At 38.1% G+C, this 1,123,846-nt stretch overlaps 3 protein-coding genes, 1 long non-coding RNA gene and 1 pseudogene across 31 annotated transcripts; 2 read left to right on the top strand and 3 right to left on the bottom strand.

Annotated features, from left to right (window-relative positions):
* Positions 1-38,831: 38,831 nt before the first annotated feature.
* On the bottom strand, positions 38,832-64,897 carry KLF9 (KLF transcription factor 9; the record flags this gene model as incomplete). The annotated part of the gene is made up of 2 exons (XM_079112048.1): positions 38,832-40,663; positions 64,393-64,897. 2 exons carry the CDS (start codon positions 64,895-64,897, stop codon positions 40,434-40,436), a joined length of 735 nt encoding a protein of 244 aa, XP_078968174.1. The 3' UTR covers positions 38,832-40,433.
* On the top strand, positions 46,864-50,022 carry LOC306644867 (small ribosomal subunit protein eS25-like; annotated as a pseudogene). The gene is made up of 2 exons: positions 46,864-46,882; positions 48,672-50,022. The product of its transcript is annotated as a small ribosomal subunit protein eS25-like (transcript).
* On the top strand, positions 64,893-153,866 carry LOC306644775 (uncharacterized protein). Of its 7 annotated transcripts, none has more exons than XR_013759462.1 (3): positions 70,733-72,100; positions 77,097-77,193; positions 153,321-153,866. XR_013759462.1 is itself a non-coding variant. In XM_079112049.1 (2 exons), the coding sequence occupies exon 1, from the start codon at positions 64,896-64,898 to the stop codon at positions 65,550-65,552; it is 657 nt and encodes a 218-aa protein (XP_078968175.1). In that variant the 5' UTR covers positions 64,893-64,895; the 3' UTR covers positions 65,553-65,940; positions 77,097-79,556. The 7 variants fall into 7 exon arrangements, 2 of the variants coding, with proteins under 2 accessions (XP_078968175.1, XP_078968176.1); XR_013759466.1 differs by lacking the exon at positions 153,321-153,866 and adding an exon at positions 80,063-80,637; XR_013759463.1 differs by lacking the exon at positions 70,733-72,100 and adding an exon at positions 75,083-75,805.
* LOC306644782 lies at positions 151,219-167,888 on the bottom strand. 3 transcript variants are annotated; one of them, XR_013759467.1, is made up of 4 exons: positions 167,548-167,888; positions 157,016-157,078; positions 153,888-153,973; positions 151,219-152,727 (listed from the first exon to the last, which is right to left on the bottom strand). It is a non-coding gene; the product is annotated as an uncharacterized lncRNA (long non-coding RNA). The 3 variants fall into 3 exon arrangements; XR_013759468.1 differs by having other exon boundaries at positions 153,888-153,969; XR_013759469.1 differs by lacking the exon at positions 157,016-157,078 and having other exon boundaries at positions 153,888-153,969.
* A 59,469-nt stretch (positions 167,889-227,357) lies between these two features.
* Positions 227,358-733,812, bottom strand: TRPM3 (transient receptor potential cation channel subfamily M member 3; the record flags this gene model as incomplete). Of its 19 annotated transcripts, XM_079112007.1 has the most annotated exons (28): positions 733,365-733,808; positions 501,281-501,360; positions 499,728-499,932; positions 486,143-486,356; positions 483,338-483,462; positions 466,361-466,532; positions 453,207-453,281; positions 432,469-432,643; positions 412,030-412,153; positions 350,461-350,533; positions 322,708-322,808; positions 321,031-321,165; positions 318,757-318,807; positions 309,958-309,993; positions 309,668-309,808; positions 307,101-307,130; positions 306,047-306,336; positions 304,741-304,969; positions 302,579-302,746; positions 298,065-298,205; positions 291,985-292,113; positions 286,826-287,077; positions 280,264-280,474; positions 237,352-237,502; positions 237,044-237,243; positions 234,268-234,400; positions 230,474-230,757; positions 227,358-228,807 (listed from the first exon to the last, which is right to left on the bottom strand). In XM_079112007.1, exons 1-28 carry the CDS (start codon positions 733,539-733,541, stop codon positions 228,785-228,787), a joined length of 4,125 nt encoding a protein of 1,374 aa, XP_078968133.1. In that variant the 5' UTR covers positions 733,542-733,808. The 19 variants fall into 19 exon arrangements, with proteins under 19 accessions (XP_078968133.1, XP_078968125.1, XP_078968138.1 ...); XM_079111999.1 differs by having other exon boundaries at positions 227,358-230,757; positions 733,365-733,812; XM_079112012.1 differs by having other exon boundaries at positions 227,358-230,757; positions 321,085-321,165; positions 733,365-733,812.
* Positions 733,813-1,123,846: the final 390,034 nt, after the last annotated feature.

The raw sequence follows: 1,123,846 nt of genomic DNA, 5'->3' as shown, positions 1-1,123,846 counted from the left end.
GTCTTAAGTTTACTAATGTTCAAACAATTATGAAATCACCTAAAGCATTTATCAGTTTCCCCACCATTAAGTGACATGTGACTCTATTTGCTCATTACTGGATTAAAAATGACTTACTGGAACTTGGAAGATAGTTTCTTTCAAAAAAAACCAAGGGGCTGGGGAGGTAGTTGACTGTTTAAGCAGCATGCACAAGACCCTGGTCTTAAAACACCAGCACTGTGAAGGGGCGTGGGGTGGGACCAACCCAGCCTCAAAAAAGTCTTGAAAAGTACAGGGCCACTCCACATAGCTTCATTATAAGTTGTGCTAAGGGGAGTTGGGGAAGCTGAGAGCTACCTAAAAATAGTTCTGGCTCTATCCCTACTTTTATCCAAGTCTGCAACATGGGTGAGCTATTTCTAGGCAGGTCGGAAACACCTGAAAAAAATTTTTTTCACAAGTATTACCTTACTGCCTCTCAGAAAGACACACACTCTTGGCATTCAGTCTGGGCATTCAGAGTGAGGGATGAGAAGATGGGTTGCCAAGAGGGTCAGCTGACCATTCCTGCCACTTTTTCAATAAGGAGTGGATTGAAAGAAATGACTGCAGTATAAGGAAAAGACACTATGTAAAGCAACCCTATACTACTGATGGAGAAACGGACTTAACAATGTCATGACTTTATTAAATTCTTGCTGTTGATATGTGGCAGAAGTGTGATTGAAAAGACAGTAAAAATGTTTTTTTCTAAAATGCCATCCTGGCTTGCTGTCAAGCTACCTTGTCTCGAGTTGTTGAAGCTATATCATAAGCAGTTCCTCGTAACATAGTTAACTTCCTGTGGGTTAGATGTTGCTTCTTCAGTATGCCCCAATTTAGGGTACAGATTTCTTCTGCCACTGTGGCAAAGACCCAAATATAATTAACCAGAGACGTTTATTCTTAGCAGCATAAGCAGTTAGGCTGATGTTCCAGCTTTGTACTCAAGTTTTATTGTATAGCTCTGCCACCCTCAGCCCTTCCCTAGTGTGAGATGGCTGTTTTAGCTCTTAACTATAACATACCTGTGTCTAAACCATGGAGAAGGGGAAAAGGAACATGGGAAGGATATGACCACTCCTGTTAAGAGCATGGTCTGCAAGAAGCACATTACTTTTCTCTTGTCCAAAACTTGGTCACTTAGCCTGATCTAGATGCAAGTGAGTCTTGAATGGTCATCTGCACATGGATGTGTGCCTGAGTAACTTGCAGTCACTTTATTAAGAAGGTAAGGGTGACTATTGGCAAACGAGCAGAAATCTATACCACTAACCCCAAGAAATAACTGATAACTCTGTGGCCCATTGACAATATTTCCAGAGAAAAGATAATAGATTGGGGGTGGGGAAGGGGGGGGGTCTCTGAGCTTGAACTCAGGGGCACTCAACTACTGAGCCACATCCCCAGTCTTATTTTGTATTTTATTTAGAGACAGTCTCACTGAGTTGCTTAGGGCCTTGCTTTTGCTGAGGTTGGCTTTGAAGTCTCAATTTTCTTACCTTAGCCTCCCCAGCTGCTGGGATTACAGGTGTGTGCCACCACACCTTTTTCTGGTGCTGGGGATTGAACCCAGCGAGTGAGGCAAGCACTCTACCAACTGCACTGTATCCCCAGCCTGAGAGATTTTTTTAACACATAAAAATCAAAAGTTCTCACAACCAATGTATTTTCCCACTCTGCATTCAAAATAGCACTCATCAGCCCCTATGCTATTCTTTTACCCTGTTTCATTTTTCTTCAAAGCACTTACTATTATTTACATTTTATTTGTTGTCTGTCTGCTTTGCTAGGATAAAAATATTCAAAGCTGCTTTGATATGTTAGTCAAGTGCTCTTACCACTGAATTACATCCCCATCGCAGTGTTCATTTCATATTTACATGTACTGTGAGCACAGCACTATAGTTCATAGTTTGAGAAAAAGTATGGCCTGCACATGAGTCTTCTTTCAAGAAACAGTCTACTGCTGTGCATGGTGGCCACATGCATGTAAACCTGGCTACTCTGGAAGCTGAGGCAGAAGGATCACAAGTTAAAGGCCAGCCTTGGCAACTTAGCAAGACCCAATCTTTTTTTTTTTTTTTTTTTTTTTTGTGGTGCTGGGAATTGAACCCAAGGCCTTATGCTTGCAAGGAAAGCACTTTTTACCGACTGAGCTATCTCCCCAGCCCAAGACCCTATCTTAAAATAAAAAAGAAGGGCTCAGAATGTAGCTCCATGGTAGAGTGCTTGTCTGGCATGTTGAGGTGCTGGGCTTAATTCCCAGTACTCATAAAAACACAACAATCTACCAAGTGCAATAAGTGGACCAGTTTTGAAGCACAGTTAAGTGACATTGAACACTACTGCAACTGGGAGTAGAGGGGTTGAGATTTACCAGGGATCAGAGGAAACTGCATGCAGGAGATCAGTCATAGTGTCACAGAAAGTGGAAAGGTATTCATATGGTTAAAAATAAACATTCAGCTGGCCTAAGAATTTGGTCATGCACACCTCTTGGGGTTTTGTTGGTAAAAGACTAGTAGAGGGCTGGGGAGATAGCTCAGTTGGTAGAGTGCTTGCCTTGCAAGCACAAGGCCCTTGGTTCAATCCCCAGCACTGCAAAAAAAAAAAAAGACTAGTAGAAGTTAAAATGAATGAGTGTTAGCTCTCCCCCTACAACCTTGTTAACAGGTTATTAAAAAATAAGTTTTAGATCAAATTCTGCCACTCAGATATTTATTAAACATCTATCACATGCAGGCACAAAACTACCCATAACTTGTAAGCATCATGAAGTTGTAGTTCTTCATTATTTTGAATGATTTACTCACATTTTTGCATGTCCAGGTGCAATAATATTCCAGAAGCAGGATTTGTTATTTAAGTTGGCATAAAACAACCAGAAATCTTTAGACCCACGTGTCTGTTCAGAGGATTCTTATGGGTTCAAGCTTTGGGAGCCACCCCCTAGGATAAAGGGTATAGGTCTTGCAGTTCTTAGGCCATGTCCATGAAGTACAGGCGTCTATCTGAACATTTTAGTGAACCTATTAAGACAAAGACATTTTTGAATACATCTAATTTTTTAGAACCTGTTTCTCCCATTCATTCGTCGTGATTCATCATGCTTATCATGATAGCCATCAATTTAGTAAAAACCTACTTCTGACATGCCCTATGCTACAAAGTTTCTGTGCATTAATAAATATATAGATTTAGCAGCTGCAGTTGGGATGGCTGCCTCTTTAATATGGGCTTTCTTTTTAGAACCCTGAGGTACAAATTACCAATCAGAGCAACTGACTGCACTAGTACTTTAACCTAGCACATAATATTATGCTACTCATGCTGGAGTATTCAAAAGGAATTTTAACAGTGGCAAAAGGAAATAATAAAAAATCACTTGGAGGGCTGGGGATGTAGTGCAGTGGTAGAGTACTTGCCTAGCATTCAGGAAGTCCTGGGTTTGATTCCCCAGAGCCTTAAAAAAAAAAAAAAAAAAAAAAAAAAAAAGTCATGTAGAAGGTAGGGTGGGCTAGATAATGGAGGATAAAGTATAGAATCCCCCCACGCACACCTCCAATTTAAGCAAGATAGTAGCACAACTAGAAATCCAGTTTAGGAAGATTCATTTGTCCATCAGACTCAGGGGAGGGGGCAGGGTATGTGAGAAAGACACTGAAAGAAGACATGAATAATAAGGACCAAAATGTTGGTATACTGAGAACAGAAGTATACCAACAAAAAAAGTACAAGAGTTTTTTTATAAGTAGAATATATAAAAATACCAATTTGGGCCTATCATTTGTGTAATGGTTGGCTTTTGACATATGTTCTTTAATTTTTCAAAGGAGCTTTAGAAAATGGACATTCTGTCCAATGAGGAGAAGGTTCATAAAGAGCAGATTGGCTTGTCTAAAGTAAAAAACCTGGCAAAAATGGGCGAGGCATGGTGGTGCACACATGTAATCCCAGTGACTCGGGAGGCCAAGGCAGAAGGATTGCAAGTTTGAGGCCAGCCTCAGCAATGTAGCAAAATCCTGTCTCAAAATAAAAAGAGCTGGGGATGTAGTTCAGTGGTAAAGTGTTCCCAGTACCAAAAAACAAAACATGGTGAATGGAGGAATTGGGACTGAGGCAGGTAGTGTCCCCACATTGAAAAGAACACAGGGAATAACAAAGCTCAAGAAGTTGGCCAGCTTGCAGTGAAAGATGGATACACACTGGTAGTGAAGGTAAAATTGATACAATGTCTGTCATGAGCAGTTGAGCAATATATTTTAAGTGAGCATCCCTTTTGACCCAGAAAATCCACCTATAGGAATTTATACTTTCTACACGAGTTCTTTCACATGTACTTATAGGCATATGTGTAAGAATTCTAAGTTCAATGTTGTTGGAAATAGCAGTAGCTTTAGAACTGGTTGATAAATTATGATGTAAGCATCCATTTGCTAGAATACCGTACAGTTGTTAAGAAAGTCTCAGATCTCCAGTCAGGAATGTGCACGCCAGCAACTTGGGAGGCTAAGGTCTGAGCATTGTAAATTGGAGGCCAGCCTCAGCAATTTGGTGAGACCCAGTCTCAAAACAAAAAATAAAAAGGACTGGGGATGTAGCTCAATGGTAAAGCACCCCAGGGTTCAAGCCCCACTACCAAAAATAAATAATCAGATCTCCACTATTATTAGAACAGCAAAGTATAGAACTGTGCATGTGTGTGTATGTGTGTCTGTCTGTCTGTCCATATTGTTTTTGGTTTTTCCATATATGTTTTCGTTTTATTTTGTTTCTGGTACTGGGAATTGAACCAGTACCACTACTAGGGATAACAGGCATATACCACCACACCCAGCTCCCATTCGTGTTTAACAAGACAAAAATGCATATGTAGAGCAGGTTTTGTATCTTTTTAGGGATCTGAAGAAACTAACAGTGGCAGCCTCCAGGAAAAGGAACTAGGTAACTGAGGAACAGGGAGAGTTATTTTCCAAGATGTTCACCTGGGTATTTTTAAAATTATTATTATTTATTATTATCATTATTCTTTTGAAATGGGATTTCATGATGTTGCCAAGGCTCGTATCCTGCTCCTGGACTTAAGATCTGCCTATTTCAGCAATTGAGTAGCTGAGCCTACAGGTGTGCCATCACCACCACCACATTGCATTTAGGAACAGAATCCTAAGTAGAGTGCAAGCTAGGCAAGCACTCTACCATTGAGCCACACCCCAGCCCAAAAGATTTTAAGAGAAAAAAGCATCGACTTTGAACTCAGGAGAATTTGATTCTACTATTTAAGTAGCTTTGAGATCATGGGCCAGGGCTCTGTGCGTGCTAAGCTCACACTCCACCACTGAGCCACAGCTCAGATATAGTTTGAATTGAAATGTCCTGCAGAAGCCCATGTGTTAAAGCCTTGGTCCCCAGGCTGGGGCACTGTTGGACTATTGGGAGATGGTGGAGCCTAGTGAGAGGAAGTTAGGTTATCAGGGACGTGCCCTGGGAGGGGATTAGCACTCCAGCTCCCTCTCTTCCCTGCCACCTTGAAGTGCGCAGGCTCCTCTGCCACACTCCCACACTGCCTCCCCCAACCCCCAAAGAAGCGGAGCCAGTAGACCATGGACTGAAACCTCCAAAACTTTAAGCTAAAATAAACCTTACCTCCTTATAAATTGATTTATCTCAGGTATTTGTTACTATAACAGAGAGCTGGCCAAGGTTACCCCCAGCACTATTTTCTAATTTCATGCAACCACATTATAGAACGTATAGCAAGAAAAGGTCTCCTTATGAAGCCAACACGTAGACGCAGTTACTGTAAAACTTAGGTGTAATGCCTCCTTGTCTTAAAAAACAAATCAAAATCCCCTATCTGATTACAAAGTGAGCAGTTTAATTTTTAAATGTGTTACAGAATTCATTGGCCTCTGTTTAGTGATTTATCGATGTAAATGTAGAATAACAAGTAGTGAAGAAGTACTTATATATTTGCTTATTGTTCAATAAGTGCACCATATTTTCCTGTTCAGGTCCAGGAATCATCTCTTCTTTATTGCAAATGCATCCTTCCTGGCTAATATATCTCACCCTGAGAAAAAAAGAGGCAATTCCGTTACTAATTTAAATACCATAGCTCTTGGGAATTTGTATAGAAACATTGTAAGTTATCTTGCCTATGCAGTCCCCTAGTACCATTTATTTAGTGCTGGTTACATTATTACTCCTAACAGTGCATCATCCACTGACTTCCAATGGCTCTGTCAAAGATTGTTCCTGTGCTTCATTGATGATGAGAATAAATGCAAATCTTACCTGAAGAATGCAGGAAAATATGAATCATAATTCATTTTCTAGTCACATTAAATTCACCATTCGGAATTTTATAGCATAAATGGAGCACAACATATTTTCCAACAGTGTCTTCTATGAGGCTCATACCTCTGTCTTCTATATACTGCCACAAGAGAGGATGAGCCAGGGACTCGTGGGTAAAGTAGCCCTGTTCACTTAAGAAATAGCTGTCTTTTGCTGGCATGACTTAAGACCAGCCTGGGAGGGAACGAAGCAACATCAATTGGAGGCAAGACTAAATGTCAGTTGAAAGGGCCCATAGGCGTAGAGGGAACAAAAATCTCAGAAGCTCTCAGAGGGCATGCCAGGCCACCCTCAGGGGCTGCCTGCATGACACAGATCACAGAGCCTGTGAAGGAGCAGGGGAGCTGAGTCACAGGGTCCAGGGCAACGTTCTTACTTGGAAAGCTTTCCAAATTGAGCTGCACCATTTATATCAGCAGTATGAAGTAGAAGAGAAATGAGTATTTTGGTTTAGTGACTTTATGATTAGTTCCCTGTGATAGTAATGCAGTTTGATTGCAAACAATGTGCTCCCAAATATTGGATATTACAAATCTTTTTTTAATTTTCATAACTGGTAGACAAAACGATTGATGAATATGTCAAAATGAACTCCACAATTATGTAAAACTACAATGCACTAATAAAAACATAAATAGATTGTAAAACTTGGCCCTGCATATCCATGGGTTATGCATCTAAGGATTCAAGCAATCAAGGATCAAAAACATTTTGAGAAAAAAATTTATGCCCGTACTGAACATGCACAGGCTTTTTTCCTGTCATTGTTCCCTAAACAATACAGTGTAACAACTGTTTACATAGCAGGTACAGTGTTTGAGGTATTATAAGTAATCTAGAGATGATTCAAAGTATACAGGAGGAGGTGTGTAGGTTATAAGCAAACATTAGACCATTTTCTAAGGGACTTGAATATCCATGGGTTTTGGTTTCTGTGGCGAACTCTAGATACAAGGAACAACAGTATTTTATTTTTGCTTTAATTCAAACTTCTTATGAAGAAGTTGAGCCTGAATTTGTGTTTCTCAATCATTTGTATTGCTTTGAAATGCTTTTTCGTGTTCAATGTGTGTTATTTTCTACTAGGGACTTTTGAATGTTGATTTTTAGGGGACCTGTTTGCTATCACTTAAAATACGACACTGCACAGTAGGCAACAAAGGAGATGTGTGTGTGTGTGTGTATGTGTGTGTGTGCGCACATCTTGCCATTCACCCATGATCTAAGTTGTACATATCATCCCCATTTTATCTTTTGACTTGGTTTGTAGGGTTTTGTGTTTGTTTCATTTTGTTTTTCATTTTGTTCTAGACAGATTTTTTTCAATCCGTGTTTGTGCCATTTTCAGAAAAGCATTTCCCAGCTTTCCTGTGATATGAATGATTACTCATGTTTTCTTAAGTATTTTTATAGTTTTGTTCTTACATTTAAATCTTTGTTTTGTCTGTAATGGATTTTCATGCAAGAATGAGGCAGGGATCATATGCTTGTATGAAAAAAATTAAAAATTAAATAAAATGGAAAAATAAAAGAATGAGGCAGGGATCATTCCTCCCACCAACTCCCCACCACCGACACCTCCACTCCACCCCATTTAATAAGCAGTTGAGTCTACACAATATGTTGAATAACCATCTTTTCTCCACTGGTTTGAAATTTCATCTTTGTCATATACTAAATTTTAATTTGGAATAGGTGACATTGTCCTATTAACATTTTATTATTTGTTTATTTTGATACTAGGGATTGAACCCAGGGGTGCTTTGTCACTGAGCCACATCCTCATTTTTAATTTTTATTTTGAGATGGGGCCTCACTAAGTTGCTGAGGATCTCACAAAGTTATTGCCTTTGGCCTTGAACTTGTGATCCTCCTGTCTCAGCATTCTGAGTTCCTGAGATTACAGGTGTGCACTACTGTACCCAGCTACCATATTACTTTAGTAACTATTGCTTCGTGGTACAAACTCTTAACTTGCAAAAGTAGTTCATTTATTCTTTATTTTTGTTATTTCTCAGAGCTCCCCTGGTTGTTTTCCTATGGTTTACTTTTCGAAGTGAACTTCAGAATCATTTTGGCATTCTAAAAACAAATCTATTGAGCTTTTTTTTTTTTTTTTTTTTTGGTACTAGCAATTGAACCCCGGGCACTTAACTACTGAGCCATATCTCAGGCCTTTTTTTATTTTTTATTTTATTTCTAACCCTCAGACCAGCTACATAATTTTTAGGGATCAGAAAAAATGAAAATGCAGAGCCCCATGTTCAAAATCATTAATAATTTCAGGACAGTTGGCAGAGCAATAAATCCTGAACAATCTCTTCTGAGCTTGGGCCCTATGTAATTGCATGGTTGCATGCCCTCGAGGACAGTGACCAGTCATCATTATTCCTTTGAAACTGAAGGGTAAAATTCAGGGCTGGGGAGATAGCTCAGCTGGTAGAATGCTTGCCTCTCAAGCATAAGGCCTTGGGTTCGATCCCCAGTACTGGAAAAGAAAAAGAAAATTTTCACCCAGGTGAAGAGTAAAATTTGGAGTGACCCAGAAGTATTGTTATATGGAATATCTTTCATTGATACTAGTTTCTGAGAATCACTGGTTGTTTTGATACAGCGTAAGCAAAAAAATAAATAAATCCAAAATCCTCTACAAAATATCCTCTTTTTTTAAAATTCAAAATGACTCATTGGTCATTATTACAGAGGGAGGAAAACAGTTTCTCAACTGATGATAACCCCTATTTGCTATGAAGTTATAGCCAAAGTCTATTCTTACAAAACATTACTCTCTGACTATATAAATCAGGCAAGTATAATGCTCTGCTTAATGAATTGATTGCCATTGTGTCTCCTGAGGGGGATCAGCTCTGTTTCTCTTTTGTCTTTTTTATTATAATGTGGAAATACGAATCTACTCTGTATAATGCTGGATTCAATTTACAAAAATAAACCAGATGCTTTGGAACCCAGAGAACCCAGGTGGAAAGATTCCCTTCATTATCTATCCTCCTGCCTCCAGCCTAGTCCATGAACTCCAAGTGGGTAAAGTCTCTTTATAGAGAGGGCCTGCTGACCAGGCTTTATATTATGTTGATATGAGGTAAACACCACATAGGAGTGTAGAGAGGACTGTTATTTTTCAGTGACCAGCACAGAAGGCGGATGAGCTGGGGAGATGACAGTGTCCCCTTGCTCTTTCCTATTTGACTGACATTTGCATTCATCTGCAACTGCAGTACACATTACTGTTTTCATTCTGTCAGTCTTTTCACGTTGTCTTTCTTGATCTTCTGTGCCCCATGGTGTGGCTTCTCAGTAACTAAATGTAGAGTTTTAAAGTGAGAATACTATAGCAACCTGTGATATGCACAGGGTATCATAGCTATTGAAAAACTGGGATTGGGCCCAGCATGGGGGCACATGCCTGTAATCACAGTGGCTGGGGAGGCTGAGGCAGGAAGATCACAAGTTGAAGACCAGCCTCAGCAACTAAGCTAGGCCCTAGGCAACTTATTGAGACCCTGTCTGAAAATAAAAAATAAAAAAGGGCTAAAGAATAAATTGTTAACAGCAGATTTATGGGAAATTATTATCAATGGAGGGGAGAGGGTTGGGCAAAGTAGAGAGATTTTATTTGTCATATTAAGCTTGTTTTATTCTAATTTTTACATTATGTGCACATAATGCTTTTCTAACAAAATATTAGATCAATTAAAAATAATAAGGCGCTGGAGGTTTCAAGATGGCGGCCTAGAGGGTGGCTGCATTTCATGTTGCTCCAGGACTCAGGATTCAAAAGAGGAGATATTGAGAGACTTGGGACCAACTCAAAGCAGCCGGGTGACTCTCTCCCTTTGGGGAGGCGTCCGGGATGGGGTGGTAGTCCCAGAACGCAGCGAACTTTATGAAGTAGAGCTGCCGGCGAGATGCCCCCCCCCCCCACCAAGCAGTGAACTCGGACAACTGGGAGCGTCGGAGAGGAGGCCGCTCAGCACAGCGCTGGGACTCGGAGCAACCACTGGGGCTCCGGTGGCTGCCCAGGGGAGGAGCGGCGAGGAGAGCTGTGTAGACTCAGAACACCCGGGCCTGCCCTCAGGAGGAGGAGGAGGAGGAGGAGGAGCGCGCGGGTCGTTTGGACTCGCAGTGACTGCATTAGAGCTCCAGGCGGCTGCTCAAAGGAGAAGGCGATTGGTGAGTTTGGACTGAAAGCGACCGCTCCTGAACACAGGGGGGCTGCCTGGAGGAGGAGCGCAGTGGGTCGCTTGGTCGAGTGGCCGCACCAGAGCTCCGGGCAGTTGCCCAGAGGATGCGTGCAGCGGGTCATGCGGGTCACGTGGATTCAGAGCCACTCAGAGCGACTGCTCCTGAACACCCCGGGGGTTACCTGGAGGAGGAGGAGGAACAGGGAGGGTCACTTCCACCCGGAGTGATTGATTGCCCAGGGCTACGGGTGGTTGGTGGGAGGAGGAGGCACACAGTGAGTTGCTTGAACTCCTGGTGACCGCATCGGAATACTGGGCGGCTGTCTGGAGGAAGAGGCGTGTGGCGGGTCTCTGGAACTCAGAGCGATTGTATGGGGCCCCAGGTGGCTGCTCAGAGGAGGGGCCGCATAGCCAGGCGATTAGGTGCAGAGCAGGGTCCCAGGATCTAGGAGGCTTCTGGGTGGAAGAGCCCCACAGAGACAGGCTTAGGGGCGGAGCGAAGGTTCCAGGCCTGCGGGCAGATTCTCTGAGGAGGGGCAGCCTAAGGAGATTCATCTGCGAAGGGTGAGGCTCCCAGGCCCAGGAGGTAGGGCTGGGCCCCTGGAAACTTTGCAGAGGAAGGCAGCCCAGCCCAGGCGGTAGCTGTAAATTGAGGCGAACCTCTAGGAGGGAACTGACCAGCGAGACCTCCCCACCAGGTGAGTCTTTCCTGCCGGGTGAGGTTTCCCCACAAGGACAGTAAAACCAGAGACACAGGCCCAAACAGGCCTTGCCTCAGCCTGCAGCCTAGTTCCCCTTTGGATGACCATTGGTCAACAAGTGGAGGCACCTCTGCCCACTAGCAGGGAATATACCCCACCTGAAGGCCACGACTCCTAGAGAGACAGCTTCCTTGTGGAGCACCGCACTATCAACTTCCTCCAAGACTTCAGCCTACTGAATGCTAAGAGGGGATATATATAGAAATCTTCAGGGACATTGTAAGTCAATAGAGGAAATCTGCAATATCTCAGCGGTCCACTGATACCTGAACAATATGAGAAAACAAGGAAAGAAAATGCTGCAAACAAATCTAGATGTTACATCAATAAAACCCAATGACAGCATGGCAGAAGAAATGACAGAAAAGGAGTTCAGAATGTACATAATTAAAATGATCAGGGAAGCAAACGATGAGATGAAAGAGCAAATGCAGGCATTGAATGATAGCACCAATTGACAGTTAAAGAGCAAATACAGGAAGCAAAAGATCATTTCAATAAAGAGTTAGAGATATTGAAAAAAAAAACAAACAGAAATCCTTGACATGAAGGAAACAATAAACCAAATTAAGAACTCCATAGAAAGCATATCCAGTAGGATAGAACACCTGGAAGACAGAACCTCAGACATTGAAGACAAAATATTTAACCTTGAAAATAAAGTTGAACAAACAGAGAAGATGGTAAGAAATCATGAACAGAATCTACAAGAACTATGGGATATCATGAAAAGGCCAAATTTAAGAATTATTGGGATTGAGGAAGGCTTAGAGAAACAAACCAAAGGAATGAACAATCTATTCAATGAAATAATATCAGAAAATTTCCCAAATCTGAAGAATGAAATGTAAAACCAAGTACAAGAGGCTTATAGGACTCCAAATACACAAAATTACAACAGACCCACACCAAGGCACATTATAATGAAAATGCCTAACATACAAAATAAAGACAGAATTTTAAAGGCTGTGAGAGAAAAGAACCAAATTACATTCAGGGGGAAACCAATACAGATATCAGCAGATTTTTCAATCCAGATCCTAAAAGCTAGAAGGGCCTGGAACAACATTTTTCAAGCCCTGAAAGAAAATGGATGCCAACCAAGAATCTTATACCCAGCAAAACTTACCTTCAAATTTGACGATGAAATAAGATCCTTCCATGATAAACAAAAGCTAAAAGAATTTACAAAAAGAAAGCCAGCATTACAGAACATTCTCAGCAAAATATTCCCTGAGGAAGAGATGAAAAACAAAGAAGCAAATCAGCAAAGGGAGGAATTATCCTAAAGGAATTGTCAAATAAAGGAGGAAACAAGTTGTGTCAAACAAATAAATAAAAAAATGAACCAAATGACCGGGAAACCAAATCATATCTCTATAATAACCCTGAATGTTAATGGCCTGAATTCACCAATCAAAAGACATAGACTGGCAGATTGGATTAAAAAGAAAGATCCAACAATATGTTGCCTGCAAGAGACTCACCTCATAGAAAAAGATACCCATAGACTAAAGGTGAAAGGATGGGGAAAAACATACCATGCGCATGGACTCAGCAAAAAAGCTGGAGTATCCATCCTCATTTCTGATAATGTGGACTTCAAGCCAAAGTTAGTCAGAAGCGATAAAGAAGGTCATTTCATACTGCTTAAGGGAAGCATAAATCAGCAAGATATAACAATCATAAACATCTATGCCCCAAACAGTGGCTCATCCATGTATGTCAAACAAATCCTTCTCAATTTCAGAAACCAAATAGACCATAACACAATAATACTAGGTGATTTTAACACGCCTCTCTCACCACTGGACAGATCTTCCAGACAAAAATTGAACAAAGAAACCATAGATCTTAATAACACAATCAATAATTTAGACTTAACGGACATTTATAGAATATACCATCCAACCAAGAGCGAATACACTTTCTTCTCAGCAGCACATGGATCCTTCTCTAAAATAGACCATATATTATGCCACAAAGCTACTGTTAGCAAATACAAGAAGATAGAGACACTAGCATGTATTCTATCAGATCATAATGGATTGAAGTTAGAAATAAATGAAAGAGTAAAACACAGAAACTATTCCAACATCTGGAGATTAAACAATATGCTATTATATGATGAATGGACAACAGAAGATATTAGGAAGGAAATTAAAAAATTCTTAGAGGTAAATGAGAACAAAGAAACATCATATCAAAATCTCTGGGACACCATGAAAGCAGTACTTAGAGGGAAATTTATTTCATGGAGCGCATTTAATAAAAGAAGTAAAACTCAACAAATAAACAACCTAACACTACAGCTCAAAGTCCTAGAAAAAGAAGAACAGACCAGCACCAAAAGTAGTAGAAGACAGGAAATAGTTAAACTCAGAGCTGAAATCAATGAAATTGAAACAAAAGAAACAATACAAAAAATTGACAAAATAAATAGTTGGTTCTTCGAAAAAATAAACAAAATCGATAAACCTTTAGCCACACTAACAAAGAGAAGACGAGAGAAAACCCAAATCACTAAAATTCGGAATGAACAAGGAAATATCACAACAGACACGATTGAAATACAAAACATAATTAGAAGCTATTTTGAAAATCTATATTCCAACAAAATAGAAAATTTCGAAGACATCAGCAGGTTTCTAGAGACATATGAATTGCCTAAACTGAACAAGGAGGACATAAACAATTTAAATAGACCAATTTCAAGTACTGAAATAGAAGAAGTCATCAAAAGCCTACCAACAAAGAAAAGTCCGGGACCAGATGGGTTCTCAGCTGAGTTCTACAAAACCTTTAAAGAAGAGCTCATTCCAATACTTCTCAAAGTATTCCATAAAATAGAAGAGGAGGGAACCCTCCCAAACTCATTCTATGAAGCCAATATCACACTGATACCTAAACCAGAGACTCATCAAGGAAAGAAAATTTCAGACCAATATCCTTAATGAACATCGACGCAAAAATTCTCAACAAAATTTTAGCAAATCGCATACAAAAACATATTAAAAAGATAGTGCACCATGATCAAGTGGGTTTCATCCCAGGGATGCAAGGTTGGTTCAACATCAGGAAATCAATAAATGTCATTCACCATATCAATAGACTTAAAGTCAAGAATCACATGATTATTTCAATATATGCAGAAAAAGCATTTGATAAAATACAGCACCCCTTCATGCTCAAAACACTAGAAAAAATAGGGATAGTGGGAACATTCCTTAACATTGTAAAGGCCATTTATGCTAAGCCCATGGCTAATATCATTCTAAATGGTGAAAAACTGAAAGATTCCCCCTAAAAACTGGAACAAGGCAGGGATGTCCTCTTTCACCACTTCTATTCAACATCGTTCTTGAGACTCTAGCCAGAGCAATTAGACAGACCAAAGAAATTAAAGGGATACGAATTGGAAAAGAAGAACTCAAACTATCCCTGTTTGCTGATGACATGATTATATATTTAGAGGAACCTGGAAATTCCACCAGAAAACTCTTAGAACTCATAAGTGAATTCAGTAAAGTAGCAGGTTACAAGATCAATGCTCATAAATCCAACGCATTTTTATATATAAGTGATGAATCTTCAGAAAGAGAAATTAGGAAAACTACCCCATTCACTATAGCCTTGAAAAAAATAAAATAGTTGGGAATCAATCTCACAAAAGAGGTGAAAGACCTCTACAATGAGAACTATACAACACTAAAGAAAGAAATTAAAGAACACCTTAGAAGATGGAAAGATCTCCCATGTTCTTGGATAGGCAGAATTAATATTGTCAAAATGGCCATACTACCAAAAGGGCTATACAGATTCAATGCAATTCCAGTTAAAATCCCAATGACGTACCTTACAGAAATAGAGCAAGCAATTATGAAATTCATCTGGAAGAATAGAAACCCAGAATAGCTAAAGCAATCCTTAGCAGGAAGAGTGAAACAGGGGGTATTGCAATACCAGATCTTCAACTCTACTACAAAGCAATAGTAACAAAAACGGCATGGTATTGGTACCAAAATAGAAAGGTAGATCAATGGTACAGAATAGAGGACACGGACACAAACCCAAATAAATACAATTTTTTCATACTAGACAAAGGGGCCAAAAATATGCAATGGAGAAAAGATAGCCTCTTCAACAAATGGTGCTGGGAGAATTGGAAATCCATATGCAACAGAATGAAACTAAACCTATATCTCTCACCATGCACAAAACTAAACTCAAAATGGATTAAGGACCTTGGAATCAGACCAGAGACCCTGCATATTATAGAAGAAAAAGTAGGTCCAGATCTTCAACATGTCGGCTAAGGACCAGACTTCCTTAACAGGACTCCCATAGCACAAGAAATAAAAGCAAGAATCAACCACTGGGATAGATTCAAACTAAAAAGCTTTCTCTCAGCAAAGGAAACTATCAGCAATGCGAAGAGAGAGCCTACAGAGTGGGAGAATATCTTTGCCAATCATACTTCAGATAGAGCACTAATCTCCAGAATCTATAAAGAACTCAAAAAACTCTACTCCAAGAATTCAAATAATCCAGTCGACAAATGGGCAAAGGAAATGAATAGACACTTCACAGAAGAAGATCTACAAGCAATCAACAAACATATGGAAAAATGTTCAACATCTCTAGTAATAAGAGAAATGCAAATCAAAACCACCCTAAGATTCCATCTCACCCCAATTAGAATGGTGATTATCAAGAATACGAGCAACAACAGGTGTTGGCGAGGATGTGGGGAGAAAGGTACACTCATACATTGCTGGTGGGGCTGCAAATTAGTGCAGCCACTCTGGAAAGCAGTGTGGAGATTTCTTAGAAAACTTGGAATGAACCCTCCATTTGACCCAGCTATCCCACTCCTTGGCCTATACCCAAAGGACTTAAAATCAGCATACTACAGAGATACAGCCACATCAATGTTCATAGCGGCTCAATTCACAATAGCCAGACTGTGGAACCAACCTAGATGCCCTTCAATTGATGAGTGGATAAAGAAACTGTGGCATATATATACAATGGAATATTACTCAGCCATAAAGAATGACAAAATTATGGCATTTGCAGGCAAATGGATGAAATTGGAGAATATCATGCTAAGTGAGATAAGCCAATCTCAAAAAGCCAAAGGACGAATGATATCGCTAATAAGTTGATGATGACACATAATGGGGGGAGGGAAGGGTTAGTGTTAGGGTTAGAGTTAGGGTTAGGGAGGGGGGCAAGTATGGAGGAAGGAAGCACTGTATAGAGGGTAAAGGGGGTGGGGGTGGGGGGAAGGGAAAAAATAACAGAATGAATCAAACATTACTCTATGTAAATTTATGATTACACAAATGGTATGCCTTTATGCCATGTACAGAGAAACAACATGTATCCCATTTGTTTACAATAAAATAAAATAAAAAAAAAAAGAAAAGCAACTTGGCATAGGTTGTGAAGTTTTAGAACCACAGGCCCAATGCTTGGGTGCTGACTCCAATACCTACCTTGGACCCGTAACTTGCCATCTCTGTGTTGAATGGTATCTGCCCTGCAGAGTTGTTTCAGGAATTAAATAAGAATGTATACTCTAAAAAGAGTGGTTCCATTTCTCCCTTCTTTCCAAGTAATTTCAAAATCTTTTTATATTAATATGTTAACACCAATTTTGTTTGAACTTCAAGGCCCAATCCTCAGCAGGTCGTATCTAATATCTCATTTAAGTCCTTACAACAACTCGATTAGTCTGGTACGGTCTCCATCTGCAGAGGAGGTAAGTAAGACTTAAAGAAGCAAAGCATCATTGACTCAGGATTGCTTGGTGAATAATAGGCAGAATCTACATCTGAACCCAGCTGCTTTGTTTCAGAGTCTGAGCCTGGGCTACTGACTGCCTCCTTGTTGAATTTCTGATCCTGATCTCCACATCCTTCTCTCAAATGGATTTTATTTTTCTTCTTGTTCTTTGTAAGATGTATTTTCTTCTTTTGACTTCATTTTGATCTTATCACTTCAAATATTTTGCCAAGCAAAATGGATATGAATAAAACATTTAATACAGTTTGAAAAGCCTCTTTAGTCCAACTTCCCACGAGTTCTCAGCTTTGCCTTATGACTTAGTTCTACAGCCACGTTCTGGCATTCAAGCAACCTTGCCCATACATCCGGTGACTCCTTGAATCACCTTTGAGATTTCCTGAACTTTTTAACCCATTCTGTCATCTTTCTCATGCCTTTGCCACATTGGTTATGGTTTGATTATACTTTGTCCCCCACAAGTTGATTCATGTGCTAGAGGCTCTGTCCTCAGTGTAATGGTATTGAAAAAGGGTGGGACCTTTAAGACACGGGGTCTGGTGGAAGGTCATGAGATCACTGGGGATGTGACCCTCTGAAGGCATTAATGCCAATCTCTTGGAAGATGTAGTTCTTATAGGAATACATTAATATACTTAGTGCAGCTTGTTATAAGCAGACCTGGTATCCCTCTCTGTGCGCTCTCTCTCTCTCTCTCTCTCTCAGTTGTAGACAGACACAATACCTTTATTTTATTTATTTATATATGGTGCTGAGGATCAAACCCATTGCCTCACACGTGGAAAGTGATTTTGCATTAATCAGACCTCATATAATACATTCCATTTTTTGTCTTTATTTTACTGTTATTATTTCTTGGTGGTGGGGATCAAACTTCAGGCCTTGTGCATGCTGGGCTCTATCAATGAGCTACATCCCAGCCCAACTCCATCTTTTCTTTTCTCTTTTTCTTGGTACTGAGGATTGAACCCACAGGTGCTTTACCACTGAGCTACATCTCTGGCCCTTTCCATTTTTTGTTTTGAGACAGGGTCTTGCTAAGTTGCTTAGGGCCTCTCTTAGATGCTGAGGCTGGCCTCAGACTTGTAATTCTCCTGTCTCAGCCTCCCTGTGCGCCAAGCTCCCGCTCCTTTTTTTTGACTCCTGATTGCTTATTATCCTCACCCCCTTACACCTTCCCCTTTGGCTCTGGTAGGAGGTTCAAACCCTAAAGCCTCACCCCTCCCACCCATGCCCACAGTAAAAAGCCCTAGCCAATCTCCTTTCTTTACTCTCTCAGGCCATTTCAGACAGTCTTGGGGCACTCCCCCTCTTCCCTGCTCTCATTTATTGTGTAAGTAACAAAGCTTCACGTATCATCTTGGAGTGTGTGGCGTTTCCCTCTCCACTTATGAACCGTGTTTTGGGTGGAGAGTCCACCATCCCTGAGTTGTTTGCCACACACCCTTAAGGGGTCCTGCTCTCCTTCCTCGGTGGGCTACTACCCGATCAGCTGCCTTTAGCAGATGGTACCCAGGCATTGCTAAGCCTACCTTGCTGCTGTCCTAATGCTGACCTCTAGATTTCTCATGAACTTGGTACACTGCCCAATTTTTAAATTATCTTTGTTTTCTCAGCAGAAACAAACAAACAAACAAACAAACAAATCACCAGCATATCCTTTATTTATTTTGCCATGGGGTCTCACTGTGTAACCCAGGCTGATCTCTAACTTATAAGTTGAAATGATTCTCCTGCCTCAGCTTCCTGAGTGCTAGAAGTTTTATCATTTTTCTTTTTCTTTCTTTCTGTTTTTTTTTTTTTTTTTTTCCACTGCTGGGATCAAATGGCACTTCTTTAATAGTATTAAACTGGGCATGGTGGCACACACCTGTAATCTCAATGACTCATGACTCAGGAGGCCAAGGCAGGAGGATGGTAAGTTCCAGGTCTCAGCAACAGACCATGTCTTCATACAAAAAAACAAAAAGAGCTGGGGATGTAGCTCAGGGGTAGAGCTGTCCTAGGTTCCATCCCCAGTACCAAAAAATATAAATAAATAAATAAATAAATAAATAAACAAAACAAACAAACAAACAAACAGTAGAGGAGAGAGAAGGGAGTTTCCCTCTCAGATCCTGGCCCTTCTCGGAGGAGGCAGTCACTTTACCACTTTCCTAGGTATGCTTCCAGAACTTTGTGAAGCAAACAGGATAGATACATAGAACAACTTAAAACCCGTAGGCATATTTCACATTATAATTATGTATACTTATATACCCATTTTTCTTTTTTTTAAAAAAGTACACCTTCTCCAAAGCCTCACATACAGAAATGTGCTATACTAAACAAAGTAGGCCTGAGAATCAGAGGCCTTGTCTGCCCTAACTTCTGTGTCCCCCTACTTGAAACAGTACCTGGCATTCAGAAGGTGCTCAATAAATAGTTGTGATTAATAATTGGTTCACAAAATATATCTTGGAAATTGTTCCCTATTTCATATATAATTTACCTCATTCTTTTTGACAGCCAATCTTTATTTTCTAGGTTAATCATGATCTACCTGAGCATCTATGAAGTGCATTTGGGTTGCTTCCAGTCTTTTCTCTGTAGAAAATTAGTGAGAGATAATCTAAACTCTGTTTTAGCATTCTGATGTTTGCAAAAAGTCTTGGTTATTTAGAAATATGCCATAAAAATTGATCACCTTATTAGCGATTTCGGGTTTTTCTTTTTGAAGAAAACCTATGAAAGCTGCTTAAACATAAAAAAATAATCCATAGAAAACAAGGTGGGTTAATAAATAGACGACTATTTCTGTCTGGAAAAGAATTTCAAGTAACTTAGAGAACAAAGTGGCTGCTTTAAAAAAAGCATTTAAAAATTTTGTGAATCTCCCTTGTGTGAACAGATGTCATCAATACATGAATTAATTGTAGGAAACATTGATATTTAAAACCAGTTTGCCTTTAGGCAATTTTCTTGAAAACAGAGATAAATTTCTAAACAATGAAAATATTGCTTAAGCAACAGAATAAGTAATCTTAAATAACTCAAATATATTGAGGAACAAAAAAAAAAAAAATCAAGGGGGAGAAACTCAAAGTTTATTAAAATCACCACCTAAGTCCTCCACCCCACATCTCATTCTAGAAAAATGATCATTGGTCGATGGACCTTTATTTAATTTATTTATTTAGATGTGGTACTGAGAGTCAAACATAGTGCCTCACACATGGTAGGCAAGTGTTCTACCACTGAGCCATAATCCCAGTCCCCATTGGTCAATAAAATATTGCAATATTGCTTGACTTATAAAAAATTAGATACCATAGCTTTAAAAATATGAAATTCGAGACTTGAATTAATTTGAGACGGTTTCTACAAACTTTTTTTTTTCCATCAACTTTGTAGTAGAGATTTGTGCCAGATCTATGGTAGAATTCTTGGTCGAAAGTACAGGAGATCCAAGATGGTGGACTAGGGGGAGGCTGCATTCTTGGTCGTCCTGTAACTTGGGCTTCAAGCAGAGAAAATACTGTCTCTCTGTGAGGAAGTCATTGCTGCCCACAGATACCCTGCTGTTTACCCCTATTCATCTGCCCTCCCTCGTCCATTGTCTGCTAGCATATCGCCTGTCTTTTAAGTGCAGAACACTCACTAGCTGCCACCTATCATCCACCATTTGCCCATTTACCTGCCCCTTGTCTGCTCATTGCCTGCCTTTCACCTACCTATCACCCACTGCCCAATGTCCACCTGCTAATCATCTGCCATTAGCCTGCAGACTGCCCCACAGCCTGCCAGTGGATTGCCTGCTGCCCGCTGTTGCCTGGAAATCCATTGTCACAGTACCTGCAGGTTTGGTTACACGTGGCTGCTGCCATCTTGGGACACCAGCCAGGGCCAGCAGGTTTTCTGCTGCCACTGCCGCCATCTCAGGGTGCAGCCACCTTGGTCTGGGGACACAGGCCAGGGATTCCTGCAGGTCTGGTTATACCCGAGGTCTTTCTGCTGAGTGTGCTAGTGGCCACCATCTGGCTGCCTCTTTGCAGGGTCACTCCTTTGTGTGAGCACATCCCTGGTGGTCTCTCTGCAAGTTGAAAGGGCATTGAGGTCTTGGGACAGAAGCAAGGCAGGGCCTGGGGAAACAGAAGCCCAGATCCATCAGTTTGCAGCTGGGTTTGTGTGGGCCAGTCGGGGTCTGACAAGCCTGTGGCAAGCCAGAGACTAGGGGCAGTTCCCCCAGGCGGCAGGGGTGGTGAGTTCAGGTTGAAGAAGTTGGAGAAATCTGGGCTCTCTCCAGCTCAGTGAGTCCTGAAGTGCGTGAGGATGGGAGGAGCCAACTACAATGAGTGGGAAGACTGGAAGAGGGTGTAAGGGCATCTTGTTATTGACTCACCACCCCCCTCAACTGGTCTGGCACCCACTGGACTGGAGCTAACATCAAACTTCAGACAACCCCAGCTATTGGCAGAGAAGGGAAGCTGAGAAAATTTGTGAAAGTCGACTGAAGCAATCATTCAATTTTCCATTGAGACTTTCCTTCTTTTTTTGCCCTCTCTCACACCTCTGCCGTCTTTGAATTCAAATATTTTTCATGTATCAATCTGTTGAGAAATGGGATATCTGAATAGTATATTACAGTTTTGTTGTGTATTCTTATATATATATTTTAAATATGTATATATTTTTTTCTCTTACGTACTGTGGAGGGTGGTGATGGAGGATGGGAAAGCAGTTACTGAGATCAGGGGTCTCTAATGCCTTCATGGCTGTGGCATGCCAGGTTCCTGGGAATGTTTCTGTGCAAGGGCACAGGATGCCTAGCTACTATAGCAATGCCCTGCACGTGGAGGCTCTGTGCAAGAGCCCTGTCAGCTCTGACCTTGATCTCAGGCACACAGCTCCCGGGAAGGAAGAAATTCTAATGCTAGACAACCACAATGTTTCACCAGCTCCACTTCTCCAGTTGCTGCCCGCCTTACAGTAACTTTTAACAATGGGCTTTCTTGAGAGCTACACAAAGCTCCTAACATTGCTTTTTGCAACTATGGATTGTAACTGTGGAAAAGCTACATAGATGTCCTAGTTTCTGTAACTTTCCTGAATACAAAGAATAATGAATGGTTGTATAGTCTTTAACCTGATGAGACATATATAAATAAAGATTGCTGGTGTAACTCTTTAGATCTACATCTCCATCAGAGAGCAGGCTCCACCTGATCCCAGCTTAATCTTCAAGATCTGTGTCTGTGAATTCTTATTTTCCAATTCCCCTTTGCCCCTTGTGCTGGTCGCAACAACCTACCTGTCTCCCTGAATACTCTTTCTCACTTCTCTCATACTAACAGCCAACATTCATTAATTCCTCCCTCACTCTTCCTATAAATTTTTACCTCTGTCTTCCCTCCTCCCTCATAAACATCACATATTACACTACTTCTATTCCTTCATTGTCCATCATTTGAAATGGTAAACCCTTCTAGTAAACTTACTGTTGGTATTATAGACAATAATTGAACACTTCATTTCTGTTTATTGTGACAAAACTGTAAATGCCTTAATAGGAGCCATTTGGTTTAAGGTGGTATATTGTTTGCAATGGGTGTTGTTAATATTGGTCTCCTTAAAGGTGAGGTACTGGAAGCTTTCAGGGACACTATAAGACTACAAGGTAGAATCTGTACTGCCTCAGCTCCATACCACTAGATGAGAAGACATACGAACAACATGAGAAAACAAGGGAACAAAGCACCTTAAACAAACCAAGATGTTCCAGCAATAGAATCCATAGACAACACAGTAGAAGAAATGTCAGAGGAGTTTAGAAAATACATAGTTAGATTGATCTTCAAAATAAAGGATGGTATTGGAGAGAAAATACAGGAAGTGAAAGATCATGTCAATAGAGAGGCAGGGATTATAAAAAGGAATCAAACAGAAATCCTCCAAATGAAGGAAATAAAAAAAAAAATTAAAAATTCAATGGAAAGTATCACCAATAGACCAGACCACTTGGAAGACAGAACCTCAGACAATGAAGTCAAAATATATACTCTCAAAAATAAAGTCAACTGCACAGAGAAGATGGTAAGAAACCATGAACAGAACTTCCAAGGAATATGGGATAACATGAAAAGACCAAATTGAAGATTTATCAAAATAGACAAGTGTGAAGATATAAACCAAAGGAATGCACTATCTTTTCAATGACATAATATCAGAAAATATCCCAAATCTAAAAAATGAAATGGAAAATCAACTACAAGAGGCTTACAGGACCCCAAATGTACAAGACCCCCACAGCAAGTCACATTATAATGAGAATGACTAACACACAGAATAAAGAGAATTTTAAAGGCTGTGAAAGAAAAAAATCAAATTACATAGAGGGGGAAACCAATTCGGATCTCAGCTGATTTCTCAACCCAGACCCTCAACAGGTCCTGGAATAACATATATCAAGGTCTGAAGAAAATGATGCCAACCAAATTTTATATCCAGCAAAATTAAGCTTCAGATTTGAAGATGAAATAAAAACCTTCCATGAAAAACATAAGTTAAAAGAATTCACTACTAGAAAGTCTGCACTATAGAACATTTTCAGCAAAATATTCCATGAGGAAGAAATGAAAGAAAAAAATGAAAACCAGCAAAGGAAGGAACTACACTAAAGGAAAGGTCAATCAAAGGAGAAACATGTCATTAAAAATCAAAAATAAACCAAAATGACTGGGCATACAAATCATATCTCAACAATAACCCTGAATATTAATGGCCTAAACTCATCAATCAAAAGACATAGACTGGCAGATTGGATTTTTTAAAAAAGACTCAATATGCTGTCTTTAAGAGACTCACCTCCTAGGAAAAGACATCCACAGACTGAAGGTGAAAAGTTGGGAAAAAACATATCACTTACATGGACTGTGTAAACAAGCAGGGGTTTCCATTCTCACATCAGACAAAGTGGACTTCAAAGTTAGAAGGGATAAAGAAGGACATTTCATACGGCTAAGGGAAAGATACACCAACAAGACACAACAATTGTAAATATACATGCCCCAAACAATGGAGCATCTATGTACATCAAACAAATACTTCTCAATTTCAAGAATCAAATAGACCACAGTGCAATAATACTGGGTGACTTTAACACACCTCTCTCACCCTGGATAGGTATTCCAAACATAAACTAAACAAAGGAACTACAGAATTAAGTAATACAATCAACGATTTAGACTTAATGGACATATATAGAATATTTCATCCATCATCAAGCAAATGGATTTTCTTCTCAGGAGCATTTTCTTCTCTAAAATAGACCATATGTTATGCCACAAAGCAACTCTCAGCAAATAAAAAAAAAAAAAAAACAAATAGAAATACTACTCTGTATCCTATCAGATCATAACAAATGAAACTAAAAATCAATGATAAAATAAAAAATAGAATCTATTCCAACACCTAGAGACTAAATAGCATGGTCTTGAATGATGAATGGATAACAGAGGTAATCAAGGAGGAAATAAAAACTGCATAGAAGTAAATAAGAACACCCATACAACATATCAAAATCTCTGGGATGCTATGAAGGCAGTGCTAAGAGGAAAGTTCATTGCATTGAGCTCATTCATTAAAAGAATAGAAAGCCAACAAATAAATGACCTAATGTTATATTTCGAAGCCCTAGAAAAAGAAGAAATCAACACCAAAAGCAGCAGAAGACAGGAAATAATTAAAATCAGAGCTGAAATCAATGAAATTGAAACAAAAGAAACAATTGAAAAAACTGATAAAACAAAAAGTTGGTTCTTTGAAAAAATAAACTGACAAACCCTTCATCATACTAACAAAGAGAAAAAACTCAAATTACTAAAATTTGTGATTAAGAAAAGGAAATATCATGATGGATACTACTGAAATACATAATATAATTAGAAACTATTTTGAAAACTTATATTCCAATAAAACAGAAAAACTCAAAAGACTGACAAATTTCTAGAGACATATGATCTACCCAAACTCATGCAGGAGGACATACACAATTTAAACAGATCAATTTCAAGCACTGAAATAGAAGAAGCCATCAAAAGCCTACTAACCAAGAAAAGCCCAGGACCAGATGGATTCTCAGTCGAATTCTATGAGACCTTTAAAGAACTGATACCAATATCCTCAAAGTATTCCAGGAAACACAAAAGGAGGGAACCCTCTAAACTCATTCTATGAAACCAGTGTCACCCTGATACCAAAACCAGACAAAGATGCATCAAGGAAAGAAAACTTCATACCAATTTCCCTGATGAATGTAGATGCAAAAATCTCAATAAAATCCTGGCAAATCACATACAAAACAATATTAAAAAGATAGTGCACCACAATTAAGTGGGTTCATCCCAGGGATGCAAGGTTGGTTCAACATTTGGAAATCAATAAATGTAATTCATCACATCAATAGACTTAAAGACAAGAATCACATGATTATCTCAATAGACACACAAAAAAATGTTTGACAAAATACAACACCTCTTCATGTTCAAAACATACCTCAACACTGTAAAAACTATCTATGCTAAGCCCAAGGCCATCATTCTAAATGGAGAAAAATTGAAAGCATTCCCTCTAAAAACTGGAACAAGACAGGGATGCCCTCTTTCACCACTTCTATTCAACATCATCTTTGAAACTCTAGCCAGAGCAATCAGATAGATGAAAGAAATTAAAGGGATACAAATTGGAAAAGAATAACTCAAACTATCACTATTTGCCAAGGACACGGTTCTATATATAGAAGAGTCAAACAAAACTTTCCACCACAAAACTTCTAGAATTCATAAATGAATTCAGAAAAGTAGCAGGAAATAAAATCAATACCCATAAATCCAATGCATTTCTACACATAAGCAACAAATCCATTGCAAGAGAAATTAGGAAAACTACCCCATTCACAATAGCCTAAAAAAAAAAAAAAAATTTGGGAATTGATCTAACAAAAGAGGTAAAAGACTTCTACAATGAAAACTACAGAACACTAAAGAAATTGAAGAAAACTGTAGAAGACAGAAAGACCTCACATGTTCTTGGATAGGCAGAACTAATATTGTTAAAGCAACCATACTACAAGTGTTATACAGATTCAATGCAATTCCTATTAAAACCCAAATGACATTATTCATGAAACTGAAAAAGGAATTATGAAATTCATTTGGAAAAATAAGAGACTCAGAATAGCTATGGCCATCCTTAACAAGAAGAGTGAAGCAGGAGGTATCACAATACAAGACCTTAAACTATACTACAGAGCAATAGTAACAAAACAGCATGGTATTGGCACCAAAATGACATGTAGACCAATGGAATAGAACAGATGACACAGAGACAATCTCACATAAATATGGTTATCTCATAGACAAAGGCACCAAAAATACACACTGGAGAAAAGATAGCCTATTCAACAACTGGTGCTGGAAAACTGGAAATCCATATGTAACAAAATGAAGTTAAACCTCTCTCTCTCGCCCTGTACAAAAATCAACTCAAAGTGGATCAAAGAATTAGGCACTAAAGCAGAGACCCTGCACCTAATAGAAGAAAAAGTAGACCCAAATCTTCATGGTGTCAGACCCAACTTCCTTAACAAGACTCTAAAATGCAAGAAGTAAAATTAAGAATCAATAAATGGGATGGATTCAAACTAAAAAGCTTCTTTTAAGCAAAGGAAACAATGTGAAGAGAAAGCCTACAGAATGGGAAAAAAATCAGTACCACATGTGCCTCAGATAGAGTACTAATCTCCAGAATATATAAAAAAATTCAAAAAACTTAACACCCAAAAAGCTAATAACCCAATCAATAAATGGGCTAAGGAACTGGACAGACACTTCACAGAAGAAATACAATTGATCAACAAACATAAGAAAAAATGTTCATCATCTCTTGCAATTAGAGAAATGCAAATCAAAACTACTCTAAGATTTCATCTCAGTCCAGTTAGAATGGCAATTATCAAGAATACAAGCAACAATAAGTCTTGGAGAGGATGTGGGGGAAAAGGTACACTCATACATTGTTGGTTGGACTGCAAATTGGTGCAACCACTTTGGAAAGCAGTATGGAGATTCCTAAGAAAATTCGGAATGGAGCCACCATTTGACCCAGCTATCCCACTCCTCAGTTTTTATCCAAAGGACTTAAAATCAGCATATTACAGAGATGCAGCCACATCAATGTTTATAGCAGCTCAGTTCACAATAATTAAACTATGGAACCAACCTCGATGCCCTTCAACAGATGAACAGATAAAGAAACTGTGGTACATATACACAATGGAATATTATTCAGCCTTAAAGAAGAATGAAATTATTACATTTGCAGGTAAATGGATGGAACTGGAGAATATCATGCTAAGTGAAATAAGCCAATTCCCCAAAAACAAAGACTGAATTTTTTTTCTGATAAGTGGCCACTGATCCATAGTTGGGGGAGGTAGGGAAGAATGAAGAAACTTTGGATTATGCAGAGGGGAGTGAGGGGAGGGGTGGGGTGGTGGGGATGGAGAGGACGGTAGAATGAGACAGACATTATTAACCTATACACATGTATGAAAAAAATAAAAAATAAAAAAAGACAGAAAGAAAGAGAGAGAGAGAGAGAGAGAAAGAAAGAAAGAACACCCAGGCGCGGTGGTGCACACTGGTAATCCCAGCAGCTCAGGAGGCTGAGACAGGAGGATCTCAAGTTCAGAGTCAATGTCAGCAACTTAGGGAGGCCCTAAGCAACTCAGTGAGACCTTGTCTCTAAATAAAATACAAATAAGGGCCTGGGATGTGGCTCAGTAGTTAAGTGTCCCTGAGTTCAATCCCTGGTACTGCCCCCTCCCCATACACACAGAAAAAGGAAAAAAAAAACCAAAAAAAACAGAAAAGAAAGTACAGAAATCTGACGTAAACTAGCCTAAGTGAAAACAGAATTCATTTACAAAGGTAACCGGGAAGTACAGAGGTGCGGGTGGATTCGGGCCCAGCTGTATCCAAGATTTGAAAATAACATCCTGAGGGTTCCACCTCTGAGTTCTTCTCCCTTCTGTATGCTACCCTTTCTCCTGCATACACAGCACTTTTTAAGGCAGCCAGGAAGGATAACCTTGCACAGATTGAATTAGTTCAACTTAGCAAAATGCAGGAGAAAAAAAGATTTCCCCTGCCCCGCCACCGACAATGACTGGACCAATCTGAGTATCCAGGGGGAGACAGGATATTGGAATTTTCAAAGGAAGATGTGTGGTGGGGCCTAGTGTCGCACACCTATTATCCCAGTGGCGAGTGCCCCTGAGTTCAATCCCTGGTACAAAAAAAAAAAAAAAAAAAAATCAAAGGAAGATGTGTGAGCATACAACACTAAGATAAGTAAAGCATAGTCAAGAAAGTAAGAGTCTCATGGAATCCAATACTAAGCAAGTTGCTGTTATTTTATAAAGCTGCATACTCTGAGGCCCAGAAGAATGAGTAGCTGGATGTATGTATTAAAAACTGAATGAGGGCTGGGGTTGTGGCTCAGTGGTAGAGCACTTGCCTAGTATGTGTGAGGCCCTGGGTTCGATTCTCAGCACCACATAAAAATAAAATAAAGATATCGTGTCCACCTACAACTAAAACAAAAATACTTAAAAAAAAAAAAACCTGATGGATTTAGCCATTTTAAAACACCATGTCGCACACTATTAATACACACAATTTTGGTCAAAAAATAAATAGTAGGTGGGCATGGTGGTGCAGGCCTCTAATCCCAGCAATTTGGAGGCAGAAGAATCACGTTTAAGACCAGTCTCGGGAACTTAGTGAGACCAACTTTTGAAAATGAGCAGTGTTGGGGCTTGGGTTGTAGCTCAGTGGTAGATCACTTGCGTAGCATGTGTGAGGCACTGGGTTTGATTCTCAGTACCACATATAAATAAAAGAATAAAAATAAAGGTCTATCAACATCTAAAAAAATGTTTTTAAAAAGAAAATGGAAAAAAAAAAAGAAAATGGGCAGTATTTTGAGTTATTTTGTACCCAAAAAATGTGTTGCGTTTTCTTATTCCTGCATATAGTCTTATCACTGAGGTTTCAAATCATATTAGAGAAAGCTGGGGAGGGAGTTACAAAGCTCCTGGAAGCGCTGGAGCCATGGTTTTATGTTAGAGCTCTTGCCTCGCATGTGTGGGACCCAGAGTTCAATTGTCAGCACAGCAAAAACAGAGATCTGAGAAAATGAAATGCCAGTATCAAAAGTAAACTTCAGGCAGGTTCATTAGAAAATGCCTTTCGGAGTACTTTTAAAATCTTGGGTATTTAAATGAGAGGACACTTATAAGGTAACTATTTTAAGTGTTGAGTCATTCCTTGGTAGGATTCTGAAGAGAGACAAATACCAAAGATAAATTTCCAAGAGTCAAAATAAACATAACTGAAACAATGTGCAGAAGTTGTTAGGTAAATTCCTTGGAGGCCAATTGGTGTTGCAAATTTGAGATAGCAGTATGAGTTTTTAGGATGCCCTAACCTGATTACCTAAGACCAACATAGAAACACAGAAGGTGATTTGCAGTCCTTTAAAAAGTCACTTTAAGATGGGCACAGTGGCACATGCCTATAATTCTAGTGGCTGGGGGAGGCTAAGGCAGGAGGATTTCGAGTTCAAAGTTAGCTTCAGCAACTTAGTGAGACCCTGTCTCAAAATAAAAAGTAAAAAGGGCAGGAGATGTTTCTCAGTGGTTAAGAACCCCTGGGTTCAATCCCTGGTATCAAAAAAATAAAAGTCACTTTAATACCTACAGAAGCCAGTGTGTTGATACATGCCTGTTATCCCAGCTATTCAGCATGCTGAGGCAGGAGGATCATTAAGTTCAAGAGCAATCTTAGCAAGACCCTGTCTCAAAAGAAGAAGAAGGAAGAGGAGGTGGAGGAGGAGGAGGAAGGCTGAGGATGCATGTACCTTGTGGGACAATTACCTAGCATGTGTGAGGCCCAGGGTTTAATCCCCAGTACTGCAATAAATAAATAAATAAATAAATAAATAAATAAATAAATAAATAAATAAATAAACAAATTAATAAATAAATAAAATCTGTAGAAAAACATATTTTTAGCTATTATCAGAGGCACTTAAGAACAGTATGTTGCACATCAATGCCGATCTCCACTCAGAAAGATGGAGAAATGAGTCATTTAAAATGCACTTATCCTTGTCTCTTTTAAAAATGGGGAGAGTAGTTGAATTCTTGGGCAGCATAAATATAACGTAATGAAATTACTAAATGCATCCTAGGAAATGAAAAAAGCTTGAAGACACTATAAACAATTTAGCACTTCCTCTCTAGGGAGACCTTTGTCTATTTTAGAACAGTTCTGGTTTGTCAAAAGTATATTTAATTATGCAAATGGGTGAAGAGTCTGGCCTAGGCAAGGGTATAAAATCTGTGAGCACATGAGAAGACTCCAAAACCAAAGAAATCGAGGTGGCGTAGAAAGGGCTAGAATCGTGCTGCTTTAGAAGATAGGAAAAAGCTACAGCATTGGATCATTTGCAGCTTTTTAGAAAAACGCAAAGAAGATATAAGAGCCTACAGCTTTTCCTAGAATTAACAGCCAGCCAGCATGCTCTAAGGCTGGGTAGATGTGGTTGTCCAGAGCTGACCTCAGAAGGAAGCCTGCATGCTCTGCCTCTGTGAGCTGTGGCATTCTGCCTGAGACAGCCAGAGCACATAAAGGTCTCCTTAGAATAAGCAAATTCAAGTTTGGTTTGGCAGTGATCATCTTTCAAACACGTGGGGAGGTGTCCTTCTGCTTCCGTGGCTTTGGTCCTGAACTTCTTATTTAGTGCTATCTGCATTTTAATAAAGATCTTTACTTTTATAGAAAAAAACAAAAACAAAAAAAAAAACGCATGTCATGGATTTGCCCTCCAATTATTTAAGCCTAAAGCAAATCTGATCTATGCAGTCAAAGCTGGCTGAGTTGCTGAGAGTCTCCACCAACATTTCCATTACCAGAGGGGGAAGGAGAAAAAAAGAAAACAAAACGTTGCTTAGAGAATCTATCCTAGAGACTCTGCTGTCCCTGCTCCCTGCATGCTCTTCACAGCAGTAAGTTGAATGCTTGCTGTTAGTCTCTGAACACCTTATGTACTTACACAAAATGAGGTGAAAGTGGTCACACTTCTTAGAAATCCTTAGATGAGGAAAGCAGCACAGGGTCCCCTTAACACAGTGGTCTTCTCAGATGTTTATCAATCACTAAATAACAAGTGAGGTGAATGACATAAAGTGTTTGAAGGGAGTGCTGATTACTGTCATTCAAAATTAAAATAAAAACAAATCTGAAGAGATAATTATTTTAAAACTCACCTGGTGACCCTTAGCCGACAGGCAGGCAAGAATCGAGAAATGTGCTGCTGAGACAAGCCGTGCTTGTGCACTCAAACCCTTTAGGGACTCCACTGAGGCTGGAGGAAGTGATGGAAATGGAGATCTCAAAAATTAAGACAATGAGGGCTGGGGTTGTGGCTCAGTGGTAGAGCGCTCGCCTAGCACATGGGAGGCACTGGGTTTGATCCTCAGCACCACATAAAAATAATTAAATAAAATAAAGGCATTGTGTCCATCTATAACTAAAAAGATATTTTAAAAAAAATTAAGACAATGAAATCTTCTATTGTGCAGAATGGTGCACACCTGTAATCCCAGTGACTTGGGAGGCTGAGGCAGTAAGATCTCTGGTTTGAGGCCGGCCTTAGCAATTTAGCAAGACCCTCCCTGTCTTTAAAAAAATGGGGGCAGGGCACGAAGATGTAGATCAGTGGTAGAGTGTCCCTGGGTTTAAGCTCCAGTTCCACAATAAATAAATAAATAAAATAATAAGAAGGGCTGGGAATATAGCTCAGTGGTACCGTGCTCCTGAGTTCAAAACCCAGTACTCCCCCAAAAAGCCTTCAAAGCCTTAACTAAAAAAAAAAAAAAAAAAATGCAGTTGAACAAACAATATATTTCTTATTTTTAAATTTACCTTCAAGAAATACTTACCTCAGAAATAGATAGCCTAGATCTGTGGTTGCAAACTTTCTATAAAGGTCACTGTAGTCTCCGTCTCAATTGGTCACCTGCCCTTGTAGTGTGACTGTACCCACAGACAATATTTAAATGTATGAGTAAGTAAAACTTTATTTTATTTATGAATACTGACATCTGAATTTTAATCTTTTTTCGTGTATTTGACATGTAACTCTACTTTTTATTTGATTTCCTCAACCATTTAATAATGTGGGTTTTTTTCGGGGGTGGGGGTTTACTGGGGATTTAACTCATGAGCACTCAACCCTATTTAGTATTTTATTTAGAGATAGGGTCTCACTGAGATGCTTAGGGCCTTCCTTTTGCTGAGGTTGGCTTTGAACTCGAGATCCTCCTGCCTCAGCCTCCGGAGCTGCTGAGATTACAGGCATGCGCTATTGCACTGGCTAACCATTTAATAATATAAAGACCATTCTCAGCTGCTGGCTCTACAAAAACAGACTATGAATCAGATTTGACCCAGGGCCACAGTTTGCAAACACCAACCTCTCTCCTCCTCCATCTCATTTCCATAAACAAAGTGATTGATGTAAGGTGGCACAGGCCTGTAATCCTAGTGACTTGGGAGGCTGAGGCAGGAGGACTGCAAGTTTAAAGCCAGCCTCAGTTACTTAGAGAGGTCCTAAGCAATTTAGCTCAAAAAACAAAAGCAAAGCAAAACAAAAATAAATTAAAAAAAAAAGGCTGAGGAGGTGGCTCTGTGGTTAAGTGCCCCTGGATTCAATCTCAGGTCAAAAACAAACAAACATGAAGAACACTGGATGAAAACAGCAAAATTTGTTGAAAACTCAGTTCCACCAGGAGGTTTAGATAGCTTTGTTTACTCATCTTAAGGAAACACACTTTTCTTTTCATAGAAGAGGAAACAGCCTCAGAGAAATTAGGTAGATCTAGCTGGGTGCCTAGACCTGGTTCCCAGCTAGGATTGGAACATGGTTCAGTATTTTCAACAAAACCCTAAGGTAGTGACTTGACCTAGGATGAACTGGGTTCACAGTGATGGACAGGAGAAAAGGTTGCGGCTCAATTTTTGGGCTGGAGTTGAAACAGGAGAAGCAAGTGCTTCAGTGCCAAGGTCAACAGAGGTTACCTGCACCGGAGAACTGATGAGAGAACTTGAGAATCTGTGGCTCTGCTAGGGAGAGCCATAGCAGACAGCCCATCAACCCAGACTGACTTCTGGGTGTGTCCTGCTGGCTAGTCTGCCTGTAGTGGGACACCAGCCCAGAAGTAGATCATTAGCAAACCTGGTTTAATTAAGGGTGGACCCATATAACAAGTTAGCCTTCACACAAAAGCTAGGTGTTTTATTCTGCTGTTCTAATAGAAGGCATTTAGGTGGATTTGGCATTTCCTTTTTTTGTCACCCCTTTTTACAAATATGATTTACATTAATTTTATAGAAACTTTAGCACAACGCAGATAATGAACAAATTAAAAAATTATCCCTACATTTATGCATCAAGATAATCATGGCTAATATTCTTGTGAAAGATCCTTAAAATCCTTCTAGCCTTCTTTTAAAATTCTGTTATTATTTTTTTAGTTGTTGATGGACATTTATTTTATTTATACATGGTACTGAGAATTGAACCCAGTACCTCACACGTGCCAAGGCAAGTGCTCTACCACTGAGCTACAACCCCAGCCCCTTCTAGTCTTTTTTATTTTTTTTAAAGCACAAACATGTTTTAAAACGTATCAAGACTGTGTATATTTTTACACTAAATATAACATGAATGTTTGTCATTTGGGGAAATGTCTGATGTGCAAAATGTCCCTACAAACAAACAAAAGAAGACAAAACAACAATAGACAAAATTTCTTGTGTGCATTTGAGTTCTTCCCAAAATATGCATTATAGAGATTTACCCATATTTTCTTTAAATGCCCTTTATTATTTTACTTATATCTTAAATGCATATAGGATTTGTTTTGGTATATAGTATTATATATAATTTGAATTTTTTCTAACCTTTTGACTAAAAGAAATTTATTAGTTATTCATGCTTTCCCCACTGATTTGCGATGCTACTCTTATAAAACATACTAAATTCTCACATGTTTGTCTTCAAAATGGACTAATAATTTCTAGAAGGGAAAATATCCCTAAATTACTTTTTTTCCTCTTCCAATTTTATTAGTTCGTTATAGATATACAGAATATTGGGGTTCATTTTGACGTAACTATACAAACATGGAATATATTTTGCTCCAATTCAGGCCCCGGTACTTCTCCTTTCCCTCTGCTCCTACCTCACTCTGTTCCCTTTCTCTACTGTAGTGATTATTCTTCTATTTATTTGTAGTTTTTTTTAATCAGTGCATTACGGATGCTCGTGAAGGCGAAAGTCACTGTGGTATATTAATGTATGTACTTAGGTAAATTTGATTGGATTCATTCCACCATTCCTCCATTTCCTGTCCCTCCTCCCTCCCTCTCAATTCCTTTCGTCTGCTCCACTGATCTCTTGTATTTCCATGGGATATTTCCCCCTCCTTTTTTTTTTTTTCCCTTCCTTATTTTAGCCCAGCTTCCACTTATGAGAGAAAATATTCAACCCTTGATTTTCTGAATCTGGCTTATTTTCCTTAGCATGATGTTCTCCTGTTCAACCCATTTACTAGAAAATGCCATAATTTCATTCTTCTTTATGGCTAAGACTACATTATGCATATATACCACCTTTTCTTTATCCATTTGATTATTGATGAACACCTAGGCTGATTTCATAGCCTGGTTATTATAAGTTGTGCTGCTATAAACATTGATGTGGTTGCATGTCTGTAGTCTACTAATTTTAGATCTTTTGGATATATACCAAGGAGGTGAGATAGCTGGGTCATTATGGAGGTTTTATCACTTATTTTTTTGAATTATTTTAGTTGTTAATGGACCTTTATTTTGTTATATGCAGTGCTGACAATCGAACCCAGTGCCTCACACATGCTAGGCAAATGCTCTACCACTGAGCCACCCCAGCCTCTCACACTACTTAAAAAAAAAAAATCTATCTACCTACCTATCTATACACACATACACCCATACACACACACACACACACACACACACACGCACACACAACTATACACACTTACACCCACACACATACACACACACACATATACCACATTCTAACATTTCAGTTTAAATTAAAGAAAATATTGCTTCCTTAGTATTTGGAAGATTTTTCTGGGTTCTTTGATAATTTTTTTTTTTTTTTTTTTTTTTTTTTTTACCTGGTATTGAACCCAGGGGCATTTACTCAGATCCCCAGTCATTTTAAAATATTTTATCTAGAGACAGGGTCCTGCTGAGTTGCTCAGTGTCTTGCTAAGTTGCTGAAGCTGTCTTTGAACTCAAGATCCTCTTGTTTCAGCCTCCCGAGTCACTCGGATTACAGATGTGCACCACCACGCCCACCATTTGTCAACTTTTAAAAAAAATAGTGTTTTAGTGTATGTAACTGCTTTAGTTATCAAAATTGTTCTCCCAGAGGAGCCATTTTATTAAGGTGTCCAAAATTATTAGCTTAGTATATCTATGTCTCTCTCTCTCTTCATTCCTAATAGCATGTATTTAAATTTTTCTGTTTCTTGTTTGGCCTTATCAAGACAGTGTCTATTTTATAGGTCTTTTCAAAGATCTACTTCTTATATTTGTATGTTAATCCCCATTTTTTTTTTTAAATTTCTTCATGCTTTTTCTGGATTTGTTCATTTTGTGGCTGTCTGAAGTCATGGCTTGGCTTACTTTTATTTTTTCATATTCATAGAGTATAGAAAAACATGAGGCTCTGAGTTTTCCTCTATTCTGACTTTAGGGTATATTTTGAATATATAATTTTTCTCTGTTTTTACTGTCTTAAACTGACAATAATGTGTTTTCTCTGATCTAAGAATTGTTTTAAGAAAGTATTTTTAATTTAAAAAATTATTCTTTTTTGTTAATTGTTCACTTTATTGCCCGGTGATGAGAGAATGTAGTCTTTAATATGTTGTTTTTAGTCTAGTTATATTGTTTTCATACAAGCTTCATGGATATTTAACATATTATACATATTATGAAAATTCCATCTTTTGGGGAAATTAAAGCTGATTTTTATAAAATCCTTTTTGCATCTATATATTATATATATAGATATGGATATATAAGTACACACACATATATAAATATATATTTGCTTTATGTATTTTGATGGAACGTTAGTAGGCACTTTTATGTCTTCCTACAAAATAGCCTGATATAATAAAACAATCTCCTGTTTGACCCATTTATTTTGGCATTAAATTAATCCCAGCAACTTGGGAGGTTGAGACAGGAGGAACGAAAGTTTAAAGCTAACCTGGACAACTTAGCAAAACCTTCAGCAACTTAACAAGCCCCTGTCTCAAAATAAAAAATAAAAAGACTAGGGATGTAGCTCAGTGGTTAAGTGCCCCTAGGTTCAATCCCCAGTATTGCAAACAAAACAACAAAAACCTCTCTGACCAGTTCCTAATACACCCTAGCATAGTTAAGAGCTTGAAAAGCCTCTTTAAGTGATTTGTCTCAAAACATAAATATTTGCCTGTAGCCTAATACAGTGATTTCAAATGGCCTCCATTCTCTCTGCCTCCTCAAAAGGCCTGTGAAGAGTAAATATATAGGGGAGGGAGGGCTGTAGTATTGGAGATTGAAATGGTGAAAACTACATTGTATGCACTTATGCATTCAAAATGAACCCAACTATTATTATGTATAACTACAATACTCTAAAAATAAAAAAAGTAAATATACACAAGTCCATATGTAGCTTGTGTCAAAAAGTTAGAGTAACATCACCTTGTTCATCAAAAAATCCCACGGGTAAGTTACTTCATTAAGTAACTTCCATAATGGTGAAATGTGCCCATTTTAAAACACATGATGGCAAGGACAGCTCAATCTTTTTCATTTATTATTTTTATTTGGACAACATATATACATATGTACAAAATACCTACTGTCAGAATCCTCTTTTATAATTTCATTTGATTTACAAAAACGGGACAGCAAAATAACTTAGGTCACTAATACTGTACAAAAATAAAACTGATTAAACAGTTGTAAAGATCAGTATCTTACAGTGTTACAGACCATTCATCCGTTGTGAAAGAACATCTCTATCTACCCAAAGTGATGAGTACTGTGCTAAATCTATCTGCAAACTGACAAAGCTAATTTGTTTCTGTAATTATAACTACCAAATATAATTCTCAAAAGAAGCATGATATGGAGCTTAAAGCCAGGGCATCATTCCACAATGGTGAAGGGCTTTCTTCTTCCCTAACCAAGGAGAGGAGATATCTTAACTCTAAAACTATTAAATTTTCCAGAATATGATAACTACTTACAGTGTTAGATAAAACAGCTTTTTCTTTCTTTTTAAACACCTGCAATAGTCTTTCAAAAATTCAGTTTGGTTAAAAAAGTAAACAAAAATTACTATCCTGCATTTGGATTTTCATAAGTTAAATCCATGGTCTTTTTAATATAAAAAGTAATTGTTTCATAGTTTTAGTGTTCAACGAACTCTAGTAGTCCTATTTGAACCACATCTTGATATAGTAAATCTAATTAGAATGCTGGTTCCTGTTTTCGTGACATCGTAAAACAGGATTTATCACAAAGAATAAAAAGCCTTGAGTTTATACGTTACGTTACTATGACATATAAGAGAATATCAAATGTGTGTCTGTCAACAACTTGAAAAGGCAAGTAGCAACTTTTTTTGGGAAGTAAATTGTGCATCTTTTTTAAACAAGTTGCTGCATTTATGTCCGTCTACGTGCTTGACGAAAGCCACATATAGATTTACTCCTGAAACTATAAAGATTGTCTTTCACTGGCTTGACTTTGTTTTCCTTCATTTCTTTCTGCGAGGGAAAGCTGAGTTTTTACAAGTTAGCAAGTTGCTAGGCAACCCCAAACTCCTCACTCACTAAAAGGCGCGTGCTGGGTATCCTAAGCAGAGCCTTCCCATGAGCTCAGTAAGAAATAGGCAGCCTGACCTATTTCGTATGGAAGAACAGATGTCCTTAAAACTTATTTTGGACACAGAAATTAAAATTTGGTTTAAAATAAGCGTTTCAAAAATCTGAAACAGAGGTAGAAAGTGTTCTTTATTTTTCCTGACATGTTTTCTCGTGAAAGAAAACACTTTCCTTTTTAGCCCATGGACTGCTCCCAGTCCCTAATGTTAAAAGCAGTTCTCTTGATAGAACCACTAATACAGCTACGTTGGTTAAACAGAAAAACACCGTGCTAGTGATGGCTGTTGTATTGGAAGTCGGAGTCAGCCGTGACCCGTGCCCGCGGCAGGAGCACCCCTGAATCTGAATCGGGACCGAGCATGTGCTGGGTGAATACCGAGCTCACTCACAGGGGGCACCCTGCGTCTGCACAGCACATTGTATATTAGCACATGGATAAACTTGAGTGCACCATAGCGCCCCATTTTAAATATCAGATAAAATCGCCAGAGAGTGTTATTTCTGAAGAAAAAAAAAAATGTAAACATTTCCCCCATGATCACTGCTGACTCCCCTCATTTGAGGTTTATTTTTTTTTATTTTTTATTTTTTTGTGTGTTTTTTGCTTTTTTTTTTGTTTTGTTTTGTTTTTTTGAACTATGAAAACTCAGTTTATTTCTCTGACCCTGTCAGAGAAACTTAAGTTTTCAGTAAATGGCATAGTATGATGTAGTGGTTTAGGCCATTGTAGACACCTAGATACAAGATATATAGTGGTGAGGCTACTGATGTAAAAGGTACAGTGATGTGATTTCTTTCGCACGCATTTCCTTTGCCTGCGTTCTCCAAGAGATTAGTTAGCAGAGACTCCTCTGAAACCATCGTGGTATTTTCCCTTGACACTCACTACGTATTGGGTTTGTTTGTTTGTTTTTCTTTTTTATACTTCAGGTCTTTTTCTTTTGATATAACTCTTGCACCTGATAGTGGGAGATTTGTAGGATCGTGGGAAGGAGACCACCAAATCTCCCCACTCCCTCCCTCGCCCCAAAATAGGCATATCTAGACCTACTGTTATGTACCCACTCAAATAACACTGGAAAGGGTCCAAAGCACTCTCTCTTAGTGGCATTATAGTACAGTTAGATGATGTTAACTAAAAGGATAAGAAAATTTGGACAAGTTAATAGAGTTAAAATTCTGTTGGTACTTTTTTTCTTTTTGTATCTTTTTAAACGCTACCCTCCTCCTTCAGCATGTGTTGTGTATATTCTGCCCTCACATCGCTGCCATGATTTCTTAGGGAAATGTGTATACTGTAAAATAAGCAGATTATAACATGGCGCCAAACAGAATGTCTATCCTCAAAGCATGTGTTTAACTTATTCATCCTCTGCATTAGAAAATAAAAGTGCAGCTTATGTCCAAAAAATACAATTCATACAAAGCAAGGCTGAAAAGTTCCGTACTTGGTGTAACCTTTCCAAGGTTGGTCTTGATTAAATTCGGTCTCTGCTTACCCATTGACTGTAAGGAACTTTTTTGTTTTCGAGTCTTTAGATGGCGGATCATGCTGGAGTAGATGTGTTCTTGCTTGCATAAAGACAGCTGTGCTATGGAGTTTCTTTTTTAATCTCAAAAGTTAACGTGATTCAAGAGAGTGGTTTTGCTAAACAAACTGAAGCACACTTGTCATTACATTAAAAGGTAAGAAAACAATTCGGAGAGACTGCAAGCATCAAGGGCCCAGAATCGCTGTGTGGTGCCACAGGTCAACTCACCCAGTCAGACATATGTACACCGGTGTGAATCTTTAAAATTCTACCCTAGTCTTGGCCTTGCCCCCTCCCAACCCCAGCCCACCCCCCCCCCCAAAAAAAAAAAAAAAAAAAAAAACCAAAAAAACTAAAGGAGAAAAGAAACAAAAGCATCTGCCTCCCTCCAGCAGTCAGAGACGTTCCCAGAGTTGCCTCTGCAAGGGGACAAGTGTTCACTTCGATCTGAGGCTACCATGTGCTTTTTTAAAAACAATATAGGGAGAGGAAAATCAGAATATTGACCAAAGAGCAGTGACCTCCTGCTGTCCCCAAGCCACTTCTGGGGCTTGGTTTCCGTGTGTCCGTCTGTGTCCTGGGAGTCGTCTTGTCCTTCGGGGTCCATCCCTCCCTGGCTGCCGTGGATAGCACCTCACAAGGGGTTGGCCAGCGCCTTTTTCGATCGCTTGATCATGCTGGGGTGGAACTCCGTGTGACGCCGGGCGTGCTTTGTGAGGTGGTCGCTCCTCATGAAGCGCTTCTCACACAGTGGACAGCGGAACTGCTTTTCCCCAGTGTGGGTCCGGTAGTGGCGGGTCAGCTCATCTGAGCGGGAGAACTTTTTAAGGCAGTCTGGCCACGTGCAGGGAAAGGGCCGCTCACCTAAGAGAAGGGAATGGAGACAGGATGCTATTTAGAAATCATGTGGGTGATGACCCCTAAGACTCAAAGGATAAGTCCCGTGTCCACAGTGTTATGGGCTGGATTATATCTCCCCTCCCCAAACGCTTATGTAGAAGTCCAAACCCAAAACTTCAGAATGCTCAGTTTGGTGGCCCAGCCTGTAATCCCAGTGACTAGGGAAGCTCAGGCAAGAGGATTCCAAGTTTGAGGCCAGTCTCAGCAACTTGGCCAGGCCCTAAGCAACTCAGTGAGACCCTGTCTCAAAATAAAAAAATAAAAAGGACTGGGGATGTAGCTCAGTGGTAAAGTGCCCCTGGGTTCAATTCCTGGTACAGAAAAACAAAAAACAAAAAACAAAAAAAAAAAAAAACAAAAAAAACAAAACTCCCCAAAACCCTAATACCTCAGAATATTGACCTCCTTATCTGTGGGTTTCACATCAACAGATTAACCAACCACAGATGAAAAATATTCAGAAAGGAAAAACTGTCTCTGTATTGAACACATACTCTCTTTTGCTCTTGTCATTATTATCTACACATCACACTATAATGACTATTTACATAGCCTTTACATTGAATTAGGTAGTATAAGCCATCTAGAGATGACATAAAATTCATCTCTTAAAAGCTTAAAAGCATTGAGCTGAGTGTGGTGGCACAGGCCTGTAATCCCAGTGACTCGGGAGGCAGAAGCAGAAGGATCAAGAGTTCAAAGACAGCCTCAGCAACTGAGTGAGGTCCTAAGCAACTCAGAAAGACCCTGATTCTAAAGAAAATATCTTAAAAGGGCTGGGGATGAAGTTCAGTGGTTATGGCCCCTGAGTTCAATTCCTGGAACAAAAATAAATAAAGTGCATGGATTATATGCAAATTCAACATTTGCATGTTCTATGACGGACTCCTACATCAGGTGGACGTTAGCATCTGAAAGGGGATTCTGTAACTAATCCCCTGAGGATACCTAGGAATAGTCTTTAAAGTAATGAAGTTTAAATGAAGTCACTGGGATGCTCCTTCATCCATGACTGGTATCCTTATAAGAAAAGATTAGGCCAGCATGGTGGCACACGCTTGTACTAGCTCAGGTGGCTGAGGAAGGAGGATTGCAAGTTCAAATACAGGTTCATCAACTTATTGAGGCCCTAAGCAACTTAGCAGAACCCTGCCCAAAATAAAAAAATAAAGAGGCTGGTGGGGCTGGGGATACAGTTCAGTCGGTAGAGTGCTTGCCTTGCAAGCACAAGGCCCTGGGTTCAATCCCCAGCACCATCCCCCACAACAACAACAAAAAAAAGAGGGCTAGTGGTGTAATTCAGTGGTAAATTGCCCTTGAGTTAAATCCCGAGTAGCCTACCTGCTAATTAAAAAAGAGATTAGATAGGATGCAGTGGCACACACCCATAATCCTAGTCACTCTGAGGTACTGAGGCTGGAGGATTGCATATTCAAAGCCAGTCTCGGCAACTTAGTGATACCCCGTCTCAAAACAAAAAATAAAAGGGCCAGGGATGTGACTCAGTGGTTAAGTACCCCTGGGTTCCATCCCCAGTACCAAAAAAAAAATAAAATACATAAGGACACAGACATATAAAAATTAGGAAAGACCATGTAAATGCAGTTAGAAAATGCCATCTACAGGAAGAGAGGACTCAGAAGAAACCAACACAGCTGCCTTCAGAACTGTGGGACATTCTTAACATCTGTTGTTTAGCCACCCAGTCTGTGACTCTGCCCTAGAAAACTAATATAATGAGTAAAATGCTGAGAATCATCTTCTCTAGACAAATAAGCTTGGTATTTTGTACCCGTTGGAGCCCTCAGAAATTTTTTTTCTGATTTTATTCTATGCAATTGCTGGTTTCATCAGTTTTCTCAGGACTTCAAAGCCTGAGCCCTCTGCTAAATTTCCTGGCATCATAGAGATGGAAGAGGATTGAGGCATCCGATCCAACCAGCCTCACACCTGGAATGATCCTTTCCCCTCAAACTCTCTGGTGCTGTGGATACCCAGTATCAGTCAGTCTTGTGACATGGAGCCCTAATACCTGGCAGGACAGCCTGGTTGTTCTTGAGCATTTCGGTCACAAAGATTTTCTTATTGATGTGAAATTTGCCTTCCTGCAAAGGCCATATTTTAGTCAAACTACAAATAACTTTGCTCCTTCTGCTACGTAATACCCCTTCAGAATCATGTCTTTTTCCAGTCTCATCTCCTTTAGACTTAATGAACCAATTTTTTCCATATAACTAGCATTATAAAACTAATCATATGAGCTACGTGCCATGGTACACACTTGTAATCCCAGCTACTCAGAAGGCTGAGGCAGGAGGAGCGAAAGTTTCAGGCCAGCCTGGGCAACTTAGTGAGAACCCTGTCTCAAAAGATAAAAAGGACTGGAGGTACATAGCTCAGGGATAAAGCACCCCTGGTTTAATACCCAGTACTTCCAAAAAATTTTTAGAAAATAATAATGATCACAGGCATGCAGACAGAGATAAAGGATTCTGGTGCATTTTCACACTGTATTCCCATAGGACATCCCAAAAGGTTGCCCCATTTTATAGATGAGAAAGGGGTGAATACTTGCTCCCTTGAGCAATTAGAAAACAACTGGAAAACATGAACTGACTCTTTCTCCCCAGTGCTGAGCCACCTGCACCTAGCCACTCAACTGTCCTGTCTCTTTGTGGGTCATGAGGACTTGGCACTGTTTCCAGATCTTACCTTATTCTGATTGCTTTCCTTGGAGTCATGCTAGTGTTTCCGTGTCCCACTTAGAATGGAGCTAAGCCCTGCCTGCAAGAGATACTCAGGCTAGCCTGTCCCTCATCCCCTATCAAGGTGATGGCAAGGGGAGGGACTGTGTCCACATCTAGGAGGGACACACAGAAGCAAAAATCCAGAATGAGCACTTGAAGATGAGAGTCTGACTTGCTCATCACATAAGTGGTTGTCATCGCCCTGCTCTGAAGCCGTCTGCCTGCTCTTCACACCTTTCCAAGCACAGCCAAAGCAACTGCTTCATAGACACAGGACACACAGGCTCCTGGTTTCCACAGAACTCTCCAGACATGTCTTTGGTAGGTGTGATGAGTGAATATTTTCTCACTCCTGTCCCAGCCTTCCTGGAAGCCAGAGAGAAATTGCAGAGGCTGGGAGCTGTCCAGCACGGTGCATCTGAGTCATCTGAAAATTATCCCTCCCCCCCCCAATCCCTGCCCGCAGCTTCTCCTAACCCATGCTGATGGGATGTACAAACAACGTTAAAATAAAACCAACAGCAACCAATTCTGTCAACTTTGTGATAATCTCTGAGCAGAGCAATGGTCTGACACTCTGTACAACCTCCATGTGGGAAACCCAGTTCTTGTGGGAAAACCAGTGTGGAAAAACAAATTGGTCGCAGCTGATTGTCTACATGCAGGTTTGGGTATAAATCCTCAGTGAGCTCTGGGCTGACAAGCTGCAACGGCAGCAGTGGATGCTAGGTGCTGCCCAGTGGAGGAGCCTGGGGGTAATGATGCATGAAAATACTCCTGTAGGGGGCCGAGAAGAAATAACGAAAAGGTCCTCACCAAAAAATCCAACAAAGACGTAGAGTGCAAAACTATACTTTTGCAACTTGTGCTGCATTCAAAGCATTTTTATCCACTTCTGTCATCATTTGAGTAAAAAGTAAAATGCAGATTGTAACAACTCAATAAGGTTGACCTTGAGGCAGACAATGTCACGTAGGATTTTTGCCCTTCTCATGCTGCCCAACACTTACGAAATGCTCAAACTTATATACAGTCATCCTTTGGTATCCATGAGGGATTGGTTCCAGGACTCCCTACCACATGGATACCAAAATCCAAGGATGCTCAGTCCCTTTTATAAAATGGAACAATATACTTGAACATCTTATGTACTTTAAATGATCTCCACATTACTTATTATGCCTAATTGCTGTTTAAATAATTGGTACACTGCATTGTTCAGGGTAATAATGACATAGAAAAAAAAGATTTTTTTCTGAATATATTTTTATTTTTTATTTTGTAGTACTGGAGATCAAACCCAGGGCCTCTTGCATATGACCACTGAGCCATATCCTCAATCTCTTTTCTGAATATTTTTATTTGTGTTTGATTGAATCTGCTCATGCAGAACCCATGAACGCAGAGGGTTCTGTGTGCATGTGTATGTGTGTGTGTGTGTGTGTGTGTTACTTAATCTGTACATCCTGCAAGTCACTCATATTGATTAAAACCTGCTCAGAAAGTTACTAGAATAGTGGACAAGACTTCTGGGCTATTCTAGAGTTAGATTGCAGCAAAGTCCTTTCTGACCCCCAAAAAATGTCTGTGAGGAAATATTCTTCTAATACATGCTACATTAAATATATAACAAGGAGACAGAATTTGTAGAGTTATAAGTAGCAAAAAAGCAGACAAAAGAAAACAAAACAAGGTCCCCTCTGCACTGCAGTCTGATGTGGAGGGGAGAGACAGAAGGAGAAGGCAAAGCTTGGTGTTTCCTCACTGCTCGCTGGGACAAAACTGTCAGAAGTGGTTTTCTTGGAGGCTTGGTCATGTGGCTTGGCTTACTCATTGGCATCTGTACTTGCGTCTTTCCACTGAGTCATGAGAGGAAGGGGTTATTTACTCGAGGGAATCTATCTACTGTGGGGAAGATGGACTGAAAGGCTACTCTGCTGTGGGCTAGAATTGGAAAGGAATAAGGCAATCTTGCATTAGGAAGATGGCTTCACAGAAGTGACACTTGGTGGAATGCATCATGAATCCACTGTGGGTACAGGGGACCTTCCAGATCTCATGCTGACAATTGATTACAGATGGTATTTCAAGTGTAATCAGGCCCATTCCTACTGATTCACTTTTAATTTAGTTTACATCCAGTTGTCATTTTGTGATTGTCCTCATTGCTTCTGATGCTGATGCTGTCATTGACCTAGCATCCCCTGCCTCTGAAGTGTTCCAGAGAGAAGAGAGGGGCACCCACAGAGCCCCAAGGAAATCAAGATCCCAGAGCAGCCTGTGTTAGCCTCACAGAACTTGTATAACTTAAATTAACAGTTGCTAAGCATGTAACAAAGATCTGCTTGGAAGTGAGTTGCTAGTGCAAGAGTCCTCAGATCATGTGTGTTCTTTTGGAACCCTTTGGAAAACTACTAAGTGCCTTGGTCAGTGATCGAAACTTGGGGTTAGTACACTACAGCCCACAAGCCAAGACCAAATGGTTGAAAACTATCCGAAGAATATTTCATGGAGGAGAAAGTTATATGAGATAAAAAATTTCATACCCCTACATAAAGTTTTACTGGAAATAGCCGCGCTCAACTAGTTCAACTATTATCTGTGGCTGCTCTCTCAACCACAGCAGTGTTGGGCAGATGTAACTGTATGGCCTGCAAAGCTGAAAATATTTACTCTCTGACCCTTTTCAGAAAGTTGGCTGGCCACTGATCTTGATCAGAAGATTTGGAATTCTACCTGATGTGTTAGTTTTTCATCATTGTGACCAAAATACCTGACATAAACAATTTAATGGAGGGAGAGTTTATTTTGGTTCATGTTTTTAGACCATGGTTGGCTGGCTCTGAGGCAGGAAACATCATGGCAGAGGAAAGTTGATCAGCTCATAGCAGCCAGGAAGGGTAGGAGGGGAGGAGAAACATACCAGGGACAGGATATAGTCCCTAAGGGCATGCCCCCAGTGACCTACTTCCTCCATCAATGCCCTACCTGCATTCTCAGTAGTCCATTTAGCTATCAATGAATTAATCCACTGACGATGTCAAAATCCTCATGCTGCAGTCACTTCTCAAAATTCCCAACTCTGAACATTGCCATATTGGTGACCAAGACTTCCACACATGAGTTTTTGAGGGACAATCCAGATCTGAACCATGACACCTATTGTTGAGTTTGTAAATTCAAATGTCCTCAGGAGTAAGGTACATAATAAAATGAGTACAACACCAGTTGTATTCAATGACAGGTCGGAGTGAAATCCGTGGTCTACTGAAGATTGCCTTCCCCACCTAGGTGTGCAAATTCAACTCTTTATAAAAACACAGCACCAGCCAGGAGTGTGTGTGCAGACTGGACTTTGCTTGAAGACCTACAATTTCTGGTCCTTTATTCCAGTGAAAGGTTTGCAGACGACCCACTATGGGATACATCCCTGCATGTTAGTAAATGGCAGACACATAATAAGGTAACAGAAGAATATGTGGTTTGGGGCTGGGGATATGGCTCAATGGTAGAGCATGTGTGAGGCTCTGGGTTTGATCCCCATCACTGCGCACACATAAGATATGGTTTGCACCAAAGAACATAAAGACATGGGGAGAAGACTGAAGTCTAAATGGGACCCAAGAGGAGGAAAACAGAGGCCTTCAGGATTGTGACTTATCCTTCATCCCACAACCTGGGGGGGAAACCAAGTCATGTCCTCACTTTCTTTCGGCTCAGTGCTAAGGTCCAAAGGAAAATAAATGGCCAACCTTCTTCACACCAAACACATCATATAACAAACAATGATCAAGCAGAGATTCCAGAGATTCTTTAAACCTGTCTTTAGTATTAATGAAAGTTACCATCCTCCTGGGGGGAAAAAACCAGACTTGTACCAGTGCTTTATTTCTGGCCTTCACAGGAAAACATACCCAGAGGCAATGACACAATAAACTCTGCCTTACTGGAGCAGAGCTGTTAATAACAAGTTTCTCTGAGTTCTCATTATTTATACACCACTCCCCACCCCTTTCAGCAACAAGCTAAGCACCTCTCCCTGACAGACTCAGAGCATAAAATAAACTTAATCAAAAAAGCTACTGAGCACGGCACGAAATGTGTGAAAAGACTCTCTGCAGACACAGATGGGGCCCCAGAATTCTCCTGGGCCTAACGTGGGTTAGGAGAGAAGCAGAGTGGGGCCTACTTAGCACAGGGAGAGTTCATTTCTTGAGAGTTTCCTCTCTATCAGTAATTAGCTGATGATGCCCAGAGATGCTCATTCTTCTTTGGAAGGTCCTGAAATGAATGGAGGGGAGTCCTCCATATAAAAGAAAGAGGACAGGCTGCTTGGCAAATGCAGGGCTTGTTCACTGGATACATCCAAGTCTTTGCACAGTCCCCAGAATTCAGCCAGGTTACCACTAAGATCCTAGCCTGGGGTCAGGGAGGCCTTCAATACAGTCTCCTTCCTACCTAGTTCCTCTCATCTTCCCTTCCCAGAGTCCAGGGAAGGGCATAAAAGGGTCTAATGTTAATCAAGGCAGGACCTTTAAAAAAAAAAAAAAAAGTAAACCAATCTGGTAAAAAACAAACAAAAACTAAAAAAAAAAAAAAAGAGAGAAAAGATTAAGGGATTCAGGACTCCTCTTCAGAATACAACTCAGATGGGCAAAATCTTGAGGAAAAAGTTGTGTTAAGTTGTGTTGTTTGTTTGTTTGTGGTGCTGGGGGTGCAGGGCCTCTACCACTCTACTATTGAGCTACATCCCTGCCCTAAATAGTGGTTTCTGACAGCAAAAAAGTACCTATAATTCTCTGGTAAAATGATTATTTGACATTAGAAAATCATGTTGATGTTATTCCCTGTTTTAACAGGCTAATACACACACGCACATGCACACACAATCTTTGCCTTGAAAGATGCAAATATGTTTGATACTATTCAATGTTCATCCCTAATAAAAGATTTTAGGAAAACTGAAGAATAATTCCTTAGCAGGATAAAAATAAAATGCAGATCTGAAACCTTCCTGCTGCAAGGTCAACAGTGAAATAAAGTTAGCATTTTTGCCTGGTGTGGTGGCGTAGGCCTATAATCCCAGCAGTGAGTTCAAAGCCAGCCTCAGCAAAAGCGAGGTGCTAAGCAACTCAGTGAGACCTGTCTCTAAATAAAATACAAAATAGCGCTGCGGTGGGCCTGTTGGTGAGCTGAACTTCTTTTTTGTCCAACATCTTGACAAGCTCCAGTAGCAGGCTTTGCAATTCCACCCAAAGAGGAAAAGAAGATAGATGCTGGAAAAGTCAGTCAAGAAAGACAAGGACCCAGTGAACAAATCTGGGGGCAAAGCCAAAAAGAAGGAATGGTCCAAAGGCAAAGTTCGGGACAAGCTGAACGATCTAGTCTTGTTTGAAAAAGCTACTTATGAGAAACTCTATAAGGAAGTTCCCAGCTATAAGTTTAAAATAACCTCAGCTGTGGTTTCTGAGAGACTAAAGATTCAAGGTTCCCTGGCCAGGGCAGCCCTTCAGTGAAGGACTTATCAAACTGGTTTCAAAGGACATAGCTCAGGTAGTTTATACCATAAATACTAAGGGTGGAGATGTCCCACCTGCTGGTGAAGATGCACGAATAGGTCCAATCAACTGCACATTTGGAAAAATAAAACTTTATTCAATCAAAAAAGAAATAGGACTGAGGATGCGGCTCAGTGGCCAAGTGCCCCTGAGTTCAATCCTCTGTACCCAATAAATAAATAAAACAAATAAATAAAAAGTTAGTATTCTTACTAAATCAAGCTGAAAGAATGAAGGTACACACACACCCTTGTCATTATAATTGAATGTTGTTAAGGAAATGCTACTGAATGAAATTAGATAGTAAGACAAGAAGTTAAATGGTGGGAACGAGGCGGCTCATTAAGTGAGAATTATTTGCAGTTGGCACAACTTCCTTATTTGGGAAATACAAGACAAATTCCTGAAGAATCTCAAATAAATTAAGCACAGCTGGGCGTGGTGGTGAAGCGCCTGTAATCCCAGTGACTCAGGAAGCTGAGGCAGGAGGATCCCAAATTCCAGGTCATCGGGGGCCACTTAGGGAGACCCTGTATCAAAATAAAAACTAAAAAGGGCTGGGGATGAAGCTCAGCAGTTAAAGTCCCTGGGTTCAATCCCCAGTTTAAAAAAAAAAAATTAAAGTGCACACATAGGCATAAATAGACAAAAGAGCAATGGTTTTCTTACATGCTAACCTCCTAAGCATTAATACTCAGAATAAGCCTAACAATAAAAGTTCAGGATCATCGAGAAGAAAGCTATAAAATCTTGATGTGAAAGAAAAAGATGAAAAAATGGAATGTTTCCCATGTTAAGACTCAATGGTGTGAACATAGCAATTCTGTACAAATTCATCTATGAAATTAACACACGCCATAAGAATTTCTTCTTCTTGAACCTGACAAAATTATTTCTGAAGCTCATTTGGAAGAATAAACACACCTAACTTGCCAAGAAAAAATTTAAAAGAACAAATAATAAGTGAGCACTTGCAATAGTACTTATTAAAATGCATTATTAAAGTTGTAATAATTAAGATACTGAGATACCAGCATAGGAAAAGACAAATTAGTGGAACAGAGTAGAGCCTGAAATTAACCTAAGAATCTATAGGGATTTAGCATATGGCAAATGGAGTATTTCAAATCAATGAAGCAAAAAATGTTTAATTCCATGAAGGATGGAGACATAAGGTTAAACAAAAACTATCTGGATCCCTACCTTATACTTCCCACTTAAATGAATTCCAAATGGGCTATTCGTGTAAGTGCAAAAAATAAAACCATAAAGGTAAAAGAAAATATAGGTGAACAATTTTTAGAATCCTGGAATGAAGAGAGACTTTCTAAACATGAAACCAAAATTCTGTTAGAAGGACAGTTTTGAATACATAAAAATGCTAAACTTCTATGTGGCATAAATATATGTTTATTTGCATATATCTATGCAAAAAAAAGGACACTTGAAAATCAAAATGAATAGTCCAATTTTATAAAAGTGGGAAAGAATGCAAATAAGCAATTTACAAGGTAAGAAATACTAATGACCAAGAAATAAATATATAAAAAACTCACACATAATCAAAACATGCCAATTAAGACACCAACGAAATATCTGTGAGGCTGATGAAAATGTCAAAAAGTCCATTCTTACCTACCATTGGGGGAGGCTTGAGGAAACAAGCCCAGTACCACACTGGTGAGACTCATGATTGATCCACAGCCATCTGGCAATATTTTTCTTGGAATTATTTTTGGTAATAATTTTAGAGGGACATGAAAATATAGAGGGATACAATTTTAATGTTCAACAATAAAAAGCTGTTTTAATATATCATTGTGGATCTATATAGTGGAGTAGTATGGACCTGTTTAAAAAAAAAGAAAGAAATTAAATACCAGACTGATAAAATAGAAAGATGTTAGCTATATACTGCTAAGTGAGAAGGTCAGCTGGGTGAGGTGGAACACACCTGTAATTCCAATGACTCGGGAGGTCAGCGCAGGAGAATGGCAAGTTCAAAGCCACTCCCAGCAATTTAGCAAGGCCCTAAGCAACTTAGCAAGACCCTATCACAAAACAAACAAACAAACAAACAAAAGGCTGGGATGTAATGCTCAGTGGTAAAGCATTTCTGGGTTCAATTCCCAGTACAAAAAAAATTTAAAAAGTCATCTGCTGCATGCATGCATGCATGTATGAATCTCTACAGAAAGGAAGAAAATCCTGGGAGAATAGATACAAAATGTGAATGGTGGTTATCTACTAGTGAGGGGATACAGAGACTTTCTGTTATCTTCCCCTACATTCCTGATTTTTAAAATGGTGAGTTCAGATTTCTTTAACTACAAGAAAAAGGTTTCTTTTTTAAAAGTTATTTTAATATCTTTAAAAAGTATCAGTGAGAGTGGTGGTATATATCTGTAATCCCAGCAACTCAGAAGGCTGAGGCAGGAGGATTCCAAGTTTGAGAAGCCAGCCCAGATAATTTAGACATACCCTGTCTCAAAACAAAATTAAAAAGTGGTAGAATGCCCCTGGATGCAATCCCTAGTACTGCAAAAAAAAAAAAAAAAAAAAAAAAAAAAAAAAAAAATACAAATAATAAAGAAAAATAAATAAAAATATATTCTGTGGGGGCAGAGGTATGTGTAAATTTACCTTACATTGAGAAATTACAGGGACATTCCAGGTGTCCAAGACCCAAGAAAGGAAGAGTCAATCTGTTTCCTTCTCAAACAAATTGTTAGAAAGTTAAAAACTTTCTGCACATACATCTGCTTTCTCACTCCTCCTACTCCCCCCCACCTCCTCTTTCCATATGTGTGAAGGAAATGGCCCTCACATGAACAGACAGGAAGCTTCAGAGGTGGAATCACAGCAACAGCCATGGCAGGAATTGCCCAACAAAAAACAGCCCTGGCTAGGAAGAGGAAAAAGGAGAAAGACTGATCAGAGTCCAGGAAAGCATTCCTCAAGAACGAGGTTGCTGGGCACCCAACCCCACACAGCCCCAGACCCCAGCACTCAAACACCCTATGTTCACCTGGCCTCTCTTCCCACTGAGAGGCAACAAAGAATGGGGGGTACAAACGTGACCGGTTGCTTTTTTGCATGCTCTACTACCCTAGTGGGTAGAACCGCTAACATGACAGAAGAGGTGTACAGCCAGCCACCACTCCTTTCTTGCAGAAATAATTTCAGTTGTTAACACTGGATGCAAAAATCAATAATCCCAGTAGCTCAGGAGGCTGAGGCAGGAGGATTGTGAGTTCAAAACACCAGCCTTGGCAACTTAGTGAGACCCTGTCTCTAAATAAACACAAAAGGTGAGGGGGCTCTGGATATGGCTCAGTGGTTAAGTGACCCTGGGTTCAATCCCCGGTACACCCCCCACACACCAAAATAAAGGTCTCCTTTGTCAGAAATATTGTTATCCGTAGATGTTCTGGATGAAAACAAATACCCCAATGCCATCCCGTCCTACTACCATTTGCTCTTGACTGCTCACTGAATCCCCCTAGGGTTTGAACTCCTTTCGTTTCATTTGTCGATTCAGTGGAATCACTATAAGAGCTTGGAAGTAAGGTTTTACTTCCTGATCCTTGTGTGCATGTGTGGAAAGCAGCTGCTGCCCCACTGTATGTTGTGAAATGGGAAAGGGGTGTGTGTCTGTAACAACTGTATGCTGTACTTCCTTCCTGTAGCTCTTTGGTGTCTAGGAAGCAAGCCTGTCTGCCTATTGCTAGTATGACCTCAACCTCAATGGATCTATGAGAAAGCTCAGGCAGGCTGGTGGGCCTCAAATGAAAGATGGCTGACAGGAGATTCTTGACTCAACCCAGCAAGAGCTGTATCTTGGTATCATTGTATGGATCCCATCTCCCAGCTCCCAGGTAGTCACTCCATCGAAAGGGGACACAACTCATACTCTACGGTGCACTGTTTGTTGCTAAATTAGAATGTTTGGTAGCTTACATATATTAAAAGGATTTTTGACTTAACTATATTCCCAATTTATGTTTATTAGCTTGTCATCCCAGCAAATACAGGAGCAGCTGTATAAATACAGAGGTTTCTAAGCAGTGCCCTGAATCCTAAACTCTCCTTTTGACAGGGTTGGGAAGTCCCCTAAGAGTACCACCGTTGCCTGGCTTCTCCAGGCATACCGGGAGCTTGCATAAGCCCCTCTGAGGAAGCCCACCTACACATGGTGCCTGACAAGTCGGACAGTTGTGGCTCGAAAGGGTTGTATCTCAGTGCATGCCTTTAAGATTTCTACCCTTCCCCAAATTAAGGTGGGAAGGACTGTGTTCCTAAGCCCAAAGCTCGCTTGGAAAAACACCGCTAGAAGAGGGCTGCCTCACAGTGTCCGCTGAAGAGCAAAGGATGGCATGCCACATGGATGGCCCTCGCACGATGACAAAACAACAAGAGCCTCCTGCCAGCTGAATAACAGAGCACACAAGAAAGAAAGGCAAAGGACCCCAAATCAGAGCAAGAACCCTGATTTTGTAAACTTTAACCCAAAAGAGAATAAAGTTTATCAGAAGTAACTATGAGACCCTGAATTGCTAAGATAACATTTTTTCCTGACAAAAATAGACTGGAGTCTGGTTGTCCCGTAGTGCATGCCTATAATCTCAGTGATATGGGAGGCTGAGTCAGGAGGATCACAAGTTCAAAGCCAGCCTGGGCAACTTAAACCCTGTCTTAAAATAAAAATTTTGAAAGGATATGAAAAATGGTGGAACAAGACAGACATCACTACCCAATGTACACGTATGATTACACGAATGGTATGAATCTATATAGTGCACCATCAAAGAAATGAAAATTTGTACCCCATTTGTGTACAATGAATCAAAATGCAGTCTGTGGGGAGAAAAAAAAATAACAGAATGAATCAAAAACTATTACCCTAGGTAAATGTATGATTACACAAACCGTATGCCTCTACTTCATGTGCAGAGAAACAAGATGTATCCCATTTGTTTACAATAAAAATGAATTTTAAAAAATGCAGTCTGTAAAAATAAAAAAAATTAAAAAGAAAATTTAAAAAATAAAAATTTTAAAGGGAGCAGGGCTGGGGATGCAGCTCTGAGGTAGAGCATTTTTGGATTCTATCCCCAATACCAAGAAAGAAAAGAAATGAAGACTGGGGCCTAATTAGTAGATGCCTAGTCTTCCTGACAAGAGGCACATAAAGACTCACAGTGACAAGCAATGCTATTTGAGCAAGTGTTTGCAACGCTCCCCTCTGGGGCTCTGCTCACTGCTAGAACCAGGGTACAGCTGCGATGACCATAATTCCTACTCACAGGCCACATGGACTGCTATCCATTACGGTTTTCCAAACTTTAACCCCTGGATTCCTGGGATGAAGTGGACCACTAAATTCTCATGGTTTGGTGTGTTTATCACCAAAGACCACCAAGAAGTGCAGGCCTGAGCTGTCCAACCATCCTGAGATCTCAGAGGAATCCTCCTTGGGAAGGCGTTTCTGGGTGGTATCTTGAAATTTGGGAACATACAGGAATTGAGAATAAATGACTCAAGGGAAACAGCCCATGTTCTCTCCTGCTGGGAAGTCCCGATGAGCCAGGTCCTGCTCACAGAGGAGCATTTTGTGGCTGGTCATGGGTATGATTTGCAACATGAACTAGGGAAAGCCAGCTGTTTGGTTGTCATCCGGCTTACTTCCATTAAAACGATAATGGTATAAAGCTACAGTAGAATTATAGTAGCCCTGGGATTTAAGTCAAATTTATGTGGGCTTTTTTTTTTTTTAGTTATTTTTGAGCTCTCCTTTTTGTTTCTTGTGATTTCTTAGGGTGTTTTTGTGTAGTATTGTGCATACTGAATAGCCTTCTGGATCTCAGTGGGAACCGCTACATAAACAGTTCATCTTTGCACAGACTAGGCCTTTATTAGCACATAGGGTAATAAATGTTCCTGTAAACATGATTCATTTCTCTGAGCATTAAATGGACAGTCTTGAGTTAGGATCAAGTGACTGGCTCTGAAGATTACACTATTATTTGAAAATAATGCAGTTACTTCTTGCTTTGTTTCCTTTTTCATTCTTTTTTACCTTTTTTGTCTTTTTTTCTTTTTTTTCCTCTAAGATCATGCTGTCATATTTGTTCCATGTGAGGCTTTAGAGCTAGCTTCAAGATCATCTATCTTCTCAAAAAGGCCTGTAAGTACGAATTGGCACAAACATGTCCAAATAATCTATTTTCTGTACAAACCTGTTGTCTGTACATTAATGGCCTTTTAGGTTGAACTCCAGAGATAAGAGGAAAAGATGTTGTCATACCGTTTTGTCTCCCATTTAGTCAAATTGTTCTTTGGAACATCTGCTTGTGAGTCTAATTGAGCTAGTAGAGGAACTAGGTGTTAGTTTTGCCTGTCTTGAATTTATTCCCTTTTGGGTAATAAACAACAACACACTCTGAAGTTCCTTTTTCAACTACTCCTTCCCCACTGGAGCCCATGTAATTCCTGGAGGTGATCACACTCTTCCAGACCCAAGAGGTTGGATGAGCCCCAGTTAGACCACAGGAATTGATCTCAGGGATGGACATACATTTGAGTTTATCCATGGAGCTTAAGGCCAGGGACTTTTGCTAGAATCATGGGGAATGGGAAATTTCCTTTCCATGGGATTTGCTGAATTGGCAGGATGTGAGTCTGGCATTGCAGGCAGCCATCCTAACACTTTTTGGAGACAGCCTGCCCATGAATGAAGCCAGAGCAAAAGACAATAAGGCTGAGTCCCAGACACTGAGCACCTGTATGTATCTAGAAAACCTGAAACTCTAGTTACCCCAGATGTGTCTCTAACATGAACCAATAAAGTTCTGTTTTTTACTAAGCCAGTCCAGGTTTGGATAGCATGCAACCAAAGAATTCTGACTAATATAGTATTGGATCTAAAACTGAGTTCTTTTTCAATTGAAAGGAAACAGCTTGTGGATAACTATGGAAAATACAAGGTAGGTGTGATCAGTGTCCAAGATGTCTGCCAAAACTCCTAGCCAAGGTTCGTGATTACCAGATAAAAACCAGAGTTAGAACAGGAGTGGACAGCTGAAAACGGATGGCTTTGGGGGAGCCGAATCTAAGAGTTAAACACAGAGTCTCTTCCCACTACCAGAAACCCAAGTGGTTCAAGTCAACAGCTATTCATTTACAACTCCAAGCACCTATAAACATACTAGGAAAATTCCACTGTAACCTTGGATCGGGTTAACTACTCTGATTTCTCCTATGAAATAAGAATAACAGTACCTTTCTATTGCAGGATTGCCATGAATGAAATCATTCAGCTTGGAACCAAGCATATAATATATATTTGATGTGTTATTGCTGCTATTGACAAAATTCACAGTGACTGCTATCAGCATTTAGCACAGCTTTCTGCATAACAGTCCCTCAATATTATTTAAAGGAATGATTCATCTAGAATTCTAAACAAAAATTCTAAGAATCTTTAGCTGGGAATGGTGAGTGGCATGGGCCTGTAATCCCAGCTACTCAGGAGACTGAGGCAGAAGGATCACAAGTTCCAGGCCAGTCTGGGTAATTTAGCAAGACATTATCTCAAAATAAAAGAATGAAAAGGGTTGGGAATATAGTTCAGTTTTAGGATGCCCTGGGTTCAATCCCCAGTGCTACAAAAAACAAACAAAAAAACTCCTTCCAGTTCTAAAAGGTCTGCTACCTGCAGGAAGTCCTGCTCACTGGTTCCACTTTTGTTCAAGTCAGACCCTCCTGTAGGCATGCACTTCTACTAGGATGAAGGCTTAGCTCCAGAAACAAATTTAAACTTCAATGAACACAAAACATCACTGCCTATATTTCAAAACCTCGTCATTAATTTTGTATGGCTTAAAATTCTTTTTATTTTAATCTATTGAAATAATGTCCTCACTCTTTTGAAAGACTCAATCTGGTCAGTAAGGGATGAATTCCAATTCTCCTGTTCAAATTTGTGAACATAATCATTTCACTAAAAAAATAAATAAATAAATTCAGGGGCTGGAGATGTAACTCAGTGGTGCAGTACTGGCCTAGCATCTGCAAAGCCTTGGGTTTGATCCCTTGCACTGCAAAAAATAAAAATAGGCTGAGCGTGGTGGCCCATGCCAGTAATCCCAAGTGGCTCAGGAGGCTTAGGCAGGAGCATGGCAAGTTCAAAGCCCGCCTCAGCAACTTAGCGAGGCCCTAAGCAACTTAGCAAGAACTTGTCTCAAAATAAAACACAAAAGGACTGGGGATGTGGCTCAGTAGTTAAATGTCCCTGGGGTTCAATCCCTGGTAAAAATTAATTAAAATTAATATTCAAAGATCTAGCAGCTCTGGAGTTAGATGGTCAACTAACTGGTTCTTGCAGCTCTGGAACCATTAGGTCTAGATTCTCAGTTCTTATCTCAGTATTCCTCAGTCTAGTAGAGTTCACGATAAACTGAGATAAAAAGGGAAAGCCCACAGGACATCATCATTAACACAGGCATTAAGGACAAATGGAAATGGGAGACCCTACAAATGAAAAAATGGATGCCTTTCACTCCCTTAGTGGGGACCTCATACTAATGAATAATGTTAATCTTATATTTGCTGAGGGGACTGCTTGTCGACCCGACAAGAGAAATGTTTACTCTTGGCCTCAATGCACAACAAAGGTATTAAAGTTTCAGGAGGATTCCAGGAAGGGAATAGGAACCCTCCCACAGCTATGCCCTGGGCTGTTCCGGGAGTGGTGCTCCACAATAGAAGGGCAGAGGCCACAGGCTGACTCCACCTCTGCCCTTTTACTTGGTTAATTCCTCGAATCAGCCCTTTAAACCCAAGTTCCAAAAAAAAAAAAAAAAAAAAAGTTAAGCACAGATTGAAATCCTCAGGAGAACCTGAGGAGAAGGAATTCAAAATGAAGGAAGAACTGAACATCCAGAGAACTAAGTTTGAAATAGAGGTTTTAGCATTTTCTGCTGAAAAACCCTTCAGGGTACCTGGTACCCTCAAGGACTGCCCAGAAAGGTGGCCCCGGTAGATTACGCAATAGGTCCAGAGTCACGTGCTAGTGAAGGCAGACAGGCAGGCAGTTTCTGAGTTCTGGCAGAATGCTTCCAAAGCCTTCCAAGTCCCCCAAAATATTTAAACAGAACACTCCCCACGTCTCTGAGAAGATGGCACATGCTTTTTTACAGACAAAATGATGGATGAGATGACCTCTCAAGGTCACTTTCAACCTCTGAGTTCTATTCTTTCAATACTAACGACTGCTGCCACCAAGTGCTCTGGGCCAGGCCTAGGCCTGTCACTAACTTCCAACACAAAGTGGGGTGGAGGGAAAGCCAGGATTCCTCCAAGACCACTGACAGAGGACCTCGCTTTTTTTTTTTTTTTTAACCATCTGGGGTTATTTCCCCCCCACTTCTTTTTCTTCTCCTCCTTCTTCCTTTACCCCTCCTTTTTGTGTGTGCTGCATAGAAACAGAAAGTGCCTTTGTACCAATTACTAGGCACTAATTCAGTGGGCGCTGGGTTTGCTGGAGAAACATTGGAAAAAGGTGGGTGGGTCGGATGTGGGGGAGGTTGTCAGCAGTGAAGGCTCTGCACGCTGCAAGCTATTCCCCAGGCTGAGAACTGCCAAAGGGAGATGGGGGGATCAGATTTAGAAGTCAAGACTAACAACGAACACAGTAAAGCCATTAAAAAAAAAAAAATCAAGAATGCTAATGATCACAAGGCATTGAGAAATCAAACTGATGGGCTTCCAATCAGATTGTAACATGCTGTCTTAGGGACTCCTGAAAGTGAGTACTGGGAAATCATCCGCCCACTTCTCTTCTCAATGAACTTATTAGGGAAGACCATTGTCAGCCACTTTCCCAATATGTCACATGATGTTTCTCCCTGGGAAGTTCAATCTGGGAATTTCCCACAGACGTTTGCAGAATGACTAGTTCTTGGGATAAACGGCAACAGTTGAGACAAGAATATAAATCTGATCCTTATGTTCAGAATCCAGAATTCATTTTCCCCAGGTTACAGCTTTGTGTCTGAAGGTAATAGGGTGTTGACCATCCAAACAGCACTGTTTACTCTAACACCTCCCCCTCCCACCCAGGGCCCCACTTACACCCCTCCCCTCTCTTCTCACCACCCACAGAAGATTTGAGAGGAAAATCACAGAGACGATGTGTGTACTCTGTAATTTTACTCCACTTGTGTTTTCCTGTTGTCAAACAGTAATCCTGCCAGCCTCAGAGTGACTCCTCTGAGGCATCTTCACCCTGTCACCGCTAGGGCAGATAGATGGAGGATGATGGGGGACAGGTGAGAAATGAGGGAAGGACAGCAACTGGTCCTTTCCCCCTTTCAGGACCAGGAATAAGAGCAATCCCGGCCCCCCATCCTCATGGGGTGACTATGGCCATGGGCTGAGTCATCCTTCCCTGGATTCATGGGAGTCTTCACCTTTGGTTTGACACAGAAGCAAACCCACAGGAACCATGCCTGCTTAGAAACCTTTTCTGTCTGCAGAGGCCATCTACATTCACCCCCCTTTGCTCCATTCTCCAAGGCAGATCGTTCTTTCTCCCTAACAGGATACTTACAAGTGTGTTTATATTCTATTATTGGGGGTAGGGTGGGGTGACATTGCCCCTGAGGGCTTTGGAAGGTGAAAGAAAGAAAAAAAAAAAAAAAAAAAAACTAAGTTTTTGCAATAATTTGTGGCTTTCTAAAAGGTCACAGTCCATAAACAGCTCTACAATGTGACTGTGGTATTAAAATATCATGGTGGAGGTATGGGCAATCATTTATTAAAAAGTCTAATCTCATTAGGGGAGAATGGAAAAAAGGTAGAGAAGCATTTACCTGTGTAAGTTTCCCTCAGGTTTAGTGGTTACAAAATGCCACTCTCTAAATCAGTCTGGGGAGTCCTGTGGAAAGAACAGGGCAGAGAGGATGCCTCTTTAAGGACCAGGGTACAGGGCCTTGGTTCCACTCAGGAAGAGAAGAGAAAGTGGCAAAGACCAGGCAGGTGCTGCTTTGTGGGCAGGTAAGATCCCTTAGTCAGGGCCTGGGGTCAGAATAGCAGCTTTTGGTCCCTGAAGCCCTGCCCCTTGGGGAAAGGAGATGGGTCCCCCTCGCCCCTCTGACACTAGACTCAAGCAAATAGTTGACTCCAAAGCTAGGGAGAAGAGTTCAAGAGGCTCAGAACAACCTGGCACCTGTGTTAACAAACTTTTCACCTGAGTTAAGAGTGGGCCAGTAGTGGACACTCCTAGAGGAGCTGAAAAATCCATTTCTGGTACTGGAGAAGGACTTCTGCTGCGGAGGCTATGTAGGTCCCTTCTACCAGGTGGTCTAAGTGTCCCAGGAAAATGTTCCAATAGGCTAAGGAGCAGCACAGGCAGCCAGTTGGGGTTGCTGTGGCTCTTGCCACTCCTTGTTGTATAGATGTTTCCTTTTGCTTTATTAAAAAAGATGTTGCGGGGCTGGGGAGATATCTCAGCTGGTAGAGTGCTTGCCTCCCACAAGGCCCTGAGTTCGATCCCCAGTATCGCAAAAAAAAAAAAAAGAAAAGATGTTGGTTTTTATTTATTTATTTTTTATAGAACTGGGCTGGGATGGTTGGTGTTTGGGACTGATTTTCAGACTTCCATCACCTGTGTCATCAGCTCGACCTATTGTTACCTATGGACGACAGCTGACTTACCCCCCAAAAAGAGTAAAATAAAATACTCTTAGACACGAAAACAAGGTCTAAGGTTTCTGTGGATTGTTATCAACCCAGTGTGACTCTGTATCAGCCTGTTCTGATGACTTCAGATCTGGAATTAGGATGTAGTTGTTTCCTTCTCCGAAGGATACACCTCCACCCCACCCCAAATATGCAATGCCTTGTGCAATGTATCCACAAAGTCAGGAGACTTAGGATAAGCTCAATGCTACATTTTCAAATAACAGCAGAATGACCTGATACATTTTGGTCTGCTACCAGAGTCTAAAAAGCCTGAGAACAGAACAGAGTGTATTTGCTGCACCTTTTTTTCCTTCCGGATAACAATGGATCCATTATTGAAACTTTAGGTTTATCACCTGGATAGATATATCTGGTCTAGAACCTGAGGGAAATCAAATTGAACAAATTATTTGAAAATGTAAACTAACATGTGCCAGGAGAAATGGAGCACACCTGTAATCCCAGGAACTCTGGAGACTGAGGAGGAGGACCACAAGTTCGAGGCCAGTCTCAGTAATTTAGTGAAATCCTACCTCAAAATTAAAAAAATAAAAATGGCTGGGTATGTAGCTTAATGGTTAAAGTACACCAGGTTCAATCCCCAGTACCGAAAAAAAAAAAAAAAAAGTTATCCTGTGTCCTGACTTTGAGGACATGTTCTATATTACACACAAACTATAATATTTAGCATTGCTCAAGGGTGTGGAGTCTTAGTAAGTGCTTTATGTATTTATTTTTGCAATGTCAGGGATCAAATCCACGGCCTCACACATGCTAGGCAAGTGTTCTACCATTGAGCTATACCCCAAACACTTCTACGTGCTTTATATACGTTAACTTTGCACAAGAACCTATGAGTTTAGAATACTATACCTATCTGTGGATTAAGAAATGGAGGCTCAAAAAAAAAAAAAAAAAAGAAATGGAGACTCAAAGTAGAGGTTGTAAACAAAAATGGCAACAGAGACCATCTTAATGATTAAAATAAGAGGCACTGGCCCACACAAGAAATGATTAGTTCAAACTGATTGTTGCCAGACAGGAATTCAGGTGCCATATTGCCAGATTTTAAAATTTTTCCACAGAAGCCAGATTTCTATATTTGTGCTGAAGTTCTGATTTTTAGGTGTTGTAACTAATTAATTTTTTTATATACTCTATACTGGCCAGGCCAAACAAATGCACAAGCAAATTCAGTCACAAACCTCTAGTTTGAAAACTCCAAGTCAATGCAATTTGCTCAGGGTCTTACAACTAGGAAACAGGACACGTCACAACCCAGGTTCAGTTAGCCTCAACTTTCCTTTCTCTCGGGACACTATGTAAAGAAGCTACACAATAATTGAAAACTTGTTGAATAAATTCAACTTCTAAGGCTGCTGCTGGTCTACTATGGAAGCAGCAGCTCTTTGAGGCTCTATAAGGAAGTGAGCAAGCAGAGGGATTCTCAAGGGAATGTTGAGCAGTACTGAGCAAGGGGGTGTGGCTGGGATTTTAGCTCTTAAATCTTCACAGAAGGCAGACATTTTAAATGCTATCTCTGTCCACTCTCTGGATTTAACTACCAGAAGAAAGAAAACCAGGAAGCTCTTTACCCCACCCAAAAGAAGATTTAATTTGAAGCTGTTATCTGAAACTTCCAAATGCATGAAACCTCCTACAAGTCTCTTAAGAGTATCCTTAATATACAAGTCCTGCTTCTGGCAATATTTAGAGACTGGGGTTTTTGTCCAACCATGTGCTGGGATATCAGACCCACCCCCCACCTTCACCCCAGACAAATAAGACATCAGCAATCACCATATCACTAGTTTTAAAAGACTGTAGCACTTAAAATGGGATGAACACTTCCCTTCATTTCCCTCTCTGGACTGTGTAAAAGGTTCTCCTGAAAACAGCTGAGCCGACTTGCCTTATGGAGAATTAAAGAGCAGCACGCATGCACGCACACATAAGCAGCCATTTCTATAAATGCCTAAGAAAAGCACTCAGCCGAATGGCCCAGAACCCTGGAAATCCTATTCCTGAGTCTGACCAACTCTGTAGCTCACAGAGGCATTGCGGGCCTCTGAAGCTGCACAACTGGGCTGCTCCCTGAAGGAGAAAATGTCTTTGCTCAAGGTGGCAGTGGGTGTCTATGTGAACAACTGAACTCCGGGAACATGGCTGACATGGCCAGGCCCGCCCAACAGCTGCGGTGAGTAACACCCTGGTTGATACACCCCTACTTCACCCCCAGAGCCACGCTAAAGGTCACAACCCCCAATGCTGGCACGTGCCTTTCAACCTTACAGATAGAAACTTTAAAAGGTGCTGTTTTATGGCAACCTAGATGCTGACCCTAAACAGAACCTGATCTTGCATTAGCCATGGAAGAAATTCGGATTTATTCCTGTGCCAGCAGCCACCTCCACAAGAATCCCTTTAGAAATAAACTGAGAGGCAGTCACACAGCCTTTCTCTTAAGAAGCAAAAGCAAAGCAAAACGGAAAATCCCAACAAAGTATCATTTTGAAACCAAAGGCCCAGGGTCTGTCCTTCAAAGTATCAAACCGTTACACCAAAAAGCTACCTTCCCAAGCAACTCCAACAACCTCTTAAACATGGCGTCTATAGGGCACAGGGAAAAGCTGTTGAGAGGACCAACCCACCCCCACACACCTTATCAGAACAGCAGTTATAAAAGAATCTTTCTAAAGATGGTCAGACAGTATGTCCAAATGTGAATGCTTTCCAACTTTTTCAGTGCATGTTAAATAGAACCAACAGAACTGGCTAACCAAGGTCCCCAGAAGTCTCCAAAGCCCATCTTATACAGCAGATGTCTTTGCAGTCACATTCATTTGTCCAGCCTTGCTGCTTGTTCTCCCTGGGGTCGACCTGGCAGCCTCCAAAGCCGCCCAACATTCACTACCTTGACCTCCAGCAAGGACCACACCTCCACACAAACCGCTGTACTCAGGGGTGGAAGGCCGACTCAAGTCACAAGGGGGAAAAAAAAATCAGCTCTGTAATTTTGCTCACTGAGAGGGCTAACTAGTGATGAAGTTAACCCACCAACCACTACTTGATCAAACTCCTCTGCTGCCTGAAGCAGTGTCATTTTAAACCTCTCAGGGGACTCTAGGCCAAATTTAAAACCACCTTGGCGAACCCTGAAAAGTAGCAGGCATTCAGCTAAATGAGTCCTTAGTCATCCTTAAACGGCTTGATGTAAAAATGTGCACCTTCCCCCCACGTTTCGACCACTTCGCTGCAACCCCACAACGGAATGAAATAAAAGATACGCCATCTGACTTTCCCACCACCAGCATCTTCACAGCTGGGGTGGCCCCACCATGGCCGGGTGCGGAGTCCCGGGGGCGGGGCGGGCCAGGGGCGGGGCGGGCCCCGCTCCTCGCCAAACCACGCACAGCATTCTCCCTTTCCGCCAGTTTAAGGCTCTCGGTGGCTTCTAGACACCGGGGACAATTAAGGAGAGAGTGAGCTTTCCGTCTCGGTGCGATTATATTAGTAAAGAGTTAAACAGCATCGTATCCAAAATGTTTGCACCCTCTAAGCCGAGTGCGGTGTCCTGCACCCTAGGAACGCTGCCCGGCCAAAGGTTAACCCCAGAGCGCGGGGGAAGGACGACGCTGCTAACCTGTATGCACTCTGTAATGGGCTTTGAGATGGGAGGATTTTCCATAGACTTTCCCACAGCCACTGTAGGGGCACTTGTGCCTCTTTTCGGAGGCGTGTTTCCCTTTCGCAGCCACTCCAGGGTGGAGGAGGGAGAGCGGGCTGGGCGCGCTGCCAGGATCCTGTCTCTCCTCCGGGCTGTGGGAAGGACTCGACCCAGATTCGGTGGTCACGTCGCTGTCGGATCCCATATCCTCATCAGGACTCTCCAGACTGTCGCTGCACACCGATGGGGTCTGGATGGGTCGGTACTTGTTCAGGTCCAACAAGCTCTTGGCAATGGTGACCAGCGTACAGTAATCCTTCCAGGTGTCCCCCGGGTCACCGTGCTCCTTGGTCACCTCGCGCTCAGGTAGTCGCAGCCGCTCGGTTTCCGGAGCGCCCCCATGCTCCGGCACCGCAGCGCGGTTCGAGATGGAAACCAGACACTGGGCAGCCACAAAGTCCATGTAGGCGGCCGCGGACATGGTGCGGGCGACAACAGCCTCGGAGGCGCGGTCAAAGTTGGCGGTGGCTGCGGAGGTTCGGCTCTGGCTGCCCTGGCCTCGGACGACTAGCGCGGCGCGGCGCGGCGCGGCGGCCAAGGGGGCGGGGGCGCGGGGCGCTTCCGACTCGCTAGAGCGCCGAGGCGACCTCAGCCCCTCATCTTTACGTAACCGGCAGCGCCTCCGCACGCAGCATCCACGGCCCGGGGCTCCGCCGCGCCGCTGCCTCTCGACGCTGTCCCTGCCCTGCTCTGGGCGCGATCCCCACGACAGGCGCGTCGGCCCCTCTAAGCCGGCTCCCTTGGAAAGATGCCACACGTGGCGGTCGCAAGTTTATTCGACTGAAAACGCCCCCGAGGCGCTGGGAGAGGAAATTGCAAGAGAAGTACACGCCCTCGGCCGCCTCACCGTCGAGCCAAAGCCCCTAGACTTTCACCCGACCACCCGGACGCAGGTGGCAAGGAGCAGGCGGAGCGAAAGGTCTAAGACACACTTTTCCCCCAGTCCACTGACGGCTTCTGAGCCCCAGCTCCTGCCGGTCCGCACCGTTCCGGCATTCTCTCGCTCAGTAACAATTTCGCAGAATCCCATCACGTCACAATCCAAACCCCCTCCAATTGGCCAGCGGGGAGGGTGATTCAACTCTGTTTACTTTCTCCCCCTGCCAGTCAGAACGGCCTTTCGGTGGAGAGGTGCGTCTAGAACTGAGGCGTGCGGCCAATCCGACTGTTCCGTTCTGCTGCCTCGTGCTACCCCTACAGTCTCGAACGCTGACATTTAAAAGGGTAACGGCCGGGAGGCAGCAAAGACGCGGCCGCTCATCCTTGGCGTGCTACTGGGTCCGACCGCCGGCCCAGGCCACCTAGCTTACATGCCAGCTTGCAAAGCTTCGGGACACATCCTCCCCAGTCAGTTGCACTCGTCCTGTGACAAAAGATAACTTCGGTTTTGGTTTTCCAGCCCGCAAACAGTTAAGTGACTTCCTGCAAACGCTACAGTCCCAGCAACCAGCCTTCCAATCAAAAGTAAGTTGGTTGATGTCACTGGCATTCGCTCAGCCAATCAGAAGGACGTTCCGAAAGCAAGCGCTCGACACTTGTAAACGCGCAGAGCTGTAGTGAAACTGGACACATCTTTGTATTTTGTGCTCCTGGTAGTGAAATTGAGCTATGGATGGGAGGACAAGAGTGATGAGTAAATGCAGTGTGGATCTAATTTTTTTTTTTAAGTCGTCAATATGTCCGGACAAATTGTCCAAGAATAAACACAAATGAGAAAGCATCAATTTAGTTTTTTTGTTTGTTTGTTTTTGCTTTTTGGATGCAGCCTACTTTGGAGAAATTGTTTTAAAATTCTCCCATCTAATAAATTAACTATAAGCAATTCATCTTAAAAAAAAAAAAAAAAAGCTAACAAAAGTTTTTGTTTTATAGCATGGTCTTTATCCAGTGGTTCTTACATTGAAACACCCCGTTCTTGCTTTTTGCCATGTCTCAGTTCTATTTTTCTGGTGCTATTTAGTCTGTTATTTTAGATAGCTTTTTTTTTTTTTTCTTTATGTCTCTGGGGATTGAGCCCCCAGCCTTGTACATGACAGACAAGTGCTGTGCCTACTGAGTCACTTCTCTAGCTACTTAGTATTGTTTTGAAACTATTTTAACCCACCCTCACATAAATGGAGACCAAAAAATTCCCTAATTTGTATGACTTTTTTTTAAACACCATTTTCTTTCCAGAGATCCTGGTATGGTGGTTAGGACCTGTTTCCTTTCCCTCACTTTAGAAATGTGAAGACTGACTCAGAGAAGGTAGATAATGACAGAATTTAATAGAACTCATAAGTCTCCTGATTCTGGTTCTTTCTGCTTCACAACAACTGAACCCTTTGATTTTTGTGAAACATTAACTGTGCTAAACAGAGTCTTAAGAACTGGAACCAGCCAGAAGCCCTTAGCATTGGATACTGTGGCATTACTTGATCAACAATTAGTGTGTGTCTTGAAGTCTGATTAACTCAGTTTGCTTCTCCCCCTCATGAATGTGGGTTGTTTTCCATCTCGATAGCAGCAAAAAGAATCTAAGGCTAATGTCTCTTGCAGAAGGCATCCTGTCATCACAATTGATTAAAAATACATTTACTTTCCTGCCCTGTGAGAGGTACCTGTTTCTATGTGATGCAGATTCAGTGAGATCCAACTCTGAATCCCACTGGCTGTTAAACTTTGTTAAATTGGGGAAAGTTACGTCATGTTCTTGGTCTTCAAAGGAAGGATCTTAAATTAACCCTTCCAATTTGAAGGCTAGGGTAGTTTACTGTTTATTTTTAATTTTTATTTTTAAATACTGAGAATTTCACCCAGGGGCTCTCTACCATTGAGCTATACCACTAGTCTTATTTTTTCTTTTCCTTTCTTTTTTTTAATGTTTGAGACAGAATCTCACTAAGTTGTCCAGGCCGGCCTCCAACTTGCAATCCTCCTGCCTGAGCCTCCTGAGTAGCTGTGATTACAACCATCGGTCATCAGGCCCGGCTAGGGGGGTTTATTTTGGTTTTTAAAGTGGCACAGGAGTTGGGCATGGTGACACAAACCTGTCATCAGCAACCTAGGAGGCTGAGGCAGGAAGAATGCACGTTCCAGGCCAGCCTCAGCAATTTAGTGAGAAGCTGAGCAACTTAGGAAGACCCTGTCTCAAAATAAAAAAAATGAAAAGCATGGGGATATGGCTCAGTGGTAAACACCTCAAGTTCAATCTCCAGTACCCAAAAATTAAAAATTAAAAAATAAAGTGGCACAGGGAAGACATTGCAGTAGGTGATCACATGGGGAAGGAACATGTAGAAATTCGATGCTGGTCAACCAAGAGCATTATCACCATCACCAGCATTATCCCAACCTCTTTCTTGGAGGGTTTGCTCTCTTCCAGGTCCAGTGCCACACACCTGGTGTGTATCTTTACAACAACCCTGAGAGGTAAAGATATCATGGTCTGTTGGGCTGGGGTTGTGGCTAGTGATAGCGCACTAGCCTGGCATGTGCAAGGCCCTAGGTTCGATGTTCAGCACCACATAAAATAAATTAATAAAATAAAGCTATTGTGTCATCTACGACTAAAATAAATAAATTTTTAAAAAAGATATCATGGTCTGCTAAAGTGAAGCCATCAGGGAGTTCTTGCATTTTAATCCCCTTAATTTTAGAAATGAATTCACTGAAGCCCCAGGGAATTTTCCTGGGGCATGATTTTTCTGGGACAAACTTTGTCCCCTAGGATACATGATCGCTTAGAAATTATACCTTTGCTAGCCACAGTAACCCATGCCTGTAATCTCAGCAACTCAGTAGGCTGAGGCAGGAAGACGGCAAATTCAAAACCAGTCTGGGCAATTTAGGGAGACCCTGTCTCAAAATTTAAAAAAAAAAAAAAAAAAAAAAAAGGCCTGGGGATATAGCTCAGAGATAGAGTGAGTACTCCTGGATTCGCCCCAGTAACACACACACACACACACACACACACACACACAAAGAAAGAAATTGCACCTTGCCTCTTTGAGGTCCAACAAAAATACCCGTGGAATCTCTCTCCAGGATCCTTATGATCATGGCCCATAGAGCCTCCCAGACATGTATTTAACTGACATCTCACTAGTGAAATAGACACCACCTCAGGCTTGGACCTGGGCATCTACAGATAGCTGTAGGATTAACATCAGCATTATTCCAGAAAAGCTGTTTGTATTTTTCCTTAAAGGTTGTGATCCAGGAATTTGAATACAATAATAGGGTTTTTGTTTGTTTGTTTTTTAGTACTAGGGATTTAACCCAGAAGCACTTTACCACTGAGCTACATTCCAAACCCCCCCCCCCCTTTTAAATTTTATATTCTGAGACAGGGTCTCACTAAGTTGCTGAAACTAGCCTCAAACTTGTGATTCTCCAGCCTTAGCCTCCCAAATTGCTGGGATTACAGGTGTGCACCACTATGCCTGGCAATCACCTTAGGTCTTAAATGTATAAACTTTTCTCTTCCTAGTCTCTTCTTAATCCTCATTAATTTCACTTTGTACTGAACATAAACCCTGAACTTCCTGATTCACTCATTTCAGAGTTATAAAATAAGCTATTAAAACATTTCATCCATATGAATTCCTTTTACACATTTACAAATGTAAGTGCTGCTTGACTTGATTTAGAGAATCAGTGAGCTAGGCATGAGGAATACAGAAGAGTCTGCCATGAGACTGAATTGTTAAAAAAGTTATGTATAAAATAACATCGCAATTTCTACATTAGAATTTTTTTCTTACATTTTCAACGATGAAGTTTCCTTGCTGTGTTGGAATGTTTTAAAAATAGTTTTATAATTTTTTTTTTTTTTTTTTTTTTTTTTTTTTTTTTTGTACTAGGGATTGAACCCTGGGGCACTTAATCACTGAGTTACATCCCTAGCCCTTCATATTTTTTATCTTGAAATAGGGTCTTGCTAAGTTGCTTAGGGCCTCATTAAGTTGCTGAGGCTGGCTCTGAACTCTGAGTCTTCAGAGCTGCTGGGATTACAGGAATGAGCCACTGTACAAGCCTAGTTTTATGATTAAAAACAGTTTATGTTTGTTTTACCAGAATGTGGCTATCTCAATTAAGTTTTGGCAAAATATCTTTAATTAATGCGAATCATTCATACTGTGCTTCTAGTTTGTGGTTTTCTTTCTACATTCTGCTCTTAAGCCTTTGCTTTATTATATAGATTCTCAGAACCAAGTCTTATGAGCCTGTAGCCAGAACTATAAGGTTTTTTTCTGTGCATTCTAAAATAATTGTCATTATCGTCTGCTAATAAAAGGTAGTGCCTACATTGTAAGCGCACCTTCCAGCATGTGTCCGCCAGTTAGGGGAACTGGCTTCCTGGGCCTTGGATGAACATTGTGACCTCAGTCAACCTCCCTGAGCTACTTCCTTATCTGTGAATTGAAAGGATTAGATTAATACATCTCCATAGCCCCTTCCAAACTCCAGATACTCCAGAGATCTTTTAAAAATCCTAGTGAAAAAACTGGAGCAAGACTTGAGTTATTAAATATCATCTCATCTACGGTGCATCTACAAACACTGTTCTTTATGGCAGTGAAGGTCAGAATATCTTAAATCAATATTTAATGATAGCAGGCACAAATATAAATTTGTTCAAAATGTTTTCTTCCTGAACTTCGTGGCTTCCTTTTTCTTTTCTCAAACTGGTTTGAGAAAAAAAGTGGCCCGGAGGCTCAAAAAAAAAAAAAAAAAAAAAAAAAGATTCTTTTACTGAGGTAAGTTTTCCACCCTAATCGGTAGAAAGGTTCTTTGCTGGCTAAAGCTTAAGAGATTCCTGGGCCCCGCCCCTGGAGATTTTTATTCAAACTGAGACTAGGGCAGGGTTTCCCCACCTTGCTGGGTGGAGCTAATTACCTGGCACTCAGTTAGAAGTGCATATTGTGGGGTCTTTTCCCTTCTCAGGGTCCAGAATTCAGGCTTAAATCCTATTTTGTAGGTGTTGGGTTCTGCCGATTTTGGCTTTTCTCACTCTCTCCTGCTGGGAGGCGTGGACGGTGCTGGGCAGAGCTGCCAGCCTCCAGGCGGGAAGGAAGGAGAACAGATGGCCCGCTGGGGGTAGGGGATCACGTGTCAGACCTCACTCTGGGCTAGATCCAGACCTCTATTTCAGGGCCCAGGTTCTCCAGCTTCAGCGATCCCACCTAGGCTCACAGAACATACTGGGGGAAAGCAGCTATCGTTTTAGAGAAAGCATGGAAATTAGGGAAGGAGGCGAGCTTAGGGTGGGAAGGAAGCGAGCTTAGGGTGGGGAGAAGCCGAAGGGACCGGGCTTCTAACATTGCCAGTGTTACTAGATTTGAGATACAATCAGGTAAAGACTGCTCTGGTGAAACGCCCCTGGCCAGAAGGAGTTAACACCCAGTGGCTAGAGGGGGATGGGAACTCCGGCCGGCGCGAATACTTGCACAACGCCCTACTTTACTTTCGCTCCACTTAGCAGCCTTCCGCAAAACTCCAGCCTTCTCCTTTACAGAGCAGAAAGGCCACCCGTTCATGCATATGCAGGAGGATAAGTTTAGCTCGCAGCCCCCTGCACTCCGAGCAGCCCCGCGCGGTGCTGGGTGAATCACCCGCCCTCGGGGGCGGGCACTCTGCTGTGGCCGCAGACTGGCGGGCGACGCAGCCACTTGCCGGTCGCGCGCTGGGGCCTGGCATCGCCCTTTTAAAAAGTCTTCTGCAGGCGGCCGCCGCCGCAGCAGCCTGAGGAGGCGAGTTCATCTGAGGACAGTCCCAGTTCTCAGAAATCCCTTCCCTGCTGGAACATCAAGCTCCCTTTACTGCAGTTGAACAAACTGCCCTAGATTGGGGGATGAGGAACCCGCCCCAAACTCGTGCAAGGAGCTCCGGGCGCCTGCGCCCACGTGAGCTAACCTTGAAATTAGCCCCCGCACCTGGGCGGGAGCCGGAGAGGGCGGGAAGGGGTGGGCGGGGGCGGGAACGGGTTGGTGGCCCCTTGCGGCCCTAGCTCTAGGGTTCGCACCCTCCCTGTGCGCGTACTGCTCCTCCACCCTGTTTCATAACTCTAGCGTGGTGGCTTTTTTTTTTTTTTTTTAATCTCCCGAGTAAGATGGGTGTGGGGTGTGATGGGAGAGGGCCGGCCACCTTCCATTCCCCACGCCGCGAGGAAGAGGAAAACCTGCCCCGCGGTCCCCCCTGGGAACACTGCAGAGTAGGGTGTCGAGATGACATCAGCTTCTAAACATAGCTGGCACCGCACCCCAACTCTAAGCGCCGCGAGCAGGGCGCGGGGGTGGGGAGGGAGAGGAAGAGGCGGGTGCTGCTGTCCCCGGGCGGGGCGGGCCGGCCCGGCTGTGCGGGTGGAGATGACTTTGCAGGAATCGTGCTCAGCGTTTGCAGGCAAATCTCTCCCGCGATGGCCCGGCCACGGGGTTAGGAAACATTCCTGCCATTCCGCGCTCTCCCCTGCCCCACAAAAGCCACACGCGCACATGCACACAGTCCTTGGACCTAGTGTGCCTTTATTTATATATTAATCCAACCCCAGATGTGGCGCTCAGGTTCAGTCCGACGCCCGCACCCTCCAGACCTGCGCGGGTCTTCAGGCTAAACCTGCGAGGGGGTCGGCGTGGCCCTCCGGGTGAGTCAGAAGGGCTGTTTCCTGTGGTTGTTGTGGAACAGTTTGTCCTTTTTACGCCCCCCCCCCACCCCGTCTCCACCCCCTTGGTAAATATAGCGCTCACGTTTCATCATCTCTTTGTCCAACGAGCGCCAGACACCCCGGCCCGCGGCCCCCGCCGCCTCCCTCCTCCTCGCCGCTCGCCGTTACCTTGCATAACCCCGCGCGGGCAGGCGGCGGGCCGCAGTCTGCCCCACGCCCCCGCCAGCACTGCACCCGGTGCTTCCCACCGCAGTGCACTCCCACCCGGTTGTTAGCCCCCTTGCTCACAATCCCTTCTTCAGTTTCCTGCCCCTGACCCCATCGCACCCCATCTACTCAAGAACGGGGTCGAGATGTGTAGAGGTGTTGGAAGGTAGACACCCTTTTCCCAGTCCCAGGAGTCACCCCACGCCCGGGCTAGTGTCGGATCTTCACTCAGCCCTCCCCCTCACAAGTCTCAAGGCTGCCCTTTGTTCCCCGCCGGAGCGCAGGTGACAAGCTGCTGTTCTTATTCACCAGCAGCTGAGCCAGCTTCTCCGACTTGGGGGTGGGCCCCTGGTGAACCGTCTCCCTCCCACCTCCCACTCCCCCACCCTAAGAGGGTCGTGGGCTGGAGGGTCGGGAAAGGCAAGGGGAGTAGATGACAACCGAGAAGTGCGACCTTGCTCTTCCCTTTCTCCTTCCCACTCCCAGTTTCATTTCCACACATGCAGCCACCCACTGGGGACCGGAGGCGGCTGGTGTTCTCTGAACACCGGGAACTGGCTCTCTCTGTGGTCTCCTGTTTACTTCCCTCCTCCTCTCCACCCCATCACCCTGTGCTGCCTCCCGCCTGGATCAGCTGGGTTTCCTACAGCAAAACACTGCAGTCATGGGACTTCCCTGGACCCAAACTATGGCCCGGGTTTGCCCTGTCCTGTCCTGCCTTACCCTGTGGCCACTTGGGGCACTTTGTCCTGGAAAGGAAGGCTCTTGGGGCTCCCCATCCAGCAATGTGACAGCTTCCCTGCATCCTTCCCTCTTCTTTTCCTCCACCTCCTCCTTCCACCAGATATCTTCCTGTGGGGGCCCTGCTTGGTTGCTTTTTTGGCCAGGATTCTGGGCCACCCCCATGAGTGGCCACCTGTCCAGGGAGGCGGTGAGACAGCTGACAGTGTGTACGAACTCTGCATCCAGGATGCGGCAGTGCTTGGCAGCTTTGCCATCAGACTCAGTGCTCGTGATAAGGTGCCCAAAGATCCCTGCTGACCAAGGTTTGCAGGCAGGCCCCCAAAACCTGCTCCCAGGGACACACCCTCTTCCTTATGGAGTCTGGCAAAATCTTCCCTTTGAAAGCTTGCTTCACAACAGGGATGAATTCAGCCTCCCTCCCTAAGTAAGCTGAATGAACAAAGGATGCCAGGGAAGCCACAAGCTGGGGCGCTGCCTGCCTGAAGTTCACCCCATTTAAAAAAAACCACCTCTTCACCGCCACCCTCTGCTCCACTGCCATGGTTACCAGTTCCCTGTCCTTCTGCAGTGTTCATGTTGCACAGAGGCAGAAACAAACAAGGACATTTAAATGTTTTAAATATCCAAAAGGCTGCCTGGGTACTAGGGTAACAGTGAAGAGGGAGTAGAAGTTCTGACTCTTCCCTGTTTCTTTTCAACCCCAAGACCCCAAATAAATGTCCTTCCCAGAATGGCCCCTTAGCTAAAAGAGGGAAGGAAGCTTGTTGAGATAACAGAGTGGAACTGAGAACAAGCGCTTGAGAATCTTGTCCAAGTTAGACTTTCTCCCCTCCCCCTCCAGCTTTAAATCCCCCAGCTGCTTTGAAGGACCTGCCATCAGACTATACCACCCACTTCTCCTGGCTGTCATCTGCAGGCTCTTGTGCACTCCCACTCATTCCCCCTGATTCCAACACCTGACTCACAGTCCCCCACCTCCACCCCACTCCTGTTAACATTTTGGGCCAATTTAGCACCCTGGTGTCTGAAATACAAACTTTTTTCCCTCCATTCTCTTACCATGTGGGTACCCTAGACCTTTTTTATCATCAAATAAGAGCACCACCTCTGACCTCTTCATTTCTAGCATCCTAATTCCTGACCCACGCCTCTTTCTATTGAGCTTATTTTCTCTAATAACCACATTTGAACAATTCTTTGATCCTCCTTTGACCTCCAGTCTCCTTTTTGCACTGTTCATCCTCGTCCTTCTTACATCTCTCCTACCCAGCTTAGATTTTGTGATCTGTCATTATATCATTCCTTTGCATATGCCCCTCACTTTCTGGTTCCTGGGAACTCCTGGCAAAACCCTGATTCTGTCCAGGGTAACGTGCTGGACAAAAACAACTGGGCTAACTGTTGCCACTCTCAATTTATGACCATAAATCTCAAGTGGGCTCTTAACACTGTCCTTCTGTATTTCCCTAGTTGGTTTACTTTCCCACACTCTGAAATAACTGTATCGCACCTTTTAATCCTCAAACATCCAACACCCCTCCCCTTCCTCACTCTGAGTTGAAAACCTTGCTGCTTATTTCACTGAGAAAATAAAAGCAATTTGACAGAAACTGCTTCATCTTTCCACCAGCATATCTTCCATCCTACCTGCCTCTCTGCTCAGATTCTGCCTGTCCTCCTGTCATGTGGATCTACCATCCCTGCTCTATAGAAGGTAAACCCTCCTGCCTGGCACCAGGGTCTCTTCCTCCTTTAACCACTGCCCTGGTTGGGATAGAGTTTGAAGTCCTCAGGGGTTGAAATTTAATCCCTATAGTAGGGTATTAAAAGGGCAGAAATCTTGACTATGGTGTTTAGAGGTAAGGCCTTTGGCAAGTAATTAGGATTAGATCAGGTTCTTAGGGTAGAGCCCCTATGATTGAATCCTAGTGGTTTTATACTCAGAAAAAGAGCAACACAGACCCAAGGACACGTATCCTCCCTGTCTCTTGCCAGGTGATGCTCTGCGCCACTTCAGAACTCTGCCACCAAGAATATCATCATCATATGTGACTCCTAGATCTTACACATCCAGAATTATAAGCTAACATATGCCACTTTTTATTTTATTCTTTTTAATTTTTTTTAGATATACATGACAGAAGAGTATATTTTGACATAGAGTATACATAGTTATACATAGAGTATAGCTTATTCTGGTTAGATTCCATTCTTTTGGTTGTACATGATGTGGAGTTACCCTGTTTGTGCATTTTGCTTTATAAAATACCCCGCCTCATGTATTTCATTACAGTAGTGAAAAACATTCAAATACAATTTTTAATGCGCACACCTGTCCCTTGCTTATTGATTGTCCTCAGTCATTCACTTCAGCATGAAATATGTAATCCCTCATGTCTTTATATGCATACATATGTGTATGCATGTGTGTGTTCCCTTGACCCCATATTTCTCTACTCCAGTTGTCATTTTTCATGGCTGCAATCGTCTCCAGATAACCTGTACTTCTATATGTGCATACCTCCTTATTCTGTCTTGATCTCCCACGAGTCAGACTTTCACCCCCATTACTGGACCAACATTGCTCTTATCGGGGTCACCAATGACCCTCCCTCCTGCCAGATCTATTGAACAGTTAATTTCACTTCAACCACCTCACATCAAAGAAGACCAAGGAGTGAACAGTGAAAAGAGCAGAACATAGTGTCTTAGCAGGCAAGCAAAGGAAGAGAGGTAAATTCCTTCTCATCTCCTTTACTGCCTAGTTCTACTAGTAGCTGTGTTAAAGGTGAGTTGCCCAGAGCTGTTCTTAGGTCCCTCTGTCTCTGTACTCAGTCCCTTGATAATTTCCTGTAGCCTTCAGGCTTTAATATCCGCTATATGCCAGTGACTCCCCAACTTTTATCTTTAGCTCAGACTTCTTTCTTTCTTGAACTTCACACTTGACTATTACAACCAACTACAATTACAATTCATCATTTCCACTTGAATATATAATAGGACTCTCCAATTTACCATATTAAAACTGAACTGTATACCAATGGAAGCTATGATATATTCTTACCAGGGAGGCAGTGTAGTTCACTAAGTGAGTGTGTGGTTTCTAGCTTTCTGGTATCAAGCAGACTGGACTCTAGCACTTTTTTTTTTTTTTTTTTGGTGCGGAATACCAGGGATCAAACCCAGGGCACTTAACCATTGAGCCACCTCCCCAACCCTTCTTTATTTTGATAATCTTGTTAAGTTTTACTTGCACAGTTGCTCAGGACCTCACTAAGTTGTTGAGGCTGACTTTGAAGTCACGATCCTCCTGCCTCAGCCTCCCAAGTTGTTGGGATTATAGGCATGTACTACTTACTGTGCCTGGCTGGACCCTAGCATTCAACTGTGCAACTCATTAGCTTTTTGGAGTTGGGCAAATTATAATCTCTTTGGAAATTTTATTCTGAAAAGGGACTAAAGATAGTACCTACTCTATAGAGTTGTTATGTCTATAAATGATATAAAACTCATAGCAGAGGAACTGGCATTGAAAAAACCCTGTCTTTGTTTTGCTTGTCCTGGAAACCAGGCTGGAGATAAAGACCTTGGAGGGCAAGTAGTTTATTTGGGAGGTGATCTCAGGGAGCAGGAAGAGTAACCCAGTGAAGGAAGAAAAGCCAGTATTTGGAAATGTTACTGAGATGCCTGTTGTAGGAATCCTTCTTAGAATTGTCTATTTCAAGCTGGTGTGTGGTGGTGCACATCTGTAATGTCAGCGACTAGGGAGGCTAAGGCAGGAGGATCTTGATTTCAAAGCCAGTCTCAGCAATTTAGTAAGGTCCTATGTAATTTAGTGAGATCCTGTTTCAAAATAAAAAATAAAAAGGCCTGGGAATATGGCTCAGTGGTTAAGTATCAGCATTCAGGGAAAAAAAAAAAAAAATTGTCTGTCCCAAGAATGGGAGACAGAGATTTTTATCCACCAGTATTAGATTCTCATCATGAAGGGTCACCCTAGGAATATTAACCCTTGTATTTCCAGGTTCCCTTAGCTTTGGAGAAGGCCAGGAGGTGGGAAGCATGCACAGGAAGAAATCTACCGAAATCTGCAGTCTGCAGAAATGTTCAGAGCATGTGAGGTAGAGTCATGCAAATTCTGTTATACATCCTCAATCTATTTTAGCCATTTTTAATTTAACTATTAGATTATTTAACTCAGTACCTCTGATATTGTGTTGTAGAATCACCTGGGGATCTTATTAAAATGCAGATTTTGATACAGTAGCTTTGGGGTGGGTCAGAGTTCTCCATTTTAACAAGCTCCCATGTGATGCTAATACTAATAGCAAAGATTTACTTAATTGAGGCACATTTATCAAGCACCTCCTATTATCATAGTTACTATGTGAGATACTGACTTAAAGAAAACTTTGTGGTAGGCTGAATAATAGCCTCCCAAAGATGGCCACATTCCCATGCTCAGACTGAATATGTTACCTTACATAGTAAAAGGAATGTTTCAGATGTGGCTAAGTTAAGGATCTTGAGATGGGCAATTATCTTGGATTATCAGAGTAGGCCTGACATAATCATAAGGATCTTAAAAGAAGAAGGCAGGCCACGGTGTTAGCTTTGAAGATGAAGGCGGGGCCAGGAGACGAGGAATGCGGGCAGCAAGGGAATTTTTCTCCAAGAGCCTCCACAGGAATGTAGCCCTGCAGATATATTTTAGCATCTGACTTTCAGAACTGTCAGCGAACACATTTGTGAGATTTTAACCCACAACGTTTGTGGGTGTGTCATAAAACAAATATAAACAATATGAGGTCTAGAGCAGTCAAGGTAGGTTAAATTATGGTAGCAAATGATCCCCAAATTGCAGGTGCTTAAACAAAAATATGATTTGTTTATTGCTCAAAATACACTTTCATTTTTTATTTTTTTGGTGGTGCTGGGGATTAAACCCAGGACCTTGTGCTTGAAAGGTGAGTACTCTACCAACTGAGCTATATCCCCAGCCCCCTCAAAATATATTTTAATCAAGGATTCGCTGAGGTCTCTGTCAGTTCAGGACCCACTTTGAGGGAAGAGCCACTATCTGGAACATTCCAGTCATAACTTCCACTCACTTGTTGCCATTCCATCCTTTAGGAGAACGGAAAGCACAGTTCTTCCATGTGCCCAGCAGGCAAAGAGCTAGAAGTATTTTCTGCGTCTATAACTAGTATGACTGAGTAAGCTCCTACATATATAGGAACCCTCATATGTATAAAAACTATGAACTCTGGATAAAATATTAAAAAGAAAAACGGTTGGATAAAAACTCTGGATATGGCACATGCCTATAATCCCAGCACCTTGGGAGGCTGAGGCAGGAAGATTATAAATTAGAGGCCAGTCTCAGCAACTTAGCAAAGCCCTAAGTAACTTAGTGAGACACTGTCTCAAAATTAAAAAAACCAAAAACAAACATTTTTAAAACATTAAAAAGGGTTAGGGATGTGACTGACCAAGGTGCCTCTGGTTTCTGGTTTCAATCCCCAGTACCAAAAAAAAAAATTTTTTTTTTGAAGAGATAATTTCCTGCTTTTTACAGCTTTAAGACTGAAGGTATTAATGGTCCCAATCTGTGCCATTTAAAATGGTTAAAATGCTGATAAAATGTGTGTATGCTCATAAAATCTTAGTGGTTTAAAGAGCCAGAGGATAACGTTTGGGGCACCCTCAGTCACTGAAAACTAAAGGAAGAAATTCCAGAAAAATGAGAGGTAGAAAGAGGGAACTAAGTGGTGGTAGATGTGTCATTCACAATGCCAGAATATATTTCAAAGTTATCTAACATATGAAAAAGCAAAAATATGACTGATTCTCATGAGTAAAGATAATCCATGGAGATCAACCCTTAGGTGACCTGATGTTGGATGTTACAAATAGTTTATTTTCTTATAGTACAGGGGACTTTAAACAAAGCCAAATGGAAATTCTAGAATTTAAAAACATATATAAAATAAAGTATTCATTGAATAAGCTTAGTAGCAGATGGAGTTTGCAAACAAATGTCAGTGAAGTTGATGAGAGATCAATAGAAATTATTCAACTAGAGAAACAGAGAGAAAAAATATTGGCGGGAAGAAAAAAAAAAGAAAAAGAAAAAGAAGGCCTTATTGGGCATGGTGACACACACCTGTCATCCCAGGGACTCAGGAGGCTTGGGCAGGAAGATCAACAGCTCGAGGTCATGCTGGGCAATTTAGTGAGACCCTCTCTCAAAATAAAAATAGGGCTGGGGATGTAGTTCAGAAGTGTAACATTCCTCAGTTCAATCCCTCCTAAATTAACTAATTAATTAAATTATAAAGGTTTGGGGGTGTAGCTCAGTGGCTGAACAATTGCCTAGGAAGCCTGAAGCCCTGGGTTTGATCCCTAGCCCCTAGAAAAAAAAAAAAAAAAAAAAAGAAAGAAAGAAAGAAAGAAAGAAAAAAGAGCCCCAGGACCTGGGGGAATATCAGAAAATCTAACACACTTATACTTGGAGCCTAATAAGGAGAGGAGATCAGGAGATCAAGAATGAGACAGGCTACATATTTGAAGAAACACGTAGTCCTCCTTTAGTTTTTTGTACCATGGATTGAACCCAGGGTTATTTAACTACTTAGCCACATCCAAGCCCTTTATATTTTTTATTTTGAAACAGGTCTTGCTAAGTTGCTTAGGGCCTCACTAATTTGCTGAGACTGGCTTTAGAACTAATGATCCTCCTGCCTCAGCCTCCTTAGTTGCTGGGATTACAGGCATGTGCCACCACGCCCAGAAATAAGATATTTTGAAAGAGAGAGACAGAGACGGACAGACTGCACAAACGTTCTTATAACTCTTATGAGAGCGTGTTGTTATAATTGGTCTATTTTATTAGATTATTGTTGTTAATCTATTTTGTGCCTAAATTACAAATTAAACTTTATCATGGGTATATATTAGTAGGCAAAAACCATATTATATATGTTTCAGTGTTCTCCATGGTTTCAGGCATGAACATATCTTCTGGAGATAGACATAATTGAGGATTTGGAAAAGCTCAGTGAACCCCATGCAGAAGTAATATGATGAAGTACTTACATATCACAATCAAACTCTGGAAATGCAAAGATAAAGAAAAGTTTAAAAAACCACCAGAGAAAGAGTCATATTACATTCAGAGGAGCAATGATTTGAACACTACTGACTTCTCCTCAGAAGCAATGGATGGCATATTAAAGTACTAAAAGAAAAAAAAAAAAAAACTGTAAATCCTGATTTTTTTTCTATATATTTAAAATTTTCTTCAAAAATGAAGGCAAAATAAAGATAGCTTTAGATTAAGGAAAAGAGAATTTGCTGCTAGTATATCTATCCTACAAGAAGTTTTTCAGCCAGTGGGTATGGTACATGCTGGTAATCCCAGTGGCTCAGGAGGCTGAAGCAGGAGGATTGCAAATTTGAGGCCAGTCTAAACAATTAGGGAGACTCTGTCTCAAAATAAAAATTAAAAGCAGCTGGGAATGAATGTAACTCGGTAGTGAGGTGATCCTGGGTTCAATCCCCAGCACTGCAAAAAAAAAAAGAAGTTTTTCAGAATGAAAAAACTGAAACCTAATGGAGAATAGGATTCTTTAGGAAAGGATGAAGAATATCGGAAGTGGTATATATGTGGTGAATATAAAAGACTTTTAAAATAATTTATTTAAAATATCTTTTAGGTATTTTGAGTCAAAATTATAACATTGGCTTGTGGATTTAGAATAATGGCAATGTACTACACATGGTAATTATAGCATAAAGGATAGGGGAGGGTAGATGGACCTACACTGTCACAAGTTTTCTGAGTTTTATAAGTGGCATAATGTTAACTCTAAGAAGATATATTTGATGTATAGCAAATAAATGCCTACCACAGAGTATCTTCCCAAAGAGCTCGCAGCATGGTAGAGGAAGGCATGTGTCCAGATTTACTATAACAGGGTGGAATGTTCAACAAATAAGGTTGGACAAAGAGCGTGGGAGTCCAGGGAATCAAGGGTAGCTCTCTTTGGGGGTAGGTAGGTAAAGGCTTCATAATAGAAGTTATATTTGAGTGGGTTGTGAAGGATGATTAAAATATGAGAAGGGGAAGAAAGACATTCCACACATGGGAATCAGCATGAGCTAAAATGTGAGAGCCAGATGGTGCAGAATGTGTTTGGGGCACTAGCAGTCATCTAGTTTTACCTCTGGGGGCGGCAGGAACCATGAACCCGTCAGGAAGGGCCTGGCTTAGTCCGTTTGTGCTGCCATAGCAAAATAGCACAACCTGGATAATTTGTAAACAATAGACCTCTATTGCTCACAATTCTTGAGGCTGGGAAGTTGATGATGGAGGTTCTGGCAGGTTCAGTGTCTGGTGAAGGCTCCCTCCCATCTCTGCTCCCAAGGTGGCACCTGGAATATTATACCCTCGTATGACTGAAGGGAAAAGAATGATGAACCCCCTCTCTCAAGCCCTTTTATAAGTGCCCTAGTCCCATCCATGAGGGCTTAATGTCGTGACTGAATCACTTCCTAAAGGCATTGGCTATTAAGTTTCAGCACTGGGTTTTGGAGGGTGCATTCAATCCAGTGAAGGCCCCATATAGAAGAGTTACAGTGGATTAAAGTGAGGTTAAGCTGGAGCAGACAGAACCTGGAGGCCAGAAGCTAATTGTTAAGTAATTGTAAACATCCTCATGGAGGATGATGAGAACCCAAGCAAAGGCCGTGGCAGTGGCACTGGGGGTGAAGGCATTATGGAGACTTGCTTGGCAGGCAGCGTTAGCCAGGCCGAGTAAGGGGCTGAGCACGGGGAGGAACCCAGAGGAAGCCTCAGGGTCCTGGAGGCGGGGACTGGTGTTATTAACTAAGATAGAAAAAGAGCATGGGGGAAATTAAAAATATATGTAGGAGAAGATCATTGATAAAATGCAGAAGGGAGCAGAGTCTCGCAAACCCAGGAAGACAAAGGAAAGCCATGTTTTTCCTTGGAGCAGAAAGGAGGAGGTGAGCCTGGCTGAAAATTTGAAACAGTTTGGGGTCGGCAAATGGAAAAATCCTGGGAATTCATCCCTGGAGGCATCTGTTTTCTCCATGAAGTGGGACCATGTGGTTGGTGTCAGGGAGATGGTAGGGAACATGGCAGAAGGATGAGGAGAGGACTAAGGGTTTGTAACGCTGTCTCCTGAAGAACTGCCTTATTTATATCTCTGTACGTTGTGTCTGTAAGTGGAAGTTTCTCTCTATTCAAAGAATGAGTTTTTTCCATGTGAATACAGTCATCCCTTGATATTCCTGGGGGACTGGTTCCAGGACCTTCTGCCAATACCAAAATCCGAGGATGCTCAAGTACACCCAGTACAATGTAAGTACTATGTAAATAGTTTGAGGGCTGGGGTTGTGGCTCAGAGGTGGAGCGCTTGCCTAGCATGTGTGAGGCCCTGGGTTCAATCCTCACCACCATATCAATAAATAAATAAAATAAAGTTATTATGTCCATCTACAACTAAAAATATTTTTAAAAAATAGTTACTGAGGGGTGGAGGCTGTAGCTCATTGGTTGAGCATTGGCCTCGCACATATGAGGCACTGGGTTCAATCCTCAGCACCACATAAAAATAAACAAATCAATAAAGATATCGTCTGCATCTATAACTAAAAAATATTTTTAAAAAATAGTTTTTGAACTGTATTGTGTAGGAACTAATGACAAGAAAAAAATGTTCAGTACAGACATGATTTTTTTTCCCAGTACCAGTGCTTCACACATGCTAGACACATGCTCTACTCTGAGTGACATCCCCAGTCCTTTTTTATTTTATTTTGAGATCGGTTCTCACTAAGTTGCTGAGGCTGGTCTTGAACTTGTGATCCTCCTGCCTCAACATTCTGAGTCACTGGGATTACAGATGTGGGCCACAGAGCTCAGCCACCAAGCCCAGCTATTTATTTCTTATTACAAAATAAGTATCTTTTTATTGTATAAGAGTTTTAAAAAACAGAGAAATGAAATAAAAATAAATAAAAATCAATCATATCCCTCAAGTCAGAAAGGTAATCACAGTCAGCATTTAGGATATATTTACCTTTTTTCCTTTTAATGCAGGTACAGACATTTTTGAAAAATAAGTGTATGTATTTTTTAACAATCGTTTTTAGTTTACAGTTTTCTATGAATATTTTCTACATTATCTTACATTCTTATATGTTAATATTTAAAAAATAATTAATATTTTGGATTAGTAAACGTCTGTGTGGTTCAAAATTCAGAGTATAAAAGATTATGTAATGGGAAATCTCCTTGCAAGCCGACTCTTATCTAGTTACCTTTTTTTAAAACAATTTTCTAAATTCCTTTTTAGTTTTAGGTGGACACAGTACCTTTATTTTATTTTTATGTGGTGCTGAGGATGGAACCCAGGGCCTCACATGTGCCAGGCAAGCAAACACTCTACCACTGAGCCACAACCCCAGCCTTTCTAGTTACCTTTTCCAGAAGAAACCAAATACTGTTGTTTTTTGTTGTAGCAAATCCCTCCCAAGATATTTTATGTATATCTAAGTAAATATATGTTTATTTCCCCCACATTTATACATAAGTGGTTACTATTATAACGGTGTTTTGTACCTTACCTTATTAATAATAAATCTTGAAGGTCATAATGAAGATCAACTATATATTGACCTTCAATATATTGTTTTCTCATGTTTAAGGGGCTTCCATAAAACTCCCAGAAGTGAACCTTAATTTATTTAACGAGTTACCTCCTACTCAGCATTTAGGTTACTCTAAGTCTTTTGGAATTAAAAAAAAAAAAAAATCTATAGCAAATAACCTTTCACATTGGGACAAAATGCCTTAAGGAAAAAGTTCTTGAAATCTAATTGCTGGGCTAAGAGGCACATGCATTTGAAATTTTATGCTATTTTGTTCACCGTGGCTCTTCCTAGATTGGCAGGCTGTGTCACACACACATTCCGTACAGCCTATGCATGCAGTAGGTTGTACCATTTAGGTTTGTGTAGGTACATTCTGTGGTGTTTGCACAGTGACTAAATTAGCTAAAAGACAGTTCTTAGAACATGTCTCTGTCATTAAGTGACAGATGACTTAGAGTCATCAAAGGATGCTGAAACCATAGCCATCCATCACTGAAGCTGCTGGACTCACCCAAGGACGGGCTGCTCTCGTGGGAGAGTGCACTGGAAGCTAATGGGGAAAAGGTGCCTTCCTCCCTTTCCCTTCTAGTGGGCCCTCTCTTTCCTCCATCAGTGTCCCCCTTGGCCGAACCTAACCAGGAGCAAGGTGAGGAGGGAGTCTGGAGAAGGAATCTTAAGGGTCAATTCCCAGTGACAGAGTAGCAGGGCTGGCCTCATGGGCATGTCTTCTGTGTAGTCACCTAGGATGCCACCCTTAGAAGAGCCCAGTGCTTGGTTTTATGTTCTGTCGTTTGCCTTAAAATTCTTAATACTTTTGGAACAAGAGATCTTGCACATTTTTTTTTTTTTTTTTTTTACTGAACCTACAAATTATGTCGCTGGTCATGTAGACCAGAGCATGGAAGGGCAGGGCTGGAGCTGAGAGCAAAGAGGAAAACTGCAGGACTGCTGTGTGTCACCAAATTGCTCTCCACAAAGCTTATACCAATTTGAATGTCTTAGCAAGGTACGGAGTTGCCTGGGAAACCATAAATGAGTTGTGGTGCTGATAGACAAGTACCTATGATATTCCCTAAGCAACCCGAACAGTTCCAAAAGCAGGAATGTGAAAGTCACAAACTGGTTCTCCGGTCTCCCAATTCAAAGAGTCAGACTACAAGCCTGTCCTGAGCTCTTAGATGTCATTTCCCAACCCCATCCCTTTAAGGGGAAACAGATTTGACTGTAAGCATGCTGGTTATCATAAAATTTATATATTATTGCTTTGTCTTTGCATATCTGGTAGTATTTAAATATCTGTCAGTACATTTATTCTTTTTTTATTTATCTTTTAATTTTTTACAGACTGCATTTTGATTCATTGTACACAAATGGGGCACATCATTTCGTTTCTATGGTTGTACACAATGTAGATTCATACCATTTGTGTAATCATATATGTACATAGGGCAATGATGTCTGTCTCATTCCACAATTTTAATACCCCCCCTCATTTCCTTCTACATAATCTAAAGTTCCCTCATTCTTCTCTCCTTCCCCACCCCCATTATATATCAATCTCCATTTATCAGGGAAAACATTCGGCCTTTGGTTTTTGGGGATTGGCTTGTTTCACTTAGCATGATATTCTCCAATTCCATCCATTTATTTGCAAATGCCATAATATTATTCTTTATGGCTGAATAATATTCCATTGTGTATATATACCACAGTTTCTTTATCCATTCATCTGTTGAAGGGCATCTAGGTTGGTGCCACAATCTAGCTATTGTGAACTGAGCTGCTGTAAACATTGATGTGGCTGTGTTACTGTAGTTTGCTGATTTTAAGTCCTTTGGGTATAAACCAAGGAGTGGGATAACTGGGTCAAATGGTGGGTCCATTCCAAGTTTTCTGAGGATTTTCCACACAGCTTTCCAGAGTAGCTGCACCAATTTGCAGCTCCACCAGCAATGTACGAGTGTGCCTTTTTACCCACTTTCATGCCAACATCTATTATTGTTTGTGTTCTTGATAATAGCCATTCTAATTGGAGTTAGATGAAAATTTAGAGTTGTTTTAATTTGCATTTCTCTAATTACTAGAGATGTTGAACACTTTTTCATATATTTATTAATTGCCTGAATGTCTTTTTCTTAAAGTGTCCGTCCAGTTCCTTGGCCCATTTATTGATTGGGTTCTTTGTGTTTTTGGTGTAAAGTTTTGTAAGTTTTTTATAAATTTTGGAGATAAGTGCTCTATCTGAAGTACGTGTGGAAAAGATTTTCTCCCACTCTGTAGGCTCTTTCTTCACATTCTTGATTGTATCCTTTGCTGAGAAAAAACTTTTTAGTTTGAGTCCATCCCATTTATTGATTCTTGCTTTGATTTCTTGTGCTTTGGAGTCTTGTTGAGGAAGTCTGATCCTAAGCCAATATGATGAAAATTCAGGCCTACTTTGTCTTCTATTTTGTGAAGGGTCTCAGGTCTAATTCCTAGATCCTGGATCCATTTCGAGTTGCGTTTTGTGCAGGGTGAGAGATAGAGGTTTAATTTCATTTTACTGCATATGAATTTCCAGTTTTCCCAACATCGTTTGTTGAACAGGCTATCTTTTCTCCATTGTAAGTTTTTGGCACCTTTGTCTAGTATGAGGTGACTGTATTTATGTGGTTTTGTCCCTTTGTCTTCTATTCTATACCATTGGTCTTCCTATCTATTTTGGTGCCAATACCATGCTTTTTTTGTTACTATTGCTCTATAGTATAGTTTAAGGTCTGGTATTGTGGTATCTCCTGTTTCACTTTTTCTACTCAGGATTGTTTTGGCTATTTGAGGTCTCTTGTTCTTCCAGATGAAGTTCATGATTGCTTTCTCTATTTCTATGAGGAATGTCATTGGGATTTTAATTGGAATTGCATTGAATCTGTATAGTGCCTTTGGTAGAATGGCCATTTTGACAATGTTAATTCTACCTATCCAAGAACATGGGCGATCTTTCCATCTTCAAAGATTTTCTTCAATTTCTTTCTTTAATGTTTTGTAGTTTTCATTGTAGAGGTCTTTCACCTATTTTGTTAGATTAATTCCCAAGTATTTTTTTTTTTTTTGAGGTACTGTGAATGGAGTGGTTTTCATAATTTCTCTTTCAGAGAATTCATCACTTATGAATAGAAATGCATTAGATTTATGTGTATTGATTTTATATCCTGCTACTTTACTGAATTCACTTATGAGTTCTAAAAGTTTTCTGGTGGAATTTCCCAGTTCCTCTAAGTATATAATCATATCATCAGCAAATAGGGATAGTTTGAGTTCTTCTTTTCCTATTTGTATCCCTTTAATTTCTTTGGTCAGTGTAATTGCTCTGGCAAGTGTTTCAAGGACAATGTTGAACAGAAGTGGTGAAAGAGTTGTTCCAGTTTTTAGAGGGAATGCTTTCAGTTTTTCTGCATTAAGAATGATGTTGGCTCAATTCACAATAGCCAGACTATGGAACCAACCTAGATGCCCTTCAATTGATGAGTGGATAAAGAAACTGTGGTATATATATACAATGGAATATTTCTCAGCCATAAAGAATGACAAAATTATGGCATTTGCAGGCAAATGGATGAAATTGGAGAATATCATGCTAAGTGAGATAAGCCAATCTCAAAAAGCCAAAGGACAAATGATATCGCTAATAAGTGGAGGATGACACATAATGGGGGGGAGGGAAGGGTTAATGTTAGGGTTAGAGTTAGGGTTAGGGAGGGGGGCAAGTATGGAGGAAGAAAGTACTGTATAGAGGGTAAAGAGGGGTGGGAGGGGTGGGGGGAAGGGAAAAAATAACAGAATGAATCAAACAACATTACTGTATGTAAATTTATGATTACACAAATGGTATGCCTTTACGCCATGTACAAACAGAGAAACAACATGTATCCCATTTGTTTACAATTAAAAAAAAAATACAGAGAAACCTTAAAAAAAAAAAAAATGATGTTGGCTGTGGGCTCAGCATAGATAGCCTTTACAATGTTCAGGTATGTTCCTACTATTTCTATTTTTTCTAGTGTTTTAAGCATGAAGGGGTGCTGTATTTTATCAAACACTTTCTCAGCATCTATTGAAATAATCATGTGATTCTTAACTTTAAGCCTATTGATGTGATGAATTACATTTATTGATTTCCGGATGTTGAATCAACCTTGCATCCCTGGGATATACCCCACTTGATCATGGTGCACTATCTTTTTAATATACTTTTGTATGCAATTTGCCAGTATTTTGTTAAGGGTTTTTGCATCTATGTTCATCAGGGATAGTGGTCTAAAGTTTTCTTTCCTTGATGTGTCTTTGTCTTGTTTGGGTATGAGGGTGATATTAGCCTCATAGAATGAATTTGGAAGGGTTCTCTCCTTTTCTATTTCCTGGAATACTTTGAGGAGAATTGGTATCAGTTCTTCTTTAAAGGTCTTGTAGAATTCAGCTGAGAATCCATCTGGTCCTGGGCTTTTCTTGGTTGGTAGGCTTTTGATGGTTTCTTCTATTTCAGTGCTTGAAATTGATCTGTTTAGATTGTGTACGTCTTCCTGATTCAGTTTGGGAGGATTATATGTCTCTAAAAATTTGTCAATGTTGTTGCTATTTTCTATTTTGTTGGAGTATAGATTTTCAAAGTAGCTTCTAATTATGTTATGTATTTCAATGGTGTCTGTCGTGATCTTTCTTTTTTCATCACGTATTCTAGTAATTTGAGTTTTCTCTCTCCTCTTCGTCAGTGTGGCTAGGGGTTTATCAATTTTGTTTACTTTTTCAAAGAACCAACTTTTTGTTTTTCAGTTTTTTGAATTGTTTCAATTTCATTTATTTCAGCTCTGATTTTAATTATTTCCTATCTTCTACTATTTTTGGTGTTGATTTGTTCTTTTTTTCTAGGGCTTTGATATGTAATGTTAGGTCATTTAGTTGTTGACTTTTTATTTTTTTATGTATGAATTTAATGCAATAAACTTTCCTCTTAGTACTGCTTTCATGAGTGTCCCAGAGATTTTGATATGTTGCATCATGTACCTCTAATTCTAATTTACCTCTAAGAATTTTTAAATTTCTTCCCTGATGTCATCTGTTATCATTGCATCATTCAATAGCATATTATTTAGTCTCCAGGTGTATGAGTAATTTTTGTTTATTTTATTGTTCATTTCTAATTGCATTCCATTATGGTCTGATAGGATACAGGGTAGGATCTTTTTTTTTTTTGTATTTACCAATGGCTTCTTTGTGGCATAGCATATGGTCTATTTTGGAGAAGGATCCATGAGTTGCTGAGAAGAATGTATATTTTTTCAAGGATGGATGAAATACTCTGTAAATATCCATTAAGTCTATATCATTGATTGTATTATTTAGTCCTATAGTTTCTATGTTCAGTTTTTGTTTGGAGGATCTATTCAGTAGTGAGAGCAGTGTGTTAAAGTCCCCCACTATTAATGTGTTTTGGTCTATTTGATTCTTAAAATTGAGAAGGGTTTGTTTGATACAGATAGATGCTCCATTGTTTGGGGCATAAATATTTACAGTTGTTATGTCTTGCTGTTTTATGCTTCCCTTGAGAAGTATGAAATGTCCTTCTTTATCCTTTCTGACTAACTTAGGTTTGAAGTTCACTTTATCTGATATGAGGATGGAGACCCCTGCTTTCTTACTGGGTCCATGTGCATGGTATGTTTTTCCCCATCCTTTCACTTTAGTCCATGGATGTCTTTTTCTATGAGATGAGTCTCTTGAAGCCGCATATTGTTGGGTCCTTCTTTTTAATCCAATCTGCCAGTCTATGTCTTTTAATTATTGAGTTTAGGCCATTGACATTCAGGGTTATTATTGTGATATGATTTGTATTCCTAGTCATTTTGACTTATTTTTGGTTTTTAACTTGACTTGGTTTCTCCTTTGAATGGTTTTTCCTTTAAGGTAGTTCCTCCATTTGCTGACTTGTATTGTTGCTTTTCACTGCCTCCTCATGAAATATTTTGCTGAGAATGTTCTGTAGGGCAGGCTTTCTATTTGTAAATTCTTTTAACTTTTGTTTATCATGGAAAGATTTTATTTCATTGTCAAATCTGAAGGTTAGTTTTGCTGGGTATAGGATTCTCGGTTGGCATCCGTGTTCTTTCAGAGCTTGAAATATATTGTTCCAGGCCCTTCTTGCTTTTAGAGTTTGGGCTGAGAAATCTGCTGATGTTCATATCAGTTTCCCCTTATATGTAATCTGACGCTTTTCTCTCGCAGCCTTTGAAATCCTATCTTTATTTTGTACGTGACGTATTTTCATTATAATGTCTTGGTGTGGATCTGTTGTAATTTTGTGCACCTGGTGTTCTGTAAGCCTCTTGTATTTGATTTTCCATTTCATTTTTCGGGTTTGGAAATTTTTCTGATATTATTTCATTGAACAGGTTGTTCATGCCTTTGGTTTGTATCTCTGTGCCTTCCTCAATCCCAATAATTCTTAAATTCAGTCTTTTCATGATGTCCCATAATTCTTGGAGGTTCTATTCATGATTTCTTACCATCTTCTCAGTTTGTTCAACTTTAATTTCAAGATTAAATATTTTGTCTTCATTGTCTGAGATTCTGTCTTTCATGAGATCTTTTCTGTTGGTGATGCTTTCTATTGAGTTTATAATTTGGTTCATCATTTCTTTCATTTCAAGTATTTCTTTTTTTTTTCTCCAGAATTTCTATCTCTTTATTGAAGTGTTTTTTTGCTTCTGCATTTGCTCTTTTAACTGTTACTGGAATAGTCATGCATTGCCTGCATTTGCTCTTTTATCTTGTCTTTTGCTTCACAGATCATTTTAAGTATGCAGATTCTAAACTCTTTTTCTGTCATTTCTACTGCCATGCTGTCATTGGAGTCTATCACAATAGCATCTTGGTTTGTTAGGGACACTTTCTTCCCCTGTTTTTTCATATTGTTTCTATATATTCCCCTCTACCAGTGAAGATCAGAGATACTGAAGTTCCCCCCTTGCAGCCTTATAGTGACCCTACAGTTTTCCGCTACCTCTCTTTTGAAGGGGAGATCGATACCAGTAGCACCCAATACAGCGAAAATGCAGCCCTGAACCAGATAGCCCCTATAAAGACTTTAACATTATTGTAATGAACAGGATAAGTTCGATGACTATTTACAGTATTTCTAGTTGTGAACAAGAAGATGGAGAAGGGTATAGGATGTAAGTGAGTAAATAGAGGTACCTGTCAAAGGGCCTCCAGTCTCCTGTACGTGTCTCAGGAAGGGAGCCACCCTTCCAATGATGAGGGCCATGCCCTCAGGAATAATTTGAAATGCCTACACCAGCCTCCAAAGAAGCTAGGGAGCCCCAGCAAGGGTGCACTGAGTGAGCAGGGAGGCAGGCGCAGTGTCCCTCAGCAGTAGGGGGGCAGGCTCAGCTACCGGCCTCCATCCTCCGTGTGGGGGCAGGCTGGGGGGCTCAATGCCAGTGTCTGTCCTTGGTGTGTGGGGGCGGGCGGGCTCAGCAATGGTGGCCAGTACATTTATTCTTTTTTTTTTTAATTTATTTTTTATTGTAAACAAATGGGATACATGTTGTTTCTGTTTATACGTGGAGTAACAGCATACCATTTACATATTCATACATTCACAGAGTAATGATGTTTGATTTATTCCATTATTTTTTCCTTCCCTCCCACCCCTCCCACCTCTCTTTTCCCTCTATACAGTCCCTCCTTCCTCCATTCTTGCCCCCCTCCCACCTCCCATTACGTGTCATCATCCGCTTATCAGTGAGATCTTTCGTCTTTTGGATTTTTTAGATTGGCTTATCTCACTTAGCATGATATTCTCCAATTTCATCCATTTGCCTGCAAATGCCATAATTTGATTATTCTTTATGGCTGAGTAATATTCCATTGTGTGTGTATATATATATATATATATTATATATATATATATATATATATATATATATCACAGTTTCTTTATCCATTCATCAATTGAAGGACATCTAGGTTGGTTCCACAATCTGGCTATTGTGAATTGAGCACCTATGAACATTGATGTGGCTGTATCTCTGTTGTATGCTGATTTTAAGTCCTTTGGGTATAGGCCAAGGAGCGGGATAGCTGGGTCAAATGGTAGGTCCATTCCAAGTTTCCTAAGGAATCTCCACACTGCTTTCCAGAGTGGCTGCACTAATTTGTAGCCCCACCAGCAATGTATGAGAGTACCTTTTTCCCCACATCCTCGCCAACACCTATTGTTGCTTGTATTCTTGATAATCACCATTCTAATTGGGGTGAGATGGAATCTTAGGGTAGTTTTGATTTGCATTTCTCTTATTACTAAAGATGGTGAACATTTTTTCATATGTTTGTTGATTGCTTGTAGATCTTCTTCGGTGAAGTGTCTGTTCATTTCCTTAGCCCATTTGTTGATTGGGTTATTTGTATTCTTGGTGTAGAGTTTTTTGAGTTCTTTATATATTCTGGAAATTAGTGCTCTATCTGAAGTATGAGTGGCAAAGATATTCTGCCACTCTGTAGGTTCTCTCTTTGCATTGCTGATAGTTTCCTTTGCTGAGAGAAAGCTATTTAGTTTGACTCTATCCCAGTTATTGATTCTTGCTTTTATTTCTTGTGCAATGGGAGTCCTGTTAAGGAAGTCTGATCCTAAGCCAACAAGGTGAAGATTTGGACCTACTTTTTCTTCTCTAAGATGCAGGGTCTCTGGTCTGATTTCAAGGTCCTTGATCAATTTTGAGTTGAGTTTTGTGCAGGGTGAGAGAGAGGGGCTTAGTTTCATTCTGCTGCATGTGGATTCCCAGTTTTCCCAGCACCATTTGTTGAAGAGGCTATCTTTTCTCCATTGCATATTTTTGGCACCTTTGTAACCCAATCAACAAATGGGCCAAGGAAATGAACAGACACTTCACAGAAGAAGATCTACAAGCAATCAACAGATATATGAAAAAATGTCCAACATCTTTAGTAATAAGAGAAATGCAAATCAAAACTACCCTAAGATTCCATCTCACCCCAATTAGAGTGCGATTATCAGGAATACTAGCAACAATAGGTGTTGGAGAGGATGTGGGGAAAAAGGTACACTCATACATTGCTGGTGGGGCTACAAATTAGTACAGCCACTCTGGAAAGCAGTGTGGAGATTTCTTAGGAAACTTGGAATGGAACCACCATTTGACCCAGCTATCCCGCTCCTTGGCCTATACCCAAAGGACTTAAAATCAGCATACTACAGAGATACAGTCACATCAATGTTCATAGGTGCTCAATTCACAATAGCCAGATTGTGGAACCAACCTAGATGCCCTTCAGTGGATAAAGAAACTGTGGTATATATATACAATGGAATATTACTGAGCTATAAAGAATAATCAAATTATGGCATTTGCAAGCAAATGGATGAAATTGGAGAATATCATGCTAAGTGAGATAAACCAATCTCAAAAAACTATTACGAATGATCTCGCTAATAAGTGGATGATGACACTTAACGGAGGGTGGGAGGGGGGCAAGAATGGAGGAATGAGGGACTGTATAGAGGGATAAGAGGGGTGGGAGGGGTGGGGGGAAGAAAGAAAGAAAATAAGAGAATGAATCAAAAACTATTACCCTATGTAAATGTATGATTACACAAATGGTATGCTTCTACTTCATGTACAGAGAAACAAGATGTATCCCTTTGTTTACAATAAAAATGAAGAAAAAAAGAAAAAGAAAGATAAGGGACTGTGGTCGTGGCTCAGTGGTAGAGCACTTGCCTAGCATGTGTGAGGCGCTGGGTGCGATTCTCAGCCCCACATTAAAGTAAGGGTATTGTGTCCATCTACAACTAAAAGAAAAAATTAAAAAAGACATAAGGCTTTCTATACTCCTTTGGACTGGGAATGGTAGTCCCAGAGACTCCAGAGGTGGAGGCAGGAGAATCACAAGTTCAAGGCCAGCCTCTGCACCTCAGGGACACCTTGTCTCAGAAAATAATAGGGCCTAGTTTAGTGGTTACACACCCCTAGGTTCAATTCCTGTACTGGGGAAAAAAAGGAAAAATAAAAGTAATATCCCTATTCTTCAGGTCAAAAAATGAATTGATGGGAATCAAGGAAGGGAGTTGAGTATAGGACAGAGACAGAGGGAACGTGGAACAGGATAATGACAGAAGTAGGACAATTCCAGACAAATTTAGGAGGAAAAATTGTCAAGACTTGGGCATCTGATTTGGTGGAGGAGGGTGAGGTGGAGGATAAGGATGTCCCCTAGGTTTCTGACTTGGACAGTTGTAGGAAACACAAACTTATGGAGAAGATGAAAAATCACATTTTCGAGAGTTGAGTTGGAGGTCTTTGTGGGACAAGCCAGTGGAGCTGTCCAGTACACAGTTGGATAATTATTAACCATGAACTCCTCACCTTAACTTACTTTATTACAGATTAGCAATCTAGTTAACTTGCAAAGTCCTAAAGGAATTAGTTACAAATACTTTAATTTTGCTGGAGAGAAGACTAGGGAAAAGCTTGAACTATCTCCCCCAAATCAAATTCACATGCCCACTAAAGTTCATCCTCCTTCCTACTGCATGAAACTTTCCTCCCTGTGTCTTTGGTGTGACATTTATCTCATTGCTTTCTAAGATGTCTGTCCAATCAATTTAGGAATTAGATTAGATTATTTCAAGGCAGGATCTCTGCTCAGTTTGTCCTTGGATTTCCTAAGCCTCACAGGGTGCCCTGAACAGACTATTTCCATTTCCCTCTAAAGGATTTGAATTTGTACCTTAAAATTCTGCTACTAAGTCAAAAGCTGTTACATGGAAATAAAAGCAAATCTATTCACAAATGGGACAAATTGCCATGTATCCTACCCTAAGATTGCAAGTCATTCTTAAAGATAGAAAAATGTATCAATTGAATAATAAAAACAAACTTGTTTAAGTAAGGAACAGCAATTTGAAAGCAGATACAATTTATTCATAAACTGTTGCATAGTAAAAAGATTTATTGTACTTATTTTTTCTTCTTTTTCAATTTTTCAACCTTCTGGTGACTTCTGCACTCACAGTAGACTAAAAATAAAACTATAGCACTGAAAAATACCTCTAGGTCAACATAAAAGCCAAACATGTAAGTGCTTTGAAATACATGGAGACAGTGGTGGCAGAGGACAGATCAAAGGACCGTCGATGGCTGGGTGCGGTGGCATGTGTCTATAGTGCCAGCTCCTAGGGGTTTGTGGCCAGCCTGGGCAACATGGCAAGACTTCATCTCAATAGCAACAAAAAAACCATAGATGATGGAAGCATCCGCTCAGTTCTCTCATTAGTCATATGTACACAAAACAAAATGTTTTCAATTTAACTGAACATGGCTCATAATTTAGATTTGTTCAAATAGCCAGGCTCATTGGCACATGCCTGTAATTCCAGCAACTTGGGAAGCTGAGGCAGGAGGATCTCAAGTTTGAGGCCAGCTTCAGCCACTTAGGAAGATCCTGCCTCAAAATAAAGAATAAAAATAAGGATCTGGGGGTATAGCTCAGTGGTAAAGTGCTGGTGAGTTCAATCCCCAATACACACACAAAATTCTTTTTTGTTCCACATGTTTCCTCCAATAAATGGTTTTATAAGGAAATTGGTGAGTGAATCTCTGCTTGCCACCCCAATGAAAAAAATACTAATTCTTGCCAGGTATGGTGGCACATACCTGTAATTCCAGAAACTCGGGAGGCTGAGGCAGGAGAATTGCAAATTCAAAGTCAGTCTCTGCACTTTAGGGAGCCCTCAGCAATTTTGTGAGACCCTGTCTCAAAATAAAAAAATTAAAAAGGGCTGGGGATATGGCTCAGTGGTAAAGCGCTCCAGGAATCCTCAGGATTCCCCGCACCCCCCTAAGAAAAAAGAAATACTATGTCTTGTTCATTACTCATATTTGAGGGAAAAGACTGTTACATCAAAACAAACAACGAAGTGAGAAAAGGAAAAGAAATGACAAATTAAGTGTCATTTTCCAAGGGCTGTTGTGGAGAAAATTTGTGATTGTGTGAGAGAAAATAGAAAAGAAAGATGAAGATCAGATGAATGGAGGGGTGGGTGGGGGAGTGAGGGAATAATTGGTAGGACCCTGTTAGTAGGAGCCCAAGGTCTATGAGGACTGACTGGAAGTCCTGGGAATTGTGTGACAATGTGGGACCCAGGATGGGATTCCAACAGAGAGGTCCCTGGCAGACGTGGGAAAAGGGAACAGTCCAGCTACCGTTTATGCACCATCCAGTATATGTCAGGTGCAAAGATCAGCTCATTTGAGACTTTACTGTCCTGCTTTGCCATTTTGTAGAAGGCAGATACAGTTTCCGTTCTTCAAGTATTGGCTTTTTGGTGGCATTGTTCCAGTGAACACAGCCAGCATTTTCTGGGGCAGGCTTAATTTCAAAGACTCTGTTCCATTGTCAGGCCAGGTATATTTCATATTTTCAGTTTAGAGAATATGGTGATCAAGGAACTCAGAGACTTGGAACAGGGCAAATACATTTGTTTTTTTTTTTTTTTTTTTTTTTTTTTTTTGAGAAAAAAGAAAAAAGAAGTTTGATTGCTCTGCTAGCAAAGGAGATACATAGGGGATTCCTGTCCCAGAGGCTGCAGTTCTGCTGGGCAAATACTTTTCAGTGTGAATGAAAGGAAGGAAAGGAGTAACTGTCAACTGGTATACTTTTGGGCAGTGTATTTAAGGACTGGGGGGTCCTTAATGCTTTGTAGTTTTTTAGATAATCTAAATATGATTGAGGTAAAGAAGACAAAATGCTGAGGCTTTAAATACAATATCATAACCAGGGACTCTTGAGTCCCCGTCTCCTTGGTTATGAAGGAGGAAAATGAAATCAAAGAGTGAAGGAGTAAGGAATGGATGATTTCATCACTACTTCTCAGCTTTCTCTTCGTTCCCTCATGATGATGCCTTGAAAACATTTTTTTGTTTTGTTTTTGTTTTCTTTTTTGGTTCTGGGAATTAAATCCAAGACCTTGAAATGCTAGGCAAGTGCTCCATCACTAAACTATGTTGCCAGTTCTTTTTATTTCCTTTTTAAATTTTTGAGCCGAGTACGGTGTCCCATGCCTGTAATCCTAGTGGCTCGGGAGACTGAGGCAGGAGGATCATGAGTTCAAAGTAAGTTTCAGCAAAAGCCAGGCGCTAAGCAACTCAATGAAATCTTGTATCTAAATAAAATACAAAATAGGGCTGGAGATGTGGCTCAGTGGTCAAGTGCCCCTGAGTTCAATCCCCAGTATCCCCCCACCAAATATTTTGAGACAGGATCTTGTAAATTGCCCAGGCTGATCTTGAACTTGAGATCCTCCTACCTCTGCCTCCAGAGTCACTGGGATTACAGGTGTGTGCCACCATGTTGGGCTCTCTTGAACTTTTCATCAAAATACCTTACATTCTAAGGAAATGACTCAAAGAAAAACAACAATTTCTATTTATGCCTTTGAAGACCTGTGTTTTATTATTAGAACTCAAAAGAATTTAGTATTAATGCTTTTGTCGTTTTATTTTAATGTAAAAATAATTTTTGTTGCTCTAAATCAATGATACAGTTGTTACTCAGAAAGCCATGGTACGTGGTATTTATGGGATGGCTTTATATGTAGCTCTCACCCCCATCGCTGCCACGTTATCACATACTTATAATTTGGGATGCACCTCCTGATGAGTTCAAGGGTAAATTGATCTTTGAAGCTTTGTTTTAACATTTTAACATGTGTTTACTTACCAACAGTTCTGTCCCTCTTTCTTTAACTGGAAACCGCAGGGGAGTTTAATTCCACCAGACAAAGGGGTCATTAAGGAATGGGTCGCTTGGGGTCAACCCTGTGATGGTAACTGGCCACCACCACTTCCTTCAGTCAGGCACATAATTAGTGGCAAGACTAAAAGAAATGCCCCCCACTTAGGGAGAACATGTGGAACAACATTGAACATTGCAGCCTACAAAACACAGGCTTTGAATCAACATCTGGCACATCCGACTCTTCCATGAATGTTAAATTTTTCCATGTAGACAAAGATTTTTGCATCTTTGAGGCTTGATACAAAGATTAACATAAGACTTCTATAAGATTGTACTGTAAGTTTATTCTCCAATACTATCTTTGCTTCAAAGATACCAATGATAGACAAAATATAAAATGAGAAAACAAAACAGATGCAGCCAAACTTAAAAATAAACATTTGTCAGACATGTAGCAGATAGACAAATAGTGTAGGGCTGAAATAGCAGGTCTTTTGAGTTCTGGGTCCAAAATACCAGACAGGAGCAGTGAAGAAATGCGCTTTTGCTTGACACGGAGTCCATAAACTCCCAGCCAAGGCAGGAGATCAAAATCAGGTTCACTGCTTAAGATCAGGTTCTGTGGAGAGGCACCCTTTATTCCTTCACACCTTTGAAGGGAGGCTAAAAAATAAATGAAAATGACCACTGTCTGGGTCACATAAAGCAGAGTAGCTGAGGAGGGGGGATAAAGCAGACAGACTTTTTTGCTCAGGACCTAAAGCAAGCTACCAGTATCACAGATATAATCCTAGAACATCTGTGCTGAGCTGTAAATGATAAAATCCAGCTGTAGTTCGGTAATTCTGCAGGTTGGAGTTGAGAATTGGTGCTTGCAAGATTGTTACACTAGGAATAGTGAGGAAAAATACAGAGCAACAACTTCCATACAAGATGAGCCTGCAATTCGGGTGCCATAGTGCATGCCTGTTTTCTCAGTTATTTGAGAGGCTGAGTCAGGAGTATCTAAGTTCTAGGCCAGACTCAGCAACTTAGCAAGAACCTATCACAAAGTACAATAAAAAGGGATGGGGATGTTGCTTGGTGATAAAGCACTCCTGCATTCAATCCCTGGTGCTATAAACAACAACAACAACAAAACCCCATGAACTTGCAAACCAACAATTTGAGGGAAACAAAAATAAAGAGTCAACAAAATTGGTAATAAGATTAATTTTTCCCAGACAAAATCAATATAGTAAAGCAATCTGAAAATAATCTTAGAATAGATCTGTTAAAGTTTCTTAAAGGGATAAAAGGCTGGGTGTAGTGGCAAACATGCCTGTAATCCCAGCAACTCAGGAAGTTGAGGCAGGAGGATCACAGGTTCAAAGCCAGCCTCAGCAATTTGGCGAGGCCCTAAGTAACTTAGTGAGACCCTATCTCAAAATAAAAAATTAAAATAATAAAAAAGGCTGGGGTTACGGCTCAGTGTTTAAGTGCCCCTAGGTTCAATCCCTGGTACCAAAAATAAATAAATAAATAAATAAATAAATAAATAAATATTTTAAAAAAGGATAAAAGAAGCCTCAAATTCATAAAATAAATTATGAAACAGAGACAGGCAAGTATTCAACATGAAAACTTAGATATGAAACTATAATAACTGGTTATAATAAATTAAGTTTATTTAATTTTTTTGTCACTAGGAATGAAATTCAGTGTGTACCACTAAGCTACATCCTCAATCCTTTTTATTTTGAGACAGGGTCTTGCTAAATTTCTAAAGGTCTTACCAAGTTAGTGGGGTTGGCTTTGAACTGGCAATCCTGCCTCAACCTCCAGAGTTGCTCAGGTTATTGTCAATTTTAAAAACTTGGCCATAAAGCAAATAAAGCTTTTGAAATAAACTCAATAGATTGGATAAACCCTTGTCCAGATATAGTTGAAGAGACAATTAGTGAACTAGAAGTTAATTTTGTGCAATTCTTCCAGAGTACAGCACAGTAAGATAAAAGACATACAGCATTCAATACATTCATATATTGAAACATATAAAATTCAAGTTATGAGCCATGGAACACAGATTGAGAGGGGCCAACACACATATAATAGGATTTCTAGGAGAGGATAAAAGAAGGACAACTAGAGAAGCAAGAGTTGAGGAAATAATGACTGACAATGTAGATTTACAGAAAGACATGGATCTTAGTTTGAAATATATATGAGAATAAAGTAAGGATAAAATAAGGATGCTTTCACTGTAGGAAAGGAAAGCTTACCACTTATAGCATTGCCTAAAAGATGACCTTCACAAAAAGAAAATAAGGTTTAAGGCAAGTCAAGGTGGAATGAGAAAGATGTAAGAAATAATATTGAGGGGAGAGGGAAGAAGAGAAGTATGTTGGATTAGACAAAGGGGAATGAAGGGAAGGGAGGGGGACAGGAATATGAAAGATGGCAGAATTAATCAGACATTACTTTCCTAGTTCATATATGAATACATGACCAGTGTAACTCCACATCACATACAACCACAAGAGTGGGAAGTTATACTCCATGTGTGTATAATATGTCAAAATACATTGTTATGGATGACTAAAAAGAATAAATAAAAAATTTTTAAAAAGAAATAATACTGAACACTAACATATCCATAGTTACAGTAGGAGGTTTTAACACACTTCACTCAAAATCTGATAGAGCATATAGATAAAACAAGAATAAAAGTGTACTCTGCACTATGCAAATATGAATATATATTCTTTTCAAGAACACAATGAAATTGAATAAAAAGACTGTTAGAGTTCACAAAAAAAACTTTCAACTTTTAAATAATTAATGTTATCCAGACCATGTTTTATAATTGTGACATATTTATATTAGACATTAACAATCTTAAGGGAAATATTTTAAATTCCAAATGTTTAGGACTAGAAAACAAACAAAACCCCATACTCAGTAATTTTTTTGCTAAAAGAAAATCACAGCAGAAATGATAGACTATTTAGGATTGAATATCAATGAAAATATTTGCACATAAAAACTTATGAGATACAGCTAATATAAATAAGATGAAATGTATAGCATTCAATACATGTATTAGATATAAAGACAGATTGAAAATAGATTAGTTAAGTATTATACTTGAGTGATTAAGGAAAGAATAATGGTGAATTTTTAAAAGTTGAGTAAAGAAAACAATAATAATACAACTAAAATGAAGTAAAACAAAAGTAAGAAGTAGCAGAGTTCAACAAAATCTGATTTCTTAAAAAGTTTAATAAAATAGTCAAATTTCTAGCAAGATTAATCCAGGGATAAAAGGGAAAATCTTTAGGCAATATTGGGATCTTACTACAGATACTTAAAGATTTAAAAATTTTGTAATTGATGCATATGAAGATGTTTATGGCACTAAATTTTAAAACTTTGACTTTAACACACTAAAAGTGAATCAATGTTTTAGCTTTCTGTTGTTGTGACAAGTTACCTGAGAAAAATAAACTTAAAAAGAAAAGATTTATTTTGTCTCACAGTTTTAGAGGTTTCAGTCCATGGTTTGTTAGCTTCATTGCTTTGATCCTGAGGCAAAGCAGATCATCAGAGCCAAAGGGCATGGTGGAAGAAAGCTTCTCACCTCTTGGTAGCCAGGAGTTATAATTGATAGAGAGAAAACAGTTAGAATTTCAAATTCATGATAGAAGATAAATTAGAAATAGAAGGAAAAATATTTATAACAAGACACAATTTCCAGGAATTCACAAGAAGCATGTTACATAATGGTGAAATTCTAAAGGTTTCTCAATTTCAGAAAAAACTAAGATTGTCCCCTTCACCACTGCTAGTCAAGGCTGTGAAGGAAGTACTAGCTAACGCAATAGGACAAGAAAAAAAAATCAAAGGTACAGGACGGGGAGGGAAGAGGCAAATTTTCAACACTGAAGGTGATAGGATTATATAAATAAAAACAATCCAAGAACTATTACTGGTTCAGGATAGTAGTAGGTATACTTTTTGAAGACCTATGGAAATTAAACTTTTGTTACCAACCATCAATAACCAATGAGAAAACAGAATTTTAAAAGATTCCATTCAAAATATCAAATAAAAAATTATTAAGTGCTTAAGTTTCAAAATAGGTACAAGAAAGTCCTGGAGAACCAATCATGGTGGTGCATGCCTGTAATCCCAGCAATTTGGGAAGCTGAGGCTGGAGGGAGTTCAAAGTCAGCCTCAGCAATTTAGCAAGGCCCTAAGCAACTCAGTGAGACCCTGTTTCTAAATAAAATATAAAAAGGACTGGAGATATGGCTCAGTGGTAAAACATCCCTGGGTTCAATCTAAAAAAAAAAGAAGTCACGGACAGAACCAATGTAACTCCACATCATGTACAACCCATGGGAAACTATATTCTATATATGTATGTTATATCAAAATACATTCTACTGTTATGTATAACTAAAAAGAACAAATAAAAAAATTAAAAGACATGAGCCATGAAGAAAGTGAAAAACAAAAACAAAAACAAAGAATGCCATGGAGAGATTTATAAAACATTTCAAGGAATATAAAAGAAGATCTGAATAAAAGAGGACAAACTAATTTCATAGATTGAATGAGTCAGTATTTCTAAGATGTCAATCTAAATCCATATCCTTCTTTTTTTAGTACTGGGGGTCAAATTCGGGACTGCTTTACCCCTGTGCTATGTCCTCAGTCCTTTTTATTTTATTTTTTTAAATTTTGAGACAAGGTCTCACTAAGTTGTCCAGGTTGACCTCAAACTTGCAATTCTCCTGCCTTGGCCTCCTGAGTTGCTAGGATTATAGCAACTGGTGTGTCACCGCACCTGGGCTTAATCCATAGGTTAATGCTATTATAAATAATATCTTCGAGATAGCTTTGGACTGTGTTAACTTGACTAGGAAGGAACTTTGTTACCAGCCTCCCTGTCATTGGGTGGTAGTGGTTTAGGGTGAGTCATAAGAGAATTCTGCATGAGGATGGATAGTTGGAGGTGCAGCAGTAGCTATTTTTTATGCTTTGAGGTTTCAGTATGGTATCAAACCAGAAGCTCCTGCAGCTCATGCAATAGCTCTAGATCAGCTCTGAGAGGCAGCTTGGTGATGAAGGGTATTGCTTATCCTGAAGGTCATATGTAACATCCTCAAGGTTGGGGGCAGTGAGACACACACACAGAATTGTCCTTGTAGGTTCCTAATTATTCCTTCTCTACCCATTCATCTTCTTTTTCTTTGGCCCTGCTGACTTCAGATTTGACTTTAGCCCTAAGCCCTGTAATAAATAACCCTTTATTCTATATCACTCAGCAGTCCCATGTGAATGATCAACCCCTAACATGCAGAGTCCCAAACAGGTTTTCATAGAAAATTCACAGTCTGATTAGAAAATTGATGCAGAAAATGAAGAGGCCAAGAATAAGCTGAGAGAAGTTTTGAAAAAATAGAAGAATAAAGCAGGGTGTGGGGTGGGTCTTAGCCTTGGCAGATATGAAGACTTATTATACAGCTGGTTAATCAGACAGTATGATACTGTGAAATGATAAAGCAGAAAGACATTAATAGAAAAGAATAGAGAGTTCATAAAACCCAAACAAATATGAAAACTCGATATGTGATAGAAGGGGCATTTCGAATCAATAGAGGAAATGATGGACTATTCCATAAATGTGACTGCGACAACTGGGTATCTATATGAGAAAAAATCAATTCATATGCCGATACCCTATCATACACAAAAATACATTCTAGAATAATTAAAGTTCTAAATATGAAAAACAAAACTCTGAGATGACTCATGGGAGACTATCACTCAGGGTAGGGAAGAATTTTTACAAAACACAAAAATTGCAACCATAAATGAAAAGTTGATTCATTTGACTATAGTAAGAGAAAGAAGAAAACTCTGGAATGACAAAGGACACCCAAAACAGAATTAAAATACAAATTATATTTCGGGAGAATACTTTGCATTATACACAATCAGTAAAGGGTTGGCATCCAGCATATACACAGAACTTCTGCAAAGAATTGAGAATCAAAGGAAAGGCAAGAAAAGATTTCAAACAGGCAATCCACAGAAAAGGCTGACCCGAAGACAAAAAAACAAAGGTGATAGTCTTACCAGTAATCGTAGGAATATGAATTAAAATAAAAATGAGATGTTATCTTACGTACATCAGATTAGTGAAAATTAAAGTCAATAATATTAGAGAGTGGTAAATAAAGGAAACCTCACACATACATAGTCTTTTTTTTTTTTTAAATAGTTTTAGTTGTTGAAAGACCTTTATTTTATTTTATTTATTTATATGTAGTGCTGAGGATCGAACCCAGTGCCTCACACATGCTAGGCAAGTGCTCTACCACTGAGCCACAACCCCAGCCCTTAAGAGAGTCTTTATAGAAACAATTGGATAACATCTGTGGAAATTGAAGATACATGTGCCTATCCCCAGGCAAACACCCGAGAGAAAGGTGCGTGAATTTCACTGCAGTGAGACAATGAAAGCAGCAAACAATGAAAACCAAAAGTCTGCCAAAAGTGGAATGAATAAATAAATCAAAGGCTATTCACATAAGGGAAAAGCATACAACAATTAGATGAGTGAATTACACCTACATGGAGCCATATGGATAAATTTTAAAAATCAGAATATTTAAATTAACAATAGGCTTCAGGATCATATCTACTGCCTTTTAATTCAAGTTTAAAAACACTTCTAAGCAATGGCAAATATTATTTATGAATATATATTCATAAATATAAAGATATATTCATAAATACCATATATAGGGTAAAAATAGAAAAAGATGGATTGAAGGGATAAACACAAATTTCATGATTGTGTCACTTCTCAGGATACAGGTCATGGAAATGCCCACATAAGGTTCAAAGTGTAGAACATTTGGAATAAAGATGCAAAGCTAATATAGATCTGCAAGGTGGCAATTCTGGTTTATATTGTACTTTTCTGTAGTTTGACACTTTTTTCAGAATTAAAAAACCCAGAAAAACAAATACTAGTGATGACCGAATGTTTGTGTCCCCCAAAGTTCATATGCTAAAGCCCCAGTGTGAGCATATTTGCAGGTGAGGACTTTAAGAGATGATTAAGTCATAAGGTTGGAGCCCTTAAGGATGTGATATGTGCACCTCAGATAGAACATTAATCTCCAGGATATATAAAGAATTCAAAAAACTTATCAAAAAACAAATAATCAATAAATGGGCTAAGGAACTGAACAGACATTTCCCAGAAGAAGAAATATAATCAATCAACAAATATAAGAATAAAAAATTGAATGTCTTTAGCAATTAGAGAAATGCAAATCAAAACTACTCTAAGATTTCATCTTACCCCAGTCTGAATGGCAATTATCAAGAATACAACCAACAAAAAATATTGGTGATGATGTGGGGATAAAGGTACACTCATATGTTGTTGGTGGGAATGCAAATTGGTCCAACCATTATGGAAAGCAGTATGGAGATTCCTCACAAAACTTGGAATGGAACCACCATTTGACCCAGCTATCCCACTTCTTGGTTTATACGCAAAGGTTTTAAAATCAGCATATTACAGTGATGCAGCCACATCAATGTTTATAGCAGCTCAACTCACAATAGCTAAATTATGGAACCAACATACATGCCCTTCAACAGATGAATAGATAAAGAAACTGTGATATATACACATGATGGAATATTACTCAACCTTAAAGAAGAATGAAATTATGGCATTTGCTGGTAAATGAATGGAGCTGGAGAATATTATGGTAAGCAAAATAAACCAATCCCCCCAAACCAAAAGCCAAATGTTTTCTCTGATATGCAGATGCTAATTCACAAAGATGGGGCTAGGGAAGAATAGAGTTACTTTCTGTAGAGGGGATTGAAGGGCAGGGAGAGGGAATTGGGATAGGAAGGATAGTAGAACGAATCAGATATTATTATCCTGTGTACATATATAATTACATGACTGGTGGGATTCTACATCATGTACAACCAGAAGAATGAGAAATTATATGCCATTACATATGATGTATCAAAGTGCATTCTACTACCATGTATAACCAATTAAAACAAATAAAAAATTTAGAATAAAAAGTGGGATTTGTTATGGTTTAGATATTAGGTGTCCTCTAAAAGCTCATGTGTAAAACAATGCAGGAATTTTTAGAGGTGACATGATTGGGTTATGAGATCCTTAACCCAACCAGTGACTTAATCCCAATAGGGATTAACTGGATAGTAACTGAAAGCAGAAAGGGTGTGGCTGGAGGAGGTGGGACATGGAGGCATGACTTTGGGGTTTATATTTTGTTGTGGTGAGGAGCGCGCTCTCTCTCTGCTTTCTGGATGCTACGTACCCAGCTGCTTTCTTCTGCCACATTACTTCTACCATGATGTTCTGCCTCACCTTGAGCCTTGAAAAATGGAGTCGTCCCCTTATGGACTGAGACCTCTGAAATCATAAGCCCCCAAACAAACTTTTTCTCCTCTAATTGTTTGTCAAGTCCTTTGTTCATAGCAATAAAAAAACAAAACAAAACAAAACAAAAAACCTGACTAGAACAGCATTAGTGCCCTTATAAGATGAGACATGAGAGATGTTCTCCATCAGCCACATAAAGTATGACTGTCTGGAAATCAGGAAAGAGGAACCTCAGCAGCAACAGATTTAGCCAGCACCTTGATCTTGGATGTCCAGCCTCCAGAACTATAAGCAACAAATTTCCATTGTGTAAGCCACTCAGGTATGTCATTTGTTATAGCAACCTGAGTACAAAGGCAAGTGGGCACTTGTGACATCCCTTAGACTCCACTTCCTTCCAGAGATTCTGGGGCCCTGGATAGAGCAAGGCACATAGTGTGGGTTTACCTTGAGAAATTTGCTCTGCCTGCTCATCCCAGAAGGCCTTTGGTAGGAGTACATATGGAAAGTTGGGCAGAATTAGGATTCTCTTGAATTTCTAGTCCACTGGGTGAGAGAGCCCTCATTTCTTTTGCTCAAATGAGGAATTCTCTTTCCTTCCCTAAGACTTGCCTGGGACAGACCAAGCCCTGGCATTTCCCGTGGACTTGGAAACCAGAATGACAGGTGCAGCACACTGACATGGTAGCCTGACCTCACCTGATCCTGGACAGTGGTAGCTTCCTTGTCCTAGGTACAATTAGCATATGGGATGACGTAGCTTTTTGTTCCCTTGCAACCAGCACACCCATCACTCCTTGCCTTTATTCCTATTGCCTCAACTTAAAACAGTCTGGGACTGAGAATTGCTTCTTACATTTACCATCTATCAGAAAGGGAGGCATCTTGTTTCCCCCTCTCTTCCTCTTCTGTTTTCTGTTTGTGCATTTGCTTCTCTAGGAGTTGCACATAAATTTGCTGTCTAACCTATGTATCTGCGTCTCACTCTGGTCTGTTCCAACGCTCCATTTTTTTCTGCTGTCTCCATCTTTTCCCTGTACTTCTGCCTACTTGTGCTCTGGGGCTTTCACTACATGTGTGTGAAGATCAGAGAGAACTTTCCCTCCCACAGACCAATGGGAAAATATAGGGAATTCTGAGGACACGACTTTCACCGACGGAGGTTGAAGAACCTAAGAAGTCATAAAATAACCTTGGCCTTATAGGATCTGAAATCCCAGGTAATGGTAGCCATCGAAGTTCCATACATCTTAGTGAGATTTTACTCGAGACATCCTTAAGCTTTCAATTCGATCTAAGGCATTCTACCAGACAGGACTGTTTCCCATTAGCTCATAGATTGGTGGGAGTTGGGACAAGATAATATGAGAAGAGCTAAAATCAAGGTTCTCCCAGGAGTCTGTGACGATTCTAGGAACATTCTTTGGGTCACTGAGCAGTGTCCTTCATCCAGCTCTGTAGCTTCCAACCCCCTGAGTCCAGTTTTATAGCTGAAAAGCTTTATGCCCTTTTCCAAGGAGGCACCTTCCTTATTGCGGAGCCTATCATGGGGCTTTGGATTTGCAGAATCAAGTGACCTGAGAAAATTGCATCTTGATGTTAGACTGATTTCAATAAATTATAAATTGAAGGAGCCATACTTAGGGAGGCCACCCATCCAGCCCAAGTTATATGAACAGGGGTTTAAGATGTCAGTACTCTCATATTTCATGTGACCCATGATGGATCGAAATGGAAATTTTACACTTAAGGGGGAATATCATGTCTGAGTTACTTTAGAAAGGCAATTCTGCCTTCCCGTCACAATTTTATCCTTTCCGTGTTTTGTCAGTGTCTGGGTCGCCTGAGATGGAGGCCAGCATTTTCATTGCCGTGTCATGGATGGAGAGAGGGTGCACAGACATTAATCAACTTTCACCTTGCGGGGAAAAGGCTGAGTCATTCAGGGTCACAGGTTTTCTTTCTTGCTGCTTATTCTTCAGGCGCATGGGCTTTGAGTCAAAACTCCTGGGCTCTACTGCTGATGGAGGCTGTCTGTTGCTGACCTTGGTTGACTTTCACATTCTCTCTGGAGGCCCCTTTTCTTGGTATAAGTCTGGAAAACAAACCCATACTTCTCATTGTAGCCTGGTATTTAAAAAAAAAAATCTTTTAAAAATTATGAATGATGACTCCTCCATAAATCAGAAGTGGGGATTTCATCTTATGTAAAAACATAGAATCTGTAAGTTGGAAAGAATCTGAAAAGGGCGGTTGGCATAAATTGACCTTAAATTTTGCCTTACAGGAGAATTAGTGAGGAACTTAAAAAAAAAAATCAGATTCTAGAGCCTATCCTTGACCTACTAAAATGGAAAATACCAAAATGAAGACCAGGAGTCTGTATTTTAAAAGTCACTTTGGGTGGTCCAGTGCAGGTTTAGAAACCACAGTATTTAGAACCATTTTAAATGCCTGGAATTGGGGTCTTCCTCTAGAACTGCTAAGGCATCAACTGTGCAGTTAAAATTGATATGTGATGGATTCAGGAAAAATGACCCCTTTCAAGGGGAAGATGAGGAGATGGAAGATGAGCTGGGTGGAGTTATTGGGAATTCCTGGACTTGGTTTTGGCCACTAACTCCTAGAGCTTAAGTATGGAAGCTGGAAAGAATCCTGAATGGAGTGAGGCTCAGTGTCAGCACGTTGTGTGATCTTGGACCAGCTCCTTCTGTCTGGACCTCAGTTTCCTCAGCTGTAAAATGAGGACATGAACTTGTTGATCTCTAGGTTGCTTCTGTGTCACTTTGACATTTACCCGATTCCTTTTCAATGCAAGCATGCTATCATTCAAAAGGCTGTTCACTATCTTCATTTTTTAAAAACACATTCTATGGAGCTTGTGTTTGTCCTATTGAACCCTTTTTTCGTTACCAGCCTTTGTGAACCATGTGAATGCTGTGCCCACAGAGTCAAAGCAACTGCCCTGAGAATTTAAATCTTTCCAAGATGATTTTCTGCTATCTCAGGCTTCCAACCTCCAAAAAGGCAAATTACAGGGAAAAGGGTAGAAATATGGATTCAAAAGGCTTTAGAAGACAAGGTGGTTTGGAAGGAATCAAGTGTCCTACCAGACATATCCACTCTGAGTGAGGGTAATTCTATCTGCTGACTGCCATTTCAGAAGGTGACCAAAGAAGGTCCCAGCAGCTGGCACAGACTGAATGTTTTCCAGTTACTGTGCTCACCTTGCTCCTGGGTCATGGCCATTGTTGGCAGGAGAACCATGTGGTGGTTATAGTTACTGGCACCAGTGCAGCCTGCTCAGGCTCTCGTCTGGCCCATGAAAGGAGAGTTAGCAAAGAAAGATGATCTGCAGCAGCATCTCTGGGGCTAGACATGACCAAGGGCTCACCATCATTGGGAAGGAATCCAAAGGGAGCAGTTTAGGTTGGAGAGTTCAGAAGTAGGAGCCAGGCAATGGATTTTTTTTGTTGTTGTTGTTAGAGTCAAATTCAAAGGAAGGAATATTTACTGAACACCAGTTCTGCATCAGAAGCTATATAGCAAGGCTTTAAGAACTCAAAAGAAAAAGGCATGGTTGATAGTCTAGTAGAGAAGTTCTTCATAATAACAGGTTTGATGTGTTCATTCTAGTGGGGATAGTGTAGCCAGGTAGGGCTTGCAGTAGGACAGGAAGGCCACTGTGTGCTTAGCCTGACGTTTGAACAGAACTTTGCCAGGAGAATAAAGGAGCAGATGGGTCTTTCAGTCAGAGAAGACAAAATCGGCAAAGGCAAGAAGGTATGCAAGAGCATAGTGTGATTGGAAAGCAGGGTGCGGCTGTGTGGATGATAGATAGGTGACCTCAGGGGAGATCTAGACCTTCAGACGGAGTTGGGCTTAACAGTGTACGAGGATTCTCCTTGAGTACTCACGTCTGTGCTTTAGAAATACTGTCCTGGAAACGGTGTGAGGGACAAGTGGGCAGAGGGCAGGAATAGAATCGTGACACATTTTAGGAGATCAAAGAAGAAAGGTCATGGCTGAGAGCTGGGTGTCATATGTTCGTGTGTGTGTGTGTGTGTGTGTGTGGGGGGTGTTTATATATATATATATTGGGGATTGAACTCGGATCTTGGAGCATGCCAGATGAGCAGACACGCATTCTGCCACTAAACTACATCCCCAGCCCTCTCCAGTCCCATTTAAAATTTTTAAAAAAAAATTTTTTATTTTTACTGACACATTTTGATTCATTGTATACAAATGGGGTATACCTTTTCATTTCTATGGTTATACATGATGTGGATTCACACCATTCATGTAATCATACATATACATAGGGTAATACTGTCTGTTTCATGGTACTGTTTTTCCATCCCCATCCCCTCCCTCCCCTTTTTCCCCTACACCATCCAGAGTTCCTTCATTCTTCTCTCCCCCCCATCACCCCCTGCCCTTGTTATATATTGTCATGCACTTATCAGAGAAAACATTCGGCCTTTGGTTTTTTGGGCTTGGCCTGTTTCACTTAGCATGATATTTTCCAACTTCATCCATTTATCAGCAAATGCCATAATTTTATTCTTCTTTATGACTGAGTAATATTCCATTGTGTATATATACCACAGTTTCTTTATCCATTTGTCAATTGAAGGGCATCTAGGTTTCTTCCACAATCTAGCTATTATAAATTGAGCTGCTATGAACATCGATGTGACTGCATCACTGTGGTATGCTGATTTTAAGTCCTTTGGGTATAAACTGAGGAGTGGGATAGCTGGGTCAAATGGTGGGTCCATTCTAAGCTTTCTAAGGAATCTCCATACTGCTTTCCAGAGTGGTTGCACCAATTTGCAACTCCACCAGCAATGTATGAGTGTGCCTTCTCCCCCACATCCATGTCAACACTTATTATTGCTTGTGTTCTTGATAATAGTCATTCTAATTGGGGTTAGATGAAATCTTAGGGTGGTTTTAACTTTCATTTCTCTAATTACTAGGGATGATGAGCACTTTTTCATATATTTGTTGATCACCTGTATGTCTTCTTCTGTGAAGTGTTTGCCCATTTCCTTAGCCCATTTATTGATTGGGTTCTTTGTATTTTGAGTGTAAAGTTTTTAAAGTTCTTTATAAACTTTGGAGATGGTGCTCTGTTTGAAGTGTGTGTGGAAAAGATTTTCTCCCACTCTGTAGGCTCTCTTTTCACATTATTGTTTCCTGTGCTGAGAAAAAAACTTTTTAGTTTGAATCTATCCCATTTATTGATTCTTGTTTTTATTTCTTGCCCTATGGGAGTCTTGTTAAGGAAGTCTGGTCCTAAGTCAATGTGATAGAGATTTGGGCCTACTTTTTCTTCTATTTGGTGATGGGTCTCAGGTCTAATTCCTAGATCCTTGATCCATTTTGAGTTGAGTTTTGTACAGGGTGAGAGATAGAGGTTTAATTTCATTTTACTGCATATGGATTTCCAGTTTTGCCAGCACCATTTGTTGAACAGGCTATCTTTTCTCCATTGTACGTTTTTGACACCTTTGTCTAGTATGAGGTTACTGTACTTATGTGGGTATGTCTCCCTGTCTTCTATCCTGTACCATTGATCTACCTGTCTATTTTGGTGCCAGTATCATGACATTTTTGTTACTATTGCCCTATAGTAGAGTTTAAGGTCTGGTATAGTGATTCCTCCTGCATTACTCTTCCTGCCCAGGATTGCTTTGGCTATTCTGGGTCTTTTGTTCTTCCAGATGAATTTCATGATTGCTTTTTCTGTTTCTATGAGAAATGTCATAGAGATTTTAATTGGAATTGTGTTAAATCTGTATAGCACTTTTGGTAGTATGGCCATTTTGACAATATTAATTCTGCCCATCCAAGAACATGGGAGATCTTTCCATCTTTTAAGGTCTTCCTTAATTTCTTTCTTCAATGTTTTGTAGTTTTCATTGTAGAGGTCTTTTACCTCTTTGGTTAGATTGATGCCCAAGTATTTTATTTTTGAGGCTACTGCAAATGGAGTTGTTTTCCTCATTTCCCTTTCAGCTGTTTCATCACTTGCATATAAAAATGCTTTAGATTTATGCGTGTTGATTTTATAGCCTGCTATTTTGCTGAATTCATTGATGAGGTCTAGAAGTTTTCTGGAGGAGTTGTTTGGATACCCTAAATAGAGAATCATGTCATCAGCAAATAGTGACAGCTTGAGTTCCTCTTTTCCTATTTGCATCCTTTTAATTTCTTCAGTCTAATTACTCTGGCTAGTATTTCAAGGCCAATGTTGAATAGAAGTGGTGAAAGAGGGCATCCCTGTCTTGTTGCAGTTTTTAGAGGGAATGCTTTCAGTTTTTCTCCATTAAGAATGATGTAGGCCATGGGCTTAGCATAAATAGCCTTTACAATGTTCAGGTATGTTCCTACTAACCCAATTTTTTCTAGTGTTTTGAGCATGAAGGTGTGTTGTATTTTGTTGAATGCTTTTTCTGCATCAATTGAAATAACCATATGATTCTTATCCTTTAGTCTATTGACATGATGGATTACATTTATTGATTTATGGATGTTGAACCAACCTTGCATTCTTGGGATGAACCCCACATGATCGTGGTGCACTATCTTCTTAATATGTTTTTAGATATGGTTTGCCAGTAATTTGTTAAAGATCTTTGTGTCTATATTCATCAAGGATATTGGTCTAAATGGTAGGGTTCCCTCCTTTTCTATTTCCTGGAATACTTTGAGAAGTATTTGAATGAGTTCTTCTTTGATGGTCTTGTAGAACTTGGCTGAGAATCCGTCTGGTCCTGGGCTTTTCTTGGTTGGTAAGCTTTTGATGGCTTCTTCTATTTCATTGATTATATTGATCTGTTTAAATTGTGTATGTCCTCCTGGTTCAGTTTGGGAGGGTCATATGTCATAGAAATTTGTTGATGTCTTCGATATTTTCTATTTTGTTGCAATATAGATTTTCAAAGTAGCTTCTCATTATGTTATGTATTTCAGTGGTGTCTGTTGTGATATTTCCTTTTTCATCAAGAATTTTAGTAATTTGAGTCTTCTCTCTCCTTCTCTTTGTTAGTGTGGCTAAGGATTTGTCTATTTGGTTTACTTTTTCAAAGAACCAACTTTTTGTTTTGTCCATTTTTGAATTGTTTCTTTTGTTTCAATTTCATTGATTTCAGCTCTGATTTTAATTATTTCCTGTCTTCTACTACTTTTGGTGTTGTTCTGTTCTTCTTTTTCTAGGGCTTGGAGTCGTAATGTTAGGTCATTTAGTTGTTGACTTTTTATTCTTTTCTTGCATGTGCTCCATGCAATGAATTTTCCTCTCAGTACCGCTTTCATAGTGTCCCAGAGATTTTCGTAAGTCGTATCGTTGTTCTCATTTACCTCTAAGAATTTTTTTTTATCTCCTCCCTAATGTTTTCTGTTATCCATGCTTCATTCAATAGCATATTATTTAGTCTCCAGGTGTTGGAGTAATTTGTTTTTTTATTTTGTCATTGATTTCTAATTTCATTCCATTGTGATATGATAGAACACAAGGCAGTATCTCTGTTTTTTTTGCATTTCCTAAGGGCTGCTTTGTGGCATAACATGTGGTCTATTTTCGAGAAGGTTCCATGTGCTGCTGAGAAGAAAGTGAATTTGCTCGTTGATGGATGGAATATTCTATATATGTCTGTTAAGTCTAAGTTACTGATTGTGTTATTGAGTTCTATGGTTTCTTTGTTTAGTTTTTTTTTGGAAGATCTATCCAGTGGTGACAGTGGTGTGTTAAAGTCACCCAGAATTATTGTGTTGTGGTCTATTTGATTCCTGAAATTGAGAAGGATTTGTTTGATGTACATGAATGCACTGTTGTTTGGGGCATAAATATTTACTATCATTATATCTTCCTAATTTATGGTTCCCTTAAGCAGTAAGAAATGTCCTTCTTTATCCCTTCTGACTAACTTTGGCTTGAAGTCCACTTTATCTGAAATAGGAAGGAAACCCCCACTTTTTTACTGAGTCCATGCGCGTGGTAGGTTTTTTCCCACCGTTTCACCTTTAGTCTGTGGATGTCTTTTTCTATGAGATGAGGCTCTTGAAGGCAGCATATTGTTGGCTCTTTCTTTTTAATCCAATCTGCCAGTCTGTGTCTTTTGATTGATGTGTTTAGGCCATTAACATTCAGGGTTATGAGTGACTGCATTAGCGCTCCAGGCGGCTGCTCAGAGGAGAAGGCGAGTGGTGAGTTGTTTGGACTTAAAGTGACAGCGCCTGAACACAGGGGGACTGCCTGGAGGAGAAGCGTGGTGGGTTGCTTGGTCTTGAGTGGCCACACCAGAGCTCCGGGCGGTTGCCCAGAGGACCCGTGCTGCGGGTCACGTGGATTCAGAGCCACTCAGAGCGACCGCTCCTGAACACTTGGGGGGTTATCTGGAGAAGGAGGAGGAACGGGGAGGGTCACTTCGACTCGGAGTGATTGATGGCCCAGGGCTACGGGTGGTTGGTGGGAGGTGGAGGCACGCAGTGAGTTTCTTGGACTCCTAGTGACCGCACCGGAATACTGGGCGGCAGTCTGGAGGAAGAGGCGTGTGGCGGGTCTCTGGGTCTCAGAGCGATTGTACGGGGCCCCAGGTGGCTGCTCAGAGGAGGGGCCGCATAGCCAGGCGATTAGGTGCAGAGCAGGGTCCCAGGATCTAGGAGGCTTCTGGGTGGAAGAGCCGCACAGAGACAGGCTTAGGGCGGAGCGAAGGTTCCAGGCCTGCGGGCAGATTCTCTGAGGAGGGGCAGCCTAAGGAGATTCATCTGCGAAGGGTGAGGCTCCCAGGCCCAGGAGGTAGGGCCAGGCCCCTGGAAACTTTGCAGAGGAAGGCAGCCCAGCCCAGGCAGTAGCTGTAAATTGAGGCGAACCTCTAGGAGGGAACTGACCAGCGAGACCTCCCCACCGGGTGAGTCTTCCCTGCCGGGTGAGGTTTCCCCACAAGGGCGGTAAAACTAGAGACTCAGGCCCAAACAGGCCTTGCCTCAGCCCGCAGCCTAGGTCCCCTTTGGATGACCATTGGTCAACAAGTGGAGGCACCTCTGCCCACTAGCAGGGATTATACCCCACCTGAAGGCCACCACTCCTAGAGAGGCAGCTTCCTTGTGGAGCACCGCATTATCAATTTCCTCCAAGACTTCAGCCTACTGAAGGCTAAGGGGGGATATATATAGAAATCTTCAGGGACATTGTAAGTCAATATAGGAAATCTGCAATATCTCAGCGGTCCACTGATACCTGAACAATATGAGAAAACAAGGAAAGAAAATGCTGCAAACAAATCTAGATGTTACATCAATAAAACCCAATGACAGCATGGCAGAAGAAATGACAGAAAAGGAGTTCAGAATGTACATAATTAAAATGATCAGAGAAGCAAACGATGAGATGAAAGAGCAAATGCAAGCATTGAATGATCGCACCAATCGACAGTTAAAAGAGCAAATACAGGAAGCAAAAGATCATTTCAATAAAGAGTTAGAGATATTGAAAAAAAACCAAACAGAAATCCTTGACATGAAGGAAACAATAAACCAAATTAAGAACTCCATAGAAAGCATATCCAATAGGATAGAACACCTGGAAGACAGAACCTCAGACATTGAAGACAAAATATTTAACCTTGAAAACAAAGTTGAACAAACAGAGAAGATGGTAAGAAATCATGAACAGAATCTACAAGAACTATGGGATATCATGAAAAGGCCAAATTTAAGAATTATTGGGATTGAGGAAGGCTTAGAGAAACAAACCAAAGGAATGAACAATCTATTCAATGAAATAATATTAGAAAATTTCCCAAATCTGAAGAATGAAATGTAAAACCAAGTACAAGAGGCTTATAGGACTCCAAATACACAAAATTACAACAGACCCACACCAAGGCACATTATAATGAAAATGCCTAACATACAAAATAAAGACAGAATTTTAAAGGCTGTGAGGGAAAAGAACCAAATTACATTCAGGGGGAAACCAATACGGATATCAGCAGACTTTTCAATCCAGACCCTAAAAGCTAGAAGGGCCTGGAACAACATTTTTCAAGCCCTGAAAGAAAATGGATGCCAACCAAGAATCTTATACCCAGCAAAACTTACCTTCAAATTTGACGATGAAATAAGATCCTTCCATGATAAACAAAAGCTAAAAGAATTTACAAAAAGAAAGCCAGCATTACAGAACATTCTCAGCAAAATATTCCATGAGGAAGAGATGAAAAACAAAGAAGCAAATCAGCAAAGGGAGGAATTATCCTAAAGGAATCGTCAGATAAAGGAGGAAACAAGTTGTGTCAAACAAATAAATAAATAAAATTTAAAAAATGAACGAAATGACCGGGAAACCAAATCATATCTCTATAATAACCCTGAATGTTAATGGCCTGAATTCACCAATCAAAAGACATAGACTGGCAGATTGGATTAAAAAGAAAGATCCAACAATATGTTGCCTGCAAGAGACTCACCTCATAGAAAAAGATACCCATAGACTAAAGGTGAAAGGATGGGGAAAAACATACCATGCGCATGGACTCAGCAAAAAAGCTGGAGTATCCATCCTCATTTCCGATAATGTGGACTTCAAGCCAAAGTTAGTCAGAAGGGATAAAGAAGGTCATTTCATACTGCTTAAGGGAAGCATAAATCAGCAAGATATAACAATCATAAACATCTATGCCCCAAACAGTGGCTCATCCATGTATGTCAAACAAATCCTTCTCAATTTCAGAAACCAAATAGACCATAACACAATAATACTAGGTGATTTTAACACGCCTCTCTCACCACTGGACAGATCTTCCAGACAAAAATTGAACAAAGAAACCATAGATCTCAATAACACAATCAATAATTTAGACTTAACGGACATTTATAGAATATACCATCCAACCAAGAGCGAATACACTTTCTTCTCAGCAGCACATGGATCCTTCTCTAAAATAGACCATATATTATGCCACAAAGCTAAATTTAGCAAATACAAGAAGATAGAGACACTAGCATGTATTCTATCAGATCATAATGGATTGAAGTTAGAAATAAATGAAAGAGTAAAACACAGAAACTATTCCAACATCTGGAGATTAAACAATATGCTATTATATGATGAATGGATAACAGAAGATATTAGGAAGGAAATTAAAAAATTCTTAGAGGTAAATGAGAACAAAGAAACATCATATCAAAATCTCTGGGACACTATGAAAGCAGTAGTTAGAGGGAAATTTATTTCATGGAGCGCATTTAATAAAGGAAGTAAAACTCAACAAATAAACGACCTAACACTACAGCTCAAAGCCCTAGAAAAAGAAGAACAGAACAGCACCAAAAGTAGTAGAAGACAGGAAATAGTTAAACTCAGAGCTGAAATCAATGAAATTGAAACAAAAGAAACAATACAAAAAATTGACAAAATAAATAGTTGGTTCTTCGAAAAAATAAACAAAATTGATAAACCTTTAGCCACACTAACAAAGAGAAGACGAGAGAAAACCCAAATCACTAAAATTCGGAATGAACAAGGAAATATCACAACAGACACGATTGAAATACAAAACATAATTAGAAGCTATTTTGAAAATCTATACTCCAACAAAACAGAAAATTTCGAAGACATCAACAGGTTTCTAGAGACATATGAATTGCCTAAACTGAACGAGGAGGACATAAACAATTTAAATAGACCAATTTCAAGTACTGAAATAGAAGAAGTCATCAAAAGCCTACCAACAAAGAAAAGTCCGGGACCAGATGGGTTCTCAGCCGAGTTCTACAAAACCCTTAAAGAAGAGCTCATTCCAATACTTCTCAAAGTATTCCATAAAATAGAAGAGGAGGGAACCCTCCCAAACTCATTCTATGAAGCCAATATCACACTGATACCTAAACCAGACAGAGACTCATCAAGGAAAGAAAATTTCAGCCCAATATCCTTAATGAACATCGACGCAAAAATTCTCAACAAAATTTTAGCAAATCGCATACAAAAACATATTAAAAAGATAGTGCACCATGATCAAGTGGGCTTCATCCCAGGTATGCAAGGTTGGTTCAACATCAGGAAATCAATAAACGTAATTCACCATATTAATAGACTTAAAGTCAAGAATCACATGATTATTTCAATAGATGCAGAAAAAGCATTTGATAAAATACAACACCCCTTCATGCTCAAAACATTAGAAAAAATAGGGATAGTGGGAACATTCCTTAACATTGTAAAGGCCATTTATGCTAAGCCCATGGCTAATATCATTCTAAATGGTGAAAAACTGAAAGCATTCCCCCTAGAAACTGGAACAAGGCAGGGATGCCCTCTTTCACCACTTCTATTTAACATCGTTCTTGAGACTCTGACCAGAGCAATTAGACAAACCAAAGAAATTAAAGGGATACGAATTGGAAAAGAAGAACTCAAACTATCCCTGTTCACTGATGACATGATTATATATTTAGAGGAACCTGGAAATTCCACCAGAAAACTCTTAGAACTCATAAGTGAATTCAGTAAAGTAGCAGGTTACAAGATCAATGCTCATAAATCCAACGCATTTTTATACATAAGTGATGAGTCTTCAGAAAGAGAAATTAGGAAAACTACCCCATTCAAAATAGCCTCGAAAAAAATAAAATACTTGGGAATCAATCTCACAAAAGAGGTGAAAGACCTCTACAATGAGAACTATACAACACTAAAGAAAGAAATTAAAGAACACCTTAGAAGATGGAAAGATCTTCCATGTTCTTGGATAGGAAGAATTAATATTGTCAAAATGGCCATACTACCTAAAGTGCTATACAAATTCAATGCAATTCCAATTAAAATCCCAATGACATACCTTACAGAAATAGAGCAAGCAATTATGAAATTCATCTGGAAGAATAAGAAACCCAGAATAGCTAAAGCAATCCTTAGCAGGAAGAGTGAAACAGGGGGTATTGCAATACCAGATCTTCAACTCTACTACAAAGCAATAGTAACAAAAACGGCATGGTATTGGTACCAAAATAGAAAGGTAGATCAATGGTACAGAATATAGGACACGGACACAAACCCAAATAAATACAATTTTCTCATACTAGACAAAGGGGCCAAAAATATGCAATGGAGAAAAGATAGCCTCTTCAACAAATGGTGCTGGGAGAATTGGAAATCCATATGCAACAGAATGAAACTAAACCCATATCTCTCACCATGCACGAAACTAAACTCAAAATGGATTAAGGACCTCGGAATCAGACCAGAGACCCTGCAGATTATAGAAGAAAAAGTAGGTCCAGATCTTCAACATGTCGGCTTAGGACCAGACTTCCTTAACAGGACTCCCATAGCACAAGAAATAAAAGCAAGAATCAATAACTGGGATAGATTCAAACTAAAAAGCTTTCTCTCAGCAAAGGAAACTATCAGCAATGTGAAGAGAGAGCCTACAGAGTGGGAGAATATCTTTGCCAATCATACTTCAGATAGAGCACTAATCTCCAGAATCTATAAAGAACTCAAAAAACTCTACTCCAAGAATTCAAATAATCCAGTGGACAAATGGGCTAAGGAAATGAATAGACACTTCACAGAAGAAGATCTACAAGCAATCAACAAACATATGGAAAAATGTTCAACATCTCTAGTAATAAGAGAAATGCAAATCAAAACCACCCTAAGATTCCATCTCACCCCAATTAGAATGGCGATTATCAAGAATACGAGCAACAACAGGTGTTGGCGAGGATGTGGGGAGAAAGGTACACTCATACATTGCTGGTGGGGCTGCAAATTAGTGCAGCCACTCTGGAAAGCAGTGTGGAGATTCCTTAGAAAACTTGGAATGGACCCTCCATTTGACCCAGCTATCCCACTCCTCGGCCTATACCCAAAGGACTTAAAATCAGCATACTACAGAGATACAGCCACATCAATGTTCATAGCTGCTCAATTCACAATAGCCAGACTGTGGAACCAACCTAGATGCCCTTCAATTGATGAGTGGATAAAGAAACTGTGGTATATATATACAATGGAATATTACTCAGCCATAAAGAATGATAAAATTATGGCATTTGCAGGTAAATGGATGAAATTGGAGAATATCATGCTAAGTGAGATAAGCCAATCTCAAAAAGCCAAAGGACGAATGATATCGCTAATAAGTGGATGATGACACATAATGGGGGGGAGGGAAGGGTTAGTGTTAGGTTTAGAGTTAGGGTTAGGGAGGGGGGCAAGTATGGAGGAAGGAAGCACTGTATAGAGGGTAAAGAGGGGTGGGAGTGGTGGGGGGAAGGGAAAAAATAACAGAATGAATCAAACAACATTACTCTATGTAAATTTATGATTACACAAATGGTATGCCTTTGCGCCATGTACAAGCAGAGAAACAGCATGTGTCCCATTTGTTTACAATGAACAAAAAAGAACCCCTGGGTTCAATCCTCAGTACAAAAAAAAAAAAAAAAAAAAAAAAAAAGGCTCACTTTGGGGCAAGATTGAGCAAAGACTGGGGGTTCCTCTGCTAGGATGCAAAAGCACCTGTGTGAGAAATTTACTCAGCCCTCACACTACATCACCTCTTTGGTGTTGGAGAAGATGAGAACATGAAGCTCATGCCTGTGTCATTAAGCAATAAAGTGTTTTGTTTCTCAAAAAAAAAAAAAAAAAAACAACAAAAAAAAAAACCATTCAGGGTTATTATTATTTTATTTTATAATGTCTTCAATCATTTACAGTTGCTTTGTCCACATACAACAATAAACAAATAATACCACACTCTTCCCACTCAGATTGTATCAGTTTACATCATTAGCAGGTGTAGGAGCAAACATAATAGCCTCTGGTACCCAAATATATTAAGCAGTGTACAGAATGGGTTACCAGACAGGACTAGGAAGCATTTTTCACGGAAATAAAAGACTGAGTTTATTAAACCAGAGCGTGGGCTGACTCATAACTTGTCTCTCTGTGATATTTCTTGAGAGCTACAAACATAAGGAATAGGAAGATTATCTAAGCTTGGGAAATATTATCCTAAACCTAAACTTGCATGTGCATACAGATCCCCTGGGAGTCTTGTTAAAATGCAGAGTTTAGTACTTGCAAAACAGAGTCCAAGAATCTGAATTTCCAATAAACTCCCAGGTCTTAGCAGTCTGAGTAAGAAGGTGAGATGCTTATGATGTCACATTCTTCTCCATTGTGCCAGCTAAATTATAGTGAAAATTTTCTTGCTTTTTAATCTTTTAGATTAATTAACTTCTAATTCTTTAAAGAGAAGTTTATTTACCAATCATTCTCAATAACAATGGAAGATCCTTTTTGCTGTTGTTGTTTTTCCCAACTATTTTCTAGAATACTTTCTGTTTAATAGAAAGAGGTTTTAGGGAGCTATGACAAAACAGAACATGTTTTCATTTTCTGTTGATGTCAGCATTACGAATTCGCCTTTTCTGTCCCAACAATGAAATGGGAATTGAATAATTTGTTCTTGTAATTTTTTTTGTGATTTTTAAAAATTTAATTTATTTTTATTTATTTATTTTTTAATTTATTCTTATTGCAAACAAATGGGATACATGTTGTTTCTGTTTGTACATGGAGTAACAGCATACCATTTGCGTAATCATACATTTACATAGGGTAATGATGTTTGATTCATTCTGTTATTTTTCCTTCTCCCCCACCCCTCCCACCCCTCTTTTCCCTCTATAGAGTCCCTCCTTCCTCCATTCTTGCCCCCTCCCACCCCCCATTATGCGTCATCATCTGCTTATCAGCAAGATCATTCATCCTTTGGTTTTTTGAGATAGGCTTATCTCACATAGCATGATATTCTCCAATTTCATCCATTTGCCTGAAATGCCATAATTTGATTATTCTTTGTAGCTGAGTAATATTCCATTGTATATATGTACCACAGTTTCTTTATCCATTCATCAATTGAAGGACATCTAGGTTGGTTCCACAGTCTGGCTATTGTGAATTGAGCCGCTATGAACATTGATGTGGCTGTATCTCTGTAGTATGCTGATTTTAAGTCCTTTGGGTATAGGCTGAGGAGTGGGATAGCTGGGTCAAATGGTGGTTCCATTCCAAGTTTTCTAAGGAATCTCCACACTGCTTTCCAGAGTGGCTGCACTAATTTGCAGCTCAGGGTTATTATTGAGATATGATTTATATTCCCAGTCTTTTGGGCTTATTTTTGGTTTTTAACTTGGTTTCTCCTTTGAATGGATTTTTCTTTAAGGTAGTTCCTCCCTTTGCTGACCTACATTGTCATTTTTCATTTCTTCCTCCTGGAATATTTTGTTGAGAATATTTTGTAGTGCAGACTTTCTATTTGTAAATTCTTTTAACTTTTGTTTATCAAGAAAGGATTTTATTTTATCTTCAAATATGAAGGTTAGTTTTGTTGGGTAAAGGATTCTTGGTTGGCAACCATGTTCTTTCAGAACTTGAAATATGTTGTTCCAGACCCTTCCTGCTTTTAGAGTCTTGGCTGAGAAATCTGCTGTATCCATATTGGTTTCCCCCTATATGTAATCTGATGCTTTTCTCTTGCAGCCTTCAAAATCCTATCTTTATTTTGAATGTTAGGCATTTTCATTATAATGTGCCTTGGTGTAGATCTGTTGTGATTCTGTGCATTTGGTGTTCTGTAAGCCTCTTATATTTGATTTTTCATTTCATTCTCAGGTTTGGGAAATTTTCTGATATTATTTCATTGAATAGGTTGTTCATTCCTTTGGTTTGTATCTCTGTGTCTTACTCAATCCTGATAAATCTTAAATTTGGTCTTTTCATGATATCCCATAGTTCTTGGAAATTCTGTTCATGATTTCTTATCATCTTCTCTGTTTGGGCAACTTTATTTTCAAGATTAAATATTTTGTCTTCATTGTCTGAGGTTCTGTCTTCCAAGTAATCTAGTCTGTTGGTGATACTTTTCATTGAGTTTTTATTTGGTTTATTGTTTCTTTCATTTCAAGGATTTCTGTTTTTTTTTTTTTTTTTGAGAATATCTCTTTGTTGAAATGATCTTTTGCTTCCTGCAGTTGCTCTTTCAACTGATTATCAGTATGATCACTCACTGCCTGCATTTGCTCTTATCTCATCCTTTACTTCATGAATTATTTTAATTATGTATAATCTGAAGTCCTTTTCTGACATTTCTTCTACCATACTGTCACTGGATTCTATTACTATAGAATCTTGGTTTGTTTTGATCATTTTCTTCCCCTTGGTTTTTTTTTTTTTTTTTTTTTTTTCATGTTGTTCATGTATCTTCCCCTCTAGCAGTGCAGATCTGGGGTATTGCAGTTTCCCCCCTATAGGCTTATAGTGACTCTATAGGTTTCCAAAACCTTTTCTTTAAGGGGGCGATCAATATTAGCAGTGCCCAGTTCAGATAGTATGCAACCTGAAACCAAATAGCCCCTATAAGGTTGTTAACAATATTGTCATAATAAACAGAATGAGTTCAATTATTGTCTTCAGTATAACATATAGATTTGTAATAAGGTCTGCAGTTTCTAATGGAGGACAAAGAGGATGTGGAGGGGTGTAGGATGTAGCTGTTAATGGGTTAAGAAAAGAATATATAGAAGTTCTAGATCATAGAAAGAGTGGGAGTGTAATCAAAAGAAGTTGGTTGTTAGCATGGGAAAAGGGAGAAAGAGACTCTGAGAGAATAAGTAAATAAAAGGAAAAGAGAGCAAGAAAAGGAAAGAAATAAAAATTTAAAATTTTTCAATAAGGAGAAAAAAGAAAATCTACACTATAACAGTCATATAGCATTCAAACCTCCCAGTCTTCAGTGACCTGATGCATGAGAGGTACCTGACAATGAGCTTCAAGTCTCCAGCAGGCATCCCAGGATGGGATTTGCTCCACCTAAAGATGGGAGATACGGCTTCCAGGATTTTCCAAGATGGCTGCTCTGGCTTCCAAATGTGTTGGCTAATGGGGAGCTGCACCTCGGGGTGTGGGCGTGGTTGGCTAGAGGTGCTGGAGGCAGGGTGCGGTTGGTCAGGCAGGGTCCTGGAGGTGGTTTGTTGTCCGTTTGGTTGCAGGATCATGGAGGCAGGATGCGATCAGTTGGTCTGCGGGTCCTGGTGGTAGGGTGCAGTCAGTTGATGTAAGGGCCCTGGAGGCAGGGAGTGATGGGTCAGGCTGAGGGATCCTAGACAGGGCTCAGTCAGTCTGACCAGGGGTCCTACAAGTTCTGGCTGTTGTCTCAAAATGGTGGTAGTCATGTGTAACCAAACCTGGATGTACTGTGACAGTGAACTTCCAGGCAACAGCAGGCAGCTGGTGCTCCACTGGTGGTCTGTGATTAGTCTGATGACTGCTGTTCAATGATTAGGAGGTGAACCTCGAGCCGTGGGTGATGGATAGGTGAAAGGCAGGTGATATACAGGCAAAAGGCAGACAAATGGCAGATGGTAGGTGCCAGACAGTGAGCAACCTGCACTAAAAAGTAGTCAATGCTGCAGACTACAGATGATCACGGTAGACAAATGGGGTAAACATCAGGGGATTGATAAGCTGCAAAAACTTTCTCACCAAGAAACAGATATCCTCTGCTTGAAACTCGAGTTATGGAATGACAAGGAACGCAGCCTCCCTCTAGTCCGCCATCTTGGATCTCCATTTTAAAACTTTTATTTTGAGATAGAGTCTCGCTAAGTTGCCCATGCTGGCCCTGAACTTGCAATCCTCCTGCCTTGGTCTCCTGAGTGGCTGGGATCACAGTGTGCCTGACTGTGCATGTAGAGCTTGTGTTAACTGTTATGGAGTGGATCAAATGGCTGGAAACAGGGAGTAGATGAGAAGAAGAAAGGCTCATTCCATTTTATTTTTTATTTATTTATTTATTTTTTGGTACCAGGGATTGAACCCAGGGATGCTTAACCATTGAGTCACATCCCCAGTCCGTTTTTATGTTTTATTTTGAGACAGGGTCTTGCTGAGTTGCTTAGTGTTTCACTTAGTTGATTAGACTGGCTTTGAACTTGTAATTCTCCTGCCTCAGCCTCCTGAGCTCCTGGGATTACAGGTGTGTGCCACTCCACCTGGCTCATTCTTTTTTTCTTCTGGTTCAGATAAGCTCCAGGAATAGTGCCCAGCCCCCTACTCCCTCAAGCTTTTCCCTCCTCTCTCCCAAGTCTGCCTCAGTTGGGCTGGGATGAGATCCAGCTATGTGCTCTTATAGGTCATGCCAGATTTCTCAGAAACAGATGGACTAGGGACATGCTTTAAGAAATATTGAGTTTTACCATGTTTGTATAAATAGGTCAAATTATATTCTACTGTCATTTATAACTAAGAAGATAAAAATTTAAAAAAAAGAAATTTAAAAAAAGAAACAATGAGTTCTTTGAGGTCCCCATAAGAAGTACTTAAAAATAAAATTTTGGGCTGGGGAGATAGCTCAGTTGGTAGAGTGCTTGCCTTGCATACACAAGGCCCTGGGTTCAATCCTCAGCACCACAGAAACAAAACAAAACAAAACCAAAAAATTTTGGAAAACTTTTTAAGGTACTATGTATTATTTAAGGACTGGTTGTTAATCTAGCAGGGGTGAGGAGGAGTGGGATGGAGATATATATATATATATATATATATATATATGTATATATGAAATATGTGCATATATAAAAATATATTATATATATAAATGCATACATACATAAACATATATATATATATATATATATTTATCTCCCATATAGCAAAGAATGTACAAATTAGAAATGTGCAGCTTGGTGGTTGGTCATAAAGCAAACATCTGTATAACTATTAGGCTGGTTAAGAAATGGGAAACCTTTGGGTAGGGGTGTAGCTCGGTGGTATAGTGGTATAGTGCCAGCAAGCATGAAGGCCAGGTTCAATTCCCAGCACCACATACAGAAGAAAAAAGGAGGAATATTGATGGTACACCAAGAAGCCCCTTTTAGGCCTCCTTTTTGGCCATTACCCTCTTGTCTACTACCTTCTTTCCCAATTCCCCAGGAGAACCACTATCCTGATGAAAGTATGTTAGAGAGAGAGAGAGCGAGAGAGAGAGAGAGAGAGAGAGAGAGAGAGAGAGAGAGAGAGAGAGAGAGAGAGAGAGAGAGAAAGGGAGAGAGACAGAAAGAAAAAATGTTTGCAAGTAAATATGGAATAAAAACAAATCTTCCTTCATTTTTTCTTCTTATTTAGATTATTTTTTTCATCATCTTCCTAGTCTGGTCAAGTTTATGGGTCCTGAAACTGTCATTTGGTTCACTGTATACAATAGTAACAAAATTGTGATCTGGGCTCTCCTTTGCTTTAACTGTCTATATAAACTAAGCTGTGGTCATTTATCAACAGATCACTTCTGTAACTTTCTGTAGCTTACAAAGCTGTGAGCTTACAGAAAGTTCATCAGTCTTGAAAGAGCCTTTGCTTTTGTATAAACAGTGGTATTTCCCTCAACCATTTAAAGGGAGGGTGGAGAAGGAAAGGGATACATTTTTGAGTCTGGAGTCTTCATACTGACTTATTTGGGTTCTGGGTCCCTTTAGGAGCTTCAAGGTTATTTGGTGATCCGTCTTACTAAAGCTGCTGTATGTTTTTTTTTTAAACAACTGGTTAAACTCGCCAGCTCCAGCTACCTGTGATGGCTTCGCTTTGACTCATGGAAGGAGGGAGTTGGTGGAGAAAGGGTCTGCTTAGACAAAAGAGTAAATGACCCAGATGTTTAACCAAGTTCAGTGGGCCACATAAGAGACATCCTGTGGACGATGGAGCAAGGCCTTAGGAAGACTTGAAAAGACTGGAGCCATTGGCAGAAGGGCAGCAGCTAGCCACCAGCCTCTGCCATCCGGAAGACAGACTGGGCCCAACCTCTCCAAGTTCATGTTGAGGTTTACGAGGGTCAGTGTGTTTGTGCTACACTTGACATTTTCGCAAATTGCTCCGTAGTTGTTTTTATTAGTTTTATTCCAGCTGTTGCTCCAGACGCTTTCTGGCAGCCAGGCCTCCCAGGCCAGCTTGGAATCCCTTGTTAATTGACTCAAGTCATGAAAAGGCGACATCAAGCCTGCTTTGAACTCTTGCCTGTTCTAATGCTGGACAAATCCCAAGCCTGCACCATAGGAAAAGCAGTAATGAGGCTCACACCTCCAAGTTTATGGTGCAGATTTTGCCTGCTCAGGTGTTAAGTGCAGTGGTGAAGTGCAGGCCCAGGGGAACCAGAGATGAAGAGTAAACAGACCCTGAGAACGTGTTTCCTCCCAGGTCCTAAGTGAGGAAGTCGGGTTCAGAGGCAGAACTCTCAGCAATCCTGTCAAAAGTCCTGTAGTTAATAGCATCCAGATGACCCACATAAATTCACAGATATCTGTTCCTCCCTGTGGTTTCATTTCACACAATCTCTCCGTGGATGCTGATGCAGCTTAGCTTGGGAGAAACTTGACAAGAGGTCTCTGTGAAAATTTTCCTACAAAACTATTAATTTTACCCCACTTTATGGAGAGCAGATTATGAAAGTAAGCTTAAGGACGTCTAGGGAGAAGGACCACCGTCATCGGATGTAACTGAGGTGTATTGCCACTGAAACACTTTGTTTATTTATTATTTAAAAAACGATGACAAAGGAAGTGTCAACAGAGCTACATATTTATTGACTTTTGTGAAACATCTGCAAAAGAAAGTGTTCTATCAACTATCATATGAATTTATCTATCCATTTATTTATTTATTGCAGTACTGGGGATCGAACCCAGGGGTGCTTTACCACTGAGCTACATCCCCAGCCCTTTTTAGCTTTTATTTTGAGACAAGGTTTTATTAAGTTGTTGAGGCTGGCCTTGATCTTAGCATCCTCCTGCCTCAGCCTCCTGAACAACAAGGATTATAGGCATGTGCCACCGTGCCCCTATGTCATGTGAAATTGACTCCTGTCTCTTCTAGTACAAGGTATGTAAGACTCTCTTTCCTTGATAAATGTTAATCCTTTAAAATAGATCTAAACCTAAGCATACCTTTTAAAATTATTTGAAGGCTGTGGTCCAGTAAGTTATTTGTTTTGCAGGGGAGGTGAGTCACTGGTAGAAATCAGAAAACAGTGTGTTCACAGGCTTGGAAAGAGTGTCTCAAAATGTCATCCTGTAGCAGGGCGTGGTGGGTGGGAAGTGGTAGCAGAGGGAGGGAGAAGTCATAAATTAAAACAGATTTAAGGGATGTGTCAGCCACATGCAAATGTAGACCTTATTTGGATCCTGATTTGTAAAATAAGCCAACAAATAAAATACAAGAAAATTGGGGCTATAAGAACACTGGATATTTGATGATATTAAGGATTTATTATTTTTTAAAAAATGAGGTATAAGAATGATATTGTTTAAAAAAAGTTATTTTCTAGATAAATGCATTATAGATGAAGTTTTTACAGATGGAATGATATAGTGTCTGAAATTTGTTTCAAAATAACCCAAAGGAGTTGGGTGTTGTGGCACATGCCTGTAATTCCAGCAACTTGGGAGGCCGAGGCAGTAGGATTGCAAATTTGAGGCCAGCCTCAGCAACTTAAAGAGACCCTGTCTCAAAATAAAATATTTTTAAAAAGGGCTGGTGGTGTAGCTCAGTAGTGGAGTCCCCCTGGGTTCAATCCCATTATTGCAAAAACAATAACAAAAACAAAACCCAATGTAGCTGGATTCTGTGGGGCACACTTGGAAGGCTGAGAAGATGATCACAAGTTGAAGGCCAGACTGGGCCACTTAGGAAGCCCAGTCTCAAAATAAAATAAAATGACTGGGGACATAGACCACACCTGAATTCAATTCCCAGCATCACAAAACAAAAAAACATCCTACCCCACCACCACACACAAAAGATAACCCAAAGGGTCAGGATGGAGGGTGGATAAGCCAGGAAGGGAGGTGAGAGATGAAATAAAATTGTCCAAGTTTGGTGATGGTTGAAGATGGGTCAAGGATACAGGAGTGATGGATTCAGTATATTATATATATATATCTATTTCCTCTATGTTGAAGATTTCCATTATGCAAAATTAAAAATGAACGACGTTCGCGGGCTTTTCCTCAGTTAACTTTCTTTGGTAGAGAAGGAAAAGGCACTGAGGAGTTCCTCTCAAGTCGAGCATACAATTTCTACCTTTTTTAAAACTTATAATCAGAGAAATTTCATGAAGCCTACAATTCTTTGATTACACAATTCTGTGAAATTGTGATTAACTGATATACTGGTCATAATCATCAACAATGTTAGTCCTGCACTGGGGTTTGAGAGAGGCAGAAAAGGAAGGGACCACTTGCTGATTTTTCACTTTTTCAAAGGAAAGAACATGATCTGAATGTTTACAATGGGGTGGGGGGATGTTGGACAGCAGGATGTTACACTTCTGGTACTTCTATTTTAAACGTGGGTGGGGAGATGAGTTGTAGTTTGTGTGGTAAATGTCATATCCTAGGCTCAAAAGTAGTTCAGTCCTTAGGCTGAACTTCTGGTCTATCACAACTGTATTAGTTATCCATGCTGTGTAACAAATAACCCCCAAAATTTAGTAACTGAAAACCACAAACATTTTTCCAGTCTCTGAGCATTAGGAATCTGGGTGTGGCTGAGCAGGGTAGTGCTGGTCAGAGTCTCTCACAAGGCTGCAGATAATGTGTTTTCTGGGGTACAACGGCCATCCGAGGACTCAACTGGGGAGAATCCACTTCCAATTTCATTCCTGTGGCCATTGGCAAGCCTCATATCTGCTTCTGTGTTCACTCCCATGGACTCCCTTCAGAGCTGCTTTTGTGTCATGATGCCTGCCTTTACCCAGGACAAGAGAACCAAGAGAAAGTGTGTCCCACAGAAGCCCCAGGCCATTGGACATGATGACTCATCTCTTCTGCTGTATTGCATTGTTTAGAAGGAAGTCACAAGATCCAGTCAGAGGGAACAGCTCATCCCTGTTTTCCTGTTCTTCGCACTGAAAGTCCCACACCGTGGGAACCCCTGAGTTTTGGGCAAACCTTCACCCAGTCTGTATTCAGAGAGAGGGAATTATATACAAGGATGTGAATACCAAAAGGTGGGGGCCATTGGGCGCCACCTTGGAGGCTACCTGCCACAACCATCTTTTTAAGATTTAGTTCTCTTTATTCCTGAAAAGCAAGGTCTGGGAGCCTTTGCAGTTCATATATCAGAATATATGCCTCAGTGTTTTAATGATGTGATGAATCATGTTGAAGTGAATTGGAAAAATATGTCAACCAACTTTAAAAACAGCATGTGTAGGGTGGGGAATGTAGCTCAGTGTTTGTGGGACCCTGGGTTCAATTCCTAACAGTGGAAAAAACAAACAAACAAACACAAGAACCTTTTTGGGGGGAGAGAACTAATGATCTTTATTTTACACACACACAATTTATTTTTTTCTATTTGGTCATTATTTCAAAATAAGTCCTGCTGTTTTATACCAGCTGTCTTTTGCTTTGATTTCTAGAATTCCTTGCCCGATTTATAACCTATTTTTCTTTTGAAAAAAAGAAGTTAATTGGTGTTGTTTTAATTATAAAAGCATCACACTTCATTATAGATGACTTGGGATCTATAGAAGAATAAAATTAGGTAAAAAAAGGAAAGCACCTGAACCCTTTTGCTTACTTCTAGGCCCTTTTATGTATTGGTGCTTTGTGTTTACGTTACAGTACCATATTATAATATCAAGTCCTGCTTTCCCCATTAATATTATATTTTTTGATGGTTAATTTTTGTTTTTTCAACTAGAGGATATGAGGATATATTAGGCTGGGCACAGCGGTACACACCTATAACCCCAGCAGCTTGGGAGGCTGAGACAGGAGGATCTTAAGTTTGAGGCCAGGCTCAGCAATTTAGCAAGGCCCTAAGTAATGCAGCCAAGACCCTGTCTCGAGATAAAAAATAAAAAGGAGAGGGGATGTAGATCGGTGGTAAAGTGCCTCTGGGTTTAATTAATTAATTCCTAGTTAAAAAAAAAAAAGAGAGAGAGAGAGAGAGAGAGAGAGAGAGAGAGAGAGAGAGAGAGAGAGAGAGAAAGAAGAAAAAGAAGGTGTCTATGATTTTCTATGTATTTGTTTTTGACATGATGACTTGGTGTTTTAATTATTTTGAATTTTAAAGCATTTATTTATTTAATATTCAGGATTGCACCCAGGGGCACTTTACCACTGAGCAACATCCTCAGCCCTTTTTATTTTTTATTTTGAGACAGGTCTTGCTAAGTTGCTTAGGGCCTCACTACATTGCTGAGGCTGGCTTTGAACTTGTGATCCTCCTGCCTCAGCCTCTGGAGTTGCTGGAATTACAGGTGTGCACAACCGTGCCTGGCAAAAACATTTTAAACCTTGATTTGGAGTTTATCACTCAGTCACTTATTCAAGCAATAGATGTTTACTAAGCATCTACCCTGGGGTATTTACTAGGCCAGCACTGGGGATAGAGAAATGAGAAATGAGGAAAGAATTTGTTTACTTTTTGTACATCAGGGAACTTGGAGGCTATGGGGCTAGCAAACTGAGGTGTCATTTCTTTTATTCGGAACTGTGGGTTTGTTCCCCTCCCCTGTGCTCCACGGGTGCCTTCTGGCCACGGCTATCTGACCTCTGACACCTCGTGGAAAGGATCCATTTGTATACAAGTTTCTTCCACTACCCTGGGCTCCTTGAGGGCAAGGAACATATCTTTGTTCAATCTCTGAAAAAGCAAACTAGAAAAAAGAATTGATGGATTCCAATATGCTAGGTTCTGCTTAAGAAAGCCAAGGAGATCTTTTTTCTTGGAGCTTCCATTCTGGTGGAGAAACAGACTTTAGACCAGCAAACACACAAACAGGGCTGTAAATTGTGTTAAGTGGCATGAGGAAATGAAGGTTGTCCAGAGAGAGAACAACAGGAAAACCTAGTTTGAATGGGTTGATGAAGGAAGGCCTGGCTGAGAAAGGATATTTGATCAGCGACCTGAAGGAGGAGGGGCAGTCATGCCCGTGAAGAGCCGGGTGAGGGTGTTCCAGGTCAAGAGAACAGAGCATGCAAAGGCCCTGAGGAGCAAGAGGGCTTAGCACGCTCACGGAGCTGAAAGGAGACAGCGGTGCACCAGTGTTGTGGGGAAGAAGCACGATGGGCAGTGAAAACTAGAGAGGTGGGTAAGAGCACCTGCAGGGCTTCCTAGGAAAAGTCAAGGATTTTGCAATTTATCCCAAAGGCCGTGGCGTGCCATCGTAAGGACTATAGGCAGAGATGAGATGTTGCTTTAGCCTGGTTTTCCCCACAGGAAGACCAAGACCAAGTTTATTTGGGAGGTAGTATAAAGATGCAGCAACAGAGAAGTGAAGGACTGAGGCAAGAAAGGGAAGAAGCCCTGTAAAGGATAATTCACATTTCACTGTGGGCAACTGGAACTTTCTTCCTCTTGGGAGCGCAGGGGGCCATTCTAGACTACACCCCTCACATTATCCCGCTTGAGGGATGCAAGAACTGGGGTATTTATTCAACCTATCCTGTCAGTCACTACTTGAGGTCTGTTGGGGGAACAGCAGTGGAGTGCTGTGTAGGCAAAGCAGCTTCATGGCCGGAGAAAACTTCCTGGCAAAGAAATACAGGATGGGTGTTGGAAGTCAGGTTGGTGAACCCTGAAGCACTGGATGGGGGCGGATGTGCAGGCTATTCAGGTGAGGAGTTAATAGTTCACTTTGGGTTTTTTCAGTGAATAAACCAGAAGGACCAGAAAGTGGGAAATAATTCAGAGAGTTTCATAGAGGCGTTGGTGGTAGAATGCTTAGCATAGCTGCCTTTCAGAGTGTTCCAGTGGTCCAGATGATGGTATGGGGGGGGGGGGGCAGAGAGCTGGACAAGGTCATGGCTGAAGGAGATGGAAAGCAGAGGTGGATTTGGGGTTCATATTGGGTATGGCATTTATATCTTGGTGATGGGTTAGATGGGGGGCATGAAGAAGGGAAACTCCAGGGAAGTTTCTAGCTTGAATATCTGAACGAGTGATGGTGTAATTTACCAAAGTGGAAAAACTTGGAGAAGGCTGGGTTTGGGTCATGTAATATAAATGACAGCAGCTGGCACTGTTGTGTGACTTTTTCTTGCAACGCTGAGCTGGAACTGAGGAGGTGGCTCTTAGGTTTCACACAGGTGAAGGTTTGCCAGGTGTGTTTGGCAGGGGAGAGAGGGCAGGGAATTGAAGGCATTTGGGAGGGAGTGGAGAGCAGGTCAACCAAGATGGCGGAAACTGTGAAGCACAGTGGGGCCACCAGAGAAAGTAAACTGGAAGAAAAGGCATGCGTGGTCTGATTCACTATGGTATCCACCACACATAGTAAAAGATAGGTGAACATTTGTACTTAAACTGAGATAATTTTTGACCTGTTGGGTGGGCCTCAGAATGGTTGACTTTCTCATCTCTCTAGTTCTCTAATTCTTGGGTTCAGCACTCATTTGGAGTGAGTCCATTCTACGTCTTCATTCAGTTTCTTCCTTTTTGGGGTCAGCACATAAGAACTTCTCTGCAAGCTGGGTGCCATGGTGCCTGAAATCCCAGCTACTTTGGGAGGTTGAGGCAGGAGGATCACAAGTTCAATGTCAGTCTTGGTAACTTCTCAAGATCCTGTCTCAGAATAAATAAAATGAGTTGAGGTTGTAGCTCGGTGGCCCTCAGTTCAATCCCTAGTACCAATAAAAAATAAAAAGTTAAAGCAAATAAATAAAAAAGGATTTCTCTGCTTCCAGTCTCTGGTGGGGCATAAACAAAATAGTTGCTCTTGACAAGTCCTGAATTCACCAGTGCTTGTGGGAATGTGTATGGACTCGGGACTAATTTGGGGATATTTCATTCATTCATTGCTTCATTCATTTATTCAATCCATTTGATAAGCCCATGATGAGTACCTACTAAGTGTCTATCCTCAGGTTTTGAGATAACAGAATGAATGGATGAGTAAATGTCCAAAAAAGTTTTTCTCATTAGGGAGCTACAAATAGTACCTGAGTTTCTGGACATGAACTTTTTGGCTCTCTGCCCTTCATACACAGTTATATTGAGACGAAAGGAGGGAAAAGCCTTTATTCTTTTGCCTGCTGTGTTGTTTTAAAATTTTATCAAAATGTACAATGCTCTGAAGAAGCCCAGTCAGAAAGGGATCTTTCTATGGTGTCTAAAAATGTACAGACCCATCTCTTTAGGAGCTGTGTGGGGTCAGCAGTCATGCCCCATAAAGGGCGGGGTGCAGATTCTCACCCCTTTTACATTTTTAAAGCTGTAGAAGGTTATTATTATTTTTTTAGGTTGGTTTTACCTACCTAAGGGTAACACCTACTGATCCTCTTCAGAATTTGTGCACTCTTCCATGAGAGACACATCATTTCAGAAAAGTGAATCAGCCATTTATTTTGTTTTTCTAAACTGTCCACCATGCTTCTCTTCTCAAAAAAGAAAAAGAGAGAACTAAACCTAACATAGTGACTCACACCTGTAATGCCAGCTACTCAGGGGGCTGAGGCAGAAGGTTCACAAATTCCAGGCTAGTCTCAGCAACTTAGTGAGAACCGGCCTCAAAATAAATAAAATAAAATAAAGGATATCGTTCAGTGATAGAGCACTTGTCTATCATGCACAAGGTCCTGGGTTTATTCCCTAGTACTGCAAAAATAAATGAATAAATAAATAAACAAAATAAAAGCAAAGGGAACCTGGCTTCCAGGGGTTCCATTATCAGTCCTTGTCACTGTGGCATTCAGCAGATTGGGAGGGGCCAAATCTCAGAGGTGTTTGCTGAACACAGGCACATGGGGTGCAGAATAGGTGCTCAACAAATTCTTGTTTGGCTCATAGATTCTTATAAATCTCGTTAGCGCTGGGATTGTGCCTTGTGTCCCCAGCACCTAGTACAGGGCCTCCCACCTCATAAGTGTTCCATGCAGATGTTTACTGACAGCGCAGGAGCAAAGATCACTGGGGAAGGCTGAGCTTTGTAAACCCAGAAGCATGTCTTAGGGTCGACTCTGACTTCTGCAAAGAAAGAACAATTCTTCCCCTTGGTTCATGCATCCAACACGTCACCCTTCCAGGATAGGGTCCTCTAGGGCAGTTAACTGCCGCCACTGTCTACCTGGAGGCAATGGTGGGTCCCACCAGTTTAGGGCTCAGTTCCACAAGATACCGCCACTGCAGAGGCCAATGGCAAGTAGTAGGTTGTCACCTATACTTCTACCCAACTGACTTGAAGTCCAGGTTCTTACGATTCTTCCTTGGGTTCTTTGTTGTTGTGCTTTTTTTTTCTTTTTGGAAGTGTTGGAGATCAAACCAGAGCCTTGCACAAGTTAGGTAGGCACTGTGACAGTCCTGTTTAAAAACCTTTTTTATTTTGAGACTCGGTCTCACTAAGTTGCCCAGGCTTGACCTTGTACTTTTGATCCCCCTGACTCCGCCTCCCAAGTAGCTGGGACTACAGGCATGCGCCACCTTATCCAGCTTTTTTTTTTTTTTTAAGTATTTTTAGTTGTAGATGGACACAATACCTTTATTTAATTAATTTATTATTATTATTTTTTTTAATGTGATGCTGAGGATCAAACTCAGTGCCTCACATGTGCTAGGAAAGCATTCTACTACTGAGCTACCACCCTAGCCCCTTTCTTAGGTTTGATTAATGTGTTAGATGGTTCCCAGAACTCAGGAAAACACTTATGTAACAGTGGTCCACTTTATACTTTGAATATGATGCTTGCTGCTCTGCCACTACATCTTATTTTTAGAGTTTTGTTGTCCCTCCACCCCCGCTTGAGGGGCCGGGGATTCGAACCGCTGTCCTTGCGCATGCTAGGCGAGCGCTCTCCAAAAGGAGCTATTTCTTCAGCTCCTACAACTTATTTTTAAATGGACATGTTTCTTTCTTTTCTTCTCCCCGCTCCTCCCTAATCTCTCCCCATCCCTAATCTCAGGGGAAACAGGATTACCTTTCTTCCTCATCCTAGCAGAGTTATCTGTCCTTGAATACATTCCTACCATAGGAACAAAGTATTCCAGACTTCGGGGATGGCACCAGAAGATCTCAGAAATGACTTTCTCCCAAATTAGCAAGTGAATTACAGCTCCAGACAGAGAACATGTGAAATGTAGCCTTTGAATCACCTCCTTAAAATCCCCCTGTTCCAGCTGATGGGCAGAACCACAGCCTCTGGGACAGGAGTCCCCTGTGTTTCCCCTTCGCTAGCAAAGCAATAAACCTTTTTCTGTTTTTTTTCTCAAAACTATGTCCTCATTATTGGATTGGCATTGGAAACAAGGACCGAGCTTTTGTCAACACTTACATACACTGGTTTATTTATAATATTGGATATTAGAAGGATATAGATGAATACCAGTTGGGAGAGATACATAGGGCAAGAGATGTGGGAAGGATGTAACGCTTCAGTGCCTTCTGTAGGGCATGATCTTTCCGAAACCTCCACATGCTCAGCAATCTGGAATCTTGTCAAATCCTATTGTTTTAGGTTTTCTATAGAATTTAATCTCCTCTCTCCATCTCCTCCCAGAGGCTGGTGGGTGAGGCTAAAACTTCTCCAGGTTCAGTCCATTCTGAGACTATCTAGGGGATCCACCCTAAGGCACCATTAGTGTAAAGGCAGGTGTGATCAAAAGGAACTGTCATTTTTAGCAAAAGACACTTCCATCACTCGGGAAATCCCAAGAGTTTCAGAAGCTCAGAGCTAGGAACTGGGAGCAAACACCAAATAGATTTCTTATTGTACCACAATTCTCTTCTAGCTCTGATCAGCAATATGAAGTACAGGATTTAGAATACCTCGTTTGAGCCTTTTGGGGTGCAATGCGGAAGAGGTTAGGAGGCAGATACTCCCATCTCATCTGCTTCTCTGTCTCCATTCCCTCCCTTGTGTAAAGTGCCACTTCCACCAAGTCACTGAAGTAAAAGGCTTGGGTCTAGGAGTTACTCCTTGCCTTCATGTAAGAGTGCAGGACCCAAAAGACAGAGGGGTGGCTGCAAACAGAGTTGAGGTCTGGAAAGTCAGGGGCACAGTCCGTGTGAAGTCAAGTCTATGAAGAAGAGCGTCATGGTAGGAGCCATTTGGAGAATGCTTACTGTGTCATGAGGGATGGGCTTTGTGTCTTGGCTCCTATTGGGGGAGGGCTCCTACTTCCCAGCCATTATGTCCCTTCTATAAAGGGACTTTCTATTATGGTAACATTCCTGGTTTATCTAAAACCTTTGACTGCCGTCCCAGGAGAGGATGGGTGCTTAAGCAGAATGATGAGTTCGGGAGAGAGAATGGAGTTTTGTGCCTCAGTTTCTACCCCATTTGGGACTGACTTGCCAGCGGGGATCCAATTTTGCTTTGTTCCTTCATCTTCTGCCTAGGGAGCCTTGTTTGCCTTTGTTGTGGGTCTGTTAAGCATTTCGTTGCCTAGGACTGGGGGCGGGGGATGGGGGGGACAAGGCTGCCTGATTCAGGGCTTTGACCTCTGTGTCATTGGGGTTACATGCATATGCCCTCCCCACACCTAACAGAAAGCACCTAAATACATTATACACCTGAATACATCTTCCCACCCAGATTTTAGGAGTCATAAGGATGGTGTTTTCAGTCTGCATTTGTCTGATTCCTTTTGACTCAGCTGGTTCCAAACTTGGGTGGGGCAGAGATTCCCTTCAGATCCTTGGCTGAGGGGGCAGGGTAGTGCTGGGGTGGGGTGGGGTGGGGTGGATCTGGCTGAAAGGGCCAGGGACAAGCAGATGGCGTTTCCTTGGCTCAGCCCTTGCTCAGTTTGCATGGAGCAAATCCCATTTTCTTCCTTCACGCGCTGCACCCAGGGCTGTCCTGGGGCTCTCCTCCAGCTTCAGCTCCCTCCCCACCAGGAGGCATCCTCCTCTGCTGTGCTGTTTTGCTGCAGCAGCTGCAGACCTTTTCCCCAGCATTTTCCACATCATAACACCAAGGCGTCATGGTGCAGGTCAGGGGACTGAAGGAGCAGAGCAGGAGGAGAGGACAGCATCATTCTGAGCAGTTGCTTTCTTCACTGAAAACTCTTCTTCAGAATGGAGACTCATGTTTCATTACAAAGGATTCTTTCCTGTTTAGCACCTTGGTTCTTCATACAGCTAAAGCTCTTCAGGAACCAACCAAATAATCCAATAGGCCATTTCTGGAAAAAAAAAAAAAAAAAAAAAAAAATTTCCCAGGGGCATTCTACCACTGAGCTACATTCCCAATTCTTTTTATTTTTCATTTTGAGACAGGGTCTTGCTAAGTTGCAGGCTGGTCTCAAACTTGTGATCCTCTTGCCTCAACTTCCTAAGTAGCTGGGATTAAAGGCTTGCTCCACCATACCTGGCTCATGCCTGAATTTTTTACATATATATGTGTGTGTACATATATACACATGCACAACACATACACCTATATGCATATCTTTATAGATAGTCCTCAATCATGGTGGTGTAAAATGAGACACATTCAGTAGAAGGTGTAACTTCAATTTTGAATTTTGATTTTTTTCTTGGGCTAGTGAGATGTGGTATGATGTTCTTAGGTGGTGGGCAGTGGCCGTAGCTCCCAGCTGATCATGTGAGCATGAGACTGCCGTGTATTCATTGTAAGTTAGGTGTATTATGCCCATTATTTTTGTCATGGCTATTCAAATTTAAATAAAAATGATAAAAAAAGCATGCATTATACATCAAACACACAAAAAACAAATAATTACATCAAAAGAGGAACTACACCTTAAATTTTTTTCAACTACTAATTTTTCTTCATCTTAAATACACTAGTGTCCAGAATTTTTTTCCTTAAAAAATATGTTAAGCCCACTTTTTTTTTTGGGGGGGGGTGCTGGGGATTGAACCCAGGGCCTTGTGCTTACAAAGCAAGCACTCTACCGACTGAGCTATCTCCCTAGCCCCTAAGCCCACTTTTTAAAAAGAATTTTTTTTTTTTTGTAATTTTAGATGAACAGCATGCCTTTATTTAATTAATTAATTTATTTTTATGCAGTGCTAGAGATCGAATCCAGTGCCTCACACATGCTAGGAAAGAACTCTGCCACTGAGCTACAGCCTGGCCCTAAGCCCACTTTTGACGAAGGACATTTTCAACTTATTATTATGTCCTAATAACCCCATAATAAATAGATGGATATTTAATCTATCAACTTATCTATCTGTATGTTATTTATATGTATACTACATGCATATAACACATATGCTATCTATACATACACAATGCTATATATTATCTATAAATATACACTTACATACATATATCAACTACACAATCTGACACTAAGGATAGATACACATGCACAAAGAAGTGTGTGTATATGTTGTCAACAGGGTGTCCAGTTGGGGTGCAGGTCCTTGGCGTCCTAAACAAAGAATTGAGCAACACACACACAAATAACAGGCAAAGTACAGATTTATTGAAGGTGAAGGTAAAAGTAGCACTCATAAGGTAGAGCAGAGTGGTCTGAGGAAGAGAAGCCCAAGCACCCATGACTGGAAATCAGTGTCTTTTGTGCTGAGCTGGGAAGCATTGTCTTCCCTACACAGACCTGATTGAAGACCTTACCCCATTTGCCCTCACTGGTTACCCCGTGATACCTGATTAGAATATCATCCAATTTTCCCGCCGCCCTTGGTTACTTCAGAAAACCTAATTGGAATACTGCCCACTTTACCCCATTGGTCATTTTAAAATACTGAACCTGTGATGGGAGTTGTCAGGGTGATAAGTCCTCAGTGGTAGGAGTTGTCATGGTGCTGAGACTTATCTTAAACAGGGACTGGACTCCTTGCCTTGTCCTCCAGCAGCTTCTTTCTAATACCCTGTCTCCACCATCTCGGTATCCTTGAACCTACCTAACATATACACATACATTTGTTAGATATAACAGAACAAATTCTCTTTTAGTGGTCTTTAAAATTCACTGTGTGTAGCTCAGTGCATAGTGTGCTTGCCTCGCAAGCACAAGGCCCTGGTTCAATCCCCAGCACCGCAAAAAAAGAAAAAGAAAAACTTCAATGTGAAGCCAGGCACAGTGGCGCATGCCTGTAATCCCAGTGGCTCTGGAGGCTGAGTCAGGAGGATCACAAGTTCAAAGCCAGCGTAGCAACAGCGAGGCACTATGCAATTCAGTGAGACCCTGTCTCTAAATAAAATATAAAGTAGGGCTGGGGATGTGGCTCAGTGGTTGAGTGCCCCTGAGTCAATCCCCGGTAACCCCCTCAAAAAAAATGCAATGCGAAAAGAAACCAAAGGGGACGACTGTTTTCATATTTTTCCATCCTCAAGGTTATTTATTTGAATCAAAACCTCTCTTCCAAATGGGGCTTTACTTTCCTTGGGAAAGTGTATATGCAAAGCGAGAAGTCAAGGCCTTGGGTCCTCTTCCTGCCCACATCCCTGGCTCCATGGCCTGGAGCACCACCCTTCTTCCTCTGCCCTTGGGGCCCTGTGTTTCACGCAGCGTGGGGGATGTGTTGCGCTCTTTCCTCTGGGCAGATCAGCGCTCTGATCCGAGTGCACTGCATATACGGGGAGTCTACACTACATGCTTGGCACACTGTTGGGTGCTGTGAGGGGCACAGTGGTGGACCAGCCACGGATCCTTCCCTGTGGCTTGACATCTCTGACAAGAAGGGTCACCTGAAGGCTCTGAAGAAATTGGTCTCAAAGAGCCGGGCAGGTAAAAAGCTGTGGAATTTTGATAAACTTAGAACTGATCTTTCAAACTTTCTCTTTAAGTCACCAAACATTTACCAAATTCCTTCAGGGGAGGGCCTCCAATGATTTACCTACTTTGCCTATCCCAGGGAAGGCATGATAACTATTTATTGACTGTTCTGGCACCCCTTGCAGTATTTACAAAATGCTGTGCTTCACCTGTGGTTAGGGAGGGACATATTTGGAGAAACTGTTGTGCTCACCACATCTCTGTGTTAGAAAGGCCTGACTTACTTACATTCCTTCCTCCCTCCCTCCCTCCCTCCCTCCCTCCCTCCCTCTCTCTCTCTCTTTCTTTCTTTCTTTCTTTCTTTCTTTCTTTCTTTCTTTCTTTCTTTCTTTCTTTCTTTCTTTCTTTCTTTCTTTCTTTCTTTCTCTCTCCCTCCCTCTCTCTCTCTCCCCCCTTCCTCCCTCCCTCCTTCCTTCCTCCCTCCCTCCCTTCCTCCTTTCTTTCTCTCTCTCTTTCTTTCTTTCTTTCTTTCTCTCTCCCTCCCTCTCTCTCTCTCCCCCCTTCCTCCCTCCCTCCTTCCTTCCTTCCTCCCTCCCTTCCTCCTTTCTTTCTCTCTCTCTTTCTTTCTTTCTCTCTCCCTCCCTCTCTCTCTCCCCCCTTCCTCCCTCCCTTCTTCCTTCCTTCCTTCCTTCCTTCCTTCCTTCCTTCCTTCCTTCCTTCCTTCCTTCCTTCTTTCCTCTCTTTTTCTTTTGTACTTCCTACTCATGCAGTATCAGTCAGATGGCTTGGCCTAATGGGACTATCTTTCTCTTAGTAGGAGCACAGCTGTTTGCAAAGCTCGCCTTGTGAAAACTTCCCTTCACTGTCTCCATGTGGCCTGTGAACGTGAGGGCAGTCACATCCTCTCAGGCCTGCAGGCTGGAAAGAAGCTTCTTAAAGTGGGAAGTGTGGAGTGAACAGCTGTGCTGTGCTCCAGCTGTTCCCACATGTGTATGGCACTTTCAAAGGACAAGGCACAAGGGCTCTAGTCCATATATGGTACATGTACTAGACTCTGAGCAACAGTTGTTACTACTATCATTATTTTTAAAAATTTTTTATGGGTGCATTATAATTACACACAGTAGTACTTCTATTATTATGAATAATTAAAACTACTCGGTGTACATGACTAATCTCTAAGGTTGGAATTATTGTGACCTGTAACTTACAAGGGAGCAGATGTACAATTTGACTAAGGTTACATCCTTAGTAAAACGTGGAACCAGAATTCAAACCAGACTCCAGAGTTCTTTTGCTTTTGTTGAATGAATGAGTTAATGAATGAAATCACAACGGTGGGTACATGCTGAACTTTCACAAAGAGATGACCTGATTGTCTTCATTTTTGAATTTCTGTGTTTTCCCCCCATGTATTGGCAGGATTCATTACCTAAACTCAGGGTGAGTTTATATAACAGGTATAGGTCAAAAGAATACATTAAATTCACTAGATCACTTCTTGTCTTTTTAAATGGATGACTTCTCCTCCTCCTTCTTCTTCCTCTTCTTCTTCTTCTTAATAATAATAATAATAATAATAATAATAATAATTATTATTATTATTCTCTGATGCCAGGGATCAAACCCAGGGCCTTGTGCCTGCTAGACAAGTGCTCTACTGCTGAGCTACACCCTTAGTCCTCAAATCAGTTCTTAACTAAGTATTTTAGCGAAAGAAAGAAGTGTCATTAGTCAATGAACAAATGTCTGCACATTGATACCTAGATCCCCAACAAGGTGAATTTATGGAAAACTGACATGCAGCTACTTTCTGGTTGCTGTGGCACACGCCTGTAATCCCAGTGACTCAGGAGGCTGAGGCAGGAGGATTACAAGTACGAGGCCAGTCTGAGCAGGTCAGCGAGACACTGTCTCAAAATAAAAAATAAAAAGGACTGGGGATGAAGCTCAGTGGTAGAGCACCTCTGGGTTCAATCTCTAGTACTGGGTGGGGTTCAGGCGGGAGGGAGCTGCTTGCATATGCTCATCTGAGCCAGTTGTTTATTTCCCAATTCTGTTGTTAATAATGTGGCCATGCTGAGCAGACTTAGGCTCTCTGTACTCTCTCCTCATTCACCAGGGAGCAAGTGACCCAAAATTGGACACCCAGGAGGTCGTGGAAGGAAAGGAGGGATTGGGGTGATTCATACCTTGGAAGTCAGCTTTTGAAAAATGAGCAGTAACTTATGATTATAGGTCAACATCCTCATTCTTCCTCCTCTTTTTCCTCTACTTTAAAGTCTCAGGTGTATTTTGCTATTGCTGTTTCTGCCAATGTAGGCAGTTAAAATGGGCATTGCCCTTAAGAATGCACAGATGGCACTTTGCAGTCACTTTCCCAGGAAGTATTAGTATTGCCATTTATTGAGTCTCCAAGTCCAGTGGACAAACATGGTTCACTGAGTCCAAAGTCAGTGCTGCTTTGGCTGCCCAAAGGGGTTGAGGTAACAAGAAGCCTCCTTGCTCGCCTCTGCAGTCACTTGCCTTGGAGGAGAATTCTTATGGACAGCTCATAAGACGTTGGATTTTATAGACTATTCCACAGCTCTTGGAGATCAGCTCTGAAGAGTTTGCTTTGAAACACAGGCACAATGATTTCTGTGCTAGATACTGACTTTTTGGTATTTCCTGTTGGAACTCTGCTTGGGTGGAGTTCCCTTTGGAAGCACCAGAATTTTCCTGTTTGTGCAGTTGATTTTCTAAACCTTAAATAAACTCTGATGTTATGTGTCTAGAACAATAACAACTTAACAACTCTTTTTTTTTTTTTTTTTCCTTCTGGATAGTGGGGATTGAATCTAGGGGTGCTCTATCACTTAGCTAGATCCCCAGCCCTTTTTGTTTTTTATTTTGAGACAGAGTCTAAGTCGCCCAGGCTAGTCTTGAACTTATGGTCCTCCTACCTCAGCCTCCTAGTTGCTGGGATTACTGGCATGTACCATGGCATCCAACATCAACAACTCTTTATTAAGCACCTACTATGAACCTGCCACTGTTCTAGCAGCTGGGAATACAATGTGACCTCAGCTGACCCTGCTCTCAAAGAACTCTCAGTCTGAACCAGAACACAGATTAGTAAACAGGCATTTGCCTTCCACGTGGTAAGTGCCATGAAGGGCAAAGTACAGAGTGTGGGGAACAGGAGGTGGGGTAAATCCAGCCTCAGGAGTGACTGGGCTTGGGGAAGGGGGTGCAGTGTGCCAGAAAAGACCTCCCAGAGCCTGAGCCAGTTAAACTGCATGTTAAATATCAGAACCTGATTTTTTAAGAATCTGTTTTCAATTATCTGCAAATAGATTATGAGTTAATTTGCAAGAAAACTTTTTTTTCCCCCCAAACCTTTTTGCCATGGCTTAGACATCTTCACGCCTTCCATTTTTACTGCACATTAATGACATTAATGCAGAGGTACAAATCTCATGAAGGTTGAGGCAGCATACAGGATAACCTGGTTGAAGCAGGGTTAGGTGAATCTTTGCCTTTCCTGTTTGGAAAGAGGGGAAGGGAGAAGGGAAGTCAGGCAAGAAAGGAGAACTGCTTCTCTGCTCCCGATTCAGGTCTTCCTAGGGGACTTCCTTATTTCCTGTGAAGTGTGCTTTGGGAATGTCAAGTGTACACAACTCTATCAAATTCCAGGGAATCAACACAAAACACATTTGCCTCTCGATGTAAATGACTGTGGATTATTTTCTTTTTAGATTCTTCTTGTCATTGTTCCCCTTTGTTAGTGCAAATAATAAAGACTGGCTTCTTGCCAAAAGAAAAGCTAGGGGGAGTGGCTGGAAAACAATTCAGACACTTCCATGTGTCTGGCTGGTTGGAGTTTCCTGCGATGACTTTTGCGCCTACTTTGGATCTCTCAGTCAAACAGTAAAATACCTACTTACTTGTTTTTGAAATTGTTTTATTGAGGTATAATTTATATACAATAAAATGCACTCATGTTAGGCATACAGTTCTATGAATGTTGACAAATGTAAACACTAGTCTAAATACCTCCCCAACCTAGATGTGGACACTTTCAGGTGGGTGTGGTGGCACACACCTGTAATTCCAGTGAATTGGGAAGCCGAGGCAGGAGGCTCACAAGTTCAAGGCCAGCCTCAGCAACTTATGGAGACCCTGTTTCAAAGTAAAAAGTAAATAGGACTAGGGATGTGGCTCAGTGGTTAAGTGTTCTGGGTTCAGTATCCAGTACCATAAAAAGGAAAAGAAATGAAGGTTCTCAATTTCCAAAATTTGTTGTCCTCAACCCTAACCTCAGGCAACCACTGACCTGCCTCCTCTCACCCTAGGTCAATTTTGCCTGTTCTAGAATTTCCAATATATGGAATTGTACCATTGTACCATGTGTATTCTTTTGAGCCTGGCTTTTTTTTTTTCTTTTTTTCTTTTCTTTTTTTTTTTTTTTTGCTCAGGATAATGTTTTTGTGACTCATCCTTAGGCATATTTGCAGTTCATTTCTTTTTATTTAAAATGCTGATTTTGGAAGTAGCAAACAATTGTTCAATTGCTTAGCAAGATGACCAGATGAAGGAAGTCCCTTTGGCCTAAAAATTCTATCAACTTGCCTAGAAAATGAAGGCCTGAGAATTACATCAGGTTGGTACAGATCACATTTAAGAAGCAGCCGAGCACATGAATTTCTGAGCTTCAGGAGCCCGGGAGGACAGGGAGAGATGAAGCTCCAGTGAATGATAGAATATATTACAGAGGATGACAGGGCTATTTGCTCAGTTCTGTTATGAGCTCAGCAAAATGTGACAATCCTGGGAAATATAAATATATATTGCTATATTTATATCTGTGTTTGTCTCAGGAGACCTGGCAGGGAGTGGTGGGGAGAAGGGTTTCCTGGAGGATTTGGGCAGGCAGAGATAACTGGACAAAGTAGAGCCTGTCCCGGGTCATACATGCATGGTAACAAATAAAAATTAACAATGATGATTGTAGCTCAGTGGTTGAGTGCCTGCCTTGCCTGTGTGAGGCACTGGGTTCGATCCTCAGCACCACATAGAAAGAAAGAAAGAAGAAAGAAAGGCATTGTGTCCATTTACAACTAAAAAAGAATATTAAAAAAAATTAACAATGATGCCCAGCATGGTGACATATGCCCTGTAATTCCAGCTACTCAGGAGGCTGAGGCAGAAGGATCACTAGTTCCATGCCAGCCTCAGCAACTTAGTGAGAACTTGTCTCAAAATAAAGTAAAAAGGACTCGGGGTGCAGCTCAGTGGTAGAGTGCTTGCCTAGCATGCTTGAGTCTCTGGGTTCAGTGCCCAGTACAGAAAAATTACAACGAAAGCTAATTTGTGGAACATCACTGTGTCAGGCACTGTGCTCATGTGCTCGGTTCTGAAAGTGCCTTCTTTCACTGAACCTGCACCTCTACTCTAGCAAATGTGTGTGCTTTGCCTGCGTCCTCTGCATCTTGCACACGGTGTTCCCACACACTATCACGGCTGTGCCCCCAACAAGGAAACAAATGCTACCTGCTCCCTGTGTGACCAGTCCTGTCTTCACTTCCCATCTCCATGGGACTTGGCTTGATTCTCCATCATGCTTGGCCTCCTTCCCTCTCAGTCTCACTTCCCACCTTCTCCACCAGTTTTCTTCAGAGACAGTTCTTTAAAAATCATCTTCCCCTCAGTCTTCATCTCAAGGTCTGCTTCTGGGGATCCCAAACTCAGACAAAATACTGTTAGTACAGTTATCTTACAAATAAGAGAAGTAGTCAGGTGCCCTGACTCAGGCCTATAAGCCCAGGTGCTCTGGAGGCTGAGGCAGGCGGGTGGTTAGTTCAAAGACAGCTTCAGAAACTTCGCGAGGCCCTAAGCCACTTAGCAAGACCCCGTCTCTAAATAAAACATAAAAAAGGGCTGGGGATGTGGCTCAGTGGTTAAGTGCCTCTGAGTTCAATCCCTGGTACAAAAACAAAACAAAACAAACAAAACAAAACAAAACAAAAACAACCGGGGCTGGGGTTATGGCTCAGCAGTAGAGTACTTGCCTAGCACTTGTGAGGTACTGGGTTCGATCCTTAGCACCACATAAAAATAAATAATTTAAAATAAAGGGTCCACCTACAAAAAAAAAAAAAAAAAAAACAAAAAAAAAAACCAACTTGATAAATATGACAAAAACACATTAAAAAGCAAAACAAAATACAACCAACCAAACAAAAACAAACCCCAAATCCCAAAAAGCAAAGAAGAGAAGTGAGGCAAAGGTGCATGCATATACACACTCCGTTTGCCCTTTAGATGAACACTTGGACTTCACTTTCTCAAGGGCCTTCCTCTCCCCCTCCCCCAGGTTAGGTCAGGCTTCCTGCTTATGCTCTCTAGAGTCGTCCTTTGTCACCATTACCTTGGTGCTAGGTTCATAATGATTTGTGTGATTATTGGATGGATGAGCATGTCCCCTGTGAATTGGCTGGCTCCAGGACATCAGGGGCCATGTTTTGTTTGCTCTCAGCACATAGTTTCTAGAACATAGTGACCGTTGATTAAATATTTACTGACTGAACGAATGGCTTGGAGTTCCTTTACTTTCCTCACAGTGTTCGCTAGCCTCTAGTTGAAACTGGGCTAGAAATACATAATGTATGATCCCTGAGAGTGACATGAGGTTTTTCACCCACCACCATTATTTTGGTGGTTAGGAAAAAGGAATATCCAGGTCAAAGTGACTGTATTGTTCTAGGGGACCAAAATGTAGTGTCAACTCTAGAGTTGAATTTAGAAACAGGAGAAAACTGGGTAGAATCTGAATGAATTATTACGAAGAAATCTGAATGACATTTTAATGAAGTCTGATGTTGTTTAAATAGGCTCACATTCTAAATGAAATACACATTCTTAGATTCCTCGTACTTAACTTCTCAACAAAAGTATACTCTATCCTGCATTCTCTTTGGGAGGCTAAGTATCTATTTCCTTCTATTCTTGCTCTAGTGATTCCTCAGATTGTAAAATTGACAGCGCCTTGTATGAGCATGTGTGGAGAAAGGGGCAGGGGAAATGCACGAGATTAATGAGATGAAATAAATGCAGATGGAGAGATTTCCCAGGTGGATAGGTAAAAGTACACAGGCGTACTCAGACACCCCATCCTCGGGATCGTTTTGGCTCTGATCAGTGGAGATAAATTTTCCTACCTGACAGTCGACTGTAAGTTAAGAAGTGTGTCTTAATAGTCACAGCTTTCTGCTTCTGTTTGCTGCTGTCTCAGGCAATCCTTCACCTGCTAGGACGCAGGACCTGAAGGATCTTGGCACACAGAGAGGTGGTGCTTAGCAGCAAGGTAAATATTGGCAGGCTGCACATGAGAGGTGAATATAAATAAGTCAGTGTATCCTTAGAAAAGTTCATTCTGCACCTGCCATTTTGTTACCAATTGGCAAGTAGGAAATCACGAATTTATCAGTTTTTTGCCTAAATCACAGCAAAAGCTTTTGGTAATCACAGGAAAGCTGCAAAGGATTCAAGGCCAATAAATGCTGAATGAATAATTCTGAAGGTGAACTGACACTTTTTTTTTTTTTTGGCACTGGGAATTAAACCCAGGAGTGTTTTACCACTGAGTTACATCTTTAGATCTTCTCCTTTTTTTTTTTTTTTTTTGGTGCCAGGGATTGAACCCAGAGGCAGATAACCACTGAGCCACATCCCTGGCCCTTTTAATTTTTTTTTTTTAGAGACAGGGTCTCACTAAGTTGCATAGGGCCTGGCTAAGTTGCTCAGCCTCCCGAGTCGCAGGGATTACAGGTGTGGGCTGCAGTGCCTGGTTTAAACGTATTTTCATGAATGCTGACTGTTGCGTTAGATTACATAACGTGCCTCTCCTGACTTTATCCCTCATACTCCTGTCCATCAATGTCTGCTTGGAGTTACTCAATCAAGCCAGGCCTCTCCATCCTCTGGTGCGTTTGCATATGCGGCTCTTAGTGCCTGAACTGGAATGTGCTCCATGCAGATCTTCAATATCTGCTATCAGGATCATCTTTCATCTCCTTTCTTGACTAACTCTCTCACTCTAGTGCAAGCCACTTTGTCCTTTATAAATCTGATTGCACAGATCTATGTAACTAAACATGACTGGACCCTCTTGGGAAGTCCCTGCTCACACCCTGTACCCACTCTAAGGCCATAGTCAACACTTCACTGCAACACACTTGCCCACTTGTGACCTCTCAAGTCACCTCCCAAAGTATTTCAGTAATGTAAATTTTATTGAAATGCTCATGAGAGAAGTGGAAGGCTTACACTGAACACCATAGAGCCAACTTCATAAAGTCCCCTTTGAAAATAATCTCCATTCCAATAGTCTTTTCTGCCATTGCCAGATGCCCACCTCCTCTATCTCCTCAAAGTGTCCACTCTCCACTTTCCTCTAGCTGTGCTGGCTCCAGCCTCCTTCCCTGCTAGATTCCTCACCACCACCCCAACCCCATTTAGCAACTTAGCCTATTCAGTCCTTCTCAATCCTTTAAGGACAGGAATCAAGTTTCACACGTTTGCATCTCCTATGCAAAATAGATGAAGGAAGGAATCATTGAAAGAATGTAGCCACAGGTTACAATCCCTAACATCTTACTCTCATCACAGTTTTCTTCTGTTTGAAGATATTCCATATCTTCTCAACTAATGCCTTGGCCAGCTGCCATTTCTCTCTGACTCCAGCACTCTCCTCAACTATGATGGGCCCTCTTCCCCTCAAGCCTATGGTGCATATTCTTGCTTTCAGGTGTTCATTTCTCCAGGTCTGGAATCATCTATGTCATTCATGAGGGTGAATAGTAGTGGGTTACCATCACCCTAAGGAAGGCCAAGGTGGATGCAACTGGTCTGGTCTTGTTGGTCCATCTGAGTTCTTCCCACTCTTGAGGGCTCAACATAGGTCTTCACTTCCTCAGGATATTTCGCTGAGTCCTCTAGCCCAGGTATGATTCCTTCTCTGTTGATTTGTTAGGACATAAACCCTGGATATGTCCACACTGAGGGTGCTTAATTGTTTGGCCTTGTGTTGCTATGCAATGTTGAGTATGAGGCTTTGAGGTCACTTCTCTTCCCAGACTGTGGTTGTTATCATGGCTATTCATCCAATTTTTTTTGGGTTTTCTCCATTATCAGACTTGTGGTAGGTCTGTACTTCTGTAACCCCTTGAAGTTATATGGGGCTGACTTGCCATGGCCAAAGAAATGTGAGCAGAATTGCCAGGAGTCCCTTCAGAGGAAGAAGTGTTAAAGGCTGGTAAGTGACTGACCACAATCTTTCCCTTTGAAGTGGTGACTGGCAAAGTTGGGGTTATCTGGCAATTGTTCATTAGCCTGGGTCTTTGAGTGAAGACCCAGCTGATTCACAATGGGCATATGGGGTGAGCAGGAAGCTAATCTTTGTTGTGTTCAGCCATTAAGATCCAGAAGTCAGTTGGGTGTAGTGGCGCATGCCTGTAATCCCAGTGGCTATGGAGGCTGAGGCAGGAGGATCACAAGTTCAAAGCCAGCCTCACCAATTTAGAGAGGCTAAGCGACTCAGTGAGACCTATCTCTAAATAAAATATAACAAAGAAGGGTTTGGGATGTGGCTCAGTGGTTTAGCATCCTGGGGTTAATCCTCAGTACCAAACAAACAAAAACGACACACACACACAATTCAGAAGTTATTTGTTACTGCCGCACAATCTGTTTTATGCAGATAGACTAGAAGTTCCTTGAGGACAGCACTTATGCTTAGCCCACTTTTCCATCTCCTATAGAACATAGCACAATGCTTCATGGATATTCAATAATTATTGTGTGGTGATATAAACTGTGACAAGGCAAAATATATTAGACTAGAGAGTGGAACTTGTTATGCTTACTTCAACTTAAGACTTCAGCCTCTGAAAAACCAAAATAAATGTGCAAGATGATTCCAATAGTATTCTAATATAATTTTTTTGCATATAAGGAGACAGAATAGTGTAATGAAAGAAACCTGGACTTTTGAGCTGAATAGATCTGGGTTCAATACAGTCTCTTCCATGTATGTTTCTGCATGACCACAAGCAAGTTATTGAAGATCTTTGAGTCCTGGTTTCCTCATCTATACAGGGATAATATCACCACCTACTACACAGGATTATTGTGAGATTAAATGAGAGAATGTATTTAAAGTCCTTGGCACGTCATGAATGGTCAACAGTTACTCTCTTAGGTCTCTTCTCACCAGATGTGTGTGGGTTGGTGTGAACTCTTGCTTAATTCTCTGGGAATTCCTTCCCTTCATTTACTCCCTTTGAGATCTCAATTACTTGCCTAGTCCCTGGACTTATTTAGCTCAATCCTGATCCTTAAGGTTTTGCTTTTGCTGTTCTATGCATGTTCTGTTCATCCATAACTGGCTAGAGTTAGCAGTGGCCATTGGCAAAGGACTCCAGTTGGGAGGGCAGTATTTCTGAGACAGGCTCTCTGCTTCCAGTTTTAAACATGGTCTTCAATGTAAGAGGCAGAGCCAGGGAAGTGAAGGGAGGTGGTCTCCATAGGGAGGAAAGTATTTAAGATGTCATGGTGGCCAGGCCCAGGAGATTCCTACCTTGCCCAGGCCTTAGCCCTAACGGCAGGCAATTTATCATTCTTGAACTTGGGTCTTACCAGTGATGGCACAATGGAAGTCTCTGCAGTTATTGTCAATGACTGACTCCTTTGGGTCACAAGTTGGGGCTTGGTGTATTGTCCCAAAGGCTGTGCTTTTTGGCCCAGGGTGTGTTATGTTTATGGGAGGGTGTATTGTCCCTGAGTCCTTGAGGCCATCTCCCTCCCACCTCTCTGAGTAGCAGCAGCTGTGATGTGGCATGTCCAACCACCCCAAAGGTGCTTGTGTAACTTGTTTTTCAAAGTCTTGGCAGGAGTTCTAGTCCCGAAGTGAGAAAGGATGTTTACATTCTGGAAGAACAGTCCTGAGAAATGTCTTGCATGGGGGCTGTTCCTGATCAACCTCTGTCCCCCAGCATGCCTAGCACCCTATTTTTCTCTGGGATGGTTTATCACAGCCACAGAGGTCATCTTGGACCTAGCAGAAATGAACTGAGCATGAAAGGAAAATAGGCTGTGAGGAAGCATTTGCCAACTGTCCCAAGTTTACTGCCCTATAGCAACTGCCCTTGCTGGAAAGGCAAGTGAACTTCTCTAAGTCAAGGCTTTTGCTGCCCCCAGTGCCTTGTGCCTGGCACAGATCAAGGTGACAGATGCAGATGCTCAATAGACATTAGCTGTGAAAACGTGTGGGTGATGAAACATTTCAGAGGACTCGCTGGTGGAAGTTCTTCATTGACACCTGGCTAACAGCTTTCTCTGATCAGTACCTACATTATTAATAACAGTGGTTGCTATTTATTAGATACCCCGTCTATGCCAAGCAAAGGCATATTTTATTTCCTTCAGTTCCACAGTAGGCAACAGCTCTACAAATAGGTAACCTGCTCCCTAGTTAATAGCTGAGAGCACACACGCTCATGGGCACAGTTTGAAGAACTTGCCTAATGTCACACAAGACAGGAAACCAGGATCTAAAGCCACCAGCACAGAGCACTTTCTGTGGCTCCCCTGCTGTCCCTCATCCCTGCTGGTCTCCATGTCCTGCAACAGGCCAGGGCAGGGTTACCTGGAAAGGAAGTTCAGGCCCATCCCACTCTCTTGCTGTGGCAGTTCTATATACCTTTGTGTTCCTTTTTCCTCTTGCAAATAAATAGGCTTGAATTCCATGTTTAAGGACCCCGCCAGACGTCTGCTTTGTCATACTTCCCAATTGCCCACTTGGCTTCAGGACCTTCCCCAGCTCAGTCTGGCCACCCTTCCCTCTCCACCCTCACTGGTGGCCACACACAGTTTTCCTTTCTTCCTATCCTCTTCAATCCTCCTGCTTCAAGGCCAGGTTTTCATTTCCTTATATAAACCTTCCTCCAGGTGTTATTTTATGGACAGGCTCTAGAAGAAGAAGAAGAAAAAAAGCACTTCATAAATACGTGTTGAACTGTGTGCTAAATTTTAGACAAAGGAAGGAAAATCCGTTGGATCCAGAAGAAGACAGAAAGGCTGGGGGTGGGGGCGGAGCAGCAACGCACTAGACTGTTCCTTCTGCTCTCCTGTCCTCTTTTGCTACCTCCCTCCCTCCCTCCGTCAGCCTGGCCAGGCGGCCGCAGCGTGTTTAGCATTGCTGCTGTCATCTGGTTACAGTGACATCCAAACAGATTGAAAAGCCCCCATCGACGCAGAAGTGCACGCGCTGGGGGTTGTTTCCTTGGAAATGCTTCCGTTATAATTAACCTCCTTAGAGAAATATCCAAACGACTTCCTTGACCCTCTGGGGAGAAGAAGTAACAATGGGACTGCAAGAGAAGGGAAGCCATCGCTTTGGAGCCGCGTGGGCGTGTGTGCCCGCGCTGCGTCCCCACCTTCGCAGCACAGTGTCCATAGATGGCCTCTGACAGCCCCTGCATTCAAACGCCGGGCCGGGGGTTGGCGGCTGCGGTGCGTGCTGCTGCCACGGCTGAGATCATGCTGTTGGTCTTGTTTTACAGAGAGCAGCCCAGCCTGTTGTGCCGAGTACAGAACGTTCTCTGCTGTGAACTGAGCTTGAACTCTTCCAACCCACTTTGAGGAACCACACAGACACAGAAGAAAACGACAGGGCAGATAACCCCCCAGTCCTTGAAATCGCGGTGTTCGCTGCAGTTTTGGCTCAGGCCATTTGCTTTGCACTGCTCAAAATTAAAAATCCCAAGCATTACACTTCTTGGAAGAACAAAATGCTTGTGATGTCCTTCCTCTAAGACAGGACTTGGCATCAACTTCAGAAATTAACAAGTCTGTCACTGTCTCTCTTCAATTACTGCACCCCGCCCCCTTAGGCATTCAAGGAACAACAACAATAAAAGCTATTTTCCTATAAAGGAAAGATAAGGCCCCTGGTGCTTGTGACTTCTCTTTCAGTTGTTTGAGCTGTCACAATATTATAGTGTTTACCACTATGCTGCTATGACTGGAGAGAGGTGACTATGAGGGTTTTGGGTCATGGATCTCCATATAAATGACCAATGGTTAAATGATTTGAAATTTCTCTTCAAGTCAGGTATGGTGGTGTACACCTGTAATTCTAATGATTCAGGAGGCTGAGGCAGGAGGCAGGCTGTTGCAAATAGAGGCCAGCCTCAGCAACTTGGCAAGACCCTGTCTCAAAATTAAAAATAAATAAATAAATAAATAAACAGGGTTTGGGGATGTGACTGAGTGAAAGAGCACCCTTGGACTCAATCCCCAGCACTTCAAAAACAAACAAACAAACAAATAAATAAATTTCTCTTAGAATATCACTTTCAACTAGTCATGGTATTTGAATCTCCAGGGCACAAATGGTTTAGAGGGCTGTTTGCAGGATCTGAGGGTGAGATTTCTGAGACATAGACAGTATGGGATAGTGTAGTGGTTTTCTAACTTATTATTATTATTATTATTATTATTATTATTATTATTATTAAGGACAGGGTCTTGCTACATTGTCCAGGTTGATCCGGAACTTGTGGGCTCAAATGTCTCAGTCCCTAAGTATCTGAGACTACTGGTACATACCACGGCACCTGGCTGATAACTACTATTTTTAATAGTAATCTATTCCTTTTTTTGTATTAAAATTTACTGAAAACTCACTGGTGAAGCAGGAAGAGCACAAATTTGCGTGGGTTGTGGATTTGAAATGTGAGTGGTGGATTTGAATCTTCTTATGGATGCTCATAGAATACTAGACAGGTTGTTTACTGAGACTCATTGTGAAAGGGATGGTAAGCTTGTCACATGTACTGGCAGAGTCACCTGTGAGTCTTGAGTGTTATGCCACTGTGCCAGTGAAAGAAATTCTTCTCTATCTCTCATTTTATTTTTTTAAATTGTACTGGGGTTTTAACCCAGGGGCATTTAACCACTGAGCCATATCCCCAGCTCATTTTATTTTTTATTTTGAGCCAGGGTCTTATTAAGTTGCTTAGGGCCTCACTAAGTTGCTGAGGCTGGCTTTGAACCTGCCATCCTCCTGCCTTAGCCTCCCGAGGCATTGGATCAGCATGCATCACTGCATATAGCTCAAGATTCTTCTCTTGAATTTGCAGTTCTAAGAGCCTCTTGATTTGGAGTTTGCTGTCTTGTAAATTTTTCTTGCTGTTGGTAATAGGGAGATTTCTACAAGATCTTTATTTGTGAGATACTTCCAGTTCTATGAGATTCCCTCTGATAATATTTTTTTGAAAAGTCACATGATGGTGGAGAGGATGGTGCAGGCCTGTAATCTCAGCGACTTGAGAAGCAGGAGAATCACAAGTTCAAGGCCAGTCTCAAGCAATCAAGTGAGACTTGTCTCAAAAGGAAAAGTAAAAAGAGTGGGGGATGTGGTTCAGTGCAAACAAAGCACCCTGGTTCAATCTCCAGTTAAAATAAATAAATAAATAAATAAATAAATAAGAATGAAAAGTTGCATGACATTAAAATATTGGTTAAATAGTTCATTTTTCATCAACTTCCACTGAATGGTTGGTATGCTTAAGTTAGAGGCTGAAATGTAGGTGTTGGGGGATGAGCAAGGCACATTCACTACTTTGGGAGAGTATATTGTCCTGGGAGAGGCAGAAACATACAGGATATATAACATATATAAAGCAAAGGAGGTTGATACATACTCAAAAGAGTTGCAAATAACAAACTGTAGCTACAGGAACAAGATGAGGATTCTTATAAAAGAAGTGGAGGCAAGGGTAGTCTAAACAGTAAAAGGAATCGGGAAGACAGGTGATCTTTGTGGTCAATAGAATGGCAAGACACATTTGGGTTGAAGCTAGAATATGTAGGAAGAGGTAAATAAATAGACTGAGCATAGAAAAGGAATATCTTCTTCCCCTTCTTGTATCCTTTGCTCTCTCTCTCTCTCTCTTTTTTTGCTGAGTTTGTATGAAGGCTCAGAATCTTTTTAAACGTAGTTTTCCAAGAAGCCACCTGGAGATTGACACTTGAGATAGAATAATTTGTCATTCCTGGCTTGGGCTTTAAATTCCATACTTATATATTTGCATTTATTTGCTTGTAGTTAAGGAGTTATTGCCTATTTCCAGGAATCAGAATTATGAGTCAAATTCATAAGTGTCTTGTGAGGAAGTTCATGAGGGTAGAATCCACAGAAAAAGTGAAAAGCTGGAATCCAGATTGGTAAGAAGACTATGAGAATCATCTAGAACAATGTGGGTGGGAGGGAAAAGTAGATGTGAGTGTAATACAAAGTTGCTCCTCACCCTTTCCACTGCATCACAACCTAGCTTGTCAGTCTGAAAGCTGCTGTCCCCGCCCTTTCCGCTGCAGCCATTTCCCCACCTCCCAACAACTTGTAAGTCTATGAACATCCTAGCTAGCTATTGGTTCATCAGTCAGCTTGCAAGTATCCTTCTTCGTTATTGGTCCCCTGTTAGCCCAGTGGAATTCAACTGCTTCAGGGTAGCTACCCGGCCATCTTTTCTCATGCTTTCTCTCCCCCTGGCTCACTTTCTTTCTCCTCCTTGCTTTTCACACTCTCTTGCTAGCGCCCTTTCTCTTTTCCTCTCATTTTCTCTCTTACCCTGCAGGGAGACACTCTGTATGCTTAATAAACTCCCTTATGTGATTTCCTGTGTCCGGCGTGGTTTTCATGGGTTTTCTTCCAGTGAGAGGACAGGAGAGGCTGTAGGGAGGTAGAAATTATAGGATTTGGCAAGGAGAGAGGGAGAAGATTGACCATCACTGAGTTTTCTCACTTGGGGCACTGAGAGGACAGAGGGTCAAGAACAGGAACACAGGACTAGGGCTTCAACCTTCCTTTTTACAAACAGAAGATGAGCTGAGTTTCAGACAGGTTGAACTTGAGGAGTCTATGGGCCATCCATGGACAGAATCCCAGCTCTTATCTACAAATACACTTGTGTAGTTCAGGATTCACGCGGAGGAACCAGTGAAATGCTGGGGAGCTGATGTCATCTCCTAGAAGACAGCCGTGAAAGAAAAAGCAGGTTTGACCTTGAGAAGTGCCTTGAGAAGTGACCTTGAGAAGTGTTCATTTAATGAACACCTGAGGAAGGGAAGCTGAGAGATAATACAAGTTCTTAACAATTCAGGAGCCAGGTTTGTTGTCTCACACTTTAATCCTAGCAATTTGGGAGACTGAGGCAGGAGCATTTCGGGTTTGAGGCCAGTCTCAGCAACTTACCAAGATCCTGTCTCAAAATAAGAAAATATCGCATGCACAAGGCCCTAGGTTCAATACTCAGCACTGCAAAAAAAAAAAAAAAAAAAAAAAAAAAAAAAAAAAAAAAAAAAAAAAAAAAAGAAAAAGAACTGAGGATGTAACTCAGTGATAAAGTATCCTTGGGTTCAATCCCCAGCACCAAAACAAACAAAAACCAACATGGGGTATCATTAGTTAAATCTAGTCCTCTCCTGTCTGATTTTTCTCTACTACAAAACCATGACTCACCTGAATGGGACTTATTGGTGTGTCTGAGAATTAAAGAAAATAGATATTTTTCTTCTTGCACATCCTTTAAGGCACCTTTTCTCAAACTCTCTGACCATGAACCACAGTGATGTGACCCAGGACACACATGCATATGTAATTATGTAACTCAAATAAGGCTTCATGAAACAATATCACCTTGCATCTTCTACAGTTAGTACTGACATTTTCTATTTTGTTTTATTTCATGAAAATGCTGATTGAGTTCCACAAAGTTGATATCAGGCACCAGTGTGTTTCAAAGCTGCAGTTTGAAAGACACTGTTGAGAAATGGTGATTTCTGGAAGTCCACTCTCCCTCTAGTGGTTGGAATCTTTCAGAGAGACTGGAGCTTGAAGCCTCAGCTCCACCTGATGATCAGTGGGAAAGAGCTGACCCCAGGTCAAAGGCCTGTCTTGCATGTAGGCATTTTTACTTTGGGAGGAAGTTCTAGGTGGGTCCTATCAGTAGGGTTGCTTGTGATGTTTCCAGATGCAAATAACAATGATAATATAGGCTGAGCCGCTCTACTGTGATGTTGCTTAAGAAGTCAGATATTGGAGCATTCTGGATTTCAATTAGGGATTTTAATCAGTAAAGTCTATGCGAATATTCCCAAATCCAGAAAACTCTCAAACCTGACGCATGTGTGTTCCCAAGCATTTTGGAGAAGGGACATTCAACTTGTCATGGATGTTTATTGTCGGGCACATTACACACAATAATAACAATTTATTTTCATAATAAAGTTCTGAGGGAAGTTGAATTATTACCTGCATTTTACATTTGAGAAATACCAAGGCTGGAAGAGAAAACTTGCCCATGATCATACAGTCAGTGCATTTGCAGAACGCAGGCACTTAACACAACTTGGAAAACATTCTGAAGAGCTGGGCTAGTGAACTGTGTCTTCCTTGGTTCCCCCTGGACCCTGTGCCACCCCATCACTCACTTGTGTGTCTCTTAGCAGGGCTTGGTCTTGTCTCTTGGTACTCTTTATATCTTTTCTTAGTGGAACCTCCTTCAATTTGTAGTTTTGTGGATTTAATCAAACATCTAAGTGGGGTATGGCAGCACATGCCTGTAATCCCAGCTATTCAAGAGGCTGAGGCAGGAGCATTGCAGATTTGAAGCCATCCTGGGCAATTCTGTGAGACTCTGTCTCAAAATAAAATAAAAAGGGACTGGGTGCGGTGGCATACGCCCGTAATCCCAGCGGCTTGGAGGCCAAGACAGGAGGATCGCAAGTTCAAAGTCAGCCTCAAGCAACACTGAGGTGCTAAGCAATTCAGTGAGACCCTGTCTCTAAACAAAATACAAAATTGGACTGGGAATGTGGCTCAGTGGTTGAGTGCCTCTGAGTTCAATCCTTGGCACTTCCCTGCCCCCCTAAAAAGGAACTATTTCTCAAATAATCTGTTAATGTTCAGACATAAGAAATATATGACAATGAGGGTAAGAACAGGTTTCATTACCCCAAGATCTACCAATAGCAGCTGCTGGCTTTGACACTGTTTCCATTCACCTTCCAGAAAATACCCCAGGTTCCTTTTGAGCATTTCTCTCCTTCAGTCTTAGTCCTGTGGCAGGAGCAGGGCTGGTCTCCCTTTCTTGAGTGAGAAGTGAGCAAGTGACAGAGGCGTGGCCAGTGAGAAGACTGCACTACCCTGGTCACAGGTTGAGAGACAGGGATGGGATCACAGCTAGGCCAGAAGGAGTAGAACTCTCTAGGGCTGCCAAGCTGGTAGACTGTGAGCCTGGAGCTTCTGGCAATTATTATTACCATCACTTGGTGAGGCCCTGTCTGAAGATGAAGCCAACATGGAGGAAATCAGCAGAGGGATGAAAAGCAACTGATTTTGCATTATGTCTTTTGAGCACTGAGATCCAGCCAATACTGTATGTTGAAGCCAATCAGTTTCCTTTTGGTTTAAGTTGACTTTTGTTGAGCTTCTGTAACCCACAACTCAGAGTTCAAACTGTTGGGTGCATCCTTCATGCTCCATGCTCTCTGCTTAATTCCAAGTGAATAACAGCCCCCAAAATAGCTCTATTCTCTCTGGCATTTGGGCTGAAACAGTTGCCTTGACCCTGACTTGCCTGCACTGATTCCTATTCCAGTTCAGGTTGGGTTGAGGGTCAAGATTAAAGGGAGGCTAAGGATATAGCTCTGCTGGTAGAATGCTAAGCACAAGACCCTCGATTCAATCCCCAGCACTGCCAAAAAAAAAAAAAAAAATACATTCAAGGGGGTTGTGTGGGGACCTCATGGCTCAAGCCTATAATCCCAATGACCAGAGAGGCTGAGGCAAGTTTGAGGCCAGTCTCAGCAACTTAGTGAGACCATCTCAAAATAACTAGCTGAGTAAGTAGTAGGGATGGGAAATGGGAATGTAGCTCAGTGGTTGAGTGCCTCTGGGTTCATTCCCAGTACCTCAAAAAAAAAAAAAAATATATATATATATATATATATATAGTGAGTCAAACAGTTTCCTGTGGCTCTGGTCACATGTGAGCACTTCCTTTTTTTCCCCTGCCCATAATGACCTGTCCAGCCCAAGTGTTCAGTGTATATAACCTGGTGCTTCCCTGGTGGCACACATCAGCCTCTTGGTCCAAGTGGTCTGCTTCACCTCTGCTTGAAGGAGATAGGACCCTCATATTGAGAAGACTGATAGGACTGTGGTTGTAAGCCTGTGGTGGTCTTATAAACTGCAAAAGGTTGGTGGTGAGTCGGTGACAGCAGAGGAAGGAAAACCGACCATGACCTTCATTTTAGGGTCCATGTGTGGCTTCTGGGTGTGTGTTTCATCAATTCTCTGATACATTCTTATGAATGAATCAGTCCCTCAAAAATTAGTACATATTTAATAAGTATCAACTAGAAACCTGAGATCCTTCATTTTGCACAGTTCTCAGCCAGTCTTTAAACACTTTTGGTGATGAATAATACTTTAAAGCCTTGAAATTACTTCAAGATACAATCAGAGAATAAATTCTTGGTTCCCAAGGAATGATCAAATATTCTTGAGCTCCAGGTAGGAATCTTGGATCATTATTCATCTTTACCATTTTTCAAGGAATGACCAAAAATTTCTAAGCTAGTGGTAGAAATATTTTTCTTGCTTCCAACATTTAGCTTTGGATTCTTGGAATATTGTCACTCCCATAAGTCAGAGGTTAGGGAACATTTTAAAATGCTTTTAACAGAACAGGTTATGCCTTAAACTAAATCACTGCTTCACCTTAAATGTCCCTCGGATGCCCGAGATGACTTCCTGTGCCTGCATTTAGTCTCTGGCTGAAGCCACAGTGGACACAGGTTTGGCTCTGTCCTGGGCTAGGGCTTCTCTGGCTTAAGGTGTACCACCTCTTGCTTAGGCGCTTCTGTCTGGTGAATATTTGGAACATTTTAGGTGTCCTCTCTGTTCTCCATTTAGTGTTCTTTCTGTAGTAAAATTATAATAAAATAATTCCAATGTCTTGCTCTGAAGTAGTATAAACAGTTCTGGGCAGAGGCGCTTTCCAAAGTAAGACTAGCTGCTGGTCTGCATATGAAATAAATGGGTAATGGACCATAGCCCAGGACAGTATGATTTAATTTGAGCCTCTTAGGAATAAGGGCTGGGGATGTAGCTCAATGGTAGAGAACATTTGAGGCCCTGCGTTCCATTCCCAGCACTTAAAAAAATAAAAAATAAAAAATGAAAAAGACATCCCTTACTAATCAGTTCCTATAAATGAAGCTCAGGATCCCTTCTGAAACAGAATAACACCTTCCTTCCCCCACATATTCCGGAATTCAACAGACTTCGAAGATCCCAGAACAATTTTATTTTCCCCTCATCAGGGGTTGGGAAATGTGGCGCTCACCTCCCTTCCTCCACTGGGCTTAGATTTGATTTTTGGGCAGACTCAAAGGTGGTGTTTTCAGATTTGGAGACACTTTAGAATCACCTGGGGTTTTCAAATCTCTGGGGTCTGCCCCTAGAGATTCTGAATTTTGTGGTCTGGGGTATATCCTGGCATCGGGATTTAGAAACCCTCCCACATATTTATAATGTGCTGTGATTGTATGAACAGATCAGGTCCAGGAAAAAAATAAGACTAAATTCAGCCTTTGTTTAAATTGGTTGTCATTGCTCTGAATTGACTTTCTATATGCCATTGAATATGAGTTTGTAATAAAGAAATTTGGGGAAATCTTTTGCTTGTGTTTTTGAATGTACTTAGGGAAAGTCAAAGTCTACATCTTGCCTGCTCTGTGGGATTGTTATGAACCTGCATAAGAGTCTAGGGAGGTGGTGGGAGAGGAGAGGGAGAACCTTCTAAACTAGGGTTTGCAACCTCACCCACCTGCCAGGGGCCAGGCAGGATACAGGATAACAAGCAGTAGGGCTGTGGCCAGGCATGAGTCCTAGCTCAACGGGAACACTGTCCCACCTCTGGCTGTGGTCGCCAAGTGAATCTTTCCTATTGTTGCTAGAACTTTCCTGACTTTTTCTTGTTTTAGGGAGTGGGTGGGGGTTGGGGAGAGATACATATTAGGGTTGGTCTGCAGAAAATCTAGATTTTAAGAATGTTGAATGCCAAGAAGCACACTTGAGGGTTAGACTCACAGACCATCGTTTTGTAAATTCTAAAACTGGATGGAGGTGAGACCGATTTAAAAATCAAGATTTTTTTTTTTCCCTTTAGTAAATCACTTGATTTCTACATCTTACTTTCATTCTCACTTTTTTATGGCTTGTCTCCCCTTGGCTGCTTTGCTAGAGGGAGAAGGGTTCTCTATCCTCAAAGAGACCATTTCAATTTATTTTTTGGACTTTCCTAAACTTCAAGGAGTTAAAAATGCCAGGTTGGGAAACAGCCTGGGAAAGCATTCTAAGCCTGAAGGAGCCTTATCTGCTTATTATGTATTTTGGAGTCTGGCAAAGTCTCTGAACTAAGCTGGCAGGCCAGGGTTGGAGCTGTGGGGTCTGTCTGGAGCCAGAACAGGGAAGGCAGTGTCATGGAATCCGGATGCTGACGGAGCTCCTGGCACACAATGGTCCTGTTTGTGTGGGGCGAGTGGTATCCAAGATGGCACAAAGGAGAGTGTTGAAGGCGAGAGGAGAAGGAGTGGGAGATGGATGTGCTGAGGATCAGGACAGGGTAAGGCAGCTTTTTAAAGAGGCTCCTAGAAGTTGCTAGATTTGAGGATGAAATTTTGGCTGTGGAACCAGTGGATACACTTGCTCTGCTGCTTCCTCATTCTTTTGACTTTAGAAAATGCCAAAGAAGAAGAACAAATATTACAGGAAGGGGAGAAAGGCCATTGTTTGGACACCAACTATCCTTAATAAAGTCCAGAAGCTATTAGAACACACAGGACGCTAAATGGATTCATGTGAATGTGGATGGGCTGTGTGAAGTTTGTCTTCTCACACTTCCTTGGAAAGAATCCTTAGTTCCTTCCCCTATTCCTTCTACAAGACAGCTTGTAATGTCCTCTCAAATGTGGAAAACAGAATTCTCCAAGTGAAAAAAAAAAAAAAAAGAAAAAGAAAAAGAAAAATCGAAAGGTTGCAAGTGCAATTTCTTCATACTTAACAACAGCACAAGCACCTTAGTATCTAGAAATAAATAGAAAACAGAAAAGAGAAATATGGTACATCTCTTTGCAAAGCTAATGTGGTAGGTATAGTCCTACTTAAGTTCATGTACTTTGTGGATCTGATTTTTGGGGGGTATCCTAAAGCAGGACACATCTGTATCCTATCAAGACCTCTCCCCCAAAGTGCAGCCACTTTGGAATGAATGACCATGAGTGATCACCACCGTCATCAATTTTCACTTCTTCCTCACACTACTTGGTTTCCCTGTTTTGTGCGAGGAGATGATAGACTCGTAGCATATTGGAGGAGGAAGGGAATGTTGATATCTTTGATTCTGATCTCTTCAATTTGCAAAGAACCAAGATTGAAAGACTGAGAGGGGGTATGTCCACAGCCACTTGGTCAAGTAGTGGCTATGATGACACTGTCTATCTCAACCAGTTTCTTTTTTTTTCCCATGGAATTCCAGTTAGGGTTCCATCCCTCCTGACTGTGACTCAGAAGCTGACCCCATTTGCAGCCCATACTGGATCCTGGTTAACCTATCACTGCGTGGCATTTTCCTACTGTTGATCCAGAGGTGAGCGCATGGCTCAAGATGGCCCAGACCATCAGCTCAAGATGGAAGGGGAGGCCTTGTGTTCCAGGCTTGGGGGAGAAGATTCTTTCTCTCTTGCTTGTTCTCACCAGCACTTTTGGGAGCCATCCTTTCACCAGCAGGGGTCTATCTGTGCCCAAGCACAGTAAGGACACAGTTCCATTCCTTCCAAGTGAAGCAGACATCTCATCCTGCTGCCCATCTGTGCCCAGCAGGCCAGGCTACTCCACTGCACAACTGGGCAAAGGAGAATTTTCTGGACTGCTACGTTGGTGATTAGCTGTAGATTGGCAGTGACGGAATTTCTGTGACTCAGTCTTTGGCTATTGGACTCTATGCGCCGCCCCCCCCCCCCCCCCCCCGCCCCCCGGTGCTGGAAACAGCATTGCCTGGTTAAGCACCGAGGTGTATGCAGGGAACCCCAACAACTTGGGAGACTGAGGCAGGAGGATGGTTTGGTTTAAGTCCACCTGGACAACTTAATAAGATCCTCCCTTGAAATAAAAAATAAAAAGGGCTGGGGCTGTAGCTCAGTGGTAGAGCAACTCTAAGTTCCATCCCCACTAACAAATTAAACAACAACAAAAAATAAACAAATAAGTGGCATTGCCTATATCAGTATATGACTGCTGAGACAGAAGAGGAAGAAATTACCTGAACCAGTGAAAATATTTTAGTTGCAAGAGATGGATGATTCAATTGAAGCTCCCTAAATAATAATAATAATGATAAAAAATTACTACAGGCTCTGGCTGGAGCTGAGTGGTAAAGTACATGTTTGGCGTGTGTGAGACCCTTCATGCCATCTCCAGCATAGGGCAGGATGTATGGACTAAGTAAATAAAAAGTATGCACAAATGTGACTCAGTCTGGAGATTTAAATAATGACACTAGGACCCTGACATTATTCATGTCTTGACTTCTCTGTCATCCACATTGGTTTTATTCTCACATCCACATGGGGTCAAGATAGTAGTCATAGCCAGACACAGTGGCTCATGCCTGTAATCCCAGAGACTTGGGAGACTGAGGAGGAGGATCACAAGTACGAGGTCAGCCTCAGCAACTTAGTGAGGCCCTAAGCAATGTAGTGAGGCCCTGTCTCAAAATCAAAAATAAAAGGACTGGGGATGTGACTCAGTGGTCACAGCTCCTTGTCCCCAGTTGGCTCCAGTTGGGTCATGGGCTCACTCCTGACATAGCAATATTCTGCCAGGTCCAAACTGCTTGTCTCTACCTGGGCTAGAGTGCAGGCTGAGACTGGCACCAGGTCCCCAGAGGAAAATCACAGTTCTGTTACCCAGGAGACAAGTGAATGGGTGCTATCTGCCAATTCAATACCTAGAAGCTCTTCTTTGTGTGTAGATTTTTAATTTTTAATTTTTTGGTACTGGGAATTTAACCCAGGGGCACTTTACCACTGAGATACATCCCCAGTCCTTTTTATTTCTATTTTGTGACAGAGTGTCACTAATTTGCTGAGGGTGACATTGAACTTGCAATCTTCCTGTCTCAGCCTTCTGAGTCACTGGGATTATATGAGTGCATCACCTGTCCAGCTTAATGTGTAGATTTTTAATGTAATTTAATTTTTTGATTTATATTATACAAAGACCAGAGAGTATGAAACCAGAAAACCAATATTTCAGTCTGAGCTCTTTGAGACTCAGCTACACGATTGTTAAGTGGAAGGCATACCTTTATCTAGCTGGACCTTGGTGTTGTTCTGAATGAGACTGTTTATAGGAAATGTGAAGGGCTAACCAAAAATAAGAGATTGGGAGGCTGCAACAGGAGGATCGTAAATTTGAGGCCACTTTGAACAACTTAGTGAGACCCTAACAAAACAAAACAAACAAACAAAAAGAGTGGGCTGGGGATGTAGCTCAGAGGTAGAATCCTCCTGGATTCCCTCCCCAGAACTGCAAGAAAAAAAATCATTGTTATTATTACTGTTATTATCTTTTCTAAATGCCTCCCACTCATGCTCTGACTATGGTGTGACGTTAGGCAAGGTATGAAGAATGAATGCACCATTAGCACCTGGAAAGAATTTGGGCAGGTTGTTATAGGCACATACAGCATCTTTGTTAGAATCAGAAATAGACCTTTCCTTCCATCTCTGGACAGTCCCTGGGGAACATGACTTAACAAGTGACCGCATCTTTGTGCAAAGAAAAAGCCTCTTCCTCTAGGCAGACTCCTGCATGCTAGGGCACACGGTATGTTGAATGGAGTGCATGCTGGGTTTTGACTCTTGCTGTCCCCGTAGCAGGAGAGTGGGGTGGTTGCCAGGGCTCTGCAGTGCACAACCTGCACTGATTTCTGGTGATGAACCATGGAGCAGGTTGAACTCTTGAAGTCTTGCACCTTGTTTTCCTGGCAAAGTCCGTCTAACACACTAGGACCATTTACCACTGTCCCCTTTTCTTTTTTCCCACCTGAGGGGCCCAGGGATTCGAACTGCGGCACTTGCGCATGCTGGGCGAGCGCTCTCCGAAACAAGCTATTTCTTTAGCTCCAACTGTCCCCTTTTCTGAGTCTTTTCACTTATGCTTAATGCAGCAGTGTGTGCTAGCTCTCTTACTTAACTACCCACCAGTGAGTGATCGGGCTTCCGTGGGCCTTTTCAGGTGCTTGCCTGCAAACCATTCCAACTGCAAAGAAGAGAATTCTTCCTTTTAAGCTGTGTTGATGAGCAATTATGCAGAGGGAGGCTAAGCCTTTAAAATGAACACAGTGCACTGGATCGCCACAGTTGACGATTGTTGGAAAGCCAGATAGATGCCGATTTCAGGAAAAGGCCATGACAAGCAGAGGCTGCTTCACCTAGATTGACCACCACTGTTTGCTATTCTAAATCCTCCTGGCAACAGCAGCTTGGGAAAGAAATCATTTGAACTAGATCCAGCCAGGCTCCAGGGAGCCAGGGATGTGACACAGTAGCCTTTATGTTACTACAACTGAAAGTTTTCCTATTCTTAAATGATTTTTCTGCTTTTTTGTGACTGATGGATAGGTAGAGCCAAAAGCCACTTGCAAAGTTGTGTGGTGACCAAGTCGCCCCTTTCACTTCATCCTTGGAATCTTTTGGGTCATCTGAAATGTGTAGCTATGACAGAAACTTTTCAGAATGATTATAGCCAGGATTAACTGGTCACCATGACATCAGTGGCAGCTTAAGAGAATTAGGTCTCAGTTTAAAGCACGCTCAGGTCTCTTCTGCCTAGAAAACACCTTTCCTCAACACAGCTATTGTTACCTAATCTTTCATTTTTACACAGAAAATGTTCTGCTGCCTTGACTGGCTTTCATTGCCTTACCCTCTACTTGCTTTTACTTCCTCCAGCGGGTTGTTTCTTTTTACCCTCCCACCAGCAGCCTCCCCCGCAGCCCCTGCCTAGACCTAGATCCTTTCCCAGTCCTTCTCTCCTCCCTGGATGAATCCCTGGTCCAGGGAGGACACAGCAGGAGACTGGAAGGTGATAGGGCAGCTTGTTCCCCACAACCCTCCATTGCAGGGAGACTGTTCCCCTGCAGCCATTCCCTGGTAGGGAGGGGTCCCCTAGGGTTCCAGAATCACACTCCTTCTCTTGTCCCTTCAGGCACAGAAATGGAAACAGCTTCTTGCCATCATGAGTCTCTGGGTGCCTCATTATCTCTTGCTGTTTCTCTTATTTCTTCCTACACTCTATAGAGTCCCTTCATCAAATTCTTTACAGTTCAAGCCTTTGGAGTGTCCATCTGTTTCCTGCCTGGATGGCAACTGGAGTAGCGCTCATCCTCACCTATTCTGAAAAAGTTCCCTGGAGGTTCAGCAGGGAGGTCCAAAACAGGTACCCAGGAAACTCAGCTCTTTTTCTCCTGAGCCATTCACACTCAAATTACTTCTTCTTCTGTATCTTCTCCTTTAGTCTCCTAGGTACTGTTCTGTCTCCCTTTTCACTCATTCTCTGACAACAACTATTATACATATACCGGTCCTTTTCTTTCCATTTCTTCCTGCCCCATTTAACACATGACCCATAAAAACACCATCATCCCCAAATACCTGGAACCAATTTATGGTGCAGTCTCGACTCAGGAGAGGTAGGTTCTAGACCATCTCAATTTGCCTCTCTTGATGAACTTCCATCCATCTCCACCATGCTCTGAGTCCTGGAAGACAGACTGCTATGCGTGAATCAAAGGGCTCCTTGATGTCTAGCTTCTTGTTAGGTCCAGTTAGTCAGAAAGTACTGACTAGGCCTGGCATGGTGGCACACAACTGTAATCCCAGCTACTTGGGAGGCTGAGGCAGGAGAATCACCAGTCGGAGGTCAGCTTCAGCAACTTTGTGAGACCTTGACTCAAAGTAAAAAATAAAAAGGGGTTGTAGCTCTGGGTTTAATTGGTGGGGGAGGGTGGGTGGGGGAGAGATTAGTGGCTCAATTGATTAGCATACAGTACTTAAAAGATAGCACTGTCTGGAGACCAGAGGGCCAGGAAGGTAGGTTACAGTATTACTCAAACAGATGGGCAGGGGATGGAACATGGTTGTGTTCCTGACTTGGAGACTCTGAACTCTGTCCTCTGGCTACAACTTTCCCCTTTCAGGTTAATGGATGCCAGGGCCTCCATTAACCAGTAGTCTGCCCACTACTTTCTCAACAGTCATATTCTTTTACACTATTCAAATTTACCTCCATTTGAATTGCTCTCTGCTTCTTTCTGGAACCTGACTGGCCCTGGGGCCCCAGTCACTGCTTTCAGTCGAGAACTGTAAATGTTGCCTTTCCTATAGCTAGGGGACTTGCTTTTCTTTCTACTCATTCCAATCTATTATAAATTGGTCTCGATGTGTGAAAAACTTAACCCGATATCTGATCTAATGCTCCTCTCCTCTCCTCTGCTCAGGAAGAAGGTCCCGAGGAGAAGAGCGCTGTACTCTTCCACGCCTGCTCCCCTGCTAGGCATGTCCTGAGTGCTGAGGCAACAGGAGGAAAAGGGGAAAGGGCACATTGTCTTTTTATAACCCGTGCCTGAAACAGTTTGGTCTGCATGTTTGCTAATGTCTGTCTAACACTGAGGGCCCATCAAAACTGCCATGGAGCCAGAGCCCAAATGCCGATTCTTCCAGGATGGGAGAGGAGATACTGGGGAAACAGATCACCCCCAAATTTTAATAACTTAGAGCAACAAAGGCTTACTTTTCTTTTATGTTACATGTCTGTTGCAGGTCAGCAGAAGCTCTCAGGGTCATGGGACAGACACCAGAGAACAAGAGTTCCCAGAAGACCTTGCAGCAGGACTTAAACTTTGGACTGGCTGTGACTTAATACTTGCATATCATTGGCCAGAAGTGTGTGTGTGTGTGTGTGTGTGTGTGTGGTGTGTAGGAGACGGGAGAGAGAAGGAGAGGGAGAGGCAGAGGCAGAGGCAAAATGGCCTCTGATGCCAGTCTGAAGACCTGGTCCCATCCTCTCACATTCCTGGAAGCCCTGTCTGTGCCATCTTGCTGCTGAAACTCCACTCCTTATAGGCAGTTTTTGAACAATGACTTACAAGATGACTAAAACCCAGCAACCATTCTTTTCTTTTCAAGAAAACAATTGTGGTAAAATACACTTAATGTAAAATTTACCAATTCAATCATTTTAAAGTATGCAATTCAGTGGTGTTTTGTATATTCGCAGTATTTTGCAGCTATCACCCCTATTTAGTTTCAGGTATTTTCATCACCCCAAGAGAAAACTCTACCTATTAAGTGTCATTTCTTCCTCTCCGCTCCCTCTCCCTCTACTCTTTGGCAACTATTAATCTGCTTTTTATCTCTATGAATCTGCCTATCCTGGATATTTCATATAAATGGAATCATATAATATGGCTACTGTCTGAGGTATCCTTGTGACCCACAGGAAGGCCACACAATGTTGTGCCAAATGGTGGCAGTGCTGATATTCCCCAGGAGCCTTCTCTCTCCACCTCTCTCTCTCCACCTGCTGTTCCTTTTTACTGGCTCAGCACCCTGCTGCCTAAGCAAGGAATGGGTTGCCTGTCTCCCTTTCCTGCAGACCTTCAGTCTCAGTGAGTGAGTCTCTTGAAGTTTCTTCCTGACACTGATGAGATTGGCCCAGGGAAGTGAGGGCCTCACCAGTGGGAAGAAAAATTGGGTGCTTGCCAGGTGTCCCTTGCACTTCCCTGAGCCAGTCCTCCCCTGCTCCCTCCCCAAACATGCTTCCACAGCTGGAAGTGGTAGCCATTATAGTGGAACCAAAGTTAGCAGGACCAGGAGAGTGTGGCGTCTGTCCCAGCCTGTATTGTGTGTGTGTGTGTGTGGTATGGGGGATTTAACTCAGGACTACTCTATCACTGAACTACATTCCCAGTCCTTTTTATTTATTTTTTGTAAAAGGGATTGAACCCAGGGGCACTTAACCACTGATCCACATCTCCAGTCCATTTTATTTTATTATTTTGAGACAGGATCTGGCTAAGTTGCTGAGGCTGGCTTTGAACTTGTGATCCTCTTGCCTCAGCCTCTTGAGTAGCTGGAATTATAGGCATGTGCCACCATGCCTGGTTGGCCAGTGCTCTTTACAAGTTCTTCATGTGCCTTGTTTTCAGTTGTGGGCCTGCCAATTGCGCTGCAGTAGAAAGGTCCTATTTGACAGGGCACAGTGGCCCTCACCCAGCAACTAGGGCAACTGAGACAGGAGGATCTCAAGTTCAGGGCCAGCCTGGGCAACTTAGCTAGAAAAGGATTTGTCTCAAAACAAAATAAATAATTAAATAAATAAAAACGGCTGGGGATGAAGTTTGATTGTAGAGTATCCTGGGTTCAATCCCCAGTACTGAAAAGAAAGGCCCTCTTCGATATTTTCTTATACTGCACATCATTTTTGATAATGGAAAGTCCTGCTCAATGACTTTCCTTGTCTCTATTTTGAATGAGATAAATTTCAAACTCTTATCCTGGCATTTGAGGCCCTCCACAAACCTGCTCCAACTTAACTTTCTAAAAGCTTTCTCGCTTACCATGCTTAGCACAGATTTCATTTCCTTCCAGGTTGGCCTGCATGCTCACTGCCCCACAAATGGCCTTGCTCAGTTTTGGTTGGGGTGCTTCATTCATCCGCCACTACTTGGAAGGCTGTTTCTCTCTTCTTGCCCATGCGGTCTTCCCCATTATTTCCTCCCACTCTCCCTGGTTCCCAGCCTTCCCTCCTGGCAGCGCTCTGCTGTCTAGTGTGCACCCATTGGACATGCATCCTGCTGCCTCCACTGGTTGGTGACCTCCTCACATGTTTATGTCCCCTATGCTGGGAGCAGGGTTAGTTGCCAAATGACTGACTGATTGATGGATAGGAGCCAGCTTGATTGGAGCCACACCCACTCCCCCATCCCTGATGTCCTCAGTAAAGGCCACTAGCTGAACCAGGCAGCAGGGACCTTAGCCAAGGCTAGGAATCCAATCTTTCCCTGATTGGTGAGTGGGGGAATTAGGAATCAACTCTGGGTAGCTCTGCCATTTCCCAGGATGCCTGTCCAGCTTTTCTTGGGGCTGGGGATCTGGAAGAGATGGCTGTGAATTGTTTGCTAGGGTTGACTCAAGGACCTTCTGTTGTTACCAAGTTTGTATGAGGGATGAGAAAAAGGGAGAGTAGGGAGGGAGCAAGAGAAAGGAACACTGGGAAAGGAAGGTGAGATAGAAATAAAGAGAAAAAGGCAAGCTGAGGCAGGAGAGTTGTTTGAGCTCAGGAGTTCAAGGCCGGGGCAAAATAGTAAGACCCCATTCTAAAAAAAAAAAAAGTCAATGTGGGCAAGAGAAGCAGGGATCCCAGACCTTGGATGAGAAGAGGCAGGATGCCACTGTTTTGAAGGGCAGAACTCTGTTGAGCGGCTTCCACTATTTCCCAATTTTTCTACAACCCCCCCACCCCCACCGCCAGGATACCCAGCTTCAGAGTTCCTCATGTTGTCTGCCTGCACAAATTAAAAACAGGGCAGAATGTATCTTCCTTGGTAATCTCACCTCTGTTTTGAGGTCCTGCCCTTGCCTTGTTTTGTGTTTCTGGTTTGGTTTGTCTCAGCAGGAGGGGCTACTTGTGCCTTGGAGGGACTATTCCAAGCGCTGGAGGAGCGCCCAGGGGGAAAGAGCTCCCGCCCCATTCCCAGTGCAGGCTGACCTTTCTCACAGTGGCCTAGAGCCACCCTTGACCAGAAGTTCTCCTCAGCTGTACAGGAAGAGGGCAGTCTCCTCCGAGATCACCCTAAACCAGGCCAGGCTGGCAGCTCTGTTTTGAGGCATTCTGACTTTGCACCTCTGAAAGTCTTATGTTACAGACACCAGGCAGAGAGAAAGTCGTGACACTTGTGCTTCTGTAAGGCCTGTGGTTTGGCTGCTCACCTGATGGTGGCTGGTGGCCAGCTCTATCCACACTATCTGTGCAAACATTCCTACTTCTGAACACTTCTCACTGGAACTTTCCAAGATGGGTCCTTGCCCCCAACTCTCCCTTCCCATGCACTCTATCTGTAGCTGCTGCATTAGTTTTGTTAAAAGTCATCTCTTATCTTGTCATTCCTCCACTTAGAAAGGATCAGTGCCAGGTAGGCCAGGCCTGGTGGCACATGTCTGTAATTCCAGTGTCAGGAGGCTAGCCTCAGCAACTTAGAAAGACCCTGTCTCTAGATAGAGATTTTTAAAAAAGGGCTGGGGGTGTAGTTTGGCAGAAGAGCACTTTGGGTTAAATCTCCAATACCACAAAACAAGCCGAACCAAAAAATCATGAGTAAAGTAGGAGTGAGGATGTGGCCAGGGTAGACTTATTGCCTAGTGTGCTCGAAGTTCTGTTTTATATCCACAGCAATGAAAAACAAACAAACAAACACAACAAACAAAAACAAAAAAACAAAAAACCTAAATCTATTGGCCATGGAATAAATAGCTAGTTTAGTTTCTGCAATCAAAGTGGTTTTTGTAATGTACAAAGCTGCTCTCCCCGCCCTTTCCGTTGCAGCCATTTCCCTGCCTCCCAACTACTGTCAGTCTGTGAACATCCTAGCTAGCTATTGGTTCATCAGTCAGCTTGCAAGTATCCTTCCCCGTTATTGGTCCCCTTTAGCCCGGCAGAATTCAACTGCTTGACGGTAGCTACCCCGCCATCTTTTCTCTCTTGCTTTTCTCTCTCCCTTACTTACTTTCTTTCTCCTCCTCACTTTCCACTCTCTCTAGTGCATGCCCTTTTCTTGTTCCCTTTCTTTTCCTCTCATTTTCTCTCTTACCCTGCAGGGAGACACTCTGTTTGCTTAAAAAACTTCCTTATGTGATTTCCTGTGTCCGGCGTGGTTTTCATGGGATCCCTTATAGTTTTGTTTTTGTGCTTAGCCTTACACAGTGATGCACAGCTATAATCCCAGCAACTCAGGAGGCTGAGTCAGGAGGATCACAAGTTCAAGGGCAGCCTTGGCAATTTAGTGAGACCCTGTCTCAAAATAAAAAATAAGAAGGATTGGGAATGTAGTTCAGTGGTAGAGTACCCCTGGGTTCAACACCCAGGAACAACAAAATTTAATTAATTAATTAATTAAAAAATATGCTGGGGTCTAGCTTAGAGGCAGAACACTTTTGGGTTCAATACCTAGTCTCTTCTCTCTCTCTCTTTCTCTCTCTCTGTCTTTCTCTCTTACACACAGTTATTGGGCTTACTCCAGAAGGTACAAACTCTCCTGTCCTTCCCTGAGGAAGGCCTGAGAGCTAGGGAGAATGGATGGACAGTATTCTGGGATTCAATAATTTGCCCTCAACCTATGGCCAGTTTTAGAGGATGTTGCTTGGAGAGGGGGTCCTGGGGTGAGCCTGCCTCAGCACCCCTTATACTCAGCGTTCCCTCTTTGGAGACTTGCCATCAGGTCCTCGAACAGTGTATACTTATGTGATCTGGAAAAAGAAGGTTCTAGATGAATCTCCGCGTCTGTGGAGAACAGTAGGCAGTGATGTCACTTCCTCGCATGATGTTGCCACTCCTCCTCCCATATCCATGGTGGATATGATGAATCCATTTCTGCCCACTGAGCCTAGCAGAGGCCTCAAAAAATCTTTTTAACACTACTCCAGGCAGCCAGCACCAATCAATTGATATAGCCAGTGAGATGAAATCTGTTTGCTATCCCTGTACGTGACTCAGGAGTGAAATGTTAAACCTTGCTGATACAGGATACCAGAAGATGGGAACAGGCCATTAAGGTGGATCCAAAGAGGCAGGGGAGCTGACTCACGTGAGATAATCCTGTTTAGGGATTTAACCAAAGTTTTCCTCCTCATTTCCTTTATAGCACTCCCCTGAGGCTAAGGACATTCTTTAAGAAATTATGATTAAAAATATTATTATTAACACATAGAACATTCTCTTGGCAAATGAATGACTCAGCAAAAATGCAGAGAGAAAGCAAAGAATTGAAAGAGACTATTGAAATCTCTGGCAGGGGCCTTGTGTCATTCTTTCTTGCCCACTCTGCTCTGCTTTACCTACTGTTACTTTCACTTGCATTTTCAATAAATCTACGCTTTGCCTGTTTAAAAGAAAGAAATTGCTGGCAGAGATGGTAATTTGAGGGGAGAAAAGTTTTCAAGGTTCAAAGCTGAAATTTGGATTTTCAAACCTAAGGTGACCCTGGGCCTACGGAGTATGTGACGAATAAAACACAGGACAAAAACAGAGCCGTGCGTGGTGAGCGCCTATAATCCCAGGGACTTGGAAGGCTGAGGCAGGACCATCTCAAGTTTGAGGGAGCCTCAGTAACTTAGTGAGACCCTGGCTCAAGCCAAAAAATAAAAAGAACTGGGGGTGAAGCTCAGTTGCAAAGCACCCTGAGCTTCATTCCTAGTATAGGGTCGGGGGAAGTACATATGGGACACATTTTAGCTGATATTTGTATACACTACATGTAGACGTTATCCAAACTATGATCATGAGGAGACACTTTCTAGATTTTCACTGTGGCTTAGGGAAAGAAGTTGGTGGTTTCTCCTAGGTGTAATACAAAGCTGCTCCCCGCCCTTTCCGCTACACCCACTTCCCCGCCTCCCAACTACTTGTCAGTCTGTGAACATCCTAGCTAGCTATTGCTTCATCAGTCAGCTTGCAAGTATCCTTCTCCATTATTGGTCCCCTGTTAGCCCTGTGGAACTCAACTGCTTAAGGGTAGCTACCTGCCATCTTTTCTCATGCTTTCTCTCCCCCGACTCACTTTCTTTCTCCTCCTCATTTTTCCACTCTCTCTAGCTCGCGCCCTTTCTCTTTCCTTTCTCTTTTCCTCTCATTTTCTCTCTTACCCTGCAGGGAGACACTCTGTTTGCTTAATAAACCCTCTTATGTGATTTCCTATGTCCGGCATGGTTTTCATGGGTTTTCTTACACTAGGAGGTTCCCAAAGGCAGGAGGTTGCTTGAGTGCTGGAGTTCCAGACTTGCAAGTGCCCAGCTCACTGCTGGGTCCCCTGCATCAGGAATGCTGGGGGTGGACCTGGTCACTGTCCTTCAGGAAGAAGAAGGTTCAGGGATGGCAGTACTAGGAGGCAAGTTGGCAGTGTGGCACTGACATTCAGTATGGCTGAGACACTAGATGGGCAAAGCTGGGGAGATTTGTGATCAGAGTTGGTGTCGGGGCTCAGAAAACAGTGCTCCTAACCCCAAAGAACGGTGATGTTAGCAACTCAGCAGTTTGTTTCCCTACTCATTACCATTACGGTTCTAGGAGCAGGAAGGAAATCTTATTCAAAGGCCAATAAATGGAGAAGGGATGCTTTTGCTCTAGGGCACTCTGTCCCTAGCAGGTGTTAGTGGGCCTGGGCATTGAGGGGAACCACATGCATGCTGTCATCAGAGCTTTCCAAGGGAAGGGGAGGAGATTCCCAGCTGTCAGAGTGCCACCTCTTTTCTTCCCTAATGTGGTCATGGCCAGATCTGTTATGGCACTGGTAGATATGTTTTTTTATTGTTGTTATAATGATATAATGAACTCAAGGTCCTCTGGATATCCAATATGACATCTGGACCAGATCAAGCCCAGTCTGGAGTCTGGGGCCTTCCTGCATGCAAACCCCCACCCTCACCCCCCTCCTTCACTCCCTTCCAGTAACTGGAACCGTGTGATAACTCAGTGATCAGCAGCTGAGAACATGTGGTTATCCAGACTTTAACTTTTGAAAGGAAGTGAGGTAACAACATGACAATGGGCTATCATTAATTTTGTGGTTCAGTGTGGTGACAGAGATTTTGAATTAAAGGAGCTACTTCAAGGTGTCTGATTTTCCCTGCACACAGCCCTAGACTCTTAACCACTTTGTCTCCCAAAGTATAAGGAGGAGTTCCCTCTGATGCTCTCTTCCCAGACAGTATGTAGTTATTAGGAAATCTCATTAACCAGGAAAGATTGACACCTGTCCAGCGGCGTCGATTTGGCACGGGGGGGGGGGGGGGGGGGGGGGGGACGACGACAAACGAGTAGACAAACGAATTCAAGAGCCTCGGCTCTTGAATTCGGAATGGTTTATTTTTGAATCAGGAAACCTGGGAAACTTGGCTCTCGAACCTGGAACTTGGGACCTCGAACCTCGAACTCCGGCGCTGGAGGAGAACCGGCTTATATCCCCTCCAGGAGGTGAAGGGTAGGGCTGACGCCAATTATGCGAAGATTAGGCGAGGAGCTAGCTGCCCAATCATGGCAAAGGTCAAAACGAGCAGGCATGATCAGGAGCACTTGGGAACACTTGTGCACATGTTGTGTGCATGGACTTAATTGAATACGGCCAATGATAAATCACCTGGGTGTGCTTATGTTAATCAACCTCCTCACTGCCCATGTGACCAAATCAACTTCTGGCTGGCTGCCAGGTGCCATCTCGGCGAGTCTGCATGGCATAGCCCCCAACAAAGATGAACCACCCAGAAATAAAAAGAAAAAGGTATCCACCTGCAGGACACACTGCACAGACAGACTTCTCATCTGTTCTGAAGGCAGCTCCTGAAATTGCCTGATGGACTTCATCTGCATAATCAGACAACCTCATTGGTGTGCATGCTTCCCCTCCCTTTTCTGCTGCACCTCTGGATGGTATTTACCCCTCAACCATCTGTCCTTCTGGGAGGCTCATACTTTGTGTGGAACCCCTGTGTGGACTGCATTTTTTCCCCCTGTGCATGATAATGTGTGTATCTTTTCTTCCTATTTAGTCTGTGGTTGGTTCATTTCTGAAAAGTTTCAGAGGAGCCAGGGGAAGTTACTCTTTTATCCCTGCCGTGGCAAGGATGAGGGTTGGGCTCTCTGGATTGTTCATAATGTCCTCAGGCACCATAGGCCTATAAACCAGGTCCAAGATGAATGGCATTGAAGGGAAGAAAGGATATTATGGCTCACCTGAGGTCGTAGATCTATGAATGGTTAACCTACAAATTATGTGTAACTGGAATCCTAGGCCAGAGGCCCATCTCTGGGCAATTCAACAAATTAGATCCAGTGACTTGATCCAAAAACCAATTGGAAAAATTATTCTGATGAAAAGCAGGAAAGGAACTTCAGTTGGTCTATCTACACCTGGAAGACAAGAGAATCCAAGTCCTTTTCTCTGTCGTTGAGGGACTGCCAAGGATTTTGAGGTTTTATAAAAAGTGAAATGAGGACAGGTGTTGGGGGTTTGCGTAGTTTTGCACAGCGGTCAAAGAAGGTGATCTTGATCAGGTGTGGTCTGTCCATCACTATTGCAAGATTGGTCAGGCGGGGTCTTGTGGGTTGCTGTCACCTGGAGGTAGTTTCGATTCATCGCAAGTTGTTTATTGATCAAACCTGTTGTTTCTGGAATCCAAGGTGACTCAGAGCAAGAGAGACGTGCAAAATGGAGGCAGAGATGCTCATCTTAATCCTGTTTTCCCCCACCCATTAAAGAGTTGATGTGCTATTACATGTGCAGGGTGGAAACATAAATATGTTTAAATGGGGTTAGTATGGAGTTTCTTAACCCTGATATGATTGACTTTTAGGTCACGTTCCCATAAATCTTTGTTGCACAGAACTGTCATGTGTGTTGTATGATGGTCAGAAGCATCCCTGGGTTCTGTGCATTAGGTGGTAGCATTTCATCCCTAGCCAGAATTCAGTTGTGATAACCAAATATGTGTTCATATATTGCCATACCAGGAGTGGTGAGCAAAATCACCCCTAATTGAGAACCATTGGGTTAATTTAATGTTCTCATGTGATGGGTCACAGAATAGGATCCTGCAAATGGAAAGGAGTCTGTAGTCAAATAGTCTGAAAGAGTCCTAAAAAAAAAAAAGCTAAGTGGAGCATCTTATTTTCTGGAATTATCAGATCTGTAATATGCCATTGCTATCAACGGAATACTTTTGTTCCCCCAAATTTGTTTGTCAAAGTCCTAATCCCCAAGGTGATGGTATTGGGAGGTATGGATTTTTGGAGATGATTAAGTTATGAGGGTAGAGGCCTAATGATGACTTTAATTAGTGCCCTTATAAGAGACCCCGTGGAGGGTTGGGGATATAACTCAGTAGCAGAACACTTGCCTAGCATGTGCAAGGTCCTGGGTTCAATCTCCAGGATGGGGGTGATCCCCAGGGGAACCCCACAGAGCTCACTTATTCCTTCCATAATGTGAGAGTGTATCAATGGTCCACTTTATGCTTTGAACATAGCCCTTGCTGCTCTGCCACTGCGACTTATTTTTTAAAAAGGACATGATTATTTCTCTTCCTCTCTCCCTGCTCCTCCATAATCTCTCCTCCTCCCTAATCTCAGGGGAAACAGGATTGCCTTTCTTCCCCATGTGAGGCAGATTTATCTGTCCCTGAATACACACCCACCATAGGAACAAAGTAATCCAGACTTTGGGGATGGTACCAGAAGATCTCAGAAATGACTATCTCCCAAATTAACAAGTGAATTACAGGTCCAGTCAGAGAACATGTGAAATTTAGCTTTGAATCCCTGTTTAAAATTCCTTTAAAAGCCCCCTGTTCCAGCTGATGGGCAGACCACAGCCTCTGGGACAGGAGTCCCCTGTGTTTCTCCTTTGTTAGCAAAGCAGTAAACCTTTTTCCTTTTCTTAAAACCGTGTCCTCATTATTGGATTGGCATTGGGGACAAGAATTGAGCTTTCGGTAGCAGAACTGTGAGAAATTAATTTCTCTTGTTTATAAGCCTGGGTAGTCTCTGGTATTTTTAAAAATATAGCCTGAACTGGCTAAAGAGCTGTCAAAGGACAAAATTCAATAATTTAGAGATCTTAATTGGCTTTTTAAAAATTCTAGAATTGGGTGACTATCATATAAATAAAATGAGAATTTGCATAAATAGAGCAGAGGAAGTTGACAAAAAAGGCTGAAGAAAGCAAACAAAAGCCAAAAGTGGATTGGCATATTTATTTATTTATTTATTTATTTATTAATTAAATAATTTATTTATTTTGAGGTACTGGAGATTGAACTTGGAACACTCTACCCCTGATCTGCACCCTGACCTTTTATTTTTTTATTTTGAGAAAGGGTCTCACTAAGTTTGCCAGGCTGACCTCAGACTTGCTATCTTCCTGCCTCAGTTTCCAGAGTGGCTAAGATTATAGGTGTGTACCACTGGGCTGGGCAAATTACTCTCCTTCTACAGAGGGCACAGAGAGACAGAACAATAGGAAAATAACTGATTAGTTAACATCAGGCTATTTCAGGTTACTTCTTTTGTGTAAGGATTAAAGCAGAGGGAACTTCAGCATGCAGATTAAAACTGTCCTGTTTGGAAAATTTGGCTGTTTTCTCTCTAATCCTGATTTCTCAGAAGGTCAGATAAACAGCTTAGTTGCAGTTTGATGACATGGAACTTTAGCACGCGTGACTCCATTTTGGCTTTTAGCCAGGTCTGTTGGGAGCCTAGTGCGGCAGCTTAGTCCAAAACAATACCCCCCTGTTATTTCTATTTAACACAATCAATATCTTTTTTTTTTTTTTCCCCATGTGCCAGGGATTCAACATGCTGAAGATATACTCTGCCACTGAGCTACAATTCTCAGGTTCTGATGTATGCTTCAAATTTCAGAGGCGACATGGAGGATTAGCATGCATTCAATATACATTGGACATTGCTACATTAGATACGTATGTATATTGTAAAACATTAGGGTTAATAATAATAAACAAGTTTTTAGTGTTTTACAGTGTCTGCCAAATATATTTGTTTTTCCCCTCTTAGATTTCCCCAAAGTAGATATAATTATTACTTTTTTCTCAGTGATTGGATTGAATCTAGGGTCTTGTGCATGCTAGGCAAGCACTCTAACACTGAGCAATATCTTCTTTTACATCTTTTTTCATTTCTTATTTTGTGACAGGATCTCACTAAATTGCCCAGGCTGGCCTTGAACTTGAACTTGGGATTCTCCTGCCTCAGCCTCCTACAGTCAAATCAATTTTGGATTCTCAGTTTGTTTGTTTTGGTACTGGAGGTAGAACCCAGGGCACTTTACTACGTGGCTGAATTCTTAGTTCTTTTTATTTTGAGATAGGGTCTTGCTAAGTTTCTGAGGGCCTCTTAAAAATTATTTATTTATTTGATTCTGGGGATTGAACCCAGTGGCACTTATGAAAGAATGGACATTTTTTTTAAGCTGTCTGTTTTATCTCAACTCCCTAAGGTCTCCCTCCCAGTGATGGGAACAAAGCCCTTAAAGCTGTTCCAGGAAACAGCCCCAAACAGAGAGTAAAAGAGTAAATTGAGCAAGATAGTGCTCAGACAGTTAAGATATATAGGATATTAGATTACCAGAAACTGTTGACCAGAATCTACGCCCTGTTGTAAAACATTGTGAAACATGTTGTATGTTATCAGCAAACCCAGACCCCCTTTGGAATTTCCCAGCAGCTTTGTTCCCCCTTTCCCTTCCGTGTGCGACCCCTCCCGATGTGTTTTCTGCCTTTATAAACTTGTAAGATTTTCTGCTAGGGACTCGACTCCTAGAGTTGGGTCCCAGCACGCTGGAATAAAAGCCTCTTGCGGTTTGCATCAAGTGACGCCTCCTGCGGTGGATTGGGGTTGCTGTCGATCGGTGGGACAGAGTTAGGGTCTCCTTTTTGGGGGTCTTACACTTAACCACTGAGCCACATTCCCATCCCCACCCTTTTTTTTTTTTTTTCTCTGTAAACCAGTATGAATTCCCAGCCCTTTTTAGTTTTTGAGACAGGGTCCCACTAAATTGTTTAGGGTCTCGCTAAGATGTTGAGGCTGACTTTTACTTTCAGATGAGATCTGGCAGATTCAGGTGGTATGGCCATAGACTGGCTTTGTACTTTCAATCCTCTTGCCTCAGCCTCCCAAGTAGCTGGAATTATAGGTGTGCACCACCACGCCTGGCCCTAGGCATTATCTTATGTGGCCTTGTCAGTTGTCTCTGAGTGCTGGAACAGGTATTACTAATTACTATTTTCATTTGATTAAACATGGGTAAATCCAGGTTCCAATATTTTAGGTGACTTGTTTTTGCTTTCTAATGACCGTCACAGACTAGCTAGTGGAAGAGTTTCAAAACTGATCTGAATCTTTTTCCTCTGGAGGGGAGGCTGGACCTGAGCAGGGAGGCAGATTTGTGACACAAAGGGTGATATGTTCTGTCCCTGCTTCCTCTCTCCAAAACACACTTGAGGGTCCGAGGGTGGCAGTAACAACCTGGATTGATCTAAGTTCTCTTTCCAACTGAGTTCAACCATAGGCAAAGTCTTCAACACAATGCCCCAGATGTACACCCACAATGTCATGTCACAATACATACTGGGAGGCTGGATGTGGTGGCACCTGCCTGTAATCCCCGCAAATTGGGAGACTGAGGGAGGAGGCTCGCAATTTCCAGGTCAGCCTCAGCAACTCAAAATAAAAAATTAAGGGTTGGGGTTGCAGATCAATGGTAAAATGCCTCTGGGTTCTATCCCCTTTCCCCTCTGCTAAAGTAAGACATACCAGGACTAGATTTTTTTTTTTTAAAGGATTCCGTTAAACTAAAAATTTTATACTAGTCGGGAAACCTGAGATCACTGAATGTGATGAATCTTGTCTGTAGCATCTGCCTGGCAATTTTAAAAGTAGCAGGTAGGTCATTTGGGGATAATCTTCATTCTCAAGATTCATTCCAGTTTGGATGGTACTAATTTTAAATCAGCCATTAGTAATGGATACTAAAAATAGAATACATAAAACACGTAGAGCAAATATTATACCTTAAAAAAAAATCTCCTGATGGCTTCAGCTGTATCAGCTACTTCTTAGCTGATATTTTGAGTTCTATACTCATAGTTAGTAGCTGTAGATATTGCTCTAGGTTCAAGATTTTAGTGTGGGTCAACATGATGGGATAGTAGATCCAGAGAGCTGTTGGGGAAAAGGAAAAAAGTCTCTTTTTCGCTTTAGAGAATGTCTCAAACAGAATACAGTTCTTTGTTTCAGGGTTTCAAAAAACATTTTTTTTTTTTTTTTTTTTTAGATCATTACTTTCTCCAAAGTCTTGCTTTTTTCTGGCTTACAGTAAAAATTAAGAGCAATTAAAATAAAAATCAACATTCTTCTCTCTGCATGGGATTGTTTACTATAAATTTGCTTCCTTTGATATCTGGTCATAGATAATACAAGCTCTCCTTCTATTACCGTCAGTGTATAAAGATGGTGAAATCCCTGTTTAGACTTCATCTAAGGATTTTTTTGTTATTTAAGGTCATACTCCCTTCTTTTTGATCTCATTTCTTTCCTTTTCCTTTTATTCTTCCTCTTTCTTTTTTTTTTTTTTTTTTTATTTTTTTTTATTTTGGTACTGAGGTTTGAACCCAGGGTTACTTAACTACTGAATCACATCCCCAGCCCTTTTTATTTCTTTTATCGAGGCAGGGTCTCACTAAGTTGCTTAGGACCTCACTAAATTTCTGAGGCTGACTTGGAGCTTGCGATCCTTCTGCCTCCTCCTCCCGAGCCACTGGGATTACAGGCACGCACCACCATACCGGGCTTTTGATCTCATTTGTTAATTTCATATGAATGTGCTAGAAAAATGGTCAAATGATAAAGGAATATTTGGACCATTGTTTGGCAATCGTGTTTTGAATCTCTTCTTTTAAGTCTAAGGAATCCTGAATCCTGCACGATGAAGCCACAAATGGAACTAAATTATGCTGAGCAAAAATAAAATTCTTTTACTGAGAATTTCCCAGGAGTTCTGATATTTTTGACTCCTGCTCACTAAATATGGAAAAGATTGAGACACTATGAGAGGCAGGGGAACTGTGCTGCCTTTTTTAGACCTTCTTTTAAGAAGTAGCTTCATCCCTTTTATGCTATATAACAATATATTTGAAGTCCTCTCCCTGTCAAAAGTCTTAGACCTCTGAGTGGTAAGTTTCTGAAGATATTTTCATACCTCCATTTTTATATAATGAACAAAGCTCTGAGAATTATCTTTTATTTTATTTTTTTATCTTTTATTTTTAATGAGACCATTAAATGAATGTTTTCTAACATATGGAAATGATAGAAATGGGCATATCATAATATTTTACCTTTTTACTTTATTCTATTTTATTTTGTTTTCTATGAGGTATTAAACCCAGAGGCACTTAACCACTGAGCCACACCCCAAACCTTTCTATTTTTTATTTTGAGACAGGGTCCTGCCAAGTTGCATAGGGCCTCCCTAGGTTGCTGAGGCTGGCTTCAAACTTGTGATCCTCCTGTCTCAGCCTCCCAAATCTCTGGGATTATAAACCTGTACCACTCTATGAACAGTAGTGGAATTGATCCAAGGGCAACCTGGGAATCTTCAGTACTCCCAATTGTTCCCCATCTTCACTTGGTACCATAGAACATGTTTTTCTGTCCCAGGTGACACATGCAAACTAGTAATTTGATTTAGGAGTTTGATCAGATTTTTTTTTTTTTTTTTTTACTGAGACTTTATCATTGACAGACATTGTGTTATTCATTCACTTGTCTCTTCTATAGGGTTGTGCCCAGCCATTGATATTTATTACCTAGATACAGTAACTCTTTAGACATTCTAATTTTACCATGCTTTATGTGCTGGCATGCATCTAGAAGAGAAACTTTCTCATATAAACTCATATAAACTATTTGGTTGCCTTGATATACAGGTTCTTTGGAAAATCCTCCAAAAGAAACCAATGATAGTGTTTTAAACAACAATCACTATGATGCAGAATTAAAGTTATCTTACTGTAGTGATACATGCATTCCCATGTTTATGGCAGCACAATTCACAACAGCCAAACTATGGAACCAGCCTGGGTGTCCATCAATGAATGAATGGATAAAGAAAATGTGGTATATATATGTAATGGAATTTTATTCAGCCATAAGGAAGAATGAAATTATGTTATTTGCAGGAAAATGAATGGAACTAGAGATCATTGTGTTAAGCAAAATAAGTCCAACTCAGAAGGTCAAGGATCATGTTTTCTCTCATGCAGAGAGGAAAAGAGAAAGGTGGGGGTGGATTTCCTAAAAATCAAAGTTAGATCAGTAAAGAAAAGGGATGAAGGGGTCGGAAGTAGGGAGGGAGGCGGGAAAAGCTGGGGAGTGATATTGGCCAAATTATATTGTTATATTATACCCATGTAGGAATTGGTAACTACAAACCCCATCGTTATTTTCAAGTATAATGCACCAATAAAAAATGTGGGAAAAACCAGTCACTGTGAACATTTAGATTAACATACTATGCTTTGCAGTTTTCTTTATCGACGGCCAAATTATCCCATTTTCAGACCAGTAAGTTGGTTCTTAAGTTATTTGGTGTTAAGTTATCCCGTGATCTTAAGTTGGTTCTTAAGTTATTTGGTGTTAAGTTATCCCGTGATCTTTGCTACCTTCTTTGCTATTTGATGATAAGATTTTCAGTGTGGCCTTCAGACCTAGAATCAGCCATTTCTCCAAGTAGAACTGCTTCCTTACAGTGGAAGATGATATTTAGCCCAATCAGGGTGCCAGAGGAGTTCACTGATACTGGGTTGGTCATTGTTTCTAGGTTCTTTCAGAAGACACATCTAAGAACATTTTAATTTACTGCACCCCCACCCTCAACCCCCAGCCCTAGGGCTCGAACCCAAGGCTCACACATATATGCATTCTACCACTGAGCTATATCCCCAGTCCCCAAAATTTTATTTACTTTTTACTTTTTATTGCGAAATAGGGTCTTGTTAAGTTGCTGAGGTTGGCCTCAAACTTGTGATCCTCCTGCCTCAGCCTTCTGTGTCTCTGAGATTACAGGTGTGCACCACTATGCCCAACAATATATTTTATCTTCAAAAAGTATATGAAATCTGGGCACAATGGTGCATACCTCCTGCAACTCAGGTGACTGAGGTAGGAGGATTCCAAGTTCGAGGCCAACCTCATTAACTTAGCAAAGTCCTAAGCAACATAGTGAGATCCTATCTTAAAATAAAAAGGGCTGGGGATGAAACTCAGTGGTAAAGTGCCTCTGGGTTCAATTCCTGGTACTTTCTGTCCTCCTCCCAAAGATAAAATATATTATGTGTTCGGAGCAAAACTTATATTTGTGTGTGTGTGTGTGTGTGTGTGATAATAAGGATTGATCCCACGGCCTTGCACATGCTAGGTGAGTGCTGTATCATTGAGCTACATTCCCACCCCTTTTTATTTTTATTTTTTTTAATTTTGTGTCAGGGTCTCACTAAATTGCCCAGCTGAACTTGAACTAGTGATTCTCTTGCCTCAGCCCCTGGAGTGCCTGGGGTTATAGGTGTGCACCGCCACACCAGGCTAAATTTCTTATTCTAAATTGTCTTATTCCACAACACACACATAACAGTCTCAGAAAAACAGTATCATGCCACAACCAATAATGTAATTACCAAATATATATTTTTTGCAGTTCTACATTTAAGATGATATGGAATGGCTCTCTGTGTGATTATACCACCACAACTGTACACACAGTTAGGTTCTTTTGACTTTTCCTTTTGGTCCTGGGGATTGAACCCAGGAGTGCTCTAGCACTGAGCTGCACCCCCAGACCTTTTTATTTTTTATTTTTGAGACAGGATCTCATTAAGTTACAGAGGCTGGCCTCCAACTTTCAATCTTACTGCCTCAGCCTCCTGAATTAGTCATGCTCTATTGTGCCTATTAGTTAGGTTTATTTGCTTTATTTTGGTTCTGACTTTTAAGGTTGTTTTGCTACTAAATAGATGTAGCTATAATTATGCAAAACATGAACAATTTCAGTTATGGTTTAGGTATGAAGTGTCCCCCAGAAGCTCATGTGCGTGTGACAATGCACAAAATTTCAGAGGTGAAGTGACAAGAGGTGTAACCTGATTAGTAGCTTAATCCACTGATATGGATTAACTGGGCAGTAACTGTAGGCGGGTAGGGTGTGCTTGGAGGAAGTAGGTCACTGCGGGTGTGCTTTGGGATTTATATTTTGTCCTTGGGAGGAATACGCTCTGCTTCCTGGTAGCCACGTCCTGTGGTGTTCTCCTCTACCATGCCCTTCCGCCATGATGTGCTGCCTCACCTTGGGCCCAGAGAGATGGAGTCAACCAACTGTGGACTAAACCTCTGAAACCATGAGTCAAAGTAAACTTTTCCTTCTCTACATCATTCTTGTCCGGTCTTTTGGTCACAGTGACAATGAGAAATCTAACTAAAACATTTTCCATAATTAAATCAACAACAACAAAAGACATTGCTCTTTCCCTATTCCCTGTACCTAATTCTTCCTTTATCTATAGACAATTTAAAAAAATGATGATTTACTATTCTATTAAAAAAAAAAAAACTTAGGGATTAGGAATGTGGCTCAGTGGTAGAGGGCTTGCTTAGCATGTGTGGGGCCCTGGGTTTGATCCCCAGTAATGCAATAAATAAATAAATAAGAATAAAATATATAAACAAATATGTGTCTATCTACTTATATTGTTCTTTCTTAGATAAATGATAGTATGTATGTCTTACACACTTTTCTCCCTCCTTGCTGTCTGTATTTAATCTCTATCTTGAAGATTACTCTGTAGTAGCATATACACACAAACATACTACTATTTTGAAATGTGCATGTTTTCAGCTCATGCACAGTACAGATCTCAACAGTTTTTAGGGACATAGAGAAAACCAAGACACTTTTTTTGAAGGATCACTCCACTATTGGTCCTTCAATGGAGTAACCACTTTGAAGGACAATTCAGTAAAATGTAGAAAGGATAAACGTGAGGGTTTTGTGTGTGTGTGTGTGTGTGTGTGTGTGTGTGTGTGTGCTAGTGATTGAATCCAAGGATGCTTAACCACTGAATTACATCCCTAAGCCTTTTTTATTTTTAATTTTGAGGTAGGGTCTTTAGCACTAAGTTGCTTAGACCCTCACTAAGCTGCTGAGGCTGGTCTCAAACGTGCTATCCTCCTGCGTCAGTTGCTGGGATTGACTTCCCAGTTGCTGGGATTATAGGTGTGAGCCACTGTGCCTGGCAACTTGTGTATTTACTACAACCCAGCACTTCTCTTACTGGAGAAACTTGTAATGTTGAAGTCCTACATCATAACAGTGAGAATTTTAAAAAACTTTTAATGTTCATCTAAAGAAGAATGGATAAATTAAATGGTGGCACATTTGAAGGATGAAAAACTATACATCAACTAAAATGAATGAATTAGATCACTGTACAGAAATGCCAGGTTGCAGAATAAATATAGCAACATATTTGTGTAAAATTAAGACCTACAGAACAATATCGTGTATTGCTTCTGGTTACATGAATTGACAGTTACCATATTAAGATATGAACAGGGTGGCTACCCATCAAAGGTCTATGAGCTTGTTGTGGTGGACTCGGAGAGTTGTACTTTGTAAATGAAGTGTTTTATAGCATTCTTTTTCCTGTCTCTCTGCTCATTATTCTGCTTTGTCTTTTGGTTTCCCCCTAGGATTTATTTATTTATTTCCATTCTGAGCTATCCTTTCCAAGAGATACAAAGAAGTAAGTTTTGAGGCTACTCGGCAGCTGCGTATCCTGGGGATCCAGAGTGGAGCCAGCGGTGTTAGACCAAGTAAGAGAGAAATCCAAGGCTGTAATTATTTGATCTCTGCCGCCTTTCAGAAAAAAGAATATTCTTGCATAAACATGTCAGATCTGCCAAAGTAGACTCGAAATTGGAGTCGGAAATGGTAAGATATCAGTTATAGCTCTGTGTGTTCTATGACAGTGTAGAATGTGTACTTTCATTATAGAAGATAAAAACACTGGAAAACCTGAGCCCTGGGCAATATAAAGCAGGAGCCAAGAGAAATGAGTTTGGGGGCTATAGGAGACAAATTGAGAGCTCAAAGACATTTTTGATGAAATTTTTTGAACATAACTTGTCAAAAAATAATTTTTTGTGTGTTACTGTAGATTTAACCAGGGATGCTCTACCACTGCGCTACACCCCCAACCTTAAAAATTTTTATTTTTATTTATATATTTGTTTTTGGTACTAGAGATTGAACCCAGGGGTGCCTAACCACAAAGCCACATCCCCAGCCCTTTTTATTTTTTATTTTGAGACAGGGTCTCACTAAGTTGCTTAGGGCCTCTTTTAGTTGCTGTGATTGATCTTAAACTTGTGAGCCTCCTGCGTCAGCCTCCTGAATAGCTGGGATTACAGGCATATGCCACCAGGCCTGGCTTTGTCAAATGTTTATTGACATTATTTGTGTGTGTGTGTGTGTGTGTGAATGTGTAAATATTTAAATATTGGGAGATTTCATATTTAAGAAATCCAGAGATTTTGGTTATCTTGAGAATCAGAAACTCTGGCCACCCTGGGAACTGTGCAGCCTGGAACCAGCTACTGGAGGTGCTGCCTTTGGGTGCAGTGTCCCTACCAGACAGTTTCACTTATTTGTGCTACCTGCCTACTTTTGGGTAGCAGATGGCAGCATTTGTTTTTCTTGCCACTATCAGCTTTCCTTTTCCCAAACATTTCAGTCATGTATTTCCAACTGTACCGAAATGAGCTCTGTTTTGTTTGGGGATTGGGCAGTATGATTCAATTAAAATCATGATTGGAAGTTCCTCGAAGACCTGCTGCCTGTGGCTTTAGTGCTTGTTCATGGTCCTATGTGGCCATAAAAGATGGCCAAGTCAGAAAACCAGTGTGTACTAGGCAGCCCAAATTAATTTTTGCAATTTCAAATTCAGACCACGCTCTATTATTTATAACACCCTCAGCAGCAATTCCCCAAGAACTAAGTCTAATTAAGAATTCCTGATCATTATCTAGCCCAAAAAAGAATTGGGATGAGCCCCGGATCCCCTATCCATGCCTGTGGCATGGGGTAGGGCTGGGAGGGGGAAGACTCCCCAGACAATCTCTGTCAGGAGGAGGAGGAGGAGGAGGAGGAGGAAGATCAACATCTGGTTCAAATAGGATGTTCAACCAAAAAGACTCATTTCTGCAGGGCCACCTCTCAGAGGGTTTCCTGTTCAATGATGGGCAGAGGTGGGTTCAGGTGAGCCGGTGAGGGTTGAAAGGCTCAGATACAATGGCTATTGCTGGAAGTAGGTATTGTACAAGCAGAACACATGCACCAGAGCTGGGATTTTTCCATAAAGTGGCCACATGCTTGGTGTGAACCATGCAGTTCTGGGAAGGCAAGATCCCTGAGATACTCATCACCACCAAAAGTTCTCACAATTCACTTCTGAAGTCTGCCTCCTAAGCTGCCTGGGATTCCATCAGTCATTGCTTTGTATCCTTGAAGTATTATCCTTAAACTTTTTCTATTTACACATAGATGTCTTTGAAATACGCTATAAAGAAGCTTTGAAAAATAACATTTACTGTCTGTGCTAGCCTATTTCTTATGCATTCCTTCATACCAGGGTCACATAGCTGGTAAGTGGTCTCCAGGATTTGTGATCCTTTTGATTCCAAGTTCATTGATCCTCTAGCATTTGTTTTCAATGAAGGATCATGGGATATCTTTCAGTGGGTCAGTGAAGTGAGAATTGTTCATAGAGTAGTATTTAGGCAGTATTTGCCATTTTAACTCTCAGTCTGTCATAAACGTGCAAGAGAGTTTTCCAGAGGCTACAAGATGTGTGATGTCTCAATGGATAGGAGGCAGAAGCAGAAATGAGAATCCAGCTGTCTTCTATTAAGCCCGGTGCTGAAGAGGTTTGCAAACATGTAACGCAATGCTATTCTTCTCACTAATTTTTGTTTATTTGGTTTGGAGCTCTTAGAGGTTCTCAATTTTGAAAAGTGTAAAGCATCTTGAGACTAAAATATTTTAGACCCATGGCTCTGCAGCTCAGCTTGCTGTTCTGCCTGTCCGTTTGCACTGGAGTGTAGTCTATACTTTTTTTTTTTTAAGTTATCTGGGGAACAGAGGCACTCAATGGAGTGGGAAGAAAGATGGTCTCTGCCCATGGCAAATGTACACTTAAGAAATAAAAGGTAGGCTGGGTTTGGTGGCACATACCTGTAATCACAGTGACTCAGGAGGCCGAGGCAGGAGGATCACAAGTTGGAGGTCAGCCTGGGAAATTTAGTGAGACCCTGCTTCAAAATAAAAAGAAAAAGGACTGGGAAGCAGCTCAGTGGGTCCAGTGGTACAGCATCTTGGGTTCAATCCTATCCTCAGTACCAGAAAAAAAGGAGGAGGAGAAGAAAGAAATAGAAGGTAGGAAGACTATATTCAGGTAAAGGAAAGGGAACCAAGAGGTCAGTTCAGGAGGGAGAAACTCAGAGCAAGTCTTTCTCCCTGCCCAGGATATGATGGATATTATGGAGTAGAAGAAAGAACCATGGTATGATTTTAAAGATCCGCTTTAGTAAAACCTCTTTAAAGTGGTGTGAACTGTGCAAATTGCTCACACTTATTGGACATGACTTTCCTTGACTGTGAAATAAAAAGATTGTATTACCAATATTTCATGATTTTTCATGCAATATTGTGATAAATAATAGATAATAAAACATATAACAGGAATCAAAGAAAAGTAGAAAAAAAGCATTTGAAAATATTTAATTAATAAGGATAACAAGGCAGATTTTGCATTGTCTCCTGTCATAATACCTCTTTACATGCTTGAGTTTTGATTTTCTTTTTTTTTTTTAAAGTTTATTGAAAATTACTTAAATTTTAAAAACCTTTTTTTGTAGTGCTCGGGATTGAACCCAGGGGCAAGTGCTCTGTCAGAGTTATGCCCCCAACCCCTCAAAAATCATTTTTAAAAAAATTATTTATTTATTTTAATTAAAAATCATAAATTTACATAGGGCAATATTGTTTGATTCATTCTGTTATTTTTTCCCTTCCCCCCACCCCTCCCACCCTTCTTTTCCCTCTATACAGTCCTTCTTTCCTCCATTCTTACCACCCTCCTTATCCCTAACCCTAAACCTAACCCTAACCCTAACGCTAACCTCTCCTACCCTCCCTTATATGTCCTCATCTGCTTAGCAGCGAGATCATTCGTCCTTTAGTTTTTTGAGATTGGCTTATCTCACTTAGCATGATACCCTCCAATTTCATCCATTTGCCTGCAAATGCCATAATTTTATCATTCTTCATGGCAGAGTAATATTCCATTATATATATATATATATGCCACAGTTTCTTTATCCATTCATAACTGAAGGGCATCTAGGTTGGTTCCACAATCTGGCTATAGTGAATTGAGCAGCTATGAACATTGATGTGGCTGTATCTCTGTAGTATGCTGATTTTAAGTCCTTTGGGTATAGGCCAAGGAGTGGGATACCTGGGTCAAATGGTGGTTCCATTCCAAGCTTTCTGAAGAATTTCCATACTGCTTTCCAGAGTGGCTGCACTAATTTGCAACCCCACCAGCAATGTATGAGTGTACCTTTTTCCCCACATCCTCGCCAACACCTATTGTTGCTTGTGTTCTTGATAATCACCATTCTAATTGGGGTGAGATGAAATCTTAGGGTAGTTTTGATTTGCATTTCTCTTATTACTAAAGATGTTGAACATTTTTTCATATATCTGTTGATTACTTGTACATCTTCTGTGAAGTGTCTGTTCATTTCCTTAGCCCATTTGTTGATTGGATTATTTGTATTCTTGGTGTAGAGTTTTTTGAGTTCTTTATAGATTCTGGAAATTAGCGCTCTATCTGAAGTATGAGTGGCAAAGATATTCTCCCACTCTGTAGGCTCTCTGTTCACATTACTGATAGTTTCCTTTGCTGAGAGAAAGCTTTTTAGTTTGAATCTATCCCAGTGGTTGATTCTAGCTTTTATTTCTTGTGCTGTGGGAGTCCTGTTAAGGAAGTCTGATCCTAAGCCAACAAGTTGAAGATTTGAACCTACTTTTTCTTCTATAAGATGCAGGGTCTCTGGTCTGATCCGAGGTCCTTGATCCATTTTGAGTTGAGTTTTGTGCAGGGTGAGAGATAGGGATTTAGTTTCATTCTGTTGCATATGGATTGCTAGTTTTCCCAGCACCATTTGTTGAAGAGGCTATTTTTTCTCCATTGCATTTTTTTGGCACCTTTGTCTAGTATGAGAAAATTGTATTTATTTGGGTTTGTGTCCATGTCCTCTATTCTGTACCATTGATCTACCTGTCTATTTTGGTACCAATACCATGCCATTTTTGTTACTGTTGCTTTGTAATAGAGTTGAAGATCTGGTATTGCAATACCCCCTGCTTCACTCTTTCTACTGAGGATTGCTTTAGCTATTCTGGGTTTCTTATTCTTCCAGATGAATTTCATAATTGCTTGCTCTATTTCTGTAAGGTATATCATTGGGATTTAAATTGGAATTGCATTGAATCTGTAGAGCACTTTTGGTAGTATGGCCATTTTGACAATATTAATTCTGCCTATCCAAGAACATGGGAGATCTTGCCATCTTCTAAGGTGTTCTTTAATTTCTTTCTTTAGTGTTCTGTAGTTCTCATTGTAGAGGTCTTTCACCTCTTTTGTGAGATTGATTCCCAAGTGTTTTATTTTTTTCGTTGCTATTGTGAATGGGGTAGTTTTCCTAATTTCTCTTTCTGAAGATTCATCACTTATGTATAAAAATGCGTTGGATTTATGAGCATTGATCTTGTAACCTGCTACTTTACTGAATTCACTTATGAGTTCTAAGATTTTTTGGTGGAATTTCTAGGTTCCTCTAAATATATAATCATGTCATCAGCGAACAGGGATAGTTTGAGTTCCTCTTTTCCAATTCGTATCCCTTTAATTTCTTTGGTTTGTCTAATTGCTCTGGCTAGACTCTCGAGAACGATGTTGAATAGAAGTGGTGAAAGAGGGCATCCCTGCCTTGTTCCAGTTTTTAGGGGGAATCCTTTCAGTTTTTCACCTTTTAGAATGCTATTGGCCATGGGCTAAGTGTAGATGGCCTTAACAATGTTAAGGAATGTTCCCACTACCCCAATTTTCTCTAGTGTTTTGAGCATGAAGGAATGCTGTATTTTATCAAATGCTTTTTCTGCATCTGTTGAAATAATCATTTGATTCTTAACTTTACGTCTGTTGATATGGTGAATGACGTTTATTGATTTCTGGATGTTGAACCAACCTTGCATCCCTGGGATAAAACCCACTTGATCGTGGTGCACTATCTTTTTAATATATTTTTGTTTGCGATTTGCTAAAATTTTGTTGAGAATTTTTGCATCGATGTTCATTAAGGATTTTGGTCTGAAATTTTCTTTCCTCGATGTGTCTCTGTCTGATTTAGTTATCAGGGTAATATTGACTTCATAGAATGAGTTTGGGAGGGTGCCCTCCTCTTCTATTTTATGGAATACTTTGAGAAGTATTGGAATGAGCTCTTCTTTAAAGGTTTTGTAGAACTCGGCTGAGAACCCATCTGGTCCCGGACTTTTCTTTGTTGGTAGGCTTTTGATGACTTCTTCTATTTCATTGCTTGAAATTTATTTATTTAAGTTGTGTATGTCCTCCTCGTTCAGTTTAGGTGATATGTCATATGTCTCTAGAAACATGTCATATGTCTCTAGAGACTTGTTGATGTCTTCGAGGTTTTCTGTTTTGTTGGAGTATAGATTTTCAAAATAGCTTCTAATTATGTTTTGTATTTCACTCGTGTCTGTTGTGATATTTCCTTGTTCATTCCAAATTTTAGTAATTTGGGTTTTCTCCCTCTTTCTCTTTGTTAGTGTGGCTAAGGTTTTATCAATTTTGTTTATTTTTTCAAAGGACCAACTATTTATTTTGTTAATTTTTCCGATTGTTTCTGTTGTTTCAATTTCGTTGATTTTGGCTCTGATTTTAACTATTTCCTGTCTTCTACTACTTTTGGTGTTGGTCTGCTCTTCTTTTTCTAGGGCTTTGAGCTGTAGTGTTAAGTCATTTATTTGTTGATTTCTACTTCTTTTGTTGAATGCGCCCCATGAAATAAATCTTCCTCTAAGTACTGCTTTCATAGTGTCTCAGAGATTTTGGTATGATGTGTCTTTGTTCTTGTTTACTTCTAAGAATTTTTTTATTTCCCTTCTGATGTCTTCTGTTATCCATTGATCATATAATAGTGTATTATTTAATCTCCAGGTATTGGAGAAGTTTCTGTTTTTTATTCTGTCATTTATTTCTAATTTCAATCCATTATGATCTGATAGAGTACAAGGTAGTGTCTCTATCTTCTTGTATTTGCTAACAGTAGCTTTGTGGCATAAGACATGGTCTATTTTAGAGAAGGATCCATGTGCTGCTGAGAAGGAAGTGTATTCGTTCTTTGTTGGATGGTATATTCTATATAAGTTGATTAAGTCTAAATTGTTGATTGTGTTATTGAGATCTATTGTTTCTTTATTCAATTTTTGTTTGGAAGATCTATCCAGCGGTGAGAGAGGTGTGTTAAAATCGCCTAATATTATTGTGTTGTGGTCTATTTGATTTGTGGAATTGAGAAGGATTTGTTTGACATACATGGATGAGCCAATGTTCTGGGCATAGATATTTATGATTGTTATGTCTTGCTGATTTATGCTTCCCTTAAGCAGTATGTAATGTCCTTCTTTATCCCTTCTGACTAGTTTTGGCTTGAAGTCCACATTATCTGAAATGAGGATGGATACTCCAGCTTTTTTGTTGTGTCCGTGTGCATGGTATGTTTTTTTCCCATCCTTTCGCCTTTAGTCTATGGGTATCTCTTTCTATGAGATGAGTCTCTTGCAGGCAGCAAATTGTTGGATTTTTCTTTTTAATCCATTCTGCTAGTCTATGTCTTTTGATTGGTGAGTTCAGGCTATTAACATTCAGGGTTATTATTGTGATATGATTTGTATTCCCAGTCATTTGACTCATTTTTGTTTTTTGACATGATTTGGTTTCCCCTTTATTTGGCTATTCCTTTAGGCTAGTTCCTCCCGTTGCTGATTTGCATCGTTGTTTTTCATCTCTTCCTCATGGAATATTTTGCTGAGAATGTTCTGCAATGCTGGCTTTCTTTTTGTAAATTCCTTTAGCTTTTGTTTATCATGGAAGGATCTTATTTTGTTGTCAAAACTGAATGTAAGTTTTGCTGGGTATAAGATTCTTGGTTGGCATCCATTTTCTTTCAGGGCTTGGTAAATGTTGTTCCAGGCCCCTCTAGCTTTTAGAGTCTGGATTGAAAAATCTGCTGATATTCTTATTGGTTTCCCCCTGAATGTAATTTGATTCTTTTCTCTTGTGGCCTTTAAAATTCTGTCTTTACTTTGTATGTTAGGTATTTTCATTATAATGTGCCTTGGTGTGGGTCTGTTGTAATTTTGTATATTTAGAGTCCTATAAGCCTCTTGTACTTGGTTTTCCATTTCATTCTTGAGATTTGGGAAATTTTCTGATATTATTTCATCGAATAGATTGTTCATTTCTTTGGTTTGTTTCTCTAAGCCTTCTTCAATCCCAATAATTCTTAAATTTGGCCTTTTCATGATATCCCATAATTCTTGTAGATTCTGTTCATGATTTCTTACCAGCTTTTCTGTTTGGTCAACTTTGTTTTCAAGATTAAATATTTTATCTTCAATATCTGAGGTTCTGTCTTCCAGGTGTTCTATCCTATTGGTTATGCTTTCTATGGAGTTTTTAACTTGGTTTATTGTTTCCTTCATTTCAAGGATTTCTGTTTGTTTTTTTTATCAATATCTCTAACTCTTTATTGAAATGATCTCTTGCTTCCCGTATTTGCTCCTTTAACTGTTGATTGGTGCGATCATTTAATGCCTGCATTTGCTCTTTCATCTCCTCCTTCAGTGCCTGCATTTGCTCTTTCATTTCCTCGTTTGCTTCCCTGATTGTTTTAATTATGTACATTCTGAACTCCCTTTCTGACATTTCTTCTGCTGTGCTGTCATTGGGTTTTATTGATATAGTATCTAGGTTTGTTTGGGACATTTTCTTCCCTTGTTTTCTCATATTGGTCAGATGTCAGTGGGACTTTGTGATATTGCAGAATTCTTCTATTGGCTTACAGTGTCCCTGTAGATTTCCAGTGTATCACCTTCCTGCCTTCAGTAGCCTGAGGTCTTGGAGTAACTTGATAATGCAGTGCTTCCAAGGAAAGCTGCCCCTAGCCTGCTACTGGTTTCAGGACTTGGAGCTGGCTCTGTGTGGAAAGGCTCTCACTGGGGGGCCTGCTCCGAGAAGCTAACCTGGAATGGTGCTTCCCGCCGGAGGGGGCTGGGCCATAGGCTGCTTGGGGAAGTCCCTGGCTGCCCTGTTCTGGTCCCTGAAGCAACCTGCAGACAGGAACTCGCTGCCTTGGTTCAGGGACTTGAAGCTTGGTTCTGTGCAGAAAGGCCCTCACTGGGGGGCCTGTTCCGAGATGCTGGAGAATCTGGCCCTGTGGGAGGAGCCCACCGCCAGAGTGCGCAGAGCTGCCTGGGGAAGACTCTAGCTGCTCTGCCCTACTCTAATAAGCCACCTGAATCCTGGCCTGCCACCCGGGCAGCGCTTTACCAGGTGGGGGAGACTCACCCTGTGGCTCCATTTTAGTCCGAGTCTCTCAATGCCTCCCCTTCTTGAATCCTGGGTTCTGGAGTGACTGGAGGAGCAGTCACCCTCTAGTCCGCCATTTTGGATCGCCACGTGGAAAAAAGAGTTTTGATTTTCTTTCTTTCTTCCTTTCTTTCTTTCTTTTTGGTCCTGAGGATTAAACCCAGGGATGCTCTATCATTGAACTACATCCCCAGCCCAGAACTTAGTCTCACTAAGTTGCTGAGACTGACCTTGAAATTTTGATCTTCCTGCCACAGCCTCCCAAGTTGCTGGGGTTACAGGTGCACACAGCTGCACCTGGATGATGTGCTTTGTTTTCTTAAGTGGGACTACTGTCAGCACTGAGAATGGCTTGGTCCAGGGAGAATAAGTCACTGTGGCTGGTAAGAGAGGTAAGGAGCCATTGGAAGAGGATGACTTGGTAAAGTCTCAAGAGGGATAAAATAATGCTTGGTTCCTAGCCTGTTGATAAATGGTCTCAAATGGAGGGTACTTGGAAGAAAGGTCAAGAGTTATCAGACTTTCCAGTCACATAGACCTGGGATTATTTCTCAACCCTGTCATCTGATTTTTGTGTGTGTGTGTGTGTGTGTGTGTGTGTGTGTGTGTGTCATCGAGCAAGAGATATAATCACTGTGTGAAAAAGGCATAATAATGCCCACTTCATAGGGTTATTGTAGCAGTTTAATGAGGACCCTGTGTCAGACTTGCTGGCTCATACTTGCTGCTGAGTAAATGTTTGTTGCATTTTCTTTTCTCAAAGTAGGCAAGTAGAGAACCAAAATACATAGGTGAAAGTTTTGTCTTTTTTGGGTCTCTCTCTCTTTTTAAATAATACCTTCATTTTATTTATTTATTTTTATGTGGTGCTGAGCATCAAATCCAGTGCTTCATGTGCTGGATGGATGGAGGCAAACGCTCCACCACTGAGCCACGATCCCAGACCCTTGGGTGTTTCTTGATGAGAGGGAGGATTGCCTCTCATAGGGTGAGGTTCCAGCACTGACTTGCTCAAAAGGGAGAAAGTAATTTGTGATTCCACAGCCTGAAGCCGAGGAGGTCTGGAGAAGTCATTTTGGTGGCCTGTTCCTTCCTGGTGGCCCCATGGACTTTCTTCTCACCTGTGTCTATGCCCCTGGGTCCCACCTCCTGGGAGACATGATGAATGCAGCCCAGCCGGTAGAAGCATACTTCTCCATCCATCATCTGCTGTCTCGCTTAGTGGAGCCATTTGCTTGCCAACAGGTGAGCTGGAGATGGATTACATGTTGTCAAGATGGTAAGTAATAGGATGTTGTGGTCATTCTTTTGTGATGTAGAAGTGAGAAACGTTTAAGCATTTCAACTTACAAGCTCAGGAAATAGACATTTATGGTTCTTGACTCTCCCTCCCCACCCATTTAACTAGTTTTAAAATTACCACCATAAAGTGCCTTATTCACCTTGTTACTATTTCCTTGGCACAAAATTATCTGGAGGGAAAAAAAAAAAAACTCACTCCATAAATTTAAACATTACTTTGAATAAAGAAATATGGTAGACAGAGATCTGAGAAGATGCTGTTGAGGTTCCTTGATTAGTTCTGTCAGATGAGCTCCAGTTGAAGAGCAACTCTTTGGCAGTTCAGAACCCTGAACCTGGGCCTTGCATGTATTGCAGAAGAGGAGTGTAAAAAGCATAGGCCCTGTGGCCCTGTGACTCAGGAGATCTGGGTTTGAATTTGAGTTCCACTTTTTGCTACATGTGTGACCTTGGATATGATTTTGAACCATGTGGAATCTTAGTTTTCTCATCAAGTTGGAGATAATAGAACTGGTTTTCTTTTTTCTGTTCTTTTCTTTTCTTTTTTTTGATACTGGGTATTAAACCCAGCAGAGATTTACTGTTGAACCACATCCCTTGCCCTTTTTATTTTTTATTTTGAAACAGGGTCTTGCCAAGTTGCCAAGGGTCTCACTTAAATTGCTAAGGTTGGCCTCAAACTTGTGATCCTCCTGCCTCAGCCTCCCAAATTGCTGGGATTATGAGCATTAGCCACTGTGCCTGGCAGGAGCAATTTTTTTTAAAGAATATGAAGAGCACCAATCATAAAAGGAAAGTTAAGGATGTTCATAAAAAGACACAGCATTTAAAAAGTGAAGTCACTGAATAGAAGAAGATATTGGCAATTCATGTAACTAAGAGAGGGCTCATATCTAAGTTATGTGAAAATACCTCCTACAAACCCATGGAAGAGAGGCAACAGGCAGTTCAGATGCAGAGAAAATTCAAATGACCAAAACAATAGATAATATGCTAATTAGTAATCAGAAAAATAAACTTTAAAACATTGAAATATCATGATGCATTCTCTACAAAGACTAATGTGAAGTGTGCTGACAATAACAAGTGATATCAGGAAGTGGAGCAAATGTCACCACAGTGGGAAGGGAGGTAATCTGTGTAAACTATTCTGGAACATATGGCATAATCCATTAAAGTTGAAGATACACAAAGCCTACTACTCAGAAATTCTAACCAGAAGTATAGACCCAACAGAATATTCATTATTCTTTTAAATTGCTTCAAACTGGAAAGAACACAAATGTCCAAGTGAGCTGGTGTAATTGCACACAGGCACCTCACACTGCCGTGAAAGTGTACAATCCTTCTTCCTTGAATGATCACACTGCGATTACCCTGAACAACATTAATGCTTTATACAATAATATTCAGCAAAACCACTCAATCTAATTCTAACTACCTAAAGAAAAGGGGATTCAATTAACCTTTAGGTTTTCTTTTTCTTTTCTTTTGTACTGGAGATTGAATTCAGGGGCATTTTACCACTGAGCTACATCCCTAGTTCTTTTTATTGTGAGATGGTGTCTTGCTAAATTGCTTAGGCTGACTTTGAATTTGTGATTCTCCTGCCTCAGCTTCTTGAGTCTCTAGGATTATTGGTGTGGACCTGACTTTTTCTTTTCTTTCTTTCTTTTTTTCTTTTGGTATCAGGGATTGAACCCAGGGACGCTTAACCACTGAGCAACATCCTCACCCTTTTTTGATTTTTTATTTTGAGAAAGGGTCTCACCAAGTTGCTGGGGTTGGTTTTGAACTTGGGATCCTCCTGCTTCAGCCTCCTGAGCTACTGAGATTACAAGTGTGTACCACCACACCTGGCTCTTTCTTTCTTGGTACTGGAGATTAACACTAAGCAAGTATTATTCTTTCTTTGCTTTTTCTCTTCCTCTTCCTCTTTCTTTGGAGAAAGAAGAAAGATTTACTATTCACAGTGAGTAAGGAGATCACCAGAGGAAATCTACAAAGTGATGCTCTCCCAGAACAAAGGAAGCGTGGAAGCATGGGGTGTATATTTATTTTTTCCTTTCTCCTCTATTTTCACATCTGGTCTATACTTTCCTAGACCTCTGGGGAGCATGGGGGTTTTATTCTGGGAGTCTATACATATTCATTTTAAGGGTAGGTGCAGTCCCAAGCATGCCAAGTCTAGGATGTACACTTTTTAAAATTAATTATTATTGGTAAATTATAATTAAACATAATAGTGGGATTAATTGTGACACATTTGAACATATACATAATATAATTTAGTCAATTTCATACCCCAGCACCTTCCCTCCTCCCTCCCCCTGGTCCCCTCGCTTTACTGGTCCCTCTTCTGTTTTCATGAGAATCTCCCTTTCCCCGTTTTTTCTCTCTGGCTTCCACATATGAGAGAAAATGTACACCCCTTGGCTTTCTGAGTTTACTTAACATAATTCTCCTAAGTTCTGTCCATTTTCCTGCAAACGACATAATTTAATTTTTCTCTATGGTTTAATAAAACTCCATTGTGTCTACATACCACGTTTCCACTCATCTGTTGAGGGACACCTAGGTTTTTTTCGTAACTTGGTTATTGTGAATTATACTGCTATACATATGGGTATGCATGAATGCTATAGAATGCTGACTTTAATTCTTTTGGATAAATCCTGAGGAGTGGTAGAGATGGTCATTTGGTGTTCCCTTTCCTAGTCTTCTGAGGACTCTATACCTCTAGCTGTTTAATTTTTTTTTGGCGGCGGGTGGGATGGGACTGGGCTTGGTGGTACGTGCCTGCAGTCCCAGCGGCTTGGGAGGCTGAGGCAGAAGGATCACAAGTTCAAAGCCAGTTTCAGCAACTTAATGAAGCCCTGTCTCAAAATCAAAAAATAAAAAAAATGATTGGGGTTTTGGCTCAGTGGCTAAGTGCCACTGGGTTCAATCCCTGGTATTAAAAAAATTTTTTTTGAAAGAGGATCTTGCTGTTTCTGAGGCTGGTCTTGAACTTGTGATCCTCCTGCTTCAGCCTCCCAAGGAGCTGAGATTATAGCAGTGTGCCACCACATCTGGCAGAGTTTAAGGATCTACGTTTAAGTAGTAAAAGCATGAAGAAGAGAAAGGCGGTGATTACCACAAGCAGTTTTCTGCTGGAGCTGGACAGTACTGCATCAGGCGAGCTGAGCGGGGCATCTCAATTTGAATCTCTGTTGGTGGTTTGGAATCAACTGTGGCCAGAATATTTACATCATGGAAATCAGAAAATTTTCAGCTGTCTCCGTCCCCTTTTCCCCTTGAAGAAAGAGCTGTTAAACATTAACCAGCACACCACTGCATAAAAATTATGACAATGTTACCTTTAGTGGACAGGGGAGGATAGGTATTGGGGACAAGCATATTTGGGTCTTCTCAGATGCTTGGTTTATTCACCAGAGATTTAGTTACAGAGATTTCCTATGTGTGTTGTATAGCCCAGTAATCTTTTTCTTTTCTTCAAAGATTTAATGTGAATTCAATAAGGCAGGAAAAATAAGTGAACAAATAAATAAAAAGTGCCTAAGGAAAGGTAGAACCATCGGACCCACCCTGTTTGCCTGCCTTGTAGTATGGGTCTTTGGGAAAAGAATGGAGTCAGTCCTGTCATCGGGCATATGAGGTGGAAGATGCTGGAACCAATTGTGGATCTGTATTCCTGGGGAGGACTGAGGTGGCCAGATGGGTCTGTGTTTGTGAACTAGAGAGCTGGAGGGGGCAGAGGGACACCCACAGCTCCACTTAGCATGGCTGGCTGGCCTGGACTCAGCATACTCAAGGTGGGGAGCACACCACCTTGTTCAGGGACCTGGATTGAAGTGGCATCATCCCAAGGTGGACCAGACTCATTAGGACTGTGCAGGGAGAGACTTCACGGTGACACTGTGCGACAACAAGAAGTAGGAGCAGTGGCAAATGGATCATGATGACATTCTCACCTCATTGAATGTGAGAGCAGAACTGATCCTTTTGGATTGAGTCGGTCCAGAGGGAGGAGGTGCATTCTATATGATTGATTCAGTCAGGGCTGTATCAATGGAAACCCAGTAGGTGCAAAGTTCTTGGGGAAACTTCATTTGTGTGACCTAAGGATCACCTCTCAGATTACTTTTGAATTGTAAAAGTAAAATGTATTTTTACATTGTTGAGCTCTGAGGTTCTCTACCTTAACCATGTGGTCAAATGTAGCATCACTACTATTGGAAACAACCAACATTATGTATCTCTTGGTGTGTCACAAAAGTATGCAGAATATTGTAAGTTGTTCTTGATGAATATTGTTAACCTGAGTCTGATAAAGACCTTAGGCCAAACTTCCAGGTTACAGAATACACAGGACAGAGGAGCATGAACAGAATAAGAAGAAACAAGTATACAAATTCAGAATGAGGGATAGTTAAGAAAACAGTTGGCTAAGCACTCTTTAAAAAGTCAATTTCCTGTAATACAGTTGACTCAGGAGGCTGAGGCAGGAGGATTTCAAGTTCCAGGCCTGCCTGTGCAAGTTAGCAAAAGAAAATAAATAAATAAAAAGGTCTGGGGATGTAGCTCACCAGTAGAGCACCCCTGAATTCAGTCCCTAGTAATCCCCCCAAAAGTCAGTATAATGAAAAGTGTGTGTTGTGTGGGTTGCTCTAGTCTAAACAGCTGAAGAATTATGTCAACCAAATGTGACAATTTGCAAAATAAAAGTATCCATAAAAGTAAATTTGAGGCCAGTCGTGGAGGCACATGCTTGTAATTCCAGCATCCCCGGAGGCTGAGACAGGAGGATTGCAAGTTCAAAGGCAGCCTTAGCAACCTCACTGAAACCCTGTCTCTAAATAAAATACAAAATAGGGCTGGGGATTTGGTTCAGTGGTTGAGTGCCCCAGAGTTCAATCTCTGATACCCCACCCCTGTAAAAAATAAATAAATAAATAAATAAATAAATAAATTTGGGCCAAGTTTGGTGGTGCAAACCTGTAATCCCAGCCACTAGGGAGGCTGAGGCCGGAGGATGACAAGTTTAAGGCTAGCCTGGGCAATCTCAAAATAACAATTAAAAAGGTCTGGGGATATAGTTCAGTGGTAAAGTGCCCCTGGGTTCAGTCCCTAGTACAAAAAAAAAAAAAAAAAAAGTAAATTTAGAAACAATTCTGGAATTAGAAGTTGTACTAGACATTATAGATATTAGATGGTATTAAGGATTATTGCTAATTCTCCTGTGCATGATATTATTACTGTGGTCATGGAAGATGATATCCTTATCTGCAGGAGATAGATGTTAAAGTCTACAGAAGTGAAACGCTTTGATTACTGTGGCTTACTGTCATGTAGTTTCAGAAGAAACTATTACACACAGAAAGAGTGAGGAAGCAAACAGACCAAAATGTCAACAAACTGTTGGATATAGATGAAGGGTATACAGGTGTTTGTTTTCTTATTCTTTCAATGCTTCTGTATGTTTGAAAATTTCATAATTAAGCAGTAGAAGGGAAGAAAGAAGGAATGGGGAGATTTGAGGTGTGATTTGACTTCCAGCTACAAGATGTGAGGTTTCAAAGATTTGCTGGTTTTGATTTCCATTTCTCTTATTACTAGAGATGTTGAACATTTTTTTCATATGTCTGTTGATTGTTTGTAGATCTTCTTCTGTGAAGTGTCTACTCAGCCATAAAGAATAATAAAATTATGGCATTTGCAGGCAAATGGATGAAATTGGAGAATATCATGCTAAGTGAGATAAGCCAATTTCAAAAATCCAAAGGACAAATGATCTCCCTGATCAGTGGATGATGACACACAAGGGGGTGGGTGGGTGGGAAGGAGGTAAGAATGGAGGAAAGAGGAACTGTGTAGAGGGAAAAGAGGGATGGGCGGGGTGGGGGGAGGGAAAAAATAACCGAATGAATCAAATACTATTATCCTATGTAAAAGTATGACTACACAAATGGTATGCCTTTACTTCATGTACAAACAGAGAAACAGTATGTATCCCATTTGTGTACAAGAAAAATAAATTTAAAAAATAAATAAAATAGAAAAAAGAGTAAAAAAAAAAAAAAAGATTTGCTGGAAAAACAAAGAGATGAGACAACAGTGGTACCCTGTGCTTGTGGAACAGCGTTCCTGGTTCAATAGATAGACGAATCCCGTTCACTTAGAATCTCGGGTGTGACAGAGGGTTATGCGTCAGCCCCATGGGGTCCTGAGGAGAAGGGCTACTTGCTTAAATGTGGGTGGCTTTCTCATTGGTGGTCAGTCCTTGGGGAAGTGGAGGTGGGGACACAGGTCTCCAGACAAACTGAGATGACTGACAAGACTCTTCATCTTCATTTGCAGGCAGAGCTCACCGTTGGAATCTTCCATTTGCAGGGCACGGGGAGGGTGCATTGTCCCTGCTGGATTCAGATCTGTCTCCACTTCAGCGCATGAGTTCAGCAGCTGTGGAGGAGGAGCTGCTTCAGACACCATGGTTCTTACAGCTGCCAGCCTCATTTCTTCTACAGACAGATGTTTCAAAACGACTGTGTGCCTCCCGTTTTGACAGCCCTGCATGGTGTCTCAGGGTTTTAGAGCTGGAAGGACAATTGGTTCTTAACCCCTTCTTTGCAGATTCTTCCCTTGGTGACTGTGGACGAGTTTCAGCATGAACCCCTTTAAACGCTCTTCCAGACATCAGTCATTCCCGACCCCCCAACCCCAGTCCAGGAAGGGATCTTAGCAGATCCTGGGAAGTGGTTATAACTCCAGAAATTTAGGAGCCACCGATCTAGTCCAACCTTTAAGCTCCACTTAAGAAAGAAACAAAGAGAGCGTATTAGGAAAAATAGTAGTTTTTGGAATGTCTGCATAGCATTGTGGAACTGACCTTGTTTTCTACCACTGCAGACTGAGCTAATGGCCCAGTAAAATTGGTTGAATGAAATAGAGCCACTAGGGAGCTTTTGTTGTCAGCATAGAAACCCCAAATAGCAGAGATGTGTCTGGATGAAATCCCTAAGAAGGGACTCAAATTCAGGAGCAGTCCCTCTGTCTCCAGAAGCTGGTTACCTGGGGGAGATCAGCTTGGATTACATCTGAGCTCTGAGAAAAAACAAAATCATTGCAAAATATCCATGTCCACATATTCTATTCCCTTACCCACTCTCTTCTTCCTTACCAAACCTTGCTACCCCCCGTTTTAAAAAAGACAAGGATGGAGGATCCTTTAAAAGAACCTACACAAAAGAGGTAGCTCAGTTTTCTTTCTGAAGCAGAGAAAATACTCTGATGAAGCTTTGTTGTGTTTACCAAATAGGACAGGTGGGCGTGATGGTGCACACCTGTCATCCCAGCGACTTGGGAGGCTGAGGCAGGAGGATTGCAAGTACCAGGCCAGCCTTAGCAATTTAGTGAGGCCCTAAGCAACTTTATGAGATCTTGTTCCAAAATAAAAAAAGAAAAAAGGGGATGGGGATGTGACTCAGTGGTAAAATGCCCCTGGGTTCAATCTCCAGTACCCTCCTCTTCCCTGCCACAAATAAAGATGAGACAGGACAGATCCTTTAAATTAGACTTGAGAATGATAAGGGTGAATGTGGGGGTGGGGGAGTGATTATAAGCAAGAACAATGCCATTTAAGTAAAGTTGGCCCAGAGGCTTCTCCAGCTCCCAGTGTTGAGCCCTCGTGGGTTGGGAGGTGTGCTGCCCTCTACCTGCAATCTCTCTCTCCCAGGTTTTCTTGCTGTCAGCAGGTTTTCTTGCTGTCAGTTCCTCAGGAGCATCTGGTGACTCAGGGGCCCTGCAGAGAGCACTGTACCCCAACATCTTCCCATGGTCAAGTTAGTTTTCATGACAAGTTTTAAATATCCCTTCGGGGACATCTGTTGGATTTTATATATACAGATATCTGTCCCTCCTAGATTGGGAAAGCACTAGGGGAATATTCAGACATAGCACACTGGGGGAAAAATAGTGTGGTGGCAAAGCACATATGGCCATGATTCCTAGAATGATTTTCAGGCCAGATCCATTTTTGGGTAAAAGGTCCTAGAAATTTTTTTTTTTTTTTTGGTGGCACTGGGAATTGAACCCAGGGAGCTATATCCCCAACGCTTTTTATTTTTTATTTTGAGACAGGGTCTCACTAAGGTGCTAAGGCTGGCCTCGAACTTAACCATCCTCTGGCCTCAGCCTCCTGAGTCTTTGGGATTACAGGCATGTACCACAGCACCAGGCTACCATTGCACTCTCATCAGACTATTTCTGGGATTCACATTTGAGACTCACAACCTTGGAGTCATCTTCAACTTTTCCTATTTCATTGGTTTGTGTCTCCTAAATCCTTATTGTGTTTATCTACCTCATTCTTGTATATTTAGCCTATTCTATGGGCCTTTTACCTCACTTGCAAGCCTGGTCTGTTTCCCACATTTCCTATTTTGGTTTCAACATCATTTCCCCTTTCAGGTCATCTTTAGTTCTCACCTTGATCAAATTTTCTGGACTCATCTCTTTCCACTTGACACATGTTGGCACGTCCTTCACCCATTTTCCAGTGCTGTGTTGTGTCTTCACGCCATTGCGACTTCTCTTGTTCATGTTATGCTTCTTTTCCTCGAATCCTTCCCCCTCTGCCTCTTTTTTTACATCTTGAAATTCCACTCATTCTTCAAGACTGAGATGTTCAAATATGCCTTCTGAGAAGCCCTCCCGAACTTCCCTTTGACCTTGTTCCCTAGTTATGGAAAATTCGAATGTACATTAAAGCACATCCTGTACTCTGGATAACTTTGCCTACATAATTTATTTATGGTGCTTTGAAAAGTCTGATTTGTATAGTGACATTTGTGCTTCTGCTAGGTGGGGAATTTGCTGAGGGCGGTACTGACCGTGCATTTCTTTCTACATGCAGGCACTGAGCTAGGTAGCAGGAATGTTGAGGCTCTCGGGGTCTGGCTGGGTGAACTTCCCAGTATCGTGCATTTGGTGATTGCTATGATGGAGGATACATGTGAGCCTTGAAGCATAGTCATTGTGGTGGGAGAATACATCACAGAGGCAGAGTTGGCTGTGTTGTGACTTGGAGACATTTTAATATAATTCTAAGCACTTGTCTTTTTTCACATCCTGAAACCAGGATATGTTTTTGATCAATGCATATATTTAATGTGGCAGTATTTCTCCTTCTACCCTGAGTTAGTGAGACCCTATCTCAAAATAAAAAATAAAAAGCGCTGTGGTTGTAGCTTAGTGGTAAAGCACTCCTGGGTTCAATCTGAGGTACCACCACCAACAACAAAATTGCTGAGGTTGGCCTCGAACTTGTGATCATCTTGCCTTAGCCTCCTGAGTCACTAGGATTACAGGCATGAGCCACTATGCCTGGCCAAGAGTCTGGAACCTTTCTGTTTCCTCCATTGTTCCCATCTCCTGTCTCTCTTTCTCTCTCCCTTGGCAAACTGACTTTCTCCGCAACTCAGCCAACACATAGGAGCATGATTCCTGAGATCTTAAGTTATGCTTTTGTTACTCAGAGATTACTTCTCTCTTCTCTAGTCCAAATTCCCAAGGGAAGGACTCTGGCACTCTTGGGTCAATGTCACCTTTGTACAGGGATATAGCCAAAGTTATATCTGTAACCAAAGGGCAGTGCCCTTCCACGTTGTATAAATGCTAGTGAGGGGGCATTTCAAGGGAAGTTCAGCTGAGCATACACTAAAAAGTAGTCCTCTATGAAGGATGATGACCTACCAGGAAATTGAATAAGAGGGTGACATTTCAGAGACAACATGCTAGTACTTAGTATTTTTCAGATAGTAGATATCCAAGATGTATTTCTTGAGCCGAGTGGTGAAGTTTCTTTAAAAAAATCACATATATAAGCTGGGCAGGGTGGCACATGCCTCTACTCCCAGCAGTGCAGGAGGCTGAGGCAGAAGGATCGCAAGGTCAAAGTTGCCTCAGCAAAAGCGGGGCACTAAGCGACTCAGTGAGACCCTGTCTCTAAATAAAATACAAAATAGGCTGGGGAATGTGGCTCAGTGGTCAAATGCCCCTGAATTCAATCCCCAGTAATGGTCCCCCCAAATCTCACACACACAAACATATATAGATAGGTATGTATATGTGTGTTTATGTGTGTGTGTATTTATTGTGTGTGTGTGTGTGTGTGTGTGTGTGTGTGTGTGTGTGTTGCTAGGGATTAAACCCCAGTCTTGTGTTTGCAAGTGTTTTACCAATGAAATATACCCTGCTGCCCATCCCCTCCTGCTATTTTAAAATTTTGAGATAGGGTTTCACTAAGTTGCCCAGGCTGGCCTAGAACCTGCGCTCCTCCTGCCTCAGCCTCCCACGGAATCAGGATTGGAGACATGCACTACTTCATCCAGCTTCTATGCCATATTTTTATATGCCATGTTCTCTTTGCCTAGAATTCAGTCACTGCCTTCTTAGCACAGAATCAAGTTTAAAATCTGACTTGGCACTGATGTACAAAATGATGAACCCCATTTCTCTGTCTGGGATATGATAAACAACAACATCAACAACAACAACAACAACAACCACTCACAAATGTGTTGAGAAGAATAAGTGAATACAGGGGATTGTTACACTTGCGAACACATCTCCAGGTGAGTCCTCTGCCCTGGTCAGGCTGTGCTCCTCAAACGTTTGTCTCAACCATTCTCATGGCTTGTTTTAGTTAGTTGTGACCAAAAGACCTGACAATAACAATTAGAGGAGGAAAAAATTATTTTGGGGCTCACAGTTTCAGAGGTCTCTGAGGTCCTTTGCTTTGGGCCTAAGGTGAGGCCAAACATCATGACAGAAGGGTGTAGTGGAGGAAAGTAGCTCAGAACATGGAACCAGAAAGGGGAGATGGTGCAGGGGGAGAGAGAGAGAGGCGTTATACTCACCAAGGACAAAATACATACCCCAAAGGCACAACCCCCAGGGACCCACCTCCTACAGCCACACCCTACCTGCATATATGGTCACCACCCAGTTAATTCCTATCAGGGGATTAATGCACTGCTTAGGTTAAGACTCCCATAACTAAATCATTTCACCGCTAAACTTTCTTGCATTGTCTCACGCATGAGCTTTTGGGGATACCTCACATCTAAACTGTAACATGGAAAAATGAAAAGTTGTGCTCCATTTGTGTACAGCGAATTAAAATGTATTCTGCTGTCATGTATAACTAAATAGAACAAACAATAAAAAAAAAAATCTGGAACACAGCTGAAGCTTTGTTTCCCTGGGAGTCTAGCCTTGGCCATAGCTGACTCTAGTCTTCCTTAGTCCCGCCTGTTCTGTTCTTTTGGCCCTGACGGGCTACACATGTTATCCTTTCCTCTTAACTCTATCACAATTTCTGGTCTGTTCAACAAGAAGGCTCAGAGTAGATTATTTAGTCCAATTTCGTACCCGAATGCGGGAAAGCATCCGCATACTGCCTTCCTAGTGACCATTTTGCTTCTCCTTGAACAGTTTCAATGTTGATGAGCTAAACTTAGGCTGCTCATTCCCATTTTTTCAACAGCTCTAATTAAATAACGAAAACATGCAATTATCTTTTTAGTCACGACTGTCTTGCCTTTTTAATAAAATTTTCAGTTCTTCCAGAGGAACAAAGCAGTGTTCGAAAGGCACTGATTATATTTATGCCTAAAATTATAATTTCATGACATTAGTAGTTAAACCATTTCTACCATTTTTCTTTTCTTTCATTTTAACTTTACTATTCCTCAGAGGAGACAACTTGCCATTACAAGGCTTAAGTTTATTGAGATGATGCTTACAAGAGGTTCCTTTCACTTTCTTTTTTATTGTAGTTAATAATATATCAATGGTGCAAAATAATGGGATTCACCAGGATATTTCTATACATACATATAGTGTGCATTAATCATGTCCATTTACTCTTCTCAATATTGTCCTTTCACTTTCTCTTCCCCCCAACTCCTTCCCAGTCCTTAATAGTCCCTTTTATGCTAAGTTTTCACATATGAGGGAAAACATGAGAAACTTGTTTCTTATGTGACTTATTTCACTTAACAAGACGTCCTCCAGTTCTATTTTCCTATAAACAACATGATTTTATTCTATTTATTTATTTTATTCTTATCGATGAGTAATATTCCATTGTATACATGTACTGTTTTCTTCATGCATTCATCCATTGATTGGCACTAGCCTGACTCCGTATCTTGGCTCTTGTGAATAGGGCTCCAATAAACTTGGACAAGCAGTTCTATTTGTATGCTGACTTTGTTTCCTTTGGGTATATACCTGGGAGTGGTGTAGCTGGATCATGTGGTAGTTCTACTTTTAGAGTTTTGAGGAACCTCCATACTATTTTCTATAGTGACTACTAAGTAGTAATTTACATTCCTACCGAGTGTGTGTTCTTTTTTTCTCTTCATGCTTGCCAGAATTATTATTTATTTAATTATATAAATAGACATTCTAACTGGGGTGAGATGAAATCTCACTGTAGTTTTGGTTTTTTTTTGGGGGGGGGGTCTGGCTTGATGGCACACGTCTATAATCCCAGAGGCTCCAGAGGCTGAAACAGGAGGATGGCAAGTTCAAGGCCAGCTTAGGCAATTTAGCAAGACCCTGTCTCAAAACAAAATTTTAAAAAGCTAGAGATATAGCTCAGATGTAGCTCATATCCAAAGATATTAAGTATTTTTTCATATATTAAATATATTTTCATGTATTTATTGGCTGTTTGTATTTCTACTTTTTGAGAATTCACTATTTAGATCATTTGCCCATTGTTGGATGGATTGCTTATTTTTTGGCAAGCTTTCAGAGTTCTTCCTATGTTCTGGGTGTTAGACCTCTGTCAGCTGAATGACTGGCAAAGATTTTCTTCCATTCTGCAGGTTGTCTCTTCACTTGGTTGTTTTCTTTGCTGTATGGAAGGTTTTTAATTTGATCTAATCCCTTTTGTCAATTCTTCCCTTTTTTCCCTTGAGCCATTAGAGTCCTATACAGGAAAACATTGCCTGTGCCAATATTTTGAAATGTTTCCCGTTTTGCTCTAATTGTTTTAGAGTTGTATGTGTTACATTAAGGTCTTCGATTGGTTTCGAGTTGATTTTTTTTTTTTTTGGTGACAGGGGTCTAGTTTTAATCTTCTACATGTGGATATCTAATTTTCTTGGCACAATTTGTTGAAGAGTTTGTGCTTTTTCCAGTGTTTATTTTTGGCCTCATTGTTGAGAATCAGTTGACTGAAGATGTGTGGATTTATTTGAGTCCTGTATTCTGTTCCATTGATCCATGTGTTGGTTTTAATGCCAATATCATGCTGTTTTGGTTACTGTGACTCCGTAGTATGCACTGATATCAAGTTTTGTGATACACCCAGCATTGCTGTTTTTGCTCAGGATTGCTTAGGCTATCCTGGGTTTTTATTCTTTCATATGAATTTTAGGATTTTTTTTTTCCTGTTCCTGTGAAGAATGTCATTGGTATTTTGTTGAGGATAACACTGAATCTCTAGGTCACTTTGGGTAGTATGACCATTTTAACAATATTAATTCTAGTCCCTGATCATGGCGAGGATCTTTCTACCTTTCAGTGTCTTCTTAAATTTCTTTTTTCAGTGATTTGTAATTTTTATTGTGGAGGTCTTTCACAGACTTAGGTTTTATTTCTAGTTTTTAATTGTTTTTGTGGCTATTGTAAATGGTATTTACTTTCCTGATTTCTTTCTTATTTTATGTTTGGTGTAGTAAAACTGTTGATTTTTGTATGTCAGTTTTGTATTCTGCTAACTTTACTGAATTTGTCAATTTTAATAGTCTTTTGGTGGAATCTTTTTTTTTTTCTATGTAAAGAATCATGTCATTGCAAACAGGAATTATCTTACTTCTTCCTTTTCTCTTTGTATGCTTTTTATTTAATTCTCTTGCCTAATTGCTCTAGCTAAAACTTATAGTACTGTATTGAATAAGGGTGGTGAAAGTGGATACCCTTGTCTTGTTCCTGATTTTAGAGGAAATGTTTTCTGTTTTTCTCTATCCAATATCATATTGACTATGAGTTTGTCATATATAGCCTTTATTATTTTGAAGTATGATCTTTATCTAATTTATTCAGAGCTTTTATCATGAAGGATGTCAAATTTTATCAAAAGCTTTTTCTGCATCTATTGAGATGTTCGTATGATTTTTATCCTTGATTCTATTTATGTGCCCTATTTACATTTATTGATTTGCATATGTTGATATATCCTTACATCCGTGGAATGAAACCAACTTAATTGTAATATATGATCTTTTTAATGTGCTGTTGAATTTGATGTGCAAGTATTCTGTTGGGGATTTTTACATCTATATTAGGGAAATTGGTCTTTTTTTTTTTCTTTTTAGTTGTGTCATTTTTTGTGTGTGTGGTACTGGGGATTGAATCCAGGAGTGCTACATCCCCAACCCTTTTTTATTTTATTTTATCTTATTTTATTTTATTTTTTTGGTACTGGGGAATGAACCTAGAGGGGTTTCACCACTGATCCACACCTCAGTCCTTTTTATTTTTTTATTTTGAGTTGCTTGGAACCTTGCTAAGTTGCTGAGGCTGGCCTTGAACTTGCGATCCTCCTGCTTTGGTCTGCCAAATTGCTGGGATTATAGGCATGCATTATGTTAGTTGTGTCCTTGTTAGGTTTTAGTAGCATAATTGCTGACTTTGTAGAATTAATTTGGAAGGAGTCCCTTCCTTTTCTATTTTTTGGAGCAGTTTGAGGAGTTTGGTTTTAGTTCTTTAAAAGTTTGGTAAAACTCAGCAGTGAATGTTTCCATTCCTGGGCTACAATTTTGTTGGGAGATTTCATTAATGATTCAATATCAAGACTTATTATTGATCTATTTAGGTTTTAAAAATCCTCTCGACTTACTTTTGGTCTAGAAAACTGTTTCTTCAAGATTTTCCAATTGATTGGCATGAAGTTTTCTGAAATATTCCCTAATGACACTTTGAATTTCAGTGGTGTCAGTTGTAATATCTCCTTTTTCAGCTCTCAATTTATTTATTTGGGTCTTCTCTCTTTTTCTTTGGGTCAGTTTAGCTAAAGTTCTGTCAGTTTTTTTTCTGTTCAAAGAACCAACTCCCTGTTTCGTCGATCCTTTGTGTTGTTCTTTTAGTTTCTGTTTTAATTCTCTCTTCTCTGATGTTTATTTTTTTTTTCTTCTGCTGATTTTTGGTTTGATTTGTTTTTGATTTTTTGAGACTTTGAGATACATCATTAGGTTATTTATTTCAGATCTTCTTTGGTCACATAGTCACTGATTGCTATACACTTTCTTTTCAATGCTGCTCCTGCTTTTGCTGTATCACACAGGTTTAGGTATGTAGTGTTCCTTCCTCCCCTCCCCTCCCCTCCCCTTCCCTTCCGCTTGTGTTTCCATTTTCATTTGATTCAAGGAATTTTAAAATTTCCCCTCTGACTTCTTCAATGACACACCATTTGTTCAAAAGTGAGTTGTTTAATCTCTTTGTCTTTGTGTAATTCATACAGTTTCACTGGCTGATGATTTCTAGTTTCATTCCATTGTGATAAGGGAAGATGTAAGGTACTCTTTCTTTCTGATTTTGGAATTTGTTAAGATTTGTTTTGTGGCCAAATATGTGGTCTACTTTAGAAAATGTCCCATGTGCTGATGAAAAGAATGTATATTCTGTAGCTGTTGGATGGAATAGACTGTCACTGTGTGCTAAGTCTAATTGATCTGTAGTATAATCTAACTCTGATATTTCTTCGTTGATTCTTTATGGGTCTAGATGATGTGATGGTGAAAGTGAGATATTGAAGTCACCAGTTGTTAATGTTTTGGAGCCTATCTCTCCCTTTATGTCTAGGAGCATTTTATAAAATTGGGTGCTCCAATATTTGGCACATACAAATTTATAATCATCATATATATATATGCATATATTTTTTTGTGTGTATATGTACATATACACATCTATTTATTAATTTTTAAATTTTTTTACAGTATTTGGGATTGAAACCAGAGCTACTTTACATTGTCTATGTCCCTATCAATTTTTATTTTTATTTTTGATACTGGGGACTGAACCCAGGAATGTTTTACCACTGAGTTATATAACACAGCTCTTTTTATTTCGAGACAGTGTCTCAGTGGATTGCTTAGGGCCTCACTAAATTGCTAAGGCTGCCCTTGAACAAGGCTACCCTGGAACTTGCAATCCTCCTGCCTCAGCCTCCTGAGTTGTTGGGATTAAAGGCATGCACCACCACACCTGAGCCTTTTTATTATGCAACATGGTCTTGTTAATTGCTGGGGCTGGCCTTAAACTTGTGATTCTCCTGCCTCAGTCTCTCAAGTTGTTGGTATTATGGGTAGGTACCCTTGTGCCTGGCTCATTATATATTTTTTATGAATTTTCCCCTTGATCAATATATGTCGACCTTATTTGTCTGTTCTGATTTTGTATTAAAGTCTATTTTCAGAAACAAGTGTAGCTATTACAGCCTCTTTTTAGATTCCATTTGCCTGAACTATCATTTTCCACATTTTCAGTTTCAGCTTGCTTATGTCTTTGCAGGTGAGGTGAGTTTCTGGTAGCAGCATATTGATGGGTCTGGTTTTTTAATCCATTCATTTAGTCTGTGCCTTTTAATTAGAGAATTAAGACCATTTACCTTCAAAGTTATTGACTGATATATATGTGTTCCTATAACTTTGATTGATTTTCTTCTGGTTGTTTAGAAGATTCTTTGTTCATTTCTTCCTCTCTCATTCATTTTTGTAGTTTGATGGTTTACTATACAATATTGTTTGATTCTTTTTTCTCATTTATGTATCTACTCTATTACTGTGATTCATTCTTTCATGCTCTCATGGTGGTGTTTACCTTTCTTCCTTTATGAATATAAGATTCCCTTAAATGTCTTTTGTGGGCTGGGGATGTAGTTGGTGGTAGAGTTCTTGCCTAGTATGTGCAAGGACTTCAGTTCATTTCCCAGTACTGGAAGAACAAACAAACAAACAGACAGACAGACAAAACAACCCAAAAGAAAATAAATGGCCCCCCCCTTGATGTAACATATCTTTTGTAAAGCTGGTCTAGTTGTTTTGAGTTCTTTCAGTTTATGCTTATCTTAGATGTTCTTTATTTCTTTCCTCAAATCTATAAAGGATAACCTTGTTGGATATAGTAATCTTGGTTAGTGATTATTTTCTTTCAGGACTTGAGATACATTATTCCCTGCCCTCCTGGCCTTTAGGGTTTATGATGAGAAATCTACTGTTAGTCAATTGGGGTTGCTTTTAAATGTGCATTGGTGCTGGGTGCAGTGGCATACTCCTGAAATTCCAATGACTTGGGAGGCTGAGGCAGGAGGATCACAAGTTTGAGGCCAGCTTCAGCAACTAATTGAGACCCTGTCTCAGAAAATGAAAAGGACTGGGGATGAGGCTCAGTTTTAGAGCATCTCTGGACCCAATCCCCAGTACTACAAAAAATACACACGTACATCGACTTGGCATTTATCTCTTACTGATTTTAATATTCATTCTTTGTCCTGTACTTTTCACAATTTAAACTACAATATGTTCCTTTCTGTTCATGTCCATTTGGGGTTCTAAATGCCCTCTGTGTCTGGATTTCAGTGTCTTTTTAAAGGTTGGGAAAATTTTTTACTATTATTTTAATGATTTTTTGTTTTAATGCTTTCAACATGTAGCTCTTCTCCCCTGGGTATACTGACAAGCTGGATGTTTGATATTTTAACAGTTTCTCAAAGATCTTATATGTTCTTTTCATTCTTTTTTATTTTTTCATTCTGTCTGAATAATATTTTGAAAGAATTGTCTTCAAGTTATGATATTCTTTCTTTTATTTGATTCTGTTTGTTGTAGAGGCTTTCAACTGAGTTTTTCAAATCTGACTTATTAAGTTTTAATTTCCTATATATATATATATTTTTTTTTTAAATTCCTATCTCTTTACTGAAATTCTCATTCATGTCCTGCACTGCATTGCTTTCTGTAATTAATTTAATTGTTTATTGTATTCTTTTGGATTTCATTGAGCTTTCTTTTTTCTTTCATTCATTTTTCTTCTTTTTGAAGTTCTTGGAATTGAATCTGGGGCCTTGCATATGCTAGGAAGCACTCTATGATTGAGCTATATACCCAACCCTTTTAATTTCATTTTGAGACAAGCCCTGGTTAAGTTGTCCATTTTGGCCTTGAACTTGTGATCCTCTTGCCTCAGCCTCCTGAGTAGCTGAGATTTTTAAGCATGTGCCCCCAAACCCAGCTTCACTGAGCCTTCTTAAAAACCATTATTTTGAATTCTTTATCTGGCATATCATCCACTTTCCTATCTTTGGAATCGATTACTAGGGAGTTATGAACATTAGGATATGCCATTCTACCTTGTTTTTTCCTTTTTACATGATCTTGTTTTTTGATTCTAGGTTGGGATTTGTGCATCTTTTAGGCTGAAAATCTCTTCCACTTTTTTTTTTTTTTTTTTTTTTTTGGTGCTGGGGATTGAACCCAGGACCTTGTGCTTGTGAGTCAAGCACTCTAACAACTGAGCTATCTCCTCTCTTCCACTTTTAAGGGATGGCCTTCTTAGCAAGTGGCTTTCTCTTTATGATGTATCTTGGGATTTGATCTGTTGTGCAATGTTGAGATTATTTTCATTTGGAATCCATAGTGTAATCTCTCTGTGGCTCCTTTGCTTGTGATTATGGGTTTTGGAATCTGAGGGACCCACTGTCTCTGTAGGCCTTGCAACAGTGGGGGCCCTTTGGTCATTCAGGCAGGTGTGGTGTAGACAACAGAGTATGTAGGGTATACCCTCTGTGGTTTCTCCTACAATGGGAGTACAGCCCCCTCTCAGGTGATGGGGTTTCCACAGGTACTTTTGATATTGACTCTGTTACTTGAAAGCAATTCTGATACTGGTTGTTCCAGTTATAAAGGACCAGGAGCTCTTATCCCTCTGTTAAGATGTTGGTGCAATTCCTGGTGATTCATGGAGAGGCAGGGTCCAGTATCATGATTTCTTCTCTGAGACACTCACATCCAGTCTGGTCAGCAATGTGTGATCTGACAGAGATGGTGTGACTGATTCAGAGGACCCCTCTAAGTATGGTGTCCCCACAGTTGTGCTGTTCCTTTCTGTTGAGGGGATGCCTGTCTAGGAGAAGGGATTCAGACCCCCTTGCTCTGTCTACCTGAGGAACTATCAGTGCTAGGAGCTTTCATTCCCCCTATTTAAATTTTTTTCTGTTAGTTGTAGATGACTACAATACCTTTGTTTTATTCACTTTTATGTGGTGCTGAGGATTGGACCCAGTAACTCACACATGCTAGGCAAGTGCTCTACCACTGAGCTACAACCCTAGTCCCTCCCCTTATTCGTTTTAAAAATGATTTTTATTAGTGCATTAAAGTGATACATAATATTGGGGTTCATTCTGACATAATCATACGTGCATGGGATATAATTTGCTCCACTTCAGTCTCAAGTATTTCCTCTTTTCCTCTCCTTCTCCCTCCCCCTGTTCCCCTTCCTCTACTCTACAGGTCTTTAATTTGAAGTACCTGTTAAAGTTCAAGCAGGACTGGGTTGTGGCTGAATCTGGGTACAATTCCTCTCAGCTGGACTGGTAGCGTATTTCAGGGCAGAGCACCTTTGAGGTGCTAGCATGATATGCACACACACAAAAACATAGGGGAAAAAAGGAAGCAACAACAGAAAAGGGGGAAATAATATGAAACAAAAGATAAAAGTAAAGTTAACAACAGCAACAAAAAAGCAAAAGAAAGCATTAAATAATATATATATATTTTTTGTACCAGGGATTTAACCTGGAGGTACTTAACCTTTGAGCTACACACCCAGAACTTTTTACTTCTTATTTTGAGACAGGGTCTTGCTAAGTTGCTAAGGCTGGCTTTGTACTTGAGATCCTCCTGCCTCAGCCTCGCAAGCTTCTGAGATTATAGGTGTGCACCACTGTGCCTGGCAACATTTTTTTAAAGGGGGAGGGACGGAAAGAGAAGAAAAATATTTTCTTCTTCACCAAGATGCTCAGATGAGGAGTTGAAGGCAAATGATTGTGACATATGCCAATCAAATCTCTCCAGGTCTTCTTAGACTGTACAACCCATAATGGAAGAGTGGCTAGGGTATTTCATACCCCTCCCCCGCCACCATCCTTTCAGTTACAGAGCCAGCCAGGTGATGAGCAAGAGTACTTTGTGGCTGAAGCTTACTTCTATTTCTCTCTGCTTCACTGCATACTGGGACGAGCTAGCAAAGACTGTGGAGTACAACAGACAAAGATTCTGTCCAGAGCTTTTTATGCTACACCCTCTAGGGATGGGGCAAAGGCTAGCATTCTTGTGTGTTTCCAGAAACCTCTGAGAGTGAGCAGGAGCAATGGAACAGCAAAGATCTGTGCAGGATGGGGAAGTGTGTGATCTGCAAGATCTGCTGGATTCTGGTGCTCTCAGAGTTGGCTCCCACAGCTGGTCTGGCTGTTCACTCCCCTCTTCTCGGAGGTCAGATCCCCTGCGCCACTAATTTTAGAGGGAAGTGCCTTCTACTCTCTCTGTGTTGCAGTGGTTTTGTGTCAGAGTTGCTTCCCTAAACCAAGTGTCTCATGAGGTGGTTATCCACTGAGGCAGTGTAGTGTAGTGACCTTGAAGTTTCTGGAATGGGAAACTGTAGGAGATTCTGACATCCTGAGCAGTATAAGCTCAGACAATAGAACGGTTCTCAAGATGACTCCTAATCATAGCGCTCTAAGAATTCTCTGGGAAATGCAAGGAATTCCTTCTTCAAAGCCAGCTTCCTGTGTAGATCCCATGTCTCTTATCTGTTTAGACAGTATGTGTGTCTGCAGGGTGCCAGATTCTGGGTTAATGAAGCTCCTGGGGAGTCCCTTTCAACTATACCCCTCCCCGGCCATGTTGCTCTACAGTCGGTGCTGGGGCACTCTTGTTTCTCTTGCAGTTCTATTATCCAAAGTCTGTGGGTGTCACTAGGTGTCCATCACTCTGCTGTTGGATGACAGGTCTCCTGCTGCCATCTACCTCACCACACTGCAACACACTTGTTGTTCTATCTTGTGGAGAAGCAGGCAAGTGTGGGGTGTTTCCATTCCGCCATCTTGTCCCCCTGGACTAACAATGAGTTTCTGAACACAAATGCAAAGAAAATCCTCCCGATTGGTGTCTCTTGACAGTTCATCCAACTTTATTTAGGTCACTTTAGGTTGCTCTTATGCAGCATTGGAATTTTTGAAAAAAACCTGGGTTGTAAAACTTTCACTCCTTTTTGGGATTTTCTTCCATTTTTAAAAAATTGTTCATGTACATACACATCTATATTTATATATCTGGTTTATCTGGTTTGGCTTTTTATAAAAGTTGGGATTAAATCATAGATAGTATGTTTTTATTTTTATTTTTTTTGGAACTGACAATTGAACCCAGAGGTGCTTTACCCCTGAGTCACATCCCCAGTTCTTTCTTTCTTTTATTTATTTTTTTTTAATTTTGAGACAAGGCCTTGCTAAGTTGCTGAAGTTGGTCTGGAACTTGCAATCCTCCTGATTAGTCACCTGAGTTGCTGGGATTGCAGGTGTGTGCCACTGCCTGGCACAATGATTTAATATTTTCCATGGCTCTGTGGTATGGTGTAATTGACTTTTTTTCTATTGATTAACACATGTTGTTTCTGATTGATTCTTGAATTAGAGTTCCTTTACTTTAAAAGATATTAAAAAGATAAATGACCACTATATTTCTGTTCACAAATTCACTGAGTGTTACGGGTTGATTTTTGTCTCCACAAAATTCGTATGTTGAAATTCTAGCCTCGAGTACCTAAGAATGAGATCTTATTTGGAAATAGGGTCATTATAGATGTAATTAATTAAAATGAGGTCAGACTAGAGTAGATAGACTCCTAATCTATGAGATGCTCTTATAAAAAGGGGAAATCTGGAGACAGAATGTGCACAGGGAGAACATAAGTGGAAATGAAGGCAGAGATTAGGATGATACTTCTACAAGCCAAGTAATGTCGATATAGTCAGAAAACACCACAGTCTGAGCAAGAGGATGAGGCAAATTTTCTCTCATAGCCCTAAGAAGGAGGCAAATTTGCAACACCTTGATCTTAGGCTTCTAACCTCCCAAACCATGAGATGACAAATTTCTATTGTTTAAACTATCCATGTTATAATACTTTGTTCAGGCAGTCCTAGCAAATTAATACACCTAGTTTTAAAAAAAAGTGACTGTTAAGTATGTGAGACAAAGAATACCAGAGCAGTAAGGTTACAGTTTTGAGTGAAAATCTTTCTAGGATGACTGTGTAGTGTCATATTATCTATTCCAACAATACATTGAAAGATAATGGCTGTGATAAAGCCCAAGGCTTTGAGGAAACACCTTAAACTATAAGAAAGCAGCATGCTAAATGGGGGTAAAGGTCCAATTAACAACTACAGATCAGAAAGGGTAAAAAATAAGTAATAACTGAGAATTGTAGTGATAAGAATGTTGTAATTCAGGACTCACAGGCTCGCAAACCATAGTGCATTTTTTTAACTGAGTGAGATAATATGAACAAATAAGTGATGATAAATTAGCTCTAGAGAATTTACACTTTCCCCTACCTCCATCAAGGGGGAAGACCTTCAAGGGAGACCTGTGTTTGCTTAAATCTGAGATTTTGGCAGCAAATGATGGTTGACTTGATTTTCTAAGGCACATCATTGAATGTTGCATGTGATACGTGAGTATGCATATGCATGGATATAGGCAAACTGCTTTCAGAAAACCGGGTCAGCCATTCCATTAAAAAATTGACTAGACAAAGCTAATGGGAGAGCTAAAGATAAAAGGAACAGGTTGGAGCCATGCCCCATTCTGAATAGTGGGATCCATGCTGGGGATGCAGCCCATGAATTCTAGACTCCAGGATGAAGCATTGTAACATTTGGGTGTTTATTAAAATAATATTCTCCTTACCTGAAGTGTCTTCCTTGCTGATTAGTTAATGCTTTTTCTTGTACTTCAGAGCACATTGCTGAATAGCCTCTTCCACAAAGCCCTCATTGTCACTGAGCATCTTCACTCCCCTGCACTTCTAAACCCATATTTTTTCATGCTTTATTCCTTAGGCAACTAGATGGTAGTGATAAGACTGTATAAGATTACATTTTCATTAAAGCTGGACTTTAAAAATGCAAGAGAGAAAGGACTTTGCTTACTTTATTCATCTTGGCACTTCACTAGACACATGGTAGTTACTTAAAATATTTTTTGAATAAAGAAATATCTCTCTCTATACAATTTCTCTTCCCATACTATTTGAAATTAAAATATTTGCTTTGTAAGGGCTGGGGTCATTGCTTATTTTTCTTATCAGGAACTGCAACCAGGATCACTTAATAGGAATGATATGTAGATCCCACCCCCATCCCTCAGCTTTTCCAAAGCCAATCCAATGAGAGGCAATCAATGTAAAATGGATAATGAAAGTATGCTTGCTGTATACCATTAGAGTGAAGACATGTTCACTATGTCTCTCTTATCCAAATTGTAGAGCTACTGTTGCAAAAATCTTTTAATACAGGAGTCCAAGGCTCCAGTGCAAATGGGAGCCTTCCAGGTAATGTTATTGAGTGGTGGAAACCAGAGGTGAGAGAGTAGGGAGTGGTGGGGACTGTGGTGTACCTTTCTTCTAAAGGGATATGTGAGATGCATGGCTTAGGTCTTATTTTACCAGAACTTCAGATTTTTCAAGAAACACCAAAAATGTTGAATTAGATGTGAATTTTATCAATTTTAAAATGGTCAAAGTTTTTAAAAACACTAGGCTAGCCTGTAACTCCCATTCTCTGCTGGTTAGATATGACCCATAGGCTACTGGTTTGTAACCTCTGCTTTGCATGGAGTGTGAGGAGGTTATTTCTATGAACCCAAAAGTTCTCTGCATGAGTATGATGGAGATCAGATGGAGACAAATAAATACACAAGGAAGTCTAAGTCATGTTTTGAACTACTGAGTTTTTTTTTTTTTTTATTGCAAAACATTTGTTACAGAAATTTCAGAAAGTTTTTCCTGTGGTATCTGCCAACTTCTGCTTTGAATTATATATCTACACAAACAAGCTCAAAGTGCAATGTGAATCCAATAATAGACCTTTAAAAAAGAACAATTCCTCTAAGGATTTATATATATTCATAGTGTCAATAGATATGCAAACCTCTTTCTATCCATATGCAAAGAAGGATGTATATATATATATATATGTGTATATATATATATTTAGTAAACCCAATTTCAAAATCATTTATAGGAATTCATTTAAAAATGATTTCTGAATAATTTCCCCCATTATAAACTATGGTTAGAACATATACAAATGAGAGAGTCTAAGTGCTATATTATGAAATGGCTATGAGTACAGTATACTGCACAGACTGTTATACACAGCAGTAGCAGCAATATAAACTCAGGTCAGATCCTGTAGTGACAGGAAGCAGGTAAGTCTTCATACAATGTTACGGTACCCTCTTCTGAATCTCCCTCACAACGATCCTGTGTTTGGGTCCAGAATGATGTGGCTAACAAGTACACATGCATATATCTTCCAGGGGAACCAGAAGAACTCCGAATAGAGAGAGTTCCTTTTCCCTGTGTATTTAGTTTTCAGTGTGTTCCATTTGTAGCTTTCTAAATTGGAATCAAGAAACTGATCCTGATTGGCTCTAAATCAGAAGTCTCCAGCCTTTGGGAACGCTGCTGGCGACATATTTGGGTGGCTAGCACAGAGACTGAAACCCTGAATTCGAGCGGAGTACAGTGGCACATGCCTGTACTCCCAGTTGCTAGAGAAGCTGAGGCAGGAGGATTTCTTGAGCCCAGGAGCTAGAAATCAGACTGGGCAACATAGGGAGACCCTATCTCAAAGAAGGGAAAGAAAAAAAAGAAAAAAAGAAAAAAGAAAGGAAACCTGACTTTAAACGTCTTTGTGGAGTGGTATGTATTTTCTCATGCCTTATGAATGCTACTTCTGTTGTCATTCATATTCTCTCTCTCTCTCTCTCTCTCTCTCTCTCTCTCTCTCTCTCTCTCTCTCCCTCTCTCTCTCCCTCTCTCCCCTCTCTATCTCTCTCTGTCTCTCTCCTATTTTTCCTCAAGATGGGTCTCACTATATTGCCCAGGCTCACTCATGGGCTCAAGTGATCCTCCTGCCTCAGCCCCCCCAGTAACTAGGACCACAGGTGTCTGGTCTCTGCTGTCTTTCACCAGGCCTATCCCCACCTTTGCATATCGAATCTGGCCCCCAGATTGAGTTCTCAGACCCTCAGCAGACCCTCAGTCTAGATGCAGATGGCAGGTCCTGATGATGTGTCAGAAGCTGGTGACGATGTAAGGGAGGCAAAAAACTGGATGAGGCAGATGCAAGTGCCAGCCAGTTAGGAGAGGCTGCGTTAGTGGGAAGTTGAGGCCTGGGCTGAAGTCTGAATGTTTGGCTTTTTCCAAGTAGTTGCTGTTTTGGCTTACTCTGTTGGGATCCACAGGGTACTGAGGAGATAGAAGCAACGGCCTGTTGGCCTCACAAAAAAGGAGCTAAAGTTGGACTCAGAAGAAAGGAGGAAGTAAAGGGGATGAAGAGAGCTGGACCCCCAGGCCCGAGGCTGAAAGCCCCCTGTGTGTCCCACAGTTCTTAGTAGCCTGCCTGTCTCTGAGGAAGGCTGGGGTCACGCTGGCACTGATGCTCTTCAGAAAGAAACTTCTAGATATCCTATCTTGTTCACTTTCCAGCACACACTGTGCAAATGGGCAAATGTGCAGTCCTAAGGTGGCTGGTTAGACGGAGTAGGTTAGGAAAAGGCACATTCACCTCACTTTTATTGCATCTTGATAACCTGGTCACCTAAATCCTCTCTTAGACGACACACAGAACTTGTTACACCTTCATTTTATTTGCAGAGATAGGAGCAAGGAAATCATCAGAGAAAAGGTAACACAAAACCCCTCTGAAATGAATTAAAAACCTGAAAAGACAAAGAAAAAAAAAGTCTTCTTTTTCTTCAATCGGAATCAACTCCTTTTCTGGTTGACTCCAATCTGAGAGTCAGCCAAATATTTGACTTGCCAAAAGAAGAGAAAGCTTAGGTCAAAGAAGGCTCAGAGAGAAGTTCTCCCTGCTCATTTTAGGAGCAGTTGCTTACAGGGCTGTGTACACGGGCTCTTCTCTTTTCCAGGTGTTAAAGAACTTCTCCTAATGAAATGGCAATTTCTTTAAGAAAGTAAACTCTTCAGAGTCATCCAGTGCTCTGTCTCATGCCTCCCACCCAGAGACCAGGCTCACCCACACAGGGAAGAAAGCAGAAAGCCACAAGATAAGGAGGGAGTCACATACTGCAGTGCAGGACCACTCATTCACGTGACCTGTGACCTTCTGCCCTGTCACGAATGGACCTTTCATGTTCATCTCTGGTGAAGCAATTTGCAGCCCTAAAAAATCTGAAGCATGCCTCTCATACCATGGCTGACCAACACCTTGGTAAATCCAAGAGGTGCTGGTTTGCCATCTCTGGGTCCCCTATCATGCAACCTGTGGTTAATACTTTATCTCATATTATTTGTTCAGAACTTTACAAAAAACAAACAAACAAACAAAACAAACAAAAAGATTGAAAAAACCCCCTCGATTCCTTGTTTTTAATTTAAAAAATTAAACATAATCCCTAGTGTAAGAAGCCTGACAATTTGAGTGAGTTCCTAACTGGTTTAAGCATTGGAGCAGGCAATAGTAAAATGTTAAGTGCCTTAGAAAAGTCAAAAGAAATGCATAAAGCAGTGCATGCATTTTGTTGACATAAAATTAAGACTGAGTTTGGAGAGCAAGTACTTCATTTAAGTCACACTGTTACTGTTAAAGGACAGTGAGTTATAAATGCAATATCTAGACCAAGTATATAAACCACCTACACACTAGCATCACTTTATCTAGAAATGACATAATGTCACTAAATGAACATATTTATAAAATACTGTACACTGCTTCTGCATTGGGTCAGCAGATGTAAACAAACAGCTAATTCAACTGGAGTTTAAAATATTATTTTAAGTTCATTTGTCATATACTCTTTTGCATAACATGCCAGTTCATCTTTCACAAAATCACAACTTGCCTACCACACCTTGCAGGACTTGGTAGAGGAAGTACATCAGCTTATACAAATATTTTACAGTGGTCTGAAGGAATAATGAAAACCAAAGTGGACTAGGAACAAAAATGCCCATTTCATGAGAAAGCTAAATAACATGGAATAGGGAACATAATTAATCCTTGCAACATGTGCTTCTTTATTGAATGTTACAGATTTATAAATGATTATAAAGCTGTCCTGTAACGTTCATTAATACAACCACATGCTACAACTATGCTGGGTTAAACACGGGTTACATATATGTTTACATGTTTTATAATACAGCATTACCCAACATATCATATGGTATAGCCATAGATATAGCATGATGGACGACTGGATAATATTTATTAAAGAAATTAAACAGCCCAAACAGTTAGGAAGATTAGACTGTAAAGCCTCCAAAAAAGAAAAAAAGTACTATCCAGTTATCTACCATATTATCTATAGAAACCATATTTTAGAATACATTTGCAACATTCAGAAGAAACACATTTTGTGTTTTTACATTTTTCCCATTTAATTATTCTTACATATATATTTTAAAAGGGGAACTTTCAAAGTGCTAAATATTGTCCTGGCCCCAGAAGCTTAGACTTAAAAAAATCCAGTTCTGTAAAGTGCTGTGTTCTGACTGCTAATACACCTTTTGGCTTGCAGAACTACACAAACTAGCCATGCCAAGTGCGCTCAGCTTTCCAGCTCCTTGTTCAAAGCCCTCAAGGAGGGGTTTCTAATGATAAATGTTAAAGTATGTTGGTTAATCAGGAAACCTCCACCGTCGTTTTCATAAAACATCCTTAATTTTTTTCCAAAAGGAACAAGCAATTTAGAACAAATCATTACATATAGTAGTATATAAAAATTGGCACCTCTGAAGCAGATGATTAAACAGAAGCTATTACTTCCTGGAGCTCTCTATGACTTTATTTACGGTCCTCAATAACTTGCTGCTCATGAGTTGCTTAATTCACATAGACAGGTAATTAATGCTCCCTCGATCAGGGACATGGTGGAATAAATGAGCTGAGCACAACCTGACGGTACAAGGCCACAGAATCGATGCCATGCTGGTGCACAGAGAACCCGGGAATGGAAAGAGATGGAGATCAAAAAATCACACACACGCACGTGCACAGGGAAGAGATGGCTTGTGAGGATTACACGGTTTGTGTCTAAAGTCCTTGAATTTGGCTTATACATCTCACACACTTCACCAAAGATGTTAACTTTTAATTTTCATGCACAACAAAAGAACCAGGTGTTTACAAGATCAGGACTGTTAAGTATTTAGTTTCCCAGGTCCTGTTCCTTTTCTTTCTGGAAATCATGATGAATGGAAACACATGCGCTCATCATTTCTTTCCCTTACTTCCAATCTGGTCCAGAAGGAGGTCCTGGAGGAGATTGATGTCCTGCTCTATGGTCAAAGAATAATGGCTTCACCTCCTTGGATTCCTCCACAGACTCCCACAGACAGCCTTCGACTTTGTGAGTGTGCTCACCACTTAAAACCATCAAAACATTAGGATGTAAGGGTATTGAACTAGCCACATCTAATCTCAGCAATGGAAATAATGAAACGGTGGTTCAAATCTGGTGCTGAGACTCGGCCTTCCTGAGAATCACAGGGAAATGGTCTTAAGATGTAAAGTGCCTATTGCAACTATACTGATTATGAGCAAATGTCATTCCTTTTCCTCGTTATCAACCAGTATAGGACCAGGAGGTTATGGATTCTTGAAAGTTATATTGCAGCTTCACATGTATGTACATTTTTAGGGGGTGGGGGAGAAGACTCAGCGTGTTCATCAGATCCTCATAGGGACTTATGACTCAAGGAAGTTGAGAGACAACTGATTTATTCTCAGACTGAAAGCAGGTCTACTGAGAGGGAAAACACCAATGTGGGGCCCAGTAAAGGGATAGTGTCTCCAGAACAATTATAAATGAAGGGCTTGGGTGTTTGTTACCGATTCCCCTAACTACCAAGGAGTACAAGGAATGCAGAAGGCATTCTTTACACGTGTGACCTTGTCACTCTATACGGAAAAACTTGTTCAGTTTTTTAAAAAATATTTAAAGGCTACAGGTTTTCTCAATGAATTTACTTGATTTCATGAAATGGGATCTTAGTGTTTACAATTATAATTAAACAAAATATCCAGGTAGGATCTTAGGCCAGGGACATGAAGTCATTTTTCTTAAAGATTTTATTCTTGGGCTGGGGATATGGCTCAGTTGGTAGAGTGCTTGCCTTGCAAGCACAAAAAAAATAAAAAAAAATAAAAAAAAAATAAAAAGATTTTATTCTTTTTAAAATTTCAGGGATCCAAATAGGAATCTGAAGATGTGGGGGTCAAGATTTCTTTATGTCACTTCAAATCCAGATTGTGACTTTAGAATAGAAGGTTATGCTTATGCTTCTATTCTAGAGTGCATTGCTCTAGTTGGTTTAGAATTGTACATCTATTCACATTGTACTTGGTGTAATAGCTCCGTGTGGGAGAAACCAGAATAAAGGCAATGTCATGAGAGTGAGTGCTTTTGGACAAAAAGGGGCAGAAGGCAGGGTGAGTCATTTTGACAAATGTTGTTTGGTACATGGAAAAGTTAAGATGATAAGAGGTTTAAAAAGTCATAGTTTCAACATTTGGTCTAATGGGTAGAATGAACTCTTTCAATGGAAAATCTTGAATATCAAAAAATCTTGGTTATACCTCCAGGAGATAGAAAAGTCCAAGCCTCTTAAGAAAGCTCTGTATGTCTGTTTATATACTATATATAAAGATGTGTTGCTGTGTAAATGCATATATATGTATATAAGCAGCATATACTAGAGAACTCTTTACATGGTTTATTTGCTTTCTATTTTGGCCTACTATATCTTTTTTTATAGCTCTGTATATAAGAAAAATATTCATGGCATGCCTGCAACTGATGGCTTTGGATTGATACCAAACTCCTAGTCAATTCTAAAGTTATTTATGGTTTTGAAACTTCCTTAAAAAGTACTTTGGAACATTTCCATAAAAAAGATACCAGCCCTTGAAAAATTCCAATTAAATTTATGCTGAGCTCAGATTAGATGGCAAAACTTTAGGTATGAAAATAGCCACATATAACCATGTTTTTGTATACAAAATGGCCATGTGATGAGGGGTGTGAAAAATTGGCAGTTTACACCTTGAGGTGTTCAGAGGATGCAGTGAGTGGAGTCATGCAAATGATGGAGGTCACACAGCGGTACTACACAGAACATGAATGGAGAGAATATAACAATATCCCATATGGCAATTTTAGGTTAGTTCTGCCCACTGTTTTTAAGTTCAATATTACATATTCAATGAATGAATTCACTGATGACAGGAGAGATACAAAATAAATTAAGAAATATAAAGTTATTTAATTACATTCATCCTGAGCTTGCTCGACTACACTTGAATGCCCACCATATATGATAAATCACGTGACTTTTGCTTCTAACATCAGCTCTTCTATCATTTCGATTGCAAGACCAAAAGGCATTTCTGTTCCCTTATTTTCTTCAAAAAAGATAAAACAGTTGTGGCACCAGAAGTGAATATATAAGAGACAGGTGAACTATGACTGTTACCTTGTTTTTTCTTTATAATGACCAATTACAGAAGTGTTGGCATGAGAAGGATGTGGGACGTTAGGTAGAACTGCTTGCTGCCGGCTTATACTGAATAAAAAGGATGCTCTTCATCAGTCACCAGTGATGGAGCCAATGCGAAAAGAAAACAGAATTGAAGTTTAGAATATCTCATTTTGTATGGTGATTATTTTATTTTATTTTGCAATTTAGCCCTGCATCCTAAAGCTCTTGATAATGGGTAGAAATCACAAGATGCCTCCTGGTGTGGAGAGTGCTTGAAGCCCCTTGGTTCCCCAGAGCTCACAGCTTTCTGCAGTGACTGGCGATACACCTTCATCTCTAACCCTTCTTCTCCCCGCATCCCCTCCCTACCCAGCAAGTGTGAACATGCCCCAACTACCCTGTGTTTGGCACTGGGTCAGATCAAATGCTTTCTTGATCTATGGCCCAGAAGTCACCTTTGAGTTAACATCTCCCAACGCATTGCTTGTTTTGCTCAGCTAAGAATAAACGGGTATGATTCAAGGAAGGGGGAAAAGGTAGAGTTTGGGAAGAATTTAGGGCTGGATTCTCGAGCCTCCTGCAACACATAGTAAGAAGAGTTAGTTGTGCTTGCTTTCAAAGCTGTGGAAAGCTGATGTTCTGGACAGTCTCCTCATGGACAGGCTGTCCCCTCGGCCTTCTGGCTTGGAAGACTTACTCCTCTGGAAGGGATTTCGCAGGCTTGCTGTGTTCCGCTGCCTGTCGAGCTTGTCACTGATGGAGAAGCTCTTCCTGGTGTGTGCATATGGTGCGCTTGGCTCCTCTGCTGAGTAGCTGTTGGCACGCTCTATCTTGGGAACCGTGATGTTGTTGGACAGGTTTCTGTCTGAGTTGTCACCCTCCTGGGAGGACATCGCGATGGCTGCTCTCCGGCCTCTGGCCTCATTCTCCTCACTGTCAGAGCTAGGGTGGCTCAGTTCTGCTTCTCGCTCGGGATGACAGCAAGATAAGTCCTCTACTTTATCTCCAAGACCTCCAGGGAAGGTGGCTCTGTCAGCAATCGCTTGAGGGGCATTGACACATCTCGTGTCGATGCAGTCCGTAATACTTGTATATTCTGCTGTTTTCACAGGCACCCCAAAGTTGGCATAATAACTCCTCGAAGGAGAAAACATAAAGCTATGAGATTTCACTATGGGGGCCTCTTCTAGAAGAAAGGGTGTGGCAGCTAGGTAGCGGCTACTCTTGGAACGCTCAATAGTGTGATACATTGGAGGGTCAGAGTCCCAGGGGTTTTGGCATTCTGGAATGTGAGTATAGTCTGAAGAAAAAGACCTAGTGTCCATGGAGGTGATGTCTTCAAAGTCGATGCTCCGGCTCGGAGGTCTGTCTGTGGGTGCAAGGGTTACATAGGCACTGCTTGAAGGGGCTGTGGAAGGTGCTGGAGCCGAAAAACTTGGCTCTCCCAACCCAAGGATGTTCATGGAATTGTCCAGAGGGTCAATGTCACAGTGAAGCTCATCCATGGCAGAAACATAGATGTCTATGCATGACGATGGTCTTCTAGAATCAGGAACAATGGCCAAGGTGTTTGCAGGGGCTGCAGGAGCTTTGGATTCTTTTGCTACTGAGTGGGAACTAGTAGCTCGGTGTAGGCTCAGGGACCTTTCTTTAAAAATACTTTCCAACTTTTCTATACCACCTTTGTCTTTCATATTGACTGAATAGAAAGAATGGCTTCGCATACGGGGCATTAAGGTTGGAGAGGTTGGGGACATGGTCTCCTCACCTGCAGGGTCTATACTCTCTTGGAGCTTAAAGGTGTTCCCCTCCTGGCTGTTGAAGCTGCTCTGGCGGACGATGTAGGCTGCATCTGTGCAGTCTGAGGATGTCCTCGAGCGGATCTTGTTGGACTCAGCTCGCTCCAGACCTGTCAGGCGCTCCAGAGCCGTGGCCATGCGCCCAATGAGGTCCTCAAGCTGTGCCAGTCGGATGTCCACGGTCTGGAGCGAAGCCTTCATGGAATGCTCTCTCTCATTGACTTCCTCCAGCCGCATGGACATGTTCTCTACCCTGTGCGAAAAGGAGAGAATGACAGTCACTTGGGTCAGGTTCCTCCAAGTAGCTGGGATAACAGGCATTTCCACCATGCCTGGTTGGAATGTAAGTGTGAATTGTGTCATCCATTTTCTTGCAGAACTCTGGGTGTTCTTGACCATGTAACCATCCAACTGTCTGAGACATTTAAGTCATGGGACTTGACTAATAGGGGTTTTTAAAAAATAAAAGGGGTAGTGATTTTTAAAAAAATGAAATGTCCTAGAGCCCAATTTACAAGTTTATTATGTAACTAGAGTACTTCCCTTACTCTTTTAAAATTTTTTCTTGAAAAGTTAAGTGTAAACAGGCATGTATCCCAGATAAATAGGCCTGAGAAGCCAAGCAGGGATCTTGCATGATTGGAACCACTAGTTGCTGATTTTGATCAAGTAACTCAGAATTTAAAATGGAGGCATAGATGATGAGAATTTGTGGATCAACAGGAATCCCCAAGGCAAGAGATACATCCAGTGAACAAGTAGAAAGAAAAAGAAGAAGCCCTTATGGAAAATAAGAGGTTCCATGCGAGGAGATCTTTATTTATCTTTCCCTCTCTTCCATCTCCAGAACTTGAGGGGCTCATTTTGGAATAATCACAACAGGGTCTACGAAAGACATGATGTGGCCAGTGACCAGGAGAGGGAGTAAGCTCTCAGTGTTTCTGATTTCAAATCTCTGTATTGGGGTTGTCTAACACAAAGGTGGAATTAGGAAATGTTCTATGTACTATGTAGAATGTGCGCGTGTAACTTAGAATAATCCGACCACGTGTATCTGTCCCAGTGTGTATGTACACAAGACCCAGTGTATCTGTCTCTGTCTCTACCAACAGAATGCAAAGAGGACAGGTGATGTCTGGTGCTGCTCCGACTTGGAAAGGGCACATCCTGGAGATGTACAAGATGGACAATATGGACCCACTCATTCTTTGGTCAATTTCTCTTCCCTCGGGCACCTGTTTCTGTCGTGCTGAGTACAGTTTCGGTGTTGAAAGATATTCCTTTTTTTTTTTTTTTTAATTTCTTCATTTATTTATTCACATTAGTCATGCTAATGGCGGGGAGAAAGATATTCCTTTTTCACATGCTTCCAAAGGCAAAACAAACAAACAAACAAAAACAAACTACAGCAACAGGAAACAATCAACAGGAAACAATGCAGACAAGCCCAGAAGAAGGCATGAAGCAGAATGAGTTTTGGTGCAAGGCTTGTGGGCTTGGTCATGAGGGCATGTTGATTCTCTGGGTCCTGTTACTCCGGGATGCAGGGAGGGTGTGTGTGGGGGTCTATACTCTGTCCTGGGTTTCTGGGAATTGTTCACCTTTCTCACCCTCTCTGAGAATGAGGCTCTGTATCCACCCAGACAGAACTGGGCCTTGGGGAAGGGTTTGCAGACACTGCGTGAGAGGCTCCCACATGGGCTGTAGTTCCCTCTCGTTTCTCTCCAGGAGTTGCTAACATGGTCGCAGCATGTTCACATGTGCTGATGTCTCGTTCCCCAGAGAGAAAAGGCTTCCTGGTTTCTTCTCCTCCTCCTCCTTTTTCTGTTACTTAGGATTGCACCGGGGGCACTACACTACTGAGCTACATCCTCAGACCTTTTCATTTTTTTATTTTCAGGCAGAGTCTTGCTAAATTGCCCAGGCTGGTCTTGAATTTGTGATTCCCCTCCCTGCCTCAGCCTTCTGAGTCTCTGGGATTACAGGTGTGCTCCGCTGCATTTGGTTTTCCTGGTATCTTAACACTCTTTCCTCCCTACCATTTCTTTTTTCCTTCAAGGTCTATGACTTTTCCAAATTCAAAAGGCATTTATTTCAAAGGCTTTTAGATAGAAGCCTGAGCAATGGTTATGTGCTTACATGGCATAATTTTCTGGAACCCACATGGCTATCTGTACATTAATAAATAGTTTTTTCAAGGCCACAGAATGGGAAAGACTTTCATATTTGCAGCTCTTTCCTCTGTTTTCCATTGCTTCACAGAATATCATCACAAAATGCTCTATTTTTCAGTGATAGATATGTATAAAATCTGTGCATGGTTTTAAACTTTCTTAATACTGGCTTGATACCTATGGATACAATCACTCAAAAAAAAAATATATATATATGTTCATTTAGATTGCATTCTCTAAGGAAATAAAGGGCCAGGAACAGAAAATAAATTCCATTTATGTAATTTCTACAGTCTGTAGGGAATGTTTGAAGTGGATAAGCGGATAAAAATGTCATTTTATGAAAGCTAGAAGTGACTGTCTTAAATCTTAGAATCCTGATTCATATTAGCTAAAGTCATCAATATCTTTTATCTTCCTACACTATTTATAAGTAGCTTCTGCCATTTTCTTACTGCAAATGGGTAAAAATGTAAAGTTATACCCATTTTTTTTTTTTGTGTGTGTGATATTCTGAGTGTTCTTGAGAACAGTAGTCCCCAAATGTGGGGCTTTAAATGCACTAGCCTGAAATGAAGTTTTTCTTAGTCTTCAATGAAACAAGAAGAACAAGACAATATAAGAGCATCCACATAAATCTGTTGTTATTAGCTTTAAAGGATCTTTTCATTTAGAGATTTTTTTTTTTTCCCCCTAATGGCTCTCAAATCTATTTGGTCAATGAGATCTAAAAGTATGTAACCACAGGGTAGAAAAATCTACTTTTTTTTGGTTTTATTTTGTTTTTATCTTGTCCTATAAAGAGCAAAAACCAAAACCAAACACTTTCTGTTTTGGAGGGGAGGGTGCCAGGGATTGAATTCAGGGGCACTAGACCACTAAGCCACATCCCCAGCCCTATTTTGAATTTTATTTAGGGACAGGATCTCACAGAGTTGCATAGAGCCTTGCTAAGTTGCTGAGGCTGGCTTTGAACTTTTAATCCTCCTGTCTCAACCTCTTGAGCCGCTGGGATTACAAGTGTGCACCACTGTCCCAGCTTTGGGGGGTGGGGGGGCAGGGGGGGCGGGAGAAACAAAACAAAACAAACAAACAAACAAATGAAACAATTCTGGGGAAAAACTCAATCATGATTCCCAATGATCCACAAGTCTCTTGCTGCTGTTTTTCTGGAAAGTACTGAGTACCCATAGAGCCAGATTCCAGTACCATTCTACTCTGCCAGAGAAGATGCTCAGTGCTGTATATGAGACTGTTGGAAAGTGCAGACTCAGGTTGAGTCTCTCTTGATTTGTGTCTGGGTCAGAACTTTCTAGTTACCAGTCTGATACAGTAATCCCAGCCCTAACTTGCCTATCTCTGCTGTCCAGGAGGGCCACTGCTACTGCCTACTGAAGAAGCCTAGGATCTGCAAGTCTGGATTTGATCAATAACACTTCATGCAATGTTCTGTTCTCTCAAAAACTCTATGCTTTCTTGGAAAATAAAAATAAACACAAGGGGTCTCTGGGGATCATAATGTGAATTAAATGGATAAAGCGTGCCATGCTATAAAGCATCTATAGGAGGCACATGCCCAGGAAACACACCTTTCTGAAGTCACCCGTATCCTCTCATCATTGGATGAGTTGAATCGATCATCCTTTTCTCTGAAATATTCCTCTATGCACTGCTCTTCAAAATCGTGTACTTTTTTGAGCTCATCATCAGTTATGAAGAGTTCTGTGGAAAAAAGGAGACTCGTGAGGTGGAGAAGGCCTAATGAAGTTCCCAAGGTGAATCAAGGTAGGGAAAGGGGCCTAGCGTCTAGTCTCAAATGAAATCAAAATCCAACTGCGTGACTTGCATCACTGCCTTCTGAATTATAGATTTGATCAGATGCAGCTATTCTGTGACCATGGAACAAGATAGCACAAAAGGAAGAGCTGAGCCTAACAACGGAAGAACTCTGGCTGTTGACTTCAGGAAGCCATTGTTAGTCTGGATTATGGGTCTCTTTTTTGTTATGTGAGAAAAGCAAAGTCATATTTATTTGTGCTATTGTTATTCTGGTTTTCTGTTTATAGCAGGTAATCTTATTCATAACTGATATGACATGAAAAGAGCCCAGTAAAGATCGAACCTTTAAATGGGTTTATGAATCAGAGTCTGGCTGGGAGAATTGTTTTGGAAGAACCATAAATGGGCAAGTCCTTCTTCTAATCCTATGCCCAAGAGATGCCACGGGGATCATCTCAAGTGTTTGGAGCTCTGAATCTTAGCTCCTCAGAAATTTTCTTTCTTCCTTGCTTTGAGGCTTTTGTTTGAACTTGCTGGGGACATGAAACATATGAATTTAAAAGCAGATGAGAGTAAAGAAAATACCAGAAGTCAGACTGCTTTCCTTAAATATGGCAAACTTCTTGAGGAGAGGGAGGGCTTTCTCAGAAGGGGACACTTGAGGTTCAGTGAGGAAATTACATAGAGCCTGAGGTGGGAGGAAGATGGATGAAAAGAGGCCAGGTATGGAGGCCTACAAAGTACAGACCCCTTTTCACTATTGCTGTATTTGAGCCCCAAAGAAGTGTTCTAAATTCTTACTCTGTTGGCACCTTAATAACACCTCCTCTGACTTCTTTGGCTAAATGTAATGCTCTTTCTTAAAAAATAAAATATTATTTAAAAAAAATCCATCAACATGTCAAATTTTACAATATAGCTTACATTTTATACTTCAGAGTGCTTTTATCTGAGGCTCTACAAGAACCTGGCAGTCCCCCGGGGATCTTTTAATTAAGACTACAGATTGACAGTGAAAAGTTCATATTCTCTCGATTAAGGGCTCTCCTGTCTCCTCTTCATTCTTTCTGACCCAGCCACGGCTTCAAAATCTTCCTTCTCTGAGAAAGCTCCCTTCCATGTAGCCAGAGACCTGGTGGAAGCTTTTATTGCTACTATGGATAATAGCAATGAGAAAACTGTGAGTTAGAGCTTTATGGAGTGGACTCCTACCTTCTCCAATGTCTGGCTGGCTCAGGTCCTCTGGTCTCTGAGGGTTGGGCCCTGGAGCATAAATAGGCCTAAGGCATGCTCCACTTTCTGTGTTTTATTTTACACCCGTTCCTAAGCTCTTTGGATAAGTGAGACTTTCCTTTTACGACAAATGACCCATGCTTTACTGTAAATGACTTTGGGACCTCCAGTTCTTCCTCATCTCAGTGTCCACTGCAGGGTATAATTCATTACAACATTTCTCTGCTCCTGATTTCACAACCCATAATCTTTCACACTGACCAAAGTTCTGAAGAGAAAAGTTCAGGGTTCAACTTGTATATCATTGTCCACCTCACCCCCAACTTTCTATTTGCCTAAATTTGTGTTTCAGATGGAAAGAGGGATTTTGGAACTTCCAGCTCTTTCCAACTCTCCAATTTCAGTGTCTAGAAAGAAGTAGGGCATTGCTGCTGTCAAGGAGATAGTTAAGAGCTTCAGACTTGGAGAAGGGGCTGCTTAAGGGGCTTTGGTTTTTAACCTTATCTATATACTGGCATCACATGGAGGGAAGAAGACATGATTCCAGAGCTCTCGTTCATAGATTTAATGTAGGTGGTTGACTCTGTGCACTTGGAGAAACCACAGTAGCTGGTCCGTATGGGGCTGGATTCCCAATGTTCTTAACTGAGAGTTGGTACCCAAAGGGCATTTAGGAATCTGCAGGAGCTACTGGCACTTAATATGTGGGGGTGGATATGCTAATTTCCTGCAATGTGTGGTGCAGTCTTACACAATGAGGAATTATTCCACCCCAGTGTCAACAGAACTTCCTTTAGAAACACTGGGCTAGAAGATGGATGGTGGAGTCTCCTGTTTTGTTCTTTGCATAATGTAAAGTAAGGCTTGTTTCTTCATGAGGTCATGTGGGCTCAACCCCTAAGGCTCAGGAAAATGCTTCAGACCTGAAAAAATTATAGATTCAGAAATGACAATGGAGAATCAAACTGAGTCACTGAAACTCAACTCATGTCACAGTGTGTAAAAATGATACATAATGCAGTGTTGGATGCATATTAATACCATTGATGTATCTGGAGGTGGGAGTCCTGGGAAGTAAGAAGCTTAGGACCAATGAAGGTGCTAAAACAACCCTGCTGGAGTCTGATTTTATCTCACTAAGAAAGATGTGAGGCTAAGAACACTTAATTTCAGCTTCTACTATCTTCTTTTTAGCACAGTTTCTCCTGCAAGCAGATCTTCCTATGTGCCCCCTCCCTAGTCTTCAGAGGGGGAGGGACCAGGCAGGTCAGGATCCTGCATGGCTGCCTGTAGGAAGTGGGCATGGTTTCTGACTGTGGTTGTCTGGCTGTTGGGTTGTCTCTTGAGTCTTACTCAGGCCATAGTCCCTTTCATCTGGGTCGCTCTCGTGCTTCCTCCATCGACAGCACAGGTGCTGGAATATCATGGTCATGTGGCTGAAGATGATCAAAGGTGGGGGTAGAACTGGCCTTTCATGGAAAGTCATGATGAGCTGATACCTCTGAAACTTCCACACTTGGTTGGATATCGACTTTACCTCAAAAAATGTATTGCTGAAACAGACCAGAGAGAGTCGAATAAGAAAACCCACTGCTTTCTAGAGCATCAGTCCCCTCCCCACCTCATTCATCCCCCATGCCCTGGTAGAAAGGTCCACTCACTTGAAGACAGCAATGAGGAGATTGACCAGCAGGATGTTTGCCACTAAGAGGTAGCAGGCCATGATGGCCGGCACAATCCAAGCTCCTGTTTTGCAGGGAGGCAGCTGGATTATTTTGCCATCCTCTCGGGTCTCATTCTGTCCACAGGGAGCTGGAGGAAGCAACACAGACAAGAAATGAGAGACTTTGGCTACTTGATTTAAAAACAAAACAAAACTGATTTGAATGAGAGCTTTAGATGGAAGAAAAATACAGCCATCTCGAACAGAAAAAAAAGAAAAAGATTCCAAAAAAGCCAAAATCGAAAAATGAAAGCTGCATGAATATCACAAAGGCTGCTTCTCCAGAGGGGTGTCAGTTCCCCCTGCTTCCCTGGGCTGTCATCCTATTGGAAGAAGGTGACTGCTTGCTCACTCTGTCCCCTGGCCCCTGACACTCAGTGAGGGATGTTTGGTGTTCCTAGGATGCTTGGGGAGGGCAGAGAGTCCCACCTTCCCAGCAAGTTACTTTCAAAATGTGCTGTGGAGGCCATCAGCTGACAGCTTAAGAGCAGCACTTATTGAGGGGCTATTGATTGGGAATTAACACTGGGGCAGCTGTTAATTGCTGCAAGAAACAACCCAAGGACTCAGAACTAACGATTTGCTGTCCCAGTACGGAAGGAACAACACAGGGCAGTGCCTTGGGAAGTATTTAGAGGACTTGTCACTGGTTGCAACTTATGGGTGGGATTTCACCAGGGGGCACTGTGTGTGTGTGTGTGTGTGTGTGTGTGTGTGTGTGTTGGAATCATAGAGCCCACAGCCACTGCTTTTCTCCAGCAGCATTTTCATTCCAAAAATGTGCTTTTCAGGGCATGGAGAATAAAATCTAACTGCAGTTAAATAAATGGGCAAATAGGAAAAAGAGAGAAAAGATCTGGAGGTGGGGGTGAGGAGGAAGGTGATGTGTGGGACTGGGTGAGTAATGCGCTAATGAGAACTGCTTGGAGTTTCCAGGTAAATGCAGAAAAAAAAAATCCTTGATGAAGTTTTATAGTACCGCACTGACGACATGGCTCATGGAGTGAGAGATGCCCTCAGGAGCCCTGATGTTGGCCTTAGGACATGGTCCTTCAGCATCTACCTGTGGAAGGGACTTGGGGTGGAGGGAGGATGGGAGGGGCACCAACAGCAGCAGCCACAGGGTGCTTTTGGTGATCTGCCCAGAAGGTTTGCAAAGCCCACCCACAACCTATTTGGCTGGAGGACCTGGCAAAGGAAGTCCATTCCCTTCTCCAGAGTTCCTGTTGCTAGGCTGTGTTTTACAGTGATTCTCGACCCTGGTTTCCAGGGATCACATGGGGAGCCTGGAAAAACACCAATGCCCAGCTTTCCCATCCAATCGGATCAGAGTCTCCAGGGAGGCCTTGGGCAGTGACATTTCTTTCCAAACTTCCCAGGTGATTCCTAGCTGCTGCAACTCACTGAACTCGATTTAGGCTGGAAAGATGACATGATTTTTGATATGCTCTGAAGACCAAAATGCATGCTCTCAGTACAGAAGGGTTTAATGACATCAAGCCACCTACGCTCTGTCTTTATGGTAGGGACAAGATGGACAAAGTGCTTCCTTGGGTTCTTCCTACAGGATGATTGGATGTTGGAATTGAATGTTTTTGAGAAGCAGGAATATTTTTGTTATTGACAGTTGAGGTGCTGACCATCCAAGACAGCCCTTTAAGAGGTCCTCATCATCTCTTCCCTTGGAGGGAAAACCCAGTGATGGAGGCTGCACTGGCTTCAGGGTGAAGTCCAAACTCTGTGTGTGACTGGTCCAGTGCCATCTCCTGCCATTTCCCACCTTTCCCTCTGGGCATCAACTGAAGCAAGTTTCTTGCAGGTCCTGGAAATGCCATGCTCCGTCTTGCTTCCTGATTTTGAGCCATGTTGTTTCATCTACTTTGAAAGGTTTCTTGATCCCTACTCTCATGCTGGGTGGGTCCCATTCATTCCTTAGTGCTCATCCAGTGTTTTGAAGCCCACTGCAGCTAACTTTCTGCCCCCTTCTGGCCACGATGGTGGTAGGTATCTTCTTTGTGACCTCAGAGCATGCTCTGCTTATCTCTTGAGGGGGCTCTCACACTGTACTGCCATTGATAATTTACTCATCTATACCCCATGCAGGATTCCCAGTGGGAAAATAGCTCTTCCAGGTTTCCCATCACTTGGCTCAGTGCACACATGTAGCATATCCATATGCATCCAAACACGATCAATACTTGTAGAAAGATTAAAAGAAATCATGCTGACACAATTTGGTTTTTGAGATGTAACAGACATTTCCCACACCTGCACAGACCTACCCATGATGCATAGTCCTAGTTCTGGGGGGTTATCAGCTCCTTCCAAAGGTCCCTTATAGAAATCCTATCCAGCTTGGAAAGAAGAATGTGCATTGGCTTCTCACACTCGACAAACTCTGGGATCATTGTTACTCACTTGACCACAGATTCTGGAATTAGCACTGCTATTCTGTCCTCTGTGAAGCTTCCCTCACCTACTCCACCTGCTTCCTCCTGGCCTGACAGTTTGATGGGATGGTTGCTTCCCTGTTCTGCCCTTTCCTCTGGCTCCTGTTCAAATTCCTCTGGGGAAGGCAACAGAGAAGAGCAGAAATACTTGCCTGGGGAAAGTCATAAAGCTTATATAATATGTACAAATGCATCCTGGTCTCCATTTCTAACTCCATTCTGAGAGAACGTGAAAAACTTTTAAGAGGCAGAGTTCACCCATCCTGTGTGTGTGTGTGTGTGTGTGTGTGTGTGCATGCACGCATGTGTGTTTTGTACTTGGATTGAACCTAGGGCCTTGTGCATGCTAGACAAACACTCTAACGCTGAACTACATTCTTAGTCCTATGTATATTTTATTTTGAGACAGGGTCTCCTCATATTGCATAGACTGGCTTTGAACTTGTGATCCTCCTGCCTCAGCCTTCTGAGTAACTGGGATTATAGGTGTGCACTCTTATGTCTGGCCATCTTGTTAATTTTGACTTCATGTTTAGAGGAGGCCATGCAGACACTTTTTTAAAATATCCCAGCTGAGAGGGAAAACCAGTCAGAAGAGCAGATGCTTGCATTTCCACTGGCCTATGGACAGTGCCACAGATTCATCTCTAGTATCTTGTGCGTTCCTGTTTGATTCCTCAAATGTTCTCACTGGTTAAAACATGGACCAGCCTAATGTCTTTATATAAGATTTGATTTGATGTCAATGTGGTTGACTCTGGGAATTCCCTGCCAAGCCCTTGGTTATTAATTAATCCCAGCTTCCCCCACCTTTCTTCCATCTTGACTTTATAGAGGGAGCACTAATTTAGCGGCTAGGAACATGCATTGTAACATACATTGACTCCACCACTTTCGAGTGACCTGACTTCAGTTTACTCTGTGAATGTCACCTTCTTCACCTATGAAAGGTGGGTAGCAATACCACGTCAAGATCATTGTCAAGAACATTATGTGGCATAATGCATGCAAACCACATGGCTCAGTATCTAATACATAGCACTTGATGAACATCAGCTAATGTCATCATTAGTATTATTATTTTTGTAATTCATGGGCTATAGGCTTCTTGGGTTTAGGGACTATGTCTTATTTTTCTTAGTTTTCCAATCATTAGATGTAGCACTTATTAAATGGTTTTGATATACAGGGTACAGGGCATATTGGGAAGCAAAGAGAATTCCCGTTGTTGAAGAACCCACAATTTAGTAGGGGGCACACAGAAGGAACAGAACACTGCATTATTGTGTGGCATGAGTTAATATGGGGTTCTGAGGGGCCCCTCATGCTTGACTGCTGCAGTACTGCTGGCCTGGGTCACACAGTGTGAACTGGGAGTCAGGACTGGCCTGAGAAACATGATTTAGATTCTGCGGCAACAAGTGCAGTATAAATGAATTTGATGATCCTTGTGACAATGATCATGCTAATAAAAGTGAATCATTAAGAGATAGCCTTCATTTGGTAATACCAGCAAAGAGGCAGTGAACATTATATGCAGAACTTAGTGCAAAATAGTGCTTTATAATGAATCCTAATGATAGCTTTATTCCAGGTATTTATCTGCACAAGACATGACTCAAACTTACAGATGTCTATCACTCATGAGGATGAACTGGGTATCTTAAGCCCTAATGAGCAGCAGACTTCAGGATGGAGGATAAGTTATCTGGATTGTCATCTGGTACCAACCAGTATCTGGGGGCTCATGTTTCCAGGGAAATGCCCCAGACACATATACCTAAGACAGCCCATGGTTAGGGACTTGTGGGTTGTGGCTACCACTGTGCCTCCTTCTCTGCTTTCTAAACCTGACACTTGGGTGGTTTTTTTCCCCCAGTTATCTTGCAAAAGCAAATGTATTGTCACCACTGCCTTCATATCATGTGGCATATTATGGTCATCTTCTTTATTGCTGACAATCAGTGCAGAGTCTCCCTATAGTGTACCTCTGCAGATTCCACTTGCTTAGTATAAGTTGCCCTTTCCTCTAGTAAATGTACCCTGGTTTCCCCTTGAAGATTCATCCAACATCCACACTCAGTCGATGAAGTTTGGGTGAAATGAACTCCAATTCCATATCTAAAAGGAGATTAATCATCCTGCTTAATCCCTGACTTTAGTGATTGGTACAGAGATGGACATATGACCTAGCCTGACCAATCACAACCAAAAAGCATCAGCTTTGAGACTTTGGCTAAAATAGAATGTATCGGAAACTACCTTTTTATAGTGTGATTTCCTCATAGAGAAAAGAAACTGATTCTTGACCCAGTCATGGCTGAAACTAGCCCTCTACAGGTTACATGAGCCATACACCTCCTCCTTTCCTAAGTCAATTTGAATTGGGTTTCTATCACTTGCAATTAAGAGTCCTGCCTAATACGATCACCTCCACTTCTACCCCATCCACAGGCCAATAAAAGATGCTTATATTTTGAAATATATTTCTGAAAGGCTGCATTTGGTGTCGTGGGATAGTGTAGAAAGACTGGAAGGAGCAACCAGAGACAGAATCTGACCTGATACCTCGGTTGTACCAGTGTCAGAGTTTCAGGAGCTAGAGGCCACTGCTGTTTCCCTTTTTTTCCCAAAGCTTAAAATAACTTAAGAAGTTTGCACTGAGGAAGCTCAGTTTTTTTTTTTTTTTTTTTTTTTTTTTTTTTCTAGTTGGGTCCTTGGAGTCAGAAACTGGCAACACAGTTTTGATCTTTTACAAAATTAAGAGGGTAATACAGTTGGGAAACTTCAACCAAGCACATACCAGCTACCCCTAAAGTGAAGAAAATTTGTTCTAGAAACTGATTCTAGGTACAGTAAGCCACAGGAGCCTCAGAGTGGGTGCAGGCACAGAGAAGAAAGGTTACATCTATGCAGTTTAGATTAGAAAGGATCTAGCATTTGGAGATTTAGATTCTCTGTGGCTGATTTATGTGGGTCACACTGACATACTGCAGGGCAGAAATCTGGCAGCACAATTTCTGCTAGTTATGTATTAATAAGTAGAAATGGATAATTGGGTTTCAGAACACATGGATAGCTTATGTAGTCACAATTCATTCGGGGTGGACAATAAGGAGAAAATGCTCCCTTTCTGAGAATGTTATGGAGGTTTTGGAGCATAGCCTTACAGTGGTTGGATTTATTTTTTTTCTTGGTATTGGGGATTGCACATGCTAGGGAAGTTTTTTTACCACTGAATTACATCAATAGCCCTTTCTTTATTTTGAAGCAGGGTCTCACTTAATTGCCTAGGCTGGTCTTAAACTTGGATCCCCCTGCCTCAGCCTCCCACATACTTGGGATTACAGTTGTGTATCACCATACCCAACTTGCAGCTTTTTCCCCCCATAAAAAAGTTTTATAATAACTAAAGGGACTGGGGTATAACTCAGTAGTAGAACACTTGCCTAGCATACTACAGCAATACAACCACCTCAATATTTTACAGCAGTACAATTCACAATTGCTAAATTATGGAATCAAATCAGATGCTCATTAATTGATGAATGAATTAAGAAATTGTGTATATATAATGAAGTCTACTCAGCCAAAAAGAAAAAAAAAAAAAAAAAAAAAGAAATTATGGCATTTGCAGGTAAATGGATGGAAATGGAGAATAGCATGCTAAGTGAAATAAGCCAAGCTCAGAAACTCAAAGGTCAAGTGTTTCCTCTCATATGTAGAAGCTAGAAGAAAATAAAGGAAAGGTGGGGGGTGGAGAATAGGATAACATAAAGATAAAGGGAATATCAATAGTGTAGAAGGTGACTGAGAGCAGAGGGATGGGTAAGGGGGGCAATGTGGAATGAATTCTTAGAAAATCATGTTATGTGCATATGTAAATAAACCACAGGGAACCTCACCTTTATGCATAGGTAGAAAGAACCCATCAAATATAAATTAATACATAAGCAAAAGGAAGTCTAGTAGAACAGAGGAAGGAGAACTGGAGAGGGGAAGGAGGACAGGAAAGAAAAGGGGGGTCTACAAACCAAAATTGAATTCCATGCATATATGAATTTGTTGGAATGAACCCAAGTACTATGTTTAGCTATAAAGCTCTAATATAAAAAAAAAAAAATAAAGGAAGAACACCAGTAATAAATGTGAAGCCCTGGGTTCAATTCCCAGCCCCACCATAACAATAACAAATACTCCCCCAAATGAAAATTAAAATAGAATCAACAGCATCATTACTAGATTATAAGCACCAAGAGAGCAAGGATTTTGTCTCTTTTGTTCACTAAACACTAGAGCACAGCTTTTAGAACACTGCCTGGCATACGACAGGGCTCAGTAAACATTTATGGAACAGATGCAGCAGGAAGGGCATAGACTATACAACTGGCCTGCAGTACTAGGTCTCTGTTGAAGAGTTATGCCTGATGTGCTGGATGTGGTGGTGCATCCCTGTAATCCCAGCAACTCGGGAGGCTGAGGCAGGAGGATCACAAGTTCAAGGTCGTCTCAGCAATTTAGCAAAACCTTTAGCAACTTAGTAAGACCCAGTCTCAACATAAAAAAGGACTCAGGATGTAGCTCAGTTGTAGAGTTCCCTGAGTTCAATCCCCAGTGAGAGAGAGAGAGAGAGAGAGAGAGAGAGAGAGAGAGAAAGGGAAGGAGAGAGGTTTGAGGTGAAAGGTCACTTCTGTCCCCTGTCAGGATCCCCATGTCCACACACATTAGGGGACACCAGATCAGTGGCTCCTCACAGTTGCCCAGGAATGAAAAAGGAACAGTATGAGAATCCTGCTTATCTCAGATATTGACATTTCTGACAAGGTACCACTCACTGGAGAGCCCTGTGGATTTTATCCTGGGCCCCAGTATCCTACCCACTGCCTGTTTTAAAAGGGAACTTTAAAAAAGGGTGCTGCTCCAGAAAATGCTAATCCTAGTATTTTCTTGATCTAAGATCCTCAGAAATGAAGAACAGTGAAGATCTGGAATAAATATCTGTGGAAAGCATAGTAGGTGCCAGCTTCTCTGCTGGGCACTTCGCATCAGCCATTGCACTTACGCTTCCTAGCAGCTCCATAGGAACACATCGTCCTTGTTTTGACAGCTGAGGAAACACATGCCGAGGGGTGAAAGCCTTACCCAAGATCACAAAGCTAATCAGAGATAATGCCAGAATCACTGCGTTTGTCCAAAAAAATACCTAGTTCCTGCTAAGTGCCAGCAGCAATTGGCACTGAGATGCTATTACAAATACAACAGAAATGCAGAGACAGTTCATAGGCACTGGACTTTGACTTATTCCTGTTGACATAAACAATCGTGGCCTGAGCTATGCAGATGAAGTAACAAGGTGTATGGAACACTTTAAAGTCCAAAGTGCAGAGAAAGAATTCAGGTTCAGAAAATAGGTATCAGGCGTGGGTACTCATGTCCCCCAAATGGAAACAATTGCCATTTTCATTTCAATTGCCATTATCATTTCATCTTATAATTTGCAGGGAAAGGAAATGCTTATTTATTTCATGTGCTTATTTTACATTGTTCCCCAAAAGTAAGAGAAACTAAAAATGAAACACTGGCCAATGTTTGATATAATCAGCCTTATCCTTAAAAATAAGATGAAAGGATATTTCTTGAAGATTGTCCTTTTCTTTCCTGTCTGATGATATGCCCCAACAGCTTATTTCAAATTGCATGGAATGGAATAAAGAGCTTAGTTGAATATCTGACTACATTTATCCTATTTTATTTTTTAAAGAAAGGATTTTCAACTAAAAATCCATCTTGAAAGATAACGGGACAAAGAGGATTTATCCATCTCCTTTTGAAAATCCATATTTTGTTGTGGAGGATTTAGCATGCCATTAGCACGGCTCTGCTGGCTTACTCCAAGAGTGAATTTGATTTAGATAATGCTGGTCCTCGGCCTTTTCCTGATACAGTACTCTCCTTGGTGGGACAACTGGAGATGCTTCCCTCTGTGTGGTCACATCCTTCCAGAAGTTTCCTTATCTGAGGGCCTTGGATTGTGGTAGATTCAGGCAGAAGCCATCTCTGTGGACACATGGAGGCACTTCCTATTCCCTTAGTACATGACTGCCAATATCCCCTAGTCATGGAGATCTGGAAGAGTGGAGATTATCAAAAACAAGGTAAGCCCCAAGTCCGTAGAGTCTAAAACACCATCAACCAGCTCCCTGCATTTGCTTCTTTTGTGGTTTACATCTTTTCCCTTTTCCTAACTCAACTGCTAGGTAAGAAGCTGTCTGGTCATGATGTGGCACAAAGGCAACCATTGGAAATTAGCAGGAGACCTTGGATCCTCCATCTGTGGATGACATTCCCTACAGCATGGTACATACACAGCTCAGGAAGTCCAAGAGCAGTTTGGGACACAGGGAAGGGGGTTAAATAACACTGAATCAGATAGTAAGAAGGTGATATCCTTCTCAAGACTCTTCGGTTGGCCTGACCCCATCAGAAAGAAACTGTCAGTTTGAGAATGACTTTTTTTTTTTTTTTTTTTTAACACTTCCCTCACAGTTGCTAAACTCCATTTTTGGTGAAGTCTAGGTGGCCTGAAGATTCAAACCGCTGGCAAGAATCTCATACCAACATGGTGCTTTCATCCTGTTTCTTTCATGAGAATCTTCTATTTATGTCATATTATATGAATTTTTAACTTATGGCCATGTTATAAGTTTTTAAAGAGACTTTTAAAAAAACGAGTTGGTTTAAAAATTTCAAAGAATAGAACAGAAGTTATATAATAGTGAACAGGATATGTGAGCAATTAAGTGTTAAGAAATGCTGGATTGAAGGATTGCCAAACTCTATAGATGCCTAATATTCTATTACTCCATGATTTCATGAAGAGGAGCAAACATCTTTACTAATCCCTAAACTGGGGTCCAACACAGTCTAACTCTAACCCTTTAGGGCCATTGTGGCTTGGGGTCTATCTGCTATATTCACAGTTTTGGATTCGAGCTATTCAGAAAGCACCATTAGGTTAAAATATTTCTTTTTCAAATCCTAGTGAATTTGAAATCAGGACATCGTATGTTGTGCATGTGTTGGGGAGTCTTCTGGAGGAAAGAGGAAAGAAATTCCATCTTCTCTGTTTTCTCAGTTCGGCAATCTTGCTATCTATATACCTAGCTTTATCTAGAGACAAAAATTGCCATTTACTTGCTGTTACTTGAGAAAGCTTCAAAATTTCAACAACATTGGTAGTTGATTATTTTGTATTGGGAATTCCTATCAGAAAGATATTGTACAAATCTTGCTGGGGAAGCATATATGTGGATGCTAGTCTGCTGTACATGTTGATGAGTTTGCTACCATGATATAGCAGATTAACTACATTAACAGGCCAAGTTTCTCTTCCCTCCCTGTATTCAAGTTCCTTTGCCAAGTGATTTCAGTTTCTCTCACTGAATGGGTAGGATGTATCTCCTTGCCCGTTGATTCTGAATTTGGCCACATTGGTTGGTTTGGCCAATGGGATGTTAGCAAATGTAACCCATGCAGAAACTTGAAAAGACCTGTGAGTATTTCTATTTCTGCTGTTCTACTTCAGCCATGCCCAGGACAGACACAACTGAGGTAGCCAGCTGGAGGATGAGACACACAGAGCTTCTACTCCTAGTTGCTTCTTTTGTCTGAGTTGAGGTTGTTCTGGATCAGTTGATAGCCAGCTGACCTCCTTGGCATCTGAGGAGCCTAGCCAAGATCAGAAAAACCATCTACCCAACCCACAGGTTTATGAGCACAATAAATGTTTATGACTTTAAGCCACTGAATTTGGGGTGGTTTGCCCTATAGCATTATTGTGTTAATAGATACCAGATACAGGTACTCCACTTCCCTTGCCTTGCACACATCTGGACAAGGCAACCCTAGGTCCTCTAGGTGGATAGAGCCCTTTCCTCATTTCTCCACCCACACTTCATTCAGGTCACAGTTGATTGGAGCAAATCCCATCATTGCCCAAGGAGGGGTGAGTTCATTGAATGACTGGTAACAAATCAGAGTCCTTGTGTTTAGAAATAAATCTGCAGTGCAGAGACATTAGTTAAATAACAGTAGCCACTTAATTGAAAGGTCATATAGAGCCAGAGCACATTGGTTATATAAAAGTAAAATAAGCCATCTGAGAGAGGGAGAGGAAGGAACATAGGGAGAGAATGAAAGGGGGTGGGAAATGAGAGAGATGATTGACAGAGGCTGAAGAGAAGTAGAGGGGAAAGCAGATAAAGATTGGCTGAGGCTTCGGTTGCTGACTTTCCAAAGCCACTTTCAGGTTCATTTCCAGTCAGCTCACGTCATGCCTTGTTTCCTGTCTTTGGATGCCTCTGTGGTTTCCTCTTACATGCTTATAGTCAATCTTTCTTTAATCTAGTTTGAGTGGTTTTGTTTTCTTGCAATCAACATTTTCCTCTGGTGTGTGATTAGCACCTTCGAGAGAAACAGCTTCAGTCCAGTAGTTTGCAGAGGAGGCGAAGATCCAGGGTGCTGGGAACTCTGGGATTAGGGAGGAGGCCACTGAGATGGCAGAAGGGGGCTCACAGAGGGTTGGAAATAAAATCATTTAACTCACACTTTTATTTTACTAAGGGCGTGACTCCTCCTCCTCCTTACACTCCTTTAAAAATTTTAACTAAACAAAATAGGATTAGATTAGTTTTTTTCTTTGCTCCAAAATAACAACAAAAAATTCAGAAAACAATTTTTTTGTGTGTGTGCTGCTATCTACCTCCATCATAATTCTTGATTGTGATGTTCTCATGACAACTCAAGTCTCAAGTTGCACCAATACATCCTCCAGAGCTATGAGGGCAGGAGGAGGTTTCCCTTCCACCACAGGGGCAGCAGAGCGTGATGCTGCTTGCATCGTGCTGACCACGGAGGGCTTCCCCTGAGCGTCCACACCATCAGAGTCTCTGTGCCACACAGATGGGAAGGCACCTGTTTTGTTTAAAATGGGATCACACACTTTTTTCAGAAACTCATATGTCTTGATGATATTTGAAGAGGTAAAAGCCAGGGCTCTTTTCAAAAGAGGAGCTGTCTTATAAAGAAGAAACCAGCCATGTCGCATCAGGGCAGCCTGTGCCTAGAAAGATCAGTGCAGTGAGCCAGACGGCGCATCTCTGTGCAGATGCACCTCGGGGGACACGAGGCTGTACCAGCTCCATGGAAATGATTCATGGCTCCCAAAGATGTTCATCGGATTGTGCCCGAGGGGTTAAATGACATCTCCAGAAGCAATCGATATGGCCCCTAATATTCAGGAATGCCTTATATAAGCAAACACAAGTTCCTGCTGACATTATTTACAGTAATGACAATGTAAGAAATTGTGACAATGCGAGAAACCCATCTGTACTCACAGCTCACGCTCTTTGTTCTGACCTGCTGGCGTACTTCCCTCTCAACGCTGTCCTTCATTTATTGCCATCCAGCTCCTGAGCTCTGTTCTCCCTGCCTCCTCTTTGCTTATTCTTAAAACTTGAGCTTTTCACCCTGCAATTGATGATCCTCAAACAGCAAAGAATCCAGATAGCATGCAGTCCATATTCTACTTACAACCTGAACAGCTGTTGGCAGACTTAGATGCCAGTGCCCAGTGCTTACTATCATGTTGTGAATCCAAATGCAACGTATGCTGGATATAAACACCACTATTGTTATAATAAAATAAGTAGGTGACAATACACTCCTGTAGAGTGGACTAACATTGACATGTCAGTTAAAATAAAATAAGTGAGCATTTTTATCTTCATAGATTTATCTGTTCGAAACAATAAATTCAAATGCCAATCAAGTGGAGAAATGGGGTGAAGGGGCATAGGAAGAGGTAAAGGCACTCAGCTGTCCATCATAGTTTGGATATTTAAAACGATCATATTATTCCACGTTTCCTGTTTTGGTAGCGATCCACAACTGATTCACCTTACTAAAATCATTCCTTGAAGTCATGAGATAAGAGACACCAACTCAGGTTCAGTTTCAGACCTAGATCTGACATTTCTTCATCTGTGTACCATTGGGTAAGTCCATGTATGTGACTGAGCCTCAATTGCCTCATTGCTAAGCCTGATAAAATGATAATAGAAATAATATTAAATAATGATGCTGAAACACGCCCAGCTTCCCTCGTTGTTCATCCAGCAAGTATTTGTGGAGATCCTTCTAGGAATCAGGCACTGTTAGGTGCTCATAATAGACCAGAGAACAAGATACCAAGATCCCCACCTGCTGCAGGTTTCCCTGGGGAAGTGATGGTGGTGGATGGGGTGATGGTAATGGACAAGAAAGAAGCAACAGCTAAAAATGAACAAACTGACAGAGGTGTTAGGAGGTGATAAGAGAGATAGGAGGAAAGACAAAAGAGGACTCAGAGGGTACATCTAGGAGTCGGCGTGACGTGGTGGATAAAGAGTTGGTCAAGAGCCTGGGGGACAGGGTGCTCCAAGCAGCAGTCCCTGCTAAGCAAAGGCCCAGAGGGAAGCATGCCTATCGTGCTCTGTGAACACAAGAAGGTCCCTATATCTGAAGTCATGCTGAAGACACAGTGGAGGGGAGAGGAGAGAGTGTTAAGGGGCGGAGGGAGGAAGGTGTCACATGGAACCCTTGGAAGAGCCTTAGATTATTATTTTTTGTAAACCTTGCTAGATTCTTTATAGAAAGGAGTCATTCCCCTTCATCCACTCCAGCCGCCTCCTGATGGCTTCTATCTAGGAGGCAAGCCCCCTCTCCATTACGTCTGTTTTCCCCAATAGTTTGCAGTGCACTTAAATCAATCAGGAAACATCCTCTGCACCCAGGTGGAGCACCGGAGGCAGCTGCGTTTTGCGACCCTGCAGTCTGCAACAGTGATATCCACCTACAATAAGGAAGCGAAGGGCTAAGGAAGATGGGTGCCAGGGCTCTTGCAGGTTTCTCTCAATTCCACCCACACACAGCCCTTCTCCCTTTATTGGTCAAACAGCAGTCTGCCCAGGGAAAGCTGATTTCTAATCTGTTTGAGCAAAAGAAACTTTTATGGATAGACGATAACCTCACAGCATGAGGCTTGGGAGAGGGAATAGGTTCTTATTGATGGCATCAGGGCACAAACCCAGCGTTTTTCACTGTAGCTAAACTCCATTGTGGCTGCCTTTCAGCACACACTGTTCATTACACGGGCTGGGTCCAAGAACAATAAGCTTAGGTACAGGCAAAACCCCTCCATTCTTTAAGTACCCTAATCTTTCCAAAGGCAGGAAATTTAACCCAAAGCTGTAATCATGGGTGTCTGAAAAATTTCTAGACAGTTCTAAATGGTGAGCATATTAATCATAAAATATATTAGAAGGGTAGATTTAAATTCTCACTTTCCTTCTTCATGAAGACAGGAAGGTTTACTTCTTTTGTTATTGCTAAGTGTAAGAGATGGTTTGCAGAAAATCTATATTCTTCTGTTAGACCTGGAAACCCCTCTCTCCAAAATACCAACCTCGTTGATCACATTCATTAGAATATTTGAAAATAAGGTTGCTTCACTTTGCCATTGTACAAACACTCCAGAGTATGAGCTGATGACACATGAAAGCTGAACTACATTTATTTTTTTAAAAATGTAGCCATCACATTTTAAATAAGCACATGCTTCCTGCAGCTCTGCTCTGAACATAGTGTATGAGTGGCATTTTCTTTGGCCAAGCTGGTCTGAATAGACCTGTGGGAAAATCCTAAAACTAAACCACAGACAGGATAAAAATTGGCCAGTTTCTAGGTCCTATGTAGAAAGGAAACAAGTTGGTCTTTTTTTACTTATATCCCTTGCCTAATTGTAAAACAAAAGCCGTTCACTGGGCTGTGATAGATCTGTACTCGCAGAAGGCAAACTTGGGCAGTTTATAAAAGAATATTCTCTCTCTCTCTCTCTCTCTCTCTCTCTCTCTCTCTCTCTCTCCCTCTCTCCCTCCCTCCCTCCCTCCCACCCTCCCTCTCTCTCTCTCTCTCTCTCTCTCTCTCTTTCTCCCTGTCTTGTGTGACTATTTAGTAAAAGGAGGATGGTTAATATTCAGGGTTTGGGCTACATTCTTAATGATCATATAAATGCACAAAAACACACAGACTCACATAGGAGAGACGAAAGTGAGAAAGAAAGAAGAGTTGAAAGAAAGTTAAGAGGTCAAGTTCAACATGACTTCTAAGTTTGCTAACAAGATGTAGAGGAGTAGCCTGATGCACGCATGATTGCAGTAAGATCCCTGTGCAAGAATGCAATTTTATTTAAGGCCACATAAAACCAAGCTCAAGTGGAATGAGCACAGTGATTGTTCATTGGGGCCACAGTAGGATGTGCTAAGTTGTAAAGATAGAAAGCAGATGGCCAAGTTTTTCTCTACAGCTTTTCAGAGAGTAGGGTTGATATGGATCTGATAAAGCAAGTTTGAAATTCAAGTACAGCAAGCACTCATAATTATGTAGCAAGAAATTCTAGTTTCAACCATCCCAGAGAAGTCCTTCTCTAGAACTTATCAGGTTCTAGGTCAAGTGCTTTTTTTTTTTTTTACACATAGCACCTCACTGGATCACCACAATAACCAACACATTTCTACAAAGGTATTAAGATTAGAAAGGCTGATCATTAAGAAAAAATGGCATAAACTCTGCAAGAAACACTTTTAGAATTTCTGACTCATTCATTTACTTTTAACATTTTTTTTGTTTAAAAATACTTATTAAGCACTTGTTATAGTCTAGGCATTATTCTGCATGCTTTGTACATTTTGGCTCATAAAATATAGGAAGAAAAAATTATGTTCATTTTACAGATGAGTAAATTGAGGTACAAATAGGTGAGTAACTTGCTTAATGGTATAAAGCTGCCTGGATTCAAATCTAAGTTTCTACCATCTTAACTATGGCACTGTGCTATTTTTCCTGGTGAGGAGTTTGAGAGTCAGTTTAAGGGGTGGATAGTTTAATGCCCAGATATCTGCATTTAGACTTCCATTGTCCATCACTGTGTCTGGGTTAGTGGCTATCAAATAATGATGTTCACAAGTAATACTCTTGCCATGTTATAGTTTATAGTGACTTTTGAGAGTGAGTTTGACTATGAAGTATTTTGGCCAACATGCTTTCTTTTAAAACACATTGTGGTAGATAAACATTAAATGCAAGTAGAAAACTTATTACTACAAATATAATGAATGAAACTCAAAAGCCCAGTTTTCATTTTACTTATTGTCCAATAACTTCTTTGGAAATGAGTAAATTGATACTCTTTGGCAGGGACATAAAATTTTCAGTTTCAGAAATATTATTTATAGTGTATTAGACAAAGTGATTCCTTCCACAGGTTCAAAGACTCAGTGGAACACCTCTTCAGGTTTTGTTTATCCTATATCTGTTTTAAATTCATGGAAACAGAGACCTCTCCATTTCACTAGGTGGTGTGGATGGACCCAAGAATAAGCAATCTGCTCAAACATAGCTATTTGCACTTGTTTATTGACAGTTTCATTTGGCATAGTAGGTTTGGGTTTGTACTAGGCTCTCTGTCAAGAAGTGGTTAAAGACCAACTAATGAGGCTTATGTAAGCAATGAGCAAAGCAAAATCTTGTTTTGCTGCATGTCATGAAGACTATTCTATTATTTCATGTTACTAGGTGATTGAAGGAACTGGTTATACAGATGGTTGTCATGGATATGCACTGCTCCAACTGGTCCCAAATTATAATAGGATCCAGTAATGTGAAGTTTAGGAATCTCAGGCAAAAGGATTTGGCTTTGTGAACTGGTAGAAGCCTGTGTGTTGGCATCTGAGACCAACCAAGATGCTCACAATCATGTTTATAGGCTTCAAAGTCCAAGAGGTAGATTTGTTCTCCTAGAATACTACTGCAGTCACACACACACACACACACTTTTTTTTTTTGCGGTGCTGGGGATTGAACCCAGGGCCTCGTACTTGCGAGGTAAGCACTCTACCAACTGAGCTATCTCCCCAGCCCCCACACACGCTTTTTAATTTAAATTATTTCTCTTTGTTTCCAATCTAAGTTATGCTTCTGTGGGACTGACCCAGACTATTGACCCGTGAGCAATGGTTCATGTGACTTAATTCACTCTATTCTGAGATTTAAAGAGGCAAATTTAAGGATGTTTTTCATTTTGTGTGCACTTGGTGGTCTGTGCTCAAAATTAGGTTTACTTTGGATTCTGGGACTCTCTGTATACAATCTTCATCCAGCTATTCTTCCCTCTTTCCCTGAGAAAATCTTGTTGTAAATAAAGTCGATTGAAATATTGGACCATTATGAGATGACCCTAACTACTAGAGAAAACAGATAAAGCACCAAATATCCATTAATGGATCAATGAATCATTGAAGAATAGGGAGAAAGTTAGTTAATCCCAAATAAATTACTTGATTCCAAATATCTCTAGGATGGGGACACTTGGAATACCTCTGTAGTCTTATCTTGCAATTGTTCACATTCTCTTTATCTTTATCCCATTTTCTTTCATTCTCTTATTTCCTTGCTTATTTTGGAAGAGATTATAAGGTAAAATTTTGATTCCACCTGAGTAACATTATCAGTCATTTTGAATTGGCCAGAAAATATGTCTTCTTCCTGTGAATCCCATGAAATGGAAAGTCCTGAGCAGCTGGCTGCAGGTTGGACAGGAAAAGCCTCAGTTCTCTGAGCTATCCATCTACAATCGAAGCTTATCTTAGTCCAAATCCTGCCATATCTACAAACACACAAGAGACGGAGAACACAAGGCCTGGGGGTCAGGCGGTGCGGGTTCAAATCCCAGCTCTTCCAGCCATGTAGCTGTGGCTGGACACTTCAGCTTCTTGGGCCTCTGGTTCTTCAGCTCTCAATTGGGTGATAATGACAACTACCTCAAGAGGGCTGTTGAGTAGATGAATGGGTGGTTGGTGGCACAGGTAAAGTTTTAGCACAGGACCTGGCACACAGCACATGCTCAGTGAGTGCTGACTATTTCTGGGAGAGCTGCCAGAGCTAGATTTTCACAGCCTAGGCATCTGAGCCAAGTGCCAAGGTTTAAAGCCAAGCTCTGCCTCTTGAAAAGCCTTGTATCTTAGGCAAGTTGCTGATGAGGCAAATATGAGCCATAGGAACTTTTTAAGAGTAGACCATTTTGACCTGTAAAAAATGGCCATTTTCCAGGGTTTGACCAAATCCATAGGTAATAGTATCTGTGCCTCAGTGTCCTTACCCATTAAAAACAGGTGAAGTAATCATATTTCATAGGATTATTATGGGGATGAAATGAGTCAGCATTCATAAAACAAGCAGGGCAGAGTTTGATATATAGAAAGTGCTTTTTAAGTATTTGCTATTATTATTTTTATTACTCTCATATATCATTACTGCCTGACACAAGCTTTTCTCAAGAACAGCCTGCTTATTAATCCTTCTTTTTGCTTCTGTCAATCAGCCTTTCTGTGTTGCCTTCAATCCCCCTTGGCTCCTTCAAAGCTTGGTCTCAATCCTTCTGACTGACCCACCCACTCCATTCCTGTTTTCTCTTGGCATTTGTGAATTAACTAAGAACCTGAGGTCGCACTTTAGCCGGCAGTGGCTCCTGTGGATTTTTGAGGGCCTAGAGAAAATACAACATTTCTTCAGTTTTAATTCTGCCTTTTCACGTGATGGTTATTGTGTATCTTTTAAAAATTTCCTTTAGTTATATTTAAAGATAGGATCTCCACTGTTTTCCTTTACATTTTTAAACAAACTTAAAAAATACTAGAGCAATTTTAGGTTTATAGAAAAGTTTGCAAAGATAACACAAAGAATTAACTGTATCTCCCTTGCCCAGTCTTCATTAATAAAGTCTTGAATACTGATTGTATATTTGCCAAAACTAGGAAATTTAGATTCGTGTTACTATTTTACATTATTCCTTATATATATATATATATATGTATATATATAATTCCTTTTATATATATAATTCACATATATATATATATATATATATATATATATATATATATATATATATATATATATCCTTTTTTTTTTTTTTTGTTCTGGGATCCAACTCAGAAGGCCTAGAACATGCCAGGCAAGCATACCACTGAGCTACATCCCCAGTATGCTACTCTTAACCTGATGCAAATTCCACCAATTTTCCCCTGGTGTCCTTCCTCTCTTCCAAGATCCTTTCCCGGATGCCACAGCACATTCAATCATCATATCTCTTTAGCGATCTCTGGTTGGGGACAATTTCTCAGTCTTTCTTCCTTCTTCATGACCCAAAATACTCTTGAGAAGTACTAATGGAGTACTTAATACAGTTGAATAAAACTTGAGTGTGTTTAATTTTTTTCTTCTCATGATTAGGCTGGGATTATGAATTTTGGGGGAGAATATCACAAAGGAAAACTGGCTTTTTTTATCATATCATATTAGGGGCAAAAGATAGCAGGATGACATCTCACTAGTGGGTTTTTGGTTTGTTTTGGCTTTACTTGTTGCAGCGCTGGGGATGGAACCCAGGGCCTTGTATATGCCAGGCAAGCACTCTACCACTGAGTTACATCTCCAGTCCCTCACGGTGATGTGAACCTTACTAACTCTGTATCATTTAACAAAATACGATTTTTACATAGAATTCTCACATGCTAAAGTTACCAAGAGACTGTTGCAAGGTAGTAAGTAGCTAGATTCCTGAAACCACAGCATTTTGAAACACTAAACAGGCTTGTACAATTGTTAACTTTAATCAGATCTAACACCTCGTTTTTATAATACATATTTTCTACTGCCTCCTTGAATCTTCTAAAATGAAATATATAGATGGTATAATTTATCTGTATAATCACAGATAATCAACATATTATCCTAATTTTAATATAAATGAGAAATATAAGGAAAATTATTCATTATAAAGTAACATGTATCTCAATCTATAAAAGCTCAGGTATGATTATTCTAGAAGCCATCACAAAACGGTCAGATACATATATACATACATATATGAAGGATTTCCATAAATGGGACATACATGAATGTAGACAGATTTAAGACTCAAATACAATGAGCAGGTTTGTCAGTGGTGAGCTCATTTTCCAAAATGATGAACAACCCTTGGAAAAATTTCAAAGCAAACAAAACACCATCTTCCTTGATTGTTATGCTGGTTTCATTATTGGAAAAATTCATGACTTATTAAAAGCAGAAATATCATATATTTAAATATAAATGGAGTTAGGCTCAGATAATTATAAACAGGATTCTCTTTTTTAACCTACATAAATATCTACTGGGACACTAGAAAGCTGTGTGGATGGAGAACAATGCTTTATTGTGGGAGCCTAGCCACTAAATGCCAGTGGCATCCGCTAATCAGGAAAGGCAAACAAAACCCCCTTGAATTTCTAAAATAAAATTCCCAAAATATGGAGGCCATGCTGTCCTGGTAGAGAACACAACTGGCAAAGTCAAGTTCAATCACTTCATTTCACAGCTAGGAGTGGGGCTGTACTCCATGTAGTCAGCACAGTAGAGCAAAACCGAACCTAGAGAGCCAGGGGTGGTGGTGCATGCCTGTAATCCCAGCTATTCTGGAGATGGAGGCAAGAGGGTCACAAGTTCAAGACCAGTCTAGGCAACTCAGCAAGAACCTGTATCAAAGTAAAAAATAAGAGGTTCTGGGGAGGTAACTCAGTGGTAAAGTACTCAAGTGGCATGTGTGAAGCTCTGGTTTCAATCTGTAGTACTGCAAAAAGATATTAAAAAACCCACTGGGCTCAGTGGTTCATGCCTGATTCCAGTGACCTGTGACTCAGGAGGCTGAGGCAGGAGGATTACAAAATTGAGGCCAGCCTCAGCAATTTAGTGACACCCTATTTCAAAATAAAAAGGACTGGGGGTGTAGCTCAGTAGTAGAGTGCCATTGAGTTCAATCCCCAGTTCTACACACACACACACACACACACACACACACACACACACATGCAACAACAACAAAACCTCCAAACTGAATTTAGAAGTTATATTTGCCAGTTCCTAATCTTCAAGCTCTGATAATTTTTGAGTCTTCATAAACATCCACTGGGGGCTGGGATGTGGCTAAGTCGCAGAGTGCTTGCCTGGTATGTGCAAGACCAATCACTGCAAAACAAAATGAAACAACCCTGAATTGCTGCTGCAATGCAGATCAAATCATGCAATTCGTCACACACACACACACACGCACACACACACAATCCCCCATTATCACTATCATCACCTCCACCACCAACTCAGTTCCTGCACGCAACCTTTCACAGATTTCTCAGAGAATGGAGGCGAAATTTAAAATTCTTATGCTGGTCTGAAAGGCCCTGCACGACTTGGCCTTTGTCTATTTCTTCACCTTTATTTTGCACCATTTTCTCCCTTACACTTTCTTCTTTTGCCCTGCTGTCTGCTCCCTGTCACTGGCAGTGGTTACCCTCCTTCCTGCCTCAGGACCTTGGCACAGATGGTTCTTCTCCCTAACCTCCTCTACACTTTGCTTGGCACACTCCTTATTCTGTATAGCTTGGCTTCAAAGTCACTTCCTAGGGGAGACTTTCTCTGAGTCCCTAATACATCTCCTTGTTGAATGTTTTCATAGCACTCTTGTTTCTTGATCACACACTTACCAGATGCTTATGATTAAGTATTTATTTGTGTGATTCTGGGTTTGCTATCTGACACCTCCACAGGGCTGTGAGCTCCTGAGGACACAACAGCTTTGTCAGTTTCACTCATTCCCGGCACACAGCATAGTGCCTGGAACAGAGTAGCTTCCAAATATTTGCTGGATCCATGAATGGATGAATAATTGGGTTTGCTGCCCAGAATGACTTTCAGGCTGGCTGGAAGGCGGACACGATGGGGGAAACATAATCATGATTTTTTACGATGAGCAGCAGCATAACATTTTGCTTCTATTTTGCCTTGAAGAGGGAGAGGTCTGCTATTTGAGATTGCTTGTTTTGGCTTGTTTTCATAGTTTGGTTTTAAAAGAACACGGTGGAGTAGAGGCACCTACTCCATTGATGTGTCCAGGGTGAGGAACGGCTCTTGCATCTGCCTGGAGCTGGCTTTCCTGCTGGAAGGGACTGAACTTAATAGCATCTTTGCAAGCTTCAGATTTATACGACTTAACCCTATAAGTAGCCTTCTACTGTTACTAGCAACAACATCTTGTCTCTTAGGATTGTCTTTTGTTTCATTCCACCCCCACCCCCTCCAAACTTTGATCTTTAGGTATCACGTTCATTAATTTGGCACCTCTGTACATCACCAGGACTACTATTTATTGGTTTTTTTTTTTTTCCTTTGAGTACATCACATCCTGATTTCACTGCTGCTTTTACCCTCTTAAAAAATAATATTCCATTGTGTATATATACCACAGTTTCTTTATCCATTCATCTGTTGAAGGGCATCTAGGTTGGTTCCACAATCTAGCTGTTGTCAACTGAGCTGCTATGAACATTGATGTGGCTGCATTACTGTAGTATGCTGATTTTAAGTCCTCTGGGTATAAACCGAGGAGTGGGATAACTGGGTCAAAAGGTAGGTCCATTCCAAGTGTTCCGAGGATTCTCCACACTGCTTTCCAGAGTGACTGCACCAAATTGCAACAAAGAAGAATAATATTATGGCATTTGCAAATAAATGGATGGAATTAGAGAATATCAGGCTAAGTGAAATAAGCCAATCCCAAAAAACCAAAGGCCAAATGTTTTCCCTGATAAGTGGAGAATGATATATCATGGGGGTTGCGGGGTGGAGAGTGAGAGAAGAATGGAGGAACTTTAGAATATGTAGAAGGAAAAGAGAGGGAGGGGGGTATGAAAAAAGGTGGAATGAGACAGACATCATTACCCTATGTACATGTATGATTACACGAATGGTATGGATCTACATTGTGTGCAACCACGGAAAAGAAATGATGTACCCCATTTGTGTACAATGAGTCAAAATATCGTCTGTAAAAAATTAAAAAATAAATAATTAAAAAAAACAATAATATGCGTGAACTCCCAAGCTTACTGGGTTTATTGTATTCATGTGGGAAGGAACACTCTTTTTCTTAAGGGTGTTCCTGTGAAGGAGGCACACCAAGGCAGGCCTTCTTCCCGACCCCAATCTGTTACCAATATTGAAGAATGGTTTCAGCAATTTGCCCAGTGTCACAGAGTTGGTGGCGGTGATGGAACTAGGATTCAAAGTGTCTGGCTCCAGATTCTGTCCTGGGCTGTCCCTGTCCTACTAACACAAACCATTCATAATTGGGTTCTCTGCCCACACCAGGCTCTCCATAAATATGAATTGCTATGGGAAACTTCTCTGCAAGGTTTTGTTCCCTGAGCTACACTTTTTAGTTGCCTCTTCCCCATCATAATTTCCTGACTCCTCTGTGAGCCGGCTATTATCTACAAAGGCTACATTCTTGTTGGCAATACCAGAATGTTCAGTTTGAATGATGGATGCCATGTGCACACTTGTAGAGACAGGCAAGTCTCCTCTTGGGAGGTGCAATGTTTGCTTCATGCTAGTGTCTATTTCATCCATGAGGAGTGTTTCTCAGAGGATCCAAGGTGTCACTCTCCCAGTGCCAAGGCAACCCTTCTGGGAGGCCACAGTTTGGCTCCAAACTGGAGGCCTCTACCTTGCTGATTGTGGAAGCCACTGACTTCTAGGAGATTCTGCTTTCTCCCGACAGTTAGCATGATGGCAGAGTGCTGTTTCCTACTGGTTGCAGTTATGGCTCCAGTTCTTATATCTTGTCCCTTGTTTATAATTAAGCCACACACTTCAACACCATGGGATTCCACCATGACATGTTATCCCACTTTGAGCTTCTTTGAATCCTAAACTCCAGCCACACTGGCATTTCACTGAACATATCTAGGTCACTCCTTCCCACAACACTTCCACATGACTTTTGCCCTTGCCATTCCCTCTGTCTGGAATGTTCTTCTCCCATTTCTTGGCACACTAGTTTTGTCATTCACATTTTTCAACTTAGCTTTCTCTCTTCAAGGCCTTTTGTGGTCCATCCTACATAAAATGGTACTTCTAACTCCTCATCCCAGTGGATCTATTTTCTCCATGGAACTTAATACCACAAGGCATCTCGCTTATTTGTTAACTGATGGTCTGTCTTCCTCTTGCTCCTCAATAGAATGAAACTCCCATGAAGAGATTGCTGCAGCCTCAAGTTTACCACTTTCCAGTGTTGAGTAAGGTACCTGATTGTGATTGACAGGTACATAAATGCATGATATGATCCAGTCACTGCAGAGAGGTGCAGGGGAAGAAACAGGACTCTGGAAGAAATTAAGGTCAAGGTCTTAGGCGCTAGATAGCCTGGGGTCCATCTCAACCTTTGATACTGTGTGACTTGTGCCTCTGGCAAATTATTTAAACTCTGCTCTTTTTGTGTGTGTGTGTTGTTGTTATTTTTTTGTTTTTGTTTTGGTACTGGGGATTGAACCCAGGGACACTTTACCACCGAGCTACATCGCCAGCCCTTTTTATCATATGAGATAGGGTCTCACTAAGTTGCTGAAGCTGGCATGGAACTAGTGCACCTCCTGCCTCAGCCTTCCTAGTTGCTGGAATCACAGATGTGCACCACCATGGCTGGCATTACCTCTGTTCTTGATAGCAGGAGAGTAGCAATATATCATGTCCAGTGCCAGTCAGTGTAGTAGGATCTCAACCAGCATCAATTGACTCTCCTTTCCCTACAAATGTCAAAGAAACCCGCAAATCCCATGACACTGCCTTCCTAACACACTTGATGGAGAACACAGAACTCAGACATCCATATATTCAGTATAATCTACTTAAGCACAACTGCTGCACACTTTGCAAAAAACAGTGACATTTTTGACATTTGGTTATTTCATGTAGACTCCTGATAGAGTTTATAATCTTAAATTCACTGAAAGAATTGAGTCTTTCAGTGCAAGACCTGCTTGATAGGGGTGTTCCTGCCTCTGTATATTCAATTATTTTCTGTATAATAGAACCACATGCACCTTACATCGTTCCTTCGATAGTTGAACATTATGTTCCTCGGGTGGCATAAGTGACTTTGAAGTACTTGTCAGCAACTGGCTTTCCTGTACAGAGAGGTGACCATTCAGCTCACAGTGGCATTTTACTTCTGAAGCCCTTGTTCAGAATATTAAAAAGGGCATGAGACGGACTTCATGCCTTTGCTTCAAGGACTGTGCTTTTGCAAAGCTGGACCCCCTGGTCTACTTGGGAGGCTCCCGTGCATGTTTAAACGCTGTTTTGAATTTGATCTAGTGGTGTTAAGTTGACCAGTCAATATAAGTAGTAATTCTGATCATAAAAAGTGGGATTCTCCTCATTTTAAGTGATGCACTGGGTTGACTAAACTGGACAGCTCCATCCGGGCTTTTGAGATCATCCCAACTCCTTTTTCTGTTGGCACTTGAAGGTGCTTTTCTACCAAACACAAATCGCCTGGTTTCTCTCAGATACAAACTTGGGAAGGGAAACGTTGAGGTCGCCTAGACTTCACTGGGATTGAGAGTACTTGTGAATTCTGATTGATGGGCTAAAGTCTCTGGGTTCTTCTCATTTCTTCAAGGCAATGATTTATTCTACCCCAAACTAGTGCCCAAATGCAGGAGGCAGGACCTATTGGTTTTTTCCAAGAGTGGTTCATCATGTTGACCAGTCAGACACCGTAACAGTGGGATGTCCTAAATCAGTCTTTGATCCACAGATAAAGAGGTGAGTGGAGCAGAGGGAGATGCCAGGATAGTAACAGGGCCGGCAGCGCTCTGCCTGGCTGGGGTTTGTCAGGACGTAGGGACTTCCCCCCCAACACATTTCTTTATTAGTGCATTATAGTTGTACATAATGATGGGGTTTGTTGTTACACCTTCAAACACACACATAATACAACAATATAATTTGACCAACATCACTCCCCAATACTTCTCCCCTCCCTCCCTCCCTTGATGTGGGGACTTTTTAGATTAGTCTTGTAGGATTTTCCAGACGTTGGGGCAACTACATTACACCATTTTTCTTTGAAAAGCAACAATGAAAAAGTTGCATTTTGGATTCTGTTTCTTTTCTTTTTCTCTTTCTGTTTGCAGTACTGGGAATTGAACCCAGAGGTGCTGTACAACTGCGCTACATCCCTGGCCCCTTTATATTATTTCGAGACAGGGTCTCACCAAATTTCCCAGGCTGCCTTTGCAATTGTGATCCTCCTGCCTCAGCCTCCCCAGAGGCTGGAATCACAGGCGTGTACCACTCTACCCGGCTGAATTTTGGGTTCACATAATTCAGGCTTTCTCAACCTCAGCACTACTGACATTCTGGGTTGTAATTCTTTGGAGAGCTGTCCTGTGCACTGAACCATGTTGAGCCTCAGGCCTCTCCTGTAGATGTAAGGGCCACTCTCCAAGTTGTGACAACCAAAGTAGCTCCAGGCAAGGTCAAATGTCCCCTTGCTGGATGGGGTGGGGGTGGGCATAGTTGTCCCTGATAAAGGACCACTGAGGTGGAGCTTCACTGTGGGAGGTTATGAGCCTCATTAGTAGAAGCAATGGCAGAAATTTGTGTTGCTGGGGACTGAACCCAGGGCCTTGCACATGCTAGGCAAGTGCTCTACCACTGAGCTACACACCAGTCCCTGGGAGATTATTCTGGGGTCACAGGAGAGCCTCTTTGAATGTAACCCATCTTCTCTTGGCTGTCCTGGGGACTTTTTGAGCTCTGAGTTTCCTGGAGAATAGATCTGATTACTTGCAGGCAGGTGAAACAAGAACTAATAATAAAACAGAAAATGGTGAGAAAGAGAGGAACGTGGATGCCCGACTCTTCTCTTCTGCTTTCTACCTCTGTCCAGAAGGGCAGAGATGGGGTGTCCGGGAAGAGAAATCTGGCTGAACTGGAGAAGCTGCAACTGGGAAGCCCAGTACCTGAAGACAGAACTGGGGCTGGGGGCGGGGGTTGGGGAACTTCAAGTAACCCTTATATTTAAATTCAGGCATCAGCAGTTTGCTTGAGGCAGCACCTAAGAGGGTGTTTGGAGGCAAGTTGGGTGTTTGCTTGAGCCCTTGGCAAAAACCAAAATGTACGCAAAGTCGTTTTTGCCACCACCTCTGTTTTCTGAGCCTCCCCACCCCCTGCCTCTCTTTCCCTGCCCGGCAGACACAGTCGCCTCCTGCTGCCCTCTGGCTGCTCAAAGTCCACCTCATCTAGGCTGAGCCCTCTGCTGCTGCGTTACCTGCCCCCATTCCACAGTCCTTCCCTGAATGCTGGTTTCAGCTGTTGTGAGGGTTAAGAGTAAAGAGGCAAATCCTTCACACTGAGGGCAGAAGAGTCAGCAGGGTTGACTGATGGAGGAGACGTTCAGACTACTAAGAGAGAAGCTTGGTACTCCTCTTTTAGGAGATACTTTGGATGGAACAAAGGGCTTTCGCATGGCATATCTAGTGTCCCTGAACAAGCATCCTGGTTGTGTATTTTCCAGCTGCAATCTCTCCACTCCTCAATCACATGTATGAATTCAATAAATAAGAGATATCGCCAGGAAAGAGACCACACAAGGTGAGCTGTGAAACAACCCAAATTCCTTAATCTGGCATATAAACCCTTGACAACAATCTACCTTTCTAAGCTTTTCTCCATTCATTCACCCAATAATAGCGGAAAAGATGGACACAGATCCTGGACCAAACTCCCCTCTCCCCATATTGTCCAATGAGATACACACACGAAACCAGACAAAACAACATGGTGCAGTGTGTTAGCCCAGGGTAGGTACAGGTGGCTCGGGAGAACCTTGTGCATGTAACTAACCTGGAGGTTAGTTTCTGAGCGGTCCAGGGAGGACATCTCTGCTCTCTCCAGCCCCACCTTCCTATCTCTACCTGGCATGCTCTGTCATCCCTCTTTGGCTTTGGACAGGACAGCCCTTCTCTTTAGAATGGCTTCTCATTATCTGACAAATTCATACCCTTTCGGATCCAGCATGACTGTTACTTCCAAGAGAATTTCTCTGACCATTCTTTGCTCTCCACTGCTTTTTGCCATGTCCCCTCTGTCTTATCAACGAAATGTGCTCTTTCTTGCAAGTCTTTATACATCCCCTCTATGGAAATATATATCACACCAATTTGTAATGATTCATTTATGTGTCAATCTTTCCCATGAAACTTTCCTTAAAGAGGAAGGAAAGAAATATTTCTCATTTTAACCCCCAACCGCCAGCACAGGGCCTGACACACACAAGTACTTAGTAAATATCACTGAATTATGAACCTGACGAACACATTCAGACTATTGATGGCAGAAGCGTCCTGGAGTCTTTCTTGTAATTCTACCGTGAGATACATTATACATACAGAAGAGTCCATAAAATAAAATACAGCCGCCTAGTACCCCACATAACCACAGCCCAGGTCAAGAACTAGCCAGTCCCTCTATTCTTAATTCATCAGTGAATGTCATTGACTTGAATTGAGGATGTCACTAAGATGAAGATACCAAACTCTGTATTTGACCTGAAGTTATTGGCGTCTTCTTCCAAGCAAACGCTCATCTTGAACCTTAGGTCTGATATTCTTGATATCAAATATTGGGCTAAAAGCCAAGCAGTTCAGTTGAACATCACTTGGCCAACGTGGTCTGAAATCTAGTAGGAAGCTATTCGCTCCACTGAACAGTATCTTGCAAAAGACCTCTAGCACCTTCCTTCCCTTATTTTTGGAGATTGCAGACTCTTTTGGACTCCGTCACATTTGAGGAAAAACAATTCATATGTGAGCCTTGCTGGGATTATCTGCTAATAGTTAACTTGTGTGCAGATCAGTCTATTTGTTGATGGCTGTTAGTACAGATCAGTTAAACTCTTGCCAGGTTATTCAGAAGGGGTGTACTCAGCTCTGCTTTCCGTGGAAATCAACCATCTGCCTCGCTGCATTTGGTCAGAACATTGTGCCTTTGGAAAGGCGGTGGTTACAGGATGCATGACAACCAGCTCCGGTGTGGCACAGTGCGGAGCTGGCAGGACTCGCTGCCTGGGTCTCACCCGATCCCACTGCTGGGCTCACACAGTCCTCTCTTTCCTCTTCTGCTGCCCTCAACAGCCAAGCGCCACCCTCCCTCCTTCCCTCTCTTTCTCCCTTACCACTTTTCCTCATCTGCCCTTCTTCCTTAGCTGTCCAACAATTCATCTCTATGCATACACTCACAAGATGGCTTGTTCAATGGATATTTCTTGAACCTGACTTTAATTTTCTTAAATACAAGTTCGACTAAATTTTAGAACATTTATTGACTCTAGAATTCCCCTTAATTTTACTTTCCTTTACTCCTTCACCCCATGCATGGGTACCATGAATCCATGCTCATGTCCTTTAATTTAAGCCACATTTTAAATTCATTTATAACAAACTTAACCCCTTTTCGTTGTCTCCAATGACATTTCAGGCACTTTGGCTTTTCTAGTTCTTTTATAAGTAGTCACTGAAGGTTTTTTATTTGATTGATAGTTAAAAAGCAGATAACATCATTCTTCTTCTATGTTTTGCTTCAAGGAGTTCATTCACACACCAGCTATTTTCTGAGCACCTACTTTGTGCCAAATACAGTTTGAGAGGCTGAGGATTAAAGCAGTGAACAAAATGAATGCAGTTCTTCTCTCATGAAGCTGGCAGTCAAAGGGAGTTTTATATTCTAGAACAGAAGTGTCCAATAATGATGCCCACTAGAGACAGGCAACTATTTAAATTCAAATCTCAATTAATTAAAAATTCAGTTTTCATTCACGACGTCCACATTTCAAGCACCGAATAGCCCTGGGTGACTGGTAGCAATGGTATTGGACAGCACAGATCTCAACCAGCTCCATCACAGGAGAATCTGGACAGGGCTATGATGGAGGAATTTGCCAGAAATATCCCCAATCTGTGAGTCTAAGTCCCACGGAGCCATACTGTGAGATGATCTATGGTGACATCAGATCATAATCACTTCACATACAACTCTCCCTTTGAAACATGGAGATTGTGTTCAGTACGCCTGGGACCTGCCGGCTTATTTTTATTTAAGCATCCTGATTTTATTTACAAGATGGTTAAATTAGATGGGTGAGAAAAGTTTTTGAAATATAGTTGGCCCTCCGCTTCTGTGGGCCTCGTGTTAGCGAACTAAACCAACTATAGAAGGAAAATCAGTGAAAAAATATCTGCATCTGTACTAAACCTGCATAAGCCTTTTTTCTTATTATTTCCTCAACCATACAGTATAACTGTTTATGTAGTATTTACATTGTTTTAGGCATTGTTTAAGTAACCTAGAGATGATTTAAAGTATACAGGAGGAGGTACATAAGTTATTTGAGGTACTACTCCATTTTACATAAGGAACTTGAGCATGTGTGGATCTTAGGATCCACTGTGGTAAGGGTCTGGGCCCTGAAATCAATCCCTTGTGGCTACCAAGGAGGATTGAAGTCATTCATTCTCCCCTTCCCATTTTTCAAGCAAGAAGAGTCTCTGTACCCACCATTTCAGGGAAAGAAAGGTTATAGGGCAGAACCCAGAAGTAGCCTGTGAGTCTCTGCCTGCTTTTGTACAGGTTCTCAGGGACCTGGGAGTGTGTGTAGAAGGGACAACAGAGAGGAAGATTCAGAGCGTAGATTAAAGTGACCTTGCAGGAGCAGGGCGAGAATAAAGAAGAGAGAAACTGAGCCTCCACAAGCACGCATGTGAGGGTGTGCGAAAGTGAAGCCAGCTCACACATGCTTGGGGCTCAGGCTGTGTGGTCCTGGCAGTTCTGCCCTGTTCTGTTTCGTTCTGTTCTGTTCTGTTCTTCTAGCAGCATCCCTGAGAGAAAAGGACTGAGATACAGGCCTAAGAAAAGTCCTCGTAACTCCACTGGAACTGAAGCATCATGGCAACTGGAATGAGGGCCATTTCAGCAGCTGTTGCATGGACAGAGGCTCAACAACTGCATCCCAAGTATGATCCACCCTCAGGGAAGGCCGAGAGGGGAGTCTGAGTTGGTGATCTTCCCCCAGCTTAGCGGGTTGGGTGTTCACGTTAGAAATAAATGAAATTATAATTTAAAAAGTTGATTTTCTGGCAGCCTCTGCATTTGTGTTCTGGAGCCATACCCAATCCACAAGCCGTGTGGTTTCCTTCTATGCACACTGACTGAACAGGAATAGACATCATCTTCTCCTCTGGCCTATTTTCTTTGAGTTGGTAGAATAACACTTTTCTTGCGAAGAAAAAACACAAAGCAGTGTCATCTTATGTGTTTGGAGAAAACTTGAAATAGTTAGGAAATTGGTTCCATTCTGGTTTCACATTTTCCTCAACTGAACTACATAGGAATGAAGCCAATGCAGTAACATGACTGGGTGGCTTAGCTCAGGGACCAGCACACTGCAGTCTGTGGGACAAATCTGGCCTGCCTCCTGTTTTTGTAAATAAAGTTTTATTGGCACACAGCCACGCCCATTAGTTTACTTACTGTCTATGACTGCTTTTGTGGTACAAAGGCAACACTGCCTAGCTACAACAGAGACCATATGGCCCTGCAATAGCATAGCATCTGGTCCTTTGTAGAACAAGTTTGCTGACACCTGGCCTAGATTGGAAACTCCTTCAAGACAAGGACCACGTCTAAGGATATTCCTATTTCCTCACAGACCCTGCTGGGTGCAGAGCAGGAATTTGAGAAATGTAGTGGAATATAAGATGCTAAGACTAGCTGGGTGTGGTGGCCCATGCCTGCAATTCCAGTGGCATGGGAGGCTGAGGCAGGAGGATGACAAGTTCAAAGTTAGCCTCAGCAAATTAGCAAGCAGCCAAGCAACTCGGTGAGACTATGTCTCTAAATAAAATACAAAATAGACTGGGGAATGTGGCTCAGTAGTTGAGTGCTCCTGAGTTCAATGCCCAGTACCAAAAAAAAAAAAAAAAAAAAAAAAGTGCTAAGGTGTTATTAGGTCTCCAGCAACTTAATGCTATAGGTTTAGGGTTTAGTCCCTTGTGTGGTGATGTTGATATGGTAGAACCTTTAAGAGGAGCCCAGGTGAAGGTAATTCATTGGGGCACCACCCTCAGAGGGATTAATGCTGGGTCTTGTGGAGTTGGCTTTTATAAAATGAATGAGCTGGGCCCCTCCTCAGTCTCTTGCTTCTTGTCTTTCTACATGATATTTTCTGCATGTGTTCCTGCCACTGTGATGCCATCCACCATGAGGCCCTCACCAGAGTCAAGCAGATATCAACACCATGCTCTTGAATCTCCGGAACTGTTAGCTTAATAAACCTCTTTTCTTTATAAACTATCTAGTCTCAGGTATCTTGATACAGCAACACAAAACCAAGATTAAGACCTGCAAAGAGAGATAACTTTATCTTGTCAATTTGTTAATGCACATAACTTTATCAGTCATTTGCTTTATATATAATCTGGGGCTTCCTACTCGGTACTGCAAGGAGCCTCCAACACGAGTGATTTCAGGTTGAACCTGAGGAGACTTGGAGCCTGAGTGCCTATCTCAGGTTGGTTTCTTCAAGAAGCAACCCTAAGCAAAGTATTCAAATGAAAGAGATTTGTTAAGGAAACACTCCAAAGAGAAATTGGGTAGAAATTGGACAAGCAGAAAAAAAGAAATTAAAATAAAAGGGTGCAAATTCAGATGAAGTCTGAGCCTTAGCCTTTCCCACGGGGACCTCAGAGTAGGAAGTACACTTTACATTCAGGAAGGTATTCTGCAGTCCTGAGGGTTGTCATTTTTTCTACTTAAACAAGAGTCAAGGAAACCAGGCTTTTATGCTTCCTCCCTAACAGGCAGGAAGAAAGTGTGAAATGCCCCAGGGCCACAGAAGCGGTCAGGCTTCCTTAGACTCTCTGGGTGGTGGAGAGGCTCCAAGGGCCCCAGGGTATTATTGAGGTCACAGGTGAGTCTAGCCTTCAAGCACATAGAAACTGGAGGGTGGGTGCAAAACTTTGGTAAAGGGGGATGGGAGGTGTCTGGTCAGAGCACAAAGGGTGCCTGCCACAACACCAGCTGGAGTCTATGCTCATCCATGTGACCTGAGATTACATTCCATTTTGAATTATCCATGCCACTTCCACAGTATAGATCCTCCACTGTATGGCAGAATCTTCTTCCTCCTCTCTCTCTCTCTTTTTTTTTCCCCATCCTCTTTTCCCTCAAAAGTAAATTATTTCCCTGGGAGAAATAAAAAAGTGAACTTTTTTTTTTTGGGGGGGGGAATTTTCTTTTTTATGATTACAAAGATGGAATTTTCGAAATTCTCTTTGAGAATATATGATTTCTCCTGTAACATTCCTAGGGGAAATAAATTCCACAAGTTCTCCGTAGCACGGTATTACGGGGCTAGTCATTTTAAGTCTAACCTGTTCATACTTCAAGGAATTCTGGGCAGAAGTGCACTCAGGGGTGGGGCCCCAGGTCGTGCTCACTACATCCACAGAGATGAACTTTGGGCATTCAGACACTTCAAGCACATTCGCTTTTGTCTTTCCAGAGAGGAGAGTTCTCATACTCAGATTGTAGATTTTCATTCATTCCTTGATTAGTTCGGCTGCTCTCCTCTTGCTCAGTGTATCTATGTCCTCCTGGAGGGGCAGTGACTAGGTTTGTCTGTGGTGTCCCAGGCACAGATATGCCACAGCTTCAGGTTAGGTAAAGATAGCCTCTGTGTTTTGTTTTTAACACTACAGTAGATGATAAAGTGTTTGACAACATTTTGAATTGAGTTACATTCCATGCAGGTGTCTTTAGACTTTAACCTATAGACAGTACCTTACCTGGAGCCAAGGAAATATGGCCAGAGTATGGAATACTGGTTATTTGTTTATTTTGGTACTGGGGATTGAATCCAGGGGAGCTTAACCACATCCCCAGCCCTTTTAAAATATTTTTATTGGAGACAGGGTCTCGTTGAGTTGCTAAGTGCCTCGCTAAGTTGCTGAGACTGGCTTTGAACTTGCTATCCTCCTGCCTCAGCCTCCCATGCTGCTGGGATTACAGATGTGCACCACCACACCCAGTGGGATACTAGTGTCTTTTTTTTTTTGTAGATGGATGCAATACCTTTATTTTATTTACTTAATTTTTTTTAATGTGGTGCTGAGCATGGAACCCACTGCCTCACACAGGCAGGTCAAGAGCTCTGCCACTGAGCTACAGTCCCAGCCCAACTAGTGTCTTTTAAACAATCAATTTTATCCAGAATATTTTCTTAGTAAACCCCATCTGCTGGCACACACATAGTTTTTCTAAAGTCCCTCTCTGTGGGGTTTAGTATTTAGTTCTGCCATGGACTTCAGATTATTCTTCTCTTAATCTCGTGGACTCCTCCCCACCCTGTTTTAGATCCCTTTAGCGCATGTTAAAGAGGATAAGTTCCAACATAGTTTTTAAGGAAACCTACTGACTTGTCTATTCAGAGAGATAGACATTTTTCATGTCTTTTTTTTCCCCTAGTGTTGCTAAGTTAGCTCCTCATAGATGACAAAGACCTCCCAACATCCAGATGGGAGCTCAACTTTTCTCCCCGAGCACAATTTTTGGGGGAAGTGGTTTAGAGCTTTTTTGAGAAAGTTTCACGATTTTAAATATGTCACATCTGCTGATGCTTCATGTTCTACAGGATTACCTAGACTGCGTTGGAGTATTCATGGCAGAGTAGGAAAAGAACAGGTTTTGCAAAGGGTCAGGCAAACAGGCTGGATCAGAAGTGCTCTGTTGAAGGTAGAGTGATAGTAAGGGACTGAAAATGTCACAATGGGCCAGCACTAAATTTAATGATAGGCAAGGTAATAGCAAGTCTAGAGAAGGCTAAAGAAAAACGGAATAGTCCATGGTGACATTGAATTCATTTTTGTGGAAGGTGACAAATGATGCTTCTCTGGCATCGCAGGTCACCGCTGGTTTCAAAAGGAGAGCCTCCTTTGAGATGGAGACTTCCCCAGACCTTTGGGGAGATTCACCTTCACGGTCTGGTTACTCCTCACCATTATACAAAGCTTCCGGTTCCATCTTCTCAAGGCTAGGTATCATTAACCTTGTATGTTACTACTCTTCCGGTCTTTGCCTGCCTCAGAATTCCGGAGAAGCTGGGCGCAGTGGTGCACAACTTGTAATTCCAGCAACTGGGGAGGCTGAGTGAGGAAGATGGCCAGTTTGAGGCCAGCCTTAGCAACGTAGCAAGACCCTATCTCAAAATTAAATACAGAAGTAAAAAGGTCTGGGGATGTAGCTCCTCAGTGGTAGCTCAGTGGTAGAGTGCTTACCTCATCTGTGCAAGGCCCTGGCTTCAATTCTCAGTACTGCAAGCAAAAACAAAAACAAAGCCACAAGATTCCTCTCCACATTACTCCTGCCACACTCCTCCCTACCATCCTCTCTTCTTGCACACTTTTCTTCTCCAGTCACCTTCCTCCTCTTCTTTGATATTTTCCTCATGTGAAGCTGGGCTTTGTGCTCAATGAATATTCCCATCATCGTTCCTTTCGCTCCCCATTTCTAGGCGCCTTTTGGAACCCCTCAACATTGGGCAAAACTCCCCTTGATTTCCATACATTCATGAATCCACTTTCCTGTTTTTTTGACTCAAGTTTCCTTTGCAGAAAGGAAAGGACACAGGCCACTGGGGTTTCAGAGGTACTAGCTGTGTTCTCTTGCTCTTCACCTCTTCCCAACCACTGCTTCTCCTTCTTGTGCAAAAAGATCCTAGAGTTTCTGGTCATCCTGATCACAGTCCTCCTGTCATCCTCTCCTGTCTTGCTCCGGACAACTTCAACATCTATACTGGCATATACAGAAGAACCTAGCTTTGAGATGCTTGACCTCGATTCCAACTTATCATAGAAACCACTTTTTTCACCATCCCTTGACCTTGTAATTATTCTAAATGACTCCACTTCTTAATTCTGAAATTACCCTACTTTTTGTTTTGTTTTTGGTACCAGGAATTGAACCCAGGGGCACTTAACCACCAAACCACATCCTCAGCCCTTTTATATTTTATTTAGAGACAAGGTCTCACTGAGTTACTTAGAGCCTTGCTACATTTCTGAGACTGGTTTTGAACTCGTGAGCCTCCTGCCTCAGCCTCCCGAGCCACTGGGATTATAGTTGCGAGGCATTGGGCCCAGTTAAAATTACCCTACTTAATGGTAAGTGCCAATTTGTCACTCTTTGGCCACATCTTAGTATCGCAATTCTGGGATCCTTAGTTCTCAATGTGCTTGTGGCTCAGGTTAGATATATGGTCATATGATCATTGTTTTTCCTTCTAGGCTCTTACCAGTGTTATACCTTTACTTTCTTTTCCCTCTATCTAATATATAACCTAACCAAGCAAACAGGTGACCTCAACAATCTCAAGGTATGTGCCAAGTCGATGACATCTCTCTTTTTCCCTAGTAGCGTTACAGGTCATCACAGTTCTTTTGAAAACTCGTCTTCATTGACGCTTTCTCTGCCCCTCCTCCCCTGCCCAATAAATACAACACTTTCCTTCCTCTTCCCTAGTAAATGCATTTGTCCTGATGTTTATGTACTCTTAAATCACTGTGATGGGTTCTTGCACTCAACACTGAAGTGAAAATTCTTGGCAAAAAGTTGCTGGTGGTTTCCTAAAGGTCTAATTGAATGGATTCGTCTAAATATTCAACTCATTGAACGTTTTTTCTCTTGTATTTGATGTTGTTTGTTACTCTGTTCTCAGTGTTCTGCTCAGGCCTCCTTGTCTCTCTCTACTTATCTTCCCTGGTGGGCTCATCTGTCTTGGCTTTCATGATAGTTACATTCTTGATCCCCAATTCTGTTTCACCAGTCCAACTATTTCTACTGAGCTCTAGAGTTCTACGTACGAAATAGCCTTCTTCATGGTTTTCCTGGAATTCCACAGGAACCTCAAACTCCATCCAACCCCAATGGGACAAACTCCCACCATGAGTCCTTCTCCCAGGTTCTTCATTTCAGTTAATGACACTGACTTTTAGAATGAACCAGAAGTCTTGGAGTGACCCCCCGGCTCCTCCATTTTAAATCTTCTTCCACCTCCCCAGAGCCACGTTCAACACCATCTGATTTCTTCCCAGTTCCTGATGATGTTACCTTCCTCAAGTCTCATGCTGCCCGTGCTCTTCATTCCAGCCACTATTGCATTACAATGTCCCCTCATTTCTCACTTCCTGTCACAACCCCTCTAGAGGACCTTCCACAGTTTTGCTTGAGAGCTCTGATTAAAACGCATGTCTCATCATGGCACTACCCTCAGCACAGAGTCCTCCATGATCTGCTCTCCTGCCCCTCTCCTCAGATCCTCTATCCTGCCTCCTGCCTCTTGCCTCTCACCCTGCAGTCAGCCATGCTGCATTGTTTGCTGTTCCTGGAACTTTCCATATTAAGTCTTAGTTTGAAATGCCATTCTTCTTTCTTCACACCCCTGCTCCCATCTGCCTTGAGAACATCTGCTCATATTTCAAAGCTCTGCTCAGTCTTTCTTTTCTTTGCAAGGTCCCCCCCCCCTTTCTCTCTCTCTCTCTTTTCTTAAATTAAGACATTTATTTATTTATTTATTTGTTCTAATTAGTGATATTTGACAGTAGAATGTATTTTGACATACATATATGGAGTATAACTTCTCATTCTTCTGGTTGTACACGATGTAGAATTACATCGGTCATGTCATATATGTACATAGGATAGTAATGTCTGATTCATTCTACTATCTTTCCTATTCCCATTCCATCTCCCTTCCCTTCATTTCTTTTTTCTATTCCAAAGTACTTCTATTCTTCCCTACCCACCCCTGTTGCACCCCCCACTTTTGTGAATTAGCATCGCATATCAGAGAAAACATTTGGCCTTTGATTTTTTGGGGGGATGGCTTATTTCACTTAGCATGATATTCTCCAGTTATATCCATTTACCAGCAAATGCCATAATTTGTCCTTCTTAATGACTGAGTAATATTCTACTGTGTATATATGCCACATTTTCTTTATTCATTCATCTGTTGAAGGGCACCTAGGTTGGTTCCATAGTTTAGCTATTGTGAATTGAGCTGCTATAAACATTGATGTGACTGCTTTGAAGCACATATACTAAAATTGAAATGATACAGAGAAGATTAGCATGGCCCCCGAGCAAGGTCCTATCTCTATTGATATTTATTTATTTATTCTAACTAGCTATACATGACAGTAGAATGTATTTTGACATACATATATGGAGTATAACTTCTCATTCTCATCCCAGGTAGATCTGACTGCCTTCCTTTGGAACCCATTTCTACACATATATTATCAATGTCTTTCCTGAGATGTAGACACCTTGGAGAAAGTATCTCTGTAATGTGTATCTCTGTACCTTGCTTTCCAGTTCATAGTAAGAACAAAATAAAAATCCATCAAATGAAGAATGAATTAATCCAATATGGAGTCCGACCTGTGAGCAAATGCTAAGTGAATACCATGACAGCAGAACAAAAATAGATCACAACAGTATATTGAACCATCTCAGAGGCTTGTTGCAGATAGCTCTGTTGTTCGTAAATCCATTAAGCCTTAGTTTGCATTAGTAAACAAGTCAGGTTGGGTATTCCCTATAATGTGAGTTGACTTTCAGGAACAGAAAATAGGGGCGGTAGTGACTGATATTGGCTTGCTTCCTTAGCAATTTGCAAAATTAAAACCCAATAAAACAATTCCCTCTTCCCCCAAAGTTGGCAGTGGCTCAAGTTTTTCTTTTCCAGAATACTTTCTTTGGTCAGGCAACACTCCCTGAGCTATAGCTGTTAGGCATTTGTGTGCTCTGAATCCATTAGAGAAGGTCAGTCTGGAATACTAAACAGATGCACAGCACTGAGTTTTGAGAACTGGAGTCTAACGATGGAAACGCATAACAATTGCCATCATCTCCGTTCACACTCTTCTAGGTTTCCCCATAAGCAGGCATATTTTAAAGACTGACTCCGTGAGCTGTCCTAATTTCCACACCTGAAGTGAGAAACAATTAATTTGTAGCATAAAAGTAATTCAGGAGAGTGTTGTAGTTTCAGATGCACATACACGGTCCTCGTTTCCAGTCAACATCACAGGGACAACATGCATCCCAAAGAGCAAGGACTTTTTAAAAACTGAGCAAACCTTTGTGTTCAATCAATCAATCAAACAGAAACAAAACAAAACAAAACAAAAACATTATTACTACACATTGCCTATTAATTTCAGATGAAAAGCTCTAAGGAGTAGGACACGAAAATTGGCCCAGGCCTTAAGAAGATTGGGTAGTTAGTTTGGAGTGAGTGGAAGTGGCTAGATAATATTAAGTTGTCATGGTAGAAAGTAAGTTCTGGACATTCTGCTTTCACAGTACTATCTAAACTTGTAAAAATACTCAGAGAGGCAGAAAGAAGGACTAAATTTAGACCCTCATTTAATGCATTCAAGAGCATGATTCATTTTTCCCCCCCGCTTAGGTACAGCCTGGAGAATCTGAATAGACATCAGGCAGCACGTGGATACCCTGTAAATAAATTGAAGTCTCATTCATTTGGAGGCAAGAGAAAGCCAGAAATGCCCCATTTTCTCTTCCAACAAAGGTGCACTTCCAGGCACCCCACACACCAAACTGTAGAACCAGATTTCTGAGTTGGTGAGAATCCACCTAATTTTAACTTTGCTCTGGCCTTGGCAGGGATGCTACTGGAAATTTATTCTGTTGCCTCTCTAAGTGACTTTTACTGACTTTTACCCATCAAGCTCCAGTGGGATCCTGACCAACTCTCAGAGGCCATGCAACATGGGTCACCCTAATGAGATGGCCAAAAGAATGTCATCATTTGGTTTCAGTGCATTTAATAACCTGAAGCTCAACACTCAGAGTGACCTCACAGTAATAGGCCTTAGCTGGGTCTTAGAGAGTCAGTATTATGTATACTTATGTATAACATAAGTATCTGAAGACAATTTGGGGCTATTTGAAAAAACAAAACAAAACAAAATAAAAACCAAATACCAAACAACCAACCAAACAGTAGCAAGTTCAATTCCCATGAGTTGTTGTGACTATTATTATTATTATTGTGGTTCTGGGGCACTTTACCACTGAGCTACATCCTCAGTCCTTTTTATTTTAACACATGGTCTCACTAAGTTTCCCAGGATGGTTTTGAACTTGCAATCCTCCTCCCTCAGCCTTGTGAATTGCTGGGATTATAGGGGTGCACTACTATGCCTGGCAATCCCCATGAGTTAAATCAGAGTGTTAGGTATAGTTTCCAGGCTAAAGCAGACATCACTGTCCCCTTTCCTAGATTCATTATCTTCTGCTTCTGATCATGTTCTTCCACTCCTCTCTGCTTCCAACATCAAAGAAAATGTTTTGACTTCCACAGACAATTTAGATTAAGGCTAGACTATCATTTGGGTGAGTCCAACATGGTTTAGAGGTGAAACACACTTATTTAGTGATTTTATGTGATTCCATTTCTTTCTTTTGATTTTAGTTTCTAAGCACATTTGGAAAGTAACCTTACAAATCTAATATTTGGTTGTATTGGTAGTTCTGTGTTTAGGGTAAATGACAAGAAAAAAGATTAAATGCATATAAAAAAATCCTCAGGTAATATTGCCTCCCAGAAGAGAGGACATTTAAGCTGTCCTCCATTCTGAGGTGTAAAATTGGTGTTAATAACCCAGCCCAACGCTCCCATTGCACATCCACATATATTCATCCCAATAAAGAAAGATTATTTCCCAAACGTGAAATGGGTTCAGCAGTTTTGAAGTTAAAAAACAACAAGATTTAGATATGGAGCACGTGCATCACGTTAGGAATGAGTTGCCTGAGCTGTGTTTGAATGAGCAGCGCTTGGAGAGGCCCACACAGGGCACATCCACAGGATGGGATTGGTGGACCCTGCGCAGGGCTGTGGGTCCAGGTGGACATGAGATCCAATCAGCCTGAGTACATGCTTCACACACCAACCTGGACACGGCACAGAGAAGAGGCAGACACCATAGGGCAGCAGAAATGATCTGTACCTTTCTCAAACAGCTTGGTACCTGGGCCTCTTGGGCAGTTCTGAATAACCAGGTGGGGCAGTCATCCAATCCTCATTGAGTCCACCTGGTGCCATAATACGAATAGCAAATCACTGAGAGGACAGGGATTTTCAGTGACTTTGGCCAAACAGTGACAGATTTGGGGGCAGCCTTCTGTATCCATTTGAGAAAGGACGAATACTCTTTAGCACTCTAGACAGAAAACTGGCTGATTTAGCTTAGAACAGTGGCTACCGCTGTAGCCAATTTTAGAACATCACAGAAGGAGGTAAGTGGCTGGGGGAAGGGTGTCACCAAGGTTGCATCCATCCAAGGCTGGGTCAGTTACAGATGGGGATTTGGGGTAGAAATTTATTCTCACACACATAGAGCACCACAGGTCTAATTCACAGTGTGGGGGATCTATTTTCATACTTCATTCACACAAAACACCTCTCTTCCATCTCCAGGGACTGGGATTTTCAAGTTCTAAACTACAATCAGCCCTTCTTTTAAAATAGCAATAAAAAATCCTCTTATTCAGCCAGATGGTGGTGTTTGTTGCACTAGGCTGGGTTCATAGTACAACATCAATAAATGGCCACTTGTAGAGGGACAGACAGAATCCCATTCGTAAAATATAACTACACCTTCCTCCTTCTCCCATCCTTCATTGTTGAACAAACCCATAGGAGCTTCATCTCATTTGGGGGAAGAAAGAAAAACTAGAACAGATAAAATAGCATAACTAAGTGGAAAAGCAATTTCTAGGGGGAAAAAAGCATACTTAATCTCCAAGGACAATGATCACAGGTGGGCTTTTCAAGAGTTTTCCTTGAGGGGCCATTGAAAAGGATGGTCCCCACTGCCTGGGAAGCTGCCCTGGCAAAAGCCTGGACATTGTCCATCAATTATAACTGGGGGATGGAGTTAAGATTCTTCCTCAGTGAGTTGGCTAAGACTCATACACAAAAAAATACTTGTTCCAATTACATGTTCCAAAAAATCCTCATCTGCCTCAGATAATGCATTTTGAGAAGGAAAGGATATTTGTTCAAAATCCATCATGGAGGGGAAAATGACGTGCTGGTGTGGTCTGTTGCCAGTGTACACATGCTCTTCCCAGGACTGGAGGAACTCACTTTTGAGTGCTTTGTTTATGGTGTTGCTGGTTTGGCCCTACCTGGGATGGACAAGGGGAGAGGGATGCTGACTAATCTTGGTTCCTGCTCCTAATAAGCTATACTACCTGATTATGTAAGCCTAATCCACGTCCACAGTCTGGGCTCAGATGGTTGGCCTGTCAGCAAAAAATGTCTACAAAATGTTAATTCAACAGTGTTGGAGGGATGTTATTTCCAGAGCTAAACTCCTCAGGGAAAATGAGAGATAGCTGCTCCTGGGATTCAATTCCACTGAACTAAAGGTGTTTCTCTTTCCTGATGGTTTCTTCCCTAGTAATTTCCCAGTGCCTGGTGTGCCCTGACATTTGATTCAAATAAAATCCTGGAACAGACTCTTAGGTTACAACTATCTTCAAACTCCACACAAAAGGAGTGTTTACTAGGGAGAATCAGCATCTACTTGGGCTTGAAATGTTGGGGCCTGCTGGCCCTCAGTCCCCAAACTGAATCACTTCATGATACTGATACTATTTTTTCTTCTGGCACTTACAGCAAGCAAGTCAGTTTATGACCTAAGGCATTTTCCATACTTCCAGGCAATGAATGCTAACTTCCTATGAGTCTCAATAGCACATAATTTAAGACAGTGGGAAGGGGAATTGAAGAATATTTTCCAGTGCAAGGAAAACACCATACAGATGTTTGCTCTTACCCTTGAATTCTGATGATGAAATTGAGAATTGTTTATTTGGTCTAAAGTCAAACTCAAGGACTTTATATTTTTAAAGACTGGGGGTTAAGGGTTGGGGTAGGAGTGGGTAGTTGTGACATAATATATTCATGACACCAAAATGTCCAACACGTGACCCTAGAATTTTGAATCACAAGAAAAAAATTAGATCTTTTTAAATGATTCATTTTTGGATCCAATTTGGTATACCAGATGTCAATTTGTGTCACAGAAAGACATACCTGAAAATATACCCAAGGACTACTTTTGCTAAAATTGTATATTCACCTTCTGTAATTTTTTTTTCCACCAAGATAACAAGCTAGGAATCGGTCCTCTATCTTGAGCCATTTATTGAGAACAAACAGATGAACTTGGAAGAGACACGACCCAATTGAAGTTAAATACCTGACTTTGGTGTATGAGAATCATAAACTTGCTTACGGTCTATCTGGTCTGCAAACACTTCCCCATAAATCATCCAGTAGGGCATGTAGAAGATGTTCTTGGCCAGTTTCCATGATGGCTCCTCATTGGGAAAGAGGATGGCTTGCCTGGCGACCCCAAAGCTCATCAGCACCACCAGCATAATGATGACAAAGTACATCATGTCTATCATCTGGAAGGGTGAAGAAGCAGAGGAAGAGACAAAAGAAAACCTGTGTGATTGAATGTTCCTGTGAATGCTCATGTTGAGGAAAATCTGTCAAGGACAGTCACGTTCCAGACTGCTGGTAAGAGATGTTTTGATAGGGAATTATGTCCATATAAGAGGACAGCTGGCCTGTTGAGGCCAAAATCTACAGAATCTTGTCAGTAACTCAAAAAACATTTTTTTAAAAAAAGTACACACCTAATGGAGCACCTTTGCCTTTCATTGCTTTCTCTGGGACATAATTGAGTCTAGGTAAGGGAGTCATAGTTGTATCACAAAGAAGAAGGGTTTCTGTTAATTCTGTATGAACTTTTTCTCTGCTCTCTGGGGTTGGTGCAGGGTGGGGATGTCCTCTTTGGGTCTCTTAGCAAAATTGGAATTGAGGTAATCGAAGTCTTTCAAGAACTAATGCAATGTAGCAAATTCCCTTTCTCAGTTTTGAAAGGCTGACAAAGAGTTTGAAAGCTCACGAAAATAATTTCTTGTAAATAAAGCCAAGACAAACCAAATATCTATCATATTCTTGTGACCACATTCCATTGTGTGATATTTTAGCACAAACAAGTCTCTCAGAGAACAAGTTTTCCTATACTCCTCCTGCAGGTGCCTTACTAGTTATGGATGGTGTTTTCCTGGCATTAGAACCATATGGTCTAATGACCTAGACAGGTACCTACTGCTGAAATGATGCATTTTCTCTTTGATATGTTTAAAAAATCCTCCTACTGAATTTTAGTACAATGTTATCTCTCATTCTTCTTCCTTCCTTGTTTATTTCCGTGATATATGTTATTTGGGATCTGCTTCTTTCAAATGCCAAATTGCTTTCCTTTTATTACCCAAAACAGATGAGAATGCAATAACTATTGATTTGGCCAGGCGAGAACCCATTACCTCCTTCTTTTAGAAAAGTTTCCACGCATTTGTTTCCCAGGTGAGGTCAATCAAGATGCTTCACCTGCTGGCAATGTGATGGGAGATGGGAAGTAGGCCTGTGACATAAGATAGGCCAACCAATCCTTTTTTATTTTTTCTTTGGTGCTGAGGGTTGAACCTAGGGCCTAATGCATGCTAGGCAGGTGCTCTACCACTGAGTTATACCCTTTGCCTCTAAATGAGTTTGAAACTTTTGTTGTGAAAGAGTATATTCCTTGATACCTGTTGCTGGAATTCAAACATTCTTGTATGCCTTAGGACATTGGGGTCTCAGTATATTTTAGATCAATTAATCAACTTTCAAGGCAACTTCAAAAGCCAAAAGCCATCTCCCACTTTGAAACAAAATCAAAATCTCTCCAAATTTTGACATTCATTTTTAAATTTTTCATTGTCCTCATAGATATGTGCTAGTTAGTTATTCCTTCCATGGTTTAATGGACTCAGAGCTCTCTGTGTGAGCAAGCTGGCTGTGTTGAAACCATTTTAGAGGAAACCTGGGTCTGTTTTTCATCTACTCTATTTTGTAAAATTCTTTCATCACTTATTTATAAGAAGTTCTATCAATGAAAAAGCACACATGAGTCTTTTGTGTTATATTTATTTACATTAATTAAAAGGTGGGTGGGAGAGGATGGTGTGTACTCAGGAGATTTAGGAACTTGTTTGACCCAAGAAAACTCAGCCAGTAAATACAGAAACTGTACTAATTTAATTTCTCACTATTGTTTTCACTCAGATTGATTCTGATATCTCTCCAGAGGGTCAAAACAACCAGAGAAGACACATTCTTCTCAAATGCTTCATTTCCTATAGTTCAAAGTCTTCACATCCATACAAATATCAGAATCTGAGTACTATTAATGAGAGCAGGGATGACTTCTTGTGTTTGTAAAGCTAAATCATTCAATCATGTCAATGTTAAGATTTTGTACCTTTTTTTTTTTTTGATGGTGGTGCTGGGGATTGAACTCAGGGCCTCGTGCACCCTAGGCAAGCACTCTACCAACTGAGTTATATCCTCAGCTCGATTTTGTACTATTCTTTTTTTTTTTTTTTAATTTGCAAGAATATTTATTGGGCAATTTTGTACTATTCTTAAAAATATCTTTCAGCGTGCTCAACACAGGAAGGTATGTACTCCCATGATTCCACACATTTTCTCAGGTGACAGACAACCTGGGTTTTCACCTTGGCTTTATTAGTAAAAAATGCTAAGTGGATAAAAATACAACAAAAAGTTAAAGATGATTCCAGGAAAAGAAAATAAAAATTTTCTGGCCATTTTCCTGATCATTAAAAAAAAAAAAAAAATGAAGAAGAAAGAAGACAAAAAAGTATTGCTAAGTGGCCTGGTGCAAGTTGCTTAATCTTGTTTTTTAATTTTTAAAACGAGGACAGTAATAACACTAAAAATGTATATTATTGTTGCAAGAATTAAATATGATAACATGTGAACACAATGTGGTGAGTTCTCAGTTAGTATTAATGGATTATTATTAGGGATGGAAGGAAGTCAGGCAGTGGGGTCAAGAGCTGGAATCCTGTCATTGTCCCTTGCTGAATCTCAGTTTATTGTATTGCTAAAAATGAGAATACTAAGACTTATTTCTTGGGGTGTAATGATGAAGACATGTCTCACTTATCTGGCACATAGTAAAGGGTAGCTGCAAATGCTGTTTTTGTCTTGCATTATATAAGTGAGCTGAGACCTATTTTAGAGAATTGCCTTGATAAGTGGATTATGAAGGCAAGGAAGGGGTCAGGATTTCAAGCAATCCTGGACCTATAGATCATATGGAATTATACTGGAGATTGGGGTTTTCTGTGTTGTTAGCACTTGGTGCACTGGATTCTTCTACAATGCAAAGACAAACAGAACCAATTTCAAAATGGATACATGGTCATCCTGTGTCCAAGAATCTCATCAGATGTCTGTCTCTAATCCTCAGGGCACAGTGAGTACCTGGCTGTTTATTATTGAAAAGGGACTCTCTAATGTTGAGGGGCTTTCTGTGTAAACACCTTTGGGAATATTTTGTTCCACTTCCAGCCTGGCAGTCCATCTGGCTCCCTCATAAATTCTATAGCATATTTTATCTCCTTCTGGATCAATGACTCAATTATTGAACTAATTATCTTAAAATTTCCATGAAAGAGAAGCAAAGTCCCCAAATATTCTCATTTTCTACTTATTCTTGACTGATAAATGAAGTCATTCATAAGTTAGCAGTACATTCATAAGTTAGAGAAAATGCAGTACATTTCTCTTGCTCATTCCTTAGTAAGATTTCATTCTAGTCAAAACTGGGGATAATTATGCCATTATTAAAATGACAGATGAGGATTTTAACATAATCTTACTGCATTAGTATACCTTTAGTTATTTCAAGTCTTTAAACACCATCTAGACTTTTAGAAGTAATATATTTGGTCAGTTTGGGTTTTTGAAGATTTTAATTGTTAAGATAAGGTGACCATCAGAAAACCAACCAATCAGAATGAATAATCCCCTAGTGCAGTACTTCTCAGCATTGGGTAATTCTGTCCCTCAGGAGATGCTTGCCAATGTTTGGAAACACTTCTGTTGTTAGAACTCTGTGTGCTGGCATCTAATGAGCAGAGGCCACAGTTAGCGCTGGACCTGTGATATACAGGATGGTGCCCTAAAAGAAAGAATTACCTAGCCCAGAATATCAAGAGCATCAAGGTGGAGAAAACTTGGCCTCATTTTATAGCTGTTACAGTCCTTCACTCTCACTGGGCCCACGTAAGGATTCATTTGAGAATTCTGTAAAAGTTTGTCCTCTATGTCATGGAAATTGACCCACTCACCCATGTATAAATTGGGGGGGCGGATCCACAGGTCTGCTCTCCTAAGCCCCACCCGTAGAATCTGCCTTCAGACAGATATTCTCACCACAATCTCAAATTCATGGTTAAAGTACAAAAAAGGCAATAAAACAGGTGGAATAATTGAATAATATATAATTTTTTTTCTAGTCAAAAAATACTCAATTGAATTGGGGTTCAATTTTGAGTGAGTAACTCCAGTTTGAGAATTCAAAATTTTTCTCCCTAGAATGGTTTGTAGATATTTGCCCTAAATATGACTGATATTACAAATACCAAGCTTATGTACCAAAGTTAGATTTATAGCAGAATAATGATGCTCACTGATATTTCCTTTTTTCATTGTACTTTAAAAACACAATATAAACATTGTGATAGCAGATACAATTTATCAACCATCAAACTATGAGAGACACGATGGCCGCTTAACATGTACTTTTAACCGTCACAACAACCCTACAAGACGTGCATTCATTATTCATTACTATTTGAGAAATGAGTAAACTGAATCTCAAAGAGGTTAAGTACATTGCTTAAAGTCTCCTACTCAATTCATTTTGAATTCAAATTCTTGCAAGAGTTTGTAAGTGATTTTTGTTGGAAGAGCTTTGGTTATGTAAGACTCATTTTAGTAGAGTCACACACACAGATGTTTGATAAATATTGAGTTAGCAATGATGTATATAGTGAAACTTGAGTGGTAATGAAGAAGGATATCTATTGAAAAAGTACATCTATTAGCTGGGTGTGGTGGAACTTGCTTGTAATCCTATCAATTTTGGAAGCTGAGGCAGGAGGATGGCAATTTAAAAGCCAGCCTGGGCCATATAGTGAGACTTTATCTCAAAATAAAAAGTAAAAATTCTGGGAATGGGGCTTGGGTTGTAGCTCAGTGGTAGAGTGCTTGCCTAGCATGTGTGAGGCACTGGGATCAATTCTCAGCACTGCTTATAAGTAAATAAATTAAATAAAGATTCATCAAAAAAATAAAAGTTCAGGGACTGGGGATATAGCTCAGTTGGTAGAGTGCTTGCCTCACATGCACAAGGCCCTGGGTTCAATCCCAGCACCAAAAATAAATAAGTAAGTAAGTAAGTAAGTAAGTAAATAAATAAATAAATAAGAGTTCTGGGGATGTAGCTCAGTGGTAAAGTATCACCTCCTGGGTTCAAATCCAGTACCCACCCTCCCTCCCAAGAAAGAGAACTCTATTGACCACTTGATGGTTTCAATAGCTCATGCAATAAAAGTGAAGATTATTAGTAAAGAGGTTTCTCATTAAGAGGTGTCCACATAGGTAGGATGGATGTACTTAGCTTTCCCATGTATAGCCTATAAAAGGGAAACAGGATACACAGAAGTGGAGGAGCTTATAAAGTGCCTGGTGTCTCTGGGCTTCAGGTTCTGACTCTCCCTCTAGGGAGTGGGGAAGTAGCCAATTCACTCAGGCACTCCCAGATTTCCACCTCAGCATTGTGTGGCTCAGTCTTTGTGGAAAAAGTCTGGAAGCTGGTGTGTGGTTAGAAGTATGGGACCCAGTCCTTGGCTGTTTGTGAGGGAGCATATTAGTTTGTTCCATTTGGGATTCTTTCTTTAAAGATTTGTAATGATAAGTAGGTGAATCATTTTGGAGTCTTTTTTGTTTTTTGTTTTTAAACAGACATCATTTCCTAGCAGTGTAAGAAAACGCACAATACGTGATCTTCAATTTGAACTCAGATGAACTCAACTCAAACATGCTATTTTTTTACTCTGATGAACTCAACTCAAACACGCAATTTTTTCTTCCTTTTATGTAGAGAAAGGCATCTTTCTATAACTTTTTTAAAAAGCATTAAAAAATCTTAGAAAATCTGTGAAAAATTTGTGACTCAGCTACAACATAACTTTCATATGAATGCTTTTCTGACCTATATTCTTTTTGTACTTTATGCACATCTATTACAATATCCTCACACTGTGTATTAATTACTTCTCTTTCTCTCAATTTTAATTTCATAGAAAGAACCTCTTTGAACATTCAACTCCTAGGCTAGTATCTGGCACGACATAGATCATCTTGGTGTATTTCACAGTTTGTAAATGGCTGATAATTAAATCCCTCAGTTTTTGTATATAGATATAGTCAAACTTCCAAACACTTAACGGGAATTAAAAAACAATAAAACCCCAAAAACAAAGCAAAACAAAACAAAACAAAAAAACCACCCTGCCAGGCTTGGTGGTGCATGACTGTAATCCCAGTGACTCAGGAGGTTGAGACAAGAGAATCATAAGTTTGAGGCCAGTCTAGGCAACTTAATAAGACCCTGTCTCAAAATAAAAAATAAAAAGAGTTGGGAATATAGCTTCGTGGTAGAGCACTGGGTTCAACCCCCAGTACTGGGGAAAAAATTAAAGTAAAACACCCCTGGGGCCATGTCCTGCAGACCTTGATAGCAGGTCCAAAAGAATTATAGTCCTCTTCCTATTATTATAACTCTTACTCTGAGAACTTAAAACATGGAATTAGAGAGCCCTGCTTACCATTTTTCCAATCATCATTACATATGGGCCCAGATACTTGTTCACTCCAAAGATGTCTAGTAATCGGATATACCAATAAATGATGTTCACACAATAGATAACTCTTCCATCACTCCTGAAGGGCTGGTCTTGAAGACGAAGGATCATTCCAACAGAGAACAGAAGGATGGCTATGAGGTCCGTGACATTCCAGTATTCCTGCAGCCATACCTTCACTTTCTGCAGCAACTTGCCTGGCTCTGACATCAGAATCTACAAGGCAAAAGAAAGAGTGGAGTTAAGTGTGGTTTCTAAATTTCCAGCTCAGTTGGAACATGCTTGGTCTGTTAGCTAACATCAGCAGCTTGTTCTTTCTACCTGTGTCTACTTGAATGCTTGCATGCTATCAACGTACAACTGAGCTAAGCTTAAGCGATCCAGCTGCAAATAGTCCAGAAGCAGATATAAGCTGTAAGTTTAATCCTTTGGGGGTTTTGCTATAACATTATTTCTAGTACACCATAAATTATCCCTGCAAAATCTTCCTCCATCTTAGTAAACAGCTCCGCCATATTGAATCACTCAGGCTACTCTCTTAGGAGCACTCCTTCACTCTTCCTTTGCATCAACCAGTCCTGTCACTTCTCAGTACGACCTGACCATCCACTTCTCATTACTTCCATTTCCCATTACATCTAAGTCCCCTTACATCTCACACATGATCGTGGCAAGCTTCTAACTGGCATCCCTGTGGTCGTTATTGCCTACCGGACTGGAATCCATTCTCTGATCTTTAAAAACCTAAGCCATGATCTGAATGGTGATTACATGATTGCCTATTTGTGCAGGCAAAAAACTCATCAAGCTGCACCTTTGGTAGATGTAACAGGTTAATTATACCTTATTGTTTTTTTTTTAAAGGGGAGACTTGAGAAACAAATGAACAACAGAAACTAAAGCAAATTATGATAGTTGCATACTTAAAATTTTTGATGGCTTCCATTACATTACAGAAAATCCCAAACTCCTTACTGTGGCCTCATTTCATGTCCTGCCACATGCCCCCTCCTCTCTACCCTGCAGCTATACTGGCTTGCTCTTAAGCATAGAAGTTCCATCCCATATTCAGGACATTTGAACTTATTCCTTCTGTTGGGCACTTTCTTCACCCAAAATATTACATGTTTGGCTCCTCTTCATCCTCAAGGTCTCTCTTTAATGTCCCCTTCTTAGGAAGACTTTTTTATTGACCATTCTAACTGCAGTAGACTCTATGTCTCCAAGTCACTCTCTAATATATTGCCCTATTGAATTTTTCGAAGTCTTTCTCACTATGAAAATTATCTTCTCTGTGCCTGTATATATATGCTGAACATGTGTCTGCCCATCTATTCATCCATCCATCCATCTGCTCTTCACTAGATTGTAAGCTCTGAGAGTAGAGCCTTTGTATTCTAGGCCTGTTATATAACGGACACTCAACAAATATTTGTCAATAGACAGTTGCATCGGTACCTGGTAGCAATTCTCCCGTCTTTTACATATTTTATGTGCTGGGTAGAACTCTCAATTTACTTTAAGCTGAGAGAGACTGCCACACATGGGCTCTAGGAAATGCACACTGGGTCACTTTCATGATTCTCTTATGTTTACTACTGAGGTTTCCATCTCTTCACTATGACCTACTCTTTTTCCCACTCAGGACCTCTCAAAGGAGAGGAGAGAAAAGACTGGGGACAGTCAATATCCACAGTTATTTGCTTGAATCCTCATATCCACTATAATGGTTAACCCTGGTCTGAAATACTAAAAAAGGGATGTTTAATAAATCAAGGCTGGGGTTTGGAAGGCTGAACAAGATACCAAGAGTCACCTGGTAGCCTGGATCCTCCTTCTCTGTAGTGTTCCTTCTCCCATTCCTAGCCCAGGGATTCTTGAATTTTAGTGTGCCTCAAAATCACCTACAAGGCTGCTTGAAACACAGGTGGCTGGCTCCACCTCCAAGTTCTTGCTGCAGGAGGCTTGGGGTGGGACAGAGGATCTACCTTTCTAATATGTCCTACTGGTGACCATAGTCTGAGAGCCACTGTTGTACCCATCAGGATTGCTGCCATTGTCCTGGTTATTTCTCAACCTCAGCCCCATCTCAACTAGGCGAACATCTGTGTGTGTGTGTGTGTGTGTGTGTGTGTGTGTGTGTGAAGAAGAGGAGGAGAGAGGATAGGAAATGCCCTAGATTTTCTAACCTTTTGCTCAAACTGCTAAAAATGGAGTTATATAGTATAATTTTTAAGTAGGGAAAACATTTTTTTTTTTTTTCCTGGTGTCCTACAACATTAAAAAAAGAGGTAAAAACAAAACAGCTTGGGCTGAAGCAGGAGTGAAAAGTCAAGGTTCAAGAGTCTCCCCATCAGGGACCTTCCTTGGCATTCTTGGACCCTCCAGAGTAACGAGTCTTGAGATGGTCTGACACGTTTCAGACCTAGCCCTCCTCTCTAGTTATGGGATTAAAAAAAAAATCGCTTACTACCCCAAGCCTTGGTTCCCAGACCTGTGGAGTGGGGACGTCATCATAGCTGTGCCATTGACCTCACAGAGTTGTGGGGAGGAGGACCGGAATGAGATAATGTCTACAAAGCCGTGCCATAAACAGTGCCACTCTATTAAGGGATTACCATGGCTTGCCTGGTGACTACAGGCAGAAGTATGTGGTGTTGGGAATGGGCGGGCAGCATGTGAAACCACAGAGCTGTCCTTGTTTATCCCTTGGGAGGCACGGAAGTGCAAACTTTTCCACGTTTCCAGGATCTTGCGTCTGAGCTCCCCAGGCGGGTGTCTGGGGGGTCCTCTTCCCCTTGGTTAGTGGAACATCTCTTTATTGAGTTCAGGACAGGGACAAGGGGTGAGGGGCAACCTCACCGGGCTGCAGAGGGAAAGGTCAGACAGTAAGATGGTCACTGCCTGGCTCCCCACAGCTTCCTCAGGAGCCACGACTCTTCCGCTGACCCCCTCCCGACCTCAGCTCGGAAACCCTGCCCTCCTGCCATGACACGCTGCCTGGGGAGAAATGGAGAGCCAGGCCCAGAAGGTCCTGGCAGGCCGCCTGCTTGGCAGTCTCTACCCGAACAGTCCATGGAGTACAGACTGCTCCCTGTCTTCTTCCAGCCTAGTCCCTGGAGAGACTCCAAACTCCAGGCTCCAGTCTCTCCCGCTTCTGCCTGTGGTGGGGAAGGAATATGTGTTAAGTTGCAAGAGTGCCAGCTGGCACTGCACAGCCACTGGGTCCCCCGAAGTGGCAGCTCAGTTCTCAGAGCCACACAAAGATCTGAGCAAACTTATTGCTGCTCTTCAGTTTAAATGGGAAATCCACAACATTTGTCAAGAAACAGAAGACTGTGAACTGAAGGACCTCAGTATGGACAACTGGCCGGAACAAGACAGGGCACTCCATGACTTTTGTTTGTTTTTAACTTAATCCAGTCCTATATAAAATGCAACTAATACACCTTGCCCTAGGTTCTCGGGATGGGGAAATTTTAGTTACAATTAGATTGTCTCCCAGTTTAAAAACCCAAAAGAAAGCTTCTGAATACAGAGAAAAAACTTTTTATGACCCCAATACAAATTCATCTAATAGACACTGCATGCTTTCTCTGGAGGAGAACATTCTTGTGCTGAAATTCAAGAAGGCAAGTCCTTTTGAACCTGTTTTGGTGAGGAAAGCCAGGGCGGGTCTGTGGATTGTAGGAATCCTTTTTTCAGGGGTGTCCATCCATCCACTGAAGTACAGAAACCAGGATTGTTTTTGAGCTCACGGAGGTGTGATGGATGCGACAGGAGCCTTTCTCTAGAAAAGTACCCCTGTGTATCACCTCACAAGCCTGCATCACCTCACAAGCCTGCCTTCCCTGTGGCTCCTTCTGGTGAAACAGGAGTTTGCTGAGCAGGGCTGCAGAGCCCTCTTGTGGACTTTTGCTTGACCACATGTATTTTGGAAGCATTTGGAATCTAGAGCTTTATTTATTTATTTTTTTAATGAAATACATTATTTTTTAGAGCAACAAAATTGAGAGCACGGTAGAGAGATTTCCCATGGACGCCCTCTCCCTACACACACATAGCTTCCTCTACTATCGACACCCCCCACCAGAGGAGAGCTTGTGCTGTAACAGATGAACTGAGAGTGACACATGACGTCACCGGGAGTCTGTTCCTTCCACTAGGGCTCTCCCTAGGTGTTGTACATTCTATGGATTTGGACCAATGTATAATGACATGCCTCTACCATGACAGTATCATCACACAGACTATTTTTACTGCCCTAAACAGCCTGGGTGCTTCACCTTTTCATTCCCCTCCTTGCAAACCCTGGCAACCACTGATGTTTTTACTGTCTCCATGGTTTTGCCTTTTCCAGAATGTCATGTAGTTGGAAACATGTAGCCTTTTTTCCCCACTTAGTAATATGCATCTAAGTTTCCTCCATGCTCTCTCATGGCTTCATTTATCATTTTTGGGTAGCATCCATTGTCTGATAGGTTGTCTTTCGAGTTCAAAAACATCATATAAGTGTGGCATTTCAACAACTCCCTTTAGGTCATAAGGATGTGGGGATAAAAAAGGGACCAAAACTATGTGCAGTTGGCTTTGGTGATCCCTAGGGGTGGTAGAAAGGCTGGTGTCCAGCAGGTCCATGACAAATGTTGACAAGGAGTCAACTGGAGACTAAATTAAATAAATGAACGAGAGCAGAGCCCCTCCTAGAGCTGCTGAAGCACATTTGGAGAAATGACAGTGGTATGGGTGGACTGTGTCCAAAGAGCCTGGAAGAAAGTGATTGAAATGGGAATTAAAAAGAGCCAAATATGAAAAGTCATGTTCAGAGGTATAAGTAAAGAGAGGTGTAAATGATGTGGAAGACAACTAGAGGATTCCTTGGGACAAAAGCTTCACGAGCAGAAAAGAGACTACATCCAAAGCAGTCATGGAGTGACAACCCTGTAAACATCAGCCAGTGAAGCCTCCCTAGATGTGTCACAGGTGGCAAGAAACAGCCCTTAGCAGCACTAGAAGATAGATTCTGGCTTAATTTGGATCCCCAGCATCCCCTTCTCCCCTCCATCCACAAATATAACTAACCACCATCCTGCTCTTATGTTTTCTTTTATGAAAGCAGTTACCTCTCTCATCTTTTCTATTCCCAGGGTGAAAATATAGGAAATGACGATCCATTCCTGGGTTGAAGGCCAGCGCTCCATCTTCACTAACACGATATAGTTGAAGAGCATCAGGTAACCGATATACGCCAGCTGCAAGGAAATACAATACAGTGCTCTGGCCACTGAGGCCCAGGAGCCCTGGACTCGGGCAAGGGCACCAGACAGCAGGACAGAACAAGGTCAGAAAACAGGACAGAGGATTCATGAAAATGAACTTAAAAACTTTAAACGAGCAAAAGAATTTTTAAAAAGACTACAGTATTTGAAATAACTTTAATATGAGTCTTCTTCCTGACCCTTCCATGTGTCTCTGGGGACTCAGTACTGGTATGTGTATGTCACTATGCACCATTTTTGTTTTGCAATGACCTGGTTTCTCATGTCTTCCTAGAAAAAAAAAAAAAAGGGAACCTTGTCTATGAGGATTGCTCTTGCTCAGGCTCAGAACTTAGGTTCCTGAACTATGCTGCATAGTGGAGTTTTGCCTACACTAGGCAATTAAATAATGTCCATGAGAAGGAAAGGAAGACACACATCATACCTGCAAATTGGTCAAACCAACATGAAACTAGTCCAGACTTTATCTCAAGACCCCACTTCAATTCTCTTGAGTTAACATTTTCCTTTTTTCTCATACTTTAAAGTATTCAGCTTGTCAGTGACCTGGGAAGGTTTTTCCTGTTTTCCATTGTACTATCACCCTGCTCTATCCCAGTTGAAATATTTCAGCTTGTTTGTTTGTTTGTTTTTGAAACAGGGCCTTGCTATGTTGCTTAGGAGGGTCTTGAACTCCTGGGTTTGAGTGATCCTCCTGCTTCAGGTTCCAGAGTGTTGAACTGCAGGCATGTGCCACTGTGCCCAGCTGGAATGTTTGTTTTTGGTGTCTACTTCTTTGAAACGAGGTGAGAGAAGACAATGCACAGAAAGGCGTGGGTCTGTGTGGCCTGCTGTGGACTAGAGAGAGATTTCATCCTGGGCTCTCACACCTTGAGGGTGAATTCTGATGTAACTGACTGGATTGATGAATATCAGGAAAAACTCCTCAGGGTTCAAGATGGTACCTGTCCCTGGAGGATTCAGCAGTGTCAAGGTGCATGGAGTGATAGAAAGCTGCTGGGGGCCTTGCAAGAGAAAACTCACCCTAAGGGAAATGGCAAGGAAGCAAAACCTTAATAGGCAAGGCCTCAAGTCAAACAAGGCACTTACTGGCCTCAGGGGCTGTGAGTAGGAACTCAGAGCTCCTTAGTTCACAGGCCTCACACTCTTCCAAGACCACCATAGAGCAAAGAATAGGACACAGTGTGGGCAAGAGGATTGGGGCCTCCAGAGTTCTGGAGAGAGTGTGTAACTTTGGGACATGGAGGGAGCTTGGAAGGTGGAGGAAGCTGCAGCCTGGTTGGGAGGTATACTGGGGAACTGGGGAGATGCTGCCTTATCTACCCAAAGGGTCTCTTCCTCTTTCTCTCTCTCTCTCTCTTTCTCTGTCTCTTTCTGGTAAGTGAATAAATAGATTCTTAATATGAATCAAGGGTATTTCTGATATCCTATTAGATTGACCAAACATTTGCAAACATACCTCTCTGTGTGTCTAGGTGTGTGTGAATGTGTGTGTGGTGCTGGGGATTGAACCCTGGGCCTTGAGCATGCTAGGCAAGCGCTCTACATACTCGGCGGCCCTCCAATCCCCACTTGCATATCTTAAAGGAGAAAATATGTCAGAGTTACACAATATCATGAATGAAAGCAATGTGATTACCACGGATAGTTATGCAGATGCCAAGTGTCCTCTGAGCTTACTTTCCACCCAAGTGATTTACTTTTCACCCCTGACACTGTGACTGTCATCTTTATCCATGACTAGGTCTCTATGCCTTACCACCTTCAGGATCATTAGCAAATTATGAAAATTTTTCAGAAAGTTTCTTAAAATCATGTAGGCTGCTGTTGAAAAATTAGTTCAAGGGACGAGGTACAGTTTAGTGGTTGCCTAGCATGTGAGAAGCACTGGGCTCAATACCCAGTCCTGAAAAAAAATTAGTTCACGATCTGACTTAGTTCACAATCTGACTTAGTTCACATGATTTTGATTTACCATCATAATGCACTGGCATTCATTCCACAGTTTCTGTGAGTATGTATTTTACACAATGCAAAGAAAGAAATTCAGTGGTTAAAATTCTGTAAGACACTCTTGACACCTTCTGACTTGAAATCCTTCTCTCTTCCTGGTTGCTTCCTTCTCTTTGTTGAATCAAATTTTATTGCTTCTCAGTGAAATGAATTTTGTTAACTTCCCTGGCTTCATCATTTTACCCAATTTGCTGTAAAACATTCCAAGGGGTTATCTTCTTTTGTCACTTGTAGGTCCAGTTACACAATGCACCCACTCCTACCTGCAGCTTAGTACTTAAGTGACTTTGTGTGTATCCTCTGAAAACATGGCTAGTGTCTCTGGTGCAAGGTAGGTGGACAGCAAAGTCACCAAGACTTAGATTTAAATCCCAGCTCATGTTCTTCATCTTGTCTAAATCACCCAACCTGCCTGCCCTCCAGGACACAGCCTGTCACTGCGGGAGAGACTTTGGGTGCATGTCGTGTCCACTGACCTGTGGTCACCGCACACCTTGGATTTGAATCCTCTTTAGCTGGATCTTTCAAACAGGCTATCAACCAAGACATGGTCTGGGAGCCAGATGGGTCCCTGGCTCCCTTTGTTTTGTAACAGAAGAGGACCTAAGCTGCTCCTTGGGAATTGTGTGTGACAAGCAAATGGGGTTGTGGGGAAGTAAGATATGTCCTTCCTTTCAGCACCTTGGGAGAGTAGGAAGGGAAGCTTTTAGAAATCAAAGTGAGAAATACTCTTATAGAGAACCCAGCCCAAAGCCAATGGGACCTTTAATCTGAAGCTGAATTTTATTGTGAAGCATCCCTGGGGACTTAAAAAACTGGCACACCTCTCTCCATTCACTTTCTTGAGACCTGGCCTTTGTCAACACATGGACATAGATTCCTGTCAATTGTATAAACACAACTGGACACAACTGGGGAATCCAGTTTGATAGGTTTGCTGAGGCTAACCCAGTCAGCCATGTACAAGGGAGATGGGTGCTCAGGTCCCACCCTTCAAAAGAGTTATCTTCCCTGGGTGCTGCAAAGGAAGTAGGGAAAGCAGTGTGTCTCGAGCTTCCCTAAGCATTAATGCACCTGCAGCATTCACTAAACACAGGTAGCCTCTCAGGGTCTTGCTTGGAGAGCTGATTTGGTAGGTCTATGATGGGGTGAGGTGTTGGCATTTCTAACAAAATCCCTTCTCATCATGGATATTTTAGAAATGTGTTTAGTTTAAAACACTAACTCTTCATTGTCTGGGTCAGCGGTTCTCAGCCCCTGCTGACCATGACAATCACTTGGGAGCTCTGTAATATCCCAGTGACCAGGCTGTACCCAACACCAATGGTGCCAAAGCTCCGAAGACCAGTGTTTTAAAATCTCTCCAGGTGGTCCCAAGTGAGGCCACGCTAGGATAGTTGTAATTCAAAAGTATTCTTGGCTAACAATTGCCTGACGTGAGTGAGTAGGGACTAGGGGGATCACAAAACTAAAATTACTATAAAATAGGATGCAGATCAAGAAAGAGAAAAAGATCCCTTGGAAGGATAAGAGAGGTACATTCATACAAGCGATAGAACGTTCCTGACACAATTATTTCTACTGATTTCTTTTGTGCTCTAGATCAGGAGTCTGCAAACATTTTCGACAAAGAGTCAGACAGGTAACTCTTATGGCTTCGCTGGTCAAAAGGCTTTTATCATCAGTAATCAATTTTATTGTTAGAGCATAAGAGCAGCTAGGCTCTACAGGTAAATAGGTGACTTTGGGTTTCAATAAATCTTTGTGGACACTGACATTTGAATTTCATATAACTTTCAAGTTTCATAATGTATTCTTATTTCAACCCTTTAAAAATGTAAAAAACAAACCAAAACAAAACAGGGACATGAGTGTAGCTCAGGGGTGGAATAGCTGCTGAGTATGCACAAGGTTCTGGGTTCCATCCTCAGCACCATAAAATAATTAAAAAAGATGTAGAACAACTGTTAGCTTGCAGGCTACAATAAGGGGCAGTGGGCTGGACTTGGCCCAAGAGCTGTAGCTTGCCAAACCCTGTCCTATGTTGTGAAAATTGATGAAGCATAATGTAAGAGCAAGGACGGACATGTGTATGAGATGATGGTGCAAATTATATCTTGATGAAATTGTATGGATTAGGGAGGCTATTTAGAAAGCAATGGAAACATTGCCTCATACATAGTAAGTGCTCAACAAAAGATACTGTCATTATTGTTGATGGATAGATGACTACAATGTTGATCGTCTATCACTTTGGAATGTGGCTAGTTTAGGAATAACAGTAGTCACATTGGCGTGGTTCTTTCAGGTCCAGGCACTGTTCTAAGCACTTCCCCTACTGCAACACATTTCATCTTCATTAAACCCTACAAAGTAAGTATATTATTATCTCCGTCTTAAGGAAACTGTGGACAGAATGGGAAAGTAACTTGTTTGATGTTACACAATACAAAGAGGCACAGATGGGATTCCCACCCAGGCTGTCTCACTCCAAGGTCCGTGCTTGTCACCACTATGCTGTTTTCTGCAAGGTAAAAATAATGTAGATCTGTATAAAATGTAGAAATAGAAGTGAGTTTGGCATGTTTCCGTTGAGGGGTGGTGGAACATTTTTTTTTTTCTTTTAGTAGGCTATATTATCCCATACATTCTCTTTTTTTTTTTTGAAACATTAATACATTTGAAGTTTTACTTTACTAAATATAAATGTAATATTTATATTTTCATAACACTGATCCTCTTTTGAGACTATACTTTAAAGTAGTGGCTTTTAAACTAGTGGCTTTTTTATCTTATAAGGGGATGTTAAGCAACATCTGGGAACATTTTAGTTGTCATACCTGGAGGAAGAATACTACAGGCATCCAGAAGGTGGAGGCCAGGGATGATGGTAAACATACTACATGTCAGGGACAGCACCCCATGACAAAGTATTACCCTGCCCAAAATGCTGATATTGCTGAGGTTGAGAGTCTCAGCTACAAAGCCAGTGCCAGGTGTTAGCACACAGGACCACACAAAAAACAGCTCATCTAGACATTTGAGTCATCTCAGCTTCAGATTTAGATTATCCTGTTGCTGACTCAAACGACTGCTCTGTAGCTGGTTATCAAAAAGGCTTAAAATACAGATACACTTGCCTTTGTCTTTGCACAGTTCCAATGTGTCGGGGGAGAATCAGAGATGACCTGGGCCAAAGCTCATCTTAAAATATCATTGAGAAGTAAAAGTGGAAAACCAGCAGCTCAGTCCTTCCTACCACATCAGGAGGCCTTTTCAGGAACCCACGGTTCAGTAGGCAGATGATGTTGGTAGGATGTGCATACTGAATAATGAATAATAATAATAGGACTGTTGGTTGCTTTGGCAGTTTTTGCTTCTTTGGCTTGTTTGTTGTTTATTGTGTCTGAGCAAGAAAATCTGTTTGCTGGCACTTCCAGAATGGGAGTAGCTATGTGTGTGCGCGACCTGTGTCTAGTCATGACATGTCCACACTGTGCTTAACTCTTATTCACTAAATGTACCTCTACCCCTAATCCTACCCCCCAACCAAATCCCAGGATTGGCATCTAAAATAGGCAACTCTGCTCTTATCCTCATCCATCCAGAAGAGGAAAGAGTTTTGAAAGTGAACATCTACTTCCTAATAGATTGAACTCATACTCCACCTCACCTCTATTTCTATTAGTTCTCCCTTTTATTATTTCCATAAGCTTTGTAAAGAGAAGATATTTAGCCTGTGGGAGCTGCCCAACAAACTTCACAATTCTTGCACAACTATTGGAAAAGCAAGGTCATAGAGCTTTCTTTCCTGCATGGGTGGTAGGACTCACAGAGAAAACCACACGGGTGTGTGAGACGTGAATGTTGGTTCCTGTGGTCATCCGTTAGGAAGGATGTAGACTACTTACAGTGTAGAACCAGAACTTCACAATGGGTGCATTGTAGAATTCATAGATTTTTCTGCCCAGGGGGATTAACCGGTGCCTGCTCTGAACTTCCTCTTCATCCTTCTTCCTGGATGACTCCCCATTGTTTCGCCCCAACATTGCCTAGAGAGGGAGAGAATGGAAACTGTCATGGTAGGGCTCTGCAGAGCACAACTTTAACATGCTTATTTTACTCTTTAGAACTCACTGAACATAAGAACCTGAGGCCCCCTAGGTACATGCTTGCATTCTTGTTTAATCTGTGTATTTTCTTTGTTTGGGATGGAAAGTCTTGGGGATAGCTCTTGATCGTTCTCTTCTACCCTGAACCCTCTGGAAGAGGCAGGCAAGAGAAGAAAACGTAGTATTCTGAAAGGGAGGAAGAGTGTGGCTGGGAAGGCCAGGTTGGAGAAATCTGTCCCCTCATCCTACACTCATATATTGAGAGACAGGGTACCTCTAGGTTCAAATCCTCTCTCCACTCATACTAATGACTCTTAAGTCAAAGGTAAATTGGACCAGAGATCATGAGTGTTCAAGAGGCAAGTTATCTGAAGTACCTGGAGTTAGGTTAGGGCCACCTCCTCAACCTGTAGGCATGTGCCTTGGTTCCCTGATTCAGTCCTGGTAAAATCTGAGCTACTGCTGGCATTAGTTTTATCACAAGTCCTGGGCATGCTGCCTTTCTTTGCGGTCAGTGAGAATAGGAGAATCCTAGTCAGGCTTGGTTGCAGAGGTCTTCATCTCCAAGCTGTTGGAGATCTTCCCAAAGAATCCATTATTCCCTTATCGTTCATAACAACAGCAGCAGTATCAACAATATTGTATTTTTAACATCTCTGAAACTCCGTTTCTCATTGTTTGATTTTTTGTTGTTGTTGTTGTCGTTTTTCACAGTGCTGGGATTTGAACCCAGGGCCTCAAGCATGCCAGGCAAGTACTCTATCACTGAGATACATCCCCAGCCCTGAGACTTAGTTTCTTTAACTGTAAAATGGGGGTAATAAGAGCTCTTAATACAGGGTTGATCTACCAATGAGTTAGCATCTGGCACATAATAGATGCTCGGTAACTATTAACTAGTTAAATAAACTGAGACCTTGGCTACTCTTCACTGAAATGATCTAGTTGGGATCATGTACACAAAAAGTATGTTATTAGAATATATAATAGCATAATTGTTTTTACTTTAATTCTTCAATATTGTTCTAAGATAAGGTTAGTTCCACACTATTGGGAAATGAGATTTTTATTAAATACAAGAATGGGATAAGATGTTATAACTGCTGAGGACTAAAAAGGATTTGAGACAAGAGTACTGGGCATAAGAATTTCAAGTTGAGAGAGCTCATTATAGCTCTTTCAAGACTAGAAATAAGACTAGAAATAAGCCATAAGTTGAGACTAGAAATAACCACTACATAAATCTCTTTTCAAATAATCTGACCTAAAATATGAAATATTAGTTTCAACTACTTCAACCATTGCCTCAAAAAAAAAAAAAAATCACTTCTCTCAAGTATGTGATAATCACAACTGATTTCTCCCTAATCAATAGAATTTCTGAAAAGGTAACTTCCATCCCTTTGTGGACACTCTGGCTAGAAAAGGACCTTGAGTTAATTAATAGAGCAGATTTTCCTCCAAGGCTGGTCTACGTGTTTATTGTTAGTGAGCTGTCAATCTTCATGACGGATAGCACACTAGACCCCCACAGAATTCTATAAGTATTGATCACTGACCTCAAGAAACTCCAGAGGTACATGATATTTGTCCTTATATAATTCATAATTTATGTAACATAATTATCCTGCTCCTGTTCTGCTTATGTCTATGCTTGACAATGCAATGCCTCTCGGAGACATAATGAGATAGAGGTAAAGGTAGACTGGAGATCTTTAGGCACCTTGGAGAGGGGCAGCTTGAGGGTAATCTCTGGGGACACTGGATTTCCCAACATAGCTATCTCTAAGACTGTGGACATGTTGGCACTTTATTAGGCAAAGTGTAAGGTGAAGACACCCACATGGCCAGACCCATAAAACACAAAGAAAAACAAATAACTTGTTTTGTCTTTATGATTCGAATGCAAATTCCAGTCTGAGTGTGTTTATAAAAGGTTGGTCTTTTTTAAGTAAAGCATTTTTGGCCTTTCATCAGTTCCAGCCTCAGCAGCTTCATGTGCTGATTTGGTGATTTCTTCCCCCTATGGTCAAACATTTCCTTTGACATTCCTTAAAGCAGAATTTAAGGATCAAATTCAGATATACCATACAGTGTGGATTTTAAATCTCTGCTGCCTGGACACAAGTGTTAATGGAGAAAATAATCCTTTGAGGTCAACTACAGATCCTGAACTATTAAATGTTCTGAAATGGAGTGAACCAAGGTGAATATTTTGGGTTTTGGAAGGACAAAGGATGTTCCATTACAAGAGGAGATACATTGGTTTAACAAAGAACCTCAAACGTCAATCCTATGAAAGAAGGAGAGGCATCATCAACCTTCAATCCTGCCTGGGGTGAGCCTACTGATGGGCGCTCTAGTAGGGATAGAATTTGCCATCAGGGTCTGAGCTTGATGCCCCTAAATCCCTTCCCGCTTCCTTGTTTCCTTTCCCTCCCCCTGGGGAGAACAAGCCCAGGCAGCAAGGCTAACCCTGTGTCTCCCACTCAGGTTCTTAGTAAACAGCACTGGGGGCTGTTCTTTGACCAGACGACTTTGTTCTCAGTCTAGAGATACATCCTTTATTGTGGCTTCCTGAAGGATAAGGTCCTCAAACGTCTGGCCTGCGCAGGGGAAGCTCCTCCCTTTGCTTTCTTCCTGGAGAGCCAAGCAGGCAGAAGTCTGAGTCAGCTCCTGGCTGACTTCCTAGGATGTGTGTCTACCTCAAGGTCACCCGACACTTGACTTAGGAAGCCTGCGTGTTGCTTTTGAATTCTCTACTGTGTGTTCACCCAAAGCAGCTGAGGCTAGGAAGAAATTCTCCCTTTTCCTTAATTAAAAAAGTGGACAATGGAGTCTGTTTGCCTGGGTTCTAATCCCGGATTTGCAACTGGGTAAACTTGGGCAGTTTGAGCTCCTTGAGTCCCATCTTCCTCACCTGTAAAATGGGATTAATAATAACAGTGCCTATTTGTGAGTCTGATGTGAGGATTCCATGAGTAAGTATACAAAGAGTGCTTAGTGTGCATTAGTAAGCATTTATCAACCTTTATGGTGTGACAGCTACCAGTCTAAGCAGTTTAAATGTATATGTTTTAAACCACACAGCTTCCTGTGGGGCACATAAAGTCATTATTCCCATACTAGAGATTATGAAAGTGTGCTCAAAATCATACAGCAAGAGGTGATGGTGTAGAATCCTGACCCGAGAGAATACCCTCCCTTGTCACCACTGATGATTAAAATAACATTTCCTATTCATCATGGGGCTTAGAAGCCAAAATTATGGGAAGATCTTCGGGGAAGACCATCTGTATTCCTATAGAGGTGAGCAGACTCCTATGTGGATATTTGTAAAGATCCTGAAACTGAAACAAAAGTTGGCTTTTCAGTCAATGAGTTAGGGATTGTATCTGCAAACAGATGTTGAGGAGGGGCCCACTGCAAGGAAATGTTCTTTGTCTGGAGGAAGAACAGTCCTTGGTGGCCCCACCAGGATGATAATGCAAAAGCCTTCTGTCACCTGAGCAAAACCAATTTTCGTTTTCTCCTCTCACAGTTCCTTTTGGGTGATTAAGGCAGCAGTCGCTAGCCAGGGTGGTAAGGGAGGGTGAGGCCTATCAAGAAAGTCCTTAGGGAGTTGTTGCTTGATGTTTCCTGAGCTATGAAGCCTTGTGTGTCCCTTTAATAGCATGGGATATTTTTAGTGTTTGGCTACCAGCCAGTGACAGTCACGCTGCTCAAGCGGGGGCTGTGGGAAGCCGTCCCATGCGCAGCTGCCCCGTTCCCTCTGCAGAACAAAGCATCCATGTTCTATAATTACACTGGGGAGAGCTAATAAAAGCTTTTCATACAAACCTCAAAATTCAATTAGTGCTGTCTTTGTGAGCCTGACCCTGAAGACAGATACAGGCTTAGCTTCTGATCAGCAGAATGGTTCCAGTTCAGGGAAGTTGGCTGCTCCCAAATCATGGCTCTCCTTTCTTGTTTTGTGCGCTAAGACCACCACATCGCCTGGTTGTTTATAAACCTTTGCTTGCCTGGGAAATTTGAGGGTGCCTTGCTTTGAATTTCATTGGATTTTCCTGCTCCATTGGACTGAAGGGCTTCACATTTAGAATCAAACCAAACAGTCATGCTATTTGTGCATAAAGAGGACATTTTTATAATACCCTGGTGATAATACTTAAATGGAAGCACCCATGACTAACTTGGCAGTGAGGATGGGGACAGCTGTCTGACCTCAAGAGTGACTGAACCTGAAGTCACATCAATGCATTTGGGATTTTCCTCAGGGAAAATAACTGCTTTTTTTTTTTTTTTTTCCTTACAGTCAGTTCCATGTCCTCCTCATCTTTTTCCTTCGTGGGTTTCTCTGGTTCTTCTGGCTCCTTCTCTTGGAGATGGATTTCTTGGGCCTGAGTCATATAGGGCATGTCATCTTTGTTCTTGAACTCCAAGCTGAGAATTGAAGGAGGAAGTAGAATTCCCAGAATTACCTAAAGTAATAATAATGATAATAATAATAATCACATTTAAAGGATTAAGATTAGGTGGTTGTTTAGAATCAGAGGGCCTGGGGTGTGGTGTTGAAGTGTGTGTTTGTGTATATGTGCATGTGCACCCATGCACGCCCATGTAAGAGCGTTGTATACCCTGTGTGTGGACCTGAACATCTGAATCTCTGAAGCTCACTATGTGAAGAAGGTCACTTTGTCCCATCAGAGAAATATTTTGCATAGTATCTCAGTCTAGTTTTTGAAGAAACAAAGGGTCAGTAAAAATGAAGCTCAAGTTGCAAGGCAGGACGGTCCAGGGCTGAATGGCCATGAGGACTGGAGAGCAGTCAGGGGAGAAAGAATGGTGATGACCCTGGATTCTGGGTGCCCGGCAGGTCTGGTCTCAGGTGGCATGCTGGTGTGCTCAGCCTTCAGGGGACATGGCACATTGTCCTCAGAGCTCGAAACTGAGTTGGCTCCCCGCGAGCTCAGGCTCAGCAGTCACTAGTAATGTGGCTAGGGAAACGTCCATGTTCTGCTTCATGGAACCGTCTATGACTCTGGGCCAAGAGCCACGGGGAGGGAGGAATGGGACAGGGACTGCCAGTCCAGTAAACCGTGGGCAAAGGGCACAAAGTCGCAAGTGTGCAGGATGAGTAAATCCAGGGATCTGATGAGAAACACAGTTCTAATATCACATTGCACACTGGAAATTTGCTAAGAAAGATTTTAGGGGCTCTGATCATATTAAAAAAAGAGGCTAACTATCAAGATGATGGATTTGTTAATTTGCTTAACTCTAAGAACCATCTCACTATGTATATCAAAACATCATCTTGTACACTTTGCATGTATAAATTAAAAAACGGCCATCATACAAATTAAGGCCAAAACAAAAAGCAAACAACAAAAAACCCCATTTTCTTTTGATCTTCCACCTTTCATTTTTTTTTTTTCAGTTTAATGTTTCCTTTGAAAAACATTGAAAAAATTCAAAAAGCAAGTCCTACATACCATCCTACTTCTCATAAAAATGATAAAATTCCAAACATGGTTCATTCAACCTCAGGAATAACCTCTGCATATAGTTTATTCTGTGTTCTTTTTTTTTTTTTAATGAATTTATATTGCTGTAACTCTGTACATATACATTTTGTAAAAGGGACTCGAGTTATTCAATCTAGTCTGAAAATTGTTTTTCTTCATTTAAGAGTATGATCAGGGGGTTGGGGATGTAGCATAGTGGTACAGTATGTGTGCAAGGCCCTGACTTCAATCTCTAACACCAAAAAAGAAAACAGTGATCAGAATCATGAAGCAATGTCTTAATATATACATCTACCGTGTTTTTAGTTCAGTTTAAAAAATTTCTCTCAGGGCATGGTAGTGCATGCTTGTAACTCCAGACACTCAGGAGATTGAGGCAGAAGGATCTCAAGTTTGAGATTAGCCTAGGTAACTTAGTAAGACCTTGTCTCAAAATAAAAAATAAAAAATGTAGTTCAGTGGTAAAACACCCCAGAATTCAGTCCCCAGTACCACTACCTACACACACATACACAAAAATCCTGAAGCACATTGGGTAAGATCCAATATCTCTATGATCAGCATGTAAATAACATATGTGGGGGATGGGAGAGGGTAGGCTCCCACAGTGGAGAAGGGTTGCCTAGGTGAGGACTCCTGGTACAGCCTGGCTTGTGCCAGAGTAAAAGGTGACTCCTATGGAACCTGTGACCACTGCCTTTGGATCTTTTGAAAAACATTAATGTCAAGTGCTACCTTAAGAGATTCTGATTCAGAAGGACTCAGGGGAGGCCCTAGCCTCTATATGAAAATCAAAACACTGTACAGGAGATTCTGGTGAACAGCTGGGGTTTAGCGGCAGTCTCTTGAGATAAGAGAATACCTAATCCCACCACAGATATGGCTTTGAAAACTACAACCAACCCTCTGGCCCTTATAACACACAGGGCCTCCTTGGGCGTGCTGACCTTGAGGCCTGAGTTCTTGCGCATGCGGAGCCGACCCATCCACATGTCAGTGAGCAGCATCTGGCTGCACGTGTGCGCAATGAAGTCGCGGTGCTTGGCGGCCACAGCCAGCTGCAGGCATGTGGCGTTGCTCCAATTCTTTAGTTCGTACGTCAAGAGTTTCATGGCCAGTTGCTCATCCTGCTTGTAGGATTGGTCCAAGAGCTCCACAGCCAGCTGGCCAAAGTCCCTGAAAGAGAGAATGTACAAAGGTGCCTCAGGCCTGCTTGGAGACATATATGACAAAAGTGGGAATGGAGCCTATTATGGTTTAAATATGAAGTTTCCTCCAAAAGTTCATATGTGAGACAATGCAAGAATTTTCAGAGGTGAAATTTTCATGTGTGTAACCTGATCCGTGAATTAATCCACTGATATGGATTAACTGGGTGGTAAGTGTAGGCAGGTAGGGTGTGGCCGGAGGAAGTAGGTTACTTGGGGTGTGCCTTTGGGGTTTATATTTGTTCCTTGGTGAGTAAAGATCTCTCTGGTTCCTGATGGCCTTGTCCTGAGTTACTTTCCTCTACCACTTCTTCTACCATGATGTTCTGCTTGTTAGGCCCACAGCTATGGAGTTGGCTGACCGTGGGTTGAACCTCTGAAACCATAAGCCAAGATAAACTTCTCTTCTTCTACATTGTTCTTGTCAGGTCCTTTGGTCACAGCAATGAAAAAGCCAGCTAAAATAGATTCACTGGCAAACCACAAAATGTAGTTGCTGTGTGGAGCAATTGCTTTGTGTGAGGTCTTGTCTCTTCATAAATTCATCCAGACAACATCCATGAAGCATCCAGCACATGCCAGATACCATGTTTGGAGCCGAGGATGTAAGTCCAACAAGGTATGATGTCCGCACTCAAGCCCCAAATTTAAGGCATATTTATGGGGGAGGTTAACCAAACAATGATTAGAATGCAGTGTGTCTTCCTAAATGTAACAGAACTCAAGTTCAAATCCCAGTCTTGCCAATCATAAATATGTGAACTTGGACAAGTTACCTAAGTTCTGAATCTCACTGTCCTCAGCTCAGAGAAGTGCATAACAAAAGGACCTACCTCTTGGGGAAGCTGAGGGGATGACATGAAATCTGTGCATTGGTGTGGCATCACTGTGCACCACAAAGGTTCATTATTCATGTCCATGCTCTGTGCACACTACTGGGGTGATACCACTTCCCCTTAATGACATGTGTTTCTCAGACCTTCTAGTCTTTGGAGGCTACCTTCCCTTCTCTCCCCCGACCTCCCCGTTTGCTGGGCTGGCCAACCTGGAGTTGTGGTTCAGCTCTTGGGAAATGTCGTCAACCATGTCATTCTCAGAGGCTTCATGAGCCATGGCTTTGCAGAGCTTACAGGCCACCAGGGCCTTGGCCATGGCCTCCTCTCCATGCTGCCAGAAGAACAGAGCCATCTTCTGCCTCTTCATGAGGACGGCCCACACCATCAGCTCATGGAAAGGGAAAGGGAAGTGGTTGATTTCAGGGTCATCCAAGTCGATGTCCACCTCCTCCTCACGCTTTTTGGTTGTCTTTCTTCCTCGCCTCAGGGGAATATCATCCTGTAATTTTAGATAAAACACATATAGGCCAAGTGAGAAATGAATCAGTTCAATTCATTGCATAGTTATATCTTCCACGGACTCAGCTCTGGGATCAATACTGAAATGTAGTAGGCCAACTCTTATCTGAAAAGAACTCACAATCTCATTTGTGGGTAATTTAAAAATAAGTTATGCTTATTTTAAAATAAGCAGGGTCCCATGGAAACATGTCAATTTTATACTTCCAAGAATTATTTTAACAGGCATTTTTCTTATTCTATTTACTTTTGGTCATTTTTTCTATGATTAGTAAGTTTTGTACCTTATGATGGACAGCACTACCCTTTTTTTGTTGAAAGGACAAGGTTATTTTATACTTGTGTTTGCATAAATTACAATAACCATTTGAACAAAAGATGGGAAACATAATGAATGTGTCTCTCATTTCTGCAAAATATCTACTGGTTGCATCTGTGAAGTAGTTCAGGCTGTTGAATCTGTTGTCATTTGCAAACACCCATGAACAGATTTCGCTTACGGGAATTTGTATGCTTCCTTGGTTTTCAAGTTAGTATTTCAAATCGGATTTACTTATTTATTTTTTATTTGCAATGCTAACATAACCTCATGGTGGAATTTTCAAAGCCATTGTGAACTGCCCCCATGACACTTGGAAACGTCATTTTCTTATTCTAGAAACATATGCTAAGCTCTATCACTGTATTTTTTTAAATGTGTAATAAAGAGAATAACTGACACTAATAATTTGAACAAATATTTACCTCCATTCCCAGAAGTTTCAGGGCTTTGGGCTGTTAAAAAGAAATGTAAACAAAGTTAGGTCGTTCTTTCACAGAGGTAAGAAAAGAATCCTACTACATCATAAACAAGTAAGTAATCAAGAACTTTATTGTGCCATATAGCATTTATTTTATTTCTCTGAATAAACACCATAAGGGGAACTGAATTTATAGAAATTTTAGGAGAATTAGAGATTTCATGATTTTGGTGAATCACAGAAAATTAGGAAACTGAAGAGATGTGATTGCCCACAGGTACAGCCTGAAGGACCAAGATTTATTTCACTTTCCTATAACCATCCTTCTTGGGGATAATGTCAAGATTTCCAGTACTTGAGTGAGTGTTATGATCTGAGGGTTTTTTCCTCCCCAAATTTATATGTTGAAATTCTAACTCCAGGGTGATGACATTGGAGTAGGTATTTTGGGAAGGTCAAGAGAGAAGAGCCCTCTTGAATGAGATTAGTGTCCCTATAAAAGAGGCCCAGGGGGACTCATTCGCCTTTCCATTGTGTGAGGACACACGAGAAGGTGCCATCTGTGAACCAGAAAGTGGGCCCTCACTAGACACTGAATCTGTTGGTGCCTTGATCTTGAACGTCTGGCTTCCAGAACTGTGAGAAATAGATTTATGTTCATAAGCCACCCAGTTTGTGGTATTTTGTTATAGCAGCCTGAACTAATCCGAGCAATGAAATGACCGAACAGATGAAATCCCATACTTCTCTAACCTGCAAAATACCTCTATTGTTTGGAGATTTATGGGATATCATTCATAAATACATGTTTTCATGCCTCCTGCTGACCATCTCCCTGTGCTGCACAGTAGAGCAAGGGTGAGAGGGCCAGCGGCATGTGCTGAGGGTGGCAAGAGGCCCTCAAGACACAGATAGAGTCGGCTGCCGGAAATGTGCACAAAAGGCACAGACTGCAGCTGGCAGAGAGGGCAGCTCGCCAAATCTCAGAACCTGATTTATATTAAACAAGGGAAGATACTGAACTACTTCAGGGGGCAGAAGCACCAATTCTGTGCTTCTAAGGAGTACAGAACGGTTGGGTGCCATCTTGGAAATTATCTGAGTAGACTGGAGGTTTCCAGACCTCACAAGTCCTCCAAATTTTATGTGACGAGTTGAGTGGGAATAGCTTGAGCCTAGTCTCTGTTTCTCTTTCAGTTTCTGAAATGACCACTAGTCTAACACCTGTGCTATTATTTTTTCTTGTTTATGCTTTTTGGTGTTTTCAAAGTTTTCTATTAGTCCCACAAAATACTTTTACAGTCAGAAAAGAGCTTTGTTAAAAATAATAATCAACAAAATTTTTTTTAAAAATGCAAAAATAGGACTGGGGTTGTGGTTCAGTGGTAGAGCGCCTGCCTAGCATGTGTGAGGCACTGGGTTCAATTCTCAGCACCACATATAAATAAGTAAAATAAAGGTCCATCAACAACTAAAAAAAAAATCTTTAAAAAAATACAAAAATAGAGTGAAAAAATACATTTAAAAAAAATTTGAAAGTGAGGAAAACAGAAAGAAAAATTATGTCCACTACCAGCTAAAGCAGCAGCTCTCAAAATGTCATCCATGGGTCATGAGGGACCCTGAGACCCTTTCAGAGGGTGCAAGAAGTCCAAGCTATGTTCATGATAATACTGAGTTTGGATATTGTGTTTATATTAGTTCAGATGGCACAAAGCTGTGGGGAGTAAAACTGCTGGGTGCTTAGCAAGACTGTGAAGCCTGTATGGGCAAAGAAGGCCTATAATTCCAGCAACTCCAGAGGCTAAGGCCGGAGGATTGCAAATTTGAGGCCAGTCTCATCAATTTAGTGAGACCGTCTCAAAATAAAAAATACACCCAACCCCAACAGGATGTAGCTCAGAGGTAGAGCAACCTGGGTCCAATCCTCAGTAACCGCCCCACCCCCCCAAAAAGGATAAAGGTAGTGATATTAAAGTTCACTATTGTCATGAGTTTCCACTGCAGAAAACAAAAACAGGTGAACAAAGACCCAAACAATTTTGCTTGAGAAGGATCTCAAAGTCCTCAATAATTACCATGTTCCTTAAATCTCTGTCTGATTGTGTTATCACCATCCCTTGGGATAAATTGGGAGGCCTGCCCCTGACACATTTGTGCTACCGACTGATCTAGACGGCTGTTCTGAGGAAAAGCATTTTGGCATTCTTTGGGTTAAATCACAATCCCTTTGTTTACATGGAATATCACTTTTACCTGAAGGAGTGGCTGGTAGACAAAACTGTGGCAGACCCACTGGTTATTTAGAGTTGGATGTTGGGCAGGTATATTTGGAATGACCAAAGCAAGGTTGTCACTTCGAGGAAAACTACTGACTGTATTGGTTGCCAAATTAAAATAATAATAACAACAACAACAACAACAACAACAACAACGGCTTGGATGGAAGAGGGAAGAGGAGGAGCAGTTACCGCCTTCCCAATGGGTCTCCCTCTAGGAGACAAAAAAGCCACACCCTGAATCTCTCCCACCCTACTGCTCCCAGAGGCCACCTAGGTGTGGAGAACTCACCCTCTTGGGGCCGAAGAGGTTGTGGTAGAGGGTCCTGAAGCGCTTGCGCGTGTAGTTGCAGCGGTAAGCTCCGCCCATCAGGTACTCAATCACCAGGCCGATGTCAATCAGGCTGATTCTGTAATCTGGGGGCAGGTTCCCCTGTCAGACAAGAAAGAAAGAAACAAACAAATCCAAAAGACAGCGTGGTTTACTAGGGATTCTATTGCACTTGTTCTGTAACTATTTTAGAGTAAAATATAATGAAAAAAGAAACATGAATGTATTATTATGCTGGTTAATTAATTCACCTTAAAATAGATCCAACCGAAACCTGGATATTCTCGCTTGGAAAGAAGACATAAGTTAAATAAGAAGATGCAGTAATCGTCGGCAATAACAGAAAATCAAAATATTTATTCAAGTCTTCAGCTGGGGAGAAAAAAACACCAGTGTAGCAAAAAGAAACACAAGGCTAGACATGGCAAATGCTGGCATTCCCAGTCACCAGGAGCAAGGTCCCCCAGGTTCCCCAACCCCCTCTCTGTTTCTGACCCAGGCCTGTCACCACTCTCTAGCGGATGATTTATCTTCTTCCCACTAAAGAAAGACTCCGCCCAGAGGATGAGGGTCATTACCAGGACTTGCACGGGGTGGGGCCTGCTTAGAGCCAAGTTATCCTTTAAAACAAAACCTCTATTGACCATTTTAAAGAACGGATAATTTTTCATAAAAGAACAGTGTGTAGGGAGGGGACTTGGGATGTCAGGATGGAGTTGTATATGAAGAGCCCTTCTGTTTAAAGAGAAGTGGAGGAGGAATAGGGGGAGAAATTTTATCAATGGAATATTTTCCCAGAATCAAGGAGACTTTTCACCTTTTCTTTCAAAGAGAGTAGCATTTCTCAAAGACCTGGAGCTGGAGTTAAGGCATATCTTTTAATTTATGTTTTTGAGATGCTGGGGATTGAACCGAGGGCCTCACACCTGGTGTGTCTCTGAGCTGCAAGTCATAAATAGATGCAGAAATAGAAAAGCTTTTGTTGTTTCTACTTCAAAAGGGGGCTTTCTAGGGTCTAAGAAAAATCCTGTTCTGTAAGTGAAGGGAGAGATAGTTTGGCTTCTGGGCAATTCTGAGTGTACTGTGAATTCCAGGGGCACCACCGATTAGCTCTGAGCAGCTGAGTCCTTCGTGAAGGAGGGCATTTGGTACCAGGAGTGGTGGGGACGGTACACTGGAGGAAGCCTGGTGTGCAAGTCCTTAGATTTCAGAGGCAGGAGTGTTTGGGTGTGCTTTTTCTTGAGTGGATGACCCACCCAGGATGCTGTGTGAGATTTCTGTCACTTCAAGAAGAGCCTCCTAATCTACACTGGGTTTTCGGACTTCAGTGGTATCAGAATCACAGGGTGACAGTACAGAGGCCTGGGCCTTGTCCTATTACTTCATCATATTGTGCCTCATTAGCTCCTCTGGGTGATTCGGATGTACACCAAAGTTTGTGAAGCCACTTCTTACCAAATGAGTTTCAGGGAGGTGATAGAAGTCTGAACAGCAGAACAGGGACATTCAAGTGCAACACAGGGAACACTGGCAGTGGGAAATTCACTTTATTTTTTTTGCTGAGCTGGTTGTAGGTTTCAGTTATCCTTGCTCAGCTTTCCTTTGGCCAACCACATCCCTGCCAAGGTTTTGGGATTCAGAGTTAGAGGTGACCCACTGTAGACTACCCTTCCCTTAAACCTTTAGTGTTAGATATTTCTTAAATATTTAGAATCTTTATATTCCCAGTGCTTTTTTCCCCCGAGTTTTAAAAAATCTATGTATTTCCAGTGTATTTTGTAGTGCTTGTGGTATGGTTGGCACTGAGCAATTTTTTTCCATTGAATATGTAAACTAGTAAAGCAGTGAAATGCACTGATGTGGTTTGGATCGAGTTTGGGTTTGGGCCTTTGGTATTAGAGTGTAATACACTAACTGGTTGCAGTCTGGTAGTCACTGCTGGTTGGAACACCTCTAATTTAAAGGGAAATTTAACTTGAAGTACCTGTGCATCACTGTATATAAATTCAGTGGCAATTCTCAGTGTGGTAAGAATGAAGGGAAAGCCCCGGAAGGACCAGCCTTAGGTGTGTGATTTCACTGCTGCTCTTTAGATTCTCTTGCTGTCCCCAGATTTAGGTCCCAACTTCACCCACTGGGTTCTGCCTCTTCCTTGGCTTAAGGATCTAATGTGAGACAGACAGGCAGAATGGTACTATATGAAGCGGAAGTACACCGAGGCATGGGATGTCTCCCACCCTTGACCTTGGCCCAATGAGGTCAGTCTGAGATCCATTGCATTAGTTGAATGATCCCCTCACAAAAATGGTCTCTGCTGTCCTCCCCACTCTTCTCGGAATTTCAGTCTCCTTTGAAGATGATTTAATCAATCTAACTAGTTTGGTAAGTTAAGCTGTCTTCAGGCTATGAACAAAACTGAATTGTCTGACTTTATTATGCAAAGTATGGCAAAAAAATATTAAAAAGAGAACAAAGAGAAAGTTTTAAGAGGGTCACTCTTTATGTATTACCCTTTCCATAAAAATTTGAGTTTTAAAATATAATGAGGCCACAGTTTTTCTGTACCCTCCAGCTCTATTGGACATGAGGCAAGGCTGTTACTTAAAGAATAGAAGAGTCCAGGAGCCAGGCCATGCCTGGGTCAGTCTCTTCTCATGCACATTTGGCACTGATAAGAATGACCTTCTGAGGATGCCCACCCATCTGTTATTTTCCTTGGCATTGGGAGGCGCAGTATAAAACACACTGGCTTCCAGTCCTGGGCTTCTCTCTCCCGGTCATGAACCAGCAACTTTCCCCTGGGGCCTTTTCCCAAGTAACAGGGGCTGAACACCATGGGTGCTTTGCTTACGTACCAGATTTTGGGAAAGTCCCCAAAGAATTTATTGTGTTGCTATTGAAAAGCAATCAGAAAAAAAATCTATGAACTTGTGCCTACTTTTCTTTCTTTTTGTGGTGCTGGAGATTAAACCCAGGGCCTTGCACATACAAGGCATGTGCTCCACCACTGAGCAACACCCCCCGCCCTCCTCCTTTTCAAGCTATAAGAATTTTCTAAATTTAAAAGCTGGGTAATAGTGAGTCTGACACCTAGGTATTTTGTTTTGAGAAACCTATGTGTGAGCGTCACCTTGAATTCTAAGAATGAGACACCAATATTGCCTGAAGATCAATAACTGAATGGTAATATTTATGCTTTTGGAGTGTCTTTAAGACTGGAGATTGTTATGAAAGTGGCAATAGTAGTAAAATTCAAAGTAAATAAAAATTTAAGGGCAAATACAATACTTTTACTAAATGATTTTATTAATGAAAAGCTGTTAGGGGCATAAACTGCCAAGGAAGGTGCTAGGATATTCTCAAGAAAGGTTGATTACTGTAGAATGATTTCTGTGTGGTCAGATCTGAAACAGGAGAAAGGACTCTGTGATTATTGGGTGTGGCTGAGTGAAGGTGAAAGGAACTGGCTTGAATTCCATTTGATCACAAGGGGGCGATGTTCACCCGCCAGATGCCTACAAGCATTCCTGGCTCTGTTACCTGCCTGTTCTGATCTGTGTGGTAAGGTGACGTGAAGGAATTTAGAGTATGTACAGGATTGGAGGATAAGGAGAGAGTCAGATGTTCCTGTTGAAGTGATATCCAGAGGAGGGCAAGTTTACTTTAGCCAAGAATGAGTTTGAACTCTGCCTGCAAGGCTGATAGCATCTATTTCCTTCCAGTGACTTGTGGGAACAGAGAAGAGGGAAATCAGCTTTACATTTCTTATTAGAAGAATGGAAACCCTTTTGGGAAGAAGAAACAAATTTCATAAAAAGAATAAAATTGGGTGCAATTCAGACCTCTGGGGATTACTGTGTCCTGGATGGACTCTAAAGGGGATAGCAGCATTGGTGCATGGTGAGATGCTAGGCTGGTGGCCTGGATCACCTGTGACTTGTAGATGTCTCAGATGATGCATTTTCATTACTTCTTCTAGGATGGCCACTGCTGGGAAGCAGGGGACTTTCTGGGTCTTCTGGCAGAGGACAGTCAGAGGCCAGAGATGTGGTAGTGCAAACAGGAGTAGGCTGGGTTGTAATCTTGCCCCTGTCCTCTTGTGCCTCTGTACAGATCACTTTCTTTCTCTGTACTTCAGTTTATGCTCTGAAAATAGGTGGTTTGGACATAGTTATTTCTAAAGCCATGCCTATGTCTGAAAGTTCAGTTGTATGGTCAGTACCTGGCAGCTACTCTTATTTATATGCTGCCAGGCCATTGGACAAAGACCCCTGTCCAGAGCTTCCAGGGTTGATGTAGTCTCCAGTTTTCCCCTGGAATATAGCTAGTGAAACTGGAGGCTCAGAAACAGGGATGGTGAAGGCATAGACAGGGATGACTGTGTTCATCCCATCCACCACCTCTGGAGAAGGCAGAGAAGGCGAGCAACCTGTTACATGCCAACAGGTAATGTCCCCAAACCTTCTGGAGGAGTCTTCCTTTGCTCAGGGCCTTTTCAGATTGGAAGTTTTTAACTGCCTTAATCCTGGAATAATACATATTCTGCCTGCTCTTTCTGTTACCCTCCCCCACCCTTTTGATTATATCTTCTTTAAAATATTTTTCTTGGAGTTGAGGATTGAATCCAGGTACTTGCACATGCTAGACAAGAGCTCTACCACAGAGCCCATCCCCAGCCCTCCTCACTCTTTTGATCATGACTGGTCATTGGAGGAGTCTGGACAATGATTTTCCATTTTCTGCCTTAATATCACATGCTGGGCCATGTGGTTTGAATGATTTGCTAGAGAGTCTGGTCATGTGGGAAGGTACAATTTGGCAACTCCTGTTTTCAGACTGTGGATGACTATTCTGAAGGCAAGTTTTAATCCATGCCATGCTTAAGGATATCTTAATGAAAGAAGAACTGGAGTTCACTTATTAAACCTGTTTTTCAAAATGAACTGTTTTTCAGAGATTGCCTTATGATATTGCTATCAGATTTCCACTATTCAGGAACATTTATTTTTCTTTGAAACTCTTAGCAAGACTTCCAAACAAAATTATTTCCTTCCGATGTGTGAACAGTGTAAAATGATTGCTGGTTTTCAGTTTTGCCAATGGTAAGCAAGGAAGACTGTCCTGGGACAGTTATTATAATTAGGAAACAAAGATTGAGTTCCTTTGAGTAATTACTGGGTAATTCGGTTTGAGCTCTGAGAAAAAGAGGACATTATCCTGGTGTTTGGTAAGTTAGGAAGGTAATAGACTAGGTAGTCAATCTTTTAAAAAGTAGGAATACTTTAGCAAATATGCCTGAATGAAACAGACAGGCTTATGAAAATGTCCTTTCTTCACCCCAAGTTTTGGAAATACCTTGTTTCTTCTTCTCTCTTTTTGCATTCTGCTAAGCTCTGGGTCTTACTTCCCATGTAAATGAACTTATCATAATTTCACCACTACTTCTATATAATAGTCAAGTGTCATCCTCCTTTGGGGAGGGAGAGTATAGGTAATCTGAAATATTAGCACACTTAATTTAAGAAAGAAAAACTACTATTTGAGAACATACAGAGGCACAAATTAAGCAGACACTTACTAAAATAGCAGGTTATATTTCACAGAAAAGCAGACAGACTTAGGCCACTCTGGTTTCAAAGAAGAGCACTGGTACAGTCAATGGATTTATGCATGAATATAGTTGAGGGAACCGGATTGACATATCAGTTCAAATTTCTGATTGATGGGGAACAGCAACTCTTCATCTCATTGCTCTAGATTGCTCCCTTGATATAAATAATTTGAGATCTTGAAACCAGTTTGGGAGCACATCTGCACATTTTTTTTTTTTTTTTTTTTTTTTGGTTTCAAAGAATACAAAGACTAGTTGGATTTGAAGATGTCACCCTTAGGATGTGACTTAGGATGGTCAGATCATTTCTAAATGCACTTCCCAGGTTTGTAGCAATTATTTACATTAAACTGAACAGACACATTATCAAATGCTATGTATTAAGGTCCAGAGCTGTGTTTTCTAACTCATGAACAGCATGTTGTACTGGAGTTTATAACTTGCTAGTTAATTTTTTCATAGCTAAAATGTGTATATATGTTTCCCCTGCTATTGTAAAGAGCGCTCATGCTGCTTATTATCATATTCTCTGATTTTGAAAACTGATTAAACTTCCAAAGACTTTCTTAGCATTTTAAGCCTAGTTATTGTAGCTCTGAGTATCTTTCTGGACTACGTTGCTGGAAATAATCTGGAACCATGTGAGAAAGTTGTGCACAGATGTTCATTTTCTCTTGTTCATATTTTGGAAAAAACAACCGAGAGCCGCAGTGCAGTTCCCCGCATCCACACGACATCAACCGCAGTCGTTTCAGGTACCTTCGACTACCATGGCTATTCCTTCGGGCTCCTCAGGAGTCCGACACTCACCTTGACCATAGAAACCACTGGAGGCTGCACTTCCTGCCCCGACTTCTTCAAAGGGAAGAATCTAAACAAGGACTTTAAACGCCCGCCCCATTCCCACGCCCCCACCCCGGCCTTTTTTCCCAGGTGGAAGGATACATTGTTCTTAAGTCGATTCAGTTCCTTCCTGGGTGATTTTTTTAAAAAAAGTTATTTCTTTCCAGTTACTAAATTAGTAAGTAAATGAAATGTTTACATAACTATCTTCTTGTGCCAATACTCGCTTGGATCACACTTCAAAAAAAAAAAAAAAAAATTTCTTAGCTAAACTCCTTCCTTCCAAGTTCTTACCATTCTGCTCTTTCTTTTCTTTTTTGGTACCAGGGATTGTTTAACCACTGAGCCACAGCCTCAGCCCTTTTAATATTTTATATAGAGACAGGGTCTCCATAAGTTGTTTTGAACTCAGAACCTCCTGCCTCAGCCTCCCCAGCTGCTGGGATTACAGGTGTGTGCCACCATGCCTGGCTTCATTATATTATTTTTTGATGCATATTTTTTAGCCAAGAAGTTGGACAAACAAAAATAAATAAATAAAAAGAAAGAAAAATTCTAAAGATAGTTTATATGCCTTCTAATAATACAGGCGACGTGAGCAAATACAGGAGGCAGCTCGAGGGATTTCAGAAAAGAGAAATTAATCTTGCAAAGCAGAGTCCTATTGGGAAGAGAAGGTAATAAGAGGGATTTTGATCATCTGTAGTCAGTGAGATCTAATTGCATAAGTCCCCTTGAAAATCAGGCAAGACGCTGCTGCTGGGAACGTGGTGGTGGAAGTGGATTAGTGACTTGTTTGAAGGTGTGGGTTGGCCAGTAGCTGGGACCCAGGGACCGAGGCATGGCTGCCTCATCAGAAAACCCCACGGAGCAGTCTGAGGTGAGGGGATTATACTGTGTTTATTATTTTAGAAAATCTCAAAACATTTTATTGAATGTGAGCAACAAAGAACTTCTGGGAGAAAATATTGAATGAGTACACTTCTGAGTTTAGCTTCCAGGCAGTTTTAAGCCTGGATCCATTAAATGAAACTGGAAGGGTAGAAGGAAGAGAAATGGATTTGCATCTGTTTTCCTTGCTTTGAAAGAGCTACAGGTTTTACTCCCTGGCACAGATGCAAATCCTTCATTAAGGTAATATGGAGATGGGAGAAAACTTTGCAATGGTCAAAAAAAAAGGCTTTTGTTTTTATATCCTTCACTTATTACTCTCAAAGGTCTGGAAGGTTCAAATAGATGGATTATAAACAGCCCCAGGGCCTTTGCTTGACCTGTTGAAGAAATCAATTAAAAAATTGCTACAGGGCACCTACAGGTCAGTTCTGGCCAATGACTTTAAGATGGAGAAATTGTACTCCATTTTTAAACTTCACCTTGTAGCTTTCTCTAAGTATGTTCTGTAGACTTTGGTGAAGAATTGCTACAAAGTAGTGATAGCAGGCATATGTGTGCATGTGTACACATGTGTGAGTGTGTCTAAGGTAGGGGAGTGCCATCAGCTACATTGACCTTTGGAGTTAAGGGTTCAGAACCCAAGCTGTCCCTGAAGGCAATTCTGTAGGGCAAAGGATGAGACTGTTGCTAGCATTAAGCATAAACTTCCTATGTCTTATTTTCATCTTTAAATGAAGATACTACCTAATAATAAGAAAATAATAATAATTCTACTTCATAAAATTGTTGTGCAGATTAAACGTGCTAAGGTTCATGGAAAGCTCATCACTACATTGTAGTTATTATTATTTTATTATTAATTAAAAGACTTGAGCTTTAATCCTAATGCTGCACTGACCACCCAAAAACAGTTATCTGTAAAATGTGAATAGTTGTATATGACCCATATCTGCCAGTTTGTGTGTGTGTGTGTGTTGTTGTTGTTGTTGTTGTTGTTGTAGTACTGGGGATTGAACCCAGGGGTGATCTACCATTCAGCTTACACCTCCAACCCTTTATTTATTTGTTTGTTTGTTGTTAAGCCTTGAGAGAGCCTTGCTAAGTTGCTGAAGCTGGCCTCAAACCAGCAATCCCTCCTGCCTCAGCCTCCCAAGTTGCTGGAATTACAATTACTCGGGTGTGTGCCACCCGAGCAGCTCTACCAGCCTCTTCTTTTTTCTAATCAAATGAGATGATTAACAATATGTTCTGAAAAACAAAGTGTCAGAAGAATGCCACGTATATACTTGTTTCCCTGCCTGTTCTTAGGAGCTGTTCTTACTGTACTTCATGTCGTGTTGGAAGTGGCACTAGATCAGGAGCCAGCAAGTAGACACTCCTGTCACTTCTCTCCCCAGATAGTGAGGGGCGTATGGAAAAGTACAGGGAATGGCATAAATCCACCGGGCGCGGGGAAAGCCTAGAGTTCCACTATTCAGAAGCGTTATGTTCAAGGAAAGCATCTAAAACCATAGCGACTGGAGATAAAACCACAGCTGCGTCATCAGCAGAGGGATCAGTCAGACAGACGCGCGCGCACACTGTTCTGGTTAGGGGTCGGCAGGCACAGGAACGCTCTGGCAGCTCATGCAAAACAGTCGCTTTCTAATCACAGGAAGCGGTCAAGACAGGGCCTCCGACCAGGGGTCGAGAGGATTCTTACCTTTTTGACATCCCTGACCAAGTGGTACAATGTGTTTGAGGGCCCATGTCTCTGAAAACAATAAAGAAGAATCAAACAGTTTTGCTAGTCAGGGGCTCTAACTGGCAAGGCAAGAAGGTTCTGGAAGGAAGGGTTCTGACTGGTGGAGGGCAGTTCGTTTTGATGGACCTTGTTTTAGTTGCTCAGTTTTGTCTGTCTTTTCTAAACAAATACTCGCAGAATTCTGGATTGTATTTTCGCAAGTAAATGTGTTTGAGGTCCTAGGTTCAAAGTTTGTAAGGCAGGTTGTCAGTTCTGTTGACAGATGGGCCCAGACGTCATTGAAGGAGTTAGTTTTGCAGCAGGGGAAACATAAGGCCAATTTACCAACTGGAAAAATACTTGGGCACATTATCATTGAAACTTCTTTATTTTCTATAATGGATTAGAAATTATCTCAAAAAAATTATCTAAAAAATTACCTCAAAAATATTGGCAAATATTTTCTGTGAAAGGCCAGGAAGCACATATTTGAGACTTTGTGGACTAGACAGTCTTTATCAAGTCAGTTAACTGTTATTGTACTGTGAAAGCAGCCATAGACTTTGTTGTTGTTTTATTATCTTCTTTTTTTTGTAGTTCTGGGGATGGAACTCAGTGCCTTGCACATGTTAGGCAAGGGCTCTACCACTAAGCTACATCCTCAGCCCTACCATCCATTTTATATATAAACAATTAAGCTTTGTTGTGTTCCAATAAAACTTTATTCATGGACACAGAAATAGAATTTCCTATAATTTAAATATGTTATAGTGTATCCTTTCGACTGCTTCAATCATAAAAAAATGTATAAAAAGTCATCATTAGCTTGCAGGCTATATAGAAACAGGCTGTGGGCTGGATCTGAAATTTGGGTAATTTAAAGATTTAAAGAAGTCATAGGCTGTTTGGGGAAAAGAGAGAGTTGATGAAAAGATGTATTTGTATTCGAGGTAAGAATAAAGTGAAATGAGTTGCTATTCTCTTGTCTCTCAGGAACAGAGATGCTCGATAAAATATAGAATGCCTAATTAAATTTGAATTTCATATAAATAATGAAAAAGTCTAACATCGTATGTCCCATGAAATACTTGGGATATACAGGTGGTCCTCTATATACATTCATACAGAATGAAAATATTCGGAAAAAATTGCGTTCTTGTTGGTCATAAAAATACCTTTTTCTTGCCATTATTCACTAAACAATACAGTATAATAACTATTTACACAGAATTGATATGGTATTAGATACTACAAGTAATCTAGAAATAAGTTAAAGTATATCAGAGGAGGTGTGGGGACTCCTGGAACCAATTCCTGGCAGCTGTAGAGGTACAACTCTACTCATACTAAAAACACTCTTTATTGTTTATCTAAAATTTATATTTAGCTGTTCTGTATTTTTATTTGCTAAATGTGGCAACTTTCTTGTAGGATCTAAAATTGTAATGTCAAATCCTTGAGCAAATGTGTTGTAACACGTTTAAGTACTGAGGCAATGCCTGTGTACTGCTTCAATCCCTGACCATTCATGTGGACACAGAACCTGCCAGAACCTTGATTTTAGACTTCCAGCCTCCAGAATGGTGAGAAATAAATGTCTGTTCTTTATAAATCACCCAATCTTGGGTATTCCGTTATAGCAGCACAAATAGACTAGTAAGACAGTCTCAGTTTTCTTATATATAAAACAGTGAAAAACAGTATCTGCTCTTAAACTTCATTGGCCTTTAGTGAACTGGCTCTAAAAAAAATAAAAAAGCAAATGAAAACCTCTTTTGGGGTAATTCCTAATAAGAGGTATTTTACATCTTATTCCACTGTTGTAGGTAAGGAACGAACTTCATAGCTTTGAAGGTTACAAAATGGCACAAGGTACTTAACTGTCCTCCTTTGATGCTCAAAGCTAAATCAATCTTCCCTGCCAATTGCCACAAATACCCTTTGGATTAGAGAATAAACTGTGTTCCAATTTCCAGCCTTGTTTTGTCTAAAGGCATGAGAACAATCCCTTCAGGTGATGACCTAACCTTTTGCCTTGCATGCTGACCACTGAGCAGATAAAACAAGTGGTGTCTTGGTGTTTGTTGTCTACAAAGGTCTAGGGGAGTATTGTGAAGAATGATGCATGCATTTAGTGGGGAGAGGGGAAGAGAATCACAGGCATGTGTGGGGCAGGAGAAGGTCAACAACAACAACAACAACAACAACAAAAAAAAAATAGAGAAAACAACAAGTGCCTTAGCTTGGCCCTACCGTATTGTACAATTCCTCTAGTCTGGAGATGGTGAGAAAACGGTGCATGCTTACTCCATTCTCTATGAGTAATTTCACAAAATCCACTCTGTCCAAAACTAAGGCATCCAACATGGCTTGTTCCAGAGACCCCACCTGCAAATCAAGTCACTGAGTTAGTCTGCCCTGGGGTCGATGGATGCAGTTCCTTGGCATTTGCCTGAAAAGCTTCAAAATGGATGGTTTGACATTTGGTAAACCTTCAGGACATCCAAGAACATGCTAGAGAGACTGTTCCCGGCTCCACTTTTGGGACAAGCACATCCTTTCCTGTGTTTGGGGGCTTGACTTTGGAAATAGAAGTCAGGGATTTCTAGGTCCAAAAGTCATTTCTTCCTTGAACCACTTTCTTGTTCTGGATCCTGAGAAGGTGCAAGAGTTTACAGGGCTTTTTGCCTTGCCATTCTCTGACCAGATTTCTGCATGCAATGCCAGAGAAGAGCCAAAGTGAGTACTTTACTGTCTTCATTTTTACCTTCTCTGACCTCTGAATAAGACTCCTGCTTGACTTGAGAAGATGAACCCAAGGATACAGACCAAAGGGTCTAAATAGATGCTGGAGGTGTAGAAATGGGTGAGACAGAGGCAAGCTGGTGTCACTCAACTAAAAAAAGAGCAATCAATATCTGGATTTGCTACTGGCTAGGATTCCTTTTTTCTTATCTGCTTTTTTGTGGTGCCAGGAATCAAACCTAGGGTCTTCTGCATGCTAGGCAGGCACTCTACCACTTAGCTTCGACCCCAAGCCCAGCTAGCTAAGATTTTTATTTAATTCCTTTCATAAAAAATTCCCAGATTCCTTGACAAGTGTTTCCTTGCTAACATTTCACTAGCTCTACATGAAGGCAACTGCTAAGCTCAGCCAGAGGCTCTTGAGGGAAAGAAAGGGTTAAGAGAAACCTGCCCATGAGTGGTATGATTCCATGCACAGAAATGAAATTTTGGGCTGCCGGGTTACCTCCTGTGGATGCATGTGTATACCACCCATTGGGCAATTTCGCAAGTTTTTATTTTTGGTAGAGTCAATTGAGGGAAACAAACCAAGAACAGTTATATAAAGCTTTGGTTCTTCGTGTTGTTCTTTGTGAGTGGGGAGGACCTGTGCTCAGCCACCAGGACCAGATGGCACCTGCAGAAGGAAGGAGGCTTCTAATTCTGCATCCTGAGGCGTGACCCAGCCACAGACCAGCAGGGGGCGCCTCCACTTGGAAGCAGCAACCTCTTTCGTTTGGCGGCCTCAAAGGCAATCAGAAACAAACTAAATTCCATTTTTTAACGTTTTAGCTTATACGAATTTGTGTTATATGTCTTTAAAGACACACTCAAATATACTGTAATTTGTAGCTCTCAAAGGTCACCCAGAGATTGAAATGTATGGATATTAGGTGATGTGCTTAGTTATAACTTCCACCAGGTGGCAGCATTTCCTCAAACATGAGTAGAGTGCCCAGGCCAGGGACTCCTACACAAGCAAGAGTTTTTTTTATCCTTAAGAAAGAAAAGAAAAAAAAAAAAAAAAAAAAAAAAAAAAAAAAAAAAAAAGAGGCAGTAGTTTACTGAGGCACTCTCAAAAACTCCTTAAACAAATACCCTTGCCCAAGCAAGTGGGCTTTCCAGGGGTGACGATATATACTCTACCGGCCACTGTTGCCCATAAATAAAGATCTGGCTTCGAGCGATGTCCACTCTGTTCCAGGCTAAAGCTAAGCTCAGTTGGTCTGGGGCCGAGGCATTGGCTCCTGTGTGTAGACAAATAGGAGAAAAGAGCAGGAGAGAGAAAACAATAATCAGTTATTATAACAAAAAGACCCATTTTGTCACTGCCACTGACCCCCTCGTCCTGAAGAGCAGGCTCAGGGTTTCTCCAACTTGGCACCATTGACATTTTGGGGAGGATAAGTCTTTGTTATGAGTTGTCCTATATACTGTAGATTATTTATTAGCATCCCTGGATTCAATCTCCTGAGTGTCAGTTGGCACTTTCCATGCCCGCCCCTCCATTCACCTGGCTATGACAATCAAAAATGTCTCCAGATATTGCCAAGTGCCCTGAAGTATGGAGGGAAACACAAGCAGCCTGTTGAGAACCACTGCTCTACAGCCTGGCTGGTCAGAGTGGTCCCCTGGACAGCAGCATTGCATTGCCGGAACACTCGCTAGAAATGCAAACGCCAGACCCTATCCCAGACCCACTCGGTCAGAGGCTGACGTTTTTTGAGATGTGGTCCAGCTATATTACACAGACAGCCTTCAACTCACAATCCTCCTGCCTCAGCCTCCAGAGTAGTTGGGATTACAGGTAGGAATCTGCTTTTTAACAATTTTAAGATGATTCCCTGTTCGTGCTGCGGTTTGCGAAGTGCTTTTCTAGAACACGTTTTGCCCCTGCTGGTCAATGTGATTTCAAGCATCTTTGGAATTGTCTTTTGCATGGGGTGGGTGCCCTCATCAGCTAGTGGGCCAGTGTTGGCACTCTAGTGAGAGAGAGAGCTGAGTTCTCTTAAGAGAAACCACACACGATGGCTTAGGTCTACTTTGATTTGTGGGTAGAAACCATGGAATGATTTTCTGGTTTCTCATTGTACTCCAGACTCGGCCTCTAGATCTGTGCTGTTCATATGCAGCTATTAAATTTAAATTAATTAGAATCAAATAAAATTAGAACTTCAATTCTTCAGCCACATCAGCTATATTTCAGGGCTCAAGAGCTGCGTATGGCTAGTGGTTTGGAGAGTACAGACAGGACACTGCTATCTTCACAGAAGTTTCCACTGGGACAGAGCAGGTCAATGCAGCTGCCCATGAATGCAGGCTACAAGGTGGTGGATGTGAGGCTGAGAGTGGGAGGCAGCGCAGTAGGTAGAGGGAACATGGGGCTTCCTGAGTCTGCCTTTTTGTGACTGTGTGCATGACTCTGGCCTTCTCTACATCCCTGTTCGTCATCTGTGAAGTGGGGACAACATAAATCTGTTTTACCTGGCTGAGGTGCTGTGAGACTGAATATCCTATGCATGAATTCACAAGAGAACAGGTTTTTCACAATTCAACACCCTTGATGCACTGAGGAAAAGATTTCCCTTGATATTTGCTCAAATTCATGCTGCTGAATATCCCATAGTAGGGGAGGAGGGTGAAGAGCAAACAATCATCCCCGGCTCAGATATTTTGAAGAATCTTATGTGTTAAGCAAAAGTATGAGGCATTTCCATGTGTCGTATGTAGTGTCCTAAATAATCCTGGGAATTGAGTCTTACTGTCTGGTTTGGACAGAGGAAGATACCAAGGTCCAGAGAGGTTGGAGTGAAGTGCCGAGGATCCAACAGCTACTATCAGAGGGTGAACAGAACAAGTGTTCATATGCAGAGGTGAGCCTCACACCAGGGGGCCCCCACCACTGCTGCTTCTGATGTCGGTGAAGGAGGGAAGGACAGTCAGTGTGTAGACTGCCCATTCCTCTTGGGGACCAGCAGCAGAGACTAGAAGCAGCAAGGTGGGAACAGGGCTCCTGCTGATGAAGCTCCCAAACTCTCCCCCCACCCCACCCCCGTGGCCTCACCTGGGAGCTTCTAACCACCCTTGTGCTCAGGTTGTACCTCAGACCAATTAAATCACACACATTTCCTATGTGCAGCAGAGGCTGGGCATCTATGCCTCTTTCTCTGATTATCCTCACGTCTTCCCTCTGGGAAGAATTAGAAAACAGTGTTTGCTAGATGAGCTCTTCTCAGATTGTAGTGTGCATAAGAATAACCTGGAGAATTTTGGGGGGCACAGATTCTTGTGTTCCACCTGCTAATATTCCGATTCAGTAGCTTTGGGTGGGAGCTTGAGTTTCTGTGTTTCTAGCAGGCTCCCAGATGCTGCTGCTGTGGATCTGGAACCACACTTTGAATAAGTTGGCCCTAGAGAGCTCTAGGATCATGTTCCTTTCATGGGTGGAAGAACATTTCCAAGCCTAGTGTCCACATGTCAATGGGTTTAGTATAAACCATAATCTTGAAGTAGATTGATGAGTGTTTGGAATGATGAATATTAATTCAGTTTGCACAGGGAATTTTCCATTAAGAGAATTAGTTTTCAGATAACAACAGTGACTGCAAATTCATACTAGGGTAACTGGCATAGATAGTGATGAATAGGAATATGTCAAAATGTAGTGTCAACCATTTAGACAGAAAATAAAAGTGAAGGCTCATTGGAATTGCATTTGGAAGGATGGCACTTTACATTTTCTTTTGCTTATTGTTTTCCTTTTTAAACATATATTTTTATTTGAATTGACACAGTAATTGTACATATTTATGGGGACATAGCGAGACATTTAGATACGTGTAGGTGTAATGATTAGACAGGATAACTGGCATATCCATCGTCTTTAACATACATCAATTTTTTTTTTGTTTTGAGACCATTCAAAATCCTCTCGACTAGCTATTTTGAAATATTTAGTTAATTGTCAATCATAGTTATGCTGTGATACTGCAGAGCATTAGAAGGTATCCTCCTTTGCAGCCCCACCCCTGTATCCAGTAACCATTCCTTGTCATCACCTCCCCACCATGTCCTTTCCAGGTTCTGGCAACCATTTTTCTATTCTCTACTTCTCTGACATCAACTTTTTAACTTCCACACAGAAATGAGAACTTGCCCTATTTGTCTTCCTATTCCTGACTTATTTCACTTAGCGTAATGTCTTCAGTTCCATTCACATTGCTGCAAATGACAGGATTTCATTATTTTTGTGGCTGAGTTCTATCCACATATATAGACCACATTTTCTTTATCCGTTCATCCTGTTGATTGACAACTAGGCTGATTCTGTATCTTCACCCTTGTGAATAGTGCTGCAGTAAACGTGAGAGCAGAAATTTTTTGACATACTGATTTTATTTCCTTTTGATACTTAGTGATTTCATTTCCTTTGGATCCAGCATTACTGGATTGTATGGTGGTAGTATTTCCAAGATTTCTTGGAGACTCCATCCCGTTTTCCAAGTGGCTGCTCATTTGCATTCCCACAACAGTGTAGGTAGGAGAGACCTTTTGTTTCTTCAGTTGGTCTGTTGGTCATTGCTGACTTACTGTAATGGTTTGTTCATCCCCTTTCCATTGGTATATCACAAATTTGCATACTACCCCTGTCAATAATTGCACCCACCTGAGCAAGAACACAGAAAGAAGCAGTGATTGAGGTCAAGGTGAGCTACAGGCTTGAGTGTCATCAGAAAAGTATCGAATGAAAACATAAAGCCAATGAGTTTTGACTTTTCAAAAATGGAAAACACATCACTCAGGGATGGTCCTGGGTGGCAGTTTGGATTAGTGCAGGGTGATGAACTTCCTGGTTTACCTAGGACAGTTGCAATTTTAGCACTGCATTGTTGGAGAAGTTTCACTCCTGAGGAAACCTGAATAGCTGGTCACCTGACTGGTTCAGCTTGCTGAATACTGGGACTTTCAGTAGCACTTTAAACATACTCATCCTGGGATACACCTCTAGACATTCTGGTTTAATTGGTCTGGGACCTTTCAGGTTTGGGAACTTCCCAGGTGATTCTAACTGGACGACAAGATTATGAACCTCAAGAGGAGACACATTCATTCATTGCTCACTCTTCTGGTCACTCATTCATCTACTTATGTATTCAAAGATATTGGTTTCACACACTCTCATATGACAGGCATTATGTCAACATAAGGGTCAAGATGAATGAGACAGAATACTTTGTCTTGAAAGTTTTCAGTTTAGAGGAACGAACTCTGTAATTCAGTATAATCTCATACAATAATTCTGTACTAAGTCAATAGTCATGGATTGAAGACCTTCTGTTCACGGAACTGCTTGGACATTGAACATCTAACAGTGAACAAGATACCTCTGGTCACCCTCTTTACAGTGTCTATGTTCTACATGTGAAGTGTCAGCACTTAGAAAATAAACGAATAGGTAGGGTGCCTCAGACTGTGTCAGTGCTGTGTGCAGGGCCACCCCAGAGTATGTGTGACCTGTGTCTACATAATCAAATCAGTGCAGCAGCACTGTTCTGGCCACCAGATCATGCATGTTTCCATGGCAGATACTTTGCTAGCTAGCTGGAGCAATCCATTGGCCAGTCTGCCTCCCTGAAATGAAAGCTAGAAATGGAATCACTGGACAGACCCAAAGGCACATGTATCTGTAACCTTTGGGGTATCTGGTTGGAAGATGCCCTGAGGTACTGAAAAGGGTCTGGACTCCACATGGTTCCTGGTTTGTGCTCAGGACCCCCACCCCTACCCTGCCTCATGTCACTGCCTCTCAGGGTGATGAGAGCAACGTTTGAATGGAGACCCAATTGACTAGAAAAGCTAATAAGTGAAAAACTTTGGGAAGAACATTCCAGGAAGAGGAAGCATTAGTGAAAAGGCTTTAATGTAGGAATAAATAATGTAGGTATAAGACAAAAAATTTATTATTTTCTCATTCATAGGATCCCAAGGATGATCTAAGTGCATAAATAATGACCTTACAGGATTTGAAGGAATTAATATGCTGGGTGAATGAGATGGATGAAGAACAAAGTCATTCCAGCAAAGGGAATGGGGTATGCAGGCAGTGAAATGGTGAAGCATATTTGGGGAATTCTAGGTAAGATGTTGGATATATATGCTTGGAGAGAGAGAGAGAGAGAGAGAGAGAGAGAGAGAGAGAGAGAGAGAGAGAGAGAGAGAGAGAGAGAGAGAGAGAGAGAGAAAGATATGAAGCTAGCACTGGAGGATTTGTAAAGGATGTAAAAGAGTTTCCCCTTATCCTGAAGGTATGGAGAGAGTACTAAGACACTGTCTTAGGATCAGTACAGTCAGATTTTATTAGAAAATTCGTTTTGGCAGTACCTTTTGGAGGATGGGTTGGAGGGACCCTGGACTGGAACAGTCATTAGGAATATTCTAGTAGGAGGGTAATGGAGTCCTGAAGGAACAGATAGAATGGAGGGATATTTAGAAAGCAAAATAGACAGTCTTGGGTGAGGAAGAGAGCAAGGGAGAAAGAGAAGTAAAAACTGATCCCTCAGTACACAATGACCAGCTGAGATTGGCAATGCAAGATGAAGCCAAGCTTTTTGGAGCAGAAAAATTTTATTCTTGACTACATTGGGACTGAGGTTCTCATGGTATGTCCATGGTACATGCTTGGGAACCAGGGTCTGGAGCAGTGGTGTAGTCAGGTCTGGGGATGGAAATTTGAAAACTATTAGCATGAAGGTGACAGGAAGAGGACAAAGGATGGATAACTGAGTAACACCAATATCTAAAAGGTGTAGAATGAAAATATCGTTAGAAAGGGATCACCAAAATAGAGATGGGAGGAGAACCCAAGATCATGGTGCCCTAAATTATGCGACGAGAGATTTTCACAGAGGACGGAGTGGTTAATGGGGCAACGTGCTGCACTTTGGACATGGAGTGTCCTGCATGTGTTAAAGGCGTGGTCCACAGGGTGGTGCTATTGGGAGGCACTTTAGGAGGTGGGACGTTATGGGAGTCCTTGGGTCATTGGGGGTGTGCCCTTGAAGAGGATTTTGGGATCTTGGTCTCTTCCTCTTTTGTTTGCTGAACCTGGGGCGAGAAGTTTGTTCCGCCACATGTTCCCTGTCATTGCACCCCTCCAGGGACCTATAAGCAATGAATCTGCCAGATCATGGCCTGGAACCTCCAAAATTATGGACCAAAGCAAACCTTTTCTTTTCATAATTTATTTATTTTAGATATTTTGGTACAGTAATGGAAAGCTGACCAACATAGCAAGTAAAAAGGTTGTTATTCCTTCTTTACAACTCCATGCATTACCTGCCACAAGCTCGTGCATCTATTATTCATTTTTTTCCCCTCTTACTAGACTGTGACTTTAGGAGGTTAGGGATTTAGTCTACCTTATCCACTGTTGTATTCTTAGAAGCCAGAACAGAGCTTGATATATAATATGTGTCTTAGTCTATTTGGGTACTACAAGAAACTACATAATGAGGTAACCTTTAAAGAAGAGAAACTTATTTCTAACAGTTCTGGAGACCGGGAAGTCCAAGATCAAGGTGCTGGGAGATTTAAAGTCTGTTTTCTGGTTCTTAGATAATGCTTCTCACCGTGTCTTCAATATTGTTGACAAGGGATATATATTGGGACTCTTGTATAAGGGCACTAAAGCCATTCACGAGGACCCTGCCGTAAGGACCTAATTACCTTCCAAAAGCCTCACTCCCTAATATCATCACATTGGCAATTAAGATCTCAACCTATGAATTGGGGGTGGGATGAAAACTCTGACCATAGCATTCAAATGTTAGTTGGATGAATAAATACACCTGAAGTGTGATTTGGATTTAGCAATTGAGCATCTTTGATGACTTTAGTGTGTGAACCTTTGGTAGAGTATGGGATTGGAAGTATATCTGCAATCTCTTCCTTCAGATCCCATGGAGTGGGGAGGGGATGATGGGAATGATATGGCAAGTATATATATAACCATATTTCACAAAGAACAAAGTCGAGTGATAGAAAAACTGTACAAGTAAGAAGTTCAGAGTACTTCCTTATTAGTTAGACCAGAACAATTTTAAGGAGAAACTAGAATTTGACCAGAGTGGGGAGAGATGGTGGATATTTGAAACAAAATGGAGTTTGTGGTAGGTGGAAAGCGGGTCCCCCCAAACATGCCATGTTCTATTCCTGGGAACCATGTTCTATTCATGTTCTATTCTTATATGGTAAAAGGGACTTTCCAAATGTGATTAGGTTAAATATCAAGATGGAGAGATTATCTTTGAGCAGCTCGTTGGCCCAATCCAGTGTAATCATAAGGGTCCTTATAAAGTGGAGGCAGAGGATCCAAGTAATAGTACATGTGATGATGAAAACAAGAAATCGAATCAGCAACAGGAAAGAACTATGAGCCAAGGACAACAGTCAGCCTCTAGAAACTCAACAGCAAGGAAATGATTCTCCCCCAGCTTCAGAGGGAACACAGTCCTGCGGACACCATCATTTTCAATTTCTGACCCCTATAACTATAAGCTAATAATTTTTTATTGTTTTAAGCTATTAAACTTGTAGCAATTTGTTATAGTAGTGATAGGAAAACTAATATAGAGCTATTAAAATATTTTAGGCAGACAAACTATCAAGGAAAAGCACGAGAATGGAAATAGGAAGCAAACATCTCTATGATTTGGCTGTGGCATAGAGAAAGATTCAAAATTTAATGTTTCACTGTCTGTTATTTAAATGGTGGTTCTGATGCAATTGCTCTGGGGATTTACTGTGTATGACCCCTTTCACCTTTCTGCTCCTCCACCACTCAAGTTTAGAATGTAAGATTATATTTTTGGTGTTTTACTTTGTGCTGTTAAATATGTTCATATTTCTACTACCAGTATTTTATTCAGAGGTCTTAAATAATGTTCCTGATTATAGCAGGCAAAGGGTGCAGACATTATTGCGAGGCAAAAAGCCTACCAGTTCTACCTCCACCCTTCTTTCTTTATCCTCTAAATTCCTTGACTGTTTAATTAATTCCACATTGTTATGACAAGCAACATTTAAATTTCCATCAATCAAATTACCATTGTTTTTATCATAGTTCTATTATATTCTAGAATCAGTGATCACAATTAGTCCTTTTGCCAGATTGTACTCATGTATCTCTTGGTTGACAGGTTGAATGTTTGGAGTAGTTTTTTTTCAAGAAGAATATGCAGGAACAATATTGCCAGAATTCTAGCATGTTTTCAACTGTTTTTTTTTTTTTTTTTTTTTTTTTTTTTGGTGTGTGTATGTCCTTATATTTGAATAACTAGCTCAAAATAAAATCTGTTGTTTTATTATCTCCTGGTACTAAATGATATTGTAAAAATATCTAAGCCCAGCTTTATTTCCCTCCCCATAAGAGACCTAATCGTTTTGCCTGGGGGGGTCCAATTATCCTTTATTTATTTATTTGAAATTCAGTAATTTTATTAGTATATGTGTGGGCATTAATGATTTTGGGTCAATTTTTCTTGGCATAAGGGGGTTCTTTGAATATCTTGATAAAGTTAAAAAGTTTTAAATGAAAATGTTCCTAAATTACATTTTTAAATTATTCTAAATTACATTTTTAAATTATGCACTCATATTTAAATGTGATATAGGAATGTTTTCATTAAAATTTTTGTTCTGATCCATTATTTTGATTTTCTTCTTTGGAGACACCAAATATGCTTCTGTTGAATCTCTTTTTTCTATCATATAATTTCTTTTTAATCCAAATTAGCTTTTTTTTTCCATTTTATTTCATTTTTGTTTACATTACTCAGTTTGTGCTGTGTCCTGCACTCAATTTTTTGCAGTTATATTTGATTTTGCATCATTCTTATTTCATCTGCAATTCTGTGATGATTTTATTTTTCTCCTCTACTTCGTTCCTGAATGCTATTCACATTTTATCTCTTTTTTGCCTCACCTACTGTTATCTGAATTTTGGTATTGTAAATTTGAACTGTTTCTTCATAGATAAGTGCTTCATTGAGATTTAAAATTTTATAATAAAATATTCAGTTGTCCCTCCTTATCTATGATTTTGCTTTCTGAAGTTTCAGTTACTTGTGTCAATCTTGGTCCAAAAACATTAAATGGAAAATTCCTGAAATAATTCATAAGTTTCAAATTGCATACCATTCTGGCTAGGATGATAAAATCTCATGCCACACTGCTCTGACCTGACCGGGAAATGAATTGTCCCTTTGTTCAGTATATCCACGCAGTATATGCTACCTGACTGTTATTTAATAAACATCTTAGTTATCAAAGCAACTGTCACCAGTATCACAGTGCTTGTGTTCAATAACTCTTATATCCCCAATAATGTCCTCAAAACATAGGAGTAGTGATGTTGGCAAATGGGATGTGCCAAAGAGGTGCTATAAAGTGCTTCTTTTAAGTGAAAAGGTAAAATTTGATGACTTAATAAGAAAACAACATGCTGAAGTTGCTAAGACCTATGAAAAAAATAAATCTTAGATCTATGGAATTGTGAAGGGGGAAAGATGTGCTAGGTTTGCTATTGCACTCAAACTACAAAAGTTATAACCACAATGTGTGATGAGTATTTAGTTCTTTGCCTCATTTCATGGAATTACGGAGGCATTTTATCATCCCATATCATCATCCTAAGAAGGGTGTGGTGGCCCATGTCTGTAATCTCAGTGGCTCCGGAGGCTGAGGCAGGAAGATTGCAAGTTCAAAGCCAGCCTCAGCAATTCAGTGAGGTCCTAAGCAACTTAGTGAGATCCTGTCTCAACATAAACAAAATAAAAAGGGCTGGGGATGTGGCTCAGTGGTTAAGTGTCCCTGGGTTCAATCTCTGGTACTGAAAAAAAAATCATGTGTTACAATATGATATTTAGACTGAGAGAGATGGAGAGATTGCGAGATCACATTCATATAACTTTTATTACAGTGTATTGTTATAATTATTCCATGTTATCACAAATTATAGGTGTTAATTTCTTACTGTGCTTAATTTATAAATTAAACTTTATCATAGGTATGTATGTATGTATAGAAAGAAACAGTATATATAGGGTTCTGTGCTGTCTATTGTTCCAGGCATCCACAGGGGTCTTGGAACAAGTCCCCCACAGACAAGGGGGGACTATTGTATTCAATATTCATCTGTTCCCCAGAAACATTTTTATAAAGTATATTATTCTTCCATTAATACGCTTTGCTTTTTTGTTACTTTTTTTCCTTAGAATCTCTCTGTATGTTGCCCATGCTAATCCCTTTTTATATTATTTATCATTTAATGAGTTGGGTTATAATGGGCCCAGGGTACTATTCCAAGCTAGCTATTATTCACAACTGGAAGGCTTTCTTCTAAACTCCTGCAAAATCCACAGCCTTCTGCAAGCAAGGCTTGTCTACATAATCCTTGTGTAGCCCACCCCCTGCATTTCTATGGACTGAGTCAGGGTCCACAGGGACTCCTGCCACCAGGCAGTTCACTCTTGTTCTTGAACATGCTGTTCCAGACAAAGTTGAGAATGTTGCTCTTTAAGGTGTTCCTCACAACCAGAAATGGTATGGTATTTTTAAAAAAAAACTTTTATTATTTGTTCTAATTAGTTATACATGACAGTAGAATATATATACTTATGCACTTTTTTATATCATACATAAATGGGGTATGATTTCTTATTTTTCTGATTGTACGTGCTGTAGAATCACATTAGTTTGCAGTCATGTATGTATGTAAGGTCAGAGTGTCTGTTTCATTCTACTATCTGGAATGGTATTTTGTTGGTGCTCTGGCTGGTTTCCCTCTCCTCAATGTTTGCCCCTTCCTCCCACTAGCTCCTGCATATACAAATATTTTGGAATATATTTCCTAGTTTCACTAGAAATGCAGTTTTCTTGTTCCCTGCCCTGGTGCCTTTTTCTTTATTAGTTTTTGAAGCTTTCTGGGAGAAGAAGAGAATGATGAGTTTCTATAGCCGTGGCTATAACAGGCATAATGGCTGAAGTATTCTGCAGGTAGAAAGTGTCTTGGTTGGATTCATGTTAGGAGGATTCCTCTGACTGGAGTATGGCGGACCACAGGAACATGCGTAGTAAGAAGCGGGAACATCCTGCAAGAGGCCACTAAAATCAACCAAATAAAAAATCCTGAAGGGCCTAATGGTGCCAGCAGGGAGCAGGGGGTAGGATAGAAAGGATAGATACTGTGGATGCAAAAAAAAAAAAAAAAAAAGTGTCCAGAATTAGCAAACACACAAAGGGAGGAAGAACTCAATGGAGGTTTTGAGCCTGGAAACCTGGAAGGATGGTGTTTTCATGCACCGAAATGGGGAAACCATGAGGAAACCAGCTCTTGGAGAAAAGCATGTTTGTTTTCTCCTTTCTTTCTTTTTAAAGACAGTTAATCTGAATTTGAAGTACCTAGTGACCCCAAGGGAATTATCCAGAAGGCTGTTAGGAAAGGGGGTACAGGGAGGGAAATGGGTTGGAGGCAAATCTGGAAGTCATTCATGGGGATGTGATGGGAAGGCCATGGTTCTTCTTTCTACTTTGCAGAAAGCAAAGTTGAGCCATAGGAGGGTCTGGTCAATGAGACCGAATATCCTGGTCAAAAGACAGAATATCCAGTGTCTTTGATAACAAGAGAAGTAAAAAGAAATATAATTACCATCATATTGCAAGAGCCGACTACATGCTAGGCATTTTACTACTGTTATTTAATACTGAGAATCTGTACAGCAAAGACCTTTTTCCCTTTGCTAATCAGAAAACAGAAGTTGAGTAACTTCAGAATTTGGCTTTAAAGTGTGATCTTCCCTCAAAGTAGCAATGCGTTACAGTAAGAAGTGGACAAAGTCAAGATGTGCAAGATGCCGAAAGGTTCAGGTAGAAGACCATGCGAGGTTGTTGGGACCATGCAAAGTGTGAGAGTAAAGCGGGTCGGGTAGAATCTAGAAAGTAAAGAATGTGCAGTGTGAGCCAGTGAGCGAGGCAGGAGTTTGGAGTGTAGGGGAGGAATACTGTGGAAAGGCAGGGTACCTTTCAGAGTTTGATGGTTAAGAGGAGAAAAGGAAGCTGCCACATTGAGGAAAGGAGCCAGGGTCTTCTTAGGTGACAAAGAACCATTGAAGAGGGAGACACTGAAAATGTCAAAGGAGGGGTGAGTGCATGATGGGTGAGGTCCTGGAGAAGGAAGGCATTAGTATGAGCCAGGAGGAGAGGTCTTCAGAGCAAGAGCAGAGGGGGTTGAATGAAATTAGTATTAATGAGTGAACCACATGGCAGGAGGAGAGCGATGGACCTGAATATTATCAGTAGTACAAGAGGGAACCAGCTGCTGAGGGTGAGAGGGAGTGGGGACTTGGCAAGAATGGAGGAAGGTGCAGAAGGTCAGAGGATGCGGCTTAAAGAAGAAAGAGGTACAGAACAGAATTTGGGCCCATTTGAGATAAGACATCACACATATGTCATGGCACTCCTGGGACATGGTACAGGGGTATTTCCTTGGCCACTTAAGCATCAGTGTATTTGGGGAGGTCTTTTTTTTTTTTTTTTTTTTACCCTGAGGGTTGCTAAACACTTCAACGTGTTGTAAATGGAAGTTGTGGTGGGAGTCCCTTTTGGAAGAGATGTCGAATAAAAAAGCCAGGAGTCTCTTTTGACATGCATAGTTTAAGTGTGGACCTGCTTGAGGAACTGAGGTGGGCATGGGGGCTGGATGTGTTGACCTTGCAATGTTCACAGCAGTGCCATGATTCTTTGACATACGGGTCAATGCGGCCATGTCTAGAATAATGTTGAGGAATATTTCTTCTTGTTGGAATCTTTGTCTTAGCTAAAGAACCTTGTCTGGATTAAATTTTCTTCCTGCAGATTAGACTTATGTCTACCCATTTCTTTATTTCTCATAAATGTTGCTGCTAAATGCAATAAGATCTCAGTCAATGAAAATCCATCCATCCTTTCATTAAAAGACATTGAATGCCCTACCTATATGAAGATCACTAAGGTGGAAGGAAACCGGATGACAGGCCCCGTTATGTGACCCAGGTTGCTAGGATACACCTTCACTCATCTGCCAGAGAGAAGGCACCGCCTACCCCATGTGCCTCCCTTAGGAATGTGGCTGCTACACAGAGAAAAACCAAATTAAAGGCAGGAAGCCCTCACACACACACACACACACACACACACACACACACACACACACACACAAAAGGGGATGAAGTCTGTGTGTAATTTATTCTTTGCTCTATTTTCTTTCCTGAATGATAACTATTTCTTCTTGATAAAAATAACTTTAGGTGAATCCCAGGAGAAAGTTAAAAGGAATCAGGAAAAAGTGAATTAATTTTAGCTGAAGAAACTCCCTCTTGGTCTGTAAGAGACAAACAAAACAGGCAGCTGAGTGAAAAAGCTATTTGAAGGAAGGTGAGGGTTTTCATTTTTGGCTTATCTTTGGCAAATATGAAAGATAACGATAACTAACATTGCTTTCATGCTTAGTGTGCCTCAGACACTGTTTCTCAGTGTTAATATACTGGATTTTCAGAACATTTCAGAAGGTGTCCTTATCCTCATTTTATAGATGAACAAACCAAGGCACAGAAACAAAGTTGAAGTAGCTAGGAAATGTCAGAGATCAGATTTGAACCCAGGCAGTCTGGTTTCAGAACTGAAATTCTTGGTGTCTTTACTGCTTCTGGGTTGGAGATAGGAACAGAGACAACCTTTTGGGAAGGGACCTGGATTCCTAATTTTTTCACTTAATCAATTTTATGAAACTCCAGTTCTTTGCCAGCCTTTGTTGTAGGCACTGGGGAAACAGGATTTCTCCCCTTGAAGGAAAATTAAAAATTAAAAAAAATGTGTGCATATATATGTATGCACGTATATATACATACACACATTTTTTTTTTCCCTTTCTCCTTTGGGTTCTCTTAGTGGGATTCTCTTTTGGATTGAATCCTTTGAAGGTCTACTTAATATACTATGACAGTTTCTGAAATAATTCAAAATGAACTTGACATTCATTTTCCTTGGACTAGTGAATACTGGTTCCAAATTGGTTTCCGCCCAACCTGATCAGCCTCATCTATTTCAAACATTCCATCTCAATGGCCCACCTTCCTTGATAATCATAATACAGTTCTCCATTTTAAATTATCATACTGCAAAATGAATACTTAACAAAACAGCAATTTAGGTAATATTTATTATATATGTATGTTTTTCTTTTTTTCTTTTATATTTTAAAAGGTTTCTTCTTTATGAAAGTTTTATGACTCCTCTCTTAATTAGGAATTTGCATATGCATGTAAAATGTGCAGTTTGAATGACAGTTTATAAACACATCTTAAAGGTTATTGAGGGAGTAAAAATGATGTATATCTGTGTGGACAAGATGGACCCTATTTGGGCACTCTTGTATACTGTTTGTTTGGTGGTTCTGACCTTCAGTATCATTGAGATTTTTAAAAATGTATGTTCTTCTTAGGTTTAAATTGCTCTGAGAAAGTAATGGGCATATCATATATTTTGTAATTCTCCAGGCTGTTTATTAGATATAATAGAAATGAATTTGTATGTAGCATTTGGAACTCTAGCAGAGCATTTCAAATGTTTCCATAATAAAATTTCCCTTAAGCCCGGAAGTCTCCCATTTGAGCCTTTGTAGTATTTTGTTTACACTTTATGGTCTGTGCTTCTACCACATTTTTAGACTGTTTTTGACATCCTTGAAGATTTTGCAGCACTTAAGATAATGCCTACACACAATAGGTGCTCTTGGGATTTGGTCATTTCTCCCTGCTGTTAGGATTGACACATATTGGCCTCTTGAGAATGAAAGGATATTCCAGCCAGGTGGCAGATGCTTGGCTCCATCCTGAACCACGTCAGGTTGCCCTTTACTGGAGAGCAGATGAGGAGTGGTCATACCTGTGAGCTTGTAACAACTCCTTTGGGTCAAAGACAAAGAGCATTGAACTGAGCTATCATCTGTGATGACTTGGGAAAGTTACATAGCCTCTCCAAGACTTGCATCCCCTGCCCTTTTTAAATATTTTTATTTTGAGACAGGTCTCATCAAGTTGCCCAGTCTGTTTGAACTTGAGATCCTCCTGCCTCAGCCTCCCAAGTAGCTAGGATTACAGGGCAGGCACTACCATGCCTGGTTTAGTGACTTACATAATCTTGACAATAAAATTTACCAGATTAATAATGATAGTGTAATAAATTTATCAGGTTAATAATGCCATTACCATGCCCATACTCCTGGACAAGGTGGTTACCAACTACACTATCATTATGATTTCTATTGTGCTCCGTGTGAATGATTAGTTGTCAATGAATTTGCATACGAGGAGACTTCCTGCATAGTGAAACAGTTCTTAAATCACCCAGGGCTTACGTGCATGGCAATCAGGCAAGGTTCTCTGACAGAGTTTGTGGAGTCAATCAAATGCTACCTTCTCCTGAGGTTTTTCTCTTCAGATTTTTCCCTGAGTGAGTTGAAGCTTGCAGGGCTAAGCTATATACACAATAAGGCAGATTTGTTGCAATGCAAGGGTCTGAATTTAAATGCAGATGCTATAACTGGATTTTAAGAATGTGATTGTTTTATAGGAATGTAATTAAAGAGGGCTGGGTTGATATTTGTGCATGGGTGTCCCAGACCATGGACATAGGATATTCTTTTTATTGGTGCATTGAAATTATACTTATAAAAAGGTACACTCATACTTTGCTGGTGGGACTGAATATTGGTGCACCCACTCTGGAAAGCAGTATGGAGATTCCTCAGAAAACTTGGAATGGAACTCCCATTTGACCCAGTTATCCCACTCCTTGGCCTATACCCCATAGACTTAAAGTCAGCATACTATAGTGAAGCAGCCACATCAATATCTATAGCAAGCTCAATTCACAATAGTTAAGCTATGAAACCAACCTAGGTGCCCTTCAACAGATGAATGGATAAAGAAAATGTGGTATATATACACAATGGAATATTACTCATCCATAAGGAAGAATGAAATTATGGCATTTACTGATAAATGGATGGAACTGGAGACTATAATGTTAAGTGAAATAAGGCACTGCCCAAAAACCAAAGGCCAAATGTTCTCTCTGATATGTGGATGCTGACTCACAATAGGCAGGGAAAGAAGGGCAGGTTCACCAGATTGGACAGGGTGGAGTAGGGGGAAAGGAGTGAAGTTGGGAATGGGAAAGACAGTAGAACGAATTGAACATAACTTCCCTATGTTCCCGTATGAATACACCACCAGTGTAACTCCATATCATGTACAACCACAGAAATGGGAAGTTATACTCCATGTATATGTTATACTTCAAAATACATTCTACTATCATGTGTAACTAAAAAAAAAAATGAAAAAATTTGAGAAAAATAAAATAAAAATTATACTTATTAATGGGATTCATTAGGTTATATTTGTATTTGAATGTTAACATATTTTAATCAATCTCATTCCCCAATGCATTTCTTTTTTAGGCGTTCTTAAGAACCTTCCACCCCAATTAGGAATGGCACTTTCCTGAAGGTTCTGTGGTGCAACAGTACATCACTCTGAAGTTCTCTAGTGGAATCGGAAGCAAGGAGCTGGTTAGGTTGGTCGATGCTCCTCAGAGAATGGAGTCTCCTATTCCTCTTAGGATTGTGCACTGCCTGGAGAGAGGGCTGGGCTACCACCCTCCCCTGTGTCCCTTTGCTTCTTAGCTGCTAGGTCTAGGGATGACAAGAAGTGGTAATTAAACTTTGTTTTGATTTTTCTCTTGCTTATTGGGCCTGCTTTTTCTGTGCAAGGTCTACTCACTTTGAAGAAGTGCTCTTAGTTTCCTGTTTGGAGCTGTGATTTTAGACTTTTACGAACCAAAGCTACACAAAAAACCTCACAGTCAGTCAGGTATTTAAATATGTACCTTGGCTCCCTGGTTATATTTGATGAGAGTTTCTACAGTAAATAATGCCACTGTTTCCTTGTGTCCCAACAACGTAGGCAAGTAGAAGTGAAATTATATGGCTCATGATTAATAACATTACAAAGTACCGTGCTATTTCCTTCTTTTTGCCAACACACCTAAATGGATGAGTCCTCTTTACTTGTACTTAGTGCAGTACAAGAAGCAATACTTCCTAAGTCTTTCCTTTCTGTTTCCGGCACAATATGCAAATTTGAGAATCCTGCTATTAATGTAAGATTGAGGGTGTAAAAACAAAACATCTAAAATTTTGTCAGGTTATTCTTCTTATGTGTAATATGACAAAAAGGAATTCATTCACATAGCTAGGTAAATGAAATACCTGCACCTTCTGTATTGTTATTTTTTAGCAGAATTCCATAGAAACCTATGCCCTGGAGTTTTGAGACATTTCCTGGAATTATTGCATTGATGATTTCCTACCTTTTGTTCTCTTCTTACTTTCTTGTACTCATTCTGTCTTTTTCTTTGAGTACCAGCCAACAGAGGGACCATATACTCTTATTTTTACTAACGTAAAATGCAGAGCAGACTCGCCTATTCCTCTAAGATTTGCTATTAAAATTACGTGTCATCACCCCATCCCTCTGTCTCCAGAGGCAACCACTGCACTTCATCTAGCTGATGTTTTTGCCCTCCGCGGTAGCAGATCTTTGAAGATGTGTCTCCAGGAACTATAGCTCCCAGGACTCGGGCTCCTGTGATAGCTCCTTCCATCCTGAATCTGGCTGGTTTTGCTGTTTGCAGTAGCCAATAGAAGGCAGCTGAAGTGACATGATGCCAGTTCCAGGCTGAAGCCTTAACAAGGACTGCCAGCTCCTGCTTTTGCTTCCTAAGCCTGTCACATTAGGTGTTCCTGCCTCCTCTTCTTCCAGGGGGTTTTCAAAACTTCACTTGCATCCTGTGTGGGGGCTCCTGTTTCTTGTGTCTCATATTTTCTGTTTTGTTTTGTTTCTTCTTTCATTCTGATGGAGCACATCCTAGAGTGGTTTATGGAGGAAATTGTTTCTGCTGAGAGTGATTTTTTGGTACTTCCTGCCTGGCAACTTTATTCTGCTTTCACAAGTGACTGGTAGATTAAGTTTAAAAGTCTGAATTTTAAATAAACGCTTTTCAGAACTTTTAAGGAATTGCAAATGGCATGATAACTTCCTGCATTGTTGTTTAGAAGTCTAAAGCAGTCAAGCTCTTGGTCCTTTGCATGTGACCTGTTTTTTCTCACTGGAAGCATGCTCTCTCTCTTTCTCTTTCTCTCTCTCCCTCTCTCTCTCTGTAATTTAAAGTTTTTTCCAATCTCCTGCTTGGGAGATAAAGAATCAATCAACTGCAGAGTACTGGGAACCAAATAGGGGAAATAAGAAGGGTCTTAGCATTCAATATGCCTTAAAATTTATTTAGTCTTTTCCCACAGTCTCTTTTCAGAACAGCGACCCAGCCCTCATTTAACACCTGGTTTCCCCTAGACCAGAAAATCTATTTTACTCCCTTCAGAGAATAACTTTTTTCTTTTTGATTGGAGACGACTGTGAAAAATAGGGAAGAAGACATGGCCACTTCTTAAAAAAGACAACAAATACTTCTGTATTTTTCCTCCCTTCTGTTTCCCCTGCTGAGTTTCTGGATGTCTCAATTTCTGGGTCTTTTGAAGTGTAAGTCAGCTTGATACCAGCTTGGTATCAGTTTTCTTCCTTCCTTCCTTCCTTCCTTCCTCCCTCCCTCCCTCCCTCCCTCCCTCCCTCCCTCCCTTCCTTCCTTCCTTCCTTCCTTCCTTCCTTCCTTCCTTTCTTTCTTTTGACTATTTTCCATCCTTTTATCTGCTTCTCATCTTCCAGGTCTAGAAAGGTAAATGTCACTTCTGATCACAGCCCATGGGCCACAGCCAAGTCACATAGTCCCAATTTCTCTGCAAAGGAGTCTGGGATATTTAACTTTTAATATGCAAGGAGAGAAATAAGGGCGCTGTACATGAAATACGTCTTCTGTCCTAATGCTTTTAATGAAGAACTCACACATTTGTTTTAGAGAAGTTGAGAGGAGAATAACAGTAAATCTTTGTTCAGTAGGTCATATTTATCTGGTAGTATGTGTGTACTTTGTCATGTCCCAGAAAAAGCTTAGTCATCAGTGATTGTCCAAAACATGTCAAAAATGTGACATTATTAATTATCAATATCTGGTCCTGGCCACAGATATTCAGAATGCAGAGTAAGGGTTCTAGACTCAGACAACCTGGGCTCATGCCAGACTCCATCAACTTTTAGCTGTATGACTTTGGCCAAGAATTTAGCTTCTCTGTGATTCAGTTTCTTCAACTGTAAGATGGGGTGGTACTGTAATAGTACCTGCCCCATTGTGGTAGTGTGAGGAATAACTTAGTTAATACTCCTAGACATAGTCAGTTCTATATTAGTTGTTATTGTTACATGCTAGTAACTATTGTTATCACCATTATTTTTATTATTAATGTAAACTATTCCTTTCAGATTTGTGCTGCTGCCAATCTGCATGATTATGTAATTAAGACCAGGCAATGGTTCATTTAACAAATGATGTTGACTCATATTCTCAAACAAGTCAAGAAAGAGAGTGCGATCCCACAGCCCTGCTGGGAAGCCTGTAGTGGTGTGTTCTGTACAAGCTGAGAGTTGCTCCAAGTCTTGGTGTCTCTTAACTTAGTGGGCAGACCTCTGAGCGCATAGAACTCTGTCCTCCTGCCAAATCAGAGGTACACACAAATCACCAAGTGAAAGGATGCTTAGTTTCTGTGTAACTAGGGACCAGAGATGACCATGCCTGTCATCAGAACTGGCTGCCTGGTGTAGGACAAGAATAATGGGCATGGATATCTACTGACCTGGGTTCCAGTTCTTTCTCTAGACAGCAGCAAAGGCCTCTCAGTTTCCTGGATTTCTTTGGCTCTACCCAGCTTTAAAATTCTACAAGGAGGCAATCTAGTGGACATAACCAGAACCTTGAAAATCTGCTAGGACTGGCCTAAGACCATATAGACTTGGGGTTCCCGGTGTCCATGCCCTGGCAAGCACATAAGTCTACATGCTGCACCTTTCCTGCTGTGGTTATGGTTCTGGAGCAAAGGGCCCATAGGCTCATCCTCTGAGGAGAGGCTCAGCCCAAACCCATTTTCTTGCTTACCACACAGATGAAAGGAGCTGAAGAAATCACTCTCGCCTATGAATTGCCACCCAGATTCTAGTTAGACAGGGACTATCTTTGCAAAAACACCTTGCAAAGTTCCCTAAAGTTGTTGGGCCTTGAGGGTGCCAAGCATTTGAGAACAGGGAGAAACTGTTCTATTTGAAAGGGGAAGAGAGTTTGTTTCATTCTTAAGGGGAAACAATGGAAAAGAAGCAAATAATAGAGGAGGAGTGGTATGTGTAGTGGGAGCCCGTGGGGTGATGTGACCCTGGGAAAGTCAGGGTGCAGGATCCATGAGAACCCCCTCTTGTGAAGCAGTCAAAGGGTGTCAGCATTGGAGATGCCTGCTGTTCAGGTGGAAGTTGTTCGCTTTGTTGAGAAGTAGGCCTCTTTCCTATCCTTATGTTTCTAGAAGAGGCTACTGTTCATCAAATGCTTTGTATAAGTAAATTGTTTTCCTTTTGAAACTGTGGTAGAGTTGAGTTTTACATTTTGACTTATGATGAGAAAAAGAAATGACACATGCAATCAGGAACCTGAGAACATAAGTCTGTCAGGAATTTGCAAAAATCCCCAGGAGGGTGCAGGACTTGCCCTGCTGTGTGCGGACGGTTGGCTTGAGAAGATGGAGTCCAACACTTACTGACATTTCAAGTGATGGGATAGGGAGGCTGCAGTTCAAATCTGGGTTGTTGATGTAACAGGCTAGTGATTGACATGGCTGGGATCAGCTTCACTTCTCTTGATAAATGATATTTATTAAATTTTTACCATTTGTCAGGAGTTTTGCTGTTTGCTGAGATACAAAGGCAAAAATGACATCAACCCTTTCCTCCAGAAACTTCCCAATTGGAAGGTGGGTTTGTAGCCAGAGTGGTCAGACCTTCTAGTTTCCCTGGACATTTTTGGCTTATTCTAGTTGTTCTGGTATAATTATTAATACTGCCCAGTTTCATGCCCAGGAAAGTGCCAGTTTGGAGATAAATTATTTGGTAACCATTCCACAGATTTATTGTGAAGATTAACTGATTAAAAATTCTGTGAAAAATGCTTTGTGAATTGTAAAGCATCATACAAATGAAAAGGATTAAAAGATTTAAGTTCCTTTATTGCTTTCTCCTTCGGAGGTGACCAAAATGTCTGAATTTGCTATCTATCTTGACCCCTGTTATTGTTCTGGGACTTGTTTGGATTTGCATGAAAATTAACTTTATCCGAAGGTGGCTTAGCATGTGTCCATCCATTTTCTAGCTTAAACTCCTTTCTTGTGTTCTATTTTGGATCCTTACATGAAGGCTAGAGTCTTCCCAGATTTTAAAAATTATTATTTTCATTATTTTCAAATTTATGTGTCCTTTCAAATTTAATTATAATTCTGATGGATTTTGGACATGGGGGATGTCCTGGTGCCCTAGGAATTTTTTAAGTCTATTTAGAAGGGAAAGGGTATGAGGATGCTAGTATTCAGTGTTTACCATAAAGAAGGCAGAATATCTGTTCTCAAAGAGCTTCCAACATAACCATCTTAGCTGCCCCTGTATGAACCCAGGGGAAAATGGTACCATTGGTTTCCCTCCTCACGCATAAGAGTTAAATAATGCAGGTACCTGCCCTCAGTCAGTAAAGGATTAGAATTTGAAAATGTGTCTCATCTGATTCCAAAGTCTGTGGGTTGTTCATTCATAAGTTGAGCACATATATATTGAATTCCCACTCTGTGCTGGGCATTGAGTACCTTGCTGTGAGCAAAACCAATGTGGTCCCTCATTTCCAGTTTGGCATCAGCATCATCTTTTCAGGCTATATTTATTAACTAGATTTTTTTCCAGGTACTATGTAAATGCTTTAGATTAAAATTGTCATGATGACTGTGTGAGAGCAATTATTGTCCTCAAATTTATGGATTGGGAGATGGATGCTCAGTGAGGTCAAGCAAATTTTCTAGGCAAAGGGAAGTAATGCTTTGAATATGACCATCATTGTCTTATAAGGTGTCACACACCTTTGGTTTTATGTCACACCATGGTAAGTGCCACACTGAGGGTAGTGGGGCCTGGGGTGGGAGAAGATGAGTGGGGAAGACTTTGATCTTAAGGGAAAAAGGTGGTAAATATGTGATTTCTTTTAAAATTTTTGGCAGAAATAACCAAATATAGACATTAAAACTATAAAAGGAAATAGTTATCATCATAATAAAGCACTATATAGTAAATAATGGTAATTAGTGACCTATTTAGGTCTACCTGATATAAACTTTTTAAATATGACTTGGGTAAGTGTGTGAACCCTGATTAGTATTCATGTGACCTAGTTCCTGATTTTGTCTACTGAATGAAGAATTTATTCTTGGAACACAGTAGTCATTGGAGCTGAATGGGGAATTTGTTCATGGAAGTTTTATTCTAGAACTTGATTTTGGGGTGCTTGCATTTGAGCAAATCTGATACTCTTCAGTATTTCTTTTAATATAACTGTAGAGATGTGGGTTTCTTCTACTTGCTTTTGGTCTTACCAACATATCTTCTTTCCCTCTTTTATGACTATAGAATCTCTGTGGGAACCCATGACTTTGACCATGGATGAGCTGACCGCATCACTCTTTCCATGGTTATAGGGATCCTCCCAACTCCCTTTCTACAGTGGTAAATTCAGGGGCGGGCACTGATTTATGGCAAGCAAATCCAAGTCCTCCCTGTGACCTTTATGTTGTAATTACCAGGAAAAATGCTTCCTTTTAATTGGTGTTTTTCCCAGCTGGTTGGGTGTGAGCCTGGCACTGCTGGTGGCTGCTTTGTCTGACATGTGTATGGGCTAATGTCTAAGGGATAGAGGACAAACCCTGACGACAGCAGTCCAGTCCTAGATCCCACTGGCCTGAACTCAGCTTACCCTTAGATTTTCGGGTCATGCAAACTTACAATTCCATTTATCTATCTTTGCTTGAGCTAGTTTAAATTGTGTCTCTGTTACTTGTTACTAAAAAATTCCCAAGTACTGCAATAGTTCACTGATAACAATTTAGAGAATAAAACAAGCACCAGATCACATTAGTATTTCTCATTATATCACCTGAAACTATGGTCGTCCTGGTTACCTCACTGAAACATTTTGCGTCATCTGGCATCTAAGGTTCTGGTATATGTCCTGAAAATTTTATGCATGTAGATGTTCAGATCTGTTAATTACTTGGGATCCTCTTGAAGCCCTAGTTGCAATGCCTGATATCTCTGTGGCATCAGAAACATGGGAAATCTTGGAATGTCCCGCCCCCCCAAAACCTCATGAAGACAGTGTAAAGAAAACTGAGTAGAAGTGAAAGAATTGGAATTTAAGCCCTGACTGTGCCACTGATTTGCAGAATGATCTTGGATAACTTTGATCTCAATTTCCTAGTCTGTAAAATGCATGGGGGTAGCAAAGTGAAAGTGGGTATTTTGGTTTCAGGGTAGCTTTGGGATGAGGACCTAAGAGCTAATTGCAGACGTTGGTTTTGGGGGGCTAATGCCTGGATTGCAATTCCTGATGACCAATTTACTCTGTGACACCTACACTGGTGATTTGAATAAAGGAGTAAAATGGACAACCAAGAAACAAGTGCATTTGTGGAAGATTGGTCTATAAGTTAAAGGACCCAAGGAAGACTAAAAGTAGCCTGACTGGAGAAGACTTAAAAAACACTGTTGGAAAAACTTTACATTATAATCCTCACTGAGTGGATTTAGTTTCTAGCTGAAATTTTTTCACATTTGAGCACAGTTTATTCCACAAGGGAATGGCGCACTTTCCTTTATGTCTAAAAATAGTTGGAAAATGTCATACATTTTGACCTTGTAGCTCACTTTTGGACAAAATTTTATCTCCTTCCATTTGTACAATATTTAAGAACTGTAGTAACTTTGCATCTCATGTAAGTGATAAAAGTGTCAACCTGGGTGTCCCTTTTTCTAGGATATCTAGTACTAGATTAAGAATATAATAACATTAGAAAGAGAGCAATCATGCATGACTACCCATTGGAAAGAGGGGTGGTGGCAAAGACTGTATAAATAATAAGAAAGAATTTTTGTTTTCAAGCACACCATAATGAATTCCTGTAAAACTTATTCACGAACTGTTTAAACAAGGTAAATTTAAGCCAGTGTTCCCAGTAACAATCCAGGATAAGTTAGTTGCTTATGAAATCTAACTTCCTTCCTTCCTCCCTTCCTCCCTCCCTCCCTCCCTCCCTCCCTCCCTCCCTTCTTTCCTTCCTTCCTTCCTTCCTTCCTTCCTTCCTTCCTTCCTTCCTTCCTTCCTTCCTTCCTTCCTTCCTTCCTTCCTTCCTCTTTCCTTTCTCTTTCTTTTGCCCCTGAATTTGTGGGCCAGTGATTAATTTCATAACTCCCTCTTTCTTCTAACTTCTGGTTTTCTCATAAATTTCTGATTTCTCAAAATTAAAAATTAGACTTTGCCAAGATTTCCCGTGCATTAGATAATTGAAAGTCCAACTAAACCCTGTTACATGCCCAAGAAATACACTTAGGAAGAATAATATAACAAACTTAAGAATTCAAAACTGATAGAAATTTGTATGCTCTTGGCCTCTGAAGAAATCAGCAAAAATATTGTGCTTGATATCCTTCGCAAATCAACTGGGTCAATATCTGAGAGCATTGAAAGGCTTTTGTGAAATAGAGTTGACACACCATAATCTTTTAATGGCATAAATTCCCATTAGCTCAACTGCTGCATAAGTAATGTTCATTATAGTGATTAGAAATGTTAATTTCTTAGAGCGATAATAATTTCCTTTCATCTTTTATGGTGGTGTTTTTTAAACTGCAGGATACGACCCATTAGTAGATCATGAAATCAATTTAGTGGGATACAATCAGCAGAATAGACTATATTAAAATAGAAAATATTAAATTTCACTGCATAATGTCCATGTAAATATTACTTCAAGTACTTAAATTTCAATTTTACAAGTGCATATGTGTAACTGCCTGGAGATGGCATGAAGTGTATTTCATATTGTATGTCATGCTCAAAATAGTTGGAAAACAATGATTCTTTAATAAAATAAGTGAATTCTAACACTCATCTAAAGGTGATGCCTAATTTGGAATCTCATAAATTGGTGAAAGGGAAAGAAATATTTTCATTTGAAGATGATGGTCACTTTCTTTTTACTGGTAATTAGACCACTTCCCTAATTGTTATGATTTTCTTTCAGAATCATAATGCGTTTCATTTTCTATAATGAAAGGGCTAGGAATATCTTGGTGGCATACCTATGTGAGGCTACATAGTTGGACTGCCTCTACCATTTACTGGCTAACTTGGGCATGTTTCTGAATTGCTCTGCGCTTCAATTTTCATATCTATAATCTTGTGATAAATTGGTAACTGAACTGTTGCAAAGAATAAATGAGGACTAGGGTTGTGGCTCGTGGTAGAGTGCTTGCCTAGCATGTGTGTGTGGGATGTGGGGCACTGGGTTTGATTCTCAGCACCACATATAAATAAATAAAATAAAGGTTCCATCAACAACTAAAAAATATTTAAAAAGAAAGAATAAATGAATTTATATATAGGATGCACCTAACACAGTTTGACAAATAAAGCAAATACTCAATAAATGTTAGTTATCAATATTATTGTGTTTTCTTATCTTTATGTAAGAATAGCAAATACGAGAGTTATTTGCTTTCAACTTTTATTTTTGTCTATGACCAAGGAAGAGTGGGGCCTAGAGTATATTTTGTGGCTCAGCCCATACATGGTTCCTAGCCCCTTAATCCTTCTGTCCAGTATTTATATTTTTTAGTTCATTGAAATGGAATGTTTTGGACCATAAGTTCTTGACTTGAGATACATAATACATTTTATAGGATTGTGTATCTCCTGAAATGTGATCACAATTTTGAATGAATGTGCATATGCCTTTGTGGAGTGTCCATAAGACTCATAGCCTCTATTGTCTAAGGGTTCATATGTGGTGTAGTGAAGAGTAAGATATACTCGGGCCTAATTGTAGGTTCGCTAATTAGCATTGTAACTTTAGCTAGTTACTTAACCTCTTGTAGCTTTATTTACCTCATCTATAAAATGGGGATTAAAAATATCTTCGATAGCACATAGTCGTTTCAATATTTAATGGTTTTAGGAGTTGTAAAAGTTTAGCACAGAGATTGCAACATGACAGGTCTTCAAGAAAATGTTAATAGTGGAAGAAGAGTAGTTGGATTGGAAAATCGAATGAAACGTAATTCTGAGGTTTAATTTTGGAATACTGAATCTATTGCTGAATCACTGAGTAATCTATAAATTTCTTTATTGAACAAAAATTGATTGAATGCTCAAGTGTTGGGGATTGTGCAAGGTGTTGAGAGTACAGTAATGCACAAGACACATTCTCTGCTCTCAAGGAGTTTTTAATCTAGGGAGGCTGCAAACAGTTAATGACCAGCCAGGTGATAAACACCACAGCAGGCACACTACAGCACTGAGGGAGGATAGAGGAGACATTTTTTCTTTTTTGTCATTATAACACTATATTTATAAAAATTAAACATAAAGACAACATATGGAGTGAGTATCCAATGATAGTTTGATGTGAAAAATGCATACCATGAAATCTACCATCTTAATAAACTTTGAAGTGTATAGTACAGCATTTTTTTTAAAATTATTTTTTGATTTCATTGTGCACAACACAAATGTACAACTTTCATTTCTCTGGTTGTACATGAAGTAGAATCACGCTGTTTGTGTAATCATACATGTAAATAGGGTAGTGATGTTTGTCTCATTCTATTTTATTTCCTTCCCCTGCTCCCTCCCCACCCCTCATTTTCCTCTGTACAATACATCCTTTGGAGGAGACATTTCTAATGAGAACCATCTCCAACATGGCTTTTGGTTTTGTTTAGTCCTGTGATTACAGTTTGAATTTTAGAACTGAGCAGTCACAACTTTGTTTTATTTATTTTAACACTGAAAAGTATTGGTCAAATGAATGTACTTATTAAGGCACATCAAGGATGGGATTTGATCTGCAGAATCTGGAGGAAACTGCTTGTCTCTGGGATATGTCTCCAAAGATGAGAACAGGTAGTGAGATGTCTGTAACATCGGGAATAGAGAATAGGACAAACCCACCTTATGAACTGAAATCCCACAGCCCAGAGTTTTCTATTTTTGCCTTAACCTACTGGGAGTTTAGAGTTGAATTTAATGCTTCCTTGAAACAGTATAGTAGCCTAATGTTTTTATGGTTTATTTCTTTCTTCTTTCCCCTTAATGATTTTTAATTTTTTAGTTTTAGTGTATATATTCAAATACACTCTCACACACACCATACACAGATGCCATAGTGAGTGTTTTTTGAAAATAGATATGGTAATAATAATTAGAAAATGACCTTGGATAACTGAGTCTTACACATTATTTCAAATTTTTTTCTTTATATATTTTTCTGATTCAATGGATATGACTTGGATCATAGTGTATTAAAATTGAGTCACACTGTAATGGGTCTATTCTCCCAGAATTTAATAGCAGTAACAGTGTCTTACAGGAGAGCTCCTCATGTTATCAATAACTGAATGTGTCAGGGAAGCATTTGGGATCATACCCACTAATAGGAGAAATAAGGTTGCTGTATTATTACATTTTAATTATTTTTGTACTCTATGGATGCAGAAACTCTTTTACCTTTGAGTAAAGCTGTCAGGATAGCTAAATCAATGTCCTGGTGTCCTTCTGATCCCATCCGAAAAACTGTAATCTGCAATATAAGACAAGATGATCATTAACAATTTATTTTTCCCCACAAGAGAAAGTAAATCAATAACAGCACAACTAAACAGAGACTATTTTAATATCTATAAAGTAGATTCTTAACCAGAGGGCAAGCACTAGGGCAAGCACTAGTGTTCTAGTGTTCAACTAGAACACTCTGCAATTCATTAAGATGGAGAAGCATTAGTAGCCTCCAAACAGTCACCTTAGATAATAGAATTGATTATGGTTACAAGAAGAGAAACCAGAGATCAAGTAAAATGTCCTCTTCTATCATTTCAGTGTTAAAATTAAGACTTGCAGGATTTACAAAAATGGGTAAACTATAATGTGAACTCTTGTTGAGAAAAATTTGTGGCTCAGTGGTAGAGGGCTTGCCTAGCATGTGTGAGGCACTGGGTTCAATTCTCAGCACCACATATAAATAAATGAAAAAAATAAAGGTCTATCAACCTCTAAAAATTTTTTAAAAAATAACTAGTTAGTGTGTCTTTTAGTAACTGGTTCCCAGTGCACAATCACTGCACTTATCCTCTGCAATTGCTACTCAAGAGTTTCAACATTGTGATGCCTCTGACCCTCCAGTCCTCTCAATGACTTTGAACCTCCTGTAGAGTAACTTGACATCCAGGCTGTAAGAAGTAGAAAATAGACAATCCAATAACATCTTTTTTTGGCAATCTAGGAGTGAAAGTTATTGTCTAGGGAAGAATAACAGGGAGGAGAGTGAAGAGATAGGAATGAAGAATTAATATTTGTGGGAACTTTGCTGGTGTGTGTGTGTGTGACAGAGAGATAAGAGAGATAGAGAGAGAGAGAGCACACTAGGAGACTTGTTCTAGAACAGGTGTTATTAATAACTGTTACCCCTATCATAAACTAACTAGTGGGAATAATCTCTACTTGTATGATGCTAAATAATTCCTCTTATAACCATAAAATTTCTGACATTAGAAGAAAATAATGAGAAATGTTATTTGTAGGCAGGCACTTACTGTGGGTCACTTAAAGGCCTGAGCCTGTTTCTGGGAGGGAACTTTAATGTGCACACAGGAAATACAACAGGCATCCATGTTGGGCGGCAAAAGATGAGCTTTTATCTTGTGTTTGGAATAATAAGTGAACCCTCTAACCCAAAGAGGTTGAGTGTGCCCCTTCCTTTGCCACTTTACAGGATGAAGATTATAGAGACAGAGTATTCAGGTTTGGGAGACAAAGAGAAGCAGTATTATAAGGCACAGGCAGCATTCTGAAGAAGTGTTCAATAGGAAAAGGCTCACTATGAAGGAAGGTTGGAGAACAAATGCCCCAGGAAAGAATAATGTTCATTAATGAGTCCCTGACACACAAGAGGGGTATCTTATCCTACCACCAACTGTAGGGCACAAAAACAATGTGGTTAAATATCACTAATTCCTAGCCCAAACCAGGCTATCAGATGATTTTGGAGCAAAACTTGGCATAACATTCTGCCTATGAAGAATTTGCATTACAAAGTAAGGTTAATTTTTCTCAAGGAATTTTTTGGTCATCTTCATAAAAATAAGCTCAGCAAGGAAAAGTGCAAAACTTTGTGGAAGAACAGGAAAGAGTAAGTAGAGGCATATACTAAGTTGGTTGATGAGAAAATATAATTAAAATGCTATTTCTCACTAAATGAATATAGAATTAATTATAATTTCAATAAATATTCCAAAAATATTTTCATGGTTTTTGATAGATTGATTCTAGAATTCATCTGGAAAGTTAAATTTCTTAGAATTAAAGGGAAAAAATCAAAAGTAAAGAGCAAGAATGTAGAATTTGTCTCACTAGTTATAATGTTTCTAAAACCACAGAATTTAAAATAGAGAGAAACAAGGGGAGGGAAGAAGATAACACTAGAACTTATCTCTTTTGTACCTGTTTATATACAAAGGTCAGAGCCTGGGATGAATATAAGGCAGAGATTGCAAGATGAAATGCCTTCATAGGTATTTGAACTAAAACATTTTAAAAATTAGAAAGAGATATACAAAATCTATCAGTGTGCTATGTTCGGATTATGGCTATAGTTACATCTCGGGTAATGACTGTCAATTGGAAGGGTGCCCCCTCTGTATTATATTTGTCCAGAAATCTGCTTTTGCATAATCATAGGTTTGGCTGAGGTGCCAGCCTGACCTCATTCTTCTGATGCCTGAACTTCACTGCATAAATAGAGATCACTTTTCAGATGGAGATTCTTCTGGGGCAGCAAATAGATGCATTTACCTTGACATATAAGATCATCAGGCTTTTTCCTAGGAGCACATGTAGATTTGAGGTTGGGGAAAGGAAGACACATAAATGTAGAGTTTCTAAGGGATTTCTCAGGGAAGGCACATGGATATGTGTGCCGCTATTTTTAAGGAGCTTGAAATGGGTTTTCAAATGCCAAGGTTTCAGAGATTTCCTGGAAAACTGATGTGGTGATAATGGTTGCCCACCTCTCATGCCCCATCCTGGCAAAGACCCAATGATCTGGGACTGATACTGGAGGGAATGAACATGCCTTAAGAAGAGGAAAAGGGAGTTAAGGGGTGCCTGGAGACCCCAAAGACAGAATTCATACAATTTCACCTTGATTGACCTGGGCTTTATGTCTTCTTTGCTGCTCCAAAACTTTTCATTTGAAATTAAAATGTTAAAAATTAATTGCACAATTTATATCTCTGTTTCGGGGAAAAAAGTCGTTGAGAAAACTAAAGTCATCTTCTCCTAATACCCCCAGTCTTGGTAGAGATGCCAAAAAATAAGGTATTCTTAAATCATTTTGGTAGTCAAAATAGTTTTAAAGTAGGATATCTTGATATAAAATTCCCTGGTTTTGGTGTAGCATTCTTTAATAACACTAAACTTTACTTGCTAACATTTTATTGAGGACCTTTGCAATGGTGTTTGTAAGTGAGGTTGGTCCAGGTCTCTAGTCTTGTCTGAATTGGTCTCAGAGACACAATAACCAATCAGCATGAGTTGGGAAGCTTTTTCTCTTTCCTTATACCCTAGAGAAATTTATGCGATGAAGGAAGATTTAGGAGGATATTTATAAAATGGGGTACTTTTAGGAACTGAAGGAATTATTATAATTGATCAATTTAGATTTCTGCCTCTCTTTGAGTCAATTTCGTATACTTTCCTAGATATTAAATTAAACATTTCATCTAGATTTTCATGTTCACTGGCATAGTGTTGTACATAGAATTCACTTACTATTTTTAAAATCTCCTCTATGTCTAGAATTATATGGCATTTAAAAATTCCTCTTTGTCACTAGATCAAAAGCAGGTCATTTCAAAGAATAGGCTCTTAAATTTATTCATCGATATTATTGATATACTCTTTTTTACTTTTATCATTTCTTCTATTTTTGCTTCTCTAGCTACTTTTATCCTGTGGTCTTAAGTTGACTTTTTAGTCAATTTATTCTTATTCCTTTTATGTCATTTTGTTTCAGGTGTCTTATCTTTTTTATAAAGCTTTATATTTATACATAGTAGTTGGGTTCAAACTCATACATGGATGGAATTTTATTTCAGTTCATGAGCCCCCCTGTTCCTCCCCTTTTCGGTTCCTTCCTCCCTCCCCTCTCCCATTCTCCTTCCTCTACTCTACTAGACTTCCTTGTGTTACTCTATTTATTTATACTTGATTGGTTCTTTTTACATATGCAAAAAGGTGAAATTCTCTGTGGTATATTTATATATGTACATAACATGATTTTTGAAGAATTCATTCTGCACTGCCTCCCCTTTCCCATCCCCCACATTTTTTGGGGGGGAGGTACTAGGGATTGAACCCAGGACCCTTAACCACTGAACCACATCCCTAGTCCTTTTTTATTTTGAGACTGGGTCTTGCTAAATTGCTTAGGGTCTCACTAAATTGCTGAGGCTGGCTTTGAGCTTGCCATCCTCCTGCCTCAGCCTCCCAAGTTGCTGCAATTACAGATGTGTTCTACCATGCCCGGCTCCTCTTACCCATCCCTGCATCTTATAAATAGCAGGACTAGACATTTTTTTTTTTTTTTCTAAAATCACATCAGAGCTACTCTCTCTTTCTTAATTGCCAACAAGAATCTAGTTATGTTTAACATTACTTTTTCGGGGGTCTTATATCTCTCATCTTATTTTGTTTTCTATACTTTCTCATCATTTCTCTTCTATATCTTTTCTTGCCTTTAAAATTGTTTTTTTTGAATAGGTAGTATATGTACATGGTAATAAAGAATCCTGAAAGTATAAAGAGATTGTGTTAAGCATTGAGTTCACCCTTCCTGTTTCTGCTTTCCAGCACCTTCATCAAAGGAAACAATGCTACCCAGTTTAGAGTTGATTTACATAGAGGATGCTTCTTTCTTTTACACAAGTGGTAGCAAGTTTTGCTCTCTATTCTATACTTTGCTTTTCTTAGACTATATCCTGAAGAACATTCCATTCAACCACCTAGAGGTGAGCATCATTATTTTTTGACTGGCTAAAGTTTCCTCATATGCATGTACCAAGATTTATTTAACCAGTCTTTTAGTGAGTATTTGGATTATTATCAATCTTTTGCCATTACAAACACTGTTCCAGTGAATATCCTTGTACACATGTCAGTGAGTATATCTGTGGAATGAAACTTGTATACATGGAATTTCTTGGCCCAGCTACTCTAAGGAAAGTTTTTAAATTCTTTTCTTTGATTTTGCCTCCAGAGTCCTCACCTTTTCCTTTCTTTTGTATATTTTGATTCTGTATGGAAATAACTTTTCATAATATGTACTTTCCTCCTATAGTGATTTAGAAACTGTAGTTTCTGCTTTTAACATTCCAGAAATTACTAAAAATCTTCTTATTTCCTATTATGGTAGGTGGGTGATATCTTTTTACCTGTCCTTCCATACTGAGCACTAATTGAAATTTATTTAAGAAATATATACATAATATATATATGTATAATGTTGTGTGTATATAAGACAGGTATGTATGCTCATTTTATAAAATCTTAGCCACATAAATTTAATAAAAAAATTAAATTATGTAGAGGCATTAATTTAACTATTTTATAGGTGATTTAGTATGGTCTGATTTTTTATTCACTCTATAATTGGTATTTTCAGCACGTACTCTAGAAGTAACTCTCATACTTGTTTGGCATGGTTGGTTATCTTATCAAAGCACTATGGGACACAGGGAGATTAATGTGTTCTTCCAGATCCAAAAGAAGAAATGTCAAAATGTTTTGTTACAAAAAGTTCCGTTGGATATCTTAGATCTTCCACTCTCTTATGGACAAATTACCTTAGCATGGTTGAAATTCTGATTCTCATATTGAAGGGAAGTGAAATTTTTTCACAATGACAACATTTCCTTGTTTTCTATCCCTTCAACCTATCTGCCAACCAACTTCTCTGCTTATGTTCTTCCTCTCATTTTGCATTCCCTTAAAAGAAAGGACTCTGTACAGAATTGACTCTTTGAACTCATGTATCGATTATCTCAGCTGTGCCTGGCATTGTTTAGGTGCTGAGCAAGGAGTCGTGAACCGTGCTGACCAACGCGTCTGCTTTCAGACTGTGAGAAGTGCCCTACAGCATTGCTTTCCCTGTGGCCTCCCTTCTCTCACTGGCACAGGCTTTGCTCAGTCAGTCGCAACTTCACTTCTGCAGTGCTTTTTTTTTTTTACCGCAGCAGTCTTGATTCTGGTCCTATCTCTCCCCTTTCCGTTTTATTCCCTATACCTCTGTTCATGCAATCTTCCTTATTAAAATTGCTTTAATGGCTACCATTCCCTGTGATATAAAGCTAGAAATTCTTAGCAGGGCATTCAAGGATTCCCTTCCAGCTCTCTCTGAAGTCTCTCTTGTCAGTTATACCTCATTGCCATGACCGTTGCTGCCACTGCCACTAACCAGCCGCAATTGTCTCACACACCTGATGCCCCCTGCACAGCTCAACTTGCTCCTTTCAGGGTCCTGATATTGTTTTAGCCTCTCTGCCTTTGTTCATTTGTTCCTTCTTCCTGGAATACCCTTCCCATTGCTTAGTGAGTTAACTGCATGCCTTTCACTCGACATAGGCCATTTTAAAAAGCCCTTCTATTCAACTAGCACGGAACACTCACTTTTTCTTTTTTGCACCTACTATGCTTGAAGGCTTGCTAGGACACCAATTCCAACACTTCATTGCTCCTATTTGCACACATTTCTTTGTATTAAAGATAGGTTCATTTTCAGGCAAGAGCCCAGTCTTTGCTGGGGCATTTGTTGAGTGGATGAATTTATCACCAAATGTTTGTGCTTAAGAGACTGGTTTAAAAAAAATAAAAATTTTAAAGTAGAATGTTCCACTCAAGAATGATAACAAAAGTAAATGAATGGGTATGTTAGGACTAGACCAAGAGTTTGTTACAAGTGAATCAATTTTAGCACCAGTCTATTGAAGCCTGTGTTATTGGTGAGGGTTTAAACTCTTAGTCAAGCATTATGTGAAAGAAACTGGGCTGCCTGACTTATAGACATTATTTACTGAGATTTAGTATGAATCTGATGGGAAGTGAAATTTTTCGAGATATTGGCAGCATCAAATAATCCAAAAGAATGTTTCACTAAGATATTTGAAACTTTCATTCTACATAGATTAAGCAATAGTAGAGAAAAAGACTCAAAACAAGCATATATTACAGAAAAATGAAATAGAAGCATGGAAATAATTTTGAGGAAGGAATTTAAGATTTGGAGACATTTTGTTCATTTCCTGGGAAACAAATAAGCAGGCTCACTACATAAATAACAGAATGGAGTTTGTGTCTGAATTAATCATGAACTTTCCATTTCTAAAACCAGGAGGTCTTATGGTTGAACAAGATGAGGGTATGAAAAAACATATTGGGAAATTAAACTGATTCACTTTCGAAGTGTCTATTAATTAGTTTAATTTGTGATTTATATTTATGTCACAGTAAGCAATGAATCTGTGAAAACGGATATGGAGGTTAGTAGAGCTTTTAAAAATGAAAATAACCATGATATTAGACTGAAAAACATCTATAAGCTGAAAGGACACTTTGGCTCAATCTATTAGGAACAGAAAGGAACATTCCACAATCATTTCATGCTGTGTTAGATTTTTTAGAGATGATATCTGAGTTTGACAAATGGTTTGTAATATACCTGAGAATTTTAGAGAAATACTATAACCATGCCATAGATAATCAGCACAGTAAGTTCTTATTAATTATCTAGGAATTTAGAAAAGTCCACTATAATCATGTTTTTCAACACAACTAAGAACAATAAAAATGCTACATCTAGAGTTTCCATTAGAAACAACATTTCTGAAATGTTTCCTAGTTTCCTGTTCAATTTCTTAATAAAATCTGGAGCTGTTTGCCCAGGACAGGAGCAGGGAGAGAAGGAGAGAATCAGACTTGCTAAATGATTTGGTCACCACGATGGAATGATTTTAACTACCAGGTTACCTGACATTTCCCTGATGAATCATTAATATTTGAAATAACATGAAATAACATGAAATGATTAAATGATTAATAGAAAATATAAAAATCTACATTCAACAAGATATGGAATCATATATGACTGTTGAGGGATCCAACAGGGATACTGTTTGACAATAAAAGGACTTTTGGCAGATACTATGTTCAGTTTTCTGTTTGGCATAATCAAAGGTGACTTGGTACAGGCAAGAAAACAATGTAATTTGTTAAGTAGAACACTGTGCACCAAAATATACTCTTATTTGACTTCCAACCTTTGGAAAAAAATGAACTTTCTCTGGTTGACAATTTTTCTTTGCTTCCTTTCTTCAGTGCTGGGAATTGAACTCAGGGCCCCACCCATTTTAGGCAAGTGCTCTACCACTGAGCCACATCTGCAGCCTGGCTAGCAAAATTCTTAAAGTTATCATTTTACCAATGGCACTAACTTCTAGAAATTGACATGCTGATTTATGTAGAAGAAGGAAGGAAATCAGAGGAAATGCAAGCATACCTGCAACTGAGCAATCACAAGAGCATTGTAGAGAGATGTGCAAAATTCTTATTGGAAAATTAGTATCATTTACTTCAATTATTTGTTATCAATTCTAGTCATCCTTAGTATCTCCATAGGGGATTTGTTCGAGCATCCCCTGTGGATACCAGAGGAGACTCAAATATCTTACATAAAATGTTGTAGTAATTGCAACCCCTGCATCCTTCTGTATACTTTAAATCATCTCAAAATTACCTATACTTAAATGTTGTTGTACTGTATTGTTTAGGAAATTATGACAGGAAAAAATGTCTGTACATGTTCAGTGCAGATGCAATTTTGTTTTCAAATGTTTTCCATCTCTGGTTTGTTGAAGTTGTGGGTGGAACCTGTAGATTTGAAGGAATGACTATACTGACTCTCCATGTAATATTTTTGAAGTAGTCTCATAATAAGCTCATGCTGAACTGGGTGATAAAAAGGGTTGCTATGGAGATAGAAGATAGAAACTGGGTGAAATGAATATAATTCCAGTATGTCCTAAAAGACTTTCATTTGTAAATACATTAGATAGAATAGATGATAATTTGACCTTTAAAATGTTACTTTATTATGTAATAGACTTGCCAGTTTATTTTCAAGTTTCCTTCCTTCTGCCGTAAGTACACAACTCAATTTAGATTACTTTTAGTAATAGACTGTCTTAGAGAGTTAAGTACACTGTCATTACGATTCAACTCTGTGCTCTCAGAGGACCCTCATGGATGAACAACTTGGGCATTAATGAAGAGTGCCAGAGAATAGTAAGGGTTTGCTTTAGACTCTGATCCTTTATTCCTTTTCCCGCTCTTTTCTTCCGCTATAACTTTTTTTTTTTCTTTTTCCTTTTTTTTTGTACCAGGGATTGAACGGGGGTACTTAATCACTGAGCCACATCCCCAGTTTTTTTTTTTTTTTTTTTTTTGTATTTTATTAGAGACAGGGTTTCACTAAGTTGCTGAAACTGGTTTTGAACTCGTGATCCTCCTGCCTCAGCATCCTGAGTCACTGGGATTACAGGTGTGCACCACTGCACCTGGCTTCCCACTATAATTTTGAAACACCAGAATTTGTTTCTCCCTCCAGGAAATGCATTTCATAGGCTAGAGATCTACTGGTTTAAACACAACAAAAACTGTTTCCTTATTATAAAGGAAACTCATGCTTGTCATTAAAAATTATAAGAAATTTAGAAAAAGAAATGAAAATTAATTTGCAACATCCCAAGTCCTATTCAAAGATGATAACGGATGATATTTTGGATACTTTCTTTAAGGCTTACCCATCCTCTCTCCCTCCCTTCTTTCCTTCCCTTCTTTTTTTCTTGTATGCAGAGTATACATACATGGAGCAGAAGGGAGAGCATACTTTAAACATTATTTTTCATTCTCATTTTCTTTTCTATTCACTTTATGTTTTTATATTATTGAGAGCTTTTCAAAAACATCATTTTAATATTTGCAGAATATTTTATCTAATAGATGTATTATGGCGTGTTTAATCAATAATGCCACTCACATGATTTCTAAAATGTTTGATGCAAATAACAAAGTGATGGATATTGTTGTGTATGAATCCTGTTCTATATTTAGTAGTTGGTCCTTGGGATAAATTCCTAGAAATTTAAAGCTTTTGTCATAAATTGCTCCATAGATAGAAATGAGTATTGTAGCACATAAAAGTGAGTGGAAGTGAAAGAAAGTCTGTGCTGTCCTTGAACCAGATTTGCTGTGATAGCACTCCAACTCCATTAATGACAGCCCTGGGGAGAGCTGACAACTCTATAATGATACTGGAAACACAGACACAGGCCGATGTGGAGCAGGAAACCCATATACCTGGAGGCAGAGGAGCTATGTGCAGAATTGGTTCCGGTCTCTCCCTCTCTTCACTACTGCCAACTCCCCGGATGAGCTTAAGCTCTTGTTTCTTGGGAAAGGGGTCTTGGAAAACAGATTGCCCTCATCACTCTCTTTCAGTTTTACATTCTTGATTTTTTTTTCTTTATCCTAAGTCCAAGGGAAATGCTGCCTTATATAACTGGACATGTGCAAATGGAATTATGCAGTAACATGAGGTTTAGGAACTATTTTTTAATCACTTAAGTCATATCACAGAGAAGAAATTTTAAAATACGGGTCAGTAACTGAAATAAGGCTTCCTGGATCCATGATTGACATATTGAAAGAGCATTTTGTGACCCTAGGGTGACATGTAGGGCAGACAGAAAAAATCTGCCCAGCTAATTTTGTGATGAGGGCAAAAAACAGGAAGTGGCTAAAACTCTTCATGTAGTAATTCAATGGGGAATTTCACTGGGGCCCTCTTGGGGGTTGAAATGAGATGACAACCTGTCATCTACTATCTCCTGCTTTCAGCTCTTTTCCTGACAATTGAGTTACCTCTTTCATTTATTATATAACTGTGTGTAATGTACCTCACTGGATGCCAATGTGACAGATGCCACAGGTCCAGCAGTAGCACTCCCAGAAGTTCCTTTATAGATCTTAGGGCCTTGGCTGGCAGAAGCAAGAATATTTGTTACTTACCATCTTTTCAGCCATCCAGATGGATGAAAATTCAATTTCATCAAGGTAATATTTCCCATCTCAGGAAGAATATTACTAAGCTCATGTGCATTCTTCCACATATTTTAAAAAATGAATAGACATCTCTCTGAGGAGTAATACTCAGGACCACAGATGGTACTTCTAGGCCAACACCATATGTGCTTCTTATTGGGTTGTAAAATTTTTCTTTGCTTTTTTTGGTAGTTTTTCTCATCATCACAAGATAGAATTATGCATCTTTTTTTTTCTTTTTACTTCCCTGTCATATTTATCAGGACATCACATATTTCTGTAGCCCAAGCACTTCTTTGCAAAACTATCACCAGGGGAGAGATTGTCAGGAAGGCATCAAGAAGTGCTATAGACAGAAGCTTTCTCACTTCCCTACTTAAGCCAGTCTGATTCACCCTGTGACAATGTTATTGACAGTTTCCAAGGTTGATAGACTTGATGCCCTTGGAGTATCTCTCTGGAAACCTGATTGCCCAAGAGGTCACTTCACCTGTTACTGGGCAAACTCATTCTTCTGGAATTTGAACAGGGCAACCTTGAGACGGAACCAGTGAGAGAAATCTTGGAGGACATAAGGAGAATAATAATTTGGATGTCCTTATCAGCTTAGGAAAAGACACATTTTATTTCTCCTTCCCTTCCTGCCCAACAAAGAGGAACATCAGAGACAAATATCTTTTTTGATTTTTGGTGGTGTTGGGGAGTGAACCCAAGGCCTCGTGCATGTGAGGCAAGCACTCTACCAACTGAGCTGTATCCCCATCCTGAGACAAATATCTGGTCATATAAGCTGTCCGAGGGCAGGGGCGCTGCTTTTCTCCAGCTTGGCTTTCAGCATCTTGCCTGGCGTAGCAGTGGAAGAGAACTGCTTAAATAACACTTACTTCAGAACCTGGGAGAAATTCTGCTACGGAGGGTGGGGCAAGATGCCTGGGAAAGGAAAGCCCATTTCCGCCTGTGTCCCTGCTGTCAGCCTCCTGCCTTTTCTTTATATGGCTGCTGGGATAAAACTAGTTTATTATGGCAGATGACATGTTGAAAGGCTCTTGGCCTAATGCTCTCAGGTCTCAGAATCTTGGTTTTTTAAGTTTGGCTAAGTGGTAATTGGGACTCTTTTTAGCTCTAGAAGCCATACTTTTTCTTTCTTTGTGCTCAGAAAGGCAGAAAATCAGCATTAGGGCATGAAACAGGTGCGGCCTCCTACCTGACACATTAACCCTTCAACAACATTATAAGAAGGGATTTTGACTTTGATAGGCAGCCCATATAAAAAACTTCCATTTGCTGTGTTGTGTAGTCAGTTCATTAGCTTAGAGAAAATTACTATTTAAAAATATTCCCTTTTTATAGTCCTGGATGGTGGCACAATAGTCTCTGTGCTATGTCATAAAAAGCACATTGTTGATGGTTAGTCTACTATAGACCCTGCTCTTATGCCTATGAAGTTAGTTAAGTAGCACATGACAATTCTTCCCCTGTTCAGGAAAACCAGTCATTGTCATACTAACTCATTAGTGGCCATGGCCCAGGGCTCTCTACTACAAACACTGGCATGCAAATAACCAAGTTTCTGGACCAGTCCCCATGCCCCTTCTGACAACTGAACACATTTTATGCTCTGGCTTGGACAGAAGAGACTATGGTTAGAATATGCACTTTGGAATTACACTCAGAAGGGAATCATGCCAGTTACTAGATGTATAATCTTAGGCTACCACTGTATCTGTCTGAACTTTGGTTTCTTTCTACATGAAATAGACATAGCTCTTTGTCCCTGAATTTTCACAATGTTTTGTGTGGGATCACCTTCTAAAATTAGTTTCGAGTGACAGGTATGGTGGGTTAGTCATTGTTAATTTCCTTCCTATTTGCTGTCCCGGGTATGCTCCCTGGATGTGTTCTCTCCCATAATGGTGGATTTGTCCTGTCTCATCCCTGAAACTCTGCCTGGATTCAGTTCCTTGTCCTCTGAGGCATAATTCAAGTATCATCTGCAGTAAGCCCACCTTGGTGCCTAGCTGTGCTTTCTTGGAATTATGGAATTACACACCTATTCCAGCACAAATGATGTTGACATTGGTGAGAATATTACTAATGGTTGTTTATTGTGTACTTACAATGTACCAAACACAATGCATGAGGTTCACAATCATGACTTCAAGCAACCTCACAAGTTCCTATCACGCATTACTGTTATTACTCCCATTTTACAGCTGATGACCTTGAGGTAGAAGATATTAGGTACCATATGGAAGGTCATACAGTTAGAAAAGTCTGAGATGCATTGGAATCTAGACAGCCTGACTTGATGACATGTTCTCCTGTTTGTTTGTCTGCCTTCCTTTAGCCTTGGATTCCTTGGGGGACAAGATACATCTTCTAGCTCAACATTTCCATGGTTTAGTGGTGTTTTGGCATAATGTGGGTGCTCAATGAATATTTGTGGAATGAATCCTCTATTCCCAGTCCAAATCTGACCTGTAACTTTCAGATGGAGAATATATCAAAATGAACAGTCCTGATTGGATTCAGGTAGGACTGACCAGAGTCTTGAAGGCCAGTGTTTGGGTTATGATGGCATGTGTATCTCTATATTTTTTCCCATACAGAGACCAATCAGGTTTCTTCCTGCTATCCCCGATCTTACCAGTAAATACAGAATAGGCTTAATGACACATTCTAGGGGCATTCAAATCCCAAGGGGTTAGGATTCACTTCGCTTGCAGCCTTACAAGTTAATCATAAGCCAAAATGTCATGACTGTTCAGTCAGATTGTCTCATGTGGTCATAAGAAATAGTTTTGAAATAAACTCCTAGCCTGAGAGGTAGAAAAGAAATAAAGCCTTCCAGACTGCCTTGTGAATGTGTGCAAAAACCCACATTTGAAGGACATGCTGGGCCATTTCCAGGACATTGTGAAGTTTGTGTCAGACTCAAGATAATTCCAAATTGTTTGTTTGAATTAATACACTTGAAAGATTTGTAAATGAAGCTATGAGATTATATTTTAGTATGATGTTATTGTCTTAAACAAAGACAAATAAAGGAGAGTAAATAAAGGAGAAAATCACAAAGTCCATTTATTGGAAATCATATCCGCCCAGACCCTCCCCTTGCCTTTTAAGTTTGTGTACCAGCCAGGGATTGCTCTCCTGTCCTTGTTCCTGTGTGTCTGGCCTCAGTCCCATGGGAAGAGACACTCTCTTGTTTATTTACACAATGCTGAGCCTGGAAACACTGTCGTTTTTCTCTTCCCTTTTGCAGTTTTTTATTTCAATTTGGCTTCCTCCACAGCCTTTTCCTAGGGCCACTGGAGAAGAATAAGAAGCAAGCAGGGCCCTTTGTCCTATGACAAGAATGGAAATACAAAAGGAAACAAAAAGTAGTCCCCTTAAAGCAGCTTGGCAAATTAAAAAGAAAGCTGATGGGAGAATGAAGTCTGCCTTTCTGACCTGACAAAGGAAGAGCATGACTGTGGTTAAATGGTAAAAGGGACTATTAGCCTAGAGCCCATTTTATCCCAATCCTACAATGAACCTTATTTTGAAAAGTTCTCTATTCCTTCAAGCTCAGATGGAACTAATTTAAAAAAAAAAAAAAAAAGAACAATTCAGTTTATCAGATATATTGTTTCTCTCTAAACCCAAGTAATTCTTCTCTCTTCCTTGTGCCAATGTGCACACACAATCTTGGGTCCTCCCATTGAAGAGTCCAGTTTTTTTCTCATGGCCCACTGCATAAGCCATTGTTGCTAATGGCTCCAGCCAGGGTCAAAACTCTTTGCAGAAAAACTGCAGGCTAAGAGTTTGGATTATTATTATTATTATTTTTTAGAAGAACTATGTAGAAGCAGCAACATTTCTCCCAATAGTAGTAATTCTTTCCATCTGTCCTAGAATTGCTTTTGCTCTGAATGTCACATGTCAAAAATTAAATAGACCTTTCTGGCAACTTGTCAGGAAGTTTCAAGAAGAATATTCATCAGTAAAAGTTATTATCAGTAGTGAATACTGTTAATGATATTTGGTTCTTCAGCAAACCTGGCTGGCACCTCCTTTACATTGACTCTAGAATTTAATCACTTCTTGCCATTCCCAGGTCTATGTTACAATTCTCTATCCTGGATTATTGAAGTAGCCCAGTAAGCAGTTTCCTTGCCTCTCCACATAACAGCAGAGTATTGAAGAAAGCATCCTCTGGAGTCAGGTTGCCTTTGTGTGAAGCTCTGTTCTGCTTCTTAGTAGTTTTACCTGCCATTAGGCAAGTTCACTGCCACCTTGAAACCTCAATTCCCTCATCAGGAAAATGGGAGTCATTGTATCTAATTGTTTTCTATTGAAAAGCAAATGATAGAGTGCACACTGGGTACTTGGAGACCAACACATGTGCCAGCATTGTTATTACTGAATCACAGGGTAAAAGTGGGTGGGTTTTGATTGGACAAAGGTCTATAACAAGACCTCTAAAGAAAAAGTTCAGATCTCATAAATAGAAAAACTTATATCCTTGGCATCAATAATTATTGGTCCAAAGATATTCAATGGCCACAAAAAGACCAGGGGTTGAGTACTTAAAAAGACAAGGGGGGAAACAATGTAGTTCATTCTGTTTCTTTCTCACCATTAAAGCCCTGTTAAATGATGAATTGTCTATGTAAACCCCAGTATATATCTAGTGGTGGCCAATATGGTCTCTATCCTTACACAGTTTAAAAATGTTTAGGGAGACACAGAGATTAAAATACAGTTATTCCTCACTTAATGTCAGGGCCACATCCTGAGAATTGCAATTTTGTCATAGTGTGAACATCATAGAATGTATTTTCACATACCTTCAAAGACTACTTACACAAACCTACGTCACTACAATCACTTTACATGGTTAAATCAGGAGATGGTAAATGGAAGAAGTATAGGGTTGCTGCCAGTGTAATATGGCATATTGATTTATAGTCAATCATTTTTATATAAGTTGGAGGAGCATACTGTAAACAATAAGTGTAGCCTAACAAATGCATAAACCGTTCACATAGTTGTTCATTATTATCAAGCATTATGTTTCATACAAAATAGTATGTGCTTTTATACTACTGGCAGTGCAGTAGGCTAGTTTGCACCAGCATCACCACCAGCATGTAAGGAACATGTTGAGCTATGATGTCATGATGGCTAGGATGTCACTAGGAGATAGGAATTTTCAGCTTCATTATGATCTTCTGGCTACACTGCCACGTATACAGTAGTCCATCATTGATGGAAACGTTGCTATGTCATTCATAATTACATAGAATCAATATCAGGAAGCGGTGATAAAAGTCATGAGAAACTTCTAGCTCGGGGAAGGAATATGAGGGCTAAGGAGACAAAGGTCATTTCTGACTGGTGACAAGAAGACTTCATGAAGAAGACCACAGTCTGATCTGGACTTTGTTGACTGTATTTGAATTTTAATAGAGAAGTTTGGTGATGGGGAGAAATAGGAAGAAGAAAACATGAGAGAAATGAAAGTGAAGCCAGGCACAGTGGTGCACACCTGTAATCCCAGTGGCCTGGGAGGCTGAGGCAGGAGGATTGCAAGTTCAAAGTCAGCCTCAACCACTTAGCAAGGCCCTAAGCAATTTAGTGAGACCCTGCCTCAAAATAAAAAAATAAAATAAAATAAAAAAGGTCTTTGGAAGTGGCTCAATGGTTGAGTGCCCTGGCTTTAATCCCTGGAACCAAAGGAAAAGGAAAAGAAATAAAAAAGTGAATACTAAAAATGCTATGTGTAAATAAACAATCGGCTAGACTCTTGAGTGAAAGAAAGGGAACTCATGAAAGAAGGCCAGAAGACTGGGGACAATCTGTAGATGATCTTCGATGTCAAGTGATTTGTACTAGTCCTTGTGCCGAATACTGTGTATAGATTACCCTCTTAATACTTACAACAACTTTCTGAGACTCAGAGATTAAATTAGTTGCCCAATACCACTCAGCTGATTAACTGCAGAATCAAGATTTGGTCTCAGATTGGTTCAGCATTACGCTTTCTAAGCTTTCTTGCTAAAATCAAACACTGTCAGAAGCAATTTAAGCTTGGATTGGGGACCAGCCATGGGGCCTGGCTCCAGGACTGTCCTTGTAGGATAAGTGAGATAATGAGGGCCTAGATTAGGGGTAGCTGTATGTCAGGCAAGAAGTCACCAAGCGAGGGAATCACCAGGTGAGTTGACTTAAGAGGACGATGAGAAGGGAGGAGCCAAGAAGTCACACGTTTCTGAACCTTAGTTCTAGGAGTAGGGTGTGCTATTTATAAAAACAGGGAACCCGGGATAATTTGGAGGAAAGTGATGAGTTTATATAGAACTTCCATCCTTTTTGACTAAGTGGAGTATGAGCGTGGGGCTGGGGGAGAGTGCTAGGGGGTGTTCAGACAGTGCCCTGCCGTGCAATGAAACCAAACTGAGTAGTATGTTGATGCCTACATGCTCTGGAAAAGCCCTGTGTTTGCACTAGAAAGCAGGAAGAATGTGCTTTGTTAAAATGCCTTTGCTTAGAAGTCTGCCAAAGCCCAGGGGACATTATGCAGAGTGAGGAAAGGGAAGGATTTGGCAAAACTTAGAGGCTGTCACCAGCTTTTTAGGTTATGGCTGACACAAAGCAATGTGTGTGTATGCAAGACAAAAAAAAAAAGAAAGTGGAACCTCTCATTGAATCGATCTCTGGAGAACAAAATTGGAGTGAGGTTTTACTCACATGCACTTGTCTATCAATGGCAATAAGGAGGCATCTCTGTGCATACACGTGCACACATAGAGTGGTTTCATGAGCCACCTCACTGGGCAATGCAAAACATGCTAAATATGCTAAAAGTTGTTCCTGAAGCAACTCTGGTGAGGTATCAGCAAGTCTCTGAGATGGGAGGTATATGTACAGTGTTTCCCTCACAGAACCCACGAAACATGTCTGACTTCACATTTATCACTTAAGCCCGAATGGTAGTATTTCCCCCTCATCTCCCTGTTTCAGAGGTTGTAGTTATACAGTGATGCCTATTTTATTTAGAGATATTAAGGAATGAAGTAATTCTATGGAAGCCAATTTTCTATTTAAGCATGGATTATCCCCAATGCCAGATAAAAACAATTCTTTTGGAAGGAAACTTTCCTAAAATAAAATGGATCTATCTGTCTTCTTAGACAATGTTTTTATTGTATTTAGGATGAAAATTCATCCTTTTTTTTTTTTTTTTTTTGGTGTGACTTGGTGACATTTCCATTGCCTGTCAGGGATGGAGGGGCTATATGGGCTTATCTAAATGACCCCAGACTGCTCACATTTAGAGTTCGTGTGTCCCATGGTCTAATAGTTATGGTTTCTTGTCTCTGGTGTCTGACAAAGCTGTTCTAACCTCTCGTTGATTGTGGCTCCCTGGTTTCTAACTGCAGTGAGCAGGAAGCAGTACCAGACCACCACTCAGCTGAGGAGCTGGTTTCTGTGTCATTTGGTGCCCATGACTCTGTGTGTTAAGTAATGTGTGGGTTGTCTGATAGCAATGTCTAAATTCAAATTCACTTTTTTTTTTTCATTTATTTTCTGTTTTTCGTTTATATTCCTTGGCTTTTGCATATTTCCTGGGAAGTTAAGGGTTCTGTATAAGGCTCTTCCATATTCTTGGCAGGAACATTTTCTAACCAATTTTACTTGAGCTGTTTGTGGTGATCTCTACAAGTAAGGGTCACACTGAACTAGACTCTTAAGGAGAACAATTACTGAGTGAAATAAATACATTTGCTTGCCCAAGGTGGGAGGAGATCAGAGCTCTTAATAATAATAATAGTAACTGCCAGTATTCCTCTTAGCATTGCACCTGCATTAATCTCACTTAATTTTCCCAACAGCCCTCACTGTTATCAGTCCCATTTTCCAGTAGAAATAACTGGGGCATTGGAAAGGCAGAGACACTGAAAGTCACCTGGCTGGAGGTTCCCATGCTGAGCACTCAAATACTACAGTAGAGCAGCCTCCCAGCTTACTCTGTGGGATGACTCATCCTGCTTGCCTGATTCTGTGGGGAACTGGAATAATGAATGGAAGCCTTAGTAAGGTCAGAGCTATTTGATGTTACTGGGTGCAGTGGCACAGGCCTGTCTGAGGCAGGGGAATCACAAGTTTGAAGTCAGCTTCAGCAGCTTAACGAAACACTATCTCAAAAAAAATAAAGAAAGAAATAAAAGGGATTGGGGATGTGGCTCAGTGGTCCCTGGGTTCAATCCCTGGGACTGAAAAAAAAAAAAAAAAAGAGAGGTATTTGATGTTGATGGCCACTTCTCTCAGGTAGAAAAGAACCTGCTGAGGGAATGGGTCCAAAAGCAGCAGCACCTGGCTGGTGGCATGGGAGGCCTGACAGGCTCTCTGCCACGCTGAGCACTTGAACAGCCATTCTGTCATTAAAGCCACACTTCCCCCATGCTTTGTACACTCACTTCTCTACTCAATGGACCCTTGAGAGAAAGGCCCATTAGCTGTGGAAAGAAAAGAATCATGACTGTTGACCCTTCTTCCCTTTCCTTGCTAACACACAGAATTCAATCTCTTCTTATTTCCTGGAAAACCATCAATTTATAGGACATGTTTAAAAAAAAAAAACCTTGGTTATAAAGAAACTCACAGAATACTATAGTCATAAATCTCTCCTCCATTGCTCTGGCAAGAACAACTACTGAATGGCCAAATTATCCAAATGTATTTTAGCTTCGATCAATCAACTCCTTTAAACTTTGCTCTTTTAAAATAGAGAAATCCCTAGGTGTCCACAAGACATTCTGGTATGGAATAAAGCAAACTGCTAATGAAGGTCTAATTACAAAAAAATCGACAAGTTAAAATGCATGAAAGGATATATATTTTTAGCTAGTAATTAAAAATCTGCACTTAATTGAGATAACAGTTGCATAAAGTAGAACGTAGTTATTGCCCCCACCTGTTTTTGGGTTTATCACTTTACTATTCATTTTTGGACTTCAGTGAGAGATGTTTCCTTCCTTTTGAATCTCTTCCTTATGTGTCCATTACAGAAAACACCCCAAAAACCCTTTAAAATCATGTACATATACATATATATATATATACATATATGGGGATATTCAAGAAGGATTCATATACTTAGTTCTGTCTCATATAAACCCTGTATTTCCTTTGGTTATTTTTTCTGTCTACCCTTCTTTTTCCCTCTCTCATGTATATCTTCCCTTGTTTCCAAAAATATTAACTAAGAGCCTTTGGAAGGCCAGATCTATCTATCTAACCATCTCTGTTTTTAAGGCAGGTACAGTGAATATATACTATGTATTGCACACATATACTGTGATATACATGTATTATTATATGCATTTATATGTGTATGCACACACTATATCTGCCTTTAGGATCACTTGTATGGTTGAGTAGAAATGAGTGGATACAAGTCAATCAATACTTTTAACTTAACTTTAAGGATACTGTGATTGTTTCTACACAATAGGAAATGCATCTAGGTAAAGCTCAGAGTTTATGACCTCAAAAACTTCATTATTAGAGCAATTTTATCAGGTAAAAGAACAAAAACAATTTTTTAGATGATGAGTAAAATGTGCCTAATATAGACTTTTTTTGGACATAGTTGTTTAAAATAAGAAACAATAGCCTACATGAGTAGCTAAAGGAAGCTAAATTTAACAGTAGAGAGAAATGTCCAAATTATGTACTACTCAGTGGATCCCTGAAATTCCGAATGAAAGGAAAATGAGTGGGCGTATACAAGGTACAATGGACAATTCTACTTCCTTGAAAAGGAGCCAGGTTTTATTTTTATTCACTCTTTAGAAATGAAAGTGCTAGTTTTTATGAGGTAATGGAGTCTGTTTGAGAGAATGACACTGTTAGTGGCTCTTCACAATTAAGATGTCAGTTTGAAAGAGCAGCTAAGGCCAAGTTTGAGGCATACATGGATATATAAGGCTTGATAGAAGTGAGGTATCCATGAAATAAAAGAGAAACTGGAAGATTTTTTTTTTCCAAAAGGAGAAATACATGAATGATAGGTCCTGCAATTATTTAAGAAAATATATTATCAAGTATAACATCCTCTTTCTTAAAAAGGCCACAGTCACCATGCCACCAGGAGCTAACAACCCACACCCACCAGCATCTGCAATGTGCCAAGACGGGGAAGACTCAGCAACATGTTCCAGGGTGCTTGGTTTTTTGAGCCTGTCAGTCTAGTTTAATTCCTCCAAGAATTTCCCAGAAGTGATAGGCAGTCAACAGCTTTGCTGGGCATGACAAGTTTCATTTCAAGTTCAGCTTGTCATCTCAGACCGACTGGCTGCTGGTCTAGGCCCAATCGACTCGAGGCTTCGATCAGTTTTCAAGCATTGCTTCACTGAGCACACTCAGCGCTCATGGGAACTACTGGGGCCAGCATGGCCAAGACAGAAAGAACCTACACGTCACTTAAAGGTCTTCTGAAAAATTCATCCTAAACATTTTTTTTTTATCATTTCATTTTTTAAAAAAAGAATTTTAAAGATTCTTAATTGGCACATAGTAATTGTACAAATTTAGGAGTTATGATGTGATATGTTGATGTGCAATAATTAGATCAGAGTAATGGGCATATTTATCACCTGAAGCATTTATCATTTTTATGTGTGTTGGGGGCACTCAAAATCCTAACAGCTCTTTGAAATATAAAGTCAATTGTTGTCAACCAGAGTATCCTACAGTGCTGTACGACATGGAAGCTATTCTTCCTATCCAAAGGCACCCCTGTGCCTGTCAGCCATCCTCTCTCCACTCTTCCTCCCCCATGCTCTTCCCAGGATGTGGGGAAAGTATCAACTCTTAGCTTCCTGATGAAAGTGAAAACCTGTGTATTTGCCTTTCTGTAACTGACTTATTTCACTTAACATAGTGTCCTCTAGTTCCAGCCATATTGCTGCAAGTGACAGAATTGCATTCTTTGTTGTGGCTGAATAATAGTCCTTTGTGTATTTATATCACATTCATCTCTGATGGAGACTCAAGTTGATTTCCTATCTTGACTATTGTGAGAAGTGCTGCAATCAACTAAGCATACCTTCTTTTTTTTTTTTTTTTTTTTGCTTAATCACTGAACCACATCCCCTCCCCTTTTTAGTTTTTACTTTGAGATAGGGTCTTGCTAAATTGCTGAGGCTGGCTTTGAACTTGTGATTCTCCCACTTTAACCTCCCGAGCTGCTGGGATTACAGGTGTGCACCACTATACCTGGCTAAATATACTTTTTTTAATTTTAAAAATTTGTTCTAATTTAGCTATATATGACATTACAATGCATTTTGACACATTATTCATAAAAAGAGTACAATTTGTCATTTGTCTGATTGCACATGATGTAGAATTACACAGGTCATGTAACCATATATGCACATTAGGGTAATAATGTTTGATTCATTCTACTATGATTCCTACCCCAAACCCCTTCCCCTCCCTTCACTCTCCTCTGTCTAGTCTAAAATACCTCTATTCTCCACTGGCCCCCCCTTATTGTGAATTAGCATCCACATATAAGAGAAAATGTTTGGCCTTTGGTTCTTTGGGATTGGCTTATTTCATTTAGCATAATATTCTCTAGTTCCATCCATTTACTGGCAAATGCCATAATTTTATTCTTCTTTAAGACTGAGTAATATGTCACTGTGTGTGTATATATATGTGTGTGTGTCTGTATATACATATGTATATACAGTATATATATACACACACACACAGTATATATATATCCATCACAGTGTGTGTGTGTGTGTGTATATATATATATATATATATATATCCATCACAGTTTCTTTATCCATTCATCTGTTGAAGGGCGTCTAGGTTGGTTCCATAGTTTAGCTATTGTGAATTGAACTGCTGTAAACATTGATGTGGCTGTGTCACTGTAGAATGCTGATTTTTAAGTCTTTTGGGTATAAACTTAGGAGTGGGATAACTGGGTCAAATGGTGATTCCACTCCAAGTTTTCTTAGGAATCTCCAAACTGTTTTCCATAGTGGTTGCACCAATTTGCAGTCCCACCAGCAATGTATGAATGAACTTTTCCCCCCACATCCTCACCAACATTTGTTGTTGTTTGTATTCTTGAAAATTGCCATTCTGACTGGAGTGAGATGGAATCTCAGTGTAGTTCTGATTTGCTTTTCTGTAATTGCTAGAGATGTTGAACATTTTTCATATATTTGTTGTTTGATTGTATTTCTTCTGTGAAGTGCTTGTTCAGTTCCTTAGCCCATTTACTGATTGGGTTATTCGTTTTTTTGGTGTTAAGTTTTTTGAGTTCTTTGTATATTCTGGAGATGAAGGCTCTATCTGAGGTGTATGTGGTAAAGATTTGCTCCCATTCTGTAGACTCTTTCTTCATATTGATTGTTTCCTTTGTTGTAAGGAAGGTTTTTAGTTGGGTTCCATCCCATTTATTGGTTCTTGATTTTACTTCTTGTGCTTTAGTTTTGTTGAGGAAGTCAGTTCTTAAGTCGACATAGTAGAGATTTGGGCCTACTTTTTCTTCTATTAGGGGTAGGTTCTTTGTTCTAGTGCCCAAGTCTTTGATCCAATTTGATTTAATTTTTGTGCAGGGTGAGAGATAAGGGCTTAATTTCATTTTGCTATATATGGATTTCCAGTTTTCCCAGCACCATTTGTTGAAAAAGCTGTCTTTTCTCCAATGTATAGTTTACCTTCTTATAGTGATAGATCCTGTACTTTCTAGTAAGGAGTTGGAGAGGAGACATTTCTGGAACAGAGGCAAAACCCAGTGAGGAGCCTCTCTTCTCATTATTAGTAATGTATTTATGCTGACTTGTAAAAGAACATAGGAGCTCCTGGCTCTCAATCCTATTCTAAATTTTTATTTTACTTTACCTACAGTTTCTAAAATGATCAGCTCTTAAAATTTTTACAAATGTTTGACTAGATCTCAAACAACAGAAGTTAAAAATGTTATTCTCTGTTTCATACAAGTACTCAGCAGATTCATACATCACATGCACACATTAAACACGCTTACACTGACCATACAAATGAAAATTTTCAGAACAGTACTTCTTTCCAATACTTGATCCAGTTGTTAGCTCATATCCAAGAACATCTATTCTAGATTGTAGTTTCCAAAATATGCTACTGGATCCAGATAATCTATTTATTCTGAGAGTGAAATTCAGATGATGATTCAATAAGTATTTTCTTAATACCTTCTTCTGATGCCAGGTTGGTGTTTCAGTTCAATATATAAAATCAGAGAACCTTTATTATGTAGGTATTGCATTTTTTTTTTACTGATTTCTTCTTTTTTTCCCTAACACATAATGGTCTTATTACAACACTCTCTCTCTCTCTCTCTTTTTTTTTTTTTCCCCAGAGCCGGGATCAAAACCAGGGCCTCAGGCTGCATATATGTTGGGTTAGTGCTGAGCTACACACCCACTCTTACTGCAACATTCCTTAAAGAAGGAGTCAATGTATAGAACCTTATACAAAAATGGAGTTTTGTAAAAATAAAAAAACTAGTAATTATCAAAATATGTTACACATTTATTTCTTTTTTCTTCTTTTTTATTATTTAAACAAATGGGATACACGTTGTTTCTCTATTTGTATATGAAGTCAAGGCATACTATTTGTGTAATCATAAATTTCATAGGACAATGTTGTTTGATTCATTCTGTTATTTTTTCCCTCCCCCCACACCCCTCCCCCCTCCCACCCCTCTTTTCCCTCTATACAGTCCTTCCTTCCTCCATTCTTACCACCCTCCTTATCCCTAACCTTAAACCTAACCCTAACCCTAACGCTAACCCCTCCTACCCCCCATTATATGACCTCATCCGCTTATCAGCGAGATCATTCATCCTTTAGTTTTCTGAGATTGGCTTATCTCACTTAGCATGATATTCTCCAATTTCATCCATTTGCCTGCAAATGCCATAATTTTATCATTCTTCATGGTGGAGTAATATTCCGTTATATATATATATGCCACAGTTTCTTTATCCATTCATCAAACTCAAGTGCATCTAGGTTGGTTCCACAATCTGGCTAAGGTGAATTGAGCAGCTCTGAACATTGATGTGGCTATATCTCTCTAGTATGCTGATTTTAAGTCCATTGGGTATAGGCCAAGGAGTGGGATACCTGGGTCAAATGGTGGTTCCATTCCAAGCTTTCTGAGGAATCTTCATACTGCTTTCCAGAGTGGCTGCAGTAATTTGCAACCCCACCAGCAATGTATGAAAGTACCTTTTTCCCCACATCCTCTCCAACACCTATTGTTGCTTGTGTTCTTGATAATCACCATTCTAATTGGGGTGAGATGAAATCTTAGGGTAGTTTTGATTTGCATTTCTCTTATTACTAGAGATGTTGAACATTTTTTCATATATCTGTTGATTGCTTGTACATCTTCTTCTGTGAAGTGTCTGTTCATATCCTTAGCCCATTCGTTGATTGGATTATTTGTATTCTTGGTGTAGAGTTTTTTGAGTTCTTTATATAATCTGGAAATTAGCGCTCTATCTGAAGTATGAGTGGCAAAGATATTCTCCCACTCTGTAGGCTCTCTCTTCACATTACTGATAGTTTCCTTTGCTGAGAGAAAGCTTTTTAGTTTGAATCTATCCCAATTGTTGATTCTTGCTTTTATTTTTTGTGCTATGGGAGTCCTGTTAAGGAAGTCTGATCCTAAGCCAACAAGTTGAAGATTTGGACCTACTTTTTCTTCTATAAGATGCAGGGTCTCTGGTCTGATTCCGAGGTCCTTGATACATTTTGAGTTGAGTTTTGTGCAGGGTGAGAGATAGGGGTTTAATTTCATTCTGTTGCATATGGATTTCCAGTTTTCCCAGCACCATTTGTTGAAGAGGCTATTTTTTCACCACTGCATATTTTTGGCACCTTTGTCTAGTATGAGAAAATTGCATTTATTTGGGTTTGTGTCCATGTCCTCTATTCTGTACCATTGATCTACCTTTCTATTTTGGTACCAATACCATGCCGTTTTTGTTACTATTGCTTTGTAATAGAGTTGAAGATCTGGTATTGCGATACCCCCTGCTTCGCTCTTCCTGCTAAGGATTGCTTTAGCTATTCTGGGTATTTCATTCTTCCAGATGAATTTCATAATTGCTTGCTCTATTTCTGTAAGGTACATCATTGGGATTTTAATTGGAATTGCATTAAATCTGTATAGCACTTTAGGTAATATGGCCATTTTGACAATATTAATTCTGCCTATCCAAGAACATGGGAGATCTTTCCATCTTCTAAGGTTTTCTTTAATTTCTTTCTTTAGTGTTCTGTAGTTCTCATTGTAGAAGTCTTTCACCTCTTTTGTGAGATTGATTCCCAAGTATTTTATTTTTTTCAATGCTATTGTGAATGGGGTAGTTTTCCTAATTTCTCTTTCTGAAGATTCATCACTGATGTATAAAAATGCATTGGATTTATGAGCATTGGTCTTGTAACCTGCTACTTTACTGAATTCACTTATGAGTTCTAAAAGTTTTCTGGTGGAATTTCCTGGTTCCTCTAAATATATAATCATGTCATCAGCGAACAAGAATAGTTTGAGTTCTTCTTTTCCAATTCGTATCCCTTTAATTTCTTTGGTTTGTCTAATTGCTCTGGCTAGAGTCTCAAAAACAATGTTGAATAGAAGTGGTGAAAGAGGGCATCCCTGCCTTGTTCCACTTTTTAGGGGGAATGCTTTCAGTTTTTCACCATTTAGAATGATATTGGCCATGGGCTTAGCGTAGATGGCCTTTACAATGTTAAGGAATGTTCCCACCACCCCAATTTTTTCTAGTGTTTTGAGCATGAAGGGATGCTGTATTTTATCGAATGCTTTTTCTGCATCTATAAAAATAATCATGTGATTCTTAACTTTCAGTCTGTTGATATGGTGAATGACAATTATTGATTTTCAGATGTTGAACCAACCTTGCATCCCTGGGATAAAACCCACTTAATTGTGATGCACTATCTTTTTAATATATTTTTGTATGCGATTTGCTAAAATTTTGTTGAGAATTTTTGTGTCGCTGTTCATTAAGGATATTGGTCTGAAATTTTCTTTCCTCGATGTATCTCTGTCTGGTTTAGGTATCAGGGTGATATTGGCTTCATAGAATGAGTTTGGGAGGGTTCCCTCCTCTTCTATTTCATGGAATACTTTGAGGAGTATTGGAATGAGCTCTTCTTTAAAGGTTTTGTAGAACTCAGCTGAGAACCCATCTGGTCCCAGACTTTTCTTTGTTGGTAGGCTTTTGATGATCTCTTCTATTTCATTGCTTGAAATTGATTTATTTAAGTTGTATGTCCTCCTTGTTCAGTTTAGGTAATTCATATGTCTCTAGAAACTTGCTGATGTCTTCGAGTTTTTCTGTTTGGTTGGAGTATAGATTTTCAAAATAGCTTCTAATTATGTTTTGTATTTCACTCCTGTCTGTGGTGATATTTCCTTGTTCATTCCGAATTTTAGTAATTTGAGTTTTCTCCCTCTTTCTCTTTGTTAGTGTGGCTAAAGGTTTATCAATTTTGTTTATTTTTTCAAAGAACCAACTATTTATTTTGTCAATTTTTTGTATTGTTTCTTTCATTTCAATTTTGTTGATTTCGGCTCTGATTTTAACTATTTCCTGTCTTCTACTACTTTCGGTGTTGGTCTTCTCTTCTTTCTCTAGGGCTTTGAGCTGTAGTGTTAAGTCGTTTATTTGTTGATTTCTACTTCTTTTGTTGAATGCGCTCCATGAAATAAATCTTCCTCTAAGTACTACTTTCATAGTGTCCCAGAGATTTTGATATGATGTGTCTTTGTTTTTGTTTACTTCTAAGAATTTTTTAATTTCCCTCCTGATGTCTTCTGTTATCCATTCATCATATAATAGTGTATTGTTTAATCTCCAGGTATTGGAGAAGTTTCTGTTTTTTATTCTGTCATTTATTTCTAATTTCAATCCATTATGATCTGATAGAGTACAAGGTAGTATCTCTATCTTCTTGTATTTGCTAACAGTAGCTTTGTGGCATAAAACATGGTCTATTTTAGTGAAGGATCCATGTGCTGCTGAGAAGAAAGTGTATTCGTTCTTTGTTGGATGGTATATTCTATATATGTCGGTTACGTCTAAATTGTTGATTGTGTTATTGAGATCTATGGTTTCTTTATTCAATTTTTGTTTGGAAGATCTATCCAGTGGTGAGAGAGGTGTGTTAAAATCTCCTAGTATTATTGTGTTGTGGTCTATTTGATTTCTGGAATTGAGAAGGATTTGTTTGATGTACATGGATGAGCCAATGTTCGGGGCATAGATATTTATGATTGTTATGTCTTGCTGATTTATGTTTCCCTTAAGCAGTATGTAATGTCCTTCTTTATCCCTTTTGACTAGTTTTGGCTTGAAGTCCACATTATCTGAAATGAGGATGGATACTCCAGCTTTTTTGCTGTGTCCGTGTGCATGGTATGTTTTTTCCCATCCTTTCACCTTTAGTCTATGGGTATCTCTTTCTATGAGATGAGTCTCTTGCAGGCAGCAAATTGTTGGATTTTTCTTTTTAATCCATTCTGCCAGTCTATGTATTTTGATTGATGAGTTCAGGTCATTGACATTCAGGGTTATTATTGTGATATGATTTGTATTCCCAGTCATTTGACTCATTTTTGTTTTTTGACATGATTTGATTTCTCCTTTATTTGGGTATTCCTTTAGGCTAGTTCCTCCCATTGCTGATTTGCATCATTGTTTTTCATCTGTTCCTCATGGAATATTTTGCTGAGAATGTTCTGTAATGCCAGCTTTCTTTTTGTAAATTCCTTTAGCTTTTGTTTATCATGGAAGGATCTTATTTTGTTGTCAAATCTGAAAGTAAGTTTTGCTGGGTATAAGATTCTTGGTTGGCATCCGTTTTCTTTCAGGGCTTGGTAAATATTGTTCCAGGCCCTTCTAGCTTTTAGGGTTTGGATTGAAAAATCTGCTGATTATCTTATTGGTTTCCCCCTGAATGTAATTTGATTCTTTTCTCTCGCAGCCTTTAAAATTCTGTCTTTATTTTGTATGTTCGGTATTTTCATAATAATGTGCCTTGGTGTGGGTCTGTTGTAATTTTGTATATTTGGTGTCCTATAAGACTCTTGTACTTGGTTTTCCACTTCATTCTTCAGATTTGGGAAATTTTCTGATATTATTTCATCTGATAGATTGTTCATTCCTTTGGTTTGTTTCTCTAAGCCTTCCTCAGTCCCAATAATTCTTAAATTTGGCCTTTTCATGATATCCCATAATTCTTGTAGATTCTGTTCATGCTTTCTTACCATCTTATCTGTTTGGTCAACTTTGTTTTCAAGATTAAATATTTTGTCTTCAATGTCTGAGGTTCTGTCTTCCAGGTGTTCTATCCTATTGGTTATGCTTTCTATGAAGTTTTTAACTTGGTTTTGTTTCCTTCATTTCAAGGATTTCTGTTTGTTTTTTTGCAGTATCTCTAACTCTTTATTGAAATGATCTCTTGCTTCCTCTATTTGCTCTTTTAACTGTTGATTGGTGCAATCATTTAATGCCTGCATTTGCTCTTTCATCTCCTCCTTCAATGCCTGCATTTGTTCTTTCATCTCCTCGTTTGCTTCCCTGATTGTTTTAATTATGTATATTCTGAACTCCGTTTCTGACATTTCTTCTGCTGTGCTGTCATTGGGTTTTATTGATATAGTATCTAGGTTTGTTTGGGACATTTTCTTCCCTTGTTTTCTTATATTGGTCAGAGGTCAGTGGGACTCTGAGATATTGCAGATTTCCTCTATTGGCTTATAGTGTCCCTGTAGATTTCCAGTGTATCACCTCCCAGCCTTCAGTAGCCTGAAGTCTTGGGGTAACTTGATAATGCAGTGCTTCCAAGGAAAGCTGCCCCTAGCCCGCTACTGGTTCCAGGGCTTGGAGTTGGCTCTGTGAGGAAAGGCTCTCACTGGGGGGCCTGTTCCGAGAATCTGGCCATGTGGGAGGAGCCCACCACTGGAGTGTGCAGGGCTGCACTCCAGCTAGAGTCTGGGGAAGACTCTAGCTGCCCTGCCCTGCTCTGATAAGCTGCTCCTATCTGGGCCTGCCACCCAGGCCGAGCTTCACCAGGTGGGGGAGTTTCACTCCATGGCTCTATTTTAGTTCGAGTCTCTCAATGCCTCCCCTTCTTGAATCCTGGGTTCTGGAGCGACTGGAGATGCGGTCACCCTCTAGTCCGCCATCTTGGATCACCCTGTGGAAAGAGCCTGCGGCCGAAGGGGGCAGGGCTGCCTGGAGAAGTCTCTGGCTGCCCTGCCCTTGTCCCAGAGGCTGCTTGCGGGTTGGGACTCTCTGCTGGCTCGGGGACTTGTGGCTGGCTCTCTTGGCTCTATTTTAGTCCGAGTCTCTCAATGCCTTCCCTTCTTGAATCCTGGGTTCTGGAGCGACTGGAGATGCAGTCACCCTCTAGTCTGCCATCTTGGATCCTCTTTTTTCTTCTTTTTCAAATTTTTAATTTTTTTTTAGTTATACATAACAATAGTATTCTTTTTGGCATAATTTTAAAAGCAGGTAATAGAATTTGTTCCTTTTCCTTCTCCTCATCCATCCCCTGTTCCCTTTTCTCTACTCTACTGATCTTTCTATGATTTCTTTATAGTTGTTTTTTTTTATTTAGCATCTTGTGGATGTACATGATGGTGAGACTCACTATGGTATATTCCTATGTATACGTAGGAAAGTTCAGTCAGATTCATTCCACTGCTTTTCCCTCTCCTCTTTCCCCATCCTTCTTCTTTCCCCTCCTTCACTTTCATCTACTCTACTGATCCTTCCTCTATTTTTTTACCCATCCCCTTTTTGAATTAGTTTCCACATATCAGAGAAAACATTTGACTTTTAACATTTTGAGGACTGACTTACATCACGTAGTATGAGAGTTTCCATTTGCATCCATCTACCCACTAATTCCATAATGTCATTCTTCTCTATTTCTGAGTAATACTTGATACCTTCTGATTTTGTTTTTTCTTAGATGTTTCTGTGTGTTGTGTTCTGTCAAATTCCATTGGCTCACAATGTACGCAAAGCTGAAATCACCTCAGCAGGAATGTTGTATCTCCCTCAGGAGGTCCCTGCATGCCACATGTCAATATACGAGCCAGGATAAAACTCTTATTTAAAAGAGGAGAGAGAAACACATACATACACAGAAGCACACACAGGTGTGTGTGTCTGGAAGGTGGCTCTAATACTGCACACTGGATATAAAATCATAATAGACAAATCTTTTTTTTTTTTTTTTTTGGTTCTGAGCAACTGAACTCAGGAGCACTCGGCCACTGAGTCACATCCCCAGTCCTATTTTGTATTTCATTTAGAAACAGGGTCTCACTGAGTTCTTGGCACCTCACTTTTGCTGAGGCTGGGTTTGAACTTGAGATTCTCCTACCTCAGCTTCCCAAGCTGCTGGGGTTACAGAGGTATGCACCACCATGCACAGCACAATGGATGAATCTGTAAGAAACAATTTCATAGCTAAAATGTGGAACCAACCTAGATGTCTTTCAACGGATAAATGAATAAAGACAATGGGATATATATATCATATATATGTATATGGTATATATGGTATATATGATATATACATATATATGCACACACGATGGACTATTACTCAGCTTTAAAGATGAATGAAATTATGGCATTTAGAAAATATCATGCTAAGCAAAATAAGCCAAACCCAAAAAACCAAAGGCCTAATGTTTTCTCTGATATGCAGATGCTAATTCACAATAAGCGGGGTGAGGGCGGACAGGAAAGAATGAAGTTACTTTAGGTAGAGGGAAATGAAGGGAGGGGAAGTGGTTTGGGGCATTTATTTCGTATCACTATTACTCTTTATGAGTTATTACTTTTTAATGTAATCTAATTTTGTTTTATCATCTGTTATAATATAAATAGCATATTATAGATAATATAATAATATATACCCATTTAATATATGAGGTCACTTAACTGACTTTGTGGCCTTGAACTAGTCTAACTGCTACAGATGAGGTACTAACAACATCTCCTCCAAAAGTTGTTATGAGAAAAGAGAATTAATGTATGTGTAAAATGGTCAGCAAATATCCTGGTATAGTCTTGGAAAAATTAGACGAGCTTGACAGATGTTATCAAAAAAACCAAGCAACCTGGAAAATGTGAGTGTTCAGTAAATGCTGTTGCAAGTCCTGTTATTGTTATCAAGTCATGGTTTCCTCATCTGTAACCCAAAGAGTTAATCTGGATGATTCTTACAGTATTTTTCCTTCGGTGATGCTCTGCTGCCTGTGCTTTAACTTTTATTGCAATGACCAACATCATAGATAAGTGGGTTGGGTTGACATTTAATACAAATAAAAATTTACCCCAGGTGTTAAGAGACCATAGTAGCAAATAGAAGCACAACTGTTTTGTCTTGCTCCATGCAAATAACTTCTGTGTGTTTGCTTTTTTTTTTTAATTGCCAGAACTATGAAATAATAATAAGCAGGTAATTTCCCCTGGGGGTGTAAAAACTTGGCCCAGTTTTGAATACTTTGGAATCCAGAAAGAAAAAGACTCAGCTCAGCCTTAATAGGGAGTAGAACAGCTTGTCAATTGGTTGTTTTAATTCCCTGGAGGCTCATTCCGAAACGGTAATTTTATGTTATAAATCTGGGAGAATGTTTGGATAGGCTGAGGGCCAGTTGTTCTAACAACTGCTACTGTAAATCCTTCATTCCCCAAATAGTTGCTCTCTTTCTCAAATACCTTCCTATGCAGAGTAAATGCCAGTCATGGGGACTATAAACTGCTTAAAATTAGGCTTTGAGCGGGTGAGTGCATCGTCTCCCAGAAAGGAAATTTTGTCTTTATATTTCTCAGTATTTCGAGTCTACCCAAATACATAAGTTAATTTATTCTTTGCTCTCAAATGCATAGAAAAAGTATTTCCAAATTAAAAAAAAATTTAACACTCATAAGAGGCAAAGCAGTCAGGAAGATACAGCTTTTCTTGGTACCAACAGTACAGTTAAAAAGCAAACTGCTTTTGATCAGACATAGGTGTACTGGTAACAGTGCTTGCAAAGAATTCGAAAGGAAAAGACAGGCAAAAAGAGAAATCGAGCATGCCTGACAGAGAGAAGATGGGGATTCTCTTTGGTGGTTCCAATTGATTTCTAACATTGTACCTAACAGAGCTTTTATTGTATGGAAAAGAATGTGCTGTGTGGTGACCCACGACCTTTTCCATAACAGGTCACTGTTTTGTTAGTTAACGGCTGGTATGTAAGCAACCTTGCTGGTTGCATTATATCCAGGAAACAGGAGACTGACAATGGGACTTTTACCAGGGCCAGCATTATAACCTCATTAATGCAGAATGCAGATTCAAACGGAGGTGGGATTGGCAGGAGTTCATCAGAGAAAGGCTGCATTCATCGCAGATGTCAAGTGCAGGCTGGATCTTCATATTTCTTTTTGTCTTGAAATTAATCCTTATCCTGTGGTTCCTTTACTGGGACTGTGTGTTCAGGGAACAAAGCTCCTCCAGTAGGCTCTGAGTAAGGTCAAACTCCATGATGCTAAGTGTCGATTCCATTTACCAACTCAGGAAATTGCCCAACAAAGTCTTTGGCCATTAAATGAATTTTAATTAATTATATCATATGAAATTCATGAGTGGGAATGGCAAGTCATAAGGGTCATTTCTGCATTGTAGTATTTAACAATCACCTCTATTCAAGGGCTGCACTGTTAGAGAGTCTTCAGTTGATGTTCATAAAGCATTTGTGTGCATTTTTAATGGTTAAGGAGGGCTTTGTTAGGCAGAAGTTGGGTAGGCATGCTAATTACTCCGAGGTTTTTTCAAGTGTTTTCAATAGGGTCATGGCATTGATGATCCCAGAGTTCACACCAGCTAGGGCAGATCTTTGGCAGAAAGTTTTGGGAGCTAAGGTGGAAATGAGAACAGCAGATATTTATTAGTAGCTTTGACCTGGGTATCCTTAGAATCAGGAAATTGCTTGTATCTAAAACCATGACTGGTTCTCTTGGTATCTTTCCCTTAATTTAAAATTCAGCCTCATATTTTCATGAGATCCCATTCTATGAAATAATGAATGCTGGAAACTTAAAAATACATGAGTATGGATAGTATGGATAAATGTAAACATTTTATTGCTTAATGAAAACTCTCACTGTATAAATATCTACTTACTGCATTATTAAAACTGTTTAAAACAAAATAAACCTAAAAACTTATATATACGAAAATAAAAGACCATAGAAGGAAATTCTATCATTGGTGTTGTGGGGCTGTGGATGATATTTTCCCTCCTTTAATACGATGACGGTTTCTATAATCAACATGTTTTTATCAGCATGCATCACTTTCACAATGGAAAAAAAATGGACTCCCTATCAAAGCCATATTCAAGTTTAAGATGGTTGCTCACTGAGAAATGTGGAATTAACTTGAAAGATGAAAGAAAACTCTTACTATGGAAATGAACCACAGAATCCAACTCCAGCAGTGCCAAATGGAACCTGGACATCATCTAACTATGTTCTGTCTCGAGGGGTCATTTGAAGGTGAAGTTTCTGGTCTGGAGAGTTAAAAGTCTACCCTCAGATTAGAAGAGAGAAGTTAGAAAGAATATAGGTTTTTTTATTCAAATCAAGTAAAAATTCAAATTTTGATGATGCTTCTTAATTCTGTGTCTTTGGGCAAATTACTTAACCTCTCTGTGCTTTAAAGAGGAAGGTGACCAGGTCTCCTGAAGGTAGGCTCGGAAGTAATCCAGAGAGAAGAACAGATACACCTGTTGATTAGCAGCGCCCATCTCTTCTCTCTGACTCGGGCACACAGCACTCTAGTTTCCACCTCTGTGAGTTGAACTATTCTAGACTCCTCAGAGTCCTGTGTCTCCAGTACTGAAGAGGACAATTAGGCTCATGGCATGTTTTCTCACGGGCCAGGGTTGTGATGTCATCTCGTGCTCTCTACCCTCCTGGCTGCCTCATTCGTTCTTCCCCGTTACTGTGGTGTTCCTGAGAGGCGGTTGGTCTTCTCGCTGCCTCCACTCCCTTCAATCCCATCCTTCCAGGAACGGGACCACCCAGGGCTCTCTCCTACAGGACCCCTGAGTCCACGCTTACCAGGCCACCAACAAGCTCCAGCTGGCTGAATCTGGTGGCAGTGTTTTCACACAAGTGGCATTGGATGTGTCAGCACATGCTCACTCCCTCCGGGAAGTTCCTTCTTCACTTGGCTGCAGAGGTCACGCTTTCTTGTTTTCTTTACGACTCGCTGACTGCTGCATCTCAGATCTCTTTTGTAGGATCTTCCTTCTCCTCCCGACCTTAAATTTCACAGTGTCCTGGGGCTGGGACTTGGTTCCCCTCTCCATCCATGTCCTGCCCCAGTAGGCTCATTCTGTTCCGTGGCACAAATACAGACTAAATAATGATGGATCTCAAGTTCATTATCTCCCACTCTAATTGCTCCCTCAAGTCCAGGTTCATAAATCCATCTGCATCCTTGCTATTTCCACTTATATGTACTATGGGCTTTATTTTTGGTGCCAGCAATGGAACCCAGCGGTGCTTAACTACTGAGCTACATGCCCAGCCCTTTTGCTTTTTGAGATGGGGTCTGGCTATATTGCTTAGGTCCTCACTAACTTGCTGAGGCCAGCCAGGATCTGGCGATCCTCCTACCTCAGCTTCCTCAGTCGCTGTGATTACAGGCCTGTGCCACTACACAGGCCCAACAGGCTTTTTAAAATCATCATGTTCCAAATAGAACTCTTGTTTCACTTCTTCCCAAATACAAACCTTTCCCATTTTCCCCCCATCTTAATAGATGTTAATTTTATTCTAATTGTCAGCCCAGAGATTTAAAAAGCAATGCTTGGCTCTTCTTTTCCCCTCGTGCTTATTTTCCAGTTCATCAGGTTAGTCCTGTTGGCTCTGTGTCCATCCCAATCCAACCTCTTCTGCCATCTCTCACCCCACACCACCTTTTGTATGGATTACCTCATAGGCTTATAAAGGATTGCCTGTTTTCCATGTTTCGCATGTGCCAGAATGATCCTTTGCAAACCTAAATTATATCATGCTACAACCCTGCTCAGAAACATCTAATGGATTCCCATCACACTCAGAGTAAATTCCAAACTTTTTGCCATGTTCTGTTAGGCCCCGTCCTCTCCTCCCCAGGCTGCTTCTCCAACAACATCTCCTGTCACTGCATCACTCACTCAGTTTTCTTCTGACCTCCCAACCTTCTTGCCATATCTCAGACACAATAGGCACAACCCCTGCCTCAGGGCCTTTGCACCTACTCTTCCAGGAAGTTTCTGCCTCCAGATCTTTACTTGGCAGCTGGCTCCCCTACTTCTCTAATTTTTCATCTTAAAGAGCCAATTCTCAGAGAGGACTTTTCCAGTTTCACTTTGTATAGATTCACCAACTCCATTTTAGGTGCTGGGGACAGCAGTGAACAAAAACCTCTTCCCCTCAGAGGTTTAACCCATGTCGCCCTATCCCATCCTATCTAATCTCATTGCTCTCTGTCTACTAATCCTGCTTTTAAATTTTTCATTGTACTTATCACTACCTGATAATTTTCCAAAGATTTATTTTCTTTTGTCTTTACTATCTCTTCCCCACTAGAATGTAGGTGGAATGAGGACTGGCGCTGTTGTGAACTCAGTCCTTAGAATTGTACCTGGCAATGGTAAGCACTCTCTGCGTGTTTCTGAATGAGTGATTGTGCAAGTGTTTTGATGGACAGAAGACTATTGAGGAAGCAGGCGTTGACTCTACCTCTCCATGTGTGACTGAGAAGGGGGCCCTAAGTGGAATGTGAATGACTGTTCCAAGCTGAAGCCTACTCCATGGTGCCACTGGCAATTCCCAAGTACTTCCTGGGCTTCTGTTCAGTGTTCTATAATTTGTCATGAGTGATGACTTGGCTGTCATTTCCTACTTGGACTTTTCCGCAGTGAGCTTTGGTTGCATATGCCCATGTTTATTTGTGTATGATGTGTGCTGTGCCTGGCATCTGCTCTGCTTCCCGCCCTTCTAGGTGCCTGTGCCTGTGGGGCACCTGGGAATTTGTGCCTGTTATAAAGTGGTCTGGAAAATCCTCCTTTCTGAGCCCTCTGACTTATCCTATTGGGGCCAAGAAAGCTACCAGGTATTGCTAAGCTGGCAGAGAGACAGAATCAACCCAAGCAAGGAGATAACAGCTGCAGTAGGGGTGGAGAGCTTCTGAGGACCAAGGATAGAGGAAGACAAAGAGATTAAGGCTTGCAGATGGCAGATGGTTGAGGTCCAGTTAGCAATCTGGTTGTCAAGAAACATTTTGTCTTAGCCAGAGCTGGAACATGGGCATTTAAAGCCGATGACAAGTTCTGACAATCTCAACTCCCTCTTGTGTCAGGACTGGGTCCTCTCCTCTATTACTCTGCTCTCATTCTGTGTCCATGATGGAACTCGCAAGTTGGTCCTTGTGAGCCCTGAGTGTTTGTGAGGCTGGAAGGCATTACCTAGGCATGGAGGCTTTCCCTCAGAGCACTTAGCCAATCTAGGGGCATCTCTGTGGTGATGCAGGGCTGGGTGTGGTGTGTCACAGCACCGAAAATGCAGGTATCATAAGGCGATCTCCACGGGGCCAGGGGAAAAGCTTGCCATTCAACATGACAATGGGGATTCTAGAAAGCAGTGTCAGTAACAGCAGGTTATTTCCCTGTGTCTTCTGCCCGTGAAGGTGCACGTCTTTGGACAATGTGAAATGGAAGAACGGGGAAGAAAATGATTAAATAAAAGAAGAGGAAGGAAGAGTAAGAAGTTTTGCTGTCCAATTGTTCAGAAAGATTATTGATCTTCCCTAATTTTCTCTTTTCTTCCTTAGCATGACAAAATAAAAAGAGCAAAACACTGGAATTAGTCACATCTGTGCTTGACCCTGGTTTTTTCAGGTATGGTGTTGGCTTAGGGAAGAAATCTAATTTCTCAAACCTTGGTTTCTTAGTCTGTAAAACTGGAAAAATACCACTGATCACATAGGGTTTTTTTCAGTCTTAAACCATATGTTCCAAGTGCCGAGCATAGAGTCTGAAACAGAGCCTTCCTTAAATAGTTATTTAAAAGAAAAAGGGTTAGAAAGTTCAGCCTGTGGTAGACCTGGGCTTCATTTATTAATTTATTCGGCAAGTATTTAATGATGTGATAGGCAAGGCTAACGGTGTGAATAGACAAAAATATATGCAAACCAGAAGGTGAGAGAAGTACAAAGTCTAGAAAGTGTCACTGGGAAAAGATAAAGAGAATGAAATGGGGAACTGCTTTATATTGGGGTGATCAGGAAAGGCTTCCAGGAGGAGGTGATGTTCAAGGGGAAAATGAGGAATGAGAAGGCACCAGGTATGAGAAAGGACCCCAGTTTGGCATTGATGCTGTACCTCCTGGACCTTCCTGGTAGAATTTCGGTTTCTCCCTTCACCAGATAAAACTGAGCTGGGTCCTCTTGGGGGCTGACATACTGCCAGGAAAACTCAGGCTGTGACTCTTGGTTCTCAAGTCAGCCCGGTCTTCCCTGGAGGACTAACTTGACTTTCCTCCCTTCTGGAACCAGGTTGGTGGGAAACAATAAAGAAATTTCTTTTCACTCATATCTGGAGAGTCTATGTTCTCTGCTCCTGGTTTCACCTCAAAACTGGGTCAGTATCTTTGAAGAGATAATGGTTAGACTGGAGTGGTAGGCAGAGGCCAAGTCATGCTACTTACTAGCTGAGTGTCCTTGAGCACATTATTTACCTTCTCTAAGCATATTTGTTTGTTTTTGTTTATTTTTTTTGGTCTGTAAAGATAGGAATAATATTACCTTTCTCTTGGCATTGTGTGTGGCGGGTGAAACCCGGGGCCCAGGATTATGCCACGTGCATCTAAAGATGGCGACTGGCAGAGAGCAAACGTCATCCTAATTGTGCCTGGAGAATGGCAGGAAGTGCTTACAATTGGCTGTATGATAATCAGTTCAGCCACCTAGCGCGTGGACAGATATACTTTGCATGTATGCTCCAGCGAGTGATCGCTTGACCTTTAACAGGATTGGATGGACATATCTGGTTACAATTGCTTATGCATGAGACTGCTTATATATTGAGGGTGTTATCTGAATAAAGGGGAAGCTGCTTCATGAACTTCTGAAGAGTATGTGTCTTTCGACCCGCTGGTCGGGCCGTAGAGCAAGAAGCGGTGCGGAGCCACTTGGAGCAACCCAGGCTAGAAGCGGCAACGAGCCGCTTGGAGCAAGCCGGGCAAAGAAGCGGCGGTTTTCCGTAATTGTGAGGACAATAAAAGCACAAAAGCAATCCACATGCTAGGTATTAATTTATTTGGCTTCTCTCCACTAGTCAGTGACTCCTCCCTCTTTTCCTGCCTCTTTACTGAATGGCTCCCCTCTGCGTGTGCAGAGAGCTGGTAGCTTAGTAGTGGAACACAATGGTCATTCTCACCACTTATTATAAGTCATGGTCAAGGGCTTGGAGAAGGATGTGATCACAACCTTGACCATCAAGTCAGTCGGAACCAGGTTCAATTAATTATGCTCTCTGTCTGCTCCAGCCCCAACCAGGCTTGCTCTCGGGGTATAATGATGCTTCATTTGATGGTGTCCTTGGACATAGAAAGGTTTCATATAAGTGACTTCAATTTTTTCCCCCAGAAATATTAGGAACATACTCCTATGGCAGAGGATGACAGGCTTTCTCTAGGTCCAAAGGCATAGTAGGAAATAGAGTGCATTAGTGATAAGGGTGCCATGCAAGAGTTTCCTAACATCCAAAGTCCCACTTGGAGAAACTTCACATCTTTTCCTGCTCAGAACACACCCCTGACCAGTTACTTCAGAATCTCAAGCAATGGGATTGAAGATGGGGGAAGATTTTAAAGCATTCCAGGTGATTGTAGTGAGTAGCCAGAATTGAGAACCACAGCTGTATGGTTCTTAACACTCCACGCATCTAGGTTGGTTCCACAATCTGGCAATTGTGAATTGAGCAGCTATGAACATTGATGTGGCTGTATCTCTGTAGTATGCTGATCTTAAGTCCTTTGGGTATAGGCCAAGGAGTGGGATAGCTGGGTCAAATGGTGGTTCCATTCCAAGTTTTCTTCTATTGAGTGGATAAAGAAACTGTGGTATATATATACAATGGAATATTACTCAGCCATAAAGAAGAATAAAATTATGGCATTTGCAGGCAAATGGATGAAATTGGAGAATATCATGCTAAGTGAGATAAGCCAATCTCAAAAAACCAAAGGACAAATTCTCACTGATAAGCAGATGATGACATATAATGGGGGGTGGTAGAGGGGCAAGAATGGAGGAAGGAGGGACTGTATAGGGGAAAAAAGGGGTGGGAGGGGTGGGGGGAAGGAAAAATAATAGAATAAATCAAACACCATTACCCTATGTAAATGTATGATTACACAAATGGTATGCCTCTACTTCATGTACAGAGAAACAAGATGTACCCCATTTGTTTACAATTAAAAAAAAAAAAAAAACTCCACGCATCTGGATGCATCTATGTTGCTATGAATTAAAAATGAAACAAAACAAAAAAGAGGACTGTAACCATGTGGCTGCCACAGGTCAATGCTATGAGCCACAAGGAACTGGGTGACTGAGGTGTTGGTCAAAGGTGAGTACATTATTGGGAAAGGCCAAGTCCAGAGTGAGACCTGAGCATCGGCCACCATGGCTAACAGCCATGTACCAATGACGAGCAGTAGGATCAAGAAAATACAAAGAGAGGAAGGTCAGGTGACAAGGTGTAAAGAAAGGAAGTATTGTTTAACAGAAAAGAAGAAAACATTTGAATTCCATTCTAGAGAGGTGTTTAAGTTATGCAGAGATACATGCTAGTGGTGGTGGTAGGAGTCTTTGGATGGTGAATGTTCTTTTTCCCCCTGATTAGGATTCTTTTCTCAGATGAAGGTCTGAGTTTGGTGAAGGCAGATCATAAATTGGGAGAATGATATATTGGGCAACATGTGATCAACATCAGGCTAATGACCCTGGCTGAAACCTCGGAGTTTGATGAATGACTTTATTTACTGAGCTTCACCTCTAACAATAAGGAGCATAAGTATTGATATAGATGGAACTGGGGGTGAAGGAGTTTGAATGATAGTGGGTATTTTAGATGCATTGATTAGCTTGGGAAAGAAAGTGTCAGGCATCTGGTTTCCAAGACACCTCATTTACACATGAACTGTGCATATAAATGGCTTCTCTAGCTCCTTCCTGTCTATGTCCCCTGGACTCTATCCTCTCATAACACTGTGGGTTAAAAACACAATAAAATATGTGGATTTGAATACATTTTGCAAAATTGGCTGTGGAAGAGGCAATAAACTGGGAAATACCTATTCTGGGGCAGTGATTTTCAAACTTTCATCCTGTGACCTTTAGTCAAGTGATGTGAATACTGGGAAAGGGTTAGAGTATGAAAATAAATTTTAAAGAGAAATGATCTGAATATGAGCATTGATGTCAGGAGATGTCTAAGAAAACAGTCTCTGTGGCATTCCCCACCTTTCCTCACCTCTCCTACCTGTGTTTCCACCTTGACTTTGTCACACTGCCCTGAAATCATTAGTTTCCCTGGATCAATATGTGTCCTCTGTTGAAAGTTCGCATGTGTCACAGAGGTCAAAGAGCTATCAGTCCTGCACAGGTGAGTGTGAACTCAATAGTACAACTGGCCTCCAGATCCCAGGTGAAGTTTCTTTGTAGTGAGGAAATAGAATTTTTGGAGGTGGGAGTTGGGTAATGGTGAAAAAGGAAGACAGGGAAATTCCCTTAGGGCATTGAGAGTATTTTGGGTGGGGGAGCACTTGGGGAGCAATCAGGAGGGATCAGGTACTGAAAATGAACTTTGTATATTAAAATTTTTTTGTCTCATGTCAATCTTGTCCCAGTGAAGGGGGGGGGGGGTCAATCTTGTCCCCGTGAAGCACTAGCTTTTTTCTTTCCTACATTTCATGCTTTCTTGAACTCCAGTCTCTTTACGTCAAATGAAAATTTTGCTAAATTACTTACCCTGTTTTATGAGTAAATAAATTCTGATTTGTAAATAGATCAGAGGAAATATAGTTCATGTATAAGCTGATGGTATCCTGAAATGCTTGATGGACTAGTGTGGGAAAGAGAACTCTACAAAAACTGTTAATGAAAAATGTGAAGGTTCAAACACTTGAAAATTGCTTGGAGAACGTTAAATTCAGCTGTAGCACCTCTGAGGACTATGAGGAGCTTAAGGAACATTTACAACTTCTGTGATTCTTACTTGCCACAGAGGTCTCTAATGCTGTGGTTAACTCTTGGGAGCTATTGACACCTTGGGGGATGTGAAAATTGTGTGCATTCTTCTTATGAAATGCATACACACAAAATCTTGCATATATTTTCACAGAAATCCCTAAGGTCTTTGAGTTGTTCATGGGCTGCATGCAAGAATTTTTGTTCTACTGCTCTACACTGGTCCATGCATAAAAGAAAAATTCCTATTTGGAGTAAGCTGTGGGGTAGGGCTAGAGAATTTATCCTGGTGCTTCAAGGGTTCAATGCATTTAATATCTGAATGAGAAATCAAGGGCTTACATCCCGCTCCTATGATTCAAATAAAGATGTTGAAGAGTCTGTGTTCTGCCTCAGTATACCTGGGGAATCCATCAAAGATCTGTAGTGCTATAAAAAATGAAGATAAGACATTGCTACAATATTCTTGACTAATGGAGGATTTGGGAAGCAACTATTCATTCTTGTCTATTGAATACTAATTATGTGGAAAGGCATTATGTTAGGACTTTTAGGGGATCCCGAAATGAAAAATGAATAGATCTGGTCTTTTTCATTAAGTTGCATGCCATTTTGCAGCAGGCACAAACTATGTGTCTTAATAATGCAGGATTCAAGAAAGCATGTTCTGGCATTTATTCTGCTTTGATCCTAATCCTTTTTTGTCCCTCTTGGTTGTGTGACACTGGAGAAGTTACTGGGACTTGATTCCCTCATCTGTAAAATGCATGTAATACTCAGGAGGAGGGGATTGTGTAATTTATCATTCAAGTTAGGGTACTTTTGAAAATGGAAGTGATGCTATTAATAATCATGCTGGGCCACAGGCATAAACTGGACAGTCTCAGGCAAACAAGACACATGATTACTTTAGCATTATTCCAAGGATTACACGAGGTAACACATGGGACATTATGGCTTCATATCTGGGGCTGGGTAAATGTTACCTGCTGTGACTAGCATTATGGTCACTCACAGGAGAAAAAGTGGTATTTGAATTCAGAAGACAGAGGGATGCTTATTTCTAAAAATCTGACATTTATTATGCATTCTTTATGGACTCTTAGTTCAAACTAGTGAAAGAAAACAATTAAATTAGAACTCCTACAAGACAGTCCTTTTGTGAGCATGCTCCCTAGCTTCCCTGTGTCCCATATCTTTAACTGCCTACCAAAAGCTTTCTTGGGCTCCTCATGGTGGTCTCCAATTTGACATGTACGTCTCAAGCCTGCACCAGACACTTTTTGCTCTTTAAAGATTTTGTGCTTTCCTGAATTTTAAGATAAATTTCTGAAAAATTACAAGCTACTACTTATTCATTGGAACACATTTTTAATGACATGGAAAAATCACTCTGCATATTATTAAGTGAACAATCCAAAATATAGAAATACATATAAACAATTACCTCAATTATGTAAAAGCTATGTGTAGAAAAAATGAAAAATGTACCAAAATTATATTCACGAGTCTTTAAATTTATCATGTATTCTATTGCTTATTTTCTAGATTTTTACAATTAAATTTTTTTTGTAGTTATTGCTGTTAATAGGTTAAAAATAATTATTATGGAAGTCCTAGGCTTATGTCCTAGCTTTGCTGTCTGGAACTGTACAGACTTGGATAAATCTCTCAGCATCTTTCAGCCTGGGGTTGCCATGAGTAACAATGAATAAAATATCTGTTCTACCTACCATGAGAGGTTGTTTTGGTGATTGGTTCTGTGAGAGAACAGGCATGATGGGGCTTTGTCAGCTGTAGGCAATCTATGCAAGCATCATAAACTCCCTAAATCAAGTTCCATTTCTGGCAGAGTCATTGCTCAGTTTCTCTGTCATTGTACGGTAGTAATACTTGTAGTTGTGGTTGGAAAGCTACCCTAGGTCAGGATCATGGAGGGTCTTGAATGTTGTTCAGGAATCGAAGCTTAATTCTGAAGGCCAGTATGTTCCAACCATTATTTTTGTACAGGTTGATTATCCCTTGTCAGAAATGCTAGGAATCAAAAGTGTTTCATATTCTGGAGTTTTGGATTTTTGTAATATTTGCAATACATAATGAGATGCTTGGGAATGGAACTCAAGTCTTAGTATGGAATTTAATTATGTTTCATATACACTTTATGCATACACCTTGAAGGGCATTTTATACAATATTTTAACGTCTTTTGACTGTACCTGGTCAGGTACAGACTTTCCACTTGTGGCATCATACAATGCTTAAAAGGTTTTAGATTCTGAAGCATTTTGGATTTGGGACTTTTAAATCAGAGATACTAAACTGGTACAGTCTTCATCTTTTTTTTGTCATATCTATACACCAAAACTACAATTAGGTCTTCTTCAAATTGATTCCCCTTTAAAGCTTTTTAAATATTTAGGCTTAATACCTATGGTCTTGTTTTATTACAATTGCTCCATGTACACATGAAAGTAGAACATGACTCAGAACCTAAAAACATGAATTTACAATTCACCTGAAGTGATCTATGGAATCAGTGGCAGGCACTCCTCAATTTGGGAAACACAGTGAGGGCAATGGGGTTTCTCAACCGGGTGGGAAATTATTTTCTGAGATGCTCTTTGAAGGGAGCCGTTCAGCAGTCATGTGTGAGTAGGAATGTGAGGCTGATAGTGATGAGACCAGCCAGTGACAGATCATGTAGGCAGGAATGGTAAGGTTCTGGTCTGGGGAGGCAGAGGGGAATGCAGGGTGGGGGTGAGATGCACAGACCCTCAATCACTCCAGCCTCTAGGAGGACCATCCTACAATTGGAATTCAAACCACCAGTTGTTTTGTAAACATTTAAGAAGTCAGCTCTTAACAGGAATGAAATAAGCATGTGCTTATTTTTATGTATATTATATACATTTTATTTATTGTACCATTTTTATTTATTTTTTCCCACCCAGTAAAAGAGAATACTTATTACATTTGCCATTGTCTCTAATCTACTATATATATATATCTTTTATACCAGGGATTGAACCCACAGTGTTTAACTACTGAACCACATCCCCAGCCTCCTTTTTCAGCTTTTTTTTTTTTGGAGATAGAATCTCACTAAGGTGCTGAGGATGGATTTGAACTTGTGATCCTCCTACCTCAGCCTCCCAAGCCACTGGGATTATGGGTACGCATCACCATGCCCAGTATACTAATGTTGTTGATGAATATGACTGAAAAAAGTCAGAGACATGTTTATTGGTTATGACAGAAAATCTGAGGCCTGGATAGCAAGGTGGGAAATCAGATGGGCGGTTGCTGTTTACTTTTGTAGCCTTCCCCAGTCTGCTTCGCTGTTCTGGGCAGCTGAAGAAATTGACATAAACTCTTGTCCTATTGTTTTGTAGCTCAAATGACAAAGGGAGAGCAATAGAAGTTTGTACAAGGCAGTGTTATACATTTAACATCAACATAAGATGAGAGGTGTTATTGTTGCTGTTGTGGCAAGGAATTGTGTGAATGACATTTTCTTCAAATCCCTTTTTATTTCAGTGAATATTTTGAGAACATAAGGTGACCAGGATACTGTGCTTTCATTTTGATCATAGGAATACAATGCCACTTAGACATGGGCAGACGGTATTCCAAGAATACTGGTCAACATGGGAGATTTCTCTTTCCAGGAATCTCAAAATCTAATAAATATGTGTTAAGATTATTCAGGAATGGAGAGAAAATGAGCTTTTACTTTTTAAAGTGACTTAAACTGGTTCATACTTGACATTTAGAATATGGACTCAACTAGAATATGATGGAAAGAGTCCAGGAGGATTTGCAGAAAAATGTTCTTGATTCAAAACTAAATAAACTTGGACCTGTTACTTAATGTCTTTGGCTTCCCTTGGTAAAGTGGAGCTATTAACACTGATGCCCCAAGGTTGATTTTAGTGTCAACTGAGATAATGTGGAAATGATCTTTCTTAAACATAAAGTGCTATAACATCATCGCCATTATCATCAGTAACAATGAAACTATTTGTTGAGTGCTTATGATGTTATCTATGTATATTACTTCACTTAGTCCTTATAATTAATCCCATGATTTAGATATTATTATCTCACTTTTCTAGAGGACAAAAGGCAGACACTTGAATTTTAAATAACTTGCTCAGTGTTATATTAAGTGGCAGATTTGGGATGGGAAGCTGGGAATGGGCTCTCACAGTGATATTTTAATCATCTGAAAGAGCTTCAGAACTTTCAAAAATTTATGAGTAACTCATCGTATGTTGGAAGACATTTTTCATTATAGAATATGCTTCCCCTGGTACTCTCCACAGTGAATGTTTATAGTTTTTGTTGCCTTGGCATCTTTTTCGAATACACGTTTAACTTTCTCATATTGGAAGCACCCTTCTGTGCTTCAACCACCCTTGACACAGTCTCCAGGTGGATACATGGCTCAAGCCAGTGGCCAGAGATAGGAATGTAGAGGCATCTCTCTCTCTGCTTCCTTTAGATCCCACCACGTCCCTGCATCTTATACAGAGGACACCTATAAAGAGGTAAATTGAGCAAGAAAGTATAAAGCTAAGTTGAGCAGTAGATATACCCCTTACTATAATTTTATTGCTCAATTTACATCTTTATCAGTGTCCTATTTGTAGGACACTGGGACATTATGGGTTAAAGGCATTAAGCATTTGCCTGTCAATTTAAAGTGACCCACACCCTATTTCCTTATATATACACTGCTCATTGCGGTGCACCAGCTCGCTCTTTCTCTGCTTGACTCTTCATGCCTGGTGAGATCTCCAGATGGAAGACCAAGCTCCAGCCTCATTATGCCTTCCTTGCAGAGATCTGTAAGTAAAAATCTTGATACTTGTCTCCTATTGTGATGATGCATTGAATTTGTGCCTTCTTTTAGAAGGACTGGGGTCTACTCCAGGTTAGGTTTTACCCTGGGATGCTGGGGTGTGGGGGAGAAACAAATGAGGATCCTAGCACCAGAGTGACGAGCTGGCAGGCATACCTGGACATGGACAGATAAGAGCCACAAGAGTGTGACCAGTATATACACATTGCTTGTGTGAAGGACCCCTGGCCAAGAGTTGGGCAACTAGGCATTGGGCCCTCAGCTAGGTGAAAAAATGTCCCATGAAAGGCTCATTGTAAGACCCACATCTGCCCTTCATTGCCCTTCAGGACAGACTTACCAGCCACTCTGATACTGAAACTCTAACTTAGCTGGGTGCCTCAAAACACCATCTACCTCATTTAAAATGCTTGGATTTAAATTATGTTATTAAGAGATAAAGTTTAAAAGTACTTTAGGTATATTTCTATTTCTTCCCAAACATTTTGTTGGAGAGAACTAGTTTCTAAACTTGATCCATGACTCTATAACTAAAAACCTCTTTCTCAGTTATAGGAAGTTTCTTTCTCCTATGACCACAAGAGGCATATTGAGCTTGTTTGGTAATAGGTGTTAAATAAACTTAGTAGGAGGTCATGCATTTGAACTGAGAAACTGCAAAAAGCCCAACAAACCAAACCAATATGGAGTTTAATCATAGTAACTGAGGTTTGGGTGGTTGTCGTCTAGTTGTCTAAATAAGTTACAACCAAATAACTACTTAAGCTGTAACCAATTGACTGGTTGATTGGCCAAGCTGTAGCCAATTAAGTTTTCTATGTTGTTTCTCCCTTCTGTTATCCTATAAATGATGCTGCCTACTTACATTGTCAGCTAGAGTTTTCAGAACCTTCTGTGGTGGTGCGAGTTCCTACATTTGTGAGTTTTTTTTTGTTGTTGTTGTTAATTTTGTTTTTATTTATCTAAACACTACTAAACTTAAGTGATGTAAGATATTTTTCCTTTTAACACAAGCAAGACCTGAAGCAGAGGTCCGGCGCCCACCACCTGACCCACAGCATCAAGTATCCAGGTATGAGAATAACCTGAGCCTGTTTGGTGCTGCTTTCTTGTGGCATCTGGGATTGTAAATTTTCTCAAATTTTGAAGCTCCAAGCACTTGCGCTCTGAACTTTCTTCAGTAAATTTTAATTCTATTTTTTATTAGAGTTTTATAGTTATCCATAGTAGTTGGGTTCATCCTGACAAACTCATACATTCATGGAAATTGAAATCAGGAGGGAATTTGAAAGTAGCATCAGAAACAGGCTTCTGAAAGATAGGAAGATATGGGTTCTTCTACATCCAGGGAGTTCAGAACTCCATCTTCTGGAACCCCATTCCGGGTTACGTTATGCCATGTAATAGCACATATCGTTGCGTTGGGCACCAAAGGTGGGTTTGTCCTAGGACAGGACAGATTATGAACTTCTGGGGTTTATAGGGGATGCTTAGGTCAGGCAAACTGAACTGGGCCCAGCGTTTGAAACTCTAGCCAGTTTCATGCATAAGAATTGTGAGAACTTGTACTTTCTTTTCAGAGCAATGGGTGATCTTTAACAAAAAGCACTTGGAATTTCAGTGACTAAAATAAGGATGTTTAAACTTTGGTTTGGGGCATAAAGGTCAAAACTGCTAAGAAATAATGGGATGAATTTTAAAAATTAGTGCACAGAGGTTTTTAGACTACATTAGGAAAAATTCTTTCAGTTCAGCCTTTAGATCAATGGGGTCTGCTTCTTTAATCATATTTATGCCTTGGTTAAATTCTTTTTCCTAGAATTATAATGAAAGTATCTCACTCTGGAAGATGATTTGTCTGCCCTGACCTCAACAGTTAAGAAAACAGAGACTGGGATCAGAAAATGCCTATTTTGGTTCTTTTGAGACCTATCATTAGCGAGGGAAACTTGGGTCTGTGGAGGAAATCTCCACTTAGGGGCTGACTTCTCTGCGCTGGAAAAGAGGAAGAATGAAATCACTAGAAGTGCTCACAGAGAAGGCAAAAAGACTTGGGTCTATCCACCACGCCTCACCTTTGACGGTTTTGTTTTACTGGGTTTCCTCCATTATGCTTTTCTTTGTCTTACAGGTAATGGTACTTAGGCCTGAAATTTGATTATAATCAGCAACCCAGCAAACAACTTTTTCAGGACAGTAATTAGGTTCATCAAGAAAAGGACGATGGTCCTTTGCTCGACCTCCTTGCTGAAAAGAGCAAAATGGTCATGGGTCGAGAAAAACTCTCCTCAGTAAATGGTTTTGGGGGAAGATGCACGGACCTTTGAAAACAGAAGATGAGTTGCAATATGGTCTCTCTGGGTGTGGTGAAAGTACCCTTCCTAACTTCTTGATAGGAGTTAAATTTCTTGGATTGGTAACAGTTGAGTTCCTTTGGAGACTGTGAGTAAATGGAGGGGAACTTGGAAAACCTCACATTTTCCTGTTTTTCAAATCGGTATACCAGAGCAATATGCTTTGGGGTGGCATTTCCTGAACACCTTCAATGGCTGGCTTTGTTTAATGAAAAATTCAAGCATAGTTAAGAATGAATAAAGTGGATGAATATAAATGAGATGGAAGTTTGGATGAACTGTAGTGTCAAGAATCTTTGTTAGTGGCTTAAATTATTGAAGTTGCGTTGTGGCAAATTAAGTAGTAAAGACATGAAATATCTGAGTTTTTGAGTTAAAATACTGGAACTTGCTACTCAGCCATTCAGATTCTGTTCTGTGTTGGAGGAGGAGAGTCTGAAGATAGAATAAGTATGATTCTGACCAGTGGGAGCTTTCCAGTTACCATTAATTGGGGTAGGCTACTAGGAATTGTTCTGAAGAGTAAATAGCTGTTAACTGCTTTCATTGAGAATGTGGAATGTGTCTTGAAAAATTTGAAAATTTTAAAGAATACTTTCATTTAGTAGATATTTGATCATCCCCTATGTATAACATTCTACAAGGGCCATGGGTATAATGACAACAACCAAGGTAGGTGTTGTTTCTTCCTTCATGGAGTGTCATAGGAGAAAGAAGACATTCATACCACAGTTGGGAAAACAGAAAATTAGTAATTGTGATAAGTGCTAACAAGAAATAGGACTTTCCACTCATTCTCTCCCTGTTAGTATCTGAAATAGTGAATGGTGGTCAGCCATTTTTGTTACCATTTATCTAGTACCAGACATGGTGCTGGTCTCAGGTGATTGTTTGATAATGAATAACTAAATGGTGTTCTTCTACAAAATGCTGACATAAATCTGTTCAACATGGTTTGCTTCCTAGGTTTTCACTAGAAATTTTCTAGGGGTTAAAAAAAATCTACTTCTAATACGTGGCAATTACAACTAGAAATAACAACTCCTTATGTGAGGAAGAGAAGGTGTCTCTTGGTATGTGAAGCTATAAGGGGAAGGTGTCTCTTGGTATGTGCAGCTATAAGGGGAAGGTGTCTCTTGGTATGTGCAGCTATAAGGTATAGAAGGCATTTTATTTTGTAGTTAAGGAAGAGTACCTTTTTTCTAGGTTGGTTGTTCAGAGGTCATTTCAGAATGAAATAATGACAAAACTGAAGGGTTAAAAAGGTTGTAGAAGGTATGGAAGATGACTCTGGTAAAAGAAATTTTATATGTGAACAGGCAGGCTCAAATTAGAATGGCATTATAAGTTTTTCTAAGAATTGAGCAAAATTATGGGCAAAATTAGAATTTGGTTCTTTGTGTTAAAATAAGGTTTTCTTGGAGAATTAATAAGGAAAGGGAGCTTTATTAGGTCTTTTGACCACTGAGTCCTCTGTGTCCAAGAGTGGGGACTTTTCCCATGGCTCTGTGGTTTTTTGTATTTGCCTTTGGAGTCTTTTGATTGCCATTGTGTTTGTTACTTTGGTTAAATGAATGGCAATTACTTTACAGTGACCTTTGATTCTATTTTGATCAAGAGCTCTATACCTTTGTTTTGACAAACTTTCCAAAATTGAGTTCTAGATTGTCTTTTGACTTATGATTAATTTGGGGATGTTCCAGAGGGCCCCTGGAGTGTCTGAAAGATCTTCTAAATGAATTAGACTTATTGATAAATTGTTATACTGGAAACATTGCCAAATAACAATGCTACATCTTCAAGTTATATTTGTATAGATAATAATTGAAATGTGTTTTAGAAACTACATGATTTCACAGGAATATGCAAAGCTATAAGTCAAAATTCTGGTTATCTTAAAATGCTGTGTGCGATAAAGGTGTTTGAATTTTCTTGTCAGTTGCATTGTTGTTATAGTGAACCATGGTCAGGTCTCTAATTCTAAGCCTTTATCATTCAGTTATTTTCTTTTCTAAAGAAAGTGGTCTTGACTTGTTCCTCTCTTATCAACTCAAGTGGTTACTTGTTTCATCTCGACTGTACCCTTGCTTATTAAGATGAGGAGAGAGGGAATAAGGAATCTGAAGATGGAATGACAAAGTATGACTCATTGGCAATTTTAACTAGGACTGCAGAGAATGCCAGGGAAAAAGATGTCTGATTGATCCCTGTACTTTCTTTCACTAACCACCCACTGCTTGTGATACAAAGAGCTTGACAAGCATTTCTTTTTTTTTTTTTTATGGTACCAGGGATTGAACCTAGGGGTGCTTAACCACTGAGCCACATCCCCAGCTCTTTTCAATATTTTATTAGAGACAGGGTCTCGCTGAGTTGCTGAGGCTGTCTCTGAACTTGTGATCCTCCTGCCAGAGCCCCCTGAGTCACATCTTTGACTTTGTTGTTCTTTCTCAGACACAGGATGCCTATATGCAAAAGGAGATGAAACTTCTTTATCTAGAAATCATGCATACTTGATTTTTATGAATCTAGGAAAGGGGCGGCACATTGTTCCTAAATGTGAGTTGTGCTGGGATGCTAGGAGAGGCTTCAGATCTGTACTTATGAAATGATAAATCTCCCTGCTTTGGAAAGTAGTGGAGTTGGGCTTCCAGAGACTCCTTTGTAAAGGCACAAACAACAAGCCTCTGTCTTGTCCAGGTCTAAAGGAGCTCATCAGCTTGAAGACTAGGACCCTTATGTGGAGAATGGGAAGTTATAATATCTGGTTACTTCTTTACCTTGCATTCAGTACAGAATATGTGAGGTCTCAGATCAGTTTTAACATTTTGTGTATTGGTGTCTGTCTGGATGGATGGTTAAAAAAATCCAAGCATAGTCTGAACCAAAAAGGAGAGATTACCTAAGTATGGTAGAGCCTAGAACACAGGGGTATTACTATCACTTTTCTAAAGCTGAGGATTCTGGGACTACTGCTGGTTGAGTCACTCAAGTGAAGCCAGTTTGGGAATCTACGTTTGTCTGCTTTTAGCGTTGTTCCTCACAACTATTAGATTAGGTTGTCTCTCAGAGGTCCAACAACTTAAGCAGATAGGTCTGAATCAAGTCTAAGTTCACAAACCAAATAACTCCCTGAGGAGATATGCTACTGTTGGTAAAAATTTTAATGAAATTCATGGATACTGAATATGTATCATTCTCACTAATGTATATTCATCTGAATTTATTCATTCATCCACTCATTCATTAAATGAAGATTTATTGAGTGCTTTGTATATGTTATGGCGCTAAGCACAATTAGGCATGATTGGCTACAAGGAAAACCAATAATGAACCAAAGATTTGGCTTTCAAGCTTGGGAAGTTAGAGATGTAAATAAAACATAAACGACAAGGCATAAGAGTTACAAGTAGAGGAGTTTAGGTTATCCCAGGTTTGTGTGTGTGTGTGTGTGTGCGCGCGCGCGTGCACATATACATATGTATGTTGGATGGTAGTTGGATATGGTAGTTTGATACTTGAATATGGTTAAAGAGAATGCTCTAAGCTTGAACAAATTCAGGAAAGTAGGAAATTAAAAAAATGCTTGGAGATCAGTTTGGTTATTATGAAGGGTTCATAAAGAAGGAATGGATAGTGTATACTAAATACTCTAGAAAGTAATTCCCAAATATTCATAAATAATACTTCTTTATTCAGTACATACTATCCACTAGAGGAAGACTTGTGTATGGGAAACAGATTACCAATTCTTTTGTGAAATACCTAAATCTCCACTTTATATACACTTAAGGAGAAACACTTAATAGGTGTATCTACAGATTTAAGATTATGATACTTCACAAATAAAAACAGGAATGGAATTCAAAAATGCAATTGTGCAAAACTTTACACTTGTATTTAAATAAATTATATGATTGGCTTTGTGCTTCAGTAAAAAGTATCAAGTGTTATAACATTAAGATGACAGCAAATCTGCGCTTGTAGGTCAAGTTCTGTTCATGGTCTGCTTTGTTGTGACCAATAAGTTCAAAATAGCTTTTACATTTTTAAGGAGTTGTTTAAAAACAGATGAACAAAGAAGAGGCTGTTATGGAGAGTTGATCTGGCATGAAAAATTTTACTATCTGCTCCTTTTCAGAAAAATTTGCCAATCCCTGCAGTGTAAAGGTTTGTTAGGTAGATACTTGACTAAGGGAAATCAAGTTAGTTTAGAATAGCAATAGTCTGGGCAAGGAAGGATGAGGGTACATGAGTGAGTGTGGAATTTGGAAATGCAGGGTCTTGGAGGAAGATGAGGCTAGATATTTGTGTATTTGAGAATTGTCTAAATTAAAATGTAGCAGAAGTCATAACAATGAAAGGGAAAAAACCAAGAATTAATCTTTAAACATCTGTTTGTAGAATGGGGGAGAAATAAAAGGAATTAACAATGGAAAGAGAAATTTAAGTAATGACAAGGAAATAGAAAATTGAGAGTCTAAATGGAACCCAGAGGAAAGTAAATTGAGGAGGTTGCCTCTGTCAAATGCTACAAAAACGTTACTATTAAGGACACAAAAGTGATAATCGAATGTCTTTGCTTCCACTTATTCCATTAGCATATTTTATATGTCTTTGGCTTTTCCCTGCCTTAAGGTGCTCTACCCAAGAGAATGTGAGGATAATGACATGTTACAGCATCAGCTGCTATGGCAGAACAGTAATTTTAGCTTCTCAAGTTGTTCCTGCATTGTATTCTAAGCAAAGGTAGATACCAAGTCCCCTTAACTCTCCTCTCAAACTACTTGTCTTCCATGTCTACTAGTGGATGTCCATATGATTGCCACACTCTGAACATTGGTGTCTCCACCCTTCATTCATATGTTGAATCTTGATCTCCAAGGTAATGGTGATTAGGTTATGGAGGCTTCATCTTCCTGAACAGGACAAGTGTCCACTTAAAAGAGACCTGAAGGAGCTTGCTCACCCCTTCTGTCAAGTGAAAGTACAGTCTTCGCTAGATGCCAAATCTGCTGGAAATTTAACCTCCAGAACTTTAAGCAATAAAGTTATTGTTTCTAAGCTACCCAGCTTATGATATTTTGTATCCTGGACTAAAACAGTGTTGTTGGAAGCCTCTGAGCTTGCAGGCTTTAAGGAAGAATCACTTTCTTTTCTTTCCTGTGCATCCTGAGCTGAGGGACTAGGTAAGTGTAGTCTTCTTCAAATGCTGGCCTCTTCATTTTAGATTCGTCGTTGCAAATGAGAACTAGCAATAGGGAAGTAAGTTTTTTTTTTTTTTTTTTTTTTTTTTTTTTTTTTAAATCAGGGATTGAACCCAGGAGTGCTCAACCACTGAGTCACATCCCCAAGCATTTTTATTTTTTATTTTGAGGCAGGGTCTCAGTAAGTTGCTTTAGGGTCTCACTAAGTTGCTTAGGCAGGGCTTGAATTCAGAATCCTCCTGCCTCAACCCCCAAGCCATTGGGATTATAGCCGTGTGCCATCACATATAGTGATATAAGTAAAAAGCCTTTTTACCATACTACAAAGACTGAAGTTCATTACAAAAGTCCCCAAGAAGTGGTCAGAAGATTAAGACCTTAATTTTATTATAAATTATGTTTAGAAAGCTATTTTTCCCCCTTTTAACATTCAGGCCATGAGTGCTGCAATAAATTCTCAATACACACCATAAAGCTAAACCAAGTCATTTGGATAAGTACCTTATTTTAGAAATGACAAGTAAAGTCAAGAAATAATGAAAAAGTTATTCTTGAGACAATTTGCCAAAAACAAATAACAAAACTTCAGTGTCAAAATTCCAAGGTAAGAAGAATACAATTCAGATCCTTCCCCCATTTCCTACTCAAGTCAAACAGGTCATCTTGGCGAATTCAATAAATGAGTCAAAACTATTGGTGTTATATTCAACATATTATCTTTCAACATATTAAACATGGCCTCACATTTTACTTTTGTGGGGGAAAAATCTGGATATGAATATTTCATTTGCATAAGAGAAGTATAATGGATAAAATTCATTTGCTCCAGATGTAGATTCAGTGGATAATTACTGAAATTGTTTTCTTTGCCAGTCACTGCCAGGTATCTCATTTAAAATAATTACAATTTAATCCACATTGTTATAACCACTAATCCTAGCAGAGTTATATATGCAATAAATTGTGTAGGGACCCTGTGTGATCATAGTTGCTTAGACACAGGCTACCAGGCAACTATAGAATTACCCCATGAAATTTTCTGTTGAAAATCACAATAAACAACTATGAGATATTACTATCGGATGCTTGCAGCTGCTTGCAATTTGAACAAGTAGAAATAGCAACAGGAGAGAATGACTTTTTGGGTTAAGGATACTATGGAAATTTGGAAAACTTGAATTATTTGGGGAACAGAGTAAAGAAGTAATGAACCATGTAGGAATGAAATTCCAGGCTTCATTCAGACTGGAGGACCCTCAAAGCTACTTTAAGTAGTTTGGACACTAGTCAGTAGCAATAGGAAGTCCTTAAAGCTATCTGAGCAATGCAGGGGCAAAAGTCAGAACTGAGCCCCAAAGATAAATCCTGGAGCAATATGTGGAAAAGGCTAGAGGTCAAGGTGTCCCTTCCTGAGATCAGGTAGGAAGCCCTCCTACCTTATGTGGTCCTGTTGAAGAAGAACAAAAATGGTGTTTACTGGAATCAAAGGAGAAGAGGCAAATGTGAGACACTGCCAACATAAAATCAGGATCACTTTGTAATGACTGTCTGGGGTGGCAGCGTGGTAAGGAGAAGCAAAAGGCAAGATCGAGGGAATGAAAGAAGAATTGGAACGGGGAGCATTGTGCAGGTATGGGGTCAGGAGGTATTTGATGGTATTGGAGAGATTGATTTTTGTTCTGGGACATGTTAAACTTGAAGTGACGAAAAAATGTCCAGCTGTAAGTTGCAATTTTCATTGTGGAGACAGGGAGAAAGAGGTTAGAGTCAGAGGTAGTTTTGTGAGTAATTTCCAAGAAGGACATTTGAAGCCAAGAGGAGGCATATGTTGTTAACCAAGAAAAAAAAAAAAGGATGGTGAAAAACTTAAATGAGACTCAGCAGGGGAGAGTATCTTAATGAATAAAACATAAAAAAAAAGTTACTCAAAGAGTGCAGAATACAGGGAAATGATCTAAATTTACTATTCAATATTAGAGCTTCTAATATATTTTTAGAAAGGCTACATATCATTTTCAAGAAACCCACATAACAAAGTTGGAAATAAAAGAATGGAGACTTTTCCAGAAAAGTCTGAAAAAGAAGTTGATGTATTGAAATCAGATGAACTGAAATGCAGTTGTTGGGAATAAATAAGGTTGTTGAGTAATGACAGAAATGTAACTCACTAGAATAGAGCTAGTTTTAAAAGTTTATGAACCTCATAACAATCTCAAAATATATAAAGGAAAAAAGTTGGACAGACTTTCAAGGAGACATCAATACAATCTCCTGTGGAAAACTTTCAAATTTCTAAAAGAAAAAAATGACAAAGATAAAAAAGATTGAGAACAAAGCTTCAGGTAGGGTCAATATTTATGGTGAAAGCAGCAAGAAAGGGCAATGAAAAGGGGAAATGGAAGCTGAAGGATGAATGGATGAGCACAGTGTCACTGGAGTTGTAGGAAGGTGGAAGATGAAGGCAGAACTCCATGCAGAGGGAATAGTGAAGAGGGCTATTCTTTAAAAACAGATTTTTTTTAGGGCAGGATCACAGAAGAAGTGTTAAGTGATGGGATGTGTTGCCTGAGTTTGGAAAATGGACACTACTTTTGATACCAGATGGAAGAAAAAAAGTATCAGTCAATATCCCATCATATGGGGCTGGGGCTGTAGCTCGGTGGTAGAGCACCAACCTAGCATGTGTGAGGCACTGGGTTCGATCCTCAGCACCACATACAAATAAATAAAGGTATTGTGTTCATTTACAACTAAAATTTAAAAAAAAAAAAAACTAAAAAAAAGATCCCATCATGTGCACTTGAAGGGAAAGGGAGTGAGGGAATATTAAATTTATAGCCCTTGCTTTATTTCAAGGATAAGCCTTTTGTTGAATATTAAGTGCATGGATAAATTAATGCATTTTTGGTTTCTGTCCCAATAGGGGGTGTGTGTGTTTGCATGTACATGTAATCTGACAAATGGACTTTAAAATTTATGAGCAGGGGGCTAAGATATCTGGCAATTATAGAGAAAAATAACTGGAAGGGTGACTTTCCCTACCACACATCAGGGCTTATTATAAAGCTCTACTGATTAGGAAAGTCAGAAAGATTCATGTAGGTATGGAAACTGGATTATGACAGAGTTGACATTATGTGATATAAGGATGGAACAGTGTGAGTAATGTAGGGTGGATGAGTCATCCTCACTTCATATTATATATACAAAAAGCCAATTCTAGATTGGTTGTAAATTTCATGTGAAAGAAGAAACTAGATACAATGTTTAGAAGGAACTATAGAACATCTTTTTGACATTAGGATAAGAGTTTATTAGGCAAGAGGCAAAAAGTTCAAAGCACAAAAGGCTGAAAATTTACATTAAAGTTGAAGATTTATTAAACCACAAATATAGTGGAAAAAAAAAAGTCTTATACTAGAAAAAGTTAGCCAACACAGGGCTAGCATTTAAGATATACTAAAAACGTGCATGTGGTTTAAAATCTGAACATAAAAAACTTGGAACAACTGTTGGGAATAAGAGTGGTTATGAAATAAAGAAAACGCAAGAATTGTTCGACATTATTGAAGGCCTTGGGGAATGAGAATCAAATGGCTCAGCTTTGTGGGTGGTACAGAGACCACTGGGACATAGAGCAGAGGGCCACACAGGTGTGAGAACCTAGGATAGAAATATATAGCATGTTCTCTCAAGGCACAGGGAAATGAAAGCTACAATCTAGGTATACTTCCCCATGGATTGCGTGGCCATTTGATCTTAGGCTAGTGAATTATGGGGAAGCTTGGCATTCAAGGTCAGGTTCAATATGAATGAAGCAGCAGTGTGGGGCAGGCACAGGCAGGGCAGTTGTGTTTACAGGGAGGACTGGGTTTCAAAGCATTGGATTTTGGAGCAGCATCGGATTTTGGAGCAGCATCAGCTTTGAGTAGAGACATCAATCCCAGGTGTGACTGAGAAGGGACGGAACAGTGAATAGCAGCAGATCCTGGGAGGTCCAGCAGCTGGCAGCAAAGGAGAGTAATTAGGAATTATTGGCTTGGAAATGGAGGTGGTGAAGTAGCCGCTGGGCCACTGCTGTCTGTCACTGTGACTTGTTGAGGGCTACATGTATTATGGCACTTGTAATGCTGATCCAATGGGTCCTCCTCCACTGTAGGATAGCAAAAGGAAATTTTTTGTCCTCTTATGGGGCTAGAAGGTTGGCAGTGGTGAGGGAGTAGGGCTTCTGCAGGAGTTCAGACGGTAGGAAGGAACCCTGGAAGGCAGCAACAGAGAGGAGGAGCTGGCACTAGCTTCTGGAAGGAAGAGGTCTCTAACAGAATCGGTTTTAAAGGGAGGATGGCCACTTAGGTACTCTTTTCCTGCTCTTGATGTTCTTTATGGCCAGATGACTCTTGAGGAAGAAAGGGGGTGGAGGTGGTGGTGGCTACTAAGGTCTGAACTCTTAAATGTGTCCCCAGATTAATATGCTATTGTGAACAGCTTTCCTTTTATATGCAAATAAATTGATAGAATTAGCCCACAGGGTGATTTCTGGGAGGATATGTCTGCTGACAGCTTTTGAGTAATCAGGAGAAATTAATTTCTTCAAGAACTGTGTGAAGTGAGGAGAAAGTACAGCAGCATCTCCATGCGGTGACGTCATGAAGGGTGGCCTCACCTGCCGGACACCTCAAAGGACCCACGAGGCATATTTTCCCCAAGGCCATACTGCCTTGAGACCCATGTAATATAAGCTAAATTCCTAGTGTGGGTCCTCTTTATGCAAGTTCATTGGGGGTTGGCAGGAGAAAGGTACCACATAAGCCATAAAACCAAACCTCTTAATTGAACTTGGCAATATTAGATTGGACTCAGAATATTATAGCCCAAGAAGTTTGTAAAGGGAATCAATGGAAACCCGAAGGATGTGTGAAAGAGGAATCCATTATGTAATGCTTTGTTTTGCCTACTGTTCTACGTAGCCTGGTGAGTGGATAACACTGTAGAGAGGCAGTCCCAGCTCTGCTTTTCCTGGCTGTGTGTGCATTTCCTCACCTTTAAATGAGGTGATGCTGGTTCCCTCCCTTATCTCTGCAAGAGAAGGAAAAAAAAATGCCTACCTCACATCCTCTTCATTTGTAAAGCACCTAGTCCTGTCCAGGCACGTAAATGGTCCCTCAGAAATGGAAATTATTTTGATTACAGTTATAATCTTAAAAACCCTAACGCTGCTTCCCAGATGTGACAGAATGACTTAGCTGCCTTAGCTAGAGTGAGGACTACTTCACATTTCTTATAATACACAACTTGGATTACAATGCAGCTGACCTTTGTAGCAGTGGCCATGATTAAGTGACATGACAATTACTGGCATCTTACAGAACAGTCCCATGAGCTACCTAGAGAAGTTCATTTGGCTTCATTTGGTTTTATGACTTCCAGTTGGTTCCTAGAATTTTATTAGAACTGCCTTTCTAGGAAATTTGAAGGATTGCAATGTATAACTCTGGTAAGTTTTCACAGTTAGCTTTGGACTCAATATTGGAAAATCATCAGAACTCAGAAGAAAATCCATACTGTGGTTTGTGGAAGCTCAACTTTCAGGCATCTCCTTGTAGGAAGGAAGCAAGTGAGTTGGAATGTGAGAACCACATTTGAGATGGGAGGAATGCTACCCATGGGTGGTTCTGTCAGGGATGGTAGAGGCTTTGCTGGAAAAGGGCAGTCATAACCAGGTACCCTAACTGCTGGTTTGGTGTCCCCCCCGCAACTTTGTGTTGGGGCCAGGCTATGGATAATCAAGATCATACATTGTCCATCCAAACCCAGAAGCTGATGGAAGGCTTCTCACAAAGGCTGTGTGGATTCTTTCCAGAGATGCCTCTTGCTTAATGTAATCAATTCTTTAAAACATTTTGCTACCACTGTCGCCAGTTGGACTCAAGTGACCTTTGAGAATAGTCTTTGCAAGCTGAGGCCTGATGGGAATCTACTCGGTAGGCAATTCACTATACTGGCCTCAATGAGACAATTTCTGAGTAAAAACATTTACCTAGCTGGGTGCAGTGGCCCATGCCTGTAATCTCAGCGGCTCAGGAGGTTGAGGCAGGAGAATCACAAGTTCAAAGCCAGCCTCAGCAAAAGCGAGGTGCTAAGGAACTCAGTGAAACCCTGTCTCTAAATAAAATGCAAAATAGGATTGGGGATGTGGCTCAGTGGTGGAGTGCCCTGAGTTCAGTCCCTGGTACCTACCCCTCCCCCCCCCAAAAAAAAAAAAAAAACCCAAAAATCAAAAAACATTCCCTAGATATTAAACACCACTGTTTTTGAGTCTTAGCTTCTATTTACTAATCAAGGGAGTCTGTTTCCTCATCTGTAAGGTAAAGGCAATAATTGTACCTCTCTAATCAGGACAAAGATTGAATGAGTCAGTAGACGTAAAAATTCAGTTTCCTGCCTGGAGTATAGCAAGTGTTAAATGTTTGCTCATGTTATTTCTGTTCACCCTAACAGAGGGTCCCTCCTTATACCACATTTGTTAGACATTTTTCTGATATAAGAAATGTTTTAATAGCTACTAGAGGATACTTCAGAAACTGCATACAGATGTTTCTAGCATTTTTCTGGGTATTTTCCCACCATGATGGATTAGCAGATTAGTCTGGATGCTGTCACTAAAGATATTTAGTCCACAAAGTCCATGAGTGACTCACTACTCACCAGCAAAGTGGAACCTCAAACCCAAGAGGATCAACTCGAGCATTTCCCAGGAGGAAACCTATTTTTGCTCAACTCATTTGGTTGAGGCAGTTGGAAACATTTAGATGATCTCCAAAAGGAAATTATGCTAAAACCCTGCTGCATATGCTTCATTAAATCCAAGGCTGAAAGAGTTGTGTCTCAGCTATTTAGGGGAGGAAACTCGTGGGGCCAGTACAGCCTAAGAGTTGTGAGCTCCATCAGAAAAAGAAAATGGTGTGTGATTCAAGAAAATACTTGCGAGCGTGGAGAAGGTCTCTGCCACCCATGGGGAATTACATACCAATTCCTTCTTTTTCATGCACTCCATGAGGATGATGAACAGATGCTGAGCTTGGGTTCGGGTATATGTGAAGGTCTTCTGTATAGTCACCAGTAGCTGGTCCCTCAAAGATTCATTTATAAGTCTGCAATGAAAACCAATGTCAAATAGGTCAACCCAGATCCTTTTTGATATACATTTATTTTTTCTTTTTAAAATTTACTTTTAACTGATACTTAATGAAACATAATCATACATAGTTATGGGATGTGGTGTGATATTTCAGTATCTGATACATTGTATAATAATTAGACTATAGTATTTAGCATGTCCAGCATCTCATACAATTAGCATTTCTTTTTGGTAACATTTAAAATCCTCTTTTGAAATATTTTGAAATATTCGATACAATTGTTATCCATTGCCAACCTGGAGTGCAATGGAAACAACACAAGAAAGCATTATGAGGAATTTAGATAGGAAGGTTGTCTTCCTGTATTTTTCTCAAAATAGTTACTTCAACTGAGATAATTTAAAAAGAAGTACATTTAAAATAAATCCCTTTAAATGTCTTAGAACCTAACAGAGTAAAGTAGGAAGATTTAGGTTTTTCGTTTTTTGGGTTTTTTTTTTTGTTGCTCTTTTCCTTTTTTTCCATATGGCAAGTGTTTAATGTCCTCTTCCTCAAATTGTCATCAGAAAATGCCTTCAAATTAGTCATCTGCATCTTGGTAAGAATTGACTATATCATTTTCCTGTAAATTGTAAAAATTGTAAAGTTGTCTCTAATTGGACAAAGAGAAGTTATACCAGTCATGACCATCAATAAGCAGAAAGAGGATTTATGTTTCCTTTAAAAACATGCAGGTGGTAGTTTATCCAGCTTATGATTCAGGTCATCACTATTTATGTCAAATTTTTGCTCTGTTGCAGTGAACAAAAGTCTGATCCACAAGGAGCTATTATATTGGCTATTTTATTAAAAGATAGTTTTTCTATAGAAGAATGAAAGTACGGGAGATGCATCACATCAATCAGTGCAGTTATGTCTTGAATATATAGTCACAACTAATTTTTAACTCCTCTCTCACTAGCCTGATGGGAAAAGGAGCCATCAAATGGCAGGGAATTAAAGCTCATTTTATTATTCACAGATACTGTTTAAAATCACAAGGGTCAAAGTTCTCTCAAGGACCAGTGGAAAATTTTTCCATAATTTGCCCAGTGTTTCAAAATCTACACATTATCTATATTATTGAAGTATTAGCAACTCTTCCCCACAGACAAGAGATTTGTTCAATTCCACAGGTAGGGCATTTAGTCGGATCCAAATGTTTAGGGTCACACAGCAAATGAGTGGCAGAGTCAGAATCAGAACCTAGTTTTCAGAACAAGAACTGTTTTTCTGACTCTTTGACCAGTGCTCCTGCCATCTGCCTAAGTGTACCACACAACTGCCTCTCTTCACTGCTGTGGCCACTGGAACAGATAGTCATCAGATTTCCTTCAACATGAAAGCAAGACTGATTTTTATTGTGTAAGAGAAAGCAAGTTGAGATACTTGAGATTCTTATCTTTTGAGTGGCCTGCTGTGCCCTGGTTTGGGTGGGGTCTACCTAAGCCCATTAGGTTGGATATTACAGTGACCCAACTTTGAAAAGAGTGTTCCCTGGGACAGAACTACACCAATGACTTTGAAAATCACTCTGATGGATGGAGGATTGAGTTACCCCTTCACCCTTTCTTCTCTGGAAGACCTACATCAATATTTAGAAGAAGAGGATGGTCCAGATGGTGTTGGGAGGAAAAAATGATACCAAATCGTCTCTCAAGATTTTCTAGGTTATTCTGGTTGACTCTACAGTCTTAGCTCTAGACCAGTCTGTAACTCTTCATTAACCAGATGCATGGTGAATGTCTACTTAGTGGACAATGTGGTATGTTCCAGAGATGCAGGGATAGAAAATACATCCCCCTTCAGTGAGTTCCAAGCCAGTGGAATAGAAGGACATTCACCAGCAATTCAACTGCCATTCTCAGTGTTAGAGAAGTAGAGAAGATTGTGACAGATAATCCGAGGGGTTCAAAGACTCCTCTGAGGAAATGCTGTTTCATCTGAGATTTGAAGGAAGGATGAGCATTTGCAGGGTTGGAGGTGGTGGGGCTGGGAAAGAGCAGATGAACATGGTACAAATAGGCCTCTTTTGGAGAAGATAAAAGGTAACTATGGAGAGTGCACTATACTTTGAATTGTGAATGTCCTCCAAGGGCTCATGTGGGGATGGCTTGGTCTCCAACTTGTGTCATTGGGAGAAGACGGAAGTGGGGTCTATTGAAGGTTTTAAGTCACTGGGAATGTACCCCTGAAAGTGGTATTCAGGCCTCTTCTCTTTTTTTGCATCCTGAAATGGCAAACAGTGTGCCCTGTCTCACATTCCCACTATAATGTGCTGCCACATGCACCAATAATGGGGCCAGTGGGTCACCGACTGCTGTGGTTTAGGTATGAGGTGTGCCCTGAAAGCTCACATGTGACACAACACAAGAATGGAGGAGAAATGATTGGGTTGTAGCTTTAATCAGTAAATTGATCCTTGATGGCATTAACCATGTGGTAACTGGAGGCAGGTGGGGTGTGGCTGGAGGAAGTGGTTCATTGGGAGCGTGGCTATGGGGTATATATTTCTATCTGGAGAGTGAAATCTCTCTCTTTGCTTCCTGATCTTCACGTGAGCTGCTTTCCTCTGCCACATTCTTATGCCACGGTGTCCTGTTTCACTTCGAGCCCTGAGGAATGGAGCCAGCTATCTATGAATTGAGACCTCTGAAACCATGAGCCCCCAAATAAAATTTTTTTTCTTCTACAATTGTGCTGGTTGGGTCTTCCAGTCACAGCAGTGAAAAAAAAAAAACTGACTAAAACACCAACTGAAACCTCTGAACGTGAGCCAAAATAAACCTTTTATTTCTACTTTGTATTTTGATAAGGTGATTATCCTAGGTTTTTATTATGGTAAGTAAAAGCGGATTAAAGATAAAATTAGGAAAACAAGATGGGGCTGCAAAGAGTGAGCAGCCTGATCTCATGGACAGATCATGGGGGACTTTGGAGATCATGTTTAAAGCTTTAGGGTTTCATTCCCAAGGCAATGAGAAGCCATTAAAGCATTTAAGGAGAGTGACATGATTACATTTGTGTTGCCAATTAATTTTCTTGAAGAGCACTCATACCTGGGCATATATCTACTTGACAGGAAACCCAAGTGGATCAATCTAGAGAGTTCTACAGTGTCAAGTGTGCATAAGTGTTGTACCTGATTAGTAGCAAAAGGGACTCCCTGATTAGCCACTTGATAGGTCTGATCATTCATCTGCAGGTCTTTCATTTTTATCATAATTCAAAATTTGTTTTCCATTGCTAACCATGTATAATAAAATTCAAATTCCCTGAGGTCATTAACTGAGAGATCTGTCACTTGCATTGAGTCTGCCACTTTGCAAAAAATGGAGAAATTATGTGCAGTTTAGCTAATTGAGGCTTTTACTGATTAGGAAAGCTTGAAGAAATGAAGACTCTTATTCTGTTGAGTCCAGTTTCACAACTGACCGAGGTTATAGCTTTGGTTCAATCACTTAGCAACAAGGATCACAGAATGCAAGAAGTATGCTAGTGTTTCCAAAGTGGAGATGCCTATTGCTGATGGAACAAAAATGATATGACATGGAACGAAAGTGTTTAGGTCTATCCAAAGCATTATGTTATATTCATTAAATAGTGAATACCTGGGTCACTTCTTTTTCCATCTTTCTAATTGCATGAAGAAGAAAACATTTTGGTGCCTTTTTGCCTTTAACAGTTTCCTGACATTTCAGATTTTCCCCTCAATGAAATAACAGATATTAGACCTCATGCCTTTGGCAGAAGTTTAATAACATTGTTTTAAATAAGATTACATGTAACATTTCCTGAATCCATAGTCTGTCATGGTTTTCAGGGCACAATGCTAGGGAGATAACCTCATAACAAAGTTGTGAGACAAGTAGGTATGGATTCCACTTGGTAGAACAGGAGCCTGCCCTAAAGGAGGTTAAATTATTTGTGTTAGGGTTCAGAGCTTGATGATCTCTGTGTTTGAGTTGAGTCTATTGACCTTCAATCTTGTCTCCATGATGCCGCCTTTCCTATGTATTCTCTGGGTGTATCCTTCAGTTTATTAATGATTTGCATTGCAGGTAGAAATTTAAGATTATTTTTTTTCTGTAGGAAAATGCTTTTCCTTCTTTTATATCATGTATTTGTTCAGAGAACATTTGAAGGAAATTGGACAAATCTAGGGAAGATAAGGGGAAATTGGTAAACAATGATCATGGCAAAGAGCATTTGACAGTTTGAAGATTGCTTCTCACTTTTTCTTATTTGCTTTGTTAGGCTGGATATTTTCTGCTTGGTACAAAGACTTATTCTGTCTTCAAAGATCCTGTCTTTTGTGGTCATATTCTTTAGGATTTTGGAAAGGGTGTGTGTGTTACTGGGGATTAAACCCAGGGGCACTTTGCCACTGAGCTATACCCTCAGGTCTTTTTCATTCTTTAAGGGTCTTGCTAAATTGCCAAGGCTGGTCTTGAACTTGTGATCCTCCTGCCTCAGTCTCAAGTCTTCTGCAATTACAGGTTTGTACCACTGTGCCTGCTTTAAATGATTGTTTTTCTTTCTCTTCCAACTTTTCTTCTGTATGACATTGGAGTAATTTAAGAATGTTGACTGTGATATTTAATCAGCAGCAAAATTAGAGATAAACCCATTTTAGATTTCTTTTTATGGCACTGGAATAGTGATTGAAAATTTCTTCACATCCAAACATGGTTGTAGTATTATGTGAAACTTCACTTTTAGGATTGGCTCCTTGACAAAAGTGGTCTTATTTATGGAAACTGTTAATTTGTGACTCCATATGTACCAATGTTATTTTTGGTACACCTAAAATTAGAGGGCTTTGTGATAGGAAGTATAATCATTTAAGTGAAGAAAATGTCTTTACTATGGTATTTGTGTCTCCATTTAAATGCAACACTTGTGATCTGAAGCCTTTTATATGAGTCACAGAGTAATTTAAAATAGGTCAATATTTATCCAGGGCTCAGGATAACCAACAAAACTCCCCACAGTTTGCAATTAGTATTCTATTAAAACGCTGGTAATACAGCCCACATGTAGACATACTTTTCTTAGAATAAATTTAATTATCTAATATCAGATTTTTGTTCCTAGATATGAAAATCGGAAAATACATTTAGAATTCAGCAAGACTCTAAGAGCTAATCTCAAGTTAATTAATGACTTTCGAGGAGAGGAGCCCTTCCTGTGACCCCCATAGATTCTATTAGTTTCTTCAGACACAGAATGAGAAAAATTTCCTTATATAAATAAAAAGCTGTTAATATCATAATTTGGTACTTAAAAGACATCATTTCCCACAGAATCTCTAATTCTCTCAAGAAAGATGGAATTTTATCATTTGTTTGAAGCCAAAGCAAATTACCAAGAATTATATAAAGGACACAGAAAGTTATGTGTCTTGACTAAGGTCATAGAGAATGGCATTTCCCCACCCTCCTTCTGCCCCTTCCCATCCCCTGGGTGAAAGGTGCCACATCCTCCCACATGCCATAGCTCTGGGGCCAAAAGTAACAGCATGATTCTCCTCAGAAGCAGTACAGCATTGTTAATAGAAGGCGTCATCATCACCAGGACCGGGCTCTCTAGAATTAGGCTGTCACCAGCTGTCTGTGTGACCTTGTGCAAATTATTTGTATTTTATTCTTTCGTGTATATAAGATGGAAATTATAATAGTAATTATCTCATAGACTTAGGAAAGTTAAATGAATTCATCTTCATAAGACTTAGAAAAGTGCCTGGCACATAGCAAGTCCTATATAAAAATTTGCTATTTTTCAAATGCTATGATACTCCTTAGGAAAGAGTCACTGATACATTCATTTTTGTTAAGGAGTGTGATCTGTGGTCTGCCCTTTGTGTGCAATGCAGAACTCTCTCCTGAGATTAACAGTCCTCTGCAGACTTGAAAATCCCTTTGGTTTAGGCTGGACAAGTAACTGTTCTACTTCAGGGGGATTAGGGACCATCAATTAATTCTTATGTTTGAGAAATGAAGAGATAATTTAAGAAAGCTTCATTAGAGTGGAGTTTCGTAAACACGTCCTGTAGATATCTACACACTTACTTACTTAGTCATTTATTCAACAAACCATATGGATGCCTATTATGGGCCAGGCACTGTGTTAGGGGTTGAAAGTGAATACTATTCACCTCTAGCATCAAGGAACTCACAGGGTTGTATGCCATATATTCTGATAATTTATGAATAAGTAACACACCCCAAAACTTAAGTAGATGAAATAGCATTTATTTACTGTTATTTTGAAGACCAGACAGGGCATAGTGCAGATGACCTTCTTTTGCCCAGTGATATCTGGGGCCTCAGCTGCAATGGCTGAAGAAGCCTTCAGTGGTTCAGATGGGGCTGTATAACTGGGGCCTTAATTCTACACGTGTCATCTTCTGGGGCTATAAACTGAGTCAGTTTCATTAGTTCCAAGTCTGGCACTTGACCTGGAATGGCTGAGACAGCTATAGCTTGGGTTGCATTGCTCTCTCCCTGGTGGATGGAAGGTAGGTAAACTTGCATGGAAATTGGTCTTTCCGAAAGTGAGGCTTCAAGTGAAAGCATTAAAAGAAGATGGGCATAATCTGCAAGGCTTCTTATGACTTCACCTCTGAAGTCCCAGAATGTCATTTCCTTGCATCTAATTATTCAGGCAAATCTCTAAGAGCAGCCAAGATTCAAGAGGAGGGAAGGAATAGCCTCCATCTCTTTATGGGACAAAGGCATAAGTATGCCAAGAAGAAATGTATGGATGTGATGATGTTGAAGACAACTCCATCAAGTGCCCCTGTTCAGATGAGATATTGAAGTACCTATCTGTGCCATAGTTCAGTGGTAACCAGCCTTACCTACCTCACAGTGAACTCTCTCTTCAACATCTAATTATGGTATATATGTGTAAGTTGAGATGTTATCTTGCTAGTGATGGGAAGCTATTTCAAGGTTTTAGCAAGGATGTGATAGAACCATGTTTCCTTTACAGAAGAACCATTCTATCAGTACTGAACACATGAGTTCCACAAATATGGAATCTCCCCAGCCCACCAGACTTTTGCTTAACACTATGCTCTTGAACTTGCTATGTCTACTGCTTAGAATATTCTCTACTCCTGAGCTCATCGTTCAAAACTCATCATTTAAAACTCAGTTCAAACTCTACATCCTGTGTAAAAGTCTCTGACTACCACACTCATGATACTCCCAAAGCACATGACATCTATTACTATAAGTATTATATTGCATGGAAAAATATTTCACATGTCTCCTCCAGTAGGTTATGAATTCCTTAAAGCAGAGATTACTTGTTTGGTTTGATGGTACTTTAAGTTTAGAAGAGTGCATGGTTCAATGTTGGCTCTGGAGGAATGTTTGTGGATTGACTAAGTGAAAACCTGCCTGTTCTGTTGGGTGACCATGTGGTCTTCCCCAAGCCCCTTTATCCTCATGGTGGGACAGAGTTCAAACCTATTTGGGAAAACTAGAAAAGTGACATAGAGTTTTACCTTCTAGCCACTTGATCTTCTTTGATCCTTTCTCTTAATCAGATTAATTTCTAAGAAATATATTTAGTCTCGATTTTTCCCCCAGTACCAGAGATTGAACTCAGGAGCATTCAACCACTGAGTTACATCCCCAACATGTTTTTTTAGTTTTTGAGACAGAGTCTTGTTAAGTTACTTAGGGCCTCGCTAAGTTACTGAAGCTGGCTTTGAACTTGTGATCCACCTGCCTCAGCCTCTTGAGCTGCAAGGGTTACAGGTGTATGCCACTAAGCCTGATTTTATCATTCTTTTTTTTAATTCATGGAGAATTTCAAAAGCCCTTATGTGATTCTATTTCTGGATACTACTTTAACCTCCCTTTGAACTGCTTTATAGTTTTTGTCTGGAACAGATAGTCTTATGTACTTGAATCTCCCCAATAACGTTTAGGGTAAAATATACTCAATAATATAAAAATACTCAATATCTGTGGGAAGACCTTAAGGATTTTTGTGATATCAAGATAATTTCCCTGACACAAATCTCCGTTTTGACAATTGGAAGTAGTTCTCTCTCTTAAAAGTCAACATGGCATACATATACATTTTTAAACTAATTTCATGTTATACCTGGAAGGGGTGAGGTGGGTTTTGTAATCCACTGTAGAGACGGAGTGAATAATTAAGGTGCTATGATATGGTGCCTTTGATTGTAATACAAATTTTTTATTTACTAATGAGAGACCTGAGAGAGATTATTCGATCTTCTTGTCTTATCTGTTAAATGGAAGTAGCATGTCTTTTAAGGTTGATATATTTAGTGATGATGTGGGGGAGATCATGTACGGAAAGCACCTACCACCGTCCTAGCACATAGATGTTGAATAACTGGCAGTTTTTGTTAAGTAAAGTCTTCTGCACCAGCAGGGAATCCCAATCATGCCTAACTAGCTCAAAGCTGAACCAAGGTAACTGGCATGCAAATTAGCTGGAGGGGATCATCACTATGAAAAATCAGATTTCAGTATTTCTATAAATGTTGGATGAAACATTTCTGTGAATGGGATGAAAAAGACCCCAATTCAAATCCATGTAGCCAAGATATCCCTGGGGACAGCCCAAATACTTTGGATCATATTTGTAAAGATCGTGCAGAAACAAACTCATGCCAGGATTCCCTGAAGTCATTAACCTTACATCATTCCATGTCATTTCACTTGACTGTCACTTCCTCCTGCTTCTCAGAATTTGAGATTTTTGAAGTCTATAATTCTTTAGTGAAGGTACAAATCAGAAAATTCTGCTGGGGTATTTGAACTTCAGGATAAAGGAAGGCTACAATTTTAGAGCAACCATTTATGGGTGAAGAATCTGAAGCCTGCAGCTTATAACTAGTAAGAGTCAGCTGAGCCTAGAGGACAAGAGAGTCAGGAGGGAAGAATCTCTGATAATGAATTATGCTAACCTAAATGTACAGGTGCAACTCAGTGTATTAATATAGTTAGTGATTTGTTTAAATGACTGGGTACAAATGGTTTTGTACCCAACATAGGATGTTTCATAGCATGTGTGAGAAGACTCAGTAATGTGATTTCAAGGATCCACTACTTACCCAGAATTATTTCCTCACTATATCAGATGTCAAGGGTAGTCTTTTAATTCATTAAAAGATACATAAGTACTTTGTTCAACACTTAGAAACTCTAAGATCAACTCTTAGGATAAGTGATGATTCATGTTAAAATCACACTTAACTAACTGATTAATGTTGATGTTTTTCAGAAAACACTAGAAAGAAGGATGGAGATGATTGAATGGAACACATAAATGGACTTGTTACGGGGTTATTTTATTTTGCTCATCTTTTTACTGATGATCAGACATAAATGGCTCTATCATCTAAGACCGGTAAAAGAGAAATAGCAGTTCTGATCTTGCTTTAGTGTCTAGCCTAGAAAAACTGTTCACCTTGGACTTTTTCTGAGGATCTCATCTAGTCATTGGAGGTAGTTAGAGCAACTTAGTGAAACTGATCGGTTGAGGGCAGAATGTCTATATAATAATGGTACAATCTGTTTTCGGGTAAATTTCATTATTGCTACCCACATAGTGATCATTGCTGATGCCTTTATCTTTGTTCTTTTTGTTGTTCCTCCACTCTAAAATCCTGAGACAGCTATGGTAAAATAGGAAACAGAGGTAGGTGCTGGGTGGGGCGGAGGGTGGTAGGAGAGGCACTCAGTACCTACCGTAAGATGAGCTATGGGCTCTGCATTTGCACATGGCATTTCATAACAGATTAATCTAAGCAAATCCCAACTAGACTGTAAACCCCTTGGATACAAAGGCTTCACCTTATTATGACTTGGATATCCTCTTTTCCCTTTCTCTCAGAGCCAAGCAAGTGCTGAAGACCAAAAAGCTTTTCTGCTGCTTTTATATTGATCCCCCTTGCTCTACTCTTTTCTCCATAGTGTACCACCTCCTAAATATTACATAAAGTGGATATTTATCATCTATATAACCTTGATAAAATATAAACTTCAGAAGGGTATGCAGTTTTGTCTGTTTGGTTCGCTGGTATGCTTTTGCCAGTGCCTGTACTGGAGCTTAGACCATCAGAGTTGTTTAAAAATATAAATGACAATATACCTAATTTTGGATGAAATAATATAATTAAAATATGAATTTAGCAATGTCAAAGAATATTGGCAATCTATTAGACGTTCAGGCATTACTAGTTTGGTGGAATGTAAGAGCTATGCCACCTAATGTAGAGTTTGCTAGCCAAACATGGCCATTTAAATTTAATTACAATTAAATAGAATTAAAATTTGATCGCTTAGCCACACTAGCCACAATTCAGGTGCTCAGGGCCTGCCTGGTAGGACACCACATATAGAGATTCCATCATTATGGAAAGTTCTGTGGGATAGCAATGCTCTTAAGGGTGACAGGGCTGCTGGACTCTCTGTCTGGGCTAGTTCTAACTGGATGTTTAGGTATCAGAAGAAGTGCTGGCTCTGCCTATGCAATTTCTCTTCTCTACTTTGCTTTTGGTTATGAATGTGCCCAAGAGTAGCCAATGAAATGTTAACAGTCAAAGAACATAGGGACTGCAACATAGGTAGATTTTCTGCCAAAATGTTAAGTGAAGCACATCCTCTGAGCTCATTCCAAGTAAAATCCCATTAGTGAATACTGCCCATAGCCAGGCAAGAGGGACAGTCAAAATATTTATTGTTTTAGGCTCTACATGAAAGACCGATCAGAGCTGGATTGAGATGTGTGCAATCCTCAGGCAGGCAAAATATGGGTGCTCCTTCAATGGATAGGCTTTAAGAGTTGGTTCAACATTTATTCAGAGATGTTAACTAGCATATGGAAGATATGCTGAATACAGCTTCCTTTGTTGTCTGAAATAATTCAACTCCTGGATAAGCAAAATAAACCTGTTACTGGGCCCCATCTTTCTAGAAGGCAATATAAGTGCTAAGAGTACAGTTTTATCCTCAATTTGCCTGGGCAGCCACTCACTAGCTGTGAAATGATTGGCAAATGACATAGCTTTTCTGTGCTCAATTTCTTCATTTATAAAATGGGGATAATAATCATAGCTATGTCATAGAATTTAAGAAATAACATGTTTAGATGGGGCTATTGCATGTAGAAGCTTTAAAAACATTAATTCCAATGCCTCAGGCATGCTTCTGGAGAGAAGGTCAGAGGTACAGGGAAAGAGAAAATCTAAATTCTCTCACAAAGTAATTTGTCAAATTATTTCTTCTAACCCCATATGCTACTTGGAGTTGTCGGGGCAAATGTAGTTTTCAATCTTGTTCCATGATTAGTTTTGTAGTTATTTTTAAAAATTATTCCCTGTACATTATCCATAAGCAATTGATGATTTGACTTGTCCTTTGGTCCAGATCCAAACAATATTTTATAGTACAGAGTGTCTTGTTTTCATCTCCTATGTGTGTGTGGAAAATCTCATATCAGATAATTTAAACATTGATTTGCTTCACAGTATTGATTTTAAAAAAATGACTTTTTCCTGAGTATCTTTAAGTTATTTAGGCTTCTTATTTTTCTTTTTGGTTTCATAATTCAATAAACTACTTGATGGCTTGGCAGTCTTAAATATAGGAGGGTATCTATACGATTTTGGCTTCTTTCCAGTGTAAGATTAGACACTTGGGGTATGTTGACTGTACATTCCTCTCTTTGCCTCGGGTGACTTTGTTAATCACCAGTTCTCTTTCCTGTCAGCCCAGTTGTGGCCTCAGAATCGTTCTCAACACATTCCAGGAAGCTACCACCAATTGATTTCAGCTGGCACTATTTGTCATCTCTGCACCAGAGGTAATGATAAAATTTCAAGTATATTATCAAACAGCAAAAACTAAGAATATCCTAGGTTTAAAGAACTCCAGATTTAAGGTCTGTCTGCAAGATGATGAAACATGGATTCCATGAAGAAGATTTTCATACTATTTACTCCAGACCTTTAAGAGTTTCTGTTCTTGGAGGGACATATGCTTTGCTTTGAACATACCCAGAACACATAATAATGTGTTGACTCTGGAACAATTGTACAGCAAATAAGATAATGAAGGTTTTATTGAAACTGAAAGGAGACTTTTCTAGACAGCAGTGATACAGATTTGAGTCATCCCTGGAATTCTACTTTAATGCATTTTTAATCTTTCTCTGGTTGAAGAAAACCGTTGGTCAATGATATGTATAGTTTTCATAAATCCTGTGGTCCATGTCCAGCATCTGAGACTTGCATGGGGAATTAGAGGAAAATCTATTAAGAATATCCCAAACATTGTTATTAATGGTACTACTTGGGGTGATGTTAATCCACTACATTTCTAGCAGCTACAGGTTCTAACGTCAGCCATGTTGATTCATGATTCATTTCCTCTAGAGGAGAGGGAATAAGTACAAGGATGCTTTATTTATGTCTTAGTCATGTAAGTTTTTAAACATATCTGTGGATTTTAATACCTTTACAAAAATCATTTCATGAGATAGAGGTTATGTTGTAGAACTTCAGAGAAAAATTTACTAGAAATGAAGTGGGTAATAAAATGTTATGTGTCCATCTCATGACAAGACAGAGGCCCATGATAGCAGGGTGTGCTTGAGAGCAGTGTAGAGGGGCATTAAGTTGGGTTGCAGGGTAAGTGGAAGCCTCATTGAGTGTTAGATAACTTTAGAGAGAGGTTGGCACTAGAATGTAAAGGGTCTTGAGTTCACACAAAGGCATGTGGAGTTGACCTGGAGATCAGTGCTGTCTTGGAGCTGGGAGTCAGTCAGACAAAAGAAGCATTAGGAAAATGGATCTGGCAGTATAGTCCCAGGACCAACAGTATCGGTCTCTTCTGAGACTCCTTTGACATGCAATTACTTGACCACAACCAGATTTATTGAATTAGAAAATGTCTGGTTGAAGCCCAGCAATTTGTGCTGTTGTCTTTTCCTCTTCTTTTTAAAATTTATATTTAATTGACAAAATTAATAGTCATATTGTAGAATGGCTCAATCAAGTCAATTAACATATGCATTCACTACTATTTCTGGTAAGAACAATTAAAATCTACTCTTAGCAGTTTTCAAGCATATAACATGTTCTTATCTATACTCACAATGACCTATGATAGATGACATATGAACTTATGCTTCCTGTTGGGCAATTTGTTTTAAGAAGCTATCTGGGTGATTTGGATGATTTGAGAGCCATAGGTCTAGACCGTCAACCCTAGTTTCAACAGAGTAAACCCCCATCTTGTCTGTTTTATAAATTGTGATTCTACCTGAGATTTCAATTGAGGAAAAAGTTCAGAGCCTTTAGAAAAATCAGGCCCATAGGAGGTTGGGACTCTAATGGTTGTTCCTGACAACTGTTCTGTCAAAGGAAAGTGGGGTGGGATGGTCTTAGCGCTGAACTTCTAAAGCTGGTCCTAGTAACTGTACATCTTACACAGTGAAGAGAATCATTGTTCACAATCAACTAGCACTATTTCACTTTTAAATACTTTGGCTTTTCTCATTTTTTTTTCTTTGTAATTGTTGGATATTTTGAACTAGTCAGGAAATCATTTAGAAAAAAGGGAGTGAACTAAATGGTCTTAAGAAATGCTTGTTAATAAAAATAAGTTTGTCATTCCTGTCAAAATGAGTGTTTTTATGGTATAACTTGCTCTTTAGGGAAGAATTTTCAAGTCTGACAGATGTTTGGAACCAGGCACAGCTGTGGTAAAGAACTAAATGAGGCGATTCATAGTAAATAAACTTTTCAAGTCAATTGGGTTCCAAAGACCAAATGCAGCAGAGGGTACAAAGTGCCTGGGGTACCAGTACAGTGACTCATGAGGAGAATACAATTAAGGCATAGAAATGGAAGAAGCTATTTTTTGAAAACATCAGAGAAATGTAAAAAAATATCTAATTTTTATAAATTGGAATGTAACTTCTGAAAATGTGATCCATGGATTAGGATTTACTCTCACTGAAATCGCCTGGGGTTTGGTTTCAAATAGTTTCTTGGGCTCCAGGTCCAACAAAGTCAGGATATACAGGGGAATCTATGTGCTCTAAAGCTCTCCAGGTGACTGTCAGTTATGCTGAAGTTTCATAACCACATGCTTATTGTGAATGTTTTCTGTTAAAAAAAAAAAAAATAGTGGCCAAGAGTTGGCTAAGTAAATCTTGGGGGGATGTAATAGACACCTTTGAAATCTTTGCCTGGCATTGATGGGTTTTCTGAAAGTTATAGACTTTCAGTTCTTTAAAAGGCATTTCTCTATAATAATGGATTGCCCGCCTATGATTTTTCTAATGTTTACTCTTCATGTTCAAAGACACAATTTCCCAGTGAGCTGAGAGTTGAGCAATTCTAAAGCAAATTAAATCAATGTAGGGATCTGTTTGGTTAATTCAGATCAATAACACTTTTCTCCTCCATGGCATTTTATTCCCTAAACTAGATAGTTGTTTTTTAAAGTCCATGCTTCATTAATGGACTTAATTCATGGGGGGATTAGATAGCAAACTGTTAGATAAAAATATTTATTTTGTACCTTACTAAATAATTTTGTGCCTTACTAAATAATTTATTTTGTACCTTAATAAATGTGGAGCTTGAATACAATGACATAGGTTGCTGTATATTTATCTCTTTATGTGGCTATATTTCTATATCTTTTGGAGGCAAAAGTTGCAGTAATCCTCTGGAACTTCCTGACATCTCAGAACTTGGTAATTAATATTTAGTTGAAAATTGTTATTATATTAGTTCAAGTGGGATTATACACACATCCCTTGAGGAAGTTCTTCTTTTTCTAGTACCCATGTTACTAGTGATTGATTGATTTTTGAAGTCATATCGTCAGTTCTATCTTTCAGTTTTCAGTTCAATTTTAAACATATAAGTATGTATAAAGCTATAGGCAATTATATATAATGATTCAATAAGATTATTATATATGACTTATAATATGTGATTAAATGAGTTTCTTGGATTAAACTTATTTTATTACATTGAACTTAAATATGTAAGTTCAATTTAATGATATACATATACACACACATAAAATTACCACCATACCAGTTCAAATAATTTTACTTTACCAGGTTCTTACAATTCTATTCAGAGTGAATCACAAAGTTACACAAGAGAGGGCCAAATATTAGTTTCTCTTTTCCTGTCCTGTAGTCTGACACTCAGATTTTAATGGAAAAGGGGAAGAGGAGAAAGTGATTATATTGCTATTTTTTGAGGACAATTAGCACATTTGAAAGGGTTGAGAGGAGGGTCCTGCTTGAGTGTGTTTCTTGGTGCTCTTGTTATATTGTGTGCCTTTATCAGAGCACGTGTAACCCCATGCATTCATGTCTGTTTTAATATCCATTATAACATTCCCCACAGCTGGGGCCGTGCCTTATTTATCTTCCTGTGAATTCATGCACATAGTAGGCACCCCATAAATGTTAGGTTGGAAAACAAGTTTACAAAAATAATGCTTTTTAATGAATAAGACTTCTAGTATTTTCTTTGTCTATACAAGATGTTTCCAAGATTCCTTACTTTCTTTCTAAGAAAGTTTCTTTTTTTTTTTAAATCAAATTTTGACATTGCACGTGCTAGTAAAGAGACAATATAAGAGGAAATTAACAAAAACCAAGATGGACTTTTGAAATAAAGATGCTTGATACCCATTTCCTTTTTTCTCATTTGACATTCCAATTATGTCTAAATCATGCTGAAACACAGACCATCGGGATCAATTACTTTCTGCAGGTAGTATAGGAACAAATGATAGGGCTTTGACATCCTTCAGATTTAGCTGGAAATTTCTGGAGCAGTAGGAGAAAACATTCATGATTATTGCACAGAATGATAGACCCCAGGGATTAGAGACTACACCGGGGTTTCTAAAATGTCTAGTTTTATGGTGATTTTTTTTTCCCTGTTTTTGGTCATTTTGATGTGTATTCTAAGAGAAACTTTCCCCAAATTTCTGCAAATTGTATGTAGTAATATAATTGAAAGTCACGCAACATTGTTTTCCTTTTTCATCTCTAGTGACGTTCCATTTATAATTTTGCCTCAGCTAATCAAAAATGTAAGGGCTCTTATCAAGCTCCTTTTAAATAGGAAAACCTGATTTGTATTTGAAATATATATTCTTCTCCCACAAAGAAGTCATTGCTCATTTATTCTTCATAGAATCAAATGCAAATTCCACTGGATCATAAGAATGTGAACAATCTCTTGGTGTCTGTCTCTCTGATAAGTTCCCAAAAATTATAAACCGACTAATAAAAACCTTGAAGGCTTTCTGATACCATATGGTTCTGCTTCTTATCCTAGGGTGTCTAAAATGGTAAATATGTCTATTTTTGGGAGAAAGATGTTAAAATAAACATACGCATTTGTGATAAAATTTTGATGAACAAGGAGCATCATCTCAGAACATACATGCATTTAGGTGACTTTTTTGAACTGATATTTTTCATTGCAGAAGAATTTTCTCCCTGAATGATAAATGAAGAACTAGCCCACACTTTGCACTCTGAGACTTGAGGCTGACTATCATCAGGAAAAGGAGTCTCTGATTTCAACATTAGGAGCCTGCAGCCTGAAAGGTGTTCTCAACTATGGGCAATGCTATTTGTTTTACCTAATCAAACACAGCCGGAAGTGGGATCTTAGTATTTAAAATCTTATGTAATTCTAACACTAATTGGGTAGCATAAATCTTTTTGCATTTGTAGCATTTAGTCACTTGTGATTAAATACAATTTGATAATATTTCTGAAGCAATGAAATTGGGGAAAGAGATTACTGACTTTTCTAAACCATGACTGATGAGAAACAGAAAATTCATGACAATCAGGTGAAAATGAAGTTTGGTTATTTTCTTTCAGGTAGTATATTTCACAGAAGGAGAGAAAAAGACAAAAATACGTATTTAATTGCAGTTGTCCCTTAGTTTATTCAAACTCATTTGCATTGTGATAGATGAGATCTGTCTTTTTCTACCTCAAATAATCTCTTGAAAAGCGATCAGTTTTGCCAATTGTAATTTGCTTCCAAAGTGACTCTTTTCAAATTCATATTCTTGGAAAGAAATTCCAAGACAAAACAGATCACAAAACTTAAAATATAAGGTGTGAAATTTTCACTCCAAGATTTTAAATGAAAATGTATATAGCTGAATATACACGTTTACAGTCCTTGGATCTGTCTTATTTAAAAACATAAATTAACAATTTTAAACTCATAATTAAATTATCAAAGTAACTGAAAAGATACTGATTCAATCCTGAAATGAAGTTTTCATAAATAGGGTATGTGTTTCCTATAATTTCATATGTATGATATGTTTATATTTTTATGAAAATAGTTATGTATTTTATATTTATTTGTAGTGAAATATGTCCAAATATGTTGGGCTTTGTCAGAAATCAAAGAAGAAATCCTTCCTGTTGTGTATAGTCTAGGTAAACCTGGTCTTCTTTTTAGCAAAAAAAGCACACTACTGCAAAATAATGTTCTTTGGAAATGATTTTTTAAATTGGCTGCACATATGTGGCTAGACAATTTCTTTTCAAGCTAAATAAACATGATTAATTCTGGCAGTTACTCAGATGGCACAGGAACATTCCGACTTCATTTTATTATGATAAATTTATCACTGCTTTCTTGGAGAAAGAACACATTTTTATAACACACACTTTGTCTCTCGTGTGTGTGTGTGTAGACAGACATGTGCACACACATACCACTTCTCTTTAGGCTTCTACTTTCTTAAGCGTTGTGAATACTTCTTAAAGTTTGAATTTTAAGTTTCAAAATATAAAAATATAAAATTATACTTAATTCTTATCCCTGTACTAGTTTAGGTACATACTTCATATTCTTTGATTATTATCCATAACCATGTTCATATGTTTATGCAGCTCCCATGTTGTGGGACTGTGGTTTCACATAGTTCAACCATAAAATAATTAGAGCCAAGACTGCCAAGTAAAGTTAAAAGGGCCTGGTATTTTGAGTATTGTTTTGGGATTGGGAAAGATGGTCTTTATGGGGAAGGGATCCACATAACATAGGGATCATCAATTTGGATGCTGGTCACAATCAGGAAAACATTGGTTTTTATCTTTTTTGGGATACACAGAATAATAAAAAATTAAATTATGCAAAGAAGAAGCTGGGTATAACTTTAGTGATTTTAAATATTTAAAACACAGCTTCATTGAAGTAGTTTATGAGAAACACTAAAGCACATCTCAAAACACATTTTGGTGACGTTCTATGATATACTATAATGAATCCTAGTCTGTGATTAAGGTATGGTGTGGTCTTAGACAAAGCATTAAACTTTTCTGAGTATCGGTCTACTATGTTGAATTATCTAGTGTACCTCCCAACCCTTAAGATGTACCAATTTTCTACCATATTAAAATAAATGGGAAGGGCAAATTTATGGGACACTTGAATATTTTCAAGACACACAACCCAAGATAATAAATAATAGACACTAGGTTCTGGCTTTTATTATATATAGACCTAGGAAGCCTGAAATGTTGAGGGGAACAACTTATTTTTTCTTTAACATTTTAAAAGGAAACCTGCATTCTGAATGCAAATGTGTATCTACTTTGTAGGAATACAATAAAATAATTTGCAAACACTAGGAAGCAAGAAATAAGCCAAAGCTAAAAACTATAAAATTCTTGTTTATTTTGGGGAAAAAAGGATATATAGTTATATTTTAAAAAGTGAGGAATATGGATAACTTCTTAATAAAAACAAAGTAGAGGTTTTCTTGGCGTATCAAATCTTTAGGCCTAAAAGCATTGTCAACGTCTGCAGCATTAGGCTAGAAGCCCCACGCCTTGCATTATTCCTCAGTTCACATATTTAGGTTCCTGTACTAATGGGGTCAATCTGCTCTGTCTCATCTGGAGGGCTGAGCAACTGGCAAAGACAGGATTAGGGTGGAGAGAGGAGGGATGATGTTGAGCTAGAAGGTGGAGTCTCTTTACTTCAAGGCCGGCTGGATAGGAGAGGTGGAAAAGTCCTGTGCAGTAGGTAAGTTCATCCATCATGTTGTTATAACTATATGCTCATCCATTTACTAGTATTTACAATAATGTCATAAGAGTGGCAATTGTATGTTATTTTCATTATTTTTTTTTTATCTCAGTGTATGGCATAGTGCTGGACACTCACTGGACACTTAGAAAAAGCATAAATAAAAGATCCACAACTCCTGACTTCATGTGTTATGAAAACTGGATTAAGTTCTTTAAAAAACTGAATGACTTTCTTGAGTTTTCTTTTTTAAATCCTGCATGCTTTGACATGAATTTCTTTGATCTGTTAATTTGCAAGAATGCTTGGATCCCAGTAGTCACTGGGTGGGGACTTGAATTGGAGAAGGGTGCTGTGAAGGAGTCCTCCATGGTTGGGGGCTTCGGACTGGTGAAAGCAGCATTAAGGGCTGATGAACCAAGGAAAGTACACATTGAGGTGGTTCAAGAGAAGTTTACAAAAGGACCAGAGAAGTTGCAGAGATTTTTTTTTGTTTTACTTTTTAAGCCAGTCTAGAGGGACCTAAAAGCACTATTCATCAAATACTTTTTTTTTTACTGTGTTTATTGCAGCACTGGGGATTGAACCCAGGAGCTCTCTACCACTGAGCTACCCTTACTTTTGAGACAGGATCTTGCTAAATTGCCTAGGCTGGCCTCGCACTTGTGATCCTCCTGTCTTAACCTCCCAAGGAGCTGGGATTACAGGAATGTGACATCACGCCTGGCTTCACCAAATGTTGTGTACAGCAGCTTGGTAATGCTGGTGTTTGGAAGCCAAGCATCCAAGCTGTACATCTCAGGTTCACTCAGGTTATTAACTTGTGGTACTTGGTCCAGACTAGCTGTGCTTTTCCTTATTTGAAGGAGGGATGGGGGAAGGAGAAATGAAGGGAAGAGAAAAGACTATGCCCTCCAACTTTATTCCCCTCACTTCCTTATCAGTGTAGTCTGGTGCAGAATCTATTAAATTTCTCTTTTCATGGGACATATAGAGTATGTTCCTCTGATCTTCCTACCACGTTCCCTCAATAGGCATCACTTGGACAATTTGTCCATAGCTGGTTCTGATGTGAGCTCCTGGTTGAGCTACTGAGGACGCTCATCTCACACTCTTTTCCAAGCATTGAACACAAGCTTTGCCCTTGGATCTACCATGGGCCCCAGCGGTTACCTACCCGCCTTCTTCTGAATATTTATGCCCAAATGCCAGGATGTCGGATGCCCGTCCACTGCCATCACAGACCACCACAGGCACAGGAGGCGTGTCTCGGAGGTACTCCAACACGATGGAGATCACATTGGGCCCTCCTTCCACAATGAGTGCCACCACCGGAACCCCTTGACCGATTCCTGCATTAAAAAAGGAAAAGAAAAGGGAAAAAAGAGAAAACAACACAAAGCCAGCAAACCAAAGAAACAGAAAGAGAAACAAAAAGCAAAAACTAAAATTACTGAGCACAGGGGAGGTGACAACATATGAAGGGATAAAATACGGAGTGAAAATTTACAGAAAACTCATTAGCAGAATTCTTCCCCCAGGGCATCCATCTGACTTTGTGCTCTCCCCACAGCTGTTGGGATGCAGAACTCGGCTAAGGCACCAATTACCCTACTTTACAGTGGGGAGCCTAGGCTGAGGGAAGAGAAAGGAACAGGTTAACAGAAAAAGCACCGGGCCAGAGGATTGGAAGCTAAATGTGATCCTAAGCAAGTCTCTTATCTATCCAGTAGTTCTATTTCCCATATAAAAAATGGGAAGTTAAAATTGCTACCTTCCTGAAGTTATGAGAGCGATAAGAAAATGTTAAATAATTCTTTTTATTAAAGACTTTCAAAATCTGCAGAGGAGTTGTTGAATCAATTGCAGCCTAAACTGTGGGTCTGGCATCCTGACCACAGGTGATCAGCTTGATTACTGGTGCTCAGCAGCCTGGGGGTCCTAATGGATTACCCAGGAGATGTCAGCACCTGCCACTGTCACATTCTTCTGCACTGAGCAAGGTGTCAGGCATGTGATCACTACACGTTTGGTGAATTGAGTTGAATTGAGGGGTTTCACAGATCTTTCTGAAAATCTTTAAGCTATTTATTCCAAGTCATAACATGTTGCTATTTTTATCTATTTTTAAATTATTTATTTTTTAATTTTTTATAGGCTACATTTTGATTGTACACGAATGGGGTACATCATTTCATTTCTATGGTTGTACACGATGTAGATTCACAAAACGAACGAGAGACAATGGGATATTAAATCCATTTTCAAGTGACATTTCAAGTATCATCAGCATTCACTGGATAACTCCCTTTTGTTGAGTTGGTATTACGCTGTATTTTCTCTCCAGGCCTCAGAATAGTTAGGAAACTGAGCAGTAACATAAAAATGAGAAGGTTATCTTAAAAGTTCTCGTAAACAGATAAAATCAAAATCTTGTGCCACTTCTGTAAATATGAACTTAAAAAAAATCATACCTGTGATTATCTGAGTGTTCTCCCTTAGTCCCTTTTGCTGTGGTTTTATCTTATATCAAGAAAACTGCTTCCCAGTGACAAATAACAGTTTGGGATTTTGTTTCTTGCTCTAGAGATCTTATTCAACTTATGTGACCTATTTTACTTTTAACATCTGAGTACTTCAATCTTGCAGGACTTTAAGTTAGAATTTTTTTTTTTTTTTTTTTTTTTTTTTTTTTTTTTTTTTTTTATAATTTGAGTTTCATTTTGAAGGAATTTTCCAAATGCCAGATATACCAAAATGGATGCTGTTCAAATCTACACTTTAAAAACTGTAAAGAAAAGGATGACTGTTGATTAAGCTAAGGTACCGAGATTTCTTTTTGTTCTTCAGAAGGAATTGGGGGAGAGAAGTGACCTAGGGTCCTGTTAGTTTTTTTTGGATGGTGAGGTTTTGAGAATTACTCCTTCCAATCCAAGTAAAGGGGAGATAAGTCTTGTTGCTCTGTCTTGACCCAGGATCCCTTAACTGATTTGGATGCCAGGTATCTCTCAAGTTCTGGGTATCTATGAAGGGGACACTTGTCCATTGCTGCTGACCGTGACCACTAAGTAAGTTCCTATGGAAGTTGCTCTATAGATTGAAAGCTAAGTTCTCTCCTCTAGGAGAGAACGTGGTGTCTAAAAAATATCCACTCATGTACGGATTTGTATTTCTTTTTGTATACTTTGAAAGAGATGGCATCTTTTCCAATGTGAAATTATTTATGAGGTATTTCCCAAAGTACTATATACTTTATTTTTCACTTTGCTTTAGCACATGCTCCCATGCCTTTTATCAAGGAACAATACACCATCCTCCTATTTTACATCAAAAGGATATATTTAGATTAATTCTAGGATCTCCTACTAGAATTTGCCAAATTCTGACTCTTGAGCATGAATTTTAACAGTGGGACTTTAACTCTCAAACCAAGTGTGATCCACTATGTATTCTCATGGAGAAAGAAGTCCTAGAATAAACTTTTTAGAACGTTCCAGTTAGGGTCGACAGGACAGCAAGCAAGATAACTGAAAACCTCCCCTCCCTTTGACAGGGTTCATTAGTGCAAAAGATTGAATTCTTTTTTTAAGGCCAATTTTTATGACAGCAATAAACTGTCAGTTTATCTTCTGCCAATATATTTGTCAATGTATCAAAATGGTATAGCCTTTAGAAATACAGAAGCATTTTCAGGATAGGATTTCCTCTTTTTGGAATGAAACTGAATATAAATTAGAATAATTAAAGCAAATACATTAATACAGAGCTCAAAATTAAATGCTGAAAATTGGAGCAAAGTATTTCTTTTCTCGTTAATAATGTTTATAACCCCAAATTCTTTTCTATTTCCTTCAGTGATAAAACATGGAAAAAATTATTCCATAGACAATAAAAGCTATTATAGCTTAAAATAAAAGCATTTTAAAATTTCTTAGTTATGGGAGATAGAGAAGCAGGTTAGGTATAAAAATAGCATGCTTATTATAAATTAAACTTGCTTATATATAGTAACATGAAGCTTTTCTGTCACATCTGTCTTTCACACACTGAGCCTTTGTTTCCAGAGAAAGAAAGTGATACCTATTAGTTAGCAATGACCTAGAGCAATGATTCTTAGCCTATTTTGTGGAGGCAAGAATCTTAGAACTCTGTGAATCTCATGAAAGCTAGCAACCCTTTCTTCAGAAAAGTGCACATATGAAAGGACACAAAAATGCCTCCATGCAATTTCAGGGGGTTCATGGATCCTTGAAGCCTATCTGTGGATATCTTGATAATGGACTTTACAAAACCTCATCCTAAATAATAATATTTTGATACATCTGTAGAGACCATTAATTTGTTGTTTTGTGTAGCTCACTGAGGCAAGTTCCAGGTTGGGTTTTCAAACAAAGTTCTATGTCTAGGGGAACTATGTCAGGTCACTGCTACCCAGTTACACTGATTGGCTAAACCTTCCAGGTGAAGCACTATTGGGATGTCTCTCCTCCCTTCTTCTTTCTCTAAGCCTTTGTTTTTCATTAATTTTTCTGTTTAAACTTTGCTAAATTACATTTTGGACATAGGATATTTTAAAAATCTGTGGGAAAAATTCACAAATACATAAATTAGAATCTGTGGGATGTGACTTTTTAGTAAACAAACAGCTTTATAAAATACCAAGAACAGTACATTTTTATTAGCACAAATAAAACATTTTGAGAATCCCCTGCATATGTAGCAGGACTAACAGGGCTCACTGCTATTTTTCTAGTGTTGTAATACACACACACACACACACACACACACATATAATTGCCTTTAGACAAGACAAGTTCGTCACAAATTCTGGTTTGCTCAGCTAAACCTACAGACCATTCAACAACTCCCACCCCTGAGAAAATGTGATGTGATTTAGACTGAAATTTTAAAAAATATGTGTTATTCAGGAAAAAAGTTTCTGTAGATCCCTAAGGGAACTTGTGTGTATGTGTTTAAATTCTTCTTTTTTTTTTTTTTTTTTTCTTGTGGCGGGGGTGGGGTAGGGAGGAGGGGAGGTGGTTTTGGAGAAAAGTAGGTTAATTCCTTACTTGATTGCAGTCATTTTTCATCTTCTTCCATAACCAAAGTCTTGCAGTAGTTCTTAGAGATTTCCATTAGAATTTAATTTTAGAGCAATCTTTAAGTTGCTTTAAGCAAAAAGAGGCAAGATGCCACGCTCTTCAGATTTTGCAATTTTGGAACTGGAAACATCATAGCACACAAAAACGTGAGTTTGAGTAATGGATTTAGCAGCTGCATTCTACAGGGTTCTGGGTTGACCTAGGGCTTTCTAATTACCTGTGGAGTCCTAATTATTTGTGTAAGATAACCTCTTAGACTTTGGTCACTCTTCATTCTGACTGCTAAGCAATTCAACCTGCACTCTCAATGAAGTAAAAAGTTTGTAGGTTGGGTTAAACAAAGACTGGGTTAGGCATTGTGAGGGAGATAGGTGGCAGGCACAGAAGAAGTTCTTAAAATTTCAAACAGCTTTTTTTTTTTTTTTATAAAGCATTTCTCTCTTCTGAAATGAAATCATAATCTATGATCAGTTCAGGCATTTGTGAAAACATTTTGGTATAGTGCAGTGAAATGCCTCAATAGCTGAGAATTTTATTCAAACAAATGCTTTGGTTTTATGTGAAGATAATCATATATGATCTAAGTGTTTATAGGGGTCATTTATTTGATGTTGGAAAATAGTTCTTTTTTTTTAGGAGATACAGTATAAGAAATTATTCTTTGTGTGTGTGTGTTTATATATATATATATATATATATATAAATTTAGTTGTCAATGGACCTTTATTTATGTCCATGAAGTGCTGAGAATTGAACCCAGTGCCTCACACAGGATGCTAGGCAAGTGCTCTACCACTGAGCCACAACCCCAGCCCAGGAAATTATTCTCTACTTAAGTCTTAATGCCCACAGGCCACAGATCATGATTACTATAGTACAGGTCATTCAGAGAGGGTGGTTTCTACTTTGTGTGAGATGACTTCCTGTAGACCTTGTCTATCTCAGGACTGTAATTGTCAATGGTGGGGAGATATTTCTATTTACCAGTTAAAGCTTTGTAGCAATAACAGGACCTTAGTTAATTCTTGGCCTTGCCAGCTCTGGGATTATGTGATTCTTAGTTTTTTAAAAGTTTGTGTGGAAAATTCATGTTTCAAAACAACATGGTGAAACTTTACCAATGTTTTATGTTACACAGCTTTGCTTACATGATTATAATTTGCACAACATTAAAAGACATTGAACATGTCCTCTTCATTCAAACTCTTCCTTGAATTGCATGGGCTTTGATTCAATGGTTGATTCTGTCAACGGAAACATGGTCACTATCTACTATATTGAGATTATATAATGACACCAAAACAACTAAGTGACCCCCTAAGAGACTAATTTTTCAAGCAGAACCTTCTACAGACTTGGTGGACATCAGCAATTACTGTACTGATGAATGGGAAGAGATCAATCAAGCTATGTGCCTCATTTTAATGGGTATCAATTTTCTGCTTATTTGAGGAAGAGTTTCTGAAGCTTGTACAATACCACAGCTTAGATTTTTGATTCCCTTAACTAGTTAGTGCATTTTCTCTATGGTCTGCAAAGTGTGAGATGGATGTAAGAAAGTTACATAAATCTGGTAATCAGTTGTGTTTAAGAATGACAACATTCAACATTTTTCTTTCTCAATAAAGTGTTTCTTATAATTAGGAAGACTCCAGGTTGTGAATATGTGAATATTCAAGTACATTTGTGGAAATATTATACAGGGAGAATGTTTTGATATGCTATGTTTTGTAGAAGGAAACATTAGAAATTTCTGAACTACTTAGCAGAGTGAGCCTTAGAAAATACATAGGAGTCATATAAGAAAAAAAATGCATCTTATTTTAAGCAGAATATTTTCTAGGTCTTCTACAGAAGCAGATATTTTGGATAGTGCCTTTATTTTTTTGGAGGTAGGATACATTATTTATTCAAGACAGTGTAACTGGAATGTATCTAACTTTACTTGGAAATGGATAATAAAATATTTTTTAGTGAATTTTTGTGAATTTTTGTACCCAATTGTTGAATGCCAAACCCATGCACACCAATCCTGTGTGCTATTACAATTTATTAGTTTTTAGTTATACATGAGAATCCATTTTGATAATAATTATACAAGCATTAAATATCTTATTCTTGTTCTTTTTAGGTATACTTGACAGTAGGTGTATTTTGACATATTATACATACATGGAGTATAACTTATTCTAATTAGGATCCATTCTTGTGGTTGTACATGATAAGGGGATTCATTGGTGGTATATTCATATATGTACATAAGAAAATTATTCTGTACCTAAATTAATGCTAAGGAAAGCATTTAGAAATATAAAGAACTTCATGAACTATTAACCAGTCAAAACAAAACCACATGTGACAAGATGCTTCACTTTAGGACTAAGCAGAGGTAAAATAATGTGAATTTTTCCATATCTTCTCCTGTCATTACCTATCTATGGCAATTCTTACTGGTAATTAACTTGACAGAGTTCCTCCATATACAGTCCTCCCATATTTGAAGCTAATATCACCCCAACACAATAAACATGCCTCTGTGTATTTTATTTTGGTATGTGACTTCTCAGCAAATGTGGCTGGAGATACGGGGTTGTCAAGATACTGAAGATACAGGGTTTGGATTAATTGGAATGCCTCCTTCAGACTGAGAAAAAAAATTGAAAACTAATGGTGCATAGCATTCCTCATCCTTCAGACCTAGAATGTGAAATCTATTGAATTAATATGGCAAATTCTTTTATTTTCAATACTGCTGAACAGTATTGAACAGCACTTAGAATCTGAAACTTAATTTTCCAACCCAAGAACTGTACAGAATGTATATTATCAGACCCTAGACATTTTTATAGAAATCCTATAGTAGCTTCTATCAGCTGGTCTCCATTTGAGTGTTGTCTTTTTGCTTTGTGCTTTGTTTTTCTGTCCAGAAAATCAGAGGCCAAAGGACAGAACCAGGGAATTGGATGAGTGGGGTTGACCGAGAAATCCTCCTTTTTTTGGACCAGAGATTGAACTCAGGGGCACTTGACCACTGAGCCACATCCCCAGTTTTATTTTGTATTTTATTTAGAGACAGTCTCACTGAGTTTCTTAGGGCCTTACTTTTACTGAGGCTGGCTTTAAACTTGTGATCCTCCTGCCTCAGCCTCCCAAGCCGCTGGGATTAAAGGCATGTCCGTAGCACGTGGCTCTGAGAAATCTTGAAAGTCAGTCAAAGAGGTCCCTGTAGAAGGTGTGCTGGAAACACCCTTCTGTGCTCTACACACACTCCTCTCTCAGAACTGACCTGCACACAGCCCTGAAGGGCAGCCTTACTTGTCTTTTTCCAAAGCTGATTGGATGAGAGATGGTCACCAGATATGCAGTGGGTCAGATTTGCCTTCCCAGAAGTGGGGTGAAGATCCTGAGATCAAAGTGACTATCTAGGAGGTGGGCTGTAAGGGTACTCCTTTTTTGGAGTTAAGCCTCCATTAGTAGTGGCTCTGATGGCACTGTGTGGGGTTGAATCAATGAACAAAAAGCCCCGTATGAAGGAAGAAAACAGAAGCAAAGGGAATCATGGAGGGGAGAGATCATATGAGCCAAGTGAGAGAGGAAGGAGAGACACAGATGCAGAGAATGGGAGAGGACCATAGATGGCCAACTCTTCCTATAGACATAGATCCCTTTATTTACTTTTGAGTGAGTTTGTGTTTATTTGCCACCAAACATTCCCCTCCTCAGCTTCACCTCTTCTTGCTCCAGGCAGTCTTTATTCATCTTTCACTACTCTGAAGATCCCCAGGGGCACTTTTTAAGCACAAAACTGCAAGGAGAGAGAGAGTGTGTGTGTATGTGTGTGTGTGTGTGTGTGTGTGTGTGTGTGTGTTTGTGCGTGCCTGTAAAAGGTAGTATTCGGGTCAGTGTTGAGTGTGTGCCTAGTATCTTCTGGTGTCAGGTGGGGCTCCATTTGGAGCAGGATTGATGACCCTTTTGGTGGAAGCCTGTTTACCCGCTATGGTAAGCAGCTCTGCTTTTCTCACTTAAAGAGGGAGTTGCCTGTGTGGTATATCAGAAACTTCAGTCTGGCAACAGAAAGGAGGATGATTAGATCCCATCTCCCCAGAAGTCTATGCCCTCCTCTGAATAGCCATAGTTCTCAGAGAGCAGCACCATTTCCTACATCCCACCTCATTTGGGGACATTTGCCTGTTCCCTTCCTGGTAATGTGGGTCCCATGCTTGGGCCTTGCCTTGATCTCAGTGGACTTTTCTGGAAGGACTTCCATCATTATCATCTCTACATCCTGGAAGATTTGACCCATCTTCCCTGCCAGATGAAGCCTTTCCTGAGGCCATGGGCTGCCTGTTGAGCAGTGGACAGGATCTGTTATTACCCTGTTCCATAAGGGCCTCTACCTCCATCTATCTTGGGCTTCCATTGACTCGCAGTTCCACCTATTGACTTCAGCATATGTGTATCTAGTCTATTTTAGTTCCTGCTACTAGAAATCCTAAGAGTGTGGCTAGACTTCACAAACTTAATAACGTATGAGCAGGAACCATGCATGTCCTAGAAGGGCAGAAAAGCAGCTTGATAAAGATTCATAGAGCAAAAATGTATTCTCATGTCCTATGTAGTATCCAGTACATAGATGAGCTGTATAATGCATGGGTCCCTTGGGTAATATGTGAGTTGTTATATAGCACTTACAACCTGACACTTAATAAGGACTTCATGGTTAAACACAGGTAAAAAGATACTTATTTACATTTATTAAGCTTATGCTGCTTCTTTAAATGTATAAATGACTCATAAAGATGGAAGAAAACTGAATGCAATTTATGTGACTAAATTAAAAGAATGACAAATGTTTTGAAACATATTTTTCTAAACTTTGAATAATTTCTCACGCACAACAATAATATGCTGAGAAAACCATATGCCTTTATCTTATATCCAAAAGGCTAAAACTTTCTGCTTTTGGGTAAGTGACCTTTTGTATCACTCCCCAAATGTCTTCTTCTTACTGCCTCAATCAACTTATTAAGTCTTTTGAGTTCTGTGGGTTGGAAAGAGATGTGAATGCCAAATAACAAAACCCATAAACCAACTCCAAGTGTATTATATGCTTACAAACTAACTTGGTTTTTTACTTTATCAATGGGAACTGTTATTCCCTCATGGTCAGACAGCTCTGATTGAAATATTCTGCTATTAATGTCAATGTACTATCAGGCCATCTAAGCAGCATCCCTGTGAATCATTTCAATAGAAAGAGAATGTCCAGTCCCAAGGGTGGTAAGGCAAATATTACTTTCATAAAAGAAAAAAGCTAGCATTATTTTCTTTGGGCCATTGTTTGAAAGTTGAATGTTTTAATGTAATTGATCTAAGTCTACAAGAAAACAAAACTATGGTCTTAGTCTTTGCTCTTTTCAAAAACCCACATCAAAAGGCTGAACTTGCCTTCTCAAATGTAAGGTAAACTGGAGTGATTTGAACTCATTTTACTTTATAATATCTTGCCCACACTCCCTTATGATTGTGCCAGGATCTATGTCCACATCCCATGCAAGTTTCTTGGCAAAATTAGCAAGAAACAGAGCAGCCAGGGGAATTATGGATTGCAAAAACATGGGAAGACCTAACCCCTGATTCAGGGAAGAGCTGGTAGGGAGGGAAGTGGTAGGAGTGAGAGATATGTTGCTGTTGGCGATGTATATCAATTCACCCTTCCCAAAGTATAAAAATAAGTTTTTTCTTTGTGTTCAGGGATACTGCAATAATTTCTCCCTGCCCCAAATAGTTATTTTCCCTTTTAAGAAACGCTATTTTGACCTTCTTTCTATTAGAAACTTATATTTCTGCTCCAAGTTTCAAAGACAAGTCTTCTGCAGTCTCCTTCCTTTCACCTCCATTAGGTGGAATTAACCGTTCTCATTTGTGTGATTTTACACCATTTTTTAAAAACTCTTGCCAATGAATATTCTTTATACATTTGTCAGTCAACTATGCTAGAATAAAGAAAAAATTCTCCCAGAACTTTACATATCTCTTTTGAAGTTGTATCTCATTAATTAGACATCTGGGCATCTCTTTTCTCTGTTATGCAGATTTATCTTTGTGATTCTAGCATGTCATATGATGCTCTACCTGTAGTAGTTTTTCACTACAATTTGGGATACTAAAGGCAGACAGGAAAGTAGGATATTGAATTATCATTCTAGTATATGCAGATCTCTCATAGCTTAAATGATGTAATTATTTCTATAGAACATTTTCAATGTTTTACATCATGGGTAATTTTCTGTCAGTCGACTGACAGATTCACAATACTCAGATATGATTTAAAGTCCCATGAAATAAAGAATGCTAAATGCCTAGAGTCTGTGCTCCGTGGTTTTCAGTGGACTACTGAATTTGCTTCCTGATTTCACTGCTTCCATACGATCTTCACATACCTGCTAGTTATCACTTATGAATACCATCTTTCTGGAAAAATCTAGTGGATTCCAATTGCTTAAGCCCACATCCTTCAGTGTTGTTACAGGCTCCCCTTGTTCTGAACCCACCCTTCCTTTGCATCCTCATGTGCCTCCATAGTTCTTTCTCCCTAACCCTTCTTTTAAAAGAGTATCTTTATAATCTGTCATGTAGAATTATTTTCAAACTTCCTTAGTTATGCTAATTTTCAAAGAGGAGTATCTTTCACCACATCTGTGTTCAGGAGGGTATTTTTTCCTAAGCACATCCTTGGGTTTTCTCTGCCTCTTAACTACCTCAGCCCTTCTGTAAATTTGAAAAGAATAGCTGGGTTTGGTCACCCAGTCATGTCACTTTTCCTCTTGGAATGTGCTGCCTGCAAGGAGCCTGAGATCTTTCAGGCCCTCCAGGGGCTCTGCTCTGAAGATATGTAGCAAAGTGAGGATGTGAAGGCTCACTGTGGGGTTCTGTCTAATTCTGGGGTGTCATTAAGCCAGTTTGATACATAGACCTACAGCCACATCTGCCCACTTGTTCTCTGTAAGTAATCAAAATGAAATTTTGGGTTCTACCCAGTATACTTTTATTTCTCAAATTTTTTGGAACTTGGATGAGGGAGAGGGATACAATTTATTTTTAGTCCCTCAGAGACTCCAACTCAATCTTAAAAGTCTAGTTCAAATGTTACCAGTTCCCAGGACCCTTCCCAACTGCCTCAGGTAGTATTACATTTTCATTCCTTTGTGGCCCAATGTTCACTTAAACTGTCCTTTGGCAGTTATTTTTATTGTGCCTTGCTTTTAATGAATGTCTGGTGTTTTTCCTGGAAAATTATAAGCTCCTTCTGACTGACACTCCCCCACTCTCTTGGGTAACGTGCTGGTTCCCATAGTGCCTCACCCTGAGAAGGTAGTTCAAACAAATGCTCGTGAGAAAAAACGAGAACAACGCTAAAATGTTTAGGGATGTGTACTTTGGGAACAGTACAGCCAAAGCGACAGGAATAAATTGATAGCTATAAAAGGAATGACTGTCATACCTCTGCTGATATGTCCTGTTGAAAGCGGAAGTGACAGTCATTTAGGTGACCCTATGACATCCTTTCACAAGCCTTACCTGCTGGACCTAAGCAGTAATCAGAGACCTAGAGAAGAACATGCTGGCTGAATGGGTGGGTGTTCCTATTTCACATGTCCATATGAATTATATTCAGAAAAAAATTCTTAGGGACTAGAATAGACAATTTTAGTTCAGCTATCTTACACTTTTAAATTGAAGCTGTGCAATTTCTCAGAAATGGACCCGGTTAGAGGAACAAAGTGTCTCTCTCAGCCACAGGGGAGAAAGATGTAAACAAAAGTTTACGTTCTTCCCCTTGCTGGAAGGATGCCCATGAAGTTATTATTTCCTCTGGTTGAAATGAATAGAACTGTGTGACTCAAATGAAAACCAAATTCTGATCCCACTGAGGCGATTGATCTGTTTTAGGAGCTAAGGGGCACTAGGCCAGGGATGACCTTCATTCACTTCCAAGGTTATTAAAATAACAACTGCTGTTATTATACATGAGACTAAGGAAAGGCATTAGTTATTTTAGATCAATTATTTGGATTGCTGTTGATGCCATATTGTGGGGTTCATTTCTGATCCAAGTTAAAAAAAAATGATAAATTGTTCTTATTTGGTTATCTGGGCATCTTTTCCCACATAAAAATTGTAATGTCAGGTCTGATCAAACCTTTACTGTGATTAAATCCTCAGTGAGAAATAAGGGTGACAATGTTGTGGGAACCTTCTTCCTCTTGTTTCATATTCCACATGGAGGGAGCTTGATTAGTGTGACACATCTAGCCTGTATCCTTTTCTGCTGTTGTCTATACAGGAAATTCATTCATTAACTGATTAGTATGGTTATTCTCTCTCTCTCCCTCCCCATCCCTCATTCTCTTTTTATTTTGTAATGTTGGGGATTGAACCCAAGGTCTAACACATGCTAGGGAATTTCTCTACCACTGAGCAACATCCTTCACATCTATTGTCTATTTCTTGATTGGCTAGAACTAACTATTAAAAGTTCTTCATTGAAGGGGATTTGACTCTTTCTTCCTTTGCCTCCAGGGACCAGTGCTAGTAAGTGATCTTTGTGAAGGTCTCTGAGAGCTGACGTGAGTAGACAAACCTATTTGACCCCCACACTGTCATTATCCAAAAAAAGTTATCATTAATAAAAATGACACTTTGATTTCTACCTACTTGATTGCAGTGACTCTCTGTCAATTTGATTCTTATCAAGAATGGGGGATAGTGTATTGGGTTTCCTCAAGCTAACACTATGAATTACAATTCTGCCATTTCTGTTTCTGCCATTTACTCTGCAGGAGCATCTAACAATTTGAGCTTTTGGTTCTACTTTGGGAACCTGGACTTATTTTTTAAGTGCAAATATAACTTTCTGAAAGAAAAAAAGTAATATTGTTATAGTTCTTATAAGGAAACAATGGCTATATGTTTAAAAAGCTAATTACAAATGAAATAAAACCAACATTACTTATGAATTTCTGGGTTGCAGTGAATAATTAAAAGTGAAGTGATATGCCCTGGGACAATTAAGGGCAGTTTCTCTTTCCCTAAGGGAAGGAACAGTCACTGAGCACGTACCAAATGTCAAGCATTCAGCCAGGCAGGTAGTCTATGCTTTCATAGTCTGCTCAACACACCTATAATAGAGATGCTATTATTCCTATTTAAAGTTAAGGAAATTGAGGGGTAGAGAGTAAACTGTAGACTTCACATAACCAATAATTGTCTGAAGTGGATTTCAAGCAGTGATCTATTAGGAATTCTAGAATCTGTACTCTAAGCATTTGGTTCTATGCACTAAGGGGACCATATCACTTATCATACAACCCGGACACATTTGTGGAGGGGTTATCATTGATAATTACTCTCTGGTATGACAGGTATGAACTTGAACTATTTAATTCACACCAGATGGAGTATATATGGTCACTCTATTTCACTCATATCATAGGCTCTCACACTCATTTTTGGTAGCTTTTAAAATTTGATGCCAATCTTAGATATTTAAAAAGAGGCCTGTGTTTGTTCCCTGTTCCCTGTTGCATCACTTTCTGGCTTAAAAAGGTCAAGACTCCCTGCTTTGGGGTTTCTAGTTGCATCTAAACCACAGCTGTTCATTATCAGAGTTATGCCTTTCTCCAGACACAGGGAGGGATGGAGCTCCAGGGAAGGAGTAGATCATTAAGAAAGGAAAAGAGCAACAATACACTAGCACCTGGTAAACTCTAGATAGGAGAAAATACCAATGGAAAATTTTCTTCTCATGTTCCAGCATATCCCTAATGGTGCTGAAAATAAACCCTGCTACTTTTTCTCTTGGAAATAAATGCCTCATTACATTATATCACTTAAATGCACCCAGTACATGAGGAGGAGGAATTGGGAGACAGTTATGGCCCAGAGGCATGCAATGGGTATTTTGGGTCCTTAATCACTGGAGTATTTAACTTCATTATCTCGCTCTGTCATGTCTGCATGTCTGTGTGAAACAGCTACTTGACTTTTCCCCACTGCTGGCACTGAATAACCATTTAACTCCAATAATAAGTGCCAATACCATTGTCTAGAAATGGGCTATCCTAAGGTTACCATTAAGAAAATAGCACTATGAGGGCTTTTAAAATGTCAATTCTAATATGCAAAAGCTAGTTTGCCCATTGAAAATTATTGTAGGAAGGGGTGAATAGAAATCACCATTTCAAGTCATGGGCTCTTCTCAGTGTCTGCTCTAGAATAATTGCTCTTGATTTTAGCATGTCAATGAAACGCCTACAAGAGCTATTAAATTACACACTACTGGGCTCCATTCCCAGAACTTCTGATCAGTAAGTAGGTCTAGAGGGAGATCTGAAAATTATATTTCAAAGGAATTTCCAGGTGATGTTATTGGATTACACTCGAGAATCAGCACCCTAGCATAAAATTGCAGGGAGAGATTTTTGCCTGTGTGTGTGTGTGTGTGTGTGTGTGTGTGTGTGTGTTTAATTTATGTGGCCTCAGAGAAAATAAAAGTCCATGGAGTATTGAAACACCCATGAACAACATGTTTCCAGTAGTCTATTTTAAGGTAAACTAGGCATCAGCAAACTTTTTCTGTAAAGGGCCAGATGAGTAAACATGTTCAGCTTTGTAGGCCAGATGAACTCTTAAAACTATTCAACTCTGCAGTTAGAACATAAAAGCATCCAGAGACAGACACTACATTAGGAATTAGTGTGGTTACACTGCACTAGAGCTTTATTTTAAAAAAATGATGGTTCCCTGGATTTGGCTCATGGGCTAGTGTATGTCTACCCCTGCCTGGGCTTAATAATATGGTAAAAAATGATTCACAGAAGGCCACATCTGTTGATTTGTTAAGACTGAGTGTGTCTATGATCCATGAGATACTGTCCAAGTTGAAAATTTGATCCTGTAAACCAAGAATTGATAGACAACTTACTTGTATGTTATTGAGATGGTGCCCTTATTGAAAGATAAGCATTCTTGCAATTCAGCCCTGAAATCCAGGTATTTGGGACTGTTTCATCAAATACACTATCACTTTACTCTGTTTTAGTAAGGGCTTCACTGTACTGGTGAAAATTGCCTGCATATAGATTTAGTACATTCTCTACCTGGTGCTTTACCTAGAAAAAAAGAATATACTTAATTTTTATTTTCTAGGGTAATTTATTGAGCTACTAACTAGATTTTGTTTTCCATTGGTTTTCCTTCCCTTCTTTTCAAAAAAGGGCCACTGGGGTCAAGGTGTGTGGGTACTGGCCAGAGCTACTACAAAGCAGAACTTGCCTGAAGATAAACTCTTTGGGTGGCTTCTGCTACAAACACACTACTATCAACAACAACAACCCCAAAGCTCACTAATGTTCTGAAGGGGAAGAAAAGAAAGGCAAGTGTCTTTGGTACTGGAGATTGAATTCAGGGGTGTTATACTACTACTGAGTGATAGCCCCAGCCCTTTTTATTTTGGGGGGTCTAGCTAAGTTGCTGAGGCTGACTTCAAACATGTAATCTGCCTCAGCCTTCTGAGTCACTGGGATTACAGAGGTGTATTGGCAATTTCTTTGATGGAGAAAGGCAGGAGCAGGTGAGGTAGGGAAGAAATCCAAGTGATAAGAAAAGTCTTAAAACATCCCTGAATGGGGCTGGGGTTGTGGCTCAGTGGTAGAGCACACACCTAGCACGTGTGAGGCACTGAGTTCGATCTTCAGCACTGCCTAGAAATCAGTAAGTGAAAGAAAAGTATCATGTCCATCTACAATGAAAATAAATAAATAAATAAACAAACAAACATCCCTGATAGTTACAGTTGGCCATTCCTTCCTCTTGGAAATACACTTACTTGTTATTGGGCATCCTCACATTTCGCTTTCTTGGTTTCTCTCTTACCTGACTGGCTGTTTTTTTAAATCTTTTTCCCTGATTCCTCTTCATCTATTCAACCTGGGATATGAAGATTGTTCCAACACTCAGTTCTTGGCCCTCTTGTCTCTCATCTTCCCCACTAGTCTATTTAAAATTGCAGCCCCTTTCTTGCACCCCCTTTTCTGCCTTCTCTGCTTCATTTCTCTCCTTGGCACTTGTCAATATATATTTTGCTTTCATCTATCATCCTTATTTTCTATGTCCTTTTCCCCCCATGTAAGCTCCACAAGGGTGGAAATGAGCACAGGATCCTGTCTGAGGGAACTGTTGTAAAATATATCCTAGGATGCTGAACTGAGACTTCTGAGCCTTGGGGGTCAGAGAGGCTAACAGTTGTAAAAATCCCACTGGCTTTACTTGGTATGAGCATCAAAGGCACACAGTTTGGAGTGATCAAGTGAACTTGGACTCTATCACTGGTAACCTTAACTGAGGGAAGATGTCCTTCCCAGTTTCCCAAGTACTCTGTAAGGATGGAGTGGGAGCAAAAGGGTGTGGGTATATGGGGGGTTATAGTTTGTATCTTCAGTATCCCTTCTGTGTGTTAAAGGGTTAGTCCTTAAGATGGCATTATTGGGAGGTATGAAATCTTTAAGAGTTGGGACATACTGAGAGGTCTCTAAGTCACTGGGTTGTGCCCTTGAAGGGGTTTGTGGGATCCCAATCTCCTTCTCGTCCTCTTTTTTACTTCCTGGTCATGAGTTGTTTTGCTCTGACACGTATTCACGCTATGATAGACTGCCGCACCACAGGGCCAACCAATCATGGACTGGAACCTCTAAGGCTATGAGCTAAATAAAATTTTTCTTTTTATAAATTGATCATCTCAGGTGTTTATTATAGTGATGGAAAGCTGACTAATATGGAGGTAGTAGAGAAGAATCCTAATGAAGATTAAGATTGAATTTACTGAAACCTGGATAGAAAGGGTCCTGCAGTTAGATTTATTTGAATTAAGGAAAATTTTTATTGTGTGACATTTCCTACATGCCTAAGTTTATGAGGAATAATTTATACTTGCTACAACAGTTCTCGACTAATGAGAACAAATACATGAATAGAACAAAACAAATCTTGCTCTGTGTATGTATGCCAAGAAAACAGAACCTGAGATTAGAAACACAAGGGTGAACTTTCTCCTCTTCCCAAAACTCTTCATGTGGGCACACCATGTTCAATTGCTGCTTGCTTCACAATCTCCCCCGGGATTTATAATAAATCATAATAAATCCTAATGTGCAGTGGAATCAGTATGTACCCCCTGTGTTCTTCTGCGTAGAGGAAATGCTGCTAATGAGGGTGGGTTCAGCTCAAATTTGGTTGACGACCAAAGGAGCTGACTCTTCAGTCCTCACCTCCCTGTGTTGGCAGAGGCACACCAGTTTCCTTCGCTCTGCCTCTTCCAGCAGGGAATGCCCACAGAACCCCATGGGAACCTGGAGGTGCCAAGGCTTGTTAGAGTCACTGATTCCTCAGTCTGTGCTTTAGGACTTGAGTGTTTGCCTTCTGGGTTGTGGCATGCAGAACTCAGCACAGCTTTTGAAATCTGGCCTCCAGTGCAGAACAGGGACAGCCTATTCGGGGAGGGGAAGGACTGCTTATTTGTTGTAGCTATGGGTGGCATAAAAGAAAAAAAAATCTGTTTGGCAATTATTAGGGCATAAATTCCCTATTTCTTTTTTGTCATTTTCTCCCCTTGGGGCTTAAGGATATTGAGCTGAGGTTTAAGGTTAAAAGAATAAAATGATGGCAGCTTGATTAGTTACAAGCAGGAACACTATTTCTCATCATTTCTCAAGTCTATTTGAATTATATTCACTTTTACATCCATGAGTTTTAAGAGCATGAAATGCTCCAAGTACTTTGAAGGAATCAACAAATTATTATAAAACCTGGGAAGGGACTTTGAAGGGTCCTATATAAATTCCTTGGCATTCACCATCTTAAGCAAATTAAACATTTTGGCTCACTTTTCTTGTAGATCTCTAGGGAATGAGATACCATATCTCTTCTAAATATATTTCACTGTAAAATTGTTCATTATGTACTCAGCACAAATTTTCCCATTTATTTTGTTTCTCTAACTTTCCACAGTGAGACATGCATTTCTATCCACTGGATTGATTGAAATCTAGACCGAAAAACAGCCATTGTCAATTATCACTTTGAATAAGTGAGGAAAAGTCAATAGTTATTTTATTCTGTGTAAGTGAAAATACTTGAAGCCATGATAGCATTGAATGCTGCAAAAAATTTTCTTAGACTTGCATAAGATGGAAATGATCTAATAACAAATCACGATTTAACAGGAACACAGTCAAAATTTCCCAGACTAAATGTTGTCAAGCACACGAGACAGAAGTATGCATTTGCCTGTACATGTTCCATTTATTTTTCCTCCTTGAGTCTATTATTTTGTCTTTCTGTTCTAGCTTTTAATACCTAAGCCCTTCTACTACATTTCTACATCAAGCTAGAAAACAGAGCTAAAAACTGGGCTAGGAAAACCAAGTGTTAATATTTACAAGAGTAATTTATTGAGCACCTGCTTGCACATGCCAGGCACTGCACTAAGTTTTCAGGATGATAAGAATGGACAAGACACATGCTTTGCTCTGTGGGAGCTCACAATCTACATGTGATGGAGGACAGAGCAAGAAGATGGGCAGATGTTAGTATCACCAAAAGAAGAGGTGCTATGACAGAGGTTTAGACAGAGTGACATAGGAACACAGAGGAAGTGGTGAATGTGGGTCTATGAAAATCAGAGGAAGTGAAGGATTGGGATAGGCAGAGAAGAGATATTCAACCTGAGACTTGAGAATGCAGGTTTTGGCCAGATAGGTAGAAATAGGAGAGGATAAAATTTCAGCAAATATCGAAAAGGAACAGAAACACATTCAATGGGTTGAGTTGTTTAAGAAAAACTAAGTATTTTGCAATGGATGCGACAGAAGGTCCACATAATATTATGTTGAATAAGAAGCTTTAGAAAAAATGAAAAATACGGAAGATTTTTTCAGTTAGCAATGAAACAAGGAAGAGGTTGGATCCTTTCAGGAAGGTCTCTGTTATCATTGATAGAGAATCTATTATATCTATTATATCTATTATATAGCAACAATAATTCTTCTGACTTTGAGGTCAAAATGCCAGTCAAACATTTGCAATCAAAATCATTCTAATCAGCAAAGAGATTTCAGAGTTCTTCCCTGCATGGAAAAGTGCCTCCAATATCTGATCAGAATGGTAGAGTGTTTCCCTACTCAGACTTATAAACAAATAAGAATTGTCCGTCCTTGAACAATTCCAATTTGGAAAAATCTTTACTGAAAAAGAGAGAATGCCCAGATTGAATAGGAAGAGAGTCAGATGAATAAGACAGGCAAACTCGAACAGTTTTCACTAAAATTTGTTCTGTTCCTCAGAGTGATTTTTGACTTCATTATCTCGATTGACAAACTGGCTTCTCATTAATGAGCATGGCAAGATACACAGCTGACTTGAGTCAAATCATTCCATAAAATGAAGACAAAGCAAGGTTTCAATTGTTTTCTTCATCAAATTACTCTCTAGAGGATCAACTCTCTAAAAGGCAGAGAAAACATTGAACAACATTGTCAGTTGAGAGCATCTGAAAAATGACAAGTCTTCACAGTCTTGTACAAAATGATCATGAATTGGTATCTGGTCTTCATTGGTGAGGCAGTAGAAAGTCTGCATGTTTGGGCTGAACAGACAAGCGCATTCACAGAAGACAATAAGACGTTGGTAGATATGTAATCTGCTCAGAGAAAGGTTAATTTCCTGTTCAGGTCACATGGTTTGAAGTTGGGCTGTTAGTCTGTTACTTGTTCCCACTTTCCAAGATCTCTGGATAAAGTTCTATAATGACTTTAACATAGTTGTTTTCCCTCTCATGGGACAGTTATGGGCTCAATGATGGAAAATATCATGTCATGGTTATCCCAAAGCACTGGATGATGGTGCAATGATCAAAAAAGATGCCAGTGATGACAATTGAACGTCCCTTTGCCTTCCCAGCCTCCTTCATATATTCTCAGGCATAGGATGACAAAGGGAAGTCCACGAGTCACATGAAGAAAGACTGTAGCCATGAGGACACGATCAGGAGCTCCGACTGCCTGCACCCCCAACCCATCACCTCACCCACTTCCTCCTCATATTGTTCTGCTCCATCTTTTACACCATCTTCTTCCCAAAATCCTGTTCGATGACTCCTTCCAACCAAACCAATGCCTGACCCATGTCTGGCACAGTTGGTGCTCCACTGGTTATTGAATGAAATGATTACCATCAGGTATTCAACATAAAAAAAAAAATTGAGGGATCTTTGCCAATGAGATAATGCTTTCCTACGTGGATGGAAGGAACAGGGTTTGGGATTCATACAAGGTCTTGTTTTGCACCTAGATGCCTCACTAAATGGATTTAAGATGAGGACATAATCTCTTTGAGCTGCCATTTTGTCAACTACAAGAAGGGAAGACAATTCCGACTTGAAAAATTTTAGAATGTTTTAAAAGAGATAACATATAGGAAAGTGCTCTGCAGAATGCCTATAACATACACAAATGCTTACTTCCTCTGGTAATATCCTAGCAGGGCTGCCAAGCTCTCCTATGGCAACTTTAGAATGATAAATCATGAGGAGTCACTAGTCTCTGATGTGGTTGGATGTCTTAGAAGAGATAAAGAAAAACAGCAGTCATAGGACGTGATAATGTTAGGAGTTTTTAATGGAAATGAAGGCTTCTATGGTTAATTTTCTTGGCTGGGATTTAAGAGGAAATTCAAGTTGTCTATTAATTATACTTACCAATGGGGTCTAATTGGCAACTACCCCAAAATGAATAAAACAAGCGGGAATCAAGAGAGAAAAACGGCAGGCATCCTGTCAAAAAATAAAATCCTTGAAATTTCTACAACCCACTGGTTGGAGACACATTTTATTAAAGCAGGCTTACCCAATTTGTATACATTTTATATGTGAGACAGCAACTCACAGAGCACATTCAGACCTGTGCAAGTATCACATAGCCTTTCTTAAAATCAAAACTAAACAGATTGTTAAAATCAACACCCACCATTCCCCGCAATCAACATTCCCTTCACTGGAGGAAGTATCCTTCATGACTCTGTTTCAGCTTAGGGGTTGTGAGAGAGTTAAGATGAATGTATGGTAAGTGCTTATAGCAATGCCTGGCACTTAGTAAATTCTTAAGAAATGTTAGTTGCTGTTTTATTAATTATGAGAATTATGCATCTTCCAGTTCTATGTCTTTCTGAACAGGATCTAGATTCATCCCTTCTCTTTTTAAAAAGCATTTTTCTGATTTCTGGAGAAATAAGTGTTCTATTCTTAAATGATTAACTATATATGACCTAAAAAAATACCTTTCAGAGGCTAATCTATTGCTTTTTAAAGAACTGAGACAAATGTCAATGTGTCATTCAACATAAATATCATTTATTGAACTGGTTCCCTGCTTTCTACTCTCTTCGTTGGTCAAGATTCAGATATAGTCATATGTATATTGAACTGTATAAGGTCATCAAAGTCATTTCAGTATACATGGGTTTCCTACCGATTTGGTTGTTCTATACCAAACTGAGAGAGAAAGGCAATGGCAACATCATATTTCTGGAGTTGCCAGCTTACTAAACAAGCTACCTTTAGGTGAGATGGCTCAGGAAGCATCTTCAAAACCAGGCCTTGGAGGAGAATTGCCATGGGTGTGAGTAGTGCTTTTTCTGCTGCCTTTTTGTCCCTTTCCTGGAAAGAGCATTTAGGGAGGACTCCAGATCCTCAAGTTAGGGCTTTTGGTCCTAACTTCCTAGGATCAAGTCAGACTCTGAGAGCAGCCTCAACCAGTGCAGTTGTTGGGAGGTAGTGTTTGGGTGGTGGGTAGAGGCATGGTATCCACTTGGTCATTTCCCAGTACCCATAAGCTGGCAGAGTTACCCACTCATAAGAATGCACTTATTGGGAAAAGCATAAAGCAATATCCCTCAAACCAAAGAATGTAAGGGTTGGTTCTTCTGGTTTCCCTATAATTCATAAAATAATACACGAAGAGTAACTATTGTACGTTTTCCAGAAAGTTCCTAATTAGCCTGTTTCTAAGAACACAGATTCAGCTTGCAAACTCATCCCCCAGGCTGCTCTACAACTGTGTATGGCAATTAGACCACTTGCTAAATACTCTTAGCAAAACTTCGAATAAACAGCAACCACACAAACCCTCTTGGAAATAAAGCACAAGCATTTGTTAATGGAACTGAGCAAAGAAAAAAAAAAAACTGGTTTAGTAACATCTTTCCTGCAAAGTGAACAGCATATTGGTATTTTGTTTATTTTTACCCCCAGTTATCAAATCCTAATGGATGGAAGTTTAAATGACATTTTAGTGAAGATCAATCAGGGTAATATTAGTGGCAACGTTAAAAATGGAAATGTCTAGGTCACATGTATGTATTGATTATGTCCATGGTTGTCTTGATAGTTCCTTAATTGCCCTTCAAGACATAGTAGAGAAAATGGAAAACGGTGCTAAAGATTTTTCAATGAAATAAGGTTGATGATCCACATATCCTACTTCTATTGGTTGCTGGAGAATCTGAATTCTTAAGGGGTTATACCAAAGAGTAAGAAAGTGCCACCCAAATTAAGGTAGTAACAAGAGGCTGAACAAAGAATATCAGACTAGGAGTTTACAGTTCAGGTTCAAGTAAATTCACTGCATGAACACAGACAGGAGACTTGACCTTTTCCAAGCAACTTTCCTATTTGCAAAATTAAAGCTATGAACTAGACAAAAAAAATTATAAACACATACTTTCTGCTGTTCATTTTGATCCTGTATTCTGCTTTAGCACCCCCCCCCCACAACAGGAATCTGTCAGCATAAGCAAAAGGAGACAATGAAATATGTATATCTTTCCCTTATGATTTTGATGGTTCTATTTCCTGAAAGAGAACGCTAGTTCATGTGTCCTCTTTATTCATGCTTGTAGCTGAAATTTTGCTTATGCTGACAGAAGATTAAAAAAATTAACAAAAGTAGAGTAAGTTTAGACTACATGCAGTAGACTAAATTTCTGGTTGTTGGAAGCTTCTACTAGTGTGACTGGCAATCCATTCCCCCATTCTGCCTGTCAAATCTTACTTGAAATCCCTCTGACAAGGGACTCCCATGAATTTTCTACCCAGAAATGTTTGAATTACCATTGTACTTTGTATGACTAAGAGACTTTTAACACTTGCTGGTCTATAATGCATATCTTTACATACACAGAGACCATAGAGCAGAGCAGTCCAGGTATGGGCTTAGACATAGACTTCTTGGGTTTTCCACTTACTAGCAATCTCAACTTGCGTATATTACTTGATCTCTTTGTTTACTTATTGATAAATGGGAAAAAGAGGTACCTGCTTCAGGTTCAGTGTTACCATTAAATCAGATATTGCTTGTAAATTATTTAGGATAGCGCTCAGAAATTACCAGTCATTGTTAACTTACTTGTAAAACTAAGTTCTTCGAGTCCACAACTATGTCCTATTTATCTTGTAACCCCTACAGTGCTTTGTATATTGTAGGCACACAAGCAAATACTTCTAAAGAAAGAGCCCCAAAGAAATATTGTTAAGGAGAAATATAACAGAGAGAGCAATCACTATTTAAGATTTCAAGTTCTTGTTTTAACCACATTTTGAAAGACTTAAGAAATCGATATATATTTTGCCTGCAAAGGTAATGTCTTAAAAATATAGTTAAGTAAAGAGTGTCCTGGAGACACTTTTTTGCAGTGAGCATACAGACAATGCTCAACATGAAACAGCTGTTGAGTGGGCTGCACCATAATGGAGAGAGGGAGCTGGACTTTGGGGTGCCTAGGAGCTTGACCAAGGGAAGAAGAACAATTTCAGCTGCACTAGATTGTTCTCATGGTAGGGACATAAACATAGGGTATTTTAAGCTTACTGGTAGTGGATAAGGATTGTGAGTAAATTCAGGCTGTCTTGTCATTCACCAGCTTCAAAGAGGTGCTAGTGTCAGCCATTATCCAATTTAAGCACGATATCTGTCTCATAATTTGTATACCTATTCTTTATAGTTATTTGAGAATATTGTTCAGTGTCCTTACCCAGTCTCTCTGCCCTTACATTTCCTGACTTGACTTTTTATTAGGAGGGAAGAATTGCCAGAAGATTGCTGAACGTTGTATGTTGAACACAGCAGGACAGGTTCCTTATCTATAGGTCAAGAATGATAGGGGCCACCCCTGAGTCTGGGTGGGAAAAGGAAATGGGGATGGGTAAGTCAGAGGATACCTTGGTAGATTGAGAAGTTGAAAGATCTAATGTCCAACATACAACATGAGGACTATAGCTAATATTGTGCTGAATTCAGGATTTTTACTAAATGAGTAGATTATGTCTATTCTTGTCACAGAAGGAAAATGGGTAATTGTGTAACATGATGGGATGTTAATTTGTCTTACTGTAGTACTACTTTACGACACGTGACTTACAGCATTATTTTGTAAAACTTTATGCACAATAAAATTAAAATTTTTTTAAAAAAGAAACACATACTTATGGGAGGAAGACCCCAAACTCACACACTAAATGACAGCCTGACTACTTCCAAAGATTTGTCCTCTTACAAAAGTAAGGCCTTTTCACTTTAAAAGTCATGAAGAAGTTTTTGAAGATGTAAAGAGTGTCATTTCTTATCTTCCCTCCTGCAACCTAAGTCTCACTATAAATATTATTTGTTCAAGCATATAAATATATTTCTATATGGTTTTGAAGAAAACAAAAATGTGATTATACATTTATGTTTAATACAGTTGTATTGTTATTCAATAGACTTTTAAAATATTTTTATTAGTTGTTGATGGACCTTTATTTTACTTATTTATTTGTATGTGATGCTGAGAATTGAACCCAGTGCCTCACACATGCTAGGCAAGCACTCTACCACTGAGCCATAACCCCAGTCCTTCAATAGACTTTTAACTAAAGAAAAAAAAAAAAACCTCTTTCTGCAAGTCTAAAGCATTTGCATTATTCTTAAGTTCAGAATATTTCACTATACATCTACATATAACTTGAACTATTGATGAATCATTGGGTTATTTCCATTTTGTTACTATAAATATAATATTTTAAATATACAGGGAATAAATTCCTAGATGCAAAATTATAGGACTCAAGGGCATGCACGTTTAAAATTTGACAGAGGTAGCAAAACTATCTTTCAAATGTTGTTGTCTATATTTACCAAAAATGGGTACATATTTCCATATATATTGACATTAGATATTTTCAACCTTTGGTTTTTGCCAGTTTGATAGGTTAAAAAATTTCACTGTCAAATGAAGTTGAGCATTTTTATTTTCTTTCTTGTGAAGATCATTTTGGTATATGTGATCCATTTTTCCAAACGGCTTCTCACATTTTTTTCTTTTCTGATTTGTAGATACTCTTTGCATATAATGGAAATTATCCCATTGTCATAGTTACTAATATTTTCTTCACTTAGTCATTTGTATTTTAAAATTATTTATTTTCCAATGTTATTTGTAAATATTTTTATAGGAACTTGGCTAGTGTGCATACAAAAGTAACAATTTGGTTTAGGTTGAATATCCCTAATCTGAAAATTGTACATCCAAAATATTCCCAAATCTAAAACATTTCAGTTACAAGCATTTGAAACAGGAATATTCAACATGTATGATACAGTGATTAAAAAAAAAATACTAGACCAAAATAAAACAAAGAAATTGTTGGACAAATAGAGTACCCAGAGAGAAAAGGTGAAATTTATTTGCAAAGTTCTTGCTTATGGCTTTGTTAAATCTGTAAGGCAATTCATACTCCTAATTTTTTTTTCCTTTAACTCTCCAAGGTAAAAGGGAAACCCCAACCGTCTATAAATCTACCATTTGGGTTTGACTGAATCACAAACTAAAATAAAAAAAAAAAAATAAGGCTGGATCAATGACACATATAACTCTATTGAGGATGTTAATGGTGCTCTTTAATCTATGTCAAAGTTTTAGGGTAAGTAGGTGTCATAATTTAACAATAGGAAAATGCTAATACAGACCAGAGGTTTACTATAGTCCAGGGAAATGAATAACATATTCTAGAAATGGAATGTAAATTTTTGAAAAACAATGCCTCATGGTGTTTTACTTCATGAATTTATTCATTCACTCAAGATTTATATTCCTACCCTGTCTCTTACATCCAAAATAAATCTCAGTAATTTGTAGATCAAAAATTAGCATTTTCAAACTCCATTCTGTTAGAATCTTGATTTACTAAAATAGTCCCTTGGCAATGTTGTCTCGGGATTAGATTCTCCTTCTCCCTCCGGGGCCCATGGGTAAAGCAACAGAATTTCTGGACCCTTGTCTCTTCTCCCACATTAGCTAATAACTGTGCACTGCAGGATTTCTCTGAGAATCCAGGACTGACAGGAAAATTCCTTGAACACATTCCTAGATGCCCTGAGCCCAAAATATACAAAGCCGTGGTGCTAAAAATGGGTGCCACTGAATTGGAAATTCTGATCTGATTTACTTTATAAGTTAATTCTACCTGGTAAGCAGGTCAGTGTGTCTCTTCAAATGAAAAAGAACTCCTTGACAGTCATTTCAGCAAAAGGGTTAATTCAAGTCCATCTACAGTTTTCAAATATGCTGAGAGCTCTAATGTAGACGACTTTGGTTTTCACCCTAGAAATAACAGTTTCAATATTCAGCACCAACGAAGTCAGGAAGAACTTCCCAACAGCGAGCGATATTAGGATCTGAAGGAAGTATCAGAGCTGACATCCAGCTTGTGCTTTAAGTTTAGGGTATCAGAGTCTTTGAAGGTTATCAAGTATTCTGAATCTTACTGCCACTGTGAAAGAAGTGATGTTTCTTTTACATAAATCTCTAGTGTGGATATACTCCAAGTAGTGTTCCCTAAGGGATGCTCTTGGTGTATGGGTGAGGCAGTTCTTCAGGTGAAAATGTCTTGCATATGGTAGAATGTTGACATTCCTGCTTCCTCTTAAAGATGCCATTAATAAGCACCAGAAATCATAACCCTAAGTCCTCTTTCATATTTCTAAATGCATCCTATGGGAAGCCAAGACTCTCTAGTTAAGAACTATATTACCGTTATGTTTCAGAATTATCACCAAGAAATACGGAGAAGGAACCAGAATATAAATGATACAGCCATAAATACTTATTTGTGACTGTAGAAATCTCACTGCAACAAAATGCTTTACATTGGTGTGTCTCTGTGTGTGCAATCTCTCAAACACATACCAATTTAAAGTCCAGTTTAATTTAGCCAAATGGACTTTGCTGACTTACCTTTTGTACCAGCATGTTCACCATATTCACATATCACACATCTCCAAGGAAAGGGGGAATACTTACTCCCCATTTCCCTGCCCCCCCCTCCTCAATAACTTATTAGGGTTGGCATTCTGTCCTACAGGGAACCATTATTATCATTGTTTTTGTTAGTTTGTGTGAATAGCATATAATCATATGAATAGATGCTGGTTTGGGAACTTCATGATAAAATATTTTTTCCACAGAGTTCTAAATTCCAATATGCTCAAATACCAACTTTGATTGTATTTTATGAATTCTGCAATCATTCCTGCTGCTTGTTTACTTGGAAATAAATGCCAAGCTCATTTTAATCTGCTTTAGAGGAAAGTATTGTAGGTGGCCTCATCAGGAGAGACCACACTTAAATGTCAGATGTTACTCTGGGGCAAAGAAAGAATAGCATCTAAGTGTCTTCCGAGCAAACCTTGAAGGTGGTAAAAGCACTGGCTCTGGAAATCCAAGCCTATCCAGGCACCCCCATCAACTAACATCACAAAAAATATCTATCTGTAAGGTCTGCTTGGAGAAATAATCTCTTAGAGCGGATGTAGTTTGTCACAGAGTTCCTCTTCAAGTATAGAGATAGAAGACTCTAGTCTCTTAAAGGAATGTGCAGTTGATGTTTCCAATATAATTAGATGTGCAATCCAAGTCAAATTTCCATCTGGCCAAATCGAAATGACAGGTGATTACAAATAACCAATACCTTAAACAGTCCAAAATGTGTGCAATGTCCCTTTTGAATAAGGTGATAAATTATAAGAAGAAAATCTAATACTGGACTAAATCTTAACTTTTAAGATGGACTAAAACATTCAGCCACAATTTTGACACCTGCAACGAGTAGAATACAAGCAATCCCACTGATGTTTCCTGTTACGTGTAAACACTAAGAGTCCAAATCTCCAAGTAAAGTTTGTTTCTCTATCACACTGTTTACTCAGACTGGAGTGACAACTGCTACTTGGAATATATTTTTAACAGTATAGAAAAAGCTAGTTTTCTGGTTATCACTGCAATGACCATGAAATTTTGATCAAGTACTCTTTAATAAGCAGTGTTAATAGACACTTGATGATAAGTGCCAGGGTATGATTTTCAGCCTCCGTTTTCCCTTGGGGACTTCTCTGTAACTACAGGGGTTGTGGATTCTTAAATACCAGAATTAGGCTGTAAATCAACCTAGTGAAGATGTTTTAATGAACACCCTGGACTCTGGGCTTCAGGTGAGAGGTCAGGGTCTCAGGGTAGAACCCATGACAGTCCGATGGTGTCCCCTGGGGGACCAGGCACCACTGAGAAGGAAGGAAGGGAACCAATGTCCTGAACTTCCACATGGAAGTTCATAAGTTGACTTGTTCATAAGACTGAGAGGAATTATCAGTCCTGTTCTCGCAGAAACAAAAATCAAAGAAAAATAAAATAACTTGTCTGGGGTCACAGAGACGTGATGATCTAATTTTCTGGGTCCACTTGCCTCTGTCAGTTTATAGAACTTACACTAGGCAAAAACTACCTTTTTCCCCTAAAGATATATTCTTGCTTTCAAAATGTTAGAAGCAAATCAAAATTGCTGGGGTTTTTTCTAACCTTCATTTTTAAGAATTGTAATGTTAGTATTTGTTTTAAATGGTTTTTGGTCAGCTGAGAGTATAATTGGATACTAGAAAAGATGATCATCACACTTTTAAGATAAGTTTAGCACATATTTTGAATCAATATTTTTACATCTTTTTGGCATGTTATCATTAATTCAACACATATATACAACATATAGCAATCAAGTCAGAGTAATCATCTCTATGTCTTCAAACATTAACCATTTTTATGTATTGCAAAGTTCAGACTCCTCTAGTCATTTTGAAATACATCAAATCATTTAAACCAATACCCTTCTGTCAAAGTAAACCAGAACTAAATCACCCTCTCTGTGTTTTGATGCTCCTGAAATGTATCTTATTTTTTAAAAGATCTGTTAAAGAATGCTTGGATCAATATTTGTTGTTACATAACCGCTGAGCTAAGGAGATACTTGTAAAATTGAGCCTCTGTGTGGCCAACACAAGTTGAAAAAAATACTTTGGTACTGAAATGTGTATGGATGAAATGATACACTGTCTTGGTTTCATTAATTTCTCCAGAGAAGGGAGTTGGTAGCCATACAGATAGAGGAAACAAACGTGAGCATTCGTTGATGAATAGAAAGGCTAGGTGATAGTTATAGGTTATACTTCAACTATCAGTACTATGCCTGGCACGTAGTATGTATTCCTAATAGTCATAGCAATACCCTGGCCATGATAATGTGTTCTAGTTTTGGCATGTTTGGAATTTAATAATAAAATGTTTATAAAACGTATGATGGGGTCTTAAAGCCTCATCAGGTACTGAGATGCTGCTTTCTGGAGCAGCCCACATATATTTTATATCTTAAATCCAATCTTGTTTTTTTACCTCTTCTGCCTCCATCCTTATTCGAACCACTGTCTTTCCCCTGTAATACTTCAGTAGCTTGCTAAGAGCAACTGCTCATTTTGAATCTCTAGATTGGAACTTTGGTGACCTTTTTTTTTTTTTTTTTAAGGGAGATGCTATAAATTGCCAGATCCAAACTCATTACAACAAAATTCAAACTTTTGCCAAGTGATTCCTGCTCTTCACTGAACACTTGAACTTCTGTCCCTGCTTTCACTGTCCATGGAATGCTCTTTCCACAGTTGTCCCCTCATTTCAGTCAGGCCTTGACTTCAATGTCACCTCTTCAGAGAGGCCCTTCCTATCACCTGATGTAAATGATCCTCTGAAATACATATGCATGCTTATAGACATATACCTTGAGATTTTTCTTAATAGCACTTTTTTTCTATCAGACATAGCATATTTTCTTATTTTTTACTGTTTATTTTGACTTAAGCTCAATGAATTAAACAATTATTGCTGTTGCTTTCCAGACCTTAACCATGACTGGTACATATGAGTTCAATAAATATTTATTTGTGGAAGGAATGATTGGCATTGTTCCTTGCATATTAAATTTGAAGTTTAAAAGTTGCAGATAGTGTTCTAAAGCAGGTAAGTGCTCATGTCTAACAGGATTCTTTTTTATAAGCAGATCCCATCAGTAATCCCTGACAATGCTTCCCTATTGACTGTCAATAGCAGGAATGAGTGGGGAAGAAGGGGAGAGAACGAGGTAATGGATACCAGAGTGTTGAGAAAAATGGAAAACATTTGGCACTTGTAATATGTTATTATTCATAATTGGCATGTTGGTGAGAAAGGGCTTATGGGTATCCTGAGAGGGATTCACTTTATATTTAAAGGAAGTACCCTCCAGAAGATTATGTCACTTATATAAAAAAAGACACTTATGAGTAGGTTACTGCCACATGAAGGTCACCACTCAATATCAAGGTCTGATACTCTAATGAGGAAAGTGCCTCATGTGTGCAGATGTCCTGGGGCCATCCTAAGTATGAGGTGGTGGACAGTGTAATTGTGGCTATGCCTAATTTTCAGGAAATCGAGTTCCACAGTTGTATTTTAGATTTCCTAAACTTTTAAAGTCAGAAATGAAAATGTAGATGGGATTTTTATTTATTTATATATTTTTTCAGAATTTAAAGAAAAAAATGGAAGGAAATGTATCTTGACAATATTCTGCATAGAAGTGCTATTTCTTCTAAAATCTAATAATTTCTCTATTGGTCACTATATAAATGGTATTTTTAGACAGAACTCATAAGATTTAATTTTTGAAAGAAACACATTATTGGTAATTATGAGATAAAGAAAAAAATGTCAGGATTAGAAAGTAGAATTACCGTTCTAGATATCACATCAAGAGTTTGTATTTTCAGGCTGTTTTGTGTTACAACCAGGTCCACTTTCTGTCCATCATTTCAATTCTGTTCTGAAGGGTTCTATGTTCTCTGTGGACCCTTTTCTTTGCTGATAACTGGAGACCTCTGTCAGTGAGTCTGGATCACCTTTACACCTTAAGGATTTGTTGCCCCCTCCCTGCCTTGGGGACTAAGTACAGTGATGAGGGAAATACGTACAATGAGACTCTTACGAGCCCCTCATTGTGTGACCCATAATCTCAGTTTTTCCAAGGCCCAGGGTGCCTAGGGACATGGGACACTCTGTGCTAAACCTGGGACAGTTTCAGGCAAACTGGGGCAAGTTGTTTGCTTGTCACTCTTACATTCAGGGATAGATCTGGGGTAGGAGCTGAATCAGACATCATTTACTACAGCTTATGGGCAAATTCCTTACCCTGCACCTTTTAACTTCCTATGACTTCAATCTCTCTTGGCTTCTGGAACCCTCCTCTGATTATTTAATGACATTACTGAATGGTAGCCTGTAGGTTTCTCTTATGCCCCAAAAACAGTCAATGAAGTCCCCAGGTCAAGCCTCACCTGTACTTTATGCCTTAGACCCCTGACTGGTCCCCACCTGTCATGTGCCCATATGTTGGCACCTGTCTCAAAAAGTTAGCAAGGGCCTAGTATCTACAAAGGATGTATCCCTTCCTACCCACAGATTAGCATCTGGTGCCATGTTTTCCAATATCCCTGATGTCCTGACCATATGCTATGGCCTACTCTTCACAGTCCAGGCTGCTGAGCTCTGTTCCTCACTGAGGCCAGACCACTAACCGTGAGCATCCCTGGATCTCCTCTGCAGACCACTCACACATTCAGCACCTCTGCAAGCTTTGGAGAAAGGCATCCCTTGAGGTACATAAATTACATCACAAAAGTGTCCTCCCTGGGATGACTAATTAGAAAAGGTCACCTTTCTTCTGGGTAGTCTGCAAGGCATAAGATTTGACTAACAGAGCTCTGACTGTGTTTTAACTCCAACTTACATCTTCTTTGGAGGCTTAACTTACACAACTACACACCCGGCTCTGTTTCCATGCTATTGACTACTGACCCAGCCACCACCTGGGCCTAGAACAATGACGTACTTTGCCTGACTAGACACATTTTTCCTCATCACTGAGTACTTAACTAGACCCTTAATTTATTCCTTGTTTCCCTGCTTCTATGCATTTCAGTTCTCATTCCTAACCTGATGGTTAAAGAAAACTAATGATTCAGCCTGTAAAAACCTAACTAGGTAACACTAATTCCATAACAATTACAACTAATTGCCCATTCTATCTAATATCATAACAAAATTCAGTTTTCCTATTGATAACAAAACCTTCATTACATAAGATTACTTTATTACATTTGATCTTTGCTGTCCTCTGGATCAGTTTTCTAGTCTTTTCTATTCCTTTTATCCATAAAACATTTACCTTGACCTATCACTATGTTTCTTCTTTCCAAAGGCATATTAGGAAAGGAGTTTTGTAATACGACTTTTACTTTCAGATCTAGGCCCAAAGTCAGTACTCTAGAATTCACTGTGAAAAGACTGAAAGTATGAAACTTGGCTACTAAGCAGTAGTAATTCCCCCAAACTGTTCCAGAGACAAAAGTATAGGAAGGAGAAGTCGTGGTGTGGTGGGTCGTCCATCACAGCTGTGGCAGGAAGGCCTCTGTACTAGGGGGAGACCCATTTGGGATAGAGGCAGGTAAAAGACCAGGGAAAAGTTGATTTGGGCACATGGTACCACATTACACTGGAGTTTTAAAAACTAATGTAGGTAAAGAGAATCTTTTATTATTTGGATTGCAGGCTTTGGAATTTCAATCAATTAGATCCAAGTTTCCTTGAGGGGACATATAATACCACCAAGTTTGAGTTTGTGATGTAGCCTGGTATGGTACTTTGAAAACAAATTGAATTTTATTTTGTGAGGATGGACAGTAGATTGATCACATCTAAATGTAAGTCACTTAGAGATCTGAGGAGCATTGTTGTTGCTACCATTTTACAGTTAAATATTTACACACACACACACACAAATAAAACATCATAGAACCCATAAGTCATTCAAGAGATGTTAATGTAACCAACAGATATGTATTATGTGATACACATAAATATACACATGTACCTAAACACATACCTAGAGACAATACATACATAAAATTATGCATTAAAATTTCATTAAGATGGTTTCGCATGATGGTTTAGCTTAGGAGATGTGCCCTTAAAATGCCTTCACATAGCTAGATCTGTGCAAGATCAAAATGCTATTTTCTTTCCTCTTTCTTTTTTTTTTTTTTTTTTTTTGTAGCCACCAGAAAAGCTTAATAAATAAAAACAATTTCTCTAGGGTAACTTTTCTCCTTGGAGTCCTATGTAAAGGATTAAGGAAAAGTTTGGAGAGAAAGCAGATCTGCATTCACATACCCCTCATGGGTTTGAAATGTTCATGCCTAATAAATCAGCTTGGGCCCAGTCATTCTGTCATTGGTTCTTTTGCCTCCATTGCCTTCCGCTGCACTACACTGTCTCTCATTTGAAAGACTGGCCCAGGAGAAACTGTGTTTTAAAATGTGCTCAAGTTCATGTATTACTTCTGCGTGATATACTTTTTTACTTTCAGTGTACTTTCTACAAGGCATGCCAGTGGGAACAGTGGCAACTTACTTGTGTTTATCTTCTGAAGTGAAATATGCTTTTCCAGTTGCCTCCGAAGTTTTACCTCTGCTCCGTATTTTCCAGTAGTTCCGTTGTCAGCCAAGATGAAATGGGAATGCATGCTGTTGAGAACAGTGAGCTTGCTCATGGGATTGGACATGGTTTGGTATGGCCGGACTACCTACAGGGAATCAAAAGGAAAAGGGAGGAGTTAGAAAACAAGATGTGACACAAGATATGAAAAGAACCAGAAAGAGAGAGAGAGAGAGAGAGAGAGAGAGAGAGAGAGAACATCTGCATTCTCTTCCTAGAATTGCTTTGGGTAGAAGAAAGATTTATGATAAAAGTCTCATTCAAAGAAAAACTGTGCTTAAAAGATTTACAATTCATAAAGAAGTGAATTTGTGCTTTTATTGCACTAAAAAAAAAACTGTTCCACAGACAATTGTTTTATTTTGATCTTTTATTTGTTAATGAACCAAAAATAATTTTTAGTTATTTTGTTTCTTCATGTCCCTAATTTAATTAATTCATTGGTACATTATAATCCTACATAATGGGTTCATTGCAACATATTCCTATATACACATTCATGTCCATACTTCAACAGTCACAGCAGCACAATCATGATTTTGGAGAATGCTGAGGGCTAGGGATGGAGAGAATGTGATCTTTTCTGTCAATCCCATTCAGCAATCTGAAGGCTTTTTATTTAAAATAAACACTATTCTTGTTACTTAAGTATGAAATAAGTTGGATATAAAATAACTGCCTCTTGAGGTGAATATAAATTGGCCCCAAAATATTCACCTCTGGTTTATTCTACCTTTTTGGTGTTTACTTTCACAGTGAAATACACTACCTAAAATAGAGTAATTTCAGTGTGGTCTCTCAGATTTGGGATATAAAAAGAAAATCAACATGTCTTGCAAGTTAGTTGCTTTGTGTATATTTTCCTTATTTCTTGCAACAACCCTGTAAGTTTCATACCATATTTTATAGATGAAGAAACTGAGAAATGCACAGGTAAATTATCTAAAGCTTTACTACACACACAATGAGAATTCACACCCAGCTCTTCTGGATTCCAAAAATTTAACTTTTCCAACGCTACTTAGATCCAATGGAAACAAGGTGATGTGTTGAAAATCCAGTACTAAGATATTTAGATAGAAACTTCACACAAATCTAGAAAAAGGGAACATTCGGTAGGCTCATTGCTACACGTTCTCTGTATAACTATCACTGTACTGAATCATGGAAATCGACAGGACAAATGCTACTGGTTTATTTCTCTGGTTTTCTGCAGTGTGTACATTAATTATCGAGTTGAGATGCTCTTGTTCTTCTTCAATGTGCAATAACTCACCATGAAAAGCTGTAGCAAGATTGAGTAGTTTGTTAAAAGAAATACAAAGTGATTTAGTAAGGGCAGTCTTTGATAGTGAAGCTCTCTTGTAAGTCATTTTTTAAAACTTTGAAGCTAATTCAAAAACCCACATTTCTAGTGCCTGGAAAATAAAATGTGCTCAATAAATAGTGAATGAACAAACAGGCAAACTTGAAACAAATGTTTTATTCAAATCTGAAAAAAAATTATTTTCTGAATTATTTGGGAATTGATTTAAATTTAAAATGCATATATAATTCTGAGCTTTCAAAATAAACTTCAGTTCTAATACATGCCTTATTTCTAAACATAGCATTGATATGTTAATTCATAACTTCATTATAGTTTGGATCTTATTGATAAAGACCAAAACTTTTTAGTTATTGCCTTTAGTGATCACATAGAGCAGTAATCAGTTACTGCTTTGTCTTCATGAGTGAATGAGAACCCTCGAAAATCAGAGACTGTGGATTACTAAACCCATCCTGAGCTCTTTAAAACTGGAAGAGTAGGTCACTTGTGGTTGAAATTTCCATTTTGTTACTCAGTTTTGATTATAAAACATTCATTCTACAGTAAAGTGCAAGTTAAAATAAATATCAATGCTTTGTTGTGGAAAGGAGCTTAGCAGAAATTCTTTCTCCTATTCTTAAAGTGCCTCTGCATTGTGCTTTTGGACAAAAGAAAATGCTTTTGTTACTGTTCTTTCTTTTCTAACAGCAGTTCCTGAAGACTCCATGTGAAAGAGAGGGAAGATCCAAAACAGTTCTGTGAGAGGCAGGAACAGTGAATGTTCCAGAGGTTAACAACTGTGTGTGATTGTGAACCCCAGACGTTTGTGCTGCTTGAGATGCACAGTTTCTAATTCCTGGGAATCCACTTGAAGACCATTGGAGAAAATGAAATTTTAAATTGAATGCAAGTATGGAAATGATTCAGTACCAAACTGATGCATTCACCACAACCTGAGAATAAGAGAAGGTAATCAAACCATCTGTATTCTATGTATATTTTTCCTCCATAACTGGATTCTAAAGACATTGGTGGTTTGGTCTTCCAACTTCCACCCTGTTTTATTGTGAAACATAGCGCAACATCTCTTTGGGAATATTGAACATCTGAATCAGTCATAGTAAGAAGGTCAAATTTACAGGGTATTCATGAATTTTAATTTCTTCATTGTACTGATCTCCTTTTCATTTGGTGTGAAGGCAAGTTTAAGGTGGCTATATTTTGGCAGAGGGTTTGCTGAATAAAAGGGGGATATAAATCTGAAAAATAAGCAAAATATCCTAATTTACTTTCAGATCTTATTGGAGGAAGGTATCCTGAGTCCTGGAACAATCTTGAACACATGAATCATGGAAATTACTTAAATCCCAGTTCTGAAAGTTACTGTGAGAATCGGAGTCTCACTTTTTTAAACTGTAAAAAGGAATGATAAAACCACTTACCTCATGGGGATTAGTTGAGATTATATGTGCAAAGTGCCTGGCTCCTAGCAGGCATTCTATAAATGTTACTTCCTTTTCCAGCTCTGCTCTATCTTGCCAACTATAAGCCGAGTTTCCAATCGTAAACCAGTGATCAAAATGAAATGTGAGACAAATCATTGACTTTTGTTTTACCCAAGACATTTAACTTAATGTAAGTAAAGAAAAAAACTCAACCATCTGTTGGCAAAATATGTAGTATTTTTTGTCATATTCTCCAACTATTTGTTGACTAACTTAAAAGTTTGAAATGACTTCTCAAGTACTTTGGAGAAATGCATTTTGGTCTCATTTGCCTGCAAAATATGCCAGTAGCCTATTGTGTTTGAATTGCATCAACAAAAGATTTGCTGATCATCTTGTGTTTTCCAAATAGAAAAAAAATAGTGTTTTTTTAATAAGATGAGTACAAATGAATTTTTCCCTCTGACAAAATATTGGAGGTCATGCAATCACTTTCATTGTTAGAAGTCATAGAGAAGAGCTTTTTTGGAAGTAGTTGAGAACAATTGTGACGTGTTCATAACTTGTAGGTATACTGGATTACTATAGTATATTTCTCAGTCAGGACTTTATGAGAAGATTAAGTCCTAATGCTCTATAACATCTATGGCAAGTCACGGATCATCTTTTTCCCAAGAACATAGGATGGTCCAGGTTATAGTCCAACCTTGGAAGAATTGAGAAGATAGCTATTCAAATAATTTTCTGTATTTCATAGTTCAGATAATGAACTGGAGCTGGGCAAGGTGAAAAGGTACCTGAAAGTCCTTCAAACCAGGTGAGTGACATGAATGATGAATATAACATTAGCTATGCTTAGAAACACTAATATCTGTACACAGAAATCTATGGAGAAATGGATTTTAGATCCTTAATTTTCTTGGAGCATCATGGGCTAGAAAACCGCTATGTAATAGCATTTTTCCATTCGTTCTTGTCCCTTAAGAACAACAACAAAATTCTTCACTCACTAATACCTTGGATACTATTAAGGATGGTACTGCATGATTGGAATAATTCTGGCTCAAAGGCCTTTGAATTTATCTTACCTCTGAAACAAAGAGGACCTATGAAGGGGGGGCTGTACAAGGGATTAAATGGAGGTAAAAACCCTTTCATATAAGCCATTGGTAAGGACCCCATCATTGCCAGGAAGAGAATGATTTAGATGCTGTTGAAAAACTGAACATCCTTCATGTGCTAGCCCTAGAGGGCTGCATTTGTGTTCCCTGGATGGATGTAAATCAGTCATTCAGAAGCTGGTCTTATGTACCTACTAGAGTTTTCCTATTTGTTTGCAGGAATATTTTGGTCTTACCCAAGAATATTTATCAAGAAGTCAGAATGTGAGGGCTCTTATTCCTCTGGGTATTAACTTATGATCTTGGGCAGGTCTCTGAGTTCATTCATTTGCTCATTATGATTTCTTTGAGATACATAATCATGTGTCTAAGTAATATCTTCCAGTAAGTGTTCTGAATATATTCATTCAAAGAAACTTTACAGGAAATTATTTTTTTCATCTGTGAAGCAGAAGACTTGATGGCAGTTACTAATAGCTTTGTACCTCTACAATTGAATCTGAACAGCCTATGTTAAAAAAAAAGTGTACTTGCTCTTTTCTAAGTTAGTGCACAACGATGACCTTCTATGGATGTTGGCTATAGAAGCAAAGCTGTTCTCTCATGTCCTGAGGTGTCTTCCATTTTGAGGCACTTTCCTTGATGCAATGACAGTTTGGTCAGCTGAGATTCCTTTTCCCAAATACAATTGAATTGGGCTTAATTAGGTTTTTGTGCCATTAATTGCAGGCTTCTACAATCCCACACCCATTACCTGATGAGTTGTGTATCAACGTGCCACAGGCCAAGCAGAAGGATGGGAAATGTACAGCTTGAGGAGTCTTCTTTTCCCTCTTAATAAGCACCATGATTTTAACTTAAACCAGAAGAAAATGAACATTCATTGACTTTTTTTTTTTTTTTTTTTTTTTTTTTTGCATAGTAGGCACTATGGAACAATCCATTTGATGTTTATTTTGTAGATGGAAATGGGGACTCAGAAGTGAGGTATTTTGGCCAAATTTTCCTTATTAACCCCATATAGATCCTAAGTTCCTCTATAAGCCAGGTGTATTAATGGGGAAGATAGAGAACCCAATCTGATTTTAAATTTATAGAGGACATTATGGTTGGTTTTGCTGTTGGATATTTTTTGTTAGTGATTCAGCTGGGCCATGGAATCCTTCTGACAGCTGATCAAATTATTTGCAGTTGAGTAATCTAGAACTGTATATATAGAGAGGTCAGGAGAGGCATCAGCAGGCAGCAAAATGGGGTTGTGCTTTGGTAAAAAAAAAAACAAAAGTTTTGAGATTGTCTTAGTTAGCATTAGGCATCCATTTCTGCTAGGGAAGAGGGGACATGCTGAGAAGTGAAAAGCACCCTCTATGTCAGAGATAAACATGGGGACTGAGAGAATGAAATGGAAAAAAGAAAGGCTCTGTATGTCTCCACCATCACAAAAGCCTAAGCCAGTGGGACACTGTTATTTCCTATTCAGGCAGAGGAACTGTAAGTTTAGGCATAAAGCAGGTCATACTGAAACTGAGAGTCTGTCTTTCAACTCAGCAGTCCACACAAGGAACCAGCAAACCAAGGGACCCATTTCCAAAGAGCGCCCAGATAATTTAGCTGTGTGACACCCACTAAAATCCACAGGAACATCAATTGCATCTTTCAGTAACACTTAGAAAATGTGCCCTTCAATGTGTATCCTGCAGAGGGTTTTACAGCCCTCATTTTATCCTTTCCACTTGAATAGACTCACCTCCCTTTGGCCTGTCCTGAGGGGAGCCATGAGCCATTTAGCTATTGGCAGTGTTGGAAGAGGCTCTTGAATTCTGAAAGGCGTTACTTTCTATACCAATCCCCAAGCATCCAGTGGGGGTGATTTTTAAGCTGTGTTTAGAAAGTCTCTGAAACTCTTCCTTTAGTTTAGGTTGGATTCAGTCTCTTGCCTCTAAGGGATAAAATGAGGCAGTGGTGATGTGGGACTTCCCAAATCAGGCCATACAAGATTTTCTCTGTCAGCTCTTTGTTAGCTCTCTGTCAGATCACTTACTCTGGAGGAATTTAGTACCATGTTGTAAAGATAATATAGCAGACCTATGAAGTGATCTGCATGGCTAGGGACTCCGACAGCATCCTGTGGATGAGTCATCTCATCTGCATCTCCAGTCGATGCAGTCCAACTGCCATTTTGAATGAGACCCACAGTCAGAACCAACAAGGTAACTCACTCACAAATTCCTCACCTACTGAAACCGTGAGACAATGTATATTGTTTAAGTCATTAAGTTTCAGGGCAATATTTTATACATCAATAGATTACTCAGTGGTGCTTGGCATTGTCCTTCATGCCATCTTTCTGAGGCCTGTTCTTTCCTCAGCTTTCATAACCCTCACCTGTTTTGTTTCTGGGTCTCAGACGTTTCTTTGGCCATATTTCTATGTAGGCTGTATTTCCTATGCTCAGTTACTGAATTTTGGAGATCATTGGGATCCAGCGATAGGTTCTTTTTTCACTCCTCTGTGTTGAACCTATCCACTGAGATGCTTTTAATTGCCCTCTGTATGCAATGCCTTCCAAACCTAAGTGTGTAGCCATTTCTTGCTCCTAAGCTTCTGCCTCATATATTCACTAGCCTGCCAGACATTTTCATGTACATATCTCAAAGGAACTTTCAAAATCAACATGCCCAAATCTGAACTCACATCATTGTCTTCACCAAAACTGTTTTGCCCATGTAAGTGAATATAACTGCCACCTTGGCAGTGAGCCCAGACCTGAATGTGGTCCAGGCTCAGCAAATTCTGGATCTGTCCTGTATAACTAACAGATCTGGGTGCAGTTCCTTAGCTCTGACCTTTTCCTCTCATCCTCCGGCTATATCTTATCTAACCTAGTCATGAAAGTTCAATAAACCTCATGCTGAGGTAATTATCATGAAGTTTTTTGAGATTGTTATATTAAGTCCTATTTGGCTTACCCCAAATAAGTAACAAATGTTGATAACTACATCCAAATTAGCCATCAATTGTGTTATTGGCCTTGATGTTTCTTGACTTGAAACACAAAGATGGCATCACTAGAGCACTTTTCAATTAGACATAAGAACTGTGAATGGTTATAAAACCTAGAGAAATAATTCTATAGGAAAAGAAGAGCAATGAAAGAAAAGACAATAGCCACATGATTATGTGTTAGAAAATGTAGCCAAAGATAATGTCCATTTTCATGTTCAAATGAAATGTACTTTGTTTTGTGATTATATCTGGATTTGTTAATGTGGGATATATCTGGTTAATCTGGTTTTGAGGACATACAAATAATAATGATTTCAGAAACTGTTTAGTCATCTGCCACAATTCTAGTAGCTTTGTAAAGTAAGGAATCTAATGTGTTATATTAAAATTATAATTCATTGGAAGGTCTTTGACTTTATACTTGTGATACTTTCATAATCATGTATCTAGGCAAAATTCTCTAGGAAGAAAGAAAAGAACTCTGGTCATTCAGAATTTATTTGTTGAGTTCTATTTATAAGGATATTTGCCAATGTCTCATGTAACAATAAGAATATAATATCATTGAATTTTAAAAATCTCACTTAACCTACTTTGTTACGAGAGTGGTCTTTGGAGTATTGGATTTAGGTTCCAATCCATGTTTAGATTACTCAGCCATAAGAAAGGTATAATAATACCTTATAATGACTAGTACATGCTATTACAATGGACATTGAATTAGGAGATCAGCAAATTATAATTACTATCATTATAATTATAGAAGCCATATGAAAATATAGCAAATGCTTTTGTAGTTCACTTAGAAATGAAATCTTAGTGTTTAAGTGATATGTTCAAGCAAAGTATTAGATTAGGGTTTAGTAAGAAACAAAAATTTCTGGGACATTTTAAATTACATTGGTGCAAATGACTAAATGTTTGTCCCCAAATTCATTTGCAGAAATTAACCCCCAAATTGATGGTGTTAGGAGGTAGAGCCTCTGGGAGGTATTTAGGTCAGGAGGGTGCAGCCCTCAAATATGGGATTGGTGTCCTTATAAAAAGGTACCCGAGAGATCCTGAGACTCTTCCACCATATAAGGACACAGAATTCATCATAGAGCCTCCAGAACTGTGAGAAATAAATTTCTATTGTTTATTAGGCACCTACTCTATGATATTTTGTGTACCTGCCCAAGCGGGCTAAGAAAGCTTAGGAAACAGACAGTTGTGGGAGAATTAGAATCAGGGATACGACATTAGGAGTGAAGTTAGGGAAGAAGCCTTTGGAGAAGCAAGCATTGAGCTAAATTTTGGTGGAATTGTAGGATTATGGGTTGTAATACAGGAAAGGGACATTAGTGATTACATGGAGAAATCATAGAAGGGCAGTTGACCTCAAGAACTTACTTTACATTTTCCTATATAAGTGATAGGACAAAAAATTATCATCTCGGTATCTTAGTTCATTTTGTGCTACTATAACAGAATGGCATAGATTGGGTAATTTATAATGAATAGAAATCTATTTGGCTCACAGTTCTGGAGGCAGGGGTATCCAAGATCAAATCCAGGAAGCTCATATGCTGAGTCCTGCTTATTGCATCATCCCATGGCAGAAGGACAAGGAGAGGGTGGCAGTATGAACCAGACTCATCCTTTATAATGATCCCACTCTTGAGATATTTGGCTGTTGACAAGGGCAGCACCCTTAGAAGCTAATCACCTCTTCCAGGTCCACTTCACAGCACTGTTGCAGTCGGGATCAAGTTTTCAACACATGGACTTTGGGGGACACGTTCAAACTAAATCAGTGTTTACAGCCATATTCCTCACCAAAGTCAGTTGTTCTGACATATTGAGAAATAATCTGATAAGCAGAATGGAAGATATCAGATGTAAACAGTAAGGCTCAGTTGGTTAAACCATGCATATTTTAATGGGTTTACAGAGAGGTGTACTCCATCCACCTCCTACTTTGAATCGCTATACAAGAAAATATATAGATGCTTGGATTAAAAATGTTCCCACTATAAACTGATTTAGCTTGAACACAAGAGCTATTGTGATAGTTATTATTTTTTCATTTGCTTTTTCTGAAGCCTAAATTTCATCATGCCCAATCCATCTTCATTATATTTATTGAGTATCTACCAAGTTTGAGGCTCTACATTGGATTCTGAGAATCCTGCCCCTAAGAAACTTGAAGTCTAGCTAGGAGATGAGACTCAAAGGAAGGTATATCTAGAAGTTCCAAGGTTGAGTTAATTTTCTTTAAAACATGAAGTGCCTTGATACTACCATTCTGAAGGAATTTATTTCAAGTTCCCTATATTTCCTTGACATTTTGTAATATTCCAACATTATTCAGAATATATACACTTGTCTAGAATGCAACTATTTTCTCAAATGATTACATTTTGATAGAATTCTGAAGTGGTAAAGTAACATTTATTTTCACTGCTACCTGGTTTATGATGCTAAAAAGGTTTATTTTCTGATGTTTATTACATGTGAGTTTGATTACATAAAATGGAATAAAAAGGCTAGAAGGTACTAGATTTACTAGCTGTGAAAATGTTATGATTCAAGGAGTTTACCAGACAACATAGCTAATTTGATGAATTCTAGAGGATTTTTAGCAGTGACCACCTATATTTTACCCAAATACCTCTGGTTCTGGTAACCTTGAACTGCATTACTTATAATGATCACCTTAGAATAGTGAACACCTATAAAAATTTACCTTAAAATCATAAATATGCACCAAGAACAGTACTTCAAATAATTTGGAACTCAAAAAATAGTTATCATATTAGAGCCTAAGAAATCCTATGGCATAGTCCAGTTTGCCAATTTTAGGGGAAGAAAAGTACCATAGTACATCAAATTTCAATAAATTTTAGTAATAGATTTACTGAAAACTAGAATACAGTGGTGTTTTTTCTGTCAGTCTATAACCTGCCATTTTTAATTCTTTTGTTGATAGTATCTCTCTTTAAAAACTCCATTCAGTTGGCAGCTATTAACTGCATATCTTAATGGAATTCAGTTCTGTACATGCATATACTGTGCATTGATCAAATCAGACCTCTCTTTTTCCACCCACTTGTTCCTAATCTATAGTCATCACTATTCTACCTTCAGGTCAACAATTTTTGCTTCCACATATGACAGAGGACATGGGGTACTTTGCTTCCTGTGTCTAGCTTATTTCATTTAACATAATGTCCTCCAGTTTGAGGGATTTTGCTGCAAATGACAGGATTCCATTTTTTATGTCTGAATAGTACTCTAGTGTGTACATATACATTTTCTTTAGTCATCTGCTGATGGGCCCCTGGACTAATTCCATTTGTTAGGTATTGTGAATAGAGCTATAATAAACATGAAAATACAGGTATCTCTTTGGCATGCTGACTTCATTTTCTTTCAACATATACCTAAAAGTGTAATAGCTGGATGATATGGTAGATTTACTTTTAGTTTTGGGAGGAGTTGCCATACCATTCTACAGAGTCTCTGGGTTAATTTACATTTTCATCAACATTCATTTTCTCTGTATCCTTAGTCATTTTCCTTTAAAAAAAAATAGCCATTCCAACTAAGATGAGATGGTATGTCATTGTAGTTTTGATTTGAATTTCTTGATGGTTAATAATATTGAACATTTTTCATATATTTTGGCCATTTGTAAGGTTTTTTGTATTTTTTATATATTCTGGATATTAACCCTCTGTCAGATAATAGTTGGAAAGGATTTTCTCCCATTCTGTAGGTTACTTATTCATTCTCTTGATTGCTTCCTTTGTTGTGCAGAAGATTTTTAGTTTGATATAATCCCATTTGTCACTTTTTGCTTTTGTTTGCTATGTAGAAAATCACTCCCTGTCCCATTGTACCAATGCCTTGAAGTGTTTCTCTCTTTTCTTCTAGTAGTTTCAGAGTTCCGGTCGGACCTTTAGGTTTTGATCCATCTTGAGTTGTTGTTTTGTTTTTGAAGTTTGAGATACAGGAGTCAAGCTCCAGCCTTCTGCTTGTGGATATGCATTTCCCCCAGCACTATTGAAGAACCTGTCCTTCATCCAACGTATGTTTTTGGCAACTCTGTCAATCAGTTGATTATAGACGTGTGAGTTTATTCCTGGGATCTCTTCTTTTCCATTGGTCTATATGTCTGTTTTTATGCCAAATACCATGCTGTTGTTGCTTCTATGGTACTGTGTAGTGTTTTGAAATCAGGAATTGTGATGTCTCTAGTTATGCTCTTTTTGCTCAAGATTACTTTGGCTAGTAGAGATCTTTTGAGGAATTTTTTTTTCTAGTTCTGTGAAGAATGCCACTAGTGTTTTGATGGGGATTACATTGAATTTAGATTGCTTTGGGGCAGCCTGGACAATTTTACGATGTTAGCTCTTCCAATCTTGAACAGGGGTGGTCTTTCCATTTTATGTGTGTCAATTTATTTCACCAGAGTTTTGTAACTTTCATTATAGAATATTTCACTTCCATGGTTAAGATTATTCATAGGGCTATTGTGAATGGGATTTCTGTCTTAGTAGCTTTTCTATACACCAATAATTAATTTACTGATTTTTCTAGATGTAGAATCATATCATCTCCAAATAGGGGTAGTTTGATTTCTTTCCTTCCTATTTTTATGCCTTTTCTTTGTCTTGCCTTATTGTTCTGGCTAAAACTTCTCGCACTATATTGAATAAGAGTGGCAAAGGTAGGCACCTTTGCTTTGTTCTTAACTTTAGAGAGAATACTTTCAGTTTTTCCCATTTACTGTGATGTTGGTTTTGGGTTTATCATATACAACCTTTATTGAGGAACTATCTTTCTAGTTTTTCAAGGACTTTATCATGATGGATTATACATGTTATCATAAAATCAAAAAAGTGTTTTATCAAATGCTTTTTCTGCATCTGTTATTGTGATCATGTGATTTTTTAATCCTTTATTCTGTTGATGTGATATGTTTATTGATTCGTATATGTCAAACTATCCTTATATCCCTGGAATGAAGCCAACTTGATTTTGGCGAATGATTTTTTTGATGTGCTGTTGGATAGATTTGTTAGTATTTTGTTGATCATTTTTACATCTGTGTTCATCAGGAATATTGGTCTACAATTTTCTTGTGTCCTTGTCTGTTTTTGTTTACAGGTTAATGTTGGCTTCATAAAATAAGTTTGAAAGGGTTCCATCCTTTTTAATTAAGAACTTCTGGCATTAGTTCTTTAAAAATTCGGTAAAATCCAGAACTCTTTGAATCATGGTCTACTTTAAGGAAAAAGAAACTGAACTCAATATAAGTGTGACACCCTTGGCCATCTGCATGGTCCTTGCCCTGTGTATGCCTTGTCCAGTCACCAGCCACTCTGTACCTCTGGACTGTCCTGATGCAGAATACCCTTAACTGTCCATGCCCCACCTGATAGAGACAAGGCCTTTGGGTTACATCCACCAACTTTGCCCTCTTTCAGTAAGGAGTTGCCGTCACCCATTTTTCTATAGAATGGAATGTAGAAATTGACAGTGGGGAAATGTAACAGTAGTCCACTTGATGTTTTGAATAGAGGCCTTGCTGCTCTGCCACTGCGACTTATTTTTAAAAGGACATGTTTCTTTCTCTTCCTCTCTCCCTGCTCCATATTCTCTCCCCCTCCCTAATCTCAGGGGAAACAGGATTACCTTTCTTCCCCATCCTAGGCAGAGTCATCTGTCCCTGAGTACACACCCACCACAGGAATGAACTAATTCAGACTTTGGGGATGGCACCAGAAGATCTCAGAAATGACTGCCTCCCAAATTAACAAGTGAATGACAGCTCCAGACAGAGAACACATAGAATGTAGCCTTTGAGTCAGCTCTTTAAAAGCCATCTATTCCTTTTGATGGACAGAACCACAACCTCTGAGATGGGAGTCCCCTGTGCTTCTTCTTTGCTAGCAAAGCAATAAACCTTTTTTTTTTTTTTTTTTCCTTTTTAAAAGGAAAAAAAAAAAAAATGTTTGGTAAAATCCAACAGTGAAGCCATCTGGTCTGGACTTTACTTCGGAAGACTTTATATTCCTGCTTGAATCTCATTACTTGTTATTAGTTTATTCCATTTTTTTTTTTTTTTTGTCTTCATGGTTCAATTTTGGTTATGACCCTTTGTATTTCTGATGTATCAGTTATAATGTTTCTCTCCACTTTCAACTTTAGTTTTACTTGGGTCTTCTCTCTCTTACGGTGTTTTTTTTTTTTTTTTTTTTTTTTTTTTTTTTTTTTTTTTGTGTGTGTGTGTGTGTGTGTATTTTACTTATCCCTGCTCTGTCATATTTTTGGGTTTGGTGTGTTTTTGCTTTTCTAAATGCTTGAGATGCACTGTTAGGTTATTTGAAATCTTTGTTTCTTTGAAGTGGTACTTATTGCTATAAATTTTCTTCTTGGCACTATATTTGCTGCATGGCATAATTTTCTGTAGTCTGTGCTTCTGTTTTCGACTTTGAAATTTCCCTATTTCTATAGTGACTTTTTGATGTTCAAAAGTAAAAAGATCTGTCTTCAAGTACAGATATTTCTTCTTCTGCTTCATTTAGTCTGTTGTTCAGTCTTTCAGCTGTGTGTATACACACATACATACTTACTGAGTTTTTCATTTCCAATATTTGGTGGTTCTTCTAAATCTCTGCTCAATTTCTCATTCATATCCTGCATTTTCTTCTTCTTAATTTGATTGAACTATTTACCTGTAGTCTTTTAGATCTCACTGAGCTTTTAAAATACTCATTCTTTTAAATTCTTTATCAGTCTTCTTAAATATAGCAACTTTTCTGAGATCTTTCGAATCAAGTATCTATCATTTTGATGAGGCATCCATCTTAGTAATAAGTTTTCTCCTGAAGATGTGTCTTTGGGGTGTCTGTCAGTTTGTTATGCAATGCTGACCTTATTTCCTGTAGTGCAGTCTCTCTCTAGCCTCTTTGGCTGTGATTAATGACTTTGGTATTACATACTGTGATGAAGTAAGAGAGACCCCTTGTTTCTGTTGGTCACATAAGAATGGAACACACTTGCAGGCATGGTGCAGCCAGCGTGTGGTGCTGGGACTGCTCCTACAGTAGGAGTGTTGGTCCCTATCTGGTGATGGGGATTTCCTCACACACAGCTGATGCTAGCTCAGCTGCTGGCAAGGGGCTCTGGCACTGGTAGCACCAGCAGTCGTGAGGGACCTGAGTCACTTCCATGACATGGGGAGAGACAGTGGTATGAACTGCAACATTAGTGTTCATACCCAGTCCAGATGGCAGCGTGTGATCAAACAAGGTGTGGTGGCAGTGAAACTGTGGTGTGCCTCTCAGCTGGTGGCAGTGCGTGTGTGGGGATGGTGCCAAAGTTTCTCTTGACCCTTCTTGGCTGTTGGCACCCAGTAGTAGCTGTGGAATCATGGTGTTTTCCCCAGTCCTGTCAAGGACAGACAGCTGGGTCTGGTGCAGGGGCAGCAGGAACTATGAAGGCAACGAGTCCACACACAGTTATATGCTCTTGGTCTCAGGGAAAGTGACCCAAGCTTCTGGTTCTCAATGCCGTCACTCTCCATTCCCTTCTGCGTCACAACACCCATCTCCATACAGCACCTACTAGGCTTAGGTCAGTCACTTTGCCAGGATAACTTGAATTTTAAAGACAACTACCTATCAGCTGATGAGGTGGAACACCTGGCAGCAGTTTGACCTCTAGCACATCTCAGGCTCAGGCAACAGCTTGCTTCTCAACACAGTTCGTGGCTAGAGCACCTTGGGTATTCAGTGGGAGATGATGTGAGATCTTTATCCAAAGCAATGCTACTGATCAGATTTCAGGTTACTTACCTAAGTGGATTGCAAGCCTGTGAGGATTGCCAATAGCATTACTGATAGTTTTTTGGGTCTCTTGCCCTTATCTCTGCAAAGTGGAGATTCCCCCTTGCTTGGCTATGGAGAGGAGATAACAGATAATAGGGCATTTTATTTCTCTTATTCCAGGTTTCAATCTCACAAGGTTCCAGTCTCTCTGATTTCCAGGGTTCTCCCATGTAATTCGCCTCATAACGTATATACTTGTTTGGTTCTTTGTGGAATAGCAGGTGAATGCTGGACACCTATTCAGCCCTGTCATTTCCTCTTCACTTTGGTCTCTGTCAGCTCACCTATTTCTTCATGAGCAATGGATTGCTTTTAGTAGTGCCCTGGGAGCAGGGAGGATGAATGCATACATTTTATTGAATATTTGAGTTTTTGCCCTTGGTTCTAGGATTAAGACCATTTTTCATTAGCACACTTAAACATCTCTAACCCCATTGGTATGTATTAGTTTCTGCTATCATTCAATGACAATTTAAAAAGGACCATGAGAAGGAGGTGAAATGGGAGAAAAAGTATCAAGAAGGATTCTTTCAATGTGCAAGGCAAGTGCATGTGATAGAAGTACTATCTTACCCTAATAACCATTTGAGATTTATAAGATCAACAAACACAAAAATGCTTAGGCAACTAGGGTTATCACTGTTATTGTGTCCCCGGTACAGAAATAAGAGTTCTAAATGAGCCCCTACTCACTGAAAAATTCTTTAAACTTACAATAGAGATCCCGAAGCTATGAATACATGCCATTAAAATGCAGTAGTAAATGTGTTTGGTGTTGAGGTCATTTTAGCATGTTTGAATTTTTCAGGAAATTTATTTGTTTTGGTTCATAAGTTGGCATTCACTTAAAAGCCAACTTGAAATCTAAGGTCAGTATTAGCCCAACTATATTCCATGAAGTACTAATTCCAGATACTCTGAAAAAATCAATAACACTTCTCTAATCAGTTTTGTCTACATAATACTTAGATATGTATACCATAAAACAGTATTGTCTTCTGGATAAATTAGCATTTTTATACTTACTAAATGTACACATCGGTGTTAACAAATTGTCATTTAAAGGTCCTGAGGGAGTTAAAGAATTTAATTACTGCTTGCGTTTTGACATTTAAAGAATTCTATATATTGTGTTGAGTTGAAATGTTTCATCAAAAAAAACGAAACCAAAAAACTGTAAGAATAGTTGCTTCTTAGTCTCTCTCATTTTTTTCCTTTTGGGAACAGACAGACTTCAACATATGTGGATAAAACTTAGCATATTTTAAATACTCTTTGGCAGGTCTTAATTGGAAAGGAATGACTATATTGATTTCATAGAGAACAATGATAAATTGCTACAATTATTGGAGGAAAAATGAGCACATAAAGTATGGTGATCTGTTTAAGTGTTATAGAGGAAAAAATTCTCATGGTTGATGGGAGAGAAAAATACTATAAGGGAGACTGTTAATATTACTGTTTTAAAAAAATGAGTTCCCTAGAAGGATCAGAACTAAGATGATAACTCATAAAAAATAGGACCAAATGCTCTGGGTTTCTGGACAAAATTGTTGATCAATTGGTCAATATGTGGCCTTGGACTTCAGAACTGGAAATAGAGGCTAGGAATGTTGAAATTGGGCAAGGGGGTTTGAACTTGATGCAAAATAAAGAATTTAGTTGTACCCACACTTTAACCAAGCATTTAGCACAAAAGAAAAAAGGCTGACCAAGGAAGACACAGACTCCAATGGGAAAACTATCTCTGCAGCAATCTTGAGCTGGGCAAGAGGCACTCAAATAATAGATGTTGGAGCCCTGGGGTGAGAAGAGGCCCTATTTCACGTGTCAGTGAGTTCATGTTGCCAAGTGTTACATGCTATAAGGTAGTTTTAATATAACCATACGACATGTGCTTGCAGAGTTTGATAGAAAAGAAAGACTAGTACTTTGTTCAAGCAGAGATGGGGTGATTGATATTACTTTTCTTGATTAGAATAAATGACACAGGGTTTACACAGATTTTTTGGAAAATAATAGTCACCCAATAAACTATATCAAAGAGTGTTAACACATTATGAATATTAACTTTACATGACTTCTCCCAGAGGAGCTAGCACAAGAGTAAAGGAGCAGCCCCCAGTACTTACATCTCTTCCAATCAGGTCCTCTTGGTTTTCCACAATTCCCCATGGGGCGATGCCTATGGTACATATCTTCCCTCGAGATTTAGATGCGTGGTCCTTCAAAGCATCCCCGACGTGCCGAATGACACCTGGGGGCGGAGAAGGAAGTATTAATCTTGCTTTATAAAGCAATGACCCTTATATCATTTTGAAGGAAATTGTGACAACTTTCTCCCAAGGTGAAATGCATCAAAAGTACAATTTTGACACATTTCTATACAAATTACACATCTTTAGGCAAGAACATAAAATTATATGCCGGATATAATTGCCAGTCTTGATACAAATTCTAGTAATGCTTTTCTTATTTGTATTTATATGAAAGCATGTATATAAGAATAAATACAATTATTTTAGTTAGTTTTTTCTTGTAAGCCTAACAGTTTGTTCAGGTGACTTAGAATCAACACCTTAAGTATGTCCTGGAAAAATGTGCCATATATAATGTGATACTAAATCTAAACTACAGGTGTGTTTGAGTCAGGATCATTTGAATACTTACTTAGCTCACATTTTATTAGTCTTAATTTCATCTTTCTATTTACAATACATATGTGGCAAACCTATCGATGTTGGCTTACTCCATAGAAAATTTGTTAAAAATAAATACAACTTTAATCTTCATCATTCTAATTGTTTTCCTCTTCTGTCCCCAACAGAAATTCAGTTTAAAATGGTAGGGAACCTACCTCTCACCTTTTCATAAACCATTTAAAGAAGAATCAATTTCTAATCTTTTAACTTCCCTCTTGAACAATCATTTTTATGATATATTTTGTTTTCACTTATCAAAATTCTGCCTATTCCTCAAAAACATCATACCTCATGCCATTTCCTATATAAATGTTGGATTTGATTTTGAGAGCTGGATTCCATTTACACATTGCAGTCTGCACAACTTGAGCAGCTCTATGCCACCTGATCTGTTCTGCAATGATTCATAATTATATGTAAGAATGACTCTGCCAACAGTAAAACTCCTTGAGGACAAGGGCTCAGAAATTGTGTACCAAACACATAAACATACCAGGCACTTTAATCATGGGAGAGAAATTCCTTTTAAAAATCAAGTAACAATGTAGCATAAAGGGCCACTAACCCATGTTGTATTATGCTAGTATGGAGAAGCATATTATTCTCATTTGGTAGTTTAAGAATTTTCTAAGTGAGACAGCTGTTAAAAACACATTAAAAATGAAAATCTGAATATTAATGGTTATATGCAAAACTTAGGGTCAACCTTGAACAAGAACTTTAGCTTCATGGTGTACCCCACTGTCTGCCATAATCCTCTCATTACCTCTTACCTCACTTCAGTACCTGTTCTCTAACTGTCACTTTGGGTATTAGACTGAATGGCAAATCCAGAAGGAAGTAGAAATGAACTCTGGGTTATAGCCTTGCATTTTTTTTTTTAACCTTTTGGTACTGGAGATTGAACCCAAGGGTGTTTCACCACTAAGCTACATCTACAGTCCTTTTTGAGACAGGATCTTGCCAAGTTGCAGAGTCAGGTCTCAAACGTGTGATTCTCCTGTCTCAGTTGCTGGGATTATAGGCATGTGTCAGTTTACAGTATTTAGGTTGTACATTCTTTTGCTATTGAAAGTCTTTTATAAAAGAAGAAAAATAATGTTCCAACGTCTTAGAAGTAGATTGGTAGGAGTTTCTTTTGAAATTTTAGAAACTTTTGGGTTGGTCAGTGCATGTCAGGAAAGCCAATGACTGGAGAATCACAGATGGATAATGGCTGCTTAGCAGGGAGCAAAACATGGGGCCTAAAACCTGAACAGCCACTGAAAGAATATTTCTCTACATATATTTGATTACTAGAGTGTTAACAGTAAAGAGCTGACTGAGCAGGTCAATCTAAGATCATGTCAGCTTCCAGACTGAGTCAGGATTTCACACAACAATATGAAGCATAGACAGCATGCAATTCATTGCTGAAATGTGCTTGTGCAGCTGTGTCTGATTCCCAAATTCTAAGTACTTAGAATTTGCAGTGCAGTTCTTAAACATCGTCCAAACCACAAACAAAAAAATTTGAGAAAACAAGGTATTTAAAAGTAATTGGTCCAAAGTTATGTTCAGAATGTCCCACTAACAACAAATGCATCTGTGTATAGACTTTGAACCTTGTAATGAGTTTGCACTAACTTATTACAACCTACTTGTGAATTGCTAATTGGCACTTCTGACTCAGGCTGGGGAAATGGCAATAAAGTTTACATGTATTCAATTCATTGCACATTGATAATCACATAACTGTAAATGTGGAAGTAAGAATCGGAAAGTATGCCTGTATCACAATAGAGAAACTCACTAGGTAGTAGGAAAAACTAGAATTTGAAATGAGGTGTCTCCTATTGGTGTAGAGATGATTTAATGAAATATTTTAAATAAACACACCAGACCCTAGGCTGCATCAGGCCCTGAGTTCCATCCCCAAGCACCTCAACCAAAAAAGTTTTTGGATATTTACATGACAACTTGAGCTATTAAAAACATCCTACAAAATCCCATTAGTCATGTTTACAAATTCTGCAGAGTCAACCATTAACTATTTCAACCTGTTAATTCCATGTAAGTCATTCTCAGAAATAATGATTTGGTGATCATTTTGGTAAAGGAGTCAGAGAGAAACAGGCAGAGTGGGCACAAGTAGGTGGGGGGAGATGGGTAAATACAAAGGCATGCTTAGAAAATGATCTTAGGTATGACATTCTCATGGCCTGATGTTGCCTTTCTCTGTCACACTCCAGTTACCTGTGTTAACCCCTCCAGTGAAGATCCACGCTCCGGTTGTCATGGCTGCTTTGATGAGACCTTTCCCAAAGACTTGCTTGAGTTTGGGCTGGAGTTCAAAGTTCTGCAGGCCCCCGTGGACGGAGATGAGAAGCTTGGGAAGCTCCAGTTGCCATTCCTTGGTCATCAGGTGTAGGAGAAGATCAGGTTTCGTATCAAAGGATACTCGCACATACTAGAAGAAGAAAGGCTATTTAATGAAATATTTAAAATAATAAAATATTATTTAAATATTCTAAAAATATTAAATAATTGATTAGGGAGACGGGCTGGGCTCTTGAAGGCTTTTCTTCCCCATTTGGATTGAACTGAGGGCCTTGTACATGCCTTATCACCGAATGACATCTCTAGCCCTTTTATTTTGAGACAGTTCTCCCTAAGTTACTCAGGCTGGTCTTGAGCTTGTGATTGTGCCTCAACTTTCTGGGTAGCTGTCATTACAGGATTTTCCACCCTGCACCTGGTAGCAACTTGTCTTACTATATGTGTTGCTACTTGAAGAAAATGTTTCATGTGAAATCAGATTTTTTAAAAGGGGCGATCACGTCCTTTACCAAAAAAAGCCCTCATCCGATGAAGAGTTTAAAGGTTTTCTTGAAATTCTATTGCTACAAACTTAAATTATTTGATTTTCTAAAGTGTTAATTTAAGCACAACTTTTCCTGGAATGAGTTTTGTTCAAAATAAAATCCTCATATTTTACCACTGTTTATATTTGTGCAATGGGCCAAATATTTCTAATGTTTCAATGAGTAACAGTTTCAAATCTGTTGAATGCAGATATTTTTGTGATCCTATTTTGAGAGGTTTTTGAAAGATTCTATAACTCTACATAATGCAATGAAAATTTTGAAATAAAGTGACAGATTATATTGAAGTCTAAAAACTATCTGAAAATGTTTTATTTTTAAAGAGAAGTAATTAGTTCTATAGGGTAATTGAAATTTAAGGTTTATCGCATATATCAAGGTTTTGCTGGATGCAATTAAAAATAAGATGTAAAAAGGAAATGCTATAAATACATATGACGATGAACACCAAAACATATAAATAGTCATTTAGGTCTTCATTTAATTATAAAGACTTTTGTTTCCAACTAGAAACAACAATACTAGGTAAATAGAGAAAAGCTTTATAAATACATTGCCAAGGCCTGAAGAAGAAATTTTCAACTCTTAAAGAAGCTGTAAACTGGGGAGGTTGTAAAATGTCAAAGCAGGGCTGACCCTGAGGGTCTGTCTAAACCCTGGTCACCCTGAACATTTGATTTGATGACCTTATGCAGTATGGTGGGATTTTAATAGGAGGCCTGAATAAGGCTGGCATACTTCAAAGGACTCCACCCTGAAGCATCAAGGAGAAAAAAATAAGTAACGCTGATGTACAGAAAAAGCCAGCAAAGAAGCTTGTCAACCTCAACCTTGGTTTTGGGTAGAAGGGAAAGGAAAAATCTTCCTCTGATTATTTTTAAACACAAGCAGGCCTTCACACAGGTTTTCGTCCACATTGATGCTATCAATGGGGTTTGAGACATGCCAAGCATAGTGTTTAAGGTAAAATGGTTCTGGTTGAGTAATGGCTCCAGATAATTGGCAGAAGCAAATGCAGTTTCTTGGTGGAGGAAAGTTTCATCAGTCCAGGTGGGAAATAATTCTCATGGGAAAGTAAGCATTCCATAGAAAATCTAATCACTATGCAAGGAAACAAAGCAGCACCAATGAGAAACAACAGGAATCAGGCAGCAGAGTCACATTCTCAAAGATATTGAAATAATTAGAATATGTCATAGCTATGTTTAATATGCTAAAAGCAAATGAGATGACCAAATTTGAGTAAGGAATAACCATGTACATTTGCAAAAAGAATGAAACAGAACTTCTAGAAATTAAAATGGAGTGATTTAAAGAACAATTGCAATCTTTAAACTACAGGAGATAGACACAGATAATAGGAATGGAAAATAAAACAAACACAACCTAGAAAGACAAAGGAATTGAAGATATAAAAGAAAAATGAAGACCCTTGGAGGAGATAATTAGAATTCTTGGTAGAAATAAAAAAATGGGAAAGAGGTAATCCTTGTAGAGCTATTGCCTGGCATTTCTCAGAATTATTGAAAAATATTAATTCTCAGGACCAGAAAGTTCAGTGAATCCTAAGCAGGATGGATTACAAAACATCTAATTCGAGGACATACAGAGACAACATCAAATGGTGGGGTAAACCCTCAGGAAAAGATCATCCACAAAGAAACAGTCAAAAGACCTATGGCCTATGCCTCAGTAGCAACAATGGATGACAAAAGCCAGGATCTTCAATGTGCCATGAACAATTATTATCAGTCTAGAAGTTCAGTCAGCAAAAATACCTTCAAAAATGAGAGCAAATTACAGATACTTTCTGACTGCCCAAACTGAGTTTAGCAGACTTCACCAAAGGAACTTTTAAAGTATATGTAACAGGCAGAACTTATATGATCTAATATAGATAAACTGGGATGTGAAATGCGATGATAAACTAAGATTTTAACAACTTTATGGCAAATCTAAAAAAGCCCTCATTGTAAAATATAAAATGATGAAAATGTGTACTTTTTGGTAAAAAGGGATATAAATAAATCACTGGAATGGTATATCAGTTGAATGGAAGTAGCCAAAATTATAGCATTCAGAAGTCTATGCTGAATGGAAGAGGAGAAAGGTATTAAGTTTTGACCAATTTCATGTAACTTTTTGAAGTTAGTACCTGGGATCAGATGCACATACGTTAATTTACATATTGCTTTACCCTGAACATTTTTCTTTTATGAGGAGGAGGAGTACACTCTAATGATAAAAGTATAATGTAGTAATTTCATACACCAGGAAGTCATTTATTATCATGTATTATGTACTGTGCATAATTGTAGATGCTATGCTTTTATAATACTTGAAGCACAATGGGTTTATTTATACCATGTTGCCACAAATATATGTTGTGCTTCATCATTAAAACTTTAATGAGTCATTAGGTGATGAGAATTTTTCAGCTCCATGATAATTTCATGGGACCATCATCATATATGTGGCACATTATTGATCAAAATATCATGATGATATCAGAATAGCTCAGTACATGCAATGTGCTCTGCATATTTCATTTCATGTACTTCTCTCAATAATAAAGAGGTTGGCATCATCTACAATTTACTGATGGGAACAGAAAACATCCATCATGTTCTCAAGTGCACATTGCTAGTAAGACAGTAATGATAGGATTCACACCGCAGGCCTAAGATAACTTCCCCATACTTCTCCACTTACAACCAAATAACCAATCTGTGAGTCCTAATGAGTCATTTCTTAAAATGGTGCTCTCAACTAGGAGCTTCTCTTTTTCTTCTCCTGCTGCCTTAAGAATGCCTTCTCCTTAAAGTATGGCCGTTTGGATTTCAACAGTCTCCCAGAGGCTTCTTTGGCCTTGAGCTCTCTCTGAAACATCAAGAGATGGACTTCTTCCTCTAATCCCTTTTTGATTATATTATATATCAGAATCAATATATCCTATGTGAACTCCCCATGCTGGTGGTTAGGGTCTCCCATAATTTGGGAAGCAAACACTTTACCTCTGAGCTGCATCCCTAGCCCCTAAAATAAAATATTTAAATAATCAAATTGCTTTTTTTTTTTTTTTTTTTGGTTATTGTCTAGCAACTCAAGTAAAAAGTTTGGGAATAAGGGAATAATTAAAACCAAGAGATAAAACAATATTTTGAGGTTATCTAAAGATTTTAATTTTTAAATTATATTCTTATATCCCCCCAAATCAGACACTTTGGTAAGTTTCTTTGGTAAGTGCTGGCAATATTGTAGTTAATTCTGGGCTAAATCAGCAGCTTCTCACTTATAAATGGTTGTGTTCAGAGCAATTAGTCAATTACTATTAAATGGTCAATGTGATTTAAAATTAGGAGCTATTTTGGTTGTCAAGATAAGCAATTTTGACTGTTCACTTGTTAGACTATTAATTGCTGAGGATTCATCTTACAGATAACAAGGAGTCTTCTTAATGTGCATATTAAATTTTGTCACCTAGGTATTACTCAGAGGTGCTCCCATTTAGGGACTCCCTGGACAATGATGGCAGCACAATGTAGCATCAGACTCTGGCACTGTCAAAATTTGGTCAATTTGAGCATCCTCTCTTGTTAAATGGGGGTTCTCTCGACCACCTTTTAGGATGCTGCATTGATTAAATTGTGGTACAAATGTGGCTGAAAAAAATCCACCAATAGACCCCAGATAAAGGTTACATTCACTAAATATACACATGTATGTATATATAAGTATAGATATGACTTCTGTGTACAATAGTTCTAAGCAACTTGGTTTTAGCTCTTTGATTAGTAGTGTGCCTTTCAAAATACTCTTGCTTTCAACTCTAGGTCTCTAGAGAATGACTGGAACAGGTGTTTATAAAAGTACCTGCCCTGGATTACCTAATGCTTCCTTTACTACATAGCCCATAAAGTTCACCAGTTTATCATTTCAAGAGAAACTGTGTTCAAATAACTTACCCATATTTGGAATTATCCACCCTTTCCCCTCCCTCTCATGAGCATCCATGCTTGGTAGCAGGATGCCCACACAAGATGGGTAAATGATAGAATGTTACATAGAAAATAGAAGCCAGATTTAGTTGAAATTGAATTATTTGATCTATTCTTAGGTGTTGTGGAGGTCATTACATCTAGCATTATTCTCACAAGAATGCATTTTGATAGCCACATGACAAACTTTGAAATAAAATTACATATGTGAGGGTAATGTTTTAAGTATAAAATCTACAGATTTTCTTTCACTTGAATGGCAGAAGGCTTGATAACTAAAACTCTAGAAGTTTTGCACTGCCTGAAACTGAAGTTCTTTTTGCTTAACAGGTGATTTTTTTTTTTTTGCATTTTTAAAAATTCTAAAGCCATTCTCACTACCACATCATTATATGTGTTACTATTCTCTTATCAATAGTGCTGGAACTCACAGAGGTGTCAGAAACACCACAGGGGGTCCTTTTCTCTTCACCAGGCCCAGTGGGCAAAGTCTGGGGCTGGGGGAAAGGGAAGCAGTCATTGCTGCCTAGAACAGATGGGAATGTTTCTTTAAAAAAAAAAGAAAAGAAAAGAAAAAAAGTATCAGAAAATAATACATAAACTTAGAACAGCAGCAACACAATTTTGACCTGAAAAAAAAATCCTTTTCTTTACCTAGTCAAGTACAAGTAAAGAACTTTGTCCTCCTATTTTATAGGTTCTATCAGGGTGACTGGCAAAAATCTACACAAAAGCCTTTGTTCCAAACCCTGAAAGATTTGATGAAGTCACTCTATAATACAGAGTTCTCTCAAAAGTTGAGTTTACATGCACATGTGCATATACATTGTAAATCAATTACCTGCTATAATTTGATGCACAAATAAGAATAAGGTTTAGAATTCTTCCCCTATATTTTAACATTTTTTGATATTTTGTGATAAATTATGTAAGATTCGTTGAATTTCACACTGTGTGCTACAGGTTGACTGCAAACTAAAATTAATTCCTCCTAAGCTTTGTTACTACTTTGTAAAACTTCAACTTCTCTAATATGAAAGATGATAGAAGAGAAATAAATTTTGAAATAAAATTTTCTTTTGAAAATAAAAGTATATAAATGATTAGGAAAAAAAATCTTCCTTTGGCATTCTCAACTTGGGCTTTTGTACAGCAATTTGGCTCTTATAATTTATCAATCCCTTTTTCCGCCCTAAATTTTTACCCATGTAACTTTGCCAGCTGTTTTAATGCAAATATTTTAATGAAAATGTAAACAAGCTGTAGAATAATGATACATGTGGCTAACACTCTTGGAAATGTTCAATGATATATTCTCTGATTAACACTGTAAGGCCATCATTAATTCTTGGAAATAATTGCTTGGTATTTGTGAAGTAGTATTTTTTTCTGAAAAATGGGCTTATCATTGATAAATCTATTTTAATAGTGTCTATAATGCCTTTCTTTCAAGTCTGTAGTTGGAAAACTGCCCCATTCTCCTTTCTGTTGAGAAATGTGACAGGCATCATCTGATTTCCTAATTCTTTGCAGCCACATTTCAAATGGGCACATGTAATTAAAGCTGTGGCCAAGCAATATGTCACATCAGACTGCTGAGATAATTTTGCTGATACTAACTTTCCAAACCCATGGAGCCTTTTGTTTTACAGTGAGGGTTCAATGCTTATGATGATTTAATGGATATAAAATCTCCCTGGAAAGAAAACATCTGCAATTGCATTCATTGTTATTAAACCTCCAGTTTGATGACCCACACAACTTTGGAAGTCAAAATGTCATATTGTTTTTGCAATTTCCCTTTTAGATCAGGTATTTATAGGGGTGGATGACAATAACTCAAAGCTAAAGTTTCAGAAATAATTTGATATGTCACTAAGTATATGAGTAGGTCATAGGGGATGCTCTTATAAAGTTTCTGCTAGAATCATTTAGCATACATTTTTCTACAGGTAAGGAGATGGGATGTTTTCCTGGAGAAGGATTGGTTTTCCTTCTTTATAGATGCACACCTAGGATTGAAAGATAAGTGATGCATTCTAGTTTTATTCTCAGTTTCAGAAAGACCATCCAAAATTATTGCCAATTCAGTGAACTAGAGATTACTACAAGGTAGAAACCTGAAATCAATGGAGTTATTACAAAACCTCTCAGAAACTTCACTATGCTTATGTAAAGTGGCTTGGTTAGCCACAGTCTAGTGATCAACTATTTTGTGTGTGTGTGCAGAGGGAGTCATTTAATTTCCTATTTGGTGTGTGTCAAAGATTCTCAAATCAAATTTGCATAATGCAAAGGTGGACAATTTTCAAAATCTCAAATTCAATCCCCAAAGCACTTTAAGAGCCTCGGGTTGTGGATGTCATGCTGCTGATAGCTCCCTTGCTTCCTGACTCCCTCTTAATTCCTCCACTCCCCCATCCCCACAAAGCTAAGAGAACAAGACTTTTATCCGACCCATAGTTACAGCTGCAAGTGTGAAAATGAGGGCCAGAAATAATTATGTGAATTATATGAAAAACTATAATAAGGGTTTCAACCTGATCTAATAAGCAGAACCAAATGGCAAGGGAAAAGCTGAAGAGAATTATGTGGATGACTTGTGGGGTTTAAACAGGAGTCCTTAATTAGGTTAACTTACCTGGCTCACAAGTCAGCTCAGCATTAATTGGAAGAGATGATTAGTAAGCAAATAAAGGTCTGTCTATAACCAAGCTCAGCACTGCTTCCTTGTCTAATCAACAGAACCCTGAATAAACAAGAGTCTTTGAGAAACCACATAGTATCTGCCTATTCTGCCATCTTGTTGATAGGCCCAGTTGTTCTCTCAGGAAGGTTTAAAGAGTTATAAGGTAGCGTAATGAGCTGCCAGATCATCTCCTAGTCCAGGACTGGCTGTTTTGGGGCTTGCAATTTGGTAGGAGACAGCTTAGTATTGAGGAGGAAGTCAGAATCCTTCACTCACTGTCAGCTGCAAATGTCTCCTATGTTGCAATTCTCTCTGTAAAGTGATGGTTTCATTGCTTTTCATGGGGGCTTGTCAAACCTAGAAATTGAGGCCTGAATGCCATGAAGCCCTTGGAAGGGCTCAGAAAAGGTTCTATTAACCCAGGATGTAATTTTACAAAGACTACTTCCTGTCATAGCTTTTGAGTTTAATTAATGTCATTAAATAATAGTGATTTTATAATCCTACTACAAAAGTTCTCAAAATTCTTATAAAAGGGCTATAACTCTAGTAGTAACTAGCTTCTTTTCAATTACCCACACATAGCTTCCCAAACAAAATATTGATCATAATCTCTTTCAGGCTCACATGACAGAGAAAGAGAATTGAAAGGAGTTTCAGAACTTGGTTGCTAAATGATTGTGTGACTCTGGGAAAATAATTTAGCTTCTCTAGGATCCATTTACCTCAACTATGATATAGAAGGATTGTGATTAATTAGTATTTTTTAAGCTTGCCTAAACAAAATAAACTTGGTAATTTTCAAAAACCTATGGACCAGGTTCCATCTTAGATTAAGGAATCAAACTTTGGAAATGAGTCTTGAATATAGGCATGTGTGATGGCCTCATGGGTTATTCTGAGCCTCCAAGTTAACAACATCTCTGCCCTCTAGGTCTGGTGACTGAAGTTCTGTGACATGTTGCAGTTCTGTCTATGTGATAAGAGAGAGATGCCCCATTCCTGAGCAGAGAGATGGCTTTCACATGACCTGTGAGATTTTAGTAACCAATCTTTCCCTTCCAACTACATCCTCTGCCTGAATTTGTGCAGCTTGTACCCAGACCACCTTAGCATTTTGAAGACCCAAGGGTTCCATCTTGGGCTGCCTTGAAGGAAAAAGTTAATATTATAACTTGCTTTTAAAAATATTACTCTGCCTCTAGAGTTTTTCAACAATTTTATTGAAAATCATTTTGACTTTCAAGCTTACTTGTCAGAAGCAGGGGACCAAAGGCTCTTTATGTTAGTTGGCCTGTTTCACTGAAGTTCTGGTAAATAATTAACAACGTTCTGCCTGTGTAAAGACTGTTCTGCTTTCACTGATTCCCCTCTGGCCAAACCACAAGCTGGATGCTCAAGACAATGAGAGGTGATGAAGGCCCAGGATGGCACCAAACCACTAGCCTTCCTTCTAAAATGCGACCTCTGACCTATGGACTACTCCTTTTCTTTGTTTAGACAGGAGAATCAGAATATTTCAAGGGTGAGTTGTCAAAGTAAATAAAATGCTCACCTGTGCTTTCACATGCTATGTATTCCGTGGTAATAAAAAGAAAAATGAGTCTTCATTTGATTGACCCGGCCTGAGAGAGAAAGGACTGCCCTCTGAGACATCCTAAGACCACCCTCACTTCTGCTGGCATCACAGGAGTGTGACCAGAACAGCCACACTGCTCAGAAGGGCAGTGCTTATGGTTCATGGCTCTGTGCTTGCTGTCTTGAAATTCTTCATAATTTTATCTTTGGATTTGTGTTTGGCAAGAGAAGTTTGATGGGACAGAGAAGCACACATTGGCTAGGATCATGTGGTCCTGCTCTTGCTTCCTTGATGCCTCTGTTTGGACCTGTGCACTGAAGCATTCTGTGGCAAGGAGATGAAGCATCTGTCTCTGCCTGGGTGGGCAGTGCCATGGTGAGTTTCATGGACAACTTGCTGGGAAGTTCACCCACCTCATACACTGAGTATGTCCCAGGTAGAGCTGGAAAGACCTTGGGAGTGGGGATCACCAGTCCACTCAGAGTTGGGGCTGCCAGTCATGGGAAGAAGGGATTGATTCCCCTTTCCCTCTCAGAAGTATACATTTTCATTTTGCATTGGGGCCTATAAATTATGTGATTGGCTTTGTCTAATGTGACCACCATCAGACATACCTGGGTTCTAGAGTACCAAGTGGAGTCTGAGGAAGGTTGTCAAAGCCAGGTATCTGTTTGACTTCACTCTTCTGGAGAAAGATCTATCAGTCTTTTAGACTCTTTTCTTCCACCATTAAATGTCAGAATATACATAGAACCTATATTTGCTGTATGGCATGGAACAAATACCTATTTTTTTGGTACCAGGGATTGAACCCAGGGGCACTTAATCACTGGCCACATTCCCAGCCCTTTTTAATATTTTATTTAGAGAGAGGGTCTTGCTGAGTTGCTTAGGATTTTGCTAAGTTGCTGAGGCTGGCTCTGAACTCACGATTCTCCTGCCTCAATCTCTTGAACTGCTAGAATTACAGGTGTGTGCCACCATACCTGGCCTGACAAACACTTGTTTTAAGGCCTCAGTATGTTATTCTGTCATGTTGATTAATACTACTGTCATAAACATAAAATAACATAGGTAAGTACTGGGCACAGTGCCAAAAACATGGTAGATAATTCAATAAATTTTAGTTGCCATTATCCTGATTATGATATGCTAGATTCTGAAAGGAATTGCTGAAGTATTTTGATTAATACTTCAAAGGATTTCTAATAAACTCATTTCGTTTTCAGTCTTCAGTTTTCTCAGAGTCTCTCAAGTTCACTAGAAATTTTTGGGAGAGGTAAAGAGGAATATTACACGATGAGAAGGGATGGGCTGTGTCCATCATTACAGCACACCCACAGCAGCTATATAGTCGGGGTATACAGGGAATAAAACAGAGGATGCAGATGATGAAAGTCATACTCTGTTTTGCTGGAATGATAGTTGCAGGAAATGAACACGGAAGTCGAAGTATATAATGTAGGGACCTACAACCCCCTCTTCTCCAGTCAGTGGTGAATGGTGTTCACAGGGCTACCTCCCTGCTAGTGACCACCATCCGTGCTGGTGTTCAGAGAACAGAGGTCAGAATGCTGACTTGTGCAACCAAGTGCTCCTGTGGAAATACTCTAATACATCTTTGGACTCCCAGGAAGTAAAGGAAGCTGTTTCACTGCTCTCTCACTATTTTTTCTTAAGTAGTTAGTATTTTCACACCTAGATATCTTGGGCACTAGTGCTGTATACCATGTGGTTTTTATGTTCTCTTTGGTCCACATAAACATCAAATAAGGCAACCAAGACTGCTTCAGAGATTAAAAAGAAAAAAAAAAAAACTTGAGTCTCAACTGAAATAGTTTAACCAAGACTTTGCAGTGAGACAGTGAAACAGTAAGGGTTCATATCCAGTTCTGCCTGACTTCAAGATCATGCATCTTCGTATGGATGTGTGGTGCTGGGGATAGAACTCAGAGCCTCCTGCATCATAAGCAGTCTACCACTGAGTTATATCCCCAGCCTGTGTATCTTCTTCTAATTGATTATGAAGCTTCTCTTTTAGATAGAGTCAGTGAACTTTTTGTAGCACTGATAATAACAGCAAATGCTTATTGAGCTTTAACATCAGGTAATGTTCTAAATACTGGACATGTATTGGCTCACTTAATCCTGGAGACAGCCCTAGGAAGTATAAATTACAATTCCCATTTTACAGATGAGGAAACTAAGGCACTGGGAAGCTAAATAAACCAAAGTCACCTGATCAGTGAATGACACAGCCAGGCTATCACTGAAAAGTAATGATTCTTCCGATTTTATGATCAATCATAGAAGTAGACAAATGAGTCAGAACTTCTTAAATTATGCAAAAATATTAACTGAAAAAGTGTAATTTGACCTTCTAAAATAATATAGTAGACATATACATCCAAATGAGTGTTCTTTAAGTATTAGTCAAAATGTTTTTGCAATTTCTTTCAGAGCGTGGGACAAATTATGAGAGTAATAATAATAGCAGCTAAACTAGTTGTACATCTATTTATGTGCCTGATACTGTGTCAATGTTTTACATATGTCATCTCAATGTTTATGATAGTAGTACTAACAGTATACACAACAGAATAAATTATTGAGTTCAAGAAAAGTAACTTTCTCCATGTTACACAGCATTTATGTGATGGTTATGGGGTAAACTTAGACCATGTGAATCCAAAATCTACACTCTTCACTACTAAACTAATACTCCACTCTTTTATGTAGTTTCATGGTGGTAAAATTAACTTTCAGAGAATAAACTGGACTTGTAAAAACTGGCTAAAGGTATTCATAACTGAGTTCTATCTGTCTTACAAGTTTTAGGTACTTGAGATTAGTTTTCTGTCAAAACTATCATTTGGAGAAAATATAGACTGCCTTTCTCTTGTGATCGATAAATTATCTAAAGTCAGTCCCCAAATAATCAAGGCATTTTTGGACAATGGAAACATCATGGGTCTCCCAAGCTGTTAACCTTGGAGGAGCACTCTTATCTACAAGCATATCTATGTCCATAATTGACTCTGAATATTGACAATGGAAATCATGACTAGATGCTCACCATATGCCTTCTGGGCTTATGGCACAGTCTGCAGGCACCATTGGAGCACCCTGTGAAGTCACTGGGTGTCCCTCTCTGCAATGATTATTGCTCAGTGAGCCCTTTCTTCACAAGCAACACTTTTCTTACAGGAAGAACTTGTATGACTTTCGATGCATGATTCCACATAATCAATTCCAGCATATGAGCAAGTACCATTCTAAGTTGGGGAAACTTTGTGATTTTGTGTAGGCAAATACATCCCTTGATTGGGTGGGAAAGTTGGAAGTCTTCATTTCACTTAGTTCTACATAGGATAAGACTAACCTATTTCTTGTTTTCCAGACCTTGCTGAATGTTACCAATAGCACCCTTTTCTTTCTAATATACAGCTTAAAAGTTGGCTTTAATTTACTATATAACTCAAAATTAATTCCCTTAAGGAAGAACTGTGAGAATAGCTCAGTTAGGCATTCTTGGTAAGGAAATTATTGCAGTGGGGAGAGGAGGAAGAGGAAAAATGAAGGAAGAAAAGCGAGAGAAAAGTGGAAATTAGTTTCATTGCATTTTTAGACTGATAGTCATGTGAGCTGACTTCTTTTGAATTTAGTAGTGTGCTTCTCTCGGCAAAATTTTCTGTTCAAACTTGGAATGCTCTATGGCATGCCTAAGAGAAACTGCCTCCAACTGCTCTGCCCTCAGCCAGCTCTTAACAGTTAGAGGCAAGCTTGTACTATACTATTTCTAGAATTTTCAAAACATATGCTATATTCTATGCCTTGCAGAATCTGTCAGCCATCTTAGGAAATGGTCCTTGATGAGAACTGAAATTCAGAAGTGACAACTGTTAAAAGTAAAATTTGTGTATTTTCTAAAACTTCTTTTAAAAAGTTCTCTTCATATTCAATCTTTCTATTGAGAACATTACTGAACACAGCTGCTTGGACCAAAAAGCATTCAATATCGATGGCAAGATCTCTAGTAGAACAAAGAAGGAAATAGACTGATATGATCGTGTCTACCTTGAATAGAAAGAACTGCTACTTTACTAGCAGAGCATACAGAAACCTAAAGGTAGCATTTTCCATCAAAAGGGTCAGGGGAAGGATTTAGAAAAAGTCTGGAATACATGAAATACAGAAAATAATATAACAAATAGTGGATAGCCATAGAAAATAAACCAAACATAAAAAGACAAGTACTGAATGTTCTCTGTCTCATACATGGAAATGAAAAAAAGTTGACCTGATTGCAGAACAGTGATTAAGAGGTTGATTAATAGTGATTAGAGGTTAGGAAGAGTTTGTGGGGCGTGTTTAAAGTAAGTACATATTATATGCACCTGTGGAAATTTCACACTGAACTCTATTAAAATGTACAATCTATACCTGTTCATCAATTAAATAGAAAGCTATTTGTCTTATTATTAATAATCATCACTTAATCTCATATTAATTATTTTTAAAATTGGAAGGAAAATTTTTTCCCTACTTTACAGAGGGGAAGATAATTAGAGCAGCTTGCAGAAAGTAGCAGAGCTGACATTAGACCAGAAGACTAAATTTCAGGCTCTTAACCACTCCTCTGCTGGGCATGAGATTGCACTGAGGATTGCCTGATTGGCTTTTTGATTACCATGGCTTTGTTGGAATGGCCACCTCCTTGGAACTCAATGGTCCCAAAAGCATCCGTTGGGCTGAGCTGAGTATGTTTGCTGATGGACCACTTCTCAGACTGGATGTCATTTCGGGAGAGGCGACTTTCATTTTTCTCATTCTGAAGCACAGAGATACTGGGAGTGAGTCCGACATGCTGGCCTATTAGACGCCCACAGCAACACCTATAACATAAGAGGTTAAAGTGAACCCCTCGTGTGAGCCACTATTGGAATACACACTTAAAACAGCCTGCAGTAGAAACCTGCAATTTATATTGACCCATTTGAGTCAATTCTCAAGTCAAATCCCTGAAATTGTTATTTTCTTATATTAGACAAATGGGAAACTCTGGCTCCATAAGACAAATGCATCTTATTTTCTCTTCTCTCCTCCCCACTTTGCTTTAGTGATAAAAACTATAACATGCATCCTGCCTTCTCCATCCACACCTTTCACGCCTGGTGTATTGTTTAGCATAAGACACCTATGAACCAAAAAGTTCTCTACATTTTTCTACTTCTCATTCCTTCCATCTATCAAATCTTGCACAAAGGTTACCAAAGAGCTTCGAGGGAAGAATTTTAACATGCACATTTAAATGAGGAATCTCACTTATACGTGAGTCACAACCTAACTTATCTCTCCCCAATTGACATTTGCTGTCAAATATCCAGTTCCAAGAATAAAAATCTGCAGAGTTAAGTGTTCTTGAAGAAACAATGAAAGAAAGTACTCATGAGCTATTTGAAAAGTTCGAATTTGTTCCTTCAACTATGAAAATGTCCTTCATGCATTACTACTACCACTATGACAATTATAACATGTAATTACCATTTATTAAATACTAACAATTCACCGTCCATTCTATGATGAAATATTGTCATTTTGGAAAGTTAGGTGATTTGTATATGGTTATAAATAAGTCTTTATGACAACATGATCTATACTTTAAACTGTTTTATTAAATTGTCTGCTCATAAAAGCATTTCAGATACAGATGTGCTACTTCATTCCAAATGCTTCCCGCCTTACATACATTTGATCTTCAGGAAGGTGAGAAAGTACCAAAAACATGCTGAGAATTCTGAAGTTCTGCAGTCACATTAGTAATTTGCTAGGAGTCTTTTATTTTAAAGCATCTTTTTTACTAGAGTAGAGCATGTTTGTATGAACTAAGCATTTTAACAAAATGCTTAGTAGGAAGAATGAATAAGCATAGCAAAATATATATAGCCCACTATTATACACAGTAATTAGTTCCTTCTACAACAGTATATGTGTTATTTGATGAAGGCTCTTAAACTCAGAATTAACTGTAGATATTGCATGTTATGTAGGACATATATATGTATAGAATCATACATATATATGATTGCTTTAAAAAATATACAGCAATAACAACAACTACAACAAAAATGTTTACTTTGATATGGTCCCTGCAATGGGTAGTTATTGCTATTGTTGTCTGTTCCTATAATCACTACGTTGCATTCTTTTATTACATTAGTGACAAGAAGATTACCTATTTACCTATGGGGGTCTTTGGTGCTGGGTATGATGTGAACGCATTCTCTTTTATAAAATGCTCTTTCTATCCAGGATTTCTGAGCCTGAGAAAAAGAGAGAGAGAGAGAGAGAGAAAGGATGAATATAACCTTTAAACATTTTTGACTAGAAAGCAAAATTTCATAATCATATAATAGACTAGTATATTGTAAACTAAATGGAAATTGTGGTTGTTTCACACAAACACTGAATATAATAAAATCTGTGACTTCCAGTGCCTACTAATTTGGTTAACATTATAATATTGAGAGTTAAAGGGAACAGCTACGTTAAAAAAAAGGTAGTGACAGAACCATATATAAATTCATAATGGCTTTTGAAGGAAAAAAAATGTTATTTGCTGAGAAAATGAATTTGAAGGGATATAACATTATGTTTGTAACCTTATTAAAAAAAGGATTCAGTTGTAGGAGGAAATACATCTAAATAAGATTTTTGTGACTGATGCTTCTATTAGATTTTTCCTTATAGAAGGAAAGGGGAAAATGGTCAAGGGAATTGCATAACTCAACAGCCATAACCCATCACCACACTGTTCTAAAATCCAAATTAACAATGCTGATATGTAAACAAACAAACAAAAGAAGGAAATGGAAATAGGAGGAAGATAAAGGTCTTCAGCAGAGTCCCAGATTTCACAGGTAAGGTCTTGGGAAGAAAAAGAGACAGATTTATTATTATTATTATTATTATTTTGCATTCCACATGCCTTTAAACGTACATAGGAAATACAGTTTCTAAGAACAGTTTTTGTTGGGACTATCCACCCAGAAGTCCCATTGCAATTGGGTTCCCAGATGAACAAAAGATGTTCTGGCAAACTGAAGGATCTTTGTTCCAAAGCAGAGTGTTCATCCTGCATCATTTACCCCTTTCTTTATCAGCATTTGAAATGGTAGAGAAGCCTCCCATGAAGTCCAATAAGCTATTCAGAAGATTCCTTCCCTGAGCACTTAAGATGGAAGTTGCTAGAACAACCTGTAATGTTCTTTCTATATGCTCTTATCTTCTAACCCAGTATCAGTTGCAAATTCATACTCTTAAAATATACAGGGTTAAGGCAAAATTGAGCTGTTTACTTGAACTGTCTCAATCACTGGTGTTAACTGTTACCGGCCCCTGTTTGTTGGATGTAATCATCTTGGGGCCAATGGCAACTCAAACGTCGGTAGAGGCTGGGCTGGGTTCTGGTTTGCCCTTAACCCCTTAATCTCATACAATGGAGGTCTATGCAAGCACAAAGCACTGATAGCAGTGGTTCTTTCATACTTGTGACGATGCACATTTTACAAGTGGCAACATGAGGGGGTGTTTGGAGGCCACCAAGCAACTGCATCCTGTTTCAGTGATGTTGACAATGGGAGTCACATAATTTCAGGGTGTTCATGCATTGTCTGCATGAAAAAAAGCACCCCACACTGCCTCAGATATCACAGGTCCAAATGAACCTCTGCACCCTCATGTTTCAAAAGCAATATTTGCAGTACTTTTTTTTTTTTTTTTTTGGTCAACGAGACATGAAAAAAGTATTCTCAAAGATTTTCTTCTCAAATATTTAAGTTAATGGTGCCATCTTTGCAACAGGAAGGGGCTTAGCAGCATAGATAGCTAGTCTTCATCTTTACAAAAAAAGTCTGTAAGCTAGACTATTCATAGGCCATGATTTTCCCTAGACATTGAATACTTTCATTGATAATATCTCTTGGCAGAAAGGTGGTAAAATGCTCCTCACGGGACATTTGAAACCCATTTTCCCTACACCTCAGGGAGCAGAAGAGAGAATGTATTGCTTTTTTCTTTTCATGACCCACTTTGGCCAGCCTTTAGAAGAATATTTTGAGGGAGCATCTGGGAATTTCAGGGAGTGCTGATCAATCCCACTTGAGAGGAAATCAGTAAAGCAGTATCATGGGTAGAATGTGGGGTTTACAGTTAGAAAAAGTGGCATGAGTGGAACTCTGTGACATGGAGAAAGTCACATGAGTTCTTTGTTTCTTAGTTTTCCTCATCTATAAAATGGGCACTATGGTAATAACTGACATTCAAAGTTGTTGTCTTTATTTTAGAAGTATCATGTTTCACTTCAAGAAGAGGGAATGGTCCTGGGTTGATTCTGGTACCGACAAGGTAGCAGATAAGGGTAGTATGAAATTCCCGTAACAATGATCTAGACTGATTTTCCCTTGTGTTGAGGCTGATAGAGCACTATATGAGGCACATAGAAAAGTTACTTCCTGAGTCTCTTCCTTAACATGTAGTTCATCAATAACTACTTTGGAAAGTTTTGAAATAATCACATAAAACCCTTGGCACATAGTAGGAGCTCAACAGGTAATAACAATAGCTAATATTTATGAAGGACTCATTATGTACTTGGCGTGTGTCACATATGCACTATCTGATAGATCCTCAGGAGAACTCTCTCATGGAAATACTACAAATTATGCTTCTTTTACCAACGAAAAATCTCAGGCAGCAAGACGCAGCAGAGTTCCAAAGTCAGTGTTTGAACTTGAGTAGCCTGTTTCCAGAGTTCACTCTCACCTACTCTGCTAACCTTCCTCTCCAAGTGAGATACTGTTGATATTAAACATTGTTGATGTAGCAGTGCCATCTGGGCATGCCTGGGAATCTCTCGGTATTTGGAGAAGTCTGGATATTGGAGGCCTGTCTAGAACCAGCTCAGGCATGCTCCTTCCTTGTTCTCGCTCCCCTCTTCCCGACCTCAATGTTGCCTGTTCTTCCTCTCTCCCTGGGGATAAAGGATGGGGGTGGGACCTTAGGAAGAGCTCAGAAGATGAGAAAGAAGTAGAAGTGGGGAGGTCATTATCACAACTACGGCAAAGAAATGAGATCATAACCACTCAAACTGAGAATCTGGGGGACCATGGCAAAAGGATTAGGCTTTTCAAGAACACCTTTGTTATGTTTTTCACATGGGGATCCCAGTTTCAACTTGAAAGCTACTAGAAAGTTGAATAAGATGGTATTGGGTAAGATTTACTAGTATGGACTCCCACTTGTCTTCCAGTATAAAATAATTTCACTTGAGTTCAGTTTCGCAAGTTAATTACCTTTCAAAGGTGAAAAGCTACCTCGGTGTTAGCAAAAGGACTGAAGATGAGTTTCTATTTCTTGTTATTACCAGACTAATAATTTCTCTTGCCAAGGCAGACAATTGAGGCTTGGGGGTGGGGTGAAAAAAAGAGAAACAGAAGGTAAAAATCTCTTCTCATTATTCATAATTGAATTGAATTCTCTGTTTTTGAGAAGAATATAATGCATAATAGAAAGAATCCATGTGTAACACATGAATTAGGGATTCTACAAAACATCATGTATAATTTACCATGCTCTGTGGTGGGTTTTGCTTTATTGCGCTTTTATTCAGGTCTTTAATGTGGACAGATACTAGATTTTAAAAATTATTTTCTTAGAGAGAATGTATTTGATGTATAATCATAGTTTAACTTGTTCCCTCAACTAATTCCCTTTTCTTTTGCTCAAAGGCTTTGAACTAGTCTTTGTGAAGTTTTATACTTTCCTTCAACATCCAGCTAAGTGAGCCACAATGATTATCCTTGTTGTTAGAAAGTATGAAATAACTTTGACACACTGTTTTTCTAACTGACCTTGTAATTCTCTTCTAATGCAAGACATCAATGGCCAGTTTGTCCTAACATCTTTTCCTTTAATATGCTTTGGAGGTCTCAGGTTCTCTTAGAAAAGATGGCTTCTATCAGCCCTCAGAAAAATCACTTTTGTACATTCTTTTCCCAAAGGTAGAATGGTCACATAATCATGGCCGAGTCTGTGAAGCGCTATTTTCTTCCTGTCTTTCTGCATTATCAGTCATGTGTAATGTGTAATAGGGAAGTGTTTTTCAAAGGCTAATAATTAAAGGACATCTTATTCAAAACAAAAACGAGGACATTCACATTTTGAACAAAGTATAATAATTATCAGAGAGAAAAACAAGTCCAAATTTTGAAAATGAAGCAGGCAATCAATAAAGCATCAAAATAATTGAAACCAAAAGAAGAAAGTTGTAAATATTGCCTTAAAAAGGAAAAAGAATAAATAATTTCATTTAAGCAAGTTTCAACTCTTTCACACAGGCTCCCCATCAACTTTATACCCCAAACTACTTTCAATCTTCTTCCCGTGCAGTCCTGGCTAGCTACAAAACTAGACCTTCTCTGTGAGGGAGTAGTTTATGAATACACACACAGGGAATGTATTAAGCCTGTCAGAAAGCAATTGCAATCCATTTTTTAGCAGAGCAATATAGCAGAGGGACAATAACCCAGACCAGTAACTGCAAGATTTTCTTTTTAAAGTACATTAACTTTATAAAAACAAATTCAAAGAAAACTTCACCACACTTCTCATGTTCACATTTTTTTCTGTATCAAATAGACACTCTGTCTTGATTAGAGCAAAATACCAAGATCCAAAGGGACCGAACACATGTCTATTTGCACCTTTTGCTTTCCCTCAACACCCCTCTGGGTGTTTCTTTGGTCTTTCTCTAGGTGCCCACATCCAACATTGAAAAGTTCAACAAGAGAAAAGTTAGCTGAAATCATTTTACCTGTGCACTGACTCTGGCCGGTGGCAAAGGCAGTCCCTGGAGCGGCTCCTGTTGCTTTCATTTTGCTGTGGCCGGGGCTGGTCATCCCGTTAATAATGCTCTTATGACCGCCCACTGGAAAAAAAGTCACTTGCCCGGCTCTTCCCCCAAGAGACGTTTCAAGTAAGCAATGAACTTGGGCAGATTAGCCCCTTGGAATGTGCCACTGCTTCGGGATTAGCCTCACTAAGAATCCCATGGACATTCCCTTGCAGTCCTCCAAACACTGCTTGATTTGAACATCTAATCTGACGCCAGAAGAAAAACAAATCCCCTGAGAGATCGGATTTAACTGGCACAAGTCCTAACAGGCTCTGCCCCCACCCCTTTTCATTTTCCATTTTCAGAGAGAAAGCTTGTGAAAGTGTGATAAGGTGCTCTGCGTTCTGAAAGTTCAACTTTGGAAAGCAAATCCTTCTGAAGAAACAGTGTATTAATGTTCCAAGTGGTTCCAACACACAAGCGGCATTGTTCCACCGGGGCAAAGAATGGAATGATAGCATTTCTTTAAAGAGAAACTGCAAAAAACTCAGAGTGTTTCAAAAGAGTATTTTGCTCCCTAAACATGAGCCCAAGTAGAATAAAAGTTGGAGTTTGTCAGGGACCTTCTACAGCTTTTAAAATGTCAATACTAAAACTCGCCTGATCCTACTTCTCCTTCTGCTGCCCCTCCCAGACAGCTGCAAGTGTATGATTAGAAACCTACACTCTATTTCCTTATTTAAAACAATGACCTGTGGCCTCTATGGCTCATGGATGCAGATGGAAAGTGGTGACACCATGATGTGTTTATCTGGGTGGCTCAACTGTGAGATTCCAGCCGGTATTCACTCACACAGAAAGGGCTCTTTCAAATACCATCCACGAGTGAATTTTTTAAACAATAGAAGTTCTTAACCAGATAAGTGAAATACATCAGGGGAGAGGAGAGTTCAAATTTCAACAAGGCAAGAATGCTTTTTAAAAGGGGAAGATATGAGCACTATCTCTCCACAGACTGACCGACTCTTGCATGAACAGAGGCTGGAGTGAGAGGTGACATTCTTCACCATTAAGTCTGGGGCTGTAGCTCTGTTTAGGCTGTAAAGCTCTGACTTTCATTTTTCTACAATCTGATGTCCAAGTGACTAGTATGTGTCTTGTCCACACTGACAAAGAGCAATAATGGTATATGAACAATTGCTTTCACAGGGGAATTAGGTCCTGGATCATCTTTTTACCTCTCTGCTCTTTCCAGGATTAATCATCAAACTCCCACAATTTCTGGTCTCTCACTTACCAAGGTTACCCCAGAGACAAGGGACAATAAACTGCCTAATGACTTTTGACTAAAGAAACATTACATTAAGCAAGACTCAAATGAATGTTTCTTTTTTCTTTCTTTCTTTTTTTTTTTTCTTTTTTTTTTTTTTGACTCTCCCCTCTGAGGAGCTGGGCATTCAACATTTCTAGTCATAAGAGAAATGCAAATCAAAACTACTCTAAGATTCTATCTCACCCCAATTAGAATGGTGATTATCAAGAATACAAGCAACAACAGGTGTTGGTGAGGATGTGGGGAAAAAGGTACACTCATACATTGCTACTGGGGTTGCAAATCAGTGCAGCCACTCTGGAAAGCACTGTGGAGATTCCTTAGAAAACTTGGAATGGAACCACCATTTGACCCAGCTATCCCACTCCTTGGCCTATACCCAAAGGACTTAAAATCAGCATACTACAGCGATATAGCCACATCAATGTTCATTGCTGCTCAATTCACCATAGCCAGATTGTGGAAGCAACCTAGATGTCCTTCAATTGATGAATGGATAAAGAAACTGTGGTATAAAGAATAAAGAATAATAAAATTATGGCCTTTGCAGGCAAATGGATGAAATTGGAGAAAATTGCCAAGTAAAATAAGCCAATCTCAAAAAACCAAAGGACGAATGATCTCGCTGATAAGTGGATGATGACGCATAATGGGGTGTGGGAGGGGGGCAAGAATGGAGGACGGAGGGACTGTATAGAGGGAAAAGAGGGGTGGGAGGGAAGGAAAAAATAACAGAATGAATCAAACATCATTACCCTATGTAAATGTCTGATTACACAAATGGTATGCCTCTACTTCATGTATAAACTGAGAAACAAGATGTAACCTATTGTTTTACAATAAAAATAAATAAATAAAAGACTCAAATGAAAATTTGAACTGAGTTTCAGCATCAAATGTATGAGGTTGGAACAAATCCCTTTGCCTGTCCACAGAAATTGGCTACACCCTTTACAGTATCACACCCTCTCTTCTGTGCACCTGTAGCACTTCTAAACATTTGTTCCAAGGGAATCATCAGAGGTATGAGTGCACGAAGATGTTCACTGCAGCATTGTTTATAATAACCAAAAACCAGAAACAAACAAGGCTACCAGCCGGAGACTAACGAATATAAATTGTGCCATTTGCGATTACAATCAGGTTTCAGAAGACTACATAGTTACACAGAGAAATGTTTTCACTTTATGTAGGAAAAGTAGGCCATAAAACAGTGCAAAAACTTACAAATTTTAAACAGAGATGATAGGTAGAAACCATTGTAAATCACTACTTTATTCTTTTGCTTTCCCATATTTTCCAGTTTACTCCTCTAAGTGTGCATGGGTACTCAGAATACTACAGTTAGTGTATTCAGAAAATATAGTTTTTCCAACTGGCAAGCTCTCTCTACACTAAGTTAATAGGAGGTTATTGGGGAATAGTAGCTCCAGAAGTGACTGAGGAAGAAGTTCATGAAGACTGAAGGCTCAGTGGGGAAGATTTGGAAAGGAAAGTTTTATAATGTGCAGGGTGGGTTTTCTGGAGAAAAAGAAAAAGCAGAGGAGAGGAGGGAAGAAGGAAGGGAAAATGAAAGAAAAGGAAAGAGAAGGCAAGGATGTGGGCAGGCAGAAGCCTAAAAGGCCCACTGAGCTCGCAGCCTGTAGTGTGGCCATACTGGGTCTGTCAGACCCAATAAGTCAGCCATAGATAATCTTCCCAACATAAGAAATTACCCAACAACTCAGCCTTTCAGCTTCCTTCTTCGCTAGACACTACTCCAACCTTCCTCCTGTTACTTCAACTCTGGAGATCAAACCCGTAATACTGTCTTTTAAATATTGTCCATGCATTTTTTAACCTATTCTTTCTAGTCTTAGTTTTTCTATTTTCTGTTTGATTTTCTTTCTTTTTCCTTCCTAAAGAGAAATAAATATTCAACAGGAAATAAAATATGAGGTGCATTCCACAAAGTTTACACCAAAGATAAAAGTATCACTAGGAATATCCTGGGCAACTGGTGTTAGTACCAAAGGAAGCCCCAGGTGTGTCAGCACAGAAACAGTTCATATGAGGTAGCTGCTCATCCTCAGGACCTTTTGATTTAAGAAAGTAATTAGCTCCAAAGAGACTTGGAACTCTGGGCCACACTGTGCATATGGATCTTTTAAAAATCTTGTGCATCACCCAACAATGTTTCTCCCAAAAGGGGGTATTACCAGCCTGCTTCAGATGTAATTTAGAGAGAATATAATTTGAATACTAACAAGAGAAAACCACAAAGCATAATGCTAGCTGTGGTTATTCTTCACTCTTTTTTTTGTGCAAGGCAGAATAACTTATTCTCCCAATTCATCATTAAAGAAACATTACACTTGAAGAGAATGTACTAAGATTATTCTATTGGTACACAACACAATTTTGTAAAAGTTAAGTCAGATTTTCTACCAGCAGAAAGTGGATTTTGACACAGAAAACACATATTTCATTATTATAAAGAACATCCAAAGCATTTCTTTTTCTGTGATGCCCACATTTGATAGGAGCAGCAAAACAGCATGGTATAAGAGGTTGGTAAATGTCTTCTGCAAAGAGCCAAATGATAAATATGTTAGAATATTTGGGGACCATAAATTCTCTGCTATAGGACTTGACTATCATTATGGTATAAAAGCAGTTGCAGATAAACATATGCACAATTGAGTATGGCTTTGTTTCAATAAAACAGGTCATGAGGCCAGGCTCAGTGGTACAGGTCTGTAATCCCAGCTACTGAGGAGGCTGAGGAAGGAGGATCACAAGTTTGAGGCTAGCCTTTGCAATTTAGCACAACTCTGTCATAAAGTAAAATAAAATAAAACAAAATGACTGCAGGAGTAACTCAGTAGTGGAGTACCCCTGGGTTCAATCTCCAGAATTGCACAAAACAAACAAAAACAAAACAAAACCAAAAACAAAACAGGAAATAGGGTGCAACTGGTGGGTACTGGTAAGCCCCTGATGTAGAATAAAGAGATCTGTACGATAGGGAGTCTAGGTAGGGTGATAGTGATTCCAAAATCCAGACTTTCATGGCACCGTGGCTAACTTCACAATGCTTCTGCAAGCGCACAAGCAGGGTCTCCTTTGTGGTTCTTTTCTCCTGTTGTTCCTCCCACCTGGACAGCTCCACCTTCAAATATCCCACAACTCTCTCCCTCCACACATCTGGACAGCTTAGTGGTCTTTTGTGACCATCCTAATTAGAAGTACACCTTGTTGTTCTCCATTCCTTAGAGTTTTTCCTCATAACCCTTCACCTTACCTGGTGTTGTGCAACAACTTTATGTGTCCCTGTGTCTCTGCGTCCTCTACTAGAAGATACGTTCCTGAGGGCAGTGGTTTGTTTAGTTACTGCTGTTCTCCCAGCACCTACCACTGTGGCATGTGGTCAGCACATAGAGGGCTGAAGCCCACCATCTGCTTTCTTGGAGAAGTAGTAATTCCCCTAGAAAATGATTGATGGTGATTAATAGACCAGTGTTTCCTAAAGGGGAATTTTAAAGTGATACACAATTGGAACTTTTTCTTTTACTACTTGGGTTTATAGTAGTATATGGTATAAAAGGGATGGTTATACCTGTGATTTAATGAACACTATTGCTTAAAGCTGTAATTTCTCCTTCTTGGTGTTGTGAAAAGATGAGCTCACCAAAAATATTTAATACGTTTTAGTAAAAATGATCTGAGAAAGATTATTATGGCATCAAAAAAAGGACAGAAATTGAGGAAACACGGGGCCAGACCATCTTTTAAATGTCCCTTTCTTATTTTTATTTTAACACATGAAAATAAATGCACTGTGTACTCTAATGTTTGAGTAGCCATTGACCCATAGTAAACAATCCTGAGGACCAGAACATAGCCAAGCCACCTCCAGAGCAACACACCAGCACGTTCTTTTTAAAACAATTGATTATGCCATCCTCTTATCAATACCTTTTGGTAGCTCTCCAACCCTAGCATGAGCAACTCAGCATTTAAATTAAATAAGATTCTGAAAGAATCTTATTCAGATCTCTCAATTTCCCAACAAACCTTCACAAACTTTAATACAGCAAACCGAATTACTCCTTGTGCCCCTGAGGCACCATGGTGTCCCATACTTCTCAATCTTTGAATATGCTGTTCCTTCATCATAATGCTAACTTCGTCCTTCTGTACTTGGTAAATGACTCTGTTCTTCAAAACTCTATATAAAATGTTATGTTCTTTGAGAGGCCTGGCTGGTCACCGCCAGGGTGAACCACTGTAACTTTAGTTTCACCTGAAAACCTTGCTCACACTCTCAGTGGGGGAAATGTCAGGCAGTATTATAATTATTTATATTCATTTCAATATATATAATCCTTTAGTTCCATTTTCCACTGCACTGATATAGTATTCTGTGTCTGTTATGGTATATCTGGAGCTTTGTAGCCTTACCTGAAAGACTTCCCTTCTTCCCTCTCCTATTTTTAATCACCATTTCTAGGGGATTATCAGTTCTTCATTTCTAGAATTCACCTTTGGGGGATAATCTCTTTATGGTACAAATTACTTGTGCTTAAATTTACATTATGCCCTCTGAACTTAAATCAGAGGATGTAGGTCTCTACTTCAAAAGTGTCCTATATATGGTCAAGGATTAACTGTCAGTTTCAACAGAACAGCTATTTCTATACACGGTGTCTTAAAAGTTATATGCCACACACATCCACTTAGGAAATCTGTTGCCTTTGTTGAGCAAAAAAATAAAAAAATAATAATAGTAGTGCCAGTCCTGTGAGACTGGAATACATCACAGAAGTATAGTAATAGGATAAACTTTACCCTCAGAAGAAGAAAATGAAAGACAAGATTATGACCAGAAAGTGCTGAGATTGAGGTTAGACATCACCCTCAAGGACCAAGAGCTTAAAGATGACAGCTCGTTTGTTAGAAAGCAGTACCACCGCAACAATGTCAACCCACACCTAGTGACCAGGAGAGTTTTCTGTATTCACGGAGAAGTGCCAGTGGGAACTGGAACTTTGTTCTCTGTCAAGTAAATGCAGAGCTGGAACAACACAATGTCGCCCTTTCAGTCCTTAATTCTGTTCAGCTTTCACATTTCATTCCTGCACCATTCTGATTTTGTCAGGAGCCCCAAAAATGTGCCGAGTCATAAAATAGGAACAGTTTACATTAGGTAGAAAGGTGGAATTTACGTGACAAGTTATGTCAGATTCAGAGGCTGATTTTAATACTGTTTAACTCGTTTGCCCTGGAAAGATGACGATGCGGAGAAAAGCAGTGGTTGAGAATGGAGAAGGAGGTGCGAGAGTATTTGGAAGACAACTGTCATATCAGAGTTAACTACTAAGGAAACACCCCCCTTTCCTATGTGTGCACAAATTTTTATGTTATCATCAGTCTTAACTACTTTAAAGTATTTGGGGTGCTGCTTTAGTTTAATCAATGGGTGATTCCAAACCTAAAATCAAAGTCTTTATTCTCACAAGGCATAGACTTAAATTTGGCTGTAGGATTTTATTTCTGAAATCCCTCTTTTCTTTATCCACTCAAAGCAGTAGTAAGGCAGTCTGGCGGAAGCATGACTGATTAAGAGTCTCAAGATATGCAACCGAGCCGTGACAAATCGACAACTAGGAGCATGACCTTGGAAGCTAGTGACTTAACCTTGGTGAGCATCAAGGTCAGCTGTTGCTCCCAGAGTTGATGATTCTGGGAATCAGAACCTCACAGTTTTATTGTTAGTCTCTCATTAATGTGCACAAAGTATGTATAGAGGTTTTGGAAAATAAGGGATTTAAAAAATCTTTACAAATTCATGGAGCTGTTGTTCTTTTCATAAAGAAGCAAATAAAAATGTTGCAGAGCACAAGGTTTTGTGTCTATGGGGTGCAAAGTACATAAGGAGATTTGAACTAACAAATAATCCCCCAAAGAATTCTCACCAGGCTCCAGCCATTATTAAGAATGTCCCTGGCTGAGCAATTCAGCAGACACGTAAAATTCTAATTCTGTTTCAGTAAGATTTCAAATGTTAAGACATTATGATGATCAAGCAGTAATGTAGTATTTCTTGTTCTGCCACGGAGAGAATTTTCAAGACCAGAACTGGGTGTCCTCTTGCCCTCGTCCCCTACCAAATAATAAATTCAATCTCAATGCCATCAATCAGATCAGAATATGAAGACTGCCCAGGATTTGTAGGGTTTTTTAAAAATCTAATAACTGAGAATTATTTAATTGGAGGGACTGAAAACAAATCAATCTCATTTGTATCATCAAAAGCAACTTATAAGCAGACAGATCCAGCAGTATGAATGCAAAGCTATTCCTATTATCTTTGGACATGAAAAACTACTAGATATTAAGTTAATGCAGCCTAAATGTATTTTTGTCTGATAGTCATCTTTCTCTGTCAAATTATTAGATTGTTAGGTAGAAAATAAAACCATTCAGATAAATTCAGTCATTGGTGATATTGTTCTAATGTGACACTTTCAAGGTTGTTTAAGGTTATAGGTCTAACTTGAAAATAACCATCAGTGTCTTTCCTGAACACTCATTACCAATGTTGTATCTTATTGATTTACTCTTACCTTAGTACATTAACATAAAATCTCTTTGCAAGACTTTAGGTCCTAGAAGAGAGTAGTTCATATGTTAGCTCTCTCTAAATATATTAATTTAAATTTGATGCACATAGAATGACATGAATTCAAAAGTAGGTGGAAAGAATTTTAATAGGTGATACAAAAATACAGACTTAGTCTCCAACTTGTGTTCTACTGATGACATCATGATTTCTTCTATCCTGTTTCTAACCACTTCATCCCTGTACTACAGAGTTCAAATCTCGAAATACTTGATTCCAAAATGAATTTTTGACAGCGAGATTCTTCTGAGAGAAACTATGCTAATTTTAAAACGAATCCAGTGTTGGTTTCTTAATTGATTCCCCAATCCATTCTTCACCCAGCAATGAGTCATCTTTCCTCCACTACTTAATAGATTTTTAGAGCAGCTTCAGGTTTATAGAAAAATTGAACAGCAAGTATGGAGCGTTCTAATACACTCCCTCCTCCAAACTTTCCCTTATTGACCATCTCACATGGGTTTAATACATCTGTTGCAACTGAGAAATTTCTATATTATTGTTGCACTGATGCAATATAATTAACTAAATTTCATAGGCTAAATTAAAGTTCACTGTGCTGCATAGTTCTATGAATTTTGCTAAATGCAGGTTAGGGGTCCATCATTACAGGATCATATAGAACAGTTTTACTGGTGATCCTTCAAAATGATGATGTAGTTCAAGGTATTTCATCTCCTCCATTCTAAATCACTCAGTGATTTTCTTTTTCTTTTACGACAGAACCCAGATTCCTTAGCCAGTGAGTCTTGCAGGCCTTCCACAGTCACCCCAGCTCACTTGTCCAAACTCTTCTATGCCCAACTGACCCAGCTGACTACCCCCAGTCACACTAACCTTCTTCAGATTCCCAATTTCTCTGAATAAAAACACATAAGAGTAAAACTTATCATGTTATAAGTTAGTCTTTAATTTTAATACTGCTTTCTGAAGGGATATAAACAAATAATTTTCATGACCTGGGGTAAGGGGCAGAAGTGGGGCGGATCCATGGGCAACTTGGTATTTCAAATGTACATTTTTGAGGTAGCAACTACAGAATCACCTCCCTTCAGGGAACTAAAAATCCCCTACAGAATTCTTTCTTTTGATAATGTGATTTATTTTAAGAATGGCAATTATCAATAATACAAGCAACAATAAATGTTGGTGAGGATGTGGGGAAAAAGGCACACTCATACATTGCTGGTGGGACTAAGATTGGTGCAACCTCTCTGGAAAGCAGTATGGAGATTACTCAGAAAAGTTGGAATGGAACCACCATTTGAACCAGCTATCCCACTCCTTGGTTTATACCCAAAGGACTTAAAATGAGCATACTACAGAGATACAGCCATATCAATGTTTATAGCAGCTCCATTCACAATAGCTAAACTATGAAACCAACGTAGGTGCCCTTCAACAGATGAATGGATAAAGAAAAGTGGTATATATACACAATGGACTATTAACCTTAAAGAAGAATGAAATTATGCCATTTTCCAGTAAATGAGTGGAACTAGAGAATAACCTGTGAAGCAAAATTAGCCAATCCCAAAGAACCAAAGGCTGAATGTTTTCTCTGATATGTGGATGGATGCTAATTCAAAATAAGGGGGGGTAGATAGGGAAGAAAATAAGAACTTTAGATTAGACACAAGGGATTGAAGGGAGGGGAGGTGGGTATGGGAGTAGGAATGATAGTAAAATGAATAGGACATTATGACTCCATGTGCGCATGAGTACACAACCAGGGTCATTCCACATCATGTACAATTAGAAGAATGAGGAGTTATACTCCATTTATGTAGGATGTACCAAAATGCATTGAAAAAAGAAAGCTATTTTTACAAAAAGAGTCTCACTTGGCATAGGAGAGATAAATGTGAAAATATTTTGTAAGTAAAGGTGAAGTCATTCATCACAGGAAAATCATGAAGATGTAAGCCCTCTTAGGTCTTAGGTCTTTTTAGATCTGTCAGGAAAATCATGAAGATCTAAGACCTTAAGTTTGCAAGAGATTTTATGTCCCTTCTCGAATATTTAGTAGAACACTAACTTTTTCCTGGTAAATTATACCTTGTTTCTAGCTGGTAACATAACTGCATAGGGGAGATTCCCTCTTCCCCACCCCCCACGACACTCCTGACTTTGGCATTGCTGTCTACACAAGAACACTATTTATGACCATTCATTAAAATTGTCACCACAGGGGAAGGCTCAAATCATACTATAGTGCCTGGTGACTCTCCAATAATGTTTCTTTTGTTTGAACAGTTATTTTTCCCTTTTATTTTTTCTTTGAGTACCACATGACACAATAATATACACATTAAGAAATTACTTTGAGAACATACTAGATGAAGAACAATGATCAAACATGGGACTCTTATTCATGCACATGTTTATGTAGATCTTTTCCTGCTTAAGGTCCCAATGGTAGTTATTTGAAAGTGAATTATTATGAAAATGGACATGTATTTCTACAAATATGTAAATCTGACATCTCACCAGAGAGAATCAGACAGAGAAAACACCTCATTGCTCTTAGAGTTCTAATGTAATGTAATGCCTAAGTCTTTACGCGATCATTGAGAAGAAAATGTAAACAGAAGCTTAGCTGTGGACTTGTTAACCAGTCGTACTTCATTAAAATCGATGCTACGTGAAGCTCTGATGTTAGTAATTACAAGGAGAATTTGAAAATGGATGATCAGAGCTGTGCCCACATATTAAAAAATATCCACTGAACACCAACCTTTACAAAGCTCTCAGTTTCTGAAAATGTACAAAACTCTATAAAGTCCTTGTTTCTGCTTTAAGTTTACTGTGTTTTAGAGGAACTCTTCTCAAATGATTTTTAGTGAAAGATCATTTTTAAAAATTTTCAATCCACTATAAAATAAGTTTTTTGAAATGTCACAAAATGATCATGCACTTGGATTTTGAGGAGACGGTAAATAGCTCTGGAGGTTTCTACATGTTTACTCTCCAGTGTTTGAACCTTCATCATCCGTGAGCACCAGTTCTTGGTCCACAAGGCACTTCTCTTCCCCAACCCCCATTACACGCCTGACTTTGGCATGCTGTCTACAAAGCATCAGCAGCAGCTAGGACATTGTTAGAAATGTAGAACCCAGACCTCACTAGATCTACTAGACTTGCACCTGCATGGTACCCAGGTGATCCTTCTACATTAAAATTGGAACAATACTGTTCTGGAGGGAAATCAAGTACAGTAAAGACTACAATAACACAATGCTAGCAATAATAATAAACAGTTTTATAGCTCTTACAATAGACCATAAAATGGTCTACTATTTCCACATCTTAACTAATTTGAACTTCATCAAAATCCTGTGAGGTAAGTGCTTTTATTCTGCACATTTGCAGGTAAGGACACTGAGTCAGTAGAGGGTAAACTACTGGTTCAATGTCATTCACCTAGAAAGCAGAACACAGGCATTCAGAACAGCTTAAGTAACAGAAGTGGAGACATATGCCAGGGGCCTCAGAACAGTGAAGAGACAATTTAAGCCAGGAAAGAAATTTGGGCCTGACACACTGTTGGTGCTGGTAGCAGAAGGTATGCAGTGAAAGGATTTTTCTTGCATTTCATTGACTTAAATAACATGTCTTTTCCTATTTCCATAACTTCAGGGAAATGGTTTCAATTTAATTATGGTTCTCATACTCCCTGCGAATTAAGATTTAAATTATTTCCTTCTCCTCCTGTTTCTCCTAAATCTTTATAACAGAAAGTATTCCTCCTCCTCTGATCTTCCATGTACTTTCTTCTTTTTTCCTGCCCATTTACACTTTCCATCTTTATTAGTAATGTTTATTTATCTTCTATCCTCATTCTCCTCTCAACTCCTAGAGGCCAAGGACCTTATCTTTTTACCTTTCTACTCTGTCCCCTAATTCCAAGTGCCTGGCACCTGGAAGAATCTCAATAAACATTTGTTAACATAATCAGTAATATTAGCCATTAGTCACAGATCATACAACTGTGGGTGGAACATTCTATAAGATGTTCATTCATGGAACACCTTGCTCTTCCTATATTTTCCTAACATGTTCTGCACAAACAGAACTGTCAAGCCTTAAAGTATTTAGCAAAATGTAACTGTCAATATTAAAGTATTGTTACTGAATTGACTGATTACAATGATCACATGACCATGTGTCGTGTGTACACACACCTTTGTGTGTGATTTTTTCTGTTGAGAGACATACCAATTTTGTGTTTGGCAATTCTACAATACAGATAACAGTGCTAAAAAAAAACACTGAAAAAAGAAAATTATACATATATATAAAATACATATTTTTATATGAAATATATTTCTATTTTTCTTTTTGTTGGCATTATGGCTTATTAGCTCATTTGAAGGATAATGGGTCCACACTATCATTCTTAAATTTCTGGGACTTTGAATTAGTATTTCATGGCCTAAAGAAAAAACTGAGGAAAGCTCTGGACTATAAAATGGTATTTTGGAGATACATAAATTATTTTCTAAATGTCAATAGATGTCATTACTTAAATTCAGCCATTTGCTTCATAGTATAATTTACCATCGATTATGTTTTCCCACAAATTTGAGTCCCATGTTTTATTTTGTCTTTGCTCCCAAATTTTCAAGTCATAAAAAGTATAGGCTGACGCAGATTACTTGGAAAACAATTTCATCCAGTATAATTCAAAATAATAGAGAAGAGTGGGTTTTTATTTCATAGGCGTGGTCCTTTCCTAGCTTTTTATTTTTATTTTTTTTTACCCAAATAGAAAATTCTGCATTTTCTATGTTAAAAATTAAACTGCCAACAGAATTCTAAATGGGTATATTTTAGTTGGTATTTCCATGTGTGTGTAGATGTGTGTAGCCAGACAGGTTCACATGATTAGTCCATAAGTTTGAGTATAGAATCCAGAAATGCTCTCTTCAGCTGAATTTATGGCTCCCTTTGTGTTCTCAGATGCACACATCCCACCTCATCTGTACTGCTCTGCTCATTCCTTAACATTTAAAACCTAATTGATGAATTCCTCATAACACTGTTATGTCAACTTGGGCTTTTGCATTGGATGTCAGTACAAGTATCTTGTAGAACATGTATGAGAATCCTAAGTTGCTTGGCTAGTGATTTTGTCCTTACAGTTCTCTATTACCTGGTCTATTCGCAATAGAACAGAGAGGAAGGGGTAGTCTGCTTATGCTTCCATCTATGACCAGGGAAAACTGTTTCATTGCCTCAGCTTCTTCTTTGCAAACACAGAGAATACCGTTCATCTTGTACCCTCACAGAGGACTGTGGTCAGCACTGATAAATGAGATAACAACCCTGCATGCCTTTCAGAATGCCGTACGAGGACGTGTTAGCCTAGGGTACTGGTTTGCCCAACAGGCAAAAACATTCTTTGAAGCTTTCATTTTATAAAAATAGATGACTGAATTTAAGCAGTTTTAAATTACATTCTTGCTTGACTTACACCTAAATGTCATTTTTTTTTATTAAAAAAGTACTATGTGAATTGATCTGACCCTCCCCCTCTTAAAAATAATAATAAAAAACCTATTAGGAATTTTCTGAGACTTAAGTAACATGGAATTTGATTACACAGTGCATTCTGAGGCTGAGCCACAGCAGGCTGTAGGTACCAGGCAGACTGATTACAACTTATGCATTGTTTCAGTGTGATTTTTGCAAAAGATTTCATTTAATGCAGATTAGTACATTTATTAAGCTGTTGATAATTGAAGCCTCTTAGGTTCAATAAGTACCATCCAGTGAGGTAGATTAGTGGGGCTTAATTTGTTGCTCTGAAAGAGCAAATGAAGACTTACTAGAATAATTGCATTTCCTCCGTGGGCTAATAAAAGGCAACATTGCAGTGATGTTTCTGGCCATTTCTGCATTTGTGCAGTTTCCTTTAGAGTACTGTGTTTAGAGTTCTCCCCACGTCCCTTAAGTGATACCAGAGCCCTCCATCTTTAAATTTCCTGACTTAGGAAGGAATTAAAGGTATGGTCACTTTTCATGTGTTCCATGAGTGGAGATACTTTTAGATGAAACTGTGCCAAGCATGGTCACAACTTTTGTATTGTTTCCCAAAATTTTTAGTGGGGACTGTGTCTCTTCTGAATCCTAAGCAATTAGTACAGAACCTGGCATATGGGTATTTCAGTATTAATTCACCTGACATTTCAGTATTTGCTTAACAGATGAATAGATTACCATAAATGATCCTGAAAATAACACTATCAATAAGTTTTCAAGTTCTAGGAAGTTATTGTCAGAGAATAAGGTAACTGTTAGCTAAAGGACTGAGTCAACATATAAAAGAGGCTGTATCAGTGAGTCAGGTGGTGATTTTGCAGACTTGGCCACACAGAGCACCCAGCCCAGGCCAATTGACTGAGCACACTGACTTGCTCTCTTGGCATGCCTGGGTCTCATCTTCGCTGATTTGGTTACATGTCTAAACTGTCACTGCAAAAATAAAGAGAATGAGTTCTTACTCCTCAGGAACTTTTCACCTAAGAAAAATTACAAATCAGAGTGAAAAAATGCTAAACTGAGAACTGACATAAATATCTTCTCTTAAATGCCAAAGTTGTTTGTAACGGCTGGAAATGAATTTTTGAAGACAATTTTGGTTCTGTTCCTGGATGTTTGAATACCATTGAAACTGTCTGGATGAGGCTTAAGTCCCAGAAATGATAACTGGTTTCTGTTTTCTCCACGGGCTATTCAGAATGTACTTTTTCAGAATGATAACCAAACTTCAAACTCAGCAAGAAAATCTGAGTATTTTAGTGTACAACATCTCCCTGAAAACTAGTTTTATACTTAACCCCACACTGTATCTCCCACCTCATATTGTTGCTCTCAAAAGGTCAACCTTGAATAATTGATACAGTCTTCCCTTAAGGGTTCTACCAAGTGACTTTGTAAGAATGTTTGGCTACAGGTCATGGCAACAATTCTGAATGACTTTACAATACTATAGAGAACCAAAGATTTTAAAAGCTGACTTCTTCATTTTAGTGCGGGTGATTTTGTTGTTGACTGGGTACCATTTCAATTGTGAAAGTAAACATCCTGAACCTACATGTTCACTATAATATGATAATAAATAATAATAGTAATAGTTAATAATAATAAAATAATGTAATAAATGTCAAAATGATGCATATGTAAGACTGCTAATTACAGGAATTATAGAGAAGTACTTAAACCAGTTAGATCCCAGAGAACCCAGTCAATGTCTATCTACCCACTTGTGGCCATTTTTATTGTGATACCACATTCACACCCACCACAATGGTCATGATTGAACAGACCACTGGACTGATCAGTTGTAGTGCCCAATTCAAGAGCAGAAAATTCACAGCCTGGTCATTCCCGAGGACTTGTGAACTGCCCTTGCAGAGAAGTTGACCAATCGAACTCCATTTCTCGGAAGTCTGAACTTAGAAACTTAGAGAAAACAAGCCTGGGGAGCTAATGCAGAGAAGTCTGGAGATAGACAAAACCCCAAATTGCACTTATGCATAAGTAGAAATGGGAAGAGGAGAACACAGGCATTATCAGATGCTCCATAGCACCTGTGCAGTTAAAAGCAGAAATGCTCCCTCTGAGAGAGAAAACCCAGGTAACTACAAGGGACGGAGAGATGGAGACAGTAAGTCCTGCTTCTGAATGCTTTCCTCATTCCAATTCTATCCGATTTCTAGTCTCACAATGATTTTCCCTCTCCTTGAATGACTTGAGTGATTCTCATCAGTACATCTAGGAAAGGTAATGGTAACTTTTATGCTCCGAAGATACCAAAAATATTTCTTTACAGTTCATAGATTCAGCTTACAAATCAGCATCTCATTGGATCTACCTGACCCACATGGATGGAAGAAACTGGCACCTAGCAATGCCAGCTTAAAGCCAGCTCTTCTTACCTGGAACCTGATGTACTCCAATCACATCGTGCTCACTCTTCCATGTGGAAGGCAGAGTTGACTGGCATCTAAGATATGAGTATTTTAATTTCTGGAAAGAAGCTGGATTTGTAGAACAAGTTTAGACAGGCTAAAACATTCCATGTGTATCAAGGACTGGATCTTAGGAGTTACTTTATACCTGGAAATGGTTGTAGTTTTAGCTCTGAACATCCTTGAGTCTCATCTGTTCCTGCATTTGACTTAATGTGATTCATCTAAGGGAATTTGATTTTCAGCATTTGGGTTGTTTTTAAAACTATATTTTAGGGACCTCAAGACATACAGGGACATGTATTTATAGTGACATTTGGCCCCTATATGTCTCCATCTTTTTCTATCCATTAACAAAAGACTTTCTAGGGAGTCCCTTGGGTTAGGGTATGGCTTACAATGACCCCTTGCAGGGACAGTGCCCAAACTCAAACTCTTCAGTTGCCTGTTTAAAAGTTATTTTGTGAATTCTTTCTGTCTCTCAAAAGTCATGTTAATTCACTGAGGGCCTATTGGGAAATCTTTAAACAAGAAAAAAAGAGAATCCCAATTCCCATTCAGAAAGAACTCTGGTAACTTGTTGGCATTTGTTCCTGGTAGAAAAGTGTAGAAAACTTCCCCAGCCTGCAAAGCAAATGTCTGATTTCTCCCTGGGATGCAGTGACCTGGTGAAAGCATGCAGAACTGAATTAACCATTCATCTGAGAATGTGCTGACCCAGCAAGTGGGAGCAGAACTGGCGGTGGCCCCGGCATGGGGCAAAGTGTGCATGTAGCATGTGGCAAAGAGTCTCCTTATTACAGTAGAGACAAGGCATTTTATGTAAATTCCCCAGTCAGTTCCCATATATAAAAGCATAGCTATGCCTTTGGTTCTTGGAATATCCTAAGCATGTTTGGTTTATGTCTTTGGTTCACAGAGCTGGGGGACATGTATCCTTTTAATTTAAGTGGTTTAAAATAAATCATGACCGTCATAGAGATCATTATTAATGTCCTGGCAAATTAGAAGACAGGTTTAAGAATCAATAACTTGAGACAGAACTCCTACTAAAATTCCTCTCAGTTTTTGAAAAGAGTATGTTGTGGTCCCTTGCTCATAGATTCTGAGACTGTAGGCGAGGGTCAGGCTCCAGAATCTCAACTTCTGAATAATTCCATGCACTACTACCTGAACCACAATGCTAACATCTTTTCTTCTTCATTAGTTTCTCAAAGTTGACTGATCTGCAATTGGGTTTACTTGCAATGTCCTAAGCCCACTGCTAGTACTCCATTGTAGGTCCTCCTTATCTCATTCTGACACTTAAACTGTAGTTTTATAACAGGCCTCTGTGCCCCTGCTCCCTTCCCCCATTCCATCTTACTCAGTACCTTGAGAATGCTCTTCATAGACCAGAGTTTCTCAAACTTGATACTACTGCAATTGAGTAATACTGACTATTGAATTATTCTTTCTTTTGTGGGCAGATGTTCTGGGCCTTGTAGGATGTTTAGCAAAATCTCTGGTCTCTACCTTCTACATACAGTAGCAAGCCTCCCCGTTAGGACAACCAAATTTGTCTTGGATCATTGCCAAATGTCCTATGGGGGCAAAATATTTCCTGGTTGAAAAATCACTGTTTTTATACCTGAGGGATAAATGGGTTAATCTCTTTTTCCATTATCCAAACATTTCACCAAGGCATTCACATACCTATGGATGTGCCTCTAAGCCACGTTTCTATGCTTATCTACCGTCAAACTCACTGATTCTCAGTATCCACCAAACTAAGCCATTTATCCTTCAACAACAAGTGGACATTTACGCTTCGCTTCCTATACATCGGCTTTTGCTTTTTCTCAGATCTGTGTATTCTTCCTCTCCCACTTGCTTTTCCAGGACAAACTGACTCCTTCAAAGAACTTATCTCAAAATCCATTTTCTGCAAAGTCTTACTTGATTTTTCCATCTATCTCTTCTATATCCTTATCTATTCTAAGCCCTTGCTGGAGCTTGCTCCTTCAAACTTTTCTTCGTTTTGTTTTGTTTTTTAACAATCAATTTCTCCCACCATCTCTTTCTCCCACGATGGCAAAGTCTAGACCTTATTTCTGCCCAAGTCTGGCACTTGGAGACATATCTGGCATGGAGATAGAACAAATGAATAAAAATTTGGTTTATCTGATTTTTTCTTTTGGTGGTAGTGGGGTTTGAACTCAGGACTTTGTTCATGCTTGGCAAGAGCTCTACATCTGAGCTACATTCCCAGCCCTAAATTTGTCATTTAACGCATAACATAGGCAATAATTTTTTTAAAAAAAATCTATGTGTTGTAACTGACTCATAAAGATAATGAAAATAAAATCAAATGTGTATTGGTATAAACTTGCAGCATTACACTTTGGCCAGGATATTACCCATCCACATTTCAGCAAATTTCATTTGCATCGTGCATTAGATCTTTAGGGGGAGTTCAGTTAAAATTCATAGGAATAAGTGAGTAAACAATTCATAAGAACCCAGATTAAACAAAACCACCTCCAAGCAAACCCATGAGCCATGCCCAATTTGGTATTTTTCCTTTAGTATATGAAAATTCAACTCAAGTCACCTTTGAAAAGTACTGATTCCTTAGATGCCATTGAATTATTACAAAGGGAACACTGGAGAAGTTCTAGGCTTTAGGACCCACTCCATTATTACCTTCACAATTGCAGTGATTTAAAGCAATTCACTTGTCTCCCAGTTTTCCCATTCCCTTGTGTCTTTATGTTGTATAACAAATACAGCCAGTAATCTCAATGTTCCAAGTTAGCCCCAGGTCTAAAGCATTTATTTCTGCTACCTTAATGATTCTTAGCTGTGAAGAGAGAGTTGGGGACAAGGGATTGAGGGTATTTTGAGGAAGAAGTAAGGGTGATGATGGGGTTCACATGAGAGTATCTTTTTGTTGTTGTTGTTGTTTACTAATAAAGTGTTAGCATTTAGAAAAGAGTTGGGTGGGGAGGAGCCATGACAAAGACTGAGTTGGAAGGATGGCTATTCTTCCACACTGAAACCTGGACTAGTGTTCTGTCTAGTTGCTCATGCAAACTATCCAACCTCTATGTCATTCTACTCCCTCACTCCCAGCCCAACAGCATGCCCTGTACCTGGCTGATCCAGTTACTGTTTAGAAAGAAAGAGGGCAGACGATTTGAGTTCAGATGGCTTAGTTCAGGTCATTCCAGGTCTCCGTCAGTCCATATCATGTCAGGTCTACACAAGTCTCCTTCCAACTCATTGTTGAAGTTACAGAAGAAAAACTGAAGTTGATGTAAATTTCTGACGTTTATTTAAAATTCTTCAAATTCAAAGAGCTAATTGTTCATGGATAAAAATAATTCCTAATTATATCATTTCTCATTTAGAGTGTTAATGAAATCTAGTGGTAAATATTAAAAATGTAAATAAAAATGATTTCTCCTTCAGTTTTCAGGGCTTACTGAAGAACACCTGATAATTGGTGCTATGATGCTGATGATAACATAATGCCTTCCTTTTATAAATCATTACAGAAGAGATTCCTGGATATCTGGAATGACAAGAAGAGATTTCTAGGAGGCAAATGTAAGATTCTTTCTCTAGTAGTCATGATTCTTCTTGTGAATGTTGCAGCTGGGGAATGAGGCAGGTCACACACATCTCCTGTTCTCTGAATACCTGGGTATCTGCACTGCAACATCTGTTTTTCAAACATCAACCCATTTCTTTTTGACCATCAGAGAGTGGTTTGCACCTTTTCAATTATGTACATAAACACACACTCTCGTATGCATGAAGACTTTAATTTGGGCAGACAGACATATTATAAGACTCTATAAAAATGCTGCATATCTCTCCCATTATCATCATACAATGAAAAATAATGTCAACAATTGTGCAACTGCTGTTTGACAAGTGTGAATGCCCTAATTGGGCAATTGGACCAGAATGATGAGGTGTTTTTATTTTTTTAAAAACCAATGTCACTTCGAATCTATTACAACAGTAATGAACAGCCAAGCAGCCTATTTCCCACGGATATCTTCAAAGCACTACAGATTGCCATTTGAACCATTCTTTAATTGCATCTGGCACAGATTGTAGCATGCTCCATAGACTCAAGAAGGTGTATTAACTGGATTTGGGTATCTCCAAGTCTCTATAATGATGAGACTTTCTATGACTAAAGAAGGCTTAGCCTCTGTCTTAACTATGTGCCTTTACTACCACTTAGCACATAGTAGGTGCCTAAAAACTTGAATTTTATGGCAATACATTTGCTTTTTATTTCTTGTCTTGTTCATGGGAGATATTTTGCTCTTATTTTTATTATTTTGGTGTATGTGTTTTATTCAGATGTCATCTTTTTTCTGGATAATTGAGACAAAATTAGACATGTTTTTACCAAGACTTTCCTCAGTAAAGCTGACATCTTATTCATTGGGGAATTTAGCTTTTGAATTAATTTTTCTATTGACAGGTACATGTTTTGCTTTCCATGTTTGCTTACTGTCTTATCTCCACCGTAGCGTATGTTGCGTTCTACTTTTAAAGATCTCAGTTTCATATATTCTTTGTCGTACCCTCTTCCCGAGCCAGTGATAAGTTACTGTTTCTGTCTGCCTACTTTGACTCAGCAGAGAAACTGATGACTCTTGGCCTACGATGAGAAGAGGAGGGGAACATGGCTCCCCTCAGGCTAATCTGAGGCCAGAGCCTAGAAGGGTGGGCAAAACCAGTATGAAATAAGCTGTTTCACACCACTGAACCTCCAACAGGTTGGGGGACAGAGGCAACAGGCAGGTTTGCAGATTGGAGAATCAATGGGGTTGTCAGATTAGACCCAGATGGGATACTTGGATTGAAAGTCTTTAGGAACAGCAGCTGAATTTCCTCCTCTGTTCCACGAACTAGTAACTGGTCCTTTCTCAACCCAGGGGAAGGCATAAATTTATTCTTTTGAGAAGCAGAAACTTAGATTGGGTCTGAGGCATAGCTGGAAAAGGCATGGACTCTAGAATGAAAACAAGAGTATATGAAATTGACAGGTGAGATGCCCCAGGATCTTTACCTCTCTCATCTATTAGACCATGGTCAGTTTGGCTAAATATCTTACCCCAAACTCCCTGACTACCGCTAAGCTAGCTTTGCACACCTTCATATAGACATTGGAGGGCTTCTCTTTGGAAATACTGAAGAGCACCAAACAGAGACCTAATGATCTTCATATTGCGATCTCTCAGAACAAAATATTGTGTATCCAAGGAAAATACCACCAGCCAATAAACTCCATGAGGATAAAAATTTTCCAACTTGCATTCAGTGCCATGATTTTTAGTGTAGTAACAGCCAAGAGCCAAGAGTCAAGGGGTGAGCAAAACCTCTTTCATGAGAGAGAGAAATCATCAAAATCATCAGTAAAGAAGTAATGCAGAGAACCATGAGAAGAGTTTAAGCAGTTAGCTCTGAGAGCTAAAGATGACCCAGCAAAGAAAGCGAGATTCAATGACAAAGAGTATTTAAAACACTGGAAGGTAGTTCTACAAAGTTAATGATAAGACAGGAAAAAGTAAAACTAAATACAATTTCTGGAAAATAGGTGTACTGGGAGCATTGAAAAATATAATAAAGGGGAAAAAAAAAGAAAAATATAACAGAGAAAATAGGAGGGACGATAGAAAGATTAGAGAATTGGTAGTAACAGTGTACATACAAATGACATATAACACCAAGAGAAATGATGAAAAATAATTGATATAAGGACTGGGGATGTGGTTGGGTGATAGAGCACTTACCAAGTAAAAGTGAAGCCCTGGATTCCATCCTAGCACCACAAACCAAAAAAGTGATATGAGAAAACATTTCCAGAATTGTAGAACATGCATTTCCAAACTGAAGTGACTACTAATTCTCAATTCAATGGGCTAAGTCTTACACCAAAATATAACTTGGTAGAATTTCCAAAGATGGAGCCAATGAGAAGATTCTATAGCTTCCAAACAGGAGAGAACAGGTTTCAGGTTTTATAATGAAGAGCAAGAGTTAATAAAAATCTAGAAAGCAATTTGGATATCTTGAAATTATGAGGGTAGTTTTAATCAAGTGTGAGGATAGGATACATTTTAGCACCTAACATACCTTAAAATTTAACCTCATATGGACCTTTCTTTGGAAGCAACTGGAAAATGTTCCATAAACATGATAAAATATGGTATCTGAGGAAGAGGGAGCCAAGCATGGAACAGAGGTAGAGGGAATTCATAGGAACATGAAAAAGCAAAGTGCCGGATGGAATGCAGGTCTGTGGTAAGGCCTGGGAGCAGCAATTCCAGACAGGAGTAGATGACCATTGGGAAAACAGGATCCAGACACATTTTATAGAGATGGAGGGGCTGTGGGAAAATATGGCTGGAGTTGAAAAGAAAGTTGTGCTCAAGAAAAAACAACACACACACACACACACACACACACACACACACACACACACACACACATATAACCCAACATATTGTTTAGAAAAAATGATTTAGTAGTTGTTACTGGGCTCAGAAGTAAACATTTGCATAGTAAAAAAAAATAAAAACACTGAATATGGTTTGAAAAATAAGTTGCTAAATCTTTAAGGGGAAGAGACAGTCTTTTGGGGGGAAGGAGAATAAAATAGCTAAATCCATGTTTCACACTTAAAATATCTACCATGAAAAAAAAAAAGTAGAATTACAAGTATGCTGTTTGTAGAGTTTAATTCTAGAATTAAATGGAATGAGTTGAAAGTGAATGGGAAGTAGGAATATGGGTGATGTAGAGTAGGTATGAGACTTCACTGTGTTAAAGGTCTTGTATTTTTGTTTGACTTTTTAAACTTTATAATAAAAGTATATTAAAAGAACTAAATTAACAAGAATAAAAATTTTGAGTATGATGTTAGCTATTTTTTCCAGCTCCTCCTGGGTCAAATAAAATGAGCATGTGCAATCTCCCATGAGCCAATGGGTTAGGCAACATTTCATTTAATCCTTTTGGGATGAAAGAATTCCTAAATGAGTACATTGTTCCTTCTTTGAATTCAAGCTTTTTTTCTTACCTATTTGACAACCCTTTTCCCACCCCCAATCAAAGGATCAACACATTAGACAATTTGCAACCATTTATGAGAATCTCTCATGTTGATAGATGTAGCGTTAAGACCAGTTCTAAGAAAATGTATTGCAGGAAGTTCAAGAGGTTCCAATTAAAGTGGTTTTACTGAGATCTAAATAGTTAAAAATCAGTAATGGTTATTACAACCAGCGTGTATGATAGGATAGAACATCATTCAAACAAATGATAAACAGTATAGGTTTATAACTCTGGTTCTTATTTCCCTTCAGGTGTCTAGGAAAGTTGCTTAATTTCTATCTGGCTAAATATGCCCATAAGTAAAAATGAGAGAAAAGGGGCTCAGGGCTCAGTTAGTGGTAGAGCCTTGCCTAGTATGTACAAGGCCCTACATTCCATCCCTAGTACCTCCAACAAAAAAGTTGAGAAAATTCCACACACTCTAACAGTGTTTAAGGTCATTGATATGCTGCAACATGAAATGATATATTAAACAAGCACAAAGCTCCAAGTATCTACTACATATTCTGAAAAGGAGGTGAACCTGAGGATCTATTTCCCCCATGGAGAGTCCTCTGAACTGTACTGCCATTATAATATCTAGTGAAGATACTGCCTAAGATAATACATTTGCTAATGAAACTGTTCTCCACAGGTTCCCCAATTTGGAAGGACTGCATAACCATGATAGGGAGGTTTGTCTGGTGATATCACAGGGACCACGTGAAGGCTTGGGTTAGACTGGTGACTTTGTCAAAAGGAACCTTAAGCAATTCATTTAAATAATTAGCTCAACTTTTTCAACCACAAAATGAAGCCCCGTTTGCTTCATCAGACTTTTGTTAAATTTAAGTGAATGAAGAATATGATCGGCTAAGGTAGAAGAAGCTCTTATATGAATGAAAAAGCACTAAGAGATATATAACATATAATGATATACTATTAACATAAGTGTATAACATAAATATCAAAATGTCCCAATGGTGATCACCAAATGTATCGATCTATTTCATTTATTTTTAGTAGCATCTTGATGACTTTGGGATTGAAAGTATACTTCTAAGACAAGGAAATGTTAGGACCCTATATCCTTATTTATTGCAAAGGAAAAACTGCAATTTGCAACCAGAGTCACGTTACTGTGGAAGCAAAATACCTCCGCCCCAAATTCCACACGTGGCCAGATTAAAGGGCTAATAGTAATTAAAGATTGACACAAAGTGAATAAGATTAATATTAGAAAAGGATTACATCAAAAAAGATTTACATCAAAGGATTCTTTCTCTTTTCTTCCATAGAAGGTCTAGGACACGAAAGAATTATGCAAAGCATTCTAAGCTTTTCAGTTACTTTGAAAGAAGCTGAAAATATGAAGAGGTAAGCACAAATTGATTCCACTGGAAAATGCCAAAGGTTATAATATGCTTAAGGTCTTATTCCACATAAAGGAAACAATGCTGTATTAGAGGACAAAGTGGGTCATGGCTATCCAGGAACTTGGGAATATTGTTTGGAACTTGGGAATATTATTTAAAGAATTGTGGGAGGAGATCACATTCAACAGACAGAGAGAAAAGGTGCCCATAAGCCATTTCATCAAGTATCAACATTGACATGTGCTTCTTGTTAAGCTACAAGGATACAAGTTTCATTGTGAAGTATTATGTACTAATGCAGTAGATACATGTCTATTAAATGACTGTACATAATATTACATGAAGAAACAAAAAAGGAACACTTTTTGTGAGGTTGCCTGATGACCCTGCCAGGAAGGAGCCAAGTCATGCTTAGGACCCAGAAGAGGTTTGCTCTGGGCTGTGGGTTCAATTGATACCTGAGCCAGAGGGACAGAAGAACATCACATTGACTTCCTAAAACTACCACTCTGGTTTGCTACATTCCACATCTCTATCTCCAGACACAATTCTTTATAACAAGATCCTTGCCTATAGTACAAAGACCAAGTATACTGTCATCATCTTTTATACATTTAGTTATTTATCAAACAATCCTTGAGTAGGACAAAGTACCAGGCTTATTTTAGGTTCTTGGGAGTACATTACTAAGAAAGTATCAAAATAAGGATAGGATACAAAGCTGAGAATTCTGTAAAGAACAGAAAATTCAACGTTGAGCCTCTCCAGTGTTCAGATCTGTATCTATTTGGTTGACATACAGAACTGTCATAACATCACCAACATTTATATGGCACTTGCCAGTTTCCTGTATAAATGCTAGTAGTATCCTGACCATGCTGCTTCTTACGATAGACTTCTCGAGGACCTGTCTCCAGGAAACTTAGTTTTTAGTGCAATATTGATTATAACAGGGCCTACTGTGATGCTGGGGCCCTGCTCTCAAGATTATGAATATGAAATAAGAAAAAGAGCACAAATTTTATGGTCAGACAACATTCATTTGAATGCTGACTGTACAGCAGGCTGCAGTGCTGTGGCTAGGAAGGATCTTCTCCCTTTTCAGAGCCTTTCTTTCCTCATGAGCCCCAAAAGATGATAATGGAAGCTGTCTCCCAGGTGTACTGAGCTGAAGAGAGAGATTATACATGAAAGCACTTTGAAAAGTACCAAGCGCTATATAAATTAGCAGTAGTACAACAATTGTGCATGCCTTTCTGAACTGGGCTCTGAAGACAACAAATGCGACATTCTCTTTAAAGAATTCAAGTGCGTACAGCTTTGTATTTTGTTTTTTATGTTTAATTCTCAAGTGCATACAGCTTTGTATTTTGTCTTTATGTTTAATGACTATTAACTTTGTATAAGGGTTTTAAAATCCTTAACATTTCTCTAACTGGATAGGACCACCTGTACCAATCTAACTAAACTCTTCTGTCTGTAAAATGGCTTACACTCCATTGTGCAAAGAAATTAGACAAAAACCATAAGACACAAGCATCCGGATAATTAATATCTGGATGAAGTCCCTAATTTTTTGTTTCCTTCACATTTGATAACTTAATTAGAATAATCTAATATGATGAATGGATCAATTACACGTGACCTGTGGTAACTTCCATGTCCTATGATAAGACAACTGGAATGCAGGAAATTCCAAGTATTCATCAGCAAAGAGAATTTTTATATAATTACCTCCTTTATATTATGCAAAATAGTCATTTTCAATGAATTTACCATCCTACATATTTGCACTGAGGATGTGTTTTATTAGTAGAAAAGAACCTAAAAAGGTTAAATGATCTTTATGACTTATGAAAAAGAGACCACAGACTAGCCCTCAAACAATCAGAAACTATAGAAGACATCTTATAAGGAACACACCTATAAAAGAGCAAATTTGACTAGAGATGGTCGAAGAATTTGAGAACACAATAATTAAGGGAGAGTGATTGACCAGAGGCGACTCCAGTGAAATCTCATCACAGGTAATAGGATTCTAAAAGAATCAAAAAGGCACTAAAAATATAACTGAGGGGTCACAAGAAAGATCGTTAGAGATTAAGACTACAAGTGCCAAAATAGAGTTAGATAGTAGGAATAAATCCTCCTATTCTGCAGCAGAGTGGGGTGACTACAGTTCATAACCATTTATTACTTATTTTATAAAGAACTTAAAGAGAGAAGTTCAGATTCCCATCACATAAATGAAAAAAGTTTAAGAGGGAAATGTTAATTACCCTGATTTGATCATTTACACTGAATACATGTAATAAATTATCATACAAGACCCCATAAATATACACCATTCTTCTGGGACAATAAAAAAGAATAGATTAATGAAAAGTAGGAAAAAAAGTACCCTAAACTGGGATTCAGGGAGAAAAAAGGAAAAAAAAAAAAAAAAATAGCACACTTTAGACAATTACGAGACGAAGTCCTCTTCCTAGGAGACCAGAGCAGTAACAATTCATAAAAAATGTCTTTTTGGTGCCCACTATTATTAATGTTTTTGTTACATACTTGGTCTACAAAGTGGCAGAACAGCTATAATTCTGCAGGTATTCACGCCTACCTGTCTGTGACACCTTTCTGGAGTAGAAGACACAGTGTAGCTCCGCAGGCTCATGGGAAGTGGCAAATTAAACTCACAAAGTTACTTAGTTAAACTGATCACTGAAAGACTAAAGCCCTAGAAAACAGACCCAGATCTGGATGGACCATATTGCTTACAATAAGCAGATAACTGCCATATCTTCAATTTCTTTTATGAGACACAGTCACAGAAAGTAAAGCACCAGATGCTGGGAGATGAAGGAATTAAAAGTGTATATGCATAATAATACAAAATGAGTGCTAATCAGTTTGTGAACAGAGACAGCGAGTGCTTTCAGTAACAAAAGAAATAGAAAACAGAGCAGTCTAATCACAACTGATGTTCACTGTGCAGTTAAGATATTTTAACATTTATTAATAAAAGTCTACCTCATTCATTGCATGTTACTCTTGGATTGAATTAGTCAGATTTTAATTAAAAGATTATTGCTGACAAATAACAATGATGAGATTTGTAGGGACTAACATTAATACCAGGGGATTTATGCCTTATTAAAATGAATTTCTCTAGTTTACAGCAGTTTTATGTGTCAGAGCAGTGTAAAACTGCCTAATTCCAGAACATTTGGAAGCTGAGCAGTTTATAAATAATTTTTTTGATAGATGAGAAAACTGAGATGTACAAAAGACTTAGTTAGGCCCTTATTCCCCAGCACTTCCATTTGGAGATGTTGACCATATTGGACAGCCGTAAAAACTCTCCACAATCTAGGCTGAACTTTGAATAAAAAATTGTTTTCTTAGAGGCAAATTCCTAGGAAAATGATAAAATCTGTAGTTAGATGTCCCCAACTGAGAGAAGGAAATGATTTCGTTTAGTGTAGGGAAGAAACATAGTAAACTAATGACTTAAAAGATTAAAGAAACAATGGCTGCTAAATTATGCTGAAAAACTAGAAGAAAATTCTCTTTATTGTAGAATACCAGCTCATTGGCTGTTAATAGTATTTCTAGTGAAGTTCAAGGAGGGTCAGACTGGTAAATTACAGCAAGGCCCACGGCTGTCTAAGAAGTTGTCATTAAAACAGATAATTAACAGTTCAAGATAAAATAAAACATTCACTTCAATTTCTGGAGCTTGCCTAGCTCTGGGGATCCCCTTGCTTGATTAAGATCCCCAAGAAAGGTTACATAGTGGGGGACTCAAGAGAACAAATAGCTCACAATACATTTAAAAGTATAGTTTAAAAAAAAAAAAAAAACTGTCCTGGTTTCCCTCTACTTCTACCAGTTTGAAAGTCTCCTGAGGATACCAGAGACAGCTGATAAAATTTGGACTGAACTATTCTCTGGAATTTGAACCCTTATTGGGAATGAAGGTGGTTCAGGTGGCAACCCTTTGAGGAAAGCTCACCTTTATTGGCAAGTTTCTTCCCAATAAGCAGCTTGAACTACAGAAATAAAGAACCATCAGTGAAAGGAATTGAAGCCAAGACCAGTATCTGTATAATGTGTTCAGAAAAACAGAAATTTATGCTTCTTGAAAGAAGCAGAACATGAAGGACTTTGGCATCAGTGGAACATGAATGGAAAATAGGGCAAACCCAAATACACAGAAAGAGAGAGAGTCCATTTTGTAGAGGAAGATGAACTACCATAATTGATTGTAAAGCTGTCACCGCACTTTGTTTTATCCTTGAAAAATGACTTGTCATTTCTGAGGTCACCTTACCTTATTGTTTATTAAAACAGTGTCTTTCTGGCAAATCTCACCATATCCTTTAGTTATGCCCCATTGCCTAAGAGTTTGTATCCAAACTTCTTATGGTGTCTTGAAAGTTTTCCGCTCTTGGCTTATTCATCTCCTAGTATGTCCCTGTCCCTCGTTTCACCCCACACTTGAGCACAGGACATCCGGCCAGACTCAGAACTGTTTGAATGGTCTCATCCTCACTGGTTTTTCTTGTGCTCTTTCCTTTGCCTCATCTGTTCCTTTTGTCCCTTCCCCTGGCTTCATATGAGTCTGCTGTCTTGCAAGACTCAGTTGAATTATTGTTGTCTATGAAGTTTTTCCTGACTTGTACCTCAGGGAGAACTGACCATTCACTGCTGTGTGCCCAGTACATCCCAAGATTGCTTAGATCACAGGAACAATCCCACCTTATGGCATCTGCTTGTTTGTGTGTCTGTCTTTTCTAGACTCTGAATTCGTCTGGGTTAGGAACCTTCTTTGCTTTATCACTGTGAGTATAGTTTTTACCATCATGCTTGCAAAGAGAGGTCATTAAATGTTTGAAGAATAAATATCAATCAGCAAATCACTGGATTAATATACACTTGAGACTGGACTTAATTATACTACTGTAGCACTATTGTTATTTTAAAACATCTTTTGAGAATATAAGATCAAGCACTGAATACACTCAACCCTTTTCTTGCTTGGACAAAAAAACCATTTAAGAGAACCTCAAGGTTGGAATATGAACTCATTGAAAAAGCAGCAGCAAGTTCCAAGTATGGGAATCATAAATTTGATGATACAGATACAACTGAACATATGAGGGGTCAAGAAACAAATCTCTAGAAAATCAAGTGAATAATGTAGAAACATGGGTCATAGCTTTAAAGACATATTGGCAATCAAGGAAGTAATAAAAAAAGAAAAATAATAAAATTTGGAATTCAAAGCAAAAACAGGAACAGAACATTGTAGAAATAGATTACTAAAATTAAAAGACAACCAAATGATTACTTTAGTTCAGAAGGCATATTCTGTAAGTTATAGCACAGAACCAAAAGTAGTCATAGATGTCTTTTAACAAGTTTTTTCTAGTGCTTTCCCATTGTAAATAGTAGGTTCACTTGGATCACCTTTATGCATATGTTCTTCTCATTTTTCTCCTGGCCAAAGTCACTATACAACCTGACCATAGGCAGGATTCCAATTCTGCCCTTAATCATGGAAATTATCCAGCTTTACCTCTGGTGTCAGGCTCAACAGACTAATGAGATGAGAAGGCAAGTCTAGAGGAAGACTGTCCAGCATGACCTGAGCAGGCAGTCCCAATACCCTTGTAAGAGCAGGATTTTCCATCTGGGCCTAAGATACTATGAAAGACAAGCCTTTGAGGTTCATAAAGAGCTTTCCAAACTATTTGCTATTATATTCCCAGTAGGAAGTAAAGGATAACTTTTTCCTAATTGCTTTTAATGGAAATCGCCAACTAGTTTATCTCAACACTATTCCTTGTTTTATTACTATTATATGCTGCCCTGATCTGGGAGAGTATAAAATGAGAACAGCATGGAAAAAGAAAAATCTGGATAGGGACCTTAAATATCATCAGACCTACAGGACAGCTATTGGGTGTGCTTGTAATAATACTGAGAAGAGGAAAACAGAAAAAGAAAAAAAAAAAAAAAGGAAAGAAAGAAAAACAGGAAAAATAAAACAATCATTGAGGTTCTAAGTCATGGTAGATTATCATCTGAAAATTTTGAGAGTCATTGTAGTTAGTCCTCAGCAAAATCTCCCTTATGGTAACTTGAACACTGCCAAATACAGTTGGTCTTCCATATCTGCAGGTTCTACAAGTGTGGATTCAAGCAATTGCTGGTCCAAAATATGAAAAAAACAAATTTCATCTGTACCCAACATGTACAGATTTTTTTTTGTTATTCCCCCTCAAATAATCCAACAACTATCTGCATAGCATTTAGATTGTACTGGATATTATTATGAGTAATCTAGAAATGTTCTAAAGTATATAGAATGCTATGCACAAGTTATATGCAACTACTATGACATTTTATGCAAGGGACCTAGTCTCCATAGGGGGGTACTGGATAAATTCCCCATGGAGACTGAGACACACCTGTTAATATTAAGAAAATACTTTTCGGCAGACTCATTTCTCCTCCAATGTGAGTCAAATTAAGATGTAACAGTCCACATTTTTTTTTTTTTTTTAACAAGGAAAGTTAAATGTGACTTTGGTTAGCAATTGTGTGTCCATGGTGGTAAAACATTTTATGGAATGTACTGTGGAAATAATATACTCAGGAATTTTATTTTATATCCAGAAATAAATGTAATGAATACATTTGCAATTAAATCATGGATAAAACTTAAGCAACCAAAGGACTGGGGTTGTTGCTTAGTGGAAAAGTACTTGCTTAGCATCAGTGAGGCCCCAGGTTTGATCCCCAGTGGATAACTTAAGATATGAAAGTACATATGAGCCCATACAGAAGAGTGCCTTGGGAAGTGTAACCAGCTGATGATGTTCTTTGTCATTATGTTTTTATTAAATGTCACATACTGTGCTTGTTGCTGCAATGGGGATAAGATGACATGGACACACAAAGCAAGCTTTGTGCCCTAACATTCTTGTTCCTTGATGATTGGGAACGGGGTCATGTAGAATTGAAGCTCAATATTGATAATCTACTCAACAATATGGCAATTTTTATGTAATGTTTCTTTACCAAATCTGCTTCTCTTCAATACATCTAGCTGATAAGTTACCAAATTCACACAGCCTGCAAGCAATCATTCAGAGCAAGGTAAGGATCAGAGCCATCCTAGATACAAATGAGCATCATCTTGCAAGGCTATTAATGGCTTCAGCCATGCCCTTTCATTTATTCACTCTCCATACTTACCAAAGCTGGAATTTTGCTTGATCTCTTGTACTTGAGACCTGGAATACCTCATTTCCTTTGTGTCTGACACTACATATTTAAAAAATGCTGATGACTGACTGTGAGCATGTTACTCTGATGGTGACTTATTTTCATCTGGGGGAGAGTAAGGGTGGAATGTAGATTTTGATCTCGCACAAGAGACAAATTCATTCTACCTGTGTAAGGCAAGTTAGTTGGTTTTCCTTCTTATCTTTCACCTAATATTTAAATAAGAATCACATTGACTACTTATTGTTTTTCTTCAAGTGAAGATATGATGAGCAAAACATAGGATATCCATGCACTCGATTCTTGAGAATATAGTGGTCCTAGGTCCTGTAGTAGATGGCTAGGATCCTTGATGGGTTAGTCAGAGCTCCTGATACCTAATGCATCCTGTGTGAATGAATGACTGACTGACTTGTGACTTGAACTTGATGTTTCAGGAAAAATAAAAGTTGTTGACTTGAATCTCAAAACAAATCACAGCACCTGTTGAAGGAGCTCAGATCATTTTGTGATAGACAGTCAAGCAGTCATAGCCCTGCTCCTGCCTCCGGTTCACAGCCTGGTACAGGGATTGGCACCAGTACAGAAGATACTAGAATACAAGGCATCATGTGTTTTGCTGTAAATGTAAACGAGAAGGCAAAGCGGATAGGGGATGTAAAGATGTTATCCACTTAGCTGGCAAGGGAAAAATTACAGCCGGAACTCTTTCCCAGGAAGGAATTCAGAAATCAAATCCAGTACAAAGGAAAGATGACCCCGTGTTGATTTGTACCTTACTGTCCTTTCCTGTGTTGAAACATTAACATTTTCAGATATAATAGGCCTTTTTTTTCCAGGTCACTAAACACAGACAATGTGCTGGGGGCCAGGACAAAGTTGGCCCATCAGCAGGGCTTTGCACTTAAAACAAAGATCTGGATTTTTCTGGCTGTTTAAATAAGAGTTGGAACATGAATACACAGACGAATGACTGACATGTTTGGTTGTAGGGATTAGCTCCATTGTATGGAAATGCCACGTTGGCACCCCACACTCACATTCTGTACCTCTTAAAGTGTGCATGAAGCTTCTGTCTCCCTCAAAAGGAAATTTCTCTTTATGTGTTCTGTTAAAATACTTTTGTGGATACTATAAGAGAAAAGTTAAAGAAATCCAATAACAGCTACGAATTACAATTTAGAGGGATTTTTTTTTAAAAAGAAAAAAAAGGAACTGAAAGATAAGAAATTTGCCTTTGTGTTTATTTATCACAAAGGAAAAGTTAAAGCAAAAAGCTGTACATGAAACACTAAAAAGAGTGATTTGAATTAAATGCTACCTGTAGAATATAATTTTGTTAGAACCAATAGACAGTAAGGGTAGGAGTTTAGTTTGCCATGGTTTTGGTTATGATACTTGCATATAGCAGCATCCCTTGTAGATAAAAAGTACACAGTGCATAAATTTATTTAAGAGTTCATTGTGTAAAATTAAGAATACAAGAAAACATTTTCTCTGAAATGTATAGATTTATAAAATTTGAAGTTTATAGAATTTGTTATTTTTTGAAATCAACTAATAGAAATATGGAGATACCTCACTTTGGGAGCAAATCTGTTAAAAAAAAATAGCCTTCAATCATACTAATACTTGTTGACTATCACTTTCCTGGTTAAAAAAATAAACAACAAAGAAAGATTTTTAAGTTTCTTATTTCTAAACAAAGAAGCCCTACTCAGAGTCTCCTTCTGGGCCACTCTTTTAATTCACTACCTACTCTAACAAGTATATTGAGATTTCCAAGACATCAGCACATAGAAACACTTTGGGGGAGGGTCTGAAGACGGGCAGTATAAAACGGAAGAACCTCAGATGCTGACAGGAAGTAGTAGGAAGTAACATCAGAAAGCAGAGCATGCTAGGTAGTCTAGGGATGGGCATATGGAAAATGAAACTGAATGGGCAAGGCTGTTTTTAAGCACCGGATGGTCACAAAATGACATAGACCTCAAGTAGGAGCTCAGTTTGGTTTACTGTACTTAGTTTAAAAATAAGGTGTTTAGAGTATTTTCAAAGGTGTTGAACTTTTTTTGACTTTAAAACATTTTAAAAGAGTCCTTATTAGGCAATCTTTTCATTAAACAATGGTTTCTTTGGATATTAACAAAATTTGAAGGAATCTTTTCAAAAATCTTTGTTTATATTTTAAAAAGTAAAATTTTTCTTATGACATGGGTAATTTTCCTTAAAATGATCCCTAAATCTCCTAACATCTGCTTCATTCACAGTGTGGTTTGACAAAGTAGGTAAACAGCAGTTTAACCAAGTAAGTAAGCAAAAACTAAACTGTTTTAGTGGGTTTCAAGATATCCCATTGTAATATCAGTGATCCTACACAGCCACCTCTAGAGCACTAATCACAATTAGTCTTGGCTTCTGGCAATCGTGAATTATCTATTTTCTTTCACTTGAATTTCTAAGTCTACAGATGTAATGTGGATCACATTCTAGGATAGCATTGCCACAATCTGTGTCTTTCAATGTAGTATTCCTGTGAGATGTTGCTTTAAAAGGTTCTGAAGTTAAGTATTTTGAGATTGCAGCAGATTCCAATCTTCTGGAGATATCCTACATGCTGCAGTAAAGAAAGCTGTTTAACTTCATTTAAGCCAACATTTCCCAAACTAACTTGATTAAAAGTTCCTCAACCTTTGTCTAGGGGAAGAGCAACAACACTTAACATCTTGTAGAAGATTCCAAAGTACCTACATTAGAATCTTCACCAAATATCAGTAAAACTAATTGAAAAGAATGGCTTCTATTTAATTGCAACTATACAATTACACTACTTTATTACAATAATGCAAATACAGTTACTCTGAAAAATAAACTGGCACTGTACAAACAGGCAGCAAGGGTTCTAGCAAAAAATAGAAGCAATACTTCATAAACCAGAAAATTAGGACTGTAATAAATAAATTTCTATCATTTTATAGCAAATAAATATGCCCATATGATGATCCTCCATATTTAGGATCTGGATTCTGATAAGGAATTCATTTCTTGTTTGAGAATTCTCTGACTTTTCTGGTCTTGAAAACAATAATAGCTGAGGGAAAGACAAAGTAAAATTATGACTTTGTTCTTCTTTGATATCTTGAACGAGTCTGAATTTTACTGAGTTTTTATTTCTGTATTAATATTTGGGGGAAAAGTTTTATGAACCACCAGTTATTTCCCATTGTATACAAAGGATCCCAGGTAGAAGTCGAGGATTTTCAAATTTATGCTAATCACAAAAAAGAGATGAGGTCAAAAAAAAAAAAAAAAGAAAGAAAAGAAAAGAAAATCTTAAAATGGGTTGTTACATGAATTTCAATTTCTATGGTAAGCCTTTGAGAGGGTTCAAGTCAATTACTTAAAATGACCTCAATTTGCCTGGACTCAGAGGGGGGATAAGATCTAAGGTGGAAAGGGCTGGTGACCAGTGGCACCTTCTGTTAGTACCATCTTTTTGCCAAGTTCCAGGAAAGTAAGTAGCAGGAGGGTTTGGGGAGTTCCTGGAAGTCTCGGGGGAGATCCTCCAAACCTAGAAAGTAGCATTTACATGGGGATTTTAAATGTTATCAAAGTGGAAAAGAATGATGCTTTGAAAAAGAAGTTGAGATACAAACAGGAAAGGTAAGTAAACTAAAGTAAATAAAAAGTTAAATGGTAGTGGAACAAACCTAGTGTATGAGTTATGTATATTATTTACTCTTGAGATTTATAATCCCTCGATTTATAACAGTTAACTAAAGATAGTATAATTTAAATATAGTTGATCCTTGATTCTCATAAATCATTCATGTTTGATTTTGCCTACTTGCTAAACCGTATTTGTATTCTCCAAATTCATACTTATGGGACTTTTATGGTCATGCTCAGACATGTGCGGAGTGGCAGAAAAATTCAAGTCATGTTGGGTTCCTGGCTGACGTGGAATCATGTGGTGCACTCTACCTTCTGGTTTCAGCGGCATGCTGTGAATGTCTCAGGGTCTATTTGGTGCCAAGTGTTAGCCTAAGTGTGCTTGTTGGTGGTGATCGTTGTTTTTAAAATGTCTGCCAGGAATAATGTTGAAGTGCTGTCTAGGGTCCCTAAATCCAAGGCAGCTAAGATGTGCCTCGGGAGGACCTGTTAGATACATTTTTTTCATAAATGAACTCTAGTGCTGTTAGTTCTGTGCTCAGTGTTAGTGAATCAACCATGTATGTTGAATAAGTTGTCTTTAAATGTGAATGCATAGAACATGTTATGAATTGATTGACTTTATGTATAGTGAACATCAATGCTAATGTTGAGTAGGAGCCCCCAGGAACCAAAGCTTACAATTCTTCTAGGAACAATGCTTTTGTATTTAGTGACTCAGTGTTCAGTGACTTTATAAAACATATTTACCGTGAAATACAAGAATCAACTATTTACTTAAATAATACTGAATTATTTAAAGAGGGAGAAATTTTACTTCAGGCAATAACAGAGTGGTTGGTTTCAGACCAATCTTCCTTCCAAGCTGAAATACTTATGTAAAGTTCTGAAGACTTTGGAAGCTATGAAGGTAGCAAGAACTTGTGGGGCCAAGATTCCGGAGAGAAGGGAAACCCATGGGAACAAGCAAACAATAATGAAAGAAGTGAAAGATGACCCAGACAAATTAGGGTCATACACCATACCCATGCCACTTAATATTTTACCAGTGATACTTCAGAGCTGTAGCTAAAGAATAAATGGTGCTGTATTCATCAAACACACACACACACACACAGAGAAATCTATCCCTATTTCACATTGTCAAACAATAACCCCAAGTAGACTACAGATATAAATAGAAAATGTGAAATAAAGCTTCTAGAAGATTATAAAGTATCTTCACATCCTTGGGGTAGGCAAAGATTGTTTAGCATGAATCACAAGCAAAAAAAAAAAAAAAAAAAATTGAAGTATATCAAAGGCATGAAGTTCTGTTTGTTGAAACCTCTAGTACAAGAATTACAGTTGCAACCACATAGCTGATTGTTTAATTTCCTGACAGGACAGTCACCTAACTCCAAAAATAAGTTGAGGGAGGAAGGAAAAGAATTTGTGGGGTCATTTCCTTCTAACTCCTATCTCTCATTGTCAAAGTACTCTACATAGGGCATTAACTTTTGCATTTCTGGATTTAGTGACCTGGCCTTCCCAGGTAGCCTCTAGGGAACCTCTAGGGAGATGCGGGTAATGGCCAGATCCTGCAGAGTGTAATAGTTTGAGGCTTGGGGACCTGAATTGTTGCAGCTCAGGATAGCAGGCATGAAGGACACCACGCTGAAGCCCAGCCTCTACCATGGGGTAGTCCTAGGTACCTGCAGTTTTGGGAAAGGACATAATAGCCTGGGTAGCTAGGGCTGTGCACTGAACAGAGAGCCAAAGGTCCTCAAGTTTGGGATGAGAGGGAATGAGTTAATGGGGGAGGCATATAGGATGCATCCAATACACAATCTAATGGGAAGGTTGGCTGCGGACTAGATGAAGACCTTTGAAGATGTTCAAATGGCCAATAAACACATAAGAAGATATAAAAACGCAGTATTAATCAGAAATATTAAAATTAAAACCACAATGAATACAAGCACATTCCCACCCTAATGGTTAAAAGAAAAAAGATTGAGAATATTAAATGTTGGCGAGGGCAGAGGAACTGAAACTCCTGATTTGGAGTAAATTTGATGAAACTACTTAGACTTGTCCACTTATGTTGAACACATGTATATCCTATGATCTAGCAATTCTACTCCTAGGCATATACATAAATGCATACAGATCTTTACCAAAAGACTTGAGTGTGAATACTAATGGTAACATTATTCATAATGGCCCACATTGGACACAAATTTCTATCATAAATGAATGAATTATGGCATGCTCACATAATGAAATACTATCTAGCAGTGAAAAAGAACAAACTACTGCTACATGAAACAACACAGGTGATTCTCACCAAAGTAATATTAGGCAAAATAAATGAGATGCAAAAGAACGTGTAATTTTATTTTTCATAACCTTGGAAACAAGTAAAGTTAATCATGGTGTTAAAAATAAAAATCTCTTGGAAGAAGGGCTCAGTGACTGGGAGGGGACTAGAGTACGGTGTTTAGAGAGTTGTCTGGACCTGGTTGGTATTTACATGGGTGTGTTCACTTTGTATCAATTTATTAAATAATATACTTAAGATTTATATGCTTTTCTATTTGCTATAAATTAGTTTATTGAAAATGAATAAAACTTGATAAAAATATACATAAAAAGACATTCCTGAAAAACTGAGTCCTTTATTATTGTGTTATCACTTTGTATTCACTTTTCAGACTCTAGAAGTTCTACAACATACACATGAACTTGCCAAGCTATGAACAAGCTACCAGAAGCTAGTTTAGAGCACTCACTATGGGCCAGGCGCTTCTATAAGTGGTTTATATATAATTATTTTTATCCTTCTAGAAGAACTATGAGGTAATTACTATTATTGTCTGAATCCTTAACTGTTGCTTACTTTTGCCAAATTCAATATATGGCTTTCAGTTCTAATTTGTCCTTGATTTTCCGGCAGCAATTGAAAGCAATGTCGAATGAAGACCCTTGAAGACCCCAAGCCTTGACATTCCATTAGCTCTTTCCTAAGGTGTGGTTCAGGAACAGTGGTCTTAATGAGGTTAATCGTGTCAGAAAAGTGCTCTGAGTCCAACACGTTGGGAAATTCCTTGGTGACATAAGAAATTTTACTTACAGAGGATCTTCAGAAGGGGAGTATGCAATAAATGAACATAATGTACAGTATTTACCAAACTTGTTTAACAGGTGAACCCAACAGAGGGGATGAGATCATCAAGGTAATGCCACACAGATCATGTAGGGGTGCTCAGTAGGTAGAGCATGAGACTCTTAATCTCGGGGTCATGGGTTCGAGCCCCATGCTGGGCACCAAATGTAGGGGTGCCAGGCTAGCTCAGGCACAGGTAAGGACTGTGGAGTCAAGACCCCCAGACTCCAGGAGTTGGGTAGAAGCAGGCCTGTAGCGAGCAGCCTGCAAACTCATTTATTGCAGGAACAGGTATACATTTTATAAGTTTCTTGGCCAATCACAATGTGCCATGGGGGTTCAGACCACAAGGCTCCTATGCAGGTTCCCTTGGTAACACTAGGTCAACTTGGGGCAGTTGTTTACATTCCTAGATGATCAGAGCAGAATGCTCCTCTCTGTAAGTTTACACACTTGAGACATTAACTGCTGCGAGCCAAGAACTAAGATTTCTCCCAACAAGATCATACTTTGGGAAGGATTTTATCAGTTGCTACACTAGATTTTTCTCCATCCTTCCAACTGTTTTTTCTTGGTCTCCTTTCTAAGTCAGGATTTTTTAAACCACTTTTTAAATACTAGTGTTCCCCCAAGGCTCCATTTAAGGTACTCCCTTCATTTATGTCTATACTCCCTCCTGCATACCTTCATACAAAACCATGACTTTATTATTATCTAAAATTTCATGACACCCAAATGAACCTAGATCTTTTCTGAATTTGTATCTGTATGTCCAACATTGTACTAGGTGATTCTAATCAGATGATTTGAAGACATCTTTAATTTGGTATGTTCAAATGTGAACTCATGAGTTTTCTGCGAACGCATGAGATTCTACCACAACCCATCTCATCTATATTTTCTATTAGTGAACATGGTTGGGAATCTATCAGTGATTAGATTAAAACTCCAGATGTTGATAGTGTCCCTTCTTTTACTCACATTCCCTTTCACCATCTAAAAGTCATCTAGGGGCTGGGGTTGTAGCTCAGTGGCAGAGTGCTTGCCTAGCACATGTGAGGCACTGGGTTCAATCCTCAGTACCACGTAAAAATAAATAAGAAAAAACACTGATGTGGCTGTGTTACTGCAGTATGCTAATTTTAAGTCCTTTGGGTATAAACCAAGGAGTGAGATAACTGGGTCAAAAGGTGGGTCCATTTCAAGTTTTCTGAGGAATCTCCATACTGCTTTCCAGAGTGGCTGCACCAATATGCAACTCCACCAGCAATGTACGAGTGTACCTTTCTTCCCATATCCACGCCAACATCTATTATTGTTTGTGTTCTTGATAATAGTTATTCTAATTGGAGTAAGTTGAAATCTTAGAGTCATTTTAATTTGTATTTCTCTGATTACTAGAGATGCTGAACAATTTTTCATATATTTATTAATTGTCTAAATACCTTCTTCTATAAAGTGTCTGTTCAGTTCCATGGCCCTTTTATTGACTGGGTTCTTTGTATTTTTGGTGTGAAATTTTGTACAATGAATCAAAATGCAGAGTGTGAAGATAAAAAATGAAAAAGGTATTGTGGCCATCTACAACTAAAAACATTAAAAAAATAAAAAATAAATACAAATAATTAACAGTCGCCTCGTCTTTTGACTCTAGTATCTAAATATGTCTTGACTCTGTCTTCTCTTCATCTCCATTGCCCGTATGACTGTTTTAGTTCATCCCTTCAGCTCTTTTTGTGGCATTACAACACCCCCCTCATTATAAACTTCATAATAGTCAAAGTGGATTCCTCATCATCATCTCAATTAGTGATTGATCTGAGCTCAGTCTTTGTGGCCAGTGCAGACAGGGAAAATCAAAGAACAAAAAAGAAGGGGCAAATAAACACTTAAAGGGATTACTGTCATCTTCTCCCAGAACCGTTACATTGATTTTCAGTGTTTCAGGCAGTTTGTAATTCTCACTTAGTGTTTTTCCCCTCCAAAGGTATGAAATTAAGAGTATTTGTCAGAGGTTAAACAGTTCCTCAAAGTTAAAATTGTAAAATAAAATAAAACAATGCTTTCATGGATCAAGTATCATCAACGATCTCAGGGAAAAATCATTTTGCCACTTGATTAAAAAATTGAAAACACCTCTCCTGAGATATATTGAGTAGCAGCCTCAGAGGTCTGATAAGCTAGGCAAGCTTAACTGGGTAAAACAAGTTGGAATTTCTTAGTTTAGTTTCTCAGAATTGTAGAAAAAAGTGAGGAAAGTGAGGGGAGTAGGGTGGGAATGTGAAAACCTGTTTGGTTAACTTATCATAAAATCAACACAAGTATTTAGAAAACAGGGTTCAGAACTCAGGGAAAGTAGTAGCCCACAGAAGTCTAAACAAACATGGATGCTGCCCCCTGTCAAGTGTTTGAAAGTACAGACTTGGAGAGAAGGCCCAGAGAAAATGGTGAATGATGGGAAGGAGAAGCAAAGTGAAATACATAAGCAACCAACTCTGTGGCAGGCACAGTGTGTGGTATTTTAGATTGGCATTCTCTTCTCTCATTTTGTTTACAATTATATTGAGGTACAACTAAAATTCAACAAGCCACATATATCTGAAATGTATGATTTGATGCATTTTAACATGTATGTATGAGCATGAATTCGTCACTGTAATTCTGATAACGTACAATTACATCATTACCCAAAGTTTTCCTCTCCCCCTTTCCGAAGGAAACACTGGGATACATAGGTATATGGATCCTGGAAAATAAAATTTAATTGGGCAACTTACAGACAGTATGACTTGCATTTACCCCCTCCATTGATGACACTGCTGAACTCAATTCTATCCAAAATGGAAGAGACAGATTATTTTTAAAATTTGCAATGAGTTATCTTTTATACTACTCAGTTTTGCTTTCCAGGGCTCTCTTCCTCTGACCTGATTCACAGTCATGAACTCTGCATTTCACCTGCACTCAGAGGCATCCTAATAGTTTTATTTGGTTCACCCAAAAATGGTCTAATGCACTTACTCAGCCACTGGGAGTCAAAAATCAGTGCTCTTCTCTGTGCAAATATAATGACCTATTTTTCACTGTGTTAGCAGCCAGAATTATTATTTCTTTATTCTTTTCACATGACCACAACTGAGCGGTGTAGAGAGAGAACAGCACACACACAAACACACACACACACACACACACGTCACTGAGTTTATAGATATCTGTTTGTATCATCCTACTTCAGTCAAAACAGTAGAGGAACAATGGTTGCTGGCTAAAATCTGTAAGACAATCTGTAGAATAGAAGACCTCTAATAGTCAATAAATAATTATTTAAATAAGGGAATAGCTCAGTGTTTTCAAGAACTACCCTAAAGGAGAATTTGTGATACCTGGTATTACCAGCATAGAAACACCAAATTGTACTAGACTGATGAACAAATTAGTTCTTTCAGCCTTAAATCTGATTTTCTAAGACTCTCTGGTATTCAGAGTAACTCCTCAGTGTGTCTCTCCATACATTCTCCCAAGTGTAAAATGTCGACTTGTGCACCAGAGTCTTGAAACATAAAACTTGCTAAGTGTGCAGGTTCTTGCTCTCCTCCATGTGATGGTCACAGACTGTACCTAGACCTTACTGCCCTGAGATGTTCTGTTGATTACAGGAAAGGCCAGGGCAAAGAATGGAAGAATTGAGGGCACAGACTCCTTACCATACTCCCCAGCAAAATAACTTCATCACATCCTTCAATGGTGGCTGGTAAATACCATTGGCTTGGTCATAGGAGGCATGATGATAAACAAAGTGGTGCGTTAAAATAAGCTTCCTATAGTGACAGATGCTGAACTGGAAGAGATGTGTCCTGTGGTAACAGGAGGGCATGGATTATGCAATAATGACCATGCTCCTAAAGTCTATAGTAATGACTTAAAATGTTTCTTTGGAGTGTTCAAACCACTTAAATGCTCAGGAAAGGAAGTGTCATTAGGACATATTACTTTAATGATTTCTGGTCTTAAAGGAAATGGCACATTTACAATAACAGTTTCATTTCAAGATAAATGGAGCTTGCTTTTGTTTTGAAATACCACTGAGTTGGGACTGGCGTCTATCTGGTCATGCATTTCTGGATCTGTCATATGCTCGGTTCTAGGAATGAGATGTGGATGACACTGTGATTCTTCCTTCCTGTGTAGATTTCCTTCCCTCATCTCTCCAGAGTAAAATAGAAAGTTATTTTGAAAATAAAGAGCAGTGCAGCAAAACCATTTGTCTTGAACTAATAAAGGAGAAGATGGGCTTGGGGATTTTGCAGACAAAATGAAGACAACTGGGGTGATGGCTCAGAAAGGAGCACCCACTGGATAAAGAAAAGATAAAATACCTCAACCGGCAAGTCAGCTTTGGGCATGGAGCTGATTCATTTGGGGATTTTGAGTTTTAAAAAATATATTTCCAAGTTTCCTATATAAAAATAATAGTATAAATAATATAAAAATAATAGGGACAAATATGTAATGCTGAGATAGCAGCTTTATAGAAAGATAATGTACATACGCTATTCCTATGAAGTAGGCATACATTGGTTCACCTGAACTAATCCAGCATTTTCCATGTAACACTAAAAATTATATCAGAGATCCAATCCACTCACCATTCAATCCCACTTCTTTCCATTTCCATTTCTTATGACCAAATATGAAATCTTCATCTCTTTAGATGGTCATACCCAGCAGGAGTGTCTATCTTCCTTCCATTTCATCTCTCCCCTCTGCAATTGATTGTGTCCTCTGTCGTGCTACAAGAACTGTTTCCCTAAAGCACCTGGTTACTATGCTCAGTGAAAAACCCTTTCATAACTGCTCATTTGCTAAGAGACAAGTGCTACATGCCTAGCATGGGAATCAAGGTTCTCAGTCAACTGCTTGGCATCTCCTTCTCTAGCCTGACCTTTCACCACCCTTCTCCAGGCACTTGATGCTACAAACAGTTCTGTTTTAGAAACATTTCCTGTGTCTCAGCAGGGGCCTTTACCAGTGGGAAGACTCTGTCCCCACCTGGAAGGCCCTCCTCCCACCCATCCCAACCTCTTAATGTATGCTTTATCTCTTTTTGAAGGTTAGCTCAAATATAATCTCATCATTTTCCTCAATCAGAACTAATCTTGCATTCCTCTGCACTCATTTGATATTTTGTCCATTACTTTATTATATTCTACCTTATGTTTTATTTATATATGTCCATGATGGGTATTTATTTGTGAAGTTTTAACTTGCTATTCAACTATCAACCAACATAGATATCCTTGTATAAATGGGGTTGGGAATACAGAAAGGTCCTTTCCAGGATTCACTAAATTCACCTTCAAGAATGTATTTAGTTTTCTCTGATGTAGGCCATCATATCCAAGATTTTTATTATAGATAATTAATTATCCCATGCTCAGCATTTTGTAATTATGCACTTTGTCATTACACATTACCCCTTGTGCTTTATGTGTAATAGGAAACCATTTTTGGCATAAAAGTCTGTCTTCTGCATTTGACTGCAGGTGTCTTGAAGGCAACAATTATGCCTGGTTTATATTTATACTCCTCACAATGCCTGTGTACTTTGTATACAGTAGGTGCTTGATGAAATTTTGCTTCATTACATAGTGGGTGGGGTCAGTGCTTTAACAAGGCTGTTAGGTTTCTGCTGTGATAATGAAATAAAAATGGAAATAATGAGATTTGCTAATGAACATAGAAACAAGAACCAGAAAATGACAGACCATTTTAAAATGTCAATAACTTTTGGCACTTTAAGAATGATATTGGCTGTGGGCTTAGCATAGATAGCCTTTACAATGTTGAGGTATGTTCCTACTATTCCTATTTTTTTCTAGTGTTTTGACCATGAAGGGTGCTGTATTTTAACAAACTCTTTCTCAGCATCTATTGAAATAATTATATGATTCTTAACTTTAAGTCTATTGATGTGATGAATTACATTTATTGATTTCTGGATGTTGAACCAACCTTGCATCCCTGGGATAAACCCCACTTGATCATGGTGCACTATCTTCTCCACCAAACTTATACCCAGAACTCTATAACACATAGCTAAAACAACCGATTCTGGCTGCTCTATATTTTCTGAAAGCTTCATACTCATTATTACCAAAAAGGGATAGAATGCATCATTGGGAAAAATCCCTGAAGATTTAGAGGAAAAAAAACATGAAACTCTCAATACAAATATACATCTGCCCTCTATACTATTTAATAAATAAAAGGAAATATTAAGACTCACAAATAGGAAGGTTATGCCAGAAAATTACTTTAAAATGAATTTTTATATTTATTAGAATCTGTTTAATAAATATAATTATTGTATTTTTCCTTAGTTTACTCTAAACTGACAAAGTTTTTTGTAGATTAATATTAGGCATTCATATTTATCAGATTCTTCAAATATAGGTTGCATACTCTTAATGAGATGTCCCTCCTCACTATGTCCAGATAAGCATTGCCAAGCAAATTTAGATTATTTTCCTCTGGAGTCTGTATCTCTTTCTCACTCTAAAGCCTTCTAGCTATCATTTGACTTTTGTTAGTCCTCAAAATATTTGATTGTCTTTCTCACTGATTTTTTTTTTTTAACAAGTACATTTGTCTCAGGCTTTTATTCTTTTCACTCTTTGCCTATTTTATTCTTCATCAAACAATTGATTGTACCTCTATATTCAGGTCGTTCTATTCTCTCCCTTCCAGTTTAAATTCTGTTTTTCACAGTGCATTCAAATAAAATTCTGTAATCTGCTTCGCTGGGCTGCCCTCCCTTTAGATTAAATGCTAATAGGAGAATAAAACAGAGTGCTTTTTGCCTCAGTTTTGCTGAGGCCCAAAGGCTGAGCTGTAAATACTTGCTGACTCCCTTCACATTGTGTAGTGAAATGCTAGCTCATCCATGTGGGGCTCACACAGAGAAAAGCTAAAATTTCACTGTCAGCATTAGCCAGGCCTCCCATTCTCACTACTTTGAACAGTTCAAGAGACAGGATGTGTTGGGAAAGTGTCAAGGTGCTCTGAAACTTCTGCACTGGGGACACGAGGTTGCTTTTTCTCTAATGAAATGATACACTCAAGTGGTCTGTAAGTGGCCTCTTTGGAGGGATTGATGTATGACTCTTGAAGACTGCACTTACAAGACTGCAGGGCAAAGGTCCATGTCCATCTGTCTGTCTCTCCTTCCTTCCATCTCTCCCTTGGTTCTTTTCTCTTCCTCACTCTGATGAGGCAAGCTGCCATGTAGTGTGTTACCATATGGAGAGAACCACATGACTGAAGAGTGGCTTCTTTCTCTCAGAATCTTGTCAATAACCATATAAATGATCTTAGAAGATCATTCCCATTAGAGCTTTAAAGTGAGTTGGCAGTCCCAGCCAGCACCTTGACTGCAGTCTTCCAAGAGATGCTAGGTCACAGGATCAAGGTAGGCCTCCCTAGGTTCCTGAACCATGAAAACGGTTAGATAATAAATGTTGTCTTAGGAAATTTGTTACATGGTCATAGAAAACAAATACACCTAGGAACCAACCTAGATTCCTTTGTGGTCATTTCCTGGTCTGAGAGATTCATTTCTGAATACATACCACCCCTACCAATTCTGCCTTCAACTATAGACATGTCTCCATGAATTTTGCCATTAAGATTTTACTTGGATATTCAAAATTAGGCCTCAAAAAAGTTCAGTTCTTGTGCTAATTGCACAGTACTGTGAATTTCCTATATATTTTGAATGGCACACTAAAATGACCTAATTTTTATATAAATTATACCTTAATAAAACTGTTACAAAAGAATTTTAAACAGCAGAAAGGTAGCCTTGGCATTTTTATATTTCTGTATGTCTCTGCATATATTCTTTTTGCTACTATTTGAAAACATAATACTTTTCTTTGATTACCATTTTCCTACTCAATCAGTGCTTTCAAAATTTATTACAGTTCCTTTAACTTAGCTTGTGGCTAAACCTCACACAGTGATATGCCACTGGTGAGAAAATCTCATTTCAAAAAATTGGAAAGGGAAACAACTTGCTCATTTTTATTTGATTTCAGTTATTATAGTGCAGCTAAGTGGTCTCTGGCTTGTTTTCTTTCCCCATATCGAACTTGGATCTCCAAAGAGGTTATTTTTCAAAAGGAGATTTTTCAGGTAACCAGCATGTTATATAGAATAGTTACATAGAATGTAATATTTGGGGCCTGAGGAAAGAGAAGTCTCTCTAAACATGTTCACCCAAGCTCATCAGTCATAAACTCCTCTGAAATGATGCAACTAATCCACTTATCAAAACAATGGCCACTAAGAGTAAAGCCATTGGTCTTTCTGGCTCTGTCTTTCCCAAGAGGAGCAGCCAATTGGACTGATGACAAAATATGGCGTCTATTCAGAGACAATCAAGTGGAACTCATAGATTGTCTGGTTTATTGCTTTCTTTAGTAATTTGGATAATTTACTGGTCAGTGGAAAAGACTAGAAAATCTGAAGGTAAAGGTTAAAATAGTTATGCATTTTTTATTCTCATGGTATTTAATACTTTTCAATGCATGTTCACAGGTATTATTGCAATTATGTAAGTTTGCCTCATTTTAAAAACGATGAAAGGGATATATCAAGAAGATGAGTTTTTATCACCTAGAAGTGATGAGATTGAGTCTTTTAGCCAAGAAATGGGTATAAAGTAATGTCCTTAGTACAAAGGAAAGATACTTAGGTTTCTAAGAGTCACATGTCAGAAAAGCTTTGTTCTATCTGTTCACAGAGAAACATCGTTTATGAATTTTTCTTATGTGATGTCAAATTCACTTCCCAAGGATTTCCTTCAGGCAAGACCCTGGAGAGTGAGTGGGTTTCTCTCAGAGGTCTCCATATGATTCATGTAACCAACTTATTGATCCAGCATGGCTCAGTAATGTACAAGTACAAATTGTTTTATAGGTTTTTTTTTTTTTTTTAACTACTTTTCTTTAAGTCAGTGATTAACTCAGGGTGAGTTTTCTCCTCTCCTCCAGGACATTTGGCACTTTCTGGAGACATTTCTGTTTGACACATCTGGGTGAAACTGGAGCTACTGGTACCTAAAGGTTAGAGGCCAGGGCTTCGCTAGGCATCTTCTGATGCACAGGACAGCCCAACAGACATAGCAAAGAATTAGGCCCAAATATTAACAGTGCTATTAATGTTAACAGTTAACTGCTGTTTAACATTTTGTTCTGAACCCATCAATATCTCTTTTCTTTCTTTGATTCCTATTTCCTTCCAAAATTATAATCATTCTAATTATCCTTTATTTTTATACTTATTTCATAAACATTTCCGTATATCATTATTCTTTAAAACATGACATTTAATACTGCACAACAATTTATCATGTGACTTAACTATTCCTTACCGATGATTGTCAGTTCTATTCCCAATATTTTAACATCATAAATAATGTTGGTATGAATATTCTTAATCTTAAATCTATTTCCACTTCTCTAATGATTTTCTTTGGATGGATTCTTTGAAGTACAATTAGGAGACGAACTAAAAGAATGTTTTTAAAGCTCTTGTTGCCAAATTACTCTCCTGATTAGCAGTCTCTCTGAAAGTGTATTCCAGTACTCACCAGGCCTTCTCTCTTTCTACCATATCTTGCTGATCTGAAGTTTGATGCACTAACATCAATACTTGCTTCTTATATGTGACTTACAGGTTAAAAAGTACTTTAATGATTTTTTTTTTTTAAGCTGGCTAATGTGAGGTAGAAAGTTGAGTTACTATACTCACCCCACCCCAACATCTACATAAGGACCTCTTATTTTTTTAAAAAAATTATTTTCTTAAGGTACATGGATTTGAAGGAGGAAGTGGAGGAAAGTGGGGGAGGGGCAAGAGGAGAGGGCAGAGATGGAAGATGACAACAGAAGCGTAACTAGCAGCTTTCTGTGTTCTTTGCACGTGAACCACACTACTACATCATCAATGAAGTAACACCACATATCATTTCAGGATATGAATTATGTGAACACAGATATGCATGAACACACCTGAGCCAATCAAAAGTTTTGGCCTCCAGATTTTCTGTTTTGTACCGGGCTAACATGGATTTCCCTACATGCCCCCTTCCAGCAGATGGTGCTGTTTTTCTAAAATTTAAATATGCTACCCAGCAAATAATAACTTTTGATTGATTTGAGCAGGGTCCCTCAAGGATATTCAATGAAGTCTACTTTGCACATTGGTATTATTGCAATTGCTCACAGGCCCAAAATCGAATCTGAAAATGAGACGGCATCTCAAATATAAAACTAGTCTGCCTAGTATTGATGAAAATGACATGTTTTTAAAAGCACTGAGGGCAAGCAAATGATGAATCACCACCGCATGGCAATGGTGTACTAAACTAGGCTTTTCTTTTTTCTGGAGACATAGAAGTAAATGTTTTGGGGAAGTTGTGGGATTCAGAGGTGAATCCTAAACAGGGTAGTTATAAAGAATTGAGTCATTATACGGGTTTTTATATTGCTTCTATGGTAGACATCATGGAACAAATATTAGTGCAATATGGATTAGACATCTGGGGGATCAGCAGTGACTCATTTTCTAAAATAATTTTATATTAAGACGAAGGCAGCAGCACAATACCTCCTTTCAGTCAGCACAAGGGGAGGTAAATTTCTCCCTGTCAATGCAGGTTAGAGATCCCCTTTAGCACAATTAGGACTTGGAGGAGAATAGCCTCTTTCCTGGGTTAAGAAAGCATTTACAATGAGGAAACTAGGTCAGTCCAACTTCTCTCAAAGGAGTGTCAGTCCTGGTGAAGGTTCAGTTTCAATAAGGTACATTGTTACCCATTCAGGATGATGGAAGAAAACGTTCTGCCTGGAAAAACCAAAGACCAAAAACAAACAGAAAACCAAACCATCTTTAAAACCACCCCACAATTTGCGTATTTTCAAACAACTGTCACTGATCCACATAGAAAAGTCATCCAGATTTCAAGAAGACCAAGATGATACATTGGCTGCTGGTGAATAGACGGATGGTCAATGAGATTGCCAAATAAATGAACCGTAAGAGTTTCCTTCTCAAATTTGTAATTTGACAAGAAGGGAAAATAAACTATGAATCTGATTGTAATGCTATGCCATCTTTAGGGTGAGGTACTCCCATCTATGAAGTTATCCATATTTATTTATTTGTAAGCATCTGTGGTTATATAATTCAGAGGTACTAGTGTATGAACAAGTTTGTGTGATTTCCTAGTGGCTCATAAAAAGAAAGGAAGTGCTGGACATCTGTTACAGAGGCAGTTAGAGAACAGGGGTTGAACTACTTTTTTCAATCTTAAAACATCTCATTAAAAAGCCATAACTTAAATTCCATGTAGTACTGCTTTAAGGAAATAGAGTTTCTAACTCAGCTCACATTCCAGTTTGAGCCTTGGATAATAGAAGTTAACAAACAGAACCACTTCTCTGGAAGCCTGTTTTAAAACAGGTTTGATAGCTGCTACAATACCTAGCCTTCTCCACATATGTTCCATCTGATGGCCTTGGTTGTTTTGGTCCCTGAAAAAACTGGTAAGAATAACTGGTGAGCAATCTCAGTCCTGGGTATGCGTAGGGAAGGCATTTTGAAAAGTAAAATTTCAAAGATATCAGCAAACCTGCAGATCTGAAATCATAGAACATATCAACGGAATCTTCTAGAGCAGACCTATGTTGACAGCCTTCCCCATGGCAAGCGTTGGATTTCAACAGCAACTTTCCAATTATAGGTTGAATGCTAACCTGACAATGCAACCTATGTAAGGAAATTCCATTTCAAGTAACATGAAAATTTATTCTAGACACCTCCGTGCCTGTCAGAGTTGAAGGGCTCAGTCTTATTTATCAAGTTTTTTTTTAATACTATATGTTTTTACTAACATAATGAAATGTTTCCAATTTATCATCACTTTGCATCTGAATTCACTGTACTCATGCTCTCTTGTCATGGGAAGCTGAGGGAACAAGAGTAAAGTTATGTGGAAGTTAGAGAATAAATCTCTTTATATTTTTATAGAAATTTAAATTTATTTTCATAGCGTCATGATAAAATACATTAAACCACCCATGAGACACAATGGAATGTTACCTGAATGATGTTAGTAAATGCCATTACAAAGCATTTCACCGATGAGTGAAATTTCAGGGAATTCACAGCATAAAAAAAGGTAACAGAGTTTCGGTGCCACCAGCAATCACTTCAATTTAATTTCGTAAATTAGAAAAGTATATTGAGGTCATTTCTTGGGAATGGAGGGGTTCAAAGAGAGGGGGAAAATGTGTGTGTGTGTTCTATATACTTTTTAGATTGCCAGTTTCCAGTGGTTGGTTTAAATAATACTTTTCTTCTGTATTCTTTCAGTATTTCCCCTGGGCTTGGGCACAGTCTGGAGTGGCCCATTTTGCACAAAAAAAGATTTGGCAATGTCACAGCATCTGATAGGCCCTGCCAGCTGGGTGATTTATGGCAAAACTAAGAGATGGGCACAATTGACTTGGGTCTTTTTCCCTTTAGGTACTGTTTATTCTCCCCCTAATTCAGGCTTCCTCCTGCCCATTTTTAAGTCTAGTTAAGCTTTCTCACTTCTTACCAGCTAAGAATTTCTAATTTCACCTATAGGCAATATTTATTTTTATGAAGAGCTTTCCTGAGACAACTCATTTCCAGGTCCATGTGAGACAGGAAGATAGATCTCCTGAAGGCAGCCTGGATAAGGGACTTGGAAAAGGAAAGGAGGAGAGGGCGACATCATGCCAACCTGAAAGGAGACAGCAGTTCTGAAAGACATCCTGTGACTTGCTGCTCCCTGCCAGCATTAACCACGATTCCTTCTTCTTACACAGAATAGCTGCTTTTGTTCGTCACATCTGCAACTACAACAGCCCTTCCTTGGTTACCCCTGCCCTTATCCCTAGCAACGGCCAACCACAGGCAGACCCCTACCAAAAATGCTTCCTCTTTCTAATAGATCTAGTGAAAATTACCAGGTGAGACATCCTCTTAATTATGTAAATAAGGCATCGAAATTATGTACTTCTGAAAGGTTTATTAAGCTCCAAGCTTGAGGAGCTCCATGGGTCCACTCTGACATACCTCACTCCAACTATCACCTGTGCTGGGCCATCAGATATACCTTTAAAAACCTCTAGAAAATGGATACTGGTTGGCATCTCTTTCTGAGGGTCCCTCCCCTCTGAGAGCTCTGTTTTCTATTACTCTAATAAATTCTCGTGTCCATGGATTTCTTTCCTTGAATTTGTGAGACTAAGAACCCAACTGCCAAACTCCATGTTACACATGTACAGACTGCGTGCAAGTATAGAGGCTATTTTGGAGACTTTAATTCTTTGAGTTCCTATGATTCCTTTGCAGACCATCTGTATATTTAGGTGGTAGACAAAATAAAAAGCATAGACTTGGGAACAGAGAGACAGATATGGAATCAAATGCTAGCTCTGGGACTTATTAGAAATGTGACATTGGATGAAAGCTTTAATATCATGAAGCCTGTTTCTTCATCTGTGAAGTACAGATAATACCTATGTGGTTTATAGACTGTAGAGCCACAGGCCATAAAGCTCTACTAGTGATACCTGGCCTTGTCTGAACTATTCCCCTCACCTCTTGTTAAAAATTGCCTTCTCTCTCCTATTCTTGACAAAGGAATCTCAGGGACAGTCAGATTTTATACAGGTGGTCTTGACCCTCAGGCCACAATGAAAGAACAGTGTGGAAATCTGATTTTCTAAGGCAAACTATCTAGAGATTAAGTAAGTCAATTATAGTGTCTTTCTTGATAATTTAATCTAAAGGGCATGGAGAATATAGTTGAGATAATATGGAACAGTAGGAGTCTGGTGACATGACTATCAATGTCTAAGGAGTGATGGAAATCTCATGAGACTATCAATGTTTGTGGAGTGAGAGGAATCTCATGACATTGACCACCAGTGTCTATGGAGTGATGGGAATCTCATGACATTGACCCTCAATGTCTATGGAGAGGTGAGACTCTCAAGACATTGAATATTAATGTATTAATGTAACTCTTGTGATATTAACCGCCAATGTCTATGAAGCACTCATAACACTGACTCCCAGTGCCACTCTGTTGAGAATCACCTCTCTACTTGCTTCATTATGACTGGCAAATGAATATTTTAATTTATCTTTTAAATATTTTAATTTATCTTGAAGAGTCATCATGGCAAACCTGAGCAATGCGTGGCAGGAGGACTAGACCTCAGGAGGCTCTGAGAAACTTAACCTACTGAGAGATGTAGGAGAACAAAGCAGGTACATGGACAGAAGAGAGAATGGATCATACAGACACAGAAGAGACCTAGCTGACCTGTTCTTTGCCCTTCTATTTGAGAGGTTACCTTGACAATTTGCCACCTCCTATAGGATCTACCTGGGATGGGCTTCTGTTGCTTATGACCAAACTGTCACTACAAAAAGACCTTCATACCTGTTCTGATATAGCATGATGGTTGATCAGTGATGAAAGTGATTAGGATTTCCATTACAACAGCAAACCATCACTTCCTGCCCAGGGAAGACTCAGTACATATTTGAGATAAAAAGGATTCTACATTCTCATGGTTTTCCTAGTTATCTTCCCAAATTGTGGAAAGTAGCCTTTTGATCTATTTAGTTGGTGACTAAATTCCATTCAATAGACTTTTACCCCTCATTCCTTAAATACAATAGTGTCCCCTTATTTAAGAGCTATGTTGCAAGACTTCTGGTGGGTGACTGAAGCCACTGAAGTTTCCAAACTCTTTTTACACACATAAGGTTTTATTTTTCACTCTACATACAGACCTATGATAAGGTATAAATCATAAATTAGGCACAGCAGGAGATTAACAATAAAATGGAATAATTATCAGCTCATACAATAATAAACATTATTTAAAACTTATGAATGTTTTTGGAATTCCCATTTAATGTTTTCAGACCACAATTGACTATAGATATCTGAAACTGCAGAAAACAAAGCTGTAGATAAAAGGGAAACACTGTTTAATCTTCTTCATACTTTTTATGTCTTTGGAGTCTCAGTGACATGATAAATTGTGTTTTCCAAAGTCATGTGTTCTTAATCTTCCTATCTGAAACATAGGTTCTACTGTGTCCTGGGAGTCTCTTGATGACCGACATTGGCAATGGGAAATTCCATCCTTAACATGGAAAAATGGCTTCTCCACCCTTTTTGGTACAGGTCTCTGACATTAACCAAAACTCCTTTATGGACTTGAACATAATTAAACAGATATTTTTCTCTTGTCAAAGGATGCTTTTGTCTTCTTTGTCCTCCCGTCTGTCTTTGTGTAGAACTAAGATTGGAGCTCAAAATTCCAGCTCTTCAGCCTATCTGTCAGAAGATAAGAATATTGAGGAATCTTATGTATCAAATACTAGATGCATACAATATGTTTGGTTCTTCCCAACATTTTTTATAAGGTAGATATTTGTATTCCTGTTTTCTGTATGTAGCAACTGAGGTTCGGAGAACAATAAAAGAGAAAGCACAAATTCTACAGATCTAAGTGGGGGAACTGGGAAACAATGTCTTGGGCATCCCACTCTGACTTCCTATATCTCTCTGTTGGTGGTGGTGGGAGAAATGAAGAAATCCACCAGAGACACTGGAGGGCAGATGTGAGTGGAAAAATGCAATAGCTAGTAATAGAGTCACATGTATAAAGTGCCTCCTGTATTGCCTTCCACTGACAGCATGCAGTACACAGTGTCAATTTATTCATTATCATCTTTCTCAAAATTTCAGGAAATTGTCTGTTATCACTTAAGGCAGATTATGTAAGATCCTATGTGAGCAACTGTTGGCAGGATTCAGCAGTGTTATGAAAATTGTTTCTCTGGGTGAATTTCTATACTTCCTTTCATCATCTTTCATTACCTTTTGCTTATAATTGGCTTTTGATCATTAAAAAATGTAAAAATACATCTTAGTGACCTCTTTTATTTTACCTATTTAAATTCTAACATTTAAGCTATGATATTTTAATATTTGAGTCCACATCCTGCTAGGATGAAGCCAAGCACTCACTACACAGTCTTGTTAGTGTCACATTAGGGGGTGTTACAATGTGAAATGTGGGGTTATCAAGGAGCAGCAATGTCCTGGAACGTGACTACTGACTGTTTTCTTGTAATGAAATGTGATTTAAGCCTCATTACTTCCAGGAGAAAGAGTGATGTCCTTAAATACTTTTGGCAAAGGCAAGAATACTATTTTAAATATCTCTTATAAATAAAGCAAAACCTTACCAGAGTGTTTTGTTGAGATGTGGAGCTTGAGAGAACAGGAAAAGCAAAGGAGAGTAGTTGAAGGAAAGACATAATGCACACACTCATTTAGCAAATGCAATAATCAAGGCTGAGCAGATGTAGATTAGTTAGAACAGAGGCATTCCAATAAAGTATACTCCAAGTTCTGGATTGGTTAAAGAAGCACAATGTTTACTTTCTTCCAAAATGTGATTTTTTTTAAAGTAAAATAATTTTGCTACTACTCTTTATGAGTTATATAAAGTAATAGAAAGCAATGCAATCTTGGGGAGACAGTGTTCAGACTCTGTAGAAACTTACCTTTGGTGTGGATTCTAACATAATGGAAATTATCCAAATTAATTACATTTACATGCATATGCAAGTCATAAGTGTTAAGAATAATTTAAAATTAGTAGAATTTGTATTTGGAAAGGACAAGAGTAAATTTTAAAACTTGTCTTCTAAGTGCATTTTAGAAACAAGGACAAAATATGCAAAGGTTATGTAATGTTAAGAGCAGTGTGCTCTGAATGCACTTCAAGGAAAAGATCTCTAAAATTAAGAAATAAGAAATGGCTTCACTAATGTGAGCTCTTGGTTAGAAAGCTTGGCTGAAATTGATTAGAGACAGAACCCAGAAAATAGAGCTATATCCAAAGATGGATTCTATCAGCTTCCAAATAAGAAAAACAAAATAAAGTTGTGATTTTATTTGTTTTATAGCTTGGAGGAATGGAAAAAAGCAATGGAAAAATGAGAAAGATGGTATTTTCTTGAAGTGACAAAACTTGTCAACCATGCTTTTTGAATTAATGCAAAACTTTGAGCTCAAAGTTTTGTAATCACTCTTGGAGTGTGCCTGTCACTGATGTGTGTGTGTTTCTAGAGTAGTGAGTGTAAGATTGAATGGCCTCCCTGGTATACACACTCTTTTCTTGAACTCAGTCACACCACTGCATTCTCTGACTCTTCTGTTTTATTAATATGTTCAACACTAAAGGGGTTTTCTCTCATTTGTCCTCAACACGCACTTATCAAAACCTTTTCACAAGTGTACCGACAATCTCAGAATGCACAGGACAGCATCAGTGTGTGCTGAGTTAAAGGCAGACCCAGGAGTAACAAAGAAGGCCAAGATGAAGTCTATCATCCATCATCTAAGATGATACTGAAGGAGAACATCATGATTATATTTGATGAATCTAGAATTAGACCTGGGAAAAACTGAGAAGACTTCAAGATTGCTTTGGGTGCCTAGCCTAGCTACCTCTGTTTTATATCATTACATGATCACCAACTTTCCCATTGGATCAACTGTTGTTTCTTTGGACTGGTCACAACAGGAGTAAGGTAAGGATGGGAGGAAGGGGGTTGTACACACATGCCCTCATTCCTTCCTTCAAGTCTGCCTGCCTCAAGGTTTTACTGAACATTTCTATGTTCTCAGCACTACACTAGTCATTGGAAATAGAATGATGAGCAATCACAGCTACATTTCCTGCTTGTATGCAGGTTACAGACTCATGACAGAGATAGGAATGTAAATATTTAGATGTTTATATGTGTCATAATGGTTAGGGATAAAATTCTCTAAACAAAGTAAATAAGGTCACAGAGTTCAAACAACGCCTTTGACCTAGAGTTAGGTCAAGAGAAGAAATCAGAGATGAACAGAATATAAGAGCATGTTCAAAAGTCCTATAGCAGGTAGAAATGGTATCTTGAAAGAAACTAAGTTGACTTGATAGTGGTAGAAGGAGCTTGTTAGTTCTCTAATCTAGTCTAATGGAAATATAGGCTACCTCTGAAGAATTTTTGAGGAAAGTGGAGGTGTCAAAACTATGGCTGCAGTGAGTGGACCATGTTGGAAAAATCTGTGGTGAATGTAAGAGGGCAATTTAAGAGGTATTATTATGCTTTAGGCTAGAGGTACTTTGGTTCAGGTTGAGAGATGAGATGATGAGGAATAGGTGGTTTTGAGATATATTTCAGAGGTAAGATCAATAAGATTTGGTGATGTGTTGATATGAAGAAACAAACAGAGTATGGATTCAAAAAGAACTCTTTGTTCTTGGTTTATACATTGAGGTGGAAATGAAACCAGAAAATAAGACCGTCAATATTAGAAGAGGTGAAGATTTAGGTGAGAATATCACACATTCAGTCTGCACTTGCTAAATTTGAGATGTTAGGTTGGATATATCTAGAAGAGAGTTGGGTATGTGATATGGACCCAGAAAAGATGTTCATGTAGAGAGAGTCAATTTGGAAGTCTTTGGTTTATTGAAAGGACCTATATTGGTGAATCCAGATGAGATTGCCCATGGAAAGAGTGAAGGGAAAAAAGAGAAGAGGGTCTAGATTGAGACTTTAGGGACTCTTATGTTTAAGGATGAGCCTTCAAAGGTGGCTAAGTGTCCAGAGCAGTAAGGAGAAAATCAGGAGAGTATAGAAAATAGAATTAAAGATGAGAGAGCATTTCAAGAAGGTGAGGCAAGGGCTAAAAGCAGTGAGTAACATGCAGTCATGGGCTAAAAGTATTCTGTGGAGTTGGGGGAAGCCAGATAGGTTGAAGTATGAGAAGCAGTAAGAAGAAGGGGCAAGAACAGACGAGCAGTTATGCTACAAAGGTAAAGGCAGACTTGGGGTGCTATGCTTTGAATGTGACATGTCCCCACAAAGATTCATGTGGGTGCTTAATTTCTCATTGCAGTGGCATTGACAGTTGGGACATCATGGGGGGAGTTTCAATGGAGGGGTGGCGCTCTCATGAATGGATAGATGTTTTTCTCAAGTAAATGTGTTTAGCTATCACAGGAGTGTGACCTCTTTCTTCTGCACATACCTACCTACCCTTCTGCTTTCTGCCATGAGCTAAAGCAACATGTGATTCCTTACAAAGGCCAAGCAGATACAGGTGCCTGATCTTGAACTTCCTACCCTGCAGAACCATGAACAAAAACAAATCTCTTTTCTCTGTAAATTATATGGTCTCACAGATTTGGTTAGAGCAACAGAAAATGGACTAAGAGATGATGATAGCAGAAGAAGGACATAAGACCTCAAATAGGATTAAAAAATGGTTGTGAAGCTGGAGCACATATACTGAAGGGAAGAACTTTCGTTGGGAAAGACAAGTGAATATGAAGGACAGAAAAGGCAGAATTCATCATCTTGTATTCCTGAGAAGGATGAAAAGGTAAATTTAAAACACAGGTACAGGATTGGACTTAGGAGGAAGGTGATTTTCCATGATAGAAAAAAAAATGAAGGCAGGTTTAGTTGGGTAGTGGAAATCAGAGATTTGCTATCTCAGGGACTTTTTTTTTCTCCTGGAATTATAGAAAGTCATAGTGCTTCTCACTGTGACTCCCCAGACCTACTCTCTTCATGTCCTCCATGCAAGACCTTCTCTAACCTTAATCCATCCGCCTTTAGTAGTTTCTGGTCTTATCTCAAAGCTTTCCCGTTTTTAAAGATGACACACAGATTAGAAATGAATGGCTTATAACAATTTCAGTGGCCATCTAAATCAGGTCACATTTTAATATCTTTTAGTGTTTAGAGTACAAAGAAATAATTTCCATACAAAATTTGAGTAGAGCATTAGGAAGAAGGAAAAATGGGTATGACCTAAGAATGTTAGATCATCAAAGACAACCCCACCAACTTCCATTCTGTGATAAATACAGGACAGTTGAGGATGTCCCAAGGGAGATTTTCACTCGGTTCCCAGGTTGTAAAACCTGACTGTGGGAACTCTATTCTCCCTGAATGAAAAGAGAGGAAAAAAACCCTGTAGCTGCATATTCATTAGACTCTGGAGAATATGAGCATAAACAAGTTTTATAGAACCAAAAGGGCTTAAAAATGAGCTAGGTTTCAAAGCACAGTTCTTCCCTGAACAAGTTATTTAGAATTACTTAGCCTCAGCTTCTGCATCTTGAAATGGGAATAAAATATGAGCTCTAAGAGCTGTGAAGATAAAACACAATATACGAAATAAGTATCACATGCATTATGCCTGTCTGAAATACTTTCAATATAACTTGCAAAATTAGTATGCTACTGAATCAGGGCCAACTAATCTAAGCATTAGTTTTTCAATCTGTACAAATGGGGATTTAATAATTCCTACCATCATACATCTGTAGAAAGGATTAAACAGGATTGTGCAACATAAAATGCCTACAATAATTGCACTTCCTTTCCCCTCAGAGTAAAAGTTGACTCCCTTCTTTCACTCACCTGTTTTCAATGAGGAGGTATACAGCTAAAGCGCAGCTACAGGAAACTTAACAGCAGAATATGCTGGACTTGGTCCTCAGGACCTTTGACTTGATGAAGAATGCCATGGAATGACCAGGAAACAATGATTCCTGTGCCTCTACAGATTCTGTAGATGAGATGTTTGCTGCATAAAGGGGCTTTTCTATGGCAGCAAGTTCTTAAAGAATGTCTTAGTCCATGTTGTGCTGCTATAACAGAGTACCTGAGACTGGGAAATTTATAGAGAACAGGGATTCCTTTCTTACTGTTCTGGAGAATGGGCAGTCCAAGATGAAGCCCCCTGCATCCAGTGGCAACCACCTTTTCTGAGACAACTTTCCCAATTTTTTAGGCACTTGTTTTTTTTCTCTCTTATCTAGGCTTACAACTGTCTAACTTTGAACATTCCTCTATTGCAATATTTACCAGGTTGGATTTAGTAAGTTGCTAATCAGCTACCATGGATTTTAAGCACTTAAGAGGTAAAGGACCCAGTTCCTTTTTGGCACAATGTCAGGGCCTGCTCTGGTGCTACAGTTACCATGGTGTTTAATATCATCTTGTTGAATGAATTGTTGGAATATTTTAAATTACAGGGTTGACCTGCATATATCACCTGCCATGTTTACCGCTTAGAAAGTAATACCATAGGAAGCTGGGCACACATTATAGGCTGCCTCTAAACATGCCTAACATTGGTCTGTAGATTAAAAAAAAATATTATCTATTTAATAATAGACATTATCTATTGTCTTTCCTTCACTCACTGATGTGTGTCCCATATACTTGTCTGGGCTAATGGGCACCAAGAACTCTAACAAAGTAGTTATATTTAGTAATTAGTATGATTCCAAAAATAAGTGGGGACTTAAATATATGTTCTGGATAAGATTTAAATATGATTCTATTTATATTTTTGAACTTTTAGAAAATAATAATAGATGTTTTTTGTCCCTCAGTCATAATAAACGCTCCATAAAATATCTTTTTGTATGCCAGTCACTCAAATCAGCTACCCATTCCCAAATTTACTCCATTGTATACAAAAGTTGCAGGGAATATTCAAAGTGCAGTCACTGACAGAACACAAGGCCTGTGAATATTTGTGAATTCATACACTTTCTTTCCACTGAATGCTTCTTGATAATGCCAAAGGTCCCTGACCTTGCCTGTGCAATAGGATTAGCTTTGCCAGCAAAACAAGTGAGAGCACTTTCTTGGGAGTGATTATTTCAAGAAAGTAACTTTCTAATTTCAGGTTTCAGCCTCTAAGGTTTTAAAATGATTATATGGTGAAAATGTACTATAAATTCAACCAATGCAGTAAATGAACAAGTACATAAATTACTAAGTGTATCCAGCCTTGGATACGAGCAAGAGTTCTGCTTTAAATTGATTGAATTTTCAGGGAATTCTTAAAAAAACCCCAAAACCTTCACTTGATTCCATTCATTAAATTCTGTACAAAGCCATAGAATTCTCTTTGAAGGGGGAGAACTATTTCTACCTTCTGTAAAACATTGGCTAAGGATGGGGTTCTATATTCTACAATAGCTCAGAACGTTTTATTCTATTAACCCTTTGGAGCCATGTAAGAAAATTCAGGCTGTACTGGCAGAAATAGGAAACTTCAGCTGGAAGGTGATTTATTTATTCAGAAACCACCAATGAGGTAGCAGAGCTAAAGTTAAAAATGGTTAGAGGGGTGTGTAGCAAAGAAACACAGACTGAGCTTGGAATTAGGTTTAGGTTCTAGTCTATTCTCTAGCTTCACTTCACACCTGGGCACAAGTTAGAATCTTTGGGCAAAATTTTAAAATCTCCCTTTCATAAACATACCCACTTATAAATGAGTTTTATTTATGAGTAGAAATCAGTACTGAGAGTGATTTGCTCCTACAAGGCTGCTTGTTACTTTGGATAAGGGGTCAGATGATCTAAAAGCTACAGTTTTTAACCCTCAGGGGTCTGAGGGCTTTAGCCTCCTATGTCCACAGTTCTTTTGACTCAGTCAATAGATTTTTATTGTGACTCAATGGGATACATGTTCTTTGCTCAGGAGAGCTGTCCCTGTAGGTAAAGTGAACGTGGATTAGACTCATTTGGACACAGCTCAACTAACTGTAGGCTTTTTGGCACTGCAGAGGCAATTCAATAACATTCTCTGATACCACTCATCTGTCAAGACCTTCCAGACTCAGATCCCCACCACACAAAAGATTCATGGCTAATCACTGATTTTCAATTTCTGCAATCAGAAAAACTTTCTGAGGCAAACTCAGCCTACTACATAAATTCCTTATACTTTTGTTTGACATGAACCTGAGGAAGAATGTACCATGAGCTGGAAATAGTTTTACAGGAATTAATGAACTTGTTTTGTTGTACATTTCATTGGAACGTCACTATGTAGTAGAAGGTGCTAACATCTTTTCATAGATGTATAATTCCAAATGAAAGGAGTTTTAAAAAGTAGCTAGTTAAAATGGTGAGAGGCATATAACATATAAGCAGGTACTGAGCTTGCAATTAGATTTAGGTTCTAGTCTATTCTCTAGCTACCTTTCCTTTCACACTGGGTACAAGCTAGAATCTTTGGGCACTGTTTTTTAAATCTCCCTTCCATCAGCTTACCTATTCTTCAATGAGATTTATTTATGACTTTAAACTCTGTACTTTCAGGGTCTAGGATATACAATGCCTCATGAGAAATAGCAAAGGTGACAATGTTTTAGAATATTTGATTTCATTCTTGCTAAAACATCATTGCAAGATAGTATACACAAGAGTGTTGCAAGGTAACTCAAAATTTCCTGTGGAGAGTAAAAAAAGTTTTCTGACTGCCTTAAAAAATTTTTCTTTATTTAAAAAAAAAATTGTCATACTTATAAGTCTGTATCAAATACAATCACAAGAGTGGGATCCTAAATAGAAAAAGTTAGACTCTATGTATGTATAATTTTCCAGAATGCATTCTACTGTCGTGTATAACTAGAAAGAATAAAAATAAATGAAAAAAGTAAATAATTGTTATTGAGTTAAAAGAAATTAAACATACTGGTAAGTAGCATCTATTTCACTGACCCTTTTGTGAGGGAACCTCATCAGCAAAGCAGCTTTGAAATGTGACTGACAGGAAATGTGGATCTTGCTAAACTGAGAAATGGACTCTTCTGGGTTGACTATGAAATCCTCATCCAAGTTCCCAGGGAAGGAGAACTTGAGCAAGTACATTCATGATCCTTTGTGATTCCTGCAGGTTCTACAGAAATCAGCTGACACCGATTAAATTCTCATACTAAAAAGTGGCATTTGGCGTGACTACTTAGTAGAGGGGGAGCTTAGCTTATAAACAACACATACAATTGAATAAAATTCTGAACACTGACCCCTCTGTTGATTTCTGAGGATTTGTCCTCTGATTTGCCACTTTCCATGAGAACCCGATTTCCATTGCAGTGGCTCAGCCTATTTGGTCTAATAAACAAGTAGATGTTGGAGGCCCATTTTTAGGACTTCTTGGGGAACAGGACCTGGGGGGCTGCACCTCCATCATGATGCAGCGAGAGCTGGGAACCTGGGGCTGGAGCAGAAGGAGTAGAGCACTCAGGGATTCTTGTCTCAAGTTGCAGCTGTTGGGTGAGGCTGCTTCCAGCACTAGAGGTCTGGATAGAGTCCAAAGAACAAATTGAAGCCATGTGGTCTGTGTTCTCTCCACTTCCTCAGGTCATATCCCTTCTCACTTGGCTGAGTCCTGAGAGCCTGTCCTCTTTAAGGTAGCCAATGACTCACTGTTACCAATTTCACGGCATACTTTCTGTTTGTTATCTTCTTTGAGTCCTTTGTCATCTGCCAGTGCCACATGCGTCTTCTTTGATGCTGTCTCTACATTGGGTGAATATGATCTAATTCTGGTTTTTCCTTCTATCTCTCTGCTATTCTCAGGTTGGGTTTGTTTGTTTGGTTAGTTGTTTTTTTTTTTTTTTTGGAAATTTCTTGTCCTCTAAACATTTTTTAAATGGTAATCCTCATTTTAACCCCCTTCTCATCAGGACTTGTGACCAATTATCAGTAATATTTCCTTTTCCCTCTACCAAGTTGTCTGAATAGCTGAAATTCCACCATTAGACATTTATTTCTTTGTGTCCCACATTATAAAATGTGATCACTGTGCAAAGGATTCCTTATTAAACTAGTTATGTGTTGAAATACGTCTTCTTCTCAGAGGCACTCTCTTCTGTGAAAGGTGGGACATAACAGATGTTGGCTTTTGATTTCAAAGCAACTAGGGAAAGATGTAAAGACAGGACTGGAAGGGTATTAAGAAACACCAAGAATGAGATTTGTTTCCTTTACCGAATTGCTTTAGTTTCTTAACTCTTCCTCAGAACTTTTACCAGTTGTTATTGTCTTTATGACAACTTTTCAAGCACAGTAAGAAGTTCCACCCACTATTGCTGGTGATTACCTGACAGCCCCTGAAACTTTGCCCAGATGTCAAGAGTTCTTCCTCCCCTTTCCTCACATATGTTAATTATTATGACTTATCATCTGATTTCAACAGTAGCACAAATATTCATCAGCCTAACTGCTTCCAGCAATGTAGGACCTGCACAACAGCAATGAGATTTACCTTAACTCCCTAAGGGACAATTTCCGGCGATAAATCAACGAACCCCTAATTGGGTTATAGTGATCAGATGTACCCACAAGGGTTGATTTTGCAAGTGAAAGATTGAAAAGAGAAATATCCTAAGATAAATCCAATTAAAATTTATATGAAGCAATAGAATACAAAAATCTAAAGGAGAGACAGCTCAAACTTTTAAATTAAGTACTGAATTATGCAATAGGTTTGTTACAACCATTCCCAAACATCTTTATTCACTCATTCTCCCACCCTGGGCAAGTCCCTTTTACTCACATACTTGTCTAATGGTGAAATTAATTACTCCTGCTAATCACATAAAATGTAACTCTTGAAATGTGAAGGGGGCATGGAAAAATATATTCCTTTGGAAGTCCACTTGATGAGAAAGATTCTCCATAATTACATTAAGCTATTTTCTAGCTAAAGTTAAGAAGCTAAAGTGAGGAATTCACATTTTCATATTTAAAACAATCATGGTACTCAGTTGGGTGACTTTAACCACCCGAAGTGTTAGGATTCCTGCAGGTTTTGGCACTCCTGGATGGAGCTTTTCTGTTTTCTGAGGAATAACATTCAACCTCCGGTAAGAGTATATAACATGTATTAAATTATTTAAAGGCTAGTTACAATTTTTTGAAGTAGATGCTATTATTATCTCCAGTAGAATAATGTAGAATGATGAGGAAACTCAGGCACATGGAGGTAAAAATATTTTTGCCTCAATTCATTAAGCAACAAAGTGGCAAAACTGGGATTGGAATTTATGTTCTTCATTATCAGACTACATTACTTCTATTAAGTTTCTCTGGAAGCATGTTAGAATTTCATGGGACGATCAACACAGCATGGTTGAGAGCAATGGGCAAGGAGAAAAGAAAGTGAGTCCACCTCCATCTCTTCCTGGTGCACCAATGCAAAAATATATCTTGAGCATGTACTATGTGCCAAGTGCTTTGCTAGGTGATGGGGTGCTCATGGCCTTTAAGGGTTCAAGTATGGTGGGCAAATAGACAACAAGGAAGTAATCCCAACAACATAAATATATAATGACGTACAAAATAAAGTATGAAAAAATAATCATGAAATAAATTGAATACCAAGGCACAGACGTGTTTCCATAGGAGGTCATGGAAGGCTTCTTAGAGGAGGTGGCCTAGGTGCCAAGACTGAAGGGGAAGAATCATCAAGGAGGAAAGAAGTGGAGAGAGGAGGGAAGGAGACTGTTTTGTGTTGTGGAAGGACCTGTGCCATGGGTACCTGTGCATATTTAATAACTAGGCAAGTGCAGAGTGGTTATCTGCCTCTGTCTGCATACCACTGCAGCTGAAATACTTAAGATTCCTCCTTAAAATGATGAACATTTTATGATGTCTGTAGTTTCCATACAACACATGCAGAAATGGGATTTGAAAATCACTACATAGTGAGGGGGAAATGTGAGTGGGTATCAGTGTGGTTTCTGTCCTGGGCTGGGGGTAATCCCAGGGCCCAAAGATTTTGTTGAGATACGGGCTGATATTCAAAGGCAAGGAGTGTTATATGAAAGGTTTCAGACTGTCAACTTTCCATTTGCACTGCCGAGGACCAGGGGTGCTGGACTGTACAAGTTAACATCTGGATCCAGTTTTATTCCCCTGAATTACAGGTACCCGAGAACTTGCTGCCTTCTTTGGATAACAGATATGATTATGGTTTGGCCTGACTCCTCAATTCAGCAAGTAGTTTCCACCCCCAAATCTGATACTTGAAAAAAAAAAAACAAAAAACAAACAAACAAACAAAAAAAAAACTTGTCTTTATCTGTTCCAAAGAGAATTAGTCAGAAGCCCTGGAAAATCTTTTGGTATATTTTGCTTTCAACCTGTAGGGTTTTTTTCCCTCTAAAATTTTACTACATACCTTTTTCAGTTTCCTTTTGGATACTGTTTGATTTTTATCTCTCAGACAAATGGATCATACTGTTCAGATTAACAGGAACTAGCAGGAACAATTGGTTACTCTTGAACTGAGATGCTTTCCAGAAACGAGTTTTAAAAAGAGGTAGAGACAATCTTCCTTCTTAAAAGTCCACCCCAGGACTAAATCTCTTATACACTTTTTGACGCTAACTTTAAGACTCTCAAATTTTTATGTGTGGACACACAGAGCTGTGCAGTAAGCAATCTCATTCAAAGGAGAGATCGATGAATATATTAAGGCCAAAATGCAAGTGAGTCCAAGAATAGAGGCAAAAGGAAAAGATGAAGAGATGAAAAAAGAAGAGATGAGCATTTAAAGCAACCATACACACATCAATACATTGAACAAGTTATTTACAAAGCAACTCTGGCCAGTGGAGAATCAAGACCTTCTTTGGAAATGTCAATCAACAGTCATACTCTTTCTTCTATTTTCTTCAATAATGAAGAGTGGTCCTCCCATAGATCAGTGTATGACCTACATGTCTTTATCTCCATGAGAATGGTAGTCTAAGGTCAGAAACAAAGATATTGGAAGAGAATGAGTTGATTCCTAACTCCACTCATTGGCATTGTTCTTTGGAGCAAACTAGTAACCTCTGTAGAACATCTGTAATACAAATGGTTTTGACTGGTGGTTTTCAAATTTTGATGGAGAGTTAATGAGGAACACAGAGAACAAGCTCATTAAAGGAGACCTTGGTATGGTCCTTTATAGTCTTACCAAGTCCCACAGGTGATTCTGATACCCACCAAATTTCAAAAACAACTGCTTTGGAGAATTAAAGATGGACAAGCACCTGACCATTGATAAATGTTTTCTAACAGGGATCCTGTTATAAAATGGAAAGGGGTTCTATCTTTTGCATCCAAGCTTTGAATTCCTATATGGATGCTTTCCCTCATTACTGAATTCTGCTAAGTCACTTGATGTGTGCAACTCATGTTGTCCTCACTTATTAAATAAGGACAATAACACCCACATCTAGGGGTCATGTATTTACTGGATAAGGTGGCTCACAGGAGGTGACTGATGAATATTAGCTGAAGTAGAATGGCTTCCTACATTTGGATTTGTGTTCTGATCTGGAACCTTCTAGACAAAGTTTATGTGAATTTGACTTTATAAAAACTCTTTCAAAAATTTTCTAATAGATTACATATCCCTTGGACACAGATATCCAATGCATGCTTATCACTATATTTACACATAATAGCACAGTTTTGACACAAAATGCTTTCATTGTATAACATTGTTCCTGAGGGCCCTAATTTTTAAAGCCTCCATCCTGTTTCTCACATAAATTCAATAACCTGAGTCACCTTTTCTTAAAAGACTGAGGAAAGATTTCTTTTTTTCTTTTTGCTTCAGTGGGTTAGAAATAGTTTTTATTGACTCTGTGCAAATGCTTTTATGACAAATACCCAAGCTAATCTCAGGCATAGGTCAGAGTTGCTAACTAAGCTTCCAAGTTTAGCTCTTTTCTTACTTTATTAACAACCCCCCCCCCAAAAAAAAACCCAACTTGCCATCTTGATAAAAGATTTTATATAGACTTTGAAGTCTTCGGAGTATCTATTCCTGAATACAATTTTATAATGTTTAGTCAATATGATGATTTAATTTCTCCTAACAAGATATCTCCATCAGATTATAGAAGTAACAGAAGCCAATTCAGTTTGGCCCCTGCCCTCGCTGGTGGTCCAAGTAAGGAAGCAGTTGGAGGTGAGTAAAGGTGGATGAAGGGAATTCAGGAAGAGAAGAAGAGCTGTAGCATCTTTAAGGACCACACTGCTGGAATAATTCTACCCCCAACAAGCAAAAGGGGAGCCACTGCTTAAGTGAAAGCCAGCCTTGGAGCAAGTCGTCAGTGTCCCTGTGTTCCCTTATTTGTTCTGACTTCTGAGTGGGCTTCTGAGTGATTGGTTTAGATCAGAGCCCACATCCCTCTCTACTTCCACACCCACAATTTTCTCACTCTTTTCCTTTCTGTCCCTTTCCTTTTCTCTGGTCTCTCTTCCCTCCAATAAATGAAGTCAAGAATGAAGAGTTATTCTGTATTTTTCTTACAAATATTTTCTTACTTGACAAGTGCCCCTCTTGCCTTAATGGGCAAAGGATGGACCATAGTGTCAACAATACTAACAGTTTATGTGAACAAAGAGATATTTGGTTTAAGGATACTCAGTGGGAAAATTAGATGATAGAACTTCATATTTCTCTTCAATCTTTCCAGGACTTTTTTATTACAATGACCAGAAGGACAACATTAATACCACAAATTTGAAAATTTTAAGTGACATTTTTGCGGTTTACAAGGAAATGGCTTTGCTCATTTGATTTGGACGTTTTATCTTCTCCCATTTCATAGAGACACATTGCTCTGCTTATAGGGAAATATCCACATAGAAGCTTCAATAAAAGCAAGCAATGGCCAGAGATCAATAAAAATTTGCTCAAGTTTTATCTTAAACACAGGCATCAACAGAAATGAGTACTATTATTCTTTGGGCCACATTCAACTACTATTTGGTCTTTCAAAGTATCATGTCTAATTTAAAAGTCTCCAAGGGGGTGGAGTCTGGGCAAAAGTTTCTTTTTTGTTTTGTTTTGTTTTTTAAAAGCACTTCAGGTGAGTACCATAGCCAGTGGGAAGAAAGGAGGCCTGGGAGATTTTATGCTGACATTCTGAAGACAAAATGGACCTCCTGTCTGCGTCTACCAGTCACCTTCTATCCTGTTATCGTGTCTTATTGCTTATTTCATAATGTTAAGTACCACATGAAATTATCTTGGTATACTTATGTGATTTTTTTTTTTTGGCCAGTCTTCTTTTGGGAATGTAACTCCAGGGAACCCAGAACAGTATTTGGTACAGAGCAGCTCCAATATGTATTTGTCAAGTAGATGAGATTAAACCTATTAAACATCAGTTTTCTCTCTCACACTACCTACCTTGCTCCATTGGTGTGATGACTCATGAAGATTACATCCGTGTAAAAGAACATGGATCATGTGAAATCCATAAAGTATGTTTTTCTAGGTATTAGAAGACATTGTTCTATCCATAATATTTGCTCAAATGTTTCATGACTCAAGAGTTCCAACCTTAGATGCCTCATTTGGTTTTCAGCTGACTAGTGTTAAAATGTAAATTGCTTACCTTGGTGTAAGAATATTAATTAGATGGGTTCTTGTCACTTAGCAACCATTAGCAACTTTAAAACAGAACAAGTTGATTTTGAATTATATTTGAAATTTGGGGACATGCAGCTCCAGTTATCAGGAAGAACTGGTGGGGTGGAGGGGTGGGGGAGAAGATGCAGCAGGATTGAGGGCACTGGGTCCCAAGGGGAGTTGAGAAGGGAGAAAGCAGCATGTGAATGATAAATTTAACTGAGCCTGAGCCAGGGAGACTTACTATTAGCCTTGGTCAGGAGAGCAAAGCACTCATGCTTTTAGTCAACACAAAGGAAATACCTTGTGGACCAGAAATCTGCCTTGTATTGTTTCATTTAATCACTTAGGGCAATTTTTGATGTATTATTATCCTGATTTTATAAAATGGAAAAAGCTAGTCAGAGAGGTTAGGTTTCTAAGGAGATGACACAGTACAGTGGTGAAGGATCCTTAATCCTTAGAGAGGCAGCTGAGTTGCCTGGATCCAACATGTACCAGGGGGACACTGGGCAAGTGCCTGTGTCTCTGGATGTGTGTTCTCCTCTGGAAATCATCATCATCATAATTGAATTCTAGGGTTGTTATGATGATTAATACATTGATATTTACAAAGCACTCAAAATGCTAGTACAGAGTAGGTACTGATTATATGTATAATCACATACAAGGACATAAACAACCAGCACACACTGGACACATTCCAGTAACCAGCATCAGGTCTTAGAATATTACCAGGTTCTGAAATCTCTCCTCATTCTCTCTTCCAGTCCTGTATCCCCGCTTTCCTGTCCCCATAGTAACCAACATCCTGACTTCCAACACATAGGAGAGGCTTGCTGATTTTTATACATGTATGGAAGTGATCATACAATGTGTAGCCTTTGGTGTGCTACCTCTTCAACATTTTATTCATCAGATTGATTTATATTGCCGTGTATAGATAAAAGTCATTTATTCTCACTGCCATATGGTATTCTATTTGTCAATTTACCAAAATTTGTGTATCCATTCTATCATTGATAGGTATCTGAAAAGTTCCTAGATTGAAGATATTACAAATAGCACTGATAGAAACATGCTGCTAATACTTCTTGGTGAACACTGTGTATGTGTTTTATTTGGTACATTCTCAAAAGTGCGATTTCTGGCTTGTGATATATGAATACAATCAGCTTTAGGATATACTGTAAAGCAATGTAGTCGCTCAACACACTTGCCTCCAAAGTGTGAGAATTCTGCTTTGCCTTCCTCATGGCTGCTGTGCTGGTGGTGGGGAGTGGTCTCTCATTGTGGTTTTACTTTCATTTCCCTGATGACTAATGTAATTAATGCCAGATTAGTGGGCACTGGGATATCCAATACTACGAAGTAGCACCAAGATTTGAACTTACATTTTTCTAAGCCAAAAACCTGTACTTTCTCTATGTCCATACTCTTTGTTTTTAATAACTACCTCCTGCTAAAACTTTACAGAGAAACTTAAGTCCTAATTTAGGAAAAAAAAAAGAGGGGGGGGAGGTATTACTATTTTTATTTTGTGTTCACTTTTTTTTTTCTTTTGGAATTTAAAGGATTATCTTCTGGTAATAGAGGAGGGAGATAGAGGGTCTTCCATCAAACACATTTTTGCTTTTTTGTTACTATTCAAAGTGAAATTTAAAAAAAAAAAATTATCTCAGCTCTGCAGGCAAGCTCAGAGTTGGATGGAGGAGAGGGGAAGACGATAATGGAAGCTGACCTACTTCTGGAGGCTTCATGACACCATTTCTGGTGAATACAAGGGGCTTTCAAAAGCCAGGTGTGTGTAGGGAGAAGGTTGGGTGTGTCTGCAAGAACAGTGACAGCACAGCCTGCTTGTGGTACTTTGCAGGAAATGCATGATCACAGCTTTGGGTTTTAAGTTTTACTTTCACAATCAGCATATGTGCAGGTATACTCATCCAATCCTTTTGCAGGGAAACTAAGAAGGGAAAAGTTACTCTCTTAAAATATAAAAATCGTAAAACCCTGATGCTATTCCTGCTTTTTTTTTTTTTATATGTTCATGAGAGTGTATATAAATCAGTACATCTGATCCTTAACATGTGATTTTTATGAACACAAGCCTAAGTATTATCAAGGACGTGGCTCCTACATTTTCATTCTTACCAACATAAGCCATTCTTTGCCTTTAGATAGCTCACCAAACTGCTCTTTGTTTTCATAAAACAGTTCCAGCTAATGAATGTATTGTCTTGGTTTATGTTCAAATCACAGTTTTTCCTTTCCTGAACTTGAAAGAAACTCCTTCAATAGAAAATACTTACTATATATATATATATATATATATATATATATATATTTTTTTTTTTTTTTTTTAATAATGTCCCAAGATGTTCCTGCATTTAAATGGGGAGGTACGCATTGAGTTACCTGTGTCAATCTGACCATTGCTGAAAACAAAATAGGTTTTAATGGTTTTGACTGACTGCATTCAGTTCTAGTCTGACCTTCTCCTTTGCCTTTAACTCTAATCTTGAAAAAGAAACAGCCCTTCATTGACCAAAGAACTATGGATTTGTGGTTTTGTAGCCTGACATGCTCTCTGGCTTGGGGTATATCAATAAAGCATTGAGATTGACCTGCAGACTGGGCTCTGGGTTAAAGATTAATGCCTCTACTGAAAATTAAAGACAATGTCTTCAAAAGCAAGGCTTGGTCATTGTAAGACCATTAAACAAACATCACCCTAATTAGGAAGTTAGAAGTAGCAAACACAATTTTCACTGTCCCAGCAGTTGGCATTCAGTCACTATTCATGCTGGGAGAACTTCCCTCACTGGCAGCCTAAAAGGGAGTCCCTTGCTTCCCATGAACTCACATTATGACACTGAATCCAGACTCACTCTGACCCGAAATTTCCTGAACTTCTTACACCATCTGCCTTGTTGCTCAGACTAGTAATTGATGCAGGAAGATGCTAAACTTTTTGCTTCTAAGGTTTGATCGAATTATAACCTTACTACAGACAGGCCTGTTGTACTGCTGATTCTGGCATTTTTGTTCGACATTGTGTTTTTAGGCAGAAAAAGTCAATACCTTAAGTGGACAGCCACAGGACATCTCCTTGACTCAGCAATTATACCTAAATGTATTTGTTCATTCAATTAGCATCCGAATATCTATTATCATAAGTGGGGAATGGAAATAAGTCCTAGGAAAACTGTTCTGTAAAATAGACAGGATCTGTGAATACATGGAGATCAAGTGATGCAGGGTGTGAAGGAGGCAGCAATAAATAGGCCTACCAAATGCCTGTTTTATGGAACTTTGGTGCTTGGAAGGAAATAAATTGCATGCAATGGTGCCAGAAGACAGAGGTGGGAAAGGCAGACAGGGTGGTCAGGGAGGGTTTTTTGAGTTGACACTGAACCTCACACTTGAAGGATAAGAGTCAACCATGGTAAGTCATGGAGGAAGAATGTTCCAGGCAGAAGCAGGATTGGCTTTGGGGGTTTGTAGAACTGACAAGAGGAGCATATAGAGGAAGCCAAGTGTCTGAAGGGAAGAGCACAAACTGAATATGAGAATTTATCATGAGAACATAATGACAGCAGAGAGTCACTCATCACAGCATTGTTTATCATACTGAAGACCCCAAAGCAGCCTAAATGTCTAACGGGAAGGGACTTATTAAATAAATTAAGATTTGTGCTCATGATTTAAAAATGAAACTGAAAATGGATGACAGTGTTTGAGGTTCTGAACATTGATTCTGGAGCAAAACTCCCAAGGTTCACATCGGGGTTCAGCCATTTAGTAGCTATGTGATCTTGGACAAGTTATACAATTTCTCTGTGCATTAGTTTTCTTGTCTGTCAAATGCAGATGATAATAATCTAAGATGGGTCTGTTGTGAAACTTGCATGAGTTAATACATACAGGACTAAGGAAGTATCTTCACCATTATCGTCATCATCATCTGTATTTACTGAGAGGGATAGCTGGCCACTGTGAAATCTAAAGTGTAGGATATACAATCATGAAACAGTAAGTCTAAAGTAGTCTTTAAGAATATCTTTGCAAAAAAATAATGAATAGAGAATATTAATGGTGGTTATCTCTGGATGATGATTATAGTTTTCTTCTTCATTTTATGTACCATTTGTATTGCATGCTTAGAATTAGCCTCCATAACTTGTACAATCAGATAAATAAGAGAACTAATTCCCTCTTGTAAAAATACATTTTTATGATATGCTTCCCTCCTTTCCAAAGTATTCCAATAAAGTTATTTCAGAAAACTATGAATGAGCTCGGTATGGTCGCACACGCCTGTAATTCAAGTGACTTGGGAGGCCGAGGCAGGAGACTCACAAGTTTGAGGCCACGTCAGCCACTTAGTGGAATCTTGTCTAAAATAAAAATAAATAAAATAAAAAACACTTGGGATGTAGCTCAGTGGGTTCAATCTGTAGTACAAAAATAAATAAATAAAAAGGAAAAAGGAAAAATAAAAACTATGAATGAAGTGGTAGTGGCTTAATCTCATCTCTTTATGGCTATTAATTTACTGTGTAAAAATGCTTCTAATGTCTGAGCACTACACTGGTTCTGGGGATACAGTGGTAAATCTGACAAAATCTTTCCCTTTGAAAAGTTACTATTTACTTGAGATAAACACATAGGTAACAGATATATAAAGTCTGATGGGTGTCAAGAATAAGCCAATATATTTGAAAAGCTTTGGAGAGGAAGAGACTCATCAGGTGGTCTTGAAACACAGGTAAAGACAGATGGAATGGGGTAGCTTGAGTGGCACAGTATCCTAAAGCAGACATAGCTTTGTTTGGGGGACCAGATACACGTCCATACAGCTGAAGCTACAAAGAGAGAGGAATTAAGACTGGAGAGGTTGGCAGAGGCATGATCCTGAGAGGAACCTCCACCCCCCCGCCCCGCCCCATGCCAGGGAGTTTGATCATGACCTTCAAAGCAATGAATGGGGAGCCCATGGAGGATTTTAAGTAAGATAGTATGATGAGGAGCAGATGTGTGTTCATGTGAGTTATTAGCAAGAATGACACAGGGTTCTGGAAGAAATTCAACATTTAATTTCTAAGGGTAGAAATAACCTCTTTCACCTGAGATATGGGCATCACTGCCTGGACAAATTTGATCTGCTTTTTTTCTTTCTTTCCCTCTGTGCCTAAGCTTCAGGGCAAACTGATTCCTGTTGATGGAGACCTGGTGAAATGTGGAAGCTCCCCGAATGATTATTTGGCACTGCCATTTGGAAGAAAGCTAATGTAATTTGCTTTGGCATGACTGATAAGCTGTTCATACCTTGTTTACTAAGACTGGGGGAAAAATGATTTGAAGTCTCCCTGTGCAGTTATGATCTTTCTCTCAAACTGAAATGGCAAAGTTTATACACTATTGCAATTTCCACAAAATCTTCTAAAGCTGTCTTATTTAAACAATTTAGAAAGCCCTTTAAGTAGCAAAATGATGCTACTTTTAAGTAATGTCACAGTACAGATGCATTTAAGCTCAGAGCTGAACATGATGACTTGTAGCCTCAGAAAACCTTTTATGGAAATTTCTGTTTGCTCTTGAGAAAGAGGTGTCACAAGCTCACAGTGTTATTTTTCAAATGACTATAATACATGTTCTCTTGATGCAGCAAAAGTAGATAGACTGGCCTCCATAATATTTTCCTGGACTAGGATGATATATTAATTGTGTGTTCCTGATAGTATCCCTGAAGGAAAAATAAGGTGGTTGAAACAAATAAAATTAATACTATTTAATAATACATGTTCTTGGATAAGCAGAATTAATATTGTCAAAATGGCCATTCTACCAAAGGTGCTATACAGATTCAATGAAATTCCAATTAAAATCCCAATGACATTCCTCATACAAATAGAGAAAGCAATCATGAACTTCATCTGGAAGAATAAGAGACCTCAAATAACCAAAGCAATCCTGAGCAGAAAGAGTGAAGCAGGAGGTATCACAATACCAGACCTTAAACTACACTACAGAGCAATAGTAACAAAAATGGCATGGTATTGGCACCAAAGTAGATAGGCAGACCAATGGTACAGAATAGAAGACACAGAGACAAACCCACAAAAATAGTTACCTCATACTAGACAAAGGAGCCAAAAACATACAATGGAGAAAAGATACCTTTTTCAAAAAATGGTGCTGGGAAAACTGGAAATCCATATACAGTAAAATGAAATCAAACCTCTATTGCTCACCTGCACAAAACTCAACTCGAAATGGACAAAGGACTTAGGAATTAGACCAGAGACCTTGCATCAAATAGAAGACAAAGTAGACCTGAATCTTCATCATGTTGGCTTAGGACCAGACTTCCTAACAAGACTCCCAAAATACAAGAAATCAAAGCAAGAATCAATAAATGGGATGGAATCAACTAAAAAGCTTTTTCTCAGCAAAGGAAACTATCAACAATGTGAAGAGATAGCTTACACAATGGGAAAAAAACATCTTTTCCACACATACTTCAGATAGAGCACTAATCTTCAAAATTTATAAAGAACTTACAAAACTTTACATCAAAAATACAAAGAACCCAATCAATAAGTGGGCCAAGGAACTGGACAGACACTTTACAGACGAAGATACACAGGCAATTAATAAATATATGAAAAAGTGTTCAACATCTCTAGTAATTAGAGAAATGCAAATTAAAATGACTCTAAGATTTCATCTTACTCCAATTAGAATGGCGATTATCAAGAACACAAACAATAATAGATGTTGGTGTGGATGTGGGGAAAAAGGCATACTCATACATTGCTGGTGGAGTTGCAAATTGGTGCAGTCATTCTGGAAAACAGTGTGGAGAATCCTAAGAAAAGGTGGAGATCCACCTTTTGACCTAGTTATCCCATTCCTCTGTTAAGTCCAAAGGACTTAAAATTAGCATACTACAGTAATGCACATCAATGTTTATAGCAGCTCAATTCACAATAGCTAGATTGTGGGACCAACCTAGACGACTTTCAACAGATGAATGGATAAAGAAACTGTAGTATATATACACAATGGAATATTATTCAGCCATAAATAATAATAATATTATGGTATTTGCAAATAAATGGATGAAATTGGAGAATATCATGGTAAGTGAAAGAAACCCATCCCAAAAAAACAAAGACTGAATGTTTTCCGTGATAAGTGAATGGTGATATATAATGGGGGTGGGGGGGTAGGGGGTGAGAGAAGAATGGAGAAACTTTAGATTACATAGAGGGAAATAAGAGGCAGAAGAGGATGGTGGTATGAAAGATGGTGGAATGAGACAGACACCTATGTACAGGTATGATTACACAAATGGTATGAATACATCATGTACAACCACAGAAATGAAAATTTGTATCCCATTTGTGAATCAAAATGCAGTCTGTAAAAATAAAATAATACATGGATTGCATGGAAACCATCATGAATCTTTAGAAAATGTATCTTTTTTTTTTGTTTGTTTGTTTTTGAACAAGGTTCTCTCTGAATTGAGACACTAGAATGGAGTTTTTGAGATATGGAATGAACCAAAATAAAGAGAAGAGAAAATCAACATCATGACTTATAAATTCACTGAAATTAAGAATCCAGAAAGGTTGTTAGATCTTATTCAATTTCTCTAGTTTGTATAAAGCTCTCTTTTCTTATAGCACATCTGTCTTGCTTATTTTTTAAATTAAATTTGTTTTTCAATTATTCAAGTTTTCCTGATCTCTTGTGTAAAAACATTTTGATTCAATCAACCTAATCTGTGAGACACAATTCCTAGATTTTTCATTTTGGGATACATCCTTATAGATGCCTTAATAAATAATTACAATTCAATGGATATACAGATAGAAATGTCAAGAGATAATATGATAAATTTCTTGAAACTTTTTCAGTTCAGGTAATACTTCTAAATCTGCAAACCATGTGGTCAAAGTAATTTCTTTAAAAAAATGTAATGACAGCATCTCTATCCTAAGTAATCAAATTGAATTAGAGAGATTTGGTATAAATTCCAAAATATGTATTATGCATGTAAGAGAAGGAAGGAAAAATAAGAAATTTAAGGGACAAAGAATTTTTCTAAAATTAACATTCTATTCACCTTTATTCTACTACATTGCTAGTCTTCCTCACTTAATGCACTGTGTAAATCAGCATGTATGGTACAATTACGATTAAGAATTTGAGAAACAGGACAGAACATCATTGTTGCTTACATAACCCATAAGAAGTAAGTTCACTGATAATGTTTCTGTTACATTCTAGGATTCAAGTTCCTACAAACTTCCAGGAAATAGATTTTGCCTTGCTGATAAGAAAGCCTTAACTAATACACATTCTAACAAAGGGGCCATAACTGTGTCTTTGCATTTCAGTTTTCCAGAATTTCTGGCCAAAAGTTGAAATAAAAAGTTGAATAGAACTTCACTCTGAACTTCAAGAGCAACTGTGCCAAAAATGGCATTCTGGGACTGACCCAATGTCCACATAGCTGGCCTTGGGAAGACCAAGGTAAGGATGCTCCTTGGCATTTGTAATCTGAGAAGCATTGATTCTAAGTCCAGAAAACAAATTCAATAATGTGGATTAAAAAGTGCCATTCTCTTAATCATTGATGAGTCCAAACTTTCTGCCCTAAAATATCTTTTTTCAGCTGAGACTTCATTATTTGATGAACTGGTGGCACTAATAGAGGCACATTTTTCTTAAGCAACATTTTTTGTCTTTTTTTTTATTGTAAACAAATGGGATACATATTGTTTGCCTGTTTGTACATGGCGTAAAGGCATACCTTTTGTGTAATCATAAATTTAGATAGGGTAATGTTGTTTGATTCATTCTGTTTTTTCCCCTTCCCCTCACCCCTCCCACCCCTCTTTTCCCTCTATACAGTCCTTCCTTCCTTCATTCTTCTTTAGCAACATTTTTATTGCTCATTTTACAGCCCAAATCCATAGCCTCAGTCTTACTACTATGACTGCAATGAGGTTAAATTCTTAAATGGTGTGTTAGGACATGATTTTATATGTGGCATTAATAATACAGCTCTTACTAGAGACTTTGGTAATGACCAAAAAGTCCCTTGTTTATGAAACGCTACAGAAATTTCTAGTAATTGTTCATATTACATAAGCAGAAGATTCTTGCCATTGAGATGAACATAATAGAGAAAATGCACAATAATGTAGTTCATTTCAGGTATACTAATTTGTTTGGGGCACCTCTGATATATAAGTCTTTCAGATTTGGATGCCAAAGGGTATGGTTAATTTTTGGAAGAACTAAAAGTCTAGTCTTCTGAAAAAGAAGCAGAAATTCACTTGGAAGATTCAATAAGGAAGAGAGGGGAAGATGGGAGGCCTGGCAGGGATTGTCAGTGAGCCCAAGTGCTAGCGAAACAGATAGGTTCATGGAGCGGTAATGTGAAAGCCTGCTGGACATCTTTGGAAAGGGAGTCTGGACAGCTGAGTAGGAACCAGTTGCTAGAAGGTCAAAAAAAGCCTGGTGAATGATTTCAGACTCAAATCAGAAAATGAGGGAGAGTCACTGAAGGAGTTTTTAAGCAGGGAAGTGACAAAATTGAATTTGACTCATCAAATAAATGGTAAGGCATTTAAACCATTTGTCCTGCGACTTTGCCAAATGCTGGAAAAAATAGTTTTTCTACTAACGCAAATAACATAGCAATGGCTTTAAAAATTGGTAAGTGTATTGGCTAAAGTTGATGATGATCTACAGCAGTGGGATCCACAATTCTTATTGCTGATCAATAGAATTTCCACCACATCAGAAACAGACAAGATCTGCAACATACCCCAAATCTTCGCTTTTCTTCTCTCCTAGTGGTGAGTTTTTCCTGAGAATTTTCTTACGGGTCACCTGGTTTCACAGTGTTTTTGTTTTGCAGTCACCTAACCACTTGAGGCTGTAGATAAGGCTTTCAAGTGTTATCATTCATAATGGGGAGATTGTGTCCACAAACATTCCTTCAAAGTGAAATCTAACTCAGAATGAAAACCTGCCCTGGGGAAGATTATTGTAATATTTTTCTTTTAGTCTCAAACAAGCCAGATAAAGTAAGCACATAACAGCATTTTCAGAAAAAGGTGACACTGTGAAACATTTTTAAAAGCTTCATTATGAGCACACACATTTTTTTTGAGAATCCTGCTTATATGTTACAATGTTTAGAAATTATTTTGTAGGCTATAAAAATGGCATTATTCTGTTACAACCAGAGAAACAAGTTGCACCCCATTTGTTTACAATAAAAAAAAAAACAGACAAAAAATGGCATTATTCAATACGAGGTGAGGTTATTACAGAATCTGGTTAAGAACCCAAGAATCTGGGTCATAACATGGCCATCTCACCCCACCAGTTTCCAAAGGAAATTCAGGTACGTATAACCCCCAAACTCCAAAGGTGACTCTCAAGTGAGCTTGGAGGGGACTTGTGTAGAACTCCTGTTACTTAGACAAGACAGACTAAAAAGACCAAGAACCAAAGTAGGTTGAAGGGTCTACCCTTCAGATAGGAGCAGAAGAAAGAGTACCAACTACTTCTCTCTAGAGCACCATAAGGAAGTATATGTAGAGAAAGACTGAGTCTCTTTTGCATCTTCCTTCTAATTTCAGAAAAATGATAGGTTCTTTCCATGACTCCTCTAGCCCAGTGTCCAGTAACTTATCTTCAGTTTGTCTACCAGGTCAAATGCCTTGATCCTAACTCAACTTTGTGACAAGGCTGGATTGAGTGTGTAGAGTTTAGTAAGAAGAAATGAAGGACTTCCAAATTCCTCCTACTAGAGCTCTCCAAATCCCAACAATGTCCTCTTTCCTTATTTCTAAGACTCATTTTTACACTGTTAACCTCAGCGATTTGGGGGCACATTTCTTATATTTGATACACACCTTTTATTTTGTATTTTATTATACACACCTCTGGAATAACTCTTAAATTAATGGTACAACCCCAAATCACTGGAATTTTAGAATTAAAATAGAGTAACATGAGGGCATAGGAAGAAACTCTAGTTTTACACTTTCAATCAACTCTGATTTATCATTTGAAATCTGTGGTTTGTAACTTTAGTCTTTTCATGCAAGTGTTATTGAGGAAATGATTTTGAAGAGCAATTCTGTGCCAGCTGTCTGCTGTCAACTACAAATAACTTCTAATCCTGGGGAAGAAGCTTGGGCCCTACACTTCTTGGGATCCTTTGACAGCTAGGTTCCAACATGAATTGTGCCAACTGGAGTCACTTGCTGGAGATCTGGAAAGCAGAAGAGAAGTAGCTTCAACCTCCCTCAGCACCCAGTGAAACAGTGACAGATGTCTACATAAGATTTTGCCAGGGGCTTTCTAGGGGAGCACCATGCTTACTGGGGTATTGCAAGCAATTAGGATAATCAGCTATAGCTCTGCATGTTTCCAGAATTTCCAGAGTTCCTGAAAACTAACAGCATTTTTTCTCTTGACCTTTGTTTCTACAGCCCTTTTAACAGTTACATCAACCTAATTCCCTGTCTTTAGAGTCTTTATTGCTTGAAGGTTTTGGAGCAGTGATCACATTGCTCTTTCTTCTGTATAACACTCCTGCCTCTAGCTGACAAAATTTTCTTACCCACTAGGGGTACTCATTTTGGAGGTGTTTCTGTGTTAAAGAAGAGATTACAGGAAAACAGAGGACTGTTTTCCCACCTGATCTAGTTCCCCATCTCATCCAATTACCTTCATTTCCTTTTGCTCCTCATGTTCCCATCTTCCGATAGTCTCCTCTCTCAATTATATCAGTAAAACTTAACCTTCTCTAGTTCTTACTACTTTTTTGAACCATGTTTTTAACATACTATTTACTTGACCTTCACAGGAATTCTATAACCCTTGTGCAGTGGCATTATTGTTTCCTATGTTGTAGGTGGGAAATTTGAGACATTATATAGTTTACTCAAGGTGACACTGAGAAGCAGGAATGGTACTGGGACTAGGATTCAAAATATCTGATCAATCTTCCAAGGTGTCTGGCATAGCCTACCAGCTCACCAAGTAAGATGGTGACCCACATATTAAACTTGGCATTATAATAACACGCATGGAAACATATCATTATCTCTGACAATCTTCCAGTGGCCAATACCAAATAATCAGTAGCAAATATCTAGTGAATGACTTCTCACATCAGAGGTCCTTCCAAGATTCTAATTGGACTATTTGGCAACGTCACTTGAAGGACACCCAACTGAGAATCACAAGGACTCAAGTGCTTGCTTACTCAAAAATAAGCTTTTCTGCATAAGGATGAAGGAAATGGGCAAGGTCCATTGTAACAGACCACAAGCCATACTTATCATGTGGATAAATGTAGAGTGTAGACAGTTCTAAAGATTAAGTTTTTTTTTTTTTTAAATCAATTATATGAATACATAGTCAATTTTTTATCAGGAAAAATACAGATTTTCTATCTCATAAAGCAATAGCTTCTGTTAATTAATTCAACATTTCTACACAAAGACAGTAGATTTTAAATAGAAAAAAACGAGGTAACGTATGTAATTTGTAATAAGTCCACGAGGCAAATGGGTTATAGGCAACTCTTAAGGCAAAGATAAAGATGTTAAAAAGCAAATTACTGCTAACTGAAATAGAAATATATGGGTGTATACGTGCATACATATATATGCACACATATACATATCTTATCCAAATGCATGAAGATCCTAATGGTTTACTTCTTACACTTAAAAAATTCAATTATGACATTTTTAAAGAAAATGCTTTTTAGCCAGACTCGTGTACAACTGCAATTACAAAGTCAAATTGAAAGCAAAACCTGTGACTTGAAATTTAGACTACAAACTTTCAAATAATAAAGCTATATGTTAACCAGTGATCCATCCAGGTGTTACATACTATTGCAGTGGAAAACTTTTGGGTCAAGAGAACTGCATTCAAATTCTACATTCATGTATAACTAATTAGAACAAATTTAAAAAAAATTTAAAAATGCCAGATATACCACTCAGTAGTTGTAGGACACAATGTATTTGAGTAATACCTTGTTGATTCTTAGTTTTCACATCCATAAACTTAGTACTTTTTTTCGAACATGACACAACAAATGGAAAGGATTTGAAATTAGACAATAGAGTGCTTGGTTCACAGTTGATTAATTAACAGTCATTGTCTCAGTTCCCCTCAGGTCTCACCACAATTTGACTACTTTGCTCAAATCCATCAGATATCCCTTCCTCAAATACCTTGCCTTCCCCAAACTTCATCTGGTAACTCACTTCTCTGGAGATGGAGTCTGAGTACAGAGGGAAGAGAGTTTAACACCCTAAAAACTAAGAATGGCACATATAATAACTATACACGGAGACTTACAACTTTCAGACTAAGCACAGAAAGGAGCACAGGATGACAGAAGTTGGAGAGTCCTAGGTCACGATTCTTGTTTTGGATCTGAAATGTCACAGAGAGGCCTGTGTCTTAGAAACTTAAGTCCCCAGCTTGGTGCTACCACTGGGAGGTGGTAGATCTTTTACATGGTGAAAACTTGTGGGGGAATTTCGGTCATTGGGAGATGCCTTTGAAAGGGGAAATGGTCTCATCTCCTCTTTTCACATCACTACCCTGGGTGAACAGGCTTGCTCCATAACACCTGCCATCCCTCTTTCCAGAGACCTAAAAGCAATAGGTCTAAACAACAATGGACTAAAACCTGCAATACTGTAGTCCAAAATAAACTTTTCCTCTATTTAAGTTGGTTACACCAGGTATTTTATTATAGTAACAGAAAGCTGACAGTCACTGTGCCCTTGGGGTCTATTCCTGATGAGCATTATGGCTACTATGTGATGTCTGTGACCCCAAGGCAAGGGCCTCCCTTCTATTTTACATCCCAAGGATGGGATACAGGTTCAAAAAGCGTAGGCTGTTGTTGCTGGTGTAATTTGCTTGATTCTGTTCTGTGTGGGCAAGAATCTCTTTAAAGGCAGCAAATATGTACATGAATTCATTGGAGGTCTTCTCTCTCGATTAAAACATTCAGTAATTTTTAAGTTCAAATGCTTTATTGCATAGTAATTATTTCTTTATATGTGTGTCTCAATCTAGCATATCCCAGCTGCCCAATACACTGAGCCTTAATGAATACTTAAAATTTAATGCAATCAGATAACAATAAAGATGTTAATAATAAGAAACATAACCTTCTATCTGTCCTCTTTGGGCCTCTCACATTCTCAAGTCTGAGTTCCACGTGATGACTTATTGGCAACATGTTCGTGAATGAGCAAAATAGGAAGTCTCACTTCTGTTTTGTTTTAAAGAAAAAGAACCAAGGAAAAAAGAGAAGCATGCTTTTTGGCAGCCAAGGAACCTGTTCCCTTTAAAAAGCAGCCCTCTGCCAAGTTTTTGGGTTCTGTTTGTTGTTGTTTTAAAGGTAAACACAATTAAGAAAGAAAATAGCAAGTCTCTAAAAGCACAACTGAATGTTTATGTTTTCCTTCTGAGACTTCTGGGCTTATTTCTGGGGCTCTTTCTCTCTTACTGAACATCACAACTGTTAACAACCACCAAAATAACTCTGCTGCACCATTCTGTCTTGGACAGAGGGAAAGTTTTCATTTCATGATCTCCATTCTTTTTAGATTGTGCTGAAATCCTTCAAAGTAGGAATACTAATAATTTCCTCTCCCATGTCTGAAACAGTTTTGTGTCCTGAAAATTCCATGCTATCAAGTCTTACCAGGCAGTAGGGTAGAGCTATTTGATCCCATCTTAACTGCTTTACCCTAGACAAGCAACCATGGTGATAACAGGACCCCCACATGAGGGAATAACCATCTGGGCTTATTCTTTTCTGAATTGTCTGCATTTGTTTTGCCAGAGAGATGACTTCGGCTCTTGCCTGTATGTTAGTGAGAACTCCCCTAACACTCTCAGTCTTCTCCAAGTCTGCTAATTCATTAGATTCTTGTGGGTTTCTTTTTTCTTTTCTTTTTTTTTTTTTCTCTTCTAGTGTCACACCTGTGTGGCTCCATAGCTATAGCTAATTCCAATAAAGTAAGTTTCTGATTCAAAACTCACAGTGTGTGACAACTCATTTCAAATTCTGAACAACATGATGGAAAATGGAAAACAACACACAGAAGAGTTAATGCACAGTCTCTCAGCTTTGCTGTGAACACCATTAATCAAATTGCTTCTGGGTCATCCCATGTGATGGACTATACCATCCATACAATCTCTGGGAGATAATGGCAGCTTGCATAATCACTTGTTATAGACTACTTTTAAAAAATCTCAAAAATCTCCTTATGATTGGAAAACCCTTGGGAACACCTGGAAAATTCTTTGGAGTGGTAGTTCCCAGCTTTCTGAATATCCTGCTCAGAAAGCAGAATGCTTACAAATCACCTATGTTTTAACAGGAATATTGGAAAGCAGAAAGGTCCTAGGCTACTCAGGTGGCTGCTTTCCTGTGGTTAGGCAAACACCCACTTGGAGCAAGTTGAGGGACAGGAGGTGTGCATGGACATACACACGTGAAACACATGCTGTGTGCACACCACCCAGTGACAGACCCAACACACTCCACGTTGGTCTCATCCCCAAGTTCGTCTGCTCTCCCTTTTACTCTGTGCTTTGCTCACATCTCTCCCCAGATCAAATGAGTCAGTGGTTTCTGGCTGTGCAGAATAAACTTCAATCCTACTGTTTAAAGGCCCCCTTTATATGGTACTAATGAATTGTAGTTGACAGAGTAATGATGCTTATCCATGTCCACACCCACCTTCATCCCTGGAACCTAGGAATGTGTTCTCTTCCACAGCAAAAGGGACTGTGTAGATGTGATGAAGTTTATCTTCAGATAAAGAAGATGATCCCAGTGAGCTCAGTGTAATCTCTGAATTCCTTACAGAGGAAGGAGAGAATAGGTATCAGAGAGCAGGTGCAAAGACACAAGCAGAGGACAGAGGGATATGCTTTGAAGAAGGAAGGAGGAGCCATGATTCAAGAAATGCAGGTGGTCTCTAGAAGCTGGGGAAGACAAACACAGATTCTCCCCTCCAGAAAGAACACAGCTCTGCTAACACCTTGATATTAGGCAGGAAAACCTGCTCTGGACTTCTGTTCTATAGAATGCTGTAGGATAAATTTGTCTTATGCCACCAAGTTTGTGGTCATTTGTTATAGCAGCAATAGGAAACCAATACACCCACCTTCTACCCTGTCTTTCCTCATCTTCCTGAAGCCTTGGGTAAAATCACATGTTTTTATGTACCATGCTTTGTAGAGCCTGGTGCTGTGGCTCCTATTCATTCTCTCTTCATCCTGAAGTGACGCCTGCCCTTCCTTAATACACCTACAAATCATTCTGAGAGGCCAGAGGTCTTCTTATTCCTAGTATATCAGTAAATAGCATTGCTATATATAATGTTGCTACTACTATTTTGAACTAATAGTTATCTTTCTGTGACTATATTTTTGTCTTCCACCCCCAATAAATTTTAACTTCTCTGGACCTTATATTATTTTGTTTTACCTAGACTCTGTAACATGATATGAAAAATAAAAAAAATGTATTTATCACTTGTTTTTTGTATTCTTTTAGTAAATAATTATATTTATTTTCGTAAATAAGGCTATAAAAGGATTTTTTTAAATAAAATGTTCAAATAGACCCTTTTCTCAGCAACTTTATAGGATGAAACCTGGCAATGGATTGTGAGACTCCCTAATTTTTGAAGTTGCATAGAATGACTCTATAGGGCTGCGATTAGTGGGCAATAATGAAAAATAAATAAATAGGCCAACATATCAATAAGAAAATAGGAAGAAAATAGTAGAACTAGAGAAGCCACCAAAACCCCCAAAGACACTTTTCCAAATAAACTATAATGTGCTCCAGCGCAGGTGTAGCCCTGCAATAATGGATATAAGCTTTAAATTTCATGACTTTCAATGTGGCACTTGTGTGGCCTATAACTTCCAAGTTTGATTCAGTGCCAGATACTGAGAACATATTCCAGTAAAGTTAGAGGGGGTTATAATAAACTTTCCCATGATTTGTTCAGCCAAGAATTTCTACAATGATGAATTGAAACTCACAGATGATAACCTTTCCTACAAGATTGCAGTAAAAATTTTTAGGATCTGCCTGGACCAGGGGTTTGTACATCAGAAATGAAGAACTCTTAATAAACTGCCTGGGTTGAAATCCTAACTTCCTCTCTCAGTGGTTGGATAAATTTCCAAGTCTCTCTAGCCTCAGTAACTCATCTCTATATGGGAATGAAATTGAATATGTCTCCAATCTGGCTGGGAGGATGAAATGAGATAATGTATGTAAAATTATCAGCAGAATGCCTGGCACACAATGAATCCTTATGAAAGTCAAGCTGTAATTATCGTAATCGCAGAAAACCTTTCTGGGTCACTTACATAATCTTCCAGAGCACAAACCAACTAAACCTACTTAGAAATGAATGGACAAGGAACAGCTATTTCACATGGAAGAAATGGCACAGAGAAGAACTCATCTGTAGGAATAAGGCCAACGCTTGACCAGTAGAACTCAAGACCAAGTCAGGTCTCTCAAATGTTTCCAAATCCATTTCATCCTTATCACTTGTATTTCACTGCTTGTGAAAATGGAACTAGGGAGAAAAAAAAATACTCATCTTTTCTGGCAAGTGGGTAGAAGCCAAATCCTTATATACCACACAGTCCAATATCATTATCACAACCACAAAATAAGATCATTCCCCTCAAGATACAGAAAGGTGTCTCAGTGGAAGTGGTTAGATGCCAAATGACACATATGATTTGATTCCATATGTATAAAGTTTTTAAGAAGGTACAACACTAAACTGTAATGTCAGAAGTAAAGAAAGTGGTTCCTCTGGAGAGGAGTGGAGGCAAGAGATAGTGGAGGGCCCAGGAGGAGACCATGGGGTGGCACCTTGTCTTGGGTGGTGGGTACATGTATTTGTTTTGGTGATAATTCACCAAATTATAAATTGATTTTTGTGCATTTTTGTTTATACACTACATATGTACTAAAATCTTTACAAAAATGAGACCTGGAAAGATTAAATAATATGTCTAAGTTCACACTGGAAACCTCCAGCAGAGCATGCATCCTTACCCATATTTCTCAGAGTACCCAAATCTGTAATCATCATCAAAATCTGTGCTTTAGAGTGAGTTAATAAAAGGGACTCTTCTGCATCACAAGCAGCCGAAGGGTTCAGCTAGAAAACTTTTTTTCTACTTGGGGTAGAAAAAAAAATGTTTTAAAGCAAATATTTTTTAAAACATAAAGCTAATAAAAGTGAATTATGATCCTAAAGATCCTATCATTTAAATTTTTTTTTCTTACAAAATGTGCTTAGTGGAGTCTTTTCTTGGCTAGAGAGGTTTCTATTCTCAATTTTAAATTTTATAATGCTTTCTTGGGAAATCATCAATAAAAATCAATTTAAAGAGTGATTTCTCAATGGCAAGTGAAATTTCTATTCACCTCGACGAGCCAATTCACAGTCGTTTACCCTGTCTGGATACCCTACTTTGAAATCTTCCTTTTATACTTATTATTTCTTTTAGTTATAATTAAATATATTTTCAACTTGCTTTTGTCTGCCTTTTCTCCTAAATCATACACTCTAGGTGGGAAAAAAAGACATTCTTTATTTCTCAGTGTCTAACACGTAGAATTAACCTAAGGAAGAGGTTTTGAGTGAATGAATGAAATCATAAATTAATGAGTGAATGAACAGAAAGGAAGCAGAATAAGAAGACTTCATAAACGATGAGACATTTTGGCAGGTGAAAGCAGCACATTGCTCAAGTTAAGGCAACAATATTGATTGCTGCTTTTTTCTTGTGGTTTTTCATTCTGTTGTATGTCTCCAGGTGACTGGGCAGGATAGCAAGTGCTCACTGAGCAGTAACTAATCCAAGCCCAGTGCGGGGGCTGGGAGTAATCTATAAAACGTTCTGGTTGAGGAACTCACAAATTTCCAGTTGTATTCTGAACTGATGTGAATTATTATAAATAACAAGTTTGAATTATGGTGTCAGGTAATTCCTGTCCTTGACTAATTTTCATAAATCATAATTTGTGTTTGAGTAATGGATATTTTAACTAACCACAAGATTTCAGATAAATCATCCTTTGCTTACCAAAGGGTCTTTTGGTGTCTAGTTCTATTTTAGCCAATCATGAGAATTTTAAAAATCACAAGTTTGTATTGCTTACGTGAAGCAATAAAAATTTCCACCAATCTATTTCTCTGCCTCATTTTAAGTCTCTTTCCATAATGTAATGAACACATCTCATTTTTTTTAATCGATGCTGTAAACAAGTACCTGGTAGTGTCTTTGCTCTCCTGTTGCTGATATTTCTGCTTCCTGCTTCTCTATCTTACTCATTCTCCTCCATAGTTCCTAACTTCTCAGTATAGCTATAGCATCACTGGTTCAATTTTTTTTTAAGTTCACATTTCAAGTGGCTCATGAGCATTTTCCTCTCCCAATGTAACATTTTCATTGTTCTGTCTGTCCAGTTTTGTCCAACAATATCTCCCTTGTGAAAGCAGCACTGACATTTTAAACCAGTAAATAACCGTGTCTTGATTTTAAAACTTCATAAAAGGAGCCCCCATAACAAAAATTATACTATGTTCCAATTAGGAATATTCCATTTCAACACTATTTTTAAAAAACAAAAGTGACTTTGAATATAAATTCACAGATTTCAATACAGCTGCAAAGTATGAAAAATTTAAAAGAATCAAGAAGTCACACAGAGAAGATTCATTAGTTTTGCAGCTGTAGTTTTAGAAAGATATGAGAAATTTAAATGTGAATCCATGGCCATTAAGAAGACCTAAACTTTTGGGTAAATCGAATTGTGAGTTCAGAATTGAATCACAAAGCAGAACACAAAGAAAGAAATGAAACCTTTTCTTCTTGTGAATTCTTCTTCAACTTGAAGAGACACTGCCTTTTCTTTTAAAACTGTGGTTTTCTCACAAATTTCATTCTAATCCTATTCAACTCAGTGAAATGTGGGACATTTTAATTCTGCATAATTCCAGCTCCTTAGAGACTCCTTCAGAGTCCCAGTTCCTAGGGGACAGTCAGTTCTGAGGCAGATCAGAGAACAGAGGTACTCCTGTGGGGGTAGGAGGGGAGGGAGGGTCAGAAAGATTTTGAGAGACAGAAATCTTGACCCACATTTGAGTAGGATGAGTTTGAATGGTAAGACATCAACTTGAAATATGTTTGTTTTTTAAAAATCCAAGGAGGAAAAGCCCTTGGATAGGGTTAGAGCTAAAGTTAAATACAGGGTTTTTTTTGATCCAAGAAATTGTTTGCTTTGTGAACTTAGTTGTACAAAATAATGTGAATCATCATGCAACTTTATGTAAGCATACAAAGAACTTCATGTATATTAACATTTTGCAAAGTGGATTCCATGAAACCTGTAAGCTATTAATGGATAAACTGAATAAAGGGGTTCTGTGATAAAATATTTGGGAATCCCCCAAGAGTTAAACAATGTTTAAAAATTTCTTTTAAGCTTTAAACACTTCTTGGCATCAGTGAATATGCACTGAGAACCTCTAACAAAGGGAAATATGGAGGGTTTTACCAATTTATTTTATCACAGAAGCTTTGCCTTCAAATTTTCAAGGGCTAGTTGTCCCTATCTGTACTGCACTATGGAATAATACTGATTCATACTATGTGAACGATATGGAGACCAGGATGGTGCTATTATTCCCATTTTATAAACAAGAACTGCGAGACTCATAAAACCAAGTCTTCCAGAGCCTTGTTCAAATCTTATGGAATTCTTTTGGTTATACAAATTCTGGGTCCTTGCTTTCATATTTATAAAGGTTGCATTTACTTTCCCTTTTTCCCATATGATCTTGTATTGCTAATCCTCTTGCCATGAGTGTCCTGTCTTTTCCCTGCACTAGAGGGGTCTTTGAGAGCTGGTACTATGTAATATACTTTGCATCCCTTGAATGAATCTGGTAGGCTTCCTTATGCTGGGATTCAGGTCTCCTTCAAGAGTGCATATTGCTCCCTCGATTATTCCATATCACTCTGTTAAAAGTGGTGCTGTTCATTGTTATAGCAAATATGAAATATCTTTTGTGAAATTGTTGTGTGGCTTCAGGGCAGAGAGGAAAAATCAGAATCATTGCATGCCTGTTATTTGTCATGGACTGTGGTGAGTCATTTGCATATAATTTCTCATTTGACCTTGATAATCACATAAGTGGACAGTATTGTTCTATTTCATAAACAAGGAAATGGAGCCTCAGAGTCTAAATAATTTTTTTGGCTTTAAAATGAGATAGTTGAAAACATGGATTCTATAGATAGACCACTGTATGGAGTTCTCCATCTGCCTCTTATAAATTGTGTCATTTTACCTCTTTGTGCCTCAGTTTCCTCATCTGTATTTAGCATCAACAATACTACATATGTGTGAGGAAAATAATATTGTAAGAAATTACATCGATAAAATTTCTTAGACTAGTGTGTGACATATAGTAATGGTAATGATTATGATTAGTATTGTTATATTTCAAGGTCATAGAGTTAGTATACTGTAAAGCTTAGATTTGAAATGAAGTCTGGCTCCTTACACTGTACAGCAAGGTAAGTATCCATATGGATAATGTCAAAACCAAGGTACCTGTGAGAAAAGCATCCTGAGCAGTAGAAAGAGCAAGAACAGAGCTGCATCTGAACCCCAGTAGAGATTATTTACTGTACATCCTGTGTTAATTAATAAACCTCAATTTCCTTCATGATGATGTGGAAAGGTTAGAATCTATATTGTAAGGTTGTTTTAAATCTAGAGCTATGGAAAATATTCCTGTCAGAGTGGGTCTTACAAAATGGTAACCTGTATGATAAAAATAAATGGCGCCTATTAGGGTCATATTGAGGGGGTGGTTTGTGAGACCCAATATCCCGACTCCAAATCCTGAGCATTTTCCACTTCTCTAAGATTGTGTCAGAATCCATTTGGAGTGATTGAAAAACAACAGGCAAATTATGACTAATTCTTCAATTAAGTCTGTTTAAAAGGCTGTCAGTCACTCCTTCTAGATCTCAGTGCTCATTTATTATCATTTGAAATTTTCCAAGGAGAGAACTGGTATGGCTTATGGGCCTTTTGGGGTGGGGGTATCACTTTTCCACCTTTGTTTTGGCCTCCTCTGCTACTCTCCTCTGTGCAGCAATTTCTTTGGCTGTTTTGAGCTTCCCATTATTGTTCTGAATACCATTTTCTCATCATCTTGTGTTCCAGGTACATTGTAGTAAACTGTAATGGACTGCAGGTACAGAGAAAGCCAGGAGGAAAGGAGGTAAGGTAAGTGTTTCCAGGCAGCGAAGCTCACCTGCATGGCCAAACCCACTGACCTAATAAGATGCATCAGCTGGAAAAAGCATTGTGGTCACATCTCTGCCTCTTGCAAACTGTCACTTCACCTCTTTGTGTCTCAGTTTCCACACCCATAAATAGGATTTTAATACTATAGCACTTGAGGCACATCCCTGTCCTCATCCTCATCCAACTTGCTGATAGATTTTAGCAAAGAGAACATTTGAAGAATGGCTTGTCAACTATGGTGTTGTATTTGAAAAAAAAAGTTCTATGACATGAAAAAAAAAGTTCCATGACATGACATTCAGAATTTGAAAAAAAGAAAAATCCAAACCAAAAATAGAAAGTTCTTTTTTTCTTCTTCTTCTTGTTTGGCAACCAAACCAGAACTAAACTGATATAATTCAGAGTTTTTCTTCTTCAATCCCACTTAGCGTACTATACATTTGATGCTGTTTGGTTATGGGATGATGCCTCAGACCTTACCAGGATGGCATGTTTACTATTTCAATTTTATAAAAACTGAAAAATGTTGACTTATAAGACTAGATGCAAAAGACTGTGGACCTGTATAATAAGAAAGCCATAGGTTTGTATATTCAAAGTTGGTTTCTTCCTCTTTCCACCAAGTACTCCTGCCATGCCTGTCCACTCCTGTTACCATACTGAGCTTGCCCTACAAGACCTTTTTTGTACCTCAGCTCTTGGCAGCATGTTCAGAGAGATCAAGCTCATAATCATAAATGCTGTTTTTCTCCTTTTTGTGTCTTTTGTTTATTCCTTCGGTGATTCTTCTTCTAATTGTTATTATTATGCTACTCACTTATTCAGGCTCTTCATTGCTAAGACCAATCTCTACTCACTATTCTGTCCAAACCTGCCTAGAATCATGGTGTGAAAATGGCACCAGAATTCCTATTGGGGAGGTAACTTTCTTTTTTGGGAAAAATATACTCCTTTGAAGAAGAAAGTGAGATTCCCTGAGGGTATAAGTGTTAGCAAGAACTCAAGAAAGAAAGTTAAGCAGTACTGCATGAGAAAATGAGACCAATTTGTGTTTTGGATCTTAAAAGAAGAATGGGGGAGTGGAGTAAAGGACTGAGCAGAGGAAAAGAACAATTTAGGAAGTGAATTGTATTGGGGATGATTATAGTAAAATGCCCCGTGGTCAAAAGAACATTGAAGGTCAAAAACCTCTAGCATTTGTTATTAGACTCTTCATTTGGATTAAGACAAGATGAACTAGTAAAATTTTAGTGAGGTAAGCTACCTTCTGGATGGTTTATGGAAGAGGACTTTGGACATGTATATATGTATATGTAAATCAAGGAAGTGCCTGTGTCCATGTGAGAATAGAAACAGTACCTAGAGATGCAAGACCCAAAGGCAGAGGTGACTATCACAGCAACAGTGCCACAGAATTTATAAAAGCCAATGCAAAATGAATCAAGGACTGAAACATAAGAGAAACTACTATTAAAAAAAGTAAATTTTCATAACCTTGGATTAGGCAACACTGAATTTTATATATATTTAAAATAAATTTTTACGTATATAATAAATGTTTGTGTCTACATATATCTAAAGCACAAGAAAAAAATGACTTCATTTAAATTAAAAACTTTTAGACAAAGAATGCCATGAAGATAGTGAAAAAAAAAAAAGAAAAAGCCTAGGTAGGATGTAGGACTTGAAGTCATGAAGTCGGCGGTTAATGGTGCAAGGATGTAGCTGGATAGGAAGAGTAACTGCCAATGTCCTGCAGCTCCATAGGATAATGATGGTCAATCACAAATGGGTATTCCAAAATAGTCAGTACAGAGAACTGTGAATGCTCTCACCACAAAGAAAGGATATGTCTAATGTGCTAGACATGCCAATCACCTTGATCTAATCATCATACACCATATACATGTATTAAAACAGTACATGATACCTGATAAATATGTCGATTAAAAATAAAAAGTATTTTAAAACAGTCTAAAGCTATCCATAGAATGAGAGAAAATATTCCCAAAGCAAACATGTGATAAGGCACTTGTGTTGCTTGCATTACTCTCCCTGGGCCTCTCAGTCAAGCCTACTGTGTTCCATACCTCGCAGTGGTGAAGCACAGAGTGGGGTTTTGTTTTTGTTTTCACAGTACTAGGGATTGATCCCAGGGTTTTGTGCACACTAGGCATGTGCTGTACCACTAAGCGTCATTCCCAACCTTTACTTTGAAAGGAACTTGTATACAAAATACACAAACAACTCTTGCAACTCAATGATAAAAAGACAACCCAAGCTAAAAAAAAAAAAAGGATAAAGAATTTGAATAGAGAGTTCTTTAAAGAAGATACACACGTTTTCCATAAGCACATGAAAAGATGCTTAGCGTTAGTCATTAGGCAAGTACAAATCAAAACCAGAACGAGATCACTTACATACTCACTTCAAGAGCTACAGAGGAAAAAGGCAGACATGGGCTTGGGAGGCTGAGGCAGGAGGACTGCATGTTCAAAGCCAGTCTTAGCAACTTAGCGAGGCCCTAAGCAACTTAGTAAGACTCAGTCTTAAAAAAAATAATAAAAAATAAAAAAAGGTCTGGGAATGTGGCTCAATGATTAAGTGCCTCTGGGTCCAAATCCTGGTACAAAAAGAAAAAATATAGAAAAGAAAAAAGGCAGACAATAACAATGGATGGTACAGATGTGGATAAATGGGAACCCTAATCCATGGTTGGTGGGGGATGTAAAATGATGCAGCTGCTTTGCAGACCAGTCTGGCATTTCCTCAAAATGTTAAATGGAATTATTATATGACTTGGCACTATATATTGAAGAGATTAAAAACACAAGTTCATGTAAAAACTTGTGAACGTGGATATTATTCATTATTCATAATGAAAAATAATTCCAATGTCTAACAATTGGTGTAGTATATCATACAATGGAATATAACAATTCTCAAAAGAAATGAAGTTGTGATACATATTACAACATAAACTTTCAAACATGATGCTAAGTGAAAGAAGTCATACACAAAAATCCATGCCATATATAATTCCATATGTCCAGAATACACAAATCTGTAGAGACAGAAGGTAGATTAGTGTTTGCCAGGGGTTAATTGGAACAGTTTTTCTTTTGGGGAAAATGAAAATATTCTGGAATTAGATAGAAGTGATGAATGCGCAACTCTTGGAATATACTAATATTTACCAAATTGTATACTTTAGAACTTTACAGTAGGTGCATTGTCTCTCAACAAAGTTACTTCTATAAAAATAGAAGCATCAATGCTATAGGACTTTTGAAGATCTAAAAGGCAGCTTTGGACTTGAACCACTGAAGATTTTTTTTTTTTTTCGACATCTCAAGGGACACAGAGAACTCAGATGGTATCTGGCTTATAGTGCTTGTGAGGTTTCATCCACTAAACATGATTCAGCTGGGTGCCCATTCCACTTACCAACATTATTACTTTCTGGGGAAGCTGGGATATCTAAGGCACTGGAAACATCAGTTGAGCTAAATGTGGTTTCTGCCTTCTGTTATTCTGACTTTGGAACCTAACCATGACAGAAAACACAACCATACTCTTAATACCTTGTTTTCCAACTATAATATATGTATGATGCCCTTTTCTTTTAGGCATTGTGATATTTATGCTTTCAATGGTCATTATTACCAACATAAACATGAAAAACTGGGGCCCACTACCTTTTTAATTAGCAAGGATAAGAGGCAACCCTGGCATTTGGGTTTGCTGAATCTAGTCATCTTTATCTCTTACTACTACAGCCTCTTAATTCAAATGATTGCTTTTCATATCACATCAATGACAGGTTGTGGGTGGTCAAGATCAGCGAGATCTCTCTCAGCATAAGACACAGGAAAAGGAGAAGTGAGGTAAATTTAGCATCTTCTCCTAGCCCAAACCTTAGGAAGTGAAAGCTTTGTTCATTGTGAAAGACACCACAGAGCTAAGAAAGTTCAACTTATACCAGGAGGTCTGTTTCTAATGATTTCTGGGTTAGATACATTAAGAATCATGAAAGAAAGGCACTCATATGACACCAAGTCACCAAGCAAAATGTCTACAGTTTGTGCTGAAGTCAAGGGATTCAAAAGAATCAATAGATAAATGGACAAAGAAACTGTGGTATACATACACAATGGAATATTACCCAGCCATAAAGAAGAATAAAATTTTGGCATTTGCAGGTAAATGGATGGAGTTGGAGATCTAAGTGAGATAAGCCAATCCCAAAAAACCAAAGGTCAAATATTTTCTTTGATAAGTGGATGATGATACATAACAGGGGTGCGGCGGGTAAGGGAAGAACTGAGGAACTTTGGAATATGTAGAGGGAAATGAGGGGAGGGGAGGGGGCAGGGGGAAGGAATGGTGGAATGAGACAAACATCATTACCCTATGTACATGTATGATTATTGGTGTGATTCTACATTGTATACAACCAGAGAAATGAAAAGTTGTACTCCATTTGTGTACGATGAATCAAAATGCATTCTGCTGTCATGTATAACTAAATAGAACAAACAACAAAAAATTAAAATTAACAAAAAGAATCCTAGCCCATCTCAGACACCACCTATCTAGGCAGCAGAGGTGTGTGTAGTGTGGACTAGGCAGCAGAGATGTGTGTAATGTGGACTCAGCCACAGGTACTCCATCCAAGACTTGGGGGCACTCCTCCAGATCTACTGATCAGACAGTTCTTGGAGGTTCTCGCATACAGTATGATTTGAGGATGTCTTCCAAAGAAGCTCATTTCTTTGAAAGTGTGTATGTCTTTGGAAAGGCAGTATCATGTGGTGGTTAGGGGAATGGGTTCTGGAACCAGACAGCTTCCAAAGAATGACTGGTGTCTTGCTTTGGTAGCTGTGCAATCTTGGGCAGGCTGTCTAACCTTTTTGTGCCTCTGTTTCCTCATCTGTAAAAAAGTGCACAATAGTCCCTAACTCACTGGATTACTATGAGTGTTAAAGATAATGCACCACTAAACTGGTGTCTGAGGGGGGGGTTTCATGAGTAACAGCAACTACTGGAAGAGTCCTTGCCTGAGAAGGAAGGACCCTAACGCTGCCATTGATGGACAGTGGGACAATCCCTTAGAGTTTCATTTTCCTCATTTGTGAATCAGCACCATGTGATTCCCTCAAATTCTGGAGGTCTTTTTTAATTTTTTTTTTCCAGGAAAGAACTTTACAAAGGGCAAAAAATATGTAAGAAATACTCATGAATACAAAGATTTTAAGATGTTTTCTCACTGTGTTGGGGAGAAAAATAGGTGCCTCAGTAGAAACCATATTTCACTCCAAAATTTTTCCCCCCACAAACCAATTCTCTCTTTGGACACATCTTGGTGTCCAATAGTTCAATTCAGTCTGACATGAACTATCTGGAGTTAGCACAGATCCCTGAGGGAAAGGCTCAGTCCCACAAAGCTGCCCCCACTTCAGACACCAAGGTCAAGTCAGCTGTACTTTTGAGTCATGGACTATGAAGTTAGAGGCTGTGTTAGCTTTGTGTTGCTGTGACCAAAATACCTGACAAGGACAACTTAGAGGAGGGAAAGTTTATCATGGATCAGAGTTTCAGAGATTTAATCCATGGTGGGTTGACTTCACTGATCTGGGCCCAAGGTGAGGTAGCACATCATGGCAGAAGGGTGTGGTGGAGGGAACCACTCAGAACCTGTCAGTGTGGAGGTAGAGGGGAAGGGACAGCAGGGAAGATGAACCCTTCCTGGGGACACCCCCAGTGACCCACCTCCTCTTTCCACGCCTCACCTTCCCACAGTTACCTACCAGTTAGTCCATTCAAACTAGGATGGACTTATTAGGTTATAGCTCCCACAATCGAATCATTTCACCTCTGAACATTGCTATGTTAACACAAGAGCTTTGGGGGACACCTTGTATCCAAGCCACAACAGGGGAGTCGCACAACCCCTTCTCAAGTTCAATAATTTCCTGGAACAACTCAAGAACTCAGGAAAGCACCTTACTTGCAATAACTGGTCTATGATAAAAAAAAAAAAAAAAAATACAGCTCAGAACCAGCAAAATGGAAGAGACGCCTAGGGCAAGGTATTTGAGATGGAACTTAGAGCTCCCCGGCCCTTTCTGTGTTCAGCAACCCAGAAGCTTCTAGACCTATGGTTTAGGGTGTGTGGAGGCTCTACAATGTAGGCATGATTGCTTCAATCATTAGTCACTGTGATTAACATAAATGTCAGTCGCTCTCTCCTCCTGGAGGTCAGGGATGGGGCTTAAGGTTTGGCGATATAGTCATGCCTCGGCCTTTCTGGTAACCAGCCCCATCCTGAAGCTATCTAGGGGCCCACCAACAGTGGTTTCCTTAGAATAAGACATTTCTGTCACTCAGGAAACTCAAAGCCTTTTAGAAGCTCTGTGTCAGGAGTCAGGGACAAAGACAAAATATAAATTTTTAATAATCACAGTCACCAAAGCTAGCTACAGTGCAACTCAGACTAACCTGCACATGTGAAATCAATATGTCACAGATGCTGCTCAGGACTACCATCTTATTATGTGTTCAAGTCTAAAGCAAATACAATACAGCAGGTGGAGTTTAAGAAAAACCAACCCATGATGACTTCCCTCTCCTTTGATATAGCATGTTTTACTAGAGTCAATTAACATTACTCACAAAATTTCTTAAGGGTTTTCCACTTCTCAAAATTTGTGTTCTTTTCCTTCCAGCAATAATCCTAATTATTTAGTGCATCTGCAACAGAGTTTGTTTTAGTATTTCAGAGATACCCATTGTGGAGTTTTATCCAGTGCTTTGTTGTAACTTAAATTCCTGAAACACGGTCTCTACAGAAAAAATACTATAGCTCCCACCATGGGGTAAGACATTTCAGTTGGTGTTAATTTGCCATCAACACAATTTGAATTGTTTCATAAAATGTAAGTAGCATGAAATGAAAACACATTAGTTTTGATGGCAGGCAGCTCATTTTTTTGTGAGGAAGTGTTTCTCATGGCTACAGGCTCACTGGTGTGCTCAAAGTTTTTCAACACAAAATACACACAATACGGAAGTTGGACACTACTATGTAAGCAGGAAAAATGTCACACTGATGCCTGTTCTGTAAATGACAGAGAGATATACACTAAAATGAGATTTCCCCCGCCCCCCAGGGAAGAGGGAAAATCAGAAGATTGAGGGGTATTACTCTGGCAGGTGCCTTAAGATGACTCATCATGAGGGAACACTTTTTCTACAACACAAACAATTTCCAATTAATACAACTGCTTCTGAGGTTAAATTGGGCACTGCTTCCTGATACCAATGTAAGTCAGTAGAGAAAGTCCCCTTTGAGCTAAAGTGATGTATGATTTCAATCCTGTGCCTTTTTATGGCTCAATCTTATCTCTTCTCAAAGCTCTCCACCTGCCATTCCATGACCCAGGAACATTGACAGACCCGGAGAGACAGGGGGCAGTGGATTTTATTCATCCACTTATCAAATATTTACTGCTCGCTTACATGTGCCATAGTGTTTTACTTTGAATACGAAGTTGAATGATATCATCCTGATGGGTTTCTAATTTAACTTCATTTATCCCACTTCATTCTGAAGCATTTCTATGAAATATGTAATGTCTAGTAAAATCATAGCCTTTTGTCTAGAGAGTCATCTCAGGTCTTTTGTATTCCTAACTAAATTGGTCAAATTCAGGAAGTCACTATATGCAAAGTATTTCTTTTTTGGTGACGTAGGATTGTCCACACTTTGGTGGGTGTCAGCTGCTTTTGTAAGAGGCTTCTCTCACACCTCACACTGTATATGAATACTTGGTCTTCCCCGCAGAAATCTGTGCCCTGTGGAGCCTTCTTCTCTACTGAGGACCACTCCATTTTTTCCCTTTGGGCAAAAAATAAACCAACCAACAAACAAAAACACCTTTAAATGGTTCTTGACTCTTTGCCTTATAGCTCACATTTAATTTGTCAGAAGTCTTTCCAAATGTGTCTGGGATTTGGTCACTATTTCCTCCCTCAGTTAATTACTATCTCGGGCCCAGGTAATGACAGTAGCTTCCTACAAGGGCATCTTCCCCCCACCGTTGGCCTCCTAGACATTATTCTCAATAACGGGCAGAACAATCAGTGTAAAATACGTTAGGTCTTGTCATTCCTCTTCCCACATGCACCCCATAGATCACCACCACTGCAGTCAGAGTCAAAGCCAAGGTCAGGTCCACTATCCCTCTCCAGCTTCACCTCCAACCACTCACCCCTCACTCACTCCACTGTCATGCCAGCTACCTCTTTGCTGACTGTGAACATCTCAGGTTCCTTTTCCTGAGACACTTGGATTAGTCGTTCCTCTGTTCATTTGCCTATAATAGCCTTCCCTTGGGATTGTCATATGAATTCCTTCAAGTCTTGGCTCAAAAGTCATCTTCCTGAGCATCTGTTTTAAATTGCAACTTGGCCCATTCCTCACCTGTGCCAGCATACCCACTTCTACTGACCTGCACTATTTTTCCCCATGGCTCTGAACACTTCCTTGTATATTGCAAAATTTACTTTGTATGCCTTTTTGCTTAATATCTGGTGACCCTGTGCCATGACATAAGTTCTTGCCAGTGAGTTTTAAGCAGAAGTGAAATGTGTCACTTCTAGGTTTGAGCATTTAACTACTAAAGTGAGACACCTTAGGACCCTCTTCTCCTTTCTGCATGGAGATCAGCAATGTTTGTGGATGGCAATTTTGGTCCTTGCGTGAGTCCAGTAAGTAGAACCCTCCCACTCTCCTACTCCATCAAACTGTGATAGACAAAGCATGAGCAAGAAATAAGCTTTTGTCATCCCAAGCCACTGAGATTTGGAGACTGTTCCATACCACAATATAACCAACCTATTCTGAATGACATATGGAAAATGGTGACATTACTTGTCCAGTGTCATACATCTGGGAAATTCAAACATTCCTCTATTCTCACACATAAATCTGAAAATGTGTTGGAAACCCAGTGATCTGAAAGTCAAATAATATATTTGCATGCTTTAAACTAAGGTCCATTCCCAAGGAACAGAAGCATTTTATAAAACCTGACATGTGGCCTGTGCAGATGCTTCTGCTTCAGACACAGGCAACCAGCCAAGTGGTGAAAACTGACAAGTCAACTAGGGTCAGGTGGAAATGACTATTTGCAGGGTTATCAGTTAGCCGAGAGGTTGAAGAGGCCCATCTCCACATTATCCTTTTCCATTTTGAAAGAAGCTGCCTTAAACTAATTTTTGATGAATCTCACCAACAAGCTATCTTCAGGGATGAACAGATAAGCCCATGGTTCTCAAACTTCACATATATGGGAATTACCAGAAGGATTAAATCACAAGCTCCCATGGCCTGGGAATTTGTAGTTCCTGTATGTTCCCAGATGAGTCCAACCTACTGGTATACCAAATCATTTTGAGAACCTGAGAATTGGATTTAACAACAAGCAGACCAAGTATCAAATCTCCCTATAGAGAATAAAGAAAAAAATTTAAGAACCTGATATTTATAAAAGAATATAAGTCACCATGGGAAAATAATATTCTTATTCCTCTTTCAGGTTTTGGATTACAGCAATCATACATTCCCATTTGTTGGGGAAATTTCTGGTTTATTCCTGTTGTCCTGACGGAGTGTCAATCACTTCTCCTTTCATTCTCGCCAGTATCAAGGTTTGGATGATAAATTATATGGCCACCCCACTTACACTTGCTCACAATTTTGATTTACATATAAGAAATGGTTACATAATTGCATTAAGGTTTAGGGTCTTAAAGGTCTTAATCCCAGGCAACTTGCAACTTTGGAGGGAAGGAGCTTTGGTGGCTCTGGATTCTGATATCCAGATTCTTTTCGGTTTCCATGGGGACCAATGAGGGGTAGGTTGAGGCAGGGATGTAAAAGGGAGGTGGGAGGTAAGCCTGGGCTCCTCTCCTAACTGGCAAGCATCCTGAAAGAGACAGGAACCCACCTTGCTTAATTGATTTATGCAACATAAAATGTGATCCCAGAAAGGCTCTTGGGGTGCCAATGTGTAATGCTGAAAACACTGATTATAAGAAAAATTGCCTTAACTCAGGTCCCACCTGCAACAGTGGGAACAGAACCAGAACTGGTCTTCCTGTTAATGGGGCCACTGCCATTTAATTCTCCTGGCTGACCCTGAAGCCTTACAGAAAAAATTAAAAGTGTCCTTTTCCCAGCCTTCCTAATAGTCTTTTGGTGGTCCATGTTGCTAGATAGGAATATCTAAAGGTAAAAAAGGGTAAGACTCTAGGGGCACATTTGCAGCCCACATGACGAAGCCCCACAGGGACCACGGTTTTTTTTGAGACAGGGGTTTGGATTTTCTGGCATAAACCATGGAGTATGCATGTGCTAGGCCAAGGTGCAGAATGAGGCATGGTTCTTCCACTCCCTTTTAACAGCACTGAATTACTTCCAGGCTTCTTCCTGAGTTTTTCAACATGTTGATTAAGGCAATGGGAAAGGCATCACCTACTACCCAGGATTAGGTGGTTTTTTTTTTTTTTTTTCCCCTTCCCAGTACTGGAGATTGAACCCAAGGATGCTTTACCACTGAACTACATTCTCAGCACTTTTTACTTTTTATTGAGACAAGGTTTTACTAACTCACTCAGGCTGGCCTTGAATTTGGGATCCTTCTGCTTCAGCCTGCTCAGTAGCTGGATTACAGGTGTGCACCATCATGCCCAGCCCTACCTGATTCTTTTTTTTTTTTTTTTTAATTTATTTTTATTGTAAACAAATGGGATACATGTTGTTTCTCTTTGTACATGGAGTAACAGCATACCATTTGCATATTCATACATTTACATAGAGTAATGATGTTTGAATCATTCCATTATTTTTTCCTCCCCCCCCACCTCTCTTTTTCCTCTATACAGTCCCTCCTCCCTCCATTCTTGCCCCCCTCCCACCCCACATTACGTGTCATCATCCGCTTATCAGTGAGATCATTCATCTTTTGGATTTTTGAGACTGGCTTATCTCACTTAACATGATATTCTCCAATTTCATCCATTTGCCTGCAAATGCCATAATTTTATTATTCTTTATAGCTGAGTAACATTCCATTGTATATATATACCACAGTTTCTTTATCCATTCATCAATTGAAAGGCATCTAGGTTGGTTCCATAGTCTGGCTATTGTGAATTGATGTGGCTGTATCTCTCCTACCTGATTCTTGATAACTGCCCTCACTTGAAACAACCGGTGAGCGCTGGCTACAGCTTTAATATAATAGAAATGCTGCAGAATATGAAGCACCTCTGCCTAATTATCTTATTCTTTCTACTCTGAGTTATTGGATAAATTTACTCCACTCTCGTCCTAAATAACCTAGACCTTGCAGTTTTACTTTACCTGGGTCCCTGGTTTCAGCTAAATGGAAGTTTAGGGGAGGCAGAGGGGGAAAAGGAGAGACAACTATATGCATAAAAGTAAAAACGACAGAAGACATTTGTCACCCCTAAATTGAAAGAAATCAATTTCACTGTTATTTAGTAAGTACTTGCTTTACATAAATACTGTGCTCCTTGGAGTAAATAAAGCTAAATTGACAATCCTTGCCTTGTGGGAGCTTTAGTCTAACATGGGCGACCTCAATTCAACCAGCGCTCTTCCTAACTGCTGCCACCTACCCACACTAACTGTCACATGATCAGGCTGGCATGATAAAATATAGACTGGGAGCTTAAATAACAGAAACATTTTCTTACAGTTCTGGAGGCAAAGTCCAAGATGAAGGTTCTGGCAGCATTTGGTTTCTAGGGAGGGCTTTTTTCCTGGCGTGTAGCTGGCCACCTTGATACTGTGTCCTCAAAGGGTAGAGAAGTCAGGAGAGGGGAGGAGAGGGAGATCCTCTGCCTTCCTCTTCTAAAAAGGCCACAGCCCTATCAGATGAAGGCCCACCCTCTGTCTTCATTAGTCTTAATTATCCCTTAAAGACATTTCCAGATACAGTCATCGTGGAGGTTAGGGCTTCAACATGTGAATTTTGAAGACGCAAACCAGTCCCTAATATGTGCATGCGTGCGCACACACCCCACCTCCCACGCTAATTAAGAGCTGATACTTGGTGAGAGCACCGCTCATGGGACAAGATGTTTGGGTCAGGCTTTGCCATGTACCCTGGGAGCACGCCTGCAGCCTTCTAGGAGGAGAGGTCAGCCTCTCTTCTTTCCATTGAGCCCAGAAAGGCTTTTTGGGGGAACTGGGATTTCCGAAGGATTTTGGAGGCCAGGAAGACAGATTTGAGAGATAATAGAGGATGGGAAGAGCAGAGGGAGCAGCAGCCTGAGAAAAATCAGAGTTGGAAGCAAGAGAGGGGAATAAAGGGGGCTGGTGGGGGAGAGTTTTTATTTGTTCCTTCTGCTTGCCTCAATTTTTTTTTCAATGTGGTTTTCCTTTGTGTTCCTGATGTAGGGAGCTAATCAGTGCCGGCAGTGCGTAGGTGTTCATTTCTCTGACTCCCTCCGCTCACTTCTGTCGGCTGCACCCTGGGGTTCTAAGGCATCTGCTGCATGTTCTTATTTTGCTCCAGTCTCCATCCAAGTCTGACTGCCTCGTCCCTCCATGCTCACTCTTCCTTTTTGCCTCTTCTTTATTCCCCACCTTGAGTTTGATCAGTAGCATCCTGGCCTCTGCCAGCAGATGTCCGCTTCAACTACTTTACTTCAAACTTCCCTCTAGAAGGGGGATGAGAGGTAATTAAACATTGGCTCAACTTTTTTTTTTTTTAATGTAGGAACCCAGTCTTTGGGTACATTGTGCATTTTGATGGAACTTCTAAAGTGGATGTTGTTTCACCCTAGAGATAGGCGCATTCTTATCCCTTTTGCATCCTCTCCTATGTTTTAGGACCTAGGCAGTACGTGATGTTTATTTTAATAAATCTAAAGCAATTTCAGGACAGGTGTGTATACATGTGCACAGCTTCACATGAGAATGTGTCATATCAAAGTAGTTTATTCTCACTAGCATGAGCTTTGAATCCAATAAACTTTGTGCCTATTCTCTTTTGGCTCATCCCCCGACTCATTCACTTCCCTAAGATGACAGTGCGATTCAGCCCAGAGCGTCTTCACAAGTCTTGCCTTGAGAGCCATAGTATATGAAAAAAGCCCTGTTTATTTCTTCAGTTTTATGGCACAGAATAGCTTGGGAATGGGAGAGTAAAAGCACGATTAGGGCACCCCCTTTGATTTAGGCCACTGTCTCCAGAAGGTTCCCTATTAAATTATTAATATTATGTCTGGGAACATATGGTTAACCCATTAGCAAAGATTGTTTTACTGCCTCAGTTGAAAACGAAGATGTCTCATCGTGGGAAGAAGGGAGTCAGGCAATGTCTGGGTGAGTACAACTTAAAACAGAGATAGCTACAAGAACTGAGAAGTCCCTGAAGGTCACTTTTGCTGATATCACAACGTTGAGTGGGTCTTGGGTTCTGGTTCTGACTGCATTACTTCCTAGCAGGGGCTTCTTGAGCAAGTGATCTCTGGACATTTTGGCTTCCTGACTGTGTTATGGGGATAGTAATGGTATCTAAATGGTCTGGATGTATTCTGAGTATGAGATGAGGTAATGTGGGTGCAATGGTTTAGATATGGTTTGATTGTGTCCCCCAACAGTTCATGAGTTGGAAGCTTGGTCCCCAGTGTGATGACCTTTAAGAGATGGAGCTAGTGAAAGATCAATGAGTCATTGCAGGTGCCATACAGGGAAGGAATTAAGGTAGTTCTCATGAAACCCTCAGTTTTTTCAAGAAGATTGTTATAAAAAGAGCAACCTCCCCTCCCCTTGGCTCCTCCCCTCACTCTGGCTTCCTTTCTCACCATGTACTCCCACTCTCTCAAAAGCACTCCTACCATTAATGCTATCAACCATGATGTGACATAGCCAAGAGAGCCCTTTCCAGAGCTTATGCTGCTTTTGCCTACAAAACTGTAAGCTAAATAAACCTCTTTTATTTATAAAGTACTCTCAGCAGCAGGTATTTCATTACAGTAACAGAAAATGAACTGATATAGTTGCCAAGCATGTGGTACAGAGTCTGGCTCATTTCAAGTACTCAATAGTTACTATCATGCAAAAATGGTACCATTATCTCCCTCATTACATTTTGAAACTCATACTTCTAAGATACATAAAAGAAATTTTATAGAAAAGCAACAGAAAAACATAGAAACATCCTAACTATTATCTTCTATATCTTTCAAGTAGCATAATTTAGCCAATGATAGGTCAGTGCCTTCTAACAGAACTTTCTGGATGATGGAGATGTTCCATATCTGTGCTGTCTCTTGTCTACTAAAGCTTTTCCCATGTAACCAGGGTGACTGAGAAACTGAATTTTTATTTTACTTAATTTTAATTAATTTACATTTACATTAAGTACATTGAACATTACAGGAATATATGATAAGTATAATAATACTTTTCTAAGTGTCTGATAGTTGAACAGTATCACAGCCATTTAAATTAATTAAAATCCATGGGCTCAGCAAAATCAACACACAAAAAAAAGTTAGCATAACTATGGCAAGAGCAACAACAATAAAAACAAAAACTGATGTGTATTTTTTAAAAATACAAAATGGCCCTTACCTTCAAACACTGGATCCAGTGATTAACTGGAGAATCTAAAACCTGTTCTATCCTTTTATCTGGTTTTCGAAGATAATTCTGACTTCATGTAAACTTTGCATTTCTGAGGCTCTAAGTAACTTAGCAAGACACTGTCTCAAAAATGATAAGAGTTGGGAATGTGGCTCAGTGTTTAAATGCGCCTGGGTTCAATCCCTGATATCAAATGAGAACAAAAGCAAAAGCAAATAAAACAAAACAAAACAACCCTCCACTCCCCTGCACACACACACATCAGTAGTTATGTTCTACAAATGAAGGAAACTCTCTGGGAATACAATCTGTGAAAAGAAGATCAAAAAGGTTCTTACTGCCATGATTCTTCTTCTGAAAAACATATACATAGTGTAAGGTATTGTCAATGTGGTAACCTACCAACTGGAACTTTCTATTAAGTAGTATTTCTGTGCACCAAAAGAACAGAAATGAATCATCTGTTAGATTATGGAATATCTTCACATTTTTCAAATTTTTAACATTACACTAAAATATTCATAATTTAAAATTCTATTAAATTTTTATTAATAACTCATGCATGTCATGTAAATAATTTAAAAACATTTCAACTATGGTATAGAAGAGTGGTTCTCAAATGTCAGACCTAAAATTAGTGGACTCCATGCAAATTTGTTATTATTCCCTGGAAAAAACTGAGAAAAATAAAGATCTAAAAGATTGTCTTTTATTATGCATTTACATTCTTCTAAATATTTTTGGTATAAAAATATTCTATTTTTTTTTTTTTTAATCTTTTTGCTGTACTAGAGAGTAGTGCTCTACCATTCGATTACATTCCTGGCCCTTTTTTTCTTGATTTTTAAATTTTGAAATAGGGTCTTGCAAAGTTGTTGAGGCTGGCTTCAAACTTTTGATCCTCCTGCCTCAGCCTTCTGAGTATCTGGGATGATAGGCATGCATCACATCCAGTTCAAAACATCTGTTCTTAGAGTAACCAAGCTTATGTTAGCCACAGAGATTCTTTAGAATTTCTGGGAAACATTGTTATAAAGCAATCAGGAAAGCCTATTTAGGAAACTCACTACAGATTGATGCACATCCTAGTGTTTGAGAGCCTTTGCTATGGAACAAAGCATTTGGACCTTGGGTCCAGATACCCTCAAGTTTGAAATTTTGCCTTGTTTCCTTTGTGACCTAAGATGCTTCACTTGGTCTCTCAGCCTTCCCTGTCTCATGTGTAAAATGCAAGAGCTATTAGAAGCATAATATAACTAATTAATGTGAAGTTTTTAATTCCAACTAGTTTAGAACAGTAACTCAAGACAACTAGTTCTCTATCATTCCCTGAATATACTAGCTTAGTGTCCATCATAGGCCTTTTATATGATTATTTATTTATTCATTCATTTATTTATTTATTTTTTATTTTTGGTACTGGGAATTGAATCCAGGGTCACTCAACCACTGAGCCACATACCTAGCCCTTTTAATATTTTATTTTGAGACAGGATCTCACTGAGTTGCTTAGGGCCTTGCTAAGTTGCTGAGGCTGGCTTTGAACTTGAGATCCTCCTGCCTCAGCCTCCCAAGCCACTGGATTACAGGGGTGCACCACCACACCTGGCTTGGTAGACAGAATTTTAAGATGGTCCCCTATAATTCCCTGTCACGGCTTATTCAATCAAACATGAATCTGGGTACTTCAGGGAAGGCATTTTGCCCATGTAATTAAAGACCCAAATCAGTGTATCTTAAGATAGAAAGATTATTCTCATGGACCTGATTTAATCACCTGAACTCTTTAAAACCAGTGTTTTCTCTTGCTGGTTACACCAGAGGAAGTCAGACAGATGCATTTGGGCTGGTCTAAAAGAAAGTCAGCATACTTTCTTGAGAACTGTCTCTGGGTTCCATGTGGCAAGGACCTCAGAGTAGCCTCTATTCACTGAGATCAGTCCTCACTTGTCAGTCAGCAGACAAAGGAACCTCAATCCTATCTCCAAAAGGATGTGAACAACAACCTAAAAGAGATCTTTCCCTAGTTTTTGATCCTCCAAATGATGATACAGTTGGATGATAAGTTGATTTCAACTTTGTAATACCCTGGGCAAAACTTAGTCATGACTTTGGGCTTGAAGAACCATGACATAGTAAGTGGGTGTTGTTTTAAGTTTCTGAGTTTGTAATACTTTGTTACATGGTGATAGAACACATACATATGGAATGGAATCCTATGTTTATGTTTTCAAGAGGTAATATTATTTGGAAAAGAAATTTGTTTCCTTTTCCACAACACACCTGTTATAACATAAATAAGAAGTGACAGTTCTTCTCTTCCAAGGGACAAATGGAAGGAAGAACAGCATATCCACTGCTTTGACATACCACCAAAGACTACATAAATGCACATCTCTTTCACTCCATCTCCTTCGGTTTGTTATAAATGCCCTACAGTGACACAACCTTCCCATGCTGCCCACAGGCCGTGGCTAAGAATCTAGAAAGAACAGTAACTTGAACTTTAAATTGTTCAAGCAGCAATTCCTAAAGGTTTACAACTGTGAAGAGCTTCTTCCTTATTACTGCTTTGATTTTTCTTTTTCTTAGTCCTTCTAAGGACTTTTTCTTAGTTCCGTTCAGGGGATAGACATTAGCACTTTCTGCCCTTCTGAACTGGACAAAGATTTAAGATTTTCTTTGAAAATCTTGGAACTTCAGTGAGAACAGTAATCTTTATATGTTGTTCAAGCTAACTCCCAATTGGTTTTGCTTATTTTGACTAGGAACTTGGCTATCCATCCAAATTATACTTTCTAATGTGGTTCAAATAAAAATAAATCATGTTTCCAGTCTTAATGAAGTTAGATCTAATGTAAACATGATGATCTGTTTTCCCCTTTTACAAACTAAAACAACAATTTATAGGAATTTCTACTTGTGTAGAAAACATGGACAGTTTACATTTTGATATTAATAATAACAGCAAACATTTATTAAGCACTTATATGCCAGACCCTGTGTGGTCATGCTATGTGTTTTAGTTTCTTGAATTGTCAGAACATCTCTTTGAGGAAGGTGCTGTAAATTCTAACCTTATGCATTTTTTTACAAGGAGGAAAACTACAGAGTATTAAAATAACTTGCCTCAAATCAGATAGTAAATAAGCAGGAGTTCAAAACCCAGAAATTATTTCTTTTTAGTTGTATATTTAATGCCTATTATATTATGAGATGAGATATATTATTTCTCTTGGTCTAAAAATCCACTGTATGCAAAATGCAACGTTCAGCAGAAGATGCAGGATCCTGGGGTCAAGGCATGTTATCTGTGCTTGGAGAGGCAAAACAAGCATGAAACAGAGAAACACCTAAAACCAGTAATTGAGTCCAAATATTTCCCTCTCCAAACATTCACCACTGCTATTGGCAATAAAAATGAAGAATGAGAACGCCTGCTTTAAAACTTCTGCCTAGAGCCTAGAAAATTCAATAAGGCACCATAAAAGAGACAGCACAGTTTAAGAGTTTATAACAAGATAGAAGCTTTCAGTTCAAGTTATGAGATAAATAGGTCTTGAAAGGTGATTCCCTGGATCCCTGTTCCTTTATAACATGTTCTTGGATCCAAAACACCTTGTGCTTGAAATGATTGTGTTGAAATGAAGGGAGGTAAAATTCCATTTCTCTCAGTCCTGGGCTATGTGTTACTATCATTGATGTCATGATTTTAAACACCGCGTGTATGCACATGGGCACATGGTTTAAAATAAAAAAAACCAAATGCATAAAATGCACAATAGGGTTTCCCCCCTCCTGGCAGAACAGATTTTAGAATTACTCAGTTTTCTTCTCATTATGTTCCATATGAGCTTTAAAAACAAAACGAGCACAACTTTCTTTCTCCTGAAATAATGTGTTTTGGAAACTTGCGTATCTCAAAGTTGGGCCAACTGAGTTACATTTTAAATAAAGGAGAGGTGGGTACCCATTTACAGGAGATACCCAATGGACCCTTGCAAATACATATAATTATCCTTTAATTCGCTGATTTTGAAAGTCGATTTATAATATCATGGGTGTAAAGAAACTGCTCAGTTTAAGCTTCTTCATCTCTTGCCTGAACTATGGTGAAATTTTTCAAACTGCTTTCCCCATCTTCAGCCTGACAACCTCCACTTCCATTCTTTCCCACCCCAAGTCCACTTTCATATTACAAAAAGCAGGGACTCTCAATGCAGATAATTCCAATATAGAATTCAGTGGCCCATAAACTAGGATGAGAGAAATTATCTTTATTTTTTACTGATCTGTAATGGGAATTTATCATTTCCTTCCACCATGAATGGAGACAAGCTTCAGTGTTCTCTTCAGTAACTGTGACCTTGTCACCAAAATGAATCACAAATGTGTTCACATTCATTACAATTGTGGCAAATATTCTCAAGTAATTTATGCTCAATGCCATTCAAAATTATGATAGTTATCAGACCCATTATAAGATTAAAGAAGCACATATATTGATATCTAGCAAATTTGTGTTCTCATTTGGAAAACTGTTTCAATGTAATTGGTCTCCTTTGAAATCCTGTGTCTTTTTTTTTTTTTTTTTTTTTTAATCCTGATAAGGGATCCATAGGCTTTCCTAGATTGTTGCCGAGTACCATGGCATATGCATCAGAACCAGAACCCTGCTCTAGTAGAATCTTTCTAAAATAAAGTTCTTATTCTGTTTCTCCATTTAATTAAACTCCCTCAGTGGCTCAAGACACCCTCCATCTAGGGTCTTAGACTCTGTGGCTCATGGAAGGCCTTCCATGACCTACATGTCTCCCTGGGCACCCACATGTCTGTCCACAGTTGTACTCTGACCTCTATCTGTTCCAAACTGGTTCAAGTTCCCAGATGCACTGAGTCACTTCAACTCCTTACATCCTGGGCATTCTGTTCCCTCTGATTATAATACCTTTCCCTGATTTATTGCCAGTAAATCCTGCTCACCCTGTAAGGCCAAGGTCCAGGTCACCTACATCCTGTGACACTCCATCTGACATATTAACTCTTCATCCGCCCCCCCCCCCCCAATTAGGGAAAATCAGCAGTTTCTTTGCTCCCTGCTTTACACTGTCTAGGCACAGAGTACCACTGTTATATATTTACAAGTCCATTGTTTTTAAGGGGTTATGAAACTGGAAGTTTCCTGTACCATGTTCTACAATGTTATACAGCACATTGTGGCCCTTTTGTGTAGATGGCTTGACTATTGTCCACAAGTGTTAAATAAAAGAGCAAAATTTGAGGTGGCCCAAAAGCTGGCTTTGTAGTCAGTGTGGAACTCTTTACTGTGTAGGGAGTAGGACTGATATATTTGCTTCCCTGATAACTTTTTCATAAGGCAGGTTTTCTATTCCAAACATTAGTGCTGAATTCTCTTGATTTCTCTGGGTGGATTAATTTACATCTTTGGAATAATCCTGAGAGATTTCTACTTTCGTGACCAAAGAGCCTTTGTAAATCAAAAGTTTACCTTTATTTTGATATGTCTAAGTGGTGTCTCCTTAGGAAAAGATCAGATCATTTCCCTGAATGATCAGACACTTCTGAGAGTCAATATGTTCCAAACACTGGGGACTGAGCGGTGAATGAACAGTGTCCCGACCCTCATGAAGCTTACGGTGTGGAATAGAACTATCCACTAGAACTTTCCACAGTGATGAAAGGGGTCTGTATCTGTACTGTCCTGTGCAGTAGTTGCTAGCCATATGTGGATATGGGGCACTTAAAATGTGACTAGTATGACAGAAGAACTGAATTTTAAACTTCAGTTTAAATTACTGTATGTTGGCAGTGAATACTATATTGATAGTGCAGTTGTAGAGGGCGTGTGTTAGAAATGAGTAAGTGAATAAAAGTGTGAATAACAAAAGAGCCACATAGCTGAGGAAGAAAGGCCTCATTTATTAAAAACTACCAATGCAGTGAATTATGCAGATGGATACAGAGAAGTAAGCAGATGGACACTGTGGTGTCAGGGAGAATTCTTTAAGGAGATGACATTTGAGCTGAAAGATCCTGCCATGGGAAGAAATGAAGGAAAGAGAATTCTAGGCAGAGGGAACAGAAGCAAGTACAAACCTCCAGTAGGGTTATGAGCCTGGCTTGCATGAGGGGTATAAAGCCCCATATACCTGAAGTAGAGCAGTAAGGAATTGCAACAGGACATGAAGTCAGAGGAGGATATGCATAAGCCATGGTAAGGATTTTGCATATTTTTTCCGAATGCAATGGGATATCATTAGAAGATTTTAAATAAGGAACAGCACAATTTTATTTCTATTCTTTCTGATGACTATAAAATTGAATTGTGGAATGAAAGCTGGGAGTTCAGTCAGAATGACCATGATGGTAATTTTGTACTATGATCCTAGTATGGTAATAATGGATGGAATCTATATATATTGTAGAAACGAAGTCAGCAAAATCTCCTATTGGACTGATTTTGGAGGGTGGCAAGAAAGTCAGAGAGGAATTAAGAGCAATTCTTAGATTTGGGGCTTCAGCTTGGATGAATGCCATTGACTGAGATGATAATTGAAGCAGGAAAGGACTTTGGGTGACAAATCAAGAGATCAGTTTTGGCTATGCCACACGTGAAATACCCATCAGAGATCCAAGGGAAGGTGTCGAGTCTGGAATTCTGAGGAAAGTTCAGGACAGGGAATGCAGGTCTGAGTGCCTTGGCATCTGAGAGTCTGAGATGGTCTTTGAAGCGGAGGGGTGGAAGTCACCTGTGGAATGAGCACAAGCAGGAGAGGGAAAGGGCTCAGGATGCAAGGGGTGGGGTGTTCAAGGGGTACAGATGATGCCCAGAACCCAGGTAGGCTGGTTGTTCCCGTCAGATTGAAGTCATTCTGTTCTTGGAGCAATATGGGCAATCCAAGAGCTTAAAAATCAATGACCCAACATGCACACTACAGAGGTTACTGGGATTATTGCACTAAGCAGACGTGTTCAGTCAGGGAGAGAAAATCAGTAATTCATCCATAAGCCCTGGGAGATATGTCACAGTGTATCTATTTCATAGGGGGCATAATTGGAATACAAAAAATGGTCAGCAGATTGGAGTTAAGATTCCTGACTTCACTATCTTGGCTGTGTAACCTTGGACAAGATAAAAAACTTCTCTCAAACTTCATGATGGAATGAAGCTGTAGAAAAAAAATTAGTAAAATAATCCACAACATAAGAAATACTCAACACTTGTTAGCTATTGATACAAGATGTCTCCAGCCGTGTTAGTAATCCCAGTTATTATGTGAGAGGGTGGGGGAATTTACCCAAGTGTATGCAACAATTGATTCCATGATCTTTCACCTCTCTATGACTTCTTGGCTTCAGAAATACCTGATTTTGGCTCTATTCCTTATTTCCTTTCTGTATTTCTCCAAAGGTCCTCACAAATTTTGAATTTAACTCATTTTTAAAATTTCTGGTAGATCTACGTTGCTTCCTGAGGTTGGCTCTGCCTTCTGCTCTCTGGTGGGCAAGTCCATGGTTTCTGTGTTCCTTTTCAAGTACACACCCAGGGAAAATTTTCCCCTTTACTACTTCATCTCTTCCTCTTTCCAGCCCCCTCTCACTCCTCAGGGAAATGTCACCAGCATACTCGGCATCCAGGGCTCTCTAAGACGGCACAAAGCACCACCCTTTTCACAACCTGCCATTAAACACGTACATGAGGTAAATTCCTGCTGAGTCTGCTTTCACTGTGCATTCTGTTTAATAAACCTCCAGCCACTTTGAATGCAAGAAACAAAAGAATGGTAGACAGTTTATTTAACCCAGCTGATCAACTGGAAGTAGGCAGCCCGCCCACGGTAGTCACCTCTGAAACTCTTTTCCTCGTTTCCTACAGAGCATGTTCTCCATCTTTGTTTAGTATTTGCACAAGTGATTCATTGGTTCCAGGCAGACATTCCTAATGACCAACACCTACCAAGGCACCCAGGGAACTCTGCAGAAATCAGAGCATGTAGGTGTCCATGATTCAAACTCACACACGCACTTGGGCTTACACGCTTGTTCCCTCATGCTTTCTCTCTTAAAGTGGTATGTGCTTGGGAATTTGAGAAATCTCATCAGCATTTTCCTGCCTTACACTAGGTTGAAAATTAGTCTTTCTAGTACAACACATGGGTGCTATTTTTAAAAAAGTCAGCATTTCCTAAGGTTAGAGAATCTAATTACCTCTTTGAACTGTCCTCATCACTTAGGTCTTACCCAAGAATGCATTCAAATCAGCAGTTCAAGCAAATTTTCTCTGAATAAGGGCAGACGGAAAGTGGAAGAAACGAATCACTTCCTATTTGTTTTAGGTGATTTTTTGTTTTGTTTTGTTTTTAAATTTTCGTCAGTTTAATCTCCAAACCCAACATACCAAATCTATTTTTTTTAACCTCCTTTTATTTTGGCACTTTTCATCCCTGCACATGTGGTACCCTTGTAACAATTAGGAAAAATATCCGGTGATATTTTTTGACCCTTTTTCCCATTAGGCTGAGGCAGAATCTATTAACAAAGAGGGAGATGTTGCTTGCCATATTCCTCATAGTGCTGCAAGAGCCATTTGTTTTAATTAGCTATGTCAGAGGTTCCTAGCATCTTTCCAGATGTGTGGGCAAGCTGATGAATAAATCAGCATGCCAGGCTCTTGAAAAACAATTGCTCAAAATAAAGCCCTGCAAAACCCACTTGCTGACTGCTCTAAACATACAGATTCACACACATGCATTTTTACTTAATTGTTGACTTAAATTTATTTTGTTAGGACGGACTTTGGTCCCTAATTGCCACCATATCTGACAATTTCAGGAAGAAATTTGAATCTTATCCCTTTTCCCTCTATAATTCCCTGAGTCCATTAGGCCTATGCGTCTCTTTCCTGTAATGCAGGATGCATTTTTTAAATTGGCTTGGGTTTGTTTTCCCCAGTGGACTGAGAACTGCTTAAGGGCAATTAGTGTTTCTTATTCACTTCTTTAATCACAGAATCTAGTATTTCATACACTGAAGACTCTACCTTGTTGAAATCAATGAAAGCCCTATTTTAACCTTCTAAGACTTATGTGAGAAGTTAATGACATCCTCCCCTCAGAAAAATTGAGCACATATCTTAAAATCAACATTGTGCATATTATTTCAAGGGGTTAAGAATTCTTAGCTACCTGTATGCACTCACCTTGTGCAGTGTATCTAAAGATTTAGGTGGTGCAATGCACAGATCCAATAACGTAGCAGGAGGTCACAGGGAATTAAAGTTTTTCCACTTGTTTCTGTTCTCTAATAATGCCAAAGAACTTGGTTCACTGGTTGCAAAGTTTGATAGTCAAATCAATTGAATGAGACACCCAGGAGCCTATGTTAGTTTATGCAGGTTTAACTAAGCAAAGTAGGAGGCTAAACATACAGATCCACCCTACTTTTGCATTCCATGGCCATGGCACCCAGATTACATTCAGGTCCAAGAGTGAATTGCTGGCTGAGTCACAGTGTTAGGTTACACTGATTTCTCACTCTTGGGTCAGCTCACTGGACCATTTCTACTTGTTCCCAGAGCTTTAACATAGGCTATCTAGAATTTCCAAATAACTAGAAATGTGGATTAAAAAATTTTCTGATGCTCTTTGGCTCCTGTAAACAGGTAGATGTGGGTAAGGTTGCTACTGGTTTTTGCAAATGAGAACAAATTTTTAATCAAACAAGAATATCCCATTCATAGGGGTTTATAACTCCTGTTTTTCCTGGGGGTAGTATTAGGGTCTGTTTTGCTGGCCAAATTTAGAATATTCTACTTAATGGAGCATGGTTAGCTTTTGTATCTTTGAAAGGAATACATGGGCAACATAACTTTCCAGTGACAGAGCAGAAAACAGATTTATGACTTCAGCACTGGACTTTTTTTCTCTTTGCCATAACACATTTTTATACTCACTCATCTTAATACTTTGATTTCTTTCCCCAATTTCTAAATTTGACTTTTCCCCCTTCTTCACTAAGACTACATTTCCACTTTGGTCAGGAAGAATCTAATAAGTCACAGAAGAGGAATTTCCAAAGCTTTCTTTTTCCCCTTAAGAAAGGATACTGGTTTTTGTAGAACAAATAATTGATGTCTAGTGCCAGATTATTTTTGTAGACTAATCGAAGTAGACTCATCTTCGTAGACTATCACTAATTTGTCAGATTTCTTAGAGGGCCAAATTCCTGGGTGTCAATATTAATTATAATTCACTATGAATCACTCCTAGAAATTTCACAATTTTTTTTTTTTTCATTTCTTGGGAACACTGTTGAACCTTTCCTGATCTGTTTTTTCCTACCTTCTGTGAATTGATGGCCTAACAAAGCTGAGCACTTCTCTGAAACCCACTTACACAGCACCTACCGAGATCACCCAGAGCCTCACTTTAGAATATCCCACATCCTACAGCATAAGCCCACACATTAACAAGAGGCACCTTGCCCGTAGGCCTTTGAGCCTGTTCCTATCATTCTTAGGTTATGGTGTTTGCTAAAATTTCTGTTTTTAATTGTATTCTCTGTGTCTAAACTCCATATATTATGCTCCAATGGTATTTCTTAGTTTTTCCTTACCCTCTTTAACTAAATTTTACTTGTATCACTATTTTTGCACTAAAAAAATTTATCTTTAGAGTAACTTTAAATGCAAGCAAAACCAAGAGAAAGGTACAGAGGTCTCATATGCACACTACCCCTACACACACATAGTCTCGCCCACAAGCAACATCCCTCACTACAGGGGGGCATTTGTTAGAACTTCTGAAAATACATTGACAGGTTATTATCACCCAATATCCACAGTGTACATTAGGGTTCACTCTTGGTGCCATCCATCTTATGGGTATAGACGCATGTCCAAGGACATGCATCAACTATTACAGTGTCATGCAGAGTAGTCCTAAAAATCCTGTTCACTTTTCCCCCATTCTATGTTTAGCTGTTTTCTAGTATGTTCTCCTCCCTCTGCCCCTCCCTCCTGCTCTTCACATTATTTCTATGAGAAGGAAACAGGATGTACTCTTGGAACTCAGATTATAGCAGTGAGAAATGCACCATTTCTCTATTGTCGTCTGGAAGTCCTAGAACTGCATTTACTTTTATTTTATAATAGTCTTTAAGCTCTCTTTAAACTTTTATTTTCTCCCTTCTTGTTTCTTGTGAGTTTACACAGTGCACTCAGCCTTTTCATACTTTTTATCATTGGCTGCATGCCTGTCTGGATCAGGAACTCTGGTGGAGGGTAGTCACATTTACCAATCATGTTCTCTCAACACCTCTTATTTCTGCCTGACAGGCACCTCTTTAAACTCTTGGTGGCTTTCAGAGAAGGGAGCACCCTGGCATGAAAGCACTCAGCAAAGATGGGTAACAGTATCTGCCTGCCTCTACCGGGCCTTACTAGAAAGGAAGAATGACGTAGGCATTAACCTAGTAATAACATGCTGTCCATCACACCTGAAGTAAGAGTGCAGGTGTACTTTCAGTTGGATTGATTTTTCCAGGCAGGTGAATGGGGTAGTCTTTGAATGTCTGTACTATCTCACTGCTACTCCTACAGGCAAGAGCTTGTGCCAGAATTCAGCATCATAGTTATAATTTAGTAGGATGGACACAATCAATCCTTCTTCTCAAAGTGATCAGAAATAATAGGCGGAATTGTTATTACTCTGAATGAATCCATTCTTTGCAAATGCAAAGGGTAAAGAGTTCGGTAGATAATGCCCGGGGAGTGAAAGTCTGGAAACCCAGTATCCTTATTCCTGCCATAATGATGCTTCTTGAGTACACTTGGCTACCATGTGTAGTATCACAGATTTTGCATAATTTAATTGTCCGTTATTTTCAGCAAGGTGGCATTTTATGTTTTTGTTCCCTAACTGCAGAACGGATAAATACAGCATTTGACTCACTGTTGATCAAGGTCTATTTTTATTCTCCAACACCTTCCACTGTCACCCTAGAAGAAGGTGCAACTCTTTCTGGGTAGTCCTCCTATGGACCTTCTAAAATATCCATGTGGGGAGCATTCCCATGACTTCTAGGAGCATCTGAAACACACCACAGTGAATTTTAGAAGTCCCTGGGGGAAGATGATTTCAGCATTTTACCATTTTTCAAAGTCAGAGCCCTCAGCAAAGGAAGGGTATGTGCTACGACTTTAAGATCATATATTTCAATGGCCTGGTGTTTTGGATCCCACTTATCCTAAGAAGGCTTGTTAGGAATGGCCCCTGCAGAGACAGCTGACCCAGATGATGACTTTTCAGGGCAGGGATGCCCCTCCAGGACAAACAGGAAGTTACTTCTCAGCATAATGCATTCCATTGGAAACAAGTGAACAGTTTACTTTTCAGTTCAAAGCAATGAATTCAACACACTGAAGTTGGTTTTGGCTCATTGTGACCCTAAAATCAAGTCAGATGGAATGAGCTTGCAATTCAGAGCCTGAAGACTCTGTTTGGCTGAATATTCAGGTTCAAGTTCTGAATTCTACTTCATTTCAGTTATTCTTATTTTTCAAGCCATTTCCAAAGTACTGCGAAGTTTTGGAAATTAAGTACTAAAATGTTTTTCAGATCCATTACCATGCTTTCTGGTGCAAAAATAATCCCACAAAGTGTGGTGTTAGATGAAAAATAAATTGTGAAGTGTATAAATACAACAGAAAAAAAAAAGTTAACCTCATAGCAATCAGTAGAACTTTAGATTTTCCCATATAATGTATTTACATTTCTTCTGGCAGTTAGCAGTCCAACTTATTACCTTAGAGCTAATTAGTTTTCTGTTTAAATAGCAATCACCTGTCAACATAAAGGGGCAGGCTCTTGCTCTTTACTTCATTAACCAAGACCCTTTACATAGTTAACAAGATGCTAATGATGAAATGTACATCTGCTACTTAGTGCACAGGGCTGTCACTTTCTGAAAAAGGGGGTGATGTATTTTTCCATTTTTTTCATTAGCATTTGTAGAATAAAAACATTCACATAATCAAGATAGCTCATAATCACTATCTTCCAATTTATCAGTCCTGCCACGTCTATAGAAGAAATTCATAGTATTCTGATAATTTTTTGTTTCTATAAACAATGCAAGCAAGATTACAACCCAAACACATTTCCTTATTAGAGGGATTTCAACAAATTATATGCAGAATACAAAAGTATAGTTGGCTTTATTTCCTCAACACTGCCTAATTGTCTTTCATTCTGGTGGGTGTAAGATTGGTATAGAACATGTTTAAGTGGTGGTTTGTGGATGGATGATTGAGTGAATTCTGATTATTGGTGCTTTTGGAGCCAAAGGCAGTTCCAGTTTGCTCTAGTCCTGGGGACAAGGAGTCCAGTCTGGATTAAATTATGTGGCCCCCTTGGCTCTGCTCATAAGTAAGCTCAATTTGGAGGTTATATATCTATAACCATTCCATAGTCACAGTGCCTTCTCATTCAGTTCATAAACTTTGGGGTAATCAACAAATACAGAGGTATAAAAAAGATATATCCTTTCCCCCCAGGTTCTTACATGAATGCTCATTCTATTTAAGGTATTTTAAAAAGCTTTAATGTATTTTAGCAAACTAAGATTTCAACCAGAAGTTACAAGGTTCCTACCAATCCAAATGCATTCTGTGCAAGCACGCTTACTTGACTTCTAAATGTCTTGATACCACACAATGCCCATTAAGGGGAAAAGCCAGGAACAATATGAGCAATTATGTAAAAAGTAAAACCAAACGTTTTCCTTGTTTTTCCTCCCATATACAATTCTCTATCCTTGAAAAATGAGTCTTTCTGACGTTGGATCCAAAGATAAAAATTCATTCTAATGGAAGGATGGCCCTGTTGAACACCTGTGTCTAAGCAGCTATCTTGTATTCTAGCCCAAGAGGGAGCCAGGAGACACATGTGGCATCTATTGTGTGGTGGTAGCAACTTGGAACTTAATCACATCAGTTTTTCCTTGGTTGCTTAATTGGCAGAGGCATATGTGAAAAAGATGGGGACTATCCAAGATAGTTTTGTATAACCCTAAGGAACAAAAGAAATTGTTGGGCTGTCAGGCATGCCATGGACCAGGTATTGGGTCTTGGGTGCCCCCTGGTGGTTGATAAATTAATACAGATGGAAGAAGACTGAGCAATCAGGTGCATGAAAAGTTTGCTACCTACCTTTTTAGCCTTATTTCTTGCTATTCATCTTTTCCTCTTCTGTGCTCCAACCATACCATCCTTCTCTTCTCAAATGTTCCATGTCCCCCTTATTTATTTATTTTTCTTTCCTTGGCACCAGGAATTGAGCCCAGGGCGACTTAACCACTGAGCCACATCCCCATACCTTTTTTTTTAAAAAATTTTTTTAAGGCAGGACATAAGTTGCTCAGGGCCTCACTTAGTTGCTGAGGCTGACTTTGAACTTGCGATCTTCCTGCCTCAGGCTCCTGAGCTGCCGGTATTACAGGAGTGTGCCACACCTGGATCTCCCTTCTAATTTTTATTCTTGCTTATGTTCTTCCATATGTTTAGAGTGCTCTCTCACCTACCATTTTCATTCTTCAAAGTTCCCCCTTGAAATCATTCCTTTATGGAAGCACTCCCTGACTTCACGCACCAATTGTTATGTGCTAAATGCTATAAGCATCATCAGTTGCTAGAAATACTTCTCTTGATTGAAATTGGAGCCAGTAGTTACAGCTTTTGAACCTTGAAATGGAATTTGAGTCTCCAGGAAACCATCTAGTATAAGTAATCGCATTTCTTTGTAATGAAAACTCTTAGAAGGAAAGAAAGACCAAATTTTCTGGACACACAACACAATTATTCTACAGTGATGCTGTCACTCAAACTTTATCTAACATATTGATCATTTTTCTCCTTTGACTCTTCTCCTTCCACTATATATGTATATTCTCTACTAACTCTACTAGGTTCTCTTGTGTTCTAACAATTATCTTGTATAATAAGTGCCCAATATAGATTCATTTGATTAGGATGACCAATGTGTTACCTTTTATCACTATTAAAATGGAAGTGCAAATTCTGATTAAGTACAAAGTAAGTAAAAGGTATAATTCTAATTTAAATTATCTTTTATTCTGGACATCTCATTTATCTCCCAACTTTTTATATGAATAATTTCAAATCTGCAAAAGAGTTGAACTAAGAGTACAATAGACACCTGTCTTCCCTCCACCTATATACATTTCTTGTTTTTCTGAACTATTTGAATGCTAGTGTAGATCTGATGACATTTTATCCCTGAATCTTTAAGTACATGCTACTTAAGAATAAGAAAATTCTCCTATACAATACTAACAACACAAAGAAGAAATACAACATTGATAAATATGATCTAATATGCAATCCATATTTTCCAAAAATGTCTATAATTATTTTTGTATTGTTGGATTTGGTCCAGGACCCCTTATTGCATTTGGTTGGCAAGTCTCTTTAGATGCTTTTAATCCAGCACAAGTTCACTGCCTTTCATATTTCTCCTTTTCTTATGATGCACTAATTTTTTTAAGGAGTTCTGGAATCATGTATCTTCTACAGTTTGCACAATCTGATTTGTCTAGTTGTTGTTTCAAGACTAGATTCACCTTAGACATTTTGAATTCTTTGAACAATTATTTTTAAAAATTTAAGTCACTGCATAGCAGTTCAAGAACACTTTCCACATTTTCTGTGTGTCTTTTTGTTCGTTGTACTATATGACGTAAAGTGCATGCAAACGTTCGTCTGGATAGGAATCAGGGTTGTTTTCTAGTTTTTTATTACAAATAATGATGCAATAAATAATTTTTAGTTATTTTGTATTTGTTAAGGTGCAGTTTCAGGTAAATTTCTAGAATTCAGATTACTTAACAGTAAATGAACATAAGAGTAAATGAATATGCACACACACATTTAAAAAAATTAGGTATTAATAAATCCCCCTCCTCAGGGCACATCATTTCTATGTTACCAACAATGACCATTTCTACACAGTCTTGCTAATAGACTGCTTTGTCAGTGCTTTGAATTTTTACCAATATGATAAATGAGACATATGTCTGAGTAATTTGATTTACATTACTTTTACGGGGAAAGTTGGGTACTAAAAAGATGAATTTTAAAATAACAATTTTAAAGACCATAAATACTGTATGCATAGTGTTTTCAGTCAACTCTGTCTTTGGCCCATTTTTTTAATCAAATTTTTTGGCGTTTCTTTTCCTATAATGTTTAAGCTCTTTATTAGGAAGAATAACCTTTCTCAGTGCCATATTTGCAAGCAGTTTTTCAAAGTTATGTTTTTGTTTTAAGTTGCATGCTTTTATATAATGTTCTTTATTTAATTGCATCTTGATTACAAATCACAACAAAAAGGCTTTCCTACGTAGGGGTCATATAGGGATTTTTCTGTTCTTCTAGTACTTGCATGGCTCATTTTTTTATACTTAGCTCTTGTGCAATCTATTCAATATTACTGTTTCGGAACTAGGTTTGCAATTAATTAAAAAGATTATTTTTACATCAGTGATCACAGATACCCCAGTTACAGATCCATGTGTATATGGGTTTGTGTCTTGATTTCCTATTCCACTTTTTTTTTTTTTTTGTCTATTCATGTGCTACTCCCATACTATATCAAATACAGGAGCTTTGTAATTTGCTTTCTTTTCTGGTAAAGTTAACCTTGCCCTACTATCTCTTTCTGCATGTTCTCAGCTATTATCATTGCATGATTTATTTTCTTGATAAATTTTGGAGTCAACTTGCTTATGTGCAGAATACAACTTATCTATTAGGAAAATGTTACATTTATATATTAACTTGCTCATTTCTATTTTGTTTTTTGTTTGCTTGATTTTCTTTCTGATCTGGTATGTCAATCTCTTAACTTTTTCCATTTATATTTTATGAAATTATTTGTGCATTTGGGTTTAAATATGCCATCATACCATTTTTTTTCTGCTTGTCACATATCTTGAACATCTATTTTTCTCTCTTTCAATGGCCTTCTTTTATTTAGAAGGTTAATCAATTTACCTAAGAAGATCAAAAAACTCAGCAAAGCTGAAATGTGTCATGGCTGCATATTCATGTCTCCTTGGACACACTGTGGAGTCTCCCTGAAGGATTTATGTAAGATGTAGAGAAGCTGGGTTTTCTATTCCAATTGCATAGCAAATGTGAAAATACCTGTAAGGGTATATAACGCAGAATCTGGCACATCGCATCATAATGTCTCCTCAGTCATTTGAGTCTGAATCTCATAATTGTTCATGATTTGATATTGTAATATAAATGCAAGCATAAAAAGGCTTCCACAATGAGATGCCACTTCATGCTCATCACCATGGCTGTTACTTTTTTTTAACCAGAAAATAAGCAGTGTTAGTGAATTTGTAAGAAATTGGAATCCTTGTACATTGTTGGTGGGAAGGTAAGATCATGCAGCTACTGTGGAAAATAGAATGTTAACTCCTCAGAACTTCAAGAGAATTACCATATGATTGATGACTTCCACTTGTGGGTCTACACTCAAAAGAAGCGAAAACAGAGTGAGAATTGTGTTCATCATTGTTTATAGCAACATTATTCACAATCGTCAAAAGGTGGAAGCAATCCAAATGTCCCTGGACAGATAAATGTGCAAAATGTGGTATATATTCACAAGAAAATATTGGATCTTAAAAAGAAAGGAAAGTCTGCCAGTTGCTACAAAATGGATGGACCTTGAACACAAGAAAATAAGCCAGACACAGTGACAAATGCTGCATGGTTCCATGTATGAGAGATACTTGGAGGAGCCAAGTTTATGGAGTCAGAAAGAGGAGAATGCCACGGGTTGGCAGTGAGGAGGGGGAAATGGGGATTTATTGTTGCATATGTAGTTTTATTTGGGGAAGATAAAAGAAGTTCCGGAGATGGATGCTGGTCATAGTTGTACAACAATGTCGGTGTACTTAACTACATTTAAAAATGGATAAAAAGTTGAGTTTTATGATATATATGTATGTTACAATTTTTTTAAAAGAATGTTAATGAGATCTGAAGTACATCCATTGTTGATGATAACTTCAGAATTTTTTTTTACAATTGAAGAGACATATTTAATTCCAGATTTATATCAGTAGTAAAAAGCAACAGATGCTCCAAAAAAAATTTTTTTTAAATGGGTTCAGAAGATCATGCCTCCACAATGATATTTTACTGGATTCTTTTTTTTAAATTTATTTGTATTGTAAACAAATGGGATACATCTTGTTTCTCTGCACATGAAGTGGAGGCATACTATTTGTGTAATCATACATTTACCTAGGGTAATAGTTTTTGATTCAATACCTTCAGAATTTCTTAATTATCTTGTAATTTATTACTTTTGGGCTAAAGGAAACACTATGTAAGGGAACTATCAAACACCCATTTCTTAGGTACACATGGGTATTCCATTTGAACCAAAGATCTCTTCAAAGTCTTTCATGAATTATATTGAACAACTCTGAGTTTCTTGTTGCTTAGTCTATTTTTAAAAGGAAAACTTTGGTTCATGAATTAGAAATGCAGAACAAATATGAGAAACTCCATATGATAAAATTAAAAGTATAAGAATAAAGAAGACATTCTTGAAATGTCATCAAATCCCTCTCCTAAGAGGTTCTATAGCAGTATACAACTATTTCAAATAAGAGTGTTTGTGCCTTTCCTTGTTTATAGCACATTTCTAGAGCAATGGTAGACTGATTTCCACCTGGTCTGAACCCTTTCTTGCCCCCAGAATTCTGTGACTAGGTATATCTGTTTATCTGGAATGTGGAAAATTATTTTAGTTCCTGGCTACAGTGATAATTATATTAACTGTTTAGCATCACAGGCCCCAGAGTGGTATAATCCACAGCTAGTAGGAAAATAAGAAAGTCTCTCAGTTTTAAAAGTTTATAAGAATTTGTCAAAATATACAAACTAAAAGCACGAAGCTTAGTGTTATTTCTTCTTTAAAGGTCTGGTAGAACTCAGCTGAGAATTCATCTGGCCCTGGACTTTTCTTTGTTAGAAGGATTTTAATCATTTCTTCAATCTCTGCTCTGAGTTTGGTCTGTTTGGGTTTTCTATTTCCTCATGCTCCAATCTGGGTAATTCATGTGTGTCTACATCTACAAATTTGTCAATATGTTCTCATTTTCCAGTTTATTGGAGTATAAATTTTCCAAATAGTTTCTCATGATCCTCTGGATTTCAGAAGTGCCTGTGGTGATATCTCCTTTTACGACTCTGATTTTACTAATTTGTGTCTTCTCTCTCTCTCTTTTGGTTAGGTTTGTTAAGGGTTTATCATTTTCGTTTGTCTTTTCAAAGAATGAACTCTTTGCTGCAATGATCCTGTGTATTGCTTTCTTTTCATTCTCAATTTCATGAGTTTTTCTTTTGTTCTTAGTTTTTCTGTCTTCTACTGATTTTGGAATTTGTTTTCCTTTCCTATCCCCTGAGGAATAATATCTGATTATCTGTGATCTTTCTATTTTTTATGTGGGCACTCAGTGAAGCTTTCTTCTTAGAACTGTCTCCATACTGTTTCAGAGATTTGACAAGTATCTCTGTTCTCATTTGTTTCTAAGAATTTTTTTAAAATTTCTCCTCTGATTTCTTCTATAACCCATTCCTTATTCACACATGCACTATTTAATCTTCATGTGTTAAAATATTTTTTGTTTTTTCCTTGTTATTAATTTCTAATTTCATTCCATTATGATCTGGCAGGATGCAATGAATTTCCTCCTTTTTTTTTTAATTGCTAAGACTTGATATGTGTCCTAAAATACAATCTGTTTTAGAAAAGGTCCCATGTACAGCTGAGGACAAAGTAAATTCAGTTGCTGATGAATGAAATAGCCTACATGTCTGTTAGGTCCACTTGATTATATATTATGTTTTATGGAAAGTGGAATACTGAGGATTATAATGGAGTAAATTATATTCCAAGTATGTGTAACTATATCAACATGAATCCCACTATTATGTATAACTGTAACACACAAATTAATACATTAAAAATACTACTAATAGAAAAATATATTCCACAATGGAACATAGAGCAATGGAGAACAGCTACTTTGCATGCAGTTTGAGTCTTAAAAGAATAATATTTGAAAAATGGAATGATTCTGCATTTAAAGGAGTAACCCATTCATAGTTCAAGTACCAAACACAAAAGGAGAATGAGCAGCCTAATTCTTTTTAATCTACGGATACGTTACAGCAAAGAATGTTTGAAACTTTTTGAATTTATTTTAAAAAGATTTTCCCAGAGTAATGATGACATTTTTAAGAGGCATTAGTGCAAAGACAAGTATTTAAAAAAATTAGAAACTTTCTTCTATAACAAAAAAAAGTGAGGAAGAAAACTGAGAAAGTATAGAATATTCATTTGGGGCCTCTCATATTTGTTCAATTCATAATCCAAAGTTTTACTTTTAAGAATAAGCTAAGCAAAAAAAAACCTCAAAGAATGAGAGTTCCTAATTCACTAAAGATTTTGAACAGATATTTGTTATGAATGTAGTGTTGAATATAGTATAGTGAGACAAATATGCCAATACATACATAGAGCATACAATAATAAGACTAGAGTTGATACAAAACATGTTACCCACACCAATGCATGTAAATGGGTTCACAATGATAACAAATAAAACATTTTCAGATTAGGTGATCAAAACTCAACTCAATTCTGTGTGGAAAAATATACCTAAAAGTGGTTTGTAAAGGCTAACAATTAAGAAATGGTTAAAATCATATCAGGCAATTCCAAGTCATAGGAAATCAAGGATTGCCATCCTTATAGTAAATGTAGAATTCAGGCCCTAAATAAAACAAAGAAGGATTCTTCATAATGCTAAATAAAGGCCACAATCTACAGTGAAGGCCCTTTGTAATTAATACCTATCAAGTAGTAACCTACTTCATAATTCAGAAATTAACAGAGATGCAAGAAGTCGAAATGCTAATAATAGGAGGTGTTCATACTTCACGCTCAGACTCAGGTCAAGTGGACAAAAAATAAATAAAAATATAAACTTTCTGTATAAATAACCAAATAGTCTTTCAGCTACACATCAGTTTATAACACAATAATAGAGAATATAACTGGGATAGTCACAAAAATACTACACTTTAACTAATGCCATTCTAAGAAATAAAGTGGAAAAAATATATTTAATAATAACTGTTATTTCTGACCACCAATAAAATAAGAAATTAATAACAATGAAAATTCTTTTCCACTTGGAAATTTAAATGTAACACTTTCCATTAAGCCACTCTTTAAATAAAATGATAATTACAAACCAAAATTTCAGAATTTCTACAAAATAACAATATTGAAAACACTGAATAACAGAATCTGTGGATAAGCTAAAGTACTGGTCAAGGAAAAGTATAGATCCTTAAACACTTTTACGAGTAAAGTTAGAGAATAAAATAAATGAGTTAAATTCCCACCCCAAAATATTCCAAGGAGGAAAAATAAGCTAAAAATAGAAAAGAAAAAAGAAGGGAGAAAATAGGAACTATAAAGAGAGATATTAATGCAATGAAAAACAGAATGGTAGAATAAAGAAAGAAGTGAAAATGCTATTAAACCATTTAAACCATTACCAAACATAATACAGGGCAAAAAGTGTGAATGTATGGAAAAATTACAAATGCATATAATAAGAAATGGCAATGGGCAAATACCATGAAACAAAAGAAATTTTAAAATCATTAAATCTACTGAGTACTGTTTTATGCAAATAAAATTTGAACATCTAATTGCAAGGGGCTAATTTCCTAGGATAATACAATTTATTAAAATAGACCTTAAGTGATAAAAAGGCTAAATAGGTGAATTTTTGTAGAATAGGGTTAGTTATCAAAGTACTATGTTGCTGGTTGTGGTGGTGCACACCTGTAATCCCAGAAACTTGGGATCACAAGTACAAGGCCAACCACAGTAATTGAGTAAGATGCTATCTCAAAATTAAAACAAAACAAAAAACCCACCTCTGGATTCAGCGGTTTGTAAAAGCTAACAATTAGCTTTCACCTTATGACGATTGTGAATAATGTTGCTATAAACAATGATGAACACAATTCTCACTCTGTTTTCGCTTCTTTTGAGCGTAGACCCACAAGTGGAAGTCATCAATCATATGGTAATTCTCTTGAAGTTCTGAGGAGTTAACATTCTATTTTCCACAGTAGCCGCATGATCTTACCTTCCCACCAACAATGTACAAGGATTCCAATTTCTTACAAATTCACTAACACTGCCTATTTTCTGGTTAAAAAAAATAATAGCCATGGAGATGAGCATGAAGTGGCATCTCACTGTGGAAGCCTTTTTGTGCTTGCATTTATATTACAATATCAAACTATGAACACATGATTCAGACTCAAACAACTGAGGAAACATTATGCTGCAATGTGCCAGATTCTGCGTTATATACCCCTACAGGTATTTTCATATTTGCTATGCAATTGGAATAGAAAACCCAGCTTCTCTACATCTTACATAAATCCTTCAGGGAGACTCTCCACAGTGTGTCCAAGGAGACATGAATATGCAGCCATGACACATTTCTGCTTTGCTGGGTTTTTTGATCTTCTTAGGTAAATTGATTAACCTTTCAAATAAAAGAAGGCAAGAGAAAGAGAGAAAATAGATGTTCAAGATATGTGACAAGCAGAAAAAAAATGGTATGATGGCATATTTAAACCCAAATACACAAATAATTTCATGAAATACAAATGGAAAAAGTTAAAACACAGAGATTGACATATCAGATCAGATAAAAATCAAGCAAACAAATAACACCAAAAACTTATCCAAAAAATAATCTTATAAGAAACACATGGTAAGCAGAAAGATACAAAAATTTTAAAATAAAAGATGGAAAATACACCCCATGAAAACACAAAGCAAAAGGAGATGGTCCAATAACATAAAAAGTAGGCTTTAAGGTAAGAAATACTACAGATCAGTAAGGTTATTTCATGAAAAAAGGCCAATTCATATAAGAAGACTAATATGCATACACTTAATTATATAACCTGAAAATTTATAAAGCAAAAATTGTTAGACCCAATCAATCACAGTTTTGTTTTATTTTTTAATAATGGTAGAGCACAACACACCGTTCTGATGGAGTAACTGGGAAAATGCCACCAAGGACAGAGAGTAACTAGCAGACTTGACCTAACTGATATGTCTAGAGCTATGTTCTCAACAACTGTTGAACATATCCTCTTTCCAAGTGCAGAAGAAAAAATTTGCCAATTTTTTTCATATTCAGGGGTCATAAAGCAAGTATAAGTCTCAAAAAATGAAATGATTGGGAATATTTTTTCTGATCAAAATATCTAGTGGTTTTATGAAGGGAAAGAAAGGAGGGAGAAAGAGGAGGGATGGATTGACTTAAGTGATCTAAGACAGCACAATGTGATGTCTAACATCAAAACTCGATGAACCAAGAAGGAGGGATAAGCTGTTGTTTGCAGGTAAAGAGGTAATAATGTCTGTAACTCTACATAACTATATCCTGGTGTTGTCTCCAGGAGATTTCAATGAAAATGGTGAGAGTCGCCAGGGCTATTGCTTTACATTATAAATTAGAAATCTACGAGATTGAAAGGCACAGATTCTAAAATAGCTAAAGCAAACTTGAAAAAGAACAGAAGAGAAGTGGTCACTCTAGAGAACCTCAAGTCTAACTAGCCAGCTACACCAATGGCGATGGTACCATATTGCTACAGGGACATGCATCTAAATAGATGGAACTGAAGAGAGAACCCAGAAACAGACCCAAGCAAACATGCCACCTGATTTTTTACAGAAGTCCAAAAGCAATTCATTGGAGGAATGACAGCTTTGTCATGAAATGATACCATGGTAATGGAACATCCATGAGTAAGATGAATGGTTAAGTGCAACTTAATACAAAAAAAAAAAAATTCAAAATGGATCACAGACTTAAATATAAACATAAAACTATAAAAATTTTAGAAAAAAATATGATCTAGGGCTGTACAAAGAATTCCTGATCTTAACATCAAAAGCCTGATCTGTAAAGGTAAAAAATTAATCATGAAGCTTATCAAAATTAAATATTTCGTTCTAAAAAGATGATTGTTATGAAGATGAAAGACAAGCTACAGATATAGTGAAAATATTTTACGAATTACCTATCTGACAAAGAACTACTAGAATACCTAAAGAACTTTCAAAAATCAATAATTAAAAAAATTATCTGTTACATTTTACCCAAGAGGACACAGAGATGGCACATAAGCCACAGAAAGATGTTCACCATCACTAGCCATCAATACAGATTAAAACAACAACAAGCTATTATGCACACCTAGCAGAACGGCTAAAATTAAAAATGTAAATACCAAATACTGATGAGGATGAGGAAAAATCTGAATCACTCCTGTATTGCTGATGAAAACCTAAAATGACACAGTCACTCTGGAGAAGTGAAGTTTATTAGAGTACTAAACCTCAAATATCATGTAACCCAGCAATTTCATGCCTTGACTTTTCTTCAAGACACAAGAAAACTCATGTCAACGTAAAACCTGTCCATGAATGTGCACAGAAACTTAATTCATACTTTCCCCAAACTGGAAAGAACCCAGACATCCTTCAAAAAGTGAATTCTTAAATAACTGTGGGGTGCTACCCAACAACAAAAAGGAATGGATTTTTGATGCATGCAACAATTTAGAAGGAACTCCAGGGAATAACGTGGAGTATAAAAAGCCAATCTGAAAAAGTTACATTTTGTATGACTCCATTTACACTAAACAATTGGAAAGATAAAATTTGAGAAATAGAGACAAGATTCGTGGTTGTCAGGGGTTAGAGTCAGGGGAAGGGAGGTGTTAGGGACAGAAGAAAGAGAGCATGGATCTGAAAAGGGCAAAAATGAAGGATTCTTGTGTTGATGTAACTCTTTTGCATCTTGACTGTGATGGAGACAAATGCATACACACATCATAAAATTGTATGAGACATACACAAAATGAGTGTGAGCAAAAGTTGGGAAATATGAATAACATTGGTGGATTACAGGTCAATCCTGGCTGTGTACAGTTTTGCTAGATGTTACTATCAAGGGAAAACTAGGTCAATGAGATGTAGAATCTGCCTATATTATATCTTACAACTGTATGCAAATTTACATTTGTCTCAAAATAACAATGTTTAATTAATTAACATACAAATATCTTCTCAATAAACTCAAAGGCAGAATACGTGTGCGTGCGTACACACATACACGTTAGGATGGAGCTACAAAATATCAAGACTGGAGCCATTACGAGGTTCTGGAAAAGGAACAGAATAGACAGTAATATCAAAGCAGGAAGAGGAGGAGCATAACACAAAACAAACTGCAGATTTTAAAAGGAGGTGGCAAGCTCTGCTTACCCAGGATGGAAGTCCAGAGAAGGTGCACCTCTGTGCCTTATGTCCCCCAAATTCATTTTAAACTGTTACAAGTGTGAGTTCTAAAATTGACCTTTTGAGATTCAATGTCAACTCTGTAAATCACCAAGAGTATGGCCCTGGGCAAGTTACTGAAACTTCTCTATGCCTGGCTTCCTCATAATACATGAATCACACAGAGTTGATAATGAGGACTAAATAAGCCAATGCATACAGAAAGATTAGAAAAATGCCTGGCATTAAGTCAATCTTAGCTAACTGTATTAATGGATAGCAGAACATCTGTCAGGCACGACAAGTGATGATTTCCCTACTTTACTGTTATCATTTATTGCATTTTTTTTTTTTTTTTTTTTTTTTTTTTTTTTTGCAGTGCTGGGGATCGAACCCAGGGCCTCAAGGCAAGCACTCTACCAACTGAGCTATATCCCCAGCCCTCATTTATTGCATTTTAATGCTTTGTCTACCTGCTTTCATTCCACTATGTCTGAGGGAACTGAACTCTGTCTCTGATTTCTAAGACCCATTGCAAATAGGCCAAAGGCACACAGTGTCATGTAGGTGACTGCTTACCCATCCAAGTACATGTGCTGTTGCTTGGAAAGGGAAACTGATTCATCAATATGTCACACTGACATCTCTTCCCCTTTCCCTAGCTTTGACATCCTGCATATCTTTGTTATTTGAGTTCAGCAAAATTATAGATCATTCTGATGTTTCTTTTACTCTTCCAGCATCAAGGAACTTAAGTTTTTCCTTGCCTAAGCACAAGTGAACCTTATGTAACTAGCACTCATTTTCCAAAGAGAAGGTATAATAACTATTTTCCAAACAAACCTGCTAATTTTTTTCTTATTTTGCAACTTTCTTTACTGAGGAAGATTGACAGACAGGACGATCTAGACAGATGTTGTTGGCTCTAAATCCCTACTGACAAGAATTGTTCTGCTTGTCAAAGTGGAGTGGAAGTAGTCTTGAGGTCCACAGAACAATTGTGAGAAGTCCATTCATGAGAACCTACAAGGAATACATGCTTCCTAAAAAAGGAATAAATATTTTCTTAAACAATAATACAAGTAACAATAAATGTTGGCAAGGATGTGGGGGGAAGAGTATGCTCATACATTGCTGGTGGGACTGCAAATTAGTGCAATCACTCTGGAAAGCGGTATGGAGAGTCTTCAAAAAACATGGAATGGAACCACTATTTTACCCAGCTATCCCACTCCTTAGTATATATCCAAGGGATTTAAAATCCACATACTACAGTGATGCGACCACATCAATCTTTCAATTCACGATAGCTAAGCTAGGGAACTACGCTAGGTGCCCTTCAACAGATAAATAGATAAAGAAAATGTGGTACAGGTATACAATGGAGTACTACTCAGCCATAAAGAAGAATGACTTTACATTTGCCAGTGAACAGATGGATTTGGAGCATATCATGCTAAGTGAAATAAGCTTGTCCCTGAAAGCCAAAGGTTGAATGTTTTCTCTGATATGTGGAAGCTAACTCACAATAAAGGGTGGGGGTGAGGGGAAGGATAGAAGTTCAATAGATTAGACAATGACAAATGGAGTGAAGTGAGGGGACATAGGAAAAGGAAAGACAGTGGAATGAATCTGACATAATTTTCCTATGTACATATATGAAAACATCACACAGTGATTCACAGTGAATCACACCATCAGGTACATTCACAAGAATGGCATCCTAACCAAACTATATATATTCCATGCTTGTATAATTATATCAAAATGGATTCTACTGTCATGTATGACTAAAAAGAACCAATAAATAAGTAAACATGGGTATGAGTCATACGAGACTCATATTTTCCAGTGAACCATAAATAACATGATCTTTCCTGGGAAAAATAACAATTTGGTAGCTCCGCACCTTTTTTCTTTAAAAAGGACAGGCATTGATATGGCAGCCATTGATACTGGCACAGCAAATACAATAAGCAACCCATAGAAACAAAAACTAGGTGGTGAGAGCATTAGAATCCCATTCATTAAGGGGCTCCTGTTAAAGTGACTGAAGGACATGTTGTCACAGGTAGGGCAGTTGTCTCTGTCAGTACCTTTAGGAATTTAGATATGTAGGCTTGCCATTTTTGCTTTTCCCATCCCCAAGATGGCCATATATTTAGCTGTCCAAAGTCCCTTTTCTGTTTACATTTACAATATCACCTTTGGAGAGATAAGTAGTTCCACAGGGTTACTACTTGTAGTGCATAGTGATTTTACCATTTATTTTTCCTTAATTTCTGAAAATCAATTATTTTTGAGAAAAGTTCCATGTTCCAGAATTTGATTAACAATCCATCTCCATCTTATTTACACTTTTCAGAATTGCATAGGGTTTTGATTTTGGTTTGTTCAGCCTTCGCCTTCTCAAATCAAGCCTTAATCCGTCCTGTAATCATTTCAGTTACCCCTCACTGAACTTCCTCCACTGTCTTCATTCTTTTTTCAGATTTACAGCAACCAGAAACATCCCCTGGCATGGTTATATAATCAGTGGGATATAATCAGAAGGAGATTGTTGGTTTTTTGTTTTTTTTTTGGGGGGGGGTGGGGTTTGTCTCTTTCTGAGACTTTTGCTGAAGACGGTCAGGTCTTTAGTGATGGAAGCATATGGAAAAGATAAAACATTTCTGGCTGCAGAGCCTTATACTTTGGGAAAATGCTAAAAACAACTTTTAGATTCAAAAGCCCTTCTTCCACAACTGTTTTTGGGAATTATAAAAAGTATAAAAAGTAAATAAGTACATAAATGAAAGTATATAAGTTGTACTTATAAAAGTACATCTGCTGTATCTTATAGATCTGTTAGGAATAATTCATATTAATTTGGAAATTCCTTTTCTGGATGAGATGAGCATTATCTATAAGCAGAGTTTGGACACCTCCCCTTTAAGACCCTTTGTGATCTCCCTTGTTCACTCTAGTCCAAACATTTTTTATCCTTCTCATTTTTGTTTTAAAGTTAATTTTCTATCCATTTTTTTTTCCCAAATTCTAAGTCATCACTTTAAAAACAAAGTGCAGAAACTAGTGAAAAGATATTTTTGTAGTCTAAGAAAGACTGGTTCTGTGTGGTCCATCTACCAAAGGAATCTTATGTCACCATTAAGATAATGTGTAAAACATAATGATAATGCCAGATCTTTCTAGTACATTTTAAAATAAACAAAAAAGTGAGCTATGAAACTGCAGGTTATCATCCAATTTTAAAAGATACAATTATATGCCTAAGAAAAAGATTGGAAGAACATATGTCAAATAAGAAGTAGTTATTTGTGAGTGAGAAATAGGGTCAATATCTATAAATTAAAGAAAAATAGGATGAAGTCAGCAAGACTTAAAGGATGCACTTTAAAATAGTCTTTAAATAAAAACATCAAAGTACTAAATTAGATTTTAAAGTTTATCTAGTCTTCTTAGAAAATTATTAATGTTCATAAATGTGACATTATTATTATATGTTGGTATGCTATCCTAATCTTTGGGGGACTGAAATAACTTCATGCATAATACTCTTATTCTCAAAACAGCTTTCATGCATAAAATAAACTATCTCTGTTTACAAAGAAAACCAATTATAGTGAAATACAGCTGGTGAAATATTAAAACCAGAAACTGGTAACAGAATAAAATATTTAAAGTTTTATTAATATATTAAATACCAAGATTTATCAGGTCTAATTACTGTCATAATTTCAAAGTAGAGATGAATATAAATAATATTTAAGGTATCTATAACAACTGTAAGGTGATATGAAAACGAATTTTACCTGTGATAAAGTCACAGATATTGCTAATACTTGTGCTTTGTTGTCTGCATTTATACTCAAAGATACTACTAAATTTCAGGTATAGGTTTTGCATGTAAAAATATACATTTTTTCCTATCCAAGTTCATTGCCTTTCTGAATTCAATCCTTGGTCCCTTTGGATGTTTGAAGATTGTCCATCAAGCCTCCTGACCTACAATAAGATCAAAGTATCCTATCAAGAGAGAGGAAAGGACAGCAACATTGTAACAGGAACTATTTATACGTTCTGTGTATACACAGATTTTGAATGCTAAAAATTTACACAATTCAGTGTGGAGTAAAGACTGTGATTTGAAAGATGACAAAAATATGAAAAGACATTGAACTGGGAAATATTTTCTCAATAACATGTTCATGATTTATCATTCCAAATTCAAATACTCTGTGAAGATATGACGAAAGATAAAGTTCAGATGGTCTGCCCTTAACAAGGGGAAGAATTCAATATATATCAATATGTGTATTGAGAATAGCCATCCAAGCATTATAAAATCTTTATGAATCAAGGTATAAAATGATGTATTATGAGAGACTTTCAGCTAAAGACCTTATTAAGTCACTCCAGATCATAATATAGATATGGGTTCAAATGCCAATGTGACACATATTGATAGCAAACAATATTCAGACAGAACTGGAATTCAGGAAAGATTATTTAGCAGGAAAATTAGGGCAATGACATTGTTTAGTGGACTGCTGTTATTTGACTCATGTACCAGGATAGATACTGACCCTTTAGCTGAAAGGAGATATTCTAGGCCCCCAAATATCTGAAATAACATGCTGAGGAATTCTATAAAGACAAGAAGGTTGGATCCACATTCTCTTTCTACTGACTCACATTATCTATAAATAAAGCATAAGATCTCTGAACACACACAAACAAATGTTACTCTTTATCGTAGTTATCTTAGGTTCAGAGGATATATTTAAATTCTTACTCTTGATTACATTTTCCAAAGTATATTCAAAGAACATATGCTACTTTTATAGATAGGGAAAGTTGTTTAAATTACTTAAAAATGCTTTGCCACTGTTTTGTTTCCAGATATGACAAGGACATCATCATGCTTGGTAAGGATGAGTTCTATTTTTCTATTGTGACAGAATCCTAAATTTTAATGAAGCTCAAAGATTGCTAAAATGACACCCAGTTTTTTTTTTCCTGAACTAATCAGGTTGAGTGACATTTTAAGAATGCAAAACATTATTTTATGTAGTCAAGATTATTCATTTTGGAATGTGGTTTAGCAATGCTGGCTTGTGTATAATGGATAGATGTATTAATGTGTAATAAAATGTTCATGAATTCAATACCCAGGATGTAGTCAATACTATTTGGCAGTGTTAACTGGACTACAAAGACTGAGTGAACTGAAAGCTATTTTAGTTCTTGCATTTATTATGCTGATATTGACATGAGGCACTTGAAAAGAAATTGTACCATTACAGGGTGTTTACTGGTCAATGATGAAATTATTTGAATCAAATGTAGATAATTAAATTCATGAGATCTACGGATTGACTTCACTATCTCTATATTTGAGCTTTTCCTAGATTACATTTTGGGCTCCTACTGGCCTTCATTGCTTCATGCTAAGAAATTAAAATGCCACGATCACATTAAGTCTTATGGTCTTACTAAATGTCTGAAAATTTACCAAAAATATTTGACCTTATAATTATCACTGTATGAATTTTAAAGAAACAACCAAAAGAGCTAAGAATAATTTAGGAAAGATTTTCATGTATTTCTTTAACTCACACCTATACATTGAATGCCAAGGAAATCATTAGGGGCTGGAAATAGAAACTTGACCTAGAGTGACATGATCTGTGCTATTTCAGAGCTTAGTGCGAAACTGTGGTTCACCCGAGTCAAGTTTGAAAATTGACCCTATCTCATATTTGTCTCTGAACTTTTCTAATCTTCAATTTCCTCATTTACAAAAACAGGGTAGTTATAATTCTTTTGTCAAGTTTCTATAAAGAATAATATTTTAAAAATCATGCCAATTTATATTTCACTAGGACTACGGAATTTCCAATTTCTGAGATCATGTTGTATTTACATACTCCCTTTTCTTATATAAAAACAATATGAAGAGTCAAGGCTGGACCCTATGGGCTAATCCCACCATAAATGTGTTTGCCCATTGATTGTTTTACAAAATATATTTCATTAACTGTTATTTGAAAACCATTGAAATCTAACACTTCCTATTTATTACTGACCTAGAGGGAACACAATGGGATCAATATTTAATACTATAGGGTAATATGTATAAATATCAGGTTACATATCTATCATTAAACTCAAAGTATTATCAAAGTACAGTCTGAATATTGCAGGAGTCAAGCAAACTAACTGTATAAGAGAAAGAAGAGTAAAGACTGCCGAAGGGCAGAACAAGAAGATAGTAATTCAAGTCTGTATAAATGTAACAAAAACATTCTATTAACCATAGATGATATAAACATACACATAATGAAAAGATCTGGAGCAATAGATACAAAAAGTGACTTCTTGCATCCAGTTGACCTCAAGCCAGAAAATGTAGTCATGTATTTATTTTTTACCACAATACTGAAGGATAAGTATATGTGGTTTTAAATCTTGTTGTATAGTTAGTTATTCATGGATGATCCTTACTGTTAGTTTTAGCATTTTGCCAGCATATTTTAAGGTAACAAGTTATTTCATTTCTCCATCAGAAAACAAAAACACTGAAAGATTACTTTGTTATTGATTTGCACTATAAAGTTCCATCAGTAATAAAAGTACATCTAAGGTTTTAACTGACTTCAGTATAGACTTAACTGGGTAGATACTGGAAAATATTTGTTGATTAGAGGTACATAATTTCTCGAGTGTCAGTATACTGCAGTTTGGTTTGTTGTTTTGTATACTACATGACTACGCAAAACAGTATGAGTTCTTTTTTTTTTTTTTTCTTTCTTTTTGTGGTGCTGGGGATTGAACCCAGGGCCTTGTGCATGTGAGGCAAGCCCTCTGCCAACTGAGCTATATCCCCAGCCTGAGTTCTTAATATGAGTTCTTAATAAATTTAGTTCACTAACTATATTTCCAGAATTTGCAAAGGAATAACCTTCTTTCCTGTCATATGCATATTATGTATTTGAATAAAATGTTACCTTTCTTTTTGAATTATACTCTATTATTTTCCAGACTCTATTTAGCTAGCTACCTATTCATCGTAGTTCCATTTACCTTGATTAAAACACTCAGCTAAAACTTAGTGCCAATTAACGATTATAAGCAGAGTTAAACAATCAGATTCTATTTCCATCTAACGCTCTTGACACCCATCTGATATTCCACTGGCAAATCATCTCCCCTAGTTTAGCAGGTTGAGACTTAAGAGTTCCCTGAAGCAAGAGGGAGCACAAGGAATAAAGAGAAGGGATTCTAAACTATTGGGAAATCAAGCACCAGACACAGTGTTCTAAGATGCAGTTGATACTAGGAGCAAAAAGCTGCCTTTAACATATACAAGCCAGGATTTCAGGGATATCCTTTCTGGTTGTCTTGATGGACATGCCTCATCTCTGCTTGGAATAGTAGAGATCCAGGCAGCACTCAGGTCAGACTGGCAAAATGATGGACAGATCGGTGGTTCATATTCATACACAACATTTATCAACTGAACGTGCTTCATTAAATTAAACTTATGTCCAAGAAGAGATAGTCTCATTTTTCGATTGAGTTCACTGGAACATGGGAAGAAGTAGTGGATATTTCATTCATGCCATATTTAGGTAATTTTGTACTGGGATTTGGCTCACATCCATATATATATAAATCATAGAATTTGATCTATTATTTGAGGTTAAATAAGGTAGCTCACTTCAGTCTGACAGATGATCCTGTGCATCCTTTCCCAACTACGTGCTAAGTAACAATACCTTGGCAAGTTTAAAATCAGCCATGGTTGAGAATTTACACCATGGAAATCAACAATGCCACAGATCATTTTACTGTTTGTTTCCTGTTTTAGTTGTTTTGTTTTGTTTTGTTTTGTTTTGTTTCCTGGAGAGGTGCTGGGTTGTTAAACATTTATCAACACAGTGCACAGTGCATATGTTCTGGAAATTTAACTTCTAGAGAATTAATTGGAAATAACTTTAAATCTTGCTCTTATGCATTGAAAAATGTGGTCAAGATAAATAATTTATCTGCTACAAAATTTCTTAACTGTTTCCCCCAAATTTCTTCTTTTTTTAAATGTGGCAATTGGTATTAGTGGACTTATCTGTTAGTAATTCCAGTCCAATTTTCTGTTTTAGCTGGCCAACCCCTTTGTTTAGTTAATCAGAATTATCCCCAAAACTTTCCCCTTAAGTAACTGGCTTTTCTTGATTAGTAAAAACTTGACTGACAACCATTCAGCTAACTATATCCATCAAGGAACCAAATAATTCATAGAGTTTAGATTTTTCTGGAGTAGGAAGAATGAACTACCAAAAAAAACTGTTACAGTCTGGATTTGGCTTGTCCCCTTTGGAAACTCAGTTTGAAATCTACTTGCCATTGTGGCAGTGTTGGGAGGTGGGGTCTCTAAGAGGTAAATACACCCTTAAGAGGTCTTAAAGCAGTACCCTACTGACAGAATGGGTTGTTGTAAGGCAAGGCCATTCTTCTGTTTCACCTCTTTTGCATGCGATCAATTGCCCTTTCACCTGCCACCATGTTATGTCTCACCATATGTCACATCTCACCATATATCACTGCTTTGCTCTTGGACTTCCAATCTCCAAACCAAGAGCAAGAGCAAAATAAACTTTTTTTCCTTTAAAAACTACCCAGTCTCAGGTACTCTGTTATGGCAACAGCAAACAGACTAAAACAAAGACCAGCAGATACAAACTTTGGATTCTTCCCAGAAAATGTTCCAAGAACAACAACCCACCAAATCCAGAAGCTAGTTTTAGGGACTTAACATATCTTAACAACAGGTATCAGGAACACAAGTTTTGTTATTCATTTATTTTATAAGAATACAATATAATAATTTACTTCATCAAACTTTCATTGGAGACTTGCTATAATTAGGATCTCTCAAATAAAAAGCTCATAATCACTACCCTTGATGAACTTATTGTCTAGTGAGGGTCATAAAACATATTTTTATTAAACAAAAGTAGAGGTAGATGGTATATTAAGAATTCTATCCTAAATGAACTTATTTCATGCTATGTTAAAACTCAATTTGGTGATACAAACACAGGTTGGGGGGTTTCTGTTTGCTTTACAATTTCAGGATATGTTTTTTTTGTTTTCAGTTTTAATGAGAAGTTAAAATTACCAACCTAACTTTATGATCTGGAAACTGGAAGACTGCAGATTGGATTTTTAAAGTGTCCATCTTCTAAGCAGTTAATACGTTTCCCCCTTTGAGACATTACATTTTTACAAGTACAGGCATTAATTTATTAACCCTCAGCTGATTAGAAGAGTCAGCTAAATACAATACCTTATTCCCTAACTGAACGGGCAACCTAAAGTGTAACTGTAATTGCTTCTTATTCAGATGACAGAAAGCAATTTCAGTGACTGTGTTTCTTAATTAGGATGCATGAAGCATGGACCTCCAGGTCACATACCTTTGTAAATTATGCCTCTTCAATTTTCTTGAGAAAGCTCATGTCTCCAGCACCTTGGCTTGGTTTTTAGTATGAAACCACATAAATTCAATGCAACCAGATTTTACGTATTTGTGTATATATTATTGATTCAGTCTTCTATTTTCTCCGCAAACCCCAATTCAGTTAATTAATTATTTACTTGAACTTGCAGGGTATTAACTGAAAAGTTAACAGCAAAGAAGCTTCATTACCCATTTGTTGGCACAATATTTTTGAAGAAATAGGCAAATGCGTGAAGGCGTTCCCTCAATTTATTTTGCACAAGGAGAACTGTGAAACAAGATTTTGGCCCCTTGCCCAGATTAAGGGAAGTTTTGAAAAAAGGCTAAATTGCATCAGTCTGAAGAAAAGTAGCTGCCTATCCTCATGATGCAGTTTATAAAACAGTTGCTCAAAACGACAGCATGGGGAGCTAGAGAAGGCCTCTGAAACTCGGGGTGTCACTAGGTGACTCAATGGTGATTTCAGTCAACCGACACTCATTTGAACAGGAGTGTAAAAGCACATTTCAAAGAAAAACACAAACTGGCAGTTTTAAAATTATCCAACTTTTGACAGCCCACCACAACATGGTTTTAAGCATTTGTTAAGCATCTGTGGTGTCAGGAAGCTGTGATGGAGGTAATAAGTATAAAGTCACGAGCCATAAAAAACAACCCTAAAAGAGCCCACATGTGAAATACATATGTATAAATTCTATTTATTTCCTTTCCTTTTAGGCTATTGAGAATTAATTATATCTTGATCAGTTCTTACTATGATCATTTCCAAGTTGTGATAATGAGGAGAGTGTCAACATTTGGACACTTAGGTGTGTAAAGGCTAGTTAGCCTTAACAAATTAGTATTTATACTCTAAACCTCAGAGGGCAGCCAAGGAATTCTCCCATTTAAAGTTTGAATATATAACACATATTCATTATTTTGACTGGGTTTAATTTTTCCAGGTGGAATCAAAGAGTTTCTCAAGCTAAGTGAGGTTACATGTTGCCCTTGAACATTTGTGTAAATATGTGATGTGTGCATATAGCGTATGGCTTCAAATGGACAAGCTTATACGTGTGTGTGCGCGCGCACATGTACGGAAAAGAAGCTTCAGCCCAACCCCTTAACCATTCATTCATTCATTTAGCACAACTCTTTCAAACTAGAGTACTTTTTGTTTACTCCGGTCTTTGGGCCTTGTAGCTGACTGCGTGGTTCACTTTACTTCTTGGCTAACAGCCTGCAGAACAATGGTATAATGTTGCATGCATACGCAGAAGCCTCTCAGTGAAATGTATCACACAAGATGTAATCAGTAACATACAAGAGCCCACGAGCTATAAAACATAAACCAGTCTGCCATTCTTCCTTCCTGTCCACTCAGTTCTAATAAGCACGGATGCCACAAGAGAATCCTAATCAAGAAAAACCTAGATAATATCATCAGTCCTTTAGAAAATGATATTTTATGTATGCAAATAAATGACTCAGCCTGTTGTTCTTGGGGCTAAGACTCTTCTATGCTTTTTTTTTCTCTTCAGTCAAAACACAGAGTGCTGACTGATTACAAAAGAACAGAGGTCTAAGAATGGATTTTAATAACCCGACAGAATTTTCAACAGTCTTAGACAGCTTAGTGAGATACAAGCTAGAGTGAAGAGTGAAAGGGTTTTCAAAGAGATTTGCATCATCCAAGGCCATGACTTGTTTTGTACTTGGGGAGCTGGAAGACAAGTGGAGGAGAGCATATTAGTCATTTGAGAACACTTATCCACTAGCAATTGTAGATCTGGAGAATGATAGAATTTGAAGAGACCTGGATGCCTCTTGCCTTCAAAATTAAACCTTAATTTTACTGATTAAGGAAACAGAGGTCCAGAGAGGGAAAACAGTTTATTCAAGGCCACAGACCAGGTAAATGCAGGAGCTAACACTTGAATTCTTTTCTACTGACTTCAGGTCCAGTAATTGTTTTCATTATAATGTATATAGGTTGAGAATTTTTTCCTTCCTTTTCCTCCTCTCCCCTCTCTTTCTCCTTTACAATATCCTCCCTACTTTTTTTCCTCTTCTTGTCTCTATTCTTGTCTCCTCTTTCTTCTTTCATTTTTCTCTTTCTTTCATCTACTCACTCATCCATCTACTTGAACTATTATTTACTGAGTATCTATTATGTGCCAGGCACAGTATGAGGGATGGGATTCAGTTGGGGTCCTGGCCTCAGGGAGTTCATAGTCTAAGAGGGTACATGGCCACAGCAGGCCAGGGAAAACTTTCTGAGGAAGTTATATTTACACTGACACCAGGAGGAGACTACTCAAGAGATAGCCTGTCACAGAAATTGAGGGATTGAGTCAGCTTTTTCTCCACTGTCATCAAGAAAACTGAAAAGAACAATTTTAAAGGAGAAAAGGTTTATTTGCAGCTCAGTTGTGAAGGTCTATAGACAACTGGCTCCATTTCTTGGGGCTCGAGGTGAGACAGAATATCATGGTGGAAGAGTGTGGTAGAAGAGAGTGCCTCAGGACATGGCCAGGAAGCAGAGAGAGACTCCACTCACCAGATGCAAATATACACCTCAAAGGCACACCCCCATTGCTCCTCCTCCGGCCTCACCCTATCTGCCTTCCTCTCAGTTAAGCCCCATCAGGGGATTAGCTCACTGATTGGGTTAAGACTCTCAGAAGCCAATCATTTCACATGTGAATATTCTTACATTGTCTCACATATGAGTTTTTTGGGGACACCACAAATCTAAACCATAACACTGGGGGTTGGAGATAGCATTCAAAGTCAAGGAAATAGTACATGCTGATGTCCTACAGCAGAAAGCTGCTTAGTTGGTTCCCAGACTAGAAGAGACCATTAGAGAGGTCTTGATGGAAATGATGCACCAGAAAGCAGTAAAACAGTAAAATGATTTGACCTTGTCCTCAATGTTCCAGGTCCAACCTTTAGACCTGAATTCCTGCTAAAAAAAATCATCTTTGCATACTTTTTAAATATTGAGTTAATAAATTTGGAAGAACTATTTTGAAGTAAACTTAAAAAATAATAAATAGAGGAAAATGTATCATTATCAGTGCTAAGACACTGTCACGGTAACACGTGTGCTGGTGTGCATCACACCCACTGATCCTTGCACCCTCATGGAAGCCCTTGGGTGGTGCATGGGCCATGGAATCTGTAGTCACACAAATCATGGAATTTAATCCTGACTCTGAACTTCCTGGTGCTTTGATCTGGAGCAAATCTACTTCTGAACTTCAGTTTCTCACGTGGGGAACAAGAATTCGAAACTGCTCTTTAGAAGGTTATACAGGACACACAGGCAAAGAACCCAATAGGGCAACAGGCACATTAAGTACTTAATAAACATTCATGAGTGAGTACAAAGGCATACAACATTTTAAAAGTAAAAGGTATAAAGGCAGTATCAGCAGATACTCTTTAATAGCAGTAATGGATTTACAGAAATATAAAATCTATATTCTTTAACTTGCTACTTCTAGGGGTGAAAACTGTACATTTTCAAGAGACTATATTGGGTATGGACATAGTCAACTCATCCCAGACTGTCCTCACCAAGGCAGAATAAGTTCCAATTCAGTTTATGGGTAGAGGGACTTATAATCACTGGAAATGAAATAAAATGAAGAGCATTTAACTTTTCTATGTCTCAGTTTTATCTTTTGCAAATGAAGTAATACCTGCTAAGATAGTTTTGGATTTAATGAAGATACAGAGAGATAAGCACATTCTTATTACTACTACTACTATTATTATTATTGTCATTATTATATCCTGTATCTGGGGCATAATAGGTATTAGTCAATGTTATACTTTTTAATTTATGGTCTATGAAGGTCCTATTTTATAACATAGGTTTGAAATGATGCTGCTTAATGATTTGGTTTGAAGGGTAATAATACTAAAGTTCTTTTCTTTATCCAATACAGTTTGCAGGTGTTATAGAAATCCATGTTTTGAAATAAATTTCAAATAAGGGGAAAGAAAGAGTCTCTATGTAGGGAAGAAAAAGCCTGTGGCTCTTTCCAATAAGACTCTGAAGGTATCAAGTGTGCTTTCAATCTTATACAAACAAATTTATTGCTTGAGCAAAAGGAGAAAACCAGAACTCCTTATGCCTTTAAGCAGAAGGAAGTCTTGGTGGCCTGAACTGATTTTCTTCATAAAAATAGTTTATCCTGCAGTTCAGACATTCCTCAATGTGTTTAAAGGTAGCAAAGTGTTCTCTATAACAGAAGCATTGAGATGCAGAGCAGCTTATGAACCTGACCTTGGCCTTCCCAGCAGCACGGCCTACCCCATGATACTGACTATCACAGCTGGGTGGGAGAGATATGTTCCCATGCTGAATGCAAAACATTTTTATTTCAGGGTGCATTTTGTATGTGAGAGTAGCTCACATAGAGCAGGTGCTCTCTGAAAACCCACATTCTTAAAAAATTGTCTTTGGGCTGGCGAGGTAGCTCAGTTGGTAGAGTGCTTGCCTTGTAAGCACAAGGCCCTGGGTTCAATCCCCAGCACCGCAAAAAAAAAAAAAAAAAAAAATTGTCTTTGACGTGGAATTAGAAAAATCACCATTTGCAACCGTTATGGTTATAGGTGATCCAAAAAGAAACACCAGTGGATGCTAAAACAAGGGGTATAAACTGATTACTTATAAGTGGGCACATCATACCATTCACAAAAGCTGAGTTGGAGGCTTCAGTCTGAGTGGCAGCCAATTGCTACTGGCTTTCATAGCTATACACCCAGGCACTCTTTCTTTATCCATTTTCTTCCACATCCCTACTTGTGTTTAGTCTCTAGTCAATAAGATTTACCTGACATAATCCCTCCATATTCCAAACAGAACACTTCTCTCTGGCTCACTAGATCTCTTCAGTGACCCCAAACCATACCCCTACCCTAACACCTTCTCTTATATTTTCCCTTAGGCCTAAGTAATCAACAAGTTCAGCCTCCACTATGCAGACTTGTGATGCTATTCTTTTATGTTGAGGTATTGTGTAGCTTTCTCCACATAGTGTGCACCATGACATCCAATAGTCACTCTAAAAAAATTTGGTGCTATTTTATGCAGTGCCACATCATACCAATAGATGGTATTCATGTAAAGAATTAGCTATGCCTTCTATTTCAGTCTCCTTCACAAGTCAAGCACATAGTAGGTATTTCATAATATCCCATGATAGCAGGCAGGGACATGCTGAGTTGTCTACACCTTCTCTTTTCCTCTTACAGTATTTCCTAGGGGTTCTTGACTTTTCACCACCGCAATTTCTTCTATCTAAGCTAATATTTACATGTAACATAAATGACCTTCGGATGTCCCAAACTGACTTCTAATTAACAGAAGCTTCAGTCCTCCCACAACCTTTGATTATATTTCTATAATTCTTCATTCTCTTCTTACACAGGTAAGAGTCAATTTTTCAGGGAGCAGAGTCCTTAAAAGGTTTGGAATGAGAAAGGGAAATTTTAATTTAAATAAGTATTACCTACCTACCTGGCTGTTGGGGAAAATGGAAGAGCTATAAACAGTTCATCAGGAAGCACCATACTGTGTTAAATTATAGGTAATAAAATCAGTGTCATGAAGTAAACCACTACACAGACTTTGAAATGACTTTTCTAAACTGCAAAATTTGCGTTAATTCCTATTTCCGGGGATTACACAGGAGCATAACTACATTTGTAGGGAAGCAAGCACACACATTCTGCCAAGTCCTTGCAGGTTTATGAGTGGCACTGGAATTTCGATATCTTTGCAAAACAGATCTTGAGCTTTTAAGCATGTAAATGTAAGAATACACACACTGCTGCATTTCAAGGCTAACTCAAAGTCTGATTCAGTCTGACTCTCAAGTAGCCAAACTCCTAAAGGACAGCATCAAATGTTGCTCCATCTCAACTTTGATAGTAAGGGGGAATTGTCACCCAGTTGGTGTATTTTGGATATGATGCAGAATTTGGGGGCAGTTTCTGGGAAGCAGATATAGAGGAGCAAGGAAGAATGGACTTCATTAGCTGCATTTAAGAAGTCTTGACTACCAGGAAAAATAGAAGGAAATGATTTGTGTGGTGTATGTATATGTGGTCCCTGAGTACAAGATACAAGCTACAGTGCTATGGGCTATTGAAGGGAAAGTGAGTCCCCAGAACAACGACCTTCTCCCATCTTCTTTTCCAAGGCAAATATTCTGAACTTGTCATTGCTGCATGAACATCCTGTTCACGTATTTCTGTATTCTCTTGCATCTATTGCAATCTCCCTTCAACCTACGGAAGTGGTTTTCAGAATGTGATCCCTGGACTATCAATAATGAGGTTCAGCTGGGAATCTGTTGGAAGCAGATAGTGTCTGGCTTCACTTACATAAGTCTACAAAATCAGAAATTTGGGGTGGAGGGAAGGACTGACGAGTGAACCACATTTTAACAAGTCCTCCAAGGAATCCAATGCATACCATGTCTGAGCACCACTACCCTGTTGGAATCATCCTCGAAGATTGAAATTATCTTTGATTCACCAAATCTAGCACAGTTTTTCTTCAAACCTGATCCTTCCTTATCTCTGTACCATGTTACACCACTTCTTGAGACCTTCTCATCTGTTATATCCAGTGAATTTATACTATCCAACTGATTCTTTTTTATCTCACACCACCTAATCTTTCTCATAGAACTCTCATCTGGAATTTTCCACCATTATTTCTCATCTTCTTGCTCTTTGTACTTTCTCTCCTGAGTGTCTAATACATCTCTATGATTTCAATTATTAATTTGAGTTGTACGATTTTTCAATTTTTGCTCTTTATTCAAGACTCTCTATTAATCTCCAAATTTGTCTTTCCAATTGCTTGCATGGAAATACCATCTCTACATTCTGGGCCTCTTAAAAGGAATCCACCAAAACCCAAACACCCGGTCCTCACCACCCCCAAAGCAGCTGCTCCTTTTTTCTCTCACCAGACTCTCAGAAAAGAAAACTCAAAGATTCAGGTTTATCTATTTTTTTTATTCACTCCATGACTGTTTACTTGCCAAGTCTTATTGAGGATGTTTATGTTCTTTCCACTTCCACCAACTTTCCAAAACACTCAATATCTACTCATCTTTCACTATAGCTTTTTCTAGTAATTGTTTCTCAGTTAATGTATTATTCCAGTGGTTGTTATATCATTAAGAGGACATTTTTGAGCCTCTAATACTTGCCACCACCTTCCACATAAAGTCTCCATTTACTAGCTTGATATTTAAAGTTATCTTTTATGATTCCAAACTTCCTCTCCAGGATTAGCTAGCCCTGCTCTCTGGTATACTCCAACCACACCAAGCCAACAGCTCCATAAGAGCCTCTGAACTGTATTATTAGTATTCCTATAATTTTACTTTTTTGTTCTTTTACCCAATCTGGGATACTATCTTAATTCCTCCCTATGTCACCTTAGATTTTCAGCATTTGAACATTATCTTTGCCCTATTTTTACCTCCTTTACACATCTCTTCTGTTGGATGAAACATCTATAAGTTAATATCACAATGTGAACAATAGCTTCTCTTCTAACTAGATTGTTAACTCATTGAAGACAGATACTGAACTGGCCTTTAAATTTTTTGTTCTCACCTAAGTACCTAAAACACAATTTGTCATATAATAGATGCTTAATAAGTAGTTGTATGTTGAAAGGATAAATTCCACCTGTAGGTTGCTTATGAGATGATTGATGGGCCTCAGAAGAGAAACAGGTATGGGGAGGGACAGAGGACATAAAGGATGCAGACAACAAATTTTTGACTTGAAGGAACAGATTCTAGAGTTGTCTTGGAGCAGAGAGTTAGGAAAGGATTGTGGGTTTGTTTTCAGTTGTGACATTCTTGCTACAGAATAAGAGACATTTAAGGAAGAACACTCAACAGGCTACCGTTCACAGAAGTTAGCATGTTATATGACATCTTTTAGGAAAATTAATAGCTGCCAATCTATTATTGGGGGATCTATGGCCAAATTATTTGGAAAAATCTGACAAGAATAAACAGGATTCTTTAATGAACCATGCCCTGAACCTGTCCCTTAGTTACTGTGTGACATTCTAGGAGTGGCTACAGCCAGACATACTTCCTACATGTGTATGACCACTCCAGTCTTTTATCACAGAGCAGCCTGCAGGAGGAGCATGTCTGAGGAACTCAAGCTGGGAAGCACTGCATGAATTACTCTTTGCAATGTAATATTTTATAAGTTTTTAAACAGATCCTAAAGGCAATTTTAACATTGAATGCCTAAGAGATGTAACAAATGAATTAGCAGGCCCATCAAGTGGCAAGGAAAAGGGCACTTCTATTTCAGCATCTAAATATCATGATCTGTTTCACAGTTCTCTCTCCCAAATGGATTTCTCTGATTATCAGTTATTTGTTGTCTGTTTCCAGATCTCTCAACACCAACCACTGTCTTCCCTATTGTCATTCAGTGAAACACTCCTTTTCCTGGAGGAATCTTCCAAGCAATTTAAGGAAGGTAAGAAAAAAGAAATTGGACAATCCTTAGGCCATTATAATTTAGAATGGATTTACCATGACTTGAAACTGTTGCTAAAGATAACTTGTGGTGGTTCATAATGAAGACTGATCAGGAAGGAATGGAGTTAATATTCTACTTGGTCTTTGATATTTCATGGATGTGGTCCTTTCCACCACCCCAAATACCAAATGCCATAAAGTTTACTTAGGAATTATTCAAAATAATTCTTTAAGTAATCAACACCAAATATCACATATATCAGTCCAAGAGTTTCACAGATATGCCAAAATAGTTTTAACATTACAATGCCCCTTGAGCTATCTTGAAGGCAAAATAAAAGCTGTTTTTGCACTATTTTATGAAGAAAGATTCCTCAGGACAATTAGTAGGAAAAAGGTATGTGTGCCTATATAACTATATTTTGGTCAAATTGGAAAGAGGTCACTATATTTTAGTAAGAATTACTAAATTCTGAATGTACAAATATAGATATACTATCCTCTTTAATATTTTATGGACCTTCCATTTAAAAAATATCATCCCATACCCAGGGGCTTGGGAGGCTGAGGCAGAAGGACTACAAGTTCAAAGCCAGCCTCAGCAACTTAGCAAGGCCCTCAGCAACTTAGAAAGACCCTGTTTAAAAAAAAAAAAAATTTAAATGGCTGGGGATGTGGCTTGGTGGTAAAGTGCACCTGGGTTCAACCCCTAGTGCCCCCCCCAAAAATATATAATATATATACACACACACACACACACACACACATATATAATATATAATATATATAAAATATCAGTTTTTTAGTTTTATCCTAAACACAAATCCTGTAGTATGATCAGTTCATCTGATCATCAGTTTCCAAAATTTTAATAATTTTTAAATAAAATTCTTATGATATATTTTATCAGAATGTCCCAGAAGGAGGATCCATCATTAAGAATCTAGGCCTGTCACCAATAGTTTTGGAAAGAATTCAATCAATAAGTTAATTTTGCACTGAAACTGAAATCTGGTTGAAGCAAGGCTTTTGACATTCCCTGTAATTTAGGCTGTCCACTAGATAAATATTTTGTCCATTTCATTATTTCCCTTGAATAGTATCTCTACAAGATATGACCTGGTCTACTTCTTCATTATATGAAAAACATATTCCTTTATGATCAATGAAAGTCAGTAGGGCCAAACCTTCCCTATTTTAATAACTATAAATTTAAGTTGATCCATATATAGTTGCCACAGAAAACCATTTCTTTCAAGATGCAAACCTACTGACTACAACCCATAAGGTTAAAAAAAATTGTAAGAATGTTGGATGCTCTCATTTACCAAAAATTCACCAATGCTTCATCGAGTGCCTGGTATATAACAGGTGCTCAGTAACTGTTATTGAGTGAATGAAAGCTTCCATCCTTTCTGCTCTTGTCATATCGTGATTGAACTTCAGTGTAGAAATCAAATCTAGCATGTGATTGATGCTTTTGTTAAAGTTAGGGAGTATACCTTTTCATCATCCCACCCGCCGGCCATACTGGATTGGTGTCTTGCTCAAAGCAGGTGCTCAATATATTTGTTAAATGAAGGGTGGCTAAAACTGTCTTTTAATTTTTCAAAGTACTTGGGTATTCAGTTACCTACCTCATTTTATGTCAAAGAATTAAGTAATTGTTCTCATAACTGCCCAGCCATTAAGCCCTCACTTAGTTGCAGGTTGGCTGACCTTAAACCCTTATGTCTTCGGGAACTCTACTTACTGGCCATTCATGAAGGGCAATCTGTCTCCTGAAGCAGGCATTTTTTGGGTGGTACATGCTTTCAACAAGTCTACAGATCTCATTTGACATCTAAATCAGGAGAATTCTCAAGGAGGTTTGTTTCTTCTCTAGGCACTTTGTTTATTGCTCTGGCCAGAGGGCAGAATTGTGTGGGACTCATGCCATTTGATTCTGCGATTTGAAACTGCTGTTTGCTGTGAGTTAGAATCTCAGATTTGCACTGGGAAGGAGAGGAAAAATTGCAGATAACTGCACACAAGCCCAGAAACTGCAGGTAAGGCTAGGTTTTGAGACTGATTCAGAAAATTAAAGCCTGGTTTTGATGCTGACGTGAGAGGAATATCAGGATGAATTTCTGTGAGATATTAAATTACTGAAGGTACTAGAAATCACTCTTTCCTAATGTAAAGAGGACATATGATTTTTCATCAGAGGCTTGAGGTATGGCTTCAATTTTGGCCTGCCTTAGCCATTATGAGAGGAAAGCAGATGGAAATTATTCATTCCCTTCTAACTCATATTCTTAAATGCCATCTTATAAAATAGCTTTACCAAGATCTTTCACTTTAAGGGAAATATGACAAATGAGTCCTTCTACAGAGTAGGCAGAGAACCCTCACCTTCAGCATATTCTTTCACAAGAGTTGGCAGGCATCATGAGAGACTCCATCTCAAGCGTCTTTATTATCATGAGGCCCACCCTGACTCTGTCACATAAATGCTGTTCTGAGATGTCTTCATAATTTGATTCCCCTCCATTCACACAGCTCACATCTTTCACTCATCAGTGGGTAGGTACGTCAACCAAAATACTCAGTCAGATTCAGAGTTAAGTACTTATCTTTCAGGGCATGGGAAAGACTTCAAATAGGTGGTATGTGTGGATACTCCAAAATGTATAATTTATGTACCAACATACAGTATGTGGTATAGCCAACACAGAGTATATAGTATATATACTCTCCAAAATATTTGTATTAACACTTCTCTGATATTATTCACATCTGAGAATGAGTTTTATGTTCTGATATACCATTTTATAGTGGTGCATAAACAAAATTAACGAAGTACATGAAAGGAAAGGGAAAGGGTGGCCCCAAGAAGCCATGCCAGTAAGAAGACATATGTTACCTGAGTTTGAGGGGAAGAAGCAGCTAAATAGGGAAGTCTATGAAGATGATTTGCACTTGTTCATTTCTAGTCTTCTTGATCATCATAGATAGGTTGTGTTGTCTGATGAAATGCAACTCTTTGATGGCAGAGGAGGTACTCTGGTGTAGTAGAAGAGACTACAGGCTCCAGAGTTTCAGGGACCTAGATAAAAATCCAAATTCCTCTATTTCTAGTTGTGTGCATCTGGGAAAACTGCCCATATGAGGTTCAGTTACCTTATTTCTCACCTAGAGTTAATAGTAACGTCCCTCCAGATCTGCTATACAACACTGTACCTACAGACAACAACTATGTACTATGCACTCAAAATTTTGTTAAAAGGTAGCTCTTATGTTCAGAGTTCTACACACACACACACACACACACACACACACACACACACTGCCCTCACTTCAGGTTCTCACAGAATCATGTAAAATAACAACTAGACCTGGAACATAGAAGGTGCTCCAAAACCTTACTAGCTGTATTCTAAAAGGGCCTTTCTCAGCATCATGCACACAGTAGAAATCCAAGCTTACAGGAGACCGTTGAATAGGAATCACGACTTTTTTTTGTTTTTTGTTTTTTTTTAGCCATTGTTTCACTAGTATGGAGAACGGTGCTTGAGGCACAGGAAACTCTCAATTGATATTTATGTGTATGAATAAAACTTGTGAATTATTTTTGTGAGAAAAATAAAGCGAGAGACATTTTGGTAACAGAGAATACAGAAATAAATATAAAGAAGTGCAATTTGTACCATTAAACAGGACAAGGTACAGTGTTGTTTATAGAAATGAAAGTATTTCTTGGACTAATTCTAAAGCCCCTGCCATATCAGCCAAGAAAGCCATCGTAATCAGGGGCGTATGTGTGTGAGGAGGGGAACAGAGAATAAAGGACATCTCTTAAATTATTGAAATATACTTATTATTGAATAAGAATGTAATGAGAAAAAATATATCTTATTCATGTTGTATAGATTCTACCAAAATAAAAATCGTACCTTAACATATCACTTGTTGACTTGAAATATCGATTTCTTAAAACAAACTTCTGTCTATATAACTTATCAAAGTGTATCCACACCGCTGGTCTATACTTGTCTTTTCAGATAATTTTTACCCATCTACAACTGCAGTAGGCCCATGACAACAGAATGCAGGTTTTCTACCTCACTGAATAAACTAATAATATTACCTCACAGCCTAATCTTACTTAACCTCCCTTATAATGACTCTGGATGATGCTTTGTAGAAGATAATTCCTTTACTCAATATAATTTTACGAGGTAGTGAGGGAGCCTCGTAAAGTGGGATGGGAGAAGGCCTGGCACACTCATCGACTACATGGCCAATCGGCTTACAAGAAATATGTCCCTGTCACACACAGGTTTTTTTTCCATATTTGTAAAACAACAGATGCACACGTCATTGGTGTTTTAAAAACTGTGTCTCCTGATCCCTGAGGAGGGGATTGGGTCTCCTTCTCTTCAATCTGGGTAACTTCTTTTATTCTGTTTTAATTACTGACTTTTTACAAAGTCATGCTTTGAACAAAGTATTACACTGTAAAGAATTGACTGATTGATGATCTCAGCCTCTATGCTTTATCTGGTTTACATTCATTCAACCTGTTTTTGAGTATCTCTTTAGAGCTCAAAAATATGTCTAAGTTCTTGGCAGTTTACTTAATCCATTACTAAATATACCAAATACCGTTCCGTGATCTCATTTCAACATTCTATGAGGTAAAAACAAGTATCTCCCATTTTGAAGTTAAGGAAGCTGAGTCTCATGGAGGTAGCAACAAATCCAGATACCCAGGGAGCAGGTTATAAACACATGAACACATGGGTTTTGATTCAAGGTCAGTGGTCTTCCCTGTAACACATATCTTCACCCATGTAAGGGACTCTCCTGCTCCAGGCTATGCTATTTAAAAGATGGAGAGAAAGAGAAAATATGAGATTGTACTGTCTTATGAAAGGGAAATCAGGGGGTTGTATTGTCTTACTCTCAATATAAATGTGTCTTGAATATTCAGGACAATATGTTCTCTGGCTGTATCTCTTCTCTGTCACCATGGATTACTGTAGAACACAACTGCATTGTTCATTTTAATCTCATCTAGGGGATATGAGAGAAAAATAATTATCATTTCTTTTTATTTCAATTAGTGCTCAAGTCTGGCATAACTTGAATCTACTTCAGTTACAACATCTACATCTCTTCATCAAATATATTCTTGATATCTAATGACAAGTCAGAGGGGTAAGGAAACTGGACAGAGAGGAGAAGAAGGTGTAAAAGCAGCTCTATCTGTCATTATGTACAACTATCATAAAATGTGGAGAAATTTTTTTTTTTTAAATTAAACCATAAAAAGAAAAACTAAGTAGCTCTTTGTTATCACTGATGGTTGCTTCTGTGTCATTGTGAAGAGAGAAAGCTAAGGGCACAATTTCATCTCATGGTAAGGAGGGCATTGTACAAATCACTATCTCCATTTCAAACCAGAGTAATCTGAAGTTCAGGTAAGTTAAGGAGCTTGGCCAAGTTCATACTTATAAAATGGCAGATCAAATTCACAATAAAGCAGGGAGCATTAAGGAAGAATAGAAGTAGAGGGGAGTGAAGGGAGGGGAGGGGATACCAGGGTGGGAAAGATAGAATGAAACAGACATTACTACCTTATGTACATATATGATTACATGACCATTGTGATTTTTCAACATGTACAATCAGAAAAATGAGAAATTATTCCCTATTTATGTATGATATATCAAAGTGCATAAATGCATTCTACAGTCATATATGACTAATTAGAACCAATAAAAAAAGATTCATACCATAGTGTCTACAAAGTATTTTTTTCAGATATAGTTAAAATGGAGCTACAGTAGAAAGAGATGAGCTCATTAATCTAAATAAGGCAAAATTAAATTTGTCACACTTCAAACCATATCTGTTCCAGAGCGAATTTGTGCCAAAGCCCATTATACATCACTGGGCCCTGACTGAATTCTAAAGTTTGCTGAACAAAGCCTAGGAGATGGCTGTATCTTGAATACCCCTAAGATGAATCACAGGATCGGGTGTTAGGCACCAATTCTCCTGAATTACTCTATTGAGAGAGTATTCTGGGGCCATGACCCAAGGTGGTAGGAAGGAGTATGATGTTTGGTTGACTGTGTCTGCAGAGATATGGTCACAGAAGTGGTGGCATGAGGCTACAGGTCATTTTCACAGTAATCCTAACAATGAAAGTCAATCCTAAGGCTTGCACCCACCTCCATTCACTAGCTGCACCTAAGACTATATAACCATTCAAAACCCCTAAACTCTAGGTAGCTAAGAGTTTGCTACTTATGGCCAAGGTCCCATCACTCATTCTCCTCAGCACATAAGCAAAGCACACCTCACTTCCACCAGATAAATGAACTGCTTCTAAGCTACAGAATGGGAGTCATGTGAAATAATTGCTTTTCATATTGACTAAAACAGCCACCAGAAGATATATCTGGGAGGCCAATAAATTATATTACATTACAGGAAATACAATAACAAAAATACTTTTACAACCACCCACAAAAGATTGCAGTAGCTCTTTTCGTTTGGTATTAATGTTTCCTATGGGTTTCATAAGGAGCAAATGAATATACCTTTTCCTTAAAACAATTCTATGGAAAACAAAAATGAAAAGGAAGGAAAAAAGAAAGCTGTCTCCCAAGCTTGCAGTAGATGTTTGGAATCTATGTTCAACTTTCTGGAAAGGTCTTTTGGCTCATGCTTTTCAGCTCCCTGCTGAAGAAGAGTGTGGTTGAAACCTGAGACACGCTGTGGAGGACAAAGCCACACTGCAACTTCCAAATGAACTCACCCCACCTCATCACCTTCACCTGCACAGAGCTGTTTACCTCAGTTCCTAAGCCCTCTTTTAAGTACCACTTAGTCATTTTAGTTTCATGTAGATTTGAAGAGGAAGTTCCTCAGAAGTGAAAGACTCATTGTTAAACACACAAAGATTTTATGGTGCTGAGAAGTTAAGATCTTCTCCCTAAGTTACCCAGAAAAACTGTGCAGAGGATGAGTGTATGAAACACAAGATTTTAAAGAAAGGACAGGTGCCACCCCAAATTCCACTGCCCAATTTTGACCACCATGCAATTTTTCGGCTCTGTTGGAGGTATAGAAGTTTGCTGACAATTTGAAAACAAACATGCTCCTCGGTTTTCAGTGAGGTTATATCCCAACAAACCCATTGTAAGATGAAAATAGCATAGGTTTTAAAGGCACATAATTAACCTACCCTATCAAATATCATAGCTTAATATAGTCTACATTAATCATGCTTGGAACACTTACATTAGCATACTGTTAAAGTCATTTAACACAAAGCCTGTTTTATAATAAAGTGTTGACTATCTCATGTAACTTATTCAGTATTGTACTGAAAGTGAAAAACAGAATGATTGTAAGGGGTGCTTTCACACCATCATATAGTTGAAAACTCATAAGCCAAACTGTCTTACATAGGAGACTATCTGAATTGTAAAATTTCTATTTGAGGATTGAACTGCCTTTTGATGACATGGACTTGGCTATAGTAGCTTCTTGATGGTTCCTAATCATACTCCTCATATTACCCGACCAACATTTTCTTAGCATCTGTGAGCCAGACCAGCTAACACAATGGTTGAAATTTCTCTATCAGCAATTCCAAGGGATAAATAAGTATAAACATCATTAATACATATTATTAACCAACTATGACTGTTAAGGTTTGGATATAAATGGTCCCCCAAAAGCTCCTGTGTTAATGCAGAATGTTCACAGGTAAATGATTAGATTATGGGGACTATAACTTAATCACTGAATTAATTAATTTATTGGATTAATAATTTAAATGACTACTGTATTGGGTGATAACAGTGGGCAGGTGGATGTGGCTAAAGGAAGTGGATCACTGGGGCTGTGCCCTTGGATATCATATTTTCTCCCATGGCTTCTCTACTTCTCTGCTCTGCTCCCTGACTGCCATACAGAACAGCTTTCCTCTGCCACACCCTTCTCCCATGATGCTATGACTTGCTTTATGATTGGCTGACCATGTACTGAACCTCTAAAACTGTGAGCCCAAAATTAACTTCTCCTCCTCTAAATTGTTGTTGTTGGATAATTTGGTCACAGCAATGAAAAGCTGATTGACACAAAAATTAGTACCAGGAGTAGGGTCATTGCTGTGACTAATGTGATTATGGTTGTGGGAGGAGTTTTCAAAAGTTTAGAGAGGCAGGTTGGAGAAACTTTAACATGTCATAAGCAGAGTTTAATGGATGATTCTGGTGGGAGGGAGCTCAGATGACCAGAATGCTGATAAAAATATGCAAAGTAAAAATTGCATTCATGAGCTTTCAGAGTGGAACAGGACCGCCATTAAAATTTTGACTAGAAACCATTTGTAGTACATTGTTATAAAAAGTTGTCTACATTTTGCCCATGTTTTAAGACTTTCTGTGAGACTAAATTTAAAGAAGATAGACTAATCAATCTGGCAGAGAAAATGTTAAGGCAGCACAGCCATTCTGGCAGTGGCGTGGATATTGTTGGCATCTTTTGACCAGATTTAATGTGAGAATTGGGAGCAGGTAGCAGAGTGGAGGGATTTTTAAAACTTGAAATTTGGCTGAAAAAGTGCATATAAAATTGGGGCCAATTGAAGATTACCACCATTAAAGAGAAGTTAAGAACTGTACACAGAAACAACAAAAAGATGACTCAAGGGCATCTCAGGAAAGAGCAAGACTATACCCATTATAGGCTTAAGGATGTAAAAGTAAAAATTCCTTTGAGAAGAAACCACGGCGCCCACTGTTCACATGGGGCAGGGGTAGGGCGGCTAGCAACTGTTTCCCCAGGATTTGGTTTTACCATACTTAGCCACCCAGACATTCAGAGATCACTACAGTCATGATCCAAGAGAGTACTGCTATTGTTGAGCTGGCAACAGACTTTGGTCTTGCGCACACACAGCTGGTTCTGCAGGAATGTACAATGCTAGAGTTAAGGGGTTATGGAGACTTCCACTAAGATTCCCAAAGAAGGCCAGGGAAAGTGTAGGAGGACCAAGATTTCTTCAGGCAGCCACTGAGTGGGGGCTGGATGAAGCTGTGAGAAGGAAGCTGAAACTGCAGTGGTGATCTCCAAGATTAAGAAATACCATAGATCTGGAAAGTCTGCCAGGAAAAGCTGCTGACTGTGGACAGAGTCAGGCTAAAAGAGAGGCCACATGGGCTGCAACCAAGCAAGGCCAAAGGGGTGTAGGGCTGCCCAAACCCTTTGGAGAACATATCTTGTCATTGTGTGCTCCAGATGCTACACATGGAGTTACGGGGCTGGTTTGCCCACCTGCATTTCAGTCTTGCTTTGGCTCCATCCTTCTTTCTATGCCCTTATTTCTCCCTTTTATAATAAAAATGTTTACTCTTTGATTTATATATTATATATGTATAACTTGGTTTTTAATTTTTTTCTTTCTTTTTTTATTGTAAACAAATGGGATACATGTTGTTTCTCTATTTGTACATGGAGTAAAGGCATACCATTTGTGTAATCATAAATTTACATAGGGTAATGTTGTTTGATTCTTTTTTTTTCCTTCCCCCCCACCCCTCCCATCCCTCTTTTCCCTCTATACACTCCTTCCTTCCTCCATTCTTACCACCCTCCTTAACCCTAACCCTAACGCTAACCCCTCCCACCCCCATTATATGTCCTCATCCGCTTATAAGCAGGATCATACGTCCTTTAGTTTTTTGAGATTGGCTTATCTCACTTAGCATGATATTCTCCAATTTCATTCATTTGCCTGCAAATGCCATAATTTTATCATTCTTCATGGCGGAGTAATATTCCATTGTATATATGTGCCACAGTTTCTTTATACATTCATCAACTGAAGGGCATCTAGGTTGGTTCCACAATCTGGCTATGGTGAATTGAGCAGCTATGAACATTGATGTGGCTGTATCTCTGTAGTATGCTGATTTTAAGTCCTTTGGGTATAGGCCAAGGAGTGGGATAGCTGGGTCAAATGGTGGTTCCATTCCAAGCTTTCTGAGGAATCTCCATACTACTATCCAGAGTGGCTGCACTAATCTGCAACCCCACCAGCAATGTATGAGTGTACCTTTTTCCCCACATCCTCGCCCACAACTACTGTTGCTTGTGTTCTCGATAATCGCCATTCTAATTGGGGTGAGATGGAATCTTAGAGTAGTTTTGATTTGCATTTCTTTTATTACTAGAGATGTTGAACATTTTTTTCATATATCTGTGGATTGCTTGTACATCTTCTTCTATGAAGTGTCTGTTCATTTCCTTAGCCCATTTGTTGATTGGATTATTTGTATTCTTGGTGTAGAGTTTTTTGAGTTCTTTATAGATTCTGGAAATTAGTGCTCTATCTGCAGTATGAGTGGCAAACATATTCTCCCACTCTGTAGGCTCTCTCTTCACACTGCTGATAGTTTCCTTTGCTGAGAGAAAGCTTTTTAGTTTGAATCTATCCCAGTTGTTGATTCTTGCTTTTATTTCTTATGCTATGGGAATCCTGTTAAGGAAGTCTGATCCTAAACCAACAAGTTGAAGGTTTGGACCTACTTTTTCTCCTATAAGATGCAGGGTCTCTGGTCTGATTCCGAGGTCCTTGATCCATTTTGAGTTGAGTTTTGTGCAGGGTGAGAGATAGGGGTTTAATTTCATTCTGTTGCATATGGATTTCCAGTTTTCCCAGCACCATTTGTTGAAGAGGCTATCTTTTCTCCATTGCATATTTTTGGCACCTTTGTCTAGTATGAAAAAATTGTATTTATTTGGGTTTGTGTTCATGTCCTCTATTCTGTACCATTGATCTACCTGTCTATTTTGGTACCAATACCATGCCGTTTTTGTTACTATTGCTTTGTAATAGAGTTGAAGATCTGGTATTGCGATACCCCCTGCTTTGCTCTTTCTACTGAGGATTACTTTAGCTATTCTGGGTTTTTTATTCTTCCAGATGAATTTCATAATTGCTTGCTCTATTTCTGTAAGGTACATCATTGGGATTTGAATTGGAATTGCATTGACTCTGTATAGCACATTAGGTAGTATGGCCATTTTGACAATATTAATTCTGCTTATCCAAGAACATGGGAGATCTTTCATCTTCTAAGGTTTTCTTTAATTTCTTTCTTTAGTGTTCTGTAGTTCTCATTGTAGAGGTCTTTCACCTGTTTTGTGAGATTGATTCCCAAGTATTTTATTTTTTTTCCATGCTATTGTAAATGGGGTAGTTTTCCTAATTTCTCTTTCTGAAGATTCATCACTTTTGTATAAAAATGCATTGGATTTATGAGCATTGATCTTGTAACCTGCTACTTTGCTGAATTCACTTATGAGTTCTAAGAGTTTTCTGGTGGAATTTCCAGGTTCCTCTAAATATATAATCATGTCATCAGCGAACAGGGATAGTTTGAGTTCTTCTTTTCCAATTCGTATCCCTTTAATTTCTTTGGTTTGTCTAATTGCTCTGGCTAGAGTCTCAAGGACGATGTTGAATAGAAGTGGTGAAAGAGGGCATCCCTGCCTTGTTCCAGTTTTTAGGGGGAATGCTTTCAGTTTTTCACCATTTAGAATGATATTGGCCATGGGCTTAGCGTAGATGGCCTTTACAATGTTAAGGAATGTTCCCACTACCCTATTTTTTTCTAGTGTTTTGAACATGAAGGGATGCTGTATTTTATCGAATGCTTTTTCTGCATCTATTGAAATAATCATGTGATTCTTAACTTTAAGCCTGTTGATATGGTGAATGACATTTATTGATTTCCTGATGTTGAACCAACCTTGCATCCCTGGGATAAAACCCACTTGATTGTGGTGCACTATCTTTTTAATATATTTTTGTATGCGATTTGCTACAATTTTGTTGAGAATTTTTGCGTCAATGTTCATTAAGGATATTGGTCTGAAATTTTCTTTCCTCGATGTGTTTCTGTCTGGTTTAGGTATCAGGGTGATATTGGCTTCATAGAATGAGTTTACTCCTCAAAGTATTCCATAAAATAGAAGAGGAGGGAACCTTCCCAAACTCATTCTATGAAGCTAATATCACCCTGATACCTAATTTTTTTTAATAGGGTCTCAGGTCTGAGTTTGCCTTGTGTCTCAGAGGAGACTTTGAACTTAGAATTTTGAGCAATGCTAAAACTGTTAAAACTATGGAGACTCTTGGGGATGGACGAAATACATTTTATATCGTGAGATGGACTTGAGATTTTGGGAGCCAGGGAAATAATGTTATAGTTTAGATATGAGAGTTCCTCAAAAGCTCCTGTATAAACACAAAATGTTTAGAGGTAAAATGATTAGGTTATAAGAATTTTTACCTAATCGTTGGATTATTCCATTTGATGAGTTAATAATTTGAAATGACTACTACATCAGGTGGTAACTGTACATGAGTGGGGCATGGCTGGAGAAACGTCACTGGGGGTATGTCTTGGGGATTATGTATTGTCCCCCTGGGTTCTCCCTCTGTCTACTCTACTTTCCAGCTACTAAAAACAAAAGATTTTTTAAAACTAATTTTTATATATTTTTAATTGTTGATGGACCTTTATTTTATTCATTTATACGTGATGCTGAGAATTGAACCCAGTGCTTCACACATGCTAGGCAAGCACTCTACACTGAGTCACAACCCCAGCCCCAACAAAACAGTTTTTCTCTGCCATAAAGCTCTGCTTTGCCTCAGTTCCAAAGAAATGGAGTCAGACAATCATGAGCTGAACCTTTAAAACCATGATCCCAAAATAAACTTTTCCTCCTCTAAGTTGTTCTTGTCAGGTATTTTGGTCACAGTGATGAAAAGATAACTAAAACAATTACAAAACATGGTAGGGGGCCTGCAGACACTAGTGTGCCAGAGCCTCTAGGCAACACAATAGCTTTGGTGTAAAAGAGTTTTTGGAAGAATCACTAGAAAAAGTTTAAAATGATACTGTCAAGACTTAAAATTTAGGTAGACTTTGAAGGATTCAATGCTGGTTATACCACATAACAGCTGTGTCATCTATTGACAGATGAATAGTTTTAGCATGATATATACTTAAAAATGGTAGGTGGGATTGGGGAAGGATGATTTCTCAGCCTCTTCTCATTACAGATGTGGAACATAGTCTGTATAGGTGAAGTGGCTTAACCAGGAAGTGCTGGTAAGTTGTGTCATTGTTAAGCAAACAATGGTCCCAGGAAGCCTGATGTTGTTGACTAGTTTGAGAGGTTTTCCACATAGAGGGTTCTGCATCTCTGGTTATCAGTCAGGACATCTGCTATAAAACACTTCCTTTGTAGGAGGTCAAACCATACATCAGCAATGTTCTTTCACTGGTATGAATTCAGAGTCTGTTCATAGAATCTGTTTATTCTGTCCTTGAGGCAGACTACTGAGGTAGTTTGTGGAGTAAACTGCCCTTGAGGCAGACTACTGAGGTAGTTTGTGGAGCTGTTTAATTCAGGCCAGCTTTTGTTTATCTAAGTCTATACAGTAGCACTAGGTGCCACTTTGCTTTCTAGTTTTTTGTTCTGGTTTATCTGAAAGCATCCATCCTATCTATTCATCCATCAAACATTTATGTAGTACCAGCTGTGAAGCTAACACTGTGCTAGAGCTCATGAGTAATAAAACATACATAGCTAGCATCTCCTTAATACCAATACAAAGGAGCTAATGATTTTACCAGGGGAGGTGCTTCTGCAGTACCATAAAGGACTAACTGGTAGGTAAGATTGGAGTCAGCTTAAGTGACAGGAGGGTAACTTTGGAGTCGGGTAAAGTCAACTTGATCACTGTTAGTTTTATGACCTAGAGAAAGCCCCTTCACCTCCTCAGTCTCCATTTTCTTCTATAAAATGAAGAGGATATGAGCATCTTACAATAATGTACAGAATTATTGGGATGATTTAAAAAAAGATGATGTGAACAAAGAATTCCATACAATGCTAGCAGTAGTGAGCTCTCAATAAATGTTAGCTATGCTTACAGTTTAAACAGAAAGATCAGAGTAGTTCTGAGATTTGAAGTAAGAGGGAAAGCAGTAGGTAGTTATGTCAAGGCCAGAGTTTGGGTTGTATTTAAACCATTTGAAAGGCAGTCTCCCTGATGAGTGAATGTTTGTGATTTCAAATGAAAGTTTGAATACATAATCAGGCAAGTGGGATGCAGTGGAGAGGAAAGAGAATAAAGTCAGGGAGACTGGTTATGAAAATAATAATCTAGGCAAGAGTTAGTAGAAACTTAAGCTTAGTCTGTGCTATAGATAACAGAAAGAAAGAAGAGGGAGTCGGAAGATAATTCATGTCTACCTTTGGAGCTAGAATAGTGATTTTTTTTGTTTTAATTTTTGTTTTCAGGGCTGGGGATTGAACCAGAGTCTCAGTGCATGCTAGGCAAGTGCTCTATGCTCTACCAGTGAGGTACAACCTCAAAAGAGATAGAGAATGACATGGTGGAAATTATAAATACTTTTAAGATATCACACAGAGTGCCTGGAAAAGTAGGGAATTCAGGATGAGTAATAGAGGCAAAAGGGGAAAGAAAAGGTATGAAGTCTTCTAGATTTCATCATGTATTTTTAAGACCAGGACTTGTGAGTGACTGGAAAGTATTCAATACATATCCTCTCTTATATTTACTTGGAACATTTTTCCAGGAAAGGCAGCTCTGGCTCTCAAAATTCAAGCATACATGCACACACCTCTGGGCACTCTCCCTTACTGCCTTAAGACACCTGATCTAGTTCCTCCTGTACTCTCCAGACCCACCAACTGCTCTGTTGAAGGAAGTGAGGATATAGCAAAAAGCCACACAGGTTCAAATTTTTAGGCCACTTTCTTAAAGACAATATTACATGTTCTGGCATTGCTACTGTTCAATGTTAGTGTGTCTTCCTTGATTCTAAATTGAATGATTTGAATGAATGATTTGGGAGTAAATCAGCAATTTCTGCTTTTGACAGAGAACATGGGTTGAGGGGGATCCACCCCTTTCTTTTTATTGTTTTCCTAACCGAACATACAAAGATCCACCCTCCTCAAATACCCAGAATACAAATTATGCTTACAGCTTCACCTGTCACGTACTGAGCACCTGCTGCATGCCATGCATTGTACAAAGCACTTTAGAGCTATTCTGTTATCCCCTTAACCTCCCTATCATGTAATTATCATCATCTGAATTTTATACATGAATGAACTGAAACCTTAACCTGAAACTTGTCCAAGGTCAGTCAAGTATCTGGTGGCAAAGCATGATTTGAAACAAGGTTAAAGGAGTATTAAAATAACATGATTGAGGGTAGAATTTGGACTAGAAAAACTGAAGAATGATATATTCTACAAAGCTCTCATTAGCTGTGAATAGAAATGTATATACCAATCATGGTAGTGTGCTGACTCTTATTTTAATCTTTTCATAATATATTGAAAGGACATCTAATTCTGTTCATTTTAAAACTTCAGAGAAGGGTGATTGTTGGACTCTGATCCTTAGAATACCCTACAAAGATATGGATAATTACTTTTCATGGAGACAAAGCTGAAGCTGTGGTCCAGTCACTGTGAATTCTTTCGTCCTACAAGTTGGTTATACATTTAGGGGCTGAGCTGTGTCCTCCAAAATTTATATGTTGAAGCCCTCACCCTAATACCACAGAATGTGATTGTGTATTAGTGAGTTTCCAATCACTATAACTAAATACCTGAGCTAATTAGCTTTAAAGGAGAAAGGCATTATTTTCACTCACAGTTTTGGAGCTTCTAGTATAAGATTGGTGGACCCACTGCTTTGGGCTTCTGATTGGGGTGGCAGGTAGCAATGATGGGGAGTGCATGGCAGAGCAAACTGCTTACCTCATCAGGAAACAGAAGAGTAGGAAAGAACTGTGGTTTCACAGTTCTCTTTGAGGGCTCACCCCAGTGACCTAGAACCTCTCATTAGGTCCCAACACCTAAGTCTCCACAGTACCTTCCAATAGTGCCACCTTGGGGACCAGGCCTTCTAATACATGGACTTGTGGGGAATACCCATCATCCAAATTTAAGCAGCCTGCATTTGGAGACATGATTTTATAGAAAGTGATTAAGTTAAAATTAAGTTGTTAGGTAAGATGAGCCCTAATTCAATATGACTGGTATCCTTATAAGAGGAAATTGGGGCCCAGACAAGCACAGAGGGAAGACTCTACAGGGAGAAGACAACCATTTACGAGTCAAGGAGAGAAGCCTCAGAAGAAATCAACCCTGCTGACACCTTGATTTCAGAATTCTATCTTCCAGAATGGTGAGAAAATAAACTCCTCCTGTTTAGGCTGCCCAGGCTGGGGGACTTTATTATGGCAATCCTAGACAATTAATTAACATAGCATGCTTGAAATCAACCACACCCTAGAACCTGGTTTGCCCTGTGAAGGAAAGCATGTCAGTATATTGACTAAGTAGACAAGAGAGTGAAAAGAAATCCTTTGGAGGCTCATGACTTCACTGCTAAGGCACAGGAGATCTTTTTCAGATTTCAAAAACAGATAAGGCAGACAAAGAATGCAGTTGGTAGTGTCATTTGCATTTGGGTGTCTTCAGAGAGTCAATCAATCTGCTCAGGACACCCTTGACACAGAGTTGGACTTCCATGCCTTTCTCAATGCTTCTTTCCTTGACCAAGGGATCTGGTAGTCATTTTCTCCTTGTCCTCTGATAGTCTATGGGGAGGCCATCCCTCTTCTCTACACTTTTAAATGAAACTCATATGACTTTCTGTGCCACTGATTCTCCTTCTGCCTAAGGTCTAGTCTGGACTTGCCCTTATTCTCATATCACTTCTGTATATGAAATTAGTGTCAAATAATCAAGTGCTCTAAGTGGGGTTAGACTAGACTGTTGCTTAGCTATGTTGATCTAGCCTTATGGATTTAAATAAAGAGTTTGCTATCTTAATGTCCTGCAACTAGTTCTCTACTCTTTGTTCTCATTGTTTTTGTAGGTTTGCCATTTTCTTTTGACAGATCTAAAATACTAAAAGCAGTAACTTCAATTTGGGGGGGTGCCCATAATGTGCCTAGCACTTTATATCATCAGCTCTAATCATCAAACCTGTCCTAAAGATTAGGATATACAGGTTATATTTCTTACCATTTTCATAGGTAAGAAATGGGATATCTTAAATGTAATAATGGTGCTGAAATTTGAACCAATTTGATCTGAAGGTAAAGCCCAGCATTTTTTCCACTGATCATGTATTTTCCAATTTTCATGTCACCATGCCAACTTTTACCACATCTACATGGGGTCTATATTATTATTTACTTAATATTTCTTTTTCAATAGACTCAAATTTTTATTTTTGCACTCTTAAGCAATAAGCAATTGTGTGTTTGATGTAATAATTATACTTTTAAAATATAAATCAAAATAAATACAACCTTACATCCCATTTTACAAGAAAATGCACTAAAAATAAATAAGTATACAAGTCTAGAGTAGAAATGATCATCCATGAGGCACCTAACATTATCTTGTGTCTCGCCAATGGTATGGTTATCATACTCTGAAACACTGCACTAAAAGTTGCTACTACTTTAGCAACAGAATGAACCAAAGACACAGCCCCAACAAGCCTTGATGTTGTTCCAGATAGTATTAGATACATGTTCAAAGCAAGTTGTGCAGCCACCTGGCAGTATCTTCAGATCTATAGCTTTGATTGATGGGCATTGCAGGCTTAGACTATTTTTGCAGTGACACACTCCATTCTCTTGTTTTCTCCTGCTGATTCTTCATCTGCTCAGGCCCTCTTGATATTAATATGGGAATTAGGAAACCAAACCAGTGCAGAGGTGGCACAGCTGCCTAGATACAGGAGGACTAGTCCTGCAGGATAATCAAGTGGATGCAGTTTTTGGAGAGGTCAGCCTCTTGACAGGGACAGTGGACAGATTTTAGAAATGGAGAGTAGGACACAGCTGGTCCACCTGCTGAATCCTGTGCCAGTTTCCAAAAATATCTCCCTTCCTGCCTGTTTTCAGAGTTGGAAGTTCTGCTGCAATAAATGCATTTGTATGATACAGTTTTCAAATTGAGGGTCATCTATTAGACTGTAAATAATTAGGCTGTAGGAGACATAACACCGTAAGTCATGTTAAATTAAATTTGGCCTGAGACTGCCATTATATCTTGAGTTCCTACATAGCAAACTTCAGCCTAACTTAATAGATAAATAAGCAGAAACCTAATATAGGAGTATAAGACAGCCCAGTTTCAGCCGATCACAAGTATCAGGTTTCAGCCAACTAGAGGTAGCCAGCTCATTACATTAGATCCAAATAAGGCACATGCTTAGCTGTAGCCAATCAGGTGATTTCTCTGCTTCTCTGTTCAGCCTATAAATGCTCACTGCTCATACTCTGGCAGAGCTCTCTGAATTTCTATTGGTTTAAGGTACTGTGCAACTCATGAATCATTCTTTGCTCAAACAACTCCCTGAATTAATTGGTGTCAAGATTTTCTTTTAATAGTTATTTTGATTTAGTCTATGCTAGTGGTCTTCAGGTGGTAATTAGGGACCTCTGAAGAGAAAAGCTCAGGGGCTGGGGGATAAGGAAGGATTTGTTAAAGAGTACTATAAACAAAGGACTGTGTCAAATCCATCAGTTTCTTTCTCTCCCACCCAGAATCTTGACCACATTGTTCCCTCCAATCTGGGGCATTCCCTGTTGCCAGATACCAGCCCACCTGAGCTTCTACAGCAAGTTCCTGGCCTCCTGCTTGCAAAAAACAAACCAGTCAGTGTGGTCTGGCTACTTTTAAAAAGTTAGTAACACCTCAGACTGCATTCATGCTACAGTAGTTTGCAGATCAAGGGATTGATTAGTCTCTCTGTGTTGGATACTGGTCAGAGCAAATGTTTCGGGTTTAGTTCTCAGCACCATAGTTTAAGGATACTGCCCGAAACAGTGAATGTCATACCTACTTGGCTGGGTGATAGGACCCAGTTACTTAACCACACTAATGTTACTGTGAAGGTATTTTGAGATATTATTGATATCTATAATCAAGACACTTATTCCTAGTTCTGAAGGCAAATACTATATTAAAATGTCTTAATAGATATTCCATTACAATTGTCATCAATGCTGAGAAGAAAAGAGTATTCTGAGAGTGATAAGAGGGTCTTTATTTCATCTGGAGGATTAGGAAATATGGTAGAAGAATCAGACTTGTTTTGTGTTGCTCAAGAAAATAAACCATGCTCTAAGAGTAGAAGTTATAATGGGCAGTGAGGGACTAATGCAAACAAGAGCTTGTTAATGATTAATGTTGAATCACTTTCTCTTAAAGCTATGAGTTCCTAGGGACCAGCTTAGTAAGTGATCACTGGGGTGGAAGCTGAAGGATTCACAGTACTCACTCAGATGTAGTGTACAACATTGCCTTGCAGTTGGAAACCAACTGGTACACTGGAAGAACTGATCATAGGCCAGTTTGACTGACTTACCAAAAAAAACAGTAGTTAAATACGATGTGACTGAAGAGGTAGAAAGAGGCTAATTCATACAGAGCCATGGAGAAAATGCAAACTTTTTAAATGAATGTAGGACTAAGATGACTTGGTGGTTTGAACTTCCTGATCATAGAGTCCTCAGATGTAGTCACAACTGGAGTTGTGTGGTATATAGAAAGAGTCAAATTAGCAGGCCCTGGACTGGTATAAAGTCCTGTTTGCAAGGTTGTCCTTTAGCTGGTAGCAGGGAACCTGAACACTGGGAAGGTTCCCACCATTTCCAGAAGAGATAAGAATGTTTCAAGGTGCTTAAACTTTTTGTACAACAATATGGTTTATGCTGAACACCTGCTTGCCTTCTGGGTCTGGAATTTTAGGACATGCCAAGGCAAAGAGGTTCTGCATGACCAATCCCCAATAAAAATGCTGGGCACTGAGCCTCTAGTGAGCTTCCCTAGTGAAGAACATTTCACATGAACTGTCACAATTCATTGCTGGAGGGATGGAGGACATCCTGTGTGACTCCACTAGGAAGCTCTTGGAAGCTTGTGCTTTGTTTCCTTTAGACTTTACCTTATATATGTCTTTTTCCTTTGCTGATTTTTGCTTTGCATCCTTACTCTGTAATAAGTCTTAGACATGAGTTTAATCATATCACTCCTGTGAGTCTTGGTGAATTGCTATGTCTTGGGAAGGCTGGCACAGCATGTGACCCTGATGACCTAAAAACCCATAGTAACTATGGAATGAGTTCCACCTCTCTGACCATGGGTGGGCTTAGAAGGATGGAGTGTAATGGCTGCCCTGCTCCCAGGAAATTCTAGCCTCTGCAGTAGGAATTCTCCACAGAGGCTAGAATTCCTACTAGAGGGCATAGGAATGTCTGCTGTGATCCACAGCTGAGTAATGAAAATTTAAAGACATAACCAACTTCCAATGAGGATATATTTAATACATATTCAACAACCACCTGCAATTCCCAGTGCTACTGCCCTAGTTTTTCCAGGAACATGCCATGTTACCTTCAGGAATTCACAAAGTCCATTTTGCAATACTTTATAGTTTTAATCTATCTGTCTTTTGTTAAAGTGCTGAATGTTTTTGGCCAATGAATCTAATAAAGTATTCTTCAGGGCATTTCAATATTATGTCTTTATATTAAAGATATAATACTATGATCTAAAGGCCCTCTTTAATCACATTATTATTCAAGATCAAGAAAAATCAGTCATGTCTTTGCATTTTGGATTCTGTCAAGTGCAGTACCTTTCAATAGTAACGTAACAGAAAGCCACACAAAAACACAGTTTGCAAAATGTAGCCAACTTCACTATTCAGGGGAGTGATGCTTAAAATTGCTGATTTTGCTTACTAAATACTTTTGCTTCATGGATTAAATGAAAATTCAAGTATTTATCCTTGTGTTCCCAGGAGGGAGAAAAAGGCAATAAAATATTGATAAGAACTGGCATGGAAGACAAATCTTGCTTTCTGGAGTATCAATAAGCAACACTACAGTTTCTTCTATCTCTGAAACCCAGCCATTCTGGCCCTATTATCAAAGCAGATCTGAATTCTTATCACAACAAACCTCCTCCCATGAACTGCCACTTGGGGATGTCACAAAGCTCTTGGACCCGACATCTCTGAGCAACCCGGTGCACCTCCTACGGAGGTTCTCATTGATGTGGATCAATGAAGTGTCTTCACTTTGTTGAGTACAGTTGGAATTTTTATGAAGCCAATAAATATTCAGAAGGCATCTACTTCCTAGAAGGCATGAGCTGTCTATTAAAGGTGGCATCAACTTTGATATTTAGAAATGGTTGTAAAACAATGAAGCAAAAGAACCGTGTTGGTAAGTAACAGATACAATCTGAAAAGACAAAACTCTCCACGGGCTATAAAAGTCTTCACAGGAGAGATCTATATTGAAATATAAGGTCTGGAGGAATTCAATAGTCAGAGGCAGGGGAGCATTTCTGACGGTTAAGATGAGCACACATGTGCATTTAGGAGCCTGTGAATAGACTAAGATGGCGGAGGGAAGGTCAGGAAGCAAGGCAGATCTGGAAAGGCAGACTGACAATAGCCTGGAATTCATTCTCCAATTGGCATTCCTCTTGCTGCTGATGAAGGACTGACGCTTTTTTAAGGTGTCATTTCTGGACTGAGGTACAGGAAGAGCAGTTTGGAAGAAGCTGTAAGTCATTGAAAGAGAGCTTTGGGAGGACCCCAAACTAAAAGGCACCACAATGAATCTGTTGTAATGAGATCAAATTATATTAGAAATAGGGAGGGAGAAAAAGACACATACATGACAAGCAAAATGAAGAAATAGCCAAGAAGCATTGGAAACTTATGATATTGAGGTCCCATAAGAAACTTCTAAAAAATAGGTCAAAAGGGGGTCCATTCCAAGTTTTCTTAGGATTCTCCATACTGCTTTCCAGAGTGGCTGCACCTATTTGCAACTCCATCAGCGATGTAAAAGTGTGCCTTTTTCCCCACATCCATGCCAACATCTATTATTGTTTGTGTTCTTGATAATAGCCATTCTAATTGGAGTAAGATGAAATCTTAGTTGTTTTAATCTGCATTTTTCTAATTACTAGAGATGTTGAACATTTTTCATATATTTGTTAATCGCCTGTATATCTTCTTCTGTAAAGTGAAAATGATTTTGATACTATATTGTCATAATATATAATACTATACTTCTAATTTATAGCCCTCATCATAATTATAATAAAATAATTATTAGTGTCATTGTTGCTTGATTGTGATTCCCATTTTAGTTCATAAACTCTTTGAGGTTGGGCTGGGTGTCCATACCTGTAATTCCAGCAGTTTAGAAGGCCAAGGCAGTAAGATTGAAGGATCAAAGCATTCTCAGCAGCTTAGTGAGGCCATAAGCAACCTAGTGAGATCCTGTCTTTAAAGGAAATAGAAAATGGGCTGGGGATGTGGCATAGTGGTTTAGAGCCTTTGGGTTTAATCCCTGGTATTGAAAAAAGAAAAAAAAAAAGAAAAGGCACCACTCTTTCAGGTTGGGATTATTATATCTCAAGTTCCTGGTGTAAATTGTAGTACATTGTAATTGTTCAAAAATGGAATTAATATGTAGACCTACTAGGAGAAATGTAAGCAAGACAAATTAGAAGTGAATGTCTAGCCACAGGTACTTCTTATAATAGGTGTTAGGTGACAGGGCTTTCATGGTGTTTTATAAATGACATTTGTCCAAATCCCTATATAATGGGCAGTGCCATTATAAAAATTGAGTTTTATTGTACAGGTAATATTAACTAAATGGCTTCAAAGCTAATGGATGAAGAAAACTTGTTCAAGTAGGAATGTCAAGTAAAAATGACTTTTCATACTGAATTATTGAAAATGCCTTTAGCTGGCTGAAAGTTCTTCCAGCATTGTGAAGTACTATGAACCCCTGTTCTCTCTTAATGTTGAAATCATACATACAAGAACAAAATTATTTCTTTTTAAATAGAACCTTAATGAGTGAATGAATGAAAAGATGAATGAATGAATTAGGGCTATGAACACTGGGAGACTGAGGGGACCATCTATGTTGCTATTGATTGGCTACTACTGAGTAGCCAAGGAATATGGCCAAATCACAAACAGAATTCTGTGATTCAGTCACTCACCCTACATTTCTAAACAATAGAGCCACCAATCTGTGTTCTGAGAACTTTAAGAGCATATTACTAAGTTAAGTGAATTAATTAAAAACATTAAAATATCTATCCATGCTCATAGTAAAATATTACTTAGCGAAAAAACATTAGTCTCAGTACTTCTTTATCTAAAGAAATCCTGGAACCCAGGACATTCAGAACAGTTACATGTCTGTGTACGGATGCATTTTATTCCCAGAGCACAATGCAGTCTTCACACAGAGACTAAGTCAAACATGTTTGTTTATCAGCTTTCTAACTTCATGGTAGAAGCAAAGCAACACAGTATGTAGGAGTTTGGGCATTTCTAGGTGGGTACACTGGAAAGAGCACATAATAACATCTGGAAGGGAAAAGTAAGAGAAAAAATAAAAATTCAAACAAATAAAGGAATGCAAAGGGAAGCCGCACAGCAGCTTGAGACTCATGTACTATGGGAAACTGCTATCCACACCTCACTGCTTCTCAAGAACAATCAGCTGTATATATAATTGAGATACCTGGCCACCCAGAATGCTTTGTTTCACAAGGGACATCATCACATATCTGGGAAATGTTCCTATCCATTTACTTAATGTTATAGAAAATAGGCCTTACAAAATTCAATCTTTAGCAAAAAATTTCACTAAAGTGAAATATTTTATATTCTGATGTTGCTGATATCTAAACAAGACTAAATTAGTGACCTTTATTATTAAAATATTAGAAAAGCTGCCTACTCATAATCTGAGAAATCCTAACTCTGTTGAGAAACTGAGGTATGTCTTACTTTTATACCAAGAGATAAAGTCCTAAGAAACAAATTCTGTGCAGACATTCCAAGAAATTGCCCATTAAATTCAGTCTTGAAATTCTAACAAACTCCATGGGACAGGCCTTCCTAGACATAAATAATAGATCCAAAAATGTCTGGAAAGGGAGTCTTGGCCAATGGGGGCTGTCTTTAAGATGTGCTAATACTGTTATGTGACAGCATAGAACAGAGAGGGCCTCTGATGGCCTCACATTTATGCTTCTGCCTCTTTACCAGCTGTAAGTTTTGGCCTATCAAGACATACTGAAAAATCAATGTTGACCTGCAGTGAAGGCTGTTGGATATTAAATTACTTTTCCAAAAATAAGACATGGAAATCATGGATGAACAGAATTTATTTTCCAGAAAACCTTTTTCTATGTGTTGTCCCAGAAGCTTTTCCCCTGCCAGTCTCTCCTATTTCCTCTTCTCATCTTTTCTCCCCCACAATGTCCACTCTGTTCACCTTGGTATACCTGAAAGTTAACTACTATGATCCACCTGTTCATACCTCACATCGGTTCATCATTTTCAGGTTTGTAGATAAAGGTCTGGAAAAACCTGTTTCCTTCCATTGGTTCAAGGGATTGGTGTGACGGTGCTGTATTTCAGCAGGTGAAAGCATTAAAGAAGCTCCATCACCCTTGACACACCCCCTTGTGTAAAAGCACTCTGAAGACAGACAAGAAGGAACTCACAACTTGACAGCAAATGTCTAGAGAGGTCAAGGATCCCTCTAAACGCTGTGAGGCAGTGCACTTCTAGATTTCTTGCAGTGCATAGAGTGTTTTGAAAATAATATTTTCTTTCTGCCTACCAAGGTAGCAGACACACTCTGCAGAAAATTTGAGAAACAGAAAATCTACAAACAAAAATCAAATTCCTTTATTACATACCCAGAGATAACTGCTATTATTGTTTTGGTGTATAACCATAAAACACACTAAGGGTGTTTCTTCATTTGGGGACAGAGGTTTAAGTGCAGAATTATTAATTCAGATAAAGAAATGCCATGGGCAGGCACAATGGCACATGCCGGTAATCCTAGCAACTTGGGAGGTGGAGGCAGGAAGATCTCCAAGTTCAAAGCCAGCCTCCACAACTGAGTGAGGCGCTAAGCAACTCAGTGAGATCCTGTCTCTAAATAAAATACATAAAAGGACTAGGGATGTGGCTCAGTGGTTAAGTGCCCCTGAGTTCAAGTTCAATCCCCAGTATCAAGAAAAAAAAAAAAAAAAAAAAGAATGAAAGAAAGAAAGAAAGAATAAAAGAAAAGAAATAGCATAGTGAGGAAGAACAAGGATTGTGGATCCAGACCACTGGAATTTGAATCCTGGCAAAAATAAATTAATCTCTTTGTATTTTATTAAAAAATAAGTATGATGATGAAATAGCAACTATAATAATATGTTGTAGGGCAACTGTGAGAATCAAAGAGTTAATAAGTACTTAGAAAGTGGCTAGCACACGTGACATGCCCAGCTAACTTTTCATATTATGAAGACTCCAGGCCCCGGCAGTGGAGTGTTCATTGCTAAGGGCTCTTACTAGGCCACCTGCATATAATATTTTCAAAGTCCTATCAATCACCAGATATTAAGATCTCCATATTCTGGTCCTATTCTGACCACTAATTACTTGTCACGTTGGTAAGTCATTGGACCATTGTTTCATTGGCAAATCAGAGTGTTATGCCCTATTGGTGGTTCCTGATCATTTTGAGTGTATGTGATAAAGCAGCTTGTTCATGATATCAGGGCTCTTATGAGCCCTGGAAGCCCTTCTGGAGGCCCTTGGCTAAGAACCCCATGTTATATGATCCCTGATAGTTCTTCATTCTGATGTTCCATGGTGTTCAACTTCATGGAAATGACCTCACTCTCATGATTCCTGAGTGGAATATGGTAGAAAAAAGCAAAGGGTGAGAAGGAAATTCAGGAAGCAACTCTTCTTCATGGAAGATTTCCCTGTTTTCCATCTTATTGAGTTTCCTAATTAAATCTCTTACACATACTTTCAATTCCTGATTCACTCAGGATCTGGGGATCTAGCAGTACTTATTTATATGCTAATTTGCTACAGATAATTGTACTCTTTCTCAATCCCAAAGGGACAAGAGATATTTAGCCTCATGCTTTGCTGCTTCCACTGGCACCCAAGATAGCCAGGGTGCAAAGTGCCCTGGAAAACAAAGCCTGACCCAGAGTGCCACACTGAACCAGGTGGTGATGGGATTGGGCTGCTGACAACGACAGACACAAGTGACATGAGCCCCAGTGACGATCTACAGTTGTGTGCCTTAGAGTGTGGCCCAGGGATGATCGACAAGCAGGACCTCTATATGTTAGGTTCTGTGTGAATGGCCATGGTGGCTGAACCCAGAGACTCACCCCAGACATACTGATGTGAACATATAAACAGAGAGCCTAGGAATGTGCATCTTCAAGTGCATCAAATATTTCTCATGAATTTTGAAATCTAGAACCTCTGTCATAGAAAAACTTACTTGTGGACATATGAGAAAGAAGATTTTTTACTAAGAGCACTCAAATTTTAAGAATCTATACTAGGGTTTCCATCCTGGTGATATAATATGTGCCTATCAGACCCTGGAAGGTAAAGATAACCAAGGGAGTACTGTAGATGTTCCCAGAGCTTTGGTTTCTATAAATTCAGAACAGTGACGCCTGTCTTACACTGTAGTTGAGGATTTAACTAAATAGTGCCCATTAGACAAGATAAATAAGCTCTGACATATCCACACAACAGAAAAATATGGAATTCTATAAAAGAACGAGGAGGCTACTTATTGAAAACTCGTTTAAGGATGTGGGAAAAACAAAGTGCTTAGCAATACACACAAGTACTTTACAAACTACTCTTTATATAAAAAACACAAAGGAATAAGAATATGTATTTGCAGTGTATGTGTGTGTGCATAAAGAAACAATTAAAAATGGTTACTGTAGGAAAAAGAAACAGGGTGGATAGGAATGGGAGGGCCTGTATGCCAAAATAAAATCAAAAACAAGGATGTCGTTAGTCCCTTCCCCTAACATCAATCTATTCTGAACAAGGAAAAGCAACTTATTTAAAGCTATCAGTCCAATAATTTAACATGCCAAGTTATCACTCTTTCGCTTAGTTTAGATTTTAATAAGTGCTGACCATGAAATTATTATATTTCACTCTAATAGTTGCCAAAACTCTCATCGCCCAAATCAGCTTGCAAATCCAGGGGGAAATATCTGGATGAAGTGTTATTATCAAAATGTATCAGTAATTTGTTTCTGAAACAGGAGGAAGAAATGTCCTAGATCAGCAGAAAACAAAATTGGAGACATCCATAACCTGGTGGTGAACTTATCTGTGCGGCGGGGTTTCTGCATCGATTGTTATGCACTTTGTCTACTCCATCAGATCATGAATGATGCATGGCACTACAAGACAGTCAGCTGCATGGCTCTCTGCTGCTGATTGAAATAGAGAGGACTGTTTGGGAGCAGAGAGATGGGTCTTCACTTTGCTTTTAGCTTTGCACCAGTTTGTGGAACAAATCCACTGCAATTTCTTTAAGCTTTGTTCCTGAAATTCTCTTGGGCCAGATTTCTTATCAGATGTACTTTCCTCTTTAAAAACTCAAAACAACTCAAAGGTACAGCAAGGTGGTTTGGAGGAACAACACTGCAAAACTCAGAGTTGCAGAATATTCACAGTCAACTGATAACCTTTCAAACAACAAGTTCCCCCCACCCCCACTGTTTTTAACAATGAGGTTGACAAGGGGGAGAAGATAAGAGATATTTAATTTCTGAAATTATCTTTTCAGTATAGTGATTGCCTTTTTATAATACGGGTATCAATGTAGCTAGTATGAATAGAAATCTCATTTTCCTCACCAAATAAGCACCACTCCATCTTAGACAGTAGCTGGAGATTTTCCCAACTCAATTGATGGTTTTATAATATACAGATTGTTGTGTATGCCAAGACCATAGATGCTGTTCTAAAATATTATTATCAGTTTTACAATTGATATGACCCTACGTTGACAAGTCTCCAGAGAAATATTGGTAAGGTTGGACCTCATCATGGAGGTCACTGTAAACTGGTCATCTTCAATACAAGAGACAAGGAAGATGCTCAGGGCAGCTTCAGTTTTTAGTTTTCAATGAGTCAAAGACCAGTGATTTTCCCCCAGTACATATGAGTTAGTTTGGGTCAATAATATGTGAGTGGCGGTAAGGGGCCATTTCTGGGTCATCTCCTTGCCCCTCACTTCCTCTTTTCCCATTTCCTGGGAGAGAGACAATGTGAGAAGTCATGTTTTGAGGATGACAGAAGGACCTGGAGTCATGGACTGTTAACCAAAGAAGAAAGAAAACTCTTGTTTAAGCCAGTGTATTTTGGGTCTTTCCTAATGAAGATGGCTGGATGTAAGAGAATGTTCTAGGAGAACAATTTAGCTGTGAACAGTCAAGAGTGGATATGGTCACCAGGAATAAAGGATGCAGTACTGTTAACAGGACTACAATCTTGACAATGAAGTGAATAACAGTAAACTAGCCAGAAAAACCTTGAAGAACAGAAATCTAAAACTTATAATGGAAATTGCAACCCAGACTCTGTATCCATGCTACAGATACTTAAACAAAGCAAGGTGAAATTAATGCATTATAGCTATATCTTTGTCCACAGTCATTAGAGATACAGAATAGGAAGCAGACAGACTTTGGCATCATATAGACCTGGCTTTGATCTCAACTCTGCCACTACTAATCATGGGGTAATGGGAGATTCATTTAAGTCCCCTGAACCTGCAGTATAAGTGGAGACAGTAACATATCTGCCCGAGGCATCAGGGTGCAAGTAGAACAGAACCTGGTTCATACAAAGGGAGTCAATCAAACAACATCAGGTGTATCTATCGCTCTGCTACTCTTCTGAGGAGGTATCACAGACATCTTAGTGCCAGGAGAGTAAGAATGAATGGGTAAGAGGACAGAGTAGGCAATAGAATTTGGTTTATTTTGTACTGATTCTGTTGATAAGGTCTGAAGTGGCAGAATTAGTGGGCCCAGATCATTAAGAAATATTTTCAGAGAGGAGCTAGTTGGGACTGAAGTCATAAACACAAGCTCAACTCATTTCTTTACACAGGGAAACCAAAATATTTCAGATCTAGTTTCCAGAAGTTTATGGAACATCTGCATTAATGGCAACATCTACATTTTTTGAGGTTTCTCTATTTTCTGTTACAGTTGGTCAGCATCAGGATCAAATTTTTCTTTCAGTGTGGTCACCAGTTAATTTATAAAAACGAGTTAAGGAAAACTACCATTAATCCTACAAAACATTTTATCTTAGTTTTGCCTATTGGTATTTCTCTCTGAACATATCTATCTATTCATCTCTTCAGTAGTTAATATTTACTGAGTGCTTACCATGTCCAGACATCCTTCTTAATCTATATTAGCTGATCCTCACAATAACCCCTGGGGTCAGGTACCATTTTCACCCTGTTCTACAGATGAGGACAATAAACAAATGGATTCAGTTATTGATCCAAATCACATGGCAGATAGGAGCAGAATCAAGAGCTGGACCCAGGCAATCCAGAACCTGTCCAGTCATATATACTGACTCTTCAAGGACTCAAAATGATTTTTAAAAACTGAAACCATACATAACACACTACAGAGAAACTTGAAAAATACCATAGCTGTGAGCAGCTATAAAACTATAAGGGGGAAGTAATAAGGATGAGGATGAAGAGGTAAAGAGAAGAGGAACTTTGATAGTGGAAAATATAGGCTTAATGCAAAATCCTGAATTTGAGCCAAAATCTTAACTTCAGAACTTCTTGGCAGTAAAGCCAAAATGGGAAATGGGATATGTGACATGGTTTTTACTACAGAGTAAAAGATATGTGATTATTCCTCAAAGATAAACATATTGTATCCTTCTCAACCCATCATTTAACTTCCCAGTTCTAAGCTTGACAAAGGAGAAAGAGGTGCTATCCATGATCAGCTCCTGACACTATTTAATTGCTTTAATTTTGCAGGCCAGAGAGTAGCTCCAACTACTAGTTCATGTTCCAAAGTGCCCATCAATATTTTCTTGAATAAGATTTTAGTGCAAGCTCTAATGTTTTTCCCCATTTCACTGCAGATTATCAGTAAACAATTAAACCAGTTTGGTTAGAAAATTTTATTTCTTGTGTTGTATAATATTAGAGTAGAGAACCCTGCTTTTCAAACTAGCAGCTAAAATGTGACAAGAACTCTATAATGCATGAATTATGCCATTTGACAAAAATATGAAAATATTTGTAAGATGTAATGCTGAAAAAAAGAATGCTGAATTTTATAGTGGTACAAAAGTATTTATGATTATCTTCATGCTATTTCCCTAGGTAGTTATAAAAAAGCTGGAAAACATTAATGAAAAAGAAGAGACTTCCATCATATAAAATTGTTCTAATTGAAACTTTCATTGCTGAACTATTTTTTATCTATGTAAAGAATACATCTTTGATTCTATTAAATTGGGATTTTGGGATAATTAGTAATTTTTAGAGTTGACAACATACTTCTTTTTCCATCTGTTTAACAGAGTCTGATGGTACTATGATTATTGTTAACAACATAACTTGACAGTCTGCATTTTATTTTAGTAACCAACAGTACAGGTAAGGTGTATTGTTAGCTCTTATTTAAATCATTATCCAAATATTGTATTATTTTTCTGCACAGCAGTAAGCAATCTGTGCAGCTATTTCTTGCAAAGTTTTTGCTCTGATTGGTATGAGAACAGACCAGTTACTATGGAAAGAATTGTCTGCTTATAGATATTTATTTATTCCTGCTTGTATGATACTTCCTTTATGTTTCAAAGGAGAAAAGAATATGACTTTCTGTTACTTCACCATCTGACTCTGAGGAGTTGTAGTTGTTAGCATTTCGTGGTGGGGGTGGGCTCCAACATCAGACATCCTGACTCTGTTCTTTAGCAAGTTACCTAACATCCTTCTGCTCTGGTTGCTTCACATCTCAAATGATCATTATGATAATTTCTAATTCACAGGGTTATTGCAAGGACTTACAGAAATGACACCCTCAAAGTAACTACAATAGTACATAGTCACAGTAGAATAGTACAAATAAGTTGTCAATTATTATTACTGCTGTGATTACAGAAATAGGCAAATAAAGATTCCTGAGCTCTGCCCCCCCATTTCCCAAATCGAATCTCATACATTAGTGCCCAAGGATCCACATTTCCAAAATTTCCAGACGACTTGAAATACTCCCAGGTTTGGGAACCACAGGTTCAAAGCAAACACTACTGAAGCCTTGCTCCAAAAGCCAGCCAGGGGTTGGGACAAGCATCATGACCTGCTGGCCATATGCCCAACTATCTAACTAAGTGACCTCACTTGACTATTCCTTGCACTCCCTCAGGACTGTTCCAGGTCAACTTTCTCAAAGAAATGCACCTCCCATTTCAACTCAAGTCTCTTGACTCCTCTGCCTCATTCCTTCCAGTCAGGAAAATCTCTCTCTCTCTGGCCCAATTCCATGAATCATTAAAGAAAGGCAGCTCAAATGACAAAAAGGCAGAAATTAGGAGAGGTGAGTTCACTTCTAAGGTCCCTTCAGATAAACAGCACTGAGAAATCCCCACAGACCTCTCCTTCTTCCTTTTAACTAAACCTGGAAGACTTTAGGTACAAGGCTGGATGGTAAGCTATTATTTAAATGTATTGCTTTTGCCTGTTTTTACCACAGTACCATTACCTTCTTTAACCACAGACACACAGTTTTCATTTTGGGTAACATATGCTTTTACGTGTTATTTTAGGAATCCAAAGAACGTATGGCAATGTGTCTGTGGGAAGAGGTACATTGGCCTCCTAATGGATGTAAATCACATTTGGAATTCACCCCATGGCTACATGGGAACAAGCTGTGTGTCAGTTTGTCCTGAATTGCACATAAATGTACAGGCCCAAGCAGCGAGTGTGAGGTACACAAAGCAACTATAAACACAAGTTCCTCTCCAGCAACACCACACCTAGCTTCAAACCCTTCCCCCACCCCATGCTCCTATGAAAACTCTGTTTACCCACAACTCTGCCTGCACTGAAATCTACATAGTCAATTTCTAGAAACTTAGGAAGGAAAATTTTAACAGGACTTCCCTCCTGGGAGGGACAATAGAGAATGTGGAATTAATTACTGGTGATGAGCTGTCATAATGTTTTTATATAGTTCTTTCTCATACTCTAAAATTTTCACAGAGGCCTACATTACTTTTTCCAATTAATGCTAAAATAATTTAGGTATCACTGTAATTAAAAGCAAAGAGTTCTAAAGTTTTTAGTGTCACATGTGTAGATGGATGTAGGTACAACATAAAATTTTGTTAAATAAACCTTTGCAATGTTACAGAGACCACCAAATATACTTTCCCCTAATTGTATTGATTCTTTAAATATTATAATGGCTGTATTTCTGCTGGGGCTAATAAAAGAGAGCATGCTAAAATTTAGGGTATGAGCCTAGAATTTCCATAAAACTTTTTTTCAATATTATTTCAATTTAGAGCATAAAGATGCAGGAAGAAATCTAGACTAAGCTGGTACAAAGCAAATAGGTGGTATAACCTAGAACCCCCTGCCAAAGGTCAAGGTCGAGGCCTGTTTACCCACTGAGCCTGGATGCCACCTCAGGATCTTTCTCAAGGAACTCACTGCCAGTTCAGCAGAATGAGAACCACTTTTTCTGTATCTGACCTAGACTTTGTAGTTTCAAACAGCCCTGGAACTCCTGGAGAGGCAGGGTAAGAAGCCACTGTGCTGGGGCTGGGGTTTTGTTTGTACAAGCCCAATATCTCAAAGGAGAGGACATGTTTGATTGTGCCCATCAGAGTTGGCAGCTGGAACTTGGGTAAACCACCAGAGTAAAGCAGAAGATGAAAAAAAAAAAAAAAAAAATGGCACTCTCTGGGAAAAGAAAAGGCAGATCTGTCTGATCCATGAACACTGGCCAGTTGTGGTTTGGAGTGAAGGTGTGCCTCTGAGGGTGGCCTTCTGTGTTGTTTCCTCAGGTTGGCTTCTATTATAAGGAATTTGTGCTGGTCTCCTGAGCAGAGTGTGTTGTGCAATAAAACCAGGCCAAATGAACCCTGGAGGTACATGAACTTAGGTAAGTCAACTGTCTCCAAGTGACTCATTTTCCTGTTTGGTAAAGCACCTGCGTGGGAAGGGGTGATTTCTAAAGTCCTTTTCAGTTTGCATGTTCAGAAGCGTACCTTTCAGAGATAATCTGGAGAGTAAATAGTTCTTTATTAAAAATGCATGTGAGTCTTCCCAATGGAATGCAGCACTGGGTTATGCAAGTCGAATCCATCTGCTCCCTCCCTAGCTCACTTAGGCATCCACAGTATCTGTCAGTGTGTTCACTGTAACATCATGCAAATCCTTCTTCCGGGGTTGGGGTTGGGTTAAAAAGGCTGGCACATCCTGAAATGGCCTTTCTACACTGCCCACATTACCACCCATGATCTTCTGGTTAACTTGGGAAAGTTTATAAGGACATAACAGAGACTCTTTGCCTTCTAGGATTCCTAATCTAGTCATCATAATGAGAAGGCAACAATAGTAAAGGCTGCTGTCACCCTATGGTGACAAGAACAAGAGGTAGATGAAAGAGGCTTTAACTATACTTTCTATTAACTCCCCAGTCCCTAAACCAAACCAAATAAACATGGTCAAAGGTCCAGACTCATGGGTTTGCAACCAGTACAGTTGTATAGATCCCCACACCCAACAGGGAGAGTCTGCTGGGAACTCAATACTCTGTAGTTACCATCTTGAAATGCTTAGTAATTTTATTGTTGGATTATTTTCTCTTAGTGAGGTCATACTGGATAATGGAATAAACCAGAGCAAATGGAACACAGACCCAGTGGCAATCCCACCTTCCACTGCCTCCTTGGGATGGAAATTGTGGTCATCTGCAACCCCAACTCTAACCAGCACTTGCCTTCTCCCCCACTCTCTCAGGAACCTAGATGTATTCACATAAGTAAGTATCCCAAACTTGAAGGAGTACAACACAAAACAGCCAACAAAAATGCCATGACACATTGACAGAGAGGATACAAAGAAAGAAACACTTTTTTCCCTGCTTTTTGAATAAGGGTTCCTGCATTTTTATTTTGCAGCAGACCTGCCAAATTACGTAGTGTGTACACAGTAAGTGTGAAAGTCCTTGCAGTCCCTCCTTCCACTGTAATGGTGACACTCACCTTCTTTCTTATCCACATTCTGGAGTTGGTCACATACCTGATAAGGACAGAACCAAAGAGCAGGACAAAGTGAGGAGAAGGGAAATCACCAGGCTTGTTGGAGAGACTGTTCCTCTGCACTGACCCAGGCAAGTCTAGGACAGTGCCTTCCTCAGCTTTATGGACAAAATGCTACACTAATCTTTATCAAATCAGAGTTTCCTCTGCCTTTAAGTATATACAGAGGAATAATGTATCAACACTGTACCTGGAAAGATGGGAGAAAGTCACACCAAATGGTGAACACAATGCAAGATGATCTTCGAAAGCAGTTAGGAAGATGAGCAGTTGAAGAAGTTGGCCCGGATTCTGCTCCTTGCTCATCACACACTAGCTGTCTACTGTGTCAGCAGACCTCTGCCTTCTAGTGTGCTCATCTTTAAAAATGGGTAATAAGAGTAACCACCTTAGTAACTGTTGAAAGGAATAAATACTTAGGATAGAGTCTAGCAAACATGCTCAGTGTTAGATGTAAAGGTTCAAGGGTGAGAAGTCTTTGACAGACATAGGGCAATCAAGGAAAGATTTGCAAGGTGCCAAGACAGCTGTTTTACTGAAAGTCTTTATGACAATACTAAGAAAGCAACTGTGAATTGAATCTTGGTAGAATATCTACAAGAAAATGCTTTATGTCATTGTTTGAATGGACACACACACACACACACACACACACACACACACACGAGAGCATTTGGAAATAAGAGACTTAGTTTAACTGCATGCTTTGTGTGCTATTTCTGAAAGAATTGCCATTGGTTTTTCCAATCGCAGAGAGTTTTTCTGGTAGAAAGCAGTTCTAATGAGTGTGTGCAAACACCTGTCTTACATTCTGGCTCTTTCCTTCACTACACTGACTCACTAGAGTCACAATTTAGGATGATTCTGAATAAGATAAAAGCCACATCTGCCTACTCACCAATCTTCTAATTTTTCTACCAGTGGAATCCTATCTCCCTGCACAGATGTAACAATCTCTATGGATGTTTTTTAAAGAAATCTACATTGGAAAGAAAGAGTGCATCTTTCTGGTTATGAGTCTTTACCTATAACCAAATGAGTTCCTAAAATACCAATTTAGTTAACTCTATGTTCAGTTACTAGTTATATCCTCTCAACTGATCCTACTGCCAATATTAAAGATGATGAAAATATATCAGATGAATAAAGGCTATTTCCCTTGGTGTTTACTGAGGCTCATTTGTGTGCTTTGGTTTGATTATGTGGTGAAAATTCCTAAGACTGTATGCACAGATAGCCAAACAGCTGATGTTGAAAATAAAAGTTGAGAAACCACTACAATGATGCCAACCTTCCTGATGCTCAATGGAACAGTATCTTCTTATCAGGGCTGTGTAGTCTACTGTTCTACAGTCTTGTCAGGCAATACCTACTAACATAAGGAATAAAGAGAGGATGCCCAAAAGAAAGGTCACAGTTTTGTTTAAATTTCATTTTAGGTAAACAAAGGGAATTAATGTTTGGAGCTAAGACATAAGTCCAAACCCTGTTGAATCAAAGTTCATGAGATGCCTTAACTTAGAACTTCCATCCCCTCCTGTGTCAAAAAGAGAAAGTGTATTCCCAAGATGGAAGTAGAGGTCCTGTGAAAAGCCTTCCAGCTCTAAGTCTAGGATTCTGTTTGAGAGGATTCAATGAACTGACATGGTATGTTCTCCTGTCAAATCAAGAAACAGAACAGGTTTTTAAGAGAGTTTAAGTGATCTATGACAGAGAACATAAATCAAAATGTCAATAATGTAGCCAATGATCTTGGCTTTAGCAGGAACAGTGACTCTGGTGGTAGAGGCGAGGAAGGTCATATACAAACAATAAGCTACTCAATTTTCCTTCTAAAGAGACTTTAAGACAGCAAGGAAGACTTAAGCAGGCAGGGACAGAACAGGTAATATATTAGAAGACAAGTTGAAAAGAATATTTACATGGAAATATGGAGATGTCTAGCTTGACCCAAATAGCAGAGTCTCAAATACCTCTATGTGTATATTCCCAGGAATGACCCTCAGGTAGATAACACAATATGCATTCCACAGAATCCATCCAACTTAGGGGGCAATGGAACTGAATTCTGGGTGAATCTCATGGAAAATACAGGTGGAATGATGGTGTGAGATAGAAATAATTTCATAAAATATAATCAATGTCAGTCTGATAATTATCATTTATTGAGTGTCTACCATGGATCAAGAACTACACTGGAAGGAAGCAAGATGGCAAACTAGAAGGTGACTGAATTCCGTGTCACTCCAGGATTCAAAAAGACAAAATATTGAGAGAGCCAGGACCAGCACAGAGCTGCCAGGGGAGACTTCCCTGCCGGGGAGGTAGGCCCAGAGAGCTGGGACCAGACCAGCCGGGCCCCAGCCCGCAGTCTAGTGCCCCTGCAGTTGACCATCTGTCAACACGTGGAGGTGCCTCTGCCCACTAGCAGGGAATATACCCCACCTGGAGGTCACCATTCCTAGAGGGGCAGCATCCTTTGTGGATCACTGCGCTATCAAGTTCCTCCAAGACTTCAGGCTACTGAAGACTAGGAGGTGAGTTATTGGAAACCTGCAGGGATACTATAAATCTACAGGTGGGAAACTGCAATACCCCAGATTTGCACTCCTAGAGGGGAAGATACCTGAGCAATATGAGAAAACAAGGAAAGAAATTGTCCCAAACAAACCTAGATACTACGTCAATAAAATACAATGACAGTATGCCAGAAGAAATGTCTGAAAGGGAGTTCAGAATGTACATAATTGAAATGATCAGAGAAGCAAACAATGAGATAAGAGAGCAAATGCAGGCATTGATTGATCGTACCAAGCAACAGTTAAAAGAGAAAATGCAGGAAGCAAAGAATCATTTCAATAAAGAGATAGAGATTCTGAAAAATATAAAAACAGATATTCTTGAAATGAAGGAAACAATAAACCAAATTAAAAACTCCACAGAAAGCATAACCAATAGGATAGAACACCTGGAAGACAGAACCTCAGACACTGAAGACAAAATATTTAATCCTGAAAACAAAGTTGACCAAACAGAGAAGATGGTAAGAAATCACGAACAGAACTCCAAGAATTATGGAATATCATGAAAAGACCAAATTTAAGAATTACTGGGATTGAGGAAGGCACAGAGAAACAAACCAAAGTAATGAACAATATAAGCAATAAAATAATATCAGAAAATTTCCCAAATCTGAAGAATGAAATATAAAATCAAATATAAGAGGCTCATAGGACACCAAATTACAAAATTACAACAGACCCACACCAAGGCACATTATAATGAAAATACCTAACATACAAAATAAAGACAGAATTTTAAAGGCTGTGAGAAAAAAAAATCAAATTACATTCAGGGGAAAACAATATGGATATCAGCAGATTTCTCAACCCAGACCCTAAAACCTAGAAGGGACTTGAACAGTATTTTTTAAGCTCTGAAAGTAAATGGATACCAACCAAGAATATTGTACCCAGCAAAACTTACCTTCAGATTTGACAATGAAATAAAATCCTTCCATGATAAACAAAAGTTAAAAGAATTTACAGTGATCCAAGATGGCGGACTAGAGGGTGACTGCATCTCCAGTCGCTCCAGAACCCAGGATTCAAGAAGGGGAGGCATTGAGAGACTCGGACTAAAATAGAGCCATGGGAGCCAGCCACAAGTCCCCAAGCCAGCAGAGAGCTCTGACCCGCAAACAGCCTCTGGGACCAGGGCAGGGCAGCCACAGACCTCTCCAGGCGGCCCTGCCCCCTCTGGCCACAGGCTTTTCCATGGAGCAATCCAAGATGGCAGACTAGAGGGTGACTGCATCTCCAGTCGCTCCAGAACCCAGGATTCAAGAAGGGGAGGCATTGAGAGACTCAGACTGAAATAGAGCCACGGGGTGAGTCTCCCCCACCCGGTGAAGCTTGGCCCGGGCGGCAGGCCCGGATTCAGGCGGCTTATTAGAGTAGGGCAGGGCAGCTAAAGTCTTTCCCAGGCAGCCCTGTGCACTCCGGCAGTGGGCTCCTCCCACACGGCCAGCTTCCTGGAGGAAGCCCCCCAGTGAGAGCCTTTCCACACAGAGCCAGCTCCAAGCCTGGAACCAGTAGCGGGCTAGGGGCAGCTTTCTTCAGAAGCACTGCATTATCAAGTTACTCCAAGACTTCAGGCTACTGTAGGCTGGGAGGTGATATACTGGAAATCTACAGGGACACTATAAGCCAATAGAGGAAATCTGCAATATCTCAGAGTCCCAGTGACATCTGACCAATATGAGAAAACAAGGGAAGAAAATGTCCCAAACAAACCTAGATACTATATCAATAAAACCCAATGACAGCACAGCAGAAGAAATGTCAGAAAGGGAGTTCAGAATGTACATAATTAAAACAACCAGGGAAGCAAATGAGGAGATGAAAGAGCAAATGAAGGCATTGAAGAAGGAGATGAAAGAGCAAATGAAGACATTAAATGATCACACCAATCAACAGTTAAAAGAGCAAATACGGGAAGTAAGAGATCATTTCAATAAAGAGAGATACTGAAAAAAAAAAAAAACAAACAGAAATCCTTGAAATGAAGGAAACAATAAACCAAGTTAAAAACTCCATAGAAAGCATAACCAATAGGATAGAACACCTGGAACACAGAACCTTAGATATTGAAGACAAAATATTTAATCTTGAAAACATAGTTGAATAAACAGAAAAGATGGTAAGAAATCATAAACAGAATCTACAAGAATTATGGGATATCATGAAAAGGCCAAATTTAAGAATTATTGGGATTGAGGAAGGCTTAGAGAAACAAATCAAAGGAATGAACAATCTATTCAATGAAATAATATCAGAAAATTTCCCAAATCTGAAGAATGAAGTGGAAAACCAAGTATAAGAGGCTTATAGGACTCCAAATATACAAAATTACAACAGACCCACACCAAGGCACATTATTATGAAAATACCTAACATACAAAATAAAGTCAGAATTTTAAAGGTCGCGAAAGAAAAGAATCAAAATACATTAATGGGGAAACCAATAAGAATATCAGCAGATTGTTCAATCCAGACCCTAAAAGCTACAAGGGCCTGGAACAACATTTACCAAGCCCTGAAAGGAAAGAGATGCCAACCAAGAATCTTATACCCAGCAAAACTTGCTTTCAGAATTGACGACGAAATAAGATCCTTCCATGATAAACAAAAGCTAAAGGAATTTACAAAAAGAAAGCCGGCATTACAGAACATTCTCAGCAAAATATTCCATGAGGAAGAGATGAAAAACAATGATGCAAATCAGCAACAGAAGGAACTAGCCTAAAGGAATAGCCAAATAAAGGAGAAACCAAATCATGTCAAAAAACAAAAATGAGTCAAATGACTGGGAATACAAATCATATCACAATAATAACCCTGAATGTTAATGGCCTGAACTCATCAATCAAAAGACATAGACTGGCAGATTGGATTAAAAAGAAAAATCCAACAATATGCTGCCTACAAGAGACTCATCTCGTAGAAAGAGATACCCATAGACTAAAGGTGAAAGGATGGGAAAAAACATACCATGCACACGGACACAGCAAAAAAGCTGGAGTATCCATGCTCATTTCAGATAATGTGGACTTCAAGCCAAAACTAGTCAGAAGGGATAAAGAAGGACATTACATACTGCTTAAGGGAAGCATAAATCAGCAAGACATAACAATCATAAATATCTATGCCCTGAACATTGTCTCATCCATGTACGTCAAACAAATCCTTCTCAATTCCAGAAATCAAATAGACCACAACACAATAATACAAGGCGATTTTAACACACCTCTCTCACCGCTGGATAGATCATCCAAACAAAAATAGAATAAAGAAACCATAGATTTCAATAACACAATCAACAATTTAGACTTAACTGACATATATAGAATATACCATCCAAAAAAGAATGAATACACTTTTTTCTCAGCAGCACATGGATCCTTCTCTAAAATAGACCATGTTTTATGCCACAAAGCTACTGTTAGCAAATACAAGAAGATAGAGATACTACCTTGTACTCTATCAGATCATAATGGATTGAAATTAGAAATAAATGACAGAATAAAAAACAGAAACTTCTCTAATACCTGAAGATTAAATAATATACTATTATATGATGAATGGATAACAGAAGACATCAGGAGGGAAATAAAAAATATCTTAGAAGTAAACAAGAACAAAGACACATCATATCAAAATCTCTGGGACACTATGAAAGCAGTACTGAGAGGAAGATTGATGTCATGGGGCAATTCAACAAAACATGTAGAAATCAACAAATAAACGACTTAACACTACAGCTCAAAGCCCTAGAAAAAGAAGAGCAGACCAACACCAAAAGTAGTAGACAGGAAATAGTTAAAATCAGAGACAAAATCAATGAAATTGAAACAAAAGAAACAATCGAAAAATTAACAAAATAAATACTTGGTTCTTTGAAAAAATAAACAAAATTGATAAACCTTTAGCCACACTAACAAAGATAAAGAGGGAGAAAACTCAAATTACTAAAATTCGGAATGACCAAGGAAATATCACAACAGACACAAGTGAAATACAAAACATAATTAGGAGCTATTTTGAAAGTCTATACTCCAACAAAACAAAAAATCTTGAAGATATCAACAAGTTTCTAGAGACATATGAATGACCTAAACTGAATGAGGAGGACATACACAACTTAAATAAATCAATTTCAAGCAATGAAACAGAAGAGGTCATCAAAAGCCTACCAACAAAGAAAAGTCCGGGACCAGATGGGTTCTCAGCCGAGTTCTATAAAACCTTTAAAGAAGAGCTCATTCCAATACTCCTTAAAGTATTCCATGAAAGAGAAGAGGAGGGAACCCTCCCAAACTCATTCTATGAAGCCAATATCACCCTGATACCTAAACCAGACAGAGATACATCGAGGAAAGAAAATTTCAGACCAATATCCTTAATGAACATTGACACAAAAATTCTCAACAAAATTTTAGCAAATCGCAGACAAAAATATATTAAAACGATAGTGCACCACAATCAAGTGGGTTTTATCCCAGGGATGCAAGGTTGGTTCAACATCAGGAAATCAATAAATGTCATTCACCATATCAATAGACTGAAAGTTAAGAATCACATGATTGTTTCAATAGATGCAGAAAAGCATTCGATAAAATACAGCATCCCTTCATGCTCAAAACACTAGAAAAAATCGGGGCAGTGGGAACATTCCTTAACATTGTAAAGGCCATCTATGCTAAGCCCATGGCCAAATTCATTCTAAATAGTGAAAAACTGAAAGCATTCCCCCTAAAAACTGGAACAAGGCAGGGATGCCCTCTTTCACCACTTCTATTCAACATCGTCCTTGAGACTCTAGCCAGAGCAATTAGACAAACCAAAGAAATTAAAGGGATACGAATTGGAAAAGAAAAACTCAAACTATCCCTGTTCACTGATGACATGATTATATATTTAGAGGAACCTGGAAATTCCACCAGAAAACTTATAGAACTCATAAGTGAATTCAGCAAAGTAGCAGGTTACAAGATCAATGCTCATAAATCCAATGCATTTTTATACATAAGTGATGAATCTTCAGAAAGAGAAATTAGGAAAACTACCCCATTTACAATAGCCTCGAAAAAAATAAAATACTTGGGAATCAATCTCACAAAAGAGGTGAAAGACCTCTACAATGAGAACTACAGAACACTAAAGAAAGAAATTAAAGAAAACCTTAGAAGATGGAAAGATCTTCCATGTTTTTGGATAGGAAGAATTAATATTGTCAAAATGGCCCTACTACCTAAAGTGCTATACAGATTCAATGCAATTCCAATTAAAATCCCAATGCTGTACCTTACAAAAATAGAGCAAGCAATTATGAAATTCATCTGGAAGAATAAGAAACCGAGAATAGCTAAAGCAATCCTTAGCAGGAAGAGTGAAACAGGGGGTATCGCAATACCAGATCTTCAACTCTACTACAAAGCAATAGTAACAAAAACAGCATGGTATTGGTACCAAAATAGAAAGGTAGATCAATGGTACAGAATAGAGGACACGGACACAAACCCAAATAAATACAATTTTCTCATACTAGACAAAGGGGCCAAAAATATGCAATGGAGAAAAGATAGCCTTGTCAACAAATGGTGCTGGGAGAATTGGAAATCCATATGCAACAGAATGAAACTAAACCCATATCTCTCACCATGCACGAAACTAAACTCAAAATGGATTAAGGACCTCGGAATCAGACCAGAGACCCTGCAGATTATAGAAGAAAAAGTAGGTCCAGATCTTCAACATGTCGGCTTAGGACCAGACTTCCTTAACAGGACTCCCATAGCACAAGAAATAAAAGCAAGAATCAATAACTGGGATAGACTCAAACTAAAAAGCTTTCTCTCAGCAAAAGAAACTATCAGCAATGGGAAGAAAGAGCCTACAGAGTGGGAGAATATCTTTGCCAATCATACTTCAGATAGAGCACTAATCTCCAGAATCTATAAAGAACTCAAAAAACTCTACTCCAAGAATTCAAATAATCCAGTCGACAAATGGGCTAAGGAAATGAATAGACACTTCACAGAAGAAGATGTACAAGCAATCAACAAACATATGGAAAAATGTTCAACATCTCTAGTAATAAGAGAAATGCAAATCAAAACCACCCTAAGATTCCATCTCACCCCAATTAGAATGGCGATTATCAAGAATACGAGCAACAACAGGTGTTGGCGAGGATGTGGGGAAAAAGGTACACTCATACATTGCTGGTGGGACTGCAAATTAGTGCAGCCACTCTGGAAAGCAGTGTGGAGATTCCTTAGAAAACTTGAAATGGACCCTCCATTTGACCCAGCTATCCCACTCCTTGGCCTATACCCAAAGGACTTAAAATCAGCATACTACAGAGATACAGCCACATCAATGTTCATAGCTGCTCAATTCACAATAGCCAGACTGTGGAACCAACCTAGATGCCCTTCAATTGATGAGTGGATAAAGAAACTGTGGTATATATATACAATGGAATATTACTCAGCCATAAAGAATGATAAAATTATGGCATTTGCAGGCAAATGGATGAAATTGGAGAATATCATGCTAAGTGAGATAAGCCAATCTCAAAAAGCCAAAGGAAGAATGATATCGCTAATAAGTGGATGATGACTCATAATGGGGAGAGGGAAGGGTTAGTGTTAGGGTTATAGTTAGGGTTAGGGAGGGGGGCATGTATGGAGGAAGGAAGTACTGTATAGAGGGAAAAGAGGGGTGGGAGGGATGGGGGGAAGGGAAAAATAACAGGATGAATCAAACAACATTACTCTATGTAAATTTATGATTACACAAATGGTATGTCTTTACACCATGTACAAATAGAGAGACAACATGTATCCCATTTGTTTACAATAAAATAAAATTAAAAAAAAATAAATGAACGAGAAAAAAACAAAGTCAGTACTCCTTTCCCTCCTCCATCCTGCCTCTTCTGCTGTCTTATTGGATAAGCCAATCTTAAGAGATATTTATTCTCAAAGCTAAAGCTTTACAATGCTCTGATTGCAAACTGAGATATTTGGCATAGTTGGGAAAATATGACAATATATTACTTATTTTTAATAACTTTATGCATTATTTGTTGTTGCTGTAATTACTAGGTTTGTGCATTGTACATTGATGAGCATTGGTGTGTAATCAGTGTTGAAAATAAGGCTAAAAATTTATTACTATTCTTGATATATATGTATGTATGTATGGATTTATGTGAAATATATATACACATATGTATATATACATATATGCATATGTATACACATATAATATACACAGGTGTGTGCGTAAATATATATGTAATTATTAACCAACTCTCTCTTCAAGGTGATGGGGAAATATAGTAAAATCACAATTCCCTGGCATAGAACACATCAAGATTTTAATGCTGAGATCACTCTATTAAAGTAATGTTTTCCCCACACCTTTCAGAAACCGAAAGTGTCCATGGAAAAATTCAGCCAGTCACGTCACTGCTCATTAGAAGAGATTGGAAGTGTGTAGAGTATCTCTCCAGGTGATGCTAACTTAGTATTCTAGGTAGTGTGAGGACTCAGGTAAGGTGAGGGGAGCACTATTTTATGCATTTGCCAGGCTCCAAGAATAAGCACCTCCAAAAATTTACACCTGATGCACTTCATACTGGCCCTGATATGAGAAGATGAGAATTCTGTCTGAGCATTTCAATGTGTTATGAAATTACTGAATTTCCTGCTACTTATAATTTCACTGTCCATTGACTTTGAAATCACCAATTCTTGAAAACATTTGAATGCCAGGGTTTGTATTCTCCTTACCTTAAAAACATTTCTATCCCCTTGGTGCCTGGGAAATTAAAGGCAGATCCTCATCTCTCACCATGAAGTTCTGATACAAATGTTACTTTTCAGTTGCTGTAGTTTGGATCTTGAATATTTTCCCAAAGGCTTGGTCCTTAGCTTGGTGGTACAGTTCTTTAAGAGGCGGGGCCTGCTGGAATCTCTTAGGTCATTGAGGGGTGCTCTCAAGGGGAATGGTGGGTTGCCAGTCTCTTTCCCTCCCAGATGTCATAAAGCGAGCAGCGTTACTCTCCCACATGCTCCCACCATGATTGACTGCCTCACCACAGATCCAAAAGCAACACCAATTACCAGGGGCTAAAACCTTTAAGACATGAGCCAAAATAAACCTTTCCTCTTTTCAAGTTGAGTATCTCAGGTATTTTGTCACAGAAAGCTAACACAGCAGTCATTCAGCCATATCTCACACTCATATCCCATATTTATCAAAAAACAGATTTAAATCTTGCTGCTGCCAGCCCTGATCCCAAGTTGTAACTTCTTGGAAGTATTCTTCTTTTTATTCCTTACATTGTATGCTGCTTATACTGTGTACTTCAAAGCTCAATTCAAATCCCATTTCCTGGGAAAGGACTTTTCACATCCCACCAGGAATTAATCTTCCTTCCCATTTTATCACTGCTCTTTGTTTACAACATTGAGAGAGCAAAACACTTAGTGTACTATATATTTAAAAAAAAAGGGCTGGGGAGATAGCCCAGTTGGTAGAGTGCTCGCCTTGCAAGCACAAAGCCCTGGGTTCAATCCCCAGCACCGCAAAAAAAAAAAAAAAAGCAGTCATTTTCATTCGTATCTGTTATATAACTGCCCTTTGGACTCCTAAAGGGAAACACCTCTTATTTTTCTTGGTACTGTTGTAAAACCCAGCAATGAAATTGCACTTGATGGGCCTTCAACATATTTGCACTTTACTGTATGATGGGGTACATTATTCAGCACTGTACAGTGTACTCGGGTCAATAAGCTTTTAGGCAGAGAGGGCAGGCAAGGAGAGTATGAGCACGTCTGGGAGAGAACAAGCTCATTTCCTTCTTCCAATCAGCAAAGTAGATTTTAAACACAGGCTATTTTGCCCTTAAGCCTATTCTATTGAGAACAAAGACTAAGAAAACACTTATAATAAATTACTTCAGCATGAGCACATTGTATAATTATATTTTTAAAATTATAATCTGCATCAAGACAAAGCAAATAAGTCCTAGAAGCTCAAATAGTTGAGGGGCTAAGAAAACATGGACATGATGTTCTTTGGATTTAAATGTTGACAAGAAGAAATTGCATCTATGGCAGTCCATCTGCCTCAACCCTTCCACTGTTATCCTTCAGTCAAATGTTTATTGTGTCTCCATTGTGATTGATACTGAGGGAGGCACTAGACATACAATGAAGACAAAAACTGTTCTTTCATGAGCTCTTATCAAGGAGCTACAGTAACACACATCAGGTTACAGTGACTCCATAGCCAACTGTGGAAGAAAAGGGACTTCAGACAGCACAGATCAAGACACTGTTCAAGAACCCAGATTACACAGTGGACAGATGCTTAAGTGCACCAGAAAAGAAAGAGAGCATTTCTGGAGGAAGCTGTTCAAACAGATTTTGAAGGTTGAGTGAGATTTCTCCAAACAGCAAGGGAGGAACTGCATTCTATGAAGCGGGGATATAAACAGAAGCCTAAATTAGCTCATTGGATCTTCAAATCTAATAGATCATGTTTTCAAAGACTGAGATAAAATACCTTTGGGAACCAATACTATCTAGATAACAATCTAATGAGATTTTATTATACAAACTAAACTGTAACTACTTGGCTACCGAAATGTTTCCAAGTATATCAACACTACTTCTCTCTGGCTCTAGACTCAAGAAACATTACTCAGTTTTAGAAAGTCTAAAATTGTCCGTGCTAACCAAGAAGCCAACTGGTATTTCTAGGTATAAACTGTAGTGTTTAAAGGCATAAAGAAGTTCACCTATTCTTAATGACCCCAGGGTAACAGAAGGAATAATGTGGATGTAGGTGAGGTTGCTTTCAGCTCTAAGGTTCTTCAATACCCAAATTTACTGTCTTTGAAATGTTCTCTATGCTTGTTTGAATTTGAAAGATACTTCATCCTAACTTTTTGAGTTTGTATCTTGCAACTAGATGAAAACATACATAAGCATACATAAGAGGTGGAACAGGTTGAAGACGGGCTGGGTGGGACAAGGAGGCAGCTTCTGATTGCTCTCTTTCTCCAGTTCATTGTTTGAAAACAAAATAATTATAACCCTATCTTAACTAATCCCGGGGATGAAAGGATACTCATAAGTTAAGCTAAGTTTATAAATTGCATATGAACATTATATACACACATATACGCATATATAATGTATATATTGTTAAATGAATTGTTCATATATATTTTTCACTTGTTCATGTTTATGTTTCCTATAGCACTGTAAAATAATTTTTGCAAAAGTGTTTTATAACCTCTAAGCATGCTATATAAAAGATGCCGCATACACAAAGGAATATATGCACACGATACATATTTTTCTTCAAATAGCATTTTCTTCTCCATGTAACTTCTGTAGATGGTCTAGTTAGGGACAGATAAAAGACAATACCATCTGTCCCTTTCCTGATACCACCTGAAGGTATTTATCTCCAGCTCAAGGCACCTAAATACTTCAGAGCCAGAAATTCATTAGGGTTTTTTTTTTTTTTTTTTTTTTGTCTAAAATAGTATCTGAAAATAATTTTCAAGTTATAAAATAATAATAAAAGCATACAATATCATAGAATCTTAGAGTGAAATGAGGTCTTGGAAGTCATATAATAAACCCTAATGCAAGAGTTAGCCACTGTAGCCATGATCTTCAGTTCTCGAAGACACCCAGGGACAGGAGTGCTGTGTCTCATGAGGCAGGCCACTACAGCAGGTGTCCTGAGCATCCTGGGATTTTCATCTCTGAGATATTCAAACAGCTTATGTGGTTGTCTCAGAGACAAGAGTCACATTAATAAAGGACAGCATAGTTCAGGCGAGGTGAGGGGCTTTTGCATAGTAGGAATCAATGATCTGGAAGTTCCTGGGAAGAGATTCCTGACTTGCTGCCAGGTCTCAAGGCTAAGCCTCATGAAGTAAGTGGCACTTTAAAAATTCAGGGACAGGTCACAAAGAATGGAAAAGCATTCTGGACAAGAATGGCATATGTCCAAGGACAGTTGCTAGGAAAACTTTCAGCAGTAAACTCTCCCTGAAACATCCAGCAACCATTCTGTGTGGCACAGATGTAATTCCATACCTATAAGCCACTTCTCATAAGTTGGTCAGGTCATTGCATCCTGTTTCCTTGGTAAGAGCTTCTCATACAGCGACTTCAAGACTGATCTCCATCTTGGACATTCTCCATATGCCATGTGTTTATCAAGGTCTTCCCTAAAGTGCACTTCCCAGATGTTACAATGCTCCTCCTATTTGCTCTGACAAGCACCAAAACAGTGGAAACTGTTTTACTTGCTTTGAATTACTTCCATTAATAGAAATGTTTAATGGCAAAGGTTAAATCATTTTCTTCCAAACTGACCTTGATCTAGAACTTAGATTCAAGCTTAGTCCTGGTACTCACCTATTCTGTGATCTTAGAAAATTTAACTTCTTCATGTCTCAGCATCAAATGAGGCTAATGACTACCAACTTCATGGGATTACTTGGAAGATTAAATTAATATTAAAAGTATTTAGTACAGTACTGGGCATATAGGAAATGCTGAATAAATGTTAAGTACTATTTGAGATATAATCACATGTAATAATTTTAGGAGCTCCAATTAAAATGTTCAGAATCTTGATTCATAGCTATATTAGGACATTTTCTTCCATTTCTTTCTTTTTAATAAGCTTACTTTCTTTTTATTAAGCTTCATAAAAATTTACTCTCATTTTATCCATTATAAATTAATTAATTTGCTTAATGGCTTCTGATCCTATCTTTGCTTGACTGAGTAAGGAACCCCTTGAAATATCAAAACCTGAAAATGCAATGTTTGTCATTCCCTTGCACCTAGGGCATTTCATTTTTTGATAGGTTGACAGTTTGTATTACAAAACTTGCACTGATTTCATTAACCGATAGCTAAGGAAGGTCAAGTTTCTTTTTATGGCTTCTATAGTGAATATCTATGTTTTGTGCTGCCCAAAATTCCATTCACTCCACTTCTGGTAATTGAACCCCAAGCTTCTGAGGAACCACCCTTCTCTCAGCCTCAGTCCCTGTTCTTTGGGCTGGGAAACCCGTCCCAGTTTGGGGCTGGAGAGGTCATGCAAGCTGAAGCTGGCCAAAGCATCACAATCCCTTCTCCTGCCATGATGAGTTATTCAGATGTGCTATAACACCTGAAGCACAGTGGAATAAGTCCAGGTTTTTTTTGCTTTTTTTAATTCATTTTTATTGTAAACAAATGGGATACATCTTGTTTCTCTGTTTGTACATGAAGTAGAGGCATACCGTTTTTGTAATCATACATTTAACTAGGGTAAAGTCCACGGTTTTGTAGTCATCTTGCATCACAATAAGAGACCCTGTCTAGGAATGGTTAAACCCAGAGGAAGAACACTAAAAATCTGAAGACAGAGAAACTTTGTCTACCTGAAGCCACCCAGCACCCAAGGTTTCCAGTTACAAGGACCCAATAAATTTCTTCTGTGCTTTAAATTGGTTGGGATTGAATTCTGCTGTGATTTTCAGCTTGCAAAGAGCCATAACTGATACAAATGAATCGCAGTTATGTGAATTGCTAAAGTAAATTAAGGACATAAAACCTAGAAAAGAAGAATTTCCAAGCATAGCCTAAGTATTCCAAAGTCCATGAAAAGGGATTTAGGCTACTGTGAAAAGCAAGGGTGTATTACAGTGACAAGAAAATTTTGTTCGATGTCCCAAATTAAAACATCATTATAGCCTTGGTTTCTAACTATCCAAGCACAGGTGTGCTTGGATACTTGTGCTTATTTTTTATCTTTATTTCATCAATGTACCTGTATCATTAGGTCATCTATCATATCCGTCTGCAGATAAAGACACAGTCACATCAGTTTAGTTCTCATTCTGATGAATATGGAGTCGATTCTCAGGGTCATATCTCACTCATTCACAAGTTTCTAGTTCAGAATCTGACATAGGTACCCCGTAATTACTAAATTAAATGAATTATCATGTTCATATGCAAAAAATTAATCTCTGGATAGACTGAGTTTTTTTCTTTTCTTTTCTTTTTTTTTGGCCAAGAGATGTCAGTTGCTGTGGCCTGAGTAGTCTATATAGAGAACAGGGCAGGGCTGTGAAGAGTTGTGAAGGGAATTAATGGGAACATTCCCAGGCCCGGGGCTCCATTCACATAGATTCACTGCAATATGAGTGCCCTGTGGAGTTGTGTAGTGAGCAACCTGAACAACACTTTAAAACTATAGAAAACAATAGTAATTATCCATTTTTCATGATATGTATGCAAGGATACAGATTTATTGGAATTTAAATGTAATTTCTTTTAAATGTGTTTTCCTAAGAGCAGTCAGATTCACTTCTTCATCTTACCAAGTATAGATTCTTCTGCTGTCCCATACTTTATAAATTATAAAATATACCCAATTCAAAATTTCAGGAACTGGTTAAACAGGATTTACAAATGATATCAATCACATTTCTTAGGCTTGCGCTACTGACTTAATAACAAACAAAATCAATCAGGTGATTGATTTCTTTCTGCTATAGTTCTAAATTTCTGAATTTTTAAAACCAATACAACATTCATTCGAACTGACAAAATTAATGACCACTACTCTTTGCTTGTTATTATAACTATTACATTAAATGTGATTAATTTATAGAAGGTAAAATATAGACATCCATTTGTTTAAGAATATTTGGTTCCTCCCTTTTCCAAGCACTTGTTTACATGCTTGCGGATCTGCAGATAAGAAGAGACAAGATCCCTCGTGAAAATTATTTTATTTATTTATTTATTTATTTATTTTACAGACTGCATTTTGATTCATTGTACACAAATGGGGTACAACTTTTCATTTTTATGGTTGTGCACCGTGTACACTATCCAATAAGACAGCAGAAGAGGCAGGATGGAGGAGGGAAAGGAGTACTGACTTTGAATGTCAGTCAAACTTGGATCTGAGCTTTCCATTTACCAGTCCCATAACCTTGGCCAAATTGCTTGCCTTTATAAATGTTGCTTCAGAAATTACACTGTCCCACTGTGCTGTTGTAAGCATTCTATGAGATGATGGGCATAAATCATCCAGTGTAGTTCTTTTTTTTTTATATAAATAATTTATTTATTTTGATTCATTGTAAACAAATGGGGTAAAACTTATTTCTCTGGTTGTACATGAAGTAGAGTCATAACATTTGTGTAATCATACATGTACATAGGGTAATGATGTCTGTCTCATTCTACTATTTTTCATACCCCTGCCCCTTCCTCCCTCTCATTTCCCTCTATATAATCTAAAGTTCCTCCATTCTTCTCTCACCCCCACCCCCCTTATATATCATCATTCACTTATCAGGGAAAACATTTGATCTTTGGTTTTTTGGGGATTGGCTTATTTCACTTAACATGATATCCTCCAATTCCATTCATTTATCTGCAAATGCCACAATATTACTCTTCTTTATGACTGAATAATATTCTATTATGTATATATACCACAGTTTCTTTATCCATTCATCTGTTGAAGGGCATCTAGGTTGTTTCCACAATCTAGTTATTGTGAATTGAGCTGCTATAAACAATGATGTGGCTATGTTACTATAGTATGCTAATTTTAAATCCTCTGGTCAAAATGGATCAAGGAGTTAGGAATTAGACCAGAGATCCTGCATCTAATAGAAGACAAAGTAGGCCCAAATCTTCATCATGTTGGCTTAGGATCATACTTCCTTAACAAGACTCCCAAAGCACAAGAAATCAAAGCAAGAATCAATAAACGGGATGGAATCAAACTAAAAAGCGTTTTCTCAGAAAAGGATACAATCAATAATGTGAAAAGAGAGCCTACAGAGTGGGAGAAAATCTTAGCCACATGCACTTTAGGTAGAGCACTAATTCCAAAATTTATAAAGAACTTAACATAACTTTACACCAAAATACAAAGAACCCAATCAATAAATGGGCCAAGGAACTGGACAGACACTTTACAGAAGAAGATATGCAGGCGATTAATAAATATATGAAAAAGTGTTCAACAACTCTAGTAATTAGAGAAACGCAAATTAAAACAACTCTTAAGACTTCATCTTACCCAATTAGAATGGCTATTGTCAAGAACAAAAACAATAATAGATGTTGGCGTGGATGTGGGGGAAAAGGCATACTTGTACATTGCTGGTGGAGTCGCAAAATGGTGAAGCCACTCTGGAAAGCAGTGTGGAGAATCCTCAGAAAACTTGGAATAGACCTACCTTTTGATCCAGTTATCCCACTCCTCAGTTCATACCCAAAGGATTTAAAATTAGCATACAATAGTAATGCAAATTATTTTTGACAAATATTTAGGAATAAAAATAGAATCTTTTTCTAGTCCTACATGTTCCCATTTTATAAGTTTGATTGCTTTTCCATGTCTCTTCCATTTTCAGAGAACTCCTATTATCTCCTGAGAGACAGAAGAGCTTAGCAAAAGGGTTACCGTGGGGGAATTCAGCTAGGGGTTGAGGGCACAGACCAGATTCAGACCTCTGCAGTGTAGCATTAAACTCTCAGAGCTTAGCTCTCTCTCAGGTAGAAAGGGCAACCATATGTCACAGGGCCGTGGGGACTGAACACACTAAATGCACATAAGACACAGAGCATGGAGCCCAGCACACAGTAATGGCTCTCTGGTACCTTATGCATTCTTACACAAGTGTGTACTAAAACCTTCACCTCCAGTTTAATCCCTTATATCATTACGGGACAAATCCATCCTTGCAATCCAATAGTGATACTCAAGTCAGCGATACTGCACTGATCTTGTGGGATGCAGGCAGGGTTCGTAGCCGAGAAGGAACAGGATAACCACAAGCTCTCCAGTTTTGGAAGCACATACAGCTCTAGGAAGATCTTAAGACCTCTTAGCATATTCCATCCGAAACAACTACTTGGTACTCCAAAGAGGAAACATATCATCCCCACAGATAACTATCTACAAAATGGACTGTAATCCAAACCCTGGGAAATGCCTGGACTTTTATCTAGAGTACAGCTCAAAGGACATTTAACTGGTTCCCTTTTTGCTTCTTGGACTTCTGAGTTTCTGATTACATTTGGCTATTAAAATTTGTGTGAACAAAAACTCTATTGTTTTCACTAACAGAAGAATTTCTTATTAAATGGATACAGGAGTCTTAGTGACTCCGTGGTAGTGTATTAGAGATGAAACCATTTTCCAGATCTCCTTTTTTTTCTTTTTTCAAACAAGAACATGGGGCTGGGGGTGGGGGCGCCAAGAGGGATATCCTTCTAGTTAAGCTCTTGGGTAGTTTCTTATGAGCCCTTCACCACAAACTTAAACAAGTAGAAGACACAATTACCCCTTCCAGTCCAGGAGAATTAGAGAATTTCCTGCTAAAGGTTATTATCTTCTAATAGTTATGAGAATTTTTCCATTACTCACCCAAATAGCTGCCAGAGATAGGAAGGGGATACTTGAGATTTTCATCAGAACAACTTCTTATGAAATTACAATTCTTCTCTTCCACGATCAGATAGGTCAACAGTCAAAATCAAAGTGGGTCTGTGGTTTTCTTTTCTGGAGACAACTGTGACTTTACTCAGTTGAGTATTAAACTAAGGTATAATCAAAGCAAGATAACTTCCCAAGATTAGCTTTCTTGCTTCTTGGGGACTGAATTTGAATTTGAGTGGAGTTGCTGTTTCAAAAATAAGTTCAATCACTTCTATCTAAAAATAAGCTAGTGATCAAAAATGTAAATTCAGAAGAATATTACAAATGCTGTGTTCCTACTCAGAATTAAAACAGCAAAGTGTGTGATTCCCTCTTATTTCAACTGATTTTTCACAGCTAGTTGCCTTTCTTGTCAACTGCTAAAAATTGGAAGAACTACATTACGAGGATATGAAGGAAGATAATCATGTCTACAGTCACAATTTTAGTAAAAAAAAAAAAAAAAATAGAATAGTGTGATATAAATCAGGAACTCTGAGAGAAAGTGAAGACCACATGCTGGGCTGCCTCTGGCTGAGGAGGAACTCTTCCAGAAAGAAAGTGGGACCCAGTAGGTGAGAAGCCTATAGGATCACCCAACAATAGTGGGAACCCCCATCTTCTGTGCATGTGTGTGCACACACGCCACATGCACACACATACTTATTTAAATAAAATGAAGGAGGTAGGAGAACTTAGCTTGGCACTTAGCTAGCATATTTTATTTACCTGGAGTACTGTAATTGTTTATCTGTAAACAGTCCTTCATAACTAAGCATTAACTTCCAGATTAGCTAGTGGTCAACTGAACTTATCTTTCTGCAGTTTCTATGAGTGACTGGAAAGAGACTCTGGCACTATTTGAGAGAATGTACAAATGTAGAATTCACTAGAACAGGTGCTGAACGACTACTTTTGGTCATGCCATAGCAGTCACTTCATCGATCACATATATCATTCTGGCTCAGAATGGCTGGTACCATAAGGACAAAGGGAGAAAAACCAGTTCCTGTGACCTATTTGGCTAGATCCCAGGGAGCACTAGTAATTTCCTGTGTCCTGCCTGACCCTGGCAGTTTTCATGATTTGTTGTCAGAAAGACTCAAGGATCAATTTGCTTTACCACGTCTGTTCCTTTCTGTAAAACCACTCCATGCTCATTGGGAAAAAAAAAAAAAAAAAATGGAATAACTCAGAAAACATGTAAGAAAATATTGTAATTGTCATGTAATGATTTTGTTAAAACTTTGAATGTTTGTGTATATGTATATATACACACACATAAAGACTGACCGACATTTAATGTAAATATACTCACATGTATGTGTACAAGTTAGTACAACTTACATGTTTGTGTAGTATTTATTTACACTTAATACTATGCATATTTAAAACACATTCTTAAATTATTATTTCTGGAATCTTCTAAATTTCTCTGAGTTTAAAACTCACCACTGAGGACTTGCTGACACTTCCCACACTGTATTCTCCTCCCGCTCTTTCTCATTTCCACCATTTGAATTTCTCCTAGAACCAAATATATTCCCCATAAGGAGCAAAACACATCCTGGTATTCAATCTTATGTGACTCTGCATGTTGTTAAGTCCTAAAAATAGTTGAGAAGGAAGTCCAAGTCCCCAACAGTGCAATATAAAATGTGACATGATTATCTCAATATCATAGGTGACAAAATAACCAATTAATGGCCTTGAAAAACATCACCAACAGATGAAATATTTCCAGCTTCATCCAAACCAATAGATGTTGGAGCCAAGGGGGACTTTGGATATAACTAGCAGCCAAATATCACAGATGGCCCAAAGTTGGAGACATGTGGAAAGGACAAGATCTATGATTAAATGAGTCCAGTAATGGAAAGAGGCAGAAAGGAAAGTCTTAAAGCTACCAGGATCCCCAAGTGCATCCTGCCATAAGAAAAAGAGAAGGGGCATTACAAATTCACCCATTACCAGCATGGCTTTCTGAGTACATTCTTGTGCCTGTAACAATGTCACTTTTCCATGATGGTTCTATAGTGAACACTGGGGTACATATAATATGTTTACTTATTTCCTATCAGTTCCTTTATTAGTGTCATTCATTATACCTGCATCCTTGATCTACTAACACAAACTCAAATCAAGACATAATGAAAGAAAATAAAAGTGACAACTAAAAATAAGTGGTAGAAATCATTCGCATGCAAACCTAATGGCACCTCAATATTAACTTAGTGTGTAGGAATTGATGAGCCTGTTTTTAAATTATCAGTCAGCCAGAAACCTCCCAAAAGGGATAAATAAGTAGATACATGTGGGAAGGTGAAGTCAGTCAGACTTCCTGAAAGTACCTATGGGTGTATTCTGGTTTAAACATAGTGATTGCTATACACTATTCAGCTCAGTCACATTTGACACAGTGATGGTCAGTAATGGGCACAGACAGTGGTGAATTCTCTCCTATAACTCAAACTTTGTTAAACACATTCTTGCTACAGGTGATCCTCCAAAACCAGTTAGCTTCTGTATGCCACAGATCAGGTAATAAATTTGAATCAGATGACTGGTTACATTATTATTTTCAGATCTAAAATTCTACATAATTCTTGTTCCTCTGGAAGTGGTAAATGGATGAATATAATCATAGCATAATTCTTTGTCTCTAATGTTAATCAGAAAATCACCAATCCTTTTCGGTGTTGTTCAAAGATCTCTTGGAATCCCTGGAGATTTGGGTGGAGAGTGAAATAGCATTTCACAAGTGTCACTACTCCCAGATCCACCATTTGGGAGCTGATACTATTGCCTCTCTAAGGATCTCTACTTCCTTCTCCCCCAGAGCCAGGGGCATGGGCTAGTCACCAGGCTGACTGCTCAGGTGAGGAGAGAAGGGCTTGTTCTCATTCCTTAGGCTCCATATCACGACACTGAAGCCATTGAGTTGATGTCTTAGTCCATTTGGGATCTCACAAAAAAATCACCATAAATGGGACAGATTATGAACAGCATTCTTTTATTTCTCACAGTTCTGGAGGCTGGGATGTCCAAACTCAAGGCACTGGCAGATATGATGTCTGATGAGGATTGCTTACTGGTTCATAAATGGTGCCTTCTTATTGTATCTTCACATGGTGGAGGGGACAGGGCAGTTCCTCTAATGATAAGGGCACTGATCTCATTCATGACGGATTTGCTACCTTCCCAAAGGCCTGAGACCAGAGCAGTTGGTACTTTCAATATCTCAGGCACTTTATAGGAAAAGAGGTCTTCCCTGTTTCCTTGAAGAGCAAAGGGTGAGTAGAATGCTATGTGCTGTGTCACCCCTCCTCTCTAGTATAGGGCCGTGTCAATGGTCCAATGGCTTGTTTGTGACTTTTATCTTTACAGGAGTTTTTTTTTTTTTTTTTCCTCCTCCCCCCAACCAAGAAGATGGAGGAAAGTCAGATATATCAGTTATTCACACACCATGAGAAAAAATGCAACTTGGACTCAACCAGAGATCCATGCTACGTCTGTGTTATGCATCTATGGCCCCTTTCATTCATTCAAAGTTAAACTATTTTTGTGTGCTGTTTTATTTAATTTTAATATCAATTCTAGAAAGAAGGTGTCATTATTATTACCTTTACAGATGAGAAAACAGGTTTAAAAAGATTAAGTAATTGGCCCAAAGTTAACAGTGCAAGAGATGAGAACATATATTGTTTTTCCCTTTGGATATATATTGACATACATTGAATGTTTTATGTGTCTGACAGTGTGTTGTAGTGTCTCCCATTATTTTTACACTGGAAGAAGTTGAATACACCTTTGAGAAGTTTTAGCTATGCTGTAGGGTTTCAGATCTTAATTGGTCACACTTCAAGGGACAGATGTATTTGTGTTTCATTGTTTTATAAAACTTAATTCATTTCTGATTTTCCACTCTTTTCATGTCCCAAATTTTAACTCTCTTAATGAATAATATGCAATTGACTATGATGAGCAAGACAAATTTTGATACTTTCACTGAGAAAAAAATCAAAGCCACCAAGTCAAGGTCATCCTTTAATAAGTACATAATCCATATAGCAACAGATGAATAATCATGAGGAGATAAGGAACCATCACACAAATCAGAAGTAAAAGATGCTCAAACCTCCAGCTTCATTTGTTCACTATCAGGTAGCAGAGGCCTCTGGAGGCAGAGTCTAAGTTCAAATCCTAGCACTGCTACAATAGTTCCCTGGGTCTAATTAAGTAGAATAAAATTCATTCTCTTAAGTATAAATGACAACAATATCCCTCCTAACTCAACCTGTAGGTTTATAGTAAGAATCAAATGAGGTAATACAAGTGTATGATACACTACCTGGAATACAGCAATCATTTCCTAAATCTTATTGCAGTTTTCTTAGATGATTAAAGCATCCTACCCATCAAAATATTTGTAGCTTTAGTTCATCTTTCTTTATGTAAGAAGAGAAAGTGTCATTCCTCACCCACTAAATTATTCAAGAAATGTTTATTGTATGCCTACCATTAGACTTCTACTTGCCAGGGAAAGTTCCTTGCCTTGGATACAATAAATGCTCAATAAATATTGGCTGCTGTTATTTGTTATGGAATGACTGAAGGGAGCTTAGACTTATAAAGCAAACATCTTAGACTGAGCTTAAGTTACATTTTCTGTCTTAGCACGCAGCATGACTCATTCTTTCTTCTTCCCAAATCATGATTTTGCCTGTATGTTTTTCCTATGTGTTTAAAATCTAAATGTACTTTTCCTCTGGGCCATACAACTACCTGAAACTTACCTGCTAGTTTTCCTCTCCTCTACCGCTAATTCTCGTAAAATAGAATATCTTTGTCTCTTCTTTCAATTCACTCATCCATTAAGGAAACGCATGAACTCTGTGATTTCAGCACACAGGTATCATGGAAAGAAACATGAATAAGACATAGCACCTACTCTTGAGATGGCTGTGGGTGCTACTACTTTTTAAAAGTTTTTCCTTTAGTACCCACTATACCTCCTCAGTCAGTCACACTTGACCATCCAAATACTTGAGTCCTTCTAGTGCTCACTGATTTCCTCCTTCTATGGAAACTGACATAGGAAAATTTGCTAAAAAGTCTAAAGTAATTATTCAGACCATTTCTAATGACTGAAGAGAAAGCTGAACTTTATGTATATGTGTAAGTGAATACAGAAGGCGGCAGGATAGGTAGGATATAGGTAGGATAGAATGAGTAATTACCAAGTAGTTAGACTTAGATCAGTTTAAGGAACTCTTAAAAACTGACATACAGCTATATTGTCAAAGGTGACTATCACAAAACAGATCTTCCATTGTATGCAATTTGCACTGGAAAACATAATTCATTTCTTCAATGTAATAAATACTCAAGACATCTCTTTCTGCAAGAGAACACTGTCAAAGCACTCTTTGTAGGCCTTCTGACCCAGTTTAGTGACTAGTTTAATATTCAAAGGGCAGATGTGTCCTCTTCACTTTAGAAAGTTTGATGTTTAAAGACAATTTAGGTCATTGGTTCCTGTGACAGCTTGTCCCCTGTGAGAAAGCTACATTTAAGCATCCATCTCTTGTATTATTGATAATGAAACTGGTGAAGTCCTGCGAAGTTCAACAGCTTTCTCTCTGGGTCTTTTGGAAGAAAGTAATTAAATCAAAACTCTATTCCATTTTTCCTTTTAGGGGAATTTGTCTGTGCTTTGAACACCAAATCTGTGAAAGTGGAGTGCCAGCATGCATTTTTCTTTTCAAATATATTTCGAGCATTCTCTCCATAGCAAAGCAAAATCAGAAATGAGATTACGGATGCATTAGTTTTTGGTAAGCGACATAATCATTTTTACCTTGGTACTAAATGGAATATGTTCTGCCACAGACAAAGCCAACAAAGCTGTCGTTTATGCTCCTAACTCCCATGGAGTTAAGAAAAGGGAACCACCTGTCCCAATTGCCATAATTTCTATGTTGATCCAGCTCCACTTGGAATTTCTGGAGACTGGGGTGCATTTTTATTTGTCACTGTGTTCTTAGTGCCTAGTCCAGACTCTGCCACATGGCTGATTTCTGTAAACATTTGTAGAACACATTTTCCCCTAAGAACACTGTAGGATGTTCTTAAGATGTAAAGTCCAAACTACTGATCCTTGCACAAGAGGACTCTCCTGCTTTCTGTCCAGCCCCTGCCACACCACCTACTTCTTCCTTGAGCCTCTTTTGTGGGCTACACTGTCAACTGAAAGTCACCCAGCAGGCCACGCCCGTTCACATCACAGGGCTTTCACACATACCCAGAATGACTCTCCTCTTCTTTTTCTGTTGAAATCTTAATCATGTTTTAAGACTGGTCCAATCCAAATATAGTCTCTTTAAGAATAACATTTTCTTCAAGCAAAATTAGTTGTTTCACACTCTGCTCTCTTCTATCTGGTATATTCTATTACATTTTTTTACAAAACAAACACTATGATTAATGGTTCATGTAACCATCTCCCATTAGTTGGTCAGATCCCAGCACTTCAAGATTATGTGGTTTTCATCTTTGTATTGCTCACAGTTAGCATGAAGCTTGGGACAAAGGAGCTGCACAAAAATGTTTATGGAATTAAGTTTATTTCTAGATTTCAGGCTAGCCTGTAGGCTTTCCCCTTTTCTGATAACCTAGTGCAATTGGCCCTCCACACACGCGGCTTCTGTATTCACTGATTCAATCATCCATGGACTGAAAATATTCAGGAAAAAACTGTGTTGATACTAAAAATATAAAGACTTTTTTTCTTGTCATACTCTAAAAATATATAGGGTAACTTTTATATAAAATCTACATCACATTAGGTATTATAAGTAATCTACAGATGATTTAAAGTATAGAGGAGAATATATGTAGGTTTTTTTAATTTATTTTTTACAGACTGCCTTTTGATTTATTGTACACAAACGAGGTACATCATTTCATTTCTATGGCTGTACATGATGCAGATTCACACCATTCGTGTAATCGTACATGTACACAGGGTAATGATGTCTGTCTCTTTCCACGATTTTTTCATACCCCTCCTCCCTCTCATTTCCTTCTACATAAAGTTACTCCATTCTTTTCTCACCACTCCCCCCACCCCCATTATATATCATCGTCCACTTATCAGGGAAAACATTCAGTCTTTGGTTTTGGGGGATTGGCTTATTTCACTTAGCATGATATTCTCCAAATCCATCCATTTTTCTGCAGATGCCATAATATTATATATGTAGGTTTTATGCAACTACTGTACCATTTTTACCTGAAGGACTCAAGAATTCATACATTATGGTACCCATAAGGATATTCCAAATCACCTCCATGGACACTGAGATGACTGTACAAATTGACCCCCCTCCCAGTATTTGTGTTTAAACAGAACATAGAGTCAAGTTTTTAGAAGTTTAAGTTAATAAAAGAAGTTGCTGTTTGGTTTTAAGTGAAACATTACCTCAAATCCTCTTAGGTATAAGATGGATGTAAATAAAGTGGATAATAACTTTAGTCATTTAAAAAAATCATTTCCTTAATAAATCACCTACTGAATTGCAGTGTTTAGAATTTTTCTCAAACACTTGTATTATTTTTCTTCCTTGACTCTTGATTATAACCAAAGTAAATACCCTATTGCATTCTCTTTGATAAAATGAGTTATTAAAAAGAAAAGTGAACGAGGAACCTTAGAACAAAGTGATGTGTCTTCTCTCTTATCACCTAAGGATCCTGTGAAAACCAGTCTTTCAACCTGTAAAGTCGAAATACGACTACATAATTGAGAGAAAACTGACAAACAAAATCTGAGACTTCAGAAGCTAGAGTTGAGGAAAAATCAAATACTGGCATGGTAATTGGTAGTGTTTGAAATTTATTTACAGGAGATTAAAAAATAAAAACTGCCCCAAACACAAAGATCTTCCTGACTATAGAGATCTGGAATAAAGTTGGAGGGAAATGACCCACTAAGTCCTCAGAAGCTCTCTAAGTATAACTGACTAAGGAAGGAGATGTGATGGGGATGGAGAAATAGAACATCCTCCCAAAGACAGTTTCTTCTTCCCTTGAGCCCCATGAAGCTAACCACAGATACTATACAAGTGTTTATTTCCAGCACACAGTACTGCATCTCATGCATAGGAAGAACCTGACAAGTTTGGTGGGAGGTGTGAATTCACCCATCAATTAATGACAGACTGTGCCTTCTTTCTGAAATGTGAACACTTTCTATGAAAACCAAGTGCCATGAAATAACTTCAGCTGAGAACAATAAGACCCATTTGGCGATTCTTCATGGGTGACCATTACTACTAATACAGATACATCTCCAGTGGTACAGGCAACATTTTATAAAATTTCCTGATGTTAACTTCAGAGGAATAGGTCTACAGTCTATTATATCTTGCTTTTCCTTAAAATGCACAGCTAACTTCTTTTTCTTTGTAGCATTGTTTTAAAACAGCAAAAATATATTGAATGCCTCTCACGTGCCAGACACTATTCTCAGAACTCTGTATTAACTCATTTATTTCTCCTAACCACAGCACAAAGCAATTAATATTACTCTTCCAATTTCATTTAATCTCTCTCAATCTCAAATTCCTCATCTGAAAATTGGAGATAAAAAGACTTCATTATTGAAGATTAAATAAACTATAAGGAATGTATCTTGGTTTCTAGCCATAATAATTCAATAAATGTTCCTTTTTTCCCTTTCTTCTAATTTACTCTGAAGTTTTTTTGCTATTATTATTTATTTATTTTTGCATGTGAAATTTAATATCACATTATTCACTAGGAAATGCATATTATAACCACAGATAAAAGGAAAGAAAGATAATGCCAATACTGGTAACAATGTGCAGCAACTGAAACGCTCATAATGCTGTGCTAAACAAAGTATAAAATGCTGTTACCATTTTGCAAAACTCTTTCGTAGTTTCTAACACCAAACATATGCCTACCTTATAACCCAGCAAGTCCATTCCTAGGTATATACCATCCCAAATGAGCACATTATGTCCCTAAGAATGTTCACACCTCATTCATAGGACTACCAAATAGGAAATGATACAAATGTCCATTAATAGAAAAAAGGACGGGCAGCATGTAATATATTCCTATAATGCATACACTGAATGATAGACAAAATCAAGTGGATGAATTTCCAGAAAGATTACAGTGAGTGAAAGATGCCATATACAAAAAGGTATATTGTACAATTCAAATTATACAAAATGTCAGATCAGGTCAAACTAGTAATAGACAGTGTCTTTTGAATAGTAGTTTTAGGTGGTAGACTGTAAGGTATGTCCACGAAGAGAGACACAGGAGAAAACAACTAATTATGTTTCCAGGTTTGGAAAACAGGAAGTACACATGCCTTGTGGGACCACACAGAAAAACACTGGGTGGTTTGGAGGCAGAAGACAGGAGTGAGGGGCAATTTTAGGTCACAGTCCTGAATTTCACAACAGACAAGGCGGGGAAATCAGCTAGGATCGGAGAATTTCAGTACAATCAGTGGGCTGCAAGCTGCAGGGGTGGTCCTTAGATGCCTCTAACTGGACCCTGGGTGATTCAGGCAGAAGCATTTTGCCTCCTGGGGTGCCCAGGCCAGATGGAGGAGGTCTGGCTCTGGATTGTTAGTTTGTATATCAAAGGCATGGTCCTGGCTGAGCTCTTGCTACCTTGAAGAATTGGCTACCTCTGAGAAAGGCAATTTCTTTCCATCCAAAAATTTTTTTTAATGTCAAACATCATAATGCATGAAACATTTAAAATGCACACATATAAACACACACAAAACAGAGACAAAGTCTGACAATAGTTATCTTGGGGAGGGTACCAGAGAACTTTCTAAGATAATGCAAGTTAGCATGCCCTGATATGGGTGGTGGTCAGATAGGTGATTACATCTGAAAAGGTATTGAGCCTATAGTTAAATTCATGAATTTGCTTGATTTAAGTTACTTCTCAAGTAAAGAACATTTTCCTGATGCTGTTCTACTGCTGACTTGAGTGTGTTACCTGTTGGAGGTTTTCAGAGGCTGGTAGAGTTCAACACTCTCCAAGTCTGGAGTTCACCTGTTGACTCGAGACATCGCACACCTAGTCCTCCTGCTCAGTGAGAAGCCTTTGTTGACAACTATCAAACTCACATGGCCTTGGCCTAACATTTCACAGCTGTCCAGAGCAAAAGACATTCTCACTATAACGTTTGTTTACTACAATGCTCTTAAGGCCATTATCCCTCTGGACAAAGACACTTTAAAATGTATACGACAGAATAAAATGTTTTTCCATGATGAAGCAGTTTGCAAAGTTGTTTGGATATGGAAAATGAGTTTGCCAGGGGCACAAAAAAAAAAATAAATAAATAAAAAAGGAAGGAAATAAGTGTGAAGAATCCCTCCTACAGTGTAACCCTCTTAATAGAGCATCCTGCTGCTGCCGAACAGTTCCCACACTTAATGACTAATGAATTTGGGTTCGCCTCTGCATTTGCACAGCTGGGGGCAGTGGTGCTATCTACAAAGCTTCTCAGCAGACGATGAGGAGGTGGCAACACTACACTTCAACTTGAGAAGCCTGAACTAGGCAGCTTGGTAAGTGAGTACGAGTTGCACACCAGAGCATAATAAATGTACACTGTACTCCGCACAAAAGCCATCCCTTGACTTCCTGTGGCTCCCTCGACACTCCTCTTACACTTCACACTTCATGGGACCTCCCGTGGGTTGTCCTCTCTAGGATGCCTTCCTGCCTGTCAGCATGCCACATTACTCTAAACATCCAGAATGTTCTTTCCACCCCATCTCCCCACAGGTATCTCCTCCAATTCTCAGTTCAGAAATTATCTTTTCTAGAAAACTCTGCCAACCTTTCTTTCTGCATTTGGTGCCCCTTATCTGAGTTCCCTGATAAGAAAACATATCAAGCCATATTGTCATTTCCAATTTTCTGTCTCCCTTAGTCAGTTGTTAGCCCCTTTTGATCAAGGGTACTTTCCATATTTAAATTTCTAATACTCAGGTTCCAACACACAGGACTAAATGATTATAGAATGAATGAGTGAAGAATAAATAAATGAATGGGAGAGATGCACAAATTGCTATACATGTAACATACAACAATACTCATTTTGACTGCATCAAATTTGTGTGAACTTTTGTCCTTCCAAAGAACATCACTGAGTACAAATATATAATCCATCATTATGTACAATAATGAACCAACAAAAAGTGTGAAAAATTATAAAAGGACATCAATGAAAACAGGACTATCCTGATTAAAACATTAATAATCCATTAATCTCTTTTATACTGAACTCCTTCAAGCTTGATTAATTAACAATAGCAAAAACCCATTCTCACTCATATTCAGTTTACTATCATATTACTTCTAAACGATGTGCTATTCTGCTTTCATTTTTTCAGAGATATAAATTTGGAATGGTACAATTTTAGTCAACCAGAAAAGTTGACAAAGCTCATTTAAAGTTCCATGGGACCTTATGGAAGAGTCAATTTCCTGTTGCTATCCATCAGCAAACAGTGTATCTTCACTTGCAGAGTGAAATCTAGTTTTGGATTACTTGCAGTTCCTTTTAGGTCTGGGTGAAGTCCAAAACTACTGAGTGATTTTATATATAGGGAATTCACTGCTAATTGAATTAGTGAAACACTGTGCCTGTCTCCTTGCTGAGAGAATCTGCTTCCATCCATATTATTTGCTAGAAGAATAGGTGTAGTAGGCCATACTATCTACCTAGCTCTGGTCATTCAATTTCCCTGATCAGAGGTAAGAAGATAAGGGTGACAATCTGACCAAACCTAGATTAATGAGATTCCTTAGGAGACGAGGAGATGCACACTGATGAGATGTAAGCAATACAACTGTGAGGTCACACAGGACAGGGCAACCCAGCATGTGTTCGTAGAATATACAGTAACAGAGGAAGCTGGTCTACAAAGAAAAGTATAGTATAGACACAGCCAGGAAAAGCAGAAATAAAAGATTCTAGGTCCCCACAACAGAGAAGACTGTGTACTGTGTTTTCTAGCTATGTTTCCATTCTAGTTATTATGTATCCTAAAGATTAACTTAGGAAAATAATTTTATTTACATGAGCATGAGTTAAGTAACAATGACCTATATTATATAATACATTACAATGACCTATATTATAGTTAATTTTGTGTGTCAACTTGTCTGGGCCATGATGCCCAGAGATTCAACCAAACATTACTTGGATATTTATTCTATAGGGCTGATTTTGGATGATGTTTACATTTAAACCAGTGGATTTTGTATAAAGCATATTGTTCTCCATAATGTGGGTGGGCCTCATGTTATCAGCTCAAAAACAAAAAGCTGAACTCCTTTAAGCAGAAAGAAATTCTACAGCACATTGCCATCAGACTTGGGTCCTAACATCCTTCTTCGTGGTCCTAAAACAGACTTGATCTGCAACTTCCTATCTAGGACACAGTCACCTCGGGTGATTCTTTATCCTGTCTGCAACCCCAGCCTCAAAATCAGGTTTTGGACTTGCCAAGCCACTACAGTCACATAAGTCAATTCCTTAAAATAAATCTCTTTCTGTATACACTGTCATCCTATTGGTTGGCTTTTCTGGAGAGCCTTGACTAATACAACGTACAGTAACTCCAAAGTGAAAACAGTTGTGCAAAAATAATATGAATTCCCTGAGTCCAAATTATTACAAAAGACATCCTGAATTCCATTAATTTGCATTATATCTTTTTTTTTTTTTAGGTTGAAAGGGAAAAAAATTCTACTGATTGAACACTGACTACAATCTATGCCAACACCAAACATATGTTAATTTGGGAATTATACAATGCATTCTTTTTATTATTTTAATTTACAACTAAGGAAATTAAGAATCACAGAAGTTCTGTGTCTTGACAGTGATCATTTTGGAAATATGCTTTTAATTATTTTTGTTAAGTACTGAAACAATCTGCATCTATTATCAGTGCATGAGGTTACTCTGTTATCTAGTTAGGTTTCCCAGAAGAATAGAGTGGAAAGGGAGACTGATGTAAGATGCAGATGAATACAGAAAAGCTCTGAATCAAAAAAGTTGACTAATATATGACTGACCCTTAACTAGACCATAATAAATTTTTGACCTAAAAAGAGTATCAACTGTACCTATTATAGTAGTTCACAAAGTTGCTATGGAGTTCATGGGTAAAGCAAAGTACCCTGCAAATTGAAAAGGACTTTTCAAGTCTTAAGTTTTTAAAATTTATTTCACTTTCAGTCCTTGTATATGTCAATATAGTCTGGAATAATGGCATCCTTTATTCTTTCTTAAGAGAGAGAACAATTATTCCATCCATCACTAGAGCAAGCCCACCACAGGCTGTTCTCAAAGAGCATTTGACATCATTATAATGAACTAATGGTGTACTTTCAGTCTCTTTCAGTTATCAAATCAATTTCAAGATAACAAAGGGCATGCAATGACTTTTAGATAATTTTTATATAAACTCAAGAATGTCAGAGCTGAGAGGGACCTTAGCAATCACCACATGGTGGACAAACTCATCCAGAGGCCAAGTATCATCCATCCACTGTTCGTGTATAGTTGGTAAGCAAAAAACTGATTTTTTTCATTAAAAATGTGGTTAAAAACAATGAAAGTAAGAATAATATTTTATGATGTGAAAATTATATGAAATTCAAATCTCAGTGTTCATACATAAATTTTATTGGAACACAGCTGTGCTCATTTGCAATGTATCCATCTACGGTCGTTTTCATGCTACAACACAAGAGTTGAATTTTGCAATAGAAACTGGAGGACCCACAAATTTGTTACAAAGATGGTCTGACCCACAAAGCCTAAAATATTTATGATCTGGTCTTTTATAGAAGACGTTTGCTGCTCCTAATCTAACCCAATCACTTTACAGATGAGTAAACTGAGGCACTGAAAGATAAAAGTATTGGGTAACTAAACTGGCATGTTAATTAAAGGAGAACAAGGACTAAAATCCAGTTTTTCTGTCCATTTGATCATGCTGAAATTAATGACTAAAAATTAACCTTGGTTAAACTCATATTTCAATTAAGATATACTCCTTGTGTAAATTACTAGATTCATCTTAAATTTGATATCGCACATGAGCCAATGCCATGACAAAAATTCATATTAATGCAGTGAAACATCATCCTCATTTAGTCATTGAAATGAACTTTATGTTTTTCTTAAGCTGTTCTAAGTTAGATACTATAGAAGAAAATAATGATAAAAATTAAATATTTCATCTTTTACCATTAATCAAACTGATAAATATACTCTGCTTGCAATTCACTAAACAACATATATGGAATGTTTACTTTTAAACAAATTAGCTGCATTTAGTTTTCTTACAAGAGATAATTGACAAAAAGATGAGAAAATAATTCCTGAATCTTTCTCTCAACCAGTTAACTTCCCAAATGTAAGATAAATTTGTCTTTTTTTTTTTTTAAGGTGGAAAAGAAAGGGTATCTAAAGTTAAAGCATTCCCTTCAAGTTATTAGAAAGTTATCAATTACCTTCTCACCCCTTACCATAAAACACCTGTCTTCAAGGGGAAATGTTTAAAGAAGTTATTGTGAACTTGGGGTGATTTTGCCCTTCAAAGAATTTGTGACACTTCTGAAGACATTTTGGATTGTCACAATGGGGAGCTTCTTATAACTAGTGGATAGAAATCAAAAAATAATGCTCAATGTCTTACAATATGCAGGACAGGGAATTCCATGACAAAGATTTTTCCAGTCCAAAATATCAGCAGTGTTGAGGTTGAGAAACTCTGTTTCAAAGGAGCATCATTAGAGTTGCTCAAAACATTCAACATTCTGCACATTTAACCGCCTGATCCTAAATGATGACTCCATCATCGATTTCTGGACAAGCACCATAGTGCAAAGATTTCTTATGGAAGCTTCTCAGACAGCTCATTCTTGGTAGCATTTTCTTCTAGCAAGGAAATGGAGAATCAGAAAGATATGCCAGCAAATAATTATTTAACTTCTTTCTAGCCACATGTACTATTGATCTTTACCAACAAGCAGATAATTTTATAACAATTCTGATCAATTCTAAGAAAGTTATTTTGACTTCATTTTTTCCAAAGGCAACTGATAAATTAAGATTTTTTACTTCACTGTGATCCATGCATGATACTTTATGTAGTAAAGTAGCCTGATGCCATTTACCTTTAAAATATCTTGAGATATCCAAGATATCTCAAGATAGTGCCTACTAGTTATTGGTAGACATTTGCCAAAGATGTATTTAAAGGATAAATAAAGCAGGAATGGGCCCAGCGGGTTTAACAGCATAGTTTTTCTTCTAGTATTTTCTCTACTTTGCAGTGTAACCCACTCCACAGCATTATTAAAAGAAATACATTAAATCTGTTAGATCACTAAATTAAAGAATGCTTTTTGTACAACATAATTAAAAGATGAGGGAGGCAATTTCAATATCTCACTCTCAAAGCAGGCATCTGAACTGACTTAAATTTCTTCCTTGAGTACTTTATTCTTCATCACTTTTGCTAAGTACCGTACTACTGATTCAATTATTTAATCTTATTTAGAGAATATATAAAGTAAATAACCTCAAGCTCAAGATATTCTGTAATCAGACAAAAACAGTAAGACCCTGTAACACCACTGATTCGTCTAAGTGACCATTTTGCAACACTGGGTCAAGAGCATATCCATTTCTTCCATAACTCACCTATTCAAGAATAATTCATCTAGCACCCAAGATATCCTAGGCTTTCTGCTAAATGGAATAAGATATGATTTCCAACTTTTAGATGATCTTCAGAAAGGAGGAGAAAAACTACTAATACCAAAACATGTTAAAAAACAAAGCTAGAAATACCCACTGACTATTATGGGCATGCACAAGAGAGTCGAAACTTGCTTTGGGGATTCAGGAACTTGTTCTACTTACCTGAGTTCAGCATTAAAGGATAAGCAAGAGTTGGCAAGGAGAAGGTGTGGTTTAGATTTTCCATGTGAGGAAATAACTTGTGCAGAAATGCCAGCTATATTGAATTCCATAATTTGAGCAAGGGACAAATGAGAAAGAAAGGTAGAGAAGTAGGCAGAGAGCTGATCATTGAGGATCTTGGCTTTTACACAAGGAGCTTCGACTTTATTCTGTAGGAGATGGAGAACCACTGAAGAATGTCAAACACAGCATCATTCTAATCTTCCTCGCATTTTAAATGGACCATTCAGATGGCTGTGGGAAGGACTGATTTGAGATAGACAAGACGAGGCAGTTGTAGTATTTTGGGCCCAAAAAAGAGAGAGACCAATTTGGGGAACTAAGAACAGACAGAAGGGGGTGGATCAGACTCATATTTATGAGCAAATCTGGCAGAAATTATTGGCTGATTACATAAGGAACGAGAGAAAAGAAAACAAAAGGCATAACTCAGGTTTTCCAGTTTGGGTGATTTGGTGAATGGGGAATTCTGTCAATTGACGTACAGAAGAAAAGGAGATTTGGGGGAATGGCGGGGGGGGGGGCGAATTTGATTCAGCAATGGTCATATGAATAGAGCAGAAGCTGTACTTTCTCTGCTGTAAAACTTTTTTGCTGCCAACCATGAAAGTGTGTAGTGTCCTAAGTGAACAAAGATGAGGTTAATATGCCATCTTTTCTTTTAATCCAAGGATGCTACCTGTGGACTATACATTTCTGTCATTTAGATTAAGTTTCCTGCATAATCCAGCAAGAAACAATTATAAAGGTCATTCAATTCCCTGTAAGCATGAATACTTTCAGGATAATTATGAGCCTATGTAAATTTATATAGAGATGCTTGGTGCTCAATTTTGAACAATAAAAATCAGATACTGAGGTATGGTCATGACAGAGGCCTAATTTTAATGAACCAATGTTTCTTTACTAAAACTTCATACTTTAGAGAACATTCTCAATTACAACGCATAAGTTTCTTCTGGATTGCTGGATAAATGCAGATTCTCAAGTGCAGCTCAGAAGGTCTGGGTAGAAAACACAGGATCTGTGATTCTATGACAGGCAATCTTGGATCACACTTTGAGAAGCCCTAGTTCATGATCTGATTGTGTTGGATAAATTTCTTTTCATGCAGAGTAATTCAATATGTAGGATATCCCTTATAAGGGATTTATAAACAAGATCCTTCCTTCCTTCCATCTATCTACTTATCTAACACCTACTACCTACCTATAATATCTGGAGGAATCTTTATTTGGAGGAGAAGAAATGAAACTGATCAATGCCATTTCTAAACTACAATTCCTACTTACACTTTTTAAAAATTTTTTTATTTGCTCTAGTTATACATGATAGTAGAATGCATTTATGCATTTTGATAAATCATACATAAATGGAGTATCATTTCTCATTTTTCTGATTGTACATGATATAGGATCAATGGAGTAAAGGTGAGATAATTGTTGAATTGGAATTATTGAATGTTGTTCAACATAAATATTATGTGTGATACACATTAAATGTCCCCAACCCAGAAATTGTTTTACAAAGGCCCCTTCCATCCCTAGAACTTTATCTTTACTGTGCACTCAAGAGACAATTTTGTTCAGCTCTATTTTTCCCCATATGTAATATTTAATGCTAAGCATCACTTTTTAAAAATTTATAAGTATAAAATTAATTTTAAATATGAATATACTTTTCCAAACAAATGCCCTAGATGTTCTCTTCTTCCCTTTTCCTCTCTAGAATCTCTGGTTGGTCTTTGAAGACTGTGGGGTGGATCTGGTAGGAGGTAGGGGTTCTAGCACAGTGGCCATCAGTTATGGATTCTTTGTCCTTGGCCACAAACAAACCAGTCACTTCTCACTTGGTACTATCATACCATTGAAACCTAAGGGGCATGCACTGAGTGGCCACTGTAATTCAAAGTCATAGGAGAATAAATGGGACACATAGAAGACCATGGATACTATCTTTGAGAGTTCTGGTTCACAACTATGTCTCCATGTAAATTTCGGAGAACATGAAAATGTGAAATTTTAGATCACATAGTTAAAAAAATTTTCATGAAATAAAATACACAAAGTAATGATCGCATAAGTAAGCAGAAAATCAAAGGAATCAGGACAAAAATTTTTTCAGATCATGATGTTATATTATTTACAACCCAAAATAGGGTAGCTGAACTCAATTTACTTTTCTGTCTGTACATGATCTTTCATGATTAAATTTTGAAATCTTGTGAATTGTTTACTTAAAATCTTTTGCTTCCACCGTTAACTAGCAAAAAATCTGTTCTGCTCAGATGCCAGCATAAGAGAGGCCACTGAATCGAAATACCGTCCAGTTCTACTAAGTCCATGGCTTCTTTTCTCACTGTGGGGTCTTCACAGGAGCTGTAGGCAGGAGACTCACTGAGTTGGTTACAACCCAGATTCCTGGGTACACAGCCTGCCTACTGAATCAGCACCTCTGGGGACAGGGTTAAATATATGCCTTATACATGAGTTCCCCAAGTGATTTTTAAGCATCTGTAAGATTTTTTCATATCTTTCATATGTTCATTAGTTTGCTTATTCACTAAACATTTAGTGAATACCTTTTGTTAACACAGTTGTAAAATTCTACTTCCTGTTAGATAATGGAAAAGGAGAAAGGAAATGATCTAGCCATCTGAAGATTCAGTATCAGGTGAGGTTACAGTAACAGACAGGGAGAGAGAAGGATGTGAAGCCACTGCAGGAGAGGCAGGAAATCATAAAGAAAGGAAAAAGTGACATAGATAGGGTTACGATTCCAACTCCAGACATCCCTCAGTGAAGTGGCCACTGAACTTGGATGTCCCAGTCATCTCTTTCCTCAGTCCCCACTGACCACACATTGTCATTCTTGTGTCCACAATAAAGGAGACAGAACGTTCCAGAGAGACAGGAGGGTTTCTTGTAGCCTCAAGAATTCTCCTCAGGCCGCCTGAGAACATTCTCACAAAAGCCAGTCACATGGCTCACTGTTCAGCAGCCTGAGTGGAAGGAACAGCCCAGCAGACAATTTCCCTTCTCTCCTAGGTTTGAGTTTGCTTACATTTTATTTCCTTTTCTATCTTTCTCACTTTTATTTCTTAAGGGAATGGGAGATTGTCATGTTGAGAGATGGAAAGACAGATATTTCTTTATTTGTAGCCCTTACAATTCTGCCTAACAATACACTTTGTTTTCCTAAAAGCAACTTATTCTTCAAGTTTCCCACCTTCAGGCACTTCATAGCACTGTCCCTTAGTAAGCTCTGTGACCTTGCTTACCAATTTGTCACTGTGTATAGATATAACAGGTGTGGGTTTCCCCTCTGGCTGTAGATGTTAACTGCTGTTCGCTCTGCGGTTCAGGAGTGCCCTGTCTTGGCTAAACAAAAATTCTGGTTTCTTAGTATTATTCTAACTCTCTTATAAGACTCTGAATTGTAGATGTCAGTTGGTGACCCTAGAGGTCATAAAGGTAAAACACACACTGAAACAAATGTCAAAATAACTGTTTCTTGGAGAACATCAAAGAAAATTCAGTTTTTGGATGTCTTTACAGGCACTACAGAAGTCAGAACAAGTTCACCTGGTCATTGGGATCTCACTGAGCTTCAAGGATGACACAATGGACACTGACTTTATAGAGGTATAAAATATAAGCACTAGGGCAAAATTTGGGCTGTTCTAATCCCTTCATTCCATCAATGTTTTTTCAAGCAATTCCCTTGAGTTACCCATTTTACTTTGATTAGTGCTTCTGTATTAAAGACAGAAAAGAGAAAACTAAAATAAATATCTGAAATTTTTGACTGGATTACCTGGGCAGGAGTTGGGGGAGTTTATCTTAAAAACTATGACAGGCTGTATTACACAATTACAGTCTACGAAAATTAGAAGTGATACTTGATTATATACTTCAAAGAATTCTGCTGTTGGGCATTCATTGGGGCCCATACTCATCAATGAGAAGAGAGAGAAAAGGAACCACATTCTTGACTTTGCTCTTGGTCTCACTAGGGAACCACAATGTGGTTTTGCCCTTCTGCATCAGGACCTTTATTCTGAGAGTAGGACCAACATCCAACCGGAGAATGACGACAGGAACTCAGAAACCATTCTAGATTCTTCTATTACACCAATCAATGCAACAAGCCCCTCTTGATTTTACTTTGACCACTTTACCTTAGCCTAGCTTCTAATAAATTCTCCAGGCCTATGATCTAAAGTCTCAGTTTTCAGTTGTACCATCTCACCCATCGTAGACACCATACCCAGAGTGATTATTTAGTACAAGAATCTAGTAGTCACCTCACTGCAAAAATTCCTTTAGTTATACCCCTTAGTTTCAGAATAATGGTCAAAGCCCTAAACTTAGTAGACAAGGCCCTCTTAAGATTTAAACCCTGCCATTCATTCACTCCACCCATTTCTTTTTCTCATTGTAATATTCAATCCTTTCAGCCCAGAGAGACTGTGCTCTTCCAAGCCCCTGGGGCAAGGCAGGCTCCACCAAAGGGAATCACAGTTTTGAATCTCAGTCAAGATCCAAACCCTTTACTTTCTAGAGGATTGCAAGTTACAGAGAGGCTATTTAACTTATTCAAGGTCACAGCTGGTTAGGGACATCATGAATTAGGACCCAGTGTTCAGGTCTACCTTTCCAAAGTATAATTTCTTTATTCTATTGCTTGATATTGCTCAAACTGGACAAAGTCATACCACTGCACAATATAAAATATTTCGAATCTTAACATAATACTGATCATCTGGTGTTTATTAACAAATTGACTTAAATGTACCCATCCAAAAATCTTACAGATATGGAACTTCCCTTTCCCCAGTACAACCCATTTTCTAGGAGCCTTCTCTTCAGAAAGTCTGCCAAGACTTCAATACTAAGAAAGCTCTCTACCCTAAAAATAATCTTCAAATTCAACATGAGTTACCAAAATAAAATCTCCCAAATAAAACAATGGCAGAGACAGACCTGATAATGAATACGAAATATGCTAAGAACATTCTGTCACTGAAACAAACTTGACTTTTTGTGTGATTAATGGTAAGAAGAAATCTTGAAACACAGAGGAATGAAGCAAATGATAACAGAGGAGAATCACTTTGGAAAGGGTCCCATTTGAAATTTATCCATTTGAAAACAGGCTGTGTCTTTTGGCTATCATTACCATGTATCTGTCCAGAAATTCAAGTGTTATTTCCAAATGCAGTCCCAAATTCAAAATACGTGTCGGTTGGCTTGTTTAAAATTTGCTCTGAGATGGACCAAACAACAAATGAGATGCTTTCAGAGAAATAATAAATATATTCTGACACTTATTGTGTCTAATTCATATTTCAGAGGCTGGCCTTCCCTTCCTGATTCTTTAGTATATTATTTCCATTAGGAAATGGGAAATACAGGAAATAGCATTATGAAGCCATTTCTAAATATTAATATGGTATCAAAGTAAGTTAGCAAAGAACCATGCATTTTCAAGGAAAGGATGAGAAGGAAAATTGGCTTGAGCCCAGTCTGTTAGAAATGGTGAATGGTCTGCGTTTAGCTAAATCTAATCAGGCCATCATGCCCTACTCTGCATTTACTGACAAGTCAGGGCACTGGAGAGGGCAAACCACATCAGAACAGTGCTTGGAGGAGGAACAAAAATTACCTGTTGAATAGGAAAACTAGCTTTCTTAGCTAAGTATGTTGATAGAATTCTGGATGCCAGAAAATCCATCTATGAAAATAATATGGCAGTGGTATGGGGGAAGGGGAATAAGAGTCTGAGAGGGGAGGAAGGTAGGGAGCAAAAATTAAGGAAGGAATAGTAAGAATAACTGCTATTAAATATTTAATGTATACACTAAGCCAGGAAGAACATTTACAAAAAGATACAAATTATTACTCATGAACTTCCATTTCACTTGAACAATAAAAGCAGTGCAAGATTACACTGGCACTGGCTAAGCAAAGACAGAGCAGCACCAATCCAAAGGGGGAAATTCATAGTATTCATATTGATGGGGATAATACAAATGCTCAGACATCTCAGTAGCTTTTACTGCTTTCTAAGCATTGCTGAGAAAATCTGGTAGCACTTTATTTTCTTTAAGAGTTTGAAATGTGCTCACTGTCTAAAATCCCCTAGAGTAGCTATGATCTTTCAAAACTGCAGATGTCATTTGGAAAGTTCTCCAGTACAATGCATCCTATCTTTCAGATTTTGAAAAGATTGGATGAATACTCACTAATGCACTTTATTAGATGAACTGTTGTCAAGCACCATGTTAGTAAAGGACGACAGGATAGAGCTGCATGATAACAAAAGCACTGGTGTAGCACCCACAGCGGCTCCTGGTATGTAGTATAGACTAGACTTCAGATTTAAAAAGATGACAAGTCTCGTGAAACTACACAATCCACCTCAAAGAGGCACTTCTTTGCCAATTCTGTGACTAGTAAATGAATAATATTTTCCATTAAAAAAAACTGGAGAATTAATTAAAAACATTAAGTATTCATTAATAATGTACACACATAACCTGTAAGAAGAGTAAAGCATTGTTTTAGGGTAAAGCCAATGAATGACTTTAACAGAAAAAAATATTTCTCGTTGTACATGGAATCACCGGAGATGACTTTCTCAGTCATACTTAGATTTGCCAAAACACTCTTTGCCCCAGATTCTTGACTCACTGGTGATTCCGAAGGAGAATTTACATTCATCTGTGAACTCTCTGGCCCCATTCTTTTTCATGCCCTATCACACATGTCATTCCAATAGAGCAAAAGCATTTATATCCTAGGAAGCTTCTCTTCCTCTGAGTCCAAACATGCTTGTCTCCCCAAATATTCCCTTTGGGAAGCAAGCCATCACTATGACAACCTTAAAATGGGGGTGGGGGGGATGAACAGCATTTGGGGACAGCCCTTGTGGAAGTTAATACCAGTTTGTATTTAACAGGGTCAAGAAAACTCAGACAATGGCTAACACTGTTGAGAGGAGCCACTTTGCTATATGAAATTAATTGTCAACTTAACCTATTCAGAACATAGCCTCAGAAAAACAATCTGCAAGTGTGATTTATTCAGGGTTAATTCATTAATCCTCCATTTTAACTGATTTGCTCAATGCCGAGTGGAAATTAAATCAAAGGATCATCTATGATATGGAAAAAAGAATTAAGAACTTTGTCTTGCCTTTAAACTTGAAATAGGCAGAGCATTCAGAGATATGTACTTTTCCCAAATAAGGGTTACCACATTCTCTATTCTAGGCAAGAATACTTCTTTTCTATGCCTTTATAATTGTATTTCTTTCCCTATAAAGCAGATGATGAAGGTGGATTATTATTGAGTTGTCTGGACTTTTTCATGTCTTTAATACATTTGCTTCTAGAAAGAGGAGAATACGGACACAAGGTGGCAATTCCAGCTCAGGTGTAGTAGGGATCTTTTGTGTGACTCAGAGCTAGAGAGAGCTACATTCAGTATGTGTTGAACAATACTTTCCCACTACTGACTTCTCTCAGGGAAACAAATTATCATGGCTTTAAAAAAAAAAAAAAAAAAACGGGGTGGGGGGGTGTGTACCAAAAAAGTCACCCTCTGATAATGTTCATTCTTTCTTTGTCTTTACCTGACTGACCACCTAACAACAGGGTTTTTAAAATAATGAGGAGAATCCTTTGTTCTCCCTGGTTCCATTTAAGGAAAAGTAGGTCGAAGGGCTTCCCCAGGGAGGGAAAAAAAAAGCCCAGGAGCCAAACACAAGGGGAGTAAGAGATTTCACGCCCACTCCTGTCCCCACCCTCCCAAAGAAGTTAATTAATTCTGTTTTAGGGATGGTTAACAGGGGGTGGGGAGCACTCAGGTAGCCCATTCTCTGAGACCATAATCTGATTCTCAAGTGTGGCTTGCACCATCCCCCCAGGCAGGGGTGGGGGCAGAGAAGGGTACAGAGAATCTCTCTCCAGCCATGGGCAACAGAGCCAGTGCTGCTCGTATTTGCCCTCCCCACAACGTGTGTCCCAGCCCAAGTGCGAAGTTGGGTATTTAGACCTGAAAAGCATAATAAGAGCCATTCAAAGCAGCAAGTTACTGTACCTTAAGAAGTCTGACAGATGGAAGAAAGGCTGCGTGGCACAGCTTCCGGATGGTCCAGTTTAGGGGTCGAGAAGCATCAGTTTGATTCATGACCCCTTCCAAATTCCACCGGGAAAACAAGAAACTGCAAGCCTGAGCAACGCCTAGAAAATAAATGGTCCCCCACGGCCCTGGCATCCCATGGTCTTCTCCACACCTGCAAATTCCATTAGGGCAGAGGCTTCCTGGAACTTGGGAGACTAGTCAAGTGGCGTTGCCTGAGCCCCTGAACCTTCTTAAGAAAGCCACCTCCCCTCTCTCTGCAGCCGTGCTCATGCATACCAAATGTGGCTGAATGAAGGCACACTGCCTGCTGCTTCGGGGAGGGGATGCAGGGTTTTGAAGGAGAGGGACAGCCTGCACAAAACAGCCTGTGGTCGGAGTCAGAGCAGCCTGCTCCGGAATGCACGCTCCCTCTCCCGCTCTCCTCCCAGCAAACGCAGGTCAGGCGTTGGGGGGGAACCCGGGCCATTTGCTTTGCTCGCTTGGTTTGGGGGGGAGCCAGGAGGAGAGCAAAAGGGAACAAAAATAAAGCCAGAATGGGAACTTGCACTTTCTTGCACAAAGCATCTTTGAGGGGCTGGGAACAGCATGGGGGAGGGGCTAGGACACGGAAGGAGAAGGGATGCCTCTGAATGATAAGATAAATGCTTCCCTTTTGATTTATGTGGCATACTAAATTAAGAGCTATCTTAAAATGGATCTATAGTAGAAGGGACCCCTGTTGTGTTCTGGGGTTTTTATTAAGTGTGACTGACAGTCCTCACTCTGATATATACATTATACAGATGACAGGCAGATGGGTAAAGACAGGATCAAACTCGCACACATGCATGCTGGTGGCAATGAGTTATTCCTTTCATAGAAAGCTGTGCTAACTGATGCATATTTGGCTTACCTTTTAAAAGTGTCAGTTTCTAAACTGGGGGTTTTCTCCTCCTGGGAAGCCACTTGATACCCTACCTCACCAAAAAAAGTTTAACCCCTTAGGTGCTATGTGGGATGCTGTCTATAAAAGATGAAATTTCCTCTAGTGGGATTCCTACTCCTATCATTTCCTAAGGAGGCTTTAAGAAAAAGAGTGGCTACATTGGAATGCATAGTCTTCAGGGATCTTTTGGTGAGAGAGAATAAAGAAGTTTTCAATCTGAAGGCAGAAATCTGATCATTTCATTTAGAAAAAGAAAGTTAGAGGAGGATGGGGAACAGAGAGAGTTTATGTCACACCTATTTGGAGTACCATCTTCCGGGGGCATTAGACCTCAATCAGTACAGTGCACTAAAAGACTCCACCCAAGAGAATCCCACATCCTTAGAACATTGCTATCTTACTTAATTTTTCTACTTTTTAACCCTATGTCTGTACTGATTTTCCACTGCCATTTACCTGGAAGAGAAAGGTAAAGCCCCCCTCCATGACTACTGTGCATCCGAGGCAGAACTGGGAGGGGTTAGAATGTTGTGATCACGCTGTATTTCAGGGTTGGGGACAACATAGATCCTCCCTAAAGTGTAATAAATACCTGACGCACTGCATTACAACACCATTTCCCTACCATGCTCCCGAGTCACAGATCAAAGAAGAATATTGCAGAAAAGTGGGTCCATTGGTGGCACACAGACCACTGACTTGCAAATAAAATCCATGTGTTATTTTCTACTAGGCAGTACTGCTGTAATAGAAATTCACACAATTGGTTCATCTTTTGTCACTATCCTATTTCCACAAAGGGTTGGAGGTAGTTTTAAAATAGTAACAGCTAACATGTGTGTATCAGGCATGGTGCTGGGCACTTTAAATGTATTATGTAAGTTCATATTAATGATAACCCCATGAAGCAGATGCTGTTGTCATGTCCCTATTTCACTGATTAAACAAGTGAGGTTCAAAGACAATAGTAATATGTCAAACAGAACTAGTACAATAGGAGTCTGGATGGAAACTAGTCTACTAGGTTGTAAAGACAAGCTTTCCCTTCTTTCCTATTTGATTTATAATTAAGGTTACCCCAGCAATAAAATCACTGCCTCAGTTTTCTGATAATTCACCCTTATAAGAATCAAACTAGAAGACAGAAGAAAAAGTGCTTAGCACTTCTTTCAGATGATCCCTGTAGTATGATACTGACTAGCAGTTAACAGCATGAATTCTGAAATCAGGCTCCATGGTTCCAATTCTGATTCCGACACTAGCCTTGAGCACTTTATTTGCCTTCTCTGAGCTATGTAGTCTTCATTTATAAAATGGAGATAAACATAAAACCACACCCCTAGGGTTGTTGTGAGAACTGAATAAGCCTATCAATGAAGCACTCAGAACAGTGCCTGGCATATTCTAAGTCCCTTCTACCATGCATTGTCTTCCAAGCAGCATGAGTAGATTTGGGGATGGGCACCGGAAGACATTTCCCATTAAGTATGTGCAACTATGTATACTTACAGAATTAGGTAACGAAGCCAAGCAAGGGAAATTAAACCTGAATGCTTCCTATGAGTTATCATGAGTTTCATAAATGGGGTAAAGAAAAAAATTAAAGACTACAAGGGCTTAGGGACTTTCTTGAGCTTTATTGCAGAGTGGTGGTAGTCAGCCCCCAAGCTATTGCCTTCAGTGAGGCTGTGAGGCTGCAGTCTTTCTAAGCTATTAAATGCCCGTAAGTTGTTTCTTTGCAGTTGCAAGAAGTCTGCTCCAAGAAAAGGGTGAGGCACTCCAGTTGCCTACTCCTGCCCCTCACTGTTCCAAAATGCTAAAAGCCCCACAAAAATGACAACCTCATTCTGAAACTGCACAGCCTTTGATCCTCCTAGCCCCTTTAATTTTTATGGAACCACATTGGTCAAAGAATATAGTTAGGATGTATGTGGAGTGAGGAGGGAGGAGGATTCACAGCGCTCTCTAATGGCAATTAGAGGAGAGAAGCACAAAACCTCCAGGGAATTGATTTGGAGACTACATTGCAAAAGAGGTAGAGATCAAAGAAGGATGAATTGCATGACAGAAAGTTGTTCTTCCATCTTTGGGGTAGTTTATGCCAGAATTGTTAGCAATATCTCTACAGTAGGTTTTCAGGACCTCTCTTCCCACTTTTGACAAATGATATTTTCACAGGCAATTATGATGCCTTCCCTGGTTTTAGAGGGGAGTCTGATGAGGAAAAGAAGAGGGGTACAAGCCCATCTTTAGTAGTTAGCATTTCACAAACCCACAATGCTAGTTCATAAATTTTACAAATGCGGTGTTTACAAATCTGCAGAAAACATTCCAGCAGACTTGAAACTCTGACATGATCATATTACTTTCCAGTATCCTAAAAAAATAGCAAATTGGGTATATCAAATTTCTGTACTTCAAAGCCTGCCTTTCAACAAACTCTAATTCTTTCCCATGCTACTTAAGCCCTCTTCCCACTGAGCACCTACCCTTATGTTCTATGTAAATGATGCTAAATTCAAGAATCCTGATAACATTTGAGCTCAGATTCAGTGCTGACAATGAGCCAGTTACAGACATTCCATCCTCATGCCTTTCGAAGGCCACCTTCCCTCTTTTTAGAAAAATCATGGCACCCTAATGTACCTTGTACTACTTTGCTCGGTCTTACTATCCCTTAGATATAAAGGGGTTTGGCTGATAAAAACCTAAGAAAACAAAATGGAAATGGCACAGTGAGCAGGTAATATAGCATATTCAAAAGTCTCATGCAGATGTGTTTTCTGCAAATGATAAACACACACACACACACACAAAATGATCCAGTATAATTTATAATATTGAAATGTTTAGGTATCTGAACTTTAATTGCCACATGCATTTCTAGGCTTTACTGTATGAATGTGGTGTATATGGTGCAGACGTTCAAGCATCCAAGAAAAAGACTGGAAACAGTCATTGGCAAGCTTTTTTAGAGATCTTCATCTGCCTCCATATTTTCCAATCTTCATATTAACTTCCTGCTTGCTTTATGATTGACCTTGGTTATTAACTTTGCCATGTTCTGATAGTTCATAATTTTTGTCAAGAAATTACCTGCAAACTTTATGGCAATTTATCATTTTTGTCTAAACACCATGTTTTCCTCATTTCTTCTAATGAACTTCATTCAAATGGAGCTATAATATTTTCAGGAATTTTTTGATATTTCTACAATATTTTAAAAAATACTAAATCTCTTTATAGAGTCCTTGGCACTTAGAATAGTTTTTAATTATTTCCAAGTATATGTTCTTTAAAGAGAGTAAGTAACTTTTCTCCCTTGACTTAACATATATTTCCCCTTTTAGTACCTTTTATGATAATATATTCTGATTCTGATCTACATTAAAATATATTAAAATAAATGACTCACTTTTTTTTTTTTTTTTTTTTGGTACGAAGGACTGAACCCAGGGGTGCTTTACACTGAGCTCCATCTCCAGTTCTCTATTTTTTGAGACAGAGCCTCAGTTAAGTTGCTGAGGCTGGCCTCAAACTTTCAATCTTCCTGCCTCAGTATCCTGAGTTGCTGGGATTACAAGCGTGCACCACATTTATTTCATGTACAATGTAAAAAACCCTCAGAATTAGAATGTTCTTCTACTCCCAAAATTGGGATACCTCCCCAGAATTCCCTGACTGCTGGTGCACCCTCTGGTGAATGGCTATAGTGACAGGGGACAGGTGAGTTTGGGGAGCAGTTCATTCCATGGTTGAATAACTGTAGCTAACAAAGTTCTTCCTAAGGCTGAGGTGAAATGTGCCTCCCTGAAACTTCCAAGTTGAATTTTCTTCCAGAGAACCGGTTCCTCAAGTGTATAAAAGCTAACAAGTTCCACTCAAACCTTCTGTTCTCCACAGTGGACTCTTGGACCATTAATCCTTCTTTAGGATCATATTCAATATATGTTGTAGGGATACTTTAAATATAATTCATGTCTCAATCCTCTTAAAGCCTTCTACTTACTTCTCAAAGTTCTTTTGGAGAGTTTTGGGAGGAGATTCACTAATAATTTAGCATCTTTTAAAAAATTCCTTTATGAATAAGTAGTTTATTCAACATAGACTTTAACAGCTGATCACATGTATAGACAAACAAAAACAGACACAGACATACACACAGCCTGAACTGGTGTGTATAATTTTGTTTTTTTGACCCTGGCTTCTAAAGGGAAGTGGTGGTGGGTGTAATGGGCTAAAGGAAAGACCATGCTTGAAACAGGAAATGAGCAGCATTGGACAATCTGCATTTCATCCTCTTTATCTGACAGCCTGGAGAACAGACAGGCTAAGTTCAAACCTAAGCCCTACCTCCTACCTACTTGCCCTGGGCCAGTTACATAAACACTCAGAAACTTAGCTTACCTATTGTAAATAAAACAGGGTCCCAAACAGTTTTCACCTCAAGACTTTTGAGAAGATTAAAAGCAATTAGCACAGAATTGATAAAGTTAAAAACACATATAAATGTAATTAATATTACTAATATTATTTTCATCTCTTTCACTGACTTCCCCAGCAGTTTATTTAACACAGTGCTTAAGAGCATCAGCTATACACCCAATGGCTGAACTTAGACCCTGGTTTTATCATTTACATGAAGCTTGGGGAAATTATTTAATCTTACTGTGTTTTAGTTTCTTTGTCTGCAAATTGGGGATAATAATGCTATCTTTGTCAAAGGAATATTGTGAAATTAATCAGCCAATATGCTCAGAGGCTTTAGAAGAGCCCTACATGTACCCCAAACTCAAAAACTATTCATAATTTAAGGTGAAATCCCACAGCTATTGCTTTAAGAAGAGAAAATTAATACCATTCAGGATGATAAGCTTAAATGTATGCCAAAGAGACTTCTATTTGGAAAGTAAGAACATTTAAAAATAAATAAAACAAAACATCTTCATGGCTTCCTTTGTTTCTTCCAATAAAAGGAGCTGCTGCAGAGGACATGGGAGGAAATCTTGCTTGAGTTTCCATTTAACTTTCCTCTCTGCAGCAAAGAGGGGATCATACATTCTATTAATAAAGTACAATGTTAATATATAAAATGTTTCACTTTGGAAAACACAAAGTTATAGAAGCAGCTTCTGTCTCAGCAAAAATAAAAATCCTACACACATACACATAAAATATATCCTCACTCACGTTTGAAATCCTATTACTTCCATTCATAAAAGGGATTTTTTGGGTATGATTTTGAAATTTTCCTAAGTCCATGAAGGCTTGTTAAAAATATAAGAATTTGAGATGCTGGTTTCTAACCACTGAATATTTACAGTCTTCTTATATTTGCAATGCTATTCATTATAATAAATGCTCTCTCTCTATTCTAAATCTAGAAATCTGCAGCACAGATACATGTATACACCAAGATACACACCCTACAAATGGAACTTAAGCATTTTACATGAATTTTCATTATGAAATTTGAAATTATTTTGAATAAAAATTTGAATAAATTTTCATTATTTCATTATGACCAGCTTGGTAAAGAATTCATGAATTAATACCTTTTGGGAGGGAAGATTTAAGCAGTGAATGTCCAATTAATTGCCTTAAATAAACTGTGTGAATTGTAGGAATGTTCAGCATTTTATTGTTAACAATGCAGCTTAAGACAGATTATTTTGGCCAATGGATGTGGAAATAAGACCCAAAATCAAGCTCAAACCTCATGTATACCTTCAGGAATGCCCTCTGACTCCCACCAATGAACTGAGAGCCTTCCACAGCCACCCCCTGTCTCATACATCCGGGTTTCTGATGCTAATGGCCAGCACTGATTTGGACCATAAGGTCTGCTCACCTGGGAAACAGAGACATACTGTGATCTGGAAAAGCCTCAAAGCAGTAACTCTGCTTGGTAGAGCATTTTAATGAGAGAGCTAATGAAAATTGAACTTGCTATCTACTTTTGTCATTCTTCCAGAAAAATGTATTGTTGTTAATGTTTATTCTGTAATATTTTTAACAACCATGAGTCTTTCATTTTTATTAATAACAGTGGCAGAGATTACAGTTGTCCAGTTTTTCTTTCATTTTTCTCATGAAGAGCCATCAAATCAACACAAACCACATGGATTTTGAAGTCAGGAAGAACTGAGTTTGGATTCATATTACATCACTGGGCAAATAATATAACTTTTAGGAGTCCTCATCTTTATTTTGAAAATGTTAAAACGATGATTGATAACCTTTTTGAGCAGGTCGTGTGTGCTGCATAGTATGCTAAGCCTCCTAAGTACATAGTGCACTTACCTCTCCAAAAAAAACTTATGAAGTTTGTTGCATTATTTTATATTATATTACAGACAAGAAGACAGCCTCAGAGAGGTTAAGAAATCTTGCAAAAGGTCACATGGCTGGTAAGGGAACTTGAATTCAGCTCTGATTCCATAACCTGTCCTCTGACTATAGCACATTGCTACCAATTTAAAAAGCAGACAATTTATATAAGTTTCTCGTGCTCTCCCCAAAAGAAGCCAATATTTGATCTGACAAACCAGAAAAGAGAAAAAGCAAGTCTGTGCATCTAACTTTAACACCAGAATTCTGCAGAACACAGAACCAAAGACTCTTCCAATGGCTCTGGCTTTCTTTTGTTTTTACTGCTGACTTCCACATCCCTTCCCTATCTTCTAGTTCCATCTGACTGGTCACTCTGCTGGGGCAATGATTATCCACACTCGTTTGTTATGCCCAATAAATAATACTTCACATGGGACACAGTATTTACTAAGTGGAAAATGTATCTAAAGAACTTCTGTGGTAGAGTAAATTCATATTATAGATATAGATCTATTCACATGGGTTTATATGTGTATATACATGGGACACATATATTTATACACATACATATGAGCTCATCTAATTCTTACTACTGTCCAACTTTAATCCTCATGTACATTTTCTAGATGAGGAAACTTAAGCACAAAAAGGTTAAATTTTTACTTAAGTTTACACAGTAAGTTTCAGAACAATGGGGTGAATTCCAATATAAATCCTTGATATAGTAAATAAGATTTTATGATGGATAAATAAAAAAAAGTCAACTGACTTAGTTCCAGATTGTCTAGTGAGGTATATCATTCTTGATCCTTTTTATGGCAACAGGTGGTTTCACATGGCTGAAAAACTTGACACTTGCTTTAGTAGGTAAAAAACCACAGATTTTATAATCATATAATTAAAAGTATGATGATTGTTCAAGGGTACTTGACCTTCACATGAAATGGACAAAGTTATTTGGGGAGGAAAAACAGACAAAACATTTTTAAAAATCTACTTCCAACTTGAAGCTATTAAGTTAGAAAATGAAGATACCAAAGAAGAATTTGATTATAATAGCTTCTAAATTAGTTAATAAATCAGGTTCTGACTGCTGAGACTAAATGGAACATGCATTGGCACAGGGGCCCCCACCTGCCCTGGAAGTTTCCCCAGTAAGAAAGTAGAGACATGATAATAAAGAAAGAATTATAATGTTCTGTTGTTACAGAACATTATCCCAAGGAAAACACCTTGACTAATGATTGTTTTAGTGAAGAATAGGTAAAGCTATAATGTATGTGTTTTTCTTGAACCTTAGTTAAATTCTTTGCAAAGTAGACTGCTGGCTACAGATCAAAGAATGATCAATTCAATTTTATGAAAATACCCAGGATTAAGTCAGATCAAGTTTTCTCCATGGAGTTAGAAAATACAAACTCTTCATTTGGTTTTCAAGTGGTGTGACTTATTTGATTCTGTCCATCTTTCCTGCCTCTACTCTGAACCTTCCCCTCTACTCATCATGCTTCAGTCATTTATTTTAGTTTCTGTGTTTCCTGTCACAGGACATTCACATATGCTGTTCCCTCTTCTCATGTTCCTTGTTCCAGCTTTTTGGAAGATCTACTCCTATTTAAGCATTGGAACTCAACCTGAGTATAATCCCCCTTGAGAGTTCTCCCTCACTCACTGCAACTCTTTCTTTGAACTCATCCTACACTTTCAGGATTTGCAACTATTTAATTGGTTGATTTACTTATTTGGGTTCTCCATCTCCAACTTGAATAATTTCTATAGGGAAGTTGTCGATTGCATTTTAGATCCTAGCAGAGTATCTGGAACATAGTAGAAGCTTAATACAATTTATTATTATTATTTAAATTTATACATGTTCATGGAGTACATTATAATTTAGTACATGTATTAATATGTAGATGTTGTAATCAAATCAGAGTAATAAAAATGTGTACCTCTTTAACTGTTAGTCACTGGTATGCATTGAGAATTTCATACTATTCTTTTCTAGTCATTTTGAGATACATCACAGGTTTTTTTTGCAATAATAACCCTGCTATCCTAGAGAAGATTCTTCTACTTCGTATTTTTTATGCCCCTACTGAATTCCTTTCTCTTTTTCTTCTCTCCTTACCTTTCGCAGGGCTCTAGTGATCAGTATTCCATTTTATTCTTCTACAAGGTTGACTTAGTATTTTCCTCAAATGAGTGAAAACATGGTAGTTGTGTCTGGCTTGTTTCACTTAATACAATAACCTCCAGTTTCATCCACATTGCTGCAAATTGCAGGTTTCATTCTTTTAATGGCCGAATAGTATTTCTTTGGATAAACTGACCACATTTTCTTTATCCATTCATCTATTGAATGGCATCTTGGTTGACGCCTTGTTTTGGCTATTGTAAATAGTGCTGCAAAAAAAGGTGGGAGTCCAATAATTGATATGATGATTTCCTCTCCTTGGCGTGTATACCCATTAATGGAATTGCTGGATCTTATGGTAGTCCTATTTTTAGATTTTTTGGGGAAGTTTCATACTGTTTTCCATGATGGCTGTACTAATTCACATTCCCACCAACGGTGTATAAGAGTTCCCTTTTCTCCACATCCTTGCCAGTATTTGTTATTTCTGGTTGTTTTGATGACAGCTTGAATTTGTTTACCATAGAAGAAATAAAAGAAGAATGAACCAGACAGGTTTGTTAAAAGCATCTCTCAGGTCATTTAGAGGTAAGCCTGGTGCTTATCTACAGACTGGTTTTGAAAACTTATTGATTCTTCAGAGTCCTTTTGCTTTCTCAAGTCTTAACTCCACAGTTTTAAGACATCTAAGAACTGCTTATTTAGCAATCAAACAAATAACAAGAGGAGATGGTTCTCAGACTCTAACCTGTAAGTAGAGACTAAGCTCTAAACACAGTGGGATTTGAAAAAGAAAAGCAAAATCAGAAAAGGGAGAAATAGATATTAGAATTTGAAACTGAAAATAAACTCATGCTAAAGAAATCAGTCATTTTCTACTCATAACAATCTGGCCCGTTCTTAAACATGTCCCCTAATGACAATGCATGAAGGGCTTGACATTAGACTATGTCCTTATGAAGATAACTCTTTAATTCACATAAATCTTATTTCGGAGTTTAAAGGGATGGTGACCTACTTCGGCAATCAGATTCACAATAATAACAAAATAGAACTGATGCTGTTGCTTCACAGAGTGACTTAACAAGCATGTTGTGACTCATTGTCCATAATGACTCCGAAAGATGAGAAAGGTGTGTTATCACTGCTGTCATTCTACAGATGAGCAAACTGAGAGGCAGAGAATGTAGGTGACTTCTCCAATTCTAGTGCAGTATTGTTCTTTCCATTCAACCTCATGGCCTCTTCACTCCAACATTAAGAGTGAGCATGTCCTGAGTATAAATATTATATCAAAATATAATATAGAAGGAAATATTGGCACATTCAGTAACATGGATATATCTCAAAATCATGAAATTCTAGAAGAGACAAGCCAAGAATGACTGGAAGCAGAGTGCTGATTGCCAGGGATTGCTTGGGGTATTGAACTGACCCAGAGCAACGTGAAGAACCTGTTCAGGATCATGGAAACACTCTACATCTTGAATTCAGGGGCACTCAACTGTAGATCATTCCTGGAATTCCAAGTACACATTCAAAACTGGTGAATTTTTGTATATAATAAAATAAAGAAAATATATGTAGGACTTTCCAATTATACAATGAAACATGCTGAAAATTAATGAAATTATAAAAAATAAAAAGTCACCTATACTATAGTTTGGATTTGTAATGTCCTCTATAGATCTACGTTTTAAAGTATTGTTCCTTAGAGTGGCACTATTGGGAAGTAGTGAAACCTTTAAGAGATGGCACCCAGTGGGTGGTCTCTAGGTCATTCTGGGATTGCCCTTGAAGGAGAGAGCAGAACTGTATACCCTTCCTTTCTATTTTGTCCTGACCATGAGGTAAGCAGCTTTGCTTTGCCATCAGCTCTCACCATGATGTGCCACCACAGGTCCAAAGCATACAGGACCAATAGATCAGACTGAAACCTCCAAGAGTATGTCAGAATAAACCTTTTCATTTTATGAACTTATTATCTAAGATGTTTGTTACAGTAACAAAATATGAACACAACCTACAATTCTATGACTCATCAATCACTATGAACATGATCTTTGGAAATTTTATCAAGTATTACAGGTATCATACTTCACATATAGCTTATGATTATTTTATCATGAATTGATCTCTATCTCATTGAATATTTTTAAAAAATATAATGAATAGTTATACAGGATTCTATCATATTACCTAATCAGTGGACTGTCATCAGCTTACTTCTGCTTCTAATGTTATAGATATTGCTATTATGAGTATTTCTGATCAGATATTTTGTGCACAACTCTGATTATTTCCTTAAGATACAATTTAGGATGAAGAATGGTTAGTTCATAAATCATGAATATCCTTCTAGGATCTTGATAGATATTTTCATGTTGCTGTTCAGAAATGTAGCATGTCACATGCTCTTTAGCAATGTATAAAAATGTCTTTATTAATGAATCGTTGATGAAATTGGTCATAGCATTGAGTTTTGGGCCAAGCTGATCATGGAAAAAGCAATGTATATACCTTTATTTGTTAACTTATAAAACTCCATTTTTCCTACAGTCATTTGTAATTTTTCTAGGAAATTGCTTCTTTTTTCTATTAGAATTTTATTTTTCTTATCAATTCATAAGATCTCTTCTTAAACCAAGGACATTAATCCATTGTCATGTGAGTTGCTAGTAGTTTTGTGTTTTTCACTTATCTTGTAACTTTTTCTTTTTCATATTGTAAGAAAGTTTTAACATTTTCACATTCAACTTAGTGGGCATCTTCTTTGTTCCATGCAACACAGATGTTGTGTTAAAGAAACGCCACCTGCTACTCAAGCTGGGATAAGCACTCACCTGTATATGTTCTTAAGAGCGGTTCTATGGTGCCTCAGCTACTCTTAACACCATTCTCCTCACTAATCTCATTATTTTCCCTACTATCTGCAAAAGTCTACATATGTGTATGCACTCTTCATCTCTAATTGTATTTTAAATATTAACTAAAATTTCCTTGCTGATACTTGACCAAACTAGAATTCCATATTCCTTTTTAGTATAGGGCCATCAAGAAGATGTGATATAATTTTCTAAATAGCTTGTGAAAACAAGGATCTTCAGGTCCATGATACATCTATACCAATTGTTTCATATTTTTAAATATTAGTAAGAGATATTTCTTTTTGTAAACACAATCTCCATTAATTAAAGAATCCACATGCCTTGAAATTCCTTTTATCTCAGTCTCCAATAGACTGAATCCTGCATCATTCAATATTGCAGTGTTTTCTGCCACAAAATTGGCTGGCAAAAGCAATGAGTGAATTGAGTGCTAGCCTACTGGCCTGATACTGAATAAATGTAACGTAAATTTCTAAGTTTGCCAGAATCTAAACCACTGGAGATTTTCAAGATCAGAGCCAATAACTTGAACTAAGCTCTGTGGACTGGTAGCCAGAAAATAGAGAACTTATGTTTCTAGAACTATCAACCTAACCTGGCTGCCAACCAGTTGGGGACAAACCCAATTTGAATACTCATTAACCTCTTTCAACAGGAAAGATGCATAAAAGGCTAACAGATGGACAAGAAAGTCAATAAGAGGAACTCTTATTATATAAAACAACTTTACAAGAACATCCCTACCTAAATTCGAAAATCTTGGGTCACCAATCATGATAATTTTCAGTATGCTTGAATTATGTTCACTACTTCTCAAGAATTCACTTGGAACAAAGCATTTATTTGATTTTTAGGCTGGGACTCTTGTAATATCATTTTCTGTTGGCATCTTGCCCACACACCGAATCACACATTCTCAGTCACCCTTTAGCTCCCTAGTCCCATTTTAATTTCTCTTTACATAAATCTCGTCATCTGTTTATTCCAATTATTTTGGTGGAATGGACAGGAAAGTGAGAAGCAGAATCCATGAAGACACAGTTACATATAATGGAATAGAACAGAAGACAACTGAATTCTCCAGTTTGTACCAATAACCAACAGTATGAACACTCTGTACGGGTGCCTTGCTTGTCTGCATCTTGGGATAATAGTGCAAAATAAAAGTGATGTTGATGCTCTGTTGAGTTCTTAGTAGAGCTAACATTTTATATCTTAAGACCAATCACTGAGATATAGATTGTTTCCAACCATTTCTAGTGTTCCACAAATAAAGCATTTGTAGCATTAGCAATTTAGACTAGAAAGTGAATATTGCACAATATGTAATACAGAATCCAACAAGGCAGAATGCAACAAGGCAGCCTAACAGGCTAAACTCACCTAAAGCATTATGGAATCACAGATTTAAGAGGAGAGTTTGGCAATGCTATAGGAGTTTATACTGTGAAACATCTGGGTCAGATACACATGAGCATATGCTTATCTTCAGGCAAGAGGAAAATACCAGCAAATTATAATCTGCTTTGTTTTTCTCAGAATAAATTTCTCCAGTGTTATTAGTATTTAATACAAACATTAATTGCTGTGGAATTACATACATTTATTTCCTTAGGAATAGAATTTATCTGATGCCACACCCTTGCAGTATGACCATAAATTTAAGATTATGGAAAATCTATGAAGACACAATTTCAATGTGATTAAATTTCCATTGATAGGACTAGTCAGCCAAATTTTCAGTCTTGTCAGCTTCTTTTGAATGTCTGTTGTATGTCAAGTCCCGTGCCAGGTGTTGGGGGTACATGTGAGATTAATACACAGGGCATGCAAAGATGTAACACACGGGCAAACTAACTGAGGAGATAAGAAGTGTACATAGACAAGATTCGGCAGGACAGTAAGCCCTCTAGGGAAGCTGAAAACACAAAGTCTTTAGCTAGTGGCTCAAGAAGGTCAATTCCTTTAAAGGAATTTGGAGGAGAGACTGAGTGACAGATAAATGGGAAACAATGGAAGATTGGGAGACTCAGCCTGTTCTCTATTGCGCCAAGTCATTCAACTCTGCCATCAAACATGGGAACTCCATCAGGAAAAGCAAAACTTCACAGGTAACCAGACCATTCCACCTGAGAAAGGGTTAGGGCCATTGAGAGATGGAAATGTACTTCTGAGGATTTTTACTTGTCAACTCTACTTATTTTCCAATCAATTTCTTCCATCTGCATATCTTAGTTTCCCACTAAGGAGTTTTAACAAATTTAATGTTCTTTTTCTGAAGAACATTCCAGTGGTATGTCTGAGGAAGTTCAACCCTTCATTAAAGAACAGGGACCAGGTTGCTGCTTTCAGGTGTACTTTTGAATTCAGGTGTAGATTGAAAAATGCACAGAGATGAGGAAAACATAGAAATAGGAATGTTGGGTGGATGGAATTTCTGTGTTGCTTCTGGAAATAGCAAACTCACCCACAAAAATGAAAGGCATTGGGACAAGACTGGAAAAAGCAAGAAAGAAACAGGGTTCATGGTACATTTTGAAAACAAGATGCATTTGTTGTTGTTTTCTAATGCCAAAATTGTAGGATGAAATGGGTAATGATAGTTGCTAAGATGTTTGAACTGTTTCATAACAATGGATGGAGCAAGGGGTGAGGGAGTCATAGAAGTTTTTAATTGTAGCAGTTGAATGTGAACAGAACTGTATTTGAAAATGACTTCAAGACTGGGGTATAGGTCAGGGAGAATGCTCTTGCCTAACAATGTGGGAGACCTGGGATTTGACACCCAGGTCTTTTCACAAGAAAAAGAAGAGAACTTTAAAAGAAAATGACTTCAGTATCTGTATAGACATGGGCTTGAATGGGCAATACTAGAGGAAGGAAAGAAAACTTGTTGATTGTAGAAAAAATACTAATTCTTCATTTTTCACTCATTGAAACCAAATTTTTCCTTTACCTATGTAGACTCAGGCGTATTATTTTCTTTTACAGCTGAGGTCAATATAATACTTAAATGTGTGCTTGGTAATGCAAAAATTGTTTTTATGTTGTGGCTTTTCCTTAAAACTAATAAAAAAAGTATTGAAATTGAAATTCACATAGAAGAGTCAAAGAAGAAAAAGATACTACTTCAGAGAAATAAAGAATAAGTGCCAGCATTTTCATGACCTTATACTAAGGCAAAAATCTATTGCTTTTGATATAGCTTTTCCTCTTGTAGAAGGAACATCAAATAAAAATCAAATTGTCTAATAAATATCAAGTGAACAGATTAACTCAAGTACTTCCATAAATACTTAAGACAAGCTTGTCTGAACATAAGAATAACATGAATAAATTAGTTCTGAAAATAGAGAATTTTGAAGATCCATTAGCAGGATTATAGATGATATATCGGGCAATTGTGCCAACATCAACTCTGGTAAATTGTCTGAGCAATTCCAATTATCTTAATCTGTTTCCTTGAAAACAAGGTAGCTCTTCTATTATTTCTCTTTAATTTTCCAGATGGAAAGGCCCATGACTTTGACCTTTGAACCTCATGAGTTCCTAGCTTTAATGTCACTGCAATACTCACATGTAAAACATTCAGAAGTTCAGCAAAATGTTGAAAAGGAAGCTTCAGGCACAGATGACACATTTAAAACTAAAATATATGTTGAAGGAACTTTTGCAACTAAAAATAGAAAATTATACTTTGGAGAGGGGGGTAATAGAAGTCATGGAAAAAATGAATATGAAGCCTAGCAATAAATCCTGTTTTCTCAATTGTGCACACCTGGGTCCACATTAGAGGTCTCCCTGGCATCTTCCTTCCCTCCACCCTTCCTCTCTGCCCTTGTTTATATTTGCTCCCAGATATTTCAGCTGGAGCTCTTCCATTCCCAGGTGGACATGATCCTGGGCGCGCACACACAAGCCTGAACACAACACGGAGAACAATGCAGTAATAAAAAATATTTCTAATTTCACTTTGAGTTCTACATGAAAAATATGTTCTTCAGTTGATTATTTTAGTATTGACATGAGTTTCTAGTGGGAAATTAGTAGTTTCTAAGTATTCCCTAGCTTTAAAAAAAATTCAATTTATTTGATTTACTTAAAAATAGTGGGTCCAATTATTGAACTGTACACTATAAACAGGTGAACTTTATGATCAAATTAAATGTATTTTAATATAAGTATTTTTAAAAGCAGATGATAACACATATAGGTCTGGATTATAATCTGTTTTTCCCAGTATTTCAACTAGTATTTAAGGCAGAAATTAGATCAGATTTCCTTGGGGAGTCTCTGACTCTGCTTGGCCCTTTGATCCCATCAGTATATTAATGACACACAATCCAAATAATTTCTGCTTACTTTAATATATAAACTGATTTTTAAAGGCTTTTATTTGTTTTTCTATTTACAAACAGGAAAAATACTACTGCTCAGGGCTACTGACTGCAAGTTCTGCTGGTAAATAACATGAGCTGCATAAGGGCTTATGATGAGTGCATTTAAAGACGTCTCTTAATTGTCTGCATAATGACTTGGTTGTGGATTTTACTATTTTGATCTCTCTCTTCTCTAGAGGTTCCTTTTCACTTTGTTTGGTTTACCTCTTTGGTATTCTTACTTGATTCCCTGAATACATGCTATTTTATCTTCCCAAATTGCTGCCCTCTCTCACCATAATACTTAAGGTAACCGAAATAAGCAGTGTCCTCAAAGATTAAATTGATGGAAAGAGAGTATTAGATGAATTTTCCTGTTAGCTAAGGAGTTTACACAGAAATGACCGAATGGCAAGGTATTATCTCAGGAGGTTTCCTACTATGAAAATTTTATGACTTAAGAAGCTTTGAGGCAAAATTCAACTTTAACTCTTAACGCTACATTCAAAATAATTAAAACAAAAATTTCCATCCATCTTAATTAATATTTTAGGAAAACCACTGTTGACATTTCAGTTCTAAAAATAGAAACAAACTGCTTCTCCTATTTGGTAATTTGCACAAAAACACAGTGGGAATGGGAACAAAGAGAGGATAGGAATAAAGATAATGCTAAAAGGATTGGCAATAATAGTAATGTATGAATTCATAAATAATATATGAACGAATGTTAGGTGGTAAGAACTGGTCTACGTTTCCAAAGAAAACTTCAGTTTATATCGTAATTATTGTGTTTGCTGCTGTGCAGACTAGCTAATAATAAAAACAGTTAATGCTTATTATGCACTTCCGCTGTGCCAGACACAGTGCTAATCAGTAATAACTCTCACTACAATAATGGCATATTCTTTTGGCTAGCTACCCAATTGCCATCCCAGTCGATGTTCTTTTGCTTTCAGGGAGGCTAAAAAATAAGATGTTTGTTTCCAAGTCTCCTTTAAAGTTGGTTCTGATAAATAAAGGAAAGAAATGATGTGGAGATTGAGGGAAAGATCTTCCCTTCTTAAAAAATCAAGAAACCCCAGGCTCTCCTGCAACCTTGCTATGCCACTTACTGTCCCTCAACTCATGTCCTGTTTGGGGGATGCTGTTATTTGAGGAAGTGATAACTGATGCTATACCAATCTTCTTGATACCATGAGTGAGAGGTTCAAAGAAAGGAGATACCACGTGGAAACCTAGCATCTACAATGTGAAACTAATCTTGAATCACCTGTCTCCAAGATTTTTTATTTATGTAAGATAATCAAATGCCTTCATTTAAGCACCCATAGGTTTGAATGCCTATATGCCTACAAATAACTCTATGAAGCAAACTGTGGATGAAGAGACCAAAGGCCAACAGCTACAAAGTGGTGGAGACGTCATTTGGACCCAGGTACCATCATCTCCAGGGTTTGAAATCCTTACACAACATAGCATGGAGTTTGAAAGTAGTTACTCTGTTTCCCTTCCCTTCTTCATTCCCCTAATCTGTTCCAATTCTACCCTTTCTTATCAATATGACATACTGACACCTCTCCAAGTGTGGTCACTTATCCCATCCTAGAAGAGTGCTTGAACATATTTTAATGCCATACTATCTTTAAAGATAAAAGACATAACCTTCCTCAATGATTGCTCTAAACTGACATATTCTTTAAGCATTCATTTGTTTATTTATTCATTCATTTGTCTTCTATGCGCCAGGCACCGAGATAAGCTGCCAGGGTAAATATGAGCAAGTCTAGAACTTAACAGTTGGTCATATATGTACTTATATGGGAAAATAACTGAGTATTAACAGATTCTATAAATACACTACAGTTAAAAACACAGTAATATAAGTATAACTAAGCTATGTTAGTAGAGTAAAGAAACTGGCTCTGTCTGAGGGCATTTGGGTGTTCCAAAAGGATGTACTTGGACTGGACGTTATTGTAATCAAATTTAATTAGTTTCTATGCTCAGAAGTAACCAGTAGCCAGATATGAACCTTGATGTCTGGCTCATTTGTCATGTGTTCATCTGTGTTGAAATATAAAAAAAAAAATAGATTACATTTTTACCTTTTTACAGTTACAAGAACCAAATAAAGTACATAGAACAAGATGCATCTAACTTTGATATTCAAAATAAAAAATTACCACAAGAAATGAAGGTAGCCTGTTAGCATGTTCTTATGTTTTTAATTCTTACTCTGATAAGTTCAGTAATTTAATTAGTTATATTAAGATATTAAAACTTAACTCATACAATAATTGACATAACTTCAGAGATCTTCATAAATAACATCTTGTTAGATGGACTGATAATATCCTGGTACAATTTACCAATATCTTAAGCATTTACAATAATTATAAAAAAATGCTGCAATTTATATTCAAGCTGAATTTTGATGTTCACAAACAACCTTAGAGTTCAAAATGGCAAGCCCCGAGCATTTAATTTTTAATTTGGGGATGAATGTAACTCTACTTTTTCACCACTGGTTCTGATTTTATTCTTTTACTAATGATTTCAAAATAGAACCTTCTTAGCAGACTCTTAGTCCCCAAGTATGACATATATATAAACTTAAAGAGTCTTATAAAACATACATCTGAAATATTTTGAGCTATTGTGATTACATGTCCAACACTGGGTTGTTTGCATCTGAAACAAAATATTACACTTTTAACAAAAGATCTCTGAGGTCTTGAACAATGGGATTAATATTACTGCTACCATTATAAATTTTTATTGTATTTCATAGGTTGACAACACATTTTAAAAATATCACTTTCACTCATGTCTGAATCTGTTAGATGCCATGTTACAAAATCTCAATTTCTTTGCCATTTCCTTTTGATCTCCCATGAAATGAAGTTTCTTCTTCTATAAGAACATTGTCAATATTTTGTTACTGAACTTGATATTTTTTATTGTTTCTGAAATTACATTCACTGGCTCTATAATATATTCAATTTCCTTGTCTAGGAGGGACATCATCCAAAACACCAGTATATAATATCTGAATGTCATTGCAATGAAGTCGAAAGGTTTTGTCAAAGCTGCAGTGTTTCATTTTTAATCTTTAGCTCTGTTATTTAAAATTTTTGAAAAGTTAAATACAATCAAGAATATTACTTTTGGAGTGAAGAGGGTAGAATTTGTATTCCATCTCTTTTGTTTATGACCTTGGACTGGGTGTTAATCTCTCTGGATCCCTGTTCTATTTCTTAAAAGAATGACTTGTGCTGGACCATCTCTTGTCAGACCAGCTCCAAAACCCTTTTGCACACTCTTTGAAATGGCTTCTGCCTGACTTGGGTTGTTCTTCCCAAAACAGACCCTGAAGCAAGGGTTTGCATACAAGTAGCTAATTTGATAGTTATTTCAGGAAACACAGAAGAAAGTGGGTCTTAAAACTAGAAAGGGAAAAGAGTCAAGGAGGGAGGTATTTTCAGAAAGTTATTACAGTGGGCCCCTGAAGCTTCTAAAACCTTGATGCTTTGGGACATGACATACAACTCTATTCCTAAGAGTTACCCCAGTCATAGTCTGGGGAAGCTGGGGAATTTGTATGCCAATGGCTGTCAATCACTGGTTGAGGGCTACTGAGAAAAGAGGGATTCAATTCCTCTGTACTTGCATCCTGCAAAACAAGGTTGTGGCAGACAGAGGGAGTTCTCCAAGAGATGCAGATGTGAAGAGTTATAAGTTAGGTCCTGGAACACTTTTGTGGGCTGAGGGATATGGGTGGGGCACTGCCTGTTCTGCTACACCCTTCCTGTTCCTGTTTCCACTTTCAATCTATCTCACAGACACCTGATCATTCTGCAAATTAGTGCCTGTGACACACCCTCTGTAAAACTTTTCTTAACTTCTAAGTTGTCATTCCACATTCTCGCATTACAGTGGTAATCACATTGCGTACCTATCTCCTTACTAAACTAAATTCTTTGTATCTCTAGGATAGCAGTCCATCTACATCTATTTGATCGATACTATTGGATAAGCCTAGGATTCTTTGCAAAAATTCACCAACCTGGCTCTTATTTCTCTAAGAAAACAGAGTATGCATAAATTATTGTAGTTTCTGTGTTGAATAGCAGCCCCTCTCTGTGACTCAAACTATTTAGACATCTAAAACATTGGAATAGCTTATGCTGACATTTTCATGTTGCTATCAAATTCATAACACCAAAACCTTGGTGAGCCATGATGTTTGAAAATTCATTCATCAGTAGCAGCTGCAACAGGCATATAGTAGATGCTTATATTCTCCGAGGTACTGTGCTTAAGATTCTCTTCCATTATTTTTAAAATTTTTATTCACATAATACATACAGGTACATAGAGTTTAGCCTGAGATCAAAATTAATGTTTAAATTTTAATATTGAATTCAGATTATCAAATCAGCCAACAGAATTTGAACACATTAACGAAAATAGTATCCTCAGATTTACTTTATAATAATAACTTACAAAAAAGAAGGTTATCTGGAAATTTATACTGAAGTTGTCTTTTCTGCTCATGTAAAGATGCATTTTTCATATGCTTGTCAGGTTCTGTTACTCTATAAAAATAGTACACAGTCTTCAAAGTAGTTTCCCATTTTACCACTGGTAGAACTTGTCCCATTCACTATTTTTTTAGTAATGGAACTGCATATATATATATGTGTATCTCTCTATCTGTATATTTCAAAGAACTTTCTTTGCACAATTGGTTACTTGTCATATCTTCCTTACTTTGTGGTCAACCCTATTGGTAAGAAAAAGTGTGTAAAAGAGCTCCAAATCTCCTAAGAAACCCGACTTTTTATCATTCAAGTTTGATCCTGTGCACCTAGGAGCATGTTTTATTCAAACAAGTTATTTTTAAAAAGGCCTACCACATCACTTTAATCTATACTTATCCAATATTGGCCCATTCAAAAAAAAATTAAAATTAAATAACAATCTTTCCCAGTTCCTTTCACCCAACTCTGCTCATGGACAACCTGACTTGTGTGTGGTTCCAACCACCATCTCATTCTCTTTCTCCTTCCTTTCTAAAGATCAATAACTCTTTCTTTGTTTCTAGTCTTTTCCTAGTAATTGTTATAGTACCTTTAAAATAGGCACAGCACCAAGACATTTGGGGACTTTTTTCAGGGGTAGCAAATGCTTCTCTTTATTCATCCTCTGGGTCAATTAGATTTCTGTGAGCTCCCTAGGGATTGGTCTAGCACATTATAATGAGCATTAATCGGAGGGTTATATATAAACCTTACTTGAATTATCAGCAGGAGAAAGGAAGACTTGCAAAAGTCAACCCAGCCTGCTGATCAGTCATTTTGACACATAGTTTAAACTGTGCCCTTTGGCAATAAAATGTCTTTGAGAAAAAAAAAAAAAAGAAAAGAAAAAGAAAAGAAAAGAAAGAAAATTAGCAGTAATATGCTTTAAAAAATAAGCATAAATAGTGTAAATAAAAAGGAACAGTATCAGTGTTTTTGGTTAAACTTTATTACATACTAAAAATAAATAGTTTTGTAATAAATTGATGAAATGGACTCTTGCATGCATGTATGTATCCATGGCAACCTAGGTTTATATTTTTGAGCTCCAAATAGTTGTACCACCAGAAATATGCTAATGATCTTAAAAGTTATAATCAGAAAAAGTATTTGTTTCTATAAATAACTGCTAATAATCCAACAAAAATTTAGCAAATCATAAGTTATGAAATGTTTTCAATATTTTTCTTAAGGAAAGTAGAAAAGTTGTTTATCTACATAATTATAGTGAATAAAGAGCAAAGAATCAAGGGTCACAAGCCTGTGAGTCTAGTGTGAAGTAAAAAAGGATATGAAAATAAGAGGACACTAGTCTAAGTATTAGGTGGAACTCCATTTGGAAGTCTAACAGGGTAACTTCCCTGGACCTGATCACACCGGAGGTCAAGTGACAATAGAGAAAGAGTAAATGTGGACATCCTGCCAAGGGTTTATGCTACTCTTTTGACGGTAAGAAGTACAACTTTCTTTAAATGTGAGGTTTCGAGAATGGATTCTGGAATATTCTATGAGAAAGCAGCAAATACAAAGCTCCTGGATTGCTCTTCCTCAGAGTTCTCTGAAAGTCCTAATAAACTGTTATGAGGCCTAGTGTACCTTTCAGAAATAATTTCAAATTCTGGGAAAAGAAAATATAATAAGAAGAAAAACGGACAAAATGGCCATTGTCAATGTGTCTTCTCATATAGAATCCTAATTTTTCTTCCACATAATCATAAAGGAAAAGTATCTACTATTTGTATGCTATTCTATTTCTAATACACAAAAATCATTTCTGAAAACATGGAGTTTAAATTCCAGATTAGAACAGGACCAGTGTAGATCCACATCACGTACAACCTCGAGAATGGGAAGTTATACTCCATTTATGTATGATCTGTCAAAATGCATTCTACTGTCATGCTAACTAAAAACAACAAATAAAAAATTAAATATATATATGACACCCAAATTTAAAAAAAATCCAGCTTAAAATAGTACCTAGAATTACCTTGTAACAAAGGAAATATTCATAAACTAATTTGACTACAGGATGATCATCAAGGGGCAAAATGCCCAAATTCAAAGTTAAACATCATAAGAACCCACCATTACTAAATTATATTTTTCAGCGTAAGTTTGATGAAAAATCGTAAATAATTAGGGGGAAAAAAAACCTCTGCTCACTACATGGTTCTTTATGAAGTCATGTAAGGTTAGAGTGACATGTGCTGTGATTCCAAGTTAGGTGGGTACCTACATTTCTAGGCAGGCATTTGCTGTGTTTAGATTAATGTCTCCATTTACAGGCAAAATGAAGAAATACATACTTCTTATCTTCGTGTATTTGGGGGAGTGAGTGGAAAATGTTACCAAGCTGTGCTTTCTCTTCTAGACACCTCCATGAAGTCCCTTCCTTTGCGAATGCACCTACACAATGATGTAGTGGAATAAAGTCAGCTTTCGGGAGCCTGCAAGTGAAGAGAATGAGGGAGCTTCAGAATCACCCTGCTGTTGCTTGAAGCTTGGGCCCCAGCTTTCAGTTTGCAGGGCTGCAGTGAAGCATTTCAGGAGCTCCCTCTGTACTCAGCATGGTGAAAAATCAACCAGATGCCAAAGACAACATTTTGAAGCCTCATGAAACCACTAGTCTGTCAATCACTAACTTGAGAGTCTGTTCTCCTAACACTAGTATTTTCCTGCCATGATTATCCTCAAAAAATGAATTTCTTTTCCATCAAGCATCTGTGGAGATGTAGCAGGTTCCTCTCAGAGTTTAGTTGTGCTCCTAAGCAAGCCTTCAGTAAAAGACATCAGGACTGGTTGTCCTGCCCTAACCTACATCCTTCTTTCCCATTCTACTGGACACACAATTATTCTACTCTGAGGGCAATCAATTGTACATGTTTCTTATCCTGTAAATTCCACTCAGTCATTGACTTATATGTGCCCTAGAGGGTACTGCTGGTTGTAGCAAATGAGGAAATACCATATTCTTGACATCTTGAAAAACACATGCTCTTTCCTGAAGATTTGAGCAGCTGGTAGCTTTTCATTCCCTCATAGTTGTAGTTTAAATAATAGGTATCCCATAAAAGCTCATGTGTTAATGCAGGAATATTGAAAGGTGAAATGGTAAGATTATGAAAGCTGTAATCTAATCGGTCTATCCTAGTTTGAATGGAGTAAATAGGTGACAACCATAGGCAGGTAAGGCATGGCTGGAGGAAGTGGGTTACTGAAGGCTTGCTCTGAAAGGGATCATCTTCTCCTAGACCCCTTCCCCTTCCTCTCTCTGTTTCCTGGCCACCATTAGCTGAGTGGCTTTCCTCTGCCATGTTGTTCTGCCATGATAGTCTAACTTGCCTTGGACCCAGAGCAATGGAGTTGCCCAACCAATGACTGAACCTCTGAAACCATGAGCCAAAGTAAACTTTTCCTCCTCTAAGTTGTTCTTGTCAGGTAATTTGGTAACAGTGACCCACTCACTGAACAAACATTTGTTAAAATATTGTCTCATATAAAGCACTATCCCTAATTTGCAGATAGAAAAACTGACTAAACTTACTTGCCTTTAAGGGGTTTAATAATTAATTAAAAACAATATCGTGATGGGAATATAAGTCATATATACATAATTAGTGGCAATTATGTGTCAGGCACTTCACTAAGTCTTTGCCTATATTACGTCATTTAGTCCCCTTGAGAATCGTTTACATCACTCTTATAGTTATGATTAAGAGCTAGTCTAATAAGGCTGAAGGCTCCTATTTGGCTCTAATTCCTCTGTCCATAAATCCAAAGTTTAAAAACATTTCATATATTACATGTAGAATAAACAATTTTAATTTTTCTTATTTGGGGTAAGAACAGGTTAGGCGGGAAAGGGTTGGAAAGAAGAGCATGCCATTGGTCTGACCAACTAATGAGGTACAGAGGGAGGTCACTGAGTTTGGGTAAAAAAAGTTAGATGCTTATGAAGCCCCCAAACTAGGAACTACCAAACACATCTTGGGATCTCCAACCAGCTCTGTGTACCTTCCAAGTTCCATGAATTTGGTTCTCTAGGCCACATGTCCACTGACTCTTGAAATGTATAGGTGATTTCTTACTTACATGTTTTCTCAATTAACAATACTGAACAAATACTGAATAAAAATAAAGAAGAATAAAAAGTTGTAGCATACCTCTAGCTATATGTAGAAAGCATGAAAGCCTAGAAGTTACTAGGAGATTTCAGAATGTATGAAAGACATGGGTTGATTTGTTCCTGTTTTCAGGTAGCTGTGTGTTAAAAACAGATCCCAGAATCTTTAGAACTGAAATTCCATCTAAAATATATCTGTACCACAGTCCAGCTATTTCTTTTTAATACTTAAACAAAATACATACACTTGCCACTAAATACACACCCACCACATCCCCTGCCAATGAATATTGTACTGGCTGAGAAAGGGTTAATGGAAATCAAATTCCACTGCTGTTCCTCATGAGGGATGTCCAACCCTGAGTTTCCTGAAATCCTATGCACACACATGACAGAACCCTCAAGAGATCTGTGTTGGGTACTGAGTGATTTTTTTTTTTTTTTTTTCTTTAACTGATCTCCAATCAGAATGGAAATCAGGTTAAGAATGCACTTTGGAACTCAGCCCATTCAAGAGCTCTAATCACAAAACAGACCAAAGGAATAACTTCATTTGCTGCCAGTTCTGCTGATTCCCAACCACACAAATAGAACATGCTGCCTCTGGTCAAAGATGGGTGAACAGCTCCTATCTCAGACCTGCTGAGAGAAACATCACTCCCATAAACCAGGGTCTTACCAGGAGTCCTGATTATGTGGCACCTTCTGACAAACATTTTGTTTTCCAGGGATAGAGATATATGCTTCTATTCTCTAGTTTAACAAAAATTCATCCAGCTCGAGCATCCCCTCACCAAGAAACCTACAGTGAGGGACCGCCCATGAGCTCCCACTTGCTCTCATAATAATACATTTAATTTGGTACTTAAATACTGATGGGGATCACAGGGTGTGGTGAAACAAATATATGCATTTAAAAAAAATCCTTTTAGTTATTGTGGCATGCATTTTCTCCCATTTGAGCAAGCAAAGTTATTTTCATTTTCTTGAGTGCTTAGAAAATGAGAAATTACACAGAACAAAATTTTAAATACATTGAATTCAATAATATCTAAAATATTAGAACATGTAAACAGTTCTAAAATTATTAGAAGAGTATTTCTAAAACAAAGTACACATTTGCCTGGACTGTTAGAAGTAACATTAAAAATAATTCACATTTCTCTTAACATCTTTGAATAAGTCATGGATAATGTTATGTAGTATGTTACAACAATGCTTTCAGATATAGCTGAGGTGCATTGGATATTGTTTTGAAATACCTTGCTTTTTGAGGCATTAGTTGAAGGGTGTGTGTGTTTAAATCTCTCTTGTTCACAGAATTCTCCAGAGTAGAACATATAGATTGTTATCTGGGAAGACTTCGGGAAGAACATGAACTAAAAATTTTGGTTTATCTGAGTATAAAGGTCACAGAAAAGAATTTTTGAGCAGAGAAGAATTCAGTTGATATTGTTCCCAGAAAGCTTTAAGGAGTTGGAAATTTCTTGAAAAATCAGAGGATGAATTTCAGCTGAGGAAGAGAAAAATAGAGTGAGAACAACAAATAACAGTGGCTATTGAAGACACCTGATTCTGGAATCGAACCTATGATCACTATGGGGAAAAAAAAAACATATAAAAGATGGAAATAATATAAGTACCAAAACTTAAATGAGGAAGAAGGTGATGGCTGAATACTGATATCCTCACTTTTAAGCCTGAAGGATTCAAAAGCCCTTGTATGTGGCTGATGAATCGATGAAAAGAAATAGAGGTATTCAAAGACATTAAATAAAAAGGCCAAAACAAATAAAAATGTAATCAACAGAAATTTTGAAGAGAAACACAGATCTGAGGAAGTGAAAATACTAATTAAAATATCACAGAGAGGACAGTCAAGAAATCTTGTCCAAATAAATAGAAGGGACCTACATACCATAAAGTAGAGAACTGGTCATATTGGTCTTACAGATCCTTATAAAGGAATGTCCTTACTGGTGGAAAAAGAAAAAGATTCTTGGGAGCAAGACCTAATTTCCATGGTACACTAAGGATGATGATTAAAAGTTCAACACATTGAAGATTTAATAGGATATCTACAAATAAAATGTAGTATTAAAATCTACAAAGCAAAAACTATGGGAAAACAGATGTAGAAACACACCATTCAGGATTTAAGTTCCACCTTCCCAGAGAAGACAAATAGAACACAAAATCCAATGTCATCTTGTACCTGAAGCCAAAATTCATAGAGTGATTGATATAAATTTTATAACCTGCAAAACAAGACAATTTCTTCTCAAGTAATGATTGAATATACATTTTTAAAAATGTATTAAGTCATCTAGAGTACTTCAGTAAATTTCTACAAAGAATCATTGGGTTAAGGAGCAAAAAGATACAGTTAAGAATATGTAGAAAATACAAATAACGAACACAGATCTATTTTTCTGCCTTAGAAATTGTAAGAAACAGCTAATACAAGATATAAGAGAAAAATATATAAATATATTAATAAAAAAGGAAAAATGATGAATGATGACTACGTTCACATAAGAGATTAGAAGAGTAAAATGATATTAAGCAATAACAAAAGAAACAGTTGAGAGAAGAAAAATAAGTGTGCAAATGTAAATTTTCTTAAATACAGGAAATTATTCTTTTTAGAGTATACTTTAGAATTGCAAATACAACCAATAAAAAGTGAGAGGCATGCACACGGGCAAACACACATGAGCAAAGGAAGAAATAAGCTTGAGAAAAGTGGAAGTGCAATTCCATTCAATCTGCAAATGAGTATGATAAGCTATATAAAATGCATGGTTTACTAGGAAAATATAATTTACAAAGTGACCCAGATGAACAAAGTACATAAATATCCTAATTGGTGTAATAAAATTGAGAAAGCAGTAGAGGAGTGATTCTTCCCATCCCTTTTTACACCTCTGTCAAAGTACCAGTTTTGACTAATTACAGGTGAAATAAAACCATAAGGAGTAAATATCTCCAAAAGTATATTCAATTTAAAAATGCAAATCCTTTCAATACTATTAAAATATATCCAAAGTATAGAAAAAGAAGAAAATTTTTCAAATCATTTATAGGAAGCCAGTAAAACAAGGATGCCCAACTTCAATGAAATGAGCTCCTCCTAACACCACAAATCACTAGTACTTGAGAAAACTAATGCACAAACCTTAAATCTAATTGCAATATGTTTGGGAATATTGCACATGGAAAAATAACTGCATATATAGGAAACTTTTAAAGAAATCTGATGAAGAGGTAGGGGTACACCGAGGACTAGTTTTGTTTTAAGTCTACCGAAATTAAACTAGTGTGGCTCTGTTGCATAAAAAGATCAATGGAACAAAAAACATACAAATCTAAATACATAAAGAAATTATTTATGGTATGAATTGCATGATGGATTAGCAGAAGATTATAGATTAAATGACGTTAAGGCAACTGGGAAGCCACTCGGGAAAAGTTGGATCTCTCTCTCAGGTTAAAATAAACTCAGGTAAAAACACTAGAAGAAAAAAAGAAGGTGGGGGTGTGAATTTGTACTGAGAAACCATTAAATAAAAGATTATATAGGTAAAAACACATAAATCCATGGTTTATAGAAAATCATGTCAGAAAAATGTTCTAATATAAATAGTAAATGACCAAAAATAATATTCACAAATCATATGAGATTTTCCAATTTGGAAAGAGTTTGTACAACTCAGAATAAGACCAACAAACCAAGAGAAAAAATGGACAATAAAAAGAGTTCATGAATAAATGAAATATATAAAGTGCTCCAATTAATAATGAGAGCTATATAAATTAAAAGGGTACAGATACTACTTTTCATCTATTGAAGTGGTAAAAATTTAAAAGTTTGATATACACATGTGAAGAATTATGTGTCTTCTTGTACTCCTGGTGTAAGTATAAATTGATGCAACCTCTATGAAAGATAATTTGGTCATCTTTATCAAGAATAAAAATGTACATATATCACTAATAAGTGGATGATGACACATAGTGGGGGGAGGGAAGGGTTAGTGTTAGGGTTAGAGTTAGGGTTAGGGAGGGGGGCAAGTATGGAGGAAGGAAGCACTGTATAGAGGGAAAAGAAGGGTGGGAGGGGTGGGGGGAAGGGAAAAAATAACAATGAATCAAACAACATTACTCTATGTAAATTTATGATTACACAAATGGTATGCCTTTACGCCATGTACAAAGAGAGAAACAACAGGTATCCCATTTGTTTACAATAAAATTTAAAAAAAAGGAAAAAAAAAAAGAATAAAAATGTACAGAACCACAGACTTAGCAATTTCACTGCTAGGTGAAATCCCCATATGCTCAATGACACATTCACAATGACATTCTGTGCACCCCTGTTCGTATCAGCAGAATTTAGAATTAACATATAATTGTATCCATAGGAGTATGGTTAACCACTTTGATAGAAACAAATATAGGGATACTAAGTAGTCATTATAAAGAACAAGGTAGTTCTAATAGGGCATGGCCCTTAAAGGAATAAAGGAAGGTGGTAAGCATGAATATTTCATGTTTCCATTTTGGCAAACATATTTGCTGGGTTCTCACATGAAGGTTCTGAGTTTTAAACCTTCAACTATCTGCCATCAAAAAGTGAAAAACATACATTACAAAAGCCATACTATGATACATGTGGCTTTCCTTTTCAGAATACATATAAGAACTATGGCTTGTTTTTCAATCAATTTATATGTCACTGCTGAGTTAATGATAATGAGGGGTTTTAAAATCTGGACACATGTTATAAATAACTAGAAGTACATGTCCTTAATCACATTAAAATTGTGAACTTTGTGTTGATAAGAATTTTATCACCTTCAACTTGCTGTGCTATAAACTGTGAGGAGAATGATTCTAAGATTTACTGCATAGTAAGTTGGAGATTTATTTTTCAAGTCAAGGCCGCTGCTAAAAACCAAATCACTTGAGAGGATACATATTATGTATTCTCAAGAAAGGAGCTGAAAGTTGATTGCCTTGCTCCTGAAGAACTAATGACTTGAACATTTTCCTTTTAATTATTATTGTTCTTTGTGAGGAAATCTTCATTATTAAAAGGCTTCAAACTCAAAGAAATCTTACTGGGAGTACAAATATAACCTGTACAAGATAAAAAAAAAAAAAAAAAGATTTCTACTTTCCTTTACTTTCCTTTTAAATGGATCATTTATGTTCAGTGAAAACAACAAATACATTTTTATTTTTATTTTTATTTCTGAATTCCAACCCATTATATTTCAAGTAAAGTGAAACAGAGAGAGAGAGTATTCATTAGGAGATAATATGTATATTAATAATCACCACAGGCTCTTCCTGGCCTTATCACTACTGCTCAGGAAGGTTCAGGTCATCAGGAGAGCAGAAAAAGGTTCTAGTTCTCTTTATTATCTCTTCTTTCCTATCAGGGCAGAGGTTTAGGTCTCAAAAATGATAACAGTAGTCCCAATTAAGTAACTCTGAATGATTGTGTACGATCATTTCATCTCTTTACAAAAAATCTATTCCATATCAGCACTGCACTTAGTAGAAAGGATAAAACAGTAGTCTTGCCCTGCTCAAAGTCTAGTAGGGAAGATGGCAAATAGGTAAGTAAAGTCAGCACAATGTCAAAACTGGATAACTGAGAAGGAACCTGCCCATCATGATGGCCAAGGGCTATCATTTATTTACACAGCCAGGAAAGCATTTCAAAGGCTATCTCACTTAATCTTCATTAACACCCTGTGAGACCAGGACTATCAGAGTGATCTCTGGAAATACTAGGCCCATGGAAAGCAATATTAGACCATCTTGGCTACCTACCTCATGAGGAGATTAGTAACAGTTCTTGTCAAATGGCAACTTCCTATTTTAATTATTCTTTCTTGCTAATTAGGTGCTAAACTGAATTCATATTCTGTAAACATGTAAATACCATTATTTTAAAGGCATCATTAAAATATTATTTTTGTAAATGCTTATATTCCTTAATGTTGTTATCTAGGAACACATGCCTGGTCATTCCATTCTATTTTTATCTCAGGATAATTTAGGTAGCTGACCTAGAGGAGGGTCAGATTCCCTGGCCCATAAACTTCAGAGACCAACATTCTTCCTGACCTGAGCTGGACATCTGTGCTTTTTAAAGACAACATCTCCCAGTAGGGAAATGGAATTTAATACCCCTAAAATTGTGACCTATGTTTAGCACCTTCATTTTTTCCTGTAACTTAGCAACTTGACTTAGTTGTATGTAGCCTAATTTACTCCCTTCCAAACTTGTTTTGTGTTTTACAATTTGACATGTCCGTAGCCATCTTTAAGTAAGGTCAATGTTAAAACACCAGGAGTAAATTCACTTTGGTACTGTGAGAGAGGTAGTGTCAAAGTTCAAACTTTATAGAGCAAAAATATACATAGTTTATGATCTTAGAGTTATCCAAATAAAGTAATTCGATTTTAGGTATATACACAGAAAGACCTTCATTTCAAATTGTCACTTCAAATAATCACTTATGCTTTAGATCCCTCACCTAGTGACATTTCTCACTCATTAATATTTACTTATATTTAAAACAAAGTATTTGCAGATTGTATAAGTACAAAGCAAAATCTTTTTAAAAATAAGCACTAAAATATAAGAGTGAGCCATCCACTACATTAGCTAGAAAGTGAAAGCATGTAGCCATACTGCAAATGCCAAGTAAAGTCAGAGATTTCAGTTCACTTCTCCTTTCTGGGATCAGTTTCCTCAGATGTAAAATTAAATGATTAAATTAAGAGTTCTGTAATATTTCTTTTACTTTATATGGATTCCACTGTTATTTTGCAAGCTAGCAAACTTAAACTATCAGCAGATCAAAATATTTTTGGATGGAATAAAACCCTACTGACCTGTCCCTTCTATATAATCCAACTGGAGAAATCTTCCCGACCTCTCAATAAGCACTAAGCTAATTTTACTCCAGAACTGAGCTTTCTTTTATATTATTCCAGGAATTTGTTCTGGCTTTGATGGTTTCTAGAAACTGCCATTCTGAATAAGCAGACAAAGGTCAAGAGCCTCACTTATGAGATATTCTGATCACCTCTGACTATCCATCTTCCCATCTCTACAAAAGTAATCTTTACTGACCAGTTTTATTTTATCCAAAGAGTAGAATGTCAAGGTCAAAAAGCACTGGCACAAAGAATGATACAGCTGAAATTCAAAGTCCAAGATTTCCTTTAAAATATTACCAACTACAGAATTACATGTAGTATTACCAGTGATACACATCCACACAAAAAATATCATCTTGGACTTTTGTTGATGGATAGTTTAAAAACTTAGCCTTCCTACATATTATAGATTTATTAATATTGCCAGCTTACTGGGAAATGCAACTAGAATTTTCCAGAAACATTACTTCTTCTCAAATAAGCATCACCATCCCAGCTATGGATGAAGGGTCTATCAACTAATATTAACTTAATACTAAATCCCGAAACCCTCTATCTATACCCGGTGCTCATCTCCCACAGACTTTGTGTCTAAAATTGGGAGAGAGAGCTTAGTTTATAATCCGCTCGACTTAAGTTTTCTGGTCATTCATTCAGACTTTTATTGAGGACTTACACAGATTAAAACAAGACAGGCAAGATTTCTGCTCATGTGTTGCTTTCATGTATTTCCAGGGCACCAACAAAACCCAAGTAAAAATAAGGTAATTTCACAAAATGAAAAGTGTTTTAAAGAAAAATTTTAAAGGAACAGAAGATTTTTCAGGGAGTTTCCTTGGGATACATCCAGAGAGTTCTGAAAGAATACTGGAATGGAGAACTGAAAGATGAAAAGAAACCATCTGGCCAAAGTTTCAGAGTATTTTAGGTCAATTGAAAAGACTGAGACTGAAGTGAGTTTGGCCCATCTGGGGTTAAACATTTTTTGCTTAATTCATTTAAATGTACTTATATTATAATTATTTAATGTTCAAATGTATTAAAAATTAAACTTGGAAAAAAGCCTGGAGCATTTCCCCCAAATTCTGGTATCCTACAAGACACACTTTAGAGATTCATCTAAATCTTGGTTGTACATTAGCATAAATTTGAGAACATTTAAAAAATACTGGTACTGAGATCCCATCTAAGACCAATCAAACCAAAATCCCAGTGTGTGTCAAAATTCTCCAGATAATTCTGATGTATAACTAATTCAGTTAGTTCTGAATTATCATCATTATTTATCAGTTAATTCCTATATACAATGAGAGCTGTAAGTATCACTCTAAATTCATCTACAAATTGTCCTGTTCTGGTGACCAGTTTGTGTGTTAGGGTCCTTTGCTCTAATAGGTGGACTTTTATTAGTGCAGGTACAGTGACAGTTTAAGAAAGGCCATTCAGTGTGATATTTGAGGCTGTCAGTTATGGAATCAGGTCCCTCCTGAATTGAATATTAACTCATCAGCTCTATAGACTTGGAACATCACTGAATTCTTTAAACCTCTGCTTCTTTATATGTTAAAAAAAAGGGGGGGGGGGACAATTAGCTCATTGTTCATTAGCTAATATGTATACAGGGCTAATGACTACACCAGGCCTATTAGTAACTGATCAATAAATGCCAACTATGGTTATTAATAATCATGTGAACAGCTTAGTCTTTTATCTATTTAAAATAAAAACAAGCCAGGAGTAGTGGCATGCAATGTAATCCTAGCTACTCTGGAGGCTGAGGCTGGAGGATTACAAGTCAGAGGATAGCCTGGGAAATTTAACAAGATTCTGTCTCAAAATAAAATAAATTTTAAAAAGTTGTGGGTATAGTTCAGCACTAGAGCATTTGCCTAGCACGTACCAGGGCCTGGGTTTAATTCCCAGTATCATAAAATAATAATAAAAATAATTTTAAAAATACAATTTATTGTTTTCAGAACTTTAAATGCTTTAAATGAAAAGAACTTACTGTGATTAGGTTGCCACCAATGAATTCCCATCTAATTACTATATTAAATGCTTTTTAAGTTACAAAATAAAATGTATTAGTGTTTCTAAATCAATCATTACCATTCTTTGAAACTGGCTATAAACATTCTTCAGGATTCTTAACAGATTTGCAGGTTTTCAATTTATCTCTAATATACAATAGGAAAAATTTTGCCCTCTCAAAAACTTATAAACCCTTATGAAAGAATGTTCACCACCACTGCAAATGCCTTTTAAACTGTCTTGGAAAAGGAAATAATGACAGTTTGATGGAATAGTAGGTGCCTTCATGACAACCATCCTCTAAGATCAAATCAATTGAACATACTTAAGTCACAACACTTGTTACTGTGAGGCTTCCATAGGAGTTGGGTCTGAGAGTACCCAAGTCCCAGTGTAATTTCCACAAGGCATATTTTATCAAATATTTAAAAAACCTACTTCTGCCTCCTTCCCACGCACATAGATGAGAGAGGGCTTCCCTGACTGTAATAATCCACACTGACACGTACTAACTTTCCTAGACTCTACATTTATTTTCTAAACATTGGTAGAAAATGAATACCAGTGCTTTATCAACAAGAAAGCATAACACCTACACAGTGCTGATGGAACACTTTGGTTTTCTGAACTAACAAATGTTACAGTTCTGAAAGCAAAGACTATTTCTGCTAAATAAATGCCAAAGTCTTGTAACTTAAAAAAATCAAAAGCAAACTGCTGTGTCCATACTGTTTTAATTCCATCTTTATAGTCTTACTTTTCATTTTGAAAAGTCTTAAAGACTATAACTGTCAATTTGAAAAGATGTTAGTTTCTAATCTTCTAACCCTACAGCCACCTAAACATTCAGTTAGTATTGTTTGTTCAACTCTTAATCTCTTTTACACCAAGAGTAGGATGAGATTAAGCCAATGGAACTCTAAAAATTTTTATTACACTATTCAGGTGATATAAATTAAATAAATCAAGCCATTCTGATTATTTGTACCTATGTGATTATTCTTATGTGTGTGTATACATATATACACACCAAAACTCTGATCAAAGCTCAGTTATTAGCCATAGCATAACTCACAAATGCATTGGTACATGAAAAGTGCTTTTAAGTATTATGAGGAAACAAAACTGTGGAGTTCTAATGGCCTAGCTTTTTAACTGACACCATTTGACTACAGATGGATGCTAAGCAATAAAAGAAAATAGGTTAAAGATATGCTATTTTTAGTTATTCTGTGGTAGGTAGGAGGAATCAAGTAGTTTAGTAAGAGGAGATACAAGCTGAAGAGCACACAGACAGATTGTTGAAACTGAAATAATTAAATTATGCAAAAACTAAGAGGACAGATTGTCAAAAAAAAGTCTGCATTTGGCACCACAGAACACTTGACTGGGTTAAATGAGGTTAGCACAACTTACCATGCAAGACCAGTAATGAACTTTTCTTATTGAAAGCCTAATTAGAACATTATGCAGTGAGACATAGTACATGCAATCTTAAAGTTGTGACATAACTTAGACTATTAATTCTTGATATAGAAACGTTCTTTGACTGTAGAAATATTCAACTGACAAAAACTGAAGCCTTTTGTGGCCCAAAATATGCCCTTATTTAATTCTTCCAACAATTCTGCAATGTAGATATGATTATCTTCATTGCACAGATCAGGAAAAGAAAATTCAACACTATGAAACAACTTGAACAAAGTTACACCATAATGAGGGGCAAAGCTTGGATATGAATCCAGGACTTTTAAACCCATACTACCTAAGTACTACAGATTCAGGAAAGATGATATTCAGTACTTATCCTACCTATGAACAATTTATTTCTTCTACTGGACTCTAGTTTTATATTGTTCAAAGACAGTTAAAATGAAGACAACCATTCAAATAAGTGAAAGTTACCAAGGATTTGGAGTATGAGAAATATGACCTGATATAGATTCATAGTCTATAAGTGGTGTAACTTGGGCAAAATTAATTAACCATTGTTGTGTTGAGGTGACTCTTCTCTAAAATTGGAATGGATCCCCCCCTCTAATGGAGCCTGTGATGGTTAATTTTATATGTCTACTTGACTGGGCCATGAGATGCCCAGGGCATGTCTGTGGGCTGGATTTGTGGGCTGAGTAATGCAGATGAGCCTCAACCAATCTGGTGAGAGCCCAATAAAACAAAAAAGAGGAGGAGGGTTGGATTGTCTCCCAGCCTGTTTAAGCTGAAACACTGATCTTCTCATGCCCTTGACCCTAATTCTCAGGCCTTCAGAACAAGACTGGAATATACACTACTAGGCCTTTTCAGGGTTTCAGGCCTTTGTTGGGTTTTTAGCTGTCTTTGACTTGCCTAGGTCTCCAACTTACAGATAGAAGATCATGGGACCACTTGGACTCCATAATTCTGTGAGCCAATACCTAGTTTTACATAAATACACACATTTTTGTGTATACATATTCATTGCATATATATTGCATGTATTTGTACATACATGCATGTATGTACATATATATCTACATTCATACATAAATGTGCATACATATATATATATATATATATATATATATATACACACACATTTTATATGTATGCAATTGGTTTTGTTTCTTTGGAACTAATACAAAGCTGTTATGAGGATAAAAGAGTGTACTACAAACAGTACTGAATAGAACAGATCATAAAAGTACATTAATATTCTCAGACACACAAACATGTTTCTGTATATCCCTGATAATCATGTTATAAACTAAGGTCTGTTTATACTATCTGGATGAATTAGAAGAGCAATCTATAATATCAGCATGTTGTATTAAACAATGTTTGACCAATAATATTTGTCTAAAAAACTCTGATAAGCATAAAAACCTATAAACATATCCTTTTACCTTCCCATTTTTTTCAAGAAAGTTATTATATAACTGCATTCTAACAAATTTCCTTTAAATTTCCTGGGGTAAAAACTCGCTACAGTTAGAAATAGCTCATACCTGTTGAGTCTAATGCAATATAGGTATGTTTCAATAGAGGGAAACTTTAACAACCTAAAATATTGCTTCCTTACTTTGTGCAGTCTATTAAAATCATCTCCATTTCAGAGATTTATCAGGTTGAATAAAATTTGAAATAATAAGAGACTATGTTGATTCCATCTGCTGGCATACAAAGAGATGAATCACCACATCCCTTACAGGGGAAAGCTGTGGCAGAATATTTACTCCACGTTTTCTATTAGATAACAAAACTGTGTATCCACTGAGTATTCAGTGAGACAATTTTGAGTATTAAAAGAGGGAAAATTCTTAATCTTCCATCAGGTGTTAGAGATAACTACCTGCCTTGATGGCTGACACCACTTTACCTCTTTGACTATATTTTCTGCTCCTCTTCTGTACACTTGGTTCAAATGATACTGGCCTCCATGTCACTCCTCAGGCACACCAGGTACACTTTGACCTTGTAACTCCTTTCTGGAACATTCTCCCTTAAGATTCCTGAAAGTTTCCTTCCCTTATCCCCTTTAAGTTTTTTCTCCAATGAACTGTACTTTTCCCACCCAATTTAAAATTTATTTTGCATCCTACAAGGCTTTCATAACCCCCCTTACCTGCTTTATTTTCTTATTCTTACTAGCATATAGAAACCTTCTAATATCCTTTATAATTTTTCTATTATATTATCATTTGTTTCATTTTACTTGCACATGGTAAGCATTCAGTATTTGTTGAATATTGAATGCAGGACAAATTAAGACTTTTCCTCACCTCACATCATACTATCTCTGCCCCAACCCAAGGACAGTACTTATCATCCCCCTCACTTTCTCTCATTCCTGTGTTTTTGTTTAAGTTTTATTTTGTTTGCAGCACTAGGGATTGAACCAAGGACCTTGCACATACTAGGCAAGAGCCCTACCACTGAGCTACACCCTGAGCCACATTACATGTTTCTGATCACAAGATAGTTTTATTTAAAATGGTCTGTGCACCTTAATTCTATTTGTTAAAATCCAACTTATCTTCAAAGTCTACTCAAATTCTCTTTCCTTGGAGGCCTCAGATTCCAGTAAACAGAATCAAATTTTCTTTTCCTGATAACTGGACCTCAATAATAATATTACCGAAATTGCTTAAGTTTCTCTTTCTCAAGAAACTATGGTCTTTAAATTCCTTCTTATTTTCCTCCTAGTGCTTAAACAGTGTCTGAAACTTTTTAGGCACCCAATTACACTTACGAGATTGAACTGGTCATATCTTTGTGGTTTTGTTGTTGGTAGACAAAATATTAGACATAAGTAAACCTTAAGCTTTGTAGCGAATGGCACTTTACTTCTTCCAATTCAGTGTAAATCAATTTTCTGATGTATTTCCCACTTAATGCCATTTCACTGACACAGAGATGATTCTGAAATCTCAATATTTCACTTGAAACTTTTGCAGAATTATATCAAGCTTTTCTATGAAACAAATGAAAAATTCACTTTCTGATTGGTAGTCTTGGTTTTGCAAATATCCTTCCATTAGTCATCACAGGTTAAAATGCTTCTTTAGGAGGAAATCTCAGCTGTTTTCACAGAGTCCACACCCTTATCTATTTCATGTTTACTTCTAACTTGGCCACAACATTCTGACAGAACATCTTTCACTGCAGTGGTAATCAAACCTGACTTTAGAACCCATCTGAGCTCCATGGATCATAGAATCTCAATGAAAAGTTTTGAAGGATCCATAATCTCTTGAACTTGCAGTCAATATTTGTGAGTGAATGAGTATGTGCATTTTCCTTGAGAGAGGACCTATATGACTTTCCAGTCTGTGTTGGTGTCCACAATCACAAGGAAATTAATAAATACCTAATCTCTTATTCTATGTTACTGTCCTTAAATATACCTTCAGCTTTGCAAAGAATGTACTAAGGATTTTGGTAGGTTGAAACTCCTCAAAATGTTATACAACTAAAAGAACAAATAGCTTCATGAACAGATTCAAGATACAGTTACTGAGAACCTGCTGAGCACCTGGTACCATATTCAGGAAGAGATGAATAGAGGAATCTCTGTTGACTCAAACTCTATAGAGAGGGTATTTTTTAGGAAAATGCTTAGAGTAAGAATGATGCTACATTGCAGGATGTTATGGTTTGTATGTGAGGTGTCCCCCCAAAGCTCACATTTGAGACAATGCAAGAAGCTTCAGAGAAGAAATGATTGGGTTATGAGAATCTTAACCCAACCAGTGAATTAATCACCTGATGGGGTTCTGAAGGCAGGCAGGGTGTGGCTGCAGGAGGTTGGGCATTGAGGTTTTGGCTTTGGGGTATATTTATTTGTATTTAGTGAGTGGAGTCTCTTTCTCTGCTTTCTGATCATGATATGAACTGCTTCCCTCCATGATGTTCCCTCCTCTTCTGCCATGATGTTCTGCCTCACCTCAAGCCCTGAGGAATGGAGTCTGCTGTCTATGGATTAAGACATCTGAAACTGTAGACCCTCAAATACACTTTCCTCCTTTACAATTTTGCTAGTCGGGTCTTTAAGTCACAACCACAAAAAAACTGACTAAAACACACAAAAAATGTTACAAAAGGGATTCTTAATCATTTAAAACTTTGCAGAAAGGTGACTGAAATACCTAAAAGTTTACTACATTCCTATTATTGAGCTTCTGCAGACACCAAAGATTCTTTTAAAACAATCTCATTAAAGGAAATTACAGGTGGGGAATAGAATAAAAAATATAAGTCTTCTGATTTCTGGTAACCTGCAGGTTCCACATCTAATATACAACAATAATTGACAGTCGCAACAACCAACAGGATCTGACAACAAACAAAGATGAAAACAACTCTATAGATTTGTTCATTTAGACCACAGGCTTCTGTTGTTTTTGTGTGTGGTTCTTTGTTTGTTTTGGTTTGGTTTGGTACCAGGGATTGAACCCAGGGGCACTTAACCACTGAACAACATACTCAGTCCTATTTATTTATTATAATTTAATTTTATTTTATTTTGAGACAGGGTCTCACTAACTTACTTAGGGCCTCACTAATAGACCACAGTTTTTTGTACTAGGTGTTTTATTATATTCTTTTTCAAAACAATGGGTATACTTCATTTATAGAGTATTAATTGAAATACATATTTAATAAAATTCAACTCTTTTCAAAATATGCAGACTTAAAAGTATAAATGAAATTACAGAAATGGAATGGAATTTCAGAAATGTACCACTCTGCTCGTGTCTCAATTTTCTCATTTATTATTGCTATTTATTCTTCCACTGATATACTAATAATTCATTCCACAAACTTTTATTGGTAACCTACCATGTACTGGGCTAAGTTCTGGGGAGATAAACTGAAAAGAATTTCAACTGCAATACACAAGACAAAAAAGTAAACGGATGATTCCAGAAGGGTATGGTAAGCACTAAGGGAGATGTGTGTGCACAAGACCCTATAGGAGTATAAAAGGCAAGTGTGATGTCAGGTTGGGGAGCCAGAGATTTCCTAAGGTAGGTGACACTTCACATGGATCTCACAGAACAAGTGCAGAGGCTTGGGAGCATTAATCTTCACATGGCCTGTAGGAAATGTGATAGCAATGGATACAGGCCACAGAGAGAAAGAATAAATGTTAAGAATGACAAGCAGGGGCCAGTTTACAAGGGCCTTATATTCATACCAACGAGTGACAATTAGAATTGCACCTTAAAAACTCCCTCAAAAGCCACATGTGAAGGACATATTGGACGGAGTTCAGATCAAACAGAACATAACACTCAGGAGCAGTTGTGGTGTTTTGTGTAAGAACAGAGGCAGAACTGCACTAGGGCAGGAGAAATGCACTGTAAGGAAGAGAGAAGGATGAGAGGAAGGAGAAGATGAGGAAGAGGAGGGGAAAGGCAAGGGAAGGAGGAAAGAAAGGAGGGAGGGAGGGAGGAAGATGGGGAGGCTGGCTGTTGACTCAGGAGATGGGAATGACAGGATTTTGTGACTAAATAAATACCCAAGGGTGACAGATGGAGGAGGCACAGCGTGGTGTACTGGGTAGTGAATGATGGTGGCATTTATAAGACAGGAAGTGTCAGAGAGGAAAATTCAGAAAAGAATGATAGGGTTCAAGTGCTTGTGAGATATTCAAACTGAGATAACAAGTAGACAGTTGGACATGTGTCTCGAGATCAGTAAACAGGCCAATATGAAAGATAAATTTGGGATTTTCAGTGCAGGTACATTAGTTGAAGCCATGGTCATAGGTGAACACATTAAAAAATGTAAAGATGACCAGAAGAACAAAGAGTGGGTCCTGGAGAAACAACCCATTAAAGGGAATGGACAGGTAAAGAAAGATGCATAATGGTGACAGAAAGAACAGCTAAGGAGGCCAGACATCCTGGAAGGAAGGACTCTAGAAACCACAGAAATAGAGTTGAAGCAGCAGAGAATAGTCACAAGGGGAAAGAGAAGAGAATTATCAGGAAATATAAGGACAAAACTGTAGCTACTGGATTTGACCATTTGGAGGCCAGTGGTCACTGTGGTCGGAGAAAATTTCAGTGGATAATCGGACATTCACTAGGTTCAGTTGGGATTCTTGCTATCACATGACAGATGCTAAGTAGCAAAGGTTGTGTTTAGAACCAGCTCAAGAACAGAGATGGTGGGATAGCAGCTGGCATCACTGAGGAGGAGCTGAAGAACAGGGGAGGCAGGAACAAGGGAAAACTTGTGACAACGTCCTGGAAGGTATTTCTTATGTCCCCAGTTGGCTGAATAACCATTTGATTTAAAACTCATTTTCTACAAGTTAATTCACTGGCCAATTCACCAAATTTACTTGCTTCTTTTAATCACTTGTAATGTTTTACAGAAATGAGCATTGGATAGACAGGATTTAACAATTGTGAAAATTTGTGGTGTAGTTTTGGTTTCCTTTCCTTCATTTTTTTTTTCCCTCCATAACAGCAGTGTTCCAAGAGTTCAATTTGCTTTAGATACCCATTGAATCACACAGAAAACATTAGTGGAGATGGTACTTAAAATGTAGTTGGTCCACAGAAAACAAAAAAATAAGCTATAATATTTTTAATTCGTGACAGGAAGAATTCAAAATTTGAATTGAATGAAATATGTCAGATATTACCTTTTAAATGGCCATTTGCACCAGTTGGTTTAAAACCAACATTCCAAAATGTATATTTGGTTTTTTTCCAGTGCTACATAGACTATTTGCTCATTTATTCTGTCCTGTAATTTTTTAAGACCAGTGAATATGATGAGATAAAGACATTGTCTTTTATGTAAAATGCACTGCTATTTTCTCCTGATATCCCGCAAGTGTACACTAGAAGACATTAAGAATGCAAGAGTGAATTTATCAGAACAATACTTGCTTCATCCATAAAACCAGCAAAACTATCAAACATACCCCTCCCAACAAATAAACGAATAAAATCCATTTCTTTCTCCCTTGACAAGTTTCATTTTCCATTCTTTATAAACATCACTCTGCCTCATAGTGATTAACATGCTCCTAAAAATCAACAATCTCCTTTTCCACACAGACGTTAATTTAGAACCTAATTAGCAGCCTCCAGAGTTCTAAAAACCATAGGCTCAGGGCGAAGGTTCCAATTAATACCCCCTAATGGCACAAGTGGCTTACAGCTTTATTTAATTTTTTTAATGTTTTTCCTGCTAAGGTTTATGAGGTTTACTCAGTCTTTCATAATAAACCAATTATGGATGGAATCATGGCAGCATATACTTTTAAAAAATCTAACGGCATCCTACTTTTAATGTACAGAAGAGGAACTAGAAGGAATAAATGGAGGGCAGGATATGGATGAACTGAGGAAATGAAACTATAATTTTTATTAGGCACACACTTTTCTTCGCAATATCTGTATAATACCCTATGACAAATAAACTACTAAAGAATTGTTCTTGCTCAAGCTGAAAATAAGTGTATTATGACACACCTCATTTAGAGGAAGAACTATGATTATCACCTCACAGAGAATATAAAAATGGCCTGCCAAAAATGTTACTGTAATAGGAAAAGCAAATCAAATTAAAACCACGACCCATCATATCACATCACATTAGTGGCATTGTTTACATTGCTTTGAAGCCACCAGTCACTTCTATTTCAAAGTGGCACACACACTGCAATGACTTTATGAATAGATAACTTCTCTGCTTCCTTCCTTTGTGGTCTAGTTTTCACTCTTTTGGACTTGCTAGAACCAGAGAGTCAATCAGGACAGATCCTGTACCATCTGTCCTCTGTGAAACCAGCCCCATATCCCCTTGGGTAGAAAGGACAAGACAGCAGTGGGTACTGAGTGTAGGTTTAGAGTTGTCAAGATTGGCCACACAGCACCACTGACACCTTCTTCAGGCTTCAACAATCTTCCTACATGGGTTCTAATAAATACTAGCAATGGTTCCTTCCTGGGGGTGTTAGTGCAATTTTAATAGTAACATTAGTCTTTGAATTTTTTTCAAGGTCCACAAACTTAAATGTCTACAAGAACAAGGAAGTAATTTAAATGAGTGAAGATGCTTGGGTAAAGATCCAGACTTTTTTTTTTTTTTTTTTTTTTTTTTTTTGCTTTGCATGTGTAAGAATATGTTTTACTGACACAAACTAGTTTGCTTAAAATAAGCTGCTCTCTCCAGCTATCATTCATTTTTCCACAATTAACAAAGTCATAGATACAAGAAAATATTTCTCTAAAATAAGAGAACACAGTGGAAGAGAAGAGATGAATGGTAGGGTCACCAGGTATCCACAGAGGGAAAAAACAGGGAGTAGTAAGGACTGAGGTCCACTAAGGACTGGACACCTGCATAAATAAATTTGTTGTTTTAAGCACCAAATGATTTTTGCACATTGTGAAGTGGATCATCTGATATTGATTTGTGTGTATGAAACCTTATAATTCTTATATTTTGACTAAAAACCAATTTTTTCTAAGCAGTGTTGTTCCAAATAAAACATATCTGTAAGTCAGATGTGACCTTCGGGCTTCCAATTCGCAAAGTGTGTTCTTTATGTTCAACAGCAGTTGGAAACAGGGCCCACAAAACTTATTCTAACTAAGAGTAGACTAGATAATGTAGATTTTGAAGGGGAGATGTTATAAGGGAATGCTATTTATATGCAACAGACAAATGAGTTGCAGAATGTGGCTGTGCATACAGATCAAGGGTGGAGACCAGGAAAACTGATTGAAAACTCTATCTGGAAAGAATCCCCTGCCCTCCAAAATCTACTTAGATGCAAGTGCTCTAACCATTTGTTTTGTTTCAATTAGACAAACATTTGATTTTTTATTGATGTTATAAATCTATAGGTTTCCCCCCCCATCAGGAAGGAAGGCAGGTGAAGAAAAAACAAAGAGATAAAAATCCAAATTCAACCTCTACTAGTTACTTTCTAGTTCCATTGGCAAATGGGAAGGAGAAGGGTGAGAGACACAAAATGGGAAATAAGAGCAAAGAAACTGAGGAGGATAATCTGGAAATGGCAGTTTTGAAAATATTTGATACTGTTTTATGAAGTTAATGAGTCAGGAAGATGAGGTGATACTGACCAGTAGACAGCGTTCATGAGAGATTTGAAGAGATAAAGGAACAGAGAGGAGAGGAGGTCAGGTATAGATAAGACTCAGAGGATCCAGAAACCCAAATGTCTTGGATCAGGAGGCAGAATTGACGGGGAAAACTGGACTGTTGGTCCTGAAAGTCAGAATGAGTGACATTGTAGATAAAGCTAACTCTTTAGAGACATCATCATTTAGGTATCGATTTTACAAAGAGGTTCCATTCAGCATCATTTTTTATTGTTATTTTTTGCCAATAATAAAAGAAATCTTGGCCAGGAAGTAAATCACTAAGTGCCTTGTCTCTAACTGCATTTACCCAAGCGTCTCGACTGTCTATCCTGTGCCATGAACAGACATCAATGATGACTACGAGGAGAAAAGGGAAAACAATTCTAACACTGTTTTAATGATTTGAGAATTGTGCCACAACTATGTGCATCTGCCACCATGTATGCAGCGTGGGATTAGTATGGAGAATTCTTTCCATGTCCCAGAATCTACTTGACCTTGAGCACCACAGGTGAGCAAAGGAGATTTTCCTGAACATTCTGCAGCCTAATTGGAAGAGAATTCTATCTTTTTCTGCACAGCACACTCCCACTGAATACATTACTTTTTCTCTAGACTCTTCATCCAGACTACATCATTTTCAGTTCTTGCCCATTTGTTCTAATCTTCTAGTCCATCCAATTTTCTCTGCATAACAAATTGTGCCCCTAGAGTCTCCAAACTTCCTCACTCACACTTAGTGACTGGATTAACAAAGGACTCTTCCATTCCAAACACCCATTTCCTTAATAGGGTATTATGATTAATTTTTCCTAAGGAATAGGAAGGACAAAGAGAGAAAGAAAGATTGTAAACGGCAAACATATTTAGTGATGATGAAGAAATGATTTATACTTCCCAAGATTATAGTTCCTGAAAACATAGTTTGCAAGTGAGTCCTGCATTTGGCAGAAGAAAGATCTATGGCTGTATATTAATGGAGATGCATATGCTCCTTATGGAAAATTTCATGGTGGAAGGGGCATGGAGAGAAGTGGAACAACATGTCATTAAAGGAGATTTGGAGGTGAGCACATGAAGAACTGTCCAAATACTGGGTTTTTTTCCTACATTCATCTAAGGTAAGAATGATATTAAAATAGCCACAGGACTGTTTGAATCAACTTTTAATTTGTTTCTAGATTTATTACATAGAAAAACCAATTTAGTTTTTGAAATAGCTCTTCTTACTTTTGAGCTTTTACATGTAATGAAGACAATGGATTTGATGAGCACATAATTGACAAGATCTGGGCATTGCTTTGCATTATAAATTGCTAAACATAAAGTCATCCCACATTCACACCACTGAAAGACAACTCTGCAACACAGTGTACTTTCTAAGGAAAGTATTCCAAAATCGGAAGTGATAGCTGACACTAAATGTGACTCTCTTAGTACCAAGCCAAAGGAATTTGTCTTTTCTAGTACTTATATCTTCCTCTGAAAAATTAAAATAAATTTGGAAATGAAAAATCATTCAGGGAAAGATTATTGAAGGGGAAAGGTCCTGAGAAAGATATTTGATTATATTTTAGGCAAGCTAAAATGAAAGAAATGATAGGAAAATTAAGTTGAAATGCCCAGTAGGCCTTTGAAAATGGCGGTGTAATTTTCAAGAGAGATCTGCAGGGAGGTCTATTTCGGGGTATCATGAAAATTTAGTTGATGGTTAAGCCTCAGGAATGCCAAGCAAAGAACCAGGAGTGAAACCAATCAAGGACACACTTCTAAAACATTCATATTTAGAGTCTGAGGGTAAAAATGAGCCGGGAGGTAGGTGGAGGAAAGGCAGAACAGAAGCATGGATTCATCATCACTGGAAGCCAGAGTCTAAGGATAGAAGATGATGCTGATATGCAGATGCCGCAGTCAGATGGGAGTCGCACACACCCGCAGCTCAACAGAAGAGATGGAGCTCTGCAGGAGGGCACCAAGAGAGGCCAGCGAGGTCAACTGAAAGCGGTTTGGTGGTTTTGTTTTCAGGTAGTAAAAGCTAATCCTGTTAGAAGAGGCAGCTCAGTGATATTGGAAAGGAATGAGAGACGAAGGGTCTTCAAGCATGAATACAGAAATGGTAGGCAGATAGAATTCCATGGAGGTATGAGGTGTAGGGAGGGACAGGAGCACTGAGAAGAAGGGAAGAATAGATGGAGGTGAACATGACCCACCAGATTGCACTAGTCTTTGCAATAAATTTGGAAGTGAGGGAAGAAAGGATTGAAAATTAGAAATAAAGAAGCAGGGCACGAGTAGCCTCTGTGAAAGTGAGCTTAGGGTTACACCAAAGGGCAGTAGGTGTGTTGTGACGGTTCATCAACAGTCAGACTAAATTTGTGTGAATCTGTAATTGGCTCAGGCTATCTAATTCTATGCTTCCCTCCCATCAAGTCTAGAAGATGATGAGAAAAAGAGGAGAGAACCTGAGATGAGACAGTCCCAAGGGTTATCAATGCATATGGGAGACTGCAAGGCAGGTCAAGGATCAGGGAACTGTGGGTGTGAAAAATAAATCTCTAATTATAAGGTCAAACCCCCCACACACTTAGGTGCCAACATGGCGCTGGCTGAGCTTCTTTTCCTGATTTTACTCCTCATAACTTCTTCCTGCCAGTGCGAACTCGCACCCAATCGACACCCTGCACTTGACACCCTGCCCAGACCCCTAGCAACAAGGCTCACCCAATCAACCATCCTCCCGCCCCCCAGCAACAAGGTTCTCCCAATCAACTCTCACCCTGTTTCATGCCCCAACCAATCAGCCTCTTCCCGGCCCTATATAAGTGTGTGCATTTTAAAAATAAAACGGAACTTCTCCGGTGATTAGCTCTGGACTGTGGCTCCGTGAGCTTCTTTCACTAATATCATAAAGACTGGAAGCCAAAGGCAGAGAAACACAAGATGCACTAGAAGGCTGCCAGGATGACGTGAAGACAGGCTGGAGTGGTGACTGGTTCAGTGGTGGCAGGCAGCCAGTACAGCATTCGAAGGGAAGAAAGAGGCCTGGGAGAGCTCTCCAAGCCAAGTCATACCCACAGTCAGGTTCAGTGTTTGTCTGGCTGTGCCATCAAGAAAGGATCAGTAAATAAGAGGAGTTGGATCAGTTTTCAACATGGAAATGAAAATCACCAAATGGTAAGGTATATGGTAGGCTTGGCATTAAAAACTAAGCCAGGAGCAGAAACATTGGCAGGTGTGCAGGCAATCAATGATTTGATGCCATACAATGGAAAATATTTGTTTGACACACTCGATACTGAAGTTTTCACACACATAAGCAGAATCTCATGCCATTTATTCATTAAGTCTGTTCCACAAATCAACCTGAGGAAAACCCAACTAATATTCTAAATATTATAAAACATACCCAACCCAGGCCCAGGGCTTCAGTTGGTTTCCCTTGGCTTTGGGATTAATGCATCATGGCTTATTCCTTGTTTCATGGGAATGCCACATAGGACTCTCTTCCATGGACTTCCATGAAGTTTTTTTCACTTGCTCTTTTTCTTAACTTACCTCCCTTAAGTTATAAGGAGACTGTATTTTTGTATCACAATGGGAAGTGTAAAGGGGAAAAATCCAAATGCATTCAATGAGCTTTCCTTTGCTAACAGAAGATGTTTTAATTAAAATGAGATATGATCTTAAATCAGGTACAAGTATAAACATTATTCAGAGTGGTAGGGTTTGGGATTTATCTTATTCTAGATAAGATTTTTATCACACAATTACACTGGCAGAAAAGATATAATAAACCCATAAACCCTCACAATACCAAGTACAGCAGTGTGTGAGTCATGACCTACAGTATACCACTGTATTTATGTTAACAAGAGCACACTTCAGGAAGAAGTTCTTATTCATAGGTTATGGGTATTTCCCAACTTAAAACACATCAGAATGGAACATGCTAAAGAGAGTGAGTACATAAATTCAGTATGTTTTGTTTTAGGTAGTATAAATATCACAAGACAATATATTTTTCATAGTAGTTTGGTATAAGATCTCAGCAATTTAGTTTTTGGTTCAAATAAAACATCACTTATCATTATCCAGTGAAATCACCATCAGATGAGATTTTAGATTTGTCCAGATCAAAGTCTTTCAAGATTTAACAAATCTATGATGTCATATGATGTTTGAAAATAATTATTTAATGATGATTTAATACTACAGAAACATCAAGGACTATTTATTTTAGGATATGATTTTATGACATTGGTAGTTAGATGTTATTTTAAAAATATATAATCACTAACGGTCAGGCAATTTCTGAGAAGATGAATAATACACTCAGAGGGAAAATTGCAATTTCCTAAGATTCATTCCATAAGAGTATTTTCTAAGTAAACAAAGGCACCATGTTATAGCAGTCACATCTATTTCGTAGTCATGAGCACCTCATTCTTGTTATTCCAATCTGCTGTTGCAAACCCCTGCCTCCTCCACTGACAGGCAGGGATGCTCTACTTACATTGGAGGAGTTTGCTCTGTGAAGTCAAGGTAATTAACCTGCTTTATTCCCGAGTGACACTTCAGTCACCATAGAATCAAGATTCTCAGAATCAACTTTTAAGACATTTTTAACACTTTATAGGACAGTTTAACCCTTTATTAAATCAAAAGTTCATGCATTAGAATAAAATCAATTAAAAAGAAATTTTTAGAAGATACTAAACCTTGAATTTCCTTGGTTCTTACACTCTTTGCCTTTAAGGAATCGACAAGCCTTTGGGTAGAAAAAAAGGAAACCTAACTGAAACAGAAGAGTTTGGTGCAAAATGCACTGGACCAACTAAACATGCATTGCTGGTTCCAATGTGAGGGACTGGCCTAATGGGTCAGACGCAGTCTGAAAGAATTTGAAGAAGTACCCCTTGGTTAAAAGTTGGAGAGAGGCAAGAACCCTCTGCACTCATGATCCTGAAAGTGAATAAGTCATGCAGCAGCCTCTCCTGCTGCAAAGACCAACACCTCCTCCACCTCCAAGGTTTCAAGCAGAGTCTCCTCACACTCCTGCTCCTCTATATGCCTGACATTGCTTTATTAGGAATCATATCCTAATGCATACTATGTATAATAAAATGGAAGAATTGTTATTTTCTGGCAACTTGGACCATTTAAATAATTCTGAACACACACACACACACACACACACACACACACACGCTAGTAGTAACTGAAACTATAAAACAAAAATGGTGTTGAATGAGGCTAGGCAAATAGGAAACCACAGACTCCATGCTTTTTCTGAAGAGGCAGGATGCCGACCTAGCTGGAGACTTCTTTGACTTGTTCTAGTCTAGAAGCACTTCCTTTGTCATACCAATTAAACATAGCCTTCTCTTTTTCCTTTCTTCCCTCTCAGGGAAATTTCCATGTGGGGACTATTCTTCCATAAATATTCTGCTAAACAAAATTTTAAAATCATGAGACTTCTCTAATCAAATCTGCCACCCAAAATAGGAAGTGAATTTTAGTGGCTTACCTGATAAAAGCAGCAGGACCTACCATCACCATATGGCATTCATGTGCCTGGGATGCTTGAGTTCACCACAGGAAGAAATTGCTTAGTTGAACCACCATGATGGAAATCATCTCTGTCTTAACATAATAGGTTCTACACTACACAGTAAAGTGGAAGAGTCTAATCATCTGTCTTAGAAAGGAATGTCCTTCTCAATGTATTCTGAAATCAGTTCATCTAAAAAGGAATTTAACCTGGTCATAATATCCTAAAGCATGGGTCATGCCTATCCCATTTTTAAAAAGAAGTCTATACTTTTGTGTAAGTTCTGTACTCGAAAGAAACATGAGTTGCAATACTTCAGTCCTTGGTGGGAATCCATAACAGACACTCCAAGATCAAATTAATTTCTAAAACTATGTCCTCCTGAATTTCAAGAAGGGAGGCATGGTGGATACACAGTTCGCATGGAATCTGTAGTGAGTAGCTGAAAGGATGAGTTAGATATCTTAAGCCACCTTCTGTCTTGCCAGAGAAATTTTCTTTAATATTATTTTTACCAAGTTAAAGACTGTATGCATCACACAAGGTTTCTCTTTTATATAAATACGATTTGAGACTTTCTGACCCCAGTTAAAACTTCTGAATCGTAAGATTATGTAGGCAGAGTAAATAAAAGGTTGACAGTTTTTGAAAACAGGGTCCTGAACTTCTTCCCAAATTCTGGCATATTTGATCTTCTAATTACAGAATAAAATTCCATTTAAAGGTTCAGCTTTTCAGTTCTGTGAGAATTAAGTTGCCAGAATAAAAGCAAATAGTTCATGAAAGCTCTAGAGTGTTTATTTTCTTCATGTTAATTTAGTCGCAGGGGGATGACAAGACTGCCCTTATTTGAGGACCCAGATACTTCAGAATTGAGTCATTCCCATTAAAATTAACATAACCCTGTCTTTTTAACACCCCTACTTTCTAAAGTAAGGGAAATCTGTGCTTTTCTTGAGAACAAAGGTGTTATTCCATCACTCATCATTCAGATGTCCCAGTTCTCTTTTAAGTTGAATGGAAACTGATCTTGTACTACCACAGCACCCTAGAACTTTGAACCGTATATGGAGAAGTATGTGTCTTTTTTCTGAACTCCAATTTCTGTTTTAATCAAAATGATTGTTTGGTTTTTAAAAAGAATAATGGAGTAGGAAACTGCTGTTTTTCTTTTGATTAGAAGAATACTTGGTTCTTCGAACCACAAAATGGTAAGATAACAGCCCAAATCCCTTAGGTCAACTTACTCTACTCAAGATAAAGCAACAAATAGGAGATGTATGGTAAACAATAACTGAGGATCATAAATAAGGAGAATTCATGACATTTAGTAAACATATTATCATCAGACACTATGTGGAGGATTATATGAAGTACTTTACACAATGACTTCCTTGTTTGTGTTCCTTTTGAGGTATAATTATTGTATGTTATTGCACTTCTACAGTTGAGTTCTTCTTTTGGAAACTTACAAAAGTGATGTCAAGTTGTTCTTTAGCCACAGAGCATCACCCACTGCTGTCCCTGTATCTGCCATACCCACTCCCTCACATGGGACTCTGATGGAACTAGCTAGGGAGTAATGTGGAGATCAAGCTTTTGCTCCTGTGTGTGGACCAGGTGAATCTCTCCCCAGTCAGCGTTAGGTAATCCTTCTCTGTTCCCTGAACAAACTGCATCATAACCACCTGGTGTGTCTAGTAAATACAACTTTCTGAGTCACTCCATAAATGCTGGATCAGAATCATCAGAAGAGCCTAGGACTCTGCATGCTCACCGAGTCTCCAAGCCATCATTAGACAGGTCAAATGAAGGAATTACACATCATACTCCAATGTCTTATGTATTTTTTAGAAGGGCTACACTTAATCCAATGAATACGCCATATAAAAAGTCTTAAAGTGTGTGTTTAATAATTGTTCCATTATCTTTTTCTTTAATGAATATATGTTTGCCACTAAGATTTCAGAGACGTTTCTTAAGTTCAAGTCATAGCACTGAATAGGATATAGAACAATGTTTGGGGTATGAGGATGTATGTGAGACAAATACTGTTAATTCATCAGCCACATATCACTAGAAATGCACACAGATCCCATCCCATTGCAAGTCCTTCCTGAAATGATAACTTCAGAAAGAAGAGCAGCCCTCTAGGGTTCCATATCTACAAGAGGAACTTGGGTTCCTTTAAGTTCTTATGTTAGTCTACATGGTCAAGCAAAATAATGTCTATATTATTCCACTTAACTTGCAGGCAGGCACTACATAAGAGAATGGTCCTAATTTTCATGTGTATTTATAAAAAATAAAATAAAAACCACTCCGTCCTAAAATACATTTTCAGCAATTTTGAATTTTATTTGATCAAATTCAATATAATAAAACATAAACTAGGAAAATAGCATATTTACACTAGAAAAAATATTCATTGGTGGAAGAAAAAAGCACATCAAGGAATAGAATGATTTAACTCATTCCTCAGACAGTATTTTAAACAGACATTAAGTAATTTGGCAGTATATACTGGACAAGTAGTAAATAGCAAGGAATTTCAGTACACTGAAAAATGTACTTTGTGAGTTATCCATTATCCACCACTTAGGAAAGACTTAAAATCACATAAGTGTTTGGGATGCAGAGCTGATGTGTGCAGTATTACAACAGCATAGCTGAATAACTGTCCAAGGTCAGGGCCATGCACACACTGGGGAATAGCTTGCACTACCACCCGTTCACCCCCTGCTATGTTCTCCAAGCATATAGAAAGTCAAAGAACAGAGAAGAAAAATTCTCACTTGAATCAGATCTTTCTCTTGGAGGCAATGCTAGAGGCATTTCTCCCTCTAGCCATTCAACCCCTTTGAAAATACTGTTCTCTTCTTTAATTTCCTGTATTATTGCAATTATTGGCTCCTTCTCCTGAGAACCACCACCACAAGAGTCCTAACCCAGCACAGTCCCATTGCATGGTTTTAGACATTATATTGTGACCTATTCTTTCCTAAGCTTTGCTTATGTAAGTCATGCTCATCTGTAATTTATATTAAAGATAATTTATTTGGATCACTTTCCCATCCAAATACACCCGGCTTGGAAAGCCCTTCCCTTCTTGAGTTTCTATCATTGCAGCTAATAACACTGCTATCTGAACACACTAATAGCGTGAATGATAAGCACGATATAATTTTTCAGTGCCCTCAGTTATTGAACAAGTATGTATATATATACCAGTTTAACCTAGATGGTCATTTGAAGTAAAAAGCACCAGGAAATCTCCTCTGTAGGGAAAACAGAAGATCAGAAGAAGAAAGCACAGTTGACACTTTTAGGCCTCATTCATATGCCAATGAATTCAATAATGGTTCATTAAGGATCCACTGGACAAACAGTGACCAACAGTACTACAGCGTTGCCACATCCTCTCCTACACCCTTGCCAGGAAATGTTTGGGGACCATCAGTCCTACAAGCAGTCAACTTTTAGTATAATCCTCCAGACACAGCTTTTGGGGGTGCTTATGTACTTGTCACCAGTGAATGCTTGTCAGAGAAATAAGGAATACATCCCATGAAGTCACTATTATGACATGCCCCCTGGAAGCAGATCAAAGCATAACTAACTTACTAGTCAATACCAGGGATTGGGGGCTCCAAGAGCACCCATTGGCCTAATGCTCATTCTTAGTAAGAGCCTCGGATCTAGACTTCAGGCTGAGGGATTGAGGCTCAGTGTCGGAGCACTTGCCTGGCATGTAGAAGGCTCTGGGTTTCATTCCAGCTCTGTAAAAGACAGACTTCTGGCTAGAAAAAGGAAGTGTTAAATTATTTCTCTAAGAAAAAGAAATGTTCATTTGTTACCATGTAGACATGTAAATCATACTACATAATTTTTGTGACCTGGTTTTGTCTCCTTCCCTCCCTCTACACTGACCATCTTCATTACTGTTGAAGTCTTGCAGATGGAAGTAACCCAGGTCTCTCTCAATATCTATTAGTCCTTGATTCATCACTGCTCCTTGTAATGACACTATTTGGGCAGATTCCATGTCTACATAGAGCAGGTGGACAACATTCTTGCTGTATAGTTTTTGTCTGGAAGCAGCCTTGGGCAACATTATGAAAGAGGCAAAACCTTCTCCTGAGCAGTCTCAGTCTTTGCCTTTTCTTCTGTCTTGTTACCACAGCCCTCTCCCCATATTTATTTCAGTCTCTGATCTATTAAAACCTGTTCTTAGGCAAGGGCTTGAAAAGAGCTCATCCAACATAATTCCATGTACTGTTTACTACAGAAGAAATTGCATCCAGGTCCTATTTGTAATTGATAAGGAGGTTTGTTTGACTGTTACAAAAAAGAAGGGTGGAAAAGAAAAATAAGTTGTCAAAACACACACACTCAGAAGAGCAGGTGGCAAGATGCAGGCAGTCCTGTGATTTGTCTGCTTTCTGCCACAAGCAGATTTGAAAGGACATTCATTGGTAAACTAAGGGCGTGCTTAGAGAACCAAGTTCTTTTTCAAAATTTGGACTCTCAAGTGAACTTGAGGGAAGTTTGAGGTGTAAAAGGTGCTGTAGGGGAAGCTACACTAAAGCAATAAAAGTCCAGTGTGCAACTGATGCATGAAAGGAAAGAGGAGACATTAAGAAAAAAATCAATTCAGAGAAATCCTGGATATAATGCTAAGGTGTAACCACAACCATCTCACATCCACCGTTTTCATCCCTGATTCCTGCTTTTGAAAAGCATAATCCCAGCCCTTGATCTAAATTCAAGAGAGTAACTTGTAGAAATTCCACAAATATCTATATAGTATTTTCATGCAGAATGGCTAAAATCCAAAATAGAAATAAAAAGCCCCAGACAGCCCCAAAGCTTATTTTGGCAGTAGGGTTTCTCTCTGTTTCCTGCTGGGCTGTTTGGGCAAGGTGGAGAATAAGCCCAATTACTGACATGGACTTGGCTTCTCTTACTCAGAGACTAATTAGAATAGACTTTGGACAAAACTTCTCCTTGAGCAATCTACTGTCCTGCTCAATTCACTGAGAGGTAATGCAAGAGACCTCACATTTATTTATTATGCATGTATTGTGTCAAGCCCTGTGCTGTGTGTTTAACGTGTGGTCTTGCCACACAAAACAGTGCTATCAGATTGGAATCTAAATATTTTGTGAATCAGGAAACTGAGGCTCACAGAGACAAGGCAACTCAGACTCGAACTCAGTAATCACTCTAAATATCAAGAACATTTTGCAGAGAATGGAGATTGAACATGCAAAAACCAACATAATCTATTTAAGGAGTATTAGTTTCCTAGGGCTGCTTTAACAGAGTACCACAAACTGGGTGACTTAAAACTTCTGAAATTTATTGTCTTCATAGTAGCCTTGAGACTAAAATTTCAAAATGAATGTGTTGTCTGCAAGGCTATACTCCCTTTGAACCTGTGAAGAGTCCTTCCTTTCCTCTTCCTAATTTATAGTGGCTTGCTGGCAACCTTTGGTGGCCTTGAAATGAAGGAAACAATAAACCAAGTTAAAAACTCCATAGAAAGCATAATCAATAGGATAGAACACCTGGAAGACAGAACCTCAGACATTGAAGACAAAATATTTAACCTTGAAAACAAAGTTGAACAAACAGAGAAGATGGTAAGAAATCATGAACAGAATCTACAAGAATTATGGGATATCATGAAAAGGCCAAATTTAAGAATTATTGGGATTGAGGAAGGCTTAGAGAAACAAACCAAATGAATGAACAAACTATTCAATGAAATAATATCAGAAAATTTCCCAAATCTGAAGAATGAAATGGAAAACCAAGTATAAGAGGCTTATAGGACTCAGAATATACAAAATTACAACAGACCCACACCAAGGCACATTATTATGAAAATACCTAACATGCAAAGTAAAGACAGAATTTTAAAGGCCGTGAGAGAAAAGAATCAAATTACATTCAGGGGGAAACCAATACGGATATCAGCAGATTTTTCAATCCATACCCTAAAAGCTAGAAGGGCCTGGAACAACATTTACCAAGCCCTGAAAGAAAACAGATACCAACCAAGAATCTTATACCCAGCAAAACTTACTTTCAGATTTGATGACAAAATAAAATCCTTCCATGATAAACAAAAGCTAAAAGAATTTACAAGAAGAAAGCCAGCATTACAGAACATTCTCAGCAAAATTTTCCATGAGGAAGAAATGAAAAACAACAATGCCCAAATCATGTCAGAGAACAAAAATGAGTCAAATGACTGGGAATACAAATCATATCACAATAATAACCCTGAATGTTAATGGCCTGAACTCAACAATCAAAAGACATAGACTGGCAGATCGGATTAAAAAGAAAAATCCAACAATATGCTGCCTACAAGAGACTCATCTCATAGAAAGAGATACCCATAGACTAAAGGTGAAAGGATGAGAAAAAACATACCATGCACACGGACACAGCAAAAAAGCTGGAGAATCCATCCTCATTTCAGATAATGTGGACTTTAAGCCAAAACTAGTCAGAAGGGATAAAGAAGGACATTACATACTGCTTAAAGGAAGCATATATCAGCAAAAAAAAAAAATCATAAATATGTATGCCCCGAACATTGGCTCATCCATGTACATCAAACAAATGTTTCTCAATTCCAGATATCAAATGGACGACAACACAATAATACTAGGCGATTTTAACACACCTCTCTCACCAATGGATAGATCGTCCAAACAAAAATTGAATAAAGAAACCATAGATTGAGATCAACAATTTAGACTTAACGGACATATACAGAATATACCATCCAACAAAGATCAAATACACTTTCTTCTCAGCGGCACATGGATGTTCTCTAAAACAGACCATATTTTATGCCACAAAGCTACTGTTAGCAAATATAAGAAGATAGAGATACTACCTTGTATTCTATCAGATTATAATGGATTGAAATTAGAAATAAAGGACAGAATAAAAAATAGAAACTTCTCCAATACCTGGAGATTAAATAATATGCTATTATATGATGAATGGATAACAGAAGACATCAGGAGGGAATTAAAAAAATTCTTAGAAGTAAACGAGAACAAAGACACATCATATCAAAATCTCTGGGACACTATGAAAGCAGTATTAGAGGAAGATTTATGTCATGGAGTGCATTCAACAAAAGAAGTAAAAATCAACAAATAAACAATTTAACACTACAGCTCAAAGCCCTAGAAAAAGAAGAGCAGACCAACACCAAAAGTAGTAGAAGACAGGAAATAGTTAAAATCAGAGACAAAAATCAACGAAATTGAAAAAAAAGAAACAATCAAAAAAATTCACAAAATAAAGAGTTGGTTCTTTGAAAAATAAACAACATTGATAAACCCTTAGCCACACTAACAAAGAGAAAGAGGGAGAAAACTCAAATTAATAAAATTTGGAATGAACAAGGAAATATCACAACAGACACGAGTGAAATACAAAATATAATTAGAAGCTATTTTGAAAATCTATACTCCAACAAAACAAAAAACCTCGAAGACATCAACAAGTTTCTAGAGACATATGAATTACCTAAACTGAATGAGGAGGACATACACAACTTAAATAAATCAATTTCAAGCAATGAAACAGAAGAGGTCATCAAAAGCCTACCAACAAAGAAAAGTCCGGGACCAGATGGGTTCTCAGCCGAGTTCTACAAAACCTTTAAAGAAGAGCTCATTCCAATACTCCTCAAACTATTCCATGAAAGAGGAGGAAACCCTCCAAAACTCATTCTATGAAGCCAATATCACCCTGATACCTAAACCAGACAGAGACACATCGAGGAAAGAAAACTTCAGACCAATGTCCTTAATGAATATTAATGCAAAAATTCTCAACAAAATTTTAGCAAATCGCATACAAAAATGTATTAAAAAGATAGTGCACCATGATCAAGTGGGTTTTATCCCAGGGATGCAAGGTTCGTTCAACATCCGGAAACCAATAAATGTCATTCACCATATCAACAGACTTAAAGTTAAGAATCACATAATTATTTTGATAGATGCAGAAAAAGCAGTCAATAAAATACAGCACCCCTTCATGCTCAAAACACTAGAAAAAATAGGGATAGTGGGAACATTCCTTAACATTGTAAAGGCCATCTACACTAAGCCCATGGCCAATATCACTCTAAATGGTGAAAAACTGAAAGCATTCCCTCTAAAAACTGGAACAAGGCAGGGATGCCCTCTTTCACCACTTCTATTCAACATTGTCCTTGAAACTCTAGCCAGAGCTATTAGACAAACCAAAGAAATTAAAGGGATAGGAATTGGAAAAGAAGAACTCAAACTATCCCTGTTCGCTGATGACATGATTATATATTTAGAGGAACCCGGAAATTCTGCCAGAAAACTTTTAGAACTCATTAAGTGAATTCAGTAAAGTAGCAGGTTACAAGATCAATGCCCATAAATCCAACGCATTTTTATACATAAGTGATGAATCTTCAGAAAGAGAAGTTTGGAAAACTACTCCATTCTCAATAGCCTCGAAAAAAATAAAATACTTGGGAATCAATCTCACAAAAGAGGTGAAAGACCTCTACAATGAGAACTACAGAACACTAAAGAAAGAAATTAAAGAAAATCTTAAAAGATGGAAAGATCTCCCATGTTCTTGGATAGGCAGAATTAATATTGTCAAAATGGCCACACTGCCAAAAGTGCTATACAGAGTCAATGCAATTCCAATTCAAATCCCAATGACGTACCTTACAGAAATAGAGCAAGCAATTATGAAATTCATCTGGAAGAATAAAAAACCCAGAATAGCTGAAGCAGTCCTTAGCAGAAAGAGCGAAGCAGGGGGCATCGCAATACCAGATCTTCAACTCTACTACAAAGCAATAGTAACAAAAAGGGCATGGTATTGGTACCAAAATAGACAGGTAGATCAATGGTACAGAATAGAGGACATGGACACAAACCCAAATAAATACAATTTTCTCATATTAGACAAAGGTGCCAAAAATAAGCAATGGAGAAAAGATAGCCTCTTCAACAAATGGTGCTGGGAAAACTGGAAATCAATATGCAACAGAATGAAATTAAACCCCTATCTCTCACCCTGCACAAAACTCAACTCAAAATGGATCAAGGACCTTGGAATCAGACTAGAGACCCTTTATCTTATAGAAGAAAAAGTAGGTCCAAATCTTCAACATGTCCACTTAGGATCAGACTTCCTTAACGGGACTCCCATAGCACAAGAAATAAAAGCAAGAATCAACAACTGGGATAGATTCAAACTAAAAAGCTTCCTCTCAGCAAAGGAAACTATCAGTAATGTGAAGAGAGAGCCTACAGAGTGGGAGAAAATCTTTGCCACTCATACTTCAGATAGAGTGCTAATTTCCAGAATATATAAAGAATTCAAAAAACTCTACACCAAGAATACAAATAATCCAATCAACAATGGACTAAGGAAATGAACAGACACTTCACAGTAGAAGATCTTCAAGCAATCAATAGATACATAAAAAAAAAAAATGTTCAACATCTCTAATAATGAGAAATAAAAATCAAAACTACCTTAAGATTCCATCTCACCCCAATTAGAATGGCGATTATCGAGAACACAAGCAACAATAGGTGTTGGTGAGGATGTGGGGAAAAAGGTACACTCACACATTGCTGGTGGGGTTGCAAATTAGTGCAGCCACTCTGGAAAGCATTATGGAGATTCCTCAGAAAGCTTGGAATGGAACCACCATTTGACCCAGCTATCCCACCCACTTTTTGGCCTATACCCAAAGGACTTAAAATCAGCATACTACAGAGATACAGCCACATAAATGTTCATAGCTGCTCAATTCACAATAGCTGTAATACAAAGCTGGTCTTTCAGGTACAGTCATTTTCCCCACCTCCCAACCACTTGTCAATCTGTGAACATCCTAGCTAGCTATTGGTTCATCAGTCAGCTTGCCAGTATCCTTCTCCAATATTGGTCCCCTGTTAGCCCAGCAGAATTCAACTGTTTACTGTAGCTACCCCACCATCTTTTCTTATTCTTCTTCTGTCTCTCCTCCTATTTCTATCCTCCTGGCTTTCATACTCTCTCTAGCGTGCACTCTTTCTCTTTCCCTTTCTTTTCCTCTCATTTTCTGTCTTACCCTGTAGGGAGACATTCTGTTTGCTTAATAAATTCCCTTATGTGATTTCCCATGTCCGGCGTGGTTTCATGGGATTTCCTTATAATAGCCAGATTGTGGAACCAACCTAGATGTCCTTCAATTGATGAATGGATAAAGAAACTGTGGTATATATATACAATCAAATATTACTCAGCCATAAAGAATGATAAAATTATGGCATTTTCAGGCAAATGGTTGAAATTGGAGAATATCATGCTAAGTGAGATAAGCCAGTCTCAAAAAAACTAAGGACAAATGATCTTGCTGATAAGCAGATGATGACACATAATGGGGGGTGGGAGGGGTTAGTGTTAGGTTTAGGGTTAGGGAGGGGGGCAAGAATGGAAGAAGGAAGGACTGTATAGAGGGAAAAGAGGGGTGAGAGGGATGGAAGGGGTGAGAGGGGTGGGGGGAAGGGAAAAAATAACAGAATGAATCAAACAACATTACTCTATGTAAATATATGATTACACAAATGGTATGCCTTTACTCCATGTACAGAGAAACAACATGTATCCCAGTTGTTTACAATAAGAAAAAATTGCAATTCAATCAAGTGATATTTGGGAAATGAAAAACACATTCTTTGTAAAGTAAAAAATACAAAAAATATGGCAGAGCATTAAACAAAATTTAAAAGACACCCTCCCATTACCCAAAGCTGGTGTGTCATATCTCCTGGCAAGCCTGAGAATAAATGATCAGGCCCATACTCTTCACAACATCAAAGGAATATACCGTCCATTTTATTCTACAACATTCTTGTCTCTGAACATATCTTCTCTTTTCATTTTGAGTCCAAAGGAAGATGAATTGATGGATGGATCTCACATGTGCATAATAAAGTTAAGCAATATTCAATTCTATAATTATACCACAATTTATTTAACATCCCTCTATTGATGAACATTTAAGTTGTTTCCATTTTTTTCTAATACAAACAACTTTTCCTTTGGACACAAGTACAAGTCTCCTTTATAAAGGAAAAGTGCTGAATACAAATTTCACTTATTTTAAAATTTTAGAGGGAAATGTCAATTTTATCTCTTGAAAGACTGCACAATTTACCTTCTTGGTAGCCCTGGGCAAGTCCACGTTACCCCATGTACTTGCCAACACCAGGTATCATCAAATATTCAGATCTTTTTCTAATCAGATCAGGAAAAGGGGACTTTTTAAAAATTGAAAACATTACAGACACACCACAGCAGTGCCCATTTAGGGAGTTGCTGTCCACAAGTGGATCTGTGGCCTGCCTATTTGGGCTTATATCTTCTAATCACCGTATGCAAGCAGTTTTATATTTTTCTCTTCTTGTTTGATACTTTTGTGCTATTTATTTGATAAAGTTGCATCATACATATATTAAACTATAGTGTTTGAAGAATCCTGGGAGATGGGGTCTAAGAGCAGCCAGGTGGTGGAGGAGAAAGTTCATGTGCCTTGTTTCCTGCAGCGCTGCCTCTCAGACCCCAAGCTATATCCAGAATTATGAATCACCTTGGAGTCTTCCTGTCTCCCACTAGCATATGAATCAAATTAGCTACTTCTTAGTTTTGTGAGGATGAGCAAGTTATTCTAAAACTCTAAGTTTTGCTTTTTCTTTTCTGTACATTGGAGATAAATAATCCCTATAGCTTGTAATTGAAATAAGGATTAAATAAAATGATGTACATGTAATTATATTGTCTGGCATGCAGTAAATGTGTAACACTGATATTTTTATATTACTGTGGTTTATTTTATTTTATTTTTTTTGGCTCACACGTTCTTGAGGACAAATTTGAATTCCACAAATTCAAGAAGGGAAGAGACTACTTTCATCCCTGAGCCTTGAACATACATAATCCCCAAAACTGGTTTAAATCAATCTGTGCCAACATCACTTCAATAAAGATGCTTTTGAAAGTTGGTCAATAGCAAAAATCTCTCTCTGGTGCCCAGAACTGGGGGACAAAGGTCAAGCAGTCCCTAAACATTCTCAGTTCTAAAAGTCCTTCTACTTTTAGGTGTCTCAAAATTCTATACAAGATCATCCATTGACTTTGCTCACTCTACTTCAGAAGTACAGTTTGCCTTTACTTAATCAGCAATATATTCAACTTTTTGTTTTGGACATCGTGTGGCGAGTTGTTCCTTCATCAATATGTGTGGTACATTTGGATAAAAGTGAGGCTAACATATACCACTCATGTGATGCTTAGTGAAATCTCCCTCCTTCCCCTTCCCCCTCTCCAGAATAAGCTGGGTATCATGAAAGGAAACCATCTTGAGAAATGAGAAAGAAAAGCTTACTGTTTTCTCAAATTTTTATTCCAGGGAAAGAGTAGAAAAGCTCATTTCTCATTGGAGAACCAAGGTAGATCCATTTATTTGAAAATCAGTTGTTTCTGCCACATTAATCAACTAAGAACAGAAATTTGATTTTGGTCTACATGAATTTGTGGCATTTAAAAAAATTATATGCAGAAGTACTGAGCACTTATATTCATGCATATGCATGTGAACTCAAACTGCTGTTTGTATTGTTCATTTATTGGACATACACATTCCTTGACTCTAAAGATTATTTGCATTCAGGAATGGGCTTAGCTTTTATGTTTTAATCCTCATTCTTCTACTCTCAAACTCTACCTTCCCTGTTCTTCAGGGCTTTCGAAGGCTATTACTTTTTCACATCTTTGTATGGGTGGCTGAGCTGTCTTTCCTGCCTAGAACTACTTTATCCTGTTCATACAACCACTCATTTATTAAACTCTTAATTGTCTCTAAAGGTCCAACTCAATTGTACCTTCTAATCCTTTGCCCTTATCCCTCCCTTTCTTCTACAACACTCTATGTCCCAAGTCAGCTTTTGCAAAATGTATCTTGAGAATCTCTCTTCCTCCTCTGAGATTATATATCTCTTGAGAAGATTTTGTATGATGTTCTTTTTAAGTCCTTTACCTCCAGGACTTTACATATCAACAATTACACAGTCCACTTACACGTCCCATAAAAATTCATCTGTAGCCCACGGTAACTAGAAAAGAATTTGAAAAATCAGATTCATCCTCTACATTGATTTCGATGTCATTTTCATACATTTCAACTTATAAATTGATTTCCACAGTAGTCATCAAAGAAAAGCAGATATGGAAAAGGAAACAAAGTGCTTTCTCTGTCTTGACTTTTGTTCTAAAGATGTACAGGTTCAGTTGTGTCTACAGTTTATAGTAAACAAGGCAAGAACAGTAACAGGGCCATGACATTGTTTATAGTGGTTCACTGGAGCCAATGTATTGGAATCCCCATTTGCATTGGGATCCACAAGTATCTAACACACTAAACAAAGCAGGTCAGTACACCCTTCTCCAAAGAACTTACACATATCCATAACTAAATAAGATTTCAATTAATATTTGCTGAGTGAATACTAGACCTTTTCACATTGTTAACAATTTAAAGTTCTTTCATTAATGTCAGATATTAAAATTTTTGCATGGAGACTTAGTGACAATTAACTCCAAGACAATAATATTTTGTCCACATTTAAGAATTTTATTTAATTTATGAAGTATCTTAAAACAGAAGTCTTCCAGGTATCTGAGGTCTTTCTGTAAGGTGGAACAGGCAAGATAATGAGATGTAGGGGAATGGGAATGTTCAATTTTGTACAGATACTTGACAAATTCCTGGGGATCGTGTCATAAATTGCTCAAGTTCGCAACACACATTTCTTTATAAGATGGCTTCTCTATATCTATGTAGATACAGAAAACGCAAATGAATTATTCTGAGATGCCAAGCTTTAGTAGCCACCAAGGTGACTGGCTTGTCCTTTCATATACTCCACCTGTTATACAATCACTGTAATCATGATATGAACCTGGATAGGAACCCCTGAAACCTGTTCAAGACTCCCTGAAACCTGTAGAATGTCTCCATCTTCTTCCAACCATTCATAGGCTGCTCCCAAACATGTACCTGATCAAAGTTCCCTCTCTTCCACTAGATATAAGCTCTAATCCAGAAAAGCAATATCCATCTTCTGAGCCTTTGCTATTTTGTTTGCATATTATCCCACAGACCACTTACAACAGCTCTGCCAAGGAGACATTTAGCCTTAGATTCAGAGACGAGAAAAACTATAGCCTAAAATTATAGTGCAACTTTCCTAAAGCCACACACCTTGAAAATAACATAGTCAGAATGTGAATAACGATGCCAAGTCTTCTTAAATCCATAGCTGCATTGGACAGGTCTGCCATTTCCAGCTTCAGCTTGTCTGTGTCCTTAGTGACCAGCATGGTGTTTGTTGCATACAGAGCAGACTCCCCATAAACACTTGTTGAATGGGACAGGAACCTGTGGTTTTGCTTGCTTTCTGGCTGTATTGACAAAGCTCGCCCAGCTTCCCTCGACTCTCCCTTAAGTTCACCTACTTCTACAGTGCTTCCATGACTGACTGACTTCTCCAGCCCACTCTGATCTCTCCTTAACTCCTGGTCTCTACTAGCCATTTGTAATTAATGCTCCACTCCCTTGCAACACTTGCGTATGTGTTGTCCTTTTTCATTTATTTCTGTTCACATAGTTTTCACGCCTGCAGCTCAGGGATAGCTGATTTGGCATTTTCTGTGCCAGGTTGTCCTATTCTCACCCACAAGGCTATGAGATGAAAACTATTTTTGAATGTTGCAATTTGCCCACTTAGAACAGCTCTTTCTCAAATGTAAACACTGTCTCTTTTGCTGTGGAGGAAATTATTCTAACTTTCATTTGTTTTTATTTCCTTAAGAAACAATGGAACAGGGATTTTTTTTTTTTGACCTTCCACATCGCCAAGGATCAAAACACTGAAGTGTGAATTCCAGTCACCAGTCACCTGGAGCCTCTGCCTCAGGAAAATGTCATGTTTTTGAGTTAAATTACCTTTCCCTTCCTAGAGAACTACTGTGGAGGTGACTCTGGCACTTCACTCCCCAACACAGAAATGAATGTATCATTCTAACAGATGCGGTACTTTCTTACTCTGCCTTTTTAGTCTTAGAATACAGAAAGAAAGTAAAAAGTATCTCATGTACAATAGCCTTTTTTTCTGAACTTAAGAAAAGAAGTGTCTTAAATCTTAATGTAAAAATAACAAAGGCAAGTATTATTGACCAAGAAGTCCAGAGGGTATCACTGGGTGCTGGCCTTCATACAGCATAGCTAATGTTCTCTTCTTCCAAATCTAGATGGCCAAGGGGGAGGGGAGAAAGGCATGAAGCTTTGCTCTCCGAAAGTAATGTAAGGCCATTCCTAAGAACACTTATGAATGACTGGAAATTCAAACAAATATATCACAGAATTGTGTCAAGACTTTTTAATTTTGTTTTTAATCAAAAAACAATAATTGTATTTGCTGTATGGGGACATACAACATGGTTCTCATGCATGTTTATAGCATAGGGTAATTAAATCAGACTAATAAGTCCATCACCTTACATACTCAATCACTTTTTTATGGTGAAGATACGTGAAATCTATTTTAGCAATTTGGAAATATATCACACACTATGATTTATTATAGTCACTATTCTGTGCAATAGAATACTAAAGCTGTTTATACTAAGTGAAATTTTGTGCACTCTGATCAACATTTCCCCTTTTCTCTTTCACTTCCCTTCCTCAGCCTCTGGTAATCTTCATGCTACTCTTCACTTCTATGAATTCAATTGTTTTAGATTCCAGAGACAAGATCATATAGTATTTGTCTTTCTGTGCCTCGATTATTGCACTTAGCATATTGGGATCTTTTTAAGGCTATACAGTATTCCACTATGTATGTTAAAAATATATACTTTAAGGCTATATAAATGTATGCATAACATATACATACACACATAAATATATGCTATATATACACACTTATATACACATACATACACATAGATGGATATATCTCGATATAGCCTTGTCTGTCTCTGTATCATATATATATATACATATCCATGTTTTATATACATATTGATTCTATATCTTGGCTATTATGAATAATACCATTAATAAATATGAGTGTAGATTTTTTAAAAGTATTTTTCTCTCCTATTTTTTAATTGGGTATTTACTTTATTTTGCTATTAAGTGGTAAGACTTCCTTATATTTTTCTGATACTAATCCCTTAATGGATATATTATTGGTAAAGATCTTCTATTTCACAGTTGCCTTTTCATGTTGTGGCCAGTTCCTTTGCAGAAATTTTATAGGTTGACATAGTTCCCCTTGCTTATTTTCACTTTTATTGACTGCACTTTTTTTGTCATAGCTAAAATCAAAATTTTTTTGCCAAAACCAATGCCATGAAGACTTTTCCCATAGATATTCATCTCAGAGTTTTAATTAGCTCAACTGATTTCACCATGTATAATCAAGACATCATTTTTTTATACATACATGATTTTTATTTTTTAGTCACAGCTTAATAAAGTTGAGAAAATGAATTGTGCATATTTAACTTTAGCTGTAAAGTATCTTTAAGGAGATAACAAGCACTATTTTAAAACCATGTATGGTACTAGAGATACCTTCCCAAAGGTGAAAGAAAATTATTTTGGACTTCCTCATGGATCTACCCCAGAAATCCTTCCTTCAAGCCATTGTCACTATTCTGATGTGGAATCATCTTTCTCATGCGGTTATCACTTTCATTGCCTCTCTGCTCTGCCTATCAATCAATCTTAACATCTTCCCCTTCCTGTATTCTTCTGAAAATACCTGCAGTAGGTCACTAAAGCCCTTCTTGGACTCCACTTAAAATCTGTAGCTGCTATGCGTCTTCTTTCTGAGTTCTCATCAACTCCACTCCCTCCTGTCACCCAAACTCTCAAACTCAGCTTCTTCAATGGATCCAAATTCCCACAACTCCCTCTCATTTCTCACCTGCCTCTTTTTCCGTGCTTCTTAAAATATCTATTTCCTTCCAATTAAATCTAAGTGACACTATTGGGCTACATATTGGGTTTATATTTCCAACTCTCACCTTTATATTCATCTCCAAAACTGAAATTATCTATTAAATTGGTCCACAAAAATATCTCACATCACAAAACACAAAATCCATTTTACTCCCCAAACTTTTTTATTCTCTTGTATTCCTTTAGTCAGTGAATGACACTGCAGTCATTTTAGTAAGAGATCTAAAATGTAGATGATTAGTTTGGATTATGGAAAAAGTGTTACTTGTGGGTAATTTGGTGTTTAAAAGTCTCTTGCTCTTACTGGAGCTCAATTGCCTTATATTACAAGAGGTCATGATCATTCTGTGCTTCTCACAATGTCAGCATTCATTAAAATATCCACTAATGGGTGGTTGGTATTTCCCAAACCATCAAACTTAGATAAAGTTTATATAAATATACAAATTTTAAAATAAAAATAATTTTACAGGTGTGGGAGACATTGAAGTGTTTCATATTGTTGAGAGGGATGACTTTGGAAGTTTTGCAATTTGTTACCATTGTGGGTAGCTTGAATCAGGCTTGCCTTCTATCGTACTTCCCTTCATTCCTACTAAATTAGAAATTGCTATTCACAATTACAGACCACCAAGAATTGCATTCAGTTTGTTGGCTCTTTTAAATAGGTTATGACTTATGAAGAGGTGAAACTGTTCATGTGTGGGAGAAAATGAAATAGATCTATAGTGACCGACAGGGTCAATTGTCACAGAGGCTATATGCTCCTCTTCTTCCTTGGTACATAGCTGGAATATGTTTCCCAGTCTCTAAGTTTGGTCTTGCTGCTAAATCCCAGCCAATAGAATTGGACAAAAGAATACATTCCATTTTATAATCTAGTTGGTCCACGAAATCCCCCACTGGGGATCTGATCAGCTGGTGTGAATATGGCCCCACAAGTTAGCCTGGACATCATAAACTATTGGTGGTGACCCCACAAGGTGGATAAAGCCTAGGTCCCTGAAATCCTGCATGGAGGAGAACCATTCAACTAGGGACATTCTCACTGAACTCTCACATAAAAGAAACTCTTACTATGTGAAATCACTAAGTCTATCTGCCAGAGCAGCAAGCATTAGGAAGTATTTTTATCCATGTACAACTGCTTTGACTACAGTATTAAAAGCATACCCTACAGTTGGCAGTATGTGAAAATGATTTGGGAAAGAACTAATTCCAACTGCAAGTTGAAAATCCCTTATCTAAATTGCTCGAGACCAGAAGTATTTCAGATTTCAGATTTTTTTGGGCTTTGGAATATTTGCATATACATAATGAGATATCTTGGGGATGAGACCCAATCTAAACACCAAATTTATTTATATTTCAGAAGCAAGTTATACACAGAGCCTGAAGATAATTTTATACAATATTTTTAGTGCACCTGAGTTTTGACTGCAACCACATGAGGCCAGAAGTAGAATCTATCACTGTAATGTTATATTGATGATCAAAAAATTTTGGATTTTGGAACATTTCAGATTCCTAAATTTTAGGAATGTTTGATCTGTAGTTCTAAGAACTCAGCTAGTCTTGAGAAAGGGATCAGATGTAACAAAATGTGTGCAACAAATCACCAAGAATAACCCAGCTCAATAAACTTCTAAGTAGGTAGCTAATTAAGGATCATAGCATACATATTACACAAAGAAACACTGGCATCATCTTTCATTTCATTGTGGTAACTATAAAGAAGCAATGTAGAACAGGCACTATTATTTGAAAGAATATTGTGATACAGGAGGGTAATCATGATGAACAACTCATTTTATATTTAAAAATAGCTAGTAGAGAGGATTTTGAATATCTCCCAAATGAAAAAATAATAAACACCCAAGGTGATGGATATGGAAATCACCCTGATCTGAACATTACCCATTATATACAAGTATTGAAATGTCACATTGTACCCCATAAGTATGTATAGGCACTATCAGTTAAAAATTTTAAAAAATACATTAAAAATGAAAAAAGAATATTGTGATAAACTTACATACACACACACGCACAGCAAATTAGTGTTTTGCATTTATTTTTAACCTACTTATGATTTCCTGACTTCTAGATTTTAATTCTTTGTTTTACTGTTCTAATATTGTATTTCATATAGTATTAAAAATAACAAAGTCAAAAACATCATCTATACCCTGATCCCCAAATGCATTTTTCTTTTTTATTTGTGCTACCTTCTGGTCCTTGTTCATCTGCATATTCAATATTTGCATTTCTACCTTAATAATCTAGATGGAGTTTTATACTGCATGTTTTTTGCTAACATTAGATCATGTGTATTTTACCACATTCCCTCTTTCTTCCTGTCCTGTTACTGTCCTATCTCCTATTGCCACTCCCTAATCAACTTCCAATATTTAGTTACCTAATTGAAACCAGGCAGTTAAATTCCTGCTAAATTATATTCAGCTATTTAGCAATGCTTTTGGAGTTTTTATTTATTTCCAAAGAAAGTTAAGGTATGAAAAGGAGTCCAACCATTTACACATAAATGTACTCCTGTGCAACACCGTTTACTATAAAGCAAATGCACTTCAGTATTCCTGGTTGTAAAATTTTAGTAAAGTCTAATTTTTAAGAGCCCAGACTATGGAGCCAAACTTCTAGGTTTGAATGCCAATTTGTCATTTGCAATGCTCTTTACCCTTTGTATAAATCTATTGGTATATTTATTTCATATAAGTCTGGGGAAGACTAAGTGAGAAAATTGATGTAAAATGCTTAAGATGGTACCTTCATAGTAGATATTTTTTAAAAGTTCTCTGAAAAAGAACATTATACCTACTGAATAATTCATTTATTTTCGTAAAGAGGAAGTCCCTAAGTTGGCCAATAATACTGTAGTATGCTAACTGCATTGACTTTATGAAAACAGCCTCAATTATTTAAAGACGGGTTGCAAACTGGTGGCCTGCAGGTTGGTGCCAGAAGTATCTGGTTTAACCAGCATACACATGTAACTGGATCTGAGTCTCTGATTTTTATCAACTTACACACTCTGAGGAAGACCTAGTTCCAGAAAAACAGAGAAACCCTGGAGCAGGGCAGAGCTGTTTTGAAGGCTGTCTTCACCACTTATAATGTTACCTTGGTTATACTTATTAGTCCCTCTGTGCTTTATACTCCCTTATCTGAAAATCTCCAAGTTACCACAACACAGGAGTATTGCGTCTTGTTCATAATGCACATTCAGTAACACTCTTGTCTCCCTTTCCCTATTAACAAGTAAACTGTGGTCAAATCCACTGTACTTAGTTATACTAAAACATAGCAGACATACATTCCTTCCTACTTTAAACTTTTATTTGATCATTTGTTTATTCGGCCAAAAATATGTCTTGAATGTCCAATAGAGATGGGTATCCCTGAATAATACTACTAGAAAGGAAGAATTACCCTAGAGACAGATTGTTAATATTAAAATCCCAGCTATGCAACGAACTGTCTGTGTGATCTTGCCCATGTTACTTGACCTCTCTGTGTCTGTTTCCTCATCTGTAAAAGAGTGATTAGACTTGTATCTACCTATTAGGGCTGTTGTGTGGATTAGATAAGTTCTTGTGTCTAGTACTTTAGCTAATGCCTGACCCAGTATTAGGAATTTCATACAAACACTTTCTATGATCCTTCCTACATTCTTCTTCCTCTTCCTCTTCCTCCTGGTCTGTTATCTAATTCAGTGCCACAACTAGCAATAAAATTGCTAATAATACTATTTAAAAGATTTAAAAGATTTGAATGTAAAAAGAGGAAAATTATACAAAGTAAGTACTGATTTCTATTTTTACTCAGTACTTCAAAATAGCTACTTATTTAACCCAAAATGAATTTAGGATGTTCCTCTCTGAATTTACTTGAGTTTTATGAGCATCCATACTCAGGTTTGCCTCTTACCTAGTACAATAAGACTGATTGGGTAGGAATGAAGCTGTCAGAGAGAGTAAAGGAGATGGAATGGCATCTGTGCCTATCTTGTTGGCCAAACACCTTTGAAATAAAATCATATGCGATACTGTGTGAAGTGCTAAAACACATTGAGCTATTTGAGGACAGAAAAACAAAAACTCTACTAATTATGTACCTTTCTGGAAACATATGCTGATACATCTTGAACTATACACTATGCAGTCAGAATGCTATCAGCTCAAAAAGTAATTACTCACCCTTCCCAAATTTACATTTCCTGTAGTGGTAAATGTGATTCATTCACACGAAATAATAAGTGTCTTTCACCTAAGACTGTCATCAGAATGAACAAATTAAACTGTCTACTGGTAGTTTCCATGAGAAACGACATAAATCCCTGTGTTTGTACACCTCAATTTCAGTACAAATGAAAGTGTGAAAGAGTCAGCTCAGGGAAGAAAATGAGCCCAGGAAGGCTTGGCTGCCATTCCAAGAACACTCCTCAGAATCTGAAGGGAAAATGAACAGGGGTAAAAAGACAATGTACAAAGTAAAGAAAATATACAGCTTTACAAAACACTTTGCAGAAGAAAAGTGACTCATAATGGACCCAAAGGTTTCTCCATCTCACCCCAAGGACTGCATTACCATGCAAAGGCTGGCTCAGACTGTGCACATGGGAAGTCCCCTCTGACAGCAGTCGAATTGTATGCAGAAGCCACTCTGGAGAACACTGGAGAACAGCTTAGCGTATGAAATAAAGAACTGCTATTTCAGACAAGATTGGGTGCATTCAGGGTGATATGATAGTAGACAAGAGCTGATATTTCCATATCCTGCTCTTTATCACACTGCCATGTGCCTGGAAAATGACTTGGAATGAGAATCTTGACATTTTATCAAAGAGTTTCTACCAAAAAATCCTCTTTTCTTGAATAAAAGGATTATGACTTTTTTCTTTAATAAAAGGATTATGATATTTCTATATTATTATGAAAATATCTAACATGCTACTAACACAGCCTAATTCCTAGAATAAATCTCTTATATATCTTTTTTTTTTTTTTTAAGAGAAAATGTGTTTAGGGTTAAAATATTTTTTTCATTAAATTTATTTTTTACCATAATCCTTAGCCATATTTAAATTTCTCACTCAATACTATCAAAGATGTGATAATTTAAATGTTATCACTTTATATGAAAGTGGTAGCTAAGAATACAAAACATAATTAAAGAATATATTGAGATTCTTTGATGGATACCCCATTAAGTTAAATTGGCCATTTTTTCCTGAAGTGACTTTCAGCACACAAGATAAAGAAATAATGGAGATATCTTGAATTAATCTCCTAATAGATATTGTACATCATTTGGTTAATTTTTCACCCATGAGAATTTGGGAATTTATGGCATAATACTATGAAGTTTCTATACAGTAATGGATAATGTAATCACAGAAATTCTGTGAACCAGATAGTATTCAAAATGAAAATGAACTTTTAAGTATTTTTGAATTCATCAAATTAGACAGTTGGTCTTTTTAATGGTTTTTAACAGGTCTCCATTGCCTCCTTTAAAATTAATATGAAAGAGTAAAGAGTTGATATTTCAAGCTGTTTTATTTTATCAGTTCCCCAACACAGGTTAACTTCACTTTCTTTTTTTTTAACTGCTCCAAAATTACATCAATACATTCTTTGGTAAGAATTTTTTCCACATCCCCCAAACCCACCCCTCTTGGTCCCACACTTGACCCATGCATGGGTCCAAGAACACTCCTCAGAATCTGAAGGGAAAATGGAGTTTAAAGACAAAGGATATTAGAGAGCAGGGGTAAAGAGACAGCATACAAAGTAAAGAAAATATATAGGCTTACAAAACACTTTGTAGAAGAAAATTGACTCATAACGGACCCAAAGTTTTCTCCATCTCACCCCAAGAACTGCATGGAGGAGGGCACAGACAAGCTAGAGAAGAGGAGGATTATTTCGTTCTGTTCTTCCAGCTCTAGACTTGAAATGGAAGTGGGAAGAGATCCCGAAAGAGAATTCCCTTTTTTTCAGGTATTCTTTCACAAAAAGGGTAGACCCGACACTATTGGCATTGAAGCCAATTACTATTATCTGGCATGCTAGCCTAACAGATAATTGCATTCACCCTTGCTGGAACTAGCCACACAAGAGTACTGCAAAATGAAACTTCTGGGGCAAGGGAAGCAAGAACACAACATTTTGTGTTAAAATTTTTAATTTAAACAAAACATTCACTAAAAAAAATTTATAATTTTGGTGTGGGAGCTTTGGAAACATTGAGGGAAACATCAGAACTTGATTTTTATCCTTTACCCTAAATCCAGGAAATCAGTGAAAAATATTTCTGTAGTGGAGCACCAACATTTGTCAGGAGGATAGGTATCGGGAATAAATACAGGGGACCTTCCATATCTGCATATTCACAAATTTAGCCACAGATTGCAAATATTTGAAAAAATTTCACTGAACTGAACATGTATATACTTTTATCTTTTCCCACCATTATTCTTTAAACAATGCAATATAACAATTATTTACATAGCTCTTCATTATATTAGGCATTATAAATAATCTAGAAATGATTTAAAGTATACATGAGGATTGCAAAAGTTAGATACACATACTCCTTAATTTAATATGAAGGACTGAAGCACCCATGGGTCCTGGAACCCATCCCCCTCAGATATCAAGGGAAAACTATAGTTCTTTGCCTTACAGATGCCTATTTTGGTTTGCACTAATTAATTATGACAACCTATGATGGCAGTTTCTATGAAAGAACAGAGTTTACTTAGGTCTTTGTACTCAATCAAAATAAATTATCCTATTTGTATTAATGTTATCAATACTCAGAAAAAGAATATGAAGTTTTCCTGAATTATCTCATTAAAAGTACTCTTGTGTTAGCGGCCAAAATAATATCTTTATATATTTTATAATACCTGCTAAACTATATACTATAACACTTCCTTTGTTTCTCCATTTTCCAAGATAATAATTCAGGTGGTCAAAGACATAGACATGTAAGTGCAACCCTCGGTGATTTTCAAATTATTCTGAAGTTTTATTACTTATCTTGGAAATCCTTGTAAACTGTAAATATCTCCTGTTGTTCGAATTTTAAGACTTGAAGTCCATGAAACTATTGGCTATCGAAGAATGTGAGTAAAGAAAAGTCTTAGCCCATCCAGACCCAATGTAAACCATGAAACCACAGTCCTTTCAATTATTCCTATGCCACAGCTAGAAGTTGAGTTCTGGCTGATGTTGGAGTGGGAAAAGATAATTAGCCAATCAATGCCATATTTCTGTTCTGCTTTGTAACTGCTAAAACCAACTGTTTGCTCTGTAAGAAATAAGGTTGCAATTTCTATGCAAATATCAGGAAGTGAATGTGCATTTGCATATGCAAAATAATATTTAAACTTAACTCTCAGATGAGGAAACTTATGCCAAAAAATGATTTTATGAGTTGGAACATATAACTAAGAAAGGGAGCTTTGAGAAAGTAGTGGAAGGGGGTTGTTATTTCCTTCTTTAACACAAATATCAGTTCAATTAGGCCAAAAGCAGAAGTGAAAAATTTTTTCAAAACAATCTGAAACAAAACAATAGCAGGTATTATAGCCCATCTGGCTTTCTCCATGATACCTTCTAAATATTATTACTGCACAAATAATAGCAGCAGGCTTGGCAAAATTTGAGGCAAAGGTAAAGGGCACCTGCTGCAAGAGGTGGGGGAAGGATCTGTAGCAGAGCCAGCAAACTACTGCCCACAGGCCAAATCCAGCCTGCTGATTCTTTGTTTCTGACCCATGCCCTAAGAATGGTTTTACATTATGTAATAGTTGAAAAAAAAATAATCTAGGGAATAATATTTCATGGCACATGGGAATTACATGAAATTTAAACATCATTATCCATCAATAAAATTTTATTGGAATACAGCTTTGCTCACTTATTTACATTTGTCTATGGCTGCTTTTGTGTTATAACAGCAGAATTGAGAAATTGTGATGCGGACAATGTGGCAAACAAAGCCCAAAATATTTTCTGGTTGGGTTACAAAAAATGTCTGCCAACCCCAGACTTCTTAGGAATTCTAACAGTAAATCCCTAAGTGCATTTCTGAATCCTTGGTTGATTTCCCCTGATACCCTTCCTTACTTCTAAAAGACCCTAGGGTTTTGGCCTACTATATTCTTCTGTAAGGGGGGAATCTCATCTCTATCAAACTGACTCAAGAGTAGGATATAATTGCTCAAGTTAGGATATTATTGCTTCTTATACGTAGTTAGCACATGGATCTTGTCTCAGTCAGCTCTGGCTGCTATAACAAAACACCACAGAATAGATGGCTTATGCAACAGAAATCTACTGCTTACAGCTCTGGAGGCTAGAAAGCCTAAGCTCAAAATACCAGTCAATTCAGTTTGTGTGAGAACTCTCTTCCTGGCTTGTAGATGACCATCCTTCTGCTGTATCCTTGTGTGGTGAGGTACACACACGTGTCTCTTCCTCTTCTTATAAGAGCATCATCCAAGGTTAGAATTCCATCTTTATGGCCCCATTTACCCTTTATCACTTTCTCACAGGCCTTAACTCCAAGCGCAGTCACATGGGAGTTAGGCCTTCAGGATATGAATTTGAGGTGTGACACAATTCATTCTGTGGCAGACCTTTTCTTTTTAAGTGTTCTTTCCATTTGTGATGGAGAACCACATAAGTAGAAAAATGAAGTAAACTCAATCTGATCCCAGTTTCCCAAAGCCTGCAGGACTCTCACAGTCATTATCCCTTATCCCTAAGTTTTAGCTCTTTCTAAATGGTATCAAGAAGTTTCACTTGTCCCCTATTTTCTTATTCTATTCCATAAGGTAGAACTCTTTCAAACCCCTTTTTCCTTCAGTTTTCTACTCTTCTCTATATAATCATGGTCCTTTCGTAGAGACATGACAGTATCTTTCTCCATGGGGTCTGCATTAAAAAACTATAATGCCAATGCAAAGTTTCACATCCCCCATGTATTAGTTTGCTAGGGTTGCTGTAACAAAATACTATCAACTGGGTGGCTTAAAATCAGAAGTTAATGTCTCACAGTTCTGGAGCTGGAAGTTTGAGATCAAGGTGTTGATAGGGTTGGTTCCATCTGAGGGCTGTGAGGGAGAATCTATCCCAGGCCTCTCCTGGTGTCAGAAGGGTGGCCAGCAGTGTTTGGCACTCCCTCGCTTATAACAGACTCACCAAAATCTCTGCTTTTATCTTCTTGGTATTCTCCCTTTATCTCTGTGTCCAAATTTATTCTTTATCTAAGAATACCAGTTATCTTGGATTAAAGGTTCATCCCACTCCAATGTGACATCATCTTTAATTACAACCACAATGATTTCTAAGTTAGGTCACATTCTTAAGTACTGGGGGTTAGGACTTCAATCAACCTGATTGTAATTGGGGGAGACACAAAGCAACACTTAGCTCCTTTTATACAGAGTGTATCTTGAAAGCTCATTTTATAATCTCAGGTGGGTAAATTATAGGTCCTTAATTACAATGGGTTCTACCAAGAGGTTGGGATAGGAGGGTTTAGCTAGGATGTCAGAGAAATGGGCCTCAAGCTTCAGCTCGGACAGACACAGTCATTTGATTTTGTATTGAGGGTCTCTGTAACATAAAGTTTCTAATTTCATTCTCTTGATAAAAAAGATGTGAAGAATCAGTGTGCTTCTGTGTTTCCCTGAGTTCATTATTGGTAAGTATTATATGAAAAAAAAAAGTCTTCACAGGAAAGCACTAAGTCAAAGAACTTCAAGCAATGTCTTTACCACAGGAATTCTCAGAGCCTTTAAGATATAAATGTATGTTATGGATGGAGAGCAGTCTGCATCGCTCCCCAAATACTTGATTGCTGAGCCTAATTAGGAGGTGCGTGCCTTGAGACCAGCATTCCCCAGTAAATGCTCTATTTAGAAGAAAGACGCTTTCAGGATAAAAACAAAGATGTGAATGTACATGAGGTTAGTGGTAATTATTAACAAAAGAGTTTTCTGAGAGGAAAATGGCTCGGGGCAAAACTCTATTTTAAAGTTAACAGGGTTTAGCTTTTTTTTTCCCCTTTACAGAGATTTTATAATGTGCTATGAATGATCACATTCAGCTTTAGTATGTATGTATGAATTACAACGCTTCATAAGAAGAACTGGAATAAAATATAAAGTTTACAGGCTTACGTTCTGGGAAGTGGAGAACAAAGGCAATGGTAAAGACAAAAATAAGCCAAGAAGTAAGTCATAACTGAAAACAAATAATAAATGCATTTTTTAAAATCAGATAAGTAAGATCACAGTGAGTTTTATGAACAGGCGCCTTCAAATGTTTTGTATGAAAGACCAGCTAGGACATATTTTAAGCTTTGAAGACCACACAATCTCTTCTGTGGCTTCTTCATGATGTCACTGTAGTGTGAATGCAGTCATAAGCAATATGTACAGAAGTAAGTGGCTACATTCCCATGAAAGTTTCTGGGAGGATACTGACATTTATATTTCAAATAATTTTCATGTGTCTCAAGTTATTCTCCTTTTGATCTTTTTCAATCATTAAAATGCAAAACACCAGTGTTTGCTTGTGAGATACACAAAAATAAGTCAACAAGCTGGATTTTGCCCCTGAGCCTTAACTCGTCACTGAACTAGATTTTTGGTTTTAATTCCATCTTTGGTTTATCAGGTTCAGGCTCAGAATAAGTAAGTTTTAAAAGCACATTTTAGCTAGGCATAGTGGCGCACACCTGTAATCCCAGCAGCTCGGGAGGCTGAGGTAGGAGGATTGCAAGTTCAAAGCCAGCCTCAGCAAAAGCAAGGCACTAAGCAACTCAGTGAAACCCTGTCTCTAAATAAAATTCAAAATAGGGCTGGGGAGGTGGCTCAGTGGTTGAGTGCCCCTGAGTTCAATCCCTAGTACCCCACCCCTGCCAAAAAAAAGTTATAGACTCAGAATAATGTTACTAATTGTCCCACTACTGTTTTGTCTTTTTAAAATTTTATTCTTTTAAGAAAGAGAAATAATGGAGACGGAAACATCAGTTCCATGGGGTACTAAGATGTAGTAGTGCTTTCAACAGACACTACAAAGATTTCCAACTTCAAACTTTACACCAAAAGACTAAGATATGGCCCATATATATTCATTTGGTCCAAAACAACTTCTTGTATAAATGAATGATCCAATTCATTGACTTTTTGAAAGTCAAGCATGGTCTACCTATTTATTTCTGGTGAAACACATAATAGAATCTGTTTGGCAGAGCAAAGTTTGGTTAAGATTTATATTTACTTTGAAAGTGTAAGCCCAAAGCTTCTTGGATTGTGATCTATTTTATCTTTTCTTCAAATGCTTCCATTTCTGCCTCCTCATTTCAAAGCAAAGTCATTTTACTTGAGGTTATGAGATGCTTTCTCTTAACCATTGTCTCAAAACTCAATTTTCTTAAAGATGTGGAAATGAATAATTATGTACTAATCATTGTTGGAAAAATTTCCTCCCACTCATTTGACTTTTATAAACAACATCTAAGGCAAGATTCCAGCATTCCCAGAAAGAGGAGCCTAAGAGGATAGAAAAAGTGTTTGTTTGAAAAGGAAGAATGGAATCCAAATCTTAACAACATATCAGTTACATCACAATGTCCAGGCATCCCCCCAAAATGTTAGGAATAGGAAAACAATTCAGATATTTCTTTAAAAGTTAATATATGTATTTTACAACCCAGCATCTCTACTCTTGGGTATCTACCCAAGAGTAATGAAAAAGCACTTCCACACAGAAACTTGCAAATGTTGACAGTACCAAGAATCAAAGAAAACAAACATTCCAAATGTCTGCCAGCTGCACAGAACACTCTCACTATAGATTTCAAATTATCCAATTTATTTTCCATGGTGACTCCATTCACCATTCTCAGATTTTTATCATATCATGTTACTTCCCTTTTAAATCTCCAATGGCTCCCTACCATTGCCAGGACACAGCCTAAACTACTGACCACAGTATACTACTAAACCTTTATCGTGGATATCATCTTCTGCTCTCATACACTACAAGGGCTGGAATCCCTGAATATTCTTATACTTCATAATTCCATCTCTTTATTTCTATTGATTCCTCTGCCTGAAACTTACTTCCCCAACTTGTTCACCTAGAAACTAATCTTTCCAGATCCAAGGAAATTGCCTGTCCTCTCTTGTGCTTTCTCAAAGTTCTTCCACTTTTCCAGGTGAATTCTCCTATCATTTTATACCCATAAGTCTCTTCATTGCTATCCTAATTCTTTTTGTTGACACTGGCTTTTTATTTTTTAACTTTGCAGCAGATACTTGTCTACCCTCCTGCAAGAAAAATATAGTTCAAAACTGTTAAGTGCTGTGTGGACAGGGACAATGCCTTACTTGTGCTTAGCACAAATGCTTGACAAAAAGTAATGGTTCATAAGTTTGTTAATTAATATCCCAGAACACTACTGCCAGTCTTGTTTTCTAAACTTTACTCCTCGATGTAGCTTACTAAGGCAGTGGATTTGGCTTGCACATGGAAGAGATGTTAAAGGACACTCATTTTAAAGTATGCAAATAAGGCAAGAGTAAAGACAAAGAACAATATTTCATGGCAATGTGCTAGATTTTAAGAGGTATTCTAGAAGCCCCATTTTGTAGATTGCAAAATTCGTTAGACTTGTGAGCTCTGCTTTACAATCCACAGTTGCTCGACATCTCAAGTCTAATTTTAGCATCCATGGGATTTCACAACTTCCTCAAGTCCTCTTATTTTGTAGCTTAAGAGATTTCTTCCAGGAGCAACCAGAACTTAATTCAATTTGCTTTGAACTCGTCTTAACTAAATGCATTCTTGGATCACTACCAAAGAACACACTAAATTTTTTTGACGTCCTTGTGAATTCAAGTAAGACAAGTATTAAGAAACCAGCAAATTTAGGAGGTAGGTTCACTTAAGGATGAAATAAAAGAGAATAAAATAAAGAACTCAGTTCCATTTGTGGGAGGAAGTGATTTTCTTTCATTGTGATTTTAATTAGAAAAAATCCTTGCTCATTTACTGTTTTAAAGGGTGTTCTATAGATTTTTTGTTTGTTTTTAATGTCAGGATGAACAGGCATTTCAGTGCAGAACAGAAAAAGTAAGTTCCTATCACAAGGAAGAGAGACACTCTCAAAGTGACACACAACACAGGAGAATGTGTTTCCCTAGTGTGCTCACAGTAGGGGAGGGTAGAGGGACTTGTCACAGCTAAAGATGGATCAGTAACTAATAGCCTGGAACAAGAGGTCTAGTGCGTGTCCAATGTGAAAACTAAGTGCTTAATGGCTTAAGTGAAAACCTACACCCCCATTGCACCCAAGTTTGAAATTACTGACAGAATTTTGCTCCCAACTAAGGGGACCTGTAAATTTTCTGTTGTTTATGAACAGATGTGAGTATATTAAAAGTGGGAGAATAAGTTCAAATAATTAAATTGTAATTGACTTCTAACTAACAGGAATGCTAATTATTCTTCTACTAATTTGTGCATATATTAGAGTGAGTTGATCTCAGAGATATCTGTCAACCAGATAAAATGGATTCAGGGAACTTTCTGCCTATTTCTCTCTCTAATTGTTTGCCTAGTTGTTTGTGAGAGGTAAAAGAACCAAAGATTGCAAATCACTTTCATATTGTACTTGCCAAAAGAGTTAATACAATTATTATATTTTAATCTACATAAAATAATGATGTATAGCTGTCATCTTTGTTCTCAATTTACTGTGGGCCTCTGTATTCATATATCAGTACATGTGTCTATAGTGACTTTTAGATACACACATCAGAAGGGAAAGTAGTTAATTTATAAATTATTTCTTTGAGCTGAATGGAAAGTGAAGAGCTAAAGAAGGGGCATTAACTTGGTTCACTACCTGGCATCCTTGGTATTTAGTTAGATCTTCTTTCCAGTAAATTTGTTGGTGAAAAAAGGGAAGGGTGTCTACCTTACTCAGCTCTGTATCTAAATAGTATAGGGCATATAATAAGTCATCAATTTATGTTTATAGCATCGAATTAAGCACTAATTTACTGATATCATCCCATGGGAAAGAATACTTTCAAACCATTCCAAGAAAATATTCATGAAAATACCCAATTAAGATGCCACAGCAGTGATTCAAGAAATTGGCTTTGTGCAAACATGTTCAGTGGCCCTTAGTTTAAATACTGTCTCCCCTGTGGGCTACAGAGACAGTCATGGAGCTCATGCTCACATTTAGCATAGACACACCATGGAACAGTCACCTTGTTCCACTTTTGCAGGCACTAAAATGTGTGTATGTGTGTGTTTGTGTGACAGAGAGGGAGGGAGGAAGAGGGAGGGAAGGGGTGGAATGTCTGGTGTTTATTTTCCATGACTGATTAAAGGACTAAGTCTGGCCATCTTCATTCTACCATCTTAATCACTTCCTTACAAAGCCAGAATTTATGTCCATGGTATTTAGTGCAGCATTGTCCTTATAATGTACCCAATAAAAATGTATTGATTCACATTATTTAATAAAATACCAGGTTAAGGATAAATAGAAAAATGTTGACATCTAAAGGTTTAAAGCAATAATTTTCATGTCTGGACTGAAATTCAGCTCTACCAAGTAAATCCTTTTCATCTCAAATACAGAGATTCCAAAACAACAGCGCACTGTCATATAACATGTCAGATGCTCTACCTATTTAATAATAATAATCAACATAATGATTTGGGTTTGTCCATGAATCAAATGGACTAAGCTGAAGCATAATATAATTAAATAATAAGCCTAATTTCACAAAAGCAGTAAATAGTAGTGTCAGGATTTGAACTCAGGAAATCTAGCTCCTAAGTCCCTAGATTCAAGTTTATTGCTAAACCTCTTATCATCTACAAAATTTTCCAAAGAATATTGCCTGGAATGAATCTAAAATTGCAGCCCTTCATTTGGTTACCTGATATGATCATAGTTATGGTTTGGATATGAGGTGTACTCCAAAAAGTTCATATTAGGTGATGTAGGAATGTTCATAAGTGAAATGATTAGATCATGGGAGCTGTAACTTAAATAATGAGTTAATCCATTTGAAGAATTATTAATTGACTACTGGGTGGTAACTATAGGCAGGTGGGGCATGGCTAGAGGAGGTGGGTCACTGGGGGTATGGCCTTAGAGATTGCATTTAGTTTGTTGCTCCTGGCTTTTCTCTTAATTCCCAGAATTTATAAACTAAGCCTCTTTCCTCTTCTATGCTTTTCTATCATGATGCCTTTCTATCATGATCTTGGGCCTAGAGCAATGGAATCAGCCCACTATGGACTGAACTTCTGAAACCATGAACCCCAAATAAAACTTTTCACTTCTAACTTGTTAGGTATTTTCATCCCAGTTATGAAAAGGTAACACAGAGAACCATTCTCCTTTGGACCTTCTTTTTTCAGTTCTGGGGATCAAACACAGGGTTCTTGAGCATGCTAGGCAAGCACTCTACCACTGAGTTACATCTCCCATCTTTTGGTCCTTCTTATTGGTATTTATCCATTCACTCATTCAACCTAACACATTTATTGAACCCCTAATATGCACAAGTGACAATGCTTAGAGTTAAGGATACATGGGTGAATAAGACCAAGTTTATAATCTACTGCGAAAGACTGACTCATATTCCAATGAATTCTACATAATCTATTCAAAATTATACAGGAGCACAAAAAGATGACTGGCTAATTACCTGTCAGTCAAGGAAATTTTTTACTGTGAATGATCATTTAACCAAGTCTGAAAGGATAAGAAATATATTGACTGCTGGTATCATGGCTACATTATGATTGTGCTCAAGTTTTTCACTGAGAAAAGTCTGCATTTTTATTTCTGTGCAGGGAATCTATTTGAAAGAACCAAGTTTCATTAAAAGATTGAAGGCAAGGTGGAAGGCTTTCTCATAGTTTTCTTTTGCTATCACTTAAGAATCTTCCAAAACTTTTAGGACTTGCAAATAATATCACAGATTTGACACATAACAGCAAGCATCATTGTATTCACTAATCTCTCAAATGTACATATTTCTGTATTCTTAATAGTCAGCTATAGGAGGTTTCAGTAACACTATGTGCTATTTAAACATACATGTTAAATTCTTAAGAGATTGGATCAGTCAGCCTAGTCACTCATAAAATATCTAGATCCTTGACCAGAGAGACTGCCATTTAAGGAAACCAATGAAATGGTCCTGAATTCAGAAAAAATAAACTATTTTCGCTTCCTGTTAACTCAAGAGGACTAAAATTGTATGCCTTTCTACCATGATTCTTGGCACAAATATTTACAGTGTATCAGGCATCTTTCTGGAGTTTCAGAAACTGAATCTTAGATACTAATATACTGAGTACAACATTCATCTTGGAACTGGGAACCAGGAAAGTATAGGTGAACTTGGGAAAATCAGATTGCCCAGCAGAGATTATACAAAAGGATCAACAGAAGATATGGACAATGATACAACTCAGAGGTCATAGAATATAGCCTAGAGTGGGCTTCAAGAATCTAGAGACTAGCTGATATTGGGTATAAAACTTTGCGTGTGTTCAAGGCTATGTATCCCTGAGATTGACTTTTTTTTTATCAAGCTCAAAATGGTTTGTATTCTTTCCCGGATCCCCTCACCAATAAATAAATAGCTTTAAAACAGACTGTTTTCACTAGTGAAAAAGAAGTTGATATACCATTTTTATAGAATTCATTTTTATTTTATTTATTCATTGCTCATTGTGTTTATGCCTGGAAAACTGTATAATAAAATGTATATATGAAGTGCCCTGTTTAAAAGCTTTTCCAGTATTGGTTTTTAAATAACTAGACTTAAAGGAATCAACCACAGTTTAGGAAAAATCATTAATCCCACATTTGACACCAGGCACTCTCTGAAAAGGCTGTATATAGACTGTGAGATACTATAAAAACCCTGCCTTTGGGATATTAGATTGCTTTGTAGATAGCATTACTTCCATCTTTGTCTACAATATTTAAAATGAATAAATAATGCTTTTTAAGTTTGCAAAGCCTGATGCAAAGGGGCTCATTTTATCAATTGACCTAAATAGGTGTGTTAGGGAAGAAAGCTAATCCCAGGCCATTTGCACTCAACAGCCTTTCATTTATGAACTCAAAGGCCAACAGAAATTGTATTATTTCTTGCCCTGTACTGATATATCGACTTATACCTTCAGACACTGAGGACCTTCATGGAAAGCACTGCAATTTTGGCAAAAGGTATATGAGCTTCGGGCTTAGATATAAAACTGTGTGTGTGTACTCAAAGCTACATTTCTCTGTGGCTTGCACTCCCATTGCATGACAGTTTGGACAGTTGGAGCACTCAATACTCACATTTGGCCTGTGATTGGCATGTGACACAGGGTCTGTCCAAAATTCCACCTGTGGCCATAGTAACAGGAGAGCAGTGGTCAGGAGATCAGATCTTGACCATGTCAACACTTTAAATTCAGGCAGATAACCTCTGGGAACCCATCATGTGGGAAGTAAACATAGAGCCTATGTGAGACAAACCAGGAAGTAAAACCCAGGCAAGCTAGAAAATGCCTAAGAGAGACAGATGAAGGGGAATGGTAGTCTCAGAAGATGAAGTCGCTCAGAGGTTCAATGAGCAAGAATGTATACCAAATTGCTTGAAGTTTAATACAATTGAATGTCATTTTCTGTACTACTTAGGTATGGGATAATTCTTATGTTTGTTATATGCCCTCATAGGATTATTAGCTGTTGAAAGATAAGAATTATGCTAATTCATCTTTGTATGTGATCAAGATACCTACCAGTGTGCTTGACTTTTGGAATGTCTTAAAATATTTTAATTGAAGCCAAAACTGTAGAGAGCAGGCTTTGCCCTGCCCTGAGTTACTCCATTTTATAAAGCAACAGTTTGCCCTGAACTTCATTTTGAGTACAACTGCTAAGACAGAATGACTTGGAAACCTGTCTGGGAAAATAGATAAGCAACATATGTTGGACATATAGAACTTAAAAGACTAACCTCCAGCTGCATAGTGCAATCATAAGACACAGATTGATAAATGAATTAATTGTGCTAATAAAAAATGATCACTTGTGAACTTATCAAATTAAATCAGAAGCATATGGATGCATGGGTGGATCAAACCTATATCAGGAAAACCAGATCCACGAGCTTATGAAGTCCACAAGACCATCCAGACCATTGGATGATGCAATCCCCTCACTTTAAAAACTTAAAAGGAGGGGTGCCTGAGACAGAGGGGCACCTGACCCACTGACCCATCATCTTATTAGATCATTTGGAGAATGCTTCAGTAGCTCAACAGGTGAGAACTTCCAACTGTGTCCCCAGGGCTTCAGTTTAGTCGGATCTCCCTGTTAACAAGGCCCACTTCAAAACTGCTGCTGTCTGGACCCTCACCTTGAACAATTCCATGCCTCCAACAAACTCTTCCACTGGTGTGCAAATTGTATCTGACCACCTGCAGGGATTCCTTGGCATCTGTATCAACTGCCTTTGCTTTCAGTGCTCTTTTTAAACCCTGGGGCCACTGTGAACCCTTTCATAGTCGTTTTATAACCTATATATCAATATGTCAACTGTGATGTGCAATTATCATACATATCAGTAATTAAGACTGAAATGGATTAAAAATCTTGTGATTTCCCTGCTCATGGCTACCAAGTGAACCATGAGTACTTGGTGAATTAAAGTCAATGAAATTGATGTATCTTCTGAGTTTATTGTTGTTTAATAAATTCTGACGTTGAAAAGACACAATGTGTCTTGTCTATGTAAATGCTCTAGCTCCCTCACAAAAGAAACTGAGCAGTACAGTGTCAATATGTGGAAAATGAAATAACTGAGTGAATGACTAAAGATACAATCAATCTGGCTTTCAGTGGTCTTAATAGCTTAATCTTTCTAGGATGCTTGAAGTTTAACAAGGACCAGAGTCTGAAGGTGAAAGAAAGTCCCATTGACAAACAACAAGCATCATTGTGTTAATTGAAGAAGAGATCCTTTGTTCATTTGGTGGTTTATTTCATAGGGAGGTGGAGTGGGGAAAACAGATATTCTCAGTGCTCCTGACCACAGCCCACCCCCCACGTATTCTCATAACTTCGGCAATTTTAACAACACAAATACACAATTGCTTATAGGCCAACTATGCAGCAGAACCATTTCTGTCCCAAAGTCTGCATTTGCAAACTGGACTTGATCCAGATTGCTCATGGTTTTTCATTAAATTAGGATCCTGATCTGCACAGATTCCAAGGCAGTAAGATTCTAATTTGGATATGAAATGAAGACCACCTAAGGCTCCAGTCAAGCTTCTGGATAACAAATGCTATTCCACAGGTTTCCAAGTCCCAAGCCTCTAAGCATTGCTGTCTTGGCTTCTGGATCATCTTTCTTCAATTTAATAGGCAAACTCATCTGGGTATCGTGGTGCATGCCTGTAATCCCAGCAACTTGGAATGCTGAGTTAGGAGGATTGTAGGTTCAAGTCCAGCCTGGGCAAGACTCTGAGTCAAAATAAAAAATAAAAAGGGTTTGGAATAGAGATCAGTGGTAGAACACCCCTGAGGTCAATCACAAATACTGAAAAAATCAAAAACCAAAAAGGGGAACTTCAAATTGTTCATATCACAGGAAAGTATTTGAGACAACATGGAAAAAAAAATCTACTATTCTTAATTTTTTATTAGATTTCAAAGCCACAATTTAACCAGTACCACCTAGTTATAATTACCAAAAGTAACATAGCAAATAAAATGGTGTCCTGTTAAGGACTAGGACAAGCTCTTTGACATACAAAACATACATACTGTGGCAGGCTGAATATCCCTTCCCAAAATGTCCATATCCTCTCCCCACAGGCTTTATATCATCCTACCTGGCAAATGATACTTCACAGATGTGATTAACTTAAGGTTCTTGAAATCGGGAGATTATCCTGCATTATCTGCATGACCCAATATAATCCCCTGAGTTTTATAAGATGGCAACAGAAAGGTTAGAGTCAGATAAGGAAATGGGATAAGACAGAGAGACTGAAAGATGTTACATTGCTGGTTAGGAACCAAGAAATACAGTTGGCCTCTCTAAATCTACAAAATTAAAGTACTGATTCTCTCTTAGAACCTTCTAAGGAACATTTACTGATCCATGTTAGGACTTTGGACTTCCAGGATTTTAAGAAAATGGGTTCGTGCTTTTCTTAAGCTTCTAAGTTGGTGGTCATTTGTTACAACATCAAAGGCAATGTGTGTGTGTACACACACACACACACACACACACACACACACACACATAGATTAGAACAATAATATTAAAAATCAGGTTAAGTTCCACATTTGTATTAGTTATTTCAAGAAAGTGAACTTAAAGCACTCCTAAGGCATTATGTTTCTTTGGAAGCTTAAAAACTTCCTGCTGGTTCTAAGTTAAAAATGGAGGCTAACTTCAGAGAGCAAGATTCAACAAATGCTGGTATCAATGGGGCAGAATCTAAAAAGAAAGAGGACAGAGCAACAGGAGGGGATCTGAGCTTTCAACCTAACAATGGACTGGCATCAGCGCCACTTGTATCCATTGCACTTTAGTCCAGTCTGAGCTTGTATCTGTGGCACCATCCTACCAACCTGCCAAAGTCACACACACTACTAAATAGTAAATGGTTGAACCAGAAGTTCAACTGAAGCTAATAAAATTCCAATGCATAGGCTCTCAATGTTCTACCACCTGAAACATTCACTATGAGAACACTGTGTGTTCCTTTTCGTTACCCTGCCCCCGTCTCTGATGCATGATCTAATGCATTTATAAGCAGATTCAACGTGAAAGCCCTCAATCCTAAACTTGCACCTTCCTTCCTTCTTCATTTAACTTCCACATTTAACTTTGTGGTGTCTTTCATACCTGTGCTATGATGAACACACACTCTGATCCCCATTATCACACTATTATGCTGGGACTATGCATACATCACCTTCCTTCGGTAGGAAAGCTTATATCTGCTATCCGTTCTTAGCCTCCATCCAGGAACGGTTGTAAGTCCCAAACACCTTCTAGGATTAAACTGAAAATGTCAGATGTATCCAGGAAAAGGCAATCCCAGGTTTTCATTTTATTGTTCCACCTAACTCTTCAACAATTGACATCATCCTTACCTAAACTAGCACAGGGCAATTGAACAAATGAACCTAGAAGAGATAAGAGATAATTTCCTTTTCAAATTAAATAAATCTTATATCCTTTTCCTAAATTTAATTGATCCATAAAAACAAGAAAATAATACACACTAACAGGGAACCATATAGTGTTTTGATACATCACTGTGCAATGTTTAAATCAGCCTTAAACATTCATCATTTTATTATAGTGGAAACTTCCAAAATCCTTTCATCCAGTTTTTTGAAATGTACAATTATTATCACCAATAGTCACTCAGCTGTGCAATGTGACTTACTCCTATCTAGCTTTTCCTATCAAACTTTCCCCATCCCCCTTTTATCCTCCCTTTAAAATTCAAAAGGATGACAGAGCCGTGTTATATCAAAGACTCTATGTCCCATTTTCATTTTGCAAAAGCTGTAATCACTTAAAGCCAACAGACATGTCTCCAAATTACAATTTGATAATTAAAGTTTCAGAACCAAATATTCATCTTCCAGTCAATAACAGTTTTAATTATATGCAGATATCTTCAATTGCTCAATTCTTGGTATAAATATTATTTGCAAAATTGAAAGCCATATTAAGATGGGAGGGAATTTTGTTCTCCTTTGCAAAGGCCATAAAAATGAAGACCATTATTTTATGCATCATTCTATGGAGAACAGCTTTGATAAATTCAGAAAAGTAACTGCAAATTCTAGAAAACTGCAGAAAGAATTGTCATCTTCCAAATTAAATCAGGAAATTCACATGAAAATAGTGTTCTAAATTAGAGCTAAATGAATTGTATGGGTTGTCATGAGCATTAGAAAGTCTTTCAGAATTTGCAAAAAACAATTTTTCAAAGACCCTCTAGCCAAAAGTTAGGTAGACCTTTGAAATGTCATTCCAGGCTCAAGATCTCTCTGCAGCAAAGTTCAAAAATCATTTCCTTTAATTCAGACTGAATGAGCTCCTGTTGACCTACTTTCAGATTCACAGGGAAAAAAATGTAATATATTAGGGAGGCCATTTTCTCTTTAATTATTATATTACTAATAGGTTGCTATGTAACACATCTCTCTCAGACTGAGTGGTTCACAGAAACAATATACGTTTAGCCATTCCTAGAGGTCAGGAATAAAGGATGCAGCTCAGCTGGGTGGGACTGGCTAGGATTAGCAACGAGGCTGGCTGCACTGACAGTGTTGGCAAAGCTGAATTTCCCCAGGTTATTCTCTCACAAGCCTGTTGTCAGGGGTCTGGGTTCCTTGCCATCAGAACCTCTTTTCGGGGGCTGCTTAAGTGTCCTGCACAGGGCACCTGGCTTTTCCCAGAATGAACAATCCAAGAGAAAGCAAGGCAGGATTACTTTGACCCAGCCTTGGAAGTCGCCATCTTTTTCTGCTGGTGTGTCGGGAACCACACTGGGGAGGGAATACCTGGAGGCAGGCACTATGGTTGCTTAGTCTCAATGCTGAAAGTCTGATGACACTTATGTGTTGGTCTGCTCAGCTGCCATAACGAAGCACCACAGACTGGCTGGCTTAACCAACAGAACTTTCCCCTCAGAATTCTAAAGGCTAGAAGCTTGAGATTAAAGAGTTGACAGTGTTAGTTTCTTGAGGCCTCTCTTCTTGACTTGCAGGTGGTTGCCTTCTCCCTCTGTCTCCACAGGTCTTTCCTCTTATCTGTATCCTAATCTTCTTAAAAGAACATCAGTCACAACCGATTAGGGCCTACGTTACCTCAAAGTCCTCATTTTAAAGACCTTATCTCCAACAGAGTCAAATTCCAAGGTAAAGTTTAGGGACTCCAACCTATGAATTTGGAAGAGACACAGTTCCGCCCATAGCATCCTGTTATCCACCTTCTTCATAATAGACATCCTTTGTCCTTGGAGTTATATCAAATATTCAAACTGACCACTCAGAAATACATGTGCCCCTTCACAAATAGATACAAATAGTTATTTGTTCGCTAACTACACACGTGTCACAGGTTTCAAAGAGAAAGTTCTGGGAAGGTAAGGATTACCTTCAAATTCCTTGTCATGGCCTCTAGTTCTTGCGTGACCTAGCCCCTGATAAGAGTTCCAACCTAATTCCATGTCACTCCACCTGTTCCTCCTCCACTGCAGCCTGCTGCCGGCCCCTCAATCACAGCAAGCTCATAGTCCTGGGGGATCTCTGCTGGTGCCAGTCTCTGGGGGGTTATGTGGCTGTACTGCATGTCCAGTTCACTTGCCTGCTGGAAACTCTACTCAAATGGCTTCTCTTCAGAGAGAACTTTCCAGACTTCCATTTTATATAAATTCTTCCTCCTCCCCAACCATTCCCCAAGCCTTCACCCTATTCTGTCTTGTCACCTTATAGTTTTAACAGTTTATTATTTGTCTCCTATATTAGACTATGACATCTACTATCAATGGGCTTTATTCTTTTTAGTATGTTGATGCAGTATCATAGTGTATAATACAGAAACGATGCATTTATTTGTTGAATAAATCAACAAATGTCTATCAATTAGGTTAGTTTGGGCGGTCTGACTGACAGAACAGAGAAGGAGGAATTAAGGTGGTGTCTGTTTGGGGATTCCAGGGTTTTTGATCAGTAATAGAATGCATTTGTTACTCTAATGGCATAATTTCAGTAAATTGCTTTAATTACACTGGAAATTGCCAGTAAGTATTTTTCCTTAGATACAGGACTCAGATATTACATCTGCAATGTTAACAGTCAAACACACAAATGGGTGCCAATCTGAATGTTTCCCAGAAATTCTCAATACTGAAAAATTCAAGTTTATAAGACTTGCGAAGGGCTTCCTCTTGAGGAATACAACTTTTGTACATTTCCCCAAAACTAATCAACAAAGGCAGAAAATAATTATTTACTCTAATTTAATCTAATAAAAATGATATGGCCTAAGATTAAGCTTATAGGATGCTTCATGACTTCCTTTCTGTGTTGTACATAATTTTTTTACATAAGCAAATTGTGGGCTTTTTGAAACAATTTGACTTAGGTGGTGACAAAATTATAGATGGATCAGCCACTTTCTATGGTCTACAGATGCCATAAATAAGTTAATAAACATAACTTTCAAAAACACTTTCAGAGACAAATTATCTGTCCCCCATCCTCAAATTTTCTGTGCATTTGCTTCTTGGCTGAGATTTAGAGCACCTGGTTTCCATTATCAGTTTCCCTTGTGTGGACTGCGTTAAGTTATTTAAATTCTCTGAACACAAGTTTCCTTTTTTATAAACCAGGGTATAATGGTTCAGTCTGGGCTGTTTCTTCCAATTCTAAAATCTAGTCATTTACTTCTCTTCCTCACTCCACCTTTCTGGGCCAGTCCTCTAGACTTGCAGTAGGAAATCAAAAGAAGTAATGGGAGAAGTTTTTTTTTAAAAAGCAGTGGTATATAATGACATAATCCTATTTCACATAATAAGTCTCATTTTTAAAACTATTCATATGTCCTCAATTTATGCTATCTAAACCTCCAGAGAATCCTCTGGGGATAACGTAAGTTGCAATACTTCATGTCATAAGAGGTAATAAGATATACATCTGTTTATTAACCAACCTGGAAATAAATTCATCCTTCTGTGTAAACAGTTATCTGCTAAAATTAAGGTGGGCATATGCTGAAAGTTTTGTGCTAAGCAGCACAAGAAATGGGTACAAGTAGACTGTGATTTCAAGTCTTCCCAATTCATAGCACTGATCTATTCAATCTTAGTATGCTCTTGAATCAAATGCTCTTTGCTTTTGCATGAATGAGGAGATGATAAGTATGAGCATAGTTTCAGAGCTTGTTAATATGACTTCAACATTTTCAACTGTATCTTTTCGAAATATTTTCCCCTGAGTCTTTTAAGTAGTATTTCCTTATCCAGGTGCATTGCTTTAGAAACCTGCTTCATTTTCTTATGAGGTAGATGGGATAAAGGAGTATGGATAGCAATAGAAAGTCTAAATTTTATGTTTTTATTTATTAGGTGGTATGGAAGATGATTTCTATTCTGGGCACTTCTGATGTTTTTGTTGTTTTAACACCATTTTCAATGTAAACATAAATTCTTCAAGCAAAAGATAGAAGACTCCCAAAAAGTGATTGGCAGATTTTTCTCTCTCATATTTCATGTGTAGGGAGTAGGTTAGACCTATTGAACTCTAAATGATCATTGCAGTGAAGGGTTAGCTGAAATTTACAGGTCTGGCAAAATAACACCTTTTCTGCATTTCCATAATACACTGTAATGCATTTATTTTTTATGAAAGAATACAGTAGTAGCATTAAATTATTAGGACAGTGATTCTCTCCTCAGTAAATGTACTTTGATTCCATCTCACATAGATCATGAGTAATACCTGCTAAAAATGATGCCTGATTTTTCAGGAATGAAGTCTGGTTTCCCTTTCTACATATTATTCTCTTACTCTGGTGAAATTATAACTTTCTCTCCCTCATCTAAGTGTTTCACAATGTACAAGATGAGTTATCAACTCAACTTCAGGAAAGAATTTCAAAGTTAAACCAGGCTCTGGTGTTCCCTGCCCCCTACTGTATTTTGTGAAGTTCTCAGTTAAGCTTATCATCTCTCTCCTTTATTTCCTTGGGTCTCTGTTCTCAAATTTCCAATGCTCTAAAATAAACTTTTTTCCCCCTTCATTCATAATTACTGAGTAAAAGTGCCCTTTCCCTAGAGTTTCCATGATTAAATATTATCAATATAACATTAGATATCTTTATCCTTCAGGGTCCATTAACTTAAAAGGGACTTTATAAACTCAATGCATCTCTAATTGGTAGAACTTTAAGCAGTGAGACTTTAAGCACATGAAGGTTACCAAGAAAACTTCAGGATACCATTTACAGTACAGTGGATCTTCTTGGTGCCACTGAATTCACTTTATATGATCATATATTTCATCCTTGGTTTCTCTCTTCCTGGTATACCTCAAGCATATTAATGGTATTATTTTGTACTAAGGATTGAACCCAGGGCACTTTACCACTGAACCAGCCTTTTTTAAATTAAATTAAAATTTTTTTTTTTTTTTTTTTTTAATTTTTAGACAATGTCTCACTAAGTTGCTGAGGTTGGCCTGGAACTTGTGATCCTCCTTTTCTGAGTTGCTGGGATTATAGGCATGTACCTAATTTATTAATATTATTCTTAAACAACATTCTTGAAAACTCACCATCCCTTGCTCTAAGAGGCATTACTATTCTCTTTGATATGGCCTTCTACCAAGTGAAGCTGTGGTCACTAAATACAATGTGATCCCAAAGATAATAGGTGAAATCTTCCAAAGGAGCAAATGTCAGTGTTGGGTCAAATGCACCTCCCTTGAGATGACTTTTCCTACCTCCTTCCCTTGAAAAAGAAAAAAAAAAAAGAGAAGAAAAGAAACATAGCATCTTAAAAATCCAAATATGGAATATTTAACATTTCACGTGGTAAAATTTAGCAACCTAAATCAATCAAATTTAGCAACCTAAATGATCCCATTCCCCATACCAGAAGAAAAGAACAGTCTTCTTACCACAATTTTTGGTGTGCTTTGAAAAGTTTCTCACAAATGAATTTAAAAACACATACTTCTTGCAATGTTTATATTTTAGGACATTTTAAATCCTGTAAATATTGTTACATTCACTATAGTTAAATATTCCATAGAAAAAATATACACCCATATCAACTACATAAATTTAGCATTCAAAAATCACCAAATTAATACAAAACAATAAACCACTAAAAATACTAGCCAGGATTTAAAAAGAAATCACCTTTCTACATCAAAATTCATGGTTAAAACAGGGGTTACATTAGTTGCAGGAAACATTTACCTGTTTCCTTTGATACAAACTCAGAATATAATTCAATAATAAATGCAATACTCTATTCATTGCTTAAAATAGTAATACACTATGCATTTCTCATAATGAGTTTTCTATGGCCTTTTTTCTTCTTTTTAGTTAAAAGGGGATGAGAAATCAAACTTTCATGCATTTTATCAACTCCAAAACCTTAAGTATACCAAATACAGAAATTGTGCATTTAAACTAATTTAATCACCATGATAGAGTTTCATGACCTGAAATTTTCAAATATTGCTTTGCCTGTTTAAGTCTTTGTTAAAAAAGATTTCACTGTATTTAGAAAATGGAATTAATTAGGGCAGCCTGTGGAATGTATTCACAACATTTTCTACATATGAATTTATTTGCTTGAAAGATTTCATTCTTTTGTTAAGGATTAACTGAAAAGAATTGTATAGCATCTAAATATAGCTCAGAGGGCTAATTTCGTGCATGTTAAAAATCATTACATAAATGTGCAGATTCTTTTCTCCATGGAACTGGATGAGCCTTATATGTACCACTTTTTACACCTATGCTAGACTCCTTTTTGAAATAATATTTAATGAATTTACAATTCTTCTTCTTGTTCAATGAATCATTATTTTTTGTTTTGGGAAAATTTTTCATTATTGCTATAATCTCAAATGACCATCAAAAGAAGAGACGGGCTAGATTACAAGTACCTAGAGGGCAGGAACTATATCATTTTCACTTAGAATACTTTTAAAGGAAGAACAAATATATCTTCTCTTTTTTGAAACAAAGATAGAAATTTGAGAATACAATTTCTTTTGTTGAAAATTTTTACAAAAGCAGTTTTAGTGGCAAGGGAAATATCAGGAGCAGGGAACAGAGAGGACTGTCAACATTTGGGGGGAAAAACAAACCCAAACAAAGAGAAGAGTCTGTAGTCTACCCATTTTAGGATTATTCTGCTAAAAAGAATTCATAGAATGGTAACTAGGTCATGCCAGGGCTAAAATTTTAATTGAACTCTTTTGGCTCCTACTAAGATACCACATTTCCTTTGTTGAGAATTTCCTATGGTGTAGATGATGCTTTATTTATTTGTTAGTTGTTCATTAGCCCTTTTTTAAACATGTGTCCTTTTTAAATGGTTTCTTTATGAACATAAAAAAGCTTTATTAATGATCTGGACTATTTGTCTTCCAATAGAAATGCAAATACAGGAAAATAATTTCAGAATTATCACTCTTTTGTAGGGTTTTAAGTTAATAGCACAATACTTCATCCAAATGCAGCAGCCTTCAAACAGAGCTTAAATCTCAGGTAAACAACACTCTCATGACTCTTGTTTTACACGTTTAGATTTTAAATCTTCTCCAGTGGTAAGAAGGGCAAAGTTCTCAGAGCTTTTTCTGCTCTTTCTCTTGGTAGCTCCTTTCTCTATAGTTCTAGAGATTTTTTCTTAATTACGTCTAGTCAAAACTTCCATTTGATTCAATAAATAAAAAATAACTCTGGAATGAAATCTGTATAATTGCAATGCGCTGTATTGGAATTCTACCATGTACTGTGTTAATGCTTCATAAGGTCACTGATTGGATATGCCACAAACACTAAACTCATTTGCAAAAAAAAAAAAAGAAAAAAAGAAAACCAAGATAGAAATACACTGAGTGGTGTATAGATGTATAGTCTGTATAGACTTACTTTAATATCAAATTTTAAGAAATGGACTAATTTGGACTTTATGTGAATTAATATTGATTTTAAAGATTCAAGGGAAAATCTAGCTCACATGATTTTATGTAGGACATTCATGTCATTGGATGTCCAGCAGTGATGTTCATTGTGCCAGTGGGCACAGATTATCAAAATAATTCAGGTATATTATTGCTTTTGAAAGGAGGTTTTAAGACGAAAACATCACTCACATTTGCATATATGTCAACTTGGGAAATCACTTCCTCTTAAAAGTTTTCAACAATTTTTTTTTTTTTTTTTTTTGTAGCAGACAGATGTATAAAGTATTTTAGGCATAAGATTCCATTGTCCTTCAGTACCATAAGGTACAGGGCCCTGCACAATGCACTACTGTGACAGGGACAAGAGACCACAATGAAACCGAGGCACCTCAGCTGAAGTCACTAACTTCACAGAGACAATTTCTTCACTGGCAAAAGATTGCTTGACCTACAGGAGGACTTCCAGTTCTCAGGAGCTGGACTATGAAATGGTCAGTTAATTGAGGAAATGCCCAGTTCCCCACACCTGAACACCCTGTATACACTTGTAGTACCACTCTGAAAAGTCTCTTTATCACTATCAGATTAAATGAGAATGACCTATTTATTTGACTTTTATTTACACAATGAAATGCAATTAAGGAATTTAGGTTTTGATGCAAGAAGGCAATCTAAGTCAGCTCTTTGAATATTGGTTCTATATTATTCTATTCAGAATCAGACATAGATAAGCCTCTTTGTTGTTATTACTATTATTGCTATTATTTCTGATATTAATATTGATCTCATTTTTATAATTACTTTTATAGTTACTATTACTTCAGCTACCCTAACCATTGCTATCAACATTGCTGGCATCATTGCCGCATTACTTCTTGCCTGGGCTTTACTAATCTCCCTGTTTTTACTCTTGCAACGCAGTAAACACAGGACATGATAATATCTGTAATGTCTGTTTATATTTTCTGTACATCCATAATGTTTGTCTGTAATTTTCTGTATCATTCCAAGTCCAGTCATGCTGCTTTGAGGGGTAAAGGAATCAATATCAAGACACAGCAAAAGTCCACTTGGGGGCAACCGGTGCATTAAAAACCAGAAAGCTGTGCACTGTATTTTACTTTTCATAATACATTTTATACAGTTATAAAGATCACATTAAGATACAAGCCATACTATTTTAATAACAGGTAATTTTATTCCACAAATGTTACTGAGTTCCTGGCATGAGCCTAGCACCCTGCTAAGTGCTTAGCACTAAGTGGGAAGGATGTACCAACTAATGGAGAAAATGCAAATGAATCACCGGATCCAATAAAAGGCAGGATGAGTGAAGTGATTTGATAGTACCACATGGAATTTAATTTAGTAGTATAGCCCATATTTAGTTAATTCTGACTTGTGAATTAGGAGAAGGGGTTTATGAGATTCAAGATGGCATTCAAAATGGATCTTGAAAAATGAGCAGGACTTTAATCATTGGTGGGGAGGACATAACTAGGTTCCCAGAACAATATGAAAAGAGGAAAGGCAATCAAGACAATGCCAATACTGGGCACAATCTTAGTTAGCACAAGGCAGGTAAAATAAGAATAATATTCTGGGAGAAGAGTTTGGAAAGGTAGTTTTTTTCCAGACCAGGGAGAACTATGAATGAAATGTGAAGACACTGACTTTCACCCTCCAGATCACAGGTGAGGAGTATTGAGATGAAGACTACCATCATTCCAGTTGTTTTAAGAACACAGTGGAGGGAAATTTTAAGAATTATTTAGCAGGAAGCAGGGCACACAAGTGAGGTAGGTTTTAACCAGGGCAACAGCAGTGGAAATGGAAAGAACTGATACAAGAAGCTGAATGAATGGGAATGACAAATCACTTGAAAAGGGGCTCCAGGAAAGGCTGACAGTCACTTAGAAGTGTCTATCCTGGGTAACTAGAAGGATGGTGGTTAAAAGACCCCAGAAGACAGGAACGGACCTTGAATACATGGGGTTTAGAGTTAATACTGGGAAGAAGTCATCTCAGCTGTCCCAGACGGGGGAGGAACAGGAGAGAGATTTCCAATACAGAAGAGGTTAGGGATATTTGATCATGTTAATGAAGAGTGGCTTTTATTTTCTCAGTAAATTGAAACCCAAAATCAGTGGATAAAGAGGAGATTAAAGTATGATTAGGGTTTTAAATAATGTTTAAAAACTTTAAAAATTACACAGTGGAACTTAGATGGAGGTCTAGAAAATGGATTGCTGGGTAATTTGGATTATTTGGTTACCTAATAATCCTTTAGTGTGAACAATGGGAAGAAATGCAATTCAATGGAACAGTTCTAACACTGTCATAGTTTTATAAGAACGTTTGATGTTCTACCTCAGAGACTGCTGGATTTTTTAAAAATGAATTTCAAAAAATTCCCCAAGCATTTATATTTTTGAAAACAATTAGAAAAGAAGAGGCACACTTGCCAAGTCTTCAAATAAGACTGATCACATTTTGGATTTGTGAATGGACAAAAAAATTCAATGAACAAAAGAGTAGCAAGTGGACCACTGTATGTAAACTAAATAAAATTACTTAAGGTGCTGACCCTTCACACGTTTCAGAATGTATTTCTGGAAACAAAGTCCCTCAGTCTTGGCCATAAAAAAAGATGAATTAATTGAGATTTTTACTAAACAGAAAAAGGAAAAGAAAACAACAGCTTTAACCAACAGCACTGAGAATTGAAGTGCCCCTGTTTAATAGCCATTTATATAAATAACTGGTTTCACAAAATTAACTGACATTGGCTTACAATTACATCAACCTACTTTCGGGGTCTGAATAATAACAGGATTTATTTTGCCATCTCAAAATTGGCCTCTGTAAATTCACACAGTTCTAATTTATCTACCCTAATATCATGAAGATTTAGTTGTAAGACACTTTAATTAGTGCTCTCTCTGTACTCAGTAGTTAGTTACTACCATTTTAGTCTATTCAGGTTTTATGTGCATCACGTAATTCTAGTGCATGGGCAAAGCAAATATAGATTACCAAAAGGTTACCTCTCGGAATATTTAATAAAGCTAAAAAATAGCGAAATAGAAACTCCATTCCAAATGTCAGACTATAGAAAAGCTAGATTTGGGGAACACAGTCTACTGAGCTCAGAGAATCTAAAATTACTTCAGCAAGAAACAACAGCGGCACTGGGGAGGGATAGTATGATACGTGACAGAATCAATAGGAGTCACCAGCTCACTGTCTGTGGGGGTTAAGGAAAGGGTCAAAGACAAGTCCAAATTGTCTAACCGACTTTTCTTGGAGATGAACTGGGATGACAAGGCTCAAGGAGTCTGGAGAAAAAGCCAGGAATCCAAAACACTCAATGAGGAATTAGCATTGGGAAGGAGAAGAGGAATCCCATTCTCAGAAATGGGAGGGAAGATGGACAGACTCAGAGATGAATTATGGGAAGATTGTTTGATAGAACTCATAGAAGTTGAACTTTGTATTCTCAGTGATACTAGGTAATCAACTCACAGTCAGAGAAGAGCTGCTTTGCTGCTATAGTTTGAATGCTAAATGTCCCTTCAAGGTCCATGTGCTGAAGGTTTAGTCCCCAGTCCGTGGCAATATTGGGAGGTGGTGGAATCCTTAGGAGATAGAGTCTTGTGTAAGGAAGTTAGGTCACTGGGGCATGACCTTTAAGGGGATGTTGAATCCCAGCCTTCTGCCCCACTCTCTCTTTGCTTTCCAGCCTCTATAATGTCAGCAGCCTCCTTCCACATGTTCTCTCCATGATGTGCTACCTCACCACAGGTCTAAATCATGAGGATCACATGATCATGGACGGGACCCTCAAACTGTGAGCCAAAATAAGCCTTTTCTCCTTATTATCTCAGGTATTTTTGTCATAGTGAGGGAAGGTTGACGAATATATGTGGGGACTGGGAGAGTGGAGTACAAGAGCAGATTCCTTTCTGATGCCTGGCCGTTGATGATGGCCTAGGGTCATCTTCCATGGCAGAAATATGAAATTGAACAATTATGAACTATGGTTTAAAACAAGAAATCCTAGATGCTTAAATACTTACTTTATTATAAATGGTTCACTGTGCTAGCTAGAATTAGGACTTTAACACTGGTGTAACAGTGATATATTTGAGGGGGACTAAAAGGAGACCAACTTTTCCTAGGCCTAAGGAAAATCTCAAGGTTGATGGACCCCAAAGGGTCCATGATCCAAGAACATTAAAACTACTGAGATTTTTTATGCATATTCTCACTCTTGTCTAATTACTGAATTCATTCAAGCTCTCTGAAACCTTCTATAAAGGTAAGAGTCAGAAATTTTGGTTGTTGACCCAAATCCCATTTATATTTCTTGAATGTTTTCCATTAGGAAAGTCTCCCCACAAGCATGTGACTTGGTGGCAAACTGAATAGCCTAACCAATGATGGAAATCAAATTGCTTTTCCATGGATTGGTTTAGAAAGGAATATTTGGTCAACTCTGACCAATAAGATCTGAAGGACTATAGCTAGGTGGAGTCTTCTTCCTCTGGACATTCTAGTATTTGAGTATGACTCCAGAAAACACTATCATCTAGTCACCATGAGGGCACAAGCCAAAGGACAACGCTGCCAGATGGATGGTAGAAGTCAAAGTCACAAAGGGTATCATTCAAACTCTGTATTAACAAACCTGGACTATTATTCCCCAGGTCCTCTTTCTAGGTGAGAAAACATAGTTTCCTTGTTCAACTTGGGTTTTATGTTATGTCACTCATTGAAAATCCTATCTGAACTGATTTAAGGGGTCCACAGGAGAGAGAAAGTCCCTTTCCCCAGCCCAGCTAATCACAACTTTCTCTTATTGTCTACTTGATTTTCCCATCTGACCCAGACACTTTCAACAGAGCCCTGTTGTAAGTGTTATTAGTGCATGTCCAATTATTGCTACACGCTTATATGACCACCTATGGTTGTCAACATCTCTGAGCATCACGTTTTGGAAGAGTTCTCAAGATCATACAAATATAAGCTCTGTGTAATTTGGAAGCAGATGCTTTGAAAGAAGAGAGCCTTTAGCACAAAGCACAAGGAAAAGCCACTTGAAGATACACAGATAAAAATTTTCATGTAGGAAAAAGAGGAAAGAGATTTAATTCAAAGCAGATTATCTCTAGTGAGCTTTAAGAAATCTATGATTTGCTTTTAAGCAGTAGGCAATGAAAACAATGTTGCATGTGGGATATCCACTCTGATCTAAAAATAGCACTTGCAAAATTTGCTCATTTCATTGGCAGACTGTTAATAGCCAAACTTGTTGGAAGCATCTTTAAAGTGCTATGAAAGAGTTACTGAAAGCATGATCTGTGTTTTATAAAACTTCAATTAAAAATTCTAAGATCAAATTAAATAAATTAATGAGAATTAAACTCAAAAGAAAAATTACCAGTCTTTTAAGAAAAAAATATATATTCTAAAACATTCATTGACCTGCAAGTATTAGCAATCCAAAGTTTAAATTACATTGGAGCTTGACATATTTGTGTATTTTACCCTAAATATTTTTTTTTAATTAGAAGTTGTCATAAAAAAGAATGTATGCACAGTACAGTCTGAAGGTCCCTATGTGGAATCATAATATAATGTAGCACATTGATATTATTGTATGAGCTCTTTAGAAAGCTTTAAAACATCACACACATCGCTCTTAACGTTTTTTACATTGAGATACATATAGTTTTCTCATAAATTTTAAAGAACACTGTCCAATTTTGTTTCCTTTAAATACAGAAGAAAAATTTTTCCTGCTACCAAGTGTAGCTTCTACAATTAAAATTAATTTTTATAATGAATATCCTTTAAAGAAATGTTCCTAAGACCTTCTCTTTAGGAAACATACAGGACTGGAATTGCACTTGGAGTCTCTGTGAAAGGGATGAACTTCAGAACTGAAAGCAATGCAGGCAGAGAACACAAAAGGAAACAGGATGAGTTGGTCAAGTTTCTGAAAACAATGGAGATATGCCACCTAGTGGCTGAAGAAAGGATTCTTCTACAGGTAGGAAAGGTTTTTCCCCATATGTTGCCATCTGGTGGCCAATATTGGAAATCATTTTACACTCATAACTGCAATGTAAATATTAGTCTTTCATGTGGTCTGTAATTTAAGTGCTGATGGCACCCACGGCCATTAACAGAATAAACCTCATTAACAAATTTTATAGGATCACTTAAACTAGTGACAGAATCTTCAGAAATAATAATGGAATAACCTTGCAATTTTATAGGAAAGGGGAAATATGTTTAAACCTAGTTCAATAATTTTAGGGAATTTTTTTCATAATAAATATAACTTGAATAGATATTCACAATTGTATTTAGCCTTGAAGCTACATCAATTTAACTAGTTTAACAAATTTTAACTTTTCCTTACCATATTCATGGCAGACTGATAGTAGGATCACAGGTTATTTTTTTAAACCTGAATTAAACCTTATAAGTAATTTGATTAATTAGACCACTTATTTTCATCTTCAAAAATATTTCTTGCTATATGTCGAACTGGGGACTGAGCTAGGCATTGGTTTATATAATGATGACCAAAATAGATATATAGTCCTTGCCCTTAAGAAGCTTATGAGCTACTGTAGGTAATAAATGCTTGAAGCAACGTATTTATGTATTAAAATACAGGGACTGAGCATACACCATTTCTTATACCTTGTTCATTAGTGAGAAAAACAGACAAGGATTCCTACTCTCCAGGAGTGCTTTGAAGTGAAATGAACATTGTAACAGGGAGCTTCTCTAGGGAGGTGACATTTAAGCTTTCTTTTGAAACATAAGAAGCAGCCAGCAGATGGAAGGGCAAGAGCCAGAGCAGGGGGAATAAAATTTTAGACGCATATGCACAGGTACTAAGCTGAGGGTAAAAGGAAGAGTAACTGAAGGAAGGGAATGGTGATTTAACCAGTGTCCGATAGACAGGAGGGGCAGGTCATCACAGCATCCTATTGCCCATGGAAAGGAGTTAGGCTCAATTTAAGAACAATAGGAAACCACAGAAGGAATGTGCTCACAGGAGGAGCATGGTTTGCATTGTTTCAAAAAGATCAGCACACTCTTGTTTGGAAGTTGGATCGATAGATGGGTGGACAGATGGGTAGATGGATGGGTAGATGAATGGGTAGATGGATGGACAATTGGTCAGATAGATGAATAAGAGTTATCTTCCTTTTGTTTCTCTCTGAGAAAAATAAGTTTGACAACCCCTTATGAAGCCTATACCAGCTTTCTACAGGCTTCATTAATATGGGCAGATGATCATTTTTGACCAGTGTGTGTTTCTGATATGTCTTCCTGCACTCAGGAAATCAAAAAGAACAAGAGTTGACGTTCCCATTGCCTCATTCAGCTACCATCCTTCATTTCCTCATGTGCACTGCCCATTGCATACTGATCTCAGTTTCTGATCAATTGGCTTGGTTAACAAAACATATGACCAAAATGTCAAAGTGCTAAAGTCGGATATTTGAGTTAAACTTTCAATTAATCTGCACCTGTTCAAATGGAACAGTGCCACCCAAATTTATCCCACTAAAAACTGCTTTGCACAGCCATTATGGAACATAGTGTGGAAATGCCTCAAAATTTAAAATAGGGCTATCATATGATTCAGCAATCCCACTACTGGGTATACATCAAAGGAAGTGAAAACAGTTTGTTAGAGACACCTGAACTTCTAAGTTAACCGCGACATCATCCACAATCGCCAAGATAGGAAACAACCTCTGTGTTCATTAACAGTAGTAGATAAATAAAATATGGTACATATACCTAATGGAATACTACTCAGTCATTACAAAGAAAAGTTAGTGATTTGTGATAACATGGATTAGACATGGACTAAATCATGTTAAGTGAAATGTCAAGAACAGAATGAGAAATACTGCATGATTTCATTTTCACACATGGGATCTGAAAATATTGAACTTGTAGAAATAGAGTAAAATGGTGGTTACCAAGGGTCCTGGGGGTTGGGTGTGTTGCAGAGATGTTTATCAAAGCAAGTTACAGTAATGGGGAATAAATTCAGGAGATTCATGGTGACTACACTTAATAACAATGTGTTATAAACTTGAAAATTGCTAAGAGATTTTAAGTGTTCTCACAGCAAAAAAGGAAACACGTGATGTAATATGTACATTAATGAGCTTGACTTAGCTGGTTCATTTTATATACATATTTCAAACATCATGTTGTGCATGATAAATGGATACAGTTTTTGACATTTCAAAAGTTGATTTAAGAAAAAAAAAACTACTTTGGTTTTATCCAAAGTAGTATGATCTCCAAAACTATTTTTTAAAGTTTGAATGCAATCTGCTAAGCATGTTAGCAATCTGGTCCTGTACATATTTAGATAGATTGTATAAGTTTTATATGTACATGATGAGATCAAATGTCTTCACCTCTAAGGTGAAGAGGCAATCAGAGCAAGGAGAGAAGAGAGCCAGGAACAAAAACAAAGATCCCCACTCTCACTTTCCACCCTGATAAGCATTACTGGAGTTTCTCAGATATGGATGGAAGGCCCACTTCTTTCATAAGTAAGAATAAGATAGCCCTTATTCTTAGCAAAGCCACATCCAGCTTTAGATTCTACTGATTTCTATAGCCATGGAGCCTTCACCAGCTGAATTTAGCCACAAAAGGACTGTCTTTTCCTATTGCTGCCACCCATCTATTTCTGTACCTGCTGTGAACAAAGATAACCAGAACCTAGCATGGTGACAACTTACATTCATTTCCACATTCCCATTGCCCTGCGTCTGAATTGTCTGAACCTCTTGGTACTTCCATAAATGGTGAAGTGTTTTTGTTTTGTTTTTATTTTGGCTAATTGTCTTTCACTTTAAAAATAGGCTGAGTGATCAGTCATTTACAAAAGTAAATGAAAAGAAGAATGCTTTACATCCATCTTTCAAGAACTCACAGTACCAGTTCATCTTAATACCCATTGTCTAACCAAGCATTCAACCATGTTGCCCACATCAACCATTCATTCCTCACTCCTGAATCCATCCTCCCCACTCCCTGGCCTATTACATGAAATGTCAATTGGTGTAAAATTAATGTTACACACGAATGGAAGGTAAAAAGAAGAGACAAAACCTTGCCAATACTATTTTGCCTGGTCTTCAGGTCTACTCAGACTTACTTCTTGAGTCCTTATTGAACTATGATTTTACACAGGAGTGAAAATCCATCTTTGCAACCTACCAAATGTGAATTTCTGATTACTACAACCTTGGATAAGTCTTCTAAATCCTATGACCCATCCATTTTCTTATATGTAAAATTATGGGTTCTTTATATGCCCATTTTAATTGTCAAAGCTCTATAAGGTTATTATCATGAATAAATTCATCATCTTAATTTCCTTTCTCTTGGAGAAAAGCCAACTCCATTGCTTGCTTCTTACAGACAGCTGTTACCACAATTATCTTGTTTTCAGAAATGAATGATCTAGAGCCAACCAAGAGTGAGTGGTTAAATCAAAAGGAAAAACACCCCTATTTATTGCTGCTTCTTTGATCTCCTTCCAAGGTCTGAGATGTGGCATATTCAATAGAAATTTTAGTCCCTCTGAAGGACGTTTTTTTCTGTTATTTAAAGGTATGGAGACCACAATAACCAAAAAAGGGAGAAGTAGAAAGTAAACTTCAAAGTTTCAAAGACCCAAAATGTGATTTGAGGACCTCTTGTTTAGTAGGCAGTGCAGTTACCTGATTCAGATGTGTTTCTACTGTACTATTTTCATGACTGAAGTCATCACGTATTAGTAAACATAGACTTGACTTTGTGAGTTCATTATAGTCCCAAATTTTCTTGCTCAATACTGACTATGCAACAGGTGCAGGGCACACAGCACTTAAGAACAATGGCCATCAATCACTCCCAAAGTCTGGTATAGGACATGCACTATACACAGATGGTTTTCATAAAATGTGACAAAGTCTATCAGAGAAAAATTCCAGGGGTGCAGAGGAAGAAGAAATTGTCATCTTGAGTGGTCAGGTACTATTAATATCCAATCTGAGGGATGAAGAGGACTTCATCAAGTAGACAAGATAAGGAATGTACTTTAGATAGAGAGGGTAGAACATGCAAGCCAGAACAATATGCATGACATGTGATGTAGGAAGAGTTTGATGGGGCCAAAATCCAAGGTATGTGCCAAAATAGCAGCAGTGTACCTGGTGAGGGTGACAGCAGAGGCTGACCATGTCCTCGTCAGGCACATTAAGGAATTTGTGCCTTTTCTTGTAGGTTGATGTGAATTTTAAGGATTTGGAGAGGCAAAAGAAATAGTATGCAACCAAGTATATTCCACAGAACAATGGCCCTCTCTGTTCTGTTCCAAAAACAATAAGTAAAATTTAGGAAAAGTTAGGTAAAATATCCTCTTGGACATTCATAAAGTATAAGTCCTAAAAATGCTGAAAATTCTTATAGTAAAGAATCCTGTGAGCCCAGCATTTCCCAAATGTACCATCTTTAACACTATGCAGAATGAGTGTTGCAGAGAACTCTGGGAAATGCCTAGTAATGTAATTGGATTAGCAGGTTAGAATCGCTTTAAGGTCATCCTTTTAAATTAATGTCACCGATGGCCTAGAGGGGAAACAAGTCAGAAAGTGCTGTAATAGTACAGATGAAGATGATGAAGATCTGAGATTGACAGGAAAACAAAAGAGATGGGTCCTTTGATGGAAGCTGTTTAGAGGAGACACATGAGAGAACATGGTGAATGACTGGGTGGGAGGTACAGACAGTGTTAAGGGAGACAGAGGGCAAGACCAACTCTGGGTCAAGAGACAGGGTAACTTGGTGGATGATGGTGTTATTTGTCAGAAGAAAACAAAGAAAAGCAGATGGGAATAAAAACTTCAGTGCTGGTGCCATGAAAATCTTCATGCCAAGTACTTGATGGTTGGCAATAAGAACTCTGTGATTGGGCTGGGGATATAGCTCAGTTGGTAGAGCGCTTGCCTTGTAAGCACAAGGCCCTGGGTTCGATCCCCAACACTATAAAGAAAAACTCTGCGATAGTGATGATCAAACCATGATATGCAAAACATTTCTCAATATGACAGCAATGGAATGGGTCTAACAGATATTTAAGACATTTTCTTTTAGTGTTTATGATTACAAATTGTACAAAATGAATTATGTCATAAGAAATTGTGTATTTAGCAGTCCTGTGAGAACACCTTCATAAAACTAGTCATCACAGATGAACTTATCATTTGTATAAAGTTTGCATTTAACACATATAGCAATTTTTGAAGTTGAGACAAAAAGGATGTCATTGGGCCTTTTGGATAGTATCATCTGACAAGACAGATTCTCTCCAATACAGCTATTATGATTTGAATACAAGGCGCCCCCCCGAGGTTCTTGTGTTAACACAAGGATGTCTGAGGATGAAATGATTAGTTTGTGAGAGCTATAACCTAATCATTTCATCCTAGTGTGAATGGACTGACCAGGTGGTAACTGTAGGCAGGTGAGGTGCAGAAGGGTTCGTCTTCCCTGACTTGTGGCCCCTTCTCTCTGCTTTCCAGCAACCATGTCCCGAGTAGCTTTCCTCTGCTAGACCCTTTCACCTGATGTGCTGCCTCACCTTGGGCCAGAGCAATGGAGTCAGCCAAGCCTGGACTAAACCTCTGAAACCATGAGCCAAGATAAACTTTCCCTCTTCTTAGTTGTTCTTGTCAGATATTTTGGTCACAGTGGCAGAAAACTAACTAATACAATAATTGATAATTCGTATAATTTTAAAAAATTCTTATCTACAGTCCTGCTTGCTGAACATCCCATGAATGAATCTTTTTTTTTTTTTTTTTAAATCAGATACCAAAGCAGGGGGAGGGAAGATTTTGTGTTAAATTGCTCTACAGGACGATTTGCTGTGCTCATCCAGTAAATATTTATACCTCAAGAATTCACACAAAGATTTTCACTATCTAAAAGCATCAAAATGTACATTTTCTAGAACTATATTTTATTACCTCTTTGAGTGGTGTTGCTCAGCAAATCAAAATTGGGTAAAAGGCTAAAATTATGGAGATGACAATATTCACAAGTATAAAGCTTCATGGACCAATTTCCAGGTAAATTACCTGGCAATCATTTACGCAGCAGGCAATGTTCTCAGCTCTGTGCACATACGGACTGACTCGATTCTTACAATAATACCATAAAGATAGTGTTGTGGTTAACCCCACTTTACAGATAGAGAAACTGAGTTTAAGTAAGGTATCCAAGTTGATGCAGCAGGTGGCAAAGCTGGTATTGGAACCAGGTAGCCTGGCTTAGTCCCTGAGCTCTTGAGCAACTGGCCATATCTCCTTTGCACTTGCTCAGCAGTGACTTTTTCAGTTAGTTAGTGCCCCTATTCTTCCATGAATCCTGTTTATTATAGAAGAGATGCCATAGGAAGCATGGCCTAATCATAATCTGAATTTTATGTAGAGTATTGAAAATTGCTTTTTTTTTTTTTTTTTTTTTGGTACTGGGAATTGAACCCAGGGCACTTAACCACAGAGCTGTATCTCCAGTCCTTTCTTTTTAAAAAATTTTTTGTATTGGTTCTTTTTAGGTATGTATGACAGTAAAACTCATTTTGATATAATTTCAGTCCTTTTTATTTTTTGAGACAGTATGTCTCCAAGTTACTTAGGGCCTTACTAAGCTGTTGAGGCTAGCTTGGAACTTGTGATCCTCCTGCTTCAGGCTCCCAAGCTGCTAGGATTACAGATATGCACCACTGTATCTATTGGCTCATCTCTTTATTTTCATGTTCAAAAATAAATTAATGATTTATAGGACAATGATGACTTGGCATTTACCATGTGGGACTTTCATTTTGAATTTCCACCCACAAAATAATGTAACTTTAATGTATCAAATCTTTAAAATAATATTATGATATTAATATCTTTAAAATATTAATATGATATTAATATCTTCTTGTGATTGCTGACCATTAGGTACATTATCACTTACTTAAAATGCCCCTTCTCTCTGCTTTCCAGCAGATTATCATACTTAGTCTTCCCAACATTCAAAAAATATCTTACAGATATGCTTTTTAGGATAAGGAATCTGAGACACCATGAAATAAATTTTCAGAACCAGGGATGGTGGGAAATGCCTGTAATCCCAACTACTCTGGAGGCTGAAGCAGGAGGATTGCAAGTTCAAAGGCAGCCAGATCAACCTCCATAACTTCACAAGACTGCATTTCAAAAATTTTTTTTAGTAATGATTGAAGTTCTTTTCTTTTTTCTTTTTTTTTTTCTTTTTTTTTAACAGACTGCATTTTGATTCATTGTATATGAGGTTGGGGATTTAGCTCAGTGATAGAGGTATTAACTAGTATATTCAAGACCCTGAATTCAAACCCCAGAACAACAACAAAAAAAATTCCCCTGATTTCAACATCCTGAAAATTTTACTCTGAAAGATTACAGACTATTATTTAGGACATCATGACAGATTTTAACCTTGATTTCCTAGTGGTGGTAAATAACTGTAGTTGAATATCTAACCTCTGCAATTTTATTTTAATACTACATTTAAAAACACTGAAATAGTTTTAAGGAAAATTATAAAAACCAAAAATCATTAATAATTCTGCAATTCCCTTTGATTACCAGTATTTAATAGTATTTTTTTGTCTTCTATTAGAAAGTATTATCCTAATTTTTCATTAATCATTATATCACAAGTGCTTTCCTAATAATCATTTTTAACAGCTTTGTCTTATTTTACTTATAAAATACACACCTATAATTTAGTTAACTTTCCTCCGAGTTTGCTTACATTCAGAAAATATTTTTAAAAGTTACAGTGACCCAATTTATATATTTTCCCTTGGACTGGGATAATTTCACGACTAAATTTCCAAAGATAATACAGAGACTATTTTATTTTGAAATTTGCTTCCAAACCTTAGAGAAAGAAATTTCCCAAATAGATGTCTTGTGAAGACTTCAGAGTCTATAATAGCATTATTCATCTTCTAGTTCTTTGAGCGCTGGTTCTCATGGCCTTTATCACAGATCTCTGTGGAGGTGGGAGTTAGCTTTGTATGTTTGCAAGGGTACATTCCTTAGAAATAAGGGGTGCTCTCTCATTTCAGCCCCTTCAGCACTTAGATTGTTCCCCAGAGTTGAGAAAACAAAGTCCACCAGTATACACGAGGGCCACAGAATTGACCAAATGAGCAACGACCCTGGATCTCGAATATGCTCTTACCTGTTCTCCTTCTAAGCAATTTTTACCCCCCAGTTCTGTTCCACATTACTCAGTGTTATTTACCTTTGATTGACTTGTTAAGATTCTTAAGCAGAAGAGGAGAAAGAAAAGGGAAAAAGGACAAAGAACTGAGGAAGGAAAAAACATGGAATGGTGGCCCCTCTCAGAAGCTGAAGAGAATTCACACTGGAAGATGCAGATTGCACCTCACCCCACCATCTCTACCATCTGTTGTGACCAGGTAACAAAAGGGAATGACGAGGGCTGGGGCTGGGGCTCAGTGGTAGAGCACTGACCTAGCACGGGTGAGGACTACATTCAGAGCTCAGCACCACCAAAAAATAAAATAAAATAAAGAGGTATTTTAGTAAAGGGAATCATGAGAACACCCAAATAGATTAAAAAAAATTATTTGTCAATTATACCTCAATAAATCTGGGGGTGGTGAATATTTCAGGTGCATTTGCATAGGAATATTTTCCTTTTAAAAGAAAACAGATTCTATTTAATCGATGAGACTCTACCAGCTGTAGTCACTATTCCATGAACTTTACACACATGCACTCACTGGATCCTTACAAAAGCCCTATGAGTTGGGCACCTCTCCCACCCACTCTGCAGGTGAGGAAGCCAAGGCTAGGAAGTCAGAGAAGCTCAATGTGGCTGTTGAGCAGAATTTAAGGAAAGAGGAAGATGGGCAGACTGCAAAGCTACACGTGGACCCATCACACATACCACTTGCCTTCCCTCATTTCTTTCTTTCCCACATTAGGAAAAACATTTTCTATCCTCTACATCCCAAAGCAGATCATTTCTATCCTGAGATAGTTTGAAAATCTGTTTAATGCCAGATTAAAAAATATATGTATTTTTAGAAGTGTGTTGATTGCATGTGGGTGTATCATTTCTCATTAATACTACAGAGAGACTGTTTAAAATCTTACCACAAGGTGTTTTAACAAAGAAATACATTTAATTTGGATGATAGCAAGGGAAGATATATTTATAAGTATGAAACACCCACTTGATTCTCTTAAATAGCTTTAATATTTTAATAGGAATTAAGGTAAAAAATGAATTAGAACTTTCATGACAAAAAGCAAAGGTTAATTAATCTCATATATTACCTACAAAATGTTATACGTTTATTAAGTAGAATTATTTCATAATCTTAAATTTTCTTTGAGCCTAATACTATATTCCTATAGTAGCTAGACTAGATTATCTTTCTGACAGTTACTTAAATCCATTATGCTGTATATTATTTTCTCTCACATCCTTTAAAAGAGGAAAAAATTTGGATAAGAGGTAGAATTACAAGTAATGAAAATTTTGTTTTAAATGGTGACGTTTCAGGATGCATAAGTGAACATGTGTGCTAAGTAGCTATTGTTATTGTCTCATTACTTTAAATCACCACATTTACCAAAGCTCAAGACATGGGATTCTAGTATAACTTTATTTCCATCGACCCATTGACTTTTTGTTGTTTCTGTGTTGGGTACTGGGCACTGAATCTATGGATGCTCCGCCACTGGGCAACAACTCCAGTCCTTTTTGAGACAGGGTCTCCCTAAGTTGCTGAGGCTGTCGAACTTGCAATCCTCCTGCCTCAGCCTCCTGAGTCACTGGAATTACTGGAGTGTGCCACTATACCTGGCACCCCACTCATGGTTTTTAAGCATCACTTTTGAAAACTTGATCAAGCTTCTTTCACTTGTTTTGTGTCCTCTGTGACATGCAGTTTGGAGCTATGGGTGAGTCACTGTGAGTGTTGAGCACCATGGGGAAAGGCCCTTGATGTTGATGACAGCCACCTCTCCCACATGCTCACATTTTCCTTTCTAACATACAATTGGCTGGGTTATTTCACTACTTATTATTGTCGAAGTTCCTCCCTCACACTGTCACCTCACCTTAACCATTCACTATTTTCTCTCTCTCTTCCTCTTTTTCCTCTCATATTTTAAATTCAAGTCATCCAATCACTTGAAATCCAACACTGTCACAAATGTCACATTCTGACTTTTCAGTATGGATAACCCATCTTATGAGTAAGTGTCATCCAATTTGTTATGCTGTCCCCTCTCTGGCTAGAGAGAGGAAATCGGTATCTATCACCATTTCCAACAGCATGAGCAGTTGAGGCCTACAGACCTCTCAACATTAGAGTCCACTATAACCCAAACTGGAATCTTCCCTTCCTGCTACTTCCTGGCCACTTCTGCATTCTACCCATCACACTGCACAGTGTCAGCTAACCAAGGCTTGCCAGGGCTCTTGCTTTCATTTTATCCAACCCTCACAATTATGTGATTCTGGACACTGAAACCCAGAGAATAATTTATTTGAAGATGTCAAAATAAAGAAGAATTGAAGGCGGTGAACACGAACTAACCTAGTAATTTTTCTATCTTGAGGGAATGATAAAAGATAGTGGTCTGAACTTTGAGACACCAGGAAGGAAGGACCAATCCATTTTTTCAGTAATTGGAACACACTGTCCATCACTCTACTTACATTTTGTTCCATTTTCTGTGATTTTGTTCCTCCTGTAATCATTTCAAAGAATCTTCTCCTTCCTTTTACCCTTTTGTTTTTCCTTCCATAAGTAGCCAAACAAGACCAAAAGCATAAAGAAAACTTTCAGTGAGTTCTGTGTTATCATATTGATATTTTATTCTATTTTTTTGTGTGGTAAGAACACTTAACATGAGATCAACTTCTAAATTTTTAAGTGTACAATACAGTATTGCAGCTGAGAGGTACATTGGAGAGCAGATGTTTAGAGGTCATTTAATTTATTTAAAATGAAAATTATGCCAATGTTAGTAACTTCCCAGTTCCCGCTCTCCCCAAACCACCATTCCACTCTCTGATTATGAATTTGACTACTTCAGACACCTCACATTCATGGTATCATGCAGTATTTGTCTGTGACTGGCTTATTTCATTGACTATAATACTGTTTTATTAATGAACATAATTTTTAATCCTTCAAATGATATGTCCTCCTCTGACACAAAAGTCATGCCAAATAACAAAAAGTAAATTTTAACTTTCTATGACTAGAACTCAAAAATAAAGAAACAGAAACCAAGGAAGCCAGCCCTATTAGTCATCTCTGGCAAACTCACAGAGAGGAGCAAGGAAGCCACGCTCGCCAGGAGGAGCCCTGATATCCCTCGGCCTTCTCCTCACCTGCCCCATCTCCTTTGCCTCACTGCCTTCGTGCAGGGCTCAGCTTAAGAGTCGCCTCCTTCGAAAAGACTTCTAAGACTTCAGTGAACCCCCTCCTCCACTGTTTTATAACACCCCAGAATATTAAACACAACATTTATCAAAGCTGTAGCAATTAAATTACTCATGTGCTCATGTTTGCTCTCCAAGGTTAGGAGCACCATGGGGGCAAGACCTTTTCCTGTTTCACCTGTCATTGTGGCTCCAACACCCAGCAAATGACTGCCCCAGGAAGTTCTTGGCAAAGGAATGAATAAACACCTGGATAAACTCATGGATGCCAGTCCCCTAAGTGCTCTAGATTCCGTAGCTCTCCTGGCTCTCCCCAGGGACACACAGAGATTTGGAATGTCAGGGAAGCCTTTTGCTCCGACTCTACCCAGTATTTCTGCTGCTCCTCCCAGAGAATCTAAATTTCCTTAGCCCACCTCTCACTTTAAGTGCCAAGACTCACTCTTTTTAAAATGCCCAGCGATATAAGCAAACCTTGCTCTAAATGGACATGATAGAAGATGGATCTGTATAATTTTTTGCTAATATTTTCAGGGGATGATCAATGATGAGAACAATCATCATGCAAATAAATGAGTCTCACATATCCCTAATTGTTATGGGAACTTGTAAGGTACCTCAGAAAAGATGGGGATTATTTTCCATCTCAATGCATGTAATATCTTTTGAGGTCAGTCACCCTGAAGTTGTTCCTGTTCTTTGAAGCTGTTTTAGTATTCTGATGAGCAAATGACACAGGAGCAATTTTGCTAGGAAACTTTGAATACTTCACATTGACTGTTTAAAATGGCTTCGGGGTATTAATTCAGAAAATAAGCTTGTATTGAGCCTAGGATATGTCAGGGATGGTGAATTGAGTGATAGAACCAAGCAACCATGGGACTAGAACTAAATGCTCCAAAGGAGGCCTGAATATCCTGGCATGAGCTCTTGGGAACAGGTGCTAGATCTGTGTATAGAGATCAGAAAAAAACTTCTCAGGGAAAGCATTATTTGCACTGAGCTTTGAAAGAGAAATATAAATTCATGAGAGAACTTAGGTTAGAGAACATTTCAAGCAGAGCAAACCACATGTACAAAGCAGTGTAATCAGGAAAGCACATGGTATACTTAGTAGAAAATAAGAGCCTAGAGTATAGCAAGTGTGGAGAGTGAGCCACAATATGGGGTCTGGACTCTATAACAGAAGCATATTCTCTGCATAAAATTATTTTGAATGAAAGATAGACAACATTTAGTAGATTCACATTTGAAGAGTTGGTACATTATATTTAAAGATCTAAAAAAAAAAAGCACAAGTACTCCTTTTCTTAAGAAACAAAACTATAAATAAGCAGCAATTAAAATGTTGCATCAAACTATTATACCTAAAGAAAAGGCTTATTTTGCACACATGGTCAGGATCAGAGATTACGAAATTTTTTTTTGTACTACCACTGAAATATTTTTAGAGGCATGGCGCAGACGTGGTGGGTATGTTCTGCTTAAGAGAAAAACTAAACACATTCCTCTTTGAAGTCAGTGAACCATGGCCAACATCTTAGCACCTGCACAAAGCAACAGCGCAGAATAATCTCATTTGAAATAAAATTTACTCCTCATTTACTCCGGAGGTTAAAACCACCTTATAAAGAGCAAGACTCACCACTGGTCAATGAGCTGGGAGAGCCAGATATGGAATCAAAAGAAGAGCTATTCTTTTGTGTAAAAATGGGTAAAGCCTGTTTCTAAGAGCATGAAAAGGCACTGGAGGAACTGGAGTGAACAATGCTCTAAGACACAACAGGGAAGCATCCAACAGCTTGAGTGGGAATGAGACTGGCCTTTGAAACAAGATCTTGTAGGCATATGCTTGCCTGAAATTCCCTTTGGATTTTGGTTCCTGAGAATACTCAACAGTACCACCTCTTTTATGGTGGCAGAATGGGAGGTCAGGGCTGATTAAATTGCTTAGACTTCACACTTAAATCTGTTGGGAGAAATCCTAGTTCTTGGCTCGCAGTAGTTAATGTCTCAAGTGTGCAAACTTGCAGAGAGGAGCATTCTGCTCTGACCACCTAGGAATGTAAACAACGGCCCCAAGTTGACCTAGTATTACCAAGGGAACCTGTATACGGACCTGGTGGTCTGATCCCCCATGACACATTGTGATTGGGCCAAAAGTTTATAAAATGTATGGTTTTTCCTGCAATAAATGAGTTTGCAGGCTGCTCACCACAAGCCTGCTCCTACCAACTCCTAGGGTCTGGGGTTCTGACTCTGCAGCTCTTACCTGCGCCTGAGCTAGCCTGGCACACCCTACATAAATCATTGAATTGCTTTTATTCTGTCACTCAATCTAGTAGAATAAATATGTGTATGTCTCATTTTATATAAATTTCTATAGTATAACCATGAAGGGTAACAGTCCTAGCCTATTCTCTTGAGCATTGTTATTCTACAGGTCTAATTCAGTCCTCTGCTCAGAACTGCACTTCTGTTCAACACATGGTCATGAAGTTTATGACACTGTTGGAACAGCTTCAAACCTTCCAGCAGTTTCATTTCACACTCAACATGTATTTCAAACCTTTAGGTCTGGGTAATGCCTTTTCTCATTGGACTCAGCCCACACAGCTCTCCTACTTATTGCAGTTAGCCTTATGCCGATTCCTTGAGAATACCAAGCATCCTCTGCCTCAGTGTTCTGGGAACTGCTGTTTCCTTTATTAGAATGCCCTTCTCCCTGGGTATTCCTTTAGCAGCTTCCTTGCAATTACTGTGGCCTCCGTTTCACTCTGTTTTAGTCAGCTTTTTCACTCCTCTGACTAAAGGACCCAACCAGAACGACTGTAGAGGAGGAAAAGTTTATTTGGGGGCTCACAGTTTTAGAGTTCTCAATCCATAGACAGCTGGTTCCATTCCTTGGTGAGGCAGATCAACATGGTAGAAGACTATGGTGGACCGAAGCAGCTCACATGATAATCAGAAAGCAAACAGAGATCTCCACCTGCTAGATACAAATATATACCCCATAGCCATGCCCCCCAATGCCTTGCCTCCTCCAGTCACACCCCATCTGCCTTCAGTTACCACTCAATTAATCCCATCGGGTAATTAATTCACCAACTGGATATGGTACTCACAATCCATTCATTTTGCCAATGAACCCTCTTGCATTGTCTCACATGTAAACTTTTGGGAGATACCTTACGTCCAAACCATAACACTCTCCCTTCATATGGTAGCCAGCATCCAAGATGTCTCCTAAGGATCCTCACCTCTTGGCATTCACATCCTATAATCTTCTCCTCCTCTAGCATCAGCATTAGTCTGTATGACCAACAGAATATGGTAGAGTGATATCATGTGATCTTCAAGGTCAAGATTTAAGATATATTGCTATGCCTTACTATCTTGGGTATTTTGTTTAAGGAGAAATCATTGAATGTGTCAAGAAGACACTCATGCAGCCCTAACGGAAAGAGCTATGTGGGTAGGAACTCCCCTGTTGTGCCAACAGTTGTGGACTACACTACAACATCATGGAAGCAGATTCTCCAGCCCAGGCCTTCAAAAATTATGGCAATCTTCTAGGAGAATCTGAGATACAACTACCGAGTTAAGCCATTTCTGAATTCTTAACTGGAAAAAAAAACATGTAACAGAAAAAATAATGTTTTTCTAAGCTTCAGGTTAGGGGAATAATTTGTTACATGTTAATAACTATTAGGTCATCTCACATAGGTGTCCCCTGATGCCCAGTCTTTAAGGAGACCTGACCCTGTCACATATTATGAAATTATATCATTTTCTTTCCCACGCTATGTATAACATGTTATCCTCATTTTACTGTTTAGTTATTGTCTATCTCCATCCACTGGATTATAAACTTTTTGAAGGCAGTAAGTTTGCGTGTTTTATTAAGGCTTATGCTCAGAATTGTGTCATCTAGAGTAGATGCTCAATAAAGATCCACTGAAAGAATAACTTACACTCTGTAAAAATTCTATTTTACATATTTTTCCAAAGAAATAGGAGTTTGGTTAGTTCACTCTCTGTCCCAAGCAATATGATAGCTCACCTGCCTCACATTCAATACAAGATTAAGGAGAGTTTTATAGTTTTGTACCTTGTAAAGAATGGGAGACAGGACTCTCAGCCATGCTTTTGAGCACAACTTCATATTCTGAACTGAAGAAAGGGTAAATATTTTTGCATGACAACCACTGTTTAGTGAAGATTTTAGAGTAGAGGAGATCTGGTGGAAAGGCACATGAGACAGAAAAGACCATTTTTTAAAACAAGAACAAATTGGGCAAAACGAGATCATAATTGAACATAATACTAGTCAGACTAAAGATGGATATCACGAGAAAAATGTAAAAAAATGGAGAAATAAAGTATTTATTTTGATGAGGCTGAGAAATATCTCAAATGTAAAACAGGTAATTTTCTAGTTATCTTCAAACCATCTCAAAGATTTAAACCTGACCTGTTGTCCAAAGCTGTTTAAAGAATCTGAGGCAGAGAAACTTGCCCTGAATCCAACCACTCTCTCGGTTGTGTAACATACATCTGTTTTAGGATTCAATACTGGTACACGGTTTCAGACTTCACAAGCTTATAGTGGGTATAGTATATAAAATTCCATGACCAAAATAAGAAATTAACATATCTACACACGTACAACACACGTCTCCTATTTGCACGACATGTGTTTTCACATGTTTTCTTCCAACAATTCAGTGGGGAAAACTGGAGCTGTTTTTTTGGCTTCATTCCAGAAAGCCCTTTCAACCTCTCTGATTTGGATCCTGCCATCTGTTCAAAGTCACAGCTGCAAAAAGTGCCTTTTAATCACATTTCTCAACAATGAAAGCAACTTTCTCACATACCCCCACAACACACTCCTATGTGGTATGATGTTTCAATTATGTTGTCCTGAAAAATATGTAAGTATTCATGTATCTATAAAAACAAAGTATTCGTTATGTCAAATCCCAATCGAAAATTTTAAATAAAACACAGTTCTCTTAAGTGTAATATCAGACATCTTTTCCATGCAGATAAAGTCTGTAGGGAGATCAGTTAGAAGAGGCCTGAGGAAGCATGCTGGCCCATATTTTTCAACCTGTGCTAGTAATAAAATGAGTCTTGATTGACAGATACAAAAAAGAGTATGTTTTCCCTTTTCTTGCCCTCATACTCAAAGTTCACGCTAATAAATAATTTCCCTACATTTAAAATTATTAAGCCTATTTTGGTTCTAAGATTTTACTACTATAGCCAGAGATTCACACTTGGAAAGGGTCTTATATTTTTGGACTTTACACTTTTTCTAAATTCTCCCCCTCCCCCCTGTGATAAACTTAGCACTAGCTCCTCAGCTCTGTGAGAAGAAACATAGACCATTTCTGCAGCAAGAAGAGAGAAGTCTGTTTCTGAGAAGACACTCGAAGTAAGAGGAGCACAAAATTCTCTCAAGGAGCAAAGGAGTAGGGAGAGAGCTGGAGTAAGTGCATCAAAATATAAAAGCACCCCCAAGGGCTCCCCAGTGGGGCCTGGTTCGATGGGGTAATGACTAGATTGACAAACACACCTCTGTGGAATTCTCCATGAGAGGTGACAGCATCATCCTCAGCAGCCCCAGACACAAAATCCCAAACACAGAAAGCACAGTCATTTTTCCACTCGATGAACAGTAACAGAAGCTGCTGCTTTGAATTAAAACACATGAAAGAAAGGGGTGAACAGGGGTAAGATGAGAAGAGGAAAACGGATAAAGATCTATTCATTCTCCACTCCTAGGGAGGCCACACCAGTGACTCTTGTCCTACCTCTCATGAGGAGCCAATTCAGTACCACTTATTCCATCCTTGTGCCAGCTGGATAGGCTTGGACATAGTTGGGGGTAACAGAAGGAACACGTTATAATTCAAAATTGAGATAAATGAGAGTTGGGCTTGAACATCTCCTTGGCAATTGAGCCTGGCAGGTAGCAAATTTAAATTGAAATGTGAATGCATCATATTCAAATAGTGTCTGGGTATAGAAATATTGTATTTTTTAATCTTTTTTTGTTTTCAAGAAAAACAAAAGCCATCAAGCCATCAAGAAAATAGAAAGGATATACAGAGAAAATGACACAATTTTAAAGGTGATTATAATTTCACTTAGCTTAATTCTAAGCAATGATAAAAATGTTTAAAAATTAAAGATCCAAGTGTACATATTAACACAAGGGTTTAAATAAGTGACAGTCTATTTATTGATATACTAAACAAAGTCCAAATAGGACAATATAGACTAATTGCTTTTCCTAGAGAAATACCAGATAGAGTATATTCATATACTTATGAATTTGCTCATTTATAAATTTATTCACTAATATTTTATTCATTCAATATATATTTAGGGAGCCTGGAAGGCACAAAGATGAAACAGACTCAAAGGTTCATGATGTATAATGAAAAGATTAAATTCAGCCATATCCACTAGTAAAGGCTCATATGTCTCCATGTAGTTTAGACTGTGATGCTGTGAAATTAACTATTTTGTGATAGGAAAAACATACATAGGAAACATTATTTACATATTTTAATATTATGTTCTCATGTGAGCATACTTACTGCATTACTGTATTATTTATTAAAAATTATGCCCTATGTTTTTAGAGCTCAGATATATGATCATAGTTAGAGAAACAGGAACAAGGATTTAAACATGTGCAGGGATGCACCATATGGGAATGTTAATTCTCTAACAACAATTTCACATGACCAGATGTCTGACATTGAAAGGAGAAATCAAAACTTGACTTCTACATTCCCCCTTTTCAATGGATACATGTTCAGCTCCAGCTACACAGTTCAACAAATACCACAGCAAAGCCCTGATTCCTGCATTGAGGTATTGACAAGCAACATGCCAATATTAGAGGAAAGAAAAAGATGGCCCTGTCACCCGATCTGTCAGCATGAATTCGGTTTTCCTATCTTCTTTTTCATTCTTTGGCACAGAAAAATGGAGATGGCATTAGCAGGCTCAGTTGCTATCAATAGGTATAATTTCAGCCTGTATTCTTCCATCATGGTTGCCATAAAGAATGTCAGTAAGGTGACACCTCAGGTTTGTAACATCGAAAGGAAGGTGTTCTTTGGTTTTCTTTGGTTCTGGGAACTTTCGAATGTTTGCTTTTTTTTCTTTTTTAAAATTTTGTTTGTTCTGATTAGTTATGCATGACAGAATGCATTTTGACACATTATACATAAATGGAGTACAACTTCTCACTCTTCTGATTGTACACAACGTAGAACTACACCAGTTGTATAATCATATATGCACATAGGGCAACAATGTCTGATTCATTCAACTATCCTTTGTACCACCATACTCCCCCTTCACCCCGCTCTAACCCCAAGTACATATATGCTTCCCTAGCCCTATTAATATGAATTTGCATTCACATATCAGAGAAAACATTTGGCCTTTGATTTTTTGGGGGATTGGCTTATTTCACTTAGCATGATATTCTCCAGTGCCATCCATTTACCGGCAAATGCTATAACTCATTCATTTCTTTAAAGCTGAGTAATATTCCATTGCAAACATACCACAGTTTCTTTATCCATTCATCTGTTGAAGGGCATCTAGTTTGGTTCCATAATTTAGGTATTGTGAATCGAGCTGCTATAAACATCAATGTGGCTGTGTCACTGTAGTATGCTGATTTTAAGTCCCTTGGGTATAAACCAAAGAGTGGTATAGCTGGGTCAAATGGCAGTTCCATTCCACGTTTTCTGAGGAATCTCCATACTGCTTTCCATAATGGTTGCACCAATTTGCAGTCTTACCAGCAATGTATGAGTGTACCTTTCCCCCCCACATCCCTGCCAACATTTATTATTGCTTGTTAGAATGTTTACTATTAATCTACTTTCCCAAAGTGCTTATTTAGCATGTTGTGCCTGTGATGATTTGGAACTGTTGTGGGAGATGAGGAATCTGTAAAGTCAAATGTCTGTGCCTGGGCAAAGTCCAAGTTATCCTGCCCTACATATGTCTGCCAGGCATCATGAGATGTATCCTCTAAGTTAACCTTGATCTCTACATTGGTAGCTCCACAACCTCTCAGTTTTTTATATTCTATGTCAACCAAGATCCTCCTCCTTAACTCATCCTGTATCTCTCAATTCCAGTTCCTGGCTATAATATGGGAAATGCCACCTGTCGTTTCTGTGCAATTATTTATAGATAACATGCCTTTGGATAACCTCCATTGTTCATAGGTCCTTGTGTTGCCAGTGGTCCTGTACAGTGTGTGTTCCCTCCTTCCTCAGGGCTGTGAGCATTTTAACCATCTCCTTTTGCAGTTTGCCTGAACTTCAGTCTGCTTCAGGATTTCAGCCCACTTCTACTGCCACCCTAGCATCTTGGGCAGAGGTGTTCCTTGATTTATTATATCTAAGGTTTGGCTTCTAAAAGTCTGCAAGTACTTTTCAAAAAGAGGTATACCTACTATACAGAAAGCCTTCCCTATGCAGGCCTAGCAATGATAATCCTGTTTTTATGTGTGCTGGAACTGAGTGGCTTTACTGGGTGAGACTACTTTCTCTCAGAATGAGACGGGTGAGAGTACTATTGTCCTGCTTTCTTTCAACCAGATATACACCTAGTAAGGTGGTAGTGAAAGAACACACCAGGCCCTTCATGCACTTACAGGTAAGGAGCCCTACAAGCACCTGGTTACCTTCTCTTCCTCCAGGAAATGCTGCAAAGGCTAGATAATCTGTCAGCCACTGCCTGGCACTTATATAGGGAGAATTTTCACCAAGAAACTCTTTAAGAGACAGTTTGCTGAGAGAGCTAGAAAACACTAATAAGAAAGCCTGACAGAGCTTTCTGTACTGAAGTGTCATTTCACTTCAGTAGAGGGCATATACTTCAAGCCACAAACCTAGGTATACAAGGCATATTGCTGTATTTCTCCATAATGGGAATTAATTTTTGCTTTGAGCTCCTAGTACACTTCATGGCAGAAACATAATGTTAGGTTGGCATCTTCCCTTTCACCTTCAGTGATTTATCTAACTTCCTACAGGTTTTGATGTTAGGGCCTAGGGAAGCCCTTCTGATTCTCAGTGCTGAAATACTGAAAACATTCCCATTGAGTTTGCAGAGAAAGGCAAAGAAACCTGCTATCACCACTTCTATTCATCTTTGCTTGAGTTCCATAAATAAACTAAGGTGAAGAAAAAATGTGTAAGAAATGGAAAAGAAAAAAAATTTATTTAACCATATGATTATGCTTACAGACAAAAATATTCCAATAAATTATGATTGTTAATAAGCAAAATTAGGCATAAGGACACAAAATTCATGTGAATTTATATTCACTATGAATGAAATTTCAAAAATGAAAACTTATTTAAAGATATCACTACAAAAAAATACCAGTACAAAAAAATCAGGTTCATCTCTATAGCGAAAATTATAACATTTATTGAAAGACACGAAAGAGTAGTTTAATAAGTGGAACACTAGATTAATGAACTGGAATATTTAGTAGTTCCATAATGTTATTTGGTCACAAACTGATCTGTAGACTGAATTTCAATCACAACTCCCAGCTGTGTGTGTGTGTTACATGTGAAACCTGGCAAACTGATTCTAAAATATATAAGGAATTGCCAAGTTCCAATAATTACATAAATTTAAAAAAAGGAATAATGTCGTGGTATTTGACTACCAGATTTCAAAATTTAATATAAAGCCATATTAATAAAGATAGGTTTTACAACAGTGACTGACAAACAAAACCAACATAATGAGCCTAGAAACGGAATGATGGATACACAAAGTTTATAATTCAGAACGGGGGAGAAAGAATGAACTTTTTAAGTAAGTGGTATTGAAGCAATTCACTATGCATATGGAAAAAAAAATTCCCTTCCTCCATCATGCACCCATGTCAAATCGATCCTTGATTAATCAAATACAAGTGTGAAAGACAAAATCGTAAAAGCAATTTAGGGACTTTTTTTAATATTAGTGGTAAGTTGAATATTATTTCTTAAACAAGGCACAAAATGAGTGAATTATAGGGGAAAATACTGGTAAATGCAATTACATAAAAAATAAAAACTTCTATCCTCAAAAACCACCATGGAATAAAAATAGAAGGTATAAATTTGGATAAAGCAACATAGAAATAATTAAGGATTATTATGCATTACACAAAAAGAATTCTATCAAGACAAAGTCAAATACTATTAAAAAATAAGAGGAAGAAATGAACACGAATTTTTCCAAAGTGAATAAATAAATACCTGGCAGGATTATTAAGTGGGGAAAGGGGAAGAGTATATTCAATAGATTAGACAAAGGGGAATGAAGGGAAAGGAGGGGGAATAGGAAAACAAAAGACAGGGGGATGAATCCAAAATAACTTCCCTATGTACTTATATGGATACACCATCATGAATCCCACCACCATGTACATCCATAAGAATTGGGTCCTAACTAGAATATGATGCGTTCCATGCTTTACAATGATATCAAAATGAATTCTACGGTCATGCATAAATAAAAAGAATTTTTTAAAAATATTAGCCTTTTCAGTAATCAGGGAAATATAAATTAAAACTATTATGAGATACAATTTATTTCAGGGGCAAAAGTGTAAATGTAGAAAAAAAGCATTGCAACAAATACAGAGCAAAGAATAGTTTCATACCTTGAATGCAAGTGTATGAGGTAGGATTGGAAAATCATGTAGGAAAGCTAAATATGTGTTAGCCTGTGGATCAGGGATTTTACTATTAAAGTATTTATCCTTAACAAAAGTTTTCCCCTGTGGACTAGAAGAGATACACAAGAATATATACAACTATCCTGCTTGCAGTAGCAATAAAATTGGAAAACCCCTATACGTACCTCATAAATAAAATAAACTGTGACATATCCATATCAAGGCATACTATATTATTAGGAAAAAGAATGCATTATAATCAAAATAAATACATCTCAAGAATGTAAAGCTGAATGGTATCATCAAGTTACCTGAGAACTCATATGGTATGATAACATTAAATTATAAAAACAGATGAAACTAATACTTAGCAATTCCTAAAAGGTTTTTTAAAACTTTAAAAAAGGCAAGTGATTAATTAACATGATATTCAGGATAGTGAACACTTAATTATGAAGGCTTCCACAGAAAAAAAAAAAGACAAGAATGAAATGGTAAAGTATTTTTTCCTTGGGGCAAATTATACACAGAGGCACTTTTTTTTTTAAACTACATATGGTTTACTGAATTTTCTGATCTGTAGCCTACATTACTCTGTAATTATAAAGTTGTTGTGTTATTCTGTTTTTTTAAAAAAAAAAAAAACAGTTTACCATGAGTCATTTCTCCTTGATATTAAATTCAAGAGGAATCAATTTTAAATTTGGGAAAAAATAGTGGGACAAATCAAAGAAGCAGGATTGAATTTGGTAATTTTAAACACTCATTTTAAAAGAGATGTATACCATAAAAAAATATTGCAGTGTGGGAAATGCTTAAGTCTACAAATGAAATGTAATTACCTATGATATGTTCACATGATCAGTATTCTGGCTTGGATCTTTAATGTCCCTCCAAAAGCTCAGGGGTTATCCAATTCAAAATGTTCAGAGGTAAAATGATTAGATTAGATTAATCCATTTGATCCATAAATAATTTTAATAGTCTACTGGATGGTAAATGTAAGCAATGAGGAGTATCTAGAGGAAGCACATCACTGGGGGCATGTCCTTGGGAACTATCTTGTCCCTGGCTCTTCTGTCTTTCTCCCTCTGCTTCCTGGCTACCACAAGCTGAGTAGCTTTCCTCCACCATGCCCTGCTGCCATGATGTTCTCTCAACTCAGGCCCATAGAAATGGAGTGGGCCAATAATGGACTGAGACCTCTGAAATCATGAGCCAAAATAAATTTTTCCTCCTCTATGTTTTTCTTGTTGGGTATTTTGGTTACAGTGATTAAGAGCTAACTTATCGACACAATCAGCTTAAAATGCAGAGTATTTCTCAAAAAAAAAAAAAAAAAAATGCCTGCAGTTCAATTTGAACATATTACATTTCCAATGCTATTTTGTTTAACAAGTATCTATCCTTTAATTGAACAATGTGAAAAGCAAAATATTCAAACAGGAAAAACATTTTATTGATCTATAATCCTCTTACCCCTGAAACAGTTAAGCATCACACTCCACAGATGGATTTCAGGAAAAGATGTAAAGACAAGATCAGAGACTATAATTTTAAGTCAGGAGAATATAGGATAATGACGCCACACCGTCCTGCACATTTCCTTCGAATGTCCCTATTATTTCTATTAGTGCTGATACTGTGGATGCTACTTGGATGTTTATCACATAATATTAAACAGAAGTAATGCTCTATTCCTTGGGCCCCCTGCTCAGTTAGTTAAATTTGGGGTAAAAAAATAATAATAACCATTGTCCTAGGTCCTAGGACTTGGAAGTAAAGTGTAGTCCCAGACTAAAAGTGGAGAAATCCATGATTCCTATAGAAGTGGCAAATTCCACAGTAGAAAATGTGTAGGGTATCCCACAGAACTTCTACCCAGCCAAGCCAATGGGGTCTAGGAGGCTTCTCAGAGGGGACGATGCCAGAGTGGAATCTAAAAGATGTTAGGAAATGCTATGAAGATCAAAATCAGAACAAACTCAATATATGCCAAATTAGATGAAACTAGACCATGCTAGAAGAAAATCTTTTTTAATACTCTAAGAAGAAATATAGTGCTGATTTTCAAAGAAATGTAATTCTTAAATGTAAATATTATAGGTTATTAGGCATCAAAAATAACATAAAACTTTATGTAATCTGTTGCAAATAAAAACTCTATAGGTTTGACATCAAAGGCATAAACTACTTAGAATTAACCATGTGTAATTAATGTTTTTTTTTTTTTTTTGCCATGTTTGATGGACAGAAGCAGTGACTACATATGGCTCAACTTGATAAAAAAATAGATGGAGAGACTTAACCATAAATAACCTGGAAATATATAACTAACATATATACTAACATACCCATATACTAACATACCAACATATCCATAGGTAACATATATACTATGATATATACTAACATATCCATAGGTAACATAGATAGCAATCTTACCTATCAATGAAAAAAGTCAAAACACAAAAGAAAAAACAGGTAAGAAACAAGAGGTAATGCACAAAGGAAATACTAATGACTAGTGATTTAGAAACAAATAGTTCATTACAGTGGTAATCAAAGACATACAAGTTAAAACAATAATAAGATACTATTCTTTTGTTCTGCAGATTGGTAAAGATTCCATTTGTTTGTCAAGTTCTCTTCTCAACAAACGCATCCTGCTTAGGTACAATAAAAATACCCAACGACTACTTATGCTAAATATTTTCGTCTAGCCAAATTGTTGAAGAATACCACATAGTGGAAATAAAAGGAAGTAACTTGGTTTTTTCAACAGATTGGACTTTGCTTCAAATATTTCCTTTGGCCCAGCTACTAAGCCCAAAATATGCACACAGGCAGAAGAGGGCAACCCCTTCCTGTGAAAGTATCAACAGTTTGGGGTGATAGCCACTGCGTAAAAAATACGTTATGAAAAATAAAAATCTCCAGATATGGGTAGTTATACAACAAAACTCAAAGGTGTGTTGGCTTACTGAGTTTCTCCAAGGCAATAGAGGGTGTAGTTAACTATTTCTCTATCTGGCACTTTTGAAAAGTATTTTCAAGAAAGAAACGGAATCTTCAATTACAAGCAATTTTTTTTTCATCAAAACGAAAAAAGAAAATATCAATTTTTCTCTTTTTACCAAGCACTGTGTTGATGATTAGTTTTGGAAGGATGTTAAGCAATTAAAGGAGGGTGCTGTATGACATGGAGGACTGCTGGGGACCACAAAGCATCATAGGAAGAACAGTGGTATGAACCCTGGAAGTTCTGACCCCTGCAAAGCATGCTTAGGAAAGGTATCCCAAACTTGGAAAGAATCTAGGTGGGGGGACATAGGGTAGATGAAGATCACTCAAGAAACAACCCGGATTCATGCTTTGACAAAAGTACCAGCACCCAGCACGGGTAGAAATGATCCCAGGGCTCTTGAGAGAATTTACGGAGGAAAAACAATAAGAGTCAATTAAGTCTTCAACATTAAGTTTGCTTTAAGAAATAGATTCAGGTCATTCTGCAGTCCATCAATGTCATAAAAGCTTCAGTTCAGGTTCTTAATCACGCTGGATTTGCTCTCCTGAGCCAATGGTCTCTGCTCACATAAACACATACCTACACAAATGCCAAAATAAGAATGTTGATTCCTTTCTTTTTATATCTAACTTAAGTGTCACATCAAGGAATTCCCTGACCACCATATCTAAAGTGGGTTTTTTTTTTCCTTCCTTCATAGAACTTCTCAGATTGACTTGTTTAGATTTTATTATTTGTTTTGTTTTGTTGTTGTCTCCTATCTAGATAAGCTCTGTTGCAGTCAAGGACCTTTTTTGTAACTTGGCACAGTGCCTGACATTATGTTCTCAGTCATTATTTCCCACTGAACACACTGGAGATAGGTGCCCTGACACAGACACAATCAGGACCCCAAAAGTGAGGTTGGAGGTGTGTCAATATGAAGACCAGTGCTGACTTGTCAAGGCTGGTCTATATCATGGAAGAAGCCAAGGAAGAAGCAGCAATTCAGGATACGAGGGACAGAGGCAAACATTGGCAGGAACAGTGACAGATCTTGAGGAACCATGAAGAACGTTCCAGAATATTCCTGAGACACTTATGGAGTCAAGCTCGGGATACCTTTCATCCTAACCATTTGTTTCTTTCTACTATTAATTATCTATTTTGTTCATTTTCTGGAATAAAGTTCCATTGGAAAGCATTTTGAGCATTACTCTGGCCCCAACTATATTTCTGGTTTGTATGTGCATTCAGTATATATTTTACAGTAGAATGAACTCTGCTGATGGGGAGTTAGAGTCAAATCTATCTTTATTGTCACTTTTGTTGCTATCTACATTTCTTTAATTGTACTCTTCCTAATCTGGGAGGTGTGCTTTTCTTATCATTTTACAATTTGCTGGATTCCTGGCCGTCTTATCAGTTTCTTACTAAAGTCATGGAAAAAAAACACAGGAGAAAGGCACATCCTGAGCAATGGTAAGGAATATATCCATGGAAAATTGTAATTAAGCAGAGGTTCACTCACCCTAAGTGGTTGAGAGTGTGCCACTATTTTTCAAAACAAGAGGAAATGCCAAAACACTACAGAATTGCACATATTTATGTTTGAAACTTCAAGTCAAATTGTGATTTTTAGAAGTCTGCTGTTTGGAAACATCTGTTAGCACCATCTGCATAGAAACTCAAAGTCAAAATTAACAGCATGCTCTTTCTTATTTAAGGCTCATCAGCAGGAGAACTCAAATCAGTTCTGTCATTTTTCTTCCTTGAGGATTATTATCACACCTGCTGCCGTCCCCTCCCAAAGAGAAATAAGCTCATCTACTACCTTTTTGAAATCGAATCAGATCCCCATTTGGTCAATGTGACCATATACCTTGAGGTCAATATCAGGTGTTCTTGTTCAAGGGATGGGTGTGTATAGATTCTATCACTATTAGCAGCTGCCCCTGGTAAAAATGTCTGTCTTCCCCTCAGGCACTGCCAGGTGATGACTTCCCATATTATTGACCAATCAACTCAGTCTCTTTCAGGCTACCTTCTTTTCTGTTCCTCAAAGGTGTCTTCTTCTGTTCTGTTCCCTTTTACCTATAATTCCTTCCTTAGCCTCATATATCCTTATTTAAAAAAAAAAAAAAAAAAAAAAAAAAACATTGTGACCAAATACTCAATGTAAAATTTACCATCTTAGCTATTTTAAGTGTACAGTTCAGTAGAGTTAAGCACATTCACATCATTGTACAAGTAATCTCCAGAATGCAAAACTGAAACTCAGATTCTGACTACTGTAGATACTTCATGTAAGTGAAGTCATGCAGTCTTTGTGACTGGCCTGCTTCACTCAGCATAATGTCCTGTAGCATGTGTCAAAATTTTCTTCCTTTTTAAGGCTAAATATTCTATTCTCTATGTGCATGTATATGAACACGTCTATACACACAAATCCATATTTTCTTTATCCAACTGTCTGCTGATGGACACTTGGGTTGCTTCTCTCTTACTGTTAATAATATTGCTATAAATATGGATATACAAATATCTCATGGACAACTTGCTTTCAATTTTTTTTATCTATACCCAGCTCTATTCTTAAAATTTTCACTACACCACTCTAAAGGATTGTAAGACTCTGAGTCAAGTATACTAATATATCAATATCTCTATGAATTCCGATACAGTCCTCTATATGTCTGGGCTTTATAATTGTGTCCGCCCTCCTTTGTTTTAAATAATGTACTACTTTGTCACATGCTCAATCACCACTGGGTTTACTCAGGACCTTCTGAAGGCCAGCAATACATCAGGCAGACAGAGTGCCTGGATTTGAGCCCTGGTCTAGCACTTGTCAAATGGCCCTGACCAACTTATTTCATCTTCATGGTCTTTAGTTTTCTCATCTGTATCACCATTCTCAATGGATAAAAGGGGAAAAAAAGGACAAAAGGCAATCATATGTGGGAAATTTAAGTACCCAACAATCATAGATTGTACCCAACATGTCATCAAACCAAAATGCTGGCTATTATCATTTTAGACTTTAAGCAGAAATACTTACAAAAATAAAATTTGTATTTCTTGATAGAAGACAGTGGTCCATGTTTTAAAACTATTTAATTTGCCTCAATGTTAATGAAAATCAAGAATTTCAATTCAAATTTCTCTTTAAAATTGGCCATCCTTATATGTGAAAGAAACATGTAGAACACAACGCTTGACCTGCCTCTGGCAGAGGAGACTAATCCAGAGGCCTGGAAAGCTCTCAGAATCTAACAAGCTCTTCATGGCTACATGAGCTTATGATTCTTGGAGTGGTAGACTCACCATTATAGTTTGGATCTGGAATATCCCCTGAATCTCATATGTTGATGGCTTGGCCCCTTGTGCAGAAGTGCTCAGAGGTGGGGCTCTTGGAAAGTGATTTGGGGATCATGAGTACTCCAACCTCATCAGTGGATTAGTCCATCGATGGATTAGTAGTTTGACAGCATTACTGGGAAGCAGTAGAAGTTGTAGGAGACAGGGCCTAGTTGGAGGAAGATCACTTGGAGTGTGTGTACCTTCCAGGTATATCTCGTCCCCAGCCCTTCCCCCCACCCCACCCATCTCCCCGCTTCCTGGCTGCCCTGAGGTGAGCAGATTTCCTCTGTCACACCCTTCTGCAGTGACATTTCTGCCTTGAAGTCTGCCAGCCATGAATTGAAACCTCTGAAACCTAATTTTTTTTTTTTTTTTTGGACAAAGTTTTTTGTACTTCAAGACAGAATCAGCTTTTTTTTCCCCTCTGGTTGGCAGGTTACGTCTACCACTTTATAGATTTTTCAGGCCTATTTGCAAATTCAAACATTTCTAATATAAGAATCATATTTCTATAGCTAAGTGGTAAGTATACCTTAACATGCTGATCAGTAAAATACTCTTTAAACTTTAAGATATTAGGGTTGTGAAAGGTAGGGAAGGATGGGATAGGGAGAGACAGTAGAATTAATCTGGTCTAACATTCCTATGTGTGTATATATATATGAATATGCCACAGGGAATCTCACCATCAAGTACATCTACAAGATACTAATTTTAAAAAATAACCAAGTAAATAATAGAACAATTGGTAGAGTAGAAGGAAGGGAACAGGGGGAGGGAACAAAGGTGGGAAGGGGGAGTACAGGGGACTGAATAAGAACAAATTATATTCCAGGCTTTTATAATTATGTCAAAATAAGTTGTATAATCATGCCTAACTAAAAAGAAAGATTTTATAGCTTAAAGACTAAGTGTTGTACAGTACTTAATACATACAGCTAGGAAATAAAGAATGTTCATTCTTAACAATGATGTAAAAATATATGAACTTCTAATGAGGAAATAATTGAGAATTAAGTCTGAATTGTATATTGTACTTCTGAGTACTAAAATTTTTGTTCAAAATAAATGTAGACTAAAAATTATGCACAGTTTCATAAAATTAACATAAATATAATTACATTTTTTAAAGTGCTTCTCACTTGGATAAGCTTTAGCCCCTCTAAACTCAAACCCAGTCCTCAGGAGCTTGCTTCATAATTATCTGCAGGTTAGAAATCATCTACCCAACTCCTTGGTCAAATCACCTGCATTCTTACCTTCATCCACTAGAGGTCCCTAGCTGCATTGTGTAAAGAGATGGCTCTTTGCCTCTTTTTCTTTCTGTTCCTATTTGTGTGCCCAACAAGCAAGGAAACACTGAGCAAACAGTATAGCTCTCAGAGTTGAAAAGCTGCCTATTAGCTCAAACTGCTGCCATCGAGAGACTGATGTGGCAAAAATGTCTTGCACTGTTTTGCGGTTGCCAATCCTTTAACTTGGCAAACTCAGAGGGAAGCAAGGCCCAGCATGCCCTTGTTGAACAAAGTTGAATGAAAGGCCATTTCATCTCAGGGCTGTTTGTTCCAAATCAAATAATGCCTAAGCTGTCTGGTCCAAGCCATCTCAAGTGCTCAGACGTTACACAAGGTTTTCTTTGCTGAGGATAAGCACCAATGCCACCAGTTTCTGTCCACATTTGCTTTCCCTGCTGATCTCTGTAACCTAACTTCCCAGCTGGAGTTTGTACCAAATTTCAAAATCAAGCCTTATTGAAGATTGTCACCTACCCTCCCCTTGACAATCACCCTGCAGGTACAAATTAACCCATTTTTCTTCCTAGTTTTCAGACAGTGACATTCATTTTATAAAAGCAGGGACTGATAATGCCACAGCACAAAATTATTCATATTGGCCTATAATTTTCCTCCAAATCTTGGTTTCCTCCAATGCAAAAAAAAAAAAATGTGACTTTCATAAAATAGTGATTCATGTCTGAAGACCAATGACCCACAAAATCAAGGGCCTCACATCTATTTATGAGAAGGTTTGAGATATTCCAAACGAAGGCCCTTTCTTAACCCCTGGTCACAGGTAGGGAGATGTGGTAATAACTGCAATTTAAGGTGTCATCAGATCAATTATAGTAGTTTTATAGCTTCCCAATCAACTTGTTGATAAATCATAATTAACAGTTCAGGAAACTCTTATTACACAATAGTAATTCAAATTAAGCTAAGCCAAGGGAGGGCATGTAATTTATTCAGATTTGCAATCTGTTTACTGCAAGAAGCCAGAATCTTGCTGTGATCTGCCCTTCAATGTGCACAGCTCACTTTGCAGAATCCATCTTCCGTAAAGAGGGAAATCTTTACCAGAGAATCTGTACCCTTATACATTTATTCTGACACATCACTAATTAAACTCATTCTGTTGGTCACTAGTACCCAGAGGAGTTTTGATGAGAAAGGAAGACTGGGATAAGAAGAAAGGTATTCACTGACATCAGTAACTTAGACACAGGAAATAGCAACAGTTCATAAGGAGAAGAGACAAAATCAAATAGAAGTCAATATGGTAAGTTCTGTTCATCTCTACCTGGAATTTAGTTAATAGAAATCACATATCCAATTATCTAGCCATCGTAGGCTTCTCACATTTTATGTAGTTTCACTCTATCCCTTGTTTACTGTGTTCCAGATACACTGGCCGCCTTCCTGTTTTCAAAATGTCAATTTCTTTCCCCCTGCCTAGATTTTTCCTCTCATATCATTTAGATGCTTCAGATTGTTTAATTCAAAGCTCAAATGCCATCACTCTCAGAAGCTTTCCCTACCCCATTATTTACAATCCCTATTCATTTACTTATTTTCCTGTCTCTCTCTAAGCCAATGTAAATTCCAAGACTGCAGAGCCTTATAGTTCTTGTTCACAAATGTAGACCCCAGAGCCTAGAAGTTGTAGCTATCTTTTATTAGGTGCTCAGATACTTGAATGTATTAATAAGATTATTCTCAAATGCTTTATGTTGAGTAATTAACATAAGAAAACTGTATCTACATTGCCATTCTCTGGAGACTTACCATCTAATTTGAGAAATACAGTGCATAAGAGAAACAATACCTGGATACACTGCACAAATGCCAAAAAGAGGAAGAATTACTGCAGTCCTGAGAAAAAGAAATGACTTGCCTTCCTTCCTGAGTCTCAGGTATCTCAGAATAAACCTCAGTGAGCTTCTGTGGCTCAATGTCAGATTTTTATAGTGGCAATCACCGTGAGGTTGAGCCACAAAATCCATTTTATTTAGAGAATAGAAAAAGCATTAAGCTTGGTTCAAAAATCCATAAGTGCTTATAAGTAATAGACCAGATGTTGTATAAATGCAGAACAACTTCAGAGAACTTCATGAAAAGTGTATATTCTCAATTGAGGTAAGGACAAAGACCTTCAAAAGTCAACTGCTGGAGCCAGGCATGGTGGTGCACACATGTAATACCAGCAACTAGGGAGGCTAAGTTAGGAGGATCTCAAGTTTGAGGCCAGCCTCAACAACTCATTGAGACCCTATCTCAAAATAAATATAAAAAGTGGAGAGGGTCTAAGGATGTAGCTCAATGGTAAAGCACCCCTGGGTTCAGGTCCCCAGTAAAACCTCCCCACAAAGTCAACTGATGGAATTCAATGTTCATCCACAAAAGGCTGAAACTTCAGAATCTTACTCAGAAAATAAGACCTGGCCTATTAATACTTCACACTAGCCACTAGCCACATACTATGTGTCAAATAAACAAGCTATTTTCCAGAGTAATAACATGAGATCAGTGTATTTATACATGTATTATTGAAAGGGAGGTTAAGCAATGCTTAACCCTATGTCACATATTTGGTAACAGCTGAGTTCAAACTCTGGAAACAGGCACTCTGCAAGCAAAGTGATAATTCTGGGAAGTCCTAAGTCAGGTTTCTCAGAAAAATCACGGGTACTGCCAAAGGCAGGTAACAATTACCTTGAATGTAAATATTCTAGACAACAGTTAACCAACATTAACTCCTTCCCTTTTTCCCATATTTTTATTGGTACAAAATGATAGGATTTGTTGTTACATATTCATACATGCACACTAACAATATAATTTGGCCAATATCATTTCCCAACACTTCCCCCCTTTCTCCCCTTCTTCCACATCCTGGTTCCTTTCCTCTATTTTTTGATTTTCATGATAAATGTCTTTTTTCTTGGTATTTTAATCATGTGTTTATTAAACAGCCTTATTCTTTATTGGCTGGATGGAAATTCCCATCATTTGCTGCTTTCAGTATAAATGAAATTCTTTTCCTACAATTCCCAATTCTAAAGCCCTGATAATTTATTTAAATTATGACATAAAAATGTAACATGGGGATAAAAGAAGGCGTCTTATTTGGGAACAATTTCTAACCCCATAATGGGATCTGTAGTGTATTTTTTCTATGTAAAGCTAAAATTTTTTTATTCTTAAAATCTACTGATAATATCCATTTACACCATTAAATTATTGTAGCATTAAATGTTTATTCATACATTATGCACACATATATACACATATGGAGAGACAAAATAAAAAAGACTTATCACAGAAATTTCTCCAGTGTAACATGTGCATTTGGTTTTCAGGAGCATAATAGACTAGTTTCATACACACATACACAATTCAGTAGCACAGAACTAAAAATGTTTTTTTAAATCACTGTAATGCAGGGCTGAGCTAATAGAGAAATGAAAATATTTCTTTGGAGGTCAGAAATGAAACAAAAGAATGAGTACAAAGAGGTGAGCAACACTGAAGTTGAATTTACTCTGGAGCTTCAGTCCTGCCACAGTGACCCAGAGCCCATTTGCTGAAGGCTGTGTGAACAGAAAACAGAAGAAAAGCTCAGGGTGTAACAGATGGGAGGTCACACAGAAGACCTGCAGACAAGAAGTTGCAAAGTCTCACATGGTTGATCTAGAAAAATTAAATTTCCTATAGGGGATAAGAGTAAGGTATCCAGGTCTTCTTGGTCTTTATTCTAGGTGGGAATGTGGGGGGGACTTTCCCCAACACTTTCCAGCCCCAAGTCCAATCATGCATTGGGAGAGCACAAATCATACAACCTGGGAGGCTCAACGGTTACTAACGTGCTCTGTATTATAAAGGAGTAGTGGATGAGTTACCCCTCTAGCACCAGACACCAAGTACAAATCCTCTCTGGAGGAACAATTTAACTCTGGGGGAGGGGAATCAAACATATGGAAGAAAACAGCACAAAATGCAAACTATAGACTGTCCTGCAAACTCCACAAATATTTATTTTCTCTAAATGCATTTAAAGAAATACAAGATAATACTGAGTATGTCAAAGGAATAAAATTGTCAAAGAATGACCACAAAGTTTTGAAAAAAGCAAGCAATAATACTTCTAGAGTGTTGTCCATAATAGAAATTAGAATCTCCATGAATGCATTTAATGGAGAAGGCACACGTTAAAAAAAAAAAAAAAAAAAAAAGTGTACATTTACTAGTAGGACTGAAGAAACAACCCTAAATGCAACACTGAGAATCAGGGAAGGGTAAATGGAAGACAAGTTAAGAGTTTGGAGGACAGGATGAGAAAATGTAACACAGATATGGTGGTTAATCTGAATTGCCAACTTGATTGGATCAAGAGATGCCGAAGATTGAGAGGGTTCTGGGTGTGTCAATGAGGAATGTGTTTCTAGGAATGATTGGCATGTGGGATAGAAAACTGAGTTGAACACCTACCCTAAGTGTGGACAGCATAGTTCAATAAGTTGGAGACCTGGATGGACCAAAATTTGAAAGAACAAGGAAGCAGAAGCAGGTGCAAGCAAACTCCATTCTTCTCAATTGCTGCTGTGGTTACCTGAGGACATCAGACTCCAGGTCCTTCACTCTTGCAAAATGCACTCTGATCAGTGACTCTCCAGGGAGATTCCAGGCCTCCAGTCCTGGTGCTGCATCACTGATTCCTCTTGTTCTGAGGATCCAGCTTGTTGGAGTGAGCAGTTACTGGTTGCTCCTGGATTTCTAGTCTGCAGATGGCCATTGTAGGATTATCCAGCTTCTGGTCATGTAAGCCAACTTAATAAATCCCCATTTTATAAACCTACATATATGTGTGTGTGTGTGTGTGTGTGTGTGTGTGTTATATCCTTTTATATATATCTCAGGTTTTATATATATGTGTGTATATATGTGTGTATGTATGTGATAAATATATATATGTGATATTTATAGATTCAAAGTTCACAAAAGAGAAGAAAAAATGGGACAGAAACATTTTCTGAAGAAGTAACAACTTTGCATTTCACAGAACTGATAAGACACTGAGTCATACGTTTAAGAAGTCTAGGATATTCCGAGTTTTAAAAAAAAAAAAAAAAAATTCACAAACAAATCCTGGTGAAACGTCATAGTGCCAAATACCAAGAAATGATATTTAAGTGGAGAAAAAAGGAAAGACTGATATGTGAGATAATTACATTGAATGATGTTTTACTTGAAAAAGTTGAAACCAGTATTTGGAATAAATCTTTCAAAAACTGAGAAAAAAGTCAATGAGGAATTCTATGTTCAATTGAATAAGGGTGAAATGATGATTTTTGCAAACATATGAGTGAACCTGTGTAGAAAAACAATGACGTGTTTCACTTTTAGAGTTAAAAGAATCGAGACAAGGCCAAAATTCAGGATAACTAAGTCAGTAGCAAGTAATCAATTAAATTTTTCTAAAACCTTTATAGTGTTTTGGAAGATATAAAATATGGATTAGATTTTGCTAAGTTAAATATGTTTATTAAAAGACATATGACCTAAAGGGATACTCATAGCATAGTATAATTTATAAAGTTACAGAGAAGAATGGAATAAAGATCAATTTCTGATCATTTCAATAAATGCAGAAAAAGAATTTGACAAAACATGCACCCTTTTATGTTTGAAAAACTAGGGATAGTAGGAACATACCTCAACATTGTAAAAGCTATATATGTTAAACCCAAGGCAACATCATTCTAAATGGAGAAAAATTGAAAGCATTCCCCCTAAAAATTGGAATAACACAAGGATGCCCTCTTTCACCACTTCTACTCAACATCATCCTTGAAACACTAGCCAGAGCAATTAGACAGAAATTAAAGAAATCAAAGGAATATGAATAGGAAAAGAAGAATTCAAACTATCACTATCTGCTGATAACATGATTCTATATTTAGAAGATCCAAGAAATTCCACCAGGAAACTTCTATAATAAATGAATTCAGCAAAGTAGCAGGATATAAATTTAACACACATAAATCAAACACATTCCTATACCTCAGTGATGAATCCTCTGAAAGAGAAATTAGGAGAACTACCTCATTCACAAAAGCCTCAAAAAATAAATGAAATACTTGGGAATCAATTTAACAAAAGAGGTGAAAGACCTCTACAATGAAAACTATAGAAAACTAAAGAAAATTGAAGAAGACCTTAGAAAATGGAAAGACCTTCCTGGCTCCTGGGCAGGCAGAATTAATATTGTCAAAATGGCCATACTACCAAAATGGTTATACAGATTTAATGCAATTCCTATTAAAATCTCAATGACATTCTTCATAAAACTAGAAAATGCAATCATGAGATTCATTTGGAAAAATAAGAGACTCAGAATAGCCAAAGCAATCCTTAGCAAGGAGAGTGAATCAAGAGGCATCACAATACCAGAACTTAAACTGTACTACAGAATCACAGTAACAAAAATAGCATGGTGTTGTCACAAAAACAAGCATGTAGACCAATGGTACAGAATAGAAGACAGAGAGACAAATTACATAAATATAGTTATCTCATACTAGACGAAGGCATCCAAAACATGCACTGGAGAAAAGATAGCCTCTTCCACAAATGGTGCTAGGAAAACTGGAAATCCACATGTAACAAATTAAAATTAAGTCCTTGTCTCTCACCCTGCATGAAACTGTATTCAATGTGAATCAAAGATTTAGGTACTAGAACAGAGACCCTGACCTAATAGAAGAAAAAATTAGGCCCAAATCTTCACTATGTGGACTTAGGACCTGACTTCCTTAACAAGACTCCTAAAGTGCAAGAAGTAAAATCAAGAATCAACAAAAATGATGGTATAAAACTAAAAAGCTTCTTCCCAGCAAAGGAAACGACATGAAAAGAGAGTCACAGAATGGGGAAAAATCTTTACCACACGTACCTCAGAGCACTAATCTCCAAGATTTATAAAGAAATCAAAAAACTTAACACCAAAAACCAAGTAACTCAATCAATAAATGGGCTAACGGAACTAAACAGACACTTCACAGAAGAAATATAATTGTTCAACAAATATATGAAAAAATGTTCACCATCTCTAGCAATTAGAGAAATGCAAATCAAAACTACTCTAAGATTTCATCTCACTCCAGGCAGAATGGCAATTATCAAGAATACAAGCAACAATAAATGTTGGTGAGGATGTGGGGGAAAAGGTACACTCAGACATTGCTGGTAAGATTGCAAATTGGTGCAACTATTATGCAAAGCAGTATGGAGATTCATTAGAAAATTTGGAATAGAACCACCATTTGACCCAGCCGTCCTACTCCTTGGTTTATACCCAAAGGACTTAAAATCAGTATACTACAGTGATGCAGCCACATCAATATTTACAGCAGCTCAACTCACAATAGCCAAACTATGGAACCAAGTTAGGTGTCCTTCAGCAGATGAATGGATAAAGAAAATGTGGTGTATATATACACGTATACATACACATACACACACACACACACGATGGAATATTACTCAGCCTCAAAGAGCAATGAACAATGAAATTATGGCATTTGTTGGTAAATGGATGGAACTGGAAAGTATCATGGTAAGTGAAACAAGCCACACCCCCCCCCCCAAAAAAACAAAACAAAACACACACCAAAGACTAAATGTATTCTCTGATATGCAGATGCTAATTCACAATAAGGTGGGGAGGGGCTAGGGAAGAACAGAGTTACTTTGGATTAGGGAAAGGGGAATGAAGGGAGGCAAGGGGGTACAGGGGTAGGAAGGATAGTAGAGTGAACAGACATTATTACCCTATATACATATATGATTACAATCTGTGATTCTACATCATGTACAACCAGAAGAATGAGAAATTATACTCCATTTAGTATAATATGTCAAAGTGCATTCTACTGTCATGTATAACTAGTTTGAATTAAAAAGAAAGTAAAAATAAAATTCTGAAGGATGCAAGAAAAAATTAAAACAAAGTGTAAGAATATGTTAGAATTATCAGCAATAATCAAGTTTCATTATATTTCAGACCCTTGATGTTCTACAGACCCTGTTCTTACTCTCCCACAGTTAGGTTAGAAATAAAATTGCAAGTGTTAAGAAGGAGGAAGACAAGAAAAGCAGTTAGAGCCATGAACAGTGGCACATGCCTGTAATCCTAGCAACCCCGGAGGCTGGGGCAAGGGTATCACAAGTTCAAGACTAGCCTCAGCAACTTAGAGGCCCCCATCTCAGATGTTTAAAAAATGGTTGGGAATGAAGCTCAGTGACAAAGTGTCCCTAAGTTCAATCCCCAGTACAAACAAAACAAAATCAAACCGAAACCCAAAACAACAAAAACCAAAAAACCAACAGGTAAAAAGAAAGAAAGAAAGAAATTAAAGGAACACACTTCTAAAATAGCTCATGTAAAAATGAAAAACAATGAAGGTCAAATACTTAAACCTTGATGGATGTGATGAAAACTAAACCAAAATTTGGAAGGAAAAGTACATATATACACCTGTACCTGACAAAATAAGCTAAAAAATTGATGTAGGAAGAATCGTTTATTTGCAAGTTAGCAGAAGAAACCAGTATCATGGAAACCAGAAATAGATGATAAAAAAAAAAAAAAAATAGAAACAGAAAATAAAGATATAATAGAAAGAATTAACAATGTCAAAAATCCATTTCTAATAAATTAAGCAATTTCTAAAAATATTTTTTAAAAAAGGCAGAAATTAAGGGAAATAAAAGTAATAATTTCAAAGGTAAGAAAATATCATAAAAATACAATTAAATATGAAACAAGGTAAAAAGGAAAAATCTCAGAATTGCATGAATTATTAATACTGACTTAAGAAGAGAGAAAATTTGAGTACTCCTAAAAAAACTTTTTAAGTCAGTTGTTTACTATATTCTTTCAAAGAAAACATACCCGGAGCAAGCATTTTGCAAGCAAATTCTTACAAATTGTAAAGGAATCAGTGGCCCCCCTACCACTTCTAAGGAGAGAAAGTGAAGCAACATTCTCCAGCTCATTTTTAAGTCTAACCTTTGACAGTAACTTCAGATAAAAAAGAGATACCCAAAAGAAAAACAACAGGTTCGTCCTAACCATAAATAAATATATATTTTTTCAACCAAAATAACAAACCAAACACAGTAAAGAATACCCAAGAAAGTAAATACATTATGACCATACTATGTTTATCTCAAGGAAGGTAATGTTGAACATTAGAAACCCAAAATGTAATTCATCACATTTTCAGTTCAAAAAGAGGGGAAAAAAATCTACATATTTGTTTAGTAAAAACATTCTACAAAATTAAAGAAAAACTTTTCAAAAACTAAGATCAGATCAGATACAAGACTTCTCTTTAATTTTTTTGTGGATAACCTGTATGGAAATTAAACAACCATCATATTTAATGGTAAAAGTTTCAAGTCATTCTCTTCTAAATCATACCAAAAATGTCCACTATTACTCCTATACATTATCTTTGATGTTTGAGTCAGTGCACTAAAAAAAAAACAAACAAAAAAACACAAATGGTTTGTAAATGAAATAAAACTGCCATGATAACCTTATTATGCACATAAAAACAAATATTTTCAAATTATTGAAACTAATAAATGTACATTGCTTTTTAATAGAACAAATTTGAAATTAAATTTTAAAGTCTATCTTTTACAAATCCAAAAAGGGAGTATCTAGTAGAGCTAAGATGTGCAAATCCTTTTATGTAGGAAGTAGAATTTTGTACTTTCAATGCAATTTCAGTAAAAATCCCAACAGAATGTTTCATGTAACTGTACAGAAGGGTTCTAAACTTTCTCATGCAAAGGATTAAGAATAGGATGAAAAGATTTGCCCTACAAGTTATTGAGATTTATTATAAAACTATAGCAATTTTAGAACTATGATATTTTCTCTGGGCTTGACAATAGGTCAATGAAACAAGAGCCTAGAAATAGACTCAAGCATATAAGGAGACACTATATGACAAAGCTAGTACTGCACATCCGTGGGGAATGGAGTTTTGAATAAATTATATGAAATACTACAAATTCATGCGGAAAGCAATATGAAAAAATTTTTGCTTGGTGTATACATGGAAATTTATTCCAAAACTTTAATCCGAAGAGTAAAGATTTTTTCAAGACAAGAATATCTTTAACATGAATAATGTTTTATGTACTAATTTTAAGGAAAAAATATTGATACACATATTCAACTACACTGAAATTTAAAACATCTGTTTATCCAAAGGAACCATAGCAATCCAAAAGCAGAAAATATTTTCTGTACATATGACAAATAAAACCCAAAATAAATTTAGAATATGTAAAAAACAAAAACATAAAATCATAAGTCACTAAGATAAAGACAAACAACCCAATAAATAAAACGTGAACAATCATTTCCCAGAAGAGGAAATGAGAATGCAAAAATAAACATATAAAAAGATGCTCAGTCTCTTTAGTAAGCAAGGAAATGCAGATGAAAATCTCAAGGAGATCCATTTCACACCTGCTCGACTGGCAAGACTTGAAAAGGCTGACAACCTTCTTGACATGTGTGTGAGGAGATAAAACCCCATGAATTTTCATGTTCCACTGGAGGGGGTTATAATTTGATATTACTTTGGGAAACAAGTTGGTATTGCCTAGCAGAGTTGAATATGAGAATATTTTATGAAAAAGAATTACCAACTCTCAGTGTAAACCTTAGAAAAACTTTTACATATGTGTAGCAAGAGATGTAAGAAAATGTCCACAACATCATCATCCAGAACAGCGAAAAATCCCTGACCAGCCTAAGTATCCATCAACAAGATGGATAATCATAATGCAGTTCTGTACCAAAGTGACCATGACTGAATCAGTTATATATATTCAACTGGATGAATCTCAAATTCACAATGTAAAATGAGAAACAGGTTGCAGAACAATATGATCCAATTTGTATGAAATGGACAGAAATAGACAAAACTAAATGTACATTATTTGGGGATATAAAGAAAAGTAAGGGAATGATTATTGCCAAATTTAGATACAACCACTTCTGTAAGTGGAGAGGTGTACACATGGGGAAGGTCAGGCACACCTACAGTACTATTTTTATAACCTGGATGATAAAAATAGAGATGTTCATTTAACTGTTCTTTAAACCATACAAATGTTCTTATCAATATACATACCTTTGTATGTTTGATAGATCTCATAATGCTTTTTCATTATACATAATTGTATCAGCAATATAGGTGCCTGAATACGAATCTTGCTAATTCATTATGCAAATAACACAAAGATTAACAGGATAGAACAGGAAGTTATCCTTTCAGAGGAAATGATGGTAAATACTTTCAAAGTATGGAAACAAAAATTTTAAATTACACCATGGAGCTGAAATAGAGAAAGTGTAATGGTGTAGAATGAAAGCTCATGCCAATTATTGAATCTTAGATTTCCGGGGAGTCTGCTAAGTCTCTGTCTTTGGGTCTTTGAGTGTCTAGAATAGGAAAATGGTTATGGAAATGGCATAAAAAGAGCAAGAAATGTAAGTACAGATGCTCAATAGCTTCCATGTGCTAAGGGCAGATCCTATCTGCTTTACATGTAGTTTTGCATTTAACCTTCAAAATGAGTTGGCAAGATGGGTACTGTTTGGCCTTTACATAAGAATGCATTCAGCCACTAAACAAGTACTGAATATACTGAAATGGAAAGAATAATTATGATTCTAGATGACTGTGAACTAGACTAAGAAGGTCCCTACTCCCTTGAGGCTTTATATTCTGGTAGGAGAGATATTATCAAGTAAACAAATAAAAAATCCAGAGTATGTTGGGGACTTCTTTTACCTACGATGATGGTCTCTCTGAAAAGTTAACATTTGACCCAGGCAGAGTGACAAGAAGGAAGCAAGCTTACAAAGATCTGGGCAGGAATGTTGAAGGCTGAGGAACACCAAATGTGGAATGACTCAAGGAGAAAACAAGCCCTCTGTGTTTGACCAGGCTGACGAGCTCAGGCTTAGTGATGGGGCTGAGATTAGGGAAGAAGGTGGAGACTGTGAAGGTCATGGTGAGACGTTTAGATTTTGTTCCAAAACACTGAAATCCCAGGCAAATTATCTGACAAGTGTTTTAAACACTCAAGTTGCTGCTGATAAAAAGAACTATGGAAACCATTGGAAGTTTATTGCAAGACAACAGGGATGAGATGGTGGTAGCAATAACAACTTGAGAGAGCTTGTTGGGAGGTACATTTTAAAGGTGAAAAGAACAAACTTACTCAGGGGGCTCCTAAGCATGGAGTATGAACTGTGGATGTCTGGGTTATACCATTTACAGAGATGAGAGACTGGAGAGAGATGATATTTAAGGAGATGAAAACTGAAACATATGTGAACGAACACAAGATGCATGTCTTTTCCTTCTTGGTATCTCCAGGGAAGGAATCAACAGCCACCTTTAATAATAATAATAGCTGCATGACATCTGCAGAGAATTTACTAAATGCTGAGCCCTATTCTTGTCCTGAACCCTAAGCAATAGGTGCTATTATCATACTCATTTAACTGATGGTACAAGAGTGAAGCACCAAGCTTCTTCACTAGCCCCAGGTCACGTGGCTAGTCTATGGCAGAGGTAATTTGCATCCAAGCAGTCTGGCCCCATGTTCTGCACTCTTGGACACTTCACTGCACAATGTCATAGTTTCCTTAGCACACTTGTGTTGTGACTGACCCTCAAGCATGAGAAAAGGTGACTGACATAGTTCAGCAAACTAAGAGCTAATTACCAACTCTTCTGCCCTCTTGAATACCTTTTTGGAGTCACAGTATCAAAATGTTCATAGTTGGAATTAGATTATATTAGCCTAGATTCTGCAAGACAGTCCTTGGTAGATCTGTCAACTGTATCACCAAAACCAAAAATGTTCAGTAAACTGAGTTGAATAAATCTAAACATTATTATTATTATTTTTTTTTTTTACTGCAGGATATCACAAGTCTTTAATAATACACATTAGAACATCTAAGAGGATGCATAGTATCCTAATTGTTCTTGATCTAGAAATCCTTGAGATATACTTGGTGTTTTTGCTTGTTTGGCAAGCCATCAGGAAGCATAACCCATAGACTGATTTGAATCAGTCCACCACTTCCTCTTGTGCAGATCAGGAAACCCATGTACCGAAACTTGCCCAAGCTCAAGGAGTAAAACATGAGTTTACATTTCCATCATGGTAAACTTTGATCCCACAGAATAATCAGATTCAATCTTTTTCTTACTTAGATGAGGATATAATGATTGCTGGTTTCATGTTTGTTCAGCATCAGTATATGACCAACATCATACTTCATTAATACCACTTAACTACACTATCATTTTTTTTTTTCAATTGTTTCTCTCAATAAAGGAATTCAGAACCCAAACAGATGCCCCATTACAGATTGGCCAGGGCCCAAGAGCAAACAGCAGGCAGCATGAGAGGAAAGACCTTCTAATGTCACCTCCACAATCTCTCTCTAGTTCTCTCGAGCTCAAAACAGGCCTCCTTCAGAGCACTTGCGTCACCAGGCAAATGTGCATTAACCTGCAGAATAGGTGTGAGTATTTTTGTGGAACCTTCCATTTTAAGAAAAAAGAAGACCATCAAAAGAACACAAGGGAATAAGAACCAATTCAACTTTTAGCCCACACTGTCCTATTTCCTAGGTAAAGTGAACAACTCAGTATTTGATTCCTCTCATTTTCACCATTACTAATTTTTTTTTTGGCTCTGGAAAAATAAAAAATAAAAAACGCACTGCTGAATTTAGTTTCCTAATGTCCTTATTGAACTCAGAATACTCTTTTCTACTCACAACCAGAACTTTTTAGTGCACACTTCAAGATGAAAAGGACTCACCTTGCTTGCAGTGTAGGGGAGCAGCTGATGGGACAGCAAGCAATGGGTATGACTTCGAGCTCCCCTTGTGTACCAACTAGCTGAAGAATTTCAAGCAAGTCCAAGAACACCAGCACTCCAGAGACCATGAGGGCTCTAAGATTCTAAGTCTGCGTGTCTTCAGTGAGATGTTAATTTTAAGGACAAAAAAACACATGATGGTCGAACTTCACTGTATTTCTGTTGCTAAGCTAGGCACTGGTGCATGTCCATCTCTTTATTTCAACAACTCTCCAGTATAGACAAGTCTAATACTCTTCTAATTTTAGAGATTAAAGGAAATTAGAGCCCAGTATTTTTATATGAAGGGCACAATTCCCTCATTTTAAGGTGAGAAAACTAATTTCACAAAATGTTCCATCAAGTCCTTACCATGGAGTTTGGATTTTAGCCTATGATCTAGATACACATTTTCTTTGTTTGAGACACTCTTAGTCTCAATTGTTTTTTTTTTTTTTTCCCACCAATACTCTAAACTAAATGAAAGACAGATTTAACAAGGCTCTGTTCTAAGGAATTAGAGCCAAAGAACTCAGTATTTATATTCTAAAAACTCAGTCACTAAAAAACTAATACATATAAATTGAAAGAAAAATTTTATTTCATCCTAAAGTAGTCACATTACTTACCACTAAGATGTGTGTAGGTGGGTACTTCCCATCTTCATAGATTTTGGAATGAGATTAGATACTGCCACTCTCTTGTCATTTTTTTTAACTTAAAATTTATGTAATACTAGCTTCCTATCACAGCACCACTGAAAAAAATGGACCCTGAGGGCAAGAAAAAGCAAACCTTCATCCCTTCTTGGATTCATCCCCACCAAAAGCAAACATTCACCCCTTCCCAATGACTATGGGCCCTGAAGGGAGGAGGTAGATCCTGAACACTGGGCCTGGACTTCTACCCTTTCCCACCGTGGATGAGTCCTGGAAGGAGAAAAGCAGATAGTGAAGCTCTGGATCACAATGGATCCCAGAGGAAGAAGATAAACAGTAAACTTTGGCTGAGGTCTGAGCTTTCATCTTTTCCCAGTAACAATAAGTGTTGGACGTTTTACAACTTTTTTCCTGACTGCCCAAACCAACACATTCTACTTCAGTCTCCAAAGGTTAATTCACCCTCATTGTAAACTATAAAAAACAGAGCCCCTCTGTAACTGGGGGCCATTTTTCTATGCAGAAAATGAGCCCCTCCAGTGCCTGACAGATTGACTTGGCTACAGAATAAAGGAAAGCTTGCTTGAGGTCTGCTTCTGTCCCGGTTATTTGTGTTTTCATACTGGTTCCTAAACCGCATTGGTTATTTTTGCTTACAGATGACATCATTGAAAGGAACACAGCCGATCTATTGTTGAAACCAAACTACCTCAAGCTAGTACAAGGTGCTCAACAGATGTCAAGTATTATTTTGTTTTCCCCAAATATTTGAAGTATCTCATGTACCTATGTGTTCACTACAGTGCCTGGGCACTTTCCTACACAGTTTGGGGACCACAGCCCCAGGCAATGAGGATTTATACAAAGATTTGAAGCAAAATGACATGATCAGATATACATTATGAAAAGATCATCCTGGCCACTGGCTGGGGAAAGGACAGAAGTGTCAAAATCAGAGGCAAAGAAAATGTTCTAGCAATGGTTTCAGCACTTCAGGAGTAAATCTGGGCAATATTAAGCCACGGTAAAGCTCTGAAACAGATTCTTTAGTTAGATTGTTAGAGAAGAATTTTATTTAAAAATCACTCATATACTATCAGGCTATAAATAAAGGTAAGGGGTAGAGGGGGAGAAACGAGGATGTGAGTTAAAGTCATTTCATTGTACCCTTATGAAATATGCATTATCATCATGGACACAAATAGATTTTGCTATATAGTACAACCTAGCAGGTGTTGGAATAGAGGGTTGGGGTAGATGAAAGATACAAAAGTGTTTTGATAAATGCACCATCATTATGTAAGATGTTAACATTGGGGAAAAAAATCAGATGAATGATATGAGGACACTTTGTATTATCTTTAAATTCAACTCATCTACGAAAATTTTATCAAAACAAAAGTTCAAAATGCAAAAATAGAAGATATACAAGCAAAGAAGGATGGAATGGAAGAGAAAAAGAAGACTTAGAGAGTTATGGGAAGAGGGAGAGAAAAAGGAAGAGAGGAGGGATGGAGGGATGGAGAGAGGGAGGGAGGAGGGATGGAGAGAGGGAGGGAGGAGGAGTTCAACTGTTAGCCATAGTGTGAAATGTGCCTCTTGGTTCTCAGAAAAATCATAACACTTTATGTGAGTAGTCAGACATTGGACTGTTAGCTGTGAATGTCTCAGTGTGTTAGGAAAACCTACGCACATTCAGACATAGCAGGGACACCTGCAGGATGGAGCATTCTGCTTCAGTCAACTGGTAAGACATGCCACTTCCTCCCCAAATCGACATCGATATTACCAAGGGAACCCATATAGGAACCTGGTGGTCTGATCCCCCATGGCACATTGTGATTAGGCAAAAAAACCTATAAAATGTATAGCTGCTCTTGCAATAAACAAGTTTGCAAGCTGCTCACCACAAGCTTGCTTCCACCCAACTCCCGGAGTCTGGGTCTTGATTCTGCACCACTTACCCCACGTCGGAGCTAGTCTGGCACAAGAAAAGCAACAACTTTCCATCTAAGAACTCATTGGGGTTGACAAACTTCATTTGTATATCATTTCCACTGGATGATTAGACCACATACATTCCTTTAAAATGATCCCACACCTATTTAAAAATATAAAAATTAAAATTTGTGGAGAACTACCACTATTAAGGAACAAACTCTAGAATAAAGGAGGAAAGGTTATCTGAGTTTAAATAGATGCATCAAACTGCAATGTAAGGGAGATAGTGAGTCAGATAAAACTCCACAAGTAATGTGTATTTATATAGGAAAGATTTGGTGGTAGAGGTCTCCCTAGGAAAATCTAATAAAATTACCTAGGACCTCTCTCATCTGCCTCCATGTAATACATCCCATATATAAAGAAGAAATGGAATTTCTAATTGAAAATTATCTCTCTGTAGTTGGAACTATAAATAATCAGACATCACAAACACTGCTCCTCATTTCATGGTTCTTAAAGATAAAAGGAACTCTATAATAGTGGAGTATTATTAATCATAAGGCAACCAAAGAAATAGTAACTTATTAACTTTGTAAAAATTTCAATATATTCTACTGTGGTCAAAACACACTTTTGAAATTCATGAAGCTCTGAGCTGCTTTTAATGGCTCTATCACGGACATGGGATGTCTGCCTATTAATGGGCTAGTAAATTATTTAACTGGATTCATCTCTCCATTCAGTTGTAAAATACACTCATTTCTTAGCTTGCATAAGGTATCTTAGCACTTCCTAAAAACTCATCAAAAGAGTTACACACTAACCACAACTGTTGACATCAGACTTTCAACTCAGTACAGTTCAGCCTGCATGGTGAATATAGGTTTTTATTTATATATTTGTTTCTAAAGATGATATTAACAAAGATATTTTTTTTCATGGTTCTGGAAATTGAACCCAGGAACATTCTACCTCTGAACTATATCCTCAGTCTTTCTTCTTATTAATAATAATAAAAAATAATTGATGTCTATTTTCAAAGCAAGATATTTAAAAGATGCAAATGGCTCAGCTTGGAATGGAGGATTACTAGTAGCCAATTTGCACAACAGCTTGCTAATGTGCACAGAAACACCTGCAAGTCGTCAGCATATCCTTATCTTGCATTGGCAGACATTAGGAGTACACTCCCAGACCCCACCAAACATTCCCCACCTTAGCGCAGCCTTGGGCATAAAACAGTAAACTTGATTGGTCCAAAGTTAGCCCACGTGTACTCTTTCAAAGAAATACCCCTAGATTTGATTAGTTCAGTGGCCAACCACAAAGGGTATAACCTTATAAGGAAACTCAGGTGCCCTCCAGGCAGATTGTAACCCCATAGTACTCAGCCTATGAGGAACTAGGGGAGGGACCTGCGTGCTACAGAATAAATTGCTTGCTGTAACAGATCCGGGTGTGCCTGCTCATCAAACTTCCCATCTTAAGTGACTGCTGGTTTCTGCTGTACATTGTGTCTCGGAGTTCATTCTTTGGTTTTGGGTAGGTAAGCATGTTTCTTACAATTATTTAATTTTGAGACAGGGTCCTGCTAAGATCACAGGCTGACTGTATTCTTGTGATCCTTCTGCAGTATACTCCTGAGTAGTTGGTATTACAGGTATACACCACCACACCCAGTATTAAATGTATTTCTATTAGTAGTTTTTTCATATTTCCCAATTTAGAATCCTTAACAAACCCAAGGACAGTCTTTATAATATAGAAGTTAATTTTTTTTAATTTTTTTATTTCATTTATTGGATCTTTTTAGTTAATACATGACAGTAGAATCCATCTTGATATAATTATACAAGCACAGATATATCTTACTCTAGTTAGGATCCCATTCCTGTGGATGTGCATGATGGAATTCACTATGATGTTTTCATATAGTACAAGGGAAATTAGATTTATTCCACTGTCTTTTCCTATCTCCGCTCCCTTCCCCATTGTCTAATAGGCTAAACTTCATATAGAAGTACGTTAATAAGACAATCCCTGCCAGTTCTTTTTCCAAATTTCATCATAATTAATTCCTAGATAATGTTTCTAAAATCAATTTAGTCATGAGATGGAAATAAACGAACCTAAAGCCAGTAATAAAATTTGACAAGATATATGGGATTCAGCTTTTACCTGCTACTGACTCATGTTTACAGGGTCCACACTGGACCCTCAAGTCTCTAGAAGCACCTTGAAATTCAATTCAATGTAATATTAACATATTAATCAGTGTAATTAATATCAATGTGAATATGTATCAATACATATTCCATCACCATCATATATGTTTAGGGTACTTCCTATGTATACACCTGTATACACCATTAATGCATATAAAAAGAAACAGAACAGTACATCTACCCTCAGGAAACTGATTTCATGGTGATATGTGACAAAGTTTTATTTAATGCTGACATCTGATTCCATGCAGGGGACCATGCCTTACTCATCTATCTCCTAAGCAAGTGATCACAGGACACTGTCCCAAAGCACCTAAGATGTGTTTGAATGCTATTGGCATTTTTTCACTTTATAGATAGGAAGATTTCCCTTTGAATGCTTGCCCTATTTCTGAAATAATTCCAGGAGGGGAAACTGATGCTTTATATATTGACTATTATTCTTAACTCCCAGGAGTCACTTAACTTGTGCCTAATATTCAATTATTATCAAAATCACTTACTATACCCAGTTTCAAAGACACATAATGAGTCAATATATTAAAAAAGTAAATTTTCACATTTATGGTAAAATGATATAAAATTATGTTCCTAACTGATCATTTGAATACATGGTTAACCTTTTTCTATGAATATCTTTTAGAGAAATCACCTTATTCAAATATTATCTGCCACTCATCTGATGGACGGAAAGATGATTTTTTTTTTTTTATTAGTAGGTTATAGGGGAGAGGCCCAGTTTTTTTTGTTTGTTTGTTTGTTTTGTTTTTTAAATTCTAGCTTGGTGATGTGCTAGTTGCTTCATTATAAAGTACTTTCTTATTGTAAGACCTACCTACCTAATAGGGACTAAATAAAATATCACATGAACCTTTAAGTAGTACCTGACCTACAGTGGATGCTCCATAAAAATTAATTTTCTTTACATTTTTGTGGAAATGGACTTTCCCTCAATGGGTTTTCTTAATTTTTAGAAAATCGAATCAATTATTCCCCCTACCAACTCTACACTGAATGAATTAGCTTTTGTTTTTAATGCCCCTCTTTATTCTGAACCATTAGAGATAACTACCATGGCTTTGGGAATAATAGAACAAACTCCAAATGTCTATATAAAACAAAAAAACATGTACAATTGGGTGTCACCAATCAACTCCTACACTGGGATTTTAAATTACTTTCTATAACTGTGGTTTTAAAAATCTGCACGGTTGAAAATCAACTGTAGTTATTTTAATCACAGTAAGAATAAAGGTCATTGCAGATACTCTAATATGTTTGGAATCATAAAAGTTTATCAACAAATATTAGTAAATATTTTGTGCAACCTTTTTATCATGATTATGTGTTTAAAATGAAAGGTCAACAGGCTACTTGAATATAAAGCATTGTCTTTAAAGTCCAAAACCACCAAAACATTCTACAGAATACTGGACAAAACCAATTATGCAGGAACTGTAACACTTCAGCTATTTAAATTCTGAAATATTGTTTGATACAATTTCATTTCTCCAATTCCCAATGACCTATTCCATACTCCTTAAAATTAAGGTATTTATTGGTTCAGGATAAAATTGGTATCTCTAGGTATGTATGTATGTATGTATGTATGTATGTATATATTTATTAACCAAAAAAGAAAGGAAAGGAGGAAGAGGAGGGGAAAGGGTGAGCAAGCCCTCAGTAAGCTACGTACATTATGGTTTGAGGAGAGTAGAAAGGGAAAAGTTTAATAGGCCACAGTGCCCGTGCCACTGAGAAAGGCCAAGACTCCGGAGGAAATTGTATAAACTCCAAATAGATTGATCCTAAAAGCAGAGGATCTTGTTCCCTAGCTTACATTTGGGGTTCAGAGAAAACCTGGTGGCTACAGGAAGACATTCCTGAATTTGGACAGCTCAGGACATGGCACACTAGTGGACGCTCACCAAAGCTCAAGGGCTGCGTCAATATAGTTCCCTCCCCCAGAGTGTCCCAAGGGAGCCCAGAGTATCCTGAGCACCCCATTTCACACACCCAACTACCATGGTGTTGCCCACACTTTTTCTTGAACTCCCTAGCTTATCTAAAGCGCAAGTCATGCAAAGGAAGAGCAAATTCTTTTTGAAAAAGTAAGATAAAGCTTATTTTCCACTACCATCAACAGAAATGGAAGCTTGTGACCAAGTTGAGCTTAATTATAGAAAACAAGTTTACATTTCTGTATATCTGTGTACTACAGTATAAGTTTTAATAGGTCATAGTGTTATTCTACATGTTGACTTTGGAATAATGGTGGAATGCAGAAGCAGAAGTACCCAGTAGGAATCTCAAATGAACTAGATACCAGGTAAGAAATCACACTAACAAAGAGAAGGAGAGAGAAAACTCAAATTACTAAAATTCATGATGAAAAAGGAAATATCATGACAGCCACCACTGAGATACAGAACATAATTAGAAGCTACTTTGAAAATCTGTATTCTAACAAAATAGAAACTACCAAAGACATTGACAAATTTCTAGAGACATATGCTCCTCCCAAACTGAACCAGAAGGACATACACAATTTAAACAGATCAATATCAAGCAATGAAATAGAAAAAGCCATTAAAAACTACCATGCAAGAAAAGCCCAGAACCAGATGGATTCTCAGCCAAGTTCTAAAGATCTTCAAACAAGATCTTCTCAAAGTATTCCAGGAAATAGAAAAAGAGGGTACCCTACCAAACTCATTCTATGAAGCTAATATCACCCTCATACCCAAATCAGGAAAAGACACAACAAGGAAAGAAAATTTTAGGCCAATATCCCTGATGAATATAGATGCAAAGATCCTTAACAAAATATTGGCAACCTGTATCCAAAAGCATATTAAGAAAATCGTGCACCACGATCAAGTGGGGTTCATCCCTGGAATGCAAGGATGGTTTAACATCCGTAAATCAATAAACGTACTCCATCATGTCAATAGACTTAAGGACAAGAATCATATGGTTATTTCAATTGATGCAGAAAAAGCGTTCGACAAAATACAACACCCTTTCATGCTCAAAACACTAGAAAAAATAGGAATAGTAGGAACATACCTGAACATTTTAAAGGCTATTTATGCTAAGCCCATGGCCAACATCATTCTTAATGGAGAAAAACTGAAACCATTCCCTTTAAAAACTGGAACAAGACAGGGATGTCCTCTTTCACCATTTCTATTCAACATTGTCCTCAAAACTCTAGCCAGAGCAATTAGGCAGACTAAAGAAATTAAAGGGATACGAATAGGAAAAGAGGAACTTAAGCTGTCACTATTTGCTGATGACATGATTCTTTATTTAGAGGATCCAAAAAACTCCTCCAGACAACTTCTAGACCTTATCAATGAATCAGCAAAATAGTAGGCTATAAAATCAACACGCATAAACCTAAAGCATTTTTATATGAAAGCGACGAAACAGCTGAAAGGGAAATGAGGAAAACAACTCCATTTGCAATATCCTCAAAAAAAATAAAATACTTGGGCATCAATCTAACCAAAGAGGTAAAAGATCTCTACAATGAAAACTACAAAACATTGAAGAAAGAAATTGAGGAATACCTTAGAAGATGAAAAGATCTCCCATGTTCTTGGATAGGCAGAATTAATATTGTCAAAATGGCCATACTACCTAAAGTGCTATACAGATTCAATGCAATTCCAATTAAAATTCCAATGTTGTACCTTACAGAAATAGAGCAAGTAATCATGAAATTCATCTGGGAGAATAAGAAACCGAGAATAGCTAAAACAATCCTTAGCAGGAAGAATGAAGCAGGGGGTATCGCAATACCAGAACTTCAACTATACTACAAAGCAATAGTAACAAAAACAGCATGGTATTGGCACCAAAATAGACAGGTAGATCAATGGTACAGAACAGAGGACATGGACACAAACCCAAATAAATACAATTTTCTCATACTAGACAAAGGGGCCAAAAATATGCAATGGAGAAAAGATAGCCTCTTCAACAAATGGTGCTGGGAAAACTGGAAATCCATATGCAACAGAATTAAACTAAACCCCTATCTCTCACCGTGCATAAAAATCAACTCACAATTGATCAAGGACCTCGAAATCCGACCAGAGAGCTTGCATCTTATAGAAGAAAAAGTGGGTCCAAATCTTCAACTTGTTGGCTTAGGATCAGAATTCCTTAACAGGAGCCCCACAGCACAAGAAATAAAAGCAAGAATCAACAACTGGGATAGATTCAAACTAAAAAGCTTTCTCTCAGCAAAGGAAACTATCAGCAATGCTAAGAGAGAGCCTACAGAGTGGGAGAATATCTTTGCCAATCATACTTCAGATAGAGCACTAATTTCCAGAATATATAAAGAAGTCAAAAAACTCTACACCAAGAATACAAATAACCCAATCAACAAATGGGCTAAGGAAATGAACAGACACTTCACAGAAGAAGATCTACAAGTGATCAACAAACATATGAAAAAATGTTCACCATCTTTAATAATAAGAGAAATGCAAATCAAAACTACCCTAAGATTCCATTTCACCCCAATTAGAATGGCGATTATCAAGAATACAAGTAACAATAGGTGTTGGAGAGGATGTGGAGAAAAAGGTACACTCATACATTGCTGGTGGGGCTGCAAATTAGTGCAGCCACTCTGGAAAGCAGTATGGAGATTCCTTAGAAAACTTGGAATGGACCCACCATTTGACCCAGCTAACCCACTCCTCGGCCTATACCCAAAGGACTTAAAATCAGCATACTACAGAGATACAGCCACATCAATGTTCATAGCTGCTCAATTCACCATAGCCAGACTGTGGAACCAACCTAGATGTCCTTCAATTGATGAATGGATAAAGAAACTGTGGTATATATATATATATATATATATATACACACACACACACACAATGGAATATTACTCAGCCATAAAGAATAAAATTATGGCATTTGCAGGCAAATGGATGAAATTGGAGAGTATCATGCTAAGTGAGATAAACCAATCTCAAAAATCCAAAAGGGGAATGATCTCACTGACAAGCGCGGATGATGACACATAATGGGGGGTGGAAGGGGGGCAAGAATGGAGGAAGGAAGGACTGTATAGAGGGAAAAGAGGGGTGGAAGGGGTGCGCGGGAGGAAAAATAACAGAATAATTCAAACATCATTACCCTATGTAAATGTATGATTATGCAAATGGTATGCTGTTAGTCCATGTACAAACAGAAACAACATGTATCCCATTTGTAAAAAAAAAAAAAAAAAAGAAAGAAATCAGAGTAAGAGGCAAGAGCCACTCACACCAGTAGTCACAATCCTGAGCATTTCTTAGCAATTCACCGTTTTAAAATATTTAGCTCATTAGTGAGAAGAGACGATCAGCTGAGTAGGAGAGGAGGGGGTTGGTAAACCCCATAGGAGAAAGCTCAAGTCATACCTTGAGTTAGGTAAAATTAAGTCTAATTACCTAGCTTGTTCCACTAGCTTACTAAAATATAAAAAGATACAGAAAATAAAATTCTATTATCAAAACCTCAAGAGAAAAGGTAAAATATAATGATTGTTATGTTATTTTAAATAGTTTTTTAACAAATACTTAAGGAAAAAAATCTATGCTTTATGTTTATTACATTGCATTGATTTTATTTAAGACTTTTTCTGTGAATTATAAAAAATGTAAAACACATTTCAGACCTATATAAAAACATGTGTAAACACACTTTGACCATTGAGACATGTATCCTGTGGACCAATGTAGAAAATTCCTAGCTTGAGAAAACTGTCCACATAATTAAAGCAACAGATAGAGCTTAATGTACTGAAGTTTGCTGTGCTGCCATGGAAAGTTACATAATGTTACAGAGTTATCCACGTTAAATTAACATACAGAGATAAGAGTAAGTAGAGTTCTCCAGGTCTGGTTTTGATTTGGGTTTTGTTTTTGACATAAATGTTACATCTGTCAAACTCACTGCTGCTTCGAGAAGCCGCAGGAAGCTGTTGTGTGTCCGCCTCATCTGATGGAGGTGGAGCTCCAAAACATTGGTTCAAGTGGGATGAGATGTCTGTATTCTAACTACTGGCTTAAGCTGTGAATAAGAATCGTCTATCAGAGCATCAGCCACATGATAATTAGATGAAGACTTACGCACTTCATACAAGTTCATCTAGCTTTTATTGTGAAGAGAATCCTTTAATTAAGTCAAGTTCCATTCTCAATCAAGCCTAAATGAACTATTGAAGACTCCATACTTCAAATAATGGCTAACATGCTCCTGAGACAATATAGAGTTCTAAAACTTAGGTCAGCAATTTACAAAGGTCATTTGGAGCAGGAATTTGGCCACCGATGCTCTCTCAAGGCAACTTAAATACTTCAGAACAAGGACAAGAGTAATAGAGAGAAGCCGTGAAGTCATGTGCAGATGAACGGTTACATAGTAGTGACTAGTTTGGTTCTGTGACTTGAGTGAATCTCTGATTTTGCTCCTGGTCTCCTCTCCCTGCAGAGGATTCCAAGAGTTTCTTAAACATCATCCCCACCCCCACCCCAAATAGGTCTCATTTTTTTAGCAGTCACCAAAACTGAGGATTTGGTCTTCCCTTGTGCACTTATTCTTTGCAATGTTCCTGTGAGTCAGGCATTATTTTCTCATTTTACAGATAAGAAATCTGAAGTGGGATGAGATCAAATACTTTACCTAAATATATATAGCTAGTAATAAGAATACAGGAACAAGTATTTCTATGAAGAATATGTTCTTCTTATTATACTAGCAAGTGAGGTATAGACATTTGGTACTGCAAGAAAACCCATGTACACATGCTTTTAAAAGTTTAATTATAATCAAAATGTACTTGGAATGCTACAAAAGCAAAGGAGGACCAAGAAACCAAGAACCAAGATATGACAACTGCTAAGATTCATTAGAATGGAGACTGATCCCTAGACATTTTAGTAAAAATAACTTTTCCAAGAATGGCCTTGTAACAATAACTGAATTCATTGCCCGGGGTAACCCAAAACTTTGCCCATGTTGATCTAAGTTATTTTAAGTTTCCTGATACTGCTATTATTTTTTTCAAACCTAAGGGTCTGGTAACTTACAAAAAAAAAAAAAAACGGAGTTGAAAAATATCAGCAAAGACATAGCTCTTTAAAAGTAACTGATGCAGGTAAAAGTGGCTAAACTGACAAATTGAGATAAAACTTATAATTTTTATATAAAATTAATATTCCAGATAATTTAATGGGTTCCAGCATAACTAGAAGCACAATTCCCCAAATGATTTTAGTCCATAAGGAAAGGTTGATAGTGAATTTTAGGATTATTTTTTAGCCTGGTAGGAAAACTAGAGCTAATGAAGTCACTAAGCAGAGCTTAGAGAAAGGGAAACCTCTGTCCACTGGCAGTGCTGTCTGCAGTTCACATCATCATCACCGAAAGCAGTGGTCCTTGGCATGTGTCCCAAGCACCAGCAGCATCAGCATCACCTGGGAGCTTTATTAAAATGCCAATTGTCAGGCCTTCATGCAATCAAATTCTAGGGGTGAGGCCCAATATTCTATGTTCTAATAAGTCCTCCAGGTGATTCTCATGCAAGCCAAAAGTTTGAGAGCCACCAACCTGTGTAAATTTAAGAATATACAATGCCATGCTCCATCCTAGGAGCAATCCAATTTAATTAATTGGGGGTGAACCCCAGGTATTTCTTTTCCCCAGAAGTTGCTAGGAGATTGTAATGTTTCTGCCAGAGCTGAGAAGCACTGGCCCATTTCTTTTAGGATTTGTTCCAAGTGGTACTAATACACATAGTATCCCCTCTGGAAAACAGTACAGAAACCAAATACAATCTGGCTGAATTGAATATACTAATGCTCTTCCTCTCTCAGTAATTCTGACCTCCAGAGAGTTCAATTACTGGGTCCATTTCACCCTGACAAATGGAGTTCCTCTAGCATCATAAAACAAGGAAATCATAAACAGCTTCCAGGATGTGCTCCACTGCCTTAGAAAATATCGCAAGATATAATAAAGACATAAGAAAAAGACGGACACCCAACTTTCAATTGGGCAATCCAAGCACATTTTTTTTGGACGATACTAAAGCTTTGTGGAACACAGGTCCCTACCATCCATTTTGGAATTACAGAATCGGCATCCATTGATTGCTACAAAACACTTACAGGAAAGCAACACTATACAAGTAAGAAAAGCAAACTAACATGAATCTTGTTTTCCTACAATTTACTGCCTTGTCCAATTTAACTAAGTATTTACCAATCAGTGCGAAGTATGACAGCAAACTAACATGAATTTTGTTTTCCTTATCATAGGAAGAAGATTCATTCTTACCATTGTTCTTAGCAACCTTAACATTTTTTTTTAATTAAGCCAAAACCTTTCACATTTTTCACTTATTTTTTCAGCATTTCTATCTAATTTTACTCTAAGAAGAACACTAACAAGTACATTAAAATATCATCATCTCCCACTGACTCAGAGATAAAGGATATAAAATCAGTCAATGGGAAAATTAGAATTAAAGATCTAAGACCAGAGGATCTAAAAATGTGGTCCCCAGCCCAGCAGCATCACCGTCAACTGAAACCTTGTTAGAAATGCAGATTCTCTGATCCCATTCCACATCTTCTGATCAATGTGCTTTAATGGCCCTTCCAGAGGCTTTTGATGTCTGCTAGAGTTTGGGAACTAATGTCCTGTAGATGAACCATTCTATTGTGGTCTATCTGGCCAGAGGAGAATTTTCTTTCCCTCCGAATTCTCCCCAAGAACCAATGGGATGGAAAAGACACATGATAGACCAAGTCAGTTATTTGATTACTGGAGCTAACTGGATCCAGGTATGGTTTCCACATAAACACAGTTGCTGAAGTACAACAATATAAAGACTTTTCCAAGGCCACAGGCCAATGTTTCATTTATTCTTACACTCCCCTCTTCCCTCTACCCCTCATGTCAGTCTTTGGAACTTGCCTTGACTCATGTAAGTCATGATTGCATGCCATTATTTAGGGTCCTTCATTATCAAATCTTTCACCAGAAGTTTAACTCAGACCATATGCCTTAACTTTATTTAGGCCTTATTTCTAAAAACAGGTAACTTGTTTAAGTAAACTCCCATCCTGTCTATTTTAAATCCAATTACTGATTCTCAAATAATGCAGTAAGATCAACGGATCGCGGGGGCCTCAATAAATATAGACTGCCTTTCTGCCAACAACTTTTAACCTATGAGCAGAAAACACCCAGATATGTTGTTCGACTTACATTGTGGACTCAGTGAATTTTTTCAATGATGAATTCTCAATCCTTAATATGTGAATGACTTTACATGCAAATCTGAATCTATTTTCATCCAAGAGATCAGAAAACGTGACTATGATGGTGTCTACATTCCCAATACCCACAGGGTGAGACTGAGGATCAGGGCCATTAGTGTGATTTAGGAATTTCAGTTGCCTTATTATACCAGTGCTGACATTTTCATGGAGTTAATTAGAAAGTGAAATATTTTTTATGCCCAAGCCTCATCGAAATCAGATACATGAAAGATAGGTCTAAGCAGCTATTTTAAGGAAGAAAACTTTTTTTTTGAACAAACTATTTGCGTATGTTTAATACATAAGCAAAGTATTTGTATTGAAAGAAAAATACTAAAGATGCCATTATGGGAACTGTGTGACCAGATTCAACCGCTGACAGTCAGAATCCCATAGATATTTGTATGTGCAGCCCCTAGTTTATGAAATAACTCTCTAACCAGAGAGTTTAGTAAGGTCCTGGTTCTCAACATTTGCTGCATATCAGTATCACTTGGTGAGATTTAAAAATACTAATGCTTGGGTTCCACCCCCAGATTCTATTTTAATGGGTCTGTGTCGTGGTCCAGATGTCAGGATTTTTTCTGCACTCTAAGTTGGTACTAATGTGCAGCCAGGGTTGAGAATTGTTCTCTACCTGAGGAATATGTGAAATGGGAGTCAGGTTTAGAAATTTGGAGAGGTCTTACTGTGCCTTTATCTCGCTCTCTCAAATTCCTTATGTGAACAGGGATTTTTCCTGATCAGGGTTTTTGTTTGCAATTCTAAACATAAGAATATCTTTTAAAAAAAAAACAAAAAGGTGTCTTGTTTTATACAGTAACTTTCTCATTCTGCATTTCAAGTTGACAGTTAAATCCTCCTGCAGAGTTTGACAACTGCCATAAATAAGTAGAATGTGTGATGGGCATGCACATACATGCTGTTTTACATGCATGGTCTCTCAAGCTGAATGCAGAGGGGACATGCTGTTGCTCCTTGGTAACTATCACCGCAAGCTTATGTGCTTGATTACAAATTACAGTTTAGCAAATGGGAAAAGAAACATTTAGGTTACTGAGATCAAATCATAATCCTATAACCTAAATTCTGAACTGAACAAGAAATCCCTGAAGATTTGATAACTTCTCTGTAATATAACTAACGCATCTTTTTCCTCACACAAGTTTCATGGAGCCCTAGAGCAAGCGATTTGAATTGTCTGACAAAGCTTCCATCTGTAACTACCTTCTCTCTGCAGAGAAATCCTGCCTACATTCCCTACCATTTTTTCTTCTTCTCAGTCTGATATTTTTGTAACTGACAGATGTGGTCAATGTAGAAAAATTTCCTCCACTTCAGTTTAATTTTGAGTTGATTCTTTAAAATGTCAAATTTAGAAAATAGATTACCTATAAATTTACTATTGTATTATGACATCTATAAGCCTTCCATATACTTATTTTCAAATATAGGTTTAAAATTTTTTGAAGTATCTGCTTTGGGATAATAATTCATATTGCTTCTTAGGTATCTTTGTTACCATCTATAAAATATTCCTTTGACATCAGTATGAAACGGCTTAACACTTTTTATGTATCATATCATTTACTGTTGAGTTTGCTTCTAATTTTTTCACTACAATTAATTCTGCTGTACTGAACGTTTTATGTGTTTGGTTTTTTTCTGCCTTGTTTTGACTAATTTGGAATAGCAGAGTGGGATTACAGGGTCGAAGACTATGAGCACTTCTGTTAGTACCAATAATCTGTGAAGTTTTAATCTGGTGTTAAGAATAACCAGGAGAGGGCTGGGGAGATAGCTCAGCTGGTGGTAGAGTGCTTGCCTCGCAAGCACAAGGCCCTAAATTAGATCCCCAGAACCAAAAAAAAAAAAAAAAAAAAAAAAAAGAATAACCAGGAAAATAAGTGAAAGCCATTAAAAAAGCATTTAATATAAGATTCTAGGGGCTGAGGATATAGCTGTGTGGTAAAGAGCATGCTTAGAACTCATAAGGTCCTCAGTTCAATCCCTCAGCACCAAAAGCAAAAATACAAAAAAAAAAAACAACAACAACAACAACAAAAAAACTCTAGGAGATACATGAATTTATGTGGACCAAAGTAGCAACTATGTGAGCAGTAGCTTCATGTCAACCTTATTGGGTGGGGCCATTTTCTTCCTTCTCTTTTAATTTTTATTTATTTTTCCTCTGCTCATTCCTACATTTCTTTCCTAATACAGTATATGCTTGGATCTTTCTGTTTGCATTTTTATTTACCGATTGTACAATGAAATTTGATTTTTTAAATTTCTCCCACACATTTAGATTTAGGTTTTTTTCCTTGTTAGAGTTGACATACATTTTCTTTTTATTTCTTTTTATATATTTGCATATTTATTTCCTGGAAATGTTTAAGATTATTATAGTAAATTGCATAAAATATGCATCTCATTTTCCCCCTAAACTGCTAATCATTTATTTAAAACTATTTTCTACAGTCTATCTCTTCCCACCTCTCTCCCCTCTTTTTAAAAAGGGAGGACTATGTGCATTGTAACTGGATTTGTTCAGTACTTATCTAGTTTGTTCCAATAATTCATGTCTTTTCTTAGGTAAAACATTATTTTAAGATATATCCTGGATGACTGACATTTATAAGCTTTAGTTTTCCCCCTATATATTTATTCACATTTACTTTTTATAATCTCAGTCAAGTTTTATGGGAAATGCACATTCCCTTTGCTGATTATCTTTCAGATATTTCATACATATTTACTGCAATGATTGATATTAATTGATGTAATTTCTAGCTGATTCTTCCTGGTAAGACATTTAGTTTGTTTAAAAAAATTATGTATCTCCTAGAGTTTTGGGGTTTATTTTTGTATTTTTGCTTTTGGTGCTTAGGGATTAAACCCAGGACCTCATGAGTGCTAAGCATGCACTTTACCACAGAGCTATATCCTCAGGCCCTAGAATCTTATATTAAATGTTATTTTAATGGTTTGCACTAATTTTTCTGATTATTCATAACACTGATTTGGGGGTGAACATTGCATTTATCAAATTACTCCAAACATTTAAAAATCTTATGTTAAAATAATCATGACAAACATGTTCTGTATTTTATAAACAGACATTTGTATAGCATGGCGTAATTACATATTACTTTGGAATACTTGTTAACTAGTCCATGGAAGTATCCATATGTTTATATTTTGGGGTGGCTTAATAAATTTATGTTACTTTTTATTGAATGCCTTTTTCCATTCTATAAACATATAAGCATAACCCTATTAGTTTCCTCATTTTATCTCATTCATATTTTAATAAAGTGTTTAATTTTATGTTTCTGTATAGTTTAACATCTGTGCTCTCCCAAACATCAAGAACATAATTATATTTATAGTCTATATGAAAGTATGATCATTGACAAAAATTTATGTATTATAAAAAAAAACCTAGGACTATTTATTTTTATACTTTGTCACTGCCTAAGTAAGCATAGCTCTCAGCAGGAATTCAGGCGTACTGAGGGGGAGGTTACCAGAGATGTTGATACATTGATTTGTGACTACTAGTTTTATCTAGTCTTATTAGCAATTCAGGCAGAGTCTAGTTGTCATAACTCTTTAATGATCAGTTATCACTTCATTAAGATGCATATCCTCAAGGTAGTATTTAACACCCTTAAATTAAAGGAACTGATCATTTTCTTTTTGCAGGACCAGCTGGAGGTTAGGGAGGACTTTGGCTGACTGGAATGAAAGCTATTTTACACCTCAGCAAACAAAGTAATGGGTGGTTTTGACTTAAGTAGGTAGCACTGCTGTGCTCTGTAATTGAAGCTCAAAGATGGACCATAAAACCACAGAAGTGGAAAAAAAGGAAATTTTTCAATGGAAAAAAAAAAAAAAAAAAACAGGCCAAAGATGCTTCTGCTTAACCCATTATGTCCCATCATCCTACATGTTGAACAGCTACAAAACCCCAACTGAGAAATTTTGTAAGTGTCCTGTAAAAATTGTATGGGTTTTTGTAGGTGTCCTACATATGTAGGACCAATGGGACATAATGGGTTAAGACTGAATCCAAATCTCCAGAACATGTGATTACAAAGCCAATTCTAATGCCTTCGGATCTTGCATTGGCATTAAATCATATTCCTTCCTTGGTATATTCTCCAAGGACACCTCAGAATATATTATTCACACATCAAGGGACATCATGACATTAGAATCATTGGGACTTCAACAGGCTATCAGAGTTTTCCACTGGGTAGAATCCTGTCCTCCTCTGGTTACTCTCTGAAGGTGTTGCTATGTGTTTCATGGCATCCTAGGAACCACCTGATGAGAAAGGATACAATGTGAGGTATACACATATCACCTACTGAAATTTACTATAATTCTTTTAATGTTCAGGAAATAGTGTAGCTTTTCCAGATTATTTCTTTTTGAAAAGAATCATGATGTATTAGTGAGTTGTTTTTTGTTTTGGTTTGGTTTGGTTTTTTTGTAGCTGTGACTAAAGGATCTGTCCAGAACAATCGTTGAAGAGGAAAAGTTTACTTGAGGGCTCATGGTTTTACAGGTCTTAGTCCACAGAAGGTTAGTTCCATTCCTTGGGGCTCGAGGTAAGGCAGAACATCATAGTGAAATAGTGTGGCAGAGGGAAGCAACACACATCATTAGGAAGCAGAGATACAGACTCCACTTACTGGATACAAATATATATCCCAAAGCCACGACCCCAATGCCCCACCTCCTCCAGCCACACCCAGCTTTCAGTTACCACTCAGTCCCATCAGGTGATTAATTCATTGTCTGGTTAAGGACTTTGTAACTGAATAAATTCTTCTCTGAATCTTCTTGCATTGTCTCACATTCGAGCTTTTGGGGGACAACTCATCCAAACCATAACATACAACAACTCATCTACTGGCCATTTCCTTGTAGATAAGTGTTGTGTCCATGGAAAGGTTGACATTAGTTTTATGTATATTTATATATTCTTATATTTAAGAATATTTATATATTCTTTTTTATATTTATATTTATATATTAAGAATATTCTTAATCCGAATATATTCAGTGTAGTATAACATGTAAGCATGCCTTAGTTTTTCTACAAAGCTATCATTTCAACTTTCAGATTTATTGTCAATAAAATGGACAATATAGTGTCTCAATATAGAATGTTAAAGGGGAAATCTTTTTACTGACAAAGTGGACATATGCAAAGGATCCAGGCCATCATTATAACCATGCATCACCCAAAAAGCAAGTAATATACTTGGCAACATCCACCATAATTTCATTTCCCCAAGCTGAATCTTCAGTTATTTTCTTGCATTTGTAATTTTGGTATAATTCTGAAATAATGGGCATATGAATAACATGCTGTACTAACTCAACATTTTGGGGAAAAACAACTTGAATACTGAATTGTTTCTCTCTTCTTAGAATTATATACTTTCTGCAACCAATAGGCTGACATATTAATTTACAACTGAAATGCACACATATTCATTTTCATCAAAATGCCACAAAAATATCATGGCAGAGCTGACAAAAATGACAGCAAAAAGAAAAGCTTCTCTCTGCGTGCTATTTTCCTTTTAGTTTCTAATGGCGATTTGTGGGATTCAAAATTGAATGAGAGGTTTCTATCATTCAGTCTATAAACTGAATTATGAAAAAACTTGATAGTAGGGAACAAACCTTTCTTTAGAAAGAACTTATCTTTCATAAAAGAAAACAGGCGTAACATAAATTAAGGTAGATAGCAAAAATGCTGAGCTACTAATATTTGTAAACCCTCAAAATAAAATAGAAAATTTCCATGTTGATATCGGTCTATCATTCAATATGTTACAAGAAAGGAAAAAAGCTAAAAGTACAAATACAATATTAAATAAAAGTAGCAATCTCTGAAATTAAACAAGGTATGAATCAACACACAGTAGCTGAAATTCATTCTAACTTACGATATTAATATTTCTAGTTTTTTTTAGGAGAAGGAAGTATCTCAGTCAGCAAAAAACCTATAACACATTAAAAAACTAATTTGAAGTATACTGTGATCTTGGAAGCTAAAACCAACAGTTCATAAAAGATGATTTAATAACAGTATGTTATAGTCACCTTAACCAATTTAGAGAAAGAAATGGCAAGCTAAATTTTCAAGGAGAGATATAGGCCATACTTTTGGTAACTATAATAGAAAATCTCTAGAGGGTGAAAGAGTAAATTATCAGACTCTCTTTAGCTGTAAATAAATATCTATTAATATTCAATTCCCACTTCTCTAATTTCATAGCCTCCAAACAAGTTTCCCATCCATAATGTGGCCACTGGAGTACATCTACTCGACCATAGGGAGTGTCTTGCTCAGTTAACTGATCAGTTATTTTATTAAATGTAGCTCCCACTTTTAATTGATGAGTGGCATTAAATTTTATAAATCAGTCTCTTGTGTCTTTGGCCACTATGAATCAATCACTCTGGCTCTATCTCCTCCAGCTGATGACACGTGGCCCCATGTTTCAAGCACAGGACAATGTTCTAATAGCCCTTTTCCCAAATCTAACTATCAACTAAGGCTGCTTCACCTGAACTAATTCATGCTCTTCTTTTTATGAGAGTGGAAACTGCCAATTAAATGAGAAGAAAGAAGTAGATCTTTTTATAATCTGATGCTGATTTGTTAACTTCTCTATCTGTTCCTTAACTGGGTTTTACTCTTGTAGAACTCCTACTAAAAATTACTAGGAAGATTATTTTGAAATTGTGGTGAATGAATGGTTTCCTTTTATTTCTTCATCTCTTTTTCCATAAATTTTTGGAGGGTGACTTTAAAAAAACCACACAGAAATGTAATCTAATACCATTCTATAATTCATTTCATATTAATGCCTCTATGAAACAAATGGTTTAAACACTTCCACACAAATAGTTAAGCAAAATGGTCTCTAAGAAGGCATTTTTGTTTTTATAAATTCATTTTGTTCAATACTATTTAATTTCTTAAAAACATTAGAACCACATTCTACATTGGAGAAAAATATTCTACAGGAGCGCCATTTTTTTTAAGAAATGTGTCAAACTCAACTAGAAGGAATACTACTACTTCCTTTGAGTGTTAAAAGAAAAATTTCTTCAAGTAAATGTATTGGCAAAAGAATGGATAATTTGATCAATGGAACAGAATAGAGAGACCAGAAATAGACCCACATAAATAATCAACTGATCTTTGACAAAAGTGCAAAAGAAATACAACAGAGAAAAAGGGTCTTTTCAACAAATGGTGCTAGCATTTGTGCCAGCTGGACGGATGTGCAAATAAATGCATGAATCTAGACACTGACCTCGGTCTTCACAAAATTTAAGTCATAATTGTAAAGGTACAACCATAAAACTTCTAGAACGTAGGAGAAAATCTAGGTGTTCTTGGGTATGAACATGTCATTAGATGTAATTCAGAAGGCACTCTCCATGAAATAATCGGTTGGCTTGAATTCATTCAAACTAAAAATTTCTCAGTGAAAGACAAAGTCAGGAGAATAAGAAAATAAGCTGCAGACTGGAAGAAAACATGCTAATGATATATCTCAAAGGGCTACCGTACAAAATATGCTCTTAAAATGGAATGATAAGAAAACAATTAAAAATGTGGAAAAGATCTGAACAGGCAATTCTCTAGAGCAGATATACAGATAAGCATACTTAAAGCAAGATTGAGATATTACTTTACAGTTATTAAAATAAACCAAATCCAGGACCCTGATGTCAAATGCTGACAAGAATGTGGAGCAAGAGAAACTCTCCTTCAGTGACTGTGGGAATACAAAATAGTGCAGCCGCTTAGGAAGACATTCTGCATGGTACTGTGATGTTAGGTACATGTCATTATACATTTGTCAAAACCCAAAGAATGTGCAACTCCAAAAACTGAATTCTAGTTTAAATCATGGACTTTGTATGACTGATCATTTGTCAATATAGTTTCATCAATAGTAATCATTATACCACTTTGATGTGGGTTATTGATAGTTGGGGAGGCTACATGTAGTCGGGGACAGAGCAAATGGAACCATAAGAATTCTCTGTACCTTCTGCTCAATTTTGCTGTGAATCTCAAATTATTCATGAAAAATTAAAAAGAAACCCAAAGCTAAACATTTTTAAAGTAATACCTATAAATTTACATAATGCTTGACGTGGATATGCAAATCAAGTATTTAATAGACAAAAATAACCAATATTTTATAGTTGGGTCCTAAATTTCTCCATTGCTTTTAGGACAGAGATAATTTTATATTAAAGGAATGACCTGTCTAGTTTTTTTAAGAAGTAATTTTGTACTAAAGGAAATAATTCTAAGGAAGAACACGACAACACTTTAAGATGCTATTCATGATTCATGTCAAGATTAATGTATATATATTTGCATCCACAGATAAATCATATTTTCATGTTTAAAACATGTGACTCATTGGACTCCTGATATCCCTTATCTTATCAGTTGGGGTTTTTGTTACATAACTTTTCTAATTACTTTTTCCTTTTGCTGAGATAACATTATGTTTAGGTTTATATTCATTACCCGATTCTCACTGGCTTTAATCTAAATGGGAAGATCACAGAATCAATTTAACTTGCAACAATAAATCCTATCTGGCCAGAAGAGTATTTGTTTCCTCACTGACCACTTGAAAATACTCAAACTTTTCTGTTAATTTCCCCCTTTTTATTTTTCTGGCTTTAAGTACTAGGAGCATAATGTAACAGGGAGAAAAAAAAAAATCAGCAGTAAGCCAGAACTCCCCAAATACTTAACATTTTAGTACTTTTGTTTAGAATTTTTATTAATTTTCATAATCACAAAAGTATCCTATACCTAACTTTTGATCTTGTTTTTAAAGTGTTGTAACTTTTTGCCTATTAAATTCTTTATAAACATCACTTGTTGGAGGTTCAATATGTCATATCAGGATTCAAGAGGTTTTTTTTTTTTTTTGAACCATTTCCTGTGCTGGCCATCACAATGTGAATATCTTTTCACAGTAATACCAGCCTACATTTAAGATATCCTTTTGCTGGGATTTTTTGAAATAGTATTATATTGGTCTTAAAGACAGTTCACATAACTGTGATAAATATATCATGAACACAGTCGTATTATTTTAATCAGTTTTTCACCACTGTGATTAAAAGTCATGACAAGAACAATTAGGGAGGATAAGTTTATTTGGCTCAGAGTCAGAGCCTCAGTCCATAGATGGCGAACTCGCGAACTCTATTCTATTGCTCTGTGAGATGAGTGGAACATGGTAGAGGAAAGCTGCTTAGGATGTGGCCACCAGGAAGCACAGTGAGACCCCAAAGGCATGTTCCCAATGACCAACCTCCTCACACCCTACCTGCCTCCAGCTACCACCAAGTTAATCCACATCCAATTAGGCTTATTTTTTTGGCGGTGCTGGGGATTGAACTCAGGGCCTTGTGCTTGCAAGGCAAGCACTCTACCAACTGAGCTATCTCCCCAGCCCTTAGATTAAGGCTCTTATAACCCAATTATTTCACTCTGAAAATTCTTCATTGTCTCACTCATGTGCTTTTGGGGAACACCTTGTATCCAAAGCATAACACATATCATTCTTTAGCAAATAAAAATCTTATGTATCTGTACTTATTTTTATGAAACTTTCTCCACCTATTACTAACTTCCTCATTCTTCCAGACAGTTTCTCTTTCAGTGAACTATGTGATAATTTCTTCTACTCTCTAGTCTCAAAGTTCTTAAAAAAAAAAATCAGGAAAATATTTTTGCTCCCCACTCCAACCACATTCACCCCTGATGAGTATAAGGACTAGAAGAATGGAAAATGAAACAACAGTCTGCAAGACATCTCAGGACGTCCTGGCAGAACAGGGACGATTTGAGCTAAAGTGCAATCATGTTCTACTTCCACGTAGAGAGGGTGGCACATGCCACGTTCTATGAGTTCCCCAGAGGAGGTTCAGAACTCAGGAGAGAGGCCACAGGTTAGAGGAGTCAATGAATCACACAACTAGGACAGCAAGAAAGACTCAGGGATTTGAAGGCATTTGATTTGTGGGTCCTGGGCTGTTAGGGAATCATATAAACCTGTCAACGTGAGAGATTTTGAGGAAATCAGCTTGCCTTTTCTTTTTTGGCTGGCACTATAATTGGTTTGAGAAAAGGAATCAAAGAAGAAAATGTGCCTCAAAGTTCTGGTAGCCAGTATGGAGGTGATGGTAAACACAAAGCTCAGGAGTTCAGCCTAGGAGAGTTCAAGCCTACGTAGGGTGTGCTTGACCTTATACAAGGTTCCTGGCCATCAAGTCTCAGTTTTTTCCCTTAGATAATAACTAACTCGAAGAAGTTGTGGGGATGCCTGTGAAGAGGAAGCAGTATATCAGTATTTTTTTAAAATAAGCATTAATTCCCTTCCCTGCCTCCATAAGTCAAAGGTGTACAATAATTATACAAGTCAATATGGCAGTAATTTACATTCATGTACAAATTAACTTTTAGAAGTAATTCCACTGTATAATTCAGATATTCATTGTATATAAAATCAGATACTGTTCTTTTACAGAAAGCAGTAAGGGGAGGAGACATTTTGAAAACTTTCTGTGCATTTGAAAATGAAGAATTTACCATGACATGTTAAATTGTCTCTTGCCCTTCTTTGATTTCTACTTTACTCAAGTGTGACCGATTTTAGAGCTTGGGTTCTGAATTCCAAACTATAAGTAATTTCAACATCATCAAATCCAGTGACACTTCTAGTTTTCTATTAGGTTAACATAAATATTAATTTCATCTAGCTCATTTATTAAGATCAATTTCAGTCAGAAAAATAGCTTCAAAGGATTCTGCAATAAATGAAAGGCACTTAATTAACTAAAACAATGAGGACATGACCCTACAATGTTTTAAAGATTTTAAACTTGTAAGTTGCCTTTTTCCCTATCAATTATTTTTTATAAGAAGTGGAATATATTATTGTGCTAATTTAAAAACTAGAACAAAATCTCACCTTTCTTTTGATGTGGATATATCAGTTTCATCTATATAAGGGAAACATTTTTATGAAGACAAAATTTGGTTTATAGTTTCTTTGGTAGTTATTGTTATTCTCTCATGGGTCCTGGATATACTTTAGACAAGAAATTTTAGGTTTAAAAACTATCTCAACTTAGTTCCTTTTATCTTAATAAATTTCAGCCAATTTATATACATGTTTACTGCAGAACTTCAAGTCCCTAAATGATGGAGTTACATCTGCTACCCAGATTGAGAAACAGATGACAGACTAGGCCCATTAGTATAATTAGTTTATTTAAATACTGAATGAACAAAGAGTTGCTCTGTGTGCAAAGTGGGGCAACTAGAAACTAGAAGGTGTTATCTCAATACCTACTTTTCTTACTATTGGTAATGCTTTTTCATTTGTTGATGTTCTTATTGAAAATCATACCAATAGACACTCTCAAAAGCATGCCTAGTAATTCCATCTCTTTCATTCCTCAACTGTCCTAGTATTTTATTCATAGGGCAACCTCCCAAACATGTCCATGACTTAATCCTTGGAACCTGTGACTATGTCACCTTACATTACAAAGGGAACTTCGCAATGTGATCAAAGTTAAGGACCTGGAGACAGGAAGATTATCCTGGACTGTGCAGGTGGACCCAACCTAATAACATGAGTTCTTACAAGAACCTTCCGGTCTACAAGTCAGAAATCAGACATACAACATTGCTGTCATTGAAGATGGAGGAAGGCAGGAACCGGAGAAAGGAAGGCAGGAAACGAAAAAAGGAAGGCAGCCCCTAGAAGCTAAGAGAGGCCAATAAACTGATCCTGCCCTGGAGCCTCCAAAAGGAGCACAGCTCATTGCCTCCTCCGGGTTAGGCCAGTGAGTGAGACCCACATCGGACTTGACTGGTACAGGTCTAAGTTAATACAGTTTCATGATTTAAGCCACTTAGGATGTTGAACTTAGTTACAAGAGCAATAGAAAATGGAAAACAAAACCCTTCAGGCCAACTGAAGGACAGGCCAATATCATTCACAACTCTACAATGGAACCTAATTCTTTTCTATTAAAGGTAATTTATACATAATTTATATCAACTTTCTTAGGTTACACAGAAAGCATATTCCTTATGCTATGTTTTGGTTTCTGTCATTTTATTTTGCTCTCTCCTCAGAAGACTTCAAGACGTACTTTGAACGAGGATGTACTTCTGACCTGTCATATTGTATTCACATCAAGGCCATGTGATACCAGGATTACAGGTCCCAAAGATGAAGATGTGAAAAAGATCAATCAACTTCTTCTAGTGAAAAAGGAATCAATCATATATATTTTTTACCAGAAGGATGTTTTGCTAAGTAAAAGAATTCCGAATGACAAATATAAACAATGTCTTTGTGTGTTCTATATAGTCAAGAAAACAAATTGTTCAAATTATAGAACAAACACAGTGTCATTTTATTCTATTTATATGTTTAAACTATTATTCTCATTCTTTCTTCTAAAAGATATTTGTAAGAAAGCACTTGGAATTCATCAAAAATAGCATTATTCACGTTCGTTAAAATTTTGGCCCATCTGTGACCAAAGGCTTGAAACACAGAACTTATAAACACATTCTAGAAAAAGTACAGGCAGAACATAGGATTTCAATATTTAAAATAGAGCAGGAAAAGAAGCTTTGTAAGTAGTGTCTACTAATACAAAATTCGTGATAATTTAGATACACTAGATCACTATTGAATTCTAAGTTATTAAAAAGCAGCCTAAGCCAGGGATTTAAAAATATACTTCAAATAAAATCACGTTCCATGAATATAATACTTTTTGACAACTAAACTGGTATTTTCTTTAAAATTTTTTCTTGTTACACATTTGGGCAGGATTTATACAACTGTATATTGATGATGATTAAAGAATAACTGGCAAGTGTTTGATTTTTTGATAATGTGTTCACAGCATGTACACTTCTTCAACTAACATGCCTACTAATATTTCAGAGACTCCTTCTCTTACTAGAAGAGACTCTGAGAAGGAAGAACTCTCCAAAGTAAAATCAGTTGTTGGCAATTTGCAACCAGTTACCACAACCAACTGCTTTTAATATGCTTTTAATAATTTTAATATGGGAATAACTTTCATGATTTCTCTATTTTATTTGTGCATTGAGTTATACATAGTGGTTGGCTTCATTTTGACGCAAATCACACATGCATGGAATTTAACTCCATTCCGGTCCCCAGAGATCCCCTTTTCCTACCCTCCTTCCTCCCTTTATTCTCCTTCCTCTACTGGTCTTACTTTTCATATATTTTTGATTGGTGCTTTAATAGATTTATATAAAAGTGAAAAATTCACTGTGGTATATTTATACATGCACATAGCATTCTGCATTGGAAATAACTTATGTACCTTACCTTCAGCCCCTTCATCTCTAAAAGAGACACACAGAATATGAGAGTTGAAAGGAACTTTAATGTTTGTTTTTTTTTTTTTCCTTCCTGGATTATGGCGTTTTTAAAAAAAACTTCATTGACATATTTTTAAAGTAAAATAAATTTGCAAATAATTAAATTTTTCAATTGCACTAATTTTTAATCAAGATAATGAACATCTGCGTTATCCCCTAAACTTTCCTTGTGCTCCTTGGTAATCTAGCCCAGGCCTTTCTCTAAGCCCCCTAAACCTCAGCTCCAAGCAACAGGCAACTGCTTTCTGTCACTGTAGATCAATTGGCTTCTTTCACTTAGGACAATGATTTTTGAGATTCATGTGTTTTGTTCTTTATAGTTGTTTTTATTAGTATTCCTATCAATCTTTGTAATTCATGGAAGTTCAATGGGCAGATTAATGAACTGAGATTTGAAGTTATCTCTGTAGCCAAATATTTTGTGCCTGCATTAATCAGGTTCTCCAAAGAAACAGAACCAAGAGGGTACATGTAAATACATACAAGTTTATTGTGAGGAATTGACCATGGTGATTACAGAGAATGAGAGGTCCCACAATCTACTGCATGCCAGCCAAAGCCCAGGAAGGTCAGTGGTATACTTCCATACCAAACCTGTAGGCTTGAGAACCAGGGAGTCAATGGTTTAAGTCCTAGTCTGAATCCAAAGGCCTAACAACCAGGAGCACCAGTGTTGAAGGACAGGAAGGATGAATGCCTCAACTAAGAGGAGTGAATTCAAACTTCCTCTGCCATTGTGTGCTATTCAGGGCTTTAATGATGCCCATCCACAGTGGTGAGGGTGGTCCTCACTGTCCACACACAACTGCTAATTTCTTCTGGAAACCCGAATGCACACAGGTGAGTGTGCACACACACTCACAAATATAGAAACAATGATACTAATGATTTAATAAGCTTTCTGGCCACCTCTGAGCCCAGTCACGTTGACACATGAAATTAACCACTGGGGTATGCTCTACAAGATATTATGAAATTAGTATTATATAAAAACATTTACTTCAGTCTCAGAAATCCCACTGCTTTGGTGACAGGCAAAGGCCCTGAGAGGTCAATTAGGCCATGGCTGTCACTGCACCAAAGAGGAAGGGCATTTTTAGAAAGAACAAAAACTCCTCTATGCCATTGTTTCTGATTTCTAAGATGCCTGAAAAAGCATAATTATTAAATTTTAATATGAAAAGATTTTGTATCATTTTTGAACCTTGTTATTTTAAAAAAATTATGCTACTGTAACTAGAACTTATGGTTAAGGAGCAGTTAAAAACAATTTCCAATGTAGTTTCTAGAAGAATAGGGATTTGAGTAAGGAGGTAGGGAATCTTCTAGAGCACAGTCATTCAGAAAATAATGTCTTCCCTAAATAATGAAAGTAATGAAAGGTCTTAAAAAAAAAAAAAAAAAAGCACAATATAGTGAATCTCTAGAATTATCCTTCCTGTAATTCTGCTACTGCAAACATGTTTTCAATGTTAATTAAAAAGTGACTATATATTCTATGGTCTAAACCCTGAGCAACTGCTCATTAAACAAGAATTTGCTGTTTATCAGAAGAATCTCCAAGAAGAGACCAACACAGAACGGTGTAGGAACAAGGAACTACCAGTGTTGTTCACAAGAGAGGAAAGCACACCCCTTTGTCAGTGTCCTCCATGTTCTTCATCGCTTTCCTTCACTGTCCCTGATTGGATGCAGCCTCAGCCTCTCCTTCCCCACGTCCTTTCCGGGTTTAACTACCTTCACTCCATGTGTCAATACTCAAGTTTCTCTCGGCTCAATTGCTCGTCCTCTTTCTTTTTCTTCCTGGCAATCTTATCCAGTTTCATACCTTTAATTCCCACCTACGCATGATGACTCACAATTGTGTATCTCCAACCCGGATCTTCCCTCATAACTCACCTACTCAAAAAATCCTTTTGAGTGTTCCAAAGCCATCTCAAAACCGACCTGCCAAAAAGATACTTTTTCTCTTCCTCCCACACAAAATCCTCTCCCACACTTTTCTCTCCCAGTCAATGATCTATCATCTACCCCCACACAGGGGACATTCCTGACATTTTCCCCTTTCTCCTCCCCCTTTCATACCTAAGCTGTCACCACTTCTTGTCTTTATTTCCTGAATACAGTATCTCTTGGTCCACTTCTACCCACTTCCGCTGCTTTCACCCAAATCTTAAGTTAATATCATGGACAACAACAATAGCTTCCAAACAAGTCTATTGACATCTCTTCTGCTTTCCTTTACTGATTATCTGAAATGCAATAGCACAGGTCTTTCAAAACCAACCCCTCCCCCCGCCCCGCTCCTCAACATACCTGAAATCCAATCATCATTTTTAAGATTTCTGCCTCTCTTCAATCTATTCATTTTCCTCCAATCCCAATGACACTAAACTGGACCCTCAATGATACCAACTGCTTTGAAACCGATCTCACCTCCAGTCTTTGCCTCTCTACTGTTTTTACAAGTGAAAAGGTTATGTATCAAGCAATAAATAAAAGACTTGTATAGGCAAAGCAAAAACAAAAATCAAAAGACATTTATGTTTCTCCCTGACTTACACTACTTAATATAAATCAAACAGAAAATAACAGTAACATGATTAGGAGTATACATAAATATCACTTTTACCTCATATGAGACTCACTATTCTGGATTATACCATAAGATGGCAGACACAAAATAACATTAAAAATTTTATGTATTTGCTAAGAAGATTTAAATGTATTAAAGTTGTTTCACTGAAGAAGTGATAATAGTTTCTGTGAAAAGAGCCCCCTAGTAGACATAAGTGACTAGATGCATGAGATGAAAAGTGCTTATGAGCTCTTTAGGGGTATAAACTGGGACTGTCATCTGTAAAGAGAAAAGTCACCATTCAGTAAACATTTATGGAACAGCTTCTACATGCAAGTTAATTTCATGAGCAATTTTTAGAATATACAATGTATGAGAAATCATCCTTATCTTTATCCCTAAAGATTTTTGATCACTAAAGTCAGCTACTTATTTGATTATAGCTATCTTGGAGGTCAAGAGAGACCTCACTGTTACTAAGTAAATGTTAGCCTGTGAATTTTTCCCAGAAAATTTATTAACAAACACCAAAATGGTCCACCCAATCAGATTGGCAAAATATTATTAAATACTATAGTTCAAAATAAATCATTGTTATTCAAAATGATTTCTTGTAGGATTTCAACAAATTATCTTAAGTGAAAATTTATTTAGCATTGTTATATGCACCTAGAAGTCTAATCTGATATATTAGCCTAAAAATGACACTTCAGCAAAGTCATATTGCCTCAGGTTACAGCCGAGATAGACTGTACCAGCATTTCTGTGTAAGCAAGGTGGTTGCAAGGAAAATGTCCAATCCCGTATCATGAACAACACTTCAGGAGCAAGACTGAGTCAGTTGGCCTTTCCCAATTTATATTTCAGGGTGTCAATAGAGACCATTAAAAAATAAACTATTAGAGAGTTAGCCTAGAATTTCACAAAAAAGCATCACATTTACCAGTTTATTCTGTGTGCCCGATCTGAATTTTGATTTATTTTCAGAATGATGAGCTGCACATTTAAGCAAGTCTCCCTATATAACATCGATTTTATCCCCCCAAGACTAACCTTATGGTTTAGTGCACTGACTTGATAAAAAGCTGTTAGTTCAAGTAACAATTAGTTCAAGGTTAATCATTCATCTATAAAGCATATTTGCTGATAAAAATTTGCCATTTTTGTTCACCCTTTTGTAATATTTCTTTTCGTCCTCTGTACTAAAAAAAGATGATATACCATGTAAGTGTCACAATTTGGCAGGACAGCAAATATTTCAACAGCTCCATCCTTTCCTTTTATTCTTTCACACAAATTTTGTGCTCTTCTCATATTCATATTCTACTAATTTAAATATGGTCTCCATTCTTCAAAAACACCATTAGCCTTCATGCTTTACAGCATGATTTGAATTAAAGAATTTAAAATGAGTTAGATTGAATTTAAAGGGAAATAGCTTTAGCGTCAGTTGGTAAATGCTTCAACTTAGCAACCACTATCCCCTAGAGTATCTTCCTACTTGAACTCTAACTCAATCTCACACAAATATAATTTCTTTGAAGGATGTCATGAATGTATATGTGTGTGTGTGTGTGTGTGTGTGTGTGTGTGTGTGTCACACACACACACACACACACATATATTTTCCCCAGTAGAGAAAATTGATTTGAATATTAACCAAGCCAGTAAGGATATCGTATTAGACATGGTTTATTGTCTGCACCTTTCCCACCCAAAGTTGTTAATCGGGAATGGATAATTGATCCCAAACGAACCAACACTGAGTATGATTATCTTGAGAATTTGAACCAAAACAGAGACCACAGTCAGTAGCATTGACGTGAAGGGCCACCCTATAATCCAAGGGACCAAGAAATGATTTGGCTAAGTCATATCCAATTTATGATCAAGCAAAATAAACCAATTAATAAAATGAAACTGACAGACAAAAATCAGAGATAAGATAACATGAAGGAAAGCATACAGACAAGAGAAGAATAAAGAGACCTCGTTCTTGGCTTTCTATCCTGATCTCCAGAAGGCCCTGCTGTACTTTACTTCCTGATCTTGAGCGACAGTGAAATTGAATACTAGAGGCTCACGCCAAATCCCGTGGCTTAACCTGGCCTGGGTTGGCTCTGTCACACCAAAGCTGTCCTGACTACAAAGCCAAGGTAGAGACCAGACAACTCACAAAGCTCTGCACTGTATTCCCAGGGCTCATTGTCATGCGCAAAACCAAATCTCTCTGACGTGGATTACATTTATTTGATACTTTAAATAGAAGGACTGTCAGAATGTACTCACTGGTGTGTTTCTAATCAATCTATAGATTATACAGATTTATGGCTTTTTTATACATGCAATACAATTATTGTTTATATATTTGTATGTAATATGTATGCCTACATATGTGTATGCATGTGCAAGTATAGATCTGTACTTTCTTTTTTTAGAAAAATAACCATAATTAGGAAAGTAACAATTAGGAATTAAGGAAGCAATGTTTAGGAAAAAAGTGAAGAATCTTAAAAGTCCTAGGTCTCTTACATGATCCAAAATTTTCAGTATATTTTTGCAACCCAAACCAAAAACACAGACCTTCTCTAGCAAAAGGACAAAACAGGCTTCCTTGTGACTGTGGAGCAAGACTCATGTCAACAGCAGCCATGTTCTATATTTTGAGGCAATGTGGTAAGTGAGAAAATGTGCTCGTGGTTCTTCAAGCACCAACTTGTTATCAGGTGACATCTATGAAGGCTACTGGTTTGTGACTTTCACACATGATTATTAAATTCTCACAAAGACCTTGTGATGAAAGTGTTACCCATTTCATAGGTGAGAAAATTGAGGTTCATTGGTGAAAAAACAGTTTCTTGGAGACTAAATATCAAGTCTAGGGACATAGAGACTGTAAGTTATAAAATCCCCTTTTGTGCAGAGAGAAGACAAGACAGATTACATTTTAAAGACAGTCTCTAATGTAATAGGTAAATAATTTGTTATACAATGAAAGAATTGCTTAGAGAGAAAGTTAGGGCAATGATTGAGTATCCAAATCTTCAAACATGTAACTTACCTCCTTTCTTCTTAAAGATACTGACCATATCCCCCCTAAACACACACACACATACACACACACAGTGATGTTGGCTCTGTTATACTTTATTAAATGGGAACAGTAATTTGATAATGATTTTTCATTGCATTTTGAATTCTCTATTCTTTTAACATTTTAATAACCATCACTGGATTCACCTAGAGATTTCACACATTTGTTGCACTTTTGAGAGGAATCTAGACTACCGTTTAGAAGATGCTTTTACCACAGCATGAATCCCATCCAAAGAATCAATTCTATAAATGTCATAAACATTACAATGCATTTGATGTATTTATTTCCTCCAGTTCATTAATATTTGCCCATGTTAGAAAAGTAACTCGACTTTTTTTTGGAAGCCTTAAAATATAAGCATTGAGTCTAATAACCTAATATTGTTGGTCAAGTGTTTGCTCATTATGGTAAAAAATATATATAGTGACAATTGATAAAACATTGCTATTTTATATCCAACAAAATAGTTTATAGAGCTGGGGATATAGCTCAGTTGGTATAGCTCGCCTTGCAAGCACAAAGCCCTGGGTTCAATCTGCAGCACTGTGCAAAAAAAAAAAAAAAAAGAAAGAAAAAGGAAAGTTTATAATCCTAAGAATCATGACATTATTAATAGTAATTCCAGTAATAGTAATTCCAGAAGGAATCAGGAGACAGAAGACCTGGAGAAAAGAGCCAGGAAACTATTTCATGTGTTATTTCCATTTTTACAGATAAGGAAACTACGGCTCTTTCAGGTGACCAAAAGATTAACAATATTTATCAGATGCTTTGGTATTACAAGTATTAATTAGCAGACTATAAGCTCTTGAGGGGCAGAGAGTGTGCATTTTATTCACCTTTGAATCTGTAACACCTGATAACTTGCCCGACTCAGCACACTAGTGTGCTATTTAGTATTGGCTGAATGAGTAACATTCAGGAAAAGCAACAGAGCGCTTGAGCGTAAGTTATAATAAAGGTGAAGAAATGAGTGATTGCTATTTTAATAAAACAAACTTTGCCTTCACGGATTTTGCCATTTAGTGTTCCTGGTGGTTTTGCTAAGAAACCCAAGTACATCTTTTGTGACAGGGAAGATGAATAAGAAAGAGAAGAGCCAGCTGGAGCTTCTCTGGGTCCAGAAACACCTTTCCATCCTCAGTAACTCTGAGGTTCTAGTAATGAATGAGAGTCCCTTCTCATGGCCTTCTAGAATCCATTGGATAAGAAATAAGTCAGTGTCCCTGTGCAGCTCCCAAGTCTCTTCCTGCTGAGAGTGCACAGTAGTAACTTCACCTGTCAAAATCACACCAGGACTGTGTCTCTGAACCTACTGGCCAACCATGTGCACCATTTTCATAGCCTCCAATCTTACATAAACACCTTAGCTACAGTTATAGACTAGTATCCAACCTGCACTAGTTGATAAGGTCTGCTGTTTAGAGCTACACTGCTTCTCTACCTTCCTTGGACCACAGTACCTGCCTTCATATTGTATTGAGGCTTAATGTATTTGCTTTTTTAAAGGGTTACTAAAGATCTGATGTCAAATTAGAATTTTGTTTTCACCTTATAAGGACCAAAAAATCATTGAAATGAAGCAAGCAATGGAGAACAATGGGCAACTGGCCAATGCCTTTGTTCTTGTGATTTAATATACTTGTGTTTCTGGAAATGTCTAAGAATCATTATGCTGGAGCAGATTGACTGGTGAGCCACACCATATACCCTTTGTCTCCCCAGGTCATTGTCCCTGGAGATGAGAGGTAGCAACTTTCCAGGTATGCAAGAAAGAATCCTATGTGTAGTATGTCACATGGAAAGACTGAGATGAAATTTACACTGGGTAAATGTGTAATATGAGATTAGCACTCTGAAGAGATGAAACAATGCAGTACAAATTATCTATCTGTTGTCAACCCCAAAAATATATAGTGAATGAACCAGTATTTTGAAAGGTCTAAGGAACAGTGTGGGTTTTAATTCTGTGTACCAAGAACAAAATACACACAGTTCTCAGGTTCCTCAACCTTCTTTCATCCATCCAACATTCCCTGAATTGCCTTCAGAAGTTGCTTTGCCTCAGAAGCAATCTGTGCCTACTAACATCTCCCTGAGAGGGTCTATCAATGTTTAAAAATGCTGTGATGTATTAATCATCATACCTCACCTGCTTCTGAAAAGGATGTAAGAAGGATGGTTTCATGTGTGCCAGCCAGGTGTGGTACTTAACCTGAACTAGCTCAACAGCAACGGCAGCCCTTCAAACAGCCAGTTTGCTGCCCTGGAGCTGTGCAGGTTGGATTTATTTGGGAGATGAGCTGCCCTCTGATATCAGAGAGAGGAAATGACTACAGATGGCATTAGGCAAAGAAGTGATAGATCATTTTCCAAAGGGAAAAAATGCTGAAATGAACAGAATGAAGAAGTCAAAGGGCCCCCAACTCCCTGTCTATATTCTGACTTCTCTTTCATCTTTGCCACATCCCTGGAAGCCCAATCTGCCCAGGTTAGTCCCTAGTTCCTACACCACCACCTTGTGTTTCTTTCTGATCCCGTCCTTCTTTCCCTTATCTTCCAGCTGGGGGTATAATGACCAAATCTTCAACATAAGACTAAGGTGTAGTCTCTCTGAAATTCTAAGTCAAGGAGGAGAATGCTTTTAACTCTCTAGCTAACACCCTAGAACTAACTGACTACAACAATCTAGAGGCTGTCTGTCAGTATTTCTAAGGGACTGGCACCAGGTGTCCTGAATTAGTCCACAAATAGCTATTGGAGCAGTATGTGATTAAACAATTAAGGGTATCAAACTTAATTCTAAGAACATTTAAAAGATTGCAAAAAGTAAAACAAATACGAATCAGCTTTCCACATGTAAGTAATTAATGTTAAATTCTCATCCAACACCTTTGACAAACATGAGTATAATTATTGCAGATTTTTAAAAATTGCTATTTAAATATATTCAGACAGCACAAAAGGATATTCATTTTTTACCACCATCTTCCAATTCTGAGGAAATAAACTTGATGGAAAGGTGATTGAAATACTGAATTCCTTGATAAGTCCCTAGCCCTCTAGCATAGAACAAGTCATTATTCTTATGCTACAAGACTATTTCTTCATGGGTTTTCTCATCTTTTCTGATGGGAATGGCAACACATGTAACACAATAGCTTATAATAATTTCATATCAATGGTAATGCTTATGAAGCTGCTTTCAAAATACAAAAGATGAGTCAGTCAATTTGTTATTTTTATTATATCTTGTGTTGCATTACAGGTCTCACTTGTATTTTAACTGCTACCTTTGATGCTACCACAGAAGGAAGTACATGTCTGTAACCATGTCCCAGAGGCCAAGAACTCACATCTGGACAACTCAGAATCCCAACACAATATAACAATCAATATGAACTTAATGCAATTCAAAACTCAGCCCTAGTATTTATGGGTAAGGAACTCAACCTCTCAGCCTCAATTTCCTTTTATATAACAGACAGTGGAGTTTGTGTGAGGATAAGTAGAATGTGACCAGAAAAATGCTTACTAAGGTAGTCACCCTTATTTATGGTTTCAGTTGCCTGCAGCCAGCTGGGTACAGTACATATGATAAGGTATTTGGATAGAGCATCAGAGCACTTTCATATAACTTATTAGAATATATTGTTAGAATAGTTCTTTGTTATTGCTATTAATTTCTTATTGTGCCTAACATACAAATTAAACTACCTTAGGTTTGTTTGAGTAGAAAAAAAAAAAGGCATAGTACATATAGGGTTCAGTATCTGTGGTCTCATGTATCCACTCAGGATTTGGAATGTATCCCTGCAGAAAGGGGGACACTACTGTATTGAATAAATGTTAATCAATACTTGTTAGCGCTGCAGCACACACAAACAGTAACAACCCCCACAACAGTAATGTAGCTCTACTTAATTATCAGCTGCCTTGATAGTTCACTCTCATTTTCTTTGTCTCTCAAACTGGCACCTGGAGAGGAGTGATTACATCTTATAATTTTCTGTTTTATACAGAATCTAATGTGACTCCAGGAATTCAGTACAGTTAGGATAAAATAGTTTTAATTATCCAATAATTCTTCAATATTATAATTGATCAAGGAGTATTGCGTATGGATTATCTCAAAATCATGTAACTGAGTTAAGCATCAGGGATTCAGCAAGTGCCTTAAAGGAACCAACTAAAGGAATTAAAGGAACTCTGATTTATGAAAGAGATCTGAATAAAATTAGTAAAATGGAGGTGTATTTAAATGAGTTCAAAACAAGTGCCATGGATGAGCAGAATAACCTGCAACCATAAACACAAATCAATATATGCCTTTAATTTCTTGCATCAAACCGAGAATTTCTAGATTCTTGAGTGGTCTTCTATACTCTTCCTGAATTTTTTCTCCTGAGGAAAAGGTATGTGCATGGCCCAGACTTTGGGGGTACCATCTTCTTATAACATAAGAATGTGTGTTTATAGTTTCCAAATTCTATTAAAAGAATATTCCTGTACAGAGAGAGCATTCAATAACTCCAACGTAAGAATTCATGAACCAGTGTGCAAATAAATGCAGAAAATTTCTTGGAAGTATCATATTCTGAGTTTTAAGTTGAAAGAATTGTGGGATGCAAGTTGGCAGACTAGAAAAAATGAGCCAGAGGAAAAAAGGGACCAAATTTAGCAAGACAATAGAGGAAGCCAACCCACTAGACATCACAGTCTGGTGGCAGCTGCAGTATGTTCCCAACATAGCACCTAAAAAGGATCCTCCTCAGGCACAGGCCTGCTGCAGCCTTCTTGCAGGCAACTCTTGTGTCACTGAGATCACACATACGAGCAGTTTATTCAGCTTGGCTAACTACAACAGAAATGGCAGTCTGAATTCATGTAAAACCAAGCTGCAGATATTTTTTAAGATTACACAGTTTAATTACATTCAAGAACATACAGTAACTCAATTAGGCTAACAAAAATGTTTTGTTCAGATGGGGCCTGCTTTAATAAAGAGAAAAACATTCTTAGAATCCTTATATAGATTCATACTTAAGTGGAATTACTAAAATTCAGAATCTTATACTAATTATTTACACTAAATGAAGGATAATGAGTATCATTTACTGAATACCAACCAGTACTAATATAGAGTCTCTAAAATGTTAGAAAAATACTGAAAATAATGAATTCTAACAGCAAGGAGTTCAATTTTCAGAGAAACAGGGACAAGCAAGGTAAAGGTATTTTGAAGGTTAACAGTAAGGCATGTTCTAAAGGTTATATGCAGGAGAGAAGGATGTGGGGAAGGGAAGCAGAAAAGTCATGCAAATCATCCCAACAATCCGTACACCCTAACAGGCTAAAGGATATCACTGTGCACACTGTTGGGGACATCTGTCACACTGAAGTGTTTGTGAGTGAGGCCCAATGGAGGGATACAGTACCTATTCTGTGAGACCCAGGTGTCTACCCTGGAAGAGGAAGTCAGAATCTGAGTACAAGGCAGAAGCAGGGTGAGATCCAAGACACTGAAGGACTGAGGAGGATTCAGACAATTGGAGGCAGAGGCTGAAAAAATTCCTAGAGTCAGAGGGGTGCTGTGGTCTTTCCCGGTAGGGTTTCCCTTAGCCTCAGTTGTGACCAGAGCTAATGGAGGTGCTGAACTGGCCTACAGGCCTGCTAGATTGGCTGACTTCTTGGTTACCAGACATGTCTTGGCTGAAGCAACTTTTTGTAACTGCACTCATATTTGTTGTACTCTTACGCATATGTGGGTTTCGTTGTATATTCGATCTTTCTAAGCGACTAGCTTACCATGCCAAATCACAACAAATATTTGCAAAGACCCTACTTACTTCTATTAGTAAAGAAGGGTCAAGCTTATCTGATAGCAGTCACTGACACCATAATCTAAGTAAGCCAAAAAGTCTGGACAGAGAAATGGAGGTAATGGTAAAGATTCGCCATGGAATGAAGGTCTTTGCAGCTGCTGAGGCTGAGTTAGGAGCTGAGGGGAGGCCTCGCTTAAAGCATTCCAGCAAGCTGTGATGTGAGCTCACCCGCTGCTGCCTTGCCTCATGCTGTGTGCAGGAGCTTACCATCCCCCTACTCCTTTGTCTCAGACCTGTTGCTGGGCAGAATTACTCAGGCATGCTTGATTTGTTTTCATTACCTGGATGTACAGTTCACCTATAGGCTGATTCTGTTATGCTTTAACAAGTGTATTAACCTGATTGGATAATGTGCCTATATAGGTCCTGTACAATCATAAGTAAAATTAGATCTGTGTCTTCAGAGCCCAGTCTCCCATGTCTGAGTGCGCTGGGGTAGACATCGTACATCCTCACCCTCAGTGGACCCCCGTCTCCAAACATCTACACTGACTGGCCTAGGTAACTCTCCATTTTTCCTAAGACTGGGACTCAGGAAAAAGACTTTGCAGGACAAGTTAGAACTCCAGAGCACCTTGTGTAAGTTCATATCATTTCATTTTACAGAATATCAAAAACATTTAGAAGAATACTTCAAAATCCCCAATGTGTATTAATAACACCCCAATAATAAATAATCCTAGATTAGGAACAATTTCAGATTGGTTTATAAAGCTTCTTGCGAGAAATATTATATGACAGAAATATATCAGGTAAGTTATAGTGGACTCTTAAAAATGAAAGAGCAAAAGAAAAATTTCATTACCGTTCAGATATACTAGCTACATATTAATTTTCCTAATATTTCATACTGATAGAGGTTATGATGTACAATCCTAATGTCTCAACACTAAGTAGAATACTTCCTAAGTTACTACAATATAGCTGCCACAACTTTCTACTATGTTCTACACTCAGACATAACAAGACCCAGTTCTTAATAAGCAACGTTTTCACACATCATTTAATTTATATTCTATAAATAGTAAAAGAACATGGTAAATAAACATTTACATGTTATTGTGTATAAATAGTGTTTATAAAATAAATTAACAAAATAGAATAGAAAATTCTGGTTAACTGAATATAGTGACTAACTAGCATAATCAATACATCTGGAAAAGTGATAACCCCTTTACTACAAAAATTACTGGTTTATTAAAATCTTGGATCCTTTTAAAAAGATACTTTTGAATCTTGTTGCACCTCAGTTTGTATTTTAGATATTTGTAACTATTATAAGGAAAAGCAAGCTTTTATTCTAATTGACTATGTTATGGTTTTTAGTTAAGAATGAAGCTTTTTTCTAGAGATATCTTTTGCTAATGTTTCTTTAATCCAAAGGAATACTAATCTAGACCAATGATTTTTAATGTTTGTATTAGCAAAATCCTTGCTTTCATAGAAAGCTTATACAATATGGCAATTCAACTAAAATTGGTATTTTATTAGTAAATATATTCACATTTTCAAAAAGTAACTCATTTTAATACAAGTTAATGAAAATATTTTATTCTGATGAAGTGCAAAATGTGAAATCAGGGGACAAAGTACAGAGTTAAATCTGCTTCATTACCAATATATTCATGTATTACATGTTACTTGCATAAGTCCATAAAGATCTTACTTTACACCACTGAGAATTCATGTACAATTTTACAATTTTTCTTTAAAAAAGATTAATTCAGGGTTACAAGCTTCTAACAGCACATTTAGAAGAACTTAAAAATCATGTGAAGAGTAGAAACTTCACCCAGAAAAGAACAAATTAAGCTTTGTTAGAATTTAAGTATGCCAATTTTTATATAATATATTCCTGGTAGATATTCATAAACAATTTTTAAAAGTTAAATCTCTATTTTTAATAAAATTTGTATCAAAATTTAGAGAATTCCTAAAGAACTTCCAAAACACCAAAAGGTATATGTTAAACAACTGATCTGTATTAAATCTGGTTTCTTTCAGATCTAACATGCTGATTCCATGTGGTTATTATGTCCCCTTTGGGAGGAGTGGGGAAGAATTTGGAACTGTGGATCAAATATTTCCATAAAAAAATAAGATACAAAAGATAGCAATGATGGCATTAAACAGATGGCAAACTCAAACTGCATTTAGAATCTCAGCAGGGAACACAAGTCTGTTAAGGGGACTGGAAGAGGTTTACTGACTTACAAGGGAGCAAATGTATGTGCTGGGAAACTGAGGGAGGGTGAGCTTTCAGCAGCATTCACAGCCCTGGGTGATCTTCTCCCTTTCAGCATGGGCTAGATTAGTGACTTGTTTGCAGTGAAAACACACAGTAGAAGTAACACAATGTCAAGACTATGACTTCTGTCCCAAAAGAATGCTCCCAAGCTCTTCTCATATTTGCTCTGATGAGTCAAACTTCCTTGTGAGGAACTGTCCTATGAAGAGGCCCACCTGAGGAGGACCCAAGGGCAGCCTTTGCACTATATTCCCTTAGAAAGGGAACCTTCCATTAAACAAGGGAGTGGGCTGGACGATCCCTCTCCCAGCCATCTTAGAAGACTTCAACTGCAGCAGAGTCCATGACTAAAGCTCTGTGAGAAGTTACCTGTAGCCAGAGGACCTATCTACACTTTACTTGGATTTCTGACCCATAGAAACTGAGATAATGATGGTTGTTTTCAACAGTAGCTACATAATGGAGTGTCAACCGATTTTCCAATTTTTTAAGAGCAGGCTCGAATCTAGATTTAAGTGTATGAGCTCTCCTGTATTTTTAAAGTAGGACACCAATTTATTAATAAATATGTAGCACAGTAGAAAATAACAAATATGAAAGCTAAAAGGATAGGAAAACCCCATTTTTCCGCAATACACTGCCAAGGGCAATGCCAGAGATGATGATCAAAACTGAGTATTCATTGATAAACACATGGAATGAAGAAAACATCTTCTAAAAAAATAAAACTACTTGTCCTTCTACTGATAAAGTGCCAATGCTGACAGAGATGGTATATTGAAAGGTAAGAAATTCCCGTTACAAGTATGACAATCATTAATAAAATTAGAGGAAAACAATAACTAAGCAATTCACCAGATACCTTGAATCAATCAAAGTGCTCATATTAAGCCTGCTTAACATTCTGCTCATGTTTCCAAAGACTGGCAATAAGCAAGCACTGGAGAAAACTCAAGGGATTAATTTTTTCTTTTTAAATTTGAAAGACTATACTATGGTTAATATACATGAGTTGCACACTGCTGGGAGAAAAAGGCCAATTTCGAATACAGAAGTGCATTCAGGGATATAAGTCATACTAAAACATTTTACGACAAAATGTTTCTATGAATTTGTGCCACAGAATTACCATAACATCATCCTGTCTTACCCACTCTCAATATTTCATCTATTACTTCTATGAGAATGAAACCCAAATAGGCCTTTCTATCCCTGGTCATATCCCTGAACTACATCCTTCATCCCAAATTGTATTTTCTCTTAGCTATCCTATTTCTTATTCAACAGCCATCTTTCTCCCAAAATTACCTCCTCCTGCACCATTCCACCACAGCCATTTCTTCCAGTTACCAAATCTGATTAGATATTCTTTAATTTTATTTCTGTAATTATCCTAAATATTGCTTCCTTTATATTTCTACAAGAATGACACTGTTTCAAGACATTTCCAGCTGACACCCTAACCACTATGCAATTTTCTTCTCATTTTCTCTCCAACTAGTTAATCCATTATTAGTTTATGTCTACAAACCAATATTGAACTCCTTAAAATGTCACTCAATAATGTATTATTGATAATATGATAGAATTATATACCACATTACAAAAAAATGCACTCACCCCTCAAATTTTAATTGCCATAATGGAATGGAATGAACTACAAGTTAATAGGAAGGACATCATGGATAACCAAAAAATTATGGAGAAAAGCAACTACAACCAACTTCAATGACATGAAAGTTTATTAGTAAGTTTGTAACCATGAGATGTGGTCATCACTCCGTGGGGACCTAGGGTTAGCTCTCCTGGACAAGATTTGCTAATTATTATAGATTGCAGTAAACCCAGACTCTACTCTGCAACCCTAAGTAGAATTTTGACAAATCAATTTTTTATGATTATATTTTATTTTAAAATATCAGAAGACCACTTCTACAAAATGAATATTAAGGAGATAATGCTTCATAAGGTGAGTAGCTATCATTAAACTTAAGAGCTACTAGTTAAATTTTCATATACTGAGTACTCTAAAAATAAAACACACCTTTGTAATCTTCCTATTGTATGACTCATACCAAATACTTTAAAAATGTGATGATGCTACAGATGAGAGGATCTCTTCATGATATGAAATTCTGAAGACACTTTCCAAAATTAGGCTCACCATTTTTTCACTTGAAATAATATGAAAAAGAAATGAAGGTCTGGTGTTTTGCCCCTGAGACCAATAAACTGGATTATTTGAAAGAATAAACATATAAACAGTTTGGAAACAAGTTCTTTTCTATACATTTATTGTATATTGCTTTGAATGTTCAAATTAATTTTGTTAATCCTTTTGTAAGGATTGACAGGTAGGGTCTAATATCAGGTAGAATCTATCAGAATCTAGCGTTTAGAAACTAGTTTTGAACTGCAATACTCACATCTCTGAGCCTTTCAGAAGTTGAAAGGGACTGATGCTCTTTTGCAAGCAACTCTGCATAGAAAGGGTGCAGGAGCAGCAGACAGGTTCACTGAAGTTAAAAGTCACCATAGGGTCCATGAGTAGCCCAGAGGAAATATCCAAACTGATTGCTTCATCAACTACCAATCACAGTGAAACCACCGGCTTATTAACACTCCCCCACCAGATATTTCATGGCAACCTAACTTTGAAAAATAACATGAAAATATTAAAAATAATTTCACACCTAATAAATGCCAATCAGAATATTTAGGACAGTGGTGAAAAGGAAAGAGCGTGCATTTCAGAAATAATCTCCCTGAGATGACTACTGTCCTGGCCTTCTGGATTCAAGTAATGGAAGAGTCTTTGTACCAGGCTCAACTTCTTGCTGTCAACAAAAAATTTCTAAGGAAAATATTTTTTCATGTGTTTGGAGATATCGGAGACTTCCCCAAAGTAAACAGGAAGCAGAAAGATCCATCCCTTGGAAGAAGGAAGTGACACTGTAAGATCTCCATGCCCCAGTAGAGAAGAGGAAGAAGAAAAGGAGAGGGAGGAAGACAGAAAAAAAAAAAAAAAAAAAGGAAAAAAAAAAAAAAAGGGAGATACTGGGGAATGAATTGGCCATATTATACTGTTAAGTCATGTACGTGTATGAATATGTAATGATGAATCTCACTATTATGTATAAAGATAATACACCAATAAAAAATTCTTTCCTATGTCTACAGCTATTCCTCTGAAACCACCACTCATTCTTCCCAGATAAAGGCCTAGAAATCATGCAGAAAATGGCAATGGACTGAGGACTCCAAGGTCAGAGTCTGAGGTTGCCAGAAACTATATATAAATCCAGGTTAAAACTCCCTAAAATATGGGCAATGGGACGGGGGAGCCCCAAAAATCTGCACAATTTCTCAAAACGTTTGGATGACTCCTGACTGTACATTTTCATGTTAAGACTCCAAATTGCTCAGAGAAAAAGAAAAAAGATGGAATGCTAACAGGGCTGACCAGAAACTTCAGCAGCTGCCTGCAAACTCAAAAAGCTTAGTAAATACTTTAGTAATTCCATTAAGTTTCTCTTTACTTGAAGAGTTTAAAAAAAACATATCTCATGCTACCAAATATGGGCAAACCTGATTTAGGACTGACCACTCCAACAAAATCTGAAACCAAGCTTCCAGATCAAAGTGATCTGCCAGCAGTTCAATTCTTGGCTAAATCAACACTCAACACCCTTCAGAGGGAAATGACAGAATGCAAAGTATCCTTAGTGGGTCAACTATATGACCCAGATTATTAGTAGAAAAAAAATATGATTATATAACTCATGGTTCTATATATCTTAATAGAAACAGACCCAGGCACAAGGCATATTTCAGAATTTATGCACAATATAAAAACCACCAGATGATTGGTTGAATGATCAATGTTCAACTATTAGTAAAAGTGAATATATGAATAAAGAGATGGAGATTTGCCCAGTGAATTAGGGGGCTGAGGCAGGAAGACTTCAAGTTCAAGGCCAATCTCATCAATTTAGCAAGGCCCTAGACAACTTAGTAAGACCCTGTCTTAAAATTAAAAGGAAAAAGGACTGGGATGTGACTCAGTGGTTGAGCACCCCTGGGTTCAATCCCCTGTACAAAAGAGAGAGGGGGGAATTTTATGAGAGATGAAAACTATAAAATAAACTAATGGAAATTCCAAAATGGATAAAAATTATCATCTGAAATAAGATACTTATTGGGCTATGAAATAATTCTTGACAAAAATTCAACACCATTTATTCATGTTTTTATTAGTGCCTTATAGTCACAAATAGTGGGATCTATTTTGACATAATCATGAAGTTTGCTCATTCTCAATCCCAGTACTTTCCCATTCCCCTACCTTACCCTCTCCCCTGATCCCATTCCTCTACTGTACTGATCTTTCTTCCATTTATTACTTTTTAAATTGGTGCAATATAGTTATACATAAAATAATTGTGAGCTATCCATACATGCATACAGCATAAGTTGGTCAATTTCATTCCACATTTGCTACCCTTACCCATCCTTCATTCCCAACCTCTTGATCACCTTCCTATACTACTCTCCTTTTAATTTTCATGAATCCCCTTTATTTTTTCTTTCACTTTAAAAAATTGGTGCATTATAGTTGCACATAATGGTGTGATTTGTTGTTACATATTTGTACATGCACACAATATAACAATATCATTTTTCTAAAATAATTCCCCAGAAATTTTCCTTTTCCTTCCCTCTTCCTCTCCAGGTCCTTTTCTTCTCCTCTGCTGATCTTCCTTTGATTTGCATGAGACCTTCCCCAACCTTTCTTTTCCGTTTCCTCTTTAGCTTCCACATATGAGAGAAAACATGACCACTGGCCTTCTGAGTTTGGCCTATTTCACTTACACAATGTTCTAAAGTTCCATCCATTTCCTGCAAATGATATAATTTCATTCTTATTTATGGGTTAGTAAAGCCCCACTGTGTATATATACCACATTTTCTTTATCCATTTATATGCTGATGAACACCTAGGCTGGTTCCACAACTTGGCTGCCATAAACATACATTTCTAATAAAAATTCTTGATAAGAAGAAATAAATGATATACACACTCTCCCTCAGTCTCAGTTAAAATCTTACTTTTGGGGAAAAATTACTGACATTTCTACTAAGGTCAAGAAGAAAGCAAGGATATCCAATTTTCACTATTCAATACTACTTAATTTTGTAGTGTACAAATTATAGTCAATAATATACTTACCCATGAGAAAAGAAGAAAGCTATCCCTACTTGTACATATCATGGTAGTTTTAAAAGCATTTCTAGATCTGCACTAACTCATATGATCAAAGAACTAGCCAATACAGTAAATTTAAAGTTGGTGTTCAAGGTCAAAATTCTTTATAGTTTTAAAAGACTAAAGTAGAAAACTCAATACACAATAGCAGCAAGATAAACACACTTAGGTAACTAACTTCAAAATATTTATGTCATTATAGCACCTTTAATGAATAGAGACTTGCATAAATTTAAAACATCCCTAATTTTTAACTTGGTTTATTTTTTCTTGCTCTTCAAATATAAGCCCCATTCTTCTCTCAGTTAGATTACACTGAGAAAATAATATTTTATTTTTATGTGGCACTTAGGGTTGAACCCAGGACCTCACATGCTAGGTGAGAGCTCTACCACTGAGCCACAACCCCAGCCCCTGAGAAAATAATAAAGTCTCAAATATCAAGATGTAATGTCTCTTTGAAGTTATTAATTTAGTGTGATCACAACATAATTTTTCCAGGACTAGACAAGTTGATAATGCATTCAAATAAAAAATCAAGAATACTGGAAAAACAGTTTAAAAGAACAACTATGAGGGAAATATACCTCTCTCTCACACTTAACTAATACAAAGCCCCTGAAATAGAATACAAAATTAAACAAGTGTGGATACTGGCATATGAATAGACAAACCAATAGGAAAGAGTAAGCAGCCCTGAAATAGATCCAACAACTTATGGAAATTTAACATATGATAAAGGTGACATCTCAAACTGCTGGGGCAAATATACACTCTTAAATAATGTGGGGATAATTGTACAACCATCTGGAGAAAAGATAATATTGGATCTACTCCTCATACCATATACTAGAATAAACTCCAAATGTATGAGAGATACAAATTTTTAAAACAAAACTATGCAAACACTTGAAGGAAAAAAATAAGTGAATTATTTTGAAATCTCAGGGCAGGATATGCCTTTCAAATATGACACCAAATCTGTATTTGATAAAATTATATATAGTAGCCGATTATGTACAGATAAAATATTTGGTGTGAACAAAAAATAGTATATTAAGAGAATGAAAAGACTGTCTGTACACTGCAGATAAATACATGTTAATCCTATTCCTGAAAAAGAACATATGTCCAGAATATATACAGAATGCTCAAAATCAGTATGAAAATTAATGAATAAAAAATGGGCAAAAGAGTTAACAGTCTATCTCCATTATTATGGTCAAAGGAGGAGGAAAAGGAAGAGGAGGAGGAAGAAGAGGAAGAGGAAGTGGATAAGGAGGAAGAAGGGGAGGAGGAAAAGGAGGAAGAGGAGGAGAGCAATCCTAAGTCAAGTGCTGGAAAGAAAATGAGGTAATGAACACTGATGATGTGAATTCAAAGTTGTAAGGCTAATCTGGAAACAATTTTGCAGATTCTTATTGAAGAAGAAATCTATCATATGATGCCGCAATGCCAGCTGTAGGTTTTGACCTAAGAAAAATGAAAATTTATCATCACATAAATCTGTTCATGAATTTTTAATAGCAGACTTATTCAAAAGCCAAAAATTGGAAATAATCCAGAAGTCCTTTAGCCCTTGAACAAACTGGTACATCCATATAATGAAATGTCACACAACAAACAATAAGAAGTAGCAAACTATTGATTCACAGTAACGAAAATGAAGCTTAACCAAATGTGTTAAGTGAAAGATGCTAGATTCAAATGCATAAATATTGTATGATTCCATTTATCTAATACCCTGGAAAAGCAGAGTTATAGGGTTAGACCCAAGATCTTGGTTGCCAGAGGTGCAGAGATGGGGCAAGATACTGACCCTAAGGTGGGGCAGGATGTATTCTGGGTAATGGGGTTGTTCTTCAAGAACCGATAGTGAATACAGGGCCTTCAAAAGCCTGACACAACTATACACCACAGATTTTTCTGTATATGCAAATTAAAACAAAAATAGGTTGTAGAGAAAGATGGAATTACAGAATGACGAACTAATTGAACTAAATTATAAGTGAATCACAATCACAAAAAATAGGGAATAAAAGTGACCAAAGTATCTTTGAAACAGTGTTTCAATTGAACACTATAAGGCTAAAGACAAAAAGGATCTATATAACATCATTCTCTAGTTGATAATTCTTTTAATGTTATAGTATTTCTGAAAGTAATTTTATACATGTGTACATGTATGTATACATACATGTGTATACATATATATTGTGCACATATGTATATATGAATGCTAGGGTTGAACAAATGTATAAAACACATCATAGACAAAGAGAGACAGAGTTATCATTGGTTAAAAAAAAAAAGTAATTACACCTAAAGAAATGGGGAAGGCTAGAATAAACCCAGAGGCTTTGGGCTAGAGTGGGAGGTAGCACCATGGACTCATGGTTTTGTTTTATACATATTCACACAGATGAGTAGTGTGTGAGAATGTGAGTTGGTTTAACCCATGTTGAGAGGAGCTAGAAGCAGTGGCAACTCTGCAGCAATGAAGCACACTTAGCAACCTGATCTTTATTTCTAACAACCATTTTTCCAACAAAACAAACAGGGCTCCTTACTATTTACAACAGGGACTTTTGTCCCATTAAAATTAACTTCAGAGAGAAGAAACCTGGCAGACACCAACTCAACCAAATCTAAGTTAACACTGCTAGTAACCTGGCATGGTATCATCAACTACTCCATGATCTGTCATTGGGAAGAGCACATCACCTCTGTAGGGTCTTATGCAATAACGTACAACCTCCATGTAGTCACTAGAAAGTATCAAGTAAGTCCAAATCAAGAAACATTCCACAAAAGAAGTGACTAGTACCGTTCAAAATTGCCAAGGATAGGAAAGATAAGGAAAGACATTGAACTATCAGATTGAAGAAGATGAGGGAGATGTTATAATTAAATGCAATGTGAAATCCTAGGTTGGATCCTGGAAGAGAAAACAGACATAGTGGGGAAAAAAAAGCAGTAAAATTTTAATGAAACCTACAGTTTAGTTAATAGTATACACCAATGTTAATTTGTTAGTCTTGGTAATTTTTATGTTTACATAAGATAAATGGAAACTGAGAAAAGGATATATGAACATTCTAATTCTGTACCTATTAAAAAATACCATAAACAGTCAAAATTCAATTGGCAAGTTAAGAAGAAATATTTGAGGAACGCTTGCGTGAAAGAAGGAAGATACAAATATGGAATAAAGGAAAGTACAGAAGTTCATAGTCCATCTCTGTCCACTACAATAAGCCTCCAGTTAATACTATCTCAGTGGCCATGAACACACTTGACAACCAGAAATTAGTTTCCTAACATGCCATTTCCCTTTAGAGGGGACCAGGACCCAGGAAACTTTGAAGAAATGAAAGATTCAAATGCTAAGGTAGGGGAAATATAAGAGCTTGTGCCTTTTTTTTTTTTTTTTCCCCTTTTGATAATCTAGATTGGATGCTGGGGTGCTTATCTACTGAGCTACATCTCCAGTCCTTTTTATTGTTTTATTTTGAGACAGAGCCTTGCTAAGTTGCTGAGGCTGGCCATGACACTGCGATCCTCCTGCTTCAACCTTCCAAGTTGTTACTACCACAGGTATGTGCCATAGCATCCTGCTTGTGCCATTTTTTATTCCAGAGAGTAAAGAAGTTGTTGCAAAAACTGATGAATTCAGTAAAGTAGCAGGTTACAAGATCAATGCTCATAAATCCAATGCATTTTTATACATAAGTGATGAATCTTCAGAAAGAAACTACCCTATTCACAATAGCATCAAAAAAATAAAATAAAGTACTTGGGAATCAATCTCACAAAAGAGGTGAAAGACCTCTACAATGAGAACTACAGAACACTAAAGAAAGAAATTAAAACCTTAGAAGATGGAAAGATCTCCCATGTTCATGGATAGGCAGAATTAATATTGTCAAAATGGCCATACTACCAAAAGTGCTATACAGATTCAATGCAATTCCAATTAAAATCCCAATGGTGTACCTTACAGAAATAGAGCAAGCAATTATGAAATTCATCTGGAAGAATAAGAAACCCAGAATAGCTAAAGCAATCCTCAGTAGAAAGTGTGAAGTAGGGGGTATCAAAATACCAGATCTTCAACTCTATTACAAAGCAATAGTAACAAAAACGGCATGGTATTGGTACCAAAATAGACAGGTAGATCAATGGTACAGAATAGAGGACATGGACACAAACCCAAAGAAATACAATTTTCTCATACTAGACAAAGGGGCCAAAAATATGCAATGGAGAAAACATCGCCTCTTCAACAAATGGTGCTTGGAAAACCATATGCAACAGAATGAAATTAAACCCCTATCTCTCACCCTGCACAAAACTCAACTCACAATGGCTCAAGGACCTTGGAATCAGACCAGAGACCCTGCATCTTATAGAAGAAAAAGTAGGTCCAAACCTTCAACTTGTTGGCTTAGGATCAGACTTCCTTAACAGGACTCCCAGAGCACAAGAAATAAAAGCAAGAATCAACAACTGGGATAGATTCAAACTAAAAAGCTTTCCCTCAGCAAAGGAAACTATCAGTAATGTGAAGAGAGAGTCTACAGAGTGGGAGAATATCTTTGCTACTCATACTACAGATAGAGCGCTAATTTCCAGAATCTATAAAGAACTGAAAAAACTCTACACCAAGAATACAAATAATCCAATCAACAAATGGGCTAAGGAAATGAACAGACACTTCACAGAAGATGTACAAGCAATCAACAGATATATGAAAAAATGTTCAACATCTCTAGTAATAAGAGAAATGCAAATCAAAACTACCCTAAGATTCCATCTCACCCCAATTAGAATGGCGATTATCAAGAACACAAGCAACAATAGGTGTTGGCGAGGATGTGGGGAAAAAGGTACATTGCTGGTGGGGTTTCAAATTAGTGCAGCCACTCTGGAAAGCAGTATGGAGATTCCTCAGAAAGCTTGGAATGGAACCACCATTTGACCCAGTATCCCACTCCTTGGCCTATACTCAAAGGACTTAAAATCAGCATACTACAGAGATATAGCCACATCAATGTTCATAGCTGCTCAATTCACCATAGCCAGATTGTGGAACCAACCTAGATACCCTTCAGTTGATGAATGGATAAAGAAACTGTGGCGTATATATACAATGGAATATTACTCAGCTATAAAGAATAATAAAATTATGGCATTTGCAGGCAAATGGATGAAATTGGAGAATATCATGCTAAGTGCGATAAGCCAATCTCAAAAAACTAAAGGACGAATGATCTCGGCTGATAAGCGGATGAGGACATATAATGGGGGCTAGGAGGGGCTAGCGTTAGGGTTAGGGTTAGGTTTAGGGTTAGGGAGTAGGAAGGGCTAGCGTTAGGGTTAGGGTTAGGTTTAGGGTTAGGGATAAGGAGGGTGGTAAGAATGGAGGAAGGAAGGACCGAATAGAGGAAAAAGAGGGGTGGGAGGGGTGGGGGGGAAAGGGAAAAAAAATAACAGAATGAATCAAACAACACTGCCCTATGTAAATTTATGATTTTTAATTTTAAAAAAAGTTTAAAAAAATACAGGAAAAAAAACTGATGGAGGTATTTCAAAAGGAATGAAGACTCAGCATGAATATTCACTTACTGATCCTACCTGGGACAATTTGATAATCTAAAAAAAATGAAAACCATAATAAATGTTCCAGGTTGATTAGATAGAGTGGAGGCATTCTTACACCTAACTGATAAATATAGTAGAGTTGGAAATCTGCCATTTTAGAAAAAAATAATTGGGGCAAGAAATCAATGGACATCAAATCTACCAGATGAAACATAGAAGATTTGCATGACCTTTACACATCTTTCACAAGTTGCTTATTAATTGCAAGGGGAAAATGTAGCTATGTTAGAGAAATGAGCTATAAACTTTTAGAAGAAACTATGAACTTTTAAGCTGGAACTATAAAATGTTTAGAAGAAAACAGTATCGGCATCATTACCACTGAGATGTAATGATTTTATATGATTCATAATATAACACCTAAACTGTAAACTAGGTTTGATTGAAATTAAGAACTGTTCATGACAGAAACTAAGAAAGTGTAAAAGCATGCCATAGACTGGGAGAAAATATTCACTATCTGAATAATGATTTATAACCAGAATATATAAAGAATTCCTGTGACTCAATAACAAGAAAATGAACACACAAGTTTAAAAATACCAAGATTTGAAATAAACATCCCTAAAGAAAATATATATGAAAACTACATAAAAGATGCTGAAGATTATTAGTTATAAGGAAAATGTAAATTGAAATTATGATTGCACCAAACACAGAATGGCTAGCACTGAGAAGATCAATAAAATGAAAAAATTGGCAAGATGTGAAGCAACTGGAACTCAACTTTCCCAGTATACTTTAGAGAATTGGTCAGTGCATTTTTCTTAAAACATTTGCTTATTAACATTTAACTGTACACAAGTATATTTGCAAAAGAAATTCAAGTATATATCCTTAAAAAGAATTGAACAAGAATATAGCAGTTTTGTTCCTAATATCCCCAAATTGGAAACAATGCCTATCAATAGAGACACAAATGATGATGCTCAAACAAGGGATGATTATTCATCAATAAAAAAGAATCAATATTGATACATAAAGAATGAATCTCCAAAGTATCAAAATGAACACAAAATCTGCATTTTATTGCATGCAAATAACAAATTTTTTAAATTTAAAAAACATGGGCATAACAAGAAGAGTTGACATTTTTTATGATAGTTCTTGCATCTATTTCTCTAATTATCTAGGAATTCTTTTTTTCATCTAGAACAGGAGTGTCTGCTGCTTCTACCTTCTTATGAGCCAACTTTAAGAAATACAACAGAACAAGTACAAAATTTGGCATTGGGCCTAATTAGCCTCCATCAGCAGCATTATAAACCCATATCTAATTACCCACAGGGAACTCGAACTCTGTGAAGGAACCAGTGTCACTAACAGTCATTGTAAACTAGAAGAATTTAAGAGAAAAATTCTAATTAAGAAGAGGAACCTTCTGGGAAGGAAAGAAGTCATTGAATGAGCCAAAGGAAACAGAGACCACAGGAAAAAGGTTAGCTCAGATACAGTAATAGAAGATGTGATAGATAAGGGACAAAGGCATCTCCACCTTGGTATCTGGACTGAAAAAGAGTCAAAGGGACAACTACCAGCTGTGTGCACAAGGGATCAGAGTGGGGGTAAAGAACCTGCCTGCTCTAGGAGAACTGCACCAATGGAGAAGGTGTTGTCAAGACAACTTGACCTGTTTTCTAATTTCCTGAGCCTGGATGGTTAGGATATAACTTTGCTCCCATCTCTTGGCAAAGAAATGTGGCACAAACCATGAGCAAACTCCAATGTGAGAAACTGACTTTTTTTGTTTTTAATTTAATACTCCTCTTTGTGAGGATAAATGTGTTTGCAGGTTCTTTTTTATTTTTTTTATCTTTTTTTTAATTTATCTTTTAATTTTTTACAGATTGCATTTTGATTCATTGTACACAAATGGGGTACATCATTTTGTTTCTATGGTTGTACACATGAAAATTCATACCATTCATGTAATCATACATGTACATAGGGTAATGTCTGTCTCATTCCACCATTTTTCATACCCTGCTCCTTCTCATTTCCTTCTACATAATCTAAAGTTCCCCCATTCTTCTCTCACTCCCCACTCCCCACTCCCTGATTCTCCACCTACCAGGGAAAACATTCAGCCTTTGGTTTTTTGGGCTTGGCTTATTTCACTTAGCATGATATTCTCCAATTCCATCCATTTATTTGCAAGTGCCATAATATTATTCTTCTTTATGGCTGAATAGTATTCCATTGTGTATACATAGCAGAGTTTCTTTATCCATTCATCTGTTGAAGGGCATCAAATTAAAACAACTCTAAGATTTCATCTTAACTCCAATTAGAATGGCTATTATCAAGAAAACAAACAATAATAGATGTTGATGTGGATGTGGGGTAAAAGGCACACTTTTACATTGCTGGTGGAGTTGCAAATTGGTGCAGCCACTTTGGAAAGCAGTATGGAGAATCCTCAGAAAACTGGGAATGGACCTACCTTTTGACCCAGTTATCCCACTCCTCGGTTTATACCCAAAGGACTTAAAATCAGCAAACTACAGTAACACAGCCACATCAATGTTTATAGCAGCTCACTTCACAAGAACTAGATTGTAAAAACTGATTTTTCTGACATATGGGGAGGTCTTGTTATTAAGCAAATCCCTAAAGATGTGGGAGAGAAGGTGAGGTCCCTATAAAGAAAAAGGAAGTCATGTGTGAGAACTTCATATATTGCTTTTCACAAGACAGCTCCAATGAATTCCCACTGTTCAATATCACACCTGGTTGAGCATTTTGGTGATTCAAAGATATCCCTACTTAGACAATAAGTTATATGGTCATGCAAGCCTAATGTTGCTAGGAAGGTTTACCATGATGGATGTACAAATGTCTGATATCAAAGAGACATCCAGTTAGTGTCAATTGCTTCTGAAACTCTCCTTGGAATTGTTTTTTTCTCTCATAAAAGCCCTATAAGCATCTGCATTTTTTCTTCCAGAGTTGGCACTTTCGTCTTTTGTTTTCTGCCTGGGCACTGGAGGGTGTCCATGGCTTTTATCTTGGTCTGTTCAGTTTGTTTGTTTGTTTGTTTGTTTGTTTGTTTGTTTTAATTGTTGGGTTTTTTGGTTTTTTTTTTTTTTTTTTTTTTAGTTAATTTACTATTTTTGAAGTGCACCATTTTCAGGAGTAGGAGAGAATGGTGGATTTTTAAATTTTTAAAACTTTTGGATGGATGTTACAGTTATACAGTTTTAAATCTATAAAGCATTTTTGGATTAAATAACTTAATTTTTACCTACTAGATAATAAATTCAACTGCAGCTTCACATGATTTTAAAAAGAAATTAAACTAAAGGTTAAAAATAAATGTCATATTTTAATAGGTTAAATTTAAAGATTATGTGACTTAATTTCTTGTTTCTTAAAAAGTTCAAAAGGATACACAAACACACAGGGTAGTATGTTCTCCTTTGGCTAAAGAAAAAGTTAAAAAAAATGACACTCATGAGTTTAAGGGATACTTTCTTCCGTAGAAAAGTGCCAAATTACTTAGAAAAATAAAATGTGTGACTGGCCAGGATTATTCACAGAGTTTCAAGTTATAGACCCATAAACAAAAACTACTTTTTAAAATTTGCCCTTATAGTAAGAATTTAAGGATTACACACACACATGTACTTCAGTAAGCAGTAGTGGTAATAAACCATTCAAATATCAATGATTATTCAAAAATTACACAGAAAAAGCTGTGTGGTTTATTAGAAAATCATTGTCATATTTTATTAACAATTGCCATGTGTATTAGACATTTTTTTGCTTTCTGTGATTATCTTAAAATGGCAAAATTCTATTACTTGTCTATATATCCTCAGGTAGTTATTACTGTGCTAAGCACCTCATAATTTATTTAATCCTCCAAATAATTAAGAAAAATATTATCTTTCCCATTTTTACAAATAGAGAAACTATTTCAAAATTTCTTCAGTTGTTCACTTTGACAATTTGATAGTTGACTTTTCTGAAAACAATTATTTTTGTCAGATAAAAATGTTAGTCATTCCTAGAATGACTTACTGAATCTGTTTCTGTGATGAATCCTAAACAAAGCTATTGAAGAATAGTTAGGTTAACCATCATGGGAAACAAATAGCTAAAACATCCTATACTTTAAATTCTAGCTTCCTGGACTTCAGGTGCATAATACATTTGAGAACATCATACATATTAAATACTTCAGACAAACACTTATTTTCTTTGAAGATTGGCTTCTCCAACAGTGCTTCAGATTAGAAAGTTAGAGATATAAATAATGTAAATCCAGAAAGATATCTTAGATCATTATCACGATGGCTCTGAAATTACCTAAGAATCCAGATAAAATTCGTAACAATATTTCTGACCATGGAAAACTTAAAAAGCATGTATTCAACATTAGGACCTTAGACTGTATTGAAGTCTCAATAGAATAAAGACTGACTGGTAGAGAGAAAGGGAACGCTACCTTAAAACACCATGAAAATATGTAATTCTCAGGCTTCCCAAAGCTAAGCAAAGTAAGACTCTTGAAGCAACTCATAGTCAAGAATGCCAGGGAAGAGGAATTACATTAAGGAAATTTCAGCATGGTGTTTGGAAACTGAACTCTTTAATGGAATGTGGCTTTAGATTTTTAAAACCTGGAACATTATCCATCAGTGTAGTATATTGACTGTGCATTTGCCAGAAATGAAACATAAATCAAAATTTATATTTAAAGCTAATGTTCTTCCATAGGTTCATTTAAACATGATCACAATAAAAATTTAAATGTCTTTTCTTTTGACTAATGTGAGAAGGTGTTTGGAGGGTAGTTATCTAACAATGTTGTGGAACATCTCTTACATAATTCTTATGCTGCTGCTACAGAACTAAGACCTGTTTAACTCCCCTCGAACAGACTACGCACTACTCCATTCCATTGCCTCTGAAAGAAGGAAAGTGATATCCTGGGAGCCAGGGATCCATCACCATATACATACAGCATTCATACTGGAGCACATATATAGGAATCTCAAAAATATCCTGTATGGAAACTACAAAATTTACTCTCTGGTACTCATTATCTACTATCAATAGGTTGAAGAACATGTCAAATTGGCTTTGTTTCTCATTTTCCTATTTATCATTTTTCCTATCTGGAGGAATCATCGTGAGCCATCTTCACAAATGAGGAAACAGCTTATATAGTCCATAAAAAGGAAAGTCATAACGTGCACCCTTTCCCATTCAATTTGTTAAATTATTCTATGTCAATTGCTGATCAATCGGAACGTGATGATTGCGGGTAATTATAAGAAAATTAGTTTTGCAAAAAGCTTCAGTGTCTCCATTTCCAAACTTTCAAACCTTATCCACTGGATCCCTAGTTTAGGAAAGTTCCAAGAACAGTACAAATTCTAGAACTGCAAACAAATTTCCAGGTGTTGTCTGATGAGTCCCTGAATCTAGTAGGGTGATTACCACTTCCTTTGACTGAAATTTTACTTGCACGTAAGAATATTTGTGGGGCTTTGAAGTTTGCATTCTTAATTTGACAGAATTATTAAACAGCTGACTCACATTACGATTATCACTTTTTCCTCACATATTTTTCACATAAACACTTGTCAAATATAGTTGACTCAGTCCAGTTCTTTTTTGTGGAATTTTGAATTTTTCCATTCACTCTAGTTCAACTTATTTTGCTGATTTGTGGGATTTTTCCCCCACTTACTTCATATGAAGTTACCTACTGTCATCTAACTTCAAGTCACTCATTGAGATTTATGTCACCCCCTAAATTTAATAATCATTTAATAAGCATTGTCTCTAATCAGATAGCCCAAAGGATGTGTCTGTGCTGGTGAGAACATTTGAAACTTCAGTGGTAACTGATGAGGAAGATATGTTGGGAGGGGATGATGATTTCATATACATCTCATGATCAGGCCATGATGATGATTACCTTCACACACATAAAGCAAATCTCTCTAAGACCTTGTAGAAATTAGAAATGACTAAAGACACAGGATTTTTTGTTTATTTTGATTCAGAATGCAAGGTTGAAAAGGCCAAGAGTGTGACAGAATCTGATTGGGTGACCTTTCAATAAGTAACCGTTTGAAAGGTGAACTTGCTGAGCAGGCCTACAGTTAATATGAAAATATTTTTCCTTTAGCCAACTTATTTGGCCTCTTTATATAAGATCACTAAAACTAGGAAGTACTGGATAATGGAATACAATCAGAACTTTGGATTTATTATAACTAACCAGCTCTCTCCACTAAGAAAAAGTCACCCTTAGTACAGATCATTAGAGTAGATACACAATGTTCAAGCTGTAATTGGATCCACATTAACAAATTTAGTGTTCATTGCTAGGTTGTCTTTTCCTTTTTCTGAAACAATGGTTCTATAACTAAGATAATCATTGAAGATGAAGAAGGCAACTATAAATGACAAAGACTAATTTAACCTCTATATGTAATAAGTAAAAACTTTATATTTAGGAGTTTCTAATTTAAAAATCTATAGGAGAAAGAATAAATCATGCTATTTTAGATAGGAAAATGCTATAATGCAGTGAAAATGAAGTGATTTACATATATATATATATATAAGTAGATATTCAAAATAAAATGTTGAGTAAGAAAAAATTTGTGAAAAGATACATATAGGAAGCTGTGATTAAATATTTGAAAAATCCAAATTGCAATATATTTTTAGTGTTATACACTTAACATAGAAAGATATGCTTAATGCCCTAAAGAAAAAGAGCAAGTTCAACAATAAAGGTGATAAGAAGGGAGGTAAAAAAAGGAGAGAGAAATGGAATTAGGAAGTTTTTATGGGGAATACTAGACATACAGATGCACACTATTTTACCATTTTATATATTAGAAAATTCCAAAATACAGAAAACAATTTTAAGATTTTTAAAAAGGAAACCTCCTTTAAAATATCTCTTATAAGTATTCCAAAAGCAACTCTGTATACATTATAACTTCAGATATTCATTGTAATGAACAATGAAGTTTTTTAAAAAAACATTGGAACTAGCACAGAGATATCACTGAGACAACTGAAAATGATATTTCCTGATTATATTCTTTTGGGGGTGATTTACTGGTAAAAATAGGATACGCTGTCATAGCATTTGACCTATGAAGTTAATGCAAAATGCTTACAGATAGTGTCACAACATTAACAGGCAATTGATCTGATGGTTCACATGTGGAAGAAGGCATTTAACTGAGCGTTACTCATCCTGAGATGCAAGCCTGCCACAAGTCTGAGAGTTAAACACTTCCTAATATGTATTTTCTTCAAAAAACAAGGAAATATGTTCTGTCGTGTCTCCTCCAACTTGTGGATTCCCATCTGACCCATGTGCTCCTAGACTGTTCCCAGAATATCTAGACTTTATCTGCCTCAGACAGCACCAAAATCTACCCAGAGCTGGAGGTCATAATCTTTCCTACCTACAAAGATCCCTTTCCTGCCCCCCTTTCAATGAAACTTCCAAGCTGTGCCTCAGGACTACCTGCCTCCCTCCAGGTGTCCTAGAGTCAAACCAATCTGGCATCCAAACTACTTTGTTCATGGTGTGAAGATCAGACCTATCACATACTGCCCAAAGCAGAATCTCAACTGATATCTGAGCAGCCAGATGGACACCAGTCCAAAGTATATACACCTGGCTCTAGGTTCTTAGCAGTTGTTCTGTCTACTAGAAATAGTTTCTTTCTTCCCCCACTCCCTTCACATTCACCCTTCAATTTACAGCTCAAATGCTACCTCTAGGATGCCCCACTCATCACCACCACACAAGTGTTCTTACTACCCCTGCATGTCTCAGGGTTTTTCATGCTATATTTTAAAAGCTGTTTAACTTCCTGTGTTTTAACATACATAAACCCTGTGAAGGCAGGACCTCTTGATAAGTTATATCTTTAATGTCTGGAACTGTATCTGATATTTAGCAAGTGCACAATAAATAACTATAAGTAAATGAGGAAGTGCTTAAATTTGAGAGGTACAAGGTCATTGCTGTGCCCTAGCCTTTCCTTCCCATCTACTATCCATGTATTTATCCATGACAAGCATTAAAATTCAGAGTGAAGGGCAAAGGCCCATAGTTAGGCCATCTTATCATTGGTCATGTTGCCTTTAGCAAGTTATTTCAACCACACATGGTTCTGTTTCTCCTCCAAGATTGTTTGAAGATTAAACAGAGCACTTTGAATAGTGTATCTGCTGGAATAAATGTTTATTATACTTGATAAATACCTGTATTATTTTTATTAAGATCTACCATATCCAATTCTAAATTCAAAACCAAGCTACTTCTTTATAAACGTTTGACAGTTTTATGAAATAAAGGCCTCCTCAATGTTGAGGATTTTCCATATGCATGAATCATCTGTCTACCACGTATGTTGATGAATAGAAAGTTGCAAATGCCCTCAGTCATGGTAGTTTCCAGCTAGAAAGAAACTTAGAAAATACCAGGTCCAATGTTAAAATAAGAAGAGTGATTTGCCTAAGTGACAGAAGGTTGATGACAAAGTTGGCTCCAAATCCAGCTCTTCAGTCTCTGAGTCTTTCTGCAACTCCACGTCTCTCATCTGCAGTAACTTCCGACTTCCTTAAGTGACACTTATCTGCAGTAGCTGTAATCCTTCTTTGTTTTATCCACAGGTTTTACTCTCTACAGTTCAGGAATGTTTTTGTCACTTTGGGTTGAAATTTGAGATTCTGATACATGCCAAGGTCTTACCAACAACACCCATGGTCCCTAACTCCAGGGTACAGGCAATGGGGAAGAATAGAGCCAAGTTGTAATAGGTCATGTGGAAGTCCAGCTATGAGACCACTCATCTTGCAACCGAGAGGCCCCTTGATAAAGGTCGTTTGCAGATGTCACCTTCTCAATTCCTATTTTTTTCAGTTGGCAAACATTACCCATACTCCCTGCATTCCAATGACCCACACAGGCAGTAGGTAGGTGTGCCATGTTCTTGTGGTGTTGCCTTTGCTTTGATTTATGGATCCAGAGCCATCCTTTATAATAAATTCCTGACTCTAAGCTCACTGTGGATACTTTATACAAGCTTCTGATGAGGCCTGTTTCTTAACCTCTGAGACATTTATAACTAGGCATTTTCCACAGTTCATTTATCCAAATGCAATTTATCTTTAAACAAACTTTTAAAACAAGAATTTTCTTTCAAAAGATACCCAAGTAATAGTTAACCAAAGAGATGGCTTATCAACTTTTCAATTCATCCTGTTTTTTATCAACTTATACAGATATTCTTTGTAATACTATATCAATCTTTGAGATGGCCCTGGAACTAAAATGTTTTATCTTACTTAAATCTAACTTACCCTCTGTCACAATTACCACCAAGAGGATACTTGTATCCTATACAAAAGTCTTCAAATAAAGGGATGTGGTTTGTATTTCTGTTCCTGTGTTCTCAAAACTTCTGTTTCATTTTCCCATGATGTGGTAGAAATAAGTAGAAACCTTGATTCACTGAAACTATAAATATCCTTGGTGGCTCTTTTCCCAAATAGTATCTTGCTATTCAGGCTAAACTATTTGTTTGGTATTCATTGTCATGTCTGTCCTAATTCTTTGAGCTGCTAATCTTTCTTAAATTCCTAACAACTTCTTTTCAGTTGTGTCTCAGTTTCAAATTTTGAGAGAATGTGGTACTCACTGAAGCATTTGTCATCTCTTTCCATGTCTTTACCTTCCAATCCCATGGTACATTCGTACTTCATGGTTCCCGATACTGGTTGAATTGTGTTGTCTAAAGAAATGTGACCAATTCCTAACCCCTAATACCAGGTAATGTGAACTGATTTGGCAAAAGGGTCTTTGAAAGTGTGATTAGGTTAAAATGAAGAGTTTAGGGTAAGGGCTAATCCAATGTCTAAATTTCCTTAAAAAAGGAAAATTTGGAAACAGACTCACACAAAGAGACTATAAAGACAGAGGCGGAGATTAGAGTGATGTTTCTATAGTCAAGAAATGCCATGGATTGGCAGCCACCACCAGAAATACTAGATTCTCAGACTTCCAGTAAAACCCAAACAGAAAAACCTGGACATCAGACTGACATCTGAGGGAATAAGTTTTTGTTGTTTGAAGCTACCAAGTTTGTGGTCATTTGTTATGGTAGCCCATTGCAACGAATACAATCCCCTATTGGTATTTTGGGGCCATATGACTATTTCTCTCAAATATAAGAAGCATGTAACAAACATGTGAAATATTTGCAGGCAAGAGCAATTAACTTCCAACGGGAGACCCTCCAAACCTCTTTATCTCTGGCTTGGGCCTCTAAGAATCTACAATGAATGTGGATATATTGCATAATCTAGATTGAAGTCTCTGGTATTACAAAACACTGATATTTAGATTTTTACCTTGGTAAAGCAGACTATAATTTTCCTCCAAGGCTACATTGCTATGATATCCCTAAAAGGACAATATGCTGACAAAATTTAAGATGTTTTTAATAGACAAGTGAAACTTCTATTAAGGTCCAAATGATCTGAACCACTGCCCTTACAAAAAACACAGTTCAAGAAAAAAAAAAAAATCTGCTACTTAGTGGTTTATTAGATTTAATCATGTTCTCATTCCTAAAGAAAAACCAGAATCATGAAATTTCAGGGAATAACCAGTGGGTACAATCAAGGGTACAGGATGACACCATTTAGCCAATGGAAATAGCAGCATTATCTGTGGGCTGTGTTTTTAACTGAACCATTTCTGCCTGAAGTTTGTGAAAACGTTTAAGTTAGTGTCTCTGTATTATGGGATGGCAAAATAGAGAAGTGGTTAGGAGGACGAGCTTGAATTCAAATCCCAGTTTCTTCCCACCTATATAGACATGTTACTACACTTGGTTAAGTCTTCATTACTGAGTTATCATGAAGTTTTCATGGCTATAAAAATAAGGGTCATGATTCCATTAGGTTACTGTAGAAATTAAGTGAGAATTCAGGGGACCCATTTGGGTTGGTGTCTGACACCCAGTAAATTCCAATCAATGCTAGCAATTATTATTATGAACACCTATAACTCAACTTCTGACATAGAACAAAACTGGGATAGTTCTATCATTTTCTTTATATTATTCATACTTAGTTCTGAATCTTTTTATCCTCTTTAGTATCTACTCTATGAACCCCAAACAGTAAGAAAGCAGAGACCACAACATGATTAGAGTAAGTGGGAACAAGAAAACTCACCCAGCACAGCTTTTGCCAAGCCATGATATCAGCTTGATGAGATCCATGAAAAACAAAATAGTGAAAAAGGACAGCAAGAGATCATTTAGAGAGCCCATTCTCCAGCAAACCCAGCACGAAAGGTCACCCCCACTACTATGTGTGTTCACTCTGAGAGAAAACTTCTAGAAGATGAACATACAGTTGCAATTTATCTCCTTGACCTATCTTTAAACATTGCAAGTTTTACTTCTTGCAGAATCGATATTTCCTATGTAGTCTGTTATCTCTAAAGAAGCAAAAGGGACTATGTGTGAAGACAATTTCATGTCATTTATCATCAAACCAAAATTGTAATGGTTTCCAAAAAGCTCATTCTCATTCTTCAAGTGCCACTGTCTCAAACAATGAGAGATGTGTAACTCGACAAGGAAACAAAGCTCAAGAATAAGCAGACGTGTTGTACTGTACTAAATCCACAGCAGTCCTCCTGAGCACAAAAGATAGCACTACTGTCCTCTCATATTGGCATCAATTCGTATCCATCAACAATTTCTGGTCCAGCATGTAATTAACAACAATATGCATTAGCCAGATGTTTTGCAGGAATTGAGAACACTGTCTGCAGTCATGTCACACACCAAAATTAACAGGCCTTGTCTGCAATACAAATCATGCCTTCCACTCACTGCAGCTATGGCCTAATGGGCCTGCCTGCCTCATACCCAAGTAATACGCTATCTTCAAAAGAAATGCACCTTTTTCTTTATTCCCACCTTTTTTTTAATCATACAGAGAAATTCAGAGCCAAAAAAATGTTCAGTTGTACAATTTTTCCCATGAATCTGTTATAAAGGATAGTGGTTCCAAAAGCACTTACGAAGCAATATGAAAAATTGTATTCTATGTTTTAAACAAATTACAACTTGTCAAAATCGTCTAGGTTACTCGCTCCATATTTTCTTCCCAGGTTGTAATGCAACCATGGCCTTGGGGAATATGGAAGGTGAAGAATTAAGAATACAGTGGGAATAAATTTTTTACTATATTAAATTGCTTTTACTATGTAAAAGAATGCAACATTCCCTTACTAGAACCTACTTACTAACCATAAAATTTTATAAAACCTGTCATTTTACCTTCAATAAATTTGTAAGTTTGGGTTCAAATCTCATTTTTGGCAAAGTAGTCTGAAAGTTTAAAAACTACTAGAATTGTAATTTCCTTTTGTTATTAAACATTATCATTCTCAGTAGTTTGTTGTTTTCTTTTTGGCTTTATCTGTAAACAGTCCACTCATTGGTAAGTTTTAATGAAGCCAAGGTTATAGGTTCAATTGCCACATGGATCTGTTGATTCTACATCAATTTCAAAATCACAGACTTATAATCTTTAGAAAAGCTATTGGAAAATAAGTGCTATTTGCCAACCAGTGCCAAGTAAGATATACAGCTGGATGAATACAGCCACCAATGTGGGAAAAAAACAACAGTCTACTCTAATTAGTTAGGATATCATCTCCAAAAATCAAGCGCTGCAAGCATATCTATTTCTTCAAGGTTTCCATTCTCTTTAAATTAAATGAGCCTAAGTCTAAATGCTTTATTATCTATTGACAAGTCCTGCAATAATATTTTTCAAATTTTAAATCCTGAATATAAAAGGTTCTGAAGAGAAAAGGGATACAAAATAGGGTATAAACTAAAAAACCAAGAAAGAATAACAAACATGACAAGGTGAGAGGAGTGAGCAGAAGTTTTAAAGCTGGGATGTGCATCTGTCTTCTACCACCAAGTACCTCATCACAGAGAAATGAAATTGATAGTTCCAACAATGTGGCTTTATCCCACCTGGATATCAGATCTTGCAACACACAGATGCTATTTACAAACCTATAATCCCCAAAGGTTCTGTAAGCTACCATCATACCCATGGCCTAAATTTTTCTAAAAACAATATATGGCCTTTCAAACATCAAAATAAATTCAAATAGAGCGCATAATACAATCATACATCTTTTGATGCTATGGTGCCCCACTGAATTTCTTGAAACAAAAGCTAGGTATCATTTATCTAAGCATTAAGAACTGGGATTTGGGGTTGAGTAACTGTAGCACCCAAAAAGAGAGAATTAGGGGATAGGAATCAGTATATAAAAGAAGAGGCTTGGGGCTTGAATGAGAGACAATGAATCCATTAGAATTAGTCCAATCCATTTGGTGAAGAGAGAAATATTTAGTAGGATAAAAGGGGAAATGAGTTTTCTTTCTTGTACCATATTTGAGATGATCAAGTATGGCCGACATCCATGAAGAAAGGAAATTTTTCTTAATGTTCTCCAGGTTCATCCATGTTTTTGCAAATGGTAAGATTTAGCTATTTGGCATGAGACAGGGAAAGAAATACCGCATGATCTCACTCATACGTGGAATTTATAAGTAGACCTCACAGAAGCACAGAGTTGAATGGTGGCCACTAGTAGCAGGAAAGGACAGTTGGAAGGCAGGAGAAGCTGGTCAACAGGTACAAAGTTCCAGTTAAATGAGAGGAGTAAACTTTGAGGTTTTACTGCATAGTAGGGTGACTAGCTAACAATGTCACTTATATTCCAAAATACCTCCAAGGAAGCATTTGAATGTTCTCCTCATAAATAAATGATAAATGATTAGGATAGTGGATATGCTAATTGCCCTGATTTGATCATTACATAAAAACACAATGTATACATCATTAAAAAAAAACATTGTACTCCACAAATATGTATAATTATTATGTGTCAATTAAAAATAAGCTAAAACTTAAAAGTCACTTAGGAGAAAGTCATTTGGGAAAAAAAAGGAAATTTTGAATGGAAGTCACTGAAACATTCACAGAAAAATTTAATATATGTCTATGTAAATGCCTCAAGTTGACTTAATTCATCCCAAATTAAATTCATCTTGAACATAATTTAAACTGAAACCTTAAGACTCAAGCTTCCCTTTATTTTTCTAAAACAGCAATAATTTTAAATCCATTCATGAGTTTTTTAGTCTAATTACTAATGACAAATATGGTTAGCCTCCCATAGTTCTTATTATGCCCATATTTTTAATTTCCTTCTTGGGCTCATGTTTTCAAAGATTTTAAGATGTTCTTGGAACTTCAATTTAAGTTAAAAACTTCACTATTTTCAGGACTCAGGATAATGAATGGTCACACAGGTGGTACTTCTTGATTCTCAAGGAAAAGTGCTATAATGGTCTGGTGTGGGGGTAACAGCTAAGCATCATGGTAGATTTCAGCCATGACACAAATGTTCACAATGTCTTACTGTCTTCTATTCAGTTCAGAGCTCTCCATAGCTGTTCAACAGATTAATTTTTTCATGGAAGACTTTGCAACTTAGGGCCTTTAAGACCCAATTTTATAATATCCATAACACTCAGATTCAATAACTAACAACTAAGAAGAAAAATGATGCTCACTGTGTGTGAAGCCTTTAAAAGGAAAAAATAAACCTAACTTTAGATTTCTGCATGCCTTCATTTTGCATTTGAACTCAAACATCTTACCAGTTGGCATGTTTTCTATAGAATGCTTGAAGATAACATATTTGTTGTTAAAAGCAACTTGCAAATTTCCATGTTAATCAATTTCTGTGATTGCTACCTGTATATGTTACATTCTAGTGTACTCTTAAGTCATTCGGCACATGGGATATGTTACATTGTGTCCTATAGCCTACCTTTTCCTCCCATAGGAAAGCTATTATTAAAAAATAAAAAGAGTGCCTACATTTCCTTATGATACAATTTAAAAATCCATTTGTTTCCCTCTAAATCCTTTTCTTTTTTTTTTCTTTTTCTTTTTGGAATTGGGTGTCTTAGGACCCATCAACTGAGCAGCTCAAAGAACCACTGAAAGGAACAAAGCTGCTCACATTTTATCATGAGTCAGCCCTCTGTGTTGCCATCCAAAAAATCCCTATTGCAATTGGATGTTAACATACTAATGGCTATGTGGGGGGGGAAAGGATCCCTTGGCCTGTCAGTTTCCTGGAAATGGGCTGCAACATATGGCTACATAACATGATTTGAGATTTGTAGTTTCACTTTCCTGACAAAACCAAGAACTTCCACAAAAAATACAGAACCAACAGGGCACAGCATAGCAGTGTGGTTAATATAAACTTTGGAGTTTGATGTTGAAACAATTGTGCTTATGATACGGTTTCTGAAACCAAACTATCTGGGTTCAAATTTTGGGTGTCATATCCCACCTATGTGTCCTTGGGTTTAAGGAACTTAAACTTTCTGTGAATCAATTTCCCCAATCATAAAATGAGGATACCAAGAGTAGTTATCCATGAAGTGATTGTGTAGATTCAAAAAAACAGGATGAGGGCTGGAGAGATAGCTCAGTTGGTAAAGTGCTTGCTTGCAAGCATAAGGCCATGGGTTCGATTCCCAGCACCACAAAATAAAAACAACAACAACAACAACAAAAAAAAAAAAAACAGGATGATCTATAGAAAACAGTACATCTAAGATGTGGTGCATGACAGTGGGAATTTGGGGTTTTGCTTATTGTTAGCAAATAATTGCTCATTGCTTATTATCCCAGAATCAAAGAGAGTACCTGGCACTCGGTAGGAATTTTTAAAAAAATTACAGGAAGGGGAAAGAATCAACAGTGCTAGTGTGAAAGTGGCTGGCACCCAGCTGCACTACTACTGATTATTATTTGTATCTTTTTTCATTCATTAGCATTCTAATCTTTACTTCCCAGTTGTGTGACCTCAAGGTATCCATTTAATTTCTAAGCTTCTCTTGGATATTAGAAAGCAGCGTGAGTTGATGGAAAATGTCCTGGCCTAGGAGTCAGGAGTTCCATTCTAACTCAACCAAGTATAATTATTCAAACTTGGACAAATCTTTTTACCATTTCATTAATTAACACAGTTAATGAGCTGATAGAATCATTAATGACAGAATTATGACATTTATAATACCATTTCAAGTACAAAGATCATGAGAACTAAAAAAAAAGATGAGAGTAGGATTTATTAGTTTCCCTTAAATTAGGTTTAAAATAAATCATATTTGATTATGGGGCACTGGATGACATCCTACAGTTGAGATTAAAATGGTGACAAAGATTCAATTTCTAAATTACTTTAATTTCTAAATTAAAAATAGCACAGATACTAAATGAATTAAAGAGTGCTGCTCTCATGGGTTTACAGTGAAGTAGAGGATTCACACATACGATGGTAACACACTAGCTTCTACAGACTGATTGCATAGCATGATGTCTTTGGATTCAGATGAAACCACCTATTCCTTAGTTCTCTGTATAGTCAACTGAATTTTTCTGAAGTTTAATAGCCAGAACACAGCACCATATCATCAAGGTAATAGTTTGTATTAATTATATGGTATAGTTTACATTAAAAAATTCTCCAGAAAATAGTCAATAATAAAGAAAATAGCCAGAGTATTGAATTAACAGAAGCTAGCTAATAGACATAGGGTGGTTTATATTATTGTCTTTTAGTACATAAAAATTTTTTCACACTCTTAAAAATAAGACATTGACAAATCTTAACTGTCTTGTTCTGAAATGGCATTTTCAATTCCAAAAACTAATGTGTCAGTACACTAAAAGTCCCTATGACTTTTATTGCAGCATTATAAATATACCTAATAGTGGGAATCATTATGCCAGATCTGTACATCCACATAATTAATCTCATTTCCCTGTATCTTCCTTCTCCCTCCTTTCCTCCCTCCCCCATCTGCTTGGTCTACTCCACTAACCTATCTATTTTTATTATTTTAATAAGTGTATTCTAATTGAGAGATCATAAGAATAAACCTAACTATGACAGAGTTTTGGGAAAATTAAATGGACATGGGTGGGAAAATAAAAATAAAGAAAGATATTAATTAAATAAGGACTGGAATAATTGATTCCCAAGCTGGAATTATTTGATGGCACCAATTTGGTTCATGCTTTGTCCTCATGGCTGACCACAGACAAAGTTCTTGAATAGACTATAGTAACTAAAAGAATTTTACATAGGAGGGTTTCAGGTATGGTTAGTGAATTGAAAGAGGCAGGGTGTGTTCTCTTGTGTCTGTGTTCAGATCCAAGTTCCCTTGATTCGATTACATGTTTATTGGTGATCTCCCATAGCACTGTCACAGCAATGGAGAAACTTCTGGCATATAAAAGTGGCTTTCATACCAGAGAAATGATAGTTATACTCCATTTGTATACAATGAATAAAACAAAAATTAAAAAAGAGTAGTTGTATCCTCAAAAAGATGTGGCTCAGATTGTTTGGAACTATGAGTGGCCTTTCAATTTGTGTTTAGCTTCTCTTATATACTGTTACAGATTTATTTGTAAACCAACCTGAACTATTTCTTGTGTTTAGATTCTCATATCTTTAGAAATATAGATTATATTGTTAAAAATGACTTTCATTGTTTCTAGTGCCTATGTATTATTCCATATGCAATTACTCTAGAATTTGAGTGTAGACATAACACTTGTGCTAAGAAGCTGATGCTAATTAAACTATTTATTATAGAGTTGGAAGACTTAATCATTTCTCTCTAGCCAGTTTGAAATATATTTGAAAAATAAAATATTGTCCTGTTTTAAAAAAAAAATAAACTTGCAGTCCAATGGAAGAAAGTGTGCAAAAAGAAATGAAACAGATTATAGAATCACAGAACGTGCAAGTTCAAGCCTCTTTGTTCTGCAGGTAACAGAAACAAGGTTCAGCAAGGTGGTGATTTACTTTAAGATCACCCATTACTTAATGCCACATGGATCAGAGCCTTGAGTAACTGACTCTTAGCCAGCTCCCTCTGATGCTCTTATCATGCCCTCAGATGAGGCCCTGAAAGGCCATACTCACATACATATGTGGTACTGAAGGAACTTTGCACAAGGTTCCTCAATCCCCCATCAAGGTCTGTGCACATGACATGAACATTTCTCATTGCAGAAATTTAAACTTATTCAGAAATAGTTAATTCTAAAACCAATGCACCAAGTGGGGGTGCACCCTACAGCCATCAGTAGCCCAGACCCAAGGATACTGACCTTAGGGCAAGCAGAACCTATGAACAGTAAGGATGCTGACCTTCAGAACAGCAAGGATGGTTGTGGTATCAGAAGCTGTCAATGAATACAAGAAAAACTCTAGCTCCTTGACTATTTCCTATGTAATCCGCCCTGAACACTTATATTGTTGTCTGTTCAAGTAAATTTCAGCAAGGAAGCTAGTGTACTTAATACTCTAAAATATATGAGAATTGGAATTAAAGTTTCAAACTACCTAACATCAGAAAGATCTCCTATATTTAACATTACTCCTGTCTCTATGACTACAGGTAAATCTTCTGAACAAAACAGATAAGTCTTATAGCTTAATTAAAAACATTTTTTCTATTATAATGAATTAGATCTAAAGTTTCAAATTGAACAGTATCTGTAGCTAATAATAAGATGCTTAGGAACCCAGATACAACTCTAATGAATACATATAATTTAGTTTAAAACTTTTAAAAGTAAAAAATAACCACTTTGGAATTAAGCTTAGTAGGCATGGGTTTGGGAAATCCCAGGGGCATTTCATTAGGATTGCTTAAGAACATAAAAAATGAATCTTTCCTTTAAAACAAGGAAACAAAAGGCAAAATCATTTTCAGATCAAGTTTTGGAAAATAGGGAACCTTGCTAATGCAAAGGTTGAGAAATAAGAAATGTTCACTGTACTCATTTTGCAACCTGTACTGGAAGATTATTTTGATACAATTTTCATATGGCAAAATTTCTTCACATTTGTTCCAGTGGAACCCCCAAAATTACTATTGAATAATTAACAGCATATTAATAGTAATGGCCAGCAAAATAAGAAGACACTTGCTATTATTTCTAGGTTAGTAACAACTGGTCTGACATCATTTTGTGGTGTAGAAATAGAATTGTTACTCTGAAGTTCTGTCTATCTAATTAAATAAGTATTCTACCTGTCAAAAAGTTGTACCTTTTTTTCACCAAGCCAAACTGAACCATTCTATTTACCATTAACTGAGTCATTGCCCTATTCTTAGCATGTAGGATGAGTTTTATATTATTGTAACTGACTTGAAATCTCTGTGGTGAGGCTATTATTATTCCCATTGTACAGATGGGGAAAAAAAGATTTGGAGATATTACCTTGTCGAGGTTATTATGTGGTATAACCAGAACATAGGGTAACTGAGATCTGCTTTCCCAGCCTCCACAGCAATCACTTTCTATACACATGTTGCTTAAATATGATTTTCCATAGAAGTATTTTCCATAGAATATAGATTGAAGTTGTTAAAAAATACTTAGTTCCACCAACTTTGTTTTTATAAAATAAACAAGTGAAACACAGAACTCCAAAGGTATACTCTAGAAAAAAAATCACAGTGATAGAGGAGCATTTAAGCAAAGTGGGGGGTGAGGGTTAGATTCTTGAGTCCACAAAGAATATATAAAATTCACATTGTAAAACTAACTTCATTTGGATTCACTGCTTGCTTCAATAATATTGCAATGATCACCACCCTCTTTTCTGGCTTGGGGTAATCTGGTTTTGAAAAGGTACCCATGCTATGTCAACAATAAGGGAGCAAAATCTATCACTCAATTCAAAAGTCATTCAGTAGGCTAACTTGTTCAGTGGACTGTTACAATGTGATGAATGGCTTTCAGATACCATTTTAAGAGTCCTGAATCAGAACATAATGATACCATTTAGAAAGGTTACTTTGTATGTCATTTAATCTACAATGAAATCTTGATAGGGGAGACTGAAGACTGTCGTTAAGTCATATGTCCAAGGGCACACAGTTCTTAACATCTGGGCTGAGGTTTAACCCCAGCCCCAGTCGTTCCAGCATCATTCCAATGACATGTCACCGTACTGCCCAACTTGGTTTGAATTCCACATTAAGTTTTATTTTTCAACTCAGCAAGTTGTTTTTGGTTTGAAACAACTTTTCTGTCCCTAGTCATCTACACCAAATGCATCTGCCAGAACTAGAAGCTCATAGTCCCTTAGAAGTGAAAATATGCTTTGTAAAAAAATTTAGGCTAACTTGTTCTCACCCATCTAATCTCATCTTAACATTACACTTTCCCCGAGAATTTCTCTTCCTTCTGACTGGGAGGCCTCAGGTACATATTTCCATAGGCCATAGCACATCCCTTTAGATTTCAGTTTTCTGTTGAGGTCTGCTACCCTACTGGTTTATAAATTCTGTAAGCATAGACCCTGATCCCAGCTTAGACTCTACTGTATCCCCAAGCCTAGCACATAATAACCATACATAAATGTTTATTAGATGGAATATACTAAACTTAAGGTTTAAACTGAAGGCACTTAAGGTCATTTGGCTTTTGAAAACTATTTTATTAATGCCCACCTGAAGAAATATTAAGACTAGAAATAGATTTAGGGCTGTCTCATAATGAGACATCTATACTTAAAGGAAAACAGGAAAGCAAATAACAATAATATGAAATATGACAATAAAAAAAAATGACTGGGGCTTGCATTTACACAAACAAAACCAAAAACATTGTCACTCTTGGGGTAGCCTTAATATTTTTACTCATCACTCTTAGGATGTATCAGTTCAAAAAAATATATTGGAAGTTAATTCTTGAACCATTTAAGGACACTTGGACATTCACAGATAACATGAGACACAAGCAGTCACTGTTTGTGTATGCCTAATTAAATGGGATAGTCTCCTGGACATTTTCAACCACTAATTGGCCAGGGTAAAATTGTGTGCTGGGCAGATTACCTCAACACATGTGCCTTCAGCAGTGTCAGAGATAGTCATTAGAAGAAGCCTGGCTAATTTGTTTGCTTATCACAGAACCCAACTGGTCATTCCAAATGACTTAAAGGATTATAAATCCTCTTAGAGTTTAACATGAGGTTCAGAGCTAAACCGAGAAAGCGATTTTAAAATCTTCAACCCTTAGGAGGCAGAGGTGGGAGGAATTCCTTGTACAAAATAAAAGAATATTTATACCTAACAGCTTGAAAGTAGTATGTCTCATTAAATAAAATGTCTTTTATCATCCTGGGAAATTACTGACCCATGACGACAGAGAAGTCCATAATTAAGCAAAGCAGTAACTGTGTATCACTAAAGATTTACTCAGATGGAAGAATACATCACTTTTCTTTTTAACTGAATAAAATCACACGAATGTTCATAAGCATTTGCCTAGGGGGAAAATCTATTCTTTTTCGAAGGGAAGTAAAATAAAATAATAAGATACAATCTTGTTTCTCACTAGAATCTGCTCATTTTAACAATGTAGAACTATGGACAAAAAGACCTGGTATTATTGACACCAAGTCAGGAAGGAGAAAAGAAGAAAAAAAAGGTACAGAAGGAAATAAGCTAACAAGGGACTTAAGAGCAGAACTCATTTCTCCTTTAGCTCAAGAGAGATGACAGGCAAAGTCCCAATTCCGCCACCATTCTGAGACCCTAGGGAATAAGTGAGCAAACCAAGTTTACCTACCCACTGCCACTGGTTTATAATGAATTGCTTTTTTATATCAAATTATATAATAGCATGCGTTTGGTGAGTTGTTTTCCTACTAAGATGACTCAGGCCTTGTATGAAAATTACAATCAAGAATTATTTCTCTTTATCTCTACCATTTTTCAATAGTCAGGTCACATACTGGACTGATCTTCATAGTGTTTCTCTCACTGTATAATAATGTTCCCTGTAAGTTGATTTCATTCAAGATATTGCCCTATCTTAGATTCTAAAAATTTTCCAAATAGCAACCTAACTGGACTAACTATACAAGCAGAATAGACAGCAACCTACAGAGTATGATTTTAGGAATCCTTAAGATTTTAAGTGACTTCATAAAAAACTGTCACCTGAAGAGTTGTGTTACATCCATCTCTTTAATTAGGATCTCCTTGTTATATGGGAGCTGGAAAAGTTTCAGGAAAATACAAAGAGTTGGAGCTAAACAAGCATGGATTCTCATCCACTTTCACATTCTCTACCAAGGTGGTTTGAGCTCATCGGTTCACTTCTGATTCCAGCTTCCTTAACTGTGGAAATGGGGATAATACTCCACTCCATTAGACAAATAAGTCTGCTGCACCTATTGTCTAAGTATAGGGCATACACTGACAAATAAAGTGAAACGTATGCTCCCATGAGGCTACCATTTAAATTGAAATTAATAAAACATTTGCATATTTTCTGCTATAATAGTGTGATAAATGATATGAAATAAAATGGATAGAAATGGAGTTAAGGGATGAGCACCATGTTTAATAGGAAGGTCTGAGATTACCTCTCCCTCAAAACATGGTTACAATGAGGGGAAGGCCGTTAAAAGAGCTTTACAAAGATTGATCTTAAGGGTAGGACAATTGCTTAGCACAGAGTAAGCAGTCCAAAATATAAGAGTTGTCACATAATCTTTGAGTCCATTTCTTTATCATTAAGGACAAAATATTAAAATACAAGCCTTTTCTTACCTGTAGAAGAACACCCTAGCACCTTATCGTAGGCTGGCTTTGTCCTGCAGGGCTTCCTTGGAACACAGCAGAAATGGAGTTACAGAGCATGGAGGAAGAGGACTTTGTAATAGCCCTGGGGAGTAGAGTGCAGAGGTTATGAGGCTTGGGACACATGTTGGCTGAGTTAGGAGGAGCCATGTTGGACTCTTGGGAGCTCTGCCCAACCTGGGGTCTTACTGCACAAGTGAAGAGAGGCCAGGTGGTATAGAGAGGGAAACATCTCCACACCTAAGCTACCTGTATAACCACTTTACTTAGGATTTACCTTGTACTGCCAATATAGAACTGTCTTTGTATCTTAAAGATGCACTGAGTTGCTCTCTTACCACCTCTCTCCAATGAGCATCCTCCTAATAATTTGTTTCATGGGAAGAAGAAGGGTTTTTTAAAAATGTTTAAATATTTTAATTATTACATGGATGGTCTACCTAAAATTAATTCAGAATTTCAATGCAGATTAATCTCCAATAGAAAGAATTTGGCAGTGGTAAATTCATACATTCACAAATTTTAAAAGATAATTATTTATTCAAATAGACTTATTATAGATAAGATTCTACCAACTGAAAGAAATTGAAAATCTTCATAGGGCAAATGATTTTGTTTAATTGACTGCTTTAAAGTGTCAGGCAGACAGAGGCACTAACTTGTATATGATGAATAGAATTAATAAGGAACCTTAGTGGTTTTTTTTTTAGCACTGTCTTATTTCAACAAGAAAATAAACAAAACAAAATCATTCTGAGAAAAACATTCAATGCAATCTTAAAATCCAATTTTCTCCCTTAAAACAATACTTGGAAAAATCTGAAGATATTAGCAATGCCTTCCCCCAGGCTAAGAGCATATTTTAAGAAGACATATGAATAGTCGAAAGAGTTCATGAATATACAGTGTTTTGAAAAGGCTTGCCTAAGAACAGCTGACCACCCAGCAGTATCTGCCTCTATTACAGATGAATGGGACAGAGCCATTAATCCTCAGAAGAACTTGAGGAGGAATATTTTATTTGTATCTCCAATTTATAAATAGGAAAATATACAGTTACTAAAGTTCAGTGTGCTGAAATTCACCAGTAAATGGCAAGTTTGTAAATATAACATTGTGTGCAGCTTTTTAAAAATTATTTTTATTAGGAATAAAGCTGTGCAGCATATATTCTTTTGAATAGTTACAGGAAGGAAAAAAAAGCCCTAAGCTCTAGTTATGGGTTCACCTCTTGTAAACCCATTTCTTAAAACCTATTTTCTCACCCAAAAGTAGTCCAGTTCCAAGCTTACCAACACCACCTAATAAGAGGCAAAAGTGTTCTGTAAATCCAAGAGGTTTGGCAATTTTCCCATGATGCCAAAGTATTGCCAGAAATTCCATGGGGAAGTAACTACCTCCCCTGTGGAACAAATGCAGTTAGTGTCTGAGCTACCCTTGGGCAAATGTTCAATTACCCTTACGATAGTCTGATGTTGCTTTTTTGCTATCTTCCTGGTAGGTATTTTCTCTTCAAATGTCTTACATAGTTGGTCTTTCAACTTGCTATATTAGTCTCTTTGTAAGGTAATATACATTCATATACCCACACACACACAAAATACGTATTAAAGTTTATTGACTGAAGAAGTGTCAGTAAACAGGGTTGCACCTAAACCTTTGAAGAAAGGACCACGATTTCAGAAGTACTACAGTGATCTTAAAATAAATTTTCCAGTAGATTGTGATGAGATTCTCAATGGTGCTATTTCCTCTGATTGTGAACAAAATTGCAGAAGCTGATTTGGACCATCTGATTACTTGTTTGACAGCTGCAGAGTTTATCCATTAGCTTAAGGAAGCTCCTGCTATACAGAACCTCTTGCTGACAAACCTGAGTGATTGGAAAATTTCTCTGGCAAACTTCCAAACTCCAGGCCTGAACTTCCATGTAAATCCTAGTGACAGCAAAGAAACATTCTCCCAAGAACTAAAGGGAAAAAAGTTCCACCAATGGATTTGTTTGTTTGAACTAAGAGAGGAGGAAAGTGCCCCCAGAGCAAGAATCAGGTCCACCTTGTTCAATCCTCTTTGCTCAGCAGGAAGCAGAAGGCACATAATGATGTGTTTTAAAAATGTTGAATGAACAAATGGACCTTCAATGAAAGGAGAGGTTCTACTCTGTGCAAAGTCCCTGAATATTCATAAGTTGAGTGTGAGCTAACAAAAAGAAGACAGAGAAATTTTTTAGCAAGGGTCTCACATTCAAAAATCACGCTAAGTGAAATAAGCCCATCCCAAAAAATCAAAGACTAAATGTTTTCCCTAATAAGTGGATGATGATACATAATGGGGGTAGAGGGGTGGGGGGTGAGAGTGGAAAGAGAAACTTTAGATTACATAGAGAGAAATGAGGGGGGAGGGGCAGGGATATGAAAGATGGTGGAATGAAAGAGTCATCATTACCCTAGGTACATGTATGATTACATGAATGGTATGCATCTACAGCATGCACAACCATAGAAATGATGTACCCCATTTGTGTACAATCAAAATGCAGTCTATAAAAATAAAATAAATTTAAAAAATAAATGATTGTGTTCAGCATTATTTATGCCATGACTTGTTCCATTAAATTCAGAAACACGAATCAGGATTTTCTACATCTCTCAATAAGCCATAAGTTGTTCTATGTGTCCTGAAGTTTTCTGAAGAACATTCATCAAATCACATTATTTTTACCCTTCTACATACATTGTTATACTGCAATGTAGAATATGGTCACATCTTTAGCACATATACTCATTCAGAGGTGCATGAAATAATGTAAACATACAGCCTGTATACCTTAAGCTACATTTTTGACTAACTAGCTCACTTTTTTCACTTTCCTTGTTTGCTTGAAAAGAAAAGTAATTATCAATTCAATAACTAAGTTTTCTTGTTGATTTGCTAGCTTTACAGTTAAGTGGTTAGCCAGATGGTGCCTGTTTGCTGCAGCCAGTTGATACAGAGTAGACACAGAATGATAATCTAAAAAACTATATAACCACATCTTCACTATATAGTTTAATTTTCATATTTTAAACTTTGGTAATGTTTTTCGATAATCCATAGTCCATTTGAAGGGTGAAATAAGATGGTCAGGGCAGAATGTTTTTAAATTTTAAATCCTAGGATCTTAGAATGAAAGAAAATTTAAAGCTTAAAGAGGCTTAAGAATCAAGTTCAATGTGCTCACTAACTAAAGCCATTTCATCAGGAGCAAACAACCCATCACAGGACAACAGGATATGGTCATAGTTGCTGATCACACCTGAGAAGTGCCTTGGAAAAGACAGAGCAGTATCAGAGTAGTAAAGTAGCCCCCATGTCATAAATACCAAGTCCAGGCCAAAGAGTTTCTATTTAACTGAAGACTTTCATTCTTTTCATGTTATCTCTCCTTATTTGAGATGACTCCCTTCCCACCTCCCTCCACCAACACCACTGGACCTATAGCTCAGCCTGTACTGCCATATTGGTAAGTGCCTTCAATAAATGGTATTCAAGAGTTGCATTTATAATTTCAAGCTAAGGAAAAACAAAGATATAATTATCAGATATTCTAAAAACAGATCGATTTGATTTTGGTACCGAAGCACAAAAACTTTTTTTTTTAAATAAGGGATTTAATTTATTTAAGTGGTAACTTTAAAAGTTTCATATACTTTACCATCCCATATACCTAGAGAATTGCTTTAAGACTATTCAACAAATTCCTTACAAGAAAGTATAAAATTTATCACAGTTTTATGAATATATAATTGCTACCTATATGTAGCAAATTTTTAAATTCTGATCACTTTACCCAAGTAAACAATGATTTTTGTAACAATGTGGTTAATCTTCATTACAGGCATTAACTGGTTTATGTGAAAATATACAATGACATCAGATTTTGAGTGGAAAAAACTGAATTGCCTTTAATGAGATTTTTCTTATTTAAAATGGCTGGTTAATTTTACTGCATTTAAAACTGATTAAACCATCCTTTAGTATGTAGAAATATGAAATTATGAATCATGAATTACTATCATGTTGCTCCAAGAGAATTCAATGTAACATTCATTATTTTTGCCTTTTAGGGTCAAATGTTTCACTTGATTAGTAAAATTTAAATAGCAGTTTTAAGACTGCATGTGTATTAATTTTACCAATTCTTTCTAAACCTCAAAACATGGGAAAATTCCCTTCTAGTCACCTACAAATTATACTTAACACCACTAGGAGAGTTCCAAATAATCGCCAGTTTCAATGTCAGGGTAAAATATGCTTTGTCTTCTATTATTGGGTATGTATGGATTATGAAGATTTTTAAAACAATAAATTAAGATAGGGTAAGATTTAACATGTAGTCTTACTTATAAATAATACTTTTGCTTTATAAATATTTCTGGCCTTAAAACAATGTGTGCAAAGATTTTAGTGATTTACTAGCTGAAGTGTTTGTTCTCATGCCTTCGAGTAGGTAATAAAGAAGTGTTTTGGTTTGGTTAATGAAAAAAACTAAGCCTTATGATCCTTAACAGAACAAATACATAACTTATAATAAAGGACTTTAGAAATTGAAAAAAAAATCCTAATATAGGTAAGGATATGGTTATGAGTATGGTTGGATAGATTATCATTCTCTGGCTACTACCAGATTGTATTAAGGAGCTGTAGCAAGCAGGTATTACCTGTCTAACCAATTAACTGGCAAACTAGCAAAACCACCAACAAACAGTTACTGAAAATTTTCCTTTGTGATTTCTTTTGATTTTTGTGTTATTTTGAAGATTTTCTATTTGTTACATATTTTAATATTTCATTTGTAACAAATAGAAAAATCGCCAAAATAACAGATCAAAAAAGAAATCAAAAAAGAAAATTAGAAAAAAGGTGAATAGAACATAAAATACAAGACATACCAAAATATGTAGAATATTGAAAAATCCCTGCTTAGAAGGGATAAACAAATACATTTTGCAAAAAGAATCCTTAAACTTTTTTTAAAAATAAAAATCAATAAACTATCTTAAGAATTTACCTACACACCCACAGATTAAACCCCAAAAAAGTAGGAGGAAAAAAGTAATGAAATGAGAACAGAGATGAATGTAACAGAAGTATATAATCTGAGAAATTATCAATGAAATTGTTTATTTGAGAATAAAATTATCTCCTAATAATGCTGGTTACAAGGGAAAAAGAAGGGAAATACTAATCTAATACCAGGAAATTAAAAAGGGATATTCTATAAAAATAAGATTTTTAAAAACAATAGTCAATATAAATGAAATGGAATACATTTTAAATAAATCAAAATTTGGGAGAATGAAAAAGCTATAGCTTCATATCTAGATGGGACATGGTTGGGAGGAGGCTAGAGTGGGTTTCTGAGTTTTGGGCAATGGTCATAAATTTCATGGTTATAAAGGGGTTGAGTAATCATTTTCTACATTTATGATGTATACACTTCTTTATACATATATTGTACTGCAATAAAATATTTCTTTAAGAAAAAAAAAAAATTAGACCATGCAAAAGAAATTCCCTGACAAGACTTGAATCTCTTTCTCCAAGCACACAGACTAACTTTTAGTATCTTCTCCAGGTACACAGACTATAAATTTTTAATATCAGTGGTAGTAGGGGATAGGAGTGATAGTTCAAATTCTGCTGAATTAACCTAGGAGAATTTTAGAAAAGGGCATTTATATTTCATCATTTTCACTTAGGAGTAAGGGAGATTGAATTATGATGCACCTTTACAAATTTTAAGACCAACTCTTATAACTAATAACCATTTTCCTCTTGCAAGTGATTTACAAATTCCTTAATGGGATTTTATTTTAAATCTACTTCATTGGGTTTCCTCATCAGTAAATGTATAAATAACTCAGATAATTTTCTAAGAGTTCTACATTTATAGCATGTTTAAAATGATGTCTTAACCTTTCTTTTCTAGTTAGTACAATAGGAATATAAGTTATTTTATTTTGTGCAGTTGTTAGGATCAAATAGGGAAAGTATGCAGAACTAACAGCGTGCCTGGACACAGTAAGAGTTTGCTGATTACTGGATATTGTGACATCATCATCATCTTCATCACTAGAATCAATTCCTTTTCTCTACGTCAAATGTACACATCCGGATTCTTTACATCAGAATACATAATACTGTTTATACTGAATTCTACAATAGCACACTAAGGGGACAGAAAATTTGGAAATTTTGTTTCTCTTCAATTCAGGCATAAAGCCTGAATTAAATGTAAAATACTTCTATTTCTTCCTAATATTGAAGCTAAATTTCAAAGTGTTCTTTTTTTTAATATTGATCATGCAATTTATTGTCATCTGTCACTCAAAGAGAATGTGGAATTCAAAAATGCTACAAAAATGTATCAAGATACTAATCAGAGATGCCAACTTTTATGTAGATACTAGATATGATGAAAGTTTTACTATATTAGTTTACAAATGAGAAATGCTGTCACAGTAAAGAATTTACAAAAACCAAAAGTTGATAGACAGCAAAACTATACAAATGACTTTTTAGCACTAGCTTGCCTTATATGGATAAAAAGTTTGAACATAATAACCATTAATGAAGCCTGTTAACCAAAGATACTTTGATGGCAGATATAACCAGACATAACAAATCTAGAATACACAGGCATTTAAAAACCCTTAAGAAATTATCCTTCAACTTTTTCCAAGATCAGTCTTTTGAATCATTTTAAGAAGGGATCAGTCATATGGGGGTTCACATCTATGTTTCTTTAAACCAAATCTCAAATTTCTGCTTAATATAAAATATCATAATTGGCCCTATTATACTGCCTGTATTTGATAGCCAAATAATATAGCCCTCACTCAGAACAAACTCACTCTGAGCAAGTCCTGTATTAAATCACCATGCCCAGGGCTTTTTATCTTAAAGTGTTTTTCTCTGATAAACACTTTAAGTGTGACTAGTCCAAATTTTTATTCAAGTATAACATACATATTAATATTTCTCATCTGATAATGCTATTGTTACAGCCATTGCAAGAGAATGGAGGTTTTGCCGTAATTTTCCTGGTTATGATAAAAGAATAGTGCTACTAAATCAATAGTCACTTACAGAAGACCCAGGTTTGATGGGACAAAGGACTCCCACTTCGTTCTTTGCATTTTCAAAGATACTTCATCTTGATGCCCTTTGCAACCCTTTGAGAAGTTTCTATGTTATCAAATTATCAAGATATTAGAATATAATTTTAAGAATACCCTTCTGAGCTAATGTCTTCAAATATCATAAAGTAAAACTTCTCTCTAGATATTTTGCTAAGTAAAAAATTCTCTTGTCTAGAACCCAAGTAAGCCCAACCTTTACATTAGATACCACCAAAATATGTATTACTGAATTACAAGTTATTCATATTCATTATGTTATTAAATGTACAGTGCCAAGGGTGCATGGTTAAACTTCAGCCCCGCCTGCAACCAGTACCTGATCTTGAGGTGGGACCAGAAGTATGTACTACATTCCCGATTCTGACACAAGGTATAACTTGAGAAAGAGCTAATCTGGGCAGTCTCCAGCAATATTATATACATTTATAAGATTCCATTCAATACACAATGTGTACAATTATCTCTGAAATGCACTGATATAATTTAGATTATCTTCCTCCTTAGAGGTCTAGCAAAATTAGTAAAATTAGAACTACCACGTGCTATGAATTTGAAGATGTAATACTAAAAAAGCGCAAATTAAGTAACAAAAAATATAAGTCAGTATTGTCTGTATTTTAGATATATTGCATCACAGATATTTATAACTATAGTTGTCTTGACTGGAAATAAGATGTTTCTGTTTCTTTGTTTCATGATAATCTCATTTCAACTTTAGGTAAGCACAAAATATCAAGAGGCAAATTTGTGATATTAGGAAAACATCACTGCTTAATTATATCTCTAGAACACATGACAAGATAGATTTGCATTGTTTGAGTAGGTCTTAGGCAGATATAAAATATTGAAGAGCATGACTTGGAACAATACTTTAAAACATCAATTTTTCTAGAACAAGATAATGGTTGCTCAGCCTTATGAAAGCATACATTAATTTTCACTGCTTTCACAAACCTTCACCATAGTCAACTAACTGGCATTTATCTGCATTCAATTCTCTCACCAAACACACCTGTAATGCGAACATCTATTTTAAATTATGCTTTTAAATATTGTATTTACCATGTGTTCCGTGTCCAACAGTAATTGTACAGGGAAGAGGGTTACCACTATCATCCCTGTCCACAATAGCCAACTAGCAAAGATAATTACAGTCAAAGAAAGTCGGCCAAAAGACAAAAGCTGCTGGATTTTATGACTGGCTGGCTACCAGGTATTCTCTGCCATTCACCATGGAACATATTCTTCCTTCTGGAAATTGTCCCATGTTATTTCCCAGAAAGGTCTTTTTAACTAAGCATATAGGACAATGATTAGTAAGTATTGTTCAATATGGATGCTCAAAATGAATGAAATAGTGTAATTTAATAACACATGAAGCACTAGGTTGAGTAGAGTATAATTTTTCCACCAAGAAGGTTTTCTAAGGACCAATAAATATGAATTCTATTATACAATAAATTAAAAAAAAAAATCCTAAGTTCTATCCATGCAATGAGGTGAGATCCCAAGCTCTCTTGTACTCCCACTGCGGGTAGCAGGACTTAGAGTTTAGGCAGAAGGGTAGTATTAAAAATATGGTGAGTTGAGGGTTTGCAGAGTAACCCAAGTAAAGCACAAGCCTAGCAGGCAGAAGGCTTTGGGCTTGGTCCCTCCTGCACCCCGCCTGCAATGAAAACAAACAAAAATAAGAAGTATGGTGAGTTCAATTATTGCTCAGACTTTAGAATTTAATAAAATCCTTAATCACAAAGAGAACGAATTAAATTTAACCTACTATCTCCAGTTATGTTAAACAATGTACTGTTGCATTTTTAAAAGATACTAAATTATTAGGTTAATTAGAATATAATTTTTTAAGTTCATTGATACAAAAGGTTTCTGTAAGCCCCAATTCCTCCCCTTCCAACTACATGTAATGTAGTAATACAACTGTTGCCTGGAAATATAGTATGTGTAGAATGTAATACACGTGTGGTCTGCTCTGTTATATTTGCATGTCATCCCTTACACACCACTCACTCAGTGCACATATATGGCAACTCCTTTTCATTTATTAATCCAGTGTCCAATTACAATTGAAATCAGCATTTATTGGAAAACTATTTGGTGTCTACAATTTGTTAATTTTACCAATCTAATATATGGACATTTGATGCTCATATAAATTCAAATCATATCAATAGTGAATTCAAGGAGTTGATCATTTCAAACTTATTCTGAAGAAACTCCCACTAAGAAAATTAGCACACACACATTCCTCCATTTCAATATTTCTATCACTCTTTGAAAGAAAGTTTTTTCTCTTCATCTTTTCAACTCATTTTTAGGATCCTTATTCAACAATTACATATCATGGAATCTTTGTCACCAGCCCATATCACCTCATTAAAAAAAAGAAAAAAAAATCAATGTTTTAAAAATAGTACCTGTCCTATCTTTCCAGCGTACATTATTATTGATATATGTCCTGTTAAACTTGGGTGCACTAAATGTTAAATGAATAATAAACAACTTGTATGATTTTGGAAATACCAAAACTCCCAGAATTTCTCAATTTTTTTTGATTGTTGAGATAAATCAGACATCTTTCTGATCATCGGTTTGGGTTTTCAATATGATTAGGAGATAAATGTTAATGCCACTGTCAGAGCAATGACTTCATTTTGACAACAAATTTGAATCACTTGGGGATGTTTGTAGAAATGTCTACAATAATCAAACTAATAGATTTGGTGTGAACCCTGGGTGATGCAACAGCTTTACAGATGATTCTCAGACTCGTGGTTGTGAATCACTGATCCATGGAGTGTTCTCTCTTTTCCAGAGTTCATTTTTCAAATCCAAGGAAATACTTGGTCAGACTATTTATTGAAAGGCATGAGATTATATATTCATTAGAAATCAAACATGCCCTGACCCTAATGACTTTCTAATCTAACAGAGAAGGAGCTCAGTCTGTCTTCTGGTACTGGCCTTAGAAAATGTGTCAAGATGTGGCTGTGTTACTGTAGTACGCTAATTTTAAGCTCCTGATAAGTGGAAGATGACATATAATGAGGGTGTGGGGTGGGGGTGAGAGAAGAATGGAAGAACTTTAGATTATGTAGAGGGAAATGAGAGGGACGAGGAGACAGGGATATGAAAAATAGTGGAATGAGACAGACATCATTATCCTATGTACATGTATGATGACACAAATGGTGTGAATCTACATTGTGCACAACCATAGAAGCAAAAAGCTGTGCCCCATTTGTGTATAATGAATCAAAATGCAGTCTGTAAAAATAAAAAAAATTGAAAAATTGAAAAAAAGAAAATGTATCAAGAGAAGCCACAAGGTCAGCATGTCATTCACTTCTACAGTAAATTACAGTAATCCCAGGTGTATGTAAGGTTCTCTTATTAGCCACTATGCATTGCTATGTGTTCATGCCTTGATCCCTAGTTCTATTTTCATCTAACTTTAAGCGAAGGAGAGGCAAGGCAGATTCTATCAATGTCTTTCAGAGAGTGTGTGTGTACTTGCCTACCAAGAAATACTTTGAAATTATTAGGGTTGAGCATCCCCCATATTAGAAAGAACCCCAATTTTTCTTTGATATGGAGTAGTCTTCTTGGCTATTTGCTTTAGGAAATTCTTCCTAGGAAATGACAGGCTGCTAAAATATCATTGATATTCTTTGGAGCTTGATACAGCAAGTCATGGGACATTCCAATCCCAAAATAGAATGTGTACAAGGTACAAAACAAAGAGGAAATAAAATGATTCACAAATGCTTTAAATCTCTCCCTGTGTTCTAAGGAATCACTCAGGCTTGTGAATTTGTAAAATATTGCCAATTAGAGGATGAGTTAGCCCAATTCTTAGACACCATGATTGAAAATGGAAAAATGTAAGTTTGTTCTCATTTTTGCTAATCATGTCACTGACTAATGAGGGTGACAGGTCATCCTGGTCCTGGAGAAGCAGTAACTAACTCAGGTCCACAGGGATGGGCCTTGGACTGGACTGACCCCTCTAATCCACTCTTTCTGGAGATGGGTCTTCCCAAGAAAGAAACTATCAGCAGGGTGCAGAGTTATGGCTAATATCTGGTTATTATTTAATATTATTTTACATAGAAAATAAAAATGACTTTACCTAAAAGGTTCATTCCCCTTTTATTTTCTCTTTAGTTCCTAAATTGTTCACTCACTACATCATAAATAAAACCTATTTGGCAATTTAGGGTCTAGGTAGGGAAAAAGTGGTCCCATGATCTTTGGCCAAGACCTCAGAAGCACTCAGCATCCTGCCTCAGAGATGCTTTCTTAAAAGGGAAGAAGTTTGCAGCTTGGCCAGGTAATAAGGCAAGAAGGTGTGAAAATGAAGGGCTGGAACTACTCTCTCATATCCACTGGAAGGATGTTATACATATGTTGAGATGAGCAAGTGAGGTAAGGGCCAATCAAGACCATACATAATACAGGACATCATCACTGCCCTTAGCATCACTGAAATAGAATGACACCAGATACCCTCATGTAGCATAAGGACTTACATTATATATGACAGAACCTACATGCAACAAAGTGCTACAGGATAGGGAAGATTTTTTGAAGAAGAAACAGCAGCAATATTAGAATTAAATCTTAAAAACTAGTAACATTTACATTGGGAGAACAAATAAAAGAGGATTTATCACAGATGGAGGATGAATTTAATAAAAAATCATAGAGGTAGAAAATAGCAGGTAGTACAGCCTATGGACCAAAGTCAAGAAGGAATTAAGGTTCCCCACAAAGGATTGAGTCAGGATGTGGTTATTTCAATGACTGAGTAAGAGGCCTTTGGGTCATTTAATACTTTCCAGCAACAATTAAGTGCAACTCCAGGCAATTGCCAAGTTCAAAGGTGAAAAGATATTGGTGGTTGGATTGAAAATCAGCATGAAACTCTTATTACTAGATACCATGTATTAAATGTTAGTATTTGGCAGTATACATTAGCTAGCAACATAATTACAGTCACTATTAACATGCTCACAGGTAAGCAAATGAAGGCTCAAAAACTTAAATTTGCTTAACAAACAAATTAACATTTGAATGTATGTCTATCTCAGAGTCAAATTCACTATGCTAAACTGCTTTCTCTAATATTGGGATGACTAATTCTGGACAATGGCATTATTAAATCTTCTCTCTACATTCCTCAGCTTTTATACTTCTTTACCCTTGGAAACAAAGTATTAATGTTCACTGACAACTCAACGAGACATAATCTATAATACCTTTCCTGAAGGCAAAGAATAGAAATTAAAATAATGCCTACTATTATTTTGGTAATCTTGTGCAAAGGGGCATTATTATTTACTTGGCTTGAGCCCCAAACAGTATTATAGAGTGTCAAGTGGATGTGGATATAATAAGGAATGGAACACATTACTTTAAAAATATTTTAATCAATATCATACATTAGTAACATTCAGTTTTGCTTCTTTGTATTTTAGATAGAAAAATAATTCCTTTTGTACTCTAACATTTGTCAATATTTATATCACTCTTAACCCATACTGATTTACAACCACAGACATTTATGTAGATGTGTATATGTATGACGTTTTCATTCTTGACACTTTGAAATATGTGTCATTGCTAAAGTGACGCATATGTTGTGTTTGCTCTTCCAGATTCATATTCCGTCCTTCTTTTCCTTTTCTGTGCCTTTATGGACTCCCTCTATTTGTGTCTTTACCCTATGACTCAGGAGACCAAGAGGGCAGAGAATGGTTTCCCTTCTACTTTACATACTGGGATGATCTCTTTCCCATTGTCCCTTCTGACCAAGGAGTTCCAACTGCTCCCAATCAGTACTAGCCCTGGTCAGCCTTCTTTGCTTTTCCTAACTCTGCTCACAGTTTTCTAAATTTAACATTCCCTCACTAGCAAAAACAAATCAAACTTACCAAGCAGATCACAAAAAAAAAAAAAGATTACACAAGCATCTGCCCATGAAACAAAATCAAAATGTGCTAAGTGTTTTAACCCTTAGGCATAGGCCAGTGTTTATTTCTGAGGTTGAGTAGATCTTTCACTATCATCATCTATACCTCATTAAATATGGATTACATCATACTCTAAATGAGTCCATTTCCTTATGGTAAGTTAGGGTTTTCAAAAGACAGCAACAAGAAAAATTCACCAAAAGCTATGAAAAACTGAAACACAGGAAGAAATTAGTTTTAAGTATTCTTCTTTTCTATGAATGCTGTAATAAATCCTGTCTTCCTGATGCAACAGGCATAGGTATTTTTATGCGTTCTGGTAGTTGATTTATCTTCAGAAACATTAAAAAGTTTAATTTTTTTTTTTTAGAAGTACTCTTCCCTGAAATAAACATTTAAATTTCAAACATTTGAAGAATCTGCATTCTTTGGTTTCTTTATTTCAAAAATTCTGCCAAAGGAGTTATTTGCAAATCAATAACCTCTTTTATAAAACAAACATTAAGGAATCTTACTTTCTCTAAAAAAGCAGAACAAATGGAATCTCTTATTTTGACTATGTGTTTAGAAAAAATAAAAAGTAAAATGTAATTGAAAAGATATTGATTTGGCAAGGATATTCTTCTAAAATAACCCAATAGGCTTTTAAAACAAAATCTCATGAGCATATATTTCCCCATTCACACTGCTGTCGTCATGGAGACCAATCTCTGGCACATTTGATGGTGTAACCTACACATCTTTCTAGCCCGAAAATTCCATTGTTGTCATGGAAACTGCCAGTCACTAGCCTTTCTATTCCTTGATGCTCCCATAGATACCACTGAAATTTCAGCTATGATTTCCCTAGTTTTTCACTATCTTAGGGCTTTTAGGCACTGCCAGAAAAAAAAAAAAAAAAAATTTGTGTCTTGTACCTAAATGTAATAGTTTATATTGTTCATCAAATTCTGTGTAATGAACACAATATTAGGAATAATACGTTTTAATAGAATCCCAGGTGATCCTTAAAACTGTTTAGGTACTCTTAAGAGTTTAAAATCAAGGACTTCTAATGTCATTCAAAAAAAGTCATAAAAGACATTCTTCAGTTAAAATCTTTCAAATAAAAGAGAAAAAACTTACTTAATGTAATAGAATTTAAGTTTATCCCTTCTGGTTATAACCAGAATATTACAAAATGTTGTCTTTTGAGGTAACTCAATGGAGACAGTTACACTAAATCGCATTTGGGGAATGAAAACAAACTCATCTCTTGATAAAGGAAGGATAAAGTTCTAAAGATTTGAGTAGCACATGGGGAGTCCTAAATTTGGATTACAGGTTTTTGAGGTCCCAGAAAATATTCCCAGAATATGAGGTAGAATATTATATTTGGCTCTTCAGCATTCTCAAAACATCAATTAGAAAATGAATTTCTGAGAGGTAATTAAGTTATTTAATAAGTACTAAGAAAAAAGACCATTTAAATGTACATGAAACTTGTCAAATGTGGCTCGTATGCTCAAATCTAAAATTAATAGTCCACAGGGTAAATCTGATGTATAGAACTTAATTGTCCTGGAGTATCTATCTGAATAAAGAGTTCATTTTCAAAAACCAGAAGTTGACACACAGATACTGATGTCTAACCTCATAAAATATTGGAAGACCTAAAAATAACCAGTTTGAACTTCCATGTGCCTACTCTTCAGTTTTTCATAGTCCCTACCATTTGCAATTATCTTACAACCAGATCATAACATTTATTCATTTTTGTAAAAACAAGCCCTCATCTAAAATAAAAATGTACCTGTCACTAACAATACTGACATTCATTTTATCTGGTATTTTTAAATGATTCTTAATTTTTTATTTTTTATATGTTGATACTGGCACCACTGAGCTATCCCCAGATCTTTTTTATTTTTTTTTTTTTTAATTTTGAGACTGGGTCCCACTAAATTACTGAGGGTCTCTCTACATTGCTGAGGCTGGCTTCAAACTTGCCATCTTCCTGCCTCAGCCTCCCAAGTTGCTACAATTACAGGCATGCACCACTGCAGATATACATCACTTATTCAGGCATAAAATCAGCAAGAAACAGTGATTGGTTGGTACGGACTTTGCAATGAAAAGAATGGAATTAAGAATGAGTCCAAAATTTGACTTAGTTGAGAAAAGGGGTGAAAAGTGGCAGTGGCATGCTATTCTCTAAGAGAATACAGGAAGGGAACACGTTCAGAGGGACTAAGAGAATTGATGAGAATAAATATAGAAAAGTTGGCTTTGTAGGATCTGTACGATACTATGGTATTGTCTGATCATCAACTGGACATTGGGGGTGTGTATATAACTAACATTCATTGATTTCCATACTGGTAATGCCAAGAAAAATAAGACTATACAATACTGTTTAGTTTATTAGTAATACTAGATCAGCCTGTGTCTTCATTCATGGATCAGCCCTCAAAATGTGAATTCATAACAAATAATATTAAACCAGGGAATATATTATGAAATATATGAAATGACAATGTTCTATAACAATTAGTTTGATTTTAAGTTAATCATGTGGCTGACTGACTAACATATACACAAATACAAACACTTATCCTTTCCTACTATGTGACCTGCCATTGGCACAGAGAACAAATGCTGAACAATGATCAGGATGCTGGAAGACACACTGATGCACTGCTTTTTCTGCAAACGGCCCCCACTCAGCACACGGAAAAGTTTTCTAACTTAGCAGTGGAAGTTGGGTCAAACTTTTTCAGGAAACAAACTGAGAACAAATAGCTCAGTGATCTATGAGTTTATAAGGAGACAAACCAGACCCAGACTTAAAATCTGGATCACACAGGAGGGCAATGTTTTCCCCAATCATGAATAGAAAGCAAGCAGGTTAAGAAGTTTCCTCAACAGCCTCAGGACACCAGAGCTACAAGCTGTCAAACACCATGATTTCTGAATTCTAAATCCTTGTGGTCTAATAAAACCAGATATCAGAGGCTGATTTATACTTTGATAGCAGGAAATTATCTGCAGGCTATCTCTCAGGGAAGGAGTTCGTGTGGGCAGATGCACAGATGGTCAAAAGTGATAAGACCCTAAATATCACATCTTAATTTAAACCAGAAGCCATGGTATTTTGCATCTATAAATTGAGTCTATGAAGAGATTTCTTGAAATGCAGGAGTATTTAAAAAAAGGACAGCTTCATGGAAAAAGGAATATTAATGCCACAATTTCTCAAATACCTGATGTCTACATAACTTACTCTCAGTATAGTTGGCAAAGTGAGAGAAAGAAAACAGTACTGTCCATTTAAGATAATGTTCTTCCTTATTTTAATTCTTACTTCTTATTTACATATGTGTAATATTAAATCATGTGAGAAGTGAAATCATTCAGATAAGGTCTTAACCATGCATAACACATAATAAGCATTCTGCTTCTACTAACGTTTTTTTCCAGAAATATCAGAAACCAAAATACCATCTTCCGAAATGACCACTGTTAGCATCAAAAGGCATATTCATTCACACACACACACATACATTAAGACTGGTATACAGATATATAACTCCTTTCTTTGGATAAAAGTAAGATCATACTTGACAAATTATAACATGCTTCTCCACTCAAATATATGAAAAATATATTTCCACATCAAAATGTACATTCATCTGCATTCTCCAATAACTTTTCCATTGCCAAATAATATTCTTTTGGCAGCTCTGTTTCTAAGAAGTTGACGGGTTCTTTTTCTGTCTTCAAAGAAACCACAGTAATCAAAGGCTTGTTAGTCTGGGGTTTCTGTTCCACTGTCAGGAAGATCTTGGCAGTTCCTACAGTATGTAGTTAAAGAAAAAGAGGAGCCACCAGTTATTTGATGAACCAGGAAAACCTTTAGGCTCAACTTTCATGCTTCTTTTCACAATCTCATATGTAAACACACATAGGTGCACAAAGTTTAAGAGAATAAAAGTTAAGAAGCATCATTTCTTTCTTCAAAAGTACAAAATCTGACTATCTAATCACTTCTGTCTGAGGGAGCTGAATTAAGTCCAGACTAAGTGAAGCACTTAAAATAATAATTGAAAAAACATTTACCATAATCCTTCATAAAATTTGAGACAGAGTCTTTGAATACATGCATGGAATTTGCAGTATTATCTCAGACTCATGATATGGGATGCACAAAGGAAAGTCAATAACAATATAGAAAAATCCCTAAGAAAAATGCAAGTCATTAATGGTGAAGCAGAATTAATTTATGTTCCTACATGTCTAAATACTTCAGCCTTGAGAATAGTTGATACAGTATGTTAGGGCCTAAAGCACATTTTACTGGTTTCTAAATTTTAAACAGCTCTACATGTATTAGCCAAGGGAGACTTTAGCTTCAGAGTGAAGTCATTTAAAACTTGACAACAAAAAAGATTTTTTGTCTTCAATTTCCCCAATGTGGCTTTTGCACCCTAGGAGAGATTACCCTAACGATTTGAGGAAATGCACATTTGAAGTCTAGAGCCCAGGGATCAACAGAGTCCACCGTTTTTGAGAAATCTAAATGAGAAATCTGGGGATTTGAACTAATGTGAACAGGTCTGGCCATGGGAAAAGTATCAGATCCTGCTGTAAGAATTACAGCAAAGCAATAGCTTCTTGTAGCAAAGAAAAAAGAACAAAGTGTTATGTAATAAAAATAAAGACAGTCTCAACTTCACCTGAAATTAACCCATGTAGAAATCACAAAACATTTTGGACAAAATGAAATTGACAAAATACATAAATAGACAAACATATACAAATACATACATGTCTACATGTGTAGACACATGCATAGATATTGCTATATATAGATACAGATATCAATAGGCAGACAAAAGGATCAATAGGTCAATCTCACTGGTATACAGAAAAAAGCTGAAGACAAAGCTATTAGGAATGCATTCATTGAAAGAAAGAAAAGGGGAAGAAGAGGAGAGAGGAAGAATAACTTCATTGTTTCAAGTGTGTTATGCACATATACAAGGTAAACACAACCAGCATAACAACTAAAGCTATGACTTTGCTCATGCGAGTCAACAATTAAACTTGGCTCTGAAGAGCACTTGCATTTCTAGGAGTTCTCTGAACTTCAGCTCAAGTCACTTGCAAATCATTACATTCTGACCATTCTGAATGCAGAGTTCCTATCCCCAGTTTGGCTAAAGACAGGCTTCTCCTTCCTACCAACTCCATAGTAAGAAGCAATAATGCCCTTTTTAGAAAATGTATAGCTATAAGATTGCCTTGTGATGATTTAACAGATCCCTACTCCATCCTGGTGGTGCATCCACCACTCTAGGTCTCTAGGTAGAAAATCACTAGTTAAATCAGTCAGCTACTGATTCTGCAAATACTTATTAAACACTTCATTTCTATGGTCCAGGTGCTATGCATGGTTCTGCAGATGCAGTAGTGAATAAAACCAGCATGATCAGTGTACTAGATTTTTAAATCCAGCAAAGGAAGAGATATGAAGCATGAAACAACATGACTTTTACTTTGCAATTGTGAAAAATGCTGTAAAGGAGAAAGTATTACCCAATACTTTCAAGAGATATGTCCTAGTGAGGGCAGGGGAAATTCAAGCTCAAGCAAAGATTAAAAGAAGAGTTGAAGTTAGCTAGAATAAAAGTAACAACAGAATGAAGAGGCAACGTCCAGAGATAGTTATTAGGCAGATGCACAGGAACAGAATAAGTATAAAGAATGTGAACTTCTCTATAGCCCTGATTACGAATTACCCTCATGTCACTAACATTCCCCATAAGACCGTCCTCGCCTGAACAACAACAACAAAAAAAAGCACATGAACGTGAATGTCTTGTAGGTACTAGATACCATCTTTGGGGTCTTCATATGAGTTATCTCATTTGATCCTCCCAACAAACCTGTGAGAAGAGTATTGCCATCATTTCTATTTTACACAAGAAGCAAACTAAAAAGATGAAATGACCTGTCTAGAACTAGAACTCAAATTCAGATAGTGTCAGCTGACACTCAGGCTCCTATAATTTTCTACTTTTCCTTATGTCTTGGGAACAAAAAGAAGTTATTGGTAAAAATATGTAAAAAAATTTTCTAAGATTCTATCTTTTCCTCAAAAAAAAGTGTACTCTCCCTAATTATAATTAATAATGTTCATTGTTCATACACTCAGGTTAAAATGACTTTCAAATCCTATCTTACAGATAGAATCAAGCTCTATTAAATATTATTTGGATTTTTCCATGTAAAGGATGCTAAATAAACTAACACTAAGTCATAGAATAAAAAAAAAAATTGAGGGAGGTTTCATAGGTTTCCAAATTAGAAAAATTTACTATTATGTCAAACCATTTTAAACTGCTGAAATTAAATCATTTGGAGAAATCAAAGTGGTAGGATTTTTTATAGTTCAATCTAATATTTGCTTCACTTATGCAGAGTATAATGAATTTTTGAGACTATCAAAAGTAATTAAATGTGTGTGGTGAAAGACACAGGCCCAGCCCAGCACCACCGGGTGAGACTTCCACACTGGGGAGGCAGGCCCAGAGACCCAGGCCCAGACCAGCCCAGACCAGCCCCAGCCTGTAGTCTAGCGCCCATGCTGCAGTTGACCATCGGTCAACACATGGAGGCGCCTCTACCCACTAGCAGGGATTATACCCCACCTGGAGGCCACCATCCCTAGTGGGGCAGCATCTTTTTGGGTCACTGCATTATCAAGATCCTCCAAGACATCAGTCTACTGATGACTAGGAGGTTTGAACTGTACAGGATAGTTTTATTGTAGTTTTTTTTTTATTAGTAGTAATATTACAATTATTTCTAGTATGCCTACTATTATTCCTAACTTTCTTTCATTAATATTTTTCTCATCCTCTCTATTTTCCTCTCATCTGTCTCCTTGGAGACTCTTTCTCCCTTTTCACAAGCTAACAAACAATTTCTTTTCAATCCACTTTCACTACTCCTATGACATAGTACCTCTATAGGCACACTTCTTATCTCATTGTATCCTACACCCCTCCCCATCCTCTTTGTCTACCTTTAGAAATCATGGTCCTTATTCCAAACCTTTTGGTTAAGCTGTAGATGATAATCAAACTCATAATCTTTGTTTATTAAGACAATATGGTTAATATCTTAAAAAGGGACTATTTGAGGTAAGGATGCATATTGTTTGTATGGTTTGCTACTAATATTGGTCTCTCACTTATAGGTGAGGTATTGGAAACCTGCAGGGACACTATAAGTCTATAGGGGGAAAACTGCAATACCTCAGATTTGCACTCCTAGAGGGGAAGATACATGAATAATATGAGAAAACAAGGGAAGAAAGTGTCCCAAACAAACCTAGATGCTACATCAATAAAATCCAAGGACAGCATGCCAGGAGAAATGTCTGAAAGAGAGTTCAGAATATACATAATTAAAATGATCAGAGAGCAAACGATGAGATAAGAGAGCAAATGCAGGTATTGAATGAGCGCACCAATCAACTGTTAAAAGAGCAAATGCAGGAAGCAAAGGATCATTTCAATAAAGAGATAGAGATTCTGAAAAAAATAATAACAGAAATTCTTGAAATGAAGGAAACAATAAACCAAATTAAGAACTCCATAGAAAGCATAATCAATAAGATAGAACTCCTGGAAGACAGAACCTCAGACATCGAAACAAAATATTTAATCTTGAAAACAAAGTTGACCAAACACAGAAGATGGTAAGAAATCATGAATGGAACCTCCAAGAATTATGGTATATCATGAAAACACCAAATTTAAGAATTATTGGGTTTGAGGAAGGCACAGAGATACAAACCAAAGGAATGAACAATATATACAATGAAAGAATGTCAAAAATTTCCCCAAATCTGAAGAATGAAATGGAAAATCAAATACTAGAGGCTTACAGAACACCAACTGTACAAAATTACAACAGACTCACACCAAGACACATTATAATGAAAATACCTAACATAAAAAATAAAGATAAAATTTTAAAGGCTGTGAGAAAAAAAATCAAATTACATTCAGGGGGAAACCAATATGGGTATCAGATTTCTCAACCCAGACCCTAAAAGCTAGAAGAGCTTGGAATAGCATTTCTCAAACCCTGAAAGTAAATGGATGCCAACCAAGAATCTTATACCCAGAAAAACTTACCTTCAGAATTGATGATGAAATAAAATCCTTCCATGATAAACAAAAACTAAAAGAATTTACAAATAGAAAGCCAGCACTACAGAATATTCTCAGCAAAATATTCCATGAAGAAAAGATGAAAAAAAAACAATGTAAGTCAACAAATGGAGGAACTACATACCCTAAAGGAATAGCCAAATAAAGGAGAAACCAAGTCAAGTTAAAAACCAAAAATAGCCAAAATGACCAGGAATACAAATCCTATCTCAATAATAACCATGAATGTTAAAGGCCTGAACTCAAAGATGGACTGGCAAATTGGATTAAAAAGAAAGACCCAACAATATGCTGCCTTCACGTGACTCATCTCATAGAGATACCCACAGATTAAAGGTGAAAGGATGGGAAAAAACATACCTTGCACGTGCACTCAGTAAAAAAGCAGGGGTATCCATCTTTATATCAGATAAACAGGACTTCAAGTCAAAATTAGTTAGAAGGGATAAAAGAAGGACATTTCATACTGCTTAAGGGAAACCATAAATGAGCAAGATGTAACAATCATAAATATTTATGCCCCCCAAAATGGCTAATACATGTACGTCAAACAAATCCCTCTCAATTCCAGGAACCAAATAGACCACAATGCAATAACACTAGGTGATTTTAACACACCTCTCTCACCACTGGACAGATCTTCCAAACAAAAATTGAACAAAGAAACCATAGATTTTAATAACACAATCAATAACTTAGACCTAACAGACATATATAGAATATTCCATCCAACAAAGAACGAATACACTTCTCAGCAGCACATGAATCCTTCTCCAAAATAGACATGTTATGCCACAAAGCTACTCTTAGCAAATACAAAAAGATAGATACTACCTTGTATTCTATCACATCATAATGGAATGAAATTAGAAATCAATGAAAAAATAAAAAACAAACTACTCCAACACCTGGAGATTAAATAATACACTCTTGAATGATGCATGGATAACAGAAGATATCAGTGGGGGTAATAAAAAAATTCTTAGAGGTAAACGAGAACAAAGATACAACATATCAAAATCTCTGGGATACTATGAAAGTAGTACTAAGAGGAAAATTCATTGCATGGAGCACATTCAATAAAAGAAAAAGTCAACAAATAAACGACCTAACACTACAGCTCAAAGCCCTAGAAAAAGAAGAGATCAACACCAAAAGTAGTAGAAGACAGGAATTACTTAAAATCAGAGTTGAAATCAACAAAATTGAAACAAAAGAAACAATCGAAAAAATTCACAAAATAAATAGTTGGTTCTTTGAAAAAATAAACAAAATTGATAAACCCTTAGCCACACTAACAAAGAGAAGGAGAGAGAAAACTCAAATTACTAAAATTCGGAATGAACAAGGAAATATCACAACAGACACAATTGAAATACAAAACATAATTAGAAACTATTTTGAAAATCTACACTCCAACAAAATAGAAAATCTTGAAGACAGCAACAGGTTTCTAGAGACATATGATCTACCCAAACTGAATCAGGAGGACATACACAACTTAGATATAGATCAATTTCAAGAAATGAAATAGAGGAAGTCATCAAAAGCCTACCAACCAAGAAAAGTCCAAGACCAGATGAATTCTCAGCCAAATTTTACAAGACCTTCAAAGAAGAGCTCACTCCAATACTCCTCAAAGTATTCCATGAAATAGAAAAGGAGGGAACCCTTCCAAACTCATTCTATGAAGCCAATATCACACTGTACCAAAACCAGACAAAGACCCATCGAGGAAAGAATTTCAGATCAATATCCTTAATGAACATGGATGCAAAAATTCTTAATGAAATTTTAGCAAATCACATACAAAAACATATAAAAAAGATAGTACACCATGATCAAGTGGGTTTTATCCCAGGGTTGCAAGGTTGGTTCAACATCCAGAAATCAATAAATGTAATACATAATCATATCATCAGACTTAAAAAAGTTAAGAATCACATGATCATTTCAATAAATACAGAAAAAGTATTTGATAAAATACAGCACCCCTTCATGCTCAAAACTCTAGGAAAAAAATAGGGATAGTAGGAACATCCCTCAACATTGTAAAGACTATCTATGCTAAGCCCACAGCCACTTCATTCTAAATGGAGAAAAACTGAAAGCATTCTCCCTAAATACCGATCAAGGCAGGATGCCCTCTTATCACTTCTATTCAAAATCTTCCTTGAAACTCCAGCCAGAGCAATTAGACAGACCAAAGAAATTAAAGGGATATGAATAGGAAAAGAAGAACTCAAACTATCACTATTTGCTGATGACATGACTATATATTTAGGGGAGCCAAAAAGTTCTGCCAGAAAACTTCTAGAACTCATAAATGAATTCAGTAAAGTAGCAGGATATAAAAATCAATGCTCATAATCTAATGCATTTTTTTATTGTAAACAAACGGGATACATGTTGTTTCTCTGTTTGTACATGGCGTAAAGGCATACCATTTGTGTAATCATAAATTTACATAGAGTAATGTTGTTTGATTCATTCTGTTATTTTTTCCCTTCCCCCCACCCCTCCCACCCCTCTTTACCCTCTATATAGTACTTCCTTCCTCCATACTTGCCCCCCTCCCTAACCCTAACCCTAACACTAACCCTTCCCTCCCCCCCATTATGTGTCATCCTCCACTTATTAGCGATATCATTCATCCTTCGGCTTTTTGAGATTGGCTTATCTCACTTAGCATGATATTCTCCAATTTCATCCATTTGCCTGCAAATGCCATAATTTTATCACTCTTTATGGCTGAGTAATATTCCATTGTGTGTATATATATATCACAGTTTCTTTATCCACTCATCAATTGAAGGGCATCTAGGTTGGTTCCACAGTCTGGCTATTGTGAATTGAGCAGCTATGAACATTGATGTGGCTGTATCTCTGTAGTATGCTGATTTTAAGTCCTTTGGGTATAGGCCAAGGAGTGGGATAGCTGGGTCAAATGGAGGGTCCATTCCAAGTTTTCTAAGGAATCTCCATACTGCTTTCCAGAGTGGCTGCACTAATTTGCAGCCCCACCAGCAATGTATGAGTGTACCTTTCTCCCCACATCCTCGCCAACACCTGTTGTTGCTCGTATTCTTGATAATCGCCATTCTAATTGGGGTGAGATGGAATCTTAGGGTGGTTTTGATTTGCATTTCTCTTATTACTAGAGATGGTGAACATTTTTCCATATGTTTGTTGATTGCTTGTAGATCTTCTTCTGTGAAGTGTCTATTCATTTCCTTAGCCCATTTGTCGACTGGATTATTTGAATTTCTAATGCATTTTTATTCATAAGTGATGAATCCTCTGAAAGAGAATTTAGGAAAACTACCCCATCCACAATAGACTAAAAAATAAATAAATAAGTAAATAAATAAAATACTTGGGAATCAATCTCACAAAAGAGGTGAAAGACCTCTACAATGAGAACTACAGAACACTAAAGAAAGAAATTAAAGAAAACCTTAGAAGATGGAAAGATCTCCCATGTTCTTGGATAGGCAGAATATTGTCAAAATGACCATACTACCAAAAGTATCATACAAATTCAATGCAATTCCAATCAAAATCCCAATGCCACACCTCATAGAAATAGAGCAAGCCATTATGAAATTCATTTGGAAGAATAAGAGACACAGAATAGCTAAGGCAATCCTTAGCAGGAAGAGTGAAGCAGGAGGTATCACAATACCAGAACTTCAACTATACTACAAAGCAATAGTAATGAAAACAGCATGGTATCGGCACCAAAATAGACAGGTAGACCAATGGTACAGAATAGAGCACACAGAAACATACCCAAATAAATGCAGTTTTCTCATACTACACAGAGGTGCCAAAAATCTACAATGGAGAAAAGATAGCCTTTTCAACAAATGGTGCTGGGAATACTGAAAATCCACATGCAGCAGAATAAAACTAAACCCCTATCTCTCACCCTGCACAAAACTCAACTCAAAGTGGATCAATAACTTAGTGGATCAAAAACCTTTACACCAAGAATGCAAATAACTCAATCAATAAATGGCCTAAGGAACTGAGCAGACACTTCACAGAAGAAGATCTACAAGCAATCAACAGATATAAGAAAAAATGTTCAACATCTCTAGTAATGAGAGAAATGCAAATCAAAACTAACCTAATATTCCATCTCAACCCAATTAGAATGGTGATTATCAAGAATACAAGCAACAATAGGTGTTGGTGAGGATGTGGGGGGAAAAGGCACTCATACATTGCTGGTGGGGTTGCAAGTTAGTGAAGCCACTCTAGAAAGCAGTGTGGAGAGTCCTTAGAAAACTTGGAATGGAACCATCATTGGACCCAGCTATCCCACTCCTTGGCCTATACCCAAAGCATTTAAAATAGCATACTACAGTGATGCAGCCACATCAATGTTCATAGCTATTCAATTCACAATAGCCAGATTGTGGGAACCAGTCTAGATGCCCTTCAATGGATAAAGAAACTGTGGTGTATGTATACACAATGGAATATTACTCAGTCATAAAGAATAATAAAATTATGACATTTGCAGGTAAATGGATGCAGTTGGAGAATATTATGTGAGATAAGCCAATCCCAAAACACCAAAGGCTGAATGATCTCTCTGATAAGCAGATGATGATACATAACGGGGGTTGGGAGGGAGGCAAGAATGGAGGAAGGATGGATTGTATAGAGGGGTGAGAGGGGTGGGAGGGGTGGGAGGGGTGGGGGGAAGGAAAAATAACAGAATGAGACAAACTTCATTAACCTATGTACATGTATGATTACACAAATGGTGCAACTCTACTTCATGTACAACCAGAGAAACAACAATTGTACCCCATTTTGTACAATGAATCAAAATAAATAAATTTTTTAAATAATAAAAATGAAAAAAAATCCTCTTAAAAAATGTATGTGGCTCCTTTACCTTGCTGAAGAGATAATAGTTAAAACATTTAAGAAATTTAATTGCTCACTTTAAAGATATTTTCAAGCCATACCTAATTTCCAACTGAAGGTCATAAAACAGTATGATTAGAGAAGAACTTCAAGACAGAAGTCACTTCTATGAGCTAGAGTGGCAATCGGGGGAAAGAAAACAAGATATAATTTCTGAATGCATGATGTACCAAAATTAAACCAAGAGAATGTAGAAAGCCTAAACAGATCAATTAAAAAAAAAATGGGACTAAAATTGTAATAAATGGCCTCCCAAAAAAGAAAACACAAAGGTCAGATAAATTCTCAGCTGAAATCTCCTAGATCTCCTAGAACCCATCCCAATGGTCCTCAAATTATTCCATGAAGTCAAAAAGGGAGAAAATACTTCCAAATTCATTCTGAGAAACCAGTGTCACCCTCACACCAAAACCAGATCAGGACAATTCAAGGAAAGGCTAATATCCTTGATGAACATAAATGTACAAACTTGTAGCATTAGCAAATAAAATTCAACAACTATTAAGAGTTTAAATCATGGTCAAATTGAATTCATTTCAGAGATGTAAGGATGGTTCAACAAATGCAAATCAATAAACCTAATATGACATATAAAAAGAATCAAGGACAAAATCACATGACCATTGCAATAGATGCAGAAAAAGTCTTTGGCAATATTCAACACCTACTCATGATTGAAAACCTAGAAGAAATGAGGATAGAAGCAACTTTCCTTAACATTATAAAGGCCATATATGACAAACAAACAACCAACATCATACTGAATGGAGAAAAACTGAAAATATTCCCTCTAAAATCAGTAGCAAGACATAGATGTCCATTCTTGCCACTCCTATTCAATAAAGTCCTTGATACTTTAGCCAGAGCTAACAATTAGGCAAGAGAAGAAAAACGAACACAAACAGGAAAGGAAGAAGTCAAATTGTCCCTGTTTGCAGATGATATGATCCTGTAGTCAGAGGATTCTAAGACTTCTAGAGATGATAAATAAATTCAGCAAAGTAGCAGGATACAAAGTCAACATACAAAAATCTGTAGTGTTCCTATGCACTAATTTTAAATATCCTAAGAAATCAAGAAAACAATTTCATTCAAAATAGTTTCAAAAAATAAAATACTTAAGTATAAATCTAACCAAAGATGTGAAAGACCCCAATAAGGAAAATTACAAAACACTGGGAAAAAAATCTAAGAAGATACCAGAAGATGAAAAGATATCCATGTTCATGGATAGGCAGAAAGTTGTTAAAATTGTCAAACTACCAAGATGATCTATAAATTCAATGCAGTCCCCATAAAAATACTAATGGCATTATTCTCAGAACTACATTTAAAAAATCCTAAAGCTTTATGACAAAAGACCAATATAATCCAGAGTAATTCTGAGCAAAATGAGTAAGCTGGAGGCATCACAATATGGAACTTCAATCATAAAAATAGATTTGTAGACCAATGGAATGGAAAACAGAAGAACCCATACAGCTACAGTTATCTGATTCTTGATAAAAATGACAAACTTACACCAGAGAAAGACAACCTCTTCAACAAATGGTGCTGGAGAAACTGTATATCCATATGTAAAAAACTGAAACTAGATCCTTATCTCACTCTGCACAAAAGCCAACTCAAAAATGGATGAAAGACCCAAGAATAAGAACAGAAACTTTGCAACTACTAGAAAATAACATAAGGTAAATGCTTCAACATATAAGCATAGGCATTGACTTCCTCCATAGGACTCCTATAACTCAGAAAATATCATCCAGATCCAATAAATGGAATGGCATCAAATGAAAAAGCTTCTGTACAGCAAAGAACAGCATGAGGACAGAACCTACAGAGTGGGAGAAAAAATTTGCCAGCTACCCTTTCAACAGAGAATTACTATCTAGAATATATAAAGAACTTGAAAAAATTCAACACCAAAAAAAAAAAAAAATACCCTCTATAAATGAGCAAATGAACTAAGAAGACACTTCTAAAATGAAGTAACACCAATGGTCAACATTTATATGAAAAAATGTTCAACATCTCTAGCCATCAGGGAAATGGAAATCAAAACACTGAGATTTCATCTCACTCCAGTTAGGATGGTAATCAAATATACAACAATTATTACTGGTGAGGATGTGGGTGAAAAAGAACATTACACACTGTTGGCAGGAAAGTAAATTATTACAGATACTGTGGAAATCAATATGGAGGTTCCTTAAAAGACTAGGAATGGAAACTCCATATAATCTAGCTATATCACTTCTCAGAAAGATGCAACTGAATTGGAATCAACACATAGGGATTGCAAATTCAAATGTTGACAAGGTTTGGGTAGGAATTACAAAGGGAAGTCAAGTAAAAGAGTTTAGTAACAGAAGTTAGAAGGAAAATGGTGAACTACAGAGTGTATGTTCCACATTCAGGCACTGAAATTTAATTTAAAAACAAACACTGTACTACTAAAAAAAAAAAAAAATCTTCTGAATTGGAACATTAGACTTAACATCTATGTACTTTGGTTAGAGTGAAAATTGAGAGACCACTAGTAGAAAAGCAAAGAAAGGCATGGAGAAAGAAACCAAGGCTCTGTCAAACTTAGACTGGTAGACTTAGGCCAATGTGCCTAGGAGATAGAAGTCCAGAAAGCAAGCTAGGCATGTCTGGACATCCCTGGACATGAGACTAGCAAGTTTGAACTGAACAACTTAATGTTGCCCAAATGTACTTTGACTCAGTACTGGTCTTTTTCCATATTACTCTCTCCACTTTCAAAGCCTATTGTCTCATTTCTCTCATCATCTAAACTTTCTTTGAGATGTGTGTTTAAACTTGTATCTTCCAACAAACCTTTCCAATGTTTATTCAGAAGGAATTATTCTATCCTCTCAAACTCAAATGAACTTTCTGTGCATCTCTCAAGAGTTACAGGACCTTCTATTTCACACTATAGCTAACTATGTGCACCTCGATTTTCCTTCTATACTGTGAGTTTAAGAGACCACATCTAAACCACACTTGTACCCTCTAGAGCATGGAGAACGGCGTTTAAAATAGGTTAGTTGAATCTTTATTCAGCTGAGAGCACTTTACCCTCCAGGAAATGGAGAACCATTAAATGTTTTAGAGTACATGTGAAATGTGATCCAAATAATGTTTTAGAAGGTTATTTGGTAAGAATATGGAACAACATAGAAAGGAAACAAATCTAAGTCATAAATTACTGCCTACAGCTATATGAACTAAAAGAAGAAATTAATCATTGCAGAGTTGTTTTCTAAGAAGAATTAGGTATCAAGGCTCTAAATGACCAGTGAATTCAAGATATGACTGGGTGGCTTTAAATCTGGGGAGACTGGAGTAATGTAGAAGAAAAGGAGAAACCGATTTGAACCAAGAGAGTAAGAAAAGTGAAAAAAAGTGAATTGACTTTTAGATCTATTAAATGTGGAGTTTCACTGGATGTGTATTCATATGTGAACATAGGAAAGTTATGTCTGATTCATTCTGTCTTTCCTCTTTCCCATCCCTCCACCCTACCCTTCATTCCCCTTAGTCTAATCCAGTCAAAGTCTGTCCCTGTCCCATTGTGTGTTAGCATCTACATATCAGAGAGAACATCTGGCCTTTGGTTTTTAGAGACTGGCTTATTTCACTTAGCATGATAGTATCCAGTTTCCTTTGCAGTTGAACTGTCAAGGAAATGCACAGAACTGAAATTTTGGAATGATCATAGTGCTTCCCAAGATTGTGAATGGCACAGTACCGTGTGAGAAGCACCATGTATTGTGAAAACAATATTCGTCTTTTTTCATATCCCAGGAGAGTTCCTGACCTAGGCTCAAAAGTATAAAATGACTGAAACAATGGTGGGGTTGGGAAAGGAAAAGGAAATGCTGGTAGGAGCTATTTAAGAGTGCTTGTTGGCAGAGTCAAGCTTCACGTCGGGGTGGAGTATTGATTAGAAGGATGAAAATAACTGAAAGATAAGAGAAACATCACCAGAGAAAATCTTTGGATGCTTTTTAATTGAGCACCAAGCCAGCAGAGTCCACAGAGAATTATCACCAGACCCTGAAAATGTCTACCCAAGTTAATAACTTAGAACTCTTCATACCCTTCCAAAGTCACAGCAATTCCATCAATAAAAAGGTTCTGGTACAATGGCCTGGAATAAACGAACTCTAAAGATGGTCTCAGGGTGCCAAATAGTTGGCAGCAGTACACTCAGATCAAGTTGCACCAAGACCAACAAATGACAGACATCTCAGTTCTCCAACTTCTTCCCTAACTTTTCCCATGTCTAAAAGAAAATTCATGCTGAACAATAGGAATTCATAATTCAGAATCTATATTCCTTTAAGGGATCCATAGTCTTCAGGAGGTCTGGAAACCACTTTACAGTATTAAAAAAAAAAAAAAAGCAATGCATGTATGTGCATGTATGCTGTTTTCTGAGTTCCCTACACCCTTAAAAAAATGCAGGCATGCAAGAAATTAGGAACTACTACTAAAAGAAAATTAGTAATGCCTAAGCATCAGGGTTGATTTAATATAAGATGCTTCACCGAAGGTTGAAGGTAGAGCTCAATGGTGGAGCACTTGCCCAGAATGTGCCAGGCCCTGGGTTTGATCCCTAGCACTGAAAAAAAATTCATAGAACTGATAAATTAAGAATATATTACAACTGATTTAATCATTCACACTAAAGATTACTGATGCATTGTAAATAGTAAAGAATTTTCAGTATTTTTGTAAAGTATTTTCATAATTTTTAATGGAAAAAGTAGGAAATTAAATTATTTGCACAGCATGATTTTGACCATAGAAAATACATTTCAAAAAAAAGAGCCCCTCATCATTGAAGAAATTTCAGTTTCTTTTTCAAAATATTTGGTGTTCTCCAAATTTTTATAAATGAGCATATATTGGATTAATAGTATAATTATATATAATTTATAAATATACATTGAGAATACAGGTTTCCAAGAGTAATCGTTCAAGTATTTTCTCCATATGGGTCTACTAGTCAGCCAAAAATGGCTCATTCTCAAATTTTTCTGGAAACTGGATTTGAATGTTATATTTTATTGTTGCCTAATGTTGTCCTCAAACAGCCCAGTCTTTCAAATGACATATGATCTAGCTATTTCCAAGATTTTTTTTCCCCATCAATCCACAATAAAGTTTCTCCTGGTTGATTGAAAAACTTGGATTGAGAAGTCATTTCAAGTAAAAAAATCCACCCTGCCCTTTAAAAGCACTAGTCAATGTATTCTTCCATAACATGTTCCATTATCAATAAATACTTCACCTCCTATTATGCAGCATAATTCACTCTACCTGGGAAGGTCCAAAACCAGGACTACCCACAGGAGGGTGGCATGTCCCAAATATGGCTCCCAACCAAGGGCAATACTGTGTGGGGTTTGATTCCTACCACCAAGGGGAGATACTGCTTTCATTGAGGTCAAGGATGCTAAACATTCTGTAAAGGCCAGAGCATGCACTCATAATGAAGTCCTATACCACAATACCAAGAGCACCTCTACTGAGAATCACTGAGCCTTTTCCAGGGCTCTTCCCTTCATGCCCTCCTTTACTACAGGGTCAAGTCCAAATCCATCTCCTCCATGAACCCTCCCCCCGCAAAACACTTTGGCACATGCCTTATCTGTATAGAAATCCCTTGTATTCAATTCAATACTTAATTATGTGATTTCTTCTAAAAGAATTTAGCAGCTTTGTATGCACATCCTTTACCTTGCTCAATAGAACTGTGGCCTCCTGCAGCATCTAGGAGAATTATAATGCTAGGAAATTTCATCTAGAAAATTCGAAGGACTGTCTAAATCAATCAACAGATTATATAGGGAAAGGTCAGATATCATAGAACCTTCTCACTTTCTGGAGAGAATGCTTTTTTGAAAGAAATAATCACATGCCAAGATGCCCTATGGAATAATTTTAGTGGTGTAACAGAGAGGATCAGTATTGTATTCAAGGAATATTGATGCAAAAGTGAAGGACCCAATATCATTAAAACATTTTCCTTCATATTTTGTAGTTATTAACAAATTAATGAAAGCTTACATCAATATTTTGATTAAACACCAAAATGTTGCTAAGGTCTTAAACTCCAACTTAATTATTTATTTATTATCATAATCAAAAGCAGTGACTGTTATTAGTAACTGTGCTGGGCAAGCTTCATATCAATTAAAACTGACCTAAAGTCTATCATTTAGTAGTTTTCCATCAAATAAAGTAAAATTTTATCATGTGTAGAAATAAAGCACTGGAGTCAATTTTATGAGGCTTAAATGACGGTCAGGGAGAGAGAGGTTTGAAGAAAAACAAGGAAAAAAGAAGAAATTGCATGGCACAGGAAAAGTATGCTTGAAGGGGAAAATGCCCCTCTTTCATCAGAAAGTGAAGAGATGGAATTACAAAATCTAAAATTTTAGAAGTTGATGTTCTGAAATCAGGACAGTTTCCATGGGATGTGAATTTGGCAAAGGCATTAGGGAAGAGTGGGGACAAAAGTCAAAGGAAGACAATGTTCAGGAAAGCCAACTAGAAAAGGAAGAGAAAAATGAGACCAGAAAAATGAGAGATTTTCTTTGAAGAAGAATTGGGGCAATTTAGTTTTAATTCTATAACCAATGGAAAAAAATTACTGAGATTATAAAAAGGATTCAAGCATGCCAGTGATAAGCAATTTTATAAATTGTGTTCTGCTCTGGCTTGTGATATTTAGAAAGTAATCACAGGTTACTCAGCAAATATGTGTTTTCTACATTCAAGTTTGCAAACTTTGCCTTTAGGAAATATTGTTCAAGAATATTCTTGATGTACAAAGGGTTATGCATCAGTAATAATTATCAAAGCACATCTTTATTTAACAAACTACTTTTAAGGATACAGAGAGTGACAGTTTGGTTTTAAAGACTGTAAAGGAATTACAGCTTTCAGAAACTTTTATTTTAATTCTCGTGTTAAGTGATAGTGACAATGAAATAAAATATGTTAAAATCAGAAGGTCACAGCTTTAGATATGACTCATATTATGCTCAGTGAAGAAATTTCAACCTTGGGAGTATATGTTCAGGAGAATTGATGCTTCCAAGAACCAAGTCTATAAAATTAAAGTCTTTTAATTAAAGTCTTAAAGACTTTTTAATAAAATACCTTAATGGGGAAGTGTGGAAATCAAACCTTATATATAGTTGAAGGAAGATATACACAAGCTTTTCTTTGGAGAGAGGACAATGTATCTTTACACTTGAATATGCTAATTTTAAATGGAAAAATAAATCTCACGTCACAAATAAAGATAACATATTTCAACAGAATTAATTTAGCAACATTAATGTAGATAATTCTAAATAAAAATGGCCCAGCTGGAGATCAGGATAAAACCATGACCCTCTAGCTTCTAATAGTATTCCAATATCTGTTTTCCAGTGCCTTTAAGTGGAATCACACTTGTCAATTCTTACTTTTCATTTTCTCCCTCAAGAATACAATGTCTGAAATCAGATAGTTTCAAATCATATCTGGATAACTGCTTCTTGATACCCTAAGGTCTGTGAATATTAAACACAACATCACAGTGACAGAGTGTTCATGGGATTAAACCTAAAATAAAGAAAACCTCACCAGGGAACACTTGGGCATTTTCCCCTTGCATGGCTTCCTTTCTATACATTCTTTTCAAAGCAGAAGGAATGACAAAGAACTTAGATTCTGGCACTAATACCCTAATCACCTAAGTCAGAGGAGCTTGAAATCCAATTACAGATGAGAAAATGAAATTTGAAATGTGGTGACCTAAACTCCCATGAGTCTAATGTTACAACACATTTATGCAGGAGTCTCATTCTTCTACCATAAAGACTGAGAAAGGGAAAGATGGAGAATCTACATTATAGTGAGCGAGTTCAATCCTCATTGGATTCGTATTATAGAAAATGTTTGAAGTTGACAGAAATTGCTTTCAGATGTAGATCTCAGCCTTGTCTAATAGAATAGACTCCTTTTCCAAGCCAAACACTCACCCAAGTATTTTTGCATGTGTTTTCCTAACAACTTTATCCAGTTCACCCTGTTTCAGTTGAGTCATGCATTTACTCAGCAACCATGCCCTGATCACTAGCCCATGCCAGGTATGAGCATAGCACTACTATAGTCTCAGTGTGTCCCCTAGTGACTCAGGGGCTGGAAATGTGGTCCCCAGTGTGTTACTATGGAAGTGGTGAAAATTTAAAAATTGGGAGCTACTACGAAGTAGTCAGGGCATTGAGGGTAGAGCCTGTACGGGATTAACATAGTTCTGAAAAGAGCTACATGTTATAAAAAGAGTGATCCTGGCCCCAGCACCCCTCTTACTGCCTATTCTCTTCACATGATCTCTTTCACACCACCTCCCACCATGGTGATGCCATTACCAATGAGACCTCAGAGTGAAAATGGGCTGCCCAGTCTTGGCATTCAGCCCCCAAAGCTGAGCCAGGTCTCTTTTCTTAGCACTCTAGCCAGCATCAGGTATTTTTCGTGAACAGAAGAATTACTAATACAAGCACCAAGAATCTGGTTGACATTGTTTGCTCCATGATAAGCTGCACATTATATTAACACATCGATTTAACCATACCCACTATTCTTGTGTGGTTTTAGTTTCTCCTTTATCCCACAAATTCCAGGATCTCTTCTTTGAAAGGTTTTTGTTTGTTTGGTTTTTTTTTTTTTTTTTTTGTTTTTTTTTTTTTTTCTTCTTTGTTTTAAGCTAGAGCAGTGTCAAGGAGAAATCTTTAGGTAAAAAGTGAGAAGTTCAATTCTGGCACCAGTTCCATCTTTGCCAGTCCATTGCCATGAACAAGTAACAACTCTTTACATTTCCCTTCAAATATAGAATAGGGTTCACAAATTATTATTTCTCCCACAATGTTACCACAATTAAGAGGGAAGTACTTTCAGTCTATAAATCATTTAATAGTTTTATCCATCCCCCTTTGTCCCATTAATCCTAAAGTCATAATAGTTATCTTTTTAAAATCCAATAAAATACATGATAAAAGATTTTTGTTCAAGAATCTTCATAGAATTGTTGGGGAAAAAAACATGGCAGAACCAAATGGTGCAAACTTAGGGGAATGTTTGAACTAATGTAGTAAATTTTAAGATATACTATAATGAAGCCATTAAAAAACATGAATTAGAAGACTAAGGGGAAGAATAAGCACAGACTATTGTTCTTATTGATGCCCAGCACAAACCAGAAAATATTCAAGACACTAGAAGCAAAATGGAGAGTAAACAAACCAAGTCCTTACTTCATGGAGCTTAGAGTCCAAGTGGAAAGAACTACAGAGAATACTAGATTTTATTTAGTTACAGTAGGTACACTTAAATTACATAATGTCTTTGTATTCTTTTATTTGGATGTGTTAGTACATTTATGAAACAAGAACAAGTTATCTTATTTTTCAACAATTTGTTTTTACTGAACATGATTTATTGTTTTTCCTGAACAGGATATAAAGTATATATTTATATTTATACATATGCATATATACATTTCCAGGCCAGGAGATAGATTTTATATATAAAATATAATATACACACACATATATATTTTACATAAATATATAATCTATCTCCTGCCCTGGAAATCAGAAGGTCAGATTCCCTTCATCAAGGCAGAGTGGTCTTGATCAAGTTACTTGAACTTTCTGGGCCTCAATTTGTGTTGGGTAACCATTAATGTCCCTTTTAAATCTGAATGAAGCATGAACTCAGAATCTACTTTGTAGTTACCATGAGGAAGATCAACTAAGATGATGGATTTGTGTAATTGAACTCTGGTTTTGGGCATAAGCAGGTGCTTATTTTATGCATACTAGCAGTTTTCTATTCTGAAACTAATAAATATTTGACTAATAAAAACAGAATCGAGATTTTTACATTATACACAAAATTTAATATTCACTGGAATGATCTGGAGATTTTTGCAACTTATTCCCTACTTAATTTTCTTCATTGTTGAAACCCTGTTCTCTCCTTAACTGGGTGACAAAAGAGTAGCATTGGAGATCTAAGAAATCATAAAGTATTTTTATTCTTTACCCTTTTACAATTTTTTAATAGCAACTTTTCCAATTTTCAGAACTAATTTTCTTAAGTCATTGCTAATTCTTAAAACCAAGGAGCTGTCATAATTTACCATTATTGGTAAAGAATTAGTTTCCTTTCAAAATATTAATATTGTGCAAAAAGAAAACAGTTTGGTCCTATTTAAGCATAAATCAATACTATTTACTAATTCTTATTTTAAGCAATTTAAGAATCCAGAAGCTTTGATAAAAATGAAAAAATAACTTTATAATACTTTGAGTATCTAAACTCTAAGAAAGACCTTCTAAATATCATTAGTAGAAGCAATCACATGCTGATTAAGAATGAAGGATGTGGCCAGTAACCTCCATATAGACAGAATGGGGTTAGGTTTTAGAAGTCTACAAGAGTCAATTTGGAAAATTTGCTGTTGATGAGAAATAGGAGGATTCACTGCATGTTTGATGGGGGTGGGGGACATGATATTCTGAAAGTGGTATTTTAAGAAAATTCATATGCAAGGAGAAGAGGAACTGCAAGATGTGAGGCAAACTATAACGCTGAGGTATAGAAGGGCTGAACCTGAACAGTGATAACCAGGACAGAGAGGAAGGCAAAGCACCTATCATTTCAAAATTCAAACTCTTAGATTTCTAAGGCGACGTCAAAGTAAAGCCAATCCTCAAACCTGATAGACTACTGAATAATTTAGGAATTCTCTCAACATAAATGATTTATCCAGCTGAACAGCTTTCAAGTACAGGCAAAAATTGAAATTCCAAAAGTTAACAAATCACTCTCACAAGTTTTTGAGGAATTCTCGAAAGCACACCATACATGACCAGGGTGTAAGTGCTGACACGATGGTTGGTCTTCATAGCAACATCATTTCTGCCAACTTTCAGCCAGCAAGATGGAAAGGAAGAAATGAGCATAGAGGCAAATTATCAATTATTTATCACAAATTAGAATCAGAATTCAAGTTTACTAGCCTGGCACGTTGCTGCTTTCTTATTTTAAAATAAATTGGAAAACCAAGTTATTTTAGATATCGAATTCATTTTTATCAAGACAATTTAAATTTTTATTTGTTCTTTTTAGTACATGACAGTAGAGTATTTTGACATATATATACAAACATGGATATATCTTATTCCAATTAGGATCCCAGTCTTGAGGATGTACATGATGTGGTGATTCACTGTGGTGTATTCATAGGAAATTTATGTCAGATTTATTCCACTGTCTTTCCTATTCCTATCCCCTCTCCATTTCCTTTATTCCCTTTTGTCTAATCCACTGAACTTCTTCCTCTCCCCCACTCCTTGTTGTGTGTCAGCATTCACATATCACAGAAAACATTCCACCTTTGGTTTTGGGGGGTTGAATTATCTTACTTAACAATGATAGTCTCCAGATCCATCCGTTTACTGGTGAATCATAAAAGCATTCTTCTTTATGGCTGAGTAGTATTCCATTATGTATATAATCCATGTTTTCTTTATCCATTCAACTATTGATAGTAACCTAAGTTGGTTCCATAGCTTAGTTATTGTGAACTGTGCAAAATATGAAAAGATGGTATGCTCTAATAGTGTGCATTAAGAAGTACAGTAAGTATAATAATCTCAAATTGGAGAAAAGAACACTTAAGTTTGATCCATTTCTGACATCTGGTTTTCCAAGTTCTGCTAAGACTTGTCTTAACTTCCTCCCTACTCAGCTATCCTGAGGCTGCACAAAGGTCTCATTATGGATGTACCAAAGGTCTATGGTATTTTACCTATTCTCCCAACAATGTACTGGCAGATGTTGCCAAAGCCTATATTCATCAACCTCCCTTTTCCAAACTATTATCCCCAAAACACTAAATTTTAAAAAATAACATTTAACCAACTTATCCTATTTTTAATAAATGGAAGAATAGTTCATATTGAATTGTTTCAGTTTAATCACCACTGAAAGTTGCTTTCTTTGGTAGGGAAAATAATTATTTAAAGCAAACTTAAAAGAGTGGCATATGCCTATTTTGTGTTATCCCAACTATAATCCATGCTGATTTGGCCTCAAATTGAGCCTGCCACTAATCTTATCAGATTAAACCAGATTGGTAAAAAAGCAATCGATTCACAAAGCTAGGGTACAGAATTCTGTTAATGAAATTCATCCATCCACTCAAGAAACATTAATGAGCCTTCTCTACCATTGGAAAAATTATACAGAGATATAAAAGATGCAATCCCTGTTCTCAAAGTTTTATGAAAGAAAGACATAAATCATTTCATGAGTGGAAAGAGTGCTGGGTTACAGGTAAAGACTGTAAAGACTCACCTCGTAGGCAAAGACTCACCTCGTAGGCAAAGACTTACCTAGACGTTCTACTCAGAACTTCAAGCAGACATTTTAGAGAAAAGGTTGGCGAACTGTGCCTACAGGTCAAATCCGGCCCGACATTGGTCTTTGTAATTAAATTTATATTGGAACCCAGCACGATTATTCCTTTAAGTACTTCCATGACTGCTTTCATGCCACAATGGGCAGCACGGAATTATTGTTACTGATGCCACGTGGACCTCATGGCAGAATGCAGTTACTACCTAGCCCTTTGCAATGGAGGATGTGAATATAGGGTTTGCCCATCTCGGCTGGGGAAATCTGAGCAAAGACAGCAAACAAAGAAATGGTTGTTTCTGGGAACTACCTGTGACCCAAAGTAGGGAAGAATACAGCTGGGAGGATAACCATAGACCAGATTTCAAAGTACTTCATGCTTAGGTGGTTGAAAAAATTAGGTGATTACCAATTTTGAGTATTTGCTGTATGCTGTATTCTAGGTATTGTTATGCTAACTATCTCACATGATCTCATTTATCCTTCCCCACAATCCTGTGAAGGAAAACTATAACCTCCATTTAATGAGTGAGCAAACAAATGCACACAGAATTAAAATGAGGTTACAGAGCCAATAAGGACAAAGGAAGGGGCTAAACCCAGGCAGTGTGACTCCCAGGCTCTATAACATTTTCAAGACAAACACGAAGCTGTCATTATCAACAAAGTCTTCCAGAGCTGCCATCAAAAGGAGGAGAACCTTGGAACCCCACAGATTCCTGCAAGATAAGAACACGTGCATCTCCCTAAGGGGAATTAAGGATCCACAGGAATCAAATTTAAGTAATTCAGAGAATGTCAACAAGCTGGCACTTTCTAACAGCCAATTAGGAATATTTCTCCTTTCAAAATTCTGAGAACACAGTACATGTAAAATTCTGAAATACCAATGGAGAGCAAGCTAGTGGGGGAAAAAAAAGGGAAGTTTTAGAATCAGAAATGTCCAATTTTGTCCTACTAATGAAACCTATTACAAGTTCAGCAGGTTACACAGGGAAGAGTGACTCAGAGCCCTCCTCATCTATACACTACACAGAGGGTTGTAATGCACACTCCATAAATATGAGAGTGGTAAAAACACCTAAATCCTCAGCACTGATGCCTCACACAAAGTAGCAGCTCAACAATGCTAGGCACCTTAATTGACTTTAGGGAGAACTGTCCAGCACACAAAAGAAATAAGCAGGTCTTCAGTAATTATTCCATGAACATTTTCATCAGGAAATAAGTTCAGCTTAAAAAACAGACCAAAAAAAATAAACTTGATCAGATGCATCTCCACTTGAACAAGATATCAGAACATTTTAAGATTTGTAATCATCTAATATGTCTGTCTTACTCATCTTCCCTCTCCTACAACTCCATTACTCAAGTTTGTTCAAACCTACCTTACGTATTTTAAGTCTGTCCCCACCCACACACACACATCTTGTCCCTCTGCCTTAGGTCAGATAGACCCTGGCCATCTCTTGACTAGACTAATGCTATCAATTGCTGATTGTTTCTCCGGCCTCCAGTCTTTTCCTCTCCTCCATTCTATTCTCCAAATTGGCCAATGGAACATTAATGTGATGTCACTAGACTATTTCCAGCCTCCACTGGTCCCTGTTACACAGAGAATGAAGTCAACTTCACATAAGAATCTTCACTACCTAGCCCCCCTCTAACCTCCACCTCTGCTTATCCACAATCAGGTTCTTTTGTACCTGTTTTGTCTTGCACAAGCTATTCTTTCTTCCTAGGATATGCTTTGCTGTTCAATACCTGGGTGCGGGGGACTCTCTGGGTAAAGCAAATATCCACTGTCCTTTGTGGTGTCCTTTTAACTTATTCAGAAAGTATCTGGTCCATGATCTCTCTATCTCTTGCAGTACTTGGCAGTTGTCCACATTTTAGTATTTCTATATTGTACTTAACTCACATGTGTCACATCCAAACTGTGGATCCCTGTAAGTCATGAATTCTGTCTCATTTGACTTCACAACATCAACATCTTGTCCACTTGTCTCACACTAATTATCAGCAAATATTTGTCAAGTGTCAAGTGATAATTACTACTTGTCTGTCTTCATAGATTTTGTCATATAAAACAACTTTATCCTGAGATAGTGAAACTTTTATACCTTCTTACTGCGCATATACAATGGAATATAGAAGAGCAAAAAAATGAGGAATTTAGGAAAGAGCACAAATGATCATTAAACATTTGGTTTAGATCTGGTAGAGAAAAAACCAACCACCCAGATCCTCCAATTCCCAAAAGTATTTAGACACTAACTGGCAATTGCTAGGTTTCCTTTGTGTGTAAACAAGATCTTACCCTGAAACTTCAACCATATACCTGGATCATTTTCCTTTCACTCAATGTTGTTCAAATGGATATGTGCCTTTCCTTTAGTAACATGAAAGGATAAAGATTTCATCACCGTAAGTTCAGAGCAATTTGTTTGTTTTACATATTGAGTTCTATTATCATTGTTTTGTAGCAAAATGTCATTTTATGAATTTCATCTCCTCCTGGTGGGTCTTTTTTTCACAGTGCTGTGTAAAATTATCAACTCTATTTGTCTTTATCCTCTGCACCCAGGCTGCTTCAAAGAATATTAATATTTGGCAGATGATGACTAATACATATTCAAGACAAAAATATTTCATGGGATGCCAAAGGCTAAGAAAGCATTCATGTACCTATTATTCATTGTTTCACATCTAAGTACAGAAATAGTCAAAGGTAATAGAACAAAAACAAGAAAGACAAAGCCTTCCATCATTGAACATGGTGGTCTTTTAAAACTATAAAAAGCTGACAAATGAAAACATGAAAAGATCCAAACCTGTCTTTTTTTTTTTTTTTTTTTTTTTTTTTTTTTTTTTTTTTAGTGTTTCATCCCTGTTGCCTAATAGAGTACCTAGCTATAGGGAGTGCTTAATATTTATTGAATGAAAGAATAAAGACATAAATGAAGAATAATGCAAAAAAGGAACACAATACAGTTTGTCTTTAGAAATATAATCTATAGAAAACAAATTGTGAATTGAGCTGCTATAAACATTGACATGGCTACATCACTGTAGTATGCCGATTTTAAGTCCTGTGGGTAGAGGCCAAGGAATGGGATAGCTGGGTCAAATTATGGTTCCATTCCAAGTGAGTGGCTGAACCAATGTGCAATTCTACCAGCAATGTATAAGTGTACCTTTTCCCCCTCATCCTTGCCAACACCTATTGTTGCTTGTATTCTTGACAATAGGCATTCTAACTGGGGTAAGATGAAATCTTAGGGTAGTTTTGATTTGCATTTCTCTTATTACTAGAAATGTTCAACATTGTGGAACCAATGTAGAAACCCTTCAATAGATAAATGGATAAAGAAACTGTGGTATATATACACAAAGGAATATTACTCAGCCATAAAGAATAAAAATTATGGCATTTGCAGGTAAATGGATGGAGTTGGAGAATAAGTGAAATAAGTCAATCCCAAAAACCCAAAAGCCAAATGTTTTCTCTGATAAGTGGACGATACATAACAGGAGTGGGGAGAGGGGATAAAGGAAGAATGGGAGAATGTTGGATTGTGTAGAAGGAAATGAGTAGAGAGAGGGTGGGGGAGGAAAGATAATGGAATGAGAAAGCATCATTACCCTATGTGCAGGTATGATTAAACAAATGGTGTGACTCTACTTCATGTACAACCAGAGAAATGAAAAGTTATACCCCATTTGTGTACAATGAATAAAAAATTAATAAAATTTAAAAGAAAAAGAAAAGAGAAATAAGTAAATAGCTAACAAAGATCATCCTTAAAGGAGTAAGGGAACCATGAGAAATGTCAGCTAGGAGAACCCTTCAAGGAAAGGCCAAGTGTGAGAGCTTACTTGGATAAACATGGCCAGCCTCAGTATTCGCAGTTGGGTTCAGTCTTCCAGTTCACCAAGAGAAAAATGTACCACACACAGTAAAAATAAATCAGTCATTTTTGTTAAAAGAGAAATGGAAATTCTATCCACGGAAAATCTGATTAAAACTTCTCCAGAGCTTTAGAGTGACTTGAAATCAACACCATGACACCGCTTTGCTTTGTTATATCCATGTCATCTGTGTCACTACCTTCATGAACCAGAGGATTAGTTTCAACAGGATTGTGAGACTTTGTTTTGGGATGCTGAGTACTCTAAGAAAGTGGAAATAATGGTATTGCTTGAGGAATGAAGGACTGAACTCTAGAACCAGAACATGTAGTTGAGAGGTACAGGTTTAGAGCAATGATTAGGACCAATGTAAGGTATTCAAGGGTCAGTTTGGGGGTTCCAAAGAAGCTCCACACTGAAGGAAAAATTTTTGTCGACTGGGTCACTGAATATGATCTACTCATTTTTTTTAAATTTTATATATTTTATTAATGATACTTTATTTTTTTATCGATTTCTTTTTTTATTATTTATTTTCATTAAAAATCATAAATTTACATAGGGCAATATTGTTTGATTCATTCTGTTTTTTTCCCTCCCCCCCACCCCTCCCACTCCTCTTTTCCCTCTATACAGTCCTTCTTTCCTCCATTCTTACCCTCCTCCTTATCCCTAACCCTAAACCTAACCCTAACCCCAACGCTAACCCCTCCTACCCCCCATTATATGTCCTCATCCGCTTATCAGTGAGATCATTCGTCCTTTAGTTTTTTGAGATTGGCTTATCTCACTTAGCATGATATCCTCCAATTTCATCCATTTGCCTGCAAATGCCATAATTTTATCATTCTTCATGGCGGAGTAATATTCCATTGTATATATATATGCCACAGTTTCTTTATCCATTCATCAACTGAAGGGCATCTAGGTTGGTTCCACAATCTGGCTATGGTGAATTGAGCAGCTATGAACATTGATGTGGCTGTATCTCTGTAGTATGCTGATTTTAGTCCTTTGGGTATAGGCCAAGGAGTGGGATAGCTGGGTCAAATGGTGGTTCCATTCCAAGCTTTCTGAGGAATCTCCATACTGCTTTCCAGAGTGGCTGCACTAATTTGCAACCCCACCAGCAATGTATGAGTGTACCTTTTTCCCCACATCCTCGCCAACACCTATTGTTGCTTGTGTTCTTGATAATCGTCATTCTAATTGGGGCGAGATGAAATCTTAGGGTAGTTTTGATTTGCATTTCTCTTAGTACTAGAGATATTGAACATTTTTTCATATATCTGTTGATTGCTTGTACATCTTCTGTGAAGTGTCTGTTCATTAGCCCATTTGTTGATTGGATTATTTGTATTCTTGGTGTAGAGTTTTTTGAGTTCTTTATAGATTCTGGAAATTAGCACTCTATCTGAAGTATGAGTGGCAAAGATTTTCTCCCACTCTGTAGGCTCTCTCTTCACATTACTGATAGTTTCCTTTGCTGATAGAAAGCTTTTTAGTTTGAATCTATCCCAGTGGTTGATTCTAGCTTTTATTTCTTGTGCTATGGGAGTCCTGTTAAGGAAGTCTGATCCTAAGCCAACAAGTTAAAGGTTTGGACTTACTTTTTCTTCTATAAGATGCATGGTCTCTGGTCTGATTCCGAGGTCCTTGATCCATTTTGAGTTGAGTTTTGTGCAGAGTGAGAGATAGGGATTTAGTTTCATTCTGTTGCATATGGATTTCCAGTTTTCCCAGCACCATTTGTTGAAGAGGCTATCTTTTCTCCATTGCATATTTTTGGCCCCTTTGTCTAGTATGAGAAAATTGTATTTATTTGGGTTTGTGTCCATGTCCTCTATTCTGTACCATTGATCTACCTGTCTATTCATTGATATGGAAGCTATGGCTTAAATCTGTTAAACTGGCTATTTTCTCCTACTTGGTTTTCATGTTCTGTATTCAGTTTAGAATTGAAAGATCATTAACAACCCCTACTTATTGAGCAATATGTGCAGTCTCTAAGTGCTTGATATACTTTATCTAATATAGCTTCATAAGTTATGAGCATTGCTATTGTCTCCCTTTTCAATAAGTGAAAAATAACATACTTTGCTAGCTGAAATTAAGCCATTTTTTCAAGATCATAAGATTAGTATATAGTGGTAATAAGATTTATACACAGGCAGTCAGGTCCCCGAAAACTACACCCTTATCAAATCTCTTGTAGAGTTTCTTGGTATGTGTTCAATGGATAAATATAAATGTGCTTGCTGAAGACCATGGTCTGATGGCTCCTCCAAAATTCATGTGGGAATCTTCATCCCCACGGCACAGTGTTAGCAGACGTGCTTTGGGTATTTGGGATATTTGGGTTGTGAGGGCTCCACATCTAAGAATGGATCGATGGTCTTATAAAAGGGCTCACAGCAGTGTGCTCACCTCTCATGTTCTATTTCCAAGTGAGGACACATCATTCTTCCCCTCAGTGCTCAGAGCACTTTGTTAGACACAAAGAGAGCCCTAGCCTGTCAATGACCTGATCTTGGGCTTCAACACTGAGAAATGAGTTTCTTTTGCCTACATTTTACCTTGTCTCAGATATTCTGTTATAGCAGCACTGATTAAGACACTGAACATCTTTCTGATGGGCTCATACTGTATCCACTGACATGAATCTAAAATGGCTTTCCAAGAATGACCTTTTACTTTCTGATATTCACAAAGCTAGAACAAACCAATAACCTTTTAACTGTGATGTATAAAAATAAAATTTAATTTGCACCATTGTATTGTCATTCTTCATAACGTATATGGAAGCTCTAACCTGTCACACTCCAGCTGCATGTTCTGTGGTCTACAAAGCTGAAAGAGACTATCAAGATGGGAAAAAAATGATACCGTTTGAGAGCAGAAGCCAGCATTTAAGTGAGACCATTGAAATGAAATTTTAATATGATGGATCTTATTTCTGCTACACCAATGCCTTATTACAAGAATCAGTTCATCATAACAATAGGTTGTCATAAATTGATATTATAAAACATACTTGATATTGCCACTCTTAGCAGCTTATTCACTGATTACCTCTACTTCCTTTCACAAAGGGAAAAACAAAAGTGGACAATATAATGAACCAGCTTGAAAAAAAGTACCATTATTCTCCTGAAGAGGTACTGTTAAAAGGCCTATTCTATCCTATCATCTGTATATAGTCATTGCATTTTCTGAGTCATAAATATAACATGGAATTGATACTTTGGTTAGCAGGACAAATATTCTAAATTGGTACCATCAGGTAAATTCACAGGTTTCATGTTATATGGCATAATATGTACATATGTCTTATGTTTAAAATCTTTAGTATCTTCTGAGAAAGATACTAACTCAAAATAGAGAAAACTCAACTCATGGTTATTTTTTTGGTTACTAGGATTGAATTCAGGGCACTTGACCATTGAGCCACATCCCCAGTCCTATTTGTATTTCATTAGATACAGGGCCTCACTTAGTTGCTTAGCACTTCACTGTTGCTGAGGATGGCTTTGAACTCAAGATCCTCCTGTCTCAGCCTCCCAAGCTGCTGGAATTACAGGTATGTACCACCATGCCTGGCAACTCTTACGATTATTCTGAATGACAACAGACACCGACTTACACAATATTCATACTCAGACTTTTCTAAATAAATGTATTTCAAGTACAAAATGTGTAAGAAAGACCATATGTACTTTTAACAATAGAAAAAGAGCAATGCCATTAGAACAGCAAGGTTCGTTTTTTAGGTCATTATTGTAGTTTGATCAAGAACCCCCAAAGAGATGAGGTCCTAGTCCATGGAACCTGTAAATGATATCTTACTTGGAAAAAAAGGATCTTTACAAATACAATGAAATTAAAGATCTCGAGATAATAAGAGTATCTTAGATTATTTGGGCAGGCCACAAAGGCAATATAATGTCCTTAGAAAGGCAGGAGGAGATTTGACCGTGTAAAATGAAGCAGAGACTGGAGTGATGTGACTGCAAGCCAAGGAACACCAGTGGTCAGCCAGGAATGAGAAGATGCAGAAATGTCTCCCCAATAATCTCTTGGGGGCATTGCCCTCCTGATAACTATGTTTCAGCCTGTGGAAATAATTTCAGATTTCTGGCCTCCAGAACTGTTTAACCACTCGGTTTGAAGTCCTTTGTTATGTTAGCCAACAGGAAAACAATATAGGCATGAGTTTTACATATGTCTTCAAATATATGTTTTTTCTATTTATCTAGACATAGTAAAAATTACCTTTTAAAAAACTTTTTTTCATATCTCATAAATAGAAACATACTCAGGGTGATACTAAAATATGCTATTAAGGAAATAAAACCTCAAGTTTCAGAACTAAAACAATTACAAAATCTTCAAGAATCTCCAAACCTTGGCTGCTGTATATAGCCATTAAATTCTTAATTTGGAAAACAGATTAATTCCAGCTTACAAAATGCTTCACCTCCCTTCTGTTGCTGCTTCAGTGGGAGAGTTTTCTCTAGCAGACTCTCAGAGGGAATTTAAGAGAATCTTAGTGAGGAGGTCTCCATCACTAATGGCCTCTCTAGATTCAAGATGCAAGATTTTCACAAAATATAAACAATAAGAATTAAATATTAGTATTACAAAAGACCTGGGGAAGAAAATCTGAACATACTACTTCCCAAAAACCTACTCTGAAAAAAAATATGGGTGGTAGGAAATATTCAATTCCTATTATTGTCCAAGGTCCTAAAATTTTAAAATAATCTTGTAATATTCCAAAGAATTTTCACCTCCTATTAGTGGAGAGTAGGGCTGAGAAGTTTCCTTCTCAATAAGTGAATGCTTAATACATGAATATGGGGTACAGTGGATCAAACTTAGGACCTCATTCGTGCTTAGCAAGTGCTCTACCATTTAGCTATTCTCCCAGTTCCTGAAAGTCTTATTTCATTAAGGAGGGAAAAATAAACATGTTCATTTTACCTACAGAATCAAGGGACTTTTCAGGATCTATTTGGCAACTGTTAAAAGTAGTAGATCAATGGAAAAGATTTACTAATATAATTTAGAGTAGGTATTTAAGAAAGCAGAAGAAAAGTTAATACAGTAATGTGATTTTTTTCTACAAATTTCACTTGATTCACAATCAAGTATTAAATGTTTTAAATAATTTTTTTTGTATTTGATAAAGTTGTTTGAATTGGTGGACAATTTATCATGTAAGAGAATTTTTGCCATTTTAACATTTCCCCCAAAACTCACAGCATACGTTGCTTAAAAATGAGGGTTGTCTAACTTTTGTCCCACAAGTAAAATATTCGTTATCATAAGTAGAAAATGTATTTGGTTTCCTGAATAATTCATTCACCCTATATCATTACTGATAAATACAAATTTATGTTTATATTTTTCTAAAGAGAACCATACTCTTTAAAAATATAACTAGCCAGTACACCATGATGTTTCCATTTTAATTTTGGTCACATTTAAGATACAGCTCCCAGTGTGGACAGGACAGTTTCCATCTATGTTTTTTGTAACTTTATTGGGGTATAACTTACATAGAATAAGATTGCTGATTTTTGATGTATAATTTGAGCTTTAACAAAATTAGATAGTCTTGAAATGACTACAAGGTGTAGAATATTGCTATCACACTCAAAAGGTTGTTTTTGCTTCTTTCCAATTTAACCCCTACCTCTAACCATAAGTAATCATCAACCTACTGTCACTCTAGGTTAAACTGCTCTTTTCTAGAGTTTCATATGAATAGAATCATGAGGTCTGTACTCATGTTTTCTCTCATTCAGCATATTTCTAAGATTTAACCATGTAAGGACTGGGGTTGTAGCTTAATGATAGAGCACTTGCCTATTATATGCAAGTTCCTGGGTTTAATCCCAGCACTTTAAAAAAAGACTTCAGCACGTAGTTGCATATCAGTAAATCTTTACTTTCAGTCACTGAGTATTTCACTATTTAGTGAGACCACAATTTACTACTTATATATTAATGGACACGGGTTATTTCTAATTGGGGCTTTTACAAATAAAGCATTCACAGAATAGTCTGTGTCATAATATCTTCTTTGAAGTTACAGGGTCATAAGGTAAGTATACACATAATTTTATAAAAAATTTTCTCTTGGGCTGGGATTGTGGTTCATGGTAGAGTGCTCGCCTAGTACTGGGTGCGATCCTCAGCACCACATATAAGTAAATAAAATAAAGGTATTGTTTCCATCTACAACTAAAATATATGTACATACACACATAAACTTTCTCTTAAAAATAGAGTTAAAATACAAAAAAATAAAACTTTCATGCTGTTTTCTTACATGTTCTGCAGTATTGTACATGTTTATAGTCTCACAGCCAGCAGATCTAAATTTCGATCTCTCCACATTCTTGCCTATATTGACTTTTTCATCATTTAAATTTTAACCAAGCTATTGTGAACCTGGTATAATTATGTAATTATGATTTTAATTTGCATTTCTGATACTAACAATACTGAGCAGTTTTCATGTGCTTACTTGACTATGTATTTTTTATGAACTTCCCATTCAAATCTTTTGGGGGGGGAACAATGACTATCCATTTTATTGAAAAAGATCTACCCATACCCTAGCACAGTGCCTCCCCCAATAGTAACTGAATGAATTCCTGTTGGTATTTCAAAATGTTATGTCATAATCCTATGAAATCAGTGCCCTAATCTAAATCAATGGACTAAGATGTAGCAGAAAAGAATTGAAAACAGATAACTGAGGAGGGTGTTAAAAGAAAAAAAAGTAAAGTGCCAGAAGATGAAATATTAGAGAGTATATTATTCTGGGCTCTATTATTTCACATGAACTTCTAAACTAGAAATGCTATTTTCTTAGAAAATGATTTTATGACCTGAGACATGATCATTCTGTAAGCCAAATGTCAAACAACTTCACATGCACCTTTACTTAACCACTCCTGGCCACAAAGGTTGTTTATTCTCTTAAAACAAATGATTATGTCTTTGATGAACCATTCTTCTTTGTCAGTAGAAAACAACCAATGGGGAAAAAAATTAACTTGATTCTTTAAGTTTTAAGATTAAAAAATCTTTCCTTTAAGAGAAGGACATAAAAAAACAGGGAAATCGTTTTTTAAACAAGATGAGCAATTATTGCTTATAATTCAGCATTAAAAGTGTATTTTAAAGGAACAAATCAAAATTTGTTAGCTGTCTGATGGACTAAAAATGAGCTCTGAAAAGTCTGGTCCAGGCACCAATTTCCAACATACTGACAATAGCAGTGTCTTGTTTTGAGATGGCAAGGAACAGAAAAATCCTGGCAAACTACAGCAAAAGGTTATTTTCTAAGAGGATATCAGGAACTCAATCTCCAGGAGGCTCAAGAACCTAGGAAAGAACCAAGGAACCCTGAACAGAGTAAGCTGGAATGTTCAGCAGATCTCTAGGGAGTGGAACTGACCTCTAGCAGTCTTGTACAAGGTAGCCTCAAAAGCCTACACCTAGGGTCTCTCCACTGCCTCCATGACGAGAAATCTGGTCTACCTCATGACGCCCTGGAGACTGTATTGGGGGAAGGGTATTAGTGTATTATTAGAAAGGAGAAAGTCCTGAGCAGTCAAACTAATCAGTCTCCACTAATGACCTCAGGGAAACTAAATATCATGATCTAAACAACTCCACTGAGCTATTGATACACACACACACCTGCTTTGAAAGCCATAAAGGCACCCAACACTTTATGCAACTCAAAACTATTATGACTCCCGAGGAGAAATATGAAAACAGTATGCAAATCTGAGGAAAATAAAACTGAAAAGCCATCTTAAGAGGTAAAATGTTAGAGCCTTTATGGGTTTTGCTCATTCTAATATAGCATCTAATTTCTAGAATAATTTCTCTCTCAGAGTAACTTAAAGGACCAGTAAATAGAAAAAGCTTCAGTTAGGATTTAATGCAGCATAATTATCATAGTAGTAATGTGTGAATAATATTTTTTTTCCTGAAGATTATTTTCTTTGCATAAAAGGCATGCCCCCCCCCAAAAGAACCAAGAAAACAAATGGCTGCTCAAATGTTTGAAGAATTAGAAATGTATTCAAATATTTAGAAGATACCATATTTTCTAGTAGCATTTTTTGCTGGTTCATTTGCAAATCAATAGGTATCTCTTTGCCTGAGATATGGAGTTCTGAGGTAATGTATTCCTAAGCAAGATGAAAAATTTGTAGCTAGTTCATTTCTTTGGGCCACAAATCTTTGAGTCTCTTAATTTAACCTTCATAAGGTAGTAAAGACAAAACAGAGAACCCAAAACATTTGCCATTAAACTTGTAAACAGAGTATATATCACAACGTGTGCATCATTCTAAAATATGACTTTCATGGTATTCATATTTTGGCATGTTGTTCATAGTTAAAAATTTGAAATACACTATTAACAAATGTTCTAATATGAATTATCCCAATTCATCTTATTTCCTTCCCATAATATGGGAAACTAATGATTTATATTCTATATTAAAGTCAGGATAATAACTGTTCTCTTACCTTGACTGAGATACAGATTTCAAATATAATTCTGGTGATCTGAACATTAAGGCTTCTGACATTTATTCAATGAAATATTTAAAAAATCTGATACTTTTAAATCAATCTATGAATGTGTTATTAACAGGCAACCCATCGCTGTCCATCTGACTTTACACTTACATCAAGAATTTTATGCTATGTTTCATTCTAAAAAATGACTTTCATGGTTTCCGTATTTCAGCTCTCATTAGCATTCGCTACTCTCTTTGTGCTGTGTTACTCTTGATAAGGAGAGAAGAACAGGGATCAAAGACAGCACAGAGGTGGTGGTATGGATGGAAAGGCTGGCAAGGAGGCAACAGAAAAGGAAGAAGGGGTGAGAGGGAAAATGTTGAGTGTGGGAATGTGACATCAACTCTGCTAAAGCAGTCTTAGGTACCCAGTCTTTATCTACTTTAGTTCCCCCATGTGCAATTTACCATCCTAGAGAGTCAAGGTGCTAGTCTTATTTTTCTAAAAATATTTTTTTCTTAGATGAACATGCAATATAAGAGCTCTAAAGCAGACTCTTAAGGGTTACTTATTGAGTTTTCTCCCATGTGAAATATACACATCAATAAACTTCTGTTTGTTCCCTTATGAATCCATCTTTTGCTACGGTGGTCTCAGATAAGAACTTAAAAGAATAGAAATTTATTTTTCCTCCCCTACAACAGCAAATAAGGTACAATAATATGACTATGCTAGCATATGAATATAAAATAGGAAAAAGTGATTGGTGTTGAACATGTTGAAGAAAATGTGACAATTATTTATGCAGTTATAAATAAATACAGCAAGTTATACTATCTGGATGTTTATTTAGGACAATGGTTTTCTCCTTTGACTCAAAGGTTCATCCCTTTGAGACCTTTCAATCTTTACATGCTGCTGGGTTAGGGACAGGTAGCAAAGGGTTAAGGCCCCTTGACCACGTGCCTAATTTCCTGAATCCCAAGATGCATTTTATGAAAACCTGAGGTTTCAAACTAAATAGTTTGAAAATCCCTTCTCCCTATCCTTCACAGATAACAGAATTTGACAGATCTTTCTAGTAGTAACATAGAAAGACTTCCAAATGAGCTAAAAGCATTCCCAGGATCACTAAAATTAAAAAAGGACTCCAAATGAGACATGAACTGACCCGCGTCCTATTGCTAGGCTGGGTTTCTTAGAAACAGTCTTTAAAAACTATTCAGCTGATAATTAAAACACATTATTTGGTATTTTCCAGTATCTCTGAACCTTTAAGACAATTATTAGGTTCTAGTCAGATATGATTTTGCTCAGTGGCAATGTAAGAATAATTTCTAAACCTTTATCAGGAAGATAGGTGACCTTTAAGAACCCCACACACTCATTACCACATCGAGATGCAGGATCTACAAAGCAAAGCCTACATGGTCTAAACCTCAGCCCAGTAAACTGACAAATGTATTCTATGGCCATCCTCTGTGAGCTCATTATTAAGAGTTTTGTTCAGTTCCCAGCACTTTCATTTCAGTCTAACATTGTTCATCTCCCAAAGCAAAAAAAAAAAAAAAAAAAAAAAAAAGCCAGGAGAGAAACTCCATTTCCTGTAGTAACTTGCTTTCACTAACATTAAATCACTTCTCAGGTTTGCAGCAGAGTTTGATTTTGAGACACAAATTTAAACTGAAAACATTTTAGGAAATAAACAGGAAAGAACCACTAAAGGCCAGAAAATCCATAAACAGGAATATTTTTATGAACTGCTCTTTAAAAGTCAAATTTTACCATTTTTGTTTTCAAGGTTCATCCTTTTTGAGACCACGTTGTCATGTGACCCACATAACCAGAGATGCAAACACCCCATCTAAGCAATGAAGAAAGCTGGCTTTCTGAGCGACCATTCCTTTGTTTTCTGAGAATAACTTATTGTCACCATTTTCTACAAAACAGTCTCCCAGAACTAAAGCCTGGCACCACGAAAGCAGTTTGTTTGTTTTCTCTCAATATTTTATACTCATTACTGAATCTTTGTGGATAGAAAACATTATTTATGCTCTTCTAGAAATAAAAACAATTTAGATTATGCTTTTTGAAGGTTATGAAATTTAGGAAGTATATACATTTCAAGAAATCTAAAAGGGCAATTGAGGATATTAACACAATAGTGAGGTAATAGTTTTGTCTAATCTATTTAAGAAAATCTGTTATTTCTTAGTTTATTTCTTCCTAATTCCACAATAGCTTCTAATTTCATAACACAGAGAAGCAATATTTTCTTAATGAAGATAAAATTATTAAAATGTCAAAAAAGCCTTTGGGGTAACTACCTACTTTCTTCTTCTACTTTTCTCCAAGTCCAGCAATGGCCCTAATGCTATGTCAGTGATGAGTTGATAAAAGTGGCTCAATGAAATCAGTCAGGCCACCTGACCTTCGAGACCTTGGCTGCCCCTAACTGAAGTACATACAACTCCATAGTTTTCCAACATTCCAGAGTCTGCCTTTGGTTTCCACCCAAAGCTCATGTCATTCAGGTCTTTAAGGATGCCTTATAAACTACCATCAACATTGCAAAATCAAAGTTCCCTATGGAGAATTCAACCCCATGGTCTACTGTGAAGACCATTTCTTCATTGCCTTATGCCAAAAATCCAGCAATCCTAGGTTTCACTTTGCATTTATATTCATGTATTGGTAAGAAACTGTCTTTTGATACCCTATGGCAAACAATCCTATGGTAATATTTTCTACCAACTTTTTTAAAGGAGATCTGGGTTCACATACCTTTTTCCCATGACAACACTTTGATGAGTCATATTTGACCACCCATGGCCAACACACTATGCTAGATATCAGCGGTTATGTGCATATAAATTAGGTAATTTCTCCTCCTCTGCCTAAAGCGTAAAGCAAAGAAACATATAGGGCAGGTAAAATGTAAATATAAGCAATATCATAAGGCAGGATATAGATAGTCTCAAGCATTATTAAGTTTACCCTGGCTCATTCTTTTTGGTGAGTCATTTTGTTTTTTGTGTAATTTTGTTTTATACAGGACCCATCTACTCTGGCCTTCTAAGAGTTTGCATTTTCTAAGTGTCCCTCCTCTCTTCCACCATCATTCTCGCCCTATGATATTCTTCCAGCACACAAATGTACCCTGATATTAGCTTCAAAGACAAAGCACTTTAACAGCATATGCCCTCCCAGCTACTCAGCTCTTTGTTTTCTGGTACATTCTCAATAGATTGAATGCACTCCTCATCTCCATTCCCACACCTGTCATTCATTTTTCAGCCTACTCTAATCTGGCCTGTGTCCCAATCACTATAAAGTGAATGCTCTTGAAAATTTCACAAATTGCCAAATTAATGGGACTTCCTAATATCTCCATCTCTTATCTCAGTAGCATTTGACTCTTGCTAACTTTTTCTTTCTGGAAAGTCCCTTCTCTTTTGACCTGTGTGACAATTACCTGCACATGTTTCTGGTTGTTCTATTTCTTGGATAGCCCCTCTATGGAAAAGGTCAACAGGGTTCTTCCCTGGACAGCTTTGGCATCTCCTTCTGTAACATCATCTTAATTAACCTCATTTACTCCTAGTTTATAGATAAATGGATAATACCAAGGTCATCTCTAACTCTGACATCTCTTTGTGTTCCAGGCACAGATTCAAACAACCAACTTGATACCATTACTTTAAAATCAACATGTTTAATATTGGTCAGTTTGTCCCCAGAACCTCATGATTTTTGTGAATATTCTTATCTACCCAGTTGCCCAGGCCAGAAACTTCTGATCCATTCTCAATTCACCTGTCAACACTCAGAGGCACCCTAATTGCAAGCCCAATTGTTCCCACCAACGAAACACTTTAGGAAAATCATCCAATTTCTTCCCATCTCTATAGTCACCAACCTGATCTGGGCCTTCATTGTGTCCCACCAGTTTTTCTCCCCCTACAGCAATCTCTTCTACTTTTCTCCTCCTCTTCCAACTATTCTCCACAAAGTATCTAGAGAGGTTAACAGTATTCCTCAGCTCACATCATTCTCCCACCAAAAATTCTTCAATTGATTCCAGCCATGCTTAGAATAAAATCCAGACTTCTTCTTTCATCACCAAAAGTACTTCTGGGATTAGGTCTGGAAACAGATTTTACAGAAGGCAACATCATCTGGCCCTGTGTTTCTCCTTAAATTCATCTGTTACCACTCTCCACCTCTTTTTCTGACTCCAGCTTCCTGGTCTTCATTAAGTTCCTTAAACAGGTGAATGCCTTTCCTGCTTAAGAGACTTTTGCACATGCAGTTCTCTCTACTGTAAATATGTTTCCTGTAACTAGATTTTCCTCCACCCTTATATTGTAACAGCTTCAATGTCACCTCTTCAGAGAGATTTTCTCTAGCCTCCCTCTGAAATCTGCCAGTTCTTCACAATTATATTTTCATCTGTTCACTTACTGAACTGATCTGCACAAGGTCAGCATCAAGTCCAGTGTCTAGAACACTGCTTAGCACATTATCGGCATGAAACATATTTGTTTAATGGTTTAGTCAACTTTATAATAATATAAGAAATGCTACTCATAATGGGAAAAAAAAATCAACAAGCTCTCTAATCCTACTTTTTCTCATTTAGGGTTTTTAAAGTTTTTTTTATTATCATCTGCCATGTCATGCTCTACTATTAAGATGTTCACGTATTTTCTAACTTGTTTTTTCCAATAAATTTAAGCCAAGACTTATTCTCCAAACTGTACAAATCAAGAGAAGCAATGAGGTAAAGGAGGTTTCTCAGGATGATGCAGAATGTCAGGAATGGAATTCAAAACTAGCTCAAACTCTGGATCTTTCAAAGCTGTTTTTATTACACTCAGGGATGGGTCATGGGCATTGAGTCCCTTTGAGGTGCACAGAGTCCTCACACTTTAACATTTTGTTGCTGCCATCTTGAAATTGTTAATGCCTAAATGTGGGGCTTTGCATTTTCATTTTGCAACAGGCCCCACAAATTATGCAGCCGTTTCACTGGTTTTATTGTGAAGTGCGTCCTAAACTGTATTACTATCAGCCTGGCATTTTCTTTCTTGGAAGAATTTAGGATCTAAGTACACTAAGTGATTTACCACCATATTCACAGTTGCAAAGCATTTACCAAAATGTTAAGGAAAAAAACATTTCCAGACCTAATCCCAGAGGTAATTCAATATTTCTTTTTCTCTGTCTTGAGAAATGTCTGCTATCTTCTTTTTATGCCTGTCATTAAGTCTGTTCTCATCCTTAAATAAAAGATTACCTCCCCACCTCCGTTTTTTCCATTCCCATGAAACCAGATTACTTTAAAAGTTCATAGATGCCCACAAAACGTTTGTATAATGTGGTATGCCCCTGGTTAGCCCATTATTCACAATCCCACTAAAAACACAAACAACTAAATTGATTAATTACACCTTAGAGAAACAACATTGCCTTACCATAATTTTCTTCTTCAGTAGTCAGTGATTCTATCCAATACCCTGGAGTCCTCCAGATGGTTGTTAGTGAAAGCAGTGATATTCATCTGTCCTGTAGCCTCCCCAGTCTCCTGCTGAAGTTCTTATAAGTCAGTGGTTTCCAAAGCGTGACGCCCCAGTATCCCCTAGGAACTTGTTAAAAATGTAAATTCTCAGACCAGTCCTCAGGTTTATTTATGTAGGAAGGCCAGAGGGTGGAGCCCAGCAACCTATGTTTTAACAAGCCCTCCAGATGATTGATAATTGCTAACACTGAGAACCACCCTGATAGATAACTCATTAAAATAGTATTCAAATTCAGGTTATCATCTAGTCACCTGGGGATATTAACTCCAGTTTTCCCAGCCCTGCCATAGAGATAGAAAGTCCACAGGTATGGCATGGTGCATCCAAGGAGTCTGCATTTTTAAACAGTCCCCAGGTAATTCAAAGAGCTCATAGGTTTGGGACCCCTTCTCCAAGGAAGTGCCTGTTTGAAATCAGTTGAATATACTGATGAATAGTTTTACTATTTCATCAAGAATTATTGGACAGGCATTTTTTTTTTTTTGTATTTTTGTTACTCTTTGTGTATCTCTTTGATGAATCTCTACAGAGCTTGACAAATTTTGTCCACACATACTTATTATGATGCTCTTGGCATGTTTCATCAGTCAATTTGCAAGTGATACCAGCCCAAAAGTCTCTATTAATGAAAAACAACAACAACAAAAAAAATCTACTGATAACAATAACAAATGTATGCTCTCACCTGGCTCCTTTTAACCCTAGAGCACATATTGAATACCTCATATTTATCATATTGCCACAGGTTGTAAGAATTGACTGCTTGGCTTACTTTAATAGAACCTTTCAAATCAGGTTTAAAGAACCCTTTAGTGAGGAACAAATGTTTGCATGACACTGTACCTCATTCGTCAATTCCTTTTTTGTCCTGGTATTTAGCCAAAAGGAAATGAGAAAACACTTTGACTATAAGTGTTTTTTTTGTGTGTGTGGAGGGGGGTGGTGTTGGGGATTGAACCCACGGGTGCTTTATCACTTAGCCACATCCACATCCCCAGTACTTTATTTTCAAAAATAAATAAAAGTTATTGATGTTGGCCTCAAATTTGTGATCCTTCTGCCTTAATCCCAAAAGTGTATTTCTACCATCCTTCTCAACTTATCCCTCCATGACTTCCTTTTATATTTTTCAGAGAAATAAGAGTAAATATCTTTCCTGAGAGTTCATTCATCAGTCTTTAGCCCATATTTCAGAAGAGTGAAGGATAAAAATTAAAAATGAATAAATTGCTCTACCTTTTCTTTAATTCGCTATACTTTTTTAAATTTTATTTTTATTGTAAACAAATGGGATACATCTTGTTTCTCTGTTTGTACATGAAGTAGAGGCATACCATTTGTTTAATCATACATTTACATAGGGTAATAGTTTTTGACTCATTCTGTTATTTTTTCCCTTCCCCCCACCCCTCTTTTTCCTCTATAAAGTCCCTCCTTCCTCCATTCTTGCCTCCTTCCCACTCCCCATTATGTATCATCATCTGCTTATCAGAGAGATAATTTGTCCTTTGGTTTTTTGAGATTGGCTTAGCTCAGCATGATATTCTCCAATTTCATCCATTTGCCTGCAAATGCCATAATTTTATTATTCTTTATGGCTGAGTAATATTCCATTGTATATATATATATACAACACAGTTTCTTTATCCATTCATCAATTGAGGGGCATGAAGGTTGGTTCCACAATCTGGCTATGGTGAATTGAGCAGCTATGAACATTGATGTGGCTGTATCTCTGTAGTATGCTGATTTTAAGTCCTTTGGGTATAGGCCAAGGAGTGGGATAGCTGGGTCAAATGATGGTTCCATTCCAAGTTTTCTAACGAATCTCCACACTGTTTTCCAGAGTGGCTGCACTAATTTGCAGCTCCACCAGTAATGTGTGAGTGTACTTTTTTCCCCACATCCTCGCCAACACCTATTGTTGCTTGTGTTCTTGATAATCGCCATTCTAATTGGGGTGAGATGGAACCTTAGGGTAGTTTTGATTTGCGTTTCTCTTATTACTAGAGATGTTGAACATTTTTTCCTATATCTGTTGATTGCATTCTTGGCTATACTTTTTAAGAGTACAAAAAGTGGAAGAGGGTAACCTGGTTTCAAACCAAAAAATATGACAAAACTTCACTGCCTTTGTTTCCTTATGTATAAAATAGGTACAAAGAGGTTGCTGCAAACATCATTTCATACACATAAATATCACAGAACAGTTTCTGATACATGGAGTTCAATAGGGAAAATTAGTATCAGAAATCCTGTCACTTATTCTTTTCAATCTGCTCTTTGCCGTTTGATTCTTCAAAGACATACATTCCAGAACCCTGAACTCAAATCATGTTGTCCTACCTCCAATGAAACCATCTGTGGCCCCATTCTTGATTTTCTACAATACTTAGTCTATATTGTGAAACCTAGGGTTGTTTTTGATTCCCTGGATCATTCTCTAGTTGCTACACTGTTCCCCAAGTTCATGGCCTAAGAGGAGCATTGAGCACACAGTTTTGGATTCAGATAAACCGAGTTCAAATCTGTATCTCCCTTCCTGCTCCAGGCTCAGTCTGCTCCACTCTCTTTGGCCTTCTTCTATTCCTCAAAATTACCAAATGCTCCCCGGCCACAGGGCACTTGTGCCTGTTGTGGTCCCTGCCTTGGCTGCACTTCCCCTGGCTTGATGTCTCCATGGTTTGTTCCCATGCTTCACTTTGGCATAAGTCTAACAGAACCAATCATAGAGACTTTCCCTCCAGCTAAGAGGGTGACCCCTCTCATTCCTTCCTTCTCTGCCTTGCTTTATGCTTCCTCATGACACCCATAATCACTAGGCAGTTTATTATGTACTTACTTACTGGCCTGTGTATATTCAGCCAGTTCATACTGGAATAAAAGCTCCACAAGGTTTGGAACTCAGTAAAATTGAAATGACAATTTGCTTAACCAGTTTGTTGTACACTCTGAATGAGATAATGTATAAAATAGTGAAATCTTTGTAAATATAAAAGGAAAACTTGAAAGATTCTGAACGTACAGCAAATGTTCATTTTCTCACTCTTCTCATCAGAAAGGAAAAGGGTAAGTATGTTTTGCTTCTCCTGTATTCTTACCACCAATGACATCTCCACAATCAGGGTCCCAGAGACTAGAGAGGAATGAATGGAAACTCTTCAATTTTATGGTCACTAGGTTAATAGTAAAAATCATCACATTTTAATTAGATTTTTTTTAAATACTTGGTTGTAAAGAGGTAGAAATACACTTCTTATGAGTACCCAGAAAGGGATTGTCTTGATTAAGTGAATTTTCTGGTTAATCAATTATTTCTTTTCACCCACTGCTGTTAAGCATCTCTCTCTCTCTGATCTTAATGCAGCTTCTCTCCTTGGTAAGAAACATGGAACATAAATTCAACTTTCTCTGTGGTGGAGCATAGTAGTTTGATTGAGGGTCATTGCTATGGACACCAATTTTCATCTGATATAATTAAAGATACTGAAGATACAGATTATTGGCCTGACTCTATTTTAACCTGGAGACAAACCAAGGTGATTACTTTCTCCAATTAAACTAGTGGAGGCTTTTAATTGTCTCGTTTATCACATTTTTAATAGATATTTCACACAAATACAATCTATATAACAAGAGTTCTGTATTGTTTCACCTGATGAATTTAAAGTTTTTAGTTCGTTACTAACATCACAAAGAAATAACCAGTGTTAAATTAGTGATATTATTTAAAATTTGAGAAGTGATTTTCAGCATACTAAAAGTAATTTTTGAAATACTTAAATTCACATGACTCAAATTATATTGCCCTCTTCTCACCTACTAATAATGAAGTATCATCAATAATTCACAAGATTGCTAACAATATATTTTCATTGCTTTCATTATTAAACACTGCCCTGACTTGGTATCACTATCTATAGTGACCCTTAAGCCACCTTCAAGGGCAAATCACCTTTCTGAGGGAAAAGATGCACATAAACTTGGTATTCTTCTAAACATCTTAGCCCTAGCTCTCCAGTCAACAGTACTGAAAAAAAAAAAAATTAAAGAGTTATTACATTTGAATAGTACAGCTACCATTTCTGGGTTGACAGGTTAGAACTGACTTCGCTTCTCTGAAATTTAGTTACTTCATCTGTAATTTGGGCACCCAAATAAAACCTTCACAGAATGATGTCAAGATTACCTAAGAGATCGTTGAAAGTGCCAGGTATTTAGAAATGCCAAAATTATGTTCATCCCACTGCAATCTTCTGTTCAGGACACGAAACACCTAAGTTTAGAACATTTTCACTATTCTCTGTCATTTACTTCACACAGTCACTGAGTTTCCACAACACATCAGGTATAAACAAGATTTGAGGATATTCTGACAATGAAAATACACTGTTTCCTGAAGGAGCTCCTAAACCAAAGAACCAGATAATATTCTGACTACATGTGATTTTGTTTGACAATCAGACATTTTCCCCGAAAAAGAAATAATGCCCAGCCTTCTACAATAGGTATGATTCACAGGCTATGCTGCAACACAATACCCTGTGAATTAGCTCACTGCTCAGATCGGCGCAGGGCTGTGATGTTATCCTACTGGCCCAGTTGCCTGTCTCCAACAGGGCACAAAAGGCACCATTACACAAGATGCAGGATGATTGCAAAATGTTCTCCCTCCCCAAACTGTATTTAATGGACAATGGGACAAAAGTAGGACTGAGCCATTGCTTCTCTCTGGTTCCTTCTGCATTTGTTTTTCACAGTCTATTCCTTTGGAGTGTTTGGTCTTAAAAACATGAATTAAGCTCTTGTTTTAGTTACAGTTACCACTGCATTCTATAGTTACATCCAATAACTTGATGAGGCTTTTAAGTAATGGGTTCTTTTAGTAGCTATAATCCAAATCATTCCCTCATTGTCCCAGGTCCTGGTCATTTGAATCATCATTATTTATCTTTTAAGAAAAACTAATTTCACTTAGTGCTGGGATGTCGAACACTTTTACATGCTTAAAAACTCATGTCTCCCCCCCCCCCCCAAATGACTGCCAATCATTTGGCATAAAATAAAGGAAAAATAACTGTAAAGCTTCTTTTTGTTTGAAATGTGTCTTTACATGGAGAGATGACGGCCATGTGAAGCCAGAGCAAATGGGAGTAGATCTTGTTCTGAAACTGGCACTCACTGTGGGCAATGGGTTGGAGACAAAAAAATGTTTGGACTACTACTTGCTCTCAGTAAATCTTGAAGAGCTTCATGGAAGTCTTTATAAATACCATAATACAAAAATCAATACAGTGCTGGGCTATACAGCAGCTCAGTGATAGAGCACTTGTCCAGCATTTATTAGGCCCTGGGTTCTATCTCCAGCACTGAAAAAAATTAAAAATGAAGAGCAAGAAAAAATATGATAAATCAATGAATACAGCTTACTCACCAATTACCTTAAACTCAAGCATATATAGAACAACAACAATAGTAATAATAATAATAGATCCCTATAGCCACAGCAAAACCCCTAACCAGGAATGATAAAGGGAAATGTTTCTGTCTTGAGCGCAGGTCTAGATTCTATCTTCCACTTGGCTCTGTGGCCTTGCTCTGAGTTCAGTTTTCAACTTGCTCTAGTTCCTGCTCCATGCTTCACTGGTACTTTGTTAGTTACCAACTGCAGAATTTCTGAGCCTTCCTAACCACCCACCTGCACAGAGTATTTATCAGCTGTGTATTTACAAACACTTCTGTTTATTTTTCCTTAATTCTGAACAAGTACCAAGATTTCAAGTATAAAATGTTCCCAAATGCACAAATGACTGTTGTAGATACACACCCAAGCATGTCTGCTACGAATGCTACAGAAAGAGGGTTTTCTCTCTCTCTCCCTAACCCAACAGAAGGACAACAGCTCCAGATCAGGGTGCCTACCACCACCTAATTCTTTGCTTTCCCACTCTAGAGACTACAGGAACTTTGGAACTTTCCTGAAATACATCATAAAATCTCATCGTTCTATAGAGTGAATGTGTTTCCTCATAATCTATATGTTGAAAACAAACCTCCAGTGTAAGTGTATTTGGGCAGTGATGAGGTCATGATTGTGAAGCCCTCATAAATAGATGATGCCCTAGTTATAAAGGAAAATCCAAAAGGATCCCCAATCCCTCACAGGAAACTCTGTGGGGTTACAATGAAAATATTTCTGCTTAGAACATTTCCCTCATCAGTCACTGAATCTAGGGGCAACTTGATCTGGGACTTTCCAGGCAGAAGTACATTTATTTCTTACAGTTCATAAACCTCCCAGCCTATGGTATTTTATAATAAAAGCCCACACAGACTAAAGCACCATGAGAGACACTCTGGGGAAAACAACCTACTTTCTGAAGTTTTATAGTTCAATGGTTTTCACTGCCTGTGTGGTGTGGTTGAGGCAATCGCATAGTCTGCTACCCTAGAAAATTATTATCAACCATTGTTTCAAAGATATTCTTCCTTTGGGGTAAATATTTCTTTAGTTGTATTTCCAGTAGTTTGTGTTTTCAGGGCCTGAATTTTCTAAACTTCTCCACAAAACTACACTTTCTTGAAATGGCACAGTTTTTAAAAAGAATCAGAGTTTCACCTTCTCACCTTATTTGACATTAGCATTGAAGACAATCCATTGCTAGGTCCTCATTTAGTGCTAATTTTTCACCCTTCTTTCCTATTAACAGTGATTTATAGTAAGTTATTGTAATTTTTATCTGTCATCACATAATAGGAAAAAACAGTAAAAGCTCTTTTTAAAAAGTAGTTCTGATTCAAGATTTCAAGTTAAGGGTTATTTTCATTTACTGAGAAGAAAAACACAAAAACTTTACAAACTGGTAAAAATTGCATTTTGCAACATCTATGTAGAAAACATTAAATGAAAATATAAAAAATGTTATTTCATCTCTATAGCTTGATTCAGTTAATCAAAACCTGAAAATTACATCATTTGTTCATGAGTCTAATCAATTGGTTGACCAGTCCTACCAACATTTAAGCAGACTAATATAATTAATGCAAGTTTAGTATATTTATAATATGAATATCAAAATATATGTATATTGCTATCTAATATGTTCTATACAAAATTATCCGTCCTTCTACAGCAAAGAGGTATTTCAGAAATCTTTTTCACATTTTTTTCTCCTGTAGTATTTGAGGCTTTACCTTGTACAGAGTGGGTGCTTGTGAAAATACAAGTCAAAAAAAAACTAAGATTTCATCTCGCTCCAATCAGAATGACAATTATCAACAATACAAGCACAATAAATGTTGGTAAGAATGTGGGGAAAAGGTACACTCATACATTACTGGCGGAATTGCAAAATGGTGCAACTATTATGGGAAGCAGTATGGAGATTCCTCAGAAAACTTGGAATGGAACCGCCATTTATTTGACCCAGTTATCCCACTCCTCAGTTTATACTCAAAGGACTTAAAGTCAGCATACTATAGTGACACAGTCATATCAATGTTTATAGCAGCTAAATTATGGAACCAACCTAGGTGCCCTTCAACAGATGAAGAATGGATAAAGAAAATGTTATATATATATATATATATATATATATATATATATATATACACACACACACACACACACATACATATATATATATATATATGACGGAAAATTACTCAACTTTAAAAAAGAATGAAATTATGGCATTTGCTGGTAAATGGATGGAGTTGGAAAATATCATTCTAAGCGAAATAAGCCAAACCCAAAAAAACCAAAGGACGAATGTTTTCTCTAGTATGCGGATGCTAATTCACAATGGGGGGGGGGGTGTAGGGAAGAATAGAGTTATTTTATACTAGGTAGAGGGGAGTGAAGGAAGGGGAAGGAGTATCGGGGTAGGAAGGATGGTACAGTGAAACAGACACTACCTCATGTACATATATGACTGCATGACCAATGTGATCCAACAATATGTACAATTAGAAAAATGAGAAATTATACTCCATTCATGTATGATTTATCAAAATGTATAAATGCATCCCACTGTCATGTACAGCTAATTAGAACAAATTTAAAATCTTTTTAAATGTGTATACCCATAGTTACTAAACATCCACTAGCACTGAAAGTTTCCACTTCTACAACTACTGCTATGAATCCGACACCCAAAAACAAGAGGGTGCAATAAGTCCTCATTGTTTTTTTGTGTTGTCTGCCAGAAAAACCTCATCTCAAAGAGATGAGAATTCATCATAGAACTAAAGGCACCTCAGAGAGGAGGGTTGGTGCTATTATAACAGACTCCAGAAAAATCCCTCACCCCTCACATGAAACCATGTGAGTTTACAGCACAAAGATAACTGCCTAGGAGGAGGGTCCCACCAGTCATTGAACCCAGAGGTGCCTTGATCATGGACTTCCCAGCCCTTAGAATTATAAGGAACAAAGGATCTTTCACCACCAACTTCATAACCTTGTCTGGTAGAGTTAACAAACCAAACAGTAATATTGTAATGCCTGTGTGGGCAGAATAATGGCCTTCCAAAGAGGGTCATTTTCCAATCTCCAAAACCTGTGGATATGCTACTCTGCATGGCAAAGGGGAATTAAGGATGTATATGGAATTAAAGTTCCTAATAATCTGACTTTAAAGTAAATTATTCTGGTTTATTCGGGTGGGCTCAATGCAATCAGGATGGTCCTTAAATGTGTTTGAGAGAAGCAGAAGAAAGGGTCAGAAAAAGCAACGTGATGGGGGCTAGAAGAGATACAGAGGAAGAGGTCTGGAACCAAGCGATACAGGTGGATTCTAAAAGTTAAAAGGCAAGTCGATGGATTTTCACCTAGACACACAGAAAGGAAAGCAGCCCTGCTGGCTCCTTCACTTTTAGACCAGGGAAAACCATATCAGACTTGTAAACTACAAAGCTGAAAGATAATAAATTCATGTTGCTTTTCACCACTAAGTTTATACTAATTTCATGGCAGCAGCAGAAAATTCGCACAATGCCCAACATTTGTTTTAATTCTGAAAGCGAACACTTTAATACAGAAATAATTTGACAATGTGCTTTTACATATTCCATTGCTTAATGAGATTTTAACTGACCTCCACAATTAAATGGCCAAATATTTTCTGCCAGTGAAATGAACACAATGACCTAATTAAAATCTAAGGTCTGACAGTACACTAACATGCCAATGCTACCACACAGCTCCTATTATTACTAGTTCTACTTTTAAAAAATCATCTCCCAAGGGTTTATCTTGAGTTTACTCTATGAATTGTAATTCAGTATAAGCAAATGGTTCATGAGGAGAGCTTCTGTTTAAGTATTTCAGCTAATAATTGAAAATGTAAAGGTCTATGGCGATATAATACTTTGTATCACCATTTTGCAGTCCCTGATGAAATAATGGATCCTGGTCAGGAATCAGCAAACTTCAGCCAAGGGCCATCCTGCTCATGGCTGGCTTTTCTTTGCCTGGGAGGTATGAATGATGTCTACATTGATAAGTGTGGAGAAAAATCAAAAGAATAATAATATTTCATGGTGTGTAAAAAGCTATATGAAATTCAAATTTTGGTATTTAAAAATAATATTTTAGCCGGGGGCAGTGGCACATGCCTATAATCCTCGTGGCTCGGGAGGCTGAGACAGGAGGATTGGAAGTTCAAAGACAGCCTCAGCAATGGTGAGGTGCTAAGCAACTCAGTGAGACCCTGTCTCTAAATAAAATACAGAATAGGGCTGGGGATGTGGCTCAGTGGTAAAGTGCCCCTGAGATCAATCTCCAGTACCAAAAATAATAAAATAATATTTTATTAGAACACCATGATGCCCATTTATTTCCATGATGTCTAGTGCTGCTTTTGCCCTATAGCAGCAGAACTGAGTAGTTGCGAGAGACCTGATATGACATAAAACTTTAAATAGTTACCATTCAGCCCTTTACAGAAAAGGTTTGCCAACTCCTGCTCTAAGCAATAATCAATCATAGCTAACACCCCAAATGAGGGGCAACCAGAACGCCTAGGAAGTACTTCTTGCCAAACAAATTAAAACTGATCAAGGTCCCTGGTCAAACTACCAGTTCATGGGAAATAGGATGAACAGAGGAACATGTGAAATGACACCACTGGGGTATATTAACGAATTATATAATGAGAGAAATTCAACGGGACATATTTTCTTTGACAAATGGTTTTCAAAGGAAAAAGAGCTTGGAATAGGAAATCTATAGATTATGAAGGTCCATTATAATATGTCATTTAAATTTGGATTCTGCTTCAAACAAACTGAGGGTAAAAACCAAAATTATGACATAACTGAAAAAATGTAATCCTAACTTCTTATGTATGGGCACTAAGAAATTAATTTATTTTAATTTCAAAATAGTGTTACAGTTTTGTTTTAATAAGGGGCCCTTCGGGGTATAGGGATGTAGCTCAGTGGTAGATCTTGTTTTTAACATGCACAAGTCCCTGTGTTCAATCTCTCGCATCCAAACAAAAAATACAGAAACCTTGTCTTTCAAATGTTTTTAGATAAAGCAATATAATACCTGAGATTATCTTGCAAATTATCTCATAAGAAAGGAAGAAATTTAAAAATTGGTATATAAATTGAAGCAAGTTATAGGATTATTGTACTATTTCCTCTACTTTTTGTATAAGTTTGAAACTTTCCAAAATAAAAATATTTTAAAGGGCATGCTTTCTCAAAGGATTTCAGCTTCAAAAGATAATAATTTTATAACAATTTATCTCAAAGCATTAAGAAACCAATAATAAAAATGCCAAAAGCAAAAAGTATGCTGTATCTCAATATATATGAATTTCACATTTTAGTTCCAAAAATGTCAGTAAATTACCTTCAGAAAAAAACATAAGAATAGACATTCTTAATAATAAGATTTGCTATGGAAAGCAATTGTCTTTGAGAAGACAAACTGATTTTATTTTTTAAAGTACTTTCAAAACCACAAGTTCAATACAATCATTTGCCTTATATTTCATCTTGACTTTACCCAAAATCTTTCTAATTCCAGAAGAATTAAAGATCACAAACAGCATTTCTCTGTCAAACAAGGGAAACTGCTGCTTTAGATATTTGTCATAATATCCTCAGTTAACTCTAAGAGTTACCTAGGTAATTGCTTCTATTTAATGAGTAGCTCTGACCAGACTGAACTAGCTATGCATATCAATACACTTATCATTCATACTTCATCCTGGGAGCAGATATTTCCATTTTCGTTTTATGATGAAAGAACTAAGACACAGAAAGATTAAGTTGCAAAACTAATGAATGAACAGAATCAGATGGGAAATCAATTTTGTCCTTTTGAATGTTCATAGAGTCTTAAATTGAAAGACCAGCACCACTGCCTTTACCCCCTTGCAAAATTTTGTCTCAATTTAGAGGTTAGGGCTGGACAAGTTTGCTGTTAAAAAAAAAAAAAAAAAAAAAAAAGTCTAAAGGATAAAATCCTGATCTTTGTTTCTTCAAAAATAGTAACATTAGTTCCTGAGTTTATAGACTTTCAAAAGTATTTGCAAGAACCAAAGAAATAAGTAAAAGTATGTTCACTGAATATATGGTTTGTAATGGCTAAATTAATTAATTAAATAGCTAATTAATTAAAATACATTTTGTCACTAAGGGAATAAAATGAATAAACCATATGTGGTATAAACATATTGGAAAATATGCCACATCTACACATAACCCCTTGATATACCTCAAAAAGCACAATGTTGAATGGAAAAATTGCAAATGTGTGAATCTTATATTCAGTAGGAAAGGAAGAGTAGTGTCCTAATAGGAAGCGTGAGAGACATCCAAATGGTTCTGTGTTAGTGTTTCGTCACTGTGACCAAAGTACCTGACATAAATAACTTAGCTGGGGAAAAGATTTATTTTGGTTCACAGTTTCAGAGGTTTCGTTCCATGGACAGCCAGTTCCATTGTTTGGGGCCTCAGGTAAGGCAGAAGAACATAATGGTAGAAGCGTATTGCAGATGAGTTTTTAAGTTCAAGGCAGCCAAGAAATAGAAAGTGTGCGCAAGGAAGAGGTTAGGGACAAGATACAATCCACAAGTGCACACCTCTAGTTATCAGCTTCCTTCAGTCATGCCCCACTTGCCTACAGTTTAGTCCACCACCTCAGTAGTCCATTCAAATTATTAATCCATCAAATGGATTAATCCACTAATGAGGTCAGAGCCCTCATGATCCAATCACTTCCCAAATGCCACACCTCTGGACATTGCTGCATTGGGGACTGAGCCTTTAATACCTGAGGGTGGGGAAGTTCTGGGGTATAAGTCAGTGGTATAACACTTGCCAGGCATGCATGACACTCTATGTCTTGATTCCTCAGCACTGCATAAATAAAAAGAGGCTAACACATGAGTTAGTGGGACACTGTAGATCCAAACCAAGAGATTACCACCTCACTGAAGTTTGGGGAATTTCTCATATCCCAGGGTATATTTGGAGGGGTCAGAGAAAGATATAAAATATTTCAGCAATCTCTGAATTATTGACAAAGGAAACCATAAAATACATATTTTCTTGCATGACAACTTGCAAATCAGAAGATTAACATTAAAATTAGCTAAATATGTACTAAGTAAAACCTGCAAAAAATCAACTTCCACCAGGCAAGTATATAAAGACAGAGGACAAAACTGGAATATAAGACAAGAAAAAGTAGGTATTCAACCAATTCCGTAAAACAAATCATACCTCCCCAAGCTGAATGACCAGTTTTTCACTGCTATTGTCTCTCCTACTTATTTAAAATTTCTTCTTCAATAAGTTCTTCTCAGGATGCAGATGTGGCTCAATGGTTAAGCACCCCTGGATTCAATCCCCAGTACACCAAAAAAAAAAAAATTCTCTTAGCAAATCAGAATGATCAAATCTCTCCTAGCTTGCAAAAAAAGAGATACAGCCACCTCTATTTATTTTCCCTTAATATACTAGAATCTGAAATATACCTTATATGAATTGAATAGTATATTTTAGTATATTTTTATTAATATACTTAATAGATTAATATATTCATTAAGCAAATGTGTGAGTGCTTCCTTTGTGACAAGTACTGTTCAAGGCTCTTGGATGTATTTGTGAACAAAACCAGGATCCATCTCTGGGGAGCTTACATTCTAGCTGTAATAAATAATGGAAGTCCTAATGGGAAGGCAGGAAATAGAAAATTACACATGTGATGTACTCAGATGATCCTGTGGCACACAGCAAACACTACATAAGTGTTTGCTCTCACTGCTGTAAACTCTTTCCCATCTGTTTTGCCTCCCATCCACTGTATTCAGGCATCTGCCTTTGTGACTCATTTCAAATGACTCTCCAAAAGGTATCATTGTCTTCTTTCAAAATTGCCAAATCCAAGAAACTTTCTTCCTCATCTTCTGAGAATCAGGCATCATGTCTAGAAAGCTTTTTTTCAAAATCTCCCATCACCACCTTTAAAAGAAGCATTGACTAAACTTTACTCCAGGTACTCTGACTTATAAAACCTAGCCTCAGGAATCTCTGTCTTTTTGCTGTGTATATATTTCTCTGTAAACTCTCAGTTCTACTGGGGAAGCTGTCCAATACCTACCATGGTGCCTAACACTTTTTAAGTACTCAACAAATGTTAGAATTTCTTTAAACATATCTCTAATTCTTTCATTTTTGCTCCACCAGACCTCCTATGGCTTTGCAAATGAAAGTAACAAAAAGTAAAATCAACTCAGACCATCACAGCTGGTCTAACCAAATGAATATTATTTTTTCTATTTATATTTTTAATGATTTGATTGTTTTTAAAAATCTCAGTAAATAATGGCAGGAGGAACTGTTCTCATATATTTTGGAATAATTGAAAACAAATTTAAAACCATTGCCATGAAAGGATATTTTACTCCCCAAACTTAAAGTGCTTGAAATCTATATTTCCTAATAGAGACATGGACCTCAAATTAAAGATGAAACTAAATTAAACTAATTTTTTTTGCTATGGCAATGTTGAGAAACAACTTGTTAATTATTACATTAATTTACTAGAAAGATATTCATAAATGCTTAAACACAATGGACCTGTTTTTTCTTCATAAAAAGAATTCATGGTAACAAGAAAATACAACAGTATTACTGAGCAATACAATATTGTTCCTTTCTTAATTTTTTTCAGCACAAAGAGACAAAAGACAACCTGTCAAGAAATAGTTTACTCAGTAATGGACTAGCACTGTAGGAGATTCATTCTGCTTTCGCCAGGAGAGCCCTTTGTATATCAAGAACAAACTATTAAGGGTTTAATGACACTGAAATAGCAGGTTAGACGTTGAAAAGGGAAACAAGGATTATTCTCACCAAGTTGCACTTGGTTCTACCACAGTCACCATGGAACCTACCCTCCACACAATCCTCAAATAGGCACTTGGTTGACAAGAGTTTTTCTGACTTTAGCCTTGAGTTGAAATCAGCTTTTTCATATTCTTTTTCAGACCTTGAAGAATCTATGGTTTTGCAGGAAGAACTGGAAGTCATGTACTAGGCCCACTCCATGTCAGAAATGGAATGAGGCCTGCTCATGGGTTCTCCCCTGCACACACAGCATCTCAAACAGTTGGGGGAAGAGTAGATTTGGTAACCAGCTGAAATGGACCTGCCTACTGTGGAGCACTGCTGATTTTATATACTCACTGCTGCTTCTATACGCTCTTAGTTGCCCACTTGCCTACATAAGGTGTGACAGTCTACGGTTGGCACCCGCTGATAAGGGTAATTATAGCATTAGTGGAAGCAAGCATCCTCTTTAAAGTTGAAAAACAATTCTAATTACAGCTACTCCATCATTTCACTCCTCTAGAACCGTTTCTTCTTTTCTTTTCATACAAAGCTTCCTCAGAGATTAAATTAAATTTGCATCTATTTGAAAACAAGTCTTTAAATAGTTGTGAGTCTACAGGAAATCACCTTTTCAATAAAAAATACACAATTCTGAGTGAGCATTTGATATTTGTAACACTAGACAGTACTTGCTGAATCACCTTCAATAGCTTTCCACGCATTTCTGTGCAACTAAAATCAAAACAAGTAACAGGAATGACAAACAATATTTCAAGGAAAAATATGAAATTGAGATCTTATAGAAAGAAGGTTTAAGTTATTTTTATGTTTATTGACCAACTCAACAAAAACATTATTTAAAACACGAATAATCCAGAGACTTAATTTGCAGTCCAGAATTCAAATATTTAGCTTCCATATTCTTCTAAAACAATAAATTTGATATAAAATTCATTTATGTTTATTTTAAAATACTTTCTAGATTTGAAAAATAATCTCTGACCAATCTCAGAGATGAACAGCTTCCAAGGAATGAATATTATTCAATCATACCTCACCCTATCAGAATTTTATGATTTAGGGTATAAAGTTGGCTATCAAAGCAACATGAATGCTTTAAACTCTCATTGAGAATCATAAGTTCTAAAAATAAGAGAAAAATGAGTTACAAAATGAGGAAAAATCTTTTCAAATCAACAAGGATTGATTTGTTAGGCATGCCCACAATTGTAACCCAGAACTTGAAAACACACCCTTTAAATGCTACTGTGAGGACTCAAAACAGCTACTGCCCCTTCCTCCAGCTACTGATCCAGGCAGTACTGCTCCTGCCTGGCACCAGAATAGAAGATCCCAGAGAGCTGTGGCCAGAGGTGGCTCACATTGTCTTACTATAGACCTGCCATACTCCCTGAAGAACGGAAGACCATTTTCTAAACACCAAAGAGACAGCCAGAAATGAACTTCTGCTTCTAATATTGCCATCAAAGTCAGGGAGACATTCAACCTCTAAGAAAACCCCTACTTATCTAGACCTAAGTAAGTAGGAAATCTAATTACCAAGGTCAATTCAAACAGATCTCCCCTATATTTCACATACAAAACACCATGACTCAAATCATAGAAAACAGTCCTCTGAACAGCCAGGCATGTGGCAGAACTCTCATTGCTGAAGTAAATATCTTCCATTTACCCTCATGTATGATTGTTCTGTGAGAATGAAAAAATAATGCAATCATTCCCACTGGGGAAAGTGTCATGGGCTTTGTCATTCCCTGGGAATAACTTTAACTGGAAGTGATTTCAAGACTCTACCTACAGCAGAGAAGATAGAAACAAAGGCTACTTTAATAAAACTACTACATAATCATTTTACCCTCTCTAAAGAAAGGAAAAAGATATAAGAAAGCCCCATGTTTTATTATTAGCCAAATTTCCACACATTTATCTATTTTGCTTTCAAAAGGAAGAGTAAAAATCTTCATGTGATTTCTTTTATCAGGATGGATGCCACAGTATTTCTGAGTATAATACACAATGAAGAAGCAGAGCTACATCACAGAATATCTTATCCATAAGAACAAATAAAAAACGTTATTTATATTGACAACTTCAATGATCTCTAGAGTTTAATCTATTTTCCTGACATAAAATACAAATAAAGTTGAAGAAAAGCACCAGCTCACCCTAAGTGGAAGAGAAATTCTTACCTTTTGAACTTGTCTCCTGCAATCATTATTCCCTTCCTCCTGTTTGCAAAAATAAACTGAATGTCTCATTTACTAATGAAGTCAAAAGTTTTGTTAACAACTAAGGAAATCAAACCTTGAATGAAAACTATGATGCCAGATCTAAGATTTACAAAACCTAATTCCAAAATTTCCTAATTACAAAACCTTCAGGTTTTTGTTGTTTTCATTGTTATTGTTGTTCTTGTCTAGACCTGTATCATTTTAAAAAATGGGTAGGAAATGTATTTTTGGGTTTTTAGAACAAAATCATAACCAAACTGGTCATGTAATCTGAGAATAAGAACAGGCTTTTATCATATCTGGGTCTTACTGATGTTTCACTTAACAAGCACTCTAAAGAAATACAGCACCACCATCACCCTTAGAAAGCAGGAAGACAGCTACTTTCCAGATGTATCTGGTTGTCATGGTATCCTCTTATACCCTCTCACACTTTTATTCCAGGTAACAAACCTACAAGCTATTTAGCCTAACTTACAACATAGTTATATGGAAATTGAATATGTTCCTTATATAGACTATTCACACACCTGTTGAACAGAATCAAAGAAGCAGCATGAGAAGTTCCTTAGAATAATACTTGGACTTTTACATAAAAGGGGATAAAATTAATTCTTAATTCACATATTTTTAAAGCTGTCTCAAATTTTATATGTTCTATGAAATTTATTTTTGAAAAACCTATCTTCAGATCAATAGTCTCCTTTCAAGACATTATAAAGTCTGCTTTTCTAAACAAACAATATTCCTATGCCTGAAATAAAAATAATTGCATTTTAATTATACTACATCCATATTTAGATGGAAAAATCTGCCCACAAGACATTAGATATTTGAGAAAAATTCTTCAAACTTAATAACATTTTCTGCTACTAGTTTTTGTAAACAAGCAAACTCAATATGCTAAAATTACATTTTATTCTGTGGAAGTAATGTTTAAACATCCTACTTTTCAGAAATTAATTTTTAATCCTTCAATAGCAACCCCTCAAAAACATAGCAGGGTTACATTACTCATACTATAGTATGCAATGCTATGTATCATCCATTCTTTAAATTAATTCAAATTCTCTTCACTATGCAATATCTGCGTCAGCCCCTGTGGATGTAAAAACTAAGTACAGATACATAAGATTATATTCAAAATGATGTTTCAGAAGTTGAAAGTGGTATATCCTCCTTCACCAAGAGCAACAGGAGGGCTATACAACTCACTTCTAGAACAGAGTTCTCTCCCTCTAGAATGAAGGGAAACAGATAATATTTAAATACTAAAAATGCAAATGCAGCTAAAGTTTTTTAATCAACTGTACTTCTCTACACACAAGATGCCAATATTAATTTCACTTGAGTGCTTTTATTGCACCAATTAGACACTGAAGAGGAGCTGACACATGGGAAAACTGTTTTGTGAATGCTGTATATGCTAAACAGTAGGATTATAAGCACCTGGGATGTTCTTACTATTCTCTGCATGCAAATGACATTCTGCAAACAATTAAATGAACCCATTAAAATAGTGGGGGTGTGAGATAGAAAGAGCAAGTGTTGAGTAAAAATATGGCATGCCCTTCCTATTCCACCCTCATTCAGCTGATGCCAAGTACCTTCAAACAAGGGGCACAGACAGACCCTCGGGGACGTACACATGAGGCACAACAATGCACTTGACAACATCTCACACGCTCTGCTAATTGCAAAACTCTAATGATCTGACAGCGAACCCTTCTCCTCTCGAACATGTTTTCCGTTTTTGCAGAGACGTCAGGAGAGTCTCCTGGCTAAAGGGACGGAAGGCATTCCTTCTTGCCCCTCCTCACAGCCCCCAACACTTGTTTCATCTGAAGCGGCTCCACAAGTTCCTGGCTCGAGCGCCTAAAGAGGCAAGTTCAGCACCATGGAAAGGGCTCGAGTCGCGCGCAGAGGGAGAAAGGAAAGAGGCTCCACCGGCTTGTCTCCCCGCCCCGCCCGCCACTCACCGGCGTCTGCTGCGCGGGCAGTCCCGAGCGCTTGGTGGACCCCTGCTTGGAACTTAACCTTTTCCACGACTCGGCAAACCTGCCCCGGCTGGCGCTCCGGCTGCGCCTGCGGCTCTCCGCGCTGTCTTCGCGGTCCGAGCATCCCCGCTCCATTTCGGCTGCATCCCTCCACTTCTTCCCCATGCTAAGTTGGCACCTCTCTGCGGGGAAACAGCCCAGCGCCCAGCGCTCTTTGCCGCCGATGTCTCCAGCCTGCGCGCAGCTCTCGGTTGGCGCCGCCTTTGCCTCTGCTGGCTCCTGCCAGAGCCCGGCGCTGGGTTACCGCCGCCGCCAGCAGGCTGCGCTTGCGCCCGCGATTGGCTAAACTGTGGGCTGAGGCTTCGAGCGCCACCTGCGCCCAATCCAGCTTCCTTTTGCGCCCCCAACTGCTCTCACACTCTGCAGCCGCCGCCTTCCCTGGGGGACTGAAGGCCCACGCTTGGGCCTATGGATGCGCGGCTGGGTAGCTTAGTGCAGCTGCCCCACCCCGCCCAGTCCCCCAGGCCTAGAGACCAACCTCGCCCTTTTCACAGCTGCGGGTAGAAACCTGGGCACCCCACTGCGTGGGTGGAGACTCCGGTAGACTTAGACAAAGCCAGTAAGCGTGCAAGTTTGTCCTCCTTCCTTTGCTCTTCCCTTTCTTTTCCTCTCAACGATTGTCTTCTAAGTATCCCACGGGAGAGTCCAGCTTCATCTCCGTATCAGAAGTCACACTAATTCTTTCTCAGCTTGTTCAGATCAGCCCACTGGGTCTCAGACTTGGGTACACACCGAGTTACCTGAGTAGTTTTTCGTTATATATATTTTTAAATGCTGATATTCCTTAGAGAATATAATTTAATTGGCCTGACTTAGCCTGGGAATCAGGATATTTAAAAGTTCCCCAAGGGGCTGAGGATTAACTCCGTGGTAGAGCATTTGCCTGGCAAACTCCAGGCCCCAGCAACACACACACACAACAACAACAAAAAAAAAAAAAAAAAAAAAGAAAAAAAAAAAACAAGTAAAACAAACAAAAAGCCCTCCTCTCCTCCGACCACAATTAAGCCCAAAGGGCCTGTGGGGGAGGAGCAGAAGGTTCTTGGAAGGGAAGAGGTTAGTACTAGGCATCAACTCATTTTTCTCTTGTGGGTAGGAGTGGGTATTCAGTTTACCCTTTCACTCCTGGGGAACGGTTGGGTTCAGCAGTTGAGGATGATTGGAGATGGATTTGCGGTTGAATTCCTGTGTGCTGTATATTCTTTATCACCTCCACCCTGTCATCTTTTCATGTATTTGCCTTCTGCTCATTAGAAGAAAGGCAGGCAGTCTCAAAAGGCAGGTATTTTTATCAGGCGGAGCTGTCCTCATGTTAAGGAATTCCTTGATCAGATGGAGAGGGCAGTGGGGGGGGGGGGCATCACAAATTTACAAAAGCTGAAACAATGTTCTTACTTATTAAAGGGAGTGAGACCTAAAAATCTCTCCTACTTGAAAAGATAACAGATAAAGTTTCTTATCTTTCCTAAATCAAGCTTTCTCCCTCCTATTTGAATATTGCCTTGTCTTCCCAGGAGGAAGAGGGGGAGTGTGGAGGGGTGGTAAAAGAGAAGGTGAGAAATACTGAAGAAGTCGGTGTTGTGGTACTAGTTGTGAAAAATCACAGTCTATGTGGTCAGTCTGATTAAGCAAAGGTTTTGGAATTGGCCAGTTTATGGGAATAGAATACAGAGCTCTAAAATCCCACAGGTGTGCACCTAGGTGAAGTGCTGCATTAGTATTAATCCTGTTAGTTTAAGCAAAGAGACTTAGGTTGCATATATCCTACCTTTTCCAACCACCCTTTATGTCCAGAAATCACATATCCATATTAAACCAATGAGACTCTAAATGTTTGCAGCAGCCAATAACATTTAATGGGATAGCTACAGGCTCCATTTTCCAGCTTCTCGCTCCCTGTATAAATTCATAAATTTTAAATTATTAGTGACATTTCATGGAAATGCAGTAATTCAGTAAAAATTCCAAGTAAAACAAAATGATTCTGCAGAGTTTATAAATCATACAGGTTCTGGGAACTAAACTCCAATTGGAGGTAGAATGAAAGTCAGCAAATTAGGGCAAAGTAAATATTTGTCTTATCCTTTAGTTGTCTAAAAAGATACATACAGGCATCACTTCCTAAGAGATGAAAACCCCGTGTTCTCCATTCTTCTCTCATCCCCTGTCCTCCATTATATATCATCATCCTCTTAGCACAAAAAACATTCAGCCTTTGTTTTAGATTATGTAGAGGGAAATGAGAGGGATATGAAAAATGGTGGAATGAGACAGAGATCATTACCCTATGTACACGTATGATTACACAAATAGTATGAATCTACATCGTGCACAACCGTAGAAACAAAATGATGTACCCCATTTGTGTACAATGAATCAAAATGCAGTTTGTTAAAAAAAAAAAAAAAGAAAGAAAGAAAGAAAAAAGAAAACCCTGTGTGCTAACCTGTATACCTCAAAAGTCACTCTTTAGGTGTAAGTGATAACATTCCTGTTTTAGTCAGTTTTTTCGCCACTGTGACTAACAGACTTGACCAGCACAGTTGTAGAGGAGGAAAAGTTTATTTGGAGGCTTACAGTTTCAGAGATCTTAGTCCATAGATGGCCAGGCCTCCATTCCTGGGGGCTTAAAGTGAGGCTGAACATTGTGGCAGGAGAGTGTGGTGGAGATAAGCAGCTCACACCATGATCAGGAAACAGAGAGATAGTTTCCACTCTCCAGATACAAAATATATACCCCCTGGCCATGCCCCCAATGAACCACTTCCTCCCACCTGCCTCCAATTACCACTCAGTTAATCCCATCCGAAATTAATTCACTGATTAGTTTAAAACTATAACCCAATCATTTCTTTTCCAAACCTTCTTGCATTGTCTCACATGTGAACTTTTGGGAGACACCTCACATCCAAACCATAACAATCCCTGAAAAGGAGCAAAGAGGGAGTCTTCACAGATGTATCAAGGCACTTCGTCCAAGAACACTCACCTCATGGAGCCACAGACCCTGGATTTCCCACATCAGCCCATTAAGAGAAAAATGACCCTGCCATCAAGGGTAACTTTCATAAAAGACCTTACCAGCATGTCAATGAGCACTCAGAGCAGCTGGTGAGTTTTTTTAAATGTACTTAGAAAAATTTAACGATGAGTAGTGATTGCATATGGCATATTTTTTAGCTGTTTGGTCTAAAAATGAGCTTTCAATTGCCCTTATCATAGAGCACTGTTTTTAAAGGCTTGTTTGAAGATGATCTCCGCATTTCTTTTTGCACTTGACAAGTAGTAAAAATGCCTGGGAACTGTGCAAGAGGCTACATTAGATGTGATTATAGGCAAGCAAAAATGGACCCTTTCCTCTTCTGATGTTCATTTGTCTTTCCAGAGATCCTAATAGACAGGAACTGGAAAACTAGGTTGAAAGTCTGTGATATTACGAAGTTAGCAGAGAATGGCAGTGTCAAAGCTAAGAACATGTTGAAATCACCAGGGTTGAAATTCTGACATCAAGACTTGAAGCTATTTCCATTTTCCAGAGCAGTTTAGCTTTACTAGAAAAGAGTCACTGGGATTAAAATTGAAGGTTAATACATTTAAAAAGTCAAATGGGAAGTATGATAAAAACCTCGCTCTCCCATTCCTAAATCTTAAAGAAATAGCAAATTATTTAGATAAGATTAAGGCAAATATAAATCATATTATTAAATGATTGATCTTTTATATACAATGAAATGTAAATGTAGACGTTTATATATGTATCAATAAAATACAACATTTTTGAAGGGTTCTGGAAAATGAATTTTAAACATTTTTTTAATCTCAAGAAAGCATCAAATGCCAGCAGTCCTCAATTAGCCCAAGCATTCTCCAATCTGAGGCCTTCCTGGTTGCACTAGCCTGTTGATGAGTGTATAATCAGAGGAAACTCTCCAAACCCCATTTTCTCTAGGTCACATGGTCTTGCACATTACTGCAAGAGTTCATAGGCAATATCTTTTCCTTGGTTATTTCCAGGAAGTGTAATTCCACAGGCATACCCAGGGACTAACCAGACCGAGCAAGGCGTGAGGGGGAGGGCAAACATTGAGAAATGATGAAAACTACCAAGCTGTGTTAGATCCCAAAACTCTCCTGATAAACTAAAAGAGGGTGAACCATAGTTAATCAATTTTAATACTCTCATTTTTTTTTTCACATCTTAACTTCTCTGAAATCAGATGCTTTTTGTAATAGATGACATCTCAGATACGGTGTAATACAGTATATTGATTCACAGCATCTCAGAGTGAGATGGATGTGAAGAGGTCTAACTTTAAAAATCTGACAAGCTATCATTCATCCTCTGCCTAAACAGTCAGCCTTCAGCATTAAGTATTTTCTTTCTCATAAGCAGAACATTTCTTTATTAAATAGGTTTAAGTATTAGGAAGCCCATCCTTATAAATTAAGCTGAAATCCATGCTTTCTACCCTTATTTTACATTCTGGAGACATTTTAACATATGTTCTCTTCTTCATAATACTCATCAAGAGTTTGAAGATCATCTTTATACATTCCCTATAATTTTTCCTCTCCTAGGCAAACAATGCTTGGTTCCTTCTGTGATATTCTTCCACACATCAGGACAAGTTAGAATCAGCATTCTCCCATACTAAGAGAAATTTGAAAATGGTGTTCAATGAACTTGTGGCAACTGCTTTGTGAATTCACTAAAATCTTAATCACTCTTACTAAATCTCTGTGAAGTGGGATTAGTCAATACCCAGGAAGCTGAAGACAGGATGTAGGATTTGTATTTAGTCATGATTAGATTCTCTTCAGCTGACATAAGGGCTGAGTTTCACACAAGCCAAACAAGTGTGAGAGTCAAAAACAATTATCCCTATAAGTCAAGCAAAAAATTCCCCAAGTTCCATGACTATTAATCAAAAAAATGAACAGTAAGGTTATCCTAGTTTATGTAAATTGGTCATCTATGTGGATGAAATTCTCTGAGTAATAGTTTCTGAAAAATATCCTCCTGCCTGGGAAAACACAATCTCCTATTTCCCCTGCAAAACAAGCCATTGGCAATCCTGCCAATCGCTTCGCACAGCCTAAAGTCCTGCCAGCAGAAGGTGCTGCAGGCCAGAGAGCCTGGCTAAGTACCTGCGCTCCCTCCTTCCCTCCTTCCCTCCTTCCCTCCTTCCCTCCTTGTCTATAGGCCACGCCATCAACATAGTACAAACCAAAGCCTTCAAGTATCCAGGCTTTCTACTCTTTAAATGACATTATGATTTGTAAGAATTTTTAAAACAAACCTTTGTTTTTCATAGATGCATTTGCATAAATGTATATGTATATGAAGTTTTTTCCTCTTTATAAATCTATAGGTAAATAGTTTCCTAAAATTTTATTTCAATTAAAATGTAATAGCTACAGTTAACAGTATAAGAACTCTAAAAGCAAATAATGACAGAATTAAAAATAATATGACCATTAAAATTGTAGAAAGGAAAGAGAAGAGAAAAGGGATGAAAGGGGGGTGTAAGTTAGCAAAATTTCCCTTGATTATTAAATAATGTCAAAGTACATGAACAAATATTGGAATAACAATCCCATCAGAATGGAAAATTTATACAGCCAGAAAATTTAAGCAAACAAAAAATATTAAGTGTCATCTTGGTTGTAGAGCAACTGGAATTATTGCACACTGCTGGTAGGTGTATGTGCATTGGTACAACCACTTTGGAAAACTGGAACTATCTACTAAAGGTGATTCTATAGAGCCTGTAACCCAGCAATTCTACTTCAGTCTATATACCAAACAGAAATGCATACACATGATTAATAAAAGACTTCAAGAATGTTTGCAGCAGCACTATTTGTGAAAGTCCCAAAGGAGGAACTACAAAATTATCCATCATCAGCAAAATAAACAACTGATGGTTATGTTGAAACAGTGGAATACTACCTCGTGATGAGAAAGACTGAACTACGATTATATTAAGGCCATGGTGGTGGAACAACATTGAGCAAAAAACAGGCATATCATATAATTCCATTGATAGGAAGTTGAAATTAGACAAAATAAGCTACTAGAAGTCAGGAGGGTGGTTCTCCAGTAGGGGAAGCCTTCAAGGCTGTTCAAGTGCCAATAGTGTGCTGCTTCTTGACCTGGATCCTGGCAGCAAGGGTATATTCCTTTTGGAGAATTTATAGAGATACACAGCTATAAAACATGCACTTTTTTGTGTGTATGTGTTTCGCCTCAATAAAAAGTTCATCAGGAAAGAAGGAAGGAAAGATGTACCTAAATATGATTCCTTATATTAGTGCCATTTTACATAAATTGCTCATTATATTTTTTATAACCAAGCATGTATTATATCACCATGCATGTGTTCTTATATAACCATGACATTTAAAAATGTCAAAATAATTTTATGTGTTACCTCTTAATATATATAACCTGCCTTTTTCCAAGAGAAAGTAGGCTGAATGTGGTTACCTGACCCGCCTATGTTCTGCCAGCTAATGTTTAAAAATCTGAGCCTTGAACCCCAGATTTTTAGCATCCAAGTTCTCTTTTGCCTATGTTGCAGCCATCTTTATATATCATACTTTAATATCAAGATTACACAAAATTATGTATGTAACCCATGTTTCTCTATGAATAATGCAATCTATTATTGTATTACACTGTATCATTAAATTTGAAGTATGTGTTATAGAAAAACAAGTCACTCAAACTAAAAGATAGGATATTCTATGCAGCCCGTACTGCCTTTGCTTCTTCTTGCACTTTAGAAATGTTTGGAAAAAACTTAGAAATACTAGCGGAATTCCTCTGAGATTATAGGAAAAGAGCCCATTTGGAAAACTGCCATAAAGAACTCCCTCCCTGGAACCCCATGAGCTGAGCTGAAGCTTTTACCGAATGAAGAAAGCCTCTTACTCGACCTCCACCCAGCTGGCATGAGGAATAGATTCCTCACCTTCCTGATACTGAACATTAATAACTAATCAGCTGTTCTCTGATGCACCCACACCTTTCTGCCTCCAAGTTGAATTATATATTTTCCAGGATATTTGTCCCATATTTGTTCCAAATATTTGTCCCAAGCCTATTTACATTAGTTGTATTTATTATAAGTATTCAATTTAACTAAATATTTTTAAAATCAATATAAGAACAAATGCTACCATTCCTATCAAAACCAAATTAAATGTTTTGGAGATAAAGAAGTCTTTACTCTCCAATTTTTAAAAATATACTGGCATAACATGTTGTGAACAAGACAATTGTAATGGGAAGGAGGAGAAAGTAGAGAAAACATACAAGAGAATTCCCTCAAAGTCCTCTGCAGTTATCTTTAAAATGTTGATTTAAAAAAAAAACAAAACTGTAAATTATAGATCATACATGATAGATATGGTTTATGAAGAAAAGATAAACCAGAGATATAATTACTAGAAACATACTCAGAGAAAAGACTATGCTTACATCAATAAAATGTTTCAGCTGAACCAACTTTTTAGCCTGTAGATTTAACTATCCCAGAAGAAATAGCCTTATTTCCAGTCAAGGCATGGGATACTATCCCTCTAGAAAAGCTACCACTCAAACCACTTTTCCAACACCATACATGCATGAACTTCCACCTTTGAATTTCATCACTTACACTTCTTAAAAAACACAACTCCCATCTGGGTGCAGTCGAATGTACCTATAATCCCAGTGGCTCAGGAGGCTGAGGCAGGAAGATCATGAGTTCGAAGTCAGCCTCAGAAATTTAGTGAGGCCCTGTTTCTAAATAAAAAAGTATAAAAAAGGGCTGGGGGTGTGGCTCAGAGGTTAAGCACCCCTGGGTTCAATCCATGGTACAAAAGAAACAAAACAAAACAACAACAACAAAGGGAACACAACTCTTCCTATGATGACCAATCATCTGAATTTTCATTGTCTATGGCTGGAATTCTTTGGATGTGTAGTAAGAATTGCAGAGATTATGGAGAAGGATACACAATACAAATGTGGCATAAAGGGGTGCAGAATTCAAAATCTGGGGATTTCTAAAGGTAAACAACTGTTTCTTTCCTGCTCTTGAGTTGTGACTCTAGAAAATGAGACAATCGTTTGTGCTAAAGTCCAATTACTTCATTTTTATAGTATAAGGGGCAGGAGAACATCAAAGATCATCTTGAAAACTCACACACAATCTTAAAGGCATTAGGGTAGTCATTAAGTTTTCCTCTTTTTTTTATTTTTAAGAAAGTTTGGATTTCCCAAAGTACCACACAGGTCAAGGAAAATTTGCAGCAATATCTTAAGCAGTCACGTACAGTGCTCAGTCACATCTAGTTTCCTAAATGTAACTGCACTAAATGATCTTGTGAAACTAAAATTTAAAATTGTCCTTTTGTACAATTTTTTTGTACAGAAGAACAAAGAGTAATGACATTTGGTCCATTACAAAATAAAATGAAAAGGAAACATAGAAATTACCATGCAAAACTCCCATGTTTCTTAGAATCACAATTTCCATTTGCTCTGAAAAAAAATTAAGTGCAATTGAATCTGAGCATATTAATTAGAATCCTATTAACCATTTTTTACTGTTCAAAACAGAACAAATTTGTGCATTTTCCCCTCCAGAGTATAAAGGTGAATGAAGTGAAAGCAATTAGTTAAACAAGAAGTAGCAGCTTAGTTACCTTTTCATCTTCAATGTACTTTCAAAATTCATTTCTACAACTCTTACAGAATCATAATTGGAACCTAAAAGGATCTGAAAGCAGAGGCTCACAAGCTAACTAAAATATCCAAGTGTTTTACATGTCTCTTCTGACTTCCACAAAGAAGCAAAACCAACAATATGTTAAAAAATGAAAGATGCTATCATTCACATGTTATATTTCATTGAAATTATCTTTGATGAGTGAAGGCTTGGGACATTTTGTAGAGATTCCAATGCCTACTCAGACACTCGGGCCTAAATAATGGTTTATATTGGGGTGGGCTGGAACAGAACACATTGTACCAGATGATACAAAGTTCTACCAGTTGTTGAGTCAAAAAGAAAGCTCATCTGACTTCCTGAAATGTATTATCTATGACGGTGAATGTCAGCAGTGTTTTATGTCCAGATTAGTCACAGAGAAACAAAACTCATCAGGTGGAGTTGGGGAATTTCATGCTAAGGAAATAAGCCAATCCCAAAAAACCAAAGGCCGAATGCTTTCCCTGATAAGTGGATGATGATATATAATGAGGGTGGAGGGTGGGATGGGGGTGACAAAAGAATGGAAGAACTTTAGATTATATAGAGGGAAATGAGAAGGAGGGGGTATGAAAAATGGTGGAATGAGACAGACATTACCCTATGTACACGTATAATTACATGAATGGTATGAATCTACATCATGCACAACCATAGAAATGAAATTATGTACCCCATTTGTGTACAATGAATCAAAATGCAATCTGTAAAAATTTTTAAAAAAATTTAAAAACTCATCAGGGTGTCGAACACAAGATAAAAGGAATGCCAAGCTGGTTAAAATAGGAACATATCCAAAATGAGAATGGTAACTGAGAAAGCCATAATCTTCCTAAATTCTTCTTTTCTGAAAGAACTTAAAAATAAATGTTTCTTTTGCCTCAATGTTGGGGAGGTCCATCAATAGTTCACAAATATGTGGGGGCTGTGGGTTATCACCCAGAGGAAAAGCATAGCTGCACATGCTTCCAGATTTTTGCATACAATTGTAGAAGGCCCAAGGCCCTAGGCAAAAGAAAGAACTTGCTCTAAGTGATTCATGGGAAAGATTCATTCACTCCTGAATCATCCCTAGAGAATGACTAAGGCATCTGTCCACAACCTGAGAGGCAACTCCTGGCTGCACAATGTCGTTTTGGGCAGCAATTGTGACTTTCTGCTGTTGGGAGCTCATTCTTGTATCACTTAGCTTCACGGAAATCATCCAGCTTGGCCGAATTAAAAGACAAGTCATAGAAGCCCACAGTGTTGTTGAGACAGAAATTAGAAAGAGGTCCAAGAGACTTGTGACTTTTCTACACTGGATGTGTATAAGGAGCCAACGGGCCCAACAGTAGGTGTTGCGTTCTTCTTCACTACCTCAGGATTCGTTATCTTCATGTTAGCATCCTCTAAAGGCATGGCAAAGTTTTATTCTTTTTTTATATTTTTCAATTTGAGGCACAAGGACCTTGATCTGAGTTTTATCCTTAAATCATGCCAACTTCTCCCTAAATTTCAGCAGGATTCACAAATGACCAGACCAGACCAGGCATCTGAACATTTGGCTCAGTGAATGTTTACATCAGAAATCACAGAATCGGACCCTAATTTTAAACTCCTGTTTCCACTGTTTCTTTTCATCATTTGATCTTTCATCATTTTTCTTCCTTTACAGCATTTGGTCTCATTTATTACTTGGGAATGAAATCGAAATTCCAAAATATTCTGAATCTTTATTTTATGCATCTGCTTATTTTTAAAAAAAAATGGTAGGTGCACAAGAACATTATTTAATTCTGTTTATCAAACTAGCTATCAAATATTTACTTATTCTTTCTCAGTAGCATCTGCCTTCCATCAATTTCATATTAATGTGACAGAGTAAATGATTATTTCTAAGTGTGGAGGCACCTCTGAGACTTTCCCTGTTTACAAAGGACTTTGTACTAAGTGTGGTGGTGCATTTTTCAGTGATTTAATGAGACTATTACCCACACACAATGTTTATTACCTTGGAGAAAAAAAGAAAATTATTTAAGCCTCTCAGTCTATTCTTCTCTATTTTAGTTTCTTAAGCCTGTGTGTGTATGTGTGTGGCAGGGAGGGGGTTGGAGAGAACTTTCCTTTTCCATCTTTTCCATCTGTAATATGAACAAATAGCCTCAAAACTAGAATCTTTGGTTTTCTTTAAAAAATCTCCTTTTTTAAAGTCAATCATTTCCTTCAGTATTTCCCCTATTACTTTCCAGGTATTCTGAATTCCAAGATGCCCCCTAGCTCTAGAGTCCACCACTAAACCTTATGTACATTTCTATGTGCAGGGACAGTGATCTTAATAAGACAGAGATACTTTGGGAAGGATTATATTCAAATGTGTTCGCATCAGTGTGTTTGAGTGTATGTGTGTGTGTGTGTGTGTGTGTGTGTGTGTGTGTGTGTTCTAACCTCAATGGTAGGGGATAAATGACACACACCATTGGAATATTTGATTGAGGGTGATATTTTAGACCCCACCCACTTTCAATTTACCTTTGGTCTCTTTGAAGGCTAATTCTGTTTCAAGATACTATGAGGTTTGAGACCAGATTGAACAACCCATAGGGAAACAAGAGCCAAGGAAGCCCCTGGGATTCCTGACTCTTTAGAGGTATTCTAGATGTTACCAAAATAAGATCTATCACATTGACCCCTGCTCTGCTCTACACCAGCCAGAAGCCCAAGACCTTTCAGTTCTTCCGTGTTTGAGTCCCTCACTGTTGGGACTCCTGCAGTTGAGGATACCCTAGATATGCCCTGCATTTGGAGAAGGTGGTGACTGGAGGGTTGTGTTAAGCTGATGGGTGAGAGGAAGCAGGTAAGCGCTTCCTTAGTATGCCTGTCTCCAGAATCCCATGATGTCAACCCTGGTCTATTACCCAGCACTCTTCTCTGGATGACAAAGTGGCCTACCACTTCTTCCCACCACAAAAGGTGCCACATGGCACTTTAATTCTCCCCTTGATAAAATATCTGGCACTTATTCACTACAAAAGGTAATTGAGGATCATTTTATAATTTCTACACACACACACAAATATATTTTGCCAGTCTGTGTTGACAATGGTATATTTACAATCTTCTGCATATTCAGGAAGTTTCTGGGGAAAACACTCCCATCACTACAATAACCCTAAGTGACCCAGCACTGCAATTGAGGAGGTTTTCTTTTACAAGTTTACCTTTTGAAATTGACAGAAGTTCCCTTCATGATCTTTCCCTTGACTACCACATTTATTTTTTCAAGAAGGACATGCTGTACTTGTAGCTAAAGCTTGAGCTCCAGAGAGACCAAAAACAGTTTGACCTTCATATCCTCCCTGTCTTTGAAAAGAAAAGGAAATGCTATATCTATGCTGGGGAAAAAATTAGTATAGAGAGCGTGATTTGGGGGTCAGCTAGATTTTAGTTTCAGACTCTATTCCTTACTAGCTGTGTGATTTTGGAGTAAATAACTTTACTTATCTGATCTATAGTGTCATTGGGGTAGAACCTGGTGCAATTACTTAGTGTAGGGGTACTGTTTCCAAAGTTTTAGGTTGTTTTGTTGTAATTTTTTTGAAACTGATTCTTAATCATTTCATTGTTATTCTTCTCTGCTTGCTACAAAAACAAACAAGTCCTTGTCCCTTCAAAAAGATTTCTTTTATTTTAACAAGAAATATATTTGCTTATTATTTGTGACCTGAAAAATCTGTTGAATCAGGATACATAAGATCTAAAGCTTCTTTTTCTAATAAGTCACAATACAGTAGATACCACAATGGCGTGGTGGTCATAAAACTGTTCTCTGCATCCTGCTTCTACAAAGAGATTTTGCAATGATACTCTTTGTATCAGAGTACTGTGGGTTTGAAAATAAAATGAAGGGAATAATACAGAACAGAGACACACAGAAAACACACACGTACACACATACACACACACACACACACACACACACACACACACACCATTAGTAGCAAATGAAAAGGTGGTTTGACATTATTAGAAAAGTAACCACAGAAATCCAAACAACAAAGAGCTGTAACACAAAGTTTGAAAGATGAAAAAAATCGTGTTATAGTTTAAATCAACATTTAAGGGTGTAGGTTGGTGGATTTAGGTACACAGGGTTTTTTGTTTGTTTGTTTTTGGTTTGCATTTAGGTTTGGGTTTGAGTCTTTTGTTACTTTAGTGATGCTGGGGATTGAACCCAGGGGCACTCTACCACTGAGTTACATTTCCAACTCTTTTTATTTTTTTCTATTTTGAGACAGAGTCATGCTAAGTTGTTGAGGCTGGCCTTGAACTTGTGATCCTTCAGCCTCAGTCTCCCAAGTCACTGGAATTACAGGTGTGTGCCACATGCCCAACTAGGTAGAAGTTTGACATAACATATATTTTGAGGTTCTATTAGAACAAAAGATTTAAAACTCCTATATATTTAACTTTGAAAGGAATAGAATGTTGAAAGAGAATGACTTCAGCACATTAGAACTATTAGAGCTATTAGAACAGTGGACATTAGGAAATTTGAAGTCAGTCTGTCATCTTTGGCAGGCTCCTTCTCAGCCTTGCAACTCAGAACATTCAGGCCCTGTGCATGTCCTGAACACTTAGGATATGAAGACAAGAAAATGAGGACCCACATTCTCCCTGGAAGGACCTAAACTCTACCTATCAGGGCCTGCAGCTTCCTGCTTCAGTGAAAAACGAATGTAATGAATCACTTTGACACCTTACAAGAAAAATGTTCACTTCTTCTGGGGTTATTGACTCATGTAATTCTTATTTTTTAATAGCAAAATGTACACTTTAGGGAAAGGGTTTTGTTGCTTAACTTTTTGCAGAACACTGGGAATGGTATTCCCTCACATATACGCCACATTTTCTTTATCCATTCATCTGTTGAAAGGCACCTAGGTCGGTTCCATAGTTTTACTCAACTTTCAAAAAGAATGAAATGATGGCATTTTCTGGTAAATGGTTGGAGTTGGAGAATATCATGCTAAGCAAACTAAGTTAAACCCCCAAAACCAAATGCAGAATATTATCTCTGATATGCAGATGCTAATTCACAACGGGGCAGGGGCTGGCTAGGGAAGAATAGAGGTACTTTATGTTAGGTAGAGGGGAGTGAAGGAAGGGGAAGGTGTATGAGGTAGGAGGGAGAGTAGAGTGAACAGACATTATTACCTCACGTACATATATAACTGCATAACCGATGGGACATTACCATATGTATAATCATAAAAAAGAGAAATTATACTCCATATGTATGAATTATTGAAATGGGTTAATGCATACTACTGTCATGTACAACTAATTAGAACAAATTATTAAAAATTAAAAAAAGAATGGTATTCCCTAACACTTTCTTATTTTGTTCAGCCAAGATTTCACTTCAGTATCTCAGCCTAGAAGGAACATGTTTATGCAACACTGCACACAGGGTAAGTCTCCTGTACACTAAAGAACAGTGTAGAACCATAATTTTTCAGAGCCTTCCTCCAATAAAGCTAACCTTGGTCATTGGAAAACTGTCCTTAAACCTACAACTGAGTCAAAAGAGACATCTCCTCTTAGTGAAATATGTAATGAATAATAACCAATATATATTTGGGACTTACTATGAAAAGGAACTACTCTCAACCCTTTACTGACTACATATAAGTGATATTTAATATCATAGCTAACACTTAAAGTACCAGTATTCCAAGTGTTATCTCTATTAGCTCATTTAAGCCTCCAACAACCCTACAACGTAGATGCAATAATTATCTCCATATTACAGAAGAGGAAACTGAGGCACAAGAGATCCATGCGCTTGACCTTGGTCGTACATTGAGTAAATGTCAGAGCTAGGACTCAGTTCTCAACCACTCTGATTCCAAAGACTTTAAACCATCACCGCATGATTCCTTTCCATTTAAGGAATACCTCCTCTTCACTGTTTTAGTAGGGTATTAATGTTTCACCTATGAAGCATATCTCATAGAGATAACCAATAAAATAATTAGCAGATGGCTCTGGAACCCACAGATTATGACCTCCATGCCAAATAACCATCCACCAAGACATTCTGTTGTGACTTCACCTCCCTGGATTGCACTGAAATCTAAGTGAGACCACATCTCTTGAAACCTGCTTTGTTGCTCATTCCCAAGCCCATGTTCTTTGTCCAGGTTTGGATGCCAGGGTTTCAGAGTTGGTGAATTCATTTCCTTGAAGGTTGGCCCCTTCCTGAGTCTCTGCCATCATTTGATGCTCAGGTCCCCACTGTTCTAAAATGCCATGCCTTGGATTCTAGCCCAGCTACTCTCTCTCTCCAAAGTGTTCATAGCTTCTCTCCATCTAAGGGACATCCTCTCCTCAGTGAACTTTGACTCTTTCAACAAAGGGACATCCCTTGATGACAAGAAGTTCCTTCTCTGGGGCCTATAAAGTTCCCCAGGGAAAAGAAATATCCCTAGTCAAGCTTCTCTGTGAAACAGAGACAAGAGTGAAATACAAATTAGTATCAGGCAGAGCACAAAAATATTCTTTTCCCCCAAAAAAGAGCTCTTCAGCAAATTCTCTGAGACATTGGGGTATAAGAAACATTGTTTGAGGACATCTCTAATAGAGAATAATACGAATTTACTCAGACACAGTAATTTGAAAATTTGTAGGTTTCATTAATATCTTATGGTTCTTTGTAAGTGCAAAGACATGATGGGAAAAGGAACATGCAAAGCTGCAGGACCTTCTGCCCCAAATAAAGAATCCCATTTTTATCTCATAAGTTCATAAATTGTATTACATATATTTTGTGTGACACTCATATACAAGTTCATGTATGCCAGGTGAAATTTGAATAAGTTCCATGTTACACCAATGCAGTTTCATGCCTTTGATATTGTACTCTAGTTTTTTTTTTTTAATTTCAGAAAAAAGTTATTTATTGCCTTTAATTACATTTTAAGAGACTGTTGATAATATCCTTTCTTTTTTAATTTTTTAATTTTATTTGTTCTAATTAGTTGTACATGACAGTAGAATGCATTTATACATTTTGATAGATCAGACATAAATAGAGTGTAATCTTCCATTTTTCTGAGTATACATATTGCAGGATCACATTGGTCACGCATTCAGACATGTACATGAGGTAATAATGTCTGTTTCACTCCACTATCATGCCTTCCCACATACTCCTTCCCCTCCCTTCACTCCCCAAAGTTTTGCACAGTGTCATTATTTGGGAAGCCTATGGCAAGAGATCAAGGGACATTATTTCACAATTCCTGAGTATCTATATTTACTTTAAAGAAAAACACTTGAAAACCCCCACTCCCATCTCTCAAAATAATTTAATCTATATTTTGTGAAAATATGGTGATTTGTTCTTTTGAACATAAATATTCTCAGTAATAGCAAAAGAGTTCATTGAAAAATATTTCATGTATAAGGGATGCTGCTACATCTGATAGCAAAAAGAGGTTTTGTTATTTTTTCTTAGAAAAATAGGGACATTTCCCTTATTAAAAGTAAATTCTTAAATACCTACTCTAACTTACTAATATGTAATACTTACATTTTAGTTTTGTTTTGATCAAGATTATCTTACATGCAAAAATACCTTCACTGATAGCAATAATGATTCATAGAGCAAATATTTGAAAAACAATGTGACCAACACATTTACAATAATAATGTTTGGTACTTCTATATTATTTTCCTTTTTACTTAATCAATTTTAGATCCTCCTAAGAGCTTGTGAGGTTGGGAAGGCAAATACTACTAACAGATATAAATATACATACATAAAGTGTTTTATAGCAAAAGCTAACAAAATTTTTTATTTTAGTATTTTATAGAGAAAAGTCAGCCAGTTCTTCATTTCTGACTTCTAATACAATGTAGTGATGCTGCTGGGGATTCTGGATGATGACGATGATGATGATTCAGCATTTATCTGCATAAATCTCTACTACTTGCAAAATATGTTAAAACCTTTGGTTTTGTCCTAATCCAGGGTAATGTCATCAAACATTTTAGTGCAGGAATTACTTCCCACCAGTCAGATTCCTAACCAAACTTTTCAGCTAGCAACAAAATACTATATGAAGCCTATCACCCCACCACCCCCATCCCTGCTCCCCAGGGCTATGGAGAATGGGCAGTGAGTCATGGAGGCAGTTGGTGGGGAGGTGGCAGCTCTATCCCCAATGATTATTGTTTAAAATAACTAAGGGTTCTTGTTATACTTTCAGCAGAAAATTGTCCTGCCTCCACTATACACAAACCAATGTGCTGGAGTCCATTACCCATTTTCAGCTTCTTTTCATTTTAACATTTATTTTAGTGGGACTTTTTTTTTTTAACACTCTGATACTATAGCACAGAAGAATATTGATCCTGGCTCTTTAATTCCCTAGAAAATGCCAGGACCCTTAAATTGTACTGCTTTCTGGAGTTATAATCCTAAAACAGATCATTATATTCTTCTAAATGAGGGCATACTACAAGTTTTGCTGACGCTGCCTTGGTGAAATTCCAGGATCTAATAAACACTGTTACCTTGCCCATGAAAAATGGAATATGGAAAGATGAAAACTTGAAACTCTTTTCATCGTCAATTTTTGGAGTTGGGAACATATATGAATTACCTCTTATATTTATTCATGGAGTTCTTGATAGACAACCATTTAATCTGGTATGATGTTCAATTCCCTCCCCGCATCCTAGCTCTATGTACTTATTAAGAGAAATGCAATGCAAATCCCTGACACTTGCTATTTTTTAATCTTTACGCCCACTTGCTCCCCCTCAGATGTATCAATCTGCCACTTTGTTCAAAGGTGTGGAACTCGAGGAAGCATTTGTCATTCATCATAACAGGTGGATATTTATTGAATGTGATGAGCTTTACCAGTTATTGGGTTTTCTCAGATCGCCTGTCTTCTAAGGAATAAAATTAACTTGAACTTTTTATCCACTTTTTTTTGGTGCTGCTTATTTATGTGAATTTATTTTTCATTTCAACCCTTCTTACTATCTTAGCCATTGCTTTTCTTTTTCCTTTTTCTCAGCAAGAGACCCCAGCTTCTGTCTGCTTCAACTATAATTAGTTGTTCTGTTTGGTAAGTTTATTTTATTATATATTTTGGGTTTAATCTCTTCTGTTTAAAACTGCTGCAGATGAAGTATTAAACTACATGATAAAAACATTTTTACTTCATACTCTCAAATATCTTATTTAGTCTTCCATTCTCCAGATTTACTCTACCTTGCACTTAGGTTGTCCTTAGCAAATATCTGCTTTAATTCTCAGCCTGTCCCTTAATGGATTAAGTCATGAAGGAGGCAAGTAAACATTGAAACCCACTTGAGTAGGAAAGAAAGTGACAAGACTGGAACATGCACTCTGACATGAGGATGGCAGGCAGTCCTGGAGGTGGAGGGGTGTAGAGACATGTTTAAGTAGCCCTAAGATGGCAGCTGGCATTGGGCCAAGAGGTGGCGCATAATTAGTGTTAACATGGCGTGATCTACCTTTGCTTGATTGGTTGATGTCTCTTCTGCCCTAGTGGTCAACAGATGTCCCCCGTTCTTAATTGGTACCGTGGCGCATGCTCCAACTGTGCTACTTAATCCTAAGCTGATTGGCTGCCTTAGGTATATAGGACATTCTCTTCACCTGGGCGAGGGTCACAGAACGGAGAACTAAGAACACACCTCTAGGTCACAGGTTGCAGATCGCAGAATGAAGGTTGAAGGTTGCAGGACGCAGGACGCAGGACGCACACTGCACCCCACACCTCCAAGAAGCGACCCACCTCTAAGAAGCAGTAGATCTCTGATAAGTGTAGCCTCTCTGAAAGCGTAGTACCTCTAAAATTAAGCAAAGCCTCTCTTCCTCTAAGCAAAGCCTCTCTTCCTCTATAAACTAGCGAACAAGTAAGCAAGCAAGAAGTAAGCAAGCAAGAAGTAGTTCATTCTCAGTCCACCTCTGATTCCTTCCCGCGGGATTGTTGCTGCCGGCGGCAACAGAGGGGCTCCAAGGAGATGTTTAGAATTTGCCTTACTAACAACCACAGTGGGCTGGGGATATAGCTCAATAGGTAGAGTGCTTGCCTCGCCTTCACAAGGCCCTGGGTTCAATCCCCAGCGCCCCAAAAAAAAAAAAAAAAAAAATCTAACAACCACAGCTTTACAAGTTAGTGTGCAGGAGGAGTTCTTGGAAGATGATGACATAAAAATTATGAGAAATTAATTGTGGGAAAATAATACCCCACATGGGATGTATGAGGACTTCCATAAACCAGACTGAGAATGACAGTAAAAGTAAGTTTGCCTTCTTTATCTGCCCTTTTCCCATTCAGCACTATTATGTTCAACACACACATAAACATACACACACACACACACACACACACACCCTTTTCTTTCTATTTTACACACACACACACATGCACATATCCTGGATGCTTCTCTTAGTCATTGAATCAATACTTTTTAAAATTTATTTTTAAATAATTATAGATTAATAACATTTGCAAATATTTTATTAAATGGTCCCATGTACTCTTTCATCCATTTCCCCCCAATGGTGACATTTGTGTAATTGTAGTACAATATCAAAATCAAAAAAGAGACATTAATAATTGTATGTGTAACACTCTACGCCATTTTAAAATGTGTAAATCCCAATAACCAGCATAAGAATCAACATATAGAACTATTCCAGGACCACAGGACTGATGTTGGCACTTTTTCAGAGTAAAAACTGATATCCACTTATACTCTTTACTATCTTCTACTTATAATTGTCCTGAATATTTCCTTTCCATGCATTGAGATCCATATCAGGCAATATTCACACTTTTTGCTTAGAACATCAAACACATTTGAAAAACTCCTGAGGAAATGTTCATTGTATTTTGTCTCTTTACAATATTCTTTCTTCCTTTCTCATGTTCCAAGATATATCTTCTCTCTCAAAAAAAACATCCTTTAGCCATTCATTTTTCAGGATAGGTCTGCTGGTGAGCAGGCTTTTAATTTTCCATGTCTCATAATGTCTTTATTTTCACCCCATTTCCTGCCACTTTTGCAGGATTCAGGACTTCGGGTTGATGGTTCTTTCAGCATTTGAAAGTGGTGTCCAGCTCATGCCTCCTACGGTTTCTGATGACAAATCTAATACTATTTGAATTGCCTTTTCAAATGTCTTGTTTTTCTCTCTTTGTTTTCAAGATTTTTCTTTGTCTTTAGTTTTCTGAAGCTTAATTGTGATTTAAAAATAGCATGAAAAAGAATAAAATACTTAGGAATAAATTTAGCCAAGGACACTGAAAACTTGTACACTAAAATCTATAAAACATTTTGGAAGAAATTAAAGATCTAAATAAGTGGAAATAAATCTCTCATTTTTTATTGGTAGTCCTAATATTGTTAGGATAGTCACATCTCTCAAATTGCTCTACAGATTTGATCAAATTAACATCAAAATCCCAATGGCTTCATTTTTATTTTCTAAAATGGAAAATCTGACCCTAAAATTCAAATAGAAATGCAAGAGATCCTATATAGTCAAAATAAATCTTGAAAAAGAGAACAAAGTTGGAAGACTTATACTCAGTGGTGTGAAAACCCATCACAAAGTGACAGAAATCAAGACCATATAGTACTAGCATAAGAATAGCATAGGGGCTGGGGAGATAGCTCAGTCGGTAGAGTGCTTGTAAGCACAAGGCCCTGGGTTCAATCCCCAGCACCCCCCCAAAAAAATAGCGTAAGAATAGACTGAACAATAGAAATCTAGGGAGAAAGATTTATCTTTTCAACAAATTATGCTAGAAAAACTATATCCATGTGCAAAATAACAAAGTTTGAACCCTTCTCATGACCTATACAAAAATAACTCAAAGTGCATCATCAACCTAAATATAAAAGCTAAATCTATAAAACTCTAAGATAAAAACATAAGAGTAAATATCATAACCTTGCATTAGGCAATTTTAAAATACATGATAACCAAAGCACAAGCTAAGAAAATACATTGTTTCATCATCAAGTCTTTTGTACTTTAAGAAATACCATAAAAATAAAAGATGATCTATATACTAGAAGAAAAATATTGACAAATCTATTTCTCTCTCTCTCTCTCTCTCTCTCTCTCCCTTCTTGTTTATTTTAGCTAAAATTTTGCCAGTTTTGGCAACCCTGCCAAATAATTAACTTTTGATTTCTTGTATTTTCTCATTGCTTTTCTATTTCATTAATTTCTGCTCCAATATTTATTTATTTTATTTTATTCCTTCGGCTTGTTTTAGGTGTGTGTTTGCTCTTCTTGTTCTAGTGTCTTAAGGTGAAAATTAGATTATGACTTGGGGTTTTATATTTTTTAATGTAGGTATTTATAGCCCTAAAATTTCCTTTAAACATTGCTTTATCTGCATCCCATAATTTTGTGTTTATTGTGTTTTTATTTTCATGCATCTCAAAGTAATTTCTAATTTCCCTCATGATTTACTCCATGGTTATTTATTAACATGCTATTGCACTACAAATGTTTGTGAATGCCCAGATTTCTGTTTCTGATATTTAATTTTCATTCAAAGAAAATATTTTGCATTATCTGAGTCCTCTTAAAGGATTATTAAATAGTGTTCCAATGTCTAGTGCCTGGTCTGTTCTGGAGAATGTCAGGCACACTGGAAGAGAATGTGTCTTCCACTGGTGTTAAGATGGAGCGTTCTGTGGACACCCTCTAGATTTAGTTGATCTACTATGCTAACATCAGTGGAAGAAGGATTATTGTGGATTTTTCCATGGATCTCAACTGAAATAAAGTGGTCATTATCTAATAGCTTTTGGTCTTGCTGGGTTGCTTCTTTTCTGGTCATTTGACTACGGACAGCTAGTTTGTCTTCAGCATAGAATGTCTGTGTTCCATTAGCATTTGGGTGGCCTAACTCACCAACACACTGTGTGGGATATACCAGGCAGAAAGAAACCTGTTGCCAGGTTGTTCTTCAGGTCTGGAGCTCCAAAGCTGGTCTCCCCTCTCTCCACCTTTCAGAGTCTTCCTGTATTTGTTTTTTATTTAAAGTCCTTACTTTATAGAAAGAATAGGGCAAAGTAATTCTAGTTCATCTTGATCCAGAACTGGAAGCCCCTTGTTGGTTTTTCAGTTCACACTTAACTAGCTAGCTATTTTAATAATAGAGCAAAATTATCTTCAGCTAGGTAACTTAATGTTTTGATTTCTACTGGATAAGAAATAATGACTTCCAGTATTTACTATTTGGGGAATCTGCATTTTAATGAAGAATCCCCAAGCTCTGAAAATAAAGCAGTACCTAAGTGAATTATCCCTGAAATTGTAATTTTAGGTGATCTCTCCTGTCAGAGGAGAAGATGTTTTCATGAAACAGACACCAATCATTGTAACTTACCCTAAATTCAATCTTTAGCCTTGGCATCTAAAAATTAAAATACAGGCTCATGAACTGTATTTTAATCAGCTTTCAATATCAGCTGTGGGTTAGATATTTACAGACACATCAGAGAACGATTCTAGGACCACAGTTAGAGGTGAAAGAAAAGCTATCATTGGTCAATAATTTTGACAAGCTTTATTGCTTTTATTGATTTTATGATTAGGAGAAAGTGATGATGATAATATTTATTCCACATCTACCTAAATACTCTGTTCTCACAAAGACCCCTTCCATCTATGCCTGTAGTAATGATTTCTGCCAAGGTAGCTGGAAAGTGGTACCACCTCTGACCTTGCATACTACCTCTGTGGGTGACTACACCTGACTTCTTTCTGTGTTACAAAAACAGGTTGTTGCTCCAGGCACAAAGACATAAGAAAAGCATTCTGGAGGACTGGAGGAGGATATGGTTAAAACCAAGACAGGTAGTTTACCCAATGGCCTTACTCCAAGAGTAAACAAATAAAGGAAATTTTATTTTTATGCGTACTCTGAGGACACAATCAACTTTATGAGGTGAAATGAAATGTATTCCCAACCTTATAACCATACACAATTCCCCAGCAGACTGCAGCACACAAGCCTACCATTTTTCAGTATAAAAGAAGATGAGAGATATAAGAAAGGACATAAATACATCCACAGGAAAGGATTAATTGTGGATAAAGTCTGTTCTTGAAAAACATAATCTGGTTTAAATCTTCTCCTGTTCTCCTTTAGCTATGCATGCTATTTTTCCTAAAAAGAGATAGGCATCTTTAATTCCAAAAGTATATCTTGTGAATTCTGCAAATAATTGTTACCATGGAGCTCCAAGTATCCCATAGCAAACTAATATCTTCTTGGGGCTAATGCTATTTTGGCATTTAATGTGCTCGCTACTTTAATAGAGAAACCTGGAAGGAGAAAAACTGTCTCCATTCCTAATTATCTCATCTTAGAAACATTGGTGTTCCTACTTCTGCAAAACTGGGGGTTTCTCAAAGGCTCATAGATGAGAAAAAAATTAAGAAATAATTTATTCTTTAGAGCCTTTGTTTAGATGCATGTTGTGCAAATCTGAGTGTGGTAAAATAAAAGAGACATATAACTAAGGAGATAAGTAAGTTAAAAGCACTTTTTACAATTTGTTGTTGAATGTCTCAAGAAAAAACAATGCCACAGAACATGCTGTTATTAAATTGCCTATAACACCTTTCATCTGACGCTTTTAAAGCATGTTACAAATTTATCCATCCCACAAATAATTATGGGTGGGAGGAGGAAAACGAGAAAATAGATGTAGATTCTGGACATTTGCCCTTTTCCAATAATATTATCATTTCTTGGATGATACAGCAGTAATCTGATGAGCCTCAAAAGAAAAAAAGAAGATTGCCATGTTCAAGTATAAAAGATTACTAAAACTACTTCATAATGGGAACTTTAGGAGGAAAATATATGATTTTTAAAGAAATTATCAAAAGTTTACAATTCACCAAAACCTCTGTACTTTGATTATTGTTACGAACAATGTTTATTTTAAATATTTATACCTGGCTTTATAGGTCAAAGTGAATATTCAAATATAGTCTTAATTTTAAGAAGAATCTTATATGATATGGTATTATCTTCATTGGGTATATGGAAAAACTGAAATTTAAGGTGATTGATTACTTGCCCAAGTACATATACCTATACTAAAGAAGAAAACAGAATTTAAATCTGAACATTCGAACATAATGGTTGAGTGCATGGGTTTGGGAACCGGCCCATTGGAGTTCAAATCTCAACTCTGCCACTTGCTGCCTGTCCGAGTCTACACGGGCAAGTCACTGGACATCTCCACACTTCAGTTTCCTAGTTGTTATACACATGAGATAAATTTAAAGTGTACATAGCAATATGTAGCATATGGCAAATACTCAAAAGAAGTTAGCGCTCCTTAAATTCTAAAATCTCAATCATGTTCTAGATTTTTGGTATTTGTGTCTACAACATCCCACATTCCTTAGAAAGGAAACAGGTTTTCTAAGGCCCAGCTTTGGACAGCCATTGATGGATGATAGATTAGACCAAGATACAGGTGCCTCGCTAACTTAGCTAACCCACTGCAAACAGACGAAGTGGGCCATTCTTACTGTCATGAAGTTTGCATTCTGCAAATGGAGAACAACAAAAAAGCAGATAAGCCCAAACTGCAAGGATGTCATGAAGAAGAGAATTGGCCACAGCAAGTAGAGCCTGGAGTTGGGAGATAGAAAGCACAATGAGAAAAGAGCACACGGTCTTGGTGTTCCCTTGCTTCTTAATTTACTCCTACCTCCATTCCACTTAGAGTTTTAAAATATTTTCCAACATGGAGTTCTAAATCTGGCATGCCGTTCCACAGTCACGGATGGCCCATCTGTCCTTTCAGATGAGATCAGGTGCATTCAGGGTGGTATGGTGTAGACCCCATCTGTCCTTTCAAGGCATTGGTGTGACTCTCCCTGTAGTGTCTATGTCTCTACCTGCTCCATTCTTGTCTTTCATCTAACTTCATTATTTCCATTTCATTTACTAGATCACTTTTACTTCTGAATCACAATCTCTGTCACTTCATAGCTCCATCTTGTCTCATAAGCTCCAAGAACTTTATAGATCATGTTAACCATTCAATTGTTCAAGGAATGAATGAAGACATGGATTATGAATATCTATTCAGAGGAACCTGATCTTTTTTTTTTTTCCGGAACCCGATCTTGAGTACACCAAAGCAGTGCTCACACAGTCTGAGCAGAGTGATATTGAGAAGGATCTCCAATCCTCTCCCCCGAGTCCTTATCTAAACGCTGAAAGATAAATACTTTCAACAAGTTACAAATTGTCTTTTTCATCCTGAGAATTAAGTCTTAAAATATAAGAACCACTGGGAGAATAATGAATTGTTCTCCATTTCTACAAAATTAAAGATGCTTTCCTGGGAAGAAATTTTGAAAAGTGAAATGAATTAGCTCCCCAAAGAAGAAGATGCAGTTGGGGAGAAGGCAACTAAGAAAAGACATACTAAAGTGCCAAAATGACTATGTTTCAATGTGCACTCTGCCAATCCCTTTGTTGTTAAAATTCAAACCCGTAATTAATCTATAATTTGAGTGATAAAATACCTAACTTGTCTGAACTTTAAAGCCTGATGATGTTTAAACATTCACACTTATTGCAAGGATTAAATAAAATTTATTTTATGTGAAAAAAATTTCCTTTCTCAACATTCCCTTTGCATGGAAAATGGTCCACTTGAGTGCAGAGGGTCTCTAGAGGAAATAAGGGAAATAAAGTCAAGCAATCTGGATTATATATGATTATTTATTATTTGCTATTTTGTCCATTTATTTATTGTAAGTGAATCAACATGCTAGTAGCTAAATTACCAGGAATGTCATGAAGAAAATACCTCTGTTGCCAAAATATGAGCTTCTTGTGATCAGAGCCTATATCTTGTATCCGCTATCACTTAATTCAGTGCCTGGTAGAGAGTTGGAAGTCTTCATATATTTTCTAAAAACTGGAAGTTATTAATTAATAGTAGACCATGCCCCTGAAAAAAGGATAGAAACAACATAGCTCACCTGTTTACTCAAAATAGTGGGAGGGAGACGTATGTTACCAAGTCCATTTATTTGATAAGATGAATTTTTTCATGAGCCAAATCTTTTTCAATTCTCCTAATCCACCAGTGCACGGAGGGAGGCTCGGAACACTGACTGCCCATCATTCTTAGCTCAATGAGACTTTATTAATTACTTCCTTGATTGAACACTTAGAAGTTTCATTTTCTAAACTGATACTTCCAAAAGTAATATTTAAGTTTTTAAATTTTAATTTTAAAAGAATGTTTGCAAGTGCAGAATTGGGCTTTTCTGCAGGTGCACTGAACAACTTGAATGAACAATATACACTATGTGAATTCAGCTCTGAGTTTGAAGACAATCACTCCCGGAAGTATCAAGCTAAATTGAAGTTTCTTCCATTCTTCCTGTGCATGAGCCACAAATGGCTTTTCCTTGCCTCTACTTACTTTCTAAGCCTTATAGTTGAACACTTCCCAGATGACTGAGTTTCTAAAAACAGAATTCTCTATGGCAGGCAGCAGCTCCTATTGTACTGTGGCTAATAAATGCACATTTTGTTTAAGTAGTATATTCATTGTTTACATCAAAGAAATGGAATAATAAAATTATCTTGTCTGATATTTTAAAGGTTTTTAAACAACAAATTTTAGAAGATAACATTTTATTTACGAATTGGTTTGAAATTCTCTCCCTATGAAGAAATGGCTAAATAGATGAAGCATCTACTCAACAACTCAAGATATAGACAGCTACCAGTTAAGGATCTATAAAACTGCAAATGAATAAGAAAAATTACATCATCGACATATCTGCATTTGTATGGCTTACCAATAACATCATAGTGATCATAAATTTAATGAAAGATGAATTGCCTGACTTAAACTGTTACTGTTACATCTCTTGTCCCATTGCAAGCACACCCCAACTGATTATATCTACACACACCCTCACACACAAAAACATAAATATACATGTGCATACACATACACAAATATGCATGCAAGCCTCATGCACACTCTCTACACAGTCACACTTCAGTAATTGACTCTACCATGATCTATTTGCATAAAGCAGAAACTAGCAAGTCATCTTTGATCCCATCCTTTTCTCCATCTAGCACTTCCAATCAATCTCCAAGTTGAAAAGTTCATCCATCCACTTTAATTCATCCACTTCTGGCTGGATTATTGCAATGGCTCCTGCACAGATCTTCTTCCTTCCAGTCTTAGTCCCTTCCAACACTTTTATTCACTGCAGCAAAAGTAGACTTCTAAAATGCAAGTATTACCATATAATTCCCCCACTCAAAACCCATAACAACCTTTTACCTTCATAACAAAGTTATAAGTTAATATCAGCTGACTTCTGACCATTGTTCCAATATGCCTCTTTTCGGTTTTCTCCCTTTTTTATTCTATACCCCAGTTAGAATTCTGGGTCCTGGTGGGGGAGAGTGCCATGAAAGGTTTTGGTACCCTCTGGGTCTACGCACATGTCACTCCCTCGTTTATAACATTCTTCATCTCCCTACAGTAATGTCTACACATCTCTCAAGTCTTACTTCAAAAGTCACTTCGTCCATAAATCCTCTCTGATATCTTCCCTGAATCCACACTGGGTTACTTTCTCTTGCCATGGTCTCTGTCTCTTTTCATTGTACACATTTCACTGTATTGTACCTGCCAGATTACCAGCTCTGAAAAATAGAGACCTCCTCCACCATTTTTTCCATTTTACTTCACCAAACACGTAGCAAACACTTAAAGAATACTTTTAATGTTACATAAATGAGCACATGACCGCCACAATGGTTCTTGCAATATATAGCTTTCCCACTAACAAAAACTTTCAATATATCCAAAAGAAAGATTCAGAAAATTTACCCAGGCTATTGACTTTATGCTGCATTATATATTGTTTCTAGAAAATGCCATTTTACCCACATCTAGTCTTGATTTTCTGCCTATTTCCTTTGCTCTTACTGAACTATTAGTATTCACCATTTCTACCTGTTAAGTCCTTCCCATCACCCAGTAACTAATCAAGGACTATTCACATTTTCAGTGATTATTATTATTAAATACTACAAATTCAAGCTCTTATGCAGTGGCTAACTGTCTTTTCTAGGACAATACATTTCTGATAATATATGCTACATTCTTCTTTGGGGTATATTTGTCCAGACATTTGCTACAGAAATAAACAACATGTACCTTGTAGGACAGTTATATTTTCTGTATGCCTGTCTTCCTCTAAAAAATGAAAACCTTGAAGTAGGAACAAAGTCTCTTTCATTTGTATCCTCTACATAGTTAGTATAGTATGTGGAACATTGTATAGAGATAGTGAGAGAGGAAAAAAATGAAGGCATTTAAGTCAAATGAATCTGGACTCTGTTCTACTCTGTTTCCAATTAAATGTTTGATCTTGATTTTGTTACTTGTTATTTGTTAGTCAGCTGGGTTTTTTTTTTTCATTTATAAAATGAGGATAAAAGGGTTCTATTAATATTTGTTGAATAAATAGATACTTGATAAATAGTAATATAAATACCCAGTCACTATTCTGGGTGTTTGTGATGTAAGTGAACAAAATATACAAAGATCTCAAGACTTGCGAAGCTTACATTCTAGTGGGGAAAGAGAGAAATTATATACATGTGTGTATACACACACACACACACACACACACATATATATATGTATATATACACACACACATGCGCAGACACACACATATATATAGTAAGTTTAATTGTATGTTAGATGGCAATAAATATTATATTTAAAAGTATCACAGAGTTTGAGAGGGGAAGGAGTTGAGAAATTCTAGGGATGGGTGGGAGTCAAGATTGACCTTATCGAGGAGGTAACAAATACACACTTTCATGAAGACTCAAAGAGGTGAGGAAGATGAAGGACTGGCTCTGTGGCTACACAGGGAAAACCTATTCCAGGCAAAGCAAACAGCAGTCTAAGGGTCTAAGTACAAATATGTTCAGGGCATTGCAGGAGGAGGCAGGAGAAGCATGGGGATGTGACCAAACTAAGCAAAGAAGCGCCTAGCAAGAGATGGGTCAGAGGGGGGCAGCAGTCACTTGTTGCAGGACTTCCTGATCCATTCTGAAGTACCTTGGGTTTTACTCTGAATAAAATGGGGAGACCTAAGAGATATCAAAAGTAGGAGTCCCATCACCTGATATATATCTTAACAGGATCTCTTTGGCTGCTATGTTACAGACCGTAAGGGGGCAGGGACAAAAGAATGGAGGCCAATTAGGCAACAATTATGTGTCAACCGAGAGAGATGATGATGGCCTAGATGAGGTAATAAGAGTGGACGTATGCAGATCCTGGGAAGATTTAAAGACACAGTGACATGATTTTCTAACAGATTGAATGAAGGGCATGAGAGAAAGAGAGGGATCAAAGATTATCTAGGTTTTTTTTTTTTTCACTTGAACAATTGAAGGGATGTATTTGCCATAAATTGGAATGAATGATACTGAAAGCAGAGTAGGTTTAGGAGAATGCAGAAGTCCAGTTTCAACATGCCAAGTGTGAGCTCTCTATTGGACATGCAGGTATTGAGTAAGTATGTATCTCTGGAGTTGGCGGGGTATGTGTGGGTTTAAGGAGGTTGAGACCTGTGAGTAGCATTTAAAGACACAAGATTGAATTATCTACTGGTAAATGAACAGACCTGGAGTCTCTGCTGGCAAGAAGCTTATAGTCTAGGAAAAGAACATAGTAACTGCTCCGAAAATATTTGTCCTTTTCCTGAAACACTGTTATTCAGTATACGCTTCAGAGAATGCCAGCATTAGCATCACTTGGTAATGACTGTTAAAAATAAAGATTTCTGGACTTAGGTTCACATTGAATTAGAAATTCTAGGCATGAGATCCTGGAAACTATATTTTTAATAAGCCTTCCAGGTGATTCTTCATTTGACATTTGAGAACTACCCTAATAGAAACTTAATGAATATTTTCTGAACTCATTCACATTTTTAGGTTCTGATTTCTTTTCAATTAACAATGTAACATGCAGAGATCCAACTTGGTTTCATTTCTGATCATAGTTGTGAGGTTGAATTTCAATACATATCTTGCCGATTAGGGCTTATACTTCCAAGCCGTTGAGCATCACACCACGAGAGTTCAAATGAGAGAGGGCAGAGAAGAAGCCCAAGTGGCTCTCTGATCCTCACTTCCTCTGCTGAGATGGAAAGGAAGCACTGGAATTATACACTCAGTTATCAAGAGGGAAGAGAATCGGGGTTTGGGTTTCTTGTTTTCTTTGCCTGGATTCTCCACAGTGGGTAAGGCCAGATGATTTCTCAGAGGTCTTCCCAGGTATATTAAGCTATGATGTTCTCTCCTGAAGTTTCTATGAGGAACACTCAAGAAAGCATCACCCTGACTGCAGGAGACACATGCACAAGAGCACATTTCTGATTTCCAGTCCAGTGCTCTCGAACACAGTCTATAGATGCGTGGGCAATCCCAGGGGCTTCACACAGCAGCCATCAGACACAGAGGGCACGGCCACAGTCTGACGTTGACCTTAGAAGAAAAGTAGCAAGTATATTTCTAAAATGCCTGTGATCTGTCAACCAGGAACACAAAGCAATGGGCCTGTGGAGCAGAGGATCAGAGGTGTTTGGAACTGAAACTGATTATACTTATCCAAAGACCTCATGTTAATCTAATCAATATCTCAGTCCTTCCCAGGCTCTGATAAGATAGAAGAACAAGGACTTTTCATCTTTAGCATCAGTTCCGCTTAATTTCCGAGCCTATCTATACCTGGTTGGGGATAAGTTTGGCTCCCACAGGAAGCAAATTCTGGTTATCTACACGGTCACAGAATTAAAGGTTTCCCTTAACTTCTGCTCAGCTTGCCCAAATTCGTGATAGGATTTGTTATGGTAAGCACTCCTGCGCCCTCAAGAGACAAGTCCCCTTTCCTGAGTGCCAACTAACTTTGCCTGAAAGGAGAAAGGAAGGATGGGATAGAGCCTGCCACCCTGCCTAGCTCTTACCCCAGCCTCCTTTCCTGGAGGGCTGGACCTTATCCCCAGTACTTGGCTGATAGATGGAAGCCTCTGCTGTATTGGTAGGTCCCCTGGACCACAGTGCACTTGCTCACCAGCTTTGAGCATCACTCCCTGGCTGAGAATGACTTTCCTGTATCCCACTAGAGCAGTGGTTCTCACTGCTGAGTGTGCGTCAGAGTCACCCAGGGGATATATAAAATCACAGAATACTGGTTCTGTCCCCCAGAGTTTTTGATTCAGTAGATCTGAGCAGGGCTTGAGGATTTGTATTTCTCCCAAGATACCAATGGCATTGGTCTAAAGACCAGAATTTGAGAAGCTCTGCAGTAGACCATTTAGACCACTTAAATATGGAAGAAAGCTTACACGTAGTTTATATTTGAGGAAACAGAAAGACAGACAGACAGAGATAGAATAGCTAATATTTATTGAGGGCATTGTACTAAACACTTGACTTTTTTTTTCACTTATAACTTGCAATCCTCTAGTGCAGGTATTTTCAATATGTTCGTATTACCCTTTGAATTTTGGCTTAGCAGTGCACACAAGTAGTAGATGGTGGAGCTAATTCTAATTCCTCAGATCTCACTTTTTTGTAACAACTACAATTTATGTTTCCCAATTTATTGGTCAATGATTTAGCCAGGAGCAAAGCAGTCCCCTGTTTCTACTCGCCTGCCTATTTCTTCACTCCCCACCATCAATGCTATCAAGGTCTCAGCATATTCAAAAAGATACCCAAATTATGACCATCTCCATCTTCAGGACTTCAGATTAACAAATGGCCAAAAATCATGCCACAATGCAAATCATTTAATTTGATGACCATAAATTAAATCATTATGTGACCCAACGTAATTCAATATTAGTCACAGCTGAAGGGTATGCATGGGTGGAGCAACCACTTGATTGACAGACCTCTGGCATACTTCTTGTGGTTTTGATCACATGTTAGAGTTCAGTAGCCAGAAAGGTAAAGAGTCTTCATTCTGAATGCCCAGTTCCAGTGAGTGGTAGATACCCAGCCCCATCCATTATAATCTGTATATCTTTAAACATACTAAGAAATAACAGATAATCAAACCAAAGGATACACAATGTTAGTGAGGATTCAAGATGATATGAGAGACTATTTAGGACAAACGAAAATATGATGGTGCGTCGCAGGCAACTGGGTCATTGCTCAAAGGAATCTATTCTAATACAACTTTATATTAAGGATCTGGGATAAAATTATTATACCATTATTTCTCAGTATCCATGAGGAATTGGGGACAAGAAAACCCTCACTCCCTGTAGATATCAAAACTCCATGCTGCCCATGTCCCTTATATAAAATGATGGAATATTTGCATATAACCTGCACACATCCTCTCTTATACATTAAATAATCTCTAATCTGGCTCAAGTCTATATTCCCAGCTACACAGGAGACTGAGGCAGGAGGATCACAAGTTTGAGGCCAGCCTGGGCAACTTAGTGATACCCTGTCTCTAAATTTAAAAACATAAAAATAATAAGATCTAAGTAGAGCACCCTTGGATCCAAAACACACATTCATACAAATATTAATAAATCATCTCTAGATTACCTAGAATGCCTAATATAAAGTCACTGTGACATAAATAGCTGCTATGCTGTATTATTTAAGAAACAATTTTCCAGAGATGTGGAACCTCGAGGTATAGAGGACCAACTATAGTTTGAACACAAGTAGATTTAAATAAGGTGTCATCATCAACCTGTGTCTGAGTCATCCTCTGTACAATCTACAGTCTGTTTGCACATATCAGGGCCAGATAAAAACCTAGTGAACAATGGGAAAGGAAAAAAAAAAAAGGAAGAGAATAAAATGGGAAGCAGAAAGGAAACTGTTATGGCTCTTGGCAAGATTTTCATTAAATCCCCAAACACTGCCGCATCAAAATGATCATGTCTCCCTTCTGTCTATACAGATAAAGTATATGTTCCTCTTTTTCAGATCTATATTGCAATATTGTTTTTCTGTCCTTTGATACATCTATTCTTACTCCTATTTTAGTCAATTAGACTAAAGTTGCTCATGCGGAGCCTTTTTCATCTTTAATTAAAAGAAAATAGTTAACAACATCGCCACTACATTGTAAGTCACCTCTAACCTCTCCAAGTCTTTGCAGCCCACCCTTGCCCATCCTTCTATCATTGCAATCTCTGGGAAATGTTCATTGCACAGAATACCAGGAGAAGGTCAGTGTAGTTCTTTAGGAAGAAAAATTTTAAAAAAAGAAGGATGAAGAAGAGGAAGAAACTACTTCTAATTAAATGCCTGTTAGTGTGAAAACACAATGGATTTTATTTTTTATTTTTTTATGAAACCAACCTGCTGGTCCAGTCAGCCCACATTGGATGTGGATTTATTTTTTCTGACCAAGTAATGAGTCATTCTTAATCAGAGCACTAGTTTATCTGTGCCTCCGAAAGTGAGATGGTGGCAATAGGTGTATCATCTAGAAGCGATGATTGGGAGGACACTATCTGAAAAGGCAACTCTGCTGTATACTTTTGTCAAATATGAAACTTGCAAGTTTTGAGTCATATATGGAGGGAGAAAAATGCATTATCATACGACTCTCTTCTTGTTTTCTCTATACCTAATACATTAGGTAGTTTCTTCTGCCATAGTATACCAGAGCGACGTATCACCTGGAAATTTGTTAGACATGCAGATTGTCAGAGCCCACCCCAGACCCCCTGAATCAGATTCTCTGGAGGCAGGACTCTGGAGCTGATGCATACTAAAGTATAAGAGCCATTGTCCTATGAGTTCCAGTTTTCTAAAGAATGGAGAAACAATTTTAACATGAGCTCATGTGTCTGGCTAATGTAAGAGGCTCTGTCAATTCTTGAGAGAAGATACACCAACCACCAGGAGGGGATCCAGCTGGAAGCTCAGTGATAGAGACCAGGCCGCTGAGCTCAACAATCTGACTGGCCAGCAGATGGCTGTTTCAGCCTTCCCACGTTCATCCGACAGCAGCCATGGCCCACGATGGAAGAATTCTGAAGAACACCTTCACATGTGGGCTGCCTGCCAGCCACCTGGTCTAGATTTTACTGTGGAATAAAAATGAAGCAATGAGTTTCCTATTGCCACATGGACTGCTCCTGATGCTTCTTACACATGTGTTTTTTCTCCTGTTGAGCTTTACTGGGATGAATTTGGGGTTTTATTGTCCCACCCCACATTCCACACTCTTAACAAATACAAAGATGGCTCTGTTTGAGGGAGCTGAAGCTACGAATACCACACCCCCTTTATCTGGCTAGCACAGAGATTCCCAGGTCTAATATCACAGCCAGCAAAATGCACAAAAATAAATCTTTCTCAAGTTCCTTTTACTTATATATTTAGCTACTTCTCCCTCTCAAGTATTAATTCTTTCTGACCTGTATTATTTGTTATGATAAATTCATTTTTCTAAAGAAAAGTTTGATTTTCTCCAATAAATAGGACAAATGTGGTAAGACAGGATGTTAGGAGTACGTGTTCTCCTCCTTTTTATAATCCTACTTTTGTCATTACATACAAAGATACAAATATTACCCATATGTCCTCTTGGAAATAGCTTATAAAAATTAATTCCTCAAAATATGACCCTTGGTCCTCAAATCTGCACTAACTTAACCCCTTGCTTTTTTAGACATATTCCTTTATTTTTTCAATATTTTTTTACTCTCAGATTCTGGCTCTTACTATGTTTGTAGCATGTTTCTACACAAAACCATAAGTTTAAAGCAATGTGAATAAGTTTCATGCTTGATTATTAAATTATCCTCAGTACCTCAAAGTCACAACACCAATATACACACATCTGTTTATTGCCCCACAGAAACCCTTAGATGTCCCCAATTCAAGTACTTTTAACAAGTACTGAAAGGAATATTACATAGTCCTAACCTTGTACTCTTGGAAAAGGTAGGTCATGGGTAGATTCACATACCAGGGGATTCTTTCCTGGGAACACTGGACAGTTAATTTCCTGAGACTGTGGTGCTAGGAATTGTGCACAATCAATACTAAATGTTTGACTGAACAAAATACTACATGAATAAATGAAGATTTTATGAATACTTGGAATCCTGGCAGCTGATTGTGTTGTTGTGGCTAGAGGCTTCTGTGGACAATGTCTTGAAAGTTTGAGTATTTTCTTGCACTTCTAACAGTTCTTCTATGCTTCATGATACCCAACCATGAAGCTCCCAGAGATGGCTGTTCAGCATCCTTGCTTTCTTTTTAGCCCCTCAGCCCCTGCTGCAGTGCCACTCCATGCTAGTCTTCCTAAAACTAGCCACCAGCCAAAGGACATAGAAAGTGCAAAGCATTGTATGAGAGCTAAATCCAGAGCAAACTCAACTCCTGTCTCTGAAGCATGAGATAACAAGGATAAGCCAGTTATAAATACCTTCTTCCCTAGGGCATTTGGGAGAGTGGTATTTTTTTGAAAAGTGATTTCTTCCACGTAGGTGTTGGGTATAATGGAGACAGGGCTAGGGGGAAAGGACAGCAGGAAGCAAAGCTGCCTTCAGTCTGCCATGCAACAGGGAGATTAAAAAGAGGAAGAATTGCTTGTAAATGAACTACTTTTCCTTGCCCATAAGTAACAGCCTACAGAAAAGACACTGAATTGGGCTACAGAAAATCAAATAAAGTAATATTAAAATGAATTCCCATAAAAATCTGGTTTCGTTTTGTTCTTGGTATAGAAAGTTGTATTTACACGTTCTGTAAATGCCTGTATTAAAATGTTCAACATTAAGAGATTCCAACTAATCAAAGCTTAAAACAGAAGAAACAATTATCTTGCAGTTTTAAAACATCACAGCAAAAATCTAGATGTTCTAATATCCAGTGTCATGTTACAGAAATATTCAGTTGGAGATGCTGTTCAAGTGAAATCCTTCAGAAGAGGCAAGAACAGAAACTCAGACTGAGAGAGAAATTGAAAAATAAACATTTTGGTACAAAAGTAGAATGACACTTTCGATGATGGTGTCCTTTGATGACAAGACATCAAAATGAAGCCCTGTCACCTTTCTCCTATTCTGATAGTTGAACTGAGTCAGTGAGCAGAGAAACCATGTAACTCATGCATGAAAAAAAAAAAAAAAAGCGCTGAGAACATCATCTGTGACATTTACCTGGCGCCCTCCCTAGATTTTGGCCATGACCCTCTCTACCTAGTCTTAACACCGGACTAATGATCTGAAGAAAATAGGCTTTAAGTAAGTTGCGACTTTTAAAATTAATCCTTTTTGAGGAAGAAATGCCCCTACTACTTATTTCTGGTTTCTTGTGAAAAAATAAAAGTTTTATACACATATTATTTGAAAAAAATAAGACATAAGAACATGTACATGTTCTAAAATATGACTTCTTAATACACGTGTACAAATATTTCTCTATATTGTATGGATATCACGTATAAAAGTAGAGAACATTATTATCGAAGTCAGAAATTCTGAGTTTGCCAACTCTAATGTCGTAGGACAGAAATAAATATTTTGAGCTTTCTGAGCTTCAGTTCTCTTATTTATAAGAATGCTTTCCCTTTCCCCTTCACTTGAGTTGGTTCATATCCTAAAGAGTGTCTAGAAAGAAAAAAAAAGCAGCATTACTGTGTTTATTTCTCACTTCATGTTGTGTTGATACAAGACTGTCAGCCTTTTCAGAAGTACATGTGTCTTTGATATTTATCTTGTTGATTAGAACAGTCAGATTCTCACATTAGAATATATTATTAATGAAACCCTTTGTTAAACTGTAAACCATTTGCGTGCCTTTAAATTTTCCCTTACTGGTTTACTTAATGAAGAACATTTCAAATTTGTTAGAGCTCTGGTGAAGGCTGGCTGAACCTGCGCACTATTGACATTTTGGCTAGATAGTTGTTCATGGGACTGTCCTGCACACTGCATAAAGTTTAAGACCATCCCTGGCGCCTCGCTGCTAAAGGTCAGTACCAACTCCCAGACTGTCATGAGAACCAAAAAATGTCCCCAGACATTGCCAATGAAGAAACATGGGAGCAAAATTCCATGTGGTTGAGAACCCTTGTTCTCGAAGCAGGGTATTGAAAGGAGGGGAAAATTGATTAGAAATCTTTGGAACCCCTGATTCCAGTCCAACCACAGTCTTGCCTCTCACTCTGCAAGCTTTAATAAGTTGCTAACCTTTCTGGGCTTGGTTCCACCTCTAAATGAGTTACTTGAACCCTTAACAGGAACCTCTAACACACTAGAGCTTCTCTTTGTTTACTAATTACTTCCATAAAATGAATTTGTCTTTTTAAGAAATAGAGACTTAGGACCAGGACTGTAGCTCAGTGAGAGCACTTGCCCGGTACTGAAGGGGAAAAAAAAAAAAAAAAAAAAAAAAAAAAAGGAGGAGAGAGAGAGATTTCATGTCCTTCTGCATTGCAACAAGAGGACATGCATTACAATAAGAATAGTTACAGTGTTATTAATATGTATTTGATAAAGTTTACTTATTTGGCTGGAACAATGTTTTCACAATTGTGTTCCATCATCCCATAGTGTGTACTTCATATAAGAAAAATGGACCCATATAGGTGGACTTGGAACTGATGGCCTAGTTAACTGTAGACTTTCTTCCTTCTTATTAATTGCACTACCTTTTCTCTGTAGCATCTCTTTGCTGCTGACTGTGAATCAAACTCTTATGGAGAGTTTATTTTCTGACATCACTTTGAAGCAATTCTTTTCCCAAAATTGATGAGCCCTCAGAAGCAAATATCATAAATCAACCTTGTTCATTGACTTCAGGGACAATAGGAGAGGTCTAACTACCCTTTTTCCCACTCAGTTAATGGTATCACTCAAAATTAGGAACAGGTAGGCAATCTCCACCTTAATGTCTTGAGAGTTATGAATTACAATGAACCTATTCTACTGACAACAGAACGCTTCCCAAATTTGGCCTCACAATGTGTTAATGGAGTCTCCTCCTTTTTCTCTTCTCTGAGCTTAACTCTCAATGTTATCTTTCTAGTCTCTGCAGAAATACTGCCCCCAAAAGGATTTGAAGACCATGGAGTAAGAACACTCTAGCTTAAGGAACCAATGGGGAGTCAGAGAGTGCAAGACTGTCCGTAGTGCAGAAATCCAAGTACATGTGTGAAGCAAAAACTACTTTAGGAACCATATTCTGGGATAGGAACAGAGTTATAATTGGAAAATTGCTAGAAACTCATTGTGGTTATGGACAAGTCTAAATTTAAAATTCTAGGGAGAATCACACGCACACACACACACACTTCTGTGTTACCGCACGCGCCCAACCAGGTTCTCACAGTAAATACTTGAGAAAAATCCCCTCAGGCTTCCAGCAGGGGGAGGAAGAAAAGAACCATGTTGAAATAGAATAAAGCACTCTATTCTTAACAAGGCTTGCTTTCAAAAGAAACTATTTAACCAGTCCCTAACCTGCTGAAGTTCATTGCAGTTGTTATTTTATTTTGTTGGGGTAGCGGGGGCTTTATGGAAGTATATGTATTTCCTTTACTTTATCATTTAGTAATCCTACACCTTAAGAAACATCTTTTTAAAACAAATGTTTGCACAATGTGTATCAACATATCTCAAAAAAAGTCAAGTCAGCAAGAACAGACTAATAGTATAGAGGTTCCTTAAAATACTAGGCATGGAACCACCACATGACCCAGGTATACCCTCCTTAATATTTATTCTAAAGAATTAAGTCATCATTCTATTGAAATACTTGCATACCAATGTTTACAGCAGCACAAATCACAATACCTAAACTGCAACCAGCCTAGGTGTTCATCGATAGCTGAATGGATTAAGAAAATGTGGTATATGCACACCATGGAGTATTATTCAGCCATAATGAAAAATGAAATTATGTCATTTGTAGGAAAAGAGATGGAACTTGAGAACATATGTTAAGCAATATAAGCCAAACTCAGAAGGTCAAGGGTCATGTGTTTTCTGTAGTATGTGGAAGTTAGAGAGAAAAAAAGAAAAAGAAGGTTGATGGGGGTGATCTCATGAAAGTTGAAGGGAAATCATTAGAAGAGAGGACAGGGACCAGGGAGAGGAGGTGGGGAGGGAAAGAGGAAATACTAGAGAATGATATTCACCAAATTGTATTGTTTTATTGTGAGCATGTATGAATATGTAACAACAATTCCACCATTATGTACAACTATAATGCCCCAAAAAATATAAAAATAAAGATAAAGATACAAAACAAAAGTGAATTCCTTGGTAGAGGTCAAGAAGGCCTTTGTTCTATGTGCCCAATAGAAGCTTGAATTCTTTGCTGAATTTTTCTCCTTCCAATTTAAAGTTAGAGAAGTACATGATAATGACATGGAGACCTGAATAGGAACAAGGCTTAAAATTCACAGATCAGTCACTACCAGGATCTCTCTTCGGTGGGAAATTGCAAATAAAAACATATAGACTGAAAAAAAACTGACACCTACATAACTATACAGCGTATATCCTGGTACCATATCATATCATTTGATTACTGAAAAAAAGAAAAAGATTGGATCACAATAACTCATTGCAACATGTTTTCTGATATAAATTGGACTTCAATTTCCTAGTCTTTTTTGAAAAAGTATTATTAATGTAATACAAATCAAAATACCCAGTCAATACAATTATCAACAAGTGAAGGCAAATTTGATATGTAAATTGACACATTTTATAAGCTAATGATATCTCAAGTAGTGGTACTGGTTTTCTAACTACTTTACTTTGACTTGACCTTGATGGTGGAAGTGGTTTTAAAAAGGCAGGCACCATCAGCTACTGTTTTCATGCAGAAACCACACTGACAGATCCTCACAAAGAAAGAGCAAGTTTACTTGCTGTGCTGGCAGATTTCAATTTTTTTTCACCATTTTCTGGAGGAGAGCATCAGAAAGGGTCGCATACTGACCAATGATTTTTACCTTCTTGGTGTGTTTAACCATATCACCTCCACCTATGTCTGAACCCAGAGAGAAAGAAAGAGAGAAACTGCTTAAGGTTTTTCAGAGCCTAATTGACCAGGGGGACATCAGATCCAGCTTTCCATGTGGGAAGGGGAAATGCCTAAATCCAATCCTTGTTAGCCCTCCTGTCCCACCTGAGCAGGGGAGAAGGTAGGAAGTATTTGTGAAGTTAGTTCATAGTCCAGAGGAATAATCTCACAAAAAGACTGAGACCTAAACATAGCACTATAGAATAAAGAAGGAAAGGAAGAGAAGAAATATTTGAAAAAATAATTACTTGTGAATTTCCCTAAATTAATGTTGGACACTAAACCACAGATCCAGGAAGCACAGAGATCACCAGGTAAAGTAAGTGCCCAAAACTACATCCAAGCATATTGTTTCCAAACTATAAGAAAACAAACACAAAGAAAAAAAAAACCCTGAAAAAAAAACAGAGGCAAAAGTACCTAATTTACAAAGGCACGGAGATAAGAATTGCATTTGACTTCTCCTCAGAAACCATAAAACAACCAAAAAGAGTGGAACGAAATATTTGAAGTGATCAGAAAAAAAAAAAAAAATTCAACCTACAATTTCTTACCCTGTGAGATTATTCTTTTAAAGTGAAGTAGAAATATTTTCTCCAACAAACAAAAATTGAGGGAATTTGTAGCCAGTAGTTCGTCTGGCAAGTAATGCCACTTTGTATGTGTGTGTATGTGTGTGGTAGGGGGTGCTGGGGCCTTGCATGTACTAGGCAAGTGCTCTATCACTGAGCCACATCCCCAGCCTTAAGAAATATTAAAAGAAGCTATTTTATCATTCCAATATTTTTTCTCTTTCCACATTTTTATTAGTGCATTATAGATATATATGATGATGGGATTTATTGTTACATATTCATCCATGCACAAAACATAGCAATATAATTAGACCAATATCACTTCCAGCACTTCTTGCCTCCCTCGACTCTTCTGATCCCTGGTCTCTGTACTCCACTGATCTCCCTTTGATTTCATGAGATCTCCTCCACCTTGCTTTTCCTTTTTCCTCCCTGGCTTCCATATGAAAGAAAAACATATGACCCTTGACTTTCTGAATTTGACTTATTTCATTTAACATAATCTCTTATTCTATTTTCCTGCAAATGACATAATTTCATTTTTCTTTATGGCTAAATAAAACTCCATTGTGTATATGTACCACACTTTCTTTATCCATCCATCCATTGATGGACACCTAGGCTGATTTCAAAGTTTGACTATTGTGAATTGTACTGCTATAAACATGGGTATGCATGTATCATTATAGTATGATGACTTTAATTAAAAAGGGAAAATAATATAGGTCAGAAATTCAGATCTTCCCCAAGATAGGAAAACCATTGAAGAAGTAATAGGTAAAGGTTAAAAAAAAATTATGTTTTTTATTCTTAATTGATTTAAAAGATAATGGTTAGTTCAAAATTATAATACCAACAATGTATTCAAACATCTATGCTTATGTATAAATTATATGTACATACATGCACATGCTTATGCATGCTCATATATAAGTGAAATAAATAACAGCAAGGAGATGAGGGTTCAAGGGGTGAAAGGGAGAAAATTGTGTTATTTGAAAGTGGATTTGAAATAGTTATCAATATATATTGCAAGTGGGCATAGGGGTGCACAACTGTAGATCCAGTAACTTGGGAGGCTGAGGCAGGAGGATCACAAGTCCAAGTGCAGCCTGGGTAACTTAGTGAGACCCTGTCTCAAAAGAAAACTTAAAAAGAATTGGGGATGTAGCGGAGTGGTAAATTATCCCTGGGTTCAATCCCTAGTACCACAAATAACATTAATAATAATAATAAATATATACTGCAAATTCTAAAGCAAACACTTAAAAGGTTTAAAAAGAAGTATAACTGATGAGCAAAGGAAAGAAAAAATAAAATCATAAAAATCCTCAATTAATAAAAGTGAGAAGAACCAAGGAAGACAAAAATAGGAACAGGGAACAAGGTCAAGAGAGAGAAAACAACAGATGTGGTACATATTAAACCAACTATTCAACAATCACTTTGAATGTAAATGCTTTGAATTCACCAATAAAGACAGAGTTTGTCAAGTGGGTCAAAAAACAATATCCAGGGCAATCCAAGATGGCGGACTAGAGGGTGACTGCATCTCCAGTCACTCCAGAACCCAGGACTCAAGAAGGGGAGGCATTGAGAGACTCAGACTAAAATAGAGCCACAGGGTGAGTCTCTCCTACCGGGTGAGGCTCGGCCTGGGTGGTAGGCCCAGATAGGGGCTGCTTATCAGAGTAGGGCAGGGCAGCTAGAGTATTCCCCAGGCAGCCCTGTGCACTCCGGCGGTGAGCTCCTCCCACACGGCCAGCTTCTCCAGCGTCTCAGAGTAGGCCGCCCAGTAAGAGCCTCTCTGCATAGAACCAGCTCCAAGTCCCTGAGCCAGAGCAACGAGTTCTGGCCCACAGGTTGCTTCAGGGGCCAGGACAGGGCAGCGAGGGACTTCCTCAAGCAGCCCAGCTCCCTCTGGCGGGAAGCGCCCTTCCAGGCTAGCTTCTCGGAGCAGACCGCCCAGTGGGAGCCTTTCTACACAGAGCCAGCCACAAGTCCCCAAGCCAGCGGAGACCTCCGACCTGAAAGCAGCCTCTGGGACCAGGACAGGGCAGCCAGAGACCTCTCCAGGCGGCACTGCCCCCTCCGGCCGCAGGCTTTTTCCACGGGGTGATCCAAGTTGGCGGACTACAAGGTGACTGCATCTCCAGTCACTCCAGAACCCAGGATTCAAGAAGGGGAGGCATTGAGAGACTCGGACTAAAATAGAGCCATGGGGTGAGTCTCCCCAACCCAGTGAAGCTCAACCTGGGTGGCAGGCCCGGATAGGGGCCGCTTATTAGAGTAGGGCAGGGCAGCTAGAGTATTCCCCAGGCAGCCCTGGGCACTTCAGCGGTGGGCTCCTCCCTCACGGCCAGCTTCTCGGAGGAGGCCCCCCAGTGAGAGCCTTTCCACACAGAGCCAGCTCCAAGCCCTGGAACCAGTAGCAGGCTAGGGACAGCTTTCCTCAGAAGCACTGCATTATCAAGTTACTAAAAGACTTCAGGCTACTGAAGGCTGGGAGGTGATACACTGGAAATGTACAGGGACACTATGAGCCAATAGAGGAAATCTGCAACATCACAAAGTCCCACTGACATCTGACCAATATGAGAAAACAAGGGAAAAAAATGTCCCAAACAAACTGAGATACTATATCAATAAAACCCAAAGACAGCACAGCAGGAGAAATGTCAGAAAGGGAGTTCAGAATGTACATAATTGAAACAATCAGGGAAGCAAATGAGGAGATGAAAGAGCAATGCAGGCATTGAAGAAGGAGATGAAAGAGCAAATGCAGGCATTAAATGATCACACCAATCAACAGTTAAAAGAGCAAATATGGGAAGCAAGAGATCATTTCAATAAAGAGTTAGAGATACTGAAAAAAAAAAAAAAAACCAGAAATCCTTGAAATGAAGGAAACAATAAACCAAGTTAAAAACTCCATAGAAAGCATAACCAATAGGATAGAACACCTGGAAGACAGAACCTCACATATTGAAGACAAAATATTTAATCTTGAGAACAAGGTTGACCAAACAGAAGAGATGGTAAGAAATCATGAACAGAATCTACAAGAATTATGGGATATCATAAAAAAGCCAAATTTAAGAATTATTGGGATTGAGGAAGGCTTAGAGAAACAAACCAAAGGAATGAAAAAATCAATGAAATAATTCAATGAAATAATATCAGAAAATTTCCCAAATCTGAAGAATGAAATGGAAAACCAAGTACAAGAGGCTTACAGGACTCCAAATATACAAAATTACAGCAGACCCACACCCAGGCACATTATTATGAAAATAGCTAACATACAAAATAATGACAGAGTTTTAAAGGCCATGAGAGAAAAGAATCAAATTACATTCAGGGGGAAACCAATAAGAATATCAGCAGATTTTTCAATCAGGACCCTAAAAGCTACAAGGGCCTGGAACAACATTTACCAAGCCCTGAAAGAAAACAGATGCCAACCAAGAATCTTATACCCAGCAAAACTTACTTTCAGATTTGACGATGAAATAAGATCCTTCCATGATAAACAAAAGCTAAACGAATTTACAAAAAGAAAGCCGGCATTACAGAACATTCTCAGCAAAATATTCCATGAGGAAGAGATGAAAAACAACGATGCAAATCAGCAACGGTAAGAACTAGCCTAAAGGAATAGCCAAATAAAGGAGAAACCAAATCATGTCAAAAAACAAAAATGAGTCCAATGACTGGGAATACAAATCATATCACAATAATAACCCTGAATGTTAATGGCCTGAACTCATCAATCAAAGACATAGACTGGCAGATTCGCTTGAAAAGAAAAATCCAACAATATGCTGCCTGCAAGAGACTCATCTCATAGAAAGAGATACCCATAGACTAAAGGTGAATGGATGGGAAAAAACATACCATGCACACGGACACAGCAAAAAAGCTGGAGTATCCATCCTCACTTCAGATAATGTGGACTTCAAGCCAAAGCTAGTCAGAAGGGATAAAGAAGGACATTACATACTGCTTAAGGGAAGCATAAATCAGCAAGACATAACAATCATAAATATCTATGCCTCGAACATCGGCTCATCCATGTATGTCAAACAAATCCTTCTCAATTCCAGAAATCAAATAGACCACAACACAATAATACTAGGCGATTTTAACACACCTCTCTCACTGCTGGATAGATCATCCAAACAAAAATTGAATAAAGAAACCATAGATCTCAATAACACAATCAACAATTTAGACTTAACCGACTTATTTAGAATATACCATCCAACAAGGAATGAACACACTTTCTTCTCAACAGCACATGGATCCTTCTCTAAAATAGACCATGTTTTATGCCACAAAGCTACTGTTAGCAAATACAAGAAGATAGAGATACTACCTTGTACTCTATCAGATCATAATGGATTCAAATTAGAAATAAATGACAGAATAAAAAACAGAAACTTCTCCAATACCTGGAGATTAAATAATACACTATTATATGATGAATGGATAACAGAAGACATCAGGAGGGAAATAAAAAAATTCTTAGAAGTAAACGAGAACAAAGACACATCATATCCAAATCTCTGGGACACTATGAAAGCAGTACTTAGAGGAAGATTTATTTCATGGGGTGCATTCAACAAAAGAAGTAGAAATCAACAAATAAACGACTTAACACTACAGCTCAAAGCCCTAGAAAAAGAAGAGCAGACCAACACCAAAAGTAGTGGAAGACAGGACATAGTTAAAATCAGAGCCAAAATCAATGCAATTGAAACAAAAGAAACAATCGGAAAAACTAACAAAATAAAGAGTTGGTTCTTTAAAAAAATAAACAAAATTGATAAACCCTTAGCCACACTAACAAAGAGAAAGAGGGAGAAAACTCAAATTACTAAAATTCGGAATGAACAAGGAAACATCACAACAGATACGAGTGAAATACAAAACATAATTAGAAGCTATTTTGAAAATCTATACTCCAACAAAACAGAAAACCTCAAAGACATCAACAAGTTTCTAGAGACATATGAATTATCTAAACTGAATGAGGAGGACATATACAACTTAAATAAATCAAGTTCAAGCAATGAAATACAAGAGGTCATCAAAAGCCTACCAAGAAAGAAAAGTCTGGGACCAGATGGGTTCTCAACCGAGTTCTACAAAACCTTTAAAGAAGAGCTCATTCCAATACTCCTCAAAGTATTCCATGAAATAGAAGAGGAGGGAACCCTCCCAAACTCATTCTATGAAGCCAATATCACCCTGATACCTAAACCAGACAGAGACACATCAAGGAAAGAAAATTGCAGACCAATATCCTTAATGAACATCAACACAAAAATTCTCAACAAAATTTTAGCAAATCGCATACAAAGACATATTAAAAAGATAGTGCACCACGATCAAGTGAGTTTTATCCCAGGGATGCAAGGTTGGTTCAACATCCGGAAATCAATAAATGTCATTCACCATATCAACAGACTAAAAGTTAAGAATCACATGATTATTTCAATAGATGCAGAAAAAGCATTCGATAAAATACACCATCCTTTCATGCTCAAAACACTAGAAAAAATTGGGGTAGTGGGAACATTCCTTAACATTGTAAAGGCCATCTACGCTAAGCCCATGGCCAATATCATTCTAAATGGTGAAAAACTGAAAGCATTCCCCCTAAAAACTGGAACAAGGCAGGGATGCCCTCTTTCACCACTTCTATTCAACATCATTCTTGAGACTCTAGCCAGAGCAATTAGACAAACCAAAGAAATTAAAGGATACGAATTGGAAAAGAAGAACGCAAACTATCCCTGTTCGCTGATGACATGATTATATATTTAGAGGAACCAGGAAATTTCACCAGAAAACTCTTAGAACTCATAAATGAATTCAGTAAAGTAGCAGGTTACAAGATCAATGCTCATAAATCCAATGCATTTTTATACATAAGTGATGAATCTTCAGAAAGAGAAATTAGGAAAACTACCCCAATCACAACAGCATCGAAAAAAATAAAATACTTGGGAATCAATCTCACAAAAGAGGTGAAAGACCTCTACAATGAGAACTACAGAACACTAAAGAAAGAAATTAAAGAAAACCTTAGAAGATGGAAAGATCTCCCATGTTCTTGGATAGGCAGAATTAATATTGTCAAAATGGCCATACTACCTAAAGTGGTATACAGATTCAATGCAATTCCAATTAAAATCCCAATGATGTACCTTACAGAAATAGAGCAAGCAATTATGAAATTCATCTGGAAGAATAAAAAACCCAGAATAGCTAAAGCAATCCTCAGTAGAAAGAGCAAAGCAGGGGGTATCATAATACCAGATCTTCAACTCTATTACAAAGCAATAGTAACAAAAATGGCATGGTATTGGTACCAAAATAGACAGGTAGATCAATGGTACAGAATAGAGGACACGGACACAAACCCAAATAAATACAATTTTCTCATACTAGACAAAGGTGCCAAAAATATGCAATGGAGAAGAGATAGCCTCTTCAACAAATGGTGCTGGGAAAACTGGAAATCCATATGCAACAGAATGAAACTAAACCCCTATCTCTCACCCTGCACAAAACTCAACTCAAAATGGATCAAGGACCTCAGAATCAGACCAGAGACCCTGCATCTTATAGAAGAAAAAGTAGGTCCAAACCTTCAACTTGTTGGCTTAGGATCAGACTTCCTTAACAGGACTCCCATAGCACAAGAAATAAAAGCAAGCATCAACAACTGGGATAGATTCAAACTAAAAAGCTTTCTCTCAGCAAAGGAAACTATCAGTAATGTGAAGAGAGACCCTACAGAGTGGGAGAATATCTTTGTCACTCATACTTCAGATAGAGCACTAATTTCCAGAATCTATAAAGAAATCAAAAAACTCTACACCAAGAATACAAATAACCCAATCAACAAATGGGCTAAGGAAATGAACAGACACTTCACAGAAGAAGATGTACAAGCAATCAACATATACATGAAAAAAATGTTCAACATCTCTAGTAATAAGAGAAATGCAAATCAAAACTATCCTAAGATTTCATCTTACCCCAATTAGAATGGCGATTACCAAGAACACAAGCAACAATAGGTGTTGGCGAGGATGTGGGGAAAAAGGTACACTCATACATTGCTGGTGGGGTTTCAAATTAGTGCAGCCAGTCTGGAAAGCAGTATGGAGATTCCTCAGAAAGCTTGGAATGGAACCACCATTTGACCCAGCTATCCCACTCCTTGGCCTATACCCAAAGGACTTAAAATCAGCATATTACAGAGATACAGCCACATCAATGTTCATAGCTGCTTAATTCACAATAGCCAGATTGTGGAACCAACCTAGATGCCCTTCAGTTGATGAATGGATAAAGAAAGTGTGGCATTTATATACAATGGAATATTACTCCACCATGAAGAATGATAAAATTATGGCATTTGCAGGCAAATGGATGAAATTGGAGAATATCATGCTAAGTGAGATAAGCCAATCTCAGAAAACTAAAGGAGGAATGATCTCGCTGATAAGCGGATGAGGACATATAATGGGGGGTAGGAGGGGTTAGCGTTAGGGTTAGGGTTACGTTTAGGGTTAGGGATAAGGAGGGTGGTAAGAATGGAGGAAGGAAGGACTGTATAGAGGGAAAAAAGGGGTGGGAGAGGTGGGGGAGAAGGGAAAAAAAATAACCGAATGAATCAAACAATATTGCCCTATGTAAATTTATGATTACACAAATGGTATGCCTTGACTCTATGTACAAATAGAGAAACAACATGTATCCCATTTGTTTAAATAATAAAAAATAAATAAATAAAATAAAAATAATAAAAAATTTTAAAAAACAATATCCAACTAATGTCATCTACAAGAAATCCACTTTAAATATTAAGATATATAAATGGATGACAAAGATATACTAGCTAAATTCATCAAAAGAAAGTGAGAGTAATTCATTTCATATTTCTTATTTGAAGAAAAGAAGGGCATTCTATAATGAACAACACTCCAAGAAAACATATCAGTCCTCAGTCTGTATTCAACTATCAATGGAGCACAAATCACATGAAGCAAAAATGGATAGAATTGTAAGGTAAATGCATGAATCCACTATTACCGTTAGAGACATCAACACTGCTCTGTCAGAAATAGAAAGATTCAGCAGGCAGAAAATTGGTAAGGATATATTTGAACTCAACAAACCCATCAATCAACTGGATATAGTGGACATGATAGCTGATTAAACATTTTTCTCAAGTTCCCAGGGAACTCGGAGCAAGACAGACTACTTTCTGGGCCATAAAACACATCTTAACTAATTTAAAAGAGTAAAAATTATATAACATTTGCTCTCAGATCATGATAGAATTAAACTAGAAAACAACAGCAGTAAAAAAAAAAAACCTGAATATATCAAGGTACATCAAACAGCACACTTCCAAGTAACAAATAGGTCAATAAAGAAATCACTAGATGAATCTTAAAATAAATGCAAAATAAAATACAACTGATCATAATTTTTAGAATAGAAAAAGTGCTTAAAATTTATAGTATTATATATATGTGTATATATATATATATGTATTTTAGAAAAGAAGAAAAATCTCAAATCACTAACCTAATAAACTAGAAAACAGCAAACTGAAGGAAAAGAAGAAAAGCAAGTTAAAGAAGAAACATCTAAATTCAATAATCTAATAAACTAGAAAAAGAAAGCAAATTAAATCCAAAGTAAGCAGAATAAGCTAAATAAAAAAAAAACGTAGAGTTGAATCAATTTAATTCAGAACTGATACAAATAGAAATTTTAAAACAAATGGTTTCTTTGAAAATATCAATAAAACCTATCCAGATTAAATAAGAAAAAAAGACAAACGATACAAATTATCAATCTCAAAAATGACAGAGAGGGACATCACTACAGAGCCCAGAGATTACAAATGATAATAAATACTAGGTACCACTTTATACCCACCAACTTGATAACTTCAATAAAACGAATCAATTCCATTGTTTTAGTCAGGTTTTGCATGACTGACAAGAACATTTTAAAGGGGGAAACATTTATTTTGGCTCACAGTATCATAGGTCTCAGTCCATAGATGACTGACTCCATTGCTCCGGGCTGAAGATGAGGCAGAACATCATGGGGAAGTCCCAGTGGAGAGAAGTTGCTCCCCTCATGACAAAAAGGAAGCAGGGCAGTGCACAGGGAGGATGAGTTTTTCAGGAGTGTCACCTGCCCACTACCTACTTCCTTCAGTCCTGCTGTACCTGCCTGCAGCTACCACTTGGTCAGTCCATTCAAACTAGGATGGACAGATCAGGTTTCCGCTCTCACAATCCAATCATTTCATCTCTGAACACTCCTGTACCAACACAGGAGCTTTTAGGGGTACACCTTATATTCAAATCATAACATCCATGAAAGATAATCTGCCAAATTTTACATAAAACAGAGAGACAATCTGAACAGGCCTATACATATATCAAGAATATTGGACCAACAATTAGAAACTGAAGAAGTTATACCAATTCTCTACAATATGTACCAAAAAATAGAAGCAGAAGAATACTTCCTAATTCATTTATGGGGCCAGCATTACTGAAATACCCAAACCAAATGACATTACAAGCACTATCTCTCAAGAGGATAGATTTTAAAAATCCTCAATAAAATATTAGTAAATCAAATCCAACAATGTATAAAAAGAAATGTACTTCTGAATGAAAGTTGTGAGCCTGGGCCTAGACCTCAGCAGTCTTCCCACTTTGGGTTTTTGCAGTCATGATTTTTCTTGGTGCATGTGCAGTTTGACTGTTAGAGAGGACAGACACCAGCTGGCTCACTAAGTGTTAAAACTTTATGTTCCTTTAATGTGCTGTCCATGACTGAGTTTATTAGCAGTTCATGGGCTTAGTAACCACAAAATGCTTTATTAAGAAACTGTTTCAAAAAATAAATTTGCACTGCTAATTTTTCGTGCCCTGTTCTTCTCCAAAGGACAAGGGTAAAGTGTTCAAAGAATCCTGACTTTTTATTTTCATTATCAACATGAGGTGTCCTTGGTAGAAGTCTTAACTCCTGTGTTCAGGAGAGACCCAGTTTGAGACCAGTTTGCTGACGTTGCAGCAAAGTACTTTGTATTAGGAAAGTGCACACTACTATCTGTTTTCCCATTCAGAAGCTGAACCATATGTACATAATCTAGATTTTGCTTTCATAGTTTTGCACTTTGTATAGCCTATTTTTGAAGATTAACACATTTGCAAGATGATTGATTCCATCTTTGCCTAATCCAGTAAATGTTACAGAGGGAGGCAGAAAGGAAGGGAGGAAGGAAGGAAAGAAGATATCAAGTGGATTTTACCCCAGATGTGCTTGGCTGGTTAAACATCCAAAAACAATTAACGTAGTATGTCACATCAACAAGCTAAAGAAGAAAAAGCACACGATCATATTAATAGATACAGGTATTTAACAAAATGAAATACTCATCCATGATAAAAACTGTGAGCTAACTAGGAATAGAGGGGAACTTCCTCAGCTCAATGAAGAGCATGTACATAAAATCTAAAACTAATGAGAAACTCAAACTGTCCTGCTAAAATCAGGCAAGAATGAAGGCAAGAATGTTCCCTCTGACCTTGTTCTTGAAGTCCTGGCCAAGAAATAATAAAAGAAAAAATACTATGTATGCTATTTGGAGAGAAAGGAAGAAAAGTACCTTTGATGATTACATGTTCATATAAAAAAATCTGAAAGAATTTGCCAAAGAAACTTAGAACTGATAGAATAATTATAAAAATGTTGTAGGATACAAAAATCAATGGTTTTCCCATATAACAATTAACAATTAGATTGAAATTAAGTGTACATTGCCATTTATGTTAGCACTTCAAAAATAAAATACTTCCATTTATATCTAACAAAATATGTACAAGATCTACAAAATACGAGGAAAGCTACAAAAACCTAATAAAAAAATCAAGAAAGAACTAAGGAATAGAAATTTATTCCATGTGCATAGATAGAAAGGCTAATATTGTCTAGATGGTAGTTCTATCCAATTTGACCTATAGATTACACAGTCCCAATCAAAATTCTTGCAAGTTTTTTTCAGATATTGAAAAACTGACCCTAAAAATTTATATGGGAAGCAAAAGACCCAGAATAGCTAAATCAATTCTAAATAAGAACAGTCAGAAAACTGACACTGCCCAACTTTAAGATGTATTTTAAAACTACATTAATTAAGACAGTGTGATGTTGGTTAAAGAATAGAGAAGAAAATCAATGAAGCTGAATAGAAAGCCCACATACATATAGCCAACTACTTTTTTACAAAGGAGAAAAGACAATACACTAAAGGAGAGATGTCTTTTCAAAAATGGTACCTGGACAAGTGAATATCCACAGGCAAAAAAAAAAAAAAAAAAAAAAAAAATCTAAACATTGACTTTATGCCCTTCAGGATAATTAATTCAGAATAAATCATAGACCTTCATGTAAAAAACAACCATAAAACTCATAAAAGGTAACATAACATAGGATAAAACAAAGGATAACAAGGTAGATGGTCATTGACATTAATGCCATTATATATGCCAATGACATTTTATATAAAACATAATCCATGATGGAAGCAATTGATAAGCTGGACTTCACTAAAGTAAAAACTGCCACTTTATTAATGATAATGTCAAGAAAATCAGAAGACAGTCAACATTGGAAGAAAATGTTTGCAAAAAACGTATCTAATAAAGGGCGTCATTCAAAATACACAAAGTACTCTTAAAACTCAACAATAAGAAAATGAAAACCCATTAATGAATGGACAAATAACCTAAAAAGACATCTAATCAATGAAGCTATGCACATGACAAATAAGTATATAAAAGGTTGCTCCACTTCACATGTCATAAGTACAATACAAATTAAAATAATGAGATATCACTACACACTTATTAGAATGGCCCAAATCCAGAACACTGAAAGCACCAAATACTGGCAAGAAGATGGAGCAATAGGAATTCTCATTCATTGCTGGTAAGAATGGAAAATGGCCCAGCAACTTTGGAGGAACATTTGACAGTTTCTTAGAAAACTAAATGTACTCAAACAACTGCACTCCTGGGTGTTTACCCGAATGAATTAAAAATGTATGCTACACAAAATCTGCATGCATATGTTTATAGCAGCTTTATTGACAGTTTCCAGAACATGGACACTACAAAAATGTCCTTTGCTCAGTGAATAGATCAATAAATGATGGATATCCAGATAAGAGATTATTATTTGGTGTTAAAAAATTAATCAAACCACAAAAATTCATGGCAGAACCTTAAATGCATGCTACTAAGTGAAAGAACCCAGTCTGAAAATGGCTTCATACAATATGATTCCAACTCTGTGTTTCTGGAAAAACAAAACTATAGTGATTGTGAAGAGATGAGGAGTTTTCAGGAGTTGGAGGATGGGAAAGATGGGTAGGAAAAGCACAGAGAACTTTTAGGGGAGTGAAACTACTTTGTAGGATACTATAATGTCTAAACCACAGGTGGACAATGCCAAAGAGAAACCTAATGTAAACTTTGGACTTTGGGTCAGAGATGTGTGCCAATACTGGTTCGTCAATAACAACCAGCATGCCACTGTGGTAGGAGCTGATAATGAGGAAGGCTATGCCTAGGCAAGAGTGGGGACAGGGACAGTGTATGAGACATCTCCATACCTTCCTCTCTGTTTTTCTGTCAACTTGTAATTTCCCTAAAATATGAAGTTTTTTTAAAAACATCTCTGAAGATTGAAATGATAATGGAATTAGTTAGGTACAATGGCACACGCCTGTATTACAATTTTGTAATAAAATACAAAATAGGGCTGGGGATGTGGCTCAGTGGTCGAGTGCCCCTGAGTTCAATCCCCAGTACCCAAATAAATAAATAAACAAATAATGGAATTGGTCAAATGATAATAGAATGTGCATTTTTAAATTCCTGGTCATGAAAATTGAGCATTAGCCTACAAGTAGACTCCAAAGGATGTTTTTTTTGTTGTTGTTTTGTTTTGTAATTTTATATGTATATTTTATTTTTAATTGCCAAGTGAAATTACATATACAACATAATTGATATATATACATTGTGAAATGGCTAAATCAAGCTAATTAGTATTTCATTACCTCAGACCTATCATTCTTTCGTGGTAAGAACACATAAAATCTACATAATATATTGGTATAACTGTATGAAGAACAAAGATTTCTTGAATTTATTCCTCCTAACTGAAATTCTGTATCCTTTGACCAACACCTCCCTAATTCCTTCACCTCAGCCTCTGGTAGTTTGCTTTCTACCATTTGTTTGTATGACTCTGACTTTTGTATGATTCACTTATAGTGAGTGAGATAAGCAGTATTTGTGCCTCATTTATTCCATTTAACATGATGCCTAAAGGATTTTTAATGCAAAAATATCCTCTAGGCAATTTCAAAATAACTTATGAACATGTATCAGTTCTTAACCACAGTATTTTTTCAAAAAGTATAGATATATATTAATAAAGCAAAAAAAAAAAAAAAAAAAAAAAAAAAAACCACCAGGAAAACAATGCGTTCCCTCCATTTCCCATCCATGAAAAGCCAATGTAATTTTCCTTTCTGATGTGCAGTTGAAAGTTTTAAAGACCACTAACATCGTTGGACCACTTCCTTTTACAGTGAGGATCATTCTCTCAGGTTAATCTTGAGAAAGCTTTACTTTTTTTATGTGCAATGACAATTACTCCTTACTATGCTTTTGAGATATACTTTATGGAACAACAAGGCCATGGCAAATGTCCATTTTCAGGTGGAATAACATTTCCATTTGCACAAGTTTTGCCAGGATATTAAGCATTGGGTCTATTAGGAGCCATAACACAAACTTTGCCATATTAAATAGGGACCAGTGATTAACACACCTTCTAACAACATCTGTTCACTGATGCTCTGGATAAAATCCATTGCAGATCTACAATTTCTCTAAGAAGAATATGGCCTTGCTATGCACAAATAATGTAATGCTCCAAAATTCAAACAAGGTACCCATTGTACCTGTTTGCATCGTCTGTGCCCTGCAGTTCCACAAGATCTTCATGCTTCAATTGTTGATCATGGCCTTCCCTGGTCCTTTTTAAATGTGTCAACACAATGTTTGTAAATTTCACTATAAGTTTCCCCTAGTATTAAAGAACTTTTTTCAAGGTTACTTCCCTTATACTGGTATGAGAAGATCAAATGATCACCCACAGATAAAATAGAGATAATTTCATGCCATTCCACCCCAGTCTGGTGGTCAAGAACAGCCCTAGATAAAATCATGAGATTTTAAATACAGTTACTCTTCTACATCTGCATTCCTTTTATAAGTGGCTCCTTCTTCCCCTAGAATCTCAGGGTTTTCAATTATTTCTGGTCCTTCTGCTACAAATAGTGAACTGATGAATGTGCTCATGTTGCATCCTTCTCTTTATTTTAGGATAGAAACATAGAGAGTTGAAAGTTTAAAACACAAAGGAATGAATTACTAAAAGTGAAATTTCAAACCTGAACTATATATCATTTGGGGAGATATTTTTCAGGGAAATTTTTTGGTTTTGCCCCTCACACCACACCATCAAGATAACTACTACTTCACCTCCATATGACCAATCGTGGTTCCATGATGTAGGCAGGCTTCCCAGACAAGACCTGAAGCAGCTTTCAGTTTTTCCTCATGCTACTAAATTCATCAGCAAAAGAAAAAAATAGCCAAAGTCAAAGTCAACCCATTTCTGCCCTGTCCAGGCCTAAGAACTAGCTGTGTGGGATCTGAGACGATGAACAAGTTTGCATGACTCTTACCTGTATTATGCTTTCAACTTCAAAGACACCAAAGCATATTCCCCTTTGAAATGAGTTAGGATAATCTGGAGAACAACCATCATCTGACCACGGAGAAGGCAGCACGTGTGCAGGACTCTAACAGCCAGAAGAACTCGATTCCACAGCAGCAGAGTGGACTTTTTAAGTAATTGCTCCCAGTGAGGGCAGAAGTAAAGAAGCATATGGAGGTCAGAGAAAAGTACCTTTGATGCTGGTCTTCAGTTGTCAAGACCTGGCAGACAGACTAACACTAACATGTACCTCATCTTCCATGAGTGTGTGGGTAAAGATGGGGGTTGGAATGTCCTTCCCTGGCGATAAAGAAAGACTTGAAGACATGGCTGCCCTGATTTCCAGTGTCCTGCTATGCCAGGAAAATCTTGCTTCCTCTAGGGCATAAGAAAGCTTGCTTTCTCACTCATTTTGACCATAAAAACTGATCATAGAACTCACTGTATCTTTCCATTGTTTGACTGCCTGGAAAATTTGAAGAGTTGCTAGTTCAGTTATTACAAATAATCAAGATTACCAAATCTGCGAATTTGTTCTGTTTTGTTTGTTTTTTTAACTTGAATTGTGTTATTAAATATCTATCTTGTCTTTTATTGTTTCTGTGATTGCAATATGTTACTTTTAGAACTATGCTTGTCTTAAGCTATTCCTTAAGTCTTTTGTTATAATGAAGCAGAAGAAGTTATAAGGGAAACAGATACCATGATGCAAAGACAGCCGCCTTTCCTGAGAGACAGTTCACCTTAACACAAAGGTCCAGTGAAGGTTATAGCAAGGTGTGGACTCACAACCACCTGCGACATTCTCCCCAGTTTTGTTTAAAATGCTGATTTAGGGAGTCATCACAGGAATCACAAAAAGTTTTAATAAGCAACCCTGAATACACTTCCTTGAATTCAAGTTGGAGATCCAAGGGTACAGGAAAAGACCTCCGTGCTCTACTGGCATATCCGAAACAAAAGTTAAAGCAACTTTAGCTTGGGACCTGAATCTGAACTTGGAGGACTGGTCATGCCTTACATTGCCTTTCATTCAAATAAAGAACTCCTCAATACGAGTTAAACTGGAACTCCAATATCTGCAATTTCCATCTTTCAAACAATGTGAGAAGAAGAAGAAGAATGCAAGGATTGTTTCAATACCAATTTACAAAATTGAACCAACTCATTGTTTAACCTGTCTGTAAAGGGTACCTGTATGTTAAAAAAAAAAAAAAAGCTTCAAGAGATAGTAAAGTTCCTGGCCAGGCTATCACCTTTTCCATTGCCAGAAGGTACAAATCATCTGCCAATGTTTTGCCTATTTTAAAAAGTGTTAGCTCTAGGGAACTATGCCCATGTTTCATTTGCATGATACCACATCAAATCGGTTCCAATAATGTTAATGGTTTGGTACTGTAATATACAAACCAATTTCTTTTTTCTCACTTGTTTTATAAGGACAATGGATTTCTGAAATTAGAACTAATAAACAATACATTCTACTAAGACATGAATATTTATACTAATTAGGTTTTCAGTTTCATTTGGCATTTTGGTAACATGGGTGAGAAAAATTATTTATTTATTCAAATATTAATGAAAGAGGAAAAGGTGAAATGTTATTCTAGTCAAAAGTTGATTGAGTCTAATAATATTTAGAGCATTTGTAATTAATGGAAATATCTCAGAATAAGAATGCTATTATCCTTTTGACAGTATAGAGTACTCTTTATCTACCAATCCTTAATTCATTTGTTCTCTCTTATTACCAATTTGATGATCCCATCAAGTTGAGCTTGAAACCAAAAGCTCAAGTCTTATACATTTTGACAAAAAATTCACTGTAATCCACTATGCTAAACTTACTCTTATACTGCTAGATCATCAGTCTGCTAAGTCTAAACCTTAAATCTACTGGGAGGTTATGGTTTGCAACTTTATAAATATTCTTTATAGCTATTGAAGTCATTTGCAGGTTTTTCTCCAGCATCAGAATGTAATAAAGTTATCCTGAGTGCAATTTTATGAGTGAAGTGGAATCAGTTGACCCCTAATTTATCCAAGTTTCCTTAAGTAAGCATGTGAGCCTCTTCTCAGATCAGACATTGAAACACTGCAATTGGTATCTCCTAAATTTATCTTCCTGTAAAAAAAAAGAAAAAAAAAATCCTCTGTGTTGTATTATTCTCTGTTCCTAATAGTGCATTTTCTATTCCTCTACTCTAGTAATTTGACTGTGTACTGGTAATAATTTTACTCTAAAAAACCTCAGCATGCAAGTTGGTTTCATGCAGAATAATATAACTGATATTTGTGTCTCAGAATCAAGACAGATGGAGCTGACCTGAGTCCACCACACATTGAGAGGCCAAGCTCAATCAGACCTACAGCATGAAATAGAGTGAGCAGCCAAGTACAGCCTAGATCTTCTGAGCCTCAGCAGACTCACATTCCACATGCATGCAGAATGAGAATAAATGCGTCACTGTGTGTTAGGTGTGATTTGTTACACAGCACTGGGTGACCAATACACATATCTTCCACAAAGTAAGATAAATTGCCTAACATAGACTTTCCAATAGCAATGTTAGAAGACAGAAGTCACTTAAAAAATGTTTTCTGTGTGCTGAGATAAAACCTAGAATTCTATGAGCCAAATAATGATTTCTAAATAAATGAACAGAAAAAAAAATTTTTAATCAACAGATATTCATCAGAAAAACTTCAGAGAGGAAGCACCTGATTCCCAGAAGGAAATTCTGAGATAAAAGAATGCTGAGCAATGACATGGAAAATATGAAGTTAAGTTTAAACCAACATGACTGATACAAAATAAATTATGTGTCACTGATATAAAATAAATTATGTGTAATATATTATTATGGGATATAAAATAAATTCTTTTTAAAGAATAGAATTGAAATTCTAGACAATATCTGGGTGAGGTGAACTTTCTGACATTCTAATAATAATCAAGAGATTAAGATAGTGACTGTATACTTTGTTAAGTTAAATGTACATGATAAGATTTTAAAAGTGATAAGATTTTACAGGAAGAACAGAAGTAAATCTGTATAATTTTCACCAACACTGGAGGAAAGTTATATAAGAAAAGCTAAGCAGAAAGTTAAAAAAAAACCTCAAATGATTTTTAAAGGCAAGAAAAAAGCTTAGAGAGCAGAGTAAAAAGAAGAGAAATTCCACAAATGTAAAATTCACACAGAAAAATTCAGCACAAGATGTGATGATTAGACAATTGCTTATCCACAAGGCAAAAAAAAGTGAAATTGAGTGCCTGCCCCTCATCATTACAAAACTTAACTCTCAATGTATGGAAGAAAAATATGTAGAGCATCTTCATTGCTCTAAGCTTAAAAGAAATCTTAAAAAGAAACATTACCTCTAAAAGGAAAAACAATAGAAAAATTCAAGTAATAATAAGAATTTCTGTTCTGTAACAGCTACCAACAACTGAAAAAAAGAAATACAAACCACAAATGGGGAAAAGTATTTGTATACATACACACAGAGAACAAAGGATTAATAACAAAATAAAGAACTCCTAGAAATTAATAATGAAAAGACAAAAAACCCAAATATTAAGCTGTGAACCTAAAACTTCCCAAAAGAAGGAATGTAAAGACTAGAAATATAAAATATTTCCCAGACTTGTGTGAAATCAAAGCAATACAAAAAATTAGATCGTAATAAAATTATGGCATTTGCAGGCAAATGGATGAAATTGGAGAATATCATGCTAAGTGAGATAAGCCAATCTCAAAAATCCAAAGGACAAATGATCTCACTGATAAGCAGATGATGACACATAATGGGGGTTAAGAGGGGGGGAAAGAAAGGAGGAAGGAGGGACTGTATAGAGGGAAAAGAGGGGTGGGGGGGGAATAACAGAATGAATCAAAAACTATTACCCTAGGTAAATATATGATTGCACAAATGGTATGCCTCTACTTCATGTACAGAGAAACAAGATGTATCCCATTTGTTTATAATAAAAATAAATTTTAAAAAAATTAGATCACAGTAAGATCCAATTTGCAGTCACTAGCAACACCCAAAGTTAATAAAGATTTAGTTAAAATGATTCACATCGCTGGAGGGAATGTAAATTGGTTACTTCCCTTCAGAAAATAAGTTGGCAATAATATTGTAAAGTTGAACATCCATATATCCTGCTACCTTTCAGTTAGACTCCATAGTATACTGCCTAAAGAATCTCTTGCACAATGCAACAGAAGGCCTGTATGAGAATGTTCTTAGAAGCATCAATTACAACTGATAAAAGGAACATCATAGAGCAATGAAAAGGAATGAAATAAAGCTATTCACAATAATGTGGATGAATCTTAGAGATACACTCTTAAAGAAAAAGCAATTTGAAGATGATTATTACATTGATCAATTTTTTAAGTTTAGAAGCAGTTAAACTACACAATATAATGTGTAGGAAAGTATATATATACATATATGTGCATAATCAAATTATATTTTTTAAAATCAAGGTAATAATAAATACAAAATTCTACATAATATTTACCAACAGAGAGGGAAGGAACTGAAGTGCAACATTATCTGGGAGCTAAAGTTGGTGGTGCGTTTGCAAGTGTAATGCTCTACACTGATATATATTTCACATATATTCTGCTTTACTGAATCTAAGGACATAGTAAAGGGACTAAGTTAATAGAATTAATGATATAATAAAGCAGAACTGTTTTTATGGACTATAGTTCAGGTCTACAGCAAAGAATTGAAGAAAAGTAGATGTGAGGTTGGATAGAACTGTTCAGCAGATAATTAGTAATTATAAGTTAAATAAAGTCTTTATGCTAAGATCCTAGGTACATGCTGGGCAAAAGCAAGAGTAAGGGAATACCTAACGTTCTTTGCAAATGCATCACAAATGTAGAATCTTGCTAGCATAAAAAAGTAAATATGGGCTTATACTGATTAGGGTCATAATGGGATCTAGCTTCAACTAGCTTTAGCTGCTAATTCTATGTGACGGCCAAAAGGAAAGGGAGGTTGCTGAATATATGAAATGGGTGTTTCTAAGGATCTTCCTAGAAGTTATTTTGAAAAACTTGTTCTCTGTCTGCCACTGCCTAGGGAAAATATTTCTCGCCACCTCTGGCTTTCAAACTTCTCTCCAGTGGCTCTCCTTGGATGATTCTCTGAGCACTACAGCAAAGGGATCTGGGACGCACAGGTCCTGCCCTCTAGAAGGAAGTGGTGGTATACTGCGTTGACAACATGTAATGCAGCACTTGCTGAATATTCTCCACCAGTATCTTTAGACCCAGTCACCACACATTTCTATTTACCCCATCCCCTTGGATGCTCCCTTGCTCCTGGTTTCCAGCAGAATTGGTCAAGTCACAATACCACAGAAACTAGGAAGAAGGAGAGGTCAGAGAATTTCCGACCCTGGATCCTTCCCTGTTAGGTTGTCAGAAGGTAGATGTGTCTCTTTTGGAAGTCACAGTTCCTGCCCTCTCTAAATAACTACTTTGTCTAGGTAGCAATTAAACATTCTGTCCATTGGTCCTTCAGTCCTAGGGATGATAAAGACCCTTATGTGTTTCCCTCAATCCTGGCCACACCTTTTCCTTTTATTAAATGCTCAATAATTACTCATTTTTAGTCTTCCATATGTTTCCTGATAGATATCTGACTCATAAATTCAGGGTTTTGAAAGAAAGTAATAAGGAACAAGGAAGGAAAAGATAGGTGGAATGAAGGGGTCTTTCCCAGTAGGAACATAATTTCAGAGAGGGAAAAATCAAAACATGCTTTTTGTCAGAGATAAAGGCACAAGACTGTGTGTACCCAATCTTATGTAACAGCAGCAGCCTTCTCCAGGAGAGAGGGCTCGTTGTTCGCCTTTGTTTTGGTTTTCCATCTTGTCAAAAAAATAAATACTGCTATGATTAAAAAACAAAATGAACTGTGACTTATGTTCCCAAATTTAGGTGGCTATATTTATATTTCAGCTCCTGTCAGATTTCTGAAAGTTAATAATTCACTGATTTCTCTACTTCATTAGGCTGGACATTGTAATAGGAGAGCACTATAATCTGGGAACACAGAAGCTTATTCAAAGGGTAATCGATTCTTAATTTTACATCAGTCAATTAACTGACACCGTTAAAGAGCATTTCTGTTCGCATACATTTACATGGTACCATACACATTGAAAGTGGTCAATGAATGGTTATTAGAAAAAGTACCATATAAGTCAATGTATAAATAAAAAGAGAAGAATGCCATTTGTAAGAATAATGACATCAAAGCACTGAGATTCTGAATTAGCTTCTGAATCACCAGAGAAGGGCAAAACATAATAAGATCCACTAATCAAGGTATTCGATAGGCAGAGCATCTTATTTTTTAACCATGGCTTATTACAGAGAAATTGCTATATATAAAATTTCACATTAAAATGAAATATATTTTGAGGGACAGAAAAATGAGAAAAATAGCCATACCAATAAATAACAAAAATAACTCATTTTGACAAAGTGCCATTTTTGTTGTTGGCCTGAATCATCACCTTGGCTACAGGAAGTAGAACAATGACTTAGACATAAGTCCATGTTACAATCCCCTCTATCTAGGCAGATTCTATGGAACATTCACCACCTCTGACTCCAGTGCAGAGAAGTCATCTGCTGTGACGTATGGGCTCATTAGAAGCCAGCAGCAGTGCCTCCAGAGTTGAATCTCTTTCATTCATTATTCAAGATTAGTATATTTTGGTATAAAGGACTGCATACATTCAAAACTTTTCTTTGAAATGAAAAATTCTTGAATTTTACAAGTGCTCAGCCATCTTCTATTTAAATGTTTGCTCTACTTTAAAGATTCAAAAGTAGCACATGGGAATGGAAAATAATACTCTTAAAGTTTTTTTTTTTTTCTTCTGTGATTATGTTTTATTAGCAAGATCCTTGAATACTGAATCTCTGTTACTGGTCTTCAGTATACCTTGTTCCAATTGCTTAGATGGCTCTCAAAGAACTTCCTCCAACTTAAAAACCAACTGGTAAACTTAAAAAACAACTGGTCAATATTGATAGAATCTGAAAATGGAATTGCTACTATAGTTTTAGTAAATTAAAGTAGTAAAATAGGGTCTGCATATCATTTAACATCAAGTGCCAGCATGTAAATGCTATGTCATAGGTCAAAACGGGAAAGTGGCAATGTTATCTTGCAATCAACAGAAACTTTTTGTTATAAAAATCAGATTTATTTCTTTCAGTAAAGTACTCATTGACAATGACTTTGACTCATTTGTTTTTGTTAAGACACATATTTAGAATGTCCATAAGCACAGGGGGGGAAACTAAAGGAAAACCTAAAAAGTCAAGACTTAATTATTTACTATTTTTCCTCTTGGTATTTAAAATTATTTTAAAAAATTAAATCATATCTGATCACCTGAAAATGAACAATATTCATGCCCAAGGAATAAAAGAGGCATATGATAACAATCAACAAAAGAAATATATTAGCAAAGAGCTCAGTTAGGCATCTTTGTATATGTCCCAAAGAAGGTAGATTCTGGGGCAGGGTTTGGAGGTGAACACTTGACAGGTGGGAACAGCATTGGGTTTCCCAAGTTCTGAGGGTCTTTAAGTCTAAAGACAGCCCCTTCCATCACCATGCTGACTGGTACAAACCCACAGTTTCACTGACTTGAAGAGGACAGATACTAGGGCAACCACAGAAACTGGTAAGTAAGGAAAGAAATTCCAGAAGAAAAGAGAAATTTCCCCAAAGAAGAGAGTGGAGGACAAAAATTCTGTGTGTAAGTTTTGCCCAAATCTCTGATTAACCTGTAAAACACTCATAAGCTGGGTAGACTCAGCTAAGGCTAATAAAACTGACCTGAGAGGTAAGTTTCTACCCACAAGAGGGGGAGAGAGAGTTTCACCTCAAACTCTAGAGATGCAGTTTTGAATCCAGTTTGTTTAATTACACGCTAGAACGAAATGGATGGGGCATATTTTGTTATGTTTCTGCAGAGAAACATAACGAAATGCAGTTTCTACAATGTATAATCACAATGTGCAGTATATGATCCATAATCACTAGACGTATGAAGAATCAGAAAAACGTGACCCATATTCAAGGGAAAAATAGAGACTGATCTCTAAATAATCCAGATATGAAATTTAGTAGAAAGGGATTTTTAAAGTAGGTCTTAGAGCTATCCTCAAAGACTAAATATTTAGAAGTTATAAATCAAGTCAGTAAATGATTAAATACAATTTATTATACCCCTACCCTTAAACAAAATGCCTTCACAATGACTTGAAATACAGATTCAAATTTAAAGTTCTTGAAAGGGAACACTTGCACACTATTGGAATGTCAATGTAGCCATGAAGGAAAACAGTATGGAGCTCCCCCAAAAAAGTAAAATGTCCAGCAATCCCACTACTGGGTATACAGTCAAAGGAAATGAAATAAGTATATCAAAAAGATGTCTATATTCCCATATTTATTGCAGTACTATTTCCAATAACCAAGATATGGAATCAACTTCAGCGGTCCTTCAAAGGGTGAATGAATAAAGAAAATGTGGTAAAATGGAAAGCTATCCATTATCCTCAAAAAGAAGGAAATTGTCATTTAGAACAGCAAGGATGAAACTGGAGAACCTTGCACTGAATGAAGTAAGTCAGGCACAGAAACACAGAGATCACAAAATCTCGCTTACACGTGCAATCCTAAAAAGTGGAAACAGAGATTAGAATGGTGATTTCTAGGCACAGGTGGGGAGGAGGAAGGGATTGGAGAGATGTTGGTCCAAGGATATAAAACTTCAGTTAGACCAAATCCCTTCAGGAGAACTATTGCACAGCATAATTACTATAGGTAATCATAATAGATTGCATACTTGACATTGCTAAGAGTAAATTTTGAGTTCTCACTACACACACACACACACATACATACACACACATACATGCACAAATTATATGAGATAATGCCCATGTTAATTAGCTTGATTTAGTCACCTCACAATGTATCATATACGAAAATATCATATTGTACACCATAAACAGAGGCAACTTTTATTCATCAATTTTAGAAAATCTTTTCTTTAAAAAATGTTCTTGAACTCCTCGAAGTTCTAAGCCAGAACTTGACAGCCCTAAGAGAGTCTAGCTGCACTTGCCTACATTCAGACAACCTCCTTCCCTCATCACCCCCAACTTGATCTCACACCTCAAGCTTCCCCATGCGACCAACCGCAGACCCTGTAGTTCACAAGTGTCCCCGGGACGTGCACAGCATGGATGGCTGCTGCTCAGGAGGACACTCTGGGGAGGTCTATACAAGTTTGGGAACTGGTTGGGGATCTTCCGTTCAGAGAATTCCAAGGTCCAAATTGTGATCCAGGAATCATGGGCTCTGCCTGAGCATGTCCCCTAGGCTCCTCCTCATACTCTTGCCTTTTGAGACAGGATACTGCCAAAGCAGGCTCTGAATAGATCCTTTTAAGTGTGGAATGCAGGGAAAGAACTCCTTTGGGTAGGCACAAAGTGGAGCAGGCCACAGAAGCCTTTGGTCTTTGGATTAAGACAGAAACATTTCCAGCCTGGATCTTCTCCTTACTACTTATGTGACATTGGACAATTCACTTAGCCTCCCTATGCCTCAGTATCTGCATCTGTAAAGTGGGAATAATGCTAGCACTTAGTGTTTTATAAAGAGTAAATGAAATCTTGCTCTCTGTGTACAAAATAAGTTTTCAATCTTAATTATTACTTTTGTTTTTCCTATAGTTATTGCTATTGTTCTACTATTATTATATTTCCAATTATCTGTAGGATTTACATCTCTGAATGGTTTTAAGCTACTAACTTTTAAGACCCCTATAACATCACTTAAAAAAACTGCAATATGTGAGCTGAAAGTGAACCTTTCAAATTCTTCTTAGCTTCCAGATACTGAATAATGCACAAGTTCTTGCCATCATCCATAATGAATGAGAGTGCTTACATTTATTGCATGTTTATTAAATGCCAGGCTCTGGGCATACAATTTCATATACAGCATTTCACTTAGTGTCTTTAATAAAGTTGTGAGGCAGGAATTTTCTTCATCTTATGGATGAGCAAACTGAGGTTCAGAAAGTTTAATATGCAGACGGTCATACTGTTAATAAGTCAGCAAGTTGAGATTCAGATCAAGTGGCTTCCGCGATTTTTTTATTCAAATAGTTTAAAAGTTGCTAACTATTGTGAGAAATGTCCTTTATCCAGCACACGACTTAAGGAAAGTAAAGATAATCTGGCGTCAGATCCTTTCTGATCATGGTCCCAAGCTCATAGAATATGAGTAAATAATTATATATGCATTATGGAAAGATATCAATTACCCTTAAATTCACAGGCTAGACCTGTTTCTTCCTATCTGCACATGTATAAAGTCCAAAGGCAAAGTTCAAGAATTAGAAAATCATAAAGAAACTACTCAAGTGAAAGAGAAAGAGAGAAACCCAACTCCTATCAATATGAGAGCCTTTGTAACTACAGTATGATGCATAGTAACAGTGACCTTAAGCAGAGATAGAAAGTGATAGCAATACAGTATCCCTCCCAAACCCCCCTCCTCTTCTTTCCATCTACAAATACTATTCAGTCGTTAGTTCCCCATCAACCGTCTGCTCTTGAAACAGCATTTGAAGAAGTTAATAGTGACGCACAGGGACATTGCAGTGAGGAAGACTCAGAATATTTCAGAGTACAGGTACATTTAAGACCTACACTGAGTGTCCTTTTATGTGTTAGCATTACTTTCTGTTTCTAAAACACAAGTAGCTAGGCACCATGGCACGCTATTCGGGAGGCTGAGGCAAGAGGATGGCAAGTTTATCAGCCTGGCTAACTTAGCAAGACCTTATCTCAAAAAAGCAAAAAGGGCTGAGGATGCAGCTCAGTGGTACAGCACCCCTGGGTTCAATCCCCAGTTCCACACACAACACATACAATGCCCTGTCCCATCTTCGTGACTTCTCTATTGCATACAATCTGAATATTTAATACAGTTGTCTTATTTGTTTTGTTTTAGGTTTTGGTTTGTTCCTTGCTAGTCCAACTACAACGCAGGCCTTTTTGAAGGTTCTTTGCTTCACAGCACCCTTGTTTTGTACATGGCTTCTTGGCAAGCCCACTGAAGAGTTGAGCTGATACTCAAAGATGCCAAGTGGGGAAAACAAAACGAAACAAAACAAAACAAAAAAAACTCCAACCATTTGGCTAAATAAACTCTACTTGGTCTTCCTTTCCTATCCTTCTTGGTTTTCTCAGAATTCTCTATTTACTCATTTCCTTGCTTACTGTTTAATCTCCTTTCTCTCCCACCAGACTGTGAGCTCTAGGATAAAAGGAAGTCAGCTCTTCTTTGTTTATCACTGTTCTCTCAGAGTACAACACGGTAGCCTGGATCATGGTAAGCCCTGAGCACATATTTGTTGAGTCAGTGAATGGTTGGATGGCTGGATGGTTGGGTAAAGAAGTCAGGTGGCATTTTCTGTATGCAGATTCCTGAATTCCCTTACACCCTACAAGAGGGGCATAAAAGAGAGACTGTGATGTCTTCATTCTGATCGTGGGTGGGGCAGATGGGAATTTTCCAGACAGACGGGTATTTAAGAACTATTTTTAAGACTACAGGGAGTGAGAAAGAGTGGGCTGGACTAATGAACTGACAGTTGGTCACAGGATAGTCAACAGAGGCCTTACTTCAAACTGCTTCAAACCACATATTTACTAAATCCTAGCTGTGCTGCCATCTGGATGGTGAGGACTTGAGTGAATTTTTTTTTTCATCTTCCTACATTTTTCTTAAAGTTGTTTAATGAGTTTGCTTTTTGAATTAGAAAAAAGTCATAATTATCCATAGTGTTTATTGAGCACCTACTACATGCTCAATTTTGTGTTAGAAAGGCAGAAAGAAAGAGACATAGTCCCTGCCAAAAAGGAAATTTGAATTTGGCTTTAGTCTTTGAGGGACCAAAAACTGTCACTGAGTTGGGTGCATTGCTAAAATCTCTACATGGTCACCACCTCTCCTTATTATCAGCCTTGGCATCAACTTAGTGTAAACTCATTTTTCTTATGCAAAATAATGCAAAATCTGCAGAAGCGAGGCACAAAGCCAAGGAGTCTCTCTCATCCGCCTAAAAACAAAAGACAGACTACTCTTAGATTTGTAAGGGAAATCTGGAGTACATTATTTGCAGATTCTGGGGGTGAAGACCATTCTTGAAAAGGGATTATAATGATTAATGGATTTTTCTGAAGCCTGGGACTCTTTTGGTTTCAAAAATGTTCTTCAACAGAAATTCTCATTTTGCAACTGAAACTTTGTTCATTGATATTGAATTGGCAGTTTTACTATTCATGGACACTTTGATAAGAAAGGTGATCTGTCTGACTTTTCTGTCTTAGACAAGAAGAAGTCTGGGGTTCTCAGAAAGTGACAGGGTAATGCATTTGCTACTTTGGGAAAAGAAAATACAGTTGGACAAAGAGCAGCACAGCCTTGATGAAGAGCTCTCTGCTCACCAGTGTGAGTAAAGAAACACATGACAGCAAGCCTCAAACTATTGTTATTGCAGGGGACATTTCTGCGCAGCAGCTGCTAACTAATGCTTCTGAAAGCTACCTTGATTTGATGGGATAATATTTACTAAAGATAGGAAGATGTGAAGTATTACAGATTACCACAAAAACAGTGAGGGAGAATCCTACAGAGTTGAGAGGTGATACTGACATAGCAGAGTATATCTTCTGGATGGGTAAATATGAGTCAGAAACTTCTGTGGGGGAAAAAAATCCATCCATAAAGCCCAGATCTGTAGGAAATCTAGGCTTTTATCCCCTTAGCAATGTAGCAGATGATTGTATACAATTTTGTACAATTCTCTCTCAGGGTTCTCAAGAAAGATAAGCAGGGGAGAGAGTATAATATGGATTTTAAAGAAGAATGAAATTCTGGCATTTGCTGGTAAATGGATGGAGTGGAAGAATATCATGCTAAGTGAAATAAATCAAACCCTGACAATCAAAGACCAAATGTTTTCTCTGATATGCGGAAGCTAATTCAAAATAAGGGGGAGAATAGGGAAGAATAGAGATACTTTATATTAGTTAGAGGGGAGTGAAGGAAGGGGAAGGCGTGTGGGAAAGAAATGATAATAGAGTGAAACAGACACAATTACCTCAGGTGCATGTAATGACTGCATGACCAATGTGATCCTATAATATGTATAATCAGAAAAATGAGAGATTACACTCCATTTATGTATGGTTTACCAAAATGTATAAATGCATTCTGCTGTCATGTACAACACATTAGAACAAATTAAAAAAACAAACAAACAAAAGAGAAAAAAGACTATGTCTGGCACAAAGAGACAAATATCACCTATCCTCTCTTATATGTGAAAGCTAAAAAAGTTGTTTTCTTAAAAGTAGAGAGTAGAACAGTTTACCAGAAGTTGGGAAAGGTAGGGGAAGAGAGGGATGGAGAGAGGATGGTTAATGGGAGGGGTGCAGCTGGACAGGAGGAATAACTTCTGATGATCTACAGCACTGGGGATAACCATGTTTCACAACAATTACATGTGTATTTCAAAGTAGCTAGTAGAGAAGGCTTTGAACGTTCTCAACACAAAGCAATGAGAAATGGGACTGGGGATATAGCTCAGTTGGTAGAGTGTTTGCCTCGCATGCACAAGGCCCTGGGTTCAATCTCCAGCACCACAAGAAAAGAAAAAAGAGATGAGAAATGTTTGAGGTGATAAACATGCCAGTTACTCTGATTTGATCACTGTGCCTTGTATTCATGTATTGAAATATCACACTTTAACCCATAAATATGTACAATGACTATGTGTTCATTAAAGTTAGAATTAAAGTTTTAATAGAATAAAGGACACTGTTAAATGAAATATCCCTGACCCTACACATCTTATGGGACCTGATAAACCAGTTACTCCTTTTGTTATTGGAACTAACTAGGACTACACTATTTCAACCCAAATATTTACAATTAACTGACAGAAATGAGCAAATAAACTGAAATACCTTCACTCATAGAAAGCACAAAACCATGGGTATCTGAAGAATATTTTCCATATACAACAGCAAATCATGAAAGCAAAATCATATCCTTATCAAAGGAGAACATGATTTCTTGCTTGCTATTGCGATAAACTATCTGTGGATCAAAAAGTAGAACACAGACATTTAGATATACTCAGGAACACCTTTATATCAGACATGCCAAGAGAACCAGTCTATTTTTGATCCATTTAAGGCTGTTAAAATGCAGATTTTCACAAACATAACTAGCTAGACATTCAGACCACGTTATTAAATAAAAAAAAAAAAAAAAGTCATGCATGCTAGAAAGATAAAACCAGGAAACGGCAGAAGGTTTTCCTTGCTTTAGTCTCATAAAATGAAAGAATAATAGTTAACTATTACCGTTTCCACCTACAACATATTCACTTGGAAAGGATTGGCTTTTGTTATTTGGTTGTTGTAGAGTTGCTTGGTTATTTTGATATGGTTTAATTTAAAAGTAAGTGAAGAGGAGAAAATGTATCAAGTCCCTAAAAAACTGAATGTTGCCTTGTTGGATAGCCAAGGGAGAGCCTCTGATTCCCTTAATCCCAGAAAATAAATTAGCACTTTGTCAAAACAAAAATGGAGGCCTTCTCCCCCCAGAGCATTCCTCCCTCAGCTCTTCTTTCTAGAAATGACATACCTACCTCTGTGCCTTCAAATCTCTACTGAGAGCCACAGTCCAAATAATTCAAATATCCAAATGTCAGCACTTGGGGGACATGGGGAAAGGAGCCTTCTTCATTTTCAGTTAACATTGCATATTTTTTTTCCTTCACTCAATTTTTTTGAGATCAGCAGGCTGTCTGTAGGGTACAATCAGAAATGCAAACCCATCCAACATGTGAATAAATGCATGTTGGATTAAGAAAACAGCACTGGGAATATCTATTGAATTCCCTAGCATTTAGTGTGTGTAATTTTTTCAGTATGGAATGTGCACAGGGAGTGTAGAAGGCCAGGATTTCTCCCCCATACACTCCTTTGTTTACAGAGCTTTTAAAACCACAGAAGTCCCCTCCACTGACTTTTCAGGGTCTTTACAAACAGAGACCATGAGAGATCAGTGCCGACTCCAAAGTCTAACCCAAAGGGTTGCCCAACGTTTGCATTAATTCAGCCTCACTTGAAATCTTTGGTTCTGAAAGGAAAAAAGAACTTAACAATCTGGTTAACATCTGGTTTTCTGGCATTAACTTAACACTTTGCTGCAGTCCTCAGTTTTAAGACGCTATGGAACTCCCTGTAGATAATGCCTAATCCTGGAAAGTTTAATGAAGCAGATGGCTCTCTTAAATAGAAAAATCTAGCTGCAGGAGGCAAGCACCCAAGAAACTCCCTCAAAGGAGCAATTGTTCTCTTCTTCAACACCCACTCTGCCAGCACCATACAAAATCACTGTACTACTTGTTACCAACTTCTTAAAAAATGAAATAATATTTGAAAACCAAAGTAGTTGATTATAGCCCTTTATCTCATTTTCTAATCCTTTAGTTGCTTTGCATCTTCTATAGCTCAGAGACATCCAGATTTCTTTCCCCAAGAAATTTTACCAGGATAATTTGATAATTTTTAGGGTTTTTTTTTTTTCATTTTCCTGTTTTTATTTTTCATGAAAATAAAGGAGCTCCCTTTTAAGGTTTAGTTTCTCAGAATCATCTTCTACACTGAGTTTTTTGTACTTTTTTTAATCAATTACTTTCTTCAATGCATCAAACAAATCTCTATGGCTTAGGATTCTCAGAACAGTGAGCACCTTATAATTAGACGCTCCATAGTCTACAAATGGCTCTGTGTTCCCAACTCTCCCCAAGGCCTCAATGGAACAACTTAGCAACTGTGACAAACACCTTAAATCAGCCACAAATACCATAGTCATCTATTTTTCTTTTAAACAAAGGTGAGCAAAAGCCATATTCCCCCCCACTTGGTACACGAACGAAATTCTCGAATCTATGACATTAGCCAAACCATCTACACTCCCTTAGAATGTCAGCTTCTGAGTTATTTCAGTATCTACTGAGAACCTCAGTATGTACTGAGCTAGTCATTCTCCCAAACAAGACGCAGGTCTTGCCTCACACAGCTTATAGCCTAGCAAAGTTCAGTTCTCAAAAGTTATGCTCTGATACGCGTGGTAGATAAAGCACAGGTATGTGATGCAGTCCCACAGGTGTTCAAAGTTATAGGCAGTTCCAATTTGCATTGTCAGAATACAAATAAATGATCATACAAATAAATTAATAACACAAGTACAAGTACATTTTTTATAGACACACTTTGAGAATACCCAATTTGGGGGAAGAGGAGGTACTAGGGATTGAACCCAGGGGTACTTTACCACTGAGTTACATGCTTAGTCCTTTCAATTTTTTATTTTGAGACACAGTCTTGCTGAGCTGCTAAGGGCCTTACTAAGTTGCAGATCCTAGAACTCGCGATCCTTCCTATCTCAGCCCCCCAAATGACTGGCAAACACCACCACATCCAGTTCCTACTCTAATTTTTAAAAAGTGATTTATAAATGTTGGATCTTTATGACTAGTAATCAACAACTGGTAACAATTCTTGCCATTTATCTATTGTCTAATTCTCACAAATCTTGATGGCACTCTGGGTCATGTACACAGGGGTTTAGAACCCCAGGTCTAATTGCCTCTTATTGGAATTATTTTGCAGGTTAAAATAAGTTTTACTCCCCATATTTTATTTCCATTTTGTAACCACCTTGTAAGGTAAGTGAGGTGTGTACTCAGTCCCATCATATGGATGAAGTAATCATGGCTCCAATCACTCAACTAGTCAGTGACTAATACTCTTCCATGGTATCCTGGTTCCAGGATATCCATGTGCCAATATCACTAATGTTGAAAAAAATATACATATATCTTCTAGGTAGCTGATAAAAACACCCCCCCCCCCCCCGCAAAAAACATGACAAGGACTTTGCAGGCATCAAGGGCTACAATTAAAATAAGGGTGTCAGAAATAAATAGGGAGCAAAAATTCTGAGATAGTTAATAGTTCAGTCTAAATGAGGCCTAAAGCAAGTATATGGTGTCCAATGTGGTATGGATTAACATTCATGCACGATGAGTTGATCCCTTACTCTAGCTTCACTGTTAGATAATATGCCCACCTCTTCCTCTGAGTCATCTGCTAGCCCATTTCTTACCAAATGGCAACAAGTTCTGAGCACCACTAATTAGACCCAGAGTGGACATGAGATCCAAACTAGACCAACCACATTCATCTGAAACTTGAGGACTGGATTTGTAAGACGGAAAATTAGGAATGAGGCTGCCTTACTCAGGACCTGAATGACGGCATGTGGAGGAAACCCACTACTAAAAATAGAAGAATAAAGTAGAACTACAGGGGGAAAGAAAAGTTCCAGCAAGACAGGCAACAAGAAAATAAATATTTTTCTCCTTGGGCGTTCCCACTGGAGACCAGTCATCTGTGAGGCCAACACGTACATCTTGCCCTTGGGTAGATTCTTTGAGACACTCCTTCATTCTTTCAGTAAATCTCCTTTCCTTTTTTATCTTTCCCTTTCTTTCTTTGCTTCTCTCTTCTCCTTCTCTTTGTTCTTCTTTTCTCATCTAGTTGGGGAAAGTTTCTGTCTCTCATACCCAAGAACTAATCAAGGCCCTCATAAATACTTGTTTTCCAAACCAGCTGGGCTAGACCAAGCTAGGAAGACCAAGGCCAATCATAAGTAGTTTTCATACCCACTCTTACAATTTAGAATAATTTTTTCCTCCCAGAAAATTCTGCTCCCTAACAGAATTATGTTTTTTTATTCTGCATTCCATGATCATAAACCTCTATATATTTAGTCCTACTTCCTAGGTGTATAGTCTAGGTCAACCTCTTCATGAAACATTTGTGTTGAATCAAAATCTTATTTTTTTAATCTCTTTACTCTTTATTTTCTTAGCTTTAATTCTTATCAGTTTAATTCTCTCATTCTTCTCTACTGCCAATTTCAGCAAATTTCATTTCATTACCATAGCCTTCAGAATTGTAAGACTCAATAGTGCTCCTTGAGCTGAGTGCAGTGGCACACGCCTATAGTCCCAGCAGCTCCAAAGTCTGAGACAGGAGGATTGCAAGTTCAAAACCAACTTCAGAATAAGCAAGGCATTAAGCAACTCAGGGAGACCCTGTCTCTAAATAAAATACAAAATAGGACTGGGGATGTGGCTCAGTGATTGATGCCCCTGAGTTTAATCCCCAGTAACCTCTTACGAAAAATTAGTGCTCCTTGACCAATATAAAGAAGAACTTGCCTCAAGCACAAGGCAGGTATAATCATGTTACTGTGTTAGTCAGGACATGTATTACAAAAAATAGAGGTCAAATTAGCTAAGGAATAAGAAATGTATTGGCTTATATATTGTGGAAAGAACAAGAAAGTATTTGTCAGGATTCTCTTATTTCTCGTTTCTATTTCCTTCTGCCCACATGACTTTATTTTCTCTTCTCAGAGAAGGGTCTTTGCCACATGACAGGACACCTAGCCACTAATCTCCTAAACCTCATGCCTTCTTCTACCAAGAGGACTGAACTATCGTCTCTGGCTCCCTTCTGAAAACTCCCAGGGGAGAATTCTTATTGGACTAGATTGGATCACATGTCTATCTGCCAGCCAGTCAACTGTGGAAAGGGAAGACATGCTTGTATGATTGGCAGTCCTCATCAGAACCAGCTGGTTGGAACAGGAATAGGAGCAGCACCGCTCAAAGAAGAGGAAGTATGCCAACAGTCCCACTTGTGATATATAACCAAAAGAGTAGGAAGCAGGGCTTCAAAGAAAGACCTGTACACCCAGGTTCATAGCAGCAATATTCACCACAGCCAAAAGGTAGAAACAACCCAACTGTCCATTGACAGATGAGTAGATAAACAAAATGTGGCATAAATATATACAATCAGATGTTACTCAGCCTTCAAACAGAAGGGAATTCTGATAGATGCTACAACACATGAGCCTGGAGGACCTTATGCTAAGGAAAATAAGACTACTCAGCCCTAAAGAAGAATAAAATTATGGCATTTGCAGATAAATGAATGGATTTGGAGAATATCATGCTAAGTGAAATAAGCCAATCCCAAAAAACCAAAGGCCGAATGTTTTCTCTGATAAGAGGATGATGATACATAACAGGGAGGCAGGTGGTGGCAGGGGTAAGAGAAGAACGGAGCACTTTGGATTGTTTAGAGGAAATTGGGGCACAAGGGGGTAGGGAAAGGAAAGATAGTGAATGAGACAGACATTATTACTCTATGTTCATGTATGATTACATGAACGGTATGAATCTACATTGTGTACAACCATAGAAATGAAAAGTTGTACCCCATTTGTGTACAATGAATCAAAATGCAGTCTGTAGAAATAAAAAAATAATTTTAAAAAATTATGTTATAAACATTTGCATACAAAAAAATCACTGATGATTAATTTTATGTGTGTTTTGCCCTACTCAAAAGAAATATTGAATCAAAAAAGGAAAGAGGTAGTACTATTCTCAGAAGAAAAAGATTATAGTCAGATAAAGTAATCAACAGTTACAGATGAGAAGGACAGCTTATGCTGTTACAAGTGAGAAAGTCCTTAGGGAGGGCGGAGCAAAGGAACCTGCTGTTACACTAAGATGCAAAAGGAATCTTGGTTAGTCTACATGCACATGATCAGAGCAGGGAGCAAAGACAAAAACACCAGCACCATCAACAACAGCTTCATGCATACAGATGACTTATAACTGTAAGTCAAAGCCTCTGCTAACATGTAGGGGGGAAAAAAAAAAACAGAAATTAGCAACAGGTTACTTTCATTTAAATTTTGATTTTCTTAATATGGACTTTCAAAAATTAAATAAAAACCAAATTCAGGGTAATAATTTAAGAAAAGTTGAACATTCCAATACTCTTAAGATTAATTCTACTTTTAGATGTATACCTCGGAGAAACTCATATTCATATGCACCAAGAGATATGAAGCAGGAATATCTTTAGCAATGATACCTGCAATATCAAAAAGTCCCTGGACAAGAGAGGAACTAAATAAAAAGTGAGGGTTCGATTTTTTCCCCCATATACTGGAATACTATGCAGTAGGAAAATAAACAACTGTAACTACTGACATTAACACGAATGGATCTTGCAAGCATAATGTTAAACAAGCATACTATAATTCATTTATATAAAGTTCAAACTCTGCATGTCAAAAATTTCTTCTGGAAACACATAGATAAAGTAAAGCTCTAAAGAAAAGCAAGGAATGATAATAACTTCAAAGGTAGTTATTATCTCTGAGTATAGAGATATCAAGGTGTAGTATCAAAGGAAGGGCATTCAATAGTCTTGGTATTCAAAATCTGTTTCTTAGGCTGTTTAGTGAATACGGATATTTGATTTCTTACTGGTCTAAACTATACTTATTTTTTGCACATATGTGTTATGCAATCTTTGTAGGATACATTTAATAGAAAAGCATGTTTTTAGATAGTTAAATAAAGAGAATTCTTTTTTATGCATCTCATTGTGTTGATGCTGTAGAGCCAAATTAATGTTTAGAAGACACTAGGTCCTTATGTGTGGTGGTATGCTGCAGTGAGCTACCTAGTATCGAAATATGTGGCACATGAGGTTAGATTTTATTTTCTGCATGTCACTTCGATACATTTAAGTTTTTATATTATTTTCTGACACTTGAAGACAGAAAAAAAAACTAATGGAAAAGATTAACTGACAATTCAAGTTGACATCTGCACACATTGACCAATACACACGTAGAGTTGTGCATCTGCACATGAGCAGCTGAGACAGAAAAAATAAATATGGATCTGAAGACCTGATTAAAATATGTCCTCATTTCAATGCTTTATTGCTTGCAATGGATGGTTCAAATCACAGCTCTTAGTGGGTTATGTAAAGCCTTACCCCATGAGTGAAAATATTTCTGATTAGAACACTCCCCAGGTTACCCACTGTGTTCTGTTTATTCAGCTTATTTCAAACATTTGCAGGGGAGGGGGCACAAAATTTACACAGAGAAAAAGGATGAAAGCTGTGACGTGGATTCCTCATTTGATTTGGCAAACGAGAAGATGCTCTTGGAAAAAAATATCCAGATATTAAAGTTCACAAATACTGAAATTATCTTTGTCTTTTAAACAAAGAGTTCAACCAAATCTCTCTGCTAAAATTTTTGACATATGGTCCTGGACTGCATAACCTTTGCTGGAACTTAATATGTGTTTGAAAAGGTCTCCACATGAGGGAATTAAAAAATAAGTAAACTAGTGGCTAATGTGTGCTCTCTAGCATGATGGATCTCATTAGAAATTGTCTGAGCAGCTGGAGCAGTTCACTGACAATTGCATTCAAAACCAAGTCTTCTCTGCCGTAATAGAGGTGGGAGAGTTTTAACAGTTTCTAGGCATTATTAAAAGAAAAGTTCCTTACAGTGATCTCCTTTTTTTTATTTTTATTTTTTTTCCTTTCAAAAGGAAAATGTAAGTGGGAAAACATGCGGGGGAAACAGTTTATACAACATCTGTTCCCTCTGAGTCTCTCTGAGGAAAATTGTCCAAGAATATTAGATACCAAAGGGAAAATAAAGTTGGTGACCTCACAACAACTGAAAATAAAGACAGGACACATACAAAATGGTATGCGTAGGAAAAATTAATTTGAAGCCTCTGCTCTTTTTGGCTGGGCCACAGACATGAACAACAGCACAGGAAAGGCTACTCAGAACTATATAAAATGAACTACACTGTATAGAGCTTTCAAAACAGGTCCAGTCATTGCAAAACAAAAGAAAAAGCAATCCAAAATTTGCCTAAGATCACATTCCTCAATTCTCAAGACAGTCCAAAGAGACAAGGCCAATATGGAGACATCGTGTGGGTTAGATTCCAGGACCTTCTTTTTAGAGTGTTTCCATGATACCTACTTGACACTCAGGCAACATTTATTAATTTCTCCTGAATATACTTTTCCAAAGTTAAACTCCCTTAAGAGTTGTCCTATTGAACCTCCTGGAAATGAATCTGTATGAAAATAATAGAGAAGACCTTTTAAATTAGTAAGATGTATTGTGGATATATTTGCATGTTTCATCTCAGGCAGCACTGAAAACAGCCCTGCTGACCTCACTGGTACAGAGGAGCTGAAGGTTTGGAGCACAGGATATGGTCTGGTACTCATAAAATACATGTGCCTAAAACTTCACTTCTCTTTAATATAAACTATTTTTAAAGATGATCTTGCTTTTTATAAATGGGGCCTCTTGAATAAACCAGGATGAAGCCAAACTAAACCATGGCCATGAGTTTAGGAGCAGATGGAGACAAAACTAAGGAACAGCCAGATACTATCAGGGCTTTCAGAAGGAGTAGGGGTTTACTAATCCCTCCGCCCTACCTTGCTCCCCGATTCCCTGAAAAACTTGGCTTTCAAAAGAAAAAGTGAAAGTATGGATTGCTGCCTGATGTAAACTTTAAATATTTGACATTTGGTTTACATCTAGCATATTCTAGAACATGCTATATGTTCTAGCACATTTCTCTCAAAGAGCTAGGAGCTTTTCTTTTAGCTGAAGACTCCTTTTAATCTCTGAATATACAGTGAGCTTTTCTCCTATGTTGTAAGGCAAACTTTCCTCTCCCTTATGTCCCATAAATACTATCTTCTAAATTTCATTAGCTCTGATAAACCTGTGAAGCAGGCTAAAATTGCTCAGCCCATCCTATTGGTTATCTGAAGCCCATCAGAATTCTTACAGGCCAGAGGCCTCCTTCTTGAGGTCAGTGGTAGCGAAAATTAACAGACATGAGAAGCCCCCTGTGTTCTTCTCTCCTGATTGGTCTTAACCTTTATAAAAATTTACATGGAATCTGACAGACAAAACCCTTCTCAGGTGTCCTTAGGTTGGGAAGTTTTATCTCCTAGGTGTCATGGCCTTATTGTTTCCAAAATGTACAACCCTCATCCTAGAAGATCCTTAAGAAATCATTCTAATCATGGTTTCAAATCCAAAGACAGAGAAATTGTTTTTGGTTAAGGTGGGCCCTCTCAACCTTAAATGACTCCAAGAGGTAGGTGTGTCTGTTCCATCATTTCTGACATTAACCACTGCTACATATTTGCAGGACTTCATAGCCATGTACAAAAGGACTAGATGGAAGAAGAAAGCTTCCGCAGAATCATGAAATTCCAGAAGAACTAATTCAGGAAGAGAGAATTTCTTTTTTTAAGAAATATGTCCCAGAATGTTTTTTTTAAGGATATCCTTACAAGATACAGAATCTGCATGTTCTGGTGAATTGAAGCCTGTGTGTTTGTCACACAAAAGACAGTAGAATTCAATTGCCATTTGCCAAACTCTTAAATTAGATAAGGTGTTGTTCAAGTAAGAAAAAGCAAGAGATAGCTTGATTAGGGAAAAGACCAAATGCCTTATGAACTAAAAGTCCTCTGGCATCTAGCCATCCTCTACCTTGGCTTGCTCCTCTGATGATGATCTCCCATAAGCCTCACCGTACTGGGTTGATTCCATTCTCTCACAACTCTGAGCCTTTGCAGACTCTGTTCCCCTTACTTGGATAGCTCCTATTTCCCTCCTCTATCTAACCACTGTACATTCAAGAATCAAGACCTGCGTTCACAGGGAGCCTTCCCAACCCTCCCTTCCTTTCGGGTCTGGCCTTTGTACATTGTGCCCCTACTGCTCCCTAATACTTGAGGGATTACTTGACAGTCTTTTACCACAAAACTCAAAAGTTTGAGGGTAGGAACCATTCATCTATTTTTTTTCCAACTTCAACTCAGAACTGAGTACCTAATAGACCCACACTAATATTTATTAAGAAAAAAAGCAATTTTATTTAAGTAAATGAAAAAATTGAATGGTTAAATAAATGGTTGAGTCCAAGGGACGAAACAATGGAAGAAGTTCCTACAGTGAGATGGGAAGCAACACACAGAAGAAAGATCAGAAAAATCAGTATTAGGACCTGATTCTGTGGTAAGGAGAGTTTGCAGAAAGAAAATCCAGTCCCTGGCAGAGCTGGTGTAATAAGCAGGGATCCAGTATAACAATGGCATGGAGAAACTCACTAACTGGAGGAGAGTAAAAAGAAGAGGTCATGAAGTCACTAGTGGTCAGGTTGGTGACACCATAGAGAATAGGACAAGGATTCATTCCTAGGTGAACCCAGTATTAAGCAGTCAGAAGAGGAACCTGTGAAGTGAAGGGCTACCAAACACGGGGTGAGGCCAAGAGCAAGATGGATTTGATGTTGTGCTGATGAATTCCTCACCCAGGACTCCCTATGTTACCCTCACCATTCTAACAGACCAGTTCTACTATATCAAACCTAAAGTGGAATTTCACTTAGAATGTGCATCAAAGATGATCAACCTCCCAGGCCTGGTGAATTTAAGAACAGAGTGTCAAGAAGTCAAGAAAGACACTACAGCTTTATTATTGTTTATTTTATAAATATTCACTCCATACATCTTAGCCCAGAGTATGATTAATATTTTTATTTCTTTTCTGGTGAGTATTTATTATTGTTTTCCCATATTGGAAACTGCTCTTCCTCTGTATCACAAAGCCTTGCTTCCATCAGAAAGAGGGACTGACATGGATCCAGATTGACCAATCAGATTACCTTTCCCTTTCCTCTAGACAAAGTAGCTGTTCAAGGATCAGCAGGAAGCCCAGATAAGGCTGAGCAGAGTTCCTCCTCTAGATTTTGCTGAAACTCCTAGTGGAAACTAAACCTAGGCTAGATCAAACAGTAGCCACCTCTGTATCTACATGGAAAGAGTCTTCTTGAACATAAAGTCAACACAGAGGAAAGCAGAGATAAGAGGGACTGATTCTCACTGATATGTATTGCACCCCCAAATCCATTGCACCTCAGTCTCGAATTTCTCACTTACATAATAAGACATACTGTGCTCACACACATTTTTTCTTAAACTAAAGTGTTTGTGATCCTTATTACCTGCTACCAGCAAGGAAAAAAAAAAAAAAAATTCTGTTGAGTATCCTCTAATAAAATGGCCCTGGGTGTCTGAGCCCTATGTTAGTTTGTTCTCTGAATCATATCATCCTGATGCTTACTTTTCTTTCTTCAGCTTAAGGATATCCTTTCATCAATAGTATATCTGCATTTAGAAAGAATTCTTTTGTATAAAGGTAAAAAAAATAGTTTCAAATGGGACTTTCAGTCATTTCCAGAAATTTGTATTTTCTTAAGTCCTGAAGAAATCCCTAATCAGAATTTATCCCAGGCACCTAGATTTCATTAGAAAATGATAAACCAAATCATACATGAAATCAATTATTCTTTCCTTAAACAAAATGCTCCTTGGACTTTTTTATGGGTATACTCCATGATTTCCTTAAACCTTTCAAACTTTTCATTTGACCCAAAGTATTTGTTTGACCCAAAAAAGTGGTCACTTCCAAGATCAGATTATTTTTGTAACTGCTGTCCTGAAACAACTGAGTTAAGAACTCCAAAACATAACCACAGATTCAGGATCCAGAGTTCAGTGACAATGAATGTACTCAGGTACAGAAATCTTCCTTAATGTTTTCCACTGTCTAGTCTTCATTTATGAGATGAGTTTATTATGCCTAAGTAAAAAGTTTTGGGATCACCAGATAGGTGAACTTTATATCATTGAATAAAATATACAAACATGAAAAAACAAGAACTAAAAATCAGACTAAGTCACAATAGCAACCCAATATTTGGAATCTTATTATAACATCATCATTTTACTCCTTAGCATATGATCCTGTTAGAAATAAGAATATTGTTATGTGAGTTTCTTCTACAAGTAAATCCCCTTATGAAAAGCAAGACTAAAGAGAAATTATAAGACAAAGAATTCTGTGGTAAGCAGCATAGAACTAAAAGAAATCTATGAATAATTTAAAATAATAATACAAGAGGTAAATAAAACTAGGTACATATATATCAGAAATGTCATGCGATTTTTTAAAAGTAAAACCACAGAATAATAATGTAGAATATTAGTTAATACGATACCTGCCATGTATCAGATACAGTTCTTAGCACTTCACATAGACAGATTCATCTCATCCTCATGGTAATTCTATGGGATAGATACTAGTATTATTCCCACTTAATATCTGAGGAACCTGAAGTGCAGAAAAGTTAAGTAACTGTCTCAAGTTCTCAAGGCTAATTGGTGGCAGAGTTGGCATTTGAACATAGTGAATGAGTATAAGCTATAAGTTCAGAAGAGAAAGAAATCGTCATTGGTTTAAGTGGTTTAGGAAAATGTCCCGGATGGGATGACATGAACTAGTACTCAAATGAAGAGCAGAATCTGGCGAGAAGGTTTTAGAAAACGCCATGGGAAAGGGAAAGAGATTTGACCAGGTTTCCTGCAGTATAGACATATAACTCCAAGAACATCTACAGTGAAAGGGCAGGGACCAACTCTTCCTTACCAAACCATGTAGCCTTGCACGTGGTAAATGTTTACTAAGGAATGCTATTAGATATGGAAAAGTATTGGCAATAAGGCAAAGAGGTAAACTAGGGTAATATTTTAGAATCTCTTTGAAGGAAGTTCAGCCTAGAAATTAAACTAATAGACTTTGGAATCAGGAAGGTCTGATTCAAATCCCACCTGTACCACTTACGAGCCATGTGACCATGAGAATATTTTTCAAACTCTTCTGAGCTTGTCTTTTCTTATTTATAAAAGGGGGACAAGGATATTTACCTCACAATTTTATTGCAAGGATTAATTAGCATAATGTATATACACCACTCCTAGTATCTGTTAAATACTGAATAAATGGTAACCACTTTTGATTGGAGACTACATAGTTCAGATATCATCTATTGGTACAATGAGCTATTGATCCTTTGAAATGGTATTAATATCAAGAAGGTATTCAAAGAAAATTAATCTAAGGAGGTGAAATGAAGTAAAGACAGAAAGGAAGACAGACAGCTTAATGTACTATTACAATAGTCTAGCCATTAAATAAGTGTTATAAATTGGATCAGAACAGCAGAAATAGGAAGAAAAATTAGAAAAAGACTCATGGTTAAACCAGTCTTGTATGATTTTTTTTCCCTTTGTAGTGTATTGGACTAATATTCTAGTTTATTAAGGACTTCCATGAGAAATATATGTTAAAATCTCATCCTAACCATTAATATGAACTGTTAAAGTGCTTACAAACAAAAAAGTTGGGTAAAAATCAACAAATAAGGAGAGATCCTACACAGACATTGACATTCAACTTGCTAACCCATCTTTCATTTGCAAGATCATCTCTTTCAATTGAATCACAGCATTTACACTATTCACACCTTGACAGCAAGAAAAACTGGTAATTTGTGTCTTCTAACATGAACTTATTGTAATGATTGCCTGCTAATGGTATATTATTTTAGGAGGGTTTATGGACTTTTGTGAAAAATTACTAGTTTGGGAGCAAAAGAAAGAAAATCTGTGAAGCCTGACGCGGTGGGTTAAGACTCTCCAAGTGAAGTACGTTGTAATTATAATGGAGTCAGCTTTGGGTTACCTACAGTAGCAGTGTCGGCATAATTAGATCTGTCAAATGTTAAAAAATAATTTTGTAAATTACTCATTTAATTGTTTTCATCTTGGATATAGAGACATTCTTTAATTAGGCATGAGTCAACTATTTCAGAGGCTAATTTGCCGATATGAGTTGAGTTTATACAAGCAGCACAGAGCAATGCTGGAAGATGCTTTTTATAGACCTTGCAGCCTTGCAAGAGTGCTCCAAATATTGCCTTCTTCAGCATGAGCTTCATCTCCATGTGTTGTGAGCCACTCCTGTTAAAGCCAAGCAGAGTGAAATATGTAAGGCGCCATTTTCTAATGAAGAATCAAACAAAAAAGTCATTTTTTGTAGATCTTCCTGCTAAATACGGCAGGTACGGTCATATTGCTGAGCTGTTCAGAGAGAACTGAGTTTTTCAGAACCATCCAGAGATACGGAATAAGAATTAGAATTAGAACTTCTATTTGTCCACCAATAAGTCTGCCCCCATGTTGGTGTGATTCCATTGTTGATGATGGTCCATTGTACAGGTGAGAGAACTACTGTATAAAGAACTCCCATTTACTCTCCTTACTATCGCCTGTTCCAAAGCAACAGGCCCTTTTTCTGAATCTATTCTTTTTCATTTCGTTACTTCCTACTCCCAGAACTGGGAAAATTCAACAGTCTCACTTCAGCTAGTTACATCTTTACAAAGAAGGATAATGAAATCATTTCCATTTTCATTTTCTTTCTTGGGTAAATGTGATTTTATTCCTTTTTCAGGACCTCTCCTATAACTGCCCCACCCCCACGTCAGCAATGACTAGTAAGGCAAGTCCTATGTCTTCAAGAAGTTTTTCAATCACCTTCTATTTGCTTCCATCCCTAACATTACATCAAGATACATTGATGAACAAAACAAGATAACTTGGTGGCCTGCTTGGTATAAGGAAAAAAAAATTGATGGACTAATAAAAATCTTATTGGATTCACAAACATGACCTGGATGTCTGTTCTAGTATTCTCTGAATAGAAATTCATCTCACAGTTGCCAAATAGCATTTTTAAAAAGTATGCATGTTTTAGAATAAATTGATCTTCAGTTTCCAGCCCACTGGCACCTTGACGGGCACAATCATGAATGAAGTGTCCGCGTCAGTGTGATTGGGTTTCCTTTTCACACTTCTCTCCAGTATAGGATTCATCCATGTGAAGAGTTACTGAACCCCCAATGGTTCTGCATACCTTGGAGTGAGAGTGGCATTGGGAAATGTGTGAGTCCTGTTGTGGTTGTCATGATGGCTTTGAGGCCAGAGGCCAGGGTGTTAACATCATGACTGCTTCAAAGTAGAAATGAACCGGTGTCAGAAAACTTTGATAAAAAAATTGTGAAAAACTATGTACTATTCCTATGTTTAAATTGACACTTAAAATTATTTTATGTAGTATATTATGTCTAATAGTTGCTATAGGTGTAATTTAACACGTGGTTGGTCTTTGAAACATTTTTTTTTCAAAACCCCAGAGCAGAAGATCTCACTTCTGTGACTTAGGGAGGATATGAGTCATGTAACCTGATTTGTAAAGCTGGTACTTGTTGTCAAGCTCATCAACCAAATCAGAATCATGTTCTATCTCAAAAAGCCTGGTTTCATTTTTCATTTTAGATTAATGTGTTACTACACATCTCTGTTGCAATGATTTCACTTCTAATTTCAATTCTAAAGTAGAAGAGACAAGAAATTACAGGGTCTCACCAGGAGCTTTTTGCTGGTTGATACAAGTTGCAGTCCCTTCATTAGTTCTTACTGAAAGAAGTAAGTCCCTTCATTAGTTCTTACTGCTCATTTTTCTATTATTAGGTATTCCTTAAAAAGCTAGGCATTTTCTTTTTGTTTGCTTGTTTGTTTGGAACTGGGAATTGAACCCAGGGGCACTTTTACTACTGAGCTACATTCCTAACCCTTCTTATTTTTTAAGAGAGGGTATCACTAAGTTGCTGAGGCTGGTCTTAAATTTGTGATTCTCCTGCCTCAGCCTCCTCCAGGGTCTCTGGGATTAAAGGTGTGTGGCACTCCTGGTGAGTTATATATTTTCAATTGTTTCTTACTTGGCATCCAGATGTCTATCTAACTGAAGTTCAGTCATCCTGGTCAAATTTAGGAAGTGGTAGATGTTTGGTTTCCTTTTGTAAAATAGGAGAATTGTAAGGTCACTATACAGGTCAAAACAGTCTTGGTTGCCTTCCATAATTATTAATAGTGCTTCCATTCACTATCAAAAATATTGCAGTTTTGAGAAAAAGAAGGTGGTAACTGAAGAGACAGGCAATTATGGAAACAAAGGAAGGAAACCAGCAGGACCTCAATTTTAGGGTACACATCAATTTTAGGGGAAAACACATATGCATGTTAAGTAAGAATATGGAACTTCTTCATGCACTTCCGAACTTAGTTGTTGTCATCCTTATGTTGAAATAATACCCTAAGACTTTTACCAGAACCCAAGGATCACAGGTTCTTTTAAGACCCAAATACCATTCACTCATCAGTGTTATCTAAAAGCACTAAATAGGCATTCCATACACATCTTTTTTCAACTGCTTCCGGGAAAAGTCCATTGCCAAAATTCACGTGGACTACCTCCCTAGAGATCAAGGCTCACAACCAGCACACTGCACAGGAAAAGAAGGTGTCTGTGTATGAAGAGAACCTCAGTCTCCTCCAACACCAAAATGAAGACCAGCAGAATAGAAATGCTGGGAATCCAAACCCATGTGGCATGTCTTGGTTTGGAGTGCCTTCCTTTTTTCCACAGTACCAAATGTCCTTCCAGAAGAGATGATGCCAGCAAAAAGCAACTTCAGACGGAGAATGGTCTTACATTATCCTGAAAGCCATCCCAGCTTGTCACTAACATTGCCACAGACCCATGCTTACCCCAGAACATCTATCCTGCCCATGACCACAGAACATCAACAGGTCAAAATACACACATCCCTCACCACCTCCTCCTCACACACAAACACGCACTTTATAGAAAGTTGCTATAGTGATAAAAAGGAAAAAAAGAAAGAAAAAGAAAACACATTATTAAGCTAGAATCCCAGAGAACTGCAAAGGTATTCTGGTCATGAGATTTGCTGACTGTGTGTCACAGGTAAATTGAGTTAGCTTCCCTGTCAGTCTGCCTCAGCAGAAACATGAACACAGCTCACTTCACGGGCTTCCCTGAAATGGTATGCAGGCTAACAGTCTGCAGCCAGAGCAGGGAACTTGAGAGCCTTCTTTAACATACACATGAAGCCTTCTGGCTTCATTGAAAAGAGCATGCTTTCTGTCTTTGAAGAGTAATGGAAAAGCACCAGGCAGCTAGTGCCTTTCCTTAGCTAGAATATGACTGTATTTTGGAACAGCTCTAACTAAAATAGGACAGATCTAAGCATGTGGTACAATGGAGTATGCAAAAACCATCATGAGGGCCTTCACGGCATGTGCAGATTTGAGGACTCAGTAAGAAGTTCCCCTGGCCTAACACCTTGGCTTTAGTTACAGGCTTTTTGTAGTGCAGAAATGGAGTTGGCAGATGCTCTGTTGAAGCAATGTCTTACAGTAAGGAAATTCCATATCACAAGAAATATGACACCCGAGGGCAGGTTTTTTAAATTCCCCAGGCTCTACCTTAGAATTTTTGATTCTCTAAACATAAACTAGAGACTAGAAATCTATATATTATTTACAGATACTCCCCATTATTCCTAACACAAGGCAATTTGTAGATATACTGCTCTGGGGAATAGGAACTTAACATAGATACCCTGAAATTCATACATCAGGTAGGTTACTGAAATTGGTTAATATAAGATGTCAGCACATTAGAGAGAAAGTCAAGCCACCAACTGCTTCTCATTAAGAGATCTGAGGTCATAAAATATAGTCACAGCCAGTGACATATTGGGGATGATTGCCCAGCTACAGCTTCTCCTAAGCAGCTGCACTTACCATTGTGGCTTGGTGCTAAATAATTTTTAAAAAGCTTCATATATCTGATGATTATACCCATATTTCATGAACTTCAAGTATTGTTTAGAAAGAGCAGGTCACATATGCTGAGATACCAGGTGCAGTTATCCAAGTTATACACTGCACAATTCTAGGGGTGGCCATTCACACTTATAATGGTGATACCACCACTCTCAAAGTTTCATGGAACAAAATGTGCACAAGCCTACATGGTAACCTGGCATGGAGTCAGGGAGGGACATGAAACCTGCAGCTTTCTAAAACCTGAAGAAAACAGTATCCCTCTCATTTTGCACTGCCTCATTTTTAGGTACAATGTTGTAAATTTCATTAATTTTTTTTAAACAGAGTTTGAAGCTAAGACATATCTACAGAACAAAGTAAAGATGGAAAATTTCTCAAGCAATGTGCCTGCTTTACTCAAAGAACTGAAAGGAGATTTAGAACTGAAGCTACCTGTTGAAGATTGCATTGGTTGCAGAAAGATGTTATCTGTCTTCCAGGTAGGAAAGTTGTAGGATTTAGAATCTGGGGTTGTGTCTGGTTCATCCATTCAAATGTTTATGGTATCAATGAATTGATTATTGAGCACATGTTTTGTGCTCCTGGCTTTCTTCCCCAATACATTTAACTCCTCATCCTTGACCTACACCACCCAGGGAACATGTTCTGCCTTGACTTAAGCTAAGGTTACCCTAAAGTCCATAGGTCCCTCTCCCTTCCTATTCTCTGCTTTATGGGCTGGCTTCCTGTCTGGCCCAGACTCCTTGGCAGGACCCCAGATAAAACATTATGGAAAGAGACTTGAAGCCTGAAAGAAATAAAGATTGCCTCCAAAGAAGGGATGTTAGTTACATTATAAAATTGCAACAACCACACAGGTGCAGACATAAGAAACAGAAGCCTGTGAAATTTTAGGAGGTTGATTCTTCACACCTATTTGCAAGACTACATTGTAATATTATAAGCACCTTCTTCCATCTGCTCTTATCATTGCAGTGTGAAAGCTTTCAGGAACCTAAAATGCAGTCCCCAGATATAATCAAAACTATATTTGCAGCTCAAAGAAAAAGACCACAGTAACTGATTTTACATTAGAAAGAAGTAATAAATGAAAATTGTCTGCTGATAATTCTTGGCATACTCTCTGATTTTGTGCATGCATTTATACAATTATACTGCCTCTGATTATTAATGAAAAATTGTGTTTTACATGAAAATACCATTATGCCTTCACGTTGGTTAAAAATGGTGACTCTATTGGAGATCAAATAAATTTTTCAAAATGTTCTATTTTAAATGTCTTTAATTTAACTCCACATAGCTTGTTAATTGAAGTACCAAAGACTTATTCACATGATCTTATTTCAATATTTACCTTAGGAAGTCTATAGTACTTTGAGATCTGGAAAGGACAGTCTGTCATTAATATTTAGATAAATCTGCTTTACATACATACAAAAAGTAGCATAAAGATTGGAATATCCCAAAAAAACAAAGGTCAAATGTTTTCTCTGATAAGTGGATGATGGTACATAATGGGGGGTGGGAGTGGGGAGGTAAGAGAAGAATGGAGGAACTTTGGATTGTGTAGAGGGAAATGAGAGGGGGGACGGAGCAGGGGTAGGAAAGATGGTGGAATGAGACAGACATCTGAAGTTGGGGGTGAAGTCAAGGAAAGGAAGATTGGGACTGACTGAGTAGAGTCCCTATAATCCTTAACCAAAAAAAATATGTGAACACTACCTGTAGACCAGACCACAAACACATTTGCAATGCAGTCATATCTACTAGTACTTACTGATATATATAGAAGGGAGACCTGGAGTAAAGGTGTGAACCATAACAATACAGAGTTAGCAGGTGCTGTTTAAATATGGGACTGACTTAACTCCCAATGGATGGGTGAAAAAAGAAAAACTTAGAAAGTCAAATATAAAAATGCTAATGGTTTCCAGGCATAGTGGCACATGCCTGTAATCCCAGCAGCTAGGGAATCTGAGGCAGGAGGATGGGGAGCTCAAAGCCAGTCAGCAAAAGCGAGGCACTAAGCAACTCAGTGAGACCCTGTCTCTAAATAAAATACAAAATAGGGCTGGGGGTGTGGCTTAGTAATCAAGTGCTCTTGAGTTCAATCCCGAGTACCTGCCTCCAAAAAATGCTAATGGTTGAATTAGATTTCACTCTCTCTGACCATTCTACCAGGCATTATTCCCTACCCAGAGAGAAGTGATTTTTATCCACATATTTAAAGAATTAAGGCACATGATAGGCCAATAGGAGGCAGAATTCTGAACATATCTTGGAGAGGTTGGCTTATGGAATACAGAATTAAATGTATAAATTTGGGGGCGTCTGAAGAGTGTAGTAGCTCATTGGCCAGGGTTGTTGTTACAACCAACCAGAGCATACCCCATGAGCAATAGCTCTGCAATCACAAACAAGTTGCCATTGACTCTTCCTCAATGTCTATCCTTGACTATCTATCATTATATTCCTAGCCTTGGCTATACATTGGTAAATACCTGAAGAACTCCATAAGACTATAAATGCCTGAAGAAAACCCCTAAGAGTTATCAACGTATCCATCTGGGGTAAATCCCAGGTATTGATATGATTCTTAACACTCACCCAGATGATTCCAATAAACATCCACAGATGAGACACACTGTGCCCTAGGATAGTTTTTAAACTGGTTCAAACACTGGCATTCACAAAAGGGTTGGGAGAGTCTTCAAACAATGTAAAATTTCTCCAATTTACAAAGAAAAATAAAATGGGTAAATGACCAAAATATAGTTACTAAATCAATTCCCTATCAATTTTCTTCAACCTTTGGTTAATGCTAATGTCTGATCATAAAAGAATCTTGTATGAGACAAAGTATGAATGAATTTATTAATTCTGTTTGTCTTATTATTGCTGTGCTGTGTCACAAAGAACTTTCTAATGATGCAATTCACAGCTGTTTGAATTAGTTTGGAAAACATCATTGTAGTAACTTTGGGCAGCACCTGGTAAGGTCAACATTTTTTGGGAAAAGAGTCACTTGTGAAAATGGTGGGAGGGATTGGCCGTACATAAAATATAAACAAGGGCCAAAAGTGACTAGTATACCTTGTTACTCTCAATCACATATCGAAAATTTCAAGGTAGCAACTTTTTGCTCGCCCCTTAAAAAAGATATTTCTACAAGATACCTTGCAACTCATTCTATTCATTAAAGAATTCCCACAAAGCAATAAGTCAGAAAGATAATAGGATTGTATTATTTTATGGCCTGATTGCTAAAATACTTAAAGATTTATGCATAGAACCACTTACAGGGATATTATTTTGCTTTTGTTCTTACAATCTTAAAGTCAATGACAGGAGATTCAGTTTCTATAAGCATAATGCTAAAGCAATCATTTATCTTCAATTCTGGTGACTGTCGAGTGGGTTAGAAATCTCATTCTTAATGATAAAAATAATTTAGATAGGAAAGGTTCACTAAAAGTAGTGACAGCTACAAAGTTCAAGAAAATAAATAGGATAATCCTAAGAGTCACTTATTTCTTGCTGAAGTATTAGATCTCTACCTTGACAATGTCAGCCTTCTTCTTGTGGCTGTTATGTGTTGCATATCGTTGATAAATATAGAAATTCTTGTTCCAATGACTGACAGACAGGTACTCAGCAATCTCTGCCTCTGAAGGAAAATGTCACAGGTGATTTTTGACTCTGTTCACTCTGTTAACTTTCAAAAAAGAGATTTAATTTTTTCTTGGTGCTCAATGGTCTACATTTGATAAGAAAGTTCCTATCAGAGCAAATTTTGCTCATTAAATGGTTATTTTCTATCTTCTTTCCAGAGGCCTCCATTATCTTTGTAATCCTAAGTTTCATTCATTATCTTTTAAGGAAAACTAATGCTGTGATATTTCTTGTCATTCTATACAGTATTTTTTAGTATTTAGCAGATTTTTTTTAAGTTCTCACCCTGATTTAAACTGAAATTCAATTTGCAATTTTAATTTAATAACATTAGGTTGGAGGTGTAGCTTAGTGGCAAAGCACTTGACTAATACATATGAGGCTCTGGGTTCAATCCCTAGCATCCCCACAAAAATATTAATATATACATGGGACAACTATAGATGACAGAGATAGAGACACGTAACTAAAACAGTACTAGGTGGCCAGGCTGTCTTGTCACACACTTCAGATTACATTGCAAGTGTCCTATTGCAAATGTTCAGACTCAACAGATCTGCTTCGTAAAAGCATAGGTTTTTCTATTTTTTAAAGTAAAGCTTGATAAATTAAAATGAAATTATTCATTAAGTAAAAGACATTTTTAAAATTCATGCTAGAAAGCAAATGTTGAAGTTGTTTCTCATTAGTATTAGTGGTCCCTTTGACCACTCCCCCCAAACTTTCCTTAGTTACATGGGGAAATGTTCCTTCAAGAGGTTTGCTCTAATCATTCAGTGTGGTCTAACATCAAGCTGGTTCTCATTATGCATTCTATTTCCCAGTATGCAACACATACTACCACAAAAAGAAGGCTGACATTCTCAAAACAAAAAAGATCTAATACTTCAGGAAGAAACAAGAAGTGCTTATGAGTGACTCTTCAATTAACAATGAAAGTCTAAACACCTCACATAGTTATTCACGTAAAATGTAAGATCTTCCTTATCTTTTCTCTATTTGTGAACTCTATTTTTCTAGTTACAGAAGAAGAAATAGCTACGAGGGAAAATAATCGAGTGGATCCCAACCAACCAGCCCCTCAATAGCACCAGCTCTCCTCCATAGAGAGAAACATAGAATATTGTTGGCAGACATACCTCTTGTCTATTCTACTTTTTAATCTCAAACTATTATGTAAGTACTTCTGTACATTCTTTCTCATTCTCAAAAGCCTCAACTCAACACCATTTCCAGAGTTACTTGCTCAAAGGTCCTGAATCTTAAACTTCCACACAGCATGTTGAAGAGCATTTTTGGAAACATTTGATTGAAGTCCCAAAGTAATTTCCCAAAGTAACTGATACTTCTATAGCACTTACAGAGAGGAACACAGAAAATCAAGATATCCAAAATATAAACCAGTGAAAAAAATCACCTAAAACACACCTGATTTCCAGATCAGTTATCATAAGGATCATAAGGATCAACAATGATGTCATGCTAACATTTCTTGGGCACAAAGTATCAACAAGGTGCTAAAGCAAGAATCGTCAGTTCTCACAAATCTCTTAGAACCCCTTCAAGGAAAGAACTCTGCCTCCCTTCTCTGGTACCACCATTTGTGCCTCTTAAGTGGCATATTGTATTGTAAATGTGGGGTTACACATGGTTGCAAGGCATTGGATGTTAGAAAACCCAGTATCACAATTATATGCTTTGACTGCCTGTCTGCAACCCTATGAAACACTGTTCTCTCTCAGATCCCACTCATTTCCCACATACATGTGCCTTAAGCCATGTCACTGACTTTACTAATAAATTTATGTATTATGTTAAAGTCCCAAATCAGCAGATTTTAGTAGTTTGTGCCTCTTCTGTTGAGACTACTAATCTCATTTTATGTCTTCAGTAGCCTATCAAGATGGCATACACTACGTTTACTTTTGGACATGCATATTTTTAACCATCCATTTGGCTTGTGAAGAATCTCTTAGGTCAACAGTTAAACAACCAAAATTTCGGTTGAAAAACACCTGGCACAAATGATCAAATATTATATGCTTATATTTTATCCTTGACTTATTTTCACATTAGTATTTCTTTGCTCTAAGTTGTCAGCTCTCTGTCAAGATCTTTCTTACATACCATTTAGACCTCCTAGCTCAATGTTTTTAAATGCCATTGCCAGACTGAGCATGTAGCCCAGTGGTAGATCACCTGACTAGCATGTACAAGGGCCTGGGTTTGAGCCCTAGTGCTGCAAAAACATAACAGAAATAGCCAGTGCTAATGACAATAGTAAGGACAAAAACAC

Source organism: Sciurus vulgaris, assembly GCF_902686455.1.
Source record: "Sciurus vulgaris genome assembly, chromosome: 15".
Classification (NCBI taxonomy): domain Eukaryota; kingdom Metazoa; phylum Chordata; class Mammalia; order Rodentia; family Sciuridae; genus Sciurus; species Sciurus vulgaris.
The sequence above is the reverse complement of the archived record's forward strand: the minus strand, read 5'-3'. Positions and strand labels throughout refer to the sequence as shown.

Coding starts and splice junctions, on each gene's coding strand:
- LOC306644775 (XM_079112049.1), top strand. CDS start 64,896: ATGGTGCGGGCGACAACAGCCTCGGAGGCGCGGTCAAAGTTGGCGGTG.